At 50.4% G+C, this 1153433-nt stretch overlaps 1 long non-coding RNA gene across 1 annotated transcript; it reads left to right on the top strand.

Annotated features, from left to right (window-relative positions):
* Positions 1-588106: 588106 nt before the first annotated feature.
* On the top strand, positions 588107-1128929 carry LOC125965583 (uncharacterized). Its single transcript, XR_007479638.1, has 3 exons — positions 588107-588174; positions 906198-906235; positions 1128859-1128929. It is a non-coding gene; the product is annotated as an uncharacterized LOC125965583 (long non-coding RNA).
* The last annotated feature ends 24504 nt before the right edge of the window (positions 1128930-1153433 follow it).

The raw sequence follows: 1153433 nt of genomic DNA, 5'->3' as shown, positions 1-1153433 counted from the left end.
CTAGGGTTCGAGAAACCCAGGGACTAAGGCTGCATGGGGTCTGTCGCATGCCTACCTGGTTCATGAGAAAACCTGAACATTAGCTTAAGGCCAGAGGCCCCGTGTGGTTCTCCCCTTCCCTGAGGACAACTGAAGTAGGAGCACTTACCGAGGAACGGCAACATCCAATCTCCTTCCAGGAAACTCACTTGTCATCACAAAGGCAACTGTGCAACAACACTGTTTCCCAGGGAGAACTGAGCCCGCAGCTCTCTAAATCCCAATGAGGAAAATAAAGTATCCCTTCAAGCCTTAGTTTCAAAATGGACCGCAGAGCATTCACCCTGTTGTATCCGTCACTCCATGGCACGTCCAAGGTGCGCATAGCACGGAGATACTACATTCGTTTCAACTTGCCGCATCCTAGCATTTTAACAAAAGACGCCCTTCACAGCCCTTCTTTCAGCCTATAGTTGCCCTCAACTGAGCTTCGCTCACAAGGCCCAGAAAGGACGGGCAGTCCGTCGTTTACATCTTGGATCCTAGTGCAGACCCCCGTGTCCTAAGACACCAGAAACGCTTCCTAGATTTAAAGCACCGCTTTGACTAACGCTGCCGTGAGCCTGCGGCCCGCCTATGTCTGTGACGAGAGAAGTAAGTAGAACGTTGGACTGAGGCGAGTCGTCCAGGGTTGTGGGCGGACTCACGAACAATTATGGAGGGATGAGGACGTGGCAGGAATTGAAAGCCAAGTGCTCTTTCGTGGAAGCTAACTAGTCCTCCCAAACACGACTGTGCAGCAAAGAGAAGATGGGCAACAACAGTGTTTACCAGGTAACCCTGAGGCCGCAAACTCTCTACTTTGCAATGAGGAAAATCAACTTCCCAGGAAGACTCAATTCCCAGCAGGACAAAGCAGCATATTACCAAGTCGCATCGGACTCTCTCTTGTACATCCCGTGGACACAGTGGCTCGTGACACTAGTAACCATTGCCATGCTGGGAGTCCTTACTGTGGTGTAAGGATATCAAGGGGAGGGCTTAGTTAGGCCTAGGTGACGGTACTTCTCTAGACTATCTACCAGTTCTGGAAAACCCTGTAGGTTTTGAAGCCGGACTTAAAGTGTAGTTGCCGCTTGAGGTAGACAGACGTCGTGGAGCAGCTCCCAGGAGCAGTGGTAGGCTAATTGTATTTTCTACTGCAGCTCAGGGTTCCTCCAGAGCACAGACACCCTTTGCATGAAGGAAGGCATGGAACGTTGATAACTGGGTTGCTTTCAAGCTATCGCAATCCAGGTGTCTAAACAACGAAGCCCTTCACTGCCCATCAGTTGGCATCTAGCTGTTCCCGACGGTAGATGGCTCAAGGCTCCCCGAAGACACAGGCAGTCCTTTCTCAGTACGTTTTGGAACCTAGCGCTGACAAGTGAGTCCAAAAGAGAGCTGATATGCTTCCTAGAGTTCAAGAACCACAGGGACTAAGGCTCTATGCAATCTGTTGTTTCGCTAAGTCTGTCATGAGAACACCTGGACGTTAGCTTGAGGCTAGAGGCCCCATGTGGTGGGCCCATTCCCTGAAGACTACTGAAGGATGACCACCTACCAAGGGATGGCAACCTCCAAGTTTCTTGCCTAGAAACTCACGTCATCACCAGGGCAATTGTGTTACGAAGAGAAGCTGTGCAGCAACAGTGTTTCTTGGGGAGAATTGAGCCCACGGCTCTGTAAATCCCAATGAGGAAAATAAAGTTTCACTCGCAGCCTTACTTTCAAAAGGGACCACACAGAGCATTCACCCTGCTGTGTCTTTCTCTAGTTTGTACTCCCAAGGTGCGTTAGAAGGGAGATACTTGAGTTGTTTCACTTACCACATGCTAGATGTTTAGCAAAAGAAGGCCTTTACTGCCCTTCTTTTGGCATATGGTTGTCCTCAGCCGAACAGTTCTCTCAGCTCCTAGAAGCGATGGGCGGTCCCTCGTGTACATCTTGGATCCCAGTGCAGACCTGTTAGTCCTAAGACACCAGAAATGCTTCCTACACTTAAAGCACCGCTTTGACAAACGCTGCCTGGAACCTGTTGCCTGCCTATCTATCTGTGTGACGAACAAAACAGTAACTTAGCTTGGAGCCAGTCCTCCTATATTTTTGGCTTACTCACCGACGATTGCTGAGGGATGAGCACTTAGCAGGGACTGAAAGGCCACGTTTGCCTCACGGGGGGCGGGGATATGACTTGTCCTCACAAGGCAATTGTGCAATGAAGAAAAGATAGGCCACTACACTGTTCATCAGGTAACCTTGAGGCCGCATGACGTCATTCCAGTGTGCCAAATAAACTTCCCATCACGGTTCAGTTTCCAAGGCGAGGGCACAGCGTCTTATGCTGCAGTTTCTGACTCCCTACTGGACGTTCAGCTGACCACCTAGACCCTTTCGTGAGTAAACTTTGTGATACACTTTGTGATACGGGGTCGTGATTGTGGTGAAAGGATTAGCAAGTCATGGGTTAGTGAGGCCGGTGTGTACAATGTATCTCCAGAGTACCTGGCTTTCAAGGGAGAGCCTGAAATTTTTCAGGCTACACTGAAAGTCCAGTGGCCGCCTGGGGTAAATTCCATCACGTGCGAGTGCCCTGAAGGCGGGGTCGAATCACTGTATGTTTTGTGTGCTCTGGGTTCGGCAGAAAAGCAGACACGTTTTGCATGAAGGAATGAACAGAACGCTGATAGCTGGCTGTTTCTAAGCTATCCCAACCTAGGTGTTTCTCTGACGAAGCCCTTCACTGCCCATGATTCGGCATCTAGCTGCTGCCAGCGGTGCATTGCTCACAACTCCCTGAAGACACAGGAGGCCCTTTTAGTCCGTTTCGGATCCTAGTACAGCCCCGCGACTCAAGAGAGGACCTGATATGCTTCCTAGGGTTCGAGAAACCCAGGGACTAAGGCTGCATGGGGTCTGTCGCATGCCTACCTGGTTCATGAGAAAACCTGAACATTAGCTTAAGGCCAGAGGCCCCGTGTGGTTCTCCCCTTCCCTGAGGACAACTGAAGTAGGAGCACTTACCGAGGAACGGCAACATCCAATCTCCTTCCAGGAAACTCACTTGTCATCACAAAGGCAACTGTGCAACAACACTGTTTCCCAGGGAGAACTGAGCCCGCAGCTCTCTAAATCCCAATGAGGAAAATAAAGTATCCCTTCAAGCCTTAGTTTCAAAATGGACCGCAGAGCATTCACCCTGTTGTATCCGTCACTCCATGGCACGTCCAAGGTGCGCATAGCACGGAGATACTACATTCGTTTCAACTTGCCGCATCCTAGCATTTTAACAAAAGACGCCCTTCACAGCCCTTCTTTCAGCCTATAGTTGCCCTCAACTGAGCTTCGCTCACAAGGCCCAGAAAGGACGGGCAGTCCGTCGTTTACATCTTGGATCCTAGTGCAGACCCCCGTGTCCTAAGACACCAGAAACGCTTCCTAGATTTAAAGCACCGCTTTGACTAACGCTGCCGTGAGCCTGCGGCCCGCCTATGTCTGTGACGAGAGAAGTAAGTAGAACGTTGGACTGAGGCGAGTCGTCCAGGGTTGTGGGCGGACTCACGAACAATTATGGAGGGATGAGGACGTGGCAGGAATTGAAAGCCAAGTGCTCTTTCGTGGAAGCTAACTAGTCCTCCCAAAGACGACTGTGCAGCAAAGAGAAGATGGGCAACAACAGTGTTTACCAGGTAACCCTGAGGCCGCAAACTCTCTACTTTGCAATGAGGAAAATCAACTTCCCAGGAAGACTCAATTCCCAGCAGGACAAAGCAGCATATTACCAAGTCGCATCGGACTCTCTCTTGTACATCCCGTGGACACAGTGGCTCGTGACACTAGTAACCATTGCCATGCTGGGAGTCCTTACTGTGGTGTAAGGATATCAAGGGGAGGGCTTAGTTAGGCCTAGGTGACGGTACTTCTCTAGACTATCTAGCAGTTCTGGAAAACCCTGTAGGTTTTGAAGCCGGACTTAAAGTGTAGTTGCCGCTTGAGGTAGACAGACGTCGTGGAGCAGCTCCCAGGAGCAGTGGTAGGCTAATTGTATTTTCTACTGCAGCTCAGGGTTCCTCCAGAGCGCAGACACCCTTTGCATGAAGGAAGGCATGGAACGTTGATAACTGGGTTGCTTTCAAGCTATCGCAATCCAGGTGTCTAAACAACGAAGCCCTTCACTGCCCATCAGTTGGCATCTAGCTGTTCCCGACGGTAGATGGCTCAAGGCTCCCCGAAGACACAGGCAGTCCTTTCTCAGTACGTTTTGGAACCTAGCGCTGACAAGTGAGTCCAAAAGAGAGCTGATATGCTTCCTAGAGTTCAAGAACCACAGGGACTAAGGCTCTATGCAATCTGTTGTTTCGCTAAGTCTGTCATGAGAACACCTGGACGTTAGCTTGAGGCTAGAGGCCCCATGTGGTGGGCCCATTCCCTGAAGACTACTGAAGGATGACCACCTACCAAGGGATGGCAACCTCCAAGTTTCTTGCCTAGAAACTCACGTCATCACCAGGGCAATTGTGTTACGAAGAGAAGCTGTGCAGCAACAGTGTTTCTTGGGGAGAATTGAGCCCGCGGCTCTGTAAATCCCAATGAGGAAAATAAAGTTTCACTCGCAGCCTTACTTTCAAAAGGGACCACACAGAGCATTCACCCTGCTGTGTCTTTCTCTAGTTTGTACTCCCAAGGTGCGTTAGAAGGGAGATACTTGAGTTGTTTCACTTACCACATGCTAGATGTTTAGCAAAAGAAGGCCTTTACTGCCCTTCTTTTGGCATATGGTTGTCCTCAGCCGAACAGTTCTCTCAGCTCCTAGAAGCGATGGGCGGTCCCTCGTGTACATCTTGGATCCCAGTGCAGACCTGTTAGTCCTAAGACACCAGAAATGCTTCCTACACTTAAAGCACCGCTTTGACAAACGCTGCCTGGAACCTGTTGCCTGCCTATCTATCTGTGTGACGAACAAAACAGTAACTTAGCTTGGAGCCAGTCCTCCTATATTTTTGGCTTACTCACCGACGATTGCTGAGGGATGAGCACTTAGCAGGGACTGAAAGGCCACGTTTGCCTCACGGGGGGCGGGGATATGACTTGTCCTCACAAGGCAATTGTGCAATGAAGAAAAGATAGGCCACTACACTGTTCATCAGGTAACCTTGAGGCCGCATGACGTCATTCCAGTGTGCCAAATAAACTTCCCATCACGGTTCAGTTTCCAAGGCGAGGGCACAGCGTCTTATGCTGCAGTTTCTGACTCCCTACTGGACGTTCAGCTGACCACCTAGACCCTTTCGTGAGTAAACTTTGTGATACACTTTGTGATACGGGGTCGTGATTGTGGTGAAAGGATTAGCAAGTCATGGGTTAGTGAGGCCGGTGTGTACAATGTATCTCCAGAGTACCTGGCTTTCAAGGGAGAGCCTGAAATTTTTCAGGCTACACTGAAAGTCCAGTGGCCGCCTGGGGTAAATTGCATCACGTGCGAGTGCCCTGAAGGCGGGGTCGAATCACTGTATGTTTTGTGTGCTCTGGGTTCGGCAGAAAAGCAGACACGTTTTGCATGAAGGAATGAACAGAACGCTGATAGCTGGCTGTTTCTAAGCTATCCCAACCTAGGTGTTTCTCTGACGAAGCCCTTCACTGCCCATGATTCGGCATCTAGCTGCTGCCAGCGGTGCATTGCTCACAACTCCCTGAAGACACAGGAGGCCCTTTTAGTCCGTTTCGGATCCTAGTACAGCCCCGCGACTCAAGAGAGGACCTGATATGCTTCCTAGGGTTCGAGAAACCCAGGGACTAAGGCTGCATGGGGTCTGTCGCATGCCTACCTGGTTCATGAGAAAACCTGAACATTAGCTTAAGGCCAGAGGCCCCGTGTGGTTCTCCCCTTCCCTGAGGACAACTGAAGTAGGAGCACTTACCGAGGAACGGCAACATCCAATCTCCTTCCAGGAAACTCACTTGTCATCACAAAGGCAACTGTGCAACAACACTGTTTCCCAGGGAGAACTGAGCCCGCAGCTCTCTAAATCCCAATGAGGAAAATAAAGTATCCCTTCAAGCCTTAGTTTCAAAATGGACCGCAGAGCATTCACCCTGTTGTATCCGTCACTCCATGGCACGTCCAAGGTGCGCATAGCACGGAGATACTACATTCGTTTCAACTTGCCGCATCCTAGCATTTTAACAAAAGACGCCCTTCACAGCCCTTCTTTCAGCCTATAGTTGCCCTCAACTGAGCTTCGCTCACAAGGCCCAGAAAGGACGGGCAGTCCGTCGTTTACATCTTGGATCCTAGTGCAGACCCCCGTGTCCTAAGACACCAGAAACGCTTCCTAGATTTAAAGCACCGCTTTGACTAACGCTGCCGTGAGCCTGCGGCCCGCCTATGTCTGTGACGAGAGAAGTAAGTAGAACGTTGGACTGAGGCGAGTCGTCCAGGGTTGTGGGCGGACTCACGAACAATTATGGAGGGATGAGGACGTGGCAGGAATTGAAAGCCAAGTGCTCTTTCGTGGAAGCTAACTAGTCCTCCCAAAGACGACTGTGCAGCAAAGAGAAGATGGGCAACAACAGTGTTTACCAGGTAACCCTGAGGCCGCAAACTCTCTACTTTGCAATGAGGAAAATCAACTTCCCAGGAAGACTCAATTCCCAGCAGGACAAAGCAGCATATTACCAAGTCGCATCGGACTCTCTCTTGTACATCCCGTGGACACAGTGGCTCGTGACACTAGTAACCATTGCCATGCTGGGAGTCCTTACTGTGGTGTAAGGATATCAAGGGGAGGGCTTAGTTAGGCCTAGGTGACGGTACTTCTCTAGACTATCTAGCAGTTCTGGAAAACCCTGTAGGTTTTGAAGCCGGACTTAAAGTGTAGTTGCCGCTTGAGGTAGACAGACGTCGTGGAGCAGCTCCCAGGAGCAGTGGTAGGCTAATTGTATTTTCTACTGCAGCTCAGGGTTCCTCCAGAGCGCAGACACCCTTTGCATGAAGGAAGGCATGGAACGTTGATAACTGGGTTGCTTTCAAGCTATCGCAATCCAGGTGTCTAAACAACGAAGCCCTTCACTGCCCATCAGTTGGCATCTAGCTGTTCCCGACGGTAGATGGCTCAAGGCTCCCCGAAGACACAGGCAGTCCTTTCTCAGTACGTTTTGGAACCTAGCGCTGACAAGTGAGTCCAAAAGAGAGCTGATATGCTTCCTAGAGTTCAAGAACCACAGGGACTAAGGCTCTATGCAATCTGTTGTTTCGCTAAGTCTGTCATGAGAACACCTGGACGTTAGCTTGAGGCTAGAGGCCCCATGTGGTGGGCCCATTCCCTGAAGACTACTGAAGGATGACCACCTACCAAGGGATGGCAACCTCCAAGTTTCTTGCCTAGAAACTCACGTCATCACCAGGGCAATTGTGTTACGAAGAGAAGCTGTGCAGCAACAGTGTTTCTTGGGGAGAATTGAGCCCGCGGCTCTGTAAATCCCAATGAGGAAAATAAAGTTTCACTCGCAGCCTTACTTTCAAAAGGGACCACACAGAGCATTCACCCTGCTGTGTCTTTCTCTAGTTTGTACTCCCAAGGTGCGTTAGAAGGGAGATACTTGAGTTGTTTCACTTACCACATGCTAGATGTTTAGCAAAAGAAGGCCTTTACTGCCCTTCTTTTGGCATATGGTTGTCCTCAGCCGAACAGTTCTCTCAGCTCCTAGAAGCGACGGGCGGTCCCTCGTGTACATCTTGGATCCCAGTGCAGACCTGTTAGTCCTAAGACACCAGAAATGCTTCCTACACTTAAAGCACCGCTTTGACAAACGCTGCCTGGAACCTGTTGCCTGCCTATCTATCTGTGTGACGAACAAAACAGTAACTTAGCTTGGAGCCAGTCCTCCTATATTTTTGGCTTACTCACCGACGATTGCTGAGGGATGAGCACTTAGCAGGGACTGAAAGGCCACGTTTGCCTCACGGGGAGCGGGGATATGACTTGTCCTCACAAGGAAATTGTGCAATGAAGAAAAGATAGGCCACTACACTGTTCATCAGGTAACCTTGAGGCCGCATGTCGTCATTCCAGTGTGCCAAATAAACTTCCCATCACGGTTCAGTTTCCAAGGCGAGGGCACAGCGTCTTATGCTGCAGTTTCTGACTCCCTACTGGACGTTCAGCTGACCACCTAGACCCTTTCGTGAGTAAACTTTGTGATACACTTTGTGATACGGGGTCGTGATTGTGGTGAAAGGATTAGCAAGTCATGGGTTAGTGAGGCCGGTGTGTACAATGTATCTCCAGAGTACCTGGCTTTCAAGGGAGAGCCTGAAATTTTTCAGGCTACACTGAAAGTCCAGTGGCCGCCTGGGGTAAATTGCATCACGTGCGAGTGTCCTGAAGGCGGGGTCGAATCACTGTATGTTTTGTGTGCTCTGGGTTCGGCAGAAAAGCAGACACGTTTTGCATGAAGGAATGAACAGAACGCTGATAGCTGGCTGTTTCTAAGCTATCCCAACCTAGGTGTTTCTCTGACGAAGCCCTTCACTGCCCATGATTCGGCATCTAGCTGCTGCCAGCGGTGCATTGCTCACAACTCCCTGAAGACACAGGAGGCCCTTTTAGTCCGTTTCGGATCCTAGTACAGCCCCGCGACTCAAGAGAGGACCTGATATGCTTCCTAGGGTTCGAGAAACCCAGGGACTAAGGCTGCATGGGGTCTGTCGCATGCCTACCTCGTTCATGAGAAAACCTGAACATTAGCTTAAGGCCAGAGGCCCCGTGTGGTTCTCCCCTTCCCTGAGGACAACTGAAGTAGGAGCACTTACCGAGGAACGGCAACATCCAATCTCCTTCCAGGAAACTCACTTGTCATCACAAAGGCAACTGTGCAACAACACTGTTTCCCAGGGAGAACTGAGCCCGCAGCTCTCTAAATCTCAATGAGGAAAATAAAGTATCCCTTCAAGCCTTAGTTTCAAAATGGACCGCAGAGCATTCACCCTGTTGTATCCGTCACTCCATGGCACGTCCAAGGTGCGCATAGCACGGAGATACTACATTCGTTTCAACTTGCCGCATCCTAGCATTTTAACAAAAGACGCCCTTCACAGCCCTTCTTTCAGCCTATAGTTGCCCTCAACTGAGCTTCGCTCACAAGGCCCAGAAAGGACGGGCAGTCCGTCGTTTACATCTTGGATCCTAGTGCAGACCCCCGTGTCCTAAGACACCAGAAACGATTCCTAGATTTAAAGCACCGCTTTGACTAACGCTGCCGTGAGCCTGCGGCCCGCCTATGTCTGTGACGAGAGAAGTAAGTAGAACGTTGGACTGAGGCGAGTCGTCCAGGGTTGTGGGCGGACTCACGAACAATTATGGAGGGATGAGGACGTGGCAGGAATTGAAAGCCAAGTGATCTTTCGTGGAAGCTAACTAGTCCTCCCAAACACGACTGTGCAGCAAAGAGAAGATGGGCAACAACAGTGTTTACCAGGTAACCCTGAGGCCGCAAACTCTCTACTTTGCAATGAGGAAAATCAACTTCCCAGGAAGACTCAATTCCCAGCAGGACAAAGCAGCATATTACCAAGTCGCATCGGACTCTCTCTTGTACATCCCGTGGACACAGTGGCTCGTGACACTAGTAACCATTGCCATGCTGGGAGTCCTTACTGTGGTGTAAGGATATCAAGGGGAGGGCTTAGTTAGGCCTAGGTGACGGTACTTCTCTAGACTATCTACCAGTTCTGGAAAACCCTGTAGGTTTTGAAGCCGGACTTAAAGTGTAGTTGCCGCTTGAGGTAGACAGACGTCGTGGAGCAGCTCCCAGGAGCAGTGGTAGGCTAATTGTATTTTCTACTGCAGCTCAGGGTTCCTCCAGAGCGCAGACACCCTTTGCATGAAGGAAGGCATGGAACGTTGATAACTGGGTTGCTTTCAAGCTATCGCAATCCAGGTGTCTAAACAACGAAGCCCTTCACTGCCCATCAGTTGGCATCTAGCTGTTCCCGACGGTAGATGGCTCAAGGCTCCCCGAAGACACAGGCAGTCCTTTCTCAGTACGTTTTGGAACCTAGCGCTGACAAGTGAGTCCAAAAGAGAGCTGATATGCTTCCTAGAGTTCAAGAACCACAGGGACTAAGGCTCTATGCAATCGGTTGTTTCGCTAAGTCTGTCATGAGAACACCTGGACGTTAGCTTGAGGCTAGAGGCCCCATGTGGTGGGCCCATTCCCTGAAGACTACTGAAGGATGACCACCTACCAAGGGATGGCAACCTCCAAGTTTCTTGCCTAGAAACTCACGTCATCACCAGGGCAATTGTGTTACGAAGAGAAGCTGTGCAGCAACAGTGTTTCTTGGGGAGAATTGAGCCCGCGGCTCTGTAAATCCCAATGAGGAAAATAAAGTTTCACTCGCAGCCTTACTTTCAAAAGGGACCACACAGAGCATTCACCCTGCTGTGTCTTTCTCTAGTTTGTACTCCCAAGGTGCGTTAGAAGGGAGATACTTGAGTTGTTTCACTTACCACATGCTAGATGTTTAGCAAAAGAAGGCCTTTACTGCCCTTCTTTTGGCATATGGTTGTCCTCAGCCGAACAGTTCTCTCAGCTCCTAGAAGCGACGGGCGGTCCCTCGTGTACATCTTGGATCCCAGTGCAGACCTGTTAGTCCTAAGACACCAGAAATGCTTCCTACACTTAAAGCACCGCTTTGACAAACGCTGCCTGGAACCTGTTGCCTGCCTATCTATCTGTGTGACGAACAAAACAGTAACTTAGCTTGGAGCCAGTCCTCCTATATTTTTGGCTTACTCACCGACGATTGCTGAGGGATGAGCACTTAGCAGGGACTGAAAGGCCACGTTTGCCTAACGGGGGGCGGGGATATGACTTGTCCTCACAAGGCAATTGTGCAATGAAGAAAAGATAGGCCACTACACTGTTCATCAGGTAACCTTGAGGCCGCATGTCGTCATTCCAGTGTGCCAAATAAACTTCCCATCACGGTTCAGTTTCCAAGGCGAGGGCACAGCGTCTTATGCTGCAGTTTCTGACTCCCTACTGGACGTTCAGCTGACCACCTAGACCCTTTCGTGAGTAAACTTTGTGATACACTTTGTGATACGGGGTCGTGATTGTGGTGAAAGGATTAGCAAGTCATGGGTTAGTGAGGCCGGTGTGTACAATGTATCTCCAGAGTACCTGGCTTTCAAGGGAGAGCCTGAAATTTTTCAGGCTACACTGAAAGTTCAGTGGCCGCCTGGGGTAAATTCCATCACGTGCGAGTGCCCTGAAGGTGGGGTCGAATTACTGTATGTTTTGTGTGCTCTGGGTTCGGCAGAAAAGCAGACACGTTTTGCATGAAGGAATGAACAGAACGCTGATAGCTGGCTGTTTCTAAGCTATCCCAACCTAGGAGTTTCTCTGACGAAGCCCTTCACTGCCCATGATTCGGCATCTAGCTGCTGCCAGCGGTGCATTGCTCACAACTCCCTGAAGACACAGGAGGCCCTTTTAGTCCGTTTCGGATCCTAGTACAGCCCCGCGACTCAAGAGAGGACCTGATATGCTTCCTACGGTTCGAGAAACCCAGGGACTAAGGCTGCATGGGGTCTGTCGCATGCCTACCTGGTTCATGAGAAAACCTGAACATTAGCTTAAGGCCAGAGGCCCCGTGTGGTTCTCCCCTTCCCTGAGGACAACTGAAGTAGGAGCACTTACCGAGGAACGGCAACATCCAATCTCCTTCCAGGAAACTCACTTGTCATCACAAAGGCAACTGTGCAACAACACTGTTTCCCAGGGAGAACTGAGCCCGCAGCTCTCTAAATCCCAATGAGGAAAATAAAGTATCCCTTCAAGCCTTAGTTTCAAAATGGACTGCAGAGCATTCACCCTGTTTTATCCGTCACTCCATGGCACGTCCAAGGTGCGCATAGCATGGAGATACTACATTCGTTTCAACTTGCCGCATCCTAGCATTTTAACAAAAGACGCCCTTCACAGCCCTTCTTTCAGCCTATAGTTGCCCTCAACTGAGCTTCGCTCACAAGGCCCAGAAAGGACGGGCAGTCCGTCGTTTACATCTTGGATCCTAGTGCAGACCCCCGTGTCCTAAGACACCAGAAACGATTCCTAGATTTAAAGCACCGCTTTGACTAACGCTGCCGTGAGCCTGCGGCCCGCCTATGTCTGTGACGAGAGAAGTAAGTAGAACGTTGGACTGAGGCGAGTCGTCCAGGGTTGTGGGCGGACTCACGAACAATTATGGAGGGATGAGGACGTGGCAGGAATTGAAAGCCAAGTGCTCTTTCGTGGAAGCTAACTAGTCCTCCCAAAGACGACTGTGCAGCAAAGAGAAGATGGGCAACAACAGTGTTTACCAGGTAACCCTGAGGCCGCAAACTCTCTACTTTGCAATGAGGAAAATCAACTTCCCAGGAAGACTCAATTCCCAGCAGGACAAAGCAGCATATTACCAAGTCGCATCGGACTCTCTCTTGTACATCCCGTGGACACAGTGGCTCGTGACACTAGTAACCATTGCCATGCTGGGAGTCCTTACTGTGGTGTAAGGATATCAAGGGGAGGGCTTAGTTAGGCCTAGGTGACGGTACTTCTCTAGACTATCTACCAGTTCTGGAAAACCCTGTAGGTTTTGAAGCCGGACTTAAAGTGTAGTTGCCGCTTGAGGTAGACAGACGTCGTGGAGCAGCTCCCAGGAGCAGTGGTAGGCTAATTGTATTTTCTACTGCAGCTCAGGGTTCCTCCAGAGCGCAGACACCCTTTGCATGAAGGAAGGCATGGAACGTTGATAACTGGGTTGCTTTCAAGCTATCGCAATCCAGGTGTCTAAACAACGAAGCCCTTCACTGCCCATCAGTTGGCATCTAGCTGTTCCCGACGGTAGATGGCTCAAGGCTCCCTGAAGACACAGGCAGTCCTTTCTCAGTACGTTTTGGAACCTAGCGCTGACAAGTGAGTCCAAAAGAGAGCTGATATGCTTCCTAGAGTTCAAGAACCACAGGGACTAAGGCTCTATGCAATCTGTTGTTTCGCTAAGTCTGTCATGAGAACACCTGGACGTTAGCTTGAGGCTAGAGGCCCCATGTGGTGGGCCCATTCCCTGAAGACTACTGAAGGATGACCACCTACCAAGGGATGGCAACCTCCAAGTTTCTTGCCTAGAAACTCACGTCATCACCAGGGCAATTGTGTTACGAAGAGAAGCTGTGCAGCAACAGTGTTTCTTGGGGAGAATTGAGCCCGCGGCTCTGTAAATCCCAATGAGGAAAATAAAGTTTCACTCGCAGCCTTACTTTCAAAAGGGACCACACAGAGCATTCACCCTGCTGTGTCTTTCTCTAGTTTGTACTCCCAAGGTGCGTTAGAAGGGAGATACTTGAGTTGTTTCACTTACCACATGCTAGATGTTTAGCAAAAGAAGGCCTTTACTGCCCTTCTTTTGGCATATGGTTGTCCTCAGCCGAACAGTTCTCTCAGCTCCTAGAAGCGATGGGCGGTCCCTTGTGTACATCTTGGATCCCAGTGCAGACCTGTTAGTCCTAAGACACCAGAAATGCTTCCTACACTTAAAGCACCGCTTTGACAAACGCTGCCTGGAACCTGTTGCCTGCCTATCTATCTGTGTGACGAACAAAACAGTAACTTAGCTTGGAGCCAGTCCTCCTATATTTTTGGCTTACTCACCGACGATTGCTGAGGGATGAGCACTTAGCAGGGACTGAAAGGCCACGTTTGCCTCACGGGGGGCGGGGATATGACTTGTCCTCACAAGGCAATTGTGCAATGAAGAAAAGATAGGCCACTACACTGTTCATCAGGTAACCTTGAGGCCGCATGTCGTCATTCCAGTGTGCCAAATAAACTTCCCATCACGGTTCAGTTTCCAAGGCGAGGGCACAGCGTCTTATGCTGCAGTTTCTGACTCCCTACTGGACGTTCAGCTGACCACCTAGACCCTTTCGTGAGTAAACTTTGTGATACACTTTGTGTAACGGGGTCGTGATGGTGGTGAAAGGATTTAGCAAGTCATGGGTTAGTGAGGCCGGTGTGTACAATGTATCTCCAGAGTACCTGGCTTTCAAGGGAGAGCCTGAAATTTTTCAGGCTACACTGAAAGTCCAGTGGCCGCCTGGGGTAAATTGCATCACGTGCGAGTGTCCTGAAGGCGGGGTCGAATCACTGTATGTTTTGTGTGCTCTGGGTTCGGCAGAAAAGCAGACACGTTTTGCATGAAGGAATGAACAGAACGCTGATAGCTGGCTGTTTCTAAGCTATCCCAACCTAGGTGTTTCTCTGACGAAGCCCTTCACTGCCCATGATTCGGCATCTAGCTGCTGCCAGCGGTGCATTGCTCACAACTCCCTGAAGACACAGGAGGCCCTTTTAGTCCGTTTCGGATCCTAGTACAGCCCCGCGACTCAAGAGAGGACCTGATATGCTTCCTAGGGTTCGAGAAACCCAGGGACTAAGGCTGCATGGGGTCTGTCGCATGCCTACCTCATTCATGAGAAAACCTGAACATTAGCTTAAGGCCAGAGGCCCCGTGTGGTTCTCCCCTTCCCTGAGGACAACTGAAGTAGGAGCACTTACCGAGGAACGGCAACATCCAATCTCCTTCCAGGAAACTCACTTGTCATCACAAAGGCAACTGTGCAACAACAATTGTTTCCCAGGGAGAACTGAGCCCACAGCTCTCTAAATCCCAATGAGGAAAATAAAGTTTCCCTTCAAGCCTTAGTTTCAAAATGGACCGCAGAGCATTCACCCTGTTGTATCCGTCACTCCATGGCACGTCCAAGGTGCGCATAGCACGGAGATACTACATTCGTTTCAACTTGCCGCATCCTAGCATTTTAACAAAAGACGCCCTTCACAGCCCTTCTTTCAGCCTATAGTTGCCCTCAACTGAGCTTCGCTCACAAGGCCCAGAAAGGACGGGCAGTCCGTCGTTTACATCTTGGATCCTAGTGCAGACCCCCGTGTCCTAAGACACCAGAAACACTTCCTAGATTTAAAGCACCGCTTTGACAAAGGCTGCCGTGTGCCTGCGGCCCGCCTATGTCTGTGACGAGAGAAGTAAGTAGAACGTTGGACTGAGGCGAGTCGTCCAGGGTTGTGGGCGTACTCACGAACAATTATGGAGGGATGAGGACGTGGCAGGAATTGAAAGCCAAGTGCTCTTTCGTGGAAGCTAACTAGTCCTCCCAAAGACGACTGTGCAGCAAAGAGAAGATGGGCAACAACAGTGTTTACCAGGTAACCCTGAGGCCGCAAACTCTCTACTTTGCAATGAGGAAAATCAACTTCCCAGGAAGACTCAATTCCCAGCAGGACAAAGCAGCATATTACCAAGTCGCATCGGACTCTCTCTTGTACATCCCGTGGACACAGTGGCTCGTGACACTAGTAACCATTGCCATGCTGGGAGTCCTTACTGTGGTGTAAGGATATCAAGGGGAGGGCTTAGTTAGGCCTAGGTGACGGTACTTCTCTAGACTATCTACCAGTTCTGGAAAACCCTGTAGGTTTTGAAGCCGGACTTAAAGTGTAGTTGCCGCTTGAGGTAGACAGACGTCGTGGAGCAGCTCCCAGGAGCAGTGGTAGGCTAATTGTATTTTCTACTGCAGCTCAGGGTTCCTCCAGAGCGCAGACACCCTTTGCATGAAGGAAGGCATGGAACGTTGATAACTGGGTTGCTTTCAAGCTATCACAATCCAGGTGTCTAAACAACGAAGCCCTTCACTGCCCATCAGTTGGCATCTAGCTGTTCCCGACGGTAGATGGCTCAAGGCTCCCCGAAGACACAGGCAGTCCTTTCTCAGTATGTTTTGGAACCTAGCACTGACAAGTGAGTCCAAAAGAGAGCTGATATGCTTCCTAGAGTTCAAGAACCACAGGGACTAAGGCTCTATGCAATCTGTTGTTTCGCTAAGTCTGTCATGAGAACACCTGGACGTTAGCTTGAGGCTAGAGGCCCCATGTGGTGGGCCCATTCCCTGAAGACTACTGAAGGATGACCACCTACCAAGGGATGGCAACCTCCAAGTTTCTTGCCTAGAAACTCACGTCATCACGAGGGCAATTGTGTTACGAAGAGAAGCTGTGCAGCAACAGTGTTTCTTGGGGAGAATTGAGCCCGCGGCTCTGTAAATCCCAATGAGGAAAATAAAGTTTCACTCGCAGCCTTACTTTCAAAAGGGACCACACAGAGCATTCACCCTGCTGTGTCTTTCTCTAGTTTGTACTCCCAAGGTGCGTTAGAAGGGAGATACTTGAGTTGTTTCACTTACCACATGCTAGATGTTTAGCAAAAGAAGGCCTTTACTGCCCTTCTTTTGGCATATGGTTGTCCTCAGCCGAACAGTTCTCTCAGCTCCTAGAAGCGATGGGTGGTCCCTTGTGTACATCTTGGATCCCAGTGCAGACCTGTTAGTCCTAAGACACCAGAAATGCTTCCTACACTTAAAGCACCGCTTTGACAAACGCTGCCTGGAACCTGTTGCCTGCCTATCTATCTGTGTGACGAACAAAACAGTAACTTAGCTTGGAGCCAGTCCTCCTATATTTTTGGCTTACTCACCGACGATTGCTGAGGGATGAGCACTTAGCAGGGACTGAAAGGCCACGTTTGCCTAACGGGGGGCGGGGATATGACTTGTCCTCACAAGGCAATTGTGCAATGAAGAAAAGATAGGCCACTACACTGTTCATCAGGTAACCTTGAGGCCGCATGTCGTCATTCCAGTGTGCCAAATAAACTTCCCATCACGGTTCAGTTTCCAAGGCGAGGGCACAGCGTCTTATGCTGCAGTTTCTGACTCCCTACTGGACGTTCAGCTGACCACCTAGACCCTTTCGTGAGTCAACTTTGTGATACACTTTGTGATACGGGGTCGTGATTGTGGTGAAAGGATTAGCAAGTCATGGGTTAGTGAGGCCGGTGTGTACAATGTATCTCCAGAGTACCTGGCTTTCAAGGGAGAGCCTGAAATTTTTCAGGCTACACTGAAAGTCCAGTGGCCGCCTGGGGTAAATTGCATCACGTTCGAGTGCACTGAAGGCGGGGTCGTATCACTGTATGTTTTGTGTGCTCTGGGTTCGGCAGAAAAGCAGACACGTTTTGCATGAAGGAATGAACAGAACGCTGATAGCTGGCTGTTTCTAAGCTATCCCAACCTAGGTGTTTCTCTGACGAAGCCCTTCACTGCCCATGATTCGGCATCTAGCTGCTGCCAGCGGTGCATTGCTCACAACTCCCTGAAGACACAGGAGGCCCTTTTAGTCCGTTTCGGATCCTAGTACAGCCCCGCGACTCAAGAGAGGACCTGATATGCTTCCTAGGGTTCGAGAAACCCAGGGACTAAGGCTGCATGGGGTCTGTCGCATGCCTACCTCGTTCATGAGAAAACCTGAACATTAGCTTAAGGCCAGAGGCCCCGTGTGGTTCTCCCCTTCCCTGAGGACAACTGAAGTAGGAGCACTTACCGAGGAACGGCAACATCCAATCTCCTTCCAGGAAACTCACTTGTCATCACAAAGGCAACTGTGCAACAACAATTGTTTCCCAGGGAGAACTGAGCCCACAGCTCTCTAAATCCCAATGAGGAAAATAAAGTTTCCCTTCAAGCCTTAGTTTCTAAATGGACCGCAGAGCATTCACCCTGTGCTTTCCGTCTCTCCATGGCAAGTCCAAGGTGCCCATAGCACGGAGATACTACAGTCATTTCAACTTGCCGCATCCTAGCATTTATCAAAGGACGCCCTTCACAGCCCTTCTTTCAGCCTATAGTTGCCCTCAACTGAGCTTCGCTCACAAGGCCCAGAAAGGATGGGCAGTCCGTCGTTTACATCTTGGATCCTAGTGCAGACCCCCGTGTCCTAAGACACCAGAAACGCTTCCTAGATTTAAAGCACCGCTTTGACAAAGGCTGCCGTGAGCTTGCGGCCCGCCTATGTCTGTGATGAGAGAAGTAGAACGTTGGCTTGAGACGAGTCGTCCGGGGTTGTGGGCGTACTCACGAATGATTTTTGAGGGATGAGGACGTGGCAGGAATTGAAAGCCAAGTGCTCTTTCGTGGAAGATAACTAGTCCTCCCAAAGACGACTGTGCAGCAAAGAGAAGATGGGCAACAACAGTGTTTACCAGGTAACCCTGAGGCCGCAAACTCTCTACTTTGCAATGAGGAAAATCAACTTCCCAGGAAGACTCAATTCCCAGCAGGACAAAGCAGCATATTACCAAGTCGCATCGGACTCTCTCTTGTACATCCCGTGGACACAGTGGCTCGTGACACTAGTTACCATTGCCATGCTGGGAGTCCTTACTGTGGTGTAAGGATATCAAGGGGAGGGCTTAGTTAGGCCTAGGTGACGGTACTTCTCTAGACTATCTACCAGTTCTGGAAAACCCTGTAGGTTTTGAAGCCGGACTTAAAGTGTAGTTGCCGCTTGAGGTAGACAGACGTCGTGGAGCAGCTCCCAGGAGCAGTGGTAGGCTAATTGTATTTTCTACTGCAGCTCAGGGTTCCTCCAGAGCGCAGACACCCTTTGCATGAAGGAAGGCATGGAACGTTGATAACTGGGTTGCTTTCAAGCTATCGCAATCCAGGTGTCTAAACAACGAAGCCCTTCACTGCCCATCAGTTGGCATCTAGCTGTTCCCGACGGTAGATGGCTCAAGGCTCCCCGAAGACACAGGCAGTCCTTTCTCAGTACGTTTTGGAACCTAGCGCTGACAAGTGAGTCCAAAAGAGAGCTGATATGCTTCCTAGAGTTCAAGAACCACAGGGACTAAGGCTCTATGCAATCGGTTGTTTCGCTAAGTCTGTCATGAGAACACCTGGACGTTAGCTTGAGGCTAGAGGCCCCATGTGGTGGGCCCATTCCCTGAAGACTACTGAAGGATGACCACCTACCAAGGGATGGCAACCTCCAAGTTTCTTGCCTAGAAACTCACGTCATCACCAGGGCAATTGTGTTACGAAGAGAAGCTGTGCAGCAACAGTGTTTCTTGGGGAGAATTGAGCCCGCGGCTCTGTAAATCCCAATGAGGAAAATAAAGTTTCACTCGCAGCCTTACTTTCAAAAGGGACCACACAGAGCATTCACCCTGCTGTGTCTTTCTCTAGTTTGTACTCCCAAGGTGCGTTAGAAGGGAGATACTTGAGTTGTTTCACTTACCACATGCTAGATGTTTAGCAAAAGAAGGCCTTTACTGCCCTTCTTTTGGCATATGGTTGTCCTCAGCCGAACAGTTCTCTCAGCTCCTAGAAGCGATGGGCGGTCCCTTGTGTACATCTTGGATCCCAGTGCAGACCTGTTAGTCCTAAGACACCAGAAATGCTTCCTACACTTAAAGCACCGCTTTGACAAACGCTGCCTGGAACCTGTTGCCTGCCTATCTATCTGTGTGACGAACAAAACAGTAACTTAGCTTGGAGCCAGTCCTCCTATATTTTTGGCTTACTCACCGACGATTGCTGAGGGATGAGCACTTAGCAGGGACTGAAAGGCCACGTTTGCCTCACGGGGGGCGGGGATATGACTTGTCCTCACAAGGCAATTGTGCAATGAAGAAAAGATAGGCCACTACACTGTTCATCAGGTAACCTTGAGGCCGCATGTCGTCATTCCAGTGTGCCAAATAAACTTCCCATCACGGTTCAGTTTCCAAGGCGAGGGCACAGCGTCTTATGCTGCAGTTTCTGACTCCCTACTGGACGTTCAGCTGACCACCTAGACCCTTTCGTGAGTAAAATTTGTGATACACTTTGTGATACGGGGTCGTGATTGTGGTGAAAGGATTTAGCAAGTCATGGGTTAGTGAGGCCGGTGTGTACAATGTATCTCCAGAATACCTGGCTTTCAAGGGAGAGCCTGAAATTTTTCAGGCTACACTGAAAGTCCAGTGGCCGCCTGGGGTAAATTGCATCACGTGCGAGTGCCCTGAAGGCGGGGTCGAATCACTGTATGTTTTGTGTGCTCTGGGTTCGGCAGAAAAGCAGACACGTTTTGCATGAAGGAATGAACAGAACGCTGATAGCTGGCTGTTTCTAAGCTATCCCAACCTAGGTGTTTCTCTGACGAAGCCCTTCACTGCCCATGATTCGGCATCTAGCTGCTGCCAGCGGTGCATTGCTCACAACTCCCTGAAGACATAGGAGGCCCTTTTAGTCCGTTTCGGATCCTAGTACAGCCCCGCGACTCAAGAGAGGACCTGATATGCTTCCTAGGGTTCGAGAAACCCAGGGACTAAGGCTGCATGGGGTCTGTCGCATGCCTACCTGGTTCATGAGAAAACCTGAACATTAGCTTAAGGCCAGAGGCCCCGTGTGGTTCTCCCCTTCCCTGAGGACAACTGAAGTAGGAGCACTTACCGAGGAACGGCAACATCCAATCTCCTTCCAGGAAACTCACTTGTCATCACAAAGGCAACTGTGCAACAACAATTGTTTCCCAGGGAGAACTGAGCCCGCAGCTCTCTAAATCCCAATGAGGAAAATAAAGTTTCCCTTCAAGCCTTAGTTTCAAAATGGACCGCAGAGCATTCACCCTGTTGTATCCGTCACTCCATGGCACGTCCAAGGTGCGCATAGCACGGAGATACTACATTCGTTTCAACTTGCCGCATCCTAGCATTTTAACAAAAGACGCCCTTCACAGCCCTTCTTTCAGCCTATAGTTGCCCTCAACTGAGCTTCGCTCACAAGGCCCAGAAAGGACGGGCAGTCCGTCGTTTACATCTTGGATCCTAGTGCAGACCCCCGTGTCCTAAGACACCAGAAACGCTTCCTAGATTTAAAGCACCGCTTTGACAAAGGCTGCCGTGAGCCTGCGGCCCGCCTATGTCTGTGACGAGAGAAGTAAGTAGAACGTTGGACTGAGGCGAGTCGTCCAGGGTTGTGGGCGTACTCACGAACAATTATGGAGGGATGAGGACGTGGCAGGAATTGAAAGCCAAGTGCTCTTTCGTGGAAGCTAACTAGTCCTCCCAAAGACGACTGTGCAGCAAAGAGAAGATGGGCAACAACAGTGTTTACCAGGTAACCCTGAGGCCGCAAACTCTCTACTTTGCAATGAGGAAAATCAACTTCCCAGGAAGACTCAATTCCCAGCAGGACAAAGCAGCATATTACCAAGTCGCATCGGACTCTCTCTTGTACATCCCGTGGACACAGTGGCTCGTGACACTAGTAACCATTGCCATGCTGGGAGTCCTTACTGTGGTGTAAGGATATCAAGGTGAGGGCTTAGTTAGGCCTAGGTGACGGTACTTCTCTAGACTATCTACCAGTTCTGGAAAACCCTGTAGGTTTTGAAGCCGGACTTAAAGTGTAGTTGCCGCTTGAGGTAGACAGACGTCGTGGAGCAGCTCCCAGGAGCAGTGGTAGGCTAATTGTATTTTCTACTGCAGCTCAGGGTTCCTCCAGAGCGCAGACACCCTTTGCATGAAGGAAGGCATGGAACGTTGATAACTGGGTTGCTTTCAAGCTATCGCAATCCAGGTGTCTAAACAACGAAGCCCTTCACTGCCCATCAGTTGGCATCTAGCTGTTCCCGACGGTAGATGGCTCAAGGCTCCCCGAAGACACAGGCAGTCCTTTCTCAGTACGTTTTGGAACCTAGCGCTGACAAGTGAGTCCAAAAGAGAGCTGATATGCTTCCTAGAGTTCAAGAACCACAGGGACTAAGGCTCTATGCAATCTGTTGTTTCGCTAAGTCTGTCATGAGAACACCTGGACGTTAGCTTGAGGCTAGAGGCCCCATGTGGTGGGCCCATTCCCTGAAGACTACTGAAGGATGACCACCTACCAAGGGATGGCAACCTCCAAGTTTCTTGCCTAGAAACTCACGTCATCACGAGGGCAATTGTGTTACGAAGAGAAGCTGTGCAGCAACAGTGTTTCTTGGGGAGAATTGAGCCCGCGGCTCTGTAAATCCCAATGAGGAAAATAAAGTTTCACTCGCAGCCTTACTTTCAAAAGGGACCACACAGAGCATTCACCCTGCTGTGTCTTTCTCTAGTTTGTACTCCCAAGGTGCGTTAGAAGGGAGATACTTGAGTTGTTTCACTTACCACATGCTAGATGTTTAGCAAAAGAAGGCCTTTACTGCCCTTCTTTTGGCATATGGTTGTCCTCAGCCGAACAGTTCTCTCAGCTCCTAGAAGCGATGGGCGGTCCCTTGTGTACATCTTGGATCCCAGTGCAGACCTGTTAGTCCTAAGACACCAGAAATGCTTCCTACACTTAAAGCACCGCTTTGACAAACGCTGCCTGGAACCTGTTGCCTGCCTATCTATCTGTGTGACGAACAAAACAGTAACTTAGCTTGGAGCCAGTCCTCCTATATTTTTGGCTTACTCACCGACGATTGCTGAGGGATGAGCACTTAGCAGGGACTGAAAGGCCACGTTTGCCTCACGGGGGGCGGGGATATGACTTGTCCTCACAAGGCAATTGTGCAATGAAGAAAAGATAGGCCACTACACTGTTCATCAGGTAACCTTGAGGCCGCATGTCGTCATTCCAGTGTGCCAAATAAACTTCCCATCACGGTTCAGTTTCCAAGGCGAGGGCACAGCGTCTTATGCTGCAGTTTCTGACTCCCTACTGGACGTTCAGCTGACCACCTAGACCCTTTCGTGAGTCAACTTTGTGATACACTTTGTGATACGGGGTCGTTATTGTGGTGAAAGGATTAGCAAGTCATGGGTTAGTGAGGCCGGTGTGTACAATGTATCTCCAGAGTACCTGGCTTTCAAGGGAGAGCCTGAAATTTTTCAGGCTACACTGAAAGTCCAGTGGCCGCCTGGGGTAAATTGCATCACGTGCGAGTGCCCTGAAGGCGGGGTCGAATCACTGTATGTTTTGTGTGCTCTGGGTTCGGCAGAAAAGCAGACACGTTTTGCATGAAGGAATGAACAGAACGCTGATAGCTGGCTGTTTCTAAGCTATCCCAACCTAGGTGTTTCTCTGACGAAGCCCTTCACTGCCCATGATTCGGCATCTAGCTGCTGCCAGCGGTGCATTGCTCACAACTCCCTGAAGACACAGGAGGCCCTTTTAGTCCGTTTCGGATCCTAGTACAGCCCCGCGACTCAAGAGAGGACCTGATATGCTTCCTAGGGTTCGAGAAACCCAGGGACTAAGGCTGCATGGGGTCTGTCGCATGCCTACCTGGTTCATGAGAAAACCTGAACATTAGCTTAAGGCCAGAGGCCCCGTGTGGTTCTCCCCTTCCCTGAGGACAACTGAAGTAGGAGCACTTACCGAGGAACGGCAACATCCAGTCTCCTTCCAGGAAACTCACTTGTCATCACAAAGGCAACTGTGCAACAACAATTGTTTCCCAGGGAGAACTGAGCCCACAGCTCTCTAAATCCCAATGAGGAAAATAAAGTTTCCCTTCAAGCCTTAGTTTCTAAATGGACCGCAGAGCATTCACCCTGTGCTTTCCGTCTCTCCATGGCAAGTCCAAGGTGCCCATAGCACGGAGATACTACAGTCATTTCAACTTGCCGCATACTAGCATTTATCAAAGGACGCCCTTCACAGCCCTTCTTTCAGCCTATAGTTGCCCTCAACTGAGCTTCGCTCACAAGGCCCAGAAAGGATGGGCAGTCCGTCGTTTACATCTTGGATCCTAGTGCAGACCCCCGTGTCCTAAGACACCAGAAACGCTTCCTAGATTTAAAGCACCGCTTTGACAAAGGCTGCCGTGAGCTTGCGGCCCGCCTATGTCTGTGATGAGAGAAGTAGAACGTTGGCTTGAGACGAGTCGTCCGGGGTTGTGGGCGTACTCACGAATGATTTTTGAGGGATGAGGACGTGGCAGGAATTGAAAGCCAAGTGCTCTTTCGTGGAAGATAACTAGTCCTCCCAAAGACGACTGTGCAGCAAAGAGAAGATGGGCAACAACAGTGTTTACCAGGTAACCCTGAGGCCGCAAACTCTCTACTTTGCAATGAGGAAAATCAACTTCCCAGGAAGACTCAATTCCCAGCAGGACAAAGCAGCATATTACCAAGTCGCATCGGACTCTCTCTTGTACATCCCGTGGACACAGTGGCTCGTGACACTAGTCACCATTGCCATGCTGGGAGTCCTTACTGTGGTGTAAGGATATCAAGGTGAGGGCTTAGTTAGGCCTAGGTGACGGTACTTCTCTAGACTATCTACCAGTTCTGGAAAACCCTGTAGGTTTTGAAGCCGGACTTAAAGTGTAGTTGCCGCTTGAGGTAGACAGACGTCGTGGAGCAGCTCCCAGGAGCAGTGGTAGGCTAATTGTATTTTCTACTGCAGCTCAGGGTTCCTCCAGAGCGCAGACACCCTTTGCATGAAGGAAGGCATGGAACGTTGATAACTGGGTTGCTTTCAAGCTATCGCAATCCAGGTGTCTAAACAACGAAGCCCTTCACTGCCCATCAGTTGGCATCTAGCTGTTCCCGACGGTAGATGGCTCAAGGCTCCCCGAAGACACAGGCAGTCCTTTCTCAGTACGTTTTGGAACCTAGCGCTGACAAGTGAGTCCAAAAGAGAGCTGATATGCTTCCTAGAGTTCAAGAACCACAGGGACTAAGGCTCTATGCAATCTGTTGTTTCGCTAAGTCTGTCATGAGAACACCTGGATGTTAGCTTGAGGCTAGAGGCCCCATGTGGTGGGCCCATTCCCTGAAGACTACTGAAGGATGACCACCTACCAAGGGATGGCAACCTCCAAGTTTCTTGCCTAGAAACTCACGTCATCACCAGGGCAATTGTGTTACGAAGAGAAGCTGTGCAGCAACAGTGTTTCTTGGGGAGAATTGAGCCCGCGGCTCTGTAAATCCCAATGAGGAAAATAAAGTTTCACTCGCAGCCTTACTTTCAAAAGGGACCACACAGAGCATTCACCCTGCTGTGTCTTTCTCTAGTTTGTACTCCCAAGGTGCGTTAGAAGGGAGATATTTGAGTTGTTTCACTTACCACATGCTAGATGTTTAGCAAAAGAAGGCCTTTACTGCCCTTCTTTTGGCATATGGTTGTCCTCAGCCGAACAGTTCTCTCAGCTCCTAGAAGCGATGGGCGGTCCCTTGTGTACATCTTGGATCCCAGTGCAGACCTGTTAGTCCTAAGACACCAGAAATGCTTCCTACACTTAAAGCACCGCTTTGACAAACGCTGCCTGGAACCTGTTGCCTGCCTATCTATCTGTGTGACGAACAAAACAGTAACTTAGCTTGGAGCCAGTCCTCCTATATGTTTGGCTTACTCACCGACGATTGCTGAGGGATGAGCACTTAGCAGGGACTGAAAGGCCACGTTTGCCTCACGGGGGGCGGGGATATGACTTGTCCTCACAAGGCTATTGTGCAATGAAGAAAAGATAGGCCACTACACTGTTCATCAGGTAACCTTGAGGCCGCATGTCGTCATTCCAGTGTGCCAAATAAACTTCCCATCACGGTTCAGTTTCCAAGGCGAGGGCACAGCGTCTTATGCTGCAGTTTCTGACTCCCTACTGGACGTTCAGCTGACCACCTAGACCCTTTCGTGAGTAAAATTTGTGATACACTTTGTGATACGGGGTCGTGATTGTGGTGAAAGGATTTAGCAAGTCATGGGTTAGTGAGGCCGGTGTGTACAATGTATCTCCAGAATACCTGTCTTTCAAGGGAGAGCCTGAAATTTTTCAGGCTACACTGAAAGTCCAGTGGCCGCCTGGGGTAAATTGCATCACGTGCGAGTGCCCTGAAGGCGGGGTCGAATCACTGTATGTTTTGTGTGCTCTGGGTTCGGCAGAAAAGCAGACACGTTTTGCATGAAGGAATGAACAGAACGCTGATAGCTGGCTGTTTCTAAGCTATCCCAACCTAGGTGTTTCTCTGACGAAGCCCTTCACTGCCCATGATTCGGCATCTAGCTGCTGCCAGCGGTGCATTGCTCACAACTCCCTGAAGACACAGGAGGCCCTTTTAGTCCGTTTCGTATCCTAGTACAGCCCCGCGACTCAAGAGAGGACCTGATATGCTTCCTAGGGTTCGAGAAACCCAGGGACTAAGGCTGCATGGGGTCTGTCGCATGCCTACCTGGTTCATGAGAAAACCTGAACATTAGCTTAAGGCCAGAGGCCCCGTGTGGTTCTCCCCTTCCCTGAGGACAACTGAAGTAGGAGCACTTACCGAGGAATGGCAACATCCAATCTCCTTCCAGGAAACTCACTTGTCATCACAAAGGCAACTGTGCAACAACAATTGTTTCCCAGGGAGAACTGAGCCCGCAGCTCTCTAAATCCCAATGAGGAAAATAAAGTTTCCCTTCAAGCCTTAGTTTCAAAATGGACCGCAGAGCATTCACCCTGTTGTATCCGTCACTCCATGGCACGTCCAAGGTGCGCATAGCACGGAGATACTACATTCGTTTCAACTTGCCGCATCCTAGCATTTTAACAAAAGACGCCCTTCACAGCCCTTCTTTCAGCCTATAGTTGCCCTCAACTGAGCTTCGCTCACAAGGCCCAGAAAGGACGGGCAGTCCGTCGTTTACATGTTGGATCCTAGTGCAGACCCCCGTGTCCTAAGACACCAGAAACGCTTCCTAGATTTAAAGCACCGCTTTGACTAACGCTGCCGTGAGCCTGCGGCCCGCCTATGTCTGTGACGAGAGAAGTAAGTAGAACGTTGGACTGAGGCGAGTCGTCCAGGGTTGTGGGCGGACTCACGAACAATTATGGAGGGATGAGGACGTGGCAGGAATTGAAAGCCAAGTGCTCTTTCGTGGAAGATAACTAGTCCTCCCAAAGACGACTGTGCAGCAAAGAGAAGATGGGCAACAACAGTGTTTACCAGGTAACCCTGAGGTCGCAAACTCTCTACTTTGCAATGAGGAAAATCAACTTCCCAGGAAGACTCAATTCCCAGCAGGACAAAGCAGCATATTACCAAGTCGCATCGGACTCTCTCTTGTACATCCCGTGGACACAGTGGCTCGTGACACTAGTAACCATTGCCATGCTGGGAGTCCTTACTGTGGTGTAAGGATATCAAGGGGAGGGCTTAGTTAGGCCTAGGTGACGGTACTTCTCTAGACTATCTAGCAGTTCTGGAAAACCCTGTAGGTTTTGAAGCCGGACTTAAAGTGTAGTTGCCGCTTGAGGTAGACAGACGTCGTGGAGCAGCTCCCAGGAGCAGTGGTAGGCTAATTGTATTTTCTACTGCAGCTCAGGGTTCCTCCAGAGTGCAGACACCCTTTGCATGAAGGAAGGCATGGAACGTTGATAACTGGGTTGCTTTCAAGCTATCGCAATCCAGGTGTCTAAACAACGAAGCCCTTCACTGCCCATCAGTTGGCATCTAGCTGTTCCCGACGGTAGATGGCTCAAGGCTCCCCGAAGACACAGGCAGTCCTTTCTCAGTACGTTTTGGAACCTAGCGCTGACAAGTGAGTCCAAAAGAGAGCTGATATGCTTCCTAGAGTTCAAGAACCACAGGGACTAAGGCTCTATGCAATCTGTTGTTTCGCTAAGTCTGTCATGAGAACACCTGGACGTTAGCTTGAGGCTAGAGGCCCCATGTGGTGGGCCCATTCCCTGAAGACTACTGAAGGATGACCACCTACCAAGGGATGGCAACCTCCAAGTTTCTTGCCTAGAAACTCACGTCATCACCAGGGCAATTGTGTTACGAAGAGAAGCTGTGCAGCAACAGTGTTTCTTGGGGAGAATTGAGCCCGCGGCTCTGTAAATCCCAATGAGGAAAATAAAGTTTCACTCGCAGCCTTACTTTCAAAAGGGACCACACAGAGCATTCACCCTGCTGTGTCTTTCTCTAGTTTGTACTCCCAAGGTGCGTTAGAAGGGAGATACTTGAGTTGTTTCACTTACCACATGCTAGATGTTTAGCAAAAGAAGGCCTTTACTGCCCTTCTTTTGGCATATGGTTGTCCTCAGCCGAACAGTTCTCTCAGCTCCTAGAAGCGACGGGCGGTCCCTTGTGTACATCTTGGATCCCAGTGCAGACCTGTTAGTCCTAAGACACCAGAAATGCTTCCTACACTTAAAGCACCGCTTTGACAAACGCTGCCTGGAACCTGTTGCCTGCCTATCTATCTGTGTGACGAACAAAACAGTAACTTAGCTTGGAGCCAGTCCTCCTATATTTTTGGCTTACTCACCGACGATTGCTGAGGGATGAGCACTTAGCAGGGACTGAAAGGTCACGTTTGCCTCACGGGGGGCGGGGATATGACTTGTCCTCACAAGGCAATTGTGCAATGAAGAAAAGATAGGCCACTACACTGTTCATCAGGTAACCTTGAGGCCGCATGTCGTCATTCCAGTGTGCCAAATAAACTTCCCATCACGGTTCAGTTTCCAAGGCGAGGGCACAGCGTCTTATGCTGCAGTTTCTGGCTCCCTACTGGACGTTCAGCTGACCACCTAGTCCCTTTAGTGAGTAAACTTTGTGATACGCTTTGTGATACGGGGTCGTGATTGTGGTGAAAGGATTTAGCAAGTCATGGGTTAGTGAGGCCGGTGTGTACAATGTATCTCCAGAATACCTGGCTTTCAAGGGAGAGCCTGAAATTTTTCAGGCTACACTGAAAGTCCAGTGGCCGCCTGGGGTAAATTGCATCACGTGCGAGTGCCCTGAAGGTGGGGTCGAATCACTGTATGTTTTGTGTGCTCTGGGTTCGGCAGAAAAGCAGACACGTTTTGCATGAAGGAATGAACAGAACGCTGATAGCTGGCTGTTTCTAAGCTATCCCAACCTAGGTGTTTCTCTGACGAAGCCCTTCACTGCCCATGATTCGGCATCTAGCTGCTGCCAGCGGTGCATTGCTCAAAACTCCCTGAAGACACAGGAGGCCCTTTTAGTCCGTTTCGGATCCTAGTACAGCCCCGCGACTCAAGAGAGGACCTGATATGCTTCCTAGGGTTCGAGAAACCCAGGGACTAAGGCTGCATGGGGTCTGTCGCATGCCTACCTGGTTCATGAGAAAACCTGAACATTAGCTTAAGGCCAGAGGCCCCGTGTGGTTCTCCCCTTCCCTGAGGACAACTGAAGTAGGAGCACTTACCGAGGAACGGCAACATCCAATCTCCTTCCAGGAAACTCACTTGTCATCACAAAGGCAACTGTGCAACAACAATTGTTTCCCAGGGAGAACTGAGCCCACAGCTCTCTAAATCCCAATGAGGAAAATAAAGTTTCCCTTCAAGCCTTAGTTTCTAAATGGACCACAGAGCATTCACCCTGTGCTTTCCGTCTCTCCATGGCAAGTCCAAGGTGCGCATAGCACGGAGATACTACAGTCATTTCAACTTGCCGCATCCTAGCATTTTAACAAAAGACGCCCTTCACAGCCCTTCTTTCAGCCTATAGTTGCCCTCAACTGAGCTTCGCTCACAAGGCCCAGAAAGGACGGGCAGTCCGTCGTTTACATGTTGGATCCTAGTGCAGACCCCCGTGTCCTAAGACACCAGAAACGCTTCCTAGATTTAAAGCACCGCTTTGACTAACGCTGCCGTGAGCCTGCGGCCCGCCTATGTCTGTGACGAGAGAAGTAAGTAGAACGTTGGACTGAGGCGAGTCGTCCAGGGTTGTGGGCGGACTCACGAACAATTATGGAGGGATGAGGACGTGGCAGGAATTGAAAGCCAAGTGCTCTTTCGTGGAAGATAACTAGTCCTCCCAAAGACGACTGTGCAGCAAAGAGAAGATGGGCAACAACAGTGTTTACCAGGTAACCCTGAGGCCGCAAACTCTCTACTTTGCAATGAGGAAAATCAACTTCCCAGGAAGACTCAATTCCCAGCAGGACAAAGCAGCATATTACCAAGTCGCATCGGACTCTCTCTTGTACATCCCGTGGACACAGTGGCTCGTGACACTAGTAACCATTGCCATGCTGGGAGTCCTTACTGTGGTGTAAGGATATCAAGGGGAGGGCTTAGTTAGGCCTAGGTGACGGTACTTCTCTAGACTATCTACCAGTTCTGGAAAACCCTGTAGGTTTTGAAGCCGGACTTAAAGTGTAGTTGCCGCTTGAGGTAGACAGACGTCGTGGAGCAGCTCCCAGGAGCAGTGGTAGGCTAATTGTATTTTCTACTGCAGCTCAGGGTTCCTCCAGAGCGCAGACACCCTTTGCATGAAGGAAGGCATGGAACGTTGATAACTGGGTTGCTTTCAAGCTATCGCAATCCAGGTGTCTAAACAACGAAGCCCTTCACTGCCCATCACTTGGCATCTAGCTGTTCCCGACGGTAGATGGCTCAAGGCTCCCCGAAGACACAGGCAGTCCTTTCTCAGTACGTTTTGGAACCTAGCACTGACAAGTGAGTCCAAGAGAGAGCTGATATGCTTCCTAGAGTTCAAGAACCACAGGGACTAAGGCTCTATGCAATCTGTTGTTTCGCTAAGTCTGTCATGAGAACACCTGGACGTTAGCTTGAGGCTAGAGGCCCCATGTGGTGGGCCCATTCCCTGAAGACTACTGAAGGATGACCACCTACCAAGGGATGGCAACCTCCAAGTTTCTTGCCTAGAAACTCACGTCATCACCAGGGCAATTGTGTTACGAAGAGAAGCTGTGCAGCAACAGTGTTTCTTGGGGAGAATTGAGCCCGCGGCTCTGTAAATCCCAATGAGGAAAATAAAGTTTCACTCGCAGCCTTACTTTCAAAAGGGACCACACAGAGCATTCACCCTGCTGTGTCTTTCTCTAGTTTGTACTCCCAAGGTGCGTTAGAAGGGAGATACTTGAGTTGTTTCACTTACCACATGCTAGATGTTTAGCAAAAGAAGGCCTTTACTGCCCTTCTTTTGGCATATGGTTGTCCTCAGCCGAACAGTTCTCTCAGCTCCTAGAAGCGACGGGCGGTCCCTTGTGTACATCTTGGATCCCAGTGCAGACCTGTTAGTCCTAAGACACCAGAAATGCTTCCTACACATAAAGCACCGCTTTGACAAACGCTGCCTGGAACCTGTTGCCTGCCTATCTATCTGTGTGACGAACAAAACAGTAACTTAGCTTGGAGCCAGTCCTCCTATATGTTTGGCTTACTCACCGACGATTGCTGAGGGATGAGCACTTAGCAGGGACTGAAAGGCCACGTTTGCCTCACGGGGGGCGGGGATATGACTTGTCCTCACAAGGCAATTGTGCAATGAAGAAAAGATAGGCCACTACACTGTTCATCAGGTAACCTTGAGGCCGCATGTCGTCATTCCAGTGTGCCAAATAAACTTCCCATCATGGTTCAGTTTCCAAGGCGAGGGCACAGCATCTTATGCTGCAGTTTCTGACTCCCTACTGGACGTTCAGCTGACCACGTAGACCCTTTCGTGAGTAAAATTTGTGATACACTTTGTGATACGGGGTCGTGATTGTGGTGAAAGGATTTAGCAAGTCATGGGTTAGTGAGGCCGGTGTGTACAATGTAACTCCAGAATACCTGGCTTTCAAGGGAGTGCCTGAAATTTTTAAGGCTACACTGAAAGTCCAGTGGCCGCCTGGGGTAAATTGCATCACGTGCAAGTTCCCTGAAGGCGGGGTCGAATGACTGTATGTTTTGTGTGCTCTGGGTTCGGCAGAAAAGCAGACACGTTTTGCATGAAGGAATGAACAGAACGCTGATAGCTGGCTGTTTCTAAGCTATCCCAACCTAGGTGTTTCTCTGACGAAGCCCTTCACTGCCCATGATTCGGCATCTAGCTGCTGCCAGCAGTGCATTGCTCACAACTCCCTGAAGACACAGGAGGCCCTTTTAGTCCGTTTCGGATCCTAGTACAGCCCAGCGACTCAAGAGAGGACCTGATATGCTTCCTAGGGTTCGAGAAACCCAGGGACTAAGGCTGCATGGGGTCTGTCGCATGCCTACCTGGTTCATGAGAAAACCTGAACATCAGCTTAAGGCCAGAGGCCCCGTGTGGTTCTCCCCTTCCCTGAGGACAACTGAAGTAGGAGCACTTACCGAGGAATGGCAACATTCAATCTCCTTCCAGGAAACTCACTTGTCATCACAAAGGCAACTGTGCAACAACAATTGTTTCCCAGGGAGAACTGAGCCCGCAGCTCTCTAAATCCCAATGAGAAAAATAAAGTTTCCCTTCAAGCCTTAGTTTCAAAATGGACCGCAGAGCATTCACCCTGTTGTATCCGTCACTCCATGGCACGTCCAAGGTGCGCATAGCACGGAGATACTACATTCGTTTCAACTTGCCGCATCCTAGCATTTTAACAAAAGACGCCCTTCACAGCCCTTCTTTCAGCCTATAGTTGCCCTCAACTGAGCTTCACTCACAAGGCCCAGAAAGGACGGGCAGTCCGTCGTTTTCATCTTGGATCCTAGTGCAGACCCCCGTGTCCTAAGACACCAGAAACGATTCCTAGATTTAAAGCACCGCTTTGCAAAGGCTGCCGTGAGCCTGCGGCCTGCCTATGTCTGTGACGAGAGAAGTAAGTAGAACGTTGGACTGAGGCGAGTCGTCCAGGGTTGTGGGCAGACTCACGAACAATTATGGAGGGATGAGGACGTGGCAGGAATTGAAAGCCAAGTGCTTTTTCGTGGAAGATAACTAGTCCTCCCAAAGACGACTGTGCAGCAAAGAGAAGATGGGCAACAACAGTGTTTACCAGGTAACACTGAGGCCGCAAACTCTCTACTTTGCAATGAGGAAAATCAACTTCCCAGGAAGACTCAATTCCCAGCAGGACAAAGCAGCATATTACCAAGTCGCATCAGACTCTCTCTTGTACATCCCCTGGACACAGTGGCTCGTGACACTAGTAACCATTGCCATGCTGGGAGTCCTTACTGTGGTGTAAGGATATCAAGGTGAGGGCTTAGTTAGGCCTAGGTGACGGTACTTCTCTAGACTATCTACCAGTTCTGGAAAACCCTGTAGGTTTTGAAGCCGGACTTAAAGTGTAGTTGCCGCTTGAGGTAGACAGACGTCGTGGAGCAGCTCCCAGGAGCAGTGGTAGGCTAATTGTATTTTCTACTGCAGCTCAGGGTTCCTCCAGAGCGCAGACACCCTTTGCATGAAGGAAGGCATGGAACGTTGATAACTGGGTTGCTTTCAAGCTATCGCAATCCATGTGTCTAAACAACGAAGCCCTTCACTGCCCATCAGTTGGCATCTAGCTGTTCCCGACGGTAGATGGCTCAAGGCTCCCCGAAGACACAGGCAGTCCTTTCTCAGTACGTTTTGGAACCTAGCGCTGACAAGTGAGTCCAAAAGAGAGCTGATATGCTTCCTAGAGTTCAAGAACCACAGGGACTAAGGCTCTATGCAATCTGTTGTTTCGCTAAGTCTGTCATGAGAACACCTGGACGTTAGCTTGAGGCTAGAGGCCCCATGTGGTGGGCCCATTCCCTGAAGACTACTGAAGGATGACCACCTACCAAGGGATGGCAACCTCCAAGTTTCTTGCCTAGAAACTCATGTCATCACGAGGGCAATTGTGTTACGAAGAGAAGCTGTGCAGCAACAGTGTTTCTTGGGGAGAATTGAGCCCGCGGCTCTGTAAATCCCAATGAGGAAAATAAAGTTTCACTCGCAGCCTTACTTTCAAAAGGGACCACACAGAGCATTCACCCTGCTGTGTCTTTCTCTAGTTTGTACTCCCAAGGTGCGTTAGAAGGGAGATACTTGAGTTGTTTCACTTACCACATGCTAGATGTTTAGCAAAAGAAGGCCTTTACTGCCCTTCTTTTGGCATATGGTTGTCCTCAGCCGAACAGTTCTCTCAGCTCCTAGAAGCGATGGGCGGTCCCTTGTGTACATCTTGGATCCCAGTGCAGACCTGTTAGTCCTAAGACACCAGAAATGCTTCCTACACTTAAAGCACCGCTTTGACAAACGCTGCCTGGAACCTGTTGCCTGCCTATCTATCTGTGTGACAAACAAAACAGTAACTAGCTTGGAGCCAGTCCTCCTATATGTTTGGCTTACTCACCGACGATTGCTGAGGGATGAGCACCTAGCAGGGACTGAAAGGCCACGTTTGCCTCACGGGGGGCGGGGATATGACTTGTCCTCACAAGGCAATTGTGCAATGAAGAAAAGATAGGCCACTACACTGTTCATCAGGTAACCTTGAGGCCGCATGTCGTCATTCCAGTGTGCCAAATAAACTTCCCATCACGGTTCAGTTTCCAAGGCGAGGGCACAGCATCTTATGCTGCAGTTTCTGACTCCCTACTGGACGTTCAGCTGACCACGTAGACCCTTTCGTGAGTAAAATTTGTGATACACTTTGTGATACGGGGTCGTGATTGTGGTGAAAGGATTTAGCAAGTCATGGGTTAGTGAGGCCGGTGTGTACAATGTAACTCCAGAATACCTGGCTTTCAAGGGAGTGCCTGAAATTTTTAAGGCTACACTGAAAGTCCAGTGGCCGCCTGGGGTAAATTGCATCACGTGCAAGTTCCCTGAAGGCGGGGTCGAATGACTGTATGTTTTGTGTGCTCTGGGTTCGGCAGAAAAGCAGACACGTTTTGCATGAAGGAATGAACAGAACGCTGATAGCTGGCTGTTTCTAAGCTATCCCAACCTAGGTGTTTCTCTGACGAAGCCCTTCACTGCCCATGATTCGGCATCTAGCTGCTGCCAGCAGTGCATTGCTCACAACTCCCTGAAGACACAGGAGGCCCTTTTAGTCCGTTTCGGATCCTAGTACAGCCCAGCGACTCAAGAGAGGACCTGATATGCTTCCTAGGGTTCGAGAAACCCAGGGACTAAGGCTGCATGGGGTCTGTCGCATGCCTACCTGGTTCATGAGAAAACCTGAACATCAGCTTAAGGCCAGAGGCCCCGTGTGGTTCTCCCCTTCCCTGAGGACAACTGAAGTAGGAGCACTTACCGAGGAATGGCAACATTCAATCTCCTTCCAGGAAACTCACTTGTCATCACAAAGGCAACTGTGCAACAACAATTGTTTCCCAGGGAGAACTGAGCCCGCAGCTCTCTAAATCCCAATGAGAAAAATAAAGTTTCCCTTCAAGCCTTAGTTTCAAAATGGACCGCAGAGCATTCACCCTGTTGTATCCGTCACTCCATGGCACGTCCAAGGTGCGCATAGCACGGAGATACTACATTCGTTTCAACTTGCCGCATCCTAGCATTTTAACAAAAGACGCCCTTCACAGCCCTTCTTTCAGCCTATAGTTGCCCTCAACTGAGCTTCACTCACAAGGCCCAGAAAGGACGGGCAGTCCGTCGTTTTCATCTTGGATCCTAGTGCAGACCCCCGTGTCCTAAGACACCAGAAACGATTCCTAGATTTAAAGCACCGCTTTGCAAAGGCTGCCGTGAGCCTGCGGCCTGCCTATGTCTGTGACGAGAGAAGTAAGTAGAACGTTGGACTGAGGCGAGTCGTCCAGGGTTGTGGGCAGACTCACGAACAATTATGGAGGGATGAGGACGTGGCAGGAATTGAAAGCCAAGTGCTTTTTCGTGGAAGATAACTAGTCCTCCCAAAGACGACTGTGCAGCAAAGAGAAGATGGGCAACAACAGTGTTTACCAGGTAACACTGAGGCCGCAAACTCTCTACTTTGCAATGAGGAAAATCAACTTCCCAGGAAGACTCAATTCCCAGCAGGACAAAGCAGCATATTACCAAGTCGCATCAGACTCTCTCTTGTACATCCCCTGGACACAGTGGCTCGTGACACTAGTAACCATTGCCATGCTGGGAGTCCTTACTGTGGTGTAAGGATATCAAGGTGAGGGCTTAGTTAGGCCTAGGTGACGGTACTTCTCTAGACTATCTACCAGTTCTGGAAAACCCTGTAGGTTTTGAAGCCGGACTTAAAGTGTAGTTGCCGCTTGAGGTAGACAGACGTCGTGGAGCAGCTCCCAGGAGCAGTGGTAGGCTAATTGTATTTTCTACTGCAGCTCAGGGTTCCTCCAGAGCGCAGACACCCTTTGCATGAAGGAAGGCATGGAACGTTGATAACTGGGTTGCTTTCAAGCTATCGCAATCCATGTGTCTAAACAACGAAGCCCTTCACTGCCCATCAGTTGGCATCTAGCTGTTCCCGACGGTAGATGGCTCAAGGCTCCCCGAAGACACAGGCAGTCCTTTCTCAGTACGTTTTGGAACCTAGCGCTGACAAGTGAGTCCAAAAGAGAGCTGATATGCTTCCTAGAGTTCAAGAACCACAGGGACTAAGGCTCTATGCAATCTGTTGTTTCGCTAAGTCTGTCATGAGAACACCTGGACGTTAGCTTGAGGCTAGAGGCCCCATGTGGTGAGCCCATTCCCTGAAGACTACTGAAGGATGACCACCTACCAAGGGATGGCAACCTCCAAGTTTCTTGCCTAGAAACTCATGTCATCACGAGGGCAATTGTGTTACGAAGAGAAGCTGTGCAGCAACAGTGTTTCTTGGGGAGAATTGAGCCCGCGGCTCTGTAAATCCCAATGAGGAAAATAAAGTTTCACTCGCAGCCTTACTTTCAAAAGGGACCACACAGAGCATTCACCCTGCTGTGTCTTTCTCTAGTTTGTACTCCCAAGGTGCGTTAGAAGGGAGATACTTGAGTTGTTTCACTTACCACATGCTAGATGTTTAGCAAAAGAAGGCCTTTACTGCCCTTCTTTTGGCATATGGTTGTCCTCAGCCGAACAGTTCTCTCAGCTCCTAGAAGCGATGGGCGGTCCCTTGTGTACATCTTGGATCCCAGTGCAGACCTGTTAGTCCTAAGACACCAGAAATGCTTCCTACACTTAAAGCACCGCTTTGACAAACGCTGCCTGGAACCTGTTGCCTGCCTATCTATCTGTGTGACAAACAAAACAGTAACTAGCTTGGAGCCAGTCCTCCTATATGTTTGGCTTACTCACCGACGATTGCTGAGGGATGAGCACCTAGCAGGGACTGAAAGGCCACGTTTGCCTCACGGGGGGTGGGGATATGACTTGTCCTCACAAAGGCAATTGTGCAATGAAGAAAAGATAGGCCACTACACTGTTCATCAGGTAACCTTGAGGCCGCATGTCGTCATTCCAGTGTGCCAAATAAACTTCCCATCACGGTTCAGTTTCCAAGGCGAGGGCACAGCGTCTTATGCTGCAGTTTCTGACTCCCTACTGGACGTTCAGCTGACCACCTTGACCCTTTCGTGAGTAAACTTTGTGATACACTTTGTGATACGGGGTCGTGATTGTGGTGAAAGGATTAGCAAGTCATGGGTTAGTGAGGCCGGTGTATACAATGTATCTCCAGAATACCTGGCTTTCAAGGGAGAGCCTGAAATTTTTCAGGCTACACTGAAAGTCCAGTGGCCGCCTGGGGTAAATTGCATCACGTGCGAGTGCCCTGAAGGCGGGGTCGAATCACTGTATGTTTTGTGTGCTCTGGGTTCGGCAGAAAAGTAGACACGTTTTGCATGAAGGAATGAACAGAACGCTGATAGCTGGCTGTTTCTAAGCTATCCCAACCTAGGTGTTTCTCTGACGAAGCCCTTCACTGCCCATGTTTCGGCATCTAGCTGCTGCCAGCGGTGCATTGCTCACAACTCCCTGAAGACACAGGAGGCCCTTTTAGTCCGTTTCGGATCCTAGTACATCCCAGCGACTCAAGAGAGGACCTGATATGCTTCCTAGGGTTCGAGAAACCCAGGGACTAAGGCTGCATGGGGTCTGTCGCATGCCTACCTGGTTCATGAGAAAACCTGAACATCAGCTTAAGGCCAGAGGCCCCGTGTGGTTCTCCCCTTCCCTGAGGACAACTGAAGTAGGAGCACTTACCGAGGAACGGCAACATCCAATCTCCTTCCAGGAAACTCACTTGTCATCACAAAGGCAACTGTGCAACAACAATTGTTTCCCAGGGAGAACTGAGCCCACAGCTCTCTAAATCCCAATGAGGAAAATAAAGTTTCCTTCAAGCCTTAGTTTCAAAATGGACCGCAGAGCATTCACCCTGTTGTATCCGTCACTCCATGGCACGTCCAAAGTGCGCATAGCACGGAGATACTACATTCGTTTCAACTTGCCGCATCCTAGCATTTTAACAAAAGACGCCCTTCACAGCCCTTCTTTCAGCCTATAGTTGCCCTCAACTGAGCTTCGCTCACAAGGCCCAGAAAGGACGGGCGGTCCGTCGTTTACATCTTGGATCCTAGTGCAGACCCCCGTGTCCTAAGACACCAGAAACGCTTCCTAGATTTAAAGCACCGCTTTGACTAACGCTGCCGTGAGCCTGCGGCCCGCCTATGTCTGTGACGAGAGAAGTAAGTAGAACGTTGGACTGAGGCGAGTCGTCCAGGGTTGTGGGCGGACTCACGAACAATTATGGAGGGATGAGGACGTGGCAGGATTGAAAGCCAAGTGCTCTTTCGTGGAAGATAACTAGTCCTCCCAAAGACGACTGTGCAGCAAAGAGAAGATGGGCAACAACAGTGTTTACCAGGTAACCCTGAGGCCGCAAACTCTCTACTTTGCAATGAGGAAAATCAACTTCCCAGGAAGACTCAATTCCCAGCAGGACAAAGCAGCATATTACCAAGTCGCATCGGACTCTCTCTTGTACATCCCGTGGACACAGTGGCTCGTGACACTAGTCACCATTGCCATGCTGGGAGTCCTTACTGTGGTGTAAGGATATCAAGGTGAGGGCTTAGTTAGGCCTAGGTGACGGTACTTCTCTAGACTATCTACCAGTTCTGGAAAACCCTGTAGGTTTTGAAGCCGGACTTAAAGTGTAGTTGCAGCTTGAGGTAGACAGACGTCGTGGAGCAGCTCCCAGGAGCAGTGGTAGGCTAATTGTATTTTCTACTGCAGCTCAGGGTTCCTCCAGAGCGCAGACACCCTTTGCATGAAGGAAGGCATGGAACGTTGATAACTGGGTTGCTTTCAAGCTATCGCAATCCAGGTGTCTAAACAACGAAGCCCTTCACTGCCCATCAGTTGGCATCTAGCTGTTCCCGACGGTAGATGGCTCAAGGCTCCCCGAAGACACAGGCAGTCCTTTCTCAGTACGTTTTGGAACCTAGCGCTGACAAGTGAGTCCAAAAGAGAGCTGATATGCTTCCTAGAGTTCAAGAACCACAGGGACTAAGGCTCTATGCAATCGGTTGTTTCGCTAAGTCTCTCATGAGAACACCTGGACGTTAGCTTAACGCTAGAGGCCCCATGTGGTGGGCCCATTCCCTGAAGACTACTGAAGGATGACCACCTACCAAGGCATGGCAAACTCCAAGTTTCTTGCCTAGAAACTCACGTCATCACGAGGGCAATTGTGTTACGAAGAGAAGCTGTGCAGCAACAGTGTTTCTTGGGGAGAATTGAGCCCGCGGCTCTGTAAATCCCAATGAGGAAAATAAAGTTTCACTCGCAGCCTTACTTTCAAAAGGGACCACACAGAGCATTCACCCTGCTGTGTCTTTCTCTAGTTTGTACTCCCAAGGTGCGTTAGAAGGGAGATACTTGAGTTGTTTCACTTACCCCATGCTAGATGTTTAGCAAAAGAAGGCCTTTACTGCCCTTCTTTCGGCATATGGTTGTCCTCAGCCGAACACTGCTCTCAGCTCCTAGAAGCGACGGGCAGTCCCTCGTGTACATCTTGGATCCCAGTGCAGACCTATTTGTCCTAAGACACCAGAAATGCTTCCTACACTTAAAGCACCGCTTTGACAAACGCTGCCTGGAACCTGTTGCCTGCCTATCTGTGTGATGAACAAAACAGTACCTTAGCTTGGGGCCAGTCCTCCTATATGTTTGGCTTACTCACCGACGATTGCTGAGGGATGAGCACCTAGCAGGGAGTGAAAGGCTACGTATGCCTCACGGGGTTGGGGGGGGCAATCACTTGTCCTCAGAAAGGCAATTCTGCAATGAAGAAAAGATAGACCACTACACTGTTCATCAGGTAACCTTGAAGTCGCGTGTCGACATTCCAGTGTGCAAAATAAACTTCCCATCACGCTTCAGTTTCCAAGGTGAGGGCACAGCGTCTTATGCTGCAGTTCCTGACTCCCTACTGGACGTTCAGCTGACCACCTAGACCCTTTCGTGAGTAAACTTTGTGATACACTTTGTGATACGGGGTCGTGATTGTGGTGAAAGGATTAGCAAGTCATGGGTTAGTGAGGCCGCTGTGTACAATGTATCTCCAGAATACCTGGCTTTCAAGGGAGAGCCTGAAATTTTTCAGGCTACACTGAAAGTCCAGTGGCCGCCTGGGGTAAATTGCATCACGTGCGAGTGCCCTGAAGGCGGGGTCGAATCACTGTATGTTTTGTGTGCTCTGGGTTCGGCAGAAAAGCAGACAAGTTTTGCATGAAGGAATGAACAGAACGCTGATAGGTGGCTGTTTCTAAGCTATCCCAACCTAGGTGTTTCTCTGACGAAGCCCTTCACTGCCCATGATTCGGCATCTAGCTGCTGCCAGCGGTGCATTGCTCACAACTCCCTGAAGACACAGGAGGTCCTTTTAGTCCACTTCAGATCCTAGTACAGCCCAGCGACTCAAGAGAGGACCTGATATGCTTCCTAGGGTTCGAGAAACCCAGGGACTAAGGCTGCATGGGGTCTGTCGCATGCCTACCTGGTTCATGAGAAAACCTGAACATTAGCTTAAGGCCAGAGGCCCCGTGTGGTTCTCCCCTTCCCTGAGGACAACTGAAGTAGGAGCACTTACCGAGGAACGGCAACATCCAATCTCCTTCCAGGAAACTCACTTGTCATCACAAAGGCAACTGTGCAACAACAATTGTTTCCCAGGGAGAACTGAGCCCACAGCTCTCTAAATCCCAATGAGGAAAATAAAGTTTCCCTTGAAGCCTTAGTTTCTAAATGGACCACAGAGCATTCACCCTGTGCTTTCCATCTCTCCATGGCACGTCCAAGGTGCGCATAGCACGGAGATACTACAGTCATTTCAACTTGCCGCATCCTAGCATTTTAACAAAAGACGCCCTTCACAGCCCTTCTTTCAGCCTATAGTTGCCCTCAACTGAGCATTGCTCACAAACCCCAGAAAGGACGGGCAGTCCGTCGTTTATATCTTGGATCCTAGTGCAGACACCCGTGTCCTAAGACACCAGAAACGCTTCCTAGATTTAAAGCACCGCTTTGACAAAGGCTGCCGTGAGCTTGCGGCCCGCCTATGTCTGTGATGAGAGAAGTAGAACGTTGGCTTGAGGCGAGTCGTCCGGGGTTGTGGGCGTACTCACGAACGATTTTTGAGGGATGAGGACGTGGCAGGAATTGAAAGCCAAGTGTTCTTTCATGGAAGATAACTTGTCCTCCCAAAGACGACTGTGCAGCAAAGAGAAGATGGGCAACAACAGTGTTTACCAGGTAACCCTGAGGCCGCAAACTCTCTACTTTGCAATGAGGAAAATCAACTTCCCAGGAAGCCTCAATTTCCAGCAGGACAAAGCAGCGTATTAACAAGTCGCATCGGACTCTCTCATGTACATCCCGTGGACACAGTGGCTCGTGACACTAGTAACCATTGCCATGCTGGGAGTCCTTACTGTGGTGTAAGGATATCAAGGTGAGGGCTTAGTTAGGCCTAGGTGACGGTACTTCTCTTGACTATCTACCAGTTCAGGAAAACCCTGTAGGTTTTGAAGCCGGACTTAAAGTGTAGTTGCCGCTTGAGGTATTCAGACGTCATGGAGCATCTCCCAGGAGCAGTGGTAGGCTAATTGTATTTTCCAGTGCAGCTCAGGGTTCCTCCAGAGCGCAGACACCCTTTGCATGAAGGAAGGCATGGAACGTTGATAACTGGGTTGCTTTCAAGCTATCGCAACCCAGATGTCTGCACAACGAAGCCCTTCACTGCCCGTAGTCGGCATCTAGCTGTTCCTGACGGTAGATGGTTCACGGCTCCACGAAGACACAGGCAGTCCTTTCTCAGTACATTTCGGAATCTAGCACTGACCCGCGAATCCAAAAGAGACCTGATATGTTTCCTAGACTTCAAGAACCACAGGGACTAAGGCTCTATGCAATCTGTTGCTTCCCTAAGACTGTCAAGAGAACACCTGGACGTTAGCTTCAGGCTAGTTGCCCCATGTGGTGGCCCCATTCCTGAAGACTACTGAAGTTTGACCACCTACCAAGGGATGGCAACCTCCAAGTTTCTTGCCTAGAAACTCACGTCATCACGAGGGCAATTGTGTTACGAAGAGAAGCTGTGCAGCAGCAGTGTTTCTTGGGGAGAATTGAGCCCGCGGCTCTGTAAATCCCAATGAGGAAAATAAAGTTTCACTCGCAGCCTTACTTTCAAAAGGGACCACACAGAGCATTCACCCTGCTGTGTCTTTCTCTAGTTTGTACTCCCAAGGTGCGTTAGAAGGGAGATACTTGAGTTGTTTCACTTACCACATGCTAGATGTTAAGCAAAAGAAGGCCTTTACTGCCCTTCTTTCGGCATATGGTTGTCTCAGCCGATCAGTTCTCTCAGCTCCTAGAAGCGACGGTCAGTCCCTCGTGTACATCTTGGATCCCAGTGCAGACCTATTTGTCCTAAGACACCAGAAATGCTTCCTACACTTAAAGCACCGCTTTGACAAACGCTGCCTGGAACCTGTTGCCTGCCTATCTATCTGTGTGACGAACAAAACAGTGCCTTAGCTTGGGGCCAGTCCTCCTATATGTTTGGCTTACTCACCGACGATTGCTGAGGGATGAGCACCTAGCAGGGAGTGAAAGGCTACGTATGTCTCACGGGGTTAGGGGGGGAAATCACTTGTCCTCAGAAAGGCAATTCTGCAATGAAGAAAAGATAGGCCACTACACTGTTCATCAAGTAACCTTGAGGCCGCATGTCGTCATTCCAGTGTGCCAAATAAACTTCCCATCACGGTACAGTTTCCAAGGCGAGGGCACAGCGTCTTATGCTGCAGTTTCTGACTCCCTACTGGACGTTCAGCTGACCACCTAGACCCTTTCGTGAGTAAACTTTGTGATACACTTTGTGATACGGGGTCATGATTGTGGTGAAAGGATTAGGAAGTCATGGGTTAGTGAGGCCGGTGTGTACAATGTATCTCCAGAATACCTGGCTTTCAAGGGAGAGCCTGAAATTTTTCAGGCTACACTGAAAGTCCAGTGGCCACCTGGGGTAAATTGCATCACGTGCGAGTTCCCTGAAGTCGGGGTCGAATCACTGTATGTTTTGTGTGCTCTGGGTTCGGCAGAAAAGCAGACACGTTTTGCATGAAGGAATGAACAGAACGCTGATAGCTGGCTGTTTCTAAGCTATCCCAACCTAGGTGTTTCTCTGACGAAGCCCTTCACTGCCCATGATTCGGCATCTAGCTGCTGCCAGCGGTGCATTGCTCACAACTCCCTGAAGACACAGGAGGTCCTTTTAGTCCACTTCAGATCCTAGTACAGCCCAGCGACTCAAGAGAGGACCTGATATGCTTCCTAGGGTTCAAGAAACCCAGGGACTAAGGCTGCATGGGGTCTGTCGCATGCCTACCTGGTTCATGAGAAAACCTGAACATTAGCTTAAGGCCAGAGGCCCCGTGTGGTTCTCCCCTTCCCTGAGGACAACTGAAGTAGGAGCACTTACCGAGGAACGGCAACATCCAATCTCCTTCCAGGAAACTCACTTGTCATCACAAAGGCAACTGTGCAACAACAATTGTTTCCCAGGGAGAACTGAGCCCACAGCTCTCTAAATCCCAATGAGGAAAATAAAGTTTCCCTTCAAGCCTTAGTTTCTAAATGGACCACAGAGCATTCACCCTGTGCTTTCCACCTCTCCATGGCACGTCCAAGGTGCGCATAGCACGGAGATATTACAGTCATTTCAACTTGCCGCATCCTAGCATTTTAACAAAAGACGCCCTTCACAGCCCTTCTTTCAGCCTATAGTTGCCCTCAACTAAGCATTGCTCACAAGGCCCAGAAAGGACGGGCAGTCCGTCGTTTATATCTTGGATCCTAGTGCAGACCCCCGTGTCCTAAGACACCAGAAACGCTTCCTAGATTTAAAGCACCGCTTTGACAAAGGCTGCCGTGAGCTTGCGGCCCGCCTATGTCTGTGATGACAGAAGTAGAACGTTGGCTTGAAGCGAGTCGTCCGGGGTTGTGGGCGTACTCACGAACGATTTTTGAGGGATGAGGACGTGGCAGGAATTGAAAGCCAAGTGTTCTTTCATGGAAGATAACTTGTCCTCCCAAAGACGACTGTGCAGCAAAGAGAAGATGGGCAACAACAGTGTTTACCAGGTAACCTTGAGGCCGCAAACTCTCTACTTTGCAATGAGGAAAATCAACTTCCCAGGAAGCCTCAATTTCCAGCAGGACAAAGCAGCGTATTAACAAGTCGCATTGGACTCTCTCTTGTACATCCCATGGACACAGTGTCTCGTGACACTAGTAACCATTGCCATGCTGGGAGTCCTTACTGTGGTGTAAGGATATCAAGGTGAGTGCTTATGTAGGCCTAGGTGACGGTACTTCTCTAGACTATCTACCAGTTCTGGAAAACCCTGTAGGTTTTGAAGCCGGACTTAAAGTGTAGTTGCCGCTTGAGGTAGTCAGACGTCATGGAGCATCTCCCAGGAGTAGTGGTAGGCTAATTGTATTTTCCAGTGCAGCTCAGGGTTCCTCCAGAGCGCAGACACCCTTTGCATGAAGGAAGGCATGGAACGTTGATAACTGGGTTGCTTTCAAGCTATCGCAACCCAGATGTCTACACAACGAAGCCCTTCACTGCCCGTAGTCGGCATCTAGCTGTTCCTGACGGTAGATGGTTCACGGCTCCACGAAGACACAGGCAGTCCTTTCTCAGTACATTTCGGAATCTTGCGCTGACCCGCGAATCCAAAAGAGACCTGATATGTTTCCTAGAGTTCAAGAACCACAGGGAATAAGGCTCTATGCTATCTGTTGCTTCCCTAAGAGTGTCATGAGAACACCTGGACGTTAGCTTGAGGCTAGAGGCCCCATGTGGTGGGCCCATTCCTGAAGACTACTGAAGTTTGACCACCTACCAAGGGATGGCAACCTCCAAGTTTCTTGCCTAGAAACTCACGTCATCACCAGGGCAATTGTGTTACGAAGAGAAGCTGTGCAGCAACAGTGTTTCTTGGGGAGAATTGAGCCCGCGGCTCTGTAAATCCCGATGAGGAAAATAAAGTTTCACTCGCAGCCTTACTTTCAAAAGGGACCACACAGAGCATTCACCCAGCTGTGTCTTTCTCTAGTTTGTACTCCCAATGTGCGTTAGAAGGGAGATACTTGAGTTGATTCACTTACCACATGCTAGATGTTTAGCAAAAGAAGGCCTTTACTGCCCTTCTTTCGGCATATGGTTGTCCTCAGCTGAACACTGCTCTCAGCTCCTAGAAGCGACGGGCAGTCCCTCGTGTACATCTTGGATCCCAGTGCAGACCTGTTAGTCCTAAGACACCAGAAATGCTTCCTACACTTAAAACACCGCTTTGACAAACGCTGCCTGGAACTGTTGCCTGCCTATCTGTGTGACGAACAAAACAGCACCTTAGCTTGGGGCCAGTCCTCCTATATGTTTGGCTTACTCACCGATGATTGCTGAGGGATGAGCACCTAGCAGGGAGTGAAAGGCTATGTATGACTCACAGGGTTGGGGGGGGAAATCACTTGTCCTCAGAAAGGCAATTCTGCAATGAAGAAAAGATAGGCCACTACACTGTTCATCAGGTAACCTTGAGGCCGCGTGTCGTCATTCCAGTGTGCCAAATAAACTTCCCATCACGGTTCAGTTTCCAAGGCGAGGGCACAGCGTCTTATGCTGCAGTTTCTGACTCCCTACTGGACGTTCAGCTGACCACCTAGACCCTTTCGTGAGTCAACTTTGTGATACACTTTGTGATACGGGGTCGTGATGGTGGTGAAAGGATTAGCAAGTCATGGGTTAGTGAGGCCGGTGTGTACAATGTATCTCCAGAGTACCTGGCTTTCAAGGGAGAGCCTGAAATGTTTCAGGCTACACTGAAAGTCCAGTGGCCGCCTGGGGTAAATTGCATCACGTGCGAGTGCCCTGAAGGCGGGGTCGAATCACTGTATGTTTTGTGTGCTCTGGGTTCGGCAGAAAAGCAGACACGTTTTGCATGAAGGAATGAACAGAACGCTGATAGCTGGCTGTTTCTAAGCTATCCCAACCTAGGTGTTTCTCTGACGAAGCCCTTCGCTGCCCATGATTGCGGCATCTAGCTGCTGCCAGCGGTGCATTGCTCACAACTCCCTGAAGACACAGGAGGCCCTTTTAGTCCGTTTCGGATCCTAGTACAGCCCCGCGACTCAAGAGAGGACCTGATATGCTTCCTAGGGTTCGAGAAACCCAGGGACTAAGGCTGCATGGGGTCTGTCGCATGCCTACCTGGTTCATGAGAAAACCTGAACATTAGCTTAAGGCCAGAGGCCCCGTGTGGTTCTCCCCTTCCCTGAGGACAACTGAAGTAGGAGCACTTACCGAGGAACGGCAACATCCAATCTCCTTCCAGGAAACTCACTTGTCATCACAAAGGCAACTGTGCAACAACACTGTTTCCCAGGGAGAACTGAGCCCGCAGCTCTCTAAATCCCAATGAGGAAAATAAAGTTTCCCTTCAAGCCTTAGTTTCAAAATGGACCGCAGAGCATTCACCCTGTTGTATCCGTCACTCCATGGCACGTCCAAGGTGCGCATAGAACGGAGATACTACATTCGTTTCAACTTGCCGCATCCTAGCATTTTAACAAAAGACGCCCTTCACAGCCCTTCTTTCAGCCTATAGTTGCCCTCAACTGAGCTTCGCTCACAAGGCCCAGAAAGGACGGGCAGTCCGTCGTTTACATCTTGGATCCTAGTGCAGACCCCCGTGTCCTAAGACACCAGAAACGCTTCCTAGATTTAAAGCACCGCTTTGACAAAGGCTGCCGTGAGCTTGCGGCCCGCCTATGTCTGTGATGAGAGACGTAGAACATTGGCTTGAGGCGAGTCGTCCGGGCTTGTGGGCGTACTCACGAATGATTTTTGAGGGAGGAGGCCGTGGCAGGAATTGAAAGCCAAGTGCTCTTTCGTGGAAGATAACTAGTCCTCCCAAAGACGACTGTGCAGCAAAGAGAAGATGGGCAACAACAGTGTTTACCAGGTAACCCTGAGGCCGCAAACTCTCTACTTTGCAATGAGGAAAATCAACTTCCCAGGAAGACTCAATTCCCAGCAGGACAAAGCAGCATATTACCAAGTCGCATCGGACTCTCTCTTGTACATCCCGTGGACACAGTGGCTCGTGACAGTAGTCACCATTGCCATGCTGGGAGTCCTTACTGTGGTGTCAGGATATCAAGGGGAGGGCTTAGTTAGGCCTAGGTGACGGTACTTCTCTAGACTATCTACCAGTTCTGGAAAACCCTGTAGGTTTTGAAGCCGGACTTAAAGTGTAGTTGCCGCTTGAGGTAGACAGACGTCGTGGAGCAGCTCCCAGGAGCAGTGGTAGGCTAATTGTATTTTCTACTGCAGCTCAGGGTTCCTCCAGAGCGCAGACACCCTTTGCATGAAGGAAGGCATGGAACGTTGATAACTGGGTTGCTTTCAAGCTATCGCAATCCAGGTGTCTAAACAACGAAGCCCTTCACTGCCCATCAGTTGGCATCTAGCTGTTCCCGACGGTAGATGGCTCAAGGCTCCCCGAAGACACAGGCAGTCCTTTCTCAGTACGTTTTGGAACCTAGCGCTGACAAGTGAGTCCAAAAGAGAGCTGATATGCTTCCTAGAGTTCAAGAACCACAGGGACTAAGGCTCTATGCAATCGGTTGTTTCGCTAAGTCTGTCATGAGAACACCTGGACGTTAGCTTGAGGCTAGAGGCCCCATGTGGTGGGCCCATTCCCTGAAGACTACTGAAGGATGACCACCTACCAAGGGATGGCAACCTCCAAGTTTCTTGCCTAGAAACTCACGTCATCACCAGGGCAATTGTGTTACGAAGAGAAGCTGTGCAGCAACAGTGTTTCTTGGGGAGAATTGAGCCCGCGGCTCTGTAAATCCCAATGAGGAAAATAAAGTTTCACTCGCAGCCTTACTTTCAAAAGGGACCACACAGAGCATTCACCCTGCTGTGTCTTTCTCTAGTTTGTACTCCCAAGGTGCGTTAGAAGGGAGATACTTGAGTTGTTTCACTTACCACATGCTAGATGTTTAGCAAAAGAAGGCCTTTACTGCCCTTCTTTTGGCATATGGTTGTCCTCAGCCGAACAGTTCTCTCAGCTCCTAGAAGCGATGGGCGGTCCCTTGTGTACATCTTGGATCCCAGTGCAGACCTGTTAGTCCTAAGACACCAGAAATGCTTCCTACACTTAAAGCACCGCTTTGACAAACGCTGCCTGGAACCTGTTGCCTGCCTATCTATCTGTGTGACGAACAAAACAGTAACTTAGCTTGGAGCCAGTCCTCCTATATGTTTGGCTTACTCACCGACGATTGCTGAGGGATGAGCACTTAGCAGGGACTGAAAGGCCACGTTTGCCTCACGGGGGGCGGGGATATGACTTGTCCTCACAAGGCAATTGTGCAATGAAGAAAAGATAGGCCACTACACTGTTCATCAGGTAACCTTGAGGCCGCGTGTCGTCATTCCAGTGTGCCAAATAAACTTCCCATCACGGTTCAGTTTCCAAGGCGAGGGCACAGCGTCTTATGCTGCAGTTTCTGACTCCCTACTGGACGTTCAGCTGACCACCTAGACCCTTTCGTGAGTCAACTTTGTGATACACTTTGTGATACGGGGTCGTGATGGTGGTGAAAGGATTAGCAAGTCATGGGTTAGTGAGGCCGGTGTGTACAATGTATCTCCAGAGTACCTGGCTTTCAAGGGAGAGCCTGAAATTTTTCAGGCTACACTGAAAGTCCAGTGGCCGCCTGGGGTAAATTGCATCACGTGCGAGTGCCCTGAAGGCGGGGTCGAATCACTGTATGTTTTGTGTGCTCTGGGTTCGGCAGAAAAGCAGACACGTTTTGCATGAAGGAATGAACAGAACGCTGATAGCTGGCTGTTTCTAAGCTATCCCAACCTAGGTGTTTCTCTGACGAAGCCCTTCGCTGCCCATGATTGCGGCATCTAGCTGCTGCCAGCGGTGCATTGCTCACAACTCCCTGAAGACACAGGAGGCCCTTTTAGTCCGTTTCGGATCCTAGTACAGCCCCGCGACTCAAGAGAGGACCTGATATGCTTCCTAGGGTTCGAGAAACCCAGGGACTAAGGCTGCATGGGGTCTGTCGCATGCCTACCTGGTTCATGAGAAAACCTGAACATTAGCTTAAGGCCAGAGGCCCCGTGTGGTTCTCCCCTTCCCTGAGGACAACTGAAGTAGGAGCACTTACCGAGGAACGGCAACATCCAATCTCCTTCCAGGAAACTCACTTGTCATCACAAAGGCAACTGTGCAACAACACTGTTTCCCAGGGAGAACTGAGCCCGCAGCTCTCTAAATCCCAATGAGGAAAATAAAGTTTCCCTTCAAGCCTTAGTTTCAAAATGGACCACAGAGCATTCACCCTGTTGTATCCGTCACTCCATGGCACGTCCAAGGTGCGCATAGAACGGAGATACTACATTCGTTTCAACTTGCCGCATCCTAGCATTTTAACAAAAGACGCCCTTCACAGCCCTTCTTTCAGCCTATAGCTGCCCTCAACTGAGCTTCGCTCACAAGGCCCAGAAAGGACGGGCAGTCCGTCGTTTACATCTTGGATCCTAGTGCAGACCCCCGTGTCCTAAGACACCAGAAACGCTTCCTAGATTTAAAGCACCGCTTTGACAAAGGCTGCCGTGAGCTTGCGGCCCGCCTATGTCTGTGATGAGAGACGTAGAACGTTGGCTTGAGGCGAGTCGTCCGGGCTTGTGGGCGTACTCACGAATGATTTTTGAGGGAGGAGGCCGTGGCAGGAATTGAAAGCCAAGTGCTCTTTCGTGGAAGATAACTAGTCCTCCCAAAGACGACTGTGCAGCAAAGAGAAGATGGGCAACAACAGTGTTTACCAGGTAACCCTGAGGCCGCAAACTCTCTACTTTGCAATGAGGAAAATCAACTTCCCAGGAAGACTCAATTCCCAGCAGGACAAAGCAGCATATTACCAAGTCGCATCGGACTCTCTCTTGTACATCCCGTGGACACAGTGGCTCGTGACACTAGTCACCATTGCCATGCTGGGAGTCCTTACTGTGGTGTCAGGATATCAAGGGGAGGGCTTAGTTAGGCCTAGGTGACGGTACTTCTCTAGACTATCTACCAGTTCTGGAAAACCCTGTAGGTTTTGAAGCCGGACTTAAAGTGTAGTTGCCGCTTGAGGTAGACAGACGTCGTGGAGCAGCTCCCAGGAGCAGTGGTAGGCTAATTGTATTTTCTACTGCAGCTCAGGGTTCCTCCAGAGCGCAGACACCCTTTGCATGAAGGAAGGCATGGAACGTTGATAACTGGGTTGCTTTCAAGCTATCGCAATCCAGGTGTCTAAACAACGAAGCCCTTCACTGCCCATCAGTTGGCATCTAGCTGTTCCCGACAGTAGATGGCTCAAGGCTCCCCGAAGACACAGGCAGTCCTTTCTCAGTACGTTTTGGAACCTAGCGCTGACAAGTGAGTCCAAAAGAGAGCTGATATGCTTCCTAGAGTTCAAGAACCACAGGGACTAAGGCTCTATGCAATCGGTTGTTTCGCTAAGTCTGTCATGAGAACACCTGGACGTTAGCTTGAGGCTAGAGGCCCCATGTGGTGGGCCCATTCCCTGAAGACTACTGAAGGATGACCACCTACCAAGGGATGGCAACCTCCAAGTTTCTTGCCTAGAAACTCACGTCATCACCAGGGCAATTGTGTTACGAAGAGAAGCTGTGCAGCAACAGTGTTTCTTGGGGAGAATTGAGCCCGCGGCTCTGTAAATCCCAATGAGGAAAATAAAGTTTCACTCGCAGCCTTACTTTCAAAAGGGACCACACAGAGCATTCACCCTGCTGTGTCTTTCTCTAGTTTGTACTCCCAAGGTGCGTTAGAAGGGAGATACTTGAGTTGTTTCACTTACCACATGCTAGATGTTTAGCAAAAGAAGGCCTTTACTGCCCTTCTTTTGGCATATGGTTGTCCTCAGCCGAACAGTTCTCTCAGCTCCTAGAAGCGATGGGCGGTCCCTTGTGTACATCTTGGATCCCAGTGCAGACCTGTTAGTCCTAAGACACCAGAAATGCTTCCTACACTTAAAGCACCGCTTTGACAAACGCTGCCTGGAACCTGTTGCCTGCCTATCTATCTGTGTGACGAACAAAACAGTAACTTAGCTTGGAGCCAGTCCTCCTATATGTTTGGCTTACTCACCGACGATTGCTGAGGGATGAGCACTTAGCAGGGACTGAAAGGCCACGTTTGCCTCACGGGGGGCGGGGATATGACTTGTCCTCACAAGGCAATTGTGCAATGAAGAAAAGATAGGCCACTACACTGTTCATCAGGTAACCTTGAGGCCGCGTGTCGTCATTCCAGTGTGCCAAATAAACTTCCCATCACGGTTCAGTTTCCAAGGCGAGGGCACAGCGTCTTATGCTGCAGTTTCTGACTCCCTACTGGACGTTCAGCTGACCACCTAGACCCTTTCGTGAGTCAACTTTGTGATACACTTTGTGATACGGGGTCGTGATGGTGGTGAAAGGATTAGCAAGTCATGGGTTAGTGAGGCCGGTGTGTACAATGTATCTCCAGAGCACCTGGCTTTCAAGGGAGAGCCTGAAATTTTTCAGGCTACACTGAAAGTCCAGTGGCCGCCTGGGGTAAATTGCATCACGTGCGAGTGCCCTGAAGGCGGGGTCGAATCACTGTATGTTTTGTGTGCTCTGGGTTCGGCAGAAAAGCAAACACGTTTTGCATGAAGGAATGAACAGAACGCTGATAGCTGGCTGTTTCTAAGCTATCCCAACCTAGGTGTTTCTCTGACGAAGCCCTTCGCTGCCCATGATTGCGGCATCTAGCTGCTGCCAGCGGTGCATTGCTCACAACTCCCTGAAGACACAGGAGGCCCTTTTAGTCCGTTTCGGATCCTAGTACAGCCCCGTGACTCAAGAGAGGACCTGATATGCTTCCTAGGGTTCGAGAAACCCAGGGACTAAGGCTGCATGGGGTCTGTCGCATGCCTACCTGGTTCATGAGAAAACCTGAACATTAGCTTAAGGCCAGAGGCCCCGTGTGGTTCTCCCCTTCCCTGAGGACAACTGAAGTAGGAGCACTTACCGAGGAACGGCAACATCCAATCTCCTTCCAGGAAACTCACTTGTCATCACAAAGGCAACTGTGCAACAACACTGTTTCCCAGGGAGAACTGAGCCCGCAGCTCTCTAAATCCCAATGAGGAAAATAAAGTTTCCCTTCAAGCCTTAGTTTCAAAATGGACCGCAGAGCATTCACCCTGTTGTATCCGTCACTCCATGGCACGTCCAAGGTGCGCATAGAACGGAGATACTACATTCGTTTCAACTTGCCGCATCCTAGCATTTTAACAAAAGACGCCCTTCACAGCCCTTCTTTCAGCCTATAGCTGCCCTCAACTGAGCTTCGCTCACAAGGCCCAGAAAGGACGGGCAGTCCGTCGTTTACATCTTGGATCCTAGTGCAGACCCCCGTGTCCTAAGACACCAGAAACGCTTCCTAGATTTAAAGCACCGCTTTGACAAAGGCTGCCGTGAGCTTGCGGCCCGCCTATGTCTGTGATGAGAGACGTAGAACGTTGGCTTGAGGCGAGTCGTCCGGGGTTGTGGGCGTACTCACGAATGATTTTTGAGGGAGGAGGCCGTGGCAGGAATTGAAAGCCAAGTGCTCTTTCGTGGAAGATAACTAGTCCTCCCAAAGACGACTGTGCAGCAAAGAGAAGATGGGCAACAACAGTGTTTACCAGGTAACCCTGAGGCCGCAAACTCTCTACTTTGCAATGAGGAAAATCAACTTCCCAGGAAGACTCAATTCCCAGCAGGACAAAGCAGCATATTACCAAGTCGCATCGGACTCTCTCTTGTACATCCCGTGGACACAGTGGCTCGTGACACTAGTCACCATTGCCATGCTGGGAGTCCTTACTGTGGTGTCAGGATATCAAGGGGAGGGCTTAGTTAGGCCTAGGTGACGGTACTTCTCTAGACTATCTACCAGTTCTGGAAAACCCTGTAGGTTTTGAAGCCGGACTTAAAGTGTAGTTGCCGCTTGAGGTAGACAGACGTCGTGGAGCAGCTCCCAGGAGCAGTGGTAGGCTAATTGTATTTTCTACTGCAGCTCAGGGTTCCTCCAGAGCGCAGACACCCTTTGCATGAAGGAAGGCATGGAACGTTGATAACTGGGTTGCTTTCAAGCTATCGCAATCCAGGTGTCTAAACAACGAAGCCCTTCACTGCCCATCAGTTGGCATCTAGCTGTTCCCGACGGTAGATGGCTCAAGGCTCCCCGAAGACACAGGCAGTCCTTTCTCAGTACGTTTTGGAACCTAGCGCTGACAAGTGAGTCCAAAAGAGAGCTGATATGCTTCCTAGAGTTCAAGAACCACAGGGACTAAGGCTCTATGCAATCGGTTGTTTCGCTAAGTCTGTCATGAGAACACCTGGACGTTAGCTTGAGGCTAGAGGCCCCATGTGGTGGGCCCATTCCCTGAAGACTACTGAAGGATGACCACCTACCAAGGGATGGCAACCTCCAAGTTTCTTGCCTAGAAACTCACGTCATCACCAGGGCAATTGTGTTACGAAGAGAAGCTGTGCAGCAACAGTGTTTCTTGGGGAGAATTGAGCCCGCGGCTCTGTAAATCCCAATGAGGAAAATAAAGTTTCACTCGCAGCCTTACTTTCAAAAGGGACCACACAGAGCATTCACCCTGCTGTGTCTTTCTCTAGTTTGTACTCCCAAGGTGCGTTAGAAGGGAGATACTTGAGTTGTTTCACTTACCACATGCTAGATGTTTAGCAAAAGAAGGCCTTTACTGCCCTTCTTTTGGCATATGGTTGTCCTCAGCCGAACAGTTCTCTCAGCTCCTAGAAGCGATGGGCGGTCCCTTGTGTACATCTTGGATCCCAGTGCAGACCTGTTAGTCCTAAGACACCAGAAATGCTTCCTACACTTAAAGCACCGCTTTGACAAACGCTGCCTGGAACCTGTTGCCTGCCTATCTATCTGTGTGACGAACAAAACAGTAACTTAGCTTGGAGCCAGTCCTCCTATATGTTTGGCTTACTCACCGACGATTGCTGAGGGATGAGCACTTAGCAGGGACTGAAAGGCCACGTTTGCCTCACGGGGGGCGGGGATATGACTTGTCCTCACAAGGCAATTGTGCAATGAAGAAAAGATAGGCCACTACACTGTTCATCAGGTAACCTTGAGGCCGCGTGTCGTCATTCCAGTGTGCCAAATAAACTTCCCATCACGGTTCAGTTTCCAAGGCGAGGGCACAGCGTCTTATGCTGCAGTTTCTGACTCCCTACTGGACGTTCAGCTGACCACCTAGACCCTTTCGTGAGTCAACTTTGTGATACACTTTGTGATACGGGGTCGTGATGGTGGTGAAAGGATTAGCAAGTCATGGGTTAGTGAGGCCGGTGTGTACAATGTATCTCCAGAGTACCTGGCTTTCAAGGGAGAGCCTGAAATTTTTCAGGCTACACTGAAAGTCCAGTGGCCGCCTGGGGTAAATTGCATCACGTGCGAGTGCCCTGAAGGCGGGGTCGAATCACTGTATGTTTTGTGTGCTCTGGGTTCGGCAGAAAAGCAGACACGTTTTGCATGAAGGAATGAACAGAACGCTGATAGCTGGCTGTTTCTAAGCTATCCCAACCTAGGTGTTTCTCTGACGAAGCCCTTCGCTGCCCATGATTGCGGCATCTAGCTGCTGCCAGCGGTGCATTGCTCACAACTCCCTGAAGACACAGGAGGCCCTTTTAGTCCGTTTCGGATCCTAGTACAGCCCCGCGACTCAAGAGAGGACCTGATATGCTTCCTAGGGTTCGAGAAACCCAGGGACTAAGGCTGCATGGGGTCTGTCGCATGCCTACCTGGTTCATGAGAAAACCTGAACATTAGCTTAAGGCCAGAGGCCCCGTGTGGTTCTCCCCTTCCCTGAGGACAACTGAAGTAGGAGCACTTACCGAGGAACGGCAACATCCAATCTCCTTCCAGGAAACTCACTTGTCATCACAAAGGCAACTGTGCAACAACACTGTTTCCCAGGGAGAACTGAGCCCGCAGCTCTCTAAATCCCAATGAGGAAAATAAAGTTTCCCTTCAAGCCTTAGTTTCAAAATGGACCGCAGAGCATTCACCCTGTTGTATCCGTCACTCCATGGCACGTCCAAGGTGCGCATAGAACGGAGATACTACATTCGTTTCAACTTGCCGCATCCTAGCATTTTAACAAAAGACGCCCTTCACAGCCCTTCTTTCAGCCTATAGTTGCCCTCAACTGAGCTTCGCTCACAAGGCCCAGAAAGGACGGGCAGTCCGTCGTTTACATCTTGGATCCTAGTGCAGACCCCCGTGTCCTAAGACACCAGAAACGCTTCCTAGATTTAAAGCACCGCTTTGACAAAGGCTGCCGTGAGCTTGCGGCCCGCCTATGTCTGTGATGAGAGACGTAGAACGTTGGCTTGAGGCGAGTCGTCCGGGCTTGTGGGCGTACTCACGAATGATTTTTGAGGGAGGAGGCCGTGGCAGGAATTGAAAGCCAAGTGCTCTTTCGTGGAAGATAACTAGTGCTCCCAAAGACGACTGTGCAGCAAAGAGAAGATGGGCAACAACAGTGTTTACCAGGTAACCCTGAGGCCGCAAACTCTCTACTTTGCAATGAGGAAAATCAACTTCCCAGGAAGACTCAATTCCCAGCAGGACAAAGCAGCATATTACCAAGTCGCATCGGACTCTCTCTTGTACATCCCGTGGACACAGTGGCTCGTGACACTAGTCACCATTGCCATGCTGGGAGTCCTTACTGTGGTGTCAGGATATCAAGGGGAGGGCTTAGTTAGGCCTAGGTGACGGTACTTCTCTAGACTATCTACCAGTTCTGGAAAACCCTGTAGGTTTTGAAGCCGGACTTAAAGTGTAGTTGCCGCTTGAGGTAGACAGACGTCGTGGAGCAGCTCCCAGGAGCAGTGGTAGGCTAATTGTATTTTCTACTGCAGCTCAGGGTTCCTCCAGAGCGCAGACACCCTTTGCATGAAGGAAGGCATGGAACGTTGATAACTGGGTTGCTTTCAAGCTATCGCAATCCAGGTGTCTAAACAACGAAGCCCTTCACTGCCCATCAGTTGGCATCTAGCTGTTCCCGACGGTAGATGGCTCAAGGCTCCCCGAAGACACAGGCAGTCCTTTCTCAGTACGTTTTGGAACCTAGCGCTGACAAGTGAGTCCAAAAGAGAGCTGATATGCTTCCTAGAGTTCAAGAACCACAGGGACTAAGGCTCTATGCAATCGGTTGTTTCGCTAAGTCTGTCATGAGAACACCTGGACGTTAGCTTGAGGCTAGAGGCCCCATGTGGTGGGCCCATTCCCTGAAGACTACTGAAGGATGACCACCTACCAAGGGATGGCAACCTCCAAGTTTCTTGCCTAGAAACTCACGTCATCACCAGGGCAATTGTGTTACGAAGAGAAGCTGTGCAGCAACAGTGTTTCTTGGGGAGAATTGAGCCCGCGGCTCTGTAAATCCCAATGAGGAAAATAAAGTTTCACTCGCAGCCTTACTTTCAAAAGGGACCACACAGAGCATTCACCCTGCTGTGTCTTTCTCTAGTTTGTACTCCCAAGGTGCGTTAGAAGGGAGATACTTGAGTTGTTTCACTTACCACATGCTAGATGTTTAGCAAAAGAAGGCCTTTACTGCCCTTCTTTTGGCATGTGGTTGTCCTCAGCCGAACAGTTCTCTCAGCTCCTAGAAGCGATGGGCGGTCCCTTGTGTACATCTTGGATCCCAGTGCAGACCTGTTAGTCCTAAGACACCAGAAATGCTTCCTACACTTAAAGCACCGCTTTGACAAACGCTGCCTGGAACCTGTTGCCTGCCTATCTATCTGTGTGACGAACAAAACAGTAACTTAGCTTGGAGCCAGTCCTCCTATATGTTTGGCTTACTCACCGACGATTGCTGAGGGATGAGCACTTAGCAGGGACTGAAAGGCCACGTTTGCCTCACGGGGGGCGGGGATATGACTTGTCCTCACAAGGCAATTGTGCAATGAAGAAAAGATAGGCCACTACACTGTTCATCAGGTAACCTTGAGGCCGCGTGTCGTCATTCCAGTGTGCCAAATAAACTTCCCATCACGGTTCAGTTTCCAAGGCGAGGGCACAGCGTCTTATGCTGCAGTTTCTGACTCCCTACTGGACGTTCAGCTGACCACCTAGACCCTTTCGTGAGTCAACTTTGTGATACACTTTGTGATACGGGGTCGTGATGGTGGTGAAAGGATTAGCAAGTCATGGGTTAGTGAGGCCGGTGTGTACAATGTATCTCCAGAGTACCTGGCTTTCAAGGGAGAGCCTGAAATTTTTCAGGCTACACTGAAAGTCCAGTGGCCGCCTGGGGTAAATTGCATCACGTGCGAGTGCCCTGAAGGCGGGGTCGAATCACTGTATGTTTTGTGTGCTCTGGGTTCGGCAGAAAAGCAGACACGTTTTGCATGAAGGAATGAACAGAACGCTGATAGCTGGCTGTTTCTAAGCTATCCCAACCTAGGTGTTTCTCCGACGAAGCCCTTCACTGCCCATGACTCGGCATCTAGCTGCTGCCAGCGGTGCATTGCTCACAACTCCCTGAAGACACAGGAGGCTCTTTTAGTCCGATTCGGATCCTATTGCAGACCGGCGACTCAAGAGAGACCTGATACGCTTCCTAGGATTCAAGAAACACAGGGACTAAGGCTGCATGGGGTCTGTTGCATGCCTACCTCGTTCATGAGAAAACCTGAACATTAGCTTAAGGCCAGAGGCCCCGTGTGGTTCTCCCCTTCCCTGAGGACAACCAAAGTAGGAGCACTTACCGAGGAACGGCAACATCCAATCTCCTTCCAGGAAACTCACTTGTCATCACAAAGGCAACTGTGCAACAACACTGTTTCCCAGGGAGAACTGAGCCCGCAACTCTCTAAATCCCAATGAGGAAAATAAAGTTTCCCTTCAAGCCTTAGTTTCAAAATGGACCGCAGAGCATTCACCCTGTTGTTTCCATCTCTCCATGGCACATCCAGGGTGCGCATAGCACGGAGATACTACAGTCGTTTCAACTTGCCGCATCCTAGCATTTTAACAAAAGACGCCCTTCACAGCCCTTCTTTCGGCCTATAGTTGCCCTCAACTGAGCATTGTTCACAAGGCCCGGAAAGGACGGGCAGTCCGTCGTTTACATCTTGGATCCTAGTGCAGAACCCCGTGTCCTCAGACGCCAGAAACGCTTCCTAGATTTAAAGCACCGCTTTGACAAACGCTGCCGTGAGCCTGCGGCCCGCCTATGTCTGTGACGAGAGAAGTAAGTAGAACGTTGGACTGAGGCGAGTCGTCCAGGGTTGTGGGCGTACTCACGAACAATTATGGAGGGATGAGGACGTGGCAGGAATTGAAAGCCAAGTGCTCCTTCGTGGAAGATAACTAGTCCTCCCAAAGACGACTGTGCAGCAAAGAGAAGATGGGCAACAACAGTGTTTACCAGGTAACCCTGAGGCCGCAAACTCTCTACTTTGCAATGAGGAAAATCAACTTCCCAGGAAGACACAATTCCCAGCAGGACAAAGCAGCATATTACCAAGTCGCATCGGACTCTCTCTTGTACATCCCGTGGACACAGTGGATCGTGACCCTAGTCACCATTGCCATGCTGGGAGTCCTGACTGTGTTGTAAGGATATCAAGGTGAGGGCTTAGTTAGGCCTAGGTGACGGTACTTCTCTAGACTATCTACCAGTTCTGGAAAACCCTGTAGGTTTTGAAGCCGGACTTAAAGTGTAGTTGCCGCTTGAGGTAGACAGACGTCGTGGAGCAGCTCCCAGGAGCAGTGGTAGGCTAATTGTATTTTCTACTGCAGCTCAGGTTCCTCCAGAGCGCAGACACCCTTTGCATGAAGGAAGGTATGGAACGTTGATAACTGGGTTGCTTTCAAGCTATCGCAATCCAGGTGTCTAAACAACGAAGCCCTTCACTGCCCACCAGTCGGCACCTAGCTGTTCCCGACGGTAGATGGCTCACGGCTCTCCGAAGACACAGGCAGTCCTTTCTCACTATGTTTCGGGACCTAGCGCCGACCCGCGTGTCCAAAAGAGAGCTGATATGCTTCCTACAGTTCAAGAACCACAAGGACTAAGGCTCTATGCAATCGGTTGTTTCGCTAAGTCTGTCATGAGAACACCTGGACGTTAGCTTGAGGCTAGAGGCCCCATGTGGTGGGCCCATTCCCTGAAGACTACTGAAGGATGACCACGTACCAAGGGATGGCAACCTCCAAGTTTCTTGCCTAGAAACTCACGTCATCACCAGGGCAATTGTGTTACGAAGAGAAGCTGTGCAGCAACAGTGTTTCTTGGGGAGAATTGAGCCCGCGGCTCTGTAAATCCCAATGAGGAAAATAAAGTTTCACTCGCAGCCTTACTTTCAAAAGGGACCACACAGAGCATTCACCCTGCTGTGTCTTTCTCTAGTTTGTACTCCCAAGGTGCGTTAGAAGGGAGATACTTGAGTTGTTTCACTTACCACATGCTAGATGTTTAGCAAAAGAAGGCCTTTACTGCCCTTCTTTTGGCATATGGTTGTCCTCAGCCGAACAGTTCTCTCAGCTCCTAGAAGCGATGGGCGGTCCCTTGTGTACATCTTGGATCCCAGTGCAGACCTGTTAGTCCTAAGACACCAGAAATGCTTCCTACACTTAAAGCACCGCTTTGACAAACGCTGCCTGGAACCTGTTGCCTGCCTATCTATCTGTGTGACGAACAAAACAGTAACTTAGCTTGGAGCCAGTCCTCCTATATGTTTGGCTTACTCACCGACGATTGCTGAGGGATGAGCACTTAGCAGGGACTGAAAGGCCACGTTTGCCTCACGGGGGGCGGGGATATGACTTGTCCTCACAAGGCAATTGTGCAATGAAGAAAAGATAGGCCACTACACTGTTCATCAGGTAACCTTGAGGCCGCGTGTCGTCATTCCAGTGTGCCAAATAAACTTCCCATCACGGTTCAGTTTCCAAGGCGAGGGCACAGCGTCTTATGCTGCAGTTTCTGACTCCCTACTGGACGTTCAGCTGACCACCTAGACCCTTTCGTGAGTCAACTTTGTGATACACTTTGTGATACGGGGTCGTGATGGTGGTGAAAGGATTAGCAAGTCATGGGTTAGTGAGGCCGGTGTGTACAATGTATCTCCAGAGTACCTGGCTTTCAAGGGAGAGCCTGAAATTTTTCAGGCTACACTGAAAGTCCAGTGGCCGCCTGGGGTAAATTGCATCACGTGCGAGTGCCCTGAAGGCGGGGTCGAATCACTGTATGTTTTGTGTGCTCTGGGTTCGGCAGAAAAGCAGACACGTTTTGCATGAAGGAATGAACAGAACGCTGATAGCTGGCTGTTTCTAAGCTATCCCAACCTAGGTGTTTCTCTGACGAAGCCCTTCGCTGCCCATGATTGCGGCATCTAGCTGCTGCCAGCGGTGCATTGCTCACAACTCCCTGAAGACACAGGAGGCCCTTTTAGTCCGTTTCGGATCCTAGTACAGCCCCGCGACTCAAGAGAGGACCTGATATGCTTCCTAGGGTTCGAGAAACCCAGGGACTAAGGCTGCATGGGGTCTGTCGCATGCCTACCTGGTTCATGAGAAAACCTGAACATTAGCTTAAGGCCAGAGGCCCCGTGTGGTTCTCCCCTTCCCTGAGGACAACTGAAGTAGGAGCACTTACCGAGGAACGGCAACATCCAATCTCCTTCCAGGAAACTCACTTGTCATCACAAAGGCAACTGTGCAACAACACTGTTTCCCAGGGAGAACTGAGCCCGCAGCTCTCTAAATCCCAATGAGGAAAATAAAGTTTCCCTTCAAGCCTTAGTTTCAAAATGGACCACAGAGCATTCACCCTGTTGTATCCGTCACTCCATGGCACGTCCAAGGTGCGCATAGAACGGAGATACTACATTCGTTTCAACTTGCCGCATCCTAGCATTTTAACAAAAGACGCCCTTCACAGCCCTTCTTTCAGCCTATAGCTGCCCTCAACTGAGCTTCGCTCACAAGGCCCAGAAAGGACGGGCAGTCCGTCGTTTACATCTTGGATCCTAGTGCAGACCCCCGTGTCCTAAGACACCAGAAACGCTTCCTAGATTTAAAGCACCGCTTTGACAAAGGCTGCCGTGAGCTTGCGGCCCGCCTATGTCTGTGATGAGAGACGTAGAACGTTGGCTTGAGGCGAGTCGTCCGGGCTTGTGGGCGTACTCACGAATGATTTTTGAGGGAGGAGGCCGTGGCAGGAATTGAAAGCCAAGTGCTCTTTCGTGGAAGATAACTAGTCCTCCCAAAGACGACTGTGCAGCAAAGAGAAGATGGGCAACAACAGTGTTTACCAGGTAACCCTGAGGCCGCAAACTCTCTACTTTGCAATGAGGAAAATCAACTTCCCAGGAAGACTCAATTCCCAGCAGGACAAAGCAGCATATTACCAAGTCGCATCGGACTCTCTCTTGTACATCCCGTGGACACAGTGGCTCGTGACACTAGTCACCATTGCCATGCTGGGAGTCCTTACTGTGGTGTCAGGATATCAAGGGGAGGGCTTAGTTAGGCCTAGGTGACGGTACTTCTCTAGACTATCTACCAGTTCTGGAAAACCCTGTAGGTTTTGAAGCCGGACTTAAAGTGTAGTTGCCGCTTGAGGTAGACAGACGTCGTGGAGCAGCTCCCAGGAGCAGTGGTAGGCTAATTGTATTTTCTACTGCAGCTCAGGGTTCCTCCAGAGCGCAGACACCCTTTGCATGAAGGAAGGCATGGAACGTTGATAACTGGGTTGCTTTCAAGCTATCGCAATCCAGGTGTCTAAACAACGAAGCCCTTCACTGCCCATCAGTTGGCATCTAGCTGTTCCCGACAGTAGATGGCTCAAGGCTCCCCGAAGACACAGGCAGTCCTTTCTCAGTACGTTTTGGAACCTAGCGCTGACAAGTGAGTCCAAAAGAGAGCTGATATGCTTCCTAGAGTTCAAGAACCACAGGGACTAAGGCTCTATGCAATCGGTTGTTTCGCTAAGTCTGTCATGAGAACACCTGGACGTTAGCTTGAGGCTAGAGGCCCCATGTGGTGGGCCCATTCCCTGAAGACTACTGAAGGATGACCACCTACCAAGGGATGGCAACCTCCAAGTTTCTTGCCTAGAAACTCACGTCATCACCAGGGCAATTGTGTTACGAAGAGAAGCTGTGCAGCAACAGTGTTTCTTGGGGAGAATTGAGCCCGCGGCTCTGTAAATCCCAATGAGGAAAATAAAGTTTCACTCGCAGCCTTACTTTCAAAAGGGACCACACAGAGCATTCACCCTGCTGTGTCTTTCTCTAGTTTGTACTCCCAAGGTGCGTTAGAAGGGAGATACTTGAGTTGTTTCACTTACCACATGCTAGATGTTTAGCAAAAGAAGGCCTTTACTGCCCTTCTTTTGGCATATGGTTGTCCTCAGCCGAACAGTTCTCTCAGCTCCTAGAAGCGATGGGCGGTCCCTTGTGTACATCTTGGATCCCAGTGCAGACCTGTTAGTCCTAAGACACCAGAAATGCTTCCTACACTTAAAGCACCGCTTTGACAAACGCTGCCTGGAACCTGTTGCCTGCCTATCTATCTGTGTGACGAACAAAACAGTAACTTAGCTTGGAGCCAGTCCTCCTATATGTTTGGCTTACTCACCGACGATTGCTGAGGGATGAGCACTTAGCAGGGACTGAAAGGCCACGTTTGCCTCACGGGGGGCGGGGATATGACTTGTCCTCACAAGGCAATTGTGCAATGAAGAAAAGATAGGCCACTACACTGTTCATCAGGTAACCTTGAGGCCGCGTGTCGTCATTCCAGTGTGCCAAATAAACTTCCCATCACGGTTCAGTTTCCAAGGCGAGGGCACAGCGTCTTATGCTGCAGTTTCTGACTCCCTACTGGACGTTCAGCTGACCACCTAGACCCTTTCGTGAGTCAACTTTGTGATACACTTTGTGATACGGGGTCGTGATGGTGGTGAAAGGATTAGCAAGTCATGGGTTAGTGAGGCCGGTGTGTACAATGTATCTCCAGAGCACCTGGCTTTCAAGGGAGAGCCTGAAATTTTTCAGGCTACACTGAAAGTCCAGTGGCCGCCTGGGGTAAATTGCATCACGTGCGAGTGCCCTGAAGGCGGGGTCGAATCACTGTATGTTTTGTGTGCTCTGGGTTCGGCAGAAAAGCAAACACGTTTTGCATGAAGGAATGAACAGAACGCTGATAGCTGGCTGTTTCTAAGCTATCCCAACCTAGGTGTTTCTCTGACGAAGCCCTTCGCTGCCCATGATTGCGGCATCTAGCTGCTGCCAGCGGTGCATTGCTCACAACTCCCTGAAGACACAGGAGGCCCTTTTAGTCCGTTTCGGATCCTAGTACAGCCCCGTGACTCAAGAGAGGACCTGATATGCTTCCTAGGGTTCGAGAAACCCAGGGACTAAGGCTGCATGGGGTCTGTCGCATGCCTACCTGGTTCATGAGAAAACCTGAACATTAGCTTAAGGCCAGAGGCCCCGTGTGGTTCTCCCCTTCCCTGAGGACAACTGAAGTAGGAGCACTTACCGAGGAACGGCAACATCCAATCTCCTTCCAGGAAACTCACTTGTCATCACAAAGGCAACTGTGCAACAACACTGTTTCCCAGGGAGAACTGAGCCCGCAGCTCTCTAAATCCCAATGAGGAAAATAAAGTTTCCCTTCAAGCCTTAGTTTCAAAATGGACCGCAGAGCATTCACCCTGTTGTATCCGTCACTCCATGGCACGTCCAAGGTGCGCATAGAACGGAGATACTACATTCGTTTCAACTTGCCGCATCCTAGCATTTTAACAAAAGACGCCCTTCACAGCCCTTCTTTCAGCCTATAGCTGCCCTCAACTGAGCTTCGCTCACAAGGCCCAGAAAGGACGGGCAGTCCGTCGTTTACATCTTGGATCCTAGTGCAGACCCCCGTGTCCTAAGACACCAGAAACGCTTCCTAGATTTAAAGCACCGCTTTGACAAAGGCTGCCGTGAGCTTGCGGCCCGCCTATGTCTGTGATGAGAGACGTAGAACGTTGGCTTGAGGCGAGTCGTCCGGGGTTGTGGGCGTACTCACGAATGATTTTTGAGGGAGGAGGCCGTGGCAGGAATTGAAAGCCAAGTGCTCTTTCGTGGAAGATAACTAGTCCTCCCAAAGACGACTGTGCAGCAAAGAGAAGATGGGCAACAACAGTGTTTACCAGGTAACCCTGAGGCCGCAAACTCTCTACTTTGCAATGAGGAAAATCAACTTCCCAGGAAGACTCAATTCCCAGCAGGACAAAGCAGCATATTACCAAGTCGCATCGGACTCTCTCTTGTACATCCCGTGGACACAGTGGCTCGTGACACTAGTCACCATTGCCATGCTGGGAGTCCTTACTGTGGTGTCAGGATATCAAGGGGAGGGCTTAGTTAGGCCTAGGTGACGGTACTTCTCTAGACTATCTACCAGTTCTGGAAAACCCTGTAGGTTTTGAAGCCGGACTTAAAGTGTAGTTGCCGCTTGAGGTAGACAGACGTCGTGGAGCAGCTCCCAGGAGCAGTGGTAGGCTAATTGTATTTTCTACTGCAGCTCAGGGTTCCTCCAGAGCGCAGACACCCTTTGCATGAAGGAAGGCATGGAACGTTGATAACTGGGTTGCTTTCAAGCTATCGCAATCCAGGTGTCTAAACAACGAAGCCCTTCACTGCCCATCAGTTGGCATCTAGCTGTTCCCGACGGTAGATGGCTCAAGGCTCCCCGAAGACACAGGCAGTCCTTTCTCAGTACGTTTTGGAACCTAGCGCTGACAAGTGAGTCCAAAAGAGAGCTGATATGCTTCCTAGAGTTCAAGAACCACAGGGACTAAGGCTCTATGCAATCGGTTGTTTCGCTAAGTCTGTCATGAGAACACCTGGACGTTAGCTTGAGGCTAGAGGCCCCATGTGGTGGGCCCATTCCCTGAAGACTACTGAAGGATGACCACCTACCAAGGGATGGCAACCTCCAAGTTTCTTGCCTAGAAACTCACGTCATCACCAGGGCAATTGTGTTACGAAGAGAAGCTGTGCAGCAACAGTGTTTCTTGGGGAGAATTGAGCCCGCGGCTCTGTAAATCCCAATGAGGAAAATAAAGTTTCACTCGCAGCCTTACTTTCAAAAGGGACCACACAGAGCATTCACCCTGCTGTGTCTTTCTCTAGTTTGTACTCCCAAGGTGCGTTAGAAGGGAGATACTTGAGTTGTTTCACTTACCACATGCTAGATGTTTAGCAAAAGAAGGCCTTTACTGCCCTTCTTTTGGCATATGGTTGTCCTCAGCCGAACAGTTCTCTCAGCTCCTAGAAGCGATGGGCGGTCCCTTGTGTACATCTTGGATCCCAGTGCAGACCTGTTAGTCCTAAGACACCAGAAATGCTTCCTACACTTAAAGCACCGCTTTGACAAACGCTGCCTGGAACCTGTTGCCTGCCTATCTATCTGTGTGACGAACAAAACAGTAACTTAGCTTGGAGCCAGTCCTCCTATATGTTTGGCTTACTCACCGACGATTGCTGAGGGATGAGCACTTAGCAGGGACTGAAAGGCCACGTTTGCCTCACGGGGGGCGGGGATATGACTTGTCCTCACAAGGCAATTGTGCAATGAAGAAAAGATAGGCCACTACACTGTTCATCAGGTAACCTTGAGGCCGCGTGTCGTCATTCCAGTGTGCCAAATAAACTTCCCATCACGGTTCAGTTTCCAAGGCGAGGGCACAGCGTCTTATGCTGCAGTTTCTGACTCCCTACTGGACGTTCAGCTGACCACCTAGACCCTTTCGTGAGTCAACTTTGTGATACACTTTGTGATACGGGGTCGTGATGGTGGTGAAAGGATTAGCAAGTCATGGGTTAGTGAGGCCGGTGTGTACAATGTATCTCCAGAGTACCTGGCTTTCAAGGGAGAGCCTGAAATTTTTCAGGCTACACTGAAAGTCCAGTGGCCGCCTGGGGTAAATTGCATCACGTGCGAGTGCCCTGAAGGCGGGGTCGAATCACTGTATGTTTTGTGTGCTCTGGGTTCGGCAGAAAAGCAGACACGTTTTGCATGAAGGAATGAACAGAACGCTGATAGCTGGCTGTTTCTAAGCTATCCCAACCTAGGTGTTTCTCTGACGAAGCCCTTCGCTGCCCATGATTGCGGCATCTAGCTGCTGCCAGCGGTGCATTGCTCACAACTCCCTGAAGACACAGGAGGCCCTTTTAGTCCGTTTCGGATCCTAGTACAGCCCCGCGACTCAAGAGAGGACCTGATATGCTTCCTAGGGTTCGAGAAACCCAGGGACTAAGGCTGCATGGGGTCTGTCGCATGCCTACCTGGTTCATGAGAAAACCTGAACATTAGCTTAAGGCCAGAGGCCCCGTGTGGTTCTCCCCTTCCCTGAGGACAACTGAAGTAGGAGCACTTACCGAGGAACGGCAACATCCAATCTCCTTCCAGGAAACTCACTTGTCATCACAAAGGCAACTGTGCAACAACACTGTTTCCCAGGGAGAACTGAGCCCGCAGCTCTCTAAATCCCAATGAGGAAAATAAAGTTTCCCTTCAAGCCTTAGTTTCAAAATGGACCGCAGAGCATTCACCCTGTTGTATCCGTCACTCCATGGCACGTCCAAGGTGCGCATAGAACGGAGATACTACATTCGTTTCAACTTGCCGCATCCTAGCATTTTAACAAAAGACGCCCTTCACAGCCCTTCTTTCAGCCTATAGTTGCCCTCAACTGAGCTTCGCTCACAAGGCCCAGAAAGGACGGGCAGTCCGTCGTTTACATCTTGGATCCTAGTGCAGACCCCCGTGTCCTAAGACACCAGAAACGCTTCCTAGATTTAAAGCACCGCTTTGACAAAGGCTGCCGTGAGCTTGCGGCCCGCCTATGTCTGTGATGAGAGACGTAGAACGTTGGCTTGAGGCGAGTCGTCCGGGCTTGTGGGCGTACTCACGAATGATTTTTGAGGGAGGAGGCCGTGGCAGGAATTGAAAGCCAAGTGCTCTTTCGTGGAAGATAACTAGTGCTCCCAAAGACGACTGTGCAGCAAAGAGAAGATGGGCAACAACAGTGTTTACCAGGTAACCCTGAGGCCGCAAACTCTCTACTTTGCAATGAGGAAAATCAACTTCCCAGGAAGACTCAATTCCCAGCAGGACAAAGCAGCATATTACCAAGTCGCATCGGACTCTCTCTTGTACATCCCGTGGACACAGTGGCTCGTGACACTAGTCACCATTGCCATGCTGGGAGTCCTTACTGTGGTGTCAGGATATCAAGGGGAGGGCTTAGTTAGGCCTAGGTGACGGTACTTCTCTAGACTATCTACCAGTTCTGGAAAACCCTGTAGGTTTTGAAGCCGGACTTAAAGTGTAGTTGCCGCTTGAGGTAGACAGACGTCGTGGAGCAGCTCCCAGGAGCAGTGGTAGGCTAATTGTATTTTCTACTGCAGCTCAGGGTTCCTCCAGAGCGCAGACACCCTTTGCATGAAGGAAGGCATGGAACGTTGATAACTGGGTTGCTTTCAAGCTATCGCAATCCAGGTGTCTAAACAACGAAGCCCTTCACTGCCCATCAGTTGGCATCTAGCTGTTCCCGACGGTAGATGGCTCAAGGCTCCCCGAAGACACAGGCAGTCCTTTCTCAGTACGTTTTGGAACCTAGCGCTGACAAGTGAGTCCAAAAGAGAGCTGATATGCTTCCTAGAGTTCAAGAACCACAGGGACTAAGGCTCTATGCAATCGGTTGTTTCGCTAAGTCTGTCATGAGAACACCTGGACGTTAGCTTGAGGCTAGAGGCCCCATGTGGTGGGCCCATTCCCTGAAGACTACTGAAGGATGACCACCTACCAAGGGATGGCAACCTCCAAGTTTCTTGCCTAGAAACTCACGTCATCACCAGGGCAATTGTGTTACGAAGAGAAGCTGTGCAGCAACAGTGTTTCTTGGGGAGAATTGAGCCCGCGGCTCTGTAAATCCCAATGAGGAAAATAAAGTTTCACTCGCAGCCTTACTTTCAAAAGGGACCACACAGAGCATTCACCCTGCTGTGTCTTTCTCTAGTTTGTACTCCCAAGGTGCGTTAGAAGGGAGATACTTGAGTTGTTTCACTTACCACATGCTAGATGTTTAGCAAAAGAAGGCCTTTACTGCCCTTCTTTTGGCATGTGGTTGTCCTCAGCCGAACAGTTCTCTCAGCTCCTAGAAGCGATGGGCGGTCCCTTGTGTACATCTTGGATCCCAGTGCAGACCTGTTAGTCCTAAGACACCAGAAATGCTTCCTACACTTAAAGCACCGCTTTGACAAACGCTGCCTGGAACCTGTTGCCTGCCTATCTATCTGTGTGACGAACAAAACAGTAACTTAGCTTGGAGCCAGTCCTCCTATATGTTTGGCTTACTCACCGACGATTGCTGAGGGATGAGCACTTAGCAGGGACTGAAAGGCCACGTTTGCCTCACGGGGGGCGGGGATATGACTTGTCCTCACAAGGCAATTGTGCAATGAAGAAAAGATAGGCCACTACACTGTTCATCAGGTAACCTTGAGGCCGCGTGTCGTCATTCCAGTGTGCCAAATAAACTTCCCATCACGGTTCAGTTTCCAAGGCGAGGGCACAGCGTCTTATGCTGCAGTTTCTGACTCCCTACTGGACGTTCAGCTGACCACCTAGACCCTTTCGTGAGTCAACTTTGTGATACACTTTGTGATACGGGGTCGTGATGGTGGTGAAAGGATTAGCAAGTCATGGGTTAGTGAGGCCGGTGTGTACAATGTATCTCCAGAGTACCTGGCTTTCAAGGGAGAGCCTGAAATTTTTCAGGCTACACTGAAAGTCCAGTGGCCGCCTGGGGTAAATTGCATCACGTGCGAGTGCCCTGAAGGCGGGGTCGAATCACTGTATGTTTTGTGTGCTCTGGGTTCGGCAGAAAAGCAGACACGTTTTGCATGAAGGAATGAACAGAACGCTGATAGCTGGCTGTTTCTAAGCTATCCCAACCTAGGTGTTTCTCCGACGAAGCCCTTCACTGCCCATGACTCGGCATCTAGCTGCTGCCAGCGGTGCATTGCTCACAACTCCCTGAAGACACAGGAGGCTCTTTTAGTCCGATTCGGATCCTATTGCAGACCGGCGACTCAAGAGAGACCTGATACGCTTCCTAGGATTCAAGAAACACAGGGACTAAGGCTGCATGGGGTCTGTTGCATGCCTACCTCGTTCATGAGAAAACCTGAACATTAGCTTAAGGCCAGAGGCCCCGTGTGGTTCTCCCCTTCCCTGAGGACAACCAAAGTAGGAGCACTTACCGAGGAACGGCAACATCCAATCTCCTTCCAGGAAACTCACTTGTCATCACAAAGGCAACTGTGCAACAACACTGTTTCCCAGGGAGAACTGAGCCCGCAACTCTCTAAATCCCAATGAGGAAAATAAAGTTTCCCTTCAAGCCTTAGTTTCAAAATGGACCGCAGAGCATTCACCCTGTTGTTTCCATCTCTCCATGGCACATCCAGGGTGCGCATAGCACGGAGATACTACAGTCGTTTCAACTTGCCGCATCCTAGCATTTTAACAAAAGACGCCCTTCACAGCCCTTCTTTCGGCCTATAGTTGCCCTCAACTGAGCATTGTTCACAAGGCCCGGAAAGGACGGGCAGTCCGTCGTTTACATCTTGGATCCTAGTGCAGAACCCCGTGTCCTCAGACGCCAGAAACGCTTCCTAGATTTAAAGCACCGCTTTGACAAACGCTGCCGTGAGCCTGCGGCCCGCCTATGTCTGTGACGAGAGAAGTAAGTAGAACGTTGGACTGAGGCGAGTCGTCCAGGGTTGTGGGCGTACTCACGAACAATTATGGAGGGATGAGGACGTGGCAGGAATTGAAAGCCAAGTGCTCCTTCGTGGAAGATAACTAGTCCTCCCAAAGACGACTGTGCAGCAAAGAGAAGATGGGCAACAACAGTGTTTACCAGGTAACCCTGAGGCCGCAAACTCTCTACTTTGCAATGAGGAAAATCAACTTCCCAGGAAGACACAATTCCCAGCAGGACAAAGCAGCATATTACCAAGTCGCATCGGACTCTCTCTTGTACATCCCGTGGACACAGTGGATCGTGACCCTAGTCACCATTGCCATGCTGGGAGTCCTGACTGTGTTGTAAGGATATCAAGGTGAGGGCTTAGTTAGGCCTAGGTGACGGTACTTCTCTAGACTATCTACCAGTTCTGGAAAACCCTGTAGGTTTTGAAGCCGGACTTAAAGTGTAGTTGCCGCTTGAGGTAGACAGACGTCGTGGAGCAGCTCCCAGGAGCAGTGGTAGGCTAATTGTATTTTCTACTGCAGCTCAGGTTCCTCCAGAGCGCAGACACCCTTTGCATGAAGGAAGGTATGGAACGTTGATAACTGGGTTGCTTTCAAGCTATCGCAATCCAGGTGTCTAAACAACGAAGCCCTTCACTGCCCACCAGTCGGCACCTAGCTGTTCCCGACGGTAGATGGCTCACGGCTCTCCGAAGACACAGGCAGTCCTTTCTCACTATGTTTCGGGACCTAGCGCCGACCCGCGTGTCCAAAAGAGAGCTGATATGCTTCCTACAGTTCAAGAACCACAAGGACTAAGGCTCTATGCAATCGGTTGTTTCGCTAAGTCTGTCATGAGAACACCTGGACGTTAGCTTGAGGCTAGAGGCCCCATGTGGTGGGCCCATTCCCTGAAGACTACTGAAGGATGACCACGTACCAAGGGATGGCAACCTCCAAGTTTCTTGCCTAGAAACTCACGTCATCACCAGGGCAATTGTGTTACGAAGAGAAGCTGTGCAGCAACAGTGTTTCTTGGGGAGAATTGAGCCCGCGGCTCTGTAAATCCCAATGAGGAAAATAAAGTTTCACTCGCAGCCTTACTTTCAAAAGGGACCACACAGAGCATTCACCCTGCTGTGTCTTTCTCTAGTTTGTACTCCCAAGGTGCGTTAGAAGGGAGATACTTGAGTTGTTTCACTTACCACATGCTAGATGTTTAGCAAAAGAAGGCCTTTACTGCCCTTCTTTTGGCATATGGTTGTCCTCAGCCGAACAGTTCTCTCAGCTCCTAGAAGCGATGGGCGGTCCCTTGTGTACATCTTGGATCCCAGTGCAGACCTGTTAGTCCTAAGACACCAGAAATGCTTCCTACACTTAAAGCACCGCTTTGACAAACGCTGCCTGGAACCTGTTGCCTGCCTATCTATCTGTGTGACGAACAAAACAGTAACTTAGCTTGGAGCCAGTCCTCCTATATTTTTGGCTTACTCACCGACGATTGCTGAGGGATGAGCACTTAGCAGGGACTGAAAGGCCACGTTTGCCTCACGGGGGGCGGGGATATGACTTGTCCTCACAAGGCAATTGTGCAATGAAGAAAAGATAGGCCACTACACTGTTCATCAGGTAACCTTGAGGCCGCGTGTCGTCATTCCAGTGTGCCAAATAAACTTCCCATCACGGTTCAGTTTCCAAGGCGAGGGCACAGCGTCTTATGCTGCAGTTTCTGACTCCCTACTGGACGTTCAGCTGACCACCTAGACCCTTTCGTGAGTCAACTTTGTGATACACTTTGTGATACGGGGTCGTGATGGTGGTGAAAGGATTAGCAAGTCATGGGTTAGTGAGGCCGGTGTGTACAATGTATCTCCAGAGTACCTGGCTTTCAAGGGAGAGCCTGAAATTTTTCAGGCTATACTGAAAGTCCAGTGGCCGCCTGGGGTAAATTGCATCACGTGCGAGTGCCCTGAAGGCGGGGTCGAATCACTGTATGTTTTGTGTGCTCTGGGTTCGGCAGAAAAGCAGACACGTTTTGCATGAAGGAATGAACAGAACGCTGATAGCTGGCTGTTTCTAAGCTATCCCAACCTAGGTGTTTCTCCGACGAAGCCCTTCACTGCCCATGACTCGGCATCTAGCTGCTGCCAGCGGTGCATTGCTCACAACTCCCTGAAGACACAGGAGGCTCTTTTAGTCCGATTCGGATCCTATTGCAGACCGGCGACTCAAGAGAGACCTGATACGCTTCCTAGGATTCAAGAAACACAGGGACTAAGGCTGCATGGGGTCTGTTGCATGCCTACCTCGTTCATGAGAAAACCTGAACATTAGCTTAAGGCCAGAGGCCCCGTGTGGTTCTCCCCTTCCCTGAGGACAACCAAAGTAGGAGCACTTACCGAGGAACGGCAACATCCAATCTCCTTCCAGGAAACTCACTTGTCATCACAAAGGCAACTGTGCAACAACACTGTTTCCCAGGGAGAACTGAGCCCGCAACTCTCTAAATCCCAATGAGGAAAATAAAGTTTCCCTTCAAGCCTTAGTTTCAAAATGGACCGCAGAGCATTCACCCTGTTGTTTCCATCTCTCCATGGCACGTCCAGGGTGCGCATAGCACGGAGATACTACAGTCGTTTCAACTTGCCGCATCCTAGCATTTTAACAAAAGACGCCCTTCACAGCCCTTCTTTCGGCCTATAGTTGCCCTCAACTGAGCATTGTTCACAAGGCCCGGAAAGGACGGGCAGTCCGTCGTTTACATCTTGGATCCTAGTGCAGAACCCCGTGTCCTCAGACGCCAGAAACGCTTCCTAGATTTAAAGCACCGCTTTGACAAACGCTGCCGTGAGCCTGCGGCCCGCCTATGTCTGTGACGAGAGAAGTAAGTAGAACGTTGGACTGAGGCGAGTCGTCCAGGGTTGTGGGCGTACTCACGAACAATTATGGAGGGATGAGGACGTGGCAGGAATTGAAAGCCAAGTGCTCCTTCGTGGAAGATAACTAGTCCTCCCAAAGACGACTGTGCAACAAAGAGAAGATGGGCAACAACAGTGTTTACCAGGTAACCCTGAGGCCGCAAACTCTCTACTTTGCAATGAGGAAAATCAACTTCCCAGGAAGACTCAATTCCCAGCAGGACAAAGCAGCATATTACCAAGTCGCATCGGACTCTCTCTTGTACATCCCGTGGACACAGTGGATCGTGACCCTAGTCACCATTGCCATGCTGGGAGTCCTGACTGTGGTGTAAGGATATCAAGGTGAGGGCTTAGTTAGGCCTAGGTGACGGTACTTCTCTAGACTATCTACTAGTTCTGGAAAACCCTGTAGGTTTTGAAGCCGGACTTAAAGTGTAGTTGCCGCTTGAGGTAGACAGACGTCGTGGAGCAGCTCCCAGGAGCAGTGGTAAGCTAATTGTATTTTCTACTGCAGCTCAGGTTCCTCCAGAGCGCAGACACCCTTTGCATGAAGGAAGGCATGGAACGTTGATAACTGGGTTGCTTTCAAGCTATCGCAATCCAGGTGTCTAAACAACGAAGCGCTTCACTGCCCACCAGTCGGCACCTAGCTGTTCCCGACGGTAGATGGCTCACGGCTCTCCGAAGACACAGGCAGTCCTTTCTCACTATGTTTCGGGACCTAGCGCCAACCCGCGTGTCCAAAAGAGAGCTGATATGCTTCCTAGAGTTCAAGAACCACAGGGACTAAGGCTCTATGCAATCGGTTGTTTCGCTAAGTCTGTCATGAGAACACCTGGACGTTAGCTTGAGGCTAGAGGCCCCATGTGGTGGGCCCATTCCCTGAAGACTACTGAAGGATGACCACCTACCAAGGGATGGCAACCTCCAAGTTTCTTGCCTAGAAACTCACGTCATCACCAGGGCAATTGTGTTACGAAGAGAAGCTGTGCAGCAACAGTGTTTCTTGGGGAGAATTGAGCCCGCGGCTCTGTAAATCCCAATGAGGAAAATAAAGTTTCACTCGCAGCCTTACTTTCAAAAGGGACCACACAGAGCATTCACCCTGCTGTGTCTTTCTCTAGTTTGTACTCCCAAGGTGCGTTAGAAGGGAGATACTTGAGTTGTTTCACTTACCACATGCTAGATGTTTAGCAAAAGAAGGCCTTTACTGCCCTTCTTTTGGCATATGGTTGTCCTCAGCCGAACAGTTCTCTCAGCTCCTAGAAGCGATGGGCGGTCCCTTGTGTACATCTTGGATCCCAGTGCAGACCTGTTAGTCCTAAGACACCAGAAATGCTTCCTACACTTAAAGCACCGCTTTGACAAACGCTGCCTGGAACCTGTTGCCTGCCTATCTATCTGTGTGACGAACAAAACAGTAACTTAGCTTGGAGCCAGTCCTCCTATATTTTTGGCTTACTCACCGACGATTGCTGAGGGATGAGCACTTAGCAGGGACTGAAAGGCCACGTTTGCCTCACGGGGGGCGGGGATATGACTTGTCCTCACAAGGCAATTGTGCAATGAAGAAAAGATAGGCCACTACACTGTTCATCAGGTAACCTTGAGGCCGCGTGTCGTCATTCCAGTGTGCCAAATAAACTTCCCATCACGGTTCAGTTTCCAAGGCGAGGGCACAGCGTCTTATGCTGCAGTTTCTGACTCCCTACTGGACGTTCAGCTGATCACCTAGACCCTTTCGTGAGTCAACTTTGTGATACACTTTGTGATACGGGGTCGTGATGGTGGTGAAAGGATTAGCAAGTCATGGGTTAGTGAGGCCGGTGTGTACAATGTATCTCCAGAGTACCTGGCTTTCAAGGGAGAGCCTGAAATTTTTCAGGCTACACTGAAAGTCCAGTGGCCGCCTGGGGTAAATTGCATCACGTGCGAGTGCCCTGAAGGCGGGGTCGAATCACTGTATGTTTTGTGTGCTCTGGGTTCGGCAGAAAAGCAGACACGTTTTGCATGAAGGAATGAACAGAACGCTGATAGCTGGCTGTTTCTAAGCTATCCCAACCTAGGTGTTTCTCTGACGAAGCCCTTCGCTGCCCATGATTGCGGCATCTAGCTGCTGCCAGCGGTGCATTGCTCACAACTCCCTGAAGACACAGGAGGCCCTTTTAGTCCGTTTCGGATCCTAGTACAGCCCCGCGACTCAAGAGAGGACCTGATATGCTTCCTAGGGTTCGAGAAACCCAGGGACTAAGGCTGCATGGGGTCTGTCGCATGCCTACCTGGTTCATGAGAAAACCTGAACATTAGCTTAAGGCCAGAGGCCCCGTGTGGTTCTCCCCTTCCCTGAGGACAACTGAAGTAGGAGCACTTACCGAGGAACGGCAACATCCAATCTCCTTCCAGGAAACTCACTTGTCATCACAAAGGCAACTGTGCAACAACACTGTTTCCCAGGGAGAACTGAGCCCGCAGCTCTCTAAATCCCAATGAGGAAAATAAAGTTTCCCTTCAAGCCTTAGTTTCAAAATGGACCGCAGAGCATTCACCCTGTTGTATCCGTCACTCCATGGCACGTCCAAGGTGCGCATAGAACGGAGATACTACATTCGTTTCAACTTGCCGCATCCTAGCATTTTAACAAAAGACGCCCTTCACAGCCCTTCTTTCAGCCTATAGCTGCCCTCAACTGAGCTTCGCTCACAAGGCCCAGAAAGGACGGGCAGTCCGTCGTTTACATCTTGGATCCTAGTGCAGACCCCCGTGTCCTAAGACACCAGAAACGCTTCCTAGATTTAAAGCACCGCTTTGACAAAGGCTGCCGTGAGCTTGCGGCCCGCCTATGTCTGTGATGAGAGACGTAGAACGTTGGCTTGAGGCGAGTCGTCCGGGGTTGTGGGCGTACTCACGAATGATTTTTGAGGGAGGAGGCCGTGGCAGGAATTGAAAGCCAAGTGCTCTTTCGTGGAAGATAACTAGTCCTCCCAAAGACGACTGTGCAGCAAAGAGAAGATGGGCAACAACAGTGTTTACCAGGTAACCCTGAGGCCGCAAACTCTCTACTTTGCAATGAGGAAAATCAACTTCCCAGGAAGACTCAATTCCCAGCAGGACAAAGCAGCATATTACCAAGTCGCATCGGACTCTCTCTTGTACATCCCGTGGACACAGTGGCTCGTGACACTAGTCACCATTGCCATGCTGGGAGTCCTTACTGTGGTGTAAGGATATCAAGGGGAGGGCTTAGTTAGGCCTAGGTGACGGTACTTCTCTAGACTATCTACCAGTTCTGGAAAACCCTGTAGGTTTTGAAGCCGGACTTAAAGTGTAGTTGCCGCTTGAGGTAGACAGACGTCGTGGAGCAGCTCCCAGGAGCAGTGGTAGGCTAATTGTATTTTCTACTGCAGCTCAGGGTTCCTCCAGAGCGCAGACACCCTTTGCATGAAGGAAGGCATGGAACGTTGATAACTGGGTTGCTTTCAAGCTATCGCAATCCAGGTGTCTAAACAACGAAGCCCTTCACTGCCCATCAGTTGGCATCTAGCTGTTCCCGACGGTAGATGGCTCAAGGCTCCCCGAAGACACAGGCAGTCCTTTCTCAGTACGTTTTGGAACCTAGCGCTGACAAGTGAGTCCAAAAGAGAGCTGATATGCTTCCTAGAGTTCAAGAACCACAGGGACTAAGGCTCTATGCAATCGGTTGTTTCGCTAAGTCTGTCATGAGAACACCTGGACGTTAGCTTGAGGCTAGAGGCCCCATGTGGTGGGCCCATTCCCTGAAGACTACTGAAGGATGACCACCTACCAAGGGATGGCAACCTCCAAGTTTCTTGCCTAGAAACTCACGTCATCACCAGGGCAATTGTGTTACGAAGAGAAGCTGTGCAGCAACAGTGTTTCTTGGGGAGAATTGAGCCCGCGGCTCTGTAAATCCCAATGAGGAAAATAAAGTTTCACTCGCAGCCTTACTTTCAAAAGGGACCACACAGAGCATTCACCCTGCTGTGTCTTTCTCTAGTTTGTACTCCCAAGGTGCGTTAGAAGGGAGATACTTGAGTTGTTTCACTTACCACATGCTAGATGTTTAGCAAAAGAAGGCCTTTACTGCCCTTCTTTTGGCATATGGTTGTCCTCAGCCGAACAGTTCTCTCAGCTCCTAGAAGCGATGGGCGGTCCCTTGTGTACATCTTGGATCCCAGTGCAGACCTGTTAGTCCTAAGACACCAGAAATGCTTCCTACACTTAAAGCACCGCTTTGACAAACGCTGCCTGGAACCTGTTGCCTGCCTATCTATCTGTGTGACGAACAAAACAGTAACTTAGCTTGGAGCCAGTCCTCCTATATTTTTGGCTTACTCACCGACGATTGCTGAGGGATGAGCACTTAGCAGGGACTGAAAGGCCACGTTTGCCTCACGGGGGGCGGGGATATGACTTGTCCTCACAAGGCAATTGTGCAATGAAGAAAAGATAGGCCACTACACTGTTCATCAGGTAACCTTGAGGCCGCGTGTCGTCATTCCAGTGTGCCAAATAAACTTCCCATCACGGTTCAGTTTCCAAGGCGAGGGCACAGCGTCTTATGCTGCAGTTTCTGACTCCCTACTGGACGTTCAGCTGACCACCTAGACCCTTTCGTGAGTCAACTTTGTGATACACTTTGTGATACGGGGTCGTGATGGTGGTGAAAGGATTAGCAAGTCATGGGTTAGTGAGGCCGGTGTGTACAATGTATCTCCAGAGTACCTGGCTTTCAAGGGAGAGCCTGAAATTTTTCAGGCTACACTGAAAGTCCAGTGGCCGCCTGGGGTAAATTGCATCACGTGCGAGTGCCCTGAAGGCGGGGTCGAATCACTGTATGTTTTGTGTGCTCTGGGTTCGGCAGAAAAGCAGACACGTTTTGCATGAAGGAATGAACAGAACGCTGATAGCTGGCTGTTTCTAAGCTATCCCAACCTAGGTGTTTCTCCGACGAAGCCCTTCACTGCCCATGACTCGGCATCTAGCTGCTGCCAGCGGTGCATTGCTCACAACTCCCTGAAGACACAGGAGGCTCTTTTAGTCCGATTCGGATCCTATTGCAGACCGGCGACTCAAGAGAGACCTGATACGCTTCCTAGGATTCAAGAAACACAGGGACTAAGGCTGCATGGGGTCTGTTGCATGCCTACCTCGTTCATGAGAAAACCTGAACATTAGCTTAAGGCCAGAGGCCCCGTGTGGTTCTCCCCTTCCCTGAGGACAACCAAAGTAGGAGCACTTACCGAGGAACGGCAACATCCAATCTCCTTCCAGGAAACTCACTTGTCATCACAAAGGCAACTGTGCAACAACACTGTTTCCCAGGGAGAACTGAGCCCGCAACTCTCTAAATCCCAATGAGGAAAATAAAGTTTCCCTTCAAGCCTTAGTTTCAAAATGGACCGCAGAGCATTCACCCTGTTGTTTCCATCTCTCCATGGCACGTCCAGGGTGCGCATAGCACGGAGATACTACAGTCGTTTCAACTTGCCGCATCCTAGCATTTTAACAAAAGACGCCCTTCACAGCCCTTCTTTCGGCCTATAGTTGCCCTCAACTGAGCATTGTTCACAAGGCCCGGAAAGGACGGGCAGTCCGTCGTTTACATCTTGGATCCTAGTGCAGAACCCCGTGTCCTCAGACGCCAGAAACGCTTCCTAGATTTAAAGCACCGCTTTGACAAACGCTGCCGTGAGCCTGCGGCCCGCCTATGTCTGTGACGAGAGAAGTAAGTAGAACGTTGGACTGAGGCGAGTCGTCCAGGGTTGTGGGCGTACTCACGAACAATTATGGAGGGATGAGGACGTGGCAGGAATTGAAAGCCAAGTGCTCCTTCGTGGAAGATAACTAGTCCTCCCAAAGACGACTGTGCAGCAAAGAGAAGATGGGCAACAACAGTGTTTACCAGGTAACCCTGAGGCCGCAAACTCTCTACTTTGCAATGAGGAAAATCAACTTCCCAGGAAGACTCAATTCCCAGCAGGACAAAGCAGCATATTACCAAGTCGCATCGGACTCTCTCTTGTACATCCCGTGGACACAGTGGCTCGTGACCCTAGTCACCATTGCCATGCTGGGAGTCCTGACTGTGTTGTAAGGATATCAAGGTGAGGGCTTAGTTAGGCCTAGGTGACGGTACTTCTCTAGACTATCTACCAGTTCTGGAAAACCCTGTAGGTTTTGAAGCCGGACTTAAAGTGTAGTTGCCGCTTGAGGTAGACAGACGTCGTGGAGCAGCTCCCAGGAGCAGTGGTAGGCTAATTGTATTTTCTACTGCAGCTCAGGTTCCTCCAGAGCGCAGACACCCTTTGCATGAAGGAAGGTATGGAACGTTGATAACTGGGTTGCTTTCAAGCTATCGCAATCCAGGTGTCTAAACAACGAAGCCCTTCACTGCCCACCAGTCGGCACCTAGCTGTTCCCGACGGTAGATGGCTCACGGCTCTCCGAAGACACAGGCAGTCCTTTCTCACTATGTTTCGGGACCTAGCGCCGACCCGCGTGTCCAAAAGAGAGCTGATATGCTTCCTAGAGTTCAAGAACCACAGGGACTAAGGCTCTATGCAATCGGTTGTTTCGCTAAGTCTGTCATGAGAACACCTGGACGTTAGCTTGAGGCTAGAGGCCCCATGTGGTGGGCCCATTCCCTGAAGACTACTGAAGGATGACCACGTACCAAGGGATGGCAACCTCCAAGTTTCTTGCCTAGAAACTCACGTCATCACCAGGGCAATTGTGTTACGAAGAGAAGCTGTGCAGCAACAGTGTTTCTTGGGGAGAATTGAGCCCGCGGCTCTGTAAATCCCAATGAGGAAAATAAAGTTTCACTCGCAGCCTTACTTTCAAAAGGGACCACACAGAGCATTCACCCTGCTGTGTCTTTCTCTAGTTTGTACTCCCAAGGTGCGTTAGAAGGGAGATACTTGAGTTGTTTCACTTACCACATGCTAGATGTTTAGCAAAAGAAGGCCTTTACTGCCCTTCTTTTGGCATATGGTTGTCCTCAGCCGAACAGTTCTCTCAGCTCCTAGAAGCGATGGGCGGTCCCTTGTGTACATCTTGGATCCCAGTGCAGACCTGTTAGTCCTAAGACACCAGAAATGCTTCCTACACTTAAAGCACCGCTTTGACAAACGCTGCCTGGAACCTGTTGCCTGCCTATCTATCTGTGTGACGAACAAAACAGTAACTTAGCTTGGAGCCAGTCCTCCTATATTTTTGGCTTACTCACCGACGATTGCTGAGGGATGAGCACTTAGCAGGGACTGAAAGGCCACGTTTGCCTCACGGGGGGCGGGGATATGACTTGTCCTCACAAGGCAATTGTGCAATGAAGAAAAGATAGGCCACTACACTGTTCATCAGGTAACCTTGAGGCCGCGTGTCGTCATTCCAGTGTGCCAAATAAACTTCCCATCACGGTTCAGTTTCCAAGGCGAGGGCACAGCGTCTTATGCTGCAGTTTCTGACTCCCTACTGGACGTTCAGCTGACCACCTAGACCCTTTCGTGAGTCAACTTTGTGATACACTTTGTGATACGGGGTCGTGATGGTGGTGAAAGGATTAGCAAGTCATGGGTTAGTGAGGCCGGTGTGTACAATGTATCTCCAGAGTACCTGGCTTTCAAGGGAGAGCCTGAAATTTTTCAGGCTACACTGAAAGTCCAGTGGCCGCCTGGGGTAAATTGCATCACGTGCGAGTGCCCTGAAGGCGGGGTCGAATCACTGTATGTTTTGTGTGCTCTGGGTTCGGCAGAAAAGCAGACACGTTTTGCATGAAGGAATGAACAGAACGCTGATAGCTGGCTGTTTCTAAGCTATCCCAACCTAGGTGTTTCTCCGACGAAGCCCTTCACTGCCCATGACTCGGCATCTAGCTGCTGCCAGCGGTGCATTGCTCACAACTCCCTGAAGACACAGGAGGCTCTTTTAGTCCGATTCGGATCCTATTGCAGACCGGCGACTCAAGAGAGACCTGATACGCTTCCTAGGATTCAAGAAACACAGGGACTAAGGCTGCATGGGGTCTGTTGCATGCCTACCTCGTTCATGAGAAAACCTGAACATTAGCTTAAGGCCAGAGGCCCCGTGTGGTTCTCCCCTTCCCTGAGGACAACCAAAGTAGGAGCACTTACCGAGGAACGGCAACATCCAATCTCCTTCCAGGAAACTCACTTGTCATCACAAAGGCAACTGTGCAACAACACTGTTTCCCAGGGAGAACTGAGCCCGCAACTCTCTAAATCCCAATGAGGAAAATAAAGTTTCCCTTCAAGCCTTAGTTTCAAAATGGACCGCAGAGCATTCACCCTGTTGTTTCCATCTCTCCATGGCACGTCCAGGGTGCGCATAGCACGGAGATACTACAGTCGTTTCAACTTGCCGCATCCTAGCATTTTAACAAAAGACGCCCTTCACAGCCCTTCTTTCGGCCTATAGTTGCCCTCAACTGAGCATTGTTCACAAGGCCCGGAAAGGACGGGCAGTCCGTCGTTTACATCTTGGATCCTAGTGCAGAACCCCGTGTCCTCAGACGCCAGAAACGCTTCCTAGATTTAAAGCACCGCTTTGACAAACGCTGCCGTGAGCCTGCGGCCCGCCTATGTCTGTGACGAGAGAAGTAAGTAGAACGTTGGACTGAGGCGAGTCGTCCAGGGTTGTGGGCGTACTCACGAACAATTATGGAGGGATGAGGCCGTGGCAGGAATTGAAAGCCAAGTGCTCCTTCGTGGAAGATAACTAGTCCTCCCAAAGACGACTGTGCAGCAAAGAGAAGATGGGCAACAACAGTGTTTACCAGGTAACCCTGAGGCCGCAAACTCTCTACTTTGCAATGAGGAAAATCAACTTCCCAGGAAGACTCAATTCCCAGCAGGACAAAGCAGCATATTACCAAGTCGCATCGGACTCTCTCTTGTACATCCCGTGGACACAGTGGATCGTGACCCTAGTCACCATTGCCATGCTGGGAGTCCTGACTGTGTTGTAAGGATATCAAGGTGAGGGCTTAGTTAGGCCTAGGTGACGGTACTTCTCTAGACTATCTACCAGTTCTGGAAAACCCTGTAGGTTTTGAAGCCGGACTTAAAGTGTAGTTGCCGCTTGAGGTAGACAGACGTCGTGGAGCAGCTCCCAGGAGCAGTGGTAGGCTAATTGTATTTTCTACTGCAGCTCAGGTTCCTCCAGAGCGCAGACACCCTTTGCATGAAGGAAGGTATGGAACGTTGATAACTGGGTTGCTTTCAAGCTATCGCAATCCAGGTGTCTAAACAACGAAGCCCTTCACTGCCCACCAGTCGGCACCTAGCTGTTCCCGACGGTAGATGGCTCACGGCTCTCCGAAGACACAGGCAGTCCTTTCTCACTATGTTTCGGGACCTAGCGCCGACCCGCGTGTCCAAAAGAGAGCTGATATGCTTCCTAGAGTTCAAGAACCACAGGGACTAAGGCTCTATGCAATCGGTTGTTTCGCTAAGTCTGTCATGAGAACACCTGGACGTTAGCTTGAGGCTAGAGGCCCCATGTGGTGGGCCCATTCCCTGAAGACTACTGAAGGATGACCACGTACCAAGGGATGGCAACCTCCAAGTTTCTTGCCTAGAAACTCACGTCATCACCAGGGCAATTGTGTTACGAAGAGAAGCTGTGCAGCAACAGTGTTTCTTGGGGAGAATTGAGCCCGCGGCTCTGTAAATCCCAATGAGGAAAATAAAGTTTCACTCGCAGCCTTACTTTCAAAAGGGACCACACAGAGCATTCACCCTGCTGTGTCTTTCTCTAGTTTGTACTCCCAAGGTGCGTTAGAAGGGAGATACTTGAGTTGTTTCACTTACCACATGCTAGATGTTTAGCAAAAGAAGGCCTTTACTGCCCTTCTTTTGGCATATGGTTGTCCTCAGCCGAACAGTTCTCTCAGCTCCTAGAAGCGATGGGCGGTCCCTTGTGTACATCTTGGATCCCAGTGCAGACCTGTTAGTCCTAAGACACCAGAAATGCTTCCTACACTTAAAGCACCGCTTTGACAAACGCTGCCTGGAACCTGTTGCCTGCCTATCTATCTGTGTGACGAACAAAACAGTAACTTAGCTTGGAGCCAGTCCTCCTATATTTTTGGCTTACTCACCGACGATTGCTGAGGGATGAGCACTTAGCAGGGACTGAAAGGCCACGTTTGCCTCACGGGGGGCGGGGATATGACTTGTCCTCACAAGGCAATTGTGCAATGAAGAAAAGATAGGCCACTACACTGTTCATCAGGTAACCTTGAGGCCGCGTGTCGTCATTCCAGTGTGCCAAATAAACTTCCCATCACGGTTCAGTTTCCAAGGCGAGGGCACAGCGTCTTATGCTGCAGTTTCTGACTCCCTACTGGACGTTCAGCTGACCACCTAGACCCTTTCGTGAGTCAACTTTGTGATACACTTTGTGATACGGGGTCGTGATGGTGGTGAAAGGATTAGCAAGTCATGGGTTAGTGAGGCCGGTGTGTACAATGTATCTCCAGAGTACCTGGCTTTCAAGGGAGAGCCTGAAATTTTTCAGGCTACACTGAAAGTCCAGTGGCCGCCTGGGGTAAATTGCATCACGTGCGAGTGCCCTGAAGGCGGGGTCGAATCACTGTATGTTTTGTGTGCTCTGGGTTCGGCAGAAAAGCAGACACGTTTTGCATGAAGGAATGAACAGAACGCTGATAGCTGGCTGTTTCTAAGCTATCCCAACCTAGGTGTTTCTCCGACGAAGCCCTTCACTGCCCATGACTCGGCATCTAGCTGCTGCCAGCGGTGCATTGCTCACAACTCCCTGAAGACACAGGAGGCTCTTTTAGTCCGATTCGGATCCTATTGCAGACCGGCGACTCAAGAGAGACCTGATACGCTTCCTAGGATTCAAGAAACACAGGGACTAAGGCTGCATGGGGTCTGTTGCATGCCTACCTCGTTCATGAGAAAACCTGAACATTAGCTTAAGGCCAGAGGCCCCGTGTGGTTCTCCCCTTCCCTGAGGACAACCAAAGTAGGAGCACTTACCGAGGAACGGCAACATCCAATCTCCTTCCAGGAAACTCACTTGTCATCACAAAGGCAACTGTGCAACAACACTGTTTCCCAGGGAGAACTGAGCCCGCAACTCTCTAAATCCCAATGAGGAAAATAAAGTTTCCCTTCAAGCCTTAGTTTCAAAATGGACCGCAGAGCATTCACCCTGTTGTTTCCATCTCTCCATGGCACGTCCAGGGTGCGCATAGCACGGAGATACTACAGTCGTTTCAACTTGCCGCATCCTAGCATTTTAACAAAAGACGCCCTTCACAGCCCTTCTTTCGGCCTATAGTTGCCCTCAACTGAGCATTGTTCACAAGGCCCGGAAAGGACGGGCAGTCCGTCGTTTACATCTTGGATCCTAGTGCAGAACCCCGTGTCCTCAGACGCCAGAAACGCTTCCTAGATTTAAAGCACCGCTTTGACAAACGCTGCCGTGAGCCTGCGGCCCGCCTATGTCTGTGACGAGAGAAGTAAGTAGAACGTTGGACTGAGGCGAGTCGTCCAGGGTTGTGGGCGTACTCACGAACAATTATGGAGGGATGAGGACGTGGCAGGAATTGAAAGCCAAGTGCTCCTTCGTGGAAGATAACTAGTCCTCCCAAAGACGACTGTGCAGCAAAGAGAAGATGGGCAACAACAGTGTTTACCAGGTAACCCTGAGGCCGCAAACTCTCTACTTTGCAATGAGGAAAATCAACTTCCCAGGAAGACTCAATTCCCAGCAGGACAAAGCAGCATATTACCAAGTCGCATCGGACTCTCTCTTGTACATCCCGTGGACACAGTGGATCGTGACCCTAGTCACCATTGCCATGCTGGGAGTCCTGACTGTGTTGTAAGGATATCAAGGTGAGGGCTTAGTTAGGCCTAGGTGACGGTACTTCTCTAGACTATCTACCAGTTCTGGAAAACCCTGTAGGTTTTGAAGCCGGACTTAAAGTGTAGTTGCCGCTTGAGGTAGACAGACGTCGTGGAGCAGCTCCCAGGAGCAGTGGTAGGCTAATTGTATTTTCTACTGCAGCTCAGGTTCCTCCAGAGCGCAGACACCCTTTGCATGAAGGAAGGTATGGAACGTTGATAACTGGGTTGCTTTCAAGCTATCGCAATCCAGGTGTCTAAACAACGAAGCCCTTCACTGCCCACCAGTCGGCACCTAGCTGTTCCCGACGGTAGATGGCTCACGGCTCTCCGAAGACACAGGCAGTCCTTTCTCACTATGTTTCGGGACCTAGCGCCGACCCGCGTGTCCAAAAGAGAGCTGATATGCTTCCTAGAGTTCAAGAACCACAGGGACTAAGGCTCTATGCAATCGGTTGTTTCGCTAAGTCTGTCATGAGAACACCTGGACGTTAGCTTGAGGCTAGAGGCCCCATGTGGTGGGCCCATTCCCTGAAGACTACTGAAGGATGACCACGTACCAAGGGATGGCAACCTCCAAGTTTCTTGCCTAGAAACTCACGTCATCACCAGGGCAATTGTGTTACGAAGAGAAGCTGTGCAGCAACAGTGTTTCTTGGGGAGAATTGAGCCCGCGGCTCTGTAAATCCCAATGAGGAAAATAAAGTTTCACTCGCAGCCTTACTTTCAAAAGGGACCACACAGAGCATTCACCCTGCTGTGTCTTTCTCTAGTTTGTACTCCCAAGGTGCGTTAGAAGGGAGATACTTGAGTTGTTTCACTTACCACATGCTAGATGTTTAGCAAAAGAAGGCCTTTACTGCCCTTCTTTTGGCATATGGTTGTCCTCAGCCGAACAGTTCTCTCAGCTCCTAGAAGCGATGGGCGGTCCCTTGTGTACATCTTGGATCCCAGTGCAGACCTGTTAGTCCTAAGACACCAGAAATGCTTCCTACACTTAAAGCACCGCTTTGACAAACGCTGCCTGGAACCTGTTGCCTGCCTATCTATCTGTGTGACGAACAAAACAGTAACTTAGCTTGGAGCCAGTCCTCCTATATTTTTGGCTTACTCACCGACGATTGCTGAGGGATGAGCACTTAGCAGGGACTGAAAGGCCACGTTTGCCTCACGGGGGGCGGGGATATGACTTGTCCTCACAAGGCAATTGTGCAATGAAGAAAAGATAGGCCACTACACTGTTCATCAGGTAACCTTGAGGCCGCGTGTCGTCATTCCAGTGTGCCAAATAAACTTCCCATCACGGTTCAGTTTCCAAGGCGAGGGCACAGCGTCTTATGCTGCAGTTTCTGACTCCCTACTGGACGTTCAGCTGACCACCTAGACCCTTTCGTGAGTCAACTTTGTGATACACTTTGTGATACGGGGTCGTGATGGTGGTGAAAGGATTAGCAAGTCATGGGTTAGTGAGGCCGGTGTGTACAATGTATCTCCAGAGTACCTGGCTTTCAAGGGAGAGCCTGAAATTTTTCAGGCTACACTGAAAGTCCAGTGGCCGCCTGGGGTAAATTGCATCACGTGCGAGTGCCCTGAAGGCGGGGTCGAATCACTGTATGTTTTGTGTGCTCTGGGTTCGGCAGAAAAGCAGACACGTTTTGCATGAAGGAATGAACAGAACGCTGATAGCTGGCTGTTTCTAAGCTATCCCAACCTAGGTGTTTCTCCGACGAAGCCCTTCACTGCCCATGACTCGGCATCTAGCTGCTGCCAGCGGTGCATTGCTCACAACTCCCTGAAGACACAGGAGGCTCTTTTAGTCCGATTCGGATCCTATTGCAGACCGGCGACTCAAGAGAGACCTGATACGCTTCCTAGGATTCAAGAAACACAGGGACTAAGGCTGCATGGGGTCTGTTGCATGCCTACCTCGTTCATGAGAAAACCTGAACATTAGCTTAAGGCCAGAGGCCCCGTGTGGTTCTCCCCTTCCCTGAGGACAACCAAAGTAGGAGCACTTACCGAGGAACGGCAACATCCAATCTCCTTCCAGGAAACTCACTTGTCATCACAAAGGCAACTGTGCAACAACACTGTTTCCCAGGGAGAACTGAGCCCGCAACTCTCTAAATCCCAATGAGGAAAATAAAGTTTCCCTTCAAGCCTTAGTTTCAAAATGGACCGCAGAGCATTCACCCTGTTGTTTCCATCTCTCCATGGCACGTCCAGGGTGCGCATAGCACGGAGATACTACAGTCGTTTCAACTTGCCGCATCCTAGCATTTTAACAAAAGACGCCCTTCACAGCCCTTCTTTCGGCCTATAGTTGCCCTCAACTGAGCATTGTTCACAAGGCCCGGAAAGGACGGGCAGTCCGTCGTTTACATCTTGGATCCTAGTGCAGAACCCCGTGTCCTCAGACGCCAGAAACGCTTCCTAGATTTAAAGCACCGCTTTGACAAACGCTGCCGTGAGCCTGCGGCCCGCCTATGTCTGTGACGAGAGAAGTAAGTAGAACGTTGGACTGAGGCGAGTCGTCCAGGGTTGTGGGCGTACTCACGAACAATTATGGAGGGATGAGGACGTGGCAGGAATTGAAAGCCAAGTGCTCCTTCGTGGAAGATAACTAGTCCTCCCAAAGACGACTGTGCAACAAAGAGAAGATGGGCAACAACAGTGTTTACCAGGTAACCCTGAGGCCGCAAACTCTCTACTTTGCAATGAGGAAAATCAACTTCCCAGGAAGACTCAATTCCCAGCAGGACAAAGCAGCATATTACCAAGTCGCATCGGACTCTCTCTTGTACATCCCGTGGACACAGTGGATCGTGACCCTAGTCACCATTGCCATGCTGGGAGTCCTGACTGTGTTGTAAGGATATCAAGGTGAGGGCTTAGTTAGGCCTAGGTGACGGTACTTCTCTAGACTATCTACCAGTTCTGGAAAACCCTGTAGGTTTTGAAGCCGGACTTAAAGTGTAGTTGCCGCTTGAGGTAGACAGACGTCGTGGAGCAGCTCCCAGGAGCAGTGGTAGGCTAATTGTATTTTCTACTGCAGCTCAGGTTCCTCCAGAGCGCAGACACCCTTTGCATGAAGGAAGGTATGGAACGTTGATAACTGGGTTGCTTTCAAGCTATCGCAATCCAGGTGTCTAAACAACGAAGCCCTTCACTGCCCACCAGTCGGCACCTAGCTGTTCCCGACGGTAGATGGCTCACGGCTCTCCGAAGACACAGGCAGTCCTTTCTCACTATGTTTCGGGACCTAGCGCCGACCCGCGTGTCCAAAAGAGAGCTGATATGCTACCTAGAGTTCAAGAACCACAGGGACTAAGGCTCTATGCAATCGGTTGTTTCGCTAAGTCTGTCATGAGAACACCTGGACGTTAGCTTGAGGCTAGAGGCCCCATGTGGTGGGCCCATTCCCTGAAGACTACTGAAGGATGACCACGTACCAAGGGATGGCAACCTCCAAGTTTCTTGCCTAGAAACTCACGTCATCACCAGGGCAATTGTGTTACGAAGAGAAGCTGTGCAGCAACAGTGTTTCTTGGGGAGAATTGAGCCCGCGGCTCTGTAAATCCCAATGAGGAAAATAAAGTTTCACTCGCAGCCTTACTTTCAAAAGGGACCACACAGAGCATTCACCCTGCTGTGTCTTTCTCTAGTTTGTACTCCCAAGGTGCGTTAGAAGGGAGATACTTGAGTTGTTTCACTTACCACATGCTAGATGTTTAGCAAAAGAAGGCCTTTACTGCCCTTCTTTTGGCATATGGTTGTCCTCAGCCGAACAGTTCTCTCAGCTCCTAGAAGCGATGGGCGGTCCCTTGTGTACATCTTGGATCCCAGTGCAGACCTGTTAGTCCTAAGACACCAGAAATGCTTCCTACACTTAAAGCACCGCTTTGACAAACGCTGCCTGGAACCTGTTGCCTGCCTATCTATCTGTGTGACGAACAAAACAGTAACTTAGCTTGGAGCCAGTCCTCCTATATTTTTGGCTTACTCACCGACGATTGCTGAGGGATGAGCACTTAGCAGGGACTGAAAGGCCACGTTTGCCTCACGGGGGGCGGGGATATGACTTGTCCTCACAAGGCAATTGTGCAATGAAGAAAAGATAGGCCACTACACTGTTCATCAGGTAACCTTGAGGCCGCGTGTCGTCATTCCAGTGTGCCAAATAAACTTCCCATCACGGTTCAGTTTCCAAGGCGAGGGCACAGCGTCTTATGCTGCAGTTTCTGACTCCCTACTGGACGTTCAGCTGACCACCTAGACCCTTTCGTGAGTCAACTTTGTGATACACTTTGTGATACGGGGTCGTGATGGTGGTGAAAGGATTAGCAAGTCATGGGTTAGTGAGGCCGGTGTGTACAATGTATCTCCAGAGTACCTGGCTTTCAAGGGAGAGCCTGAAATTTTTCAGGCTACACTGAAAGTCCAGTGGCCGCCTGGGGTAAATTGCATCACGTGCGAGTGCCCTGAAGGCGGGGTCGAATCACTGTATGTTTTGTGTGCTCTGGGTTCGGCAGAAAAGCAGACACGTTTTGCATGAAGGAATGAACAGAACGCTGATAGCTGGCTGTTTCTAAGCTATCCCAACCTAGGTGTTTCTCCGACGAAGCCCTTCACTGCCCATGACTCGGCATCTAGCTGCTGCCAGCGGTGCATTGCTCACAACTCCCTGAAGACACAGGAGGCTCTTTTAGTCCGATTCGGATCCTATTGCAGACCGGCGACTCAAGAGAGACCTGATACGCTTCCTAGGATTCAAGAAACACAGGGACTAAGGCTGCATGGGGTCTGTTGCATGCCTACCTCGTTCATGAGAAAACCTGAACATTAGCTTAAGGCCAGAGGCCCCGTGTGGTTCTCCCCTTCCCTGAGGACAACCGAAGTAGGAGCACTTACCGAGGAACGGCAACATCCAATCTCCTTCCAGGAAACTCACTTGTCATCACAAAGGCAACTGTGCAACAACACTGTTTCCCAGGGAGAACTGAGCCCGCAACTCTCTAAATCCCAATGAGGAAAATAAAGTTTCCCTTCAAGCCTTAGTTTCAAAATGGACCGCAGAGCATTCACCCTGTTGTTTCCGTCTCTCCATGGCACGTCCAGGGTGCGCATAGCACGGAGATACTACAGTCGTTTCAACTTGCCGCATCCTAGCATTTTAACAAAAGACGCCCTTCACAGCCCTTCTTTCGGCCTATAGTTGCCCTCAACTGAGCATTGTTCACAAGGCCCGGAAAGGACGGGCAGTCCGTCGTTTACATCTTGGATCCTAGTGCAGAACCCCGTGTCCTCAGACGCCAGAAACGCTTCCTAGATTTAAAGCACCGCTTTGACAAACGCTGCCGTGAGCCTGCGGCCCGCCTATGTCTGTGACGAGAGAACTAAGTAGAACGTTGGACTGAGGCGAGTCGTCCGGGGTTGTGGGCGTACTCACGAACAATTATGGAGGGATGAGGACGTGGCAGGAATTGAAAGCCAAGTGCTCCTTCGTGGAAGATAACTAGTCCTCCCAAAGACGACTGTGCAACAAAGAGAAGATGGGCAACAACAGTGTTTACCAGGTAACCCTGAGGCCGCAAACTCTCTACTTTGCAATGAGGAAAATCAACTTCCCAGAAAGACTCAATTCCCAGCAGGACAAAGCAGCATATTACCAAGTCGCATCGGACTCTCTCTTGTACATCCCGTGGACACAGTGGATCGTGACCCTAGTCACCATTGCCATGCTGGGAGTCCTGACTGTGTTGTAAGGATATCAAGGGGAGGGCTTAGTTAGGCCTAGGTGACGGTACTTCTCTAGACTATCTACTAGTTCTGGAAAACCCTGTAGGTTTTGAAGCCGGACTTAAAGTGTAGTTGCCGCTTGAGGTAGACAGACGTCGTGGAGCAGCTCCCAGGAGCAGTGGTAAGCTAATTGTATTTTCTACTGCAGCTCAGGTTCCTCCAGAGCGCAGACACCCTTTGCATGAAGGAAGGCATGGAACGTTGATAACTGGGTTGCTTTCAAGCTATCGCAATCCAGGTGTCTAAACAACGAAGCGCTTCACTGCCCACCAGTCGGCACCTAGCTGTTCCCGACGGTAGATGGCTCACGGCTCTCCGAAGACACAGGCAGTCCTTTCTCACTATGTTTCGGGACCTAGCGCCGACCCGCGTGTCCAAAAGAGAGCTGATATGCTTCCTAGAGTTCAAGAACCACAGGGACTAAGGCTCTATGCAATCGGTTGTTTCGCTAAGTCTGTCATGAGAACACCTGGACGTTAGCTTGAGGCTAGAGGCCCCATGTGGTGGGCCCATTCCCTGAAGACTACTGAAGGATGACCACCTACCAAGGGATGGCAACCTCCAAGTTTCTTGCCTAGAAACTCACGTCATCACCAGGGCAATTGTGTTATGAAGAGAAGCTGTGCAGCAACAGTGTTTCTTGGGGAGAATTGAGCCCGCGGCTCTGTAAATCCCAATGAGGAAAATAAAGTTTCACTCGCAGCCTTACTTTCAAAAGGGACCACACAGAGCATTCACCCTGCTGTGTCTTTCTCTAGTTTGTACTCCCAAGGTGCGTTAGAAGGGAGATACTTGAGTTGTTTCACTTACCACATGCTAGATGTTTAGCAAAAGAAGGCCTTTACTGCCCTTCTTTTGGCATATGGTTGTCCTCAGCCGAACAGTTCTCTCAGCTCCTAGAAGCGATGGGCGGTCCCTTGTGTACATCTTGGATCCCAGTGCAGACCTGTTAGTCCTAAGACACCAGAAATGCTTCCTACACTTAAAGCACCGCTTTGACAAACGCTGCCTGGAACCTGTTGCCTGCCTATCTATCTGTGTGACGAACAAAACAGTAACTTAGCTTGGAGCCAGTCCTCCTATATTTTTGGCTTACTCACCGACGATTGCTGAGGGATGAGCACTTAGCAGGGACTGAAAGGCCACGTTTGCCTCACGGGGGGCGGGGATATGACTTGTCCTCACAAGGCAATTGTGCAATGAAGAAAAGATAGGCCACTACACTGTTCATCAGGTAACCTTGAGGCCGCGTGTCGTCATTCCAGTGTGCCAAATAAACTTCCCATCACGGTTCAGTTTCCAAGGCGAGGGCACAGCGTCTTATGCTGCAGTTTCTGACTCCCTACTGGACGTTCAGCTGACCACCTAGACCCTTTCGTGAGTCAACTTTGTGATACACTTTGTGATACGGGGTCGTGATGGTGGTGAAAGGATTAGCAAGTCATGGGTTAGTGAGGCCGGTGTGTACAATGTATCTCCAGAGTACCTGGCTTTCAAGGGAGAGCCTGAAATTTTTCAGGCTACACTGAAAGTCCAGTGGCCGCCTGGGGTAAATTGCATCACGTGCGAGTGCCCTGAAGGCGGGGTCGAATCACTGTATGTTTTGTGTGCTCTGGGTTCGGCAGAAAAGCAGACACGTTTTGCATGAAGGAATGAACAGAACGCTGATAGCTGGCTGTTTCTAAGCTATCCCAACCTAGGTGTTTCTCTGACGAAGCCCTTCGCTGCCCATGATTGCGGCATCTAGCTGCTGCCAGCGGTGCATTGCTCACAACTCCCTGAAGACACAGGAGGCCCTTTTAGTCCGTTTCGGATCCTAGTACAGCCCCGCGACTCAAGAGAGGACCTGATATGCTTCCTAGGGTTCGAGAAACCCAGGGACTAAGGCTGCATGGGGTCTGTCGCATGCCTACCTGGTTCATGAGAAAACCTGAACATTAGCTTAAGGCCAGAGGCCCCGTGTGGTTCTCCCCTTCCCTGAGGACAACTGAAGTAGGAGCACTTACCGAGGAACGGCAACATCCAATCTCCTTCCAGGAAACTCACTTGTCATCACAAAGGCAACTGTGCAACAACACTGTTTCCCAGGGAGAACTGAGCCCGCAGCTCTCTAAATCCCAATGAGGAAAATAAAGTTTCCCTTCAAGCCTTAGTTTCAAAATGGACCGCAGAGCATTCACCCTGTTGTATCCGTCACTCCATGGCACGTCCAAGGTGCGCATAGAACGGAGATACTACATTCGTTTCAACTTGCCGCATCCTAGCATTTTAACAAAAGACGCCCTTCACAGCCCTTCTTTCAGCCTATAGTTGCCCTCAACTGAGCTTCGCTCACAAGGCCCAGAAAGGACGGGCAGTCCGTCGTTTACATCTTGGATCCTAGTGCAGACCCCCGTGTCCTAAGACACCAGAAACGCTTCCTAGATTTAAAGCACCGCTTTGAGAAAGGCTGCCGTGAGCTTGCGGCCCGCCTGTCTGTGATGAGAGACGTAGAACGTTGGCTTGAGGCGAGTCGTCCGGGGTTGTGGGCGTACTCACGAATGATTTTTGAGGGAGGAGGACGTGGCAGGAATTGAAAGCCAAGTGCTCTTTTGTGGAAGATAACTAGTCCTCCCAAAGACGACTGTGCAGCAAAGAGAAGATGGGCAACAACAGTGTTTACCAGGTAACCCTGAGGCCGCAAACTCTCTACTTTGCAATGAGGAAAATCAACTTCCCAGGAAGACTCAATTCCCAGCAGGACAAAGCAGCATATTACCAAGTCGCATCGGACTCTCTCTTGTACATCCCGTGGACACAGTGGCTCGTGACACTAGTCACCATTGCCATGCTGGGATTCCTTACTGTGGTGTCAGGATATCAAGGGGAGGGCTTAGTTAGGCCTAGGTGACGGTACTTCTCTAGACTATCTACCAGTTCTGGAAAACCCTGTAGGTTTTGAAGCCGGACTTAAAGTGTAGTTGCCGCTTGAGGTAGACAGACGTCGTGGAGCAGCTCCCAGGAGCAGTGGTAGGCTAATTGTATTTTCTACTGCAGCTCAGGTTCCTCCAGAGCGCAGACACCCTTTGCATGAAGGAAGGCATGGAACGTTGATAACTGGGTTGCTTTCAAGCTATCGCAATCCAGGTGTCTAAACAACGAAGCCCTTCACTGCCCATCAGTTGGCATCTAGCTGTTCCCGACGGTAGATGGCTCAAGGCTCCCCGAAGACACAGGCAGTCCTTTCTCAGTACGTTTTGGAACCTAGCGCTGACAAGTGAGTCCAAAAGAGAGCTGATATGCTTCCTAGAGTTCAAGAACCACAGGGACTAAGGCTCTATGCAATCGGTTGTTTCGCTAAGTCTGTCATGAGAACACCTGGACGTTAGCTTGAGGCTAGAGGCCCCATGTGGTGGGCCCATTCCCTGAAGACTACTGAAGGATGACCACCTACCAAGGGATGGCAACCTCCAAGTTTCTTGCCTAGAAACTCACGTCATCACCAGGGCAATTGTGTTACGAAGAGAAGCTGTGCAGCAACAGTGTTTCTTGGGGAGAATTGAGCCCGCGGCTCTGTAAATCCCAATGAGGAAAATAAAGTTTCACTCGCAGCCTTACTTTCAAAAGGGACCACACAGAGCATTCACCCTGCTGTGTCTTTCTCTAGTTTGTACTCCCAAGGTGCGTTAGAAGGGAGATACTTGAGTTGTTTCACTTACCACATGCTAGATGTTTAGCAAAAGAAGGCCTTTACTGCCCTTCTTTTGGCATATGGTTGTCCTCAGCCGAACAGTTCTCTCAGCTCCTAGAAGCGATGGGCGGTCCCTTGTGTACATCTTGGATCCCAGTGCAGACCTGTTAGTCCTAAGACACCAGAAATGCTTCCTACACTTAAAGCACCGCTTTGACAAACGCTGCCTGGAACCTGTTGCCTGCCTATCTATCTGTGTGACGAACAAAACAGTAACTTAGCTTGGAGCCAGTCCTCCTATATGTTTGGCTTACTCACCGACGATTGCTGAGGGATGAGCACTTAGCAGGGACTGAAAGGCCACGTTTGCCTCACGGGGGGCGGGGATATGACTTGTCCTCACAAGGCAATTGTGCAATGAAGAAAAGATAGGCCACTACACTGTTCATCAGGTAACCTTGAGGCCGCGTGTCGTCATTCCAGTGTGCCAAATAAACTTCCCATCACGGTTCAGTTTCCAAGGCGAGGGCACAGCGTCTTATGCTGCAGTTTCTGACTCCCTACTGGACGTTCAGCTGACCACCTAGACCCTTTCGTGAGTCAACTTTGTGATACACTTTGTGATACGGGGTCGTGATGGTGGTGAAAGGATTAGCAAGTCATGGGTTAGTGAGGCCGGTGTGTACAATGTATCTCCAGAGTACCTGGCTTTCAAGGGAGAGCCTGAAATTTTTCAGGCTACACTGAAAGTCCAGTGGCCGCCTGGGGTAAATTGCATCACGTGCGAGTGCCCTGAAGGCGGGGTCGAATCACTGTATGTTTTGTGTGCTCTGGGTTCGGCAGAAAAGCAGACACGTTTTGCATGAAGGAATGAACAGAACGCTGATAGCTGGCTGTTTCTAAGCTATCCCAACCTAGGTGTTTCTCTGACGAAGCCCTTCGCTGCCCATGATTGCGGCATCTAGCTGCTGCCAGCGGTGCATTGCTCACAACTCCCTGAAGACACAGGAGGCCCTTTTAGTCCGTTTCGGATCCTAGTACAGCCCCGCGACTCAAGAGAGGACCTGATATGCTTCCTAGGGTTCGAGAAACCCAGGGACTAAGGCTGCATGGGGTCTGTCGCATGCCTACCTGGTTCATGAGAAAACCTGAACATTAGCTTAAGGCCAGAGGCCCCGTGTGGTTCTCCCCTTCCCTGAGGACAACTGAAGTAGGAGCACTTACCGAGGAACGGCAACATCCAATCTCCTTCCAGGAAACTCACTTGTCATCACAAAGGCAACTGTGCAACAACACTGTTTCCCAGGGAGAACTGAGCCCGCAGCTCTCTAAATCCCAATGAGGAAAATAAAGTTTCCCTTCAAGCCTTAGTTACAAAATGGACCGCAGAGCATTCACCCTGTTGTATCCGTCACTCCATGGCACGTCCAAGGTGCGCATAGAACGGAGATACTACATTCGTTTCAACTTGCCGCATCCTAGCATTTTAACAAAAGACGCCCTTCACAGCCCTTCTTTCAGCCTATAGCTGCCCTCAACTGAGCTTCGCTCACAAGGCCCAGAAAGGACGGGCAGTCCGTCGTTTACATCTTGGATCCTAGTGCAGACCCCCGTGTCCTAAGACACCAGAAACGCTTCCTAGATTTAAAGCACCGCTTTGACAAAGGCTGCCGTGAGCTTGCGGCCCGCCTATGTCTGTGATGAGAGACGTAGAACGTTGGCTTGAGGCGAGTCGTCCGGGGTTGTGGGCGTACTCACGAATGATTTTTGAGGGAGGAGGCCGTGGCAGGAATTGAAAGCCAAGTGCTCTTTCGTGGAAGATAACTAGTCCTCCCAAAGACGACTGTGCAGCAAAGAGAAGATGGGCAACAACAGTGTTTACCAGGTAACCCTGAGGCCGCAAACTCTCTACTTTGCAATGAGGAAAATCAACTTCCCAGGAAGACTCAATTCCCAGCAGGACAAAGCAGCATATTACCAAGTCGCATCGGACTCTCTCTTGTACATCCCGTGGACACAGTGGCTCGTGACACTAGTCACCATTGCCATGCTGGGAGTCCTTACTGTGGTGTCAGGATATCAAGGGGAGGGCTTAGTTAGGCCTAGGTGACGGTACTTCCCTAGACTATCTACCAGTTCTGGAAAACCCTGTAGGTTTTGAAGCCGGACTTAAAGTGTAGTTGCCGCTTGAGGTAGACAGACGTCGTGGAGCAGCTCCCAGGAGCAGTGGTAGGCTAATTGTATTTTCTACTGCAGCTCAGGGTTCCTCCAGAGCGCAGACACCCTTTGCATGAAGGAAGGCATGGAACGTTGATAACTGGGTTGCTTTCAAGCTATCGCAATCCAGGTGTCTAAACAACGAAGCCCTTCACTGCCCATCAGTTGGCATCTAGCTGTTCCCGACGGTAGATGGCTCAAGGCTCCCCGAAGACACAGGCAGTCCTTTCTCAGTACGTTTTGGAACCTAGCGCTGACAAGTGAGTCCAAAAGAGAGCTGATATGCTTCCTAGAGTTCAAGAACCACAGGGACTAAGGCTCTATGCAATCGGTTGTTTCGCTAAGTCTGTCATGAGAACACCTGGACGTTAGCTTGAGGCTAGAGGCCCCATGTGGTGGGCCCATTCCCTGAAGACTACTGAAGGATGACCACCTACCAAGGGATGGCAACCTCCAAGTTTCTTGCCTAGAAACTCACGTCATCACCAGGGCAATTGTGTTACGAAGAGAAGCTGTGCAGCAACAGTGTTTCTTGGGGAGAATTGAGCCCGCGGCTCTGTAAATCCCAATGAGGAAAATAAAGTTTCACTCGCAGCCTTACTTTCAAAAGGGACCACACAGAGCATTCACCCTGCTGTGTCTTTCTCTAGTTTGTACTCCCAAGGTGCGTTAGAAGGGAGATACTTGAGTTGTTTCACTTACCACATGCTAGATGTTTAGCAAAAGAAGGCCTTTACTGCCCCTCTTTTGGCATATGGTTGTCCTCAGCCGAACAGTTCTCTCAGCTCCTAGAAACGATGGGCGGTCCCTTGTGTACATCTTGGATCCCAGTGCAGACCTGTTAGTCCTAAGACACCAGAAATGCTTCCTACACTTAAAGCACCGCTTTGACAAACGCTGCCTGGAACCTGTTGCCTGCCTATCTATCTGTGTGACGAACAAAACAGTAACTTAGCTTGGAGCCAGTCCTCCTATATGTTTGGCTTACTCACCGACGATTGCTGAGGGATGAGCACTTAGCAGGGACTGAAAGGCCACGTTTGCCTCACGGGGGGCGGGGATATGACTTGTCCTCACAAGGCAATTGTGCAATGAAGAAAAGATAGGCCACTACACTGTTCATCAGGTAACCTTGAGGCCGCGTGTCGTCATTCCAGTGTGCCAAATAAACTTCCCATCACGGTTCAGTTTCCAAGGCGAGGGCACAGCGTCTTATGCTGCAGTTTCTGACTCCCTACTGGACGTTCAGCTGACCACCTAGACCCTTTCGTGAGTCAACTTTGTGATACACTTTGTGATACGGGGTCGTGATGGTGGTGAAAGGATTATCAAGTCATGGGTTAGTGAGGCCCGTGTGTACAATGTATCTCCAGAGTACCTGGCTTTCAAGGGAGAGCCTGAAATTTTTCAGGCTACACTGAAAGTCCAGTGGCCGCCTGGGGTAAATTGCATCACGTGCGAGTGCCCTGAAGGCGGGGTCGAATCACTGTATGTTTTGTGTGCTCTGGGTTCGGCAGAAAAGCAGACACGTTTTGCATGAAGGAATGAACAGAACGCTGATAGCTGGCTGTTTCTAAGCTATCCCAACCTAGGTGTTTCTCTGACGAAGCCCTTCGCTGCCCATGATTGCGGCATCTAGCTGCTGCCAGCGGTGCATTGCTCACAACTCCCTGAAGACACAGGAGGCCCTTTTAGTCCGTTTCGGATCCTAGTACAGCCCCGCGACTCAAGAGAGGACCTGATATGCTTCCTAGGGTTCGAGAAACCCAGGGACTAAGGCTGCATGGGGTCTGTCGCATGCCTACCTGGTTCATGAGAAAACCTGAACATTAGCTTAAGGCCAGAGGCCCCGTGTGGTTCTCCCCTTCCCTGAGGACAACTGAAGTAGGAGCACTTACCGAGGAACGGCAACATCCAATCTCCTTCCAGGAAACTCACTTGTCATCACAAAGGCAACTGTGCAACAACACTGTTTCCCAGGGAGAACTGAGCCCGCAGCTCTCTAAATCCCAATGAGGAAAATAAAGTTTCCCTTCAAGCCTTAGTTTCAAAATGGACCGCAGAGCATTCACCCTGTTGTATCCGTCACTCCATGGCACGTCCAAGGTGCGCATAGAACGGAGATACTACATTCGTTTCAACTTGCCGCATCCTAGCATTTTAACAAAAGACGCCCTTCACAGCCCTTCTTTCAGCCTATAGCTGTCCTCAACTGAGCTTCGCTCACAAGGCCCAGAAAGGACGGGCAGTCCGTCGTTTACATCTTGGATCCTAGTGCAGACCCCCGTGTCCTAAGACACCAGAAACGCTTCCTAGATTTAAAGCACCGCTTTGACAAAGGCTGCCGTGAGCTTGCGGCCCGCCTATGTCTGTGATGAGAGACGTAGAACGTTGGCTTGAGGCGAGTCGTCCGGGGTTGTGGGCGTACTCACGAATGATTTTTGAGGGAGGAGGCCGTGGCAGGAATTGAAAGCCAAGTGCTCTTTCGTGGAAGATAACTAGTCCTCCCAAAGACGACTGTGCAGCAAAGAGAAGATGGGCAACAACAGTGTTTACCAGGTAACCCTGAGGCCGCAAACTCTCTACTTTGCAATGAGGAAAATCAACTTCCCAGGAAGACTCAATTCCCAGCAGGACAAAGCAGCATATTACCAAGTCGCATCGGACTCTCTCTTGTACATCCCGTGGACACAGTGGCTCGTGACACTAGTCACCATTGCCATGCTGGGAGTCCTTACTGTGGTGTCAGGATATCAAGGGGAGGGCTTAGTTAGGCCTAGGTGACGGTACTTCCCTAGACTATCTACCAGTTCTGGAAAACCCTGTAGGTTTTGAAGCCGGACTTAAAGTGTAGTTGCCGCTTGAGGTAGACAGACGTCGTGGAGCAGCTCCCAGGAGCAGTGGTAGGCTAATTGTATTTTCTACTGCAGCTCAGGGTTCCTCCAGAGCGCAGACACCCTTTGCATGAAGGAAGGCATGGAACGTTGATAACTGGGTTGCTTTCAAGCTATCGCAATCCAGGTGTCTAAACAACGAAGCCCTTCACTGCCCATCAGTTGGCATCTAGCTGTTCCCGACGGTAGATGGCTCAAGGCTCCCCGAAGACACAGGCAGTCCTTTCTCAGTACGTTTTGGAACCTAGCGCTGACAAGTGAGTCCAAAAGAGAGCTGATATGCTTCCTAGAGTTCAAGAACCACAGGGACTAAGGCTCTATGCAATCGGTTGTTTCGCTAAGTCTGTCATGAGAACACCTGGACGTTAGCTTGAGGCTAGAGGCCCCATGTGGTGGGCCCATTCCCTGAAGACTACTGAAGGATGACCACCTACCAAGGGATGGCAACCTCCAAGTTTCTTGCCTAGAAACTCACGTCATCACCAGGGCAATTGTGTTACGAAGAGAAGCTGTGCAGCAACAGTGTTTCTTGGGGAGAATTGAGCCCGCGGCTCTGTAAATCCCAATGAGGAAAATAAAGTTTCACTCGCAGCCTTACTTTCAAAAGGGACCACACAGAGCATTCACCCTGCTGTGTCTTTCTCTAGTTTGTACTCCCAAGGTGCGTTAGAAGGGAGATACTTGAGTTGTTTCACTTACCACATGCTAGATGTTTAGCAAAAGAAGGCCTTTACTGCCCCTCTTTTGGCATATGGTTGTCCTCAGCCGAACAGTTCTCTCAGCTCCTAGAAGCGATGGGCGGTCCCTTGTGTACATCTTGGATCCCAGTGCAGACCTGTTAGTCCTAAGACACCAGAAATGCTTCCTACACTTAAAGCACCGCTTTGACAAACGCTGCCTGGAACCTGTTGCCTGCCTATCTATCTGTGTGACGAACAAAACAGTAACTTAGCTTGGAGCCAGTCCTCCTATATGTTTGGCTTACTCACCGACGATTGCTGAGGGATGAGCACTTAGCAGGGACTGAAAGGCCACGTTTGCCTCACGGGGGGCGGGGATATGACTTGTCCTCACAAGGCAATTGTGCAATGAAGAAAAGATAGGCCACTACACTGTTCATCAGGTAACCTTGAGGCCGCGTGTCGTCATTCCAGTGTGCCAAATAAACTTCCCATCACGGTTCAGTTTCCAAGGCGAGGGCACAGCGTCTTATGCTGCAGTTTCTGACTCCCTACTGGACGTTCAGCTGACCACCTAGACCCTTTCGTGAGTCAACTTTGTGATACACTTTGTGATACGGGGTCGTGATGGTGGTGAAAGGATTAGCAAGTCATGGGTTAGTGAGGCCGGTGTGTACAATGTATCTCCAGAGTACCTGGCTTTCAAGGGAGAGCCTGAAATTTTTCAGGCTACACTGAAAGTCCAGTGGCCGCCTGGGGTAAATTGCATCACGTGCGAGTGCCCTGAAGGCGGGGTCGAATCACTGTATGTTTTGTGTGCTCTGGGTTCGGCAGAAAAGCAGACACGTTTTGCATGAAGGAATGAACAGAACGCTGATAGCTGGCTGTTTCTAAGCTATCCCAACCTAGGTGTTTCTCTGACGAAGCCCTTCGCTGCCCATGATTGCGGCATCTAGCTGCTGCCAGCGGTGCATTGCTCACAACTCCCTGAAGACACAGGAGGCCCTTTTAGTCCGTTTCGGATCCTAGTACAGCCCCGCGACTCAAGAGAGGACCTGATATGCTTCCTAGGGTTCGAGAAACCCAGGGACTAAGGCTGCATGGGGTCTGTCGCATGCCTACCTGGTTCATGAGAAAACCTGAACATTAGCTTAAGGCCAGAGGCCCCGTGTGGTTCTCCCCTTCCCTGAGGACAACTGAAGTAGGAGCACTTACCGAGGAACGGCAACATCCAATCTCCTTCCAGGAAACTCACTTGTCATCACAAAGGCAACTGTGCAACAACACTGTTTCCCAGGGAGAACTGAGCCCGCAGCTCTCTAAATCCCAATGAGGAAAATAAAGTTTCCCTTCAAGCCTTAGTTTCAAAATGGACCGCAGAGCATTCACCCTGTTGTATCCGTCACTCCATGGCACGTCCAAGGTGCGCATAGAACGGAGATACTACATTCGTTTCAACTTGCCGCATCCTAGCATTTTAACAAAAGACGCCCTTCACAGCCCTTCTTTCAGCCTATAGCTGCCCTCAACTGAGCTTCGCTCACAAGGCCCAGAAAGGACGGGCAGTCCGTCGTTTACATCTTGGATCCTAGTGCAGACCCCCGTGTCCTAAGACACCAGAAACGCTTCCTAGATTTAAAGCACCGCTTTGACAAAGGCTGCCGTGAGCTTGCGGCCCGCCTATGTCTGTGATGAGAGACGTAGAACGTTGGCTTGAGGCGAGTCGTCCGGGGTTGTGGGCGTACTCACGAATGATTTTTGAGGGAGGAGGCCGTGGCAGGAATTGAAAGCCAAGTGCTCTTTCGTGGAAGATAACTAGTCCTCCCAAAGACGACTGTGCAGCAAAGAGAAGATGGGCAACAACAGTGTTTACCAGGTAACCCTGAGGCCGCAAACTCTCTACTTTGCAATGAGGAAAATCAACTTCCCAGGAAGACTCAATTCCCAGCAGGACAAAGCAGCATATTACCAAGTCGCATCGGACTCTCTCTTGTACATCCCGTGGACACAGTGGCTCGTGACACTAGTCACCATTGCCATGCTGGGAGTCCTTACTGTGGTGTCAGGATATCAAGGGGAGGGCTTAGTTAGGCCTAGGTGACGGTACTTCCCTAGACTATCTACCAGTTCTGGAAAACCCTGTAGGTTTTGAAGCCGGACTTAAAGTGTAGTTGCCGCTTGAGGTAGACAGACGTCGTGGAGCAGCTCCCAGGAGCAGTGGTAGGCTAATTGTATTTTCTACTGCAGCTCAGGGTTCCTCCAGAGCGCAGACACCCTTTGCATGAAGGAAGGCATGGAACGTTGATAACTGGGTTGCTTTCAAGCTATCGCAATCCAGGTGTCTAAACAACGAAGCCGTTCACTGCCCATCAGTTGGCATCTAGCTGTTCCCGACGGTAGATGGCTCAAGGCTCCCCGAAGACACAGGCAGTCCTTTCTCAGTACGTTTTGGAACCTAGCGCTGACAAGTGAGTCCAAAAGAGAGCTGATATGCTTCCTAGAGTTCAAGAACCACAGGGACTAAGGCTCTATGCAATCGGTTGTTTCGCTAAGTCTGTCATGAGAACACCTGGACGTTAGCTTGAGGCTAGAGGCCCCATGTGGTGGGCCCATTCCCTGAAGACTACTGAAGGATGACCACCTACCAAGGGATGGCAACCTCCAAGTTTCTTGCCTAGAAACTCACGTCATCACCAGGGCAATTGTGTTACGAAGAGAAGCTGTGCAGCAACAGTGTTTCTTGGGGAGAATTGAGCCCGCGGCTCTGTAAATCCCAATGAGGAAAATAAAGTTTCACTCGCAGCCTTACTTTCAAAAGGGACCACACAGAGCATTCACCCTGCTGTGTCTTTCTCTAGTTTGTACTCCCAAGGTGCGTTAGAAGGGAGATACTTGAGTTGTTTCACTTACCACATGCTAGATGTTTAGCAAAAGAAGGCCTTTACTGCCCCTCTTTTGGCATATGGTTGTCCTCAGCCGAACAGTTCTCTCAGCTCCTAGAAGCGATGGGCGGTCCCTTGTGTACATCTTGGATCCCAGTGCAGACCTGTTAGTCCTAAGACACCAGAAATGCTTCCTACACTTAAAGCACCGCTTTGACAAACGCTGCCTGGAACCTGTTGCCTGCCTATCTATCTGTGTGACGAACAAAACAGTAACTTAGCTTGGAGCCAGTCCTCCTATATGTTTGGCTTACTCACCGACGATTGCTGAGGGATGAGCACTTAGCAGGGACTGAAAGGCCACGTTTGCCTCACGGGGGGCGGGGATATGACTTGTCCTCACAAGGCAATTGTGCAATGAAGAAAAGATAGGCCACTACACTGTTCATCAGGTAACCTTGAGGCCGCGTGTCGTCATTCCAGTGTGCCAAATAAACTTCCCATCACGGTTCAGTTTCCAAGGCGAGGGCACAGCGTCTTATGCTGCAGTTTCTGACTCCCTACTGGACGTTCAGCTGACCACCTAGACCCTTTCGTGAGTCAACTTTGTGATACACTTTGTGATACGGGGTCGTGATGGTGGTGAAAGGATTAGCAAGTCATGGGTTAGTGAGGCCGGTGTGTACAATGTATCTCCAGAGTACCTGGCTTTCAAGGGAGAGCCTGAAATTTTTCAGGCTACACTGAAAGTCCAGTGGCCGCCTGGGGTAAATTGCATCACGTGCGAGTGCCCTGAAGGCGGGGTCGAATCACTGTATGTTTTGTGTGCTCTGGGTTCGGCAGAAAAGCAGACACGTTTTGCATGAAGGAATGAACAGAACGCTGATAGCTGGCTGTTTCTAAGCTATCCCAACCTAGGTGTTTCTCTGACGAAGCCCTTCGCTGCCCATGATTGCGGCATCTAGCTGCTGCCAGCGGTGCATTGCTCACAACTCCCTGAAGACACAGGAGGCCCTTTTAGTCCGTTTCGGATCCTAGTACAGCCCCGCGACTCAAGAGAGGACCTGATATGCTTCCTAGGGTTCGAGAAACCCAGGGACTAAGGCTGCATGGGGTCTGTCGCATGCCTACCTGGTTCATGAGAAAACCTGAACATTAGCTTAAGGCCAGAGGCCCCGTGTGGTTCTCCCCTTCCCTGAGGACAACTGAAGTAGGAGCACTTACCGAGGAACGGCAACATCCAATCTCCTTCCAGGAAACTCACTTGTCATCACAAAGGCAACTGTGCAACAACACTGTTTCCCAGGGAGAACTGAGCCCGCAGCTCTCTAAATCCCAATGAGGAAAATAAAGTTTCCCTTCAAGCCTTAGTTTCAAAATGGACCGCAGAGCATTCACCCTGTTGTATCCGTCACTCCATGGCACGTCCAAGGTGCGCATAGAACGGAGATACTACATTCGTTTCAACTTGCCGCATCCTAGCATTTTAACAAAAGACGCCCTTCACAGCCCTTCTTTCAGCCTATAGCTGCCCTCAACTGAGCTTCGCTCACAAGGCCCAGAAAGGACGGGCAGTCCGTCGTTTACATGTTGGATCCTAGTGCAGACCCCCGTGTCCTAAGACACCAGAAACGCTTCCTAGATTTAAAGCACCGCTTTGACAAAGGCTGCCGTGAGCTTGCGGCCCGCCTATGTCTGTGATGAGAGACGTAGAACGTTGGCTTGAGGCGAGTCGTCCGGGGTTGTGGGCGTACTCACGAATGATTTTTGAGGGAGGAGGCCGTGGCAGGAATTGAAAGCCAAGTGCTCTTTCGTGGAAGATAACTAGTCCTCCCAAAGACGACTGTGCAGCAAAGAGAAGATGGGCAACAACAGTGTTTACCAGGTAACCCTGAGGCCGCAAACTCTCTACTTTGCAATGAGGAAAATCAACTTCCCAGGAAGACTCAATTCCCAGCAGGACAAAGCAGCATATTACCAAGTCGCATCGGACTCTCTCTTGTACATCCCGTGGACACAGTGGCTCGTGACACTAGTCACCATTGCCATGCTGGGAGTCCTTACTGTGGTGTCAGGATATCAAGGGGAGGGCTTAGTTAGGCCTAGGTGACGGTACTTCCCTAGACTATCTACCAGTTCTGGAAAACCCTGTAGGTTTTGAAGCCGGACTTAAAGTGTAGTTGCCGCTTGAGGTAGACAGACGTCGTGGAGCAGCTCCCAGGAGCAGTGGTAGGCTAATTGTATTTTCTACTGCAGCTCAGGGTTCCTCCAGAGCGCAGACACCCTTTGCATGAAGGAAGGCATGGAACGTTGATAACTGGGTTGCTTTCAAGCTATCGCAATCCAGGTGTCTAAACAACGAAGCCCTTCACTGCCCATCAGTTGGCATCTAGCTGTTCCCGACGGTAGATGGCTCAAGGCTCCCCGAAGACACAGGCAGTCCTTTCTCAGTACGTTTTGGAACCTAGCGCTGACAAGTGAGTCCAAAAGAGAGCTGATATGCTTCCTAGAGTTCAAGAACCACAGGGACTAAGGCTCTATGCAATCGGTTGTTTCGCTAAGTCTGTCATGAGAACACCTGGACGTTAGCTTGAGGCTAGAGGCCCCATGTGGTGGGCCCATTCCCTGAAGACTACTGAAGGATGACCACCTACCAAGGGATGGCAACCTCCAAGTTTCTTGCCTAGAAACTCACGTCATCACCAGGGCAATTGTGTTACGAAGAGAAGCTGTGCAGCAACAGTGTTTCTTGGGGAGAATTGAGCCCGCGGCTCTGTAAATCCCAATGAGGAAAATAAAGTTTCACTCGCAGCCTTACTTTCAAAAGGGACCACACAGAGCATTCACCCTGCTGTGTCTTTCTCTAGTTTGTACTCCCAAGGTGCGTTAGAAGGGAGATACTTGAGTTGTTTCACTTACCACATGCTAGATGTTTAGCAAAAGAAGGCCTTTACTGCCCCTCTTTTGGCATATGGTTGTCCTCAGCCGAACAGTTCTCTCAGCTCCTAGAAGCGATGGGCGGTCCCTTGTGTACATCTTGGATCCCAGTGCAGACCTGTTAGTCCTAAGACACCAGAAATGCTTCCTACACTTAAAGCACCGCTTTGACAAACGCTGCCTGGAACCTGTTGCCTGCCTATCTATCTGTGTGACGAACAAAACAGTAACTTAGCTTGGAGCCAGTCCTCCTATATGTTTGGCTTACTCACCGACGATTGCTGAGGGATGAGCACTTAGCAGGGACTGAAAGGCCACGTTTGCCTCACGGGGGGCGGGGATATGACTTGTCCTCACAAGGCAATTGTGCAATGAAGAAAAGATAGGCCACTACACTGTTCATCAGGTAACCTTGAGGCCGCGTGTCGTCATTCCAGTGTGCCAAATAAACTTCCCATCACGGTTCAGTTTCCAAGGCGAGGGCACAGCGTCTTATGCTGCAGTTTCTGACTCCCTACTGGACGTTCAGCTGACCACCTAGACCCTTTCGTGAGTCAACTTTGTGATACACTTTGTGATACGGGGTCGTGATGGTGGTGAAAGGATTAGCAAGTCATGGGTTAGTGAGGCCGGTGTGTACAATGTATCTCCAGAGTACCTGGCTTTCAAGGGAGAGCCTGAAATTTTTCAGGCTACACTGAAAGTCCAGTGGCCGCCTGGGGTAAATTGCATCACGTGCGAGTGCCCTGAAGGCGGGGTCGAATCACTGTATGTTTTGTGTGCTCTGGGTTCGGCAGAAAAGCAGACACGTTTTGCATGAAGGAATGAACAGAACGCTGATAGCTGGCTGTTTCTAAGCTATCCCAACCTAGGTGTTTCTCTGACGAAGCCCTTCGCTGCCCATGATTGCGGCATCTAGCTGCTGCCAGCGGTGCATTGCTCACAACTCCCTGAAGACACAGGAGGCCCTTTTAGTCCGTTTCGGATCCTAGTACAGCCCCGCGACTCAAGAGAGGACCTGATATGCTTCCTAGGGTTCGAGAAACCCAGGGACTAAGGCTGCATGGGGTCTGTCGCATGCCTACCTGGTTCATGAGAAAACCTGAACATTAGCTTAAGGCCAGAGGCCCCGTGTGGTTCTCCCCTTCCCTGAGGACAACTGAAGTAGGAGCACTTACCGAGGAACGGCAACATCCAATCTCCTTCCAGGAAACTCACTTGTCATCACAAAGGCAACTGTGCAACAACACTGTTTCCCAGGGAGAACTGAGCCCGCAGCTCTCTAAATCCCAATGAGGAAAATAAAGTTTCCCTTCAAGCCTTAGTTTCAAAATGGACCGCAGAGCATTCACCCTGTTGTATCCGTCACTCCATGGCACGTCCAAGGTGCGCATAGAACGGAGATACTACATTCGTTTCAACTTGCCGCATCCTAGCATTTTAACAAAAGACGCCCTTCACAGCCCTTCTTTCAGCCTATAGCTGCCCTCAACTGAGCTTCGCTCACAAGGCCCAGAAAGGACGGGCAGTCCGTCGTTTACATCTTGGATCCTAGTGCAGACCCCCGTGTCCTAAGACACCAGAAACGCTTCCTAGATTTAAAGCACCGCTTTGACAAAGGCTGCCGTGAGCTTGCGGCCCGCCTATGTCTGTGATGAGAGACGTAGAACGTTGGCTTGAGGCGAGTCGTCCGGGGTTGTGGGCATACTCACGAATGATTTTTGAGGGAGGAGGCCGTGGCAGGAATTGAAAGCCAAGTGCTCTTTCGTGGAAGATAACTAGTCCTCCCAAAGACGACTGTGCAGCAAAGAGAAGATGGGCAACAACAGTGTTTACCAGGTAACCCTGAGGCCGCAAACTCTCTACTTTGCAATGAGGAAAATCAACTTCCCAGGAAGACTCAATTCCCAGCAGGACAAAGCAGCATATTACCAAGTCGCATCGGACTCTCTCTTGTACATCCCGTGGACACAGTGGCTCGTGACACTAGTCACCATTGCCATGCTGGGAGTCCTTACTGTGGTGTCAGGATATCAAGGGGAGGGCTTAGTTAGGCCTAGGTGACGGTACTTCCCTAGACTATCTACCAGTTCTGGAAAACCCTGTAGGTTTTGAAGCCGGACTTAAAGTGTAGTTGCCGCTTGAGGTAGACAGACGTCGTGGAGCAGCTCCCAGGAGCAGTGGTAGGCTAATTGTATTTTCTACTGCAGCTCAGGGTTCCTCCAGAGCGCAGACACCCTTTGCATGAAGGAAGGCATGGAACGTTGATAACTGGGTTGCTTTCAAGCTATCGCAATCCAGGTGTCTAAACAACGAAGCCCTTCACTGCCCATCAGTTGGCATCTAGCTGTTCCCGACGGTAGATGGCTCAAGGCTCCCCGAAGACACAGGCAGTCCTTTCTCAGTACGTTTTGGAACCTAGCGCTGACAAGTGAGTCCAAAAGAGAGCTGATATGCTTCCTAGAGTTCAAGAACCACAGGGACTAAGGCTCTATGCAATCGGTTGTTTCGCTAAGTCTGTCATGAGAACACCTGGACGTTAGCTTGAGGCTAGAGGCCCCATGTGGTGGGCCCATTCCCTGAAGACTACTGAAGGATGACCACCTACCAAGGGATGGCAACCTCCAAGTTTCTTGCCTAGAAACTCACGTCATCACCAGGGCAATTGTGTTACGAAGAGAAGCTGTGCAGCAACAGTGTTTCTTGGGGAGAATTGAGCCCGCGGCTCTGTAAATCCCAATGAGGAAAATAAAGTTTCACTCGCAGCCTTACTTTCAAAAGGGACCACACAGAGCATTCACCCTGCTGTGTCTTTCTCTAGTTTGTACTCCCAAGGTGCGTTAGAAGGGAGATACTTGAGTTGTTTCACTTACCACATGCTAGATGTTTAGCAAAAGAAGGCCTTTACTGCCCCTCTTTTGGCATATGGTTGTCCTCAGCCGAACAGTTCTCTCAGCTCCTAGAAGCGATGGGCGGTCCCTTGTGTACATCTTGGATCCCAGTGCAGACCTGTTAGTCCTAAGACACCAGAAATGCTTCCTACACTTAAAGCACCGCTTTGACAAACGCTGCCTGGAACCTGTTGCCTGCCTATCTATCTGTGTGACGAACAAAACAGTAACTTAGCTTGGAGCCAGTCCTCCTATATGTTTGGCTTACTCACCGACGATTGCTGAGGGATGAGCACTTAGCAGGGACTGAAAGGCCACGTTTGCCTCACGGGGGGCGGGGATATGACTTGTCCTCACAAGGCAATTGTGCAATGAAGAAAAGATAGGCCACTACACTGTTCATCAGGTAACCTTGAGGCCGCGTGTCGTCATTCCAGTGTGCCAAATAAACTTCCCATCACGGTTCAGTTTCCAAGGCGAGGGCACAGCGTCTTATGCTGCAGTTTCTGACTCCCTACTGGACGTTCAGCTGACCACCTAGACCCTTTCGTGAGTCAACTTTGTGATACACTTTGTGATACGGGGTCGTGATGGTGGTGAAAGGATTAGCAAGTCATGGGTTAGTGAGGCCGGTGTGTACAATGTATCTCCAGAGTACCTGGCTTTCAAGGGAGAGCCTGAAATTTTTCAGGCTACACTGAAAGTCCAGTGGCCGCCTGGGGTAAATTGCATCACGTGCGAGTGCCCTGAAGGCGGGGTCGAATCACTGTATGTTTTGTGTGCTCTGGGTTCGGCAGAAAAGCAGACACGTTTTGCATGAAGGAATGAACAGAACGCTGATAGCTGGCTGTTTCTAAGCTATCCCAACCTAGGTGTTTCTCTGACGAAGCCCTTCGCTGCCCATGATTGCGGCATCTAGCTGCTGCCAGCGGTGCATTGCTCACAACTCCCTGAAGACACAGGAGGCCCTTTTAGTCCGTTTCGGATCCTAGTACAGCCCCGCGACTCAAGAGAGGACCTGATATGCTTCCTAGGGTTCGAGAAACCCAGGGACTAAGGCTGCATGGGGTCTGTCGCATGCCTACCTGGTTCATGAGAAAACCTGAACATTAGCTTAAGGCCAGAGGCCCCGTGTGGTTCTCCCCTTCCCTGAGGACAACTGAAGTAGGAGCACTTACCGAGGAACGGCAACATCCAATCTCCTTCCAGGAAACTCACTTGTCATCACAAAGGCAACTGTGCAACAACACTGTTTCCCAGGGAGAACTGAGCCCGCAGCTCTCTAAATCCCAATGAGGAAAATAAAGTTTCCCTTCAAGCCTTAGTTTCAAAATGGACCGCAGAGCATTCACCCTGTTGTATCCGTCACTCCATGGCACGTCCAAGGTGCGCATAGAACGGAGATACTACATTCGTTTCAACTTGCCGCATCCTAGCATTTTAACAAAAGACGCCCTTCACAGCCCTTCTTTCAGCCTATAGCTGCCCTCAACTGAGCTTCGCTCACAAGGCCCAGAAAGGACGGGCAGTCCGTCGTTTACATCTTGGATCCTAGTGCAGACCCCCGTGTCCTAAGACACCAGAAACGCTTCCTAGATTTAAAGCACCGCTTTGACAAAGGCTGCCGTGAGCTTGCGGCCCGCCTATGTCTGTGATGAGAGACGTAGAACGTTGGCTTGAGGCGAGTCGTCCGGGGTTGTGGGCGTACTCACGAATGATTTTTGAGGGAGGAGGCCGTGGCAGGAATTGAAAGCCAAGTGCTCTTTCGTGGAAGATAACTAGTCCTCCCAAAGACGACTGTGCAGCAAAGAGAAGATGGGCAACAACAGTGTTTACCAGGTAACCCTGAGGCCGCAAACTCTCTACTTTGCAATGAGGAAAATCAACTTCCCAGGAAGACTCAATTCCCAGCAGGACAAAGCAGCATATTACCAAGTCGCATCGGACTCTCTCTTGTACATCCCGTGGACACAGTGGCTCGTGACACTAGTCACCATTGCCATGCTGGGAGTCCTTACTGTGGTGTCAGGATATCAAGGGGAGGGCTTAGTTAGGCCTAGGTGACGGTACTTCCCTAGACTATCTACCAGTTCTGGAAAACCCTGTAGGTTTTGAAGCCGGACTTAAAGTGTAGTTGCCGCTTGAGGTAGACAGACGTCGTGGAGCAGCTCCCAGGAGCAGTGGTAGGCTAATTGTATTTTCTACTGCAGCTCAGGGTTCCTCCAGAGCGCAGACACCCTTTGCATGAAGGAAGGCATGGAACGTTGATAACTGGGTTGCTTTCAAGCTATCGCAATCCAGGTGTCTAAACAACGAAGCCCTTCACTGCCCATCAGTTGGCATCTAGCTGTTCCCGACGGTAGATGGCTCAAGGCTCCCCGAAGACACAGGCAGTCCTTTCTCAGTACGTTTTGGAACCTAGCGCTGACAAGTGAGTCCAAAAGAGAGCTGATATGCTTCCTAGAGTTCAAGAACCACAGGGACTAAGGCTCTATGCAATCGGTTGTTTCGCTAAGTCTGTCATGAGAACACCTGGACGTTAGCTTGAGGCTAGAGGCCCCATGTGGTGGGCCCATTCCCTGAAGACTACTGAAGGATGACCACCTACCAAGGGATGGCAACCTCCAAGTTTCTTGCCTAGAAACTCACGTCATCACCAGGGCAATTGTGTTACGAAGAGAAGCTGTGCAGCAACAGTGTTTCTTGGGGAGAATTGAGCCCGCGGCTCTGTAAATCCCAATGAGGAAAATAAAGTTTCACTCGCAGCCTTACTTTCAAAAGGGACCACACAGAGCATTCACCCTGCTGTGTCTTTCTCTAGTTTGTACTCCCAAGGTGCGTTAGAAGGGAGATACTTGAGTTGTTTCACTTACCACATGCTAGATGTTTAGCAAAAGAAGGCCTTTACTGCCCCTCTTTTGGCATATGGTTGTCCTCAGCCGAACAGTTCTCTCAGCTCCTAGAAGCGATGGGCGGTCCCTTGTGTACATCTTGGATCCCAGTGCAGACCTGTTAGTCCTAAGACACCAGAAATGCTTCCTACACTTAAAGCACCGCTTTGACAAACGCTGCCTGGAACCTGTTGCCTGCCTATCTATCTGTGTGACGAACAAAACAGTAACTTAGCTTGGAGCCAGTCCTCCTATATGTTTGGCTTACTCACCGACGATTGCTGAGGGATGAGCACTTAGCAGGGACTGAAAGGCCACGTTTGCCTCACGGGGGGCGGGGATATGACTTGTCCTCACAAGGCAATTGTGCAATGAAGAAAAGATAGGCCACTACACTGTTCATCAGGTAACCTTGAGGCCGCGTGTCGTCATTCCAGTGTGCCAAATAAACTTCCCATCACGGTTCAGTTTCCAAGGCGAGGGCACAGCGTCTTATGCTGCAGTTTCTGACTCCCTACTGGACGTTCAGCTGACCACCTAGACCCTTTCGTGAGTCAACTTTGTGATACACTTTGTGATACGGGGTCGTGATGGTGGTGAAAGGATTAGCAAGTCATGGGTTAGTGAGGCCGGTGTGTACAATGTATCTCCAGAGTACCTGGCTTTCAAGGGAGAGCCTGAAATTTTTCAGGCTACACTGAAAGTCCAGTGGCCGCCTGGGGTAAATTGCATCACGTGCGAGTGCCCTGAAGGCGGGGTCGAATCACTGTATGTTTTGTGTGCTCTGGGTTCGGCAGAAAAGCAGACACGTTTTGCATGAAGGAATGAACAGAACGCTGATAGCTGGCTGTTTCTAAGCTATCCCAACCTAGGTGTTTCTCTGACGAAGCCCTTCGCTGCCCATGATTGCGGCATCTAGCTGCTGCCAGCGGTGCATTGCTCACAACTCCCTGAAGACACAGGAGGCCCTTTTAGTCCGTTTCGGATCCTAGTACAGCCCCGCGACTCAAGAGAGGACCTGATATGCTTCCTAGGGTTCGAGAAACCCAGGGACTAAGGCTGCATGGGGTCTGTCGCATGCCTACCTGGTTCATGAGAAAACCTGAACATTAGCTTAAGGCCAGAGGCCCCGTGTGGTTCTCCCCTTCCCTGAGGACAACTGAAGTAGGAGCACTTACCGAGGAATGGCAACATCCAATCTCCTTCCAGGAAACTCACTTGTCATCACAAAGGCAACTGTGCAACAACACTGTTTCCCAGGGAGAACTGAGCCCGCAGCTCTCTAAATCCCAATGAGGAAAATAAAGTTTCCCTTCAAGCCTTAGTTTCAAAATGGACCGCAGAGCATTCACCCTGTTGTATCCGTCACTCCATGGCACGTCCAAGGTGCGCATAGAACGGAGATACTACATTCGTTTCAACTTGCCGCATCCTAGCATTTTAACAAAAGACGCCCTTCACAGCCCTTCTTTCAGCCTATAGCTGCCCTCAACTGAGCTTCGCTCACAAGGCCCAGAAAGGACGGGCAGTCCGTCGTTTACATCTTGGATCCTAGTGCAGACCCCCGTGTCCTAAGACACCAGAAACGCTTCCTAGATTTAAAGCACCGCTTTGACAAAGGCTGCCGTGAGCTTGCGGCCCGCCTATGTCTGTGATGAGAGACGTAGAACGTTGGCTTGAGGCGAGTCGTCCGGGGTTGTGGGCGTACTCACGAATGATTTTTGAGGGAGGAGGCCGTGGCAGGAATTGAAAGCCAAGTGCTCTTTCGTGGAAGATAACTAGTCCTCCCAAAGACGACTGTGCAGCAAAGAGAAGATGGGCAACAACAGTGTTTACCAGGTAACCCTGAGGCCACAAACTCTCTACTTTGCAATGAGGAAAATCAACTTCCCAGGAAGACTCAATTCCCAGCAGGACAAAGCAGCATATTACCAAGTCGCATCGGACTCTCTCTTGTACATCCCGTGGACACAGTGGCTCGTGACACTAGTCACCATTGCCATGCTGGGAGTCCTTACTGTGGTGTCAGGATATCAAGGGGAGGGCTTAGTTAGGCCTAGGTGACGGTACTTCCCTAGACTATCTACCAGTTCTGGAAAACCCTGTAGGTTTTGAAGCCGGACTTAAAGTGTAGTTGCCGCTTGAGGTAGACAGACGTCGTGGAGCAGCTCCCAGGAGCAGTGGTAGGCTAATTGTATTTTCTACTGCAGCTCAGGGTTCCTCCAGAGCGCAGACACCCTTTGCATGAAGGAAGGCATGGAACGTTGATAACTGGGTTGCTTTCAAGCTATCGCAATCCAGGTGTCTAAACAACGAAGCCCTTCACTGCCCATCAGTTGGCATCTAGCTGTTCCCGACGGTAGATGGCTCAAGGCTCCCCGAAGACACAGGCAGTCCTTTCTCAGTACGTTTTGGAACCTAGCGCTGACAAGTGAGTCCAAAAGAGAGCTGATATGCTTCCTAGAGTTCAAGAACCACAGGGACTAAGGCTCTATGCAATCGGTTGTTTCGCTAAGTCTGTCATGAGAACACCTGGACGTTAGCTTGAGGCTAGAGGCCCCATGTGGTGGGCCCATTCCCTGAAGACTACTGAAGGATGACCACCTACCAAGGGATGGCAACCTCCAAGTTTCTTGCCTAGAAACTCACGTCATCACCAGGGCAATTGTGTTACGAAGAGAAGCTGTGCAGCAACAGTGTTTCTTGGGGAGAATTGAGCCCGCGGCTCTGTAAATCCCAATGAGGAAAATAAAGTTTCACTCGCAGCCTTACTTTCAAAAGGGACCACACAGAGCATTCACCCTGCTGTGTCTTTCTCTAGTTTGTACTCCCAAGGTGCATTAGAAGGGAGATACTTGAGTTGTTTCACTTACCACATGCTAGATGTTTAGCAAAAGAAGGCCTTTACTGCCCCTCTTTTGGCATATGGTTGTCCTCAGCCGAACAGTTCTCTCAGCTCCTAGAAGCGATGGGCGGTCCCTTGTGTACATCTTGGATCCCAGTGCAGACCTGTTAGTCCTAAGACACCAGAAATGCTTCCTACACTTAAAGCACCGCTTTGACAAACGCTGCCTGGAACCTGTTGCCTGCCTATCTATCTGTGTGACGAACAAAACAGTAACTTAGCTTGGAGCCAGTCCTCCTATATGTTTGGCTTACTCACCGACGATTGCTGAGGGATGAGCACTTAGCAGGGACTGAAAGGCCACGTTTGCCTCACGGGGGGCGGGGATATGACTTGTCCTCACAAGGCAATTGTGCAATGAAGAAAAGATAGGCCACTACACTGTTCATCAGGTAACCTTGAGGCCGCGTGTCGTCATTCCAGTGTGCCAAATAAACTTCCCATCACGGTTCAGTTTCCAAGGCGAGGGCACAGCGTCTTATGCTGCAGTTTCTGACTCCCTACTGGACGTTCAGCTGACCACCTAGACCCTTTCGTGAGTCAACTTTGTGATACACTTTGTGATACGGGGTCGTGATGGTGGTGAAAGGATTAGCAAGTCATGGGTTAGTGAGGCCGGTGTGTACAATGTATCTCCAGAGTACCTGGCTTTCAAGGGAGAGCCTGAAATTTTTCAGGCTACACTGAAAGTCCAGTGGCCGCCTGGGGTAAATTGCATCACGTGCGAGTGCCCTGAAGGCGGGGTCGAATCACTGTATGTTTTGTGTGCTCTGGGTTCGGCAGAAAAGCAGACACGTTTTGCATGAAGGAATGAACAGAACGCTGATAGCTGGCTGTTTCTAAGCTATCCCAACCTAGGTGTTTCTCTGACGAAGCCCTTCGCTGCCCATGATTGCGGCATCTAGCTGCTGCCAGCGGTGCATTGCTCACAACTCCCTGAAGACACAGGAGGCCCTTTTAGTCCGTTTCGGATCCTAGTACAGCCCCGCGACTCAAGAGAGGACCTGATATGCTTCCTAGGGTTCGAGAAACCCAGGGACTAAGGCTGCATGGGGTCTGTCGCATGCCTACCTGGTTCATGAGAAAACCTGAACATTAGCTTAAGGCCAGAGGCCCCGTGTGGTTCTCCCCTTCCCTGAGGACAACTGAAGTAGGAGCACTTACCGAGGAACGGCAACATCCAATCTCCTTCCAGGAAACTCACTTGTCATCACAAAGGCAACTGTGCAACAACACTGTTTCCCAGGGAGAACTGAGCCCGCAGCTCTCTAAATCCCAATGAGGAAAATAAAGTTTCCCTTCAAGCCTTAGTTTCAAAATGGACCGCAGAGCATTCACCCTGTTGTATCCGTCACTCCATGGCACGTCCAAGGTGCGCATAGAACGGAGATACTACATTCGTTTCAACTTGCCGCATCCTAGCATTTTAACAAAAGACGCCCTTCACAGCCCTTCTTTCAGCCTATAGCTGCCCTCAACTGAGCTTCGCTCACAAGGCCCAGAAAGGACGGGCAGTCCGTCGTTTACATCTTGGATCCTAGTGCAGACCCCCGTGTCCTAAGACACCAGAAACGCTTCCTAGATTTAAAGCACCGCTTTGACAAAGGCTGCCGTGAGCTTGCGGCCCGCCTATGTCTGTGATGAGAGACGTAGAACGTTGGCTTGAGGCGAGTCGTCCGGGGTTGTGGGCGTACTCACGAATGATTTTTGAGGGAGGAGGCCGTGGCAGGAATTGAAAGCCAAGTGCTCTTTCGTGGAAGATAACTAGTCCTCCCAAAGACGACTGTGCAGCAAAGAGAAGATGGGCAACAACAGTGTTTACCAGGTAACCCTGAGGCCGCAAACTCTCTACTTTGCAATGAGGAAAATCAACTTCCCAGGAAGACTCAATTCCCAGCAGGACAAAGCAGCATATTACCAAGTCGCATCGGACTCTCTCTTGTACATCCCGTGGACACAGTGGCTCGTGACACTAGTCACCATTGCCATGCTGGGAGTCCTTACTGTGGTGTCAGGATATCAAGGGGAGGGCTTAGTTAGGCCTAGGTGACGGTACTTCTCTAGACTATCTACCAGTTCTGGAAAACCCTGTAGGTTTTGAAGCCGGACTTAAAGTGTAGTTGCCGCTTGAGGTAGACAGACGTCGTGGAGCAGCTCCCAGGAGCAGTGGTAGGCTAATTGTATTTTCTACTGCAGCTCAGGGTTCCTCCAGAGCGCAGACACCCTTTGCATGAAGGAAGGCATGGAACGTTGATAACTGGGTTGCTTTCAAGCTATCGCAATCCAGGTGTCTAAACAACGAAGCCCTTCACTGCCCATCAGTTGGCATCTAGCTGTTCCCGACGGTAGATGGCTCAAGGCTCCCCGAAGACACAGGCAGTCCTTTCTCAGTACGTTTTGGAACCTAGCGCTGACAAGTGAGTCCAAAAGAGAGCTGATATGCTTCCTAGAGTTCAAGAACCACAGGGACTAAGGCTCTATGCAATCGGTTGTTTCGCTAAGTCTGTCATGAGAACACCTGGACGTTAGCTTGAGGCTAGAGGCCCCATGTGGTGGGCCCATTCCCTGAAGACTACTGAAGGATGACCACCTACCAAGGGATGGCAACCTCCAAGTTTCTTGCCTAGAAACTCACGTCATCACCAGGGCAATTGTGTTACGAAGAGAAGCTGTGCAGCAACAGTGTTTCTTGGGGAGAATTGAGCCCGCGGCTCTGTAAATCCCAATGAGGAAAATAAAGTTTCACTCGCAGCCTTACTTTCAAAAGGGACCACACAGAGCATTCACCCTGCTGTGTCTTTCTCTAGTTTGTACTCCCAAGGTGCATTAGAAGGGAGATACTTGAGTTGTTTCACTTACCACATGCTAGATGTTTAGCAAAAGAAGGCCTTTACTGCCCCTCTTTTGGCATATGGTTGTCCTCAGCCGAACAGTTCTCTCAGCTCCTAGAAGCGATGGGCGGTCCCTTGTGTACATCTTGGATCCCAGTGCAGACCTGTTAGTCCTAAGACACCAGAAATGCTTCCTACACTTAAAGCACCGCTTTGACAAACGCTGCCTGGAACCTGTTGCCTGCCTATCTATCTGTGTGACGAACAAAACAGTAACTTAGCTTGGAGCCAGTCCTCCTATATGTTTGGCTTACTCACCGACGATTGCTGAGGGATGAGCACTTAGCAGGGACTGAAAGGCCACGTTTGCCTCACGGGGGGCGGGGATATGACTTGTCCTCACAAGGCAATTGTGCAATGAAGAAAAGATAGGCCACTACACTGTTCATCAGGTAACCTTGAGGCCGCGTGTCGTCATTCCAGTGTGCCAAATAAACTTCCCATCACGGTTCAGTTTCCAAGGCGAGGGCACAGCGTCTTATGCTGCAGTTTCTGACTCCCTACTGGACGTTCAGCTGACCACCTAGACCCTTTCGTGAGTCAACTTTGTGATACACTTTGTGATACGGGGTCGTGATGGTGGTGAAAGGATTAGCAAGTCATGGGTTAGTGAGGCCGGTGTGTACAATGTATCTCCAGAGTACCTGGCTTTCAAGGGAGAGCCTGAAATTTTTCAGGCTACACTGAAAGTCCAGTGGCCGCCTGGGGTAAATTGCATCACGTGCGAGTGCCCTGAAGGCGGGGTCGAATCACTGTATGTTTTGTGTGCTCTGGGTTCGGCAGAAAAGCAGACACGTTTTGCATGAAGGAATGAACAGAACGCTGATAGCTGGCTGTTTCTAAGCTATCCCAACCTAGGTGTTTCTCTGACGAAGCCCTTCGCTGCCCATGATTGCGGCATCTAGCTGCTGCCAGCGGTGCATTGCTCACAACTCCCTGAAGACACAGGAGGCCCTTTTAGTCCGTTTCGGATCCTAGTACAGCCCCGCGACTCAAGAGAGGACCTGATATGCTTCCTAGGGTTCGAGAAACCCAGGGACTAAGGCTGCATGGGGTCTGTCGCATGCCTACCTGGTTCATGAGAAAACCTGAACATTAGCTTAAGGCCAGAGGCCCCGTGTGGTTCTCCCCTTCCCTGAGGACAACTGAAGTAGGAGCACTTACCGAGGAACGGCAACATCCAATCTCCTTCCAGGAAACTCACTTGTCATCACAAAGGCAACTGTGCAACAACACTGTTTCCCAGGGAGAACTGAGCCCGCAGCTCTCTAAATCCCAATGAGGAAAATAAAGTTTCCCTTCAAGCCTTAGTTTCAAAATGGACCGCAGAGCATTCACCCTGTTGTATCCGTCACTCCATGGCACGTCCAAGGTGCGCATAGAACGGAGATACTACATTCGTTTCAACTTGCCGCATCCTAGCATTTTAACAAAAGACGCCCTTCACAGCCCTTCTTTCAGCCTATAGCTGCCCTCAACTGAGCTTCGCTCACAAGGCCCAGAAAGGACGGGCAGTCCGTCGTTTACATCTTGGATCCTAGTGCAGACCCCCGTGTCCTAAGACACCAGAAACGCTTCCTAGATTTAAAGCACCGCTTTGACAAAGGCTGCCGTGAGCTTGCGGCCCGCCTATGTCTGTGATGAGAGACGTAGAACGTTGGCTTGAGGCGAGTCGTCCGGGGTTGTGGGCGTACTCACGAATGATTTTTGAGGGAGGAGGCCGTGGCAGGAATTGAAAGCCAAGTGCTCTTTCGTGGAAGATAACTAGTCCTCCCAAAGACGACTGTGCAGCAAAGAGAAGATGGGCAACAACAGTGTTTACCAGGTAACCCTGAGGCCGCAAACTCTCTACTTTGCAATGAGGAAAATCAACTTCCCAGGAAGACTCAATTCCCAGCAGGACAAAGCAGCATATTACCAAGTCGCATCGGACTCTCTCTTGTACATCCCGTGGACACAGTGGCTCGTGACACTAGTCACCATTGCCATGCTGGGAGTCCTTACTGTGGTGTCAGGATATCAAGGGGAGGGCTTAGTTAGGCCTAGGTGACGGTACTTCTCTAGACTATCTACCAGTTCTGGAAAACCCTGTAGGTTTTGAAGCCGGACTTAAAGTGTAGTTGCCGCTTGAGGTAGACAGACGTCGTGGAGCAGCTCCCAGGAGCAGTGGTAGGCTAATTGTATTTTCTACTGCAGCTCAGGGTTCCTCCAGAGCGCAGACACCCTTTGCATGAAGGAAGGCATGGAACGTTGATAACTGGGTTGCTTTCAAGCTATCGCAATCCAGGTGTCTAAACAACGAAGCCCTTCACTGCCCATCAGTTGGCATCTAGCTGTTCCCGACGGTAGATGGCTCAAGGCTCCCCGAAGACACAGGCAGTCCTTTCTCAGTACGTTTTGGAACCTAGCGCTGACAAGTGAGTCCAAAAGAGAGCTGATATGCTTCCTAGAGTTCAAGAACCACAGGGACTAAGGCTCTATGCAATCGGTTGTTTCGCTAAGTCTGTCATGAGAACACCTGGACGTTAGCTTGAGGCTAGAGGCCCCATGTGGTGGGCCCATTCCCTGAAGACTACTGAAGGATGACCACCTACCAAGGGATGGCAACCTCCAAGTTTCTTGCCTAGAAACTCACGTCATCACCAGGGCAATTGTGTTACGAAGAGAAGCTGTGCAGCAACAGTGTTTCTTGGGGAGAATTGAGCCCGCGGCTCTGTAAATCCCAATGAGGAAAATAAAGTTTCACTCGCAGCCTTACTTTCAAAAGGGACCACACAGAGCATTCACCCTGCTGTGTCTTTCTCTAGTTTGTACTCCCAAGGTGCGTTAGAAGGGAGATACTTGAGTTGTTTCACTTACCACATGCTAGATGTTTAGCAAAAGAAGGCCTTTACTGCCCCTCTTTTGGCATATGGTTGTCCTCAGCCGAACAGTTCTCTCAGCTCCTAGAAGCGATGGGCGGTCCCTTGTGTACATCTTGGATCCCAGTGCAGACCTGTTAGTCCTAAGACACCAGAAATGCTTCCTACACTTAAAGCACCGCTTTGACAAACGCTGCCTGGAACCTGTTGCCTGCCTATCTATCTGTGTGACGAACAAAACAGTAACTTAGCTTGGAGCCAGTCCTCCTATATGTTTGGCTTACTCACCGACGATTGCTGAGGGATGAGCACTTAGCAGGGACTGAAAGGCCACGTTTGCCTCATGGGGGGCGGGGATATGACTTGTCCTCACAAGGCAATTGTGCAATGAAGAAAAGATAGGCCACTACACTGTTCATCAGGTAACCTTGAGGCCGCGTGTCGTCATTCCAGTGTGCCAAATAAACTTCCCATCACGGTTCAGTTTCCAAGGCGAGGGCACAGCGTCTTATGCTGCAGTTTCTGACTCCCTACTGGACGTTCAGCTGACCACCTAGACCCTTTCGTGAGTCAACTTTGTGATACACTTTGTGATACGGGGTCGTGATGGTGGTGAAAGGATTAGCAAGTCATGGGTTAGTGAGGCCGGTGTGTACAATGTATCTCCAGAGTACCTGGCTTTCAAGGGAGAGCCTGAAATTTTTCAGGCTACACTGAAAGTCCAGTGGCCGCCTGGGGTAAATTGCATCACGTGCGAGTGCCCTGAAGGCGGGGTCGAATCACTGTATGTTTTGTGTGCTCTGGGTTCGGCAGAAAAGCAGACACGTTTTGCATGAAGGAATGAACAGAACGCTGATAGCTGGCTGTTTCTAAGCTATCCCAACCTAGGTGTTTCTCTGACGAAGCCCTTCGCTGCCCATGATTGCGGCATCTAGCTGCTGCCAGCGGTGCATTGCTCACAACTCCCTGAAGACACAGGAGGCCCTTTTAGTCCGTTTCGGATCCTAGTACAGCCCCGCGACTCAAGAGAGGACCTGATATGCTTCCTAGGGTTCGAGAAACCCAGGGACTAAGGCTGCATGGGGTCTGTCGCATGCCTACCTGGTTCATGAGAAAACCTGAACATTAGCTTAAGGCCAGAGGCCCCGTGTGGTTCTCCCCTTCCCTGAGGACAACTGAAGTAGGAGCACTTACCGAGGAACGGCAACATCCAATCTCCTTCCAGGAAACTCACTTGTCATCACAAAGGCAACTGTGCAACAACACTGTTTCCCAGGGAGAACTGAGCCCGCAGCTCTCTAAATCCCAATGAGGAAAATAAAGTTTCCCTTCAAGCCTTAGTTTCAAAATGGACCGCAGAGCATTCACCCTGTTGTATCCGTCACTCCATGGCACGTCCAAGGTGCGCATAGAACGGAGATACTACATTCGTTTCAACTTGCCGCATCCTAGCATTTTAACAAAAGACGCCCTTCACAGCCCTTCTTTCAGCCTATAGCTGCCCTCAACTGAGCTTCGCTCACAAGGCCCAGAAAGGACGGGCAGTCCGTCGTTTACATCTTGGATCCTAGTGCAGACCCCCGTGTCCTAAGACACCAGAAACGCTTCCTAGATTTAAAGCACCGCTTTGACAAAGGCTGCCGTGAGCTTGCGGCCCGCCTATGTCTGTGATGAGAGACGTAGAACGTTGGCTTGAGGCGAGTCGTCCGGGGTTGTGGGCGTACTCACGAATGATTTTTGAGGGAGGAGGCCGTGGCAGGAATTGAAAGCCAAGTGCTCTTTCGTGGAAGATAACTAGTCCTCCCAAAGACGACTGTGCAGCAAAGAGAAGATGGGCAACAACAGTGTTTACCAGGTAACCCTGAGGCCGCAAACTCTCTACTTTGCAATGAGGAAAATCAACTTCCCAGGAAGACTCAATTCCCAGCAGGACAAAGCAGCATATTACCAAGTCGCATCGGACTCTCTCTTGTACATCCCGTGGACACAGTGGCTCGTGACACTAGTCACCATTGCCATGCTGGGAGTCCTTACTGTGGTGTCAGGATATCAAGGGGAGGGCTTAGTTAGGCCTAGGTGACGGTACTTCTCTAGACTATCTACCAGTTCTGGAAAACCCTGTAGGTTTTGAAGCCAGACTTAAAGTGTAGTTGCCGCTTGAGGTAGACAGACGTCGTGGAGCAGCTCCCAGGAGCAGTGGTAGGCTAATTGTATTTTCTACTGCAGCTCAGGGTTCCTCCAGAGCGCAGACACCCTTTGCATGAAGGAAGGCATGGAACGTTGATAACTGGGTTGCTTTCAAGCTATCGCAATCCAGGTGTCTAAACAACGAAGCCCTTCACTGCCCATCAGTTGGCATCTAGCTGTTCCCGACGGTAGATGGCTCAAGGCTCCCCGAAGACACAGGCAGTCCTTTCTCAGTACGTTTTGGAACCTAGCGCTGACAAGTGAGTCCAAAAGAGAGCTGATATGCTTCCTAGAGTTCAAGAACCACAGGGACTAAGGCTCTATGCAATCGGTTGTTTCGCTAAGTCTGTCATGAGAACACCTGGACGTTAGCTTGAGGCTAGAGGCCCCATGTGGTGGGCCCATTCCCTGAAGACTACTGAAGGATGACCACCTACCAAGGGATGGCAACCTCCAAGTTTCTTGCCTAGAAACTCACGTCATCACCAGGGCAATTGTGTTACGAAGAGAAGCTGTGCAGCAACAGTGTTTCTTGGGGAGAATTGAGCCCGCGGCTCTGTAAATCCCAATGAGGAAAATAAAGTTTCACTCGCAGCCTTACTTTCAAAAGGGACCACACAGAGCATTCACCCTGCTGTGTCTTTCTCTAGTTTGTACTCCCAAGGTGCGTTAGAAGGGAGATACTTGAGTTGTTTCACTTACCACATGCTAGATGTTTAGCAAAAGAAGGCCTTTACTGCCCTTCTTTTGGCATATGGTTGTCCTCAGCCGAACAGTTCTCTCAGCTCCTAGAAGCGATGGGCGGTCCCTTGTGTACATCTTGGATCCCAGTGCAGACCTGTTAGTCCTAAGACACCAGAAATGCTTCCTACACTTAAAGCACCGCTTTGACAAACGCTGCCTGGAACCTGTTGCCTGCCTATCTATCTGTGTGACGAACAAAACAGTAACTTAGCTTGGAGCCAGTCCTCCTATATGTTTGGCTTACTCACCGACGATTGCTGAGGGATGAGCACTTAGCAGGGACTGAAAGGCCACGTTTGCCTCATGGGGGGCGGGGATATGACTTGTCCTCACAAGGCAATTGTGCAATGAAGAAAAGATAGGCCACTACACTGTTCATCAGGTAACCTTGAGGCCGCGTGTCGTCATTCCAGTGTGCCAAATAAACTTCCCATCACGGTTCAGTTTCCAAGGCGAGGGCACAGCGTCTTATGCTGCAGTTTCTGACTCCCTACTGGACGTTCAGCTGACCACCTAGACCCTTTCGTGAGTCAACTTTGTGATACACTTTGTGATACGGGGTCGTGATGGTGGTGAAAGGATTAGCAAGTCATGGGTTAGTGAGGCCGGTGTGTACAATGTATCTCCAGAGTACCTGGCTTTCAAGGGAGAGCCTGAAATTTTTCAGGCTACACTGAAAGTCCAGTGGCCGCCTGGGGTAAATTGCATCACGTGCGAGTGCCCTGAAGGCGGGGTCGAATCACTGTATGTTTTGTGTGCTCTGGGTTCGGCAGAAAAGCAGACACGTTTTGCATGAAGGAATGAACAGAACGCTGATAGCTGGCTGTTTCTAAGCTATCCCAACCTAGGTGTTTCTCTGACGAAGCCCTTCGCTGCCCATGATTGCGGCATCTAGCTGCTGCCAGCGGTGCATTGCTCACAACTCCCTGAAGACACAGGAGGCCCTTTTAGTCCGTTTCGGATCCTAGTACAGCCCCGCGACTCAAGAGAGGACCTGATATGCTTCCTAGGGTTCGAGAAACCCAGGGACTAAGGCTGCATGGGGTCTGTCGCATGCCTACCTGGTTCATGAGAAAACCTGAACATTAGCTTAAGGCCAGAGGCCCCGTGTGGTTCTCCCCTTCCCTGAGGACAACTGAAGTAGGAGCACTTACCGAGGAACGGCAACATCCAATCTCCTTCCAGGAAACTCACTTGTCATCACAAAGGCAACTGTGCAACAACACTGTTTCCCAGGGAGAACTGAGCCCGCAGCTCTCTAAATCCCAATGAGGAAAATAAAGTTTCCCTTCAAGCCTTAGTTTCAAAATGGACCGCAGAGCATTCACCCTGTTGTATCCGTCACTCCATGGCACGTCCAAGGTGCGCATAGAACGGAGATACTACATTCGTTTCAACTTGCCGCATCCTAGCATTTTAACAAAAGACGCCCTTCACAGCCCTTCTTTCAGCCTATAGCTGCCCTCAACTGAGCTTCGCTCACAAGGCCCAGAAAGGACGGGCAGTCCGTCGTTTACATCTTGGATCCTAGTGCAGACCCCCGTGTCCTAAGACACCAGAAACGCTTCCTAGATTTAAAGCACCGCTTTGACAAAGGCTGCCGTGAGCTTGCGGCCCGCCTATGTCTGTGATGAGAGACGTAGAACGTTGGCTTGAGGCGAGTCGTCCGGGCTTGTGGGCGTACTCACGAATGATTTTTGAGGGAGGAGGCCGTGGCAGGAATTGAAAGCCAAGTGCTCTTTCGTGGAAGATAACTAGTCCTCCCAAAGACGACTGTGCAGCAAAGAGAAGATGGGCAACAACAGTGTTTACCAGGTAACCCTGAGGCCGCAAACTCTCTACTTTGCAATGAGGAAAATCAACTTCCCAGGAAGACTCAATTCCCAGCAGGACAAAGCAGCATATTACCAAGTCGCATCGGACTCTCTCTTGTACATCCCGTGGACACAGTGGCTCGTGACACTAGTCACCATTGCCATGCTGGGAGTCCTTACTGTGGTGTCAGGATATCAAGGGGAGGGCTTAGTTAGGCCTAGGTGACGGTACTTCTCTAGACTATCTACCAGTTCTGGAAAACCCTGTAGGTTTTGAAGCCGGACTTAAAGTGTAGTTGCCGCTTGAGGTAGACAGACGTCGTGGAGCAGCTCCCAGGAGCAGTGGTAGGCTAATTGTATTTTCTACTGCAGCTCAGGGTTCCTCCAGAGCGCAGACACCCTTTGCATGAAGGAAGGCATGGAACGTTGATAACTGGGTTGCTTTCAAGCTATCGCAATCCAGGTGTCTAAACAACGAAGCCCTTCACTGCCCATCAGTTGGCATCTAGCTGTTCCCGACGGTAGATGGCTCAAGGCTCCCCGAAGACACAGGCAGTCCTTTCTCAGTACGTTTTGGAACCTAGCGCTGACAAGTGAGTCCAAAAGAGAGCTGATATGCTTCCTAGAGTTCAAGAACCACAGGGACTAAGGCTCTATGCAATCGGTTGTTTCGCTAAGTCTGTCATGAGAACACCTGGACGTTAGCTTGAGGCTAGAGGCCCCATGTGGTGGGCCCATTCCCTGAAGACTACTGAAGGATGACCACCTACCAAGGGATGGCAACCTCCAAGTTTCTTGCCTAGAAACTCACGTCATCACCAGGGCAATTGTGTTACGAAGAGAAGCTGTGCAGCAACAGTGTTTCTTGGGGAGAATTGAGCCCGCGGCTCTGTAAATCCCAATGAGGAAAATAAAGTTTCACTCGCAGCCTTACTTTCAAAAGGGACCACACAGAGCATTCACCCTGCTGTGTCTTTCTCTAGTTTGTACTCCCAAGGTGCGTTAGAAGGGAGATACTTGAGTTGTTTCACTTACCACATGCTAGATGTTTAGCAAAAGAAGGCCTTTACTGCCCTTCTTTTGGCATATGGTTGTCCTCAGCCGAACAGTTCTCTCAGCTCCTAGAAGCGATGGGCGGTCCCTTGTGTACATCTTGGATCCCAGTGCAGACCTGTTAGTCCTAAGACACCAGAAATGCTTCCTACACTTAAAGCACCGCTTTGACAAACGCTGCCTGGAACCTGTTGCCTGCCTATCTATCTGTGTGACGAACAAAACAGTAACTTAGCTTGGAGCCAGTCCTCCTATATGTTTGGCTTACTCACCGACGATTGCTGAGGGATGAGCACTTAGCAGGGACTGAAAGGTCACGTTTGCCTCACGGGGGGCGGGGATATGACTTGTCCTCACAAGGCAATTGTGCAATGAAGAAAAGATAGGCCACTACACTGTTCATCAGGTAACCTTGAGGCCGCGTGTCGTCATTCCAGTGTGCCAAATAAACTTCCCATCACGGTTCAGTTTCCAAGGCGAGGGCACAGCGTCTTATGCTGCAGTTTCTGACTCCCTACTGGACGTTCAGCTGACCACCTAGACCCTTTCGTGAGTCAACTTTGTGATACACTTTGTGATACGGGGTCGTGATGGTGGTGAAAGGATTAGCAAGTCATGGGTTAGTGAGGCCGGTGTGTACAATGTATCTCCAGAGTACCTGGCTTTCAAGGGAGAGCCTGAAATTTTTCAGGCTACACTGAAAGTCCAGTGGCCGCCTGGGGTAAATTGCATCACGTGCGAGTGCCCTGAAGGCGGGGTCGAATCACTGTATGTTTTGTGTGCTCTGGGTTCGGCAGAAAAGCAGACACGTTTTGCATGAAGGAATGAACAGAACGCTGATAGCTGGCTGTTTCTAAGCTATCCCAACCTAGGTGTTTCTCTGACGAAGCCCTTCGCTGCCCATGATTGCGGCATCTAGCTGCTGCCAGCGGTGCATTGCTCACAACTCCCTGAAGACACAGGAGGCCCTTTTAGTCCGTTTCGGATCCTAGTACAGCCCCGCGACTCAAGAGAGGACCTGATATGCTTCCTAGGGTTCGAGAAACCCAGGGACTAAGGCTGCATGGGGTCTGTCGCATGCCTACCTGGTTCATGAGAAAACCTGAACATTAGCTTAAGGCCAGAGGCCCCGTGTGGTTCTCCCCTTCCCTGAGGACAACTGAAGTAGGAGCACTTACCGAGGAACGGCAACATCCAATCTCCTTCCAGGAAACTCACTTGTCATCACAAAGGCAACTGTGCAACAACACTGTTTCCCAGGGAGAACTGAGCCCGCAGCTCTCTAAATCCCAATGAGGAAAATAAAGTTTCCCTTCAAGCCTTAGTTTCAAAATGGACCGCAGAGCATTCACCCTGTTGTATCCGTCACTCCATGGCACGTCCAAGGTGCGCATAGAACGGAGATACTACATTCGTTTCAACTTGCCGCATCCTAGCATTTTAACAAAAGACGCCCTTCACAGCCCTTCTTTCAGCCTATAGCTGCCCTCAACTGAGCTTTGCTCACAAGGCCCAGAAAGGACGGGCAGTCCGTCGTTTACATCTTGGATCCTAGTGCAGACCCCCGTGTCCTAAGACACCAGAAACGCTTCCTAGATTTAAAGCACCGCTTTGACAAAGGCTGCCGTGAGCTTGCGGCCCGCCTATGTCTGTGATGAGAGACGTAGAACGTTGGCTTGAGGCGAGTCGTCCGGGGTTGTGGGCGTACTCACGAATGATTTTTGAGGGAGGAGGCCGTGGCAGGAATTGAAAGCCAAGTGCTCTTTCGTGGAAGATAACTAGTCCTCCCAAAGACGACTGTGCAGCAAAGAGAAGATGGGCAACAACAGTGTTTACCAGGTAACCCTGAGGCCGCAAACTCTCTACTTTGCAATGAGGAAAATCAACTTCCCAGGAAGACTCAATTCCCAGCAGGACAAAGCAGCATATTACCAAGTCGCATCGGACTCTCTCTTGTACATCCCATGGACACAGTGGCTCGTGACACTAGTCACCATTGCCATGCTGGGAGTCCTTACTGTGGTGTCAGGATATCAAGGGGAGGGCTTAGTTAGGCCTAGGTGACGGTACTTCTCTAGACTATCTACCAGTTCTGGAAAACCCTGTAGGTTTTGAAGCCGGACTTAAAGTGTAGCTGCCGCTTGAGGTAGACAGACGTCGTGGAGCAGCTCCCAGGAGCAGTGGTAGGCTAATTGTATTTTCTACTGCAGCTCAGGGTTCCTCCAGAGCGCAGACACCCTTTGCATGAAGGAAGGCATGGAACGTTGATAACTGGGTTGCTTTCAAGCTATCGCAATCCAGGTGTCTAAACAACGAAGCCCTTCACTGCCCATCAGTTGGCATCTAGCTGTTCCCGACGGTAGATGGCTCAAGGCTCCCCGAAGACACAGGCAGTCCTTTCTCAGTACGTTTTGGAACCTAGCGCTGACAAGTGAGTCCAAAAGAGAGCTGATATGCTTCCTAGAGTTCAAGAACCACAGGGACTAAGGCTCTATGCAATCGGTTGTTTCGCTAAGTCTGTCATGAGAACACCTGGACGTTAGCTTGAGGCTAGAGGCCCCATGTGGTGGGCCCATTCCCTGAAGACTACTGAAGGATGACCACCTACCAAGGGATGGCAACCTCCAAGTTTCTTGCCTAGAAACTCACGTCATCACCAGGGCAATTGTGTTACGAAGAGAAGCTGTGCAGCAACAGTGTTTCTTGGGGAGAATTGAGCCCGCGGCTCTGTAAATCCCAATGAGGAAAATAAAGTTTCACTCGCAGCCTTACTTTCAAAAGGGACCACACAGAGCATTCACCCTGCTGTGTCTTTCTCTAGTTTGTACTCCCAAGGTGCGTTAGAAGGGAGATACTTGAGTTGTTTCACTTACCACATGCTAGATGTTTAGCAAAAGAAGGCCTTTACTGCCCTTCTTTTGGCATATGGTTGTCCTCAGCCGAACAGTTCTCTCAGCTCCTAGAAGCGATGGGCGGTCCCTTGTGTACATCTTGGATCCCAGTGCAGACCTGTTAGTCCTAAGACACCAGAAATGCTTCCTACACTTAAAGCACCGCTTTGACAAACGCTGCCTGGAACCTGTTGCCTGCCTATCTATCTGTGTGACGAACAAAACAGTAACTTAGCTTGGAGCCAGTCCTCCTATATGTTTGGCTTACTCACCGACGATTGCTGAGGGATGAGCACTTAGCAGGGACTGAAAGGCCACGTTTGCCTCACGGGGGGCGGGGATATGACTTGTCCTCACAAGGCAATTGTGCAATGAAGAAAAGATAGGCCACTACACTGTTCATCAGGTAACCTTGAGGCCGCGTGTCGTCATTCCAGTGTGCCAAATAAACTTCCCATCACGGTTCAGTTTCCAAGGCGAGGGCACAGCGTCTTATGCTGCAGTTTCTGACTCCCTACTGGACGTTCAGCTGACCACCTAGACCCTTTCGTGAGTCAACTTTGTGATACACTTTGTGATACGGGGTCGTGATGGTGGTGAAAGGATTAGCAAGTCATGGGTTAGTGAGGCCGGTGTGTACAATGTATCTCCAGAGTACCTGGCTTTCAAGGGAGAGCCTGAAATTTTTCAGGCTACACTGAAAGTCCAGTGGCCGCCTGGGGTAAATTGCATCACGTGCGAGTGCCCTGAAGGCGGGGTCGAATCACTGTATGTTTTGTGTGCTCTGGGTTCGGCAGAAAAGCAGACACGTTTTGCATGAAGGAATGAACAGAACGCTGATAGCTGGCTGTTTCTAAGCTATCCCAACCTAGGTGTTTCTCTGACGAAGCCCTTCGCTGCCCATGATTGCGGCATCTAGCTGCTGCCAGCGGTGCATTGCTCACAACTCCCTGAAGACACAGGAGGCCCTTTTAGTCCGTTTCGGATCCTAGTACAGCCCCGCGACTCAAGAGAGGACCTGATATGCTTCCTAGGGTTCGAGAAACCCAGGGACTAAGGCTGCATGGGGTCTGTCGCATGCCTACCTGGTTCATGAGAAAACCTGAACATTAGCTTAAGGCCAGAGGCCCCGTGTGGTTCTCCCCTTCCCTGAGGACAACTGAAGTAGGAGCACTTACCGAGGAACGGCAACATCCAATCTCCTTCCAGGAAACTCACTTGTCATCACAAAGGCAACTGTGCAACAACACTGTTTCCCAGGGAGAACTGAGCCCGCAGCTCTCTAAATCCCAATGAGGAAAATAAAGTTTCCCTTCAAGCCTTAGTTTCAAAATGGACCGCAGAGCATTCACCCTGTTGTATCCGTCACTCCATGGCACGTCCAAGGTGCGCATAGAACGGAGATACTACATTCGTTTCAACTTGCCGCATCCTAGCATTTTAACAAAAGACGCCCTTCACAGCCCTTCTTTCAGCCTATAGCTGCCCTCAACTGAGCTTCGCTCACAAGGCCCAGAAAGGACGGGCAGTCCGTCGTTTACATCTTGGATCCTAGTGCAGACCCCCGTGTCCTAAGACACCAGAAACGCTTCCTAGATTTAAAGCACCGCTTTGACAAAGGCTGCCGTGAGCTTGCGGCCCGCCTATGTCTGTGATGAGAGACGTAGAACGTTGGCTTGAGGCGAGTCGTCCGGGGTTGTGGGCGTACTCACGAATGATTTTTGAGGGAGGAGGCCGTGGCAGGAATTGAAAGCCAAGTGCTCTTTCGTGGAAGATAACTAGTCCTCCCAAAGACGACTGTGCAGCAAAGAGAAGATGGGCAACAACAGTGTTTACCAGGTAACCCTGAGGCCGCAAACTCTCTACTTTGCAATGAGGAAAATCAACTTCCCAGGAAGACTCAATTCCCAGCAGGACAAAGCAGCATATTACCAAGTCGCATCGGACTCTCTCTTGTACATCCCGTGGACACAGTGGCTCGTGACACTAGTCACCATTGCCATGCTGGGAGTCCTTACTGTGGTGTCAGGATATCAAGGGGAGGGCTTAGTTAGGCCTAGGTGACGGTACTTCTCTAGACTATCTACCAGTTCTGGAAAACCCTGTAGGTTTTGAAGCCGGACTTAAAGTGTAGTTGCCGCTTGAGGTAGACAGACGTCGTGGAGCAGCTCCCAGGAGCAGTGGTAGGCTAATTGTATTTTCTACTGCAGCTCAGGGTTCCTCCAGAGCGCAGACACCCTTTGCATGAAGGAAGGCATGGAACGTTGATAACTGGGTTGCTTTCAAGCTATCGCAATCCAGGTGTCTAAACAACGAAGCCCTTCACTGCCCATCAGTTGGCATCTAGCTGTTCCCGACGGTAGATGGCTCAAGGCTCCCCGAAGACACAGGCAGTCCTTTCTCAGTACGTTTTGGAACCTAGCGCTGACAAGTGAGTCCAAAAGAGAGCTGATATGCTTCCTAGAGTTCAAGAACCACAGGGACTAAGGCTCTATGCAATCGGTTGTTTCGCTAAGTCTGTCATGAGAACACCTGGACGTTAGCTTGAGGCTAGAGGCCCCATGTGGTGGGCCCATTCCCTGAAGACTACTGAAGGATGACCACCTACCAAGGGATGGCAACCTCCAAGTTTCTTGCCTAGAAACTCACGTCATCACCAGGGCAATTGTGTTACGAAGAGAAGCTGTGCAGCAACAGTGTTTCTTGGGGAGAATTGAGCCCGCGGCTCTGTAAATCCCAATGAGGAAAATAAAGTTTCACTCGCAGCCTTACTTTCAAAAGGGACCACACAGAGCATTCACCCTGCTGTGTCTTTCTCTAGTTTGTACTCCCAAGGTGCGTTAGAAGGGAGATACTTGAGTTGTTTCACTTACCACATGCTAGATGTTTAGCAAAAGAAGGCCTTTACTGCCCTTCTTTTGGCATATGGTTGTCCTCAGCCGAACAGTTCTCTCAGCTCCTAGAAGCGATGGGCGGTCCCTTGTGTACATCTTGGATCCCAGTGCAGACCTGTTAGTCCTAAGACACCAGAAATGCTTCCTACACTTAAAGCACCGCTTTGACAAACGCTGCCTGGAACCTGTTGCCTGCCTATCTATCTGTGTGACGAACAAAACAGTAACTTAGCTTGGAGCCAGTCCTCCTATATGTTTGGCTTACTCACCGACGATTGCTGAGGGATGAGCACTTAGCAGGGACTGAAAGGCCACGTTTGCCTCACGGGGGGCGGGGATATGACTTGTCCTCACAAGGCAATTGTGCAATGAAGAAAAGATAGGCCACTACACTGTTCATCAGGTAACCTTGAGGCCGCGTGTCGTCATTCCAGTGTGCCAAATAAACTTCCCATCACGGTTCAGTTTCCAAGGCGAGGGCACAGCGTCTTATGCTGCAGTTTCTGACTCCCTACTGGACGTTCAGCTGACCACCTAGACCCTTTCGTGAGTCAACTTTGTGATACACTTTGTGATACGGGGTCGTGATGGTGGTGAAAGGATTAGCAAGTCATGGGTTAGTGAGGCCGGTGTGTACAATGTATCTCCAGAGTACCTGGCTTTCAAGGGAGAGCCTGAAATTTTTCAGGCTACACTGAAAGTCCAGTGGCCGCCTGGGGTAAATTGCATCACGTGCGAGTGCCCTGAAGGCGGGGTCGAATCACTGTATGTTTTGTGTGCTCTGGGTTCGGCAGAAAAGCAGACACGTTTTGCATGAAGGAATGAACAGAACGCTGATAGCTGGCTGTTTCTAAGCTATCCCAACCTAGGTGTTTCTCTGACGAAGCCCTTCGCTGCCCATGATTGCGGCATCTAGCTGCTGCCAGCGGTGCATTGCTCACAACTCCCTGAAGACACAGGAGGCCCTTTTAGTCCGTTTCGGATCCTAGTACAGCCCCGCGACTCAAGAGAGGACCTGATATGCTTCCTAGGGTTCGAGAAACCCAGGGACTAAGGCTGCATGGGGTCTGTCGCATGCCTACCTGGTTCATGAGAAAACCTGAACATTAGCTTAAGGCCAGAGGCCCCGTGTGGTTCTCCCCTTCCCTGAGGACAACTGAAGTAGGAGCACTTACCGAGGAACGGCAACATCCAATCTCCTTCCAGGAAACTCACTTGTCATCACAAAGGCAACTGTGCAACAACACTGTTTCCCAGGGAGAACTGAGCCCGCAGCTCTCTAAATCCCAATGAGGAAAATAAAGTTTCCCTTCAAGCCTTAGTTTCAAAATGGACCGCAGAGCATTCACCCTGTTGTATCCGTCACTCCATGGCACGTCCAAGGTGCGCATAGAACGGAGATACTACATTCGTTTCAACTTGCCGCATCCTAGCATTTTAACAAAAGACGCCCTTCACAGCCCTTCTTTCAGCCTATAGCTGCCCTCAACTGAGCTTCGCTCACAAGGCCCAGAAAGGACGGGCAGTCCGTCGTTTACATCTTGGATCCTAGTGCAGACCCCCGTGTCCTAAGACACCAGAAACGCTTCCTAGATTTAAAGCACCGCTTTGACAAAGGCTGCCGTGAGCTTGCGGCCCGCCTATGTCTGTGATGAGAGACGTAGAACGTTGGCTTGAGGCGAGTCATCCGGGGTTGTGGGCGTACTCACGAATGATTTTTGAGGGAGGAGGCCGTGGCAGGAATTGAAAGCCAAGTGCTCTTTCGTGGAAGATAACTAGTCCTCCCAAAGACGACTGTGCAGCAAAGAGAAGATGGGCAACAACAGTGTTTACCAGGTAACCCTGAGGCCGCAAACTCTCTACTTTGCAATGAGGAAAATCAACTTCCCAGGAAGACTCAATTCCCAGCAGGACAAAGCAGCATATTACCAAGTCGCATCGGACTCTCTCTTGTACATCCCGTGGACACAGTGGCTCGTGACACTAGTCACCATTGCCATGCTGGGAGTCCTTACTGTGGTGTCAGGATATCAAGGGGAGGGCTTAGTTAGGCCTAGGTGACGGTACTTCTCTAGACTATCTACCAGTTCTGGAAAACCCTGTAGGTTTTGAAGCCGGACTTAAAGTGTAGTTGCCGCTTGAGGTAGACAGACGTCGTGGAGCAGCTCCCAGGAGCAGTGGTAGGCTAATTGTATTTTCTACTGCAGCTCAGGGTTCCTCCAGAGCGCAGACACCCTTTGCATGAAGGAAGGCATGGAACGTTGATAACTGGGTTGCTTTCAAGCTATCGCAATCCAGGTGTCTAAACAACGAAGCCCTTCACTGCCCATCAGTTGACATCTAGCTGTTCCCGACGGTAGATGGCTCAAGGCTCCCCGAAGACACAGGCAGTCCTTTCTCAGTACGTTTTGGAACCTAGCGCTGACAAGTGAGTCCAAAAGAGAGCTGATATGCTTCCTAGAGTTCAAGAACCACAGGGACTAAGGCTCTATGCAATCGGTTGTTTCGCTAAGTCTGTCATGAGAACACCTGGACGTTAGCTTGAGGCTAGAGGCCCCATGTGGTGGGCCCATTCCCTGAAGACTACTGAAGGATGACCACCTACCAAGGGATGGCAACCTCCAAGTTTCTTGCCTAGAAACTCACGTCATCACCAGGGCAATTGTGTTACGAAGAGAAGCTGTGCAGCAACAGTGTTTCTTGGGGAGAATTGAGCCCGCGGCTCTGTAAATCCCAATGAGGAAAATAAAGTTTCACTCGCAGCCTTACTTTCAAAAGGGACCACACAGAGCATTCACCCTGCTGTGTCTTTCTCTAGTTTGTACTCCCAAGGTGCGTTAGAAGGGAGATACTTGAGTTGTTTCACTTACCACATGCTAGATGTTTAGCAAAAGAAGGCCTTTACTGCCCTTCTTTTGGCATATGGTTGTCCTCAGCCGAACAGTTCTCTCAGCTCCTAGAAGCGATGGGCGGTCCCTTGTGTACATCTTGGATCCCAGTGCAGACCTGTTAGTCCTAAGACACCAGAAATGCTTCCTACACTTAAAGCACCGCTTTGACAAACGCTGCCTGGAACCTGTTGCCTGCCTATCTATCTGTGTGACGAACAAAACAGTAACTTAGCTTGGAGCCAGTCCTCCTATATGTTTGGCTTACTCACCGACGATTGCTGAGGGATGAGCACTTAGCAGGGACTGAAAGGCCACGTTTGCCTCACGGGGGGCGGGGATATGACTTGTCCTCACAAGGCAATTGTGCAATGAAGAAAAGATAGGCCACTACACTGTTCATCAGGTAACCTTGAGGCCGCGTGTCGTCATTCCAGTGTGCCAAATAAACTTCCCATCACGGTTCAGTTTCCAAGGCGAGGGCACAGCGTCTTATGCTGCAGTTTCTGACTCCCTACTGGACGTTCAGCTGACCACCTAGACCCTTTCGTGAGTCAACTTTGTGATACACTTTGTGATACGGGGTCGTGATGGTGGTGAAAGGATTAGCAAGTCATGGGTTAGTGAGGCCGGTGTGTACAATGTATCTCCAGAGTACCTGGCTTTCAAGGGAGAGCCTGAAATTTTTCAGGCTACACTGAAAGTCCAGTGGCCGCCTGGGGTAAATTGCATCACGTGCGAGTGCCCTGAAGGCGGGGTCGAATCACTGTATGTTTTGTGTGCTCTGGGTTCGGCAGAAAAGCAGACACGTTTTGCATGAAGGAATGAACAGAACGCTGATAGCTGGCTGTTTCTAAGCTATCCCAACCTAGGTGTTTCTCTGACGAAGCCCTTCGCTGCCCATGATTGCGGCATCTAGCTGCTGCCAGCGGTGCATTGCTCACAACTCCCTGAAGACACAGGAGGCCCTTTTAGTCCGTTTCGGATCCTAGTACAGCCCCGCGACTCAAGAGAGGACCTGATATGCTTCCTAGGGTTCGAGAAACCCAGGGACTAAGGCTGCATGGGGTCTGTCGCATGCCTACCTGGTTCATGAGAAAACCTGAACATTAGCTTAAGGCCAGAGGCCCCGTGTGGTTCTCCCCTTCCCTGAGGACAACTGAAGTAGGAGCACTTACCGAGGAACGGCAACATCCAATCTCCTTCCAGGAAACTCACTTGTCATCACAAAGGCAACTGTGCAACAACACTGTTTCCCAGGGAGAACTGAGCCCGCAGCTCTCTAAATCCCAATGAGGAAAATAAAGTTTCCCTTCAAGCCTTAGTTTCAAAATGGACCACAGAGCATTCACCCTGTTGTATCCGTCACTCCATGGCACGTCCAAGGTGCGCATAGAACGGAGATACTACATTCGTTTCAACTTGCCGCATCCTAGCATTTTAACAAAAGACGCCCTTCACAGCCCTTCTTTCAGCCTATAGCTGCCCTCAACTGAGCTTCGCTCACAAGGCCCAGAAAGGACGGGCAGTCCGTCGTTTACATCTTGGATCCTAGTGCAGACCCCCGTGTCCTAAGACACCAGAAACGCTTCCTAGATTTAAAGCACCGCTTTGACAAAGGCTGCCGTGAGCTTGCGGCCCGCCTATGTCTGTGATGAGAGACGTAGAACGTTGGCTTGAGGCGAGTCGTCCGGGGTTGTGGGCGTACTCACGAATGATTTTTGAGGGAGGAGGCCGTGGCAGGAATTGAAAGCCAAGTGCTCTTTCGTGGAAGATAACTAGTCCTCCCAAAGACGACTGTGCAGCAAAGAGAAGATGGGCAACAACAGTGTTTACCAGGTAACCCTGAGGCCGCAAACTCTCTACTTTGCAATGAGGAAAATCAACTTCCCAGGAAGACTCAATTCCCAGCAGGACAAAGCAGCATATTACCAAGTCGCATCGGACTCTCTCTTGTACATCCCGTGGACACAGTGGCTCGTGACACTAGTCACCATTGCCATGCTGGGAGTCCTTACTGTGGTGTCAGGATATCAAGGGGAGGGCTTAGTTAGGCCTAGGTGACGGTACTTCTCTAGACTATCTACCAGTTCTGGAAAACCCTGTAGGTTTTGAAGCCGGACTTAAAGTGTAGTTGCCGCTTGAGGTAGACAGACGTCGTGGAGCAGCTCCCAGGAGCAGTGGTAGGCTAATTGTATTTTCTACTGCAGCTCAGGGTTCCTCCAGAGCGCAGACACCCTTTGCATGAAGGAAGGCATGGAACGTTGATAACTGGGTTGCTTTCAAGCTATCGCAATCCAGGTGTCTAAACAACGAAGCCCTTCACTGCCCATCAGTTGGCATCTAGCTGTTCCCGACGGTAGATGGCTCAAGGCTCCCCGAAGACACAGGCAGTCCTTTCTCAGTACGTTTTGGAACCTAGCGCTGACAAGTGAGTCCAAAAGAGAGCTGATATGCTTCCTAGAGTTCAAGAACCACAGGGACTAAGGCTCTATGCAATCGGTTGTTTCGCTAAGTCTGTCATGAGAACACCTGGACGTTAGCTTGAGGCTAGAGGCCCCATGTGGTGGGCCCATTCCCTGAAGACTACTGAAGGATGACCACCTACCAAGGGATGGCAACCTCCAAGTTTCTTGCCTAGAAACTCACGTCATCACCAGGGCAATTGTGTTACGAAGAGAAGCTGTGCAGCAACAGTGTTTCTTGGGGAGAATTGAGCCCGCGGCTCTGTAAATCCCAATGAGGAAAATAAAGTTTCACTCGCAGCCTTACTTTCAAAAGGGACCACACAGAGCATTCACCCTGCTGTGTCTTTCTCTAGTTTGTACTCCCAAGGTGCGTTAGAAGGGAGATACTTGAGTTGTTTCACTTACCACATGCTAGATGTTTAGCAAAAGAAGGCCTTTACTGCCCTTCTTTTGGCATATGGTTGTCCTCAGCCGAACAGTTCTCTCAGCTCCTAGAAGCGATGGGCGGTCCCTTGTGTACATCTTGGATCCCAGTGCAGACCTGTTAGTCCTAAGACACCAGAAATGCTTCCTACACTTAAAGCACCGCTTTGACAAACGCTGCCTGGAACCTGTTGCCTGCCTATCTATCTGTGTGACGAACAAAACAGTAACTTAGCTTGGAGCCAGTCCTCCTATATGTTTGGCTTACTCACCGACGATTGCTGAGGGATGAGCACTTAGCAGGGACTGAAAGGCCACGTTTGCCTCACGGGGGGCGGGGATATGACTTGTCCTCACAAGGCAATTGTGCAATGAAGAAAAGATAGGCCACTACACTGTTCATCAGGTAACCTTGAGGCCGCGTGTCGTCATTCCAGTGTGCCAAATAAACTTCCCATCACGGTTCAGTTTCCAAGGCGAGGGCACAGCGTCTTATGCTGCAGTTTCTGACTCCCTACTGGACGTTCAGCTGACCACCTAGACCCTTTCGTGAGTCAACTTTGTGATACACTTTGTGATACGGGGTCGTGATGGTGGTGAAAGGATTAGCAAGTCATGGGTTAGTGAGGCCGGTGTGTACAATGTATCTCCAGAGTACCTGGCTTTCAAGGGAGAGCCTGAAATTTTTCAGGCTACACTGAAAGTCCAGTGGCCGCCTGGGGTAAATTGCATCACGTGCGAGTGCCCTGAAGGCGGGGTCGAATCACTGTATGTTTTGTGTGCTCTGGGTTCGGCAGAAAAGCAGACACGTTTTGCATGAAGGAATGAACAGAACGCTGATAGCTGGCTGTTTCTAAGCTATCCCAACCTAGGTGTTTCTCTGACGAAGCCCTTTGCTGCCCATGATTGCGGCATCTAGCTGCTGCCAGCGGTGCATTGCTCACAACTCCCTGAAGACACAGGAGGCCCTTTTAGTCCGTTTCGGATCCTAGTACAGCCCCGCGACTCAAGAGAGGACCTGATATGCTTCCTAGGGTTCGAGAAACCCAGGGACTAAGGCTGCATGGGGTCTGTCGCATGCCTACCTGGTTCATGAGAAAACCTGAACATTAGCTTAAGGCCAGAGGCCCCGTGTGGTTCTCCCCTTCCCTGAGGACAACTGAAGTAGGAGCACTTACCGAGGAACGGCAACATCCAATCTCCTTCCAGGAAACTCACTTGTCATCACAAAGGCAACTGTGCAACAACACTGTTTCCCAGGGAGAACTGAGCCCGCAGCTCTCTAAATCCCAATGAGGAAAATAAAGTTTCCCTTCAAGCCTTAGTTTCAAAATGGACCGCAGAGCATTCACCCTGTTGTATCCGTCACTCCATGGCACGTCCAAGGTGCGCATAGAACGGAGATACTACATTCGTTTCAACTTGCCGCATCCTAGCATTTTAACAAAAGACGCCCTTCACAGCCCTTCTTTCAGCCTATAGCTGCCCTCAACTGAGCTTCGCTCACAAGGCCCAGAAAGGACGGGCAGTCCGTCGTTTACATCTTGGATCCTAGTGCAGACCCCCGTGTCCTAAGACACCAGAAACGCTTCCTAGATTTAAAGCACCGCTTTGACAAAGGCTGCCGTGAGCTTGCGGCCCGCCTATGTCTGTGATGAGAGACGTAGAACGTTGGCTTGAGGCGAGTCGTCCGGGGTTGTGGGCGTACTCACGAATGATTTTTGAGGGAGGAGGCCGTGGCAGGAATTGAAAGCCAAGTGCTCTTTCGTGGAAGATAACTAGTCCTCCCAAAGACGACTGTGCAGCAAAGAGAAGATGGGCAACAACAGTGTTTACCAGGTAACCCTGAGGCCGCAAACTCTCTACTTTGCAATGAGGAAAATCAACTTCCCAGGAAGACTCAATTCCCAGCAGGACAAAGCAGCATATTACCAAGTCGCATCGGACTCTCTCTTGTACATCCCGTGGACACAGTGGCTCGTGACACTAGTCACCATTGCCATGCTGGGAGTCCTTACTGTGGTGTCAGGATATCAAGGGGAGGGCTTAGTTAGGCCTAGGTGACGGTACTTCTCTAGACTATCTACCAGTTCTGGAAAACCCTGTAGGTTTTGAAGCCGGACTTAAAGTGTAGTTGCCGCTTGAGGTAGACAGACGTCGTGGAGCAGCTCCCAGGAGCAGTGGTAGGCTAATTGTATTTTCTACTGCAGCTCAGGGTTCCTCCAGAGCGCAGACACCCTTTGCATGAAGGAAGGCATGGAACGTTGATAACTGGGTTGCTTTCAAGCTATCGCAATCCAGGTGTCTAAACAACGAAGCCCTTCACTGCCCATCAGTTGGCATCTAGCTGTTCCCGACGGTAGATGGCTCAAGGCTCCCCGAAGACACAGGCAGTCCTTTCTCAGTACGTTTTGGAACCTAGCGCTGACAAGTGAGTCCAAAAGAGAGCTGATATGCTTCCTAGAGTTCAAGAACCACAGGGACTAAGGCTCTATGCAATCGGTTGTTTCGCTAAGTCTGTCATGAGAACACCTGGACGTTAGCTTGAGGCTAGAGGCCCCATGTGGTGGGCCCATTCCCTGAAGACTACTGAAGGATGACCACCTACCAAGGGATGGCAACCTCCAAGTTTCTTGCCTAGAAACTCACGTCATCACCAGGGCAATTGTGTTACGAAGAGAAGCTGTGCAGCAACAGTGTTTCTTGGGGAGAATTGAGCCCGCGGCTCTGTAAATCCCAATGAGGAAAATAAAGTTTCACTCGCAGCCTTACTTTCAAAAGGGACCACACAGAGCATTCACCCTGCTGTGTCTTTCTCTAGTTTGTACTCCCAAGGTGCGTTAGAAGGGAGATACTTGAGTTGTTTCACTTACCACATGCTAGATGTTTAGCAAAAGAAGGCCTTTACTGCCCTTCTTTTGGCATATGGTTGTCCTCAGCCGAACAGTTCTCTCAGCTCCTAGAAGCGATGGGCGGTCCCTTGTGTACATCTTGGATCCCAGTGCAGACCTGTTAGTCCTAAGACACCAGAAATGCTTCCTACACTTAAAGCACCGCTTTGACAAACGCTGCCTGGAACCTGTTGCCTGCCTATCTATCTGTGTGACGAACAAAACAGTAACTTAGCTTGGAGCCAGTCCTCCTATATGTTTGGCTTACTCACCGACGATTGCTGAGGGATGAGCACTTAGCAGGGACTGAAAGGCCACGTTTGCCTCACGGGGGGCGGGGATATGACTTGTCCTCACAAGGCAATTGTGCAATGAAGAAAAGATAGGCCACTACACTGTTCATCAGGTAACCTTGAGGCCGCGTGTCGTCATTCCAGTGTGCCAAATAAACTTCCCATCACGGTTCAGTTTCCAAGGCGAGGGCACAGCGTCTTATGCTGCAGTTTCTGACTCCCTACTGGACGTTCAGCTGACCACCTAGACCCTTTCGTGAGTCAACTTTGTGATACACTTTGTGATACGGGGTCGTGATGGTGGTGAAAGGATTAGCAAGTCATGGGTTAGTGAGGCCGGTGTGTACAATGTATCTCCAGAGTACCTGGCTTTCAAGGGAGAGCCTGAAATTTTTCAGGCTACACTGAAAGTCCAGTGGCCGCCTGGGGTAAATTGCATCACGTGCGAGTGCCCTGAAGGCGGGGTCGAATCACTGTATGTTTTGTGTGCTCTGGGTTCGGCAGAAAAGCAGACACGTTTTGCATGAAGGAATGAACAGAACGCTGATAGCTGGCTGTTTCTAAGCTATCCCAACCTAGGTGTTTCTCTGACGAAGCCCTTCGCTGCCCATGATTGCGGCATCTAGCTGCTGCCAGCGGTGCATTGCTCACAACTCCCTGAAGACACAGGAGGCCCTTTTAGTCCGTTTCGGATCCTAGTACAGCCCCGCGACTCAAGAGAGGACCTGATATGCTTCCTAGGGTTCGAGAAACCCAGGGACTAAGGCTGCATGGGGTCTGTCGCATGCCTACCTGGTTCATGAGAAAACCTGAACATTAGCTTAAGGCCAGAGGCCCCGTGTGGTTCTCCCCTTCCCTGAGGACAACTGAAGTAGGAGCACTTACCGAGGAACGGCAACATCCAATCTCCTTCCAGGAAACTCACTTGTCATCACAAAGGCAACTGTGCAACAACACTGTTTCCCAGGGAGAACTGAGCCCGCAGCTCTCTAAATCCCAATGAGGAAAATAAAGTTTCCCTTCAAGCCTTAGTTTCAAAATGGACCGCAGAGCATTCACCCTGTTGTATCCGTCACTCCATGGCACGTCCAAGGTGCGCATAGAACGGAGATACTACATTCGTTTCAACTTGCCGCATCCTAGCATTTTAACAAAAGACGCCCTTCACAGCCCTTCTTTCAGCCTATAGCTGCCCTCAACTGAGCTTCGCTCACAAGGCCCAGAAAGGACGGGCAGTCCGTCGTTTACATCTTGGATCCTAGTGCAGACCCCCGTGTCCTAAGACACCAGAAACGCTTCCTAGATTTAAAGCACCGCTTTGACAAAGGCTGCCGTGAGCTTGCGGCCCGCCTATGTCTGTGATGAGAGACGTAGAACGTTGGCTTGAGGCGAGTCGTCCGGGGTTGTGGGCGTACTCACGAATGATTTTTGAGGGAGGAGGCCGTGGCAGGAATTGAAAGCCAAGTGCTCTTTCATGGAAGATAACTAGTCCTCCCAAAGACGACTGTGCAGCAAAGAGAAGATGGGCAACAACAGTGTTTACCAGGTAACCCTGAGGCCGCAAACTCTCTACTTTGCAATGAGGAAAATCAACTTCCCAGGAAGACTCAATTCCCAGCAGGACAAAGCAGCATATTACCAAGTCGCATCGGACTCTCTCTTGTACATCCCGTGGACACAGTGGCTCGTGACACTAGTCACCATTGCCATGCTGGGAGTCCTTACTGTGGTGTCAGGATATCAAGGGGAGGGCTTAGTTAGGCCTAGGTGACGGTACTTCTCTAGACTATCTACCAGTTCTGGAAAACCCTGTAGGTTTTGAAGCCGGACTTAAAGTGTAGTTGCCGCTTGAGGTAGACAGACGTCGTGGAGCAGCTCCCAGGAGCAGTGGTAGGCTAATTGTATTTTCTACTGCAGCTCAGGGTTCCTCCAGAGCGCAGACACCCTTTGCATGAAGGAAGGCATGGAACGTTGATAACTGGGTTGCTTTCAAGCTATCGCAATCCAGGTGTCTAAACAACGAAGCCCTTCACTGCCCATCAGTTGGCATCTAGCTGTTCCCGACGGTAGATGGCTCAAGGCTCCCCGAAGACACAGGCAGTCCTTTCTCAGTAGGTTTTGGAACCTAGCGCTGACAAGTGAGTCCAAAAGAGAGCTGATATGCTTCCTAGAGTTCAAGAACCACAGGGACTAAGGCTCTATGCAATCGGTTGTTTCGCTAAGTCTGTCATGAGAACACCTGGACGTTAGCTTGAGGCTAGAGGCCCCATGTGGTGGGCCCATTCCCTGAAGACTACTGAAGGATGACCACCTACCAAGGGATGGCAACCTCCAAGTTTCTTGCCTAGAAACTCACGTCATCACCAGGGCAATTGTGTTACGAAGAGAAGCTGTGCAGCAACAGTGTTTCTTGGGGAGAATTGAGCCCGCGGCTCTGTAAATCCCAATGAGGAAAATAAAGTTTCACTCGCAGCCTTACTTTCAAAAGGGACCACACAGAGCATTCACCCTGCTGTGTCTTTCTCTAGTTTGTACTCCCAAGGTGCGTTAGAAGGGAGATACTTGAGTTGTTTCACTTACCACATGCTAGATGTTTAGCAAAAGAAGGCCTTTACTGCCCTTCTTTTGGCATATGGTTGTCCTCAGCCGAACAGTTCTCTCAGCTCCTAGAAGCGATGGGCGGTCCCTTGTGTACATCTTGGATCCCAGTGCAGACCTGTTAGTCCTAAGACACCAGAAATGCTTCCTACACTTAAAGCACCGCTTTGACAAACGCTGCCTGGAACCTGTTGCCTGCCTATCTATCTGTGTGACGAACAAAACAGTAACTTAGCTTGGAGCCAGTCCTCCTATATGTTTGGCTTACTCACCGACGATTGCTGAGGGATGAGCACTTAGCAGGGACTGAAAGGCCACGTTTGCCTCACGGGGGGCGGGGATATGACTTGTCCTCACAAGGCAATTGTGCAATGAAGAAAAGATAGGCCACTACACTGTTCATCAGGTAACCTTGAGGCCGCGTGTCGTCATTCCAGTGTGCCAAATAAACTTCCCATCACGGTTCAGTTTCCAAGGCGAGGGCACAGCGTCTTATGCTGCAGTTTCTGACTCCCTACTGGACGTTCAGCTGACCACCTAGACCCTTTCGTGAGTCAACTTTGTGATACACTTTGTGATACGGGGTCGTGATGGTGGTGAAAGGATTAGCAAGTCATGGGTTAGTGAGGCCGGTGTGTACAATGTATCTCCAGAGTACCTGGCTTTCAAGGGAGAGCCTGAAATTTTTCAGGCTACACTGAAAGTCCAGTGGCCGCCTGGGGTAAATTGCATCACGTGCGAGTGCCCTGAAGGCGGGGTCGAATCACTGTATGTTTTGTGTGCTCTGGGTTCGGCAGAAAAGCAGACACGTTTTGCATGAAGGAATGAACAGAACGCTGATAGCTGGCTGTTTCTAAGCTATCCCAACCTAGGTGTTTCTCCGACGAAGCCCTTCGCTGCCCATGATTGCGGCATCTAGCTGCTGCCAGCGGTGCATTGCTCACAACTCCCTGAAGACACAGGAGGCCCTTTTAGTCCGTTTCGGATCCTAGTACAGCCCCGCGACTCAAGAGAGGACCTGATATGCTTCCTAGGGTTCGAGAAACCCAGGGACTAAGGCTGCATGGGGTCTGTCGCATGCCTACCTGGTTCATGAGAAAACCTGAACATTAGCTTAAGGCCAGAGGCCCCGTGTGGTTCTCCCCTTCCCTGAGGACAACTGAAGTAGGAGCACTTACCGAGGAACGGCAACATCCAATCTCCTTCCAGGAAACTCACTTGTCATCACAAAGGCAACTGTGCAACAACACTGTTTCCCAGGGAGAACTGAGCCCGCAGCTCTCTAAATCCCAATGAGGAAAATAAAGTTTCCCTTCAAGCCTTAGTTTCAAAATGGACCGCAGAGCATTCACCCTGTTGTATCCGTCACTCCATGGCACGTCCAAGGTGCGCATAGAACGGAGATACTACATTCGTTTCAACTTGCCGCATCCTAGCATTTTAACAAAAGACGCCCTTCACAGCCCTTCTTTCAGCCTATAGCTGCCCTCAACTGAGCTTCGCTCACAAGGCCCAGAAAGGACGGGCAGTCCGTCGTTTACATCTTGGATCCTAGTGCAGACCCCCGTGTCCTAAGACACCAGAAACGCTTCCTAGATTTAAAGCACCGCTTTGACAAAGGCTGCCGTGAGCTTGCGGCCCGCCTATGTCTGTGATGAGAGACGTAGAACGTTGGCTTGAGGCGAGTCGTCCGGGGTTGTGGGCGTACTCACGAATGATTTTTGAGGGAGGAGGCCGTGGCAGGAATTGAAAGCCAAGTGCTCTTTCGTGGAAGATAACTAGTCCTCCCAAAGACGACTGTGCAGCAAAGAGAAGATGGGCAACAACAGTGTTTACCAGGTAACCCTGAGGCCGCAAACTCTCTACTTTGCAATGAGGAAAATCAACTTCCCAGGAAGACTCAATTCCCAGCAGGACAAAGCAGCATATTACCAAGTCGCATCGGACTCTCTCTTGTACATCCCGTGGACACAGTGGCTCGTGACACTAGTCACCATTGCCATGCTGGGAGTCCTTACTGTGGTGTCAGGATATCAAGGGGAGGGCTTAGTTAGGCCTAGGTGACGGTACTTCCCTAGACTATCTACCAGTTCTGGAAAACCCTGTAGGTTTTGAAGCCGGACTTAAAGTGTAGTTGCCGCTTGAGGTAGACAGACGTCGTGGAGCAGCTCCCAGGAGCAGTGGTAGGCTAATTGTATTTTCTACTGCAGCTCAGGGTTCCTCCAGAGCGCAGACACCCTTTGCATGAAGGAAGGCATGGAACGTTGATAACTGGGTTGCTTTCAAGCTATCGCAATCCAGGTGTCTAAACAACGAAGCCCTTCACTGCCCATCAGTTGGCATCTAGCTGTTCCCGACGGTAGATGGCTCAAGGCTCCCCGAAGACACAGGCAGTCCTTTCTCAGTACGTTTTGGAACCTAGCGCTGACAAGTGAGTCCAAAAGAGAGCTGATATGCTTCCTAGAGTTCAAGAACCACAGGGACTAAGGCTCTATGCAATCGGTTGTTTCGCTAAGTCTGTCATGAGAACACCTGGACGTTAGCTTGAGGCTAGAGGCCCCATGTGGTGGGCCCATTCCCTGAAGACTACTGAAGGATGACCACCTACCAAGGGATGGCAACCTCCAAGTTTCTTGCCTAGAAACTCACGTCATCACCAGGGCAATTGTGTTACGAAGAGAAGCTGTGCAGCAACAGTGTTTCTTGGGGAGAATTGAGCCCGCGGCTCTGTAAATCCCAATGAGGAAAATAAAGTTTCACTCGCAGCCTTACTTTCAAAAGGGACCACACAGAGCATTCACCCTGCTGTGTCTTTCTCTAGTTTGTACTCCCAAGGTGCGTTAGAAGGGAGATACTTGAGTTGTTTCACTTACCACATGCTAGATGTTTAGCAAAAGAAGGCCTTTACTGCCCTTCTTTTGGCATATGGTTGTCCTCAGCCGAACAGTTCTCTCAGCTCCTAGAAGCGATGGGCGGTCCCTTGTGTACATCTTGGATCCCAGTGCAGACCTGTTAGTCCTAAGACACCAGAAATGCTTCCTACACTTAAAGCACCGCTTTGACAAACGCTGCCTGGAACCTGTTGCCTGCCTATCTATCTGTGTGACGAACAAAACAGTAACTTAGCTTGGAGCCAGTCCTCCTATATGTTTGGCTTACTCACCGACGATTGCTGAGGGATGAGCACTTAGCAGGGACTGAAAGGCCACGTTTGCCTCACGGGGGGCGGGGATATGACTTGTCCTCACAAGGCAATTGTGCAATGAAGAAAAGATAGGCCACTACACTGTTCATCAGGTAACCTTGAGGCCGCGTGTCGTCATTCCAGTGTGCCAAATAAACTTCCCATCACGGTTCAGTTTCCAAGGCGAGGGCACAGCGTCTTATGCTGCAGTTTCTGACTCCCTACTGGACGTTCAGCTGACCACCTAGACCCTTTCGTGAGTCAACTTTGTGATACACTTTGTGATACGGGGTCGTGATGGTGGTGAAAGGATTAGCAAGTCATGGGTTAGTGAGGCCGGTGTGTACAATGTATCTCCAGAGTACCTGGCTTTCAAGGGAGAGCCTGAAATTTTTCAGGCTACACTGAAAGTCCAGTGGCCGCCTGGGGTAAATTGCATCACGTGCGAGTGCCCTGAAGGCGGGGTCGAATCACTGTATGTTTTGTGTGCTCTGGGTTCGGCAGAAAAGCAGACACGTTTTGCATGAAGGAATGAACAGAACGCTGATAGCTGGCTGTTTCTAAGCTATCCCAACCTAGGTGTTTCTCTGACGAAGCCCTTCGCTGCCCATGATTGCGGCATCTAGCTGCTGCCAGCGGTGCATTGCTCACAACTCCCTGAAGACACAGGAGGCCCTTTTAGTCCGTTTCGGATCCTAGTACAGCCCCGCGACTCAAGAGAGGACCTGATATGCTTCCTAGGGTTCGAGAAACCCAGGGACTAAGGCTGCATGGGGTCTGTCGCATGCCTACCTGGTTCATGAGAAAACCTGAACATTAGCTTAAGGCCAGAGGCGCCGTGTGGTTCTCCCCTTCCCTGAGGACAACTGAAGTAGGAGCACTTACCGAGGAACGGCAACATCCAATCTCCTTCCAGGAAACTCACTTGTCATCACAAAGGCAACTGTGCAACAACACTGTTTCCCAGGGAGAACTGAGCCCGCAGCTCTCTAAATCCCAATGAGGAAAATAAAGTTTCCCTTCAAGCCTTAGTTTCAAAATGGACCGCAGAGCATTCACCCTGTTGTATCCGTCACTCCATGGCACGTCCAAGGTGCGCATAGAACGGAGATACTACATTCGTTTCAACTTGCCGCATCCTAGCATTTTAACAAAAGACGCCCTTCACAGCCCTTCTTTCAGCCTATAGCTGCCCTCAACTGAGCTTCGCTCACAAGGCCCAGAAAGGACGGGCAGTCCGTCGTTTACATCTTGGATCCTAGTGCAGACCCCCGTGTCCTAAGACACCAGAAACGCTTCCTAGATTTAAAGCACCGCTTTGACAAAGGCTGCCGTGAGCTTGCGGCCCGCCTATGTCTGTGATGAGAGACGTAGAACGTTGGCTTGAGGCGAGTCGTCCGGGGTTGTGGGCGTACTCACGAATGATTTTTGAGGGAGGAGGCCGTGGCAGGAATTGAAAGCCAAGTGCTCTTTCGTGGAAGATAACTAGTCCTCCCAAAGACGACTGTGCAGCAAAGAGAAGATGGGCAACAACAGTGTTTACCAGGTAACCCTGAGGCCGCAAACTCTCTACTTTGCAATGAGGAAAATCAACTTCCCAGGAAGACTCAATTCCCAGCAGGACAAAGCAGCATATTACCAAGTCGCATCGGACTCTCTCTTGTACATCCCGTGGACACAGTGGCTCGTGACACTAGTCACCATTGCCATGCTGGGAGTCCTTACTGTGGTGTCAGGATATCAAGGGGAGGGCTTAGTTAGGCCTAGGTGACGGTACTTCTCTAGACTATCTACCAGTTCTGGAAAACCCTGTAGGTTTTGAAGCCGGACTTAAAGTGTAGTTGCCGCTTGAGGTAGACAGACGTCGTGGAGCAGCTCCCAGGAGCAGTGGTAGGCTAATTGTATTTTCTACTGCAGCTCAGGGTTCCTCCAGAGCGCAGACACCCTTTGCATGAAGGAAGGCATGGAACGTTGATAACTGGGTTGCTTTCAAGCTATCGCAATCCAGGTGTCTAAACAACGAAGCCCTTCACTGCCCATCAGTTGGCATCTAGCTGTTCCCGACGGTAGATGGCTCAAGGCTCCCCGAAGACACAGGCAGTCCTTTCTCAGTACGTTTTGGAACCTAGCGCTGACAAGTGAGTCCAAAAGAGAGCTGATATGCTTCCTAGAGTTCAAGAACCACAGGGACTAAGGCTCTATGCAATCGGTTGTTTCGCTAAGTCTGTCATGAGAACACCTGGACGTTAGCTTGAGGCTAGAGGCCCCATGTGGTGGGCCCATTCCCTGAAGACTACTGAAGGATGACCACCTACCAAGGGATGGCAACCTCCAAGTTTCTTGCCTAGAAACTCACGTCATCACCAGGGCAATTGTGTTACGAAGAGAAGCTGTGCAGCAACAGTGTTTCTTGGGGAGAATTGAGCCCGCGGCTCTGTAAATCCCAATGAGGAAAATAAAGTTTCACTCGCAGCCTTACTTTCAAAAGGGACCACACAGAGCATTCACCCTGCTGTGTCTTTCTCTAGTTTGTACTCCCAAGGTGCGTTAGAAGGGAGATACTTGAGTTGTTTCACTTACCACATGCTAGATGTTTAGCAAAAGAAGGCCTTTACTGCCCTTCTTTTGGCATATGGTTGTCCTCAGCCGAACAGTTCTCTCAGCTCCTAGAAGCGATGGGCGGTCCCTTGTGTACATCTTGGATCCCAGTGCAGACCTGTTAGTCCTAAGACACCAGAAATGCTTCCTACACTTAAAGCACCGCTTTGACAAACGCTGCCTGGAACCTGTTGCCTGCCTATCTATCTGTGTGACGAACAAAACAGTAACTTAGCTTGGAGCCAGTCCTCCTATATGTTTGGCTTACTCACCGACGATTGCTGAGGGATGAGCACTTAGCAGGGACTGAAAGGCCACGTTTGCCTCACGGGGGGCGGGGATATGACTTGTCCTCACAAGGCAATTGTGCAATGAAGAAAAGATAGGCCACTACACTGTTCATCAGGTAACCCTGAGGCCGCGTGTCGTCATTCCAGTGTGCCAAATAAACTTCCCATCACGGTTCAGTTTCCAAGGCGAGGGCACAGCGTCTTATGCTGCAGTTTCTGACTCCCTACTGGACGTTCAGCTGACCACCTAGACCCTTTCGTGAGTCAACTTTGTGATACACTTTGTGATACGGGGTCGTGATGGTGGTGAAAGGATTAGCAAGTCATGGGTTAGTGAGGCCGGTGTGTACAATGTATCTCCAGAGTACCTGGCTTTCAAGGGAGAGCCTGAAATTTTTCAGGCTACACTGAAAGTCCAGTGGCCGCCTGGGGTAAATTGCATCACGTGCGAGTGCCCTGAAGGCGGGGTCGAATCACTGTATGTTTTGTGTGCTCTGGGTTCGGCAGAAAAGCAGACACGTTTTGCATGAAGGAATGAACAGAACGCTGATAGCTGGCTGTTTCTAAGCTATCCCAACCTAGGTGTTTCTCTGACGAAGCCCTTCGCTGCCCATGATTGCGGCATCTAGCTGCTGCCAGCGGTGCATTGCTCACAACTCCCTGAAGACACAGGAGGCCCTTTTAGTCCGTTTCGGATCCTAGTACAGCCCCGCGACTCAAGAGAGGACCTGATATGCTTCCTAGGGTTCGAGAAACCCAGGGACTAAGGCTGCATGGGGTCTGTCGCATGCCTACCTGGTTCATGAGAAAACCTGAACATTAGCTTAAGGCCAGAGGCCCCGTGTGGTTCTCCCCTTCCCTGAGGACAACTGAAGTAGGAGCACTTACCGAGGAACGGCAACATCCAATCTCCTTCCAGGAAACTCACTTGTCATCACAAAGGCAACTGTGCAACAACACTGTTTCCCAGGGAGAACTGAGCCCGCAGCTCTCTAAATCCCAATGAGGAAAATAAAGTTTCCCTTCAAGCCTTAGTTTCAAAATGGACCGCAGAGCATTCACCCTGTTGTATCCGTCACTCCATGGCACGTCCAAGGTGCGCATAGAACGGAGATACTACATTCGTTTCAACTTGCCGCATCCTAGCATTTTAACAAAAGACGCCCTTCACAGCCCTTCTTTCAGCCTATAGCTGCCCTCAACTGAGCTTCGCTCACAAGGCCCAGAAAGGACGGGCAGTCCGTCGTTTACATCTTGGATCCTAGTGCAGACCCCCGTGTCCTAAGACACCAGAAACGCTTCCTAGATTTAAAGCACCGCTTTGACAAAGGCTGCCGTGAGCTTGCGGCCCGCCTATGTCTGTGATGAGAGACGTAGAACGTTGGCTTGAGGCGAGTCGTCCGGGGTTGTGGGCGTACTCACGAATGATTTTTGAGGGAGGAGGCCGTGGCAGGAATTGAAAGCCAAGTGCTCTTTCGTGGAAGATAACTAGTCCTCCCAAAGACGACTGTGCAGCAAAGAGAAGATGGGCAACAACAGTGTTTACCAGGTAACCCTGAGGCCGCAAACTCTCTACTTTGCAATGAGGAAAATCAACTTCCCAGGAAGACTCAATTCCCAGCAGGACAAAGCAGCATATTACCAAGTCGCATCGGACTCTCTCTTGTACATCCCGTGGACACAGTGGCTCGTGACACTAGTCACCATTGCCATGCTGGGAGTCCTTACTGTGGTGTCAGGATATCAAGGGGAGGGCTTAGTTAGGCCTAGGTGACGGTACTTCCCTAGACTATCTACCAGTTCTGGAAAACCCTGTAGGTTTTGAAGCCGGACTTAAAGTGTAGTTGCCGCTTGAGGTAGACAGACGTCGTGGAGCAGCTCCCAGGAGCAGTGGTAGGCTAATTGTATTTTCTACTGCAGCTCAGGGTTCCTCCAGAGCGCAGACACCCTTTGCATGAAGGAAGGCATGGAACGTTGATAACTGGGTTGCTTTCAAGCTATCGCAATCCAGGTGTCTAAACAACGAAGCCCTTCACTGCCCATCAGTTGGCATCTAGCTGTTCCCGACGGTAGATGGCTCAAGGCTCCCCGAAGACACAGGCAGTCCTTTCTCAGTACGTTTTGGAACCTAGTGCTGACAAGTGAGTCCAAAAGAGAGCTGATATGCTTCCTAGAGTTCAAGAACCACAGGGACTAAGGCTCTATGCAATCGGTTGTTTCGCTAAGTCTGTCATGAGAACACCTGGACGTTAGCTTGAGGCTAGAGGCCCCATGTGGTGGGCCCATTCCCTGAAGACTACTGAAGGATGACCACCTACCAAGGGATGGCAACCTCCAAGTTTCTTGCCTAGAAACTCACGTCATCACCAGGGCAATTGTGTTACGAAGAGAAGCTGTGCAGCAACAGTGTTTCTTGGGGAGAATTGAGCCCGCGGCTCTGTAAATCCCAATGAGGAAAATAAAGTTTCACTCGCAGCCTTACTTTCAAAAGGGACCACACAGAGCATTCACCCTGCTGTGTCTTTCTCTAGTTTGTACTCCCAAGGTGCGTTAGAAGGGAGATACTTGAGTTGTTTCACTTACCACATGCTAGATGTTTAGCAAAAGAAGGCCTTTACTGCCCTTCTTTTGGCATATGGTTGTCCTCAGCCGAACAGTTCTCTCAGCTCCTAGAAGCGATGGGCGGTCCCTTGTGTACATCTTGGATCCCAGTGCAGACCTGTTAGTCCTAAGACACCAGAAATGCTTCCTACACTTAAAGCACCGCTTTGACAAACGCTGCCTGGAACCTGTTGCCTGCCTATCTATCTGTGTGACGAACAAAACAGTAACTTAGCTTGGAGCCAGTCCTCCTATATGTTTGGCTTACTCACCGACGATTGCTGAGGGATGAGCACTTAGCAGGGACTGAAAGGCCACGTTTGCCTCACGGGGGGCGGGGATATGACTTGTCCTCACAAGGCAATTGTGCAATGAAGAAAAGATAGGCCACTACACTGTTCATCAGGTAACCCTGAGGCCGCGTGTCGTCATTCCAGTGTGCCAAATAAACTTCCCATCACGGTTCAGTTTCCAAGGCGAGGGCACAGCGTCTTATGCTGCAGTTTCTGACTCCCTACTGGACGTTCAGCTGACCACCTAGACCCTTTCGTGAGTCAACTTTGTGATACACTTTGTGATACGGGGTCGTGATGGTGGTGAAAGGATTAGCAAGTCATGGGTTAGTGAGGCCGGTGTGTACAATGTATCTCCAGAGTACCTGGCTTTCAAGGGAGAGCCTGAAATTTTTCAGGCTACACTGAAAGTCCAGTGGCCGCCTGGGGTAAATTGCATCACGTGCGAGTGCCCTGAAGGCGGGGTCGAATCACTGTATGTTTTGTGTGCTCTGGGTTCGGCAGAAAAGCAGACACGTTTTGCATGAAGGAATGAACAGAACGCTGATAGCTGGCTGTTTCTAAGCTATCCCAACCTAGGTGTTTCTCTGACGAAGCCCTTCGCTGCCCATGATTGCGGCATCTAGCTGCTGCCAGCGGTGCATTGCTCACAACTCCCTGAAGACACAGGAGGCCCTTTTAGTCCGTTTCGGATCCTAGTACAGCCCCGCGACTCAAGAGAGGACCTGATATGCTTCCTAGGGTTCGAGAAACCCAGGGACTAAGGCTGCATGGGGTCTGTCGCATGCCTACCTGGTTCATGAGAAAACCTGAACATTAGCTTAAGGCCAGAGGCCCCGTGTGGTTCTCCCCTTCCCTGAGGACAACTGAAGTAGGAGCACTTACCGAGGAACGGCAACATCCAATCTCCTTCCAGGAAACTCACTTGTCATCACAAAGGCAACTGTGCAACAACACTGTTTCCCAGGGAGAACTGAGCCCGCAGCTCTCTAAATCCCAATGAGGAAAATAAAGTTTCCCTTCAAGCCTTAGTTTCAAAATGGACCGCAGAGCATTCACCCTGTTGTATCCGTCACTCCATGGCACGTCCAAGGTGCGCATAGAACGGAGATACTACATTCGTTTCAACTTGCCGCATCCTAGCATTTTAACAAAAGACGCCCTTCACAGCCCTTCTTTCAGCCTATAGCTGCCCTCAACTGAGCTTCGCTCACAAGGCCCAGAAAGGACGGGCAGTCCGTCGTTTACATCTTGGATCCTAGTGCAGACCCCCGTGTCCTAAGACACCAGAAACGCTTCCTAGATTTAAAGCACCGCTTTGACAAAGGCTGCCGTGAGCTTGCGGCCCGCCTATGTCTGTGATGAGAGACGTAGAACGTTGGCTTGAGGCGAGTCGTCCGGGGTTGTGGGCGTACTCACGAATGATTTTTGAGGGAGGAGGCCGTGGCAGGAATTGAAAGCCAAGTGCTCTTTCGTGGAAGATAACTAGTCCTCCCAAAGACGACTGTGCAGCAAAGAGAAGATGGGCAACAACAGTGTTTACCAGGTAACCCTGAGGCCGCAAACTCTCTACTTTGCAATGAGGAAAATCAACTTCCCAGGAAGACTCAATTCCCAGCAGGACAAAGCAGCATATTACCAAGTCGCATCGGACTCTCTCTTGTACATCCCGTGGACACAGTGGCTCGTGACACTAGTCACCATTGCCATGCTGGGAGTCCTTACTGTGGTGTCAGGATATCAAGGGGAGGGCTTAGTTAGGCCTAGGTGACGGTACTTCCCTAGACTATCTACCAGTTCTGGAAAACCCTGTAGGTTTTGAAGCCGGACTTAAAGTGTAGTTGCCGCTTGAGGTAGACAGACGTCGTGGAGCAGCTCCCAGGAGCAGTGGTAGGCTAATTGTATTTTCTACTGCAGCTCAGGGTTCCTCCAGAGCGCAGACACCCTTTGCATGAAGGAAGGCATGGAACGTTGATAACTGGGTTGCTTTCAAGCTATCGCAATCCAGGTGTCTAAACAACGAAGCCCTTCACTGCCCATCAGTTGGCATCTAGCTGTTCCCGACGGTAGATGGCTCAAGGCTCCCCGAAGACACAGGCAGTCCTTTCTCAGTACGTTTTGGAACCTAGTGCTGACAAGTGAGTCCAAAAGAGAGCTGATATGCTTCCTAGAGTTCAAGAACCACAGGGACTAAGGCTCTATGCAATCGGTTGTTTCGCTAAGTCTGTCATGAGAACACCTGGACGTTAGCTTGAGGCTAGAGGCCCCATGTGGTGGGCCCATTCCCTGAAGACTACTGAAGGATGACCACCTACCAAGGGATGGCAACCTCCAAGTTTCTTGCCTAGAAACTCACGTCATCACCAGGGCAATTGTGTTACGAAGAGAAGCTGTGCAGCAACAGTGTTTCTTGGGGAGAATTGAGCCCGCGGCTCTGTAAATCCCAATGAGGAAAATAAAGTTTCACTCGCAGCCTTACTTTCAAAAGGGACCACACAGAGCATTCACCCTGCTGTGTCTTTCTCTAGTTTGTACTCCCAAGGTGCGTTAGAAGGGAGATACTTGAGTTGTTTCACTTACCACATGCTAGATGTTTAGCAAAAGAAGGCCTTTACTGCCCTTCTTTTGGCATATGGTTGTCCTCAGCCGAACAGTTCTCTCAGCTCCTAGAAGCGATGGGCGGTCCCTTGTGTACATCTTGGATCCCAGTGCAGACCTGTTAGTCCTAAGACACCAGAAATGCTTCCTACACTTAAAGCACCGCTTTGACAAACGCTGCCTGGAACCTGTTGCCTGCCTATCTATCTGTGTGACGAACAAAACAGTAACTTAGCTTGGAGCCAGTCCTCCTATATGTTTGGCTTACTCACCGACGATTGCTGAGGGATGAGCACTTAGCAGGGACTGAAAGGCCACGTTTGCCTCACGGGGGGCGGGGATATGACTTGTCCTCACAAGGCAATTGTGCAATGAAGAAAAGATAGGCCACTACACTGTTCATCAGGTAACCTTGAGGCCGCGTGTCGTCATTCCAGTGTGCCAAATAAACTTCCCATCACGGTTCAGTTTCCAAGGCGAGGGCACAGCGTCTTATGCTGCAGTTTCTGACTCCCTACTGGACGTTCAGCTGACCACCTAGACCCTTTCGTGAGTCAACTTTGTGATACACTTTGTGATACGGGGTCGTGATGGTGGTGAAAGGATTAGCAAGTCATGGGTTAGTGAGGCCGGTGTGTACAATGTATCTCCAGAGTACCTGGCTTTCAAGGGAGAGCCTGAAATTTTTCAGGCTACACTGAAAGTCCAGTGGCCGCCTGGGGTAAATTGCATCACGTGCGAGTGCCCTGAAGGCGGGGTCGAATCACTGTATGTTTTGTGTGCTCTGGGTTCGGCAGAAAAGCAGACACGTTTTGCATGAAGGAATGAACAGAACGCTGATAGCTGGCTGTTTCTAAGCTATCCCAACCTAGGTGTTTCTCTGACGAAGCCCTTCGCTGCCCATGATTGCGGCATCTAGCTGCTGCCAGCGGTGCATTGCTCACAACTCCCTGAAGACACAGGAGGCCCTTTTAGTCCGTTTCGGATCCTAGTACAGCCCCGCGACTCAAGAGAGGACCTGATATGCTTCCTAGGGTTCGAGAAACCCAGGGACTAAGGCTGCATGGGGTCTGTCGCATGCCTACCTGGTTCATGAGAAAACCTGAACATTAGCTTAAGGCCAGAGGCGCCGTGTGGTTCTCCCCTTCCCTGAGGACAACTGAAGTAGGAGCACTTACCGAGGAACGGCAACATCCAATCTCCTTCCAGGAAACTCACTTGTCATCACAAAGGCAACTGTGCAACAACACTGTTTCCCAGGGAGAACTGAGCCCGCAGCTCTCTAAATCCCAATGAGGAAAATAAAGTTTCCCTTCAAGCCTTAGTTTCAAAATGGACCGCAGAGCATTCACCCTGTTGTATCCGTCACTCCATGGCACGTCCAAGGTGCGCATAGAACGGAGATACTACATTCGTTTCAACTTGCCGCATCCTAGCATTTTAACAAAAGACGCCCTTCACAGCCCTTCTTTCAGCCTATAGCTGCCCTCAACTGAGCTTCACTCACAAGGCCCAGAAAGGACGGGCAGTCCGTCGTTTACATCTTGGATCCTAGTGCAGACCCCCGTGTCCTAAGACACCAGAAACGCTTCCTAGATTTAAAGCACCGCTTTGACAAAGGCTGCCGTGAGCTTGCGGCCCGCCTATGTCTGTGATGAGAGACGTAGAACGTTGGCTTGAGGCGAGTCGTCCGGGGTTGTGGGCGTACTCACGAATGATTTTTGAGGGAGGAGGCCGTGGCAGGAATTGAAAGCCAAGTGCTCTTTCGTGGAAGATAACTAGTCCTCCCAAAGACGACTGTGCAGCAAAGAGAAGATGGGCAACAACAGTGTTTACCAGGTAACCCTGAGGCCGCAAACTCTCTACTTTGCAATGAGGAAAATCAACTTCCCAGGAAGACTCAATTCCCAGCAGGACAAAGCAGCATATTACCAAGTCGCATCGGACTCTCTCTTGTACATCCCGTGGACACAGTGGCTCGTGACACTAGTCACCATTGCCATGCTGGGAGTCCTTACTGTGGTGTCAGGATATCAAGGGGAGGGCTTAGTTAGGCCTAGGTGACGGTACTTCTCTAGACTATCTACCAGTTCTGGAAAACCCTGTAGGTTTTGAAGCCGGACTTAAAGTGTAGTTGCCGCTTGAGGTAGACAGACGTCGTGGAGCAGCTCCCAGGAGCAGTGGTAGGCTAATTGTATTTTCTACTGCAGCTCAGGGTTCCTCCAGAGCGCAGACACCCTTTGCATGAAGGAAGGCATGGAACGTTGATAACTGGGTTGCTTTCAAGCTATCGCAATCCAGGTGTCTAAACAACGAAGCCCTTCACTGCCCATCAGTTGGCATCTAGCTGTTCCCGACGGTAGATGGCTCAAGGCTCCCCGAAGACACATGCAGTCCTTTCTCAGTACGTTTTGGAACCTAGTGCTGACAAGTGAGTCCAAAAGAGAGCTGATATGCTTCCTAGAGTTCAAGAACCACAGGGACTAAGGCTCTATGCAATCGGTTGTTTCGCTAAGTCTGTCATGAGAACACCTGGACGTTAGCTTGAGGCTAGAGGCCCCATGTGGTGGGCCCATTCCCTGAAGACTACTGAAGGATGACCACCTACCAAGGGATGGCAACCTCCAAGTTTCTTGCCTAGAAACTCACGTCATCACCAGGGCAATTGTGTTACGAAGAGAAGCTGTGCAGCAACAGTGTTTCTTGGGGAGAATTGAGCCCGCGGCTCTGTAAATCCCAATGAGGAAAATAAAGTTTCACTCGCAGCCTTACTTTCAAAAGGGACCACACAGAGCATTCACCCTGCTGTGTCTTTCTCTAGTTTGTACTCCCAAGGTGCGTTAGAAGGGAGATACTTGAGTTGTTTCACTTACCACATGCTAGATGTTTAGCAAAAGAAGGCCTTTACTGCCCTTCTTTTGGCATATGGTTGTCCTCAGCCGAACAGTTCTCTCAGCTCCTAGAAGCGATGGGCGGTCCCTTGTGTACATCTTGGATCCCAGTGCAGACCTGTTAGTCCTAAGACACCAGAAATGCTTCCTACACTTAAAGCACCGCTTTGACAAACGCTGCCTGGAACCTGTTGCCTGCCTATCTATCTGTGTGACGAACAAAACAGTAACTTAGCTTGGAGCCAGTCCTCCTATATGTTTGGCTTACTCACCGACGATTGCTGAGGGATGAGCACTTAGCAGGGACTGAAAGGCCACGTTTGCCTCACGGGGGGCGGGGATATGACTTGTCCTCACAAGGCAATTGTGCAATGAAGAAAAGATAGGCCACTACACTGTTCATCAGGTAACCTTGAGGCCGCGTGTCGTCATTCCAGTGTGCCAAATAAACTTCCCATCACGGTTCAGTTTCCAAGGCGAGGGCACAGCGTCTTATGCTGCAGTTTCTGACTCCCTACTGGACGTTCAGCTGACCACCTAGACCCTTTCGTGAGTCAACTTTGTGATACACTTTGTGATACGGGGTCGTGATGGTGGTGAAAGGATTAGCAAGTCATGGGTTAGTGAGGCCGGTGTGTACAATGTATCTCCAGAGTACCTGGCTTTCAAGGGAGAGCCTGAAATTTTTCAGGCTACACTGAAAGTCCAGTGGCCGCCTGGGGTAAATTGCATCACGTGCGAGTGCCCTGAAGGCGGGGTCGAATCACTGTATGTTTTGTGTGCTCTGGGTTCGGCAGAAAAGCAGACACGTTTTGCATGAAGGAATGAACAGAACGCTGATAGCTGGCTGTTTCTAAGCTATCCCAACCTAGGTGTTTCTCTGACGAAGCCCTTCGCTGCCCATGATTGCGGCATCTAGCTGCTGCCAGCGGTGCATTGCTCACAACTCCCTGAAGACACAGGAGGCCCTTTTAGTCCGTTTCGGATCCTAGTACAGCCCCGCGACTCAAGAGAGGACCTGATATGCTTCCTAGGGTTCGAGAAACCCAGGGACTAAGGCTGCATGGGGTCTGTCGCATGCCTACCTGGTTCATGAGAAAACCTGAACATTAGCTTAAGGCCAGAGGCGCCGTGTGGTTCTCCCCTTCCCTGAGGACAACTGAAGTAGGAGCACTTACCGAGGAACGGCAACATCCAATCTCCTTCCAGGAAACTCACTTGTCATCACAAAGGCAACTGTGCAACAACACTGTTTCCCAGGGAGAACTGAGCCCGCAGCTCTCTAAATCCCAATGAGGAAAATAAAGTTTCCCTTCAAGCCTTAGTTTCAAAATGGACCGCAGAGCATTCACCCTGTTGTATCCGTCACTCCATGGCACGTCCAAGGTGCGCATAGAACGGAGATACTACATTCGTTTCAACTTGCCGCATCCTAGCATTTTAACAAAAGACGCCCTTCACAGCCCTTCTTTCAGCCTATAGCTGCCCTCAACTGAGCTTCGCTCACAAGGCCCAGAAAGGACGGGCAGTCCGTCGTTTACATCTTGGATCCTAGTGCAGACCCCCGTGTCCTAAGACACCAGAAACGCTTCCTAGATTTAAAGCACCGCTTTGACAAAGGCTGCCGTGAGCTTGCGGCCCGCCTATGTCTGTGATGAGAGACGTAGAACGTTGGCTTGAGGCGAGTCGTCCGGGGTTGTGGGCGTACTCACGAATGATTTTTGAGGGAGGAGGCCGTGGCAGGAATTGAAAGCCAAGTGCTCTTTCGTGGAAGATAACTAGTCCTCCCAAAGACGACTGTGCAGCAAAGAGAAGATGGGCAACAACAGTGTTTACCAGGTAACCCTGAGGCCGCAAACTCTCTACTTTGCAATGAGGAAAATCAACTTCCCAGGAAGACTCAATTCCCAGCAGGACAAAGCAGCATATTACCAAGTCGCATCGGACTCTCTCTTGTACATCCCGTGGACACAGTGGCTCGTGACACTAGTCACCATTGCCATGCTGGGAGTCCTTACTGTGGTGTCAGGATATCAAGGGGAGGGCTTAGTTAGGCCTAGGTGACGGTACTTCTCTAGACTATCTACCAGTTCTGGAAAACCCTGTAGGTTTTGAAGCCGGACTTAAAGTGTAGTTGCCGCTTGAGGTAGACAGACGTCGTGGAGCAGCTCCCAGGAGCAGTGGTAGGCTAATTGTATTTTCTACTGCAGCTCAGGGTTCCTCCAGAGCGCAGACACCCTTTGCATGAAGGAAGGCATGGAACGTTGATAACTGGGTTGCTTTCAAGCTATCGCAATCCAGGTGTCTAAACAACGAAGCCCTTCACTGCCCATCAGTTGGCATCTAGCTGTTCCCGACGGTAGATGGCTCAAGGCTCCCCGAAGACACAGGCAGTCCTTTCTCAGTACGTTTTGGAACCTAGCGCTGACAAGTGAGTCCAAAAGAGAGCTGATATGCTTCCTAGAGTTCAAGAACCACAGGGACTAAGGCTCTATGCAATCGGTTGTTTCGCTAAGTCTGTCATGAGAACACCTGGACGTTAGCTTGAGGCTAGAGGCCCCATGTGGTGGGCCCATTCCCTGAAGACTACTGAAGGATGACCACCTACCAAGGGATGGCAACCTCCAAGTTTCTTGCCTAGAAACTCACGTCATCACCAGGGCAATTGTGTTACGAAGAGAAGCTGTGCAGCAACAGTGTTTCTTGGGGAGAATTGAGCCCGCGGCTCTGTAAATCCCAATGAGGAAAATAAAGTTTCACTCGCAGCCTTACTTTCAAAAGGGACCACACAGAGCATTCACCCTGCTGTGTCTTTCTCTAGTTTGTACTCCCAAGGTGCGTTAGAAGGGAGATACTTGAGTTGTTTCACTTACCACATGCTAGATGTTTAGCAAAAGAAGGCCTTTACTGCCCTTCTTTTGGCATATGGTTGTCCTCAGCCGAACAGTTCTCTCAGCTCCTAGAAGCGATGGGCGGTCCCTTGTGTACATCTTGGATCCCAGTGCAGACCTGTTAGTCCTAAGACACCAGAAATGCTTCCTACACTTAAAGCACCGCTTTGACAAACGCTGCCTGGAACCTGTTGCCTGCCTATCTATCTGTGTGACGAACAAAACAGTAACTTAGCTTGGAGCCAGTCCTCCTATATGTTTGGCTTACTCACCGACGATTGCTGAGGGATGAGCACTTAGCAGGGACTGAAAGGCCACGTTTGCCTCACGGGGGGCGGGGATATGACTTGTCCTCACAAGGCAATTGTGCAATGAAGAAAAGATAGGCCACTACACTGTTCATCAGGTAACCTTGAGGCCGCGTGTCGTCATTCCAGTGTGCCAAATAAACTTCCCATCACGGTTCAGTTTCCAAGGCGAGGGCACAGCGTCTTATGCTGCAGTTTCTGACTCCCTACTGGACGTTCAGCTGACCACCTAGACCCTTTCGTGAGTCAACTTTGTGATACACTTTGTGATACGGGGTCATGATGGTGGTGAAAGGATTAGCAAGTCATGGGTTAGTGAGGCCGGTGTGTACAATGTATCTCCAGAGTACCTGGCTTTCAAGGGAGAGCCTGAAATTTTTCAGGCTACACTGAAAGTCCAGTGGCCGCCTGGGGTAAATTGCATCACGTGCGAGTGCCCTGAAGGCGGGGTCGAATCACTGTATGTTTTGTGTGCTCTGGGTTCGGCAGAAAAGCAGACACGTTTTGCATGAAGGAATGAACAGAACGCTGATAGCTGGCTGTTTCTAAGCTATCCCAACCTAGGTGTTTCTCTGACGAAGCCCTTCGCTGCCCATGATTGCGGCATCTAGCTGCTGCCAGCGGTGCATTGCTCACAACTCCCTGAAGACACAGGAGGCCCTTTTAGTCCGTTTCGGATCCTAGTACAGCCCCGCGACTCAAGAGAGGACCTGATATGCTTCCTAGGGTTCGAGAAACCCAGGGACTAAGGCTGCATGGGGTCTGTCGCATGCCTACCTGGTTCATGAGAAAACCTGAACATTAGCTTAAGGCCAGAGGCCCCGTGTGGTTCTCCCCTTCCCTGAGGACAACTGAAGTAGGAGCACTTACCGAGGAACGGCAACATCCAATCTCCTTCCAGGAAACTCACTTGTCATCACAAAGGCAACTGTGCAACAACACTGTTTCCCAGGGAGAACTGAGCCCGCAGCTCTCTAAATCCCAATGAGGAAAATAAAGTTTCCCTTCAAGCCTTAGTTTCAAAATGGACCGCAGAGCATTCACCCTGTTGTATCCGTCACTCCATGGCACGTCCAAGGTGCGCATAGAACGGAGATACTACATTCGTTTCAACTTGCCGCATCCTAGCATTTTAACAAAAGACGCCCTTCACAGCCCTTCTTTCAGCCTATAGCTGCCCTCAACTGAGCTTCGCTCACAAGGCCCAGAAAGGACGGGCAGTCCGTTGTTTACATCTTGGATCCTAGTGCAGACCCCCGTGTCCTAAGACACCAGAAACGCTTCCTAGATTTAAAGCACCGCTTTGACAAAGGCTGCCGTGAGCTTGCGGCCCGCCTATGTCTGTGATGAGAGACGTAGAACGTTGGCTTGAGGCGAGTCGTCCGGGGTTGTGGGCGTACTCATGAATGATTTTTGAGGGAGGAGGCCGTGGCAGGAATTGAAAGCCAAGTGCTCTTTCGTGGAAGATAACTAGTCCTCCCAAAGACGACTGTGCAGCAAAGAGAAGATGGGCAACAACAGTGTTTACCAGGTAACCCTGAGGCCGCAAACTCTCTACTTTGCAATGAGGAAAATCAACTTCCCAGGAAGACTCAATTCCCAGCAGGACAAAGCAGCATATTACCAAGTCGCATTGGACTCTCTCTTGTACATCCCGTGGACACAGTGGCTCGTGACACTAGTCACCATTGCCATGCTGGGAGTCCTTACTGTGGTGTCAGGATATCAAGGGGAGGGCTTAGTTAGGCCTAGGTGACGGTACTTCCCTAGACTATCTACCAGTTCTGGAAAACCCTGTAGGTTTTGAAGCCGGACTTAAAGTGTAGTTGCCGCTTGAGGTAGACAGACGTCGTGGAGCAGCTCCCAGGAGCAGTGGTAGGCTAATTGTATTTTCTACTGCAGCTCAGGGTTCCTCCAGAGCGCAGACACCCTTTGCATGAAGGAAGGCATGGAACGTTGATAACTGGGTTGCTTTCAAGCTATCGCAATCCAGGTGTCTAAACAACGAAGCCCTTCACTGCCCATCAGTTGGCATCTAGCTGTTCCCGACGGTAGATGGCTCAAGGCTCCCCGAAGACACAGGCAGTCCTTTCTCAGTACGTTTTGGAACCTAGCGCTGACAAGTGAGTCCAAAAGAGAGCTGATATGCTTCCTAGAGTTCAAGAACCACAGGGACTAAGGCTCTATGCAATCGGTTGTTTCGCTAAGTCTGTCATGAGAACACCTGGACGTTAGCTTGAGGCTAGAGGCCCCATGTGGTGGGCCCATTCCCTGAAGACTACTGAAGGATGACCACCTACCAAGGGATGGCAACCTCCAAGTTTCTTGCCTAGAAACTCACGTCATCACCAGGGCAATTGTGTTACGAAGAGAAGCTGTGCAGCAACAGTGTTTCTTGGGGAGAATTGAGCCCGCGGCTCTGTAAATCCCAATGAGGAAAATAAAGTTTCACTCGCAGCCTTACTTTCAAAAGGGACCACACAGAGCATTCACCCTGCTGTGTCTTTCTCTAGTTTGTACTCCCAAGGTGCGTTAGAAGGGAGATACTTGAGTTGTTTCACTTACCACATGCTAGATGTTTAGCAAAAGAAGGCCTTTACTGCCCTTCTTTTGGCATATGGTTGTCCTCAGCCGAACAGTTCTCTCAGCTCCTAGAAGCGATGGGCGGTCCCTTGTGTACATCTTGGATCCCAGTGCAGACCTGTTAGTCCTAAGACACCAGAAATGCTTCCTACACTTAAAGCACCGCTTTGACAAACGCTGCCTGGAACCTGTTGCCTGCCTATCTATCTGTGTGACGAACAAAACAGTAACTTAGCTTGGAGCCAGTCCTCCTATATGTTTGGCTTACTCACCGACGATTGCTGAGGGATGAGCACTTAGCAGGGACTGAAAGGCCACGTTTGCCTCACGGGGGGCGGGGATATGACTTGTCCTCACAAGGCAATTGTGCAATGAAGAAAAGATAGGCCACTACACTGTTCATCAGGTAACCTTGAGGCCGCGTGTCGTCATTCCAGTGTGCCAAATAAACTTCCCATCACGGTTCAGTTTCCAAGGCGAGGGCACAGCGTCTTATGCTGCAGTTTCTGACTCCCTACTGGACGTTCAGCTGACCACCTAGACCCTTTCGTGAGTCAACTTTGTGATACACTTTGTGATACGGGGTCGTGATGGTGGTGAAAGGATTAGCAAGTCATGGGTTAGTGAGGCCGGTGTGTACAATGTATCTCCAGAGTACCTGGCTTTCAAGGGAGAGCCTGAAATTTTTCAGGCTACACTGAAAGTCCAGTGGCCGCCTGGGGTAAATTGCATCACGTGCGAGTGCCCTGAAGGCGGGGTCGAATCACTGTATGTTTTGTGTGCTCTGGGTTCGGCAGAAAAGCAGACACGTTTTGCATGAAGGAATGAACAGAACGCTGATAGCTGGCTGTTTCTAAGCTATCCCAACCTAGGTGTTTCTCTGACGAAGCCCTTCGCTGCCCATGATTGCGGCATCTAGCTGCTGCCAGCGGTGCATTGCTCACAACTCCCTGAAGACACAGGAGGCCCTTTTAGTCCGTTTCGGATCCTAGTACAGCCCCGCGACTCAAGAGAGGACCTGATATGCTTCCTAGGGTTCGAGAAACCCAGGGACTAAGGCTGCATGGGGTCTGTCGCATGCCTACCTGGTTCATGAGAAAACCTGAACATTAGCTTAAGGCCAGAGGCCCCGTGTGGTTCTCCCCTTCCCTGAGGACAACTGAAGTAGGAGCACTTACCGAGGAACGGCAACATCCAATCTCCTTCCAGGAAACTCACTTGTCATCACAAAGGCAACTGTGCAACAACACTGTTTCCCAGGGAGAACTGAGCCCGCAGCTCTCTAAATCCCAATGAGGAAAATAAAGTTTCCCTTCAAGCCTTAGTTTCAAAATGGACCGCAGAGCATTCACCCTGTTGTATCCGTCACTCCATGGCACGTCCAAGGTGCGCATAGAACGGAGATACTACATTCGTTTCAACTTGCCGCATCCTAGCATTTTAACAAAAGACGCCCTTCACAGCCCTTCTTTCAGCCTATAGCTGCCCTCAACTGAGCTTCGCTCACAAGGCCCAGAAAGGACGGGCAGTCCGTCGTTTACATCTTGGATCCCAGTGCAGACCCCCGTGTCCTAAGACACCAGAAACGCTTCCTAGATTTAAAGCACCGCTTTGACAAAGGCTGCCGTGAGCTTGCGGCCCGCCTATGTCTGTGATGAGAGACGTAGAACGTTGGCTTGAGGCGAGTCGTCCGGGGTTGTGGGCGTACTCACGAATGATTTTTGAGGGAGGAGGCCGTGGCAGGAATTGAAAGCCAAGTGCTCTTTCGTGGAAGATAACTAGTCCTCCCAAAGACGACTGTGCAGCAAAGAGAAGATGGGCAACAACAGTGTTTACCAGGTAACCCTGAGGCCGCAAACTCTCTACTTTGCAATGAGGAAAATCAACTTCCCAGGAAGACTCAATTCCCAGCAGGACAAAGCAGCATATTACCAAGTCGCATCGGACTCTCTCTTGTACATCCCGTGGACACAGTGGCTCGTGACACTAGTCACCATTGCCATGCTGGGAGTCCTTACTGTGGTGTCAGGATATCAAGGGGAGGGCTTAGTTAGGCCTAGGTGACGGTACTTCTCTAGACTATCTACCAGTTCTGGAAAACCCTGTAGGTTTTGAAGCCGGACTTAAAGTGTAGTTGCCGCTTGAGGTAGACAGACGTCGTGGAGCAGCTCCCAGGAGCAGTGGTAGGCTAATTGTATTTTCTACTGCAGCTCAGGGTTCCTCCAGAGCGCAGACACCCTTTGCATGAAGGAAGGCATGGAACGTTGATAACTGGGTTGCTTTCAAGCTATCGCAATCCAGGTGTCTAAACAACGAAGCCCTTCACTGCCCATCAGTTGGCATCTAGCTGTTCCCGACGGTAGATGGCTCAAGGCTCCCCGAAGACACAGGCAGTCCTTTCTCAGTACGTTTTGGAACCTAGCGCTGACAAGTGAGTCCAAAAGAGAGCTGATATGCTTCCTAGAGTTCAAGAACCACAGGGACTAAGGCTCTATGCAATCGGTTGTTTCGCTAAGTCTGTCATGAGAACACCTGGACGTTAGCTTGAGGCTAGAGGCCCCATGTGGTGGGCCCATTCCCTGAAGACTACTGAAGGATGACCACCTACCAAGGGATGGCAACCTCCAAGTTTCTTGCCTAGAAACTCACGTCATCACCAGGGCAATTGTGTTACGAAGAGAAGCTGTGCAGCAACAGTGTTTCTTGGGGAGAATTGAGCCCGCGGCTCTGTAAATCCCAATGAGGAAAATAAAGTTTCACTCGCAGCCTTACTTTCAAAAGGGACCACACAGAGCATTCACCCTGCTGTGTCTTTCTCTAGTTTGTACTCCCAAGGTGCGTTAGAAGGGAGATACTTGAGTTGTTTCACTTACCACATGCTAGATGTTTAGCAAAAGAAGGCCTTTACTGCCCTTCTTTTGGCATATGGTTGTCCTCAGCCGAACAGTTCTCTCAGCTCCTAGAAGCGATGGGCGGTCCCTTGTGTACATCTTGGATCCCAGTGCAGACCTGTTAGTCCTAAGACACCAGAAATGCTTCCTACACTTAAAGCACCGCTTTGACAAACGCTGCCTGGAACCTGTTGCCTGCCTATCTATCTGTGTGACGAACAAAACAGTAACTTAGCTTGGAGCCAGTCCTCCTATATGTTTGGCTTACTCACCGACGATTGCTGAGGGATGAGCACTTAGCAGGGACTGAAAGGCCACGTTTGCCTCACGGGGGGCGGGGATATGACTTGTCCTCACAAGGCAATTGTGCAATGAAGAAAAGATAGGCCACTACACTGTTCATCAGGTAACCTTGAGGCCGCGTGTCGTCATTCCAGTGTGCCAAATAAACTTCCCATCACGGTTCAGTTTCCAAGGCGAGGGCACAGCGTCTTATGCTGCAGTTTCTGACTCCCTACTGGACGTTCAGCTGACCACCTAGACCCTTTCGTGAGTCAACTTTGTGATACACTTTGTGATACGGGGTCGTGATGGTGGTGAAAGGATTAGCAAGTCATGGGTTAGTGAGGCCAGTGTGTACAATGTATCTCCAGAGTACCTGGCTTTCAAGGGAGAGCCTGAAATTTTTCAGGCTACACTGAAAGTCCAGTGGCCGCCTGGGGTAAATTGCATCACGTGCGAGTGCCCTGAAGGCGGGGTCGAATCACTGTATGTTTTGTGTGCTCTGGGTTCGGCAGAAAAGCAGACACGTTTTGCATGAAGGAATGAACAGAACGCTGATAGCTGGCTGTTTCTAAGCTATCCCAACCTAGGTGTTTCTCTGACGAAGCCCTTCGCTGCCCATGATTGCGGCATCTAGCTGCTGCCAGCGGTGCATTGCTCACAACTCCCTGAAGACACAGGAGGCCCTTTTAGTCCGTTTCGGATCCTAGTACAGCCCCGCGACTCAAGAGAGGACCTGATATGCTTCCTAGGGTTCGAGAAACCCAGGGACTAAGGCTGCATGGGGTCTGTCGCATGCCTACCTGGTTCATGAGAAAACCTGAACATTAGCTTAAGGCCAGAGGCCCCGTGTGGTTCTCCCCTTCCCTGAGGACAACTGAAGTAGGAGCACTTACCGAGGAACGGCAACATCCAATCTCCTTCCAGGAAACTCACTTGTCATCACAAAGGCAACTGTGCAACAACACTGTTTCCCAGGGAGAACTGAGCCCGCAGCTCTCTAAATCCCAATGAGGAAAATAAAGTTTCCCTTCAAGCCTTAGTTTCAAAATGGACCGCAGAGCATTCACCCTGTTGTATCCGTCACTCCATGGCACGTCCAAGGTGCGCCTAGAACGGAGATACTACATTCGTTTCAACTTGCCGCATCCTAGCATTTTAACAAAAGACGCCCTTCACAGCCCTTCTTTCAGCCTATAGTTGCCCTCAACTGAGCTTCGCTCACAAGGCCCAGAAAGGACGGGCAGTCCGTCGTTTACATCTTGGATCCCAGTGCAGACCCCCGTGTCCTAAGACACCAGAAACGCTTCCTAGATTTAAAGCACCGCTTTGACAAAGGCTGCCGTGAGCTTGCGGCCCGCCTATGTCTGTGATGAGAGACGTAGAACGTTGGCTTGAGGCGAGTCGTCCGGGGTTGTGGGCGTACTCACGAATGATTTTTGAGGGAGGAGGCCGTGGCAGGAATTGAAAGCCAAGTGCTCTTTCGTGGAAGATAACTAGTCCTCCCAAAGACGACTGTGCAGCAAAGAGAAGATGGGCAACAACAGTGTTTACCAGGTAACCCTGAGGCCGCAAACTCTCTACTTTGCAATGAGGAAAATCAACTTCCCAGGAAGACTCAATTCCCAGCAGGACAAAGCAGCATATTACCAAGTCGCATCGGACTCTCTCTTGTACATCCCGTGGACACAGTGGCTCGTGACACTAGTCACCATTGCCATGCTGGGAGTCCTTACTGTGGTGTCAGGATATCAAGGGGAGGGCTTAGTTAGGCCTAGGTGACGGTACTTCTCTAGACTATCTACCAGTTCTGGAAAACCCTGTAGGTTTTGAAGCCGGACTTAAAGTGTAGTTGCCGCTTGAGGTAGACAGACGTCGTGGAGCAGCTCCCAGGAGCAGTGGTAGGCTAATTGTATTTTCTACTGCAGCTCAGGGTTCCTCCAGAGCGCAGACACCCTTTGCATGAAGGAAGGCATGGAACGTTGATAACTGGGTTGCTTTCAAGCTATCGCAATCCAGGTGTCTAAACAACGAAGCCCTTCACTGCCCATCAGTTGGCATCTAGCTGTTCCCGACGGTAGATGGCTCAAGGCTCCCCGAAGACACAGGCAGTCCTTTCTCAGTACGTTTTGGAACCTAGCGCTGACAAGTGAGTCCAAAAGAGAGCTGATATGCTTCCTAGAGTTCAAGAACCACAGGGACTAAGGCTCTATGCAATCGGTTGTTTCGCTAAGTCTGTCATGAGAACACCTGGACGTTAGCTTGAGGCTAGAGGCCCCATGTGGTGGGCCCATTCCCTGAAGACTACTGAAGGATGACCACCTACCAAGGGATGGCAACCTCCAAGTTTCTTGCCTAGAAACTCACGTCATCACCAGGGCAATTGTGTTACGAAGAGAAGCTGTGCAGCAACAGTGTTTCTTGGGGAGAATTGAGCCCGCGGCTCTGTAAATCCCAATGAGGAAAATAAAGTTTCACTCGCAGCCTTACTTTCAAAAGGGACCACACAGAGCATTCACCCTGCTGTGTCTTTCTCTAGTTTGTACTCCCAAGGTGCGTTAGAAGGGAGATACTTGAGTTGTTTCACTTACCACATGCTAGATGTTTAGCAAAAGAAGGCCTTTACTGCCCTTCTTTTGGCATATGGTTGTCCTCAGCCGAACAGTTCTCTCAGCTCCTAGAAGCGATGGGCGGTCCCTTGTGTACATCTTGGATCCCAGTGCAGACCTGTTAGTCCTAAGACACCAGAAATGCTTCCTACACTTAAAGCACCGCTTTGACAAACGCTGCCTGGAACCTGTTGCCTGCCTATCTATCTGTGTGACGAACAAAACAGTAACTTAGCTTGGAGCCAGTCCTCCTATATGTTTGGCTTACTCACCGACGATTGCTGAGGGATGAGCACTTAGCAGGGACTGAAAGGCCACGTTTGCCTCACGGGGGGCGGGGATATGACTTGTCCTCACAAGGCAATTGTGCAATGAAGAAAAGATAGGCCACTACACTGTTCATCAGGTAACCTTGAGGCCGCGTGTCGTCATTCCAGTGTGCCAAATAAACTTCCCATCACGGTTCAGTTTCCAAGGCGAGGGCACAGCGTCTTATGCTGCAGTTTCTGACTCCCTACTGGACGTTCAGCTGACCACCTAGACCCTTTCGTGAGTCAACTTTGTGATACACTTTGTGATACGGGGTCGTGATGGTGGTGAAAGGATTAGCAAGTCATGGGTTAGTGAGGCCGGTGTGTACAATGTATCTCCAGAGTACCTGGCTTTCAAGGGAGAGCCTGAAATTTTTCAGGCTACACTGAAAGTCCAGTGGCCGCCTGGGGTAAATTGCATCACGTGCGAGTGCCCTGAAGGCGGGGTCGAATCACTGTATGTTTTGTGTGCTCTGGGTTCGGCAGAAAAGCAGACACGTTTTGCATGAAGGAATGAACAGAACGCTGATAGCTGGCTGTTTCTAAGCTATCCCAACCTAGGTGTTTCTCTGACGAAGCCCTTCGCTGCCCATGATTGCGGCATCTAGCTGCTGCCAGCGGTGCATTGCTCACAACTCCCTGAAGACACAGGAGGCCCTTTTAGTCCGTTTCGGATCCTAGTACAGCCCCGCGACTCAAGAGAGGACCTGATATGCTTCCTAGGGTTCGAGAAACCCAGGGACTAAGGCTGCATGGGGTCTGTCGCATGCCTACCTGGTTCATGAGAAAACCTGAACATTAGCTTAAGGCCAGAGGCCCCGTGTGGTTCTCCCCTTCCCTGAGGACAACTGAAGTAGGAGCACTTACCGAGGAACGGCAACATCCAATCTCCTTCCAGGAAACTCACTTGTCATCACAAAGGCAACTGTGCAACAACACTGTTTCCCAGGGAGAACTGAGCCCGCAGCTCTCTAAATCCCAATGAGGAAAATAAAGTTTCCCTTCAAGCCTTAGTTTCAAAATGGACCGCAGAGCATTCACCCTGTTGTATCCGTCACTCCATGGCACGTCCAAGGTGCGCATAGAACGGAGATACTACATTCGTTTCAACTTGCCGCATCCTAGCATTTTAACAAAAGACGCCCTTCACAGCCCTTCTTTCAGCCTATAGCTGCCCTCAACTGAGCTTCGCTCACAAGGCCCAGAAAGGACGGGCAGTCCGTCGTTTACATCTTGGATCCCAGTGCAGACCCCCGTGTCCTAAGACACCAGAAACGCTTCCTAGATTTAAAGCACCGCTTTGACAAAGGCTGCCGTGAGCTTGCGGCCCGCCTATGTCTGTGATGAGAGACGTAGAACGTTGGCTTGAGGCGAGTCGTCCGGGGTTGTGGGCGTACTCACGAATGATTTTTGAGGGAGGAGGCCGTGGCAGGAATTGAAAGCCAAGTGCTCTTTCGTGGAAGATAACTAGTCCTCCCAAAGACGACTGTGCAGCAAAGAGAAGATGGGCAACAACAGTGTTTACCAGGTAACCCTGAGGCCGCAAACTCTCTACTTTGCAATGAGGAAAATCAACTTCCCAGGAAGACTCAATTCCCAGCAGGACAAAGCAGCATATTACCAAGTCGCATCGGACTCTCTCTTGTACATCCCGTGGACACAGTGGCTCGTGACACTAGTCACCATTGCCATGCTGGGAGTCCTTACTGTGGTGTCAGGATATCAAGGGGAGGGCTTAGTTAGGCCTAGGTGACGGTACTTCTCTAGACTATCTACCAGTTCTGGAAAACCCTGTAGGTTTTGAAGCCGGACTTAAAGTGTAGTTGCCGCTTGAGGTAGACAGACGTCGTGGAGCAGCTCCCAGGAGCAGTGGTAGGCTAATTGTATTTTCTACTGCAGCTCAGGGTTCCTCCAGAGCGCAGACACCCTTTGCATGAAGGAAGGCATGGAACGTTGATAACTGGGTTGCTTTCAAGCTATCGCAATCCAGGTGTCTAAACAACGAAGCCCTTCACTGCCCATCAGTTGGCATCTAGCTGTTCCCGACGGTAGATGGCTCAAGGCTCCCCGAAGACACAGGCAGTCCTTTCTCAGTACGTTTTGGAACCTAGCGCTGACAAGTGAGTCCAAAAGAGAGCTGATATGCTTCCTAGAGTTCAAGAACCACAGGGACTAAGGCTCTATGCAATCGGTTGTTTCGCTAAGTCTGTCATGAGAACACCTGGACGTTAGCTTGAGGCTAGAGGCCCCATGTGGTGGGCCCATTCCCTGAAGACTACTGAAGGATGACCACCTACCAAGGGATGGCAACCTCCAAGTTTCTTGCCTAGAAACTCACGTCATCACCAGGGCAATTGTGTTACGAAGAGAAGCTGTGCAGCAACAGTGTTTCTTGGGGAGAATTGAGCCCGCGGCTCTGTAAATCCCAATGAGGAAAATAAAGTTTCACTCGCAGCCTTACTTTCAAAAGGGACCACACAGAGCATTCACCCTGCTGTGTCTTTCTCTAGTTTGTACTCCCAAGGTGCGTTAGAAGGGAGATACTTGAGTTGTTTCACTTACCACATGCTAGATGTTTAGCAAAAGAAGGCCTTTACTGCCCTTCTTTTGGCATATGGTTGTCCTCAGCCGAACAGTTCTCTCAGCTCCTAGAAGCGATGGGCGGTCCCTTGTGTACATCTTGGATCCCAGTGCAGACCTGTTAGTCCTAAGACACCAGAAATGCTTCCTACACTTAAAGCACCGCTTTGACAAACGCTGCCTGGAACCTGTTGCCTGCCTATCTATCTGTGTGACGAACAAAACAGTAACTTAGCTTGGAGCCAGTCCTCCTATATGTTTGGCTTACTCACCGACGATTGCTGAGGGATGAGCACTTAGCAGGGACTGAAAGGCCACGTTTGCCTCACGGGGGGCGGGGATATGACTTGTCCTCACAAGGCAATTGTGCAATGAAGAAAAGATAGGCCACTACACTGTTCATCAGGTAACCTTGAGGCCGCGTGTCGTCATTCCAGTGTGCCAAATAAACTTCCCATCACGGTTCAGTTTCCAAGGCGAGGGCACAGCGTCTTATGCTGCAGTTTCTGACTCCCTACTGGACGTTCAGCTGACCACCTAGACCCTTTCGTGAGTCAACTTTGTGATACACTTTGTGATACGGGGTCGTGATGGTGGTGAAAGGATTAGCAAGTCATGGGTTAGTGAGGCCAGTGTGTACAATGTATCTCCAGAGTACCTGGCTTTCAAGGGAGAGCCTGAAATTTTTCAGGCTACACTGAAAGTCCAGTGGCCGCCTGGGGTAAATTGCATCACGTGCGAGTGCCCTGAAGGCGGGGTCGAATCACTGTATGTTTTGTGTGCTCTGGGTTCGGCAGAAAAGCAGACACGTTTTGCATGAAGGAATGAACAGAACGCTGATAGCTGGCTGTTTCTAAGCTATCCCAACCTAGGTGTTTCTCTGACGAAGCCCTTCGCTGCCCATGATTGCGGCATCTAGCTGCTGCCAGCGGTGCATTGCTCACAACTCCCTGAAGACACAGGAGGCCCTTTTAGTCCGTTTCGGATCCTAGTACAGCCCCGCGACTCAAGAGAGGACCTGATATGCTTCCTAGGGTTCGAGAAACCCAGGGACTAAGGCTGCATGGGGTCTGTCGCATGCCTACCTGGTTCATGAGAAAACCTGAACATTAGCTTAAGGCCAGAGGCCCCGTGTGGTTCTCCCCTTCCCTGAGGACAACTGAAGTAGGAGCACTTACCGAGGAACGGCAACATCCAATCTCCTTCCAGGAAACTCACTTGTCATCACAAAGGCAACTGTGCAACAACACTGTTTCCCAGGGAGAACTGAGCCCGCAGCTCTCTAAATCCCAATGAGGAAAATAAAGTTTCCCTTCAAGCCTTAGTTTCAAAATGGACCGCAGAGCATTCACCCTGTTGTATCCGTCACTCCATGGCACGTCCAAGGTGCGCCTAGAACGGAGATACTACATTCGTTTCAACTTGCCGCATCCTAGCATTTTAACAAAAGACGCCCTTCACAGCCCTTCTTTCAGCCTATAGTTGCCCTCAACTGAGCTTCGCTCACAAGGCCCAGAAAGGACGGGCAGTCCGTCGTTTACATCTTGGATCCCAGTGCAGACCCCCGTGTCCTAAGACACCAGAAACGCTTCCTAGATTTAAAGCACCGCTTTGACAAAGGCTGCCGTGAGCTTGCGGCCCGCCTATGTCTGTGATGAGAGACGTAGAACGTTGGCTTGAGGCGAGTCGTCCGGGGTTGTGGGCGTACTCACGAATGATTTTTGAGGGAGGAGGCCGTGGCAGGAATTGAAAGCCAAGTGCTCTTTCGTGGAAGATAACTAGTCCTCCCAAAGACGACTGTGCAGCAAAGAGAAGATGGGCAACAACAGTGTTTACCAGGTAACCCTGAGGCCGCAAACTCTCTACTTTGCAATGAGGAAAATCAACTTCCCAGGAAGACTCAATTCCCAGCAGGACAAAGCAGCATATTACCAAGTCGCATCGGACTCTCTCTTGTACATCCCGTGGACACAGTGGCTCGTGACACTAGTCACCATTGCCATGCTGGGAGTCCTTACTGTGGTGTCAGGATATCAAGGGGAGGGCTTAGTTAGGCCTAGGTGACGGTACTTCTCTAGACTATCTACCAGTTCTGGAAAACCCTGTAGGTTTTGAAGCCGGACTTAAAGTGTAGTTGCCGCTTGAGGTAGACAGACGTCGTGGAGCAGCTCCCAGGAGCAGTGGTAGGCTAATTGTATTTTCTACTGCAGCTCAGGGTTCCTCCAGAGCGCAGACACCCTTTGCATGAAGGAAGGCATGGAACGTTGATAACTGGGTTGCTTTCAAGCTATCGCAATCCAGGTGTCTAAACAACGAAGCCCTTCACTGCCCATCAGTTGGCATCTAGCTGTTCCCGACGGTAGATGGCTCAAGGCTCCCCGAAGACACAGGCAGTCCTTTCTCAGTACGTTTTGGAACCTAGCGCTGACAAGTGAGTCCAAAAGAGAGCTGATATGCTTCCTAGAGTTCAAGAACCACAGGGACTAAGGCTCTATGCAATCGGTTGTTTCGCTAAGTCTGTCATGAGAACACCTGGACGTTAGCTTGAGGCTAGAGGCCCCATGTGGTGGGCCCATTCCCTGAAGACTACTGAAGGATGACCACCTACCAAGGGATGGCAACCTCCAAGTTTCTTGCCTAGAAACTCACGTCATCACCAGGGCAATTGTGTTACGAAGAGAAGCTGTGCAGCAACAGTGTTTCTTGGGGAGAATTGAGCCCGTGGCTCTGTAAATCCCAATGAGGAAAATAAAGTTTCACTCGCAGCCTTACTTTCAAAAGGGACCACACAGAGCATTCACCCTGCTGTGTCTTTCTCTAGTTTGTACTCCCAAGGTGCGTTAGAAGGGAGATACTTGAGTTGTTTCACTTACCACATGCTAGATGTTTAGCAAAAGAAGGCCTTTACTGCCCTTCTTTTGGCATATGGTTGTCCTCAGCCGAACAGTTCTCTCAGCTCCTAGAAGCGATGGGCGGTCCCTTGTGTACATCTTGGATCCCAGTGCAGACCTGTTAGTCCTAAGACACCAGAAATGCTTCCTACACTTAAAGCACCGCTTTGACAAACGCTGCCTGGAACCTGTTGCCTGCCTATCTATCTGTGTGATGAACAAAACAGTAACTTAGCTTGGAGCCAGTCCTCCTATATGTTTGGCTTACTCACCGACGATTGCTGAGGGATGAGCACTTAGCAGGGACTGAAAGGCCACGTTTGCCTCACGGGGGGCGGGGATATGACTTGTCCTCACAAGGCAATTGTGCAATGAAGAAAAGATAGGCCACTACACTGTTCATCAGGTAACCTTGAGGCCGCGTGTCGTCATTCCAGTGTGCCAAATAAACTTCCCATCACGGTTCAGTTTCCAAGGCGAGGGCACAGCGTCTTATGCTGCAGTTTCTGACTCCCTACTGGACGTTCAGCTGACCACCTAGACCCTTTCGTGAGTCAACTTTGTGATACACTTTGTGATACGGGGTCGTGATGGTGGTGAAAGGATTAGCAAGTCATGGGTTAGTGAGGCCGGTGTGTACAATGTATCTCCAGAGTACCTGGCTTTCAAGGGAGAGCCTGAAATTTTTCAGGCTACACTGAAAGTCCAGTGGCCGCCTGGGGTAAATTGCATCACGTGCGAGTGCCCTGAAGGCGGGGTCGAATCACTGTATGTTTTGTGTGCTCTGGGTTCGGCAGAAAAGCAGACACGTTTTGCATGAAGGAATGAACAGAACGCTGATAGCTGGCTGTTTCTAAGCTATCCCAACCTAGGTGTTTCTCTGACGAAGCCCTTCGCTGCCCATGATTGCGGCATCTAGCTGCTGCCAGCGGTGCATTGCTCACAACTCCCTGAAGACACAGGAGGCCCTTTTAGTCCGTTTCGGATCCTAGTACAGCCCCGCGACTCAAGAGAGGACCTGATATGCTTCCTAGGGTTCGAGAAACCCAGGGACTAAGGCTGCATGGGGTCTGTCGCATGCCTACCTGGTTCATGAGAAAACCTGAACATTAGCTTAAGGCCAGAGGCCCCGTGTGGTTCTCCCCTTCCCTGAGGACAACTGAAGTAGGAGCACTTACCGAGGAACGGCAACATCCAATCTCCTTCCAGGAAACTCACTTGTCATCACAAAGGCAACTGTGCAACAACACTGTTTCCCAGGGAGAACTGAGCCCGCAGCTCTCTAAATCCCAATGAGGAAAATAAAGTTTCCCTTCAAGCCTTAGTTTCAAAATGGACCGCAGAGCATTCACCCTGTTGTATCCGTCACTCCATGGCACGTCCAAGGTGCGCATAGAACGGAGATACTACATTCGTTTCAACTTGCCGCATCCTAGCATTTTAACAAAAGACGCCCTTCACAGCCCTTCTTTCAGCCTATAGTTGCCCTCAACTGAGCTTCGCTCACAAGGCCCAGAAAGGACGGGCAGTCCGTCGTTTACATCTTGGATCCCAGTGCAGACCCCCGTGTCCTAAGACACCAGAAACGCTTCCTAGATTTAAAGCACCGCTTTGACAAAGGCTGCCGTGAGCTTGCGGCCCGCCTATGTCTGTGATGAGAGACGTAGAACGTTGGCTTGAGGCGAGTCGTCCGGGGTTGTGGGCGTACTCACGAATGATTTTTGAGGGAGGAGGCCGTGGCAGGAATTGAAAGCCAAGTGCTCTTTCGTGGAAGATAACTAGTCCTCCCAAAGACGACTGTGCAGCAAAGAGAAGATGGGCAACAACAGTGTTTACCAGGTAACCCTGAGGCCGCAAACTCTCTACTTTGCAATGAGGAAAATCAACTTCCCAGGAAGACTCAATTCCCAGCAGGACAAAGCAGCATATTACCAAGTCGCATCGGACTCTCTCTTGTACATCCCGTGGACACAGTGGCTCGTGACACTAGTCACCATTGCCATGCTGGGAGTCCTTACTGTGGTGTCAGGATATCAAGGGGAGGGCTTAGTTAGGCCTAGGTGACGGTACTTCTCTAGACTATCTACCAGTTCTGGAAAACCCTGTAGGTTTTGAAGCCGGACTTAAAGTGTAGTTGCCGCTTGAGGTAGACAGACGTCGTGGAGCAGCTCCCAGGAGCAGTGGTAGGCTAATTGTATTTTCTACTGCAGCTCAGGGTTCCTCCAGAGCGCAGACACCCTTTGCATGAAGGAAGGCATGGAACGTTGATAACTGGGTTGCTTTCAAGCTATCGCAATCCAGGTGTCTAAACAACGAAGCCCTTCACTGCCCATCAGTTGGCATCTAGCTGTTCCCGACGGTAGATGGCTCAAGGCTCCCCGAAGACACAGGCAGTCCTTTCTCAGTACGTTTTGGAACCTAGCGCTGACAAGTGAGTCCAAAAGAGAGCTGATATGCTTCCTAGAGTTCAAGAACCACAGGGACTAAGGCTCTATGCAATCGGTTGTTTCGCTAAGTCTGTCATGAGAACACCTGGACGTTAGCTTGAGGCTAGAGGCCCCATGTGGTGGGCCCATTCCCTGAAGACTACTGAAGGATGACCACCTACCAAGGGATGGCAACCTCCAAGTTTCTTGCCTAGAAACTCACGTCATCACCAGGGCAATTGTGTTACGAAGAGAAGCTGTGCAGCAACAGTGTTTCTTGGGGAGAATTGAGCCCGCGGCTCTGTAAATCCCAATGAGGAAAATAAAGTTTCACTCGCAGCCTTACTTTCAAAAGGGACCACACAGAGCATTCACCCTGCTGTGTCTTTCTCTAGTTTGTACTCCCAAGGTGCGTTAGAAGGGAGATACTTGAGTTGTTTCACTTACCACATGCTAGATGTTTAGCAAAAGAAGGCCTTTACTGCCCTTCTTTTGGCATATGGTTGTCCTCAGCCGAACAGTTCTCTCAGCTCCTAGAAGCGATGGGCGGTCCCTTGTGTACATCTTGGATCCCAGTGCAGACCTGTTAGGCCTAAGACACCAGAAATGCTTCCTACACTTAAAGCACCGCTTTGACAAACGCTGCCTGGAACCTGTTGCCTGCCTATCTATCTGTGTGACGAACAAAACAGTAACTTAGCTTGGAGCCAGTCCTCCTATATGTTTGGCTTACTCACCGACGATTGCTGAGGGATGAGCACTTAGCAGGGACTGAAAGGCCACGTTTGCCTCACGGGGGGCGGGGATATGACTTGTCCTCACAAGGCAATTGTGCAATGAAGAAAAGATAGGCCACTACACTGTTCATCAGGTAACCTTGAGGCCGCGTGTCGTCATTCCAGTGTGCCAAATAAACTTCCCATCATGGTTCAGTTTCCAAGGCGAGGGCACAGCGTCTTATGCTGCAGTTTCTGACTCCCTACTGGACGTTCAGCTGACCACCTAGACCCTTTCGTGAGTCAACTTTGTGATACACTTTGTGATACGGGGTCGTGATGGTGGTGAAAGGATTAGCAAGTCATGGGTTAGTGAGGCCGGTGTGTACAATGTATCTCCAGAGTACCTGGCTTTCAAGGGAGAGCCTGAAATTTTTCAGGCTACACTGAAAGTCCAGTGGCCGCCTGGGGTAAATTGCATCACGTGCGAGTGCCCTGAAGGCGGGGTCGAATCACTGTATGTTTTGTGTGCTCTGGGTTCGGCAGAAAAGCAGACACGTTTTGCATGAAGGAATGAACAGAACGCTGATAGCTGGCTGTTTCTAAGCTATCCCAACCTAGGTGTTTCTCTGACGAAGCCCTTCGCTGCCCATGATTGCGGCATCTAGCTGCTGCCAGCGGTGCATTGCTCACAACTCCCTGAAGACACAGGAGGCCCTTTTAGTCCGTTTTGGATCCTAGTACAGCCCCGCGACTCAAGAGAGGACCTGATATGCTTCCTAGGGTTCGAGAAACCCAGGGACTAAGGCTGCATGGGGTCTGTCGCATGCCTACCTGGTTCATGAGAAAACCTGAACATTAGCTTAAGGCCAGAGGCCCCGTGTGGTTCTCCCCTTCCCTGAGGACAACTGAAGTAGGAGCACTTACCGAGGAACGGCAACATCCAATCTCCTTCCAGGAAACTCACTTGTCATCACAAAGGCAACTGTGCAACAACACTGTTTCCCAGGGAGAACTGAGCCCGCAGCTCTCTAAATCCCAATGAGGAAAATAAAGTTTCCCTTCAAGCCTTAGTTTCAAAATGGACCGCAGAGCATTCACCCTGTTGTATCCGTCACTCCATGGCACGTCCAAGGTGCGCCTAGAACGGAGATACTACATTCGTTTCAACTTGCCGCATCCTAGCATTTTAACAAAAGACGCCCTTCACAGCCCTTCTTTCAGCCTATAGTTGCCCTCAACTGAGCTTCGCTCACAAGGCCCAGAAAGGACGGGCAGTCCGTCGTTTACATCTTGGATCCCAGTGCAGACCCCCGTGTCCTAAGACACCAGAAACGCTTCCTAGATTTAAAGCACCGCTTTGACAAAGGCTGCCGTGAGCTTGCGGCCCGCCTATGTCTGTGATGAGAGACGTAGAACGTTGGCTTGAGGCGAGTCGTCCGGGGTTGTGGGCGTACTCACGAATGATTTTTGAGGGAGGAGGCCGTGGCAGGAATTGAAAGCCAAGTGCTCTTTCGTGGAAGGTAACTAGTCCTCCCAAAGACGACTGTGCAGCAAAGAGAAGATGGGCAACAACAGTGTTTACCAGGTAACCCTGAGGCCGCAAACTCTCTACTTTGCAATGAGGAAAATCAACTTCCCAGGAAGACTCAATTCCCAGCAGGACAAAGCAGCATATTACCAAGTCGCATCGGACTCTCTCTTGTACATCCCGTGGACACAGTGGCTCGTGACACTAGTCACCATTGCCATGCTGGGAGTCCTTACTGTGGTGTCAGGATATCAAGGGGAGGGCTTAGTTAGGCCTAGGTGACGGTACTTCTCTAGACTATCTACCAGTTCTGGAAAACCCTGTAGGTTTTGAAGCCGGACTTAAAGTGTAGTTGCCGCTTGAGGTAGACAGACGTCGTGGAGCAGCTCCCAGGAGCAGTGGTAGGCTAATTGTATTTTCTACTGCAGCTCAGGGTTCCTCCAGAGCGCAGACACCCTTTGCATGAAGGAAGGCATGGAACGTTGATAACTGGGTTGCTTTCAAGCTATCGCAATCCAGGTGTCTAAACAACGAAGCCCTTCACTGCCCATCAGTTGGCATCTAGCTGTTCCCGACGGTAGATGGCTCAAGGCTCCCCGAAGACACAGGCAGTCCTTTCTCAGTACGTTTTGGAACCTAGCGCTGACAAGTGAGTCCAAAAGAGAGCTGATATGCTTCCTAGAGTTCAAGAACCACAGGGACTAAGGCTCTATGCAATCGGTTGTTTCGCTAAGTCTGTCATGAGAACACCTGGACGTTAGCTTGAGGCTAGAGGCCCCATGTGGTGGGCCCATTCCCTGAAGACTACTGAAGGATGACCACCTACCAAGGGATGGCAACCTCCAAGTTTCTTGCCTAGAAACTCACGTCATCACCAGGGCAATTGTGTTACGAAGAGAAGCTGTGCAGCAACAGTGTTTCTTGGGGAGAATTGAGCCCGCGGCTCTGTAAATCCCAATGAGGAAAATAAAGTTTCACTCGCAGCCTTACTTTCAAAAGGGACCACACAGAGCATTCACCCTGCTGTGTCTTTCTCTAGTTTGTACTCCCAAGGTGCGTTAGAAGGGAGATACTTGAGTTGTTTCACTTACCACATGCTAGATGTTTAGCAAAAGAAGGCCTTTACTGCCCTTCTTTTGGCATATGGTTGTCCTCAGCCGAACAGTTCTCTCAGCTCCTAGAAGCGATGGGCGGTCCCTTGTGTACATCTTGGATCCCAGTGCAGACCTGTTAGTCCTAAGACACCAGAAATGCTTCCTACACTTAAAGCACCGCTTTGACAAACGCTGCCTGGAACCTGTTGCCTGCCTATCTATCTGTGTGACGAACAAAACAGTAACTTAGCTTGGAGCCAGTCCTCCTATATGTTTGGCTTACTCACCGACGATTGCTGAGGGATGAGCACTTAGCAGGGACTGAAAGGCCACGTTTGCCTCACGGGGGGCGGGGATATGACTTGTCCTCACAAGGCAATTGTGCAATGAAGAAAAGATAGGCCACTACACTGTTCATCAGGTAACCTTGAGGCCGCGTGTCGTCATTCCAGTGTGCCAAATAAACTTCCCATCACGGTTCAGTTTCCAAGGCGAGGGCACAGCGTCTTATGCTGCAGTTTCTGACTCCCTACTGGACGTTCAGCTGACCACCTAGACCCTTTCGTGAGTCAACTTTGTGATACACTTTGTGATACGGGGTCGTGATGGTGGTGAAAGGATTAGCAAGTCATGGGTTAGTGAGGCCGGTGTGTACAATGTATCTCCAGAGTACCTGGCTTTCAAGGGAGAGCCTGAAATTTTTCAGGCTACACTGAAAGTCCAGTGGCCGCCTGGGGTAAATTGCATCACGTGCGAGTGCCCTGAAGGCGGGGTCGAATCACTGTATGTTTTGTGTGCTCTGGGTTCGGCAGAAAAGCAGACACGTTTTGCATGAAGGAATGAACAGAACGCTGATAGCTGGCTGTTTCTAAGCTATCCCAACCTAGGTGTTTCTCTGACGAAGCCCTTCGCTGCCCATGATTGCGGCATCTAGCTGCTGCCAGCGGTGCATTGCTCACAACTCCCTGAAGACACAGGAGGCCCTTTTAGTCCGTTTCGGATCCTAGTACAGCCCCGCGACTCAAGAGAGGACCTGATATGCTTCCTAGGGTTCGAGAAACCCAGGGACTAAGGCTGCATGGGGTCTGTCGCATGCCTACCTGGTTCATGAGAAAACCTGAACATTAGCTTAAGGCCAGAGGCCCCGTGTGGTTCTCCCCTTCCCTGAGGACAACTGAAGTAGGAGCACTTACCGAGGAACGGCAACATCCAATCTCCTTCCAGGAAACTCACTTGTCATCACAAAGGCAACTGTGCAACAACACTGTTTCCCAGGGAGAACTGAGCCCGCAGCTCTCTAAATCCCAATGAGGAAAATAAAGTTTCCCTTCAAGCCTTAGTTTCAAAATGGACCGCAGAGCATTCACCCTGTTGTATCCGTCACTCCATGGCACGTCCAAGGTGCGCATAGAACGGAGATACTACATTCGTTTCAACTTGCCGCATCCTAGCATTTTAACAAAAGACGCCCTTCACAGCCCTTCTTTCAGCCTATAGCTGCCCTCAACTGAGCTTCGCTCACAAGGCCCAGAAAGGACGGGCAGTCCGTCGTTTACATCTTGGATCCTAGTGCAGACCCCCGTGTCCTAAGACACCAGAAATGCTTCCTAGATTTAAAGCACCGCTTTGACAAAGGCTGCCGTGAGCTTGCGGCCCGCCTATGTCTGTGATGAGAGACGTAGAACGTTGGCTTGAGGCGAGTCGTCCGGGGTTGTGGGCGTACTCACGAATGATTTTTGAGGGAGGAGGCCGTGGCAGGAATTGAAAGCCAAGTGCTCTTTCGTGGAAGATAACTAGTCCTCCCAAAGACGACTGTGCAGCAAAGAGAAGATGGGCAACAACAGTGTTTACCAGGTAACCCTGAGGCCGCAAACTCTCTACTTTGCAATGAGGAAAATCAACTTCCCAGGAAGACTCAATTCCCAGCAGGACAAAGCAGCATATTACCAAGTCGCATCGGACTCTCTCTTGTACATCCCGTGGACACAGTGGCTCGTGACACTAGTCACCATTGCCATGCTGGGAGTCCTTACTGTGGTGTCAGGATATCAAGGGGAGGGCTTAGTTAGGCCTAGGTGACGGTACTTCTCTAGACTATCTACCAGTTCTGGAAAACCCTGTAGGTTTTGAAGCCGGACTTAAAGTGTAGTTGCCGCTTGAGGTAGACAGACGTCGTGGAGCAGCTCCCAGGAGCAGTGGTAGGCTAATTGTATTTTCTACTGCAGCTCAGGGTTCCTCCAGAGCGCAGACACCCTTTGCATGAAGGAAGGCATGGAACGTTGATAACTGGGTTGCTTTCAAGCTATCGCAATCCAGGTGTCTAAACAACGAAGCCCTTCACTGCCCATCAGTTGGCATCTAGCTGTTCCCGACGGTAGATGGCTCAAGGCTCCCCGAAGACACAGGCAGTCCTTTCTCAGTACGTTTTGGAACCTAGCGCTGACAAGTGAGTCCAAAAGAGAGCTGATATGCTTCCTAGAGTTCAAGAACCACAGGGACTAAGGCTCTATGCAATCGGTTGTTTCGCTAAGTCTGTCATGAGAACACCTGGACGTTAGCTTGAGGCTAGAGGCCCCATGTGGTGGGCCCATTCCCTGAAGACTACTGAAGGATGACCACCTACCAAGGGATGGCAACCTCCAAGTTTCTTGCCTAGAAACTCACGTCATCACCAGGGCAATTGTGTTACGAAGAGAAGCTGTGCAGCAACAGTGTTTCTTGGGGAGAATTGAGCCCGCGGCTCTGTAAATCCCAATGAGGAAAATAAAGTTTCACTCGCAGCCTTACTTTCAAAAGGGACCACACAGAGCATTCACCCTGCTGTGTCTTTCTCTAGTTTGTACTCCCAAGGTGCGTTAGAAGGGAGATACTTGAGTTGTTTCACTTACCACATGCTAGATGTTTAGCAAAAGAAGGCCTTTACTGCCCTTCTTTTGGCATATGGTTGTCCTCAGCCGAACAGTTCTCTCAGCTCCTAGAAGCGATGGGCGGTCCCTTGTGTACATCTTGGATCCCAGTGCAGACCTGTTAGTCCTAAGACACCAGAAATGCTTCCTACACTTAAAGCACCGCTTTGACAAACGCTGCCTGGAACCTGTTGCCTGCCTATCTATCTGTGTGACGAACAAAACAGTAACTTAGCTTGGAGCCAGTCCTCCTATATGTTTGGCTTACTCACCGACGATTGCTGAGGGATGAGCACTTAGCAGGGACTGAAAGGCCACGTTTGCCTCACGGGGGGCGGGGATATGACTTGTCCTCACAAGGCAATTGTGCAATGAAGAAAAGATAGGCCACTACACTGTTCATCAGGTAACCTTGAGGCCGCGTGTCGTCATTCCAGTGTGCCAAATAAACTTCCCATCACGGTTCAGTTTCCAAGGCGAGGGCACAGCGTCTTATGCTGCAGTTTCTGACTCCCTACTGGACGTTCAGCTGACCACCTAGACCCTTTCGTGAGTCAACTTTGTGATACACTTTGTGATACGGGGTCGTGATGGTGGTGAAAGGATTAGCAAGTCATGGGTTAGTGAGGCCGGTGTGTACAATGTATCTCCAGAGTACCTGGCTTTCAAGGGAGAGCCTGAAATTTTTCAGGCTACACTGAAAGTCCAGTGGCCGCCTGGGGTAAATTGCATCACGTGCGAGTGCCCTGAAGGCGGGGTCGAATCACTGTATGTTTTGTGTGCTCTGGGTTCGGCAGAAAAGCAGACACGTTTTGCATGAAGGAATGAACAGAACGCTGATAGCTGGCTGTTTCTAAGCTATCCCAACCTAGGTGTTTCTCTGACGAAGCCCTTCGCTGCCCATGATTGCGGCATCTAGCTGCTGCCAGCGGTGCATTGCTCACAACTCCCTGAAGACACAGGAGGCCCTTTTAGTCCGTTTCGGATCCTAGTACAGCCCTGCGACTCAAGAGAGGACCTGATATGCTTCCTAGGGTTCGAGAAACCCAGGGACTAAGGCTGCATGGGATCTGTCGCATGCCTACCTGGTTCATGAGAAAACCTGAACATTAGCTTAAGGCCAGAGGCCCCGTGTGGTTCTCCCCTTCCCTGAGGACAACTGAAGTAGGAGCACTTACCGAGGAACGGCAACATCCAATCTCCTTCCAGGAAACTCACTTGTCATCACAAAGGCAACTGTGCAACAACACTGTTTCCCAGGGAGAACTGAGCCCGCAGCTCTCTAAATCCCAATGAGGAAAATAAAGTTTCCCTTCAAGCCTTAGTTTCAAAATGGACCGCAGAGCATTCACCCTGTTGTATCCGTCACTCCATGGCACGTCCAAGGTGCGCCTAGAACGGAGATACTACATTCGTTTCAACTTGCCGCATCCTAGCATTTTAACAAAAGACGCCCTTCACAGCCCTTCTTTCAGCCTATAGTTGCCCTCAACTGAGCTTCGCTCACAAGGCCCAGAAAGGACGGGCAGTCCGTCGTTTACATCTTGGATCCCAGTGCAGACCCCCGTGTCCTAAGACACCAGAAACGCTTCCTAGATTTAAAGCACCGCTTTGACAAAGGCTGCCGTGAGCTTGCGGCCCGCCTATGTCTGTGATGAGAGACGTAGAACGTTGGCTTGAGGCGAGTCGTCCGGGGTTGTGGGCGTACTCACGAATGATTTTTGAGGGAGGAGGCTGTGGCAGGAATTGAAAGCCAAGTGCTCTTTCGTGGAAGATAACTAGTCCTCCCAAAGACGACTGTGCAGCAAAGAGAAGATGGGCAACAACAGTGTTTACCAGGTAACCCTGAGGCCGCAAACTCTCTACTTTGCAATGAGGAAAATCAACTTCCCAGGAAGACTCAATTCCCAGCAGGACAAAGCAGCATATTACCAAGTCGCATCGGACTCTCTCTTGTACATCCCGTGGACACAGTGGCTCGTGACACTAGTCACCATTGCCATGCTGGGAGTCCTTACTGTGGTGTCAGGATATCAAGGGGAGGGCTTAGTTAGGCCTAGGTGACGGTACTTCTCTAGACTATCTACCAGTTCTGGAAAACCCTGTAGGTTTTGAAGCCGGACTTAAAGTGTAGTTGCCGCTTGAGGTAGACAGACGTCGTGGAGCAGCTCCCAGGAGCAGTGGTAGGCTAATTGTATTTTCTACTGCAGCTCAGGGTTCCTCCAGAGCGCAGACACCCTTTGCATGAAGGAAGGCATGGAACGTTGATAACTGGGTTGCTTTCAAGCTATCGCAATCCAGGTGTCTAAACAACGAAGCCCTTCACTGCCCATCAGTTGGCATCTAGCTGTTCCCAACGGTAGATGGCTCAAGGCTCCCCGAAGACACAGGCAGTCCTTTCTCAGTACGTTTTGGAACCTAGCGCTGACAAGTGAGTCCAAAAGAGAGCTGATATGCTTCCTAGAGTTCAAGAACCACAGGGACTAAGGCTCTATGCAATCGGTTGTTTCGCTAAGTCTGTCATGAGAACACCTGGACGTTAGCTTGAGGCTAGAGGCCCCATGTGGTGGGCCCATTCCCTGAAGACTACTGAAGGATGACCACCTACCAAGGGATGGCAACCTCCAAGTTTCTTGCCTAGAAACTCACGTCATCACCAGGGCAATTGTGTTACGAAGAGAAGCTGTGCAGCAACAGTGTTTCTTGGGGAGAATTGAGCCCGCGGCTCTGTAAATCCCAATGAGGAAAATAAAGTTTCACTCGCAGCCTTACTTTCAAAAGGGACCACACAGAGCATTCACCCTGCTGTGTCTTTCTCTAGTTTGTACTCCCAAGGTGCGTTAGAAGGGAGATACTTGAGTTGTTTCACTTACCACATGCTAGATGTTTAGCAAAAGAAGGCCTTTACTGCCCTTCTTTTGGCATATGGTTGTCCTCAGCCGAACAGTTCTCTCAGCTCCTAGAAGCGATGGGCGGTCCCTTGTGTACATCTTGGATCCCAGTGCAGACCTGTTAGTCCTAAGACACCAGAAATGCTTCCTACACTTAAAGCACCGCTTTGACAAACGCTGCCTGGAACCTGTTGCCTGCCTATCTATCTGTGTGACGAACAAAACAGTAACTTAGCTTGGAGCCAGTCCTCCTATATGTTTGGCTTACTCACCGACGATTGCTGAGGGATGAGCACTTAGCAGGGACTGAAAGGCCACGTTTGCCTCACGGGGGGCGGGGATATGACTTGTCCTCACAAGGCAATTGTGCAACGAAGAAAAGATAGGCCACTACACTGTTCATCAGGTAACCTTGAGGCCGCGTGTCGTCATTCCAGTGTGCCAAATAAACTTCCCATCACGGTTCAGTTTCCAAGGCGAGGGCACAGCGTCTTATGCTGCAGTTTCTGACTCCCTACTGGACGTTCAGCTGACCACCTAGACCCTTTCGTGAGTCAACTTTGTGATACACTTTGTGATACGGGGTCGTGATGGTGGTGAAAGGATTAGCAAGTCATGGGTTAGTGAGGCCGGTGTGTACAATGTATCTCCAGAGTACCTGGCTTTCAAGGGAGAGCCTGAAATTTTTCAGGCTACACTGAAAGTCCAGTGGCCGCCTGGGGTAAATTGCATCACGTGCGAGTGCCCTGAAGGCGGGGTCGAATCACTGTATGTTTTGTGTGCTCTGGGTTCGGCAGAAAAGCAGACACGTTTTGCATGAAGGAATGAACAGAACGCTGATAGCTGGCTGTTTCTAAGCTATCCCAACCTAGGTGTTTCTCTGACGAAGCCCTTCGCTGCCCATGATTGCGGCATCTAGCTGCTGCCAGCGGTGCATTGCTCACAACTCCCTGAAGACACAGGAGGCCCTTTTAGTCCGTTTCGGATCCTAGTACAGCCCCGCGACTCAAGAGAGGACCTGATATGCTTCCTAGGGTTCGAGAAACCCAGGGACTAAGGCTGCATGGGGTCTGTCGCATGCCTACCTGGTTCATGAGAAAACCTGAACATTAGCTTAAGGCCAGAGGCCCCGTGTGGTTCTCCCCTTCCCTGAGGACAACTGAAGTAGGAGCACTTACCGAGGAACGGCAACATCCAATCTCCTTCCAGGAAACTCACTTGTCATCACAAAGGCAACTGTGCAACAACACTGTTTCCCAGGGGGAACTGAGCCCGCAGCTCTCTAAATCCCAATGAGGAAAATAAAGTTTCCCTTCAAGCCTTAGTTTCAAAATGGACCGCAGAGCATTCACCCTGTTGTATCCGTCACTCCATGGCACGTCCAAGGTGCGCCTAGAACGGAGATACTACATTCGTTTCAACTTGCCGCATCCTAGCATTTTAACAAAAGACGCCCTTCACAGCCCTTCTTTCAGCCTATAGTTGCCCTCAACTGAGCTTCGCTCACAAGGCCCAGAAAGGACGGGCAGTCCGTCGTTTACATCTTGGATCCCAGTGCAGACCCCCGTGTCCTAAGACACCAGAAACGCTTCCTAGATTTAAAGCACCGCTTTGACAAAGGCTGCCGTGAGCTTGCGGCCCGCCTATGTCTGTGATGAGAGACGTAGAACGTTGGCTTGAGGCGAGTCGTCCGGGGTTGTGGGCGTACTCACGAATGATTTCTGAGGGAGGAGGCCGTGGCAGGAATTGAAAGCCAAGTGCTCTTTCGTGGAAGATAACTAGTCCTCCCAAAGACGACTGTGCAGCAAAGAGAAGATGGGCAACAACAGTGTTTACCAGGTAACCCTGAGGCCGCAAACTCTCTACTTTGCAATGAGGAAAATCAACTTCCCAGGAAGACTCAATTCCCAGCAGGACAAAGCAGCATATTACCAAGTCGCATCGGACTCTCTCTTGTACATCCCGTGGACACAGTGGCTCGTGACACTAGTCACCATTGCCATGCTGGGAGTCCTTACTGTGGTGTCAGGATATCAAGGGGAGGGCTTAGTTAGGCCTAGGTGACGGTACTTCTCTAGACTATCTACCAGTTCTGGAAAACCCTGTAGGTTTTGAAGCCGGACTTAAAGTGTAGTTGCCGCTTGAGGTAGACAGACGTCGTGGAGCAGCTCCCAGGAGCAGTGGTAGGCTAATTGTATTTTCTACTGCAGCTCAGGGTTCCTCCAGAGCGCAGACACCCTTTGCATGAAGGAAGGCATGGAACGTTGATAACTGGGTTGCTTTCAAGCTATCGCAATCCAGGTGTCTAAACAACGAAGCCCTTCACTGCCCATCAGTTGGCATCTAGCTGTTCCCGACGGTAGATGGCTCAAGGCTCCCCGAAGACACAGGCAGTCCTTTCTCAGTACGTTTTGGAACCTAGCGCTGACAAGTGAGTCCAAAAGAGAGCTGATATGCTTCCTAGAGTTCAAGAACCACAGGGACTAAGGCTCTATGCAATCGGTTGTTTCGCTAAGTCTGTCATGAGAACACCTGGACGTTAGCTTGAGGCTAGAGGCCCCATGTGGTGGGCCCATTCCCTGAAGACTACTGAAGGATGACCACCTACCAAGGGATGGCAACCTCCAAGTTTCTTGCCTAGAAACTCACGTCATCACCAGGGCAATTGTGTTACGAAGAGAAGCTGTGCAGCAACAGTGTTTCTTGGGGAGAATTGAGCCCGCGGCTCTGTAAATCCCAATGAGGAAAATAAAGTTTCACTCGCAGCCTTACTTTCAAAAGGGACCACACAGAGCATTCACCCTGCTGTGTCTTTCTCTAGTTTGTACTCCCAAGGTGCGTTAGAAGGGAGATACTTGAGTTGTTTCACTTACCACATGCTAGATGTTTAGCAAAAGAAGGCCTTTACTGCCCTTCTTTTGGCATATGGTTGTCCTCAGCCGAACAGTTCTCTCAGCTCCTAGAAGCGATGGGCGGTCCCTTGTGTACATCTTGGATCCCAGTGCAGACCTGTTAGTCCTAAGACACCAGAAATGCTTCCTACACTTAAAGCACCGCTTTGACAAACGCTGCCTGGAACCTGTTGCCTGCCTATCTATCTGTGTGACGAACAAAACAGTAACTTAGCTTGGAGCCAGTCCTCCTATATGTTTGGCTTACTCACCGACGATTGCTGAGGGATGAGCACTTAGCAGGGACTGAAAGGCCACGTTTGCCTCACGGGGGGCGGGGATATGACTTGTCCTCACAAGGCAATTGTGCAACGAAGAAAAGATAGGCCACTACACTGTTCATCAGGTAACCTTGAGGCCGCGTGTCGTCATTCCAGTGTGCCAAATAAACTTCCCATCACGGTTCAGTTTCCAAGGCGAGGGCACAGCGTCTTATGCTGCAGTTTCTGACTCCCTACTGGACGTTCAGCTGACCACCTAGACCCTTTCGTGAGTCAACTTTGTGATACACTTTGTGATACGGGGTCGTGATGGTGGTGAAAGGATTAGCAAGTCATGGGTTAGTGAGGCCGGTGTGTACAATGTATCTCCAGAGTACCTGGCTTTCAAGGGAGAGCCTGAAATTTTTCAGGCTACACTGAAAGTCCAGTGGCCGCCTGGGGTAAATTGCATCACGTGCGAGTGCCCTGAAGGCGGGGTCGAATCACTGTATGTTTTGTGTGCTCTGGGTTCGGCAGAAAAGCAGACACGTTTTGCATGAAGGAATGAACAGAACGCTGATAGCTGGCTGTTTCTAAGCTATCCCAACCTAGGTGTTTCTCTGACGAAGCCCTTCGCTGCCCATGATTGCGGCATCTAGCTGCTGCCAGCGGTGCATTGCTCACAACTCCCTGAAGACACAGGAGGCCCTTTTAGTCCGTTTCGGATCCTAGTACAGCCCCGCGACTCAAGAGAGGACCTGATATGCTTCCTAGGGTTCGAGAAACCCAGGGACTAAGGCTGCATGGGGTCTGTCGCATGCCTACCTGGTTCATGAGAAAACCTGAACATTAGCTTAAGGCCAGAGGCCCCGTGTGGTTCTCCCCTTCCCTGAGGACAACTGAAGTAGGAGCACTTACCGAGGAACGGCAACATCCAATCTCCTTCCAGGAAACTCACTTGTCATCACAAAGGCAACTGTGCAACAACACTGTTTCCCAGGGAGAACTGAGGCCGCAGCTCTCTAAATCCCAATGAGGAAAATAAAGTTTCCCTTCAAGCCTTAGTTTCAAAATGGACCGCAGAGCATTCACCCTGTTGTATCCGTCACTCCATGGCACGTCCAAGGTGCGCATAGAACGGAGATACTACATTCGTTTCAACTTGCCGCATCCTAGCATTTTAACAAAAGACGCCCTTCACAGCCCTTCTTTCAGCCTATAGCTGCCCTCAACTGAGCTTCGCTCACAAGGCCCAGAAAGGACGGGCAGTCCGTCGTTTACATCTTGGATCCCAGTGCAGACCCCCGTGTCCTAAGACACCAGAAACGCTTCCTAGATTTAAAGCACCGCTTTGACAAAGGCTGCCGTGAGCTTGCGGCCCGCCTATGTCTGTGATGAGAGACGTAGAACGTTGGCTTGAGGCGAGTCGTCCGGGGTTGTGGGCGTACTCACGAATGATTTTTGAGGGAGGAGGCCGTGGCAGGAATTGAAAGCCAAGTGCTCTTTCGTGGAAGATAACTAGTCCTCCCAAAGACGACTGTGCAGCAAAGAGAAGATGGGCAACAACAGTGTTTACCAGGTAACCCTGAGGCCGCAAACTCTCTACTTTGCAATGAGGAAAATCAACTTCCCAGGAAGACTCAATTCCCAGCAGGACAAAGCAGCATATTACCAAGTCGCATCGGACTCTCTCTTGTACATCCCGTGGACACAGTGGCTCGTGACACTAGTCACCATTGCCATGCTGGGAGTCCTTACTGTGGTGTCAGGATATCAAGGGGAGGGCTTAGTTAGGCCTAGGTGACGGTACTTCTCTAGACTATCTACCAGTTCTGGAAAACCCTGTAGGTTTTGAAGCCGGACTTAAAGTGTAGTTGCCGCTTGAGGTAGACAGACGTCGTGGAGCAGCTCCCAGGAGCAGTGGTAGGCTAATTGTATTTTCTACTGCAGCTCAGGGTTCCTCCAGAGCGCAGACACCCTTTGCATGAAGGAAGGCATGGAACGTTGATAACTGGGTTGCTTTCAAGCTATCGCAATCCAGGTGTCTAAACAACGAAGCCCTTCACTGCCCATCAGTTGGCATCTAGCTGTTCCCGACGGTAGATGGCTCAAGGCTCCCCGAAGACACAGGCAGTCCTTTCTCAGTACGTTTTGGAACCTAGCGCTGACAAGTGAGTCCAAAAGAGAGCTGATATGCTTCCTAGAGTTCAAGAACCACAGGGACTAAGGCTCTATGCAATCGGTTGTTTTGCTAAGTCTGTCATGAGAACACCTGGACGTTAGCTTGAGGCTAGAGGCCCCATGTGGTGGGCCCATTCCCTGAAGACTACTGAAGGATGACCACCTACCAAGGGATGGCAACCTCCAAGTTTCTTGCCTAGAAACTCACGTCATCACCAGGGCAATTGTGTTACGAAGAGAAGCTGTGCAGCAACAGTGTTTCTTGGGGAGAATTGAGCCCGCGGCTCTGTAAATCCCAATGAGGAAAATAAAGTTTCACTCGCAGCCTTACTTTCAAAAGGGACCACACAGAGCATTCACCCTGCTGTGTCTTTCTCTAGTTTGTACTCCCAAGGTGCGTTAGAAGGGAGATACTTGAGTTGTTTCACTTACCACATGCTAGATGTTTAGCAAAAGAAGGCCTTTACTGCCCTTCTTTTGGCATATGGTTGCCCTCAGCCGAACAGTTCTCTCAGCTCCTAGAAGCGATGGGCGGTCCCTTGTGTACATCTTGGATCCCAGTGCAGACCTGTTAGTCCTAAGACACCAGAAATGCTTCCTACACTTAAAGCACCGCTTTGACAAACGCTGCCTGGAACCTGTTGCCTGCCTATCTATCTGTGTGACGAACAAAACAGTAACTTAGCTTGGAGCCAGTCCTCCTATATGTTTGGCTTACTCACCGACGATTGCTGAGGGATGAGCACTTAGCAGGGACTGAAAGGCCACGTTTGCCTCACGGGGGGCGGGGATATGACTTGTCCTCACAAGGCAATTGTGCAACGAAGAAAAGATAGGCCACTACACTGTTCATCAGGTAACCTTGAGGCCGCGTGTCGTCATTCCAGTGTGCCAAATAAACTTCCCATCACGGTTCAGTTTCCAAGGCGAGGGCACAGCGTCTTATGCTGCAGTTTCTGACTCCCTACTGGACGTTCAGCTGACCACCTAGACCCTTTCGTGAGTCAACTTTGTGATACACTTTGTGATACGGGGTCGTGATGGTGGTGAAAGGATTAGCAAGTCATGGGTTAGTGAGGCCGGTGTGTACAATGTATCTCCAGAGTACCTGGCTTTCAAGGGAGAGCCTGAAATTTTTCAGGCTACACTGAAAGTCCAGTGGCCGCCTGGGGTAAATTGCATCACGTGTGAGTGCCCTGAAGGCGGGGTCAAATCACTGTATGTTTTGTGTGCTCTGGGTTCGGCAGAAAAGCAGACACGTTTTGCATGAAGGAATGAACAGAACGCTGATAGCTGGCTGTTTCTAAGCTATCCCAACCTAGGTGTTTCTCTGACGAAGCCCTTCGCTGCCCATGATTGCGGCATCTAGCTGCTGCCAGCGGTGCATTGCTCACAACTCCCTGAAGACACAGGAGGCCCTTTTAGTCCGTTTCGGATCCTAGTACAGCCCCGCGACTCAAGAGAGGACCTGATATGCTTCCTAGGGTTCGAGAAACCCAGGGACTAAGGCTGCATGGGGTCTGTCGCATGCCTACCTGGTTCATGAGAAAACCTGAACATTAGCTTAAGGCCAGAGGCCCCGTGTGGTTCTCCCCTTCCCTGAGGACAACTGAAGTAGGAGCACTTACCGAGGAACGGCAACATCCAATCTCCTTCCAGGAAACTCACTTGTCATCACAAAGGCAACTGTGCAACAACACTGTTTCCCAGGGAGAACTGAGCCCGCAGCTCTCTAAATCCCAATGAGGAAAATAAAGTTTCCCTTCAAGCCTTAGTTTCAAAATGGACCGCAGAGCATTCACCCTGTTGTATCCGTCACTCCATGGCACGTCCAAGGTGCGCATAGAACGGAGATACTACATTCGTTTCAACTTGCCGCATCCTAGCATTTTAACAAAAGACGCCCTTCACAGCCCTTCTTTCAGCCTATAGCTGCCCTCAACTGAGCTTCGCTCACAAGGCCCAGAAAGGACGGGCAGTCCATCGTTTACATCTTGGATCCCAGTGCAGACCCCCGTGTCCTAAGACACCAGAAACGCTTCCTAGATTTAAAGCACCGCTTTGACAAAGGCTGCCGTGAGCTTGCGGCCCGCCTATGTCTGTGATGAGAGACGTAGAACGTTGGCTTGAGGCGAGTCGTCCGGGGTTGTGGGCATACTCACGAATGATTTTTGAGGGAGGAGGCCGTGGCAGGAATTGAAAGCCAAGTGCTCTTTCGTGGAAGATAACTAGTCCTCCCAAAGACGACTGTGCAGCAAAGAGAAGATGGGCAACAACAGTGTTTACCAGGTAACCCTGAGGCCGCAAACTCTCTACTTTGCAATGAGGAAAATCAACTTCCCAGGAAGACTCAATTCCCAGCAGGACAAAGCAGCATATTACCAAGTCGCATCGGACTCTCTCTTGTACATCCCGTGGACACAGTGGCTCGTGACACTAGTCACCATTGCCATGCTGGGAGTCCTTACTGTGGTGTCAGGATATCAAGGGGAGGGCTTAGTTAGGCCTAGGTGACGGTACTTCTCTAGACTATCTACCAGTTCTGGAAAACCCTGTAGGTTTTGAAGCCGGACTTAAAGTGTAGTTGCCGCTTGAGGTAGACAGACGTCGTGGAGCAGCTCCCAGGAGCAGTGGTAGGCTAATTGTATTTTCTACTGCAGCTCAGGGTTCCTCCAGAGCGCAGACACCCTTTGCATGAAGGAAGGCATGGAACGTTGATAACTGGGTTGCTTTCAAGCTATCGCAATCCAGGTGTCTAAACAACAAAGCCCTTCACTGCCCATCAGTTGGCATCTAGCTGTTCCCGACGGTAGATGGCTCAAGGCTCCCCGAAGACACAGGCAGTCCTTTCTCAGTACGTTTTGGAACCTAGCGCTGACAAGTGAGTCCAAAAGAGAGCTGATATGCTTCCTAGAGTTCAAGAACCACAGGGACTAAGGCTCTATGCAATCGGTTGTTTTGCTAAGTCTGTCATGAGAACACCTGGACGTTAGCTTGAGGCTAGAGGCCCCATGTGGTGGGCCCATTCCCTGAAGACTACTGAAGGATGACCACCTACCAAGGGATGGCAACCTCCAAGTTTCTTGCCTAGAAACTCACGTCATCACCAGGGCAATTGTGTTACGAAGAGAAGCTGTGCAGCAACAGTGTTTCTTGGGGAGAATTGAGCCCGCGGCTCTGTAAATCCCAATGAGGAAAATAAAGTTTCACTCGCAGCCTTACTTTCAAAAGGGACCACACAGAGCATTCACCCTGCTGTGTCTTTCTCTAGTTTGTACTCCCAAGGTGCGTTAGAAGGGAGATACTTGAGTTGTTTCACTTACCACATGCTAGATGTTTAGCAAAAGAAGGCCTTTACTGCCCTTCTTTTGGCATATGGTTGCCCTCAGCCGAACAGTTCTCTCAGCTCCTAGAAGCGATGGGCGGTCCCTTGTGTACATCTTGGATCCCAGTGCAGACCTGTTAGTCCTAAGACACCAGAAATGCTTCCTACACTTAAAGCACCGCTTTGACAAACGCTGCCTGGAACCTGTTGCCTGCCTATCTATCTGTGTGACGAACAAAACAGTAACTTAGCTTGGAGCCAGTCCTCCTATATGTTTGGCTTAGTCACCGACGATTGCTGAGGGATGAGCACTTAGCAGGGACTGAAAGGCCACGTTTGCCTCACGGGGGGCGGGGATATGACTTGTCCTCACAAGGCAATTGTGCAACGAAGAAAAGATAGGCCACTACACTGTTCATCAGGTAACCTTGAGGCCGCGTGTCGTCATTCCAGTGTGCCAAATAAACTTCCCATCACGGTTCAGTTTCCAAGGCGAGGGCACAGCGTCTTATGCTGCAGTTTCTGACTCCCTACTGGACGTTCAGCTGACCACCTAGACCCTTTCGTGAGTCAACTTTGTGATACACTTTGTGATACGGGGTCGTGATGGTGGTGAAAGGATTAGCAAGTCATGGGTTAGTGAGGCCGGTGTGTACAATGTATCTCCAGAGTACCTGGCTTTCAAGGGAGAGCCTGAAATTTTTCAGGCTACACTGAAAGTCCAGTGGCCGCCTGGGGTAAATTGCATCACGTGCGAGTGCCCTGAAGGCGGGGTCGAATCACTGTATGTTTTGTGTGCTCTGGGTTCGGCAGAAAAGCAGACACGTTTTGCATGAAGGAATGAACAGAACGCTGATAGCTGGCTGTTTCTAAGCTATCCCAACCTAGGTGTTTCTCTGACGAAGCCCTTCGCTGCCCATGATTGCGGCATCTAGCTGCTGCCAGCGGTGCATTGCTCACAACTCCCTGAAGACACAGGAGGCCCTTTTAGTCCGTTTCGGATCCTAGTACAGCCCCGCGACTCAAGAGAGGACCTGATATGCTTCCTAGGGTTCGAGAAACCCAGGGACTAAGGCTGCATGGGGTCTGTCGCATGCCTACCTGGTTCATGAGAAAACCTGAACATTAGCTTAAGGCCAGAGGCCCCGTGTGGTTCTCCCCTTCCCTGAGGACAACTGAAGTAGGAGCACTTACCGAGGAACGGCAACATCCAATCTCCTTCCAGGAAACTCACTTGTCATCACAAAGGCAACTGTGCAACAACACTGTTTCCCAGGGAGAACTGAGCCCGCAGCTCTCTAAATCCCAATGAGGAAAATAAAGTTTCCCTTCAAGCCTTAGTTTCAAAATGGACCGCAGAGCATTCACCCTGTTGTATCCGTCACTCCATGGCACGTCCAAGGTGCGCATAGAACGGAGATACTACATTCGTTTCAACTTGCCGCATCCTAGCATTTTAACAAAAGACGCCCTTCACAGCCCTTCTTTCAGCCTATAGCTGCCCTCAACTGAGCTTCGCTCACAAGGCCCAGAAAGGACGGGCAGTCCGTCGTTTACATCTTGGATCCCAGTGCAGACCCCCGTGTCCTAAGACACCAGAAACGCTTCCTAGATTTAAAGCACCGCTTTGACAAAGGCTGCCGTGAGCTTGCGGCCCGCCTATGTCTGTGATGAGAGACGTAGAACGTTGGCTTGAGGCGAGTCGTCCGGGGTTGTGGGCGTACTCACGAATGATTTTTGAGGGAGGAGGCCGTGGCAGGAATTGAAAGCCAAGTGCTCTTTCGTGGAAGATAACTAGTCCTCCCAAAGACGACTGTGCAGCAAAGAGAAGATGGGCAACAACAGTGTTTACCAGGTAACCCTGAGGCCGCAAACTCTCTACTTTGCAATGAGGAAAATCAACTTCCCAGGAAGACTCAATTCCCAGCAGGACAAAGCAGCATATTACCAAGTCGCATCGGACTCTCTCTTGTACATCCCGTGGACACAGTGGCTCGTGACACTAGTCACCATTGCCATGCTGGGAGTCCTTACTGTGGTGTCAGGATATCAAGGGGAGGGCTTAGTTAGGCCTAGGTGACGGTACTTCTCTAGACTATCTACCAGTTCTGGAAAACCCTGTAGGTTTTGAAGCCGGACTTAAAGTGTAGTTGCCGCTTGAGGTAGACAGACGTCGTGGAGCAGCTCCCAGGAGCAGTGGTAGGCTAATTGTATTTTCTACTGCAGCTCAGGGTTCCTCCAGAGCGCAGACACCCTTTGCATGAAGGAAGGCATGGAACGTTGATAACTGGGTTGCTTTCAAGCTATCGCAATCCAGGTGTCTAAACAACAAAGCCCTTCACTGCCCATCAGTTGGCATCTAGCTGTTCCCGACGGTAGATGGCTCAAGGCTCCCCGAAGACACAGGCAGTCCTTTCTCAGTACGTTTTGGAACCTAGCGCTGACAAGTGAGTCCAAAAGAGAGCTGATATGCTTCCTAGAGTTCAAGAACCACAGGGACTAAGGCTCTATGCAATCGGTTGTTTCGCTAAGTCTGTCATGAGAACACCTGGACGTTAGCTTGAGGCTAGAGGCCCCATGTGGTGGGCCCATTCCCTGAAGACTACTGAAGGATGACCACCTACCAAGGGATGGCAACCTCCAAGTTTCTTGCCTAGAAACTCACGTCATCACCAGGGCAATTGTGTTACGAAGAGAAGCTGTGCAGCAACAGTGTTTCTTGGGGAGAATTGAGCCCGCGGCTCTGTAAATCCCAATGAGGAAAATAAAGTTTCACTCGCAGCCTTACTTTCAAAAGGGACCACACAGAGCATTCACCCTGCTGTGTCTTTCTCTAGTTTGTACTCCCAAGGTGCGTTAGAAGGGAGATACTTGAGTTGTTTCACTTACCACATGCTAGATGTTTAGCAAAAGAAGGCCTTTACTGCCCTTCTTTTGGCATATGGTTGTCCTCAGCCGAACAGTTCTCTCAGCTCCTAGAAGCGATGGGCGGTCCCTTGTGTACATCTTGGATCCCAGTGCAGACCTGTTAGTCCTAAGACACCAGAAATGCTTCCTACACTTAAAGCACCGCTTTGACAAACGCTGCCTGGAACCTGTTGCCTGCCTATCTATCTGTGTGACGAACAAAACAGTAACTTAGCTTGGAGCCAGTCCTCCTATATGTTTGGCTTACTCACCGACGATTGCTGAGGGATGAGCACTTAGCAGGGACTGAAAGGCCACGTTTGCCTCACGGGGGGCGGGGATATGACTTGTCCTCACAAGGCAATTGTGCAACGAAGAAAAGATAGGCCACTACACTGTTCATCAGGTAACCTTGAGGCCGCGTGTCGTCATTCCAGTGTGCCAAATAAACTTCCCATCACGGTTCAGTTTCCAAGGCGAGGGCACAGCGTCTTATGCTGCAGTTTCTGACTCCCTACTGGACGTTCAGCTGACCACCTAGACCCTTTCGTGAGTCAACTTTGTGATACACTTTGTGATACGGGGTCGTGATGGTGGTGAAAGGATTAGCAAGTCATGGGTTAGTGAGGCCGGTGTGTACAATGTATCTCCAGAGTACCTGGCTTTCAAGGGAGAGCCTGAAATTTTTCAGGCTACACTGAAAGTCCAGTGGCCGCCTGGGGTAAATTGCATCACGTGCGAGTGCCCTGAAGGCGGGGTCGAATCACTGTATGTTTTGTGTGCTCTGGGTTTGGCAGAAAAGCAGACACGTTTTGCATGAAGGAATGAACAGAACGCTGATAGCTGGCTGTTTCTAAGCTATCCCAACCTAGGTGTTTCTCTGACGAAGCCCTTCGCTGCCCATGATTGCGGCATCTAGCTGCTGCCAGCGGTGCATTGCTCACAACTCCCTGAAGACACAGGAGGCCCTTTTAGTCCGTTTCGGATCCTAGTACAGCCCCGCGACTCAAGAGAGGACCTGATATGCTTCCTAGGGTTCGAGAAACCCAGGGACTAAGGCTGCATGGGGTCTGTCGCATGCCTACCTGGTTCATGAGAAAACCTGAACATTAGCTTAAGGCCAGAGGCCCCGTGTGGTTCTCCCCTTCCCTGAGGACAACTGAAGTAGGAGCACTTACCGAGGAACGGCAACATCCAATCTCCTTCCAGGAAACTCACTTGTCATCACAAAGGCAACTGTGCAACAACACTGTTTCCCAGGGAGAACTGAGCCCGCAGCTCTCTAAATCCCAATGAGGAAAATAAAGTTTCCCTTCAAGCCTTAGTTTCAAAATGGACCGCAGAGCATTCACCCTGTTGTATCCGTCACTCCATGGCACGTCCAAGGTGCGCATAGAACGGAGATACTACATTCGTTTCAACTTGCCGCATCCTAGCATTTTAACAAAAGACGCCCTTCACAGCCCTTCTTTCAGCCTATAGCTGCCCTCAACTGAGCTTCGCTCACAAGGCCCAGAAAGGACGGGCAGTCCGTCGTTTACATCTTGGATCCCAGTGCAGACCCCCGTGTCCTAAGACACCAGAAACGCTTCCTAGATTTAAAGCACCGCTTTGACAAAGGCTGCCGTGAGCTTGCGGCCCGCCTATGTCTGTGATGAGAGACGTAGAACGTTGGCTTGAGGCGAGTCGTCCGGGGTTGTGGGCGTACTCACGAATGATTTTTGAGGGAGGAGGCCGTGGCAGGAATTGAAAGCCAAGTGCTCTTTCGTGGAAGATAACTAGTCCTCCCAAAGACGACTGTGCAGCAAAGAGAAGATGGGCAACAACAGTGTTTACCAGGTAACCCTGAGGCCGCAAACTCTCTACTTTGCAATGAGGAAAATCAACTTCCCAGGAAGACTCAATTCCCAGCAGGACAAAGCAGCATATTACCAAGTCGCATCGGACTCTCTCTTGTACATCCCGTGGACACAGTGGCTCGTGACACTAGTCACCATTGCCATGCTGGGAGTCCTTACTGTGGTGTCAGGATATCAAGGGGAGGGCTTAGTTAGGCCTAGGTGACGGTACTTCTCTAGACTATCTACCAGTTCTGGAAAACCCTGTAGGTTTTGAAGCCGGACTTAAAGTGTAGTTGCCGCTTGAGGTAGACAGACGTCGTGGAGCAGCTCCCAGGAGCAGTGGTAGGCTAATTGTATTTTCTACTGCAGCTCAGGGTTCCTCCAGAGCGCAGACACCCTTTGCATGAAGGAAGGCATGGAACGTTGATAACTGGGTTGCTTTCAAGCTATCGCAATCCAGGTGTCTAAACAACGAAGCCCTTCACTGCCCATCAGTTGGCATCTAGCTGTTCCCGACGGTAGATGGCTCAAGGCTCCCCGAAGACACAGGCAGTCCTTTCTCAGTACGTTTTGGAACCTAGCGCTGACAAGTGAGTCCAAAAGAGAGCTGATATGCTTCCTAGAGTTCAAGAACCACAGGGACTAAGGCTCTATGCAATCGGTTGTTTCGCTAAGTCTGTCATGAGAACACCTGGACGTTAGCTTGAGGCTAGAGGCCCCATGTGGTGGGCCCATTCCCTGAAGACTACTGAAGGATGACCACCTACCAAGGGATGGCAACCTCCAAGTTTCTTGCCTAGAAACTCACGTCATCACCAGGGCAATTGTGTTACGAAGAGAAGCTGTGCAGCAACAGTGTTTCTTGGGGAGAATTGAGCCCGCGGCTCTGTAAATCCCAATGAGGAAAATAAAGTTTCACTCGCAGCCTTACTTTCAAAAGGGACCACACAGAGCATTCACCCTGCTGTGTCTTTCTCTAGTTTGTACTCCCAAGGTGCGTTAGAAGGGAGATACTTGAGTTGTTTCACTTACCACATGCTAGATGTTTAGCAAAAGAAGGCCTTTACTGCCCTTCTTTTGGCATATGGTTGTCCTCAGCCGAACAGTTCTCTCAGCTCCTAGAAGCGATGGGCGGTCCCTTGTGTACATCTTGGATCCCAGTGCAGACCTGTTAGTCCTAAGACACCAGAAATGCTTCCTACACTTAAAGCACCGCTTTGACAAACGCTGCCTGGAACCTGTTGCCTGCCTATCTATCTGTGTGACGAACAAAACAGTAACTTAGCTTGGAGCCAGTCCTCCTATATGTTTGGCTTACTCACCGACGATTGCTGAGGGATGAGCACTTAGCAGGGACTGAAAGGCCACGTTTGCCTCACGGGGGGCGGGGATATGACTTGTCCTCACAAGGCAATTGTGCAACGAAGAAAAGATAGGCCACTACACTGTTCATCAGGTAACCTTGAGGCCGCGTGTCGTCATTCCAGTGTGCCAAATAAACTTCCCATCACGGTTCAGTTTCCAAGGCGAGGGCACAGCGTCTTATGCTGCAGTTTCTGACTCCCTACTGGACGTTCAGCTGACCACCTAGACCCTTTCGTGAGTCAACTTTGTGATACACTTTGTGATACGGGGTCGTGATGGTGGTGAAAGGATTAGCAAGTCATGGGTTAGTGAGGCCGGTGTGTACAATGTATCTCCAGAGTACCTGGCTTTCAAGGGAGAGCCTGAAATTTTTCAGGCTACACTGAAAGTCCAGTGGCCGCCTGGGGTAAATTGCATCACGTGCGAGTGCCCTGAAGGCGGGGTCGAATCACTGTATGTTTTGTGTGCTCTGGGTTTGGCAGAAAAGCAGACACGTTTTGCATGAAGGAATGAACAGAACGCTGATAGCTGGCTGTTTCTAAGCTATCCCAACCTAGGTGTTTCTCTGACGAAGCCCTTCGCTGCCCATGATTGCGGCATCTAGCTGCTGCCAGCGGTGCATTGCTCACAACTCCCTGAAGACACAGGAGGCCCTTTTAGTCCGTTTCGGATCCTAGTACAGCCCCGCGACTCAAGAGAGGACCTGATATGCTTCCTAGGGTTCGAGAAACCCAGGGACTAAGGCTGCATGGGGTCTGTCGCATGCCTACCTGGTTCATGAGAAAACCTGAACATTAGCTTAAGGCCAGAGGCCCCGTGTGGTTCTCCCCTTCCCTGAGGACAACTGAAGTAGGAGCACTTACCGAGGAACGGCAACATCCAATCTCCTTCCAGGAAACTCACTTGTCATCACAAAGGCAACTGTGCAACAACACTGTTTCCCAGGGAGAACTGAGCCCGCAGCTCTCTAAATCCCAATGAGGAAAATAAAGTTTCCCTTCAAGCCTTAGTTTCAAAATGGACCGCAGAGCATTCACCCTGTTGTATCCGTCACTCCATGGCACGTCCAAGGTGCGCATAGAACGGAGATACTACATTCGTTTCAACTTGCCGCATCCTAGCATTTTAACAAAAGACGCCCTTCACAGCCCTTCTTTCAGCCTATAGCTGCCCTCAACTGAGCTTCGCTCACAAGGCCCAGAAAGGACGGGCAGTCCGTCGTTTACATCTTGGATCCCAGTGCAGACCCCCGTGTCCTAAGACACCAGAAACGCTTCCTAGATTTAAAGCACCGCTTTGACAAAGGCTGCCGTGAGCTTGCGGCCCGCCTATGTCTGTGATGAGAGACGTAGAACGTTGGCTTGAGGCGAGTCGTCCGGGGTTGTGGGCGTACTCACGAATGATTTTTGAGGGAGGAGGCCGTGGCAGGAATTGAAAGCCAAGTGCTCTTTCGTGGAAGATAACTAGTCCTCCCAAAGACGACTGTGCAGCAAAGAGAAGATGGGCAACAACAGTGTTTACCAGGTAACCCTGAGGCCGCAAACTCTCTACTTTGCAATGAGGAAAATCAACTTCCCAGGAAGACTCAATTCCCAGCAGGACAAAGCAGCATATTACCAAGTCGCATCGGACTCTCTCTTGTACATCCCGTGGACACAGTGGCTCGTGACACTAGTCACCATTGCCATGCTGGGAGTCCTTACTGTGGTGTCAGGATATCAAGGGGAGGGCTTAGTTAGGCCTAGGTGACGGTACTTCTCTAGACTATCTACCAGTTCTGGAAAACCCTGTAGGTTTTGAAGCCGGACTTAAAGTGTAGTTGCCGCTTGAGGTAGACAGACGTCGTGGAGCAGCTCCCAGGAGCAGTGGTAGGCTAATTGTATTTTCTACTGCAGCTCAGGGTTCCTCCAGAGCGCAGACACCCTTTGCATGAAGGAAGGCATGGAACGTTGATAACTGGGTTGCTTTCAAGCTATCGCAATCCAGGTGTCTAAACAACGAAGCCCTTCACTGCCCATCAGTTGGCATCTAGCTGTTCCCGACGGTAGATGGCTCAAGGCTCCCCGAAGACACAGGCAGTCCTTTCTCAGTACGTTTTGGAACCTAGCGCTGACAAGTGAGTCCAAAAGAGAGCTGATATGCTTCCTAGAGTTCAAGAACCACAGGGACTAAGGCTCTATGCAATCGGTTGTTTCGCTAAGTCTGTCATGAGAACACCTGGACGTTAGCTTGAGGCTAGAGGCCCCATGTGGTGGGCCCATTCCCTGAAGACTACTGAAGGATGACCACCTACCAAGGGATGGCAACCTCCAAGTTTCTTGCCTAGAAACTCACGTCATCACCAGGGCAATTGTGTTACGAAGAGAAGCTGTGCAGCAACAGTGTTTCTTGGGGAGAATTGAGCCCGCGGCTCTGTAAATCCCAATGAGGAAAATAAAGTTTCACTCGCAGCCTTACTTTCAAAAGGGACCACACAGAGCATTCACCCTGCTGTGTCTTTCTCTAGTTTGTACTCCCAAGGTGCGTTAGAAGGGAGATACTTGAGTTGTTTCACTTACCACATGCTAGATGTTTAGCAAAAGAAGGCCTTTACTGCCCTTCTTTTGGCATATGGTTGTCCTCAGCCGAACAGTTCTCTCAGCTCCTAGAAGCGATGGGCGGTCCCTTGTGTACATCTTGGATCCCAGTGCAGACCTGTTAGTCCTAAGACACCAGAAATGCTTCCTACACTTAAAGCACCGCTTTGACAAACGCTGCCTGGAACCTGTTGCCTGCCTATCTATCTGTGTGACGAACAAAACAGTAACTTAGCTTGGAGCCAGTCCTCCTATATGTTTGGCTTACTCACCGACGATTGCTGAGGGATGAGCACTTAGCAGGGACTGAAAGGCCACGTTTGCCTCACGGGGGGCGGGGATATGACTTGTCCTCACAAGGCAATTGTGCAACGAAGAAAAGATAGGCCACTACACTGTTCATCAGGTAACCTTGAGGCCGCGTGTCGTCATTCCAGTGTGCCAAATAAACTTCCCATCACGGTTCAGTTTCCAAGGCGAGGGCACAGCGTCTTATGCTGCAGTTTCTGACTCCCTACTGGACGTTCAGCTGACCACCTAGACCCTTTCGTGAGTCAACTTTGTGATACACTTTGTGATACGGGGTCGTGATGGTGGTGAAAGGATTAGCAAGTCATGGGTTAGTGAGGCCGGTGTGTACAATGTATCTCCAGAGTACCTGGCTTTCAAGGGAGAGCCTGAAATTTTTCAGGCTACACTGAAAGTCCAGTGGCCGCCTGGGGTAAATTGCATCACGTGCGAGTGCCCTGAAGGCGGGGTCGAATCACTGTATGTTTTGTGTGCTCTGGGTTCGGCAGAAAAGCAGACACGTTTTGCATGAAGGAATGAACAGAACGCTGATAGCTGGCTGTTTCTAAGCTATCCCAACCTAGGTGTTTCTCTGACGAAGCCCTTCGCTGCCCATGATTGCGGCATCTAGCTGCTGCCAGCGGTGCATTGCTCACAACTCCCTGAAGACACAGGAGGCCCTTTTAGTCCGTTTCGGATCCTAGTACAGCCCCGCGACTCAAGAGAGGACCTGATATGCTTCCTAGGGTTCGAGAAACCCAGGGACTAAGGCTGCATGGGGTCTGTCGCATGCCTACCTGGTTCATGAGAAAACCTGAACATTAGCTTAAGGCCAGAGGCGCCGTGTGGTTCTCCCCTTCCCTGAGGACAACTGAAGTAGGAGCACTTACCGAGGAACGGCAACATCCAATCTCCTTCCAGGAAACTCACTTGTCATCACAAAGGCAACTGTGCAACAACACTGTTTCCCAGGGAGAACTGAGCCCGCAGCTCTCTAAATCCCAATGAGGAAAATAAAGTTTCCCTTCAAGCCTTAGTTTCAAAATGGACCGCAGAGCATTCACCCTGTTGTATCCGTCACTCCATGGCACGTCCAAGGTGCGCATAGAACGGAGATACTACATTCGTTTCAACTTGCCGCATCCTAGCATTTTAACAAAAGACGCCCTTCACAGCCCTTCTTTCAGCCTATAGCTGCCCTCAACTGAGCTTCGCTCACAAGGCCCAGAAAGGACGGGCAGTCCGTCGTTTACATCTTGGATCCTAGTGCAGACCCCCGTGTCCTAAGACACCAGAAACGCTTCCTAGATTTAAAGCACCGCTTTGACAAAGGCTGCCGTGAGCTTGCGGCCCGCCTATGTCTGTGATGAGAGACGTAGAACGTTGGCTTGAGGCGAGTCGTCCGGGGTTGTGGGCGTACTCACGAATGATTTTTGAGGGAGGAGGCCGTGGCAGGAATTGAAAGCCAAGTGCTCTTTCGTGGAAGATAACTAGTCCTCCCAAAGACGACTGTGCAGCAAAGAGAAGATGGGCAACAACAGTGTTTACCAGGTAACCCTGAGGCCGCAAACTCTCTACTTTGCAATGAGGAAAATCAACTTCCCAGGAAGACTCAATTCCCAGCAGGACAAAGCAGCATATTACCAAGTCGCATCGGACTCTCTCTTGTACATCCCGTGGACACAGTGGCTCGTGACACTAGTCACCATTGCCATGCTGGGAGTCCTTACTGTGGTGTCAGGATATCAAGGGGAGGGCTTAGTTAGGCCTAGGTGACGGTACTTCTCTAGACTATCTACCAGTTCTGGAAAACCCTGTAGGTTTTGAAGCCGGACTTAAAGTGTAGTTGCCGCTTGAGGTAGACAGACGTCGTGGAGCAGCTCCCAGGAGCAGTGGTAGGCTAATTGTATTTTCTACTGCAGCTCAGGGTTCCTCCAGAGCGCAGACACCCTTTGCATGAAGGAAGGCATGGAACGTTGATAACTGGGTTGCTTTCAAGCTATCGCAATCCAGGTGTCTAAACAACGAAGCCCTTCACTGCCCATCAGTTGGCATCTAGCTGTTCCCGACGGTAGATGGCTCAAGGCTCCCCGAAGACACAGGCAGTCCTTTCTCAGTACGTTTTGGAACCTAGCGCTGACAAGTGAGTCCAAAAGAGAGCTGATATGCTTCCTAGAGTTCAAGAACCACAGGGACTAAGGCTCTATGCAATCGGTTGTTTCGCTAAGTCTGTCATGAGAACACCTGGACGTTAGCTTGAGGCTAGAGGCCCCATGTGGTGGGCCCATTCCCTGAAGACTACTGAAGGATGACCACCTACCAAGGGATGGCAACCTCCAAGTTTCTTGCCTAGAAACTCACGTCATCACCAGGGCAATTGTGTTACGAAGAGAAGCTGTGCAGCAACAGTGTTTCTTGGGGAGAATTGAGCCCGCGGCTCTGTAAATCCCAATGAGGAAAATAAAGTTTCACTCGCAGCCTTACTTTCAAAAGGGACCACACAGAGCATTCACCCTGCTGTGTCTTTCTCTAGTTTGTACTCCCAAGGTGCGTTAGAAGGGAGATACTTGAGTTGTTTCACTTACCACATGCTAGATGTTTAGCAAAAGAAGGCCTTTACTGCCCTTCTTTTGGCATATGGTTGTCCTCAGCCGAACAGTTCTCTCAGCTCCTAGAAGCGATGGGCGGTCCCTTGTGTACATCTTGGATCCCAGTGCAGACCTGTTAGTCCTAAGACACCAGAAATGCTTCCTACACTTAAAGCACCGCTTTGACAAACGCTGCCTGGAACCTGTTGCCTGCCTATCTATCTGTGTGACGAACAAAACAGTAACTTAGCTTGGAGCCAGTCCTCCTATATGTTTGGCTTACTCACCGACGATTGCTGAGGGATGAGCACTTGGCAGGGACTGAAAGGCCACGTTTGCCTCACGGGGGGCGGGGATATGACTTGTCCTCACAAGGCAATTGTGCAACGAAGAAAAGATAGGCCACTACACTGTTCATCAGGTAACCTTGAGGCCGCGTGTCGTCATTCCAGTGTGCCAAATAAACTTCCCATCACGGTTCAGTTTCCAAGGCGAGGGCACAGCGTCTTATGCTGCAGTTTCTGACTCCCTACTGGACGTTCAGCTGACCACCTAGACCCTTTCGTGAGTCAACTTTGTGATACACTTTGTGATACGGGGTCGTGATGGTGGTGAAAGGATTAGCAAGTCATGGGTTAGTGAGGCCGGTGTGTACAATGTATCTCCAGAGTACCTGGCTTTCAAGGGAGAGCCTGAAATTTTTCAGGCTACACTGAAAGTCCAGTGGCCGCCTGGGGTAAATTGCATCACGTGCGAGTGCCCTGAAGGCGGGGTCGAATCACTGTATGTTTTGTGTGCTCTGGGTTCGGCAGAAAAGCAGACACGTTTTGCATGAAGGAATGAACAGAACGCTGATAGCTGGCTGTTTCTAAGCTATCCCAACCTAGGTGTTTCTCTGACGAAGCCCTTCGCTGCCCATGATTGCGGCATCTAGCTGCTGCCAGCGGTGCATTGCTCACAACTCCCTGAAGACACAGGAGGCCCTTTTAGTCCGTTTCGGATCCTAGTACAGCCCCGCGACTCAAGAGAGGACCTGATATGCTTCCTAGGGTTCGAGAAACCCAGGGACTAAGGCTGCATGCGGTCTGTCGCATGCCTACCTGGTTCATGAGAAAACCTGAACATTAGCTTAAGGCCAGAGGCGCCGTGTGGTTCTCCCCTTCCCTGAGGACAACTGAAGTAGGAGCACTTACCGAGGAACGGCAACATCCAATCTCCTTCCAGGAAACTCACTTGTCATCACAAAGGCAACTGTGCAACAACACTGTTTCCCAGGGAGAACTGAGCCCGCAGCTCTCTAAATCCCAATGAGGAAAATAAAGTTTCCCTTCAAGCCTTAGTTTCAAAATGGACCGCAGAGCATTCACCCTGTTGTATCCGTCACTCCATGGCACGTCCAAGGTGCGCATAGAACGGAGATACTACATTCGTTTCAACTTGCCGCATCCTAGCATTTTAACAAAAGACGCCCTTCACAGCCCTTCTTTCAGCCTATAGCTGCCCTCAACTGAGCTTCGCTCACAAGGCCCAGAAAGGACGGGCAGTCCGTCGTTTACATCTTGGATCCTAGTGCAGACCCCCGTGTCCTAAGACACCAGAAACGCTTCCTAGATTTAAAGCACCGCTTTGACAAAGGCTGCCGTGAGCTTGCGGCCCGCCTATGTCTGTGATGAGAGACGTAGAACGTTGGCTTGAGGCGAGTCGTCCGGGCTTGTGGGCGTACTCACGAATGATTTTTGAGGGAGGAGGCCGTGGCAGGAATTGAAAGCCAAGTGCTCTTTCGTGGAAGATAACTAGTCCTCCCAAAGACGACTGTGCAGCAAAGAGAAGATGGGCAACAACAGTGTTTACCAGGTAACCCTGAGGCCGCAAACTCTCTACTTTGCAATGAGGAAAATCAACTTCCCAGGAAGACTCAATTCCCAGCAGGACAAAGCAGCATATTACCAAGTCGCATCGGACTCTCTCTTGTACATCCCGTGGACACAGTGGCTCGTGACACTAGTCACCATTGCCATGCTGGGAGTCCTTACTGTGGTGTCAGGATATCAAGGGGAGGGCTTAGTTAGGCCTAGGTGACGGTACTTCTCTAGACTATCTACCAGTTCTGGAAAACCCTGTAGGTTTTGAAGCCGGACTTAAAGTGTAGTTGCCGCTTGAGGTAGACAGACGTCGTGGAGCAGCTCCCAGGAGCAGTGGTAGGCTAATTGTATTTTCTACTGCAGCTCAGGGTTCCTCCAGAGCGCAGACACCCTTTGCATGAAGGAAGGCATGGAACGTTGATAACTGGGTTGCTTTCAAGCTATCGCAATCCAGGTGTCTAAACAACGAAGCCCTTCACTGCCCATCAGTTGGCATCTAGCTGTTCCCGACGGTAGATGGCTCAAGGCTCCCCGAAGACACAGGCAGTCCTTTCTCAGTACGTTTTGGAACCTAGCGCTGACAAGTGAGTCCAAAAGAGAGCTGATATGCTTCCTAGAGTTCAAGAACCACAGGGACTAAGGCTCTATGCAATCGGTTGTTTCGCTAAGTCTGTCATGAGAACACCTGGACGTTAGCTTGAGGCTAGAGGCCCCATGTGGTGGGCCCATTCCCTGAAGACTACTGAAGGATGACCACCTACCAAGGGATGGCAACCTCCAAGTTTCTTGCCTAGAAACTCACGTCATCACCAGGGCAATTGTGTTACGAAGAGAAGCTGTGCAGCAACAGTGTTTCTTGGGGAGAATTGAGCCCGCGGCTCTGTAAATCCCAATGAGGAAAATAAAGTTTCACTCGCAGCCTTACTTTCAAAAGGGACCACACAGAGCATTCACCCTGCTGTGTCTTTCTCTAGTTTGTACTCCCAAGGTGCGTTAGAAGGGAGATACTTGAGTTGTTTCACTTACCACATGCTAGATGTTTAGCAAAAGAAGGCCTTTACTGCCCTTCTTTTGGCATATGGTTGTCCTCAGCCGAACAGTTCTCTCAGCTCCTAGAAGCGATGGGCGGTCCCTTGTGTACATCTTGGATCCCAGTGCAGACCTGTTAGTCCTAAGACACCAGAAATGCTTCCTACACTTAAAGCACCGCTTTGACAAACGCTGCCTGGAACCTGTTGCCTGCCTATCTATCTGTGTGACGAACAAAACAGTAACTTAGCTTGGAGCCAGTCCTCCTATATGTTTGGCTTACTCACCGACGATTGCTGAGGGATGAGCACTTGGCAGGGACTGAAAGGCCACGTTTGCCTCACGGGGGGCGGGGATATGACTTGTCCTCACAAGGCAATTGTGCAACGAAGAAAAGATAGGCCACTACACTGTTCATCAGGTAACCTTGAGGCCGCGTGTCGTCATTCCAGTGTGCCAAATAAACTTCCCATCACGGTTCAGTTTCCAAGGCGAGGGCACAGCGTCTTATGCTGCAGTTTCTGACTCCCTACTGGACGTTCAGCTGACCACCTAGACCCTTTCGTGAGTCAACTTTGTGATACACTTTGTGATACGGGGTCGTGATGGTGGTGAAAGGATTAGCAAGTCATGGGTTAGTGAGGCCGGTGTGTACAATGTATCTCCAGAGTACCTGGCTTTCAAGGGAGAGCCTGAAATTTTTCAGGCTACACTGAAAGTCCAGTGGCCGCCTGGGGTAAATTGCATCACGTGCGAGTGCCCTGAAGGCGGGGTCGAATCACTGTATGTTTTGTGTGCTCTGGGTTCGGCAGAAAAGCAGACACGTTTTGCATGAAGGAATGAACAGAACGCTGATAGCTGGCTGTTTCTAAGCTATCCCAACCTAGGTGTTTCTCTGACGAAGCCCTTCGCTGCCCATGATTGCGGCATCTAGCTGCTGCCAGCGGTGCATTGCTCACAACTCCCTGAAGACACAGGAGGCCCTTTTAGTCCGTTTCGGATCCTAGTACAGCCCCGCGACTCAAGAGAGGACCTGATATGCTTCCTAGGGTTCGAGAAACCCAGGGACTAAGGCTGCATGCGGTCTGTCGCATGCCTACCTGGTTCATGAGAAAACCTGAACATTAGCTTAAGGCCAGAGGCGCCGTGTGGTTCTCCCCTTCCCTGAGGACAACTGAAGTAGGAGCACTTACCGAGGAACGGCAACATCCAATCTCCTTCCAGGAAACTCACTTGTCATCACAAAGGCAACTGTGCAACAACACTGTTTCCCAGGGAGAACTGAGCCCGCAGCTCTCTAAATCCCAATGAGGAAAATAAAGTTTCCCTTCAAGCCTTAGTTTCAAAATGGACCGCAGAGCATTCACCCTGTTGTATCCGTCACTCCATGGCACGTCCAAGGTGCGCATAGAACGGAGATACTACATTCGTTTCAACTTGCCGCATCCTAGCATTTTAACAAAAGACGCCCTTCACAGCCCTTCTTTCAGCCTATAGTTGCCCTCAACTGAGCTTCGCTCACAAGGCCCAGAAAGGACGGGCAGTCCGTCGTTTACATCTTGGATCCTAGTGCAGACCCCCGTGTCCTAAGACACCAGAAACGCTTCCTAGATTTAAAGCACCGCTTTGACAAAGGCTGCCGTGAGCTTGCGGCCCGCCTATGTCTGTGATGAGAGACGTAGAACGTTGGCTTGAGGCGAGTCGTCCGGGCTTGTGGGCGTACTCACGAATGATTTTTGAGGGAGGAGGCCGTGGCAGGAATTGAAAGCCAAGTGCTCTTTCGTGGAAGATAACTAGTCCTCCCAAAGACGACTGTGCAGCAAAGAGAAGATGGGCAACAACAGTGTTTACCAGGTAACCCTGAGGCCGCAAACTCTCTACTTTGCAATGAGGAAAATCAACTTCCCAGGAAGACTCAATTCCCAGCAGGACAAAGCAGCATATTACCAAGTCGCATCGGACTCTCTCTTGTACATCCCGTGGACACAGTGGCTCGTGACACTAGTCACCATTGCCATGCTGGGAGTCCTTACTGTGGTGTAAGGATATCAAGGGGAGGGCTTAGTTAGGCCTAGGTGACGGTACTTCTCTAGACTATCTACCAGTTCTGGAAAACCCTGTAGGTTTTGAAGCCGGACTTAAAGTGTAGTTGCCGCTTGAGGTAGACAGACGTCGTGGAGCAGCTCCCAGGAGCAGTGGTAGGCTAATTGTATTTTCTACTGCAGCTCAGGGTTCCTCCAGAGCGCAGACACCCTTTGCATGAAGGAAGGCATGGAACGTTGATAACTGGGTTGCTTTCAAGCTATCGCAATCCAGGTGTCTAAACAACGAAGCCCTTCACTGCCCATCAGTTGGCATCTAGCTGTTCCCGACGGTAGATGGCTCAAGGCTCCCCGAAGACACAGGCAGTCCTTTCTCAGTACGTTTTGGAACCTAGCGCTGACAAGTGAGTCCAAAAGAGAGCTGATATGCTTCCTAGAGTTCAAGAACCACAGGGACTAAGGCTCTATGCAATCGGTTGTTTCGCTAAGTCTGTCATGAGAACACCTGGACGTTAGCTTGAGGCTAGAGGCCCCATGTGGTGGGCCCATTCCCTGAAGACTACTGAAGGATGACCACCTACCAAGGGATGGCAACCTCCAAGTTTCTTGCCTAGAAACTCACGTCATCACCAGGGCAATTGTGTTACGAAGAGAAGCTGTGCAGCAACAGTGTTTCTTGGGGAGAATTGAGCCCGCGGCTCTGTAAATCCCAATGAGGAAAATAAAGTTTCACTCGCAGCCTTACTTTCAAAAGGGACCACACAGAGCATTCACCCTGCTGTGTCTTTCTCTAGTTTGTACTCCCAAGGTGCGTTAGAAGGGAGATACTTGAGTTGTTTCACTTACCACATGCTAGATGTTTAGCAAAAGAAGGCCTTTACTGCCCTTCTTTTGGCATATGGTTGTCCTCAGCCGAACAGTTCTCTCAGCTCCTAGAAGCGATGGGCGGTCCCTTGTGTACATCTTGGATCCCAGTGCAGACCTGTTAGTCCTAAGACACCAGAAATGCTTCCTACACTTAAAGCACCGCTTTGACAAACGCTGCCTGGAACCTGTTGCCTGCCTATCTATCTGTGTGACGAACAAAACAGTAACTTAGCTTGGAGCCAGTCCTCCTATATTTTTGGCTTACTCACCGACGATTGCTGAGGGATGAGCACTTAGCAGGGACTGAAAGGCCACGTTTGCCTCACGGGGGGCGGGGATATGACTTGTCCTCACAAGGCAATTGTGCAATGAAGAAAAGATAGGCCACTACACTGTTCATCAGGTAACCTTGAGGCCGCGTGTCGTCATTCCAGTGTGCCAAATAAACTTCCCATCACGGTTCAGTTTCCAAGGCGAGGGCACAGCGTCTTATGCTGCAGTTTCTGACTCCCTACTGGACGTTCAGCTGACCACCTAGACCCTTTCGTGAGTCAACTTTGTGATACACTTTGTGATACGGGGTCGTGATGGTGGTGAAAGGATTAGCAAGTCATGGGTTAGTGAGGCCGGTGTGTACAATGTATCTCCAGAGTACCTGGCTTTCAAGGGAGAGCCTGAAATTTTTCAGGCTACACTGAAAGTCCAGTGGCCGCCTGGGGTAAATTGCATCACGTGCGAGTGCCCTGAAGGCGGGGTCGAATCACTGTATGTTTTGTGTGCTCTGGGTTCGGCAGAAAAGCAGACACGTTTTGCATGAAGGAATGAACAGAACGCTGATAGCTGGCTGTTTCTAAGCTATCCCAACCTAGGTGTTTCTCTGACGAAGCCCTTCGCTGCCCATGATTGCGGCATCTAGCTGCTGCCAGCGGTGCATTGCTCACAGCTCCCTGAAGACACAGGAGGCCCTTTTAGTCCGTTTCGGATCCTAGTACAGCCCCGCGACTCAAGAGAGGACCTGATATGCTTCCTAGGGTTCGAGAAACCCAGGGACTAAGGCTGCATGGGGTCTGTCGCATGCCTACCTGGTTCATGAGAAAACCTGAACATTAGCTTAAGGCCAGAGGCGCCGTGTGGTTCTCCCCTTCCCTGAGGACAACTGAAGTAGGAGCACTTACCGAGGAACGGCAACATCCAATCTCCTTCCAGGAAACTCACTTGTCATCACAAAGGCAACTGTGCAACAACACTGTTTCCCAGGGAGAACTGAGCCCGCAGCTCTCTAAATCCCAATGAGGAAAATAAAGTTTCCCTTCAAGCCTTAGTTTCAAAATGGACCGCAGAGCATTCACCCTGTTGTATCCGTCACTCCATGGCACGTCCAAGGTGCGCATAGAACGGAGATACTACATTCGTTTCAACTTGCCGCATCCTAGCATTTTAACAAAAGACGCCCTTCACAGCCCTTCTTTCAGCCTATAGTTGCCCTCAACTGAGCTTCGCTCACAAGGCCCAGAAAGGACGGGCAGTCCGTCGTTTACATCTTGGATCCTAGTGCAGACCCCCGTGTCCTAAGACACCAGAAACGCTTCCTAGATTTAAAGCACCGCTTTGACAAAGGCTGCCGTGAGCTTGCGGCCCGCCTATGTCTGTGATGAGAGACGTAGAACGTTGGCTTGAGGCGAGTCGTCCGGGGTTGTGGGCGTACTCACGAATGATTTTTGAGGGAGGAGGCCGTGGCAGGAATTGAAAGCCAAGTGCTCTTTCGTGGAAGATAACTAGTCCTCCCAAAGACGACTGTGCAGCAAAGAGAAGATGGGCAACAACAGTGTTTACCAGGTAACCCTGAGGCCGCAAACTCTCTACTTTGCAATGAGGAAAATCAACTTCCCAGGAAGACTCAATTCCCAGCAGGACAAAGCAGCATATTACCAAGTCGCATCGGACTCTCTCTTGTACATCCCGTGGACACAGTGGCTCGTGACACTAGTCACCATTGCCATGCTGGGAGTCCTTACTGTGGTGTCAGGATATCAAGGGGAGGGCTTAGTTAGGCCTAGGTGACGGTACTTCTCTAGACTATCTACCAGTTCTGGAAAACCCTGTAGGTTTTGAAGCCGGACTTAAAGTGTAGTTGCCGCTTGAGGTAGACAGACGTCGTGGAGCAGCTCCCAGGAGCAGTGGTAGGCTAATTGTATTTTCTACTGCAGCTCAGGGTTCCTCCAGAGCGCAGACACCCTTTGCATGAAGGAAGGCATGGAACGTTGATAACTGGGTTGCTTTCAAGCTATCGCAATCCAGGTGTCTAAACAACGAAGCCCTTCACTGCCCATCAGTTGGCATCTAGCTGTTCCCGACGGTAGATGGCTCAAGGCTCCCCGAAGACACAGGCAGTCCTTTCTCAGTACGTTTTGGAACCTAGCGCTGACAAGTGAGTCCAAAAGAGAGCTGATATGCTTCCTAGAGTTCAAGAACCACAGGGACTAAGGCTCTATGCAATCGGTTGTTTCGCTAAGTCTGTCATGAGAACACCTGGACGTTAGCTTGAGGCTAGAGGCCCCATGTGGTGGGCCCATTCCCTGAAGACTACTGAAGGATGACCACCTACCAAGGGATGGCAACCTCCAAGTTTCTTGCCTAGAAACTCACGTCATCACCAGGGCAATTGTGTTACGAAGAGAAGCTGTGCAGCAACAGTGTTTCTTGGGGAGAATTGAGCCCGCGGCTCTGTAAATCCCAATGAGGAAAATAAAGTTTCACTCGCAGCCTTACTTTCAAAAGGGACCACACAGAGCATTCACCCTGCTGTGTCTTTCTCTAGTTTGTACTCCCAAGGTGCGTTAGAAGGGAGATACTTGAGTTGTTTCACTTACCACATGCTAGATGTTTAGCAAAAGAAGGCCTTTACTGCCCTTCTTTTGGCATATGGTTGTCCTCAGCCGAACAGTTCTCTCAGCTCCTAGAAGCGATGGGCGGTCCCTTGTGTACATCTTGGATCCCAGTGCAGACCTGTTAGTCCTAAGACACCAGAAATGCTTCCTACACTTAAAGCACCGCTTTGACAAACGCTGCCTGGAACCTGTTGCCTGCCTATCTATCTGTGTGACGAACAAAACAGTAACTTAGCTTGGAGCCAGTCCTCCTATATGTTTGGCTTACTCACCGACGATTGCTGAGGGATGAGCACTTAGCAGGGACTGAAAGGCCACGTTTGCCTCACGGGGGGCGGGGATATGACTTGTCCTCACAAGGCAATTGTGCAACGAAGAAAAGATAGGCCACTACACTGTTCATCAGGTAACATTGAGGCCGCGTGTCGTCATTCCAGTGTGCCAAATAAACTTCCCATCACGGTTCAGTTTCCAAGGCGAGGGCACAGCGTCTTATGCTGCAGTTTCTGACTCCCTACTGGACGTTCAGCTGACCACCTAGACCCTTTCGTGAGTCAACTTTGTGATACACTTTGTGATACGGGGTCGTGATGGTGGTGAAAGGATTAGCAAGTCATGGGTTAGTGAGGCCGGTGTGTACAATGTATCTCCAGAGTACCTGGCTTTCAAGGGAGAGCCTGAAATTTTTCAGGCTACACTGAAAGTCCAGTGGCCGCCTGGGGTAAATTGCATCACGTGCGAGTGCCCTGAAGGCGGGGTCGAATCACTGTATGTTTTGTGTGCTCTGGGTTCGGCAGAAAAGCAGACACGTTTTGCATGAAGGAATGAACAGAACGCTGATAGCTGGCTGTTTCTAAGCTATCCCAACCTAGGTGTTTCTCTGACGAAGCCCTTCGCTGCCCATGATTGCGGCATCTAGCTGCTGCCAGCGGTGCATTGCTCACAACTCCCTGAAGACACAGGAGGCCCTTTTAGTCCGTTTCGGATCCTAGTACAGCCCCGCGACTCAAGAGAGGACCTGATATGCTTCCTAGGGTTCGAGAAACCCAGGGACTAAGGCTGCATGGGGTCTGTCGCATGCCTACCTGGTTCATGAGAAAACCTGAACATTAGCTTAAGGCCAGAGGCCCCGTGTGGTTCTCCCCTTCCCTGAGGACAACTGAAGTAGGAGCACTTACCGAGGAACGGCAACATCCAATCTCCTTCCAGGAAACTCACTTGTCATCACAAAGGCAACTGTGCAACAACACTGTTTCCCAGGGAGAACTGAGCCCGCAGCTCTCTAAATCCCAATGAGGAAAATAAAGTTTCCCTTCAAGCCTTAGTTTCAAAATGGACCGCAGAGCATTCACCCTGTTGTATCCGTCACTCCATGGCACGTCCAAGGTGCGCATAGAACGGAGATACTACATTCGTTTCAACTTGCCGCATCCTAGCATTTTAACAAAAGACGCCCTTCACAGCCCTTCTTTCAGCCTATAGTTGCCCTCAACTGAGCTTCGCTCACAAGGCCCAGAAAGGACGGGCAGTCCGTCGTTTACATCTTGGATCCTAGTGCAGACCCCCGTGTCCTAAGACACCAGAAACGCTTCCTAGATTTAAAGCACCGCTTTGACAAAGGCTGCCGTGAGCTTGCGGCCCGCCTATGTCTGTGATGAGAGACGTAGAACGTTGGCTTGAGGCGAGTCGTCCGGGGTTGTGGGCGTACTCACGAATGATTTTTGAGGGAGGAGGCCGTGGCAGGAATTGAAAGCCAAGTGCTCTTTCGTGGAAGATAACTAGTCCTCCCAAAGACGACTGTGCAGCAAAGAGAAGATGGGCAACAACAGTGTTTACCAGGTAACCCTGAGGCCGCAAACTCTCTACTTTGCAATGAGGAAAATCAACTTCCCAGGAAGACTCAATTCCCAGCAGGACAAAGCAGCATATTACCAAGTCGCATCGGACTCTCTCTTGTACATCCCGTGGACACAGTGGCTCGTGACACTAGTCACCATTGCCATGCTGGGAGTCCTTACTGTGGTGTCAGGATATCAAGGGGAGGGCTTAGTTAGGCCTAGGTGACGGTACTTCTCTAGACTATCTACCAGTTCTGGAAAACCCTGTAGGTTTTGAAGCCGGACTTAAAGTGTAGTTGCCGCTTGAGGTAGACAGACGTCGTGGAGCAGCTCCCAGGAGCAGTGGTAGGCTAATTGTATTTTCTACTGCAGCTCAGGGTTCCTCCAGAGCGCAGACACCCTTTGCATGAAGGAAGGCATGGAACGTTGATAACTGGGTTGCTTTCAAGCTATCGCAATCCAGGTGTCTAAACAACGAAGCCCTTCACTGCCCATCAGTTGGCATCTAGCTGTTCCCGACGGTAGATGGCTCAAGGCTCCCCGAAGACACAGGCAGTCCTTTCTCAGTACGTTTTGGAACCTAGCGCTGACAAGTGAGTCCAAAAGAGAGCTGATATGCTTCCTAGAGTTCAAGAACCACAGGGACTAAGGCTCTATGCAATCGGTTGTTTCGCTAAGTCTGTCATGAGAACACCTGGACGTTAGCTTGAGGCTAGAGGCCCCATGTGGTGGGCCCATTCCCTGAAGACTACTGAAGGATGACCACCTACCAAGGGATGGCAACCTCCAAGTTTCTTGCCTAGAAACTCACGTCATCACCAGGGCAATTGTGTTACGAAGAGAAGCTGTGCAGCAACAGTGTTTCTTGGGGAGAATTGAGCCCGCGGCTCTGTAAATCCCAATGAGGAAAATAAAGTTTCACTCGCAGCCTTACTTTCAAAAGGGACCACACAGAGCATTCACCCTGCTGTGTCTTTCTCTAGTTTGTACTCCCAAGGTGCGTTAGAAGGGAGATACTTGAGTTGTTTCACTTACCACATGCTAGATGTTTAGCAAAAGAAGGCCTTTACTGCCCTTCTTTTGGCATATGGTTGTCCTCAGCCGAACAGTTCTCTCAGCTCCTAGAAGCGATGGGCGGTCCCTTGTGTACATCTTGGATCCCAGTGCAGACCTGTTAGTCCTAAGACACCAGAAATGCTTCCTACACTTAAAGCACCGCTTTGACAAACGCTGCCTGGAACCTGTTGCCTGCCTATCTATCTGTGTGACGAACAAAACAGTAACTTAGCTTGGAGCCAGTCCTCCTATATGTTTGGCTTACTCACCGACGATTGCTGAGGGATGAGCACTTAGCAGGGACTGAAAGGCCACGTTTGCCTCACGGGGGGCGGGGATATGACTTGTCCTCACAAGGCAATTGTGCAACGAAGAAAAGATAGGCCACTACACTGTTCATCAGGTAACCTTGAGGCCGCGTGTCGTCATTCCAGTGTGCCAAATAAACTTCCCATCACGGTTCAGTTTCCAAGGCGAGGGCACAGCGTCTTATGCTGCAGTTTCTGACTCCCTACTGGACGTTCAGCTGACCACCTAGACCCTTTCGTGAGTCAACTTTGTGATACACTTTGTGATACGGGGTCGTGATGGTGGTGAAAGGATTAGCAAGTCATGGGTTAGTGAGGCCGGTGTGTACAATGTATCTCCAGAGTACCTGGCTTTCAAGGGAGAGCCTGAAATTTTTCAGGCTACACTGAAAGTCCAGTGGCCGCCTGGGGTAAATTGCATCACGTGCGAGTGCCCTGAAGGCGGGGTCGAATCACTGTATGTTTTGTGTGCTCTGGGTTCGGCAGAAAAGCAGACACGTTTTGCATGAAGGAATGAACAGAACGCTGATAGCTGGCTGTTTCTAAGCTATCCCAACCTAGGTGTTTCTCTGACGAAGCCCTTCGCTGCCCATGATTGCGGCATCTAGCTGCTGCCAGCGGTGCATTGCTCACAACTCCCTGAAGACACAGGAGGCCCTTTTAGTCCGTTTCGGATCCTAGTACAGCCCCGCGACTCAAGAGAGGACCTGATATGCTTCCTAGGGTTCGAGAAACCCAGGGACTAAGGCTGCATGGGGTCTGTCGCATGCCTACCTGGTTCATGAGAAAACCTGAACATTAGCTTAAGGCCAGAGGCGCCGTGTGGTTCTCCCCTTCCCTGAGGACAACTGAAGTAGGAGCACTTACCGAGGAACGGCAACATCCAATCTCCTTCCAGGAAACTCACTTGTCATCACAAAGGCAACTGTGCAACAACACTGTTTCCCAGGGAGAACTGAGCCCGCAGCTCTCTAAATCCCAATGAGGAAAATAAAGTTTCCCTTCAAGCCTTAGTTTCAAAATGGACCGCAGAGCATTCACCCTGTTGTATCCGTCACTCCATGGCACGTCCAAGGTGCGCATAGAACGGAGATACTACATTCGTTTCAACTTGCCGCATCCTAGCATTTTAACAAAAGACGCCCTTCACAGCCCTTCTTTCAGCCTATAGTTGCCCTCAACTGAGCTTCGCTCACAAGGCCCAGAAAGGACGGGCAGTCCGTCGTTTACATCTTGGATCCTAGTGCAGACCCCCGTGTCCTAAGACACCAGAAACGCTTCCTAGATTTAAAGCACCGCTTTGACAAAGGCTGCCGTGAGCTTGCGGCCCGCCTATGTCTGTGATGAGAGACGTAGAACGTTGGCTTGAGGCGAGTCGTCCGGGGTTGTGGGCGTACTCACGAATGATTTTTGAGGGAGGAGGCCGTGGCAGGAATTGAAAGCCAAGTGCTCTTTCGTGGAAGATAACTAGTCCTCCCAAAGACGACTGTGCAGCAAAGAGAAGATGGGCAACAACAGTGTTTACCAGGTAACCCTGAGGCCGCAAACTCTCTACTTTGCAATGAGGAAAATCAACTTCCCAGGAAGACTCAATTCCCAGCAGGACAAAGCAGCATATTACCAAGTCGCATCGGACTCTCTCTTGTACATCCCGTGGACACAGTGGCTCGTGACACTAGTCACCATTGCCATGCTGGGAGTCCTTACTGTGGTGTCAGGATATCAAGGGGAGGGCTTAGTTAGGCCTAGGTGACGGTACTTCTCTAGACTATCTACCAGTTCTGGAAAACCCTGTAGGTTTTGAAGCCGGACTTAAAGTGTAGTTGCCGCTTGAGGTAGACAGACGTCGTGGAGCAGCTCCCAGGAGCAGTGGTAGGCTAATTGTATTTTCTACTGCAGCTCAGGGTTCCTCCAGAGCGCAGACACCCTTTGCATGAAGGAAGGCATGGAACGTTGATAACTGGGTTGCTTTCAAGCTATCGCAATCCAGGTGTCTAAACAACGAAGCCCTTCACTGCCCATCAGTTGGCATCTAGCTGTTCCCGACGGTAGATGGCTCAAGGCTCCCCGAAGACACAGGCAGTCCTTTCTCAGTACGTTTTGGAACCTAGCGCTGACAAGTGAGTCCAAAAGAGAGCTGATATGCTTCCTAGAGTTCAAGAACCACAGGGACTAAGGCTCTATGCAATCGGTTGTTTCGCTAAGTCTGTCATGAGAACACCTGGACGTTAGCTTGAGGCTAGAGGCCCCATGTGGTGGGCCCATTCCCTGAAGACTACTGAAGGATGACCACCTACCAAGGGATGGCAACCTCCAAGTTTCTTGCCTAGAAACTCACGTCATCACCAGGGCAATTGTGTTACGAAGAGAAGCTGTGCAGCAACAGTGTTTCTTGGGGAGAATTGAGCCCGCGGCTCTGTAAATCCCAATGAGGAAAATAAAGTTTCACTCGCAGCCTTACTTTCAAAAGGGACCACACAGAGCATTCACCCTGCTGTGTCTTTCTCTAGTTTGTACTCCCAAGGTGCGTTAGAAGGGAGATACTTGAGTTGTTTCACTTACCACATGCTAGATGTTTAGCAAAAGAAGGCCTTTACTGCCCTTCTTTTGGCATATGGTTGTCCTCAGCCGAACAGTTCTCTCAGCTCCTAGAAGCGATGGGCGGTCCCTTGTGTACATCTTGGATCCCAGTGCAGACCTGTTAGTCCTAAGACACCAGAAATGCTTCCTACACTTAAAGCACCGCTTTGACAAACGCTGCCTGGAACCTGTTGCCTGCCTATCTATCTGTGTGACGAACAAAACAGTAACTTAGCTTGGAGCCAGTCCTCCTATATGTTTGGCTTACTCACCGACGATTGCTGAGGGATGAGCACTTAGCAGGGACTGAAAGGCCACGTTTGCCTCACGGGGGGCGGGGATATGACTTGTCCTCACAAGGCAATTGTGCAACGAAGAAAAGATAGGCCACTACACTGTTCATCAGGTAACCTTGAGGCCGCGTGTCGTCATTCCAGTGTGCCAAATAAACTTCCCATCACGGTTCAGTTTCCAAGGCGAGGGCACAGCGTCTTATGCTGCAGTTTCTGACTCCCTACTGGACGTTCAGCTGACCACCTAGACCCTTTCGTGAGTCAACTTTGTGATACACTTTGTGATACGGGGTCGTGATGGTGGTGAAAGGATTAGCAAGTCATGGGTTAGTGAGGCCGGTGTGTACAATGTATCTCCAGAGTACCTGGCTTTCAAGGGAGAGCCTGAAATTTTTCAGGCTACACTGAAAGTCCAGTGGCCGCCTGGGGTAAATTGCATCACGTGCGAGTGCCCTGAAGGCGGGGTCGAATCACTGTATGTTTTGTGTGCTCTGGGTTCGGCAGAAAAGCAGACACGTTTTGCATGAAGGAATGAACAGAACGCTGATAGCTGGCTGTTTCTAAGCTATCCCAACCTAGGTGTTTCTCTGACGAAGCCCTTCGCTGCCCATGATTGCGGCATCTAGCTGCTGCCAGCGGTGCATTGCTCACAACTCCCTGAAGACACAGGAGGCCCTTTTAGTCCGTTTCGGATCCTAGTACAGCCCCGCGACTCAAGAGAGGACGTGATATGCTTCCTAGGGTTCGAGAAACCCAGGGACTAAGGCTGCATGGGGTCTGTCGCATGCCTACCTGGTTCATGAGAAAACCTGAACATTAGCTTAAGGCCAGAGGCCCCGTGTGGTTCTCCCCTTCCCTGAGGACAACTGAAGTAGGAGCACTTACCGAGGAACGGCAACATCCAATCTCCTTCCAGGAAACTCACTTGTCATCACAAAGGCAACTGTGCAACAACACTGTTTCCCAGGGAGAACTGAGCCCGCAGCTCTCTAAATCCCAATGAGGAAAATAAAGTTTCCCTTCAAGCCTTAGTTTCAAAATGGACCGCAGAGCATTCACCCTGTTGTATCCGTCACTCCATGGCACGTCCAAGGTGCGCATAGAACGGAGATACTACATTCGTTTCAACTTGCCGCATCCTAGCATTTTAACAAAAGACGCCCTTCACAGCCCTTCTTTCAGCCTATAGCTGCCCTCAACTGAGCTTCGCTCACAAGGCCCAGAAAGGATGGGCAGTCCGTCGTTTACATCTTGGATCCCAGTGCAGACCCCCGTGTCCTAAGACACCAGAAACGCTTCCTAGATTTAAAGCACCGCTTTGACAAAGGCTGCCGTGAGCTTGCGGCCCGCCTATGTCTGTGATGAGAGACGTAGAACGTTGGCTTGAGGCGAGTCGTCCGGGCTTGTGGGCGTACTCACGAATGATTTTTGAGGGAGGAGGCCGTGGCAGGAATTGAAAGCCAAGTGCTCTTTCGTGGAAGATAACTAGTCCTCCCAAAGACGACTGTGCAGCAAAGAGAAGATGGGCAACAACAGTGTTTACCAGGTAACCCTGAGGCCGCAAACTCTCTACTTTGCAATGAGGAAAATCAACTTCCCAGGAAGACTCAATTCCCAGCAGGACAAAGCAGCATATTACCAAGTCGCATCGGACTCTCTCTTGTACATCCCGTGGACACAGTGGCTCGTGACACTAGTCACCATTGCCATGCTGGGAGTCCTTACTGTGGTGTAAGGATATCAAGGGGAGGGCTTAGTTAGGCCTAGGTGACGGTACTTCTCTAGACTATCTACCAGTTCTGGAAAACCCTGTAGGTTTTGAAGCCGGACTTAAAGTGTAGTTGCCGCTTGAGGTAGACAGACGTCGTGGAGCAGCTCCCAGGAGCAGTGGTAGGCTAATTGTATTTTCTACTGCAGCTCAGGGTTCCTCCAGAGCGCAGACACCCTTTGCATGAAGGAAGGCATGGAACGTTGATAACTGGGTTGCTTTCAAGCTATCGCAATCCAGGTGTCTAAACAACGAAGCCCTTCACTGCCCATCAGTTGGCATCTAGCTGTTCCCGACGGTAGATGGCTCAAGGCTCCCCGAAGACACAGGCAGTCCTTTCTCAGTACGTTTTGGAACCTAGCGCTGACAAGTGAGTCCAAAAGAGAGCTGATATGCTTCCTAGAGTTCAAGAACCACAGGGACTAAGGCTCTATGCAATCGGTTGTTTCGCTAAGTCTGTCATGAGAACACCTGGACGTTAGCTTGAGGCTAGAGGCCCCATGTGGTGGGCCCATTCCCTGAAGACTACTGAAGGATGACCACCTACCAAGGGATGGCAACCTCCAAGTTTCTTGCCTAGAAACTCACGTCATCACCAGGGCAATTGTGTTACGAAGAGAAGCTGTGCAGCAACAGTGTTTCTTGGGGAGAATTGAGCCCGCGGCTCTGTAAATCCCAATGAGGAAAATAAAGTTTCACTCGCAGCCTTACTTTCAAAAGGGACCACACAGAGCATTCACCCTGCTGTGTCTTTCTCTAGTTTGTACTCCCAAGGTGCGTTAGAAGGGAGATACTTGAGTTGTTTCACTTACCACATGCTAGATGTTTAGCAAAAGAAGGCCTTTACTGCCCTTCTTTTGGCATATGGTTGTCCTCAGCCGAACAGTTCTCTCAGCTCCTAGAAGCGATGGGCGGTCCCTTGTGTACATCTTGGATCCCAGTGCAGACCTGTTAGTCCTAAGACACCAGAAATGCTTCCTACACTTAAAGCACCGCTTTGACAAACGCTGCCTGGAACCTGTTGCCTGCCTATCTATCTGTGTGACGAACAAAACAGTAACTTAGCTTGGAGCCAGTCCTCCTATATGTTTGGCTTACTCACCGACGATTGCTGAGGGATGAGCACTTAGCAGGGACTGAAAGGCCACGTTTGCCTCACGGGGGGCGGGGATATGACTTGTCCTCACAAGGCAATTGTGCAACGAAGAAAAGATAGGCCACTACACTGTTCATCAGGTAACCTTGAGGCCGCGTGTCGTCATTCCAGTGTGCCAAATAAACTTCCCATCACGGTTCAGTTTCCAAGGCGAGGGCACAGCGTCTTATGCTGCAGTTTCTGACTCCCTACTGGACGTTCAGCTGACCACCTAGACCCTTTCGTGAGTCAACTTTGTGATACACTTTGTGATACGGGGTCGTGATGGTGGTGAAAGGATTAGCAAGTCATGGGTTAGTGAGGCCGGTGTGTACAATGTATCTCCAGAGTACCTGGCTTTCAAGGGAGAGCCTGAAATTTTTCAGGCTACACTGAAAGTCCAGTGGCCGCCTGGGGTAAATTGCATCACGTGCGAGTGCCCTGAAGGCGGGGTCGAATCACTGTATGTTTTGTGTGCTCTGGGTTCGGCAGAAAAGCAGACACGTTTTGCATGAAGGAATGAACAGAACGCTGATAGCTGGCTGTTTCTAAGCTATCCCAACCTAGGTGTTTCTCTGACGAAGCCCTTCGCTGCCCATGATTGCGGCATCTAGCTGCTGCCAGCGGTGCATTGCTCACAACTCCCTGAAGACACAGGAGGCCCTTTTAGTCCGTTTCGGATCCTAGTACAGCCCCGTGACTCAAGAGAGGACGTGATATGCTTCCTAGGGTTCGAGAAACCCAGGGACTAAGGCTGCATGGGGTCTGTCGCATGCCTACCTGGTTCATGAGAAAACCTGAACATTAGCTTAAGGCCAGAGGCCCCGTGTGGTTCTCCCCTTCCCTGAGGACAACTGAAGTAGGAGCACTTACCGAGGAACGGCAACATCCAATCTCCTTCCAGGAAACTCACTTGTCATCACAAAGGCAACTGTGCAACAACACTGTTTCCCAGGGAGAACTGAGCCCGCAGCTCTCTAAATCCCAATGAGGAAAATAAAGTTTCCCTTCAAGCCTTAGTTTCAAAATGGACCGCAGAGCATTCACCCTGTTGTATCCGTCACTCCATGGCACGTCCAAGGTGCGCATAGAACGGAGATACTACATTCGTTTCAACTTGCCGCATCCTAGCATTTTAACAAAAGACGCCCTTCACAGCCCTTCTTTCAGCCTATAGCTGCCCTCAACTGAGCTTCGCTCACAAGGCCCAGAAAGGATGGGCAGTCCGTCGTTTACATCTTGGATCCCAGTGCAGACCCCCGTGTCCTAAGACACCAGAAACGCTTCCTAGATTTAAAGCACCGCTTTGACAAAGGCTGCCGTGAGCTTGCGGCCTGCCTATGTCTGTGATGAGAGACGTAGAACGTTGGCTTGAGGCGAGTCGTCCGGGGTTGTGGGCGTACTCACGAATGATTTTTGAGGGAGGAGGCCGTGGCAGGAATTGAAAGCCAAGTGCTCTTTCGTGGAAGATAACTAGTCCTCCCAAAGACGACTGTGCAGCAAAGAGAAGATGGGCAACAACAGTGTTTACCAGGTAACCCTGAGGCCGCAAACTCTCTACTTTGCAATGAGGAAAATCAACTTCCCAGGAAGACTCAATTCCCAGCAGGACAAAGCAGCATATTACCAAGTCGCATCGGACTCTCTCTTGTACATCCCGTGGACACAGTGGCTCATGACACTAGTCACCATTGCCATGCTGGGAGTCCTTACTGTGGTGTCAGGATATCAAGGGGAGGGCTTAGTTAGGCCTAGGTGACGGTACTTCTCTAGACTATCTACCAGTTCTGGAAAACCCTGTAGGTTTTGAAGCCGGACTTAAAGTGTAGTTGCCGCTTGAGGTAGACAGACGTCGTGGAGCAGCTCCCAGGAGCAGTGGTAGGCTAATTGTATTTTCTACTGCAGCTCAGGGTTCCTCCAGAGCGCAGACACCCTTTGCATGAAGGAAGGCATGGAACGTTGATAACTGGGTTGCTTTCAAGCTATCGCAATCCAGGTGTCTAAACAACGAAGCCCTTCACTGCCCATCAGTTGGCATCTAGCTGTTCCCGACGGTAGATGGCTCAAGGCTCCCCGAAGACACAGGCAGTCCTTTCTCAGTACGTTTTGGAACCTAGCGCTGACAAGTGAGTCCAAAAGAGAGCTGATATGCTTCCTAGAGTTCAAGAACCACAGGGACTAAGGCTCTATGCAATCGGTTGTTTCGCTAAGTCTGTCATGAGAACACCTGGACGTTAGCTTGAGGCTAGAGGCCCCATGTGGTGGGCCCATTCCCTGAAGACTACTGAAGGATGACCACCTACCAAGGGATGGCAACCTCCAAGTTTCTTGCCTAGAAACTCACGTCATCACCAGGGCAATTGTGTTACGAAGAGAAGCTGTGCAGCAACAGTGTTTCTTGGGGAGAATTGAGCCCGCGGCTCTGTAAATCCCAATGAGGAAAATAAAGTTTCACTCGCAGCCTTACTTTCAAAAGGGACCACACAGAGCATTCACCCTGCTGTGTCTTTCTCTAGTTTGTACTCCCAAGGTGCGTTAGAAGGGAGATACTTGAGTTGTTTCACTTACCACATGCTAGATGTTTAGCAAAAGAAGGCCTTTACTGCCCTTCTTTTGGCATATGGTTGTCCTCAGCCGAACAGTTCTCTCAGCTCCTAGAAGCGATGGGCGGTCCCTTGTGTACATCTTGGATCCCAGTGCAGACCTGTTAGTCCTAAGACACCAGAAATGCTTCCTACACTTAAAGCACCGCTTTGACAAACGCTGCCTGGAACCTGTTGCCTGCCTATCTATCTGTGTGACGAACAAAACAGTAACTTAGCTTGGAGCCAGTCCTCCTATATGTTTGGCTTACTCACCGACGATTGCTGAGGGATGAGCACTTAGCAGGGACTGAAGGCCACGTTTGCCTCACGGGGGGCGGGGATATGACTTGTCCTCACAAGGCAATTGTGCAACGAAGAAAAGATAGGCCACTACACTGTTCATCAGGTAACCTTGAGGCCGCGTGTCGTCATTCCAGTGTGCCAAATAAACTTCCCATCACGGTTCAGTTTCCAAGGCGAGGGCACAGCGTCTTATGCTGCAGTTTCTGACTCCCTACTGGACGTTCAGCTGACCACCTAGACCCTTTCGTGAGTCAACTTTGTGATACACTTTGTGATACGGGGTCGTGATGGTGGTGAAAGGATTAGCAAGTCATGGGTTAGTGAGGCCGGTGTGTACAATGTATCTCCAGAGTACCTGGCTTTCAAGGGAGAGCCTGAAATTTTTCAGGCTACACTGAAAGTCCAGTGGCCGCCTGGGGTAAATTGCATCACGTGCGAGTGCCCTGAAGGCGGGGTCGAATCACTGTATGTTTTGTGTGCTCTGGGTTCGGCAGAAAAGCAGACACGTTTTGCATGAAGGAATGAACAGAACGCTGATAGCTGGCTGTTTCTAAGCTATCCCAACCTAGGTGTTTCTCTGACGAAGCCCTTCGCTGCCCATGATTGCGGCATCTAGCTGCTGCCAGCGGTGCATTGCTCACAACTCCCTGAAGACACAGGAGGCCCTTTTAGTCCGTTTCGGATCCTAGTACAGCCCCGCGACTCAAGAGAGGACCTGATATGCTTCCTAGGGTTCGAGAAACCCAGGGACTAAGGCTGCATGGGGTCTGTCGCATGCCTACCTGGTTCATGAGAAAACCTGAACATTAGCTTAAGGCCAGAGGCGCCGTGTGGTTCTCCCCTTCCCTGAGGACAACTGAAGTAGGAGCACTTACCGAGGAACGGCAACATCCAATCTCCTTCCAGGAAACTCACTTGTCATCACAAAGGCAACTGTGCAACAACACTGTTTCCCAGGGAGAACTGAGCCCGCAGCTCTCTAAATCCCAATGAGGAAAATAAAGTTTCCCTTCAAGCCTTAGTTTCAAAATGGACCGCAGAGCATTCACCCTGTTGTATCCGTCACTCCATGGCACGTCCAAGGTGCGCATAGAACGGAGATACTACATTCGTTTCAACTTGCCGCATCCTAGCATTTTAACAAAAGACGCCCTTCACAGCCCTTCTTTCAGCCTATAGTTGCCCTCAACTGAGCTTCGCTCACAAGGCCCAGAAAGGACGGGCAGTCCGTCGTTTACATCTTGGATCCTAGTGCAGACCCCCGTGTCCTAAGACACCAGAAACGCTTCCTAGATTTAAAGCACCGCTTTGACAAAGGCTGCCGTGAGCTTGCGGCCCGCCTATGTCTGTGATGAGAGACGTAGAACGTTGGCTTGAGGCGAGTCGTCCGGTGTTGTGGGCGTACTCACGAATGATTTTTGAGGGAGGAGGCCGTGGCAGGAATTGAAAGCCAAGTGCTCTTTCGTGGAAGATAACTAGTCCTCCCAAAGACGACTGTGCAGCAAAGAGAAGATGGGCAACAACAGTGTTTACCAGGTAACCCTGAGGCCGCAAACTCTCTACTTTGCAATGAGGAAAATCAACTTCCCAGGAAGACTCAATTCCCAGCAGGACAAAGCAGCATATTACCAAGTCGCATCGGACTCTCTCTTGTACATCCCGTGGACACAGTGGCTCGTGACACTAGTCACCATTGCCATGCTGGGAGTCCTTACTGTGGTGTAAGGATATCAAGGGGAGGGCTTAGTTAGGCCTAGGTGACGGTACTTCTCTAGACTATCTACCAGTTCTGGAAAACCCTGTAGGTTTTGAAGCCGGACTTAAAGTGTAGTTGCCGCTTGAGGTAGACAGACGTCGTGGAGCAGCTCCCAGGAGCAGTGGTAGGCTAATTGTATTTTCTACTGCAGCTCAGGGTTCCTCCAGAGCGCAGACACCCTTTGCATGAAGGAAGGCATGGAACGTTGATAACTGGGTTGCTTTCAAGCTATCGCAATCCAGGTGTCTAAACAACGAAGCCCTTCACTGCCCATCAGTTGGCATCTAGCTGTTCCCGACGGTAGATGGCTCAAGGCTCCCCGAAGACACAGGCAGTCCTTTCTCAGTACGTTTTGGAACCTAGCGCTGACAAGTGAGTCCAAAAGAGAGCTGATATGCTTCCTAGAGTTCAAGAACCACAGGGACTAAGGCTCTATGCAATCGGTTGTTTCGCTAAGTCTGTCATGAGAACACCTGGACGTTAGCTTGAGGCTAGAGGCCCCATGTGGTGGGCCCATTCCCTGAAGACTACTGAAGGATGACCACCTACCAAGGGATGGCAACCTCCAAGTTTCTTGCCTAGAAACTCACGTCATCACCAGGGCAATTGTGTTACGAAGAGAAGCTGTGCAGCAACAGTGTTTCTTGGGGAGAATTGAGCCCGCGGCTCTGTAAATCCCAATGAGGAAAATAAAGTTTCACTCGCAGCCTTACTTTCAAAAGGGACCACACAGAGCATTCACCCTGCTGTGTCTTTCTCTAGTTTGTACTCCCAAGGTGCGTTAGAAGGGAGATACTTGAGTTGTTTCACTTACCACATGCTAGATGTTTAGCAAAAGAAGGCCTTTACTGCCCTTCTTTTGGCATATGGTTGTCCTCAGCCGAACAGTTCTCTCAGCTCCTAGAAGCGATGGGCGGTCCCTTGTGTACATCTTGGATCCCAGTGCAGACCTGTTAGTCCTAAGACACCAGAAATGCTTCCTACACTTAAAGCACCGCTTTGACAAACGCTGCCTGGAACCTGTTGCCTGCCTATCTATCTGTGTGACGAACAAAACAGTAACTTAGCTTGGAGCCAGTCCTCCTATATGTTTGGCTTACTCACCGACGATTGCTGAGGGATGAGCACTTAGCAGGGACTGAAAGGCCACGTTTGCCTCACGGGGGGCGGGGATATGACTTGTCCTCACAAGGCAATTGTGCAACGAAGAAAAGATAGGCCACTACACTGTTCATCAGGTAACCTTGAGGCCGCGTGTCGTCATTCCAGTGTGCCAAATAAACTTCCCATCACGGTTCAGTTTCCAAGGCGAGGGCACAGCGTCTTATGCTGCAGTTTCTGACTCCCTACTGGACGTTCAGCTGACCACCTAGACCCTTTCGTGAGTCAACTTTGTGATACACTTTGTGATACGGGGTCGTGATGGTGGTGAAAGGATTAGCAAGTCATGGGTTAGTGAGGCCGGTGTGTACAATGTATCTCCAGAGTACCTGGCTTTCAAGGGAGAGCCTGAAATTTTTCAGGCTACACTGAAAGTCCAGTGGCCGCCTGGGGTAAATTGCATCACGTGCGAGTGCCCTGAAGGCGGGGTCGAATCACTGTATGTTTTGTGTGCTCTGGGTTCGGCAGAAAAGCAGACACGTTTTGCATGAAGGAATGAACAGAACGCTGATAGCTGGCTGTTTCTAAGCTATCCCAACCTAGGTGTTTCTCTGACGAAGCCCTTCGCTGCTCATGATTGCGGCATCTAGCTGCTGCCAGCGGTGCATTGCTCACAACTCCCTGAAGACACAGGAGGCCCTTTTAGTCCGTTTCGGATCCTAGTACAGCCCCACGACTCAAGAGAGGACCTGATATGCTTCCTAGGGTTCGAGAAACCCAGGGACTAAGGCTGCATGGGGTCTGTCGCATGCCTACCTGGTTCATGAGAAAACCTGAACATTAGCTTAAGGCCAGAGGCCCCGTGTGGTTCTCCCCTTCCCTGAGGACAACTGAAGTAGGAGCACTTACCGAGGAACGGCAACATCCAATCTCCTTCCAGGAAACTCACTTGTCATCACAAAGGCAACTGTGCAACAACACTGTTTCCCAGGGAGAACTGAGCCCGCAGCTCTCTAAATCCCAATGAGGAAAATAAAGTTTCCCTTCAAGCCTTAGTTTCAAAATGGACCGCAGAGCATTCACCCTGTTGTATCCGTCACTCCATGGCACGTCCAAGGTGCGCATAGAACGGAGATACTACATTCGTTTCAACTTGCCGCATCCTAGCATTTTAACAAAAGACGCCCTTCACAGCCCTTCTTTCAGCCTATAGTTGCCCTCAACTGAGCTTCGCTCACAAGGCCCAGAAAGGACGGGCAGTCCGTCGTTTACATCTTGGATCCTAGTGCAGACCCCCGTGTCCTAAGACACCAGAAACGCTTCCTAGATTTAAAGCACCGCTTTGACAAAGGCTGCCGTGAGCTTGCGGCCCGCCTATGTCTGTGATGAGAGACGTAGAACGTTGGCTTGAGGCGAGTCGTCCGGGGTTGTGGGCGTACTCACGAATGATTTTTGAGGGAGGAGGCCGTGGCAGGAATTGAAAGCCAAGTGCTCTTTCGTGGAAGATAACTAGTCCTCCCAAAGACGACTGTGCAGCAAAGAGAAGATGGGCAACAACAGTGTTTACCAGGTAACCCTGAGGCCGCAAACTCTCTACTTTGCAATGAGGAAAATCAACTTCCCAGGAAGACTCAATTCCCAGCAGGACAAAGCAGCATATTACCAAGTCGCATCGGACTCTCTCTTGTACATCCCGTGGACACAGTGGCTCGTGACACTAGTCACCATTGCCATGCTGGGAGTCCTTACTGTGGTGTCAGGATATCAAGGGGAGGGCTTAGTTAGGCTTAGGTGACGGTACTTCTCTAGACTATCTACCAGTTCTGGAAAACCCTGTAGGTTTTGAAGCCGGACTTAAAGTGTAGTTGCCGCTTGAGGTAGACAGACGTCGTGGAGCAGCTCCCAGGAGCAGTGGTAGGCTAATTGTATTTTCTACTGCAGCTCAGGGTTCCTCCAGAGCGCAGACACCCTTTGCATGAAGGAAGGCATGGAACGTTGATAACTGGGTTGCTTTCAAGCTATCGCAATCCAGGTGTCTAAACAACGAAGCCCTTCACTGCCCATCAGTTGGCATCTAGCTGTTCCCGACGGTAGATGGCTCAAGGCTCCCCGAAGACACAGGCAGTCCTTTCTCAGTACGTTTTGGAACCTAGCGCTGACAAGTGAGTCCAAAAGAGAGCTGATATGCTTCCTAGAGTTCAAGAACCACAGGGACTAAGGCTCTATGCAATCGGTTGTTTCGCTAAGTCTGTCATGAGAACACCTGGACGTTAGCTTGAGGCTAGAGGCCCCATGTGGTGGGCCCATTCCCTGAAGACTACTGAAGGATGACCACCTACCAAGGGATGGCAACCTCCAAGTTTCTTGCCTAGAAACTCACGTCATCACCAGGGCAATTGTGTTACGAAGAGAAGCTGTGCAGCAACAGTGTTTCTTGGGGAGAATTGAGCCCGCGGCTCTGTAAATCCCAATGAGGAAAATAAAGTTTCACTCGCAGCCTTACTTTCAAAAGGGACCACACAGAGCATTCACCCTGCTGTGTCTTTCTCTAGTTTGTACTCCCAAGGTGCGTTAGAAGGGAGATACTTGAGTTGTTTCACTTACCACATGCTAGATGTTTAGCAAAAGAAGGCCTTTACTGCCCTTCTTTTGGCATATGGTTGTCCTCAGCCGAACAGTTCTCTCAGCTCCTAGAAGCGATGGGCGGTCCCTTGTGTACATCTTGGATCCCAGTGCAGACCTGTTAGTCCTAAGACACCAGAAATGCTTCCTACACTTAAAGCACCGCTTTGACAAACGCTGCCTGGAACCTGTTGCCTGCCTATCTATCTGTGTGACGAACAAAACAGTAACTTAGCTTGGAGCCAGTCCTCCTATATGTTTGGCTTACTCACCGACGATTGCTGAGGGATGAGCACTTAGCAGGGACTGAAAGGCCACGTTTGCCTCATGGGGGGCGGGGATATGACTTGTCCTCACAAGGCAATTGTGCAACGAAGAAAAGATAGGCCACTACACTGTTCATCAGGTAACCTTGAGGCCGCGTGTCGTCATTCCAGTGTGCCAAATAAACTTCCCATCACGGTTCAGTTTCCAAGGCGAGGGCACAGCGTCTTATGCTGCAGTTTCTGACTCCCTACTGGACGTTCAGCTGACCACCTAGACCCTTTCGTGAGTCAACTTTGTGATACACTTTGTGATACGGGGTCGTGATGGTGGTGAAAGGATTAGCAAGTCATGGGTTAGTGAGGCCGGTGTGTACAATGTATCTCCAGAGTACCTGGCTTTCAAGGGAGAGCCTGAAATTTTTCAGGCTACACTGAAAGTCCAGTGGCCGCCTGGGGTAAATTGCATCACGTGCGAGTGCCCTGAAGGCGGGGTCGAATCACTGTATGTTTTGTGTGCTCTGGGTTCGGCAGAAAAGCAGACACGTTTTGCATGAAGGAATGAACAGAACGCTGATAGCTGGCTGTTTCTAAGCTATCCCAACCTAGGTGTTTCTCTGACGAAGCCCTTCGCTGCCCATGATTGCGGCATCTAGCTGCTGCCAGCGGTGCATTGCTCACAACTCCCTGAAGACACAGGAGGCCCTTTTAGTCCGTTTCGGATCCTAGTACAGCCCCGCGACTCAAGAGAGGACCTGATATGCTTCCTAGGGTTCGAGAAACCCAGGGACTAAGGCTGCATGGGGTCTGTCGCATGCCTACCTGGTTCATGAGAAAACCTGAACATTAGCTTAAGGCCAGAGGCCCCGTGTGGTTCTCCCCTTCCCTGAGGACAACTGAAGTAGGAGCACTTACCGAGGAACGGCAACATCCAATCTCCTTCCAGGAAACTCACTTGTCATCACAAAGGCAACTGTGCAACAACACTGTTTCCCAGGGAGAACTGAGCCCGCAGCTCTCTAAATCCCAATGAGGAAAATAAAGTTTCCCTTCAAGCCTTAGTTTCAAAATGGACCGCAGAGCATTCACCCTGTTGTATCCGTCACTCCATGGCACGTCCAAGGTGCGCATAGAACGGAGATACTACATTCGTTTCAACTTGCCGCATCCTAGCATTTTAACAAAAGACGCCCTTCACAGCCCTTCTTTCAGCCTATAGTTGCCCTCAACTGAGCTTCGCTCACAAGGCCCAGAAAGGACGGGCAGTCCGTCGTTTACATCTTGGATCCTAGTGCAGACCCCCGTGTCCTAAGACACCAGAAACGCTTCCTAGATTTAAAGCACCGCTTTGACAAAGGCTGCCGTGAGCTTGCGGCCCGCCTATGTCTGTGATGAGAGACGTAGAACGTTGGCTTGAGGCGAGTCGTCCGGGGTTGTGGGCGTACTCACGAATGATTTTTGAGGGAGGAGGCCGTGGCAGGAATTGAAAGCCAAGTGCTCTTTCGTGGAAGATAACTAGTCCTCCCAAAGACGACTGTGCAGCAAAGAGAAGATGGGCAACAACAGTGTTTACCAGGTAACCCTGAGGCCGCAAACTCTCTACTTTGCAATGAGGAAAATCAACTTCCCAGGAAGACTCAATTCCCAGCAGGACAAAGCAGCATATTACCAAGTCGCATCGGACTCTCTCTTGTACATCCCGTGGACACAGTGGCTCGTGACACTAGTCACCATTGCCATGCTGGGAGTCCTTACTGTGGTGTCAGGATATCAAGGGGAGGGCTTAGTTAGGCCTAGGTGACGGTACTTCTCTAGACTATCTACCAGTTCTGGAAAACCCTGTAGGTTTTGAAGCCGGACTTAAAGTGTAGTTGCCGCTTGAGGTAGACAGACGTCGTGGAGCAGCTCCCAGGAGCAGTGGTAGGCTAATTGTATTTTCTACTGCAGCTCAGGGTTCCTCCAGAGCGCAGACACCCTTTGCATGAAGGAAGGCATGGAACGTTGATAACTGGGTTGCTTTCAAGCTATCGCAATCCAGGTGTCTAAACAACGAAGCCCTTCACTGCCCATCAGTTGGCATCTAGCTGTTCCCGACGGTAGATGGCTCAAGGCTCCCCGAAGACACAGGCAGTCCTTTCTCAGTACGTTTTGGAACCTAGCGCTGACAAGTGAGTCCAAAAGAGAGCTGATATGCTTCCTAGAGTTCAAGAACCACAGGGACTAAGGCTCTATGCAATCGGTTGTTTCGCTAAGTCTGTCATGAGAACACCTGGACGTTAGCTTGAGGCTAGAGGCCCCATGTGGTGGGCCCATTCCCTGAAGACTACTGAAGGATGACCACCTACCAAGGGATGGCAACCTCCAAGTTTCTTGCCTAGAAACTCACGTCATCACCAGGGCAATTGTGTTACGAAGAGAAGCTGTGCAGCAACAGTGTTTCTTGGGGAGAATTGAGCCCGCGGCTCTGTAAATCCCAATGAGGAAAATAAAGTTTCACTCGCAGCCTTACTTTCAAAAGGGACCACACAGAGCATTCACCCTGCTGTGTCTTTCTCTAGTTTGTACTCCCAAGGTGCGTTAGAAGGGAGATACTTGAGTTGTTTCACTTACCACATGCTAGATGTTTAGCAAAAGAAGGCCTTTACTGCCCTTCTTTTGGCATATGGTTGTCCTCAGCCGAACAGTTCTCTCAGCTCCTAGAAGCGATGGGCGGTCCCTTGTGTACATCTTGGATCCCAGTGCAGACCTGTTAGTCCTAAGACACCAGAAATGCTTCCTACACTTAAAGCACCGCTTTGACAAACGCTGCCTGGAACCTGTTGCCTGCCTATCTATCTGTGTGACGAACAAAACAGTAACTTAGCTTGGAGCCAGTCCTCCTATATGTTTGGCTTACTCACCGACGATTGCTGAGGGATGAGCACTTAGCAGGGACTGAAAGGCCACGTTTGCCTCACGGGGGGCGGGGATATGACTTGTCCTCACAAGGCAATTGTGCAACGAAGAAAAGATAGGCCACTACACTGTTCATCAGGTAACCTTGAGGCCGCGTGTCGTCATTCCAGTGTGCCAAATAAACTTCCCATCACGGTTCAGTTTCCAAGGCGAGGGCACAGCGTCTTATGCTGCAGTTTCTGACTCCCTACTGGACGTTCAGCTGACCACCTAGACCCTTTCGTGAGTCAACTTTGTGATACACTTTGTGATACGGGGTCGTGATGGTGGTGAAAGGATTAGCAAGTCATGGGTTAGTGAGGCCGGTGTGTACAATGTATCTCCAGAGTACCTGGCTTTCAAGGGAGAGCCTGAAATTTTTCAGGCTACACTGAAAGTCCAGTGGCCGCCTGGGGTAAATTGCATCACGTGCGAGTGCCCTGAAGGCGGGGTCGAATCACTGTATGTTTTGTGTGCTCTGGGTTCGGCAGAAAAGCAGACACGTTTTGCATGAAGGAATGAACAGAACGCTGATAGCTGGCTGTTTCTAAGCTATCCCAACCTAGGTGTTTCTCTGACGAAGCCCTTCGCTGCCCATGATTGCGGCATCTAGCTGCTGCCAGCGGTGCATTGCTCACAACTCCCTGAAGACACAGGAGGCCCTTTTAGTCCGTTTCGGATCCTAGTACAGCCCCGCGACTCAAGAGAGGACCTGATATGCTTCCTAGGGTTCGAGAAACCCAGGGACTAAGGCTGCATGGGGTCTGTCGCATGCCTACCTGGTTCATGAGAAAACCTGAACATTAGCTTAAGGCCAGAGGCCCCGTGTGGTTCTCCCCTTCCCTGAGGACAACTGAAGTAGGAGCACTTACCGAGGAACGGCAACATCCAATCTCCTTCCAGGAAACTCACTTGTCATCACAAAGGCAACTGTGCAACAACACTGTTTCCCAGGGAGAACTGAGCCCGCAGCTCTCTAAATCCCAATGAGGAAAATAAAGTTTCCCTTCAAGCCTTAGTTTCAAAATGGACCGCAGAGCATTCACCCTGTTGTATCCGTCACTCCATGGCACGTCCAAGGTGCGCATAGAACGGAGATACTACATTCGTTTCAACTTGCCGCATCCTAGCATTTTAACAAAAGACGCCCTTCACAGCCCTTCTTTCAGCCTATAGTTGCCCTCAACTGAGCTTCGCTCACAAGGCCCAGAAAGGACGGGCAGTCCGTCGTTTACATCTTGGATCCTAGTGCAGACCCCCGTGTCCTAAGACACCAGAAACGCTTCCTAGATTTAAAGCACCGCTTTGACAAAGGCTGCCGTGAGCTTGCGGCCCGCCTATGTCTGTGATGAGAGACGTAGAACGTTGGCTTGAGGCGAGTCGTCCGGGGTTGTGGGCGTACTCACGAATGATTTTTGAGGGAGGAGGCCGTGGCAGGAATTGAAAGCCAAGTGCTCTTTCGTGGAAGATAACTAGTCCTCCCAAAGACGACTGTGCAGCAAAGAGAAGATGGGCAACAACAGTGTTTACCAGGTAACCCTGAGGCCGCAAACTCTCTACTTTGCAATGAGGAAAATCAACTTCCCAGGAAGACTCAATTCCCAGCAGGACAAAGCAGCATATTACCAAGTCGCATCGGACTCTCTCTTGTACATCCCGTGGACACAGTGGCTCGTGACACTAGTCACCATTGCCATGCTGGGAGTCCTTACTGTGGTGTCAGGATATCAAGGGGAGGGCTTAGTTAGGCCTAGGTGACGGTACTTCTCTAGACTATCTACCAGTTCTGGAAAACCCTGTAGGTTTTGAAGCCGGACTTAAAGTGTAGTTGCCGCTTGAGGTAGACAGACGTCGTGGAGCAGCTCCCAGGAGCAGTGGTAGGCTAATTGTATTTTCTACTGCAGCTCAGGGTTCCTCCAGAGCGCAGACACCCTTTGCATGAAGGAAGGCATGGAACGTTGATAACTGGGTTGCTTTCAAGCTATCGCAATCCAGGTGTCTAAACAACGAAGCCCTTCACTGCCCATCAGTTGGCATCTAGCTGTTCCCGACGGTAGATGGCTCAAGGCTCCCCGAAGACACAGGCAGTCCTTTCTCAGTACGTTTTGGAACCTAGCGCTGACAAGTGAGTCCAAAAGAGAGCTGATATGCTTCCTAGAGTTCAAGAACCACAGGGACTAAGGCTCTATGCAATCGGTTGTTTCGCTAAGTCTGTCATGAGAACACCTGGACGTTAGCTTGAGGCTAGAGGCCCCATGTGGTGGGCCCATTCCCTGAAGACTACTGAAGGATGACCACCTACCAAGGGATGGCAACCTCCAAGTTTCTTGCCTAGAAACTCACGTCATCACCAGGGCAATTGTGTTACGAAGAGAAGCTGTGCAGCAACAGTGTTTCTTGGGGAGAATTGAGCCCGCGGCTCTGTAAATCCCAATGAGGAAAATAAAGTTTCACTCGCAGCCTTACTTTCAAAAGGGACCACACAGAGCATTCACCCTGCTGTGTCTTTCTCTAGTTTGTACTCCCAAGGTGCGTTAGAAGGGAGATACTTGAGTTGTTTCACTTACCACATGCTAGATGTTTAGCAAAAGAAGGCCTTTACTGCCCTTCTTTTGGCATATGGTTGTCCTCAGCCGAACAGTTCTCTCAGCTCCTAGAAGCGATGGGCGGTCCCTTGTGTACATCTTGGATCCCAGTGCAGACCTGTTAGTCCTAAGACACCAGAAATGCTTCCTACACTTAAAGCACCTCTTTGACAAACGCTGCCTGGAACCTGTTGCCTGCCTATCTATCTGTGTGACGAACAAAACAGTAACTTAGCTTGGAGCCAGTCCTCCTATATGTTTGGCTTACTCACCGACGATTGCTGAGGGATGAGCACTTAGCAGGGACTGAAAGGCCACGTTTGCCTCACGGGGGGCGGGGATATGACTTGTCCTCACAAGGCAATTGTGCAACGAAGAAAAGATAGGCCACTACACTGTTCATCAGGTAACCTTGAGGCCGCGTGTCGTCATTCCAGTGTGCCAAATAAACTTCCCATCACGGTTCAGTTTCCAAGGCGAGGGCACAGCGTCTTATGCTGCAGTTTCTGACTCCCTACTGGACGTTCAGCTGACCACCTAGACCCTTTCGTGAGTCAACTTTGTGATACACTTTGTGATACGGGGTCGTGATGGTGGTGAAAGGATTAGCAAGTCATGGGTTAGTGAGGCCGGTGTGTACAATGTATCTCCAGAGTACCTGGCTTTCAAGGGAGAGCCTGAAATTTTTCAGGCTACACTGAAAGTCCAGTGGCCGCCTGGGGTAAATTGCATCACGTGCGAGTGCCCTGAAGGCGGGGTCGAATCACTGTATGTTTTGTGTGCTCTGGGTTCGGCAGAAAAGCAGACACGTTTTGCATGAAGGAATGAACAGAACGCTGATAGCTGGCTGTTTCTAAGCTATCCCAACCTAGGTGTTTCTCTGACGAAGCCCTTCGCTGCCCATGATTGCGGCATCTAGCTGCTGCCAGCGGTGCATTGCTCACAACTCCCTGAAGACACAGGAGGCCCTTTTAGTCCGTTTCGGATCCTAGTACAGCCCCGCGACTCAAGAGAGGACCTGATATGCTTCCTAGGGTTCGAGAAACCCAGGGACTAAGGCTGCATGCGGTCTGTCGCATGCCTACCTGGTTCATGAGAAAACCTGAACATTAGCTTAAGGCCAGAGGCCCCGTGTGGTTCTCCCCTTCCCTGAGGACAACTGAAGTAGGAGCACTTACCGAGGAACGGCAACATCCAATCTCCTTCCAGGAAACTCACTTGTCATCACAAAGGCAACTGTGCAACAACACTGTTTCCCAGGGAGAACTGAGCCCGCAGCTCTCTAAATCCCAATGAGGAAAATAAAGTTTCCCTTCAAGCCTTAGTTTCAAAATGGACCGCAGAGCATTCACCCTGTTGTATCCGTCACTCCATGGCACGTCCAAGGTGCGCATAGAACGGAGATACTACATTCGTTTCAACTTGCCGCATCCTAGCATTTTAACAAAAGACGCCCTTCACAGCCCTTCTTTCAGCCTATAGTTGCCCTCAACTGAGCTTCGCTCACAAGGCCCAGAAAGGACGGGCAGTCCGTCGTTTACATCTTGGATCCTAGTGCAGACCCCCGTGTCCTAAGACACCAGAAACGCTTCCTAGATTTAAAGCACCGCTTTGACAAAGGCTGCCGTGAGCTTGCGGCCCGCCTATGTCTGTGATGAGAGACGTAGAACGTTGGCTTGAGGCGAGTCGTCCGGGGTTGTGGGCGTACTCACGAATGATTTTTGAGGGAGGAGGCCGTGGCAGGAATTGAAAGCCAAGTGCTCTTTCGTGGAAGATAACTAGTCCTCCCAAAGACGACTGTGCAGCAAAGAGAAGATGGGCAACAACAGTGTTTACCAGGTAACCCTGAGGCCGCAAACTCTCTACTTTGCAATGAGGAAAATCAACTTCCCAGGAAGACTCAATTCCCAGCAGGACAAAGCAGCATATTACCAAGTCGCATCGGACTCTCTCTTGTACATCCCGTGGACACAGTGGCTCGTGACACTAGTCACCATTGCCATGCTGGGAGTCCTTACTGTGGTGTCAGGATATCAAGGGGAGGGCTTAGTTAGGCCTAGGTGACGGTACTTCTCTAGACTATCTACCAGTTCTGGAAAACCCTGTAGGTTTTGAAGCCGGACTTAAAGTGTAGTTGCCGCTTGAGGTAGACAGACGTCGTGGAGCAGCTCCCAGGAGCAGTGGTAGGCTAATTGTATTTTCTACTGCAGCTCAGGGTTCCTCCAGAGCGCAGACACCCTTTGCATGAAGGAAGGCATGGAACGTTGATAACTGGGTTGCTTTCAAGCTATCGCAATCCAGGTGTCTAAACAACGAAGCCCTTCACTGCCCATCAGTTGGCATCTAGCTGTTCCCGACGGTAGATGGCTCAAGGCTCCCCGAAGACACAGGCAGTCCTTTCTCAGTACGTTTTGGAACCTAGCGCTGACAAGTGAGTCCAAAAGAGAGCTGATATGCTTCCTAGAGTTCAAGAACCACAGGGACTAAGGCTCTATGCAATCGGTTGTTTCGCTAAGTCTGTCATGAGAACACCTGGACGTTAGCTTGAGGCTAGAGGCCCCATGTGGTGGGCCCATTCCCTGAAGACTACTGAAGGATGACCACCTACCAAGGGATGGCAACCTCCAAGTTTCTTGCCTAGAAACTCACGTCATCACCAGGGCAATTGTGTTACGAAGAGAAGCTGTGCAGCAACAGTGTTTCTTGGGGAGAATTGAGCCCGCGGCTCTGTAAATCCCAATGAGGAAAATAAAGTTTCACTCGCAGCCTTACTTTCAAAAGGGACCACACAGAGCATTCACCCTGCTGTGTCTTTCTCTAGTTTGTACTCCCAAGGTGCGTTAGAAGGGAGATACTTGAGTTGTTTCACTTACCACATGCTAGATGTTTAGCAAAAGAAGGCCTTTACTGCCCTTCTTTTGGCATATGGTTGTCCTCAGCCGAACAGTTCTCTCAGCTCCTAGAAGCGATGGGCGGTCCCTTGTGTACATCTTGGATCCCAGTGCAGACCTGTTAGTCCTAAGACACCAGAAATGCTTCCTACACTTAAAGCACCGCTTTGACAAACGCTGCCTGGAACCTGTTGCCTGCCTATCTATCTGTGTGACGAACAAAACAGTAACTTAGCTTGGAGCCAGTCCTCCTATATGTTTGGCTTACTCACCGACGATTGCTGAGGGATGAGCACTTAGCAGGGACTGAAAGGCCACGTTTGCCTCACGGGGGGCGGGGATATGACTTGTCCTCACAAGGCAATTGTGCAACGAAGAAAAGATAGGCCACTACACTGTTCATCAGGTAACCTTGAGGCCGCGTGTCGTCATTCCAGTGTGCCAAATAAACTTCCCATCACGGTTCAGTTTCCAAGGCGAGGGCACAGCGTCTTATGCTGCAGTTTCTGACTCCCTACTGGACGTTCAGCTGACCACCTAGACCCTTTCGTGAGTCAACTTTGTGATACACTTTGTGATACGGGGTCGTGATGGTGGTGAAAGGATTAGCAAGTCATGGGTTAGTGAGGCCGGTGTGTACAATGTATCTCCAGAGTACCTGGCTTTCAAGGGAGAGCCTGAAATTTTTCAGGCTACACTGAAAGTCCAGTGGCCGCCTGGGGTAAATTGCATCACGTGCGAGTGCCCTGAAGGCGGGGTCGAATCACTGTATGTTTTGTGTGCTCTGGGTTCGGCAGAAAAGCAGACACGTTTTGCATGAAGGAATGAACAGAACGCTGATAGCTGGCTGTTTCTAAGCTATCCCAACCTAGGTGTTTCTCTGACGAAGCCCTTCGCTGCCCATGATTGCGGCATCTAGCTGCTGCCAGCGGTGCATTGCTCACAACTCCCTGAAGACACAGGAGGCCCTTTTAGTCCGTTTCGGATCCTAGTACAGCCCCGTGACTCAAGAGAGGACGTGATATGCTTCCTAGGGTTCGAGAAACCCAGGGACTAAGGCTGCATGGGGTCTGTCGCATGCCTACCTGGTTCATGAGAAAACCTGAACATTAGCTTAAGGCCAGAGGCCCCGTGTGGTTCTCCCCTTCCCTGAGGACAACTGAAGTAGGAGCACTTACCGAGGAACGGCAACATCCAATCTCCTTCCAGGAAACTCACTTGTCATCACAAAGGCAACTGTGCAACAACACTGTTTCCCAGGGAGAACTGAGCCCGCAGCTCTCTAAATCCCAATGAGGAAAATAAAGTTTCCCTTCAAGCCTTAGTTTCAAAATGGACCGCAGAGCATTCACCCTGTTGTATCCGTCACTCCATGGCACGTCCAAGGTGCGCATAGAACGGAGATACTACATTCGTTTCAACTTGCCGCATCCTAGCATTTTAACAAAAGACGCCCTTCACAGCCCTTCTTTCAGCCTATAGCTGCCCTCAACTGAGCTTCGCTCATAAGGCCCAGAAAGGATGGGCAGTCCGTCGTTTACATCTTGGATCCCAGTGCAGACCCCCGTGTCCTAAGACACCAGAAACGCTTCCTAGATTTAAAGCACCGCTTTGACAAAGGCTGCCGTGAGCTTGCGGCCTGCCTATGTCTGTGATGAGAGACGTAGAACGTTGGCTTGAGGCGAGTCGTCCGGGGTTGTGGGCGTACTCACGAATGATTTTTGAGGGAGGAGGCCATGGCAGGAATTGAAAGCCAAGTGCTCTTTCGTGGAAGATAACTAGTCCTCCCAAAGACGACTGTGCAGCAAAGAGAAGATGGGCAACAACAGTGTTTACCAGGTAACCCTGAGGCCGCAAACTCTCTACTTTGCAATGAGGAAAATCAACTTCCCAGGAAGACTCAATTCCCAGCAGGACAAAGCAGCATATTACCAAGTCGCATCGGACTCTCTCTTGTACATCCCGTGGACACAGTGGCTCGTGACACTAGTCACCATTGCCATGCTGGGAGTCCTTACTGTGGTGTCAGGATATCAAGGGGAAGGCTTAGTTAGGCCTAGGTGACGGTACTTCTCTAGACTATCTACCAGTTCTGGAAAACCCTGTAGGTTTTGAAGCCGGACTTAAAGTGTAGTTGCCGCTTGAGGTAGACAGACGTCGTGGAGCAGCTCCCAGGAGCAGTGGTAGGCTAATTGTATTTTCTACTGCAGCTCAGGGTTCCTCCAGAGCGCAGACACCCTTTGCATGAAGGAAGGCATGGAACGTTGATAACTGGGTTGCTTTCAAGCTATCGCAATCCAGGTGTCTAAACAACGAAGCCCTTCACTGCCCATCAGTTGGCATCTAGCTGTTCCCGACGGTAGATGGCTCAAGGCTCCCCGAAGACACAGGCAGTCCTTTCTCAGTACGTTTTGGAACCTAGCGCTGACAAGTGAGTCCAAAAGAGAGCTGATATGCTTCCTAGAGTTCAAGAACCACAGGGACTAAGGCTCTATGCAATCGGTTGTTTCGCTAAGTCTGTCATGAGAACACCTGGACGTTAGCTTGAGGCTAGAGGCCCCATGTGGTGGGCCCATTCCCTGAAGACTACTGAAGGATGACCACCTACCAAGGGATGGCAACCTCCAAGTTTCTTGCCTAGAAACTCACGTCATCACCAGGGCAATTGTGTTACGAAGAGAAGCTGTGCAGCAACAGTGTTTCTTGGGGAGAATTGAGCCCGCGGCTCTGTAAATCCCAATGAGGAAAATAAAGTTTCACTCGCAGCCTTACTTTCAAAAGGGACCACACAGAGCATTCACCCTGCTGTGTCTTTCTCTAGTTTGTACTCCCAAGGTGCGTTAGAAGGGAGATACTTGAGTTGTTTCACTTACCACATGCTAGATGTTTAGCAAAAGAAGGCCTTTACTGCCCTTCTTTTGGCATATGGTTGTCCTCAGCCGAACAGTTCTCTCAGCTCCTAGAAGCGATGGGCGGTCCCTTGTGTACATCTTGGATCCCAGTGCAGACCTGTTAGTCCTAAGACACCAGAAATGCTTCCTACACTTAAAGCACCGCTTTGACAAACGCTGCCTGGAACCTGTTGCCTGCCTATCTATCTGTGTGACGAACAAAACAGTAACTTAGCTTGGAGCCAGTCCTCCTATATGTTTGGCTTACTCACCGACGATTGCTGAGGGATGAGCACTTAGCAGGGACTGAAGGCCACGTTTGCCTCACGGGGGGCGGGGATATGACTTGTCCTCACAAGGCAATTGTGCAACGAAGAAAAGATAGGCCACTACACTGTTCATCAGGTAACCTTGAGGCCGCGTGTCGTCATTCCAGTGTGCCAAATAAACTTCCCATCACGGTTCAGTTTCCAAGGCGAGGGCACAGCGTCTTATGCTGCAGTTTCTGACTCCCTACTGGACGTTCAGCTGACCACCTAGACCCTTTCGTGAGTCAACTTTGTGATACACTTTGTGATACGGGGTCGTGATGGTGGTGAAAGGATTAGCAAGTCATGGGTTAGTGAGGCCGGTGTGTACAATGTATCTCCAGAGTACCTGGCTTTCAAGGGAGAGCCTGAAATTTTTCAGGCTACACTGAAAGTCCAGTGGCCGCCTGGGGTAAATTGCATCACGTGCGAGTGCCCTGAAGGCGGGGTCGAATCACTGTATGTTTTGTGTGCTCTGGGTTCGGCAGAAAAGCAGACACGTTTTGCATGAAGGAATGAACAGAACGCTGATAGCTGGCTGTTTCTAAGCTATCCCAACCTAGGTGTTTCTCTGACGAAGCCCTTCGCTGCCCATGATTGCGGCATCTAGCTGCTGCCAGCGGTGCATTGCTCACAACTCCCTGAAGACACAGGAGGCCCTTTTAGTCCGTTTCGGATCCTAGTACAGCCCCGCGACTCAAGAGAGGACCTGATATGCTTCCTAGGGTTCGAGAAACCCAGGGACTAAGGCTGCATGGGGTCTGTCGCATGCCTACCTGGTTCATGAGAAAACCTGAACATTAGCTTAAGGCCAGAGGCGCCGTGTGGTTCTCCCCTTCCCTGAGGACAACTGAAGTAGGAGCACTTACCGAGGAACGGCAACATCCAATCTCCTTCCAGGAAACTCACTTGTCATCACAAAGGCAACTGTGCAACAACACTGTTTCCCAGGGAGAACTGAGCCCGCAGCTCTCTAAATCCCAATGAGGAAAATAAAGTTTCCCTTCAAGCCTTAGTTTCAAAATGGACCGCAGAGCATTCACCCTGTTGTATCCGTCACTCCATGGCACGTCCAAGGTGCGCATAGAACGGAGATACTACATTCGTTTCAACTTGCCGCATCCTAGCATTTTAACAAAAGACGCCCTTCACAGCCCTTCTTTCAGCCTATAGTTGCCCTCAACTGAGCTTCGCTCACAAGGCCCAGAAAGGACGGGCAGTCCGTCGTTTACATCTTGGATCCTAGTGCAGACCCCCGTGTCCTAAGACACCAGAAACGCTTCCTAGATTTAAAGCACCGCTTTGACAAAGGCTGCCGTGAGCTTGCGGCCCGCCTATGTCTGTGATGAGAGACGTAGAACGTTGGCTTGAGGCGAGTCGTCCGGGGTTGTGGGCGTACTCACGAATGATTTTTGAGGGAGGAGGCCGTGGCAGGAATTGAAAGCCAAGTGCTCTTTCGTGGAAGATAACTAGTCCTCCCAAAGACGACTGTGCAGCAAAGAGAAGATGGGCAACAACAGTGTTTACCAGGTAACCCTGAGGCCGCAAACTCTCTACTTTGCAATGAGGAAAATCAACTTCCCAGGAAGACTCAATTCCCAGCAGGACAAAGCAGCATATTACCAAGTCGCATCGGACTCTCTCTTGTACATCCCGTGGACACAGTGGCTCGTGACCCTAGTCACCATTGCCATGCTGGGAGTCCTGACTGTGGTGTAAGTATATCAAGGGGAGGGCTTAGTTAGGCCTAGGTGACGGTACTTCTCTAGACTATCTACCAGTTCTGGAAAACCCTGTAGGTTTTGAAGCCGGACTTAAAGTGTAGTTGCCGCTTGAGGTAGACAGACGTCGTGGAGCAGCTCCCAGGAGCAGTGGTAGGCTAATTGTATTTTCTACTGCAGCTCAGGGTTCCTCCAGAGCGCAGACACCCTTTGCATGAAGGAAGGCATGGAACGTTGATAACTGGGTTGCTTTCAAGCTATCGCAATCCAGGTGTCTAAACAACGAAGCCCTTCACTGCCCATCAGTTGGCATCTAGCTGTTCCCGACGGTAGATGGCTCAAGGCTCCCCGAAGACACAGGCAGTCCTTTCTCAGTACGTTTTGGAACCTAGCGCTGACAAGTGAGTCCAAAAGAGAGCTGATATGCTTCCTAGAGTTCAAGAACCACAGGGACTAAGGCTCTATGCAATCGGTTGTTTCGCTAAGTCTGTCATGAGAACACCTGGACGTTAGCTTGAGGCTAGAGGCCCCATGTGGTGGGCCCATTCCCTGAAGACTACTGAAGGATGACCACCTACCAAGGGATGGCAACCTCCAAGTTTCTTGCCTAGAAACTCACGTCATCACCAGGGCAATTGTGTTACGAAGAGAAGCTGTGCAGCAACAGTGTTTCTTGGGGAGAATTGAGCCCGCGGCTCTGTAAATCCCAATGAGGAAAATAAAGTTTCACTCGCAGCCTTACTTTCAAAAGGGACCACACAGAGCATTCACCCTGCTGTGTCTTTCTCTAGTTTGTACTCCCAAGGTGCGTTAGAAGGGAGATACTTGAGTTGTTTCACTTACCACATGCTAGATGTTTAGCAAAAGAAGGCCTTTACTGCCCTTCTTTTGGCATATGGTTGTCCTCAGCCGAACAGTTCTCTCAGCTCCTAGAAGCGATGGGCGGTCCCTTGTGTACATCTTGGATCCCAGTGCAGACCTGTTAGTCCTAAGACACCAGAAATGCTTCCTACACTTAAAGCACCGCTTTGACAAACGCTGCCTGGAACCTGTTGCCTGCCTATCTATCTGTGTGACGAACAAAACAGTAACTTAGCTTGGAGCCAGTCCTCCTATATGTTTGGCTTACTCACCGACGATTGCTGAGGGATGAGCACTTAGCAGGGACTGAAAGGCCACGTTTGCCTCACGGGGGGCGGGGATATGACTTGTCCTCACAAGGCAATTGTGCAACGAAGAAAAGATAGGCCACTACACTGTTCATCAGGTAACCTTGAGGCCGCGTGTCGTCATTCCAGTGTGCCAAATAAACTTCCCATCACGGTTCAGTTTCCAAGGCGAGGGCACAGCGTCTTATGCTGCAGTTTCTGACTCCCTACTGGACGTTCAGCTGACCACCTAGACCCTTTCGTGAGTCAACTTTGTGATACACTTTGTGATACGGGGTCGTGATGGTGGTGAAAGGATTAGCAAGTCATGGGTTAGTGAGGCCGGTGTGTACAATGTATCTCCAGAGTACCTGGCTTTCAAGGGAGAGCCTGAAATTTTTCAGGCTACACTGAAAGTCCAGTGGCCGCCTGGGGTAAATTGCATCACGTGCGAGTGCCCTGAAGGCGGGGTCGAATCACTGTATGTTTTGTGTGCTCTGGGTTCGGCAGAAAAGCAGACACGTTTTGCATGAAGGAATGAACAGAACGCTGATAGCTGGCTGTTTCTAAGCTATCCCAACCTAGGTGTTTCTCTGACGAAGCCCTTCGCTGCCCATGATTGCGGCATCTAGCTGCTGCCAGCGGTGCATTGCTCACAACTCCCTGAAGACACAGGAGGCCCTTTTAGTCCGTTTCGGATCCTAGTACAGCCCCGCGACTCAAGAGAGGACCTGATATGCTTCCTAGGGTTCGAGAAACCCAGGGACTAAGGCTGCATGGGGTCTGTCGCATGCCTACCTGGTTCATGAGAAAACCTGAACATTAGCTTAAGGCCAGAGGCCCCGTGTGGTTCTCCCCTTCCCTGAGGACAACTGAAGTAGGAGCACTTACCGAGGAACGGCAACATCCAATCTCCTTCCAGGAAACTCACTTGTCATCACAAAGGCAACTGTGCAACAACACTGTTTCCCAGGGAGAACTGAGCCCGCAGCTCTCTAAATCCCAATGAGGAAAATAAAGTTTCCCTTCAAGCCTTAGTTTCAAAATGGACCGCAGAACATTCACCCTGTTGTATCCGTCACTCCATGGCACGTCCAAGGTGCGCATAGAACGGAGATACTACATTCGTTTCAACTTGCCGCATCCTAGCATTTTAACAAAAGACGCCCTTCACAGCCCTTCTTTCAGCCTATAGTTGCCCTCAACTGAGCTTCGCTCACAAGGCCCAGAAAGGACGGGCAGTCCGTCGTTTACATCTTGGATCCTAGTGCAGACCCCCGTGTCCTAAGACACCAGAAACGCTTCCTAGATTTAAAGCACCGCTTTGACAAAGGCTGCCGTGAGCTTGCGGCCCGCCTATGTCTGTGATGAGAGACGTAGAACGTTGGCTTGAGGCGAGTCGTCCGGGGTTGTGGGCGTACTCACGAATGATTTTTGAGGGAGGAGGCCGTGGCAGGAATTGAAAGCCAAGTGCTCTTTCGTGGAAGATAACTAGTCCTCCCAAAGACGACTGTGCAGCAAAGAGAAGATGGGCAACAACAGTGTTTACCAGGTAACCCTGAGGCCGCAAACTCTCTACTTTGCAATGAGGAAAATCAACTTCCCAGGAAGACTCAATTCCCAGCAGGACAAAGCAGCATATTACCAAGTCGCATCGGACTCTCTCTTGTACATCCCGTGGACACAGTGGCTCGTGACACTAGTCACCATTGCCATGCTGGGAGTCCTTACTGTGGTGTCAGGATATCAAGGGGAGGGCTTAGTTAGGCCTAGGTGACGGTACTTCTCTAGACTATCTACCAGTTCTGGAAAACCCTGTAGGTTTTGAAGCCGGACTTAAAGTGTAGTTGCCGCTTGAGGTAGACAGACGTCGTGGAGCAGCTCCCAGGAGCAGTGGTAGGCTAATTGTATTTTCTACTGCAGCTCAGGGTTCCTCCAGAGCGCAGACACCCTTTGCATGAAGGAAGGCATGGAACGTTGATAACTGGGTTGCTTTCAAGCTATCGCAATCCAGGTGTCTAAACAACGAAGCCCTTCACTGCCCATCAGTTGGCATCTAGCTGTTCCCGACGGTAGATGGCTCAAGGCTCCCCGAAGACACAGGCAGTCCTTTCTCAGTACGTTTTGGAACCTAGCGCTGACAAGTGAGTCCAAAAGAGAGCTGATATGCTTCCTAGAGTTCAAGAACCACAGGGACTAAGGCTCTATGCAATCGGTTGTTTCGCTAAGTCTGTCATGAGAACACCTGGACGTTAGCTTGAGGCTAGAGGCCCCATGTGGTGGGCCCATTCCCTGAAGACTACTGAAGGATGACCACCTACCAAGGGATGGCAACCTCCAAGTTTCTTGCCTAGAAACTCACGTCATCACCAGGGCAATTGTGTTACGAAGAGAAGCTGTGCAGCAACAGTGTTTCTTGGGGAGAATTGAGCCCGCGGCTCTGTAAATCCCAATGAGGAAAATAAAGTTTCACTCGCAGCCTTACTTTCAAAAGGGACCACACAGAGCATTCACCCTGCTGTGTCTTTCTCTAGTTTGTACTCCCAAGGTGCGTTAGAAGGGAGATACTTGAGTTGTTTCACTTACCACATGCTAGATGTTTAGCAAAAGAAGGCCTTTACTGCCCTTCTTTTGGCATATGGTTGTCCTCAGCCGAACAGTTCTCTCAGCTCCTAGAAGCGATGGGCGGTCCCTTGTGTACATCTTGGATCCCAGTGCAGACCTGTTAGTCCTAAGACACCAGAAATGCTTCCTACACTTAAAGCACCGCTTTGACAAACGCTGCCTGGAACCTGTTGCCTGCCTATCTATCTGTGTGACGAACAAAACAGTAACTTAGCTTGGAGCCAGTCCTCCTATATGTTTGGCTTACTCACCGACGATTGCTGAGGGATGAGCACTTAGCAGGGACTGAAAGGCCACGTTTGCCTCACGGGGGGCGGGGATATGACTTGTCCTCACAAGGCAATTGTGCAACGAAGAAAAGATAGGCCACTACACTGTTCATCAGGTAACCTTGAGGCCGCGTGTCGTCATTCCAGTGTGCCAAATAAACTTCCCATCACGGTTCAGTTTCCAAGGCGAGGGCACAGCGTCTTATGCTGCAGTTTCTGACTCCCTACTGGACGTTCAGCTGACCACCTAGACCCTTTCGTGAGTCAACTTTGTGATACACTTTGTGATACGGGGTCGTGATGGTGGTGAAAGGATTAGCAAGTCATGGGTTAGTGAGGCCGGTGTGTACAATGTATCTCCAGAGTACCTGGCTTTCAAGGGAGAGCCTGAAATTTTTCAGGCTACACTGAAAGTCCAGTGGCCGCCTGGGGTAAATTGCATCACGTGCGAGTGCCCTGAAGGCGGGGTCGAATCACTGTATGTTTTGTGTGCTCTGGGTTCGGCAGAAAAGCAGACACGTTTTGCATGAAGGAATGAACAGAACGCTGATAGCTGGCTGTTTCTAAGCTATCCCAACCTAGGTGTTTCTCTGACGAAGCCCTTCGCTGCCCATGATTGCGGCATCTAGCTGCTGCCAGCGGTGCATTGCTCACAACTCCCTGAAGACACAGGAGGCCCTTTTAGTCCGTTTCGGATCCTAGTACAGCCCCGCGACTCAAGAGAGGACCTGATATGCTTCCTAGGGTTCGAGAAACCCAGGGACTAAGGCTGCATGGGGTCTGTCGCATGCCTACCTGGTTCATGAGAAAACCTGAACATTAGCTTAAGGCCAGAGGCCCCGTGTGGTTCTCCCCTTCCCTGAGGACAACTGAAGTAGGAGCACTTACCGAGGAACGGCAACATCCAATCTCCTTCCAGGAAACTCACTTGTCATCACAAAGGCAACTGTGCAACAACACTGTTTCCCAGGGAGAACTGAGCCCGCAGCTCTCTAAATCCCAATGAGGAAAATAAAGTTTCCCTTCAAGCCTTAGTTTCAAAATGGACCGCAGAGCATTCACCCTGTTGTATCCGTCACTCCATGGCACGTCCAAGGTGCGCATAGAACGGAGATACTACATTCGTTTCAACTTGCCGCATCCTAGCATTTTAACAAAAGACGCCCTTCACAGCCCTTCTTTCAGCCTATAGTTGCCCTCAACTGAGCTTCGCTCACAAGGCCCAGAAAGGACGGGCAGTCCGTCGTTTACATCTTGGATCCTAGTGCAGACCCCCGTGTCCTAAGACACCAGAAACGCTTCCTAGATTTAAAGCACCGCTTTGACAAAGGCTGCCGTGAGCTTGCGGCCCGCCTATGTCTGTGATGAGAGACGTAGAACGTTGGCTTGAGGCGAGTCGTCCGGGGTTGTGGGCGTACTCACGAATGATTTTTGAGGGAGGAGGCCGTGGCAGGAATTGAAAGCCAAGTGCTCTTTCGTGGAAGATAACTAGTCCTCCCAAAGACGACTGTGCAGCAAAGAGAAGATGGGCAACAACAGTGTTTACCAGGTAACCCTGAGGCCGCAAACTCTCTACTTTGCAATGAGGAAAATCAACTTCCCAGGAAGACTCAATTCCCAGCAGGACAAAGCAGCATATTACCAAGTCGCATCGGACTCTCTCTTGTACATCCCGTGGACACAGTGGCTCGTGACACTAGTCACCATTGCCATGCTGGGAGTCCTTACTGTGGTGTCAGGATATCAAGGGGAGGGCTTAGTTAGGCCTAGGTGACGGTACTTCTCTAGACTATCTACCAGTTCTGGAAAACCCTGTAGGTTTTGAAGCCGGACTTAAAGTGTAGTTGCCGCTTGAGGTAGACAGACGTCGTGGAGCAGCTCCCAGGAGCAGTGGTAGGCTAATTGTATTTTCTACTGCAGCTCAGGGTTCCTCCAGAGCGCAGACACCCTTTGCATGAAGGAAGGCATGGAACGTTGATAACTGGGTTGCTTTCAAGCTATCGCAATCCAGGTGTCTAAACAACGAAGCCCTTCACTGCCCATCAGTTGGCATCTAGCTGTTCCCGACGGTAGATGGCTCAAGGCTCCCCGAAGACACAGGCAGTCCTTTCTCAGTACGTTTTGGAACCTAGCGCTGACAAGTGAGTCCAAAAGAGAGCTGATATGCTTCCTAGAGTTCAAGAACCACAGGGACTAAGGCTCTATGCAATCGGTTGTTTCGCTAAGTCTGTCATGAGAACACCTGGACGTTAGCTTGAGGCTAGAGGCCCCATGTGGTGGGCCCATTCCCTGAAGACTACTGAAGGATGACCACCTACCAAGGGATGGCAACCTCCAAGTTTCTTGCCTAGAAACTCACGTCATCACCAGGGCAATTGTGTTACGAAGAGAAGCTGTGCAGCAACAGTGTTTCTTGGGGAGAATTGAGCCCGCGGCTCTGTAAATCCCAATGAGGAAAATAAAGTTTCACTCGCAGCCTTACTTTCAAAAGGGACCACACAGAGCATTCACCCTGCTGTGTCTTTCTCTAGTTTGTACTCCCAAGGTGCGTTAGAAGGGAGATACTTGAGTTGTTTCACTTACCACATGCTAGATGTTTAGCAAAAGAAGGCCTTTACTGCCCTTCTTTTGGCATATGGTTGTCCTCAGCCGAACAGTTCTCTCAGCTCCTAGAAGCGATGGGCGGTCCCTTGTGTACATCTTGGATCCCAGTGCAGACCTGTTAGTCCTAAGACACCAGAAATGCTTCCTACACTTAAAGCACCGCTTTGACAAACGCTGCCTGGAACCTGTTGCCTGCCTATCTATCTGTGTGACGAACAAAACAGTAACTTAGCTTGGAGCCAGTCCTCCTATATGTTTGGCTTACTCACCGACGATTGCTGAGGGATGAGCACTTAGCAGGGACTGAAAGGCCACGTTTGCCTCACGGGGGGCGGGGATATGACTTGTCCTCACAAGGCAATTGTGCAACGAAGAAAAGATAGGCCACTACACTGTTCATCAGGTAACCTTGAGGCCGCGTGTCGTCATTCCAGTGTGCCAAATAAACTTCCCATCACGGTTCAGTTTCCAAGGCGAGGGCACAGCGTCTTATGCTGCAGTTTCTGACTCCCTACTGGACGTTCAGCTGACCACCTAGACCCTTTCGTGAGTCAACTTTGTGATACACTTTGTGATACGGGGTCGTGATGGTGGTGAAAGGATTAGCAAGTCATGGGTTAGTGAGGCCGGTGTGTACAATGTATCTCCAGAGTACCTGGCTTTCAAGGGAGAGCCTGAAATTTTTCAGGCTACACTGAAAGTCCAGTGGCCGCCTGGGGTAAATTGCATCACGTGCGAGTGCCCTGAAGGCGGGGTCGAATCACTGTATGTTTTGTGTGCTCTGGGTTCGGCAGAAAAGCAGACACGTTTTGCATGAAGGAATGAACAGAACGCTGATAGCTGGCTGTTTCTAAGCTATCCCAACCTAGGTGTTTCTCTGACGAAGCCCTTCGCTGCCCATGATTGCGGCATCTAGCTGCTGCCAGCGGTGCATTGCTCACAACTCCCTGAAGACACAGGAGGCCCTTTTAGTCCGTTTCGGATCCTAGTACAGCCCCGCGACTCAAGAGAGGACCTGATATGCTTCCTAGGGTTCGAGAAACCCAGGGACTAAGGCTGCATGCGGTCTGTCGCATGCCTACCTGGTTCATGAGAAAACCTGAACATTAGCTTAAGGCCAGAGGCCCCGTGTGGTTCTCCCCTTCCCTGAGGACAACTGAAGTAGGAGCACTTACCGAGGAACGGCAACATCCAATCTCCTTCCAGGAAACTCACTTGTCATCACAAAGGCAACTGTGCAACAACACTGTTTCCCAGGGAGAACTGAGCCCGCAGCTCTCTAAATCCCAATGAGGAAAATAAAGTTTCCCTTCAAGCCTTAGTTTCAAAATGGACCGCAGAGCATTCACCCTGTTGTATCCGTCACTCCATGGCACGTCCAAGGTGCGCATAGAACGGAGATACTACATTCGTTTCAACTTGCCGCATCCTAGCATTTTAACAAAAGACGCCCTTCACAGCCCTTCTTTCAGCCTATAGTTGCCCTCAACTGAGCTTCGCTCACAAGGCCCAGAAAGGACGGGCAGTCCGTCGTTTACATCTTGGATCCTAGTGCAGACCCCCGTGTCCTAAGACACCAGAAACGCTTCCTAGATTTAAAGCACCGCTTTGACAAAGGCTGCCGTGAGCTTGCGGCCCGCCTATGTCTGTGATGAGAGACGTAGAACGTTGGCTTGAGGCGAGTCGTCCGGGGTTGTGGGCGTACTCACGAATGATTTTTGAGGGAGGAGGCCGTGGCAGGAATTGAAAGCCAAGTGCTCTTTCGTGGAAGATAACTAGTCCTCCCAAAGACGACTGTGCAGCAAAGAGAAGATGGGCAACAACAGTGTTTACCAGGTAACCCTGAGGCCGCAAACTCTCTACTTTGCAATGAGGAAAATCAACTTCCCAGGAAGACTCAATTCCCAGCAGGACAAAGCAGCATATTACCAAGTCGCATCGGACTCTCTCTTGTACATCCCGTGGACACAGTGGCTCGTGACCCTAGTCACCATTGCCATGCTGGGAGTCCTTACTGTGGTGTCAGGATATCAAGGGGAGGGCTTAGTTAGGCCTAGGTGACGGTACTTCTCTAGACTATCTACCAGTTCTGGAAAACCCTGTAGGTTTTGAAGCCGGACTTAAAGTGTAGTTGCCGCTTGAGGTAGACAGACGTCGTGGAGCAGCTCCCAGGAGCAGTGGTAGGCTAATTGTATTTTCTACTGCAGCTCAGGGTTCCTCCAGAGCGCAGACACCCTTTGCATGAAGGAAGGCATGGAACGTTGATAACTGGGTTGCTTTCAAGCTATCGCAATCCAGGTGTCTAAACAACGAAGCCCTTCACTGCCCATCAGTTGGCATCTAGCTGTTCCCGACGGTAGATGGCTCAAGGCTCCCCGAAGACACAGGCAGTCCTTTCTCAGTACGTTTTGGAACCTAGCGCTGACAAGTGAGTCCAAAAGAGAGCTGATATGCTTCCTAGAGTTCAAGAACCACAGGGACTAAGGCTCTATGCAATCGGTTGTTTCGCTAAGTCTGTCATGAGAACACCTGGACGTTAGCTTGAGGCTAGAGGCCCCATGTGGTGGGCCCATTCCCTGAAGACTACTGAAGGATGACCACCTACCAAGGGATGGCAACCTCCAAGTTTCTTGCCTAGAAACTCACGTCATCACCAGGGCAATTGTGTTACGAAGAGAAGCTGTGCAGCAACAGTGTTTCTTGGGGAGAATTGAGCCCGCGGCTCTGTAAATCCCAATGAGGAAAATAAAGTTTCACTCGCAGCCTTACTTTCAAAAGGGACCACACAGAGCATTCACCCTGCTGTGTCTTTCTCTAGTTTGTACTCCCAAGGTGCGTTAGAAGGGAGATACTTGAGTTGTTTCACTTACCACATGCTAGATGTTTAGCAAAAGAAGGCCTTTACTGCCCTTCTTTTGGCATATGGTTGTCCTCAGCCGAACAGTTCTCTCAGCTCCTAGAAGCGATGGGCGGTCCCTTGTGTACATCTTGGATCCCAGTGCAGACCTGTTAGTCCTAAGACACCAGAAATGCTTCCTACACTTAAAGCACCGCTTTGACAAACGCTGCCTGGAACCTGTTGCCTGCCTATCTATCTGTGTGACGAACAAAACAGTAACTTAGCTTGGAGCCAGTCCTCCTATATGTTTGGCTTACTCACCGACGATTGCTGAGGGATGAGCACTTAGCAGGGACTGAAAGGCCACGTTTGCCTCACGGGGGGCGGGGATATGACTTGTCCTCACAAGGCAATTGTGCAACGAAGAAAAGATAGGCCACTACACTGTTCATCAGGTAACCTTGAGGCCGCGTGTCGTCATTCCAGTGTGCCAAATAAACTTCCCATCACGGTTCAGTTTCCAAGGCGAGGGCACAGCGTCTTATGCTGCAGTTTCTGACTCCCTACTGGACGTTCAGCTGACCACCTAGACCCTTTCGTGAGTCAACTTTGTGATACACTTTGTGATACGGGGTCGTGATGGTGGTGAAAGGATTAGCAAGTCATGGGTTAGTGAGGCCGGTGTGTACAATGTATCTCCAGAGTACCTGGCTTTCAAGGGAGAGCCTGAAATTTTTCAGGCTACACTGAAAGTCCAGTGGCCGCCTGGGGTAAATTGCATCACGTGCGAGTGCCCTGAAGGCGGGGTCGAATCACTGTATGTTTTGTGTGCTCTGGGTTCGGCAGAAAAGCAGACACGTTTTGCATGAAGGAATGAACAGAACGCTGATAGCTGGCTGTTTCTAAGCTATCCCAACCTAGGTGTTTCTCTGACGAAGCCCTTCGCTGCCCATGATTGCGGCATCTAGCTGCTGCCAGCGGTGCATTGCTCACAACTCCCTGAAGACACAGGAGGCCCTTTTAGTCCGTTTCGGATCCTAGTACAGCCCCGCGACTCAAGAGAGGACCTGATATGCTTCCTAGGGTTCGAGAAACCCAGGGACTAAGGCTGCATGGGGTCTGTCGCATGCCTACCTGGTTCATGAGAAAACCTGAACATTAGCTTAAGGCCAGAGGCCCCGTGTGGTTCTCCCCTTCCCTGAGGACAACTGAAGTAGGAGCACTTACCGAGGAACGGCAACATCCAATCTCCTTCCAGGAAACTCACTTGTCATCACAAAGGCAACTGTGCAACAACACTGTTTCCCAGGGAGAACTGAGCCCGCAGCTCTCTAAATCCCAATGAGGAAAATAAAGTTTCCCTTCAAGCCTTAGTTTCAAAATGGACCACAGAGCATTCACCCTGTTGTATCCGTCACTCCATGGCACGTCCAAGGTGCGCATAGAACGGAGATACTACATTCGTTTCAACTTGCCGCATCCTAGCATTTTAACAAAAGACGCCCTTCACAGCCCTTCTTTCAGCCTATAGTTGCCCTCAACTGAGCTTTGCTCACAAGGCCCAGAAAGGACGGGCAGTCCGTCGTTTACATCTTGGATCCTAGTGCAGACCCCCGTGTCCTAAGACACCAGAAACGCTTCCTAGATTTAAAGCACCGCTTTGACAAAGGCTGCCGTGAGCTTGCGGCCCGCCTATGTCTGTGATGAGAGACGTAGAACGTTGGCTTGAGGCGAGTCGTCCGGGGTTGTGGGCGTACTCACGAATGATTTTTGAGGGAGGAGGCCGTGGCAGGAATTGAAAGCCAAGTGCTCTTTCGTGGAAGATAACTAGTCCTCCCAAAGACGACTGTGCAGCAAAGAGAAGATGGGCAACAACAGTGTTTACCAGGTAACCCTGAGGCCGCAAACTCTCTACTTTGCAATGAGGAAAATCAACTTCCCAGGAAGACTCAATTCCCAGCAGGACAAAGCAGCATATTACCAAGTCGCATCGGACTCTCTCTTGTACATCCCGTGGACACAGTGGCTCGTGACCCTAGTCACCATTGCCATGCTGGGAGTCCTGACTGTGGTGTAAGGATATCAAGGGGAGGGCTTAGTTAGGCCTAGGTGACGGTACTTCTCTAGACTATCTACCAGTTCTGGAAAACCCTGTAGGTTTTGAAGCCGGACTTAAAGTGTAGTTGCCGCTTGAGGTAGACAGACGTCGTGGAGCAGCTCCCAGGAGCAGTGGTAGGCTAATTGTATTTTCTACTGCAGCTCAGGGTTCCTCCAGAGCGCAGACACCCTTTGCATGAAGGAAGGCATGGAACGTTGATAACTGGGTTGCTTTCAAGCTATCGCAATCCAGGTGTCTAAACAACGAAGCCCTTCACTGCCCATCAGTTGGCATCTAGCTGTTCCCGACGGTAGATGGCTCAAGGCTCCCCGAAGACACAGGCAGTCCTTTCTCAGTACGTTTTGGAACCTAGCGCTGACAAGTGAGTCCAAAAGAGAGCTGATATGCTTCCTAGAGTTCAAGAACCACAGGGACTAAGGCTCTATGCAATCGGTTGTTTCGCTAAGTCTGTCATGAGAACACCTGGACGTTAGCTTGAGGCTAGAGGCCCCATGTGGTGGGCCCATTCCCTGAAGACTACTGAAGGATGACCACCTACCAAGGGATGGCAACCTCCAAGTTTCTTGCCTAGAAACTCACGTCATCACCAGGGCAATTGTGTTACGAAGAGAAGCTGTGCAGCAACAGTGTTTCTTGGGGAGAATTGAGCCCGCGGCCCTGTAAATCCCAATGAGGAAAATAAAGTTTCACTCGCAGCCTTACTTTCAAAAGGGACCACACAGAGCATTCACCCTGCTGTGTCTTTCTCTAGTTTGTACTCCCAAGGTGCGTTAGAAGGGAGATACTTGAGTTGTTTCACTTACCACATGCTAGATGTTTAGCAAAAGAAGGCCTTTACTGCCCTTCTTTTGGCATATGGTTGTCCTCAGCCGAACAGTTCTCTCAGCTCCTAGAAGCGATGGGCGGTCCCTTGTGTACATCTTGGATCCCAGTGCAGACCTGTTAGTCCTAAGACACCAGAAATGCTTCCTACACTTAAAGCACCGCTTTGACAAACGCTGCCTGGAACCTGTTGCCTGCCTATCTATCTGTGTGACGAACAAAACAGTAACTTAGCTTGGAGCCAGTCCTCCTATATTTTTGGCTTACTCACCGATGATTGCTGAGGGATGAGCACTTAGCAGGGACTGAAAGGCCACGTTTGCCTCACGGGGGGCGGGGATATGACTTGTCCTCACAAGGCAATTGTGCAATGAAGAAAAGATAGGCCACTACACTGTTCATCAGGTAACCTTGAGGCCGCGTGTCGTCATTCCAGTGTGCCAAATAAACTTCCCATCACGGTTCAGTTTCCAAGGCGAGGGCACAGCGTCTTATGCTGCAGTTTCTGACTCCCTACTGGACGTTCAGCTGACCACCTAGACCCTTTCGTGAGTCAACTTTGTGATACACTTTGTGATACGGGGTCGTGATGGTGGTGAAAGGATTAGCAAGTCATGGGTTAGTGAGGCCGGTGTGTACAATGTATCTCCAGAGTACCTGGCTTTCAAGGGAGAGCCTGAAATTTTTCAGGCTACACTGAAAGTCCAGTGGCCGCCTGGGGTAAATTGCATCACGTGCGAGTGCCCTGAAGGCGGGGTCGAATCACTGTATGTTTTGTGTGCTCTGGGTTCGGCAGAAAAGCAGACACGTTTTGCATGAAGGAATGAACAGAACGCTGATAGCTGGCTGTTTCTAAGCTATCCCAACCTAGGTGTTTCTCTGACGAAGCCCTTCGCTGCCCATGATTGCGGCATCTAGCTGCTGCCAGCGGTGCATTGCTCACAACTCCCTGAAGACACAGGAGGCCCTTTTAGTCCGTTTCGGATCCTAGTACAGCCCCGCGACTCAAGAGAGGACCTGATATGCTTCCTAGGGTTCGAGAAACCCAGGGACTAAGGCTGCATGGGGTCTGTCGCATGCCTACCTGGTTCATGAGAAAACCTGAACATTAGCTTAAGGCCAGAGGCCCCGTGTGGTTCTCCCCTTCCCTGAGGACAACTGAAGTAGGAGCACTTACCGAGGAACGGCAACATCCAATCTCCTTCCAGGAAACTCACTTGTCATCACAAAGGCAACTGTGCAACAACACTGTTTCCCAGGGAGAACTGAGCCCGCAGCTCTCTAAATCCCAATGAGGAAAATAAAGTTTCCCTTCAAGCCTTAGTTTCAAAATGGACCGCAGAGCATTCACCCTGTTGTATCCGTCACTCCATGGCACGTCCAAGGTGCGCATAGAACGGAGATACTACATTCGTTTCAACTTGCCGCATCCTAGCATTTTAACAAAAGACGCCCTTCACAGCCCTTCTTTCAGCCTATAGTTGCCCTCAACTGAGCTTTGCTCACAAGGCCCAGAAAGGACGGGCAGTCCGTCGTTTACATCTTGGATCCTAGTGCAGACCCCCGTGTCCTAAGACACCAGAAACGCTTCCTAGATTTAAAGCACCGCTTTGACAAAGGCTGCCGTGAGCTTGTGGCCCGCCTATGTCTGTGATGAGAGACGTAGAACGTTGGCTTGAGGCGAGTCGTCCGGGGTTGTGGGCGTACTCACGAATGATTTTTGAGGGAGGAGGCCGTGGCAGGAATTGAAAGCCAAGTGCTCTTTCGTGGAAGATAACTAGTCCTCCCAAAGACGACTGTGCAGCAAAGAGAAGATGGGCAACAACAGTGTTTACCAGGTAACCCTGAGGCCGCAAACTCTCTACTTTGCAATGAGGAAAATCAACTTCCCAGGAAGACTCAATTCCCAGCAGGACAAAGCAGCATATTACCAAGTCGCATCGGACTCTCTCTTGTACATCCCGTGGACACAGTGGCTCGTGACCCTAGTCACCATTGCCATGCTGGGAGTCCTGACTGTGGTGTAAGGATATCAAGGGGAGGGCTTAGTTAGGCCTAGGTGACGGTACTTCTCTAGACTATCTACCAGTTCTGGAAAACCCTGTAGGTTTTGAAGCCGGACTTAAAGTGTAGTTGCCGCTTGAGGTAGACAGACGTCGTGGAGCAGCTCCCAGGAGCAGTGGTAGGCTAATTGTATTTTCTACTGCAGCTCAGGGTTCCTCCAGAGCGCAGACACCCTTTGCATGAAGGAAGGCATGGAACGTTGATAACTGGGTTGCTTTCAAGCTATCGCAATCCAGGTGTCTAAACAACGAAGCCCTTCACTGCCCATCAGTTGGCATCTAGCTGTTCCCGACGGTAGATGGCTCAAGGCTCCCCGAAGACACAGGCAGTCCTTTCTCAGTACGTTTTGGAACCTAGCGCTGACAAGTGAGTCCAAAAGAGAGCTGATATGCTTCCTAGAGTTCAAGAACCACAGGGACTAAGGCTCTATGCAATCGGTTGTTTCGCTAAGTCTGTCATGAGAACACCTGGACGTTAGCTTGAGGCTAGAGGCCCCATGTGGTGGGCCCATTCCCTGAAGACTACTGAAGGATGACCACCTACCAAGGGATGGCAACCTCCAAGTTTCTTGCCTAGAAACTCACGTCATCACCAGGGCAATTGTGTTACGAAGAGAAGCTGTGCAGCAACAGTGTTTCTTGGGGAGAATTGAGCCCGCGGCTCTGTAAATCCCAATGAGGAAAATAAAGTTTCACTCGCAGCCTTACTTTCAAAAGGGACCACACAGAGCATTCACCCTGCTGTGTCTTTCTCTAGTTTGTACTCCCAAGGTGCGTTAGAAGGGAGATACTTGAGTTGTTTCACTTACCACATGCTAGATGTTTAGCAAAAGAAGGCCTTTACTGCCCTTCTTTTGGCATATGGTTGTCCTCAGCCGAACAGTTCTCTCAGCTCCTAGAAGCGATGGGCGGTCCCTTGTGTACATCTTGGATCCCAGTGCAGACCTGTTAGTCCTAAGACACCAGAAATGCTTCCTACACTTAAAGCACCGCTTTGACAAATGCTGCCTGGAACCTGTTGCCTGCCTATCTATCTGTGTGACGAACAAAACAGTAACATAGCTTGGAGCCAGTCCTCCTATATGTTTGGCTTACTCACCGACGATTGCTGAGGGATGAGCACTTAGCAGGGACTGAAAGGCCACGTTTGCCTCACGGGGGGCGGGGATATGACTTGTCCTCACAAGGCAATTGTGCAACGAAGAAAAGATAGGCCACTACACTGTTCATCAGGTAACCTTGAGGCCGCGTGTCGTCATTCCAGTGTGCCAAATAAACTTCCCATCACGGTTCAGTTTCCAAGGCGAGGGCACAGCGTCTTATGCTGCAGTTTCTGACTCCCTACTGGACGTTCAGCTGACCACCTAGACCCTTTCGTGAGTCAACTTTGTGATACACTTTGTGATACGGGGTCGTGATGGTGGTGAAAGGATTAGCAAGTCATGGGTTAGTGAGGCCGGTGTGTACAATGTATCTCCAGAGTACCTGGCTTTCAAGGGAGAGCCTGAAATTTTTCAGGCTACACTGAAAGTCCAGTGGCCGCCTGGGGTAAATTGCATCACGTGCGAGTGCCCTGAAGGCGGGGTCGAATCACTGTATGTTTTGTGTGCTCTGGGTTCGGCAGAAAAGCAGACACGTTTTGCATGAAGGAATGAGCAGAACGCTGATAGCTGGCTGTTTCTAAGCTATCCCAACCTAGGTGTTTCTCTGACGAAGCCCTTCGCTGCCCATGATTGCGGCATCTAGCTGCTGCCAGCGGTGCATTGCTCACAACTCCCTGAAGACACAGGAGGCCCTTTTAGTCCGTTTCGGATCCTAGTACAGCCCCGCGACTCAAGAGAGGACCTGATATGCTTCCTAGGGTTCGAGAAACCCAGGGACTAAGGCTGCATGGGGTCTGTCGCATGCCTACCTGGTTCATGAGAAAACCTGAACATTAGCTTAAGGCCAGAGGCCCCGTGTGGTTCTCCCCTTCCCTGAGGACAACTGAAGTAGGAGCACTTACCGAGGAACGGCAACATCCAATCTCCTTCCAGGAAACTCACTTGTCATCACAAAGGCAACTGTGCAACAACACTGTTTCCCAGGGAGAACTGAGCCCGCAGCTCTCTAAATCCCAATGAGGAAAATAAAGTTTCCCTTCAAGCCTTAGTTTCAAAATGGACCGCAGAGCATTCACCCTGTTGTATCCGTCACTCCATGGCACGTCCAAGGTGCGCATAGAACGGAGATACTACATTCGTTTCAACTTGCCGCATCCTAGCATTTTAACAAAAGACGCCCTTCACAGCCCTTCTTTCAGCCTATAGTTGCCCTCAACTGAGCTTCGCTCACAAGGCCCAGAAAGGACGGGCAGTCCGTCGTTTACATCTTGGATCCTAGTGCAGACCCCCGTGTCCTAAGACACCAGAAACGCTTCCTAGATTTAAAGCACCGCTTTGACAAAGGCTGCCGTGAGCTTGTGGCCCGCCTATGTCTGTGATGAGAGACGTAGAACGTTGGCTTGAGGCGAGTCGTCCGGGGTTGTGGGCGTACTCACGAATGATTTTTGAGGGAGGAGGCCGTGGCAGGAATTGAAAGCCAAGTGCTCTTTCGTGGAAGATAACTAGTCCTCCCAAAGACGACTGTGCAGCAAAGAGAAGATGGGCAACAACAGTGTTTACCAGGTAACCCTGAGGCCGCAAACTCTCTACTTTGCAATGAGGAAAATCAACTTCCCAGGAAGACTCAATTCCCAGCAGGACAAAGCAGCATATTACCAAGTCGCATCGGACTCTCTCTTGTACATCCCGTGGACACAGTGGCTCGTGACCCTAGTCACCATTGCCATGCTGGGAGTCCTGACTGTGGTGTCAGGATATCAAGGGGAGGGCTTAGTTAGGCCTAGGTGACGGTACTTCTCTAGACTATCTACCAGTTCTGGAAAACCCTGTAGGTTTTGAAGCCGGACTTAAAGTGTAGTTGCCGCTTGAGGTAGACAGACGTCGTGGAGCAGCTCCCAGGAGCAGTGGTAGGCTAATTGTATTTTCTACTGCAGCTCAGGGTTCCTCCAGAGCGCAGACACCCTTTGCATGAAGGAAGGCATGGAACGTTGATAACTGGGTTGCTTTCAAGCTATCGCAATCCAGGTGTCTAAACAACGAAGCCCTTCACTGCCCATCAGTTGGCATCTAGCTGTTCCCGACGGTAGATGGCTCAAGGCTCCCCGAAGACACAGGCAGTCCTTTCTCAGTACGTTTTGGAACCTAGCGCTGACAAGTGAGTCCAAAAGAGAGCTGATATGCTTCCTAGAGTTCAAGAACCACAGGGACTAAGGCTCTATGCAATCGGTTGTTTCGCTAAGTCTGTCATGAGAACACCTGGACGTTAGCTTGAGGCTAGAGGCCCCATGTGGTGGGCCCATTCCCTGAAGACTACTGAAGGATGACCACCTACCAAGGGATGGCAACCTCCAAGTTTCTTGCCTAGAAACTCACGTCATCACCAGGGCAATTGTGTTACGAAGAGAAGCTGTGCAGCAACAGTGTTTCTTGGGGAGAATTGAGCCCGCGGCTCTGTAAATCCCAATGAGGAAAATAAAGTTTCACTCGCAGCCTTACTTTCAAAAGGGACCACACAGAGCATTCACCCTGCTGTGTCTTTCTCTAGTTTGTACTCCCAAGGTGCGTTAGAAGGGAGATACTTGAGTTGTTTCACTTACCACATGCTAGATGTTTAGCAAAAGAAGGCCTTTACTGCCCTTCTTTTGGCATATGGTTGTCCTCAGCCGAACAGTTCTCTCAGCTCCTAGAAGCGATGGGCGGTCCCTTGTGTACATCTTGGATCCCAGTGCAGACCTGTTAGTCCTAAGACACCAGAAATGCTTCCTACACTTAAAGCACCGCTTTGACAAACGCTGCCTGGAACCTGTTGCCTGCCTATCTATCTGTGTGACGAACAAAACAGTAACTTAGCTTGGAGCCAGTCCTCCTATATGTTTGGCTTACTCACCGACGATTGCTGAGGGATGAGCACTTAGCAGGGACTGAAAGGCCACGTTTGCCTCACGGGGGGCGGGGATATGACTTGTCCTCACAAGGCAATTGTGCAACGAAGAAAAGATAGGCCACTACACTGTTCATCAGGTAACCTTGAGGCCGCGTGTCGTCATTCCAGTGTGCCAAATAAACTTCCCATCACGGTTCAGTTTCCAAGGCGAGGGCACAGCATCTTATGCTGCAGTTTCTGACTCCCTACTGGACGTTCAGCTGACCACCTAGACCCTTTCGTGAGTCAACTTTGTGATACACTTTGTGATACGGGGTCGTGATGGTGGTGAAAGGATTAGCAAGTCATGGGTTAGTGAGGCCGGTGTGTACAATGTATCTCCAGAGTACCTGGCTTTCAAGGGAGAGCCTGAAATTTTTCAGGCTACACTGAAAGTCCAGTGGCCGCCTGGGGTAAATTGCATCACGTGCGAGTGCCCTGAAGGCGGGGTCGAATCACTGTATGTTTTGTGTGCTCTGGGTTCGGCAGAAAAGCAGACACGTTTTGCATGAAGGAATGAACAGAACGCTGATAGCTGGCTGTTTCTAAGCTATCCCAACCTAGGTGTTTCTCTGACGAAGCCCTTCGCTGCCCATGATTGCGGCATCTAGCTGCTGCCAGCGGTGCATTGCTCACAACTCCCTGAAGACACAGGAGGCCCTTTTAGTCCGTTTCGGATCCTAGTACAGCCCCGCGACTCAAGAGAGGACCTGATATGCTTCCTAGGGTTCGAGAAACCCAGGGACTAAGGCTGCATGGGGTCTGTCGCATGCCTACCTGGTTCATGAGAAAACCTGAACATTAGCTTAAGGCCAGAGGCCCCGTGTGGTTCTCCCCTTCCCTGAGGACAACTGAAGTAGGAGCACTTACCGAGGAACGGCAACATCCAATCTCCTTCCAGGAAACTCACTTGTCATCACAAAGGCAACTGTGCAACAACACTGTTTCCCAGGGAGAACTGAGCCCGCAGCTCTCTAAATCCCAATGAGGAAAATAAAGTTTCCCTTCAAGCCTTAGTTTCAAAATGGACCGCAGAGCATTCACCCTGTTGTATCCGTCACTCCATGGCACGTCCAAGGTGCGCATAGAACGGAGATACTACATTCGTTTCAACTTGCCGCATCCTAGCATTTTAACAAAAGACGCCCTTCACAGCCCTTCTTTCAGCCTATAGTTGCCCTCAACTGAGCTTCGCTCACAAGGCCCAGAAAGGACGGGCAGTCCGTCGTTTACATCTTGGATCCTAGTGCAGACCCCCGTGTCCTAAGACACCAGAAACGCTTCCTAGATTTAAAGCACCGCTTTGACAAAGGCTGCCGTGAGCTTGCGGCCCGCCTATGTCTGTGATGAGAGACGTAGAACGTTGGCTTGAGGCGAGTCGTCCGGGGTTGTGGGCGTACTCACGAATGATTTTTGAGGGAGGAGGCCGTGGCAGGAATTGAAAGCCAAGTGCTCTTTCGTGGAAGATAACTAGTCCTCCCAAAGACGACTGTGCCGCAAAGAGAAGATGGGCAACAACAGTGTTTACCAGGTAACCCTGAGGCCGCAAACTCTCTACTTTGCAATGAGGAAAATCAACTTCCCAGGAAGACTCAATTCCCAGCAGGACAAAGCAGCATATTACCAAGTCGCATCGGACTCTCTCTTGTACATCCCGTGGACACAGTGGCTCGTGACCCTAGTCACCATTGCCATGCTGGGAGTCCTGACTGTGGTGTCAGGATATCAAGGGGAGGGCTTAGTTAGGCCTAGGTGACGGTACTTCTCTAGACTATCTACCAGTTCTGGAAAACCCTGTAGGTTTTGAAGCCGGACTTAAAGTGTAGTTGCCGCTTGAGGTAGACAGACGTCGTGGAGCAGCTCCCAGGAGCAGTGGTAGGCTAATTGTATTTTCTACTGCAGCTCAGGGTTCCTCCAGAGCGCAGACACCCTTTGCATGAAGGAAGGCATGGAACGTTGATAACTGGGTTGCTTTCAAGCTATCGCAATCCAGGTGTCTAAACAACGAAGCCCTTCACTGCCCATCAGTTGGCATCTAGCTGTTCCCGACGGTAGATGGCTCAAGGCTCCCCGAAGACACAGGCAGTCCTTTCTCAGTACGTTTTGGAACCTAGCGCTGACAAGTGAGTCCAAAAGAGAGCTGATATGCTTCCTAGAGTTCAAGAACCACAGGGACTAAGGCTCTATGCAATCGGTTGTTTCGCTAAGTCTGTCATGAGAACACCTGGACGTTAGCTTGAGGCTAGAGGCCCCATGTGGTGGGCCCATTCCCTGAAGACTACTGAAGGATGACCACCTACCAAGGGATGGCAACCTCCAAGTTTCTTGCCTAGAAACTCACGTCATCACCAGGGCAATTGTGTTACGAAGAGAAGCTGTGCAGCAACAGTGTTTCTTGGGGAGAATTGAGCCCGCGGCTCTGTAAATCCCAATGAGGAAAATAAAGTTTCACTCGCAGCCTTACTTTCAAAAGGGACCACACAGAGCATTCACCCTGCTGTGTCTTTCTCTAGTTTGTACTCCCAAGGTGCGTTAGAAGGGAGATACTTGAGTTGTTTCACTTACCACATGCTAGATGTTTAGCAAAAGAAGGCCTTTACTGCCCTTCTTTTGGCATATGGTTGTCCTCAGCCGAACAGTTCTCTCAGCTCCTAGAAGCGATGGGCAGTCCCTTGTGTACATCTTGGATCCCAGTGCAGACCTGTTAGTCCTAAGACACCAGAAATGCTTCCTACACTTAAAGCACCGCTTTGACAAACGCTGCCTGGAACCTGTTGCCTGCCTATCTATCTGTGTGACGAACAAAACAGTAACTTAGCTTGGAGCCAGTCCTCCTATATGTTTGGCTTACTCACCGACGATTGCTGAGGGATGAGCACTTAGCAGGGACTGAAAGGCCACGTTTGCCTCACGGGGGGCGGGGATATGACTTGTCCTCACAAGGCAATTGTGCAACGAAGAAAAGATAGGCCACTACACTGTTCATCAGGTAACCTTGAGGCCGCGTGTCGTCATTCCAGTGTGCCAAATAAACTTCCCATCACGGTTCAGTTTCCAAGGCGAGGGCACAGCGTCTTATGCTGCAGTTTCTGACTCCCTACTGGACGTTCAGCTGACCACCTAGACCCTTTCGTGAGTCAACTTTGTGATACACTTTGTGATACGGGGTCGTGATGGTGGTGAAAGGATTAGCAAGTCATGGGTTAGTGAGGCCGGTGTGTACAATGTATCTCCAGAGTACCTGGCTTTCAAGGGAGAGCCTGAAATTTTTCAGGCTACACTGAAAGTCCAGTGGCCGCCTGGGGTAAATTGCATCACGTGCGAGTGCCCTGAAGGCGGGGTCGAATCACTGTATGTTTTGTGTGCTCTGGGTTCGGCAGAAAAGCAGACACGTTTTGCATGAAGGAATGAACAGAACGCTGATAGCTGGCTGTTTCTAAGCTATCCCAACCTAGGTGTTTCTCTGACGAAGCCCTTCGCTGCCCATGATTGCGGCATCTAGCTGCTGCCAGCGGTGCATTGCTCACAACTCCCTGAAGACACAGGAGGCCCTTTTAGTCCGTTTCGGATCCTAGTACAGCCCCGCGACTCAAGAGAGGACCTGATATGCTTCCTAGGGTTCGAGAAACCCAGGGACTAAGGCTGCATGGGGTCTGTCGCATGCCTACCTGGTTCATGAGAAAACCTGAACATTAGCTTAAGGCCAGAGGCCCCGTGTGGTTCTCCCCTTCCCTGAGGACAACTGAAGTAGGAGCACTTACCGAGGAACGGCAACATCCAATCTCCTTCCAGGAAACTCACTTGTCATCACAAAGGCAACTGTGCAACAACACTGTTTCCCAGGGAGAACTGAGCCTGCAGCTCTCTAAATCCCAATGAGGAAAATAAAGTTTCCCTTCAAGCCTTAGTTTCAAAATGGACCGCAGAGCATTCACCCTGTTGTATCCGTCACTCCATGGCACGTCCAAGGTGCGCATAGAACGGAGATACTACATTCGTTTCAACTTGCCGCATCCTAGCATTTTAACAAAAGACGCCCTTCACAGCCCTTCTTTCAGCCTATAGTTGCCCTCAACTGAGCTTCGCTCACAAGGCCCAGAAAGGACGGGCAGTCCGTCGTTTACATCTTGGATCCTAGTGCAGACCCCCGTGTCCTAAGACACCAGAAACGCTTCCTAGATTTAAAGCACCGCTTTGACAAAGGCTGCCGTGAGCTTGCGGCCCGCCTATGTCTGTGATGAGAGACGTAGAACGTTGGCTTGAGGCGAGTCGTCCGGGGTTGTGGGCGTACTCACGAATGATTTTTGAGGGAGGAGGCCGTGGCAGGAATTGAAAGCCAAGTGCTCTTTCGTGGAAGATAACTAGTCCTCCCAAAGACGACTGTGCAGCAAAGAGAAGATGGGCAACAACAGTGTTTACCAGGTAACCCTGAGGCCGCAAACTCTCTACTTTGCAATGAGGAAAATCAACTTCCCAGGAAGACTCAATTCCCAGCAGGACAAAGCAGCATATTACCAAGTCGCATCGGACTCTCTCTTGTACATCCCGTGGACACAGTGGCTCGTGACCCTAGTCACCATTGCCATGCTGGGAGTCCTGACTGTGGTGTCAGGATATCAAGGGGAGGGCTTAGTTAGGCCTAGGTGACGGTACTTCTCTAGACTATCTACCAGTTCTGGAAAACCCTGTAGGTTTTGAAGCCGGACTTAAAGTGTAGTTGCCGCTTGAGGTAGACAGACGTCGTGGAGCAGCTCCCAGGAGCAGTGGTAGGCTAATTGTATTTTCTACTGCAGCTCAGGGTTCCTCCAGAGCGCAGACACCCTTTGCATGAAGGAAGGCATGGAACGTTGATAACTGGGTTGCTTTCAAGCTATCGCAATCCAGGTGTCTAAACAACGAAGCCCTTCACTGCCCATCAGTTGGCATCTAGCTGTTCCCGACGGTAGATGGCTCAAGGCTCCCCGAAGACACAGGCAGTCCTTTCTCAGTACGTTTTGGAACCTAGCGCTGACAAGTGAGTCCAAAAGAGAGCTGATATGCTTCCTAGAGTTCAAGAACCACAGGGACTAAGGCTCTATGCAATCGGTTGTTTCGCTAAGTCTGTCATGAGAACACCTGGACGTTAGCTTGAGGCTAGAGGCCCCATGTGGTGGGCCCATTCCCTGAAGACTACTGAAGGATGACCACCTACCAAGGGATGGCAACCTCCAAGTTTCTTGCCTAGAAACTCACGTCATCACCAGGGCAATTGTGTTACGAAGAGAAGCTGTGCAGCAACAGTGTTTCTTGGGGAGAATTGAGCCCGCGGCTCTGTAAATCCCAATGAGGAAAATAAAGTTTCACTCGCAGCCTTACTTTCAAAAGGGACCACACAGAGCATTCACCCTGCTGTGTCTTTCTCTAGTTTGTACTCCCAAGGTGCGTTAGAAGGGAGATACTTGAGTTGTTTCACTTACCACATGCTAGATGTTTAGCAAAAGAAGGCCTTTACTGCCCTTCTTTTGGCATATGGTTGTCCTCAGCCAAACAGTTCTCTCAGCTCCTAGAAGCGATGGGCGGTCCCTTGTGTACATCTTGGATCCCAGTGCAGACCTGTTAGTCCTAAGACACCAGAAATGCTTCCTACACTTAAAGCACCGCTTTGACAAACGCTGCCTGGAACCTGTTGCCTGCCTATCTATCTGTGTGACGAACAAAACAGTAACTTAGCTTGGAGCCAGTCCTCCTATATGTTTGGCTTACTCACCGACGATTGCTGAGGGATGAGCACTTAGCAGGGACTGAAAGGCCACGTTTGCCTCACGGGGGGCGGGGATATGACTTGTCCTCACAAGGCAATTGTGCAACGAAGAAAAGATAGGCCACTACACTGTTCATCAGGTAACCTTGAGGCCGCGTGTCGTCATTCCAGTGTGCCAAATAAACTTCCCATCACGGTTCAGTTTCCAAGGCGAGGGCACAGCGTCTTATGCTGCAGTTTCTGACTCCCTACTGGACGTTCAGCTGACCACCTAGACCCTTTCGTGAGTCAACTTTGTGATACACTTTGTGATACGGGGTCGTGATGGTGGTGAAAGGATTAGCAAGTCATGGGTTAGTGAGGCCGGTGTGTACAATGTATCTCCAGAGTACCTGGCTTTCAAGGGAGAGCCTGAAATTTTTCAGGCTACACTGAAAGTCCAGTGGCCGCCTGGGGTAAATTGCATCACGTGCGAGTGCCCTGAAGGCGGGGTCGAATCACTGTATGTTTTGTGTGCTCTGGGTTCGGCAGAAAAGCAGACACGTTTTGCATGAAGGAATGAACAGAACGCTGATAGCTGGCTGTTTCTAAGCTATCCCAACCTAGGTGTTTCTCTGACGAAGCCCTTCGCTGCCCATGATTGCGGCATCTAGCTGCTGCCAGCGGTGCATTGCTCACAACTCCCTGAAGACACAGGAGGCCCTTTTAGTCCGTTTCGGATCCTAGTACAGCCCCGCGACTCAAGAGAGGACCTGATATGCTTCCTAGGGTTCGAGAAACCCAGGGACTAAGGCTGCATGGGGTCTGTCGCATGCCTACCTGGTTCATGAGAAAACCTGAACATTAGCTTAAGGCCAGAGGCCCCGTGTGGTTCTCCCCTTCCCTGAGGACAACTGAAGTAGGAGCACTTACCGAGGAACGGCAACATCCAATCTCCTTCCAGGAAACTCACTTGTCATCACAAAGGCAACTGTGCAACAACACTGTTTCCCAGGGAGAACTGAGCCCGCAGCTCTCTAAATCCCAATGAGGAAAATAAAGTTTCCCTTCAAGCCTTAGTTTCAAAATGGACCGCAGAGCATTCACCCTGTTGTATCCGTCACTCCATGGCACGTCCAAGGTGCGCATAGAACGGAGATACTACATTCGTTTCAACTTGCCGCATCCTAGCATTTTAACAAAAGACGCCCTTCACAGCCCTTCTTTCAGCCTATAGTTGCCCTCAACTGAGCTTCGCTCACAAGGCCCAGAAAGGACGGGCAGTCCGTCGTTTACATCTTGGATCCTAGTGCAGACCCCCGTGTCCTAAGACACCAGAAACGCTTCCTAGATTTAAAGCACCGCTTTGACAAAGGCTGCCGTGAGCTTGCGGCCCGCCTATGTCTGTGATGAGAGACGTAGAACGTTGGCTTGAGGCGAGTCGTCCGGGGTTGTGGGCGTACTCACGAATGATTTTTGAGGGAGGAGGCCGTGGCAGGAATTGAAAGCCAAGTGCTCTTTCGTGGAAGATAACTAGTCCTCCCAAAGACGACTGTGCAGCAAAGAGAAGATGGGCAACAACAGTGTTTACCAGGTAACCCTGAGGCCGCAAACTCTCTACTTTGCAATGAGGAAAATCAACTTCCCAGGAAGACTCAATTCCCAGCAGGACAAAGCAGCATATTACCAAGTCGCATCGGACTCTCTCTTGTACATCCCGTGGACACAGTGGCTCGTGACCCTAGTCACCATTGCCATGCTGGGAGTCCTGACTGTGGTGTCAGGATATCAAGGGGAGGGCTTAGTTAGGCCTAGGTGACGGTACTTCTCTAGACTATCTACCAGTTCTGGAAAACCCTGTAGGTTTTGAAGCCGGACTTAAAGTGTAGTTGCCGCTTGAGGTAGACAGACGTCGTGGAGCAGCTCCCAGGAGCAGTGGTAGGCTAATTGTATTTTCTACTGCAGCTCAGGGTTCCTCCAGAGCGCAGACACCCTTTGCATGAAGGAAGGCATGGAACGTTGATAACTGGGTTGCTTTCAAGCTATCGCAATCCAGGTGTCTAAACAACGAAGCCCTTCACTGCCCATCAGTTGGCATCTAGCTGTTCCCGACGGTAGATGGCTCAAGGCTCCCCGAAGACACAGGCAGTCCTTTCTCAGTACGTTTTGGAACCTAGCGCTGACAAGTGAGTCCAAAAGAGAGCTGATATGCTTCCTAGAGTTCAAGAACCACAGGGACTAAGGCTCTATGCAATCGGTTGTTTCGCTAAGTCTGTCATGAGAACACCTGGACGTTAGCTTGAGGCTAGAGGCCCCATGTGGTGGGCCCATTCCCTGAAGACTACTGAAGGATGACCACCTACCAAGGGATGGCAACCTCCAAGTTTCTTGCCTAGAAACTCACGTCATCACCAGGGCAATTGTGTTACGAAGAGAAGCTGTGCAGCAACAGTGTTTCTTGGGGAGAATTGAGCCCGCGGCTCTGTAAATCCCAATGAGGAAAATAAAGTTTCACTCGCAGCCTTACTTTCAAAAGGGACCACACAGAGCATTCACCCTGCTGTGTCTTTCTCTAGTTTGTACTCCCAAGGTGCGTTAGAAGGGAGATACTTGAGTTGTTTCACTTACCACATGCTAGATGTTTAGCAAAAGAAGGCCTTTACTGCCCTTCTTTTGGCATATGGTTGTCCTCAGCCGAACAGTTCTCTCAGCTCCTAGAAGCGATGGGCGGTCCCTTGTGTACATCTTGGATCCCAGTGCAGACCTGTTAGTCCTAAGACACCAGAAATGCTTCCTACACTTAAAGCACCGCTTTGACAAACGCTGCCTGGAACCTGTTGCCTGCCTATCTATCTGTGTGACGAACAAAACAGTAACTTAGCTTGGAGCCAGTCCTCCTATATGTTTGGCTTACTCACCGACGATTGCTGAGGGATGAGCACTTAGCAGGGACTGAAAGGCCACGTTTGCCTCACGGGGGGCGGGGATATGACTTGTCCTCACAAGGCAATTGTGCAACGAAGAAAAGATAGGCCACTACACTGTTCATCAGGTAACCTTGAGGCCGCGTGTCGTCATTCCAGTGTGCCAAATAAACTTCCCATCACGGTTCAGTTTCCAAGGCGAGGGCACAGCGTCTTATGCTGCAGTTTCTGACTCCCTACTGGACGTTCAGCTGACCACCTAGACCCTTTCGTGAGTCAACTTTGTGATACACTTTGTGATACGGGGTCGTGATGGTGGTGAAAGGATTAGCAAGTCATGGGTTAGTGAGGCCGGTGTGTACAATGTATCTCCAGAGTACCTGGCTTTCAAGGGAGAGCCTGAAATTTTTCAGGCTACACTGAAAGTCCAGTGGCCGCCTGGGGTAAATTGCATCACGTGCGAGTGCCCTGAAGGCGGGGTCGAATCACTGTATGTTTTGTGTGCTCTGGGTTCGGTAGAAAAGCAGACACGTTTTGCATGAAGGAATGAACAGAACGCTGATAGCTGGCTGTTTCTAAGCTATCCCAACCTAGGTGTTTCTCTGACGAAGCCCTTCGCTGCCCATGATTGCGGCATCTAGCTGCTGCCAGCGGTGCATTGCTCACAACTCCCTGAAGACACAGGAGGCCCTTTTAGTCCGTTTCGGATCCTAGTACAGCCCCGCGACTCAAGAGAGGACCTGATATGCTTCCTAGGGTTCGAGAAACCCAGGGACTAAGGCTGCATGGGGTCTGTCGCATGCCTACCTGGTTCATGAGAAAACCTGAACATTAGCTTAAGGCCAGAGGCCCCGTGTGGTTCTCCCCTTCCCTGAGGACAACTGAAGTAGGAGCACTTACCGAGGAACGGCAACATCCAATCTCCTTCCAGGAAACTCACTTGTCATCACAAAGGCAACTGTGCAACAACACTGTTTCCCAGGGAGAACTGAGCCCGCAGCTCTCTAAATCCCAATGAGGAAAATAAAGTTTCCCTTCAAGCCTTAGTTTCAAAATGGACCGCAGAGCATTCACCCTGTTGTATCCGTCACTCCATGGCACGTCCAAGGTGCGCATAGAACGGAGATACTACATTCGTTTCAACTTGCCGCATCCTAGCATTTTAACAAAAGACGCCCTTCACAGCCCTTCTTTCAGCCTATAGTTGCCCTCAACTGAGCTTCGCTCACAAGGCCCAGAAAGGACGGGCAGTCCGTCGTTTACATCTTGGATCCTAGTGCAGACCCCCGTGTCCTAAGACACCAGAAACGCTTCCTAGATTTAAAGCACCGCTTTGACAAAGGCTGCCGTGAGCTTGCGGCCCGCCTATGTCTGTGATGAGAGACGTAGAACGTTGGCTTGAGGCGAGTCGTCCGGGGTTGTGGGCGTACTCACGAATGATTTTTGAGGGAGGAGGCCGTGGCAGGAATTGAAAGCCAAGTGCTCTTTCGTGGAAGATAACTAGTCCTCCCAAAGACGACTGTGCAGCAAAGAGAAGATGGGCAACAACAGTGTTTACCAGGTAACCCTGAGGCCGCAAACTCTCTACTTTGCAATGAGGAAAATCAACTTCCCAGGAAGACTCAATTCCCAGCAGGACAAAGCAGCATATTACCAAGTCGCATCGGACTCTCTCTTGTACATCCCGTGGACACAGTGGCTCGTGACCCTAGTCACCATTGCCATGCTGGGAGTCCTGACTGTGGTGTCAGGATATCAAGGGGAGGGCTTAGTTAGGCCTAGGTGACGGTACTTCTCTAGACTATCTACCAGTTCTGGAAAACCCTGTAGGTTTTGAAGCCGGACTTAAAGTGTAGTTGCCGCTTGAGGTAGACAGACGTCGTGGAGCAGCTCCCAGGAGCAGTGGTAGGCTAATTGTATTTTCTACTGCAGCTCAGGGTTCCTCCAGAGCGCAGACACCCTTTGCATGAAGGAAGGCATGGAACGTTGATAACTGGGTTGCTTTCAAGCTATCGCAATCCAGGTGTCTAAACAACGAAGCCCTTCACTGCCCATCAGTTGGCATCTAGCTGTTCCCGACGGTAGATGGCTCAAGGCTCCCCGAAGACACAGGCAGTCCTTTCTCAGTACGTTTTGGAACCTAGCGCTGACAAGTGAGTCCAAAAGAGAGCTGATATGCTTCCTAGAGTTCAAGAACCACAGGGACTAAGGCTCTATGCAATCGGTTGTTTCGCTAAGTCTGTCATGAGAACACCTGGACGTTAGCTTGAGGCTAGAGGCCCCATGTGGTGGGCCCATTCCCTGAAGACTACTGAAGGATGACCACCTACCAAGGGATGGCAACCTCCAAGTTTCTTGCCTAGAAACTCACGTCATCACCAGGGCAATTGTGTTACGAAGAGAAGCTGTGCAGCAACAGTGTTTCTTGGGGAGAATTGAGCCCGCGGCTCTGTAAATCCCAATGAGGAAAATAAAGTTTCACTCGCAGCCTTACTTTCAAAAGGGACCACACAGAGCATTCACCCTGCTGTGTCTTTCTCTAGTTTGTACTCCCAAGGTGCGTTAGAAGGGAGATACTTGAGTTGTTTCACTTACCACATGCTAGATGTTTAGCAAAAGAAGGCCTTTACTGCCCTTCTTTTGGCATATGGTTGTCCTCAGCCGAACAGTTCTCTCAGCTCCTAGAAGCGATGGGCGGTCCCTTGTGTACATCTTGGATCCCAGTGCAGACCTGTTAGTCCTAAGACACCAGAAATGCTTCCTACACTTAAAGCACCGCTTTGACAAACGCTGCCTGGAACCTGTTGCCTGCCTATCTATCTGTGTGACGAACAAAACAGTAACTTAGCTTGGAGCCAGTCCTCCTATATGTTTGGCTTACTCACCGACGATTGCTGAGGGATGAGCACTTAGCAGGGACTGAAAGGCCACGTTTGCCTCACGGGGGGCGGGGATATGACTTGTCCTCACAAGGCAATTGTGCAACGAAGAAAAGATAGGCCACTACACTGTTCATCAGGTAACCTTGAGGCCGCGTGTCGTCATTCCAGTGTGCCAAATAAACTTCCCATCACGGTTCAGTTTCCAAGGCGAGGGCACAGCGTCTTATGCTGCAGTTTCTGACTCCCTACTGGACGTTCAGCTGACCACCTAGACCCTTTCGTGAGTCAACTTTGTGATACACTTTGTGATACGGGGTCGTGATGGTGGTGAAAGGATTAGCAAGTCATGGGTTAGTGAGGCCGGTGTGTACAATGTATCTCCAGAGTACCTGGCTTTCAAGGGAGAGCCTGAAATTTTTCAGGCTACACTGAAAGTCCAGTGGCCGCCTGGGGTAAATTGCATCACGTGCGAGTGCCCTGAAGGCGGGGTCGAATCACTGTATGTTTTGTGTGCTCTGGGTTCGGCAGAAAAGCAGACACGTTTTGCATGAAGGAATGAACAGAACGCTGATAGCTGGCTGTTTCTAAGCTATCCCAACCTAGGTGTTTCTCTGACGAAGCCCTTCGCTGCCCATGATTGCGGCATCTAGCTGCTGCCAGCGGTGCATTGCTCACAACTCCCTGAAGACACAGGAGGCCCTTTTAGTCCGTTTCGGATCCTAGTACAGCCCCGCGACTCAAGAGAGGACCTGATATGCTTCCTAGGGTTCGAGAAACCCAGGGACTAAGGCTGCATGGGGTCTGTCGCATGCCTACCTGGTTCATGAGAAAACCTGAACATTAGCTTAAGGCCAGAGGCCCCGTGTGGTTCTCCCCTTCCCTGAGGACAACTGAAGTAGGAGCACTTACCGAGGAACGGCAACATCCAATCTCCTTCCAGGAAACTCACTTGTCATCACAAAGGCAACTGTGCAACAACACTGTTTCCCAGGGAGAACTGAGCCCGCAGCTCTCTAAATCCCAATGAGGAAAATAAAGTTTCCCTTCAAGCCTTAGTTTCAAAATGGACCGCAGAGCATTCACCCTGTTGTATCCGTCACTCCATGGCACGTCCAAGGTGCGCATAGAACGGAGATACTACATTCGTTTCAACTTGCCGCATCCTAGCATTTTAACAAAAGACGCCCTTCACAGCCCTTCTTTCAGCCTATAGTTGCCCTCAACTGAGCTTCGCTCACAAGGCCCAGAAAGGACGGGCAGTCCGTCGTTTACATCTTGGATCCTAGTGCAGACCCCCGTGTCCTAAGACACCAGAAACGCTTCCTAGATTTAAAGCACCGCTTTGACAAAGGCTGCCGTGAGCTTGCGGCCCGCCTATGTCTGTGATGAGAGACGTAGAACGTTGGCTTGAGGCAAGTCGTCCGGGGTTGTGGGCGTACTCACGAATGATTTTTGAAGGGAGGAGGCCGTGGCAGGAATTGAAAGCCAAGTGCTCTTTCGTGGAAGATAACTAGTCCTCCCAAAGACGACTGTGCAGCAAAGAGAAGATGGGCAACAACAGTGTTTACCAGGTAACCCTGAGGCCGCAAACTCTCTACTTTGCAATGAGGAAAATCAACTTCCCAGGAAGACTCAATTCCCAGCAGGACAAAGCAGCATATTACCAAGTCGCATCGGACTCTCTCTTGTACATCCCGTGGACACAGTGGCTCGTGACCCTAGTCACCATTGCCATGCTGGGAGTCCTGACTGTGGTGTCAGGATATCAAGGGGAGGGCTTAGTTAGGCCTAGGTGACGGTACTTCTCTAGACTATCTACCAGTTCTGGAAAACCCTGTAGGTTTTGAAGCCGGACTTAAAGTGTAGTTGCCGCTTGAGGTAGACAGACGTCGTGGAGCAGCTCCCAGGAGCAGTGGTAGGCTAATTGTATTTTCTACTGCAGCTCAGGGTTCCTCCAGAGCGCAGACACCCTTTGCATGAAGGAAGGCATGGAACGTTGATAACTGGGTTGCTTTCAAGCTATCGCAATCCAGGTGTCTAAACAACGAAGCCCTTCACTGCCCATCAGTTGGCATCTAGCTGTTCCCGACGGTAGATGGCTCAAGGCTCCCCGAAGACACAGGCAGTCCTTTCTCAGTACGTTTTGGAACCTAGCGCTGACAAGTGAGTCCAAAAGAGAGCTGATATGCTTCCTAGAGTTCAAGAACCACAGGGACTAAGGCTCTATGCAATCGGTTGTTTCGCTAAGTCTGTCATGAGAACACCTGGACGTTAGCTTGAGGCTAGAGGCCCCATGTGGTGGGCCCATTCCCTGAAGACTACTGAAGGATGACCACCTACCAAGGGATGGCAACCTCCAAGTTTCTTGCCTAGAAACTCACGTCATCACCAGGGCAATTGTGTTACGAAGAGAAGCTGTGCAGCAACAGTGTTTCTTGGGGAGAATTGAGCCCGCGGCTCTGTAAATCCCAATGAGGAAAATAAAGTTTCACTCGCAGCCTTACTTTCAAAAGGGACCACACAGAGCATTCACCCTGCTGTGTCTTTCTCTAGTTTGTACTCCCAAGGTGCGTTAGAAGGGAGATACTTGAGTTGTTTCACTTACCACATGCTAGATGTTTAGCAAAAGAAGGCCTTTACTGCCCTTCTTTTGGCATATGGTTGTCCTCAGCCGAACAGTTCTCTCAGCTCCTAGAAGCGATGGGCGGTCCCTTGTGTACATCTTGGATCCCAGTGCAGACCTGTTAGTCCTAAGACACCAGAAATGCTTCCTACACTTAAAGCACCGCTTTGACAAACGCTGCCTGGAACCTGTTGCCTGCCTATCTATCTGTGTGACGAACAAAACAGTAACTTAGCTTGGAGCCAGTCCTCCTATATGTTTGGCTTACTCACCGACGATTGCTGAGGGATGAGCACTTAGCAGGGACTGAAAGGCCACGTTTGCCTCACGGGGGGCGGGGATATGACTTGTCCTCACAAGGCAATTGTGCAACGAAGAAAAGATAGGCCACTACACTGTTCATCAGGTAACCTTGAGGCCGCGTGTCGTCATTCCAGTGTGCCAAATAAACTTCCCATCACGGTTCAGTTTCCAAGGCGAGGGCACAGCGTCTTATGCTGCAGTTTCTGACTCCCTACTGGACGTTCAGCTGACCACCTAGACCCTTTCGTGAGTCAACTTTGTGATACACTTTGTGATACGGGGTCGTGATGGTGGTGAAAGGATTAGCAAGTCATGGGTTAGTGAGGCCGGTGTGTACAATGTATCTCCAGAGTACCTGGCTTTCAAGGGAGAGCCTGAAATTTTTCAGGCTACACTGAAAGTCCAGTGGCCGCCTGGGGTAAATTGCATCACGTGCGAGTGCCCTGAAGGCGGGGTCGAATCACTGTATGTTTTGTGTGCTCTGGGTTCGGCAGAAAAGCAGACACGTTTTGCATGAAGGAATGAACAGAACGCTGATAGCTGGCTGTTTCTAAGCTATCCCAACCTAGGTGTTTCTCTGACGAAGCCCTTCGCTGCCCATGATTGCGGCATCTAGCTGCTGCCAGCGGTGCATTGCTCACAACTCCCTGAAGACACAGGAGGCCCTTTTAGTCCGTTTCGGATCCTAGTACAGCCCCGCGACTCAAGAGAGGACCTGATATGCTTCCTAGGGTTCGAGAAACCCAGGGACTAAGGCTGCATGGGGTCTGTCGCATGCCTACCTGGTTCATGAGAAAACCTGAACATTAGCTTAAGGCCAGAGGCCCCGTGTGGTTCTCCCCTTCCCTGAGGACAACTGAAGTAGGAGCACTTACCGAGGAACGGCAACATCCAATCTCCTTCCAGGAAACTCACTTGTCATCACAAAGGCAACTGTGCAACAACACTGTTTCCCAGGGAGAACTGAGCCCGCAGCTCTCTAAATCCCAATGAGGAAAATAAAGTTTCCCTTCAAGCCTTAGTTTCAAAATGGACCGCAGAGCATTCACCCTGTTGTATCCGTCACTCCATGGCACGTCCAAGGTGCGCATAGAACGGAGATACTACATTCGTTTCAACTTGCCGCATCCTAGCATTTTAACAAAAGACGCCCTTCACAGCCCTTCTTTCAGCCTATAGTTGCCCTCAACTGAGCTTCGCTCACAAGGCCCAGAAAGGACGGGCAGTCCGTCGTTTACATCTTGGATCCTAGTGCAGACCCCCGTGTCCTAAGACACCAGAAACGCTTCCTAGATTTAAAGCACCGCTTTGACAAAGGCTGCCGTGAGCTTGCGGCCCGCCTATGTCTGTGATGAGAGACGTAGAACGTTGGCTTGAGGCGAGTCGTCCGGGGTTGTGGGCGTACTCACGAATGATTTTTGAGGGAGGAGGCCGTGGCAGGAATTGAAAGCCAAGTGCTCTTTCGTGGAAGATAACTAGTCCTCCCAAAGACGACTGTGCAGCAAAGAGAAGATGGGCAACAACAGTGTTTACCAGGTAACCCTGAGGCCGCAAACTCTCTACTTTGCAATGAGGAAAATCAACTTCCCAGGAAGACTCAATTCCCAGCAGGACAAAGCAGCATATTACCAAGTCGCATCGGACTCTCTCTTGTACATCCCGTGGACACAGTGGCTCGTGACCCTAGTCACCATTGCCATGCTGGGAGTCCTGACTGTGGTGTCAGGATATCAAGGGGAGGGCTTAGTTAGGCCTAGGTGACGGTACTTCTCTAGACTATCTACCAGTTCTGGAAAACCCTGTAGGTTTTGAAGCCGGACTTAAAGTGTAGTTGCCGCTTGAGGTAGACAGACGTCGTGGAGCAGCTCCCAGGAGCAGTGGTAGGCTAATTGTATTTTCTACTGCAGCTCAGGGTTCCTCCAGAGCGCAGACACCCTTTGCATGAAGGAAGGCATGGAACGTTGATAACTGGGTTGCTTTCAAGCTATCGCAATCCAGGTGTCTAAACAACGAAGCCCTTCACTGCCCATCAGTTGGCATCTAGCTGTTCCCGACGGTAGATGGCTCAAGGCTCCCCGAAGACACAGGCAGTCCTTTCTCAGTACGTTTTGGAACCTAGCGCTGACAAGTGAGTCCAAAAGAGAGCTGATATGCTTCCTAGAGTTCAAGAACCACAGGGACTAAGGCTCTATGCAATCGGTTGTTTCGCTAAGTCTGTCATGAGAACACCTGGACGTTAGCTTGAGGCTAGAGGCCCCATGTGGTGGGCCCATTCCCTGAAGACTACTGAAGGATGACCACCTACCAAGGGATGGCAACCTCCAAGTTTCTTGCCTAGAAACTCACGTCATCACCAGGGCAATTGTGTTACGAAGAGAAGCTGTGCAGCAACAGTGTTTCTTGGGGAGAATTGAGCCCGCGGCTCTGTAAATCCCAATGAGGAAAATAAAGTTTCACTCGCAGCCTTACTTTCAAAAGGGACCACACAGAGCATTCACCCTGCTGTGTCTTTCTCTAGTTTGTACTCCCAAGGTGCGTTAGAAGGGAGATACTTGAGTTGTTTCACTTACCACATGCTAGATGTTTAGCAAAAGAAGGCCTTTACTGCCCTTCTTTTGGCATATGGTTGTCCTCAGCCGAACAGTTCTCTCAGCTCCTAGAAGCGATGGGCGGTCCCTTGTGTACATCTTGGATCCCAGTGCAGACCTGTTAGTCCTAAGACACCAGAAATGCTTCCTACACTTAAAGCACCGCTTTGACAAACGCTGCCTGGAACCTGTTGCCTGCCTATCTATCTGTGTGACGAACAAAACAGTAACTTAGCTTGGAGCCAGTCCTCCTATATGTTTGGCTTACTCACCGACGATTGCTGAGGGATGAGCACTTAGCAGGGACTGAAAGGCCACGTTTGCCTCACGGGGGGCGGGGATATGACTTGTCCTCACAAGGCAATTGTGCAACGAAGAAAAGATAGGCCACTACACTGTTCATCAGGTAACCTTGAGGCCGCGTGTCGTCATTCCAGTGTGCCAAATAAACTTCCCATCACGGTTCAGTTTCCAAGGCGAGGGCACAGCGTCTTATGCTGCAGTTTCTGACTCCCTACTGGACGTTCAGCTGACCACCTAGACCCTTTCGTGAGTCAACTTTGTGATACACTTTGTGATACGGGGTCGTGATGGTGGTGAAAGGATTAGCAAGTCATGGGTTAGTGAGGCCGGTGTGTACAATGTATCTCCAGAGTACCTGGCTTTCAAGGGAGAGCCTGAAATTTTTCAGGCTACACTGAAAGTCCAGTGGCCGCCTGGGGTAAATTGCATCACGTGCGAGTGCCCTGAAGGCGGGGTCGAATCACTGTATGTTTTGTGTGCTCTGGGTTCGGCAGAAAAGCAGACACGTTTTGCATGAAGGAATGAACAGAACGCTGATAGCTGGCTGTTTCTAAGCTATCCCAACCTAGGTGTTTCTCTGACGAAGCCCTTCGCTGCCCATGATTGCGGCATCTAGCTGCTGCCAGCGGTGCATTGCTCACAACTCCCTGAAGACACAGGAGGCCCTTTTAGTCCGTTTCGGATCCTAGTACAGCCCCGCGACTCAAGAGAGGACCTGATATGCTTCCTAGGGTTCGAGAAACCCAGGGACTAAGGCTGCATGGGGTCTGTCGCATGCCTACCTGGTTCATGAGAAAACCTGAACATTAGCTTAAGGCCAGAGGCCCCGTGTGGTTCTCCCCTTCCCTGAGGACAACTGAAGTAGGAGCACTTACCGAGGAACGGCAACATCCAATCTCCTTCCAGGAAACTCACTTGTCATCACAAAGGCAACTGTGCAACAACACTGTTTCCCAGGGAGAACTGAGCCCGCAGCTCTCTAAATCCCAATGAGGAAAATAAAGTTTCCCTTCAAGCCTTAGTTTCAAAATGGACCGCAGAGCATTCACCCTGTTGTATCCGTCACTCCATGGCACGTCCAAGGTGCGCATAGAACGGAGATACTACATTCGTTTCAACTTGCCGCATCCTAGCATTTTAACAAAAGACGCCCTTCACAGCCCTTCTTTCAGCCTATAGTTGCCCTCAACTGAGCTTCGCTCACAAGGCCCAGAAAGGACGGGCAGTCCGTCGTTTACATCTTGGATCCTAGTGCAGACCCCCGTGTCCTAAGACACCAGAAACGCTTCCTAGATTTAAAGCACCGCTTTGACAAAGGCTGCCGTGAGCTTGCGGCCCGCCTATGTCTGTGATGAGAGACGTAGAACGTTGGCTTGAGGCGAGTCGTCCGGGGTTGTGGGCGTACTCACGAATGATTTTTGAGGGAGGAGGCCGTGGCAGGAATTGAAAGCCAAGTGCTCTTTCGTGGAAGATAACTAGTCCTCCCAAAGACGACTGTGCAGCAAAGAGAAGATGGGCAACAACAGTGTTTACCAGGTAACCCTGAGGCCGCAAACTCTCTACTTTGCAATGAGGAAAATCAACTTCCCAGGAAGACTCAATTCCCAGCAGGACAAAGCAGCATATTACCAAGTCGCATCGGACTCTCTCTTGTACATCCCGTGGACACAGTGGCTCGTGACCCTAGTCACCATTGCCATGCTGGGAGTCCTGACTGTGGTGTCAGGATATCAAGGGGAGGGCTTAGTTAGGCCTAGGTGACGGTACTTCTCTAGACTATCTACCAGTTCTGGAAAACCCTGTAGGTTTTGAAGCCGGACTTAAAGTGTAGTTGCCGCTTGAGGTAGACAGACGTCGTGGAGCAGCTCCCAGGAGCAGTGGTAGGCTAATTGTATTTTCTACTGCAGCTCAGGGTTCCTCCAGAGCGCAGACACCCTTTGCATGAAGGAAGGCATGGAACGTTGATAACTGGGTTGCTTTCAAGCTATCGCAATCCAGGTGTCTAAACAACGAAGCCCTTCACTGCCCATCAGTTGGCATCTAGCTGTTCCCGACGGTAGATGGCTCAAGGCTCCCCGAAGACACAGGCAGTCCTTTCTCAGTACGTTTTGGAACCTAGCGCTGACAAGTGAGTCCAAAAGAGAGCTGATATGCTTCCTAGAGTTCAAGAACCACAGGGACTAAGGCTCTATGCAATCGGTTGTTTCGCTAAGTCTGTCATGAGAACACCTGGACGTTAGCTTGAGGCTAGAGGCCCCATGTGGTGGGCCCATTCCCTGAAGACTACTGAAGGATGACCACCTACCAAGGGATGGCAACCTCCAAGTTTCTTGCCTAGAAACTCACGTCATCACCAGGGCAATTGTGTTACGAAGAGAAGCTGTGCAGCAACAGTGTTTCTTGGGGAGAATTGAGCCCGCGGCTCTGTAAATCCCAATGAGGAAAATAAAGTTTCACTCGCAGCCTTACTTTCAAAAGGGACCACACAGAGCATTCACCCTGCTGTGTCTTTCTCTAGTTTGTACTCCCAAGGTGCGTTAGAAGGGAGATACTTGAGTTGTTTCACTTACCACATGCTAGATGTTTAGCAAAAGAAGGCCTTTACTGCCCTTCTTTTGGCATATGGTTGTCCTCAGCCGAACAGTTCTCTCAGCTCCTAGAAGCGATGGGCGGTCCCTTGTGTACATCTTGGATCCCAGTGCAGACCTGTTAGTCCTAAGACACCAGAAATGCTTCCTACACTTAAAGCACCGCTTTGACAAACGCTGCCTGGAACCTGTTGCCTGCCTATCTATCTGTGTGACGAACAAAACAGTAACTTAGCTTGGAGCCAGTCCTCCTATATTTTTGGCTTACTCACCGACGATTGCTGAGGGATGAGCACTTAGCAGGGACTGAAAGGCCACGTTTGCCTCACGGGGGGCGGGGATATGACTTGTCCTCACAAGGCAATTGTGCAACGAAGAAAAGATAGGCCACTACACTGTTCATCAGGTAACCTTGAGGCCGCGTGTCGTCATTCCAGTGTGCCAAATAAACTTCCCATCACGGTTCAGTTTCCAAGGCGAGGGCACAGCGTCTTATGCTGCAGTTTCTGACTCCCTACTGGACGTTCAGCTGACCACCTAGACCCTTTCGTGAGTCAACTTTGTGATACACTTTGTGATACGGGGTCGTGATGGTGGTGAAAGGATTAGCAAGTCATGGGTTAGTGAGGCCGGTGTGTACAATGTATCTCCAGAGTACCTGGCTTTCAAGGGAGAGCCTGAAATTTTTCAGGCTACACTGAAAGTCCAGTGGCCGCCTGGGGTAAATTGCATCACGTGCGAGTGCCCTGAAGGCGGGGTCGAATCACTGTATGTTTTGTGTGCTCTGGGTTCGGCAGAAAAGCAGACACGTTTTGCATGAAGGAATGAACAGAACGCTGATAGCTGGCTGTTTCTAAGCTATCCCAACCTAGGTGTTTCTCTGACGAAGCCCTTCGCTGCCCATGATTGCGGCATCTAGCTGCTGCCAGCGGTGCATTGCTCACAACTCCCTGAAGACACAGGAGGCCCTTTTAGTCCGTTTCGGATCCTAGTACAGCCCCGCGACTCAAGAGAGGACCTGATATGCTTCCTAGGGTTCGAGAAACCCAGGGACTAAGGCTGCATGGGGTCTGTCGCATGCCTACCTGGTTCATGAGAAAACCTGAACATTAGCTTAAGGCCAGAGGCCCCGTGTGGTTCTCCCCTTCCCTGAGGACAACTGAAGTAGGAGCACTTACCGAGGAACGGCAACATCCAATCTCCTTCCAGGAAACTCACTTGTCATCACAAAGGCAACTGTGCAACAACACTGTTTCCCAGGGAGAACTGAGCCCGCAGCTCTCTAAATCCCAATGAGGAAAATAAAGTTTCCCTTCAAGCCTTAGTTTCAAAATGGACCGCAGAGCATTCACCCTGTTGTATCCGTCACTCCATGGCACGTCCAAGGTGCGCATAGAACGGAGATACTACATTCGTTTCAACTTGCCGCATCCTAGCATTTTAACAAAAGACGCCCTTCACAGCCCTTCTTTCAGCCTATAGTTGCCCTCAACTGAGCTTCGCTCACAAGGCCCAGAAAGGACGGGCAGTCCGTCGTTTACATCTTGGATCCTAGTGCAGACCCCCGTGTCCTAAGACACCAGAAACGCTTCCTAGATTTAAAGCACCGCTTTGACAAAGGCTGCCGTGAGCTTGCGGCCCGCCTATGTCTGTGATGAGAGACGTAGAACGTTGGCTTGAGGCGAGTCGTCCGGGGTTGTGGGCGTACTCACGAATGATTTTTGAGGGAGGAGGCCGTGGCAGGAATTGAAAGCCAAGTGCTCTTTCGTGGAAGATAACTAGTCCTCCCAAAGACGACTGTGCAGCAAAGAGAAGATGGGCAACAACAGTGTTTACCAGGTAACCCTGAGGCCGCAAACTCTCTACTTTGCAATGAGGAAAATCAACTTCCCAGGAAGACTCAATTCCCAGCAGGACAAAGCAGCATATTACCAAGTCGCATCGGACTCTCTCTTGTACATCCCGTGGACACAGTGGCTCGTGACACTAGTCACCATTGCCATGCTGGGAGTCCTTACTGTGGTGTAAGGATATCAAGGGGAGGGCTTAGTTAGGCCTAGGTGACGGTACTTCTCTAGACTATCTACCAGTTCTGGAAAACCCTGTAGGTTTTGAAGCCGGACTTAAAGTGTAGTTGCCGCTTGAGGTAGACAGACGTCGTGGAGCAGCTCCCAGGAGCAGTGGTAGGCTAATTGTATTTTCTACTGCAGCTCAGGGTTCCTCCAGAGCGCAGACACCCTTTGCATGAAGGAAGGCATGGAACGTTGATAACTGGGTTGCTTTCAAGCTATCGCAATCCAGGTGTCTAAACAACGAAGCCCTTCACTGCCCATCAGTTGGCATCTAGCTGTTCCCGACGGTAGATGGCTCAAGGCTCCCCGAAGACACAGGCAGTCCTTTCTCAGTACGTTTTGGAACCTAGCGCTGACAAGTGAGTCCAAAAGAGAGCTGATATGCTTCCTAGAGTTCAAGAACCACAGGGACTAAGGCTCTATGCAATCGGTTGTTTCGCTAAGTCTGTCATGAGAACACCTGGACGTTAGCTTGAGGCTAGAGGCCCCATGTGGTGGGCCCATTCCCTGAAGACTACTGAAGGATGACCACCTACCAAGGGATGGCAACCTCCAAGTTTCTTGCCTAGAAACTCACGTCATCACCAGGGCAATTGTGTTACGAAGAGAAGCTGTGCAGCAACAGTGTTTCTTGGGGAGAATTGAGCCCGCGGCTCTGTAAATCCCAATGAGGAAAATAAAGTTTCACTCGCAGCCTTACTTTCAAAAGGGACCACACAGAGCATTCACCCTGCTGTGTCTTTCTCTAGTTTGTACTCCCAAGGTGCGTTAGAAGGGAGATACTTGAGTTGTTTCACTTACCACATGCTAGATGTTTAGCAAAAGAAGGCCTTTACTGCCCTTCTTTTGGCATATGGTTGTCCTCAGCCGAACAGTTCTCTCAGCTCCTAGAAGCGATGGGCGGTCCCTTGTGTACATCTTGGATCCCAGTGCAGACCTGTTAGTCCTAAGACACCAGAAATGCTTCCTACACTTAAAGCACCGCTTTGACAAACGCTGCCTGGAACCTGTTGCCTGCCTATCTATCTGTGTGACGAACAAAACAGTAACTTAGCTTGGAGCCAGTCCTCCTATATTTTTGGCTTACTCACCGATGATTGCTGAGGGATGAGCACTTAGCAGGGACTGAAAGGCCACGTTTGCCTCACGGGGGGCGGGGATATGACTTGTCCTCACAAGGCAATTGTGCAATGAAGAAAAGATAGGCCACTACACTGTTCATCAGGTAACCTTGAGGCCGCGTGTCGTCATTCCAGTGTGCCAAATAAACTTCCCATCACGGTTCAGTTTCCAAGGCGAGGGCACAGCGTCTTATGCTGCAGTTTCTGACTCCCTACTGGACGTTCAGCTGACCACCTAGACCCTTTCGTGAGTCAACTTTGTGATACACTTTGTGATACGGGGTCGTGATGGTGGTGAAAGGATTAGCAAGTCATGGGTTAGTGAGGCCGGTGTGTACAATGTATCTCCAGAGTACCTGGCTTTCAAGGGAGAGCCTGAAATTTTTCAGGCTACACTGAAAGTCCAGTGGCCGCCTGGGGTAAATTGCATCACGTGCGAGTGCCCTGAAGGCGGGGTCGAATCACTGTATGTTTTGTGTGCTCTGGGTTCGGCAGAAAAGCAGACACGTTTTGCATGAAGGAATGAACAGAACGCTGATAGCTGGCTGTTTCTAAGCTATCCCAACCTAGGTGTTTCTCTGACGAAGCCCTTCGCTGCCCATGATTGCGGCATCTAGCTGCTGCCAGCGGTGCATTGCTCACAACTCCCTGAAGACACAGGAGGCCCTTTTAGTCCGTTTCGGATCCTAGTACAGCCCCGCGACTCAAGAGAGGACCTGATATGCTTCCTAGGGTTCGAGAAACCCAGGGACTAAGGCTGCATGGGGTCTGTCGCATGCCTACCTGGTTCATGAGAAAACCTGAACATTAGCTTAAGGCCAGAGGCCCCGTGTGGTTCTCCCCTTCCCTGAGGACAACTGAAGTAGGAGCACTTACCGAGGAACGGCAACATCCAATCTCCTTCCAGGAAACTCACTTGTCATCACAAAGGCAACTGTGCAACAACACTGTTTCCCAGGGAGAACTGAGCCCGCAGCTCTCTAAATCCCAATGAGGAAAATAAAGTTTCCCTTCAAGCCTTAGTTTCAAAATGGACCGCAGAGCATTCACCCTGTTGTATCCGTCACTCCATGGCACGTCCAAGGTGCGCATAGAACGGAGATACTACATTCGTTTCAACTTGCCGCATCCTAGCATTTTAACAAAAGACGCCCTTCACAGCCCTTCTTTCAGCCTATAGTTGCCCTCAACTGAGCTTCGCTCACAAGGCCCAGAAAGGACGGGCAGTCCGTCGTTTACATCTTGGATCCTAGTGCAGACCCCCGTGTCCTAAGACACCAGAAACGCTTCCTAGATTTAAAGCACCGCTTTGACAAAGGCTGCCGTGAGCTTGCGGCCCGCCTATGTCTGTGATGAGAGACGTAGAACGTTGGCTTGAGGCGAGTCGTCCGGGGTTGTGGGCGTACTCACGAATGATTTTTGAGGGAGGAGGCCGTGGCAGGAATTGAAAGCCAAGTGCTCTTTCGTGGAAGATAACTAGTCCTCCCAAAGACGACTGTGCAGCAAAGAGAAGATGGGCAACAACAGTGTTTACCAGGTAACCCTGAGGCCGCAAACTCTCTACTTTGCAATGAGGAAAATCAACTTCCCAGGAAGACTCAATTCCCAGCAGGACAAAGCAGCATATTACCAAGTCGCATCGGACTCTCTCTTGTACATCCCGTGGACACAGTGGCTCGTGACACTAGTCACCATTGCCATGCTGGGAGTCCTTACTGTGGTGTAAGGATATCAAGGGGAGGGCTTAGTTAGGCCTAGGTGACGGTACTTCTCTAGACTATCTACCAGTTCTGGAAAACCCTGTAGGTTTTGAAGCCGGACTTAAAGTGTAGTTGCCGCTTGAGGTAGACAGACGTCGTGGAGCAGCTCCCAGGAGCAGTGGTAGGCTAATTGTATTTTCTACTGCAGCTCAGGGTTCCTCCAGAGCGCAGACACCCTTTGCATGAAGGAAGGCATGGAACGTTGATAACTGGGTTGCTTTCAAGCTATCGCAATCCAGGTGTCTAAACAACGAAGCCCTTCACTGCCCATCAGTTGGCATCTAGCTGTTCCCGACGGTAGATGGCTCAAGGCTCCCCGAAGACACAGGCAGTCCTTTCTCAGTACGTTTTGGAACCTAGCGCTGACAAGTGAGTCCAAAAGAGAGCTGATATGCTTCCTAGAGTTCAAGAACCACAGGGACTAAGGCTCTATGCAATCGGTTGTTTCGCTAAGTCTGTCATGAGAACACCTGGACGTTAGCTTGAGGCTAGAGGCCCCATGTGGTGGGCCCATTCCCTGAAGACTACTGAAGGATGACCACCTACCAAGGGATGGCAACCTCCAAGTTTCTTGCCTAGAAACTCACGTCATCACCAGGGCAATTGTGTTACGAAGAGAAGCTGTGCAGCAACAGTGTTTCTTGGGGAGAATTGAGCCCGCGGCTCTGTAAATCCCAATGAGGAAAATAAAGTTTCACTCGCAGCCTTACTTTCAAAAGGGACCACACAGAGCATTCACCCTGCTGTGTCTTTCTCTAGTTTGTACTCCCAAGGTGCGTTAGAAGGGAGATACTTGAGTTGTTTCACTTACCACATGCTAGATGTTTAGCAAAAGAAGGCCTTTACTGCCCTTCTTTTGGCATATGGTTGTCCTCAGCCGAACAGTTCTCTCAGCTCCTAGAAGCGATGGGCGGTCCCTTGTGTACATCTTGGATCCCAGTGCAGACCTGTTAGTCCTAAGACACCAGAAATGCTTCCTACACTTAAAGCACCGCTTTGACAAACGCTGCCTGGAACCTGTTGCCTGCCTATCTATCTGTGTGACGAACAAAACAGTAACTTAGCTTGGAGCCAGTCCTCCTATATTTTTGGCTTACTCACCGACGATTGCTGAGGGATGAGCACTTAGCAGGGACTGAAAGGCCACGTTTGCCTCACGGGGGGCGGGGATATGACTTGTCCTCACAAGGCAATTGTGCAATGAAGAAAAGATAGGCCACTACACTGTTCATCAGGTAACCTTGAGGCCGCGTGTCGTCATTCCAGTGTGCCAAATAAACTTCCCATCACGGTTCAGTTTCCAAGGCGAGGGCACAGCGTCTTATGCTGCAGTTTCTGACTCCCTACTGGACGTTCAGCTGACCACCTAGACCCTTTCGTGAGTCAACTTTGTGATACACTTTGTGATACGGGGTCGTGATGGTGGTGAAAGGATTAGCAAGTCATGGGTTAGTGAGGCCGGTGTGTACAATGTATCTCCAGAGTACCTGGCTTTCAAGGGAGAGCCTGAAATTTTTCAGGCTACACTGAAAGTCCAGTGGCCGCCTGGGGTAAATTGCATCACGTGCGAGTGCCCTGAAGGCGGGGTCGAATCACTGTATGTTTTGTGTGCTCTGGGTTCGGCAGAAAAGCAGACACGTTTTGCATGAAGGAATGAACAGAACGCTGATAGCTGGCTGTTTCTAAGCTATCCCAACCTAGGTGTTTCTCTGACGAAGCCCTTCGCTGCCCATGATTGCGGCATCTAGCTGCTGCCAGCGGTGCATTGCTCACAACTCCCTGAAGACACAGGAGGCCCTTTTAGTCCGTTTCGGATCCTAGTACAGCCCCGCGACTCAAGAGAGGACGTGACATGCTTCCTAGGGTTCGAGAAACCCAGGGACTAAGGCTGCATGGGGTCTGTCGCATGCCTACCTGGTTCATGAGAAAACCTGAACATTAGCTTAAGGCAAGAGGCCCCGTGTGGTTCTCCCCTTCCCTGAGGACAACTGAAGTAGGAGCACTTACCGAGGAACGGCAACATCCAATCTCCTTCCAGGAAACTCACTTGTCATCACAAAGGCAACTGTGCAACAACACTGTTTCCCAGGGAGAACTGAGCCCGCAGCTCTCTAAATCCCAATGAGGAAAATAAAGTTTCCCTTCAAGCCTTAGTTTCAAAATGGACCGCAGAGCATTCACCCTGTTGTATCCGTCACTCCATGGCACGTCCAAGGTGCGCATAGAACGGAGATACTACATTCGTTTCAACTTGCCGCATCCTAGCATTTTAACAAAAGACGCCCTTCACAGCCCTTCTTTCAGCCTATAGTTGCCCTCAACTGAGCTTCGCTCACAAGGCCCAGAAAGGACGGGCAGTCCGTCGTTTACATCTTGGATCCTAGTGCAGACCCCCGTGTCCTAAGACACCAGAAACGCTTCCTAGATTTAAAGCACCGCTTTGACAAAGGCTGCCGTGAGCTTGCGGCCCGCCTATGTCTGTGATGAGAGACGTAGAACGTTGGCTTGAGGCGAGTCGTCCGGGGTTGTGGGCGTACTCACGAATGATTTTTGAGGGAGGAGGACGTGGCAGGAATTGAAAGCCAAGTGCTCTTTCGTGGAAGATAACTAGTCCTCCCAAAGACGACTGTGCAGCAAAGAGAAGATGGGCAACAACAGTGTTTACCAGGTAACCCTGAGGCCGCAAACTCTCTACTTTGCAATGAGGAAAATCAACTTCCCAGGAAGACTCAATTCCCAGCAGGACAAAGCAGCATATTACCAAGTCGCATCGGACTCTCTCTTGTACATCCCGTGGACACAGTGGCTCATGACACTAGTCACCATTGCCATGCTGGGAGTCCTTACTGTGGTGTAAGGATATCAAGGGGAGGGCTTAGTTAGGCCTAGGTGACGGTACTTCTCTAGACTATCTACCAGTTCTGGAAAACCCTGTAGGTTTTGAAGCCGGACTTAAAGTATAGTTGCCGCTTGAGGTAGACAGACGTCGTGGAGCAGCTCCCAGGAGCAGTGGTAGGCTAATTGTATTTTCTACTGCAGCTCAGGGTTCCTCCAGAGCGCAGACACCCTTTGCATGAAGGAAGGCATGGAACGTTGATAACTGGGTTGCTTTCAAGCTATCGCAATCCAGGTGTCTAAACAACGAAGCCCTTCACTGCCCATCAGTTGGCATCTAGCTGTTCCCGACGGTAGATGGCTCAAGGCTCCCCGAAGACACAGGCAGTCCTTTCTCAGTACGTTTTGGAACCTAGCGCTGACAAGTGAGTCCAAAAGAGAGCTGATATGCTTCCTAGAGTTCAAGAACCACAGGGACTAAGGCTCTATGCAATCGGTTGTTTCGCTAAGTCTGTCATGAGAACACCTGGACGTTAGCTTGAGGCTAGAGGCCCCATGTGGTGGGCCCATTCCCTGAAGACTACTGAAGGATGACCACCTACCAAGGGATGGCAACCTCCAAGTTTCTTGCCTAGAAACTCACGTCATCACCAGGGCAATTGTGTTACGAAGAGAAGCTGTGCAGCAACAGTGTTTCTTGGGGAGAATTGAGCCCGCGGCTCTGTAAATCCCAATGAGGAAAATAAAGTTTCACTCGCAGCCTTACTTTCAAAAGGGACCACACAGAGCATTCACCCTGCTGTGTCTTTCTCTAGTTTGTACTCCCAAGGTGCGTTAGAAGGGAGATACTTGAGTTGTTTCACTTACCACATGCTAGATGTTTAGCAAAAGAAGGCCTTTACTGCCCTTCTTTTGGCATATGGTTGTCCTCAGCCGAACAGTTCTCTCAGCTCCTAGAAGCGATGGGCGGTCCCTTGTGTACATCTTGGATCCCAGTGCAGACCTGTTAGTCCTAAGACACCAGAAATGCTTCCTACACTTAAAGCACCGCTTTGACAAACGCTGCCTGGAACCTGTTGCCTGCCTATCTATCTGTGTGACGAACAAAACAGTAACTTAGCTTGGAGCCAGTCCTCCTATATTTTTGGCTTACTCACCGACGATTGCTGAGGGATGAGCACTTAGCAGGGACTGAAAGGCCACGTTTGCCTCATGGGGGGCGGGGATATGACTTGTCCTCACAAGGCAATTGTGCAATGAAGAAAAGATAGGCCACTACACTGTTCATCAGGTAACCTTGAGGCCGCGTGTCGTCATTCCAGTGTGCCAAATAAACTTCCCATCACGGTTCAGTTTCCAAGGCGAGGGCACAGCGTCTTATGCTGCAGTTTCTGACTCCCTACTGGACGTTCAGCTGACCACCTAGACCCTTTCGTGAGTCAACTTTGTGATACACTTTGTGATACGGGGTCGTGATGGTGGTGAAAGGATTAGCAAGTCATGGGTTAGTGAGGCCGGTGTGTACAATGTATCTCCAGAGTACCTGGCTTTCAAGGGAGAGCCTGAAATTTTTCAGGCTACACTGAAAGTCCAGTGGCCGCCTGGGGTAAATTGCATCACGTGCGAGTGCCCTGAAGGCGGGGTCGAATCACTGTATGTTTTGTGTGCTCTGGGTTCGGCAGAAAAGCAGACACGTTTTGCATGAAGGAATGAACAGAACGCTGATAGCTGGCTGTTTCTAAGCTATCCCAACCTAGGTGTTTCTCCGACGAAGCCCTTCACTGCCCATGACTCGGCATCTAGCTGCTGCCAGCGGTGCATTGCTCACAACTCCCTGAAGACACAGGAGGCTCTTTTTGTCCGATTCGGATCCTATTGCAGACCGGCGACTCAAGAGAGACCTGATACGCTTCCTAGGATTAAAGAAACACAGGGACTAAGGCTGCATGGGGTCTGTTGCATGCCTACCTCGTTCATGAGAAAACCTGAACATTAGCTTAAGGCCAGAGGCCCCGTGTGGTTCTCCCCTTCCCTGAGGACAACCGAAGTAGGAGCACTTACCGAGGAACGGCAACATCCAATCTCCTTCCAGGAAACTCACTTGTCATCACAAAGGCAACTGTGCAACAACACTGTTTCCCAGGGAGAACTGAGCCCGCAACTCTCTAAATCCCAATGAGGAAAATAAAGTTTCCCTTCAAGCCTTAGTTTCAAAATGGACCGCAGAGCATTCACCCTGTTGTTTCCGTCTCTCCATGGCACGTCCAGGGTGCGCATAGCACGGAGATACTACAGTTGTTTCAACTTGCCGCATCCTAGCATTTTAACAAAAGACGCCCTTCACAGCCCTTCTTTCGGCCTATAGTTGCCCTCAACTGAGCATTGTTCACAAGGCCCGGAAAGGACGGGCAGTCCGTCGTTTACATCTTGGATCCTAGTGCAGAACCCCGTGTCCTCAGACGCCAGAAACGCTTCCTAGATTTAAAGCACCGCTTTGACAAACGCTGCCGTGAGCCTGCGGCCCGCCTATGTCTGTGACGAGAGAAGTAAGTAGAACGTTGGACTGAGGCGAGTCGTCCAGGGTTGTGGGCGTACTCACGAACAATTATGGAGGGAGGAGGACGTGGCAGGAATTGAAAGCCAAGTGCTCCTTCGTGGAAGATAACTAGTCCTCCCAAAGACGACTGTGCAACAAAGAGAAGATGGGCAACAACAGTGTTTACCAGGTAACCCTGAGGCCGCAAACTCTCTACTTTGCAATGAGGAAAATCAACTTCCCAGAAAGACTCAATTCCCAGCAGGACAAAGCAGCATATTACCAAGTCGCATCGGACTCTCTCTTGTACATCCCGTGGACACAGTGGCTCGTGACCCTAGTCACCATTGCCATGCTGGGAGTCCTGACTGTGTTGTAAGGATATCAAGGTGAGGGCTTAGTTAGGCCTAGGTGACGGTACTTCTCTAGACTATCTACCAGTTCTGGAAAACCCTGTAGGTTTTGAAGCCGGACTTAAAGTGTAGTTGCCGCTTGAGGTAGACAGACGTCGTGGAGCAGCTCCCAGGAGCAGTGGTAAGCTAATTGTATTTTCTACTGCAGCTCAGGTTCCTCCAGAGCGCAGACACCCTTTGCATGAAGGAAAGCATGGAACGTTGATAACTGGGTTGCTTTCAAGCTATCGCAATCCAGGTGTCTAAACAACGAAGCCCTTCACTGCCCACCAGTCGGCACCTAGCTGTTCCCGACGGTAGATGGCTCACGGCTCTCCGAAGACACAGGCAGTCCTTTCTCACTATGTTTCGGGACCTAGCGCCGACCCGCGTGTCCAAAAGAGAGCTGATATGCTTCCTAGAGTTCAAGAACCACAGGGACTAAGGCTCTATGCAATCGGTTGTTTCGCTAAGTCTGTCATGAGAACACCTGGACGTTAGCTTGAGGCTAGAGGCCCCATGTGGTGGGCCCATTCCCTGAAGACTACTGAAGGATGACCACCTACCAAGGGATGGCAACCTCCAAGTTTCTTGCCTAGAAACTCACGTCATCACCAGGGCAATTGTGTTACGAAGAGAAGCTGTGCAGCAACAGTGTTTCTTGGGGAGAATTGAGCCCGCGGCTCTGTAAATCCCAATGAGGAAAATAAAGTTTCACTCGCAGCCTTACTTTCAAAAGGGACCACACAGAGCATTCACCCTGCTGTGTCTTTCTCTAGTTTGTACTCCCAAGGTGCGTTAGAAGGGAGATACTTGAGTTGTTTCACTTACCACATGCTAGATGTTTAGCAAAAGAAGGCCTTTACTGCCCTTCTTTTGGCATATGGTTGTCCTCAGCCGAACAGTTCTCTCAGCTCCTAGAAGCGATGGGCGGTCCCTTGTGTACATCTTGGATCCCAGTGCAGACCTGTTAGTCCTAAGACACCAGAAATGCTTCCTACACTTAAAGCACCGCTTTGACAAACGCTGCCTGGAACCTGTTGCCTGCCTATCTATCTGTGTGACGAACAAAACTGTAACTTAGCTTGGAGCCAGTCCTCCTATATGTTTGGCTTACTCACCGACGATTGCTGAGGGATGAGCACTTAGCAGGGACTGAAAGGCCACGTTTGCCTCACGGGGGGCGGGGATATGACTTGTCCTCACAAGGCAATTGTGCAACGAAGAAAAGATAGGCCACTACACTGTTCATCAGGTAACCTTGAGGCCGCGTGTCGTCATTCCAGTGTGCCAAATAAACTTCCCATCACGGTTCAGTTTCCAAGGCGAGGGCACAGCGTCTTATGCTGCAGTTTCTGACTCCCTACTGGACGTTCAGCTGACCACCTAGACCCTTTCGTGAGTCAACTTTGTGATACACTTTGTGATACGGGGTCGTGATGGTGGTGAAAGGATTAGCAAGTCATGGGTTAGTGAGGCCGGTGTGTACAATGTATCTCCAGAGTACCTGGCTTTCAAGGGAGAGCCTGAAATTTTTCAGGCTACACTGAAAGTCCAGTGGCCGCCTGGGGTAAATTGCATCACGTGCGAGTGCCCTGAAGGCGGGGTCGAATCACTGTATGTTTTGTGTGCTCTGGGTTCGGCAGAAAAGCAGACACGTTTTGCATGAAGGAATGAACAGAACGCTGATAGCTGGCTGTTTCTAAGCTATCCCAACCTAGGTGTTTCTCTGACGAAGCCCTTCGCTGCCCATGATTGCGGCATCTAGCTGCTGCCAGCGGTGCATTGCTCACAACTCCCTGAAGACACAGGAGGCCCTTTTAGTCCGTTTCGGATCCTAGTACAGCCCCGCGACTCAAGAGAGGACCTGATATGCTTCCTAGGGTTCGAGAAACCCAGGGACTAAGGCTGCATGGGGTCTGTCGCATGCCTACCTGGTTCATGAGAAAACCTGAACATTAGCTTAAGGCCAGAGGCCCCGTGTGGTTCTCCCCTTCCCTGAGGACAACTGAAGTAGGAGCACTTACCGAGGAACGGCAACATCCAATCTCATTCCAGGAAACTCACTTGTCATCACAAAGGCAACTGTGCAACAACACTGTTTCCCAGGGAGAACTGAGCCCGCAGCTCTCTAAATCCCAATGAGGAAAATAAAGTTTCCCTTCAAGCCTTAGTTTCAAAATGGACCGCAGAGCATTCACCCTGTTGTATCCGTCACTCCATGGCACGTCCAAGGTGCGCATAGAACGGAGATACTACATTCGTTTCAACTTGCCGCATCCTAGCATTTTAACAAAAGACGCCCTTCACAGCCCTTCTTTCAGCCTATAGTTGCCCTCAACTGAGCTTCGCTCACAAGGCCCAGAAAGGACGGGCAGTCCGTCGTTTACATCTTGGATCCTAGTGCAGACCCCCGTGTCCTAAGACACCAGAAACGCTTCCTAGATTTAAAGCACCGCTTTGACAAAGGCTGCCGTGAGCTTGCGGCCCGCCTATGTCTGTGATGAGAGACGTAGAACGTTGGCTTGAGGCGAGTCGTCCGGGGTTGTGGGCGTACTCACGAATGATTTTTGAGGGAGGAGGCCGTGGCAGGAATTGAAAGCCAAGTGCTCTTTCGTGGAAGATAACTAGTCCTCCCAAAGACGACTGTGCAGCAAAGAGAAGATGGGCAACAACAGTGTTTACCAGGTAACCCTGAGGCCGCAAACTCTCTACTTTGCAATGAGGAAAATCAACTTCCCAGGAAGACTCAATTCCCAGCAGGACAAAGCAGCATATTACCAAGTCGCATCGGACTCTCTCTTGTACATCCCGTGGACACAGTGGCTCGTGACACTAGTCACCATTGCCATGCTGGGAGTCCTTACTGTGGTGTAAGGATATCAAGGGGAGGGCTTAGTTAGGCCTAGGTGACGGTACTTCTCTAGACTATCTACCAGTTCTGGAAAACCCTGTAGGTTTTGAAGCCGGACTTAAAGTGTAGTTGCCGCTTGAGGTAGACAGACGTCGTGGAGCAGCTCCCAGGAGCAGTGGTAGGCTAATTGTATTTTCTACTGCAGCTCAGGGTTCCTCCAGAGCGCAGACACCCTTTGCATGAAGGAAGGCATGGAACGTTGATAACTGGGTTGCTTTCAAGCTATCGCAATCCAGGTGTCTAAACAACGAAGCCCTTCACTGCCCATCAGTTGGCATCTAGCTGTTCCCGACGGTAGATGGCTCAAGGCTCCCCGAAGACACAGGCAGTCCTTTCTCAGTACGTTTTGGAACCTAGCGCTGACAAGTGAGTCCAAAAGAGAGCTGATATGCTTCCTAGAGTTCAAGAACCACAGGGACTAAGGCTCTATGCAATCGGTTGTTTCGCTAAGTCTGTCATGAGAACACCTGGACGTTAGCTTGAGGCTAGAGGCCCCATGTGGTGGGCCCATTCCCTGAAGACTACTGAAGGATGACCACCTACCAAGGGATGGCAACCTCCAAGTTTCTTGCCTAGAAACTCACGTCATCACCAGGGCAATTGTGTTACGAAGAGAAGCTGTGCAACAACAGTGTTTCTTGGGGAGAATTGAGCCCGCGGCTCTGTAAATCCCAATGAGGAAAATAAAGTTTCACTCGCAGCCTTACTTTCAAAAGGGACCACACAGAGCATTCACCCTGCTGTGTCTTTCTCTAGTTTGTACTCCCAAGGTGCGTTAGAAGGGAGATACTTGAGTTGTTTCACTTACCACATGCTAGATGTTTAGCAAAAGAAGGCCTTTACTGCCCTTCTTTTGGCATATGGTTGTCCTCAGCCGAACAGTTCTCTCAGCTCCTAGAAGCGATGGGCGGTCCCTTGTGTACATCTTGGATCCCAGTGCAGACCTGTTAGTCCTAAGACACCAGAAATGCTTCCTACACTTAAAGCACCGCTTTGACAAACGCTGCCTGGAACCTGTTGCCTGCCTATCTATCTGTGTGACGAACAAAACAGTAACTTAGCTTGGAGCCAGTCCTCCTATATGTTTGGCTTACTCACCGACGATTGCTGAGGGATGAGCACTTAGCAGGGACTGAAAGGCCACGTTTGCCTCACGGGGGGCGGGGATATGACTTGTCCTCACAAGGCAATTGTGCAACGAAGAAAAGATAGGCCACTACACTGTTCATCAGGTAACCTTGAGGCCGCGTGTCGTCATTCCAGTGTGCCAAATAAACTTCCCATCACGGTTCAGTTTCCAAGGCGAGGGCACAGCGTCTTATGCTGCAGTTTCTGACTCCCTACTGGACGTTCAGCTGACCACCTAGACCCTTTCGTGAGTCAACTTTGTGATACACTTTGTGATACGGGGTCGTGATGGTGGTGAAAGGATTAGCAAGTCATGGGTTAGTGAGGCCGGTGTGTACAATGTATCTCCAGAGTACCTGGCTTTCAAGGGAGAGCCTGAAATTTTTCAGGCTACACTGAAAGTCCAGTGGCCGCCTGGGGTAAATTGCATCACGTGCGAGTGCCCTGAAGGCGGGGTCGAATCACTGTATGTTTTGTGTGCTCTGGGTTCGGCAGAAAAGCAGACACGTTTTGCATGAAGGAATGAACAGAACGCTGATAGCTGGCTGTTTCTAAGCTATCCCAACCTAGGTGTTTCTCTGACGAAGCCCTTCGCTGCCCATGATTGCGGCATCTAGCTGCTGCCAGCGGTGCATTGCTCACAACTCCCTGAAGACACAGGAGGCCCTTTTAGTCCGTTTCGGATCCTAGTACAGCCCCGCGACTCAAGAGAGGACCTGATATGCTTCCTAGGGTTCGAGAAACCCAGGGACTAAGGCTGCATGGGGTCTGTCGCATGCCTACCTGGTTCATGAGAAAACCTGAACATTAGCTTAAGGCCAGAGGCCCCGTGTGGTTCTCCCCTTCCCTGAGGACAACTGAAGTAGGAGCACTTACCGAGGAACGGCAACATCCAATCTCCTTCCAGGAAACTCACTTGTCATCACAAAGGCAACTGTGCAACAACACCGTTTCCCAGGGAGAACTGAGCCCGCAGCTCTCTAAATCCCAATGAGGAAAATAAAGTTTCCCTTCAAGCCTTAGTTTCAAAATGGACCGCAGAGCATTCACCCTGTTGTATCCGTCACTCCATGGCACGTCCAAGGTGCGCATAGAACGGAGATACTACATTCGTTTCAACTTGCCGCATCCTAGCATTTTAACAAAAGACGCCCTTCACAGCCCTTCTTTCAGCCTATAGTTGCCCTCAACTGAGCTTCGCTCACAAGGCCCAGAAAGGACGGGCAGTCCGTCGTTTACATCTTGGATCCTAGTGCAGACCCCCGTGTCCTAAGACACCAGAAACGCTTCCTAGATTTAAAGCACCGCTTTGACAAAGGCTGCCGTGAGCTTGCGGCCCGCCTATGTCTGTGATGAGAGACGTAGAACGTTGGCTTGAGGCGAGTCGTCCGGGGTTGTGGGCGTACTCACGAATGATTTTTGAGGGAGGAGGCCGTGGCAGGAATTGAAAGCCAAGTGCTCTTTCGTGGAAGATAACTAGTCCTCCCAAAGACGACTGTGCAGCAAAGAGAAGATGGGCAACAACAGTGTTTACCAGGTAACCCTGAGGCCGCAAACTCTCTACTTTGCAATGAGGAAAATCAACTTCCCAGGAAGACTCAATTCCCAGCAGGACAAAGCAGCATATTACCAAGTCGCATCGGACTCTCTCTTGTACATCCCGTGGACACAGTGGCTCGTGACACTAGTCACCATTGCCATGCTGGGAGTCCTTACTGTGGTGTCAGGATATCAAGGGGAGGGCTTAGTTAGGCCTAGGTGACGGTACTTCTCTAGACTATCTACCAGTTCTGGAAAACCCTGTAGGTTTTGAAGCCGGACTTAAAGTGTAGTTGCCGCTTGAGGTAGACAGACGTCGTGGAGCAGCTCCCAGGAGCAGTGGTAGGCTAATTGTATTTTCTACTGCAGCTCAGGGTTCCTCCAGAGCGCAGACACCCTTTGCATGAAGGAAGGCATGGAACGTTGATAACTGGGTTGCTTTCAAGCTATCGCAATCCAGGTGTCTAAACAACGAAGCCCTTCACTGCCCATCAGTTGGCATCTAGCTGTTCCCGACGGTAGATGGCTCAAGGCTCCCCGAAGACACAGGCAGTCCTTTCTCAGTACGTTTTGGAACCTAGCGCTGACAAGTGAGTCCAAAAGAGAGCTGATATGCTTCCTAGAGTTCAAGAACCACAGGGACTAAGGCTCTATGCAATCGGTTGTTTCGCTAAGTCTGTCATGAGAACACCTGGACGTTAGCTTGAGGCTAGAGGCCCCATGTGGTGGGCCCATTCCCTGAAGACTACTGAAGGATGACCACCTACCAAGGGATGGCAACCTCCAAGTTTCTTGCCTAGAAACTCACGTCATCACGAGGGCAATTGTGTTACGAAGAGAAGCTGTGCAGCAACAGTGTTTCTTGGGGAGAATTGAGCCCGCGGCTCTGTAAATCCCAATGAGGAAAATAAAGTTTCACTCGCAGCCTTACTTTCAAAAGGGACCACACAGAGCATTCACCCTGCTGTGTCTTTCTCTAGTTTGTACTCCCAAGGTGCGTTAGAAGGGAGATACTTGAGTTGTTTCACTTACCACATGCTAGATGTTTAGCAAAAGAAGGCCTTTACTGCCCTTCTTTTGGCATATGGTTGTCCTCAGCCGAACAGTTCTCTCAGCTCCTAGAAGCGATGGGCGGTCCCTTGTGTACATCTTGGATCCCAGTGCAGACCTGTTAGTCCTAAGACACCAGAAATGCTTCCTACACTTAAAGCACCGCTTTGACAAACGCTGCCTGGAACCTGTTGCCTGCCTATCTATCTGTGTGACGAACAAAACAGTAACTTAGCTTGGAGCCAGTCCTCCTATATTTTTGGCTTACTCACCGACGATTGCTGAGGGATGAGCACTTAGCAGGGACTGAAAGGCCACGTTTGCCTCACGGGGGGCGGGGATATGACTTGTCCTCACAAGGCAATTGTGCAATGAAGAAAAGATAGGCCACTACACTGTTCATCAGGTAACCTTGGGGCCGCGTGTCGTCATTCCAGTGTGCCAAATAAACTTCCCATCACGGTTCAGTTTCCAAGGCGAGGGCACAGCGTCTTATGCTGCAGTTTCTGACTCCCTACTGGACGTTCAGCTGACCACCTAGACCCTTTCGTGAGTCAACTTTGTGATACACTTTGTGATACGGGGTCGTGATGGTGGTGAAAGGATTAGCAAGTCATGGGTTAGTGAGGCCGGTGTGTACAATGTATCTCCAGAGTACCTGGCTTTCAAGGGAGAGCCTGAAATTTTTCAGGCTACACTGAAAGTCCAGTGGCCGCCTGGGGTAAATTGCATCACGTGCGAGTGCCCTGAAGGCGGGGTCGAATCACTGTATGTTTTGTGTGCTCTGGGTTCGGCAGAAAAGCAGACACGTTTTGCATGAAGGAATGAACAGAACGCTGATAGCTGGCTGTTTCTAAGCTATCCCAACCTAGGTGTTTCTCCGACGAAGCCCTTCGCTGCCCATGACTCGGCATCTAGCTGCTGCCAGCGGTGCATTGCTCACAACTCCCTGAAGACACAGGAGGCTCTTTTAGTCCGATTCGGATCCTATTGCAGACCGGCGACTCAAGAGAGACCTGATACGCTTCCTAGGATTCAAGAAACACAGGGACTAAGGCTGCATGGGGTCTGTCGCATGCCTACCTGGTTCATGAGAAAACCTGAACATTAGCTTAAGGCCAGAGGCCCCGTGTGGTTCTCCCCTTCCCTGAGGACAACCAAAGTAGGAGCACTTACCGAGGAATGGCAACATCCAATCTCCTTCCAGGAAACTCACTTGTCATCACAAAGGCAACTGTGCAACAACACTGTTTCCCAGGGAGAACTGAGCCCGCAACTCTCTAAATCCCAATGAGGAAAATAAAGTTTCCCTTCAAGCCTTAGTTTCAAAATGGACCGCAGAGCATTCACCCTGTTGTTTCCATCTCTCCATGGCACGTCCAGGGTGCGCATAGCACGGAGATACTACAGTCGTTTCAACTTGCTGCATCCTAGCATTTTAACAAAAGACGCCCTTCACAGCCCTTCTTTCGGCCTATAGTTGCCCTCAACTGAGCATTGTTCACAAGGCCCGGAAAGGACGGGCAGTCCGTCGTTTACATCTTGGATCCTAGTGCAGAACCCCGTGTCCTCAGATGCCAGAAACGCTTCCTAGATTTAAAGCACCGCTTTGACAAACGCTGCCGTGAGCCTGCGGCCCGCCTATGTCTGTGACGAGAGAAGTAAGTAGAACGTTGGACTGAGGCGAGTCGACCAGGGTTGTGGGCGTACTCACGAACAATTATGGAGGGATGAGGACGTGGCAGGAATTGAAAGCCAAGTGCTCCTTCGTGGAAGATAACTAGTCCTCCCAAAGACGACTGTGCAACAAAGAGAAGATGGGCAACAACAGTGTTTACCAGGTAACCCTGAGGCCGCAAACTCTCTACTTTGCAATGAGGAAAATCAACTTCCCAGAAAGACTCAATTCCCAGCAGGACAAAGCAGCATATTACCAAGTCGCATCGGACTCTCTCTTGTACATCCCGTGGACACAGTGGATCGTGACCCTAGTCACCATTGCCATGCTGGGAGTCCTGACTGTGTTGTAAGGATATCAAGGTGAGGGCTTAGTTAGGCCTAGGTGACGGTACTTCTCTAGACTATCTACCAGTTCTGGAAAACCCTGTAGGTTTTGAAGCCGGACTTAAAGTGTAGTTGCAGCTTGAGGTAGACAGACGTCGTGGAGCAGCTCCCAGGAGCAGTGGTAAGCTAATTGTATTTTCTACTGCAGCTCAGGTTCCTCCAGAGCGCAGACACCCTTTGCATGAAGGAAGGCATGGAACGTTGATAACTGGGTTGCTTTCAAGCTATCGCAATCCAGGTGTCTAAACAACGAAGCCCTTCACTGCCCACCAGTCGGCACCTAGCTGTTCCCGACGGTAGATGGCTCACGGCTCTCCGAAGACACAGGCAGTCCTTTCTCACTATGTTTTGGGACCCAGCGCCGACCCGCGTGTCCAAAAGAGAGCTGATATGCTTCCTAGAGTTCAAGAACCACAGGGACTAAGGCTCTATGCAATCGGTTGTTTCGCTAAGTCTGTCATGAGAACACCTGGACGTTAGCTTGAGGCTAGAGGCCCCATGTGGTGGGCCCATTCCCTGAAGACTACTGAAGGATGACCACCTACCAAGGGATGGCAACCTCCAAGTTTCTTGCCTAGAAACTCACGTCATCACCAGGGCAATTGTGTTATGAAGAGAAGCTGTGCAGCAACAGTGTTTCTTGGGGAGAATTGAGCCCGCGGCTCTGTAAATCCCAATGAGGAAAATAAAGTTTCACTCGCAGCCTTACTTTCAAAAGGGACCACACAGAGCATTCACCCTGCTGTGTCTTTCTCTAGTTTGTACTCCCAAGGTGCGTTAGAAGGGAGATACTTGAGTTGTTTCACTTACCACATGCTAGATGTTTAGCAAAAGAAGGCCTTTACTGCCCTTCTTTTGGCATATGGTTGTCCTCAGCCGAACAGTTCTCTCAGCTCCTAGAAGCGATGGGCGGTCCCTTGTGTACATCTTGGATCCCAGTGCAGACCTGTTAGTCCTAAGACACCAGAAATGCTTCCTACACTTAAAGCACCGCTTTGACAAACGCTGCCTGGAACCTGTTGCCTGCCTATCTATCTGTGTGACGAACAAAACAGTAACTTAGCTTGGAGCCAGTCCTCCTATATTTTTGGCTTACTCACCGACGATTGCTGAGGGATGAACACTTAGCAGGGACTGAAAGGCCACGTTTGCCTCACAGGGGGCGGGGATATGACTTGTCCTCACAAGGCAATTGTGCAATGAAGAAAAGATAGGCCACTACACTGTTCATCAGGTAACCTTGAGGCCGCGTGTCGTCATTCCAGTGTGCCAAATAAACTTCCCATCACGGTTCAGTTTCCAAGGCGAGGGCACAGCGTCTTATGCTGCAGTTTCTGACTCCCTACTGGACGTTCAGCTGACCACCTAGACCCTTTCGTGAGTCAACTTTGTGATACACTTTGTGATACGGGGTCGTGATGGTGGTGAAAGGATTAGCAAGTCATGGGTTAGTGAGGCCGGTGTGTACAATGTATCTCCAGAGTACCTGGCTTTCAAGGGAGAGCCTGAAATTTTTCAGGCTACACTGAAAGTCCAGTGGCCGCCTGGGGTAAATTGCATCACGTGCGAGTGCCCTGAAGGCGGGGTCGAATCACTGTATGTTTTGTGTGCTCTGGGTTCGGCAGAAAAGCAGACACGTTTTGCATGAAGGAATGAACAGAACGCTGATAGCTGGCTGTTTCTAAGCTATCCCAACCTAGGTGTTTCTCCGACGAAGCCCTTCACTGCCCATGACTCGGCATCTAGCTGCTGCCAGCGGTGCATTGCTCACAACTCCCTGAAGACACAGGAGGCTCTTTTAGTCCGATTCGGATCCTATTGCAGACCAGCGACTCAAGAGAGACCTGATACGCTTCCTAGGATTCACGAAACACAGGGACTAAGGCTGCATGGGGTCTGTTGCATGCCTACCTCGTTCATGAGAAAACCTGAACATTAGCTTAAGGCCAGAGGCCCCGTGTGGTTCACCCCTTCCCTGAGGACAACTGAAGTAGGAGCACTTACCGAGGAACGGCAACATCCAATCTCCTTCCAGGAAACTCACTTGTCATCACAAAGGCAACTGTGCAACAACACTGTTTCCCAGGGAGAACTGAGCCCGCAACTCTCTAAATCCCAATGAGGAAAATAAAGTTTCCCTTCAAGCCTTAGTTTCAAAATGGACCGCAGAGCATTCACCCTGTTGTTTCCATCTCTCCATGGCACGTCCAGGGTGCGCATAGCACGGAGATACTACAGTCGTTTCAACTTGCCGCATCCTAGCATTTTAACAAAAGACGCCCTTCACAGCCCTTCTTTCGGCCTATAGTTGCCCTCAACTGAGCATTGTTCACAAGGCCCGGAAAGGACGGGCAGTCCGTCGTTTACATCTTGGATCCTAGTGCAGAACCCCGTGTCCTCAGACGCCAGAAACGCTTCCTAGATTTAAAGCACCGCTTTGACAAACGCTGCCGTGAGCCTGCGGCCCGCCTATGTCCGTGACGAGAGAGGTAAGTAGAACGTTGGACTGAGGCGAGTCGTCCAGGGTTGTGGGCGTACTCACGAACAATTATGGAGGGAGGAGGACGTGGCAGGAATTGAAAGCCAAGTGCTCCTTCGTGGAAGATAACTAGTCCTCCCAAAGACGACTGTGCAGCAAAGAGAAGATGGGCAACAACAGTGTTTACCAGGTAACCCTGAGGCCGCAAACTCTCTACTTTGCAATGAGGAAAATCAACTTCCCAGGAAGACTCAATTCCCAGCAGGACAAAGCAGCATATTACCAAGTCGCATCGGACTCTCTCTTGTACATCCCGTGGACACAGTGGCTCGTGACCCTAGTCACCATTGCCATGCTGGGAGTCCTTACTGTGGTGTAAGGATATCAAGGGGAGGGCTTAGTTAGGCCTAGGTGATGGTACTTCTCTAGACTATCTACCAGTTCTGGAAAACCCTGTAGGTTTTGAAGCCGGACTTAAAGTGTAGTTGCCGCTTGAGGTAGACAGACGTCGTGGAACAGCTCCCAGGAGCAGTGGTAGGCTAATTGTATTTTCTACTGCAGCTCAGGGTTCCTCCAGAGCGCAGACACCCTTTGCATGAAGGAAGGCATGGAACGTTGATAACTGGGTTGCTTTCAAGCTATCGCAATCCAGGTGTCTAAACAACGAAGCCCTTCACTGCCCATCAGTTGGCATCTAGCTGTTCCCGACGGTAGATGGCTCAAGGCTCCCCGAAGACACAGGCAGTCCTTTCTCAGTACGTTTTGGAACCTAGCGCTGACGAGTGAGTCCAAAAGAGAGCTGATATGCTTCCTAGAGTTCAAGAACCACAGGGACTAAGGCTCTATGCAATTGGTTGTTTCGCTAAGTCTGTCATGAGAACACCTGGACGTTAGCTTGAGGCTAGAGGCCCCATGTGGTGGGCCCATTCCCTGAAGACTACTGAAGGATGACCACCTACCAAGGGATGGCAACCTCCAAGTTTCTTGCCTAGAAACTCACGTCATCACCAGGGCAATTGTGTTACGAAGAGAAGCTGTGCAGCAACAGTGTTTCTTGGGGAGAATTGAGCCCGCGGCTCTGTAAATCCCAATGAGGAAAATAAAGTTTCACTCGCAGCCTTACTTTCAAAAGGGACCACACAGAGCATTCACCCTGCTGTGTCTTTCTCTAGTTTGTACTCCCAAGGTGCGTTAGAAGGGAGATACTTGAGTTGTTTCACTTACCACATGCTAGATGTTTAGCAAAAGAAGGCCTTTACTGCCCTTCTTTTGGCATATGGTTGTCCTCAGCCGAACAGTTCTCTCAGCTCCTAGAAGCGATGGGCGGTCCCTTGTGTACATCTTGGATCCCAGTGCAGACCTGTTAGTCCTAAGACACCAGAAATGCTTCCTACACTTAAAGCACCGCTTTGACAAAAGCTGCCTGGAACCTGTTGCCTGCCTATCTATCTGTGTGACGAACAAAACAGTAACTTAGCTTGGAGCCAGTCCTCCTATATTTTTGGCTTACTCACCGACGATTGCTGAGGGATGAGCACTTAGCAGGGACTGAAAGGCCACGTTTGCCTCACGGGGGGCGGGGATATGACTTGTCCTCACAAGGCAATTGTGCAATGAAGAAAAGATAGGCCACTACACTGTTCATCAGGTAACCTTGAGGCCGCGTGTCGTCATTCCAGTGTGCCAAATAAACTTCCCATCACGGTTCAGTTTCCAAGGCGAGGGCACAGCGTCTTATGCTGCAGTTTCTGACTCCCTACTGGACGTTCAGCTGACCACCTAGACCCTTTCGTGAGTCAACTTTGTGATACACTTTGTGATACGGGGTCGTGATGGTGGTGAAAGGATTAGCAAGTCATGGGTTAGTGAGGCCGGTGTGTACAATGTATCTCCAGAGTACCTGGCTTTCAAGGGAGAGCCTGAAATTTTTCAGGCTACACTGAAAGTCCAGTGGCCGCCTGGGGTAAATTGCATCACGTGCGAGTGCCCTGAAGGCGGGGTCGGATCACTGTATGTTTTGTGTGCTCTGGGTTCGGCAGAAAAGCAGACACGTTTTGCATGAAGGAATGAACAGAACGCTGATAGCTGGCTGTTTCTAAGCTATCCCAACCTAGGTGTTTCTCTGACGAAGCCCTTCGTTGCCCATGATTGCGGCATCTAGCTGCTGCCAGCGGTGCATTGCTCACAACTCCCTGAAGACACAGGAGGCCCTTTTAGTCCGTTTCGGATCCTAGTACAGCCCCGCGACTCAAGAGAGGACCTGATATGCTTCCTAGGGTTCGAGAAACCCAGGGACTAAGGCTGCATGGGGTCTGTCGCATGCCTACCTGGTTCATGAGAAAACCTGAACATTAGCTTAAGGCCAGAGGCCCCGTGTGGTTCTCCCCTTCCCTGAGGACAACTGAAGTAGGAGCACTTACCGAGGAACGGCAACATCCAATCTCCTTCCAGGAAACTCACTGGTCATCACAAAGGCAACTGTGCAACAACACTGTTTCCCAGGGAGAACTGAGCCCGCAGCTCTCTAAATCCCAATGAGGAAAATAAAGTTTCCCTTCAAGCCTTAGTTTCAAAATGGACCGCAGAGCATTCACCCTGTTGTATCCGTCACTCCATGGCACGTCCAGGGTGCGCATAGAATGGAGATACTACATTCGTTTCAACTTGCCGCATCCTAGCATTTTAACAAAAGACGCCCTTCACAGCCCTTCTTTCAGCCTATAGTTGCCCTCAACTGAGCTTCGCTCACAAGGCCCAGAAAGGACGGGCAGTCCGTCGTTTACATCTTGGATCCTAGTGCAGACCCCCGTGTCCTAAGACACCAGAAACGCTTCCTAGATTTAAAGCACCGCTTTGACAAAGGCTGCCGTGAGCTTGCGGCCCGCCTATGTCTGTGATGAGAGACGTAGAACGTTGGCTTGAGGCGAGTCGTCCGGGGTTGTGGGCGTACTCACGAATGATTTTTGAGGGAGGAGGCCGTGGCAGGAATTGAAAGCCAAGTGCTCTTTCGTGGAAGATAACTAGTCCTCCCAAAGACGACTGTGCAGCAAAGAGAAGATGGGCAACAACAGTGTTTACCAGGTAACCCTGAGGCCGCAAACTCTCTACTTTGCAATGAGGAAAATCAACTTCCCAGGAAGACTCAATTCCCAGCAGGACAAAGCAGCATATTACCAAGTCGCATCGGACTCTCTCTTGTACATCCCGTGGACACAGTGGCTCGTGACCCTAGTCACCATTGCCATGCTGGGAGTCCTTACTGTGGTGTAAGGATATCAAGGGGAGGGCTTAGTTAGGCCTAGGTGACGGTACTTCTCTAGACTATCTACCAGTTCTGGAAAACCCTGTAGGTTTTGAAGCCGGACTTAAAGTGTAGTTGCCGCTTGAGGTAGACAGACGTCGTGGAGCAGCTCCCAGGAGCAGTGGTAGGCTAATTGTATTTTCTACTGCAGCTCAGGGTTCCTCCAGAGCGCAGACACCCTTTGCATGAAGGAAGGCATGGAACGTTGATAACTGGGTTGCTTTCAAGCTATCGCAATCCAGGTGTCTAAACAACGAAGCCCTTCACTGCCCATCAGTTGGCATCTAGCTGTTCCCGACGGTAGATGGCTCAAGGCTCCCCGAAGACACAGGCAGTCCTTTCTCAGTACGTTTTGGAACCTAGCGCTGACAAGTGAGTCCAAAAGAGAGCTGATATGCTTCCTAGAGTTCAAGAACCACAGGGACTAAGGCTCTATGCAATCGGTTGTTTCGCTAAGTCTGTCATGAGAACACCTGGACGTTAGCTTGAGGCTAGAGGCCCCATGTGGTGGGCCCATTCCCTGAAGACTACTGAAGGATGACCACCTACCAAGGGATGGCAACCTCCAAGTTTCTTGCCTAGAAACTCACGTCATCACCAGGGCAATTGTGTTACGAAGAGAAGCTGTGCAGCAACAGTGTTTCTTGGGGAGAATTGAGCCCGCGGCTCTGTAAATCCCAATGAGGAAAATAAAGTTTCACTCGCAGCCTTACTTTCAAAAGGGACCACACAGAGCATTCACCCTGCTGTGTCTTTCTCTAGTTTGTACTCCCAAGGTGCGTTAGAAGGGAGATACTTGAGTTGTTTCACTTACCACATGCTAGATGTTTAGCAAAAGAAGGCCTTTACTGCCCTTCTTTTGGCATATGGTTGTCCTCAGCCGAACAGTTCTCTCAGCTCCTAGAAGCGATGGGCGGTCCCTTGTGTACATCTTGGATCCCAGTGCAGACCTGTTAGTCCTAAGACACCAGAAATGCTTCCTACACTTAAAGCACCGCTTTGACAAACGCTGCCTGGAACCTGTTGCCTGCCTATCTATCTGTGTGACGAACAAAACAGTAACTTAGCTTGGAGCCAGTCCTCCTATATTTTTGGCTTACTCACCGACGATTGCTGAGGGATGAGCACTTAGCAGGGACTGAAAGGCCACGTTTGCCTCACGGGGGGCGGGGATATGACTTGTCCTCACAAGGCAATTGTGCAACGAAGAAAAGATAGGCCACTACACTGTTCATCAGGTAACCTTGAGGCCGCGTGTCGTCATTCCAGTGTGCCAAATAAACTTCCCATCACGGTTCAGTTTCCAAGGCGAGGGCACAGCGTCTTATGCTGCAGTTTCTGACTCCCTACTGGACGTTCAGCTGACCACCTAGACCCTTTCGTGAGTCAACTTTGTGATACACTTTGTGATACGGGGTCGTGATGGTGGTGAAAGGATTAGCAAGTCATGGGTTAGTGAGGCCGGTGTGTACAATGTATCTCCAGAGTACCTGGCTTTCAAGGGAGAGCCTGAAATTTTTCAGGCTACACTGAAAGTCCAGTGGCCGCCTGGGGTAAATTGCATCACGGGCGAGTGCCCTGAAGGCGGGGTCGAATCACTGTATGTTTTGTGTGCTCTGGGTTCGGCAGAAAAGCAGACACGTTTTGCATGAAGGAATGAACAGAACGCTGATAGCTGGCTGTTTCTAAGCTATCCCAACCTAGGTGTTTCTCCGACGAACCCCTTCACTGCCCATGACTCGGCATCTAGCTACTGCCAGCGGTGCATTGCTCACAACTCCCTGAAGACACAGGAGGCTCTTTTAGTCCGATTCGGATCCTATTGCAGACCGGCGACTCAAGAGAGACCTGATACGCTTCCTAGGATTCAAGAAACACAGGGACTAAGGCTGCATGGGGTCTGTTGCATGCCTACCTCGTTCATGAGAAAACCTGAACATTAGCTTAAGGCCAGAGGCCCCGTGTGGTTCTCCCCTTCCCTGAGGACAACCAAAGTAGGAGCACTTACCGAGGAACGGCAACATCCAATCTCCTTCCAGGAAACTCACTTGTCATCACAAAGGCAACTGTGCAACAACACTGTTTCCCAGGGAGAACTGAGCCCGCAACTCTCTAAATCCCAATGAGGAAAATAAAGTTTCCCTTCAAGCCTTAGTTTCAAAATGGACCGCAGAGCATTCACCCTGTTGTTTCCATCTCTCCATGGCACGTCCAGGGTGCGCATAGCACGGAGATACTACAGTCGTTTCAACTTGCCGCATCCTAGCATTTTAACAAAAGACGCCCTTCACAGCCCTTCTTTCGGCCTATAGTTGCCCTCAACTGAGCATTGTTCACAAGGCCCGGAAAGGACGGGCAGTCCGTCGTTTACATCTTGGATCCTAGTGCAGAACCCCGTGTCCTCAGACGTCAGAAACGTTTCCTAGATTTAAAGCACCGCTTTGACAAACGCTGCCGTGAGCCTGCGGCCCGCCTATGTCTGTGACGAGAGAAGTAAGTAGAACGTTGGACTGAGGCGAGTCGACCAGGGTTGTGGGCGTACTCACGAACAATTATGGAGGGATGAGGACGTGGCAGGAATTGAAAGCCAAGTGCTCCTTCGTGGAAGATAACTAGTCCTCCCAAAGACGACTGTGCAACAAAGAGAAGATGGGCAACAACAGTGTTTACCAGGTAACCCTGAGGCCGCAAACTCTCTACTTTGCAATGAGGAAAATCAACTTCCCAGAAAGACTCAATTCCCAGCAGGACAAAGCAGCATATTACCAAGTCGCATCAGACTCTCTCTTGTACATCCCGTGGACACAGTGGATCGTGACCCTAGTCACCATTGCCATGCTGGGAGTCCTGACTGTGTTGTAAGGATATCAAGGTGAGGGCTTAGTTAGGCCTAGGTGACGGTACTTCTCTAGACTATCTACCAGTTCTGGAAAACCCTGTAGGTTTTGAAGCCGGACTTAAAGTGTAGTTGCCGCTTGAGGTAGACAGACGTCGTGGAGCAGCTCCCAGGAGCAGTGGTAAGCTAATTGTATTTTCTACTGCAGCTCAGGGTTCCTCCAGAGCGCAGACACCCTTTGCATGAAGGAAGGCATGGAACGTTGATAACTGGGTTGCTTTCAAGCTATCGCAATCCAGGTGTCTAAACAACGAAGCCCTTCACTGCCCACCAGTCGGCACCTAGCTGTTCCCGACGGTAGATGGCTCACGGCTCTCCGAAGACACAGGCAGTCCTTTCTCACTATGTTTCGGGACCCAGCGCCGACCCGCGTGTCCAAAAGAGAGCTGATATGCTTCCTAGAGTTCAAGAACCACAGGGACTAAGGCTCTATGCAATCGGTTGTTTCGCTAAGTCTGTCATGAGAACACCTGGACGTTAGCTTGAGGCTAGAGGCCCCATGTGGTGGGCCCATTCCCTGAAGACTACTGAAGGATGACCACCTACCAAGGGATGGCAACCTCCAAGTTTCTTGCCTAGAAACTCACGTCATCACCAGGGCAATTGTGTTACGAAGAGAAGCTGTGCAGCAACAGTGTTTCTTGGGGAGAATTGAGCCCGCGGCTCTGTAAATCCCAATGAGGAAAATAAAGTTTCACTCGCAGCCTTACTTTCAAAAGGGACCACACAGAGCATTCACCCTGCTGTGTCTTTCTCTAGTTTGTACTCCCAAGGTGCGTTAGAAGGGAGATACTTGAGTTGTTTCACTTACCACATGCTAGATGTTTAGCAAAAGAAGGCCTTTACTGCCCTTCTTTTGGCATATGGTTGTCCTCAGCCGAACAGTTCTCTCAGCTCCTAGAAGCGATGGGCGGTCCCTTGTGTACATCTTGGATCCCAGTGCAGACCTGTTAGTCCTAAGACACCAGAAATGCTTCCTACACTTAAAGCACCGCTTTGACAAACGCTGCCTGGAACCTGTTGCCTGCCTATCTATCTGTGTGACGAACAAAACAGTAACTTAGCTTGGAGCCAGTCCTCCTATATTTTTGGCTTACTCACCGACGATTGCTGAGGGATGAGCACTTAGCAGGGACTGAAAGGCCACGTTTGCCTCACGGGGGGCGGGGATATGACTTGTCCTCACAAGGCAATTGTGCAATGAAGAAAAGATAGGCCACTACACTGTTCATCAGGTAACCTTGAGGCCACGTGTCGTCATTCCAGTGTGCCAAATAAACTTCCCATCACGGTTCAGTTTCCAAGGCGAGGGCACAGCGTCTTATGCTGCAGTTTCTGACTCCCTACTGGACGTTCAGCTGACCACCTAGACCCTTTCGTGAGTCAACTTTGTGATACACTTTGTGATACGGGGTCGTGATGGTGGTGAAAGGATTAGCAAGTCATGGGTTAGTGAGGCCGGTGTGTACAATGTATCTCCAGAGTACCTGGCTTTCAAGGGAGAGCCTGAAATTTTTCAGGCTACACTGAAAGTCCAGTGGCCGCCTGGGGTAAATTGCATCACGTGCGAGGGCCCTGAAGGCGGGGTCGAATCACTGTATGTTTTGTGTGCTCTGGGTTCGGCAGAAAAGCAGACACGTTTTGCATGAAGGAATGAACAGAACGCTCATAGCTGGCTGTTTCTAAGCTATCCCAACCTAGGTGTTTCTCTGACGAAGCCCTTCGCTGCCCATGATTGCGGCATCTAGCTGCTGCCAGCGGTGCATTGCTCACAACTCCCTGAAGACACAGGAGGCCCTTTTAGTCCGTTTCGGATCCTAGTACAGCCCCGCGACTCAAGAGAGGACCTGATATGCTTCCTAGGGTTCGAGAAACCCAGGGACTAAGGCTGCATGGGGTCTGTCGCATGCCTACCTGGTTCATGAGAAAACCTGAACATTAGCTTAAGGCCAGAGGCGCCGTGTGGTTCTCCCCTTCCCTGAGGACAACTGAAGTAGGAGCACTTACCGAGGAACGGCAACATCCAATCTCCTTCCAGGAAACTCACTTGTCATCACAAAGGCAACTGTGCAACAACACTGTTTCCCAGGGAGAACTGAGCCCGCAGCTCTCTAAATCCCAATGAGGAAAATAAAGTTTCCCTTCAAGCCTTAGTTTCAAAATGGACCGCAGAGCATTCACCCTGTTGTATCCGTCACTCCATGGCACGTCCAAGGTGCGCATAGAACGGAGATACTACATTCGTTTCAACTTGCCGCATCCTAGCATTTTAACAAAAGACGCCCTTCACAGCCCTTCTTTCAGCCTATAGTTGCCCTCAACTGAGCTTCGCTCACAAGGCCCAGAAAGGACGGGCAGTCCGTCGTTTACATCTTGGATCCTAGTGCAGACCCCCGTGTCCTAAGACACCAGAAACGCTTCCTAGATTTAAAGCACCGCTTTGACAAAGGCTGCCGTGAGCTTGCGGCCCGCCTATGTCTGTGATGAGAGACGTAGAACGTTGGCTTGAGGCGAGTCGTCCGGGCTTGTGGGCGTACTCACGAATGATTTTTGAGGGAGGAGGCCGTGGCAGGAATTGAAAGCCAAGTGCTCTTTCGTGGAAGATAACTAGTCCTCCCAAAGACGACTGTGCAGCAAAGAGAAGATGGGCAACAACAGTGTTTACCAGGTAACCCTGAGGCCGCAAACTCTCTACTTTGCAATGAGGAAAATCAACTTCCCAGGAAGACTCAATTCCCAGCAGGACAAAGCAGCATATTACCAAGTCGCATCGGACTCTCTCTTGTACATCCCGTGGACACAGTGGCTCGTGACCCTAGTCACCATTGCCATGCTGGGAGTCCTTACTGTGGTGTAAGGATATCAAGGGGAGGGCTTAGTTAGGCCTAGGTGACGGTACTTCTCTAGACTATCTACCAGTTCTGGAAAACCCTGTAGGTTTTGAAGCCGGACTTAAAGTGTAGTTGCCGCTTGAGGTAGACAGACGTCGTGGAGCAGCTCCCAGGAGCAGTGGTAGGCTAATTGTATTTTCTACTGCAGCTCAGGGTTCCTCCAGAGTGCAGACACCCTTTGCATGAAGGAAGGCATGGAACGTTGATAACTGGGTTGCTTTCAAGCTATCGCAATCCAGGTGTCTAAACAACGAAGCCCTTCACTGCCCATCAGTTGGCATCTAGCTGTTCCCGACGGTAGATGGCTCAAGGCTCCCCGAAGACACAGGCAGTCCTTTCTCAGTACGTTTTGGAACCTAGCGCTGACAAGTGAGTCCAAAAGAGAGCTGATATGCTTCCTAGAGTTCAAGAACCACAGGGACTAAGGCTCTATGCAATCGGTTGTTTCGCTAAGTCTGTCATGAGAACACCTGGACGTTAGCTTGAGGCTAGAGGCCCCATGTGGTGGGCCCATTCCCTGAAGACTACTGAAGGATGACCACCTACCAAGGGATGGCAACCTCCAAGTTTCTTGCCTAGAAACTCACGTCATCACCAGGGCAATTGTGTTACGAAGAGAAGCTGTGCAGCAACAGTGTTTCTTGGGGAGAATTGAGCCCGCGGCTCTGTAAATCCCAATGAGGAAAATAAAGTTTCACTCGCAGCCTTACTTTCAAAAGGGACCACACAGAGCATTCACCCTGCTGTGTCTTTCTCTAGTTTGTACTCCCAAGGTGCGTTAGAAGGGAGATACTTGAGTTGTTTCACTTACCACATGCTAGATGTTTAGCAAAAGAAGGCCTTTACTGCCCTTCTTTTGGCATATGGTTGTCCTCAGCCGAACAGTTCTCTCAGCTCCTAGAAGCGATGGGCGGTCCCTTGTGTACATCTTGGATCCCAGTGCAGACCTGTTAGTCCTAAGACACCAGAAATGCTTCCTACACTTAAAGCACCGCTTTGACAAACGCTGCCTGGAACCTGTTGCCTGCCTATCTATCTGTGTGACGAACAAAACAGTAACTTAGCTTGGAGCCAGTCCTCCTATATTTTTGGCTTACTCACCGACGATTGCTGAGGGATGAGCACTTAGCAGGGACTGAAAGGCCACGTTTGCCTCACGGGGGGCGGGGATATGACTTGTCCTCACAAGGCAATTGTGCAATGAAGAAAAGATAGGCCACTACACTGTTCATCAGGTAACCTTGAGGCCGCGTGTCGTCATTCCAGTGTGCCAAATAAACTTCCCATCACGGTTCAGTTTCCAAGGCGAGGGCACAGCGTCTTATGCTGCAGTTTCTGACTCCCTACTGGACGTTCAGCTGACCACCTAGACCCTTTCGTGAGTCAACTTTGTGATACACTTTGTGATACGGGGTCGTGATGGTGGTGAAAGGATTAGCAAGTCATGGGTTAGTGAGGCCGGTGTGTACAATGTATCTCCAGAGTACCTGGCTTTCAAGGGAGAGCCTGAAATTTTTCAGGCTACACTGAAAGTCCAGTGGCTGCCTGGGGTAAATTGCATCACGTGCGAGTGCCCTGAAGGCGGGGTCGAATCACTGTATGTTTTGTGTGCTCTGGGTTCGGCAGAAAAGCAGACACGTTTTGCATGAAGGAATGAACAGAACGCTGATAGCTGGCTGTTTCTAAGCTATCCCAACCTAGGTGTTTCTCTGACGAAGCCCTTCGCTGCCCATGATTGCGGCATCTAGCTGCTGCCAGCGGTGCATTGCTCACAACTCCCTGAAGACACAGGAGGCCCTTTTAGTCCGTTTCGGATCCTAGTACAGCCCCGCGACTCAAGAGAGGACATGATATGCTTCCTAGGGTTCGAGAAACCCAGGGACTAAGGCTGCATGGGGTCTGTCGCATGCCTACCTGGTTCATGAGAAAACCTGAACATTAGCTTAAGGCCAGAGGCGCCGTGTGGTTCTCCCCTTCCCTGAGGACAACTGAAGTAGGAGCACTTACCGAGGAACGGCAACATCCAATCTCCTTCCAGGAAACTCACTTGTCATCACAAAGGCAACTGTGCAACAACACTGTTTCCCAGGGAGAACTGAGCCCGCAGCTCTCTAAATCCCAATGAGGAAAATAAAGTTTCCCTTCAAGCCTTAGTTTCAAAATGGACCGCAGAGCATTCACCCTGTTGTATCCGTCACTCCATGGCACGTCCAAGGTGCGCATAGAACGGAGATACTACATTCGTTTCAACTTGCCGCATCCTAGCATTTTAACAAAAGACGCCCTTCACAGCCCTTCTTTCAGCCTATAGTTGCCCTCAACTGAGCTTCGCTCACAAGGCCCAGAAAGGACGGGCAGTCCGTCGTTTACATCTTGGATCCTAGTGCAGACCCCCGTGTCCTAAGACACCAGAAACGCTTCCTAGATTTAAAGCACCGCTTTGACAAAGGCTGCCGTGAGCTTGCGGCCCGCCTATGTCTGTGATGAGAGACGTAGAACGTTGGCTTGAGGCGAGTCGTCCGGGCTTGTGGGCGTACTCACGAATGATTTTTGAGGGAGGAGGCCGTGGCAGGAATTGAAAGCCAAGTGCTCTTTCGTGGAAGATAACTAGTCCTCCCAAAGACGACTGTGCAGCAAAGAGAAGATGGGCAACAACAGTGTTTACCAGGTAACCCTGAGGCCGCAAACTCTCTACTTTGCAATGAGGAAAATCAACTTCCCAGGAAGACTCAATTCCCAGCAGGACAAAGCAGCATATTACCAAGTCGCATCGGACTCTCTCTTGTCCATCCCGTGGACACAGTGGCTCGTGACCCTAGTCACCATTGCCATGCTGGGAGTCCTTACTGTGGTGTAAGGATATCAAGGGGAGGGCTTAGTTAGGCCTAGGTGACGGTACTTCTCTAGACTATCTACCAGTTCTGGAAAACCCTGTAGGTTTTGAAGCCGGACTTAAAGTGTAGTTGCCGCTTGAGGTAGACAGACGTCGTGGAGCAGCTCCCAGGAGCAGTGGTAGGCTAATTGTATTTTCTACTGCAGCTCAGGGTTCCTCCAGAGTGCAGACACCCTTTGCATGAAGGAAGGCATGGAACGTTGATAACTGGGTTGCTTTCAAGCTATCGCAATCCAGGTGTCTAAACAACGAAGCCCTTCACTGCCCATCAGTTGGCATCTAGCTGTTCCCGACGGTAGATGGCTCAAGGCTCCCCGAAGACACAGGCAGTCCTTTCTCAGTACGTTTTGGAACCTAGCGCTGACAAGTGAGTCCAAAAGAGAGCTGATATGCTTCCTAGAGTTCAAGAACCACAGGGACTAAGGCTCTATGCAATCGGTTGTTTCGCTAAGTCTGTCATGAGAACACCTGGACGTTAGCTTGAGGCTAGAGGCCCCATGTGGTGGGCCCATTCCCTGAAGACTACTGAAGGATGACCACCTACCAAGGGATGGCAACCTCCAAGTTTCTTGCCTAGAAACTCACGTCATCACCAGGGCAATTGTGTTACGAAGAGAAGCTGTGCAGCAACAGTGTTTCTTGGGGAGAATTGAGCCCGCGGCTCTGTAAATCCCAATGAGGAAAATAAAGTTTCACTCGCAGCCTTACTTTCAAAAGGGACCACACAGAGCATTCACCCTGCTGTGTCTTTCTCTAGTTTGTACTCCCAAGGTGCGTTAGAAGGGAGATACTTGAGTTGTTTCACTTACCACATGCTAGATGTTTAGCAAAAGAAGGCCTTTACTGCCCTTCTTTTGGCATATGGTTGTCCTCAGCCGAACAGTTCTCTCAGCTCCTAGAAGCGATGGGCGGTCCCTTGTGTACATCTTGGATCCCAGTGCAGACCTGTTAGTCCTAAGACACCAGAAATGCTTCCTACACTTAAAGCACCGCTTTGACAAACGCTGCCTGGAACCTGTTGCCTGCCTATCTATCTGTGTGACGAACAAAACAGTAACTTAGCTTGGAGCCAGTCCTCCTATATTTTTGGCTTACTCACCGACGATTGCTGAGGGATGAGCACTTAGCAGGGACTGAAAGGCCACGTTTGCCTCACGGGGGGCGGGGATATGACTTGTCCTCACAAGGCAATTGTGCAATGAAGAAAAGATAGGCCACTACACTGTTCATCAGGTAACCTTGAGGCCGCGTGTCGTCATTCCAGTGTGCCAAATAAACTTCCCATCACGGTTCAGTTTCCAAGGCGAGGGCACAGCGTCTTATGCTGCAGTTTCTGACTCCCTACTGGACGTTCAGCTGACCACCTAGACCCTTTCGTGAGTCAACTTTGTGATACACTTTGTGATACGGGGTCGTGATGGTGGTGAAAGGATTAGCAAGTCATGGGTTAGTGAGGCCGGTGTGTACAATGTATCTCCAGAGTACCTGGCTTTCAAGGGAGAGCCTGAAAATTTTTCAGGCTACACTGAAAGTCCAGTGGCCGCCTGGGGTAAATTGCATCACGTGCGAGTGCCCTGAAGGCGGGGTCGAATCACTGTATGTTTTGTGTGCTCTGGGTTCGGCAGAAAAGCAGACACGTTTTGCATGAAGGAATGAACAGAACGCTGATAGCTGGCTGTTTCTAAGCTATCCCAACCTAGGTGTTTCTCTGACGAAGCCCTTCGCTGCCCATGATTGCGGCATCTAGCTGCTGCCAGCGGTGCATTGCTCACAACTCCCTGAAGACACAGGAGGCCCTTTTAGTCCGTTTCGGATCCTAGTACAGCCCCGCGACTCAAGAGAGGACCTGATATGCTTCCTAGGGTTCGAGAAACCCAGGGACTAAGGCTGCATGGGGTCTGTCGCATGCCTACCTGGTTCATGAGAAAACCTGAACATTAGCTTAAGGCCAGAGGCCCCGTGTGGTTCTCCCCTTCCCTGAGGACAACTGAAGTAGGAGCACTTACCGAGGAACGGCAACATCCAATCTCCTTCCAGGAAACTCACTTGTCATCACAAAGGCAACTGTGCAACAACACTGTTTCCCAGGGAGAACTGAGCCCGCAGCTCTCTAAATCCCAATGAGGAAAATAAAGTTTCCCTTCAAGCCTTAGTTTCAAAATGGACCGCAGAGCATTCACCCTGTTGTATCCGTCACTCCATGGCACGTCCAAGGTGCGCATAGAACGGAGATACTACATTCGTTTCAACTTGCCGCATCCTAGCATTTTAACAAAAGACGCCCTTCACAGCCCTTCTTTCAGCCTATAGTTGCCCTCAACTGAGCTTCGCTCACAAGGCCCAGAAAGGACGGGCAGTCCGTCTTTTTCATCTTGGATCCTAGTGCAGACCCCCGTGTCCTAAGACACCAGAAACGCTTCCTAGATTTAAAGCACCGCTTTGACAAAGGCTGCCGTGAGCTTGCGGCCCGCCTATGTCTGTGATGAGAGACGTAGAACGTTGGCTTGAGGCGAGTCGTCCGGGGTTGTGGGCGTACTCACGAATGATTTTTGAGGGAGGAGGCCGTGGCAGGAATTGAAAGCCAAGTGCTCTTTCGTGGAAGATAACTAGTCCTCCCAAAGACGACTGTGCAGCAAAGAGAAGATGGGCAACAACAGTGTTTACCAGGTAACCCTGAGGCCGCAAACTCTCTACTTTGCAATGAGGAAAATCAACTTCCCAGGAAGACTCAATTCCCAGCAGGACAAAGCAGCATATTACCAAGTCGCATCGGACTCTCTCTTGTACATCCCGTGGACACAGTGGCTCGTGACCCTAGTCACCATTGCCATGCTGGGAGTCCTTACTGTGGTGTAAGGATATCAAGGGGAGGGCTTAGTTAGGCCTAGGTGACGGTACTTCTCTAGACTATCTACCAGTTCTGGAAAACCCTGTAGGTTTTGAAGCCGGACTTAAAGTGTAGTTGCCGCTTGAGGTAGACAGACGTCGTGGAGCAGCTCCCAGGAGCAGTGGTAGGCTAATTGTATTTTCTACTGCAGCTCAGGGTTCCTCCAGAGCGCAGACACCCTTTGCATGAAGGAAGGCATGGAACGTTGATAACTGGGTTGCTTTCAAGCTATCGCAATCCAGGTGTCTAAACAACGAAGCCCTTCACTGCCCATCAGTTGGCATCTAGCTGTTCCCGACGGTAGATGGCTCAAGGCTCCCCGAAGACACAGGCAGTCCTTTCTCAGTACGTTTTGGAACCTAGCGCTGACAAGTGAGTCCAAAAGAGAGCTGATATGCTTCCTAGAGTTCAAGAACCACAGGGACTAAGGCTCTATGCAATCGGTTGTTTCGCTAAGTCTGTCATGAGAACACCTGGACGTTAGCTTGAGGCTAGAGGCCCCATGTGGTGGGCCCATTCCCTGAAGACTACTGAAGGATGACCACCTACCAAGGGATGGCAACCTCCAAGTTTCTTGCCTAGAAACTCACGTCATCACCAGGGCAATTGTGTTACGAAGAGAAGCTGTGCAGCAACAGTGTTTCTTGGGGAGAATTGAGCCCGCGGCTCTGTAAATCCCAATGAGGAAAATAAAGTTTCACTCGCAGCCTTACTTTCAAAAGGGACCACACAGAGCATTCACCCTGCTGTGTCTTTCTCTAGTTTGTACTCCCAAGGTGCGTTAGAAGGGAGATACTTGAGTTGTTTCACTTACCACATGCTAGATGTTTAGCAAAAGAAGGCCTTTACTGCCCTTCTTTTGGCATATGGTTGTCCTCAGCCGAACAGTTCTCTCAGCTCCTAGAAGCGATGGGCGGTCCCTTGTGTACATCTTGGATCCCAGTGCAGACCTGTTAGTCCTAAGACACCAGAAATGCTTCCTACACTTAAAGCACCGCTTTGACAAACGCTGCCTGGAACCTGTTGCCTGCCTATCTATCTGTGTGACGAACAAAACAGTAACTTAGCTTGGAGCCAGTCCTCCTATATTTTTGGCTTACTCACCGACGATTGCTGAGGGATGAGCACTTAGCAGGGACTGAAAGGCCACGTTTGCCTCACGGGGGGCGGGGATATGACTTGTCCTCACAAGGCAATTGTGCAATGAAGAAAAGATAGGCCACTACACTGTTCATCAGGTAACCTTGAGGCCGCGTGTCGTCATTCCAGTGTGCCAAATAAACTTCCCATCACGGTTCAGTTTCCAAGGCGAGGGCACAGCGTCTTATGCTGCAGTTTCTGACTCCCTACTGGACGTTCAGCTGACCACCTAGACCCTTTCGTGAGTCAACTTTGTGATACACTTTGTGATACGGGGTCGTGATGGTGGTGAAAGGATTAGCAAGTCATGGGTTAGTGAGGCCGGTGTGTACAATGTATCTCCAGAGTACCTGGCTTTCAAGGGAGAGCCTGAAATTTTTCAGGCTACACTGAAAGTCCAGTGGCCGCCTGGGGTAAATTGCATCACGTGCGAGTGCCCTGAAGGCGGGGTCGAATCACTGTATGTTTTGTGTGCTCTGGGTTCGGCAGAAAAGCAGACACGTTTTGCATGAAGGAATGAACAGAACGCTGATAGCTGGCTGTTTCTAAGCTATCCCAACCTAGGTGTTTCTCTGACGAAGCCCTTCGCTGCCCATGATTGCGGCATCTAGCTGCTGCCAGCGGTGCATTGCTCACAACTCCCTGAAGACACAGGAGGCCCTTTTAGTCCGTTTCGGATCCTAGTACAGCCCCGCGACTCAAGAGAGGACATGATATGCTTCCTAGGGTTCGAGAAACCCAGGGACTAAGGCTGCATGGGGTCTGTCGCATGCCTACCTGGTTCATGAGAAAACCTGAACATTAGCTTAAGGCCAGAGGCGCCGTGTGGTTCTCCCCTTCCCTGAGGACAACTGAAGTAGGAGCACTTACCGAGGAACGGCAACATCCAATCTCCTTCCAGGAAACTCACTTGTCATCACAAAGGCAACTGTGCAACAACACTGTTTCCCAGGGAGAACTGAGCCCGCAGCTCTCTAAATCCCAATGAGGAAAATAAAGTTTCCCTTCAAGCCTTAGTTTCAAAATGGACCGCAGAGCATTCACCCTGTTGTATCCGTCACTCCATGGCACGTCCAAGGTGCGCATAGAACGGAGATACTACATTCGTTTCAACTTGCCGCATCCTAGCATTTTAACAAAAGACGCCCTTCACAGCCCTTCTTTCAGCCTATAGTTGCCCTCAACTGAGCTTCGCTCACAAGGCCCAGAAAGGACGGGCAGTCCGTCGTTTACATCTTGGATCCTAGTGCAGACCCCCGTGTCCTAAGACACCAGAAACGCTTCCTAGATTTAAAGCACCGCTTTGACAAAGGCTGCCGTGAGCTTGCGGCCCGCCTATGTCTGTGATGAGAGACGTAGAACGTTGGCTTGAGGCGAGTCGTCCGGGCTTGTGGGCGTACTCACGAATGATTTTTGAGGGAGGAGGCCGTGGCAGGAATTGAAAGCCAAGTGCTCTTTCGTGGAAGATAACTAGTCCTCCCAAAGACGACTGTGCAGCAAAGAGAAGATGGGCAACAACAGTGTTTACCAGGTAACCCTGAGGCCGCAAACTCTCTACTTTGCAATGAGGAAAATCAACTTCCCAGGAAGACTCAATTCCCAGCAGGACAAAGCAGCATATTACCAAGTCGCATCGGACTCTCTCTTGTACATCCCGTGGACACAGTGGCTCGTGACCCTAGTCACCATTGCCATGCTGGGAGTCCTTACTGTGGTGTAAGGATATCAAGGGGAGGGCTTAGTTAGGCCTAGGTGACGGTACTTCTCTAGACTATCTACCAGTTCTGGAAAACCCTGTAGGTTTTGAAGCCGGACTTAAAGTGTAGTTGCCGCTTGAGGTAGACAGACGTCGTGGAGCAGCTCCCAGGAGCAGTGGTAGGCTAATTGTATTTTCTACTGCAGCTCAGGGTTCCTCCAGAGCGCAGACACCCTTTGCATGAAGGAAGGCATGGAACGTTGATAACTGGGTTGCTTTCAAGCTATCGCAATCCAGGTGTCTAAACAACGAAGCCCTTCACTGCCCATCAGTTGGCATCTAGCTGTTCCCGACGGTAGATGGCTCAAGGCTCCCCGAAGACACAGGCAGTCCTTTCTCAGTACGTTTTGGAACCTAGCGCTGACAAGTGAGTCCAAAAGAGAGCTGATATGCTTCCTAGAGTTCAAGAACCACAGGGACTAAGGCTCTATGCAATCGGTTGTTTCGCTAAGTCTGTCATGAGAACACCTGGACGTTAGCTTGAGGCTAGAGGCCCCATGTGGTGGGCCCATTCCCTGAAGACTACTGAAGGATGACCACCTACCAAGGGATGGCAACCTCCAAGTTTCTTGCCTAGAAACTCACGTCATCACCAGGGCAATTGTGTTACGAAGAGAAGCTGTGCAGCAACAGTGTTTCTTGGGGAGAATTGAGCCCGCGGCTCTGTAAATCCCAATGAGGAAAATAAAGTTTCACTCGCAGCCTTACTTTCAAAAGGGACCACACAGAGCATTCACCCTGCTGTGTCTTTCTCTAGTTTGTACTCCCAAGGTGCGTTAGAAGGGAGATACTTGAGTTGTTTCACTTACCACATGCTAGATGTTTAGCAAAAGAAGGCCTTTACTGCCCTTCTTTTGGCATATGGTTGTCCTCAGCCGAACAGTTCTCTCAGCTCCTAGAAGCGATGGGCGGTCCCTTGTGTACATCTTGGATCCCAGTGCAGACCTGTTAGTCCTAAGACACCAGAAATGCTTCCTACACTTAAAGCACCGCTTTGACAAACGCTGCCTGGAACCTGTTGCCTGCCTATCTATCTGTGTGACGAACAAAACAGTAACTTAGCTTGGAGCCAGTCCTCCTATATTTTTGGCTTACTCACCGACGATTGCTGAGGGATGAGCACTTAGCAGGGACTGAAAGGCCACGTTTGCCTCACGGGGGGCGGGGATATGACTTGTCCTCACAAGGCAATTGTGCAACGAAGAAAAGATAGGCCACTACACTGTTCATCAGGTAACCTTGAGGCCGCGTGTCGTCATTCCAGTGTGCCAAATAAACTTCCCATCACGGTTCAGTTTCCAAGGCGAGGGCACAGCGTCTTATGCTGCAGTTTCTGACTCCCTACTGGACGTTCAGCTGACCACCTAGACCCTTTCGTGAGTCAACTTTGTGATACACTTTGTGATACGGGGTCGTGATGGTGGTGAAAGGATTAGCAAGTCATGGGTTAGTGAGGCCGGTGTGTACAATGTATCTCCAGAGTACCTGGCTTTCAAGGGAGAGCCTGAAAATTTTTCAGGCTACACTGAAAGTCCAGTGGCCGCCTGGGGTAAATTGCATCACGTGCGAGTGCCCTGAAGGCGGGGTCGAATCACTGTATGTTTTGTGTGCTCTGGGTTCGGCAGAAAAGCAGACACGTTTTGCATGAAGGAATGAACAGAACGCTGATAGCTGGCTGTTTCTAAGCTATCCCAACCTAGGTGTTTCTCTGACGAAGCCCTTCGCTGCCCATGATTGCGGCATCTAGCTGCTGCCAGCGGTGCATTGCTCACAACTCCCTGAAGACACAGGAGGCCCTTTTAGTCCGTTTCGGATCCTAGTACAGCCCCGCGACTCAAGAGAGGACCTGATATGCTTCCTAGGGTTCGAGAAACCCAGGGACTAAGGCTGCATGGGGTCTGTCGCATGCCTACCTGGTTCATGAGAAAACCTGAACATTAGCTTAAGGCCAGAGGCCCCGTGTGGTTCTCCCCTTCCCTGAGGACAACTGAAGTAGGAGCACTTACCGAGGAACGGCAACATCCAATCTCCTTCCAGGAAACTCACTTGTCATCACAAAGGCAACTGTGCAACAACACTGTTTCCCAGGGAGAACTGAGCCCGCAGCTCTCTAAATCCCAATGAGGAAAATAAAGTTTCCCTTCAAGCCTTAGTTTCAAAATGGACCGCAGAGCATTCACCCTGTTGTATCCGTCACTCCATGGCACGTCCAAGGTGCGCATAGAACGGAGATACTACATTCGTTTCAACTTGCCGCATCCTAGCATTTTAACAAAAGACGCCCTTCACAGCCCTTCTTTCAGCCTATAGTTGCCCTCAACTGAGCTTCGCTCACAAGGCCCAGAAAGGACGGGCAGTCCGTCGTTTACATCTTGGATCCTAGTGCAGACCCCCGTGTCCTAAGACACCAGAAACGCTTCCTAGATTTAAAGCACCGCTTTGACAAAGGCTGCCGTGAGCTTGCGGCCCGCCTATGTCTGTGATGAGAGACGTAGAACGTTGGCTTGAGGCGAGTCGTCCGGGGTTGTGGGCGTACTCACGAATGATTTTTGAGGGAGGAGGCCGTGGCAGGAATTGAAAGCCAAGTGCTCTTTCGTGGAAGATAACTAGTCCTCCCAAAGACGACTGTGCAGCAAAGAGAAGATGGGCAACAACAGTGTTTACCAGGTAACCCTGAGGCCGCAAACTCTCTACTTTGCAATGAGGAAAATCAACTTCCCAGGAAGACTCAATTCCCAGCAGGACAAAGCAGCATATTACCAAGTCGCATCGGACTCTCTCTTGTACATCCCGTGGACACAGTGGCTCGTGACACTAGTCACCATTGCCATGCTGGGAGTCCTTACTGTGGTGTCAGGATATCAAGGGGAGGGCTTAGTTAGGCCTAGGTGACGGTACTTCTCTAGACTATCTACCAGTTCTGGAAAACCCTGTAGGTTTTGAAGCCGGACTTAAAGTGTAGTTGCCGCTTGAGGTAGACAGACGTCGTGGAGCAGCTCCCAGGAGCAGTGGTAGGCTAATTGTATTTTCTACTGCAGCTCAGGGTTCCTCCAGAGTGCAGGCACCCTTTGCATGAAGGAAGGCATGGAACGTTGATAACTGGGTTGCTTTCAAGCTATCGCAATCCAGGTGTCTAAACAACGAAGCCCTTCACTGCCCATCAGTTGGCATCTAGCTGTTCCCGACGGTAGATGGCTCAAGGCTCCCCGAAGACACAGGCAGTCCTTTCTCAGTACGTTTTGGAACCTAGCGCTGACAAGTGAGTCCAAAAGAGAGCTGATATGCTTCCTAGAGTTCAAGAACCACAGGGACTAAGGCTCTATGCAATCGGTTGTTTCGCTAAGTCTGTCATGAGAACACCTGGACGTTAGCTTGAGGCTAGAGGCCCCATGTGGTGGGCCCATTCCCTGAAGACTACTGAAGGATGACCACCTACCAAGGGATGGCAACCTCCAAGTTTCTTGCCTAGAAACTCACGTCATCACCAGGGCAATTGTGTTACGAAGAGAAGCTGTGCAGCAACAGTGTTTCTTGGGGAGAATTGAGCCCGCGGCTCTGTAAATCCCAATGAGGAAAATAAAGTTTCACTCGCAGCCTTACTTTCAAAAGGGACCACACAGAGCATTCACCCTGCTGTGTCTTTCTCTAGTTTGTACTCCCAAGGTGCGTTAGAAGGGAGATACTTGAGTTGTTTCACTTACCACATGCTAGATGTTTAGCAAAAGAAGGCCTTTACTGCCCTTCTTTTGGCATATGGTTGTCCTCAGCCGAACAGTTCTCTCAGCTCCTAGAAGCGATGGGCGGTCCCTTGTGTACATCTTGGATCCCAGTGCAGACCTGTTAGTCCTAAGACACCAGAAATGCTTCCTACACTTAAAGCACCGCTTTGACAAACGCTGCCTGGAACCTGTTGCCTGCCTATCTATCTGTGTGACGAACAAAACAGTAACTTAGCTTGGAGCCAGTCCTCCTATATTTTTGGCTTACTCACCGACGATTGCTGAGGGATGAGCACTTAGCAGGGACTGAAAGGCCACGTTTGCCTCACGGGGGGCGGGGATATGACTTGTCCTCACAAGGCAATTGTGCAATGAAGAAAAGATAGGCCACTACACTGTTCATCAGGTAACCTTGAGGCCGCGTGTCGTCATTCCAGTGTGCCAAATAAACTTCCCATCACGGTTCAGTTTCCAAGGCGAGGGCACAGCGTCTTATGCTGCAGTTTCTGACTCCCTACTGGACGTTCAGCTGACCACCTAGACCCTTTCGTGAGTCAACTTTGTGATACACTTTGTGATACGGGGTCGTGATGGTGGTGAAAGGATTAGCAAGTCATGGGTTAGTGAGGCCGGTGTGTACAATGTATCTCCAGAGTACCTGGCTTTCAAGGGAGAGCCTGAAATTTTTCAGGCTACACTGAAAGTCCAGTGGCCGCCTGGGGTAAATTGCATCACGTGCGAGTGCCCTGAAGGCGGGGTCGAATCACTGTATGTTTTGTGTGCTCTGGGTTCGGCAGAAAAGCAGACACGTTTTGCATGAAGGAATGAACAGAACGCTGATAGCTGGCTGTTTCTAAGCTATCCCAACCTAGGTGTTTCTCTGACGAAGCCCTTCGCTGCCCATGATTGCGGCATCTAGCTGCTGCCAGCGGTGCATTGCTCACAACTCCCTGAAGACACAGGAGGCCCTTTTAGTCCGTTTCGGATCCTAGTACAGCCCCGCGACTCAAGAGAGGACCTGATATGCTTCCTAGGGTTCGAGAAACCCAGGGACTAAGGCTGCATGGGGTCTGTCGCATGCCTACCTGGTTCATGAGAAAACCTGAACATTAGCTTAAGGCCAGAGGCCCCGTGTGGTTCTCCCCTTCCCTGAGGACAACTGAAGTAGGAGCACTTACCGAGGAACGGCAACATCCAATCTCCTTCCAGGAAACTCACTTGTCATCACAAAGGCAACTGTGCAACAACACTGTTTCCCAGGGAGAACTGAGCCCGCAGCTCTCTAAATCCCAATGAGGAAAATAAAGTTTCCCTTCAAGCCTTAGTTTCAAAATGGACCGCAGAGCATTCACCCTGTTGTATCCGTCACTCCATGGCACGTCCAAGGTGCGCATAGAACGGAGATACTACATTCGTTTCAACTTGCCGCATCCTAGCATTTTAACAAAAGACGCCCTTCACAGCCCTTCTTTCAGCCTATAGTTGCCCTCAACTGAGCTTCGCTCACAAGGCCCAGAAAGGACGGGCAGTCCGTCGTTTACATCTTGGATCCTAGTGCAGACCCCCGTGTCCTAAGACACCAGAAACGCTTCCTAGATTTAAAGCACCGCTTTGACAAAGGCTGCCGTGAGCTTGCGGCCCGCCTATGTCTGTGATGAGAGACGTAGAACGTTGGCTTGAGGCGAGTCGTCCGGGGTTGTGGGCGTACTCACGAATGATTTTTGAGGGAGGAGGCCGTGGCAGGAATTGAAAGCCAAGTGCTCTTTCGTGGAAGATAACTAGTCCTCCCAAAGACGACTGTGCAGCAAAGAGAAGATGGGCAACAACAGTGTTTACCAGGTAACCCTGAGGCCGCAAACTCTCTACTTTGCAATGAGGAAAATCAACTTCCCAGGAAGACTCAATTCCCAGCAGGACAAAGCAGCATATTACCAAGTCGCATCGGACTCTCTCTTGTACATCCCGTGGACACAGTGGCTCGTGACACTAGTCACCATTGCCATGCTGGGAGTCCTTACTGTGGTGTAAGGATATCAAGGGGAGGGCTTAGTTAGGCCTAGGTGACGGTACTTCTCTAGACTATCTACCAGTTCTGGAAAACCCTGTAGGTTTTGAAGCCGGACTTAAAGTGTAGTTGCCGCTTGAGGTAGACAGACGTCGTGGAGCAGCTCCCAGGAGCAGTGGTAGGCTAATTGTATTTTCTACTGCAGCTCAGGGTTCCTCCAGAGCGCAGACACCCTTTGCATGAAGGAAGGCATGGAACGTTGATAACTGGGTTGCTTTCAAGCTATCGCAATCCAGGTGTCTAAACAACGAAGCCCTTCACTGCCCATCAGTTGGCATCTAGCTGTTCCCGACGGTAGATGGCTCAAGGCTCCCCGAAGACACAGGCAGTCCTTTCTCAGTACGTTTTGGAACCTAGCGCTGACAAGTGAGTCCAAAAGAGAGCTGATATGCTTCCTAGAGTTCAAGAACCACAGGGACTAAGGCTCTATGCAATCGGTTGTTTCGCTAAGTCTGTCATGAGAACACCTGGACGTTAGCTTGAGGCTAGAGGCCCCATGTGGTGGGCCCATTCCCTGAAGACTACTGAAGGATGACCACCTACCAAGGGATGGCAACCTCCAAGTTTCTTGCCTAGAAACTCACGTCATCACCAGGGCAATTGTGTTACGAAGAGAAGCTGTGCAGCAACAGTGTTTCTTGGGGAGAATTGAGCCCGCGGCTCTGTAAATCCCAATGAGGAAAATAAAGTTTCACTCGCAGCCTTACTTTCAAAAGGGACCACACAGAGCATTCACCCTGCTGTGTCTTTCTCTAGTTTGTACTCCCAAGGTGCGTTAGAAGGGAGATACTTGAGTTGTTTCACTTACCACATGCTAGATGTTTAGCAAAAGAAGGCCTTTACTGCCCTTCTTTTGGCATATGGTTGTCCTCAGCCGAACAGTTCTCTCAGCTCCTAGAAGCGATGGGCGGTCCCTTGTGTACATCTTGGATCCCAGTGCAGACCTGTTAGTCCTAAGACACCAGAAATGCTTCCTACACTTAAAGCACCGCTTTGACAAACGCTGCCTGGAACCTGTTGCCTGCCTATCTATCTGTGTGACGAACAAAACAGTAACTTAGCTTGGAGCCAGTCCTCCTATATTTTTGGCTTACTCACCGACGATTGCTGAGGGATGAGCACTTAGCAGGGACTGAAAGGCCACGTTTGCCTCACGGGGGGCGGGGATATGACTTGTCCTCACAAGGCAATTGTGCAATGAAGAAAAGATAGGCCACTACACTGTTCATCAGGTAACCTTGAGGCCGCGTGTCGTCATTCCAGTGTGCCAAATAAACTTCCCATCACGGTTCAGTTTCCAAGGCGAGGGCACAGCGTCTTATGCTGCAGTTTCTGACTCCCTACTGGACGTTCAGCTGACCACCTAGACCCTTTCGTGAGTCAACTTTGTGATACACTTTGTGATACGGGGTCGTGATGGTGGTGAAAGGATTAGCAAGTCATGGGTTAGTGAGGCCGGTGTGTACAATGTATCTCCAGAGTACCTGGCTTTCAAGGGAGAGCCTGAAAATTTTTCAGGCTACACTGAAAGTCCAGTGGCCGCCTGGGGTAAATTGCATCACGTGCGAGTGCCCTGAAGGCGGGGTCGAATCACTGTATGTTTTGTGTGCTCTGGGTTCGGCAGCAAAGCAGACACGTTTTGCATGAAGGAATGAACAGAACGCTGATAGCTGGCTGTTTCTAAGCTATCCCAACCTAGGTGTTTCTCTGACGAAGCCCTTCGCTGCCCATGATTGCGGCATCTAGCTGCTGCCAGCGGTGCATTGCTCACAACTCCCTGAAGACACAGGAGGCCCTTTTAGTCCGTTTCGGATCCTAGTACAGCCCCGCGACTCAAGAGAGGACCTGATATGCTTCCTAGGGTTCGAGAAACCCAGGGACTAAGGCTGCATGGGGTCTGTCGCATGCCTACCTGGTTCATGAGAAAACCTGAACATTAGCTTAAGGCCAGAGGCGCCGTGTGGTTCTCCCCTTCCCTGAGGACAACTGAAGTAGGAGCACTTACCGAGGAACGGCAACATCCAATCTCCTTCCAGGAAACTCACTTGTCATCACAAAGGCAACTGTGCAACAACACTGTTTCCCAGGGAGAACTGAGCCCGCAGCTCTCTAAATCCCAATGAGGAAAATAAAGTTTCCCTTCAAGCCTTAGTTTCAAAATGGACCGCAGAGCATTCACCCTGTTGTATCCGTCACTCCATGGCACGTCCAGGGTGCGCATAGAACGGAGATACTACATTCGTTTCAACTTGCCGCATCCTAGCATTTTAACAAAAGACGCCCTTCACAGCCCTTCTTTCAGCCTATAGTTGCCCTCAACTGAGCTTCGCTCACAAGGCCCAGAAAGGACGGGCAGTCCGTCGTTTACATCTTGGATCCTAGTGCAGACCCCCGTGTCCTAAGACACCAGAAACGCTTCCTAGATTTAAAGCACCGCTTTGACAAAGGCTGCCGTGAGCTTGCGGCCCGCCTATGTCTGTGATGAGAGACGTAGAACGTTGGCTTGAGGCGAGTCGTCCGGGGTTGTGGGCGTACTCACGAATGATTTTTGAGGGAGGAGGCCGTGGCAGGAATTGAAAGCCAAGTGCTCTTTCGTGGAAGATAACTAGTCCTCCCAAAGACGACTGTGCAGCAAAGAGAAGATGGGCAACAACAGTGTTTACCAGGTAACCCTGAGGCCGCAAACTCTCTACTTTGCAATGAGGAAAATCAACTTCCCAGGAAGACTCAATTCCCAGCAGGACAAAGCAGCATATTACCAAGTCGCATCGGACTCTCTCTTGTACATCCCGTGGACACAGTGGCTCGTGACACTAGTCACCATTGCCATGCTGGGAGTCCTTACTGTGGTGTCAGGATATCAAGGGGAGGGCTTAGTTAGGCCTAGGTGACGGTACTTCTCTAGACTATCTACCAGTTCTGGAAAACCCTGTAGGTTTTGAAGCCGGACTTAAAGTGTAGTTGCCGCTTGAGGTAGACAGACGTCGTGGAGCAGCTCCCAGGAGCAGTGGTAGGCTAATTGTATTTTCTACTGCAGCTCAGGGTTCCTCCAGAGCGCAGACACCCTTTGCATGAAGGAAGGCATGGAACGTTGATAACTGGGTTGCTTTCAAGCTATCGCAATCCAGGTGTCTAAACAACGAAGCCCTTCACTGCCCATCAGTTGGCATCTAGCTGTTCCCGACGGTAGATGGCTCAAGGCTCCCCGAAGACACAGGCAGTCCTTTCTCAGTACGTTTTGGAACCTAGCGCTGACAAGTGAGTCCAAAAGAGAGCTGATATGCTTCCTAGAGTTCAAGAACCACAGGGACTAAGGCTCTATGCAATCGGTTGTTTCGCTAAGTCTGTCATGAGAACACCTGGACGTTAGCTTGAGGCTAGAGGCCCCATGTGGTGGGCCCATTCCCTGAAGACTACTGAAGGATGACCACCTACCAAGGGATGGCAACCTCCAAGTTTCTTGCCTAGAAACTCACGTCATCACCAGGGCAATTGTGTTACGAAGAGAAGCTGTGCAGCAACAGTGTTTCTTGGGGAGAATTGAGCCCGCGGCTCTGTAAATCCCAATGAGGAAAATAAAGTTTCACTCGCAGCCTTACTTTCAAAAGGGACCACACAGAGCATTCACCCTGCTGTGTCTTTCTCTAGTTTGTACTCCCAAGGTGCGTTAGAAGGGAGATACTTGAGTTGTTTCACTTACCACATGCTAGATGTTTAGCAAAAGAAGGCCTTTACTGCCCTTCTTTTGGCATATGGTTGTCCTCAGCCGAACAGTTCTCTCAGCTCCTAGAAGCGATGGGCGGTCCCTTGTGTACATCTTGGATCCCAGTGCAGACCTGTTAGTCCTAAGACACCAGAAATGCTTCCTACACTTAAAGCACCGCTTTGACAAACGCTGCCTGGAACCTGTTGCCTGCCTATCTATCTGTGTGACGAACAAAACAGTAACTTAGCTTGGAGCCAGTCCTCCTATATTTTTGGCTTACTCACCGACGATTGCTGAGGGATGAGCACTTAGCAGGGACTGAAAGGCCACGTTTGCCTCACGGGGGGCGGGGATATGACTTGTCCTCACAAGGCAATTGTGCAATGAAGAAAAGATAGGCCACTACACTGTTCATCAGGTAACCTTGAGGCCGCGTGTCGTCATTCCAGTGTGCCAAATAAACTTCCCATCACGGTTCAGTTTCCAAGGCGAGGGCACAGCGTCTTATGCTGCAGTTTCTGACTCCCTACTGGACGTTCAGCTGACCACCTAGACCCTTTCGTGAGTCAACTTTGTGATACACTTTGTGATACGGGGTCGTGATGGTGGTGAAAGGATTAGCAAGTCATGGGTTAGTGAGGCCGGTGTGTACAATGTATCTCCAGAGTACCTGGCTTTCAAGGGAGAGCCTGAAAATTTTTCAGGCTACACTGAAAGTCCAGTGGCCGCCTGGGGTAAATTGCATCACGTGCGAGTGCCCTGAAGGCGGGGTCGAATCACTGTATGTTTTGTGTGCTCTGGGTTCGGCAGAAAAGCAGACACGTTTTGCATGAAGGAATGAACAGAACGCTGATAGCTGGCTGTTTCTAAGCTATCCCAACCTAGGTGTTTCTCTGACGAAGCCCTTCGCTGCCCATGATTGCGGCATCTAGCTGCTGCCAGCGGTGCATTGCTCACAACTCCCTGAAGACACAGGAGGCCCTTTTAGTCCGTTTCGGATCCTAGTACAGCCCCGCGACTCAAGAGAGGACCTGATATGCTTCCTAGGGTTCGAGAAACCCAGGGACTAAGGCTGCATGGGGTCTGTCGCATGCCTACCTGGTTCATGAGAAAACCTGAACATTAGCTTAAGGCCAGAGGCGCCGTGTGGTTCTCCCCTTCCCTGAGGACAACTGAAGTAGGAGCACTTACCGAGGAACGGCAACATCCAATCTCCTTCCAGGAAACTCACTTGTCATCACAAAGGCAACTGTGCAACAACACTGTTTCCCAGGGAGAACTGAGCCCGCAGCTCTCTAAATCCCAATGAGGAAAATAAAGTTTCCCTTCAAGCCTTAGTTTCAAAATGGACCGCAGAGCATTCACCCTGTTGTATCCGTCACTCCATGGCACGTCCAGGGTGCGCATAGAATGGAGATACTACATTCGTTTCAACTTGCCGCATCCTAGCATTTTAACAAAAGACGCCCTTCACAGCCCTTCTTTCAGCCTATAGTTGCCCTCAACTGAGCTTCGCTCACAAGGCCCAGAAAGGACGGGCAGTCCGTCGTTTACATCTTGGATCCTAGTGCAGACCCCCGTGTCCTAAGACACCAGAAACGCTTCCTAGATTTAAAGCACCGCTTTGACAAAGGCTGCCGTGAGCTTGCGGCCCGCCTATGTCTGTGATGAGAGACGTAGAACGTTGGCTTGAGGCGAGTCGTCCGGGGTTGTGGGCGTACTCACGAATGATTTTTGAGGGAGGAGGCCGTGGCAGGAATTGAAAGCCAAGTGCTCTTTCGTGGAAGATAACTAGTCCTCCCAAAGACGACTGTGCAGCAAAGAGAAGATGGGCAACAACAGTGTTTACCAGGTAACCCTGAGGCCGCAAACTCTCTACTTTGCAATGAGGAAAATCAACTTCCCAGGAAGACTCAATTCCCAGCAGGACAAAGCAGCATATTACCAAGTCGCATCGGACTCTCTCTTGTACATCCCGTGGACACAGTGGCTCGTGACACTAGTCACCATTGCCATGCTGGGAGTCCTTACTGTGGTGTAAGGATATCAAGGGGAGGGCTTAGTTAGGCCTAGGTGACGGTACTTCTCTAGACTATCTACCAGTTCTGGAAAACCCTGTAGGTTTTGAAGCCGGACTTAAAGTGTAGTTGCCGCTTGAGGTAGACAGACGTCGTGGAGCAGCTCCCAGGAGCAGTGGTAGGCTAATTGTATTTTCTACTGCAGCTCAGGGTTCCTCCAGAGCGCAGACACCCTTTGCATGAAGGAAGGCATGGAACGTTGATAACTGGGTTGCTTTCAAGCTATCGCAATCCAGGTGTCTAAACAACGAAGCCCTTCACTGCCCATCAGTTGGCATCTAGCTGTTCCCGACGGTAGATGGCTCAAGGCTCCCCGAAGACACAGGCAGTCCTTTCTCAGTACGTTTTGGAACCTAGCGCTGACAAGTGAGTCCAAAAGAGAGCTGATATGCTTCCTAGAGTTCAAGAACCACAGGGACTAAGGCTCTATGCAATCGGTTGTTTCGCTAAGTCTGTCATGAGAACACCTGGACGTTAGCTTGAGGCTAGAGGCCCCATGTGGTGGGCCCATTCCCTGAAGACTACTGAAGGATGACCACCTACCAAGGGATGGCAACCTCCAAGTTTCTTGCCTAGAAACTCACGTCATCACCAGGGCAATTGTGTTACGAAGAGAAGCTGTGCAGCAACAGTGTTTCTTGGGGAGAATTGAGCCCGCGGCTCTGTAAATCCCAATGAGGAAAATAAAGTTTCACTCGCAGCCTTACTTTCAAAAGGGACCACACAGAGCATTCACCCTGCTGTGTCTTTCTCTAGTTTGTACTCCCAAGGTGCGTTAGAAGGGAGATACTTGAGTTGTTTCACTTACCACATGCTAGATGTTTAGCAAAAGAAGGCCTTTACTGCCCTTCTTTTGGCATATGGTTGTCCTCAGCCGAACAGTTCTCTCAGCTCCTAGAAGCGATGGGCGGTCCCTTGTGTACATCTTGGATCCCAGTGCAGACCTGTTAGTCCTAAGACACCAGAAATGCTTCCTACACTTAAAGCACCGCTTTGACAAACGCTGCCTGGAACCTGTTGCCTGCCTATCTATCTGTGTGACGAACAAAACAGTAACTTAGCTTGGAGCCAGTCCTCCTATATTTTTGGCTTACTCACCGACGATTGCTGAGGGATGAGCACTTAGCAGGGACTGAAAGGCCACGTTTGCCTCACGGGGGGCGGGGATATGACTTGTCCTCACAAGGCAATTGTGCAATGAAGAAAAGATAGGCCACTACACTGTTCATCAGGTAACCTTGAGGCCGCGTGTCGTCATTCCAGTGTGCCAAATAAACTTCCCATCACGGTTCAGTTTCCAAGGCGAGGGCACAGCGTCTTATGCTGCAGTTTCTGACTCCCTACTGGACGTTCAGCTGACCACCTAGACCCTTTCGTGAGTCAACTTTGTGATACACTTTGTGATACGGGGTCGTGATGGTGGTGAAAGGATTAGCAAGTCATGGGTTAGTGAGGCCGGTGTGTACAATGTATCTCCAGAGTACCTGGCTTTCAAGGGAGAGCCTGAAATTTTTCAGGCTACACTGAAAGTCCAGTGGCCGCCTGGGGTAAATTGCATCACGTGCGAGTGCCCTGAAGGCGGGGTCGAATCACTGTATGTTTTGTGTGCTCTGGGTTCGGCAGAAAAGCAGACACGTTTTGCATGAAGGAATGAACAGAACGCTGATAGCTGGCTGTTTCTAAGCTATCCCAACCTAGGTGTTTCTCTGACGAAGCCCTTCGCTGCCCATGATTGCGGCATCTAGCTGCTGCCAGCGGTGCATTGCTCACAACTCCCTGAAGACACAGGAGGCCCTTTTAGTCCGTTTCGGATCCTAGTACAGCCCCGCGACTCAAGAGAGGACCTGATATGCTTCCTAGGGTTCGAGAAACCCAGGGACTAAGGCTGCATGGGGTCTGTCGCATGCCTACCTGGTTCATGAGAAAACCTGAACATTAGCTTAAGGCCAGAGGCCCCGTGTGGTTCTCCCCTTCCCTGAGGACAACTGAAGTAGGAGCACTTACCGAGGAACGGCAACATCCAATCTCCTTCCAGGAAACTCACTTGTCATCACAAAGGCAACTGTGCAACAACACTGTTTCCCAGGGAGAACTGAGCCCGCAGCTCTCTAAATCCCAATGAGGAAAATAAAGTTTCCCTTCAAGCCTTAGTTTCAAAATGGAACGCAGAGCATTCACCCTGTTGTATCCGTCACTCCATGGCACGTCCAAGGTGCGCATAGAACGGAGATACTACATTCGTTTCAACTTGCCACATCCTAGCATTTTAACAAAAGACGCCCTTCACAGCCCTTCTTTCAGCCTATAGTTGCCCTCAACTGAGCTTCGCTCACAAGGCCCAGAAAGGACGGGCAGTCCGTCGTTTACATCTTGGATCCTAGTGCAGACCCCCGTGTCCTAAGACACCAGAAACGCTTCCTAGATTTAAAGCACCGCTTTGACAAAGGCTGCCGTGAGCTTGCGGCCCGCCTATGTCTGTGATGAGAGACGTAGAACGTTGGCTTGAGGCGAGTCGTCCGGGGTTGTGGGCGTACTCACGAATGATTTTTGAGGGAGGAGGCCGTGGCAGGAATTGAAAGCCAAGTGCTCTTTCGTGGAAGATAACTAGTCCTCCCAAAGACGACTGTGCAGCAAAGAGAAGATGGGCAACAACAGTGTTTACCAGGTAACCCTGAGGCCGCAAACTCTGTACTTTGCAATGAGGAAAATCAACTTCCCAGGAAGACTCAATTCCCAGCAGGACAAAGCAGCATATTACCAAGTCGCATCAGACTCTCTCTTGTACATCCCGTGGACACAGTGGCTCGTGACACTAGTCACCATTGCCATGCTGGGAGTCCTTACTGTGGTGTAAGGATATCAAGGGGAGGGCTTAGTTAGGCCTAGGTGACGGTACTTCTCTAGACTATCTACCAGTTCTGGAAAACCCTGTAGGTTTTGAAGCCGGACTTAAAGTGTAGTTGCCGCTTGAGGTAGACAGACGTCGTGGAGCAGCTCCCAGGAGCAGTGGTAGGCTAATTGTATTTTCTACTGCAGCTCAGGGTTCCTCCAGAGCGCAGACCCCCTTTGCATGAAGGAAGGCATGGAACGTTGATAACTGGGTTGCTTTCAAGCTATCGCAATCCAGGTGTCTAAACAACGAAGCCCTTCACTGCCCATCAGTTGGCATCTAGCTGTTCCCGACGGTAGATGGCTCAAGGCTCCCCGAAGACACAGGCAGTCCTTTCTCAGTACGTTTTGGAACCTAGCGCTGACAAGTGAGTCCAAAAGAGAGCTGATATGCTTCCTAGAGTTCAAGAACCACAGGGACTAAGGCTCTATGCAATCGGTTGTTTTGCTAAGTCTGTCATGAGAACACCTGGACGTTAGCTTGAGGCTAGAGGCCCCATGTGGTGGGCCCATTCCCTGAAGACTACTGAAGGATGACCACCTACCAAGGGATGGCAACCTCCAAGTTTCTTGCCTAGAAACTCACGTCATCACCAGGGCAATTGTGTTACGAAGAGAAGCTGTGCAGCAACAGTGTTTCTTGGGGAGAATTGAGCCCGCGGCTCTGTAAATCCCAATGAGGAAAATAAAGTTTCACTCGCAGCCTTACTTTCAAAAGGGACCACACAGAGCATTCACCCTGCTGTGTCTTTCTCTAGTTTGTACTCCCAAGGTGCGTTAGAAGGGAGATACTTGAGTTGTTTCACTTACCACATGCTAGATGTTTAGCAAAAGAAGGCCTTTACTGCCCTTCTTTTGGCATATGGTTGTCCTCAGCCGAACAGTTCTCTCAGCTCCTAGAAGCGATGGGCGGTCCCTTGTGTACATCTTGGATCCCAGTGCAGACCTGTTAGTCCTAAGACACCAGAAATGCTTCCTACACTTAAAGCACCGCTTTGACAAACGCTGCCTGGAACCTGTTGCCTGCCTATCTATCTGTGTGACGAACAAAACAGTAACTTAGCTTGGAGCCAGTCCTCCTATATTTTTGGCTTACTCACCGACGATTGCTGAGGGATGAGCACTTAGCAGGGACTGAAAGGCCACGTTTGCCTCACGGGGGGCGGGGATATGACTTGTCCTCACAAGGCAATTGTGCAATGAAGAAAAGATAGGCCACTACACTGTTCATCAGGTAACCTTGAGGCCGCGTGTCGTCATTCCAGTGTGCCAAATAAACTTCCCATCACGGTTCAGTTTCCAAGGCGAGGGCACAGCGTCTTATGCTGCAGTTTCTGACTCCCTACTGGACGTTCAGCTGACCACCTAGACCCTTTCGTGAGTCAACTTTGTGATACACTTTGTGATACGGGGTCGTGATGGTGGTGAAAGGATTAGCAAGTCATGGGTTAGTGAGGCCGGTGTGTACAATGTATCTCCAGAGTACCTGGCTTTCAAGGGAGAGCCTGAAAATTTTTCAGGCTACACTGAAAGTCCAGTGGCCGCCTGGGGTAAATTGCATCACGTGCGAGTGCCCTGAAGGCGGGGTCGAATCACTGTATGTTTTGTGTGCTCTGGGTTCGGCAGAAAAGCAGACACGTTTTGCATGAAGGAATGAACAGAACGCTGATAGCTGGCTGTTTCTAAGCTATCCCAACCTAGGTGTTTCTCTGACGAAGCCCTTCGCTGCCCATGATTGCGGCATCTAGCTGCTGCCAGCGGTGCATTGCTCACAACTCCCTGAAGACACAGGAGGCCCTTTTAGTCCGTTTCGGATCCTAGTACAGCCCCGCGACTCAAGAGAGGACCTGATATGCTTCCTAGGGTTCGAGAAACCCAGGGACTAAGGCTGCATGGGGTCTGTCGCATGCCTACCTGGTTCATGAGAAAACCTGAACATTAGCTTAAGGCCAGAGGCGCCGTGTGGTTCTCCCCTTCCCTGAGGACAACTGAAGTAGGAGCACTTACCGAGGAACGGCAACATCCAATCTCCTTCCAGGAAACTCACTTGTCATCACAAAGGCAACTGTGCAACAACACTGTTTCCCAGGGAGAACTGAGCCCGCAGCTCTCTAAATCCCAATGAGGAAAATAAAGTTTCCCTTCAAGCCTTAGTTTCAAAATGGACCGCAGAGCATTCACCCTGTTGTATCCGTCACTCCATGGCACGTCCAGGGTGCGCATAGAATGGAGATACTACATTCGTTTCAACTTGCCGCATCCTAGCATTTTAACAAAAGACGCCCTTCACAGCCCTTCTTTCAGCCTATAGTTGCCCTCAACTGAGCTTCGCTCACAAGGCCCAGAAAGGACGGGCAGTCCGTCGTTTACATCTTGGATCCTAGTGCAGACCCCCGTGTCCTAAGACACCAGAAACGCTTCCTAGATTTAAAGCACCGCTTTGACAAAGGCTGCCGTGAGCTTGCGGCCCGCCTATGTCTGTGATGAGAGACGTAGAACGTTGGCTTGAGGCGAGTCGTCCGGGGTTGTGGGCGTACTCACGAATGATTTTTGAGGGAGGAGGCCGTGGCAGGAATTGAAAGCCAAGTGCTCTTTCGTGGAAGATAACTAGTCCTCCCAAAGACGACTGTGCAGCAAAGAGAAGATGGGCAACAACAGTGTTTACCAGGTAACCCTGAGGCCGCAAACTCTCTACTTTGCAATGAGGAAAATCAACTTCCCAGGAAGACTCAATTCCCAGCAGGACAAAGCAGCATATTACCAAGTCGCATCGGACTCTCTCTTGTACATCCCGTGGACACAGTGGCTCGTGACCCTAGTCACCATTGCCATGCTGGGAGTCCTGACTGTGGTGTCAGGATATCAAGGGGAGGGCTTAGTTAGGCCTAGGTGACGGTACTTCTCTAGACTATCTACCAGTTCTGGAAAACCCTGTAGGTTTTGAAGCCGGACTTAAAGTGTAGTTGCCGCTTGAGGTAGACAGACGTCGTGGAGCAGCTCCCAGGAGCAGTGGTAGGCTAATTGTATTTTCTACTGCAGCTCAGGGTTCCTCCAGAGCGCAGACACCCTTTGCATGAAGGAAGGCATGGAACGTTGATAACTGGGTTGCTTTCAAGCTATCGCAATCCAGGTGTCTAAACAACGAAGCCCTTCACTGCCCATCAGTTGGCATCTAGCTGTTCCCGACGGTAGATGGCTCAAGGCTCCCCGAAGACACAGGCAGTCCTTTCTCAGTACGTTTTGGAACCTAGCGCTGACAAGTGAGTCCAAAAGAGAGCTGATATGCTTCCTAGAGTTCAAGAACCACAGGGACTAAGGCTCTATGCAATCGGTTGTTTCGCTAAGTCTGTCATGAGAACACCTGGACGTTAGCTTGAGGCTAGAGGCCCCATGTGGTGGGCCCATTCCCTGAAGACTACTGAAGGATGACCACCTACCAAGGGATGGCAACCTCCAAGTTTCTTGCCTAGAAACTCACGTCATCACCAGGGCAATTGTGTTACGAAGAGAAGCTGTGCAGCAACAGTGTTTCTTGGGGAGAATTGAGCCCGCGGCTCTGTAAATCCCAATGAGGAAAATAAAGTTTCACTCGCAGCCTTACTTTCAAAAGGGACCACACAGAGCATTCACCCTGCTGTGTCTTTCTCTAGTTTGTACTCCCAAGGTGCGTTAGAAGGGAGATACTTGAGTTGTTTCACTTACCACATGCTAGATGTTTAGCAAAAGAAGGCCTTTACTGCCCTTCTTTTGGCATATGGTTGTCCTCAGCCGAACAGTTCTCTCAGCTCCTAGAAGCGATGGGCGGTCCCTTGTGTACATCTTGGATCCCAGTGCAGACCTGTTAGTCCTAAGACACCAGAAATGCTTCCTACACTTAAAGCACCGCTTTGACAAACGCTGCCTGGAACCTGTTGCCTGCCTATCTATCTGTGTGATGAACAAAACAGTAACTTAGCTTGGAGCCAGTCCTCCTATATTTTTGGCTTACTCACTGACGATTGCTGAGGGATGAGCACTTAGCAGGGACTGAAAGGCCACGTTTGCCTCACGGGGGGCGGGGATATGACTTGTCCTCACAAGGCAATTGTGCAATGAAGAAAAGATAGGCCACTACACTGTTCATCAGGTAACCTTGAGGCCGCGTGTCGTCATTCCAGTGTGCCAAATAAACTTCCCATCACGGTTCAGTTTCCAAGGCGAGGGCACAGCGTCTTATGCTGCAGTTTCTGACTCCCTACTGGACGTTCAGCTGACCACCTAGACCCTTTCGTGAGTCAACTTTGTGATACACTTTGTGATACGGGGTCGTGATGGTGGTGAAAGGATTAGCAAGTCATGGGTTAGTGAGGCCGGTGTGTACAATGTATCTCCAGAGTACCTGGCTTTCAAGGGAGAGCCTGAAATTTTTCAGGCTACACTGAAAGTCCAGTGGCCGCCTGGGGTAAATTGCATCACGTGCGAGTGCCCTGAAGGCGGGGTCGAATCACTGTATGTTTTGTGTGCTCTGGGTTCGGCAGAAAAGCAGACACGTTTTGCATGAAGGAATGAACAGAACGCTGATAGCTGGCTGTTTCTAAGCTATCCCAACCTAGGTGTTTCTCTGACGAAGCCCTTCGCTGCCCATGATTGCGGCATCTAGCTGCTGCCAGCGGTGCATTGCTCACAACTCCCTGAAGACACAGGAGGCCCTTTTAGTCCGTTTCGGATCCTAGTACAGCCCCGCGACTCAAGAGAGGACCTGATATGCTTCCTAGGGTTCGAGAAACCCAGGGACTAAGGCTGCATGGGGTCTGTCGCATGCCTACCTGGTTCATGAGAAAACCTGAACATTAGCTTAAGGCCAGAGGCCCCGTGTGGTTCTCCCCTTCCCTGAGGACAACTGAAGTAGGAGCACTTACCGAGGAACGGCAACATCCAATCTCCTTCCAGGAAACTCACTTGTCATCACAAAGGCAACTGTGCAACAACACTGTTTCCCAGGGAGAACTGAGCCTGCAGCTCTCTAAATCCCAATGAGGAAAATAAAGTTTCCCTTCAAGCCTTAGTTTCAAAATGGAACGCAGAGCATTCACCCTGTTGTATCCGTCACTCCATGGCACGTCCAAGGTGCGCATAGAACGGAGATACTACATTCGTTTCAACTTGCCGCATCCTAGCATTTTAACAAAAGACGCCCTTCACAGCCCTTCTTTCAGCCTATAGTTGCCCTCAACTGAGCTTCGCTCACAAGGCCCAGAAAGGACGGGCAGTCCGTCGTTTACATCTTGGATCCTAGTGCAGACCCCCGTGTCCTAAGACACCAGAAACGCTTCCTAGATTTAAAGCACCGCTTTGACAAAGGCTGCCGTGAGCTTGCGGCCCACCTATGTCTGTGATGAGAGACGTAGAACGTTGGCTTGAGGCGAGTCGTCCGGGGTTGTGGGCGTACTCACGAATGATTTTTGAGGGAGGAGGCCGTGGCAGGAATTGAAAGCCAAGTGCTCTTTCGTGGAAGATAACTAGTCCTCCCAAAGACGACTGTGCAGCAAAGAGAAGATGGGCAACAACAGTGTTTACCAGGTAACCCTGAGGCTGCAAACTCTCTACTTTGCAATGAGGAAAATCAACTTCCCAGGAAGACTCAATTCCCAGCAGGACAAAGCAGCATATTACCAAGTCGCATCGGACTCTCTCTTGTACATCCCGTGGACACAGTGGCTCGTGACACTAGTCACCATTGCCATGCTGGGAGTCCTTACTGTGGTGTAAGGATATCAAGGGGAGGGCTTAGTTAGGCCTAGGTGACGGTACTTCTCTAGACTATCTACCAGTTCTGGAAAACCCTGTAGGTTTTGAAGCCGGACTTAAAGTGTAGTTGCCGCTTGAGGTAGACAGACGTCGTGGAGCAGCTCCCAGGAGCAGTGGTAGGCTAATTGTATTTTCTACTGCAGCTCAGGGTTCCTCCAGAGCGCAGACACCCTTTGCATGAAGGAAGGCATGGAACGTTGATAACTGGGTTGCTTTCAAGCTATCGCAATCCAGGTGTCTAAACAACGAAGCCCTTCACTGCCCATCAGTTGGCATCTAGCTGTTCCCGACGGTAGATGGCTCAAGGCTCCCCGAAGACACAGGCAGTCCTTTCTCAGTACGTTTTGGAACCTAGCGCTGACAAGTGAGTCCAAAAGAGAGCTGATATGCTTCCTAGAGTTCAAGAACCACAGGGACTAAGGCTCTATGCAATCGGTTGTTTCGCTAAGTCTGTCATGAGAACACCTGGACGTTAGCTTGAGGCTAGAGGCCCCATGTGGTGGGCCCATTCCCTGAAGACTACTGAAGGATGACCACCTACCAAGGGATGGCAACCTCCAAGTTTCTTGCCTAGAAACTCACGTCATCACCAGGGCAATTGTGTTACGAAGAGAAGCTGTGCAGCAACAGTGTTTCTTGGGGAGAATTGAGCCCGCGGCTCTGTAAATCCCAATGAGGAAAATAAAGTTTCACTCGCAGCCTTACTTTCAAAAGGGACCACACAGAGCATTCACCCTGCTGTGTCTTTCTCTAGTTTGTACTCCCAAGGTGCGTTAGAAGGGAGATACTTGAGTTGTTTCACTTACCACATGCTAGATGTTTAGCAAAAGAAGGCCTTTACTGCCCTTCTTTTGGCATATGGTTGTCCTCAGCCGAACAGTTCTCTCAGCTCCTAGAAGCGATGGGCGGTCCCTTGTGTACATCTTGGATCCCAGTGCAGACCTGTTAGTCCTAAGACACCAGAAATGCTTCCTACACTTAAAGCACCGCTTTGACAAACGCTGCCTGGAACCTGTTGCCTGCCTATCTATCTGTGTGACGAACAAAACAGTAACTTAGCTTGGAGCCAGTCCTCCTATATTTTTGGCTTACTCACCGACGATTGCTGAGGGATGAGCACTTAGCAGGGACTGAAAGGCCACGTTTGCCTCACGGGGGGCGGGGATATGACTTGTCCTCACAAGGCAATTGTGCAATGAAGAAAAGATAGGCCACTACACTGTTCATCAGGTAACCTTGAGGCCGCGTGTCGTCATTCCAGTGTGCCAAATAAACTTCCCATCACGGTTCAGTTTCCAAGGCGAGGGCACAGCGTCTTATGCTGCAGTTTCTGACTCCCTACTGGACGTTCAGCTGACCACCTAGACCCTTTCGTGAGTCAACTTTGTGATACACTTTGTGATACGGGGTCGTGATGGTGGTGAAAGGATTAGCAAGTCATGGGTTAGTGAGGCCGGTGTGTACAATGTATCTCCAGAGTACCTGGCTTTCAAGGGAGAGCCTGAAATTTTTCAGGCTACACTGAAAGTCCAGTGGCCGCCTGGGGTAAATTGCATCACGTGCGAGTGCCCTGAAGGCGGGGTCGAATCACTGTATGTTTTGTGTGCTCTGGGTTCGGCAGAAAAGCAGACACGTTTTGCATGAAGGAATGAACAGAACGCTGATAGCTGGCTGTTTCTAAGCTATCCCAACCTAGGTGTTTCTCTGACGAAGCCCTTCGCTGCCCATGATTGCGGCATCTAGCTGCTGCCAGCGGTGCATTGCTCACAACTCCCTGAAGACACAGGAGGCCCTTTTAGTCCGTTTCGGATCCTAGTACAGCCCCGCGACTCAAGAGAGGACCTGATATGCTTCCTAGGGTTCGAGAAACCCAGGGACTAAGGCTGCATGGGGTCTGTCGCATGCCTACCTGGTTCATGAGAAAACCTGAACATTAGCTTAAGGCCAGAGGCCCCGTGTGGTTCTCCCCTTCCCTGAGGACAACTGAAGTAGGAGCACTTACCGAGGAACGGCAACATCCAATCTCCTTCCAGGAAACTCACTTGTCATCACAAAGGCAACTGTGCAACAACACCGTTTCCCAGGGAGAACTGAGCCCGCAGCTCTCTAAATCCCAATGAGGAAAATAAAGTTTCCCTTCAAGCCTTAGTTTCAAAATGGACCGCAGAGCATTCACCCTGTTGTATCCGTCACTCCATGGCACGTCCAAGGTGCGCATAGAACGGAGATACTACATTCGTTTCAACTTGCCGCATCCTAGCATTTTAACAAAAGACGCCCTTCACAGCCCTTCTTTCAGCCTATAGTTGCCCTCAACTGAGCTTCGCTCACAAGGCCCAGAAAGGACGGGCAGTCCGTCGTTTACATCTTGGATCCTAGTGCAGACCCCCGTGTCCTAAGACACCAGAAACGCTTCCTAGATTTAAAGCACCGCTTTGACAAAGGCTGCCGTGAGCTTGCGGCCCGCCTATGTCTGTGATGAGAGACGTAGAACGTTGGCTTGAGGCGAGTCGTCCGGGGTTGTGGGCGTACTCACGAATGATTTTTGAGGGAGGAGGCCGTGGCAGGAATTGAAAGCCAAGTGCTCTTTCGTGGAAGATAACTAGTCCTCCCAAAGACGACTGTGCAGCAAAGAGAAGATGGGCAACAACAGTGTTTACCAGGTAACCCTGAGGCCGCAAACTCTCTACTTTGCAATGAGGAAAATCAACTTCCCAGGAAGACTCAATTCCCAGCAGGACAAAGCAGCATATTACCAAGTCGCATCGGACTCTCTCTTGTACATCCCGTGGACACAGTGGCTCGTGACACTAGTCACCATTGCCATGCTGGGAGTCCTTACTGTGGTGTCAGGATATCAAGGGGAGGGCTTAGTTAGGCCTAGGTGACGGTACTTCTCTAGACTATCTACCAGTTCTGGAAAACCCTGTAGGTTTTGAAGCCGGACTTAAAGTGTAGTTGCCGCTTGAGGTAGACAGACGTCGTGGAGCAGCTCCCAGGAGCAGTGGTAGGCTAATTGTATTTTCTACTGCAGCTCAGGGTTCCTCCAGAGCGCAGACACCCTTTGCATGAAGGAAGGCATGGAACGTTGATAACTGGGTTGCTTTCAAGCTATCGCAATCCAGGTGTCTAAACAACGAAGCCCTTCACTGCCCATCAGTTGGCATCTAGCTGTTCCCGACGGTAGATGGCTCAAGGCTCCCCGAAGACACAGGCAGTCCTTTCTCAGTACGTTTTGGAACCTAGCGCTGACAAGTGAGTCCAAAAGAGAGCTGATATGCTTCCTAGAGTTCAAGAACCACAGGGACTAAGGCTCTATGCAATCGGTTGTTTCGCTAAGTCTGTCATGAGAACACCTGGACGTTAGCTTGAGGCTAGAGGCCCCATGTGGTGGGCCCATTCCCTGAAGACTACTGAAGGATGACCACCTACCAAGGGATGGCAACCTCCAAGTTTCTTGCCTAGAAACTCACGTCATCACCAGGGCAATTGTGTTACGAAGAGAAGCTGTGCAGCAACAGTGTTTCTTGGGGAGAATTGAGCCCGCAGCTCTGTAAATCCCAATGAGGAAAATAAAGTTTCACTCGCAGCCTTACTTTCAAAAGGGACCACACAGAGCATTCACCCTGCTGTGTCTTTCTCTAGTTTGTACTCCCAAGGTGCGTTAGAAGGGAGATACTTGAGTTGTTTCACTTACCATATGCTAGATGTTTAGCAAAAGAAGGCCTTTACTGCCCTTCTTTTGGCATATGGTTGTCCTCAGCCGAACAGTTCTCTCAGCTCCTAGAAGCGATGGGCGGTCCCTTGTATACATCTTGGATCCCAGTGCAGACCTGTTAGTCCTAAGACACCAGAAATGCTTCCTACACTTAAAGCACCGCTTTGACAAACGCTGCCTGGAACCTGTTGCCTGCCTATCTATCTGTGTGACGAACAAAACAGTAACTTAGCTTGGAGCCAGTCCTCCTATATTTTTGGCTTACTCACCGACGATTGCTGAGGGATGAGCACTTAGCAGGGACTGAAAGGCCACGTTTGCCTCACGGGGGGCGGGGATATGACTTGTCCTCACAAGGCAATTGTGCAATGAAGAAAAGATAGGCCACTACACTGTTCATCAGGTAACCTTGAGGCCGCGTGTCGTCATTCCAGTGTGCCAAATAAACTTCCCATCACGGTTCAGTTTCCAAGGCGAGGGCACAGCGTCTTATGCTGCAGTTTCTGACTCCCTACTGGACGTTCAGCTGACCACCTAGACCCTTTCGTGAGTCAACTTTGTGATACACTTTGTGATACGGGGTCATGATGGTGGTGAAAGGATTAGCAAGTCATGGGTTAGTGAGGCCGGTGTGTACAATGTATCTCCAGAGTACCTGGCTTTCAAGGGAGAGCCTGAAATTTTTCAGGCTACACTGAAAGTCCAGTGGCCGCCTGGGGTAAATTGCATCACGTGCGAGTGCCCTGAAGGCGGGGTCGAATCACTGTATGTTTTGTGTGCTCTGGGTTCGGCAGAAAAGCAGACACGTTTTGCATGAAGGAATGAACAGAACGCTGATAGCTGGCTGTTTCTAAGCTATCCCAACCTAGGTGTTTCTCCGACGAAGCCCTTCACTGCCCATGACTCGGCATCTAGCTGCTGTCAGCGGTGCATTGCTCACAGCTCCCTGAAGACACAGGAGGCTCTTTTAGTCCGATTCGGATCCTATTGCAGACCGGCGACTCAAGAGAGTCCTGATACGCTTCCTAGGATTCAAGAAACACAGGGACTAAGGCTGCATGGGGTCTGTCGCATGCCTACCTGGTTCATGAGAAAACCTGAACATTAGCTTAAGGCCAGAGGCCCCGTGCGGTTCTCCCCTTCCCTGAGGACAACCGAAGTAGGAGCACTTACCGAGGAACGGCAACATCCAATCTCCTTCCAGGAAACTCACTTGTCATCACAAAGGCAACTGTGCAACAACACTGTTTCCCAGGGAGAACTGAGCCCGCAACTCTCTAAATCCCAATGAGGAAAATAAAGTTTCCCTTCAAGCCTTAGTTTCAAAATGGACCGCAGAGCATTCACCCTGTTGTTTCCATCTCTCCATGGCACGTCCAGGGTGCGCATAGCACGGAGATACTACAGTCGTTTCAACTTGCCGCATCCTAGCATTTTAACAAAAGACGCCCTTCACAGCCCTTCTTTCGGCCTATAGTTGCCCTCAACTGAGCATTGTTCACAAGGCCCGGAAAGGACGGGCAGTCCGTCGTTTACATCTTGGATCCTAGTGCAGAACCCCGTGTCCTCAGACGACAGAAACGCTTCCTAGATTTAAAGCACCGCTTTGACAAACGCTGCCGTGAGCCTGCGGCCCGCCTATGTCTGTGACGAGAGAAGTAAGTAGAACGTTGGACTGAGGCGAGTCGTCCAGGGTTGTGGGCGTACTCACGAACAATTATGGAGGGAGGAGGACGTGGCAGGAATTGAAAGCCAAGTGCTCCTTCGTGGAAGATAACTAGTCCTCCCAAAGACGACTGTGCAACAAAGAGAAGATGGGCAACAACAGTGTTTACCAGGTAACCCTGAGGCCGCAAACTCTCTACTTTGCAATGAGGAAAATCAACTTCCCAGAAAGACTCAATTCCCAGCAGGACAAAGCAGCATATTACCAAGTCGCATCGGACTCTCTCTTGTACATCCCGTGGACACAGTGGCTCGTGACCCTAGTCACCGTTGCCATGCTGGGAGTCCTGACTGTGTTGTAAGGATATCAAGGTGAGGGCTTAGTTAGGCCTAGGTGACGGTACTTCTCTAGACTATCTACCAGTTCTGGAAAACCCTGTAGGTTTTGAAGCCGGACTTAAAGTGTAGTTGCCGCTTGAGGTAGACAGACGTCGTGGAGCAGCTCCCAGGAGCAGTGGTAGGCTAATTGTATTTTCTACTGCAGCTCAGGGTTCCTCCAGAGCGCAGACACCCTTTGCATGAAGGAAAGCATGGAACGTTGATAACTGGGTTGCTTTCAAGCTATCGCAATCCAGGTGTCTAAACAACGAAGCCCTTCACTGCCCACCAGTCGGCACCTAGCTGTTCCCGACGGTAGATGGCTCACGGCTCTCCGAAGACACAGGCAGTCCTTTCTCACTATGTTTCGGGACCTAGCGCCGACCCGCGTGTCCAAAAGAGAGCTGATATGCTTCCTAGAGTTCAAGAACCACAGGGACTAAGGCTCTATGCAATCGGTTGTTTCGCTAAGTCTGTCATGAGAACACCTGGACGTTAGCTTGAGGCTAGAGGCCCCATGTGGTGGGCCCATTCCCTGAAGACTACTGAAGGATGACCACCTACCAAGGGATGGCAACCTCCAAGTTTCTTGCCTAGAAACTCACGTCATCACCAGGGCAATTGTGTTACGAAGAGAAGCTGTGCAGCAACAGTGTTTCTTGGGGAGAATTGAGCCCGCGGCTCTGTAAATCCCAATGAGGAAAATAAAGTTTCACTCGCAGCCTTACTTTCAAAAGGGACCACACAGAGCATTCACCCTGCTGTGTCTTTCTCTAGTTTGTACTCCCAAGGTGCGTTAGAAGGGAGATACTTGAGTTGTTTCACTTACCACATGCTAGATGTTTAGCAAAAGAAGGCCTTTACTGCCCTTCTTTTGGCATATGGTTGTCCTCAGCCGAACAGTTCTCTCAGCTCCTAGAAGCGATGGGCGGTCCCTTGTGTACATCTTGGATCCCAGTGCAGACCTGTTAGTCCTAAGACACCAGAAATGCTTCCTACACTTAAAGCACCGCTTTGACAAACGCTGCCTGGAACCTGTTGCCTGCCTATCTATCTGTGTGACGAACAAAACAGTAACTTAGCTTGGAGCCAGTCCTCCTATATTTTTGGCTTACTCACCGACGATTGCTGAGGGATGAGCACTTAGCAGGGACTGAAAGGCCACGTTTGCCTCACGGGGGGCGGGGATATGACTTGTCCTCACAAGGCAATTGTGCAACGAAGAAAAGATAGGCCACTACACTGTTCATCAGGTAACCTTGAGGCCGCGTGTCGTCATTCCAGTGTGCCAAATAAACTTCCCATCACGGTTCAGTTTCCAAGGCGAGGGCACAGCGTCTTATGCTGCAGTTTCTGACTCCCTACTGGACGTTCAGCTGACCACCTAGACCCTTTCGTGAGTCAACTTTGTGATACACTTTGTGATACGGGGTCGTGATGGTGGTGAAAGGATTAGCAAGTCATGGGTTAGTGAGGCCGGTGTGTACAATGTATCTCCAGAGTACCTGGCTTTCAAGGGAGAGCCTGAAATTTTTCAGGCTACACTGAAAGTCCAGTGGCCGCCTGGGGTAAATTGCATCACGTGCGAGTGCCCTGAAGGCGGGGTCGAATCACTGTATGTTTTGTGTGCTCTGGGTTCGGCAGAAAAGCAGACACGTTTTGCATGAAGGAATGAACAGAACGCTGATAGCTGGCTGTTTCTAAGCTATCCCAACCTAGGTGTTTCTCTGACGAAGCCCTTCGCTGCCCATGATTGCGGCATCTAGCTGCTGCCAGCGGTGCATTGCTCACAACTCCCTGAAGACACAGGAGGCCCTTTTAGTCCGTTTCGGATCCTAGTACAGCCCCGCGACTCAAGAGAGGACCTGATATGCTTCCTAGGGTTCGAGAAACCCAGGGACTAAGGCTGCATGGGGGCTGTCGCATGCCTACCTGGTTCATGAGAAAACCTGAACATTAGCTTAAGGCCAGAGGCCCCGTGTGGTTCTCCCCTTCCCTGAGGACAACTGAAGTAGGAGCACTTACCGAGGAACGGCAACATCCAATCTCCTTCCAGGAAACTCACTTGTCATCACAAAGGCAACTGTGCAACAACACTGTTTCCCAGGGAGAACTGAGCCCGCAGCTCTCTAAATCCCAATGAGGAAAATAAAGTTTCCCTTCAAGCCTTAGTTTCAAAATGGACCGCAGAGCATTCACCCTGTTGTATCCATCACTCCATGGCACGTCCAAGGTGCGCATAGAACGGAGATACTACATTCGTTTCAACTTGCCGCATCCTAGCATTTTAACAAAAGACGCCCTTCACAGCCCTTCTTTCAGCCTATAGTTGCCCTCAACTGAGCTTCGCTCACAAGGCCCAGAAAGGACGGGCAGTCCGTCGTTTACATCTTGGATCCTAGTGCAGACCCCCGTGTCCTAAGACACCAGAAACGCTTCCTAGATTTAAAGCACCGCTTTGACAAAGGCTGCCGTGAGCTTGCGGCCCGCCTATGTCTGTGATGAGAGACGTAGAACGTTGGCTTGAGGCGAGTCGTCCGGGGTTGTGGGCGTACTCACGAATGATTTTTGAGGGAGGAGGCCGTGGCAGGAATTGAAAGCCAAGTGCTCTTTCGTGGAAGATAACTAGTCCTCCCAAAGACGACTGTGCAGCAAAGAGAAGATGGGCAACAACAGTGTTTACCAGGTAACCCTGAGGCCGCAAACTCTCTACTTTGCAATGAGGAAAATCAACTTCCCAGGAAGACTCAATTCCCAGCAGGACAAAGCAGCATATTACCAAGTCGCATCGGACTCTCTCTTGTACATCCCGTGGACACAGTGGCTCGTGACCCTAGTCACCATTGCCATGCTGGGAGTCCTTACTGTGGTGTAAGGATATCAAGGGGAGGGCTTAGTTAGGCCTAGGTGATGGTACTTCTCTAGACTATCTACCAGTTCTGGAAAACCCTGTAGGTTTTGAAGCCGGACTTAAAGTGTAGTTGCCGCTTGAGGTAGACAGACGTCGTGGAGCAGCTCCCAGGAGCAGTGGTAGGCTAATTGTATTTTCTACTGCAGCTCAGGGTTCCTCCAGAGCGCAGACACCCTTTGCATGAAGGAAGGCATGGAACGTTGATAACTGGGTTGCTTTCAAGCTATCGCAATCCAGGTGTCTAAACAACGAAGCCCTTCACTGCCCATCAGTTGGCATCTAGCTGTTCCCGACGGTAGATGGCTCAAGGCTCCCCGAAGACACAGGCAGTCCTTTCTCAGTACGTTTTGGAACCTAGCGCTGACAAGTGAGTCCAAAAGAGAGCTGATATGCTTCCTAGAGTTCAAGAACCACAGGGACTAAGGCTCTATGCAATCGGTTGTTTCGCTAAGTCTGTCATGAGAACACCTGGACGTTAGCTTGAGGCTAGAGGCCCCATGTGGTGGGCCCATTCCCTGAAGACTACTGAAGGATGACCACCTACCAAGGGATGGCAACCTCCAAGTTTCTTGCCTAGAAACTCACGTCATCACCAGGGCAATTGTGTTACGAAGAGAAGCTGTGCAGCAACAGTGTTTCTTGGGGAGAATTGAGCCCGCGGCTCTGTAAATCCCAATGAGGAAAATAAAGTTTCACTCGCAGCCTTACTTTCAAAAGGGACCACACAGAGCATTCACCCTGCTGTGTCTTTCTCTAGTTTGTACTCCCAAGGTGCGTTAGAAGGGAGATACTTGAGTTGTTTCACTTACCACATGCTAGATGTTTAGCAAAAGAAGGCCTTTACTGCCCTTCTTTTGGCATATGGTTGTCCTCAGCCGAACAGTTCTCTCAGCTCCTAGAAGCGATGGGCGGTCCCTTGTGTACATCTTGGATCCCAGTGCAGACCTGTTAGTCCTAAGACACCAGAAATGCTTCCTACACTTAAAGCACCGCTTTGACAAACGCTGCCTGGAACCTGTTGCCTGCCTATCTATCTGTGTGACGAACAAAACAGTAACTTAGCTTGGAGCCAGTCCTCCTATATTTTTGGCTTACTCACCGACGATTGCTGAGGGATGAGCACTTAGCAGGGACTGAAAGGCCACGTTTGCCTCACGGGGGGCGGGGATATGACTTGTCCTCACAAGGCAATTGTGCAATGAAGAAAAGATAGGCCACTACACTGTTCATCAGGTAACCTTGAGGCCGCGTGTCGTCATTCCAGTGTGCCAAATAAACTTCCCATCACGGTTCAGTTTCCAAGGCGAGGGCACAGCGTCTTATGCTGCAGTTTCTGACTCCCTACTGGACGTTCAGCTGACCACCTAGACCCTTTCGTGAGTCAACTTTGTGATACACTTTGTGATACGGGGTCGTGATGGTGGTGAAAGGATTAGCAAGTCATGGGTTAGTGAGGCCGGTGTGTACAATGTATCTCCAGAGTACCTGGCTTTCAAGGGAGAGCCTGAAAATTTTTCAGGCTACACTGAAAGTCCAGTGGCCGCCTGGGGTAAATTGCATCACGTGCGAGTGCCCTGAAGGCGGGGTCGAATCACTGTATGTTTTGTGTGCTCTGGGTTCGGCAGAAAAGCAGACACGTTTTGCATGAAGGAATGAACAGAACGCTGATAGCTGGCTGTTTCTAAGCTATCCCAACCTAGGTGTTTCTCTGACGAAGCCCTTCGTTGCCCATGATTGCGGCATCTAGCTGCTGCCAGCGGTGCATTGCTCACAACTCCCTGAAGACACAGGAGGCCCTTTTAGTCCGTTTCGGATCCTAGTACAGCCCCGCGACTCAAGAGAGGACCTGATATGCTTCCTAGGGTTCGAGAAACCCAGGGACTAAGGCTGCATGGGGTCTGTCGCATGCCTACCTGGTTCATGAGAAAACCTGAACATTAGCTTAAGGCCAGAGGCCCCGTGTGGTTCTCCCCTTCCCTGAGGACAACTGAAGTAGGAGCACTTACCGAGGAACGGCAACATCCAATCTCCTTCCAGGAAACTCACTGGTCATCACAAAGGCAACTGTGCAACAACACTGTTTCCCAGGGAGAACTGAGCCCGCAGCTCTCTAAATCCCAATGAGGAAAATAAAGTTTCCCTTCAAGCCTTAGTTTCAAAATGGACCGCAGAGCATTCACCCTGTTGTATCCGTCACTCCATGGCACGTCCAAGGTGCGCATAGAACGGAGATACTACATTCGTTTCAACTTGCCGCATCCTAGCATTTTAACAAAAGACGCCCTTCACAGCCCTTCTTTCAGCCTATAGTTGCCCTCAACTGAGCTTCGCTCACAAGGCCCAGAAAGGACGGGCAGTCCGTCGTTTACATCTTGGATCCTAGTGCAGACCCCCGTGTCCTAAGACACCAGAAACGCTTCCTAGATTTAAAGCACCGCTTTGACAAAGGCTGCCGTGAGCTTGCGGCCCGCCTATGTCTGTGATGAGAGACGTAGAACGTTGGCTTGAGGCGAGTCGTCCGGGGTTGTGGGCGTACTCACGAATGATTTTTGAGGGAGGAGGCCGTGGCAGGAATTGAAAGCCAAGTGCTCTTTCGTGGAAGATAACTAGTCCTCCCAAAGACGACTGTGCAGCAAAGAGAAGATGGGCAACAACAGTGTTTACCAGGTAACCCTGAGGCCGCAAACTCTCTACTTTGCAATGAGGAAAATCAACTTCCCAGGAAGACTCAATTCCCAGCAGGACAAAGCAGGATATTACCAAGTCGCATCGGACTCTCTCTTGTACATCCCGTGGACACAGTGGCTCGTGACCCTAGTCACCATTGCCATGCTGGGAGTCCTTACTGTGGTGTAAGGATATCAAGGGGAGGGCTTAGTTAGGCCTAGGTGACGGTACTTCTCTAGACTATCTACCAGTTCTGGAAAACCCTGTAGGTTTTGAAGCCGGACTTAAAGTGTAGTTGCCGCTTGAGGTAGACAGACGTCGTGGAGCAGCTCCCAGGAGCAGTGGTAGGCTAATTGTATTTTCTACTGCAGCTCAGGGTTCCTCCAGAGCGCAGACACCCTTTGCATGAAGGAAGGCATGGAACGTTGATAACTGGGTTGCTTTCAAGCTATCGCAATCCAGGTGTCTAAACAACGAAGCCCTTCACTGCCCATCAGTTGGCATCTAGCTGTTCCCGACGGTAGATGGCTCAAGGCTCCCCGAAGACACAGGCAGTCCTTTCTCAGTACGTTTTGGAACCTAGCGCTGACAAGTGAGTCCAAAAGAGAGCTGATATGCTTCCTAGAGTTCAAGAACCACAGGGACTAAGGCTCTATGCAATCGGTTGTTTCGCTAAGTCTGTCATGAGAACACCTGGACGTTAGCTTGAGGCTAGAGGCCCCATGTGGTGGGCCCATTCCCTGAAGACTACTGAAGGATGACCACCTACCAAGGGATGGCAACCTCCAAGTTTCTTGCCTAGAAACTCACGTCATCACCAGGGCAATTGTGTTACGAAGAGAAGCTGTGCAGCAACAGTGTTTCTTGGGGAGAATTGAGCCCGCGGCTCTGTAAATCCCAATGAGGAAAATAAAGTTTCACTCGCAGCCTTACTTTCAAAAGGGACCACACAGAGCATTCACCCTGCTGTGTCTTTCTCTAGTTTGTACTCCCAAGGTGCGTTAGAAGGGAGATACTTGAGTTGTTTCACTTACCACATGCTAGATGTTTAGCAAAAGAAGGCTTTTACTGCCCTTCTTTTGGCATATGGTTGTCCTCAGCCGAACAGTTCTCTCAGCTCCTAGAAGCGATGGGCGGTCCCTTGTGTACATCTTGGATCCCAGTGCAGACCTGTTAGTCCTAAGACACCAGAAATGCTTCCTACACTTAAAGCACCGCTTTGACAAACGCTGCCTGGAACCTGTTGCCTGCCTATCTATCTGTGTGACGAACAAAACAGTAACTTAGCTTGGAGCCAGTCCTCCTATATTTTTGGCTTACTCACCAACGATTGCTGAGGGATGAGCACTTAGCAGGGACTGAAAGGCCACGTTTGCCTCACGGGGGGCGGGGATATGACTTGTCCTCACAAGGCAATTGTGCAATGAAGAAAAAATAGGCCACTACACTGTTCATCAGGTAACCTTGAGGCCGCGTGTCGTCATTCCAGTGTGCCAAATAAACTTCCCATCACGGTTCAGTTTCCAAGGCGAGGGCACAGCGTCTTATGCTGCAGTTTCTGACTCCCTACTGGACGTTCAGCTGACCACCTAGACCCTTTCATGAGTCAACTTTGTGATACACTTTGTGATACGGGGTCGTGATGGTGGTGAAAGGATTAGCAAGTCATGGGTTAGTGAGGCCGGTGTGTACAATGTATCTCCAGAGTACCTGGCTTTCAAGGGAGAGCCTGAAAATTTTTCAGGCTACACTGAAAGTCCAGTGGCCGCCTGGGGTAAATTGCATCACGTGCGAGTGCCCTGAAGGCGGGGTCGAATCACTGTATGTTTTGTGTGCTCTGGGTTCGGCAGAAAAGCAGACACGTTTTGCATGAAGGAATGAACAGAACGCTGATAGCTGGCTGTTTCTAAGCTATCCCAACCTAGGTGTTTCTCTGACGAAGCCCTTCGCTGCCCATGATTGCGGCATCTAGCTGCTGCCAGCGGTGCATTGCTCACAACTCCCTGAAGACACAGGAGGCCCTTTTAGTCCGTTTCGGATCCTAGTACAGCCCCGCGACTCAAGAGAGGACATGATATGCTTCCTAGGGTTCGAGAAACCCAGGGACTAAGGCTGCATGGGGTCTGTCGCATGCCTACCTGGTTCATGAGAAAACCTGAACATTAGCTTAAGGCCAGAGGCCCCGTGTGGTTCTCCCCTTCCCTGAGGACAACTGAAGTAGGAGCACTTACCGAGGAACGGCAACATCCAATCTCCTTCCAGGAAACTCACTTGTCATCACAAAGGCAACTGTGCAACAACACTGTTTCCCAGGGAGAACTGAGCCCGCAGCTCTCTAAATCCCAATGAGGAAAATAAAGTTTCCCTTCAAGCCTTAGTTTCAAAATGGACCGCAGAGCATTCACCCTGTTGTATCCGTCACTCCATGGCACGTCCAAGGTGCGCATAGAACGGAGATACTACATTCGTTTCAACTTGCCGCATCCTAGCATTTTAACAAAAGACGCCCTTCACAGCCCTTCTTTCAGCCTATAGTTGCCCTCAACTGAGCTTCGCTCACAAGGCCCAGAAAGGACGGGCAGTCCGTCGTTTACATCTTGGATCCTAGTGCAGACCCCCGTGTCCTAAGACACCAGAAACGCTTCCTAGATTTAAAGCACCGCTTTGACAAAGGCTGCCGTGAGCTTGCGGCCCGCCTATGTCTGTGATGAGAGACGTAGAACGTTGGCTTGAGGCGAGTCGTCCGGGGTTGTGGGCGTACTCACGAATGATTTTTGAGGGAGGAGGCCGTGGCAGGAATTGAAAGCCAAGTGCTCTTTCGTGGAAGATAACTAGTCCTCCCAAAGATGACTGTGCAGCAAAGAGAAGATGGGCAACAACAGTGTTTACCAGGTAACCCTGAGGCCGCAAACTCTCTACTTTGCAATGAGGAAAATCAACTTCCCAGGAAGACTCAATTCCCAGCAGGACAAAGCAGCATATTACCAAGTCGCATCGGACTCTCTCTTGTACATCCCGTGGACACAGTGGCTCGTGACACTAGTCACCATTGCCATGCTGGGAGTCCTTACTGTGGTGTAAGGATATCAAGGGGAGGGCTTAGTTAGGCCTAGGTGACGGTACTTCTCTAGACTATCTACCAGTTCTGGAAAACCCTGTAGGTTTTGAAGCCGGACTTAAAGTGTAGTTGCCGCTTGAGGTAGACAGACGTCGTGGAGCAGCTCCCAGGAGCAGTGGTAGGCTAATTGTATTTTCTACTGCAGCTCAGGGTTCCTCCAGAGCGCAGACCCCCTTTGCATGAAGGAAGGCATGGAACGTTGATAACTGGGTTGCTTTCAAGCTATCGCAATCCAGGTGTCTAAACAACGAAGCCCTTCACTGCCCATCAGTTGGCATCTAGCTGTTCCCGACGGTAGATGGCTCAAGGCTCCCCGAAGACACAGGCAGTCCTTTCTCAGTACGTTTTGGAACCTAGCGCTGACAAGTGAGTCCAAAAGAGAGCTGATATGCTTCCTAGAGTTCAAGAACCACAGGGACTAAGGCTCTATGCAATCAGTTGTTTCGCTAAGTCTGTCATGAGAACACCTGGACGTTAGCTTGAGGCTAGAGGCCCCATGTGGTGGGCCCATTCCCTGAAGACTACTGAAGGATGACCACCTACCAAGGGATGGCAACCTCCAAGTTTCTTGCCTAGAAACTCACGTCATCACCAGGGCAATTGTGTTACGAAGAGAAGCTGTGCAGCAACAGTGTTTCTTGGGGAGAATTGAGCCCGCGGCTCTGTAAATCCCAATGAGGAAAATAAAGTTTCACTCGCAGCCTTACTTTCAAAAGGGACCACACAGAGCATTCACCCTGCTGTGTCTTTCTCTAGTTTGTACTCCCAAGGTGCGTTAGAAGGGAGATACTTGAGTTGTTTCACTTACCACATGCTAGATGTTTAGCAAAAGAAGGCCTTTACTGCCCTTCTTTTGGCATATGGTTGTCCTCAGCCGAACAGTTCTCTCAGCTCCTAGAAGCGATGGGCGGTCCCTTGTGTACATCTTGGATCCCAGTGCAGACCTGTTAGTCCTAAGACACCAGAAATGCTTCCTACACTTAAAGCACCGCTTTGACAAACGCTGCCTGGAACCTGTTGCCTGCCTATCTATCTGTGTGACGAACAAAACAGTAACTTAGCTTGGAGCCAGTCCTCCTATATTTTTGGCTTACTCACCGACGATTGCTGAGGGATGAGCACTTAGCAGGGACTGAAAGGCCACGTTTGCCTCACGGGGGGCGGGGATATGACTTGTCCTCACAAGGCAATTGTGCAATGAAGAAAAGATAGGCCACTACACTGTTCATCAGGTAACCTTGAGGCCGCGTGTCGTCATTCCAGTGTGCCAAATAAACTTCCCATCACGGTTCAGTTTCCAAGGCGAGGGCACAGCGTCTTATGCTGCAGTTTCTGACTCCCTACTGGACGTTCAGCTGACCACCTAGACCCTTTCGTGAGTCAACTTTGTGATACACTTTGTGATACGGGGTCGTGATGGTGGTGAAAGGATTAGCAAGTCATGGGTTAGTGAGGCCGGTGTGTACAATGTATCTCCAGAGTACCTGGCTTTCAAGGGAGAGCCTGAAATTTTTCAGGCTACACTGAAAGTCCAGTGGCCGCCTGGGGTAAATTGCATCACGTGCGAGTGCCCTGAAGGCGGGGTCGAATCACTGTATGTTTTGTGTGCTCTGGGTTCGGCAGAAAAGCAGACACGTTTTGCATGAAGGAATGAACAGAACGCTGATAGCTGGCTGTTTCTAAGCTATCCCAACCTAGGTGTTTCTCTGACGAAGCCCTTCGCTGCCCATGATTGCGGCATCTAGCTGCTGCCAGCGGTGCATTGCTCACAACTCCCTGAAGACACAGGAGGCCCTTTTAGTCCGTTTCGGATCCTAGTACAGCCCCGCGACTCAAGAGAGGACCTGATATGCTTCCTAGGGTTCGAGAAACCCAGGGACTAAGGCTGCATGGGGTCTGTCGCATGCCTACCTGGTTCATGAGAAAACCTGAACATTAGCTTAAGGCCAGAGGCCCCGTGTGGTTCTCCCCTTCCCTGAGGACAACTGAAGTAGGAGCACTTACCGAGGAACGGCAACATCCAATCTCCTTCCAGGAAACTCACTTGTCATCACAAAGGCAACTGTGCAACAACACTGTTTCCCAGGGAGAACTGAGCCCGCAGCTCTCTAAATCCCAATGAGGAAAATAAAGTTTCCCTTCAAGCCTTAGTTTCAAAATGGACCGCAGAGCATTCACCCTGTTGTATCCGTCACTCCATGGCACGTCCAAGGTGCGCATAGAACGGAGATACTACATTCGTTTCAACTTGCCGCATCCTAGCATTTTAACAAAAGACGCCCTTCACAGCCCTTCTTTCAGCCTATAGTTGCCCTCAACTGAGCTTCGCTCACAAGGCCCAGAAAGGACGGGCAGTCCGTCGTTTACATCTTGGATCCTAGTGCAGACCCCCGTGTCCTAAGACACCAGAAACGCTTCCTAGATTTAAAGCACCGCTTTGACAAAGGCTGCCGTGAGCTTGCGGCCCGCCTATGTCTGTGATGAGAGACGTAGAACGTTGGCTTGAGGCGAGTCGTCCGGGGTTGTGGGCGTACTCACGAATGATTTTTGAGGGAGGAGGCCGTGGCAGGAATTGAAAGCCAAGTGCTCTTTCGTGGAAGATAACTAGTCCTCCCAAAGACGACTGTGCAGCAAAGAGAAGATGGGCAACAACAGTGTTTACCAGGTAACCCTGAGGCCGCAAACTCTCTACTTTGCAATGAGGAAAATCAACTTCCCAGGAAGACTCAATTCCCAGCAGGACAAAGCAGCATATTACCAAGTCGCATCGGACTCTCTCTTGTACATCCCGTGGACACAGTGGCTCGTGACACTAGTCACCATTGCCATGCTGGGAGTCCTTACTGTGGTGTAAGGATATCAAGGGGAGGGCTTAGTTAGGCCTAGGTGACGGTACTTCTCTAGACTATCTACCAGTTCTGGAAAACCCTGTAGGTTTTGAAGCCGGACTTAAAGTGTAGTTGCCGCTTGAGGTAGACAGACGTCGTGGAGCAGCTCCCAGGAGCAGTGGTAGGCTAATTGTATTTTCTACTGCAGCTCAGGGTTCCTCCAGAGCGCAGACACCCTTTGCATGAAGGAAGGCATGGAACGTTGATAACTGGGTTGCTTTCAAGCTATCGCAATCCAGGGGTCTAAACAACGAAGCCCTTCACTGCCCATCAGTTGGCATCTAGCTGTTCCCGACGGTAGATGGCTCAAGGCTCCCCGAAGACACAGGCAGTCCTTTCTCAGTACGTTTTGGAACCTAGCGCTGACAAGTGAGTCCAAAAGAGAGCTGATATGCTTCCTAGAGTTCAAGAACCACAGGGACTAAGGCTCTATGCAATCGGTTGTTTCGCTAAGTCTGTCATGAGAACACCTGGACGTTAGCTTGAGGCTAGAGACCCCATGTGGTGGGCCCATTCCCTGAAGACTACTGAAGGATGACCACCTACCAAGGGATGGCAACCTCCAAGTTTCTTGCCTAGAAACTCACGTCATCACCAGGGCAATTGTGTTACGAAGAGAAGCTGTGCAGCAACAGTGTTTCTTGGGGAGAATTGAGCCCGCGGCTCTGTAAATCCCAATGAGGAAAATAAAGTTTCACTCGCAGCCTTACTTTCAAAAGGGACCACACAGAGCATTCACCCTGCTGTGTCTTTCTCTAGTTTGTACTCCCAAGGTGCGTTAGAAGGGAGATACTTGAGTTGTTTCACTTACCAAATGCTAGATGTTTAGCAAAAGAAGGCCTTTACTGCCCTTCTTTTGGCATATGGTTGTCCTCAGCCGAACAGTTCTCTCAGCTCCTAGAAGCGATGGGCGGTCCCTTGTGTACATCTTGGATCCCAGTGCAGACCTGTTAGTCCTAAGACACCAGAAATGCTTCCTACACTTAAAGCACCGCTTTGACAAACGCTGCCTGGAACCTGTTGCCTGCCTATCTATCTGTGTGACGAACAAAACAGTAACTTAGCTTGGAGCCAGTCCTCCTATATGTTTGGCTTACTTACCGACGATTGCTGAGGGATGAGCACTTAGCAGGGACTGAAAGGCCACGTTTGCCTCACGGGGGGCGGGGATATGACTTGTCCTCACAAGGCAATTGTGCAATGAAGAAAAGATAGGCCACTACACTGTTCATCAGGTAACCTTGAGGCCGCGTGTCGTCATTCCAGTGTGCCAAATAAACTTCCCATCACGGTTCAGTTTCCAAGGCGAGGGCACAGCGTCTTATGCTGCAGTTTCTGACTCCCTACTGGACGTTCAGCTGACCACCTAGACCCTTTCGTGAGTCAACTTTGTGATACACTTTGTGATACGGGGTCGTGATGGTGGTGAAAGGATTAGCAAGTCATGGGTTAGTGAGGCCGGTGTGTACAATGTATCTCCAGAGTACCTGGCTTTCAAGGGAGAGCCTGAAATTTTTCAGGCTACACTGAAAGTCCAGTGGCCGCCTGGGGTAAATTGCATCACGTGCGAGTGCCCTGAAGGCGGGGTCGAATCACTGTATGTTTTGTGTGCTCTGGGTTCGGCAGAAAAGCAGACACGTTTTGCATGAAGGAATGAACAGAACGCTGATAGCTGGCTGTTTCTAAGCTATCCCAACCTAGGTGTTTCTCCGACGAAGCCCTTCACTGCCCATGACTCGGCATCTAGCTGCTGCCAGCGGTGCATTGCTCACAACTCCCTGAAGACACAGGAGGCTCTTTTAGTCCGATTCGGATCCTATTGCAGACCGGCGACTCAAGAGAGACCTGATACGCTTCCTAGGATTCAAGAAACACAGGGACTAAGGCTGCATGGGGTCTGTTGCATGCCTACCTGGTTCATGAGAAAACCTGAACATTAGCTTAAGGCCAGAGGCCCCGTGTGGTTCTCCCCTTCCCTGAGGACAACCGAAGTAGGAGCACTTACCGAGGAACGGCAACATCCAATCTCCTTCCAGGAAACTCACTTGTCATCACAAAGGCAACTGTGCAACAACACTGTTTCCCAGGGAGAACTGAGCCCGCAACTCTCTAAATCCCAATGAGGAAAATAAAGTTTCCCTTCAAACCTTAGTTTCAAAATGGACCGCAGAGCATTCACCCTGTTGTTTCCATCTCTCCATGGCACGTCCAGGGTGCGCATAGCACGGAGATACTACAGTCGTTTCAACTTGCCGCATCCTAGCATTTTAACAAAAGACGCCCTTCACAGCCCTTCTTTCAGCCTATAGTTGCCCTCAACTGAGCATTGTTCACAAGGCCCGGAAAGGACGGGCAGTCCGTCGTTTACATCTTGGATCCTAGTGCAGAACCCCGTGTCCTCAGACGCCAGAAACACTTCCTAGATTTAAAGCACCGCTTTGACAAACGCTGCCGTGAGCCTGCGGCCCGCCTATGTCTGTGACGAGAGAAGTAAGTAGAACGTTGGACTGAGGCGAGTCGTCCAGGGTTGTGGGCGTACTCACGAACAATTATGGAGGGAGGAGGACGTGGCAGGAATTGAAAGCCAAGTGCTCCTTCGTGGAAGATAACTAGTCCTCCCAAAGACGACTGTGCAACAAAGAGAAGATGGGCAACAACAGTGTTTACCAGGTAACCCTGAGGCCGCAAACTCTCTACTTTGCAATGAGGAAAATCAACTTCCCAGAAAGACTCAATTCCCAGCAGGACAAAGCAGCATATTACCAAGTCGCATCGGACTCTCTCTTGTACATCCCGTGGACACAGTGGCTCGTGACCCTAGTCACCATTGCCATGCTGGGAGTCCTGACTGTGTTGTAAGGATATCAAGGTGAGGGCTTAGTTAGGCCTAGGTGACGGTACTTCTCTAGACTATCTACCAGTTCTGGAAAACCCTGTAGGTTTTGAAGCCGGACTTAAAGTGTAGTTGCCGCTTGAGGTAGACAGACGTCGTGGAGCAGCTCCCAGGAGCAGTGGTAGGCTAATTGTATTTTCTACTGCAGCTCAGGTTCCTCCAGAGCGCAGACACCCTTTGCATGAAGGAAAGGATGGAACGTTGATAACTGGGTTGCTTTCAAGCTATCGCAATCCAGGTGTCTAAACAACGAAGCCCTTCACTGCCCACCAGTCGGCACCTAGCTGTTCCCGACGGTAGATGGCTCACGGCTCTCCGAAGACACAGGCAGTCCTTTCTCACTATGTTTCGGGACCTAGCGCCGACCCGCGTGTCCAAAAGAGAGCTGATATGCTTCCTAGAGTTCAAGAACCACAGGGACTAAGGCTCTATGCAATCGGTTGTTTCGCTAAGTCTGTCATGAGAACACCTGGACGTTAGCTTGAGGCTAGAGGCCCCATGTGGTGGGCCCATTCCCTGAAGACTACTGAAGGATGACCACCTACCAAGGGATGGCAACCTCCAAGTTTCTTGCCTAGAAACTCACGTCATCACCAGGGCAATTGTGTTACGAAGAGAAGCTGTGCAGCAACAGTGTTTCTTGGGGAGAATTGAGCCCGCGGCTCTGTAAATCCCAATGAGGAAAATAAAGTTTCACTCGCAGCCTTACTTTCAAAAGGGACCACACAGAGCATTCACCCTGCTGTGTCTTTCTCTAGTTTGTACTCCCAAGGTGCGTTAGAAGGGAGATACTTGAGTTGTTTCACTTACCACATGCTAGATGTTTAGCAAAAGAAGGCCTTTACTGCCCTTCTTTTGGCATATGGTTGTCCTCAGCCGAACAGTTCTCTCAGCTCCTAGAAGCGATGGGCGGTCCCTTGTGTACATCTTGGATCCCAGTGCAGACCTGTTAGTCCTAAGACACCAGAAATGCTTCCTACACTTAAAGCACCGCTTTGACAAACGCTGCCTGGAACCTGTTGCCTGCCTATCTATCTGTGTGACGAACAAAACAGTAACTTAGCTTGGAGCCAGTCCTCCTATATTTTTGGCTTACTCACCGACGATTGCTGAGGGATGAGCACTTAGCAGGGACTGAAAGGCCACGTTTGCCTCATGGGGGGCGGGGATATGACTTGTCCTCACAAGGCAATTGTGCAATGAAGAAAAGATAGGCCACTACACTGTTCATCAGGTAACCTTGAGGCCGCGTGTCGTCATTCCAGTGTGCCAAATAAACTTCCCATCACGGTTCAGTTTCCAAGGCGAGGGCACAGCGTCTTATGCTGCAGTTTCTGACTCCCTACTGGACGTTCAGCTGACCACCTAGACCCTTTCGTGAGTCAACTTTGTGATACACTTTGTGATACGGGGTCGTGATGGTGGTGAAAGGATTAGCAAGTCATGGGTTAGTGAGGCCGGTGTGTACAATGTATCTCCAGAGTACCTGGCTTTCAAGGGAGAGCCTGAAATTTTTCAGGCTACACTGAAAGTCCAGTGGCCGCCTGGGGTAAATTGCATCACGTGCGAGTGCCCTGAAGGCGGGGTCGAATCACTGTATGTTTTGTGTGCTCTGGGTTCGGCAGAAAAGCAGACACGTTTTGCATGAAGGAATGAACAGAACGCTGATAGCTGGCTGTTTCTAAGCTATCCCAACCTAGGTGTTTCTCTGACGAAGCCCTTCGCTGCCCATGATTGCAGCATCTAGCTGCTGCCAGCGGTGCATTGCTCACAACTCCCTGAAGACACAGGAGGCCCTTTTAGTCCGTTTCGGATCCTAGTACAGCCCCGCGACTCAAGAGAGGACCTGATATGCTTCCTAGGGTTCGAGAAACCCAGGGACTAAGGCTGCATGGGGTCTGTCGCATGCCTACCTGGTTCATGAGAAAACCTGAACATTAGCTTAAGGCCAGAGGCGCCGTGTGGTTCTCCCCTTCCCTGAGGACAACTGAAGTAGGAGCACTTACCGAGGAACGGCAACATCCAATCTCCTTCCAGGAAACTCACTTGTCATCACAAAGGCAACTGTGCAACAACACTGTTTCCCAGGGAGAACTGAGCCCGCAGCTCTCTAAATCCCAATGAGGAAAATAAAGTTTCCCTTCAAGCCTTAGTTTCAAAATGGACCGCAGAGCATTCACCCTGTTGTATCCGTCACTCCATGGCACGTCCAAGGTGCGCATAGAACGGAGATACTACATTCGTTTCAACTTGCCGCATCCTAGCATTTTAACAAAAGACGCCCTTCACAGCCCTTCTTTCAGCCTATAGTTGCCCTCAACTGAGCTTCGCTCACAAGGCCCAGAAAGGACGGGCAGTCCGTCGTTTACATCTTGGATCCTAGTGCAGACCCCCGTGTCCTAAGACACCAGAAACGCTTCCTAGATTTAAAGCACCGCTTTGACAAAGGCTGCCGTGAGCTTGCGGCCCGCCTATGTCTGTGATGAGAGACGTAGAACGTTGGCTTGAGGCGAGTCGTCCGGGGTTGTGGGCGTACTCACGAATGATTTTTGAGGGAGGAGGCCGTGGCAGGAATTGAAAGCCAAGTGCTCTTTCGTGGAAGATAACTAGTCCTCCCAAAGACGACTGTGCAGCAAAGAGAAGATGGGCAACAACAGTGTTTACCAGGTAACCCTGAGGCCGCAAACTCTCTACTTTGCAATGAGGAAAATCAACTTCCCAGGAAGACTCAATTCCCAGCAGGACAAAGCAGCATATTACCAAGTCGCATCGGACTCTCTCTTGTACATCCCGTGGACACAGTGGCTCGTGACCCTAGTCACCATTGCCATGCTGGGAGTCCTTACTGTGGTGTAAGGATATCAAGGGGAGGGCTTAGTTAGGCCTAGGTGACGGTACTTCTCTAGACTATCTACCAGTTCTGGAAAACCCTGTAGGTTTTGAAGCCGGACTTAAAGTGTAGTTGCCGCTTGAGGTAGACAGACGTCGTGGAGCAGCTCCCAGGAGCAGTGGTAGGCTAATTGTATTTTCTACTGCAGCTCAGGGTTCCTCCAGAGCGCAGACACCCTTTGCATGAAGGAAGGCATGGAACGTTGATAACTGGGTTGCTTTCAAGCTATCGCAATCCAGGTGTCTAAACAACGAAGCCCTTCACTGCCCATCAGTTGGCATCTAGCTGTTCCCGACGGTAGATGGCTCAAGGCTCCCCGAAGACACAGGCAGTCCTTTCTCAGTACGTTTTGGAACCTAGCGCTGACAAGTGAGTCCAAAAGAGAGCTGATATGCTTCCTAGAGTTCAAGAACCACAGGGACTAAGGCTCTATGCAATCGGTTGTTTCGCTAAGTCTGTCATGAGAACACCTGGACGTTAGCTTGAGGCTAGAGGCCCCATGTGGTGGGCCCATTCCCTGAAGACTACTGAAGGATGACCACCTACCAAGGGATGGCAACCTCCAAGTTTCTTGCCTAGAAACTCACGTCATCACCAGGGCAATTGTGTTACGAAAAGAAGCTGTGCAGCAACAGTGTTTCTTGGGGAGAATTGAGCCCGCGGCTCTGTAAATCCCAATGAGGAAAATAAAGTTTCACTCGCAGCCTTACTTTCAAAAGGGACCACACAGAGCATTCACCCTGCTGTGTCTTTCTCTAGTTTGTACTCCCAAGGTGCGTTAGAAGGGAGATACTTGAGTTGTTTCACTTACCACATGCTAGATGTTTAGCAAAAGAAGGCCTTTACTGCCCTTCTTTTGGCATATGGTTGTCCTCAGCCGAACAGTTCTCTCAGCTCCTAGAAGCGATGGGCGGTCCCTTGTGTACATCTTGGATCCCAGTGCAGACCTGTTAGTCCTAAGACACCAGAAATGCTTCCTACACTTAAAGCACCGCTTTGACAAACGCTGCCTGGAACCTGTTGCCTGCCTATCTATCTGTGTGACGAACAAAACAGTAACTTAGCTTGGAGCCAGTCCTCCTATATTTTTGGCTTACTCACCGACGATTGCTGAGGGATGAGCACTTAGCAGGGACTGAAAGGCCACGTTTGCCTCATGGGGGGCGGGGATATGACTTGTCCTCACAAGGCAATTGTGCAATGAAGAAAAGATAGGCCACTACACTGTTCATCAGGTAACCTTGAGGCCGCGTGTCGTCATTCCAGTGTGCCAAATAAACTTCCCATCACGGTTCAGTTTCCAAGGCGAGGGCACAGCGTCTTATGCTGCAGTTTCTGACTCCCTACTGGACGTTCAGCTGACCACCTAGACCCTTTCGTGAGTCAACTTTGTGATACACTTTGTGATACGGGGTCGTGATGGTGGTGAAAGGATTAGCAAGTCATGGGTTAGTGAGGCTGGTGTGTACAATGTATCTCCAGAGTACCTGGCTTTCAAGGGAGAGCCTGAAATTTTTCAGGCTACACTGAAAGTCCAGTGGCCGCCTGGGGTAAATTGCATCACGTGCGAGTGCCCTGAAGGCGGGGTCGAATCACTGTATGTTTTGTGTGCTCTGGGTTCGGCAGAAAAGCAGACACGTTTTGCATGAAGGAATGAACAGAACGCTGATAGCTGGCTGTTTCTAAGCTATCCCAACCTAGGTGTTTCTCTGACGAAGCCCTTCGCTGCCCATGATTGCGGCATCTAGCTGCTGCCAGCGGTGCATTGCTCACAACTCCCTGAAGACACAGGAGGCCCTTTTAGTCCGTTTCGGATCCTAGTACAGCCCCGCGACTCAAGAGAGGACCTGATATGCTTCCTAGGGTTCGAGAAACCCAGGGACTAAGGCTGCATGGGGTCTGTCGCATGCCTACCTGGTTCATGAGAAAACCTGAACATTAGCTTAAGGCCAGAGGCCCCGTGTGGTTCTCCCCTTCCCTGAGGACAACTGAAGTAGGAGCACTTACCGAGGAACGGCAACATCCAATCTCCTTCCAGGAAACTCACTTGTCATCACAAAGGCAACTGTGCAACAACACTGTTTCCCAGGGAGAACTGAGCCCGCAGCTCTCTAAATCCCAATGAGGAAAATAAAGTTTCCCTTCAAGCCTTAGTTTCAAAATGGACCGCAGAGCATTCACCCTGTTGTATCCGTCACTCCATGGCACGTCCAAGGTGCGCATAGAACGGAGATACTACATTCGTTTCAACTTGCCGCATCCTAGCATTTTAACAAAAGACGCCCTTCACAGCCCTTCTTTCAGCCTATAGTTGCCCTCAACTGAGCTTCGCTCACAAGGCCCAGAAAGGACGGGCAGTCCGTCGTTTACATCTTGGATCCTAGTGCAGACCCCCGTGTCCTAAGACACCAGAAACGCTTCCTAGATTTAAAGCACCGCTTTGACAAAGGCTGCCGTGAGCTTGCGGCCCGCCTATGTCTGTGATGAGAGACGTAGAACGTTGGCTTGAGGCGAGTCGTCCGGGGTTGTGGGCGTACTCACGAATGATTTTTGAGGGAGGAGGCCGTGGCAGGAATTGAAAGCCAAGTGCTCTTTCGTGGAAGATAACTAGTCCTCCCAAAGACGACTGTGCAGCAAAGAGAAGATGGGCAACAACAGTGTTTACCAGGTAACCCTGAGGCCGCAAACTCTCTACTTTGCAATGAGGAAAATCAACTTCCCAGGAAGACTCAATTCCCAGCAGGACAAAGCAGCATATTACCAAGTCGCATCGGACTCTCTCTTGTACATCCCGTGGACACAGTGGCTCGTGACCCTAGTCACCATTGCCATGCTGGGAGTCCTTACTGTGGTGTAAGGATATCAAGGGGAGGGCTTAGTTAGGCCTAGGTGACGGTACTTCTCTAGACTATCTACCAGTTCTGGAAAACCCTGTAGGTTTTGAAGCCGGACTTAAAGTGTAGTTGCCGCTTGAGGTAGACAGACGTCGTGGAGCAGCTCCCAGGAGCAGTGGTAGGCTAATTGTATTTTCTACTGCAGCTCAGGGTTCCTCCAGAGCGCAGACACCCTTTGCATGAAGGAAGGCATGGAACGTTGATAACTGGGTTGCTTTCAAGCTATCGCAATCCAGGGTCTAAACAACGAAGCCCTTCACTGCCCATCAGTTGGCATCTAGCTGTTCCCGATGGTAGATGGCTCAAGGCTCCCCGAAGACACAGGCAGTCCTTTCTCAGTACGTTTTGGAACCTAGCACTGACAAGTGAGTCCAAAAGAGAGCTGATATGCTTCCTAGAGTTCAAGAACCACAGGGACTAAGGCTCTATGCAATCGGTTGTTTCGCTAAGTCTGTCATGAGAACACCTGGACGTTAGCTTGAGGCTAGAGGCCCCATGTGGTGGGCCCATTCCCTGAAGACTACTGAAGGATGACCACCTACCAAGGGATGGCAACCTCCAAGTTTCTTGCCTAGAAACTCACGTCATCACCAGGGCAATTGTGTTACGAAGAGAAGCTGTGCAGCAACAGTGTTTCTTGGGGAGAATTGAGCCCGCGGCTCTGTAAATCCCAATGAGGAAAATAAAGTTTCACTCGCAGCCTTACTTTCAAAAGGGACCACACAGAGCATTCACCCTGCTGTGTCTTTCTCTAGTTTGTACTCCCAAGGTGCGTTAGAAGGGAGATACTTGAGTTGTTTCACTTACCACATGCTAGATGTTTAGCAAAAGAAGGCCTTTACTGCCCTTCTTTTGGCATATGGTTGTCCTCAGCCGAACAGTTCTCTCAGCTCCTAGAAGCGATGGGCGGTCCCTTGTGTACATCTTGGATCCCAGTGCAGACCTGTTAGTCCTAAGACACCAGAAATGCTTCCTACACTTAAAGCACCACTTTGACAAATGCTGCCTGGAACCTGTTGCCTGCCTATCTATCTGTGTGACGAACAAAACAGTAACTTAGCTTGGAGCCAGTCCTCCTATATTTTTGGCTTACTCACCGACGATTGCTGAGGGATGAGCACTTAGCAGGGACTGAAAGGCCACGTTTGCCTCACGGGGGGCGGGGATATGACTTGTCCTCACAAGGCAATTGTGCAATGAAGAAAAGATAGGCCACTACACTGTTCATCAGGTAACCTTGAGGCCGCGTGTCGTCATTCCAGTGTGCCAAATAAACTTCCCATCACGGTTCAGTTTCCAAGGCGAGGGCACAGCGTCTTATGCTGCAGTTTCTGACTCCCTACTGGACGTTCAGCTGACCACCTAGACCCTTTCGTGAGTCAACTTTGTGATACACTTTGTGATACGGGGTCGTGATGGTGGTGAAAGGATTAGCAAGTCATGGGTTAGTGAGGCCGGTGTGTACAATGTATCTCCAGAGTACCTGGCTTTCAAGGGAGAGCCTGAAATTTTTCAGGCTACACTGAAAGTCCAGTGGCCGCCTGGGGTAAATTGCATCACGTGCGAGTGCCCTGAAGGCGGGGTCGAATCACTGTATGTTTTGTGTGCTCTGGGTTCGGCAGAAAAGCAGACACGTTTTGCATGAAGGAATGAACAGAACGCTGATAGCTGGCTGTTTCTAAGCTATCCCAACCTAGGTGTTTCTCTGACGAAGCCCTTCGCTGCCCATGATTGCGGCATCTAGCTGCTGCCAGCGGTGCATTGCTCACAACTCCCTGAAGACACAGGAGGCCCTTTTAGTCCGTTTCGGATCCTAGTACAGCCCCGCGACTCAAGAGAGGACCTGATATGCTTCCTAGGGTTCGAGAAACCCAGGGACTAAGGCTGCATGGGGGCTGTCGCATGCCTACCTGGTTCATGAGAAAACCTGAACATTAGCTTAAGGCCAGAGGCCCCGTGTGGTTCTCCCCTTCCCTGAGGACAACTGAAGTAGGAGCACTTACCGAGGAACGGCAACATCCAATCTCCTTCCAGGAAACTCACTTGTCATCACAAAGGCAACTGTGCAACAACACTGTTTCCCAGGGAGAACTGAGCCCGCAGCTCTCTAAATCCCAATGAGGAAAATAAAGTTTCCCTTCAAGCCTTAGTTTCAAAATGGACCGCAGAGCATTCACCCTGTTGTATCCGTCACTCCATGGCACGTCCAAGGTGCGCATAGAACGGAGATACTACATTCGTTTCAACTTGCCGCATCCTAGCATTTTAACAAAAGACGCCCTTCACAGCCCTTCTTTCAGCCTATAGTTGCCCTCAACTGAGCTTCGCTCACAAGGCCCAGAAAGGACGGGCAGTCCGTCGTTTACATCTTGGATCCTAGTGCAGACCCCCGTGTCCTAAGACACCAGAAACGCTTCCTAGATTTAAAGCAGCGCTTTGACAAAGGCTGCCGTGAGCTTGCGGCCCGCCTATGTCTGTGATGAGAGACGTAGAACGTTGGCTTGAGGCGAGTCGTCCGGGGTTGTGGGCGTACTCACGAATGATTTTTGAGGGAGGAGGCCGTGGCAGGAATTGAAAGCCAAGTGCTCTTTCGTGGAAGATAACTAGTCCTCCCAAAGACGACTGTGCAGCAAAGAGAAGATGGGCAACAACAGTGTTTACCAGGTAACCCTGAGGCCGCAAACTCTCTACTTTGCAATGAGGAAAATCAACTTCCCAGGAAGACTCAATTCCCAGCAGGACAAAGCAGCATATTACCAAGTCGCATCGGACTCTCTCTTGTACATCCCGCGGACACAGTGGCTCGTGACACTAGTCACCATTGCCATGCTGGGAGTCCTTACTGTGGTGTAAGGATATCAAGGGGAGGGCTTAGTTAGGCCTAGGTGACGGTACTTCTCTAGACTATCTACCAGTTCTGGAAAACCCTGTAGGTTTTGAAGCCGGACTTAAAGTGTAGTTGCCGCTTGAGGTAGACAGACGTCGTGGAGCAGCTCCCAGGAGCAGTGGTAGGCTAATTGTATTTTCTACTGCAGCTCAGGGTTCCTCCAGAGCGCAGACACCCTTTGCATGAAGGAAGGCATGGAACGTTGATAACTGGGTTGCTTTCAAGCTATCGCAATCCAGGTGTCTAAACAACGAAGCCCTTCACTGCCCATCAGTTGGCATCTAGCTGTTCCCGACGGTAGATGGCTCAAGGCTCCCCGAAGACACAGGCAGTCCTTTCTCAGTACGTTTTGGAACCTAGCGCTGACAAGTGAGTCCAAAAGAGAGCTGATATGCTTCCTAGAGTTCAAGAACCACAGGGACTAAGGCTCTATGCAATCGGTTGTTTCGCTAAGTCTGTCATGAGAACACCTGGACGTTAGCTTGAGGCTAGAGGCCCCATGTGGTGGGCCCATTCCCTGAAGACTACTGAAGGATGACCACCTACCAAGGGATGGCAACCTCCAAGTTTCTTGCCTAGAAACTCACGTCATCACCAGGGCAATTGTGTTATGAAGAGAAGCTGTGCAGCAACAGTGTTTCTTGGGGAGAATTGAGCCCGCGGCTCTGTAAATCCCAATGAGGAAAATAAAGTTTCACTCGCAGCCTTACTTTCAAAAGGGACCACACAGAGCATTCACCCTGCTGTGTCTTTCTCTAGTTTGTACTCCCAAGGTGCGTTAGAAGGGAGATACTTGAGTTGTTTCACTTACCACATGCTAGATGTTTAGCAAAAGAAGGCCTTTACTGCCCTTCTTTTGGCATATGGTTGTCCTCAGCCGAACAGTTCTCTCAGCTCCTAGAAGCGATGGGCGGTCCCTTGTGTACATCTTGGATCCCAGTGCAGACCTGTTAGTCCTAAGACACCAGAAATGCTTCCTACACTTAAAGCACCGCTTTGACAAACGCTGCCTGGAACCTGTTGCCTGCCTATCTATCTGTGTGACGAACAAAACAGTAACTTAGCTTGGAGCCAGTCCTCCTATATTATTGGCTTACTCACCGACGATTGCTGAGGGATGAGCACTTAGCAGGGACTGAAAGGCCACGTTTGCCTCACGGGGGGCGGGGATATGACTTGTCCTCACAAGGCAATTGTGCAATGAAGAAAAGATAGGCCACTACACTGTTCATCAGGTAACCTTGAGGCCGCGTGTCGTCATTCCAGTGTGCCAAATAAACTTCCCATCACGGTTCAGTTTCCAAGGCGAGGGCACAGCATCTTATGCTGCAGTTTCTGACTCCCTACTGGACGTTCAGCTGACCACCTAGACCCTTTCGTGAGTCAACTTTGTGATACACTTTGTGATACGGGGTCGTGATGGTGGTGAAAGGATTAGCAAGTCATGGGTTAGTGAGGCCGGTGTGTACAATGTATCTCCAGAGTACCTGGCTTTCAAGGGAGAGCCTGAAATTTTTCAGGCTACACTGAAAGTCCAGTGGCCGCCTGGGGTAAATTGCATCACGTGCGAGTGCCCTGAAGGCGGGGTCGAATCACTGTATGTTTTGTGTGCTCTGGGTTCGGCAGAAAAGCAGACACGTTTTGCATGAAGGAATGAACAGAACGCTGATAGCTGGCTGTTTCTAAGCTATCCCAACCTAGGTGTTTCTCCGACGAAGCCCTTCGCTGCCCATGATTGCGGCATCTAGCTGCTGCCAGCGGTGCATTGCTCACAACTCCCTGAAGACACAGGAGGCCCTTTTAGTCCGTTTCGGATCCTAGTACAGCCCCGCGACTCAAGAGAGGACCTGATATGCTTCCTAGGGTTCGAGAAACCCAGGGACTAAGGCTGCATGGGGTCTGTCGCATGCCTACCTGGTTCATGAGAAAACCTGAACATTAGCTTAAGGCCAGAGGCCCCGTGTGGTTCTCCCCTTCCCTGAGGACAACTGAAGTAGGAGCACTTACCGAGGAACGGCAACATCCAATCTCCTTCCAGGAAACTCACTTGTCATCACAAAGGCAACTGTGCAACAACACTGTTTCCCAGGGAGAACTGAGCCCGCAGCTCTCTAAATCCCAATGAGGAAAATAAAGTTTCCCTTCAAGCCTTAGTTTCAAAATGGACCGCAGAGCATTCACCCTGTTGTATCCATCACTCCATGGCACGTCCAAGGTGCGCATAGAACGGAGATACTACATTCGTTTCAACTTGCCGCATCCTAGCATTTTAACAAAAGACGCCCTTCACAGCCCTTCTTTCAGCCTATAGTTGCCCTCAACTGAGCTTCGCTCACAAGGCCCAGAAAGGACGGGCAGTCCGTCGTTTACATCTTGGATCCTAGTGCAGACCCCCGTGTCCTAAGACACCAGAAACGCTTCCTAGATTTAAAGCAGCGCTTTGACAAAGGCTGCCGTGAGCTTGCGGCCCGCCTATGTCTGTGATGAGAGACGTAGAACGTTGGCTTGAGGCGAGTCGTCCGGGGTTGTGGGCGTACTCACGAATGATTTTTGAGGGAGGAGGCCGTGGCAGGAATTGAAAGCCAAGTGCTCTTTCGTGGAAGATAACTAGTCCTCCCAAAGACGACTGTGCAGCAAAGAGAAGATGGGCAACAACAGTGTTTACCAGGTAACCCTGAGGCCGCAAACTCTCTACTTTGCAATGAGGAAAATCAACTTCCCAGGAAGACTCAATTCCCAGCAGGACAAAGCAGCATATTACCAAGTCGCATCGGACTCTCTCTTGTACATCCCGTGGACACAGTGGCTCGTGACACTAGTCACCATTGCCATGCTGGGAGTCCTTACTGTGGTGTAAGGATATCAAGGGGAGGGCTTAGTTAGGCCTAGGTGACGGTACTTCTCTAGACTATCTACCAGTTCTGGAAAACCCTGTAGGTTTTGAAGCCGGACTTAAAGTGTAGTTGCCGCTTGAGGTAGACAGACGTCGTGGAGCAGCTCCCAGGAGCAGTGGTAGGCTAATTGTATTTTCTACTGCAGCTCAGGGTTCCTCCAGAGCGCAGACACCCTTTGCATGAAGGAAGGCATGGAACGTTGATAACTGGGTTGCTTTCAAGCTATCGCAATCCAGGTGTCTAAACAACGAAGCCCTTCACTGCCCATCAGTTGGCATCTAGCTGTTCCCGACGGTAGATGGCTCAAGGCTCCCCGAAGACACAGGCAGTCCTTTCTCAGTACGTTTTGGAACCTAGCGCTGACAAGTGAGTCCAAAAGAGAGCTGATATGCTTCCTAGAGTTCAAGAACCACAGGGACTAAGGCTCTATGCAATCGGTTGTTTCGCTAAGTCTGTCATGAGAACACCTGGACGTTAGCTTGAGGCTAGAGGCCCCATGTGGTGGGCCCATTCCCTGAAGACTACTGAAGGATGACCACCTACCAAGGGATGGCAACCTCCAAGTTTCTTGCCTAGAAACTCACGTCATCACCAGGGCAATTGTGTTACGAAGAGAAGCTGTGCAGCAACAGTGTTTCTTGGGGAGAATTGAGCCCGCGGCTCTGTAAATCCCAATGAGGAAAATAAAGTTTCACTCGCAGCCTTACTTTCAAAAGGGACCACACAGAGCATTCACCCTGCTGTGTCTTTCTCTAGTTTGTACTCCCAAGGTGCGTTAGAAGGGAGATACTTGAGTTGTTTCACTTACCACATGCTAGATGTTTAGCAAAAGAAGGCCTTTACTGCCCTTCTTTTGGCATATGGTTGTCCTCAGCCGAACAGTTCTCTCAGCTCCTAGAAGCGATGGGCGGTCCCTTGTGTACATCTTGGATCCCAGTGCAGACCTGTTAGTCCTAAGACACCAGAAATGCTTCCTACACTTAAAGCACCGCTTTGACAAACGCTGCCTGGAACCTGTTGCCTGCCTATCTATCTGTGTGACGAACAAAACAGTAACTTAGCTTGGAGCCAGTCCTCCTATATTTTTGGCTTACTCACCGACGATTGCTGAGGGATGAGCACTTAGCAGGGACTGAAAGGCCACGTTTGCCTCACGGGGGGCGGGGATATGACTTGTCCTCACAAGGCAATTGTGCAATGAAGAAAAGATAGGCCACTACACTGTTCATCAGGTAACCTTGAGGCCGCGTGTCGTCATTCCAGTGTGCCAAATAAACTTCCCATCACGGTTCAGTTTCCAAGGCGAGGGCACAGCGTCTTATGCTGCAGTTTCTGACTCCCTACTGGACGTTCAGCTGACCACCTAGACCCTTTCGTGAGTCAACTTTGTGATACACTTTGTGATACGGGGTCGTGATGGTGGTGAAAGGATTAGCAAGTCATGGGTTAGTGAGGCCGGTGTGTACAATGTATCTCCAGAGTACCTGGCTTTCAAGGGAGAGCCTGAAATTTTTCAGGCTACACTGAAAGTCCAGTGGCCGCCTGGGGTAAATTGCATCACGTGCGAGTGCCCTGAAGGCGGGGTCGAATCACTGTATGTTTTGTGTGCTCTGGGTTCGGCAGAAAAGCAGACACGTTTTGCATGAAGGAATGAACAGAACGCTGATAGCTGGCTGTTTCTAAGCTATCCCAACCTAGGTGTTTCTCCGACGAAGCCCTTCGCTGCCCATGATTGCGGCATCTAGCTGCTGCCAGCGGTGCATTGCTCACAACTCCCTGAAGACACAGGAGGCCCTTTTAGTCCGTTTCGGATCCTAGTACAGCCCCGCGACTCAAGAGAGGACCTGATATGCTTCCTAGGGTTCGAGAAACCCAGGGACTAAGGCTGCATGGGGTCTGTCGCATGCCTACCTGGTTCATGAGAAAACCTGAACATTAGCTTAAGGCCAGAGGCCCCGTGTGGTTCTCCCCTTCCCTGAGGACAACTGAAGTAGGAGCACTTACCGAGGAACGGCAACATCCAATCTCCTTCCAGGAAACTCACTTGTCATCACAAAGGCAACTGTGCAACAACACTGTTTCCCAGGGAGAACTGAGCCCGCAGCTCTCTAAATCCCAATGAGGAAAATAAAGTTTCCCTTCAAGCCTTAGTTTCAAAATGGACCGCAGAGCATTCACCCTGTTGTATCCGTCACTCCATGGCACGTCCAAGGTGCGCATAGAACGGAGATACTACATTCGTTTCAACTTGCCGCATCCTAGCATTTTAACAAAAGACGCCCTTCACAGCCCTTCTTTCAGCCTATAGTTGCCCTCAACTGAGCTTCGCTCACAAGGCCCAGAAAGGATGGGCAGTCCGTCGTTTACATCTTGGATCCTAGTGCAGACCCCCGTGTCCTAAGACACCAGAAACGCTTCCTAGATTTAAAGCACCGCTTTGACAAAGGCTGCCGTGAGCTTGCGGCCCGCCTATGTCTGTGATGAGAGACGTAGAACGTTGGCTTGAGGCGAGTCGTCCGGGGTTGTGGGCGTACTCACGAATGATTTTTGAGGGAGGAGGCCGTGGCAGGAATTGAAAGCCAAGTGCTCTTTCGTGGAAGATAACTAGTCCTCCCAAAGACGACTGTGCAGCAAAGAGAAGATGGGCAACAACAGTGTTTACCAGGTAACCCTGAGGCCGCAAACTCTCTACTTTGCAATGAGGAAAATCAACTTCCCAGGAAGACTCAATTCCCAGCAGGACAAAGCAGCATATTACCAAGTCGCATCGGACTCTCTCTTGTACATCCCGTGGACACAGTGGCTCGTGACACTAGTCACCATTGCCATGCTGGGAGTCCTTACTGTGGTGTAAGGATATCAAGGGGAGGGCTTAGTTAGGCCTAGGTGACGGTACTTCTCTAGACTATCTACCAGTTCTGGAAAACCCTGTAGGTTTTGAAGCCGGACTTAAAGTGTAGTTGCCGCTTGAGGTAGACAGACGTCGTGGAGCAGCTCCCAGGAGCAGTGGTAGGCTAATTGTATTTTCTACTGCAGCTCAGGGTTCCTCCAGAGCGCAGACACCCTTTGCATGAAGGAAGGCATGGAACGTTGATAACTGGGTTGCTTTCAAGCTATCGCAATCCAGGTGTCTAAACAACGAAGCCCTTCACTGCCCATCAGTTGGCATCTAGCTGTTCCCGACGGTAGATGGCTCAAGGCTCCCCGAAGACACAGGCAGTCCTTTCTCAGTACGTTTTGGAACCTAGCGCTGACAAGTGAGTCCAAAAGAGAGCTGATATGCTTCCTAGAGTTCAAGAACCACAGGGACTAAGGCTCTATGCAATCGGTTGTTTCGCTAAGTCTGTCATGAGAACACCTGGACGTTAGCTTGAGGCTAGAGGCCCCATGTGGTGGGCCCATTCCCTGAAGACTACTGAAGGATGACCACCTACCAAGGGATGGCAACCTCCAAGTTTCTTGCCTAGAAACTCACGTCATCACCAGGGCAATTGTGTTACGAAGAGAAGCTGTGCAGCAACAGTGTTTCTTGGGGAGAATTGAGCCCGCGGCTCTGTAAATCCCAATGAGGAAAATAAAGTTTCACTCGCAGCCTTACTTTCAAAAGGGACCACACAGAGCATTCACCCTGCTGTGTCTTTCTCTAGTTTGTACTCCCAAGGTGCGTTAGAAGGGAGATACTTGAGTTGTTTCACTTACCACATGCTAGATGTTTAGCAAAAGAAGGCCTTTACTGCCCTTCTTTTGGCATATGGTTGTCCTCAGCCGAACAGTTCTCTCAGCTCCTAGAAGCGATGGGCGGTCCCTTGTGTACATCTTGGATCCCAGTGCAGACCTGTTAGTCCTAAGACACCAGAAATGCTTCCTACACTTAAAGCACCGCTTTGACAAACGCTGCCTGGAACCTGTTGCCTGCCTATCTATCTGTGTGACGAACAAAACAGTAACTTAGCTTGGAGCCAGTCCTCCTATATTTTTGGCTTACTCACCGACGATTGCTGAGGGATGAGCACTTAGCAGGGACTGAAAGGCCACGTTTGCCTCACGGGGGGCGGGGATATGACTTGTCCTCACAAGGCAATTGTGCAATGAAGAAAAGATAGGCCACTACACTGTTCATCAGGTAACCTTGAGGCCGCGTGTCGTCATTCCAGTGTGCCAAATAAACTTCCCATCACGGTTCAGTTTCCAAGGCGAGGGCACAGCGTCTTATGCTGCAGTTTCTGACTCCCTACTGGACGTTCAGCTGACCACCTAGACCCTTTCGTGAGTCAACTTTGTGATACACTTTGTGATACGGGGTCGTGATGGTGGTGAAAGGATTAGCAAGTCATGGGTTAGTGAGGCCGGTGTGTACAATGTATCTCCAGAGTACCTGGCTTTCAAGGGAGAGCCTGAAATTTTTCAGGCTACACTGAAAGTCCAGTGGCCGCCTGGGGTAAATTGCATCACGTGCGAGTGCCCTGAAGGCGGGGTCGAATCACTGTATGTTTTGTGTGCTCTGGGTTCGGCAGAAAAGCAGACACGTTTTGCATGAAGGAATGAACAGAACGCTGATAGCTGGCTGTTTCTAAGCTATCCCAACCTAGGTGTTTCTCCGACGAAGCCCTTCGCTGCCCATGATTGCGGCATCTAGCTGCTGCCAGCGGTGCATTGCTCACAACTCCCTGAAGACACAGGAGGCCCTTTTAGTCCGTTTCGGATCCTAGTACAGCCCCGCGACTCAAGAGAGGACCTGATATGCTTCCTAGGGTTCGAGAAACCCAGGGACTAAGGCTGCATGGGGTCTGTCGCATGCCTACCTGGTTCATGAGAAAACCTGAACATTAGCTTAAGGCCAGAGGCCCCGTGTGGTTCTCCCCTTCCCTGAGGACAACTGAAGTAGGAGCACTTACCGAGGAACGGCAACATCCAATCTCCTTCCAGGAAACTCACTTGTCATCACAAAGGCAACTGTGCAACAACACTGTTTCCCAGGGAGAACTGAGCCCGCAGCTCTCTAAATCCCAATGAGGAAAATAAAGTTTCCCTTCAAGCCTTAGTTTCAAAATGGACCGCAGAGCATTCACCCTGTTGTATCCGTCACTCCATGGCACGTCCAAGGTGCGCATAGAACGGAGATACTACATTCGTTTCAACTTGCCGCATCCTAGCATTTTAACAAAAGACGCCCTTCACAGCCCTTCTTTCAGCCTATAGTTGCCCTCAACTGAGCTTCGCTCACAAGGCCCAGAAAGGACGGGCAGTCCGTCGTTTACATCTTGGATCCTAGTGCAGACCCCCGTGTCCTAAGACACCAGAAACGCTTCCTAGATTTAAAGCACCGCTTTGACAAAGGCTGCCGTGAGCTTGCGGCCCGCCTATGTCTGTGATGAGAGACGTAGAACGTTGGCTTGAGGCGAGTCGTCCGGGGTTGTGGGCGTACTCACGAATGATTTTTGAGGGAGGAGGCCGTGGCAGGAATTGAAAGCCAAGTGCTCTTTCGTGGAAGATAACTAGTCCTCCCAAAGACGACTGTGCAGCAAAGAGAAGATGGGCAACAACAGTGTTTACCAGGTAACCCTGAGGCCGCAAACTCTCTACTTTGCAATGAGGAAAATCAACTTCCCAGGAAGACTCAATTCCCAGCAGGACAAAGCAGCATATTACCAAGTCTCATCGGACTCTCTCTTGCACATCCCGTGGACACAGTGGCTCGTGACCCTAGTCACCATTGCCATGCTGGGAGTCCTTACTGTGGTGTAAGGATATCAAGGGGAGGGCTTAGTTAGGCCTAGGTGACGGTACTTCTCTAGACTATCTACCAGTTCTGGAAAACCCTGTAGGTTTTGAAGCCGGACTTAAAGTGTAGTTTCCGCTTGAGGTAGACAGACGTCGTGGAGCAGCTCCCAGGAGCAGTGGTAGGCTAATTGTATTTTCTACTGCAGCTCAGGGTTCCTCCAGAGCGCAGACACCCTTTGCATGAAGGAAGGCATGGAACGTTGATAACTGGGTTGCTTTCAAGCTATCGCAATCCAGGTGTCTAAACAACGAAGCCCTTCACTGCCCATCAGTTGGCATCTAGCTGTTCCCGACGGTAGATGGCTCAAGGCTCCCCGAAGACACAGGCAGTCCTTTCTCAGTACGTTTTGGAACCTAGCGCTGACAAGTGAGTCCAAAAGAGAGCTGATATGCTTCCTAGAGTTCAAGAACCACAGGGACTAAGGCTCTATGCAATCGGTTGTTTCGCTAAGTCTGTCATGAGAACACCTGGACGTTAGCTTGAGGCTAGAGGCCCCATGTGGTGGGCCCATTCCCTGAAGACTACTGAAGGATGACCACCTACCAAGGGATGGCAACCTCCAAGTTTCTTGCCTAGAAACTCACGTCATCACCAGGGCAATTGTGTTACGAAGAGAAGCTGTGCAGCAACAGTGTTTCTTGGGGAGAATTGAGCCCGCGGCTCTGTAAATCCCAATGAGGAAAATAAAGTTTCACTCGCAGCCTTACTTTCAAAAGGGACCACACAGAGCATTCACCCTGCTGTGTCTTTCTCTAGTTTGTACTCCCAAGGTGCGTTAGAAGGGAGATACTTGAGTTGTTTCACTTACCACATGCTAGATGTTTAGCAAAAGAAGGCCTTTACTGCCCTTCTTTTGGCATATGGTTGTCCTCAGCCGAACAGTTCTCTCAGCTCCTAGAAGCGATGGGCGGTCCCTTGTGTACATCTTGGATCCCAGTGCAGACCTGTTAGTCCTAAGACACCAGAAATGCTTCCTACACTTAAAGCACCGCTTTGACAAACGTTGCCTGGAACCTGTTGCCTGCCTATCTATCTGTGTGACGAACAAAACAGTAACTTAGCTTGGAGCCAGTCCTCCTATATTTTTGGCTTACTCACCGACGATTGCTGAGGGATGAGCACTTAGCAGGGACTGAAAGGCCACGTTTGCCTCACGGGGGGCGGGGATATGACTTGTCCTCACAAGGCAATTGTGCAATGAAGAAAAGATAGGCCACTACACTGTTCATCAGGTAACCTTGAGGCCGCGTGTCGTCATTCCAGTGTGCCAAATAAACTTCCCATCACGGTTCAGTTTCCAAGGCGAGGGCACAGCGTCTTATGCTGCAGTTTCTGACTCCCTACTGGACGTTCAGCTGACCACCTAGACCCTTTCGTGAGTCAACTTTGTGATACACTTTGTGATACGGGGTCGTGATGGTGGTGAAAGGATTAGCAAGTCATGGGTTAGTGAGGCCGGTGTGTACAATGTATCTCCAGAGTACCTGGCTTTCAAGGGAGAGCCTGAAATTTTTCAGGCTACACTGAAAGTCCAGTGGCCGCCTGGGGTAAATTGCATCACGTGCGAGTGCCCTGAAGGCGGGGTCGAATCACTGTATGTTTTGTGTGCTCTGGGTTCGGCAGAAAAGCAGACACGTTTTGCATGAAGGAATGAACAGAACGCTGATAGCTGGCTGTTTCTAAGCTATCCCAACCTAGGTGTTTCTCCGACGAAGCCCTTCGCTGCCCATGATTGCGGCATCTAGCTGCTGCCAGCGGTGCATTGCTCACAACTCCCTGAAGACACAGGAGGCCCTTTTAGTCCGTTTCGGATCCTAGTACAGCCCCGCGACTCAAGAGAGGACCTGATATGCTTCCTAGGGTTCGAGAAACCCAGGGACTAAGGTTGCATGGGGTCTGTCGCATGCCTACCTGGTTCATGAGAAAACCTGAACATTAGCTTAAGGCCAGAGGCCCCGTGTGGTTCTCCCCTTCCCTGAGGACAACTGAAGTAGGAGCACTTACCGAGGAATGGCAACATCCAATCTCCTTCCAGGAAACTCACTTGTCATCACAAAGGCAACTGTGCAACAACACTGTTTCCCAGGGAGAACTGAGCCCGCAGCTCTCTAAATCCCAATGAGGAAAATAAAGTTTCCCTTCAAGCCTTAGTTTCAAAATGGACCGCAGAGCATTCACCCTGTTGTATCCGTCACTCCATGGCACGTCCAAGGTGCGCATAGAACGGAGATACTACATTCGTTTCAACTTGCCGCATCCTAGCATTTTAACAAAAGACGCCCTTCACAGCCCTTCTTTCAGCCTATAGTTGCCCTCAACTGAGCTTCGCTCACAAGGCCCAGAAAGGACGGGCAGTCCGTCGTTTACATCTTGGATCCTAGTGCAGACCCCTGTGTCCTAAGACACCAGAAACGCTTCCTAGATTTAAAGCACCGCTTTGACAAAGGCTGCCGTGAGCTTGCGGCCCGCCTATGTCTGTGATGAGAGACGTAGAACGTTGGCTTGAGGCGAGTCGTCCGGGGTTGTGGGCGTACTCACGAATGATTTTTGAGGGAGGAGGCCGTGGCAGGAATTGAAAGCCAAGTGCTCTTTCGTGGAAGATAACTAGTCCTCCCAAAGACGACTGTGCAGCAAAGAGAAGATGGGCAACAACAGTGTTTACCAGGTAACCCTGAGGCCGCAAACTCTCTACTTTGCAATGAGGAAAATCAACTTCCCAGGAAGACTCAATTCCCAGCAGGACAAAGCAGCATATTACCAAGTCGCATCGGACTCTCTCTTGTACATCCCGTGGACACAGTGGCTCGTGACACTAGTCACCATTGCCATGCTGGGAGTCCTTACTGTGGTGTAAGGATATCAAGGGGAGGGCTTAGTTAGGCCTAGGTGACGGTACTTCTCTAGACTATCTACCAGTTCTGGAAAACCCTGTAGGTTTTGAAGCCGGACTTAAAGTGTAGTTGCCGCTTGAGGTAGACAGACGTCGTGGAGCAGCTCCCAGGAGCAGTGGTAGGCTAATTGTATTTTCTACTGCAGCTCAGGGTTCCTCCAGAGCGCAGACACCCTTTGCATGAAGGAAGGCATGGAACGTTGATAACTGGGTTGCTTTCAAGCTATCGCAATCCAGGTGTCTAAACAACGAAGCCCTTCACTGCCCATCAGTTGGCATCTAGCTGTTCCCGACGGTAGATGGCTCAAGGCTCCCCGAAGACACAGGCAGTCCTTTCTCAGTACGTTTTGGAACCTAGCGCTGACAAGTGAGTCCAAAAGAGAGCTGATATGCTTCCTAGAGTTCAAGAACCACAGGGACTAAGGCTCTATGCAATCGGTTGTTTCGCTAAGTCTGTCATGAGAACACCTGGACGTTAGCTTGAGGCTAGAGGCCCCATGTGGTGGGCCCATTCCCTGAAGACTACTGAAGGATGACCACCTACCAAGGGATGGCAACCTCCAAGTTTCTTGCCTAGAAACTCACGTCATCACCAGGGCAATTGTGTTACGAAGAGAAGCTGTGCAGCAACAGTGTTTCTTGGGGAGAATTGAGCCCGCGGCTCTGTAAATCCCAATGAGGAAAATAAAGTTTCACTCGCAGCCTTACTTTCAAAAGGGACCACACAGAGCATTCACCCTGCTGTGTCTTTCTCTAGTTTGTACTCCCAAGGTGCGTTAGAAGGGAGATACTTGAGTTGTTTCACTTACCACATGCTAGATGTTTAGCAAAAGAAGGCCTTTACTGCCCTTCTTTTGGCATATGGTTGTCCTCAGCCGAACAGTTCTCTCAGCTCCTAGAAGCGATGGGCGGTCCCTTGTGTACATCTTGGATCCCAGTGCAGACCTGTTAGTCCTAAGACACCAGAAATGCTTCCTACACTTAAAGCACCGCTTTGACAAACGCTGCCTGGAACCTGTTGCCTGCCTATCTATCTGTGTGACGAACAAAACAGTAACTTAGCTTGGAGCCAGTCCTCCTATATGTTTGGCTTACTCACCGACGATTGCTGAGGGATGAGCACTTAGCAGGGACTGAAAGGCCACGTTTGCCTCACGGGGGGCGGGGATATGACTTGTCCTCACAAGGCAATTGTGCAATGAAGAAAAGATAGGCCACTACACTGTTCATCAGGTAACCTTGAGGCCGCGTGTCGTCATTCCAGTGTGCCAAATAAACTTCCCATCACGGTTCAGTTTCCAAGGCGAGGGCACAGCGTCTTATGCTGCAGTTTCTGACTCCCTACTGGACGTTCAGCTGACCACCTAGACCCTTTCGTGAGTCAACTTTGTGATACACTTTGTGATACGGGGTCGTGATGGTGGTGAAAGGATTAGCAAGTCATGGGTTAGTGAGGCCGGTGTGTACAATGTATCTCCAGAGTACCTGGCTTTCAAGGGAGAGCCTGAAATTTTTCAGGCTACACTGAAAGTCCAGTGGCCGCCTGGGGTAAATTGCATCACGTGCGAGTGCCCTGAAGGCGGGGTCGAATCACTGTATGTTTTGTGTGCTCTGGGTTCGGCAGAAAAGCAGACACGTTTTGCATGAAGGAATGAACAGAACGCTGATAGCTGGCTGTTTCTAAGCTATCCCAACCTAGGTGTTTCTCCGACGAAGCCCTTCGCTGCCCATGATTGCGGCATCTAGCTGCTGCCAGCGGTGCATTGCTCACAACTCCCTGAAGACACAGGAGGCCCTTTTAGTCCGTTTCGGATCCTAGTACAGCCCCGCGACTCAAGAGAGGACCTGATATGCTTCCTAGGGTTCGAGAAACCCAGGGACTAAGGCTGCATGGGGTCTGTCGCATGCCTACCTGGTTCATGAGAAAACCTGAACATTAGCTTAAGGCCAGAGGCCCCGTGTGGTTCTCCCCTTCCCTGAGGACAACTGAAGTAGGAGCACTTACCGAGGAACGGCAACATCCAATCTCCTTCCAGGAAACTCACTTGTCATCACAAAGGCAACTGTGCAACAACACTGTTTCCCAGGGAGAACTGAGCCCGCAGCTCTCTAAATCCCAATGAGGAAAATAAAGTTTCCCTTCAAGCCTTAGTTTCAAAATGGACCGCAGAGCATTCACCCTGTTGTATCCGTCACTCCATGGCACGTCCAAGGTGCGCATAGAACGGAGATACTACATTCGTTTCAACTTGCCGCATCCTAGCATTTTAACAAAAGACGCCCTTCACAGCCCTTCTTTCAGCCTATAGTTGCCCTCAACTGAGCTTCGCTCACAAGGCCCAGAAAGGACGGGCAGTCCGTCGTTTACATCTTGGATCCTAGTGCAGACCCCCGTGTCCTAAGACACCAGAAACGCTTCCTAGATTTAAAGCACCGCTTTGACAAAGGCTGCCGTGAGCTTGCGGCCCGCCTATGTCTGTGATGAGAGACGTAGAACGTTGGCTTGAGGCGAGTCGTCCGGGGTTGTGGGCGTACTCACGAATGATTTTTGAGGGAGGAGGCCGTGGCAGGAATTGAAAGCCAAGTGCTCTTTCGTGGAAGATAACTAGTCCTCCCAAAGACGACTGTGCAGCAAAGAGAAGATGGGCAACAACAGTGTTTACCAGGTAACCCTGAGGCCGCAAACTCTCTACTTTGCAATGAGGAAAATCAACTTCCCAGGAAGACTCAATTCCCAGCAGGACAAAGCAGCATATTACCAAGTCGCATCGGACTCTCTCTTGTACATCCCGTGGACACAGTGGCTCGTGACACTAGTCACCATTGCCATGCTGGGAGTCCTTACTGTGGTGTAAGGATATCAAGGGGAGGGCTTAGTTAGGCCTAGGTGACGGTACTTCTCTAGACTATCTACCAGTTCTGGAAAACCCTGTAGGTTTTGAAGCCGGACTTAAAGTGTAGTTGCCGCTTGAGGTAGACAGACGTCGTGGAGCAGCTCCCAGGAGCAGTGGTAGGCTAATTGTATTTTCTACTGCAGCTCAGGGTTCCTCCAGAGCGCAGACACCCTTTGCATGAAGGAAGGCATGGAACGTTGATAACTGGGTTGCTTTCAAGCTATCGCAATCCAGGTGTCTAAACAACGAAGCCCTTCACTGCCCATCAGTTGGCATCTAGCTGTTCCCGACGGTAGATGGCTCAAGGCTCCCCGAAGACACAGGCAGTCCTTTCTCAGTACGTTTTGGAACCTAGCGCTGACAAGTGAGTCCAAAAGAGAGCTGATATGCTTCCTAGAGTTCAAGAACCACAGGGACTAAGGCTCTATGCAATCGGTTGTTTCGCTAAGTCTGTCATGAGAACACCTGGACGTTAGCTTGAGGCTAGAGGCCCCATGTGGTGGGCCCATTCCCTGAAGACTACTGAAGGATGACCACCTACCAAGGGATGGCAACCTCCAAGTTTCTTGCCTAGAAACTCACGTCATCACCAGGGCAATTGTGTTACGAAGAGAAGCTGTGCAGCAACAGTGTTTCTTGGGGAGAATTGAGCCCGCGGCTCTGTAAATCCCAATGAGGAAAATAAAGTTTCACTCGCAGCCTTACTTTCAAAAGGGACCACACAGAGCATTCACCCTGCTGTGTCTTTCTCTAGTTTGTACTCCCAAGGTGCGTTAGAAGGGAGATACTTGAGTTGTTTCACTTACCACATGCTAGATGTTTAGCAAAAGAAGGCCTTTACTGCCCTTCTTTTGGCATATGGTTGTCCTCAGCCGAACAGTTCTCTCAGCTCCTAGAAGCGATGGGCGGTCCCTTGTGTACATCTTGGATCCCAGTGCAGACCTGTTAGTCCTAAGACACCAGAAATGCTTCCTACACTTAAAGCACCGCTTTGACAAACGCTGCCTGGAACCTGTTGCCTGCCTATCTATCTGTGTGACGAACAAAACAGTAACTTAGCTTGGAGCCAGTCCTCCTATATTTTTGGCTTACTCACCGACGATTGCTGAGGGATGAGCACTTAGCAGGGACTGAAAGGCCACGTTTGCCTCACGGGGGGCGGGGATATGACTTGTCCTCACAAGGCAATTGTGCAATGAAGAAAAGATAGGCCACTACACTGTTCATCAGGTAACCTTGAGGCCGCGTGTCGTCATTCCAGTGTGCCAAATAAACTTCCCATCACGGTTCAGTTTCCAAGGCGAGGGCACAGCGTCTTATGCTGCAGTTTCTGACTCCCTACTGGACGTTCAGCTGACCACCTAGACCCTTTCGTGAGTCAACTTTGTGATACACTTTGTGATACGGGGTCGTGATGGTGGTGAAAGGATTAGCAAGTCATGGGTTAGTGAGGCCGGTGTGTACAATGTATCTCCAGAGTACCTGGCTTTCAAGGGAGAGCCTGAAATTTTTCAGGCTACACTGAAAGTCCAGTGGCCGCCTGGGGTAAATTGCATCACGTGCGAGTGCCCTGAAGGCGGGGTCGAATCACTGTATGTTTTGTGTGCTCTGGGTTCAGCAGAAAAGCAGACACGTTTTGCATGAAGGAATGAACAGAACTCTGATAGCTGGCTGTTTCTAAGCTATCCCAACCTAGGTGTTTCTCTGACGAAGCCCTTCGCTGCCCATGATTGCGGCATCTAGCTGCTGCCAGCGGTGCATTGCTCACAACTCCCTGAAGACACAGGAGGCCCTTTTAGTCCGTTTCGGATCCTAGTACAGCCCCGCGACTCAAGAGAGGACCTGATATGCTTCCTAGGGTTCGAGAAACCCAGGGACTAAGGCTGCATGGGGTCTGTCGCATGCCTACCTGGTTCATGAGAAAACCTGAACTTTAGCTTAAGGCCAGAGGCGCCGTGTGGTTCTCCCCTTCCCTGAGGACAACTGAAGTAGGAGCACTTACCGAGGAACGGCAACATCCAATCTCCTTCCAGGAAACTCACTTGTCATCACAAAGGCAACTGTGCAACAACACTGTTTCCCAGGGAGAACTGAGCCCGCAGCTCTCTAAATCCCAATGAGGAAAATAAAGTTTCCCTTCAAGCCTTAGTTTCAAAATGGACCGCAGAGCATTCACCCTGTTGTATCCGTCACTCCATGGCACGTCCAAGGTGCGCATAGAACGGAGATACTACATTCGTTTCAACTTGCCGCATCCTAGCATTTTAACAAAAGACGCCCTTCACAGCCCTTCTTTCAGCCTATAGTTGCCCTCAACTGAGCTTCGCTCACAAGGCCCAGAAAGGACGGGCAGTCCGTCGTTTACATCTTGGATCCTAGTGCAGACCCCCGTGTCCTAAGACACCAGAAACGCTTCCTAGATTTAAAGCACCGCTTTGACAAAGGCTGCCGTGAGCTTGCGGCCCGCCTATGTCTGTGATGAGAGACGTAGAACGTTGGCTTGAGGCGAGTCGTCCGGGGTTGTGGGCGTACTCACGAATGATTTTTGAGGGAGGAGGCCGTGGCAGGAATTGAAAGCCAAGTGCTCTTTCGTGGAAGATAACTAGTCCTCCCAAAGACGACTGTGCAGCAAAGAGAAGATGGGCAACAACAGTGTTTACCAGGTAACCCTGAGGCCGCAAACTCTCTACTTTGCAATGAGGAAAATCAACTTCCCAGGAAGACTCAATTCCCAGCAGGACAAAGCAGCATATTACCAAGTCGCATCGGACTCTCTTGTACATCCCGTGGACACAGTGGCTCGTGACACTAGTCACCATTGCCATGCTGGGAGTCCTTACTGTGGTGTAAGGATATCAAGGGGAGGGCTTAGTTAGGCCTAGGTGACGGTACTTCTCTAGACTATCTACCAGTTCTGGAAAACCCTGTAGGTTTTGAAGCCGGACTTAAAGTGTAGTTGCCGCTTGAGGTAGACAGACGTCGTGGAGCAGCTCCCAGGAGCAGTGGTAGGCTAATTGTATTTTCTACTGCAGCTCAGGGTTCCTCCAGAGCGCAGACACCCTTTGCATGAAGGAAGGCATGGAACGTTGATAACTGGGTTGCTTTCAAGCTATCGCAATCCAGGTGTCTAAACAACGAAGCCCTTCACTGCCCATCAGTTGGCATCTAGCTGTTCCCGACGGTAGATGGCTCAAGGCTCCCCGAAGACACAGGCAGTCCTTTCTCAGTACGTTTTGGAACCTAGCGCTGACAAGTGAGTCCAAAAGAGAGCTGATATGCTTCCTAGAGTTCAAGAACCACAGGGACTAAGGCTCTATGCAATCGGTTGTTTCGCTAAGTCTGTCATGAGAACACCTGGACGTTAGCTTGAGGCTAGAGGCCCCATGTGGTGGGCCCATTCCCTGAAGACTACTGAAGGATGACCACCTACCAAGGGATGGCAACCTCCAAGTTTCTTGCCTAGAAACTCACGTCATCACCAGGGCAATTGTGTTACGAAGAGAAGCTGTGCAGCAACAGTGTTTCTTGGGGAGAATTGAGCCCGCGGCTCTGTAAATCCCAATGAGGAAAATAAAGTTTCACTCGCAGCCTTACTTTCAAAAGGGACCACACAGAGCATTCACCCTGCTGTGTCTTTCTCTAGTTTGTACTCCCAAGGTGCGTTAGAAGGGAGATACTTGAGTTGTTTCACTTACCACATGCTAGATGTTTAGCAAAAGAAGGCCTTTACTGCCCTTCTTTTGGCATATGGTTGTCCTCAGCCGAACAGTTCTCTCAGCTCCTAGAAGCGATGGGCGGTCCCTTGTGTACATCTTGGATCCCAGTGCAGACCTGTTAGTCCTAAGACACCAGAAATGCTTCCTACACTTAAAGCACCGCTTTGACAAACGCTGCCTGGAACCTGTTGCCTGCCTATCTATCTGTGTGACGAACAAAACAGTAACTTAGCTTGGAGCCAGTCCTCCTATATTTTTGGCTTACTCACCGACGATTGCTGAGGGATGAGCACTTAGCAGGGACTGAAAGGCCACGTTTGCCTCACGGGGGGCGGGGATATGACTTGTCCTCACAAGGCAATTGTGCAATGAAGAAAAGATAGGCCACTACACTGTTCATCAGGTAACCTTGAGGCCGCGTGTCGTCATTCCAGTGTGCCAAATAAACTTCCCATCACGGTTCAGTTTCCAAGGCGAGGGCACAGCGTCTTATGCTGCAGTTTCTGACTCCCTACTGGACGTTCAGCTGACCACCTAGACCCTTTCGTGAGTCAACTTTGTGATACACTTTGTGATACGGGGTCGTGATGGTGGTGAAAGGATTAGCAAGTCATGGGTTAGTGAGGCCGGTGTGTACAATGTATCTCCAGAGTACCTGGCTTTCAAGGGAGAGCCTGAAATTTTTCAGGCTACACTGAAAGTCCAGTGGCCGCCTGGGGTAAATTGCATCACGTGCGAGTGCCCTGAAGGCGGGGTCGAATCACTGTATGTTTTGTGTGCTCTGGGTTCGGCAGAAAAGCAGACACGTTTTGCATGAAGGAATGAACAGAACGCTGATAGCTGGCTGTTTCTAAGCTATCCCAACCTAGGTGTTTCTCTGACGAAGCCCTTCGCTGCCCATGATTGCGGCATCTAGCTGCTGCCAGCGGTGCATTGCTCACAACTCCCTGAAGACACAGGAGGCCCTTTTAGTCCGTTTCGGATCCTAGTACAGCCCCGCGACTCAAGAGAGGACCTGATATGCTTCCTAGGGTTCGAGAAACCCAGGGACTAAGGCTGCATGGGGTCTGTCGCATGCCTACCTGGTTCATGAGAAAACCTGAACATTAGCTTAAGGCCAGAGGCCCCGTGTGGTTCTCCCCTTCCCTGAGGACAACTGAAGTAGGAGCACTTACCGAGGAACGGCAACATCCAATCTCCTTCCAGGAAAGTCACTTGTCATCACAAAGGCAACTGTGCAACAACACTGTTTCCCAGGGAGAACTGAGCCCGCAGCTCTCTAAATCCCAATGAGGAAAATAAAGTTTCCCTTCAAGCCTTAGTTTCAAAATGGACCGCAGAGCATTCACCCTGTTGTATCCGTCACTCCATGGCACGTCCAAGGTGCGCATAGCACGGAGATACTACATTCGTTTCAACTTGCCGCATCCTAGCATTTTAACAAAAGACGCCCTTCACAGCCCTTCTTTCAGCCTATAGTTGCCCTCAACTGAGCTTCGCTCACAAGGCCCAGAAAGGACGGGCAGTCCGTCGTTTACATCTTGGATCCTAGTGCAGACCCCCGTGTCCTAAGACACCAGAAACGCTTCCTAGATTTAAAGCACCGCTTTGACAAAGGCTGCCGTGAGCTTGCGGCCCGCCTATGTCTGTGATGAGAGGCGTAGAACGTTGGCTTGAGGCGAGTCGTCCGGGGTTGTGGGCGTACTCACGAATGATTTTTGAGGGAGGAGGACGTGGCAGGAATTGAAAGCCAAGTGCTCTTTCGTGGAAGATAACTAGTCCTCCCAAAGACGACTGTGCAGCAAAGAGAAGATGGGCAACAACAGTGTTTACCAGGTAACCCTGAGGCCGCAAACTCTCTACTTTGCAATGAGGAAAATCAACTTCCCAGGAAGACTCAATTCCCAGCAGGACAAAGCAGCATATTACCAAGTCGCATCGGACTCTCTCTTGTACATCCCGTGGACACAGTGGCTCGTGACACTAGTCACCATTGCCATGCTGGGAGTCCTTACTGTGGTGTAAGGATATCAAGGGGAGGGCTTAGTTAGGCCTAGGTGACGGTACTTCTCTAGACTATCTACCAGTTCTGGAAAACCCTGTAGGTTTTGAAGCCGGACTTAAAGTGTAGTTGCCGCTTGAGGTAGACAGACGTCGTGGAGCAGCTCCCAGGAGCAGTGGTAGGCTAATTGTATTTTCTACTGCAGCTCAGGGTTCCTCCAGAGCGCAGACACCCTTTGCATGAAGGAAGGCATGGAACGTTGATAACTGGGTTGCTTTCAAGCTATCGTATCCAGGTGTCTAAACAACGAAGCCCTTCACTGCCCATCAGTTGGCATCTAGCTGTTCCCGACGGTAGATGGCTCAAGGCTCCCCGAAGACACAGGCAGTCCTTTCTCAGTACGTTTTGGAACCTAGCGCTGACAAGTGAGTCCAAAAGAGAGCTGATATGCTTCCTAGAGTTCAAGAACCACAGGGACTAAGGCTCTATGCAATCGGTTGTTTCGCTAAGTCTGTCATGAGAACACCTGGACGTTAGCTTGAGGCTAGAGGCCCCATGTGGTGGGCCCATTCCCTGAAGACTACTGAAGGATGACCACCTACCAAGGGATGGCAACCTCCAAGTTTCTTGCCTAGAAACTCACGTCATCACCAGGGCAATTGTGTTACGAAGAGAAGCTGTGCAGCAACAGTGTTTCTTGGGGAGAATTGAGCCCGCGGCTCTGTAAATCCCAATGAGGAAAATAAAGTTTCACTCGCAGCCTTACTTTCAAAAGGGACCACACAGAGCATTCACCCTGCTGTGTCTTTCTCTAGTTTGTACTCCCAAGGTGCGTTAGAAGGGAGATACTTGAGTTGTTTCACTTACCACATGCTAGATGTTTAGCAAAAGAAGGCCTTTACTGCCCTTCTTTTGGCATATGGTTGTCCTCAGCCGAACAGTTCTCTCAGCTCCTAGAAGCGATGGGCGGTCCCTTGTGTACATCTTGGATCCCAGTGCAGACCTGTTAGTCCTAAGACACCAGAAATGCTTCCTACACTTAAAGCACCGCTTTGACAAACGCTGCCTGGAACCTGTTGCCTGCCTATCTATCTGTGTGACGAACAAAACAGTAACTTAGCTTGGAGCCAGTCCTCCTATATTTTTGGCTTACTCACCGACGATTGCTGAGGGATGAGCACTTAGCAGGGACTGAAAGGCCACGTTTGCCTCACGGGGGGCGGGGATATGACTTGTCCTCACAAGGCAATTGTGCAATGAAGAAAAGATAGGCCACTACACTGTTCATCAGGTAACCTTGAGGCCGCGTGTCGTCATTCCAGTGTGCCAAATAAACTTCCCATCACGGTTCAGTTTCCAAGGCGAGGGCACAGCGTCTTATGCTGCAGTTTCTGACTCCCTACTGGACGTTCAGCTGACCACCTAGACCCTTTCGTGAGTCAACTTTGTGATACACTTTGTGATACGGGGTCGTGATGGTGGTGAAAGGATTAGCAAGTCATGGGTTAGTGAGGCCGGTGTGTACAATGTATCTCCAGAGTACCTGGCTTTCAAGGGAGAGCCTGAAATTTTTCAGGCTACACTGAAAGTCCAGTGGCCGCCTGGGGTAAATTGCATCACGTGCGAGTGCCCTGAAGGCGGGGTCGAATCACTGTATGTTTTGTGTGCTCTGGGTTCGGCAGAAAAGCAGACACGTTTTGCATGAAGGAATGAACAGAACGCTGATAGCTGGCTGTTTCTAAGCTATCCCAACCTAGGTGTTTCTCCGACGAAGCCCTTCACTGCCCATGACTCGGCATCTAGCTGCTGCCAGCGGTGCATTACTCACAACTCCCTGAAGACACAGGAGGCTCTTTTAGTCCGATTCGGATCCTATTGCAGACCGGCGACTCAAGAGAGACCTGATACGCTTCCTAGGATTCAAGAAACACAGGGACTAAGGCTGCATGGGGTCTGTTGCATGCCTACCTCGTTCATGAGAAAACCTGAACATTAGCTTAAGGCCAGAGGCCCCGTGTGGTTCTCCCCTTCCCTGAGGACAACTGAAGTAGGAGCACTTACCGAGGAACGGCAACATCCAATCTCCTTCCAGGAAACTCACTTGTCATCACAAAGGCAACTGTGCAACAACACTGTTTCCCAGGGAGAACTGAGCCCGCAACTCTCTAAATCCCAATGAGGAAAATAAAGTTTCCCTTCAAGCCTTAGTTTCAAAATGGACCGCAGAGCATTCACCCTGTTGTATCCGTCACTCCATGGCACGTCCAAGGTGCGCATAGAACGGAGATACTACATTCGTTTCAACTTGCCGCATCCTAGCATTTTAACAAAAGACGCCCTTCACAGCCCTTCTTTCAGCCTATAGTTGCCCTCAACTGAGCTTCGCTCACAAGGCCCAGAAAGGACGGGCAGTCCGTCGTTTACATCTTGGATCCTAGTGCAGACCCCCGTGTCCTAAGACACCAGAAACGCTTCCTAGATTTAAAGCACCGCTTTGACAAAGGCTGCCGTGAGCTTGCGGCCCGCCTATGTCTGTGATGAGAGACGTAGAACGTTGGCTTGAGGCGAGTCGTCCGGGGTTGTGGGCGTACTCACGAATGATTTTTGAGGGAGGAGGCCGTGGCAGGAATTGAAAGCCAAGTGCTCTTTCGTGGAAGATAACTAGTCCTCCCAAAGACGACTGTGCAGCAAAGAGAAGATGGGCAACAACAGTGTTTACCAGGTAACCCTGAGGCCGCAAACTCTCTACTTTGCAATGAGGAAAATCAACTTCCCAGGAAGACTCAATTCCCAGCAGGACAAAGCAGCATATTACCAAGTCGCATCGGACTCTCTCTTGTACATCCCGTGGACACAGTGGCTCGTGACAGTAGTCACCATTGCCATGCTGGGAGTCCTTACTGTGGTGTAAGCATATCAAGGGGAGGGCTTAGTTAGGCCTAGGTGACGGTACTTCTCTAGACTATCTACCAGTTCTGGAAAACCCTGTAGGTTTTGAAGCCGGACTTAAAGTGTAGTTGCCGCTTGAGGTAGACAGACGTCGTGGAGCAGCTCCCAGGAGCAGTGGTAGGCTAATTGTATTTTCTACTGCAGCTCAGGGTTCCTCCAGAGCGCAGACACCCTTTGCATGAAGGAAGGCATGGAACGTTGATAACTGGGTTGCTTTCAAGCTATCGCAATCCAGGGGTCTAAACAACGAAGCCCTTCACTGCCCATCAGTTGGCATCTAGCTGTTCCCGACGGTAGATGGCTCAAGGCTCCCCGAAGACACAGGCAGTCCTTTCTCAGTACGTTTTGGAACCTAGCGCTGACAAGTGAGTCCAAAAGAGAGCTGATATGCTTCCTAGAGTTCAAGAACCACAGGGACTAAGGCTCTATGCAATCGGTTGTTTCGCTAAGTCTGTCATGAGAACACCTGGACGTTAGCTTGAGGCTAGAGGCCCCATGTGGTGGGCCCATTCCCTGAAGACTACTGAAGGATGACCACCTACCAAGGGATGGCAACCTCCAAGTTTCTTGCCTAGAAACTCACGTCATCACCAGGGCAATTGTGTTACGAAGAGAAGCTGTGCAGCAACAGTGTTTCTTGGGGAGAATTGAGCCCGCGGCTCTGTAAATCCCAATGAGGAAAATAAAGTTTCACTCGCAGCCTTACTTTCAAAAGGGACCACACAGAGCATTCACCCTGCTGTGTCTTTCTCTAGTTTGTACTCCCAAGGTGCGTTAGAAGGGAGATACTTGAGTTGTTTCACTTACCACATGCTAGATGTTTAGCAAAAGAAGGCCTTTACTGCCCTTCTTTTGGCATATGGTTGTCCTCAGCCGAACAGTTCTCTCAGCTCCTAGAAGCGATGGGCGGTCCCTTGTGTACATCTTGGATCCCAGTGCAGACCTGTTAGTCCTAAGACACCAGAAATGCTTCCTACACTTAAAGCACCGCTTTGACAAACGCTGCCTGGAACCTGTTGCCTGCCTATCTATCTGTGTGACGAACAAAACAGTAACTTAGCTTGGAGCCAGTCCTCCTATATTTTTGGCTTACTCACCGACGATTGCTGAGGGATGAGCACTTAGCAGGGACTGAAAGGCCACGTTTGCCTCACGGGGGGCGGGGATATGACTTGTCCTCACAAGGCAATTGTGCAATGAAGAAAAGATAGGCCACTACACTGTTCATCAGGTAACCTTGAGGCCGCGTGTCGTCATTCCAGTGTGCCAAATAAACTTCCCATCACGGTTCAGTTTCCAAGGCGAGGGCACAGCGTCTTATGCTGCAGTTTCTGACTCCCTACTGGACGTTCAGCTGACCACCTAGACCCTTTCGTGAGTCAACTTTGTGATACACTTTGTGATACGGGGTCGTGATGGTGGTGAAAGGATTAGCAAGTCATGGGTTAGTGAGGCCGGTGTGTACAATGTATCTCCAGAGTACCTGGCTTTCAAGGGAGAGCCTGAAATTTTTCAGGCTACACTGAAAGTCCAGTGGCCGCCTGGGGTAAATTGCATCACGTGCGAGTGCCCTGAAGGCGGGGTCGAATCACTGTATGTTTTGTGTGCTCTGGGTTCGGCAGAAAAGCAGACACGTTTTGCATGAAGGAATGAACAGAACTCTGATAGCTGGCTGTTTCTAAGCTATCCCAACCTAGGTGTTTCTCTGACGAAGCCCTTCGCTGCCCATGATTGCGGCATCTAGCTGCTGCCAGCGGTGCATTGCTCACAACTCCCTGAAGACACAGGAGGCCCTTTTAGTCCGTTTCGGATCCTAGTACAGCCCCGCGACTCAAGAGAGGACCTGATATGCTTCCTAGGGTTCGAGAAACCCAGGGACTAAGGCTGCATGGGGTCTGTCGCATGCCTACCTGGTTCATGAGAAAACCTGAACATTAGCTTAAGGCCAGAGGCGCCGTGTGGTTCTCCCCTTCCCTGAGGACAACTGAAGTAGGAGCACTTACCGAGGAACGGCAACATCCAATCTCCTTCCAGGAAACTCACTTGTCATCACAAAGGCAACTGTGCAACAACACTGTTTCCCAGGGAGAACTGAGCCCGCAGCTCTCTAAATCCCAATGAGGAAAATAAAGTTTCCCTTCAAGCCTTAGTTTCAAAATGGACCGCAGAGCATTCACCCTGTTGTATCCGTCACTCCATGGCACGTCCAAGGTGCGCATAGAACGGAGATACTACATTCGTTTCAACTTGCCGCATCCTAGCATTTTAACAAAAGACGCCCTTCACAGCCCTTCTTTCAGCCTATAGTTGCCCTCAACTGAGCTTCGCTCACAAGGCCCAGAAAGGACGGGCAGTCCGTCGTTTACATCTTGGATCCTAGTGCAGACCCCCGTGTCCTAAGACACCAGAAACGCTTCCTAGATTTAAAGCACCGCTTTGACAAAGGCTGCCGTGAGCTTGCGGCCCGCCTATGTCTGTGATGAGAGACGTAGAACGTTGGCTTGAGGCGAGTCGTCCGGGGTTGTGGGCGTACTCACGAATGATTTTTGAGGGAGGAGGCCGTGGCAGGAATTGAAAGCCAAGTGCTCTTTCGTGGAAGATAACTAGTCCTCCCAAAGACGACTGTGCAGCAAAGAGAAGATGGGCAACAACAGTGTTTACCAGGTAACCCTGAGGCCGCAAACTCTCTACTTTGCAATGAGGAAAATCAACTTCCCAGGAAGACTCAATTCCCAGCAGGACAAAGCAGCATATTACCAAGTCGCATCGGACTCTCTCTTGTACATCCCGTGGACACAGTGGCTCGTGACACTAGTCACCATTGCCATGCTGGGAGTCCTTACTGTGGTGTAAGGATATCAAGGGGAGGGCTTAGTTAGGCCTAGGTGACGGTACTTCTCTAGACTATCTACCAGTTCTGGAAAACCCTGTAGGTTTTGAAGCCGGACTTAAAGTGTAGTTGCCGCTTGAGGTAGACAGACGTCGTGGAGCAGCTCCCAGGAGCAGTGGTAGGCTAATTGTATTTTCTACTGCAGCTCAGGGTTCCTCCAGAGCGCAGACACCCTTTGCATGAAGGAAGGCATGGAACGTTGATAACTGGGTTGCTTTCAAGCTATCGCAATCCAGGTGTCTAAACAACGAAGCCCTTCACTGCCCATCAGTTGGCATCTAGCTGTTCCCGACGGTAGATGGCTCAAGGCTCCCCGAAGACACAGGCAGTCCTTTCTCAGTACGTTTTGGAACCTAGCGCTGACAAGTGAGTCCAAAAGAGAGCTGATATGCTTCCTAGAGTTCAAGAACCACAGGGACTAAGGCTCTATGCAATCGGTTGTTTCGCTAAGTCTGTCATGAGAACACCTGGACGTTAGCTTGAGGCTAGAGGCCCCATGTGGTGGGCCCATTCCCTGAAGACTACTGAAGGATGACCACCTACCAAGGGATGGCAACCTCCAAGTTTCTTGCCTAGAAACTCACGTCATCACCAGGGCAATTGTGTTACGAAGAGAAGCTGTGCAGCAACAGTGTTTCTTGGGGAGAATTGAGCCCGCGGCTCTGTAAATCCCAATGAGGAAAATAAAGTTTCACTCGCAGCCTTACTTTCAAAAGGGACCACACAGAGCATTCACCCTGCTGTGTCTTTCTCTAGTTTGTACTCCCAAGGTGCGTTAGAAGGGAGATACTTGAGTTGTTTCACTTACCACATGCTAGATGTTTAGCAAAAGAAGGCCTTTACTGCCCTTCTTTTGGCATATGGTTGTCCTCAGCCGAACAGTTCTCTCAGCTCCTAGAAGCGATGGGCGGTCCCTTGTGTACATCTTGGATCCCAGTGCAGACCTGTTAGTCCTAAGACACCAGAAATGCTTCCTACACTTAAAGCACCGCTTTGACAAACGCTGCCTGGAACCTGTTGCCTGCCTATCTATCTGTGTGACGAACAAAACAGTAACTTAGCTTGGAGCCAGTCCTCCTATATTTTTGGCTTACTCACCAACGATTGCTGAGGGATGAGCACTTAGCAGGGACTGAAAGGCCACGTTTGCCTCACGGGGGGCGGGGATATGACTTGTCCTCACAAGGCAATTGTGCAATGAAGAAAAGATAGGCCACTACACTGTTCATCAGGTAACCTTGAGGCCGCGTGTCGTCATTCCAGTGTGCCAAATAAACTTCCCATCACGGTTCAGTTTCCAAGGCGAGGGCACAGCGTCTTATGCTGCAGTTTCTGACTCCCTACTGGACGTTCAGCTGACCACCTAGACCCTTTCGTGAGTCAACTTTGTGATACACTTTGTGATACGGGGTCGTGATGGTGGTGAAAGGATTAGCAAGTCATGGGTTAGTGAGGCCGGTGTGTACAATGTATCTCCAGAGTACCTGGCTTTCAAGGGAGAGCCTGAAATTTTTCAGGCTACACTGAAAGTCCAGTGGCCGCCTGGGGTAAATTGCATCACGTGCGAGTGCCCTGAAGGCGGGGTCGAATCACTGTATGTTTTGTGTGCTCTGGGTTCGGCAGAAAAGCAGACACGTTTTGCATGAAGGAATGAACAGAACGCTGATAGCTGGCTGTTTCTAAGCTATCCCAACCTAGGTGTTTCTCCGACGAAGCCCTTCGCTGCCCATGATTGCGGCATCTAGCTGCTGCCAGCGGTGCATTGCTCACAACTCCCTGAAGACACAGGAGGCCCTTTTAGTCCGTTTCGGATCCTAGTACAGCCCCGCGACTCAAGAGAGGACCTGATATGCTTCCTAGGGTTCGAGAAACCCAGGGACTAAGGCTGCATGGGGTCTGTCGCATGCCTACCTGGTTCATGAGAAAACCTGAACATTAGCTTAAGGCCAGAGGCCCCGTGTGGTTCTCCCCTTCCCTGAGGACAACTGAAGTAGGAGCACTTACCGAGGAACGGCAACATCCAATCTCCTTCCAGGAAACTCACTTGTCATCACAAAGGCAACTGTGCAACAACACTGTTTCCCAGGGAGAACTGAGCCCGCAGCTCTCTAAATCCCAATGAGGAAAATAAAGTTTCCCTTCAAGCCTTAGTTTCAAAATGGACCGCAGAGCATTCACCCTGTTGTATCCGTCACTCCATGGCACGTCCAAGGTGCGCATAGAACGGAGATACTACATTCGTTTCAACTTGCCGCATCCTAGCATTTTAACAAAAGACGCCCTTCACAGCCCTTCTTTCAGCCTATAGTTGCCCTCAACTGAGCTTCGCTCACAAGGCCCAGAAAGGACGGGCAGTCCGTCGTTTACATCTTGGATCCTAGTGCAGACCCCCGTGTCCTAAGACACCAGAAACGCTTCCTAGATTTAAAGCACCGCTTTGACAAAGGCTGCCGTGAGCTTGCGGCCCGCCTATGTCTGTGATGAGAGACGTAGAACGTTGGCTTGAGGCGAGTCGTCCGGGGTTGTGGGCGTACTCACGAATGATTTTTGAGGGAGGAGGCCGTGGCAGGAATTGAAAGCCAAGTGCTCTTTCGTGGAAGATAACTAGTCCTCCCAAAGACGACTGTGCAGCAAAGAGAAGATGGGCAACAACAGTGTTTACCAGGTAACCCTGAGGCCGCAAACTCTCTACTTTGCAATGAGGAAAATCAACTTCCCAGGAAGACTCAATTCCCAGCAGGACAAAGCAGCATATTACCAAGTCGCATCGGACTCTCTCTTGTACATCCCGTGGACACAGTGGCTCGTGACACTAGTCACCATTGCCATGCTGGGAGTCCTTACTGTGGTGTAAGGATATCAAGGGGAGGGCTTAGTTAGGCCTAGGTGACGGTACTTCTCTAGACTATCTACCAGTTCTGGAAAACCCTGTAGGTTTTGAAGCCGGACTTAAAGTGTAGTTGCCGCTTGAGGTAGACAGACGTCGTGGAGCAGCTCCCAGGAGCAGTGGTAGGCTAATTGTATTTTCTACTGCAGCTCAGGGTTCCTCCAGAGCGCAGACACCCTTTGCATGAAGGAAGGCATGGAACGTTGATAACTGGGTTGCTTTCAAGCTATCGCAATCCAGGTGTCTAAACAACGAAGCCCTTCACTGCCCATCAGTTGGCATCTAGCTGTTCCCGACGGTAGATGGCTCAAGGCTCCCCGAAGACACAGGCAGTCCTTTCTCAGTACGTTTTGGAACCTAGCGCTGACAAGTGAGTCCAAAAGAGAGCTGATATGCTTCCTAGAGTTCAAGAACCACAGGGACTAAGGCTCTATGCAATCGGTTGTTTCGCTAAGTCTGTCATGAGAACACCTGGACGTTAGCTTGAGGCTAGAGGCCCCATGTGGTGGGCCCATTCCCTGAAGACTACTGAAGGATGACCACCTACCAAGGGATGGCAACCTCCAAGTTTCTTGCCTAGAAACTCACGTCATCACCAGGGCAATTGTGTTACGAAGAGAAGCTGTGCAGCAACAGTGTTTCTTGGGGAGAATTGAGCCCGCGGCTCTGTAAATCCCAATGAGGAAAATAAAGTTTCACTCGCAGCCTTACTTTCAAAAGGGACCACACAGAGCATTCACCCTGCTGTGTCTTTCTCTAGTTTGTACTCCCAAGGTGCGTTAGAAGGGAGATACTTGAGTTGTTTCACTTACCACATGCTAGATGTTTAGCAAAAGAAGGCCTTTACTGCCCTTCTTTTGGCATATGGTTGTCCTCAGCCGAACAGTTCTCTCAGCTCCTAGAAGCGATGGGCGGTCCCTTGTGTACATCTTGGATCCCAGTGCAGACCTGTTAGTCCTAAGACACCAGAAATGCTTCCTACACTTAAAGCACCGCTTTGACAAACGCTGCCTGGAACCTGTTGCCTGCCTATCTATCTGTGTGACGAACAAAACAGTAACTTAGCTTGGAGCCAGTCCTCCTATATGTTTGGCTTACTCACCGACGATTGCTGAGGGATGAGCACTTAGCAGGGACTGAAAGGCCACGTTTGCCTCACGGGGGGCGGGGATATGACTTGTCCTCACAAGGCAATTGTGCAATGAAGAAAAGATAGGCCACTACACTGTTCATCAGGTAAACTTGAGGCCGCGTGTCGTCATTCCAGTGTGCCAAATAAACTTCCCATCACGGTTCAGTTTCCAAGGCGAGGGCACAGCGTCTTATGCTGCAGTTTCTGACTCCCTACTGTACGTTCAGCTGACCACCTAGACCCTTTCGTGAGTCAACTTTGTGATACACTTTGTGATACGGGGTCGTGATGGTGGTGAAAGGATTAGCAAGTCATGGGTTAGTGAGGCCGGTGTGTACAATGTATCTCCAGAGTACCTGGCTTTCAAGGGAGAGCCTGAAATTTTTCAGGCTACACTGAAAGTCCAGTGGCCGCCTGGGGTAAATTGCATCACGTGCGAGTGCCCTGAAGGCGGGGTCGAATCACTGTATGTTTTGTGTGCTCTGGGTTCGGCAGAAAAGCAGACACGTTTTGCATGAAGGAATGAACAGAACGCTGATAGCTGGCTGTTTCTAAGCTATCCCAACCTAGGTGTTTCTCCGACGAAGCCCTTCGCTGCCCATGATTGCGGCATCTAGCTGCTGCCAGCGGTGCATTGCTCACAACTCCCTGAAGACACAGGAGGCCCTTTTAGTCCGTTTCGGATCCTAGTACAGCCCCGCGACTCAAGAGAGGACCTGATATGCTTCCTAGGGTTCGAGAAACCCAGGGACTAAGGCTGCATGGGGTCTGTCGCATGCCTACCTGGTTCATGAGAAAACCTGAACATTAGCTTAAGGCCAGAGGCCCCGTGTGGTTCTCCCCTTCCCTGAGGACAACTGAAGTAGGAGCACTTACCGAGGAACGGCAACATCCAATCTCCTTCCAGGAAACTCACTTGTCATCACAAAGGCAACTGTGCAACAACACTGTTTCCCAGGGAGAACTGAGCCCGCAGCTCTCTAAATCCCAATGAGGAAAATAAAGTTTCCCTTCAAGCCTTAGTTTCAAAATGGACCGCAGAGCATTCACCCTGTTGTATCCGTCACTCCATGGCACGTCCAAGGTGCGCATAGAACGGAGATACTACATTCGTTTCAACTTGCCACATCCTAGCATTTTAACAAAAGACGCCCTTCACAGCCCTTCTTTCAGCCTATAGTTGCCCTCAACTGAGCTTCGCTCACAAGGCCCAGAAAGGACGGGCAGTCCGTCGTTTACATCTTGGATCCTAGTGCAGACCCCCGTGTCCTAAGACACCAGAAACGCTTCCTAGATTTAAAGCACCGCTTTGACAAAGGCTGCCGTGAGCTTGCGGCCCGCCTATGTCTGTGATGAGAGACGTAGAACGTTGGCTTGAGGCGAGTCGTCCGGGGTTGTGGGCGTACTCACGAATGATTTTTGAGGGAGGAGGCCGTGGCAGGAATTGAAAGCCAAGTGCTCTTTCGTGGAAGATAACTAGTCCTCCCAAAGACGACTGTGCAGCAAAGAGAAGATGGGCAACAACAGTGTTTACCAGGTAACCCTGAGGCCGCAAACTCTCTACTTTGCAATGAGGAAAATCAACTTCCCAGGAAGACTCAATTCCCAGCAGGACAAAGCAGCATATTACCAAGTCGCATCGGACTCTCTCTTGTACATCCCGTGGACACAGTGGCTCGTGACACTAGTCACCATTGCCATGCTGGGAGTCCTTACTGTGGTGTAAGGATATCAAGGGGAGGGCTTAGTTAGGCCTAGGTGACGGTACTTCTCTAGACTATCTACCAGTTCTGGAAAACCCTGTAGGTTTTGAAGCCGGACTTAAAGTGTAGTTGCCGCTTGAGGTAGACAGACATCGTGGAGCAGCTCCCAGGAGCAGTGGTAGGCTAATTGTATTTTCTACTGCAGCTCAGGGTTCCTCCAGAGCGCAGACACCCTTTGCATGAAGGAAGGCATGGAACGTTGATAACTGGGTTGCTTTCAAGCTATCGCAATCCAGGTGTCTAAACAACAAAGCCCTTCACTGCCCATCAGTTGGCATCTAGCTGTTCCCGACGGTAGATGGCTCAAGGCTCCCCGAAGACACAGGCAGTCCTTTCTCAGTACGTTTTGGAACCTAGCACTGACAAGTGAGTCCAAAAGAGAGCTGATATTCTTCCTAGAGTTCAAGAACCACAGGGAATAAGGCTCTATGCAATCGGTTGTTTCGCTAAGTCTGTCATGAGAACACCTGGACGTTAGCTTGAGGCTAGAGGCCCCATGTGGTGGGCCCATTCCCTGAAGACTACTGAAGGATGACCACCTACCAAGGGATGGCAACCTCCAAGTTTCTTGCCTAGAAACTCACGTCATCACCAGGGCAATTGTGTTACGAAGAGAAGCTGTGCAGCAACAGTGTTTCTTGGGGAGAATTGAGCCCGCGGCTCTGTAAATCCCAATGAGGAAAATAAAGTTTCACTCGCAGCCTTACTTTCAAAAGGGACCACACAGAGCATTCACCCTGCTGTGTCTTTCTCTAGTTTGTACTCCCAAGGTGCGTTAGAAGGGAGATACTTGAGTTGTTTCACTTACCACATGCTAGATGTTTAGCAAAAGAAGGCCTTTACTGCCCTTCTTTTGGCATATGGTTGTCCTCAGCCGAACAGTTCTCTCAGCTCCTAGAAGCGATGGGCGGTCCCTTGTGTACATCTTGGATCCCAGTGCAGACCTGTTAGTCCTAAGACACCAGAAATGCTTCCTACACTTAAAGCACCACTTTGACAAACGCTGCCTGGAACCTGTTGCCTGCCTATCTATCTGTGTGACGAACAAAACAGTAACTTAGCTTGGAGCCAGTCCTCCTATATTTTTGGCTTACTCACCGACGATTGCTGAGGGATGAGCACTTAGCAGGGACTGAAAGGCCACGTTTGCCTCATGGGGGGCGGGGATATGACTTGTCCTCACAAGGCAATTGTGCAATGAAGAAAAGATAGGCCACTACACTGTTCATCAGGTAACCTTGAGGCCGCGTGTCGTCATTCCAGTGTGCCAAATAAACTTCCCATCACGGTTCAGTTTCCAAGGCGAGGGCACAGCGTCTTATGCTGCAGTTTCTGACTCCCTACTGGACGTTCAGCTGACCACCTAGACCCTTTCGTGAGTCAACTTTGTGATACACTTTGTGATACGGGGTCGTGATGGTGGTGAAAGGATTAGCAAGTCATGGGTTAGTGAGGCCGGTGTGTACAATGTATCTCCAGAGTACCTGGCTTTCAAGGGAGACCCTGAAAATTTTTCAGGCTACACTGAAAGTCCAGTGGCCGCCTGGGGTAAATTGCATCACGTGCGAGTGCCCTGAAGGCGGGGTCGAATCACTGTATGTTTTGTGTGCTCTGGGTTCGGCAGAAAAGCAGACACGTTTTGCATGAAGGAATGAACAGAACGCTGATAGCTGGCTGTTTCTAAGCTATCCCAACCTAGGTGTTTCTCTGACGAAGCCCTTCGCTGCCCATGATTGCGGCATCTAGCTGCTGCCAGCGGTGCATTGCTCACAACTCCCTGAAGACACAGGAGGCCCTTTTAGTCCGTTTCGGATCCTAGTACAGCCCCGCGACTCAAGAGAGGACCTGATATGCTTCCTAGGGTTCGAGAAACCCAGGGACTAAGGCTGCATGGGGTCTGTCGCATGCCTACCTGGTTCATGAGAAAACCTGAACATTAGCTTAAGGCCAGAGGCCCCGTGTGGTTCTCCCCTTCCCTGAGGACAACTGAAGTAGGAGCACTTACCGAGGAACGGCAACATCCAATCTCCTTCCAGGAAACTCACTTGTCATCACAAAGGCAACTGTGCAACAACACTGTTTCCCAGGGAGAACTGAGCCCGCAGCTCTCTAAATCCCAATGAGGAAAATAAAGTTTCCCTTCAAGCCTTAGTTTCAAAATGGACCGCAGAGCATTCACCCTGTTGTATCCGTCACTCCATGGCACGTCCAAGGTGCGCATAGAACGGAGATACTACATTCGTTTCAACTTGCCGCATCCTAGCATTTTAACAAAAGACGCCCTTCACAGCCCTTCTTTCAGCCTATAGTTGCCCTCAACTGAGCTTCGCTCACAAGGCCCAGAAAGGACGGGCAGTCCGTCGTTTACATCTTGGATCCTAGTGCAGACCCCCGTGTCCTAAGACACCAGAAACGCTTCCTAGATTTAAAGCACCGCTTTGACAAAGGCTGCCGTGAGCTTGCGGCCCGCCTATGTCTGTGATGAGAGACGTAGAACGTTGGCTTGAGGCGAGTCGTCCGGGGTTGTGGGCGTACTCACGAATGATTTTTGAGGGAGGAGGCCGTGGCAGGAATTGAAAGCCAAGTGCTCTTTCGTGGAAGATAACTAGTCCTCCCAAAGACGACTGTGCAGCAAAGAGAAGATGGGCAACAACAGTGTTTACCAGGTAACCCTGAGGCCGCAAACTCTCTACTTTGCAATGAGGAAAATCAACTTCCCAGGAAGACTCAATTCCCAGCAGGACAAAGCAGCATATTACCAAGTCGCATCGGACTCTCTCTTGTACATCCCGTGGACACAGTGGCTCGTGACACTAGTCACCATTGCCATGCTGGGAGTCCTGACTGTGGTGTAAGGATATCAAGGGGAGGGCTTAGTTAGGCCTAGGTGACGGTACTTCTCTAGACTATCTACCAGTTCTGGAAAACCCTGTAGGTTTTGAAGCCGGACTTAAAGTGTAGTTGCCGCTTGAGGTAGACAGACGTCGTGGAGCAGCTCCCAGGAGCAGTGGTAGGCTAATTGTATTTTCTACTGCAGCTCAGGTTCCTCCAGAGCGCAGACACCCTTTGCATGAAGGAAAGCATGGAACGTTGATAACTGGGTTGCTTTCAAGCTATCGCAATCCAGGTGTCTAAACAACGAAGCCCTTCACTGCCCACCAGTCGGCACCTAGCTTTTCCCGACGGTAGATGGCTCACGGCTCTCCGAAGACACAGGCAGTCCTTTCTCACTATGTTTCGGGACCTAGCGCCGACCCGCGTGTCCAAAAGAGAGCTGATATGCTTCCTAGAGTTCAAGAACCACAGGGACTAAGGCTCTATGCAATCGGTTGTTTCGCTAAGTCTGTCATGAGAACACCTGGACGTTAGCTTGAGGCTAGAGGCCCCATGTGGTGGGCCCATTCCCTGAAGACTACTGAAGGATGACCACCTACCAAGGGATGGCAACCTCCAAGTTTCTTGCCTAGAAACTCACGTCATCACCAGGGCAATTGTGTTACGAAGAGAAGCTGTGCAGCAACAGTGTTTCTTGGGGAGAATTGAGCCCGCGGCTCTGTAAATCCCAATGAGGAAAATAAAGTTTCACTCGCAGCCTTACTTTCAAAAGGGACCACACAGAGCATTCACCCTGCTGTGTCTTTCTCTAGTTTGTACTCCCAAGGTGCGTTAGAAGGGAGATACTTGAGTTGTTTCACTTACCACATGCTAGATGTTTAGCAAAAGAAGGCCTTTACTGCCCTTCTTTTGGCATATGGTTGTCCTCAGCCGAACAGTTCTCTCAGCTCCTAGAAGCGATGGGCAGTCCCTTGTGTACATCTTGGATCCCAGTGCAGACCTGTTAGTCCTAAGACACCAGAAATGCTTCCTATACTTAAAGCACCGCTTTGACAAACGCTGCCTGGAACCTGTTGCCTGCCTATCTATCTGTGTGACGAACAAAACAGTAACTTAGCTTGGAGCCAGTCCTCCTATATTTTTGGCTTACTCACCGACGATTGCTGAGGGATGAGCACTTAGCAGGGACTGAAAGGCCACGTTTGCCTCACGGGGGGCGGGGATATGACTTGTCCTCACAAGGCAATTGTGCAATGAAGAAAAGATAGGCCACTACACTGTTCATCAGGTAACCTTGAGGCCGCGTGTCGTCATTCCAGTGTGCCAAAGAAACTTCCCATCACGGTTCAGTTTCCAAGGCGAGGGCACAGCGTCTTATGCTACAGTTTCTGACTCCCTACTGGACGTTCAGCTGACCACCTAGACCCTTTCGTGAGTCAACTTTGTGATACACTTTGTGATACGGGGTCGTGATGGTGGTGAAAGGATTAGCAAGTCATGGGTTAGTGAGGCCGGTGTGTACAATGTATCTCCAGAGTACCTGGCTTTCAAGGGAGAGCCTGAAATTTTTCAGGCTACACTGAAAGTCCAGTGGCCGCCTGGGGTAAATTGCATCACGTGCGAGTGCCCTGAAGGCGGGGTCGAATCACTGTATGTTTTGTGTGCTCTGGGTTCGGCAGAAAAGCAGACACGTTTTGCATGAAGGAATGAACAGAACGCTGATAGCTGGCTGTTTCTAAGCTATCCCAACCTAGGTGTTTCTCCGACGAAGCCCTTCGCTGCCCATGATTGCGGCATCTAGCTGCTGCCAGCGGTGCATTGCTCACAACTCCCTGAAGACACAGGAGGCTCTTTTAGTCCGATTCGGATCCTATTGCAGACCGGCGACTCAAGAGAGACCTGATACGCTTCCTAGGATTCAAGAAACACAGAGACTAAGGCTGCATGGGGTCTGTTGCATGCCTACCTCGTTCATGAGAAAACCTGAACATTAGCTTAAGGCCAGAGGCCCCGTGTGGTTCTCCCCTTCCCTGAGGACAACCGAAGTAGGAGCACTTACCGAGGAACGGCAACATCCAATCTCCTTCCAGGAAACTCACTTGTCATCACAAAGGCAACTGTGCAACAACACTGTTTCCCAGGGAGAACTGAGCCCGCAACTCTCTAAATCCCAATGAGGAAAATAAAGTTTCCCTTCAAACCTTAGTTTCAAAATGGACCGCAGAGCATTCACCCTGTTGTTTCCATCTCTCCATGGCACGTCCAGGGTGCGCATAGCACGGAGATACTACAGTCGTTTCAACTTGCCGCATCCTAGCATTTTAACAAAAGACGCCCTTCACAGCCCTTCTTTCGGCCTATAGTTGCCCTCAACTGAGCATTGTTCACAAGGCCCGGAAAGGACGGGCAGTCCGTCGTTTACATCTTGGATCCTAGTGCAGAACCCCGTGTCCTCAGACGCCAGAAACGCTTCCTAGATTTAAAGCACCGCTTTGACAAACGCTGCCGTGAGCCTGCGGCCCGCCTATGTCTGTGACGAGAGAAGTAAGTAGAACGTTGGACTGAGGCGAGTCGTCCAGGGTTGTGGGCGTACTCACGAACAATTATGGAGGGAGGAGGACGTGGCAGGAATTGAAAGCCAAGTGCTCCTTCGTGGAAGATAACTAGTCCTCCCAAAGACGACTGTGCAGCAAAGAGAAGATGGGCAACAACAGTGTTTACCAGGTAACCCTGAGGCCGCAAACTCTCTACTTTGCAATGAGGAAAATCAACTTCCCAGGAAGACTCAATTCCCAGCAGGACAAAGCAGCATATTACCAAGTCGCATCGGACTCTCTCTTGTACATCCCGTGGACACAGTGGCTCGTGACACTAGTCACCATTGCCATGCTGGGAGTCCTTACTGTGGTGTAAGGATATCAAGGGGAGGGCTTAGTTAGGCCTAGGTGACGGTACTTCTCTAGACTATCTACCAGTTCTGGAAAACCCTGTAGGTTTTGAAGCCGGACTTAAAGTGTAGTTGCCGCTTGAGGTAGACAGACATCGTGGAGCAGCTCCCAGGAGCAGTGGTAGGCTAATTGTATTTTCTACTGCAGCTCAGGGTTCCTCCAGAGCGCAGACACCCTTTGCATGAAGGAAGGCATGGAACGTTGATAACTGGGTTGCTTTCAAGCTATCGCAATCCAGGTGTCTAAACAACAAAGCCCTTCACTGCCCATCAGTTGGCATCTAGCTGTTCCCGACGGTAGATGGCTCAAGGCTCCCCGAAGACACAGGCAGTCCTTTCTCAGTACGTTTTGGAACCTAGCACTGACAAGTGAGTCCAAAAGAGAGCTGATATTCTTCCTAGAGTTCAAGAACCACAGGGACTAAGGCTCTATGCAATCGGTTGTTTCGCTAAGTCTGTCATGAGAACACCTGGACGTTAGCTTGAGGCTAGAGGCCCCATGTGGTGGGCCCATTCCCTGAAGACTACTGAAGGATGACCACCTACCAAGGGATGGCAACCTCCAAGTTTCTTGCCTAGAAACTCACGTCATCACCAGGGCAATTGTGTTACGAAGAGAAGCTGTGCAGCAACAGTGTTTCTTGGGGAGAATTGAGCCCGCGGCTCTGTAAATCCCAATGAGGAAAATAAAGTTTCACTCGCAGCCTTACTTTCAAAAGGGACCACACAGAGCATTCACCCTGCTGTGTCTTTCTCTAGTTTGTACTCCCAAGGTGCGTTAGAAGGGAGATACTTGAGTTGTTTCACTTACCACATGCTAGATGTTTAGCAAAAGAAGGCCTTTACTGCCCTTCTTTTGGCATATGGTTGTCCTCAGCCGAACAGTTCTCTCAGCTCCTAGAAGCGATGGGCGGTCCCTTGTGTACATCTTGGATCCCAGTGCAGACCTGTTAGTCCTAAGACACCAGAAATGCTTCCTACACTTAAAGCACCACTTTGACAAACGCTGCCTGGAACCTGTTGCCTGCCTATCTATCTGTGTGACGAACAAAACAGTAACTTAGCTTGGAGCCAGTCCTCCTATATTTTTGGCTTACTCACCGACGATTGCTGAGGGATGAGCACTTAGCAGGGACTGAAAGGCCACGTTTGCCTCACGGGGGGCGGGGATATGACTTGTCCTCACAAGGCAATTGTGCAATGAAGAAAAGATAGGCCACTACACTGTTCATCAGGTAACCTTGAGGCCGCGTGTCGTCATTCCAGTGTGCCAAATAAACTTCCCATCACGGTTCAGTTTCCAAGGCGAGGGCACAGCGTCTTATGCTGCAGTTTCTGACTCCCTACTGGACGTTCAGCTGACCACCTAGACCCTTTCGTGAGTCAACTTTGTGATACACTTTGTGATACGGGGTCGTGATGGTGGTGAAAGGATTAGCAAGTCATGGGTTAGTGAGGCCGGTGTGTACAATGTATCTCCAGAGTACCTGGCTTTCAAGGGAGACCCTGAAAATTTTTCAGGCTACACTGAAAGTCCAGTGGCCGCCTGGGGTAAATTGCATCACGTGCGAGTGCCCTGAAGGCGGGGTCGAATCACTGTATGTTTTGTGTGCTCTGGGTTCGGCAGAAAAGCAGACACGTTTTGCATGAAGGAATGAACAGAACGCTGATAGCTGGCTGTTTCTAAGCTATCCCAACCTAGGTGTTTCTCTGACGAAGCCCTTCGCTGCCCATGATTGCGGCATCTAGCTGCTGCCAGCGGTGCATTGCTCACAACTCCCTGAAGACACAGGAGGCCCTTTTAGTCCGTTTCGGATCCTAGTACAGCCCCGTGACTCAAGAGAGGACCTGATATGCTTCCTAGGGTTCGAGAAACCCAGGGACTAAGGCTGCATGGGGTCTGTCGCATGCCTACCTGGTTCATGAGAAAACCTGAACATTAGCTTAAGGCCAGAGGCCCCGTGTGGTTCTCCCCTTCCCTGAGGACAACTGAAGTAGGAGCACTTACCGAGGAACGGCAACATCCAATCTCCTTCCAGGAAACTCACTTGTCATCACAAAGGCAACTGTGCAACAACACTGTTTCCCAGGGAGAACTGAGCCCGCAGCTCTCTAAATCCCAATGAGGAAAATAAAGTTTCCCTTCAAGCCTTAGTTTCAAAATGGACCGCAGAGCATTCACCCTGTTGTATCCGTCACTCCATGGCACGTCCAAGGTGCGCATAGAACGGAGATACTACATTCGTTTCAACTTGCCGCATCCTAGCATTTTAACAAAAGACGCCCTTCACAGCCCTTCTTTCAGCCTATAGTTGCCCTCAACTGAGCTTCGCTCACAAGGCCCAGAAAGGACGGGCAGTCCGTCGTTTACATCTTGGATCCTAGTGCAGACCCCCGTGTCCTAAGACACCAGAAACGCTTCCTAGATTTAAAGCACCGCTTTGACAAAGGCTGCCGTGAGCTTGCGGCCCGCCTATGTCTGTGATGAGAGACGTAGAACGTTGGCTTGAGGCGAGTCGTCCGGGGTTGTGGGCGTACTCACGAATGATTTTTGAGGGAGGAGGCCGTGGCAGGAATTGAAAGCCAAGTGCTCTTTCGTGGAAGATAACTAGTCCTCCCAAAGACGACTGGGCAGCAAAGAGAAGATGGGCAACAACAGTGTTTACCAGGTAACCCTGAGGCCGCAAACTCTCTACTTTGCAATGAGGAAAATCAACTTCCCAGGAAGACTCAATTCCCAGCAGGACAAAGCAGCATATTACCAAGTCGCATCGGACTCTCTCTTGTACATCCCGTGGACACAGTGGCTCGTGACACTAGTCACCATTGCCATGCTGGGAGTCCTGACTGTGGTGTAAGGATATCAAGGGGAGGGCTTAGTTAGGCCTAGGTGACGGTACTTCTCTAGACTATCTACCAGTTCTGGAAAACCCTGTAGGTTTTGAAGCCGGACTTAAAGTGTAGTTGCCGCTTGAGGTAGACAGACGTCGTGGAGCAGCTCCCAGGAGCAGTGGTAGGCTAATTGTATTTTCTACTGCAGCTCAGGTTCCTCCAGAGCGCAGACACCCTTTGCATGAAGGAAAGCATGGAACGTTGATAACTGGGTTGCTTTCAAGCTATCGCAATCCAGGTGTCTAAACAACGAAGCCCTTCACTGCCCACCAGTCGGCACCTAGCTGTTCCCCACGGTAGATGGCTCACGGCTCTCCGAAGACACAGGCAGTCCTTTCTCACTATGTTTCGGGACCTAGCGCCGACCCGCGTGTCCAAAAGAGAGCTGATATGCTTCCTAGAGTTCAAGAACCACAGGGACTAAGGCTCTATGCAATCGGTTGTTTCGCTAAGTCTGTCATGAGAACACCTGGACGTTAGCTTGAGGCTAGAGGCCCCATGTGGTGGGCCCATTCCCTGAAGACTACTGAAGGATGACCACCTACCAAGGGATGGCAACCTCCAAGTTTCTTGCCTAGAAACTCACGTCATCACCAGGGCAATTGTGTTACGAAGAGAAGCTGTGCAGCAACAGTGTTTCTTGGGGAGAATTGAGCCCGCGGCTCTGTAAATCCCAATGAGGAAAATAAAGTTTCACTCGCAGCCTTACTTTCAAAAGGGACCACACAGAGCATTCACCCTGCTGTGTCTTTCTCTAGTTTGTACTCCCAAGGTGCGTTAGAAGGGAGATACTTGAGTTGTTTCACTTACCACATGCTAGATGTTTAGCAAAAGAAGGCCTTTACTGCCCTTCTTTTGGCATATGGTTGTCCTCAGCCGAACAGTTCTCTCAGCTCCTAGAAGCGATGGGCAGTCCCTTGTGTACATCTTGGATCCCAGTGCAGACCTGTTAGTCCTAAGACACCAGAAATGCTTCCTATACTTAAAGCACCGCTTTGACAAACGCTGCCTGGAACCTGTTGCCTGCCTATCTATCTGTGTGACGAACAAAACAGTAACTTAGCTTGGAGCCAGTCCTCCTATATTTTTGGCTTACTCACCGACGATTGCTGAGGGATGAGCACTTAGCAGGGACTGAAAGGCCACGTTTGCCTCATGGGGGGCGGGGATATGACTTGTCCTCACAAGGCAATTGTGCAATGAAGAAAAGATAGGCCACTACACTGTTCATCAGGTAACCTTGAGGCCGCGTGTCGTCATTCCAGTGTGCCAAATAAACTTCCCATCACGGTTCAGTTTCCAAGGCGAGGGCACAGCGTCTTATGCTGCAGTTTCTGACTCCCTACTGGACGTTCAGCTGACCACCTAGACCCTTTCGTGAGTCAACTTTGTGATACACTTTGTGATACGGGGTCGTGATGGTGGTGAAAGGATTAGCAAGTCATGGGTTAGTGAGGCCGGTGTGTACAATGTATCTCCAGAGTACCTGGCTTTCAAGGGAGAGCCTGAAATTTTTCAGGCTACACTGAAAGTCCAGTGGCCGCCTGGGGTAAATTGCATCACGTGCGAGTGCCCTGAAGGCGGGGTCGAATCACTGTATGTTTTGTGTGCTCTGGGTTCGGCAGAAAAGCAGACACGTTTTGCATGAAGGAATGAACAGAACGCTGATAGCTGGCTGTTTCTAAGCTATCCCAACCTAGGTGTTTCTCCGACGAAGCCCTTCGCTGCCCATGATTGCGGCATCTAGCTGCTGCCAGCGGTGCATTGCTCACAACTCCCTGAAGACACAGGAGGCTCTTTTAGTCCGATTCGGATCCTATTGCAGACCGGCGACTCAAGAGAGACCTGATACGCTTCCTAGGATTCAAGAAACACAGGGACTAAGGCTGCATGGGGTCTGTTGCATGCCTACCTCGTTCATGAGAAAACCTGAACATTAGCTTAAGGCCAGAGGCCCCGTGTGGTTCTCCCCTTCCCTGAGGACAACCGAAGTAGGAGCACTTACCGAGGAACGGCAACATCCAATCTCCTTCCAGGAAACTCACTTGTCATCACAAAGGCAACTGTGCAACAACACTGTTTCCCAGGGAGAACTGAGCCCGCAACTCTCTAAATCCCAATGAGGAAAATAAAGTTTCCCTTCAAACCTTAGTTTCAAAATGGACCGCAGAGCATTCACCCTGTTGTTTCCATCTCTCCATGGCACGTCCAGGGTGCGCATAGCACGGAGATACTACAGTCGTTTCAACTTGCCGCATCCTAGCATTTTAACAAAAGACGCCCTTCACAGCCCTTCTTTCGGCCTATAGTTGCCCTCAACTGAGCATTGTTCACAAGGCCCGGAAAGGACGGGCAGTCCGTCGTTTACATCTTGGATCCTAGTGCAGAACCCCGTGTCCTCAGACGCCAGAAACGCTTCCTAGATTTAAAGCACCGCTTTGACAAACGCTGCCGTGAGCCTGCGGCCCGCCTATGTCTGTGACGAGAGAAGTAAGTAGAACGTTGGACTGAGGCGAGTCGTCCAGGGTTGTGGGCGTACTCACGAACAATTATGGAGGGAGGAGGACGTGGCAGGAATTGAAAGCCAAGTGCTCCTTCGTGGAAGATAACTAGTCCTCCCAAAGACGACTGTGCAGCAAAGAGAAGATGGGCAACAACAGTGTTTACCAGGTAACCCTGAGGCCGCAAACTCTCTACTTTGCAATGAGGAAAATCAACTTCCCAGGAAGACTCAATTCCCAGCAGGACAAAGCAGCATATTACCAAGTCGCATCGGACTCTCTCTTGTACATCCCGTGGACACAGTGGCTCGTGACCCTAGTCACCATTGCCATGACGGGAGTCCTGACTGTGTTGTAAGGATATCAAGGGGAGGGCTTAGTTAGGCCTAGGTGACGGTACTTCTCTAGACTATCTACCAGTTCTGGAAAACCCTGTAGGTTTTGAAGCCGGACTTAAAGTGTAGTTGCCGCTTGAGGTAGACAGACGTCGTGGAGCAGCTCCCAGGAGCAGTGGTAGGCTAATTGTATTTTCTACTGCAGCTCAGGGTTCCTCCAGAGCGCAGACACCCTTTGCATGAAGGAAGGCATGGAACGTTGATAACTGGGTTGCTTTCAAGCTATCGCAATCCAGGTGTCTAAACAACGAAGCCCTTCACTGCCCATCAGTTGGCATCTAGCTGTTCCCGACGGTAGATGGCTCAAGGCTCCCCGAAGACACAGGCAGTCCTTTCTCAGTACGTTTTGGAACCTAGCGCTGACAAGTGAGTCCAAAAGAGAGCTGATATGCTTCCTAGAGTTCAAGAACCACAGGGACTAAGGCTCTATGCAATCGGTTGTTTCGCTAAGTCTGTCATGAGAACACCTGGACGTTAGCTTGAGGCTAGAGGCCCCATGTGGTGGGCCCATTCCCTGAAGACTACTGAAGGATGACCACCTACCAAGGGATGGCAACCTCCAAGTTTCTTGCCTAGAAACTCACGTCATCACCAGGGCAATTGTGTTACGAAGAGAAGCTGTGCAGCAACAGTGTTTCTTGGGGAGAATTGAGCCCGCGGCTCTGTAAATCCCAATGAGGAAAATAAAGTTTCACTCGCAGCCTTACTTTCAAAAGGGACCACACAGAGCATTCACCCTGCTGTGTCTTTCTCTAGTTTGTACTCCCAAGGTGCGTTAGAAGGGAGATACTTGAGTTGTTTCACTTACCACATGCTAGATGTTTAGCAAAAGAAGGCCTTTACTGCCCTTCTTTTGGCATATGGTTGTCCTCAGCCGAACAGTTCTCTCAGCTCCTAGAAGCGATGGGCGGTCCCTTGTGTACATCTTGGATCCCAGTGCAGACCTGTTAGTCCTAAGACACCAGAAATGCTTCCTACACTTAAAGCACCGCTTTGACAAACGCTGCCTGGAACGTGTTGCCTGCCTATCTATCTGTGTGACGAACAAAACAGTAACTTAGCTTGGAGCCAGTCCTCCTATATTTTTGGCTTACTCACCGACAATTGCTGAGGGATGAGCACTTAGCAGGGACTGAAAGGCCACGTTTGCCTCACGGGGGGCGGGGATATGACTTGTCCTCACAAGGCAATTGTGCAATGAAGAAAAGATAGGCCACTACACTGTTCATCAGGTAACCTTGAGGCCGCGTGTCGTCATTCCAGTGTGCCAAATAAACTTCCCATCACGGTTCAGTTTCCAAGGCGAGGGCACAGCGTCTTATGCTGCAGTTTCTGACTCCCTACTGGACGTTCAGCTGACCACCTAGACCCTTTCGTGAGTCAACTTTGTGATACACTTTGTGATACGGGGTCGTGATGGTGGTGAAAGGATTAGCAAGTCATGGGTTAGTGAGGCCGGTGTGTACAATGTATCTCCAGAGTACCTGGCTTTCAAGGGAGAGCCTGAAAATTTTTCAGGCTACACTGAAAGTCCAGTGGCCGCCTGGGGTAAATTGCATCACGTGCGAGTGCCCTGAAGGCGGGGTCGAATCACTGTATGTTTTGTGTGCTCTGGGTTCGGCAGAAAAGCAGACACGTTTTGCATGAAGGAATGAACAGAACGCTGATAGCTGGCTGTTTCTAAGCTATCCCAACCTAGGTGTTTCTCTGACGAAGCCCTTCGCTGCCCATGATTGCGGCATCTAGCTGCTGCCAGCGGTGCATTGCTCACAACTCCCTGAAGACACAGGAGGCCCTTTTAGTCCGTTTCGGATCCTAGTACAGCCCCGCGACTCAAGAGAGGACCTGATATGCTTCCTAGGGTTCGAGAAACCCAGGGACTAAGGCTGCATGGGGTCTGTCGCATGCCTACCTGGTTCATGAGAAAACCTGAACATTAGCTTAAGGCCAGAGGCCCCGTGTGGTTCTCCCCTTCCCTGAGGACAACTGAAGTAGGAGCACTTACCGAGGAACGGCAACATCCAATCTCCTTCCAGGAAACTCACTTGTCATCACAAAGGCAACTGTGCAACAACACTGTTTCCCAGGGAGAACTGAGCCCGCAGCTCTCTAAATCCCAATGAGGAAAATAAAGTTTCCCTTCAAGCCTTAGTTTCAAAATGGACCGCAGAGCATTCACCCTGTTGTATCCGTCACTCCATGGCACGTCCAAGGTGCGCATAGAACGGAGATACTACATTCGTTTCAACTTGCCGCATCCTAGCATTTTAACAAAAGACGCCCTTCACAGCCCTTCTTTCAGCCTATAGTTGCCCTCAACTGAGCTTCGCTCACAAGGCCCAGAAAGGACGGGCAGTCCGTCGTTTACATCTTGGATCCTAGTGCAGACCCCCGTGTCCTAAGACACCAGAAACGCTTCCTAGATTTAAAGCACCGCTTTGACAAAGGCTGCCGTGAGCTTGCGGCCCGCCTATGTCTGTGATGAGAGACGTAGAACGTTGGCTTGAGGCGAGTCGTCCGGGGTTGTGGGCGTACTCACGAATGATTTTTGAGGGAGGAGGCCGTGGCAGGAATTGAAAGCCAAGTGCTCTTTCGTGGAAGATAACTAGTCCTCCCAAAGACGACTGTGCAGCAAAGAGAAGATGGGCAACAACAGTGTTTACCAGGTAACCCTGAGGCCGCAAACTCTCTACTTTGCAATGAGGAAAATCAACTTCCCAGGAAGACTCAATTCCCAGCAGGACAAAGCAGCATATTACCAAGTCGCATCGGACTCTCTCTTGTACATCCCGTGGACACAGTGGCTCGTGACACTAGTCACCATTGCCATGCTGGGAGTCCTTACTGTGGTGTAAGGATATCAAGGGGAGGGCTTAGTTAGGCCTAGGTGACGGTACTTCTCTAGACTATCTACCAGTTCTGGAAAACCCTGTAGGTTTTGAAGCCGGACTTAAAGTGTAGTTGCCGCTTGAGGTAGACAGACGTCGTGGAGCAGCTCCCAGGAGCAGTGGTAGGCTAATTGTATTTTCTACTGCAGCTCAGGGTTCCTCCAGAGCGCAGACACCCTTTGCATGAAGGAAGGCATGGAACGTTGATAACTGGGTTGCTTTCAAGCTATCGCAATCCAGGTGTCTAAACAACGAAGCCCTTCACTGCCCATCAGTTGGCATCTAGCTGTTCCCGACGGTAGATGGCTCAAGGCTCCCCGAAGACACAGGCAGTCCTTTCTCAGTACGTTTTGGAACCTAGCGCTGACAAGTGAGTCCAAAAGAGAGCTGATATGCTTCCTAGAGTTCAAGAACCACAGGGACTAAGGCTCTATGCAATCGGTTGTTTCGCTAAGTCTGTCATGAGAACACCTGGACGTTAGCTTGAGGCTAGAGGCCCCATGTGGTGGGCCCATTCCCTGAAGACTACTGAAGGATGACCACCTACCAAGGGATGGCAACCTCCAAGTTTCTTGCCTAGAAACTCACGTCATCACCAGGGCAATTGTGTTACGAAGAGAAGCTGTGCAGCAACAGTGTTTCTTGGGGAGAATTGAGCCCGCGGCTCTGTAAATCCCAATGAGGAAAATAAAGTTTCACTCGCAGCCTTACTTTCAAAAGGGACCACACAGAGCATTCACCCTGCTGTGTCTTTCTCTAGTTTGTACTCCCAAGGTGCGTTAGAAGGGAGATACTTGAGTTGTTTCACTTACCACATGCTAGATGTTTAGCAAAAGAAGGCCTTTACTGCCCTTCTTTTGGCATATGGTTGTCCTCAGCCGAACAGTTCTCTCAGCTCCTAGAAGCGATGGGCGGTCCCTTGTGTACATCTTGGATCCCAGTGCAGACCTGTTAGTCCTAAGACACCAGAAATGCTTCCTACACTTAAAGCACCGCTTTGACAAACGCTGCCTGGAACCTGTTGCCTGCCTATCTATCTGTGTGACGAACAAAACAGTAACTTAGCTTGGAGCCAGTCCTATATTTTTGGCTTACTCACCGACGATTGCTGAGGGATGAGCACTTAGCAGGGACTGAAAGGCCACGTTTGCCTCACGGGGGGCGGGGATATGACTTGTCCTCACAAGGCAATTGTGCAATGAAGAAAAGATAGGCCACTACACTGTTCATCAGGTAACCTTGAGGCCGCGTGTCGTCATTCCAGTGTGCCAAATAAACTTCCCATCACGGTTCAGTTTCCAAGGCGAGGGCACAGCGTCTTATGCTGCAGTTTCTGACTCCCTACTGGACGTTCAGCTGACCACCTAGACCCTTTCGTGAGTCAACTTTGTGATACACTTTGTGATACGGGGTCGTGATGGTGGTGAAAGGATTAGCAAGTCATGGGTTAGTGAGGCCGGTGTGTACAATGTATCTCCAGAGTACCTGGCTTTCAAGGGAGAGCCTGAAATTTTTCAGGCTACACTGAAAGTCCAGTGGCCGCCTGGGGTAAATTGCATCACGTGCGAGTGCCCTGAAGGCGGGGTCGAATCACTGTATGTTTTGTGTGCTCTGGGTTCGGCAGAAAAGCAGACACGTTTTGCATGAAGGAATGAACAGAACGCTGATAGCTGGCTGTTTCTAAGCTATCCCAACCTAGGTGTTTCTCTGACGAAGCCCTTCGCTGCCCATGATTGCGGCATCTAGCTGCTGCCAGCGGTGCATTGCTCACAACTCCCTGAAGACACAGGAGGCCCTTTTAGTCCGTTTCGGATCCTAGTACAGCCCCGCGACTCAAGAGAGGACCTGATATGCTTCCTAGGGTTCGAGAAACCCAGGGACTAAGGCTGCATGGGGTCTGTCGCATGCCTACCTGGTTCATGAGAAAACCTGAACATTAGCTTAAGGCCAGAGGCGCCGTGTGGTTCTCCCCTTCCCTGAGGACAACTGAAGTAGGAGCACTTACCGAGGAACGGCAACATCCAATCTCCTTCCAGGAAACTCACTTGTCATCACAAAGGCAACTGTGCAACAACACTGTTTCCCAGGGAGAACTGAGCCCGCAGCTCTCTAAATCCCAATGAGGAAAATAAAGTTTCCCTTCAAGCCTTAGTTTCAAAATGGACCGCAGAGCATTCACCCTGTTGTATCCGTCACTCCATGGCACGTCCAAGGTGCGCATAGAACGGAGATACTACATTCGTTTCAACTTGCCGCATCCTAGCATTTTAACAAAAGACGCCCTTCACAGCCCTTCTTTCAGCCTATAGTTGCCCTCAACTGAGCTTCGCTCACAAGGCCCAGAAAGGACGGGCAGTCTGTCGTTTACATCTTGGATCCTAGTGCAGACCCCCGTGTCCTAAGACACCAGAAACGCTTCCTAGATTTAAAGCACCGCTTTGACAAAGGCTGCCGTGAGCTTGCGGCCCGCCTATGTCTGTGATGAGAGACGTAGAACGTTGGCTTGAGGCGAGTCGTCCGGGGTTGTGGGCGTACTCACGAATGATTTTTGAGGGAGGAGGCCGTGGCAGGAATTGAAAGCCAAGTGCTCTTTCGTGGAAGATAACTAGTCCTCCCAAAGACGACTGTGCAGCAAAGAGAAGATGGGCAACAACAGTGTTTACCAGGTAACCCTGAGGCCGCAAACTCTCTACTTTGCAATGAGGAAAATCAACTTCCCAGGAAGACTCAATTCCCAGCAGGACAAAGCAGCATATTACCAAGTCGCATCGGACTCTCTCTTGTACATCCCGTGGACACAGTGGCTCGTGACCCTAGTCACCATTGCCATGCTGGGAGTCCTTACTGTGGTGTAAGGATATCAAGGGGAGGGCTTAGTTAGGCCTAGGTGACGGTACTTCTCTAGACTATCTACCAGTTCTGGAAAACCCTGTAGGTTTTGAAGCCGGACTTAAAGTGTAGTTGCCGCTTGAGGTAGACAGACGTCGTGGAGCAGCTCCCAGGAGCAGTGGTAGGCTAATTGTATTTTCTACTGCAGCTCAGGGTTCCTCCAGAGCGCAGACACCCTTTGCATGAAGGAAGGCATGGAACGTTGATAACTGGGTTGCTTTCAAGCTATCGCAATCCAGGTGTCTAAACAACGAAGCCCTTCACTGCCCATCAGTTGGCATCTAGCTGTTCCCGACGGTAGATGGCTCAAGGCTCCCCGAAGACACAGGCAGTCCTTTCTCAGTACGTTTTGGAACCTAGCGCTGACAAGTGAGTCCAAAAGAGAGCTGATATGCTTCCTAGAGTTCAAGAACCACAGGGACTAAGGCTCTATGCAATCGGTTGTTTCGCTAAGTCTGTCATGAGAACACCTGGACGTTAGCTTGAGGCTAGAGGCCCCATGTGGTGGGCCCATTCCCTGAAGACTACTGAAGGATGACCACCTACCAAGGGATGGCAACCTCCAAGTTTCTTGCCTAGAAACTCACGTCATCACCAGGGCAATTGTGTTACGAAGAGAAGCTGTGCAGCAACAGTGTTTCTTGGGGAGAATTGAGCCCGCGGCTCTGTAAATCCCAATGAGGAAAATAAAGTTTCACTCGCAGCCTTACTTTCAAAAGGGACCACACAGAGCATTCACCCTGCTGTGTCTTTCTCTAGTTTGTACTCCCAAGGTGTGTTAGAAGGGAGATACTTGAGTTGTTTCACTTACCACATGCTAGATGTTTAGCAAAAGAAGGCCTTTACTGCCCTTCTTTTGGCATATGGTTGTCCTCAGCCGAACAGTTCTCTCAGCTCCTAGAAGCGATGGGCGGTCCCTTGTGTACATCTTGGATCCCAGTGCAGACCTGTTAGTCCTAAGACACCAGAAATGCTTCCTACACTTAAAGCACCGCTTTGACAAATGCTGCCTGGAACCTGTTGCCTGCCTATCTATCTGTGTGACGAACAAAACAGTAACTTAGCTTGGAGCCAGTCCTCCTATATTTTTGGCTTACTCACCGACGATTGCTGAGGGATGAGCACTTAGCAGGGACTGAAAGGCCACGTTTGCCTCACGGGGGGCGGGGATATGACTTGTCCTCACAAGGCAATTGTGCAATGAAGAAAAGATAGGCCACTACACTGTTCATCAGGTAACCTTGAGGCCGCGTGTCGTCATTCCAGTGTGCCAAATAAACTTCCCATCACGGTTCAGTTTCCAAGGCGAGGGCACAGCGTCTTATGCTGCAGTTTCTGACTCCCTACTGGACGTTCAGCTGACCACCTAGACCCTTTCGTGAGTCAACTTTGTGATACACTTTGTGATACGGGGTCGTGATGGTGGTGAAAGGATTAGCAAGTCATGGGTTAGTGAGGCCGGTGTGTACAATGTATCTCCAGAGTACCTGGCTTTCAAGGGAGAGCCTGAAAATTTTTCAGGCTACACTGAAAGTCCAGTGGCCGCCTGGGGTAAATTGCATCACGTGCGAGTGCCCTGAAGGCGGGGTCGAATCACTGTATGTTTTGTGTGCTCTGGGTTCGGCAGAAAAGCAGACACGTTTTGCATGAAGGAATGAACAGAACGCTGATAGCTGGCTGTTTCTAAGCTATCCCAACCTAGGTGTTTCTCTGACGAAGCCCTTCACTGCCCATGATTGCGGCATCTAGCTGCTGCCAGCGGTGCATTGCTCACAACTCCCTGAAGACACAGGAGGCCCTTTTAGTCCGTTTCGGATCCTAGTACAGCCCCGCGACTCAAGAGAGGACCTGATATGCTTCCTAGGGTTCGAGAAACCCAGGGACTAAGGCTGCATGGGGTCTGTCGCATGCCTACCTGGTTCATGAGAAAACCTGAACATTAGCTTAAGGCCAGAGGCGCCGTGTGGTTCTCCCCTTCCCTGAGGACAACTGAAGTAGGAGCACTTACCGAGGAACGGCAACATCCAATCTCCTTCCAGGAAACTCACTTGTCATCACAAAGGCAACTGTGCAACAACACTGTTTCCCAGGGAGAACTGAGCCCGCAGCTCTCTAAATCCCAATGAGGAAAATAAAGTTTCCCTTCAAGCCTTAGTTTCAAAATGGACCGCAGAGCATTCACCCTGTTGTATCCGTCACTCCATGGCACGTCCAAGGTGCGCATAGAACGGAGATACTACATTCGTTTCAACTTGCCGCATCCTAGCATTTTAACAAAAGACGCCCTTCACAGCCCTTCTTTCAGCCTATAGTTGCCCTCAACTGAGCTTCGCTCACAAGGCCCAGAAAGGACGGGCAGTCCGTCGTTTACATCTTGGATCCTAGTGCAGACCCCCGTGTCCTAAGACACCAGAAACGCTTCCTAGATTTAAAGCACCGCTTTGACAAAGGCTGCCGTGAGCTTGCGGCCCGCCTATGTCTGTGATGAGAGACGTAGAACGTTGGCTTGAGGCGAGTCGTCCGGGGTTGTGGGCGTACTCACGAATGATTTTTGAGGGAGGAGGCCGTGGCAGGAATTGAAAGCCAAGTGCTCTTTCGTGGAAGATAACTAGTCCTCCCAAAGACGACTGTGCAGCAAAGAGAAGATGGGCAACAACAGTGTTTACCAGGTAACCCTGAGGCCGCAAACTCTCTACTTTGCAATGAGGAAAATCAACTTCCCAGGAAGACTCAATTCCCAGCAGGACAAAGCAGCATATTACCAAGTCGCATCGGACTCTCTCTTGTACATCCCGTGGACACAGTGGCTCGTGACCCTAGTCACCATTGCCATGCTGGGAGTCCTGACTGTGGTGTCAGGATATCAAGGGGAGGGCTTAGTTAGGCCTAGGTGACGGTACTTCTCTAGACTATCTACCAGTTCTGGAAAACCCTGTAGGTTTTGAAGCCGGACTTAAAGTGTAGTTGCCGCTTGAGGTAGACAGACGTCGTGGAGCAGCTCCCAGGAGCAGTGGTAGGCTAATTGTATTTTCTACTGCAGCTCAGGGTTCCTCCAGAGCGCAGACACCCTTTGCATGAAGGAAGGCATGGAACGTTGATAACTGGGTTGCTTTCAAGCTATCGCAATCCAGGTGTCTAAACAACAAAGCCCTTCACTGCCCATCAGTTGGCATCTAGCTGTTCCCGACGGTAGATGGCTCAAGGCTCCCCGAAGACACAGGCAGTCCTTTCTCAGTACGTTTTGGAACCTAGCGCTGACAAGTGAGTCCAAAAGAGAGCTGATATGCTTCCTAGAGTTCAAGAACCACAGGGACTAAGGCTCTATGCAATCGGTTGTTTCGCTAAGTCTGTCATGAGAACACCTGGACGTTAGCTTGAGGCTAGAGGCCCCATGTGGTGGGCCCATTCCCTGAAGACTACTGAAGGATGACCACCTACCAAGGGATGGCAACCTCCAAGTTTCTTGCCTAGAAACTCACGTCATCACCAGGGCAATTGTGTTACGAAGAGAAGCTGTGCAGCAACAGTGTTTCTTGGGGAGAATTGAGCCCGCGGCTCTGTAAATCCCAATGAGGAAAATAAAGTTTCACTCGCAGCCTTACTTTCAAAAGGGACCACACAGAGCATTCACCCTGCTGTGTCTTTCTCTAGTTTGTACTCCCAAGGTGCGTTAGAAGGGAGATACTTGAGTTGTTTCACTTACCACATGCTAGATGTTTAGCAAAAGAAGGCCTTTACTGCCCTTCTTTTGGCATATGGTTGTCCTTAGCCGAACAGTTCTCTCAGCTCCTAGAAGCGATGGGCGGTCCCTTGTGTACATCTTGGATCCCAGTGCAGACCTGTTAGTCCTAAGACACCAGAAATGCTTCCTACACTTAAAGCACCGCTTTGACAAACGCTGCCTGGAACCTGTTGCCTGCCTATCTATCTGTGTGACGAACAAAACAGTAACTTAGCTTGGAGCCAGTCCTCCTATATTTTTGGCTTACTCACCGACGATTGCTGAGGGATGAGCACTTAGCAGGGACTGAAAGGCCACGTTTGCCTCACGGGGGGCGGGGATATGACTTGTCCTCACAAGGCAATTGTGCAATGAAGAAAAGATAGGCCACTACACTGTTCATCAGGTAACCTTGAGGCCGCGTGTCGTCATTCCAGTGTGCCAAATAAACTTCCCATCACGGTTCAGTTTCCAAGGCGAGGGCACAGCGTCTTATGCTGCAGTTTCTGACTCCCTACTGGACGTTCAGCTGACCACCTAGACCCTTTCGTGAGTCAACTTTGTGATACACTTTGTGATACGGGGTCGTGATGGTGGTGAAAGGATTAGCAAGTCATGGGTTAGTGAGGCCGGTGTGTACAATGTATCTCCAGAGTACCTGGCTTTCAAGGGAGAGCCTGAAATTTTTCAGGCTACACTGAAAGTCCAGTGGCCGCCTGGGGTAAATTGCATCACGTGCGAGTGCCCTGAAGGCGGGGTCGAATCACTGTATGTTTTGTGTGCTCTGGGTTCGGCAGAAAAGCAGACACGTTTTGCATGAAGGAATGAACAGAACGCTGATAGCTGGCTGTTTCTAAGCTATCCCAACCTAGGTGTTTCTCTGACGAAGCCCTTCACTGCCCATGATTCGGCATCTAGCTGCTGCCAGCGGTGCATTGCTCACAACTCCCTGAAGACACAGGAGGCCCTTTTAGTCCGTTTCGGATCCTAGTACAGCCCCGCGACTCAAGAGAGGACCTGATATGCTTCCTAGGGTTCGAGAAACCCAGGGACTAAGGCTGCATGGGGTCTGTCGCATGCCTACCTCGTTCATGAGAAAACCTGAACATTAGCTTAAGGCCAGAGGCCCCGTGTGGTTCTCCCCTTCCCTGAGGACAACTGAAGTAGGAGCACTTACCGAGGAACGGCAACATCCAATCTCCTTCCAGGAAACTCACTTGTCATCACAAAGGCAACTGTGCAACAACAATTGTTTCCCAGGGAGAACTGAGCCCGCAGCTCTCTAAATCCCAATGAGGAAAATAAAGTTTCCCTTCAAGCCTTAGTTTCAAAATGGACCGCAGAGCATTCACCCTGTTGTATCCGTCACTCCGTGGCACGTCCAAGGTGCGCATAGCACGGAGATACTACATTCGTTTCAACTTGCCGCATCCTAGCATTTTAACAAAAGACGCCCTTCACAGCCCTTCTTTCAGCCTATAGTTGCCCTCAACTGAGCTTCGCTCACAAGGCCCAGAAAGGACGGGCAGTCCATCGTTTACATCTTGGATCCTAGTGCAGAACCCCGTGTCCTAAGACACCAGAAACGCTTCATAGATTTAAAGCACCGCTTTGACTAACGCTGCCGTGAGCCTGTGGTCCGCCTATGTCTGTGACGAGAGAAGTAAGTAGAACGTTGGACTGAGGCGAGTCGTCCAGGGTTGTGGGCGTACTCACGAACAATTATGGAGGGATGAGGACGTGGCAGGAATTGAAAGCCAAGTGCTCTTTCGTGGAAGCTAACTAGTCCTCCCAAACACGACTGTGCAGCAAAGAGAAGATGGGCAACAACAGTGTTTACCAGGTAACCCTGAGGCCGCAAACTCTCTATTTTGCAATGAGGAAAATCAACTTCCCAGGAAGACTCAATTCCCAGCAGGACAAAGCAGCATATTACCAAGTCGCATCGGACTCTCTCTTGTACATCCCGTGGACACAGTGGCTCGTGACACTAGTAACCATTGCCATGCTGGGAGTCCTTACTGTGGTGTAAGGATATCAAGGGGAGGGCTTAGTTAGGCCTAGGTGACGGTACTTCTCTAGACTATCTACCAGTTCTGTAAAAACCCCTGTAGGTTTTGAAGCCGGACTTAAAGTGTAGTTGCCGCTTGAGGTAGACAGACGTCGTGGAGCAGCTCCCAGGAGCAGTGGTAGGCTAATTGTATTTTCTACTGCAGCTCAGGGTTCCTCCAGAGCGCAGACACCCTTTGCATGAAGGAAGGCATGGAACGTTGATAACTGGGTTGCTTTCAAGCTATCGCAATCCAGGTGTCTAAACAACGAAGCCCTTCACTGCCCATCAGTTGGCATCTAGCTGTTCCCGACGGTAGATGGCTCAAGGCTCCCCGAAGACACAGGCAGTCCTTTCTCAGTACGTTTTGGAACCTAGCGCTGACAAGTGAGTCCAAAAGAGAGCTGATATGCTTCCTAGAGTTCAAGAACCACAGGGACTAAGGCTCTATGCAATCTGTTGTTTCGCTAAGTCTGTCATGAGAACACCTGGACGTTAGCTTGAGGCTAGAGGCCCCATGTGGTGGGCCCCTTCCCTGAAGACTACTGAAGGATGACCACCTACCAAGGGATGGCAACCTCCAAGTTTCTTGCCTAGAAACTCACGTCATCACCAGGGCAATTGTGTTACGAAGAGAAGCTGTGCAGCAACAGTGTTTCTTGGGGAGAATTGAGCCCGCGGCTCTGTAAATCCCAATGAGGAAAATAAAGTTTCACTCGCAGCCTTACTTTCAAAAGGGACCACACAGAGCATTCACCCTGCTGTGTCTTTCTCTAGTTTGTACTCCCAAGGTGCGTTAGAAGGGAGATACTTGAGTTGTTTCACTTACCACATGCTAGATGTTTAGCAAAAGAAGGCCTTTACTGCCCTTCTTTTGGCATATGGTTGTCCTCAGCCGAACAGTTCTCTCAGCTCCTAGAAGCGATGGGCGGTCCCTTGTGTACATCTTGGATCCCAGTGCAGACCTGTTAGTCCTAAGACACCAGAAATGCTTCCTACACTTAAAGCACCGCTTTGACAAACGCTGCCTGGAACCTGTTGCCTGCCTATCTATCTGTGTGACGAACAAAACAGTAACTTAGCTTGGAGCCAGTCCTCCTATATTTTTGGCTTACTCACCGACGATTGCTGAGGGATGAGCACTTAGCAGGGACTGAAAGGCCACGTTTGCCTCACGGGGGGCGGGGATATGACTTGTCCTCACAAGGCAATTGTGCAATGAAGAAAAGATAGGCCACTACACTGTTCATCAGGTAACCTTGAGGCCACATGTCGTCATTCCAGTGTGCCAAATAAACTTCCCATCACGGTTCAGTTTCCAAGGCGAGGGCACAGCGTCTTATGCTGCAGTTTCTGACTCCCTACTGGACGTTCAGCTGACCACCTAGACCCTTTCGTGAGTCAACTTTGTGATACACTTTGTGATACGGGGTCGTGATTGTGGTGAAAGGATTAGCAAGTCATGGGTTAGTGAGGCCGGTGTGTACAATGTATCTCCAGAGTACCTGGCTTTCAAGGGAGAGCCTGAAATTTTTCAGGCTACACTGAAAGTCCAGTGGCCGCCTGGGGTAAATTGCATCACGTGCGAGTGCCCTGAAGGCGGGGTCGAATCACTGTATGTTTTGTGTGCTCTGGGTTCGGCAGAAAAGCAGACACGTTTTGCATGAAGGAATGAACAGAACGCTGATAGCTGGCTGTTTCTAAGCTATCCCAACCTAGGTGTTTCTCTGATGAAGCCCTTCACTGCCCATGATTCGGCATCTAGCTGCTGCCAGCGGTGCATTGCTCACAACTCCCTGAAGACACAGGAGGCCCTTTTAGTCCGTTTCGGATCCTAGTACAGCCCCGCAACTCAAGAGAGGACCTGATATGCTTCCTAGGGTTCGAGAAACCCAGGGACTAAGGCTGCATGGGGTCTGTCGCATGCCTACCTGGTTCATGAGAAAACCTGAACATTAGCTTAAGGCCAGAGGCCCCGTGTGGTTCTCCCCTTCCCTGAGGACAACTGAAGTAGGAGCACTTACCGAGGAACGGCAACATCCAATCTCCTTCCAGGAAACTCACTTGTCATCACAAAGGCAACTGTGCAACAACAATTGTTTCCCAGGGAGAACTGAGCCCGCAGCTCTCTAAATCCCAATGAGGAAAATAAAGTTTCCCTTCAAGCCTTAGTTTCAAAATGGACCGCAGAGCATTCACCCTGTTGTATCCGTCACTCCATGGCACGTCCAAGGTGCGCATAGCACGGAGATACTACATTCGTTTCAACTTGCCGCATCCTAGCATTTTAACAAAAGACGCCCTTCACAGCCCTTCTTTCAGCCTATAGTTGCCCTCAACTGAGCTTCGCTCACAAGGCCCAGAAAGGACGGGCAGTCCGTCGTTTACATCTTGGATCCTAGTGCAGACCCCCGTGTCCTAAGACACCAGAAACGCTTCCTAGATTTAAAGCACCGCTTTGACTAACGCTGCCGTGAGCCTGTGGCCCGCCTATGTCTGTGACGAGAGAAGTAAGTAGAACGTTGGACTGAGGCGAGTCGTCCAGGGTTGTGGGCGTACTCACGAACAATTATGGAGGGATGAGGACGTGGCAGGAATTGAAAGCCAAGTGCTCTTTCGTGGAAGCTAACTAGTCCACCCAAACACGACTGTGCAGCAAAGAGAAGATGGGCAATAACAGTGTTTACCAGGTAACCCTGAGGCCGCAAACTCTCTACTTTGCAATGAGGAAAATCAACTTCCCAGAAAGACTCAATTCCCAGCAGGACAAAGCAGCATATTACCAAGTCGCATCGGACTCTCTCTTGTACATCCCGTGGACACAGTGGCTCGTGACACTAGTAACCATTGCCATGCTGGGAGTCCTTACTGTGGTGTAAGGATATCAAGGGGAGGGCTTAGTTAGGCCTAGGTGACGGTACTTCTCTAGACTATCTACCAGTTCTGGAAAACCCTGTAGGTTTTGAAGCCGGACTTAAAGTGTAGTTGCCGCTTGAGGTAGACAGACGTCGTGGAGCAGCTCCCAGGAGCAGTGGTAGGCTAATTGTATTTTCTACTGCAGCTCAGGGTTCCTCCAGAGCGCAGACACCCTTTGCATGAAGGAAGGCATGGAACGTTGATAACTGGGTTGCTTTCAAGCTATCGCAATCCAGGTGTCTAAACAACGAAGCCCTTCACTGCCCATCAGTTGGCATCTAGCTGTTCCCGACGGTAGATGGCTCAAGGCTCCCCGAAGACACAGGCAGTCCTTTCTCAGTACGTTTTGGAACCTAGCGCTGACAAGTGAGTCCAAAAGAGAGCTGATATGCTTCCTAGAGTTCAAGAACCACAGGGACTAAGGCTCTATGCAATCTGTTGTTTCGCTAAGTCTGTCATGAGAACACCTGGACGTTAGCTTGAGGCTAGAGGCCCCATGTGGTGGGCCCATTCCCTGAAGACTACTGAAGGATGACCACCTACCAAGGGATGGCAACCTCCAAGTTTCTTGCCTAGAAACTCACGTCATCACCAGGGCAATTGTGTTACGAAGAGAAGCTGTGCAGCAACAGTGTTTCTTGGGGAGAATTGAGCCCGCGGCTCTGTAAATCCCAATGAGGAAAATAAAGTTTCACTCGCAGCCTTACTTTCAAAAGGGACCACACAGAGCATTCACCCTGCTGTGTCTTTCTCTAGTTTGTACTCCCAAGGTGCGTTAGAAGGGAGATACTTGAGTTGTTTCACTTACCACATGCTAGATGTTTAGCAAAAGAAGGCCTTTACTGCCCTTCTTTTGGCATATGGTTGTCCTCAGCCGAACAGTTCTCTCAGCTCCTAGAAGCGATGGGCGGTCCCTTGTGTACATCTTGGATCCCAGTGCAGACCTGTTAGTCCTAAGACACCAGAAATGCTTCCTACACTTAAAGCACCACTTTGACAAACGCTGCCTGGAACCTGTTGCCTGCCTATCTATCTGTGTGACGAACAAAACAGTAACTTAGCTTGGAGCCAGTCCTCCTATATTTTTGGCTTACTCACCGACGATTGCTGAGGGATGAGTACTTAGCAGGGACTGAAAGGCCACGTTTGCCTCACGGGGGGCGGGGATATGACTTGTCCTCACAAGGCAATTGTGCAATGAAGAAAAGATAGGCCACTACACTGTTCATCAGGTAACCTTGAGGCCGCATGTCATCATTCCAGTGTGCCAAATAAACTTCCCATCACGGTTCAGTTTCCAAGGCGAGGGCACAGCGTCTTATGCTGCAGTTTCTGACTCCCTACTGGACGTTCAGCTGACCACCTAGACCCTTTCGTGAGTAAACTTTGTGATACACTTTGTGATACGGGGTCGTGATTGTGGTGAAAGGATTAGCAAGTCATGGGTTAGTGAGGCCGGTGTGTACAATGTATCTCCAGAATACCTGGCTTTCAAGGGAGAGCCTGAAATTTTTCAGGCTACACTGAAAGTCCAGTGGCCGCCTGGGGTAAATTGCATCACGTGCGAGTGCCCTGAAGGCGGGGTCGAATCACTGTATGTTTTGTGTGCTCTGGGTTCGGCAGAAAAGCAGACACGTTTTGCATGAAGGAATGAACAGAACGCTGATAGCTGGCTGTTTCTAAGCTATCCCAACCTAGGTGTTTCTCTGACGAAGCCCTTCACTGCCCATGATTCGGCATCTAGCTGCTGCCAGCGGTGCATTGCTCACAACTCCCTGAAGACACAGGAGGCCCTTTTAGTCCGTTTCGGATCCTAGTACAGCCCCGCGACTCAAGAGAGGACCTGATATGCTTCCTAGGGTTCGAGAAACCCAGGGACTAAGGCTGCATGGGGTCTGTCGCATGCCTACCTGGTTCATGAGAAAACCTGAACATTAGCTTAAGGCCAGAGGCCCCGTGTGGTTCTCCCCTTCCCTGAGGACAACTGAAGTAGGAGCACTTACCGAGGAACGGCAACATCCAATCTCCTTCCAGGAAACTCACTTGTCATCACAAAGGCAACTGTGCAACAACAATTGTTTCCCAGGGAGAACTGAGCCCGCAGCTCTCTAAATCCCAATGAGGAAAATAAAGTTTCCCTTCAAGCCTTAGTTTCAAAATGGACCGCAGAGCATTCACCCTGTTGTATCCGTCACTCCATGGCACGTCCAAGGTGCGCATAGCACGGAGATACTACATTCGTTTCAACTTGCCGCATCCTAGCATTTTAACAAAAGACGCCCTTCACAGCCCTTCTTTCAGCCTATAGTTGCCCTCAACTGAGCTTCGCTCACAAGGCCCAGAAAGGACGGGCAGTCCGTCGTTTACATCTTGGATCCTAGTGCAGACCCCCGTGTCCTAAGACACCAGAAACGCTTCCTAGATTTAAAGCACCGCTTTGACTAACGCTGCCGTGAGCCTGTGGCCCGCCTATGTCTGTGACGAGAGAAGTAAGTAGAACGTTGGACTGAGGCGAGTCGTCCAGGGTTGTGGGCGTACTCACGAACAATTATGGAGGGATGAGGACGTGGCAGGAATTGAAAGCCAAGTGCTCTTTCGTGGAAGCTAACTAGTCCTCCCAAACACGACTGTGCAGCAAAGAGAAGATGGGCAACAACAGTGTTTACCAGGTAACCCTGAGGCCGCAAACTCTCTACTTTGCAATGAGGAAAATCAACTTCCCAGGAAGACTCAATTCCCAGCAGGACAAAGCAGCATATTACCAAGTCGCATCGGACTCTCTCTCTTGTACATCCCGTGGACACAGTGGCTCGTGACACTAGTAACCATTGCCATGCTGGGAGTCCTTACTGTGGTGTAAGGATATCAAGGTGAGGGCTCAGTTAGGCCTAGGTGACGGTACTTCTCTAGACTATCTACCAGTTCTGGAAAACCCTGTAGTTTTTGAAGCCGGACTTAAAGTGTAGTTGCCGCTTGAGGTAGACAGACGTCGTGGAGCAGCTCCCAGGAGCAGTGGTAGGCTAATTGTATTTTCTACTGCAGCTCAGGGTTCCTCCAGAGCGCAGACACCCTTTGCATGAAGGAAGGCATGGAACGTTGATAACTGGGTTGCTTTCAAGCTATCGCAATCCAGGTGTCTAAACAACGAAGCCCTTCACTGCCCATCAGTTGGCATCTAGCTGTTCCCGACGGTAGATGGCTCAAGGCTCCCCGAAGACACAGGCAGTCCTTTCTCAGTACGTTTTGGAACCTAGCGCTGACAAGTGAGTCCAAAAGAGAGCTGATATGCTTCCTAGAGTTCAAGAACCACAGGGACTAAGGCTCTATGCAATCGGTTGTTTCGCTAAGTCTGTCATGAGAACACCTGGACGTTAGCTTGAGGCTAGAGGCCCCATGTGGTGGGCCCATTCCCTGAAGACTACTGAAGGATGACCACCTACCAAGGGATGGCAACCTCCAAGTTTCTTGCCTAGAAACTCACGTCATCACCAGGGCAATTGTGTTACGAAGAGAAGCTGTGCAGCAACAGTGTTTCTTGGGGAGAATTGAGCCTGCGGCTCTGTAAATCCCAATGAGGAAAATAAAGTTTCACTCGCAGCCTTACTTTCAAAAGGGACCACACAGAGCATTCACCCTGCTGTGTCTTTCTCTAGTTTGTACTCCCAAGGTGCGTTAGAAGGGAGATACTTGAGTTGTTTCACTTACCACATGCTAGATGTTTAGCAAAAGAAGGCCTTTACTGCCCTTCTTTTGGCATATGGTTGTCCTCAGCCGAACAGTTCTCTCAGCTCCTAGAAGCGATGGGCGGTCCCTTGTGTACATCTTGGATCCCAGTGCAGACCTGTTAGTCCTAAGACACCAGAAATGCTTCCTACACTTAAAGCACCGCTTTGACAAACGCTGCCTGGAACCTGTTGCCTGCCTATCTATCTGTGTGACGAACAAAACAGTAACTTAGCTTAGAGCCAGTCCTCCTATATTTTTGGCTTACTCACCGACGATTGCTGAGGGATGAGCACTTAGCAGGGACTGAAAGGCCACGTTTGCCTCACGGGGGGCGGGGATATGACTTGTCCTCACAAGGCAATTGTGCAATGAAGAAAAGATAGGCCACTACACTGTTCATCAGGTAACCTTGAGGCCGCATGTCGTCATTCCAGTGTGCCAAATAAACTTCCCATCACGGTTCAGTTTCCAAGGCGAGGGCACAGCGTCTTATGCTGCAGTTTCTGACTCCCTACTGGACGTTCAGCTGACCACCTAGACCCTTTCGTGAGTAAACTTTGTGATACACTTTGTGATACGGGGTCGTGATTGTGGTGAAAGGATTAGCAAGTCATGGGTTAGTGAGGCCGGTGTGTACAATGTATCTCCAGAGTACCTGGCTTTCAAGGGAGAGCCTGAAATTTTTCAGTCTACACTGAAAGTCCAGTGGCCGCCTGGGGTAAATTGCATCACGTGCGAGTGCCCTGAAGGCGGGGTCGAATCACTGTATGTTTTGTGTGCTCTGGGTTCGGCAGAAAAGCAGACACGTTTTGCATGAAGGAATGAACAGAACGCTGATAGCTGGCTGTTTCTAAGCTATCCCAACCTAGGTGTTTCTCTGACGAAGCCCTTCACTGCCCATGATTCGGCATCTAGCTGCTGCCAGCGGTGCATTGCTCACAACTCCCTGAAGACACAGGAGGCCCTTTTAGTCCGATTCGGATCCTAGTACAGCCCCGCGACTCAAGAGAGGACCTGATATGCTTCCTAGGGTTCGAGAAACCCAGGGACTAAGGCTGCATGGGGTCTGTCGCATGCCTACCTGGTTCATGAGAAAACCTGAACATTAGCTTAAGGCCAGAGGCCCCGTGTGGTTCTCCCCTTCCCTGAGGACAACTGAAGTAGGAGCACTTACCGAGGAACGGCAACATCCAATCTCCTTCCAGGAAACTCACTTGTCATCACAAAGGCAACTGTGCAACAACAATTGTTTCCCAGGGAGAACTGAGCCCGCAGCTCTCTAAATCCCAATGAGGAAAATAAAGTTTCCCTTCAAGCCTTAGTTTCAAAATGGACCGCAGAGCATTCACCCTGTTGTATCCGTCACTCCATGGCACGTCCAAGGTGCGCATAGCACGGAGATACTACATTCGTTTCAACTTGCCGCATCCTAGCATTTTAACAAAAGACGCCCTTCACAGCCCTTCTTTCAGCCTATAGTTGCCCTCAACTGAGCTTCGCTCACAAGGCCCAGAAAGGACGGGCAGTCCGTCGTTTACATCTTGGATCCTAGTGCAGACCCCCGTGTCCTAAGACACCAGAAACGCTTCCTAGATTTAAAGCACCGCTTTGACTAACGCTGCCGTGAGCCTGTGGCCCGCCTATGTCTGTGACGAGAGAAGTAAGTAGAACGTTGGCCTGAGGCGAGTCGTCCAGGGTTGTGGGCGTACTCACGAACAATTATGGAGGGATGAGGACGTGGCAGGAATTGAAAGCCAAGTGCTCTTTCGTGGAAGCTAACTAGTCCTCCCAAACACGACTGTGCAGCAAAGAGAAGATGGGCAACAACAGTGTTTTCCAGGTAACCCTGAGGCCGCAAACTCTCTACTTTGCAATGAGGAAAATCAACTTCCCAGGAAGACTCAATTCCCAGCAGGACAAAGCAGAATATTACCAAGTCGCATCGGACTCTCTCTTGTACATCCCGTGGACACAGTGGCTCGTGACACTAGTAACCATTGCCATGCTGGGAGTCCTTACTGTGGTGTAAGGATATCAAGGGGAGGGCTTAGTTAGGCCTAGGTGACGGTACTTCTCTAGACTATCTACCAGTTCTGGAAAACCCTGTAGGTTTTGAAGCCGGACTTAAAGTGTAGTTGCCGCTTGAGGTAGACAGACGTCGTGGAGCAGCTCCCAGGAGCAGTGGTAGGCTAATTGTATCTTCTACTGCAGCTCAGGGTTCCTCCAGAGCGCAGACACCCTTTGCATGAAGGAAGGCATGGAACGTTGATAACTGGGTTGCTTTCAAGCTATCGCAATCCAGGTGTCTAAACAACGAAGCCCTTCACTGCCCATCAGTTGGCATCTAGCTGTTCCCGACGGTAGATGGCTCAAGGCTCCCTGAAGACACAGGCAGTCCTTTCTCAGTACGTTTTGGAACCTAGCGCTGACAAGTGAGTCCAAAAGAGAGCTGATATGCTTCCTAGAGTTCAAGAACCACAGGGACTAAGGCTCTATGCAATCTGTTGTTTCGCTAAGTCTGTCATGAGAACACCTGGACGTTAGCTTGAGGCTAGAGGCCCCATGTGGTGGGCCCATTCCCTGAAGACTACTGAAGGATGACCACCTACCAAGGGATGGCAACCTCCAAGTTTCTTGCCTAGAAACTCACGTCATCACCAGGGCAATTGTGTTACGAAGAGAAGCTGTGCAGCAACAGTGTTTCTTGGGGAGAATTGAGCCCGCGGCTCTGTAAATCCCAATGAGGAAAATAAAGTTTCACTCGCAGCCTTACTTTCAAAAGGGACCACACAGAGCATTCACCCTGCTGTGTCTTTCTCTAGTTTGTACTCCCAAGGTGCGTTAGAAGGGAGATACTTGAGTTGTTTCACTTACCACATGCTAGATGTTTAGCAAAAGAAGGCCTTTACTGCCCTTCTTTTGGCATATGGTTGTCCTCAGCCGAACAGTTCTCTCAGCTCCTAGAAGCGATGGGCGGTCCCTTGTGTACATCTTGGATCCCAGTGCAGACCTGTTAGTCCTAAGACACCAGAAATGCTTCCTACACTTAAAGCACCGCTTTGACAAACGCTGCCTGGAACCTGTTGCCTGCCTATCTATCTGTGTGACGAACAAAACAGTAACTTAGCTTGGAGCCAGTCCTCCTATATTTTTGGCTTACTCACCGACGATTGCTGAGGGATGAGCACTTAGCAGGGACTGAAAGGCCACGTTTGCCTCACGGGGGGCGGGGATATGACTTGTCCTCACAAGGCAATTGTGCAATGAAGAAAAGATAGGCCACTACACTGTTCATCAGGTAACCTTGAGGCCGCATGTCGTCATTCCAGTGTGCCAAATAAACTTCCCATCACGGTTCAGTTTCCAAGGCGAGGGCACAGCGTCTTATGCTGCAGTTTCTGACTCCCTACTGGACGTTCAGCTGACCACCTAGACCCTTTCGTGAGTCAACTTTGTGATACACTTTGTGATACGGGGTCGTGATTGTGGTGAAAGGATTAGCAAGTCATGGGTTAGTGAGGCCGGTGTGTACAATGTATCTCCAGAGTACCTGGCTTTCAAGGGAGAGCCTGAAATTTTTCAGGCTACACTGAAAGTCCAGTGGCCGCCTGGGGTAAATTGCATCACGTGCGAGTGCCCTGAAGGCGGGGTCAAATCACTGTATGTTTTGTGTGCTCTGGGTTCGGCAGAAAAGCAGACACGTTTTGCATGAAGGAATGAACAGAACGCTGATAGCTGGCTGTTTCTAAGCTATCCCAACCTAGGTGTTTCTCTGACGAAGCCCTTCACTGCCCATGATTCGGCATCTAGCTGCTGCCAGCGGTGCATTGCTCACAACTCCCTGAAGACACAGGAGGCCCTTTTAGTCCGTTTCGGATCCTAGTACAGCCCCGCGACTCAAGAGAGGACCTGATATGCTTCCTAGGGTTCGAGAAACCCAGGGACTAAGGCTGCATGGGGTCTGTCGCATGCCTACCTGGTTCATGAGAAAACCTGAACATTAGCTTAAGGCCAGAGGCCCCGTGTGGTTCTCCCCTTCCCTGAGGACAACTGAAGTAGGAGCACTTACCGAGGAACGGCAACATCCAATCTCCTTCCAGGAAACTCACTTGTCATCACAAAGGCAACTGTGCAACAACAATTGTTTCCCAGGGAGAACTGAGCCCGCAGCTCTCTAAATCCCAATGAGGAAAATAAAGTTTCCCTTCAAGCCTTAGTTTCAAAATGGACCGCAGAGCATTCACCCTGTTGTATCCGTCACTCCATGGCACGTCCAAGGTGCGCATAGCACGGAGATACTACATTCGTTTCAACTTGCCGCATCCTAGCATTTTAACAAAAGACGCCCTTCACAGCCCTTCTTTCAGCCTATAGTTGCCCTCAACTGAGCTTCGCTCACAAGGCCCAGAAAGGACGGGCAGTCCGTCGTTTACATCTTGGATCCTAGTGCAGACCCCCGTGTCCTAAGACACCAGAAACGCTTCCTAGATTTAAAGCACCGCTTTGACTAACGCTGCCGTGAGCCTGTGGCCCGCCTATGTCTGTGACGAGAGAAGTAAGTAGAACGTTGGACTGAGGCGAGTCGTCCAGGGCTGTGGGCGTACTCACGAACAATTATGGAGGGATGAGGACGTGGCAGGAATTGAAAGCCAAGTGCTCTTTCGTGGAAGCTAACTAGTCCTCCCAAACACGACTGTGCAGCAAAGAGAAGATGGGCAACAACAGTGTTTACCAGGTAACCCTGAGGCCGCAAACTCTCTACTTTGCAATGAGGAAAATCAACTTCCCAGGAAGACTCAATTCCCAGCAGGACAAAGCAGCATATTACCAAGTCGCATCGGACTCTCTCTCTTGTACATCCCGTGGACACAGTGGCTCGTGACACTAGTAACCATTGCCATGCTGGGAGTCCTTACTGTGGTGTAAGGATATCAAGGTGAGGGCTCAGTTAGGCCTAGGTGACGGTACTTCTCTAGACTATCTACCAGTTCTGGAAAACCCTGTAGTTTTTGAAGCCGGACTTAAAGTGTAGTTGCCGCTTGAGGTAGACAGACGTCGTGGAGCAGCTCCCAGGAGCAGTGGTAGGCTAATTGTATTTTCTACTGCAGCTCAGGGTTCCTCCAGAGCGCAGACACCCTTTGCATGAAGGAAGGCATGGAACGTTGATAACTGGGTTGCTTTCAAGCTATCGCAATCCAGGTGTCTAAACAACGAAGCCCTTCACTGCCCATCAGTTGGCATCTAGCTGTTCCCGACGGTAGATGGCTCAAGGCTCCCCGAAGACACAGGCAGTCCTTTCTCAGTACGTTTTGGAACCTAGCGCTGACAAGTGAGTCCAAAAGAGAGCTGATATGCTTCCTAGAGTTCAAGAACCACAGGGACTAAGGCTCTATGCAATCGGTTGTTTCGCTAAGTCTGTCATGAGAACACCTGGACGTTAGCTTGAGGCTAGAGGCCCCATGTGGTGGGCCCATTCCCTGAAGACTACTGAAGGATGACCACCTACCAAGGGATGGCAACCTCCAAGTTTCTTGCCTAGAAACTCACGTCATCACCAGGGCAATTGTGTTACGAAGAGAAGCTGTGCAGCAACAGTGTTTCTTGGGGAGAATTGAGCCTGCGGCTCTGTAAATCCCAATGAGGAAAATAAAGTTTCACTCGCAGCCTTACTTTCAAAAGGGACCACACAGAGCATTCACCCTGCTGTGTCTTTCTCTAGTTTGTACTCCCAAGGTGCGTTAGAAGGGAGATACTTGAGTTGTTTCACTTACCACATGCTAGATGTTTAGCAAAAGAAGGCCTTTACTGCCCTTCTTTTGGCATATGGTTGTCCTCAGCCGAACAGTTCTCTCAGCTCCTAGAAGCGATGGGCGGTCCCTTGTGTACATCTTGGATCCCAGTGCAGACCTGTTAGTCCTAAGACACCAGAAATGCTTCCTACACTTAAAGCACCGCTTTGACAAACGCTGCCTGGAACCTGTTGCCTGCCTATCTATCTGTGTGACGAACAAAACAGTAACTTAGCTTGGAGCCAGTCCTCCTATATTTTTGGCTTACTCACCGACGATTGCTGAGGGATGAGCACTTAGCAGGGACTGAAAGGCCACGTTTGCCTCACGGGGGGCGGGGATATGACTTGTCCTCACAAGGCAATTGTGCAATGAAGAAAAGATAGGCCACTACACTGTTCATCAGGTAACCTTGAGGCCGCATGTCGTCATTCCAGTGTGCCAAATAAACTTCCCATCACGGTTCAGTTTCCAAGGCGAGGGCACAGCGTCTTATGCTGCAGTTTCTGACTCCCTACTGGACGTTCAGCTGACCACCTAGACCCTTTCGTGAGTAAACTTTGTGATACACTTTGTGATACGGGGTCGTGATTGTGGTGAAAGGATTAGCAAGTCATGGGTTAGTGAGGCCGGTGTGTACAATGTATCTCCAGAGTACCTGGCTTTCAAGGGAGAGCCTGAAATTTTTCAGTCTACACTGAAAGTCCAGTGGCCGCCTGGGGTAAATTGCATCACGTGCGAGTGCCCTGAAGGCGGGGTCGAATCACTGTATGTTTTGTGTGCTCTGGGTTCGGCAGAAAAGCAGACACGTTTTGCATGAAGGAATGAACAGAACGCTGATAGCTGGCTGTTTCTAAGCTATCCCAACCTAGGTGTTTCTCTGACGAAGCCCTTCACTGCCCATGATTCGGCATCTAGCTGCTGCCAGCGGTGCATTGCTCACAACTCCCTGAAGACACAGGAGGCCCTTTTAGTCCGATTCGGATCCTAGTACAGCCCCGCGACTCAAGAGAGGACCTGATATGCTTCCTAGGGTTCGAGAAACCCAGGGACTAAGGCTGCATGGGGTCTGTCGCATGCCTACCTGGTTCATGAGAAAACCTGAACATTAGCTTAAGGCCAGAGGCCCCGTGTGGTTCTCCCCTTCCCTGAGGACAACTGAAGTAGGAGCACTTACCGAGGAACGGCAACATCCAATCTCCTTCCAGGAAACTCACTTGTCATCACAAAGGCAACTGTGCAACAACAATTGTTTCCCAGGGAGAACTGAGCCCGCAGCTCTCTAAATCCCAATGAGGAAAATAAAGTTTCCCTTCAAGCCTTAGTTTCAAAATGGACCGCAGAGCATTCACCCTGTTGTATCCGTCACTCCATGGCACGTCCAAGGTGCGCATAGCACGGAGATACTACATTCGTTTCAACTTGCCGCATCCTAGCATTTTAACAAAAGACGCCCTTCACAGCCCTTCTTTCAGCCTATAGTTGCCCTCAACTGAGCTTCGCTCACAAGGCCCAGAAAGGACGGGCAGTCCGTCGTTTACATCTTGGATCCTAGTGCAGACCCCCGTGTCCTAAGACACCAGAAACGCTTCCTAGATTTAAAGCACCGCTTTGACTAACGCTGCCGTGAGCCTGTGGCCCGCCTATGTCTGTGACGAGAGAAGTAAGTAGAACGTTGGCCTGAGGCGAGTCGTCCAGGGTTGTGGGCGTACTCACGAACAATTATGGAGGGATGAGGACGTGGCAGGAATTGAAAGCCAAGTGCTCTTTCGTGGAAGCTAACTAGTCCTCCCAAACACGACTGTGCAGCAAAGAGAAGATGGGCAACAACAGTGTTTTCCAGGTAACCCTGAGGCCGCAAACTCTCTACTTTGCAATGAGGAAAATCAACTTCCCAGGAAGACTCAATTCCCAGCAGGACAAAGCAGAATATTACCAAGTCGCATCGGACTCTCTCTTGTACATCCCGTGGACACAGTGGCTCGTGACACTAGTAACCATTGCCATGCTGGGAGTCCTTACTGTGGTGTAAGGATATCAAGGGGAGGGCTTAGTTAGGCCTAGGTGACGGTACTTCTCTAGACTATCTACCAGTTCTGGAAAACCCTGTAGGTTTTGAAGCCGGACTTAAAGTGTAGTTGCCGCTTGAGGTAGACAGACGTCGTGGAGCAGCTCCCAGGAGCAGTGGTAGGCTAATTGTATCTTCTACTGCAGCTCAGGGTTCCTCCAGAGCGCAGACACCCTTTGCATGAAGGAAGGCATGGAACGTTGATAACTGGGTTGCTTTCAAGCTATCGCAATCCAGGTGTCTAAACAACGAAGCCCTTCACTGCCCATCAGTTGGCATCTAGCTGTTCCCGACGGTAGATGGCTCAAGGCTCCCTGAAGACACAGGCAGTCCTTTCTCAGTACGTTTTGGAACCTAGCGCTGACAAGTGAGTCCAAAAGAGAGCTGATATGCTTCCTAGAGTTCAAGAACCACAGGGACTAAGGCTCTATGCAATCTGTTGTTTCGCTAAGTCTGTCATGAGAACACCTGGACGTTAGCTTGAGGCTAGAGGCCCCATGTGGTGGGCCCATTCCCTGAAGACTACTGAAGGATGACCACCTACCAAGGGATGGCAACCTCCAAGTTTCTTGCCTAGAAACTCACGTCATCACCAGGGCAATTGTGTTACGAAGAGAAGCTGTGCAGCAACAGTGTTTCTTGGGGAGAATTGAGCCCGCGGCTCTGTAAATCCCAATGAGGAAAATAAAGTTTCACTCGCAGCCTTACTTTCAAAAGGGACCACACAGAGCATTCACCCTGCTGTGTCTTTCTCTAGTTTGTACTCCCAAGGTGCGTTAGAAGGGAGATACTTGAGTTGTTTCACTTACCACATGCTAGATGTTTAGCAAAAGAAGGCCTTTACTGCCCTTCTTTTGGCATATGGTTGTCCTCAGCCGAACAGTTCTCTCAGCTCCTAGAAGCGATGGGCGGTCCCTTGTGTACATCTTGGATCCCAGTGCAGACCTGTTAGTCCTAAGACACCAGAAATGCTTCCTACACTTAAAGCACCGCTTTGACAAACGCTGCCTGGAACCTGTTGCCTGCCTATCTATCTGTGTGACGAACAAAACAGTAACTTAGCTTGGAGCCAGTCCTCCTATATTTTTGGCTTACTCACCGACGATTGCTGAGGGATGAGCACTTAGCAGGGACTGAAAGGCCACGTTTGCCTCACGGGGGGCGGGGATATGACTTGTCCTCACAAGGCAATTGTGCAATGAAGAAAAGATAGGCCACTACACTGTTCATCAGGTAACCTTGAGGCCGCATGTCGTCATTCCAGTGTGCCAAATAAACTTCCCATCACGGTTCAGTTTCCAAGGCGAGGGCACAGCGTCTTATGCTGCAGTTTCTGACTCCCTACTGGACGTTCAGCTGACCACCTAGACCCTTTCGTGAGTAAACTTTGTGATACACTTTGTGATACGGGGTCGTGATTGTGGTGAAAGGATTAGCAAGTCATGGGTTAGTGAGGCCGGTGTGTACAATGTATCTCCAGAGTACCTGGCTTTCAAGGGAGAGCCTGAAATTTTTCAGGCTACACTGAAAGTCCAGTGGCCGCCTGGGGTAAATTGCATCACGTGCGAGTGCCCTGAAGGTGGGGTCGAATCACTGTATGTTTTGTGTGCTCTGGGTTCGGCAGAAAAGCAGACACGTTTTGCATGAAGGAATGAACAGAACGCTGATAGCTGGCTGTTTCTAAGCTATCCCAACCTAGGTGTTTCTCTGACGAAGCCCTTCACTGCCCATGATTCGGCATCTAGCTGCTGCCAGCGGTGCATTGCTCACAACTCCCTGAAGACACAGGAGGCCCTTTTAGTCCGTTTCGGATCCTAGTACAGCCCCGCGACTCAAGAGAGGGCCTGATATGCTTCCTAGGGTTCGAGAAACCCAGGGACTAAGGCTGCATGGGGTCTGTCGCATGCCTACCTCGTTCATGAGAAAACCTGAACATTAGCTTAAGGCCAGAGGCCCCGTGTGGTTCTCCCCTTCCCTGAGGACAACTGAAGTAGGAGCACTTACCGAGGAACGGCAACATCCAATCTCCTTCCAGGAAACTCACTTGTCATCACAAAGGCAACTGTGCAACAACAATTGTTTCCCAGGGAGAACTGAGCCCGCAGCTCTCTAAATCCCAATGAGGAAAATAAAGTTTCCCTTCAAGCCTTAGTTTCAAAATGGACCGCAGAGCATTCACCCTGTTGTATCCGTCACTCCATGGCACGTCCAAGGTGCGCATAGCACGGAGATACTACATTCGTTTCAACTTGCCGCATCCTAGCATTTTAACAAAAGACGCCCTTCACAGCCCTTCTTTCAGCCTATAGTTGCCCTCAACTGAGCTTCGCTCACAAGGCCCAGAAAGGACGGGCAGTCCGTCGTTTATATCTTGGATCCTAGTGCAGACACCCGTGTCCTAAGACACCAGAAACGCTTCCTAGATTTAAAGCACCGCTTTGACAAAGGCTGCCGTGAGCTTGCGGCCCGCCTATGTCTGTGATGAGAGAAGTAGAACGTGGCTTGAGGCGAGTCGTCCGGGGTTGTGGGCGTATTCACGAGTGATTTTTGAGGGGGGAGGACATGGCAGGAATTAAAATCCAAGTGCTCTTTCGTGGAAGATAACTAGTCCTCCCAAAGACGACTGTGCAACAAAGAGAAGATGGGCAACAACAGTGTTTACCAGGTAACCCTGAGGCCGCAAACTCTCTACTTTGCAATGAGGAAAATCAACTTCCCAGGAAGACTCAATTCCCAGCAGGACAAAGCAGCATATTACCAAGTCGCATCGGACTCTCTCTTGTACATCCCGTGGACACAGTGGCTCGTGACACTAGTAACCATTGCCATGCTGGGAGTCCTTACTGTGGTGTAAGGATATCAAGGGGAGGGCTTAGTTAGGCCTAGGTGACGGTACTTCTCTAGACTATCTACCAGTTCTGGAAAACCCTGTAGGTTTTGAAGCCGGACTTAAAGTGTAGTTGCCGCTTGAGGTAGACAGACGTCGTGGAGCAGCTCCCAGGAGCAGTGGTAGGCTAATTGTATTTTCTACTGCAGCTCAGGGTTCATCCAGAGCACAGACACCCTTTGCATGAAGGAAGGCATGGAACGTTGATAACTGGGTTGCTTTCAAGCTATCACAATCCAGGTGTCTAAACAACGAAGCCCTTCACTGCCCATCAGTTGGCATCTAGCTGTTCCCGACGGTAGATGGCTCAAGGCTCCCCGAAGACACAGGCAGTCCTTTCTCAGTACGTTTTGGAACCTAGCGCTGACAAGTGAGTCCAAAAGAGAGCTGATATGCTTCCTAGAGTTCAAGAACCACAGGGACTAAGGCTCTATGCAATCTGTTGTTTCGCTAAGTCTGTCATGAGAACACCTGGACGTTAGCTTGAGGCTAGAGGCCCCATGTGGTGGGCCCATTCCCTGAAGACTACTGAAGGATGACCACGTACCAAGGGATGGCAACCTCTAAGTTTCTTGCCTAGAAACTCATGTCATCACCAGGGCAATTGTGTTATGAAGAGAAGCTGTGCAGCAACAGTGTTTCTTGGGGAGAATTGAGCCCGCGGCTCTGTAAATCCCAATGAGGAAAATAAAGTTTCACTCGCAGCCTTACTTTCAAAAGGGACCACACAGAGCATTCACCCTGCTGTGTCTTTCTCTAGTTTGTACTCCCAAGGTGCGTTAGAAGGGAGATACTTGAGTTGTTTCACTTACCACATGCTAGATGTTTAGCAAAAGAAGGCCTTTACTGCCCTTCTTTTGGCATATGGTTGTCCTCAGCCGAACAGTTCTCTCAGCTCCTAGAAGCGATGGGCGGTCCCTTGTGTACATCTTGGATCCCAGTGCAGACCTGTTAGTCCTAAGACACCAGAAATGCTTCCTACACTTAAAGCACCGCTTTGACAAACGCTGCCTGGAACCTGTTGCCTGCCTATCTATCTGTGTGACGAACAAAACAGTAACTTAGCTTGGAGCCAGTCCTCCTATATTTTTGGCTTACTCACCGACGATTGCTGAGGGATGAGCACTTAGCAGGGACTGAAAGGCCACGTTTGCCTCACGGGGGGCGGGGATATGACTTGTCTTCACAAGGCAATTGTGCAATGAAGAAAAGATAGGCCACTACACTGTTCATCAGGTAACCTTGAGGCCGCATGTCGTCATTCCAGTGTGCCAAATAAACTTCGCATCACGGTTCAGTTTCCAAGGCGAGGGCACAGCGTCTTATGCTGCAGTTTCTGACTCCCTACTGGACGTTCAGCTGACCACCTAGACCCTTTCGTGAGTCAACTTTGTGATACACTTTGTGATACGGGGTCGTGATTGTGGTGAAAGGATTAGCAAGTCATGGGTTAGTGAGGCCGGTGTGTACAATGTATCTCCAGAGTACCTGGCTTTCAAGGGAGAGCCTGAAATTTTTCAGGCTACACTGAAAGTCCAGTGGCCGCCTGGGGTAAATTGCATCACGTGCGAGTGCCCTGAAGGCGGGGTCGAATCACTGTATGTTTTGTGTGCTCTGGGTTCGGCAGAAAAGCAGACACGTTTTGCATGAAGGAATGAACAGAACGCTGATAGCTGGCTGTTTTTAAGCTATCCCAACCTAGGTGTTTCTCTGACGAAGCCCTTCACTGCCCATGATTCGGCATCTAGCTGCTGCCAGCGGTGCATTGCTCACAACTCCCTGAAGACACAGGAGGCCCTTTTAGTCCGTTTCGGATCCTAGTACAGCCCCGCGACTCAAGAGAGGACCTGATATGCTTCCTAGGGTTCGAGAAACCCAGGGACTAAGGCTGCATGGGGTCTGTCGCATGCCTACCTGGTTCATGAGAAAACCTGAACATTAGCTTAAGGCCAGAGGCCCCGTGTGGTTCTCCCCTTCCCTGAGGACAACTGAAGTAGGAGCACTTACCGAGGAACGGCAACATCCAATCTCCTTCCAGGAAACTCACTTGTCATCACAAAGGCAACTGTGCAACAACAATTGTTTCCCAGGGAGAACTGAGCCCGCAGCTCTCTAAATCCCAATGAGGAAAATAAAGTTTCCCTTCAAGCCTTAGTTTCAAAATGGACCGCAGAGCATTCACCCTGTTGTATCCGTCACTCCGTGGCACGTCCAAGGTGCGCATAGCACGGAGATACTACATTCGTTTCAACTTGCCGCATCCTAGCATTTTAACAAAAGACGCCCTTCACAGCCCTTCTTTCAGCCTATAGTTGCCCTCAACTGAGCTTCGTTCACAAGGCCCAGAAAGGACGGGCAGTCCTTCGTTTACATCTTGGATCCTAGTGCAGACCCCCATGTCCTAAGACACCAGAAACGATTCCTAGATTTAAAGCACCGCTTTGACTAACGCTGCCGTGAGCCTGTGGCCCGCCTATGTCTGTGACGAGAGAAGTAAGTAGAACGTTGGACTGAGGCGAGTCGTCCAGGGTTGTGGGCGTACTCACGAACAATTATGGAGGGATGAGGACGTGGCAGGAATTGAAAGCCAAGTGCTCTTTCGTGGAAGCTAACTAGTCCTCCCAAACACGACTGTGCAGCAAAGAGAAGATGGGCAACAACAGTGTTTACCAGGTAACCCTGAGGCCGCAAACTCTCTACTTTGCAATGAGGAAAATCAACTTCCCAGGAAGACTCAATTCCCAGCAGGACAAAGCAGCATATTACCAAGTCGCATCGGACTCTCTCTTGTACATCCCGTGGACACAGTGGCTCGTGACACTAGTAACCATTGCCATGCTGGGAGTCCTTACTGTGGTGTAAGGATATCAAGGTGAGGGCTTATTTAGGCCTAGGTGACGGTACTTCTCTAGACTATCTAGCAGTTCTGGAAAACCCTGTAGGTTTTGAAGCCGGACTTAAAGTGTAGTTGCCGCTTGAGGTAGACAGACGTCGTGGAGCAGCTCCCAGGAGCAGTGGTAGGCTAATTGTATTTTCTACTGCAGCTCAGGGTTCCTCCAGAGCGCAGACACCCTTTGCATGAAGGAAGGCATGGAACGTTGATAACTGGGTTGCTTTCAAGCTATCGCAATCCAGGTGTCTAAACAACGAAGCCCTTCACTGCCCATCAGTTGGCATCTAGCTGTTCCTGACGGTAGATGGCTCAAGGCTCCCCGAAGACACAGGCAGTCCTTTCTCAGTACGTTTTGGAACCTAGCGCTGACAAGTGAGTCCAAAAGAGAGCTGATATGCTTCCTAGAGTTCAAGAACCACAGGGACTAAGGCTCTATGCAATCTGTTGTTTCGCTAAGTCTGTCATGAGAACACCTGGACGTTAGCTTGAGGCTAGAGGCCCCATGTGGTGGGCCCATTCCCTGAAGACTACTGAAGGATGACCACGTACCAAGGGATGGCAACCTCCAAGTTTCTTGCCTAGAAACTCACGTCATCACCAGGGCAATTGTGTTACGAAGAGAAGCTGTGCAGCAACAGTGTTTCTTGGGGAGAATTGAGCCCGCGGCTCTGTAAATCCCAATGAGGAAAATAAAGTTTCACTCGCAGCCTTACTTTCAAAAGGGACCACACAGAGCATTCACCCTGCTGTGTCTTTCTCTAGTTTGTACTCCCAAGGTGCGTTAGAAGGGAGATACTTGAGTTGTTTCACTTACCACATGCTAGATGTTTAGCAAAAGAAGGCCTTTACTGCCCTTCTTTTGGCATATGGTTGTCCTCAGCCGAACAGTTCTCTCAGCTCCTAGAAGCGATGGGCGGTCCCTTGTGTACATCTTGGATGCCAGTGCAGACCTGTTAGTCCTAAGACACCAGAAATGCTTCCTACACTTAAAGCACCGCTTTGACAAACGCTGCCTGGAACCTGTTGCCTGCCTATCTATCTGTGTGACGAACAAAACAGTAACTTAGCTTGGAGCCAGTCCTCCTATATTTTTGGCTTACTCACCGACGATTGCTGAGGGATGAGCACTTAGCAGGGACTGAAAGGCCACGTTTGCCTCACGGGGGGCGGGGATATGACTTGTCCTCACAAGGCAATTGTGCAATGAAGAAAAGATAGGCCACTACACTGTTCATCAGGTAACCTTGAGGCCGCATGTCGTCATTCCAGTGTGCCAAATAAACTTCCCATCACGGTTCAGTTTCCAAGGCGAGGGCACAGCGTCTTATGCTGCAGTTTCTGACTCCCTACTGGACGTTCAGCTGACCACCTAGACCCTTTCGTGAGTAAACTTTGTGATACACTTTGTGATACGGGGTCGTGATTGTGGTGAAAGGATTAGCAAGTCATGGGTTAGTGAGGCCGGTGTGTACAATGTATCTCCAGAGTACCTGGCTTTCAAGGGAGAGCCTGAAATTTTTCAGGCTACACTGAAAGTCCAGTGGCCGCCTGGGGTAAATTGCATCACGTGCGAGTGCCCTGAAGGCGGGGTCGAATCACTGTATGTTTTGTGTGCTCTGGGTTCGGCAGAAAAGCAGACACGTTTTGCATGAAGGAATGAACAGAACGCTGATAGTTGGCTGTTTCTAAGCTATCCCAACCTAGGTGTTTCTCTGACGAAGCCCTTCACTGCCCATGATTCGGCATCTAGCTGCTGCCAGCGGTGCATTGCTCACAACTCCCTGAAGACACAGGAGGCCCTTTTAGTCCGTTTCGGATCCTAGTACAGCCCCGCGACTCAAGAGAGGACCTGATATGCTTCCTAGGGTTCGAGAAAGCCAGGGACTAAGGCTGCATGGGGTCTGTCGCATGCCTACCTGGTTCATGAGAAAACCTGAACATTAGCTTAAGGCCAGAGGCCCCGTGTGGTTCTCCCCTTCCCTGAGGACAACTGAAGTAGGAGCACTTACCGAGGAACGGCAACATCCAATCTCCTTCCAGGAAACTCACTTGTCATCACAAAGGCAACTGTGCAACAACAATTGTTTCCCAGGGAGAACTGAGCCCGCAGCTCTCTAAATCCCAATGAGGAAAATAAAGTTTCCCTTCAAGCCTTAGTTTCAAAATGGACCGCAGAGCATTCACCCTGTTGTATCCGTCACTCCATGGCACGTCCAAGGTGCGCATAGCACGGAGATACTACATTCGTTTCAACTTGCCGCATCCTAGCATTTTAACAAAAGACGCCCTTCACAGCCCTTCTTTCAGCCTATAGTTGCCCTCAACTGAGCTTCGCTCACAAGGCCCAGAAAGGACGGGCAGTCCGTCGTTTACATCTTGGATCCTAGTGCAGACCCCCGTGTCCTAAGACACCAGAAACGCTTCCTAGATTTAAAGCACCGCTTTGACTAACGCTGCCGTGAGCCTGTGGCCCGCCTATGTCTGTGACGAGAGAAGTAAGTAGAACGTTGGACTGAGGCGAGTCGTCCAGGGTTGTGGGCGTACTCACGAACAATTATGGGGGGAGGAGGACGTGGCAGGAATTGAAAGCCAAGTGCTCTTTCGTGGAAGCTAACTAGTCCTCCCAAACACGACTTTGCAGCAAAGAGAAGATGGGCAACAACAGTGTTTACCAGGTAACCCTGAGGCCGCAAACTCTCTACTTTGCAATGAGGAAAATCAACTTCCCAGAAAGACTCAATTCCCAGCAGGACAAAGCAGCATATTACCAAGTCGCATCGGACTCTCTCTTGTACATCCCGTGGACACAGTGGCTCGTGACACTAGTAACCATTGCCATGCTGGGAGTCCTTACTGTGGTGTAAGGATATCAAGGGGAGGGCTTAGTTAGGCCTAGGTGACGGTACTTCTCTAGACTATCTACCAGTTCTGGAAAACCCTGTAGGTTTTGAAGCCGGACTTAAAGTGTAGTTGCCGCTTGAGGTAGACAGACGTCGTGGAGCAGCTCCCAGGAGCAGTGGTAGGCTAATTGTATTTTCTACTGCAGCTCAGGGTTCCTCCAGAGCGCAGACACCCTTTGCATGAAGGAAGGCATGGAACGTTGATAACTGGGTTGCTTTCAAGCTATCACAATCCAGGTGTCTAAACAACGAAGCCCTTCACTGCCCATCAGTTGGCATCTAGCTGTTCCCGACGGTAGATGGCTCAAGGCTCCCCGAAGACACAGGCAGTCCTTTCTCAGTACGTTTTGGAACCTAGCGCTGACAAGTGAGTCCAAAAGAGAGCTGATATGCTTCCTAGAGTTCAAGAACCACAGGGACTAAGGCTCTATGCAATCTGTTGTTTCGCTAAGTCTGTCATGAGAACACCTGGACGTTAGCTTGAGGCTAGAGGCCCCATGTGGTGGGCCCATTCCCTGAAGACTACTGAAGGATGACCACCTACCAAGGGATGGCAACCTCCAAGTTTCTTGCCTAGAAACTCACGTCATCACCAGGGCAATTGTGTTATGCAGAGAAGCTGTGCAGCAACAGTGTTTCTTGGGGAGAATTGAGCCCGCGGCTCTGTAAATCCCAATGAGGAAAATAAAGTTTCACTCGCAGCCTTACTTTCAAAAGGGACCACACAGAGCATTCACCCTGCTGTGTCTTTCTCTAGTTTGTACTCCCAAGGTGCGTTAGAAGGGAGATACTTGAGTTGTTTCACTTACCACATGCTAGATGTTTAGCAAAAGAAGGCCTTTACTGCCCTTCTTTTGGCATATGGTTGTCCTCAGCCGAACAGTTCTCTCAGCTCCTAGAAGCGATGGGCGGTCCCTTGTGTACATCTTGGATCCCAGTGCAGACCTGTTAGTCCTAAGACACCAGAAATGCTTCCTACACTTAAAGCACCGCTTTGACAAACGCTGCCTGGAACCTGTTGCCTGCCTATCTATCTGTGTGACGAACAAAACAGTAACTTAGCTTGGAGCCAGTCCTCCTATATTTTTGGCTTACTCACCGACGATTGCTGAGGGATGAGCACTTAGCAGGGACTGAAAGGCCACGTTTGCCTCACGGGGGGCGGGGATATGACTTGTCCTCACAAGGCAATTGTGCAATGAAGAAAAGATAGGCCACTACACTGTTCATCAGGTAACCTTGAGGCCGCATGTCGTCATTCCAGTGTGCCAAATAAACTTCCCATCACGGTTCAGTTTCCAAGGCGAGGGCACAGCGTCTTATGCTGCAGTTTCTGACTCCCTACTGGACGTTCAGCTGACCACCTAGACCCTTTCGTGAGTAAACTTTGTGATACACTTTGTGATACGGGGTCGTGATTGTGGTGAAAGGATTAGCAAGTCATGGGTTAGTGAGGCCGGTGTGTACAATGTATCTCCAGAGTACCTGGCTTTCAAGGGAGAGCCTGAAATTTTTCAGGCTACACTGAAAGTCCAGTGGCCGCCTGGGGTAAATTGCATCACGTGCGAGTGCCCTGAAGGCGGGGTCGAATCACTGTATGTTTTGTGTGCTCTGGGTTCGGCAGAAAAGCAGACACGTTTTGCATGAAGGAATGAACAGAACGCTGATAGTTGGCTGTTTCTAAGCTATCCCAACCTAGGTGTTTCTCTGACGAAGCCCTTCACTGCCCATGATTCGGCATCTAGCTGCTGCCAGCGGTGCATTGCTCACAACTCCCTGAAGACACAGGAGGCCCTTTTAGTCCGTTTCGGATCCTAGTACAGCCCCGCGACTCAAGAGAGGACCTGATATGCTTCCTAGGGTTCGAGAAAGCCAGGGACTAAGGCTGCATGGGGTCTGTCGCATGCCTACCTGGTTCATGAGAAAACCTGAACATTAGCTTAAGGCCAGAGGCCCCGTGTGGTTCTCCCCTTCCCTGAGGACAACTGAAGTAGGAGCACTTACCGAGGAACGGCAACATCCAATCTCCTTCCAGGAAACTCACTTGTCATCACAAAGGCAACTGTGCAACAACAATTGTTTCCCAGGGAGAACTGAGCCCGCAGCTCTCTAAATCCCAATGAGGAAAATAAAGTTTCCCTTCAAGCCTTAGTTTCAAAATGGACCGCAGAGCATTCACCCTGTTGTATCCGTCACTCCATGGCACGTCCAAGGTGCGCATAGCACGGAGATACTACATTCGTTTCAACTTGCCGCATCCTAGCATTTTAACAAAAGACGCCCTTCACAGCCCTTCTTTCAGCCTATAGTTGCCCTCAACTGAGCTTCGCTCACAAGGCCCAGAAAGGACGGGCAGTCCGTCGTTTACATCTTGGATCCTAGTGCAGACCCCCGTGTCCTAAGACACCAGAAACGCTTCCTAGATTTAAAGCACCGCTTTGACTAACGCTGCCGTGAGCCTGTGGCCCGCCTATGTCTGTGACGAGAGAAGTAAGTAGAACGTTGGACTGAGGCGAGTCGTCCAGGGTTGTGGGCGTACTCACGAACAATTATGGGGGGAGGAGGACGTGGCAGGAATTGAAAGCCAAGTGCTCTTTCGTGGAAGCTAACTAGTCCTCCCAAACACGACTTTGCAGCAAAGAGAAGATGGGCAACAACAGTGTTTACCAGGTAACCCTGAGGCCGCAAACTCTCTACTTTGCAATGAGGAAAATCAACTTCCCAGAAAGACTCAATTCCCAGCAGGACAAAGCAGCATATTACCAAGTCGCATCGGACTCTCTCTTGTACATCCCGTGGACACAGTGGCTCGTGACACTAGTAACCATTGCCATGCTGGGAGTCCTTACTGTGGTGTAAGGATATCAAGGGGAGGGCTTAGTTAGGCCTAGGTGACGGTACTTCTCTAGACTATCTACCAGTTCTGGAAAACCCTGTAGGTTTTGAAGCCGGACTTAAAGTGTAGTTGCCGCTTGAGGTAGACAGACGTCGTGGAGCAGCTCCCAGGAGCAGTGGTAGGCTAATTGTATTTTCTACTGCAGCTCAGGGTTCCTCCAGAGCGCAGACACCCTTTGCATGAAGGAAGGCATGGAACGTTGATAACTGGGTTGCTTTCAAGCTATCACAATCCAGGTGTCTAAACAACGAAGCCCTTCACTGCCCATCAGTTGGCATCTAGCTGTTCCCGACGGTAGATGGCTCAAGGCTCCCCGAAGACACAGGCAGTCCTTTCTCAGTACGTTTTGGAACCTAGCGCTGACAAGTGAGTCCAAAAGAGAGCTGATATGCTTCCTAGAGTTCAAGAACCACAGGGACTAAGGCTCTATGCAATCTGTTGTTTCGCTAAGTCTGTCATGAGAACACCTGGACGTTAGCTTGAGGCTAGAGGCCCCATGTGGTGGGCCCATTCCCTGAAGACTACTGAAGGATGACCACCTACCAAGGGATGGCAACCTCCAAGTTTCTTGCCTAGAAACTCACGTCATCACCAGGGCAATTGTGTTATGCAGAGAAGCTGTGCAGCAACAGTGTTTCTTGGGGAGAATTGAGCCCGCGGCTCTGTAAATCCCAATGAGGAAAATAAAGTTTCACTCGCAGCCTTACTTTCAAAAGGGACCACACAGAGCATTCACCCTGCTGTGTCTTTCTCTAGTTTGTACTCCCAAGGTGCGTTAGAAGGGAGATACTTGAGTTGTTTCACTTACCACATGCTAGATGTTTAGCAAAAGAAGGCCTTTACTGCCCTTCTTTTGGCATATGGTTGTCCTCAGCCGAACAGTTCTCTCAGCTCCTAGAAGCGATGGGCGGTCCCTTGTGTACATCTTGGATCCCAGTGCAGACCTGTTAGTCCTAAGACACCAGAAATGCTTCCTACACTTAAAGCACCGCTTTGACAAACGCTGCCTGGAACCTGTTGCCTGCCTATCTATCTGTGTGACGAACAAAACAGTAACTTAGCTTGGAGCCAGTCCTCCTATATTTTTGGCTTACTCACCGACGATTGCTGAGGGATGAGCACTTAGCAGGGACTGAAAGGCCACGTTTGCCTCACGGGGGGCGGGGATATGACTTGTCCTCACAAGGCAATTGTGCAATGAAGAAAAGATAGGCCACTACACTGTTCATCAGGTAACCTTGAGGCCGCATGTCGTCATTCCAGTGTGCCAAATAAACTTCGCATCACGGTTCAGTTTCCAAGGCGAGGGCACAGCGTCTTATGCTGCAGTTTCTGACTCCCTACTGGACGTTCAGCTGACCACCTAGACCCTTTCGTGAGTCAACTTTGTGATACACTTTGTGATACGGGGTCGTGATTGTGGTGAAAGGATTAGCAAGTCATGGGTTAGTGAGGCCGGTGTGTACAATGTATCTCCAGAGTACCTGGCTTTCAAGGGAGAGCCTGAAATTTTTCAGGCTACACTGAAAGTCCAGTGGCCGCCTGGGGTAAATTGCATCACGTGCGAGTGCCCTGAAGGCGGGGTCGAATCACTGTATGTTTTGTGTGCTCTGGGTTCGGCAGAAAAGCAGACACGTTTTGCATGAAGGAATGAACAGAACGCTGATAGCTGGCTGTTTCTAAGCTATCCCAACCTAGGTGTTTCTCTGACGAAGCCCTTCACTGCCCATGATTCGGCATCTAGCTGCTGCCAGCGGTGCATTGCTCACAACTCCCTGAAGACACAGGAGGCCCTTTTAGTCCGTTTCGGATCCTAGTACAGCCCCGCGACTCAAGAGAGGACCTGATATGCTTCCTAGGGTTCGAGAAACCCAGGGACTAAGGCTGCATGGGGTCTGTCGCATGCCTACCTCGTTCATGAGAAAACCTGAACATTAGCTTAAGGCCAGAGGCCCCGTGTGGTTCTCCCCTTCCCTGAGGACAACTGAAGTAGGAGCACTTACCGAGGAACGGCAATATCCAATCTCCTTCCAGGAAACTCACTTGTCATCACAAAGGCAACTGTGCAACAACAATTGTTTCCCAGGGAGAACTGAGCCCGCAGCTCTCTAAATCCCAATGAGGAAAATAAAGTTTCCCTTCAAGCCTTAGTTTCAAAATGGACCGCATAGCATTCACCCTGTTGTATCCGTCACTCCATGGCACGTCCAAGGTGCGCATAGCACGGAGATACTACATTCGTTTCAACTTGCCGCATCCTAGCATTTTAACAAAAGACGCCCTTCACAGCCCTTCTTTCAGCCTATAGTTGCCTCAACTGAGCATTGCTCACAAGGCCCAGAAAGGACGGGCAGTCCGTCGTTTACATCTTGGATCCTAGTGCAGACCCCCGTGTCCTAAGACACCAGAAACGCTTCCTAGATTTAAAGCACCGCTTTGACTAACGCTGCCGTGAGCCTGTGGTCCGCCTATGTCTGTGACGAGAGAAGTAAGTAGAACGTTGGACTGAGGCGAGTCGTCCAGGGTTGTGGGCGTACTCACGAACAATTATGGAGGGATGAGGACGTGGCAGGAATTGAAAGCCAAGTGCTCTTTCGTGGAAGCTAACTAGTCCTCCCAAACACGACTGTGCAGCAAAGAGAAGATGGGCAACAACAGTGTTTACCAGGTAACCCTGAGGCCGCAAACTCTCTACTTTGCAATGAGGAAAATCAACTTCCCAGGAAGACTCAATTCCCAGCAGGACAAAGCAGCATATTACCAAGTCGCATCGGACTCTCTCTTGTACATCCCGTGGACACAGTGGCTCGTGACACTAGTAACCATTGCCATGCTGGGAGTCCTTACTGTGGTGTAAGGATATCAAGGTGAGGGCTTAGTTAGGCCTAGGTGACGGTACTTCTCTAGACTATCTACCAGTTCTGGAAAACCCTGTAGGTTTTGAAGCCGGACTTAAAGTGTAGTTGCCGCTTGAGGTAGACAGACGTCGTGGAGCAGCTCCCAGGAGCAGTGGTAGGCTAATTGTATTTTCTACTGCAGCTCAGGGTTCCTCCAGAGCGCAGACACCCTTTGCATGAAGGAAGGCATGGAATGTTGATAACTGGGTTGCTTTCAAGCTATCGCAATCCAGGTGTCTAAACAACGAAGCCCTTCACTGCCCATCAGTTGGCATCTAGCTGTTCCCGACGGTAGATGGCTCAAGGCTCCCCGAAGACACAGGCAGTCCTTTCTCAGTACGTTTTGGAACCTAGCGCTGACAAGTGAGTCCAAAAGAGAGCTGATATGCTTCCTAGAGTTCAAGAACCACAGGGACTAAGGCTCTATGCAATCTGTTGTTTCGCTAAGTCTGTCATGAGAACACCTGGACGTTAGCTTGAGGCTAGAGGCCCCATGTGGTGGGCCCATTCCCTGAAGACTACTGAAGGATGACCACCTACCAAGGGATGGCAACCTCCAAGTTTCTTGCCTAGAAACTCACGTCATCACCAGGGCAATTGTGTTACGAAGAGAAGCTGTGCAGCAACAGTGTTTCTTGGGGAGAATTGAGCCCGCGGCTCTGTAAATCCCAATGAGGAAAATAAAGTTTCACTCGCAGCCTTACTTTCAAAAGGGACCACACAGAGCATTCACCCTGCTGTGTCTTTCTCTAGTTTGTACTCCCAAGGTGCGTTAGAAGGGAGATACTTGAGTTGTTTCACTTACCACATGCTAGATGTTTAGCAAAAGAAGGCCTTTACTGCCCTTCTTTTGGCATATGGTTGTCCTCAGCCGAACAGTTCTCTCAGCTCCTAGAAGCGATGGGCGGTCCCTTGTGTACATCTTGGATCCCAGTGCAGACCTGTTAGTCCTAAGACACCAGAAATGCTTCCTACACTTAAAGCACCGCTTTGACAAACGCTGCCTGGAACCTGTTGCCTGCCTATCTATCTGTGTGACGAACAAAACAGTAACTTAGCTTGGAGCCAGTCCTCCTATATTTTTGGCTTACTCACCGACGATTGCTGAGGGATGAGCACTTAGCAGGGACTGAAAGGCCACGTTTGCCTCACGGGGGGCGGGGATATGACTTGTCCTCACAAGGCAATTGTGCAATGAAGAAAAGATAGGCCACTACACTGTTCATCAGGTAACATTGAGGCCGCATGTCGTCATTCCAGTGTGCCAAATAAACTTCCCATCACGGTTCAGTTTCCAAGGCGAGGGCACAGCGTCTTATGCTGCAGTTTCTGACTCCCTACTGGACGTTCAGCTGACCACCTAGACCCTTTCGTGAGTAAACTTTGTGATACACTTTGTGATACGGGGTCGTGATTGTGGTGAAAGGATTAGCAAGTCATGGGTTAGTGAGGCCGGTGTGTACAATGTATCTCCAGAATACCTGGCTTTCAAGGGAGAGCCTGAAATTTTTCAGGCTACACTGAAAGTCCAGTGGCCGCCTGGGGTAAATTGCATCACGTGCGAGTGCCCTGAAGGCGGGGTCGAATCACTGTATGTTTTGTGTGCTCTGGGTTCGGCAGAAAAGCAGACACGTTTTGCATGAAGGAATGAACAGAACGCTGATAGCTGGCTGTTTCTAAGCTATCCCAACCTAGGTGTTTCTCTGACGAAGCCCTTCACTGCCCATGATTCGGCATCTAGCTGCTGCCAGCGGTGCATTGCTCACAACTCCCTGAAGACACAGGAGGCCCTTTTAGTCCGTTTCGGATCCTAGTACAGCCCCGCGACTCAAGAGAGGGCCTGATATGCTTCCTAGGGTTCGAGAAACCCAGGGACTAAGGCTGCATGGGGTCTGTCGCATGCCTACCTGGTTCATGAGAAAACCTGAACATTAGCTTAAGGCCAGAGGCCCCGTGTGGTTCTCCCCTTCCCTGAGGACAACTGAAGTAGGAGCACTTACCGAGGAACGGCAACATCCAATCTCCTTCCAGGAAACTCACTTGTCATCACAAAGGCAACTGTGCAACAACAATTATTTCCCAGGGAGAACTGAGCCCGCAGCTCTCTAAATCCCAATGAGGAAAATAAAGTTTCCCTTCAAGCCTTAGTTTCAAAATGGACCGCAGAGCATTCACCCTGTTGTATCCGTCACTCCATGGCACGTCCAAGGTGCGCATAGCACGGAGATACTACATTCGTTTCAACTTGCCGCATCCTAGCATTTTAACAAAAGACGCCCTTCACAGCCCTTCTTTCAGCCTATAGTTGCCCTCAACTGAGCTTCGCTCACAAGGCCCAGAAAGGACGGGCAGTCCGTCGTTTATATCTTGGATCCTAGTGCAGACACCCGTGTCCTAAGACACCAGAAACGCTTCCTAGATTTAAAGCACCGCTTTGACAAAGGCTACCGTGAGCTTGCGGCCCGCCTATGTCTGTGATGAGAGAAGTAGAACGTGGCTTGAGGCGAGTCGTCCGGGGTTGTGGGCGTATTCACGAGTGATTTTTGAGGGAGGAGGACGTGGCAGGAATTAAAAGCCAAGTGCTCTTTCGTGGAAGCTAACTAGTCCTCCCAAACACGACTGTGCAGCAAAGAGAAGATGGGCAACAACAGTGTTTACCAGGTAACCCTGAGGCCGCAAACTCTCTACTTTGCAATGAGGAAAATCAACTTCCCAGGAAGACTCAATTCCCAGCAGGACAAAGCAGCATATTACCAAGTCGCATCGGACTCTCTCTTGTACATCCCGTGGACACAGTGGCTCGTGACACTAGTAACCATTGCCATGCTGGGAGTCCTTACTGTGGTGTAAGGATATCAAGGTGAGGGCTTAGTTAGGCCTAGGTGACGGTACTTCTCTAGACTATCTACCAGTTCTGGAAAACCCCTGTAGGTTTTGAAGCCGGACTTAAAGTGTAGTTGCCGCTTGAGGTAGACAGACGTCGTGGAGCAGCTCCCAGGAGCAGTGGTAGGCTAATTGTATTTTCTACTGCAGCTCAGGGTTCCTCCAGAGCGCAGACACCCTTTGCATGAAGGAAGGCATGGAACGTTGATAACTGGGTTGCTTTCAAGCTATCGCAATCCAGGTGTCTAAACAACGAAGCCCTTCACTGCCCATCAGTTGGCATCTAGCTGTTCCCGACGGTAGATGGCTCAAGGCTCCCCGAAGACACAGGCAGTCCTTTCTCAGTACGTTTTGGAACCTAGCGCTGACAAGTGAGTCCAAAAGAGAGCTGATATGCTTCCTAGAGTTCAAGAACCACAGGGACTAAGGCTCTATGCAATCTGTTGTTTCGCTAAGTCTGTCATGAGAACACCTGGACGTTAGCTTGAGGCTAGAGGCCCCATGTGGTGGGCCCATTCCCTGAAGACTACTGAAGGATGACCACCTACCAAGGGATGGCAACCTCCAAGTTTCTTGCCTAGAAACTCACGTCATCACCAGGGCAATTGTGTTACGAAGAGAAGCTGTGCAGCAACAGTGTTTCTTGGGGAAAATTGAGCCCGCGGCTCTGTAAATCCCAATGAGGAAAATAAAGTTTCACTCGCAGCCTTACTTTCAAAAGGGACCACACAGAGCATTCACCCTGCTGTGTCTTTCTCTAGTTTGTACTCCCAAGGTGCGTTAGAAGGGAGATACTTGAGTTGTTTCACTTACCACATGCTAGATGTTTAGCAAAAGAAGGCCTTTACTGCCCTTCTTTTGGCATATGGTTGTCCTCAGCCGAACAGTTCTCTCAGCTCCTAGAAGCGATGGGCGGTCCCTTGTGTACATCTTGGATCCCAGTGCAGACCTCTTAGTCCTAAGACACCAGAAATGCTTCCTACACTTAAAGCACCGCTTTGACAAACGCTGCCTGGAACCTGTTGCCTGCCTATCTATCTGTGTGACGAACAAAACAGTAACTTAGCTTGGAGCCAGTCCTCCTATATTTTTGGCTTACTCACCGACGATTGCTGAGGGATGAGCACTTAGCAGGGACTGAAAGGCCACGTTTGCCTCACGGGGGGCGGGGATATGACTTGTCCTCACAAGGCAATTGTGCAATGAAGAAAAGATAGGCCACTACACTGTTCATCAGGTAACCTTGAGGCCGCATGTCGTCATTCCAGTGTGCCAAATAAACTTCCCATCACGGTTCAGTTTCCAAGGCGAGGGCACAGCGTCTTATGCTGCAGTTTCTGACTCCCTACTGGACGTTCAGCTGACCACCTAGACCCTTTCGTGAGTAAACTTTGTGATACACTTTGTGATACGGGGTGGTGATTGTGGTGAAAGGATTAGCAAGTCATGGGTTAGTGAGGCCGGTGTGTACAATGTATCTCCAGAATACCTGGCTTTCAAGGGAGAGCCTGAAATTTTTCAGGCTACACTGAAAGTCCAGTGGCCGCCTGGGGTAAATTGCATCACGTGCGAGTGCCCTGAAGGCGGGGTCGAATCACTGTATGTTTTGTGTGCTCTGGGTTCGGCAGAAAAGCAGACACGTTTTGCATGAAGGAATGAACAGAACGCTGATAGCTGGCTGTTTCTAAGCTATCCCAACCTAGGTGTTTCTCTGACGAAGCCCTTCGCTGCCCATGATTCGGCATCTAGCTGCTGCCAGCGGTGCATTGCTCACAACTCCCTGAAGACACAGGAGGCCCTTTTAGTCCGTTTCAGATCCTAGTACAGCCCCGCGACTCAAGAGAGGACCTGATATGCTTCCTAGGGTTCGAGAAACCCAGGGACTAAGGCTGCATGGGGTCTGTCGCATGCCTACCTGGTTCATGAGAAAACCTGAACATTAGCTTAAGGCCAGAGGCCCCGTGTGGTTCTCCCCTTCCCTGAGGACAACTGAAGTAGGAGCACTTACCGAGGAACGGCAACATCCAATCTCCTTCCAGGAAACTCACTTGTCATCACAAAGGCAACTGTGCAACAACAATTGTTTCCCAGGGAGAACTGAGCCCGCAGCTCTCTAAATCCCAATGAGGAAAATAAAGTTTCCCTTCAAGCCTTAGTTTCAAAATGGACCGCAGAGCATTCACCCTTTTGTATCCGTCACTCCATGGCACGTCCAAGGTGCGCATAGCACGGAGATACTACATTCGTTTCAACTTGCCGCATCCTAGCATTTTAACAAAAGACGCCCTTCACAGCCCTTCTTTCAGCCTATAGTTGCCCTCAACTGAGCTTCGCTCACAAGGCCCAGAAAGGACGGGCAGTCTGTCGTTTACATCTTGGATCCTAGTGCAGATCCCCGTGTCCTTAGACACCAGAAACGCTTCCTAGATTTAAAGCACCGCTTTGACTAACGCTGCCGTGAGCCTGTGGCCCGCCTATGTCTGTGACGAGAGAAGTAAGTAGAACGTTGGACTGAGGCGAGTCGTCCAGGGTTGTGGGCATACTCACGAACAATTATGGAGGGATGAGGACGTGGCAGGAATTGAAAGCCAAGTGCTCTTTCGTGGAAGATAACTAGTCCTCCCAAAGACGACTGTGCAGCAAAGAGAAGATGGGCAACAACAGTGTTTACCAGGTAACCCTGAGGCCGCAAACTCTCTACTTTGCAATGAGGAAAATCAACTTCCCAGGAAGACTCAATTCCCAGCAGGACAAAGCAGCATATTACCAAGTCGCATCGGACTCTCTCTTGTACATCCCGTGGACACAGTGGCTCGTGACACTAGTAACCATTGCCATGCTGGGAGTCCTTACTGTGGTGTAAGGATATCAAGGGGAGGGCTTAGTTAGGCCTAGGTGACGGTACTTCTCTAGACTATCTACCAGTTCTGGAAAACCCTGTAGGTTTTGAAGCCGGACTTAAAGTGTAGTTGCCGCTTGAGGTAGACAGACGTCATGGAGCAGCTCCTAGGAGCAGTGGTAGGCTAATTGTATTTTCTACTGCAGCTCAGGGTTCCTCCAGAGCGCAGACACCCTTTGCATGAAGGAAGGCATGGAACGTTGATAACTGGGTTGCTTTCAAGCTATCACAATCCAGGTGTCTAAACAACGAAGCCCTTCACTGCCCATCAGTTGGCATCTAGCTGTTCCCGACGGTAGATGGCTCAAGGCTCCCCGAAGACACAGGCAGTCCTTTCTCAGTACGTTTTGGAACCTAGCGCTGACAAGTGAGTCCAAAAGAGAGCTGATATGCTTCCTAGAGTTCAAGAACCACAGGGACTAAGGCTCTATGCAATCTGTTGTTTCGCTAAGTCTGTCATGAGAACACCTGGACGTTAGCTTGAGGTTAGAGGCCCCATGTGGTGGGCCCATTCCCTGAAGACTACTGAAGGATGACCACCTACCAAGGGATGGCAACCTCCAAGTTTCTTGCCTAGAAACTCACGTCATCACCAAGGCAATTGTGTTACGAAGAGAAGCTGTGCAGCAACAGTGTTTCTTGGGGAGAATTGAGCCCGCGGCTCTGTAAATCCCAATGAGGAAAATAAAGTTTCACTCGCAGCCTTACTTTCAAAAGGGACCACACAGAGCATTCACCCTGCTGTGTCTTTCTCTAGTTTGTACTCCCAAGGTGCGTTAGAAGGGAGATACTTGAGTTGTTTCACTTACCACATGCTAGATGTTTAGCAAAAGAAGGCCTTTACTGCCCTTCTTTTGGCATATGGTTGTCCTCAGCCGAACAGTTCTCTCAGCTCCTAGAAGCGATGGGCGGTCCCTTGTGTACATCTTGGATCCCAGTGCAGACCTGTTAGTCCTAAGACACCAGAAATGCTTCCTACACTTAAAGCACCGCTTTGACAAACGCTGCCTGGAACCTGTTGCCTGCCTATCTATCTGTGTGACGAACAAAACAGTAACTTAGCATGGAGCCAGTCCTCCTATATTTTTGGCTTACTCACCGACGATTGCTGAGGGATGAGCACTTAGCAGGGAGTGAAAGGCCACGTTTGCCTCACGGGGGGCGGGGATATGACTTGTCCTCACAAGGCAATTGTGCAATGAAGAAAAGATAGGCCACTACACTGTTCATCAGGTAACCTTGAGGCCGCATGTCGTCATTCCAGTGTGCCAAATAAACTTCCCATCACGGTTCAGTTTCCAAGGCGAGGGCACAGCGTCTTATGCTGCAGTTTCTGACTCCCTACTGGACGTTCAGCTGACCACCTAGACCCTTTCGTGAGTAAACTTTGTGATACACTTTGTGATACGGGGTCGTGATTGTGGTGAAAGGATTAGCAAGTCATGGGTTAGTGAGGCCGGTGTGTACAACGTATCTCCAGAATACCTGGCTTTCAAGGGAGAGCCTGAAATTTTTCAGGCTACACTGAAAGTCCAGTGGCCGCCTGGGGTAAATTGCATCACGTGCGAGTGCCCTGAAGGCGGGGTCGAATCACTGTATGTTTTGTGTGCTCTGGGTTCGGCAGAAAAGCAGACACATTTTGCATGAAGGAATGAACAGAACGCTGATAGCTGGCTGTTTCTAAGCTATCCCAACCTAGGTGTTTCTCTGACGAAGCCCTTCGCTGCCCATGATTCGGCATCTAGCTGCTGCCAGCGGTGCATTGCTCACAACTCCCTGAAGACACAGGAGGCCCTTTTAGTCCATTTCGGATCCTAGTACAGCTCCGCGACTCAAGAGAGGACCTGATATGCTTCCTAGGGTTCGAGAAACCCAGGGACTAAGGCTGCATGGGGTCTGTCGCATGCCTACCTTGTTCATGAGAAAACCTGAACATTAGCTTAAGGCCAGAGGCCCCGTGTGGTTCTCCCCTTCCCTGAGGACAACTGAAGTAGGAGCACTTACCGAGGAACGGCAACATCCAATCTCCTTCCAGGAAACTCACTTGTCATCACAAAGGCAACTGTGCAACAACAATTGTTTCCCAGGGAGAACTGAGCCCGCAGCTCTCTAAATCCCAATGAGGAAAATAAAGTTTCCCTTCAAGCCTTAGTTTCAAAATGGACCGCATAGCATTCACCCTGTTGTATCCGTCACTCCATGGCACGTCCAAGGTGCGCATAGCACGGAGATACTACATTCGTTTCAACTTGCCACATCCTAGCATTTTAACAAAAGACGCCCTTCACAGCCCTTCTTTCAGCCTATAGTTGCCCTCAACTGAGCATTGCTCACAAGGCCCAGAAAGGACGGGCAGTCCGTCGTTTACATCTTGGATCCTAGTGCAGAACCCCGTGTCCTAAGACACCAGAAACGCTTCCTAGATTTAAAGCACCGCTTTGACAAAGGCTGCCGTGAGCTTGCGGCCCGCCTATGTCTGTGATGAGAGAAGTAGAACGTTGGCTTGAGGCGAGTCATACGGGGTTGTGGGCGTACTCACGAATGATTTTTGAGGGAGGAGGACGTGGCAGGTATTGAAAGCCAAGTGCTCTTTCGTGGAAGATAACTAGTCCTCCCAAACACGACTGTGCAGCAAAGAGAAGATGGGCAACAACAGTGTTTACCAGGTAACCCTGAGGCCGCAAACTCTCTACTTTGCAATGAGGAAAATCAACTTCCCAGGAAGACTCAATTCCCAGCAGGACAAAGCAGCATATTACCAAGTCGCATCGGACTCTCTCTTGTACATCCCGTGGACACAGTGGCTCGTGACACTAGTAACCATTGCCATGCTGGGAGTCCTTACTGTGGTGTAAGGATATCAAGGAGAGGGCTTAGTTAGGCCTAGGTGACGGTACTTCTCTAGACTATCTACCAGTTCTGGAAAACCCTGTAGGTTTTGAAGCCGGACTTAAAGTGTAGTTGCCGCTTGAGGTAGACAGACGTCGTGGAGCAGCTCCCAGGAGCAGTGGTAGGCTAATTGTATTTTCTACTGCAGCTCAGGGTTCCTCCAGAGCGCAGACACCCTTTGCATGAAGGAAGGCATGGAACGTTGATAACTGGGTTGCTTTCAAGCTATCGCAATCCAGGTGTCTAAACAACGAAGCCCTTCACTGCCCATCAGTTGGCATCTAGCTGTTCCCGATGGTAGATGGCTCAAGGCTCCCCGAAGACACAGGCAGTCCTTTCTCAGTACGTTTTGGAACCTAGCGCTGACAAGTGAGTCCAAAAGAGAGCTGATATGCTTCCTAGAGTTCAAGAACCACAGGGACTAAGGCTCTATGCAATCGGTTGTTTCGCTAAGTCTGTCATGAGAACACCTGGACGTTAGCTTGAGGCTAGAGGCCCCATGTGGTGGGCCCATTCCCTGAAGACTACTGAAGGATGACCACCTACCAAGGGATGGCAACCTCCAAGTTTCTTGCCTAGAAACTCACGTCATCACGAGGGCAATTGTGTTACGAAGAGAAGCTGTGCAGCAACAGTGTTTCTTGGGGAGAATTGAGCCCGCGGCTCTGTAAATCCCAATGAGGAAAATAAAGTTTCACTCGCAGCCTTACTTTCAAAAGGGACCACACAGAGCATTCACCCTGCTGTGTCTTTCTCTAGTTTGTACTCCCAAGGTGCGTTAGAAGGGAGATACTTGAGTTGTTTCACTTACCACATGCTAGATGTTTAGCAAAAGAAGGCCTTTACTGCCCTTCTTTTGGCATATGGTTGTCCTCAGCCGAACAGTTCTCTCAGCTCCTAGAAGCGATGGGCGGTCCCTTGTGTACATCTTGGATCCCAGTGCAGACCTGTTAGTCCTAAGACACCAGAAATGCTTCCTACACTTAAAGCACCGCTTTGACAAACGCTGCCTGGAACCTGTTGCCTGCCTATCTATCTGTGTGATGAACAAAACAGTAACTTAGCTTGGAGCCAGTCCTCCTATATGTTTGGCTTACTCACTGACGATTGCTGAGGGATGAGCACTTAGCAGGGACTGAAAGGCCACGTTTGCCTCATGGGGGGCGGGGATATGACTTGTCCTCACAAGGCAATTGTGCAATGAAGAAAAGATAGGCCACTACACTGTTCATCAGGTAACCTTGAGGCCGCATGTCGTCATTCCAGTGTGCCAAATAAACTTCCCATCACGGTTCAGTTTCCAAGGCGAGGGCACAGCGTCTTATGCTGCAGTTTCTGACTCCCTACTGGACGTTCAGCTGACCACCTAGACCCTTTCGTGAGTAAACTTTGTGATACACTTTGTGATACGGGGTCGTGATTGTGGTGAAAGGATTAGCAAGTCATGGGTTAGTGAGGCCGGTGTGTACAATGTATCTCCAGAGTACCTGGCTTTCAAGGGAGAGCCTGAAATTTTTCAGGCTACACTGAAAGTCCAGTGGCCGCCTGGGGTAAATTGCATCACGTGCGAGTTCCCTGAAGGCGGGGTCGAATCACTGTATGTTTTGTGTGCTCTGGGTTCGGCAGAAAAGCAGACACGTTTTGCATGAAGGAATGAACAGAACGCTGATAGCTGGCTGTTTCTAAGCTATCCCAACCTAGGTGTTTCTCTGACGAAGCCCTTCACTGCCCATGATTCGGCATCTAGCTGCTGCCAGCGGTGCATTGCTCACAACTCCCTGAAGACACAGGAGGTCCTTTTAGTCCGTTTCGGATCCTAGTACAGCCCTGCGACTCAAGAGAGGACCTGATATGCTTCCTAGGGTTCGAGAAACCCAGGGACTAAGGCTGCATGGGGTCTGTCGCATGCCTACCTGGTTCATGAGAAAACCTGAACATTAGCTTAAGGCCAGAGGCCCCGTGTGGTTCTCCCCTTCCCTGAGGACAACTGAAGTAGGAGCACTTACCGAGGAACGGCAACATCCAATCTCCTTCCAGGAAACTCACTTGTCATCACAAAGGCAACTGTGCAACAACAATTGTTTCCCAGGGAGAACTGAGCCCACAGCTCTCTAAATCCCAATGAGGAAAATAAAGTTTCCCTTCAAGCCTTAGTTTCTCAATGGACCACAGAGCATTCACCCTGTGCTTTCCATCTCTCCATGGCAAGTCCAAGGTGCGCATAGCGCGGAGATACTACAGTCATTTCAACTTGCCGCATCCTAGCATTTTAACAAAAGACGCCCTTCACAGCCCTTCTTTCAGCCTATAGTTGCCCTCAACTGAGCATTGCTCACAAGGCCCAGAAAGGACGGGCAGTCCATCGTTTATATCTTGGATCCTAGTGCAGACCCCCGTGTCCTAAGACACCAGAAACGCTTCCTAGATTTAAAGCACTGCTTTGACAAAGGCTGCCGTGAGCTTGCGGCCCGCCTATGTCTGTGATGAGAGAAGTAGAACGTTGGCTTGAGGCGAGTCATCCGGGGTTGTGGGCGTACTCACGAATGATTTTTGAGGGAGGAGGACGTGGCAGGAATTGAAAGCCAAGTGCTCTTTCCTGGAAGATAACTAGTCCTCCCAAAGACGACTGTGCAGCAAAGAGAAGATGGGCAACAACAGTGTTTACCAGGTAACCCTGAGGCCGCAAACTCTCTACTTTGCAATGAGGAAAATCAACTTCCCAGGAAGACTCAATTCCCAGCAGGACAAAGCAGCATATTACCAAGTCGCATCGGACTCTCTCTTGTACATCCCGTGGACACAGTGGCTCGTGACACTAGTAACCATTGCCATGCCATTGCCTTACTGTGTGTAAGGATATCAAGGTGAGGGCTTAGTTAGGCCTAGGTGACGGTACTTCTCTAGACTATCTACCAGTTCTGGAAAACCCCTGTAGGTTTTGAATCCGGACTTAAAGTGTAGTTGCCGCTTGAGGTAGACAGACGTCGTGGAGCAGCTCCCAGGAGCAGTGGTAGGCTAATTGTATTTTCTACTGCAGCTCAGGGTTCCTCCAGAGCGCAGACACCCTTTGCATGAAGGAAGGCATGGAACTTGATAACTGGGTTGCTTTCAAGCTATCGCAATCCAGGTGTCTAAACAACGAAGCCCTTCACTGCCCATCAGTTGGCATCTAGCTGTTCCCGACGGTAGATGGCTCAAGGCTCCCCGAAGACACAGGCAGTCCTTTCTCAGTACGTTTTGGAACCTAGCACTGACAAGTGAGTCCAAAAGAGAGCTGATATGCTTCCTAGAGTTCAAGAACCACAGGGACTAAGGCTCTATGCAATCGGTTGTTTCGCTAAGTCTGTCATGAGAACACCTGGACGTTAGCTTGAGGCTAGAGGCCCCATGTGGTGGGCCCATTCCCTGAAGACTACTGAAGGATGACCACCTACCAAGGGATGGCAACCTCCAAGTTTCTTGCCTAGAAACTCACGTCATCACCAGGGCAATTGTGTTACGAAGAGAAGCTGTGCAGCAACAGTGTTTCTTGGGGAGAATTGAGCCCGCGGCTCTGTAAATCCCAATGAGGAAAATAAAGTTTCACTCGCAGCCTTACTTTCAAAAGGGACCACACAGAGCATTCACCCTGCTGTGTCTTTCTCTAGTTTGTACTCCCAAGGTGCGTTAGAAGGGAGATACTTGAGTTGTTTCACTTACCACATGCTAGATGTTTAGCAAAAGAAGGCCTTTACTGCCCTTCTTTTGGCATATGGTTGTCCTCAGCCGAACAGTTCTCTCAGCTCCTAGAAGCGATGGGCGGTCCCTTGTGTACATCTTGGATCCCAGTGCAGACCTGTTAGTCCTAAGACACCAGAAATGCTTCCTACACTTAAAGCACCGCTTTGACAAACGCTGCCTGGAACCTGTTGCCTGCCTATCTATCTGTGTGACGAACAAAACAGTAACTTAGCTTGGAGCCAGTCCTCCTATATGTTTGGCTTACTCACCGACGATTGCTGAGGGATGAGCACTTAGCAGGGACTGAAAGGCCACGTTTGCCTCACGGGGGGCGGGGATATGACTTGTCCTCACAAGGCAATTGTGCAATGAAGAAAAGATAGGCCACTACACTGTTCATCAGGTAACCTTGAGGCCGCATGTCGTCATTCCAGTGTGCCAAATAAACTTCCCATCACGGTTCAGTTTCCAAGGCGAGGGCACAGCGTCTTATGCTGCAGTTTCTGACTCCCTACTGGACGTTCAGCTGACCACCTAGACCCTTTCGTGAGTAAACTTTGTGATACACTTTGTGATACGGGGTCGTGATTGTGGTGAAAGGATTAGCAAGTCATGGGTTAGTGAGGCCGGTGTGTACAATGTATCTCCAGAGTACCTGGCTTTCAAGGGAGAGCCTGAAATTTTTCAGGCTACACTGAAAGTCCAGTGGCCGCCTGGGGTAAATTGCATCACGTGCGAGTTCCCTGAAGGCGGGGTCGAATCACTGTATGTTTTGTGTGCTCTGGGTTCGGCAGAAAAGCAGACACGTTTTGTATGAAGGAATGAACAGAACGCTGATAGCTGGCTGTTTCTAAGCTATCCCAACCTAGGTGTTTCTCTGACGAAGCCCTTCACTGCCCATGATTCGGCATCTAGCTGCTGCCAGCGGTGCATTGCTCACAACTCCCTGAAGACACAGGAGGCCCTTTTAGTCCGTTTCGGATCCTAGTACAGCCCCGCGACTCAAGAGAGGACCTGATATGCTTCCTAGGGTTCGAGAAACCCAGGGACTAAGGCTGCATGGGGTCTGTCGCATGCCTACCTGGTTCATGAGAAAACCTGAACATTAGCTTAAGGCCAGAGGCCCCGTGTGGTTCTCCCCTTCCCTGAGGACAACTGAAGTAGGAGCACTTACCGAGGAACGGCAACATCCAATCTCCTTCCAGGAAACTCACTTGTCATCACAAAGGCAACTGTGCAACAACAATTGTTTCCCAGGGAGAACTGAGCCCACAGCTCTCTAAATCCCAATGAGGAAAATAAAGTTTCCCTTCAAGCCTTAGTTTCAAAATGGACCGCAGAGCATTCACCCTGTTGTATCCGTCACTCCATGGCACGTCCAAGGTGCGCATAGCACGGAGATACTACATTCGTTTCAACTTGCCGCATCCTAGCATTTTAACAAAAGACGCCCTTCACAGCCCTTCTTTCAGCCTATAGTTGCCCTCAACTGAGCTTCGCTCACAAGGCCCAGAAAGGACGGGCAGTCCGTCGTTTACATCTTGGATCCTAGTGCAGACCCCCGTGTCCTAAGACACCAGAAACGCTTCCTAGATTTAAAGCACCGCTTTGACAAAGGCTGCCGTGAGCCTGCGGCCCGCCTATGTCTGTGACGAGAGAAGTAAGTAGAACGTTGGACTGAGGCGAGTCGTCCAGGGTTGTGGGCGTACTCATGAACAATTATGGAGGGATGAGGACGTGGCAGGAATTGAAAGCCAAGTGCTCTTTCGTGGAAGATAACTAGTCCTCCCAAAGACGACTGTGCAGCAAAGAGAAGATGGGCAACAACAGTGTTTACCAGGTAACCCTGAGGCCGCAAACTCTCTACTTTGCAGTGAGGAAAATCAACTTCCCAGGAAGACTCAATTCCCAGCAGGACAAAGCAGCATATTACCAAGTCGCATCGGAGTCTCTCTTGTACATCCCGTGGACACAGTGGCTCGTGACACTAGTAACCATTGCCATGCTGGGAGTCCTTACTGTGGTGTAAGGATATCAAGGTGAGGGCTTAGTTAGGCCTAGGTGACGGTACTTCTCTAGACTATCTACCAGTTCTGGAAAACCCTGTAGGTTTTGAAGCCAGACTTAAAGTGTAGTTGCTGCTTGAGGTAGACAGACATCGTGGAGCAGCTCCCAGGAGCAGTGGTAGGCTAATTGTATTTTCTACTGCAGCTCAGGGTTCCTCCAGAGCGCAGACACCCTTTGCATGAAGGAAGGCATGGAACGTTGATAACTGGGTTGCTTTCAAGCTATCGCAATCCAGGTGTCTAAACAACGAAGCCCTTCACTGCCCATCAGTTGGCATCTAGCTGTTCCCGACGGTAGATGGCTCAAGGCTCCCCGAAGACACAGGCAGTCCTTTCTCAGTACGTTTTGGAACCTAGCGCTGACAAGTGAGTCCAAAAGAGAGCTGATATGCTTCCTAGAGTTCAAGAACCACAGGGACTAAGGCTCTATGCAATCTGTTGTTTCGCTAAGTCTGTCATGAGAACACCTGGACGTTAGCTTGAGGCTAGAGGCCCCATGTGGTGGGCCCATTCCCTGAAGACTACTGAAGGATGACCACCTACCAAGGGATGGCAACCTCCAAGTTTCTTGCCTAGAAACTCACGTCATCACCAGGGCAATTGTGTTACGAAGAGAAGCTGTGCAGCAACAGTGTTTCTTGGGGAGAATTGAGCCCGCGGCTCTGTAAATCCCAATGAGGAAAATAAAGTTTCACTCGCAGCCTTACTTTCAAAAGGGACCACACAGAGCATTCACCCTGCTGTGTCTTTCTCTAGTTTGTACTCCCAAGGTGCGTTAGAAGGGAGATACTTGAGTTGTTTCACTTACCACATGCTAGATGTTTAGCAAAAGAAGGCCTTTACTGCCCTTCTTTTGGCATATGGTTGTCCTCAGCCGAACAGTTCTCTCAGCTCCTAGAAGCGATGGGCGGTCCCTTGTGTACATCTTGGATCCCAGTGCAGACCTGTTAGTCCTAAGACACCAGAAATGCTTCCTACACTTAAAGCACCGCTTTGACAAATGCTGCCTGGAACCTGTTGCCTGCCTATCTATCTGTGTGACGAACAAAACAGTAACTTAGCTTGGAGCCAGTCCTCCTATATGTTTGGCTTACTCACCGACGATTGCTGAGGGATGAGCACTTAGCAGGGACTGAAAGGCCACGTTTGCCTCACGGGGGGCGGGGATATGACTTGTCCTCACAAGGCAATTGTGCAATGAAGAAAAGATAGGCCACTACACTGTTCATCAGGTAACCTTGAGGCCGCATGTCGTCATTCCAGTGTGCCAAATAAACTTCCCATCATGGTTCAGTTTCCAAGGCGAGGGCACAGCGTCTTATGCTGCAGTTTCTGACTCCCTACTGGACGTTCAGCTGACCACCTAGACCCTTTCGTGAGTAAACTTTGTGATACACTTTGTGATACGGGGTCGTGATTGTGGTGAAAGGATTAGCAAGTCATGGGTTAGTGAGGCCGGTGTGTACAATGTATCTCCAGAGTACCTGGCTTTCAAGGGAGAGCCTGAAATTTTTCAGGCTACACTGAAAGTCCAGTGGCCGCCTGGGGTAAATTGCATCACGTGCGAGTGCCCTGAAGGCGGGGTCGAATCACTGTATGTTTTGTGTGCTCTGGGTTCGGCAGAAAAGCAGACACGTTTTGCATGAAGGAATGAACAGAACGCTGATAGCTGGCTGTTTCTAAGCTATCCCAACCTAGGTGTTTCTCTGACGAAGCCCTTCACTGCCCATGATTCGGCATCTAGCTGCTGCCAGCGGTGCATTGCTCACAACTCCCTGAAGACACAGGAGGCCCTTTTAGTCCGTTTCGGATCCTAGTACAGCCCCGCGACTCAAGAGAGGACCTGATATGCTTCCTAGGGTTCGAGAAACCCAGGGACTAAGGCTGCATGGGGTCTGTCGCATGCCTACCTTGTTCATGAGAAAACCTGAACATTAGCTTAAGGCCAGAGGCCCCGTGTGGTTCTCCCCTTCCCTGAGGACAACTGAAGTAGGAGCACTTACCGAGGAACGGCAACATCCAATCTCCTTCCAGGAAACTCACTTGTCATCACAAAGGCAACTGTGCAACAACAATTGTTTCCCAGGGAGAACTGAGCCCACAGCTCTCTAAATCCCAATGAGGAAAATAAAGTTTCCCTTCAAGCCTTAGTTTCAAAATGGACCGCAGAGCATTCACCCTGTTGTATCCGTCACTCCATGGCACGTCCAGGGTGCGCATAGCACGGAGATACTACATTCGTTTCAACTTGCCGCATCCTAGCATTTTAACAAAAGACGCCCTTCACAGCCCTTCTTTCAGCCTATAGTTGCCCTCAACTGAGCTTCGCTCACAAGGCCCAGAAAGGACGGGCAGTCCGTCGTTTACATCTTGGATCCTAGTGCAGACCCCCGTGTCCTAAGACACCAGAAATGCTTCCTAGATTTAAAGCACCGCTTTGACAAATGCTGCTGTGAGCCTGCGGCCCGCCTATGTCTGTGACGAGAGAAGTAAGTAGAACGTTGGACTGAGGCGAGTCGTCCAGGGTTGTGGGCGTACTCACGAACAATTATGGAGGGATGAGGACGTGGCAGGAATTGAAAGCCAAGTGCTCTTTCGTGGAAGATAACTAGTCCTCCCAAAGACGACTGTGCAGCAAAGAGAAGATGGGCAACAACAGTGTTTACCAGGTAACCCTGAGGCCGCAAACTCTCTACTTTGCAATGAGGAAAATCAACTTCCCAGGAAGACTCAATTCCCAGCAGGACAAAGCAGCATATTACCAAGTCGCATCGGAGTCTCTCTTGTACATCCCGTGGACACAGTGGCTCGTGACACTAGTAACCATTGCCATGCTGGGAGTCCTTACTGTGGTGTAAGGATATCAAGGTGAGGGCTTAGTTAGGCTTAGGTGACGGTACTTCTCTAGACTATCTACCAGTTCTGGAAAACCCTGTAGGTTTTGAAGCCGGACTTAAAGTGTAGTTGCTGCTTGAGGTAGACAGACATCGTGGAGCAGCTCCCAGGAGCAGTGGTAGGCTAATTGTATTTTCTACTGCAGCTCAGGGTTCCTCCAGAGCGCAGACACCCTTTGCATGAAGGAAGGCATGGAACGTTGATAACTGGGTTGCTTTCAAGCTATCGCAATCCAGGTGTCTAAACAACGAAGCCCTTCACTGCCCATCAGTTGGCATCTAGCTGTTCCCGACGGTAGATGGCTCAAGGCTCCCCGAAGACACAGGCAGTCCTTTCTCAGTACGTTTTGGAACCTAGCGCTGACAAGTGAGTCCAAAAGAGAGCTGATATGCTTCCTAGAGTTCAAGAACCACAGGGACTAAGGCTCTATGCAATCTGTTGTTTCGCTAAGTCTGTCATGAGAACACCTGGACGTTAGCTTGAGGCTAGAGGCCCCATGTGGTGGGCCCATTCCCTGAAGACTACTGAAGGATGACCACCTACCAAGGGATGGCAACCTCCAAGTTTCTTGCCTAGAAACTCACGTCATCACCAGGGCAATTGTGTTACGAAGAGAAGCTGTGCAGCAACAGTGTTTCTTGGGGAGAATTGAGCCCGCGGCTCTGTAAATCCCAATGAGGAAAATAAAGTTTCACTCGCAGCCTTACTTTCAAAAGGGACCACACAGAGCATTCACCCTGCTGTGTCTTTCTCTAGTTTGTACTCCCAAGGTGCGTTAGAAGGGAGATACTTGAGTTGTTTCACTTACCACATGCTAGATGTTTAGCAAAAGAAGGCCTTTACTGCCCTTCTTTTGGCATATGGTTGTCCTCAGCCGAACAGTTCTCTCAGCTCCTAGAAGCGATGGGCGGTCCCTTGTGTACATCTTGGATCCCAGTGCAGACCTGTTAGTCCTAAGACACCAGAAATGCTTCCTACACTTAAAGCACCGCTTTGACAAACGCTGCCTGGAACCTGTTGCCTGCCTATCTATCTGTGTGACGAACAAAACAGTAACTTAGCTTGGAGCCAGTCCTCCTATATTTTTGGCTTACTCACCGACGATTGCTGAGGGATGAGCACTTAGCAGGGACTGAAAGGCCACGTTTGCCTCACGGGGGGCGGGGATATGACTTGTCCTCACAAGGCAATTGTGCAATGAAGAAAAGATAGGCCACTACACTGTTCATCAGGTAACCTTGAGGCCGCATGTCGTCATTCCAGTGTGCCAAATAAACTTCCCATCACGGTTCAGTTTCCAAGGCGAGGGCACAGCGTCTTATGCTGCAGTTTCTGACTCCCTACTGGACGTTCAGCTGACCACCTAGACCCTTTCGTGAGTAAACTTTGTGATACACTTTGTGATACGGGGTCGTGATTGTGGTGAAAGGATTTAGCAAGTCATGGGTTAGTGAGGCCGGTGTGTACAATGTATCTCCAGAATACCTGGCTTTCAAGGGAGAGCCTGAAATTTTTCAGGCTACACTGAAAGTCCAGTGGCCGCCTGGGGTAAATTGCATCACGTGCGAGTGCCCTGAAGGCAGGGTCGAATCACTGTATGTTTTGTGTGCTCTGGGTTCGGCAGCAAAGCAGACACGTTTTGCATGAAGGAATGAACAGAACGCTGATAGCTGGCTGTTTCTAAGCTATCCCAACCTAGGTGTTTCTCTGACGAAGCCCTTCACTGCCCATGATTCGGCATCTAGCTGCTGCCAGCGGTGCATTGCTCACAACTCCCTGAAGACACAGGAGGCCCTTTTAGTCCGTTTCGGATTCTAGTACAGCCCAGCGACTCAAGAGAGGACCTGATATGCTTCCTAGGGTTCGAGAAACCCAGGGACTAAGGCTGCATGGGGTCTGTCGCATGCCTACCTCATTCATGAGAAAACCTGAACATTAGCTTAAGGCCAGAGGCCCCGTGTGGTTCTCCCCTTCCCTGAGGACAACTGAAGTAGGAGCACTTACCGAGGAACGGCAACATCCAATCTCCTTCCAGGAAACTCACTTGTCATCACAAAGGCTACTGTGCAACAACAATTGTTTCCCAGGGAGAACTGAGCCCACAGCTCTCTAAATCCCAATGAGGAAAATAAAGTTTCCCTTCAAGCCTTAGTTTCAAAATGGACCGCATAGCATTCACCCTGTTGTATCCGTCACTCCATGGCACGTCCAAGGTGCGCATAGCACGGAGATACTACATTCGTTTCAACTTGCCGCATCCTAGCATTTTAACAAAAGACGCCCTTCACAGCCCTTCTTTCAGCCTATAGTTGCCCTCAACTGAGCATTGCTCACAAGGCCCAGAAAGGACGGGCAGTCCTTCGTTTACATCTTGGATCCTAGTGCAGACCCCCGTGTCCTAAGACACCAGAAACGCTTCCTAGATTTAAAGCACCGCTTTGACTAACGCTGCCGTGAGCCTGTGGCCCGCCTATGTCTGTGACGAGAGAAGGAAGTAGAACGTTGGACTGAGGTGAGTCGTCCAGGGTTGTGGGCGTACTCACGAACAATTATGGAGGGATGAGGACGTGGCAGGAATTGAAAGCCAAGTGCTCTTTCGTGGAAGCTAACTAGTCCTCGCAAACACGACTGTGCAGCAAAGAGAAGATGGGCAACAACAGTGTTTACCAGGTAAACCTGAGGCCGCAAACTCTCTACTTTGCAATGAGGAAAATCAACTTCCCAGGAAGACTCAATTCCCAGCAGGACAAAGCAGCATATTACCAAGTCGCATCGGACTCTCTCTTGTACATCCCGTGGACACAGTGGCTCGTGACACTAGTAACCATTGCCATGCTGGGAGTCCTTACTGTGGTGTAAGGATATCAAGGGGAGGGATTAGTTAGGCCTAGGTGACGGTACTTCTCTAGACTATCTAGCAGTTCTGGAAAACCCTGTAGGTTTTGAAGCCGGACTTAAAGTGTAGTTGCCGCTTGAGGTAGACAGACGTCGTGGAGCAGCTCCCAGGAGCAGTGGTAGGCTAATTGTATTTTCTACTGCAGCTCAGGGTTCCTCCAGAGCGCAGACACCCTTTGCATGAAGGAAGGCATGGAACGTTGATAACTGGGTTGCTTTCAAGCTATCGCAATCCAGGTGTCTAAACAACGAAGCCCTTCACTGCCCATCAGTTGGCATCTAGCTGTTCCCGACGGTAGATGGCTCAAGGCTCCCCGAAGACACAGGCAGTCCTTTCTCAGTACGTTTTGGAACCTAGCGCTGACAAGTGAGTCCAAAAGAGAGCTGATATGCTTCCTAGAGTTCAAGAACCACAGGGACTAAGGCTCTATGCAATCGGTTGTTTCTCTAAGTCTGTCATGAGAACACCTGGACGTTAGCTTGAGGCTAGAGGCCCCATGTGGTGGGCCCATTCCCTGAAGACTACTGAAGGATGACCACCTACCAAGGGATGGCAACCTCCAAGTTTCTTGCCTAGAAACTCACGTCATCACCAGGGCAATTGTGTTACGAAGAGAAGCTGTGCAGCAACAGTGTTTCTTGGGGAGAATTGAGCCCGCGGCTCTGTAAATCCCAATGAGGAAAATAAAGTTTCACTCGCAGCCTTACTTTCAAAAGGGACCACACAGAGCATTCACCCTGCTGTGTCTTTCTCTAGTTTGTACTCCCAAGGTGCGTTAGAAGGGAGATACTTGAGTTGTTTCACTTACCACATGCTAGATGTTTAGCAAAAGAAGGCCTTTACTGCCCTTCTTTTGGCATATGGTTGTCCTCAGCCGAACAGTTCTCTCAGCTCCTAGAAGCGATGGGCGGTCCCTTGTGTACATCTTGGATCCCAGTGCAGACCTGTTAGTCCTAAGACACCAGAAATGCTTCCTACACTTAAAGCACCGCTTTGACAAACGCTGCCTGGAACCTGTTGCCTGCCTATCTATCTGTGTGACGAACAAAACAGTAACTTAGCTTGGAGCCAGTCCTCCTATATTTTTGGCTTACTCACCGACGATTGCTGAGGGATGAGCACTTAGCAGGGACTGAAAGGCCACGTTTGCCTCACGGGGGACGGGGATATGACTTGTCCTCACAAGGCAATTGTGCAATGAAGAAAAGATAGGCCACTACACTGTTCATCAGGTAACCTTGAGGCCGCGTGTCGTCATTCCAGTGTGCCAAATAAACTTCCCATCACGGTTCAGTTTCCAAGGCGAGGGCACAGCGTCTTATGCTGCAGTTTCTGACTCCCTACTGGACGTTCAGCTGACCACCTAGACCCTTTCGTGAGTAAACTTTGTGATACACTTTGTGATACGGGGTCGTGATTGTGGTGAAAGGATTAGCAAGTCATGGGTTAGTGAGGCCGGTGTGTACAATGTATCTCCAGAGTACCTGGCTTTCAAGGGAGAGCCTGAAATTTTTCAGGCTACACTGAAAGTCCAGTGGCCGCCTGGGGTAAATTGCATCACGTGCGAGTGCCCTGAAGGCGGGGTCGAATCACTGTATGTTTTGTGTGCTCTGGGTTCGGCAGAAAAGCAGACACGTTTTGCATGAAGGAATGAACAGAACGCTGATAGCTGGCTGTTTCTAAGCTATCCCAACCTAGGTGTTTCTCTGACGAAGCCCTTCACTGCCCATGATTCGGCATCTAGCTGCTGCCAGCGGTGCATTGCTCACAACTCCCTGAAGACACAGGAGGCCCTTTTAGTCCGTTTCGGATCCTAGTACAGCCCCGCGACTCAAGAGAGGACCTGATATGCTTCCTAGGGTTCGAGAAACCCAGGGACTAAGGCTGCATGGGGTCTGTCGCATGCCTACCTGGTTCATGAGAAAACCTGAACATTAGCTTAAGGCCAGAGGCCCCGTGTGGTTCTCCCCTTCCCTGAGGACAACTGAAGTAGGAGCACTTACCGAGGAACGGCAACATCCAATCTCCTTCCAGGAAACTCACTTGTCATCACAAAGGCAACTGTGCAACAACAATTGTTTCCCAGGGAGAACTGAGCCCGCAGCTCTCTAAATCCCAATGAGGAAAATAAAGTTTCCCTTCAAGCCTTAGTTTCAAAATGGACCGCAGAGCATTCACCCTGTGCTTTCCGTCTCTCCATGGCAAGTCCAAGGTGCGCATAGCACGGAGATACTACAGTCATTTCAACTTGCCGCATCCTAGCATTTTAACAAAAGACGCCCTTCACAGCCCTTCTTTCAGCCTATAGTTGCCCTCAACTGAGCATTGCTCACAAGGCCCAGAAAGGTCGGGCAGTCCGTCGTTTATATCTTGGATCCTAGTGCAGACACCCGTGTCCTAAGACACCAGAAACGCTTCCTAGATTTAAAGCACCGCTTTGACAAAGGCTGCCGTGAGCTTGCGGCCCGCCTATGTCTGTGATGAGAGAAGTAGAACGTTGGCTTGAGGCGAGTCATCCGGGGTTGTGGGCGTACTCACGAATGATTTTTGAGGGAGGAGGACGTGGCAGGAATTGAAAGCCAAGTGCTCTTTCGTGGAAGATAACTAGTCCTCCCAAACACGACAGTGCAGCAAAGAGAAGATGGGCAACAACAGTGTTTACCAGGTAACCCTGAGGCCGCAAACTCTCTACTTTGCAATGAGGAAAATCAACTTCCCAGGAAGACTCAATTCCCAGCAGGACAAAGCAGCATATTACCAAGTCGCATCGGACTCTCTCTTGTACATCCCGTGGACACAGTGGCTCGTGACACTAGTAACCATTGCCATGCTGGGAGTCCTTACTGTGGTGTAAGGATATCAAGGGGAGGGATTAGTTAGGCCTAGGTGACGGTACTTCTCTAGACTATCTAGCAGTTCTGGAAAACCCTGTAGGTTTTGAAGCCGGACTTAAAGTGTAGTTGCCGCTTGAGGTAGACAGACGTCGTGGAGCAGCTCCCAGGAGCAGTGGTAGGCTAATTGTATTTTCTACTGCAGCTCAGGGTTCCTCCAGAGCGCAGACACCCTTTGCATGAAGGAAGGCATGGAACGTTGATAACTGGGTTGCTTTCAAGCTATCGCAATCCAGGTGTCTAAACAACGAAGCCCTTCACTGCCCATCAGTTGGCATCTAGCTGTTCCCGACGGTAGATGGCTCAAGGCTCCCCGAAGACACAGGCAGTCCTTTCTCAGTACGTTTTGGAACCTAGCGCTGACAAGTGAGTCCAAAAGAGAGCTGATATGCTTCCTAGAGTTCAAGAACCACAGGGACTAAGGCTCTATGCAATCGGTTGTTTCTCTAAGTCTGTCATGAGAACACCTGGACGTTAGCTTGAGGCTAGAGGCCCCATGTGGTGGGCCCATTCCCTGAAGACTACTGAAGGATGACCACCTACCAAGGGATGGCAACCTCCAAGTTTCTTGCCTAGAAACTCACGTCATCACCAGGGCAATTGTGTTACGAAGAGAAGCTGTGCAGCAACAGTGTTTCTTGGGGAGAATTGAGCCCGCGGCTCTGTAAATCCCAATGAGGAAAATAAAGTTTCACTCGCAGCCTTACTTTCAAAAGGGACCACACAGAGCATTCACCCTGCTGTGTCTTTCTCTAGTTTGTACTCCCAAGGTGCGTTAGAAGGGAGATACTTGAGTTGTTTCACTTACCACATGCTAGATGTTTAGCAAAAGAAGGCCTTTACTGCCCTTCTTTTGGCATATGGTTGTCCTCAGCCGAACAGTTCTCTCAGCTCCTAGAAGCGATGGGCGGTCCCTTGTGTACATCTTGGATCCCAGTGCAGACCTGTTAGTCCTAAGACACCAGAAATGCTTCCTACACTTAAAGCACCGCTTTGACAAACGCTGCCTGGAACCTGTTGCCTGCCTATCTATCTGTGTGACGAACAAAACAGTAACTTAGCTTGGAGCCAGTCCTCCTATATTTTTGGCTTACTCACCGACGATTGCTGAGGGATGAGCACTTAGCAGGGACTGAAAGGCCACGTTTGCCTCACGGGGGACGGGGATATGACTTGTCCTCACAAGGCAATTGTGCAATGAAGAAAAGATAGGCCACTACACTGTTCATCAGGTAACCTTGAGGCCGCATGTCGTCATTCCAGTGTGCCAAATAAACTTCCCATCACGGTTCAGTTTCCAAGGCGAGGGCACAGCGTCTTATGCTGCAGTTTCTGACTCCCTACTGGACGTTCAGCTGACCACCTAGACCCTTTCGTGAGTAAACTTTGTGATACACTTTGTGATACGGGGTCGTGATTGTGGTGAAAGGATTAGCAAGTCATGGGTTAGTGAGGCCGGTGTGTACAATGTATCTCCAGAGTACCTGGCTTTCAAGGGAGAGCCTGAAATTTTTCAGGCTACACTGAAAGTCCAGTGGCCGCCTGGGGTAAATTGCATCACGTGCGAGTGCCCTGAAGGCGGGGTCGAATCACTGTATGTTTTGTGTGCTCTGGGTTCGGCAGAAAAGCAGACACGTTTTGCATGAAGGAATGAACAGAACGCTGATAGCTGGCTGTTTCTAAGCTATCCCAACCTAGGTGTTTCTCTGACGAAGCCCTTCACTGCCCATGATTCGGCATCTAGCTGCTGCCAGCGGTGCATTGCTCACAACTCCCTGAAGACACAGGAGGCCCTTTTAGTCCGTTTCGGATCCTAGTACAGCCCCGCGACTCAAGAGAGGACCTGATATGCTTCCTAGGGTTCGAGAAACCCAGGGACTAAGGCTGCATGGGGTCTGTCGCATGCCTACCTGGTTCATGAGAAAACCTGAACATTAGCTTAAGGCCAGAGGCCCCGTGTGGTTCTCCCCTTCCCTGAGGACAACTGAAGTAGGAGCACTTACCGAGGAACGGCAACATCCAATCTCCTTCCAGGAAACTCACTTGTCATCACAAAGGCAACTGTGCAACAACAATTGTTTCCCAGGGTGAACTGAGCCCGCAGCTCTCTAAATCCCAATGAGGAAAATAAAGTTTCCCTTCAAGCCTTAGTTTCAAAATGGACCGCAGAGCATTCACCCTGTTGTATCCGTCACTCCATGGCACGTCCAAGGTGCGCATAGCACGGAGATACTACATTCGTTTCAACTTGCCGCATCCTAGCATTTTAACAAAAGACGCCCTTCACAGCCCTTCTTTCAGCCTATAGTTGCCCTCAACTGAGCTTCGCTCACAAGGCCCAGAAAGGACGGGCAGTCCGTCGTTTACATCTTGGATCCTAGTGCAGACCCCCGTGTCCTAAGACACCAGAAACGCTTCCTAGATTTAAAGCACCGCTTTGACTAACGCTGCCATGAGCCTGTGGCCCGCCTATGTCTGTGACGAGAGAAGTAAGTAGAACGTTGGACTGAGGTGAGTCGTCCAGGGTTGTGGGCATACTCACGAACAATTATGGAGGGATGAGGACGTGGCAGGAATTGAAAGCCAAGTGCTCTTTCGTGGAAGCTAACTAGTCGTCCCAAACACGACTGTGCAGCAAAGAGAAGATGGGCAACAACAGTGTTTACCAGGTAACCCTGAGGCCGCAAACTCTCTACTTTGCAATGAGGAAAATCAACTTCCCAGGAAGACTCAATTCCCAGCAGGACAAAGCAGCATATTACCAAGTCGCATCGGACTCTCTCTTGTACATCCCGTGGACACAGTGGATCGTGACACTAGTAACCATTGCCATGCTGGGAGTCCTTACTGTGGTGTAAGGATATCAAGGGGAGGGCTTAGTTAGGCCTAGGTGATGGTACTTCTCTAGACTATCTACCAGTTCTGGAAAACCCCTGTAGGTTTTGAAGCCGGACTTAAAGTGTAGTTGCCGCTTGAGGTAGACAGACGTCGTGGAGCAGCTCCCAGGAGCAGTGGTAGGCTAATTGTATTTTCCAGTGCAGCTCAGGGTTCCTCCAGAGCGCAGACACCCTTTGCATGAAGGAAGGCATGGAACGTTGATAACTGGGTTGCTTTCAAGCTATCGCAATCCAGGTGTCTAAACAACGAAGCCCTTCACTGCCCATCAGTTGGCATCTAGCTTTTCCCGACGGTAGATGGCTCAAGGCTCCCCGAAGACACAGGCAGTCCTTTCTCAGTACGTTTTGGAACCTAGCGCTGACAAGTGAGTCCAAAAGAGAGCTGATATGCTTCCTAGAGTTCAAGAACCACAGGGACTAAGGCTCTATGCAATCGGTTGTTTCGCTAAGTCTGTCATGAGAACACCTGGACGTTAGCTTGAGGCTAGAGGCCCCATGTGGTGGGCCCATTCCCTGAAGACTACTGAAGGATGACCACCTACCAAGGGATGGCAACCTCCAAGTTTCTTGCCTAGAAACTCACGTCATCACCAGGGCAATTGTGTTACGAAGAGAAGCTGTGCAGCAACAGTGTTTCTTGGGGAGAATTGAGCCCGCGGCTCTGTAAATCCCAATGAGGAAAATAAAGTTTCACTCGCAGCCTTACTTTCAAAAGGGACCACACAGAGCATTCACCCTGCTGTGTCTTTCTCTAGTTTGTACTCCCAAGGTGCGTTAGAAGGGAGATACTTGAGTTGTTTCACTTACCACATGCTAGATGTTTAGCAAAAGAAGGCCTTTACTGCCCTTCTTTTGGCATATGGTTGTCCTCAGCCGAACAGTTCTCTCAGCTCCTAGAAGCGATGGGCGGTCCCTTGTGTACATCTTGGATCCCAGTGCAGACCTGTTAGTCCTAAGACACCAGAAATGCTTCCTACACTTAAAGCACCGCTTTGACAAACGCTGCCTGGAACCTGTTGCCTGCCTATCTATCTGTGTGACGAACAAAACAGTAACTTAGCTTGGAGCCAGTCCTCCTATATTTTTGGCTTACTCACCGACGATTGCTGAGGGATGAGCACTTAGCAGGGACTGAAAGGCCACGTTTGCCTCACGGGGGGCGGGGATATGACTTGTCCTCACAAGGCAATTGTGCAATGAAGAAAAGATAGGCCACTACACTGTTCATCAGGTAACCTTGAGGCCGCATGTCGTCATTCCAGTGTGCCAAATAAACTTCCCATCACGGTTCAGTTTCCAAGGCGAGGGCACAGCGTCTTATGCTGCAGTTTCTGACTCCCTACTGGACGTTCAGCTGACCACCTAGACCCTTTCGTGAGTAAACTTTGTGATACACTTTGTGATACGGGGTCGTGATTGTGGTGAAAGGATTAGAAAGTCATGGGTTAGTGAGGCCGGTGTGTACAATGTATCTCCAGAGTACCTGGCTTTCAAGGGAGAGCCTGAAATTTTTCAAGCTACACTGAAAGTCCAGTGGCCGCCTGGGGTAAATTGCATCACGTGCGAGTGCCCTGAAGGCGAGGTCGAATCACTGTATGTTTTGTGTGCTCTGGGTTCGGCAGAAAACCAGACACGTTTTGCATGAAGGAATGAACAGAACGCTGATAGCTGGCTGTTTCTAAGCTATCCCAACCTAGGTGTTTCTCTGACGAAGCCCTTCACTGCCCATGATTCGGCATCTAGCTGCTGCCAGCGGTGCATTGCTCACAACTCCCTGAAGACACAGGAGGCCCTTTTAGTCCGTTTCGGATCCTAGTACAGCCCCGCGACTCAAGAGAGGGCCTGATATGCTTCCTAGGGTTCAAGAAACCCAGGGACTAAGGCTGCATGGGGTCTGTCGCATGCCTACCTGGTTCATGAGAAAACCTGAACATTAGCTTAAGGCCAGAGGCCCCGTGTGGTTCTCCCCTTCCCTGAGTACAACTGAAGTAGGAGCACTTACCGAGGAATGGCAACATCCAATCTCCTTCCAGGAAACTCACTTGTCATCACAAAGGCAACTGTGCAACAACAATTGTTTCCCAGGGAGAACTGAGCCCGCAGCTCTCTAAATCCCAATGAGGAAAATAAAGTTTCCCTTCAAGCCTTAGTTTCAAAATGGACCGCAGAGCATTCACCCTGTTGTATCCGTCACTCCATGGCACGTCCAAGGTGCGCATAGCACGGAGATACTACATTCGTTTCAACTTGCCGCATCCTAGCATTTTAACAAAAGACGCCCTTCACAGCCCTTCTTTCAGCTTATAGTTGCCCTCAACTGAGCTTCGCTCACAAGGCCCAGAAAGGACGGGCAGTCCGTCGTTTACATCTTGGATCCTAGTGCAGACCCCCGAGTCCTAAGACACCAGAAACGCTTCCTAGATTTAAAGCACCGCTTTGACTAACGCTGCCCTGAGCCTGTGGCCCGCCTATGTCTGTGACGAGAGAAGTAAGTAGAACGTTGGACTGAGGCGAGTCGTCCAGGGTTGTGGGCGTACTCACGAACAATTATGGGGGGAGGAGGACGTGGCAGGAATTGAAAGCCAAGTGCTCTTTCGTGGAAGCTAACTAGTCCTCCCAAACACGACTGTGCAGCAAAGAGAAGATGGGCAACAACAGTGTTTACCAGGTAACCCTGAGGCCGCAAACTCTCTACTTTGCAATGAGGAAAATCAACTTCCCAGGAAGACTCAATTCCCAGCAGGACAAAGCAGAATATTACCAAGTCGCATCGGACTCTCTCTTGTACATCCCGTGGACACAGTGGCTCGTGACACTAGTAACCATTGCCATGCTGGGAGTCCTTACTGTGGTGTAAGTATATCAAGGGGAGGGCTTAGTTAGGCCTAGGTGACGGTACTTCTCTAGACTATCTACCAGTTCTGGAAAACCCTGTAGGTTTTGAAGCCGGACTTAAAGTGTAGTTGCCGCTTGAGGTAGACAGACGTCGTGGAGCAGCTCCCAGGAGCAGTGGTAGGCTAATTGTATCTTCTACTGCAGCTCAGGGTTCCTCCAGAGCGCAGACACCCTTTGCATGAAGGAAGGCATGGAACGTTGATAACTGGGTTGCTTTCAAGCTATCGCAATCCAGGTGTCTAAACAACGAAGCCCTTCACTGCCCATCAGTTGGCATCTAGCTGTTCCCGACGGTAGATGGCTCAAGGCTCCCCGAAGACACAGGCAGTCCTTTCTCAGTACGTTTTGGAACCTAGCGCTGACAAGTGAGTCCAAAAGAGAGCTGATATGCTTCCTAGAGTTCAAGAACCACAGGGACTAAGGCTCTATGCAATCTGTTGTTTCGCTAAGTCTGTCATGAGAACACCTGGACGTTAGCTTGAGGCTAGAGGCCCCATGTGGTGGGCCCATTCCCTGAAGACTACTGAAGGATGACCACCTACCAAGGGATGGCAACCTCCAAGTTTCTTGCCTAGAAACTCACGTCATCACCAGGGCAATTGTGTTACGAAGAGAAGCTGTGCAGCAACAGTGTTTCTTGGGGAGAATTGAGCCCGCGGCTCTGTAAATCCCAATGAGGAAAATAAAGTTTCACTCGCAGCCTTACTTTCAAAAGGGACCACACAGAGCATTCACCCTGCTGTGTCTTTCTCTAGTTTGTACTCCCAAGGTGCGTTAGAAGGGAGATACTTGAGTTGTTTCACTTACCACATGCTAGATGTTTAGCAAAAGAAGGCCTTTACTGCCCTTCTTTTGGCATATGGTTGTCCTCAGCCGAACAGTTCTCTCAGCTCCTAGAAGCGATGGGCGGTCCCTTGTGTACATCTTGGATCCCAGTGCAGACCTGTTAGTCCTAAGACACCAGAAATGCTTCCTACACTTAAAGCACCGCTTTGACAAACGCTGCCTGGAACCTGTTGCCTGCCTATCTATCTGTGTGACGAACAAAACAGTAACTTAGCTTGGAGCCAGTCCTCCTATATTTTTGGCTTACTCACCAACGATTGCTGAGGGATGAGCACTTAGCAGGGACTGAAAGGCCACGTTTGCCTCACGGGGGGCGGGGATATGACTTGTCCTCACAAGGCAATTGTGCAATGAAGAAAAGATAGGCCACTACACTGTTCATCAGGTAACCTTGAGGCCGCATGTCGTCATTCCAGTGTGCCAAATAAACTTCCCATCACGGTTCAGTTTCCAAGGCGAGGGCACAGCGTCTTATGCTGCAGTTTCTGACTCCCTACTGGACGTTCAGCTGACCACCTAGACCCTTTCGTGAGTAAACTTTGTGATACACTTTGTGATACGGGGTCGTGATTGTGGTGAAAGGATTAGCAAGTCATGGGTTAGTGAGGCCGGTGTGTACAATGTATCTCCAGAGTACCTGGCTTTCAAGGGAGAGCCTGAAATTTTTCAGGCTACACTGAAAGTCCAGTGGCCGCCTGGGGTAAATTGCATCACGTGCGAGTGCCCTGAAGGCGGGGTCGAATCACTGTATGTTTTGTGTGCTCTGGGTTCGGCAGAAAAGCAGACACGTTTTGCATGAAGGAATGAACAGAACGCTGATAGCTGGCTGTTTCTAAGCTATCCCAACCTAGGTGTTTCTCTGACGAAGCCCTTCACTGCCCATGATTCGGCATCTAGCTGCTGCCAGCGGTGCATTGCTCACAACTCCCTGAAGACACAGGAGGCCCTTTTAGTCCGTTTCGGATCCTAGTACAGCCCCGCGACTCAAGAGAGGACCTGATATGCTTCCTAGGGTTCGAGAAACCCAGGGACTAAGGCTGCATGGGGTCTGTCGCATGCCTACCTGGTTCATGAGAAAACCTGAACATTAGCTTAAGGCCAGAGGCCCCGTGTGGTTCTCCCCTTCCCTGAGGACAACTGAAGTAGGAGCACTTACCGAGGAACGGCAACATCCAATCTCCTTCCAGGAAACTCACTTGTCATCACAAAGGCAACTGTGCAACAACAATTGTTTCCCAGGGAGAACTGAGCCCGCAGCTCTCTAAATCCCAATGAGGAAAATAAAGTTTCCCTTCAAGCCTTAGTTTCAAAATGGACCGCAGAGCATTCACCCTGTTGTATCCGTCACTCCATGGCACGTCCAAGGTGCGCATAGCACGGAGATACTACATTCGTTTCAACTTGCCGCATCCTAGCATTTTAACAAAAGACGCCCTTCACAGCCCTTCTTTCAGCCTATAGTTGCCCTCAACTGAGCTTCGCTCACAAGGCCCAGAAAGGACGGGCAGTCCGTCGTTTACATCTTGGATCCTAGTGCAGACCCCCGTGTCCTAAGACACCAGAAACGCTTCCTAGATTTAAAGCACCGCTTTGACTAACGCTGCCGTGAGCCTGTGGCCCGCCTATGTCTGTGACGAGAGAAGTAAGTAGAACGTTGGACTGAGGTGAGTCGTCCAGGGTTGTGGGCGTACTCACGAACAATTATGGAGGGATGAGGACGTGGCAGGAATTGAAAGCCAAGTGCTCTTTCATGGAAGCTAACTAGTCGTCCCAAACACGACTGTGCAGCAAAGAGAAGATGGGCAACAACAGTGTTTACCAGGTAACCCTGAGGCCGCAAACTCTCTACTTTGCAATGAGGAAAATCAACTTCCCAGGAAGACTCAATTCCCAGCAGGACAAAGCAGCATATTACCAAGTCGCATCGGACTCTCTCTTGTACATCCCGTGGACACAGTGGATCGTGACACTAGTAACCATTGCCATGCTGGGAGTCCTTACTGTGGTGTAAGGATATCAAGGGGAGGGCTTAGTTAGGCCTAGGTGATGGTACTTCTCTAGACTATCTACCAGTTCTGGAAAACCCCTGTAGGTTTTGAAGCCGGACTTAAAGTGTAGTTGCCGCTTGAGGTAGACAGACGTCGTGGAGCAGCTCCCAGGAGCAGTGGTAGGCTAATTGTATTTTCCAGTGCAGCTCAGGGTTCCTCCAGAGCGCAGACACCCTTTGCATGAAGGAAGGCATGGAACGTTGATAACTGGGTTGCTTTCAAGCTATCGCAATCCAGGTGTCTAAACAACGAAGCCCTTCACTGCCCATCAGTTGGCATCTAGCTTTTCCCGACGGTAGATGGCTCAAGGCTCCCCGAAGACACAGGCAGTCCTTTCTCAGTACGTTTTGGAACCTAGCGCTGACAAGTGAGTCCAAAAGAGAGCTGATATGCTTCCTAGAGTTCAAGAACCACAGGGACTAAGGCTCTATGCAATCGGTTGTTTCGCTAAGTCTGTCATGAGAACACCTGGACGTTAGCTTGAGGCTAGAGGCCCCATGTGGTGGGCCCATTCCCTGAAGACTACTGAAGGATGACCACCTACCAAGGGATGGCAACCTCCAAGTTTCTTGCCTAGAAACTCACGTCATCACCAGGGCAATTGTGTTACGAAGAGAAGCTGTGCAGCAACAGTGTTTCTTGGGGAGAATTGAGCCCGCGGCTCTGTAAATCCCAATGAGGAAAATAAAGTTTCACTCGCAGCCTTACTTTCAAAAGGGACCACACAGAGCATTCACCCTGCTGTGTCTTTCTCTAGTTTGTACTCCCAAGGTGCGTTAGAAGGGAGATACTTGAGTTGTTTCACTTACCACATGCTAGATGTTTAGCAAAAGAAGGCCTTTACTGCCCTTCTTTTGGCATATGGTTGTCCTCAGCCGAACAGTTCTCTCAGCTCCTAGAAGCGATGGGCGGTCCCTTGTGTACATCTTGGATCCCAGTGCAGACCTGTTAGTCCTAAGACACCAGAAATGCTTCCTACACTTAAAGCACCGCTTTGACAAACGCTGCCTGGAACCTGTTGCCTGCCTATCTATCTGTGTGACGAACAAAACAGTAACTTAGCTTGGAGCCAGTCCTCCTATATTTTTGGCTTACTCACCGACGATTGCTGAGGGATGAGCACTTAGCAGGGACTGAAAGGCCACGTTTGCCTCACGGGGGGCGGGGATATGACTTGTCCTCACAAGGCAATTGTGCAATGAAGAAAAGATAGGCCACTACACTGTTCATCAGGTAACCTTGAGGCCGCATGTCGTCATTCCAGTGTGCCAAATAAACTTCCCATCACGGTTCAGTTTCCAAGGCGAGGGCACAGCGTCTTATGCTGCAGTTTCTGACTCCCTACTGGACGTTCAGCTGACCACCTAGACCCTTTCGTGAGTAAACTTTGTGATACACTTTGTGATACGGGGTCGTGATTGTGGTGAAAGGATTAGAAAGTCATGGGTTAGTGAGGCCGGTGTGTACAATGTATCTCCAGAGTACCTGGCTTTCAAGGGAGAGCCTGAAATTTTTCAGGCTACACTGAAAGTCCAGTGGCCGCCTGGGGTAAATTGCATCACGTGCGAGTGCCCTGAAGGCGGGGTCGAATCACTGTATGTTTTGTGTGCTCTGGGTTCGGCAGAAAACCAGACACGTTTTGCATGAAGGAATGAACAGAACGCTGATAGCTGGCTGTTTCTAAGCTATCCCAACCTAGGTGTTTCTCTGACGAAGCCCTTCACTGCCCATGATTCGGCATCTAGCTGCTGCCAGCGGTGCATTGCTCACAACTCCCTGAAGACACAGGAGGCCCTTTTAGTCCGTTTCGGATCCTAGTACAGCCCCGCGACTCAAGAGAGGGCCTGATATGCTTCCTAGGGTTCAAGAAACCCAGGGACTAAGGCTGCATGGGGTCTGTCGCATGCCTACCTGGTTCATGAGAAAACCTGAACATTAGCTTAAGGCCAGAGGCCCCGTGTGGTTCTCCCCTTCCCTGAGTACAACTGAAGTAGGAGCACTTACCGAAGAATGGCAACATCCAATCTCCTTCCAGGAAACTCACTTGTCATCACAAAGGCAACTGTGCAACAACAATTGTTTCCCAGGGAGAACTGAGCCCGCAGCTCTCTAAATCCCAATGAGGAAAATAAAGTTTCCCTTCAAGCCTTAGTTTCAAAATGGACCGCAGAGCATTCACCCTGTTGTATCCGTCACTCCATGGCACGTCCAAGGTGCGCATAGCACGGAGATACTACATTCGTTTCAACTTGCCGCATCCTAGCATTTTAACAAAAGACGCCCTTCACAGCCCTTCTTTCAGCCTATAGTTGCCCTCAACTGAGCTTCGCTCACAAGGCCCAGAAAGGACGGGCAGTCCGTCGTTTACATCTTGGATCCTAGTGCAGACCCCCGAGTCCTAAGACACCAGAAACGCTTCCTAGATTTAAAGCACCGCTTTGACTAACGCTGCCGTGAGCCTGTGGCCCGCCTATGTCTGTGACGAGAGAAGTAAGTAGAACGTTGGACTGAGGCGAGTCGTCCAGGGTTGTGGGCGTACTCACGAACAATTATGGGGGGAGGAGGACGTGGCAGGAATTGAAAGCCAAGTGCTCTTTCGTGGAAGCTAACTAGTCCTCCCAAACACGACTGTGCAGCAAAGAGAAGATGGGCAACAACAGTGTTTACCAGGTAACCCTGAGGCCGCAAACTCTCTACTTTGCAATGAGGAAAATCAACTTCCCAGGAAGACTCAATTCCCAGCAGGACAAAGCAGAATATTACCAAGTCGCATCGGACTCTCTCTTGTACATCCCGTGGACACAGTGGCTCGTGACACTAGTCACCATTGCCATGCTGGGAGTCCTTACTGTGGTGTAAGTATATCAAGGGGAGGGCTTAGTTAGGCCTAGGTGACGGTACTTCTCTAGACTATCTACCAGTTCTGGAAAACCCTGTAGGTTTTGAAGCCGGACTTAAAGTGTAGTTGCCGCTTGAGGTAGACAGACGTCGTGGAGCAGCTCCCAGGAGCAGTGGTAGGCTAATTGTATCTTCTACTGCAGCTCAGGGTTCCTCCAGAGCGCAGACACCCTTTGCATGAAGGAAGGCATGGAACGTTGATAACTGGGTTGCTTTCAAGCTATCGCAATCCAGGTGTCTAAACAACGAAGCCCTTCACTGCCCATCAGTTGGCATCTAGCTGTTCCCGACGGTAGATGGCTCAAGGCTCCCCGAAGACACAGGCAGTCCTTTCTCAGTACGTTTTGGAACCTAGCGCTGACAAGTGAGTCCAAAAGAGAGCTGATATGCTTCCTAGAGTTCAAGAACCACAGGGACTAAGGCTCTATGCAATCTGTTGTTTCGCTAAGTCTGTCATGAGAACACCTGGACGTTAGCTTGAGGCTAGAGGCCCCATGTGGTGGGCCCATTCCCTGAAGACTACTGAAGGATGACCACCTACCAAGGGATGGCAACCTCCAAGTTTCTTGCCTAGAAACTCACGTCATCACCAGGGCAATTGTGTTACGAAGAGAAGCTGTGCAGCAACAGTGTTTCTTGGGGAGAATTGAGCCCGCGGCTCTGTAAATCCCAATGAGGAAAATAAAGTTTCACTCGCAGCCTTACTTTCAAAAGGGACCACACAGAGCATTCACCCTGCTGTGTCTTTCTCTAGTTTGTACTCCCAAGGTGCGTTAGAAGGGAGATACTTGAGTTGTTTCACTTACCACATGCTAGATGTTTAGCAAAAGAAGGCCTTTACTGCCCTTCTTTTGGCATATGGTTGTCCTCAGCCGAACAGTTCTCTCAGCTCCTAGAAGCGATGGGCGGTCCCTTGTGTACATCTTGGATCCCAGTGCAGACCTGTTAGTCCTAAGACACCAGAAATGCTTCCTACACTTAAAGCACCGCTTTGACAAACGCTGCCTGGAACCTGTTGCCTGCCTATCTATCTGTGTGACGAACAAAACAGTAACTTAGCTTGGAGCCAGTCCTCCTATATTTTTGGCTTACTCACCAACGATTGCTGAGGGATGAGCACTTAGCAGGGACTGAAAGGCCACGTTTGCCTCACGGGGGGCGGGGATATGACTTGTCCTCACAAGGCAATTGTGCAATGAAGAAAAGATAGGCCACTACACTGTTCATCAGGTAACCTTGAGGCCGCATGTCGTCATTCCAGTGTGCCAAATAAACTTCCCATCACGGTTCAGTTTCCAAGGCGAGGGCACAGCGTCTTATGCTGCAGTTTCTGACTCCCTACTGGACGTTCAGCTGACCACCTAGACCCTTTCGTGAGTAAACTTTGTGATACACTTTGTGATACGGGGTCGTGATTGTGGTGAAAGGATTAGCAAGTCATGGGTTAGTGAGGCCGGTGTGTACAATGTATCTCCAGAGTACCTGGCTTTCAAGGGAGAGCCTGAAATTTTTCAGGCTACACTGAAAGTCCAGTGGCCGCCTGGGGTAAATTGCATCACGTGCGAGTGCCCTGAAGGCGGGGTCGAATCACTGTATGTTTTGTGTGCTCTGGGTTCGGCAGAAAAGCAGACACGTTTTGCATGAAGGAATGAACAGAACGCTGATAGCTGGCTGTTTCTAAGCTATCCCAACCTAGGTGTTTCTCTGACGAAGCCCTTCACTGCCCATGATTCGGCATCTAGCTGCTGCCAGCGGTGCATTGCTCACAACTCCCTGAAGACACAGGAGGCCCTTTTAGTCCGTTTCGGATCCTAGTACAGCCCCGCGACTCAAGAGAGGGCCTGATATGCTTCCTAGGGTTCGAGAAACCCAGGGACTAAGGCTGCATGGGGTCTGTCGCATGCCTACCTCGTTCATGAGAAAACCTGAACATTAGCTTAAGGCCAGAGGCCCCGTGTGGTTCTCCCCTTCCCTGAGGACAACTGAAGTAGGAGCACTTACCGAGGAACGGCAACATCCAATCTCCTTCCAGGAAACTCACTTGTCATCACAAAGGCAACTGTGCAACAACAATTGTTTCCCAGGGAGAACTGAGCCCGCAGCTCTCTAAATCCCAATGAGGAAAATAAAGTTTCCCTTCAAGCCTTAGTTTCAAAATGGACCACAGAGCATTCACCCTGTTGTATCCGTCACTCCATGGCACGTCCAAGGTGCGCATAGCACGGAGATACTACATTCGTTTCAACTTGCCGCATCCTAGCATTTTAACAAAAGACGCCCTTCACAGCCCTTCTTTCAGCCTATAGTTGCCCTCAACTGAGCTTCGCTCACAAGGCCCAGAAAGGACGGGCAGTCCGTCGTTTATATCTTGGATCCTAGTGCAGACCCCCGTGTACTAAGACACCAGAAACGCTTCCTAGATTTAAAGCACCGCTTTGACAAAGGCTGCCGTGAGCTTGCGGCCCGCCTATGTCTGTGATGAGAGAAGTAGAACGTGGCTTGAGGCGAGTCGTCCGGGGTTGTGGGCGTATTCACGAGTGATTTTTGAGGGAGGAGGACGTGGCAGGAATTAAAAGCCAAGTGCTCTTTCGTGGAAGATAACTAGTCCTCCCAAAGACGACTGTGCAACAAAGAGAAGATGGGCAACAACAGTGTTTACCAGGTAACCCTGAGGCCGCAAACTCTCTACTTTGCAATGAGGAAAATCAACTTCCCAGGAAGACTCAATTCCCAGCAGGACAAAGCAGCATATTACCAAGTCGCATCGGACTCTCTCTTGTACATCCCGTGGACACAGTGGCTCGTGACACTAGTAACCATTGCCATGCTGGGAGTCCTTACTGTGGTGTAAGGATATCAAGGGGAGGGCTTAGTTAGGCCTAGGTGACGGTACTTCTCTAGACTATCTACCAGTTCTGGAAAACCCTGTAGGTTTTGAAGCCGGACTTAAAGTGTAGTTGCCGCTTGAGGTAGACAGACGTCGTGGAGCAGCTCCCAGGAGCAGTGGTAGGCTAATTGTATTTTCTACTGCAGCTCAGGGTTCATCCAGAGCGCAGACACCCTTTGCATGAAGGAAGGCATGGAACGTTGATAACTGGGTTGCTTTCAAGCTATCACAATCCAGGTGTCTAAACAACGAAGCCCTTCACTGCCCATCAGTTGGCATCTAGCTGTTCCCGACGGTAGATGGCTCAAGGCTCCCCGAAGACACAGGCAGTCCTTTCTCAGTACGTTTTGGAACCTAGCGCTGACAAGTGAGTCCAAAAGAGAGCTGATATGCTTCCTAGAGTTCAAGAACCACAGGGACTAAGGCTCTATGCAATCGGTTGTTTCGCTAAGTCTGTCATGAGAACACCTGGACGTTAGCTTGAGGCTAGAGGCCCCATGTGGTGGGCCCATTCCCTGAAGACTACTGAAGGATGACCACGTACCAAGGGATGGCAACCTCCAAGTTTCTTGCCTAGAAACTCACGTCATCACCAGGGCAATTGTGTTATGAAGAGAAGCTGTGCAGCAACAGTGTTTCTTGGGGAGAATTGAGCCCGCGGCTCTGTAAATCCCAATGAGGAAAATAAAGTTTCACTCGCAGCCTTACTTTCAAAAGGGACCACACAGAGCATTCACCCTGCTGTGTCTTTCTCTAGTTTGTACTCCCAAGGTGCGTTAGAAGGGAGATACTTGAGTTGTTTCACTTACCACATGCTAGATGTTTAGCAAAAGAAGGCCTTTACTGCCCTTCTTTTGGCATATGGTTGTCCTCAGCCGAACAGTTCTCTCAGCTCCTAGAAGCGATGGGCGGTCCCTTGTGTACATCTTGGATCCCAGTGCAGACCTGTTAGTCCTAAGACACCAGAAATGCTTCCTACACTTAAAGCACCGCTTTGACAAACGCTGCCTGGAACCTGTTGCCTGCCTATCTATCTGTGTGACGAACAAAACAGTAACTTAGCTTGGAGCCAGTCCTCCTATATTTTTGGCTTACTCACCGACGATTGCTGAGGGATGAGCACTTAGCAGGGACTGAAAGGCCACGTTTGCCTCACGGGGGGCGGGGATATGACTTGTCCTCACAAGGCAATTGTGCAATGAAGAAAAGATAGGCCACTACACTGTTCATCAGGTAACCTTGAGGCCGCATGTCGTCATTCCAGTGTGCCAAATAAACTTCCCATCACGGTTCAGTTTCCAAGGCGAGGGCACAGCGTCTTATGCTGCAGTTTCTGACTCCCTACTGGACGTTCAGCTGACCACCTAGACCCTTTCGTGAGTAAACTTTGTGATACACTTTGTGATACGGGGTCGTGATTGTGGTGAAAGGATTAGCAAGTCATGGGTTAGTGAGGCCGGTGTGTACAATGTATCTCCAGAGTACCTGGCTTTCAAGGGAGAGCCTGAAATTTTTCAGGCTACACTGAAAGTCCAGTGGCCGCCTGGGGTAAATTGCATCACGTGCGAGTGCCCTGAAGGCGGGGTCGAATCACTGTATGTTTTGTGTGCTCTGGGTTCGGCAGAAAAGCAGACACGTTTTGCATGAAGGAATGAACAGAACGCTGATAGCTGGCTGTTTCTAAGCTATCCCAACCTAGGTGTTTCTCTGACGAAGCCCTTCACTGCCCATGATTCGGCATCTAGCTGCTGCCAGCGGTGCATTGCTCACAACTCCCTGAAGACACAGGAGGCCCTTTTAGTCCGTTTCGGATCCTAGTACAGCCCCGCGACTCAAGAGAGGACCTGATATGCTTCCTAGGGTTCGAGAAACCCAGGGACTAAGGCTGCATGGGGTCTGTCGCATGCCTACCTCGTTCATGAGAAAACCTGAACATTAGCTTAAGGCCAGAGGCCCCGTGTGGTTCTCCCCTTCCCTGAGGACAACTGAAGTAGGAGCACTTACCGAGGAACGGCAACATCCAATCTCCTTCCAGGAAACTCACTTGTCATCACAAAGGCAACTGTGCAACAACAATTGTTTCCCAGGGAGAACTGAGCCCGCAGCTCTCTAAATCCCAATGAGGAAAATAAAGTTTCCCTTCAAGCCTTAGTTTCAAAATGGACCGCAGAGCATTCACCCTGTGCTTTCCGTCTCTCCATGGCAAGTCCAAGGTGCGCATAGCACGGAGATACTACAGTCATTTCAACTTGCCGCATCCTAGCATTTTAACAAAAGACGCCCTTCACAGCCCTTCTTTCAGCCTATAGTTGCCCTCAACTGAGCATTGCTCACAAGGCCCAGAAAGGTCGGGCAGTCCGTCGTTTATATCTTGGATCCTAGTGCAGACACCCGTGTCCTAAGACACCAGAAACGCTTCCTAGATTTAAAGCACCGCTTTGACAAAGGCTGCCGTGAGCTTGCGGCCCGCCTATGTCTGTGATGAGAGAAGTAGAACGTTGGCTTGAGGCGAGTCATCCGGGGTTGTGGGCGTACTCACGAATGATTTTTGAGGGAGGAGGACGTGGCAGGAATTGAAAGCCAAGTGCTCTTTCGTGGAAGATAACTAGTCCTCCCAAACACGACAGTGCAGCAAAGAGAAGATGGGCAACAACAGTGTTTACCAGGTAACCCTGAGGCCGCAAACTCTCTACTTTGCAATGAGGAAAATCAACTTCCCAGGAAGACTCAATTCCCAGCAGGACAAAGCAGCATATTACCAAGTCGCATCGGACTCTCTCTTGTACATCCCGTGGACACAGTGGCTCGTGACACTAGTAACCATTGCCATGCTGGGAGTCCTTACTGTGGTGTAAGGATATCAAGGGGAGGGATTAGTTAGGCCTAGGTGACGGTACTTCTCTAGACTATCTAGCAGTTCTGGAAAACCCTGTAGGTTTTGAAGCCGGACTTAAAGTGTAGTTGCCGCTTGAGGTAGACAGACGTCGTGGAGCAGCTCCCAGGAGCAGTGGTAGGCTAATTGTATTTTCTACTGCAGCTCAGGGTTCCTCCAGAGCGCAGACACCCTTTGCATGAAGGAAGGCATGGAACGTTGATAACTGGGTTGCTTTCAAGCTATCGCAATCCAGGTGTCTAAACAACGAAGCCCTTCACTGCCCATCAGTTGGCATCTAGCTGTTCCCGACGGTAGATGGCTCAAGGCTCCCCGAAGACACAGGCAGTCCTTTCTCAGTACGTTTTGGAACCTAGCGCTGACAAGTGAGTCCAAAAGAGAGCTGATATGCTTCCTAGAGTTCAAGAACCACAGGGACTAAGGCTCTATGCAATCGGTTGTTTCTCTAAGTCTGTCATGAGAACACCTGGACGTTAGCTTGAGGCTAGAGGCCCCATGTGGTGGGCCCATTCCCTGAAGACTACTGAAGGATGACCACCTACCAAGGGATGGCAACCTCCAAGTTTCTTGCCTAGAAACTCACGTCATCACCAGGGCAATTGTGTTACGAAGAGAAGCTGTGCAGCAACAGTGTTTCTTGGGGAGAATTGAGCCCGCGGCTCTGTAAATCCCAATGAGGAAAATAAAGTTTCACTCGCAGCCTTACTTTCAAAAGGGACCACACAGAGCATTCACCCTGCTGTGTCTTTCTCTAGTTTGTACTCCCAAGGTGCGTTAGAAGGGAGATACTTGAGTTGTTTCACTTACCACATGCTAGATGTTTAGCAAAAGAAGGCCTTTACTGCCCTTCTTTTGGCATATGGTTGTCCTCAGCCGAACAGTTCTCTCAGCTCCTAGAAGCGATGGGCGGTCCCTTGTGTACATCTTGGATCCCAGTGCAGACCTGTTAGTCCTAAGACACCAGAAATGCTTCCTACACTTAAAGCACCGCTTTGACAAACGCTGCCTGGAACCTGTTGCCTGCCTATCTATCTGTGTGACGAACAAAACAGTAACTTAGCTTGGAGCCAGTCCTCCTATATTTTTGGCTTACTCACCGACGATTGCTGAGGGATGAGCACTTAGCAGGGACTGAAAGGCCACGTTTGCCTCACGGGGGACGGGGATATGACTTGTCCTCACAAGGCAATTGTGCAATGAAGAAAAGATAGGCCACTACACTGTTCATCAGGTAACCTTGAGGCCGCATGTCGTCATTCCAGTGTGCCAAATAAACTTCCCATCACGGTTCAGTTTCCAAGGCGAGGGCACAGCGTCTTATGCTGCAGTTTCTGACTCCCTACTGGACGTTCAGCTGACCACCTAGACCCTTTCGTGAGTAAACTTTGTGATACACTTTGTGATACGGGGTCGTGATTGTGGTGAAAGGATTAGCAAGTCATGGGTTAGTGAGGCCGGTGTGTACAATGTATCTCCAGAGTACCTGGCTTTCAAGGGAGAGCCTGAAATTTTTCAGGCTACACTGAAAGTCCAGTGGCCGCCTGGGGTAAATTGCATCACGTGCGAGTGCCCTGAAGGCGGGGTCGAATCACTGTATGTTTTGTGTGCTCTGGGTTCGGCAGAAAAGCAGACACGTTTTGCATGAAGGAATGAACAGAACGCTGATAGCTGGCTGTTTCTAAGCTATCCCAACCTAGGTGTTTCTCTGACGAAGCCCTTCACTGCCCATGATTCGGCATCTAGCTGCTGCCAGCGGTGCATTGCTCACAACTCCCTGAAGACACAGGAGGCCCTTTTAGTCCGTTTCGGATCCTAGTACAGCCCCGCGACTCAAGAGAGGACCTGATATGCTTCCTAGGGTTCGAGAAACCCAGGGACTAAGGCTGCATGGGGTCTGTTGCATGCCTACCTGGTTCATGAGAAAACCTGAACATTAGCTTAAGGCCAGAGGCCCCGTGTGGTTCTCCCCTTCCCTGAGGACAACTGAAGTAGGAGCACTTACCGAGGAACGGCAACATCCAATCTCCTTCCAGGAAACTCACTTGTCATCACAAAGGCAACTGTGCAACAACAATTGTTTCCCAGGGTGAACTGAGCCCGCAGCTCTCTAAATCCCAATGAGGAAAATAAAGTTTCCCTTCAAGCCTTAGTTTCAAAATGGACCGCAGAGCATTCACCCTGTTGTATCCGTCACTCCATGGCACGTCCAAGGTGCGCATAGCACGGAGATACTACATTCGTTTCAACTTGCCGCATCCTAGCATTTTAACAAAAGACGCCCTTCACAGCCCTTCTTTCAGCCTATATTTGCCCTCAACTGAGCTTCGCTCACAAGGCCCAGAAAGGACGGGCAGTCCGTCGTTTACATCTTGGATCCTAGTGCAGACCCCCGTGTCCTAAGACACCAGAAACGCTTCCTAGATTTAAAGCACCGCTTTGACTAACGCTGCCGTGAGCCTGTGGCCCGCCTATGTCTGTGACGAGAGAAGTAAGTAGAACGTTGGACTGAGGTGAGTCGTCCAGGGTTGTGGGCGTACTCACGAACAATTATGGAGGGATGAGGACGTGGCAGGAATTGAAAGCCAAGTGCTCTTTCGTGGAAGCTAACTAGTCGTCCCAAACACGACTGTGCAGCAAAGAGAAGATGGGCAACAACAGTGTTTACCAGGTAACCCTGAGGCCGCAAACTCTCTACTTTGCAATGAGGAAAATCAACTTCCCAGGAAGACTCAATTCCCAGCAGGACAAAGCAGCATATTACCAAGTCGCATCGGACTCTCTCTTGTACATCCCATGGACACAGTGGATCGTGACACTAGTAACCATTGCCATGCTGGGAGTCCTTACTGTGGTGTAAGGATATCAAGGGGAGGGCTTAGTTAGGCCTAGGTGATGGTACTTCTCTAGACTATCTACCAGTTCTGGAAAACCCCTGTAGGTTTTGAAGCCGGACTTAAAGTGTAGTTGCCGCTTGAGGTAGACAGACGTCGTGGAGCAGCTCCCAGGAGCAGTGGTAGGCTAATTGTATTTTCCAGTGCAGCTCAGGGTTCCTCCAGAGCGCAGACACCCTTTGCATGAAGGAAGGCATGGAACGTTGATAACTGGGTTGCTTTCAAGCTATCGCAATCCAGGTGTCTAAACAACGAAGCCCTTCACTGCCCATCAGTTGGCATCTAGCTTTTCCCGACGGTAGATGGCTCAAGGCTCCCCGAAGACACAGGCAGTCCTTTCTCAGTACGTTTTGGAACCTAGCGCTGACAAGTGAGTCCAAAAGAGAGCTGATATGCTTCCTAGAGTTCAAGAACCACAGGGACTAAGGCTCTATGCAATCGGTTGTTTCGCTAAGTCTGTCATGAGAACACCTGGACGTTAGCTTGAGGCTAGAGGCCCCATGTGGTGGGCCCATTCCCTGAAGACTACTGAAGGATGACCACCTACCAAGGGATGGCAACCTCCAAGTTTCTTGCCTAGAAACTCACGTCATCACCAGGGCAATTGTGTTACGAAGAGAAGCTGTGCAGCAACAGTGTTTCTTGGGGAGAATTGAGCCCGCGGCTCTGTAAATCCCAATGAGGAAAATAAAGTTTCACTCGCAGCCTTACTTTCAAAAGGGACCACACAGAGCATTCACCCTGCTGTGTCTTTCTCTAGTTTGTACTCCCAAGGTGCGTTAGAAGGGAGATACTTGAGTTGTTTCACTTACCACATGCTAGATGTTTAGCAAAAGAAGGCCTTTACTGCCCTTCTTTTGGCATATGGTTGTCCTCAGCCGAACAGTTCTCTCAGCTCCTAGAAGCGATGGGCGGTCCCTTGTGTACATCTTGGATCCCAGTGCAGACCTGTTAGTCCTAAGACACCAGAAATGCTTCCTACACTTAAAGCACCGCTTTGACAAACGCTGCCTGGAACCTGTTGCCTGCCTATCTATCTGTGTGACGAACAAAACAGTAACTTAGCTTGGAGCCAGTCCTCCTATATTTTTGGCTTACTCACCGACGATTGCTGAGGGATGAGCACTTAGCAGGGACTGAAAGGCCACGTTTGCCTCACGGGGGGCGGGGATATGACTTGTCCTCACAAGGCAATTGTGCAATGAAGAAAAGATAGGCCACTACACTGTTCATCAGGTAACCTTGAGGCCGCATGTCGTCATTCCAGTGTGCCAAATAAACTTCCCATCACGGTTCAGTTTCCAAGGCGAGGGCACAGCGTCTTATGCTGCAGTTTCTGACTCCCTACTGGACGTTCAGCTGACCACCTAGACCCTTTCGTGAGTAAACTTTGTGATACACTTTGTGATACGGGGTCGTGATTGTGGTGAAAGGATTAGAAAGTCATGGGTTAGTGAGGCCGGTGTGTACAATGTATCTCCAGAGTACCTGGCTTTCAAGGGAGAGCCTGAAATTTTTCAGGCTACACTGAAAGTCCAGTGGCCGCCTGGGGTAAATTGCATCACGTGCGAGTGCCCTGAATGCGGGGTCGAATCACTGTATGTTTTGTGTGCTCTGGGTTCGGCAGAAAACCAGACACGTTTTGCATGAAGGAATGAACAGAACGCTGATAGCTGGCTGTTTCTAAGCTATCCCAACCTAGGTGTTTCTCTGACGAAGCCCTTCACTGCCCATGATTCGGCATCTAGCTGCTGCCAGCGGTGCATTGCTCACAACTCCCTGAAGACACAGGAGGCCCTTTTAGTCCGTTTCGGATCCTAGTACAGCCCCGCGACTCAAGAGAGGGCCTGATATGCTTCCTAGGGTTCAAGAAACCCAGGGACTAAGGCTGCATGGGGTCTGTCGCATGCCTACCTGGTTCATGAGAAAACCTGAACATTAGCTTAAGGCCAGAGGCCCCGTGTGGTTCTCCCCTTCCCTGAGTACAACTGAAGTAGGAGCACTTACCGAGGAATGGCAACATCCAATCTCCTTCCAGGAAACTCACTTCTCATCACAAAGGCAACTGTGCAACAACAATTGTTTCCCAGGGAGAACTGAGCCCGCAGCTCTCTAAATCCCAATGAGGAAAATAAAGTTTCCCTTCAAGCCTTAGTTTCAAAATGGACCGCAGAGCATTCACCCTCTTGTATCCGTCACTCCATGGCACGTCCAAGGTGCGCATAGCACGGAGATACTACATTCGTTTCAACTTGCCGCATCCTAGCATTTTAACAAAAGACGCCCTTCACAGCCCTTCTTTCAGCCTATAGTTGCCCTCAACTGAGCTTCGCTCACAAGGCCCAGAAAGGACGGGCAGTCCGTCGTTTACATCTTGGATCCTAGTGCAGACCCCCGAGTCCTAAGACACCAGAAACGCTTCCTAGATTTAAAGCACCGCTTTGACTAACGCTGCCCTGAGCCTGTGGCCCGCCTATGTCTGTGACGAGAGAAGTAAGTAGAACGTTGGACTGAGGCGAGTCGTCCAGGGTTGTGGGCGTACTCACGAACAATTATGGGGGGAGGAGGACGTGGCAGGAATTGAAAGCCAAGTGCTCTTTCGTGGAAGCTAACTAGTCCTCCCAAACACGACTGTGCAGCAAAGAGAAGATGGGCAACAACAGTGTTTACCAGGTAACCCTGAGGCCGCAAACTCTCTACTTTGCAATGAGGAAAATCAACTTCCCAGGAAGACTCAATTCCCAGCAGGACAAAGCAGAATATTACCAAGTCGCATCGGACTCTCTCTTGTACATCCCATGGACACAGTGGCTCGTGACACTAGTAACCATTGCCATGCTGGGAGTCCTTACTGTGGTGTAAGTATATCAAGGGGAGGGCTTAGTTAGGCCTAGGTGACGGTACTTCTCTAGACTATCTACCAGTTCTGGAAAACCCTGTAGGTTTTGAAGCCGGACTTAAAGTGTAGTTGCCGCTTGAGGTAGACAGACGTCGTGGAGCAGCTCCCAGGAGCAGTGGTAGGCTAATTGTATTTTCTACTGCAGCTCAGGGTTCCTCCAGAGCGCAGACACCCTTTGCATGAAGGAAGGCATGGAACGTTGATAACTGGGTTGCTTTCAAGCTATCGCAATCCAGGTGTCTAAACAACGAAGCCCTTCACTGCCCATCAGTTGGCATCTAGCTGTTCCCGACGGTAGATGGCTCAAGGCTCCCCGAAGACACAGGCAGTCCTTTCTCAGTACGTTTTGGAACCTAGCGCTGACAAGTGAGTCCAAAAGAGAGCTGATATGCTTCCTAGAGTTCAAGAACCACAGGGACTAAGTCTCTATGCAATCTGTTGTTTCGCTAAGTCTGTCATGAGAACACCTGGACGTTAGCTTGAGGCTAGAGGCCCCATGTGGTGGGCCCATTCCCTGAAGACTACTGAAGGATGACCACCTACCAAGGGATGGCAACCTCCAAGTTTCTTGCCTAGAAACTCACGTCATCACCAGGGCAATTGTGTTACGAAGAGAAGCTGTGCAGCAACAGTGTTTCTTGGGGAGAATTGAGCCCGCGGCTCTGTAAATCCCAATGAGGAAAATAAAGTTTCACTCGCAGCCTTACTTTCAAAAGGGACCACACAGAGCATTCACCCTGCTGTGTCTTTCTCTAGTTTGTACTCCCAAGGTGCGTTAGAAGGGAGATACTTGAGTTGTTTCACTTACCACATGCTAGATGTTTAGCAAAAGAAGGCCTTTACTGCCCTTCTTTTGGCATATGGTTGTCCTCAGCCGAACAGTTCTCTCAGCTCCTAGAAGCGATGGGCGGTCCCTTGTGTACATCTTGGATCCCAGTGCAGACCTGTTAGTCCTAAGACACCAGAAATGCTTCCTACACTTAAAGCACCGCTTTGACAAACGCTGCCTGGAACCTGTTGCCTGCCTATCTATCTGTGTGACGAACAAAACAGTAACTTAGCTTGGAGCCAGTCCTCCTATATTTTTGGCTTACTCACCAACGATTGCTGAGGGATGAGCACTTAGCAGGGACTGAAAGGCCACGTTTGCCTCACGGGGGGCGGGGATATGACTTGTCCTCACAAGGCAATTGTGCAATGAAGAAAAGATAGGCCACTACACTGTTCATCAGGTAACCTTGAGGCCGCATGTCGTCATTCCAGTGTGCCAAATAAACTTCCCATCACGGTTCAGTTTCCAAGGCGAGGGCACAGCGTCTTATGCTGCAGTTTCTGACTCCCTACTGGACGTTCAGCTGACCACCTAGACCCTTTCGTGAGTAAACTTTGTGATACACTTTGTGATACGGGGTCGTGATTGTGGTGAAAGGATTAGCAAGTCATGGGTTAGTGAGGCCGGTGTGTACAATGTATCTCCAGAGTACCTGGCTTTCAAGGGAGAGCCTGAAATTTTTCAGGCTACACTGAAAGTCCAGTGGCCGCCTGGGGTAAATTGCATCACGTGCGAGTGCCCTGAAGGCGGGGTCGAATCACTGTATGTTTTGTGTGCTCTGGGTTCGGCAGAAAAGCAGACACGTTTTGCATGAAGGAATGAACAGAACGCTGATAGCTGGCTGTTTCTAAGCTATCCCAACCTAGGTGTTTCTCTGACGAAGCCCTTCACTGCCCATGATTCGGCATCTAGCTGCTGCCAGCGGTGCATTGCTCACAACTCCCTGAAGACACAGGAGGCCCTTTTAGTCCGTTTCGGATCCTAGTACAGCCCCGCGACTCAAGAGAGGGCCTGATATGCTTCCTAGGGTTCGAGAAACCCAGGGACTAAGGCTGCATGGGGTCTGTCGCATGCCTACCTCGTTCATGAGAAAACCTGAACATTAGCTTAAGGCCAGAGGCCCCGTGTGGTTCTCCCCTTCCCTGAGGACAACTGAAGTAGGAGCACTTACCGAGGAACGGCAACATCCAATCTCCTTCCAGGAAACTCACTTGTCATCACAAAGGCAACTGTGCAACAACAATTGTTTCCCAGGGAGAACTGAGCCCGCAGCTCTCTAAATCCCAATGAGGAAAATAAAGTTTCCCTTCAAGCCTTAGTTTCAAAATGGACCACAGAGCATTCACCCTGTTGTATCCGTCACTCCATGGCACGTCCAAGGTGCGCATAGCACGGAGATACTACATTCGTTTCAACTTGCCGCATCCTAGCATTTTAACAAAAGACGCCCTTCACAGCCCTTCTTTCAGCCTATAGTTGCCCTCAACTGAGCTTCGCTCACAAGGCCCAGAAAGGACGGGCAGTCCGTCGTTTATATCTTGGATCCTAGTGCAGACCCCCGTGTACTAAGACACCAGAAACGCTTCCTAGATTTAAAGCACCGCTTTGACAAAGGCTGCCGTGAGCTTGCGGCCCGCCTATGTCTGTGATGAGAGAAGTAGAACGTGGCTTGAGGCGAGTCGTCCGGGGTTGTGGGCGTATTCACGAGTGATTTTTGAGGGAGGAGGACGTGGCAGGAATTAAAAGCCAAGTGCTCTTTCGTGGAAGATAACTAGTCCTCCCAAAGACGACTGTGCAACAAAGAGAAGATGGGCAACAACAGTGTTTACCAGGTAACCCTGAGGCCGCAAACTCTCTACTTTGCAATGAGGAAAATCAACTTCCCAGGAAGACTCAATTCCCAGCAGGACAAAGCAGCATATTACCAAGTCGCATCGGACTCTCTCTTGTACATCCCGTGGACACAGTGGCTCGTGACACTAGTAACCATTGCCATGCTGGGAGTCCTTACTGTGGTGTAAGGATATCAAGGGGAGGGCTTAGTTAGGCCTAGGTGACGGTACTTCTCTAGACTATCTACCAGTTCTGGAAAACCCTGTAGGTTTTGAAGCCGGACTTAAAGTGTAGTTGCCGCTTGAGGTAGACAGACGTCGTGGAGCAGCTCCCAGGAGCAGTGGTAGGCTAATTGTATTTTCTACTGCAGCTCAGGGTTCATCCAGAGCGCAGACACCCTTTGCATGAAGGAAGGCATGGAACGTTGATAACTGGGTTGCTTTCAAGCTATCACAATCCAGGTGTCTAAACAACGAAGCCCTTCACTGCCCATCAGATGGCATCTAGCTGTTCCCGACGGTAGATGGCTCAAGGCTCCCCGAAGACACAGGCAGTCCTTTCTCAGTACGTTTTGGAACCTAGCGCTGACAAGTGAGTCCAAAAGAGAGCTGATATGTTTCCTAGAGTTCAAGAACCACAGGGACTAAGGCTCTATGCAATCGGTTGTTTCGCTAAGTCTGTCATGAGAACACCTGGACGTTAGCTTGAGGCTAGAGGCCCCATGTGGTGGGCCCATTCCCTGAAGACTACTGAAGGATGACCACCTACCAAGGGATGGCAACCTCCAAGTTTCTTGCCTAGAAACTCACGTCATCACCAGGGCAATTGTGTTATGAAGAGAAGCTGTGCAGCAACAGTGTTTCTTGGGGAGAATTGAGCCCGCGGCTCTGTAAATCCCAATGAGGAAAATAAAGTTTCACTCGCAGCCTTACTTTCAAAAGGGACCACACAGAGCATTCACCCTGCTGTGTCTTTCTCTAGTTTGTACTCCCAAGGTGCGTTAGAAGGGAGATACTTGAGTTGTTTCACTTACCACATGCTAGATGTTTAGCAAAAGAAGGCCTTTACTGCCCTTCTTTTGGCATATGGTTGTCCTCAGCCGAACAGTTCTCTCAGCTCCTAGAAGCGATGGGCGGTCCCTTGTGTACATCTTGGATCCCAGTGCAGACCTGTTAGTCCTAAGACACCAGAAATGCTTCCTACACTTAAAGCACCGCTTTGACAAACGCTGCCTGGAACCTGTTGCCTGCCTATCTATCTGTGTGACGAACAAAACAGTAACTTAGCTTGGAGCCAGTCCTCCTATATTTTTGGCTTACTCACCGACGATTGCTGAGGGATGAGCACTTAGCAGGGACTGAAAGGCCACGTTTGCCTCACGGGGGGCGGGGATATGACTTGTCCTCACAAGGCAATTGTGCAATGAAGAAAAGATAGGCCACTACACTGTTCATCAGGTAACCTTGAGGCCGCATGTCGTCATTCCAGTGTGCCAAATAAACTTCCCATCACGGTTCAGTTTCCAAGGCGAGGGCACAGCGTCTTATGCTGCAGTTTCTGACTCCCTACTGGACGTTCAGCTGACCACCTAGACCCTTTCGTGAGTAAACTTTGTGATACACTTTGTGATACGGGGTCGTGATTGTGGTGAAAGGATTAGCAAGTCATGGGTTAGTGAGGCCGGTGTGTACAATGTATCTCCAGAGTACCTGGCTTTCAAGGGAGAGCCTGAAATTTTTCAGGCTACACTGAAAGTCCAGTGGCCGCCTGGGGTAAATTGCATCACGTGCGAGTGCCCTGAAGGCGGGGTCGAATCACTGTATGTTTTGTGTGCTCTGGGTTCGGCAGAAAAGCAGACACGTTTTGCATGAAGGAATGAACAGAACGCTGATAGCTGGCTGTTTCTAAGCTATCCCAACCTAGGTGTTTCTCTGACGAAGCCCTTCACTGCCCATGATTCGGCATCTAGCTGCTGCCAGCGGTGCATTGCTCACAACTCCCTGAAGACACAGGAGGCCCTTTTAGTCCGTTTCGGATCCTAGTACAGCCCCGCGACTCAAGAGAGGACCTGATATGCTTCCTAGGGTTCGAGAAACCCAGGGACTAAGGCTGCATGGGGTCTGTCGCATGCCTACCTCGTTCATGAGAAAACCTGAACATTAGCTTAAGGCCAGAGGCCCCGTGTGGTTCTCCCCTTCCCTGAGGACAACTGAAGTAGGAGCACTTACCGAGGAACGGCAACATCCAATCTCCTTCCAGGAAACTCACTTGTCATCACAAAGGCAACTGTGCAACAACAATTGTTTCCCAGGGAGAACTGAGCCCGCAGCTCTCTAAATCCCAATGAGGAAAATAAAGTTTCCCTTCAAGCCTTAGTTTCAAAATGGACCGCAGAGCATTCACCCTGTTGTATCCGTCACTCCATGGCACGTCCAAGGTGCGCATAGCACGGAGATACTACATTCGTTTCAACTTGCCGCATCCTAGCATTTTAACAAAAGACGCCCTTCACAGCCCTTCTTTCAGCCTATAGTTGCCCTCAACTGAGCTTCGTTCACAAGGCCCAGAAAGGACGGGCAGTCCGTCGTTTACATCTTGGATCCTAGTGCAGACCCCCGTGTCCTAAGACACCAGAAACGATTCCTAGATTTAAAGCACCGCTTTGACTAACGCTGCCGTCAGCCTGTGGCCCGCCTATGTCTGTGACGAGAGAAGTAAGTAGAACGTTGGACTGAGGCGAGTCGTCCAGGGTTGTGGGCGTACTCACGAACAATTATGGAGGGATGAGGACGTGGCAGGAATTGAAAGCCAAGTGCTCTTTCGTGGAAGCTAACTAGTCCTCCCAAACACGACTGTGCAGCAAAGAGAAGATGGGCAACAACAGTGTTTACCAGGTAACCCTGAGGCCGCAAACTCTCTACTTTGCAATGAGGAAAATCAACTTCCCAGGAAGACTCAATTCCCAGCAGGACAAAGCCGCATATTACCAAGTCGCATCGGACTCTCTCTTGTACATCCCGTGGACACAGTGGCTCGTGACACTAGTAACCATTGCCATGCTGGGAGTCCTTACTGTGGTGTAAGGATATCAAGGGGAGGGCTTAGTTAGGCCTAGGTGACGGTACTTCTCTAGACTATCTACCAGTTCTGGAAAACCCTGTAGGTTTTGAAGCCGGACTTAAAGTGTAGTTGCCGCTTGAGGTAGACAGACGTCGTGGAGCAGCTCCCAGGAGCAGTGGTAGGCTAATTGTATTTTCCAGTGCAGCTCAGGGTTCCTCCAGAGCGCAGACACCCTTTGCATGAAGGAAGGCATGGAACGTTGATAACTGGGTTGCTTTCAAGCTATCGCAATCCAGGTGTCTAAACAACGAAGCCCTTCACTGCCCATCAGTTGGCATCTAGCTGTTCCCGACGGTAGATGGCTCAAGGCTCCCCGAAGACACAGGCAGTCCTTTCTCAGTACGTTTTGGAACCTAGCGCTGACAAGTGAGTCCAAAAGAGAGCTGATATGCTTCCTAGAGTTCAAGAACCACAGGGACTAAGTCTCTATGCAATCTGTTGTTTCGCTAAGTCTGTCATGAGAACACCTGGACGTTAGCTTGAGGCTAGAGGCCCCATGTGGTGGGCCCATTCCCTGAAGACTACTGAAGGATGACCACCTACCAAGGGATGGCAACCTCCAAGTTTCTTGCCTAGAAACTCACGTCATCACCAGGGCAATTGTGTTACGAAGAGAAGCTGTGCAGCAACAGTGTTTCTTGGGGAGAATTGAGCCCGCGGCTCTGTAAATCCCAATGAGGAAAATAAAGTTTCACTCGCAGCCTTACTTTCAAAAGGGACCACACAGAGCATTCACCCTGCTGTGTCTTTCTCTAGTTTGTACTCCCAAGGTGCGTTAGAAGGGAGATACTTGAGTTGTTTCACTTACCACATGCTAGATGTTTAGCAAAAGAAGGCCTTTACTGCCCTTCTTTTGGCATATGGTTGTCCTCAGCCGAACAGTTCTCTCAGCTCCTAGAAGCGATGGGCGGTCCCTTGTGTACATCTTGGATCCCAGTGCAGACCTGTTAGTCCTAAGACACCAGAAATGCTTCCTACACTTAAAGCACCGCTTTGACAAACGCTGCCTGGAACCTGTTGCCTGCCTATCTATCTGTGTGACAAACAAAACAGTAACTTAGCTTGGAGCCAGTCCTCCTATATTTTTGGCTTACTCACCGACGATTGCTGAGGGATGAGCACTTAGCAGGGACTGAAAGGCCACGTTTGCCTCACGGGGGGCGGGGATATGACTTGTCCTCACAAGGCAATTGTGCAATGAAGAAAAGATAGGCCACTACACTGTTCATCAGGTAACCTTGAGGCCGCATGTCGTCATTCCAGTGTGCCAAATAAACTTCCCATCACGGTTCAGTTTCCAAGGCGAGGGCACAGCGTCTTATGCTGCAGTTTCTGACTCCCTACTGGACGTTCAGCTGACCACCTAGACCCTTTCGTGAGTAAACTTTGTGATACACTTTGTGATACGGGGTCGTGATTGTGGTGAAAGGATTAGCAAGTCATGGGTTAGTGAGGCCGGTGTGTACAATGTATCTCCAGAGTACCTGGCTTTCAAGGGAGAGCCTGAAATTTTTCAGGCTACACTGAAAGTCCAGTGGCCGCCTGGGGTAAATTGCATCACGTGCGAGTGCCCTGAAGGCGGGGTCGAATCACTGTATGTTTTGTGTGCTCTGGGTTCGGCAGAAAAGCAGACACGTTTTGCATGAAGGAATGAACAGAACGCTGATAGCTGGCTGTTTCTAAGCTATCCCAACCTAGGTGTTTCTCTGACGAAGCCCTTCACTGCCCATGATTCGGCATCTAGCTGCTGCCAGCGGTGCATTGCTCACAACTCCCTGAAGACACAGGAGGCCCTTTTAGTCCGATTCGGATCCTAGTACAGCCCCGCGACTCAAGAGAGGACCTGATATGCTTCCTAGGGTTCGAGAAACCCAGGGACTAAGGCTGCATGGGGTCTGTCGCATGCCTACCTGGTTCATGAGAAAACCTGAACATTAGCTTAAGGCCAGAGGCCCCGTGTGGTTCTCCCCTTCCCTGAGGACAACTGAAGTAGGAGCACTTACCGAGGAACGGCAACATCCAATCTCCTTCCAGGAAACTCACTTGTCATCACAAAGGCAACTGTGCAACAACAATTGTTTCCCAGGGAGAACTGAGCCCGCAGCTCTCTAAATCCCAATGAGGAAAATAAAGTTTCCCTTCAAGCCTTAGTTTCAAAATGGACCGCAGAGCATTCACCCTGTTGTATCCGTCACTCATTGGCACGTCCAAGGTTCGCATAGCACGGAGATACTACATTCGTTTCAACTTGCCGCATCCTAGCATTTTAACAAAAGACGCCCTTCACAGCCCTTCTTTCAGCCTATAGTTGCCCTCAACTGAGCTTCGCTCACAAGGCCCAGAAAGGACGGGCAGTCCGTCGTTTACATCTTGGATCCTAGTGCAGACCCCCGTGTCCTAAGACACCAGAAACGCTTCCTAGATTTAAAACACCGCTTTGACTAACGCTGCCGTGAGCCTGCGGCCCGCCTATGTCTGTGACGAGAGAACTAAGTAGAACATTGGACAGAGGCGAGTCGTCCAGGGTTGTGGGCGGACTCACGAACAATTATGGAGGGATGAGGACGTGGCAGGAATTGAAAGCCAAGTGCTCTTTCGTGGAAGATAACTAGTCCTCCCAAAGACGACTGTGCAGCAAAGAGAAGATGGGCAACAACAGTGTTTACCAGGTAACCCTGAGGCCGCAAACTCTCTACTTTGCAATGAGGAAAATCAACTTCCCAGGAAGACTCAATTCCCAGCAGGACAAAGCAGCATATTACCAAGTCGCATCGGACTCTCTCTTGTACATCCCGTGGACACAGTGGCTCGTGACACTAGTAACCATTGCCATGCTGGGAGTCCTTACTGTGGTGTAAGGATATCAAGGTGAGGGCTTAGTTAGGCCTAGGTGACGGTACTTCTCTAGACTATCTACCAGTTCTTGAAAACCCCTGTAGGTTTTGAAGCCGGACTTAAAGTGTAGTTGCCGCTTGAGGTAGACAGACGTCGTGGAGCAGCTCCCAGGAGCAGTGGTAGGCTAATTGTATTTTCCAGTGCAGCTCAGGGTTCCTCCAGAGCGCAGACACCCTTTGCATGAAGGAAGGCATGGAACGTTGATAACTGGGTTGCTTTCAAGCTATCGCAATCCAGGTGTCTAAACAACGAAGCCCTTCACTGCCCATCAGTTGGCATCTAGCTGTTCCCGACGGTAGATGGCTCAAGGCTCCCCGAAGACACAGGCAGTCCTTTCTCAGTACGTTTTGGAACCTAGCGCTGACAAGTGAGTCCAAAAGAGAGCTGATATGCTTCCTAGAGTTCAAGAACCACAGGGACTAAGTCTCTATGCAATCTGTTGTTTCGCTAAGTCTGTCATGAGAACACCTGGACGTTAGCTTGAGGCTAGAGGCCCCATGTGGTGGGCCCATTCCCTGAAGACTACTGAAGGATGACCACCTACCAAGGGATGGCAACCTCCAAGTTTCTTGCCTAGAAACTCACGTCATCACCAGGGCAATTGTGTTACGAAGAGAAGCTGTGCAGCAACAGTGTTTCTTGGGGAGAATTGAGCCCGCGGCTCTGTAAATCCCAATGAGGAAAATAAAGTTTCACTCGCAGCCTTACTTTCAAAAGGGACCACACAGAGCATTCACCCTGCTGTGTCTTTCTCTAGTTTGTACTCCCAAGGTGCGTTAGAAGGGAGATACTTGAGTTGTTTCACTTACCACATGCTAGATGTTTAGCAAAAGAAGGCCTTTACTGCCCTTCTTTTGGCATATGGTTGTCCTCAGCCGAACAGTTCTCTCAGCTCCTAGAAGCGATGGGCGGTCCCTTGTGTACATCTTGGATCCCAGTGCAGACCTGTTAGTCCTAAGACACCAGAAATGCTTCCTACACTTAAAGCACCGCTTTGACAAACGCTGCCTGGAACCTGTTGCCTGCCTATCTATCTGTGTGACAAACAAAACAGTAACTTAGCTTGGAGCCAGTCCTCCTATATTTTTGGCTTACTCACCGACGATTGCTGAGGGATGAGCACTTAGCAGGGACTGAAAGGCCACGTTTGCCTCACGGGGGGCGGGGATATGACTTGTCCTCACAAGGCAATTGTGCAATGAAGAAAAGATAGGCCACTACACTGTTCATCAGGTAACCTTGAGGCCGCATGTCGTCATTCCAGTGTGCCAAATAAACTTCCCATCACGGTTCAGTTTCCAAGGCGAGGGCACAGCGTCTTATGCTGCAGTTTCTGACTCCCTACTGGACGTTCAGCTGACCACCTAGACCCTTTCGTGAGTAAACTTTGTGATACACTTTGTGATACGGGGTCGTGATTGTGGTGAAAGGATTAGCAAGTCATGGGTTAGTGAGGCCGGTGTGTACAATGTATCTCCAGAGTACCTGGCTTTCAAGGGAGAGCCTGAAATTTTTCAGGCTACACTGAAAGTCCAGTGGCCGCCTGGGGTAAATTGCATCACGTGCGAGTGCCCTGAAGGCGGGGTCGAATCACTGTATGTTTTGTGTGCTCTGGGTTCGGCAGAAAAGCAGACACGTTTTGCATGAAGGAATGAACAGAACGCTGATAGCTGGCTGTTTCTAAGCTATCCCAACCTAGGTGTTTCTCTGACGAAGCCCTTCACTGCCCATGATTCGGCATCTAGCTGCTGCCAGCGGTGCATTGCTCACAACTCCCTGAAGACACAGGAGGCCCTTTTAGTCCGATTCGGATCCTAGTACAGCCCCGCGACTCAAGAGAGGACCTGATATGCTTCCTAGGGTTCGAGAAACCCAGGGACTAAGGCTGCATGGGGTCTGTCGGATGCCTACCTGGTTCATGAGAAAACCTGAACATTAGCTTAAGGCCAGAGGCCCCGTGTGGTTCTCCCCTTCCCTGAGGACAACTGAAGTAGGAGCACTTACCGAGGAACGGCAACATCCAATCTCCTTCCAGGAAACTCACTTGTCATCACAAAGGCAACTGTGCAACAACAATTGTTTCCCAGGGAGAACTGAGCCCGCAGCTCTCTAAATCCCAATGAGGAAAATAAAGTTTCCCTTCAAGCCTTAGTTTCAAAATGGACCGCAGAGCATTCACCCTGTTGTATCCGTCACTCATTGGCACGTCCAAGGTTCGCATAGCACGGAGATACTACATTCGTTTCAACTTGCCGCATCCTAGCATTTTAACAAAAGACGCCCTTCACAGCCCTTCTTTCAGCCTATAGTTGCCCTCAACTGAGCTTCGCTCACAAGGCCCAGAAAGGACGGGCAGTCCGTCGTTTACATCTTGGATCCTAGTGCAGACCCCCGTGTCCTAAGACACCAGAAACGCTTCCTAGATTTAAAACACCGCTTTGACTAACGCTGCCGTGAGCCTGCGGCCCGCCTATGTCTGTGACGAGAGAACTAAGTAGAACATTGGACAGAGGCGAGTCGTCCAGGGTTGTGGGCGGACTCACGAACAATTATGGAGGGATGAGGACGTGGCAGGAATTGAAAGCCAAGTGCTCTTTCGTGGAAGATAACTAGTCCTCCCAAAGACGACTGTGCAGCAAAGAGAAGATGGGCAACAACAGTGTTTACCAGGTAACCCTGAGGCCGCAAACTCTCTACTTTGCAATGAGGAAAATCAACTTCCCAGGAAGACTCAATTCCCAGCAGGACAAAGCAGCATATTACCAAGTCGCATCGGACTCTCTCTTGTACATCCCGTGGACACAGTGGCTCGTGACACTAGTAACCATTGCCATGCTGGGAGTCCTTACTGTGGTGTAAGGATATCAAGGTGAGGGCTTAGTTAGGCCTAGGTGACGGTACTTCTCTAGACTATCTACCAGTTCTGGAAAACCCCTGTAGGTTTTGAAGCCGGACTTAAAGTGTAGTTGCCGCTTGAGGTAGACAGACGTCGTGGAGCAGCTCCCAGGAGCAGTGGTAGGCTAATTGTATTTTCTACTGCAGCTCAGGGTTCCTCCAGAGCGCAGACACCCTTTGCATGAAGGAAGGCATGGAACGTTGATAACTGGGTTGCTTTCAAGCTATCGCAATCCAGGTGTCTAAACAACGAAGCCCTTCACTGCCCATCAGTTGGCATCTAGCTGTTCCCGACGGTAGATGGCTCAAGGCTCCCCGAAGACACAGGCAGTCCTTTCTCAGTACGTTTTGGAACCTAGCGCTGACAAGTGAGTCCAAAAGAGAGCTGATATGCTTCCTAGAGTTCAAGAACCACAGGGACTAAGTCTCTATGCAATCTGTTGTTTCGCTAAGTCTGTCATGAGAACACCTGGACGTTAGCTTGAGGCTAGAGGCCCCATGTGGTGGGCCCATTCCCTGAAGACTACTGAAGGATGACCACCTACCAAGGGATGGCAACCTCCAAGTTTCTTGCCTAGAAACTCACGTCATCACCAGGGCAATTGTGTTACGAAGAGAAGCTGTGCAGCAACAGTGTTTCTTGGGGAGAATTGAGCCCGCGGCTCTGTAAATCCCAATGAGGAAAATAAAGTTTCACTCGCAGCCTTACTTTCAAAAGGGACCACACAGAGCATTCACCCTGCTGTGTCTTTCTCTAGTTTGTACTCCCAAGGTGCGTTAGAAGGGAGATACTTGAGTTGTTTCACTTACCACATGCTAGATGTTTAGCAAAAGAAGGCCTTTACTGCCCTTCTTTTGGCATATGGTTGTCCTCAGCCGAACAGTTCTCTCAGCTCCTAGAAGCGATGGGCGGTCCCTCGTGTACATCTTGGATCCCAGTGCAGACCTGTTAGTCCTAAGACACCAGAAATGCTTCCTACACTTAAAGCACCGCTTTGACAAACGCTGCCTGGAACCTGTTGCCTGCCTATCTATCTGTGTGACGAACAAAACAGTAACTTAGCTTGGAGCCAGTCCTCCTATATTTTTGGCTTACTCACCAACGATTGCTGAGGGATGAGCACTTAGCAGGGACTGAAAGGCCACGTTTGCCTCACGGGGGGCGGGGATATGACTTGTCCTCACAAGGCAATTGTGCAATGAAGAAAAGATAGGCCACTACACTGTTCATCAGGTAACCTTGAGGCCGCATGTCGTCATTCCAGTGTGCCAAATAAACTTCCCATCACGGTTCAGTTTCCAAGGCGAGGGCACAGCGTCTTATGCTGCAGTTTCTGACTCCCTACTGGACGTTCAGCTGACCACCTAGACCCTTTCGTGAGTAAACTTTGTGATACACTTTGTGATACGGGGTCGTGATTGTGGTGAAAGGATTAGCAAGTCATGGGTTAGTGAGGCCGGTGTGTACAATGTATCTCCAGAGTACCTGGCTTTCAAGGGAGAGCCTGAAATTTTTCAGGCTACACTGAAAGTCCAGTGGCCGCCTGGGGTAAATTGCATCACGTGCGAGTGCCCTGAAGGCGGGGTCGAATCACTGTATGTTTTGTGTGCTCTGGGTTCGGCAGAAAAGCAGACACGTTTTGCATGAAGGAATGAACAGAACGCTGATAGCTGGCTGTTTCTAAGCTATCCCAACCTAGGTGTTTCTCTGACGAAGCCCTTCACTGCCCATGATTCGGCATCTAGCTGCTGCCAGCGGTGCATTGCTCACAACTCCCTGAAGACACAGGAGGCCCTTTTAGTCCGTTTCGGATCCTAGTACAGCCCCGCGACTCAAGAGAGGGCCTGATATGCTTCCTAGGGTTCGAGAAACCCAGGGACTAAGGCTGCATGGGGTCTGTCGCATGCCTACCTCGTTCATGAGAATACCTGAACATTAGCTTAAGGCCAGAGGCCCCGTGTGGTTCTCCCCTTCCCTGAGGACAACTGAAGTAGGAGCACTTACCGAGGAACGGCAACATCCAATCTCCTTCCAGGAAACTCACTTGTCATCACAAAGGCAACTGTGCAACAACAATTGTTTCCCAGGGAGAACTGAGCCCGCAGCTCTCTAAATCCCAATGAGGAAAATAAAGTTTCCCTTCAAGCCTTAGTTTCAAAATGGACCACAGAGCATTCACCCTGTTGTATCCGTCACTCCATGGCACGTCCAAGGTGCGCATAGCACGGAGATACTACATTCGTTTCAACTTGCCGCATCCTAGCATTTTAACAAAAGACGCCCTTCACAGCCCTTCTTTCAGCCTATAGTTGCCCTCAACTGAGCTTCGCTCACAAGGCCCAGAAAGGACGGGCAGTCCGTCGTTTATATCTTGGATCCTAGTGCAGACCCCCGTGTACTAAGACACCAGAAACGCTTCCTAGATTTAAAACACCGCTTTGACAAAGGCTGCCGTGAGCTTGCGGCCCGCCTATGTCTGTGATGAGAGAAGTAGAACGTGGCTTGAGGCGAGTCGTCCGGGGTTGTGGGCGTATTCACGAGTGATTTTTGAGGGAGGAGGACGTGGCAGGAATTAAAAGCCAAGTGCTCTTTCGTGGAAGATAACTAGTCCTCCCAAAGACGACTGTGCAACAAAGAGAAGATGGGCAACAACAGTGTTTACCAGGTAACCCTGAGGCCGCAAACTCTCTACTTTGCAATGAGGAAAATCAACTTCCCAGGAAGACTCAATTCCCAGCAGGACAAAGCAGCATATTACCAAGTCGCATCGGACTCTCTCTTGTACATCCCGTGGACACAGTGGCTCGTGACACTAGTAACCATTGCCATGCTGGGAGTCCTTACTGTGGTGTAAGGATATCAAGGGGAGGGCTTAGTTAGGCCTAGGTGACGGTACTTCTCTAGACTATCTACCAGTTCTGGAAAACCCTGTAGGTTTTGAAGCCGGACTTAAAGTGTAGTTGCCGCTTGAGGTAGACAGACGTCGTGGAGCAGCTCCCAGGAGCAGTGGTAGGCTAATTGTATTTTCTACTGCAGCTCAGGGTTCATCCAGAGCGCAGACACCCTTTGCATGAAGGAAGGCATGGAACGTTGATAACTGGGTTGCTTTCAAGCTATCACAATCCAGGTGTCTAAACAACGAAGCCCTTCACTGCCCATCAGTTGGCATCTAGCTGTTCCCGACGGTAGATGGCTCAAGGCTCCCCGAAGACACAGGCAGTCCTTTCTCAGTACGTTTTGGAACCTAGCGCTGACAAGTGAGTCCAAAAGAGAGCTGATATGCTTCCTAGAGTTCAAGAACCACAGGGACTAAGGCTCTATGCAATCGGTTGTTTCGCTAAGTCTGTCATGAGAACACCTGGACGTTAGCTTGAGGCTAGAGGCCCCATGTGGTGGGCCCATTCCCTGAAGACTACTGAAGGATGACCACGTACCAAGGGATGGCAACCTCCAAGTTTCTTGCCTAGAAACTCACGTCATCACCAGGGCAATTGTGTTATGAAGAGAAGCTGTGCAGCAACAGTGTTTCTTGGGGAGAATTGAGCCCGCGGCTCTGTAAATCCCAATGAGGAAAATAAAGTTTCACTCGCAGCCTTACTTTCAAAAGGGACCACACAGAGCATTCACCCTGCTGTGTCTTTCTCTAGTTTGTACTCCCAAGGTGCGTTAGAAGGGAGATACTTGAGTTGTTTCACTTACCACATGCTAGATGTTTAGCAAAAGAAGGCCTTTACTGCCCTTCTTTTGGCATATGGTTGTCCTCAGCCGAACAGTTCTCTCAGCTCCTAGAAGCGATGGGCGGTCCCTTGTGTACATCTTGGATCCCAGTGCAGACCTGTTAGTCCTAAGACACCAGAAATGCTTCCTACACTTAAAGCACCGCTTTGACAAACGCTGCCTGGAACCTGTTGCCTGCCTATCTATCTGTGTGACGAACAAAACAGTAACTTAGCTTGGAGCCAGTCCTCCTATATTTTTGGCTTACTCACCGACGATTGCTGAGGGATGAGCACTTAGCAGGGACTGAAAGGCCACGTTTGCCTCACGGGGGGCGGGGATATGACTTGTCCTCACAAGGCAATTGTGCAATGAAGAAAAGATAGGCCACTACACTGTTCATCAGGTAACCTTGAGGCCGCATGTCGTCATTCCAGTGTGCCAAATAAACTTCCCATCACGGTTCAGTTTCCAAGGCGAGGGCACAGCGTCTTATGCTGCAGTTTCTGACTCCCTACTGGACGTTCAGCTGACCACCTAGACCCTTTCGTGAGTAAACTTTGTGATACACTTTGTGATACGGGGTCGTGATTGTGGTGAAAGGATTAGCAAGTCATGGGTTAGTGAGGCCGGTGTGTACAATGTATCTCCAGAGTACCTGGCTTTCAAGGGAGAGCCTGAAATTTTTCAGGCTACACTGAAAGTCCAGTGGCCGCCTGGGGTAAATTGCATCACGTGCGAGTGCCCTGAAGGTGGGGTCGAATCACTGTATGTTTTGTGTGCTCTGGGTTCGGCAGAAAAGCAGACACGTTTTGCATGAAGGAATGAACAGAACGCTGATAGCTGGCTGTTTCTAAGCTATCCCAACCTAGGTGTTTCTCTGACGAAGCCCTTCACTGCCCATGATTCGGCATCTAGCTGCTGCCAGCGGTGCATTGCTCACAACTCCCTGAAGACACAGGAGGCCCTTTTAGTCCGTTTCGGATCCTAGTACAGCCCCGCGACTCAAGAGAGGACCTGATATGCTTCCTAGGGTTCGAGAAACCCAGGGACTAAGGCTGCATGGGGTCTGTCGCATGCCTACCTCGTTCATGAGAAAACCTGAACATTAGCTTAAGGCCAGAGGCCCCGTGTGGTTCTCCCCTTCCCTGAGGACAACTGAAGTAGGAGCACTTACCGAGGAACGGCAACATCCAATCTCCTTCCAGGAAACTCACTTGTCATCACAAAGGCAACTGTGCAACAACACTGTTTCCCAGGGAGAACTGAGCCCGCAGCTCTCTAAATCCCAATGAGGAAAATAAAGTTTCCCTTCAAGCCTTAGTTTCAAAATGGACCGCAGCTCATTCACCCTGTTTTATCCGTCACTCCATGGCACGTCCAAGGTGCGCATAGCACGGAGATACTACATTCGTTTCAACTTGCCGCATCCTAGCATTTTAACAAAAGACGCCCTTCACAGCCCTTCTTTCAGCCTATAGTTGCCCTCAACTGAGCTTCGTTCACAAGGCCCAGAAAGGACGGGCAGTCCGTCGTTTACATCTTGGATCCTAGTGCAGACCCCCGTGTCCTAAGACACCAGAAACGATTCCTAGATTTAAAGCACCGCTTTGACTAACGCTGCCGTCAGCCTGTGGCCCGCCTATGTCTGTGACGAGAGAAGTAAGTAGAACGTTGGACTGAGGCGAGTCGTCCAGGGTTGTGGGCGTACTCACGAACAATTATGGAGGGATGAGGACGTGGCAGGAATTGAAAGCCAAGTGCTCTTTCGTGGAAGCTAACTAGTCCTCCCAAACACGACTGTGCAGCAAAGAGAAGATGGGCAACAACAGTGTTTACCAGGTAACCCTGAGGCCGCAAACTCTCTACTTTGCAATGAGGAAAATCAACTTCCCAGGAAGACTCAATTCCCAGCAGGACAAAGCCGCATATTACCAAGTCGCATCGGACTCTCTCTTGTACATCCCGTGGACACAGTGGCTCGTGACACTAGTAACCATTGCCATGCTGGGAGTCCTTACTGTGGTGTAAGGATATCAAGGGGAGGGCTTAGTTAGGCCTAGGTGACGGTACTTCTCTAGACTATCTACCAGTTCTGGAAAACCCTGTAGGTTTTGAAGCCGGACTTAAAGTGTAGTTGCCGCTTGAGGTAGACAGACGTCGTGGAGCAGCTCCCAGGAGCAGTGGTAGGCTAATTGTATTTTCCAGTGCAGCTCAGGGTTCCTCCAGAGCGCAGACACCCTTTGCATGAAGGAAGGCATGGAACGTTGATAACTGGGTTGCTTTCAAGCTATCGCAATCCAGGTGTCTAAACAACGAAGCCCTTCACTGCCCATCAGTTGGCATCTAGCTGTTCCCGACGGTAGATGGCTCAAGGCTCCCCGAAGACACAGGCAGTCCTTTCTCAGTACGTTTTGGAACCTAGCGCTGACAAGTGAGTCCAAAAGAGAGCTGATATGCTTCCTAGAGTTCAAGAACCACAGGGACTAAGGCTCTATGCAATCTGTTGTTTCGCTAAGTCTGTCATGAGAACACCTGGACGTTAGCTTGAGGCTAGAGGCCCCATGTGGTGGGCCCATTCCCTGAAGACTACTGAAGGATGACCACCTACCAAGGGATGGCAACCTCCAAGTTTCTTGCCTAGAAACTCACGTCATCACCAGGGCAATTGTGTTACGAAGAGAAGCTGTGCAGCAACAGTGTTTCTTGGGGAGAATTGAGCCCGCGGCTCTGTAAATCCCAATGAGGAAAATAAAGTTTCACTCGCAGCCTTACTTTCAAAAGGGACCACACAGAGCATTCACCCTGCTGTGTCTTTCTCTAGTTTGTACTCCCAAGGTGCGTTAGAAGGGAGATACTTGAGTTGTTTCACTTACCACATGCTAGATGTTTAGCAAAAGAAGGCCTTTACTGCCCTTCTTTTGGCATATGGTTGTCCTCAGCCGAACAGTTCTCTCAGCTCCTAGAAGCGATGGGCGGTCCCTTGTGTACATCTTGGATCCCAGTGCAGACCTGTTAGTCCTAAGACACCAGAAATGCTTCCTACACTTAAAGCACCGCTTTGACAAACGCTGCCTGGAACCTGTTGCCTGCCTATCTATCTGTGTGACAAACAAAACAGTAACTTAGCTTGGAGCCAGTCCTCCTATATTTTTGGCTTACTCACCGACGATTGCTGAGGGATGAGCACTTAGCAGGGACTGAAAGGCCACGTTTGCCTCACGGGGGGCGGGGATATGACTTGTCCTCACAAGGCAATTGTGCAATGAAGAAAAGATAGGCCACTACACTGTTCATCAGGTAACCTTGAGGCCGCATGTCGTCATTCCAGTGTGCCAAATAAACTTCCCATCACGGTTCAGTTTCCAAGGCGAGGGCACAGCGTCTTATGCTGCAGTTTCTGACTCCCTACTGGACGTTCAGCTGACCACCTAGACCCTTTCGTGAGTAAACTTTGTGATACACTTTGTGATACGGGGTCGTGATTGTGGTGAAAGGATTAGCAAGTCATGGGTTAGTGAGGCCGGTGTGTACAATGTATCTCCAGAGTACCTGGCTTTCAAGGGAGAGCCTGAAATTTTTCAGGCTACACTGAAAGTCCAGTGGCCGCCTGGGGTAAATTGCATCACGTGCGAGTGCCCTGAAGGCGGGGTCGAATCACTGTATGTTTTGTGTGCTCTGGGTTCGGCAGAAAAGCAGACACGTTTTGCATGAAGGAATGAACAGAACGCTGATAGCTGGCTGTTTCTAAGCTATCCCAACCTAGGTGTTTCTCTGACGAAGCCCTTCACTGCCCATGATTCGGCATCTAGCTGCTGCCAGCGGTGCATTGCTCACAACTCCCTGAAGACACAGGAGGCCCTTTTAGTCCGATTCGGATCCTAGTACAGCCCCGCGACTCAAGAGAGGACCTGATATGCTTCCTAGGGTTCGAGAAACCCAGGGACTAAGGCTGCATGGGGTCTGTCGGATGCCTACCTGGTTCATGAGAAAACCTGAACATTAGCTTAAGGCCAGAGGCCCCGTGTGGTTCTCCCCTTCCCTGAGGACAACTGAAGTAGGAGCACTTACCGAGGAACGGCAACATCCAATCTCCTTCCAGGAAACTCACTTGTCATCACAAAGGCAACTGTGCAACAACAATTGTTTCCCAGGGAGAACTGAGCCCGCAGCTCTCTAAATCCCAATGAGGAAAATAAAGTTTCCCTTCAAGCCTTAGTTTCAAAATGGACCGCAGAGCATTCACCCTGTTGTATCCGTCACTCATTGGCACGTCCAAGGTTCGCATAGCACGGAGATACTACATTCGTTTCAACTTGCCGCATCCTAGCATTTTAACAAAAGACGCCCTTCACAGCCCTTCTTTCAGCCTATAGTTGCCCTCAACTGAGCTTCGCTCACAAGGCCCAGAAAGGACGGGCAGTCCGTCGTTTACATCTTGGATCCTAGTGCAGACCCCCGTGTCCTAAGACACCAGAAACGCTTCCTAGATTTAAAACACCGCTTTGACAAACGCTGCCGTGAGCCTGCGGCCCGCCTATGTCTGTGACGAGAGAACTAAGTAGAACATTGGACAGAGGCGAGTCGTCCAGGGTTGTGGGCGGACTCACGAACAATTATGGAGGGATGAGGACGTGGCAGGAATTGAAAGCCAAGTGCTCTTTCGTGGAAGATAACTAGTCCTCCCAAAGACGACTGTGCAGCAAAGAGAAGATGGGCAACAACAGTGTTTACCAGGTAACCCTGAGGCCGCAAACTCTCTACTTTGCAATGAGGAAAATCAACTTCCCAGGAAGACTCAATTCCCAGCAGGACAAAGCAGCATATTACCAAGTCGCATCGGACTCTCTCTTGTACATCCCGTGGACACAGTGGCTCGTGACACTAGTAACCATTGCCATGCTGGGAGTCCTTACTGTGGTGTAAGGATATCAAGGTGAGGGCTTAGTTAGGCCTAGGTGACGGTACTTCTCTAGACTATCTACCAGTTCTGGAAAACCCCTGTAGGTTTTGAAGCCGGACTTAAAGTGTAGTTGCCGCTTGAGGTAGACAGACGTCGTGGAGCAGCTCCCAGGAGCAGTGGTAGGCTAATTGTATTTTCTACTGCAGCTCAGGGTTCCTCCAGAGCGCAGACACCCTTTGCATGAAGGAAGGCATGGAACGTTGATAACTGGGTTGCTTTCAAGCTATCGCAATCCAGGTGTCTAAACAACGAAGCCCTTCACTGCCCATCAGTTGGCATCTAGCTGTTCCCGACGGTAGATGGCTCAAGGCTCCCCGAAGACACAGGCAGCCCTTTCTCAGTACGTTTTGGAACCTAGCGCTGACAAGTGAGTCCAAAAGAGAGCTGATATGCTTCCTAGAGTTCAAGAACCACAGGGACTAAGGCTCTATGCAATCTGTTGTTTCGCTAAGTCTGTCATGAGAACACCTGGACGTTAGCTTGAGGCTAGAGGCCCCATGTGGTGGGCCCATTCCCTGAAGACTACTGAAGGATGACCACCTACCAAGGGATGGCAACCTCCAAGTTTCTTGCCTAGAAACTCACGTCATCACCAGGGCAATTGTGTTACGAAGAGAAGCTGTGCAGCAACAGTGTTTCTTGGGGAGAATTGAGCCCGCGGCTCTGTAAATCCCAATGAGGAAAATAAAGTTTCACTCGCAGCCTTACTTTCAAAAGGGACCACACAGAGCATTCACCCTGCTGTGTCTTTCTCTAGTTTGTACTCCCAAGGTGCGTTAGAAGGGAGATACTTGAGTTGTTTCACTTACCACATGCTAGATGTTTAGCAAAAGAAGGCCTTTACTGCCCTTCTTTTGGCATATGGTTGTCCTCAGCCGAACAGTTCTCTCAGCTCCTAGAAGCGATGGGCGGTCCCTTGTGTACATCTTGGATCCCAGTGCAGACCTGTTAGTCCTAAGACACCAGAAATGCTTCCTACACTTAAAGCACCGCTTTGACAAACGCTGCCTGGAACCTGTTGCCTGCCTATCTATCTGTGTGACGAACAAAACAGTAACTTAGCTTGGAGCCAGTCCTCCTATATGTTTGGCTTACTCACCGACGATTGCTGAGGGATGAGCACTTAGCAGGGACTGAAAGGCCACGTTTGCCTCACGGGGGGCGGGGATATGACTTGTCCTCACAAGGCAATTGTGCAATGAAGAAAAGATAGGCCACTACACTGTTCATCAGGTAACCTTGAGGCCGCATGTCGTCATTCCAGTGTGCCAAATAAACTTCCCATCACGGTTCAGTTTCCAAGGCGAGGGCACAGCATCTTATGCTGCAGTTTCTGACTCCCTACTGGACGTTCAGCTGACCACCTAGACCCTTTCGTGAGTCAACTTTGTGATACACTTTGTGATACGGGGTCGTGATTGTGGTGAAAGGATTAGCAAGTCATGGGTTAGTGAGGTCGGTGTGTACAATGTATCTCCAGAATACCTGGCTTTCTAGCGAGAGCCTGAAATTTTTCAGGCTACACTGAAAGTCCAGTGGCCGCCTGGGGTAAATTCCATCACGTGCGAGTTCCCTGAAGGCGGGGTCGAATCACTGTATGTTTTGTGTGCTCTGGGTTCGGCAGAAAAGCAGACACGTTTTGCATGAAGGAATGAACAGAACGCTGATAGCTGGCTGTTTCTAAGCTATCCCAACCTAGGTGTTTCTCTGACGAAGCCCTTCACTGCCCATGATTCGGCATCTAGCTGCTGCCAGCAGTGCATTGCTCACAACTCCCTGAAGACACAGGAGGCCCTTTTAGTCCGTTTTGGATCCTAGTACAGCCCAGCGACTCAAGAGAGGACCTGATATGCTTCCTAGGGTTCGAGAAACCCAGGGACTAAGGCTGCATGGGGTCTGTCGCATGCCTACCTGGTTCATGAGAAAACCTGAACATTAGCTTAAGGCCAGAGGCCCCGTGTGGTTCTCCCCTTCCCTGAGGACAACTGAAGTAGGAGCACTTACCGAGGAACGGCAACATCCAATCTCCTTCCAGGAAACTCACTTGTCATCACAAAGGCAACTGTGCAACAACAATTGTTTCCCAGGGAGAACTGAGCCCGCAGCTCTCTAAATCCCAATGAGGAAAATAAAGTTTCCCTTCAAGCCTTAGTTTCAAAATGGACCGCAGAGCATTCACCCTGTTGTATCCGTCACTCCATGGCACGTCCAAGGTGCGCATAGCACGGAGATACTACATTCGTTTCAACTTGCCGCATCCTAGCATTTTAACAAAAGACGCCCTTCACAGCCCTTCTTTCAGCCTATAGTTGCCCTCAACTGAGCTTCGCTCACAAGGCCCAGAAAGGACGGGCAGTCCGTCGTTTACATCTTGGATCCTAGTGCAGACCCCCGTGTCCTAAGACACCAGAAACGCTTCCTAGATTTAAAGCACCGCTTTGACAAAGGCTGCCGTGAGCCTGCGGCCCGCCTATGTCTGTGACGAGAGAAGTAAGTAGAACGTTGGACTGAGGCGAGTCGTTCAGGGTTGTGGGCCTACTCACGAACAATTATGGAGGGATGAGGACGTGGCAGGAATTGAAAGCCAAGTGCTCTTTCGTGGAAGATAACTAGTCCTCCCAAAGACGACTGTGCAGCAAAGAGAAGATGGGCAACAACAGTGTTTACCAGGTAACCCTGAGGCCGCAAACTCTCTACTTTGCAATGAGGAAAATCAACTTCCCAGGAAGACTCAATTCCCAGCAGGACAAAGCAGCATATTACCACGTCGCATCGGACTCTCTCTTGTACATCCCGTGGACACAGTGGCTCGTGACACTAGTAACCATTGCCATGCTGGGAGTCCTTACTGTGGTGTAAGGATATCAAGGGGAGGGCTTAGTTAGGCCTAGGTGACGGTACTTCTCTAGACTATCTACCAGTTCTGGAAAACCCTGTAGGTTTTGAAGCCGGACTTAAAGTGTAGTTGCCGCTTGAGGTAGACAGACGTCGTGGAGCAGCTCCCAGGAGCAGTGGTAGGCTAATTGTATTTTCTACTGCAGCTCAGGGTTCCTCCAGAGCGCAGACACCCTTTGCATGAAGGAAGGCATGGAACGTTGATAACTGGGTTGCTTTCAAGCTATCGCAATCCAGGTGTCTAAACAACGAAGCCCTTCACTGCCCATCAGTTGGCATCTAGCTGTTCCCGACGGTAGATGGCTCAAGGCTCCCCGAAGAAACAGGCAGTCCTTTCTCAGTACGTTTTGGAACCTAGCGCTGACAAGTGAGTCCAAAAGAGAGCTGATATGCTTCCTAGAGTTCAAGAACCACAGGGACTAAGTCTCTATGCAATCGGTTGTTTCGCTAAGTCTGTCATGAGAACACCTGGACGTTAGCTTGAGGCTAGAGGCCCCATGTGGTGGGCCCATTCCCTGAAGACTACTGAAGGATGACCACCTACCAAGGGATGGCAACCTCCAAGTTTCTTGCCTAGAAACTCACGTCATCACCAGGGCAATTGTGTTACGAAGAGAAGCTGTGCAGCAACAGTGTTTCTTGGGGAGAATTGAGCCCGCGGCTCTGTAAATCCCAATGAGGAAAATAAAGTTTCACTCGCAGCCTTACTTTCAAAAGGGACCACACAGAGCATTCACCCTGCTGTGTCTTTCTCTAGTTTGTACTCCCAAGGTGCGTTAGAAGGGAGATACTTGAGTTGTTTCACTTACCACATGCTAGATGTTTAGCAAAAGAAGGCCTTTACTGCCCTTCTTTTGGCATATGGTTGTCCTCAGCCGAACAGTTCTCTCAGCTCCTAGAAGCGATGGGTGGTCCCTTGTGTACATCTTGGATCCCAGTGCAGACCTGTTAGTCCTAAGACACCAGAAATGCTTCCTACACTTAAAGCACCGCTTTGACAAATGCTGCCTGGAACCTGTTGCCTGCCTATCTATCTGTGTGACGAACAAAACAGTAACTTAGCTTGGAGCCAGTCCTCCTATATTTTTGGCTTACTCACCGACGATTGCTGAGGGATGAGCACTTAGCAGGGACTGAAAGGCCACGTTTGCCTCACGGGGGGCGGGGATATGACTTGTCCTCACAAGGCAATTGTGCAATGAAGAAAAGATAGGCCACTTCACTATTCATCAGGTAACCTTGAGGCCGCATATCGTCATTCCAGTGTGCCAAATAAACTTCCCATCACGGTTCAGTTTCCAAGGCGAGGGCACAGCGTCTTATGCTGCAGTTTCTGACTCCCTACTGGACGTTCAGCTGACCACCTAGACCCTTTCGTGAGTAAACTTTGTGATACACTTTGTGATACGGGGTCGTGATTGTGGTGAAAGGATTAGCAAGTCATGGGTTAGTGAGGCCGGTGTGTACAATGTATCTCCAGAGTACCTGGCTTTCAAGGGAGAGCCTGAAATTTTTCAGGCTACACTGAAAGTCCAGTGGCCCCCTGGGGTAAATTGCATCACGTGCGAGTGCCCTGAAGGCGGGGTCGAATCACTGTATGTTTTGTGTGCTCTGGGTTCGGCAGAAAAGCAGACACGTTTTGCATGAAGGAATGAACAGAACGCTGATAGCTGGCTGTTTCTAAGCTATCCCAACCTAGGTGTTTCTCTGACGAAGCCCTTCACTGCCCATGATTCGGCATCTAGCTGCTGCCAGCGGTGCATTGCTCACAACTCCCTGAAGACACAGGAGGCCCTTTTAGTCCATTTCGGATCCTAGTACAGCCCCGCAACTCAAGAGAGGACCTGATATGCTTCCTAGGGTTCGAGAAACCCAGGGACTAAGGCTGCATGAGGTCTGTCGCATGCCTACCTGGTTCATGAGAAAACCTGAACATTAGCTTAAGGCCAGAGGCCCCGTGTGGTTCTCCCCTTCCCTGAGGACAACTGAAGTAGGAGCACTTACCGAGGAACGGCAACATCCAATCTCCTTCCAGGAAACTCACTTGTCATCACAAAGGCAACTGTGCAACAACAATTGTTTCCCAGGGAGAACTGAGCCCGCAGCTCTCTAAATCCCAATGAGGAAAATAAAGTTTCCCTTCAAGCCTTAGTTTCAAAATGGACTGCAGAGCATTCACTCTGTTGTATCCGTCACTCCATGGCACGTCCAAGGTGCGCATAGCATGGAGATACTACATTCGTTTCAACTTGCCGCATCCTAGCATTTTAACAAAAGACGCCCTTCACAGCCCTTCTTTCAGCCTATAGTTGCCCTCAACTGAGCTTCGCTCACAAGGCCCAGAAAGGACGGGCAGTCCGTCGTTTATATCTTGGATCCTAGTGCAGACTCCCGTGTCCTAAGACACCAGAAACGCTTCCTAGATTTAAAGCACCGCTTTGACAAAGGCTGCCGTGAGCTTGCGGCCCGCCTATGTCTGTGATGAGAGAAGTAGAACGTTGGCTTGAGGCGAGTCATCCGGGGTTGTGGGCGTACTCACGAATGATTTTTGAGGGAGGAGGACATGGCAGGAATTGAAAGCCAAGTGCTCTTTCGTGGAAGCTAACTAGTCCTCCCAAAGACGACTGTGCAGCAAAGAGAAGATGGGCAACAACAGTGTTTACCAGGTAACCCTGGGGCCGCAAACTCTCCACTTTGCAATGAGGAAAATCAACTTCCCAGGAAGACTCAATTCCCAGCAGGACAAAGCAGCATATTACCAAGTCGCATCGGACTCTCTCTTGTACATCCCGTGGACACAGTGGATCGTGACACTAGTCACCATTGCCATGCTGGGAGTCCTGACTGTGTTGTAAGGATATCAAGGTGTGGGCTTAGTTAGGTCTAGGTGACGGTACTTCTCTAGACTATCTACCAGTTCTGGAAAACCCTGTAGGTTTTGAAGCCGGACTTAAAGTGTAGTTGCCGCTTGAGGTAGACAGACGTCGTGGAGCAGCACCCAGGAGCAGTGGTAGGCTAATTGTATTTTCTACTGCAGCTCAGGTTCCTCCAGAGCGCAGACACCCTTTGCATGAAGGAAGGCATGGAACGTTGATAACTGGGTTGCTTTCAAGCTATCGCAATCCAGGTGTCTAAACAACGAAGCCCTTCACTGCCCATCAGTTGGCATCTAGCTGTTCCCGACGGTAGATGGCTCAAGGCTCCCCGAAGACACAGGCAGTCCTTTCTCAGTACGTTTTGGAACCTAGCGCTGACAAGTGAGTCCAAAAGAGAGCTGATATGCTTCCTAGAGTTCAAGAACCACAGGGACTAAGGCTCTATGCAATCTGTTGTTTCGCTAAGTCTGTCATGAGAACACCTGGACGTTAGCTTGAGGCTAGAGGCCCCATGTGGTGGGCCCATTCCCTGAAGACTACTGAAGGATGACCACCTACCAAGGGATGGCAACCTCCAAGTTTCTTGCCTAGAAACTCACGTCATCACCAGGGCAATTGTGTTACGAAGAGAAGCTGTGCAGCAACAGTGTTTCTTGGGGAGAATTGAGCCCGCGGCTCTGTAAATCCCAATGAGGAAAATAAAGTTTCACTCGCAGCCTTACTTTCAAAAGGGACCACACAGAGCATTCACCCTGCTGTGTCTTTCTCTAGTTTGTACTCCCAAGGTGCGTTAGAAGGGAGATACTTGAGTTGTTTCACTTACCACATGCTAGATGTTTAGCAGAAGAAAGCCTTTACTGCCCTTCTTTTGGCATATGGTTGTCCTCAGCCGAACAGTTCTCTCAGCTCCTAGAAGTGAAGGGCGGTCCCTTGTGTACATCTTGGATGCCAGTGCAGACCTGTTAGTCCTAAGACACCAGAAATGCTTCCTACACTTAAAGCACCGCTTTGACAAACGCTGCCTGGAACCTGTTGCCTGCCTATCTATCTGTGTGACGAACAAAACAGTAACTTAGCTTGGAGCCAGTCCTCCTATATTTTTGGCTTACTCACCGACGATTGCTGAGGGATGAGCACTTAGCAGGGACTGAAAGGCCACGTTTGCCTCACGGGGGGCGGGGATATGACTTGTCCTCACAAGGCAATTGTGCAATGAAGAAAAGATAGGCCACTACACTGTTCATCAGGTAACCTTGAGGCCGCGTGTCGTCATTCCAGTGTGCCAAATAAACTTCCCATCACGGTTCAGTTTCCAAGGCGAGGGCACAGCGTCTTATGCTGCAGTTTCTGACTCCCTACTGGACGTTCAGCTGACCACCTAGACCCTTTCGTGAGTAAACTTTGTGATACACTTTGTGATACGGGGTCGTGATTGTGGTGAAAGGATTAGCAAGTCATGGGTTAGTGAGGCCGGTGTGTACAATGTATCTCCAGAGTACCTGGCTTTCAAGGGAGAGCCTGAAATTTTTCAGGCTACACTGAAAGTCCAGTGGCCGCCTGGGGTAAATTGCATCACGTGCGAGTGCCCTGAAGGCGGGGTCGAATCACTGTATGTTTTGTGTGCTCTGGGTTCGGCAGAAAAGCAGACACGTTTTGCATGAAGGAATGAACAGAACGCTGATAGCTGGCTGTTTCTAAGCTATCCCAACCTAGGTGTTTCTCTGACGAAGCCCTTCACTGCCCATGACTCGGCATCTAGCTGCTGCCAGCGGTGCATTGCTCACAACTCCCTGAAGACACAGGAGGCCCTTTTAGTCCGTTTCGGATCCTAGTACAGCCCCGTGACTCAAGAGAGGTCCTGATATGCTTCCTAGGGTTCGAGAAACCCAGGGACTAAGGCTGCATGGGGTCTGTCGCATGCCTACCTCGTTCATGAGAAAACCTGAACATTAGCTTAAGGCCAGAGGCCCCGTGTGGTTCTCCCCTTCCCTGAGGACAACTGAAGTAGGAGCACTTACCGAGGAACGGCAACATCCAATCTCCTTCCAGGAAACTCACTTGTCATCACAAAGGCAACTGTGCAACAACACTGTTTCCCAGGGAGAACTGAGCCCGCAGCTCTCTAAATCCCAATGAGGAAAATAAAGTTTCCCTTCAAGCCTTAGTTTCAAAATGGACCACAGAGCATTCACCCTGTTGTATCCGTCACTCCATGGCACGTCCAAGGTGCGCATAGCACGGAGATACTACATTCGTTTCAACTTGCCGCATCCTAGCATTTTAACAAAAGACGCCCTTCACAGCCCTTCTTTCAGCCTATAGTTGCCCTCAACTGAGCTTCGCTCACAAGGCCCAGAAAGGACGGGCAGTCCGTCGTTTACATCTTGGATCCTAGTGCAGACCCCCGTGTCCTAAGACACCAGAAACGCTTCCTAGATTTAAAGCACCGCTTTGACTAATGCTGCCGTGAGCCTGCGGCCCGCCTATGTCTGTGACGAGAGAAGTAAGTAGAACGTTGGACTGAGGCGAGTCGTTCAGGGTTGTGGGCGGACTCACGAACAATTATGGAGGGATGAGGACGTGGCAGGAATTGAAAGCCAAGTGCTCTTTCGTGGAAGCTAACTAGTCCTCCCAAACACGACTGTGCAGCAAAGAGAAGATGGGCAACAACAGTGTTTACCAGGTAACCCTGAGGCCGCAAACTCTCTACTTTGCAATGAGGAAAATCAACTTCCCAGGAAGACTCAATTCCCAGCAGGACAAAGCAGCATATTACCAAGTCGCATCGGACTCTCTCTTGTACATCCCGTGGACACAGTGGCTCGTGACACTAGTAACCATTGCCATGCTGGGAGTCCTTACTGTCGTGTAAGGATATCAAGGGGAGGGCTTAGTTAGGCCTAGGTGACAGTACTTCTCTAGACTATCTACCAGTTCTGGAAAACCCTGTAGGTTTTGAAGCCGGACTTAAAGTGTAGTTGCCGCTTGAGGTAGACAGACGTCGTGGAGCAGCTCCCAGGAGCAGTGGTAGGCTAATTGTATTTTCTACTGCAGCTCAGGGTTCCTCCAGAGTGCAGACACCCTTTGCATGAAGGAAGGCATGGAACGTTGATAACTGGGTTGCTTTCAAGCTATCGCAATCCAGGTGTCTAAACAACGAAGCCCTTCACTGCCCATCAGTTGACATCTAGCTGTTCCCGATGGTAGATGGCTCAAGGCTCCCCGAAGACACAGGCAGTCCTTTCTCAGTACGTTTTGGAACCTAGCGCTGACAAGTGAGTCCAAAAGAGAGCTGATATGCTTCCTAGAGTTCAAGAACCACAGGGACTAAGGCTCTATGCAATCTGTTGTTTCGCTAAGTCTGTCATGAGAACACCTGGACGTTAGCTTGAGGCTAGAGGCCCCATGTGGTGGGCCCATTCCCTGAAGACTACTGAAGGATGACCACCTACCAAGGGATGGCAACCTCCAAGTTTCTTGCCTAGAAACTCACGTCATCACCAGGGCAATTGTGTTACGAAGAGAAGCTGTGCAGCAACAGTGTTTCTTGGGGAGAATTGAGCCCGCGGCTCTGTAAATCCCAATGAGGAAAATAAAGTTTCACTCGCAGCCTTACTTTCAAAAGGGACCACAGAGAGCATTCACCCTGCTGTGTCTTTCTCTAGTTTGTACTCCCAAGGTGCGTTAGAAGGGAGATACTTGAGTTGTTTCACTTACCACATGCTAGATGTTTAGCAAAAGAAGGCCTTTACTGCCCTTCTTTTGGCATATGGTTGTCCTCAGCCGAACAGTTCTCTCAGCTCCTAGAAGCGATGGGCGGTCCCTTGTGTACATCTTGGATCCCAGTGCAGACCTGTTAGTCCTAAGACACCAGAAATGCTTCCTACACTTAAAGCACCGCTTTGACAAACGCTGCCTGGAACCTGTTGCCTGCCTATCTATCTGTGTGACGAACAAAACAGTAACTTAGCTTGGAGCCAGTCCTCCTATATTTTTGGCTTACTCACCGACGATTGCTGAGGGATGAGCACTTAGCAGGGACTGAAAGGCCACGTTTGCCTCACGGGGGGCGGGGATATGACTTGTCCTCACAAGGCAATTGTGCAATGAAGAAAAGATAGGCCACTACACTGTTCATCAGGTAACCTTGAGGCCGCATGTCGTCATTCCAGTGTGCCAAATAAACTTCCCATCACGGTTCAGTTTCCAAGGCGAGGGCACAGCGTCTTATGCTGCAGTTTCTGACTCCCTACTGGACGTTCAGCTGACCACCTAGACCCTTTCGTGAGTAAACTTTGTGATACACTTTGTGATACGGGGTCGTTATTGTGGTGAAAGGATTAGCAAGTCATGGGTTAGTGAGGCCGGTGTGTACAATGTATCTCCAGAGTACCTGGCTTTCAAGGGAGAGCCTGAAATTTTTCAGGCTACACTGAAAGTCCAGTGGCCGCCTGGGGTAAATTGCATCACGTGCGAGTGCCCTGAAGGCGGGGTCGAATCACTGTATGTTTTGTGTGCTCTGGGTTCGGCAGAAAAGCAGACACGTTTTGCATGAAGGAATGAACAGAACGCTGATAGCTGGCTGTTTCTAAGCTATCCCAACCTAGGTGTTTCTCTGACGAAGCCCTTCACTGCCCATGATTCGGCATCTAGCTGCTGCCAGCGGTGCATTGCTCACAACTCCCTGAAGACACAGGAGGCCCTTTTAGTCCGTTTCGGATCCTAGTACAGCCCCGCGACTCAAGAGAGGACCTGATATGCTTCCTAGGGTTCGAGAAACCCAGGGACTAAGGCTGCATGGGGTCTGTCGCATGCCTACCTCGTTCATGAGAAAACCTGAACATTAGCTTAAGGCCAGAGGCCCCGTGTGGTTCTCCCCTTCCCTGAGGACAACTGAAGTAGGAGCACTTACCGAGGAACGGCAACATCCAATCTCCTTCCAGGAAACTCACTTGTCATCACAAAGGCAACTGTGCAACAACACTGTTTCCCAGGGAGAACTGAGCCCGCAGCTCTCTAAATCCCAATGAGGAAAATAAAGTATCCCTTCAAGCCTTAGTTTCAAAATGGACCGCAGAGCATTCACCCTGTTGTATCCGTCACTCCATGGCACGTCCAAGGTGCGCATAGCACGGAGATACTACATTCGTTTCAACTTGCCGCATCCTAGCATTTTAACAAAAGACGCCCTTCACAGCCCTTCTTTCAGCCTATAGTTGCCCTCAACTGAGCTTCGCTCACAAGGCCCAGAAAGGACGGGCAGTCCGTTGTTTACATCTTGGATCCTAGTGCAGACCCCCGTGTCCTAAGACACCAGAAACGCTTCCTAGATTTAAAGCACCGCTTTGACTAACGCTGCCGTGAGCCTGTGGCCCGCCTATGTCTGTGACGAGAGAAGTAAGTAGAACGTTGGACTGAGGCGAGTCGTTCAGGGTTGTGGGCGGACTCACAAACAATTATGGAGGGATGAGGACGTGGCAGGAATTGAAAGCCAAGTGCTCTTTCGTGGAAGCTAACTAGTCCTCCCAAACACGACTGTGCAGCAAAGAGAAGATGGGCAACAACAGTGTTTACCAGGTAACCCTGAGGCTGCAAACTCTCTACTTTGCAATGAGGAAAATCAACTTCCCAGGAAGACTCAATTCCCAGCAGGACAAAGCAGCATATTACCAAGTCGCATCGGACTCTCTCTTGTACATCCCGTGGACACAGTGGCTCGTGACACTAGTAACCATTGCCATGCTGGGAGTCCTTACTGTGGTGTAAGGATATCAAGGGGAGGGCTTAGTTAGGCCTAGGTGACGGTACTTCTCTAGACTATCTACCAGTTCTGGAAAACCCCTGTAGGTTTTGAAGCCGGACTTAAAGTGTAGTTGCCGCTTGAGGTAGACAGACGTCGTGGAGCAGCTCCCAGGAGCAGTGGTAGGCTAATTGTATTTTCTACTGCAGCTCAGGGTTCCTCCAGAGCGCAGACACCCTTTGCATGAAGGAAGGCATGGAACGTTGATAACTGGGTTGCTTTCAAGCTATCGCAATCCAGGTGTCTAAACAACGAAGCCCTTCACTGCCCATCAGTTGGCATCTAGCTGTTCCCGACGGTAGATGGCTCAAGGCTCCCCGAAGACACAGGCAGTCCTTTCTCAGTACGTTTTGGAACCTAGCGCTGACAAGTGAGTCCAAAAGAGAGCTGATATGCTTCCTAGAGTTCAAGAACCACAGGGACTAAGGCTCTATGCAATCGGTTGTTTCGCTAAGTCTGTCATGAGAACACCTGGACGTTAGCTTGAGGCTAGAGGCCCCATGTGGTGGGCCCATTCCCTGAAGACTACTGAAGGATGACCACCTACCAAGGGATGGCAACCTCCAAGTTTCTTGCCTAGAAACTCACGTCATCACCAGGGCAATTGTGTTACGAAGAGAAGCTGTGCAGCAACAGTGTTTCTTGGGGAGAATTGAGCCCGCGGCTCTGTAAATCCCAATGAGGAAAATAAAGTTTCACTCGCAGCCTTACTTTCAAAAGGGACCACACAGAGCATTCACCCTGCTGTGTCTTTCTCTAGTTTGTACTCCCAAGGTGCGTTAGAAGGGAGATACTTGAGTTGTTTCACTTACCACATGCTAGATGTTTAGCAAAAGAAGGCCTTTACTGCCCTTCTTTTGGCATATGGTTGTCCTCAGCCGAACAGTTCTCTCAGCTCCTAGAAGCGATGGGCAGTCCCTTGTGTACATCTTGGATCCCAGTGCAGACCTGTTAGTCCTAAGACACCAGAAATGCTTCCTACACTTAAAGCACCGCTTTGACAAACGCTGCCTGGAACCTGTTGCCTGCCTATCTATCTGTGTGACGAACAAAACAGTAACTTAGCTTGGAGCCAGTCCTCCTATATGTTTGGCTTACTCACCGACCATTGCTGAGGGATGAGCACTTAGCAGGGACTGAAAGGCCACGTTTGCCTCACGGGGGGCGGGGATATGACTTGTCCTCACAAGGCAATTGTGCAATGAAGAAAAGATAGGCCACTACACTGTTCATCAGGTAACCTTGAGGCCGCATGTCGTCATTCCAGTGTGCCAAATAAACTTCCCATCACGGTTCAGTTTCCAAGGCGAGGGCACAGCGTCTTATGCTGCAGTTTCTGACTCCCTACTGGACGTTCAGCTGACCACCTAGACCCTTTCGTGAGTCAACTTTGTGATACACTTTGTGATACGGGGTCGTGATTGTGGTGAAAGGATTAGCAAGTCATGGGTTAGTGAGGCCGGTGTGTACAATGTATCTCCAGAGTACCTGGCTTTCAAGGGAGAGCCTGAAATTTTTCAGGCTACACTGAAAGTCCAGTGGCCGCCTGGGGTAAATTGCATCACGTGCGAGTGCCCTGAAGGCGGGGTCGAATCACTGTATGTTTTGTGTGCTCTGGGTTCGGCAGAAAAGCAGACACGTTTTGCATGAAGGAATGAACAGAACGCTGATAGCTGGCTGTTTCTAAGCTATCCCAACCTAGGTGTTTCTCTGACGAAGCCCTTCACTGCCCATGATTCGGCATCTAGCTGCTGCCAGCGGTGCATTGCTCACAACTCCCTGAAGACACAGGAGGCCCTTTTAGTCCGTTTCGGATCCTAGTACAGCCCCGCGACTCAAGAGAGGACCTGATATGCTTCCTAGGGTTCGAGAAACCCAGGGACTAAGGCTGCATGGGGTCTGTCGCATGCCTACCTCGTTCATGAGAAAACCTGAACATTAGCTTAAGGCCAGAGGCCCCGTGTGGTTCTCCCCTTCCCTGAGGACAACTGAAGTAGGAGCACTTACCGAGGAACGGCAACATCCAATCTCCTTCCAGGAAACTCACTTGTCATCACAAAGGCAACTGTGCAACAACAATTGTTTCCCAGGGAGAACTGAGCCCGCAGCTCTCTAAATCCCAATGAGGAAAATAAAGTTTCCCTTCAAGCCTTAGTTTCAAAATGGACCGCAGAGCATTCACCCTGTTGTATCCGTCACTCCATGGCACGTCCAAGGTGCGCATAGCACGGAGATACTACATTCGTTTCAACTTGCCGCATCCTAGCATTTTAACAAAAGACGCCCTTCACAGCCCTTCTTTCAGCCTATAGTTGCCCTCAACTGAGCTTCGCTCACAAGGCCCAGAAAGGACGGGCAGTCCGTCGTTTACATCTTGGATCCTAGTGCAGACCCCCGTGTCCTAAGACACCAGAAACGCTTCCTAGATTTAAAGCACCGCTTTGACTAACGCTGCCGTGAGCCTGCGGCCCGCCTATGTCTGTGACGAGAGAAGTAAGTAGAACGTTGGACTGAGGCGAGTCGTCCAGGGTTGTGGGCGGACTCACGAACAATTATGGAGGGATGAGGACGTGGCAGGAATTGAAAGCCAAGTGCTCTTTCGTGGAAGCTAACTAGTCCTCCCAAAGACGACTGTGCAGCAAAGAGAAGATGGGCAACAACAGTGTTTACCAGGTAACCCTGAGGCCGCAAACTCTCTACTTTGCAATGAGGAAAATCAACTTCCCAGGAAGACTCAATTCCCAGCAGGACAAAGCAGCATATTACCAAGTCGCATCGGACTCTCTCTTGTACATCCCGTGGACACAGTGGCTCGTGACACTAGTAACCATTGCCATGCTGGGAGTCCTTACTGTGGTGTAAGGATATCAAGGGGAGGGCTTAGTTAGGCCTAGGTGACGGTACTTCTCTAGACTATCTACCAGTTCTGGAAAACCCCTGTAGGTTTTGAAGCTGGACTTAAAGTGTAGTTGCCGCTTGAGGTAGACAGACGTCGTGGAGCAGCTCCCAGGAGCAGTGGTAGGCTAATTGTATTTTCTACTGCAGCTCAGGGTTCCTCCAGAGCGCAGACACCCTTTGCATGAAGGAAGGCATGGAACGTTGATAACTGGGTTGCTTTCAAGCTATCGCAATCCAGGTGTCTAAACAACGAAGCCCTTCACTGCCCATCAGTTGGCATCTAGCTGTTCCCGACGGTAGATGGCTCAAGGCTCCCCGAAGACACAGGCAGTCCTTTCTCAGTACGTTTTGGAACCTAGCGCTGACAAGTGAGTCCAAAAGAGAGCTGATATGCTTCCTAGAGTTCAAGAACCACAGGGACTAAGGCTCTATGCAATCGGTTGTTTCGCTAAGTCTGTCATGAGAACACCTGGACGTTAGCTTGAGGCTAGAGGCCCCATGTGGTGGGCCCATTCCCTGAAGACTACTGAAGGATGACCACCTACCAAGGGATGGCAACCTCCAAGTTTCTTGCCTAGAAACTCACGTCATCACCAGGGCAATTGTGTTACGAAGAGAAGCTGTGCAGCAACAGTGTTTCTTGGGGAGAATTGAGCCCGCGGCTCTGTAAATCCCAATGAGGAAAATAAAGTTTCACTCGCAGCCTTACTTGCAAAAGGGACCACACAGAGCATTCACCCTGCTGTGTCTTTCTCTAGTTTGTACTCCCAAGGTGCGTTAGAAGGGAGATACTTGAGTTGTTTCACTTACCACATGCTAGATGTTTAGCAAAAGAAGGCCTTTACTGCCCTTCTTTTGGCATATGGTTGTCCTCAGCCGAACAGTTCTCTCAGCTCCTAGAAGCGATGGGCGGTCCCTTGTGTACATCTTGGATCCCAGTGCAGACCTGTTAGTCCTAAGACACCAGAAATGCTTCCTACACTTAAAGCACCGCTTTGACAAACGCTGCCTGGAACCTGTTGCCTGCCTATCTATCTGTGTGACGAACAAAACAGTAACTTAGCTTGGAGCCAGTCCTCCTATATGTTTGGCTTACTCACCGACCATTGCTGAGGGATGAGCACTTAGCAGGGACTGAAAGGCCACGTTTGCCTCACGGGGGGCGGGGATATGACTTGTCCTCACAAGGCAATTGTGCAATGAAGAAAAGATAGGCCACTACACTGTTCATCAGGTAACCTTGAGGCCGCATGTCGTCATTCCAGTGTGCCAAATAAACTTCCCATCACGGTTCAGTTTCCAAGGCGAGGGCACAGCGTCTTATGCTGCAGTTTCTGACTCCCTACTGGACGTTCAGCTGACCACCTAGACCCTTTCGTGAGTCAACTTTGTGATACACTTTGTGATACGGGGTCGTGATTGTGGTGAAAGGATTAGCAAGTCATGGGTTAGTGAGGCCGGTGTGTACAATGTATCTCCAGAATACCTGGCTTTCAAGGGAGAGCCTGAAATTTTTCAGGCTACACTGAAAGTCCAGTGGCCGCCTGGGGTAAATTGCATCACGTGCGAGTGCCCTGAAGGCGGGGTCGAATCACTGTATGTTTTGTGTGCTCTGGGTTCGGCAGAAAAGCAGACACGTTTTGCATGAAGGAATGAACAGAACGCTGATAGCTGGCTGTTTCTAAGCTATCCCAACCTAGGTGTTTCTCTGACGAAGCCCTTCACTGCCCATGATTGCGGCATCTAGCTGCTGCCAGCGGTGCATTGCTCACAACTCCCTGAAGACACAGGAGGCCCTTTTAGTCCGTTTCGGATCCTAGTACAGCCCCGCGACTCAAGAGAGGACCTGATATGCTTCCTAGGGTTCGAGAAACCCAGGGACTAAGGCTGCATGGGGTCTGTCGCATGCCTACCTGGTTCATGAGAAAACCTGAACATTAGCTTAAGGCCAGAGGCCCCGTGTGGTTCTCCCCTTCCCTGAGGACAACTGAAGTAGGAGCACTTACCGAGGAACGGCAACATCCAATCTCCTTCCAGGAAACTCACTTGTCATCACAAAGGCAACTGTGCAACAACACTGTTTCCCAGGGAGAACTGAGCCCGCAGCTCTCTAAATCCCAATGAGGAAAATAAAGTATCCCTTCAAGCCTTAGTTTCAAAATGGACCGCAGAGCATTCACCCTGTTGTATCCGTCACTCCATGGCACGTCCAAGGTGCGCATAGCACGGAGATACTACATTCGTTTCAACTTGCCGCATCCTAGCATTTTAACAAAAGACGCCCTTCACAGCCCTTCTTTCAGCCTATAGTTGCCCTCAACTGAGCTTCGCTCACAAGGCCCAGAAAGGACGGGCAGTCCGTCGTTTACATCTTGGATCCTAGTGCAGACCCCCGTGTCCTAAGACACCAGAAACGCTTCCTAGATTTAAAGCACCGCTTTGACTAACGCTGCCGTGAGCCTGCGGCCCGCCTATGTCTGTGACGAGAGAAGTAAGTAGAACGTTGGACTGAGGCGAGTCGTCCAGGGTTGTGGGCGGACTCACGAACAATTATGGAGGGATGAGGACGTGGCAGGAATTGAAAGCCAAGTGCTCTTTCGTGGAAGCTAACTAGTCCTCCCAAACACGACTGTGCAGCAAAGAGAAGATGGGCAACAACAGTGTTTACCAGGTAACCCTGAGGCCGCAAACTCTCTACTTTGCAATGAGGAAAATCAACTTCCCAGGAAGACTCAATTCCCAGCAGGACAAAGCAGCATATTACCAAGTCGCATCGGACTCTCTCTTGTACATCCCGTGGACACAGTGGCTCGTGACACTAGTAACCATTGCCATGCTGGGAGTCCTTACTGTGGTGTAAGGATATCAAGGGGAGGGCTTAGTTAGGCCTAGGTGACGGTACTTCTCTAGACTATCTACCAGTTCTGGAAAACCCTGTAGGTTTTGAAGCCGGACTTAAAGTGTAGTTGCCGCTTGAGGTAGACAGACGTCGTGGAGCAGCTCCCAGGAGCAGTGGTAGGCTAATTGTATTTTCTACTGCAGCTCAGGGTTCCTCCAGAGCACAGACACCCTTTGCATGAAGGAAGGCATGGAACGTTGATAACTGGGTTGCTTTCAAGCTATCGCAATCCAGGTGTCTAAACAACGAAGCCCTTCACTGCCCATCAGTTGGCATCTAGCTGTTCCCGACGGTAGATGGCTCAAGGCTCCCCGAAGACACAGGCAGTCCTTTCTCAGTACGTTTTGGAACCTAGCGCTGACAAGTGAGTCCAAAAGAGAGCTGATATGCTTCCTAGAGTTCAAGAACCACAGGGACTAAGGCTCTATGCAATCTGTTGTTTCGCTAAGTCTGTCATGAGAACACCTGGACGTTAGCTTGAGGCTAGAGGCCCCATGTGGTGGGCCCATTCCCTGAAGACTACTGAAGGATGACCACCTACCAAGGGATGGCAACCTCCAAGTTTCTTGCCTAGAAACTCACGTCATCACCAGGGCAATTGTGTTACGAAGAGAAGCTGTGCAGCAACAGTGTTTCTTGGGGAGAATTGAGCCCACGGCTCTGTAAATCCCAATGAGGAAAATAAAGTTTCACTCGCAGCCTTACTTTCAAAAGGGACCACACAGAGCATTCACCCTGCTGTGTCTTTCTCTAGTTTGTACTCCCAAGGTGCGTTAGAAGGGAGATACTTGAGTTGTTTCACTTACCACATGCTAGATGTTTAGCAAAAGAAGGCCTTTACTGCCCTTCTTTTGGCATATGGTTGTCCTCAGCCGAACAGTTCTCTCAGCTCCTAGAAGCGATGGGCGGTCCCTCGTGTACATCTTGGATCCCAGTGCAGACCTGTTAGTCCTAAGACACCAGAAATGCTTCCTACACTTAAAGCACCGCTTTGACAAACGCTGCCTGGAACCTGTTGCCTGCCTATCTATCTGTGTGACGAACAAAACAGTAACTTAGCTTGGAGCCAGTCCTCCTATATTTTTGGCTTACTCACCGACGATTGCTGAGGGATGAGCACTTAGCAGGGACTGAAAGGCCACGTTTGCCTCACGGGGGGCGGGGATATGACTTGTCCTCACAAGGCAATTGTGCAATGAAGAAAAGATAGGCCACTACACTGTTCATCAGGTAACCTTGAGGCCGCATGACGTCATTCCAGTGTGCCAAATAAACTTCCCATCACGGTTCAGTTTCCAAGGCGAGGGCACAGCGTCTTATGCTGCAGTTTCTGACTCCCTACTGGACGTTCAGCTGACCACCTAGACCCTTTCGTGAGTAAACTTTGTGATACACTTTGTGATACGGGGTCGTGATTGTGGTGAAAGGATTAGCAAGTCATGGGTTAGTGAGGCCGGTGTGTACAATGTATCTCCAGAGTACCTGGCTTTCAAGGGAGAGCCTGAAATTTTTCAGGCTACACTGAAAGTCCAGTGGCCGCCTGGGGTAAATTCCATCACGTGCGAGTGCCCTGAAGGCGGGGTCGAATCACTGTATGTTTTGTGTGCTCTGGGTTCGGCAGAAAAGCAGACACGTTTTGCATGAAGGAATGAACAGAACGCTGATAGCTGGCTGTTTCTAAGCTATCCCAACCTAGGTGTTTCTCTGACGAAGCCCTTCACTGCCCATGATTCGGCATCTAGCTGCTGCCAGCGGTGCATTGCTCACAACTCCCTGAAGACACAGGAGGCCCTTTTAGTCCGTTTCGGATCCTAGTACAGCCCCGCGACTCAAGAGAGGACCTGATATGCTTCCTAGGGTTCGAGAAACCCAGGGACTAAGGCTGCATGGGGTCTGTCGCATGCCTACCTGGTTCATGAGAAAACCTGAACATTAGCTTAAGGCCAGAGGCCCCGTGTGGTTCTCCCCTTCCCTGAGGACAACTGAAGTAGGAGCACTTACCGAGGAACGGCAACATCCAATCTCCTTCCAGGAAACTCACTTGTCATCACAAAGGCAACTGTGCAACAACACTGTTTCCCAGGGAGAACTGAGCCCGCAGCTCTCTAAATCCCAATGAGGAAAATAAAGTATCCCTTCAAGCCTTAGTTTCAAAATGGACCGCAGAGCATTCACCCTGTTGTATCCGTCACTCCATGGCACGTCCAAGGTGCGCATAGCACGGAGATACTACATTCGTTTCAACTTGCCGCATCCTAGCATTTTAACAAAAGACGCCCTTCACAGCCCTTCTTTCAGCCTATAGTTGCCCTCAACTGAGCTTCGCTCACAAGGCCCAGAAAGGATGGGCAGTCCGTCGTTTACATCTTGGATCCTAGTGCAGACCCCCGTGTCCTAAGACACCAGAAACGCTTCCTAGATTTAAAGCACCGCTTTGACTAACGCTGCCGTGAGCCTGCGGCCCGCCTATGTCTGTGACGAGAGAAGTAAGTAGAACGTTGGACTGAGGCGAGTCGTCCAGGGTTGTGGGCGGACTCACGAACAATTATGGAGGGATGAGGACGTGGCAGGAATTGAAAGCCAAGTGCTCTTTCGTGGAAGCTAACTAGTCCTCCCAAAGACGACTGTGCAGCAAAGAGAAGATGGGCAACAACAGTGTTTACCAGGTAACCCTGAGGCCGCAAACTCTCTACTTTGCAATGAGGAAAATCAACTTCCCAGGAAGACTCAATTCCCAGCAGGACAAAGCAGCATATTACCAAGTCGCATCGGACTCTCTCTTGTACATCCCGTGGACACAGTGGCTCGTGACACTAGTAACCATTGCCATGCTGGGAGTCCTTACTGTGGTGTAAGGATATCAAGGGGAGGGCTTAGTTAGGCCTAGGTGACGGTACTTCTCTAGACTATCTACCAGTTCTGGAAAACCCTGTAGGTTTTGAAGCCGGACTTAAAGTGTAGTTGCCGCTTGAGGTAGACAGACGTCGTGGAGCAGCTCCCAGGAGCAGTGGTAGGCTAATTGTATTTTCTACTGCAGCTCAGGGTTCCTCCAGAGCACAGACACCCTTTGCATGAAGGAAGGCATGGAACGTTGATAACTGGGTTGCTTTCAAGCTATCGCAATCCAGTTGTCTAAACAACGAAGCCCTTCACTGCCCATCAGTTGGCATCTAGCTGTTCCCGACGGTAGATGGCTCAAGGCTCCCCGAAGACACAGGCAGTCCTTTCTCAGTACGTTTTGGAACCTAGCGCTGACAAGTGAGTCCAAAAGAGAGCTGATATGCTTCCTAGAGTTCAAGAACCACAGGGACTAAGGCTCTATGCAATCTGTTGTTTCGCTAAGTCTGTCATGAGAACACCTGGACGTTAGCTTGAGGCTAGAGGCCCCATGTGGTGGGCCCATTCCCTGAAGACTACTGAAGGATGACCACCTACCAAGGGATGGCAACCTCCAAGTTTCTTGCCTAGAAACTCACGTCATCACCAGGGCAATTGTGTTACGAAGAGAAGCTGTGCAGCAACAGTGTTTCTTGGGGAGAATTGAGCCCGCGGCTCTGTAAATCCCAATGAGGAAAATAAAGTTTCACTCGCAGCCTTACTTTCAAAAGGGACCACACAGAGCATTCACCCTGCTGTGTCTTTCTCTAGTTTGTACTCCCAAGGTGCGTTAGAAGGGAGATACTTGAGTTGTTTCACTTACCACATGCTAGATGTTTAGCAAAAGAAGGCCTTTACTGCCCTTCTTTTGGCATATGGTTGTCCTCAGCCGAACAGTTCTCTCAGCTCCTAGAAGCGACGGGCGGTCCCTCGTGTACATCTTGGATCCCAGTGCAGACCTGTTAGTCCTAAGACACCAGAAATGCTTCCTACACTTAAAGCACCGCTTTGACAAACGCTGCCTGGAACCTGTTGCCTGCCTATCTATCTGTGTGACGAACAAAACAGTAACTTAGCTTGGAGCCAGTCCTCCTATATTTTTGGCTTACTCACCGACGATTGCTGAGGGATGAGCACTTAGCAGGGACTGAAAGGCCACGTTTGCCTCACGGGGGGCGGGGATATGACTTGTCCTCACAAGGCAATTGTGCAATGAAGAAAAGATAGGCCACTACACTGTTCATCAGGTAACCTTGAGGCCGCATGACGTCATTCCAGTGTGCCAAATAAACTTCCCATCACGGTTCAGTTTCCAAGGCGAGGGCACAGCGTCTTATGCTGCAGTTTCTGACTCCCTACTGGACGTTCAGCTGACCACCTAGACCCTTTCGTGAGTAAACTTTGTGATACACTTTGTGATACGGGGTCGTGATTGTGGTGAAAGGATTAGCAAGTCATGGGTTAGTGAGGCCGGTGTGTACAATGTATCTCCAGAGTACCTGGCTTTCAAGGGAGAGCCTGAAATTTTTCAGGCTACACTGAAAGTCCAGTGGCCGCCTGGGGTAAATTCCATCACGTGCGAGTGCCCTGAAGGCGGGGTCGAATCACTGTATGTTTTGTGTGCTCTGGGTTCGGCAGAAAAGCAGACACGTTTTGCATGAAGGAATGAACAGAACGCTGATAGCTGGCTGTTTCTAAGCTATCCCAACCTAGGTGTTTCTCTGACGAAGCCCTTCACTGCCCATGATTCGGCATCTAGCTGCTGCCAGCGGTGCATTGCTCACAACTCCCTGAAGACACAGGAGGCCCTTTTAGTCCGTTTCGGATCCTAGTACAGCCCCGCGACTCAAGAGAGGACCTGATATGCTTCCTAGGGTTCGAGAAACCCAGGGACTAAGGCTGCATGGGGTCTGTCGCATGCCTACCTGGTTCATGAGAAAACCTGAACATTAGCTTAAGGCCAGAGGCCCCGTGTGGTTCTCCCCTTCCCTGAGGACAACTGAAGTAGGAGCACTTACCGAGGAACGGCAACATCCAATCTCCTTCCAGGAAACTCACTTGTCATCACAAAGGCAACTGTGCAACAACACTGTTTCCCAGGGAGAACTGAGCCCGCAGCTCTCTAAATCCCAATGAGGAAAATAAAGTATCCCTTCAAGCCTTAGTTTCAAAATGGACCGCAGAGCATTCACCCTGTTGTATCCGTCACTCCATGGCACGTCCAAGGTGCGCATAGCACGGAGATACTACATTCGTTTCAACTTGCCGCATCCTAGCATTTTAACAAAAGACGCCCTTCACAGCCCTTCTTTCAGCCTATAGTTGCCCTCAACTGAGCTTCGCTCACAAGGCCCAGAAAGGACGGGCAGTCCGTCGTTTACATCTTGGATCCTAGTGCAGACCCCCGTGTCCTAAGACACCAGAAACGCTTCCTAGATTTAAAGCACCGCTTTGACTAACGCTGCCGTGAGCCTGCGGCCCGCCTATGTCTGTGACGAGAGAAGTAAGTAGAACGTTGGACTGAGGCGAGTCGTCCAGGGTTGTGGGCGGACTCACGAACAATTATGGAGGGATGAGGACGTGGCAGGAATTGAAAGCCAAGTGCTCTTTCGTGGAAGCTAACTAGTCCTCCCAAAGACGACTGTGCAGCAAAGAGAAGATGGGCAACAACAGTGTTTACCAGGTAACCCTGAGGCCGCAAACTCTCTACTTTGCAATGAGGAAAATCAACTTCCCAGGAAGACTCAATTCCCAGCAGGACAAAGCAGCATATTACCAAGTCGCATCGGACTCTCTCTTGTACATCCCGTGGACACAGTGGCTCGTGACACTAGTAACCATTGCCATGCTGGGAGTCCTTACTGTGGTGTAAGGATATCAAGGGGAGGGCTTAGTTAGGCCTAGGTGACGGTACTTCTCTAGACTATCTAGCAGTTCTGGAAAACCCTGTAGGTTTTGAAGCCGGACTTAAAGTGTAGTTGCCGCTTGAGGTAGACAGACGTCGTGGAGCAGCTCCCAGGAGCAGTGGTAGGCTAATTGTATTTTCTACTGCAGCTCAGGGTTCCTCCAGAGCGCAGACACCCTTTGCATGAAGGAAGGCATGGAACGTTGATAACTGGGTTGCTTTCAAGCTATCGCAATCCAGGTGTCTAAACAACGAAGCCCTTCACTGCCCATCAGTTGGCATCTAGCTGTTCCCGACGGTAGATGGCTCAAGGCTCCCCGAAGACACAGGCAGTCCTTTCTCAGTACGTTTTGGAACCTAGCGCTGACAAGTGAGTCCAAAAGAGAGCTGATATGCTTCCTAGAGTTCAAGAACCACAGGGACTAAGGCTCTATGCAATCTGTTGTTTCGCTAAGTCTGTCATGAGAACACCTGGACGTTAGCTTGAGGCTAGAGGCCCCATGTGGTGGGCCCATTCCCTGAAGACTACTGAAGGATGACCACCTACCAAGGGATGGCAACCTCCAAGTTTCTTGCCTAGAAACTCACGTCATCACCAGGGCAATTGTGTTACGAAGAGAAGCTGTGCAGCAACAGTGTTTCTTGGGGAGAATTGAGCCCGCGGCTCTGTAAATCCCAATGAGGAAAATAAAGTTTCACTCGCAGCCTTACTTTCAAAAGGGACCACACAGAGCATTCACCCTGCTGTGTCTTTCTCTAGTTTGTACTCCCAAGGTGCGTTAGAAGGGAGATACTTGAGTTGTTTCACTTACCACATGCTAGATGTTTAGCAAAAGAAGGCCTTTACTGCCCTTCTTTTGGCATATGGTTGTCCTCAGCCGAACAGTTCTCTCAGCTCCTAGAAGCGACGGGCGGTCCCTCGTGTACATCTTGGATCCCAGTGCAGACCTGTTAGTCCTAAGACACCAGAAATGCTTCCTACACTTAAAGCACCGCTTTGACAAACGCTGCCTGGAACCTGTTGCCTGCCTATCTATCTGTGTGACGAACAAAACAGTAACTTAGCTTGGAGCCAGTCCTCCTATATTTTTGGCTTACTCACCGACGATTGCTGAGGGATGAGCACTTAGCAGGGACTGAAAGGCCACGTTTGCCTCACGGGGGGCGGGGATATGACTTGTCCTCACAAGGCAATTGTGCAATGAAGAAAAGATAGGCCACTACACTGTTCATCAGGTAACCTTGAGGCCGCATGACGTCATTCCAGTGTGCCAAATAAACTTCCCATCACGGTTCAGTTTCCAAGGCGAGGGCACAGCGTCTTATGCTGCAGTTTCTGACTCCCTACTGGACGTTCAGCTGACCACCTAGACCCTTTCGTGAGTAAACTTTGTGATACACTTTGTGATACGGGGTCGTGATTGTGGTGAAAGGATTAGCAAGTCATGGGTTAGTGAGGCCGGTGTGTACAATGTATCTCCAGAGTACCTGGCTTTCAAGGGAGAGCCTGAAATTTTTCAGGCTACACTGAAAGTCCAGTGGCCGCCTGGGGTAAATTCCATCACGTGCGAGTGCCCTGAAGGCGGGGTCGAATCACTGTATGTTTTGTGTGCTCTGGGTTCGGCAGAAAAGCAGACACGTTTTGCATGAAGGAATGAACAGAACGCTGATAGCTGGCTGTTTCTAAGCTATCCCAACCTAGGTGTTTCTCTGACGAAGCCCTTCACTGCCCATGATTCGGCATCTAGCTGCTGCCAGCGGTGCATTGCTCACAACTCCCTGAAGACACAGGAGGCCCTTTTAGTCCGTTTCGGATCCTAGTACAGCCCCGCGACTCAAGAGAGGACCTGATATGCTTCCTAGGGTTCGAGAAACCCAGGGACTAAGGCTGCATGGGGTCTGTCGCATGCCTACCTGGTTCATGAGAAAACCTGAACATTAGCTTAAGGCCAGAGGCCCCGTGTGGTTCTCCCCTTCCCTGAGGACAACTGAAGTAGGAGCACTTACCGAGGAACGGCAACATCCAATCTCCTTCCAGGAAACTCACTTGTCATCACAAAGGCAACTGTGCAACAACACTGTTTCCCAGGGAGAACTGAGCCCGCAGCTCTCTAAATCCCAATGAGGAAAATAAAGTATCCCTTCAAGCCTTAGTTTCAAAATGGACCGCAGAGCATTCACCCTGTTGTATCCGTCACTCCATGGCACGTCCAAGGTGCGCATAGCACGGAGATACTACATTCGTTTCAACTTGCCGCATCCTAGCATTTTAACAAAAGACGCCCTTCACAGCCCTTCTTTCAGCCTATAGTTGCCCTCAACTGAGCTTCGCTCACAAGGCCCAGAAAGGACGGGCAGTCCGTCGTTTACATCTTGGATCCTAGTGCAGACCCCCGTGTCCTAAGACACCAGAAACGCTTCCTAGATTTAAAGCACCGCTTTGACTAACGCTGCCGTGAGCCTGCGGCCCGCCTATGTCTGTGACGAGAGAAGTAAGTAGAACGTTGGACTGAGGCGAGTCGTCCAGGGTTGTGGGCGGACTCACGAACAATTATGGAGGGATGAGGACGTGGCAGGAATTGAAAGCCAAGTGCTCTTTCGTGGAAGCTAACTAGTCCTCCCAAAGACGACTGTGCAGCAAAGAGAAGATGGGCAACAACAGTGTTTACCAGGTAACCCTGAGGCCGCAAACTCTCTACTTTGCAATGAGGAAAATCAACTTCCCAGGAAGACTCAATTCCCAGCAGGACAAAGCAGCATATTACCAAGTCGCATCGGACTCTCTCTTGTACATCCCGTGGACACAGTGGCTCGTGACACTAGTAACCATTGCCATGCTGGGAGTCCTTACTGTGGTGTAAGGATATCAAGGGGAGGGCTTAGTTAGGCCTAGGTGACGGTACTTCTCTAGACTATCTAGCAGTTCTGGAAAACCCTGTAGGTTTTGAAGCCGGACTTAAAGTGTAGTTGCCGCTTGAGGTAGACAGACGTCGTGGAGCAGCTCCCAGGAGCAGTGGTAGGCTAATTGTATTTTCTACTGCAGCTCAGGGTTCCTCCAGAGCGCAGACACCCTTTGCATGAAGGAAGGCATGGAACGTTGATAACTGGGTTGCTTTCAAGCTATCGCAATCCAGGTGTCTAAACAACGAAGCCCTTCACTGCCCATCAGTTGGCATCTAGCTGTTCCCGACGGTAGATGGCTCAAGGCTCCCCGAAGACACAGGCAGTCCTTTCTCAGTACGTTTTGGAACCTAGCGCTGACAAGTGAGTCCAAAAGAGAGCTGATATGCTTCCTAGAGTTCAAGAACCACAGGGACTAAGGCTCTATGCAATCTGTTGTTTCGCTAAGTCTGTCATGAGAACACCTGGACGTTAGCTTGAGGCTAGAGGCCCCATGTGGTGGGCCCATTCCCTGAAGACTACTGAAGGATGACCACCTACCAAGGGATGGCAACCTCCAAGTTTCTTGCCTAGAAACTCACGTCATCACCAGGGCAATTGTGTTACGAAGAGAAGCTGTGCAGCAACAGTGTTTCTTGGGGAGAATTGAGCCCGCGGCTCTGTAAATCCCAATGAGGAAAATAAAGTTTCACTCGCAGCCTTACTTTCAAAAGGGACCACACAGAGCATTCACCCTGCTGTGTCTTTCTCTAGTTTGTACTCCCAAGGTGCGTTAGAAGGGAGATACTTGAGTTGTTTCACTTACCACATGCTAGATGTTTAGCAAAAGAAGGCCTTTACTGCCCTTCTTTTGGCATATGGTTGTCCTCAGCCGAACAGTTCTCTCAGCTCCTAGAAGCGACGGGCGGTCCCTCGTGTACATCTTGGATCCCAGTGCAGACCTGTTAGTCCTAAGACACCAGAAATGCTTCCTACACTTAAAGCACCGCTTTGACAAACGCTGCCTGGAACCTGTTGCCTGCCTATCTATCTGTGTGACGAACAAAACAGTAACTTAGCTTGGAGCCAGTCCTCCTATATTTTTGGCTTACTCACCGACGATTGCTGAGGGATGAGCACTTAGCAGGGACTGAAAGGCCACGTTTGCCTCACGGGGAGCGGGGATATGACTTGTCCTCACAAGGCAATTGTGCAATGAAGAAAAGATAGGCCACTACACTGTTCATCAGGTAACCTTGAGGCCGCATGTCGTCATTCCAGTGTGCCAAATAAACTTCCCATCACGGTTCAGTTTCCAAGGCGAGGGCACAGCGTCTTATGCTGCAGTTTCTGACTCCCTACTGGACGTTCAGCTGACCACCTAGACCCTTTCGTGAGTAAACTTTGTGATACACTTTGTGATACGGGGTCGTGATTGTGGTGAAAGGATTAGCAAGTCATGGGTTAGTGAGGCCGGTGTGTACAATGTATCTCCAGAGTACCTGGCTTTCAAGGGAGAGCCTGAAATTTTTCAGGCTACACTGAAAGTCCAGTGGCCGCCTGGGGTAAATTGCATCACGTGCGAGTGTCCTGAAGGCGGGGTCGAATCACTGTATGTTTTGTGTGCTCTGGGTTCGGCAGAAAAGCAGACACGTTTTGCATGAAGGAATGAACAGAACGCTGATAGCTGGCTGTTTCTAAGCTATCCCAACCTAGGTGTTTCTCTGACGAAGCCCTTCACTGCCCATGATTCGGCATCTAGCTGCTGCCAGCGGTGCATTGCTCACAACTCCCTGAAGACACAGGAGGCCCTTTTAGTCCGTTTCGGATCCTAGTACAGCCCCGCGACTCAAGAGAGGACCTGATATGCTTCCTAGGGTTCGAGAAACCCAGGGACTAAGGCTGCATGGGGTCTGTCGCATGCCTACCTCGTTCATGAGAAAACCTGAACATTAGCTTAAGGCCAGAGGCCCCGTGTGGTTCTCCCCTTCCCTGAGGACAACTGAAGTAGGAGCACTTACCGAGGAACGGCAACATCCAATCTCCTTCCAGGAAACTCACTTGTCATCACAAAGGCAACTGTGCAACAACACTGTTTCCCAGGGAGAACTGAGCCCGCAGCTCTCTAAATCCCAATGAGGAAAATAAAGTATCCCTTCAAGCCTTAGTTTCAAAATGGACCGCAGAGCATTCACCCTGTTGTATCCGTCACTCCATGGCACGTCCAAGGTGCGCATAGCACGGAGATACTACATTCGTTTCAACTTGCCGCATCCTAGCATTTTAACAAAAGACGCCCTTCACAGCCCTTCTTTCAGCCTATAGTTGCCCTCAACTGAGCTTCGCTCACAAGGCCCAGAAAGGACGGGCAGTCCGTCGTTTACATCTTGGATCCTAGTGCAGACCCCCGTGTCCTAAGACACCAGAAACGATTCCTAGATTTAAAGCACCGCTTTGACTAACGCTGCCGTGAGCCTGCGGCCCGCCTATGTCTGTGACGAGAGAAGTAAGTAGAACGTTGGACTGAGGCGAGTCGTCCAGGGTTGTGGGCGGACTCACGAACAATTATGGAGGGATGAGGACGTGGCAGGAATTGAAAGCCAAGTGATCTTTCGTGGAAGCTAACTAGTCCTCCCAAACACGACTGTGCAGCAAAGAGAAGATGGGCAACAACAGTGTTTACCAGGTAACCCTGAGGCCGCAAACTCTCTACTTTGCAATGAGGAAAATCAACTTCCCAGGAAGACTCAATTCCCAGCAGGACAAAGCAGCATATTACCAAGTCGCATCGGACTCTCTCTTGTACATCCCGTGGACACAGTGGCTCGTGACACTAGTAACCATTGCCATGCTGGGAGTCCTTACTGTGGTGTAAGGATATCAAGGGGAGGGCTTAGTTAGGCCTAGGTGACGGTACTTCTCTAGACTATCTACCAGTTCTGGAAAACCCTGTAGGTTTTGAAGCCGGACTTAAAGTGTAGTTGCCGCTTGAGGTAGACAGACGTCGTGGAGCAGCTCCCAGGAGCAGTGGTAGGCTAATTGTATTTTCTACTGCAGCTCAGGGTTCCTCCAGAGCGCAGACACCCTTTGCATGAAGGAAGGCATGGAACGTTGATAACTGGGTTGCTTTCAAGCTATCGCAATCCAGGTGTCTAAACAACGAAGCCCTTCACTGCCCATCAGTTGGCATCTAGCTGTTCCCGACGGTAGATGGCTCAAGGCTCCCCGAAGACACAGGCAGTCCTTTCTCAGTACGTTTTGGAACCTAGCGCTGACAAGTGAGTCCAAAAGAGAGCTGATATGCTTCCTAGAGTTCAAGAACCACAGGGACTAAGGCTCTATGCAATCGGTTGTTTCGCTAAGTCTGTCATGAGAACACCTGGACGTTAGCTTGAGGCTAGAGGCCCCATGTGGTGGGCCCATTCCCTGAAGACTACTGAAGGATGACCACCTACCAAGGGATGGCAACCTCCAAGTTTCTTGCCTAGAAACTCACGTCATCACCAGGGCAATTGTGTTACGAAGAGAAGCTGTGCAGCAACAGTGTTTCTTGGGGAGAATTGAGCCCGCGGCTCTGTAAATCCCAATGAGGAAAATAAAGTTTCACTCGCAGCCTTACTTTCAAAAGGGACCACACAGAGCATTCACCCTGCTGTGTCTTTCTCTAGTTTGTACTCCCAAGGTGCGTTAGAAGGGAGATACTTGAGTTGTTTCACTTACCACATGCTAGATGTTTAGCAAAAGAAGGCCTTTACTGCCCTTCTTTTGGCATATGGTTGTCCTCAGCCGAACAGTTCTCTCAGCTCCTAGAAGCGACGGGCGGTCCCTCGTGTACATCTTGGATCCCAGTGCAGACCTGTTAGTCCTAAGACACCAGAAATGCTTCCTACACTTAAAGCACCGCTTTGACAAACGCTGCCTGGAACCTGTTGCCTGCCTATCTATCTGTGTGACGAACAAAACAGTAACTTAGCTTGGAGCCAGTCCTCCTATATTTTTGGCTTACTCACCGACGATTGCTGAGGGATGAGCACTTAGCAGGGACTGAAAGGCCACGTTTGCCTAACGGGGGGCGGGGATATGACTTGTCCTCACAAGGCAATTGTGCAATGAAGAAAAGATAGGCCACTACACTGTTCATCAGGTAACCTTGAGGCCGCATGTCGTCATTCCAGTGTGCCAAATAAACTTCCCATCACGGTTCAGTTTCCAAGGCGAGGGCACAGCGTCTTATGCTGCAGTTTCTGACTCCCTACTGGACGTTCAGCTGACCACCTAGACCCTTTCGTGAGTAAACTTTGTGATACACTTTGTGATACGGGGTCGTGATTGTGGTGAAAGGATTAGCAAGTCATGGGTTAGTGAGGCCGGTGTGTACAATGTATCTCCAGAGTACCTGGCTTTCAAGGGAGAGCCTGAAATTTTTCAGGCTACACTGAAAGTTCAGTGGCCGCCTGGGGTAAATTCCATCACGTGCGAGTGCCCTGAAGGTGGGGTCGAATTACTGTATGTTTTGTGTGCTCTGGGTTCGGCAGAAAAGCAGACACGTTTTGCATGAAGGAATGAACAGAACGCTGATAGCTGGCTGTTTCTAAGCTATCCCAACCTAGGAGTTTCTCTGACGAAGCCCTTCACTGCCCATGATTCGGCATCTAGCTGCTGCCAGCGGTGCATTGCTCACAACTCCCTGAAGACACAGGAGGCCCTTTTAGTCCGTTTCGGATCCTAGTACAGCCCCGCGACTCAAGAGAGGACCTGATATGCTTCCTACGGTTCGAGAAACCCAGGGACTAAGGCTGCATGGGGTCTGTCGCATGCCTACCTGGTTCATGAGAAAACCTGAACATTAGCTTAAGGCCAGAGGCCCCGTGTGGTTCTCCCCTTCCCTGAGGACAACTGAAGTAGGAGCACTTACCGAGGAACGGCAACATCCAATCTCCTTCCAGGAAACTCACTTGTCATCACAAAGGCAACTGTGCAACAACACTGTTTCCCAGGGAGAACTGAGCCCGCAGCTCTCTAAATCCCAATGAGGAAAATAAAGTATCCCTTCAAGCCTTAGTTTCAAAATGGACTGCAGAGCATTCACCCTGTTTTATCCGTCACTCCATGGCACGTCCAAGGTGCGCATAGCATGGAGATACTACATTCGTTTCAACTTGCCGCATCCTAGCATTTTAACAAAAGACGCCCTTCACAGCCCTTCTTTCAGCCTATAGTTGCCCTCAACTGAGCTTCGCTCACAAGGCCCAGAAAGGACGGGCAGTCCGTCGTTTACATCTTGGATCCTAGTGCAGACCCCCGTGTCCTAAGACACCAGAAACGATTCCTAGATTTAAAGCACCGCTTTGACTAACGCTGCCGTGAGCCTGCGGCCCGCCTATGTCTGTGACGAGAGAAGTAAGTAGAACGTTGGACTGAGGCGAGTCGTCCAGGGTTGTGGGCGGACTCACGAACAATTATGGAGGGATGAGGACGTGGCAGGAATTGAAAGCCAAGTGCTCTTTCGTGGAAGCTAACTAGTCCTCCCAAAGACGACTGTGCAGCAAAGAGAAGATGGGCAACAACAGTGTTTACCAGGTAACCCTGAGGCCGCAAACTCTCTACTTTGCAATGAGGAAAATCAACTTCCCAGGAAGACTCAATTCCCAGCAGGACAAAGCAGCATATTACCAAGTCGCATCGGACTCTCTCTTGTACATCCCGTGGACACAGTGGCTCGTGACACTAGTAACCATTGCCATGCTGGGAGTCCTTACTGTGGTGTAAGGATATCAAGGGGAGGGCTTAGTTAGGCCTAGGTGACGGTACTTCTCTAGACTATCTACCAGTTCTGGAAAACCCTGTAGGTTTTGAAGCCGGACTTAAAGTGTAGTTGCCGCTTGAGGTAGACAGACGTCGTGGAGCAGCTCCCAGGAGCAGTGGTAGGCTAATTGTATTTTCTACTGCAGCTCAGGGTTCCTCCAGAGCGCAGACACCCTTTGCATGAAGGAAGGCATGGAACGTTGATAACTGGGTTGCTTTCAAGCTATCGCAATCCAGGTGTCTAAACAACGAAGCCCTTCACTGCCCATCAGTTGGCATCTAGCTGTTCCCGACGGTAGATGGCTCAAGGCTCCCCGAAGACACAGGCAGTCCTTTCTCAGTACGTTTTGGAACCTAGCGCTGACAAGTGAGTCCAAAAGAGAGCTGATATGCTTCCTAGAGTTCAAGAACCACAGGGACTAAGGCTCTATGCAATCTGTTGTTTCGCTAAGTCTGTCATGAGAACACCTGGACGTTAGCTTGAGGCTAGAGGCCCCATGTGGTGGGCCCATTCCCTGAAGACTACTGAAGGATGACCACCTACCAAGGGATGGCAACCTCCAAGTTTCTTGCCTAGAAACTCACGTCATCACCAGGGCAATTGTGTTACGAAGAGAAGCTGTGCAGCAACAGTGTTTCTTGGGGAGAATTGAGCCCGCGGCTCTGTAAATCCCAATGAGGAAAATAAAGTTTCACTCGCAGCCTTACTTTCAAAAGGGACCACACAGAGCATTCACCCTGCTGTGTCTTTCTCTAGTTTGTACTCCCAAGGTGCGTTAGAAGGGAGATACTTGAGTTGTTTCACTTACCACATGCTAGATGTTTAGCAAAAGAAGGCCTTTACTGCCCTTCTTTTGGCATATGGTTGTCCTCAGCCGAACAGTTCTCTCAGCTCCTAGAAGCGATGGGCGGTCCCTTGTGTACATCTTGGATCCCAGTGCAGACCTGTTAGTCCTAAGACACCAGAAATGCTTCCTACACTTAAAGCACCGCTTTGACAAACGCTGCCTGGAACCTGTTGCCTGCCTATCTATCTGTGTGACGAACAAAACAGTAACTTAGCTTGGAGCCAGTCCTCCTATATTTTTGGCTTACTCACCGACGATTGCTGAGGGATGAGCACTTAGCAGGGACTGAAAGGCCACGTTTGCCTCACGGGGGGCGGGGATATGACTTGTCCTCACAAGGCAATTGTGCAATGAAGAAAAGATAGGCCACTACACTGTTCATCAGGTAACCTTGAGGCCGCATGTCGTCATTCCAGTGTGCCAAATAAACTTCCCATCACGGTTCAGTTTCCAAGGCGAGGGCACAGCGTCTTATGCTGCAGTTTCTGACTCCCTACTGGACGTTCAGCTGACCACCTAGACCCTTTCGTGAGTAAACTTTGTGATACACTTTGTGTAACGGGGTCGTGATGGTGGTGAAAGGATTTAGCAAGTCATGGGTTAGTGAGGCCGGTGTGTACAATGTATCTCCAGAGTACCTGGCTTTCAAGGGAGAGCCTGAAATTTTTCAGGCTACACTGAAAGTCCAGTGGCCGCCTGGGGTAAATTGCATCACGTGCGAGTGTCCTGAAGGCGGGGTCGAATCACTGTATGTTTTGTGTGCTCTGGGTTCGGCAGAAAAGCAGACACGTTTTGCATGAAGGAATGAACAGAACGCTGATAGCTGGCTGTTTCTAAGCTATCCCAACCTAGGTGTTTCTCTGACGAAGCCCTTCACTGCCCATGATTCGGCATCTAGCTGCTGCCAGCGGTGCATTGCTCACAACTCCCTGAAGACACAGGAGGCCCTTTTAGTCCGTTTCGGATCCTAGTACAGCCCCGCGACTCAAGAGAGGACCTGATATGCTTCCTAGGGTTCGAGAAACCCAGGGACTAAGGCTGCATGGGGTCTGTCGCATGCCTACCTCATTCATGAGAAAACCTGAACATTAGCTTAAGGCCAGAGGCCCCGTGTGGTTCTCCCCTTCCCTGAGGACAACTGAAGTAGGAGCACTTACCGAGGAACGGCAACATCCAATCTCCTTCCAGGAAACTCACTTGTCATCACAAAGGCAACTGTGCAACAACAATTGTTTCCCAGGGAGAACTGAGCCCACAGCTCTCTAAATCCCAATGAGGAAAATAAAGTTTCCCTTCAAGCCTTAGTTTCAAAATGGACCGCAGAGCATTCACCCTGTTGTATCCGTCACTCCATGGCACGTCCAAGGTGCGCATAGCACGGAGATACTACATTCGTTTCAACTTGCCGCATCCTAGCATTTTAACAAAAGACGCCCTTCACAGCCCTTCTTTCAGCCTATAGTTGCCCTCAACTGAGCTTCGCTCACAAGGCCCAGAAAGGACGGGCAGTCCGTCGTTTACATCTTGGATCCTAGTGCAGACCCCCGTGTCCTAAGACACCAGAAACACTTCCTAGATTTAAAGCACCGCTTTGACAAAGGCTGCCGTGTGCCTGCGGCCCGCCTATGTCTGTGACGAGAGAAGTAAGTAGAACGTTGGACTGAGGCGAGTCGTCCAGGGTTGTGGGCGTACTCACGAACAATTATGGAGGGATGAGGACGTGGCAGGAATTGAAAGCCAAGTGCTCTTTCGTGGAAGCTAACTAGTCCTCCCAAAGACGACTGTGCAGCAAAGAGAAGATGGGCAACAACAGTGTTTACCAGGTAACCCTGAGGCCGCAAACTCTCTACTTTGCAATGAGGAAAATCAACTTCCCAGGAAGACTCAATTCCCAGCAGGACAAAGCAGCATATTACCAAGTCGCATCGGACTCTCTCTTGTACATCCCGTGGACACAGTGGCTCGTGACACTAGTAACCATTGCCATGCTGGGAGTCCTTACTGTGGTGTAAGGATATCAAGGTGAGGGCTTAGTTAGGCCTAGGTGACGGTACTTCTCTAGACTATCTACCAGTTCTGGAAAACCCTGTAGGTTTTGAAGCCGGACTTAAAGTGTAGTTGCCGCTTGAGGTAGACAGACGTCGTGGAGCAGCTCCCAGGAGCAGTGGTAGGCTAATTGTATTTTCTACTGCAGCTCAGGGTTCCTCCAGAGCGCAGACACCCTTTGCATGAAGGAAGGCATGGAACGTTGATAACTGGGTTGCTTTCAAGCTATCGCAATCCAGGTGTCTAAACAACGAAGCCCTTCACTGCCCATCAGTTGGCATCTAGCTGTTCCCGACGGTAGATGGCTCAAGGCTCCCCGAAGACACAGGCAGTCCTTTCTCAGTATGTTTTGGAACCTAGCACTGACAAGTGAGTCCAAAAGAGAGCTGATATGCTTCCTAGAGTTCAAGAACCACAGGGACTAAGGCTCTATGCAATCTGTTGTTTCGCTAAGTCTGTCATGAGAACACCTGGACGTTAGCTTGAGGCTAGAGGCCCCATGTGGTGGGCCCATTCCCTGAAGACTACTGAAGGATGACCACCTACCAAGGGATGGCAACCTCCAAGTTTCTTGCCTAGAAACTCACGTCATCACGAGGGCAATTGTGTTACGAAGAGAAGCTGTGCAGCAACAGTGTTTCTTGGGGAGAATTGAGCCCGCGGCTCTGTAAATCCCAATGAGGAAAATAAAGTTTCACTCGCAGCCTTACTTTCAAAAGGGACCACACAGAGCATTCACCCTGCTGTGTCTTTCTCTAGTTTGTACTCCCAAGGTGCGTTAGAAGGGAGATACTTGAGTTGTTTCACTTACCACATGCTAGATGTTTAGCAAAAGAAGGCCTTTACTGCCCTTCTTTTGGCATATGGTTGTCCTCAGCCGAACAGTTCTCTCAGCTCCTAGAAGCGATGGGTGGTCCCTTGTGTACATCTTGGATCCCAGTGCAGACCTGTTAGTCCTAAGACACCAGAAATGCTTCCTACACTTAAAGCACCGCTTTGACAAACGCTGCCTGGAACCTGTTGCCTGCCTATCTATCTGTGTGACGAACAAAACAGTAACTTAGCTTGGAGCCAGTCCTCCTATATTTTTGGCTTACTCACCGACGATTGCTGAGGGATGAGCACTTAGCAGGGACTGAAAGGCCACGTTTGCCTAACGGGGGGCGGGGATATGACTTGTCCTCACAAGGCAATTGTGCAATGAAGAAAAGATAGGCCACTACACTGTTCATCAGGTAACCTTGAGGCCGCATGTCGTCATTCCAGTGTGCCAAATAAACTTCCCATCACGGTTCAGTTTCCAAGGCGAGGGCACAGCGTCTTATGCTGCAGTTTCTGACTCCCTACTGGACGTTCAGCTGACCACCTAGACCCTTTCGTGAGTCAACTTTGTGATACACTTTGTGATACGGGGTCGTGATTGTGGTGAAAGGATTAGCAAGTCATGGGTTAGTGAGGCCGGTGTGTACAATGTATCTCCAGAGTACCTGGCTTTCAAGGGAGAGCCTGAAATTTTTCAGGCTACACTGAAAGTCCAGTGGCCGCCTGGGGTAAATTGCATCACGTTCGAGTGCACTGAAGGCGGGGTCGTATCACTGTATGTTTTGTGTGCTCTGGGTTCGGCAGAAAAGCAGACACGTTTTGCATGAAGGAATGAACAGAACGCTGATAGCTGGCTGTTTCTAAGCTATCCCAACCTAGGTGTTTCTCTGACGAAGCCCTTCACTGCCCATGATTCGGCATCTAGCTGCTGCCAGCGGTGCATTGCTCACAACTCCCTGAAGACACAGGAGGCCCTTTTAGTCCGTTTCGGATCCTAGTACAGCCCCGCGACTCAAGAGAGGACCTGATATGCTTCCTAGGGTTCGAGAAACCCAGGGACTAAGGCTGCATGGGGTCTGTCGCATGCCTACCTCGTTCATGAGAAAACCTGAACATTAGCTTAAGGCCAGAGGCCCCGTGTGGTTCTCCCCTTCCCTGAGGACAACTGAAGTAGGAGCACTTACCGAGGAACGGCAACATCCAATCTCCTTCCAGGAAACTCACTTGTCATCACAAAGGCAACTGTGCAACAACAATTGTTTCCCAGGGAGAACTGAGCCCACAGCTCTCTAAATCCCAATGAGGAAAATAAAGTTTCCCTTCAAGCCTTAGTTTCTAAATGGACCGCAGAGCATTCACCCTGTGCTTTCCGTCTCTCCATGGCAAGTCCAAGGTGCCCATAGCACGGAGATACTACAGTCATTTCAACTTGCCGCATCCTAGCATTTATCAAAGGACGCCCTTCACAGCCCTTCTTTCAGCCTATAGTTGCCCTCAACTGAGCTTCGCTCACAAGGCCCAGAAAGGATGGGCAGTCCGTCGTTTACATCTTGGATCCTAGTGCAGACCCCCGTGTCCTAAGACACCAGAAACGCTTCCTAGATTTAAAGCACCGCTTTGACAAAGGCTGCCGTGAGCTTGCGGCCCGCCTATGTCTGTGATGAGAGAAGTAGAACGTTGGCTTGAGACGAGTCGTCCGGGGTTGTGGGCGTACTCACGAATGATTTTTGAGGGATGAGGACGTGGCAGGAATTGAAAGCCAAGTGCTCTTTCGTGGAAGATAACTAGTCCTCCCAAAGACGACTGTGCAGCAAAGAGAAGATGGGCAACAACAGTGTTTACCAGGTAACCCTGAGGCCGCAAACTCTCTACTTTGCAATGAGGAAAATCAACTTCCCAGGAAGACTCAATTCCCAGCAGGACAAAGCAGCATATTACCAAGTCGCATCGGACTCTCTCTTGTACATCCCGTGGACACAGTGGCTCGTGACACTAGTTACCATTGCCATGCTGGGAGTCCTTACTGTGGTGTAAGGATATCAAGGGGAGGGCTTAGTTAGGCCTAGGTGACGGTACTTCTCTAGACTATCTACCAGTTCTGGAAAACCCTGTAGGTTTTGAAGCCGGACTTAAAGTGTAGTTGCCGCTTGAGGTAGACAGACGTCGTGGAGCAGCTCCCAGGAGCAGTGGTAGGCTAATTGTATTTTCTACTGCAGCTCAGGGTTCCTCCAGAGCGCAGACACCCTTTGCATGAAGGAAGGCATGGAACGTTGATAACTGGGTTGCTTTCAAGCTATCGCAATCCAGGTGTCTAAACAACGAAGCCCTTCACTGCCCATCAGTTGGCATCTAGCTGTTCCCGACGGTAGATGGCTCAAGGCTCCCCGAAGACACAGGCAGTCCTTTCTCAGTACGTTTTGGAACCTAGCGCTGACAAGTGAGTCCAAAAGAGAGCTGATATGCTTCCTAGAGTTCAAGAACCACAGGGACTAAGGCTCTATGCAATCGGTTGTTTCGCTAAGTCTGTCATGAGAACACCTGGACGTTAGCTTGAGGCTAGAGGCCCCATGTGGTGGGCCCATTCCCTGAAGACTACTGAAGGATGACCACCTACCAAGGGATGGCAACCTCCAAGTTTCTTGCCTAGAAACTCACGTCATCACCAGGGCAATTGTGTTACGAAGAGAAGCTGTGCAGCAACAGTGTTTCTTGGGGAGAATTGAGCCCGCGGCTCTGTAAATCCCAATGAGGAAAATAAAGTTTCACTCGCAGCCTTACTTTCAAAAGGGACCACACAGAGCATTCACCCTGCTGTGTCTTTCTCTAGTTTGTACTCCCAAGGTGCGTTAGAAGGGAGATACTTGAGTTGTTTCACTTACCACATGCTAGATGTTTAGCAAAAGAAGGCCTTTACTGCCCTTCTTTTGGCATATGGTTGTCCTCAGCCGAACAGTTCTCTCAGCTCCTAGAAGCGATGGGCGGTCCCTTGTGTACATCTTGGATCCCAGTGCAGACCTGTTAGTCCTAAGACACCAGAAATGCTTCCTACACTTAAAGCACCGCTTTGACAAACGCTGCCTGGAACCTGTTGCCTGCCTATCTATCTGTGTGACGAACAAAACAGTAACTTAGCTTGGAGCCAGTCCTCCTATATTTTTGGCTTACTCACCGACGATTGCTGAGGGATGAGCACTTAGCAGGGACTGAAAGGCCACGTTTGCCTCACGGGGGGCGGGGATATGACTTGTCCTCACAAGGCAATTGTGCAATGAAGAAAAGATAGGCCACTACACTGTTCATCAGGTAACCTTGAGGCCGCATGTCGTCATTCCAGTGTGCCAAATAAACTTCCCATCACGGTTCAGTTTCCAAGGCGAGGGCACAGCGTCTTATGCTGCAGTTTCTGACTCCCTACTGGACGTTCAGCTGACCACCTAGACCCTTTCGTGAGTAAAATTTGTGATACACTTTGTGATACGGGGTCGTGATTGTGGTGAAAGGATTTAGCAAGTCATGGGTTAGTGAGGCCGGTGTGTACAATGTATCTCCAGAATACCTGGCTTTCAAGGGAGAGCCTGAAATTTTTCAGGCTACACTGAAAGTCCAGTGGCCGCCTGGGGTAAATTGCATCACGTGCGAGTGCCCTGAAGGCGGGGTCGAATCACTGTATGTTTTGTGTGCTCTGGGTTCGGCAGAAAAGCAGACACGTTTTGCATGAAGGAATGAACAGAACGCTGATAGCTGGCTGTTTCTAAGCTATCCCAACCTAGGTGTTTCTCTGACGAAGCCCTTCACTGCCCATGATTCGGCATCTAGCTGCTGCCAGCGGTGCATTGCTCACAACTCCCTGAAGACATAGGAGGCCCTTTTAGTCCGTTTCGGATCCTAGTACAGCCCCGCGACTCAAGAGAGGACCTGATATGCTTCCTAGGGTTCGAGAAACCCAGGGACTAAGGCTGCATGGGGTCTGTCGCATGCCTACCTGGTTCATGAGAAAACCTGAACATTAGCTTAAGGCCAGAGGCCCCGTGTGGTTCTCCCCTTCCCTGAGGACAACTGAAGTAGGAGCACTTACCGAGGAACGGCAACATCCAATCTCCTTCCAGGAAACTCACTTGTCATCACAAAGGCAACTGTGCAACAACAATTGTTTCCCAGGGAGAACTGAGCCCGCAGCTCTCTAAATCCCAATGAGGAAAATAAAGTTTCCCTTCAAGCCTTAGTTTCAAAATGGACCGCAGAGCATTCACCCTGTTGTATCCGTCACTCCATGGCACGTCCAAGGTGCGCATAGCACGGAGATACTACATTCGTTTCAACTTGCCGCATCCTAGCATTTTAACAAAAGACGCCCTTCACAGCCCTTCTTTCAGCCTATAGTTGCCCTCAACTGAGCTTCGCTCACAAGGCCCAGAAAGGACGGGCAGTCCGTCGTTTACATCTTGGATCCTAGTGCAGACCCCCGTGTCCTAAGACACCAGAAACGCTTCCTAGATTTAAAGCACCGCTTTGACAAAGGCTGCCGTGAGCCTGCGGCCCGCCTATGTCTGTGACGAGAGAAGTAAGTAGAACGTTGGACTGAGGCGAGTCGTCCAGGGTTGTGGGCGTACTCACGAACAATTATGGAGGGATGAGGACGTGGCAGGAATTGAAAGCCAAGTGCTCTTTCGTGGAAGCTAACTAGTCCTCCCAAAGACGACTGTGCAGCAAAGAGAAGATGGGCAACAACAGTGTTTACCAGGTAACCCTGAGGCCGCAAACTCTCTACTTTGCAATGAGGAAAATCAACTTCCCAGGAAGACTCAATTCCCAGCAGGACAAAGCAGCATATTACCAAGTCGCATCGGACTCTCTCTTGTACATCCCGTGGACACAGTGGCTCGTGACACTAGTAACCATTGCCATGCTGGGAGTCCTTACTGTGGTGTAAGGATATCAAGGTGAGGGCTTAGTTAGGCCTAGGTGACGGTACTTCTCTAGACTATCTACCAGTTCTGGAAAACCCTGTAGGTTTTGAAGCCGGACTTAAAGTGTAGTTGCCGCTTGAGGTAGACAGACGTCGTGGAGCAGCTCCCAGGAGCAGTGGTAGGCTAATTGTATTTTCTACTGCAGCTCAGGGTTCCTCCAGAGCGCAGACACCCTTTGCATGAAGGAAGGCATGGAACGTTGATAACTGGGTTGCTTTCAAGCTATCGCAATCCAGGTGTCTAAACAACGAAGCCCTTCACTGCCCATCAGTTGGCATCTAGCTGTTCCCGACGGTAGATGGCTCAAGGCTCCCCGAAGACACAGGCAGTCCTTTCTCAGTACGTTTTGGAACCTAGCGCTGACAAGTGAGTCCAAAAGAGAGCTGATATGCTTCCTAGAGTTCAAGAACCACAGGGACTAAGGCTCTATGCAATCTGTTGTTTCGCTAAGTCTGTCATGAGAACACCTGGACGTTAGCTTGAGGCTAGAGGCCCCATGTGGTGGGCCCATTCCCTGAAGACTACTGAAGGATGACCACCTACCAAGGGATGGCAACCTCCAAGTTTCTTGCCTAGAAACTCACGTCATCACGAGGGCAATTGTGTTACGAAGAGAAGCTGTGCAGCAACAGTGTTTCTTGGGGAGAATTGAGCCCGCGGCTCTGTAAATCCCAATGAGGAAAATAAAGTTTCACTCGCAGCCTTACTTTCAAAAGGGACCACACAGAGCATTCACCCTGCTGTGTCTTTCTCTAGTTTGTACTCCCAAGGTGCGTTAGAAGGGAGATACTTGAGTTGTTTCACTTACCACATGCTAGATGTTTAGCAAAAGAAGGCCTTTACTGCCCTTCTTTTGGCATATGGTTGTCCTCAGCCGAACAGTTCTCTCAGCTCCTAGAAGCGATGGGCGGTCCCTTGTGTACATCTTGGATCCCAGTGCAGACCTGTTAGTCCTAAGACACCAGAAATGCTTCCTACACTTAAAGCACCGCTTTGACAAACGCTGCCTGGAACCTGTTGCCTGCCTATCTATCTGTGTGACGAACAAAACAGTAACTTAGCTTGGAGCCAGTCCTCCTATATTTTTGGCTTACTCACCGACGATTGCTGAGGGATGAGCACTTAGCAGGGACTGAAAGGCCACGTTTGCCTCACGGGGGGCGGGGATATGACTTGTCCTCACAAGGCAATTGTGCAATGAAGAAAAGATAGGCCACTACACTGTTCATCAGGTAACCTTGAGGCCGCATGTCGTCATTCCAGTGTGCCAAATAAACTTCCCATCACGGTTCAGTTTCCAAGGCGAGGGCACAGCGTCTTATGCTGCAGTTTCTGACTCCCTACTGGACGTTCAGCTGACCACCTAGACCCTTTCGTGAGTCAACTTTGTGATACACTTTGTGATACGGGGTCGTTATTGTGGTGAAAGGATTAGCAAGTCATGGGTTAGTGAGGCCGGTGTGTACAATGTATCTCCAGAGTACCTGGCTTTCAAGGGAGAGCCTGAAATTTTTCAGGCTACACTGAAAGTCCAGTGGCCGCCTGGGGTAAATTGCATCACGTGCGAGTGCCCTGAAGGCGGGGTCGAATCACTGTATGTTTTGTGTGCTCTGGGTTCGGCAGAAAAGCAGACACGTTTTGCATGAAGGAATGAACAGAACGCTGATAGCTGGCTGTTTCTAAGCTATCCCAACCTAGGTGTTTCTCTGACGAAGCCCTTCACTGCCCATGATTCGGCATCTAGCTGCTGCCAGCGGTGCATTGCTCACAACTCCCTGAAGACACAGGAGGCCCTTTTAGTCCGTTTCGGATCCTAGTACAGCCCCGCGACTCAAGAGAGGACCTGATATGCTTCCTAGGGTTCGAGAAACCCAGGGACTAAGGCTGCATGGGGTCTGTCGCATGCCTACCTGGTTCATGAGAAAACCTGAACATTAGCTTAAGGCCAGAGGCCCCGTGTGGTTCTCCCCTTCCCTGAGGACAACTGAAGTAGGAGCACTTACCGAGGAACGGCAACATCCAGTCTCCTTCCAGGAAACTCACTTGTCATCACAAAGGCAACTGTGCAACAACAATTGTTTCCCAGGGAGAACTGAGCCCACAGCTCTCTAAATCCCAATGAGGAAAATAAAGTTTCCCTTCAAGCCTTAGTTTCTAAATGGACCGCAGAGCATTCACCCTGTGCTTTCCGTCTCTCCATGGCAAGTCCAAGGTGCCCATAGCACGGAGATACTACAGTCATTTCAACTTGCCGCATACTAGCATTTATCAAAGGACGCCCTTCACAGCCCTTCTTTCAGCCTATAGTTGCCCTCAACTGAGCTTCGCTCACAAGGCCCAGAAAGGATGGGCAGTCCGTCGTTTACATCTTGGATCCTAGTGCAGACCCCCGTGTCCTAAGACACCAGAAACGCTTCCTAGATTTAAAGCACCGCTTTGACAAAGGCTGCCGTGAGCTTGCGGCCCGCCTATGTCTGTGATGAGAGAAGTAGAACGTTGGCTTGAGACGAGTCGTCCGGGGTTGTGGGCGTACTCACGAATGATTTTTGAGGGATGAGGACGTGGCAGGAATTGAAAGCCAAGTGCTCTTTCGTGGAAGATAACTAGTCCTCCCAAAGACGACTGTGCAGCAAAGAGAAGATGGGCAACAACAGTGTTTACCAGGTAACCCTGAGGCCGCAAACTCTCTACTTTGCAATGAGGAAAATCAACTTCCCAGGAAGACTCAATTCCCAGCAGGACAAAGCAGCATATTACCAAGTCGCATCGGACTCTCTCTTGTACATCCCGTGGACACAGTGGCTCGTGACACTAGTAACCATTGCCATGCTGGGAGTCCTTACTGTGGTGTAAGGATATCAAGGGGAGGGCTTAGTTAGGCCTAGGTGATGGTACTTCTCTAGACTATCTACCAGTTCTGGAAAACCCTGTAGGTTTTGAAGCCGGACTTAAAGTGTAGTTGCCGCTTGAGGTAGACAGACGTCGTGGAGCAGCTCCCAGGAGCAGTGGTAGGCTAATTGTATTTTCTACTGCAGCTCAGGGTTCCTCCAGAGCGCAGACACCCTTTGCATGAAGGAAGGCATGGAACGTTGATAACTGTGTTGCTTTCAAGCTATCGCAATCCAGGTGTCTAAACAACGAAGCCCTTCACTGCCCATCAGTTGGCATCTAGCTGTTCCCGACGGTAGATGGCTCAAGGCTCCCCGAAGACACAGGCAGTCCTTTCTCAGTACGTTTTGGAACCTAGCGCTGACAAGTGAGTCCAAAAGAGAGCTGATATGCTTCCTAGAGTTCAAGAACCACAGGGACTAAGGCTCTATGCAATCTGTTGTTTCGCTAAGTCTGTCATGAGAACACCTGGACGTTAGCTTGAGGCTAGAGGCCCCATGTGGTGGGCCCATTCCCTGAAGACTACTGAAGGATGACCACCTACCAAGGGATGGCAACCTCCAAGTTTCTTGCCTAGAAACTCACGTCATCACCAGGGCAATTGTGTTACGAAGAGAAGCTGTGCAGCAACAGTGTTTCTTGGGGAGAATTGAGCCCGCGGCTCTGTAAATCCCAATGAGGAAAATAAAGTTTCACTCGCAGCCTTACTTTCAAAAGGGACCACACAGAGCATTCACCCTGCTGTGTCTTTCTCTAGTTTGTACTCCCAAGGTGCGTTAGAAGGGAGATACTTGAGTTGTTTCACTTACCACATGCTAGATGTTTAGCAAAAGAAGGCCTTTACTGCCCTTCTTTTGGCATATGGTTGTCCTCAGCCGAACAGTTCTCTCAGCTCCTAGAAGCGATGGGCGGTCCCTTGTGTACATCTTGGATCCCAGTGCAGACCTGTTAGTCCTAAGACACCAGAAATGCTTCCTACACTTAAAGCACCGCTTTGACAAACGCTGCCTGGAACCTGTTGCCTGCCTATCTATCTGTGTGACGAACAAAACAGTAACTTAGCTTGGAGCCAGTCCTCCTATATGTTTGGCTTACTCACCGACGATTGCTGAGGGATGAGCACTTAGCAGGGACTGAAAGGCCACGTTTGCCTCACGGGGGGCGGGGATATGACTTGTCCTCACAAGGCAATTGTGCAATGAAGAAAAGATAGGCCACTACACTGTTCATCAGGTAACCTTGAGGCTGCATGTCGTCATTCCAGTGTGCCAAATAAACTTCCCATCACGGTTCAGTTTCCAAGGCGAGGGCACAGCGTCTTATGCTGCAGTTTCTGACTCCCTACTGGACGTTCAGCTGACCACCTAGACCCTTTCGTGAGTAAAATTTGTGATACACTTTGTGATACGGGGTCGTGATTGTGGTGAAAGGATTTAGCAAGTCATGGGTTAGTGAGGCCGGTGTGTACAATGTATCTCCAGAATACCTGGCTTTCAAGGGAGAGCCTGAAATTTTTCAGGCTACACTGAAAGTCCAGTGGCCGCCTGGGGTAAATTGCATCACGTGCGAGTGCCCTGAAGGCGGGGTCGAATCACTGTATGTTTTGTGTGCTCTGGGTTCGGCAGAAAAGCAGACACGTTTTGCATGAAGGAATGAACAGAACGCTGATAGCTGGCTGTTTCTAAGCTATCCCAACCTAGGTGTTTCTCTGACGAAGCCCTTCACTGCCCATGATTCGGCATCTAGCTGCTGCCAGCGGTGCATTGCTCACAACTCCCTGAAGACACAGGAGGCCCTTTTAGTCCGTTTCGGATCCTAGTACAGCCCCGCGACTCAAGAGAGGACCTGATATGCTTCCTAGGGTTCGAGAAACCCAGGGACTAAGGCTGCATGGGGTCTGTCGCATGCCTACCTCGTTCATGAGAAAACCTGAACATTAGCTTAAGGCCAGAGGCCCCGTGTGGTTCTCCCCTTCCCTGAGGACAACTGAAGTAGGAGCACTTACCGAGGAACGGCAACATCCAATCTCCTTCCAGGAAACTCACTTGTCATCACAAAGGCAACTGTGCAACAACAATTGTTTCCCAGGGAGAACTGAGCCCACAGCTCTCTAAATCCCAATGAGGAAAATAAAGTTTCCCTTCAAGCCTTAGTTTCTAAATGGACCGCAGAGCATTCACCCTGTGCTTTCCGTCTCTCCATGGCAAGTCCAAGGTGCCCATAGCACGGAGATACTACAGTCATTTCAACTTGCCGCATCCTAGCATTTATCAAAGGACGCCCTTCACAGCCCTTCTTTCAGCCTATAGTTGCCCTCAACTGAGCTTCGCTCACAAGGCCCAGAAAGGATGGGCAGTCCGTCGTTTACATCTTGGATCCTAGTGCAGACCCCCGTGTCCTAAGACACCAGAAACGCTTCCTAGATTTAAAGCACCGCTTTGACAAAGGCTGCCGTGAGCTTGCGGCCCGCCTATGTCTGTGATGAGAGAAGTAGAACGTTGGCTTGAGACGAGTCGTCCGGGGTTGTGGGCGTACTCACGAATGATTTTTGAGGGATGAGGACGTGGCAGGAATTGAAAGCCAAGTGCTCTTTCGTGGAAGATAACTAGTCCTCCCAAAGACGACTGTGCAGCAAAGAGAAGATGGGCAACAACAGTGTTTACCAGGTAACCCTGAGGCCGCAAACTCTCTACTTTGCAATGAGGAAAATCAACTTCCCAGGAAGACTCAATTCCCAGCAGGACAAAGCAGCATATTACCAAGTCGCATCGGACTCTCTCTTGTACATCCCGTGGACACAGTGGCTCGTGACACTAGTTACCATTGCCATGCTGGGAGTCCTTACTGTGGTGTAAGGATATCAAGGGGAGGGCTTAGTTAGGCCTAGGTGACGGTACTTCTCTAGACTATCTACCAGTTCTGGAAAACCCTGTAGGTTTTGAAGCCGGACTTAAAGTGTAGTTGCCGCTTGAGGTAGACAGACGTCATGGAGCAGCTCCCAGGAGCAGTGGTAGGCTAATTGTATTTTCTACTGCAGCTCAGGGTTCCTCCAGAGCGCAGACACCCTTTGCATGAAGGAAGGCATGGAACGTTGATAACTGGGTTGCTTTCAAGCTATCGCAATCCAGGTGTCTAAACAACGAAGCCCTTCACTGCCCATCAGTTGGCATCTAGCTGTTCCCGACGGTAGATGGCTCAAGGCTCCCCGAAGACACAGGCAGTCCTTTCTCAGTACGTTTTGGAACCTAGCGCTGACAAGTGAGTCCAAAAGAGAGCTGATATGCTTCCTAGAGTTCAAGAACCACAGGGACTAAGGCTCTATGCAATCTGTTGTTTCGCTAAGTCTGTCATGAGAACACCTGGACGTTAGCTTGAGGCTAGAGGCCCCATGTGGTGGGCCCATTCCCTGAAGACTACTGAAGGATGACCACCTACCAAGGGATGGCAACCTCCAAGTTTCTTGCCTAGAAACTCACGTCATCACCAGGGCAATTGTGTTACGAAGAGAAGCTGTGCAGCAACAGTGTTTCTTGGGGAGAATTGAGCCCGCGGCTCTGTAAATCCCAATGAGGAAAATAAAGTTTCACTCGCAGCCTTACTTTCAAAAGGGACCACACAGAGCATTCACCCTGCTGTGTCTTTCTCTAGTTTGTACTCCCAAGGTGCGTTAGAAGGGAGATACTTGAGTTGTTTCACTTACCACATGCTAGATGTTTAGCAAAAGAAGGCCTTTACTGCCCTTCTTTTGGCATATGGTTGTCCTCAGCCGAACAGTTCTCTCAGCTCCTAGAAGCGATGGGCGGTCCCTTGTGTACATCTTGGATCCCAGTGCAGACCTGTTAGTCCTAAGACACCAGAAATGCTTCCTACACTTAAAGCACCGCTTTGACAAACGCTGCCTGGAACCTGTTGCCTGCCTATCTATCTGTGTGACGAACAAAACAGTAACTTAGCTTGGAGCCAGTCCTCCTATATGTTTGGCTTACTCACCGACGATTGCTGAGGGATGAGCACTTAGCAGGGACTGAAAGGCCACGTTTGCCTCACGGGGGGCGGGGATATGACTTGTCCTCACAAGGCAATTGTGCAATGAAGAAAAGATAGGCCACTACACTGTTCATCAGGTAACCTTGAGGCCGCATGTCGTCATTCCAGTGTGCCAAATAAACTTCCCATCACGGTTCAGTTTCCAAGGCGAGGGCACAGCGTCTTATGCTGCAGTTTCTGACTCCCTACTGGACGTTCAGCTGACCACCTAGACCCTTTCGTGAGTAAAATTTGTGATACACTTTGTGATACGGGGTCGTGATTGTGGTGAAAGGATTTAGCAAGTCATGGGTTAGTGAGGCCGGTGTGTACAATGTATCTCCAGAATACCTGGCTTTCAAGGGAGAGCCTGAAATTTTTCAGGCTACACTGAAAGTCCAGTGGCCGCCTGGGGTAAATTGCATCACGTGCGAGTGCCCTGAAGGCGGGGTCGAATCACTGTATGTTTTGTGTGCTCTGGGTTCGGCAGAAAAGCAGACACGTTTTGCATGAAGGAATGAACAGAACGCTGATAGCTGGCTGTTTCTAAGCTATCCCAACCTAGGTGTTTCTGTGATGAAGCCCTTCACTGCCCATGATTCGGCATCTAGCTGCTGCCAGCGGTGCATTGCTCACAACTCCCTGAAGACACAGGAGGCCCTTTTAGTCCGTTTCGGATCCTAGTACAGCCCCGCGACTCAAGAGAGGACCTGATATGCTTCCTAGGGTTCGAGAAACCCAGGGACTAAGGCTGCATGGGGTCTGTCGCATGCCTACCTGGTTCATGAGAAAACCTGAACATTAGCTTAAGGCCAGAGGCCCCGTGTGGTTCTCCCCTTCCCTGAGGACAACTGAAGTAGGAGCACTTACCGAGGAACGGCAACATCCAATCTCCTTCCAGGAAACTCACTTGTCATCACAAAGGCAACTGTGCAACAACAATTGTTTCCCAGGGAGAACTGAGCCCGCAGCTCTCTAAATCCCAATGAGGAAAATAAAGTTTCCCTTCAAGCCTTAGTTTCAAAATGGACCGCAGAGCATTCACCCTGTTGTATCCGTCACTCCATGGCACGTCCAAGGTGCGCATAGCACGGAGATACTACATTCGTTTCAACTTGCCGCATCCTAGCATTTTAACAAAAGACGCCCTTCACAGCCCTTCTTTCAGCCTATAGTTGCCCTCAACTGAGCTTCGCTCACAAGGCCCAGAAAGGACGGGCAGTCCGTCGTTTATATCTTGGATCCTAGTGCAGACCCCCGTGTCCTAAGAAACCAGAAACGCTTCCTAGATTTAAAGCACCGCTTTGACAAAGGCTGCCGTGAGCTTGCGGCCCGCCTATGTCTGTGATGAGAGAAGTAGAACGTTGGCTTGAGACGAGTCGTCCGGGGTTGTGGGCGTACTCACGAATGATTTTTGAGGGATGAGGACGTGGCAGGAATTGAAAGCCAAGTGCTCTTTCGTGGAAGATAACTAGTCCTCCCAAAGACGACTGTGCAGCAAAGAGAAGATGGGCACCAACAGTGTTTACCAGGTAACCCTGAGGCCGCAAACTCTCTACTTTGCAATGAGGAAAATCAACTTCCCAGGAAGACTCAATTCCCAGCAGGACAAAGCAGCATATTACCAAGTCGCATCGGACTCTCTCTTGTACATCCCGTGGACACAGTGGCTCGTGACACTAGTCACCATTGCCATGCTGGGAGTCCTTACTGTGGTGTAAGGATATCAAGGTGAGGGCTTAGTTAGGCCTAGGTGACGGTACTTCTCTAGACTATCTACCAGTTCTGGAAAACCCTGTAGGTTTTGAAGCCGGACTTAAAGTGTAGTTGCCGCTTGAGGTAGACAGACGTCGTGGAGCAGCTCCCAGGAGCAGTGGTAGGCTAATTGTATTTTCTACTGCAGCTCAGGGTTCCTCCAGAGCGCAGACACCCTTTGCATGAAGGAAGGCATGGAACGTTGATAACTGGGTTGCTTTCAAGCTATCGCAATCCAGGTGTCTAAACAACGAAGCCCTTCACTGCCCATCAGTTGGCATCTAGCTGTTCCCGACGGTAGATGGCTCAAGGCTCCCCGAAGACACAGGCAGTCCTTTCTCAGTACGTTTTGGAACCTAGCGCTGACAAGTGAGTCCAAAAGAGAGCTGATATGCTTCCTAGAGTTCAAGAACCACAGGGACTAAGGCTCTATGCAATCTGTTGTTTCGCTAAGTCTGTCATGAGAACACCTGGATGTTAGCTTGAGGCTAGAGGCCCCATGTGGTGGGCCCATTCCCTGAAGACTACTGAAGGATGACCACCTACCAAGGGATGGCAACCTCCAAGTTTCTTGCCTAGAAACTCACGTCATCACCAGGGCAATTGTGTTACGAAGAGAAGCTGTGCAGCAACAGTGTTTCTTGGGGAGAATTGAGCCCGCGGCTCTGTAAATCCCAATGAGGAAAATAAAGTTTCACTCGCAGCCTTACTTTCAAAAGGGACCACACAGAGCATTCACCCTGCTGTGTCTTTCTCTAGTTTGTACTCCCAAGGTGCGTTAGAAGGGAGATATTTGAGTTGTTTCACTTACCACATGCTAGATGTTTAGCAAAAGAAGGCCTTTACTGCCCTTCTTTTGGCATATGGTTGTCCTCAGCCGAACAGTTCTCTCAGCTCCTAGAAGCGATGGGCGGTCCCTTGTGTACATCTTGGATCCCAGTGCAGACCTGTTAGTCGTAAGACACCAGAAATGCTTCCTACACTTAAAGCACCGCTTTGACAAACGCTGCCTGGAACCTGTTGCCTGCCTATCTATCTGTGTGACGAACAAAACAGTAACTTAGCTTGGAGCCAGTCCTCCTATATGTTTGGCTTACTCACCAACGATTGCTGAGGGATGAGCACTTAGCAGGGACTGAAAGGCCACGTTTGCCTCACGGGGGGCGGGGATATGACTTGTCCTCACAAGGCTATTGTGCAATGAAGAAAAGATAGGCCACTACACTGTTCATCAGGTAACCTTGAGGCCGCATGTCGTCATTCCAGTGTGCCAAATAAACTTCCCATCACGGTTCAGTTTCCAAGGCGAGGGCACAGCGTCTTATGCTGCAGTTTCTGACTCCCTACTGGACGTTCAGCTGACCACCTAGACCCTTTCGTGAGTAAAATTTGTGATACACTTTGTGATACGGGGTCGTGATTGTGGTGAAAGGATTTAGCAAGTCATGGGTTAGTGAGGCCGGTGTGTACAATGTATCTCCAGAATACCTGTCTTTCAAGGGAGAGCCTGAAATTTTTCAGGCTACACTGAAAGTCCAGTGGCCGCCTGGGGTAAATTGCATCACGTGCGAGTGCCCTGAAGGCGGGGTCGAATCACTGTATGTTTTGTGTGCTCTGGGTTCGGCAGAAAAGCAGACACGTTTTGCATGAAGGAATGAACAGAACGCTGATAGCTGGCTGTTTCTAAGCTATCCCAACCTAGGTGTTTCTCTGACGAAGCCCTTCACTGCCCATGATTCGGCATCTAGCTGCTGCCAGCGGTGCATTGCTCACAACTCCCTGAAGACACAGGAGGCCCTTTTAGTCCGTTTCGTATCCTAGTACAGCCCCGCGACTCAAGAGAGGACCTGATATGCTTCCTAGGGTTCGAGAAACCCAGGGACTAAGGCTGCATGGGGTCTGTCGCATGCCTACCTGGTTCATGAGAAAACCTGAACATTAGCTTAAGGCCAGAGGCCCCGTGTGGTTCTCCCCTTCCCTGAGGACAACTGAAGTAGGAGCACTTACCGAGGAATGGCAACATCCAATCTCCTTCCAGGAAACTCACTTGTCATCACAAAGGCAACTGTGCAACAACAATTGTTTCCCAGGGAGAACTGAGCCCGCAGCTCTCTAAATCCCAATGAGGAAAATAAAGTTTCCCTTCAAGCCTTAGTTTCAAAATGGACCGCAGAGCATTCACCCTGTTGTATCCGTCACTCCATGGCACGTCCAAGGTGCGCATAGCACGGAGATACTACATTCGTTTCAACTTGCCGCATCCTAGCATTTTAACAAAAGACGCCCTTCACAGCCCTTCTTTCAGCCTATAGTTGCCCTCAACTGAGCTTCGCTCACAAGGCCCAGAAAGGACGGGCAGTCCGTCGTTTACATGTTGGATCCTAGTGCAGACCCCCGTGTCCTAAGACACCAGAAACGCTTCCTAGATTTAAAGCACCGCTTTGACTAACGCTGCCGTGAGCCTGCGGCCCGCCTATGTCTGTGACGAGAGAAGTAAGTAGAACGTTGGACTGAGGCGAGTCGTCCAGGGTTGTGGGCGGACTCACGAACAATTATGGAGGGATGAGGACGTGGCAGGAATTGAAAGCCAAGTGCTCTTTCGTGGAAGATAACTAGTCCTCCCAAAGACGACTGTGCAGCAAAGAGAAGATGGGCAACAACAGTGTTTACCAGGTAACCCTGAGGTCGCAAACTCTCTACTTTGCAATGAGGAAAATCAACTTCCCAGGAAGACTCAATTCCCAGCAGGACAAAGCAGCATATTACCAAGTCGCATCGGACTCTCTCTTGTACATCCCGTGGACACAGTGGCTCGTGACCCTAGTCACCATTGCCATGCTGGGAGTCCTGACTGTGGTGTAAGGATATCAAGGGGAGGGCTTAGTTAGGCCTAGGTGACGGTACTTCTCTAGACTATCTACCAGTTCTGGAAAACCCTGTAGGTTTTGAAGCCGGACTTAAAGTGTAGTTGCCGCTTGAGGTAGACAGACGTCGTGGAGCAGCTCCCAGGAGCAGTGGTAGGCTAATTGTATTTTCTACTGCAGCTCAGGGTTCCTCCAGAGTGCAGACACCCTTTGCATGAAGGAAGGCATGGAACGTTGATAACTGGGTTGCTTTCAAGCTATCGCAATCCAGGTGTCTAAACAACGAAGCCCTTCACTGCCCATCAGTTGGCATCTAGCTGTTCCCGACGGTAGATGGCTCAAGGCTCCCCGAAGACACAGGCAGTCCTTTCTCAGTACGTTTTGGAACCTAGCGCTGACAAGTGAGTCCAAAAGAGAGCTGATATGCTTCCTAGAGTTCAAGAACCACAGGGACTAAGGCTCTATGCAATCTGTTGTTTCGCTAAGTCTGTCATGAGAACACCTGGACGTTAGCTTGAGGCTAGAGGCCCCATGTGGTGGGCCCATTCCCTGAAGACTACTGAAGGATGACCACCTACCAAGGGATGGCAACCTCCAAGTTTCTTGCCTAGAAACTCACGTCATCACCAGGGCAATTGTGTTACGAAGAGAAGCTGTGCAGCAACAGTGTTTCTTGGGGAGAATTGAGCCCGCGGCTCTGTAAATCCCAATGAGGAAAATAAAGTTTCACTCGCAGCCTTACTTTCAAAAGGGACCACACAGAGCATTCACCCTGCTGTGTCTTTCTCTAGTTTGTACTCCCAAGGTGCGTTAGAAGGGAGATACTTGAGTTGTTTCACTTACCACATGCTAGATGTTTAGCAAAAGAAGGCCTTTACTGCCCTTCTTTTGGCATATGGTTGTCCTCAGCCGAACAGTTCTCTCAGCTCCTAGAAGCGACGGGCGGTCCCTTGTGTACATCTTGGATCCCAGTGCAGACCTGTTAGTCCTAAGACACCAGAAATGCTTCCTACACTTAAAGCACCGCTTTGACAAACGCTGCCTGGAACCTGTTGCCTGCCTATCTATCTGTGTGACGAACAAAACAGTAACTTAGCTTGGAGCCAGTCCTCCTATATTTTTGGCTTACTCACCGACGATTGCTGAGGGATGAGCACTTAGCAGGGACTGAAAGGTCACGTTTGCCTCATGGGGGGCGGGGATATGACTTGTCCTCACAAGGCAATTGTGCAATGAAGAAAAGATAGGCCACTACACTGTTCATCAGGTAACCTTGAGGCCGCATGTCGTCATTCCAGTGTGCCAAATAAACTTCCCATCACGGTTCAGTTTCCAAGGCGAGGGCACAGCGTCTTATGCTGCAGTTTCTGGCTCCCTACTGGACGTTCAGCTGACCACCTAGTCCCTTTAGTGAGTAAACTTTGTGATACGCTTTGTGATACGGGGTCGTGATTGTGGTGAAAGGATTTAGCAAGTCATGGGTTAGTGAGGCCGGTGTGTACAATGTATCTCCAGAATACCTGGCTTTCAAGGGAGAGCCTGAAATTTTTCAGGCTACACTGAAAGTCCAGTGGCCGCCTGGGGTAAATTGCATCACGTGCGAGTGCCCTGAAGGTGGGGTCGAATCACTGTATGTTTTGTGTGCTCTGGGTTCGGCAGAAAAGCAGACACGTTTTGCATGAAGGAATGAACAGAACGCTGATAGCTGGCTGTTTCTAAGCTATCCCAACCTAGGTGTTTCTCTGACGAAGCCCTTCACTGCCCATGATTCGGCATCTAGCTGCTGCCAGCGGTGCATTGCTCAAAACTCCCTGAAGACACAGGAGGCCCTTTTAGTCCGTTTCGGATCCTAGTACAGCCCCGCGACTCAAGAGAGGACCTGATATGCTTCCTAGGGTTCGAGAAACCCAGGGACTAAGGCTGCATGGGGTCTGTCGCATGCCTACCTGGTTCATGAGAAAACCTGAACATTAGCTTAAGGCCAGAGGCCCCGTGTGGTTCTCCCCTTCCCTGAGGACAACTGAAGTAGGAGCACTTACCGAGGAACGGCAACATCCAATCTCCTTCCAGGAAACTCACTTGTCATCACAAAGGCAACTGTGCAACAACAATTGTTTCCCAGGGAGAACTGAGCCCACAGCTCTCTAAATCCCAATGAGGAAAATAAAGTTTCCCTTCAAGCCTTAGTTTCTAAATGGACCACAGAGCATTCACCCTGTGCTTTCCGTCTCTCCATGGCAAGTCCAAGGTGCGCATAGCACGGAGATACTACAGTCATTTCAACTTGCCGCATCCTAGCATTTTAACAAAAGACGCCCTTCACAGCCCTTCTTTCAGCCTATAGTTGCCCTCAACTGAGCTTCGCTCACAAGGCCCAGAAAGGACGGGCAGTCCGTCGTTTACATGTTGGATCCTAGTGCAGACCCCCGTGTCCTAAGACACCAGAAACGCTTCCTAGATTTAAAGCACCGCTTTGACTAACGCTGCCGTGAGCCTGCGGCCCGCCTATGTCTGTGACGAGAGAAGTAAGTAGAACGTTGGACTGAGGCGAGTCGTCCAGGGTTGTGGGCGGACTCACGAACAATTATGGAGGGATGAGGACGTGGCAGGAATTGAAAGCCAAGTGCTCTTTCGTGGAAGATAACTAGTCCTCCCAAAGACGACTGTGCAGCAAAGAGAAGATGGGCAACAACAGTGTTTACCAGGTAACCCTGAGGCCGCAAACTCTCTACTTTGCAATGAGGAAAATCAACTTCCCAGGAAGACTCAATTCCCAGCAGGACAAAGCAGCATATTACCAAGTCGCATCGGACTCTCTCTTGTACATCCCGTGGACACAGTGGCTCGTGACACTAGTAACCATTGCCATGCTGGGAGTCCTTACTGTGGTGTAAGGATATCAAGGGGAGGGCTTAGTTAGGCCTAGGTGACGGTACTTCTCTAGACTATCTACCAGTTCTGGAAAACCCTGTAGGTTTTGAAGCCGGACTTAAAGTGTAGTTGCCGCTTGAGGTAGACAGACGTCGTGGAGCAGCTCCCAGGAGCAGTGGTAGGCTAATTGTATTTTCTACTGCAGCTCAGGGTTCCTCCAGAGCGCAGACACCCTTTGCATGAAGGAAGGCATGGAACGTTGATAACTGGGTTGCTTTCAAGCTATCGCAATCCAGGTGTCTAAACAACGAAGCCCTTCACTGCCCATCACTTGGCATCTAGCTGTTCCCGACGGTAGATGGCTCAAGGCTCCCCGAAGACACAGGCAGTCCTTTCTCAGTACGTTTTGGAACCTAGCACTGACAAGTGAGTCCAAGAGAGAGCTGATATGCTTCCTAGAGTTCAAGAACCACAGGGACTAAGGCTCTATGCAATCTGTTGTTTCGCTAAGTCTGTCATGAGAACACCTGGACGTTAGCTTGAGGCTAGAGGCCCCATGTGGTGGGCCCATTCCCTGAAGACTACTGAAGGATGACCACCTACCAAGGGATGGCAACCTCCAAGTTTCTTGCCTAGAAACTCACGTCATCACCAGGGCAATTGTGTTACGAAGAGAAGCTGTGCAGCAACAGTGTTTCTTGGGGAGAATTGAGCCCGCGGCTCTGTAAATCCCAATGAGGAAAATAAAGTTTCACTCGCAGCCTTACTTTCAAAAGGGACCACACAGAGCATTCACCCTGCTGTGTCTTTCTCTAGTTTGTACTCCCAAGGTGCGTTAGAAGGGAGATACTTGAGTTGTTTCACTTACCACATGCTAGATGTTTAGCAAAAGAAGGCCTTTACTGCCCTTCTTTTGGCATATGGTTGTCCTCAGCCGAACAGTTCTCTCAGCTCCTAGAAGCGACGGGCGGTCCCTTGTGTACATCTTGGATCCCAGTGCAGACCTGTTAGTCCTAAGACACCAGAAATGCTTCCTACACTTAAAGCACCGCTTTGACAAACGCTGCCTGGAACCTGTTGCCTGCCTATCTATCTGTGTGACGAACAAAACAGTAACTTAGCTTGGAGCCAGTCCTCCTATATGTTTGGCTTACTCACCGACGATTGCTGAGGGATGAGCACTTAGCAGGGACTGAAAGGCCACGTTTGCCTCACGGGGGGCGGGGATATGACTTGTCCTCACAAGGCAATTGTGCAATGAAGAAAAGATAGGCCACTACACTGTTCATCAGGTAACCTTGAGGCCGCATGTCGTCATTCCAGTGTGCCAAATAAACTTCCCATCACGGTTCAGTTTCCAAGGCGAGGGCACAGCATCTTATGCTGCAGTTTCTGACTCCCTACTGGACGTTCAGCTGACCACGTAGACCCTTTCGTGAGTAAAATTTGTGATACACTTTGTGATACGGGGTCGTGATTGTGGTGAAAGGATTTAGCAAGTCATGGGTTAGTGAGGCCGGTGTGTACAATGTAACTCCAGAATACCTGGCTTTCAAGGGAGTGCCTGAAATTTTTAAGGCTACACTGAAAGTCCAGTGGCCGCCTGGGGTAAATTGCATCACGTGCAAGTTCCCTGAAGGCGGGGTCGAATGACTGTATGTTTTGTGTGCTCTGGGTTCGGCAGAAAAGCAGACACGTTTTGCATGAAGGAATGAACAGAACGCTGATAGCTGGCTGTTTCTAAGCTATCCCAACCTAGGTGTTTCTCTGACGAAGCCCTTCACTGCCCATGATTCGGCATCTAGCTGCTGCCAGCAGTGCATTGCTCACAACTCCCTGAAGACACAGGAGGCCCTTTTAGTCCGTTTCGGATCCTAGTACAGCCCAGCGACTCAAGAGAGGACCTGATATGCTTCCTAGGGTTCGAGAAACCCAGGGACTAAGGCTGCATGGGGTCTGTCGCATGCCTACCTGGTTCATGAGAAAACCTGAACATCAGCTTAAGGCCAGAGGCCCCGTGTGGTTCTCCCCTTCCCTGAGGACAACTGAAGTAGGAGCACTTACCGAGGAATGGCAACATTCAATCTCCTTCCAGGAAACTCACTTGTCATCACAAAGGCAACTGTGCAACAACAATTGTTTCCCAGGGAGAACTGAGCCCGCAGCTCTCTAAATCCCAATGAGAAAAATAAAGTTTCCCTTCAAGCCTTAGTTTCAAAATGGACCGCAGAGCATTCACCCTGTTGTATCCGTCACTCCATGGCACGTCCAAGGTGCGCATAGCACGGAGATACTACATTCGTTTCAACTTGCCGCATCCTAGCATTTTAACAAAAGACGCCCTTCACAGCCCTTCTTTCAGCCTATAGTTGCCCTCAACTGAGCTTCACTCACAAGGCCCAGAAAGGACGGGCAGTCCGTCGTTTTCATCTTGGATCCTAGTGCAGACCCCCGTGTCCTAAGACACCAGAAACGATTCCTAGATTTAAAGCACCGCTTTGCAAAGGCTGCCGTGAGCCTGCGGCCTGCCTATGTCTGTGACGAGAGAAGTAAGTAGAACGTTGGACTGAGGCGAGTCGTCCAGGGTTGTGGGCAGACTCACGAACAATTATGGAGGGATGAGGACGTGGCAGGAATTGAAAGCCAAGTGCTTTTTCGTGGAAGATAACTAGTCCTCCCAAAGACGACTGTGCAGCAAAGAGAAGATGGGCAACAACAGTGTTTACCAGGTAACACTGAGGCCGCAAACTCTCTACTTTGCAATGAGGAAAATCAACTTCCCAGGAAGACTCAATTCCCAGCAGGACAAAGCAGCATATTACCAAGTCGCATCAGACTCTCTCTTGTACATCCCATGGACACAGTGGCTCGTGACACTAGTAACCATTGCCATGCTGGGAGTCCTTACTGTGGTGTAAGGATATCAAGGTGAGGGCTTAGTTAGGCCTAGGTGACGGTACTTCTCTAGACTATCTACCAGTTCTGGAAAACCCTGTAGGTTTTGAAGCCGGACTTAAAGTGTAGTTGCCGCTTGAGGTAGACAGACGTCGTGGAGCAGCTCCCAGGAGCAGTGGTAGGCTAATTGTATTTTCTACTGCAGCTCAGGGTTCCTCCAGAGCGCAGACACCCTTTGCATGAAGGAAGGCATGGAACGTTGATAACTGGGTTGCTTTCAAGCTATCGCAATCCATGTGTCTAAACAACGAAGCCCTTCACTGCCCATCAGTTGGCATCTAGCTGTTCCCGACGGTAGATGGCTCAAGGCTCCCCGAAGACACAGGCAGTCCTTTCTCAGTACGTTTTGGAACCTAGCGCTGACAAGTGAGTCCAAAAGAGAGCTGATATGCTTCCTAGAGTTCAAGAACCACAGGGACTAAGGCTCTATGCAATCTGTTGTTTCGCTAAGTCTGTCATGAGAACACCTGGACGTTAGCTTGAGGCTAGAGGCCCCATGTGGTGGGCCCATTCCCTGAAGACTACTGAAGGATGACCACCTACCAAGGGATGGCAACCTCCAAATTTCTTGCCTAGAAACTCATGTCATCACGAGGGCAATTGTGTTACGAAGAGAAGCTGTGCAGCAACAGTGTTTCTTGGGGAGAATTGAGCCCGCGGCTCTGTAAATCCCAATGAGGAAAATAAAGTTTCACTCGCAGCCTTACTTTCAAAAGGGACCACACAGAGCATTCACCCTGCTGTGTCTTTCTCTAGTTTGTACTCCCAAGGTGCGTTAGAAGGGAGATACTTGAGTTGTTTCACTTACCACATGCTAGATGTTTAGCAAAAGAAGGCCTTTACTGCCCTTCTTTTGGCATATGGTTGTCCTCAGCCGAACAGTTCTCTCAGCTCCTAGAAGCGATGGGCGGTCCCTTGTGTACATCTTGGATCCCAGTGCAGACCTGTTAGTCCTAAGACACCAGAAATGCTTCCTACACTTAAAGCACCGCTTTGACAAACGCTGCCTGGAACCTGTTGCCTGCCTATCTATCTGTGTGACAAACAAAACAGTAACTAGCTTGGAGCCAGTCCTCCTATATGTTTGGCTTACTCACCGACGATTGCTGAGGGATGAGCACCTAGCAGGGACTGAAAGGCCACGTTTGCCTCACGGGGGGTGGGGATATGACTTGTCCTCACAAAGGCAATTGTGCAATGAAGAAAAGATAGGCCACTACACTGTTCATCAGGTAACCTTGAGGCCGCATGTCGTCATTCCAGTGTGCCAAATAAACTTCCCATCACGGTTCAGTTTCCAAGGCGAGGGCACAGCGTCTTATGCTGCAGTTTCTGACTCCCTACTGGACGTTCAGCTGACCACCTTGACCCTTTCGTGAGTAAACTTTGTGATACACTTTGTGATACGGGGTCGTGATTGTGGTGAAAGGATTAGCAAGTCATGGGTTAGTGAGGCCGGTGTATACAATGTATCTCCAGAATACCTGGCTTTCAAGGGAGAGCCTGAAATTTTTCAGGCTACACTGAAAGTCCAGTGGCCGCCTGGGGTAAATTGCATCACGTGCGAGTGCCCTGAAGGCGGGGTCGAATCACTGTATGTTTTGTGTGCTCTGGGTTCGGCAGAAAAGTAGACACGTTTTGCATGAAGGAATGAACAGAACGCTGATAGCTGGCTGTTTCTAAGCTATCCCAACCTAGGTGTTTCTCTGACGAAGCCCTTCACTGCCCATGTTTCGGCATCTAGCTGCTGCCAGCGGTGCATTGCTCACAACTCCCTGAAGACACAGGAGGCCCTTTTAGTCCGTTTCGGATCCTAGTACATCCCAGCGACTCAAGAGAGGACCTGATATGCTTCCTAGGGTTCGAGAAACCCAGGGACTAAGGCTGCATGGGGTCTGTCGCATGCCTACCTGGTTCATGAGAAAACCTGAACATCAGCTTAAGGCCAGAGGCCCCGTGTGGTTCTCCCCTTCCCTGAGGACAACTGAAGTAGGAGCACTTACCGAGGAACGGCAACATCCAATCTCCTTCCAGGAAACTCACTTGTCATCACAAAGGCAACTGTGCAACAACAATTGTTTCCCAGGGAGAACTGAGCCCACAGCTCTCTAAATCCCAATGAGGAAAATAAAGTTTCCTTCAAGCCTTAGTTTCAAAATGGACCGCAGAGCATTCACCCTGTTGTATCCGTCACTCCATGGCACGTCCAAAGTGCGCATAGCACGGAGATACTACATTCGTTTCAACTTGCCGCATCCTAGCATTTTAACAAAAGACGCCCTTCACAGCCCTTCTTTCAGCCTATAGTTGCCCTCAACTGAGCTTCGCTCACAAGGCCCAGAAAGGACGGGCGGTCCGTCGTTTACATCTTGGATCCTAGTGCAGACCCCCGTGTCCTAAGACACCAGAAACGCTTCCTAGATTTAAAGCACCGCTTTGACTAACGCTGCCGTGAGCCTGCGGCCCGCCTATGTCTGTGACGAGAGAAGTAAGTAGAACGTTGGACTGAGGCGAGTCGTCCAGGGTTGTGGGCGGACTCACGAACAATTATGGAGGGATGAGGACGTGGCAGGATTGAAAGCCAAGTGCTCTTTCGTGGAAGATAACTAGTCCTCCCAAAGACGACTGTGCAGCAAAGAGAAGATGGGCAACAACAGTGTTTACCAGGTAACCCTGAGGCCGCAAACTCTCTACTTTGCAATGAGGAAAATCAACTTCCCAGGAAGACTCAATTCCCAGCAGGACAAAGCAGCATATTACCAAGTCGCATCGGACTCTCTCTTGTACATCCCGTGGACACAGTGGCTCGTGACACTAGTCACCATTGCCATGCTGGGAGTCCTTACTGTGGTGTAAGGATATCAAGGTGAGGGCTTAGTTAGGCCTAGGTGACGGTACTTCTCTAGACTATCTACCAGTTCTGGAAAACCCTGTAGGTTTTGAAGCCGGACTTAAAGTGTAGTTGCAGCTTGAGGTAGACAGACGTCGTGGAGCAGCTCCCAGGAGCAGTGGTAGGCTAATTGTATTTTCTACTGCAGCTCAGGGTTCCTCCAGAGCGCAGACACCCTTTGCATGAAGGAAGGCATGGAACGTTGATAACTGGGTTGCTTTCAAGCTATCGCAATCCAGGTGTCTAAACAACGAAGCCCTTCACTGCCCATCAGTTGGCATCTAGCTGTTCCCGACGGTAGATGGCTCAAGGCTCCCCGAAGACACAGGCAGTCCTTTCTCAGTACGTTTTGGAACCTAGCGCTGACAAGTGAGTCCAAAAGAGAGCTGATATGCTTCCTAGAGTTCAAGAACCACAGGGACTAAGGCTCTATGCAATCTGTTGTTTCGCTAAGTCTCTCATGAGAACACCTGGACGTTAGCTTAACGCTAGAGGCCCCATGTGGTGGGCCCATTCCCTGAAGACTACTGAAGGATGACCACCTACCAAGGCATGGCAAACTCCAAGTTTCTTGCCTAGAAACTCACGTCATCACGAGGGCAATTGTGTTACGAAGAGAAGCTGTGCAGCAACAGTGTTTCTTGGGGAGAATTGAGCCCGCGGCTCTGTAAATCCCAATGAGGAAAATAAAGTTTCACTCGCAGCCTTACTTTCAAAAGGGACCACACAGAGCATTCACCCTGCTGTGTCTTTCTCTAGTTTGTACTCCCAAGGTGCGTTAGAAGGGAGATACTTGAGTTGTTTCACTTACCCCATGCTAGATGTTTAGCAAAAGAAGGCCTTTACTGCCCTTCTTTCGGCATATGGTTGTCCTCAGCCGAACACTGCTCTCAGCTCCTAGAAGCGACGGGCAGTCCCTCGTGTACATCTTGGATCCCAGTGCAGACCTATTTGTCCTAAGACACCAGAAATGCTTCCTACACTTAAAGCACCGCTTTGACAAACGCTGCCTGGAACCTGTTGCCTGCCTATCTGTGTGATGAACAAAACAGTACCTTAGCTTGGGGCCAGTCCTCCTATATGTTTGGCTTACTCACCGACGATTGCTGAGGGATGAGCACCTAGCAGGGAGTGAAAGGCTACGTATGCCTCACGGGGTTGGGGGGGGCAATCACTTGTCCTCAGAAAGGCAATTCTGCAATGAAGAAAAGATAGACCACTACACTGTTCATCAGGTAACCTTGAAGTCGCGTGTCGACATTCCAGTGTGCAAAATAAACTTCCCATCACGCTTCAGTTTCCAAGGTGAGGGCACAGCGTCTTATGCTGCAGTTCCTGACTCCCTACTGGACGTTCAGCTGACCACCTAGACCCTTTCGTGAGTAAACTTTGTGATACACTTTGTGATACGGGGTCGTGATTGTGGTGAAAGGATTAGCAAGTCATGGGTTAGTGAGGCCGCTGTGTACAATGTATCTCCAGAATACCTGGCTTTCAAGGGAGAGCCTGAAATTTTTCAGGCTACACTGAAAGTCCAGTGGCCGCCTGGGGTAAATTGCATCACGTGCGAGTGCCCTGAAGGCGGGGTCGAATCACTGTATGTTTTGTGTGCTCTGGGTTCGGCAGAAAAGCAGACACGTTTTGCATGAAGGAATGAACAGAACGCTGATAGGTGGCTGTTTCTAAGCTATCCCAACCTAGGTGTTTCTCTGACGAAGCCCTTCACTGCCCATGATTCGGCATCTAGCTGCTGCCAGCGGTGCATTGCTCACAACTCCCTGAAGACACAGGAGGTCCTTTTAGTCCACTTCAGATCCTAGTACAGCCCAGCGACTCAAGAGAGGACCTGATATGCTTCCTAGGGTTCGAGAAACCCAGGGACTAAGGCTGCATGGGGTCTGTCGCATGCCTACCTGGTTCATGAGAAAACCTGAACATTAGCTTAAGGCCAGAGGCCCCGTGTGGTTCTCCCCTTCCCTGAGGACAACTGAAGTAGGAGCACTTACCGAGGAACGGCAACATCCAATCTCCTTCCAGGAAACTCACTTGTCATCACAAAGGCAACTGTGCAACAACAATTGTTTCCCAGGGAGAACTGAGCCCACAGCTCTCTAAATCCCAATGAGGAAAATAAAGTTTCCCTTGAAGCCTTAGTTTCTAAATGGACCACAGAGCATTCACCCTGTGCTTTCCATCTCTCCATGGCACGTCCAAGGTGCGCATAGCACGGAGATACTACAGTCATTTCAACTTGCCGCATCCTAGCATTTTAACAAAAGACGCCCTTCACAGCCCTTCTTTCAGCCTATAGTTGCCCTCAACTGAGCATTGCTCACAAACCCCAGAAAGGACGGGCAGTCCGTCGTTTATATCTTGGATCCTAGTGCAGACACCCGTGTCCTAAGACACCAGAAACGCTTCCTAGATTTAAAGCACCGCTTTGACAAAGGCTGCCGTGAGCTTGCGGCCCGCCTATGTCTGTGATGAGAGAAGTAGAACGTTGGCTTGAGGCGAGTCGTCCGGGGTTGTGGGCGTACTCACGAACGATTTTTGAGGGATGAGGACGTGGCAGGAATTGAAAGCCAAGTGTTCTTTCATGGAAGATAACTTGTCCTCCCAAAGACGACTGTGCAGCAAAGAGAAGATGGGCAACAACAGTGTTTACCAGGTAACCCTGAGGCCGCAAACTCTCTACTTTGCAATGAGGAAAATCAACTTCCCAGGAAGCCTCAATTTCCAGCAGGACAAAGCAGCGTATTAACAAGTCGCATCGGACTCTCTCATGTACATCCCGTGGACACAGTGGCTCGTGACACTAGTAACCATTGCCATGCTGGGAGTCCTTACTGTGGTGTAAGGATATCAAGGTGAGGGCTTAGTTAGGCCTAGGTGACGGTACTTCTCTTGACTATCTACCAGTTCGGGAAAACCCTGTAGGTTTTGAAGCCGGACTTAAAGTGTAGTTGCCGCTTGAGGTATTCAGACGTCATGGAGCATCTCCCAGGAGCAGTGGTAGGCTAATTGTATTTTCCAGTGCAGCTCAGGGTTCCTCCAGAGCGCAGACACCCTTTGCATGAAGGAAGGCATGGAACGTTGATAACTGGGTTGCTTTCAAGCTATCGCAACCCAGATGTCTGCACAACGAAGCCCTTCACTGCCCGTAGTCGGCATCTAGCTGTTCCTGACGGTAGATGGTTCACGGCTCCACGAAGACACAGGCAGTCCTTTCTCAGTACATTTCGGAATCTAGCACTGACCCGCGAATCCAAAAGAGACCTGATATGTTTCCTAGACTTCAAGAACCACAGGGACTAAGGCTCTATGCAATCTGTTGCTTCCCTAAGACTGTCAAGAGAACACCTGGACGTTAGCTTCAGGCTAGTTGCCCCATGTGGTGGCCCCATTCCTGAAGACTACTGAAGTTTGACCACCTACCAAGGGATGGCAACCTCCAAGTTTCTTGCCTAGAAACTCACGTCATCACGAGGGCAATTGTGTTACGAAGAGAAGCTGTGCAGCAGCAGTGTTTCTTGGGGAGAATTGAGCCCGCGGCTCTGTAAATCCCAATGAGGAAAATAAAGTTTCACTCGCAGCCTTACTTTCAAAAGGGACCACACAGAGCATTCACCCTGCTGTGTCTTTCTCTAGTTTGTACTCCCAAGGTGCGTTAGAAGGGAGATACTTGAGTTGTTTCACTTACCACATGCTAGATGTTAAGCAAAAGAAGGCCTTTACTGCCCTTCTTTCGGCATATGGTTGTCTCAGCCGATCAGTTCTCTCAGCTCCTAGAAGCGACGGTCAGTCCCTCGTGTACATCTTGGATCCCAGTGCAGACCTATTTGTCCTAAGACACCAGAAATGCTTCCTACACTTAAAGCACCGCTTTGACAAACGCTGCCTGGAACCTGTTGCCTGCCTATCTATCTGTGTGACGAACAAAACAGTGCCTTAGCTTGGGGCCAGTCCTCCTATATGTTTGGCTTACTCACCGACGATTGCTGAGGGATGAGCACCTAGCAGGGAGTGAAAGGCTACGTATGTCTCACGGGGTTAGGGGGGGAAATCACTTGTCCTCAGAAAGGCAATTCTGCAATGAAGAAAAGATAGGCCACTACACTGTTCATCAAGTAACCTTGAGGCCGCATGTCGTCATTCCAGTGTGCCAAATAAACTTCCCATCACGGTACAGTTTCCAAGGCGAGGGCACAGCGTCTTATGCTGCAGTTTCTGACTCCCTACTGGACGTTCAGCTGACCACCTAGACCCTTTCGTGAGTAAACTTTGTGATACACTTTGTGATACGGGGTCATGATTGTGGTGAAAGGATTAGGAAGTCATGGGTTAGTGAGGCCGGTGTGTACAATGTATCTCCAGAATACCTGGCTTTCAAGGGAGAGCCTGAAATTTTTCAGGCTACACTGAAAGTCCAGTGGCCACCTGGGGTAAATTGCATCACGTGCGAGTTCCCTGAAGTCGGGGTCGAATCACTGTATGTTTTGTGTGCTCTGGGTTCGGCAGAAAAGCAGACACGTTTTGCATGAAGGAATGAACAGAACGCTGATAGCTGGCTGTTTCTAAGCTATCCCAACCTAGGTGTTTCTCTGACGAAGCCCTTCACTGCCCATGATTCGGCATCTAGCTGCTGCCAGCGGTGCATTGCTCACAACTCCCTGAAGACACAGGAGGTCCTTTTAGTCCACTTCAGATCCTAGTACAGCCCAGCGACTCAAGAGAGGACCTGATATGCTTCCTAGGGTTCAAGAAACCCAGGGACTAAGGCTGCATGGGGTCTGTCGCATGCCTACCTGGTTCATGAGAAAACCTGAACATTAGCTTAAGGCCAGAGGCCCCGTGTGGTTCTCCCCTTCCCTGAGGACAACTGAAGTAGGAGCACTTACCGAGGAACGGCAACATCCAATCTCCTTCCAGGAAACTCACTTGTCATCACAAAGGCAACTGTGCAACAACAATTGTTTCCCAGGGAGAACTGAGCCCACAGCTCTCTAAATCCCAATGAGGAAAATAAAGTTTCCCTTCAAGCCTTAGTTTCTAAATGGACCACAGAGCATTCACCCTGTGCTTTCCACCTCTCCATGGCACGTCCAAGGTGCGCATAGCACGGAGATATTACAGTCATTTCAACTTGCCGCATCCTAGCATTTTAACAAAAGACGCCCTTCACAGCCCTTCTTTCAGCCTATAGTTGCCCTCAACTAAGCATTGCTCACAAGGCCCAGAAAGGACGGGCAGTCCGTCGTTTATATCTTGGATCCTAGTGCAGACCCCCGTGTCCTAAGACACCAGAAACGCTTCCTAGATTTAAAGCACCGCTTTGACAAAGGCTGCCGTGAGCTTGCGGCCCGCCTATGTCTGTGATGACAGAAGTAGAACGTTGGCTTGAAGCGAGTCGTCCGGGGTTGTGGGCGTACTCACGAACGATTTTTGAGGGATGAGGACGTGGCAGGAATTGAAAGCCAAGTGTTCTTTCATGGAAGATAACTTGTCCTCCCAAAGACGACTGTGCAGCAAAGAGAAGATGGGCAACAACAGTGTTTACCAGGTAACCTTGAGGCCGCAAACTCTCTACTTTGCAATGAGGAAAATCAACTTCCCAGGAAGCCTCAATTTCCAGCAGGACAAAGCAGCGTATTAACAAGTCGCATTGGACTCTCTCTTGTACATCCCATGGACACAGTGTCTCGTGACACTAGTAACCATTGCCATGCTGGGAGTCCTTACTGTGGTGTAAGGATATCAAGGTGAGTGCTTATGTAGGCCTAGGTGACGGTACTTCTCTAGACTATCTACCAGTTCTGGAAAACCCTGTAGGTTTTGAAGCCGGACTTAAAGTGTAGTTGCCGCTTGAGGTAGTCAGACGTCATGGAGCATCTCCCAGGAGTAGTGGTAGGCTAATTGTATTTTCCAGTGCAGCTCAGGGTTCCTCCAGAGCGCAGACACCCTTTGCATGAAGGAAGGCATGGAACGTTGATAACTGGGTTGCTTTCAAGCTATCGCAACCCAGATGTCTACACAACGAAGCCCTTCACTGCCCGTAGTCGGCATCTAGCTGTTCCTGACGGTAGATGGTTCACGGCTCCACGAAGACACAGGCAGTCCTTTCTCAGTACATTTCGGAATCTTGCGCTGACCCGCGAATCCAAAAGAGACCTGATATGTTTCCTAGAGTTCAAGAACCACAGGGAATAAGGCTCTATGCTATCTGTTGCTTCCCTAAGAGTGTCATGAGAACACCTGGACGTTAGCTTGAGGCTAGAGGCCCCATGTGGTGGGCCCATTCCTGAAGACTACTGAAGTTTGACCACCTACCAAGGGATGGCAACCTCCAAGTTTCTTGCCTAGAAACTCACGTCATCACCAGGGCAATTGTGTTACGAAGAGAAGCTGTGCAGCAACAGTGTTTCTTGGGGAGAATTGAGCCCGCGGCTCTGTAAATCCCGATGAGGAAAATAAAGTTTCACTCGCAGCCTTACTTTCAAAAGGGACCACACAGAGCATTCACCCAGCTGTGTCTTTCTCTAGTTTGTACTCCCAATGTGCGTTAGAAGGGAGATACTTGAGTTGATTCACTTACCACATGCTAGATGTTTAGCAAAAGAAGGCCTTTACTGCCCTTCTTTCGGCATATGGTTGTCCTCAGCTGAACACTGCTCTCAGCTCCTAGAAGCGACGGGCAGTCCCTCGTGTACATCTTGGATCCCAGTGCAGACCTGTTAGTCCTAAGACACCAGAAATGCTTCCTACACTTAAAACACCGCTTTGACAAACGCTGCCTGGAACTGTTGCCTGCCTATCTGTGTGACGAACAAAACAGCACCTTAGCTTGGGGCCAGTCCTCCTATATGTTTGGCTTACTCACCGATGATTGCTGAGGGATGAGCACCTAGCAGGGAGTGAAAGGCTATGTATGACTCACAGGGTTGGGGGGGGAAATCACTTGTCCTCAGAAAGGCAATTCTGCAATGAAGAAAAGATAGGCCACTACACTGTTCATCAGGTAACCTTGAGGCCGCGTGTCGTCATTCCAGTGTGCCAAATAAACTTCCCATCACGGTTCAGTTTCCAAGGCGAGGGCACAGCGTCTTATGCTGCAGTTTCTGACTCCCTACTGGACGTTCAGCTGACCACCTAGACCCTTTCGTGAGTCAACTTTGTGATACACTTTGTGATACGGGGTCGTGATGGTGGTGAAAGGATTAGCAAGTCATGGGTTAGTGAGGCCGGTGTGTACAATGTATCTCCAGAGTACCTGGCTTTCAAGGGAGAGCCTGAAATGTTTCAGGCTACACTGAAAGTCCAGTGGCCGCCTGGGGTAAATTGCATCACGTGCGAGTGCCCTGAAGGCGGGGTCGAATCACTGTATGTTTTGTGTGCTCTGGGTTCGGCAGAAAAGCAGACACGTTTTGCATGAAGGAATGAACAGAACGCTGATAGCTGGCTGTTTCTAAGCTATCCCAACCTAGGTGTTTCTCTGACGAAGCCCTTCGCTGCCCATGATTGCGGCATCTAGCTGCTGCCAGCGGTGCATTGCTCACAACTCCCTGAAGACACAGGAGGCCCTTTTAGTCCGTTTCGGATCCTAGTACAGCCCCGCGACTCAAGAGAGGACCTGATATGCTTCCTAGGGTTCGAGAAACCCAGGGACTAAGGCTGCATGGGGTCTGTCGCATGCCTACCTGGTTCATGAGAAAACCTGAACATTAGCTTAAGGCCAGAGGCCCCGTGTGGTTCTCCCCTTCCCTGAGGACAACTGAAGTAGGAGCACTTACCGAGGAACGGCAACATCCAATCTCCTTCCAGGAAACTCACTTGTCATCACAAAGGCAACTGTGCAACAACACTGTTTCCCAGGGAGAACTGAGCCCGCAGCTCTCTAAATCCCAATGAGGAAAATAAAGTTTCCCTTCAAGCCTTAGTTTCAAAATGGACCGCAGAGCATTCACCCTGTTGTATCCGTCACTCCATGGCACGTCCAAGGTGCGCATAGAACGGAGATACTACATTCGTTTCAACTTGCCGCATCCTAGCATTTTAACAAAAGACGCCCTTCACAGCCCTTCTTTCAGCCTATAGTTGCCCTCAACTGAGCTTCGCTCACAAGGCCCAGAAAGGACGGGCAGTCCGTCGTTTACATCTTGGATCCTAGTGCAGACCCCCGTGTCCTAAGACACCAGAAACGCTTCCTAGATTTAAAGCACCGCTTTGACAAAGGCTGCCGTGAGCTTGCGGCCCGCCTATGTCTGTGATGAGAGACGTAGAACATTGGCTTGAGGCGAGTCGTCCGGGCTTGTGGGCGTACTCACGAATGATTTTTGAGGGAGGAGGCCGTGGCAGGAATTGAAAGCCAAGTGCTCTTTCGTGGAAGATAACTAGTCCTCCCAAAGACGACTGTGCAGCAAAGAGAAGATGGGCAACAACAGTGTTTACCAGGTAACCCTGAGGCCGCAAACTCTCTACTTTGCAATGAGGAAAATCAACTTCCCAGGAAGACTCAATTCCCAGCAGGACAAAGCAGCATATTACCAAGTCGCATCGGACTCTCTCTTGTACATCCCGTGGACACAGTGGCTCGTGACAGTAGTCACCATTGCCATGCTGGGAGTCCTTACTGTGGTGTCAGGATATCAAGGGGAGGGCTTAGTTAGGCCTAGGTGACGGTACTTCTCTAGACTATCTACCAGTTCTGGAAAACCCTGTAGGTTTTGAAGCCGGACTTAAAGTGTAGTTGCCGCTTGAGGTAGACAGACGTCGTGGAGCAGCTCCCAGGAGCAGTGGTAGGCTAATTGTATTTTCTACTGCAGCTCAGGGTTCCTCCAGAGCGCAGACACCCTTTGCATGAAGGAAGGCATGGAACGTTGATAACTGGGTTGCTTTCAAGCTATCGCAATCCAGGTGTCTAAACAACGAAGCCCTTCACTGCCCATCAGTTGGCATCTAGCTGTTCCCGACGGTAGATGGCTCAAGGCTCCCCGAAGACACAGGCAGTCCTTTCTCAGTACGTTTTGGAACCTAGCGCTGACAAGTGAGTCCAAAAGAGAGCTGATATGCTTCCTAGAGTTCAAGAACCACAGGGACTAAGGCTCTATGCAATCGGTTGTTTCGCTAAGTCTGTCATGAGAACACCTGGACGTTAGCTTGAGGCTAGAGGCCCCATGTGGTGGGCCCATTCCCTGAAGACTACTGAAGGATGACCACCTACCAAGGGATGGCAACCTCCAAGTTTCTTGCCTAGAAACTCACGTCATCACCAGGGCAATTGTGTTACGAAGAGAAGCTGTGCAGCAACAGTGTTTCTTGGGGAGAATTGAGCCCGCGGCTCTGTAAATCCCAATGAGGAAAATAAAGTTTCACTCGCAGCCTTACTTTCAAAAGGGACCACACAGAGCATTCACCCTGCTGTGTCTTTCTCTAGTTTGTACTCCCAAGGTGCGTTAGAAGGGAGATACTTGAGTTGTTTCACTTACCACATGCTAGATGTTTAGCAAAAGAAGGCCTTTACTGCCCTTCTTTTGGCATATGGTTGTCCTCAGCCGAACAGTTCTCTCAGCTCCTAGAAGCGATGGGCGGTCCCTTGTGTACATCTTGGATCCCAGTGCAGACCTGTTAGTCCTAAGACACCAGAAATGCTTCCTACACTTAAAGCACCGCTTTGACAAACGCTGCCTGGAACCTGTTGCCTGCCTATCTATCTGTGTGACGAACAAAACAGTAACTTAGCTTGGAGCCAGTCCTCCTATATGTTTGGCTTACTCACCGACGATTGCTGAGGGATGAGCACTTAGCAGGGACTGAAAGGCCACGTTTGCCTCACGGGGGGCGGGGATATGACTTGTCCTCACAAGGCAATTGTGCAATGAAGAAAAGATAGGCCACTACACTGTTCATCAGGTAACCTTGAGGCCGCGTGTCGTCATTCCAGTGTGCCAAATAAACTTCCCATCACGGTTCAGTTTCCAAGGCGAGGGCACAGCGTCTTATGCTGCAGTTTCTGACTCCCTACTGGACGTTCAGCTGACCACCTAGACCCTTTCGTGAGTCAACTTTGTGATACACTTTGTGATACGGGGTCGTGATGGTGGTGAAAGGATTAGCAAGTCATGGGTTAGTGAGGCCGGTGTGTACAATGTATCTCCAGAGTACCTGGCTTTCAAGGGAGAGCCTGAAATTTTTCAGGCTACACTGAAAGTCCAGTGGCCGCCTGGGGTAAATTGCATCACGTGCGAGTGCCCTGAAGGCGGGGTCGAATCACTGTATGTTTTGTGTGCTCTGGGTTCGGCAGAAAAGCAGACACGTTTTGCATGAAGGAATGAACAGAACGCTGATAGCTGGCTGTTTCTAAGCTATCCCAACCTAGGTGTTTCTCTGACGAAGCCCTTCGCTGCCCATGATTGCGGCATCTAGCTGCTGCCAGCGGTGCATTGCTCACAACTCCCTGAAGACACAGGAGGCCCTTTTAGTCCGTTTCGGATCCTAGTACAGCCCCGCGACTCAAGAGAGGACCTGATATGCTTCCTAGGGTTCGAGAAACCCAGGGACTAAGGCTGCATGGGGTCTGTCGCATGCCTACCTGGTTCATGAGAAAACCTGAACATTAGCTTAAGGCCAGAGGCCCCGTGTGGTTCTCCCCTTCCCTGAGGACAACTGAAGTAGGAGCACTTACCGAGGAACGGCAACATCCAATCTCCTTCCAGGAAACTCACTTGTCATCACAAAGGCAACTGTGCAACAACACTGTTTCCCAGGGAGAACTGAGCCCGCAGCTCTCTAAATCCCAATGAGGAAAATAAAGTTTCCCTTCAAGCCTTAGTTTCAAAATGGACCACAGAGCATTCACCCTGTTGTATCCGTCACTCCATGGCACGTCCAAGGTGCGCATAGAACGGAGATACTACATTCGTTTCAACTTGCCGCATCCTAGCATTTTAACAAAAGACGCCCTTCACAGCCCTTCTTTCAGCCTATAGCTGCCCTCAACTGAGCTTCGCTCACAAGGCCCAGAAAGGACGGGCAGTCCGTCGTTTACATCTTGGATCCTAGTGCAGACCCCCGTGTCCTAAGACACCAGAAACGCTTCCTAGATTTAAAGCACCGCTTTGACAAAGGCTGCCGTGAGCTTGCGGCCCGCCTATGTCTGTGATGAGAGACGTAGAACGTTGGCTTGAGGCGAGTCGTCCGGGCTTGTGGGCGTACTCACGAATGATTTTTGAGGGAGGAGGCCGTGGCAGGAATTGAAAGCCAAGTGCTCTTTCGTGGAAGATAACTAGTCCTCCCAAAGACGACTGTGCAGCAAAGAGAAGATGGGCAACAACAGTGTTTACCAGGTAACCCTGAGGCCGCAAACTCTCTACTTTGCAATGAGGAAAATCAACTTCCCAGGAAGACTCAATTCCCAGCAGGACAAAGCAGCATATTACCAAGTCGCATCGGACTCTCTCTTGTACATCCCGTGGACACAGTGGCTCGTGACACTAGTCACCATTGCCATGCTGGGAGTCCTTACTGTGGTGTCAGGATATCAAGGGGAGGGCTTAGTTAGGCCTAGGTGACGGTACTTCTCTAGACTATCTACCAGTTCTGGAAAACCCTGTAGGTTTTGAAGCCGGACTTAAAGTGTAGTTGCCGCTTGAGGTAGACAGACGTCGTGGAGCAGCTCCCAGGAGCAGTGGTAGGCTAATTGTATTTTCTACTGCAGCTCAGGGTTCCTCCAGAGCGCAGACACCCTTTGCATGAAGGAAGGCATGGAACGTTGATAACTGGGTTGCTTTCAAGCTATCGCAATCCAGGTGTCTAAACAACGAAGCCCTTCACTGCCCATCAGTTGGCATCTAGCTGTTCCCGACAGTAGATGGCTCAAGGCTCCCCGAAGACACAGGCAGTCCTTTCTCAGTACGTTTTGGAACCTAGCGCTGACAAGTGAGTCCAAAAGAGAGCTGATATGCTTCCTAGAGTTCAAGAACCACAGGGACTAAGGCTCTATGCAATCGGTTGTTTCGCTAAGTCTGTCATGAGAACACCTGGACGTTAGCTTGAGGCTAGAGGCCCCATGTGGTGGGCCCATTCCCTGAAGACTACTGAAGGATGACCACCTACCAAGGGATGGCAACCTCCAAGTTTCTTGCCTAGAAACTCACGTCATCACCAGGGCAATTGTGTTACGAAGAGAAGCTGTGCAGCAACAGTGTTTCTTGGGGAGAATTGAGCCCGCGGCTCTGTAAATCCCAATGAGGAAAATAAAGTTTCACTCGCAGCCTTACTTTCAAAAGGGACCACACAGAGCATTCACCCTGCTGTGTCTTTCTCTAGTTTGTACTCCCAAGGTGCGTTAGAAGGGAGATACTTGAGTTGTTTCACTTACCACATGCTAGATGTTTAGCAAAAGAAGGCCTTTACTGCCCTTCTTTTGGCATATGGTTGTCCTCAGCCGAACAGTTCTCTCAGCTCCTAGAAGCGATGGGCGGTCCCTTGTGTACATCTTGGATCCCAGTGCAGACCTGTTAGTCCTAAGACACCAGAAATGCTTCCTACACTTAAAGCACCGCTTTGACAAACGCTGCCTGGAACCTGTTGCCTGCCTATCTATCTGTGTGACGAACAAAACAGTAACTTAGCTTGGAGCCAGTCCTCCTATATGTTTGGCTTACTCACCGACGATTGCTGAGGGATGAGCACTTAGCAGGGACTGAAAGGCCACGTTTGCCTCACGGGGGGCGGGGATATGACTTGTCCTCACAAGGCAATTGTGCAATGAAGAAAAGATAGGCCACTACACTGTTCATCAGGTAACCTTGAGGCCGCGTGTCGTCATTCCAGTGTGCCAAATAAACTTCCCATCACGGTTCAGTTTCCAAGGCGAGGGCACAGCGTCTTATGCTGCAGTTTCTGACTCCCTACTGGACGTTCAGCTGACCACCTAGACCCTTTCGTGAGTCAACTTTGTGATACACTTTGTGATACGGGGTCGTGATGGTGGTGAAAGGATTAGCAAGTCATGGGTTAGTGAGGCCGGTGTGTACAATGTATCTCCAGAGCACCTGGCTTTCAAGGGAGAGCCTGAAATTTTTCAGGCTACACTGAAAGTCCAGTGGCCGCCTGGGGTAAATTGCATCACGTGCGAGTGCCCTGAAGGCGGGGTCGAATCACTGTATGTTTTGTGTGCTCTGGGTTCGGCAGAAAAGCAAACACGTTTTGCATGAAGGAATGAACAGAACGCTGATAGCTGGCTGTTTCTAAGCTATCCCAACCTAGGTGTTTCTCTGACGAAGCCCTTCGCTGCCCATGATTGCGGCATCTAGCTGCTGCCAGCGGTGCATTGCTCACAACTCCCTGAAGACACAGGAGGCCCTTTTAGTCCGTTTCGGATCCTAGTACAGCCCCGTGACTCAAGAGAGGACCTGATATGCTTCCTAGGGTTCGAGAAACCCAGGGACTAAGGCTGCATGGGGTCTGTCGCATGCCTACCTGGTTCATGAGAAAACCTGAACATTAGCTTAAGGCCAGAGGCCCCGTGTGGTTCTCCCCTTCCCTGAGGACAACTGAAGTAGGAGCACTTACCGAGGAACGGCAACATCCAATCTCCTTCCAGGAAACTCACTTGTCATCACAAAGGCAACTGTGCAACAACACTGTTTCCCAGGGAGAACTGAGCCCGCAGCTCTCTAAATCCCAATGAGGAAAATAAAGTTTCCCTTCAAGCCTTAGTTTCAAAATGGACCGCAGAGCATTCACCCTGTTGTATCCGTCACTCCATGGCACGTCCAAGGTGCGCATAGAACGGAGATACTACATTCGTTTCAACTTGCCGCATCCTAGCATTTTAACAAAAGACGCCCTTCACAGCCCTTCTTTCAGCCTATAGCTGCCCTCAACTGAGCTTCGCTCACAAGGCCCAGAAAGGACGGGCAGTCCGTCGTTTACATCTTGGATCCTAGTGCAGACCCCCGTGTCCTAAGACACCAGAAACGCTTCCTAGATTTAAAGCACCGCTTTGACAAAGGCTGCCGTGAGCTTGCGGCCCGCCTATGTCTGTGATGAGAGACGTAGAACGTTGGCTTGAGGCGAGTCGTCCGGGCTTGTGGGCGTACTCACGAATGATTTTTGAGGGAGGAGGCCGTGGCAGGAATTGAAAGCCAAGTGCTCTTTCGTGGAAGATAACTAGTCCTCCCAAAGACGACTGTGCAGCAAAGAGAAGATGGGCAACAACAGTGTTTACCAGGTAACCCTGAGGCCGCAAACTCTCTACTTTGCAATGAGGAAAATCAACTTCCCAGGAAGACTCAATTCCCAGCAGGACAAAGCAGCATATTACCAAGTCGCATCGGACTCTCTCTTGTACATCCCGTGGACACAGTGGCTCGTGACACTAGTCACCATTGCCATGCTGGGAGTCCTTACTGTGGTGTCAGGATATCAAGGGGAGGGCTTAGTTAGGCCTAGGTGACGGTACTTCTCTAGACTATCTACCAGTTCTGGAAAACCCTGTAGGTTTTGAAGCCGGACTTAAAGTGTAGTTGCCGCTTGAGGTAGACAGACGTCGTGGAGCAGCTCCCAGGAGCAGTGGTAGGCTAATTGTATTTTCTACTGCAGCTCAGGGTTCCTCCAGAGCGCAGACACCCTTTGCATGAAGGAAGGCATGGAACGTTGATAACTGGGTTGCTTTCAAGCTATCGCAATCCAGGTGTCTAAACAACGAAGCCCTTCACTGCCCATCAGTTGGCATCTAGCTGTTCCCGACGGTAGATGGCTCAAGGCTCCCCGAAGACACAGGCAGTCCTTTCTCAGTACGTTTTGGAACCTAGCGCTGACAAGTGAGTCCAAAAGAGAGCTGATATGCTTCCTAGAGTTCAAGAACCACAGGGACTAAGGCTCTATGCAATCGGTTGTTTCGCTAAGTCTGTCATGAGAACACCTGGACGTTAGCTTGAGGCTAGAGGCCCCATGTGGTGGGCCCATTCCCTGAAGACTACTGAAGGATGACCACCTACCAAGGGATGGCAACCTCCAAGTTTCTTGCCTAGAAACTCACGTCATCACCAGGGCAATTGTGTTACGAAGAGAAGCTGTGCAGCAACAGTGTTTCTTGGGGAGAATTGAGCCCGCGGCTCTGTAAATCCCAATGAGGAAAATAAAGTTTCACTCGCAGCCTTACTTTCAAAAGGGACCACACAGAGCATTCACCCTGCTGTGTCTTTCTCTAGTTTGTACTCCCAAGGTGCGTTAGAAGGGAGATACTTGAGTTGTTTCACTTACCACATGCTAGATGTTTAGCAAAAGAAGGCCTTTACTGCCCTTCTTTTGGCATATGGTTGTCCTCAGCCGAACAGTTCTCTCAGCTCCTAGAAGCGATGGGCGGTCCCTTGTGTACATCTTGGATCCCAGTGCAGACCTGTTAGTCCTAAGACACCAGAAATGCTTCCTACACTTAAAGCACCGCTTTGACAAACGCTGCCTGGAACCTGTTGCCTGCCTATCTATCTGTGTGACGAACAAAACAGTAACTTAGCTTGGAGCCAGTCCTCCTATATGTTTGGCTTACTCACCGACGATTGCTGAGGGATGAGCACTTAGCAGGGACTGAAAGGCCACGTTTGCCTCACGGGGGGCGGGGATATGACTTGTCCTCACAAGGCAATTGTGCAATGAAGAAAAGATAGGCCACTACACTGTTCATCAGGTAACCTTGAGGCCGCGTGTCGTCATTCCAGTGTGCCAAATAAACTTCCCATCACGGTTCAGTTTCCAAGGCGAGGGCACAGCGTCTTATGCTGCAGTTTCTGACTCCCTACTGGACGTTCAGCTGACCACCTAGACCCTTTCGTGAGTCAACTTTGTGATACACTTTGTGATACGGGGTCGTGATGGTGGTGAAAGGATTAGCAAGTCATGGGTTAGTGAGGCCGGTGTGTACAATGTATCTCCAGAGTACCTGGCTTTCAAGGGAGAGCCTGAAATTTTTCAGGCTACACTGAAAGTCCAGTGGCCGCCTGGGGTAAATTGCATCACGTGCGAGTGCCCTGAAGGCGGGGTCGAATCACTGTATGTTTTGTGTGCTCTGGGTTCGGCAGAAAAGCAGACACGTTTTGCATGAAGGAATGAACAGAACGCTGATAGCTGGCTGTTTCTAAGCTATCCCAACCTAGGTGTTTCTCTGACGAAGCCCTTCGCTGCCCATGATTGCGGCATCTAGCTGCTGCCAGCGGTGCATTGCTCACAACTCCCTGAAGACACAGGAGGCCCTTTTAGTCCGTTTCGGATCCTAGTACAGCCCCGCGACTCAAGAGAGGACCTGATATGCTTCCTAGGGTTCGAGAAACCCAGGGACTAAGGCTGCATGGGGTCTGTCGCATGCCTACCTGGTTCATGAGAAAACCTGAACATTAGCTTAAGGCCAGAGGCCCCGTGTGGTTCTCCCCTTCCCTGAGGACAACTGAAGTAGGAGCACTTACCGAGGAACGGCAACATCCAATCTCCTTCCAGGAAACTCACTTGTCATCACAAAGGCAACTGTGCAACAACACTGTTTCCCAGGGAGAACTGAGCCCGCAGCTCTCTAAATCCCAATGAGGAAAATAAAGTTTCCCTTCAAGCCTTAGTTTCAAAATGGACCGCAGAGCATTCACCCTGTTGTATCCGTCACTCCATGGCACGTCCAAGGTGCGCATAGAACGGAGATACTACATTCGTTTCAACTTGCCGCATCCTAGCATTTTAACAAAAGACGCCCTTCACAGCCCTTCTTTCAGCCTATAGTTGCCCTCAACTGAGCTTCGCTCACAAGGCCCAGAAAGGACGGGCAGTCCGTCGTTTACATCTTGGATCCTAGTGCAGACCCCCGTGTCCTAAGACACCAGAAACGCTTCCTAGATTTAAAGCACCGCTTTGACAAAGGCTGCCGTGAGCTTGCGGCCCGCCTATGTCTGTGATGAGAGACGTAGAACGTTGGCTTGAGGCGAGTCGTCCGGGGTTGTGGGCGTACTCACGAATGATTTTTGAGGGAGGAGGCCATGGCAGGAATTGAAAGCCAAGTGCTCTTTCGTGGAAGATAACTAGTCCTCCCAAAGACGACTGTGCAGCAAAGAGAAGATGGGCAACAACAGTGTTTACCAGGTAACCCTGAGGCCGCAAACTCTCTACTTTGCAATGAGGAAAATCAACTTCCCAGGAAGACTCAATTCCCAGCAGGACAAAGCAGCATATTACCAAGTCGCATCGGACTCTCTCTTGTACATCCCGTGGACACAGTGGCTCGTGACACTAGTCACCATTGCCATGCTGGGAGTCCTTACTGTGGTGTCAGGATATCAAGGGGAGGGCTTAGTTAGGCCTAGGTGACGGTACTTCTCTAGACTATCTACCAGTTCTGGAAAACCCTGTAGGTTTTGAAGCCGGACTTAAAGTGTAGTTGCCGCTTGAGGTAGACAGACGTCGTGGAGCAGCTCCCAGGAGCAGTGGTAGGCTAATTGTATTTTCTACTGCAGCTCAGGGTTCCTCCAGAGCGCAGACACCCTTTGCATGAAGGAAGGCATGGAACGTTGATAACTGGGTTGCTTTCAAGCTATCGCAATCCAGGTGTCTAAACAACGAAGCCCTTCACTGCCCATCAGTTGGCATCTAGCTGTTCCCGACGGTAGATGGCTCAAGGCTCCCCGAAGACACAGGCAGTCCTTTCTCAGTACGTTTTGGAACCTAGCGCTGACAAGTGAGTCCAAAAGAGAGCTGATATGCTTCCTAGAGTTCAAGAACCACAGGGACTAAGGCTCTATGCAATCGGTTGTTTCGCTAAGTCTGTCATGAGAACACCTGGACGTTAGCTTGAGGCTAGAGGCCCCATGTGGTGGGCCCATTCCCTGAAGACTACTGAAGGATGACCACCTACCAAGGGATGGCAACCTCCAAGTTTCTTGCCTAGAAACTCACGTCATCACCAGGGCAATTGTGTTACGAAGAGAAGCTGTGCAGCAACAGTGTTTCTTGGGGAGAATTGAGCCCGCGGCTCTGTAAATCCCAATGAGGAAAATAAAGTTTCACTCGCAGCCTTACTTTCAAAAGGGACCACACAGAGCATTCACCCTGCTGTGTCTTTCTCTAGTTTGTACTCCCAAGGTGCGTTAGAAGGGAGATACTTGAGTTGTTTCACTTACCACATGCTAGATGTTTAGCAAAAGAAGGCCTTTACTGCCCTTCTTTTGGCATGTGGTTGTCCTCAGCCGAACAGTTCTCTCAGCTCCTAGAAGCGATGGGCGGTCCCTTGTGTACATCTTGGATCCCAGTGCAGACCTGTTAGTCCTAAGACACCAGAAATGCTTCCTACACTTAAAGCACCGCTTTGACAAACGCTGCCTGGAACCTGTTGCCTGCCTATCTATCTGTGTGACGAACAAAACAGTAACTTAGCTTGGAGCCAGTCCTCCTATATGTTTGGCTTACTCACCGACGATTGCTGAGGGATGAGCACTTAGCAGGGACTGAAAGGCCACGTTTGCCTCACGGGGGGCGGGGATATGACTTGTCCTCACAAGGCAATTGTGCAATGAAGAAAAGATAGGCCACTACACTGTTCATCAGGTAACCTTGAGGCCGCGTGTCGTCATTCCAGTGTGCCAAATAAACTTCCCATCACGGTTCAGTTTCCAAGGCGAGGGCACAGCGTCTTATGCTGCAGTTTCTGACTCCCTACTGGACGTTCAGCTGACCACCTAGACCCTTTCGTGAGTCAACTTTGTGATACACTTTGTGATACGGGGTCGTGATGGTGGTGAAAGGATTAGCAAGTCATGGGTTAGTGAGGCCGGTGTGTACAATGTATCTCCAGAGTACCTGGCTTTCAAGGGAGAGCCTGAAATTTTTCAGGCTACACTGAAAGTCCAGTGGCCGCCTGGGGTAAATTGCATCACGTGCGAGTGCCCTGAAGGCGGGGTCGAATCACTGTATGTTTTGTGTGCTCTGGGTTCGGCAGAAAAGCAGACACGTTTTGCATGAAGGAATGAACAGAACGCTGATAGCTGGCTGTTTCTAAGCTATCCCAACCTAGGTGTTTCTCCGACGAAGCCCTTCACTGCCCATGACTCGGCATCTAGCTGCTGCCAGCGGTGCATTGCTCACAACTCCCTGAAGACACAGGAGGCTCTTTTAGTCCGATTCGGATCCTATTGCAGACCGGCGACTCAAGAGAGACCTGATACGCTTCCTAGGATTCAAGAAACACAGGGACTAAGGCTGCATGGGGTCTGTTGCATGCCTACCTCGTTCATGAGAAAACCTGAACATTAGCTTAAGGCCAGAGGCCCCGTGTGGTTCTCCCCTTCCCTGAGGACAACCAAAGTAGGAGCACTTACCGAGGAACGGCAACATCCAATCTCCTTCCAGGAAACTCACTTGTCATCACAAAGGCAACTGTGCAACAACACTGTTTCCCAGGGAGAACTGAGCCCGCAACTCTCTAAATCCCAATGAGGAAAATAAAGTTTCCCTTCAAGCCTTAGTTTCAAAATGGACCGCAGAGCATTCACCCTGTTGTTTCCATCTCTCCATGGCACGTCCAGGGTGCGCATAGCACGGAGATACTACAGTCGTTTCAACTTGCCGCATCCTAGCATTTTAACAAAAGACGCCCTTCACAGCCCTTCTTTCGGCCTATAGTTGCCCTCAACTGAGCATTGTTCACAAGGCCCGGAAAGGACGGGCAGTCCGTCGTTTACATCTTGGATCCTAGTGCAGAACCCCGTGTCCTCAGACGCCAGAAACGCTTCCTAGATTTAAAGCACCGCTTTGACAAACGCTGCCGTGAGCCTGCGGCCCGCCTATGTCTGTGACGAGAGAAGTAAGTAGAACGTTGGACTGAGGCGAGTCGTCCAGGGTTGTGGGCGTACTCACGAACAATTATGGAGGGATGAGGACGTGGCAGGAATTGAAAGCCAAGTGCTCCTTCGTGGAAGATAACTAGTCCTCCCAAAGACGACTGTGCAGCAAAGAGAAGATGGGCAACAACAGTGTTTACCAGGTAACCCTGAGGCCGCAAACTCTCTACTTTGCAATGAGGAAAATCAACTTCCCAGGAAGACACAATTCCCAGCAGGACAAAGCAGCATATTACCAAGTCGCATCGGACTCTCTCTTGTACATCCCGTGGACACAGTGGATCGTGACCCTAGTCACCATTGCCATGCTGGGAGTCCTGACTGTGTTGTAAGGATATCAAGGTGAGGGCTTAGTTAGGCCTAGGTGACGGTACTTCTCTAGACTATCTACCAGTTCTGGAAAACCCTGTAGGTTTTGAAGCCGGACTTAAAGTGTAGTTGCCGCTTGAGGTAGACAGACGTCGTGGAGCAGCTCCCAGGAGCAGTGGTAGGCTAATTGTATTTTCTACTGCAGCTCAGGTTCCTCCAGAGCGCAGACACCCTTTGCATGAAGGAAGGTATGGAACGTTGATAACTGGGTTGCTTTCAAGCTATCGCAATCCAGGTGTCTAAACAACGAAGCCCTTCACTGCCCACCAGTCGGCACCTAGCTGTTCCCGACGGTAGATGGCTCACGGCTCTCCGAAGACACAGGCAGTCCTTTCTCACTATGTTTCGGGACCTAGCGCCGACCCGCGTGTCCAAAAGAGAGCTGATATGCTTCCTACAGTTCAAGAACCACAAGGACTAAGGCTCTATGCAATCGGTTGTTTCGCTAAGTCTGTCATGAGAACACCTGGACGTTAGCTTGAGGCTAGAGGCCCCATGTGGTGGGCCCATTCCCTGAAGACTACTGAAGGATGACCACGTACCAAGGGATGGCAACCTCCAAGTTTCTTGCCTAGAAACTCACGTCATCACCAGGGCAATTGTGTTACGAAGAGAAGCTGTGCAGCAACAGTGTTTCTTGGGGAGAATTGAGCCCGCGGCTCTGTAAATCCCAATGAGGAAAATAAAGTTTCACTCGCAGCCTTACTTTCAAAAGGGACCACACAGAGCATTCACCCTGCTGTGTCTTTCTCTAGTTTGTACTCCCAAGGTGCGTTAGAAGGGAGATACTTGAGTTGTTTCACTTACCACATGCTAGATGTTTAGCAAAAGAAGGCCTTTACTGCCCTTCTTTTGGCATATGGTTGTCCTCAGCCGAACAGTTCTCTCAGCTCCTAGAAGCGATGGGCGGTCCCTTGTGTACATCTTGGATCCCAGTGCAGACCTGTTAGTCCTAAGACACCAGAAATGCTTCCTACACTTAAAGCACCGCTTTGACAAACGCTGCCTGGAACCTGTTGCCTGCCTATCTATCTGTGTGACGAACAAAACAGTAACTTAGCTTGGAGCCAGTCCTCCTATATTTTTGGCTTACTCACCGACGATTGCTGAGGGATGAGCACTTAGCAGGGACTGAAAGGCCACGTTTGCCTCACGGGGGGCGGGGATATGACTTGTCCTCACAAGGCAATTGTGCAATGAAGAAAAGATAGGCCACTACACTGTTCATCAGGTAACCTTGAGGCCGCGTGTCGTCATTCCAGTGTGCCAAATAAACTTCCCATCACGGTTCAGTTTCCAAGGCGAGGGCACAGCGTCTTATGCTGCAGTTTCTGACTCCCTACTGGACGTTCAGCTGACCACCTAGACCCTTTCGTGAGTCAACTTTGTGATACACTTTGTGATACGGGGTCGTGATGGTGGTGAAAGGATTAGCAAGTCATGGGTTAGTGAGGCCGGTGTGTACAATGTATCTCCAGAGTACCTGGCTTTCAAGGGAGAGCCTGAAATTTTTCAGGCTATACTGAAAGTCCAGTGGCCGCCTGGGGTAAATTGCATCACGTGCGAGTGCCCTGAAGGCGGGGTCGAATCACTGTATGTTTTGTGTGCTCTGGGTTCGGCAGAAAAGCAGACACGTTTTGCATGAAGGAATGAACAGAACGCTGATAGCTGGCTGTTTCTAAGCTATCCCAACCTAGGTGTTTCTCCGACGAAGCCCTTCACTGCCCATGACTCGGCATCTAGCTGCTGCCAGCGGTGCATTGCTCACAACTCCCTGAAGACACAGGAGGCTCTTTTAGTCCGATTCGGATCCTATTGCAGACCGGCGACTCAAGAGAGACCTGATACGCTTCCTAGGATTCAAGAAACACAGGGACTAAGGCTGCATGGGGTCTGTTGCATGCCTACCTCGTTCATGAGAAAACCTGAACATTAGCTTAAGGCCAGAGGCCCCGTGTGGTTCTCCCCTTCCCTGAGGACAACCAAAGTAGGAGCACTTACCGAGGAACGGCAACATCCAATCTCCTTCCAGGAAACTCACTTGTCATCACAAAGGCAACTGTGCAACAACACTGTTTCCCAGGGAGAACTGAGCCCGCAACTCTCTAAATCCCAATGAGGAAAATAAAGTTTCCCTTCAAGCCTTAGTTTCAAAATGGACCGCAGAGCATTCACCCTGTTGTTTCCATCTCTCCATGGCACGTCCAGGGTGCGCATAGCACGGAGATACTACAGTCGTTTCAACTTGCCGCATCCTAGCATTTTAACAAAAGACGCCCTTCACAGCCCTTCTTTCGGCCTATAGTTGCCCTCAACTGAGCATTGTTCACAAGGCCCGGAAAGGACGGGCAGTCCGTCGTTTACATCTTGGATCCTAGTGCAGAACCCCGTGTCCTCAGACGCCAGAAACGCTTCCTAGATTTAAAGCACCGCTTTGACAAACGCTGCCGTGAGCCTGCGGCCCGCCTATGTCTGTGACGAGAGAAGTAAGTAGAACGTTGGACTGAGGCGAGTCGTCCAGGGTTGTGGGCGTACTCACGAACAATTATGGAGGGATGAGGACGTGGCAGGAATTGAAAGCCAAGTGCTCCTTCGTGGAAGATAACTAGTCCTCCCAAAGACGACTGTGCAACAAAGAGAAGATGGGCAACAACAGTGTTTACCAGGTAACCCTGAGGCCGCAAACTCTCTACTTTGCAATGAGGAAAATCAACTTCCCAGGAAGACTCAATTCCCAGCAGGACAAAGCAGCATATTACCAAGTCGCATCGGACTCTCTCTTGTACATCCCGTGGACACAGTGGATCGTGACCCTAGTCACCATTGCCATGCTGGGAGTCCTGACTGTGGTGTAAGGATATCAAGGTGAGGGCTTAGTTAGGCCTAGGTGACGGTACTTCTCTAGACTATCTACTAGTTCTGGAAAACCCTGTAGGTTTTGAAGCCGGACTTAAAGTGTAGTTGCCGCTTGAGGTAGACAGACGTCGTGGAGCAGCTCCCAGGAGCAGTGGTAAGCTAATTGTATTTTCTACTGCAGCTCAGGTTCCTCCAGAGCGCAGACACCCTTTGCATGAAGGAAGGCATGGAACGTTGATAACTGGGTTGCTTTCAAGCTATCGCAATCCAGGTGTCTAAACAACGAAGCGCTTCACTGCCCACCAGTCGGCACCTAGCTGTTCCCGACGGTAGATGGCTCACGGCTCTCCGAAGACACAGGCAGTCCTTTCTCACTATGTTTCGGGACCTAGCGCCAACCCGCGTGTCCAAAAGAGAGCTGATATGCTTCCTAGAGTTCAAGAACCACAGGGACTAAGGCTCTATGCAATCGGTTGTTTCGCTAAGTCTGTCATGAGAACACCTGGACGTTAGCTTGAGGCTAGAGGCCCCATGTGGTGGGCCCATTCCCTGAAGACTACTGAAGGATGACCACCTACCAAGGGATGGCAACCTCCAAGTTTCTTGCCTAGAAACTCACGTCATCACCAGGGCAATTGTGTTACGAAGAGAAGCTGTGCAGCAACAGTGTTTCTTGGGGAGAATTGAGCCCGCGGCTCTGTAAATCCCAATGAGGAAAATAAAGTTTCACTCGCAGCCTTACTTTCAAAAGGGACCACACAGAGCATTCACCCTGCTGTGTCTTTCTCTAGTTTGTACTCCCAAGGTGCGTTAGAAGGGAGATACTTGAGTTGTTTCACTTACCACATGCTAGATGTTTAGCAAAAGAAGGCCTTTACTGCCCTTCTTTTGGCATATGGTTGTCCTCAGCCGAACAGTTCTCTCAGCTCCTAGAAGCGATGGGCGGTCCCTTGTGTACATCTTGGATCCCAGTGCAGACCTGTTAGTCCTAAGACACCAGAAATGCTTCCTACACTTAAAGCACCGCTTTGACAAACGCTGCCTGGAACCTGTTGCCTGCCTATCTATCTGTGTGACGAACAAAACAGTAACTTAGCTTGGAGCCAGTCCTCCTATATTTTTGGCTTACTCACCGACGATTGCTGAGGGATGAGCACTTAGCAGGGACTGAAAGGCCACGTTTGCCTCACGGGGGGCGGGGATATGACTTGTCCTCACAAGGCAATTGTGCAATGAAGAAAAGATAGGCCACTACACTGTTCATCAGGTAACCTTGAGGCCGCGTGTCGTCATTCCAGTGTGCCAAATAAACTTCCCATCACGGTTCAGTTTCCAAGGCGAGGGCACAGCGTCTTATGCTGCAGTTTCTGACTCCCTACTGGACGTTCAGCTGATCACCTAGACCCTTTCGTGAGTCAACTTTGTGATACACTTTGTGATACGGGGTCGTGATGGTGGTGAAAGGATTAGCAAGTCATGGGTTAGTGAGGCCGGTGTGTACAATGTATCTCCAGAGTACCTGGCTTTCAAGGGAGAGCCTGAAATTTTTCAGGCTACACTGAAAGTCCAGTGGCCGCCTGGGGTAAATTGCATCACGTGCGAGTGCCCTGAAGGCGGGGTCGAATCACTGTATGTTTTGTGTGCTCTGGGTTCGGCAGAAAAGCAGACACGTTTTGCATGAAGGAATGAACAGAACGCTGATAGCTGGCTGTTTCTAAGCTATCCCAACCTAGGTGTTTCTCTGACGAAGCCCTTCGCTGCCCATGATTGCGGCATCTAGCTGCTGCCAGCGGTGCATTGCTCACAACTCCCTGAAGACACAGGAGGCCCTTTTAGTCCGTTTCGGATCCTAGTACAGCCCCGCGACTCAAGAGAGGACCTGATATGCTTCCTAGGGTTCGAGAAACCCAGGGACTAAGGCTGCATGGGGTCTGTCGCATGCCTACCTGGTTCATGAGAAAACCTGAACATTAGCTTAAGGCCAGAGGCCCCGTGTGGTTCTCCCCTTCCCTGAGGACAACTGAAGTAGGAGCACTTACCGAGGAACGGCAACATCCAATCTCCTTCCAGGAAACTCACTTGTCATCACAAAGGCAACTGTGCAACAACACTGTTTCCCAGGGAGAACTGAGCCCGCAGCTCTCTAAATCCCAATGAGGAAAATAAAGTTTCCCTTCAAGCCTTAGTTTCAAAATGGACCGCAGAGCATTCACCCTGTTGTATCCGTCACTCCATGGCACGTCCAAGGTGCGCATAGAACGGAGATACTACATTCGTTTCAACTTGCCGCATCCTAGCATTTTAACAAAAGACGCCCTTCACAGCCCTTCTTTCAGCCTATAGCTGCCCTCAACTGAGCTTCGCTCACAAGGCCCAGAAAGGACGGGCAGTCCGTCGTTTACATCTTGGATCCTAGTGCAGACCCCCGTGTCCTAAGACACCAGAAACGCTTCCTAGATTTAAAGCACCGCTTTGACAAAGGCTGCCGTGAGCTTGCGGCCCGCCTATGTCTGTGATGAGAGACGTAGAACGTTGGCTTGAGGCGAGTCGTCCGGGGTTGTGGGCGTACTCACGAATGATTTTTGAGGGAGGAGGCCGTGGCAGGAATTGAAAGCCAAGTGCTCTTTCGTGGAAGATAACTAGTCCTCCCAAAGACGACTGTGCAGCAAAGAGAAGATGGGCAACAACAGTGTTTACCAGGTAACCCTGAGGCCGCAAACTCTCTACTTTGCAATGAGGAAAATCAACTTCCCAGGAAGACTCAATTCCCAGCAGGACAAAGCAGCATATTACCAAGTCGCATCGGACTCTCTCTTGTACATCCCGTGGACACAGTGGCTCGTGACACTAGTCACCATTGCCATGCTGGGAGTCCTTACTGTGGTGTAAGGATATCAAGGGGAGGGCTTAGTTAGGCCTAGGTGACGGTACTTCTCTAGACTATCTACCAGTTCTGGAAAACCCTGTAGGTTTTGAAGCCGGACTTAAAGTGTAGTTGCCGCTTGAGGTAGACAGACGTCGTGGAGCAGCTCCCAGGAGCAGTGGTAGGCTAATTGTATTTTCTACTGCAGCTCAGGGTTCCTCCAGAGCGCAGACACCCTTTGCATGAAGGAAGGCATGGAACGTTGATAACTGGGTTGCTTTCAAGCTATCGCAATCCAGGTGTCTAAACAACGAAGCCCTTCACTGCCCATCAGTTGGCATCTAGCTGTTCCCGACGGTAGATGGCTCAAGGCTCCCCGAAGACACAGGCAGTCCTTTCTCAGTACGTTTTGGAACCTAGCGCTGACAAGTGAGTCCAAAAGAGAGCTGATATGCTTCCTAGAGTTCAAGAACCACAGGGACTAAGGCTCTATGCAATCGGTTGTTTCGCTAAGTCTGTCATGAGAACACCTGGACGTTAGCTTGAGGCTAGAGGCCCCATGTGGTGGGCCCATTCCCTGAAGACTACTGAAGGATGACCACGTACCAAGGGATGGCAACCTCCAAGTTTCTTGCCTAGAAACTCACGTCATCACCAGGGCAATTGTGTTACGAAGAGAAGCTGTGCAGCAACAGTGTTTCTTGGGGAGAATTGAGCCCGCGGCTCTGTAAATCCCAATGAGGAAAATAAAGTTTCACTCGCAGCCTTACTTTCAAAAGGGACCACACAGAGCATTCACCCTGCTGTGTCTTTCTCTAGTTTGTACTCCCAAGGTGCGTTAGAAGGGAGATACTTGAGTTGTTTCACTTACCACATGCTAGATGTTTAGCAAAAGAAGGCCTTTACTGCCCTTCTTTTGGCATATGGTTGTCCTCAGCCGAACAGTTCTCTCAGCTCCTAGAAGCGATGGGCGGTCCCTTGTGTACATCTTGGATCCCAGTGCAGACCTGTTAGTCCTAAGACACCAGAAATGCTTCCTACACTTAAAGCACCGCTTTGACAAACGCTGCCTGGAACCTGTTGCCTGCCTATCTATCTGTGTGACGAACAAAACAGTAACTTAGCTTGGAGCCAGTCCTCCTATATTTTTGGCTTACTCACCGACGATTGCTGAGGGATGAGCACTTAGCAGGGACTGAAAGGCCACGTTTGCCTCACGGGGGGCGGGGATATGACTTGTCCTCACAAGGCAATTGTGCAATGAAGAAAAGATAGGCCACTACACTGTTCATCAGGTAACCTTGAGGCCGCGTGTCGTCATTCCAGTGTGCCAAATAAACTTCCCATCACGGTTCAGTTTCCAAGGCGAGGGCACAGCGTCTTATGCTGCAGTTTCTGACTCCCTACTGGACGTTCAGCTGACCACCTAGACCCTTTCGTGAGTCAACTTTGTGATACACTTTGTGATACGGGGTCGTGATGGTGGTGAAAGGATTAGCAAGTCATGGGTTAGTGAGGCCGGTGTGTACAATGTATCTCCAGAGTACCTGGCTTTCAAGGGAGAGCCTGAAATTTTTCAGGCTACACTGAAAGTCCAGTGGCCGCCTGGGGTAAATTGCATCACGTGCGAGTGCCCTGAAGGCGGGGTCGAATCACTGTATGTTTTGTGTGCTCTGGGTTCGGCAGAAAAGCAGACACGTTTTGCATGAAGGAATGAACAGAACGCTGATAGCTGGCTGTTTCTAAGCTATCCCAACCTAGGTGTTTCTCCGACGAAGCCCTTCACTGCCCATGACTCGGCATCTAGCTGCTGCCAGCGGTGCATTGCTCACAACTCCCTGAAGACACAGGAGGCTCTTTTAGTCCGATTCGGATCCTATTGCAGACCGGCGACTCAAGAGAGACCTGATACGCTTCCTAGGATTCAAGAAACACAGGGACTAAGGCTGCATGGGGTCTGTTGCATGCCTACCTCGTTCATGAGAAAACCTGAACATTAGCTTAAGGCCAGAGGCCCCGTGTGGTTCTCCCCTTCCCTGAGGACAACCAAAGTAGGAGCACTTACCGAGGAACGGCAACATCCAATCTCCTTCCAGGAAACTCACTTGTCATCACAAAGGCAACTGTGCAACAACACTGTTTCCCAGGGAGAACTGAGCCCGCAACTCTCTAAATCCCAATGAGGAAAATAAAGTTTCCCTTCAAGCCTTAGTTTCAAAATGGACCGCAGAGCATTCACCCTGTTGTTTCCATCTCTCCATGGCACGTCCAGGGTGCGCATAGCACGGAGATACTACAGTCGTTTCAACTTGCCGCATCCTAGCATTTTAACAAAAGACGCCCTTCACAGCCCTTCTTTCGGCCTATAGTTGCCCTCAACTGAGCATTGTTCACAAGGCCCGGAAAGGACGGGCAGTCCGTCGTTTACATCTTGGATCCTAGTGCAGAACCCCGTGTCCTCAGACGCCAGAAACGCTTCCTAGATTTAAAGCACCGCTTTGACAAACGCTGCCGTGAGCCTGCGGCCCGCCTATGTCTGTGACGAGAGAAGTAAGTAGAACGTTGGACTGAGGCGAGTCGTCCAGGGTTGTGGGCGTACTCACGAACAATTATGGAGGGATGAGGACGTGGCAGGAATTGAAAGCCAAGTGCTCCTTCGTGGAAGATAACTAGTCCTCCCAAAGACGACTGTGCAGCAAAGAGAAGATGGGCAACAACAGTGTTTACCAGGTAACCCTGAGGCCGCAAACTCTCTACTTTGCAATGAGGAAAATCAACTTCCCAGGAAGACTCAATTCCCAGCAGGACAAAGCAGCATATTACCAAGTCGCATCGGACTCTCTCTTGTACATCCCGTGGACACAGTGGCTCGTGACACTAGTCACCATTGCCATGCTGGGAGTCCTTACTGTGGTGTAAGGATATCAAGGGGAGGGCTTAGTTAGGCCTAGGTGACGGTACTTCTCTAGACTATCTACCAGTTCTGGAAAACCCTGTAGGTTTTGAAGCCGGACTTAAAGTGTAGTTGCCGCTTGAGGTAGACAGACGTCGTGGAGCAGCTCCCAGGAGCAGTGGTAGGCTAATTGTATTTTCTACTGCAGCTCAGGGTTCCTCCAGAGCGCAGACACCCTTTGCATGAAGGAAGGCATGGAACGTTGATAACTGGGTTGCTTTCAAGCTATCGCAATCCAGGTGTCTAAACAACGAAGCCCTTCACTGCCCATCAGTTGGCATCTAGCTGTTCCCGACGGTAGATGGCTCAAGGCTCCCCGAAGACACAGGCAGTCCTTTCTCAGTACGTTTTGGAACCTAGCGCTGACAAGTGAGTCCAAAAGAGAGCTGATATGCTTCCTAGAGTTCAAGAACCACAGGGACTAAGGCTCTATGCAATCGGTTGTTTCGCTAAGTCTGTCATGAGAACACCTGGACGTTAGCTTGAGGCTAGAGGCCCCATGTGGTGGGCCCATTCCCTGAAGACTACTGAAGGATGACCACGTACCAAGGGATGGCAACCTCCAAGTTTCTTGCCTAGAAACTCACGTCATCACCAGGGCAATTGTGTTACGAAGAGAAGCTGTGCAGCAACAGTGTTTCTTGGGGAGAATTGAGCCCGCGGCTCTGTAAATCCCAATGAGGAAAATAAAGTTTCACTCGCAGCCTTACTTTCAAAAGGGACCACACAGAGCATTCACCCTGCTGTGTCTTTCTCTAGTTTGTACTCCCAAGGTGCGTTAGAAGGGAGATACTTGAGTTGTTTCACTTACCACATGCTAGATGTTTAGCAAAAGAAGGCCTTTACTGCCCTTCTTTTGGCATATGGTTGTCCTCAGCCGAACAGTTCTCTCAGCTCCTAGAAGCGATGGGCGGTCCCTTGTGTACATCTTGGATCCCAGTGCAGACCTGTTAGTCCTAAGACACCAGAAATGCTTCCTACACTTAAAGCACCGCTTTGACAAACGCTGCCTGGAACCTGTTGCCTGCCTATCTATCTGTGTGACGAACAAAACAGTAACTTAGCTTGGAGCCAGTCCTCCTATATTTTTGGCTTACTCACCGACGATTGCTGAGGGATGAGCACTTAGCAGGGACTGAAAGGCCACGTTTGCCTCACGGGGGGCGGGGATATGACTTGTCCTCACAAGGCAATTGTGCAATGAAGAAAAGATAGGCCACTACACTGTTCATCAGGTAACCTTGAGGCCGCGTGTCGTCATTCCAGTGTGCCAAATAAACTTCCCATCACGGTTCAGTTTCCAAGGCGAGGGCACAGCGTCTTATGCTGCAGTTTCTGACTCCCTACTGGACGTTCAGCTGACCACCTAGACCCTTTCGTGAGTCAACTTTGTGATACACTTTGTGATACGGGGTCGTGATGGTGGTGAAAGGATTAGCAAGTCATGGGTTAGTGAGGCCGGTGTGTACAATGTATCTCCAGAGTACCTGGCTTTCAAGGGAGAGCCTGAAATTTTTCAGGCTACACTGAAAGTCCAGTGGCCGCCTGGGGTAAATTGCATCACGTGCGAGTGCCCTGAAGGCGGGGTCGAATCACTGTATGTTTTGTGTGCTCTGGGTTCGGCAGAAAAGCAGACACGTTTTGCATGAAGGAATGAACAGAACGCTGATAGCTGGCTGTTTCTAAGCTATCCCAACCTAGGTGTTTCTCCGACGAAGCCCTTCACTGCCCATGACTCGGCATCTAGCTGCTGCCAGCGGTGCATTGCTCACAACTCCCTGAAGACACAGGAGGCTCTTTTAGTCCGATTCGGATCCTATTGCAGACCGGCGACTCAAGAGAGACCTGATACGCTTCCTAGGATTCAAGAAACACAGGGACTAAGGCTGCATGGGGTCTGTTGCATGCCTACCTCGTTCATGAGAAAACCTGAACATTAGCTTAAGGCCAGAGGCCCCGTGTGGTTCTCCCCTTCCCTGAGGACAACCAAAGTAGGAGCACTTACCGAGGAACGGCAACATCCAATCTCCTTCCAGGAAACTCACTTGTCATCACAAAGGCAACTGTGCAACAACACTGTTTCCCAGGGAGAACTGAGCCCGCAACTCTCTAAATCCCAATGAGGAAAATAAAGTTTCCCTTCAAGCCTTAGTTTCAAAATGGACCGCAGAGCATTCACCCTGTTGTTTCCATCTCTCCATGGCACGTCCAGGGTGCGCATAGCACGGAGATACTACAGTCGTTTCAACTTGCCGCATCCTAGCATTTTAACAAAAGACGCCCTTCACAGCCCTTCTTTCGGCCTATAGTTGCCCTCAACTGAGCATTGTTCACAAGGCCCGGAAAGGACGGGCAGTCCGTCGTTTACATCTTGGATCCTAGTGCAGAACCCCGTGTCCTCAGACGCCAGAAACGCTTCCTAGATTTAAAGCACCGCTTTGACAAACGCTGCCGTGAGCCTGCGGCCCGCCTATGTCTGTGACGAGAGAAGTAAGTAGAACGTTGGACTGAGGCGAGTCATCCAGGGTTGTGGGCGTACTCACGAACAATTATGGAGGGATGAGGACGTGGCAGGAATTGAAAGCCAAGTGCTCCTTCGTGGAAGATAACTAGTCCTCCCAAAGACGACTGTGCAGCAAAGAGAAGATGGGCAACAACAGTGTTTACCAGGTAACCCTGAGGCCGCAAACTCTCTACTTTGCAATGAGGAAAATCAACTTCCCAGGAAGACTCAATTCCCAGCAGGACAAAGCAGCATATTACCAAGTCGCATCGGACTCTCTCTTGTACATCCCGTGGACACAGTGGCTCGTGACCCTAGTCACCATTGCCATGCTGGGAGTCCTGACTGTGTTGTAAGGATATCAAGGTGAGGGCTTAGTTAGGCCTAGGTGACGGTACTTCTCTAGACTATCTACCAGTTCTGGAAAACCCTGTAGGTTTTGAAGCCGGACTTAAAGTGTAGTTGCCGCTTGAGGTAGACAGACGTTGTGGAGCAGCTCCCAGGAGCAGTGGTAGGCTAATTGTATTTTCTACTGCAGCTCAGGTTCCTCCAGAGCGCAGACACCCTTTGCATGAAGGAAGGTATGGAACGTTGATAACTGGGTTGCTTTCAAGCTATCGCAATCCAGGTGTCTAAACAACGAAGCCCTTCACTGCCCACCAGTCGGCACCTAGCTGTTCCCGACGGTAGATGGCTCACGGCTCTCCGAAGACACAGGCAGTCCTTTCTCACTATGTTTCGGGACCTAGCGCCGACCCGCGTGTCCAAAAGAGAGCTGATATGCTTCCTAGAGTTCAAGAACCACAGGGACTAAGGCTCTATGCAATCGGTTGTTTCGCTAAGTCTGTCATGAGAACACCTGGACGTTAGCTTGAGGCTAGAGGCCCCATGTGGTGGGCCCATTCCCTGAAGACTACTGAAGGATGACCACGTACCAAGGGATGGCAACCTCCAAGTTTCTTGCCTAGAAACTCACGTCATCACCAGGGCAATTGTGTTACGAAGAGAAGCTGTGCAGCAACAGTGTTTCTTGGGGAGAATTGAGCCCGCGGCTCTGTAAATCCCAATGAGGAAAATAAAGTTTCACTCGCAGCCTTACTTTCAAAAGGGACCACACAGAGCATTCACCCTGCTGTGTCTTTCTCTAGTTTGTACTCCCAAGGTGCGTTAGAAGGGAGATACTTGAGTTGTTTCACTTACCACATGCTAGATGTTTAGCAAAAGAAGGCCTTTACTGCCCTTCTTTTGGCATATGGTTGTCCTCAGCCGAACAGTTCTCTCAGCTCCTAGAAGCGATGGGCGGTCCCTTGTGTACATCTTGGATCCCAGTGCAGACCTGTTAGTCCTAAGACACCAGAAATGCTTCCTACACTTAAAGCACCGCTTTGACAAACGCTGCCTGGAACCTGTTGCCTGCCTATCTATCTGTGTGACGAACAAAACAGTAACTTAGCTTGGAGCCAGTCCTCCTATATTTTTGGCTTACTCACCGACGATTGCTGAGGGATGAGCACTTAGCAGGGACTGAAAGGCCACGTTTGCCTCACGGGGGGCGGGGATATGACTTGTCCTCACAAGGCAATTGTGCAATGAAGAAAAGATAGGCCACTACACTGTTCATCAGGTAACCTTGAGGCCGCGTGTCGTCATTCCAGTGTGCCAAATAAACTTCCCATCACGGTTCAGTTTCCAAGGCGAGGGCACAGCGTCTTATGCTGCAGTTTCTGACTCCCTACTGGACGTTCAGCTGACCACCTAGACCCTTTCGTGAGTCAACTTTGTGATACACTTTGTGATACGGGGTCGTGATGGTGGTGAAAGGATTAGCAAGTCATGGGTTAGTGAGGCCGGTGTGTACAATGTATCTCCAGAGTACCTGGCTTTCAAGGGAGAGCCTGAAATTTTTCAGGCTACACTGAAAGTCCAGTGGCCGCCTGGGGTAAATTGCATCACGTGCGAGTGCCCTGAAGGCGGGGTCGAATCACTGTATGTTTTGTGTGCTCTGGGTTCGGCAGAAAAGCAGACACGTTTTGCATGAAGGAATGAACAGAACGCTGATAGCTGGCTGTTTCTAAGCTATCCCAACCTAGGTGTTTCTCCGACGAAGCCCTTCACTGCCCATGACTCGGCATCTAGCTGCTGCCAGCGGTGCATTGCTCACAACTCCCTGAAGACACAGGAGGCTCTTTTAGTCCGATTCGGATCCTATTGCAGACCGGCGACTCAAGAGAGACCTGATACGCTTCCTAGGATTCAAGAAACACAGGGACTAAGGCTGCATGGGGTCTGTTGCATGCCTACCTCGTTCATGAGAAAACCTGAACATTAGCTTAAGGCCAGAGGCCCCGTGTGGTTCTCCCCTTCCCTGAGGACAACCAAAGTAGGAGCACTTACCGAGGAACGGCAACATCCAATCTCCTTCCAGGAAACTCACTTGTCATCACAAAGGCAACTGTGCAACAACACTGTTTCCCAGGGAGAACTGAGCCCGCAACTCTCTAAATCCCAATGAGGAAAATAAAGTTTCCCTTCAAGCCTTAGTTTCAAAATGGACCGCAGAGCATTCACCCTGTTGTTTCCATCTCTCCATGGCACGTCCAGGGTGCGCATAGAACGGAGATACTACATTCGTTTCAACTTGCCGCATCCTAGCATTTTAACAAAAGACGCCCTTCACAGCCCTTCTTTCGGCCTATAGTTGCCCTCAACTGAGCATTGTTCACAAGGCCCGGAAAGGACGGGCAGTCCGTCGTTTACATCTTGGATCCTAGTGCAGAACCCCGTGTCCTCAGACGCCAGAAACGCTTCCTAGATTTAAAGCACCACTTTGACAAATGCTGCCGTGAGCCTGCGGCCCGCCTATGTCTGTGACGAGAGAAGTAAGTAGAACGTTGGACTGAGGCGAGTCGTCCAGGGTTGTGGGCGTACTCACGAACAATTATGGAGGGATGAGGCCGTGGCAGGAATTGAAAGCCAAGTGCTCCTTCGTGGAAGATAACTAGTCCTCCCAAAGACGACTGTGCAGCAAAGAGAAGATGGGCAACAACAGTGTTTACCAGGTAACCCTGAGGCCGCAAACTCTCTACTTTGCAATGAGGAAAATCAACTTCCCAGGAAGACTCAATTCCCAGCAGGACAAAGCAGCATATTACCAAGTCGCATCGGACTCTCTCTTGTACATCCCGTGGACACAGTGGATCGTGACCCTAGTCACCATTGCCATGCTGGGAGTCCTGACTGTGTTGTAAGGATATCAAGGTGAGGGCTTAGTTAGGCCTAGGTGACGGTACTTCTCTAGACTATCTACCAGTTCTGGAAAACCCTGTAGGTTTTGAAGCCGGACTTAAAGTGTAGTTGCCGCTTGAGGTAGACAGACGTCGTGGAGCAGCTCCCAGGAGCAGTGGTAGGCTAATTGTATTTTCTACTGCAGCTCAGGTTCCTCCAGAGCGCAGACACCCTTTGCATGAAGGAAGGTATGGAACGTTGATAACTGGGTTGCTTTCAAGCTATCGCAATCCAGGTGTCTAAACAACGAAGCCCTTCACTGCCCACCAGTCGGCACCTAGCTGTTCCCGACGGTAGATGGCTCACGGCTCTCCGAAGACACAGGCAGTCCTTTCTCACTATGTTTCGGGACCTAGCGCCGACCCGCGTGTCCAAAAGAGAGCTGATATGCTTCCTAGAGTTCAAGAACCACAGGGACTAAGGCTCTATGCAATCGGTTGTTTCGCTAAGTCTGTCATGAGAACACCTGGACGTTAGCTTGAGGCTAGAGGCCCCATGTGGTGGGCCCATTCCCTGAAGACTACTGAAGGATGACCACGTACCAAGGGATGGCAACCTCCAAGTTTCTTGCCTAGAAACTCACGTCATCACCAGGGCAATTGTGTTACGAAGAGAAGCTGTGCAGCAACAGTGTTTCTTGGGGAGAATTGAGCCCGCGGCTCTGTAAATCCCAATGAGGAAAATAAAGTTTCACTCGCAGCCTTACTTTCAAAAGGGACCACACAGAGCATTCACCCTGCTGTGTCTTTCTCTAGTTTGTACTCCCAAGGTGCGTTAGAAGGGAGATACTTGAGTTGTTTCACTTACCACATGCTAGATGTTTAGCAAAAGAAGGCCTTTACTGCCCTTCTTTTGGCATATGGTTGTCCTCAGCCGAACAGTTCTCTCAGCTCCTAGAAGCGATGGGCGGTCCCTTGTGTACATCTTGGATCCCAGTGCAGACCTGTTAGTCCTAAGACACCAGAAATGCTTCCTACACTTAAAGCACCGCTTTGACAAACGCTGCCTGGAACCTGTTGCCTGCCTATCTATCTGTGTGACGAACAAAACAGTAACTTAGCTTGGAGCCAGTCCTCCTATATTTTTGGCTTACTCACCGACGATTGCTGAGGGATGAGCACTTAGCAGGGACTGAAAGGCCACGTTTGCCTCACGGGGGGCGGGGATATGACTTGTCCTCACAAGGCAATTGTGCAATGAAGAAAAGATAGGCCACTACACTGTTCATCAGGTAACCTTGAGGCCGCGTGTCGTCATTCCAGTGTGCCAAATAAACTTCCCATCACGGTTCAGTTTCCAAGGCGAGGGCACAGCGTCTTATGCTGCAGTTTCTGACTCCCTACTGGACGTTCAGCTGACCACCTAGACCCTTTCGTGAGTCAACTTTGTGATACACTTTGTGATACGGGGTCGTGATGGTGGTGAAAGGATTAGCAAGTCATGGGTTAGTGAGGCCGGTGTGTACAATGTATCTCCAGAGTACCTGGCTTTCAAGGGAGAGCCTGAAATTTTTCAGGCTACACTGAAAGTCCAGTGGCCGCCTGGGGTAAATTGCATCACGTGCGAGTGCCCTGAAGGCGGGGTCGAATCACTGTATGTTTTGTGTGCTCTGGGTTCGGCAGAAAAGCAGACACGTTTTGCATGAAGGAATGAACAGAACGCTGATAGCTGGCTGTTTCTAAGCTATCCCAACCTAGGTGTTTCTCCGACGAAGCCCTTCACTGCCCATGACTCGGCATCTAGCTGCTGCCAGCGGTGCATTGCTCACAACTCCCTGAAGACACAGGAGGCTCTTTTAGTCCGATTCGGATCCTATTGCAGACCGGCGACTCAAGAGAGACCTGATACGCTTCCTAGGATTCAAGAAACACAGGGACTAAGGCTGCATGGGGTCTGTTGCATGCCTACCTCGTTCATGAGAAAACCTGAACATTAGCTTAAGGCCAGAGGCCCCGTGTGGTTCTCCCCTTCCCTGAGGACAACCAAAGTAGGAGCACTTACCGAGGAACGGCAACATCCAATCTCCTTCCAGGAAACTCACTTGTCATCACAAAGGCAACTGTGCAACAACACTGTTTCCCAGGGAGAACTGAGCCCGCAACTCTCTAAATCCCAATGAGGAAAATAAAGTTTCCCTTCAAGCCTTAGTTTCAAAATGGACCGCAGAGCATTCACCCTGTTGTTTCCATCTCTCCATGGCACGTCCAGGGTGCGCATAGCACGGAGATACTACAGTCGTTTCAACTTGCCGCATCCTAGCATTTTAACAAAAGACGCCCTTCACAGCCCTTCTTTCGGCCTATAGTTGCCCTCAACTGAGCATTGTTCACAAGGCCCGGAAAGGACGGGCAGTCCGTCGTTTACATCTTGGATCCTAGTGCAGAACCCCGTGTCCTCAGACGCCAGAAACGCTTCCTAGATTTAAAGCACCGCTTTGACAAACGCTGCCGTGAGCCTGCGGCCCGCCTATGTCTGTGACGAGAGAAGTAAGTAGAACGTTGGACTGAGGCGAGTCGTCCAGGGTTGTGGGCGTACTCACGAACAATTATGGAGGGATGAGGACGTGGCAGGAATTGAAAGCCAAGTGCTCCTTCGTGGAAGATAACTAGTCCTCCCAAAGACGACTGTGCAGCAAAGAGAAGATGGGCAACAACAGTGTTTACCAGGTAACCCTGAGGCCGCAAACTCTCTACTTTGCAATGAGGAAAATCAACTTCCCAGGAAGACTCAATTCCCAGCAGGACAAAGCAGCATATTACCAAGTCGCATCGGACTCTCTCTTGTACATCCCGTGGACACAGTGGATCGTGACCCTAGTCACCATTGCCATGCTGGGAGTCCTGACTGTGTTGTAAGGATATCAAGGTGAGGGCTTAGTTAGGCCTAGGTGACGGTACTTCTCTAGACTATCTACCAGTTCTGGAAAACCCTGTAGGTTTTGAAGCCGGACTTAAAGTGTAGTTGCCGCTTGAGGTAGACAGACGTCGTGGAGCAGCTCCCAGGAGCAGTGGTAGGCTAATTGTATTTTCTACTGCAGCTCAGGTTCCTCCAGAGCGCAGACACCCTTTGCATGAAGGAAGGTATGGAACGTTGATAACTGGGTTGCTTTCAAGCTATCGCAATCCAGGTGTCTAAACAACGAAGCCCTTCACTGCCCACCAGTCGGCACCTAGCTGTTCCCGACGGTAGATGGCTCACGGCTCTCCGAAGACACAGGCAGTCCTTTCTCACTATGTTTCGGGACCTAGCGCCGACCCGCGTGTCCAAAAGAGAGCTGATATGCTTCCTAGAGTTCAAGAACCACAGGGACTAAGGCTCTATGCAATCGGTTGTTTCGCTAAGTCTGTCATGAGAACACCTGGACGTTAGCTTGAGGCTAGAGGCCCCATGTGGTGGGCCCATTCCCTGAAGACTACTGAAGGATGACCACGTACCAAGGGATGGCAACCTCCAAGTTTCTTGCCTAGAAACTCACGTCATCACCAGGGCAATTGTGTTACGAAGAGAAGCTGTGCAGCAACAGTGTTTCTTGGGGAGAATTGAGCCCGCGGCTCTGTAAATCCCAATGAGGAAAATAAAGTTTCACTCGCAGCCTTACTTTCAAAAGGGACCACACAGAGCATTCACCCTGCTGTGTCTTTCTCTAGTTTGTACTCCCAAGGTGCGTTAGAAGGGAGATACTTGAGTTGTTTCACTTACCACATGCTAGATGTTTAGCAAAAGAAGGCCTTTACTGCCCTTCTTTTGGCATATGGTTGTCCTCAGCCGAACAGTTCTCTCAGCTCCTAGAAGCGATGGGCGGTCCCTTGTGTACATCTTGGATCCCAGTGCAGACCTGTTAGTCCTAAGACACCAGAAATGCTTCCTACACTTAAAGCACCGCTTTGACAAACGCTGCCTGGAACCTGTTGCCTGCCTATCTATCTGTGTGACGAACAAAACAGTAACTTAGCTTGGAGCCAGTCCTCCTATATTTTTGGCTTACTCACCGACGATTGCTGAGGGATGAGCACTTAGCAGGGACTGAAAGGCCACGTTTGCCTCACGGGGGGCGGGGATATGACTTGTCCTCACAAGGCAATTGTGCAATGAAGAAAAGATAGGCCACTACACTGTTCATCAGGTAACCTTGAGGCCGCGTGTCGTCATTCCAGTGTGCCAAATAAACTTCCCATCACGGTTCAGTTTCCAAGGCGAGGGCACAGCGTCTTATGCTGCAGTTTCTGACTCCCTACTGGACGTTCAGCTGACCACCTAGACCCTTTCGTGAGTCAACTTTGTGATACACTTTGTGATACGGGGTCGTGATGGTGGTGAAAGGATTAGCAAGTCATGGGTTAGTGAGGCCGGTGTGTACAATGTATCTCCAGAGTACCTGGCTTTCAAGGGAGAGCCTGAAATTTTTCAGGCTACACTGAAAGTCCAGTGGCCGCCTGGGGTAAATTGCATCACGTGCGAGTGCCCTGAAGGCGGGGTCGAATCACTGTATGTTTTGTGTGCTCTGGGTTCGGCAGAAAAGCAGACACGTTTTGCATGAAGGAATGAACAGAACGCTGATAGCTGGCTGTTTCTAAGCTATCCCAACCTAGGTGTTTCTCCGACGAAGCCCTTCACTGCCCATGACTCGGCATCTAGCTGCTGCCAGCGGTGCATTGCTCACAACTCCCTGAAGACACAGGAGGCTCTTTTAGTCCGATTCGGATCCTATTGCAGACCGGCGACTCAAGAGAGACCTGATACGCTTCCTAGGATTCAAGAAACACAGGGACTAAGGCTGCATGGGGTCTGTTGCATGCCTACCTCGTTCATGAGAAAACCTGAACATTAGCTTAAGGCCAGAGGCCCCGTGTGGTTCTCCCCTTCCCTGAGGACAACCAAAGTAGGAGCACTTACCGAGGAACGGCAACATCCAATCTCCTTCCAGGAAACTCACTTGTCATCACAAAGGCAACTGTGCAACAACACTGTTTCCCAGGGAGAACTGAGCCCGCAACTCTCTAAATCCCAATGAGGAAAATAAAGTTTCCCTTCAAGCCTTAGTTTCAAAATGGACCGCAGAGCATTCACCCTGTTGTTTCCATCTCTCCATGGCACGTCCAGGGTGCGCATAGCACGGAGATACTACAGTCGTTTCAACTTGCCGCATCCTAGCATTTTAACAAAAGACGCCCTTCACAGCCCTTCTTTCGGCCTATAGTTGCCCTCAACTGAGCATTGTTCACAAGGCCCGGAAAGGACGGGCAGTCCGTCGTTTACATCTTGGATCCTAGTGCAGAACCCCGTGTCCTCAGACGCCAGAAACGCTTCCTAGATTTAAAGCACCGCTTTGACAAACGCTGCCGTGAGCCTGCGGCCCGCCTATGTCTGTGACGAGAGAAGTAAGTAGAACGTTGGACTGAGGCGAGTCGTCCAGGGTTGTGGGCGTACTCACGAACAATTATGGAGGGATGAGGACGTGGCAGGAATTGAAAGCCAAGTGCTCCTTCGTGGAAGATAACTAGTCCTCCCAAAGACGACTGTGCAGCAAAGAGAAGATGGGCAACAACAGTGTTTACCAGGTAACCCTGAGGCCGCAAACTCTCTACTTTGCAATGAGGAAAATCAACTTCCCAGGAAGACTCAATTCCCAGCAGGACAAAGCAGCATATTACCAAGTCGCATCGGACTCTCTCTTGTACATCCCGTGGACACAGTGGATCGTGACCCTAGTCACCATTGCCATGCTGGGAGTCCTGACTGTGTTGTAAGGATATCAAGGTGAGGGCTTAGTTAGGCCTAGGTGACGGTACTTCTCTAGACTATCTACCAGTTCTGGAAAACCCTGTAGGTTTTGAAGCCGGACTTAAAGTGTAGTTGCCGCTTGAGGTAGACAGACGTCGTGGAGCAGCTCCCAGGAGCAGTGGTAGGCTAATTGTATTTTCTACTGCAGCTCAGGTTCCTCCAGAGCGCAGACACCCTTTGCATGAAGGAAGGTATGGAACGTTGATAACTGGGTTGCTTTCAAGCTATCGCAATCCAGGTGTCTAAACAACGAAGCCCTTCACTGCCCACCAGTCGGCACCTAGCTGTTCCCGACGGTAGATGGCTCACGGCTCTCCGAAGACACAGGCAGTCCTTTCTCACTATGTTTCGGGACCTAGCGCCGACCCGCGTGTCCAAAAGAGAGCTGATATGCTTCCTAGAGTTCAAGAACCACAGGGACTAAGGCTCTATGCAATCGGTTGTTTCGCTAAGTCTGTCATGAGAACACCTGGACGTTAGCTTGAGGCTAGAGGCCCCATGTGGTGGGCCCATTCCCTGAAGACTACTGAAGGATGACCACGTACCAAGGGATGGCAACCTCCAAGTTTCTTGCCTAGAAACTCACGTCATCACCAGGGCAATTGTGTTACGAAGAGAAGCTGTGCAGCAACAGTGTTTCTTGGGGAGAATTGAGCCCGCGGCTCTGTAAATCCCAATGAGGAAAATAAAGTTTCACTCGCAGCCTTACTTTCAAAAGGGACCACACAGAGCATTCACCCTGCTGTGTCTTTCTCTAGTTTGTACTCCCAAGGTGCGTTAGAAGGGAGATACTTGAGTTGTTTCACTTACCACATGCTAGATGTTTAGCAAAAGAAGGCCTTTACTGCCCTTCTTTTGGCATATGGTTGTCCTCAGCCGAACAGTTCTCTCAGCTCCTAGAAGCGATGGGCGGTCCCTTGTGTACATCTTGGATCCCAGTGCAGACCTGTTAGTCCTAAGACACCAGAAATGCTTCCTACACTTAAAGCACCGCTTTGACAAACACTGCCTGGAACCTGTTGCCTGCCTATCTATCTGTGTGACGAACAAAACAGTAACTTAGCTTGGAGCCAGTCCTCCTATATTTTTGGCTTACTCACCGACGATTGCTGAGGGATGAGCACTTAGCAGGGACTGAAAGGCCACGTTTGCCTCACGGGGGGCGGGGATATGACTTGTCCTCACAAGGCAATTGTGCAATGAAGAAAAGATAGGCCACTACACTGTTCATCAGGTAACCTTGAGGCCGCGTGTCGTCATTCCAGTGTGCCAAATAAACTTCCCATCACGGTTCAGTTTCCAAGGCGAGGGCACAGCGTCTTATGCTGCAGTTTCTGACTCCCTACTGGACGTTCAGCTGACCACCTAGACCCTTTCGTGAGTCAACTTTGTGATACACTTTGTGATACGGGGTCGTGATGGTGGTGAAAGGATTAGCAAGTCATGGGTTAGTGAGGCCGGTGTGTACAATGTATCTCCAGAGTACCTGGCTTTCAAGGGAGAGCCTGAAATTTTTCAGGCTACACTGAAAGTCCAGTGGCCGCCTGGGGTAAATTGCATCACGTGCGAGTGCCCTGAAGGCGGGGTCGAATCACTGTATGTTTTGTGTGCTCTGGGTTCGGCAGAAAAGCAGACACGTTTTGCATGAAGGAATGAACAGAACGCTGATAGCTGGCTGTTTCTAAGCTATCCCAACCTAGGTGTTTCTCCGACGAAGCCCTTCACTGCCCATGACTCGGCATCTAGCTGCTGCCAGCGGTGCATTGCTCACAACTCCCTGAAGACACAGGAGGCTCTTTTAGTCCGATTCGGATCCTATTGCAGACCGGCGACTCAAGAGAGACCTGATACGCTTCCTAGGATTCAAGAAACACAGGGACTAAGGCTGCATGGGGTCTGTTGCATGCCTACCTCGTTCATGAGAAAACCTGAACATTAGCTTAAGGCCAGAGGCCCCGTGTGGTTCTCCCCTTCCCTGAGGACAACCAAAGTAGGAGCACTTACCGAGGAACGGCAACATCCAATCTCCTTCCAGGAAACTCACTTGTCATCACAAAGGCAACTGTGCAACAACACTGTTTCCCAGGGAGAACTGAGCCCGCAACTCTCTAAATCCCAATGAGGAAAATAAAGTTTCCCTTCAAGCCTTAGTTTCAAAATGGACCGCAGAGCATTCACCCTGTTGTTTCCATCTCTCCATGGCACGTCCAGGGTGCGCATAGAACGGAGATACTACATTCGTTTCAACTTGCCGCATCCTAGCATTTTAACAAAAGACGCCCTTCACAGCCCTTCTTTCGGCCTATAGTTGCCCTCAACTGAGCATTGTTCACAAGGCCCGGAAAGGACGGGCAGTCCGTCGTTTACATCTTGGATCCTAGTGCAGAACCCCGTGTCCTCAGACGCCAGAAACGCTTCCTAGATTTAAAGCACCACTTTGACAAATGCTGCCGTGAGCCTGCGGCCCGCCTATGTCTGTGACGAGAGAAGTAAGTAGAACGTTGGACTGAGGCGAGTCGTCCAGGGTTGTGGGCGTACTCACGAACAATTATGGAGGGATGAGGCCGTGGCAGGAATTGAAAGCCAAGTGCTCCTTCGTGGAAGATAACTAGTCCTCCCAAAGACGACTGTGCAGCAAAGAGAAGATGGGCAACAACAGTGTTTACCAGGTAACCCTGAGGCCGCAAACTCTCTACTTTGCAATGAGGAAAATCAACTTCCCAGGAAGACTCAATTCCCAGCAGGACAAAGCAGCATATTACCAAGTCGCATCGGACTCTCTCTTGTACATCCCGTGGACACAGTGGATCGTGACCCTAGTCACCATTGCCATGCTGGGAGTCCTGACTGTGTTGTAAGGATATCAAGGTGAGGGCTTAGTTAGGCCTAGGTGACGGTACTTCTCTAGACTATCTACCAGTTCTGGAAAACCCTGTAGGTTTTGAAGCCGGACTTAAAGTGTAGTTGCCGCTTGAGGTAGACAGACGTCGTGGAGCAGCTCCCAGGAGCAGTGGTAGGCTAATTGTATTTTCTACTGCAGCTCAGGTTCCTCCAGAGCGCAGACACCCTTTGCATGAAGGAAGGTATGGAACGTTGATAACTGGGTTGCTTTCAAGCTATCGCAATCCAGGTGTCTAAACAACGAAGCCCTTCACTGCCCACCAGTCGGCACCTAGCTGTTCCCGACGGTAGATGGCTCACGGCTCTCCGAAGACACAGGCAGTCCTTTCTCACTATGTTTCGGGACCTAGCGCCGACCCGCGTGTCCAAAAGAGAGCTGATATGCTTCCTAGAGTTCAAGAACCACAGGGACTAAGGCTCTATGCAATCGGTTGTTTCGCTAAGTCTGTCATGAGAACACCTGGACGTTAGCTTGAGGCTAGAGGCCCCATGTGGTGGGCCCATTCCCTGAAGACTACTGAAGGATGACCACGTACCAAGGGATGGCAACCTCCAAGTTTCTTGCCTAGAAACTCACGTCATCACCAGGGCAATTGTGTTACGAAGAGAAGCTGTGCAGCAACAGTGTTTCTTGGGGAGAATTGAGCCCGCGGCTCTGTAAATCCCAATGAGGAAAATAAAGTTTCACTCGCAGCCTTACTTTCAAAAGGGACCACACAGAGCATTCACCCTGCTGTGTCTTTCTCTAGTTTGTACTCCCAAGGTGCGTTAGAAGGGAGATACTTGAGTTGTTTCACTTACCACATGCTAGATGTTTAGCAAAAGAAGGCCTTTACTGCCCTTCTTTTGGCATATGGTTGTCCTCAGCCGAACAGTTCTCTCAGCTCCTAGAAGCGATGGGCGGTCCCTTGTGTACATCTTGGATCCCAGTGCAGACCTGTTAGTCCTAAGACACCAGAAATGCTTCCTACACTTAAAGCACCGCTTTGACAAACGCTGCCTGGAACCTGTTGCCTGCCTATCTATCTGTGTGACGAACAAAACAGTAACTTAGCTTGGAGCCAGTCCTCCTATATTTTTGGCTTACTCACCGACGATTGCTGAGGGATGAGCACTTAGCAGGGACTGAAAGGCCACGTTTGCCTCACGGGGGGCGGGGATATGACTTGTCCTCACAAGGCAATTGTGCAATGAAGAAAAGATAGGCCACTACACTGTTCATCAGGTAACCTTGAGGCCGCGTGTCGTCATTCCAGTGTGCCAAATAAACTTCCCATCACGGTTCAGTTTCCAAGGCGAGGGCACAGCGTCTTATGCTGCAGTTTCTGACTCCCTACTGGACGTTCAGCTGACCACCTAGACCCTTTCGTGAGTCAACTTTGTGATACACTTTGTGATACGGGGTCGTGATGGTGGTGAAAGGATTAGCAAGTCATGGGTTAGTGAGGCCGGTGTGTACAATGTATCTCCAGAGTACCTGGCTTTCAAGGGAGAGCCTGAAATTTTTCAGGCTACACTGAAAGTCCAGTGGCCGCCTGGGGTAAATTGCATCACGTGCGAGTGCCCTGAAGGCGGGGTCGAATCACTGTATGTTTTGTGTGCTCTGGGTTCGGCAGAAAAGCAGACACGTTTTGCATGAAGGAATGAACAGAACGCTGATAGCTGGCTGTTTCTAAGCTATCCCAACCTAGGTGTTTCTCCGACGAAGCCCTTCACTGCCCATGACTCGGCATCTAGCTGCTGCCAGCGGTGCATTGCTCACAACTCCCTGAAGACACAGGAGGCTCTTTTAGTCCGATTCGGATCCTATTGCAGACCGGCGACTCAAGAGAGACCTGATACGCTTCCTAGGATTCAAGAAACACAGGGACTAAGGCTGCATGGGGTCTGTTGCATGCCTACCTCGTTCATGAGAAAACCTGAACATTAGCTTAAGGCCAGAGGCCCCGTGTGGTTCTCCCCTTCCCTGAGGACAACCAAAGTAGGAGCACTTACCGAGGAACGGCAACATCCAATCTCCTTCCAGGAAACTCACTTGTCATCACAAAGGCAACTGTGCAACAACACTGTTTCCCAGGGAGAACTGAGCCCGCAACTCTCTAAATCCCAATGAGGAAAATAAAGTTTCCCTTCAAGCCTTAGTTTCAAAATGGACCGCAGAGCATTCACCCTGTTGTTTCCATCTCTCCATGGCACGTCCAGGGTGCGCATAGCACGGAGATACTACAGTCGTTTCAACTTGCCGCATCCTAGCATTTTAACAAAAGACGCCCTTCACAGCCCTTCTTTCGGCCTATAGTTGCCCTCAACTGAGCATTGTTCACAAGGCCCGGAAAGGACGGGCAGTCCGTCGTTTACATCTTGGATCCTAGTGCAGAACCCCGTGTCCTCAGACGCCAGAAACGCTTCCTAGATTTAAAGCACCGCTTTGACAAACGCTGCCGTGAGCCTGCGGCCCGCCTATGTCTGTGACGAGAGAAGTAAGTAGAACGTTGGACTGAGGCGAGTCGTCCAGGGTTGTGGGCGTACTCACGAACAATTATGGAGGGATGAGGACGTGGCAGGAATTGAAAGCCAAGTGCTCCTTCGTGGAAGATAACTAGTCCTCCCAAAGACGACTGTGCAGCAAAGAGAAGATGGGCAACAACAGTGTTTACCAGGTAACCCTGAGGCCGCAAACTCTCTACTTTGCAATGAGGAAAATCAACTTCCCAGGAAGACTCAATTCCCAGCAGGACAAAGCAGCATATTACCAAGTCGCATCGGACTCTCTCTTGTACATCCCGTGGACACAGTGGATCGTGACCCTAGTCACCATTGCCATGCTGGGAGTCCTGACTGTGTTGTAAGGATATCAAGGTGAGGGCTTAGTTAGGCCTAGGTGACGGTACTTCTCTAGACTATCTACCAGTTCTGGAAAACCCTGTAGGTTTTGAAGCCGGACTTAAAGTGTAGTTGCCGCTTGAGGTAGACAGACGTCGTGGAGCAGCTCCCAGGAGCAGTGGTAGGCTAATTGTATTTTCTACTGCAGCTCAGGTTCCTCCAGAGCGCAGACACCCTTTGCATGAAGGAAGGTATGGAACGTTGATAACTGGGTTGCTTTCAAGCTATCGCAATCCAGGTGTCTAAACAACGAAGCCCTTCACTGCCCACCAGTCGGCACCTAGCTGTTCCCGACGGTAGATGGCTCACGGCTCTCCGAAGACACAGGCAGTCCTTTCTCACTATGTTTCGGGACCTAGCGCCGACCCGCGTGTCCAAAAGAGAGCTGATATGCTTCCTAGAGTTCAAGAACCACAGGGACTAAGGCTCTATGCAATCGGTTGTTTCGCTAAGTCTGTCATGAGAACACCTGGACGTTAGCTTGAGGCTAGAGGCCCCATGTGGTGGGCCCATTCCCTGAAGACTACTGAAGGATGACCACGTACCAAGGGATGGCAACCTCCAAGTTTCTTGCCTAGAAACTCACGTCATCACCAGGGCAATTGTGTTACGAAGAGAAGCTGTGCAGCAACAGTGTTTCTTGGGGAGAATTGAGCCCGCGGCTCTGTAAATCCCAATGAGGAAAATAAAGTTTCACTCGCAGCCTTACTTTCAAAAGGGACCACACAGAGCATTCACCCTGCTGTGTCTTTCTCTAGTTTGTACTCCCAAGGTGCGTTAGAAGGGAGATACTTGAGTTGTTTCACTTACCACATGCTAGATGTTTAGCAAAAGAAGGCCTTTACTGCCCTTCTTTTGGCATATGGTTGTCCTCAGCCGAACAGTTCTCTCAGCTCCTAGAAGCGATGGGCGGTCCCTTGTGTACATCTTGGATCCCAGTGCAGACCTGTTAGTCCTAAGACACCAGAAATGCTTCCTACACTTAAAGCACCGCTTTGACAAACGCTGCCTGGAACCTGTTGCCTGCCTATCTATCTGTGTGACGAACAAAACAGTAACTTAGCTTGGAGCCAGTCCTCCTATATTTTTGGCTTACTCACCGACGATTGCTGAGGGATGAGCACTTAGCAGGGACTGAAAGGCCACGTTTGCCTCACGGGGGGCGGGGATATGACTTGTCCTCACAAGGCAATTGTGCAATGAAGAAAAGATAGGCCACTACACTGTTCATCAGGTAACCTTGAGGCCGCGTGTCGTCATTCCAGTGTGCCAAATAAACTTCCCATCACGGTTCAGTTTCCAAGGCGAGGGCACAGCGTCTTATGCTGCAGTTTCTGACTCCCTACTGGACGTTCAGCTGACCACCTAGACCCTTTCGTGAGTCAACTTTGTGATACACTTTGTGATACGGGGTCGTGATGGTGGTGAAAGGATTAGCAAGTCATGGGTTAGTGAGGCCGGTGTGTACAATGTATCTCCAGAGTACCTGGCTTTCAAGGGAGAGCCTGAAATTTTTCAGGCTACACTGAAAGTCCAGTGGCCGCCTGGGGTAAATTGCATCACGTGCGAGTGCCCTGAAGGCGGGGTCGAATCACTGTATGTTTTGTGTGCTCTGGGTTCGGCAGAAAAGCAGACACGTTTTGCATGAAGGAATGAACAGAACGCTGATAGCTGGCTGTTTCTAAGCTATCCCAACCTAGGTGTTTCTCCGACGAAGCCCTTCACTGCCCATGACTCGGCATCTAGCTGCTGCCAGCGGTGCATTGCTCACAACTCCCTGAAGACACAGGAGGCTCTTTTAGTCCGATTCGGATCCTATTGCAGACCGGCGACTCAAGAGAGACCTGATACGCTTCCTAGGATTCAAGAAACACAGGGACTAAGGCTGCATGGGGTCTGTTGCATGCCTACCTCGTTCATGAGAAAACCTGAACATTAGCTTAAGGCCAGAGGCCCCGTGTGGTTCTCCCCTTCCCTGAGGACAACCAAAGTAGGAGCACTTACCGAGGAACGGCAACATCCAATCTCCTTCCAGGAAACTCACTTGTCATCACAAAGGCAACTGTGCAACAACACTGTTTCCCAGGGAGAACTGAGCCCGCAACTCTCTAAATCCCAATGAGGAAAATAAAGTTTCCCTTCAAGCCTTAGTTTCAAAATGGACCGCAGAGCATTCACCCTGTTGTTTCCATCTCTCCATGGCACGTCCAGGGTGCGCATAGCACGGAGATACTACAGTCGTTTCAACTTGCCGCATCCTAGCATTTTAACAAAAGACGCCCTTCACAGCCCTTCTTTCGGCCTATAGTTGCCCTCAACTGAGCATTGTTCACAAGGCCCGGAAAGGACGGGCAGTCCGTCGTTTACATCTTGGATCCTAGTGCAGAACCCCGTGTCCTCAGACGCCAGAAACGCTTCCTAGATTTAAAGCACCGCTTTGACAAACGCTGCCGTGAGCCTGCGGCCCGCCTATGTCTGTGACGAGAGAAGTAAGTAGAACGTTGGACTGAGGCGAGTCGTCCAGGGTTGTGGGCGTACTCACGAACAATTATGGAGGGATGAGGACGTGGCAGGAATTGAAAGCCAAGTGCTCCTTCGTGGAAGATAACTAGTCCTCCCAAAGACGACTGTGCAGCAAAGAGAAGATGGGCAACAACAGTGTTTACCAGGTAACCCTGAGGCCGCAAACTCTCTACTTTGCAATGAGGAAAATCAACTTCCCAGGAAGACTCAATTCCCAGCAGGACAAAGCAGCATATTACCAAGTCGCATCGGACTCTCTCTTGTACATCCCGTGGACACAGTGGATCGTGACCCTAGTCACCATTGCCATGCTGGGAGTCCTGACTGTGTTGTAAGGATATCAAGGTGAGGGCTTAGTTAGGCCTAGGTGACGGTACTTCTCTAGACTATCTACCAGTTCTGGAAAACCCTGTAGGTTTTGAAGCCGGACTTAAAGTGTAGTTGCCGCTTGAGGTAGACAGACGTCGTGGAGCAGCTCCCAGGAGCAGTGGTAGGCTAATTGTATTTTCTACTGCAGCTCAGGTTCCTCCAGAGCGCAGACACCCTTTGCATGAAGGAAGGTATGGAACGTTGATAACTGGGTTGCTTTCAAGCTATCGCAATCCAGGTGTCTAAACAACGAAGCCCTTCACTGCCCACCAGTCGGCACCTAGCTGTTCCCGACGGTAGATGGCTCACGGCTCTCCGAAGACACAGGCAGTCCTTTCTCACTATGTTTCGGGACCTAGCGCCGACCCGCGTGTCCAAAAGAGAGCTGATATGCTTCCTAGAGTTCAAGAACCACAGGGACTAAGGCTCTATGCAATCGGTTGTTTCGCTAAGTCTGTCATGAGAACACCTGGACGTTAGCTTGAGGCTAGAGGCCCCATGTGGTGGGCCCATTCCCTGAAGACTACTGAAGGATGACCACGTACCAAGGGATGGCAACCTCCAAGTTTCTTGCCTAGAAACTCACGTCATCACCAGGGCAATTGTGTTACGAAGAGAAGCTGTGCAGCAACAGTGTTTCTTGGGGAGAATTGAGCCCGCGGCTCTGTAAATCCCAATGAGGAAAATAAAGTTTCACTCGCAGCCTTACTTTCAAAAGGGACCACACAGAGCATTCACCCTGCTGTGTCTTTCTCTAGTTTGTACTCCCAAGGTGCGTTAGAAGGGAGATACTTGAGTTGTTTCACTTACCACATGCTAGATGTTTAGCAAAAGAAGGCCTTTACTGCCCTTCTTTTGGCATATGGTTGTCCTCAGCCGAACAGTTCTCTCAGCTCCTAGAAGCGATGGGCGGTCCCTTGTGTACATCTTGGATCCCAGTGCAGACCTGTTAGTCCTAAGACACCAGAAATGCTTCCTACACTTAAAGCACCGCTTTGACAAACACTGCCTGGAACCTGTTGCCTGCCTATCTATCTGTGTGACGAACAAAACAGTAACTTAGCTTGGAGCCAGTCCTCCTATATTTTTGGCTTACTCACCGACGATTGCTGAGGGATGAGCACTTAGCAGGGACTGAAAGGCCACGTTTGCCTCACGGGGGGCGGGGATATGACTTGTCCTCACAAGGCAATTGTGCAATGAAGAAAAGATAGGCCACTACACTGTTCATCAGGTAACCTTGAGGCCGCGTGTCGTCATTCCAGTGTGCCAAATAAACTTCCCATCACGGTTCAGTTTCCAAGGCGAGGGCACAGCGTCTTATGCTGCAGTTTCTGACTCCCTACTGGACGTTCAGCTGACCACCTAGACCCTTTCGTGAGTCAACTTTGTGATACACTTTGTGATACGGGGTCGTGATGGTGGTGAAAGGATTAGCAAGTCATGGGTTAGTGAGGCCGGTGTGTACAATGTATCTCCAGAGTACCTGGCTTTCAAGGGAGAGCCTGAAATTTTTCAGGCTACACTGAAAGTCCAGTGGCCGCCTGGGGTAAATTGCATCACGTGCGAGTGCCCTGAAGGCGGGGTCGAATCACTGTATGTTTTGTGTGCTCTGGGTTCGGCAGAAAAGCAGACACGTTTTGCATGAAGGAATGAACAGAACGCTGATAGCTGGCTGTTTCTAAGCTATCCCAACCTAGGTGTTTCTCCGACGAAGCCCTTCACTGCCCATGACTCGGCATCTAGCTGCTGCCAGCGGTGCATTGCTCACAACTCCCTGAAGACACAGGAGGCTCTTTTAGTCCGATTCGGATCCTATTGCAGACCGGCGACTCAAGAGAGACCTGATACGCTTCCTAGGATTCAAGAAACACAGGGACTAAGGCTGCATGGGGTCTGTTGCATGCCTACCTCGTTCATGAGAAAACCTGAACATTAGCTTAAGGCCAGAGGCCCCGTGTGGTTCTCCCCTTCCCTGAGGACAACCAAAGTAGGAGCACTTACCGAGGAACGGCAACATCCAATCTCCTTCCAGGAAACTCACTTGTCATCACAAAGGCAACTGTGCAACAACACTGTTTCCCAGGGAGAACTGAGCCCGCAACTCTCTAAATCCCAATGAGGAAAATAAAGTTTCCCTTCAAGCCTTAGTTTCAAAATGGACCGCAGAGCATTCACCCTGTTGTTTCCATCTCTCCATGGCACGTCCAGGGTGCGCATAGCACGGAGATACTACAGTCGTTTCAACTTGCCGCATCCTAGCATTTTAACAAAAGACGCCCTTCACAGCCCTTCTTTCGGCCTATAGTTGCCCTCAACTGAGCATTGTTCACAAGGCCCGGAAAGGACGGGCAGTCCGTCGTTTACATCTTGGATCCTAGTGCAGAACCCCGTGTCCTCAGACGCCAGAAACGCTTCCTAGATTTAAAGCACCGCTTTGACAAACGCTGCCGTGAGCCTGCGGCCCGCCTATGTCTGTGACGAGAGAACTAAGTAGAACGTTGGACTGAGGCGAGTCGTCCAGGGTTGTGGGCGTACTCACGAACAATTATGGAGGGATGAGGACGTGGCAGGAATTGAAAGCCAAGTGCTCCTTCGTGGAAGATAACTAGTCCTCCCAAAGACGACTGTGCAACAAAGAGAAGATGGGCAACAACAGTGTTTACCAGGTAACCCTGAGGCCGCAAACTCTCTACTTTGCAATGAGGAAAATCAACTTCCCAGAAAGACTCAATTCCCAGCAGGACAAAGCAGCATATTACCAAGTCGCATCGGACTCTCTCTTGTACATCCCGTGGACACAGTGGATCGTGACCCTAGTCACCATTGCCATGCTGGGAGTCCTGACTGTGTTGTAAGGATATCAAGGTGAGGGCTTAGTTAGGCCTAGGTGACGGTACTTCTCTAGACTATCTACTAGTTCTGGAAAACCCTGTAGGTTTTGAAGCCGGACTTAAAGTGTAGTTGCCGCTTGAGGTAGACAGACGTCGTGGAGCAGCTCCCAGGAGCAGTGGTAAGCTAATTGTATTTTCTACTGCAGCTCAGGTTCCTCCAGAGCGCAGACACCCTTTGCATGAAGGAAGGCATGGAACGTTGATAACTGGGTTGCTTTCAAGCTATCGCAATCCAGGTGTCTAAACAACGAAGCGCTTCACTGCCCACCAGTCGGCACCTAGCTGTTCCCGACGGTAGATGGCTCACGGCTCTCCGAAGACACAGGCAGTCCTTTCTCACTATGTTTCGGGACCTAGCGCCGACCCGCGTGTCCAAAAGAGAGCTGATATGCTTCCTAGAGTTCAAGAACCACAGGGACTAAGGCTCTATGCAATCGGTTGTTTCGCTAAGTCTGTCATGAGAACACCTGGACGTTAGCTTGAGGCTAGAGGCCCCATGTGGTGGGCCCATTCCCTGAAGACTACTGAAGGATGACCACCTACCAAGGGATGGCAACCTCCAAGTTTCTTGCCTAGAAACTCACGTCATCACCAGGGCAATTGTGTTATGAAGAGAAGCTGTGCAGCAACAGTGTTTCTTGGGGAGAATTGAGCCCGCGGCTCTGTAAATCCCAATGAGGAAAATAAAGTTTCACTCGCAGCCTTACTTTCAAAAGGGACCACACAGAGCATTCACCCTGCTGTGTCTTTCTCTAGTTTGTACTCCCAAGGTGCGTTAGAAGGGAGATACTTGAGTTGTTTCACTTACCACATGCTAGATGTTTAGCAAAAGAAGGCCTTTACTGCCCTTCTTTTGGCATATGGTTGTCCTCAGCCGAACAGTTCTCTCAGCTCCTAGAAGCGATGGGCGGTCCCTTGTGTACATCTTGGATCCCAGTGCAGACCTGTTAGTCCTAAGACACCAGAAATGCTTCCTACACTTAAAGCACCGCTTTGACAAACGCTGCCTGGAACCTGTTGCCTGCCTATCTATCTGTGTGACGAACAAAACAGTAACTTAGCTTGGAGCCAGTCCTCCTATATTTTTGGCTTACTCACCGACGATTGCTGAGGGATGAGCACTTAGCAGGGACTGAAAGGCCACGTTTGCCTCACGGGGGGCGGGGATATGACTTGTCCTCACAAGGCAATTGTGCAATGAAGAAAAGATAGGCCACTACACTGTTCATCAGGTAACCTTGAGGCCGCGTGTCGTCATTCCAGTGTGCCAAATAAACTTCCCATCACGGTTCAGTTTCCAAGGCGAGGGCACAGCGTCTTATGCTGCAGTTTCTGACTCCCTACTGGACGTTCAGCTGACCACCTAGACCCTTTCGTGAGTCAACTTTGTGATACACTTTGTGATACGGGGTCGTGATGGTGGTGAAAGGATTAGCAAGTCATGGGTTAGTGAGGCCGGTGTGTACAATGTATCTCCAGAGTACCTGGCTTTCAAGGGAGAGCCTGAAATTTTTCAGGCTACACTGAAAGTCCAGTGGCCGCCTGGGGTAAATTGCATCACGTGCGAGTGCCCTGAAGGCGGGGTCGAATCACTGTATGTTTTGTGTGCTCTGGGTTCGGCAGAAAAGCAGACACGTTTTGCATGAAGGAATGAACAGAACGCTGATAGCTGGCTGTTTCTAAGCTATCCCAACCTAGGTGTTTCTCTGACGAAGCCCTTCGCTGCCCATGATTGCGGCATCTAGCTGCTGCCAGCGGTGCATTGCTCACAACTCCCTGAAGACACAGGAGGCCCTTTTAGTCCGTTTCGGATCCTAGTACAGCCCCGCGACTCAAGAGAGGACCTGATATGCTTCCTAGGGTTCGAGAAACCCAGGGACTAAGGCTGCATGGGGTCTGTCGCATGCCTACCTGGTTCATGAGAAAACCTGAACATTAGCTTAAGGCCAGAGGCCCCGTGTGGTTCTCCCCTTCCCTGAGGACAACTGAAGTAGGAGCACTTACCGAGGAACGGCAACATCCAATCTCCTTCCAGGAAACTCACTTGTCATCACAAAGGCAACTGTGCAACAACACTGTTTCCCAGGGAGAACTGAGCCCGCAGCTCTCTAAATCCCAATGAGGAAAATAAAGTTTCCCTTCAAGCCTTAGTTTCAAAATGGACCGCAGAGCATTCACCCTGTTGTATCCGTCACTCCATGGCACGTCCAAGGTGCGCATAGAACGGAGATACTACATTCGTTTCAACTTGCCGCATCCTAGCATTTTAACAAAAGACGCCCTTCACAGCCCTTCTTTCAGCCTATAGTTGCCCTCAACTGAGCTTCGCTCACAAGGCCCAGAAAGGACGGGCAGTCCGTCGTTTACATCTTGGATCCTAGTGCAGACCCCCGTGTCCTAAGACACCAGAAACGCTTCCTAGATTTAAAGCACCGCTTTGACAAAGGCTGCCGTGAGCTTGCGGCCCGCCTGTCTGTGATGAGAGACGTAGAACGTTGGCTTGAGGCGAGTCGTCCGGGGTTGTGGGCGTACTCACGAATGATTTTTGAGGGAGGAGGACGTGGCAGGAATTGAAAGCCAAGTGCTCTTTTGTGGAAGATAACTAGTCCTCCCAAAGACGACTGTGCAGCAAAGAGAAGATGGGCAACAACAGTGTTTACCAGGTAACCCTGAGGCCGCAAACTCTCTACTTTGCAATGAGGAAAATCAACTTCCCAGGAAGACTCAATTCCCAGCAGGACAAAGCAGCATATTACCAAGTCGCATCGGACTCTCTCTTGTACATCCCGTGGACACAGTGGCTCGTGACACTAGTCACCATTGCCATGCTGGGATTCCTTACTGTGGTGTAAGGATATCAAGGGGAGGGCTTAGTTAGGCCTAGGTGACGGTACTTCTCTAGACTATCTACCAGTTCTGGAAAACCCTGTAGGTTTTGAAGCCGGACTTAAAGTGTAGTTGCCGCTTGAGGTAGACAGACGTCGTGGAGCAGCTCCCAGGAGCAGTGGTAGGCTAATTGTATTTTCTACTGCAGCTCAGGTTCCTCCAGAGCGCAGACACCCTTTGCATGAAGGAAGGCATGGAACGTTGATAACTGGGTTGCTTTCAAGCTATCGCAATCCAGGTGTCTAAACAACGAAGCCCTTCACTGCCCATCAGTTGGCATCTAGCTGTTCCCGACGGTAGATGGCTCAAGGCTCCCCGAAGACACAGGCAGTCCTTTCTCAGTACGTTTTGGAACCTAGCGCTGACAAGTGAGTCCAAAAGAGAGCTGATATGCTTCCTAGAGTTCAAGAACCACAGGGACTAAGGCTCTATGCAATCGGTTGTTTCGCTAAGTCTGTCATGAGAACACCTGGACGTTAGCTTGAGGCTAGAGGCCCCATGTGGTGGGCCCATTCCCTGAAGACTACTGAAGGATGACCACCTACCAAGGGATGGCAACCTCCAAGTTTCTTGCCTAGAAACTCACGTCATCACCAGGGCAATTGTGTTACGAAGAGAAGCTGTGCAGCAACAGTGTTTCTTGGGGAGAATTGAGCCCGCGGCTCTGTAAATCCCAATGAGGAAAATAAAGTTTCACTCGCAGCCTTACTTTCAAAAGGGACCACACAGAGCATTCACCCTGCTGTGTCTTTCTCTAGTTTGTACTCCCAAGGTGCGTTAGAAGGGAGATACTTGAGTTGTTTCACTTACCACATGCTAGATGTTTAGCAAAAGAAGGCCTTTACTGCCCTTCTTTTGGCATATGGTTGTCCTCAGCCGAACAGTTCTCTCAGCTCCTAGAAGCGATGGGCGGTCCCTTGTGTACATCTTGGATCCCAGTGCAGACCTGTTAGTCCTAAGACACCAGAAATGCTTCCTACACTTAAAGCACCGCTTTGACAAACGCTGCCTGGAACCTGTTGCCTGCCTATCTATCTGTGTGACGAACAAAACAGTAACTTAGCTTGGAGCCAGTCCTCCTATATGTTTGGCTTACTCACCGACGATTGCTGAGGGATGAGCACTTAGCAGGGACTGAAAGGCCACGTTTGCCTCACGGGGGGCGGGGATATGACTTGTCCTCACAAGGCAATTGTGCAATGAAGAAAAGATAGGCCACTACACTGTTCATCAGGTAACCTTGAGGCCGCGTGTCGTCATTCCAGTGTGCCAAATAAACTTCCCATCACGGTTCAGTTTCCAAGGCGAGGGCACAGCGTCTTATGCTGCAGTTTCTGACTCCCTACTGGACGTTCAGCTGACCACCTAGACCCTTTCGTGAGTCAACTTTGTGATACACTTTGTGATACGGGGTCGTGATGGTGGTGAAAGGATTAGCAAGTCATGGGTTAGTGAGGCCGGTGTGTACAATGTATCTCCAGAGTACCTGGCTTTCAAGGGAGAGCCTGAAATTTTTCAGGCTACACTGAAAGTCCAGTGGCCGCCTGGGGTAAATTGCATCACGTGCGAGTGCCCTGAAGGCGGGGTCGAATCACTGTATGTTTTGTGTGCTCTGGGTTCGGCAGAAAAGCAGACACGTTTTGCATGAAGGAATGAACAGAACGCTGATAGCTGGCTGTTTCTAAGCTATCCCAACCTAGGTGTTTCTCTGACGAAGCCCTTCGCTGCCCATGATTGCGGCATCTAGCTGCTGCCAGCGGTGCATTGCTCACAACTCCCTGAAGACACAGGAGGCCCTTTTAGTCCGTTTCGGATCCTAGTACAGCCCCGCGACTCAAGAGAGGACCTGATATGCTTCCTAGGGTTCGAGAAACCCAGGGACTAAGGCTGCATGGGGTCTGTCGCATGCCTACCTGGTTCATGAGAAAACCTGAACATTAGCTTAAGGCCAGAGGCCCCGTGTGGTTCTCCCCTTCCCTGAGGACAACTGAAGTAGGAGCACTTACCGAGGAACGGCAACATCCAATCTCCTTCCAGGAAACTCACTTGTCATCACAAAGGCAACTGTGCAACAACACTGTTTCCCAGGGAGAACTGAGCCCGCAGCTCTCTAAATCCCAATGAGGAAAATAAAGTTTCCCTTCAAGCCTTAGTTACAAAATGGACCGCAGAGCATTCACCCTGTTGTATCCGTCACTCCATGGCACGTCCAAGGTGCGCATAGAACGGAGATACTACATTCGTTTCAACTTGCCGCATCCTAGCATTTTAACAAAAGACGCCCTTCACAGCCCTCCTTTCAGCCTATAGCTGCCCTCAACTGAGCTTCGCTCACAAGGCCCAGAAAGGACGGGCAGTCCGTCGTTTACATCTTGGATCCTAGTGCAGACCCCCGTGTCCTAAGACACCAGAAACGCTTCCTAGATTTAAAGCACCGCTTTGACAAAGGCTGCCGTGAGCTTGCGGCCCGCCTATGTCTGTGATGAGAGACGTAGAACGTTGGCTTGAGGCGAGTCGTCCGGGGTTGTGGGCGTACTCACGAATGATTTTTGAGGGAGGAGGCCGTGGCAGGAATTGAAAGCCAAGTGCTCTTTCGTGGAAGATAACTAGTCCTCCCAAAGACGACTGTGCAGCAAAGAGAAGATGGGCAACAACAGTGTTTACCAGGTAACCCTGAGGCCGCAAACTCTCTACTTTGCAATGAGGAAAATCAACTTCCCAGGAAGACTCAATTCCCAGCAGGACAAAGCAGCATATTACCAAGTCGCATCGGACTCTCTCTTGTACATCCCGTGGACACAGTGGCTCGTGACACTAGTCACCATTGCCATGCTGGGAGTCCTTACTGTGGTGTCAGGATATCAAGGGGAGGGCTTAGTTAGGCCTAGGTGACGGTACTTCCCTAGACTATCTACCAGTTCTGGAAAACCCTGTAGGTTTTGAAGCCGGACTTAAAGTGTAGTTGCCGCTTGAGGTAGACAGACGTCGTGGAGCAGCTCCCAGGAGCAGTGGTAGGCTAATTGTATTTTCTACTGCAGCTCAGGGTTCCTCCAGAGCGCAGACACCCTTTGCATGAAGGAAGGCATGGAACGTTGATAACTGGGTTGCTTTCAAGCTATCGCAATCCAGGTGTCTAAACAACGAAGCCCTTCACTGCCCATCAGTTGGCATCTAGCTGTTCCCGACGGTAGATGGCTCAAGGCTCCCCGAAGACACAGGCAGTCCTTTCTCAGTACGTTTTGGAACCTAGCGCTGACAAGTGAGTCCAAAAGAGAGCTGATATGCTTCCTAGAGTTCAAGAACCACAGGGACTAAGGCTCTATGCAATCGGTTGTTTCGCTAAGTCTGTCATGAGAACACCTGGACGTTAGCTTGAGGCTAGAGGCCCCATGTGGTGGGCCCATTCCCTGAAGACTACTGAAGGATGACCACCTACCAAGGGATGGCAACCTCCAAGTTTCTTGCCTAGAAACTCACGTCATCACCAGGGCAATTGTGTTACGAAGAGAAGCTGTGCAGCAACAGTGTTTCTTGGGGAGAATTGAGCCCGCGGCTCTGTAAATCCCAATGAGGAAAATAAAGTTTCACTCGCAGCCTTACTTTCAAAAGGGACCACACAGAGCATTCACCCTGCTGTGTCTTTCTCTAGTTTGTACTCCCAAGGTGCGTTAGAAGGGAGATACTTGAGTTGTTTCACTTACCACATGCTAGATGTTTAGCAAAAGAAGGCCTTTACTGCCCCTCTTTTGGCATATGGTTGTCCTCAGCCGAACAGTTCTCTCAGCTCCTAGAAGCGATGGGCGGTCCCTTGTGTACATCTTGGATCCCAGTGCAGACCTGTTAGTCCTAAGACACCAGAAATGCTTCCTACACTTAAAGCACCGCTTTGACAAACGCTGCCTGGAACCTGTTGCCTGCCTATCTATCTGTGTGACGAACAAAACAGTAACTTAGCTTGGAGCCAGTCCTCCTATATGTTTGGCTTACTCACCGACGATTGCTGAGGGATGAGCACTTAGCAGGGACTGAAAGGCCACGTTTGCCTCACGGGGGGCGGGGATATGACTTGTCCTCACAAGGCAATTGTGCAATGAAGAAAAGATAGGCCACTACACTGTTCATCAGGTAACCTTGAGGCCGCGTGTCGTCATTCAAGTGTGCCAAATAAACTTCCCATCACGGTTCAGTTTCCAAGGCGAGGGCACAGCGTCTTATGCTGCAGTTTCTGACTCCCTACTGGACGTTCAGCTGACCACCTAGACCCTTTCGTGAGTCAACTTTGTGATACACTTTGTGATACGGGGTCGTGATGGTGGTGAAAGGATTAGCAAGTCATGGGTTAGTGAGGCCGGTGTGTACAATGTATCTCCAGAGTACCTGGCTTTCAAGGGAGAGCCTGAAATTTTTCAGGCTACACTGAAAGTCCAGTGGCCGCCTGGGGTAAATTGCATCACGTGCGAGTGCCCTGAAGGCGGGGTCGAATCACTGTATGTTTTGTGTGCTCTGGGTTCGGCAGAAAAGCAGACACGTTTTGCATGAAGGAATGAACAGAACGCTGATAGCTGGCTGTTTCTAAGCTATCCCAACCTAGGTGTTTCTCTGACGAAGCCCTTCGCTGCCCATGATTGCGGCATCTAGCTGCTGCCAGCGGTGCATTGCTCACAACTCCCTGAAGACACAGGAGGCCCTTTTAGTCCGTTTCGGATCCTAGTACAGCCCCGCGACTCAAGAGAGGACGTGATATGCTTCCTAGGGTTCGAGAAACCCAGGGACTAAGGCTGCATGGGGTCTGTCGCATGCCTACCTGGTTCATGAGAAAACCTGAACATTAGCTTAAGGCCAGAGGCCCCGTGTGGTTCTCCCCTTCCCTGAGGACAACTGAAGTAGGAGCACTTACCGAGGAACGGCAACATCCAATCTCCTTCCAGGAAACTCACTTGTCATCACAAAGGCAACTGTGCAACAACACTGTTTCCCAGGGAGAACTGAGCCCGCAGCTCTCTAAATCCCAATGAAGGAAAATAAAGTTTCCCTTCAAGCCTTAGTTTCAAAATGGACCGCAGAGCATTCACCCTGTTGTATCCGTCACTCCATGGCACGTCCAAGGTGCGCATAGAACGGAGATACTACATTCGTTTCAACTTGCCGCATCCTAGCATTTTAACAAAAGACGCCCTTCACAGCCCTTCTTTCAGCCTATAGCTGCCCTCAACTGAGCTTCGCTCACAAGGCCCAGAAAGGACGGGCAGTCCGTCGTTTACATCTTGGATCCTAGTGCAGACCCCCGTGTCCTAAGACACCAGAAACGCTTCCTAGATTTAAAGCACCGCTTTGACAAAGGCTGCCGTGAGCTTGCGGCCCGCCTATGTCTGTGATGAGAGACGTAGAACGTTGGCTTGAGGCGAGTCGTCCGGGGTTGTGGGCGTACTCACGAATGATTTTTGAGGGAGGAGGCCGTGGCAGGAATTGAAAGCCAAGTGCTCTTTCGTGGAAGATAACTAGTCCTCCCAAAGACGACTGTGCAGCAAAGAGAAGATGGGCAACAACAGTGTTTACCAGGTAACCCTGAGGCCGCAAACTCTCTACTTTGCAATGAGGAAAATCAACTTCCCAGGAAGACTCAATTCCCAGCAGGACAAAGCAGCATATTACCAAGTCGCATCGGACTCTCTCTTGTACATCCCGTGGACACAGTGGCTCGTGACACTAGTCACCATTGCCATGCTGGGAGTCCTTACTGTGGTGTCAGGATATCAAGGGGAGGGCTTAGTTAGGCCTAGGTGACGGTACTTCCCTAGACTATCTACCAGTTCTGGAAAACCCTGTAGGTTTTGAAGCCGGACTTAAAGTGTAGTTGCCGCTTGAGGTAGACAGACGTCGTGGAGCAGCTCCCAGGAGCAGTGGTAGGCTAATTGTATTTTCTACTGCAGCTCAGGGTTCCTCCAGAGCGCAGACACCCTTTGCATGAAGGAAGGCATGGAACGTTGATAACTGGGTTGCTTTCAAGCTATCGCAATCCAGGTGTCTAAACAACGAAGCCCTTCACTGCCCATCAGTTGGCATCTAGCTGTTCCCGACAGTAGATGGCTCAAGGCTCCCCGAAGACACAGGCAGTCCTTTCTCAGTACGTTTTGGAACCTAGCGCTGACAAGTGAGTCCAAAAGAGAGCTGATATGCTTCCTAGAGTTCAAGAACCACAGGGACTAAGGCTCTATGCAATCGGTTGTTTCGCTAAGTCTGTCATGAGAACACCTGGACGTTAGCTTGAGGCTAGAGGCCCCATGTGGTGGGCCCATTCCCTGAAGACTACTGAAGGATGACCACCTACCAAGGGATGGCAACCTCCAAGTTTCTTGCCTAGAAACTCACGTCATCACCAGGGCAATTGTGTTACGAAGAGAAGCTGTGCAGCAACAGTGTTTCTTGGGGAGAATTGAGCCCGCGGCTCTGTAAATCCCAATGAGGAAAATAAAGTTTCACTCGCAGCCTTACTTTCAAAAGGGACCACACAGAGCATTCACCCTGCTGTGTCTTTCTCTAGTTTGTACTCCCAAGGTGCGTTAGAAGGGAGATACTTGAGTTGTTTCACTTACCACATGCTAGATGTTTAGCAAAAGAAGGCCTTTACTGCCCCTCTTTTGGCATATGGTTGTCCTCAGCCGAACAGTTCTCTCAGCTCCTAGAAACGATGGGCGGTCCCTTGTGTACATCTTGGATCCCAGTGCAGACCTGTTAGTCCTAAGACACCAGAAATGCTTCCTACACTTAAAGCACCGCTTTGACAAACGCTGCCTGGAACCTGTTGCCTGCCTATCTATCTGTGTGACGAACAAAACAGTAACTTAGCTTGGAGCCAGTCCTCCTATATGTTTGGCTTACTCACCGACGATTGCTGAGGGATGAGCACTTAGCAGGGACTGAAAGGCCACGTTTGCCTCATGGGGGGCGGGGATATGACTTGTCCTCACAAGGCAATTGTGCAATGAAGAAAAGATAGGCCACTACACTGTTCATCAGGTAACCTTGAGGCCGCGTGTCGTCATTCCAGTGTGCCAAATAAACTTCCCATCACGGTTCAGTTTCCAAGGCGAGGGCACAGCGTCTTATGCTGCAGTTTCTGACTCCCTACTGGACGTTCAGCTGACCACCTAGACCCTTTCGTGAGTCAACTTTGTGATACACTTTGTGATACGGGGTCGTGATGGTGGTGAAAGGATTATCAAGTCATGGGTTAGTGAGGCCCGTGTGTACAATGTATCTCCAGAGTACCTGGCTTTCAAGGGAGAGCCTGAAATTTTTCAGGCTACACTGAAAGTCCAGTGGCCGCCTGGGGTAAATTGCATCACGTGCGAGTGCCCTGAAGGCGGGGTCGAATCACTGTATGTTTTGTGTGCTCTGGGTTCGGCAGAAAAGCAGACACGTTTTGCATGAAGGAATGAACAGAACGCTGATAGCTGGCTGTTTCTAAGCTATCCCAACCTAGGTGTTTCTCTGACGAAGCCCTTCGCTGCCCATGATTGCGGCATCTAGCTGCTGCCAGCGGTGCATTGCTCACAACTCCCTGAAGACACAGGAGGCCCTTTTAGTCCGTTTCGGATCCTAGTACAGCCCCGCGACTCAAGAGAGGACCTGATATGCTTCCTAGGGTTCGAGAAACCCAGGGACTAAGGCTGCATGGGGTCTGTCACATGCCTACCTGGTTCATGAGAAAACCTGAACATTAGCTTAAGGCCAGAGGCCCCGTGTGGTTCTCCCCTTCCCTGAGGACAACTGAAGTAGGAGCACTTACCGAGGAACGGCAACATCCAATCTCCTTCCAGGAAACTCACTTGTCATCACAAAGGCAACTGTGCAACAACACTGTTTCCCAGGGAGAACTGAGCCCGCAGCTCTCTAAATCCCAATGAGGAAAATAAAGTTTCCCTTCAAGCCTTAGTTTCAAAATGGACCGCAGAGCATTCACCCTGTTGTATCCGTCACTCCATGGCACGTCCAAGGTGCGCATAGAACGGAGATACTACATTCGTTTCAACTTGCCGCATCCTAGCATTTTAACAAAAGACGCCCTTCACAGCCCTTCTTTCAGCCTATAGCTGCCCTCAACTGAGCTTCGCTCACAAGGCCCAGAAAGGACGGGCAGTCCGTCGTTTACATCTTGGATCCTAGTGCAGACCCCCGTGTCCTAAGACACCAGAAACGCTTCCTAGATTTAAAGCACCGCTTTGACAAAGGCTGCCGTGAGCTTGCGGCCCGCCTATGTCTGTGATGAGAGACGTAGAACGTTGGCTTGAGGCGAGTCGTCCGGGGTTGTGGGCGTACTCACGAATGATTTTTGAGGGAGGAGGCCGTGGCAGGAATTGAAAGCCAAGTGCTCTTTCGTGGAAGATAACTAGTCCTCCCAAAGACGACTGTGCAGCAAAGAGAAGATGGGCAACAACAGTGTTTACCAGGTAACCCTGAGGCCGCAAACTCTCTACTTTGCAATGAGGAAAATCAACTTCCCAGGAAGACTCAATTCCCAGCAGGACAAAGCAGCATATTACCAAGTCGCATCGGACTCTCTCTTGTACATCCCGTGGACACAGTGGCTCGTGACACTAGTCACCATTGCCATGCTGGGAGTCCTTACTGTGGTGTCAGGATATCAAGGGGAGGGCTTAGTTAGGCCTAGGTGACGGTACTTCCCTAGACTATCTACCAGTTCTGGAAAACCCTGTAGGTTTTGAAGCCGGACTTAAAGTGTAGTTGCCGCTTGAGGTAGACAGACGTCGTGGAGCAGCTCCCAGGAGCAGTGGTAGGCTAATTGTATTTTCTACTGCAGCTCAGGGTTCCTCCAGAGCGCAGACACCCTTTGCATGAAGGAAGGCATGGAACGTTGATAACTGGGTTGCTTTCAAGCTATCGCAATCCAGGTGTCTAAACAACGAAGCCCTTCACTGCCCATCAGTTGGCATCTAGCTGTTCCCGACGGTAGATGGCTCAAGGCTCCCCGAAGACACAGGCAGTCCTTTCTCAGTACGTTTTGGAACCTAGCGCTGACAAGTGAGTCCAAAAGAGAGCTGATATGCTTCCTAGAGTTCAAGAACCACAGGGACTAAGGCTCTATGCAATCGGTTGTTTCGCTAAGTCTGTCATGAGAACACCTGGACGTTAGCTTGAGGCTAGAGGCCCCATGTGGTGGGCCCATTCCCTGAAGACTACTGAAGGATGACCACCTACCAAGGGATGGCAACCTCCAAGTTTCTTGCCTAGAAACTCACGTCATCACCAGGGCAATTGTGTTACGAAGAGAAGCTGTGCAGCAACAGTGTTTCTTGGGGAGAATTGAGCCCGCGGCTCTGTAAATCCCAATGAGGAAAATAAAGTTTCACTCGCAGCCTTACTTTCAAAAGGGACCACACAGAGCATTCACCCTGCTGTGTCTTTCTCTAGTTTGTACTCCCAAGGTGCGTTAGAAGGGAGATACTTGAGTTGTTTCACTTACCACATGCTAGATGTTTAGCAAAAGAAGGCCTTTACTGCCCCTCTTTTGGCATATGGTTGTCCTCAGCCGAACAGTTCTCTCAGCTCCTAGAAGCGATGGGCGGTCCCTTGTGTACATCTTGGATCCCAGTGCAGACCTGTTAGTCCTAAGACACCAGAAATGCTTCCTACACTTAAAGCACCGCTTTGACAAACGCTGCCTGGAACCTGTTGCCTGCCTATCTATCTGTGTGACGAACAAAACAGTAACTTAGCTTGGAGCCAGTCCTCCTATATGTTTGGCTTACTCACCGACGATTGCTGAGGGATGAGCACTTAGCAGGGACTGAAAGGCCACGTTTGCCTCACGGGGGGCGGGGATATGACTTGTCCTCACAAGGCAATTGTGCAATGAAGAAAAGATAGGCCACTACACTGTTCATCAGGTAACCTTGAGGCCGCGTGTCGTCATTCCAGTGTGCCAAATAAACTTCCCATCACGGTTCAGTTTCCAAGGCGAGGGCACAGCGTCTTATGCTGCAGTTTCTGACTCCCTACTGGACGTTCAGCTGACCACCTAGACCCTTTCGTGAGTCAACTTTGTGATACACTTTGTGATACGGGGTCGTGATGGTGGTGAAAGGATTAGCAAGTCATGGGTTAGTGAGGCCGGTGTGTACAATGTATCTCCAGAGTACCTGGCTTTCAAGGGAGAGCCTGAAATTTTTCAGGCTACACTGAAAGTCCAGTGGCCGCCTGGGGTAAATTGCATCACGTGCGAGTGCCCTGAAGGCGGGGTCGAATCACTGTATGTTTTGTGTGCTCTGGGTTCGGCAGAAAAGCAGACACGTTTTGCATGAAGGAATGAACAGAACGCTGATAGCTGGCTGTTTCTAAGCTATCCCAACCTAGGTGTTTCTCTGACGAAGCCCTTCGCTGCCCATGATTGCGGCATCTAGCTGCTGCCAGCGGTGCATTGCTCACAACTCCCTGAAGACACAGGAGGCCCTTTTAGTCCGTTTCGGATCCTAGTACAGCCCCGCGACTCAAGAGAGGACCTGATATGCTTCCTAGGGTTCGAGAAACCCAGGGACTAAGGCTGCATGGGGTCTGTCGCATGCCTACCTGGTTCATGAGAAAACCTGAACATTAGCTTAAGGCCAGAGGCCCCGTGTGGTTCTCCCCTTCCCTGAGGACAACTGAAGTAGGAGCACTTACCGAGGAACGGCAACATCCAATCTCCTTCCAGGAAACTCACTTGTCATCACAAAGGCAACTGTGCAACAACACTGTTTCCCAGGGAGAACTGAGCCCGCAGCTCTCTAAATCCCAATGAGGAAAATAAAGTTTCCCTTCAAGCCTTAGTTTCAAAATGGACCGCAGAGCATTCACCCTGTTGTATCCGTCACTCCATGGCACGTCCAAGGTGCGCATAGAACGGAGATACTACATTCGTTTCAACTTGCCGCATCCTAGCATTTTAACAAAAGACGCCCTTCACAGCCCTTCTTTCAGCCTATAGCTGCCCTCAACTGAGCTTCGCTCACAAGGCCCAGAAAGGACGGGCAGTCCGTCGTTTACATCTTGGATCCTAGTGCAGACCCCCGTGTCCTAAGACACCAGAAACGCTTCCTAGATTTAAAGCACCGCTTTGACAAAGGCTGCCGTGAGCTTGCGGCCCGCCTATGTCTGTGATGAGAGACGTAGAACGTTGGCTTGAGGCGAGTCGTCCGGGGTTGTGGGCGTACTCACGAATGATTTTTGAGGGAGGAGGCCGTGGCAGGAATTGAAAGCCAAGTGCTCTTTCGTGGAAGATAACTAGTCCTCCCAAAGACGACTGTGCAGCAAAGAGAAGATGGGCAACAACAGTGTTTACCAGGTAACCCTGAGGCCGCAAACTCTCTACTTTGCAATGAGGAAAATCAACTTCCCAGGAAGACTCAATTCCCAGCAGGACAAAGCAGCATATTACCAAGTCGCATCGGACTCTCTCTTGTACATCCCGTGGACACAGTGGCTCGTGACACTAGTCACCATTGCCATGCTGGGAGTCCTTACTGTGGTGTCAGGATATCAAGGGGAGGGCTTAGTTAGGCCTAGGTGACGGTACTTCCCTAGACTATCTACCAGTTCTGGAAAACCCTGTAGGTTTTGAAGCCGGACTTAAAGTGTAGTTGCCGCTTGAGGTAGACAGACGTCGTGGAGCAGCTCCCAGGAGCAGTGGTAGGCTAATTGTATTTTCTACTGCAGCTCAGGGTTCCTCCAGAGCGCAGACACCCTTTGCATGAAGGAAGGCATGGAACGTTGATAACTGGGTTGCTTTCAAGCTATCGCAATCCAGGTGTCTAAACAACGAAGCCGTTCACTGCCCATCAGTTGGCATCTAGCTGTTCCCGACGGTAGATGGCTCAAGGCTCCCCGAAGACACAGGCAGTCCTTTCTCAGTACGTTTTGGAACCTAGCGCTGACAAGTGAGTCCAAAAGAGAGCTGATATGCTTCCTAGAGTTCAAGAACCACAGGGACTAAGGCTCTATGCAATCGGTTGTTTCGCTAAGTCTGTCATGAGAACACCTGGACGTTAGCTTGAGGCTAGAGGCCCCATGTGGTGGGCCCATTCCCTGAAGACTACTGAAGGATGACCACCTACCAAGGGATGGCAACCTCCAAGTTTCTTGCCTAGAAACTCACGTCATCACCAGGGCAATTGTGTTACGAAGAGAAGCTGTGCAGCAACAGTGTTTCTTGGGGAGAATTGAGCCCGCGGCTCTGTAAATCCCAATGAGGAAAATAAAGTTTCACTCGCAGCCTTACTTTCAAAAGGGACCACACAGAGCATTCACCCTGCTGTGTCTTTCTCTAGTTTGTACTCCCAAGGTGCGTTAGAAGGGAGATACTTGAGTTGTTTCACTTACCACATGCTAGATGTTTAGCAAAAGAAGGCCTTTACTGCCCCTCTTTTGGCATATGGTTGTCCTCAGCCGAACAGTTCTCTCAGCTCCTAGAAGCGATGGGCGGTCCCTTGTGTACATCTTGGATCCCAGTGCAGACCTGTTAGTCCTAAGACACCAGAAATGCTTCCTACACTTAAAGCACCGCTTTGACAAACGCTGCCTGGAACCTGTTGCCTGCCTATCTATCTGTGTGACGAACAAAACAGTAACTTAGCTTGGAGCCAGTCCTCCTATATGTTTGGCTTACTCACCGACGATTGCTGAGGGATGAGCACTTAGCAGGGACTGAAAGGCCACGTTTGCCTCACGGGGGGCGGGGATATGACTTGTCCTCACAAGGCAATTGTGCAATGAAGAAAAGATAGGCCACTACACTGTTCATCAGGTAACCTTGAGGCCGCGTGTCGTCATTCCAGTGTGCCAAATAAACTTCCCATCACGGTTCAGTTTCCAAGGCGAGGGCACAGCGTCTTATGCTGCAGTTTCTGACTCCCTACTGGACGTTCAGCTGACCACCTAGACCCTTTCGTGAGTCAACTTTGTGATACACTTTGTGATACGGGGTCGTGATGGTGGTGAAAGGATTAGCAAGTCATGGGTTAGTGAGGCCGGTGTGTACAATGTATCTCCAGAGTACCTGGCTTTCAAGGGAGAGCCTGAAATTTTTCAGGCTACACTGAAAGTCCAGTGGCCGCCTGGGGTAAATTGCATCACGTGCGAGTGCCCTGAAGGCGGGGTCGAATCACTGTATGTTTTGTGTGCTCTGGGTTCGGCAGAAAAGCAGACACGTTTTGCATGAAGGAATGAACAGAACGCTGATAGCTGGCTGTTTCTAAGCTATCCCAACCTAGGTGTTTCTCTGACGAAGCCCTTCGCTGCCCATGATTGCGGCATCTAGCTGCTGCCAGCGGTGCATTGCTCACAACTCCCTGAAGACACAGGAGGCCCTTTTAGTCCGTTTCGGATCCTAGTACAGCCCCGCGACTCAAGAGAGGACCTGATATGCTTCCTAGGGTTCGAGAAACCCAGGGACTAAGGCTGCATGGGGTCTGTCGCATGCCTACCTGGTTCATGAGAAAACCTGAACATTAGCTTAAGGCCAGAGGCCCCGTGTGGTTCTCCCCTTCCCTGAGGACAACTGAAGTAGGAGCACTTACCGAGGAACGGCAACATCCAATCTCCTTCCAGGAAACTTACTTGTCATCACAAAGGCAACTGTGCAACAACACTGTTTCCCAGGGAGAACTGAGCCCGCAGCTCTCTAAATCCCAATGAGGAAAATAAAGTTTCCCTTCAAGCCTTAGTTTCAAAATGGACCGCAGAGCATTCACCCTGTTGTATCCGTCACTCCATGGCACGTCCAAGGTGCGCATAGAACGGAGATACTACATTCGTTTCAACTTGCCGCATCCTAGCATTTTAACAAAAGACGCCCTTCACAGCCCTTCTTTCAGCCTATAGCTGCCCTCAACTGAGCTTCGCTCACAAGGCCCAGAAAGGACGGGCAGTCCGTCGTTTACATCTTGGATCCTAGTGCAGACCCCCGTGTCCTAAGACACCAGAAACGCTTCCTAGATTTAAAGCACCGCTTTGACAAAGGCTGCCGTGAGCTTGCGGCCCGCCTATGTCTGTGATGAGAGACGTAGAACGTTGGCTTGAGGCGAGTCGTCCGGGGTTGTGGGCGTACTCACGAATGATTTTTGAGGGAGGAGGCCGTGGCAGGAATTGAAAGCCAAGTGCTCTTTCGTGGAAGATAACTAGTCCTCCCAAAGACGACTGTGCAGCAAAGAGAAGATGGGCAACAACAGTGTTTACCAGGTAACCCTGAGGCCGCAAACTCTCTACTTTGCAATGAGGAAAATCAACTTCCCAGGAAGACTCAATTCCCAGCAGGACAAAGCAGCATATTACCAAGTCGCATCGGACTCTCTCTTGTACATCCCGTGGACACAGTGGCTCGTGACACTAGTCACCATTGCCATGCTGGGAGTCCTTACTGTGGTGTCAGGATATCAAGGGGAGGGCTTAGTTAGGCCTAGGTGACGGTACTTCCCTAGACTATCTACCAGTTCTGGAAAACCCTGTAGGTTTTGAAGCCGGACTTAAAGTGTAGTTGCCGCTTGAGGTAGACAGACGTCGTGGAGCAGCTCCCAGGAGCAGTGGTAGGCTAATTGTATTTTCTACTGCAGCTCAGGGTTCCTCCAGAGCGCAGACACCCTTTGCATGAAGGAAGGCATGGAACGTTGATAACTGGGTTGCTTTCAAGCTATCGCAATCCAGGTGTCTAAACAACGAAGCCCTTCACTGCCCATCAGTTGGCATCTAGCTGTTCCCGACGGTAGATGGCTCAAGGCTCCCCGAAGACACAGGCAGTCCTTTCTCAGTACGTTTTGGAACCTAGCGCTGACAAGTGAGTCCAAAAGAGAGCTGATATGCTTCCTAGAGTTCAAGAACCACAGGGACTAAGGCTCTATGCAATCGGTTGTTTCGCTAAGTCTGTCATGAGAACACCTGGACGTTAGCTTGAGGCTAGAGGCCCCATGTGGTGGGCCCATTCCCTGAAGACTACTGAAGGATGACCACCTACCAAGGGATGGCAACCTCCAAGTTTCTTGCCTAGAAACTCACGTCATCACCAGGGCAATTGTGTTACGAAGAGAAGCTGTGCAGCAACAGTGTTTCTTGGGGAGAATTGAGCCCGCGGCTCTGTAAATCCCAATGAGGAAAATAAAGTTTCACTCGCAGCCTTACTTTCAAAAGGGACCACACAGAGCATTCACCCTGCTGTGTCTTTCTCTAGTTTGTACTCCCAAGGTGCGTTAGAAGGGAGATACTTGAGTTGTTTCACTTACCACATGCTAGATGTTTAGCAAAAGAAGGCCTTTACTGCCCCTCTTTTGGCATATGGTTGTCCTCAGCCGAACAGTTCTCTCAGCTCCTAGAAGCGATGGGCGGTCCCTTGTGTACATCTTGGATCCCAGTGCAGACCTGTTAGTCCTAAGACACCAGAAATGCTTCCTACACTTAAAGCACCGCTTTGACAAACGCTGCCTGGAACCTGTTGCCTGCCTATCTATCTGTGTGACGAACAAAACAGTAACTTAGCTTGGAGCCAGTCCTCCTATATGTTTGGCTTACTCACCGACGATTGCTGAGGGATGAGCACTTAGCAGGGACTGAAAGGCCACGTTTGCCTCACGGGGGGCGGGGATATGACTTGTCCTCACAAGGCAATTGTGCAATGAAGAAAAGATAGGCCACTACACTGTTCATCAGGTAACCTTGAGGCCGCGTGTCGTCATTCCAGTGTACCAAATAAACTTCCCATCACGGTTCAGTTTCCAAGGCGAGGGCACAGCGTCTTATGCTGCAGTTTCTGACTCCCTACTGGACGTTCAGCTGACCACCTAGACCCTTTCGTGAGTCAACTTTGTGATACACTTTGTGATACGGGGTCGTGATGGTGGTGAAAGGATTAGCAAGTCATGGGTTAGTGAGGCCGGTGTGTACAATGTATCTCCAGAGTACCTGGCTTTCAAGGGAGAGCCTGAAATTTTTCAGGCTACACTGAAAGTCCAGTGGCCGCCTGGGGTAAATTGCATCACGTGCGAGTGCCCTGAAGGCGGGGTCGAATCACTGTATGTTTTGTGTGCTCTGGGTTCGGCAGAAAAGCAGACACGTTTTGCATGAAGGAATGAACAGAACGCTGATAGCTGGCTGTTTCTAAGCTATCCCAACCTAGGTGTTTCTCTGACGAAGCCCTTCGCTGCCCATGATTGCGGCATCTAGCTGCTGCCAGCGGTGCATTGCTCACAACTCCCTGAAGACACAGGAGGCCCTTTTAGTCCGTTTCGGATCCTAGTACAGCCCCGCGACTCAAGAGAGGACCTGATATGCTTCCTAGGGTTCGAGAAACCCAGGGACTAAGGCTGCATGGGGTCTGTCGCATGCCTACCTGGTTCATGAGAAAACCTGAACATTAGCTTAAGGCCAGAGGCCCCGTGTGGTTCTCCCCTTCCCTGAGGACAACTGAAGTAGGAGCACTTACCGAGGAACGGCAACATCCAATCTCCTTCCAGGAAACTCACTTGTCATCACAAAGGCAACTGTGCAACAACACTGTTTCCCAGGGAGAACTGAGCCCGCAGCTCTCTAAATCCCAATGAGGAAAATAAAGTTTCCCTTCAAGCCTTAGTTTCAAAATGGACCGCAGAGCATTCACCCTGTTGTATCCGTCACTCCATGGCACGTCCAAGGTGCGCATAGAACGGAGATACTACATTCGTTTCAACTTGCCGCATCCTAGCATTTTAACAAAAGACGCCCTTCACAGCCCTTCTTTCAGCCTATAGCTGCCCTCAACTGAGCTTCGCTCACAAGGCCCAGAAAGGACGGGCAGTCCGTCGTTTACATCTTGGATCCTAGTGCAGACCCCCGTGTCCTAAGACACCAGAAACGCTTCCTAGATTTAAAGCACCGCTTTGACAAAGGCTGCCGTGAGCTTGCGGCCCGCCTATGTCTGTGATGAGAGACGTAGAACGTTGGCTTGAGGCGAGTCGTCCGGGGTTGTGGGCGTACTCACGAATGATTTTTGAGGGAGGAGGCCGTGGCAGGAATTGAAAGCCAAGTGCTCTTTCGTGGAAGATAACTAGTCCTCCCAAAGACGACTGTGCAGCAAAGAGAAGATGGGCAACAACAGTGTTTACCAGGTAACCCTGAGGCCGCAAACTCTCTACTTTGCAATGAGGAAAATCAACTTCCCAGGAAGACTCAATTCCCAGCAGGACAAAGCAGCATATTACCAAGTCGCATCGGACTCTCTCTTGTACATCCCGTGGACACAGTGGCTCGTGACACTAGTCACCATTGCCATGCTGGGAGTCCTTACTGTGGTGTCAGGATATCAAGGGGAGGGCTTAGTTAGGCCTAGGTGACGGTACTTCCCTAGACTATCTACCAGTTCTGGAAAACCCTGTAGGTTTTGAAGCCGGACTTAAAGTGTAGTTGCCGCTTGAGGTAGACAGACGTCGTGGAGCAGCTCCCAGGAGCAGTGGTAGGCTAATTGTATTTTCTACTGCAGCTCAGGGTTCCTCCAGAGCGCAGACACCCTTTGCATGAAGGAAGGCATGGAACGTTGATAACTGGGTTGCTTTCAAGCTATCGCAATCCAGGTGTCTAAACAACGAAGCCCTTCACTGCCCATCAGTTGGCATCTAGCTGTTCCCGACGGTAGATGGCTCAAGGCTCCCCGAAGACACAGGCAGTCCTTTCTCAGTACGTTTTGGAACCTAGCGCTGACAAGTGAGTCCAAAAGAGAGCTGATATGCTTCCTAGAGTTCAAGAACCACAGGGACTAAGGCTCTATGCAATCGGTTGTTTCGCTAAGTCTGTCATGAGAACACCTGGACGTTAGCTTGAGGCTAGAGGCCCCATGTGGTGGGCCCATTCCCTGAAGACTACTGAAGGATGACCACCTACCAAGGGATGGCAACCTCCAAGTTTCTTGCCTAGAAACTCACGTCATCACCAGGGCAATTGTGTTACGAAGAGAAGCTGTGCAGCAACAGTGTTTCTTGGGGAGAATTGAGCCCGCGGCTCTGTAAATCCCAATGAGGAAAATAAAGTTTCACTCGCAGCCTTACTTTCAAAAGGGACCACACAGAGCATTCACCCTGCTGTGTCTTTCTCTAGTTTGTACTCCCAAGGTGCGTTAGAAGGGAGATACTTGAGTTGTTTCACTTACCACATGCTAGATGTTTAGCAAAAGAAGGCCTTTACTGCCCCTCTTTTGGCATATGGTTGTCCTCAGCCGAACAGTTCTCTCAGCTCCTAGAAGCGATGGGCGGTCCCTTGTGTACATCTTGGATCCCAGTGCAGACCTGTTAGTCCTAAGACACCAGAAATGCTTCCTACACTTAAAGCACCGCTTTGACAAACGCTGCCTGGAACCTGTTGCCTGCCTATCTGTGTGACGAACAAAACAGTAACTTAGCTTGGAGCCAGTCCTCCTATATGTTTGGCTTACTCACCGACGATTGCTGAGGGATGAGCACTTAGCAGGGACTGAAAGGCCACGTTTGCCTCACGGGGGGCGGGGATATGACTTGTCCTCACAAGGCAATTGTGCAATGAAGAAAAGATAGGCCACTACACTGTTCATCAGGTAACCTTGAGGCCGCGTGTCGTCATTCCAGTGTACCAAATAAACTTCCCATCACGGTTCAGTTTCCAAGGCGAGGGCACAGCGTCTTATGCTGCAGTTTCTGACTCCCTACTGGACGTTCAGCTGACCACCTAGACCCTTTCGTGAGTCAACTTTGTGATACACTTTGTGATACGGGGTCGTGATGGTGGTGAAAGGATTAGCAAGTCATGGGTTAGTGAGGCCGGTGTGTACAATGTATCTCCAGAGTACCTGGCTTTCAAGGGAGAGCCTGAAATTTTTCAGGCTACACTGAAAGTCCAGTGGCCGCCTGGGGTAAATTGCATCACGTGCGAGTGCCCTGAAGGCGGGGTCGAATCACTGTATGTTTTGTGTGCTCTGGGTTCGGCAGAAAAGCAGACACGTTTTGCATGAAGGAATGAACAGAACGCTGATAGCTGGCTGTTTCTAAGCTATCCCAACCTAGGTGTTTCTCTGACGAAGCCCTTCGCTGCCCATGATTGCGGCATCTAGCTGCTGCCAGCGGTGCATTGCTCACAACTCCCTGAAGACACAGGAGGCCCTTTTAGTCCGTTTCGGATCCTAGTACAGCCCCGCGACTCAAGAGAGGACCTGATATGCTTCCTAGGGTTCGAGAAACCCAGGGACTAAGGCTGCATGGGGTCTGTCGCATGCCTACCTGGTTCATGAGAAAACCTGAACATTAGCTTAAGGCCAGAGGCCCCGTGTGGTTCTCCCCTTCCCTGAGGACAACTGAAGTAGGAGCACTTACCGAGGAACGGCAACATCCAATCTCCTTCCAGGAAACTCACTTGTCATCACAAAGGCAACTGTGCAACAACACTGTTTCCCAGGGAGAACTGAGCCCGCAGCTCTCTAAATCCCAATGAGGAAAATAAAGTTTCCCTTCAAGCCTTAGTTTCAAAATGGACCGCAGAGCATTCACCCTGTTGTATCCGTCACTCCATGGCACGTCCAAGGTGCGCATAGAACGGAGATACTACATTCGTTTCAACTTGCCGCATCCTAGCATTTTAACAAAAGACGCCCTTCACAGCCCTTCTTTCAGCCTATAGCTGCCCTCAACTGAGCTTCGCTCACAAGGCCCAGAAAGGACGGGCAGTCCGTCGTTTACATCTTGGATCCTAGTGCAGACCCCCGTGTCCTAAGACACCAGAAACGCTTCCTAGATTTAAAGCACCGCTTTGACAAAGGCTGCCGTGAGCTTGCGGCCCGCCTATGTCTGTGATGAGAGACGTAGAACGTTGGCTTGAGGCGAGTCGTCCGGGGTTGTGGGCGTACTCACGAATGATTTTTGAGGGAGGAGGCCGTGGCAGGAATTGAAAGCCAAGTGCTCTTTCGTGGAAGATAACTAGTCCTCCCAAAGACGACTGTGCAGCAAAGAGAAGATGGGCAACAACAGTGTTTACCAGGTAACCCTGAGGCCGCAAACTCTCTACTTTGCAATGAGGAAAATCAACTTCCCAGGAAGACTCAATTCCCAGCAGGACAAAGCAGCATATTACCAAGTCGCATCGGACTCTCTCTTGTACATCCCGTGGACACAGTGGCTCGTGACACTAGTCACCATTGCCATGCTGGGAGTCCTTACTGTGGTGTCAGGATATCAAGGGGAGGGCTTAGTTAGGCCTAGGTGACGGTACTTCCCTAGACTATCTACCAGTTCTGGAAAACCCTGTAGGTTTTGAAGCCGGACTTAAAGTGTAGTTGCCGCTTGAGGTAGACAGACGTCGTGGAGCAGCTCCCAGGAGCAGTGGTAGGCTAATTGTATTTTCTACTGCAGCTCAGGGTTCCTCCAGAGCGCAGACACCCTTTGCATGAAGGAAGGCATGGAACGTTGATAACTGGGTTGCTTTCAAGCTATCGCAATCCAGGTGTCTAAACAACGAAGCCCTTCACTGCCCATCAGTTGGCATCTAGCTGTTCCCGACGGTAGATGGCTCAAGGCTCCCCGAAGACACAGGCAGTCCTTTCTCAGTACGTTTTGGAACCTAGCGCTGACAAGTGAGTCCAAAAGAGAGCTGATATGCTTCCTAGAGTTCAAGAACCACAGGGACTAAGGCTCTATGCAATCGGTTGTTTCGCTAAGTCTGTCATGAGAACACCTGGACGTTAGCTTGAGGCTAGAGGCCCCATGTGGTGGGCCCATTCCCTGAAGACTACTGAAGGATGACCACCTACCAAGGGATGGCAACCTCCAAGTTTCTTGCCTAGAAACTCACGTCATCACCAGGGCAATTGTGTTACGAAGAGAAGCTGTGCAGCAACAGTGTTTCTTGGGGAGAATTGAGCCCGCGGCTCTGTAAATCCCAATGAGGAAAATAAAGTTTCACTCGCAGCCTTACTTTCAAAAGGGACCACACAGAGCATTCACCCTGCTGTGTCTTTCTCTAGTTTGTACTCCCAAGGTGCGTTAGAAGGGAGATACTTGAGTTGTTTCACTTACCACATGCTAGATGTTTAGCAAAAGAAGGCCTTTACTGCCCCTCTTTTGGCATATGGTTGTCCTCAGCCGAACAGTTCTCTCAGCTCCTAGAAGCGATGGGCGGTCCCTTGTGTACATCTTGGATCCCAGTGCAGACCTGTTAGTCCTAAGACACCAGAAATGCTTCCTACACTTAAAGCACCGCTTTGACAAACGCTGCCTGGAACCTGTTGCCTGCCTATCTATCTGTGTGACGAACAAAACAGTAACTTAGCTTGGAGCCAGTCCTCCTATATGTTTGGCTTACTCACCGACGATTGCTGAGGGATGAGCACTTAGCAGGGACTGAAAGGCCACGTTTGCCTCACGGGGGGCGGGGATATGACTTGTCCTCACAAGGCAATTGTGCAATGAAGAAAAGATAGGCCACTACACTGTTCATCAGGTAACCTTGAGGCCGCGTGTCGTCATTCCAGTGTGCCAAATAAACTTCCCATCACGGTTCAGTTTCCAAGGCGAGGGCACAGCGTCTTATGCTGCAGTTTCTGACTCCCTACTGGACGTTCAGCTGACCACCTAGACCCTTTCGTGAGTCAACTTTGTGATACACTTTGTGATACGGGGTCGTGATGGTGGTGAAAGGATTAGCAAGTCATGGGTTAGTGAGGCCGGTGTGTACAATGTATCTCCAGAGTACCTGGCTTTCAAGGGAGAGCCTGAAATTTTTCAGGCTACACTGAAAGTCCAGTGGCCGCCTGGGGTAAATTGCATCACGTGCGAGTGCCCTGAAGGCGGGGTCGAATCACTGTATGTTTTGTGTGCTCTGGGTTCGGCAGAAAAGCAGACACGTTTTGCATGAAGGAATGAACAGAACGCTGATAGCTGGCTGTTTCTAAGCTATCCCAACCTAGGTGTTTCTCTGACGAAGCCCTTCGCTGCCCATGATTGCGGCATCTAGCTGCTGCCAGCGGTGCATTGCTCACAACTCCCTGAAGACACAGGAGGCCCTTTTAGTCCGTTTCGGATCCTAGTACAGCCCCGCGACTCAAGAGAGGACCTGATATGCTTCCTAGGGTTCGAGAAACCCAGGGACTAAGGCTGCATGGGGTCTGTCGCATGCCTACCTGGTTCATGAGAAAACCTGAACATTAGCTTAAGGCCAGAGGCCCCGTGTGGTTCTCCCCTTCCCTGAGGACAACTGAAGTAGGAGCACTTACCGAGGAATGGCAACATCCAATCTCCTTCCAGGAAACTCACTTGTCATCACAAAGGCAACTGTGCAACAACACTGTTTCCCAGGGAGAACTGAGCCCGCAGCTCTCTAAATCCCAATGAGGAAAATAAAGTTTCCCTTCAAGCCTTAGTTTCAAAATGGACCGCAGAGCATTCACCCTGTTGTATCCGTCACTCCATGGCACGTCCAAGGTGCGCATAGAACGGAGATACTACATTCGTTTCAACTTGCCGCATCCTAGCATTTTAACAAAAGACGCCCTTCACAGCCCTTCTTTCAGCCTATAGCTGCCCTCAACTGAGCTTCGCTCACAAGGCCCAGAAAGGACGGGCAGTCCGTCGTTTACATCTTGGATCCTAGTGCAGACCCCCGTGTCCTAAGACACCAGAAACGCTTCCTAGATTTAAAGCACCGCTTTGACAAAGGCTGCCGTGAGCTTGCGGCCCGCCTATGTCTGTGATGAGAGACGTAGAACGTTGGCTTGAGGCGAGTCGTCCGGGGTTGTGGGCGTACTCACGAATGATTTTTGAGGGAGGAGGCCGTGGCAGGAATTGAAAGCCAAGTGCTCTTTCGTGGAAGATAACTAGTCCTCCCAAAGACGACTGTGCAGCAAAGAGAAGATGGGCAACAACAGTGTTTACCAGGTAACCCTGAGGCCACAAACTCTCTACTTTGCAATGAGGAAAATCAACTTCCCAGGAAGACTCAATTCCCAGCAGGACAAAGCAGCATATTACCAAGTCGCATCGGACTCTCTCTTGTACATCCCGTGGACACAGTGGCTCGTGACACTAGTCACCATTGCCATGCTGGGAGTCCTTACTGTGGTGTCAGGATATCAAGGGGAGGGCTTAGTTAGGCCTAGGTGACGGTACTTCCCTAGACTATCTACCAGTTCTGGAAAACCCTGTAGGTTTTGAAGCCGGACTTAAAGTGTAGTTGCCGCTTGAGGTAGACAGACGTCGTGGAGCAGCTCCCAGGAGCAGTGGTAGGCTAATTGTATTTTCTACTGCAGCTCAGGGTTCCTCCAGAGCGCAGACACCCTTTGCATGAAGGAAGGCATGGAACGTTGATAACTGGGTTGCTTTCAAGCTATCGCAATCCAGGTGTCTAAACAACGAAGCCCTTCACTGCCCATCAGTTGGCATCTAGCTGTTCCCGACGGTAGATGGCTCAAGGCTCCCCGAAGACACAGGCAGTCCTTTCTCAGTACGTTTTGGAACCTAGCGCTGACAAGTGAGTCCAAAAGAGAGCTGATATGCTTCCTAGAGTTCAAGAACCACAGGGACTAAGGCTCTATGCAATCGGTTGTTTCGCTAAGTCTGTCATGAGAACACCTGGACGTTAGCTTGAGGCTAGAGGCCCCATGTGGTGGGCCCATTCCCTGAAGACTACTGAAGGATGACCACCTACCAAGGGATGGCAACCTCCAAGTTTCTTGCCTAGAAACTCACGTCATCACCAGGGCAATTGTGTTACGAAGAGAAGCTGTGCAGCAACAGTGTTTCTTGGGGAGAATTGAGCCCGCGGCTCTGTAAATCCCAATGAGGAAAATAAAGTTTCACTCGCAGCCTTACTTTCAAAAGGGACCACACAGAGCATTCACCCTGCTGTGTCTTTCTCTAGTTTGTACTCCCAAGGTGCATTAGAAGGGAGATACTTGAGTTGTTTCACTTACCACATGCTAGATGTTTAGCAAAAGAAGGCCTTTACTGCCCCTCTTTTGGCATATGGTTGTCCTCAGCCGAACAGTTCTCTCAGCTCCTAGAAGCGATGGGCGGTCCCTTGTGTACATCTTGGATCCCAGTGCAGACCTGTTAGTCCTAAGACACCAGAAATGCTTCCTACACTTAAAGCACCGCTTTGACAAACGCTGCCTGGAACCTGTTGCCTGCCTATCTATCTGTGTGACGAACAAAACAGTAACTTAGCTTGGAGCCAGTCCTCCTATATGTTTGGCTTACTCACCGACGATTGCTGAGGGATGAGCACTTAGCAGGGACTGAAAGGCCACGTTTGCCTCACGGGGGGCGGGGATATGACTTGTCCTCACAAGGCAATTGTGCAATGAAGAAAAGATAGGCCACTACACTGTTCATCAGGTAACCTTGAGGCCGCGTGTCGTCATTCCAGTGTGCCAAATAAACTTCCCATCACGGTTCAGTTTCCAAGGCGAGGGCACAGCGTCTTATGCTGCAGTTTCTGACTCCCTACTGGACGTTCAGCTGACCACCTAGACCCTTTCGTGAGTCAACTTTGTGATACACTTTGTGATACGGGGTCGTGATGGTGGTGAAAGGATTAGCAAGTCATGGGTTAGTGAGGCCGGTGTGTACAATGTATCTCCAGAGTACCTGGCTTTCAAGGGAGAGCCTGAAATTTTTCAGGCTACACTGAAAGTCCAGTGGCCGCCTGGGGTAAATTGCATCACGTGCGAGTGCCCTGAAGGCGGGGTCGAATCACTGTATGTTTTGTGTGCTCTGGGTTCGGCAGAAAAGCAGACACGTTTTGCATGAAGGAATGAACAGAACGCTGATAGCTGGCTGTTTCTAAGCTATCCCAACCTAGGTGTTTCTCTGACGAAGCCCTTCGCTGCCCATGATTGCGGCATCTAGCTGCTGCCAGCGGTGCATTGCTCACAACTCCCTGAAGACACAGGAGGCCCTTTTAGTCCGTTTCGGATCCTAGTACAGCCCCGCGACTCAAGAGAGGACCTGATATGCTTCCTAGGGTTCGAGAAACCCAGGGACTAAGGCTGCATGGGGTCTGTCGCATGCCTACCTGGTTCATGAGAAAACCTGAACATTAGCTTAAGGCCAGAGGCCCCGTGTGGTTCTCCCCTTCCCTGAGGACAACTGAAGTAGGAGCACTTACCGAGGAACGGCAACATCCAATCTCCTTCCAGGAAACTCACTTGTCATCACAAAGGCAACTGTGCAACAACACTGTTTCCCAGGGAGAACTGAGCCCGCAGCTCTCTAAATCCCAATGAGGAAAATAAAGTTTCCCTTCAAGCCTTAGTTTCAAAATGGACCGCAGAGCATTCACCCTGTTGTATCCGTCACTCCATGGCACGTCCAAGGTGCGCATAGAACGGAGATACTACATTCGTTTCAACTTGCCGCATCCTAGCATTTTAACAAAAGACGCCCTTCACAGCCCTTCTTTCAGCCTATAGCTGCCCTCAACTGAGCTTCGCTCACAAGGCCCAGAAAGGACGGGCAGTCCGTCGTTTACATCTTGGATCCTAGTGCAGACCCCCGTGTCCTAAGACACCAGAAACGCTTCCTAGATTTAAAGCACCGCTTTGACAAAGGCTGCCGTGAGCTTGCGGCCCGCCTATGTCTGTGATGAGAGACGTAGAACGTTGGCTTGAGGCGAGTCGTCCGGGGTTGTGGGCGTACTCACGAATGATTTTTGAGGGAGGAGGCCGTGGCAGGAATTGAAAGCCAAGTGCTCTTTCGTGGAAGATAACTAGTCCTCCCAAAGACGACTGTGCAGCAAAGAGAAGATGGGTAACAACAGTGTTTACCAGGTAACCCTGAGGCCGCAAACTCTCTACTTTGCAATGAGGAAAATCAACTTCCCAGGAAGACTCAATTCCCAGCAGGACAAAGCAGCATATTACCAAGTCGCATCGGACTCTCTCTTGTACATCCCGTGGACACAGTGGCTCGTGACACTAGTCACCATTGCCATGCTGGGAGTCCTTACTGTGGTGTCAGGATATCAAGGGGAGGGCTTAGTTAGGCCTAGGTGACGGTACTTCTCTAGACTATCTACCAGTTCTGGAAAACCCTGTAGGTTTTGAAGCCGGACTTAAAGTGTAGTTGCCGCTTGAGGTAGACAGACGTCGTGGAGCAGCTCCCAGGAGCAGTGGTAGGCTAATTGTATTTTCTACTGCAGCTCAGGGTTCCTCCAGAGCGCAGACACCCTTTGCATGAAGGAAGGCATGGAACGTTGATAACTGGGTTGCTTTCAAGCTATCGCAATCCAGGTGTCTAAACAACGAAGCCCTTCACTGCCCATCAGTTGGCATCTAGCTGTTCCCGACGGTAGATGGCTCAAGGCTCCCCGAAGACACAGGCAGTCCTTTCTCAGTACGTTTTGGAACCTAGCGCTGACAAGTGAGTCCAAAAGAGAGCTGATATGCTTCCTAGAGTTCAAGAACCACAGGGACTAAGGCTCTATGCAATCGGTTGTTTCGCTAAGTCTGTCATGAGAACACCTGGACGTTAGCTTGAGGCTAGAGGCCCCATGTGGTGGGCCCATTCCCTGAAGACTACTGAAGGATGACCACCTACCAAGGGATGGCAACCTCCAAGTTTCTTGCCTAGAAACTCACGTCATCACCAGGGCAATTGTGTTACGAAGAGAAGCTGTGCAGCAACAGTGTTTCTTGGGGAGAATTGAGCCCGCGGCTCTGTAAATCCCAATGAGGAAAATAAAGTTTCACTCGCAGCCTTACTTTCAAAAGGGACCACACAGAGCATTCACCCTGCTGTGTCTTTCTCTAGTTTGTACTCCCAAGGTGCGTTAGAAGGGAGATACTTGAGTTGTTTCACTTACCACATGCTAGATGTTTAGCAAAAGAAGGCCTTTACTGCCCCTCTTTTGGCATATGGTTGTCCTCAGCCGAACAGTTCTCTCAGCTCCTAGAAGCGATGGGCGGTCCCTTGTGTACATCTTGGATCCCAGTGCAGACCTGTTAGTCCTAAGACACCAGAAATGCTTCCTACACTTAAAGCACCGCTTTGACAAACGCTGCCTGGAACCTGTTGCCTGCCTATCTATCTGTGTGACGAACAAAACAGTAACTTAGCTTGGAGCCAGTCCTCCTATATGTTTGGCTTACTCACCGACGATTGCTGAGGGATGAGCACTTAGCAGGGACTGAAAGGCCACGTTTGCCTCATGGGGGGCGGGGATATGACTTGTCCTCACAAGGCAATTGTGCAATGAAGAAAAGATAGGCCACTACACTGTTCATCAGGTAACCTTGAGGCCGCGTGTCGTCATTCCAGTGTGCCAAATAAACTTCCCATCACGGTTCAGTTTCCAAGGCGAGGGCACAGCGTCTTATGCTGCAGTTTCTGACTCCCTACTGGACGTTCAGCTGACCACCTAGACCCTTTCGTGAGTCAACTTTGTGATACACTTTGTGATACGGGGTCGTGATGGTGGTGAAAGGATTAGCAAGTCATGGGTTAGTGAGGCCGGTGTGTACAATGTATCTCCAGAGTACCTGGCTTTCAAGGGAGAGCCTGAAATTTTTCAGGCTACACTGAAAGTCCAGTGGCCGCCTGGGGTAAATTGCATCACGTGCGAGTGCCCTGAAGGCGGGGTCGAATCACTGTATGTTTTGTGTGCTCTGGGTTCGGCAGAAAAGCAGACACGTTTTGCATGAAGGAATGAACAGAACGCTGATAGCTGGCTGTTTCTAAGCTATCCCAACCTAGGTGTTTCTCTGACGAAGCCCTTCGCTGCCCATGATTGCGGCATCTAGCTGCTGCCAGCGGTGCATTGCTCACAACTCCCTGAAGACACAGGAGGCCCTTTTAGTCCGTTTCGGATCCTAGTACAGCCCCGCGACTCAAGAGAGGACCTGATATGCTTCCTAGGGTTCGAGAAACCCAGGGACTAAGGCTGCATGGGGTCTGTCGCATGCCTACCTGGTTCATGAGAAAACCTGAACATTAGCTTAAGGCCAGAGGCCCCGTGTGGTTCTCCCCTTCCCTGAGGACAACTGAAGTAGGAGCACTTACCGAGGAACGGCAACATCCAATCTCCTTCCAGGAAACTCACTTGTCATCACAAAGGCAACTGTGCAACAACACTGTTTCCCAGGGAGAACTGAGCCCGCAGCTCTCTAAATCCCAATGAGGAAAATAAAGTTTCCCTTCAAGCCTTAGTTTCAAAATGGACCGCAGAGCATTCACCCTGTTGTATCCGTCACTCCATGGCACGTCCAAGGTGCGCATAGAACGGAGATACTACATTCGTTTCAACTTGCCGCATCCTAGCATTTTAACAAAAGACGCCCTTCACAGCCCTTCTTTCAGCCTATAGCTGCCCTCAACTGAGCTTCGCTCACAAGGCCCAGAAAGGACGGGCAGTCCGTCGTTTACATCTTGGATCCTAGTGCAGACCCCCGTGTCCTAAGACACCAGAAACGCTTCCTAGATTTAAAGCACCGCTTTGACAAAGGCTGCCGTGAGCTTGCGGCCCGCCTATGTCTGTGATGAGAGACGTAGAACGTTGGCTTGAGGCGAGTCGTCCGGGGTTGTGGGCGTACTCACGAATGACTTTTGAGGGAGGAGGCCGTGGCAGGAATTGAAAGCCAAGTGCTCTTTCGTGGAAGATAACTAGTCCTCCCAAAGACGACTGTGCAGCAAAGAGAAGATGGGCAACAACAGTGTTTACCAGGTAACCCTGAGGCCGCAAACTCTCTACTTTGCAATGAGGAAAATCAACTTCCCAGGAAGACTCAATTCCCAGCAGGACAAAGCAGCATATTACCAAGTCGCATCGGACTCTCTCTTGTACATCCCGTGGACACAGTGGCTCGTGACACTAGTCACCATTGCCATGCTGGGAGTCCTTACTGTGGTGTCAGGATATCAAGGGGAGGGCTTAGTTAGGCCTAGGTGACGGTACTTCTCTAGACTATCTACCAGTTCTGGAAAACCCTGTAGGTTTTGAAGCCGGACTTAAAGTGTAGTTGCCGCTTGAGGTAGACAGACGTCGTGGAGCAGCTCCCAGGAGCAGTGGTAGGCTAATTGTATTTTCTACTGCAGCTCAGGGTTCCTCCAGAGCGCAGACACCCTTTGCATGAAGGAAGGCATGGAACGTTGATAACTGGGTTGCTTTCAAGCTATCGCAATCCAGGTGTCTAAACAACGAAGCCCTTCACTGCCCATCAGTTGGCATCTAGCTGTTCCCGACGGTAGATGGCTCAAGGCTCCCCGAAGACACAGGCAGTCCTTTCTCAGTACGTTTTGGAACCTAGCGCTGACAAGTGAGTCCAAAAGAGAGCTGATATGCTTCCTAGAGTTCAAGAACCACAGGGACTAAGGCTCTATGCAATCGGTTGTTTCGCTAAGTCTGTCATGAGAACACCTGGACGTTAGCTTGAGGCTAGAGGCCCCATGTGGTGGGCCCATTCCCTGAAGACTACTGAAGGATGACCACCTACCAAGGGATGGCAACCTCCAAGTTTCTTGCCTAGAAACTCACGTCATCACCAGGGCAATTGTGTTACGAAGAGAAGCTGTGCAGCAACAGTGTTTCTTGGGGAGAATTGAGCCCGCGGCTCTGTAAATCCCAATGAGGAAAATAAAGTTTCACTCGCAGCCTTACTTTCAAAAGGGACCACACAGAGCATTCACCCTGCTGTGTCTTTCTCTAGTTTGTACTCCCAAGGTGCGTTAGAAGGGAGATACTTGAGTTGTTTCACTTACCACATGCTAGATGTTTAGCAAAAGAAGGCCTTTACTGCCCTTCTTTTGGCATATGGTTGTCCTCAGCCGAACAGTTCTCTCAGCTCCTAGAAGCGATGGGCGGTCCCTTGTGTACATCTTGGATCCCAGTGCAGACCTGTTAGTCCTAAGACACCAGAAATGCTTCCTACACTTAAAGCACCGCTTTGACAAACGCTGCCTGGAACCTGTTGCCTGCCTATCTATCTGTGTGACGAACAAAACAGTAACTTAGCTTGGAGCCAGTCCTCCTATATGTTTGGCTTACTCACCGACGATTGCTGAGGGATGAGCACTTAGCAGGGACTGAAAGGCCACGTTTGCCTCACGGGGGGCGGGGATATGACTTGTCCTCACAAGGCAATTGTGCAATGAAGAAAAGATAGGCCACTACACTGTTCATCAGGTAACCTTGAGGCCGCGTGTCGTCATTCCAGTGTGCCAAATAAACTTCCCATCACGGTTCAGTTTCCAAGGCGAGGGCACAGCGTCTTATGCTGCAGTTTCTGACTCCCTACTGGACGTTCAGCTGACCACCTAGACCCTTTCGTGAGTCAACTTTGTGATACACTTTGTGATACGGGGTCGTGATGGTGGTGAAAGGATTAGCAAGTCATGGGTTAGTGAGGCCGGTGTGTACAATGTATCTCCAGAGTACCTGGCTTTCAAGGGAGAGCCTGAAATTTTTCAGGCTACACTGAAAGTCCAGTGGCCGCCTGGGGTAAATTGCATCACGTGCGAGTGCCCTGAAGGCGGGGTCGAATCACTGTATGTTTTGTGTGCTCTGGGTTCGGCAGAAAAGCAGACACGTTTTGCATGAAGGAATGAACAGAACGCTGATAGCTGGCTGTTTCTAAGCTATCCCAACCTAGGTGTTTCTCTGACGAAGCCCTTCGCTGCCCATGATTGCGGCATCTAGCTGCTGCCAGCGGTGCATTGCTCACAACTCCCTGAAGACACAGGAGGCCCTTTTAGTCCGTTTCGGATCCTAGTACAGCCCCGCGACTCAAGAGAGGACCTGATATGCTTCCTAGGGTTCGAGAAACCCAGGGACTAAGGCTGCATGGGGTCTGTCGCATGCCTACCTGGTTCATGAGAAAACCTGAACATTAGCTTAAGGCCAGAGGCCCCGTGTGGTTCTCCCCTTCCCTGAGGACAACTGAAGTAGGAGCACTTACCGAGGAACGGCAACATCCAATCTCCTTCCAGGAAACTCACTTGTCATCACAAAGGCAACTGTGCAACAACACTGTTTCCCAGGGAGAACTGAGCCCGCAGCTCTCTAAATCCCAATGAGGAAAATAAAGTTTCCCTTCAAGCCTTAGTTTCAAAATGGACCGCAGAGCATTCACCCTGTTGTATCCGTCACTCCATGGCACGTCCAAGGTGCGCATAGAACGGAGATACTACATTCGTTTCAACTTGCCGCATCCTAGCATTTTAACAAAAGACGCCCTTCACAGCCCTTCTTTCAGCCTATAGCTGCCCTCAACTGAGCTTCGCTCACAAGGCCCAGAAAGGACGGGCAGTCCGTCGTTTACATCTTGGATCCTAGTGCAGACCCCCGTGTCCTAAGACACCAGAAACGCTTCCTAGATTTAAAGCACCGCTTTGACAAAGGCTGCCGTGAGCTTGCGGCCCGCCTATGTCTGTGATGAGAGACGTAGAACGTTGGCTTGAGGCGAGTCGTCCGGGCTTGTGGGCGTACTCACGAATGATTTTTGAGGGAGGAGGCCGTGGCAGGAATTGAAAGCCAAGTGCTCTTTCGTGGAAGATAACTAGTCCTCCCAAAGACGACTGTGCAGCAAAGAGAAGATGGGCAACAACAGTGTTTACCAGGTAACCCTGAGGCCGCAAACTCTCTACTTTGCAATGAGGAAAATCAACTTCCCAGGAAGACTCAATTCCCAGCAGGACAAAGCAGCATATTACCAAGTCGCATCGGACTCTCTCTTGTACATCCCGTGGACACAGTGGCTCGTGACACTAGTCACCATTGCCATGCTGGGAGTCCTTACTGTGGTGTCAGGATATCAAGGGGAGGGCTTAGTTAGGCCTAGGTGACGGTACTTCTCTAGACTATCTACCAGTTCTGGAAAACCCTGTAGGTTTTGAAGCCGGACTTAAAGTGTAGTTGCCGCTTGAGGTAGACAGACGTCGTGGAGCAGCTCCCAGGAGCAGTGGTAGGCTAATTGTATTTTCTACTGCAGCTCAGGGTTCCTCCAGAGCGCAGACACCCTTTGCATGAAGGAAGGCATGGAACGTTGATAACTGGGTTGCTTTCAAGCTATCGCAATCCAGGTGTCTAAACAACGAAGCCCTTCACTGCCCATCAGTTGGCATCTAGCTGTTCCCGACGGTAGATGGCTCAAGGCTCCCCGAAGACACAGGCAGTCCTTTCTCAGTACGTTTTGGAACCTAGCGCTGACAAGTGAGTCCAAAAGAGAGCTGATATGCTTCCTAGAGTTCAAGAACCACAGGGACTAAGGCTCTATGCAATCGGTTGTTTCGCTAAGTCTGTCATGAGAACACCTGGACGTTAGCTTGAGGCTAGAGGCCCCATGTGGTGGGCCCATTCCCTGAAGACTACTGAAGGATGACCACCTACCAAGGGATGGCAACCTCCAAGTTTCTTGCCTAGAAACTCACGTCATCACCAGGGCAATTGTGTTACGAAGAGAAGCTGTGCAGCAACAGTGTTTCTTGGGGAGAATTGAGCCCGCGGCTCTGTAAATCCCAATGAGGAAAATAAAGTTTCACTCGCAGCCTTACTTTCAAAAGGGACCACACAGAGCATTCACCCTGCTGTGTCTTTCTCTAGTTTGTACTCCCAAGGTGCGTTAGAAGGGAGATACTTGAGTTGTTTCACTTACCACATGCTAGATGTTTAGCAAAAGAAGGCCTTTACTGCCCTTCTTTTGGCATATGGTTGTCCTCAGCCGAACAGTTCTCTCAGCTCCTAGAAGCGATGGGCGGTCCCTTGTGTACATCTTGGATCCCAGTGCAGACCTGTTAGTCCTAAGACACCAGAAATGCTTCCTACACTTAAAGCACCGCTTTGACAAACGCTGCCTGGAACCTGTTGCCTGCCTATCTATCTGTGTGACGAACAAAACAGTAACTTAGCTTGGAGCCAGTCCTCCTATATGTTTGGCTTACTCACCGACGATTGCTGAGGGATGAGCACTTAGCAGGGACTGAAAGGTCACGTTTGCCTCACGGGGGGCGGGGATATGACTTGTCCTCACAAGGCAATTGTGCAATGAAGAAAAGATAGGCCACTACACTGTTCATCAGGTAACCTTGAGGCCGCGTGTCGTCATTCCAGTGTGCCAAATAAACTTCCCATCACGGTTCAGTTTCCAAGGCGAGGGCACAGCGTCTTATGCTGCAGTTTCTGACTCCCTACTGGACGTTCAGCTGACCACCTAGACCCTTTCGTGAGTCAACTTTGTGATACACTTTGTGATACGGGGTCGTGATGGTGGTGAAAGGATTAGCAAGTCATGGGTTAGTGAGGCCGGTGTGTACAATGTATCTCCAGAGTACCTGGCTTTCAAGGGAGAGCCTGAAATTTTTCAGGCTACACTGAAAGTCCAGTGGCCGCCTGGGGTAAATTGCATCACGTGCGAGTGCCCTGAAGGCGGGGTCGAATCACTGTATGTTTTGTGTGCTCTGGGTTCGGCAGAAAAGCAGACACGTTTTGCATGAAGGAATGAACAGAACGCTGATAGCTGGCTGTTTCTAAGCTATCCCAACCTAGGTGTTTCTCTGACGAAGCCCTTCGCTGCCCATGATTGCGGCATCTAGCTGCTGCCAGCGGTGCATTGCTCACAACTCCCTGAAGACACAGGAGGCCCTTTTAGTCCGTTTCGGATCCTAGTACAGCCCCGCGACTCAAGAGAGGACCTGATATGCTTCCTAGGGTTCGAGAAACCCAGGGACTAAGGCTGCATGGGGTCTGTCGCATGCCTACCTGGTTCATGAGAAAACCTGAACATTAGCTTAAGGCCAGAGGCCCCGTGTGGTTCTCCCCTTCCCTGAGGACAACTGAAGTAGGAGCACTTACCGAGGAACGGCAACATCCAATCTCCTTCCAGGAAACTCACTTGTCATCACAAAGGCAACTGTGCAACAACACTGTTTCCCAGGGAGAACTGAGCCCGCAGCTCTCTAAATCCCAATGAGGAAAATAAAGTTTCCCTTCAAGCCTTAGTTTCAAAATGGACCGCAGAGCATTCACCCTGTTGTATCCGTCACTCCATGGCACGTCCAAGGTGCGCATAGAACGGAGATACTACATTCGTTTCAACTTGCCGCATCCTAGCATTTTAACAAAAGACGCCCTTCACAGCCCTTCTTTCAGCCTATAGCTGCCCTCAACTGAGCTTTGCTCACAAGGCCCAGAAAGGACGGGCAGTCCGTCGTTTACATCTTGGATCCTAGTGCAGACCCCCGTGTCCTAAGACACCAGAAACGCTTCCTAGATTTAAAGCACCGCTTTGACAAAGGCTGCCGTGAGCTTGCGGCCCGCCTATGTCTGTGATGAGAGACGTAGAACGTTGGCTTGAGGCGAGTCGTCCGGGGTTGTGGGCGTACTCACGAATGATTTTTGAGGGAGGAGGCCGTGGCAGGAATTGAAAGCCAAGTGCTCTTTCGTGGAAGATAACTAGTCCTCCCAAAGACGACTGTGCAGCAAAGAGAAGATGGGCAACAACAGTGTTTACCAGGTAACCCTGAGGCCGCAAACTCTCTACTTTGCAATGAGGAAAATCAACTTCCCAGGAAGACTCAATTCCCAGCAGGACAAAGCAGCATATTACCAAGTCGCATCGGACTCTCTCTTGTACATCCCATGGACACAGTGGCTCGTGACACTAGTCACCATTGCCATGCTGGGAGTCCTTACTGTGGTGTCAGGATATCAAGGGGAGGGCTTAGTTAGGCCTAGGTGACGGTAGTTCTCTAGACTATCTACCAGTTCTGGAAAACCCTGTAGGTTTTGAAGCCGGACTTAAAGTGTAGCTGCCGCTTGAGGTAGACAGACGTCGTGGAGCAGCTCCCAGGAGCAGTGGTAGGCTAATTGTATTTTCTACTGCAGCTCAGGGTTCCTCCAGAGCGCAGACACCCTTTGCATGAAGGAAGGCATGGAACGTTGATAACTGGGTTGCTTTCAAGCTATCGCAATCCAGGTGTCTAAACAACGAAGCCCTTCACTGCCCATCAGTTGGCATCTAGCTGTTCCCGACGGTAGATGGCTCAAGGCTCCCCGAAGACACAGGCAGTCCTTTCTCAGTACGTTTTGGAACCTAGCGCTGACAAGTGAGTCCAAAAGAGAGCTGATATGCTTCCTAGAGTTCAAGAACCACAGGGACTAAGGCTCTATGCAATCGGTTGTTTCGCTAAGTCTGTCATGAGAACACCTGGACGTTAGCTTGAGGCTAGAGGCCCCATGTGGTGGGCCCATTCCCTGAAGACTACTGAAGGATGACCACCTACCAAGGGATGGCAACCTCCAAGTTTCTTGCCTAGAAACTCACGTCATCACCAGGGCAATTGTGTTACGAAGAGAAGCTGTGCAGCAACAGTGTTTCTTGGGGAGAATTGAGCCCGCGGCTCTGTAAATCCCAATGAGGAAAATAAAGTTTCACTCGCAGCCTTACTTTCAAAAGGGACCACACAGAGCATTCACCCTGCTGTGTCTTTCTCTAGTTTGTACTCCCAAGGTGCGTTAGAAGGGAGATACTTGAGTTGTTTCACTTACCACATGCTAGATGTTTAGCAAAAGAAGGCCTTTACTGCCCTTCTTTTGGCATATGGTTGTCCTCAGCCGAACAGTTCTCTCAGCTCCTAGAAGCGATGGGCGGTCCCTTGTGTACATCTTGGATCCCAGTGCAGACCTGTTAGTCCTAAGACACCAGAAATGCTTCCTACACTTAAAGCACCGCTTTGACAAACGCTGCCTGGAACCTGTTGCCTGCCTATCTATCTGTGTGACGAACAAAACAGTAACTTAGCTTGGAGCCAGTCCTCCTATATGTTTGGCTTACTCACCGACGATTGCTGAGGGATGAGCACTTAGCAGGGACTGAAAGGCCACGTTTGCCTCACGGGGGGCGGGGATATGACTTGTCCTCACAAGGCAATTGTGCAATGAAGAAAAGATAGGCCACTACACTGTTCATCAGGTAACCTTGAGGCCGCGTGTCGTCATTCCAGTGTGCCAAATAAACTTCCCATCACGGTTCAGTTTCCAAGGCGAGGGCACAGCGTCTTATGCTGCAGTTTCTGACTCCCTACTGGACGTTCAGCTGACCACCTAGACCCTTTCGTGAGTCAACTTTGTGATACACTTTGTGATACGGGGTCGTGATGGTGGTGAAAGGATTAGCAAGTCATGGGTTAGTGAGGCCGGTGTGTACAATGTATCTCCAGAGTACCTGGCTTTCAAGGGAGAGCCTGAAATTTTTCAGGCTACACTGAAAGTCCAGTGGCCGCCTGGGGTAAATTGCATCACGTGCGAGTGCCCTGAAGGCGGGGTCGAATCACTGTATGTTTTGTGTGCTCTGGGTTCGGCAGAAAAGCAGACACGTTTTGCATGAAGGAATGAACAGAACGCTGATAGCTGGCTGTTTCTAAGCTATCCCAACCTAGGTGTTTCTCTGACGAAGCCCTTCGCTGCCCATGATTGCGGCATCTAGCTGCTGCCAGCGGTGCATTGCTCACAACTCCCTGAAGACACAGGAGGCCCTTTTAGTCCGTTTCGGATCCTAGTACAGCCCCGCGACTCAAGAGAGGACCTGATATGCTTCCTAGGGTTCGAGAAACCCAGGGACTAAGGCTGCATGGGGTCTGTCGCATGCCTACCTGGTTCATGAGAAAACCTGAACATTAGCTTAAGGCCAGAGGCCCCGTGTGGTTCTCCCCTTCCCTGAGGACAACTGAAGTAGGAGCACTTACCGAGGAACGGCAACATCCAATCTCCTTCCAGGAAACTCACTTGTCATCACAAAGGCAACTGTGCAACAACACTGTTTCCCAGGGAGAACTGAGCCCGCAGCTCTCTAAATCCCAATGAGGAAAATAAAGTTTCCCTTCAAGCCTTAGTTTCAAAATGGACCGCAGAGCATTCACCCTGTTGTATCCGTCACTCCATGGCACGTCCAAGGTGCGCATAGAACGGAGATACTACATTCGTTTCAACTTGCCGCATCCTAGCATTTTAACAAAAGACGCCCTTCACAGCCCTTCTTTCAGCCTATAGCTGCCCTCAACTGAGCTTCGCTCACAAGGCCCAGAAAGGACGGGCAGTCCGTCGTTTACATCTTGGATCCTAGTGCAGACCCCCGTGTCCTAAGACACCAGAAACGCTTCCTAGATTTAAAGCACCGCTTTGACAAAGGCTGCCGTGAGCTTGCGGCCCGCCTATGTCTGTGATGAGAGACGTAGAACGTTGGCTTGAGGCGAGTCATCCGGGGTTGTGGGCGTACTCACGAATGATTTTTGAGGGAGGAGGCCGTGGCAGGAATTGAAAGCCAAGTGCTCTTTCGTGGAAGATAACTAGTCCTCCCAAAGACGACTGTGCAGCAAAGAGAAGATGGGCAACAACAGTGTTTACCAGGTAACCCTGAGGCCGCAAACTCTCTACTTTGCAATGAGGAAAATCAACTTCCCAGGAAGACTCAATTCCCAGCAGGACAAAGCAGCATATTACCAAGTCGCATCGGACTCTCTCTTGTACATCCCGTGGACACAGTGGCTCGTGACACTAGTCACCATTGCCATGCTGGGAGTCCTTACTGTGGTGTCAGGATATCAAGGGGAGGGCTTAGTTAGGCCTAGGTGACGGTACTTCTCTAGACTATCTACCAGTTCTGGAAAACCCTGTAGGTTTTGAAGCCGGACTTAAAGTGTAGTTGCCGCTTGAGGTAGACAGACGTCGTGGAGCAGCTCCCAGGAGCAGTGGTAGGCTAATTGTATTTTCTACTGCAGCTCAGGGTTCCTCCAGAGCGCAGACACCCTTTGCATGAAGGAAGGCATGGAACGTTGATAACTGGGTTGCTTTCAAGCTATCGCAATCCAGGTGTCTAAACAACGAAGCCCTTCACTGCCCATCAGTTGACATCTAGCTGTTCCCGACGGTAGATGGCTCAAGGCTCCCCGAAGACACAGGCAGTCCTTTCTCAGTACGTTTTGGAACCTAGCGCTGACAAGTGAGTCCAAAAGAGAGCTGATATGCTTCCTAGAGTTCAAGAACCACAGGGACTAAGGCTCTATGCAATCGGTTGTTTCGCTAAGTCTGTCATGAGAACACCTGGACGTTAGCTTGAGGCTAGAGGCCCCATGTGGTGGGCCCATTCCCTGAAGACTACTGAAGGATGACCACCTACCAAGGGATGGCAACCTCCAAGTTTCTTGCCTAGAAACTCACGTCATCACCAGGGCAATTGTGTTACGAAGAGAAGCTGTGCAGCAACAGTGTTTCTTGGGGAGAATTGAGCCCGCGGCTCTGTAAATCCCAATGAGGAAAATAAAGTTTCACTCGCAGCCTTACTTTCAAAAGGGACCACACAGAGCATTCACCCTGCTGTGTCTTTCTCTAGTTTGTACTCCCAAGGTGCGTTAGAAGGGAGATACTTGAGTTGTTTCACTTACCACATGCTAGATGTTTAGCAAAAGAAGGCCTTTACTGCCCTTCTTTTGGCATATGGTTGTCCTCAGCCGAACAGTTCTCTCAGCTCCTAGAAGCGATGGGCGGTCCCTTGTGTACATCTTGGATCCCAGTGCAGACCTGTTAGTCCTAAGACACCAGAAATGCTTCCTACACTTAAAGCACCGCTTTGACAAACGCTGCCTGGAACCTGTTGCCTGCCTATCTATCTGTGTGACGAACAAAACAGTAACTTAGCTTGGAGCCAGTCCTCCTATATGTTTGGCTTACTCACCGACGATTGCTGAGGGATGAGCACTTAGCAGGGACTGAAAGGCCACGTTTGCCTCACGGGGGGCGGGGATATGACTTGTCCTCACAAGGCAATTGTGCAATGAAGAAAAGATAGGCCACTACACTGTTCATCAGGTAACCTTGAGGCCGCGTGTCGTCATTCCAGTGTGCCAAATAAACTTCCCATCACGGTTCAGTTTCCAAGGCGAGGGCACAGCGTCTTATGCTGCAGTTTCTGACTCCCTACTGGACGTTCAGCTGACCACCTAGACCCTTTCGTGAGTCAACTTTGTGATACACTTTGTGATACGGGGTCGTGATGGTGGTGAAAGGATTAGCAAGTCATGGGTTAGTGAGGCCGGTGTGTACAATGTATCTCCAGAGTACCTGGCTTTCAAGGGAGAGCCTGAAATTTTTCAGGCTACACTGAAAGTCCAGTGGCCGCCTGGGGTAAATTGCATCACGTGCGAGTGCCCTGAAGGCGGGGTCGAATCACTGTATGTTTTGTGTGCTCTGGGTTCGGCAGAAAAGCAGACACGTTTTGCATGAAGGAATGAACAGAACGCTGATAGCTGGCTGTTTCTAAGCTATCCCAACCTAGGTGTTTCTCTGACGAAGCCCTTCGCTGCCCATGATTGCGGCATCTAGCTGCTGCCAGCGGTGCATTGCTCACAACTCCCTGAAGACACAGGAGGCCCTTTTAGTCCGTTTCGGATCCTAGTACAGCCCCGCGACTCAAGAGAGGACCTGATATGCTTCCTAGGGTTCGAGAAACCCAGGGACTAAGGCTGCATGGGGTCTGTCGCATGCCTACCTGGTTCATGAGAAAACCTGAACATTAGCTTAAGGCCAGAGGCCCCGTGTGGTTCTCCCCTTCCCTGAGGACAACTGAAGTAGGAGCACTTACCGAGGAACGGCAACATCCAATCTCCTTCCAGGAAACTCACTTGTCATCACAAAGGCAACTGTGCAACAACACTGTTTCCCAGGGAGAACTGAGCCCGCAGCTCTCTAAATCCCAATGAGGAAAATAAAGTTTCCCTTCAAGCCTTAGTTTCAAAATGGACCACAGAGCATTCACCCTGTTGTATCCGTCACTCCATGGCACGTCCAAGGTGCGCATAGAACGGAGATACTACATTCGTTTCAACTTGCCGCATCCTAGCATTTTAACAAAAGACGCCCTTCACAGCCCTTCTTTCAGCCTATAGCTGCCCTCAACTGAGCTTCGCTCACAAGGCCCAGAAAGGACGGGCAGTCCGTCGTTTACATCTTGGATCCTAGTGCAGACCCCCGTGTCCTAAGACACCAGAAACGCTTCCTAGATTTAAAGCACCGCTTTGACAAAGGCTGCCGTGAGCTTGCGGCCCGCCTATGTCTGTGATGAGAGACGTAGAACGTTGGCTTGAGGCGAGTCGTCCGGGGTTGTGGGCGTACTCACGAATGATTTTTGAGGGAGGAGGCCGTGGCAGGAATTGAAAGCCAAGTGCTCTTTCGTGGAAGATAACTAGTCCTCCCAAAGACGACTGTGCAGCAAAGAGAAGATGGGCAACAACAGTGTTTACCAGGTAACCCTGAGGCCGCAAACTCTCTACTTTGCAATGAGGAAAATCAACTTCCCAGGAAGACTCAATTCCCAGCAGGACAAAGCAGCATATTACCAAGTCGCATCGGACTCTCTCTTGTACATCCCGTGGACACAGTGGCTCGTGACACTAGTCACCATTGCCATGCTGGGAGTCCTTACTGTGGTGTCAGGATATCAAGGGGAGGGCTTAGTTAGGCCTAGGTGACGGTACTTCTCTAGACTATCTACCAGTTCTGGAAAACCCTGTAGGTTTTGAAGCCGGACTTAAAGTGTAGTTGCCGCTTGAGGTAGACAGACGTCGTGGAGCAGCTCCCAGGAGCAGTGGTAGGCTAATTGTATTTTCTACTGCAGCTCAGGGTTCCTCCAGAGCGCAGACACCCTTTGCATGAAGGAAGGCATGGAACGTTGATAACTGGGTTGCTTTCAAGCTATCGCAATCCAGGTGTCTAAACAACGAAGCCCTTCACTGCCCATCAGTTGGCATCTAGCTGTTCCCGACGGTAGATGGCTCAAGGCTCCCCGAAGACACAGGCAGTCCTTTCTCAGTACGTTTTGGAACCTAGCGCTGACAAGTGAGTCCAAAAGAGAGCTGATATGCTTCCTAGAGTTCAAGAACCACAGGGACTAATGCTCTATGCAATCGGTTGTTTCGCTAAGTCTGTCATGAGAACACCTGGACGTTAGCTTGAGGCTAGAGGCCCCATGTGGTGGGCCCATTCCCTGAAGACTACTGAAGGATGACCACCTACCAAGGGATGGCAACCTCCAAGTTTCTTGCCTAGAAACTCACGTCATCACCAGGGCAATTGTGTTACGAAGAGAAGCTGTGCAGCAACAGTGTTTCTTGGGGAGAATTGAGCCCGCGGCTCTGTAAATCCCAATGAGGAAAATAAAGTTTCACTCGCAGCCTTACTTTCAAAAGGGACCACACAGAGCATTCACCCTGCTGTGTCTTTCTCTAGTTTGTACTCCCAAGGTGCGTTAGAAGGGAGATACTTGAGTTGTTTCACTTACCACATGCTAGATGTTTAGCAAAAGAAGGCCTTTACTGCCCTTCTTTTGGCATATGGTTGTCCTCAGCCGAACAGTTCTCTCAGCTCCTAGAAGCGATGGGCGGTCCCTTGTGTACATCTTGGATCCCAGTGCAGACCTGTTAGTCCTAAGACACCAGAAATGCTTCCTACACTTAAAGCACCGCTTTGACAAACGCTGCCTGGAACCTGTTGCCTGCCTATCTATCTGTGTGACGAACAAAACAGTAACTTAGCTTGGAGCCAGTCCTCCTATATGTTTGGCTTACTCACCGACGATTGCTGAGGGATGAGCACTTAGCAGGGACTGAAAGGCCACGTTTGCCTCACGGGGGGCGGGGATATGACTTGTCCTCACAAGGCAATTGTGCAATGAAGAAAAGATAGGCCACTACACTGTTCATCAGGTAACCTTGAGGCCGCGTGTCGTCATTCCAGTGTGCCAAATAAACTTCCCATCACGGTTCAGTTTCCAAGGCGAGGGCACAGCGTCTTATGCTGCAGTTTCTGACTCCCTACTGGACGTTCAGCTGACCACCTAGACCCTTTCGTGAGTCAACTTTGTGATACACTTTGTGATACGGGGTCGTGATGGTGGTGAAAGGATTAGCAAGTCATGGGTTAGTGAGGCCGGTGTGTACAATGTATCTCCAGAGTACCTGGCTTTCAAGGGAGAGCCTGAAATTTTTCAGGCTACACTGAAAGTCCAGTGGCCGCCTGGGGTAAATTGCATCACGTGCGAGTGCCCTGAAGGCGGGGTCGAATCACTGTATGTTTTGTGTGCTCTGGGTTCGGCAGAAAAGCAGACACGTTTTGCATGAAGGAATGAACAGAACGCTGATAGCTGGCTGTTTCTAAGCTATCCCAACCTAGGTGTTTCTCTGACGAAGCCCTTCGCTGCCCATGATTGCGGCATCTAGCTGCTGCCAGCGGTGCATTGCTCACAACTCCCTGAAGACACAGGAGGCCCTTTTAGTCCGTTTCGGATCCTAGTACAGCCCCGCGACTCAAGAGAGGACCTGATATGCTTCCTAGGGTTCGAGAAACCCAGGGACTAAGGCTGCATGGGGTCTGTCGCATGCCTACCTGGTTCATGAGAAAACCTGAACATTAGCTTAAGGCCAGAGGCCCCGTGTGGTTCTCCCCTTCCCTGAGGACAACTGAAGTAGGAGCACTTACCGAGGAACGGCAACATCCAATCTCCTTCCAGGAAACTCACTTGTCATCACAAAGGCAACTGTGCAACAACACTGTTTCCCAGGGAGAACTGAGCCCGCAGCTCTCTAAATCCCAATGAGGAAAATAAAGTTTCCCTTCAAGCCTTAGTTTCAAAATGGACCGCAGAGCATTCACCCTGTTGTATCCGTCACTCCATGGCACGTCCAAGGTGCGCATAGAACGGAGATACTACATTCGTTTCAACTTGCCGCATCCTAGCATTTTAACAAAAGACGCCCTTCACAGCCCTTCTTTCAGCCTATAGCTGCCCTCAACTGAGCTTCGCTCACAAGGCCCAGAAAGGACGGGCAGTCCGTCGTTTACATCTTGGATCCTAGTGCAGACCCCCGTGTCCTAAGACACCAGAAACGCTTCCTAGATTTAAAGCACCGCTTTGACAAAGGCTGCCGTGAGCTTGCGGCCCGCCTATGTCTGTGATGAGAGACGTAGAACGTTGGCTTGAGGCGAGTCGTCCGGGGTTGTGGGCGTACTCACGAATGATTTTTGAGGGAGGAGGCCGTGGCAGGAATTGAAAGCCAAGTGCTCTTTCGTGGAAGATAACTAGTCCTCCCAAAGACGACTGTGCAGCAAAGAGAAGATGGGCAACAACAGTGTTTACCAGGTAACCCTGAGGCCGCAAACTCTCTACTTTGCAATGAGGAAAATCAACTTCCCAGGAAGACTCAATTCCCAGCAGGACAAAGCAGCATATTACCAAGTCGCATCGGACTCTCTCTTGTACATCCCGTGGACACAGTGGCTCGTGACACTAGTCACCATTGCCATGCTGGGAGTCCTTACTGTGGTGTCAGGATATCAAGGGGAGGGCTTAGTTAGGCCTAGGTGACGGTACTTCTCTAGACTATCTACCAGTTCTGGAAAACCCTGTAGGTTTTGAAGCCGGACTTAAAGTGTAGTTGCCGCTTGAGGTAGACAGACGTCGTGGAGCAGCTCCCAGGAGCAGTGGTAGGCTAATTGTATTTTCTACTGCAGCTCAGGGTTCCTCCAGAGCGCAGACACCCTTTGCATGAAGGAAGGCATGGAACGTTGATAACTGGGTTGCTTTCAAGCTATCGCAATCCAGGTGTCTAAACAACGAAGCCCTTCACTGCCCATCAGTTGGCATCTAGCTGTTCCCGACGGTAGATGGCTCAAGGCTCCCCGAAGACACAGGCAGTCCTTTCTCAGTACGTTTTGGAACCTAGCGCTGACAAGTGAGTCCAAAAGAGAGCTGATATGCTTCCTAGAGTTCAAGAACCACAGGGACTAAGGCTCTATGCAATCGGTTGTTTCGCTAAGTCTGTCATGAGAACACCTGGACGTTAGCTTGAGGCTAGAGGCCCCATGTGGTGGGCCCATTCCCTGAAGACTACTGAAGGATGACCACCTACCAAGGGATGGCAACCTCCAAGTTTCTTGCCTAGAAACTCACGTCATCACCAGGGCAATTGTGTTACGAAGAGAAGCTGTGCAGCAACAGTGTTTCTTGGGGAGAATTGAGCCCGCGGCTCTGTAAATCCCAATGAGGAAAATAAAGTTTCACTCGCAGCCTTACTTTCAAAAGGGACCACACAGAGCATTCACCCTGCTGTGTCTTTCTCTAGTTTGTACTCCCAAGGTGCGTTAGAAGGGAGATACTTGAGTTGTTTCACTTACCACATGCTAGATGTTTAGCAAAAGAAGGCCTTTACTGCCCTTCTTTTGGCATATGGTTGTCCTCAGCCGAACAGTTCTCTCAGCTCCTAGAAGCGATGGGCGGTCCCTTGTGTACATCTTGGATCCCAGTGCAGACCTGTTAGTCCTAAGACACCAGAAATGCTTCCTACACTTAAAGCACCGCTTTGACAAACGCTGCCTGGAACCTGTTGCCTGCCTATCTATCTGTGTGACGAACAAAACAGTAACTTAGCTTGGAGCCAGTCCTCCTATATGTTTGGCTTACTCACCGACGATTGCTGAGGGATGAGCACTTAGCAGGGACTGAAAGGCCACGTTTGCCTCACGGGGGGCGGGGATATGACTTGTCCTCACAAGGCAATTGTGCAATGAAGAAAAGATAGGCCACTACACTGTTCATCAGGTAACCTTGAGGCCGCGTGTCGTCATTCCAGTGTGCCAAATAAACTTCCCATCACGGTTCAGTTTCCAAGGCGAGGGCACAGCGTCTTATGCTGCAGTTTCTGACTCCCTACTGGACGTTCAGCTGACCACCTAGACCCTTTCGTGAGTCAACTTTGTGATACACTTTGTGATACGGGGTCGTGATGGTGGTGAAAGGATTAGCAAGTCATGGGTTAGTGAGGCCGGTGTGTACAATGTATCTCCAGAGTACCTGGCTTTCAAGGGAGAGCCTGAAATTTTTCAGGCTACACTGAAAGTCCAGTGGCCGCCTGGGGTAAATTGCATCACGTGCGAGTGCCCTGAAGGCGGGGTCGAATCACTGTATGTTTTGTGTGCTCTGGGTTCGGCAGAAAAGCAGACACGTTTTGCATGAAGGAATGAACAGAACGCTGATAGCTGGCTGTTTCTAAGCTATCCCAACCTAGGTGTTTCTCTGACGAAGCCCTTCGCTGCCCATGATTGCGGCATCTAGCTGCTGCCAGCGGTGCATTGCTCACAACTCCCTGAAGACACAGGAGGCCCTTTTAGTCCGTTTCGGATCCTAGTACAGCCCCGCGACTCAAGAGAGGACCTGATATGCTTCCTAGGGTTCGAGAAACCCAGGGACTAAGGCTGCATGGGGTCTGTCGCATGCCTACCTGGTTCATGAGAAAACCTGAACATTAGCTTAAGGCCAGAGGCCCCGAGTGGTTCTCCCCTTCCCTGAGGACAACTGAAGTAGGAGCACTTACCGAGGAACGGCAACATCCAATCTCCTTCCAGGAAACTCACTTGTCATCACAAAGGCAACTGTGCAACAACACTGTTTCCCAGGGAGAACTGAGCCCGCAGCTCTCTAAATCCCAATGAGGAAAATAAAGTTTCCCTTCAAGCCTTAGTTTCAAAATGGACCGCAGAGCATTCACCCTGTTGTATCCGTCACTCCATGGCACGTCCAAGGTGCGCATAGAACGGAGATACTACATTCGTTTCAACTTGCCGCATCCTAGCATTTTAACAAAAGACGCCCTTCACAGCCCTTCTTTCAGCCTATAGCTGCCCTCAACTGAGCTTCGCTCACAAGGCCCAGAAAGGACGGGCAGTCCGTCGTTTACATCTTGGATCCTAGTGCAGACCCCCGTGTCCTAAGACACCAGAAACGCTTCCTAGATTTAAAGCACCGCTTTGACAAAGGCTGCCGTGAGCTTGCGGCCCGCCTATGTCTGTGATGAGAGACGTAGAACGTTGGCTTGAGGCGAGTCGTCCGGGGTTGTGGGCGTACTCACGAATGATTTTTGAGGGAGGAGGCCGTGGCAGGAATTGAAAGCCAAGTGCTCTTTCGTGGAAGATAACTAGTCCTCCCAAAGACGACTGTGCAGCAAAGAGAAGATGGGCAACAACAGTGTTTACCAGGTAACCCTGAGGCCGCAAACTCTCTACTTTGCAATGAGGAAAATCAACTTCCCAGGAAGACTCAATTCCCAGCAGGACAAAGCAGCATATTACCAAGTCGCATCGGACTCTCTCTTGTACATCCCGTGGACACAGTGGCTCGTGACACTAGTCACCATTGCCATGCTGGGAGTCCTTACTGTGGTGTCAGGATATCAAGGGGAGGGCTTAGTTAGGCCTAGGTGACGGTACTTCTCTAGACTATCTACCAGTTCTGGAAAACCCTGTAGGTTTTGAAGCCGGACTTAAAGTGTAGTTGCCGCTTGAGGTAGACAGACGTCGTGGAGCAGCTCCCAGGAGCAGTGGTAGGCTAATTGTATTTTCTACTGCAGCTCAGGGTTCCTCCAGAGCGCAGACACCCTTTGCATGAAGGAAGGCATGGAACGTTGATAACTGGGTTGCTTTCAAGCTATCGCAATCCAGGTGTCTAAACAACGAAGCCCTTCACTGCCCATCAGTTGGCATCTAGCTGTTCCCGACGGTAGATGGCTCAAGGCTCCCCGAAGACACAGGCAGTCCTTTCTCAGTAGGTTTTGGAACCTAGCGCTGACAAGTGAGTCCAAAAGAGAGCTGATATGCTTCCTAGAGTTCAAGAACCACAGGGACTAAGGCTCTATGCAATCGGTTGTTTCGCTAAGTCTGTCATGAGAACACCTGGACGTTAGCTTGAGGCTAGAGGCCCCATGTGGTGGGCCCATTCCCTGAAGACTACTGAAGGATGACCACCTACCAAGGGATGGCAACCTCCAAGTTTCTTGCCTAGAAACTCACGTCATCACCAGGGCAATTGTGTTACGAAGAGAAGCTGTGCAGCAACAGTGTTTCTTGGGGAGAATTGAGCCCGCGGCTCTGTAAATCCCAATGAGGAAAATAAAGTTTCACTCGCAGCCTTACTTTCAAAAGGGACCACACAGAGCATTCACCCTGCTGTGTCTTTCTCTAGTTTGTACTCCCAAGGTGCGTTAGAAGGGAGATACTTGAGTTGTTTCACTTACCACATGCTAGATGTTTAGCAAAAGAAGGCCTTTACTGCCCTTCTTTTGGCATATGGTTGTCCTCAGCCGAACAGTTCTCTCAGCTCCTAGAAGCGATGGGCGGTCCCTTGTGTACATCTTGGATCCCAGTGCAGACCTGTTAGTCCTAAGACACCAGAAATGCTTCCTACACTTAAAGCACCGCTTTGACAAACGCTGCCTGGAACCTGTTGCCTGCCTATCTATCTGTGTGACGAACAAAACAGTAACTTAGCTTGGAGCCAGTCCTCCTATATGTTTGGCTTACTCACCGACGATTGCTGAGGGATGAGCACTTAGCAGGGACTGAAAGGCCACGTTTGCCTCACGGGGGGCGGGGATATGACTTGTCCTCACAAGGCAATTGTGCAATGAAGAAAAGATAGGCCACTACACTGTTCATCAGGTAACCTTGAGGCCGCGTGTCGTCATTCCAGTGTGCCAAATAAACTTCCCATCACGGTTCAGTTTCCAAGGCGAGGGCACAGCGTCTTATGCTGCAGTTTCTGACTCCCTACTGGACGTTCAGCTGACCACCTAGACCCTTTCGTGAGTCAACTTTGTGATACACTTTGTGATACGGGGTCGTGATGGTGGTGAAAGGATTAGCAAGTCATGGGTTAGTGAGGCCGGTGTGTACAATGTATCTCCAGAGTACCTGGCTTTCAAGGGAGAGCCTGAAATTTTTCAGGCTACACTGAAAGTCCAGTGGCCGCCTGGGGTAAATTGCATCACGTGCGAGTGCCCTGAAGGTGGTGTCGAATCACTGTATGTTTTGTGTGCTCTGGGTTCGGCAGAAAAGCAGACACGTTTTGCATGAAGGAATGAACAGAATGCTGATAGCTGGCTGTTTCTAAGCTATCCCAACCTAGGTGTTTCTCTGACGAAGCCCTTCGCTGCCCATGATTGCGGCATCTAGCTGCTGCCAGCGGTGCATTGCTCACAACTCCCTGAAGACACAGGAGGCCCTTTTAGTCCGTTTCGGATCCTAGTACAGCCCCGCGACTCAAGAGAGGACCTGATATGCTTCCTAGGGTTCGAGAAACCCAGGGACTAAGGCTGCATGGGGTCTGTCGCATGCCTACCTGGTTCATGAGAAAACCTGAACATTAGCTTAAGGCCAGAGGCCCCGTGTGGTTCTCCCCTTCCCTGAGGACAACTGAAGTAGGAGCACTTACCGAGGAACGGCAACATCCAATCTCCTTCCAGGAAACTCACTTGTCATCACAAAGGCAACTGTGCAACAACACTGTTTCCCAGGGAGAACTGAGCCCGCAGCTCTCTAAATCCCAATGAGGAAAATAAAGTTTCCCTTCAAGCCTTAGTTTCAAAATGGACCGCAGAGCATTCACCCTGTTGTATCCGTCACTCCATGGCACGTCCAAGGTGCGCATAGAACGGAGATACTACATTCGTTTCAACTTGCCGCATCCTAGCATTTTAACAAAAGACGCCCTTCACAGCCCTTCTTTCAGCCTATAGCTGCCCTCAACTGAGCTTCGCTCACAAGGCCCAGAAAGGACGGGCAGTCCGTCGTTTACATCTTGGATCCTAGTGCAGACCCCCGTGTCCTAAGACACCAGAAACGCTTCCTAGATTTAAAGCACCGCTTTGACAAAGGCTGCCGTGAGCTTGCGGCCCGCCTATGTCTGTGATGAGAGACGTAGAACGTTGGCTTGAGGCGAGTCGTCCGGGGTTGTGGGCGTACTCACGAATGATTTTTGAGGGAGGAGGCCGTGGCAGGAATTGAAAGCCAAGTGCTCTTTCGTGGAAGATAACTAGTCCTCCCAAAGACGACTGTGCAGCAAAGAGAAGATGGGCAACAACAGTGTTTACCAGGTAACCCTGAGGCCGCAAACTCTCTACTTTGCAATGAGGAAAATCAACTTCCCAGGAAGACTCAATTCCCAGCAGGACAAAGCAGCATATTACCAAGTCGCATCGGACTCTCTCTTGTACATCCCGTGGACACAGTGGCTCGTGACACTAGTCACCATTGCCATGCTGGGAGTCCTTACTGTGGTGTCAGGATATCAAGGGGAGGGCTTAGTTAGGCATAGGTGACGGTACTTCCCTAGACTATCTACCAGTTCTCGAAAACCCTGTAGGTTTTGAAGCCGGACTTAAAGTGTAGTTGCCGCTTGAGGTAGACAGACGTCGTGGAGCAGCTCCCAGGAGCAGTGGTAGGCTAATTGTATTTTCTACTGCAGCTCAGGGTTCCTCCAGAGCGCAGACACCCTTTGCATGAAGGAAGGCATGGAACGTTGATAACTGGGTTGCTTTCAAGCTATCGCAATCCAGGTGTCTAAACAACGAAGCCCTTCACTGCCCATCAGTTGGCATCTAGCTGTTCCCGACGGTAGATGGCTCAAGGCTCCCCGAAGACACAGGCAGTCCTTTCTCAGTACGTTTTGGAACCTAGCGCTGACAAGTGAGTCCAAAAGAGAGCTGATATGCTTCCTAGAGTTCAAGAACCACAGGGACTAAGGCTCTATGCAATCGGTTGTTTCGCTAAGTCTGTCATGAGAACACCTGGACGTTAGCTTGAGGCTAGAGGCCCCATGTGGTGGGCCCATTCCCTGAAGACTACTGAAGGATGACCACCTACCAAGGGATGGCAACCTCCAAGTTTCTTGCCTAGAAACTCACGTCATCACCAGGGCAATTGTGTTACGAAGAGAAGCTGTGCAGCAACAGTGTTTCTTGGGGAGAATTGAGCCCGCGGCTCTGTAAATCCCAATGAGGAAAATAAAGTTTCACTCGCAGCCTTACTTTCAAAAGGGACCACACAGAGCATTCACCCTGCTGTGTCTTTCTCTAGTTTGTACTCCCAAGGTGCGTTAGAAGGGAGATACTTGAGTTGTTTCACTTACCACATGCTAGATGTTTAGCAAAAGAAGGCCTTTACTGCCCTTCTTTTGGCATATGGTTGTCCTCAGCCGAACAGTTCTCTCAGCTCCTAGAAGCGATGGGCGGTCCCTTGTGTACATCTTGGATCCCAGTGCAGACCTGTTAGTCCTAAGACACCAGAAATGCTTCCTACACTTAAAGCACCGCTTTGACAAACGCTGCCTGGAACCTGTTGCCTGCCTATCTATCTGTGTGACGAACAAAACAGTAACTTAGCTTGGAGCCAGTCCTCCTATATGTTTGGCTTACTCACCGACGATTGCTGAGGGATGAGCACTTAGCAGGGACTGAAAGGCCACGTTTGCCTCACGGGGGGCGGGGATATGACTTGTCCTCACAAGGCAATTGTGCAATGAAGAAAAGATAGGCCACTACACTGTTCATCAGGTAACCTTGAGGCCGCGTGTCGTCATTCCAGTGTGCCAAATAAACTTCCCATCACGGTTCAGTTTCCAAGGCGAGGGCACAGCGTCTTATGCTGCAGTTTCTGACTCCCTACTGGACGTTCAGCTGACCACCTAGACCCTTTCGTGAGTCAACTTTGTGATACACTTTGTGATACGGGGTCGTGATGGTGGTGAAAGGATTAGCAAGTCATGGGTTAGTGAGGCCGGTGTGTACAATGTATCTCCAGAGTACCTGGCTTTCAAGGGAGAGCCTGAAATTTTTCAGGCTACACTGAAAGTCCAGTGGCCGCCTGGGGTAAATTGCATCACGTGCGAGTGCCCTGAAGGCGGGGTCGAATCACTGTATGTTTTGTGTGCTCTGGGTTCGGCAGAAAAGCAGACACGTTTTGCATGAAGGAATGAACAGAACGCTGATAGCTGGCTGTTTCTAAGCTATCCCAACCTAGGTGTTTCTCCGACGAAGCCCTTCGCTGCCCATGATTGCGGCATCTAGCTGCTGCCAGCGGTGCATTGCTCACAACTCCCTGAAGACACAGGAGGCCCTTTTAGTCCGTTTCGGATCCTAGTACAGCCCCGCGACTCAAGAGAGGACCTGATATGCTTCCTAGGGTTCGAGAAACCCAGGGACTAAGGCTGCATGGGGTCTGTCGCATGCCTACCTGGTTCATGAGAAAACCTGAACATTAGCTTAAGGCCAGAGGCCCCGTGTGGTTCTCCCCTTCCCTGAGGACAACTGAAGTAGGAGCACTTACCGAGGAACGGCAACATCCAATCTCCTTCCAGGAAACTCACTTGTCATCACAAAGGCAACTGTGCAACAACACTGTTTCCCAGGGAGAACTGAGCCCGCAGCTCTCTAAATCCCAATGAGGAAAATAAAGTTTCCCTTCAAGCCTTAGTTTCAAAATGGACCGCAGAGCATTCACCCTGTTGTATCCGTCACTCCATGGCACGTCCAAGGTGCGCATAGAACGGAGATACTACATTCGTTTCAACTTGCCGCATCCTAGCATTTTAACAAAAGACGCCCGTCACAGCCCTTCTTTCAGCCTATAGTTGCCCTCAACTGAGCTTCGCTCACAAGGCCCAGAAAGGACGGGCAGTCCGTCGTTTACATCTTGGATCCTAGTGCAGACCCCCGTGTCCTAAGACACCAGAAACACTTCCTAGATTTAAAGCACCGCTTTGACAAAGGCTGCCGTGAGCTTGCGGCCCACCTATGTCTGTGATGAGAGACGTAGAACGTTGGCTTGAGGCGAGTCGTCCGGGGTTGTGGGCGTACTCACGAATGATTTTTGAGGGAGGAGGCCGTGGCAGGAATTGAAAGCCAAGTGCTCTTTCGTGGAAGATAACTAGTCCTCCCAAAGACGACTGTGCAGCAAAGAGAAGATGGGCAACAACAGTGTTTACCAGGTAACCCTGAGGCCGCAAACTCTCTACTTTGCAATGAGGAAAATCAACTTCCCAGGAAGACTCAATTCCCAGCAGGACAAAGCAGCATATTACCAAGTCGCATCGGACTCTCTCTTGTACATCCCGTGGACACAGTGGCTCGTGACACTAGTCACCATTGCCATGCTGGGAGTCCTTACTGTGGTGTCAGGATATCAAGGGGAGGGCTTAGTTAGGCCTAGGTGACGGTACTTCCCTAGACTATCTACCAGTTCTGGAAAACCCTGTAGGTTTTGAAGCCGGACTTAAAGTGTAGTTGCCGCTTGAGGTAGACAGACGTCGTGGAGCAGCTCCCAGGAGCAGTGGTAGGCTAATTGTATTTTCTACTGCAGCTCAGGGTTCCTCCAGAGCGCAGACACCCTTTGCATGAAGGAAGGCATGGAACGTTGATAACTGGGTTGCTTTCAAGCTATCGCAATCCAGGTGTCTAAACAACGAAGCCCTTCACTGCCCATCAGTTGGCATCTAGCTGTTCCCGACGGTAGATGGCTCAAGGCTCCCCGAAGACACAGGCAGTCCTTTCTCAGTACGTTTTGGAACCTAGCGCTGACAAGTGAGTCCAAAAGAGAGCTGATATGCTTCCTAGAGTTCAAGAACCACAGGGACTAAGGCTCTATGCAATCGGTTGTTTCGCTAAGTCTGTCATGAGAACACCTGGACGTTAGCTTGAGGCTAGAGGCCCCATGTGGTGGGCCCATTCCCTGAAGACTACTGAAGGATGACCACCTACCAAGGGATGGCAACCTCCAAGTTTCTTGCCTAGAAACTCACGTCATCACCAGGGCAATTGTGTTACGAAGAGAAGCTGTGCAGCAACAGTGTTTCTTGGGGAGAATTGAGCCCGCGGCTCTGTAAATCCCAATGAGGAAAATAAAGTTTCACTCGCAGCCTTACTTTCAAAAGGGACCACACAGAGCATTCACCCTGCTGTGTCTTTCTCTAGTTTGTACTCCCAAGGTGCGTTAGAAGGGAGATACTTGAGTTGTTTCACTTACCACATGCTAGATGTTTAGCAAAAGAAGGCCTTTACTGCCCTTCTTTTGGCATATGGTTGTCCTCAGCCGAACAGTTCTCTCAGCTCCTAGAAGCGATGGGCGGTCCCTTGTGTACATCTTGGATCCCAGTGCAGACCTGTTAGTCCTAAGACACCAGAAATGCTTCCTACACTTAAAGCACCGCTTTGACAAACGCTGCCTGGAACCTGTTGCCTGCCTATCTATCTGTGTGACGAACAAAACAGTAACTTAGCTTGGAGCCAGTCCTCCTATATGTTTGGCTTACTCACCGACGATTGCTGAGGGATGAGCACTTAGCAGGGACTGAAAGGCCACGTTTGCCTCATGGGGGGCGGGGATATGACTTGTCCTCACAAGGCAATTGTGCAATGAAGAAAAGATAGGCCACTACACTGTTCATCAGGTAACCTTGAGGCCGCGTGTCGTCATTCCAGTGTGCCAAATAAACTTCCCATCACGGTTCAGTTTCCAAGGCGAGGGCACAGCGTCTTATGCTGCAGTTTCTGACTCCCTACTGGACGTTCAGCTGACCACCTAGACCCTTTCGTGAGTCAACTTTGTGATACACTTTGTGATACGGGGTCGTGATGGTGGTGAAAGGATTAGCAAGTCATGGGTTAGTGAGGCCGGTGTGTACAATGTATCTCCAGAGTACCTGGCTTTCAAGGGAGAGCCTGAAATTTTTCAGGCTACACTGAAAGTCCAGTGGCCGCCTGGGGTAAATTGCATCACGTGCGAGTGCCCTGAAGGCGGGGTCGAATCACTGTATGTTTTGTGTGCTCTGGGTTCGGCAGAAAAGCAGACACGTTTTGCATGAAGGAATGAACAGAACGCTGATAGCTGGCTGTTTCTAAGCTATCCCAACCTAGGTGTTTCTCTGACGAAGCCCTTCGCTGCCCATGATTGCGGCATCTAGCTGCTGCCAGCGGTGCATTGCTCACAACTCCCTGAAGACACAGGAGGCCCTTTTAGTCCGTTTCGGATCCTAGTACAGCCCCGCGACTCAAGAGAGGACCTGATATGCTTCCTAGGGTTCGAGAAACCCAGGGACTAAGGCTGCATGGGGTCTGTCGCATGCCTACCTGGTTCATGAGAAAACCTGAACATTAGCTTAAGGCCAGAGGCGCCGTGTGGTTCTCCCCTTCCCTGAGGACAACTGAAGTAGGAGCACTTACCGAGGAACGGCAACATCCAATCTCCTTCCAGGAAACTCACTTGTCATCACAAAGGCAACTGTGCAACAACACTGTTTCCCAGGGAGAACTGAGCCCGCAGCTCTCTAAATCCCAATGAGGAAAATAAAGTTTCCCTTCAAGCCTTAGTTTCAAAATGGACCGCAGAGCATTCACCCTGTTGTATCCGTCACTCCATGGCACGTCCAAGGTGCGCATAGAACGGAGATACTACATTCGTTTCAACTTGCCGCATCCTAGCATTTTAACAAAAGACGCCCTTCACAGCCCTTCTTTCAGCCTATAGCTGCCCTCAACTGAGCTTCGCTCACAAGGCCCAGAAAGGACGGGCAGTCCGTCGTTTACATCTTGGATCCTAGTGCAGACCCCCGTGTCCTAAGACACCAGAAACGCTTCCTAGATTTAAAGCACCGCTTTGACAAAGGCTGCCGTGAGCTTGCGGCCCGCCTATGTCTGTGATGAGAGACGTAGAACGTTGGCTTGAGGCGAGTCGTCCGGGGTTGTGGGCGTACTCACGAATGATTTTTGAGGGAGGAGGCCGTGGCAGGAATTGAAAGCCAAGTGCTCTTTCGTGGAAGATAACTAGTCCTCCCAAAGACGACTGTGCAGCAAAGAGAAGATGGGCAACAACAGTGTTTACCAGGTAACCCTGAGGCCGCAAACTCTCTACTTTGCAATGAGGAAAATCAACTTCCCAGGAAGACTCAATTCCCAGCAGGACAAAGCAGCATATTACCAAGTCGCATCGGACTCTCTCTTGTACATCCCGTGGACACAGTGGCTCGTGACACTAGTCACCATTGCCATGCTGGGAGTCCTTACTGTGGTGTCAGGATATCAAGGGGAGGGCTTAGTTAGGCCTAGGTGACGGTACTTCTCTAGACTATCTACCAGTTCTGGAAAACCCTGTAGGTTTTGAAGCCGGACTTAAAGTGTAGTTGCCGCTTGAGGTAGACAGACGTCGTGGAGCAGCTCCCAGGAGCAGTGGTAGGCTAATTGTATTTTCTACTGCAGCTCAGGGTTCCTCCAGAGCGCAGACACCCTTTGCATGAAGGAAGGCATGGAACGTTGATAACTGGGTTGCTTTCAAGCTATCGCAATCCAGGTGTCTAAACAACGAAGCCCTTCACTGCCCATCAGTTGGCATCTAGCTGTTCCCGACGGTAGATGGCTCAAGGCTCCCCGAAGACACAGGCAGTCCTTTCTCAGTACGTTTTGGAACCTAGCGCTGACAAGTGAGTCCAAAAGAGAGCTGATATGCTTCCTAGAGTTCAAGAACCACAGGGACTAAGGCTCTATGCAATCGGTTGTTTCGCTAAGTCTGTCATGAGAACACCTGGACGTTAGCTTGAGGCTAGAGGCCCCATGTGGTGGGCCCATTCCCTGAAGACTACTGAAGGATGACCACCTACCAAGGGATGGCAACCTCCAAGTTTCTTGCCTAGAAACTCACGTCATCACCAGGGCAATTGTGTTACGAAGAGAAGCTGTGCAGCAACAGTGTTTCTTGGGGAGAATTGAGCCCGCGGCTCTGTAAATCCCAATGAGGAAAATAAAGTTTCACTCGCAGCCTTACTTTCAAAAGGGACCACACAGAGCATTCACCCTGCTGTGTCTTTCTCTAGTTTGTACTCCCAAGGTGCGTTAGAAGGGAGATACTTGAGTTGTTTCACTTACCACATGCTAGATGTTTAGCAAAAGAAGGCCTTTACTGCCCTTCTTTTGGCATATGGTTGTCCTCAGCCGAACAGTTCTCTCAGCTCCTAGAAGCGATGGGCGGTCCCTTGTGTACATCTTGGATCCCAGTGCAGACCTGTTAGTCCTAAGACACCAGAAATGCTTCCTACACTTAAAGCACCGCTTTGACAAACGCTGCCTGGAACCTGTTGCCTGCCTATCTATCTGTGTGACGAACAAAACAGTAACTTAGCTTGGAGCCAGTCCTCCTATATGTTTGGCTTACTCACCGACGATTGCTGAGGGATGAGCACTTAGCAGGGACTGAAAGGCCACGTTTGCCTCACGGGGGGCGGGGATATGACTTGTCCTCACAAGGCAATTGTGCAATGAAGAAAAGATAGGCCACTACACTGTTCATCAGGTAACCTTGAGGCCGCGTGTCGTCATTCCAGTGTGCCAAATAAACTTCCCATCACGGTTCAGTTTCCAAGGCGAGGGCACAGCGTCTTATGCTGCAGTTTCTGACTCCCTACTGGACGTTCAGCTGACCACCTAGACCCTTTCGTGAGTCAACTTTGTGATACACTTTGTGATACGGGGTCGTGATGGTGGTGAAAGGATTAGCAAGTCATGGGTTAGTGAGGCCGGTGTGTACAATGTATCTCCAGAGTACCTGGCTTTCAAGGGAGAGCCTGAAATTTTTCAGGCTACACTGAAAGTCCAGTGGCCGCCTGGGGTAAATTGCATCACGTGCGAGTGCCCTGAAGGCGGGGTCGAATCACTGTATGTTTTGTGTGCTCTGGGTTCGGCAGAAAAGCAGACACGTTTTGCATGAAGGAATGAACAGAACGCTGATAGCTGGCTGTTTCTAAGCTATCCCAACCTAGGTGTTTCTCTGACGAAGCCCTTCGCTGCCCATGATTGCGGCATCTAGCTGCTGCCAGCGGTGCATTGCTCACAACTCCCTGAAGACACAGGAGGCCCTTTTAGTCCGTTTCGGATCCTAGTACAGCCCCGCGACTCAAGAGAGGACCTGATATGCTTCCTAGGGTTCGAGAAACCCAGGGACTAAGGCTGCATGGGGTCTGTCGCATGCCTACCTGGTTCATGAGAAAACCTGAACATTAGCTTAAGGCCAGAGGCCCCGTGTGGTTCTCCCCTTCCCTGAGGACAACTGAAGTAGGAGCACTTACCGAGGAACGGCAACATCCAATCTCCTTCCAGGAAACTCACTTGTCATCACAAAGGCAACTGTGCAACAACACTGTTTCCCAGGGAGAACTGAGCCCGCAGCTCTCTAAATCCCAATGAGGAAAATAAAGTTTCCCTTCAAGCCTTAGTTTCAAAATGGACCGCAGAGCATTCACCCTGTTGTATCCGTCACTCCATGGCACGTCCAAGGTGCGCATAGAACGGAGATACTACATTCGTTTCAACTTGCCGCATCCTAGCATTTTAACAAAAGACGCCCTTCACAGCCCTTCTTTCAGCCTATAGCTGCCCTCAACTGAGCTTCGCTCACAAGGCCCAGAAAGGACGGGCAGTCCGTCGTTTACATCTTGGATCCTAGTGCAGACCCCCGTGTCCTAAGACACCAGAAACGCTTCCTAGATTTAAAGCACCGCTTTGACAAAGGCTGCCGTGAGCTTGCGGCCCGCCTATGTCTGTGATGAGAGACGTAGAACGTTGGCTTGAGGCGAGTCGTCCGGGGTTGTGGGCGTACTCACGAATGATTTTTGAGGGAGGAGGCCGTGGCAGGAATTGAAAGCCAAGTGCTCTTTCGTGGAAGATAACTAGTCCTCCCAAAGACGACTGTGCAGCAAAGAGAAGATGGGCAACAACAGTGTTTACCAGGTAACCCTGAGGCCGCAAACTCTCTACTTTGCAATGAGGAAAATCAACTTCCCAGGAAGACTCAATTCCCAGCAGGACAAAGCAGCATATTACCAAGTCGCATCGGACTCTCTCTTGTACATCCCGTGGACACAGTGGCTCGTGACACTAGTCACCATTGCCATGCTGGGAGTCCTTACTGTGGTGTCAGGATATCAAGGGGAGGGCTTAGTTAGGCCTAGGTGACGGTACTTCCCTAGACTATCTACCAGTTCTGGAAAACCCTGTAGGTTTTGAAGCCGGACTTAAAGTGTAGTTGCCGCTTGAGGTAGACAGACGTCGTGGAGCAGCTCCCAGGAGCAGTGGTAGGCTAATTGTATTTTCTACTGCAGCTCAGGGTTCCTCCAGAGCGCAGACACCCTTTGCATGAAGGAAGGCATGGAACGTTGATAACTGGGTTGCTTTCAAGCTATCGCAATCCAGGTGTCTAAACAACGAAGCCCTTCACTGCCCATCAGTTGGCATCTAGCTGTTCCCGACGGTAGATGGCTCAAGGCTCCCCGAAGACACAGGCAGTCCTTTCTCAGTACGTTTTGGAACCTAGTGCTGACAAGTGAGTCCAAAAGAGAGCTGATATGCTTCCTAGAGTTCAAGAACCACAGGGACTAAGGCTCTATGCAATCGGTTGTTTCGCTAAGTCTGTCATGAGAACACCTGGACGTTAGCTTGAGGCTAGAGGCCCCATGTGGTGGGCCCATTCCCTGAAGACTACTGAAGGATGACCACCTACCAAGGGATGGCAACCTCCAAGTTTCTTGCCTAGAAACTCACGTCATCACCAGGGCAATTGTGTTACGAAGAGAAGCTGTGCAGCAACAGTGTTTCTTGGGGAGAATTGAGCCCGCGGCTCTGTAAATCCCAATGAGGAAAATAAAGTTTCACTCGCAGCCTTACTTTCAAAAGGGACCACACAGAGCATTCACCCTGCTGTGTCTTTCTCTAGTTTGTACTCCCAAGGTGCGTTAGAAGGGAGATACTTGAGTTGTTTCACTTACCACATGCTAGATGTTTAGCAAAAGAAGGCCTTTACTGCCCTTCTTTTGGCATATGGTTGTCCTCAGCCGAACAGTTCTCTCAGCTCCTAGAAGCGATGGGCGGTCCCTTGTGTACATCTTGGATCCCAGTGCAGACCTGTTAGTCCTAAGACACCAGAAATGCTTCCTACACTTAAAGCACCGCTTTGACAAACGCTGCCTGGAACCTGTTGCCTGCCTATCTATCTGTGTGACGAACAAAACAGTAACTTAGCTTGGAGCCAGTCCTCCTATATGTTTGGCTTACTCACCGACGATTGCTGAGGGATGAGCACTTAGCAGGGACTGAAAGGCCACGTTTGCCTCACGGGGGGCGGGGATATGACTTGTCCTCACAAGGCAATTGTGCAATGAAGAAAAGATAGGCCACTACACTGTTCATCAGGTAACCTTGAGGCCGCGTGTCGTCATTCCAGTGTGCCAAATAAACTTCCCATCACGGTTCAGTTTCCAAGGCGAGGGCACAGCGTCTTATGCTGCAGTTTCTGACTCCCTACTGGACGTTCAGCTGACCACCTAGACCCTTTCGTGAGTCAACTTTGTGATACACTTTGTGATACGGGGTCGTGATGGTGGTGAAAGGATTAGCAAGTCATGGGTTAGTGAGGCCGGTGTGTACAATGTATCTCCAGAGTACCTGGCTTTCAAGGGAGAGCCTGAAATTTTTCAGGCTACACTGAAAGTCCAGTGGCCGCCTGGGGTAAATTGCATCACGTGCGAGTGCCCTGAAGGCGGGGTCGAATCACTGTATGTTTTGTGTGCTCTGGGTTCGGCAGAAAAGCAGACACGTTTTGCATGAAGGAATGAACAGAACGCTGATAGCTGGCTGTTTCTAAGCTATCCCAACCTAGGTGTTTCTCTGACGAAGCCCTTCGCTGCCCATGATTGCGGCATCTAGCTGCTGCCAGCGGTGCATTGCTCACAACTCCCTGAAGACACAGGAGGCCCTTTTAGTCCGTTTCGGATCCTAGTACAGCCCCGCGACTCAAGAGAGGACCTGATATGCTTCCTAGGGTTCGAGAAACCCAGGGACTAAGGCTGCATGGGGTCTGTCGCATGCCTACCTGGTTCATGAGAAAACCTGAACATTAGCTTAAGGCCAGAGGCGCCGTGTGGTTCTCCCCTTCCCTGAGGACAACTGAAGTAGGAGCACTTACCGAGGAACGGCAACATCCAATCTCCTTCCAGGAAACTCACTTGTCATCACAAAGGCAACTGTGCAACAACACTGTTTCCCAGGGAGAACTGAGCCCGCAGCTCTCTAAATCCCAATGAGGAAAATAAAGTTTCCCTTCAAGCCTTAGTTTCAAAATGGACCGCAGAGCATTCACCCTGTTGTATCCGTCACTCCATGGCACGTCCAAGGTGCGCATAGAACGGAGATACTACATTCGTTTCAACTTGCCGCATCCTAGCATTTTAACAAAAGACGCCCTTCACAGCCCTTCTTTCAGCCTATAGCTGCCCTCAACTGAGCTTCACTCACAAGGCCCAGAAAGGACGGGCAGTCCGTCGTTTACATCTTGGATCCTAGTGCAGACCCCCGTGTCCTAAGACACCAGAAACGCTTCCTAGATTTAAAGCACCGCTTTGACAAAGGCTGCCGTGAGCTTGCGGCCCGCCTATGTCTGTGATGAGAGACGTAGAACGTTGGCTTGAGGCGAGTCGTCCGGGGTTGTGGGCGTACTCACGAATGATTTTTGAGGGAGGAGGCCGTGGCAGGAATTGAAAGCCAAGTGCTCTTTCGTGGAAGATAACTAGTCCTCCCAAAGACGACTGTGCAGCAAAGAGAAGATGGGCAACAACAGTGTTTACCAGGTAACCCTGAGGCCGCAAACTCTCTACTTTGCAATGAGGAAAATCAACTTCCCAGGAAGACTCAATTCCCAGCAGGACAAAGCAGCATATTACCAAGTCGCATCGGACTCTCTCTTGTACATCCCGTGGACACAGTGGCTCGTGACACTAGTCACCATTGCCATGCTGGGAGTCCTTACTGTGGTGTCAGGATATCAAGGGGAGGGCTTAGTTAGGCCTAGGTGACGGTACTTCTCTAGACTATCTACCAGTTCTGGAAAACCCTGTAGGTTTTGAAGCCGGACTTAAAGTGTAGTTGCCGCTTGAGGTAGACAGACGTCGTGGAGCAGCTCCCAGGAGCAGTGGTAGGCTAATTGTATTTTCTACTGCAGCTCAGGGTTCCTCCAGAGTGCAGACACCCTTTGCATGAAGGAAGGCATGGAACGTTGATAACTGGGTTGCTTTCAAGCTATCGCAATCCAGGTGTCTAAACAACGAAGCCCTTCACTGCCCATCAGTTGGCATCTAGCTGTTCCCGACGGTAGATGGCTCAAGGCTCCCCGAAGACACATGCAGTCCTTTCTCAGTACGTTTTGGAACCTAGTGCTGACAAGTGAGTCCAAAAGAGAGCTGATATGCTTCCTAGAGTTCAAGAACCACAGGGACTAAGGCTCTATGCAATCGGTTGTTTCGCTAAGTCTGTCATGAGAACACCTGGACGTTAGCTTGAGGCTAGAGGCCCCATGTGGTGGGCCCATTCCCTGAAGACTACTGAAGGATGACCACCTACCAAGGGATGGCAACCTCCAAGTTTCTTGCCTAGAAACTCACGTCATCACCAGGGCAATTGTGTTACGAAGAGAAGCTGTGCAGCAACAGTGTTTCTTGGGGAGAATTGAGCCCGCGGCTCTGTAAATCCCAATGAGGAAAATAAAGTTTCACTCGCAGCCTTACTTTCAAAAGGGACCACACAGAGCATTCACCCTGCTGTGTCTTTCTCTAGTTTGTACTCCCAAGGTGCGTTAGAAGGGAGATACTTGAGTTGTTTCACTTACCACATGCTAGATGTTTAGCAAAAGAAGGCCTTTACTGCCCTTCTTTTGGCATATGGTTGTCCTCAGCCGAACAGTTCTCTCAGCTCCTAGAAGCGATGGGCGGTCCCTTGTGTACATCTTGGATCCCAGTGCAGACCTGTTAGTCCTAAGACACCAGAAATGCTTCCTACACTTAAAGCACCGCTTTGACAAACGCTGCCTGGAACCTGTTGCCTGCCTATCTATCTGTGTGACGAACAAAACAGTAACTTAGCTTGGAGCCAGTCCTCCTATATGTTTGGCTTACTCACCGACGATTGCTGAGGGATGAGCACTTAGCAGGGACTGAAAGGCCACGTTTGCCTCACGGGGGGCGGGGATATGACTTGTCCTCACAAGGCAATTGTGCAATGAAGAAAAGATAGGCCACTACACTGTTCATCAGGTAACCTTGAGGCCGCGTGTCGTCATTCCAGTGTGCCAAATAAACTTCCCATCACGGTTCAGTTTCCAAGGCGAGGGCACAGCGTCTTATGCTGCAGTTTCTGACTCCCTACTGGACGTTCAGCTGACCACCTAGACCCTTTCGTGAGTCAACTTTGTGATACACTTTGTGATACGGGGTCGTGATGGTGGTGAAAGGATTAGCAAGTCATGGGTTAGTGAGGCCGGTGTGTACAATGTATCTCCAGAGTACCTGGCTTTCAAGGGAGAGCCTGAAATTTTTCAGGCTACACTGAAAGTCCAGTGGCCGCCTGGGGTAAATTGCATCACGTGCGAGTGCCCTGAAGGCGGGGTCGAATCACTGTATGTTTTGTGTGCTCTGGGTTCGGCAGAAAAGCAGACACGTTTTGCATGAAGGAATGAACAGAACGCTGATAGCTGGCTGTTTCTAAGCTATCCCAACCTAGGTGTTTCTCTGACGAAGCCCTTCGCTGCCCATGATTGCGGCATCTAGCTGCTGCCAGCGGTGCATTGCTCACAACTCCCTGAAGACACAGGAGGCCCTTTTAGTCCGTTTCGGATCCTAGTACAGCCCCGCGACTCAAGAGAGGACCTGATATGCTTCCTAGGGTTCGAGAAACCCAGGGACTAAGGCTGCATGGGGTCTGTCGCATGCCTACCTGGTTCATGAGAAAACCTGAACATTAGCTTAAGGCCAGAGGCGCCGTGTGGTTCTCCCCTTCCCTGAGGACAACTGAAGTAGGAGCACTTACCGAGGAACGGCAACATCCAATCTCCTTCCAGGAAACTCACTTGTCATCACAAAGGCAACTGTGCAACAACACTGTTTCCCAGGGAGAACTGAGCCCGCAGCTCTCTAAATCCCAATGAGGAAAATAAAGTTTCCCTTCAAGCCTTAGTTTCAAAATGGACCGCAGAGCATTCACCCTGTTGTATCCGTCACTCCATGGCACGTCCAAGGTGCGCATAGAACGGAGATACTACATTCGTTTCAACTTGCCGCATCCTAGCATTTTAACAAAAGACGCCCTTCACAGCCCTTCTTTCAGCCTATAGCTGCCCTCAACTGAGCTTCGCTCACAAGGCCCAGAAAGGACGGGCAGTCCGTCGTTTACATCTTGGATCCTAGTGCAGACCCCCGTGTCCTAAGACACCAGAAACGCTTCCTAGATTTAAAGCACCGCTTTGACAAAGGCTGCCGTGAGCTTGCGGCCCGCCTATGTCTGTGATGAGAGACGTAGAACGTTGGCTTGAGGCGAGTCGTCCGGGGTTGTGGGCGTACTCATGAATGATTTTTGAGGGAGGAGGCCGTGGCAGGAATTGAAAGCCAAGTGCTCTTTCGTGGAAGATAACTAGTCCTCCCAAAGACGACTGTGCAGCAAAGAGAAGATGGGCAACAACAGTGTTTACCAGGTAACCCTGAGGCCGCAAACTCTCTACTTTGCAATGAGGAAAATCAACTTCCCAGGAAGACTCAATTCCCAGCAGGACAAAGCAGCATATTACCAAGTCGCATCGGACTCTCTCTTGTACATCCCGTGGACACAGTGGCTCGTGACACTAGTCACCATTGCCATGCTGGGAGTCCTTACTGTGGTGTCAGGATATCAAGGGGAGGGCTTAGTTAGGCCTAGGTGACGGTACTTCTCTAGACTATCTACCAGTTCTGGAAAACCCTGTAGGTTTTGAAGCCGGACTTAAAGTGTAGTTGCCGCTTGAGGTAGACAGACGTCGTGGAGCAGCTCCCAGGAGCAGTGGTAGGCTAATTGTATTTTCTACTGCAGCTCAGGGTTCCTCCAGAGCGCAGACACCCTTTGCATGAAGGAAGGCATGGAACGTTGATAACTGGGTTGCTTTCAAGCTATCGCAATCCAGGTGTCTAAACAACGAAGCCCTTCACTGCCCATCAGTTGGCATCTAGCTGTTCCCGACGGTAGATGGCTCAAGGCTCCCCGAAGACACAGGCAGTCCTTTCTCAGTACGTTTTGGAACCTAGCGCTGACAAGTGAGTCCAAAAGAGAGCTGATATGCTTCCTAGAGTTCAAGAACCACAGGGACTAAGGCTCTATGCAATCGGTTGTTTCGCTAAGTCTGTCATGAGAACACCTGGACGTTAGCTTGAGGCTAGAGGCCCCATGTGGTGGGCCCATTCCCTGAAGACTACTGAAGGATGACCACCTACCAAGGGATGGCAACCTCCAAGTTTCTTGCCTAGAAACTCACGTCATCACCAGGGCAATTGTGTTACGAAGAGAAGCTGTGCAGCAACAGTGTTTCTTGGGGAGAATTGAGCCCGCGGCTCTGTAAATCCCAATGAGGAAAATAAAGTTTCACTCGCAGCCTTACTTTCAAAAGGGACCACACAGAGCATTCACCCTGCTGTGTCTTTCTCTAGTTTGTACTCCCAAGGTGCGTTAGAAGGGAGATACTTGAGTTGTTTCACTTACCACATGCTAGATGTTTAGCAAAAGAAGGCCTTTACTGCCCTTCTTTTGGCATATGGTTGTCCTCAGCCGAACAGTTCTCTCAGCTCCTAGAAGCGATGGGCGGTCCCTTGTGTACATCTTGGATCCCAGTGCAGACCTGTTAGTCCTAAGACACCAGAAATGCTTCCTACACTTAAAGCACCGCTTTGACAAACGCTGCCTGGAACCTGTTGCCTGCCTATCTATCTGTGTGACGAACAAAACAGTAACTTAGCTTGGAGCCAGTCCTCCTATATGTTTGGCTTACTCACCGACGATTGCTGAGGGATGAGCACTTAGCAGGGACTGAAAGGCCACGTTTGCCTCACGGGGGGCGGGGATATGACTTGTCCTCACAAGGCAATTGTGCAATGAAGAAAAGATAGGCCACTACACTGTTCATCAGGTAACCTTGAGGCCGCGTGTCGTCATTCCAGTGTGCCAAATAAACTTCCCATCACGGTTCAGTTTCCAAGGCGAGGGCACAGCGTCTTATGCTGCAGTTTCTGACTCCCTACTGGACGTTCAGCTGACCACCTAGACCCTTTCGTGAGTCAACTTTGTGATACACTTTGTGATACGGGGTCATGATGGTGGTGAAAGGATTAGCAAGTCATGGGTTAGTGAGGCCGGTGTGTACAATGTATCTCCAGAGTACCTGGCTTTCAAGGGAGAGCCTGAAATTTTTCAGGCTACACTGAAAGTCCAGTGGCCGCCTGGGGTAAATTGCATCACGTGCGAGTGCCCTGAAGGCGGGGTCGAATCACTGTATGTTTTGTGTGCTCTGGGTTCGGCAGAAAAGCAGACACGTTTTGCATGAAGGAATGAACAGAACGCTGATAGCTGGCTGTTTCTAAGCTATCCCAACCTAGGTGTTTCTCTGACGAAGCCCTTCGCTGCCCATGATTGCGGCATCTAGCTGCTGCCAGCGGTGCATTGCTCACAACTCCCTGAAGACACAGGAGGCCCTTTTAGTCCGTTTCGGATCCTAGTACAGCCCCGCGACTCAAGAGAGGACCTGATATGCTTCCTAGGGTTCGAGAAACCCAGGGACTAAGGCTGCATGGGGTCTGTCGCATGCCTACCTGGTTCATGAGAAAACCTGAACATTAGCTTAAGGCCAGAGGCGCCGTGTGGTTCTCCCCTTCCCTGAGGACAACTGAAGTAGGAGCACTTACCGAGGAACGGCAACATCCAATCTCCTTCCAGGAAACTCACTTGTCATCACAAAGGCAACTGTGCAACAACACTGTTTCCCAGGGAGAACTGAGCCCGCAGCTCTCTAAATCCCAATGAGGAAAATAAAGTTTCCCTTCAAGCCTTAGTTTCAAAATGGACCGCAGAGCATTCACCCTGTTGTATCCGTCACTCCATGGCACGTCCAAGGTGCGCATAGAACGGAGATACTACATTCGTTTCAACTTGCCGCATCCTAGCATTTTAACAAAAGACGCCCTTCACAGCCCTTCTTTCAGCCTATAGCTGCCCTCAACTGAGCTTCGCTCACAAGGCCCAGAAAGGACGGGCAGTCCGTCGTTTACATCTTGGATCCTAGTGCAGACCCCCGTGTCCTAAGACACCAGAAACGCTTCCTAGATTTAAAGCACCGCTTTGACAAAGGCTGCCGTGAGCTTGCGGCCCGCCTATGTCTGTGATGAGAGACGTAGAACGTTGGCTTGAGGCGAGTCGTCCGGGGTTGTGGGCGTACTCATGAATGATTTTTGAGGGAGGAGGCCGTGGCAGGAATTGAAAGCCAAGTGCTCTTTCGTGGAAGATAACTAGTCCTCCCAAAGACGACTGTGCAGCAAAGAGAAGATGGGCAACAACAGTGTTTACCAGGTAACCCTGAGGCCGCAAACTCTCTACTTTGCAATGAGGAAAATCAACTTCCCAGGAAGACTCAATTCCCAGCAGGACAAAGCAGCATATTACCAAGTCGCATCGGACTCTCTCTTGTACATCCCGTGGACACAGTGGCTCGTGACACTAGTCACCATTGCCATGCTGGGAGTCCTTACTGTGGTGTCAGGATATCAAGGGGAGGGCTTAGTTAGGCCTAGGTGACGGTACTTCCCTAGACTATCTACCAGTTCTGGAAAACCCTGTAGGTTTTGAAGCCGGACTTAAAGTGTAGTTGCCGCTTGAGGTAGACAGACGTCGTGGAGCAGCTCCCAGGAGCAGTGGTAGGCTAATTGTATTTTCTACTGCAGCTCAGGGTTCCTCCAGAGCGCAGACACCCTTTGCATGAAGGAAGGCATGGAACGTTGATAACTGGGTTGCTTTCAAGCTATCGCAATCCAGGTGTCTAAACAACGAAGCCCTTCACTGCCCATTAGTTGGCATCTAGCTGTTCCCGACGGTAGATGGCTCAAGGCTCCCCGAAGACACAGGCAGTCCTTTCTCAGTACGTTTTGGAACCTAGCGCTGACAAGTGAGTCCAAAAGAGAGCTGATATGCTTCCTAGAGTTCAAGAACCACAGGGACTAAGGCTCTATGCAATCGGTTGTTTCGCTAAGTCTGTCATGAGAACACCTGGACGTTAGCTTGAGGCTAGAGGCCCCATGTGGTGGGCCCATTCCCTGAAGACTACTGAAGGATGACCACCTACCAAGGGATGGCAACCTCCAAGTTTCTTGCCTAGAAACTCACGTCATCACCAGGGCAATTGTGTTACGAAGAGAAGCTGTGCAGCAACAGTGTTTCTTGGGGAGAATTGAGCCCGCGGCTCTGTAAATCCCAATGAGGAAAATAAAGTTTCACTCGCAGCCTTACTTTCAAAAGGGACCACACAGAGCATTCACCCTGCTGTGTCTTTCTCTAGTTTGTACTCCCAAGGTGCGTTAGAAGGGAGATACTTGAGTTGTTTCACTTACCACATGCTAGATGTTTAGCAAAAGAAGGCCTTTACTGCCCTTCTTTTGGCATATGGTTGTCCTCAGCCGAACAGTTCTCTCAGCTCCTAGAAGCGATGGGCGGTCCCTTGTGTACATCTTGGATCCCAGTGCAGACCTGTTAGTCCTAAGACACCAGAAATGCTTCCTACACTTAAAGCACCGCTTTGACAAACGCTGCCTGGAACCTGTTGCCTGCCTATCTATCTGTGTGACGAACAAAACAGTAACTTAGCTTGGAGCCAGTCCTCCTATATGTTTGGCTTACTCACCGACGATTGCTGAGGGATGAGCACTTAGCAGGGACTGAAAGGCCACGTTTGCCTCACGGGGGGCGGGGATATGACTTGTCCTCACAAGGCAATTGTGCAATGAAGAAAAGATAGGCCACTACACTGTTCATCAGGTAACCTTGAGGCCGCGTGTCGTCATTCCAGTGTGCCAAATAAACTTCCCATCACGGTTCAGTTTCCAAGGCGAGGGCACAGCGTCTTATGCTGCAGTTTCTGACTCCCTACTGGACGTTCAGCTGACCACCTAGACCCTTTCGTGAGTCAACTTTGTGATACACTTTGTGATACGGGGTCATGATGGTGGTGAAAGGATTAGCAAGTCATGGGTTAGTGAGGCCGGTGTGTACAATGTATCTCCAGAGTACCTGGCTTTCAAGGGAGAGCCTGAAATTTTTCAGGCTACACTGAAAGTCCAGTGGCCGCCTGGGGTAAATTGCATCACGTGCGAGTGCCCTGAAGGCGGGGTCGAATCACTGTATGTTTTGTGTGCTCTGGGTTCGGCAGAAAAGCAGACACGTTTTGCATGAAGGAATGAACAGAACGCTGATAGCTGGCTGTTTCTAAGCTATCCCAACCTAGGTGTTTCTCTGACGAAGCCCTTCGCTGCCCATGATTGCGGCATCTAGCTGCTGCCAGCGGTGCATTGCTCACAACTCCCTGAAGACACAGGAGGCCCTTTTAGTCCGTTTCGGATCCTAGTACAGCCCCGCGACTCAAGAGAGGACCTGATATGCTTCCTAGGGTTCGAGAAACCCAGGGACTAAGGCTGCATGGGGTCTGTCGCATGCCTACCTGGTTCATGAGAAAACCTGAACATTAGCTTAAGGCCAGAGGCCCCGTGTGGTTCTCCCCTTCCCTGAGGACAACTGAAGTAGGAGCACTTACCGAGGAACGGCAACATCCAATCTCCTTCCAGGAAACTCACTTGTCATCACAAAGGCAACTGTGCAACAACACTGTTTCCCAGGGAGAACTGAGCCCGCAGCTCTCTAAATCCCAATGAGGAAAATAAAGTTTCCCTTCAAGCCTTAGTTTCAAAATGGACCGCAGAGCATTCACCCTGTTGTATCCGTCACTCCATGGCACGTCCAAGGTGCGCATAGAACGGAGATACTACATTCGTTTCAACTTGCCGCATCCTAGCATTTTAACAAAAGACGCCCTTCACAGCCCTTCTTTCAGCCTATAGCTGCCCTCAACTGAGCTTCGCTCACAAGGCCCAGAAAGGACGGGCAGTCCGTTGTTTACATCTTGGATCCTAGTGCAGACCCCCGTGTCCTAAGACACCAGAAACGCTTCCTAGATTTAAAGCACCGCTTTGACAAAGGCTGCCGTGAGCTTGCGGCCCGCCTATGTCTGTGATGAGAGACGTAGAACGTTGGCTTGAGGCGAGTCGTCCGGGGTTGTGGGCGTACTCATGAATGATTTTTGAGGGAGGAGGCCGTGGCAGGAATTGAAAGCCAAGTGCTCTTTCATGGAAGATAACTAGTCCTCCCAAAGACGACTGTGCAGCAAAGAGAAGATGGGCAACAACAGTGTTTACCAGGTAACCCTGAGGCCGCAAACTCTCTACTTTGCAATGAGGAAAATCAACTTCCCAGGAAGACTCAATTCCCAGCAGGACAAAGCAGCATATTACCAAGTCGCATCGGACTCTCTCTTGTACATCCCGTGGACACAGTGGCTCGTGACACTAGTCACCATTGCCATGCTGGGAGTCCTTACTGTGGTGTCAGGATATCAAGGGGAGGGCTTAGTTAGGCCTAGGTGACGGTACTTCCCTAGACTATCTACCAGTTCTGGAAAACCCTGTAGGTTTTGAAGCCGGACTTAAAGTGTAGTTGCCGCTTGAGGTAGACAGACGTCGTGGAGCAGCTCCCAGGAGCAGTGGTAGGCTAATTGTATTTTCTACTGCAGCTCAGGGTTCCTCCAGAGCGCAGACACCCTTTGCATGAAGGAAGGCATGGAACGTTGATAACTGGGTTGCTTTCAAGCTATCGCAATCCAGGTGTCTAAACAACGAAGCCCTTCACTGCCCATCAGTTGGCATCTAGCTGTTCCCGACGGTAGATGGCTCAAGGCTCCCCGAAGACACAGGCAGTCCTTTCTCAGTACGTTTTGGAACCTAGCGCTGACAAGTGAGTCCAAAAGAGAGCTGATATGCTTCCTAGAGTTCAAGAACCACAGGGACTAAGGCTCTATGCAATCGGTTGTTTCGCTAAGTCTGTCATGAGAACACCTGGACGTTAGCTTGAGGCTAGAGGCCCCATGTGGTGGGCCCATTCCCTGAAGACTACTGAAGGATGACCACCTACCAAGGGATGGCAACCTCCAAGTTTCTTGCCTAGAAACTCACGTCATCACCAGGGCAATTGTGTTACGAAGAGAAGCTGTGCAGCAACAGTGTTTCTTGGGGAGAATTGAGCCCGCGGCTCTGTAAATCCCAATGAGGAAAATAAAGTTTCACTCGCAGCCTTACTTTCAAAAGGGACCACACAGAGCATTCACCCTGCTGTGTCTTTCTCTAGTTTGTACTCCCAAGGTGCGTTAGAAGGGAGATACTTGAGTTGTTTCACTTACCACATGCTAGATGTTTAGCAAAAGAAGGCCTTTACTGCCCTTCTTTTGGCATATGGTTGTCCTCAGCCGAACAGTTCTCTCAGCTCCTAGAAGCGATGGGCGGTCCCTTGTGTACATCTTGGATCCCAGTGCAGACCTGTTAGTCCTAAGACACCAGAAATGCTTCCTACACTTAAAGCACCGCTTTGACAAACGCTGCCTGGAACCTGTTGCCTGCCTATCTATCTGTGTGACGAACAAAACAGTAACTTAGCTTGGAGCCAGTCCTCCTATATGTTTGGCTTACTCACCGACGATTGCTGAGGGATGAGCACTTAGCAGGGACTGAAAGGCCACGTTTGCCTCACGGGGGGCGGGGATATGACTTGTCCTCACAAGGCAATTGTGCAATGAAGAAAAGATAGGCCACTACACTGTTCATCAGGTAACCTTGAGGCCGCGTGTCGTCATTCCAGTGTGCCAAATAAACTTCCCATCACGGTTCAGTTTCCAAGGCGAGGGCACAGCGTCTTATGCTGCAGTTTCTGACTCCCTACTGGACGTTCAGCTGACCACCTAGACCCTTTCGTGAGTCAACTTTGTGATACACTTTGTGATACGGGGTCGTGATGGTGGTGAAAGGATTAGCAAGTCATGGGTTAGTGAGGCCGGTGTGTACAATGTATCTCCAGAGTACCTGGCTTTCAAGGGAGAGCCTGAAATTTTTCAGGCTACACTGAAAGTCCAGTGGCCGCCTGGGGTAAATTGCATCACGTGCGAGTGCCCTGAAGGCGGGGTCGAATCACTGTATGTTTTGTGTGCTCTGGGTTCGGCAGAAAAGCAGACACGTTTTGCATGAAGGAATGAACAGAACGCTGATAGCTGGCTGTTTCTAAGCTATCCCAACCTAGGTGTTTCTCTGACGAAGCCCTTCGCTGCCCATGATTGCGGCATCTAGCTGCTGCCAGCGGTGCATTGCTCACAACTCCCTGAAGACACAGGAGGCCCTTTTAGTCCGTTTCGGATCCTAGTACAGCCCCGCGACTCAAGAGAGGACCTGATATGCTTCCTAGGGTTCGAGAAACCCAGGGACTAAGGCTGCATGGGGTCTGTCGCATGCCTACCTGGTTCATGAGAAAACCTGAACATTAGCTTAAGGCCAGAGGCCCCGTGTGGTTCTCCCCTTCCCTGAGGACAACTGAAGTAGGAGCACCTACCGAGGAACGGCAACATCCAATCTCCTTCCAGGAAACTCACTTGTCATCACAAAGGCAACTGTGCAACAACACTGTTTCCCAGGGAGAACTGAGCCCGCAGCTCTCTAAATCCCAATGAGGAAAATAAAGTTTCCCTTCAAGCCTTAGTTTCAAAATGGACCGCAGAGCATTCACCCTGTTGTATCCGTCACTCCATGGCACGTCCAAGGTGCGCATAGAACGGAGATACTACATTCGTTTCAACTTGCCGCATCCTAGCATTTTAACAAAAGACGCCCTTCACAGCCCTTCTTTCAGCCTATAGCTGCCCTCAACTGAGCTTCGCTCACAAGGCCCAGAAAGGACGGGCAGTCCGTCGTTTACATCTTGGATCCTAGTGCAGACCCCCGTGTCCTAAGACACCAGAAACGCTTCCTAGATTTAAAGCACCGCTTTGACAAAGGCTGCCGTGAGCTTGCGGCCCGCCTATGTCTGTGATGAGAGACGTAGAACGTTGGCTTGAGGCGAGTCGTCCGGGGTTGTGGGCGTACTCACGAATGATTTTTGAGGGAGGAGGCCGTGGCAGGAATTGAAAGCCAAGTGCTCTTTCGTGGAAGATAACTAGTCCTCCCAAAGACGACTGTGCAGCAAAGAGAAGATGGGCAACAACAGTGTTTACCAGGTAACCCTGAGGCCGCAAACTCTCTACTTTGCAATGAGGAAAATCAACTTCCCAGGAAGACTCAATTCCCAGCAGGACAAAGCAGCATATTACCAAGTCGCATCGGACTCTCTCTTGTACATCCCATGGACACAGTGGCTCGTGACACTAGTCACCATTGCCATGCTGGGAGTCCTTACTGTGGTGTCAGGATATCAAGGGGAGGGCTTAGTTAGGCCTAGGTGACGGTACTTCTCTAGACTATCTACCAGTTCTGGAAAACCCTGTAGGTTTTGAAGCCGGACTTAAAGTGTAGTTGCCGCTTGAGGTAGACAGACGTCGTGGAGCAGCTCCCAGGAGCAGTGGTAGGCTAATTGTATTTTCTACTGCAGCTCAGGGTTCCTCCAGAGCGCAGACACCCTTTGCATGAAGGAAGGCATGGAACGTTGATAACTGGGTTGCTTTCAAGCTATCGCAATCCAGGTGTCTAAACAACGAAGCCCTTCACTGCCCATCAGTTGGCATCTAGCTGTTCCCGACGGTAGATGGCTCAAGGCTCCCCGAAGACACAGGCAGTCCTTTCTCAGTACGTTTTGGAACCTAGCGCTGACAAGTGAGTCCAAAAGAGAGCTGATATGCTTCCTAGAGTTCAAGAACCACAGGGACTAAAGCTCTATGCAATCGGTTGTTTCGCTAAGTCTGTCATGAGAACACCTGGACGTTAGCTTGAGGCTAGAGGCCCCATGTGGTGGGCCCATTCCCTGAAGACTACTGAAGGATGACCACCTACCAAGGGATGGCAACCTCCAAGTTTCTTGCCTAGAAACTCACGTCATCACCAGGGCAATTGTGTTACGAAGAGAAGCTGTGCAGCAACAGTGTTTCTTGGGGAGAATTGAGCCCGCGGCTCTGTAAATCCCAATGAGGAAAATAAAGTTTCACTCGCAGCCTTACTTTCAAAAGGGACCACACAGAGCATTCACCCTGCTGTGTCTTTCTCTAGTTTGTACTCCCAAGGTGCGTTAGAAGGGAGATACTTGAGTTGTTTCACTTACCACATGCTAGATGTTTAGCAAAAGAAGGCCTTTACTGCCCTTCTTTTGGCATATGGTTGTCCTCAGCCGAACAGTTCTCTCAGCTCCTAGAAGCGATGGGCGGTCCCTTGTGTACATCTTGGATCCCAGTGCAGACCTGTTAGTCCTAAGACACCAGAAATGCTTCCTACACTTAAAGCACCGCTTTGACAAACGCTGCCTGGAACCTGTTGCCTGCCTATCTATCTGTGTGACGAACAAAACAGTAACTTAGCTTGGAGCCAGTCCTCCTATATGTTTGGCTTACTCACCGACGATTGCTGAGGGATGAGCACTTAGCAGGGACTGAAAGGCCACGTTTGCCTCACGGGGGGCGGGGATATGACTTGTCCTCACAAGGCAATTGTGCAATGAAGAAAAGATAGGCCACTACACTGTTCATCAGGTAACCTTGAGGCCGCGTGTCGTCATTCCAGTGTGCCAAATAAACTTCCCATCACGGTTCAGTTTCCAAGGCGAGGGCACAGCGTCTTATGCTGCAGTTTCTGACTCCCTACTGGACGTTCAGCTGACCACCTAGACCCTTTCGTGAGTCAACTTTGTGATACACTTTGTGATACGGGGTCGTGATGGTGGTGAAAGGATTAGCAAGTCATGGGTTAGTGAGGCCGGTGTGTACAATGTATCTCCAGAGTACCTGGCTTTCAAGGGAGAGCCTGAAATTTTTCAGGCTACACTGAAAGTCCAGTGGCCGCCTGGGGTAAATTGCATCACGTGCGAGTGCCCTGAAGGCGGGGTCGAATCACTGTATGTTTTGTGTGCTCTGGGTTCGGCAGAAAAGCAGACACGTTTTGCATGAAGGAATGAACAGAACGCTGATAGCTGGCTGTTTCTAAGCTATCCCAACCTAGGTGTTTCTCTGACGAAGCCCTTCGCTGCCCATGATTGCGGCATCTAGCTGCTGCCAGCGGTGCATTGCTCACAACTCCCTGAAGACACAGGAGGCCCTTTTAGTCCGTTTCGGATCCTAGTACAGCCCCGCGACTCAAGAGAGGACCTGATATGCTTCCTAGGGTTCGAGAAACCCAGGGACTAAGGCTGCATGGGGTCTGTCGCATGCCTACCTGGTTCATGAGAAAACCTGAACATTAGCTTAAGGCCAGAGGCCCCGTGTGGTTCTCCCCTTCCCTGAGGACAACTGAAGTAGGAGCACTTACCGAGGAACGGCAACATCCAATCTCCTTCCAGGAAACTCACTTGTCATCACAAAGGCAACTGTGCAACAACACTGTTTCCCAGGGAGAACTGAGCCCGCAGCTCTCTAAATCCCAATGAGGAAAATAAAGTTTCCCTTCAAGCCTTAGTTTCAAAATGGACCGCAGAGCATTCACCCTGTTGTATCCGTCACTCCATGGCACGTCCAAGGTGCGCATAGAACGGAGATACTACATTCGTTTCAACTTGCCGCATCCTAGCATTTTAACAAAAGACGCCCTTCACAGCCCTTCTTTCAGCCTATAGTTGCCCTCAACTGAGCTTCGCTCACAAGGCCCAGAAAGGACGGGCAGTCCGTCGTTTACATCTTGGATCCCAGTGCAGACCCCCGTGTCCTAAGACACCAGAAACGCTTCCTAGATTTAAAGCACCGCTTTGACAAAGGCTGCCGTGAGCTTGCGACCCGCCTATGTCTGTGATGAGAGACGTAGAACGTTGGCTTGAGGCGAGTCGTCCGGGGTTGTGGGCGTACTCACGAATGATTTTTGAGGGAGGAGGCCGTGGCAGGAATTGAAAGCCAAGTGCTCTTTCATGGAAGATAACTAGTCCTCCCAAAGACGACTGTGCAGCAAAGAGAAGATGGGCAACAACAGTGTTTACCAGGTAACCCTGAGGCCGCAAACTCTCTACTTTGCAATGAGGAAAATCAACTTCCCAGGAAGACTCAATTCCCAGCAGGACAAAGCAGCATATTACCAAGTCGCATCGGACTCTCTCTTGTACATCCCGTGGACACAGTGGCTCGTGACACTAGTCACCATTGCCATGCTGGGAGTCCTTACTGTGGTGTCAGGATATCAAGGGGAGGGCTTAGTTAGGCCTAGGTGACGGTACTTCTCTAGACTATCTACCAGTTCTGGAAAACCCTGTAGGTTTTGAAGCCGGACTTAAAGTGTAGTTGCCGCTTGAGGTAGACAGACGTCGTGGAGCAGCTCCCAGGAGCAGTGGTAGGCTAATTGTATTTTCTACTGCAGCTCAGGGTTCCTCCAGAGCGCAGACACCCTTTGCATGAAGGAAGGCATGGAACGTTGATAACTGGGTTGCTTTCAAGCTATCGCAATCCAGGTGTCTAAACAACGAAGCCCTTCACTGCCCATCAGTTGGCATCTAGCTGTTCCCGACGGTAGATGGCTCAAGGCTCCCCGAAGACACAGGCAGTCCTTTCTCAGTACGTTTTGGAACCTAGCGCTGACAAGTGAGTCCAAAAGAGAGCTGATATGCTTCCTAGAGTTCAAGAACCACAGGGACTAAGGCTCTATGCAATCGGTTGTTTCGCTAAGTCTGTCATGAGAACACCTGGACGTTAGCTTGAGGCTAGAGGCCCCATGTGGTGGGCCCATTCCCTGAAGACTACTGAAGGATGACCACCTACCAAGGGATGGCAACCTCCAAGTTTCTTGCCTAGAAACTCACGTCATCACCAGGGCAATTGTGTTACGAAGAGAAGCTGTGCAGCAACAGTGTTTCTTGGGGAGAATTGAGCCCGCGGCTCTGTAAATCCCAATGAGGAAAATAAAGTTTCACTCGCAGCCTTACTTTCAAAAGGGACCACACAGAGCATTCACCCTGCTGTGTCTTTCTCTAGTTTGTACTCCCAAGGTGCGTTAGAAGGGAGATACTTGAGTTGTTTCACTTACCACATGCTAGATGTTTAGCAAAAGAAGGCCTTTACTGCCCTTCTTTTGGCATATGGTTGTCCTCAGCCGAACAGTTCTCTCAGCTCCTAGAAGCGATGGGCGGTCCCTTGTGTACATCTTGGATCCCAGTGCAGACCTGTTAGTCCTAAGACACCAGAAATGCTTCCTACACTTAAAGCACCGCTTTGACAAACGCTGCCTGGAACCTGTTGCCTGCCTATCTATCTGTGTGACGAACAAAACAGTAACTTAGCTTGGAGCCAGTCCTCCTATATGTTTGGCTTACTCACCGACGATTGCTGAGGGATGAGCACTTAGCAGGGACTGAAAGGCCACGTTTGCCTCACGGGGGGCGGGGATATGACTTGTCCTCACAAGGCAATTGTGCAATGAAGAAAAGATAGGCCACTACACTGTTCATCAGGTAACCTTGAGGCCGCGTGTCGTCATTCCAGTGTGCCAAATAAACTTCCCATCACGGTTCAGTTTCCAAGGCGAGGGCACAGCGTCTTATGCTGCAGTTTCTGACTCCCTACTGGACGTTCAGCTGACCACCTAGACCCTTTCGTGAGTCAACTTTGTGATACACTTTGTGATACGGGGTCGTGATGGTGGTGAAAGGATTAGCAAGTCATGGGTTAGTGAGGCCGGTGTGTACAATGTATCTCCAGAGTACCTGGCTTTCAAGGGAGAGCCTGAAATTTTTCAGGCTACACTGAAAGTCCAGTGGCCGCCTGGGGTAAATTGCATCACGTGCGAGTGCCCTGAAGGCGGGGTCGAATCACTGTATGTTTTGTGTGCTCTGGGTTCGGCAGAAAAGCAGACACGTTTTGCATGAAGGAATGAACAGAACGCTGATAGCTGGCTGTTTCTAAGCTATCCCAACCTAGGTGTTTCTCTGACGAAGCCCTTCGCTGCCCATGATTGCGGCATCTAGCTGCTGCCAGCGGTGCATTGCTCACAACTCCCTGAAGACACAGGAGGCCCTTTTAGTCCGTTTCGGATCCTAGTACAGCCCCGCGACTCAAGAGAGGACCTGATATGCTTCCTAGGGTTCGAGAAACCCAGGGACTAAGGCTGCATGGGGTCTGTCGCATGCCTACCTGGTTCATGAGAAAACCTGAACATTAGCTTAAGGCCAGAGGCCCCGTGTGGTTCTCCCCTTCCCTGAGGACAACTGAAGTAGGAGCACTTACCGAGGAACGGCAACATCCAATCTCCTTCCAGGAAACTCACTTGTCATCACAAAGGCAACTGTGCAACAACACTGTTTCCCAGGGAGAACTGAGCCCGCAGCTCTCTAAATCCCAATGAGGAAAATAAAGTTTCCCTTCAAGCCTTAGTTTCAAAATGGACCGCAGAGCATTCACCCTGTTGTATCCGTCACTCCATGGCACGTCCAAGGTGCGCCTAGAACGGAGATACTACATTCGTTTCAACTTGCCGCATCCTAGCATTTTAACAAAAGACGCCCTTCACAGCCCTTCTTTCAGCCTATAGTTGCCCTCAACTGAGCTTCGCTCACAAGGCCCAGAAAGGACGGGCAGTCCGTCGTTTACATCTTGGATCCCAGTGCAGACCCCCGTGTCCTAAGACACCAGAAACGCTTCCTAGATTTAAAGCACCGCTTTGACAAAGGCTGCCGTGAGCTTGCGGCCCGCCTATGTCTGTGATGAGAGACGTAGAACGTTGGCTTGAGGCGAGTCGTCCGGGGTTGTGGGCGTACTCACGAATGATTTTTGAGGGAGGAGGCCGTGGCAGGAATTGAAAGCCAAGTGCTCTTTCGTGGAAGATAACTAGTCCTCCCAAAGACGACTGTGCAGCAAAGAGAAGATGGGCAACAACAGTGTTTACCAGGTAACCCTGAGGCCGCAAACTCTCTACTTTGCAATGAGGAAAATCAACTTCCCAGGAAGACTCAATTCCCAGCAGGACAAAGCAGCATATTACCAAGTCGCATCGGACTCTCTCTTGTACATCCCGTGGACACAGTGGCTCGTGACACTAGTCACCATTGCCATGCTGGGAGTCCTTACTGTGGTGTCAGGATATCAAGGGGAGGGCTTAGTTAGGCCTAGGTGACGGTACTTCTCTAGACTATCTACCAGTTCTGGAAAACCCTGTAGGTTTTGAAGCCGGACTTAAAGTGTAGTTGCCGCTTGAGGTAGACAGACGTCGTGGAGCAGCTCCCAGGAGCAGTGGTAGGCTAATTGTATTTTCTACTGCAGCTCAGGGTTCCTCCAGAGCGCAGACACCCTTTGCATGAAGGAAGGCATGGAACGTTGATAACTGGGTTGCTTTCAAGCTATCGCAATCCAGGTGTCTAAACAACGAAGCCCTTCACTGCCCATCAGTTGGCATCTAGCTGTTCCCGACGGTAGATGGCTCAAGGCTCCCCGAAGACACAGGCAGTCCTTTCTCAGTACGTTTTGGAACCTAGCGCTGACAAGTGAGTCCAAAAGAGAGCTGATATGCTTCCTAGAGTTCAAGAACCACAGGGACTAAGGCTCTATGCAATCGGTTGTTTCGCTAAGTCTGTCATGAGAACACCTGGACGTTAGCTTGAGGCTAGAGGCCCCATGTGGTGGGCCCATTCCCTGAAGACTACTGAAGGATGACCACCTACCAAGGGATGGCAACCTCCAAGTTTCTTGCCTAGAAACTCACGTCATCACCAGGGCAATTGTGTTACGAAGAGAAGCTGTGCAGCAACAGTGTTTCTTGGGGAGAATTGAGCCCGCGGCTCTGTAAATCCCAATGAGGAAAATAAAGTTTCACTCGCAGCCTTACTTTCAAAAGGGACCACACAGAGCATTCACCCTGCTGTGTCTTTCTCTAGTTTGTACTCCCAAGGTGCGTTAGAAGGGAGATACTTGAGTTGTTTCACTTACCACATGCTAGATGTTTAGCAAAAGAAGGCCTTTACTGCCCTTCTTTTGGCATATGGTTGTCCTCAGCCGAACAGTTCTCTCAGCTCCTAGAAGCGATGGGCGGTCCCTTGTGTACATCTTGGATCCCAGTGCAGACCTGTTAGTCCTAAGACACCAGAAATGCTTCCTACACTTAAAGCACCGCTTTGACAAACGCTGCCTGGAACCTGTTGCCTGCCTATCTATCTGTGTGATGAACAAAACAGTAACTTAGCTTGGAGCCAGTCCTCCTATATGTTTGGCTTACTCACCGACGATTGCTGAGGGATGAGCACTTAGCAGGGACTGAAAGGCCACGTTTGCCTCACGGGGGGCGGGGATATGACTTGTCCTCACAAGGCAATTGTGCAATGAAGAAAAGATAGGCCACTACACTGTTCATCAGGTAACCTTGAGGCCGCGTGTCGTCATTCCAGTGTGCCAAATAAACTTCCCATCACGGTTCAGTTTCCAAGGCGAGGGCACAGCGTCTTATGCTGCAGTTTCTGACTCCCTACTGGACGTTCAGCTGACCACCTAGACCCTTTCGTGAGTCAACTTTGTGATACACTTTGTGATACGGGGTCGTGATGGTGGTGAAAGGATTAGCAAGTCATGGGTTAGTGAGGCCGGTGTGTACAATGTATCTCCAGAGTACCTGGCTTTCAAGGGAGAGCCTGAAATTTTTCAGGCTACACTGAAAGTCCAGTGGCCGCCTGGGGTAAATTGCATCACGTGCGAGTGCCCTGAAGGCGGGGTCGAATCACTGTATGTTTTGTGTGCTCTGGGTTCGGCAGAAAAGCAGACACGTTTTGCATGAAGGAATGAACAGAACGCTGATAGCTGGCTGTTTCTAAGCTATCCCAACCTAGGTGTTTCTCTGACGAAGCCCTTCGCTGCCCATGATTGCGGCATCTAGCTGCTGCCAGCGGTGCATTGCTCACAACTCCCTGAAGACACAGGAGGCCCTTTTAGTCCGTTTCGGATCCTAGTACAGCCCCGCGACTCAAGAGAGGACCTGATATGCTTCCTAGGGTTCGAGAAACCCAGGGACTAAGGCTGCATGGGGTCTGTCGCATGCCTACCTGGTTCATGAGAAAACCTGAACATTAGCTTAAGGCCAGAGGCCCCGTGTGGTTCTCCCCTTCCCTGAGGACAACTGAAGTAGGAGCACTTACCGAGGAACGGCAACATCCAATCTCCTTCCAGGAAACTCACTTGTCATCACAAAGGCAACTGTGCAACAACACTGTTTCCCAGGGAGAACTGAGCCCGCAGCTCTCTAAATCCCAATGAGGAAAATAAAGTTTCCCTTCAAGCCTTAGTTTCAAAATGGACCGCAGAGCATTCACCCTGTTGTATCCGTCACTCCATGGCACGTCCAAGGTGCGCATAGAACGGAGATACTACATTCGTTTCAACTTGCCGCATCCTAGCATTTTAACAAAAGACGCCCTTCACAGCCCTTCTTTCAGCCTATAGTTGCCCTCAACTGAGCTTCGCTCACAAGGCCCAGAAAGGACGGGCAGTCCGTCGTTTACATCTTGGATCCCAGTGCAGACCCCCGTGTCCTAAGACACCAGAAACGCTTCCTAGATTTAAAGCACCGCTTTGACAAAGGCTGCCGTGAGCTTGCGGCCCGCCTATGTCTGTGATGAGAGACGTAGAACGTTGGCTTGAGGCGAGTCGTCCGGGGTTGTGGGCGTACTCACGAATGATTTTTGAGGGAGGAGGCCGTGGCAGGAATTGAAAGCCAAGTGCTCTTTCGTGGAAGATAACTAGTCCTCCCAAAGACGACTGTGCAGCAAAGAGAAGATGGGCAACAACAGTGTTTACCAGGTAACCCTGAGGCCGCAAACTCTCTACTTTGCAATGAGGAAAATCAACTTCCCAGGAAGACTCAATTCCCAGCAGGACAAAGCAGCATATTACCAAGTCGCATCGGACTCTCTCTTGTACATCCCGTGGACACAGTGGCTCGTGACACTAGTCACCATTGCCATGCTGGGAGTCCTTACTGTGGTGTCAGGATATCAAGGGGAGGGCTTAGTTAGGCCTAGGTGACGGTACTTCTCTAGACTATCTACCAGTTCTGGAAAACCCTGTAGGTTTTGAAGCCGGACTTAAAGTGTAGTTGCCGCTTGAGGTAGACAGACGTCGTGGAGCAGCTCCCAGGAGCAGTGGTAGGCTAATTGTATTTTCTACTGCAGCTCAGGGTTCCTCCAGAGCGCAGACACCCTTTGCATGAAGGAAGGCATGGAACGTTGATAACTGGGTTGCTTTCAAGCTATCGCAATCCAGGTGTCTAAACAACGAAGCCCTTCACTGCCCATCAGTTGGCATCTAGCTGTTCCCGACGGTAGATGGCTCAAGGCTCCCCGAAGACACAGGCAGTCCTTTCTCAGTACGTTTTGGAACCTAGCGCTGACAAGTGAGTCCAAAAGAGAGCTGATATGCTTCCTAGAGTTCAAGAACCACAGGGACTAAGGCTCTATGCAATCGGTTGTTTCGCTAAGTCTGTCATGAGAACACCTGGACGTTAGCTTGAGGCTAGAGGCCCCATGTGGTGGGCCCATTCCCTGAAGACTACTGAAGGATGACCACCTACCAAGGGATGGCAACCTCCAAGTTTCTTGCCTAGAAACTCACGTCATCACCAGGGCAATTGTGTTACGAAGAGAAGCTGTGCAGCAACAGTGTTTCTTGGGGAGAATTGAGCCCGCGGCTCTGTAAATCCCAATGAGGAAAATAAAGTTTCACTCGCAGCCTTACTTTCAAAAGGGACCACACAGAGCATTCACCCTGCTGTGTCTTTCTCTAGTTTGTACTCCCAAGGTGCGTTAGAAGGGAGATACTTGAGTTGTTTCACTTACCACATGCTAGATGTTTAGCAAAAGAAGGCCTTTACTGCCCTTCTTTTGGCATATGGTTGTCCTCAGCCGAACAGTTCTCTCAGCTCCTAGAAGCGATGGGCGGTCCCTTGTGTACATCTTGGATCCCAGTGCAGACCTGTTAGTCCTAAGACACCAGAAATGCTTCCTACACTTAAAGCACCGCTTTGACAAACGCTGCCTGGAACCTGTTGCCTGCCTATCTATCTGTGTGACGAACAAAACAGTAACTTAGCTTGGAGCCAGTCCTCCTATATGTTTGGCTTACTCACCGACGATTGCTGAGGGATGAGCACTTAGCAGGGACTGAAAGGCCACGTTTGCCTCACGGGGGGCGGGGATATGACTTGTCCTCACAAGGCAATTGTGCAATGAAGAAAAGATAGGCCACTACACTGTTCATCAGGTAACCTTGAGGCCGCGTGTCGTCATTCCAGTGTGCCAAATAAACTTCCCATCATGGTTCAGTTTCCAAGGCGAGGGCACAGCGTCTTATGCTGCAGTTTCTGACTCCCTACTGGACGTTCAGCTGACCACCTAGACCCTTTCGTGAGTCAACTTTGTGATACACTTTGTGATACGGGGTCGTGATGGTGGTGAAAGGATTAGCAAGTCATGGGTTAGTGAGGCCGGTGTGTACAATGTATCTCCAGAGTACCTGGCTTTCAAGGGAGAGCCTGAAATGTTTCAGGCTACACTGAAAGTCCAGTGGCCGCCTGGGGTAAATTGCATCACGTGCGAGTGCCCTGAAGGCGGGGTCGAATCACTGTATGTTTTGTGTGCTCTGGGTTCGGCAGAAAAGCAGACACGTTTTGCATGAAGGAATGAACAGAACGCTGATAGCTGGCTGTTTCTAAGCTATCCCAACCTAGGTGTTTCTCTGACGAAGCCCTTCGCTGCCCATGATTGCGGCATCTAGCTGCTGCCAGCGGTGCATTGCTCACAACTCCCTGAAGACACAGGAGGCCCTTTTAGTCCGTTTTGGATCCTAGTACAGCCCCGCGACTCAAGAGAGGACCTGATATGCTTCCTAGGGTTCGAGAAACCCAGGGACTAAGGCTGCATGGGGTCTGTCGCATGCCTACCTGGTTCATGAGAAAACCTGAACATTAGCTTAAGGCCAGAGGCCCCGTGTGGTTCTCCCCTTCCCTGAGGACAACTGAAGTAGGAGCACTTACCGAGGAACGGCAACATCCAATCTCCTTCCAGGAAACTCACTTGTCATCACAAAGGCAACTGTGCAACAACACTGTTTCCCAGGGAGAACTGAGCCCGCAGCTCTCTAAATCCCAATGAGGAAAATAAAGTTTCCCTTCAAGCCTTAGTTTCAAAATGGACCGCAGAGCATTCACCCTGTTGTATCCGTCACTCCATGGCACGTCCAAGGTGCGCCTAGAACGGAGATACTACATTCGTTTCAACTTGCCGCATCCTAGCATTTTAACAAAAGACGCCCTTCACAGCCCTTCTTTCAGCCTATAGTTGCCCTCAACTGAGCTTCGCTCACAAGGCCCAGAAAGGACGGGCAGTCCGTCATTTACATCTTGGATCCCAGTGCAGACCCCCGTGTCCTAAGACACCAGAAACGCTTCCTAGATTTAAAGCACCGCTTTGACAAAGGCTGCCGTGAGCTTGCGGCCCGCCTATGTCTGTGATGAGAGACGTAGAACGTTGGCTTGAGGCGAGTCGTCCGGGGTTGTGGGCGTACTCACGAATGATTTTTGAGGGAGGAGGCCGTGGCAGGAATTGAAAGCCAAGTGCTCTTTCGTGGAAGGTAACTAGTCCTCCCAAAGACGACTGTGCAGCAAAGAGAAGATGGGCAACAACAGTGTTTACCAGGTAACCCTGAGGCCGCAAACTCTCTACTTTGCAATGAGGAAAATCAACTTCCCAGGAAGACTCAATTCCCAGCAGGACAAAGCAGCATATTACCAAGTCGCATCGGACTCTCTCTTGTACATCCCGTGGACACAGTGGCTCGTGACACTAGTCACCATTGCCATGCTGGGAGTCCTTACTGTGGTGTCAGGATATCAAGGGGAGGGCTTAGTTAGGCCTAGGTGACGGTACTTCTCTAGACTATCTACCAGTTCTGGAAAACCCTGTAGGTTTTGAAGCCGGACTTAAAGTGTAGTTGCCGCTTGAGGTAGACAGACGTCGTGGAGCAGCTCCCAGGAGCAGTGGTAGGCTAATTGTATTTTCTACTGCAGCTCAGGGTTCCTCCAGAGCGCAGACACCCTTTGCATGAAGGAAGGCATGGAACGTTGATAACTGGGTTGCTTTCAAGCTATCGCAATCCAGGTGTCTAAACAACGAAGCCCTTCACTGCCCATCAGTTGGCATCTAGCTGTTCCCGACGGTAGATGGCTCAAGGCTCCCCGAAGACACAGGCAGTCCTTTCTCAGTACGTTTTGGAACCTAGCGCTGACAAGTGAGTCCAAAAGAGAGCTGATATGCTTCCTAGAGTTCAAGAACCACAGGGACTAAGGCTCTATGCAATCGGTTGTTTCGCTAAGTCTGTCATGAGAACACCTGGACGTTAGCTTGAGGCTAGAGGCCCCATGTGGTGGGCCCATTCCCTGAAGACTACTGAAGGATGACCACCTACCAAGGGATGGCAACCTCCAAGTTTCTTGCCTAGAAACTCACGTCATCACCAGGGCAATTGTGTTACGAAGAGAAGCTGTGCAGCAACAGTGTTTCTTGGGGAGAATTGAGCCCGCGGCTCTGTAAATCCCAATGAGGAAAATAAAGTTTCACTCGCAGCCTTACTTTCAAAAGGGACCACACAGAGCATTCACCCTGCTGTGTCTTTCTCTAGTTTGTACTCCCAAGGTGCGTTAGAAGGGAGATACTTGAGTTGTTTCACTTACCACATGCTAGATGTTTAGCAAAAGAAGGCCTTTACTGCCCTTCTTTTGGCATATGGTTGTCCTCAGCCGAACAGTTCTCTCAGCTCCTAGAAGCGATGGGCGGTCCCTTGTGTACATCTTGGATCCCAGTGCAGACCTGTTAGTCCTAAGACACCAGAAATGCTTCCTACACTTAAAGCACCGCTTTGACAAACGCTGCCTGGAACCTGTTGCCTGCCTATCTATCTGTGTGACGAACAAAACAGTAACTTAGCTTGGAGCCAGTCCTCCTATATGTTTGGCTTACTCACCGACGATTGCTGAGGGATGAGCACTTAGCAGGGACTGAAAGGCCACGTTTGCCTCACGGGGGGCGGGGATATGACTTGTCCTCACAAGGCAATTGTGCAATGAAGAAAAGATAGGCCACTACACTGTTCATCAGGTAACCTTGAGGCCGCGTGTCGTCATTCCAGTGTGCCAAATAAACTTCCCATCACGGTTCAGTTTCCAAGGCGAGGGCACAGCGTCTTATGCTGCAGTTTCTGACTCCCTACTGGACGTTCAGCTGACCACCTAGACCCTTTCGTGAGTCAACTTTGTGATACACTTTGTGATACGGGGTCGTGATGGTGGTGAAAGGATTAGCAAGTCATGGGTTAGTGAGGCCGGTGTGTACAATGTATCTCCAGAGTACCTGGCTTTCAAGGGAGAGCCTGAAATTTTTCAGGCTACACTGAAAGTCCAGTGGCCGCCTGGGGTAAATTGCATCACGTGCGAGTGCCCTGAAGGCGGGGTCGAATCACTGTATGTTTTGTGTGCTCTGGGTTCGGCAGAAAAGCAGACACGTTTTGCATGAAGGAATGAACAGAACGCTGATAGCTGGCTGTTTCTAAGCTATCCCAACCTAGGTGTTTCTCTGACGAAGCCCTTCGCTGCCCATGATTGCGGCATCTAGCTGCTGCCAGCGGTGCATTGCTCACAACTCCCTGAAGACACAGGAGGCCCTTTTAGTCCGTTTCGGATCCTAGTACAGCCCCGCGACTCAAGAGAGGACCTGATATGCTTCCTAGGGTTCGAGAAACCCAGGGACTAAGGCTGCATGGGGTCTGTCGCATGCCTACCTGGTTCATGAGAAAACCTGAACATTAGCTTAAGGCCAGAGGCCCCGTGTGGTTCTCCCCTTCCCTGAGGACAACTGAAGTAGGAGCACTTACCGAGGAACGGCAACATCCAATCTCCTTCCAGGAAACTCACTTGTCATCACAAAGGCAACTGTGCAACAACACTGTTTCCCAGGGAGAACTGAGCCCGCAGCTCTCTAAATCCCAATGAGGAAAATAAAGTTTCCCTTCAAGCCTTAGTTTCAAAATGGACCGCAGAGCATTCACCCTGTTGTATCCGTCACTCCATGGCACGTCCAAGGTGCGCATAGAACGGAGATACTACATTCGTTTCAACTTGCCGCATCCTAGCATTTTAACAAAAGACGCCCTTCACAGCCCTTCTTTCAGCCTATAGCTGCCCTCAACTGAGCTTCGCTCACAAGGCCCAGAAAGGACGGGCAGTCCGTCGTTTACATCTTGGATCCTAGTGCAGACCCCCGTGTCCTAAGACACCAGAAACGCTTCCTAGATTTAAAGCACCGCTTTGACAAAGGCTGCCGTGAGCTTGCGGCCCGCCTATGTCTGTGATGAGAGACGTAGAACGTTGGCTTGAGGCGAGTCGTCCGGGGTTGTGGGCGTACTCACGAATGATTTTTGAGGGAGGAGGCCGTGGCAGGAATTGAAAGCCAAGTGCTCTTTCGTGGAAGATAACTAGTCCTCCCAAAGACGACTGTGCAGCAAAGAGAAGATGGGCAACAACAGTGTTTACCAGGTAACCCTGAGGCCGCAAACTCTCTACTTTGCAATGAGGAAAATCAACTTCCCAGGAAGACTCAATTCCCAGCAGGACAAAGCAGCATATTACCAAGTCGCATCGGACTCTCTCTTGTACATCCCGTGGACACAGTGGCTCGTGACACTAGTCACCATTGCCATGCTGGGAGTCCTTACTGTGGTGTCAGGATATCAAGGGGAGGGCTTAGTTAGGCCTAGGTGACGGTACTTCTCTAGACTATCTACCAGTTCTGGAAAACCCTGTAGGTTTTGAAGCCGGACTTAAAGTGTAGTTGCCGCTTGAGGTAGACAGACGTCGTGGAGCAGCTCCCAGGAGCAGTGGTAGGCTAATTGTATTTTCTACTGCAGCTCAGGGTTCCTCCAGAGCGCAGACACCCTTTGCATGAAGGAAGGCATGGAACGTTGATAACTGGGTTGCTTTCAAGCTATCGCAATCCAGGTGTCTAAACAACGAAGCCCTTCACTGCCCATCAGTTGGCATCTAGCTGTTCCCGACGGTAGATGGCTCAAGGCTCCCCGAAGACACAGGCAGTCCTTTCTCAGTACGTTTTGGAACCTAGCGCTGACAAGTGAGTCCAAAAGAGAGCTGATATGCTTCCTAGAGTTCAAGAACCACAGGGACTAAGGCTCTATGCAATCGGTTGTTTCGCTAAGTCTGTCATGAGAACACCTGGACGTTAGCTTGAGGCTAGAGGCCCCATGTGGTGGGCCCATTCCCTGAAGACTACTGAAGGATGACCACCTACCAAGGGATGGCAACCTCCAAGTTTCTTGCCTAGAAACTCACGTCATCACCAGGGCAATTGTGTTACGAAGAGAAGCTGTGCAGCAACAGTGTTTCTTGGGGAGAATTGAGCCCGCGGCTCTGTAAATCCCAATGAGGAAAATAAAGTTTCACTCGCAGCCTTACTTTCAAAAGGGACCACACAGAGCATTCACCCTGCTGTGTCTTTCTCTAGTTTGTACTCCCAAGGTGCGTTAGAAGGGAGATACTTGAGTTGTTTCACTTACCACATGCTAGATGTTTAGCAAAAGAAGGCCTTTACTGCCCTTCTTTTGGCATATGGTTGTCCTCAGCCGAACAGTTCTCTCAGCTCCTAGAAGCGATGGGCGGTCCCTTGTGTACATCTTGGATCCCAGTGCAGACCTGTTAGTCCTAAGACACCAGAAATGCTTCCTACACTTAAAGCACCGCTTTGACAAACGCTGCCTGGAACCTGTTGCCTGCCTATCTATCTGTGTGACGAACAAAACAGTAACTTAGCTTGGAGCCAGTCCTCCTATATGTTTGGCTTACTCACCGACGATTGCTGAGGGATGAGCACTTAGCAGGGACTGAAAGGCCACGTTTGCCTCACGGGGGGCGGGGATATGACTTGTCCTCACAAGGCAATTGTGCAATGAAGAAAAGATAGGCCACTACACTGTTCATCAGGTAACCTTGAGGCCGCGTGTCGTCATTCCAGTGTGCCAAATAAACTTCCCATCACGGTTCAGTTTCCAAGGCGAGGGCACAGCGTCTTATGCTGCAGTTTCTGACTCCCTACTGGACGTTCAGCTGACCACCTAGACCCTTTCGTGAGTCAACTTTGTGATACACTTTGTGATACGGGGTCGTGATGGTGGTGAAAGGATTAGCAAGTCATGGGTTAGTGAGGCCGGTGTGTACAATGTATCTCCAGAGTACCTGGCTTTCAAGGGAGAGCCTGAAATTTTTCAGGCTACACTGAAAGTCCAGTGGCCGCCTGGGGTAAATTGCATCACGTGCGAGTGCCCTGAAGGCGGGGTCGAATCACTGTATGTTTTGTGTGCTCTGGGTTCGGCAGAAAAGCAGACACGTTTTGCATGAAGGAATGAACAGAACGCTGATAGCTGGCTGTTTCTAAGCTATCCCAACCTAGGTGTTTCTCTGACGAAGCCCTTCGCTGCCCATGATTGCGGCATCTAGCTGCTGCCAGCGGTGCATTGCTCACAACTCCCTGAAGACACAGGAGGCCCTTTTAGTCCGTTTCGGATCCTAGTACAGCCCTGCGACTCAAGAGAGGACCTGATATGCTTCCTAGGGTTCGAGAAACCCAGGGACTAAGGCTGCATGGGATCTGTCGCATGCCTACCTGGTTCATGAGAAAACCTGAACATTAGCTTAAGGCCAGAGGCCCCGTGTGGTTCTCCCCTTCCCTGAGGACAACTGAAGTAGGAGCACTTACCGAGGAACGGCAACATCCAATCTCCTTCCAGGAAACTCACTTGTCATCACAAAGGCAACTGTGCAACAACACTGTTTCCCAGGGAGAACTGAGCCCGCAGCTCTCTAAATCCCAATGAGGAAAATAAAGTTTCCCTTCAAGCCTTAGTTTCAAAATGGACCGCAGAGCATTCACCCTGTTGTATCCGTCACTCCATGGCACGTCCAAGGTGCGCCTAGAACGGAGATACTACATTCGTTTCAACTTGCCGCATCCTAGCATTTTAACAAAAGACGCCCTTCACAGCCCTTCTTTCAGCCTATAGTTGCCCTCAACTGAGCTTCGCTCACAAGGCCCAGAAAGGACGGGCAGTCCGTCGTTTACATCTTGGATCCCAGTGCAGACCCCCGTGTCCTAAGACACCAGAAACGCTTCCTAGATTTAAAGCACCGCTTTGACAAAGGCTGCCGTGAGCTTGCGGCCCGCCTATGTCTGTGATGAGAGACGTAGAACGTTGGCTTGAGGCGAGTTGTCCGGGGTTGTGGGCGTACTCACGAATGATTTTTGAGGGAGGAGGCTGTGGCAGGAATTGAAAGCCAAGTGCTCTTTCGTGGAAGATAACTAGTCCTCCCAAAGACGACTGTGCAGCAAAGAGAAGATGGGCAACAACAGTGTTTACCAGGTAACCCTGAGGCCGCAAACTCTCTACTTTGCAATGAGGAAAATCAACTTCCCAGGAAGACTCAATTCCCAGCAGGACAAAGCAGCATATTACCAAGTCGCATCGGACTCTCTCTTGTACATCCCGTGGACACAGTGGCTCGTGACACTAGTCACCATTGCCATGCTGGGAGTCCTTACTGTGGTGTCAGGATATCAAGGGGAGGGCTTAGTTAGGCCTAGGTGACGGTACTTCTCTAGACTATCTACCAGTTCTGGAAAACCCTGTAGGTTTTGAAGCCGGACTTAAAGTGTAGTTGCCGCTTGAGGTAGACAGACGTCGTGGAGCAGCTCCCAGGAGCAGTGGTAGGCTAATTGTATTTTCTACTGCAGCTCAGGGTTCCTCCAGAGCGCAGACACCCTTTGCATGAAGGAAGGCATGGAACGTTGATAACTGGGTTGCTTTCAAGCTATCGCAATCCAGGTGTCTAAACAACGAAGCCCTTCACTGCCCATCAGTTGGCATCTAGCTGTTCCCAATGGTAGATGGCTCAAGGCTCCCCGAAGACACAGGCAGTCCTTTCTCAGTACGTTTTGGAACCTAGCGCTGACAAGTGAGTCCAAAAGAGAGCTGATATGCTTCCTAGAGTTCAAGAACCACAGGGACTAAGGCTCTATGCAATCGGTTGTTTCGCTAAGTCTGTCATGAGAACACCTGGACGTTAGCTTGAGGCTAGAGGCCCCATGTGGTGGGCCCATTCCCTGAAGACTACTGAAGGATGACCACCTACCAAGGGATGGCAACCTCCAAGTTTCTTGCCTAGAAACTCACGTCATCACCAGGGCAATTGTGTTACGAAGAGAAGCTGTGCAGCAACAGTGTTTCTTGGGGAGAATTGAGCCCGCGGCTCTGTAAATCCCAATGAGGAAAATAAAGTTTCACTCGCAGCCTTACTTTCAAAAGGGACCACACAGAGCATTCACCCTGCTGTGTCTTTCTCTAGTTTGTACTCCCAAGGTGCGTTAGAAGGGAGATACTTGAGTTGTTTCACTTACCACATGCTAGATGTTTAGCAAAAGAAGGCCTTTACTGCCCTTCTTTTGGCATATGGTTGTCCTCAGCCGAACAGTTCTCTCAGCTCCTAGAAGCGATGGGCGGTCCCTTGTGTACATCTTGGATCCCAGTGCAGACCTGTTAGTCCTAAGACACCAGAAATGCTTCCTACACTTAAAGCACCGCTTTGACAAACGCTGCCTGGAACCTGTTGCCTGCCTATCTATCTGTGTGACGAACAAAACAGTAACTTAGCTTGGAGCCAGTCCTCCTATATGTTTGGCTTACTCACCGACGATTGCTGAGGGATGAGCACTTAGCAGGGACTGAAAGGCCACGTTTGCCTCACGGGGGGCGGGGATATGACTTGTCCTCACAAGGCAATTGTGCAACGAAGAAAAGATAGGCCACTACACTGTTCATCAGGTAACCTTGAGGCCGCGTGTCGTCATTCCAGTGTGCCAAATAAACTTCCCATCACGGTTCAGTTTCCAAGGCGAGGGCACAGCGTCTTATGCTGCAGTTTCTGACTCCCTACTGGACGTTCAGCTGACCACCTAGACCCTTTCGTGAGTCAACTTTGTGATACACTTTGTGATACGGGGTCGTGATGGTGGTGAAAGGATTAGCAAGTCATGGGTTAGTGAGGCCGGTGTGTACAATGTATCTCCAGAGTACCTGGCTTTCAAGGGAGAGCCTGAAATTTTTCAGGCTACACTGAAAGTCCAGTGGCCGCCTGGGGTAAATTGCATCACGTGCGAGTGCCCTGAAGGCGGGGTCGAATCACTGTATGTTTTGTGTGCTCTGGGTTCGGCAGAAAAGCAGACACGTTTTGCATGAAGGAATGAACAGAACGCTGATAGCTGGCTGTTTCTAAGCTATCCCAACCTAGGTGTTTCTCTGACGAAGCCCTTCGCTGCCCATGATTGCGGCATCTAGCTGCTGCCAGCGGTGCATTGCTCACAACTCCCTGAAGACACAGGAGGCCCTTTTAGTCCGTTTCGGATCCTAGTACAGCCCCGCGACTCAAGAGAGGACCTGATATGCTTCCTAGGGTTCGAGAAACCCAGGGACTAAGGCTGCATGGGGTCTGTCGCATGCCTACCTGGTTCATGAGAAAACCTGAACATTAGCTTAAGGCCAGAGGCCCCGTGTGGTTCTCCCCTTCCCTGAGGACAACTGAAGTAGGAGCACTTACCGAGGAACGGCAACATCCAATCTCCTTCCAGGAAACTCACTTGTCATCACAAAGGCAACTGTGCAACAACACTGTTTCCCAGGGGGAACTGAGCCCGCAGCTCTCTAAATCCCAATGAGGAAAATAAAGTTTCCCTTCAAGCCTTAGTTTCAAAATGGACCGCAGAGCATTCACCCTGTTGTATCCGTCACTCCATGGCACGTCCAAGGTGCGCCTAGAACGGAGATACTACATTCGTTTCAACTTGCCGCATCCTAGCATTTTAACAAAAGACGCCCTTCACAGCCCTTCTTTCAGCCTATAGTTGCCCTCAACTGAGCTTCGCTCACAAGGCCCAGAAAGGACGGGCAGTCCGTCGTTTACATCTTGGATCCCAGTGCAGACCCCCGTGTCCTAAGACACCAGAAACGCTTCCTAGATTTAAAGCACCGCTTTGACAAAGGCTGCCGTGAGCTTGCGGCCCGCCTATGTCTGTGATGAGAGACGTAGAACGTTGGCTTGAGGCGAGTCGTCCGGGGTTGTGGGCGTACTCACGAATGATTTCTGAGGGAGGAGGCCGTGGCAGGAATTGAAAGCCAAGTGCTCTTTCGTGGAAGATAACTAGTCCTCCCAAAGACGACTGTGCAGCAAAGAGAAGATGGGCAACAACAGTGTTTACCAGGTAACCCTGAGGCCGCAAACTCTCTACTTTGCAATGAGGAAAATCAACTTCCCAGGAAGACTCAATTCCCAGCAGGACAAAGCAGCATATTACCAAGTCGCATCGGACTCTCTCTTGTACATCCCGTGGACACAGTGGCTCGTGACACTAGTCACCATTGCCATGCTGGGAGTCCTTACTGTGGTGTCAGGATATCAAGGGGAGGGCTTAGTTAGGCCTAGGTGACGGTACTTCTCTAGACTATCTACCAGTTCTGGAAAACCCTGTAGGTTTTGAAGCCGGACTTAAAGTGTAGTTGCCGCTTGAGGTAGACAGACGTCGTGGAGCAGCTCCCAGGAGCAGTGGTAGGCTAATTGTATTTTCTACTGCAGCTCAGGGTTCCTCCAGAGCGCAGACACCCTTTGCATGAAGGAAGGCATGGAACGTTGATAACTGGGTTGCTTTCAAGCTATCGCAATCCAGGTGTCTAAACAACGAAGCCCTTCACTGCCCATCAGTTGGCATCTAGCTGTTCCCGACGGTAGATGGCTCAAGGCTCCCCGAAGACACAGGCAGTCCTTTCTCAGTACGTTTTGGAACCTAGCGCTGACAAGTGAGTCCAAAAGAGAGCTGATATGCTTCCTAGAGTTCAAGAACCACAGGGACTAAGGCTCTATGCAATCGGTTGTTTCGCTAAGTCTGTCATGAGAACACCTGGACGTTAGCTTGAGGCTAGAGGCCCCATGTGGTGGGCCCATTCCCTGAAGACTACTGAAGGATGACCACCTACCAAGGGATGGCAACCTCCAAGTTTCTTGCCTAGAAACTCACGTCATCACCAGGGCAATTGTGTTACGAAGAGAAGCTGTGCAGCAACAGTGTTTCTTGGGGAGAATTGAGCCCGCGGCTCTGTAAATCCCAATGAGGAAAATAAAGTTTCACTCGCAGCCTTACTTTCAAAAGGGACCACACAGAGCATTCACCCTGCTGTGTCTTTCTCTAGTTTGTACTCCCAAGGTGCGTTAGAAGGGAGATACTTGAGTTGTTTCACTTACCACATGCTAGATGTTTAGCAAAAGAAGGCCTTTACTGCCCTTCTTTTGGCATATGGTTGTCCTCAGCCGAACAGTTCTCTCAGCTCCTAGAAGCGATGGGCGGTCCCTTGTGTACATCTTGGATCCCAGTGCAGACCTGTTAGTCCTAAGACACCAGAAATGCTTCCTACACTTAAAGCACCGCTTTGACAAACGCTGCCTGGAACCTGTTGCCTGCCTATCTATCTGTGTGACGAACAAAACAGTAACTTAGCTTGGAGCCAGTCCTCCTATATGTTTGGCTTACTCACCGACGATTGCTGAGGGATGAGCACTTAGCAGGGACTGAAAGGCCACGTTTGCCTCACGGGGGGCGGGGATATGACTTGTCCTCACAAGGCAATTGTGCAACGAAGAAAAGATAGGCCACTACACTGTTCATCAGGTAACCTTGAGGCCGCGTGTCGTCATTCCAGTGTGCCAAATAAACTTCCCATCACGGTTCAGTTTCCAAGGCGAGGGCACAGCGTCTTATGCTGCAGTTTCTGACTCCCTACTGGACGTTCAGCTGACCACCTAGACCCTTTCGTGAGTCAACTTTGTGATACACTTTGTGATACGGGGTCGTGATGGTGGTGAAAGGATTAGCAAGTCATGGGTTAGTGAGGCCGGTGTGTACAATGTATCTCCAGAGTACCTGGCTTTCAAGGGAGAGCCTGAAATTTTTCAGGCTACACTGAAAGTCCAGTGGCCGCCTGGGGTAAATTGCATCACGTGCGAGTGCCCTGAAGGCGGGGTCGAATCACTGTATGTTTTGTGTGCTCTGGGTTCGGCAGAAAAGCAGACACGTTTTGCATGAAGGAATGAACAGAACGCTGATAGCTGGCTGTTTCTAAGCTATCCCAACCTAGGTGTTTCTCTGACGAAGCCCTTCGCTGCCCATGATTGCGGCATCTAGCTGCTGCCAGCGGTGCATTGCTCACAACTCCCTGAAGACACAGGAGGCCCTTTTAGTCCGTTTCGGATCCTAGTACAGCCCCGCGACTCAAGAGAGGACCTGATATGCTTCCTAGGGTTCGAGAAACCCAGGGACTAAGGCTGCATGGGGTCTGTCGCATGCCTACCTGGTTCATGAGAAAACCTGAACATTAGCTTAAGGCCAGAGGCCCCGTGTGGTTCTCCCCTTCCCTGAGGACAACTGAAGTAGGAGCACTTACCGAGGAACGGCAACATCCAATCTCCTTCCAGGAAACTCACTTGTCATCACAAAGGCAACTGTGCAACAACACTGTTTCCCAGGGAGAACTGAGCCCGCAGCTCTCTAAATCCCAATGAGGAAAATAAAGTTTCCCTTCAAGCCTTAGTTTCAAAATGGACCGCAGAGCATTCACCCTGTTGTATCCGTCACTCCATGGCACGTCCAAGGTGCGCATAGAACGGAGATACTACATTCGTTTCAACTTGCCGCATCCTAGCATTTTAACAAAAGACGCCCTTCACAGCCCTTCTTTCAGCCTATAGCTGCCCTCAACTGAGCTTCGCTCACAAGGCCCAGAAAGGACGGGCAGTCCGTCGTTTACATCTTGGATCCCAGTGCAGACCCCCGTGTCCTAAGACACCAGAAACGCTTCCTAGATTTAAAGCACCGCTTTGACAAAGGCTGCCGTGAGCTTGCGGCCCGCCTATGTCTGTGATGAGAGACGTAGAACGTTGGCTTGAGGCGAGTCGTCCGGGGTTGTGGGCGTACTCACGAATGATTTTTGAGGGAGGAGGCCGTGGCAGGAATTGAAAGCCAAGTGCTCTTTCGTGGAAGATAACTAGTCCTCCCAAAGACGACTGTGCAGCAAAGAGAAGATGGGCAACAACAGTGTTTACCAGGTAACCCTGAGGCCGCAAACTCTCTACTTTGCAATGAGGAAAATCAACTTCCCAGGAAGACTCAATTCCCAGCAGGACAAAGCAGCATATTACCAAGTCGCATCGGACTCTCTCTTGTACATCCCGTGGACACAGTGGCTCGTGACACTAGTCACCATTGCCATGCTGGGAGTCCTTACTGTGGTGTCAGGATATCAAGGGGAGGGCTTAGTTAGGCCTAGGTGACGGTACTTCTCTAGACTATCTACCAGTTCTGGAAAACCCTGTAGGTTTTGAAGCCGGACTTAAAGTGTAGTTGCCGCTTGAGGTAGACAGACGTCGTGGAGCAGCTCCCAGGAGCAGTGGTAGGCTAATTGTATTTTCTACTGCAGCTCAGGGTTCCTCCAGAGCGCAGACACCCTTTGCATGAAGGAAGGCATGGAACGTTGATAACTGGGTTGCTTTCAAGCTATCGCAATCCAAGTGTCTAAACAACGAAGCCCTTCACTGCCCATCAGTTGGCATCTAGCTGTTCCCGACGGTAGATGGCTCAAGGCTCCCTGAAGACACAGGCAGTCCTTTCTCAGTACGTTTTGGAACCTAGCGCTGACAAGTGAGTCCAAAAGAGAGCTGATATGCTTCCTAGAGTTCAAGAACCACAGGGACTAAGGCTCTATGCAATCGGTTGTTTCGCTAAGTCTGTCATGAGAACACCTGGACGTTAGCTTGAGGCTAGAGGCCCCATGTGGTGGGCCCATTCCCTGAAGACTACTGAAGGATGACCACCTACCAAGGGATGGCAACCTCCAAGTTTCTTGCCTAGAAACTCACGTCATCACCAGGGCAATTGTGTTACGAAGAGAAGCTGTGCAGCAACAGTGTTTCTTGGGGAGAATTGAGCCCGCGGCTCTGTAAATCCCAATGAGGAAAATAAAGTTTCACTCGCAGCCTTACTTTCAAAAGGGACCACACAGAGCATTCACCCTGCTGTGTCTTTCTCTAGTTTGTACTCCCAAGGTGCGTTAGAAGGGAGATACTTGAGTTGTTTCACTTACCACATGCTAGATGTTTAGCAAAAGAAGGCCTTTACTGCCCTTCTTTTGGCATATGGTTGTCCTCAGCCGAACAGTTCTCTCAGCTCCTAGAAGCGATGGGCGGTCCCTTGTGTACATCTTGGATCCCAGTGCAGACCTGTTAGTCCTAAGACACCAGAAATGCTTCCTACACTTAAAGCACCGCTTTGACAAACGCTGCCTGGAACCTGTTGCCTGCCTATCTATCTGTGTGACGAACAAAACAGTAACTTAGCTTGGAGCCAGTCCTCCTATATGTTTGGCTTACTCACCGACGATTGCTGAGGGATGAGCACTTAGCAGGGACTGAAAGGCCACGTTTGCCTCACGGGGGGCGGGGATATGACTTGTCCTCACAAGGCAATTGTGCAACGAAGAAAAGATAGGCCACTACACTGTTCATCAGGTAACCTTGAGGCCGCGTGTCGTCATTCCAGTGTGCCAAATAAACTTCCCATCACGGTTCAGTTTCCAAGGCGAGGGCACAGCGTCTTATGCTGCAGTTTCTGACTCCCTACTGGACGTTCAGCTGACCACCTAGACCCTTTCGTGAGTCAACTTTGTGATACACTTTGTGATACGGGGTCGTGATGGTGGTGAAAGGATTAGCAAGTCATGGGTTAGTGAGGCCGGTGTGTACAATGTATCTCCAGAGTACCTGGCTTTCAAGGGAGAGCCTGAAATTTTTCAGGCTACACTGAAAGTCCAGTGGCCGCCTGGGGTAAATTGCATCACGTGCGAGTGCCCTGAAGGCGGGGTCGAATCACTGTATGTTTTGTGTGCTCTGGGTTCGGCAGAAAAGCAGACACGTTTTGCATGAAGGAATGAACAGAACGCTGATAGCTGGCTGTTTCTAAGCTATCCCAACCTAGGTGTTTCTCTGACGAAGCCCTTCGCTGCCCATGATTGCGGCATCTAGCTGCTGCCAGCGGTGCATTGCTCACAACTCCCTGAAGACACAGGAGGCCCTTTTAGTCCGTTTTGGATCCTAGTACAGCCCCGCGACTCAAGAGAGGACCTGATATGCTTCCTAGGGTTCGAGAAACCCAGGGACTAAGGCTGCATGGGGTCTGTCGCATGCCTACCTGGTTCATGAGAAAACCTGAACATTAGCTTAAGGCCAGAGGCCCCGTGTGGTTCTCCCCTTCCCTGAGGACAACTGAAGTAGGAGCACTTACCGAGGAATGGCAACATCCAATCTCCTTCCAGGAAACTCACTTGTCATCACAAAGGCAACTGTGCAACAACACTGTTTCCCAGGGAGAACTGAGGCCGCAGCTCTCTAAATCCCAATGAGGAAAATAAAGTTTCCCTTCAAGCCTTAGTTTCAAAATGGACCGCAGAGCATTCACCCTGTTGTATCCGTCACTCCATGGCACGTCCAAGGTGCGCATAGAACGGAGATACTACATTCGTTTCAACTTGCCGCATCCTAGCATTTTAACAAAAGACGCCCTTCACAGCCCTTCTTTCAGCCTATAGCTGCCCTCAACTGAGCTTCGCTCACAAGGCCCAGAAAGGACGGGCAGTCCGTCGTTTACATCTTGGATCCCAGTGCAGACCCCCGTGTCCTAAGACACCAGAAACGCTTCCTAGATTTAAAGCACCGCTTTGACAAAGGCTGCCGTGAGCTTGCGGCCCGCCTATGTCTGTGATGAGAGACGTAGAACGTTGGCTTGAGGCGAGTCGTCCGGGGTTGTGGGCGTACTCACGAATGATTTTTGAGGGAGGAGGCCGTGGCAGGAATTGAAAGCCAAGTGCTCTTTCGTGGAAGATAACTAGTCCTCCCAAAGACGACTGTGCAGCAAAGAGAAGATGGGCAACAACAGTGTTTACCAGGTAACCCTGAGGCCGCAAACTCTCTACTTTGCAATGAGGAAAATCAACTTCCCAGGAAGACTCAATTCCCAGCAGGACAAAGCAGCATATTACCAAGTCGCATCGGACTCTCTCTTGTACATCCCGTGGACACAGTGGCTCGTGACACTAGTCACCATTGCCATGCTGGGAGTCCTTACTGTGGTGTCAGGATATCAAGGGGAGGGCTTAGTTAGGCCTAGGTGACGGTACTTCTCTAGACTATCTACCAGTTCTGGAAAACCCTGTAGGTTTTGAAGCCGGACTTAAAGTGTAGTTGCCGCTTGAGGTAGACAGACGTCGTGGAGCAGCTCCCAGGAGCAGTGGTAGGCTAATTGTATTTTCTACTGCAGCTCAGGGTTCCTCCAGAGCGCAGACACCCTTTGCATGAAGGAAGGCATGGAACGTTGATAACTGGGTTGCTTTCAAGCTATCGCAATCCAGGTGTCTAAACAACGAAGCCCTTCACTGCCCATCAGTTGGCATCTAGCTGTTCCCGACAGTAGATGGCTCAAGGCTCCCCGAAGACACAGGCAGTCCTTTCTCAGTACGTTTTGGAACCTAGCGCTGACAAGTGAGTCCAAAAGAGAGCTGATATGCTTCCTAGAGTTCAAGAACCACAGGGACTAAGGCTCTATGCAATCGGTTGTTTTGCTAAGTCTGTCATGAGAACACCTGGACGTTAGCTTGAGGCTAGAGGCCCCATGTGGTGGGCCCATTCCCTGAAGACTACTGAAGGATGACCACCTACCAAGGGATGGCAACCTCCAAGTTTCTTGCCTAGAAACTCACGTCATCACCAGGGCAATTGTGTTACGAAGAGAAGCTGTGCAGCAACAGTGTTTCTTGGGGAGAATTGAGCCCGCGGCTCTGTAAATCCCAATGAGGAAAATAAAGTTTCACTCGCAGCCTTACTTTCAAAAGGGACCACACAGAGCATTCACCCTGCTGTGTCTTTCTCTAGTTTGTACTCCCAAGGTGCGTTAGAAGGGAGATACTTGAGTTGTTTCACTTACCACATGCTAGATGTTTAGCAAAAGAAGGCCTTTACTGCCCTTCTTTTGGCATATGGTTGCCCTCAGCCGAACAGTTCTCTCAGCTCCTAGAAGCGATGGGCGGTCCCTTGTGTACATCTTGGATCCCAGTGCAGACCTGTTAGTCCTAAGACACCAGAAATGCTTCCTACACTTAAAGCACCGCTTTGACAAACGCTGCCTGGAACCTGTTGCCTGCCTATCTATCTGTGTGACGAACAAAACAGTAACTTAGCTTGGAGCCAGTCCTCCTATATGTTTGGCTTACTCACCGACGATTGCTGAGGGATGAGCACTTAGCAGGGACTGAAAGGCCACGTTTGCCTCACGGGGGGCGGGGATATGACTTGTCCTCACAAGGCAATTGTGCAACGAAGAAAAGATAGGCCACTACACTGTTCATCAGGTAACCTTGAGGCCGCGTGTCGTCATTCCAGTGTGCCAAATAAACTTCCCATCACGGTTCAGTTTCCAAGGCGAGGGCACAGCGTCTTATGCTGCAGTTTCTGACTCCCTACTGGACGTTCAGCTGACCACCTAGACCCTTTCGTGAGTCAACTTTGTGATACACTTTGTGATACGGGGTCGTGATGGTGGTGAAAGGATTAGCAAGTCATGGGTTAGTGAGGCCGGTGTGTACAATGTATCTCCAGAGTACCTGGCTTTCAAGGGAGAGCCTGAAATTTTTCAGGCTACACTGAAAGTCCAGTGGCCGCCTGGGGTAAATTGCATCACGTGTGAGTGCCCTGAAGGCGGGGTCAAATCACTGTATGTTTTGTGTGCTCTGGGTTCGGCAGAAAAGCAGACACGTTTTGCATGAAGGAATGAACAGAACGCTGATAGCTGGCTGTTTCTAAGCTATCCCAACCTAGGTGTTTCTCTGACGAAGCCCTTCGCTGCCCATGATTGCGGCATCTAGCTGCTGCCAGCGGTGCATTGCTCACAACTCCCTGAAGACACAGGAGGCCCTTTTAGTCCGTTTCGGATCCTAGTACAGCCCCGCGACTCAAGAGAGGACCTGATATGCTTCCTAGGGTTCGAGAAACCCAGGGACTAAGGCTGCATGGGGTCTGTCGCATGCCTACCTGGTTCATGAGAAAACCTGAACATTAGCTTAAGGCCAGAGGCCCCGTGTGGTTCTCCCCTTCCCTGAGGACAACTGAAGTAGGAGCACTTACCGAGGAACGGCAACATCCAATCTCCTTCCAGGAAACTCACTTGTCATCACAAAGGCAACTGTGCAACAACACTGTTTCCCAGGGAGAACTGAGCCCGCAGCTCTCTAAATCCCAATGAGGAAAATAAAGTTTCCCTTCAAGCCTTAGTTTCAAAATGGACCGCAGAGCATTCACCCTGTTGTATCCGTCACTCCATGGCACGTCCAAGGTGCGCATAGAACGGAGATACTACATTCGTTTCAACTTGCCGCATCCTAGCATTTTAACAAAAGACGCCCTTCACAGCCCTTCTTTCAGCCTATAGCTGCCCTCAACTGAGCTTCGCTCACAAGGCCCAGAAAGGACGGGCAGTCCATCGTTTACATCTTGGATCCCAGTGCAGACCCCCGTGTCCTAAGACACCAGAAACGCTTCCTAGATTTAAAGCACCGCTTTGACAAAGGCTGCCGTGAGCTTGCGGCCCGCCTATGTCTGTGATGAGAGACGTAGAACGTTGGCTTGAGGCGAGTCGTCCGGGGTTGTGGGCATACTCACGAATGATTTTTGAGGGAGGAGGCCGTGGCAGGAATTGAAAGCCAAGTGCTCTTTCGTGGAAGATAACTAGTCCTCCCAAAGACGACTGTGCAGCAAAGAGAAGATGGGCAACAACAGTGTTTACCAGGTAACCCTGAGGCCGCAAACTCTCTACTTTGCAATGAGGAAAATCAACTTCCCAGGAAGACTCAATTCCCAGCAGGACAAAGCAGCATATTACCAAGTCGCATCGGACTCTCTCTTGTACATCCCGTGGACACAGTGGCTCGTGACACTAGTCACCATTGCCATGCTGGGAGTCCTTACTGTGGTGTCAGGATATCAAGGGGAGGGCTTAGTTAGGCCTAGGTGACGGTACTTCTCTAGACTATCTACCAGTTCTGGAAAACCCTGTAGGTTTTGAAGCCGGACTTAAAGTGTAGTTGCCGCTTGAGGTAGACAGACGTCGTGGAGCAGCTCCCAGGAGCAGTGGTAGGCTAATTGTATTTTCTACTGCAGCTCAGGGTTCCTCCAGAGCGCAGACACCCTTTGCATGAAGGAAGGCATGGAACGTTGATAACTGGGTTGCTTTCAAGCTATCGCAATCCAGGTGTCTAAACAACAAAGCCCTTCACTGCCCATCAGTTGGCATCTAGCTGTTCCCGACGGTAGATGGCTCAAGGCTCCCCGAAGACACAGGCAGTCCTTTCTCAGTACGTTTTGGAACCTAGCGCTGACAAGTGAGTCCAAAAGAGAGCTGATATGCTTCCTAGAGTTCAAGAACCACAGGGACTAAGGCTCTATGCAATCGGTTGTTTTGCTAAGTCTGTCATGAGAACACCTGGACGTTAGCTTGAGGCTAGAGGCCCCATGTGGTGGGCCCATTCCCTGAAGACTACTGAAGGATGACCACCTACCAAGGGATGGCAACCTCCAAGTTTCTTGCCTAGAAACTCACGTCATCACCAGGGCAATTGTGTTACGAAGAGAAGCTGTGCAGCAACAGTGTTTCTTGGGGAGAATTGAGCCCGCGGCTCTGTAAATCCCAATGAGGAAAATAAAGTTTCACTCGCAGCCTTACTTTCAAAAGGGACCACACAGAGCATTCACCCTGCTGTGTCTTTCTCTAGTTTGTACTCCCAAGGTGCGTTAGAAGGGAGATACTTGAGTTGTTTCACTTACCACATGCTAGATGTTTAGCAAAAGAAGGCCTTTACTGCCCTTCTTTTGGCATATGGTTGCCCTCAGCCGAACAGTTCTCTCAGCTCCTAGAAGCGATGGGCGGTCCCTTGTGTACATCTTGGATCCCAGTGCAGACCTGTTAGTCCTAAGACACCAGAAATGCTTCCTACACTTAAAGCACCGCTTTGACAAACGCTGCCTGGAACCTGTTGCCTGCCTATCTATCTGTGTGACGAACAAAACAGTAACTTAGCTTGGAGCCAGTCCTCCTATATGTTTGGCTTAGTCACCGACGATTGCTGAGGGATGAGCACTTAGCAGGGACTGAAAGGCCACGTTTGCCTCACGGGGGGCGGGGATATGACTTGTCCTCACAAGGCAATTGTGCAACGAAGAAAAGATAGGCCACTACACTGTTCATCAGGTAACCTTGAGGCCGCGTGTCGTCATTCCAGTGTGCCAAATAAACTTCCCATCACGGTTCAGTTTCCAAGGCGAGGGCACAGCGTCTTATGCTGCAGTTTCTGACTCCCTACTGGACGTTCAGCTGACCACCTAGACCCTTTCGTGAGTCAACTTTGTGATACACTTTGTGATACGGGGTCGTGATGGTGGTGAAAGGATTAGCAAGTCATGGGTTAGTGAGGCCGGTGTGTACAATGTATCTCCAGAGTACCTGGCTTTCAAGGGAGAGCCTGAAATTTTTCAGGCTACACTGAAAGTCCAGTGGCCGCCTGGGGTAAATTGCATCACGTGCGAGTGCCCTGAAGGCGGGGTCGAATCACTGTATGTTTTGTGTGCTCTGGGTTCGGCAGAAAAGCAGACACGTTTTGCATGAAGGAATGAACAGAACGCTGATAGCTGGCTGTTTCTAAGCTATCCCAACCTAGGTGTTTCTCTGACGAAGCCCTTCGCTGCCCATGATTGCGGCATCTAGCTGCTGCCAGCGGTGCATTGCTCACAACTCCCTGAAGACACAGGAGGCCCTTTTAGTCCGTTTCGGATCCTAGTACAGCCCCGCGACTCAAGAGAGGACCTGATATGCTTCCTAGGGTTCGAGAAACCCAGGGACTAAGGCTGCATGGGGTCTGTCGCATGCCTACCTGGTTCATGAGAAAACCTGAACATTAGCTTAAGGCCAGAGGCCCCGTGTGGTTCTCCCCTTCCCTGAGGACAACTGAAGTAGGAGCACTTACCGAGGAACGGCAACATCCAATCTCCTTCCAGGAAACTCACTTGTCATCACAAAGGCAACTGTGCAACAACACTGTTTCCCAGGGAGAACTGAGCCCGCAGCTCTCTAAATCCCAATGAGGAAAATAAAGTTTCCCTTCAAGCCTTAGTTTCAAAATGGACCGCAGAGCATTCACCCTGTTGTATCCGTCACTCCATGGCACGTCCAAGGTGCGCATAGAACGGAGATACTACATTCGTTTCAACTTGCCGCATCCTAGCATTTTAACAAAAGACGCCCTTCACAGCCCTTCTTTCAGCCTATAGCTGCCCTCAACTGAGCTTCGCTCACAAGGCCCAGAAAGGACGGGCAGTCCGTCGTTTACATCTTGGATCCCAGTGCAGACCCCCGTGTCCTAAGACACCAGAAACGCTTCCTAGATTTAAAGCACCGCTTTGACAAAGGCTGCCGTGAGCTTGCGGCCCGCCTATGTCTGTGATGAGAGACGTAGAACGTTGGCTTGAGGCGAGTCGTCCGGGGTTGTGGGCGTACTCACGAATGATTTTTGAGGGAGGAGGCCGTGGCAGGAATTGAAAGCCAAGTGCTCTTTCGTGGAAGATAACTAGTCCTCCCAAAGACGACTGTGCAGCAAAGAGAAGATGGGCAACAACAGTGTTTACCAGGTAACCCTGAGGCCGCAAACTCTCTACTTTGCAATGAGGAAAATCAACTTCCCAGGAAGACTCAATTCCCAGCAGGACAAAGCAGCATATTACCAAGTCGCATCGGACTCTCTCTTGTACATCCCGTGGACACAGTGGCTCGTGACACTAGTCACCATTGCCATGCTGGGAGTCCTTACTGTGGTGTCAGGATATCAAGGGGAGGGCTTAGTTAGGCCTAGGTGACGGTACTTCTCTAGACTATCTACCAGTTCTGGAAAACCCTGTAGGTTTTGAAGCCGGACTTAAAGTGTAGTTGCCGCTTGAGGTAGACAGACGTCGTGGAGCAGCTCCCAGGAGCAGTGGTAGGCTAATTGTATTTTCTACTGCAGCTCAGGGTTCCTCCAGAGCGCAGACACCCTTTGCATGAAGGAAGGCATGGAACGTTGATAACTGGGTTGCTTTCAAGCTATCGCAATCCAGGTGTCTAAACAACAAAGCCCTTCACTGCCCATCAGTTGGCATCTAGCTGTTCCCGACGGTAGATGGCTCAAGGCTCCCCGAAGACACAGGCAGTCCTTTCTCAGTACGTTTTGGAACCTAGCGCTGACAAGTGAGTCCAAAAGAGAGCTGATATGCTTCCTAGAGTTCAAGAACCACAGGGACTAAGGCTCTATGCAATCGGTTGTTTCGCTAAGTCTGTCATGAGAACACCTGGACGTTAGCTTGAGGCTAGAGGCCCCATGTGGTGGGCCCATTCCCTGAAGACTACTGAAGGATGACCACCTACCAAGGGATGGCAACCTCCAAGTTTCTTGCCTAGAAACTCACGTCATCACCAGGGCAATTGTGTTACGAAGAGAAGCTGTGCAGCAACAGTGTTTCTTGGGGAGAATTGAGCCCGCGGCTCTGTAAATCCCAATGAGGAAAATAAAGTTTCACTCGCAGCCTTACTTTCAAAAGGGACCACACAGAGCATTCACCCTGCTGTGTCTTTCTCTAGTTTGTACTCCCAAGGTGCGTTAGAAGGGAGATACTTGAGTTGTTTCACTTACCACATGCTAGATGTTTAGCAAAAGAAGGCCTTTACTGCCCTTCTTTTGGCATATGGTTGTCCTCAGCCGAACAGTTCTCTCAGCTCCTAGAAGCGATGGGCGGTCCCTTGTGTACATCTTGGATCCCAGTGCAGACCTGTTAGTCCTAAGACACCAGAAATGCTTCCTACACTTAAAGCACCGCTTTGACAAACGCTGCCTGGAACCTGTTGCCTGCCTATCTATCTGTGTGACGAACAAAACAGTAACTTAGCTTGGAGCCAGTCCTCCTATATGTTTGGCTTACTCACCGACGATTGCTGAGGGATGAGCACTTAGCAGGGACTGAAAGGCCACGTTTGCCTCACGGGGGGCGGGGATATGACTTGTCCTCACAAGGCAATTGTGCAACGAAGAAAAGATAGGCCACTACACTGTTCATCAGGTAACCTTGAGGCCGCGTGTCGTCATTCCAGTGTGCCAAATAAACTTCCCATCACGGTTCAGTTTCCAAGGCGAGGGCACAGCGTCTTATGCTGCAGTTTCTGACTCCCTACTGGACGTTCAGCTGACCACCTAGACCCTTTCGTGAGTCAACTTTGTGATACACTTTGTGATACGGGGTCGTGATGGTGGTGAAAGGATTAGCAAGTCATGGGTTAGTGAGGCCGGTGTGTACAATGTATCTCCAGAGTACCTGGCTTTCAAGGGAGAGCCTGAAATTTTTCAGGCTACACTGAAAGTCCAGTGGCCGCCTGGGGTAAATTGCATCACGTGCGAGTGCCCTGAAGGCGGGGTCGAATCACTGTATGTTTTGTGTGCTCTGGGTTCGGCAGAAAAGCAGACACGTTTTGCATGAAGGAATGAACAGAACGCTGATAGCTGGCTGTTTCTAAGCTATCCCAACCTAGGTGTTTCTCTGACGAAGCCCTTCGCTGCCCATGATTGCGGCATCTAGCTGCTGCCAGCGGTGCATTGCTCACAACTCCCTGAAGACACAGGAGGCCCTTTTAGTCCGTTTCGGATCCTAGTACAGCCCCGCGACTCAAGAGAGGACCTGATATGCTTCCTAGGGTTCGAGAAACCCAGGGACTAAGGCTGCATGGGGGCTGTCGCATGCCTACCTGGTTCATGAGAAAACCTGAACATTAGCTTAAGGCCAGAGGCCCCGTGTGGTTCTCCCCTTCCCTGAGGACAACTGAAGTAGGAGCACTTACCGAGGAACGGCAACATCCAATCTCCTTCCAGGAAACTCACTTGTCATCACAAAGGCAACTGTGCAACAACACTGTTTCCCAGGGAGAACTGAGCCCGCAGCTCTCTAAATCCCAATGAGGAAAATAAAGTTTCCCTTCAAGCCTTAGTTTCAAAATGGACCGCAGAGCATTCACCCTGTTGTATCCGTCACTCCATGGCACGTCCAAGGTGCGCATAGAACGGAGATACTACATTCGTTTCAACTTGCCGCATCCTAGCATTTTAACAAAAGACGCCCTTCACAGCCCTTCTTTCAGCCTATAGCTGCCCTCAACTGAGCTTCGCTCACAAGGCCCAGAAAGGACGGGCAGTCCGTCGTTTACATCTTGGATCCCAGTGCAGACCCCCGTGTCCTAAGACACCAGAAACGCTTCCTAGATTTAAAGCACCGCTTTGACAAAGGCTGCCGTGAGCTTGCGGCCCGCCTATGTCTGTGATGAGAGACGTAGAACGTTGGCTTGAGGCGAGTCGTCCGGGGTTGTGGGCGTACTCACGAATGATTTTTGAGGGAGGAGGCCGTGGCAGGAATTGAAAGCCAAGTGCTCTTTCGTGGAAGATAACTAGTCCTCCCAAAGACGACTGTGCAGCAAAGAGAAGATGGGCAACAACAGTGTTTACCAGGTAACCCTGAGGCCGCAAACTCTCTACTTTGCAATGAGGAAAATCAACTTCCCAGGAAGACTCAATTCCCAGCAGGACAAAGCAGCATATTACCAAGTCGCATCGGACTCTCTCTTGTACATCCCGTGGACACAGTGGCTCGTGACACTAGTCACCATTGCCATGCTGGGAGTCCTTACTGTGGTGTCAGGATATCAAGGGGAGGGCTTAGTTAGGCCTAGGTGACGGTACTTCTCTAGACTATCTACCAGTTCTGGAAAACCCTGTAGGTTTTGAAGCCGGACTTAAAGTGTAGTTGCCGCTTGAGGTAGACAGACGTCGTGGAGCAGCTCCCAGGAGCAGTGGTAGGCTAATTGTATTTTCTACTGCAGCTCAGGGTTCCTCCAGAGCGCAGACACCCTTTGCATGAAGGAAGGCATGGAACGTTGATAACTGGGTTGCTTTCAAGCTATCGCAATCCAGGTGTCTAAACAACGAAGCCCTTCACTGCCCATCAGTTGGCATCTAGCTGTTCCCGACGGTAGATGGCTCAAGGCTCCCCGAAGACACAGGCAGTCCTTTCTCAGTACGTTTTGGAACCTAGCGCTGACAAGTGAGTCCAAAAGAGAGCTGATATGCTTCCTAGAGTTCAAGAACCACAGGGACTAAGGCTCTATGCAATCGGTTGTTTCGCTAAGTCTGTCATGAGAACACCTGGACGTTAGCTTGAGGCTAGAGGCCCCATGTGGTGGGCCCATTCCCTGAAGACTACTGAAGGATGACCACCTACCAAGGGATGGCAACCTCCAAGTTTCTTGCCTAGAAACTCACGTCATCACCAGGGCAATTGTGTTACGAAGAGAAGCTGTGCAGCAACAGTGTTTCTTGGGGAGAATTGAGCCCGCGGCTCTGTAAATCCCAATGAGGAAAATAAAGTTTCACTCGCAGCCTTACTTTCAAAAGGGACCACACAGAGCATTCACCCTGCTGTGTCTTTCTCTAGTTTGTACTCCCAAGGTGCGTTAGAAGGGAGATACTTGAGTTGTTTCACTTACCACATGCTAGATGTTTAGCAAAAGAAGGCCTTTACTGCCCTTCTTTTGGCATATGGTTGTCCTCAGCCGAACAGTTCTCTCAGCTCCTAGAAGCGATGGGCGGTCCCTTGTGTACATCTTGGATCCCAGTGCAGACCTGTTAGTCCTAAGACACCAGAAATGCTTCCTACACTTAAAGCACCGCTTTGACAAACGCTGCCTGGAACCTGTTGCCTGCCTATCTATCTGTGTGACGAACAAAACAGTAACTTAGCTTGGAGCCAGTCCTCCTATATGTTTGGCTTACTCACCGACGATTGCTGAGGGATGAGCACTTAGCAGGGACTGAAAGGCCACGTTTGCCTCACGGGGGGCGGGGATATGACTTGTCCTCACAAGGCAATTGTGCAACGAAGAAAAGATAGGCCACTACACTGTTCATCAGGTAACCTTGAGGCCGCGTGTCGTCATTCCAGTGTGCCAAATAAACTTCCCATCACGGTTCAGTTTCCAAGGCGAGGGCACAGCGTCTTATGCTGCAGTTTCTGACTCCCTACTGGACGTTCAGCTGACCACCTAGACCCTTTCGTGAGTCAACTTTGTGATACACTTTGTGATACGGGGTCGTGATGGTGGTGAAAGGATTAGCAAGTCATGGGTTAGTGAGGCCGGTGTGTACAATGTATCTCCAGAGTACCTGGCTTTCAAGGGAGAGCCTGAAATTTTTCAGGCTACACTGAAAGTCCAGTGGCCGCCTGGGGTAAATTGCATCACGTGCAAGTGCCCTGAAGGCGGGGTCGAATCACTGTATGTTTTGTGTGCTCTGGGTTCGGCAGAAAAGCAGACACGTTTTGCATGAAGGAATGAACAGAACGCTGATAGCTGGCTGTTTCTAAGCTATCCCAACCTAGGTGTTTCTCTGACGAAGCCCTTCGCTGCCCATGATTGCGGCATCTAGCTGCTGCCAGCGGTGCATTGCTCACAACTCCCTGAAGACACAGGAGGCCCTTTTAGTCCGTTTCGGATCCTAGTACAGCCCCGCAACTCAAGAGAGGACCTGATATGCTTCCTAGGGTTCGAGAAACCCAGGGACTAAGGCTGCATGGGGTCTGTCGCATGCCTACCTGGTTCATGAGAAAACCTGAACATTAGCTTAAGGCCAGAGGCCCCGTGTGGTTCTCCCCTTCCCTGAGGACAACTGAAGTAGGAGCACTTACCGAGGAACGGCAACATCCAATCTCCTTCCAGGAAACTCACTTGTCATCACAAAGGCAACTGTGCAACAACACTGTTTCCCAGGGAGAACTGAGCCCGCAGCTCTCTAAATCCCAATGAGGAAAATAAAGTTTCCCTTCAAGCCTTAGTTTCAAAATGGACCGCAGAGCATTCACCCTGTTGTATCCGTCACTCCATGGCACGTCCAAGGTGCGCATAGAACGGAGATACTACATTCGTTTCAACTTGCCGCATTCTAGCATTTTAACAAAAGACGCCCTTCACAGCCCTTCTTTCAGCCTATAGCTGCCCTCAACTGAGCTTCGCTCACAAGGCCCAGAAAGGACGGGCAGTCCGTCGTTTAATTCTTGGATCCCAGTGCAGACCCCCGTGTCCTAAGACACCAGAAACGCTTCCTAGATTTAAAGCACCGCTTTGACAAAGGCTGCCGTGAGCTTGCGGCCCGCCTATGTCTGTGATGAGAGACGTAGAACGTTGGCTTGAGGCGAGTCGTCCGGGGTTGTGGGCGTACTCACGAATGATTTTTGAGGGAGGAGGCCGTGGCAGGAATTGAAAGCCAAGTGCTCTTTCGTGGAAGATAACTAGTCCTCCCAAAGACGACTGTGCAGCAAAGAGAAGATGGGCAACAACAGTGTTTACCAGGTAACCCTGAGGCCGCAAACTCTCTACTTTGCAATGAGGAAAATCAACTTCCCAGGAAGACTCAATTCCCAGCAGGACAAAGCAGCATATTACCAAGTCGCATCGGACTCTCTCTTGTACATCCCGTGGACACAGTGGCTCGTGACACTAGTCACCATTGCCATGCTGGGAGTCCTTACTGTGGTGTCAGGATATCAAGGGGAGGGCTTAGTTAGGCCTAGGTGACGGTACTTCTCTAGACTATCTACCAGTTCTGGAAAACCCTGTAGGTTTTGAAGCCGGACTTAAAGTGTAGTTGCCGCTTGAGGTAGACAGACATCGTGGAGCAGCTCCCAGGAGCAGTGGTAGGCTAATTGTATTTTCTACTGCAGCTCAGGGTTCCTCCAGAGCGCAGACACCCTTTGCATGAAGGAAGGCATGGAACGTTGATAACTGGGTTGCTTTCAAGCTATCGCAATCCAGGTGTCTAAACAACGAAGCCCTTCACTGCCCATCAGTTGGCATCTAGCTGTTCCCGACGGTAGATGGCTCAAGGCTCCCCGAAGACACAGGCAGTCCTTTCTCAGTACGTTTTGGAACCTAGCGCTGACAAGTGAGTCCAAAAGAGAGCTGATATGCTTCCTAGAGTTCAAGAACCACAGGGACTAAGGCTCTATGCAATCGGTTGTTTCGCTAAGTCTGTCATGAGAACACCTGGACGTTAGCTTGAGGCTAGAGGCCCCATGTGGTGGGCCCATTCCCTGAAGACTACTGAAGGATGACCACCTACCAAGGGATGGCAACCTCCAAGTTTCTTGCCTAGAAACTCACGTCATCACCAGGGCAATTGTGTTACGAAGAGAAGCTGTGCAGCAACAGTGTTTCTTGGGGAGAATTGAGCCCGCGGCTCTGTAAATCCCAATGAGGAAAATAAAGTTTCACTCGCAGCCTTACTTTCAAAAGGGACCACACAGAGCATTCACCCTGCTGTGTCTTTCTCTAGTTTGTACTCCCAAGGTGCGTTAGAAGGGAGATACTTGAGTTGTTTCACTTACCACATGCTAGATGTTTAGCAAAAGAAGGCCTTTACTGCCCTTCTTTTGGCATATGGTTGTCCTCAGCCGAACAGTTCTCTCAGCTCCTAGAAGCGATGGGCGGTCCCTTGTGTACATCTTGGATCCCAGTGCAGACCTGTTAGTCCTAAGACACCAGAAATGCTTCCTACACTTAAAGCACCGCTTTGACAAACGCTGCCTGGAACCTGTTGCCTGCCTATCTATCTGTGTGACGAACAAAACAGTAACTTAGCTTGGAGCCAGTCCTCCTATATGTTTGGCTTACTCACCGACGATTGCTGAGGGATGAGCACTTAGCAGGGACTGAAAGGCCACGTTTGCCTCACGGGGGGCGGGGATATGACTTGTCCTCACAAGGCAATTGTGCAACGAAGAAAAGATAGGCCACTACACTGTTCATCAGGTAACCTTGAGGCCGCGTGTCGTCATTCCAGTGTGCCAAATAAACTTCCCATCACGGTTCAGTTTCCAAGGCGAGGGCACAGCGTCTTATGCTGCAGTTTCTGACTCCCTACTGGACGTTCAGCTGACCACCTAGACCCTTTCGTGAGTCAACTTTGTGATACACTTTGTGATACGGGGTCGTGATGGTGGTGAAAGGATTAGCAAGTCATGGGTTAGTGAGGCCGGTGTGTACAATGTATCTCCAGAGTACCTGGCTTTCAAGGGAGAGCCTGAAATTTTTCAGGCTACACTGAAAGTCCAGTGGCCGCCTGGGGTAAATTGCATCACGTGCGAGTGCCCTGAAGGCGGGGTCGAATCACTGTATGTTTTGTGTGCTCTGGGTTCGGCAGAAAAGCAGACACGTTTTGCATGAAGGAATGAACAGAACGCTGATAGCTGGCTGTTTCTAAGCTATCCCAACCTAGGTGTTTCTCTGACGAAGCCCTTCGCTGCCCATGATTGCGGCATCTAGCTGCTGCCAGCGGTGCATTGCTCACAACTCCCTGAAGACACAGGAGGCCCTTTTAGTCCGTTTCGGATCCTAGTACAGCCCCGCGACTCAAGAGAGGACCTGATATGCTTCCTAGGGTTCGAGAAACCCAGGGACTAAGGCTGCATGCGGTCTGTCGCATGCCTACCTGGTTCATGAGAAAACCTGAACATTAGCTTAAGGCCAGAGGCCCCGTGTGGTTCTCCCCTTCCCTGAGGACAACTGAAGTAGGAGCACTTACCGAGGAACGGCAACATCCAATCTCCTTCCAGGAAACTCACTTGTCATCACAAAGGCAACTGTGCAACAACACTGTTTCCCAGGGAGAACTGAGCCCGCAGCTCTCTAAATCCCAATGAGGAAAATAAAGTTTCCCTTCAAGCCTTAGTTTCAAAATGGACCGCAGAGCATTCACCCTGTTGTATCCGTCACTCCATGGCACGTCCAAGGTGCGCATAGAACGGAGATACTACATTCGTTTCAACTTGCCGCATCCTAGCATTTTAACAAAAGACGCCCTTCACAGCCCTTCTTTCAGCCTATAGCTGCCCTCAACTGAGCTTTGCTCACAAGGCCCAGAAAGGACGGGCAGTCCGTCGTTTACATCTTGGATCCTAGTGCAGACCCCCGTGTCCTAAGACACCAGAAACGCTTCCTAGATTTAAAGCACCGCTTTGACAAAGGCTGCCGTGAGCTTGCGGCCCGCCTATGTCTGTGATGAGAGACGTAGAACGTTGGCTTGAGGCGAGTCGTCCGGGGTTGTGGGCGTACTCACGAATGATTTTTGAGGGAGGAGGCCGTGGCAGGAATTGAAAGCCAAGTGCTCTTTCGTGGAAGATAACTAGTCCTCCCAAAGACGACTGTGCAGCAAAGAGAAGATGGGCAACAACAGTGTTTACCAGGTAACCCTGAGGCCGCAAACTCTCTACTTTGCAATGAGGAAAATCAACTTCCCAGGAAGACTCAATTCCCAGCAGGACAAAGCAGCATATTACCAAGTCGCATCGGACTCTCTCTTGTACATCCCGTGGACACAGTGGCTCGTGACACTAGTCACCATTGCCATGCTGGGAGTCCTTACTGTGGTGTCAGGATATCAAGGGGAGGGCTTAGTTAGGCCTAGGTGACGGTACTTCTCTAGACTATCTACCAGTTCTGGAAAACCCTGTAGGTTTTGAAGCCGGACTTAAAGTGTAGTTGCCGCTTGAGGTAGACAGACGTCGTGGAGCAGCTCCCAGGAGCAGTGGTAGGCTAATTGTATTTTCTACTGCAGCTCAGGGTTCCTCCAGAGCGCAGACACCCTTTGCATGAAGGAAGGCATGGAACGTTGATAACTGGGTTGCTTTCAAGCTATCGCAATCCAGGTGTCTAAACAACGAAGCCCTTCACTGCCCATCAGTTGGCATCTAGCTGTTCCCGACGGTAGATGGCTCAAGGCTCCCCGAAGACACAGGCAGTCCTTTCTCAGTACGTTTTGGAACCTAGCGCTGACAAGTGAGTCCAAAAGAGAGCTGATATGCTTCCTAGAGTTCAAGAACCACAGGGACTAAGGCTCTATGCAATCGGTTGTTTCGCTAAGTCTGTCATGAGAACACCTGGACGTTAGCTTGAGGCTAGAGGCCCCATGTGGTGGGCCCATTCCCTGAAGACTACTGAAGGATGACCACCTACCAAGGGATGGCAACCTCCAAGTTTCTTGCCTAGAAACTCACGTCATCACCAGGGCAATTGTGTTACGAAGAGAAGCTGTGCAGCAACAGTGTTTCTTGGGGAGAATTGAGCCCGCGGCTCTGTAAATCCCAATGAGGAAAATAAAGTTTCACTCGCAGCCTTACTTTCAAAAGGGACCACACAGAGCATTCACCCTGCTGTGTCTTTCTCTAGTTTGTACTCCCAAGGTGCGTTAGAAGGGAGATACTTGAGTTGTTTCACTTACCACATGCTAGATGTTTAGCAAAAGAAGGCCTTTACTGCCCTTCTTTTGGCATATGGTTGTCCTCAGCCGAACAGTTCTCTCAGCTCCTAGAAGCGATGGGCGGTCCCTTGTGTACATCTTGGATCCCAGTGCAGACCTGTTAGTCCTAAGACACCAGAAATGCTTCCTACACTTAAAGCACCGCTTTGACAAACGCTGCCTGGAACCTGTTGCCTGCCTATCTATCTGTGTGACGAACAAAACAGTAACTTAGCTTGGAGCCAGTCCTCCTATATGTTTGGCTTACTCACCGACGATTGCTGAGGGATGAGCACTTGGCAGGGACTGAAAGGCCACGTTTGCCTCACGGGGGGCGGGGATATGACTTGTCCTCACAAGGCAATTGTGCAACGAAGAAAAGATAGGCCACTACACTGTTCATCAGGTAACCTTGAGGCCGCGTGTCGTCATTCCAGTGTGCCAAATAAACTTCCCATCACGGTTCAGTTTCCAAGGCGAGGGCACAGCGTCTTATGCTGCAGTTTCTGACTCCCTACTGGACGTTCAGCTGACCACCTAGACCCTTTCGTGAGTCAACTTTGTGATACACTTTGTGATACGGGGTCGTGATGGTGGTGAAAGGATTAGCAAGTCATGGGTTAGTGAGGCCGGTGTGTACAATGTATCTCCAGAGTACCTGGCTTTCAAGGGAGAGCCTGAAATTTTTCAGGCTACACTGAAAGTCCAGTGGCCGCCTGGGGTAAATTGCATCACGTGCGAGTGCCCTGAAGGCGGGGTCGAATCACTGTATGTTTTGTGTGCTCTGGGTTCGGCAGAAAAGCAGACACGTTTTGCATGAAGGAATGAACAGAACGCTGATAGCTGGCTGTTTCTAAGCTATCCCAACCTAGGTGTTTCTCTGACGAAGCCCTTCGCTGCCCATGATTGCGGCATCTAGCTGCTGCCAGCGGTGCATTGCTCACAACTCCCTGAAGACACAGGAGGCCCTTTTAGTCCGTTTCGGATCCTAGTACAGCCCCGCGACTCAAGAGAGGACCTGATATGCTTCCTAGGGTTCGAGAAACCCAGGGACTAAGGCTGCATGGGGTCTGTCGCATGCCTACCTGGTTCATGAGAAAACCTGAACATTAGCTTAAGGCCAGAGGCGCCGTGTGGTTCTCCCCTTCCCTGAGGACAACTGAAGTAGGAGCACTTACCGAGGAACGGCAACATCCAATCTCCTTCCAGGAAACTCACTTGTCATCACAAAGGCAACTGTGCAACAACACTGTTTCCCAGGGAGAACTGAGCCCGCAGCTCTCTAAATCCCAATGAGGAAAATAAAGTTTCCCTTCAAGCCTTAGTTTCAAAATGGACCGCAGAGCATTCACCCTGTTGTATCCGTCACTCCATGGCACGTCCAAGGTGCGCATAGAACGGAGATACTACATTCGTTTCAACTTGCCGCATCCTAGCATTTTAACAAAAGACGCCCTTCACAGCCCTTCTTTCAGCCTATAGTTGCCCTCAACTGAGCTTCGCTCACAAGGCCCAGAAAGGACGGGCAGTCCGTCGTTTACATCTTGGATCCTAGTGCAGACCCCCGTGTCCTAAGACACCAGAAACGCTTCCTAGATTTAAAGCACCGCTTTGACAAAGGCTGCCGTGAGCTTGCGGCCCGCCTATGTCTGTGATGAGAGACGTAGAACGTTGGCTTGAGGCGAGTCGTCCGGGGTTGTGGGCGTACTCACGAATGATTTTTGAGGGAGGAGGCCGTGGCAGGAATTGAAAGCCAAGTGCTCTTTCGTGGAAGATAACTAGTCCTCCCAAAGACGACTGTGCAGCAAAGAGAAGATGGGCAACAACAGTGTTTACCAGGTAACCCTGAGGCCGCAAACTCTCTACTTTGCAATGAGGAAAATCAACTTCCCAGGAAGACTCAATTCCCAGCAGGACAAAGCAGCATATTACCAAGTCGCATCAGACTCTCTCTTGTACATCCCGTGGACACAGTGGCTCGTGACACTAGTCACCATTGCCATGCTGGGAGTCCTTACTGTGGTGTAAGGATATCAAGGGGAGGGCTTAGTTAGGCCTAGGTGACGGTACTTCTCTAGACTATCTACCAGTTCTGGAAAACCCTGTAGGTTTTGAAGCCGGACTTAAAGTGTAGTTGCCGCTTGAGGTAGACAGACGTCGTGGAGCAGCTCCCAGGAGCAGTGGTAGGCTAATTGTATTTTCTACTGCAGCTCAGGGTTCCTCCAGAGCGCAGACACCCTTTGCATGAAGGAAGGCATGGAACGTTGATAACTGGGTTGCTTTCAAGCTATCGCAATCCAGGTGTCTAAACAACGAAGCCCTTCACTGCCCATCAGTTGGCATCTAGCTGTTCCCGACGGTAGATGGCTCAAGGCTCCCCGAAGACACAGGCAGTCCTTTCTCAGTACGTTTTGGAACCTAGCGCTGACAAGTGAGTCCAAAAGAGAGCTGATATGCTTCCTAGAGTTCAAGAACCACAGGGACTAAGGCTCTATGCAATCGGTTGTTTCGCTAAGTCTGTCATGAGAACACCTGGACGTTAGCTTGAGGCTAGAGGCCCCATGTGGTGGGCCCATTCCCTGAAGACTACTGAAGGATGACCACCTACCAAGGGATGGCAACCTCCAAGTTTCTTGCCTAGAAACTCACGTCATCACCAGGGCAATTGTGTTACGAAGAGAAGCTGTGCAGCAACAGTGTTTCTTGGGGAGAATTGAGCCCGCGGCTCTGTAAATCCCAATGAGGAAAATAAAGTTTCACTCGCAGCCTTACTTTCAAAAGGGACCACACAGAGCATTCACCCTGCTGTGTCTTTCTCTAGTTTGTACTCCCAAGGTGCGTTAGAAGGGAGATACTTGAGTTGTTTCACTTACCACATGCTAGATGTTTAGCAAAAGAAGGCCTTTACTGCCCTTCTTTTGGCATATGGTTGTCCTCAGCCGAACAGTTCTCTCAGCTCCTAGAAGCGATGGGCGGTCCCTTGTGTACATCTTGGATCCCAGTGCAGACCTGTTAGTCCTAAGACACCAGAAATGCTTCCTACACTTAAAGCACCGCTTTGACAAACGCTGCCTGGAACCTGTTGCCTGCCTATCTATCTGTGTGACGAACAAAACAGTAACTTAGCTTGGAGCCAGTCCTCCTATATTTTTGGCTTACTCACCGACGATTGCTGAGGGATGAGCACTTAGCAGGGACTGAAAGGCCACGTTTGCCTCACGGGGGGCGGGGATATGACTTGTCCTCACAAGGCAATTGTGCAATGAAGAAAAGATAGGCCACTACACTGTTCATCAGGTAACCTTGAGGCCGCGTGTCGTCATTTCAGTGTGCCAAATAAACTTCCCATCACGGTTCAGTTTCCAAGGCGAGGGCACAGCGTCTTATGCTGCAGTTTCTGACTCCCTACTGGACGTTCAGCTGACCACCTAGACCCTTTCGTGAGTCAACTTTGTGATACACTTTGTGATACGGGGTCGTGATGGTGGTGAAAGGATTAGCAAGTCATGGGTTAGTGAGGCCGGTGTGTACAATGTATCTCCAGAGTACCTGGCTTTCAAGGGAGAGCCTGAAATTTTTCAGGCTACACTGAAAGTCCAGTGGCCGCCTGGGGTAAATTGCATCACGTGCGAGTGCCCTGAAGGCGGGGTCGAATCACTGTATGTTTTGTGTGCTCTGGGTTCGGCAGAAAAGCAGACACGTTTTGCATGAAGGAATGAACAGAACGCTGATAGCTGGCTGTTTCTAAGCTATCCCAACCTAGGTGTTTCTCTGACGAAGCCCTTCGCTGCCCATGATTGCGGCATCTAGCTGCTGCCAGCGGTGCATTGCTCACAGCTCCCTGAAGACACAGGAGGCCCTTTTAGTCCGTTTCGGATCCTAGTACAGCCCCGCGACTCAAGAGAGGACCTGATATGCTTCCTAGGGTTCGAGAAACCCAGGGACTAAGGCTGCATGGGGTCTGTCGCATGCCTACCTGGTTCATGAGAAAACCTGAACATTAGCTTAAGGCCAGAGGCGCCGTGTGGTTCTCCCCTTCCCTGAGGACAACTGAAGTAGGAGCACTTACCGAGGAACGGCAACATCCAATCTCCTTCCAGGAAACTCACTTGTCATCACAAAGGCAACTGTGCAACAACACTGTTTCCCAGGGAGAACTGAGCCCGCAGCTCTCTAAATCCCAATGAGGAAAATAAAGTTTCCCTTCAAGCCTTAGTTTCAAAATGGACCGCAGAGCATTCACCCTGTTGTATCCGTCACTCCATGGCACGTCCAAGGTGCGCATAGAACGGAGATACTACATTCGTTTCAACTTGCCGCATCCTAGCATTTTAACAAAAGACGCCCTTCACAGCCCTTCTTTCAGCCTATAGTTGCCCTCAACTGAGCTTCGCTCACAAGGCCCAGAAAGGACGGGCAGTCCGTCGTTTACATCTTGGATCCTAGTGCAGACCCCCGTGTCCTAAGACACCAGAAACGCTTCCTAGATTTAAAGCACCGCTTTGACAAAGGCTGCCGTGAGCTTGCGGCCCGCCTATGTCTGTGATGAGAGACGTAGAACGTTGGCTTGAGGCGAGTCGTCCGGGGTTGTGGGCGTACTCACGAATGATTTTTGAGGGAGGAGGCCGTGGCAGGAATTGAAAGCCAAGTGCTCTTTCGTGGAAGATAACTAGTCCTCCCAAAGACGACTGTGCAGCAAAGAGAAGATGGGCAACAACAGTGTTTACCAGGTAACCCTGAGGCCGCAAACTCTCTACTTTGCAATGAGGAAAATCAACTTCCCAGGAAGACTCAATTCCCAGCAGGACAAAGCAGCATATTACCAAGTCGCATCGGACTCTCTCTTGTACATCCCGTGGACACAGTGGCTCGTGACACTAGTCACCATTGCCATGCTGGGAGTCCTTACTGTGGTGTCAGGATATCAAGGGGAGGGCTTAGTTAGGCCTAGGTGACGGTACTTCTCTAGACTATCTACCAGTTCTGGAAAACCCTGTAGGTTTTGAAGCCGGACTTAAAGTGTAGTTGCCGCTTGAGGTAGACAGACGTCGTGGAGCAGCTCCCAGGAGCAGTGGTAGGCTAATTGTATTTTCTACTGCAGCTCAGGGTTCCTCCAGAGCGCAGACACCCTTTGCATGAAGGAAGGCATGGAACGTTGATAACTGGGTTGCTTTCAAGCTATCGCAATCCAGGTGTCTAAACAACGAAGCCCTTCACTGCCCATCAGTTGGCATCTAGCTGTTCCCGACGGTAGATGGCTCAAGGCTCCCCGAAGACACAGGCAGTCCTTTCTCAGTACGTTTTGGAACCTAGCGCTGACAAGTGAGTCCAAAAGAGAGCTGATATGCTTCCTAGAGTTCAAGAACCACAGGGACTAAGGCTCTATGCAATCGGTTGTTTCGCTAAGTCTGTCATGAGAACACCTGGACGTTAGCTTGAGGCTAGAGGCCCCATGTGGTGGGCCCATTCCCTGAAGACTACTGAAGGATGACCACCTACCAAGGGATGGCAACCTCCAAGTTTCTTGCCTAGAAACTCACGTCATCACCAGGGCAATTGTGTTACGAAGAGAAGCTGTGCAGCAACAGTGTTTCTTGGGGAGAATTGAGCCCGCGGCTCTGTAAATCCCAATGAGGAAAATAAAGTTTCACTCGCAGCCTTACTTTCAAAAGGGACCACACAGAGCATTCACCCTGCTGTGTCTTTCTCTAGTTTGTACTCCCAAGGTGCGTTAGAAGGGAGATACTTGAGTTGTTTCACTTACCACATGCTAGATGTTTAGCAAAAGAAGGCCTTTACTGCCCTTCTTTTGGCATATGGTTGTCCTCAGCCGAACAGTTCTCTCAGCTCCTAGAAGCGATGGGCGGTCCCTTGTGTACATCTTGGATCCCAGTGCAGACCTGTTAGTCCTAAGACACCAGAAATGCTTCCTACACTTAAAGCACCGCTTTGACAAACGCTGCCTGGAACCTGTTGCCTGCCTATCTATCTGTGTGACGAACAAAACAGTAACTTAGCTTGGAGCCAGTCCTCCTATATGTTTGGCTTACTCACCGACGATTGCTGAGGGATGAGCACTTAGCAGGGACTGAAAGGCCACGTTTGCCTCACGGGGGGCGGGGATATGACTTGTCCTCACAAGGCAATTGTGCAACGAAGAAAAGATAGGCCACTACACTGTTCATCAGGTAACATTGAGGCCGCGTGTCGTCATTCCAGTGTGCCAAATAAACTTCCCATCACGGTTCAGTTTCCAAGGCGAGGGCACAGCGTCTTATGCTGCAGTTTCTGACTCCCTACTGGACGTTCAGCTGACCACCTAGACCCTTTCGTGAGTCAACTTTGTGATACACTTTGTGATACGGGGTCGTGATGGTGGTGAAAGGATTAGCAAGTCATGGGTTAGTGAGGCCGGTGTGTACAATGTATCTCCAGAGTACCTGGCTTTCAAGGGAGAGCCTGAAATTTTTCAGGCTACACTGAAAGTCCAGTGGCCGCCTGGGGTAAATTGCATCACGTGCGAGTGCCCTGAAGGCGGGGTCGAATCACTGTATGTTTTGTGTGCTCTGGGTTCGGCAGAAAAGCAGACACGTTTTGCATGAAGGAATGAACAGAACGCTGATAGCTGGCTGTTTCTAAGCTATCCCAACCTAGGTGTTTCTCTGACGAAGCCCTTCGCTGCCCATGATTGCGGCATCTAGCTGCTGCCAGCGGTGCATTGCTCACAACTCCCTGAAGACACAGGAGGCCCTTTTAGTCCGTTTCGGATCCTAGTACAGCCCCGCGACTCAAGAGAGGACCTGATATGCTTCCTAGGGTTCGAGAAACCCAGGGACTAAGGCTGCATGGGGTCTGTCGCATGCCTACCTGGTTCATGAGAAAACCTGAACATTAGCTTAAGGCCAGAGGCCCCGTGTGGTTCTCCCCTTCCCTGAGGACAACTGAAGTAGGAGCACTTACCGAGGAACGGCAACATCCAATCTCCTTCCAGGAAACTCACTTGTCATCACAAAGGCAACTGTGCAACAACACTGTTTCCCAGGGAGAACTGAGCCCGCAGCTCTCTAAATCCCAATGAGGAAAATAAAGTTTCCCTTCAAGCCTTAGTTTCAAAATGGACCGCAGAGCATTCACCCTGTTGTATCCGTCACTCCATGGCACGTCCAAGGTGCGCATAGAACGGAGATACTACATTCGTTTCAACTTGCCGCATCCTAGCATTTTAACAAAAGACGCCCTTCACAGCCCTTCTTTCAGCCTATAGTTGCCCTCAACTGAGCTTCGCTCACAAGGCCCAGAAAGGACGGGCAGTCCGTCGTTTACATCTTGGATCCTAGTGCAGACCCCCGTGTCCTAAGACACCAGAAACGCTTCCTAGATTTAAAGCACCGCTTTGACAAAGGCTGCCGTGAGCTTGCGGCCCGCCTATGTCTGTGATGAGAGACGTAGAACGTTGGCTTGAGGCGAGTCGTCCGGGGTTGTGGGCGTACTCACGAATGATTTTTGAGGGAGGAGGCCGTGGCAGGAATTGAAAGCCAAGTGCTCTTTCGTGGAAGATAACTAGTCCTCCCAAAGACGACTGTGCAGCAAAGAGAAGATGGGCAACAACAGTGTTTACCAGGTAACCCTGAGGCCGCAAACTCTCTACTTTGCAATGAGGAAAATCAACTTCCCAGGAAGACTCAATTCCCAGCAGGACAAAGCAGCATATTACCAAGTCGCATCGGACTCTCTCTTGTACATCCCGTGGACACAGTGGCTCGTGACACTAGTCACCATTGCCATGCTGGGAGTCCTTACTGTGGTGTCAGGATATCAAGGGGAGGGCTTAGTTAGGCCTAGGTGACGGTACTTCTCTAGACTATCTACCAGTTCTGGAAAACCCTGTAGGTTTTGAAGCCGGACTTAAAGTGTAGTTGCCGCTTGAGGTAGACAGACGTCGTGGAGCAGCTCCCAGGAGCAGTGGTAGGCTAATTGTATTTTCTACTGCAGCTCAGGGTTCCTCCAGAGCGCAGACACCCTTTGCATGAAGGAAGGCATGGAACGTTGATAACTGGGTTGCTTTCAAGCTATCGCAATCCAGGTGTCTAAACAACGAAGCCCTTCACTGCCCATCAGTTGGCATCTAGCTGTTCCCGACGGTAGATGGCTCAAGGCTCCCCGAAGACACAGGCAGTCCTTTCTCAGTACGTTTTGGAACCTAGCGCTGACAAGTGAGTCCAAAAGAGAGCTGATATGCTTCCTAGAGTTCAAGAACCACAGGGACTAAGGCTCTATGCAATCGGTTGTTTCGCTAAGTCTGTCATGAGAACACCTGGACGTTAGCTTGAGGCTAGAGGCCCCATGTGGTGGGCCCATTCCCTGAAGACTACTGAAGGATGACCACCTACCAAGGGATGGCAACCTCCAAGTTTCTTGCCTAGAAACTCACGTCATCACCAGGGCAATTGTGTTACGAAGAGAAGCTGTGCAGCAACAGTGTTTCTTGGGGAGAATTGAGCCCGCGGCTCTGTAAATCCCAATGAGGAAAATAAAGTTTCACTCGCAGCCTTACTTTCAAAAGGGACCACACAGAGCATTCACCCTGCTGTGTCTTTCTCTAGTTTGTACTCCCAAGGTGCGTTAGAAGGGAGATACTTGAGTTGTTTCACTTACCACATGCTAGATGTTTAGCAAAAGAAGGCCTTTACTGCCCTTCTTTTGGCATATGGTTGTCCTCAGCCGAACAGTTCTCTCAGCTCCTAGAAGCGATGGGCGGTCCCTTGTGTACATCTTGGATCCCAGTGCAGACCTGTTAGTCCTAAGACACCAGAAATGCTTCCTACACTTAAAGCACCGCTTTGACAAACGCTGCCTGGAACCTGTTGCCTGCCTATCTATCTGTGTGACGAACAAAACAGTAACTTAGCTTGGAGCCAGTCCTCCTATATGTTTGGCTTACTCACCGACGATTGCTGAGGGATGAGCACTTAGCAGGGACTGAAAGGCCACGTTTGCCTCACGGGGGGCGGGGATATGACTTGTCCTCACAAGGCAATTGTGCAACGAAGAAAAGATAGGCCACTACACTGTTCATCAGGTAACCTTGAGGCCGCGTGTCGTCATTCCAGTGTGCCAAATAAACTTCCCATCATGGTTCAGTTTCCAAGGCGAGGGCACAGCGTCTTATGCTGCAGTTTCTGACTCCCTACTGGACGTTCAGCTGACCACCTAGACCCTTTCGTGAGTCAACTTTGTGATACACTTTGTGATACGGGGTCGTGATGGTGGTGAAAGGATTAGCAAGTCATGGGTTAGTGAGGCCGGTGTGTACAATGTATCTCCAGAGTACCTGGCTTTCAAGGGAGAGCCTGAAATTTTTCAGGCTACACTGAAAGTCCAGTGGCCGCCTGGGGTAAATTGCATCACGTGCGAGTGCCCTGAAGGCGGGGTCGAATCACTGTATGTTTTGTGTGCTCTGGGTTCGGCAGAAAAGCAGACACGTTTTGCATGAAGGAATGAACAGAACGCTGATAGCTGGCTGTTTCTAAGCTATCCCAACCTAGGTGTTTCTCTGACGAAGCCCTTCGCTGCCCATGATTGCGGCATCTAGCTGCTGCCAGCGGTGCATTGCTCACAACTCCCTGAAGACACAGGAGGCCCTTTTAGTCCGTTTCGGATCCTAGTACAGCCCCGCGACTCAAGAGAGGACCTGATATGCTTCCTAGGGTTCGAGAAACCCAGGGACTAAGGCTGCATGGGGTCTGTCGCATGCCTACCTGGTTCATGAGAAAACCTGAACATTAGCTTAAGGCCAGAGGCGCCGTGTGGTTCTCCCCTTCCCTGAGGACAACTGAAGTAGGAGCACTTACCGAGGAACGGCAACATCCAATCTCCTTCCAGGAAACTCACTTGTCATCACAAAGGCAACTGTGCAACAACACTGTTTCCCAGGGAGAACTGAGCCCGCAGCTCTCTAAATCCCAATGAGGAAAATAAAGTTTCCCTTCAAGCCTTAGTTTCAAAATGGACCGCAGAGCATTCACCCTGTTGTATCCGTCACTCCATGGCACGTCCAAGGTGCGCATAGAACGGAGATACTACATTCGTTTCAACTTGCCGCATCCTAGCATTTTAACAAAAGACGCCCTTCACAGCCCTTCTTTCAGCCTATAGTTGCCCTCAACTGAGCTTCGCTCACAAGGCCCAGAAAGGACGGGCAGTCCGTCGTTTACATCTTGGATCCTAGTGCAGACCCCCGTGTCCTAAGACACCAGAAACGCTTCCTAGATTTAAAGCACCGCTTTGACAAAGGCTGCCGTGAGCTTGCGGCCCGCCTATGTCTGTGATGAGAGACGTAGAACGTTGGCTTGAGGCGAGTCGTCCGGGGTTGTGGGCGTACTCACGAATGATTTTTGAGGGAGGAGGCCGTGGCAGGAATTGAAAGCCAAGTGCTCTTTCGTGGAAGATAACTAGTCCTCCCAAAGACGACTGTGCAGCAAAGAGAAGATGGGCAACAACAGTGTTTACCAGGTAACCCTGAGGCCGCAAACTCTCTACTTTGCAATGAGGAAAATCAACTTCCCAGGAAGACTCAATTCCCAGCAGGACAAAGCAGCATATTACCAAGTCGCATCGGACTCTCTCTTGTACATCCCGTGGACACAGTGGCTCGTGACACTAGTCACCATTGCCATGCTGGGAGTCCTTACTGTGGTGTCAGGATATCAAGGGGAGGGCTTAGTTAGGCCTAGGTGACGGTACTTCTCTAGACTATCTACCAGTTCTGGAAAACCCTGTAGGTTTTGAAGCCGGACTTAAAGTGTAGTTGCCGCTTGAGGTAGACAGACGTCGTGGAGCAGCTCCCAGGAGCAGTGGTAGGCTAATTGTATTTTCTACTGCAGCTCAGGGTTCCTCCAGAGCGCAGACACCCTTTGCATGAAGGAAGGCATGGAACGTTGATAACTGGGTTGCTTTCAAGCTATCGCAATCCAGGTGTCTAAACAACGAAGCCCTTCACTGCCCATCAGTTGGCATCTAGCTGTTCCCGACGGTAGATGGCTCAAGGCTCCCCGAAGACACAGGCAGTCCTTTCTCAGTACGTTTTGGAACCTAGCGCTGACAAGTGAGTCCAAAAGAGAGCTGATATGCTTCCTAGAGTTCAAGAACCACAGGGACTAAGGCTCTATGCAATCGGTTGTTTCGCTAAGTCTGTCATGAGAACACCTGGACGTTAGCTTGAGGCTAGAGGCCCCATGTGGTGGGCCCATTCCCTGAAGACTACTGAAGGATGACCACCTACCAAGGGATGGCAACCTCCAAGTTTCTTGCCTAGAAACTCACGTCATCACCAGGGCAATTGTGTTACGAAGAGAAGCTGTGCAGCAACAGTGTTTCTTGGGGAGAATTGAGCCCGCGGCTCTGTAAATCCCAATGAGGAAAATAAAGTTTCACTCGCAGCCTTACTTTCAAAAGGGACCACACAGAGCATTCACCCTGCTGTGTCTTTCTCTAGTTTGTACTCCCAAGGTGCGTTAGAAGGGAGATACTTGAGTTGTTTCACTTACCACATGCTAGATGTTTAGCAAAAGAAGGCCTTTACTGCCCTTCTTTTGGCATATGGTTGTCCTCAGCCGAACAGTTCTCTCAGCTCCTAGAAGCGATGGGCGGTCCCTTGTGTACATCTTGGATCCCAGTGCAGACCTGTTAGTCCTAAGACACCAGAAATGCTTCCTACACTTAAAGCACCGCTTTGACAAACGCTGCCTGGAACCTGTTGCCTGCCTATCTATCTGTGTGACGAACAAAACAGTAACTTAGCTTGGAGCCAGTCCTCCTATATGTTTGGCTTACTCACCGACGATTGCTGAGGGATGAGCACTTAGCAGGGACTGAAAGGCCACGTTTGCCTCACGGGGGGCGGGGATATGACTTGTCCTCACAAGGCAATTGTGCAACGAAGAAAAGATAGGCCACTACACTGTTCATCAGGTAACCTTGAGGCCGCGTGTCGTCATTCCAGTGTGCCAAATAAACTTCCCATCACGGTTCAGTTTCCAAGGCGAGGGCACAGCGTCTTATGCTGCAGTTTCTGACTCCCTACTGGACGTTCAGCTGACCACCTAGACCCTTTCGTGAGTCAACTTTGTGATACACTTTGTGATACGGGGTCGTGATGGTGGTGAAAGGATTAGCAAGTCATGGGTTAGTGAGGCCGGTGTGTACAATGTATCTCCAGAGTACCTGGCTTTCAAGGGAGAGCCTGAAATTTTTCAGGCTACACTGAAAGTCCAGTGGCCGCCTGGGGTAAATTGCATCACGTGCGAGTGCCCTGAAGGCGGGGTCGAATCACTGTATGTTTTGTGTGCTCTGGGTTCGGCAGAAAAGCAGACACGTTTTGCATGAAGGAATGAACAGAACGCTGATAGCTGGCTGTTTCTAAGCTATCCCAACCTAGGTGTTTCTCTGACGAAGCCCTTCGCTGCCCATGATTGCGGCATCTAGCTGCTGCCAGCGGTGCATTGCTCACAACTCCCTGAAGACACAGGAGGCCCTTTTAGTCCGTTTCGGATCCTAGTACAGCCCCGCGACTCAAGAGAGGACGTGATATGCTTCCTAGGGTTCGAGAAACCCAGGGACTAAGGCTGCATGGGGTCTGTCGCATGCCTACCTGGTTCATGAGAAAACCTGAACATTAGCTTAAGGCCAGAGGCCCCGTGTGGTTCTCCCCTTCCCTGAGGACAACTGAAGTAGGAGCACTTACCGAGGAACGGCAACATCCAATCTCCTTCCAGGAAACTCACTTGTCATCACAAAGGCAACTGTGCAACAACACTGTTTCCCAGGGAGAACTGAGCCCGCAGCTCTCTAAATCCCAATGAGGAAAATAAAGTTTCCCTTCAAGCCTTAGTTTCAAAATGGACCGCAGAGCATTCACCCTGTTGTATCCGTCACTCCATGGCACGTCCAAGGTGCGCATAGAACGGAGATACTACATTCGTTTCAACTTGCCGCATCCTAGCATTTTAACAAAAGACGCCCTTCACAGCCCTTCTTTCAGCCTATAGCTGCCCTCAACTGAGCTTCGCTCACAAGGCCCAGAAAGGATGGGCAGTCCGTCGTTTACATCTTGGATCCCAGTGCAGACCCCCGTGTCCTAAGACACCAGAAACGCTTCCTAGATTTAAAGCACCGCTTTGACAAAGGCTGCCGTGAGCTTGCGGCCCGCCTATGTCTGTGATGAGAGACGTAGAACGTTGGCTTGAGGCGAGTCGTCCGGGCTTGTGGGCGTACTCACGAATGATTTTTGAGGGAGGAGGCCGTGGCAGGAATTGAAAGCCAAGTGCTCTTTCGTGGAAGATAACTAGTCCTCCCAAAGACGACTGTGCAGCAAAGAGAAGATGGGCAACAACAGTGTTTACCAGGTAACCCTGAGGCCGCAAACTCTCTACTTTGCAATGAGGAAAATCAACTTCCCAGGAAGACTCAATTCCCAGCAGGACAAAGCAGCATATTACCAAGTCGCATCGGACTCTCTCTTGTACATCCCGTGGACACAGTGGCTCGTAACACTAGTCACCATTGCCATGCTGGGAGTCCTTACTGTGGTGTAAGGATATCAAGGGGAGGGCTTAGTTAGGCCTAGGTGACGGTACTTCTCTAGACTATCTACCAGTTCTGGAAAACCCTGTAGGTTTTGAAGCCGGACTTAAAGTGTAGTTGCCGCTTGAGGTAGACAGACGTCGTGGAGCAGCTCCCAGGAGCAGTGGTAGGCTAATTGTATTTTCTACTGCAGCTCAGGGTTCCTCCAGAGCGCAGACACCCTTTGCATGAAGGAAGGCATGGAACGTTGATAACTGGGTTGCTTTCAAGCTATCGCAATCCAGGTGTCTAAACAACGAAGCCCTTCACTGCCCATCAGTTGGCATCTAGCTGTTCCCGACGGTAGATGGCTCAAGGCTCCCCGAAGACACAGGCAGTCCTTTCTCAGTACGTTTTGGAACCTAGCGCTGACAAGTGAGTCCAAAAGAGAGCTGATATGCTTCCTAGAGTTCAAGAACCACAGGGACTAAGGCTCTATGCAATCGGTTGTTTCGCTAAGTCTGTCATGAGAACACCTGGACGTTAGCTTGAGGCTAGAGGCCCCATGTGGTGGGCCCATTCCCTGAAGACTACTGAAGGATGACCACCTACCAAGGGATGGCAACCTCCAAGTTTCTTGCCTAGAAACTCACGTCATCACCAGGGCAATTGTGTTACGAAGAGAAGCTGTGCAGCAACAGTGTTTCTTGGGGAGAATTGAGCCCGCGGCTCTGTAAATCCCAATGAGGAAAATAAAGTTTCACTCGCAGCCTTACTTTCAAAAGGGACCACACAGAGCATTCACCCTGCTGTGTCTTTCTCTAGTTTGTACTCCCAAGGTGCGTTAGAAGGGAGATACTTGAGTTGTTTCACTTACCACATGCTAGATGTTTAGCAAAAGAAGGCCTTTACTGCCCTTCTTTTGGCATATGGTTGTCCTCAGCCGAACAGTTCTCTCAGCTCCTAGAAGCGATGGGCGGTCCCTTGTGTACATCTTGGATCCCAGTGCAGACCTGTTAGTCCTAAGACACCAGAAATGCTTCCTACACTTAAAGCACCGCTTTGACAAACGCTGCCTGGAACCTGTTGCCTGCCTATCTATCTGTGTGACGAACAAAACAGTAACTTAGCTTGGAGCCAGTCCTCCTATATGTTTGGCTTACTCACCGACGATTGCTGAGGGATGAGCACTTAGCAGGGACTGAAAGGCCACGTTTGCCTCACGGGGGGCGGGGATATGACTTGTCCTCACAAGGCAATTGTGCAACGAAGAAAAGATAGGCCACTACACTGTTCATCAGGTAACCTTGAGGCCGCGTGTCGTCATTCCAGTGTGCCAAATAAACTTCCCATCACGGTTCAGTTTCCAAGGCGAGGGCACAGCGTCTTATGCTGCAGTTTCTGACTCCCTACTGGACGTTCAGCTGACCACCTAGACCCTTTCGTGAGTCAACTTTGTGATACACTTTGTGATACGGGGTCGTGATGGTGGTGAAAGGATTAGCAAGTCATGGGTTAGTGAGGCCGGTGTGTACAATGTATCTCCAGAGTACCTGGCTTTCAAGGGAGAGCCTGAAATTTTTCAGGCTACACTGAAAGTCCAGTGGCCGCCTGGGGTAAATTGCATCACGTGCGAGTGCCCTGAAGGCGGGGTCGAATCACTGTATGTTTTGTGTGCTCTGGGTTCGGCAGAAAAGCAGACACGTTTTGCATGAAGGAATGAACAGAACGCTGATAGCTGGCTGTTTCTAAGCTATCCCAACCTAGGTGTTTCTCTGACGAAGCCCTTCGCTGCCCATGATTGCGGCATCTAGCTGCTGCCAGCGGTGCATTGCTCACAACTCCCTGAAGACACAGGAGGCCCTTTTAGTCCGTTTCGGATCCTAGTACAGCCCCGTGACTCAAGAGAGGACGTGATATGCTTCCTAGGGTTCGAGAAACCCAGGGACTAAGGCTGCATGGGGTCTGTCGCATGCCTACCTGGTTCATGAGAAAACCTGAACATTAGCTTAAGGCCAGAGGCCCCGTGTGGTTCTCCCCTTCCCTGAGGACAACTGAAGTAGGAGCACTTACCGAGGAACGGCAACATCCAATCTCCTTCCAGGAAACTCACTTGTCATCACAAAGGCAACTGTGCAACAACACTGTTTCCCAGGGAGAACTGAGCCCGCAGCTCTCTAAATCCCAATGAGGAAAATAAAGTTTCCCTTCAAGCCTTAGTTTCAAAATGGACCGCAGAGCATTCACCCTGTTGTATCCGTCACTCCATGGCACGTCCAAGGTGCGCATAGAACGGAGATACTACATTCGTTTCAACTTGCCGCATCCTAGCATTTTAACAAAAGACGCCCTTCACAGCCCTTCTTTCAGCCTATAGCTGCCCTCAACTGAGCTTCGCTCACAAGGCCCAGAAAGGATGGGCAGTCCGTCGTTTACATCTTGGATCCCAGTGCAGACCCCCGTGTCCTAAGACACCAGAAACGCTTCCTAGATTTAAAGCACCGCTTTGACAAAGGCTGCCGTGAGCTTGCGGCCTGCCTATGTCTGTGATGAGAGACGTAGAACGTTGGCTTGAGGCGAGTCGTCCGGGGTTGTGGGCGTACTCACGAATGATTTTTGAGGGAGGAGGCCGTGGCAGGAATTGAAAGCCAAGTGCTCTTTCGTGGAAGATAACTAGTCCTCCCAAAGACGACTGTGCAGCAAAGAGAAGATGGGCAACAACAGTGTTTACCAGGTAACCCTGAGGCCGCAAACTCTCTACTTTGCAATGAGGAAAATCAACTTCCCAGGAAGACTCAATTCCCAGCAGGACAAAGCAGCATATTACCAAGTCGCATCGGACTCTCTCTTGTACATCCCGTGGACACAGTGGCTCATGACACTAGTCACCATTGCCATGCTGGGAGTCCTTACTGTGGTGTCAGGATATCAAGGGGAGGGCTTAGTTAGGCCTAGGTGACGGTACTTCTCTAGACTATCTACCAGTTCTGGAAAACCCTGTAGGTTTTGAAGCCGGACTTAAAGTGTAGTTGCCGCTTGAGGTAGACAGACGTCGTGGAGCAGCTCCCAGGAGCAGTGGTAGGCTAATTGTATTTTCTACTGCAGCTCAGGGTTCCTCCAGAGCGCAGACACCCTTTGCATGAAGGAAGGCATGGAACGTTGATAACTGGGTTGCTTTCAAGCTATCGCAATCCAGGTGTCTAAACAACGAAGCCCTTCACTGCCCATCAGTTGGCATCTAGCTGTTCCCGACGGTAGATGGCTCAAGGCTCCCCGAAGACACAGGCAGTCCTTTCTCAGTACGTTTTGGAACCTAGCGCTGACAAGTGAGTCCAAAAGAGAGCTGATATGCTTCCTAGAGTTCAAGAACCACAGGGACTAAGGCTCTATGCAATCGGTTGTTTCGCTAAGTCTGTCATGAGAACACCTGGACGTTAGCTTGAGGCTAGAGGCCCCATGTGGTGGGCCCATTCCCTGAAGACTACTGAAGGATGACCACCTACCAAGGGATGGCAACCTCCAAGTTTCTTGCCTAGAAACTCACGTCATCACCAGGGCAATTGTGTTACGAAGAGAAGCTGTGCAGCAACAGTGTTTCTTGGGGAGAATTGAGCCCGCGGCTCTGTAAATCCCAATGAGGAAAATAAAGTTTCACTCGCAGCCTTACTTTCAAAAGGGACCACACAGAGCATTCACCCTGCTGTGTCTTTCTCTAGTTTGTACTCCCAAGGTGCGTTAGAAGGGAGATACTTGAGTTGTTTCACTTACCACATGCTAGATGTTTAGCAAAAGAAGGCCTTTACTGCCCTTCTTTTGGCATATGGTTGTCCTCAGCCGAACAGTTCTCTCAGCTCCTAGAAGCGATGGGCGGTCCCTTGTGTACATCTTGGATCCCAGTGCAGACCTGTTAGTCCTAAGACACCAGAAATGCTTCCTACACTTAAAGCACCGCTTTGACAAACGCTGCCTGGAACCTGTTGCCTGCCTATCTATCTGTGTGACGAACAAAACAGTAACTTAGCTTGGAGCCAGTCCTCCTATATGTTTGGCTTACTCACCGACGATTGCTGAGGGATGAGCACTTAGCAGGGACTGAAGGCCACGTTTGCCTCACGGGGGGCGGGGATATGACTTGTCCTCACAAGGCAATTGTGCAACGAAGAAAAGATAGGCCACTACACTGTTCATCAGGTAACCTTGAGGCCGCGTGTCGTCATTCCAGTGTGCCAAATAAACTTCCCATCACGGTTCAGTTTCCAAGGCGAGGGCACAGCGTCTTATGCTGCAGTTTCTGACTCCCTACTGGACGTTCAGCTGACCACCTAGACCCTTTCGTGAGTCAACTTTGTGATACACTTTGTGATACGGGGTCGTGATGGTGGTGAAAGGATTAGCAAGTCATGGGTTAGTGAGGCCGGTGTGTACAATGTATCTCCAGAGTACCTGGCTTTCAAGGGAGAGCCTGAAATTTTTCAGGCTACACTGAAAGTCCAGTGGCCGCCTGGGGTAAATTGCATCACGTGCGAGTGCCCTGAAGGCGGGGTCGAATCACTGTATGTTTTGTGTGCTCTGGGTTCGGCAGAAAAGCAGACACGTTTTGCATGAAGGAATGAACAGAACGCTGATAGCTGGCTGTTTCTAAGCTATCCCAACCTAGGTGTTTCTCTGACGAAGCCCTTCGCTGCCCATGATTGCGGCATCTAGCTGCTGCCAGCGGTGCATTGCTCACAACTCCCTGAAGACACAGGAGGCCCTTTTAGTCCGTTTCGGATCCTAGTACAGCCCCGCGACTCAAGAGAGGACCTGATATGCTTCCTAGGGTTCGAGAAACCCAGGGACTAAGGCTGCATGGGGTCTGTCGCATGCCTACCTGGTTCATGAGAAAACCTGAACATTAGCTTAAGGCCAGAGGCGCCGTGTGGTTCTCCCCTTCCCTGAGGACAACTGAAGTAGGAGCACTTACCGAGGAACGGCAACATCCAATCTCCTTCCAGGAAACTCACTTGTCATCACAAAGGCAACTGTGCAACAACACTGTTTCCCAGGGAGAACTGAGCCCGCAGCTCTCTAAATCCCAATGAGGAAAATAAAGTTTCCCTTCAAGCCTTAGTTTCAAAATGGACCGCAGAGCATTCACCCTGTTGTATCCGTCACTCCATGGCACGTCCAAGGTGCGCATAGAACGGAGATACTACATTCGTTTCAACTTGCCGCATCCTAGCATTTTAACAAAAGACGCCCTTCACAGCCCTTCTTTCAGCCTATAGTTGCCCTCAACTGAGCTTCGCTCACAAGGCCCAGAAAGGACGGGCAGTCCGTCGTTTACATCTTGGATCCTAGTGCAGACCCCCGTGTCCTAAGACACCAGAAACGCTTCCTAGATTTAAAGCACCGCTTTGACAAAGGCTGCCGTGAGCTTGCGGCCCGCCTATGTCTGTGATGAGAGACGTAGAACGTTGGCTTGAGGCGAGTCGTCCGGGGTTGTGGGCGTACTCACGAATGATTTTTGAGGGAGGAGGCCGTGGCAGGAATTGAAAGCCAAGTGCTCTTTCGTGGAAGATAACTAGTCCTCCCAAAGACGACTGTGCAGCAAAGAGAAGATGGGCAACAACAGTGTTTACCAGGTAACCCTGAGGCCGCAAACTCTCTACTTTGCAATGAGGAAAATCAACTTCCCAGGAAGACTCAATTCCCAGCAGGACAAAGCAGCATATTACCAAGTCGCATCGGACTCTCTCTTGTACATCCCGTGGACACAGTGGCTCGTGACACTAGTCACCATTGCCATGCTGGGAGTCCTTACTGTGGTGTAAGGATATCAAGGGGAGGGCTTAGTTAGGCCTAGGTGACGGTACTTCTCTAGACTATCTACCAGTTCTGGAAAACCCTGTAGGTTTTGAAGCCGGACTTAAAGTGTAGTTGCCGCTTGAGGTAGACAGACGTCGTGGAGCAGCTCCCAGGAGCAGTGGTAGGCTAATTGTATTTTCTACTGCAGCTCAGGGTTCCTCCAGAGCGCAGACACCCTTTGCATGAAGGAAGGCATGGAACGTTGATAACTGGGTTGCTTTCAAGCTATCGCAATCCAGGTGTCTAAACAACGAAGCCCTTCACTGCCCATCAGTTGGCATCTAGCTGTTCCCGACGGTAGATGGCTCAAGGCTCCCCGAAGACACAGGCAGTCCTTTCTCAGTACGTTTTGGAACCTAGCGCTGACAAGTGAGTCCAAAAGAGAGCTGATATGCTTCCTAGAGTTCAAGAACCACAGGGACTAAGGCTCTATGCAATCGGTTGTTTCGCTAAGTCTGTCATGAGAACACCTGGACGTTAGCTTGAGGCTAGAGGCCCCATGTGGTGGGCCCATTCCCTGAAGACTACTGAAGGATGACCACCTACCAAGGGATGGCAACCTCCAAGTTTCTTGCCTAGAAACTCACGTCATCACCAGGGCAATTGTGTTACGAAGAGAAGCTGTGCAGCAACAGTGTTTCTTGGGGAGAATTGAGCCCGCGGCTCTGTAAATCCCAATGAGGAAAATAAAGTTTCACTCGCAGCCTTACTTTCAAAAGGGACCACACAGAGCATTCACCCTGCTGTGTCTTTCTCTAGTTTGTACTCCCAAGGTGCGTTAGAAGGGAGATACTTGAGTTGTTTCACTTACCACATGCTAGATGTTTAGCAAAAGAAGGCCTTTACTGCCCTTCTTTTGGCATATGGTTGTCCTCAGCCGAACAGTTCTCTCAGCTCCTAGAAGCGATGGGCGGTCCCTTGTGTACATCTTGGATCCCAGTGCAGACCTGTTAGTCCTAAGACACCAGAAATGCTTCCTACACTTAAAGCACCGCTTTGACAAACGCTGCCTGGAACCTGTTGCCTGCCTATCTATCTGTGTGACGAACAAAACAGTAACTTAGCTTGGAGCCAGTCCTCCTATATGTTTGGCTTACTCACCGACGATTGCTGAGGGATGAGCACTTAGCAGGGACTGAAAGGCCACGTTTGCCTCACGGGGGGCGGGGATATGACTTGTCCTCACAAGGCAATTGTGCAACGAAGAAAAGATAGGCCACTACACTGTTCATCAGGTAACCTTGAGGCCGCGTGTCGTCATTCCAGTGTGCCAAATAAACTTCCCATCACGGTTCAGTTTCCAAGGCGAGGGCACAGCGTCTTATGCTGCAGTTTCTGACTCCCTACTGGACGTTCAGCTGACCACCTAGACCCTTTCGTGAGTCAACTTTGTGATACACTTTGTGATACGGGGTCGTGATGGTGGTGAAAGGATTAGCAAGTCATGGGTTAGTGAGGCCGGTGTGTACAATGTATCTCCAGAGTACCTGGCTTTCAAGGGAGAGCCTGAAATTTTTCAGGCTACACTGAAAGTCCAGTGGCCGCCTGGGGTAAATTGCATCACGTGCGAGTGCCCTGAAGGCGGGGTCGAATCACTGTATGTTTTGTGTGCTCTGGGTTCGGCAGAAAAGCAGACACGTTTTGCATGAAGGAATGAACAGAACGCTGATAGCTGGCTGTTTCTAAGCTATCCCAACCTAGGTGTTTCTCTGACGAAGCCCTTCGCTGCTCATGATTGCGGCATCTAGCTGCTGCCAGCGGTGCATTGCTCACAACTCCCTGAAGACACAGGAGGCCCTTTTAGTCCGTTTCGGATCCTAGTACAGCCCCACGACTCAAGAGAGGACCTGATATGCTTCCTAGGGTTCGAGAAACCCAGGGACTAAGGCTGCATGGGGTCTGTCGCATGCCTACCTGGTTCATGAGAAAACCTGAACATTAGCTTAAGGCCAGAGGCCCCGTGTGGTTCTCCCCTTCCCTGAGGACAACTGAAGTAGGAGCACTTACCGAGGAACGGCAACATCCAATCTCCTTCCAGGAAACTCACTTGTCATCACAAAGGCAACTGTGCAACAACACTGTTTCCCAGGGAGAACTGAGCCCGCAGCTCTCTAAATCCCAATGAGGAAAATAAAGTTTCCCTTCAAGCCTTAGTTTCAAAATGGACCGCAGAGCATTCACCCTGTTGTATCCGTCACTCCATGGCACGTCCAAGGTGCGCATAGAACGGAGATACTACATTCGTTTCAACTTGCCGCATCCTAGCATTTTAACAAAAGACGCCCTTCACAGCCCTTCTTTCAGCCTATAGTTGCCCTCAACTGAGCTTCGCTCACAAGGCCCAGAAAGGACGGGCAGTCCGTCGTTTACATCTTGGATCCTAGTGCAGACCCCCGTGTCCTAAGACACCAGAAACGCTTCCTAGATTTAAAGCACCGCTTTGACAAAGGCTGCCGTGAGCTTGCGGCCCGCCTATGTCTGTGATGAGAGACGTAGAACGTTGGCTTGAGGCGAGTCGTCCGGGGTTGTGGGCGTACTCACGAATGATTTTTGAGGGAGGAGGCCGTGGCAGGAATTGAAAGCCAAGTGCTCTTTCGTGGAAGATAACTAGTCCTCCCAAAGACGACTGTGCAGCAAAGAGAAGATGGGCAACAACAGTGTTTACCAGGTAACCCTGAGGCCGCAAACTCTCTACTTTGCAATGAGGAAAATCAACTTCCCAGGAAGACTCAATTCCCAGCAGGACAAAGCAGCATATTACCAAGTCGCATCGGACTCTCTCTTGTACATCCCGTGGACACAGTGGCTCGTGACACTAGTCACCATTGCCATGCTGGGAGTCCTTACTGTGGTGTCAGGATATCAAGGGGAGGGCTTAGTTAGGCTTAGGTGACGGTACTTCTCTAGACTATCTACCAGTTCTGGAAAACCCTGTAGGTTTTGAAGCCGGACTTAAAGTGTAGTTGCCGCTTGAGGTAGACAGACGTCGTGGAGCAGCTCCCAGGAGCAGTGGTAGGCTAATTGTATTTTCTACTGCAGCTCAGGGTTCCTCCAGAGCGCAGACACCCTTTGCATGAAGGAAGGCATGGAACGTTGATAACTGGGTTGCTTTCAAGCTATCGCAATCCAGGTGTCTAAACAACGAAGCCCTTCACTGCCCATCAGTTGGCATCTAGCTGTTCCCGACGGTAGATGGCTCAAGGCTCCCCGAAGACACAGGCAGTCCTTTCTCAGTACGTTTTGGAACCTAGCGCTGACAAGTGAGTCCAAAAGAGAGCTGATATGCTTCCTAGAGTTCAAGAACCACAGGGACTAAGGCTCTATGCAATCGGTTGTTTCGCTAAGTCTGTCATGAGAACACCTGGACGTTAGCTTGAGGCTAGAGGCCCCATGTGGTGGGCCCATTCCCTGAAGACTACTGAAGGATGACCACCTACCAAGGGATGGCAACCTCCAAGTTTCTTGCCTAGAAACTCACGTCATCACCAGGGCAATTGTGTTACGAAGAGAAGCTGTGCAGCAACAGTGTTTCTTGGGGAGAATTGAGCCCGCGGCTCTGTAAATCCCAATGAGGAAAATAAAGTTTCACTCGCAGCCTTACTTTCAAAAGGGACCACACAGAGCATTCACCCTGCTGTGTCTTTCTCTAGTTTGTACTCCCAAGGTGCGTTAGAAGGGAGATACTTGAGTTGTTTCACTTACCACATGCTAGATGTTTAGCAAAAGAAGGCCTTTACTGCCCTTCTTTTGGCATATGGTTGTCCTCAGCCGAACAGTTCTCTCAGCTCCTAGAAGCGATGGGCGGTCCCTTGTGTACATCTTGGATCCCAGTGCAGACCTGTTAGTCCTAAGACACCAGAAATGCTTCCTACACTTAAAGCACCGCTTTGACAAACGCTGCCTGGAACCTGTTGCCTGCCTATCTATCTGTGTGACGAACAAAACAGTAACTTAGCTTGGAGCCAGTCCTCCTATATGTTTGGCTTACTCACCGACGATTGCTGAGGGATGAGCACTTAGCAGGGACTGAAAGGCCACGTTTGCCTCACGGGGGGCGGGGATATGACTTGTCCTCACAAGGCAATTGTGCAACGAAGAAAAGATAGGCCACTACACTGTTCATCAGGTAACCTTGAGGCCGCGTGTCGTCATTCCAGTGTGCCAAATAAACTTCCCATCACGGTTCAGTTTCCAAGGCGAGGGCACAGCGTCTTATGCTGCAGTTTCTGACTCCCTACTGGACGTTCAGCTGACCACCTAGACCCTTTCGTGAGTCAACTTTGTGATACACTTTGTGATACGGGGTCGTGATGGTGGTGAAAGGATTAGCAAGTCATGGGTTAGTGAGGCCGGTGTGTACAATGTATCTCCAGAGTACCTGGCTTTCAAGGGAGAGCCTGAAATTTTTCAGGCTACACTGAAAGTCCAGTGGCCGCCTGGGGTAAATTGCATCACGTGCGAGTGCCCTGAAGGCGGGGTCGAATCACTGTATGTTTTGTGTGCTCTGGGTTCGGCAGAAAAGCAGACACGTTTTGCATGAAGGAATGAACAGAACGCTGATAGCTGGCTGTTTCTAAGCTATCCCAACCTAGGTGTTTCTCTGACGAAGCCCTTCGCTGCCCATGATTGCGGCATCTAGCTGCTGCCAGCGGTGCATTGCTCACAACTCCCTGAAGACACAGGAGGCCCTTTTAGTCCGTTTCGGATCCTAGTACAGCCCCGCGACTCAAGAGAGGACCTGATATGCTTCCTAGGGTTCGAGAAACCCAGGGACTAAGGCTGCATGGGGTCTGTCGCATGCCTACCTGGTTCATGAGAAAACCTGAACATTAGCTTAAGGCCAGAGGCCCCGTGTGGTTCTCCCCTTCCCTGAGGACAACTGAAGTAGGAGCACTTACCGAGGAACGGCAACATCCAATCTCCTTCCAGGAAACTCACTTGTCATCACAAAGGCAACTGTGCAACAACACTGTTTCCCAGGGAGAACTGAGCCCGCAGCTCTCTAAATCCCAATGAGGAAAATAAAGTTTCCCTTCAAGCCTTAGTTTCAAAATGGACCGCAGAGCATTCACCCTGTTGTATCCGTCACTCCATGGCACGTCCAAGGTGCGCATAGAACGGAGATACTACATTCGTTTCAACTTGCCGCATCCTAGCATTTTAACAAAAGACGCCCTTCACAGCCCTTCTTTCAGCCTATAGTTGCCCTCAACTGAGCTTCGCTCACAAGGCCCAGAAAGGACGGGCAGTCCGTCGTTTACATCTTGGATCCTAGTGCAGACCCCCGTGTCCTAAGACACCAGAAACGCTTCCTAGATTTAAAGCACCGCTTTGACAAAGGCTGCCGTGAGCTTGCGGCCCGCCTATGTCTGTGATGAGAGACGTAGAACGTTGGCTTGAGGCGAGTCGTCCGGGGTTGTGGGCGTACTCACGAATGATTTTTGAGGGAGGAGGCCGTGGCAGGAATTGAAAGCCAAGTGCTCTTTCGTGGAAGATAACTAGTCCTCCCAAAGACGACTGTGCAGCAAAGAGAAGATGGGCAACAACAGTGTTTACCAGGTAACCCTGAGGCCGCAAACTCTCTACTTTGCAATGAGGAAAATCAACTTCCCAGGAAGACTCAATTCCCAGCAGGACAAAGCAGCATATTACCAAGTCGCATCGGACTCTCTCTTGTACATCCCGTGGACACAGTGGCTCGTGACACTAGTCACCATTGCCATGCTGGGAGTCCTTACTGTGGTGTCAGGATATCAAGGGGAGGGCTTAGTTAGGCCTAGGTGACGGTACTTCTCTAGACTATCTACCAGTTCTGGAAAACCCTGTAGGTTTTGAAGCCGGACTTAAAGTGTAGTTGCCGCTTGAGGTAGACAGACGTCGTGGAGCAGCTCCCAGGAGCAGTGGTAGGCTAATTGTATTTTCTACTGCAGCTCAGGGTTCCTCCAGAGCGCAGACACCCTTTGCATGAAGGAAGGCATGGAACGTTGATAACTGGGTTGCTTTCAAGCTATCGCAATCCAGGTGTCTAAACAACGAAGCCCTTCACTGCCCATCAGTTGGCATCTAGCTGTTCCCGACGGTAGATGGCTCAAGGCTCCCCGAAGACACAGGCAGTCCTTTCTCAGTACGTTTTGGAACCTAGCGCTGACAAGTGAGTCCAAAAGAGAGCTGATATGCTTCCTAGAGTTCAAGAACCACAGGGACTAAGGCTCTATGCAATCGGTTGTTTCGCTAAGTCTGTCATGAGAACACCTGGACGTTAGCTTGAGGCTAGAGGCCCCATGTGGTGGGCCCATTCCCTGAAGACTACTGAAGGATGACCACCTACCAAGGGATGGCAACCTCCAAGTTTCTTGCCTAGAAACTCACGTCATCACCAGGGCAATTGTGTTACGAAGAGAAGCTGTGCAGCAACAGTGTTTCTTGGGGAGAATTGAGCCCGCGGCTCTGTAAATCCCAATGAGGAAAATAAAGTTTCACTCGCAGCCTTACTTTCAAAAGGGACCACACAGAGCATTCACCCTGCTGTGTCTTTCTCTAGTTTGTACTCCCAAGGTGCGTTAGAAGGGAGATACTTGAGTTGTTTCACTTACCACATGCTAGATGTTTAGCAAAAGAAGGCCTTTACTGCCCTTCTTTTGGCATATGGTTGTCCTCAGCCGAACAGTTCTCTCAGCTCCTAGAAGCGATGGGCGGTCCCTTGTGTACATCTTGGATCCCAGTGCAGACCTGTTAGTCCTAAGACACCAGAAATGCTTCCTACACTTAAAGCACCGCTTTGACAAACGCTGCCTGGAACCTGTTGCCTGCCTATCTATCTGTGTGACGAACAAAACAGTAACTTAGCTTGGAGCCAGTCCTCCTATATGTTTGGCTTACTCACCGACGATTGCTGAGGGATGAGCACTTAGCAGGGACTGAAAGGCCACGTTTGCCTCACGGGGGGCGGGGATATGACTTGTCCTCACAAGGCAATTGTGCAACGAAGAAAAGATAGGCCACTACACTGTTCATCAGGTAACCTTGAGGCCGCGTGTCGTCATTCCAGTGTGCCAAATAAACTTCCCATCACGGTTCAGTTTCCAAGGCGAGGGCACAGCGTCTTATGCTGCAGTTTCTGACTCCCTACTGGACGTTCAGCTGACCACCTAGACCCTTTCGTGAGTCAACTTTGTGATACACTTTGTGATACGGGGTCGTGATGGTGGTGAAAGGATTAGCAAGTCATGGGTTAGTGAGGCCGGTGTGTACAATGTATCTCCAGAGTACCTGGCTTTCAAGGGAGAGCCTGAAATTTTTCAGGCTACACTGAAAGTCCAGTGGCCGCCTGGGGTAAATTGCATCACGTGCGAGTGCCCTGAAGGCGGGGTCGAATCACTGTATGTTTTGTGTGCTCTGGGTTCGGCAGAAAAGCAGACACGTTTTGCATGAAGGAATGAACAGAACGCTGATAGCTGGCTGTTTCTAAGCTATCCCAACCTAGGTGTTTCTCTGACGAAGCCCTTCGCTGCCCATGATTGCGGCATCTAGCTGCTGCCAGCGGTGCATTGCTCACAACTCCCTGAAGACACAGGAGGCCCTTTTAGTCCGTTTCGGATCCTAGTACAGCCCCGCGACTCAAGAGAGGACCTGATATGCTTCCTAGGGTTCGAGAAACCCAGGGACTAAGGCTGCATGGGGTCTGTCGCATGCCTACCTGGTTCATGAGAAAACCTGAACATTAGCTTAAGGCCAGAGGCCCCGTGTGGTTCTCCCCTTCCCTGAGGACAACTGAAGTAGGAGCACTTACCGAGGAACGGCAACATCCAATCTCCTTCCAGGAAACTCACTTGTCATCACAAAGGCAACTGTGCAACAACACTGTTTCCCAGGGAGAACTGAGCCCGCAGCTCTCTAAATCCCAATGAGGAAAATAAAGTTTCCCTTCAAGCCTTAGTTTCAAAATGGACCGCAGAGCATTCACCCTGTTGTATCCGTCACTCCATGGCACGTCCAAGGTGCGCATAGAACGGAGATACTACATTCGTTTCAACTTGCCGCATCCTAGCATTTTAACAAAAGACGCCCTTCACAGCCCTTCTTTCAGCCTATAGTTGCCCTCAACTGAGCTTCGCTCACAAGGCCCAGAAAGGACGGGCAGTCCGTCGTTTACATCTTGGATCCTAGTGCAGACCCCCGTGTCCTAAGACACCAGAAACGCTTCCTAGATTTAAAGCACCGCTTTGACAAAGGCTGCCGTGAGCTTGCGGCCCGCCTATGTCTGTGATGAGAGACGTAGAACGTTGGCTTGAGGCGAGTCGTCCGGGGTTGTGGGCGTACTCACGAATGATTTTTGAGGGAGGAGGCCGTGGCAGGAATTGAAAGCCAAGTGCTCTTTCGTGGAAGATAACTAGTCCTCCCAAAGACGACTGTGCAGCAAAGAGAAGATGGGCAACAACAGTGTTTACCAGGTAACCCTGAGGCCGCAAACTCTCTACTTTGCAATGAGGAAAATCAACTTCCCAGGAAGACTCAATTCCCAGCAGGACAAAGCAGCATATTACCAAGTCGCATCGGACTCTCTCTTGTACATCCCGTGGACACAGTGGCTCGTGACACTAGTCACCATTGCCATGCTGGGAGTCCTTACTGTGGTGTCAGGATATCAAGGGGAGGGCTTAGTTAGGCCTAGGTGACGGTACTTCTCTAGACTATCTACCAGTTCTGGAAAACCCTGTAGGTTTTGAAGCCGGACTTAAAGTGTAGTTGCCGCTTGAGGTAGACAGACGTCGTGGAGCAGCTCCCAGGAGCAGTGGTAGGCTAATTGTATTTTCTACTGCAGCTCAGGGTTCCTCCAGAGCGCAGACACCCTTTGCATGAAGGAAGGCATGGAACGTTGATAACTGGGTTGCTTTCAAGCTATCGCAATCCAGGTGTCTAAACAACGAAGCCCTTCACTGCCCATCAGTTGGCATCTAGCTGTTCCCGACGGTAGATGGCTCAAGGCTCCCCGAAGACACAGGCAGTCCTTTCTCAGTACGTTTTGGAACCTAGCGCTGACAAGTGAGTCCAAAAGAGAGCTGATATGCTTCCTAGAGTTCAAGAACCACAGGGACTAAGGCTCTATGCAATCGGTTGTTTCGCTAAGTCTGTCATGAGAACACCTGGACGTTAGCTTGAGGCTAGAGGCCCCATGTGGTGGGCCCATTCCCTGAAGACTACTGAAGGATGACCACCTACCAAGGGATGGCAACCTCCAAGTTTCTTGCCTAGAAACTCACGTCATCACCAGGGCAATTGTGTTACGAAGAGAAGCTGTGCAGCAACAGTGTTTCTTGGGGAGAATTGAGCCCGCGGCTCTGTAAATCCCAATGAGGAAAATAAAGTTTCACTCGCAGCCTTACTTTCAAAAGGGACCACACAGAGCATTCACCCTGCTGTGTCTTTCTCTAGTTTGTACTCCCAAGGTGCGTTAGAAGGGAGATACTTGAGTTGTTTCACTTACCACATGCTAGATGTTTAGCAAAAGAAGGCCTTTACTGCCCTTCTTTTGGCATATGGTTGTCCTCAGCCGAACAGTTCTCTCAGCTCCTAGAAGCGATGGGCGGTCCCTTGTGTACATCTTGGATCCCAGTGCAGACCTGTTAGTCCTAAGACACCAGAAATGCTTCCTACACTTAAAGCACCGCTTTGACAAACGCTGCCTGGAACCTGTTGCCTGCCTATCTATCTGTGTGACGAACAAAACAGTAACTTAGCTTGGAGCCAGTCCTCCTATATGTTTGGCTTACTCACCGACGATTGCTGAGGGATGAGCACTTAGCAGGGACTGAAAGGCCACGTTTGCCTCACGGGGGGCGGGGATATGACTTGTCCTCACAAGGCAATTGTGCAACGAAGAAAAGATAGGCCACTACACTGTTCATCAGGTAACCTTGAGGCCGCGTGTCGTCATTCCAGTGTGCCAAATAAACTTCCCATCACGGTTCAGTTTCCAAGGCGAGGGCACAGCGTCTTATGCTGCAGTTTCTGACTCCCTACTGGACGTTCAGCTGACCACCTAGACCCTTTCGTGAGTCAACTTTGTGATACACTTTGTGATACGGGGTCGTGATGGTGGTGAAAGGATTAGCAAGTCATGGGTTAGTGAGGCCGGTGTGTACAATGTATCTCCAGAGTACCTGGCTTTCAAGGGAGAGCCTGAAATTTTTCAGGCTACACTGAAAGTCCAGTGGCCGCCTGGGGTAAATTGCATCACGTGCGAGTGCCCTGAAGGCGGGGTCGAATCACTGTATGTTTTGTGTGCTCTGGGTTCGGCAGAAAAGCAGACACGTTTTGCATGAAGGAATGAACAGAACGCTGATAGCTGGCTGTTTCTAAGCTATCCCAACCTAGGTGTTTCTCTGACGAAGCCCTTCGCTGCCCATGATTGCGGCATCTAGCTGCTGCCAGCGGTGCATTGCTCACAACTCCCTGAAGACACAGGAGGCCCTTTTAGTCCGTTTCGGATCCTAGTACAGCCCCGCGACTCAAGAGAGGACCTGATATGCTTCCTAGGGTTCGAGAAACCCAGGGACTAAGGCTGCATGCGGTCTGTCGCATGCCTACCTGGTTCATGAGAAAACCTGAACATTAGCTTAAGGCCAGAGGCCCCGTGTGGTTCTCCCCTTCCCTGAGGACAACTGAAGTAGGAGCACTTACCGAGGAACGGCAACATCCAATCTCCTTCCAGGAAACTCACTTGTCATCACAAAGGCAACTGTGCAACAACACTGTTTCCCAGGGAGAACTGAGCCCGCAGCTCTCTAAATCCCAATGAGGAAAATAAAGTTTCCCTTCAAGCCTTAGTTTCAAAATGGACCGCAGAGCATTCACCCTGTTGTATCCGTCACTCCATGGCACGTCCAAGGTGCGCATAGAACGGAGATACTACATTCGTTTCAACTTGCCGCATCCTAGCATTTTAACAAAAGACGCCCTTCACAGCCCTTCTTTCAGCCTATAGTTGCCCTCAACTGAGCTTCGCTCACAAGGCCCAGAAAGGACGGGCAGTCCGTCGTTTACATCTTGGATCCTAGTGCAGACCCCCGTGTCCTAAGACACCAGAAACGCTTCCTAGATTTAAAGCACCGCTTTGACAAAGGCTGCCGTGAGCTTGCGGCCCGCCTATGTCTGTGATGAGAGACGTAGAACGTTGGCTTGAGGCGAGTCGTCCGGGGTTGTGGGCGTACTCACGAATGATTTTTGAGGGAGGAGGCCGTGGCAGGAATTGAAAGCCAAGTGCTCTTTCGTGGAAGATAACTAGTCCTCCCAAAGACGACTGTGCAGCAAAGAGAAGATGGGCAACAACAGTGTTTACCAGGTAACCCTGAGGCCGCAAACTCTCTACTTTGCAATGAGGAAAATCAACTTCCCAGGAAGACTCAATTCCCAGCAGGACAAAGCAGCATATTACCAAGTCGCATCGGACTCTCTCTTGTACATCCCGTGGACACAGTGGCTCGTGACACTAGTCACCATTGCCATGCTGGGAGTCCTTACTGTGGTGTAAGGATATCAAGGGGAGGGCTTAGTTAGGCCTAGGTGACGGTACTTCTCTAGACTATCTACCAGTTCTGGAAAACCCTGTAGGTTTTGAAGCCGGACTTAAAGTGTAGTTGCCGCTTGAGGTAGACAGACGTCGTGGAGCAGCTCCCAGGAGCAGTGGTAGGCTAATTGTATTTTCTACTGCAGCTCAGGGTTCCTCCAGAGCGCAGACACCCTTTGCATGAAGGAAGGCATGGAACGTTGATAACTGGGTTGCTTTCAAGCTATCGCAATCCAGGTGTCTAAACAACGAAGCCCTTCACTGCCCATCAGTTGGCATCTAGCTGTTCCCGACGGTAGATGGCTCAAGGCTCCCCGAAGACACAGGCAGTCCTTTCTCAGTACGTTTTGGAACCTAGCGCTGACAAGTGAGTCCAAAAGAGAGCTGATATGCTTCCTAGAGTTCAAGAACCACAGGGACTAAGGCTCTATGCAATCGGTTGTTTCGCTAAGTCTGTCATGAGAACACCTGGACGTTAGCTTGAGGCTAGAGGCCCCATGTGGTGGGCCCATTCCCTGAAGACTACTGAAGGATGACCACCTACCAAGGGATGGCAACCTCCAAGTTTCTTGCCTAGAAACTCACGTCATCACCAGGGCAATTGTGTTACGAAGAGAAGCTGTGCAGCAACAGTGTTTCTTGGGGAGAATTGAGCCCGCGGCTCTGTAAATCCCAATGAGGAAAATAAAGTTTCACTCGCAGCCTTACTTTCAAAAGGGACCACACAGAGCATTCACCCTGCTGTGTCTTTCTCTAGTTTGTACTCCCAAGGTGCGTTAGAAGGGAGATACTTGAGTTGTTTCACTTACCACATGCTAGATGTTTAGCAAAAGAAGGCCTTTACTGCCCTTCTTTTGGCATATGGTTGTCCTCAGCCGAACAGTTCTCTCAGCTCCTAGAAGCGATGGGCGGTCCCTTGTGTACATCTTGGATCCCAGTGCAGACCTGTTAGTCCTAAGACACCAGAAATGCTTCCTACACTTAAAGCACCGCTTTGACAAACGCTGCCTGGAACCTGTTGCCTGCCTATCTATCTGTGTGACGAACAAAACAGTAACTTAGCTTGGAGCCAGTCCTCCTATATGTTTGGCTTACTCACCGACGATTGCTGAGGGATGAGCACTTAGCAGGGACTGAAAGGCCACGTTTGCCTCACGGGGGGCGGGGATATGACTTGTCCTCACAAGGCAATTGTGCAACGAAGAAAAGATAGGCCACTACACTGTTCATCAGGTAACCTTGAGGCCGCGTGTCGTCATTCCAGTGTGCCAAATAAACTTCCCATCACGGTTCAGTTTCCAAGGCGAGGGCACAGCGTCTTATGCTGCAGTTTCTGACTCCCTACTGGACGTTCAGCTGACCACCTAGACCCTTTCGTGAGTCAACTTTGTGATACACTTTGTGATACGGGGTCGTGATGGTGGTGAAAGGATTAGCAAGTCATGGGTTAGTGAGGCCGGTGTGTACAATGTATCTCCAGAGTACCTGGCTTTCAAGGGAGAGCCTGAAATTTTTCAGGCTACACTGAAAGTCCAGTGGCCGCCTGGGGTAAATTGCATCACGTGCGAGTGCCCTGAAGGCGGGGTCGAATCACTGTATGTTTTGTGTGCTCTGGGTTCGGCAGAAAAGCAGACACGTTTTGCATGAAGGAATGAACAGAACGCTGATAGCTGGCTGTTTCTAAGCTATCCCAACCTAGGTGTTTCTCTGACGAAGCCCTTCGCTGCCCATGATTGCGGCATCTAGCTGCTGCCAGCGGTGCATTGCTCACAACTCCCTGAAGACACAGGAGGCCCTTTTAGTCCGTTTCGGATCCTAGTACAGCCCCGTGACTCAAGAGAGGACGTGATATGCTTCCTAGGGTTCGAGAAACCCAGGGACTAAGGCTGCATGGGGTCTGTCGCATGCCTACCTGGTTCATGAGAAAACCTGAACATTAGCTTAAGGCCAGAGGCCCCGTGTGGTTCTCCCCTTCCCTGAGGACAACTGAAGTAGGAGCACTTACCGAGGAACGGCAACATCCAATCTCCTTCCAGGAAACTCACTTGTCATCACAAAGGCAACTGTGCAACAACACTGTTTCCCAGGGAGAACTGAGCCCGCAGCTCTCTAAATCCCAATGAGGAAAATAAAGTTTCCCTTCAAGCCTTAGTTTCAAAATGGACCGCAGAGCATTCACCCTGTTGTATCCGTCACTCCATGGCACGTCCAAGGTGCGCATAGAACGGAGATACTACATTCGTTTCAACTTGCCGCATCCTAGCATTTTAACAAAAGACGCCCTTCACAGCCCTTCTTTCAGCCTATAGCTGCCCTCAACTGAGCTTCGCTCATAAGGCCCAGAAAGGATGGGCAGTCCGTCGTTTACATCTTGGATCCCAGTGCAGACCCCCGTGTCCTAAGACACCAGAAACGCTTCCTAGATTTAAAGCACCGCTTTGACAAAGGCTGCCGTGAGCTTGCGGCCTGCCTATGTCTGTGATGAGAGACGTAGAACGTTGGCTTGAGGCGAGTCGTCCGGGGTTGTGGGCGTACTCACGAATGATTTTTGAGGGAGGAGGCCATGGCAGGAATTGAAAGCCAAGTGCTCTTTCGTGGAAGATAACTAGTCCTCCCAAAGACGACTGTGCAGCAAAGAGAAGATGGGCAACAACAGTGTTTACCAGGTAACCCTGAGGCCGCAAACTCTCTACTTTGCAATGAGGAAAATCAACTTCCCAGGAAGACTCAATTCCCAGCAGGACAAAGCAGCATATTACCAAGTCGCATCGGACTCTCTCTTGTACATCCCGTGGACACAGTGGCTCGTGACACTAGTCACCATTGCCATGCTGGGAGTCCTTACTGTGGTGTCAGGATATCAAGGGGAAGGCTTAGTTAGGCCTAGGTGACGGTACTTCTCTAGACTATCTACCAGTTCTGGAAAACCCTGTAGGTTTTGAAGCCGGACTTAAAGTGTAGTTGCCGCTTGAGGTAGACAGACGTCGTGGAGCAGCTCCCAGGAGCAGTGGTAGGCTAATTGTATTTTCTACTGCAGCTCAGGGTTCCTCCAGAGCGCAGACACCCTTTGCATGAAGGAAGGCATGGAACGTTGATAACTGGGTTGCTTTCAAGCTATCGCAATCCAGGTGTCTAAACAACGAAGCCCTTCACTGCCCATCAGTTGGCATCTAGCTGTTCCCGACGGTAGATGGCTCAAGGCTCCCCGAAGACACAGGCAGTCCTTTCTCAGTACGTTTTGGAACCTAGCGCTGACAAGTGAGTCCAAAAGAGAGCTGATATGCTTCCTAGAGTTCAAGAACCACAGGGACTAAGGCTCTATGCAATCGGTTGTTTCGCTAAGTCTGTCATGAGAACACCTGGACGTTAGCTTGAGGCTAGAGGCCCCATGTGGTGGGCCCATTCCCTGAAGACTACTGAAGGATGACCACCTACCAAGGGATGGCAACCTCCAAGTTTCTTGCCTAGAAACTCACGTCATCACCAGGGCAATTGTGTTACGAAGAGAAGCTGTGCAGCAACAGTGTTTCTTGGGGAGAATTGAGCCCGCGGCTCTGTAAATCCCAATGAGGAAAATAAAGTTTCACTCGCAGCCTTACTTTCAAAAGGGACCACACAGAGCATTCACCCTGCTGTGTCTTTCTCTAGTTTGTACTCCCAAGGTGCGTTAGAAGGGAGATACTTGAGTTGTTTCACTTACCACATGCTAGATGTTTAGCAAAAGAAGGCCTTTACTGCCCTTCTTTTGGCATATGGTTGTCCTCAGCCGAACAGTTCTCTCAGCTCCTAGAAGCGATGGGCGGTCCCTTGTGTACATCTTGGATCCCAGTGCAGACCTGTTAGTCCTAAGACACCAGAAATGCTTCCTACACTTAAAGCACCGCTTTGACAAACGCTGCCTGGAACCTGTTGCCTGCCTATCTATCTGTGTGACGAACAAAACAGTAACTTAGCTTGGAGCCAGTCCTCCTATATGTTTGGCTTACTCACCGACGATTGCTGAGGGATGAGCACTTAGCAGGGACTGAAAGGCCACGTTTGCCTCACGGGGGGCGGGGATATGACTTGTCCTCACAAGGCAATTGTGCAACGAAGAAAAGATAGGCCACTACACTGTTCATCAGGTAACCTTGAGGCCGCGTGTCGTCATTCCAGTGTGCCAAATAAACTTCCCATCACGGTTCAGTTTCCAAGGCGAGGGCACAGCGTCTTATGCTGCAGTTTCTGACTCCCTACTGGACGTTCAGCTGACCACCTAGACCCTTTCGTGAGTCAACTTTGTGATACACTTTGTGATACGGGGTCGTGATGGTGGTGAAAGGATTAGCAAGTCATGGGTTAGTGAGGCCGGTGTGTACAATGTATCTCCAGAGTACCTGGCTTTCAAGGGAGAGCCTGAAATTTTTCAGGCTACACTGAAAGTCCAGTGGCCGCCTGGGGTAAATTGCATCACGTGCGAGTGCCCTGAAGGCGGGGTCGAATCACTGTATGTTTTGTGTGCTCTGGGTTCGGCAGAAAAGCAGACACGTTTTGCATGAAGGAATGAACAGAACGCTGATAGCTGGCTGTTTCTAAGCTATCCCAACCTAGGTGTTTCTCTGACGAAGCCCTTCGCTGCCCATGATTGCGGCATCTAGCTGCTGCCAGCGGTGCATTGCTCACAACTCCCTGAAGACACAGGAGGCCCTTTTAGTCCGTTTCGGATCCTAGTACAGCCCCGCGACTCAAGAGAGGACCTGATATGCTTCCTAGGGTTCGAGAAACCCAGGGACTAAGGCTGCATGGGGTCTGTCGCATGCCTACCTGGTTCATGAGAAAACCTGAACATTAGCTTAAGGCCAGAGGCCCCGTGTGGTTCTCCCCTTCCCTGAGGACAACTGAAGTAGGAGCACTTACCGAGGAACGGCAACATCCAATCTCCTTCCAGGAAACTCACTTGTCATCACAAAGGCAACTGTGCAACAACACTGTTTCCCAGGGAGAACTGAGCCCGCAGCTCTCTAAATCCCAATGAGGAAAATAAAGTTTCCCTTCAAGCCTTAGTTTCAAAATGGACCGCAGAACATTCACCCTGTTGTATCCGTCACTCCATGGCACGTCCAAGGTGCGCATAGAACGGAGATACTACATTCGTTTCAACTTGCCGCATCCTAGCATTTTAACAAAAGACGCCCTTCACAGCCCTTCTTTCAGCCTATAGTTGCCCTCAACTGAGCTTCGCTCACAAGGCCCAGAAAGGACGGGCAGTCCGTCGTTTACATCTTGGATCCTAGTGCAGACCCCCGTGTCCTAAGACACCAGAAACGCTTCCTAGATTTAAAGCACCGCTTTGACAAAGGCTGCCGTGAGCTTGCGGCCCGCCTATGTCTGTGATGAGAGACGTAGAACGTTGGCTTGAGGCGAGTCGTCCGGGGTTGTGGGCGTACTCACGAATGATTTTTGAGGGAGGAGGCCGTGGCAGGAATTGAAAGCCAAGTGCTCTTTCGTGGAAGATAACTAGTCCTCCCAAAGACGACTGTGCAGCAAAGAGAAGATGGGCAACAACAGTGTTTACCAGGTAACCCTGAGGCCGCAAACTCTCTACTTTGCAATGAGGAAAATCAACTTCCCAGGAAGACTCAATTCCCAGCAGGACAAAGCAGCATATTACCAAGTCGCATCGGACTCTCTCTTGTACATCCCGTGGACACAGTGGCTCGTGACACTAGTCACCATTGCCATGCTGGGAGTCCTTACTGTGGTGTCAGGATATCAAGGGGAGGGCTTAGTTAGGCCTAGGTGACGGTACTTCTCTAGACTATCTACCAGTTCTGGAAAACCCTGTAGGTTTTGAAGCCGGACTTAAAGTGTAGTTGCCGCTTGAGGTAGACAGACGTCGTGGAGCAGCTCCCAGGAGCAGTGGTAGGCTAATTGTATTTTCTACTGCAGCTCAGGGTTCCTCCAGAGCGCAGACACCCTTTGCATGAAGGAAGGCATGGAACGTTGATAACTGGGTTGCTTTCAAGCTATCGCAATCCAGGTGTCTAAACAACGAAGCCCTTCACTGCCCATCAGTTGGCATCTAGCTGTTCCCGACGGTAGATGGCTCAAGGCTCCCCGAAGACACAGGCAGTCCTTTCTCAGTACGTTTTGGAACCTAGCGCTGACAAGTGAGTCCAAAAGAGAGCTGATATGCTTCCTAGAGTTCAAGAACCACAGGGACTAAGGCTCTATGCAATCGGTTGTTTCGCTAAGTCTGTCATGAGAACACCTGGACGTTAGCTTGAGGCTAGAGGCCCCATGTGGTGGGCCCATTCCCTGAAGACTACTGAAGGATGACCACCTACCAAGGGATGGCAACCTCCAAGTTTCTTGCCTAGAAACTCACGTCATCACCAGGGCAATTGTGTTACGAAGAGAAGCTGTGCAGCAACAGTGTTTCTTGGGGAGAATTGAGCCCGCGGCTCTGTAAATCCCAATGAGGAAAATAAAGTTTCACTCGCAGCCTTACTTTCAAAAGGGACCACACAGAGCATTCACCCTGCTGTGTCTTTCTCTAGTTTGTACTCCCAAGGTGCGTTAGAAGGGAGATACTTGAGTTGTTTCACTTACCACATGCTAGATGTTTAGCAAAAGAAGGCCTTTACTGCCCTTCTTTTGGCATATGGTTGTCCTCAGCCGAACAGTTCTCTCAGCTCCTAGAAGCGATGGGCGGTCCCTTGTGTACATCTTGGATCCCAGTGCAGACCTGTTAGTCCTAAGACACCAGAAATGCTTCCTACACTTAAAGCACCGCTTTGACAAACGCTGCCTGGAACCTGTTGCCTGCCTATCTATCTGTGTGACGAACAAAACAGTAACTTAGCTTGGAGCCAGTCCTCCTATATGTTTGGCTTACTCACCGACGATTGCTGAGGGATGAGCACTTAGCAGGGACTGAAAGGCCACGTTTGCCTCACGGGGGGCGGGGATATGACTTGTCCTCACAAGGCAATTGTGCAACGAAGAAAAGATAGGCCACTACACTGTTCATCAGGTAACCTTGAGGCCGCGTGTCGTCATTCCAGTGTGCCAAATAAACTTCCCATCACGGTTCAGTTTCCAAGGCGAGGGCACAGCGTCTTATGCTGCAGTTTCTGACTCCCTACTGGACGTTCAGCTGACCACCTAGACCCTTTCGTGAGTCAACTTTGTGATACACTTTGTGATACGGGGTCGTGATGGTGGTGAAAGGATTAGCAAGTCATGGGTTAGTGAGGCCGGTGTGTACAATGTATCTCCAGAGTACCTGGCTTTCAAGGGAGAGCCTGAAATTTTTCAGGCTACACTGAAAGTCCAGTGGCCGCCTGGGGTAAATTGCATCACGTGCGAGTGCCCTGAAGGCGGGGTCGAATCACTGTATGTTTTGTGTGCTCTGGGTTCGGCAGAAAAGCAGACACGTTTTGCATGAAGGAATGAACAGAACGCTGATAGCTGGCTGTTTCTAAGCTATCCCAACCTAGGTGTTTCTCTGACGAAGCCCTTCGCTGCCCATGATTGCGGCATCTAGCTGCTGCCAGCGGTGCATTGCTCACAACTCCCTGAAGACACAGGAGGCCCTTTTAGTCCGTTTCGGATCCTAGTACAGCCCCGCGACTCAAGAGAGGACCTGATATGCTTCCTAGGGTTCGAGAAACCCAGGGACTAAGGCTGCATGGGGTCTGTCGCATGCCTACCTGGTTCATGAGAAAACCTGAACATTAGCTTAAGGCCAGAGGCCCCGTGTGGTTCTCCCCTTCCCTGAGGACAACTGAAGTAGGAGCACTTACCGAGGAACGGCAACATCCAATCTCCTTCCAGGAAACTCACTTGTCATCACAAAGGCAACTGTGCAACAACACTGTTTCCCAGGGAGAACTGAGCCCGCAGCTCTCTAAATCCCAATGAGGAAAATAAAGTTTCCCTTCAAGCCTTAGTTTCAAAATGGACCGCAGAGCATTCACCCTGTTGTATCCGTCACTCCATGGCACGTCCAAGGTGCGCATAGAACGGAGATACTACATTCGTTTCAACTTGCCGCATCCTAGCATTTTAACAAAAGACGCCCTTCACAGCCCTTCTTTCAGCCTATAGTTGCCCTCAACTGAGCTTCGCTCACAAGGCCCAGAAAGGACGGGCAGTCCGTCGTTTACATCTTGGATCCTAGTGCAGACCCCCGTGTCCTAAGACACCAGAAACGCTTCCTAGATTTAAAGCACCGCTTTGACAAAGGCTGCCGTGAGCTTGCGGCCCGCCTATGTCTGTGATGAGAGACGTAGAACGTTGGCTTGAGGCGAGTCGTCCGGGGTTGTGGGCGTACTCACGAATGATTTTTGAGGGAGGAGGCCGTGGCAGGAATTGAAAGCCAAGTGCTCTTTCGTGGAAGATAACTAGTCCTCCCAAAGACGACTGTGCAGCAAAGAGAAGATGGGCAACAACAGTGTTTACCAGGTAACCCTGAGGCCGCAAACTCTCTACTTTGCAATGAGGAAAATCAACTTCCCAGGAAGACTCAATTCCCAGCAGGACAAAGCAGCATATTACCAAGTCGCATCGGACTCTCTCTTGTACATCCCGTGGACACAGTGGCTCGTGACACTAGTCACCATTGCCATGCTGGGAGTCCTTACTGTGGTGTCAGGATATCAAGGGGAGGGCTTAGTTAGGCCTAGGTGACGGTACTTCTCTAGACTATCTACCAGTTCTGGAAAACCCTGTAGGTTTTGAAGCCGGACTTAAAGTGTAGTTGCCGCTTGAGGTAGACAGACGTCGTGGAGCAGCTCCCAGGAGCAGTGGTAGGCTAATTGTATTTTCTACTGCAGCTCAGGGTTCCTCCAGAGCGCAGACACCCTTTGCATGAAGGAAGGCATGGAACGTTGATAACTGGGTTGCTTTCAAGCTATCGCAATCCAGGTGTCTAAACAACGAAGCCCTTCACTGCCCATCAGTTGGCATCTAGCTGTTCCCGACGGTAGATGGCTCAAGGCTCCCCGAAGACACAGGCAGTCCTTTCTCAGTACGTTTTGGAACCTAGCGCTGACAAGTGAGTCCAAAAGAGAGCTGATATGCTTCCTAGAGTTCAAGAACCACAGGGACTAAGGCTCTATGCAATCGGTTGTTTCGCTAAGTCTGTCATGAGAACACCTGGACGTTAGCTTGAGGCTAGAGGCCCCATGTGGTGGGCCCATTCCCTGAAGACTACTGAAGGATGACCACCTACCAAGGGATGGCAACCTCCAAGTTTCTTGCCTAGAAACTCACGTCATCACCAGGGCAATTGTGTTACGAAGAGAAGCTGTGCAGCAACAGTGTTTCTTGGGGAGAATTGAGCCCGCGGCTCTGTAAATCCCAATGAGGAAAATAAAGTTTCACTCGCAGCCTTACTTTCAAAAGGGACCACACAGAGCATTCACCCTGCTGTGTCTTTCTCTAGTTTGTACTCCCAAGGTGCGTTAGAAGGGAGATACTTGAGTTGTTTCACTTACCACATGCTAGATGTTTAGCAAAAGAAGGCCTTTACTGCCCTTCTTTTGGCATATGGTTGTCCTCAGCCGAACAGTTCTCTCAGCTCCTAGAAGCGATGGGCGGTCCCTTGTGTACATCTTGGATCCCAGTGCAGACCTGTTAGTCCTAAGACACCAGAAATGCTTCCTACACTTAAAGCACCGCTTTGACAAACGCTGCCTGGAACCTGTTGCCTGCCTATCTATCTGTGTGACGAACAAAACAGTAACTTAGCTTGGAGCCAGTCCTCCTATATGTTTGGCTTACTCACCGACGATTGCTGAGGGATGAGCACTTAGCAGGGACTGAAAGGCCACGTTTGCCTCACGGGGGGCGGGGATATGACTTGTCCTCACAAGGCAATTGTGCAACGAAGAAAAGATAGGCCACTACACTGTTCATCAGGTAACCTTGAGGCCGCGTGTCGTCATTCCAGTGTGCCAAATAAACTTCCCATCACGGTTCAGTTTCCAAGGCGAGGGCACAGCGTCTTATGCTGCAGTTTCTGACTCCCTACTGGACGTTCAGCTGACCACCTAGACCCTTTCGTGAGTCAACTTTGTGATACACTTTGTGATACGGGGTCGTGATGGTGGTGAAAGGATTAGCAAGTCATGGGTTAGTGAGGCCGGTGTGTACAATGTATCTCCAGAGTACCTGGCTTTCAAGGGAGAGCCTGAAATTTTTCAGGCTACACTGAAAGTCCAGTGGCCGCCTGGGGTAAATTGCATCACGTGCGAGTGCCCTGAAGGCGGGGTCGAATCACTGTATGTTTTGTGTGCTCTGGGTTCGGCAGAAAAGCAGACACGTTTTGCATGAAGGAATGAACAGAACGCTGATAGCTGGCTGTTTCTAAGCTATCCCAACCTAGGTGTTTCTCTGACGAAGCCCTTCGCTGCCCATGATTGCGGCATCTAGCTGCTGCCAGCGGTGCATTGCTCACAACTCCCTGAAGACACAGGAGGCCCTTTTAGTCCGTTTCGGATCCTAGTACAGCCCCGCGACTCAAGAGAGGACCTGATATGCTTCCTAGGGTTCGAGAAACCCAGGGACTAAGGCTGCATGCGGTCTGTCGCATGCCTACCTGGTTCATGAGAAAACCTGAACATTAGCTTAAGGCCAGAGGCCCCGTGTGGTTCTCCCCTTCCCTGAGGACAACTGAAGTAGGAGCACTTACCGAGGAACGGCAACATCCAATCTCCTTCCAGGAAACTCACTTGTCATCACAAAGGCAACTGTGCAACAACACTGTTTCCCAGGGAGAACTGAGCCCGCAGCTCTCTAAATCCCAATGAGGAAAATAAAGTTTCCCTTCAAGCCTTAGTTTCAAAATGGACCGCAGAGCATTCACCCTGTTGTATCCGTCACTCCATGGCACGTCCAAGGTGCGCATAGAACGGAGATACTACATTCGTTTCAACTTGCCGCATCCTAGCATTTTAACAAAAGACGCCCTTCACAGCCCTTCTTTCAGCCTATAGTTGCCCTCAACTGAGCTTCGCTCACAAGGCCCAGAAAGGACGGGCAGTCCGTCGTTTACATCTTGGATCCTAGTGCAGACCCCCGTGTCCTAAGACACCAGAAACGCTTCCTAGATTTAAAGCACCGCTTTGACAAAGGCTGCCGTGAGCTTGCGGCCCGCCTATGTCTGTGATGAGAGACGTAGAACGTTGGCTTGAGGCGAGTCGTCCGGGGTTGTGGGCGTACTCACGAATGATTTTTGAGGGAGGAGGCCGTGGCAGGAATTGAAAGCCAAGTGCTCTTTCGTGGAAGATAACTAGTCCTCCCAAAGACGACTGTGCAGCAAAGAGAAGATGGGCAACAACAGTGTTTACCAGGTAACCCTGAGGCCGCAAACTCTCTACTTTGCAATGAGGAAAATCAACTTCCCAGGAAGACTCAATTCCCAGCAGGACAAAGCAGCATATTACCAAGTCGCATCGGACTCTCTCTTGTACATCCCGTGGACACAGTGGCTCGTGACCCTAGTCACCATTGCCATGCTGGGAGTCCTTACTGTGGTGTCAGGATATCAAGGGGAGGGCTTAGTTAGGCCTAGGTGACGGTACTTCTCTAGACTATCTACCAGTTCTGGAAAACCCTGTAGGTTTTGAAGCCGGACTTAAAGTGTAGTTGCCGCTTGAGGTAGACAGACGTCGTGGAGCAGCTCCCAGGAGCAGTGGTAGGCTAATTGTATTTTCTACTGCAGCTCAGGGTTCCTCCAGAGCGCAGACACCCTTTGCATGAAGGAAGGCATGGAACGTTGATAACTGGGTTGCTTTCAAGCTATCGCAATCCAGGTGTCTAAACAACGAAGCCCTTCACTGCCCATCAGTTGGCATCTAGCTGTTCCCGACGGTAGATGGCTCAAGGCTCCCCGAAGACACAGGCAGTCCTTTCTCAGTACGTTTTGGAACCTAGCGCTGACAAGTGAGTCCAAAAGAGAGCTGATATGCTTCCTAGAGTTCAAGAACCACAGGGACTAAGGCTCTATGCAATCGGTTGTTTCGCTAAGTCTGTCATGAGAACACCTGGACGTTAGCTTGAGGCTAGAGGCCCCATGTGGTGGGCCCATTCCCTGAAGACTACTGAAGGATGACCACCTACCAAGGGATGGCAACCTCCAAGTTTCTTGCCTAGAAACTCACGTCATCACCAGGGCAATTGTGTTACGAAGAGAAGCTGTGCAGCAACAGTGTTTCTTGGGGAGAATTGAGCCCGCGGCTCTGTAAATCCCAATGAGGAAAATAAAGTTTCACTCGCAGCCTTACTTTCAAAAGGGACCACACAGAGCATTCACCCTGCTGTGTCTTTCTCTAGTTTGTACTCCCAAGGTGCGTTAGAAGGGAGATACTTGAGTTGTTTCACTTACCACATGCTAGATGTTTAGCAAAAGAAGGCCTTTACTGCCCTTCTTTTGGCATATGGTTGTCCTCAGCCGAACAGTTCTCTCAGCTCCTAGAAGCGATGGGCGGTCCCTTGTGTACATCTTGGATCCCAGTGCAGACCTGTTAGTCCTAAGACACCAGAAATGCTTCCTACACTTAAAGCACCGCTTTGACAAACGCTGCCTGGAACCTGTTGCCTGCCTATCTATCTGTGTGACGAACAAAACAGTAACTTAGCTTGGAGCCAGTCCTCCTATATGTTTGGCTTACTCACCGACGATTGCTGAGGGATGAGCACTTAGCAGGGACTGAAAGGCCACGTTTGCCTCACGGGGGGCGGGGATATGACTTGTCCTCACAAGGCAATTGTGCAACGAAGAAAAGATAGGCCACTACACTGTTCATCAGGTAACCTTGAGGCCGCGTGTCGTCATTCCAGTGTGCCAAATAAACTTCCCATCACGGTTCAGTTTCCAAGGCGAGGGCACAGCGTCTTATGCTGCAGTTTCTGACTCCCTACTGGACGTTCAGCTGACCACCTAGACCCTTTCGTGAGTCAACTTTGTGATACACTTTGTGATACGGGGTCGTGATGGTGGTGAAAGGATTAGCAAGTCATGGGTTAGTGAGGCCGGTGTGTACAATGTATCTCCAGAGTACCTGGCTTTCAAGGGAGAGCCTGAAATTTTTCAGGCTACACTGAAAGTCCAGTGGCCGCCTGGGGTAAATTGCATCACGTGCGAGTGCCCTGAAGGCGGGGTCGAATCACTGTATGTTTTGTGTGCTCTGGGTTCGGCAGAAAAGCAGACACGTTTTGCATGAAGGAATGAACAGAACGCTGATAGCTGGCTGTTTCTAAGCTATCCCAACCTAGGTGTTTCTCTGACGAAGCCCTTCGCTGCCCATGATTGCGGCATCTAGCTGCTGCCAGCGGTGCATTGCTCACAACTCCCTGAAGACACAGGAGGCCCTTTTAGTCCGTTTCGGATCCTAGTACAGCCCCGCGACTCAAGAGAGGACCTGATATGCTTCCTAGGGTTCGAGAAACCCAGGGACTAAGGCTGCATGGGGTCTGTCGCATGCCTACCTGGTTCATGAGAAAACCTGAACATTAGCTTAAGGCCAGAGGCCCCGTGTGGTTCTCCCCTTCCCTGAGGACAACTGAAGTAGGAGCACTTACCGAGGAATGGCAACATCCAATCTCCTTCCAGGAAACTCACTTGTCATCACAAAGGCAACTGTGCAACAACACTGTTTCCCAGGGAGAACTGAGCCCGCAGCTCTCTAAATCCCAATGAGGAAAATAAAGTTTCCCTTCAAGCCTTAGTTTCAAAATGGACCACAGAGCATTCACCCTGTTGTATCCGTCACTCCATGGCACGTCCAAGGTGCGCATAGAACGGAGATACTACATTCGTTTCAACTTGCCGCATCCTAGCATTTTAACAAAAGACGCCCTTCACAGCCCTTCTTTCAGCCTATAGTTGCCCTCAACTGAGCTTTGCTCACAAGGCCCAGAAAGGACGGGCAGTCCGTCGTTTACATCTTGGATCCTAGTGCAGACCCCCGTGTCCTAAGACACCAGAAACGCTTCCTAGATTTAAAGCACCGCTTTGACAAAGGCTGCCGTGAGCTTGCGGCCCGCCTATGTCTGTGATGAGAGACGTAGAACGTTGGCTTGAGGCGAGTCGTCCGGGGTTGTGGGCGTACTCACGAATGATTTTTGAGGGAGGAGGCCGTGGCAGGAATTGAAAGCCAAGTGCTCTTTCGTGGAAGATAACTAGTCCTCCCAAAGACGACTGTGCAGCAAAGAGAAGATGGGCAACAACAGTGTTTACCAGGTAACCCTGAGGCCGCAAACTCTCTACTTTGCAATGAGGAAAATCAACTTCCCAGGAAGACTCAATTCCCAGCAGGACAAAGCAGCATATTACCAAGTCGCATCGGACTCTCTCTTGTACATCCCGTGGACACAGTGGCTCGTGACCCTAGTCACCATTGCCATGCTGGGAGTCCTGACTGTGGTGTAAGGATATCAAGGGGAGGGCTTAGTTAGGCCTAGGTGACGGTACTTCTCTAGACTATCTACCAGTTCTGGAAAACCCTGTAGGTTTTGAAGCCGGACTTAAAGTGTAGTTGCCGCTTGAGGTAGACAGACGTCGTGGAGCAGCTCCCAGGAGCAGTGGTAGGCTAATTGTATTTTCTACTGCAGCTCAGGGTTCCTCCAGAGCGCAGACACCCTTTGCATGAAGGAAGGCATGGAACGTTGATAACTGGGTTGCTTTCAAGCTATCGCAATCCAGGTGTCTAAACAACGAAGCCCTTCACTGCCCATCAGTTGGCATCTAGCTGTTCCCGACGGTAGATGGCTCAAGGCTCCCCGAAGACACAGGCAGTCCTTTCTCAGTACGTTTTGGAACCTAGCGCTGACAAGTGAGTCCAAAAGAGAGCTGATATGCTTCCTAGAGTTCAAGAACCACAGGGACTAAGGCTCTATGCAATCGGTTGTTTCGCTAAGTCTGTCATGAGAACACCTGGACGTTAGCTTGAGGCTAGAGGCCCCATGTGGTGGGCCCATTCCCTGAAGACTACTGAAGGATGACCACCTACCAAGGGATGGCAACCTCCAAGTTTCTTGCCTAGAAACTCACGTCATCACCAGGGCAATTGTGTTACGAAGAGAAGCTGTGCAGCAACAGTGTTTCTTGGGGAGAATTGAGCCCGCGGCCCTGTAAATCCCAATGAGGAAAATAAAGTTTCACTCGCAGCCTTACTTTCAAAAGGGACCACACAGAGCATTCACCCTGCTGTGTCTTTCTCTAGTTTGTACTCCCAAGGTGCGTTAGAAGGGAGATACTTGAGTTGTTTCACTTACCACATGCTAGATGTTTAGCAAAAGAAGGCCTTTACTGCCCTTCTTTTGGCATATGGTTGTCCTCAGCCGAACAGTTCTCTCAGCTCCTAGAAGCGATGGGCGGTCCCTTGTGTACATCTTGGATCCCAGTGCAGACCTGTTAGTCCTAAGACACCAGAAATGCTTCCTACACTTAAAGCACCGCTTTGACAAACGCTGCCTGGAACCTGTTGCCTGCCTATCTATCTGTGTGACGAACAAAACAGTAACTTAGCTTGGAGCCAGTCCTCCTATATTTTTGGCTTACTCACCGATGATTGCTGAGGGATGAGCACTTAGCAGGGACTGAAAGGCCACGTTTGCCTCACGGGGGGCGGGGATATGACTTGTCCTCACAAGGCAATTGTGCAATGAAGAAAAGATAGGCCACTACACTGTTCATCAGGTAACCTTGAGGCCGCGTGTCGTCATTCCAGTGTGCCAAATAAACTTCCCATCACGGTTCAGTTTCCAAGGCGAGGGCACAGCGTCTTATGCTGCAGTTTCTGACTCCCTACTGGACGTTCAGCTGACCACCTAGACCCTTTCGTGAGTCAACTTTGTGATACACTTTGTGATACGGGGTCGTGATGGTGGTGAAAGGATTAGCAAGTCATGGGTTAGTGAGGCCGGTGTGTACAATGTATCTCCAGAGTACCTGGCTTTCAAGGGAGAGCCTGAAATTTTTCAGGCTACACTGAAAGTCCAGTGGCCGCCTGGGGTAAATTGCATCACGTGCGAGTGCCCTGAAGGCGGGGTCGAATCACTGTATGTTTTGTGTGCTCTGGGTTCGGCAGAAAAGCAGACACGTTTTGCATGAAGGAATGAACAGAACGCTGATAGCTGGCTGTTTCTAAGCTATCCCAACCTAGGTGTTTCTCTGACGAAGCCCTTCGCTGCCCATGATTGCGGCATCTAGCTGCTGCCAGCGGTGCATTGCTCACAACTCCCTGAAGACACAGGAGGCCCTTTTAGTCCGTTTCGGATCCTAGTACAGCCCCGCGACTCAAGAGAGGACCTGATATGCTTCCTAGGGTTCGAGAAACCCAGGGACTAAGGCTGCATGGGGTCTGTCGCATGCCTACCTGGTTCATGAGAAAACCTGAACATTAGCTTAAGGCCAGAGGCCCCGTGTGGTTCTCCCCTTCCCTGAGGACAACTGAAGTAGGAGCACTTACCGAGGAACGGCAACATCCAATCTCCTTCCAGGAAACTCACTTGTCATCACAAAGGCAACTGTGCAACAACACTGTTTCCCAGGGAGAACTGAGCCCGCAGCTCTCTAAATCCCAATGAGGAAAATAAAGTTTCCCTTCAAGCCTTAGTTTCAAAATGGACCGCAGAGCATTCACCCTGTTGTATCCGTCACTCCATGGCACGTCCAAGGTGCGCATAGAACGGAGATACTACATTCGTTTCAACTTGCCGCATCCTAGCATTTTAACAAAAGACGCCCTTCACAGCCCTTCTTTCAGCCTATAGTTGCCCTCAACTGAGCTTTGCTCACAAGGCCCAGAAAGGACGGGCAGTCCGTCGTTTACATCTTGGATCCTAGTGCAGACCCCCGTGTCCTAAGACACCAGAAACGCTTCCTAGATTTAAAGCACCGCTTTGACAAAGGCTGCCGTGAGCTTGTGGCCCGCCTATGTCTGTGATGAGAGACGTAGAACGTTGGCTTGAGGCGAGTCGTCCGGGGTTGTGGGCGTACTCACGAATGATTTTTGAGGGAGGAGGCCGTGGCAGGAATTGAAAGCCAAGTGCTCTTTCGTGGAAGATAACTAGTCCTCCCAAAGACGACTGTGCAGCAAAGAGAAGATGGGCAACAACAGTGTTTACCAGGTAACCCTGAGGCCGCAAACTCTCTACTTTGCAATGAGGAAAATCAACTTCCCAGGAAGACTCAATTCCCAGCAGGACAAAGCAGCATATTACCAAGTCGCATCGGACTCTCTCTTGTACATCCCGTGGACACAGTGGCTCGTGACCCTAGTCACCATTGCCATGCTGGGAGTCCTGACTGTGGTGTAAGGATATCAAGGGGAGGGCTTAGTTAGGCCTAGGTGACGGTACTTCTCTAGACTATCTACCAGTTCTGGAAAACCCTGTAGGTTTTGAAGCCGGACTTAAAGTGTAGTTGCCGCTTGAGGTAGACAGACGTCGTGGAGCAGCTCCCAGGAGCAGTGGTAGGCTAATTGTATTTTCTACTGCAGCTCAGGGTTCCTCCAGAGCGCAGACACCCTTTGCATGAAGGAAGGCATGGAACGTTGATAACTGGGTTGCTTTCAAGCTATCGCAATCCAGGTGTCTAAACAACGAAGCCCTTCACTGCCCATCAGTTGGCATCTAGCTGTTCCCGACGGTAGATGGCTCAAGGCTCCCCGAAGACACAGGCAGTCCTTTCTCAGTACGTTTTGGAACCTAGCGCTGACAAGTGAGTCCAAAAGAGAGCTGATATGCTTCCTAGAGTTCAAGAACCACAGGGACTAAGGCTCTATGCAATCGGTTGTTTCGCTAAGTCTGTCATGAGAACACCTGGACGTTAGCTTGAGGCTAGAGGCCCCATGTGGTGGGCCCATTCCCTGAAGACTACTGAAGGATGACCACCTACCAAGGGATGGCAACCTCCAAGTTTCTTGCCTAGAAACTCACGTCATCACCAGGGCAATTGTGTTACGAAGAGAAGCTGTGCAGCAACAGTGTTTCTTGGGGAGAATTGAGCCCGCGGCTCTGTAAATCCCAATGAGGAAAATAAAGTTTCACTCGCAGCCTTACTTTCAAAAGGGACCACACAGAGCATTCACCCTGCTGTGTCTTTCTCTAGTTTGTACTCCCAAGGTGCGTTAGAAGGGAGATACTTGAGTTGTTTCACTTACCACATGCTAGATGTTTAGCAAAAGAAGGCCTTTACTGCCCTTCTTTTGGCATATGGTTGTCCTCAGCCGAACAGTTCTCTCAGCTCCTAGAAGCGATGGGCGGTCCCTTGTGTACATCTTGGATCCCAGTGCAGACCTGTTAGTCCTAAGACACCAGAAATGCTTCCTACACTTAAAGCACCGCTTTGACAAATGCTGCCTGGAACCTGTTGCCTGCCTATCTATCTGTGTGACGAACAAAACAGTAACTTAGCTTGGAGCCAGTCCTCCTATATGTTTGGCTTACTCACCGACGATTGCTGAGGGATGAGCACTTAGCAGGGACTGAAAGGCCACGTTTGCCTCACGGGGGGCGGGGATATGACTTGTCCTCACAAGGCAATTGTGCAACGAAGAAAAGATAGGCCACTACACTGTTCATCAGGTAACCTTGAGGCCGCGTGTCGTCATTCCAGTGTGCCAAATAAACTTCCCATCACGGTTCAGTTTCCAAGGCGAGGGCACAGCGTCTTATGCTGCAGTTTCTGACTCCCTACTGGACGTTCAGCTGACCACCTAGACCCTTTCGTGAGTCAACTTTGTGATACACTTTGTGATACGGGGTCGTGATGGTGGTGAAAGGATTAGCAAGTCATGGGTTAGTGAGGCCGGTGTGTACAATGTATCTCCAGAGTACCTGGCTTTCAAGGGAGAGCCTGAAATTTTTCAGGCTACACTGAAAGTCCAGTGGCCGCCTGGGGTAAATTGCATCACGTGCGAGTGCCCTGAAGGCGGGGTCGAATCACTGTATGTTTTGTGTGCTCTGGGTTCGGCAGAAAAGCAGACACGTTTTGCATGAAGGAATGAGCAGAACGCTGATAGCTGGCTGTTTCTAAGCTATCCCAACCTAGGTGTTTCTCTGACGAAGCCCTTCGCTGCCCATGATTGCGGCATCTAGCTGCTGCCAGCGGTGCATTGCTCACAACTCCCTGAAGACACAGGAGGCCCTTTTAGTCCGTTTCGGATCCTAGTACAGCCCCGCGACTCAAGAGAGGACCTGATATGCTTCCTAGGGTTCGAGAAACCCAGGGACTAAGGCTGCATGGGGTCTGTCGCATGCCTACCTGGTTCATGAGAAAACCTGAACATTAGCTTAAGGCCAGAGGCCCCGTGTGGTTCTCCCCTTCCCTGAGGACAACTGAAGTAGGAGCACTTACCGAGGAACGGCAACATCCAATCTCCTTCCAGGAAACTCACTTGTCATCACAAAGGCAACTGTGCAACAACACTGTTTCCCAGGGAGAACTGAGCCCGCAGCTCTCTAAATCCCAATGAGGAAAATAAAGTTTCCCTTCAAGCCTTAGTTTCAAAATGGACCGCAGAGCATTCACCCTGTTGTATCCGTCACTCCATGGCACGTCCAAGGTGCGCATAGAACGGAGATACTACATTCGTTTCAACTTGCCGCATCCTAGCATTTTAACAAAAGACGCCCTTCACAGCCCTTCTTTCAGCCTATAGTTGCCCTCAACTGAGCTTCGCTCACAAGGCCCAGAAAGGACGGGCAGTCCGTCGTTTACATCTTGGATCCTAGTGCAGACCCCCGTGTCCTAAGACACCAGAAACGCTTCCTAGATTTAAAGCACCGCTTTGACAAAGGCTGCCGTGAGCTTGTGGCCCGCCTATGTCTGTGATGAGAGACGTAGAACGTTGGCTTGAGGCGAGTCGTCCGGGGTTGTGGGCGTACTCACGAATGATTTTTGAGGGAGGAGGCCGTGGCAGGAATTGAAAGCCAAGTGCTCTTTCGTGGAAGATAACTAGTCCTCCCAAAGACGACTGTGCAGCAAAGAGAAGATGGGCAACAACAGTGTTTACCAGGTAACCCTGAGGCCGCAAACTCTCTACTTTGCAATGAGGAAAATCAACTTCCCAGGAAGACTCAATTCCCAGCAGGACAAAGCAGCATATTACCAAGTCGCATCGGACTCTCTCTTGTACATCCCGTGGACACAGTGGCTCGTGACCCTAGTCACCATTGCCATGCTGGGAGTCCTGACTGTGGTGTCAGGATATCAAGGGGAGGGCTTAGTTAGGCCTAGGTGACGGTACTTCTCTAGACTATCTACCAGTTCTGGAAAACCCTGTAGGTTTTGAAGCCGGACTTAAAGTGTAGTTGCCGCTTGAGGTAGACAGACGTCGTGGAGCAGCTCCCAGGAGCAGTGGTAGGCTAATTGTATTTTCTACTGCAGCTCAGGGTTCCTCCAGAGCGCAGACACCCTTTGCATGAAGGAAGGCATGGAACGTTGATAACTGGGTTGCTTTCAAGCTATCGCAATCCAGGTGTCTAAACAACGAAGCCCTTCACTGCCCATCAGTTGGCATCTAGCTGTTCCCGACGGTAGATGGCTCAAGGCTCCCCGAAGACACAGGCAGTCCTTTCTCAGTACGTTTTGGAACCTAGCGCTGACAAGTGAGTCCAAAAGAGAGCTGATATGCTTCCTAGAGTTCAAGAACCACAGGGACTAAGGCTCTATGCAATCGGTTGTTTCGCTAAGTCTGTCATGAGAACACCTGGACGTTAGCTTGAGGCTAGAGGCCCCATGTGGTGGGCCCATTCCCTGAAGACTACTGAAGGATGACCACCTACCAAGGGATGGCAACCTCCAAGTTTCTTGCCTAGAAACTCACGTCATCACCAGGGCAATTGTGTTACGAAGAGAAGCTGTGCAGCAACAGTGTTTCTTGGGGAGAATTGAGCCCGCGGCTCTGTAAATCCCAATGAGGAAAATAAAGTTTCACTCGCAGCCTTACTTTCAAAAGGGACCACACAGAGCATTCACCCTGCTGTGTCTTTCTCTAGTTTGTACTCCCAAGGTGCGTTAGAAGGGAGATACTTGAGTTGTTTCACTTACCACATGCTAGATGTTTAGCAAAAGAAGGCCTTTACTGCCCTTCTTTTGGCATATGGTTGTCCTCAGCCGAACAGTTCTCTCAGCTCCTAGAAGCGATGGGCGGTCCCTTGTGTACATCTTGGATCCCAGTGCAGACCTGTTAGTCCTAAGACACCAGAAATGCTTCCTACACTTAAAGCACCGCTTTGACAAACGCTGCCTGGAACCTGTTGCCTGCCTATCTATCTGTGTGACGAACAAAACAGTAACTTAGCTTGGAGCCAGTCCTCCTATATGTTTGGCTTACTCACCGACGATTGCTGAGGGATGAGCACTTAGCAGGGACTGAAAGGCCACGTTTGCCTCACGGGGGGCGGGGATATGACTTGTCCTCACAAGGCAATTGTGCAACGAAGAAAAGATAGGCCACTACACTGTTCATCAGGTAACCTTGAGGCCGCGTGTCGTCATTCCAGTGTGCCAAATAAACTTCCCATCACGGTTCAGTTTCCAAGGCGAGGGCACAGCGTCTTATGCTGCAGTTTCTGACTCCCTACTGGACGTTCAGCTGACCACCTAGACCCTTTCGTGAGTCAACTTTGTGATACACTTTGTGATACGGGGTCGTGATGGTGGTGAAAGGATTAGCAAGTCATGGGTTAGTGAGGCCGGTGTGTACAATGTATCTCCAGAGTACCTGGCTTTCAAGGGAGAGCCTGAAATTTTTCAGGCTACACTGAAAGTCCAGTGGCCGCCTGGGGTAAATTGCATCACGTGCGAGTGCCCTGAAGGCGGGGTCGAATCACTGTATGTTTTGTGTGCTCTGGGTTCGGCAGAAAAGCAGACACGTTTTGCATGAAGGAATGAACAGAACGCTGATAGCTGGCTGTTTCTAAGCTATCCCAACCTAGGTGTTTCTCTGACGAAGCCCTTCGCTGCCCATGATTGCGGCATCTAGCTGCTGCCAGCGGTGCATTGCTCACAACTCCCTGAAGACACAGGAGGCCCTTTTAGTCCGTTTCGGATCCTAGTACAGCCCCGCGACTCAAGAGAGGACCTGATATGCTTCCTAGGGTTCGAGAAACCCAGGGACTAAGGCTGCATGGGGTCTGTCGCATGCCTACCTGGTTCATGAGAAAACCTGAACATTAGCTTAAGGCCAGAGGCCCCGTGTGGTTCTCCCCTTCCCTGAGGACAACTGAAGTAGGAGCACTTACCGAGGAACGGCAACATCCAATCTCCTTCCAGGAAACTCACTTGTCATCACAAAGGCAACTGTGCAACAACACTGTTTCCCAGGGAGAACTGAGCCCGCAGCTCTCTAAATCCCAATGAGGAAAATAAAGTTTCCCTTCAAGCCTTAGTTTCAAAATGGACCGCAGAGCATTCACCCTGTTGTATCCGTCACTCCATGGCACGTCCAAGGTGCGCATAGAACGGAGATACTACATTCGTTTCAACTTGCCGCATCCTAGCATTTTAACAAAAGACGCCCTTCACAGCCCTTCTTTCAGCCTATAGTTGCCCTCAACTGAGCTTCGCTCACAAGGCCCAGAAAGGACGGGCAGTCCGTCGTTTACATCTTGGATCCTAGTGCAGACCCCCGTGTCCTAAGACACCAGAAACGCTTCCTAGATTTAAAGCACCGCTTTGACAAAGGCTGCCGTGAGCTTGCGGCCCGCCTATGTCTGTGATGAGAGACGTAGAACGTTGGCTTGAGGCGAGTCGTCCGGGGTTGTGGGCGTACTCACGAATGATTTTTGAGGGAGGAGGCCGTGGCAGGAATTGAAAGCCAAGTGCTCTTTCGTGGAAGATAACTAGTCCTCCCAAAGACGACTGTGCCGCAAAGAGAAGATGGGCAACAACAGTGTTTACCAGGTAACCCTGAGGCCGCAAACTCTCTACTTTGCAATGAGGAAAATCAACTTCCCAGGAAGACTCAATTCCCAGCAGGACAAAGCAGCATATTACCAAGTCGCATCGGACTCTCTCTTGTACATCCCGTGGACACAGTGGCTCGTGACCCTAGTCACCATTGCCATGCTGGGAGTCCTGACTGTGGTGTCAGGATATCAAGGGGAGGGCTTAGTTAGGCCTAGGTGACGGTACTTCTCTAGACTATCTACCAGTTCTGGAAAACCCTGTAGGTTTTGAAGCCGGACTTAAAGTGTAGTTGCCGCTTGAGGTAGACAGACGTCGTGGAGCAGCTCCCAGGAGCAGTGGTAGGCTAATTGTATTTTCTACTGCAGCTCAGGGTTCCTCCAGAGCGCAGACACCCTTTGCATGAAGGAAGGCATGGAACGTTGATAACTGGGTTGCTTTCAAGCTATCGCAATCCAGGTGTCTAAACAACGAAGCCCTTCACTGCCCATCAGTTGGCATCTAGCTGTTCCCGACGGTAGATGGCTCAAGGCTCCCCGAAGACACAGGCAGTCCTTTCTCAGTACGTTTTGGAACCTAGCGCTGACAAGTGAGTCCAAAAGAGAGCTGATATGCTTCCTAGAGTTCAAGAACCACAGGGACTAAGGCTCTATGCAATCGGTTGTTTCGCTAAGTCTGTCATGAGAACACCTGGACGTTAGCTTGAGGCTAGAGGCCCCATGTGGTGGGCCCATTCCCTGAAGACTACTGAAGGATGACCACCTACCAAGGGATGGCAACCTCCAAGTTTCTTGCCTAGAAACTCACGTCATCACCAGGGCAATTGTGTTACGAAGAGAAGCTGTGCAGCAACAGTGTTTCTTGGGGAGAATTGAGCCCGCGGCTCTGTAAATCCCAATGAGGAAAATAAAGTTTCACTCGCAGCCTTACTTTCAAAAGGGACCACACAGAGCATTCACCCTGCTGTGTCTTTCTCTAGTTTGTACTCCCAAGGTGCGTTAGAAGGGAGATACTTGAGTTGTTTCACTTACCACATGCTAGATGTTTAGCAAAAGAAGGCCTTTACTGCCCTTCTTTTGGCATATGGTTGTCCTCAGCCGAACAGTTCTCTCAGCTCCTAGAAGCGATGGGCGGTCCCTTGTGTACATCTTGGATCCCAGTGCAGACCTGTTAGTCCTAAGACACCAGAAATGCTTCCTACACTTAAAGCACCGCTTTGACAAACGCTGCCTGGAACCTGTTGCCTGCCTATCTATCTGTGTGACGAACAAAACAGTAACTTAGCTTGGAGCCAGTCCTCCTATATGTTTGGCTTACTCACCGACGATTGCTGAGGGATGAGCACTTAGCAGGGACTGAAAGGCCACGTTTGCCTCACGGGGGGCGGGGATATGACTTGTCCTCACAAGGCAATTGTGCAACGAAGAAAAGATAGGCCACTACACTGTTCATCAGGTAACCTTGAGGCCGCGTGTCGTCATTCCAGTGTGCCAAATAAACTTCCCATCACGGTTCAGTTTCCAAGGCGAGGGCACAGCGTCTTATGCTGCAGTTTCTGACTCCCTACTGGACGTTCAGCTGACCACCTAGACCCTTTCGTGAGTCAACTTTGTGATACACTTTGTGATACGGGGTCGTGATGGTGGTGAAAGGATTAGCAAGTCATGGGTTAGTGAGGCCGGTGTGTACAATGTATCTCCAGAGTACCTGGCTTTCAAGGGAGAGCCTGAAATTTTTCAGGCTACACTGAAAGTCCAGTGGCCGCCTGGGGTAAATTGCATCACGTGCGAGTGCCCTGAAGGCGGGGTCGAATCACTGTATGTTTTGTGTGCTCTGGGTTCGGCAGAAAAGCAGACACGTTTTGCATGAAGGAATGAACAGAACGCTGATAGCTGGCTGTTTCTAAGCTATCCCAACCTAGGTGTTTCTCTGACGAAGCCCTTCGCTGCCCATGATTGCGGCATCTAGCTGCTGCCAGCGGTGCATTGCTCACAACTCCCTGAAGACACAGGAGGCCCTTTTAGTCCGTTTCGGATCCTAGTACAGCCCCGCGACTCAAGAGAGGACCTGATATGCTTCCTAGGGTTCGAGAAACCCAGGGACTAAGGCTGCATGGGGTCTGTCGCATGCCTACCTGGTTCATGAGAAAACCTGAACATTAGCTTAAGGCCAGAGGCCCCGTGTGGTTCTCCCCTTCCCTGAGGACAACTGAAGTAGGAGCACTTACCGAGGAACGGCAACATCCAATCTCCTTCCAGGAAACTCACTTGTCATCACAAAGGCAACTGTGCAACAACACTGTTTCCCAGGGAGAACTGAGCCCGCAGCTCTCTAAATCCCAATGAGGAAAATAAAGTTTCCCTTCAAGCCTTAGTTTCAAAATGGACCGCAGAGCATTCACCCTGTTGTATCCGTCACTCCATGGCACGTCCAAGGTGCGCATAGAACGGAGATACTACATTCGTTTCAACTTGCCGCATCCTAGCATTTTAACAAAAGACGCCCTTCACAGCCCTTCTTTCAGCCTATAGTTGCCCTCAACTGAGCTTCGCTCACAAGGCCCAGAAAGGACGGGCAGTCCGTCGTTTACATCTTGGATCCTAGTGCAGACCCCCGTGTCCTAAGACACCAGAAACGCTTCCTAGATTTAAAGCACCGCTTTGACAAAGGCTGCCGTGAGCTTGCGGCCCGCCTATGTCTGTGATGAGAGACGTAGAACGTTGGCTTGAGGCGAGTCGTCCGGGGTTGTGGGCGTACTCACGAATGATTTTTGAGGGAGGAGGCCGTGGCAGGAATTGAAAGCCAAGTGCTCTTTCGTGGAAGATAACTAGTCCTCCCAAAGACGACTGTGCAGCAAAGAGAAGATGGGCAACAACAGTGTTTACCAGGTAACCCTGAGGCCGCAAACTCTCTACTTTGCAATGAGGAAAATCAACTTCCCAGGAAGACTCAATTCCCAGCAGGACAAAGCAGCATATTACCAAGTCGCATCGGACTCTCTCTTGTACATCCCGTGGACACAGTGGCTCGTGACCCTAGTCACCATTGCCATGCTGGGAGTCCTGACTGTGGTGTCAGGATATCAAGGGGAGGGCTTAGTTAGGCCTAGGTGACGGTACTTCTCTAGACTATCTACCAGTTCTGGAAAACCCTGTAGGTTTTGAAGCCGGACTTAAAGTGTAGTTGCCGCTTGAGGTAGACAGACGTCGTGGAGCAGCTCCCAGGAGCAGTGGTAGGCTAATTGTATTTTCTACTGCAGCTCAGGGTTCCTCCAGAGCGCAGACACCCTTTGCATGAAGGAAGGCATGGAACGTTGATAACTGGGTTGCTTTCAAGCTATCGCAATCCAGGTGTCTAAACAACGAAGCCCTTCACTGCCCATCAGTTGGCATCTAGCTGTTCCCGACGGTAGATGGCTCAAGGCTCCCCGAAGACACAGGCAGTCCTTTCTCAGTACGTTTTGGAACCTAGCGCTGACAAGTGAGTCCAAAAGAGAGCTGATATGCTTCCTAGAGTTCAAGAACCACAGGGACTAAGGCTCTATGCAATCGGTTGTTTCGCTAAGTCTGTCATGAGAACACCTGGACGTTAGCTTGAGGCTAGAGGCCCCATGTGGTGGGCCCATTCCCTGAAGACTACTGAAGGATGACCACCTACCAAGGGATGGCAACCTCCAAGTTTCTTGCCTAGAAACTCACGTCATCACCAGGGCAATTGTGTTACGAAGAGAAGCTGTGCAGCAACAGTGTTTCTTGGGGAGAATTGAGCCCGCGGCTCTGTAAATCCCAATGAGGAAAATAAAGTTTCACTCGCAGCCTTACTTTCAAAAGGGACCACACAGAGCATTCACCCTGCTGTGTCTTTCTCTAGTTTGTACTCCCAAGGTGCGTTAGAAGGGAGATACTTGAGTTGTTTCACTTACCACATGCTAGATGTTTAGCAAAAGAAGGCCTTTACTGCCCTTCTTTTGGCATATGGTTGTCCTCAGCCAAACAGTTCTCTCAGCTCCTAGAAGCGATGGGCGGTCCCTTGTGTACATCTTGGATCCCAGTGCAGACCTGTTAGTCCTAAGACACCAGAAATGCTTCCTACACTTAAAGCACCGCTTTGACAAACGCTGCCTGGAACCTGTTGCCTGCCTATCTATCTGTGTGACGAACAAAACAGTAACTTAGCTTGGAGCCAGTCCTCCTATATGTTTGGCTTACTCACCGACGATTGCTGAGGGATGAGCACTTAGCAGGGACTGAAAGGCCACGTTTGCCTCACGGGGGGCGGGGATATGACTTGTCCTCACAAGGCAATTGTGCAACGAAGAAAAGATAGGCCACTACACTGTTCATCAGGTAACCTTGAGGCCGCGTGTCGTCATTCCAGTGTGCCAAATAAACTTCCCATCACGGTTCAGTTTCCAAGGCGAGGGCACAGCGTCTTATGCTGCAGTTTCTGACTCCCTACTGGACGTTCAGCTGACCACCTAGACCCTTTCGTGAGTCAACTTTGTGATACACTTTGTGATACGGGGTCGTGATGGTGGTGAAAGGATTAGCAAGTCATGGGTTAGTGAGGCCGGTGTGTACAATGTATCTCCAGAGTACCTGGCTTTCAAGGGAGAGCCTGAAATTTTTCAGGCTACACTGAAAGTCCAGTGGCCGCCTGGGGTAAATTGCATCACGTGCGAGTGCCCTGAAGGCGGGGTCGAATCACTGTATGTTTTGTGTGCTCTGGGTTCGGCAGAAAAGCAGACACGTTTTGCATGAAGGAATGAACAGAACGCTGATAGCTGGCTGTTTCTAAGCTATCCCAACCTAGGTGTTTCTCTGACGAAGCCCTTCGCTGCCCATGATTGCGGCATCTAGCTGCTGCCAGCGGTGCATTGCTCACAACTCCCTGAAGACACAGGAGGCCCTTTTAGTCCGTTTCGGATCCTAGTACAGCCCCGCGACTCAAGAGAGGACCTGATATGCTTCCTAGGGTTCGAGAAACCCAGGGACTAAGGCTGCATGGGGTCTGTCGCATGCCTACCTGGTTCATGAGAAAACCTGAACATTAGCTTAAGGCCAGAGGCCCCGTGTGGTTCTCCCCTTCCCTGAGGACAACTGAAGTAGGAGCACTTACCGAGGAACGGCAACATCCAATCTCCTTCCAGGAAACTCACTTGTCATCACAAAGGCAACTGTGCAACAACACTGTTTCCCAGGGAGAACTGAGCCCGCAGCTCTCTAAATCCCAATGAGGAAAATAAAGTTTCCCTTCAAGCCTTAGTTTCAAAATGGACCGCAGAGCATTCACCCTGTTGTATCCGTCACTCCATGGCACGTCCAAGGTGCGCATAGAACGGAGATACTACATTCGTTTCAACTTGCCGCATCCTAGCATTTTAACAAAAGACGCCCTTCACAGCCCTTCTTTCAGCCTATAGTTGCCCTCAACTGAGCTTCGCTCACAAGGCCCAGAAAGGACGGGCAGTCCGTCGTTTACATCTTGGATCCTAGTGCAGACCCCCGTGTCCTAAGACACCAGAAACGCTTCCTAGATTTAAAGCACCGCTTTGACAAAGGCTGCCGTGAGCTTGCGGCCCGCCTATGTCTGTGATGAGAGACGTAGAACGTTGGCTTGAGGCGAGTCGTCCGGGGTTGTGGGCGTACTCACGAATGATTTTTGAGGGAGGAGGCCGTGGCAGGAATTGAAAGCCAAGTGCTCTTTCGTGGAAGATAACTAGTCCTCCCAAAGACGACTGTGCAGCAAAGAGAAGATGGGCAACAACAGTGTTTACCAGGTAACCCTGAGGCCGCAAACTCTCTACTTTGCAATGAGGAAAATCAACTTCCCAGGAAGACTCAATTCCCAGCAGGACAAAGCAGCATATTACCAAGTCGCATCGGACTCTCTCTTGTACATCCCGTGGACACAGTGGCTCGTGACCCTAGTCACCATTGCCATGCTGGGAGTCCTGACTGTGGTGTCAGGATATCAAGGGGAGGGCTTAGTTAGGCCTAGGTGACGGTACTTCTCTAGACTATCTACCAGTTCTGGAAAACCCTGTAGGTTTTGAAGCCGGACTTAAAGTGTAGTTGCCGCTTGAGGTAGACAGACGTCGTGGAGCAGCTCCCAGGAGCAGTGGTAGGCTAATTGTATTTTCTACTGCAGCTCAGGGTTCCTCCAGAGCGCAGACACCCTTTGCATGAAGGAAGGCATGGAACGTTGATAACTGGGTTGCTTTCAAGCTATCGCAATCCAGGTGTCTAAACAACGAAGCCCTTCACTGCCCATCAGTTGGCATCTAGCTGTTCCCGACGGTAGATGGCTCAAGGCTCCCCGAAGACACAGGCAGTCCTTTCTCAGTACGTTTTGGAACCTAGCGCTGACAAGTGAGTCCAAAAGAGAGCTGATATGCTTCCTAGAGTTCAAGAACCACAGGGACTAAGGCTCTATGCAATCGGTTGTTTCGCTAAGTCTGTCATGAGAACACCTGGACGTTAGCTTGAGGCTAGAGGCCCCATGTGGTGGGCCCATTCCCTGAAGACTACTGAAGGATGACCACCTACCAAGGGATGGCAACCTCCAAGTTTCTTGCCTAGAAACTCACGTCATCACCAGGGCAATTGTGTTACGAAGAGAAGCTGTGCAGCAACAGTGTTTCTTGGGGAGAATTGAGCCCGCGGCTCTGTAAATCCCAATGAGGAAAATAAAGTTTCACTCGCAGCCTTACTTTCAAAAGGGACCACACAGAGCATTCACCCTGCTGTGTCTTTCTCTAGTTTGTACTCCCAAGGTGCGTTAGAAGGGAGATACTTGAGTTGTTTCACTTACCACATGCTAGATGTTTAGCAAAAGAAGGCCTTTACTGCCCTTCTTTTGGCATATGGTTGTCCTCAGCCGAACAGTTCTCTCAGCTCCTAGAAGCGATGGGCGGTCCCTTGTGTACATCTTGGATCCCAGTGCAGACCTGTTAGTCCTAAGACACCAGAAATGCTTCCTACACTTAAAGCACCGCTTTGACAAACGCTGCCTGGAACCTGTTGCCTGCCTATCTATCTGTGTGACGAACAAAACAGTAACTTAGCTTGGAGCCAGTCCTCCTATATGTTTGGCTTACTCACCGACGATTGCTGAGGGATGAGCACTTAGCAGGGACTGAAAGGCCACGTTTGCCTCACGGGGGGCGGGGATATGACTTGTCCTCACAAGGCAATTGTGCAACGAAGAAAAGATAGGCCACTACACTGTTCATCAGGTAACCTTGAGGCCGCGTGTCGTCATTCCAGTGTGCCAAATAAACTTCCCATCACGGTTCAGTTTCCAAGGCGAGGGCACAGCGTCTTATGCTGCAGTTTCTGACTCCCTACTGGACGTTCAGCTGACCACCTAGACCCTTTCGTGAGTCAACTTTGTGATACACTTTGTGATACGGGGTCGTGATGGTGGTGAAAGGATTAGCAAGTCATGGGTTAGTGAGGCCGGTGTGTACAATGTATCTCCAGAGTACCTGGCTTTCAAGGGAGAGCTTGAAATTTTTCAGGCTACACTGAAAGTCCAGTGGCCGCCTGGGGTAAATTGCATCACGTGCGAGTGCCCTGAAGGCGGGGTCGAATCACTGTATGTTTTGTGTGCTCTGGGTTCGGCAGAAAAGCAGACACGTTTTGCATGAAGGAATGAACAGAACGCTGATAGCTGGCTGTTTCTAAGCTATCCCAACCTAGGTGTTTCTCTGACGAAGCCCTTCGCTGCCCATGATTGCGGCATCTAGCTGCTGCCAGCGGTGCATTGCTCACAACTCCCTGAAGACACAGGAGGCCCTTTTAGTCCGTTTCGGATCCTAGTACAGCCCCGCGACTCAAGAGAGGACCTGATATGCTTCCTAGGGTTCGAGAAACCCAGGGACTAAGGCTGCATGGGGTCTGTCGCATGCCTACCTGGTTCATGAGAAAACCTGAACATTAGCTTAAGGCCAGAGGCCCCGTGTGGTTCTCCCCTTCCCTGAGGACAACTGAAGTAGGAGCACTTACCGAGGAACGGCAACATCCAATCTCCTTCCAGGAAACTCACTTGTCATCACAAAGGCAACTGTGCAACAACACTGTTTCCCAGGGAGAACTGAGCCCGCAGCTCTCTAAATCCCAATGAGGAAAATAAAGTTTCCCTTCAAGCCTTAGTTTCAAAATGGACCGCAGAGCATTCACCCTGTTGTATCCGTCACTCCATGGCACGTCCAAGGTGCGCATAGAACGGAGATACTACATTCGTTTCAACTTGCCGCATCCTAGCATTTTAACAAAAGACGCCCTTCACAGCCCTTCTTTCAGCCTATAGTTGCCCTCAACTGAGCTTCGCTCACAAGGCCCAGAAAGGACGGGCAGTCCGTCGTTTACATCTTGGATCCTAGTGCAGACCCCCGTGTCCTAAGACACCAGAAACGCTTCCTAGATTTAAAGCACCGCTTTGACAAAGGCTGCCGTGAGCTTGCGGCCCGCCTATGTCTGTGATGAGAGACGTAGAACGTTGGCTTGAGGCGAGTCGTCCGGGGTTGTGGGCGTACTCACGAATGATTTTTGAGGGAGGAGGCCGTGGCAGGAATTGAAAGCCAAGTGCTCTTTCGTGGAAGATAACTAGTCCTCCCAAAGACGACTGTGCAGCAAAGAGAAGATGGGCAACAACAGTGTTTACCAGGTAACCCTGAGGCCGCAAACTCTCTACTTTGCAATGAGGAAAATCAACTTCCCAGGAAGACTCAATTCCCAGCAGGACAAAGCAGCATATTACCAAGTCGCATCGGACTCTCTCTTGTACATCCCGTGGACACAGTGGCTCGTGACCCTAGTCACCATTGCCATGCTGGGAGTCCTGACTGTGGTGTCAGGATATCAAGGGGAGGGCTTAGTTAGGCCTAGGTGACGGTACTTCTCTAGACTATCTACCAGTTCTGGAAAACCCTGTAGGTTTTGAAGCCGGACTTAAAGTGTAGTTGCCGCTTGAGGTAGACAGACGTCGTGGAGCAGCTCCCAGGAGCAGTGGTAGGCTAATTGTATTTTCTACTGCAGCTCAGGGTTCCTCCAGAGCGCAGACACCCTTTGCATGAAGGAAGGCATGGAACGTTGATAACTGGGTTGCTTTCAAGCTATCGCAATCCAGGTGTCTAAACAACGAAGCCCTTCACTGCCCATCAGTTGGCATCTAGCTGTTCCCGACGGTAGATGGCTCAAGGCTCCCCGAAGACACAGGCAGTCCTTTCTCAGTACGTTTTGGAACCTAGCGCTGACAAGTGAGTCCAAAAGAGAGCTGATATGCTTCCTAGAGTTCAAGAACCACAGGGACTAAGGCTCTATGCAATCGGTTGTTTCGCTAAGTCTGTCATGAGAACACCTGGACGTTAGCTTGAGGCTAGAGGCCCCATGTGGTGGGCCCATTCCCTGAAGACTACTGAAGGATGACCACCTACCAAGGGATGGCAACCTCCAAGTTTCTTGCCTAGAAACTCACGTCATCACCAGGGCAATTGTGTTACGAAGAGAAGCTGTGCAGCAACAGTGTTTCTTGGGGAGAATTGAGCCCGCGGCTCTGTAAATCCCAATGAGGAAAATAAAGTTTCACTCGCAGCCTTACTTTCAAAAGGGACCACACAGAGCATTCACCCTGCTGTGTCTTTCTCTAGTTTGTACTCCCAAGGTGCGTTAGAAGGGAGATACTTGAGTTGTTTCACTTACCACATGCTAGATGTTTAGCAAAAGAAGGCCTTTACTGCCCTTCTTTTGGCATATGGTTGTCCTCAGCCGAACAGTTCTCTCAGCTCCTAGAAGCGATGGGCGGTCCCTTGTGTACATCTTGGATCCCAGTGCAGACCTGTTAGTCCTAAGACACCAGAAATGCTTCCTACACTTAAAGCACCGCTTTGACAAACGCTGCCTGGAACCTGTTGCCTGCCTATCTATCTGTGTGACGAACAAAACAGTAACTTAGCTTGGAGCCAGTCCTCCTATATGTTTGGCTTACTCACCGACGATTGCTGAGGGATGAGCACTTAGCAGGGACTGAAAGGCCACGTTTGCCTCACGGGGGGCGGGGATATGACTTGTCCTCACAAGGCAATTGTGCAACGAAGAAAAGATAGGCCACTACACTGTTCATCAGGTAACCTTGAGGCCGCGTGTCGTCATTCCAGTGTGCCAAATAAACTTCCCATCACGGTTCAGTTTCCAAGGCGAGGGCACAGCGTCTTATGCTGCAGTTTCTGACTCCCTACTGGACGTTCAGCTGACCACCTAGACCCTTTCGTGAGTCAACTTTGTGATACACTTTGTGATACGGGGTCGTGATGGTGGTGAAAGGATTAGCAAGTCATGGGTTAGTGAGGCCGGTGTGTACAATGTATCTCCAGAGTACCTGGCTTTCAAGGGAGAGCCTGAAATTTTTCAGGCTACACTGAAAGTCCAGTGGCCGCCTGGGGTAAATTGCATCACGTGCGAGTGCCCTGAAGGCGGGGTCGAATCACTGTATGTTTTGTGTGCTCTGGGTTCGGCAGAAAAGCAGACACGTTTTGCATGAAGGAATGAACAGAACGCTGATAGCTGGCTGTTTCTAAGCTATCCCAACCTAGGTGTTTCTCTGACGAAGCCCTTCGCTGCCCATGATTGCGGCATCTAGCTGCTGCCAGCGGTGCATTGCTCACAACTCCCTGAAGACACAGGAGGCCCTTTTAGTCCGTTTCGGATCCTAGTACAGCCCCGCGACTCAAGAGAGGACCTGATATGCTTCCTAGGGTTCGAGAAACCCAGGGACTAAGGCTGCATGGGGTCTGTCGCATGCCTACCTGGTTCATGAGAAAACCTGAACATTAGCTTAAGGCCAGAGGCCCCGTGTGGTTCTCCCCTTCCCTGAGGACAACTGAAGTAGGAGCACTTACCGAGGAACGGCAACATCCAATCTCCTTCCAGGAAACTCACTTGTCATCACAAAGGCAACTGTGCAACAACACTGTTTCCCAGGGAGAACTGAGCCCGCAGCTCTCTAAATCCCAATGAGGAAAATAAAGTTTCCCTTCAAGCCTTAGTTTCAAAATGGACCGCAGAGCATTCACCCTGTTGTATCCGTCACTCCATGGCACGTCCAAGGTGCGCATAGAACGGAGATACTACATTCGTTTCAACTTGCCGCATCCTAGCATTTTAACAAAAGACGCCCTTCACAGCCCTTCTTTCAGCCTATAGTTGCCCTCAACTGAGCTTCGCTCACAAGGCCCAGAAAGGACGGGCAGTCCGTCGTTTACATCTTGGATCCTAGTGCAGACCCCCGTGTCCTAAGACACCAGAAACGCTTCCTAGATTTAAAGCACCGCTTTGACAAAGGCTGCCGTGAGCTTGCGGCCCGCCTATGTCTGTGATGAGAGACGTAGAACGTTGGCTTGAGGCAAGTCGTCCGGGGTTGTGGGCGTACTCACGAATGATTTTTGAAGGGAGGAGGCCGTGGCAGGAATTGAAAGCCAAGTGCTCTTTCGTGGAAGATAACTAGTCCTCCCAAAGACGACTGTGCAGCAAAGAGAAGATGGGCAACAACAGTGTTTACCAGGTAACCCTGAGGCCGCAAACTCTCTACTTTGCAATGAGGAAAATCAACTTCCCAGGAAGACTCAATTCCCAGCAGGACAAAGCAGCATATTACCAAGTCGCATCGGACTCTCTCTTGTACATCCCGTGGACACAGTGGCTCGTGACCCTAGTCACCATTGCCATGCTGGGAGTCCTGACTGTGGTGTCAGGATATCAAGGGGAGGGCTTAGTTAGGCCTAGGTGACGGTACTTCTCTAGACTATCTACCAGTTCTGGAAAACCCTGTAGGTTTTGAAGCCGGACTTAAAGTGTAGTTGCCGCTTGAGGTAGACAGACGTCGTGGAGCAGCTCCCAGGAGCAGTGGTAGGCTAATTGTATTTTCTACTGCAGCTCAGGGTTCCTCCAGAGCGCAGACACCCTTTGCATGAAGGAAGGCATGGAACGTTGATAACTGGGTTGCTTTCAAGCTATCGCAATCCAGGTGTCTAAACAACGAAGCCCTTCACTGCCCATCAGTTGGCATCTAGCTGTTCCCGACGGTAGATGGCTCAAGGCTCCCCGAAGACACAGGCAGTCCTTTCTCAGTACGTTTTGGAACCTAGCGCTGACAAGTGAGTCCAAAAGAGAGCTGATATGCTTCCTAGAGTTCAAGAACCACAGGGACTAAGGCTCTATGCAATCGGTTGTTTCGCTAAGTCTGTCATGAGAACACCTGGACGTTAGCTTGAGGCTAGAGGCCCCATGTGGTGGGCCCATTCCCTGAAGACTACTGAAGGATGACCACCTACCAAGGGATGGCAACCTCCAAGTTTCTTGCCTAGAAACTCACGTCATCACCAGGGCAATTGTGTTACGAAGAGAAGCTGTGCAGCAACAGTGTTTCTTGGGGAGAATTGAGCCCGCGGCTCTGTAAATCCCAATGAGGAAAATAAAGTTTCACTCGCAGCCTTACTTTCAAAAGGGACCACACAGAGCATTCACCCTGCTGTGTCTTTCTCTAGTTTGTACTCCCAAGGTGCGTTAGAAGGGAGATACTTGAGTTGTTTCACTTACCACATGCTAGATGTTTAGCAAAAGAAGGCCTTTACTGCCCTTCTTTTGGCATATGGTTGTCCTCAGCCGAACAGTTCTCTCAGCTCCTAGAAGCGATGGGCGGTCCCTTGTGTACATCTTGGATCCCAGTGCAGACCTGTTAGTCCTAAGACACCAGAAATGCTTCCTACACTTAAAGCACCGCTTTGACAAACGCTGCCTGGAACCTGTTGCCTGCCTATCTATCTGTGTGACGAACAAAACAGTAACTTAGCTTGGAGCCAGTCCTCCTATATGTTTGGCTTACTCACCGACGATTGCTGAGGGATGAGCACTTAGCAGGGACTGAAAGGCCACGTTTGCCTCACGGGGGGCGGGGATATGACTTGTCCTCACAAGGCAATTGTGCAACGAAGAAAAGATAGGCCACTACACTGTTCATCAGGTAACCTTGAGGCCGCGTGTCGTCATTCCAGTGTGCCAAATAAACTTCCCATCACGGTTCAGTTTCCAAGGCGAGGGCACAGCGTCTTATGCTGCAGTTTCTGACTCCCTACTGGACGTTCAGCTGACCACCTAGACCCTTTCGTGAGTCAACTTTGTGATACACTTTGTGATACGGGGTCGTGATGGTGGTGAAAGGATTAGCAAGTCATGGGTTAGTGAGGCCGGTGTGTACAATGTATCTCCAGAGTACCTGGCTTTCAAGGGAGAGCCTGAAATTTTTCAGGCTACACTGAAAGTCCAGTGGCCGCCTGGGGTAAATTGCATCACGTGCGAGTGCCCTGAAGGCGGGGTCGAATCACTGTATGTTTTGTGTGCTCTGGGTTCGGCAGAAAAGCAGACACGTTTTGCATGAAGGAATGAACAGAACGCTGATAGCTGGCTGTTTCTAAGCTATCCCAACCTAGGTGTTTCTCTGACGAAGCCCTTCGCTGCCCATGATTGCGGCATCTAGCTGCTGCCAGCGGTGCATTGCTCACAACTCCCTGAAGACACAGGAGGCCCTTTTAGTCCGTTTCGGATCCTAGTACAGCCCCGCGACTCAAGAGAGGACCTGATATGCTTCCTAGGGTTCGAGAAACCCAGGGACTAAGGCTGCATGGGGTCTGTCGCATGCCTACCTGGTTCATGAGAAAACCTGAACATTAGCTTAAGGCCAGAGGCCCCGTGTGGTTCTCCCCTTCCCTGAGGACAACTGAAGTAGGAGCACTTACCGAGGAACGGCAACATCCAATCTCCTTCCAGGAAACTCACTTGTCATCACAAAGGCAACTGTGCAACAACACTGTTTCCCAGGGAGAACTGAGCCCGCAGCTCTCTAAATCCCAATGAGGAAAATAAAGTTTCCCTTCAAGCCTTAGTTTCAAAATGGACCGCAGAGCATTCACCCTGTTGTATCCGTCACTCCATGGCACGTCCAAGGTGCGCATAGAACGGAGATACTACATTCGTTTCAACTTGCCGCATCCTAGCATTTTAACAAAAGACGCCCTTCACAGCCCTTCTTTCAGCCTATAGTTGCCCTCAACTGAGCTTCGCTCACAAGGCCCAGAAAGGACGGGCAGTCCGTCGTTTACATCTTGGATCCTAGTGCAGACCCCCGTGTCCTAAGACACCAGAAACGCTTCCTAGATTTAAAGCACCGCTTTGACAAAGGCTGCCGTGAGCTTGCGGCCCGCCTATGTCTGTGATGAGAGACGTAGAACGTTGGCTTGAGGCGAGTCGTCCGGGGTTGTGGGCGTACTCACGAATGATTTTTGAGGGAGGAGGCCGTGGCAGGAATTGAAAGCCAAGTGCTCTTTCGTGGAAGATAACTAGTCCTCCCAAAGACGACTGTGCAGCAAAGAGAAGATGGGCAACAACAGTGTTTACCAGGTAACCCTGAGGCCGCAAACTCTCTACTTTGCAATGAGGAAAATCAACTTCCCAGGAAGACTCAATTCCCAGCAGGACAAAGCAGCATATTACCAAGTCGCATCGGACTCTCTCTTGTACATCCCGTGGACACAGTGGCTCGTGACCCTAGTCACCATTGCCATGCTGGGAGTCCTGACTGTGGTGTCAGGATATCAAGGGGAGGGCTTAGTTAGGCCTAGGTGACGGTACTTCTCTAGACTATCTACCAGTTCTGGAAAACCCTGTAGGTTTTGAAGCCGGACTTAAAGTGTAGTTGCCGCTTGAGGTAGACAGACGTCGTGGAGCAGCTCCCAGGAGCAGTGGTAGGCTAATTGTATTTTCTACTGCAGCTCAGGGTTCCTCCAGAGCGCAGACACCCTTTGCATGAAGGAAGGCATGGAACGTTGATAACTGGGTTGCTTTCAAGCTATCGCAATCCAGGTGTCTAAACAACGAAGCCCTTCACTGCCCATCAGTTGGCATCTAGCTGTTCCCGACGGTAGATGGCTCAAGGCTCCCCGAAGACACAGGCAGTCCTTTCTCAGTACGTTTTGGAACCTAGCGCTGACAAGTGAGTCCAAAAGAGAGCTGATATGCTTCCTAGAGTTCAAGAACCACAGGGACTAAGGCTCTATGCAATCGGTTGTTTCGCTAAGTCTGTCATGAGAACACCTGGACGTTAGCTTGAGGCTAGAGGCCCCATGTGGTGGGCCCATTCCCTGAAGACTACTGAAGGATGACCACCTACCAAGGGATGGCAACCTCCAAGTTTCTTGCCTAGAAACTCACGTCATCACCAGGGCAATTGTGTTACGAAGAGAAGCTGTGCAGCAACAGTGTTTCTTGGGGAGAATTGAGCCCGCGGCTCTGTAAATCCCAATGAGGAAAATAAAGTTTCACTCGCAGCCTTACTTTCAAAAGGGACCACACAGAGCATTCACCCTGCTGTGTCTTTCTCTAGTTTGTACTCCCAAGGTGCGTTAGAAGGGAGATACTTGAGTTGTTTCACTTACCACATGCTAGATGTTTAGCAAAAGAAGGCCTTTACTGCCCTTCTTTTGGCATATGGTTGTCCTCAGCCGAACAGTTCTCTCAGCTCCTAGAAGCGATGGGCGGTCCCTTGTGTACATCTTGGATCCCAGTGCAGACCTGTTAGTCCTAAGACACCAGAAATGCTTCCTACACTTAAAGCACCGCTTTGACAAACGCTGCCTGGAACCTGTTGCCTGCCTATCTATCTGTGTGACGAACAAAACAGTAACTTAGCTTGGAGCCAGTCCTCCTATATGTTTGGCTTACTCACCGACGATTGCTGAGGGATGAGCACTTAGCAGGGACTGAAAGGCCACGTTTGCCTCACGGGGGGCGGGGATATGACTTGTCCTCACAAGGCAATTGTGCAACGAAGAAAAGATAGGCCACTACACTGTTCATCAGGTAACCTTGAGGCCGCGTGTCGTCATTCCAGTGTGCCAAATAAACTTCCCATCACGGTTCAGTTTCCAAGGCGAGGGCACAGCGTCTTATGCTGCAGTTTCTGACTCCCTACTGGACGTTCAGCTGACCACCTAGACCCTTTCGTGAGTCAACTTTGTGATACACTTTGTGATACGGGGTCGTGATGGTGGTGAAAGGATTAGCAAGTCATGGGTTAGTGAGGCCGGTGTGTACAATGTATCTCCAGAGTACCTGGCTTTCAAGGGAGAGCCTGAAATTTTTCAGGCTACACTGAAAGTCCAGTGGCCGCCTGGGGTAAATTGCATCACGTGCGAGTGCCCTGAAGGCGGGGTCGAATCACTGTATGTTTTGTGTGCTCTGGGTTCGGCAGAAAAGCAGACACGTTTTGCATGAAGGAATGAACAGAACGCTGATAGCTGGCTGTTTCTAAGCTATCCCAACCTAGGTGTTTCTCTGACGAAGCCCTTCGCTGCCCATGATTGCGGCATCTAGCTGCTGCCAGCGGTGCATTGCTCACAACTCCCTGAAGACACAGGAGGCCCTTTTAGTCCGTTTCGGATCCTAGTACAGCCCCGCGACTCAAGAGAGGACCTGATATGCTTCCTAGGGTTCGAGAAACCCAGGGACTAAGGCTGCATGGGGTCTGTCGCATGCCTACCTGGTTCATGAGAAAACCTGAACATTAGCTTAAGGCCAGAGGCCCCGTGTGGTTCTCCCCTTCCCTGAGGACAACTGAAGTAGGAGCACTTACCGAGGAACGGCAACATCCAATCTCCTTCCAGGAAACTCACTTGTCATCACAAAGGCAACTGTGCAACAACACTGTTTCCCAGGGAGAACTGAGCCCGCAGCTCTCTAAATCCCAATGAGGAAAATAAAGTTTCCCTTCAAGCCTTAGTTTCAAAATGGACCGCAGAGCATTCACCCTGTTGTATCCGTCACTCCATGGCACGTCCAAGGTGCGCATAGAACGGAGATACTACATTCGTTTCAACTTGCCGCATCCTAGCATTTTAACAAAAGACGCCCTTCACAGCCCTTCTTTCAGCCTATAGTTGCCCTCAACTGAGCTTCGCTCACAAGGCCCAGAAAGGACGGGCAGTCCGTCGTTTACATCTTGGATCCTAGTGCAGACCCCCGTGTCCTAAGACACCAGAAACGCTTCCTAGATTTAAAGCACCGCTTTGACAAAGGCTGCCGTGAGCTTGCGGCCCGCCTATGTCTGTGATGAGAGACGTAGAACGTTGGCTTGAGGCGAGTCGTCCGGGGTTGTGGGCGTACTCACGAATGATTTTTGAGGGAGGAGGCCGTGGCAGGAATTGAAAGCCAAGTGCTCTTTCGTGGAAGATAACTAGTCCTCCCAAAGACGACTGTGCAGCAAAGAGAAGATGGGCAACAACAGTGTTTACCAGGTAACCCTGAGGCCGCAAACTCTCTACTTTGCAATGAGGAAAATCAACTTCCCAGGAAGACTCAATTCCCAGCAGGACAAAGCAGCATATTACCAAGTCGCATCGGACTCTCTCTTGTACATCCCGTGGACACAGTGGCTCGTGACCCTAGTCACCATTGCCATGCTGGGAGTCCTGACTGTGGTGTCAGGATATCAAGGGGAGGGCTTAGTTAGGCCTAGGTGACGGTACTTCTCTAGACTATCTACCAGTTCTGGAAAACCCTGTAGGTTTTGAAGCCGGACTTAAAGTGTAGTTGCCGCTTGAGGTAGACAGACGTCGTGGAGCAGCTCCCAGGAGCAGTGGTAGGCTAATTGTATTTTCTACTGCAGCTCAGGGTTCCTCCAGAGCGCAGACACCCTTTGCATGAAGGAAGGCATGGAACGTTGATAACTGGGTTGCTTTCAAGCTATCGCAATCCAGGTGTCTAAACAACGAAGCCCTTCACTGCCCATCAGTTGGCATCTAGCTGTTCCCGACGGTAGATGGCTCAAGGCTCCCCGAAGACACAGGCAGTCCTTTCTCAGTACGTTTTGGAACCTAGCGCTGACAAGTGAGTCCAAAAGAGAGCTGATATGCTTCCTAGAGTTCAAGAACCACAGGGACTAAGGCTCTATGCAATCGGTTGTTTCGCTAAGTCTGTCATGAGAACACCTGGACGTTAGCTTGAGGCTAGAGGCCCCATGTGGTGGGCCCATTCCCTGAAGACTACTGAAGGATGACCACCTACCAAGGGATGGCAACCTCCAAGTTTCTTGCCTAGAAACTCACGTCATCACCAGGGCAATTGTGTTACGAAGAGAAGCTGTGCAGCAACAGTGTTTCTTGGGGAGAATTGAGCCCGCGGCTCTGTAAATCCCAATGAGGAAAATAAAGTTTCACTCGCAGCCTTACTTTCAAAAGGGACCACACAGAGCATTCACCCTGCTGTGTCTTTCTCTAGTTTGTACTCCCAAGGTGCGTTAGAAGGGAGATACTTGAGTTGTTTCACTTACCACATGCTAGATGTTTAGCAAAAGAAGGCCTTTACTGCCCTTCTTTTGGCATATGGTTGTCCTCAGCCGAACAGTTCTCTCAGCTCCTAGAAGCGATGGGCGGTCCCTTGTGTACATCTTGGATCCCAGTGCAGACCTGTTAGTCCTAAGACACCAGAAATGCTTCCTACACTTAAAGCACCGCTTTGACAAACGCTGCCTGGAACCTGTTGCCTGCCTATCTATCTGTGTGACGAACAAAACAGTAACTTAGCTTGGAGCCAGTCCTCCTATATTTTTGGCTTACTCACCGACGATTGCTGAGGGATGAGCACTTAGCAGGGACTGAAAGGCCACGTTTGCCTCACGGGGGGCGGGGATATGACTTGTCCTCACAAGGCAATTGTGCAACGAAGAAAAGATAGGCCACTACACTGTTCATCAGGTAACCTTGAGGCCGCGTGTCGTCATTCCAGTGTGCCAAATAAACTTCCCATCACGGTTCAGTTTCCAAGGCGAGGGCACAGCGTCTTATGCTGCAGTTTCTGACTCCCTACTGGACGTTCAGCTGACCACCTAGACCCTTTCGTGAGTCAACTTTGTGATACACTTTGTGATACGGGGTCGTGATGGTGGTGAAAGGATTAGCAAGTCATGGGTTAGTGAGGCCGGTGTGTACAATGTATCTCCAGAGTACCTGGCTTTCAAGGGAGAGCCTGAAATTTTTCAGGCTACACTGAAAGTCCAGTGGCCGCCTGGGGTAAATTGCATCACGTGCGAGTGCCCTGAAGGCGGGGTCGAATCACTGTATGTTTTGTGTGCTCTGGGTTCGGCAGAAAAGCAGACACGTTTTGCATGAAGGAATGAACAGAACGCTGATAGCTGGCTGTTTCTAAGCTATCCCAACCTAGGTGTTTCTCTGACGAAGCCCTTCGCTGCCCATGATTGCGGCATCTAGCTGCTGCCAGCGGTGCATTGCTCACAACTCCCTGAAGACACAGGAGGCCCTTTTAGTCCGTTTCGGATCCTAGTACAGCCCCGCGACTCAAGAGAGGACCTGATATGCTTCCTAGGGTTCGAGAAACCCAGGGACTAAGGCTGCATGGGGTCTGTCGCATGCCTACCTGGTTCATGAGAAAACCTGAACATTAGCTTAAGGCCAGAGGCCCCGTGTGGTTCTCCCCTTCCCTGAGGACAACTGAAGTAGGAGCACTTACCGAGGAACGGCAACATCCAATCTCCTTCCAGGAAACTCACTTGTCATCACAAAGGCAACTGTGCAACAACACTGTTTCCCAGGGAGAACTGAGCCCGCAGCTCTCTAAATCCCAATGAGGAAAATAAAGTTTCCCTTCAAGCCTTAGTTTCAAAATGGACCGCAGAGCATTCACCCTGTTGTATCCGTCACTCCATGGCACGTCCAAGGTGCGCATAGAACGGAGATACTACATTCGTTTCAACTTGCCGCATCCTAGCATTTTAACAAAAGACGCCCTTCACAGCCCTTCTTTCAGCCTATAGTTGCCCTCAACTGAGCTTCGCTCACAAGGCCCAGAAAGGACGGGCAGTCCGTCGTTTACATCTTGGATCCTAGTGCAGACCCCCGTGTCCTAAGACACCAGAAACGCTTCCTAGATTTAAAGCACCGCTTTGACAAAGGCTGCCGTGAGCTTGCGGCCCGCCTATGTCTGTGATGAGAGACGTAGAACGTTGGCTTGAGGCGAGTCGTCCGGGGTTGTGGGCGTACTCACGAATGATTTTTGAGGGAGGAGGCCGTGGCAGGAATTGAAAGCCAAGTGCTCTTTCGTGGAAGATAACTAGTCCTCCCAAAGACGACTGTGCAGCAAAGAGAAGATGGGCAACAACAGTGTTTACCAGGTAACCCTGAGGCCGCAAACTCTCTACTTTGCAATGAGGAAAATCAACTTCCCAGGAAGACTCAATTCCCAGCAGGACAAAGCAGCATATTACCAAGTCGCATCGGACTCTCTCTTGTACATCCCGTGGACACAGTGGCTCGTGACACTAGTCACCATTGCCATGCTGGGAGTCCTTACTGTGGTGTAAGGATATCAAGGGGAGGGCTTAGTTAGGCCTAGGTGACGGTACTTCTCTAGACTATCTACCAGTTCTGGAAAACCCTGTAGGTTTTGAAGCCGGACTTAAAGTGTAGTTGCCGCTTGAGGTAGACAGACGTCGTGGAGCAGCTCCCAGGAGCAGTGGTAGGCTAATTGTATTTTCTACTGCAGCTCAGGGTTCCTCCAGAGCGCAGACACCCTTTGCATGAAGGAAGGCATGGAACGTTGATAACTGGGTTGCTTTCAAGCTATCGCAATCCAGGTGTCTAAACAACGAAGCCCTTCACTGCCCATCAGTTGGCATCTAGCTGTTCCCGACGGTAGATGGCTCAAGGCTCCCCGAAGACACAGGCAGTCCTTTCTCAGTACGTTTTGGAACCTAGCGCTGACAAGTGAGTCCAAAAGAGAGCTGATATGCTTCCTAGAGTTCAAGAACCACAGGGACTAAGGCTCTATGCAATCGGTTGTTTCGCTAAGTCTGTCATGAGAACACCTGGACGTTAGCTTGAGGCTAGAGGCCCCATGTGGTGGGCCCATTCCCTGAAGACTACTGAAGGATGACCACCTACCAAGGGATGGCAACCTCCAAGTTTCTTGCCTAGAAACTCACGTCATCACCAGGGCAATTGTGTTACGAAGAGAAGCTGTGCAGCAACAGTGTTTCTTGGGGAGAATTGAGCCCGCGGCTCTGTAAATCCCAATGAGGAAAATAAAGTTTCACTCGCAGCCTTACTTTCAAAAGGGACCACACAGAGCATTCACCCTGCTGTGTCTTTCTCTAGTTTGTACTCCCAAGGTGCGTTAGAAGGGAGATACTTGAGTTGTTTCACTTACCACATGCTAGATGTTTAGCAAAAGAAGGCCTTTACTGCCCTTCTTTTGGCATATGGTTGTCCTCAGCCGAACAGTTCTCTCAGCTCCTAGAAGCGATGGGCGGTCCCTTGTGTACATCTTGGATCCCAGTGCAGACCTGTTAGTCCTAAGACACCAGAAATGCTTCCTACACTTAAAGCACCGCTTTGACAAACGCTGCCTGGAACCTGTTGCCTGCCTATCTATCTGTGTGACGAACAAAACAGTAACTTAGCTTGGAGCCAGTCCTCCTATATTTTTGGCTTACTCACCGATGATTGCTGAGGGATGAGCACTTAGCAGGGACTGAAAGGCCACGTTTGCCTCACGGGGGGCGGGGATATGACTTGTCCTCACAAGGCAATTGTGCAATGAAGAAAAGATAGGCCACTACACTGTTCATCAGGTAACCTTGAGGCCGCGTGTCGTCATTCCAGTGTGCCAAATAAACTTCCCATCACGGTTCAGTTTCCAAGGCGAGGGCACAGCGTCTTATGCTGCAGTTTCTGACTCCCTACTGGACGTTCAGCTGACCACCTAGACCCTTTCGTGAGTCAACTTTGTGATACACTTTGTGATACGGGGTCGTGATGGTGGTGAAAGGATTAGCAAGTCATGGGTTAGTGAGGCCGGTGTGTACAATGTATCTCCAGAGTACCTGGCTTTCAAGGGAGAGCCTGAAATTTTTCAGGCTACACTGAAAGTCCAGTGGCCGCCTGGGGTAAATTGCATCACGTGCGAGTGCCCTGAAGGCGGGGTCGAATCACTGTATGTTTTGTGTGCTCTGGGTTCGGCAGAAAAGCAGACACGTTTTGCATGAAGGAATGAACAGAACGCTGATAGCTGGCTGTTTCTAAGCTATCCCAACCTAGGTGTTTCTCTGACGAAGCCCTTCGCTGCCCATGATTGCGGCATCTAGCTGCTGCCAGCGGTGCATTGCTCACAACTCCCTGAAGACACAGGAGGCCCTTTTAGTCCGTTTCGGATCCTAGTACAGCCCCGCGACTCAAGAGAGGACCTGATATGCTTCCTAGGGTTCGAGAAACCCAGGGACTAAGGCTGCATGGGGTCTGTCGCATGCCTACCTGGTTCATGAGAAAACCTGAACATTAGCTTAAGGCCAGAGGCCCCGTGTGGTTCTCCCCTTCCCTGAGGACAACTGAAGTAGGAGCACTTACCGAGGAACGGCAACATCCAATCTCCTTCCAGGAAACTCACTTGTCATCACAAAGGCAACTGTGCAACAACACTGTTTCCCAGGGAGAACTGAGCCCGCAGCTCTCTAAATCCCAATGAGGAAAATAAAGTTTCCCTTCAAGCCTTAGTTTCAAAATGGACCGCAGAGCATTCACCCTGTTGTATCCGTCACTCCATGGCACGTCCAAGGTGCGCATAGAACGGAGATACTACATTCGTTTCAACTTGCCGCATCCTAGCATTTTAACAAAAGACGCCCTTCACAGCCCTTCTTTCAGCCTATAGTTGCCCTCAACTGAGCTTCGCTCACAAGGCCCAGAAAGGACGGGCAGTCCGTCGTTTACATCTTGGATCCTAGTGCAGACCCCCGTGTCCTAAGACACCAGAAACGCTTCCTAGATTTAAAGCACCGCTTTGACAAAGGCTGCCGTGAGCTTGCGGCCCGCCTATGTCTGTGATGAGAGACGTAGAACGTTGGCTTGAGGCGAGTCGTCCGGGGTTGTGGGCGTACTCACGAATGATTTTTGAGGGAGGAGGCCGTGGCAGGAATTGAAAGCCAAGTGCTCTTTCGTGGAAGATAACTAGTCCTCCCAAAGACGACTGTGCAGCAAAGAGAAGATGGGCAACAACAGTGTTTACCAGGTAACCCTGAGGCCGCAAACTCTCTACTTTGCAATGAGGAAAATCAACTTCCCAGGAAGACTCAATTCCCAGCAGGACAAAGCAGCATATTACCAAGTCGCATCGGACTCTCTCTTGTACATCCCGTGGACACAGTGGCTCGTGACACTAGTCACCATTGCCATGCTGGGAGTCCTTACTGTGGTGTAAGGATATCAAGGGGAGGGCTTAGTTAGGCCTAGGTGACGGTACTTCTCTAGACTATCTACCAGTTCTGGAAAACCCTGTAGGTTTTGAAGCCGGACTTAAAGTGTAGTTGCCGCTTGAGGTAGACAGACGTCGTGGAGCAGCTCCCAGGAGCAGTGGTAGGCTAATTGTATTTTCTACTGCAGCTCAGGGTTCCTCCAGAGCGCAGACACCCTTTGCATGAAGGAAGGCATGGAACGTTGATAACTGGGTTGCTTTCAAGCTATCGCAATCCAGGTGTCTAAACAACGAAGCCCTTCACTGCCCATCAGTTGGCATCTAGCTGTTCCCGACGGTAGATGGCTCAAGGCTCCCCGAAGACACAGGCAGTCCTTTCTCAGTACGTTTTGGAACCTAGCGCTGACAAGTGAGTCCAAAAGAGAGCTGATATGCTTCCTAGAGTTCAAGAACCACAGGGACTAAGGCTCTATGCAATCGGTTGTTTCGCTAAGTCTGTCATGAGAACACCTGGACGTTAGCTTGAGGCTAGAGGCCCCATGTGGTGGGCCCATTCCCTGAAGACTACTGAAGGATGACCACCTACCAAGGGATGGCAACCTCCAAGTTTCTTGCCTAGAAACTCACGTCATCACCAGGGCAATTGTGTTACGAAGAGAAGCTGTGCAGCAACAGTGTTTCTTGGGGAGAATTGAGCCCGCGGCTCTGTAAATCCCAATGAGGAAAATAAAGTTTCACTCGCAGCCTTACTTTCAAAAGGGACCACACAGAGCATTCACCCTGCTGTGTCTTTCTCTAGTTTGTACTCCCAAGGTGCGTTAGAAGGGAGATACTTGAGTTGTTTCACTTACCACATGCTAGATGTTTAGCAAAAGAAGGCCTTTACTGCCCTTCTTTTGGCATATGGTTGTCCTCAGCCGAACAGTTCTCTCAGCTCCTAGAAGCGATGGGCGGTCCCTTGTGTACATCTTGGATCCCAGTGCAGACCTGTTAGTCCTAAGACACCAGAAATGCTTCCTACACTTAAAGCACCGCTTTGACAAACGCTGCCTGGAACCTGTTGCCTGCCTATCTATCTGTGTGACGAACAAAACAGTAACTTAGCTTGGAGCCAGTCCTCCTATATTTTTGGCTTACTCACCGACGATTGCTGAGGGATGAGCACTTAGCAGGGACTGAAAGGCCACGTTTGCCTCACGGGGGGCGGGGATATGACTTGTCCTCACAAGGCAATTGTGCAATGAAGAAAAGATAGGCCACTACACTGTTCATCAGGTAACCTTGAGGCCGCGTGTCGTCATTCCAGTGTGCCAAATAAACTTCCCATCACGGTTCAGTTTCCAAGGCGAGGGCACAGCGTCTTATGCTGCAGTTTCTGACTCCCTACTGGACGTTCAGCTGACCACCTAGACCCTTTCGTGAGTCAACTTTGTGATACACTTTGTGATACGGGGTCGTGATGGTGGTGAAAGGATTAGCAAGTCATGGGTTAGTGAGGCCGGTGTGTACAATGTATCTCCAGAGTACCTGGCTTTCAAGGGAGAGCCTGAAATTTTTCAGGCTACACTGAAAGTCCAGTGGCCGCCTGGGGTAAATTGCATCACGTGCGAGTGCCCTGAAGGCGGGGTCGAATCACTGTATGTTTTGTGTGCTCTGGGTTCGGCAGAAAAGCAGACACGTTTTGCATGAAGGAATGAACAGAACGCTGATAGCTGGCTGTTTCTAAGCTATCCCAACCTAGGTGTTTCTCTGACGAAGCCCTTCGCTGCCCATGATTGCGGCATCTAGCTGCTGCCAGCGGTGCATTGCTCACAACTCCCTGAAGACACAGGAGGCCCTTTTAGTCCGTTTCGGATCCTAGTACAGCCCCGCGACTCAAGAGAGGACGTGACATGCTTCCTAGGGTTCGAGAAACCCAGGGACTAAGGCTGCATGGGGTCTGTCGCATGCCTACCTGGTTCATGAGAAAACCTGAACATTAGCTTAAGGCAAGAGGCCCCGTGTGGTTCTCCCCTTCCCTGAGGACAACTGAAGTAGGAGCACTTACCGAGGAACGGCAACATCCAATCTCCTTCCAGGAAACTCACTTGTCATCACAAAGGCAACTGTGCAACAACACTGTTTCCCAGGGAGAACTGAGCCCGCAGCTCTCTAAATCCCAATGAGGAAAATAAAGTTTCCCTTCAAGCCTTAGTTTCAAAATGGACCGCAGAGCATTCACCCTGTTGTATCCGTCACTCCATGGCACGTCCAAGGTGCGCATAGAACGGAGATACTACATTCGTTTCAACTTGCCGCATCCTAGCATTTTAACAAAAGACGCCCTTCACAGCCCTTCTTTCAGCCTATAGTTGCCCTCAACTGAGCTTCGCTCACAAGGCCCAGAAAGGACGGGCAGTCCGTCGTTTACATCTTGGATCCTAGTGCAGACCCCCGTGTCCTAAGACACCAGAAACGCTTCCTAGATTTAAAGCACCGCTTTGACAAAGGCTGCCGTGAGCTTGCGGCCCGCCTATGTCTGTGATGAGAGACGTAGAACGTTGGCTTGAGGCGAGTCGTCCGGGGTTGTGGGCGTACTCACGAATGATTTTTGAGGGAGGAGGACGTGGCAGGAATTGAAAGCCAAGTGCTCTTTCGTGGAAGATAACTAGTCCTCCCAAAGACGACTGTGCAGCAAAGAGAAGATGGGCAACAACAGTGTTTACCAGGTAACCCTGAGGCCGCAAACTCTCTACTTTGCAATGAGGAAAATCAACTTCCCAGGAAGACTCAATTCCCAGCAGGACAAAGCAGCATATTACCAAGTCGCATCGGACTCTCTCTTGTACATCCCGTGGACACAGTGGCTCGTGACCCTAGTCACCATTGCCATGCTGGGAGTCCTTACTGTGGTGTAAGGATATCAAGGGGAGGGCTTAGTTAGGCCTAGGTGATGGTACTTCTCTAGACTATCTACCAGTTCTGGAAAACCCTGTAGGTTTTGAAGCCGGACTTAAAGTGTAGTTGCCGCTTGAGGTAGACAGACGTCGTGGAACAGCTCCCAGGAGCAGTGGTAGGCTAATTGTATTTTCTACTGCAGCTCAGGGTTCCTCCAGAGCGCAGACACCCTTTGCATGAAGGAAGGCATGGAACGTTGATAACTGGGTTGCTTTCAAGCTATCGCAATCCAGGTGTCTAAACAACGAAGCCCTTCACTGCCCATCAGTTGGCATCTAGCTGTTCCCGACGGTAGATGGCTCAAGGCTCCCCGAAGACACAGGCAGTCCTTTCTCAGTACGTTTTGGAACCTAGCGCTGACAAGTGAGTCCAAAAGAGAGCTGATATGCTTCCTAGAGTTCAAGAACCACAGGGACTAAGGCTCTATGCAATTGGTTGTTTCGCTAAGTCTGTCATGAGAACACCTGGACGTTAGCTTGAGGCTAGAGGCCCCATGTGGTGGGCCCATTCCCTGAAGACTACTGAAGGATGACCACCTACCAAGGGATGGCAACCTCCAAGTTTCTTGCCTAGAAACTCACGTCATCACCAGGGCAATTGTGTTACGAAGAGAAGCTGTGCAGCAACAGTGTTTCTTGGGGAGAATTGAGCCCGCGGCTCTGTAAATCCCAATGAGGAAAATAAAGTTTCACTCGCAGCCTTACTTTCAAAAGGGACCACACAGAGCATTCACCCTGCTGTGTCTTTCTCTAGTTTGTACTCCCAAGGTGCGTTAGAAGGGAGATACTTGAGTTGTTTCACTTACCACATGCTAGATGTTTAGCAAAAGAAGGCCTTTACTGCCCTTCTTTTGGCATATGGTTGTCCTCAGCCGAACAGTTCTCTCAGCTCCTAGAAGCGATGGGCGGTCCCTTGTGTACATCTTGGATCCCAGTGCAGACCTGTTAGTCCTAAGACACCAGAAATGCTTCCTACACTTAAAGCACCGCTTTGACAAAAGCTGCCTGGAACCTGTTGCCTGCCTATCTATCTGTGTGACGAACAAAACAGTAACTTAGCTTGGAGCCAGTCCTCCTATATTTTTGGCTTACTCACCGACGATTGCTGAGGGATGAGCACTTAGCAGGGACTGAAAGGCCACGTTTGCCTCACGGGGGGCGGGGATATGACTTGTCCTCACAAGGCAATTGTGCAATGAAGAAAAGATAGGCCACTACACTGTTCATCAGGTAACCTTGAGGCCGCGTGTCGTCATTCCAGTGTGCCAAATAAACTTCCCATCACGGTTCAGTTTCCAAGGCGAGGGCACAGCGTCTTATGCTGCAGTTTCTGACTCCCTACTGGACGTTCAGCTGACCACCTAGACCCTTTCGTGAGTCAACTTTGTGATACACTTTGTGATACGGGGTCGTGATGGTGGTGAAAGGATTAGCAAGTCATGGGTTAGTGAGGCCGGTGTGTACAATGTATCTCCAGAGTACCTGGCTTTCAAGGGAGAGCCTGAAATTTTTCAGGCTACACTGAAAGTCCAGTGGCCGCCTGGGGTAAATTGCATCACGTGCGAGTGCCCTGAAGGCGGGGTCGGATCACTGTATGTTTTGTGTGCTCTGGGTTCGGCAGAAAAGCAGACACGTTTTGCATGAAGGAATGAACAGAACGCTGATAGCTGGCTGTTTCTAAGCTATCCCAACCTAGGTGTTTCTCTGACGAAGCCCTTCGTTGCCCATGATTGCGGCATCTAGCTGCTGCCAGCGGTGCATTGCTCACAACTCCCTGAAGACACAGGAGGCCCTTTTAGTCCGTTTCGGATCCTAGTACAGCCCCGCGACTCAAGAGAGGACCTGATATGCTTCCTAGGGTTCGAGAAACCCAGGGACTAAGGCTGCATGGGGTCTGTCGCATGCCTACCTGGTTCATGAGAAAACCTGAACATTAGCTTAAGGCCAGAGGCCCCGTGTGGTTCTCCCCTTCCCTGAGGACAACTGAAGTAGGAGCACTTACCGAGGAACGGCAACATCCAATCTCCTTCCAGGAAACTCACTGGTCATCACAAAGGCAACTGTGCAACAACACTGTTTCCCAGGGAGAACTGAGCCCGCAGCTCTCTAAATCCCAATGAGGAAAATAAAGTTTCCCTTCAAGCCTTAGTTTCAAAATGGACCGCAGAGCATTCACCCTGTTGTATCCGTCACTCCATGGCACGTCCAGGGTGCGCATAGAATGGAGATACTACATTCGTTTCAACTTGCCGCATCCTAGCATTTTAACAAAAGACGCCCTTCACAGCCCTTCTTTCAGCCTATAGTTGCCCTCAACTGAGCTTCGCTCACAAGGCCCAGAAAGGACGGGCAGTCCGTCGTTTACATCTTGGATCCTAGTGCAGACCCCCGTGTCCTAAGACACCAGAAACGCTTCCTAGATTTAAAGCACCGCTTTGACAAAGGCTGCCGTGAGCTTGCGGCCCGCCTATGTCTGTGATGAGAGACGTAGAACGTTGGCTTGAGGCGAGTCGTCCGGGGTTGTGGGCGTACTCACGAATGATTTTTGAGGGAGGAGGCCGTGGCAGGAATTGAAAGCCAAGTGCTCTTTCGTGGAAGATAACTAGTCCTCCCAAAGACGACTGTGCAGCAAAGAGAAGATGGGCAACAACAGTGTTTACCAGGTAACCCTGAGGCCGCAAACTCTCTACTTTGCAATGAGGAAAATCAACTTCCCAGGAAGACTCAATTCCCAGCAGGACAAAGCAGCATATTACCAAGTCGCATCGGACTCTCTCTTGTACATCCCGTGGACACAGTGGCTCGTGACCCTAGTCACCATTGCCATGCTGGGAGTCCTTACTGTGGTGTAAGGATATCAAGGGGAGGGCTTAGTTAGGCCTAGGTGACGGTACTTCTCTAGACTATCTACCAGTTCTGGAAAACCCTGTAGGTTTTGAAGCCGGACTTAAAGTGTAGTTGCCGCTTGAGGTAGACAGACGTCGTGGAGCAGCTCCCAGGAGCAGTGGTAGGCTAATTGTATTTTCTACTGCAGCTCAGGGTTCCTCCAGAGCGCAGACACCCTTTGCATGAAGGAAGGCATGGAACGTTGATAACTGGGTTGCTTTCAAGCTATCGCAATCCAGGTGTCTAAACAACGAAGCCCTTCACTGCCCATCAGTTGGCATCTAGCTGTTCCCGACGGTAGATGGCTCAAGGCTCCCCGAAGACACAGGCAGTCCTTTCTCAGTACGTTTTGGAACCTAGCGCTGACAAGTGAGTCCAAAAGAGAGCTGATATGCTTCCTAGAGTTCAAGAACCACAGGGACTAAGGCTCTATGCAATCGGTTGTTTCGCTAAGTCTGTCATGAGAACACCTGGACGTTAGCTTGAGGCTAGAGGCCCCATGTGGTGGGCCCATTCCCTGAAGACTACTGAAGGATGACCACCTACCAAGGGATGGCAACCTCCAAGTTTCTTGCCTAGAAACTCACGTCATCACCAGGGCAATTGTGTTACGAAGAGAAGCTGTGCAGCAACAGTGTTTCTTGGGGAGAATTGAGCCCGCGGCTCTGTAAATCCCAATGAGGAAAATAAAGTTTCACTCGCAGCCTTACTTTCAAAAGGGACCACACAGAGCATTCACCCTGCTGTGTCTTTCTCTAGTTTGTACTCCCAAGGTGCGTTAGAAGGGAGATACTTGAGTTGTTTCACTTACCACATGCTAGATGTTTAGCAAAAGAAGGCCTTTACTGCCCTTCTTTTGGCATATGGTTGTCCTCAGCCGAACAGTTCTCTCAGCTCCTAGAAGCGATGGGCGGTCCCTTGTGTACATCTTGGATCCCAGTGCAGACCTGTTAGTCCTAAGACACCAGAAATGCTTCCTACACTTAAAGCACCGCTTTGACAAACGCTGCCTGGAACCTGTTGCCTGCCTATCTATCTGTGTGACGAACAAAACAGTAACTTAGCTTGGAGCCAGTCCTCCTATATTTTTGGCTTACTCACCGACGATTGCTGAGGGATGAGCACTTAGCAGGGACTGAAAGGCCACGTTTGCCTCACGGGGGGCGGGGATATGACTTGTCCTCACAAGGCAATTGTGCAACGAAGAAAAGATAGGCCACTACACTGTTCATCAGGTAACCTTGAGGCCGCGTGTCGTCATTCCAGTGTGCCAAATAAACTTCCCATCACGGTTCAGTTTCCAAGGCGAGGGCACAGCGTCTTATGCTGCAGTTTCTGACTCCCTACTGGACGTTCAGCTGACCACCTAGACCCTTTCGTGAGTCAACTTTGTGATACACTTTGTGATACGGGGTCGTGATGGTGGTGAAAGGATTAGCAAGTCATGGGTTAGTGAGGCCGGTGTGTACAATGTATCTCCAGAGTACCTGGCTTTCAAGGGAGAGCCTGAAATTTTTCAGGCTACACTGAAAGTCCAGTGGCCGCCTGGGGTAAATTGAATCACGGGCGAGTGCCCTGAAGGCGGGGTCGAATCACTGTATGTTTTGTGTGCTCTGGGTTCGGCAGAAAAGCAGACACGTTTTGCATGAAGGAATGAACAGAACGCTGATAGCTGGCTGTTTCTAAGCTATCCCAACCTAGGTGTTTCTCCGACGAACCCCTTCACTGCCCATGACTCGGCATCTAGCTACTGCCAGCGGTGCATTGCTCACAACTCCCTGAAGACACAGGAGGCTCTTTTAGTCCGATTCGGATCCTATTGCAGACCGGCGACTCAAGAGAGACCTGATACGCTTCCTAGGATTCAAGAAACACAGGGACTAAGGCTGCATGGGGTCTGTTGCATGCCTACCTCGTTCATGAGAAAACCTGAACATTAGCTTAAGGCCAGAGGCCCCGTGTGGTTCTCCCCTTCCCTGAGGACAACCAAAGTAGGAGCACTTACCGAGGAACGGCAACATCCAATCTCCTTCCAGGAAACTCACTTGTCATCACAAAGGCAACTGTGCAACAACACTGTTTCCCAGGGAGAACTGAGCCCGCAACTCTCTAAATCCCAATGAGGAAAATAAAGTTTCCCTTCAAGCCTTAGTTTCAAAATGGACCGCAGAGCATTCACCCTGTTGTTTCCATCTCTCCATGGCACGTCCAGGGTGCGCATAGCACGGAGATACTACAGTCGTTTCAACTTGCCGCATCCTAGCATTTTAACAAAAGACGCCCTTCACAGCCCTTCTTTCGGCCTATAGTTGCCCTCAACTGAGCATTGTTCACAAGGCCCGGAAAGGACGGGCAGTCCGTCGTTTACATCTTGGATCCTAGTGCAGAACCCCGTGTCCTCAGACGTCAGAAACGTTTCCTAGATTTAAAGCACCGCTTTGACAAACGCTGCCGTGAGCCTGCGGCCCGCCTATGTCTGTGACGAGAGAAGTAAGTAGAACGTTGGACTGAGGCGAGTCGACCAGGGTTGTGGGCGTACTCACGAACAATTATGGAGGGATGAGGACGTGGCAGGAATTGAAAGCCAAGTGCTCCTTCGTGGAAGATAACTAGTCCTCCCAAAGACGACTGTGCAACAAAGAGAAGATGGGCAACAACAGTGTTTACCAGGTAACCCTGAGGCCGCAAACTCTCTACTTTGCAATGAGGAAAATCAACTTCCCAGAAAGACTCAATTCCCAGCAGGACAAAGCAGCATATTACCAAGTCGCATCAGACTCTCTCTTGTACATCCCGTGGACACAGTGGATCGTGACCCTAGTCACCATTGCCATGCTGGGAGTCCTGACTGTGTTGTAAGGATATCAAGGTGAGGGCTTAGTTAGGCCTAGGTGACGGTACTTCTCTAGACTATCTACCAGTTCTGGAAAACCCTGTAGGTTTTGAAGCCGGACTTAAAGTGTAGTTGCCGCTTGAGGTAGACAGACGTCGTGGAGCAGCTCCCAGGAGCAGTGGTAAGCTAATTGTATTTTCTACTGCAGCTCAGGGTTCCTCCAGAGCGCAGACACCCTTTGCATGAAGGAAGGCATGGAACGTTGATAACTGGGTTGCTTTCAAGCTATCGCAATCCAGGTGTCTAAACAACGAAGCCCTTCACTGCCCACCAGTCGGCACCTAGCTGTTCCCGACGGTAGATGGCTCACGGCTCTCCGAAGACACAGGCAGTCCTTTCTCACTATGTTTCGGGACCCAGCGCCGACCCGCGTGTCCAAAAGAGAGCTGATATGCTTCCTAGAGTTCAAGAACCACAGGGACTAAGGCTCTATGCAATCGGTTGTTTCGCTAAGTCTGTCATGAGAACACCTGGACGTTAGCTTGAGGCTAGAGGCCCCATGTGGTGGGCCCATTCCCTGAAGACTACTGAAGGATGACCACCTACCAAGGGATGGCAACCTCCAAGTTTCTTGCCTAGAAACTCACGTCATCACCAGGGCAATTGTGTTACGAAGAGAAGCTGTGCAGCAACAGTGTTTCTTGGGGAGAATTGAGCCCGCGGCTCTGTAAATCCCAATGAGGAAAATAAAGTTTCACTCGCAGCCTTACTTTCAAAAGGGACCACACAGAGCATTCACCCTGCTGTGTCTTTCTCTAGTTTGTACTCCCAAGGTGCGTTAGAAGGGAGATACTTGAGTTGTTTCACTTACCACATGCTAGATGTTTAGCAAAAGAAGGCCTTTACTGCCCTTCTTTTGGCATATGGTTGTCCTCAGCCGAACAGTTCTCTCAGCTCCTAGAAGCGATGGGCGGTCCCTTGTGTACATCTTGGATCCCAGTGCAGACCTGTTAGTCCTAAGACACCAGAAATGCTTCCTACACTTAAAGCACCGCTTTGACAAACGCTGCCTGGAACCTGTTGCCTGCCTATCTATCTGTGTGACGAACAAAACAGTAACTTAGCTTGGAGCCAGTCCTCCTATATTTTTGGCTTACTCACCGACGATTGCTGAGGGATGAGCACTTAGCAGGGACTGAAAGGCCACGTTTGCCTCACGGGGGGCGGGGATATGACTTGTCCTCACAAGGCAATTGTGCAATGAAGAAAAGATAGGCCACTACACTGTTCATCAGGTAACCTTGAGGCCACGTGTCGTCATTCCAGTGTGCCAAATAAACTTCCCATCACGGTTCAGTTTCCAAGGCGAGGGCACAGCGTCTTATGCTGCAGTTTCTGACTCCCTACTGGACGTTCAGCTGACCACCTAGACCCTTTCGTGAGTCAACTTTGTGATACACTTTGTGATACGGGGTCGTGATGGTGGTGAAAGGATTAGCAAGTCATGGGTTAGTGAGGCCGGTGTGTACAATGTATCTCCAGAGTACCTGGCTTTCAAGGGAGAGCCTGAAATTTTTCAGGCTACACTGAAAGTCCAGTGGCCGCCTGGGGTAAATTGCATCACGTGCGAGGGCCCTGAAGGCGGGGTCGAATCACTGTATGTTTTGTGTGCTCTGGGTTCGGCAGAAAAGCAGACACGTTTTGCATGAAGGAATGAACAGAACGCTCATAGCTGGCTGTTTCTAAGCTATCCCAACCTAGGTGTTTCTCTGACGAAGCCCTTCGCTGCCCATGATTGCGGCATCTAGCTGCTGCCAGCGGTGCATTGCTCACAACTCCCTGAAGACACAGGAGGCCCTTTTAGTCCGTTTCGGATCCTAGTACAGCCCCGCGACTCAAGAGAGGACCTGATATGCTTCCTAGGGTTCGAGAAACCCAGGGACTAAGGCTGCATGGGGTCTGTCGCATGCCTACCTGGTTCATGAGAAAACCTGAACATTAGCTTAAGGCCAGAGGCGCCGTGTGGTTCTCCCCTTCCCTGAGGACAACTGAAGTAGGAGCACTTACCGAGGAACGGCAACATCCAATCTCCTTCCAGGAAACTCACTTGTCATCACAAAGGCAACTGTGCAACAACACTGTTTCCCAGGGAGAACTGAGCCCGCAGCTCTCTAAATCCCAATGAGGAAAATAAAGTTTCCCTTCAAGCCTTAGTTTCAAAATGGACCGCAGAGCATTCACCCTGTTGTATCCGTCACTCCATGGCACGTCCAAGGTGCGCATAGAACGGAGATACTACATTCGTTTCAACTTGCCGCATCCTAGCATTTTAACAAAAGACGCCCTTCACAGCCCTTCTTTCAGCCTATAGTTGCCCTCAACTGAGCTTCGCTCACAAGGCCCAGAAAGGACGGGCAGTCCGTCGTTTACATCTTGGATCCTAGTGCAGACCCCCGTGTCCTAAGACACCAGAAACGCTTCCTAGATTTAAAGCACCGCTTTGACAAAGGCTGCCGTGAGCTTGCGGCCCGCCTATGTCTGTGATGAGAGACGTAGAACGTTGGCTTGAGGCGAGTCGTCCGGGCTTGTGGGCGTACTCACGAATGATTTTTGAGGGAGGAGGCCGTGGCAGGAATTGAAAGCCAAGTGCTCTTTCGTGGAAGATAACTAGTCCTCCCAAAGACGACTGTGCAGCAAAGAGAAGATGGGCAACAACAGTGTTTACCAGGTAACCCTGAGGCCGCAAACTCTCTACTTTGCAATGAGGAAAATCAACTTCCCAGGAAGACTCAATTCCCAGCAGGACAAAGCAGCATATTACCAAGTCGCATCGGACTCTCTCTTGTACATCCCGTGGACACAGTGGCTCGTGACCCTAGTCACCATTGCCATGCTGGGAGTCCTTACTGTGGTGTAAGGATATCAAGGGGAGGGCTTAGTTAGGCCTAGGTGACGGTACTTCTCTAGACTATCTACCAGTTCTGGAAAACCCTGTAGGTTTTGAAGCCGGACTTAAAGTGTAGTTGCCGCTTGAGGTAGACAGACGTCGTGGAGCAGCTCCCAGGAGCAGTGGTAGGCTAATTGTATTTTCTACTGCAGCTCAGGGTTCCTCCAGAGTGCAGACACCCTTTGCATGAAGGAAGGCATGGAACGTTGATAACTGGGTTGCTTTCAAGCTATCGCAATCCAGGTGTCTAAACAACGAAGCCCTTCACTGCCCATCAGTTGGCATCTAGCTGTTCCCGACGGTAGATGGCTCAAGGCTCCCCGAAGACACAGGCAGTCCTTTCTCAGTACGTTTTGGAACCTAGCGCTGACAAGTGAGTCCAAAAGAGAGCTGATATGCTTCCTAGAGTTCAAGAACCACAGGGACTAAGGCTCTATGCAATCGGTTGTTTCGCTAAGTCTGTCATGAGAACACCTGGACGTTAGCTTGAGGCTAGAGGCCCCATGTGGTGGGCCCATTCCCTGAAGACTACTGAAGGATGACCACCTACCAAGGGATGGCAACCTCCAAGTTTCTTGCCTAGAAACTCACGTCATCACCAGGGCAATTGTGTTACGAAGAGAAGCTGTGCAGCAACAGTGTTTCTTGGGGAGAATTGAGCCCGCGGCTCTGTAAATCCCAATGAGGAAAATAAAGTTTCACTCGCAGCCTTACTTTCAAAAGGGACCACACAGAGCATTCACCCTGCTGTGTCTTTCTCTAGTTTGTACTCCCAAGGTGCGTTAGAAGGGAGATACTTGAGTTGTTTCACTTACCACATGCTAGATGTTTAGCAAAAGAAGGCCTTTACTGCCCTTCTTTTGGCATATGGTTGTCCTCAGCCGAACAGTTCTCTCAGCTCCTAGAAGCGATGGGCGGTCCCTTGTGTACATCTTGGATCCCAGTGCAGACCTGTTAGTCCTAAGACACCAGAAATGCTTCCTACACTTAAAGCACCGCTTTGACAAACGCTGCCTGGAACCTGTTGCCTGCCTATCTATCTGTGTGACGAACAAAACAGTAACTTAGCTTGGAGCCAGTCCTCCTATATTTTTGGCTTACTCACCGACGATTGCTGAGGGATGAGCACTTAGCAGGGACTGAAAGGCCACGTTTGCCTCACGGGGGGCGGGGATATGACTTGTCCTCACAAGGCAATTGTGCAATGAAGAAAAGATAGGCCACTACACTGTTCATCAGGTAACCTTGAGGCCGCGTGTCGTCATTCCAGTGTGCCAAATAAACTTCCCATCACGGTTCAGTTTCCAAGGCGAGGGCACAGCGTCTTATGCTGCAGTTTCTGACTCCCTACTGGACGTTCAGCTGACCACCTAGACCCTTTCGTGAGTCAACTTTGTGATACACTTTGTGATACGGGGTCGTGATGGTGGTGAAAGGATTAGCAAGTCATGGGTTAGTGAGGCCGGTGTGTACAATGTATCTCCAGAGTACCTGGCTTTCAAGGGAGAGCCTGAAATTTTTCAGGCTACACTGAAAGTCCAGTGGCCGCCTGGGGTAAATTGCATCACGTGCGAGTGCCCTGAAGGCGGGGTCGAATCACTGTATGTTTTGTGTGCTCTGGGTTCGGCAGAAAAGCAGACACGTTTTGCATGAAGGAATGAACAGAACGCTGATAGCTGGCTGTTTCTAAGCTATCCCAACCTAGGTGTTTCTCTGACGAAGCCCTTCGCTGCCCATGATTGCGGCATCTAGCTGCTGCCAGCGGTGCATTGCTCACAACTCCCTGAAGACACAGGAGGCCCTTTTAGTCCGTTTCGGATCCTAGTACAGCCCCGCGACTCAAGAGAGGACATGATATGCTTCCTAGGGTTCGAGAAACCCAGGGACTAAGGCTGCATGGGGTCTGTCGCATGCCTACCTGGTTCATGAGAAAACCTGAACATTAGCTTAAGGCCAGAGGCCCCGTGTGGTTCTCCCCTTCCCTGAGGACAACTGAAGTAGGAGCACTTACCGAGGAACGGCAACATCCAATCTCCTTCCAGGAAACTCACTTGTCATCACAAAGGCAACTGTGCAACAACACTGTTTCCCAGGGAGAACTGAGCCCGCAGCTCTCTAAATCCCAATGAGGAAAATAAAGTTTCCCTTCAAGCCTTAGTTTCAAAATGGACCGCAGAGCATTCACCCTGTTGTATCCGTCACTCCATGGCACGTCCAAGGTGCGCATAGAACGGAGATACTACATTCGTTTCAACTTGCTGCATCCTAGCATTTTAACAAAAGACGCCCTTCACAGCCCTTCTTTCAGCCTATAGTTGCCCTCAACTGAGCTTCGCTCACAAGGCCCAGAAAGGACGGGCAGTCCGTCTTTTTCATCTTGGATCCTAGTGCAGACCCCCGTGTCCTAAGACACCAGAAACGCTTCCTAGATTTAAAGCACCGCTTTGACAAAGGCTGCCGTGAGCTTGCGGCCCGCCTATGTCTGTGATGAGAGACGTAGAACGTTGGCTTGAGGCGAGTCGTCCGGGCTTGTGGGCGTACTCACGAATGATTTTTGAGGGAGGAGGCCGTGGCAGGAATTGAAAGCCAAGTGCTCTTTCGTGGAAGATAACTAGTCCTCCCAAAGACGACTGTGCAGCAAAGAGAAGATGGGCAACAACAGTGTTTACCAGGTAACCCTGAGGCCGCAAACTCTCTACTTTGCAATGAGGAAAATCAACTTCCCAGGAAGACTCAATTCCCAGCAGGACAAAGCAGCATATTACCAAGTCGCATCGGACTCTCTCTTGTACATCCCGTGGACACAGTGGCTCGTGACCCTAGTCACCATTGCCATGCTGGGAGTCCTTACTGTGGTGTAAGGATATCAAGGGGAGGGCTTAGTTAGGCCTAGGTGACGGTACTTCTCTAGACTATCTACCAGTTCTGGAAAACCCTGTAGGTTTTGAAGCCGGACTTAAAGTGTAGTTGCCGCTTGAGGTAGACAGACGTCGTGGAGCAGCTCCCAGGAGCAGTGGTAGGCTAATTGTATTTTCTACTGCAGCTCAGGGTTCCTCCAGAGCGCAGACACCCTTTGCATGAAGGAAGGCATGGAACGTTGATAACTGGGTTGCTTTCAAGCTATCGCAATCCAGGTGTCTAAACAACGAAGCCCTTCACTGCCCATCAGTTGGCATCTAGCTGTTCCCGACGGTAGATGGCTCAAGGCTCCCCGAAGACACAGGCAGTCCTTTCTCAGTACGTTTTGGAACCTAGCGCTGACAAGTGAGTCCAAAAGAGAGCTGATATGCTTCCTAGAGTTCAAGAACCACAGGGACTAAGGCTCTATGCAATCGGTTGTTTCGCTAAGTCTGTCATGAGAACACCTGGACGTTAGCTTGAGGCTAGAGGCCCCATGTGGTGGGCCCATTCCCTGAAGACTACTGAAGGATGACCACCTACCAAGGGATGGCAACCTCCAAGTTTCTTGCCTAGAAACTCACGTCATCACCAGGGCAATTGTGTTACGAAGAGAAGCTGTGCAGCAACAGTGTTTCTTGGGGAGAATTGAGCCCGCGGCTCTGTAAATCCCAATGAGGAAAATAAAGTTTCACTCGCAGCCTTACTTTCAAAAGGGACCACACAGAGCATTCACCCTGCTGTGTCTTTCTCTAGTTTGTACTCCCAAGGTGCGTTAGAAGGGAGATACTTGAGTTGTTTCACTTACCACATGCTAGATGTTTAGCAAAAGAAGGCCTTTACTGCCCTTCTTTTGGCATATGGTTGTCCTCAGCCGAACAGTTCTCTCAGCTCCTAGAAGCGATGGGCGGTCCCTTGTGTACATCTTGGATCCCAGTGCAGACCTGTTAGTCCTAAGACACCAGAAATGCTTCCTACACTTAAAGCACCGCTTTGACAAACGCTGCCTGGAACCTGTTGCCTGCCTATCTATCTGTGTGACGAACAAAACAGTAACTTAGCTTGGAGCCAGTCCTCCTATATTTTTGGCTTACTCACCGACGATTGCTGAGGGATGAGCACTTAGCAGGGACTGAAAGGCCACGTTTGCCTCACGGGGGGCGGGGATATGACTTGTCCTCACAAGGCAATTGTGCAACGAAGAAAAGATAGGCCACTACACTGTTCATCAGGTAACCTTGAGGCCGCGTGTCGTCATTCCAGTGTGCCAAATAAACTTCCCATCACGGTTCAGTTTCCAAGGCGAGGGCACAGCGTCTTATGCTGCAGTTTCTGACTCCCTACTGGACGTTCAGCTGACCACCTAGACCCTTTCGTGAGTCAACTTTGTGATACACTTTGTGATACGGGGTCGTGATGGTGGTGAAAGGATTAGCAAGTCATGGGTTAGTGAGGCCGGTGTGTACAATGTATCTCCAGAGTACCTGGCTTTCAAGGGAGAGCCTGAAAATTTTTCAGGCTACACTGAAAGTCCAGTGGCCGCCTGGGGTAAATTGCATCACGTGCGAGTGCCCTGAAGGCGGGGTCGAATCACTGTATGTTTTGTGTGCTCTGGGTTCGGCAGAAAAGCAGACACGTTTTGCATGAAGGAATGAACAGAACGCTGATAGCTGGCTGTTTCTAAGCTATCCCAACCTAGGTGTTTCTCTGACGAAGCCCTTCGCTGCCCATGATTGCGGCATCTAGCTGCTGCCAGCGGTGCATTGCTCACAACTCCCTGAAGACACAGGAGGCCCTTTTAGTCCGTTTCGGATCCTAGTACAGCCCCGCGACTCAAGAGAGGACCTGATATGCTTCCTAGGGTTCGAGAAACCCAGGGACTAAGGCTGCATGGGGTCTGTCGCATGCCTACCTGGTTCATGAGAAAACCTGAACATTAGCTTAAGGCCAGAGGCCCCGTGTGGTTCTCCCCTTCCCTGAGGACAACTGAAGTAGGAGCACTTACCGAGGAACGGCAACATCCAATCTCCTTCCAGGAAACTCACTTGTCATCACAAAGGCAACTGTGCAACAACACTGTTTCCCAGGGAGAACTGAGCCCGCAGCTCTCTAAATCCCAATGAGGAAAATAAAGTTTCCCTTCAAGCCTTAGTTTCAAAATGGACCGCAGAGCATTCACCCTGTTGTATCCGTCACTCCATGGCACGTCCAAGGTGCGCATAGAACGGAGATACTACATTCGTTTCAACTTGCCGCATCCTAGCATTTTAACAAAAGACGCCCTTCACAGCCCTTCTTTCAGCCTATAGTTGCCCTCAACTGAGCTTCGCTCACAAGGCCCAGAAAGGACGGGCAGTCCGTCTTTTTCATCTTGGATCCTAGTGCAGACCCCCGTGTCCTAAGACACCAGAAACGCTTCCTAGATTTAAAGCACCGCTTTGACAAAGGCTGCCGTGAGCTTGCGGCCCGCCTATGTCTGTGATGAGAGACGTAGAACGTTGGCTTGAGGCGAGTCGTCCGGGGTTGTGGGCGTACTCACGAATGATTTTTGAGGGAGGAGGCCGTGGCAGGAATTGAAAGCCAAGTGCTCTTTCGTGGAAGATAACTAGTCCTCCCAAAGACGACTGTGCAGCAAAGAGAAGATGGGCAACAACAGTGTTTACCAGGTAACCCTGAGGCCGCAAACTCTCTACTTTGCAATGAGGAAAATCAACTTCCCAGGAAGACTCAATTCCCAGCAGGACAAAGCAGCATATTACCAAGTCGCATCGGACTCTCTCTTGTACATCCCGTGGACACAGTGGCTCGTGACACTAGTCACCATTGCCATGCTGGGAGTCCTTACTGTGGTGTCAGGATATCAAGGGGAGGGCTTAGTTAGGCCTAGGTGACGGTACTTCTCTAGACTATCTACCAGTTCTGGAAAACCCTGTAGGTTTTGAAGCCGGACTTAAAGTGTAGTTGCCGCTTGAGGTAGACAGACGTCGTGGAGCAGCTCCCAGGAGCAGTGGTAGGCTAATTGTATTTTCTACTGCAGCTCAGGGTTCCTCCAGAGCGCAGGCACCCTTTGCATGAAGGAAGGCATGGAACGTTGATAACTGGGTTGCTTTCAAGCTATCGCAATCCAGGTGTCTAAACAACGAAGCCCTTCACTGCCCATCAGTTGGCATCTAGCTGTTCCCGACGGTAGATGGCTCAAGGCTCCCCGAAGACACAGGCAGTCCTTTCTCAGTACGTTTTGGAACCTAGCGCTGACAAGTGAGTCCAAAAGAGAGCTGATATGCTTCCTAGAGTTCAAGAACCACAGGGACTAAGGCTCTATGCAATCGGTTGTTTCGCTAAGTCTGTCATGAGAACACCTGGACGTTAGCTTGAGGCTAGAGGCCCCATGTGGTGGGCCCATTCCCTGAAGACTACTGAAGGATGACCACCTACCAAGGGATGGCAACCTCCAAGTTTCTTGCCTAGAAACTCACGTCATCACCAGGGCAATTGTGTTACGAAGAGAAGCTGTGCAGCAACAGTGTTTCTTGGGGAGAATTGAGCCCGCGGCTCTGTAAATCCCAATGAGGAAAATAAAGTTTCACTCGCAGCCTTACTTTCAAAAGGGACCACACAGAGCATTCACCCTGCTGTGTCTTTCTCTAGTTTGTACTCCCAAGGTGCGTTAGAAGGGAGATACTTGAGTTGTTTCACTTACCACATGCTAGATGTTTAGCAAAAGAAGGCCTTTACTGCCCTTCTTTTGGCATATGGTTGTCCTCAGCCGAACAGTTCTCTCAGCTCCTAGAAGCGATGGGCGGTCCCTTGTGTACATCTTGGATCCCAGTGCAGACCTGTTAGTCCTAAGACACCAGAAATGCTTCCTACACTTAAAGCACCGCTTTGACAAACGCTGCCTGGAACCTGTTGCCTGCCTATCTATCTGTGTGACGAACAAAACAGTAACTTAGCTTGGAGCCAGTCCTCCTATATTTTTGGCTTACTCACCGACGATTGCTGAGGGATGAGCACTTAGCAGGGACTGAAAGGCCACGTTTGCCTCACGGGGGGCGGGGATATGACTTGTCCTCACAAGGCAATTGTGCAATGAAGAAAAGATAGGCCACTACACTGTTCATCAGGTAACCTTGAGGCCGCGTGTCGTCATTCCAGTGTGCCAAATAAACTTCCCATCACGGTTCAGTTTCCAAGGCGAGGGCACAGCGTCTTATGCTGCAGTTTCTGACTCCCTACTGGACGTTCAGCTGACCACCTAGACCCTTTCGTGAGTCAACTTTGTGATACACTTTGTGATACGGGGTCGTGATGGTGGTGAAAGGATTAGCAAGTCATGGGTTAGTGAGGCCGGTGTGTACAATGTATCTCCAGAGTACCTGGCTTTCAAGGGAGAGCCTGAAATTTTTCAGGCTACACTGAAAGTCCAGTGGCCGCCTGGGGTAAATTGCATCACGTGCGAGTGCCCTGAAGGCGGGGTCGAATCACTGTATGTTTTGTGTGCTCTGGGTTCGGCAGAAAAGCAGACACGTTTTGCATGAAGGAATGAACAGAACGCTGATAGCTGGCTGTTTCTAAGCTATCCCAACCTAGGTGTTTCTCTGACGAAGCCCTTCGCTGCCCATGATTGCGGCATCTAGCTGCTGCCAGCGGTGCATTGCTCACAACTCCCTGAAGACACAGGAGGCCCTTTTAGTCCGTTTCGGATCCTAGTACAGCCCCGCGACTCAAGAGAGGACCTGATATGCTTCCTAGGGTTCGAGAAACCCAGGGACTAAGGCTGCATGGGGTCTGTCGCATGCCTACCTGGTTCATGAGAAAACCTGAACATTAGCTTAAGGCCAGAGGCACCGTGTGGTTCTCCCCTTCCCTGAGGACAACTGAAGTAGGAGCACTTACCGAGGAACGGCAACATCCAATCTCCTTCCAGGAAACTCACTTGTCATCACAAAGGCAACTGTGCAACAACACTGTTTCCCAGGGAGAACTGAGCCCGCAGCTCTCTAAATCCCAATGAGGAAAATAAAGTTTCCCTTCAAGCCTTAGTTTCAAAATGGACCGCAGAGCATTCACCCTGTTGTATCCGTCACTCCATGGCACGTCCAGGGTGCGCATAGAACGGAGATACTACATTCGTTTCAACTTGCCGCATCCTAGCATTTTAACAAAAGACGCCCTTCACAGCCCTTCTTTCAGCCTATAGTTGCCCTCAACTGAGCTTCGCTCACAAGGCCCAGAAAGGACGGGCAGTCCGTCGTTTACATCTTGGATCCTAGTGCAGACCCCCGTGTCCTAAGACACCAGAAACGCTTCCTAGATTTAAAGCACCGCTTTGACAAAGGCTGCCGTGAGCTTGCGGCCCGCCTATGTCTGTGATGAGAGACGTAGAACGTTGGCTTGAGGCGAGTCGTCCGGGGTTGTGGGCGTACTCACGAATGATTTTTGAGGGAGGAGGCCGTGGCAGGAATTGAAAGCCAAGTGCTCTTTCGTGGAAGATAACTAGTCCTCCCAAAGACGACTGTGCAGCAAAGAGAAGATGGGCAACAACAGTGTTTACCAGGTAACCCTGAGGCCGCAAACTCTCTACTTTGCAATGAGGAAAATCAACTTCCCAGGAAGACTCAATTCCCAGCAGGACAAAGCAGCATATTACCAAGTCGCATCGGACTCTCTCTTGTACATCCCGTGGACACAGTGGCTCGTGACACTAGTCACCATTGCCATGCTGGGAGTCCTTACTGTGGTGTCAGGATATCAAGGGGAGGGCTTAGTTAGGCCTAGGTGACGGTACTTCTCTAGACTATCTACCAGTTCTGGAAAACCCTGTAGGTTTTGAAGCCGGACTTAAAGTGTAGTTGCCGCTTGAGGTAGACAGACGTCGTGGAGCAGCTCCCAGGAGCAGTGGTAGGCTAATTGTATTTTCTACTGCAGCTCAGGGTTCCTCCAGAGCGCAGACACCCTTTGCATGAAGGAAGGCATGGAACGTTGATAACTGGGTTGCTTTCAAGCTATCGCAATCCAGGTGTCTAAACAACGAAGCCCTTCACTGCCCATCAGTTGGCATCTAGCTGTTCCCGACGGTAGATGGCTCAAGGCTCCCCGAAGACACAGGCAGTCCTTTCTCAGTACGTTTTGGAACCTAGCGCTGACAAGTGAGTCCAAAAGAGAGCTGATATGCTTCCTAGAGTTCAAGAACCACAGGGACTAAGGCTCTATGCAATCGGTTGTTTCGCTAAGTCTGTCATGAGAACACCTGGACGTTAGCTTGAGGCTAGAGGCCCCATGTGGTGGGCCCATTCCCTGAAGACTACTGAAGGATGACCACCTACCAAGGGATGGCAACCTCCAAGTTTCTTGCCTAGAAACTCACGTCATCACCAGGGCAATTGTGTTACGAAGAGAAGCTGTGCAGCAACAGTGTTTCTTGGGGAGAATTGAGCCCGCGGCTCTGTAAATCCCAATGAGGAAAATAAAGTTTCACTCGCAGCCTTACTTTCAAAAGGGACCACACAGAGCATTCACCCTGCTGTGTCTTTCTCTAGTTTGTACTCCCAAGGTGCGTTAGAAGGGAGATACTTGAGTTGTTTCACTTACCACATGCTAGATGTTTAGCAAAAGAAGGCCTTTACTGCCCTTCTTTTGGCATATGGTTGTCCTCAGCCGAACAGTTCTCTCAGCTCCTAGAAGCGATGGGCGGTCCCTTGTGTACATCTTGGATCCCAGTGCAGACCTGTTAGTCCTAAGACACCAGAAATGCTTCCTACACTTAAAGCACCGCTTTGACAAACGCTGCCTGGAACCTGTTGCCTGCCTATCTATCTGTGTGACGAACAAAACAGTAACTTAGCTTGGAGCCAGTCCTCCTATATTTTTGGCTTACTCACCGACGATTGCTGAGGGATGAGCACTTAGCAGGGACTGAAAGGCCACGTTTGCCTCACGGGGGGCGGGGATATGACTTGTCCTCACAAGGCAATTGTGCAATGAAGAAAAGATAGGCCACTACACTGTTCATCAGGTAACCTTGAGGCCGCGTGTCGTCATTCCAGTGTGCCAAATAAACTTCCCATCACGGTTCAGTTTCCAAGGCGAGGGCACAGCGTCTTATGCTGCAGTTTCTGACTCCCTACTGGACGTTCAGCTGACCACCTAGACCCTTTCGTGAGTCAACTTTGTGATACACTTTGTGATACGGGGTCGTGATGGTGGTGAAAGGATTAGCAAGTCATGGGTTAGTGAGGCCGGTGTGTACAATGTATCTCCAGAGTACCTGGCTTTCAAGGGAGAGCCTGAAAATTTTTCAGGCTACACTGAAAGTCCAGTGGCCGCCTGGGGTAAATTGCATCACGTGCGAGTGCCCTGAAGGCGGGGTCGAATCACTGTATGTTTTGTGTGCTCTGGGTTCGGCAGAAAAGCAGACACGTTTTGCATGAAGGAATGAACAGAACGCTGATAGCTGGCTGTTTCTAAGCTATCCCAACCTAGGTGTTTCTCTGACGAAGCCCTTCGCTGCCCATGATTGCGGCATCTAGCTGCTGCCAGCGGTGCATTGCTCACAACTCCCTGAAGACACAGGAGGCCCTTTTAGTCCGTTTCGGATCCTAGTACAGCCCCGCGACTCAAGAGAGGACCTGATATGCTTCCTAGGGTTCGAGAAACCCAGGGACTAAGGCTGCATGGGGTCTGTCGCATGCCTACCTGGTTCATGAGAAAACCTGAACATTAGCTTAAGGCCAGAGGCGCCGTGTGGTTCTCCCCTTCCCTGAGGACAACTGAAGTAGGAGCACTTACCGAGGAACGGCAACATCCAATCTCCTTCCAGGAAACTCACTTGTCATCACAAAGGCAACTGTGCAACAACACTGTTTCCCAGGGAGAACTGAGCCCGCAGCTCTCTAAATCCCAATGAGGAAAATAAAGTTTCCCTTCAAGCCTTAGTTTCAAAATGGACCGCAGAGCATTCACCCTGTTGTATCCGTCACTCCATGGCACGTCCAGGGTGCGCATAGAATGGAGATACTACATTCGTTTCAACTTGCCGCATCCTAGCATTTTAACAAAAGACGCCCTTCACAGCCCTTCTTTCAGCCTATAGTTGCCCTCAACTGAGCTTCGCTCACAAGGCCCAGAAAGGACGGGCAGTCCGTCGTTTACATCTTGGATCCTAGTGCAGACCCCCGTGTCCTAAGACACCAGAAACGCTTCCTAGATTTAAAGCACCGCTTTGACAAAGGCTGCCGTGAGCTTGCGGCCCGCCTATGTCTGTGATGAGAGACGTAGAACGTTGGCTTGAGGCGAGTCGTCCGGGGTTGTGGGCGTACTCACGAATGATTTTTGAGGGAGGAGGCCGTGGCAGGAATTGAAAGCCAAGTGCTCTTTCGTGGAAGATAACTAGTCCTCCCAAAGACGACTGTGCAGCAAAGAGAAGATGGGCAACAACAGTGTTTACCAGGTAACCCTGAGGCCGCAAACTCTCTACTTTGCAATGAGGAAAATCAACTTCCCAGGAAGACTCAATTCCCAGCAGGACAAAGCAGCATATTACCAAGTCGCATCGGACTCTCTCTTGTACATCCCGTGGACACAGTGGCTCGTGACACTAGTCACCATTGCCATGCTGGGAGTCCTTACTGTGGTGTAAGGATATCAAGGGGAGGGCTTAGTTAGGCCTAGGTGACGGTACTTCTCTAGACTATCTACCAGTTCTGGAAAACCCTGTAGGTTTTGAAGCCGGACTTAAAGTGTAGTTGCCGCTTGAGGTAGACAGACGTCGTGGAGCAGCTCCCAGGAGCAGTGGTAGGCTAATTGTATTTTCTACTGCAGCTCAGGGTTCCTCCAGAGCGCAGACACCCTTTGCATGAAGGAAGGCATGGAACGTTGATAACTGGGTTGCTTTCAAGCTATCGCAATCCAGGTGTCTAAACAACGAAGCCCTTCACTGCCCATCAGTTGGCATCTAGCTGTTCCCGACGGTAGATGGCTCAAGGCTCCCCGAAGACACAGGCAGTCCTTTCTCAGTACGTTTTGGAACCTAGCGCTGACAAGTGAGTCCAAAAGAGAGCTGATATGCTTCCTAGAGTTCAAGAACCACAGGGACTAAGGCTCTATGCAATCGGTTGTTTCGCTAAGTCTGTCATGAGAACACCTGGACGTTAGCTTGAGGCTAGAGGCCCCATGTGGTGGGCCCATTCCCTGAAGACTACTGAAGGATGACCACCTACCAAGGGATGGCAACCTCCAAGTTTCTTGCCTAGAAACTCACGTCATCACCAGGGCAATTGTGTTACGAAGAGAAGCTGTGCAGCAACAGTGTTTCTTGGGGAGAATTGAGCCCGCGGCTCTGTAAATCCCAATGAGGAAAATAAAGTTTCACTCGCAGCCTTACTTTCAAAAGGGACCACACAGAGCATTCACCCTGCTGTGTCTTTCTCTAGTTTGTACTCCCAAGGTGCGTTAGAAGGGAGATACTTGAGTTGTTTCACTTACCACATGCTAGATGTTTAGCAAAAGAAGGCCTTTACTGCCCTTCTTTTGGCATATGGTTGTCCTCAGCCGAACAGTTCTCTCAGCTCCTAGAAGCGATGGGCGGTCCCTTGTGTACATCTTGGATCCCAGTGCAGACCTGTTAGTCCTAAGACACCAGAAATGCTTCCTACACTTAAAGCACCGCTTTGACAAACGCTGCCTGGAACCTGTTGCCTGCCTATCTATCTGTGTGACGAACAAAACAGTAACTTAGCTTGGAGCCAGTCCTCCTATATTTTTGGCTTACTCACCGACGATTGCTGAGGGATGAGCACTTAGCAGGGACTGAAAGGCCACGTTTGCCTCACGGGGGGCGGGGATATGACTTGTCCTCACAAGGCAATTGTGCAATGAAGAAAAGATAGGCCACTACACTGTTCATCAGGTAACCTTGAGGCCGCGTGTCGTCATTCCAGTGTGCCAAATAAACTTCCCATCACGGTTCAGTTTCCAAGGCGAGGGCACAGCGTCTTATGCTGCAGTTTCTGACTCCCTACTGGACGTTCAGCTGACCACCTAGACCCTTTCGTGAGTCAACTTTGTGATACACTTTGTGATACGGGGTCGTGATGGTGGTGAAAGGATTAGCAAGTCATGGGTTAGTGAGGCCGGTGTGTACAATGTATCTCCAGAGTACCTGGCTTTCAAGGGAGAGCCTGAAATTTTTCAGGCTACACTGAAAGTCCAGTGGCCGCCTGGGGTAAATTGCATCACGTGCGAGTGCCCTGAAGGCGGGGTCGAATCACTGTATGTTTTGTGTGCTCTGGGTTCGGCAGAAAAGCAGACACGTTTTGCATGAAGGAATGAACAGAACGCTGATAGCTGGCTGTTTCTAAGCTATCCCAACCTAGGTGTTTCTCTGACGAAGCCCTTCGCTGCCCATGATTGCGGCATCTAGCTGCTGCCAGCGGTGCATTGCTCACAACTCCCTGAAGACACAGGAGGCCCTTTTAGTCCGTTTCGGATCCTAGTACAGCCCCGCGACTCAAGAGAGGACCTGATATGCTTCCTAGGGTTCGAGAAACCCAGGGACTAAGGCTGCATGGGGTCTGTCGCATGCCTACCTGGTTCATGAGAAAACCTGAACATTAGCTTAAGGCCAGAGGCCCCGTGTGGTTCTCCCCTTCCCTGAGGACAACTGAAGTAGGAGCACTTACCGAGGAACGGCAACATCCAATCTCCTTCCAGGAAACTCACTTGTCATCACAAAGGCAACTGTGCAACAACACTGTTTCCCAGGGAGAACTGAGCCCGCAGCTCTCTAAATCCCAATGAGGAAAATAAAGTTTCCCTTCAAGCCTTAGTTTCAAAATGGAACGCAGAGCATTCACCCTGTTGTATCCGTCACTCCATGGCACGTCCAAGGTGCGCATAGAACGGAGATACTACATTCGTTTCAACTTGCCGCATCCTAGCATTTTAACAAAAGACGCCCTTCACAGCCCTTCTTTCAGCCTATAGTTGCCCTCAACTGAGCTTCGCTCACAAGGCCCAGAAAGGACGGGCAGTCCGTCGTTTACATCTTGGATCCTAGTGCAGACCCCCGTGTCCTAAGACACCAGAAACGCTTCCTAGATTTAAAGCACCGCTTTGACAAAGGCTGCCGTGAGCTTGCGGCCCGCCTATGTCTGTGATGAGAGACGTAGAACGTTGGCTTGAGGCGAGTCGTCCGGGGTTGTGGGCGTACTCACGAATGATTTTTGAGGGAGGAGGCCGTGGCAGGAATTGAAAGCCAAGTGCTCTTTCGTGGAAGATAACTAGTCCTCCCAAAGACGACTGTGCAGCAAAGAGAAGATGGGCAACAACAGTGTTTACCAGGTAACCCTGAGGCCGCAAACTCTGTACTTTGCAATGAGGAAAATCAACTTCCCAGGAAGACTCAATTCCCAGCAGGACAAAGCAGCATATTACCAAGTCGCATCAGACTCTCTCTTGTACATCCCGTGGACACAGTGGCTCGTGACACTAGTCACCATTGCCATGCTGGGAGTCCTTACTGTGGTGTAAGGATATCAAGGGGAGGGCTTAGTTAGGCCTAGGTGACGGTACTTCTCTAGACTATCTACCAGTTCTGGAAAACCCTGTAGGTTTTGAAGCCGGACTTAAAGTGTAGTTGCCGCTTGAGGTAGACAGACGTCGTGGAGCAGCTCCCAGGAGCAGTGGTAGGCTAATTGTATTTTCTACTGCAGCTCAGGGTTCCTCCAGAGCGCAGACCCCCTTTGCATGAAGGAAGGCATGGAACGTTGATAACTGGGTTGCTTTCAAGCTATCGCAATCCAGGTGTCTAAACAACGAAGCCCTTCACTGCCCATCAGTTGGCATCTAGCTGTTCCCGACGGTAGATGGCTCAAGGCTCCCCGAAGACACAGGCAGTCCTTTCTCAGTACGTTTTGGAACCTAGCGCTGACAAGTGAGTCCAAAAGAGAGCTGATATGCTTCCTAGAGTTCAAGAACCACAGGGACTAAGGCTCTATGCAATCGGTTGTTTTGCTAAGTCTGTCATGAGAACACCTGGACGTTAGCTTGAGGCTAGAGGCCCCATGTGGTGGGCCCATTCCCTGAAGACTACTGAAGGATGACCACCTACCAAGGGATGGCAACCTCCAAGTTTCTTGCCTAGAAACTCACGTCATCACCAGGGCAATTGTGTTACGAAGAGAAGCTGTGCAGCAACAGTGTTTCTTGGGGAGAATTGAGCCCGCGGCTCTGTAAATCCCAATGAGGAAAATAAAGTTTCACTCGCAGCCTTACTTTCAAAAGGGACCACACAGAGCATTCACCCTGCTGTGTCTTTCTCTAGTTTGTACTCCCAAGGTGCGTTAGAAGGGAGATACTTGAGTTGTTTCACTTACCACATGCTAGATGTTTAGCAAAAGAAGGCCTTTACTGCCCTTCTTTTGGCATATGGTTGTCCTCAGCCGAACAGTTCTCTCAGCTCCTAGAAGCGATGGGCGGTCCCTTGTGTACATCTTGGATCCCAGTGCAGACCTGTTAGTCCTAAGACACCAGAAATGCTTCCTACACTTAAAGCACCGCTTTGACAAACGCTGCCTGGAACCTGTTGCCTGCCTATCTATCTGTGTGACGAACAAAACAGTAACTTAGCTTGGAGCCAGTCCTCCTATATTTTTGGCTTACTCACCGACGATTGCTGAGGGATGAGCACTTAGCAGGGACTGAAAGGCCACGTTTGCCTCACGGGGGGCGGGGATATGACTTGTCCTCACAAGGCAATTGTGCAATGAAGAAAAGATAGGCCACTACACTGTTCATCAGGTAACCTTGAGGCCGCGTGTCGTCATTCCAGTGTGCCAAATAAACTTCCCATCACGGTTCAGTTTCCAAGGCGAGGGCACAGCGTCTTATGCTGCAGTTTCTGACTCCCTACTGGACGTTCAGCTGACCACCTAGACCCTTTCGTGAGTCAACTTTGTGATACACTTTGTGATACGGGGTCGTGATGGTGGTGAAAGGATTAGCAAGTCATGGGTTAGTGAGGCCGGTGTGTACAATGTATCTCCAGAGTACCTGGCTTTCAAGGGAGAGCCTGAAAATTTTTCAGGCTACACTGAAAGTCCAGTGGCCGCCTGGGGTAAATTGCATCACGTGCGAGTGCCCTGAAGGCGGGGTCGAATCACTGTATGTTTTGTGTGCTCTGGGTTCGGCAGAAAAGCAGACACGTTTTGCATGAAGGAATGAACAGAACGCTGATAGCTGGCTGTTTCTAAGCTATCCCAACCTAGGTGTTTCTCTGACGAAGCCCTTCGCTGCCCATGATTGCGGCATCTAGCTGCTGCCAGCGGTGCATTGCTCACAACTCCCTGAAGACACAGGAGGCCCTTTTAGTCCGTTTCGGATCCTAGTACAGCCCCGCGACTCAAGAGAGGACCTGATATGCTTCCTAGGGTTCGAGAAACCCAGGGACTAAGGCTGCATGGGGTCTGTCGCATGCCTACCTGGTTCATGAGAAAACCTGAACATTAGCTTAAGGCCAGAGGCGCCGTGTGGTTCTCCCCTTCCCTGAGGACAACTGAAGTAGGAGCACTTACCGAGGAACGGCAACATCCAATCTCCTTCCAGGAAACTCACTTGTCATCACAAAGGCAACTGTGCAACAACACTGTTTCCCAGGGAGAACTGAGCCCGCAGCTCTCTAAATCCCAATGAGGAAAATAAAGTTTCCCTTCAAGCCTTAGTTTCAAAATGGACCGCAGAGCATTCACCCTGTTGTATCCGTCACTCCATGGCACGTCCAGGGTGCGCATAGAACGGAGATACTACATTCGTTTCAACTTGCCGCATCCTAGCATTTTAACAAAAGACGCCCTTCACAGCCCTTCTTTCAGCCTATAGTTGCCCTCAACTGAGCTTCGCTCACAAGGCCCAGAAAGGACGGGCAGTCCGTCGTTTACATCTTGGATCCTAGTGCAGACCCCCGTGTCCTAAGACACCAGAAACGCTTCCTAGATTTAAAGCACCGCTTTGACAAAGGCTGCCGTGAGCTTGCGGCCCGCCTATGTCTGTGATGAGAGACGTAGAACGTTGGCTTGAGGCGAGTCGTCCGGGGTTGTGGGCGTACTCACGAATGATTTTTGAGGGAGGAGGCCGTGGCAGGAATTGAAAGCCAAGTGCTCTTTCGTGGAAGATAACTAGTCCTCCCAAAGACGACTGTGCAGCAAAGAGAAGATGGGCAACAACAGTGTTTACCAGGTAACCCTGAGGCCGCAAACTCTCTACTTTGCAATGAGGAAAATCAACTTCCCAGGAAGACTCAATTCCCAGCAGGACAAAGCAGCATATTACCAAGTCGCATCGGACTCTCTCTTGTACATCCCGTGGACACAGTGGCTCGTGACCCTAGTCACCATTGCCATGCTGGGAGTCCTTACTGTGGTGTCAGGATATCAAGGGGAGGGCTTAGTTAGGCCTAGGTGACGGTACTTCTCTAGACTATCTACCAGTTCTGGAAAACCCTGTAGGTTTTGAAGCCGGACTTAAAGTGTAGTTGCCGCTTGAGGTAGACAGACGTCGTGGAGCAGCTCCCAGGAGCAGTGGTAGGCTAATTGTATTTTCTACTGCAGCTCAGGGTTCCTCCAGAGCGCAGACACCCTTTGCATGAAGGAAGGCATGGAACGTTGATAACTGGGTTGCTTTCAAGCTATCGCAATCCAGGTGTCTAAACAACGAAGCCCTTCACTGCCCATCAGTTGGCATCTAGCTGTTCCCGACGGTAGATGGCTCAAGGCTCCCCGAAGACACAGGCAGTCCTTTCTCAGTACGTTTTGGAACCTAGCGCTGACAAGTGAGTCCAAAAGAGAGCTGATATGCTTCCTAGAGTTCAAGAACCACAGGGACTAAGGCTCTATGCAATCGGTTGTTTCGCTAAGTCTGTCATGAGAACACCTGGACGTTAGCTTGAGGCTAGAGGCCCCATGTGGTGGGCCCATTCCCTGAAGACTACTGAAGGATGACCACCTACCAAGGGATGGCAACCTCCAAGTTTCTTGCCTAGAAACTCACGTCATCACCAGGGCAATTGTGTTACGAAGAGAAGCTGTGCAGCAACAGTGTTTCTTGGGGAGAATTGAGCCCGCGGCTCTGTAAATCCCAATGAGGAAAATAAAGTTTCACTCGCAGCCTTACTTTCAAAAGGGACCACACAGAGCATTCACCCTGCTGTGTCTTTCTCTAGTTTGTACTCCCAAGGTGCGTTAGAAGGGAGATACTTGAGTTGTTTCACTTACCACATGCTAGATGTTTAGCAAAAGAAGGCCTTTACTGCCCTTCTTTTGGCATATGGTTGTCCTCAGCCGAACAGTTCTCTCAGCTCCTAGAAGCGATGGGCGGTCCCTTGTGTACATCTTGGATCCCAGTGCAGACCTGTTAGTCCTAAGACACCAGAAATGCTTCCTACACTTAAAGCACCGCTTTGACAAACGCTGCCTGGAACCTGTTGCCTGCCTATCTATCTGTGTGACGAACAAAACAGTAACTTAGCTTGGAGCCAGTCCTCCTATATTTTTGGCTTACTCACTGACGATTGCTGAGGGATGAGCACTTAGCAGGGACTGAAAGGCCACGTTTGCCTCACGGGGGGCGGGGATATGACTTGTCCTCACAAGGCAATTGTGCAATGAAGAAAAGATAGGCCACTACACTGTTCATCAGGTAACCTTGAGGCCGCGTGTCGTCATTCCAGTGTGCCAAATAAACTTCCCATCACGGTTCAGTTTCCAAGGCGAGGGCACAGCGTCTTATGCTGCAGTTTCTGACTCCCTACTGGACGTTCAGCTGACCACCTAGACCCTTTCGTGAGTCAACTTTGTGATACACTTTGTGATACGGGGTCGTGATGGTGGTGAAAGGATTAGCAAGTCATGGGTTAGTGAGGCCGGTGTGTACAATGTATCTCCAGAGTACCTGGCTTTCAAGGGAGAGCCTGAAATTTTTCAGGCTACACTGAAAGTCCAGTGGCCGCCTGGGGTAAATTGCATCACGTGCGAGTGCCCTGAAGGCGGGGTCGAATCACTGTATGTTTTGTGTGCTCTGGGTTCGGCAGAAAAGCAGACACGTTTTGCATGAAGGAATGAACAGAACGCTGATAGCTGGCTGTTTCTAAGCTATCCCAACCTAGGTGTTTCTCTGACGAAGCCCTTCGCTGCCCATGATTGCGGCATCTAGCTGCTGCCAGCGGTGCATTGCTCACAACTCCCTGAAGACACAGGAGGCCCTTTTAGTCCGTTTCGGATCCTAGTACAGCCCCGCGACTCAAGAGAGGACCTGATATGCTTCCTAGGGTTCGAGAAACCCAGGGACTAAGGCTGCATGGGGTCTGTCGCATGCCTACCTGGTTCATGAGAAAACCTGAACATTAGCTTAAGGCCAGAGGCCCCGTGTGGTTCTCCCCTTCCCTGAGGACAACTGAAGTAGGAGCACTTACCGAGGAACGGCAACATCCAATCTCCTTCCAGGAAACTCACTTGTCATCACAAAGGCAACTGTGCAACAACACTGTTTCCCAGGGAGAACTGAGCCCGCAGCTCTCTAAATCCCAATGAGGAAAATAAAGTTTCCCTTCAAGCCTTAGTTTCAAAATGGAACGCAGAGCATTCACCCTGTTGTATCCGTCACTCCATGGCACGTCCAAGGTGCGCATAGAACGGAGATACTACATTCGTTTCAACTTGCCGCATCCTAGCATTTTAACAAAAGACGCCCTTCACAGCCCTTCTTTCAGCCTATAGTTGCCCTCAACTGAGCTTCGCTCACAAGGCCCAGAAAGGACGGGCAGTCCGTCGTTTACATCTTGGATCCTAGTGCAGACCCCCGTGTCCTAAGACACCAGAAACGCTTCCTAGATTTAAAGCACCGCTTTGACAAAGGCTGCCGTGAGCTTGCGGCCCACCTATGTCTGTGATGAGAGACGTAGAACGTTGGCTTGAGGCGAGTCGTCCGGGGTTGTGGGCGTACTCACGAATGATTTTTGAGGGAGGAGGCCGTGGCAGGAATTGAAAGCCAAGTGCTCTTTCGTGGAAGATAACTAGTCCTCCCAAAGACGACTGTGCAGCAAAGAGAAGATGGGCAACAACAGTGTTTACCAGGTAACCCTGAGGCCGCAAACTCTCTACTTTGCAATGAGGAAAATCAACTTCCCAGGAAGACTCAATTCCCAGCAGGACAAAGCAGCATATTACCAAGTCGCATCGGACTCTCTCTTGTACATCCCGTGGACACAGTGGCTCGTGACACTAGTCACCATTGCCATGCTGGGAGTCCTTACTGTGGTGTAAGGATATCAAGGGGAGGGCTTAGTTAGGCCTAGGTGACGGTACTTCTCTAGACTATCTACCAGTTCTGGAAAACCCTGTAGGTTTTGAAGCCGGACTTAAAGTGTAGTTGCCGCTTGAGGTAGACAGACGTCGTGGAGCAGCTCCCAGGAGCAGTGGTAGGCTAATTGTATTTTCTACTGCAGCTCAGGGTTCCTCCAGAGCGCAGACACCCTTTGCATGAAGGAAGGCATGGAACGTTGATAACTGGGTTGCTTTCAAGCTATCGCAATCCAGGTGTCTAAACAACGAAGCCCTTCACTGCCCATCAGTTGGCATCTAGCTGTTCCCGACGGTAGATGGCTCAAGGCTCCCCGAAGACACAGGCAGTCCTTTCTCAGTACGTTTTGGAACCTAGCGCTGACAAGTGAGTCCAAAAGAGAGCTGATATGCTTCCTAGAGTTCAAGAACCACAGGGACTAAGGCTCTATGCAATCGGTTGTTTCGCTAAGTCTGTCATGAGAACACCTGGACGTTAGCTTGAGGCTAGAGGCCCCATGTGGTGGGCCCATTCCCTGAAGACTACTGAAGGATGACCACCTACCAAGGGATGGCAACCTCCAAGTTTCTTGCCTAGAAACTCACGTCATCACCAGGGCAATTGTGTTACGAAGAGAAGCTGTGCAGCAACAGTGTTTCTTGGGGAGAATTGAGCCCGCGGCTCTGTAAATCCCAATGAGGAAAATAAAGTTTCACTCGCAGCCTTACTTTCAAAAGGGACCACACAGAGCATTCACCCTGCTGTGTCTTTCTCTAGTTTGTACTCCCAAGGTGCGTTAGAAGGGAGATACTTGAGTTGTTTCACTTACCACATGCTAGATGTTTAGCAAAAGAAGGCCTTTACTGCCCTTCTTTTGGCATATGGTTGTCCTCAGCCGAACAGTTCTCTCAGCTCCTAGAAGCGATGGGCGGTCCCTTGTGTACATCTTGGATCCCAGTGCAGACCTGTTAGTCCTAAGACACCAGAAATGCTTCCTACACTTAAAGCACCGCTTTGACAAACGCTGCCTGGAACCTGTTGCCTGCCTATCTATCTGTGTGACGAACAAAACAGTAACTTAGCTTGGAGCCAGTCCTCCTATATTTTTGGCTTACTCACCGACGATTGCTGAGGGATGAGCACTTAGCAGGGACTGAAAGGCCACGTTTGCCTCACGGGGGGCGGGGATATGACTTGTCCTCACAAGGCAATTGTGCAATGAAGAAAAGATAGGCCACTACACTGTTCATCAGGTAACCTTGAGGCCGCGTGTCGTCATTCCAGTGTGCCAAATAAACTTCCCATCACGGTTCAGTTTCCAAGGCGAGGGCACAGCGTCTTATGCTGCAGTTTCTGACTCCCTACTGGACGTTCAGCTGACCACCTAGACCCTTTCGTGAGTCAACTTTGTGATACACTTTGTGATACGGGGTCGTGATGGTGGTGAAAGGATTAGCAAGTCATGGGTTAGTGAGGCCGGTGTGTACAATGTATCTCCAGAGTACCTGGCTTTCAAGGGAGAGCCTGAAATTTTTCAGGCTACACTGAAAGTCCAGTGGCCGCCTGGGGTAAATTGCATCACGTGCGAGTGCCCTGAAGGCGGGGTCGAATCACTGTATGTTTTGTGTGCTCTGGGTTCGGCAGAAAAGCAGACACGTTTTGCATGAAGGAATGAACAGAACGCTGATAGCTGGCTGTTTCTAAGCTATCCCAACCTAGGTGTTTCTCTGACGAAGCCCTTCGCTGCCCATGATTGCGGCATCTAGCTGCTGCCAGCGGTGCATTGCTCACAACTCCCTGAAGACACAGGAGGCCCTTTTAGTCCGTTTCGGATCCTAGTACAGCCCCGCGACTCAAGAGAGGACCTGATATGCTTCCTAGGGTTCGAGAAACCCAGGGACTAAGGCTGCATGGGGTCTGTCGCATGCCTACCTGGTTCATGAGAAAACCTGAACATTAGCTTAAGGCCAGAGGCCCCGTGTGGTTCTCCCCTTCCCTGAGGACAACTGAAGTAGGAGCACTTACCGAGGAACGGCAACATCCAATCTCCTTCCAGGAAACTCACTTGTCATCACAAAGGCAACTGTGCAACAACACTGTTTCCCAGGGAGAACTGAGCCCGCAGCTCTCTAAATCCCAATGAGGAAAATAAAGTTTCCCTTCAAGCCTTAGTTTCAAAATGGAACGCAGAGCATTCACCCTGTTGTATCCGTCACTCCATGGCACGTCCAAGGTGCGCATAGAACGGAGATACTACATTCGTTTCAACTTGCCGCATCCTAGCATTTTAACAAAAGACGCCCTTCACAGCCCTTCTTTCAGCCTATAGTTGCCCTCAACTGAGCTTCGCTCACAAGGCCCAGAAAGGACGGGCAGTCCGTCGTTTACATCTTGGATCCTAGTGCAGACCCCCGTGTCCTAAGACACCAGAAACGCTTCCTAGATTTAAAGCACCGCTTTGACAAAGGCTGCCGTGAGCTTGCGGCCCACCTATGTCTGTGATGAGAGACGTAGAACGTTGGCTTGAGGCGAGTCGTCCGGGGTTGTGGGCGTACTCACGAATGATTTTTGAGGGAGGAGGCCGTGGCAGGAATTGAAAGCCAAGTGCTCTTTCGTGGAAGATAACTAGTCCTCCCAAAGACGACTGTGCAGCAAAGAGAAGATGGGCAACAACAGTGTTTACCAGGTAACCCTGAGGCTGCAAACTCTCTACTTTGCAATGAGGAAAATCAACTTCCCAGGAAGACTCAATTCCCAGCAGGACAAAGCAGCATATTACCAAGTCGCATCGGACTCTCTCTTGTACATCCCGTGGACACAGTGGCTCGTGACACTAGTCACCATTGCCATGCTGGGAGTCCTTACTGTGGTGTAAGGATATCAAGGGGAGGGCTTAGTTAGGCCTAGGTGACGGTACTTCTCTAGACTATCTACCAGTTCTGGAAAACCCTGTAGGTTTTGAAGCCGGACTTAAAGTGTAGTTGCCGCTTGAGGTAGACAGACGTCGTGGAGCAGCTCCCAGGAGCAGTGGTAGGCTAATTGTATTTTCTACTGCAGCTCAGGGTTCCTCCAGAGCGCAGACACCCTTTGCATGAAGGAAGGCATGGAACGTTGATAACTGGGTTGCTTTCAAGCTATCGCAATCCAGGTGTCTAAACAACGAAGCCCTTCACTGCCCATCAGTTGGCATCTAGCTGTTCCCGACGGTAGATGGCTCAAGGCTCCCCGAAGACACAGGCAGTCCTTTCTCAGTACGTTTTGGAACCTAGCGCTGACAAGTGAGTCCAAAAGAGAGCTGATATGCTTCCTAGAGTTCAAGAACCACAGGGACTAAGGCTCTATGCAATCGGTTGTTTCGCTAAGTCTGTCATGAGAACACCTGGACGTTAGCTTGAGGCTAGAGGCCCCATGTGGTGGGCCCATTCCCTGAAGACTACTGAAGGATGACCACCTACCAAGGGATGGCAACCTCCAAGTTTCTTGCCTAGAAACTCACGTCATCACCAGGGCAATTGTGTTACGAAGAGAAGCTGTGCAGCAACAGTGTTTCTTGGGGAGAATTGAGCCCGCGGCTCTGTAAATCCCAATGAGGAAAATAAAGTTTCACTCGCAGCCTTACTTTCAAAAGGGACCACACAGAGCATTCACCCTGCTGTGTCTTTCTCTAGTTTGTACTCCCAAGGTGCGTTAGAAGGGAGATACTTGAGTTGTTTCACTTACCACATGCTAGATGTTTAGCAAAAGAAGGCCTTTACTGCCCTTCTTTTGGCATATGGTTGTCCTCAGCCGAACAGTTCTCTCAGCTCCTAGAAGCGATGGGCGGTCCCTTGTGTACATCTTGGATCCCAGTGCAGACCTGTTAGTCCTAAGACACCAGAAATGCTTCCTACACTTAAAGCACCGCTTTGACAAACGCTGCCTGGAACCTGTTGCCTGCCTATCTATCTGTGTGACGAACAAAACAGTAACTTAGCTTGGAGCCAGTCCTCCTATATTTTTGGCTTACTCACCGACGATTGCTGAGGGATGAGCACTTAGCAGGGACTGAAAGGCCACGTTTGCCTCACGGGGGGCGGGGATATGACTTGTCCTCACAAGGCAATTGTGCAATGAAGAAAAGATAGGCCACTACACTGTTCATCAGGTAACCTTGAGGCCGCGTGTCGTCATTCCAGTGTGCCAAATAAACTTCCCATCACGGTTCAGTTTCCAAGGCGAGGGCACAGCGTCTTATGCTGCAGTTTCTGACTCCCTACTGGACGTTCAGCTGACCACCTAGACCCTTTCGTGAGTCAACTTTGTGATACACTTTGTGATACGGGGTCGTGATGGTGGTGAAAGGATTAGCAAGTCATGGGTTAGTGAGGCCGGTGTGTACAATGTATCTCCAGAGTACCTGGCTTTCAAGGGAGAGCCTGAAATTTTTCAGGCTACACTGAAAGTCCAGTGGCCGCCTGGGGTAAATTGCATCACGTGCGAGTGCCCTGAAGGCGGGGTCGAATCACTGTATGTTTTGTGTGCTCTGGGTTCGGCAGAAAAGCAGACACGTTTTGCATGAAGGAATGAACAGAACGCTGATAGCTGGCTGTTTCTAAGCTATCCCAACCTAGGTGTTTCTCTGACGAAGCCCTTCGCTGCCCATGATTGCGGCATCTAGCTGCTGCCAGCGGTGCATTGCTCACAACTCCCTGAAGACACAGGAGGCCCTTTTAGTCCGTTTCGGATCCTAGTACAGCCCCGCGACTCAAGAGAGGACCTGATATGCTTCCTAGGGTTCGAGAAACCCAGGGACTAAGGCTGCATGGGGTCTGTCGCATGCCTACCTGGTTCATGAGAAAACCTGAACATTAGCTTAAGGCCAGAGGCCCCGTGTGGTTCTCCCCTTCCCTGAGGACAACTGAAGTAGGAGCACTTACCGAGGAACGGCAACATCCAATCTCCTTCCAGGAAACTCACTTGTCATCACAAAGGCAACTGTGCAACAACACCGTTTCCCAGGGAGAACTGAGCCCGCAGCTCTCTAAATCCCAATGAGGAAAATAAAGTTTCCCTTCAAGCCTTAGTTTCAAAATGGACCGCAGAGCATTCACCCTGTTGTATCCGTCACTCCATGGCACGTCCAAGGTGCGCATAGAACGGAGATACTACATTCGTTTCAACTTGCCGCATCCTAGCATTTTAACAAAAGACGCCCTTCACAGCCCTTCTTTCAGCCTATAGTTGCCCTCAACTGAGCTTCGCTCACAAGGCCCAGAAAGGACGGGCAGTCCGTCGTTTACATCTTGGATCCTAGTGCAGACCCCCGTGTCCTAAGACACCAGAAACGCTTCCTAGATTTAAAGCACCGCTTTGACAAAGGCTGCCGTGAGCTTGCGGCCCGCCTATGTCTGTGATGAGAGACGTAGAACGTTGGCTTGAGGCGAGTCGTCCGGGGTTGTGGGCGTACTCACGAATGATTTTTGAGGGAGGAGGCCGTGGCAGGAATTGAAAGCCAAGTGCTCTTTCGTGGAAGATAACTAGTCCTCCCAAAGACGACTGTGCAGCAAAGAGAAGATGGGCAACAACAGTGTTTACCAGGTAACCCTGAGGCCGCAAACTCTCTACTTTGCAATGAGGAAAATCAACTTCCCAGGAAGACTCAATTCCCAGCAGGACAAAGCAGCATATTACCAAGTCGCATCGGACTCTCTCTTGTACATCCCGTGGACACAGTGGCTCGTGACACTAGTCACCATTGCCATGCTGGGAGTCCTTACTGTGGTGTCAGGATATCAAGGGGAGGGCTTAGTTAGGCCTAGGTGACGGTACTTCTCTAGACTATCTACCAGTTCTGGAAAACCCTGTAGGTTTTGAAGCCGGACTTAAAGTGTAGTTGCCGCTTGAGGTAGACAGACGTCGTGGAGCAGCTCCCAGGAGCAGTGGTAGGCTAATTGTATTTTCTACTGCAGCTCAGGGTTCCTCCAGAGCGCAGACACCCTTTGCATGAAGGAAGGCATGGAACGTTGATAACTGGGTTGCTTTCAAGCTATCGCAATCCAGGTGTCTAAACAACGAAGCCCTTCACTGCCCATCAGTTGGCATCTAGCTGTTCCCGACGGTAGATGGCTCAAGGCTCCCCGAAGACACAGGCAGTCCTTTCTCAGTACGTTTTGGAACCTAGCGCTGACAAGTGAGTCCAAAAGAGAGCTGATATGCTTCCTAGAGTTCAAGAACCACAGGGACTAAGGCTCTATGCAATCGGTTGTTTCGCTAAGTCTGTCATGAGAACACCTGGACGTTAGCTTGAGGCTAGAGGCCCCATGTGGTGGGCCCATTCCCTGAAGACTACTGAAGGATGACCACCTACCAAGGGATGGCAACCTCCAAGTTTCTTGCCTAGAAACTCACGTCATCACCAGGGCAATTGTGTTACGAAGAGAAGCTGTGCAGCAACAGTGTTTCTTGGGGAGAATTGAGCCCGCAGCTCTGTAAATCCCAATGAGGAAAATAAAGTTTCACTCGCAGCCTTACTTTCAAAAGGGACCACACAGAGCATTCACCCTGCTGTGTCTTTCTCTAGTTTGTACTCCCAAGGTGCGTTAGAAGGGAGATACTTGAGTTGTTTCACTTACCATATGCTAGATGTTTAGCAAAAGAAGGCCTTTACTGCCCTTCTTTTGGCATATGGTTGTCCTCAGCCGAACAGTTCTCTCAGCTCCTAGAAGCGATGGGCGGTCCCTTGTGTACATCTTGGATCCCAGTGCAGACCTGTTAGTCCTAAGACACCAGAAATGCTTCCTACACTTAAAGCACCGCTTTGACAAACGCTGCCTGGAACCTGTTGCCTGCCTATCTATCTGTGTGACGAACAAAACAGTAACTTAGCTTGGAGCCAGTCCTCCTATATTTTTGGCTTACTCACCGACGATTGCTGAGGGATGAGCACTTAGCAGGGACTGAAAGGCCACGTTTGCCTCACGGGGGGCGGGGATATGACTTGTCCTCACAAGGCAATTGTGCAATGAAGAAAAGATAGGCCACTACACTGTTCATCAGGTAACCTTGAGGCCGCGTGTCGTCATTCCAGTGTGCCAAATAAACTTCCCATCACGGTTCAGTTTCCAAGGCGAGGGCACAGCGTCTTATGCTGCAGTTTCTGACTCCCTACTGGACGTTCAGCTGACCACCTAGACCCTTTCGTGAGTCAACTTTGTGATACACTTTGTGATACGGGGTCGTGATGGTGGTGAAAGGATTAGCAAGTCATGGGTTAGTGAGGCCGGTGTGTACAATGTATCTCCAGAGTACCTGGCTTTCAAGGGAGAGCCTGAAATTTTTCAGGCTACACTGAAAGTCCAGTGGCCGCCTGGGGTAAATTGCATCACGTGCGAGTGCCCTGAAGGCGGGGTCGAATCACTGTATGTTTTGTGTGCTCTGGGTTCGGCAGAAAAGCAGACACGTTTTGCATGAAGGAATGAACAGAACGCTGATAGCTGGCTGTTTCTAAGCTATCCCAACCTAGGTGTTTCTCTGACGAAGCCCTTCGCTGCCCATGATTGCGGCATCTAGCTGCTGCCAGCGGTGCATTGCTCACAACTCCCTGAAGACACAGGAGGCCCTTTTAGTCCGTTTCGGATCCTAGTACAGCCCCGCGACTCAAGAGAGGACCTGATATGCTTCCTAGGGTTCGAGAAACCCAGGGACTAAGGCTGCATGGGGTCTGTCGCATGCCTACCTGGTTCATGAGAAAACCTGAACATTAGCTTAAGGCCAGAGGCCCCGTGTGGTTCTCCCCTTCCCTGAGGACAACTGAAGTAGGAGCACTTACCGAGGAACGGCAACATCCAATCTCCTTCCAGGAAACTCACTTGTCATCACAAAGGCAACTGTGCAACAACACCGTTTCCCAGGGAGAACTGAGCCCGCAGCTCTCTAAATCCCAATGAGGAAAATAAAGTTTCCCTTCAAGCCTTAGTTTCAAAATGGACCGCAGAGCATTCACCCTGTTGTATCCGTCACTCCATGGCACGTCCAAGGTGCGCATAGAACGGAGATACTACATTCGTTTCAACTTGCCGCATCCTAGCATTTTAACAAAAGACGCCCTTCACAGCCCTTCTTTCAGCCTATAGTTGCCCTCAACTGAGCTTCGCTCACAAGGCCCAGAAAGGACGGGCAGTCCGTCGTTTACATCTTGGATCCTAGTGCAGACCCCCGTGTCCTAAGACACCAGAAACGCTTCCTAGATTTAAAGCACCGCTTTGACAAAGGCTGCCGTGAGCTTGCGGCCCGCCTATGTCTGTGATGAGAGACGTAGAACGTTGGCTTGAGGCGAGTCGTCCGGGGTTGTGGGCGTACTCACGAATGATTTTTGAGGGAGGAGGCCGTGGCAGGAATTGAAAGCCAAGTGCTCTTTCGTGGAAGATAACTAGTCCTCCCAAAGACGACTGTGCAGCAAAGAGAAGATGGGCAACAACAGTGTTTACCAGGTAACCCTGAGGCCGCAAACTCTCTACTTTGCAATGAGGAAAATCAACTTCCCAGGAAGACTCAATTCCCAGCAGGACAAAGCAGCATATTACCAAGTCGCATCGGACTCTCTCTTGTACATCCCGTGGACACAGTGGCTCGTGACACTAGTCACCATTGCCATGCTGGGAGTCCTTACTGTGGTGTCAGGATATCAAGGGGAGGGCTTAGTTAGGCCTAGGTGACGGTACTTCTCTAGACTATCTACCAGTTCTGGAAAACCCTGTAGGTTTTGAAGCCGGACTTAAAGTGTAGTTGCCGCTTGAGGTAGACAGACGTCGTGGAGCAGCTCCCAGGAGCAGTGGTAGGCTAATTGTATTTTCTACTGCAGCTCAGGGTTCCTCCAGAGCGCAGACACCCTTTGCATGAAGGAAGGCATGGAACGTTGATAACTGGGTTGCTTTCAAGCTATCGCAATCCAGGTGTCTAAACAACGAAGCCCTTCACTGCCCATCAGTTGGCATCTAGCTGTTCCCGACGGTAGATGGCTCAAGGCTCCCCGAAGACACAGGCAGTCCTTTCTCAGTACGTTTTGGAACCTAGCGCTGACAAGTGAGTCCAAAAGAGAGCTGATATGCTTCCTAGAGTTCAAGAACCACAGGGACTAAGGCTCTATGCAATCGGTTGTTTCGCTAAGTCTGTCATGAGAACACCTGGACGTTAGCTTGAGGCTAGAGGCCCCATGTGGTGGGCCCATTCCCTGAAGACTACTGAAGGATGACCACCTACCAAGGGATGGCAACCTCCAAGTTTCTTGCCTAGAAACTCACGTCATCACCAGGGCAATTGTGTTACGAAGAGAAGCTGTGCAGCAACAGTGTTTCTTGGGGAGAATTGAGCCCGCAGCTCTGTAAATCCCAATGAGGAAAATAAAGTTTCACTCGCAGCCTTACTTTCAAAAGGGACCACACAGAGCATTCACCCTGCTGTGTCTTTCTCTAGTTTGTACTCCCAAGGTGCGTTAGAAGGGAGATACTTGAGTTGTTTCACTTACCATATGCTAGATGTTTAGCAAAAGAAGGCCTTTACTGCCCTTCTTTTGGCATATGGTTGTCCTCAGCCGAACAGTTCTCTCAGCTCCTAGAAGCGATGGGCGGTCCCTTGTATACATCTTGGATCCCAGTGCAGACCTGTTAGTCCTAAGACACCAGAAATGCTTCCTACACTTAAAGCACCGCTTTGACAAACGCTGCCTGGAACCTGTTGCCTGCCTATGTATCTGTGTGACGAACAAAACAGTAACTTAGCTTGGAGCCAGTCCTCCTATATTTTTGGCTTACTCACCGACGATTGCTGAGGGATGAGCACTTAGCAGGGACTGAAAGGCCACGTTTGCCTCACGGGGGGCGGGGATATGACTTGTCCTCACAAGGCAATTGTGCAATGAAGAAAAGATAGGCCACTACACTGTTCATCAGGTAACCTTGAGGCCGCGTGTCGTCATTCCAGTGTGCCAAATAAACTTCCCATCACGGTTCAGTTTCCAAGGCGAGGGCACAGCGTCTTATGCTGCAGTTTCTGACTCCCTACTGGACGTTCAGCTGACCACCTAGACCCTTTCGTGAGTCAACTTTGTGATACACTTTGTGATACGGGGTCATGATGGTGGTGAAAGGATTAGCAAGTCATGGGTTAGTGAGGCCGGTGTGTACAATGTATCTCCAGAGTACCTGGCTTTCAAGGGAGAGCCTGAAATTTTTCAGGCTACACTGAAAGTCCAGTGGCCGCCTGGGGTAAATTGCATCACGTGCGAGTGCCCTGAAGGCGGGGTCGAATCACTGTATGTTTTGTGTGCTCTGGGTTCGGCAGAAAAGCAGACACGTTTTGCATGAAGGAATGAACAGAACGCTGATAGCTGGCTGTTTCTAAGCTATCCCAACCTAGGTGTTTCTCCGACGAAGCCCTTCACTGCCCATGACTCGGCATCTAGCTGCTGTCAGCGGTGCATTGCTCACAGCTCCCTGAAGACACAGGAGGCTCTTTTAGTCCGATTCGGATCCTATTGCAGACCGGCGACTCAAGAGAGTCCTGATACGCTTCCTAGGATTCAAGAAACACAGGGACTAAGGCTGCATGGGGTCTGTCGCATGCCTACCTGGTTCATGAGAAAACCTGAACATTAGCTTAAGGCCAGAGGCCCCGTGCGGTTCTCCCCTTCCCTGAGGACAACCGAAGTAGGAGCACTTACCGAGGAACGGCAACATCCAATCTCCTTCCAGGAAACTCACTTGTCATCACAAAGGCAACTGTGCAACAACACTGTTTCCCAGGGAGAACTGAGCCCGCAACTCTCTAAATCCCAATGAGGAAAATAAAGTTTCCCTTCAAGCCTTAGTTTCAAAATGGACCGCAGAGCATTCACCCTGTTGTTTCCATCTCTCCATGGCACGTCCAGGGTGCGCATAGCACGGAGATACTACAGTCGTTTCAACTTGCCGCATCCTAGCATTTTAACAAAAGACGCCCTTCACAGCCCTTCTTTCGGCCTATAGTTGCCCTCAACTGAGCATTGTTCACAAGGCCCGGAAAGGACGGGCAGTCCGTCGTTTACATCTTGGATCCTAGTGCAGAACCCCGTGTCCTCAGACGACAGAAACGCTTCCTAGATTTAAAGCACCGCTTTGACAAACGCTGCCGTGAGCCTGCGGCCCGCCTATGTCTGTGACGAGAGAAGTAAGTAGAACGTTGGACTGAGGCGAGTCGTCCAGGGTTGTGGGCGTACTCACGAACAATTATGGAGGGAGGAGGACGTGGCAGGAATTGAAAGCCAAGTGCTCCTTCGTGGAAGATAACTAGTCCTCCCAAAGACGACTGTGCAACAAAGAGAAGATGGGCAACAACAGTGTTTACCAGGTAACCCTGAGGCCGCAAACTCTCTACTTTGCAATGAGGAAAATCAACTTCCCAGAAAGACTCAATTCCCAGCAGGACAAAGCAGCATATTACCAAGTCGCATCGGACTCTCTCTTGTACATCCCGTGGACACAGTGGCTCGTGACCCTAGTCACCATTGCCATGCTGGGAGTCCTGACTGTGTTGTAAGGATATCAAGGTGAGGGCTTAGTTAGGCCTAGGTGACGGTACTTCTCTAGACTATCTACCAGTTCTGGAAAACCCTGTAGGTTTTGAAGCCGGACTTAAAGTGTAGTTGCCGCTTGAGGTAGACAGACGTCGTGGAGCAGCTCCCAGGAGCAGTGGTAGGCTAATTGTATTTTCTACTGCAGCTCAGGGTTCCTCCAGAGCGCAGACACCCTTTGCATGAAGGAAAGCATGGAACGTTGATAACTGGGTTGCTTTCAAGCTATCGCAATCCAGGTGTCTAAACAACGAAGCCCTTCACTGCCCACCAGTCGGCACCTAGCTGTTCCCGACGGTAGATGGCTCACGGCTCTCCGAAGACACAGGCAGTCCTTTCTCACTATGTTTCGGGACCTAGCGCCGACCCGCGTGTCCAAAAGAGAGCTGATATGCTTCCTAGAGTTCAAGAACCACAGGGACTAAGGCTCTATGCAATCGGTTGTTTCGCTAAGTCTGTCATGAGAACACCTGGACGTTAGCTTGAGGCTAGAGGCCCCATGTGGTGGGCCCATTCCCTGAAGACTACTGAAGGATGACCACCTACCAAGGGATGGCAACCTCCAAGTTTCTTGCCTAGAAACTCACGTCATCACCAGGGCAATTGTGTTACGAAGAGAAGCTGTGCAGCAACAGTGTTTCTTGGGGAGAATTGAGCCCGCGGCTCTGTAAATCCCAATGAGGAAAATAAAGTTTCACTCGCAGCCTTACTTTCAAAAGGGACCACACAGAGCATTCACCCTGCTGTGTCTTTCTCTAGTTTGTACTCCCAAGGTGCGTTAGAAGGGAGATACTTGAGTTGTTTCACTTACCACATGCTAGATGTTTAGCAAAAGAAGGCCTTTACTGCCCTTCTTTTGGCATATGGTTGTCCTCAGCCGAACAGTTCTCTCAGCTCCTAGAAGCGATGGGCGGTCCCTTGTGTACATCTTGGATCCCAGTGCAGACCTGTTAGTCCTAAGACACCAGAAATGCTTCCTACACTTAAAGCACCGCTTTGACAAACGCTGCCTGGAACCTGTTGCCTGCCTATCTATCTGTGTGACGAACAAAACAGTAACTTAGCTTGGAGCCAGTCCTCCTATATTTTTGGCTTACTCACCGACGATTGCTGAGGGATGAGCACTTAGCAGGGACTGAAAGGCCACGTTTGCCTCACGGGGGGCGGGGATATGACTTGTCCTCACAAGGCAATTGTGCAACGAAGAAAAGATAGGCCACTACACTGTTCATCAGGTAACCTTGAGGCCGCGTGTCGTCATTCCAGTGTGCCAAATAAACTTCCCATCACGGTTCAGTTTCCAAGGCGAGGGCACAGCGTCTTATGCTGCAGTTTCTGACTCCCTACTGGACGTTCAGCTGACCACCTAGACCCTTTCGTGAGTCAACTTTGTGATACACTTTGTGATACGGGGTCGTGATGGTGGTGAAAGGATTAGCAAGTCATGGGTTAGTGAGGCCGGTGTGTACAATGTATCTCCAGAGTACCTGGCTTTCAAGGGAGAGCCTGAAATTTTTCAGGCTACACTGAAAGTCCAGTGGCCGCCTGGGGTAAATTGCATCACGTGCGAGTGCCCTGAAGGCGGGGTCGAATCACTGTATGTTTTGTGTGCTCTGGGTTCGGCAGAAAAGCAGACACGTTTTGCATGAAGGAATGAACAGAACGCTGATAGCTGGCTGTTTCTAAGCTATCCCAACCTAGGTGTTTCTCTGACGAAGCCCTTCGCTGCCCATGATTGCGGCATCTAGCTGCTGCCAGCGGTGCATTGCTCACAACTCCCTGAAGACACAGGAGGCCCTTTTAGTCCGTTTCGGATCCTAGTACAGCCCCGCGACTCAAGAGAGGACCTGATATGCTTCCTAGGGTTCGAGAAACCCAGGGACTAAGGCTGCATGGGGGCTGTCGCATGCCTACCTGGTTCATGAGAAAACCTGAACATTAGCTTAAGGCCAGAGGCCCCGTGTGGTTCTCCCCTTCCCTGAGGACAACTGAAGTAGGAGCACTTACCGAGGAACGGCAACATCCAATCTCCTTCCAGGAAACTCACTTGTCATCACAAAGGCAACTGTGCAACAACACTGTTTCCCAGGGAGAACTGAGCCCGCAGCTCTCTAAATCCCAATGAGGAAAATAAAGTTTCCCTTCAAGCCTTAGTTTCAAAATGGACCGCAGAGCATTCACCCTGTTGTATCCGTCACTCCATGGCACGTCCAAGGTGCGCATAGAACGGAGATACTACATTCGTTTCAACTTGCCGCATCCTAGCATTTTAACAAAAGACGCCCTTCACAGCCCTTCTTTCAGCCTATAGTTGCCCTCAACTGAGCTTCGCTCACAAGGCCCAGAAAGGACGGGCAGTCCGTCGTTTACATCTTGGATCCTAGTGCAGACCCCCGTGTCCTAAGACACCAGAAACGCTTCCTAGATTTAAAGCACCGCTTTGACAAAGGCTGCCGTGAGCTTGCGGCCCGCCTATGTCTGTGATGAGAGACGTAGAACGTTGGCTTGAGGCGAGTCGTCCGGGGTTGTGGGCGTACTCACGAATGATTTTTGAGGGAGGAGGCCGTGGCAGGAATTGAAAGCCAAGTGCTCTTTCGTGGAAGATAACTAGTCCTCCCAAAGACGACTGTGCAGCAAAGAGAAGATGGGCAACAACAGTGTTTACCAGGTAACCCTGAGGCCGCAAACTCTCTACTTTGCAATGAGGAAAATCAACTTCCCAGGAAGACTCAATTCCCAGCAGGACAAAGCAGCATATTACCAAGTCGCATCGGACTCTCTCTTGTACATCCCGTGGACACAGTGGCTCGTGACCCTAGTCACCATTGCCATGCTGGGAGTCCTTACTGTGGTGTAAGGATATCAAGGGGAGGGCTTAGTTAGGCCTAGGTGATGGTACTTCTCTAGACTATCTACCAGTTCTGGAAAACCCTGTAGGTTTTGAAGCCGGACTTAAAGTGTAGTTGCCGCTTGAGGTAGACAGACGTCGTGGAGCAGCTCCCAGGAGCAGTGGTAGGCTAATTGTATTTTCTACTGCAGCTCAGGGTTCCTCCAGAGCGCAGACACCCTTTGCATGAAGGAAGGCATGGAACGTTGATAACTGGGTTGCTTTCAAGCTATCGCAATCCAGGTGTCTAAACAACGAAGCCCTTCACTGCCCATCAGTTGGCATCTAGCTGTTCCCGACGGTAGATGGCTCAAGGCTCCCCGAAGACACAGGCAGTCCTTTCTCAGTACGTTTTGGAACCTAGCGCTGACAAGTGAGTCCAAAAGAGAGCTGATATGCTTCCTAGAGTTCAAGAACCACAGGGACTAAGGCTCTATGCAATCGGTTGTTTCGCTAAGTCTGTCATGAGAACACCTGGACGTTAGCTTGAGGCTAGAGGCCCCATGTGGTGGGCCCATTCCCTGAAGACTACTGAAGGATGACCACCTACCAAGGGATGGCAACCTCCAAGTTTCTTGCCTAGAAACTCACGTCATCACCAGGGCAATTGTGTTACGAAGAGAAGCTGTGCAGCAACAGTGTTTCTTGGGGAGAATTGAGCCCGCGGCTCTGTAAATCCCAATGAGGAAAATAAAGTTTCACTCGCAGCCTTACTTTCAAAAGGGACCACACAGAGCATTCACCCTGCTGTGTCTTTCTCTAGTTTGTACTCCCAAGGTGCGTTAGAAGGGAGATACTTGAGTTGTTTCACTTACCACATGCTAGATGTTTAGCAAAAGAAGGCCTTTACTGCCCTTCTTTTGGCATATGGTTGTCCTCAGCCGAACAGTTCTCTCAGCTCCTAGAAGCGATGGGCGGTCCCTTGTGTACATCTTGGATCCCAGTGCAGACCTGTTAGTCCTAAGACACCAGAAATGCTTCCTACACTTAAAGCACCGCTTTGACAAACGCTGCCTGGAACCTGTTGCCTGCCTATCTATCTGTGTGACGAACAAAACAGTAACTTAGCTTGGAGCCAGTCCTCCTATATTTTTGGCTTACTCACCGACGATTGCTGAGGGATGAGCACTTAGCAGGGACTGAAAGGCCACGTTTGCCTCACGGGGGGCGGGGATATGACTTGTCCTCACAAGGCAATTGTGCAATGAAGAAAAGATAGGCCACTACACTGTTCATCAGGTAACCTTGAGGCCGCGTGTCGTCATTCCAGTGTGCCAAATAAACTTCCCATCACGGTTCAGTTTCCAAGGCGAGGGCACAGCGTCTTATGCTGCAGTTTCTGACTCCCTACTGGACGTTCAGCTGACCACCTAGACCCTTTCGTGAGTCAACTTTGTGATACACTTTGTGATACGGGGTCGTGATGGTGGTGAAAGGATTAGCAAGTCATGGGTTAGTGAGGCCGGTGTGTACAATGTATCTCCAGAGTACCTGGCTTTCAAGGGAGAGCCTGAAAATTTTTCAGGCTACACTGAAAGTCCAGTGGCCGCCTGGGGTAAATTGCATCACGTGCGAGTGCCCTGAAGGCGGGGTCGAATCACTGTATGTTTTGTGTGCTCTGGGTTCGGCAGAAAAGCAGACACGTTTTGCATGAAGGAATGAACAGAACGCTGATAGCTGGCTGTTTCTAAGCTATCCCAACCTAGGTGTTTCTCTGACGAAGCCCTTCGTTGCCCATGATTGCGGCATCTAGCTGCTGCCAGCGGTGCATTGCTCACAACTCCCTGAAGACACAGGAGGCCCTTTTAGTCCGTTTCGGATCCTAGTACAGCCCCGCGACTCAAGAGAGGACCTGATATGCTTCCTAGGGTTCGAGAAACCCAGGGACTAAGGCTGCATGGGGTCTGTCGCATGCCTACCTGGTTCATGAGAAAACCTGAACATTAGCTTAAGGCCAGAGGCCCCGTGTGGTTCTCCCCTTCCCTGAGGACAACTGAAGTAGGAGCACTTACCGAGGAACGGCAACATCCAATCTCCTTCCAGGAAACTCACTGGTCATCACAAAGGCAACTGTGCAACAACACTGTTTCCCAGGGAGAACTGAGCCCGCAGCTCTCTAAATCCCAATGAGGAAAATAAAGTTTCCCTTCAAGCCTTAGTTTCAAAATGGACCGCAGAGCATTCACCCTGTTGTATCCGTCACTCCATGGCACGTCCAAGGTGCGCATAGAACGGAGATACTACATTCGTTTCAACTTGCCGCATCCTAGCATTTTAACAAAAGACGCCCTTCACAGCCCTTCTTTCAGCCTATAGTTGCCCTCAACTGAGCTTCGCTCACAAGGCCCAGAAAGGACGGGCAGTCCGTCGTTTACATCTTGGATCCTAGTGCAGACCCCCGTGTCCTAAGACACCAGAAACGCTTCCTAGATTTAAAGCACCGCTTTGACAAAGGCTGCCGTGAGCTTGCGGCCCGCCTATGTCTGTGATGAGAGACGTAGAACGTTGGCTTGAGGCGAGTCGTCCGGGGTTGTGGGCGTACTCACGAATGATTTTTGAGGGAGGAGGCCGTGGCAGGAATTGAAAGCCAAGTGCTCTTTCGTGGAAGATAACTAGTCCTCCCAAAGACGACTGTGCAGCAAAGAGAAGATGGGCAACAACAGTGTTTACCAGGTAACCCTGAGGCCGCAAACTCTCTACTTTGCAATGAGGAAAATCAACTTCCCAGGAAGACTCAATTCCCAGCAGGACAAAGCAGCATATTACCAAGTCGCATCGGACTCTCTCTTGTACATCCCGTGGACACAGTGGCTCGTGACCCTAGTCACCATTGCCATGCTGGGAGTCCTTACTGTGGTGTAAGGATATCAAGGGGAGGGCTTAGTTAGGCCTAGGTGACGGTACTTCTCTAGACTATCTACCAGTTCTGGAAAACCCTGTAGGTTTTGAAGCCGGACTTAAAGTGTAGTTGCCGCTTGAGGTAGACAGACGTCGTGGAGCAGCTCCCAGGAGCAGTGGTAGGCTAATTGTATTTTCTACTGCAGCTCAGGGTTCCTCCAGAGCGCAGACACCCTTTGCATGAAGGAAGGCATGGAACGTTGATAACTGGGTTGCTTTCAAGCTATCGCAATCCAGGTGTCTAAACAACGAAGCCCTTCACTGCCCATCAGTTGGCATCTAGCTGTTCCCGACGGTAGATGGCTCAAGGCTCCCCGAAGACACAGGCAGTCCTTTCTCAGTACGTTTTGGAACCTAGCGCTGACAAGTGAGTCCAAAAGAGAGCTGATATGCTTCCTAGAGTTCAAGAACCACAGGGACTAAGGCTCTATGCAATCGGTTGTTTCGCTAAGTCTGTCATGAGAACACCTGGACGTTAGCTTGAGGCTAGAGGCCCCATGTGGTGGGCCCATTCCCTGAAGACTACTGAAGGATGACCACCTACCAAGGGATGGCAACCTCCAAGTTTCTTGCCTAGAAACTCACGTCATCACCAGGGCAATTGTGTTACGAAGAGAAGCTGTGCAGCAACAGTGTTTCTTGGGGAGAATTGAGCCCGCGGCTCTGTAAATCCCAATGAGGAAAATAAAGTTTCACTCGCAGCCTTACTTTCAAAAGGGACCACACAGAGCATTCACCCTGCTGTGTCTTTCTCTAGTTTGTACTCCCAAGGTGCGTTAGAAGGGAGATACTTGAGTTGTTTCACTTACCACATGCTAGATGTTTAGCAAAAGAAGGCCTTTACTGCCCTTCTTTTGGCATATGGTTGTCCTCAGCCGAACAGTTCTCTCAGCTCCTAGAAGCGATGGGCGGTCCCTTGTGTACATCTTGGATCCCAGTGCAGACCTGTTAGTCCTAAGACACCAGAAATGCTTCCTACACTTAAAGCACCGCTTTGACAAACGCTGCCTGGAACCTGTTGCCTGCCTATCTATCTGTGTGACGAACAAAACAGTAACTTAGCTTGGAGCCAGTCCTCCTATATTTTTGGCTTACTCACCAACGATTGCTGAGGGATGAGCACTTAGCAGGGACTGAAAGGCCACGTTTGCCTCACGGGGGGCGGGGATATGACTTGTCCTCACAAGGCAATTGTGCAATGAAGAAAAAATAGGCCACTACACTGTTCATCAGGTAACCTTGAGGCCGCGTGTCGTCATTCCAGTGTGCCAAATAAACTTCCCATCACGGTTCAGTTTCCAAGGCGAGGGCACAGCGTCTTATGCTGCAGTTTCTGACTCCCTACTGGACGTTCAGCTGACCACCTAGACCCTTTCATGAGTCAACTTTGTGATACACTTTGTGATACGGGGTCGTGATGGTGGTGAAAGGATTAGCAAGTCATGGGTTAGTGAGGCCGGTGTGTACAATGTATCTCCAGAGTACCTGGCTTTCAAGGGAGAGCCTGAAAATTTTTCAGGCTACACTGAAAGTCCAGTGGCCGCCTGGGGTAAATTGCATCACGTGCGAGTGCCCTGAAGGCGGGGTCGAATCACTGTATGTTTTGTGTGCTCTGGGTTCGGCAGAAAAGCAGACACGTTTTGCATGAAGGAATGAACAGAACGCTGATAGCTGGCTGTTTCTAAGCTATCCCAACCTAGGTGTTTCTCTGACGAAGCCCTTCGCTGCCCATGATTGCGGCATCTAGCTGCTGCCAGCGGTGCATTGCTCACAACTCCCTGAAGACACAGGAGGCCCTTTTAGTCCGTTTCGGATCCTAGTACAGCCCCGCGACTCAAGAGAGGACATGATATGCTTCCTAGGGTTCGAGAAACCCAGGGACTAAGGCTGCATGGGGTCTGTCGCATGCCTACCTGGTTCATGAGAAAACCTGAACATTAGCTTAAGGCCAGAGGCCCCGTGTGGTTCTCCCCTTCCCTGAGGACAACTGAAGTAGGAGCACTTACCGAGGAACGGCAACATCCAATCTCCTTCCAGGAAACTCACTTGTCATCACAAAGGCAACTGTGCAACAACACTGTTTCCCAGGGAGAACTGAGCCCGCAGCTCTCTAAATCCCAATGAGGAAAATAAAGTTTCCCTTCAAGCCTTAGTTTCAAAATGGACCGCAGAGCATTCACCCTGTTGTATCCGTCACTCCATGGCACGTCCAAGGTGCGCATAGAACGGAGATACTACATTCGTTTCAACTTGCCGCATCCTAGCATTTTAACAAAAGACGCCCTTCACAGCCCTTCTTTCAGCCTATAGTTGCCCTCAACTGAGCTTCGCTCACAAGGCCCAGAAAGGACGGGCAGTCCGTCGTTTACATCTTGGATCCTAGTGCAGACCCCCGTGTCCTAAGACACCAGAAACGCTTCCTAGATTTAAAGCACCGCTTTGACAAAGGCTGCCGTGAGCTTGCGGCCCGCCTATGTCTGTGATGAGAGACGTAGAACGTTGGCTTGAGGCGAGTCGTCCGGGGTTGTGGGCGTACTCACGAATGATTTTTGAGGGAGGAGGCCGTGGCAGGAATTGAAAGCCAAGTGCTCTTTCGTGGAAGATAACTAGTCCTCCCAAAGATGACTGTGCAGCAAAGAGAAGATGGGCAACAACAGTGTTTACCAGGTAACCCTGAGGCCGCAAACTCTCTACTTTGCAATGAGGAAAATCAACTTCCCAGGAAGACTCAATTCCCAGCAGGACAAAGCAGCATATTACCAAGTCGCATCGGACTCTCTCTTGTACATCCCGTGGACACAGTGGCTCGTGACACTAGTCACCATTGCCATGCTGGGAGTCCTTACTGTGGTGTAAGGATATCAAGGGGAGGGCTTAGTTAGGCCTAGGTGACGGTACTTCTCTAGACTATCTACCAGTTCTGGAAAACCCTGTAGGTTTTGAAGCCGGACTTAAAGTGTAGTTGCCGCTTGAGGTAGACAGACGTCGTGGAGCAGCTCCCAGGAGCAGTGGTAGGCTAATTGTATTTTCTACTGCAGCTCAGGGTTCCTCCAGAGCGCAGACCCCCTTTGCATGAAGGAAGGCATGGAACGTTGATAACTGGGTTGCTTTCAAGCTATCGCAATCCAGGTGTCTAAACAACGAAGCCCTTCACTGCCCATCAGTTGGCATCTAGCTGTTCCCGACGGTAGATGGCTCAAGGCTCCCCGAAGACACAGGCAGTCCTTTCTCAGTACGTTTTGGAACCTAGCGCTGACAAGTGAGTCCAAAAGAGAGCTGATATGCTTCCTAGAGTTCAAGAACCACAGGGACTAAGGCTCTATGCAATCAGTTGTTTCGCTAAGTCTGTCATGAGAACACCTGGACGTTAGCTTGAGGCTAGAGGCCCCATGTGGTGGGCCCATTCCCTGAAGACTACTGAAGGATGACCACCTACCAAGGGATGGCAACCTCCAAGTTTCTTGCCTAGAAACTCACGTCATCACCAGGGCAATTGTGTTACGAAGAGAAGCTGTGCAGCAACAGTGTTTCTTGGGGAGAATTGAGCCCGCGGCTCTGTAAATCCCAATGAGGAAAATAAAGTTTCACTCGCAGCCTTACTTTCAAAAGGGACCACACAGAGCATTCACCCTGCTGTGTCTTTCTCTAGTTTGTACTCCCAAGGTGCGTTAGAAGGGAGATACTTGAGTTGTTTCACTTACCACATGCTAGATGTTTAGCAAAAGAAGGCCTTTACTGCCCTTCTTTTGGCATATGGTTGTCCTCAGCCGAACAGTTCTCTCAGCTCCTAGAAGCGATGGGCGGTCCCTTGTGTACATCTTGGATCCCAGTGCAGACCTGTTAGTCCTAAGACACCAGAAATGCTTCCTACACTTAAAGCACCGCTTTGACAAACGCTGCCTGGAACCTGTTGCCTGCCTATCTATCTGTGTGACGAACAAAACAGTAACTTAGCTTGGAGCCAGTCCTCCTATATTTTTGGCTTACTCACCGACGATTGCTGAGGGATGAGCACTTAGCAGGGACTGAAAGGCCACGTTTGCCTCACGGGGGGCGGGGATATGACTTGTCCTCACAAGGCAATTGTGCAATGAAGAAAAGATAGGCCACTACACTGTTCATCAGGTAACCTTGAGGCCGCGTGTCGTCATTCCAGTGTGCCAAATAAACTTCCCATCACGGTTCAGTTTCCAAGGCGAGGGCACAGCGTCTTATGCTGCAGTTTCTGACTCCCTACTGGACGTTCAGCTGACCACCTAGACCCTTTCGTGAGTCAACTTTGTGATACACTTTGTGATACGGGGTCGTGATGGTGGTGAAAGGATTAGCAAGTCATGGGTTAGTGAGGCCGGTGTGTACAATGTATCTCCAGAGTACCTGGCTTTCAAGGGAGAGCCTGAAATTTTTCAGGCTACACTGAAAGTCCAGTGGCCGCCTGGGGTAAATTGCATCACGTGCGAGTGCCCTGAAGGCGGGGTCGAATCACTGTATGTTTTGTGTGCTCTGGGTTCGGCAGAAAAGCAGACACGTTTTGCATGAAGGAATGAACAGAACGCTGATAGCTGGCTGTTTCTAAGCTATCCCAACCTAGGTGTTTCTCTGACGAAGCCCTTCGCTGCCCATGATTGCGGCATCTAGCTGCTGCCAGCGGTGCATTGCTCACAACTCCCTGAAGACACAGGAGGCCCTTTTAGTCCGTTTCGGATCCTAGTACAGCCCCGCGACTCAAGAGAGGACCTGATATGCTTCCTAGGGTTCGAGAAACCCAGGGACTAAGGCTGCATGGGGTCTGTCGCATGCCTACCTGGTTCATGAGAAAACCTGAACATTAGCTTAAGGCCAGAGGCCCCGTGTGGTTCTCCCCTTCCCTGAGGACAACTGAAGTAGGAGCACTTACCGAGGAACGGCAACATCCAATCTCCTTCCAGGAAACTCACTTGTCATCACAAAGGCAACTGTGCAACAACACTGTTTCCCAGGGAGAACTGAGCCCGCAGCTCTCTAAATCCCAATGAGGAAAATAAAGTTTCCCTTCAAGCCTTAGTTTCAAAATGGACCGCAGAGCATTCACCCTGTTGTATCCGTCACTCCATGGCACGTCCAAGGTGCGCATAGAACGGAGATACTACATTCGTTTCAACTTGCCGCATCCTAGCATTTTAACAAAAGACGCCCTTCACAGCCCTTCTTTCAGCCTATAGTTGCCCTCAACTGAGCTTCGCTCACAAGGCCCAGAAAGGACGGGCAGTCCGTCGTTTACATCTTGGATCCTAGTGCAGACCCCCGTGTCCTAAGACACCAGAAACGCTTCCTAGATTTAAAGCACCGCTTTGACAAAGGCTGCCGTGAGCTTGCGGCCCGCCTATGTCTGTGATGAGAGACGTAGAACGTTGGCTTGAGGCGAGTCGTCCGGGGTTGTGGGCGTACTCACGAATGATTTTTGAGGGAGGAGGCCGTGGCAGGAATTGAAAGCCAAGTGCTCTTTCGTGGAAGATAACTAGTCCTCCCAAAGACGACTGTGCAGCAAAGAGAAGATGGGCAACAACAGTGTTTACCAGGTAACCCTGAGGCCGCAAACTCTCTACTTTGCAATGAGGAAAATCAACTTCCCAGGAAGACTCAATTCCCAGCAGGACAAAGCAGCATATTACCAAGTCGCATCGGACTCTCTCTTGTACATCCCGTGGACACAGTGGCTCGTGACACTAGTCACCATTGCCATGCTGGGAGTCCTTACTGTGGTGTAAGGATATCAAGGGGAGGGCTTAGTTAGGCCTAGGTGACGGTACTTCTCTAGACTATCTACCAGTTCTGGAAAACCCTGTAGGTTTTGAAGCCGGACTTAAAGTGTAGTTGCCGCTTGAGGTAGACAGACGTCGTGGAGCAGCTCCCAGGAGCAGTGGTAGGCTAATTGTATTTTCTACTGCAGCTCAGGGTTCCTCCAGAGCGCAGACACCCTTTGCATGAAGGAAGGCATGGAACGTTGATAACTGGGTTGCTTTCAAGCTATCGCAATCCAGGGGTCTAAACAACGAAGCCCTTCACTGCCCATCAGTTGGCATCTAGCTGTTCCCGACGGTAGATGGCTCAAGGCTCCCCGAAGACACAGGCAGTCCTTTCTCAGTACGTTTTGGAACCTAGCGCTGACAAGTGAGTCCAAAAGAGAGCTGATATGCTTCCTAGAGTTCAAGAACCACAGGGACTAAGGCTCTATGCAATCGGTTGTTTCGCTAAGTCTGTCATGAGAACACCTGGACGTTAGCTTGAGGCTAGAGACCCCATGTGGTGGGCCCATTCCCTGAAGACTACTGAAGGATGACCACCTACCAAGGGATGGCAACCTCCAAGTTTCTTGCCTAGAAACTCACGTCATCACCAGGGCAATTGTGTTACGAAGAGAAGCTGTGCAGCAACAGTGTTTCTTGGGGAGAATTGAGCCCGCGGCTCTGTAAATCCCAATGAGGAAAATAAAGTTTCACTCGCAGCCTTACTTTCAAAAGGGACCACACAGAGCATTCACCCTGCTGTGTCTTTCTCTAGTTTGTACTCCCAAGGTGCGTTAGAAGGGAGATACTTGAGTTGTTTCACTTACCAAATGCTAGATGTTTAGCAAAAGAAGGCCTTTACTGCCCTTCTTTTGGCATATGGTTGTCCTCAGCCGAACAGTTCTCTCAGCTCCTAGAAGCGATGGGCGGTCCCTTGTGTACATCTTGGATCCCAGTGCAGACCTGTTAGTCCTAAGACACCAGAAATGCTTCCTACACTTAAAGCACCGCTTTGACAAACGCTGCCTGGAACCTGTTGCCTGCCTATCTATCTGTGTGACGAACAAAACAGTAACTTAGCTTGGAGCCAGTCCTCCTATATGTTTGGCTTACTTACCGACGATTGCTGAGGGATGAGCACTTAGCAGGGACTGAAAGGCCACGTTTGCCTCACGGGGGGCGGGGATATGACTTGTCCTCACAAGGCAATTGTGCAATGAAGAAAAGATAGGCCACTACACTGTTCATCAGGTAACCTTGAGGCCGCGTGTCGTCATTCCAGTGTGCCAAATAAACTTCCCATCACGGTTCAGTTTCCAAGGCGAGGGCACAGCGTCTTATGCTGCAGTTTCTGACTCCCTACTGGACGTTCAGCTGACCACCTAGACCCTTTCGTGAGTCAACTTTGTGATACACTTTGTGATACGGGGTCGTGATGGTGGTGAAAGGATTAGCAAGTCATGGGTTAGTGAGGCCGGTGTGTACAATGTATCTCCAGAGTACCTGGCTTTCAAGGGAGAGCCTGAAATTTTTCAGGCTACACTGAAAGTCCAGTGGCCGCCTGGGGTAAATTGCATCACGTGCGAGTGCCCTGAAGGCGGGGTCGAATCACTGTATGTTTTGTGTGCTCTGGGTTCGGCAGAAAAGCAGACACGTTTTGCATGAAGGAATGAACAGAACGCTGATAGCTGGCTGTTTCTAAGCTATCCCAACCTAGGTGTTTCTCCGACGAAGCCCTTCACTGCCCATGACTCGGCATCTAGCTGCTGCCAGCGGTGCATTGCTCACAACTCCCTGAAGACACAGGAGGCTCTTTTAGTCCGATTCGGATCCTATTGCAGACCGGCGACTCAAGAGAGACCTGATACGCTTCCTAGGATTCAAGAAACACAGGGACTAAGGCTGCATGGGGTCTGTTGCATGCCTACCTGGTTCATGAGAAAACCTGAACATTAGCTTAAGGCCAGAGGCCCCGTGTGGTTCTCCCCTTCCCTGAGGACAACCGAAGTAGGAGCACTTACCGAGGAACGGCAACATCCAATCTCCTTCCAGGAAACTCACTTGTCATCACAAAGGCAACTGTGCAACAACACTGTTTCCCAGGGAGAACTGAGCCCGCAACTCTCTAAATCCCAATGAGGAAAATAAAGTTTCCCTTCAAACCTTAGTTTCAAAATGGACCGCAGAGCATTCACCCTGTTTTTTCCATCTCTCCATGGCACGTCCAGGGTGCGCATAGCACGGAGATACTACAGTCGTTTCAACTTGCCGCATCCTAGCATTTTAACAAAAGACGCCCTTCACAGCCCTTCTTTCAGCCTATAGTTGCCCTCAACTGAGCATTGTTCACAAGGCCCGGAAAGGACGGGCAGTCCGTCGTTTACATCTTGGATCCTAGTGCAGAACCCCGTGTCCTCAGACGCCAGAAACGCTTCCTAGATTTAAAGCACCGCTTTGACAAACGCTGCCGTGAGCCTGCGGCCCGCCTATGTCTGTGACGAGAGAAGTAAGTAGAACGTTGGACTGAGGCGAGTCGTCCAGGGTTGTGGGCGTACTCACGAACAATTATGGAGGGAGGAGGACGTGGCAGGAATTGAAAGCCAAGTGCTCCTTCGTGGAAGATAACTAGTCCTCCCAAAGACGACTGTGCAACAAAGAGAAGATGGGCAACAACAGTGTTTACCAGGTAACCCTGAGGCCGCAAACTCTCTACTTTGCAATGAGGAAAATCAACTTCCCAGAAAGACTCAATTCCCAGCAGGACAAAGCAGCATATTACCAAGTCGCATCGGACTCTCTCTTGTACATCCCGTGGACACAGTGGCTCGTGACACTAGTCACCATTGCCATGCTGGGAGTCCTGACTGTGTTGTAAGGATATCAAGGTGAGGGCTTAGTTAGGCCTAGGTGACGGTACTTCTCTAGACTATCTACCAGTTCTGGAAAACCCTGTAGGTTTTGAAGCCGGACTTAAAGTGTAGTTGCCGCTTGAGGTAGACAGACGTCGTGGAGCAGCTCCCAGGAGCAGTGGTAGGCTAATTGTATTTTCTACTGCAGCTCAGGTTCCTCCAGAGCGCAGACACCCTTTGCATGAAGGAAAGGATGGAACGTTGATAACTGGGTTGCTTTCAAGCTATCGCAATCCAGGTGTCTAAACAACGAAGCCCTTCACTGCCCACCAGTCGGCACCTAGCTGTTCCCGACGGTAGATGGCTCACGGCTCTCCGAAGACACAGGCAGTCCTTTCTCACTATGTTTCGGGACCTAGCGCCGACCCGCGTGTCCAAAAGAGAGCTGATATGCTTCCTAGAGTTCAAGAACCACAGGGACTAAGGCTCTATGCAATCGGTTGTTTCGCTAAGTCTGTCATGAGAACACCTGGACGTTAGCTTGAGGCTAGAGGCCCCATGTGGTGGGCCCATTCCCTGAAGACTACTGAAGGATGACCACCTACCAAGGGATGGCAACCTCCAAGTTTCTTGCCTAGAAACTCACGTCATCACCAGGGCAATTGTGTTACGAAGAGAAGCTGTGCAGCAACAGTGTTTCTTGGGGAGAATTGAGCCCGCGGCTCTGTAAATCCCAATGAGGAAAATAAAGTTTCACTCGCAGCCTTACTTTCAAAAGGGACCACACAGAGCATTCACCCTGCTGTGTCTTTCTCTAGTTTGTACTCCCAAGGTGCGTTAGAAGGGAGATACTTGAGTTGTTTCACTTACCACATGCTAGATGTTTAGCAAAAGAAGGCCTTTACTGCCCTTCTTTTGGCATATGGTTGTCCTCAGCCGAACAGTTCTCTCAGCTCCTAGAAGCGATGGGCGGTCCCTTGTGTACATCTTGGATCCCAGTGCAGACCTGTTAGTCCTAAGACACCAGAAATGCTTCCTACACTTAAAGCACCGCTTTGACAAACGCTGCCTGGAACCTGTTGCCTGCCTATCTATCTGTGTGACGAACAAAACAGTAACTTAGCTTGGAGCCAGTCCTCCTATATTTTTGGCTTACTCACCGACGATTGCTGAGGGATGAGCACTTAGCAGGGACTGAAAGGCCACGTTTGCCTCATGGGGGGCGGGGATATGACTTGTCCTCACAAGGCAATTGTGCAATGAAGAAAAGATAGGCCACTACACTGTTCATCAGGTAACCTTGAGGCCGCGTGTCGTCATTCCAGTGTGCCAAATAAACTTCCCATCACGGTTCAGTTTCCAAGGCGAGGGCACAGCGTCTTATGCTGCAGTTTCTGACTCCCTACTGGACGTTCAGCTGACCACCTAGACCCTTTCGTGAGTCAACTTTGTGATACACTTTGTGATACGGGGTCGTGATGGTGGTGAAAGGATTAGCAAGTCATGGGTTAGTGAGGCCGGTGTGTACAATGTATCTCCAGAGTACCTGGCTTTCAAGGGAGAGCCTGAAATTTTTCAGGCTACACTGAAAGTCCAGTGGCCGCCTGGGGTAAATTGCATCACGTGCGAGTGCCCTGAAGGCGGGGTCGAATCACTGTATGTTTTGTGTGCTCTGGGTTCGGCAGAAAAGCAGACACGTTTTGCATGAAGGAATGAACAGAACGCTGATAGCTGGCTGTTTCTAAGCTATCCCAACCTAGGTGTTTCTCTGACGAAGCCCTTCGCTGCCCATGATTGCAGCATCTAGCTGCTGCCAGCGGTGCATTGCTCACAACTCCCTGAAGACACAGGAGGCCCTTTTAGTCCGTTTCGGATCCTAGTACAGCCCCGCGACTCAAGAGAGGACCTGATATGCTTCCTAGGGTTCGAGAAACCCAGGGACTAAGGCTGCATGGGGTCTGTCGCATGCCTACCTGGTTCATGAGAAAACCTGAACATTAGCTTAAGGCCAGAGGCGCCGTGTGGTTCTCCCCTTCCCTGAGGACAACTGAAGTAGGAGCACTTACCGAGGAACGGCAACATCCAATCTCCTTCCAGGAAACTCACTTGTCATCACAAAGGCAACTGTGCAACAACACTGTTTCCCAGGGAGAACTGAGCCCGCAGCTCTCTAAATCCCAATGAGGAAAATAAAGTTTCCCTTCAAGCCTTAGTTTCAAAATGGACCGCAGAGCATTCACCCTGTTGTATCCGTCACTCCATGGCACGTCCAAGGTGCGCATAGAACGGAGATACTACATTCGTTTCAACTTGCCGCATCCTAGCATTTTAACAAAAGACGCCCTTCACAGCCCTTCTTTCAGCCTATAGTTGCCCTCAACTGAGCTTCGCTCACAAGGCCCAGAAAGGACGGGCAGTCCGTCGTTTACATCTTGGATCCTAGTGCAGACCCCCGTGTCCTAAGACACCAGAAACGCTTCCTAGATTTAAAGCACCGCTTTGACAAAGGCTGCCGTGAGCTTGCGGCCCGCCTATGTCTGTGATGAGAGACGTAGAACGTTGGCTTGAGGCGAGTCGTCCGGGGTTGTGGGCGTACTCACGAATGATTTTTGAGGGAGGAGGCCGTGGCAGGAATTGAAAGCCAAGTGCTCTTTCGTGGAAGATAACTAGTCCTCCCAAAGACGACTGTGCAGCAAAGAGAAGATGGGCAACAACAGTGTTTACCAGGTAACCCTGAGGCCGCAAACTCTCTACTTTGCAATGAGGAAAATCAACTTCCCAGGAAGACTCAATTCCCAGCAGGACAAAGCAGCATATTACCAAGTCGCATCGGACTCTCTCTTGTACATCCCGTGGACACAGTGGCTCGTGACCCTAGTCACCATTGCCATGCTGGGAGTCCTTACTGTGGTGTAAGGATATCAAGGGGAGGGCTTAGTTAGGCCTAGGTGACGGTACTTCTCTAGACTATCTACCAGTTCTGGAAAACCCTGTAGGTTTTGAAGCCGGACTTAAAGTGTAGTTGCCGCTTGAGGTAGACAGACGTCGTGGAGCAGCTCCCAGGAGCAGTGGTAGGCTAATTGTATTTTCTACTGCAGCTCAGGGTTCCTCCAGAGCGCAGACACCCTTTGCATGAAGGAAGGCATGGAACGTTGATAACTGGGTTGCTTTCAAGCTATCGCAATCCAGGTGTCTAAACAACGAAGCCCTTCACTGCCCATCAGTTGGCATCTAGCTGTTCCCGACGGTAGATGGCTCAAGGCTCCCCGAAGACACAGGCAGTCCTTTCTCAGTACGTTTTGGAACCTAGCGCTGACAAGTGAGTCCAAAAGAGAGCTGATATGCTTCCTAGAGTTCAAGAACCACAGGGACTAAGGCTCTATGCAATCGGTTGTTTCGCTAAGTCTGTCATGAGAACACCTGGACGTTAGCTTGAGGCTAGAGGCCCCATGTGGTGGGCCCATTCCCTGAAGACTACTGAAGGATGACCACCTACCAAGGGATGGCAACCTCCAAGTTTCTTGCCTAGAAACTCACGTCATCACCAGGGCAATTGTGTTACGAAAAGAAGCTGTGCAGCAACAGTGTTTCTTGGGGAGAATTGAGCCCGCGGCTCTGTAAATCCCAATGAGGAAAATAAAGTTTCACTCGCAGCCTTACTTTCAAAAGGGACCACACAGAGCATTCACCCTGCTGTGTCTTTCTCTAGTTTGTACTCCCAAGGTGCGTTAGAAGGGAGATACTTGAGTTGTTTCACTTACCACATGCTAGATGTTTAGCAAAAGAAGGCCTTTACTGCCCTTCTTTTGGCATATGGTTGTCCTCAGCCGAACAGTTCTCTCAGCTCCTAGAAGCGATGGGCGGTCCCTTGTGTACATCTTGGATCCCAGTGCAGACCTGTTAGTCCTAAGACACCAGAAATGCTTCCTACACTTAAAGCACCGCTTTGACAAACGCTGCCTGGAACCTGTTGCCTGCCTATCTATCTGTGTGACGAACAAAACAGTAACTTAGCTTGGAGCCAGTCCTCCTATATTTTTGGCTTACTCACCGACGATTGCTGAGGGATGAGCACTTAGCAGGGACTGAAAGGCCACGTTTGCCTCATGGGGGGCGGGGATATGACTTGTCCTCACAAGGCAATTGTGCAATGAAGAAAAGATAGGCCACTACACTGTTCATCAGGTAACCTTGAGGCCGCGTGTCGTCATTCCAGTGTGCCAAATAAACTTCCCATCACGGTTCAGTTTCCAAGGCGAGGGCACAGCGTCTTATGCTGCAGTTTCTGACTCCCTACTGGACGTTCAGCTGACCACCTAGACCCTTTCGTGAGTCAACTTTGTGATACACTTTGTGATACGGGGTCGTGATGGTGGTGAAAGGATTAGCAAGTCATGGGTTAGTGAGGCCGGTGTGTACAATGTATCTCCAGAGTACCTGGCTTTCAAGGGAGAGCCTGAAATTTTTCAGGCTACACTGAAAGTCCAGTGGCCGCCTGGGGTAAATTGCATCACGTGCGAGTGCCCTGAAGGCGGGGTCGAATCACTGTATGTTTTGTGTGCTCTGGGTTCGGCAGAAAAGCAGACACGTTTTGCATGAAGGAATGAACAGAACGCTGATAGCTGGCTGTTTCTAAGCTATCCCAACCTAGGTGTTTCTCTGACGAAGCCCTTCGCTGCCCATGATTGCGGCATCTAGCTGCTGCCAGCGGTGCATTGCTCACAACTCCCTGAAGACACAGGAGGCCCTTTTAGTCCGTTTCGGATCCTAGTACAGCCCCGCGACTCAAGAGAGGACCTGATATGCTTCCTAGGGTTCGAGAAACCCAGGGACTAAGGCTGCATGGGGTCTGTCGCATGCCTACCTGGTTCATGAGAAAACCTGAACATTAGCTTAAGGCCAGAGGCCCCGTGTGGTTCTCCCCTTCCCTGAGGACAACTGAAGTAGGAGCACTTACCGAGGAACGGCAACATCCAATCTCCTTCCAGGAAACTCACTTGTCATCACAAAGGCAACTGTGCAACAACACTGTTTCCCAGGGAGAACTGAGCCCGCAGCTCTCTAAATCCCAATGAGGAAAATAAAGTTTCCCTTCAAGCCTTAGTTTCAAAATGGACCGCAGAGCATTCACCCTGTTGTATCCGTCACTCCATGGCACGTCCAAGGTGCGCATAGAACGGAGATACTACATTCGTTTCAACTTGCCGCATCCTAGCATTTTAACAAAAGACGCCCTTCACAGCCCTTCTTTCAGCCTATAGTTGCCCTCAACTGAGCTTCGCTCACAAGGCCCAGAAAGGACGGGCAGTCCGTCGTTTACATCTTGGATCCTAGTGCAGACCCCCGTGTCCTAAGACACCAGAAACGCTTCCTAGATTTAAAGCACCGCTTTGACAAAGGCTGCCGTGAGCTTGCGGCCCGCCTATGTCTGTGATGAGAGACGTAGAACGTTGGCTTGAGGCGAGTCGTCCGGGGTTGTGGGCGTACTCACGAATGATTTTTGAGGGAGGAGGCCGTGGCAGGAATTGAAAGCCAAGTGCTCTTTCGTGGAAGATAACTAGTCCTCCCAAAGACGACTGTGCAGCAAAGAGAAGATGGGCAACAACAGTGTTTACCAGGTAACCCTGAGGCCGCAAACTCTCTACTTTGCAATGAGGAAAATCAACTTCCCAGGAAGACTCAATTCCCAGCAGGACAAAGCAGCATATTACCAAGTCGCATCGGACTCTCTCTTGTACATCCCGTGGACACAGTGGCTCGTGACCCTAGTCACCATTGCCATGCTGGGAGTCCTTACTGTGGTGTAAGGATATCAAGGGGAGGGCTTAGTTAGGCCTAGGTGACGGTACTTCTCTAGACTATCTACCAGTTCTGGAAAACCCTGTAGGTTTTGAAGCCGGACTTAAAGTGTAGTTGCCGCTTGAGGTAGACAGACGTCGTGGAGCAGCTCCCAGGAGCAGTGGTAGGCTAATTGTATTTTCTACTGCAGCTCAGGGTTCCTCCAGAGCGCAGACACCCTTTGCATGAAGGAAGGCATGGAACGTTGATAACTGGGTTGCTTTCAAGCTATCGCAATCCAGGGTCTAAACAACGAAGCCCTTCACTGCCCATCAGTTGGCATCTAGCTGTTCCCGATGGTAGATGGCTCAAGGCTCCCCGAAGACACAGGCAGTCCTTTCTCAGTACGTTTTGGAACCTAGCACTGACAAGTGAGTCCAAAAGAGAGCTGATATGCTTCCTAGAGTTCAAGAACCACAGGGACTAAGGCTCTATGCAATCGGTTGTTTCGCTAAGTCTGTCATGAGAACACCTGGACGTTAGCTTGAGGCTAGAGGCCCCATGTGGTGGGCCCATTCCCTGAAGACTACTGAAGGATGACCACCTACCAAGGGATGGCAACCTCCAAGTTTCTTGCCTAGAAACTCACGTCATCACCAGGGCAATTGTGTTACGAAGAGAAGCTGTGCAGCAACAGTGTTTCTTGGGGAGAATTGAGCCCGCGGCTCTGTAAATCCCAATGAGGAAAATAAAGTTTCACTCGCAGCCTTACTTTCAAAAGGGACCACACAGAGCATTCACCCTGCTGTGTCTTTCTCTAGTTTGTACTCCCAAGGTGCGTTAGAAGGGAGATACTTGAGTTGTTTCACTTACCACATGCTAGATGTTTAGCAAAAGAAGGCCTTTACTGCCCTTCTTTTGGCATATGGTTGTCCTCAGCCGAACAGTTCTCTCAGCTCCTAGAAGCGATGGGCGGTCCCTTGTGTACATCTTGGATCCCAGTGCAGACCTGTTAGTCCTAAGACACCAGAAATGCTTCCTACACTTAAAGCACCACTTTGACAAATGCTGCCTGGAACCTGTTGCCTGCCTATCTATCTGTGTGACGAACAAAACAGTAACTTAGCTTGGAGCCAGTCCTCCTATATTTTTGGCTTACTCACCGACGATTGCTGAGGGATGAGCACTTAGCAGGGACTGAAAGGCCACGTTTGCCTCACGGGGGGCGGGGATATGACTTGTCCTCACAAGGCAATTGTGCAATGAAGAAAAGATAGGCCACTACACTGTTCATCAGGTAACCTTGAGGCCGCGTGTCGTCATTCCAGTGTGCCAAATAAACTTCCCATCACGGTTCAGTTTCCAAGGCGAGGGCACAGCGTCTTATGCTGCAGTTTCTGACTCCCTACTGGACGTTCAGCTGACCACCTAGACCCTTTCGTGAGTCAACTTTGTGATACACTTTGTGATACGGGGTCGTGATGGTGGTGAAAGGATTAGCAAGTCATGGGTTAGTGAGGCCGGTGTGTACAATGTATCTCCAGAGTACCTGGCTTTCAAGGGAGAGCCTGAAATTTTTCAGGCTACACTGAAAGTCCAGTGGCCGCCTGGGGTAAATTGCATCACGTGCGAGTGCCCTGAAGGCGGGGTCGAATCACTGTATGTTTTGTGTGCTCTGGGTTCGGCAGAAAAGCAGACACGTTTTGCATGAAGGAATGAACAGAACGCTGATAGCTGGCTGTTTCTAAGCTATCCCAACCTAGGTGTTTCTCTGACGAAGCCCTTCGCTGCCCATGATTGCGGCATCTAGCTGCTGCCAGCGGTGCATTGCTCACAACTCCCTGAAGACACAGGAGGCCCTTTTAGTCCGTTTCGGATCCTAGTACAGCCCCGCGACTCAAGAGAGGACCTGATATGCTTCCTAGGGTTCGAGAAACCCAGGGACTAAGGCTGCATGGGGGCTGTCGCATGCCTACCTGGTTCATGAGAAAACCTGAACATTAGCTTAAGGCCAGAGGCCCCGTGTGGTTCTCCCCTTCCCTGAGGACAACTGAAGTAGGAGCACTTACCGAGGAACGGCAACATCCAATCTCCTTCCAGGAAACTCACTTGTCATCACAAAGGCAACTGTGCAACAACACTGTTTCCCAGGGAGAACTGAGCCCGCAGCTCTCTAAATCCCAATGAGGAAAATAAAGTTTCCCTTCAAGCCTTAGTTTCAAAATGGACCGCAGAGCATTCACCCTGTTGTATCCGTCACTCCATGGCACGTCCAAGGTGCGCATAGAACGGAGATACTACATTCGTTTCAACTTGCCGCATCCTAGCATTTTAACAAAAGACGCCCTTCACAGCCCTTCTTTCAGCCTATAGTTGCCCTCAACTGAGCTTCGCTCACAAGGCCCAGAAAGGACGGGCAGTCCGTCGTTTACATCTTGGATCCTAGTGCAGACCCCCGTGTCCTAAGACACCAGAAACGCTTCCTAGATTTAAAGCAGCGCTTTGACAAAGGCTGCCGTGAGCTTGCGGCCCGCCTATGTCTGTGATGAGAGACGTAGAACGTTGGCTTGAGGCGAGTCGTCCGGGGTTGTGGGCGTACTCACGAATGATTTTTGAGGGAGGAGGCCGTGGCAGGAATTGAAAGCCAAGTGCTCTTTCGTGGAAGATAACTAGTCCTCCCAAAGACGACTGTGCAGCAAAGAGAAGATGGGCAACAACAGTGTTTACCAGGTAACCCTGAGGCCGCAAACTCTCTACTTTGCAATGAGGAAAATCAACTTCCCAGGAAGACTCAATTCCCAGCAGGACAAAGCAGCATATTACCAAGTCGCATCGGACTCTCTCTTGTACATCCCGCGGACACAGTGGCTCGTGACACTAGTCACCATTGCCATGCTGGGAGTCCTTACTGTGGTGTAAGGATATCAAGGGGAGGGCTTAGTTAGGCCTAGGTGACGGTACTTCTCTAGACTATCTACCAGTTCTGGAAAACCCTGTAGGTTTTGAAGCCGGACTTAAAGTGTAGTTGCCGCTTGAGGTAGACAGACGTCGTGGAGCAGCTCCCAGGAGCAGTGGTAGGCTAATTGTATTTTCTACTGCAGCTCAGGGTTCCTCCAGAGCGCAGACACCCTTTGCATGAAGGAAGGCATGGAACGTTGATAACTGGGTTGCTTTCAAGCTATCGCAATCCAGGTGTCTAAACAACGAAGCCCTTCACTGCCCATCAGTTGGCATCTAGCTGTTCCCGACGGTAGATGGCTCAAGGCTCCCCGAAGACACAGGCAGTCCTTTCTCAGTACGTTTTGGAACCTAGCGCTGACAAGTGAGTCCAAAAGAGAGCTGATATGCTTCCTAGAGTTCAAGAACCACAGGGACTAAGGCTCTATGCAATCGGTTGTTTCGCTAAGTCTGTCATGAGAACACCTGGACGTTAGCTTGAGGCTAGAGGCCCCATGTGGTGGGCCCATTCCCTGAAGACTACTGAAGGATGACCACCTACCAAGGGATGGCAACCTCCAAGTTTCTTGCCTAGAAACTCACGTCATCACCAGGGCAATTGTGTTATGAAGAGAAGCTGTGCAGCAACAGTGTTTCTTGGGGAGAATTGAGCCCGCGGCTCTGTAAATCCCAATGAGGAAAATAAAGTTTCACTCGCAGCCTTACTTTCAAAAGGGACCACACAGAGCATTCACCCTGCTGTGTCTTTCTCTAGTTTGTACTCCCAAGGTGCGTTAGAAGGGAGATACTTGAGTTGTTTCACTTACCACATGCTAGATGTTTAGCAAAAGAAGGCCTTTACTGCCCTTCTTTTGGCATATGGTTGTCCTCAGCCGAACAGTTCTCTCAGCTCCTAGAAGCGATGGGCGGTCCCTTGTGTACATCTTGGATCCCAGTGCAGACCTGTTAGTCCTAAGACACCAGAAATGCTTCCTACACTTAAAGCACCGCTTTGACAAACGCTGCCTGGAACCTGTTGCCTGCCTATCTATCTGTGTGACGAACAAAACAGTAACTTAGCTTGGAGCCAGTCCTCCTATATTATTGGCTTACTCACCGACGATTGCTGAGGGATGAGCACTTAGCAGGGACTGAAAGGCCACGTTTGCCTCACGGGGGGCGGGGATATGACTTGTCCTCACAAGGCAATTGTGCAATGAAGAAAAGATAGGCCACTACACTGTTCATCAGGTAACCTTGAGGCCGCGTGTCGTCATTCCAGTGTGCCAAATAAACTTCCCATCACGGTTCAGTTTCCAAGGCGAGGGCACAGCGTCTTATGCTGCAGTTTCTGACTCCCTACTGGACGTTCAGCTGACCACCTAGACCCTTTCGTGAGTCAACTTTGTGATACACTTTGTGATACGGGGTCGTGATGGTGGTGAAAGGATTAGCAAGTCATGGGTTAGTGAGGCCGGTGTGTACAATGTATCTCCAGAGTACCTGGCTTTCAAGGGAGAGCCTGAAATTTTTCAGGCTACACTGAAAGTCCAGTGGCCGCCTGGGGTAAATTGCATCACGTGCGAGTGCCCTGAAGGCGGGGTCGAATCACTGTATGTTTTGTGTGCTCTGGGTTCGGCAGAAAAGCAGACACGTTTTGCATGAAGGAATGAACAGAACGCTGATAGCTGGCTGTTTCTAAGCTATCCCAACCTAGGTGTTTCTCCGACGAAGCCCTTCGCTGCCCATGATTGCGGCATCTAGCTGCTGCCAGCGGTGCATTGCTCACAACTCCCTGAAGACACAGGAGGCCCTTTTAGTCCGTTTCGGATCCTAGTACAGCCCCGCGACTCAAGAGAGGACCTGATATGCTTCCTAGGGTTCGAGAAACCCAGGGACTAAGGCTGCATGGGGTCTGTCGCATGCCTACCTGGTTCATGAGAAAACCTGAACATTAGCTTAAGGCCAGAGGCCCCGTGTGGTTCTCCCCTTCCCTGAGGACAACTGAAGTAGGAGCACTTACCGAGGAACGGCAACATCCAATCTCCTTCCAGGAAACTCACTTGTCATCACAAAGGCAACTGTGCAACAACACTGTTTCCCAGGGAGAACTGAGCCCGCAGCTCTCTAAATCCCAATGAGGAAAATAAAGTTTCCCTTCAAGCCTTAGTTTCAAAATGGACCGCAGAGCATTCACCCTGTTGTATCCATCACTCCATGGCACGTCCAAGGTGCGCATAGAACGGAGATACTACATTCGTTTCAACTTGCCGCATCCTAGCATTTTAACAAAAGACGCCCTTCACAGCCCTTCTTTCAGCCTATAGTTGCCCTCAACTGAGCTTTGCTCACAAGGCCCAGAAAGGACGGGCAGTCCGTCGTTTACATCTTGGATCCTAGTGCAGACCCCCGTGTCCTAAGACACCAGAAACGCTTCCTAGATTTAAAGCAGCGCTTTGACAAAGGCTGCCGTGAGCTTGCGGCCCGCCTATGTCTGTGATGAGAGACGTAGAACGTTGGCTTGAGGCGAGTCGTCCGGGGTTGTGGGCGTACTCACGAATGATTTTTGAGGGAGGAGGCCGTGGCAGGAATTGAAAGCCAAGTGCTCTTTCGTGGAAGATAACTAGTCCTCCCAAAGACGACTGTGCAGCAAAGAGAAGATGGGCAACAACAGTGTTTACCAGGTAACCCTGAGGCCGCAAACTCTCTACTTTGCAATGAGGAAAATCAACTTCCCAGGAAGACTCAATTCCCAGCAGGACAAAGCAGCATATTACCAAGTCGCATCGGACTCTCTCTTGTACATCCCGTGGACACAGTGGCTCGTGACACTAGTCACCATTGCCATGCTGGGAGTCCTTACTGTGGTGTAAGGATATCAAGGGGAGGGCTTAGTTAGGCCTAGGTGACGGTACTTCTCTAGACTATCTACCAGTTCTGGAAAACCCTGTAGGTTTTGAAGCCGGACTTAAAGTGTAGTTGCCGCTTGAGGTAGACAGACGTCGTGGAGCAGCTCCCAGGAGCAGTGGTAGGCTAATTGTATTTTCTACTGCAGCTCAGGGTTCCTCCAGAGCGCAGACACCCTTTGCATGAAGGAAGGCATGGAACGTTGATAACTGGGTTGCTTTCAAGCTATCGCAATCCAGGTGTCTAAACAACGAAGCCCTTCACTGCCCATCAGTTGGCATCTAGCTGTTCCCGACGGTAGATGGCTCAAGGCTCCCCGAAGACACAGGCAGTCCTTTCTCAGTACGTTTTGGAACCTAGCGCTGACAAGTGAGTCCAAAAGAGAGCTGATATGCTTCCTAGAGTTCAAGAACCACAGGGACTAAGGCTCTATGCAATCGGTTGTTTCGCTAAGTCTGTCATGAGAACACCTGGACGTTAGCTTGAGGCTAGAGGCCCCATGTGGTGGGCCCATTCCCTGAAGACTACTGAAGGATGACCACCTACCAAGGGATGGCAACCTCCAAGTTTCTTGCCTAGAAACTCACGTCATCACCAGGGCAATTGTGTTACGAAGAGAAGCTGTGCAGCAACAGTGTTTCTTGGGGAGAATTGAGCCCGCGGCTCTGTAAATCCCAATGAGGAAAATAAAGTTTCACTCGCAGCCTTACTTTCAAAAGGGACCACACAGAGCATTCACCCTGCTGTGTCTTTCTCTAGTTTGTACTCCCAAGGTGCGTTAGAAGGGAGATACTTGAGTTGTTTCACTTACCACATGCTAGATGTTTAGCAAAAGAAGGCCTTTACTGCCCTTCTTTTGGCATATGGTTGTCCTCAGCCGAACAGTTCTCTCAGCTCCTAGAAGCGATGGGCGGTCCCTTGTGTACATCTTGGATCCCAGTGCAGACCTGTTAGTCCTAAGACACCAGAAATGCTTCCTACACTTAAAGCACCGCTTTGACAAACGCTGCCTGGAACCTGTTGCCTGCCTATCTATCTGTGTGACGAACAAAACAGTAACTTAGCTTGGAGCCAGTCCTCCTATATTTTTGGCTTACTCACCGACGATTGCTGAGGGATGAGCACTTAGCAGGGACTGAAAGGCCACGTTTGCCTCACGGGGGGCGGGGATATGACTTGTCCTCACAAGGCAATTGTGCAATGAAGAAAAGATAGGCCACTACACTGTTCATCAGGTAACCTTGAGGCCGCGTGTCGTCATTCCAGTGTGCCAAATAAACTTCCCATCACGGTTCAGTTTCCAAGGCGAGGGCACAGCGTCTTATGCTGCAGTTTCTGACTCCCTACTGGACGTTCAGCTGACCACCTAGACCCTTTCGTGAGTCAACTTTGTGATACACTTTGTGATACGGGGTCGTGATGGTGGTGAAAGGATTAGCAAGTCATGGGTTAGTGAGGCCGGTGTGTACAATGTATCTCCAGAGTACCTGGCTTTCAAGGGAGAGCCTGAAATTTTTCAGGCTACACTGAAAGTCCAGTGGCCGCCTGGGGTAAATTGCATCACGTGCGAGTGCCCTGAAGGCGGGGTCGAATCACTGTATGTTTTGTGTGCTCTGGGTTCGGCAGAAAAGCAGACACGTTTTGCATGAAGGAATGAACAGAACGCTGATAGCTGGCTGTTTCTAAGCTATCCCAACCTAGGTGTTTCTCCGACGAAGCCCTTCGCTGCCCATGATTGCGGCATCTAGCTGCTGCCAGCGGTGCATTGCTCACAACTCCCTGAAGACACAGGAGGCCCTTTTAGTCCGTTTCGGATCCTAGTACAGCCCCGCGACTCAAGAGAGGACCTGATATGCTTCCTAGGGTTCGAGAAACCCAGGGACTAAGGCTGCATGGGGTCTGTCGCATGCCTACCTGGTTCATGAGAAAACCTGAACATTAGCTTAAGGCCAGAGGCCCCGTGTGGTTCTCCCCTTCCCTGAGGACAACTGAAGTAGGAGCACTTACCGAGGAACGGCAACATCCAATCTCCTTCCAGGAAACTCACTTGTCATCACAAAGGCAACTGTGCAACAACACTGTTTCCCAGGGAGAACTGAGCCCGCAGCTCTCTAAATCCCAATGAGGAAAATAAAGTTTCCCTTCAAGCCTTAGTTTCAAAATGGACCGCAGAGCATTCACCCTGTTGTATCCGTCACTCCATGGCACGTCCAAGGTGCGCATAGAACGGAGATACTACATTCGTTTCAACTTGCCGCATCCTAGCATTTTAACAAAAGACGCCCTTCACAGCCCTTCTTTCAGCCTATAGTTGCCCTCAACTGAGCTTCGCTCACAAGGCCCAGAAAGGATGGGCAGTCCGTCGTTTACATCTTGGATCCTAGTGCAGACCCCCGTGTCCTAAGACACCAGAAACGCTTCCTAGATTTAAAGCACCGCTTTGACAAAGGCTGCCGTGAGCTTGCGGCCCGCCTATGTCTGTGATGAGAGACGTAGAACGTTGGCTTGAGGCGAGTCGTCCGGGGTTGTGGGCGTACTCACGAATGATTTTTGAGGGAGGAGGCCGTGGCAGGAATTGAAAGCCAAGTGCTCTTTCGTGGAAGATAACTAGTCCTCCCAAAGACGACTGTGCAGCAAAGAGAAGATGGGCAACAACAGTGTTTACCAGGTAACCCTGAGGCCGCAAACTCTCTACTTTGCAATGAGGAAAATCAACTTCCCAGGAAGACTCAATTCCCAGCAGGACAAAGCAGCATATTACCAAGTCGCATCGGACTCTCTCTTGTACATCCCGTGGACACAGTGGCTCGTGACACTAGTCACCATTGCCATGCTGGGAGTCCTTACTGTGGTGTAAGGATATCAAGGGGAGGGCTTAGTTAGGCCTAGGTGACGGTACTTCTCTAGACTATCTACCAGTTCTGGAAAACCCTGTAGGTTTTGAAGCCGGACTTAAAGTGTAGTTGCCGCTTGAGGTAGACAGACGTCGTGGAGCAGCTCCCAGGAGCAGTGGTAGGCTAATTGTATTTTCTACTGCAGCTCAGGGTTCCTCCAGAGCGCAGACACCCTTTGCATGAAGGAAGGCATGGAACGTTGATAACTGGGTTGCTTTCAAGCTATCGCAATCCAGGTGTCTAAACAACGAAGCCCTTCACTGCCCATCAGTTGGCATCTAGCTGTTCCCGACGGTAGATGGCTCAAGGCTCCCCGAAGACACAGGCAGTCCTTTCTCAGTACGTTTTGGAACCTAGCGCTGACAAGTGAGTCCAAAAGAGAGCTGATATGCTTCCTAGAGTTCAAGAACCACAGGGACTAAGGCTCTATGCAATCGGTTGTTTCGCTAAGTCTGTCATGAGAACACCTGGACGTTAGCTTGAGGCTAGAGGCCCCATGTGGTGGGCCCATTCCCTGAAGACTACTGAAGGATGACCACCTACCAAGGGATGGCAACCTCCAAGTTTCTTGCCTAGAAACTCACGTCATCACCAGGGCAATTGTGTTACGAAGAGAAGCTGTGCAGCAACAGTGTTTCTTGGGGAGAATTGAGCCCGCGGCTCTGTAAATCCCAATGAGGAAAATAAAGTTTCACTCGCAGCCTTACTTTCAAAAGGGACCACACAGAGCATTCACCCTGCTGTGTCTTTCTCTAGTTTGTACTCCCAAGGTGCGTTAGAAGGGAGATACTTGAGTTGTTTCACTTACCACATGCTAGATGTTTAGCAAAAGAAGGCCTTTACTGCCCTTCTTTTGGCATATGGTTGTCCTCAGCCGAACAGTTCTCTCAGCTCCTAGAAGCGATGGGCGGTCCCTTGTGTACATCTTGGATCCCAGTGCAGACCTGTTAGTCCTAAGACACCAGAAATGCTTCCTACACTTAAAGCACCGCTTTGACAAACGCTGCCTGGAACCTGTTGCCTGCCTATCTATCTGTGTGACGAACAAAACAGTAACTTAGCTTGGAGCCAGTCCTCCTATATTTTTGGCTTACTCACCGACGATTGCTGAGGGATGAGCACTTAGCAGGGACTGAAAGGCCACGTTTGCCTCACGGGGGGCGGGGATATGACTTGTCCTCACAAGGCAATTGTGCAATGAAGAAAAGATAGGCCACTACACTGTTCATCAGGTAACCTTGAGGCCGCGTGTCGTCATTCCAGTGTGCCAAATAAACTTCCCATCACGGTTCAGTTTCCAAGGCGAGGGCACAGCGTCTTATGCTGCAGTTTCTGACTCCCTACTGGACGTTCAGCTGACCACCTAGACCCTTTCGTGAGTCAACTTTGTGATACACTTTGTGATACGGGGTCGTGATGGTGGTGAAAGGATTAGCAAGTCATGGGTTAGTGAGGCCGGTGTGTACAATGTATCTCCAGAGTACCTGGCTTTCAAGGGAGAGCCTGAAATTTTTCAGGCTACACTGAAAGTCCAGTGGCCGCCTGGGGTAAATTGCATCACGTGCGAGTGCCCTGAAGGCGGGGTCGAATCACTGTATGTTTTGTGTGCTCTGGGTTCGGCAGAAAAGCAGACACGTTTTGCATGAAGGAATGAACAGAACGCTCATAGCTGGCTGTTTCTAAGCTATCCCAACCTAGGTGTTTCTCCGACGAAGCCCTTCGCTGCCCATGATTGCGGCATCTAGCTGCTGCCAGCGGTGCATTGCTCACAACTCCCTGAAGACACAGGAGGCCCTTTTAGTCCGTTTCGGATCCTAGTACAGCCCCGCGACTCAAGAGAGGACCTGATATGCTTCCTAGGGTTCGAGAAACCCAGGGACTAAGGCTGCATGGGGTCTGTCGCATGCCTACCTGGTTCATGAGAAAACCTGAACATTAGCTTAAGGCCAGAGGCCCCGTGTGGTTCTCCCCTTCCCTGAGGACAACTGAAGTAGGAGCACTTACCGAGGAACGGCAACATCCAATCTCCTTCCAGGAAACTCACTTGTCATCACAAAGGCAACTGTGCAACAACACTGTTTCCCAGGGAGAACTGAGCCCGCAGCTCTCTAAATCCCAATGAGGAAAATAAAGTTTCCCTTCAAGCCTTAGTTTCAAAATGGACCGCAGAGCATTCACCCTGTTGTATCCGTCACTCCATGGCACGTCCAAGGTGCGCATAGAACGGAGATACTACATTCGTTTCAACTTGCCGCATCCTAGCATTTTAACAAAAGACGCCCTTCACAGCCCTTCTTTCAGCCTATAGTTGCCCTCAACTGAGCTTCGCTCACAAGGCCCAGAAAGGACGGGCAGTCCGTCGTTTACATCTTGGATCCTAGTGCAGACCCCCGTGTCCTAAGACACCAGAAACGCTTCCTAGATTTAAAGCACCGCTTTGACAAAGGCTGCCGTGAGCTTGCGGCCCGCCTATGTCTGTGATGAGAGACGTAGAACGTTGGCTTGAGGCGAGTCGTCCGGGGTTGTGGGCGTACTCACGAATGATTTTTGAGGGAGGAGGCCGTGGCAGGAATTGAAAGCCAAGTGCTCTTTCGTGGAAGATAACTAGTCCTCCCAAAGACGACTGTGCAGCAAAGAGAAGATGGGCAACAACAGTGTTTACCAGGTAACCCTGAGGCCGCAAACTCTCTACTTTGCAATGAGGAAAATCAACTTCCCAGGAAGACTCAATTCCCAGCAGGACAAAGCAGCATATTACCAAGTCTCATCGGACTCTCTCTTGCACATCCCGTGGACACAGTGGCTCGTGACCCTAGTCACCATTGCCATGCTGGGAGTCCTTACTGTGGTGTAAGGATATCAAGGGGAGGGCTTAGTTAGGCCTAGGTGACGGTACTTCTCTAGACTATCTACCAGTTCTGGAAAACCCTGTAGGTTTTGAAGCCGGACTTAAAGTGTAGTTTCCGCTTGAGGTAGACAGACGTCGTGGAGCAGCTCCCAGGAGCAGTGGTAGGCTAATTGTATTTTCTACTGCAGCTCAGGGTTCCTCCAGAGCGCAGACACCCTTTGCATGAAGGAAGGCATGGAACGTTGATAACTGGGTTGCTTTCAAGCTATCGCAATCCAGGTGTCTAAACAACGAAGCCCTTCACTGCCCATCAGTTGGCATCTAGCTGTTCCCGACGGTAGATGGCTCAAGGCTCCCCGAAGACACAGGCAGTCCTTTCTCAGTACGTTTTGGAACCTAGCGCTGACAAGTGAGTCCAAAAGAGAGCTGATATGCTTCCTAGAGTTCAAGAACCACAGGGACTAAGGCTCTATGCAATCGGTTGTTTCGCTAAGTCTGTCATGAGAACACCTGGACGTTAGCTTGAGGCTAGAGGCCCCATGTGGTGGGCCCATTCCCTGAAGACTACTGAAGGATGACCACCTACCAAGGGATGGCAACCTCCAAGTTTCTTGCCTAGAAACTCACGTCATCACCAGGGCAATTGTGTTACGAAGAGAAGCTGTGCAGCAACAGTGTTTCTTGGGGAGAATTGAGCCCGCGGCTCTGTAAATCCCAATGAGGAAAATAAAGTTTCACTCGCAGCCTTACTTTCAAAAGGGACCACACAGAGCATTCACCCTGCTGTGTCTTTCTCTAGTTTGTACTCCCAAGGTGCGTTAGAAGGGAGATACTTGAGTTGTTTCACTTACCACATGCTAGATGTTTAGCAAAAGAAGGCCTTTACTGCCCTTCTTTTGGCATATGGTTGTCCTCAGCCGAACAGTTCTCTCAGCTCCTAGAAGCGATGGGCGGTCCCTTGTGTACATCTTGGATCCCAGTGCAGACCTGTTAGTCCTAAGACACCAGAAATGCTTCCTACACTTAAAGCACCGCTTTGACAAACGTTGCCTGGAACCTGTTGCCTGCCTATCTATCTGTGTGACGAACAAAACAGTAACTTAGCTTGGAGCCAGTCCTCCTATATTTTTGGCTTACTCACCGACGATTGCTGAGGGATGAGCACTTAGCAGGGACTGAAAGGCCACGTTTGCCTCACGGGGGGCGGGGATATGACTTGTCCTCACAAGGCAATTGTGCAATGAAGAAAAGATAGGCCACTACACTGTTCATCAGGTAACCTTGAGGCCGCGTGTCGTCATTCCAGTGTGCCAAATAAACTTCCCATCACGGTTCAGTTTCCAAGGCGAGGGCACAGCGTCTTATGCTGCAGTTTCTGACTCCCTACTGGACGTTCAGCTGACCACCTAGACCCTTTCGTGAGTCAACTTTGTGATACACTTTGTGATACGGGGTCGTGATGGTGGTGAAAGGATTAGCAAGTCATGGGTTAGTGAGGCCGGTGTGTACAATGTATCTCCAGAGTACCTGGCTTTCAAGGGAGAGCCTGAAATTTTTCAGGCTACACTGAAAGTCCAGTGGCCGCCTGGGGTAAATTGCATCACGTGCGAGTGCCCTGAAGGCGGGGTCGAATCACTGTATGTTTTGTGTGCTCTGGGTTCGGCAGAAAAGCAGACACGTTTTGCATGAAGGAATGAACAGAACGCTGATAGCTGGCTGTTTCTAAGCTATCCCAACCTAGGTGTTTCTCCGACGAAGCCCTTCGCTGCCCATGATTGCGGCATCTAGCTGCTGCCAGCGGTGCATTGCTCACAACTCCCTGAAGACACAGGAGGCCCTTTTAGTCCGTTTCGGATCCTAGTACAGCCCCGCGACTCAAGAGAGGACCTGATATGCTTCCTAGGGTTCGAGAAACCCAGGGACTAAGGTTGCATGGGGTCTGTCGCATGCCTACCTGGTTCATGAGAAAACCTGAACATTAGCTTAAGGCCAGAGGCCCCGTGTGGTTCTCCCCTTCCCTGAGGACAACTGAAGTAGGAGCACTTACCGAGGAATGGCAACATCCAATCTCCTTCCAGGAAACTCACTTGTCATCACAAAGGCAACTGTGCAACAACACTGTTTCCCAGGGAGAACTGAGCCCGCAGCTCTCTAAATCCCAATGAGGAAAATAAAGTTTCCCTTCAAGCCTTAGTTTCAAAATGGACCGCAGAGCATTCACCCTGTTGTATCCGTCACTCCATGGCACGTCCAAGGTGCGCATAGAACGGAGATACTACATTCGTTTCAACTTGCCGCATCCTAGCATTTTAACAAAAGACGCCCTTCACAGCCCTTCTTTCAGCCTATAGTTGCCCTCAACTGAGCTTCGCTCACAAGGCCCAGAAAGGACGGGCAGTCCGTCGTTTACATCTTGGATCCTAGTGCAGACCCCTGTGTCCTAAGACACCAGAAACGCTTCCTAGATTTAAAGCACCGCTTTGACAAAGGCTGCCGTGAGCTTGCGGCCCGCCTATGTCTGTGATGAGAGACGTAGAACGTTGGCTTGAGGCGAGTCGTCCGGGGTTGTGGGCGTACTCACGAATGATTTTTGAGGGAGGAGGCCGTGGCAGGAATTGAAAGCCAAGTGCTCTTTCGTGGAAGATAACTAGTCCTCCCAAAGACGACTGTGCAGCAAAGAGAAGATGGGCAACAACAGTGTTTACCAGGTAACCCTGAGGCCGCAAACTCTCTACTTTGCAATGAGGAAAATCAACTTCCCAGGAAGACTCAATTCCCAGCAGGACAAAGCAGCATATTACCAAGTCGCATCGGACTCTCTCTTGTACATCCCGTGGACACAGTGGCTCGTGACCCTAGTCACCATTGCCATGCTGGGAGTCCTTACTGTGGTGTAAGGATATCAAGGGGAGGGCTTAGTTAGGCCTAGGTGACGGTACTTCTCTAGACTATCTACCAGTTCTGGAAAACCCTGTAGGTTTTGAAGCCGGACTTAAAGTGTAGTTGCCGCTTGAGGTAGACAGACGTCGTGGAGCAGCTCCCAGGAGCAGTGGTAGGCTAATTGTATTTTCTACTGCAGCTCAGGGTTCCTCCAGAGCGCAGACACCCTTTGCATGAAGGAAGGCATGGAACGTTGATAACTGGGTTGCTTTCAAGCTATCGCAATCCAGGTGTCTAAACAACGAAGCCCTTCACTGCCCATCAGTTGGCATCTAGCTGTTCCCGACGGTAGATGGCTCAAGGCTCCCCGAAGACACAGGCAGTCCTTTCTCAGTACGTTTTGGAACCTAGCGCTGACAAGTGAGTCCAAAAGAGAGCTGATATGCTTCCTAGAGTTCAAGAACCACAGGGACTAAGGCTCTATGCAATCGGTTGTTTCGCTAAGTCTGTCATGAGAACACCTGGACGTTAGCTTGAGGCTAGAGGCCCCATGTGGTGGGCCCATTCCCTGAAGACTACTGAAGGATGACCACCTACCAAGGGATGGCAACCTCCAAGTTTCTTGCCTAGAAACTCACGTCATCACCAGGGCAATTGTGTTACGAAGAGAAGCTGTGCAGCAACAGTGTTTCTTGGGGAGAATTGAGCCCGCGGCTCTGTAAATCCCAATGAGGAAAATAAAGTTTCACTCGCAGCCTTACTTTCAAAAGGGACCACACAGAGCATTCACCCTGCTGTGTCTTTCTCTAGTTTGTACTCCCAAGGTGCGTTAGAAGGGAGATACTTGAGTTGTTTCACTTACCACATGCTAGATGTTTAGCAAAAGAAGGCCTTTACTGCCCTTCTTTTGGCATATGGTTGTCCTCAGCCGAACAGTTCTCTCAGCTCCTAGAAGCGATGGGCGGTCCCTTGTGTACATCTTGGATCCCAGTGCAGACCTGTTAGTCCTAAGACACCAGAAATGCTTCCTACACTTAAAGCACCGCTTTGACAAACGCTGCCTGGAACCTGTTGCCTGCCTATCTATCTGTGTGACGAACAAAACAGTAACTTAGCTTGGAGCCAGTCCTCCTATATGTTTGGCTTACTCACCGACGATTGCTGAGGGATGAGCACTTAGCAGGGACTGAAAGGCCACGTTTGCCTCACGGGGGGCGGGGATATGACTTGTCCTCACAAGGCAATTGTGCAATGAAGAAAAGATAGGCCACTACACTGTTCATCAGGTAATCTTGAGGCCGCGTGTCGTCATTCCAGTGTGCCAAATAAACTTCCCATCACGGTTCAGTTTCCAAGGCGAGGGCACAGCGTCTTATGCTGCAGTTTCTGACTCCCTACTGGACGTTCAGCTGACCACCTAGACCCTTTCGTGAGTCAACTTTGTGATACACTTTGTGATACGGGGTCGTGATGGTGGTGAAAGGATTAGCAAGTCATGGGTTAGTGAGGCCGGTGTGTACAATGTATCTCCAGAGTACCTGGCTTTCAAGGGAGAGCCTGAAATTTTTCAGGCTACACTGAATGTCCAGTGGCCGCCTGGGGTAAATTGCATCACGTGCGAGTGCCCTGAAGGCGGGGTCGAATCACTGTATGTTTTGTGTGCTCTGGGTTCGGCAGAAAAGCAGACACGTTTTGCATGAAGGAATGAACAGAACGCTGATAGCTGGCTGTTTCTAAGCTATCCCAACCTAGGTGTTTCTCCGACGAAGCCCTTCACTGCCCATGACTCGGCATCTAGCTGCTGCCAGCGGTGCATTACTCACAACTCCCTGAAGACACAGGAGGCTCTTTTAGTCCGATTCGGATCCTATTGCAGACCGGCGACTCAAGAGAGACCTGATACGCTTCCTAGGATTCAAGAAACACAGGGACTAAGGCTGCATGGGGTCTGTTGCATGCCTACCTCGTTCATGAGAAAACCTGAACATTAGCTTAAGGCCAGAGGCCCCGTGTGGTTCTCCCCTTCCCTGAGGACAACTGAAGTAGGAGCACTTACCGAGGAACGGCAACATCCAATCTCCTTCCAGGAAACTCACTTGTCATCACAAAGGCAACTGTGCAACAACACTGTTTCCCAGGGAGAACTGAGCCCGCAACTCTCTAAATCCCAATGAGGAAAATAAAGTTTCCCTTCAAGCCTTAGTTTCAAAATGGACCGCAGAGCATTCACCCTGTTGTATCCGTCACTCCATGGCACGTCCAAGGTGCGCATAGAACGGAGATACTACATTCGTTTCAACTTGCCGCATCCTAGCATTTTAACAAAAGACGCCCTTCACAGCCCTTCTTTCAGCCTATAGTTGCCCTCAACTGAGCTTCGCTCACAAGGCCCAGAAAGGACGGGCAGTCCGTCGTTTACATCTTGGATCCTAGTGCAGACCCCCGTGTCCTAAGACACCAGAAACGCTTCCTAGATTTAAAGCACCGCTTTGACAAAGGCTGCCGTGAGCTTGCGGCCCGCCTATGTCTGTGATGAGAGACGTAGAACGTTGGCTTGAGGCGAGTCGTCCGGGGTTGTGGGCGTACTCACGAATGATTTTTGAGGGAGGAGGCCGTGGCAGGAATTGAAAGCCAAGTGCTCTTTCGTGGAAGATAACTAGTCCTCCCAAAGACGACTGTGCAGCAAAGAGAAGATGGGCAACAACAGTGTTTACCAGGTAACCCTGAGGCCGCAAACTCTCTACTTTGCAATGAGGAAAATCAACTTCCCAGGAAGACTCAATTCCCAGCAGGACAAAGCAGCATATTACCAAGTCGCATCGGACTCTCTCTTGTACATCCCGTGGACACAGTGGCTCGTGACAGTAGTCACCATTGCCATGCTGGGAGTCCTTACTGTGGTGTAAGCATATCAAGGGGAGGGCTTAGTTAGGCCTAGGTGACGGTACTTCTCTAGACTATCTACCAGTTCTGGAAAACCCTGTAGGTTTTGAAGCCGGACTTAAAGTGTAGTTGCCGCTTGAGGTAGACAGACGTCGTGGAGCAGCTCCCAGGAGCAGTGGTAAGCTAATTGTATTTTCTACTGCAGCTCAGGGTTCCTCCAGAGCGCAGACACCCTTTGCATGAAGGAAGGCATGGAACGTTGATAACTGGGTTGCTTTCAAGCTATCGCAATCCAGGTGTCTAAACAACGAAGCCCTTCACTGCCCATCAGTTGGCATCTAGCTGTTCCCGACGGTAGATGGCTCAAGGCTCCCCGAAGACACAGGCAGTCCTTTCTCAGTACGTTTTGGAACCTAGCGCTGACAAGTGAGTCCAAAAGAGAGCTGATATGCTTCCTAGAGTTCAAGAACCACAGGGACTAAGGCTCTATGCAATCGGTTGTTTCGCTAAGTCTGTCATGAGAACACCTGGACGTTAGCTTGAGGCTAGAGGCCCCATGTGGTGGGCCCATTCCCTGAAGACTACTGAAGGATGACCACCTACCAAGGGATGGCAACCTCCAAGTTTCTTGCCTAGAAACTCACGTCATCACCAGGGCAATTGTGTTACGAAGAGAAGCTGTGCAGCAACAGTGTTTCTTGGGGAGAATTGAGCCCGCGGCTCTGTAAATCCCAATGAGGAAAATAAAGTTTCACTCGCAGCCTTACTTTCAAAAGGGACCACACAGAGCATTCACCCTGCTGTGTCTTTCTCTAGTTTGTACTCCCAAGGTGCGTTAGAAGGGAGATACTTGAGTTGTTTCACTTACCACATGCTAGATGTTTAGCAAAAGAAGGCCTTTACTGCCCTTCTTTTGGCATATGGTTGTCCTCAGCCGAACAGTTCTCTCAGCTCCTAGAAGCGATGGGCGGTCCCTTGTGTACATCTTGGATCCCAGTGCAGACCTGTTAGTCCTAAGACACCAGAAATGCTTCCTACACTTAAAGCACCGCTTTGACAAACGCTGCCTGGAACCTGTTGCCTGCCTATCTATCTGTGTGACGAACAAAACAGTAACTTAGCTTGGAGCCAGTCCTCCTATATTTTTGGCTTACTCACCGACGATTGCTGAGGGATGAACACTTAGCAGGGACTGAAAGGCCACGTTTGCCTCATGGGGGGCGGGGATATGACTTGTCCTCACAAGGCAATTGTGCAATGAAGAAAAGATAGGCCACTACACTGTTCATCAGGTAACCTTGAGGCCGCGTGTCATCATTCCAGTGTGCCAAATAAACTTCCCATCACGGTTCAGTTTCCAAGGTGAGGGCACAGCGTCTTATGCTGCAGTTTCTGACTCCCTACTGGACGTTCAGCTGACCACCTAGACCCTTTCGTGAGTCAACTTTGTGATACACTTTGTGATACGGGGTCGTGATGGTGGTGAAAGGATTAGCAAGTCATGGGTTAGTGAGGCCGGTGTGTACAATGTATCTCCAGAGTACCTGGCTTTCAAGGGAGAGCCTGAAATTTTTCAGGCTACACTGAAAGTCCAGTGGCCGCCTGGGGTAAATTGCATCACGTGCGAGTGCCCTGAAGGCGGGGTCGAATCACTGTATGTTTTGTGTGCTCTGGGTTCGGCAGAAAAGCAGACACGTTTTGCATGAAGGAATGAACAGAACGCTGATAGCTGGCTGTTTCTAAGCTATCCCAACCTAGGTGTTTCTCTGACGAAGCCCTTCGCTGCCCATGATTGCGGCATCTAGCTGCTGCCAGCGGTGCATTGCTCACAACTCCCTGAAGACACAGGAGGCCCTTTTAGTCCGTTTCGGATCCTAGTACAGCCCCGCGACTCAAGAGAGGACCTGATATGCTTCCTAGGGTTCGAGAAACCCAGGGACTAAGGCTGCATGGGGTCTGTCGCATGCCTACCTGGTTCATGAGAAAACCTGAACATTAGCTTAAGGCCAGAGGCGCCGTGTGGTTCTCCCCTTCCCTGAGGACAACTGAAGTAGGAGCACTTACCGAGGAACGGCAACATCCAATCTCCTTCCAGGAAACTCACTTGTCATCACAAAGGCAACTGTGCAACAACACTGTTTCCCAGGGAGAACTGAGCCCGCAGCTCTCTAAATCCCAATGAGGAAAATAAAGTTTCCCTTCAAGCCTTAGTTTCAAAATGGACCGCAGAGCATTCACCCTGTTGTATCCGTCACTCCATGGCACGTCCAAGGTGCGCATAGAACGGAGATACTACATTCGTTTCAACTTGCCGCATCCTAGCATTTTAACAAAAGACGCCCTTCACAGCCCTTCTTTCAGCCTATAGTTGCCCTCAACTGAGCTTCGCTCACAAGGCCCAGAAAGGACGGGCAGTCCGTCGTTTACATCTTGGATCCTAGTGCAGACCCCCGTGTCCTAAGACACCAGAAACGCTTCCTAGATTTAAAGCACCGCTTTGACAAAGGCTGCCGTGAGCTTGCGGCCCGCCTATGTCTGTGATGAGAGACGTAGAACGTTGGCTTGAGGCGAGTCGTCCGGGGTTGTGGGCGTACTCACGAATGATTTTTGAGGGAGGAGGCCGTGGCAGGAATTGAAAGCCAAGTGCTCTTTCGTGGAAGATAACTAGTCCTCCCAAAGACGACTGTGCAGCAAAGAGAAGATGGGCAACAACAGTGTTTACCAGGTAACCCTGAGGCCGCAAACTCTCTACTTTGCAATGAGGAAAATCAACTTCCCAGGAAGACTCAATTCCCAGCAGGACAAAGCAGCATATTACCAAGTCGCATCGGACTCTCTTGTACATCCCGTGGACACAGTGGCTCGTGACACTAGTCACCATTGCCATGCTGGGAGTCCTTACTGTGGTGTAAGGATATCAAGGGGAGGGCTTAGTTAGGCCTAGGTGACGGTACTTCTCTAGACTATCTACCAGTTCTGGAAAACCCTGTAGGTTTTGAAGCCGGACTTAAAGTGTAGTTGCCGCTTGAGGTAGACAGACGTCGTGGAGCAGCTCCCAGGAGCAGTGGTAGGCTAATTGTATTTTCTACTGCAGCTCAGGGTTCCTCCAGAGCGCAGACACCCTTTGCATGAAGGAAGGCATGGAACGTTGATAACTGGGTTGCTTTCAAGCTATCGCAATCCAGGTGTCTAAACAACGAAGCCCTTCACTGCCCATCAGTTGGCATCTAGCTGTTCCCGACGGTAGATGGCTCAAGGCTCCCCGAAGACACAGGCAGTCCTTTCTCAGTACGTTTTGGAACCTAGCGCTGACAAGTGAGTCCAAAAGAGAGCTGATATGCTTCCTAGAGTTCAAGAACCACAGGGACTAAGGCTCTATGCAATCGGTTGTTTCGCTAAGTCTGTCATGAGAACACCTGGACGTTAGCTTGAGGCTAGAGGCCCCATGTGGTGGGCCCATTCCCTGAAGACTACTGAAGGATGACCACCTACCAAGGGATGGCAACCTCCAAGTTTCTTGCCTAGAAACTCACGTCATCACCAGGGCAATTGTGTTACGAAGAGAAGCTGTGCAGCAACAGTGTTTCTTGGGGAGAATTGAGCCCGCGGCTCTGTAAATCCCAATGAGGAAAATAAAGTTTCACTCGCAGCCTTACTTTCAAAAGGGACCACACAGAGCATTCACCCTGCTGTGTCTTTCTCTAGTTTGTACTCCCAAGGTGCGTTAGAAGGGAGATACTTGAGTTGTTTCACTTACCACATGCTAGATGTTTAGCAAAAGAAGGCCTTTACTGCCCTTCTTTTGGCATATGGTTGTCCTCAGCCGAACAGTTCTCTCAGCTCCTAGAAGCGATGGGCGGTCCCTTGTGTACATCTTGGATCCCAGTGCAGACCTGTTAGTCCTAAGACACCAGAAATGCTTCCTACACTTAAAGCACCGCTTTGACAAACGCTGCCTGGAACCTGTTGCCTGCCTATCTATCTGTGTGACGAACAAAACAGTAACTTAGCTTGGAGCCAGTCCTCCTATATTTTTGGCTTACTCACCGACGATTGCTGAGGGATGAGCACTTAGCAGGGACTGAAAGGCCACGTTTGCCTCACGGGGGGCGGGGATATGACTTGTCCTCACAAGGCAATTGTGCAATGAAGAAAAGATAGGCCACTACACTGTTCATCAGGTAACCTTGAGGCCGCGTGTCGTCATTCCAGTGTGCCAAATAAACTTCCCATCACGGTTCAGTTTCCAAGGCGAGGGCACAGCGTCTTATGCTGCAGTTTCTGACTCCCTACTGGACGTTCAGCTGACCACCTAGACCCTTTCGTGAGTCAACTTTGTGATACACTTTGTGATACGGGGTCGTGATGGTGGTGAAAGGATTAGCAAGTCATGGGTTAGTGAGGCCGGTGTGTACAATGTATCTCCAGAGTACCTGGCTTTCAAGGGAGAGCCTGAAATTTTTCAGGCTACACTGAAAGTCCAGTGGCCGCCTGGGGTAAATTGCATCACGTGCGAGTGCCCTGAAGGCGGGGTCGAATCACTGTATGTTTTGTGTGCTCTGGGTTCGGCAGAAAAGCAGACACGTTTTGCATGAAGGAATGAACAGAACGCTGATAGCTGGCTGTTTCTAAGCTATCCCAACCTAGGTGTTTCTCTGACGAAGCCCTTCGCTGCCCATGATTGCGGCATCTAGCTGCTGCCAGCGGTGCATTGCTCACAACTCCCTGAAGACACAGGAGGCCCTTTTAGTCCGTTTCGGATCCTAGTACAGCCCCGCGACTCAAGAGAGGACCTGATATGCTTCCTAGGGTTCGAGAAACCCAGGGACTAAGGCTGCATGGGGTCTGTCGCATGCCTACCTGGTTCATGAGAAAACCTGAACATTAGCTTAAGGCCAGAGGCCCCGTGTGGTTCTCCCCTTCCCTGAGGACAACTGAAGTAGGAGCACTTACCGAGGAACGGCAACATCCAATCTCCTTCCAGGAAACTCACTTGTCATCACAAAGGCAACTGTGCAACAACACTGTTTCCCAGGGAGAACTGAGCCCGCAGCTCTCTAAATCCCAATGAGGAAAATAAAGTTTCCCTTCAAGCCTTAGTTTCAAAATGGACCGCAGAGCATTCACCCTGTTGTATCCGTCACTCCATGGCACGTCCAAGGTGCGCATAGAACGGAGATACTACATTCGTTTCAACTTGCCGCATCCTAGCATTTTAACAAAAGACGCCCTTCACAGCCCTTCTTTCAGCCTATAGTTGCCCTCAACTGAGCTTCGCTCACAAGGCCCAGAAAGGACGGGCAGTCCGTCGTTTACATCTTGGATCCTAGTGCAGACCCCCGTGTCCTAAGACACCAGAAACGCTTCCTAGATTTAAAGCACCGCTTTGACAAAGGCTGCCGTGAGCTTGCGGCCCGCCTATGTCTGTGATGAGAGGCGTAGAACGTTGGCTTGAGGCGAGTCGTCCGGGGTTGTGGGCGTACTCACGAATGATTTTTGAGGGAGGAGGACGTGGCAGGAATTGAAAGCCAAGTGCTCTTTCGTGGAAGATAACTAGTCCTCCCAAAGACGACTGTGCAGCAAAGAGAAGATGGGCAACAACAGTGTTTACCAGGTAACCCTGAGGCCGCAAACTCTCTACTTTGCAATGAGGAAAATCAACTTCCCAGGAAGACTCAATTCCCAGCAGGACAAAGCAGCATATTACCAAGTCGCATCGGACTCTCTCTTGTACATCCCGTGGACACAGTGGCTCGTGACACTAGTCACCATTGCCATGCTGGGAGTCCTTACTGTGGTGTAAGGATATCAAGGGGAGGGCTTAGTTAGGCCTAGGTGACGGTACTTCTCTAGACTATCTACCAGTTCTGGAAAACCCTGTAGGTTTTGAAGCCGGACTTAAAGTGTAGTTGCCGCTTGAGGTAGACAGACGTCGTGGAGCAGCTCCCAGGAGCAGTGGTAGGCTAATTGTATTTTCTACTGCAGCTCAGGGTTCCTCCAGAGCGCAGACACCCTTTGCATGAAGGAAGGCATGGAACGTTGATAACTGGGTTGCTTTCAAGCTATCGTATCCAGGTGTCTAAACAACGAAGCCCTTCACTGCCCATCAGTTGGCATCTAGCTGTTCCCGACGGTAGATGGCTCAAGGCTCCCCGAAGACACAGGCAGTCCTTTCTCAGTACGTTTTGGAACCTAGCGCTGACAAGTGAGTCCAAAAGAGAGCTGATATGCTTCCTAGAGTTCAAGAACCACAGGGACTAAGGCTCTATGCAATCGGTTGTTTCGCTAAGTCTGTCATGAGAACACCTGGACGTTAGCTTGAGGCTAGAGGCCCCATGTGGTGGGCCCATTCCCTGAAGACTACTGAAGGATGACCACCTACCAAGGGATGGCAACCTCCAAGTTTCTTGCCTAGAAACTCACGTCATCACCAGGGCAATTGTGTTACGAAGAGAAGCTGTGCAGCAACAGTGTTTCTTGGGGAGAATTGAGCCCGCGGCTCTGTAAATCCCAATGAGGAAAATAAAGTTTCACTCGCAGCCTTACTTTCAAAAGGGACCACACAGAGCATTCACCCTGCTGTGTCTTTCTCTAGTTTGTACTCCCAAGGTGCGTTAGAAGGGAGATACTTGAGTTGTTTCACTTACCACATGCTAGATGTTTAGCAAAAGAAGGCCTTTACTGCCCTTCTTTTGGCATATGGTTGTCCTCAGCCGAACAGTTCTCTCAGCTCCTAGAAGCGATGGGCGGTCCCTTGTGTACATCTTGGATCCCAGTGCAGACCTGTTAGTCCTAAGACACCAGAAATGCTTCCTACACTTAAAGCACCGCTTTGACAAACGCTGCCTGGAACCTGTTGCCTGCCTATCTATCTGTGTGACGAACAAAACAGTAACTTAGCTTGGAGCCAGTCCTCCTATATTTTTGGCTTACTCACCGACGATTGCTGAGGGATGAGCACTTAGCAGGGACTGAAAGGCCACGTTTGCCTCACGGGGGGCGGGGATATGACTTGTCCTCACAAGGCAATTGTGCAATGAAGAAAAGATAGGCCACTACACTGTTCATCAGGTAACCTTGAGGCCGCGTGTCGTCATTCCAGTGTGCCAAATAAACTTCCCATCACGGTTCAGTTTCCAAGGCGAGGGCACAGCGTCTTATGCTGCAGTTTCTGACTCCCTACTGGACGTTCAGCTGACCACCTAGACCCTTTCGTGAGTCAACTTTGTGATACACTTTGTGATACGGGGTCGTGATGGTGGTGAAAGGATTAGCAAGTCATGGGTTAGTGAGGCCGGTGTGTACAATGTATCTCCAGAGTACCTGGCTTTCAAGGGAGAGCCTGAAATTTTTCAGGCTACACTGAAAGTCCAGTGGCCGCCTGGGGTAAATTGCATCACGTGCGAGTGCCCTGAAGGCGGGGTCGAATCACTGTATGTTTTGTGTGCTCTGGGTTCGGCAGAAAAGCAGACACGTTTTGCATGAAGGAATGAACAGAACGCTGATAGCTGGCTGTTTCTAAGCTATCCCAACCTAGGTGTTTCTCCGACGAAGCCCTTCACTGCCCATGACTCGGCATCTAGCTGCTGCCAGCGGTGCATTACTCACAACTCCCTGAAGACACAGGAGGCTCTTTTAGTCCGATTCGGATCCTATTGCAGACCGGCGACTCAAGAGAGACCTGATACGCTTCCTAGGATTCAAGAAACACAGGGACTAAGGCTGCATGGGGTCTGTTGCATGCCTACCTCGTTCATGAGAAAACCTGAACATTAGCTTAAGGCCAGAGGCCCCGTGTGGTTCTCCCCTTCCCTGAGGACAACTGAAGTAGGAGCACTTACCGAGGAACGGCAACATCCAATCTCCTTCCAGGAAACTCACTTGTCATCACAAAGGCAACTGTGCAACAACACTGTTTCCCAGGGAGAACTGAGCCCGCAACTCTCTAAATCCCAATGAGGAAAATAAAGTTTCCCTTCAAGCCTTAGTTTCAAAATGGACCGCAGAGCATTCACCCTGTTGTATCCGTCACTCCATGGCACGTCCAAGGTGCGCATAGAACGGAGATACTACATTCGTTTCAACTTGCCGCATCCTAGCATTTTAACAAAAGACGCCCTTCACAGCCCTTCTTTCAGCCTATAGTTGCCCTCAACTGAGCTTCGCTCACAAGGCCCAGAAAGGACGGGCAGTCCGTCGTTTACATCTTGGATCCTAGTGCAGACCCCCGTGTCCTAAGACACCAGAAACGCTTCCTAGATTTAAAGCACCGCTTTGACAAAGGCTGCCGTGAGCTTGCGGCCCGCCTATGTCTGTGATGAGAGACGTAGAACGTTGGCTTGAGGCGAGTCGTCCGGGGTTGTGGGCGTACTCACGAATGATTTTTGAGGGAGGAGGCCGTGGCAGGAATTGAAAGCCAAGTGCTCTTTCGTGGAAGATAACTAGTCCTCCCAAAGACGACTGTGCAGCAAAGAGAAGATGGGCAACAACAGTGTTTACCAGGTAACCCTGAGGCCGCAAACTCTCTACTTTGCAATGAGGAAAATCAACTTCCCAGGAAGACTCAATTCCCAGCAGGACAAAGCAGCATATTACCAAGTCGCATCGGACTCTCTCTTGTACATCCCGTGGACACAGTGGCTCGTGACAGTAGTCACCATTGCCATGCTGGGAGTCCTTACTGTGGTGTAAGCATATCAAGGGGAGGGCTTAGTTAGGCCTAGGTGACGGTACTTCTCTAGACTATCTACCAGTTCTGGAAAACCCTGTAGGTTTTGAAGCCGGACTTAAAGTGTAGTTGCCGCTTGAGGTAGACAGACGTCGTGGAGCAGCTCCCAGGAGCAGTGGTAGGCTAATTGTATTTTCTACTGCAGCTCAGGGTTCCTCCAGAGCGCAGACACCCTTTGCATGAAGGAAGGCATGGAACGTTGATAACTGGGTTGCTTTCAAGCTATCGCAATCCAGGGGTCTAAACAACGAAGCCCTTCACTGCCCATCAGTTGGCATCTAGCTGTTCCCGACGGTAGATGGCTCAAGGCTCCCCGAAGACACAGGCAGTCCTTTCTCAGTACGTTTTGGAACCTAGCGCTGACAAGTGAGTCCAAAAGAGAGCTGATATGCTTCCTAGAGTTCAAGAACCACAGGGACTAAGGCTCTATGCAATCGGTTGTTTCGCTAAGTCTGTCATGAGAACACCTGGACGTTAGCTTGAGGCTAGAGGCCCCATGTGGTGGGCCCATTCCCTGAAGACTACTGAAGGATGACCACCTACCAAGGGATGGCAACCTCCAAGTTTCTTGCCTAGAAACTCACGTCATCACCAGGGCAATTGTGTTACGAAGAGAAGCTGTGCAGCAACAGTGTTTCTTGGGGAGAATTGAGCCCGCGGCTCTGTAAATCCCAATGAGGAAAATAAAGTTTCACTCGCAGCCTTACTTTCAAAAGGGACCACACAGAGCATTCACCCTGCTGTGTCTTTCTCTAGTTTGTACTCCCAAGGTGCGTTAGAAGGGAGATACTTGAGTTGTTTCACTTACCACATGCTAGATGTTTAGCAAAAGAAGGCCTTTACTGCCCTTCTTTTGGCATATGGTTGTCCTCAGCCGAACAGTTCTCTCAGCTCCTAGAAGCGATGGGCGGTCCCTTGTGTACATCTTGGATCCCAGTGCAGACCTGTTAGTCCTAAGACACCAGAAATGCTTCCTACACTTAAAGCACCGCTTTGACAAACGCTGCCTGGAACCTGTTGCCTGCCTATCTATCTGTGTGACGAACAAAACAGTAACTTAGCTTGGAGCCAGTCCTCCTATATTTTTGGCTTACTCACCGACGATTGCTGAGGGATGAGCACTTAGCAGGGACTGAAAGGCCACGTTTGCCTCACGGGGGGCGGGGATATGACTTGTCCTCACAAGGCAATTGTGCAATGAAGAAAAGATAGGCCACTACACTGTTCATCAGGTAACCTTGAGGCCGCGTGTCGTCATTCCAGTGTGCCAAATAAACTTCCCATCACGGTTCAGTTTCCAAGGCGAGGGCACAGCGTCTTATGCTGCAGTTTCTGACTCCCTACTGGACGTTCAGCTGACCACCTAGACCCTTTCGTGAGTCAACTTTGTGATACACTTTGTGATACGGGGTCGTGATGGTGGTGAAAGGATTAGCAAGTCATGGGTTAGTGAGGCCGGTGTGTACAATGTATCTCCAGAGTACCTGGCTTTCAAGGGAGAGCCTGAAATTTTTCAGGCTACACTGAAAGTCCAGTGGCCGCCTGGGGTAAATTGCATCACGTGCGAGTGCCCTGAAGGCGGGGTCGAATCACTGTATGTTTTGTGTGCTCTGGGTTCGGCAGAAAAGCAGACACGTTTTGCATGAAGGAATGAACAGAACTCTGATAGCTGGCTGTTTCTAAGCTATCCCAACCTAGGTGTTTCTCTGACGAAGCCCTTCGCTGCCCATGATTGCGGCATCTAGCTGCTGCCAGCGGTGCATTGCTCACAACTCCCTGAAGACACAGGAGGCCCTTTTAGTCCGTTTCGGATCCTAGTACAGCCCCGCGACTCAAGAGAGGACCTGATATGCTTCCTAGGGTTCGAGAAACCCAGGGACTAAGGCTGCATGGGGTCTGTCGCATGCCTACCTGGTTCATGAGAAAACCTGAACATTAGCTTAAGGCCAGAGGCGCCGTGTGGTTCTCCCCTTCCCTGAGGACAACTGAAGTAGGAGCACTTACCGAGGAACGGCAACATCCAATCTCCTTCCAGGAAACTCACTTGTCATCACAAAGGCAACTGTGCAACAACACTGTTTCCCAGGGAGAACTGAGCCCGCAGCTCTCTAAATCCCAATGAGGAAAATAAAGTTTCCCTTCAAGCCTTAGTTTCAAAATGGACCGCAGAGCATTCACCCTGTTGTATCCGTCACTCCATGGCACGTCCAAGGTGCGCATAGAACGGAGATACTACATTCGTTTCAACTTGCCGCATCCTAGCATTTTAACAAAAGACGCCCTTCACAGCCCTTCTTTCAGCCTATAGTTGCCCTCAACTGAGCTTCGCTCACAAGGCCCAGAAAGGACGGGCAGTCCGTCGTTTACATCTTGGATCCTAGTGCAGACCCCCGTGTCCTAAGACACCAGAAACGCTTCCTAGATTTAAAGCACCGCTTTGACAAAGGCTGCCGTGAGCTTGCGGCCCGCCTATGTCTGTGATGAGAGACGTAGAACGTTGGCTTGAGGCGAGTCGTCCGGGGTTGTGGGCGTACTCACGAATGATTTTTGAGGGAGGAGGCCGTGGCAGGAATTGAAAGCCAAGTGCTCTTTCGTGGAAGATAACTAGTCCTCCCAAAGACGACTGTGCAGCAAAGAGAAGATGGGCAACAACAGTGTTTACCAGGTAACCCTGAGGCCGCAAACTCTCTACTTTGCAATGAGGAAAATCAACTTCCCAGGAAGACTCAATTCCCAGCAGGACAAAGCAGCATATTACCAAGTCGCATCGGACTCTCTCTTGTACATCCCGTGGACACAGTGGCTCGTGACACTAGTCACCATTGCCATGCTGGGAGTCCTTACTGTGGTGTAAGGATATCAAGGGGAGGGCTTAGTTAGGCCTAGGTGACGGTACTTCTCTAGACTATCTACCAGTTCTGGAAAACCCTGTAGGTTTTGAAGCCGGACTTAAAGTGTAGTTGCCGCTTGAGGTAGACAGACGTCGTGGAGCAGCTCCCAGGAGCAGTGGTAGGCTAATTGTATTTTCTACTGCAGCTCAGGGTTCCTCCAGAGCGCAGACACCCTTTGCATGAAGGAAGGCATGGAACGTTGATAACTGGGTTGCTTTCAAGCTATCGCAATCCAGGTGTCTAAACAACGAAGCCCTTCACTGCCCATCAGTTGGCATCTAGCTGTTCCCGACGGTAGATGGCTCAAGGCTCCCCGAAGACACAGGCAGTCCTTTCTCAGTACGTTTTGGAACCTAGCGCTGACAAGTGAGTCCAAAAGAGAGCTGATATGCTTCCTAGAGTTCAAGAACCACAGGGACTAAGGCTCTATGCAATCGGTTGTTTCGCTAAGTCTGTCATGAGAACACCTGGACGTTAGCTTGAGGCTAGAGGCCCCATGTGGTGGGCCCATTCCCTGAAGACTACTGAAGGATGACCACCTACCAAGGGATGGCAACCTCCAAGTTTCTTGCCTAGAAACTCACGTCATCACCAGGGCAATTGTGTTACGAAGAGAAGCTGTGCAGCAACAGTGTTTCTTGGGGAGAATTGAGCCCGCGGCTCTGTAAATCCCAATGAGGAAAATAAAGTTTCACTCGCAGCCTTACTTTCAAAAGGGACCACACAGAGCATTCACCCTGCTGTGTCTTTCTCTAGTTTGTACTCCCAAGGTGCGTTAGAAGGGAGATACTTGAGTTGTTTCACTTACCACATGCTAGATGTTTAGCAAAAGAAGGCCTTTACTGCCCTTCTTTTGGCATATGGTTGTCCTCAGCCGAACAGTTCTCTCAGCTCCTAGAAGCGATGGGCGGTCCCTTGTGTACATCTTGGATCCCAGTGCAGACCTGTTAGTCCTAAGACACCAGAAATGCTTCCTACACTTAAAGCACCGCTTTGACAAACGCTGCCTGGAACCTGTTGCCTGCCTATCTATCTGTGTGACGAACAAAACAGTAACTTAGCTTGGAGCCAGTCCTCCTATATTTTTGGCTTACTCACCGACGATTGCTGAGGGATGAGCACTTAGCAGGGACTGAAAGGCCACGTTTGCCTCACGGGGGGCGGGGATATGACTTGTCCTCACAAGGCAATTGTGCAATGAAGAAAAGATAGGCCACTACACTGTTCATCAGGTAACCTTGAGGCCGCGTGTCGTCATTCCAGTGTGCCAAATAAACTTCCCATCACGGTTCAGTTTCCAAGGCGAGGGCACAGCGTCTTATGCTGCAGTTTCTGACTCCCTACTGGACGTTCAGCTGACCACCTAGACCCTTTCGTGAGTCAACTTTGTGATACACTTTGTGATACGGGGTCGTGATGGTGGTGAAAGGATTAGCAAGTCATGGGTTAGTGAGGCCGGTGTGTACAATGTATCTCCAGAGTACCTGGCTTTCAAGGGAGAGCCTGAAATTTTTCAGGCTACACTGAAAGTCCAGTGGCCGCCTGGGGTAAATTGCATCACGTGCGAGTGCCCTGAAGGCGGGGTCGAATCACTGTATGTTTTGTGTGCTCTGGGTTCGGCAGAAAAGCAGACACGTTTTGCATGAAGGAATGAACAGAACGCTGATAGCTGGCTGTTTCTAAGCTATCCCAACCTAGGTGTTTCTCCGACGAAGCCCTTCGCTGCCCATGATTGCGGCATCTAGCTGCTGCCAGCGGTGCATTGCTCACAACTCCCTGAAGACACAGGAGGCCCTTTTAGTCCGTTTCGGATCCTAGTACAGCCCCGCGACTCAAGAGAGGACCTGATATGCTTCCTAGGGTTCGAGAAACCCAGGGACTAAGGCTGCATGGGGTCTGTCGCATGCCTACCTGGTTCATGAGAAAACCTGAACATTAGCTTAAGGCCAGAGGCCCCGTGTGGTTCTCCCCTTCCCTGAGGACAACTGAAGTAGGAGCACTTACCGAGGAACGGCAACATCCAATCTCCTTCCAGGAAACTCACTTGTCATCACAAAGGCAACTGTGCAACAACACTGTTTCCCAGGGAGAACTGAGCCCGCAGCTCTCTAAATCCCAATGAGGAAAATAAAGTTTCCCTTCAAGCCTTAGTTTCAAAATGGACCGCAGAGCATTCACCCTGTTGTATCCGTCACTCCATGGCACGTCCAAGGTGCGCATAGAACGGAGATACTACATTCGTTTCAACTTGCCGCATCCTAGCATTTTAACAAAAGACGCCCTTCACAGCCCTTCTTTCAGCCTATAGTTGCCCTCAACTGAGCTTCGCTCACAAGGCCCAGAAAGGACGGGCAGTCCGTCGTTTACATCTTGGATCCTAGTGCAGACCCCCGTGTCCTAAGACACCAGAAACGCTTCCTAGATTTAAAGCACCGCTTTGACAAAGGCTGCCGTGAGCTTGCGGCCCGCCTATGTCTGTGATGAGAGACGTAGAACGTTGGCTTGAGGCGAGTCGTCCGGGGTTGTGGGCGTACTCACGAATGATTTTTGAGGGAGGAGGCCGTGGCAGGAATTGAAAGCCAAGTGCTCTTTCGTGGAAGATAACTAGTCCTCCCAAAGACGACTGTGCAGCAAAGAGAAGATGGGCAACAACAGTGTTTACCAGGTAACCCTGAGGCCGCAAACTCTCTACTTTGCAATGAGGAAAATCAACTTCCCAGGAAGACTCAATTCCCAGCAGGACAAAGCAGCATATTACCAAGTCGCATCGGACTCTCTCTTGTACATCCCGTGGACACAGTGGCTCGTGACACTAGTCACCATTGCCATGCTGGGAGTCCTTACTGTGGTGTAAGGATATCAAGGGGAGGGCTTAGTTAGGCCTAGGTGACGGTACTTCTCTAGACTATCTACCAGTTCTGGAAAACCCTGTAGGTTTTGAAGCCGGACTTAAAGTGTAGTTGCCGCTTGAGGTAGACAGACGTCGTGGAGCAGCTCCCAGGAGCAGTGGTAGGCTAATTGTATTTTCTACTGCAGCTCAGGGTTCCTCCAGAGCGCAGACACCCTTTGCATGAAGGAAGGCATGGAACGTTGATAACTGGGTTGCTTTCAAGCTATCGCAATCCAGGTGTCTAAACAACGAAGCCCTTCACTGCCCATCAGTTGGCATCTAGCTGTTCCCGACGGTAGATGGCTCAAGGCTCCCCGAAGACACAGGCAGTCCTTTCTCAGTACGTTTTGGAACCTAGCGCTGACAAGTGAGTCCAAAAGAGAGCTGATATGCTTCCTAGAGTTCAAGAACCACAGGGACTAAGGCTCTATGCAATCGGTTGTTTCGCTAAGTCTGTCATGAGAACACCTGGACGTTAGCTTGAGGCTAGAGGCCCCATGTGGTGGGCCCATTCCCTGAAGACTACTGAAGGATGACCACCTACCAAGGGATGGCAACCTCCAAGTTTCTTGCCTAGAAACTCACGTCATCACCAGGGCAATTGTGTTACGAAGAGAAGCTGTGCAGCAACAGTGTTTCTTGGGGAGAATTGAGCCCGCGGCTCTGTAAATCCCAATGAGGAAAATAAAGTTTCACTCGCAGCCTTACTTTCAAAAGGGACCACACAGAGCATTCACCCTGCTGTGTCTTTCTCTAGTTTGTACTCCCAAGGTGCGTTAGAAGGGAGATACTTGAGTTGTTTCACTTACCACATGCTAGATGTTTAGCAAAAGAAGGCCTTTACTGCCCTTCTTTTGGCATATGGTTGTCCTCAGCCGAACAGTTCTCTCAGCTCCTAGAAGCGATGGGCGGTCCCTTGTGTACATCTTGGATCCCAGTGCAGACCTGTTAGTCCTAAGACACCAGAAATGCTTCCTACACTTAAAGCACCGCTTTGACAAACGCTGCCTGGAACCTGTTGCCTGCCTATCTATCTGTGTGACGAACAAAACAGTAACTTAGCTTGGAGCCAGTCCTCCTATATGTTTGGCTTACTCACCGACGATTGCTGAGGGATGAGCACTTAGCAGGGACTGAAAGGCCACGTTTGCCTCACGGGGGGCGGGGATATGACTTGTCCTCACAAGGCAATTGTGCAATGAAGAAAAGATAGGCCACTACACTGTTCATCAGGTAACCTTGAGGCCGCGTGTCGTCATTCCAGTGTGCCAAATAAACTTCCCATCACGGTTCAGTTTCCAAGGCGAGGGCACAGCGTCTTATGCTGCAGTTTCTGACTCCCTACTGTACGTTCAGCTGACCACCTAGACCCTTTCGTGAGTCAACTTTGTGATACACTTTGTGATACGGGGTCGTGATGGTGGTGAAAGGATTAGCAAGTCATGGGTTAGTGAGGCCGGTGTGTACAATGTATCTCCAGAGTACCTGGCTTTCAAGGGAGAGCCTGAAATTTTTCAGGCTACACTGAAAGTCCAGTGGCCGCCTGGGGTAAATTGCATCACGTGCGAGTGCCCTGAAGGCGGGGTCGAATCACTGTATGTTTTGTGTGCTCTGGGTTCGGCAGAAAAGCAGACACGTTTTGCATGAAGGAATGAACAGAACGCTGATAGCTGGCTGTTTCTAAGCTATCCCAACCTAGGTGTTTCTCCGACGAAGCCCTTCGCTGCCCATGATTGCGGCATCTAGCTGCTGCCAGCGGTGCATTGCTCACAACTCCCTGAAGACACAGGAGGCCCTTTTAGTCCGTTTCGGATCCTAGTACAGCCCCGCGACTCAAGAGAGGACCTGATATGCTTCCTAGGGTTCGAGAAACCCAGGGACTAAGGCTGCATGGGGTCTGTCGCATGCCTACCTGGTTCATGAGAAAACCTGAACATTAGCTTAAGGCCAGAGGCCCCGTGTGGTTCTCCCCTTCCCTGAGGACAACTGAAGTAGGAGCACTTACCGAGGAACGGCAACATCCAATCTCCTTCCAGGAAACTCACTTGTCATCACAAAGGCAACTGTGCAACAACACTGTTTCCCAGGGAGAACTGAGCCCGCAGCTCTCTAAATCCCAATGAGGAAAATAAAGTTTCCCTTCAAGCCTTAGTTTCAAAATGGACCGCAGAGCATTCACCCTGTTGTATCCGTCACTCCATGGCACGTCCAAGGTGCGCATAGAACGGAGATACTACATTCGTTTCAACTTGCCACATCCTAGCATTTTAACAAAAGACGCCCTTCACAGCCCTTCTTTCAGCCTATAGTTGCCCTCAACTGAGCTTCGCTCACAAGGCCCAGAAAGGACGGGCAGTCCGTCGTTTACATCTTGGATCCTAGTGCAGACCCCCGTGTCCTAAGACACCAGAAACGCTTCCTAGATTTAAAGCACCGCTTTGACAAAGGCTGCCGTGAGCTTGCGGCCCGCCTATGTCTGTGATGAGAGACGTAGAACGTTGGCTTGAGGCGAGTCGTCCGGGGTTGTGGGCGTACTCACGAATGATTTTTGAGGGAGGAGGCCGTGGCAGGAATTGAAAGCCAAGTGCTCTTTCGTGGAAGATAACTAGTCCTCCCAAAGACGACTGTGCAGCAAAGAGAAGATGGGCAACAACAGTGTTTACCAGGTAACCCTGAGGCCGCAAACTCTCTACTTTGCAATGAGGAAAATCAACTTCCCAGGAAGACTCAATTCCCAGCAGGACAAAGCAGCATATTACCAAGTCGCATCGGACTCTCTCTTGTACATCCCGTGGACACAGTGGCTCGTGACACTAGTCACCATTGCCATGCTGGGAGTCCTTACTGTGGTGTAAGGATATCAAGGGGAGGGCTTAGTTAGGCCTAGGTGACGGTACTTCTCTAGACTATCTACCAGTTCTGGAAAACCCTGTAGGTTTTGAAGCCGGACTTAAAGTGTAGTTGCCGCTTGAGGTAGACAGACATCGTGGAGCAGCTCCCAGGAGCAGTGGTAGGCTAATTGTATTTTCTACTGCAGCTCAGGGTTCCTCCAGAGCGCAGACACCCTTTGCATGAAGGAAGGCATGGAACGTTGATAACTGGGTTGCTTTCAAGCTATCGCAATCCAGGTGTCTAAACAACAAAGCCCTTCACTGCCCATCAGTTGGCATCTAGCTGTTCCCGACGGTAGATGGCTCAAGGCTCCCCGAAGACACAGGCAGTCCTTTCTCAGTACGTTTTGGAACCTAGCACTGACAAGTGAGTCCAAAAGAGAGCTGATATTCTTCCTAGAGTTCAAGAACCACAGGGAATAAGGCTCTATGCAATCGGTTGTTTCGCTAAGTCTGTCATGAGAACACCTGGACGTTAGCTTGAGGCTAGAGGCCCCATGTGGTGGGCCCATTCCCTGAAGACTACTGAAGGATGACCACCTACCAAGGGATGGCAACCTCCAAGTTTCTTGCCTAGAAACTCACGTCATCACCAGGGCAATTGTGTTACGAAGAGAAGCTGTGCAGCAACAGTGTTTCTTGGGGAGAATTGAGCCCGCGGCTCTGTAAATCCCAATGAGGAAAATAAAGTTTCACTCGCAGCCTTACTTTCAAAAGGGACCACACAGAGCATTCACCCTGCTGTGTCTTTCTCTAGTTTGTACTCCCAAGGTGCGTTAGAAGGGAGATACTTGAGTTGTTTCACTTACCACATGCTAGATGTTTAGCAAAAGAAGGCCTTTACTGCCCTTCTTTTGGCATATGGTTGTCCTCAGCCGAACAGTTCTCTCAGCTCCTAGAAGCGATGGGCGGTCCCTTGTGTACATCTTGGATCCCAGTGCAGACCTGTTAGTCCTAAGACACCAGAAATGCTTCCTACACTTAAAGCACCACTTTGACAAACGCTGCCTGGAACCTGTTGCCTGCCTATCTATCTGTGTGATGAACAAAACAGTAACTTAGCTTGGAGCCAGTCCTCCTATATTTTTGGCTTACTCACCGACGATTGCTGAGGGATGAGCACTTAGCAGGGACTGAAAGGCCACGTTTGCCTCATGGGGGGCGGGGATATGACTTGTCCTCACAAGGCAATTGTGCAATGAAGAAAAGATAGGCCACTACACTGTTCATCAGGTAACCTTGAGGCCGCGTGTCGTCATTCCAGTGTGCCAAATAAACTTCCCATCACGGTTCAGTTTCCAAGGCGAGGGCACAGCGTCTTATGCTGCAGTTTCTGACTCCCTACTGGACGTTCAGCTGACCACCTAGACCCTTTCGTGAGTCAACTTTGTGATACACTTTGTGATACGGGGTCGTGATGGTGGTGAAAGGATTAGCAAGTCATGGGTTAGTGAGGCCGGTGTGTACAATGTATCTCCAGAGTACCTGGCTTTCAAGGGAGACCCTGAAAATTTTTCAGGCTACACTGAAAGTCCAGTGGCCGCCTGGGGTAAATTGCATCACGTGCGAGTGCCCTGAAGGCGGGGTCGAATCACTGTATGTTTTGTGTGCTCTGGGTTCGGCAGAAAAGCAGACACGTTTTGCATGAAGGAATGAACAGAACGCTGATAGCTGGCTGTTTCTAAGCTATCCCAACCTAGGTGTTTCTCTGACGAAGCCCTTCGCTGCCCATGATTGCGGCATCTAGCTGCTGCCAGCGGTGCATTGCTCACAACTCCCTGAAGACACAGGAGGCCCTTTTAGTCCGTTTCGGATCCTAGTACAGCCCCGCGACTCAAGAGAGGACCTGATATGCTTCCTAGGGTTCGAGAAACCCAGGGACTAAGGCTGCATGGGGTCTGTCGCATGCCTACCTGGTTCATGAGAAAACCTGAACATTAGCTTAAGGCCAGAGGCCCCGTGTGGTTCTCCCCTTCCCTGAGGACAACTGAAGTAGGAGCACTTACCGAGGAACGGCAACATCCAATCTCCTTCCAGGAAACTCACTTGTCATCACAAAGGCAACTGTGCAACAACACTGTTTCCCAGGGAGAACTGAGCCCGCAGCTCTCTAAATCCCAATGAGGAAAATAAAGTTTCCCTTCAAGCCTTAGTTTCAAAATGGACCGCAGAGCATTCACCCTGTTGTATCCGTCACTCCATGGCACGTCCAAGGTGCGCATAGAACGGAGATACTACATTCGTTTCAACTTGCCGCATCCTAGCATTTTAACAAAAGACGCCCTTCACAGCCCTTCTTTCAGCCTATAGTTGCCCTCAACTGAGCTTCGCTCACAAGGCCCAGAAAGGACGGGCAGTCCGTCGTTTACATCTTGGATCCTAGTGCAGACCCCCGTGTCCTAAGACACCAGAAACGCTTCCTAGATTTAAAGCACCGCTTTGACAAAGGCTGCCGTGAGCTTGCGGCCCGCCTATGTCTGTGATGAGAGACGTAGAACGTTGGCTTGAGGCGAGTCGTCCGGGGTTGTGGGCGTACTCACGAATGATTTTTGAGGGAGGAGGCCGTGGCAGGAATTGAAAGCCAAGTGCTCTTTCGTGGAAGATAACTAGTCCTCCCAAAGACGACTGTGCAGCAAAGAGAAGATGGGCAACAACAGTGTTTACCAGGTAACCCTGAGGCCGCAAACTCTCTACTTTGCAATGAGGAAAATCAACTTCCCAGGAAGACTCAATTCCCAGCAGGACAAAGCAGCATATTACCAAGTCGCATCGGACTCTCTCTTGTACATCCCGTGGACACAGTGGCTCGTGACACTAGTCACCATTGCCATGCTGGGAGTCCTGACTGTGGTGTAAGGATATCAAGGGGAGGGCTTAGTTAGGCCTAGGTGACGGTACTTCTCTAGACTATCTACCAGTTCTGGAAAACCCTGTAGGTTTTGAAGCCGGACTTAAAGTGTAGTTGCCGCTTGAGGTAGACAGACGTCGTGGAGCAGCTCCCAGGAGCAGTGGTAGGCTAATTGTATTTTCTACTGCAGCTCAGGTTCCTCCAGAGCGCAGACACCCTTTGCATGAAGGAAAGCATGGAACGTTGATAACTGGGTTGCTTTCAAGCTATCGCAATCCAGGTGTCTAAACAACGAAGCCCTTCACTGCCCACCAGTCGGCACCTAGCTGTTCCCGACGGTAGATGGCTCACGGCTCTCCGAAGACACAGGCAGTCCTTTCTCACTATGTTTCGGGACCTAGCGCCGACCCGCGTGTCCAAAAGAGAGCTGATATGCTTCCTAGAGTTCAAGAACCACAGGGACTAAGGCTCTATGCAATCGGTTGTTTCGCTAAGTCTGTCATGAGAACACCTGGACGTTAGCTTGAGGCTAGAGGCCCCATGTGGTGGGCCCATTCCCTGAAGACTACTGAAGGATGACCACCTACCAAGGGATGGCAACCTCCAAGTTTCTTGCCTAGAAACTCACGTCATCACCAGGGCAATTGTGTTACGAAGAGAAGCTGTGCAGCAACAGTGTTTCTTGGGGAGAATTGAGCCCGCGGCTCTGTAAATCCCAATGAGGAAAATAAAGTTTCACTCGCAGCCTTACTTTCAAAAGGGACCACACAGAGCATTCACCCTGCTGTGTCTTTCTCTAGTTTGTACTCCCAAGGTGCGTTAGAAGGGAGATACTTGAGTTGTTTCACTTACCACATGCTAGATGTTTAGCAAAAGAAGGCCTTTACTGCCCTTCTTTTGGCATATGGTTGTCCTCAGCCGAACAGTTCTCTCAGCTCCTAGAAGCGATGGGCAGTCCCTTGTGTACATCTTGGATCCCAGTGCAGACCTGTTAGTCCTAAGACACCAGAAATGCTTCCTATACTTAAAGCACCGCTTTGACAAACGCTGCCTGGAACCTGTTGCCTGCCTATCTATCTGTGTGACGAACAAAACAGTAACTTAGCTTGGAGCCAGTCCTCCTATATTTTTGGCTTACTCACCGACGATTGCTGAGGGATGAGCACTTAGCAGGGACTGAAAGGCCACGTTTGCCTCACGGGGGGCGGGGATATGACTTGTCCTCACAAGGCAATTGTGCAATGAAGAAAAGATAGGCCACTACACTGTTCATCAGGTAACCTTGAGGCCGCGTGTCGTCATTCCAGTGTGCCAAAGAAACTTCCCATCACGGTTCAGTTTCCAAGGCGAGGGCACAGCGTCTTATGCTACAGTTTCTGACTCCCTACTGGACGTTCAGCTGACCACCTAGACCCTTTCGTGAGTCAACTTTGTGATACACTTTGTGATACGGGGTCGTGATGGTGGTGAAAGGATTAGCAAGTCATGGGTTAGTGAGGCCGGTGTGTACAATGTATCTCCAGAGTACCTGGCTTTCAAGGGAGAGCCTGAAATTTTTCAGGCTACACTGAAAGTCCAGTGGCCGCCTGGGGTAAATTGCATCACGTGCGAGTGCCCTGAAGGCGGGGTCGAATCACTGTATGTTTTGTGTGCTCTGGGTTCGGCAGAAAAGCAGACACGTTTTGCATGAAGGAATGAACAGAACGCTGATAGCTGGCTGTTTCTAAGCTATCCCAACCTAGGTGTTTCTCCGACGAAGCCCTTCGCTGCCCATGATTGCGGCATCTAGCTGCTGCCAGCGGTGCATTGCTCACAACTCCCTGAAGACACAGGAGGCTCTTTTAGTCCGATTCGGATCCTATTGCAGACCGGCGACTCAAGAGAGACCTGATACGCTTCCTAGGATTCAAGAAACACAGGGACTAAGGCTGCATGGGGTCTGTTGCATGCCTACCTCGTTCATGAGAAAACCTGAACATTAGCTTAAGGCCAGAGGCCCCGTGTGGTTCTCCCCTTCCCTGAGGACAACCGAAGTAGGAGCACTTACCGAGGAACGGCAACATCCAATCTCCTTCCAGGAAACTCACTTGTCATCACAAAGGCAACTGTGCAACAACACTGTTTCCCAGGGAGAACTGAGCCCGCAACTCTCTAAATCCCAATGAGGAAAATAAAGTTTCCCTTCAAACCTTAGTTTCAAAATGGACCGCAGAGCATTCACCCTGTTGTTTCCATCTCTCCATGGCACGTCCAGGGTGCGCATAGCACGGAGATACTACAGTCGTTTCAACTTGCCGCATCCTAGCATTTTAACAAAAGACGCCCTTCACAGCCCTTCTTTCGGCCTATAGTTGCCCTCAACTGAGCATTGTTCACAAGGCCCGGAAAGGACGGGCAGTCCGTCGTTTACATCTTGGATCCTAGTGCAGAACCCCGTGTCCTCAGACGCCAGAAACGCTTCCTAGATTTAAAGCACCGCTTTGACAAACGCTGCCGTGAGCCTGCGGCCCGCCTATGTCTGTGACGAGAGAAGTAAGTAGAACGTTGGACTGAGGCGAGTCGTCCAGGGTTGTGGGCGTACTCACGAACAATTATGGAGGGAGGAGGACGTGGCAGGAATTGAAAGCCAAGTGCTCCTTCGTGGAAGATAACTAGTCCTCCCAAAGACGACTGTGCAGCAAAGAGAAGATGGGCAACAACAGTGTTTACCAGGTAACCCTGAGGCCGCAAACTCTCTACTTTGCAATGAGGAAAATCAACTTCCCAGGAAGACTCAATTCCCAGCAGGACAAAGCAGCATATTACCAAGTCGCATCGGACTCTCTCTTGTACATCCCGTGGACACAGTGGCTCGTGACACTAGTCACCATTGCCATGCTGGGAGTCCTTACTGTGGTGTAAGGATATCAAGGGGAGGGCTTAGTTAGGCCTAGGTGACGGTACTTCTCTAGACTATCTACCAGTTCTGGAAAACCCTGTAGGTTTTGAAGCCGGACTTAAAGTGTAGTTGCCGCTTGAGGTAGACAGACATCGTGGAGCAGCTCCCAGGAGCAGTGGTAGGCTAATTGTATTTTCTACTGCAGCTCAGGGTTCCTCCAGAGCGCAGACACCCTTTGCATGAAGGAAGGCATGGAACGTTGATAACTGGGTTGCTTTCAAGCTATCGCAATCCAGGTGTCTAAACAACAAAGCCCTTCACTGCCCATCAGTTGGCATCTAGCTGTTCCCGACGGTAGATGGCTCAAGGCTCCCCGAAGACACAGGCAGTCCTTTCTCAGTACGTTTTGGAACCTAGCACTGACAAGTGAGTCCAAAAGAGAGCTGATATTCTTCCTAGAGTTCAAGAACCACAGGGACTAAGGCTCTATGCAATCGGTTGTTTCGCTAAGTCTGTCATGAGAACACCTGGACGTTAGCTTGAGGCTAGAGGCCCCATGTGGTGGGCCCATTCCCTGAAGACTACTGAAGGATGACCACCTACCAAGGGATGGCAACCTCCAAGTTTCTTGCCTAGAAACTCACGTCATCACCAGGGCAATTGTGTTACGAAGAGAAGCTGTGCAGCAACAGTGTTTCTTGGGGAGAATTGAGCCCGCGGCTCTGTAAATCCCAATGAGGAAAATAAAGTTTCACTCGCAGCCTTACTTTCAAAAGGGACCACACAGAGCATTCACCCTGCTGTGTCTTTCTCTAGTTTGTACTCCCAAGGTGCGTTAGAAGGGAGATACTTGAGTTGTTTCACTTACCACATGCTAGATGTTTAGCAAAAGAAGGCCTTTACTGCCCTTCTTTTGGCATATGGTTGTCCTCAGCCGAACAGTTCTCTCAGCTCCTAGAAGCGATGGGCGGTCCCTTGTGTACATCTTGGATCCCAGTGCAGACCTGTTAGTCCTAAGACACCAGAAATGCTTCCTACACTTAAAGCACCACTTTGACAAACGCTGCCTGGAACCTGTTGCCTGCCTATCTATCTGTGTGACGAACAAAACAGTAACTTAGCTTGGAGCCAGTCCTCCTATATTTTTGGCTTACTCACCGACGATTGCTGAGGGATGAGCACTTAGCAGGGACTGAAAGGCCACGTTTGCCTCACGGGGGGCGGGGATATGACTTGTCCTCACAAGGCAATTGTGCAATGAAGAAAAGATAGGCCACTACACTGTTCATCAGGTAACCTTGAGGCCGCGTGTCGTCATTCCAGTGTGCCAAATAAACTTCCCATCACGGTTCAGTTTCCAAGGCGAGGGCACAGCGTCTTATGCTGCAGTTTCTGACTCCCTACTGGACGTTCAGCTGACCACCTAGACCCTTTCGTGAGTCAACTTTGTGATACACTTTGTGATACGGGGTCGTGATGGTGGTGAAAGGATTAGCAAGTCATGGGTTAGTGAGGCCGGTGTGTACAATGTATCTCCAGAGTACCTGGCTTTCAAGGGAGACCCTGAAAATTTTTCAGGCTACACTGAAAGTCCAGTGGCCGCCTGGGGTAAATTGCATCACGTGCGAGTGCCCTGAAGGCGGGGTCGAATCACTGTATGTTTTGTGTGCTCTGGGTTCGGCAGAAAAGCAGACACGTTTTGCATGAAGGAATGAACAGAACGCTGATAGCTGGCTGTTTCTAAGCTATCCCAACCTAGGTGTTTCTCTGACGAAGCCCTTCGCTGCCCATGATTGCGGCATCTAGCTGCTGCCAGCGGTGCATTGCTCACAACTCCCTGAAGACACAGGAGGCCCTTTTAGTCCGTTTCGGATCCTAGTACAGCCCCGTGACTCAAGAGAGGACCTGATATGCTTCCTAGGGTTCGAGAAACCCAGGGACTAAGGCTGCATGGGGTCTGTCGCATGCCTACCTGGTTCATGAGAAAACCTGAACATTAGCTTAAGGCCAGAGGCCCCGTGTGGTTCTCCCCTTCCCTGAGGACAACTGAAGTAGGAGCACTTACCGAGGAACGGCAACATCCAATCTCCTTCCAGGAAACTCACTTGTCATCACAAAGGCAACTGTGCAACAACACTGTTTCCCAGGGAGAACTGAGCCCGCAGCTCTCTAAATCCCAATGAGGAAAATAAAGTTTCCCTTCAAGCCTTAGTTTCAAAATGGACCGCAGAGCATTCACCCTGTTGTATCCGTCACTCCATGGCACGTCCAAGGTGCGCATAGAACGGAGATACTACATTCGTTTCAACTTGCCGCATCCTAGCATTTTAACAAAAGACGCCCTTCACAGCCCTTCTTTCAGCCTATAGTTGCCCTCAACTGAGCTTCGCTCACAAGGCCCAGAAAGGACGGGCAGTCCGTCGTTTACATCTTGGATCCTAGTGCAGACCCCCGTGTCCTAAGACACCAGAAACGCTTCCTAGATTTAAAGCACCGCTTTGACAAAGGCTGCCGTGAGCTTGCGGCCCGCCTATGTCTGTGATGAGAGACGTAGAACGTTGGCTTGAGGCGAGTCGTCCGGGGTTGTGGGCGTACTCACGAATGATTTTTGAGGGAGGAGGCCGTGGCAGGAATTGAAAGCCAAGTGCTCTTTCGTGGAAGATAACTAGTCCTCCCAAAGACGACTGGGCAGCAAAGAGAAGATGGGCAACAACAGTGTTTACCAGGTAACCCTGAGGCCGCAAACTCTCTACTTTGCAATGAGGAAAATCAACTTCCCAGGAAGACTCAATTCCCAGCAGGACAAAGCAGCATATTACCAAGTCGCATCGGACTCTCTCTTGTACATCCCGTGGACACAGTGGCTCGTGACACTAGTCACCATTGCCATGCTGGGAGTCCTGACTGTGGTGTAAGGATATCAAGGGGAGGGCTTAGTTAGGCCTAGGTGACGGTACTTCTCTAGACTATCTACCAGTTCTGGAAAACCCTGTAGGTTTTGAAGCCGGACTTAAAGTGTAGTTGCCGCTTGAGGTAGACAGACGTCGTGGAGCAGCTCCCAGGAGCAGTGGTAGGCTAATTGTATTTTCTACTGCAGCTCAGGTTCCTCCAGAGCGCAGACACCCTTTGCATGAAGGAAAGCATGGAACGTTGATAACTGGGTTGCTTTCAAGCTATCGCAATCCAGGTGTCTAAACAACGAAGCCCTTCACTGCCCACCAGTCGGCACCTAGCTGTTCCCCACGGTAGATGGCTCACGGCTCTCCGAAGACACAGGCAGTCCTTTCTCACTATGTTTCGGGACCTAGCGCCGACCCGCGTGTCCAAAAGAGAGCTGATATGCTTCCTAGAGTTCAAGAACCACAGGGACTAAGGCTCTATGCAATCGGTTGTTTCGCTAAGTCTGTCATGAGAACACCTGGACGTTAGCTTGAGGCTAGAGGCCCCATGTGGTGGGCCCATTCCCTGAAGACTACTGAAGGATGACCACCTACCAAGGGATGGCAACCTCCAAGTTTCTTGCCTAGAAACTCACGTCATCACCAGGGCAATTGTGTTACGAAGAGAAGCTGTGCAGCAACAGTGTTTCTTGGGGAGAATTGAGCCCGCGGCTCTGTAAATCCCAATGAGGAAAATAAAGTTTCACTCGCAGCCTTACTTTCAAAAGGGACCACACAGAGCATTCACCCTGCTGTGTCTTTCTCTAGTTTGTACTCCCAAGGTGCGTTAGAAGGGAGATACTTGAGTTGTTTCACTTACCACATGCTAGATGTTTAGCAAAAGAAGGCCTTTACTGCCCTTCTTTTGGCATATGGTTGTCCTCAGCCGAACAGTTCTCTCAGCTCCTAGAAGCGATGGGCAGTCCCTTGTGTACATCTTGGATCCCAGTGCAGACCTGTTAGTCCTAAGACACCAGAAATGCTTCCTATACTTAAAGCACCGCTTTGACAAACGCTGCCTGGAACCTGTTGCCTGCCTATCTATCTGTGTGACGAACAAAACAGTAACTTAGCTTGGAGCCAGTCCTCCTATATTTTTGGCTTACTCACCGACGATTGCTGAGGGATGAGCACTTAGCAGGGACTGAAAGGCCACGTTTGCCTCATGGGGGGCGGGGATATGACTTGTCCTCACAAGGCAATTGTGCAATGAAGAAAAGATAGGCCACTACACTGTTCATCAGGTAACCTTGAGGCCGCGTGTCGTCATTCCAGTGTGCCAAATAAACTTCCCATCACGGTTCAGTTTCCAAGGCGAGGGCACAGCGTCTTATGCTGCAGTTTCTGACTCCCTACTGGACGTTCAGCTGACCACCTAGACCCTTTCGTGAGTCAACTTTGTGATACACTTTGTGATACGGGGTCGTGATGGTGGTGAAAGGATTAGCAAGTCATGGGTTAGTGAGGCCGGTGTGTACAATGTATCTCCAGAGTACCTGGCTTTCAAGGGAGAGCCTGAAATTTTTCAGGCTACACTGAAAGTCCAGTGGCCGCCTGGGGTAAATTGCATCACGTGCGAGTGCCCTGAAGGCGGGGTCGAATCACTGTATGTTTTGTGTGCTCTGGGTTCGGCAGAAAAGCAGACACGTTTTGCATGAAGGAATGAACAGAACGCTGATAGCTGGCTGTTTCTAAGCTATCCCAACCTAGGTGTTTCTCCGACGAAGCCCTTCGCTGCCCATGATTGCGGCATCTAGCTGCTGCCAGCGGTGCATTGCTCACAACTCCCTGAAGACACAGGAGGCTCTTTTAGTCCGATTCGGATCCTATTGCAGACCGGCGACTCAAGAGAGACCTGATACGCTTCCTAGGATTCAAGAAACACAGGGACTAAGGCTGCATGGGGTCTGTTGCATGCCTACCTCGTTCATGAGAAAACCTGAACATTAGCTTAAGGCCAGAGGCCCCGTGTGGTTCTCCCCTTCCCTGAGGACAACCGAAGTAGGAGCACTTACCGAGGAACGGCAACATCCAATCTCCTTCCAGGAAACTCACTTGTCATCACAAAGGCAACTGTGCAACAACACTGTTTCCCAGGGAGAACTGAGCCCGCAACTCTCTAAATCCCAATGAGGAAAATAAAGTTTCCCTTCAAACCTTAGTTTCAAAATGGACCGCAGAGCATTCACCCTGTTGTTTCCATCTCTCCATGGCACGTCCAGGGTGCGCATAGCACGGAGATACTACAGTCGTTTCAACTTGCCGCATCCTAGCATTTTAACAAAAGACGCCCTTCACAGCCCTTCTTTCGGCCTATAGTTGCCCTCAACTGAGCATTGTTCACAAGGCCCGGAAAGGACGGGCAGTCCGTCGTTTACATCTTGGATCCTAGTGCAGAACCCCGTGTCCTCAGACGCCAGAAACGCTTCCTAGATTTAAAGCACCGCTTTGACAAACGCTGCCGTGAGCCTGCGGCCCGCCTATGTCTGTGACGAGAGAAGTAAGTAGAACGTTGGACTGAGGCGAGTCGTCCAGGGTTGTGGGCGTACTCACGAACAATTATGGAGGGAGGAGGACGTGGCAGGAATTGAAAGCCAAGTGCTCCTTCGTGGAAGATAACTAGTCCTCCCAAAGACGACTGTGCAGCAAAGAGAAGATGGGCAACAACAGTGTTTACCAGGTAACCCTGAGGCCGCAAACTCTCTACTTTGCAATGAGGAAAATCAACTTCCCAGGAAGACTCAATTCCCAGCAGGACAAAGCAGCATATTACCAAGTCGCATCGGACTCTCTCTTGTACATCCCGTGGACACAGTGGCTCGTGACCCTAGTCACCATTGCCATGACGGGAGTCCTGACTGTGTTGTAAGGATATCAAGGGGAGGGCTTAGTTAGGCCTAGGTGACGGTACTTCTCTAGACTATCTACCAGTTCTGGAAAACCCTGTAGGTTTTGAAGCCGGACTTAAAGTGTAGTTGCCGCTTGAGGTAGACAGACGTCGTGGAGCAGCTCCCAGGAGCAGTGGTAGGCTAATTGTATTTTCTACTGCAGCTCAGGGTTCCTCCAGAGCGCAGACACCCTTTGCATGAAGGAAGGCATGGAACGTTGATAACTGGGTTGCTTTCAAGCTATCGCAATCCAGGTGTCTAAACAACGAAGCCCTTCACTGCCCATCAGTTGGCATCTAGCTGTTCCCGACGGTAGATGGCTCAAGGCTCCCCGAAGACACAGGCAGTCCTTTCTCAGTACGTTTTGGAACCTAGCGCTGACAAGTGAGTCCAAAAGAGAGCTGATATGCTTCCTAGAGTTCAAGAACCACAGGGACTAAGGCTCTATGCAATCGGTTGTTTCGCTAAGTCTGTCATGAGAACACCTGGACGTTAGCTTGAGGCTAGAGGCCCCATGTGGTGGGCCCATTCCCTGAAGACTACTGAAGGATGACCACCTACCAAGGGATGGCAACCTCCAAGTTTCTTGCCTAGAAACTCACGTCATCACCAGGGCAATTGTGTTACGAAGAGAAGCTGTGCAGCAACAGTGTTTCTTGGGGAGAATTGAGCCCGCGGCTCTGTAAATCCCAATGAGGAAAATAAAGTTTCACTCGCAGCCTTACTTTCAAAAGGGACCACACAGAGCATTCACCCTGCTGTGTCTTTCTCTAGTTTGTACTCCCAAGGTGCGTTAGAAGGGAGATACTTGAGTTGTTTCACTTACCACATGCTAGATGTTTAGCAAAAGAAGGCCTTTACTGCCCTTCTTTTGGCATATGGTTGTCCTCAGCCGAACAGTTCTCTCAGCTCCTAGAAGCGATGGGCGGTCCCTTGTGTACATCTTGGATCCCAGTGCAGACCTGTTAGTCCTAAGACACCAGAAATGCTTCCTACACTTAAAGCACCGCTTTGACAAACGCTGCCTGGAACGTGTTGCCTGCCTATCTATCTGTGTGACGAACAAAACAGTAACTTAGCTTGGAGCCAGTCCTCCTATATTTTTGGCTTACTCACCGACAATTGCTGAGGGATGAGCACTTAGCAGGGACTGAAAGGCCACGTTTGCCTCACGGGGGGCGGGGATATGACTTGTCCTCACAAGGCAATTGTGCAATGAAGAAAAGATAGGCCACTACACTGTTCATCAGGTAACCTTGAGGCCGCGTGTCGTCATTCCAGTGTGCCAAATAAACTTCCCATCACGGTTCAGTTTCCAAGGCGAGGGCACAGCGTCTTATGCTGCAGTTTCTGACTCCCTACTGGACGTTCAGCTGACCACCTAGACCCTTTCGTGAGTCAACTTTGTGATACACTTTGTGATACGGGGTCGTGATGGTGGTGAAAGGATTAGCAAGTCATGGGTTAGTGAGGCCGGTGTGTACAATGTATCTCCAGAGTACCTGGCTTTCAAGGGAGAGCCTGAAAATTTTTCAGGCTACACTGAAAGTCCAGTGGCCGCCTGGGGTAAATTGCATCACGTGCGAGTGCCCTGAAGGCGGGGTCGAATCACTGTATGTTTTGTGTGCTCTGGGTTCGGCAGAAAAGCAGACACGTTTTGCATGAAGGAATGAACAGAACGCTGATAGCTGGCTGTTTCTAAGCTATCCCAACCTAGGTGTTTCTCTGACGAAGCCCTTCGCTGCCCATGATTGCGGCATCTAGCTGCTGCCAGCGGTGCATTGCTCACAACTCCCTGAAGACACAGGAGGCCCTTTTAGTCCGTTTCGGATCCTAGTACAGCCCCGCGACTCAAGAGAGGACCTGATATGCTTCCTAGGGTTCGAGAAACCCAGGGACTAAGGCTGCATGGGGTCTGTCGCATGCCTACCTGGTTCATGAGAAAACCTGAACATTAGCTTAAGGCCAGAGGCCCCGTGTGGTTCTCCCCTTCCCTGAGGACAACTGAAGTAGGAGCACTTACCGAGGAACGGCAACATCCAATCTCCTTCCAGGAAACTCACTTGTCATCACAAAGGCAACTGTGCAACAACACTGTTTCCCAGGGAGAACTGAGCCCGCAGCTCTCTAAATCCCAATGAGGAAAATAAAGTTTCCCTTCAAGCCTTAGTTTCAAAATGGACCGCAGAGCATTCACCCTGTTGTATCCGTCACTCCATGGCACGTCCAAGGTGCGCATAGAACGGAGATACTACATTCGTTTCAACTTGCCGCATCCTAGCATTTTAACAAAAGACGCCCTTCACAGCCCTTCTTTCAGCCTATAGTTGCCCTCAACTGAGCTTCGCTCACAAGGCCCAGAAAGGACGGGCAGTCCGTCGTTTACATCTTGGATCCTAGTGCAGACCCCCGTGTCCTAAGACACCAGAAACGCTTCCTAGATTTAAAGCACCGCTTTGACAAAGGCTGCCGTGAGCTTGCGGCCCGCCTATGTCTGTGATGAGAGACGTAGAACGTTGGCTTGAGGCGAGTCGTCCGGGGTTGTGGGCGTACTCACGAATGATTTTTGAGGGAGGAGGCCGTGGCAGGAATTGAAAGCCAAGTGCTCTTTCGTGGAAGATAACTAGTCCTCCCAAAGACGACTGTGCAGCAAAGAGAAGATGGGCAACAACAGTGTTTACCAGGTAACCCTGAGGCCGCAAACTCTCTACTTTGCAATGAGGAAAATCAACTTCCCAGGAAGACTCAATTCCCAGCAGGACAAAGCAGCATATTACCAAGTCGCATCGGACTCTCTCTTGTACATCCCGTGGACACAGTGGCTCGTGACACTAGTCACCATTGCCATGCTGGGAGTCCTTACTGTGGTGTAAGGATATCAAGGGGAGGGCTTAGTTAGGCCTAGGTGACGGTACTTCTCTAGACTATCTACCAGTTCTGGAAAACCCTGTAGGTTTTGAAGCCGGACTTAAAGTGTAGTTGCCGCTTGAGGTAGACAGACGTCGTGGAGCAGCTCCCAGGAGCAGTGGTAGGCTAATTGTATTTTCTACTGCAGCTCAGGGTTCCTCCAGAGCGCAGACACCCTTTGCATGAAGGAAGGCATGGAACGTTGATAACTGGGTTGCTTTCAAGCTATCGCAATCCAGGTGTCTAAACAACGAAGCCCTTCACTGCCCATCAGTTGGCATCTAGCTGTTCCCGACGGTAGATGGCTCAAGGCTCCCCGAAGACACAGGCAGTCCTTTCTCAGTACGTTTTGGAACCTAGCGCTGACAAGTGAGTCCAAAAGAGAGCTGATATGCTTCCTAGAGTTCAAGAACCACAGGGACTAAGGCTCTATGCAATCGGTTGTTTCGCTAAGTCTGTCATGAGAACACCTGGACGTTAGCTTGAGGCTAGAGGCCCCATGTGGTGGGCCCATTCCCTGAAGACTACTGAAGGATGACCACCTACCAAGGGATGGCAACCTCCAAGTTTCTTGCCTAGAAACTCACGTCATCACCAGGGCAATTGTGTTACGAAGAGAAGCTGTGCAGCAACAGTGTTTCTTGGGGAGAATTGAGCCCGCGGCTCTGTAAATCCCAATGAGGAAAATAAAGTTTCACTCGCAGCCTTACTTTCAAAAGGGACCACACAGAGCATTCACCCTGCTGTGTCTTTCTCTAGTTTGTACTCCCAAGGTGCGTTAGAAGGGAGATACTTGAGTTGTTTCACTTACCACATGCTAGATGTTTAGCAAAAGAAGGCCTTTACTGCCCTTCTTTTGGCATATGGTTGTCCTCAGCCGAACAGTTCTCTCAGCTCCTAGAAGCGATGGGCGGTCCCTTGTGTACATCTTGGATCCCAGTGCAGACCTGTTAGTCCTAAGACACCAGAAATGCTTCCTACACTTAAAGCACCGCTTTGACAAACGCTGCCTGGAACCTGTTGCCTGCCTATCTATCTGTGTGACGAACAAAACAGTAACTTAGCTTGGAGCCAGTCCTATATTTTTGGCTTACTCACCGACGATTGCTGAGGGATGAGCACTTAGCAGGGACTGAAAGGCCACGTTTGCCTCACGGGGGGCGGGGATATGACTTGTCCTCACAAGGCAATTGTGCAATGAAGAAAAGATAGGCCACTACACTGTTCATCAGGTAACCTTGAGGCCGCGTGTCGTCATTCCAGTGTGCCAAATAAACTTCCCATCACGGTTCAGTTTCCAAGGCGAGGGCACAGCGTCTTATGCTGCAGTTTCTGACTCCCTACTGGACGTTCAGCTGACCACCTAGACCCTTTCGTGAGTCAACTTTGTGATACACTTTGTGATACGGGGTCGTGATGGTGGTGAAAGGATTAGCAAGTCATGGGTTAGTGAGGCCGGTGTGTACAATGTATCTCCAGAGTACCTGGCTTTCAAGGGAGAGCCTGAAATTTTTCAGGCTACACTGAAAGTCCAGTGGCCGCCTGGGGTAAATTGCATCACGTGCGAGTGCCCTGAAGGCGGGGTCGAATCACTGTATGTTTTGTGTGCTCTGGGTTCGGCAGAAAAGCAGACACGTTTTGCATGAAGGAATGAACAGAACGCTGATAGCTGGCTGTTTCTAAGCTATCCCAACCTAGGTGTTTCTCTGACGAAGCCCTTCGCTGCCCATGATTGCGGCATCTAGCTGCTGCCAGCGGTGCATTGCTCACAACTCCCTGAAGACACAGGAGGCCCTTTTAGTCCGTTTCGGATCCTAGTACAGCCCCGCGACTCAAGAGAGGACCTGATATGCTTCCTAGGGTTCGAGAAACCCAGGGACTAAGGCTGCATGGGGTCTGTCGCATGCCTACCTGGTTCATGAGAAAACCTGAACATTAGCTTAAGGCCAGAGGCGCCGTGTGGTTCTCCCCTTCCCTGAGGACAACTGAAGTAGGAGCACTTACCGAGGAACGGCAACATCCAATCTCCTTCCAGGAAACTCACTTGTCATCACAAAGGCAACTGTGCAACAACACTGTTTCCCAGGGAGAACTGAGCCCGCAGCTCTCTAAATCCCAATGAGGAAAATAAAGTTTCCCTTCAAGCCTTAGTTTCAAAATGGACCGCAGAGCATTCACCCTGTTGTATCCGTCACTCCATGGCACGTCCAAGGTGCGCATAGAACGGAGATACTACATTCGTTTCAACTTGCCGCATCCTAGCATTTTAACAAAAGACGCCCTTCACAGCCCTTCTTTCAGCCTATAGTTGCCCTCAACTGAGCTTCGCTCACAAGGCCCAGAAAGGACGGGCAGTCTGTCGTTTACATCTTGGATCCTAGTGCAGACCCCCGTGTCCTAAGACACCAGAAACGCTTCCTAGATTTAAAGCACCGCTTTGACAAAGGCTGCCGTGAGCTTGCGGCCCGCCTATGTCTGTGATGAGAGACGTAGAACGTTGGCTTGAGGCGAGTCGTCCGGGGTTGTGGGCGTACTCACGAATGATTTTTGAGGGAGGAGGCCGTGGCAGGAATTGAAAGCCAAGTGCTCTTTCGTGGAAGATAACTAGTCCTCCCAAAGACGACTGTGCAGCAAAGAGAAGATGGGCAACAACAGTGTTTACCAGGTAACCCTGAGGCCGCAAACTCTCTACTTTGCAATGAGGAAAATCAACTTCCCAGGAAGACTCAATTCCCAGCAGGACAAAGCAGCATATTACCAAGTCGCATCGGACTCTCTCTTGTACATCCCGTGGACACAGTGGCTCGTGACCCTAGTCACCATTGCCATGCTGGGAGTCCTTACTGTGGTGTAAGGATATCAAGGGGAGGGCTTAGTTAGGCCTAGGTGACGGTACTTCTCTAGACTATCTACCAGTTCTGGAAAACCCTGTAGGTTTTGAAGCCGGACTTAAAGTGTAGTTGCCGCTTGAGGTAGACAGACGTCGTGGAGCAGCTCCCAGGAGCAGTGGTAGGCTAATTGTATTTTCTACTGCAGCTCAGGGTTCCTCCAGAGCGCAGACACCCTTTGCATGAAGGAAGGCATGGAACGTTGATAACTGGGTTGCTTTCAAGCTATCGCAATCCAGGTGTCTAAACAACGAAGCCCTTCACTGCCCATCAGTTGGCATCTAGCTGTTCCCGACGGTAGATGGCTCAAGGCTCCCCGAAGACACAGGCAGTCCTTTCTCAGTACGTTTTGGAACCTAGCGCTGACAAGTGAGTCCAAAAGAGAGCTGATATGCTTCCTAGAGTTCAAGAACCACAGGGACTAAGGCTCTATGCAATCGGTTGTTTCGCTAAGTCTGTCATGAGAACACCTGGACGTTAGCTTGAGGCTAGAGGCCCCATGTGGTGGGCCCATTCCCTGAAGACTACTGAAGGATGACCACCTACCAAGGGATGGCAACCTCCAAGTTTCTTGCCTAGAAACTCACGTCATCACCAGGGCAATTGTGTTACGAAGAGAAGCTGTGCAGCAACAGTGTTTCTTGGGGAGAATTGAGCCCGCGGCTCTGTAAATCCCAATGAGGAAAATAAAGTTTCACTCGCAGCCTTACTTTCAAAAGGGACCACACAGAGCATTCACCCTGCTGTGTCTTTCTCTAGTTTGTACTCCCAAGGTGTGTTAGAAGGGAGATACTTGAGTTGTTTCACTTACCACATGCTAGATGTTTAGCAAAAGAAGGCCTTTACTGCCCTTCTTTTGGCATATGGTTGTCCTCAGCCGAACAGTTCTCTCAGCTCCTAGAAGCGATGGGCGGTCCCTTGTGTACATCTTGGATCCCAGTGCAGACCTGTTAGTCCTAAGACACCAGAAATGCTTCCTACACTTAAAGCACCGCTTTGACAAATGCTGCCTGGAACCTGTTGCCTGCCTATCTATCTGTGTGACGAACAAAACAGTAACTTAGCTTGGAGCCAGTCCTCCTATATTTTTGGCTTACTCACCGACGATTGCTGAGGGATGAGCACTTAGCAGGGACTGAAAGGCCACGTTTGCCTCACGGGGGGCGGGGATATGACTTGTCCTCACAAGGCAATTGTGCAATGAAGAAAAGATAGGCCACTACACTGTTCATCAGGTAACCTTGAGGCCGCGTGTCGTCATTCCAGTGTGCCAAATAAACTTCCCATCACGGTTCAGTTTCCAAGGCGAGGGCACAGCGTCTTATGCTGCAGTTTCTGACTCCCTACTGGACGTTCAGCTGACCACCTAGACCCTTTCGTGAGTCAACTTTGTGATACACTTTGTGATACGGGGTCGTGATGGTGGTGAAAGGATTAGCAAGTCATGGGTTAGTGAGGCCGGTGTGTACAATGTATCTCCAGAGTACCTGGCTTTCAAGGGAGAGCCTGAAAATTTTTCAGGCTACACTGAAAGTCCAGTGGCCGCCTGGGGTAAATTGCATCACGTGCGAGTGCCCTGAAGGCGGGGTCGAATCACTGTATGTTTTGTGTGCTCTGGGTTCGGCAGAAAAGCAGACACGTTTTGCATGAAGGAATGAACAGAACGCTGATAGCTGGCTGTTTCTAAGCTATCCCAACCTAGGTGTTTCTCTGACGAAGCCCTTCACTGCCCATGATTGCGGCATCTAGCTGCTGCCAGCGGTGCATTGCTCACAACTCCCTGAAGACACAGGAGGCCCTTTTAGTCCGTTTCGGATCCTAGTACAGCCCCGCGACTCAAGAGAGGACCTGATATGCTTCCTAGGGTTCGAGAAACCCAGGGACTAAGGCTGCATGGGGTCTGTCGCATGCCTACCTGGTTCATGAGAAAACCTGAACATTAGCTTAAGGCCAGAGGCGCCGTGTGGTTCTCCCCTTCCCTGAGGACAACTGAAGTAGGAGCACTTACCGAGGAACGGCAACATCCAATCTCCTTCCAGGAAACTCACTTGTCATCACAAAGGCAACTGTGCAACAACACTGTTTCCCAGGGAGAACTGAGCCCGCAGCTCTCTAAATCCCAATGAGGAAAATAAAGTTTCCCTTCAAGCCTTAGTTTCAAAATGGACCGCAGAGCATTCACCCTGTTGTATCCGTCACTCCATGGCACGTCCAAGGTGCGCATAGAACGGAGATACTACATTCGTTTCAACTTGCCGCATCCTAGCATTTTAACAAAAGACGCCCTTCACAGCCCTTCTTTCAGCCTATAGTTGCCCTCAACTGAGCTTCGCTCACAAGGCCCAGAAAGGACGGGCAGTCCGTCGTTTACATCTTGGATCCTAGTGCAGACCCCCGTGTCCTAAGACACCAGAAACGCTTCCTAGATTTAAAGCACCGCTTTGACAAAGGCTGCCGTGAGCTTGCGGCCCGCCTATGTCTGTGATGAGAGACGTAGAACGTTGGCTTGAGGCGAGTCGTCCGGGGTTGTGGGCGTACTCACGAATGATTTTTGAGGGAGGAGGCCGTGGCAGGAATTGAAAGCCAAGTGCTCTTTCGTGGAAGATAACTAGTCCTCCCAAAGACGACTGTGCAGCAAAGAGAAGATGGGCAACAACAGTGTTTACCAGGTAACCCTGAGGCCGCAAACTCTCTACTTTGCAATGAGGAAAATCAACTTCCCAGGAAGACTCAATTCCCAGCAGGACAAAGCAGCATATTACCAAGTCGCATCGGACTCTCTCTTGTACATCCCGTGGACACAGTGGCTCGTGACCCTAGTCACCATTGCCATGCTGGGAGTCCTGACTGTGGTGTCAGGATATCAAGGGGAGGGCTTAGTTAGGCCTAGGTGACGGTACTTCTCTAGACTATCTACCAGTTCTGGAAAACCCTGTAGGTTTTGAAGCCGGACTTAAAGTGTAGTTGCCGCTTGAGGTAGACAGACGTCGTGGAGCAGCTCCCAGGAGCAGTGGTAGGCTAATTGTATTTTCTACTGCAGCTCAGGGTTCCTCCAGAGCGCAGACACCCTTTGCATGAAGGAAGGCATGGAACGTTGATAACTGGGTTGCTTTCAAGCTATCGCAATCCAGGTGTCTAAACAACAAAGCCCTTCACTGCCCATCAGTTGGCATCTAGCTGTTCCCGACGGTAGATGGCTCAAGGCTCCCCGAAGACACAGGCAGTCCTTTCTCAGTACGTTTTGGAACCTAGCGCTGACAAGTGAGTCCAAAAGAGAGCTGATATGCTTCCTAGAGTTCAAGAACCACAGGGACTAAGGCTCTATGCAATCGGTTGTTTCGCTAAGTCTGTCATGAGAACACCTGGACGTTAGCTTGAGGCTAGAGGCCCCATGTGGTGGGCCCATTCCCTGAAGACTACTGAAGGATGACCACCTACCAAGGGATGGCAACCTCCAAGTTTCTTGCCTAGAAACTCACGTCATCACCAGGGCAATTGTGTTACGAAGAGAAGCTGTGCAGCAACAGTGTTTCTTGGGGAGAATTGAGCCCGCGGCTCTGTAAATCCCAATGAGGAAAATAAAGTTTCACTCGCAGCCTTACTTTCAAAAGGGACCACACAGAGCATTCACCCTGCTGTGTCTTTCTCTAGTTTGTACTCCCAAGGTGTGTTAGAAGGGAGATACTTGAGTTGTTTCACTTACCACATGCTAGATGTTTAGCAAAAGAAGGCCTTTACTGCCCTTCTTTTGGCATATGGTTGTCCTCAGCCGAACAGTTCTCTCAGCTCCTAGAAGCGATGGGCGGTCCCTTGTGTACATCTTGGATCCCAGTGCAGACCTGTTAGTCCTAAGACACCAGAAATGCTTCCTACACTTAAAGCACCGCTTTGACAAATGCTGCCTGGAACCTGTTGCCTGCCTATCTATCTGTGTGACGAACAAAACAGTAACTTAGCTTGGAGCCAGTCCTCCTATATTTTTGGCTTACTCACCGACGATTGCTGAGGGATGAGCACTTAGCAGGGACTGAAAGGCCACGTTTGCCTCACGGGGGGCGGGGATATGACTTGTCCTCACAAGGCAATTGTGCAATGAAGAAAAGATAGGCCACTACACTGTTCATCAGGTAACCTTGAGGCCGCGTGTCGTCATTCCAGTGTGCCAAATAAACTTCCCATCACGGTTCAGTTTCCAAGGCGAGGGCACAGCGTCTTATGCTGCAGTTTCTGACTCCCTACTGGACGTTCAGCTGACCACCTAGACCCTTTCGTGAGTCAACTTTGTGATACACTTTGTGATACGGGGTCGTGATGGTGGTGAAAGGATTAGCAAGTCATGGGTTAGTGAGGCCGGTGTGTACAATGTATCTCCAGAGTACCTGGCTTTCAAGGGAGAGCCTGAAAATTTTTCAGGCTACACTGAAAGTCCAGTGGCCGCCTGGGGTAAATTGCATCACGTGCGAGTGCCCTGAAGGCGGGGTCGAATCACTGTATGTTTTGTGTGCTCTGGGTTCGGCAGAAAAGCAGACACGTTTTGCATGAAGGAATGAACAGAACGCTGATAGCTGGCTGTTTCTAAGCTATCCCAACCTAGGTGTTTCTCTGACGAAGCCCTTCACTGCCCATGATTGCGGCATCTAGCTGCTGCCAGCGGTGCATTGCTCACAACTCCCTGAAGACACAGGAGGCCCTTTTAGTCCGTTTCGGATCCTAGTACAGCCCCGCGACTCAAGAGAGGACCTGATATGCTTCCTAGGGTTCGAGAAACCCAGGGACTAAGGCTGCATGGGGTCTGTCGCATGCCTACCTGGTTCATGAGAAAACCTGAACATTAGCTTAAGGCCAGAGGCGCCGTGTGGTTCTCCCCTTCCCTGAGGACAACTGAAGTAGGAGCACTTACCGAGGAACGGCAACATCCAATCTCCTTCCAGGAAACTCACTTGTCATCACAAAGGCAACTGTGCAACAACACTGTTTCCCAGGGAGAACTGAGCCCGCAGCTCTCTAAATCCCAATGAGGAAAATAAAGTTTCCCTTCAAGCCTTAGTTTCAAAATGGACCGCAGAGCATTCACCCTGTTGTATCCGTCACTCCATGGCACGTCCAAGGTGCGCATAGAACGGAGATACTACATTCGTTTCAACTTGCCGCATCCTAGCATTTTAACAAAAGACGCCCTTCACAGCCCTTCTTTCAGCCTATAGTTGCCCTCAACTGAGCTTCGCTCACAAGGCCCAGAAAGGACGGGCAGTCCGTCGTTTACATCTTGGATCCTAGTGCAGACCCCCGTGTCCTAAGACACCAGAAACGCTTCCTAGATTTAAAGCACCGCTTTGACAAAGGCTGCCGTGAGCTTGCGGCCCGCCTATGTCTGTGATGAGAGACGTAGAACGTTGGCTTGAGGCGAGTCGTCCGGGGTTGTGGGCGTACTCACGAATGATTTTTGAGGGAGGAGGCCGTGGCAGGAATTGAAAGCCAAGTGCTCTTTCGTGGAAGATAACTAGTCCTCCCAAAGACGACTGTGCAGCAAAGAGAAGATGGGCAACAACAGTGTTTACCAGGTAACCCTGAGGCCGCAAACTCTCTACTTTGCAATGAGGAAAATCAACTTCCCAGGAAGACTCAATTCCCAGCAGGACAAAGCAGCATATTACCAAGTCGCATCGGACTCTCTCTTGTACATCCCGTGGACACAGTGGCTCGTGACCCTAGTCACCATTGCCATGCTGGGAGTCCTGACTGTGGTGTCAGGATATCAAGGGGAGGGCTTAGTTAGGCCTAGGTGACGGTACTTCTCTAGACTATCTACCAGTTCTGGAAAACCCTGTAGGTTTTGAAGCCGGACTTAAAGTGTAGTTGCCGCTTGAGGTAGACAGACGTCGTGGAGCAGCTCCCAGGAGCAGTGGTAGGCTAATTGTATTTTCTACTGCAGCTCAGGGTTCCTCCAGAGCGCAGACACCCTTTGCATGAAGGAAGGCATGGAACGTTGATAACTGGGTTGCTTTCAAGCTATCGCAATCCAGGTGTCTAAACAACAAAGCCCTTCACTGCCCATCAGTTGGCATCTAGCTGTTCCCGACGGTAGATGGCTCAAGGCTCCCCGAAGACACAGGCAGTCCTTTCTCAGTACGTTTTGGAACCTAGCGCTGACAAGTGAGTCCAAAAGAGAGCTGATATGCTTCCTAGAGTTCAAGAACCACAGGGACTAAGGCTCTATGCAATCGGTTGTTTCGCTAAGTCTGTCATGAGAACACCTGGACGTTAGCTTGAGGCTAGAGGCCCCATGTGGTGGGCCCATTCCCTGAAGACTACTGAAGGATGACCACCTACCAAGGGATGGCAACCTCCAAGTTTCTTGCCTAGAAACTCACGTCATCACCAGGGCAATTGTGTTACGAAGAGAAGCTGTGCAGCAACAGTGTTTCTTGGGGAGAATTGAGCCCGCGGCTCTGTAAATCCCAATGAGGAAAATAAAGTTTCACTCGCAGCCTTACTTTCAAAAGGGACCACACAGAGCATTCACCCTGCTGTGTCTTTCTCTAGTTTGTACTCCCAAGGTGCGTTAGAAGGGAGATACTTGAGTTGTTTCACTTACCACATGCTAGATGTTTAGCAAAAGAAGGCCTTTACTGCCCTTCTTTTGGCATATGGTTGTCCTTAGCCGAACAGTTCTCTCAGCTCCTAGAAGCGATGGGCGGTCCCTTGTGTACATCTTGGATCCCAGTGCAGACCTGTTAGTCCTAAGACACCAGAAATGCTTCCTACACTTAAAGCACCGCTTTGACAAACGCTGCCTGGAACCTGTTGCCTGCCTATCTATCTGTGTGACGAACAAAACAGTAACTTAGCTTGGAGCCAGTCCTCCTATATTTTTGGCTTACTCACCGACGATTGCTGAGGGATGAGCACTTAGCAGGGACTGAAAGGCCACGTTTGCCTCACGGGGGGCGGGGATATGACTTGTCCTCACAAGGCAATTGTGCAATGAAGAAAAGATAGGCCACTACACTGTTCATCAGGTAACCTTGAGGCCGCGTGTCGTCATTCCAGTGTGCCAAATAAACTTCCCATCACGGTTCAGTTTCCAAGGCGAGGGCACAGCGTCTTATGCTGCAGTTTCTGACTCCCTACTGGACGTTCAGCTGACCACCTAGACCCTTTCGTGAGTCAACTTTGTGATACACTTTGTGATACGGGGTCGTGATGGTGGTGAAAGGATTAGCAAGTCATGGGTTAGTGAGGCCGGTGTGTACAATGTATCTCCAGAGTACCTGGCTTTCAAGGGAGAGCCTGAAATTTTTCAGGCTACACTGAAAGTCCAGTGGCCGCCTGGGGTAAATTGCATCACGTGCGAGTGCCCTGAAGGCGGGGTCGAATCACTGTATGTTTTGTGTGCTCTGGGTTCGGCAGAAAAGCAGACACGTTTTGCATGAAGGAATGAACAGAACGCTGATAGCTGGCTGTTTCTAAGCTATCCCAACCTAGGTGTTTCTCTGACGAAGCCCTTCGCTGCCCATGATTGCAGCATCTAGCTGCTGCCAGCGGTGCATTGCTCACAACTCCCTGAAGACACAGGAGGCCCTTTTAGTCCGTTTCGGATCCTAGTACAGCCCCGCGACTCAAGAGAGGACCTGATATGCTTCCTAGGGTTCGAGAAACCCAGGGACTAAGGCTGCATGGGGTCTGTCGCATGCCTACCTGGTTCATGAGAAAACCTGAACATTAGCTTAAGGCCAGAGGCCCCGTGTGGTTCTCCCCTTCCCTGAGGACAACTGAAGTAGGAGCACTTACCGAGGAACGGCAACATCCAATCTCCTTCCAGGAAACTCACTTGTCATCACAAAGGCAACTGTGCAACAACACTGTTTCCCAGGGAGAACTGAGCCCGCAGCTCTCTAAATCCCAATGAGGAAAATAAAGTTTCCCTTCAAGCCTTAGTTTCAAAATGGACCGCAGAGCATTCACCCTGTTGTATCCGTCACTCCATGGCACGTCCAAGGTGCGCATAGAACGGAGATACTACATTCGTTTCAACTTGCCGCATCCTAGCATTTTAACAAAAGACGCCCTTCACAGCCCTTCTTTCAGCCTATAGTTGCCCTCAACTGAGCTTCGCTCACAAGGCCCAGAAAGGACGGGCAGTCCGTCGTTTACATCTTGGATCCTAGTGCAGACCCCCGTGTCCTAAGACACCAGAAACGCTTCCTAGATTTAAAGCACCGCTTTGACAAAGGCTGCCGTGAGCTTGCGGCCCGCCTATGTCTGTGATGAGAGACGTAGAACGTTGGCTTGAGGCGAGTCGTCCGGGGTTGTGGGCGTACTCACGAATGATTTTTGAGGGAGGAGGCCGTGGCAGGAATTGAAAGCCAAGTGCTCTTTCGTGGAAGATAACTAGTCCTCCCAAAGACGACTGTGCAGCAAAGAGAAGATGGGCAACAACAGTGTTTACCAGGTAACCCTGAGGCCGCAAACTCTCTACTTTGCAATGAGGAAAATCAACTTCCCAGGAAGACTCAATTCCCAGCAGGACAAAGCAGCATATTACCAAGTCGCATCGGACTCTCTCTTGTACATCCCGTGGACACAGTGGCTCGTGACACTAGTCACCATTGCCATGCTGGGAGTCCTTACTGTGGTGTAAGGATATCAAGGGGAGGGCTTAGTTAGGCCTAGGTGACGGTACTTCTCTAGACTATCTACCAGTTCTGGAAAACCCTGTAGGTTTTGAAGCCGGACTTAAAGTGTAGTTGCCGCTTGAGGTAGACAGACGTCGTGGAGCAGCTCCCAGGAGCAGTGGTAGGCTAATTGTATTTTCTACTGCAGCTCAGGGTTCCTCCAGAGCGCAGACACCCTTTGCATGAAGGAAGGCATGGAACGTTGATAACTGGGTTGCTTTCAAGCTATCGCAATCCAGGTGTCTAAACAACGAAGCCCTTCACTGCCCATCAGTTGGCATCTAGCTGTTCCCGACGGTAGATGGCTCAAGGCTCCCCGAAGACACAGGCAGTCCTTTCTCAGTACGTTTTGGAACCTAGCGCTGACAAGTGAGTCCAAAAGAGAGCTGATATGCTTCCTAGAGTTCAAGAACCACAGGGACTAAGGCTCTATGCAATCGGTTGTTTCGCTAAGTCTGTCATGAGAACACCTGGACGTTAGCTTGAGGCTAGAGGCCCCATGTGGTGGGCCCATTCCCTGAAGACTACTGAAGGATGACCACCTACCAAGGGATGGCAACCTCCAAGTTTCTTGCCTAGAAACTCACGTCATCACCAGGGCAATTGTGTTACGAAGAGAAGCTGTGCAGCAACAGTGTTTCTTGGGGAGAATTGAGCCCGCGGCTCTGTAAATCCCAATGAGGAAAATAAAGTTTCACTCGCAGCCTTACTTTCAAAAGGGACCACACAGAGCATTCACCCTGCTGTGTCTTTCTCTAGTTTGTACTCCCAAGGTGCGTTAGAAGGGAGATACTTGAGTTGTTTCACTTACCACATGCTAGATGTTTAGCAAAAGAAGGCCTTTACTGCCCTTCTTTTGGCATATGGTTGTCCTCAGCCGAACAGTTCTCTCAGCTCCTAGAAGCGATGGGCGGTCCCTTGTGTACATCTTGGATCCCAGTGCAGACCTGTTAGTCCTAAGACACCAGAAATGCTTCCTACACTTAAAGCACCGCTTTGACAAACGCTGCCTGGAACCTGTTGCCTGCCTATCTATCTGTGTGACGAACAAAACAGTAACTTAGCTTGGAGCCAGTCCTCCTATATTTTTGGCTTACTCACCGACGATTGCTGAGGGATGAGCACTTAGCAGGGACTGAAAGGCCACGTTTGCCTCACGGGGGGCGGGGATATGACTTGTCCTCACAAGGCAATTGTGCAATGAAGAAAAGATAGGCCACTACACTGTTCATCAGGTAACCTTGAGGCCGCGTGTCGTCATTCCAGTGTGCCAAATAAACTTCCCATCACGGTTCAGTTTCCAAGGCGAGGGCACAGCGTCTTATGCTGCAGTTTCTGACTCCCTACTGGACGTTCAGCTGACCACCTAGACCCTTTCGTGAGTCAACTTTGTGATACACTTTGTGATACGGGGTCGTGATGGTGGTGAAAGGATTAGCAAGTCATGGGTTAGTGAGGCCGGTGTGTACAATGTATCTCCAGAGTACCTGGCTTTCAAGGGAGAGCCTGAAATTTTTCAGGCTACACTGAAAGTCCAGTGGCCGCCTGGGGTAAATTGCATCACGTGCGAGTGCCCTGAAGGCGGGGTCGAATCACTGTATGTTTTGTGTGCTCTGGGTTCGGCAGAAAAGCAGACACGTTTTGCATGAAGGAATGAACAGAACGCTGATAGCTGGCTGTTTCTAAGCTATCCCAACCTAGGTGTTTCTCTGACGAAGCCCTTCGCTGCCCATGATTGCGGCATCTAGCTGCTGCCAGCGGTGCATTGCTCACAACTCCCTGAAGACACAGGAGGCCCTTTTAGTCCGTTTCGGATCCTAGTACAGCCCCGCGACTCAAGAGAGGACCTGATATGCTTCCTAGGGTTCGAGAAACCCAGGGACTAAGGCTGCATGGGGTCTGTCGCATGCCTACCTGGTTCATGAGAAAACCTGAACATTAGCTTAAGGCCAGAGGCCCCGTGTGGTTCTCCCCTTCCCTGAGGACAACTGAAGTAGGAGCACTTACCGAGGAACGGCAACATCCAATCTCCTTCCAGGAAACTCACTTGTCATCACAAAGGCAACTGTGCAACAACACTGTTTCCCAGGGAGAACTGAGCCCGCAGCTCTCTAAATCCCAATGAGGAAAATAAAGTTTCCCTTCAAGCCTTAGTTTCAAAATGGACCGCAGAGCATTCACCCTGTTGTATCCGTCACTCCATGGCACGTCCAAGGTGCGCATAGAACGGAGATACTACATTCATTTCAACTTGCCGCATCCTAGCATTTTAACAAAAGACGCCCTTCACAGCCCTTCTTTCAGCCTATAGTTGCCCTCAACTGAGCTTCGCTCACAAGGCCCAGAAAGGACGGGCAGTCCGTCGTTTACATCTTGGATCCTAGTGCAGACCCCCGTGTCCTAAGACACCAGAAACGCTTCCTAGATTTAAAGCACCGCTTTGACAAACGCTGCCGTGAGCTTGCGGCCCGCCTATGTCTGTGATGAGAGACGTAGAACGTTGGCTTGAGGCGAGTCGTCCGGGGTTGTGGGCGTACTCACGAATGATATTTGAGGGAGGAGGCCGTGGCAGGAATTGAAAGCCAAGTGCTCTTTCGTGGAAGATAACTAGTCCTCCCAAAGACGACTGTGCAGCAAAGAGAAGATGGGCAACAACAGTGTTTACCAGGTAACCCTGAGGCCGCAAACTCTCTACTTTGCAATGAGGAAAATCAACTTCCCAGGAAGACTCAATTCCCAGCAGGACAAAGCAGCATATTACCAAGTCGCATCGGACTCTCTCTTGTACATCCCGTGGACACAGTGGCTCGTGACCCTAGTCACCATTGCCATGCTGGGAGTCCTTACTGTGGTGTAAGGATATCAAGGGGAGGGCTTAGTTAGGCCTAGGTGACGGTACTTCTCTAGACTATCTACCAGTTCTGGAAAACCCTGTAGGTTTTGAAGCCGGACTTAAAGTGTAGTTGCCGCTTGAGGTAGACAGACGTCGTGGAGCAGCTCCCAGGAGCAGTGGTAGGCTAATTGTATTTTCTACTGCAGCTCAGGGTTCCTCCAGAGCGCAGACACCCTTTGCATGAAGGAAGGCATGGAACGTTGATAACTGGGTTGCTTTCAAGCTATCGCAATCCAGGTGTCTAAACAACGAAGCCCTTCACTGCCCATCAGTTGGCATCTAGCTGTTCCCGACGGTAGATGGCTCAAGGCTCCCCGAAGACACAGGCAGTCCTTTCTCAGTACGTTTTGGAACCTAGCGCTGACAAGTGAGTCCAAAAGAGAGCTGATATGCTTCCTAGAGTTCAAGAACCACAGGGACTAAGGCTCTATGCAATCGGTTGTTTCGCTAAGTCTGTCATGAGAACACCTGGACGTTAGCTTGAGGCTAGAGGCCCCATGTGGTGGGCCCATTCCCTGAAGACTACTGAAGGATGACCACCTACCAAGGGATGGCAACCTCCAAGTTTCTTGCCTAGAAACTCACGTCATCACCAGGGCAATTGTGTTACGAAGAGAAGCTGTGCAGCAACAGTGTTTCCTGGGGAGAATTGAGCCCGCGGCTCTGTAAATCCCAATGAGGAAAATAAAGTTTCACTCGCAGCCTTACTTTCAAAAGGGACCACACAGAGCATTCACCCTGCTGTGTCTTTCTCTAGTTTGTACTCCCAAGGTGCGTTAGAAGGGAGATACTTGAGTTGTTTCACTTACCACATGCTAGATGTTTAGCAAAAGAAGGCCTTTACTGCCCTTCTTTTGGCATATGGTTGTCCTCAGCCGAACAGTTCTCTCAGCTCCTAGAAGCGATGGGCGGTCCCTTGTGTACATCTTGGATCCCAGTGCAGACCTGTTAGTCCTAAGACACCAGAAATGCTTCCTACACTTAAAGCACCGCTTTGACAAACGCTGCCTGGAACCTGTTGCCTGCCTATCTATCTGTGTGACGAACAAAACAGTAACTTAGCTTGGAGCCAGTCCTCCTATATTTTTGGCTTACTCACCGACGATTGCTGAGGGATGAACACTTAGCAGGGACTGAAAGGCCACGTTTGCCTCATGGGGGGCGGGGATATGACTTGTCCTCACAAGGCAATTGTGCAATGAAGAAAAGATAGGCCACTACACTGTTCATCAGGTAACCTTGAGGCCGCGTGTCATCATTCCAGTGTGCCAAATAAACTTCCCATCACGGTTCAGTTTCCAAGGTGAGGGCACAGCGTCTTATGCTGCAGTTTCTGACTCCCTACTGGACGTTCAGCTGACCACCTAGACCCTTTCGTGAGTCAACTTTGTGATACACTTTGTGATACGGGGTCGTGATGGTGGTGAAAGGATTAGCAAGTCATGGGTTAGTGAGGCCGGTGTGTACAATGTATCTCCAGAGTACCTGGCTTTCAAGGGAGAGCCTGAAATTTTTCAGGCTACACTGAAAGTCCAGTGGCCGCCTGGGGTAAATTGCATCACGTGCGAGTGCCCTGAAGGCGGGGTCGAATCACTGTATGTTTTGTGTGCTCTGGGTTCGGCAGAAAAGCAGACACGTTTTGCATGAAGGAATGAACAGAACGCTGATAGCTGGCTGTTTCTAAGCTATCCCAACCTAGGTGTTTCTCTGACGAAGCCCTTCGCTGCCCATGATTGCAGCATCTAGCTGCTGCCAGCGGTGCATTGCTCACAACTCCCTGAAGACACAGGAGGCCCTTTTAGTCCGTTTCGGATCCTAGTACAGCCCCGCGACTCAAGAGAGGACCTGATATGCTTCCTAGGGTTCGAGAAACCCAGGGACTAAGGCTGCATGGGGTCTGTCGCATGCCTACCTGGTTCATGAGAAAACCTGAACATTAGCTTAAGGCCAGAGGCCCCGTGTGGTTCTCCCCTTCCCTGAGGACAACTGAAGTAGGAGCACTTACCGAGGAACGGCAACATCCAATCTCCTTCCAGGAAACTCACTTGTCATCACAAAGGCAACTGTGCAACAACACTGTTTCCCAGGGAGAACTGAGCCCGCAGCTCTCTAAATCCCAATGAGGAAAATAAAGTTTCCCTTCAAGCCTTAGTTTCAAAATGGACCGCAGAGCATTCACCCTGTTGTATCCGTCACTCCATGGCACGTCCAAGGTGCGCATAGAACGGAGATACTACATTCGTTTCAACTTGCCGCATCCTAGCATTTTAACAAAAGACGCCCTTCACAGCCCTTCTTTCAGCCTATAGTTGCCCTCAACTGAGCTTCGCTCACAAGGCCCAGAAAGGACGGGCAGTCCGTCGTTTACATCTTGGATCCTAGTGCAGACCCCCGTGTCCTAAGACACCAGAAACGCTTCCTAGATTTAAAGCACCGCTTTGACAAAGGCTGCCGTGAGCTTGCGGCCCGCCTATGTCTGTGATGAGAGACGTAGAACGTTGGCTTGAGGCGAGTCGTCCGGGGTTGTGGGCGTACTCACGAATGATTTTTGAGGGAGGAGGCCGTGGCAGGAATTGAAAGCCAAGTGCTCTTTCGTGGAAGATAACTAGTCCTCCCAAAGACGACTGTGCAGCAAAGAGAAGATGGGCAACAACAGTGTTTACCAGGTAACCCTGAGGCCGCAAACTCTCTACTTTGCAATGAGGAAAATCAACTTCCCAGGAAGACTCAATTCCCAGCAGGACAAAGCAGCATATTACCAAGTCGCATCGGACTCTCTCTTGTACATCCCGTGGACACAGTGGCTCGTGACACTAGTCACCATTGCCATGCTGGGAGTCCTTACTGTGGTGTAAGGATATCAAGGGGAGGGCTTAGTTAGGCCTAGGTGACGGTACTTCTCTAGACTATCTACCAGTTCTGGAAAACCCTGTAGGTTTTGAAGCCGGACTTAAAGTGTAGTTGCCGCTTGAGGTAGACAGACGTCGTGGAGCAGCTCCCAGGAGCAGTGGTAGGCTAATTGTATTTTCTACTGCAGCTCAGGGTTCCTCCAGAGCGCAGACACCCTTTGCATGAAGGAAGGCATGGAACGTTGATAACTGGGTTGCTTTCAAGCTATCGCAATCCAGGTGTCTAAACAACGAAGCCCTTCACTGCCCATCAGTTGGCATCTAGCTGTTCCCGACGGTAGATGGCTCAAGGCTCCCCGAAGACACAGGCAGTCCTTTCTCAGTACGTTTTGGAACCTAGCGCTGACAAGTGAGTCCAAAAGAGAGCTGATATGCTTCCTAGAGTTCAAGAACCACAGGGACTAAGGCTCTATGCAATCGGTTGTTTCGCTAAGTCTGTCATGAGAACACCTGGACGTTAGCTTGAGGCTAGAGGCCCCATGTGGTGGGCCCATTCCCTGAAGACTACTGAAGGATGACCACCTACCAAGGGATGGCAACCTCCAAGTTTCTTGCCTAGAAACTCACGTCATCACCAGGGCAATTGTGTTACGAAGAGAAGCTGTGCAGCAACAGTGTTTCTTGGGGAGAATTGAGCCCGCGGCTCTGTAAATCCCAATGAGGAAAATAAAGTTTCACTCGCAGCCTTACTTTCAAAAGGGACCACACAGAGCATTCACCCTGCTGTGTCTTTCTCTAGTTTGTACTCCCAAGGTGCGTTAGAAGGGAGATACTTGAGTTGTTTCACTTACCACATGCTAGATGTTTAGCAAAAGAAGGCCTTTACTGCCCTTCTTTTGGCATATGGTTGTCCTCAGCCGAACAGTTCTCTCAGCTCCTAGAAGCGATGGGCGGTCCCTTGTGTACATCTTGGATCCCAGTGCAGACCTGTTAGTCCTAAGACACCAGAAATGCTTCCTACACTTAAAGCACCGCTTTGACAAACGCTGCCTGGAACCTGTTGCCTGCCTATCTATCTGTGTGACGAACAAAACAGTAACTTAGCTTGGAGCCAGTCCTCCTATATTTTTGGCTTACTCACCGACGATTGCTGAGGGATGAGCACTTAGCAGGGACTGAAAGGCCACGTTTGCCTCACGGGGGGCGGGGATATGACTTGTCCTCACAAGGCAATTGTGCAATGAAGAAAAGATAGGCCACTACACTGTTCATCAGGTAACCTTGAGGCCGCGTGTCGTCATTCCAGTGTGCCAAATAAACTTCCCATCACGGTTCAGTTTCCAAGGCGAGGGCACAGCGTCTTATGCTGCAGTTTCTGACTCCCTACTGGACGTTCAGCTGACCACCTAGACCCTTTCGTGAGTCAACTTTGTGATACACTTTGTGATACGGGGTCGTGATGGTGGTGAAAGGATTAGCAAGTCATGGGTTAGTGAGGCCGGTGTGTACAATGTATCTCCAGAGTACCTGGCTTTCAAGGGAGAGCCTGAAAATTTTTCAGGCTACACTGAAAGTCCAGTGGCCGCCTGGGGTAAATTGCATCACGTGCGAGTGCCCTGAAGGCGGGGTCGAATCACTGTATGTTTTGTGTGCTCTGGGTTCGGCAGAAAAGCAGACACGTTTTGCATGAAGGAATGAACAGAACGCTGATAGCTGGCTGTTTCTAAGCTATCCCAACCTAGGTGTTTCTCTGACGAAGCCCTTCGCTGCCCATGATTGCGGCATCTAGCTGCTGCCAGCGGTGCATTGCTCACAACTCCCTGAAGACACAGGAGGCCCTTTTAGTCTGTTTCGGATCCTAGTACAGCCCCACGACTCAAGAGAGGACCTGATATGCTTCCTAGGGTTCGAGAAACCCAGGGACTAAGGCTGCATGGGGTCTGTCGCATGCCTACCTGGTTCATGAGAAAACCTGAACATTAGCTTAAGGCCAGAGGCACCGTGTGGTTCTCCCCTTCCCTGAGGACAACTGAAGTAGGAGCACTTACCGAGGAACGGCAACATCCAATCTCCTTCCAGGAAACTCACTTGTCATCACAAAGGCAACTGTGCAACAACACTGTTTCCCAGGGAGAACTGAGCCCGCAGCTCTCTAAATCCCAATGAGGAAAATAAAGTTTCCCTTCAAGCCTTAGTTTCAAAATGGACCGCAGAGCATTCACCCTGTTGTATCCGTCACTCCATGGCACGTCCAAGGTGCGCATAGAACGGAGATACTACATTCGTTTCAACTTGCCGCATCCTAGCATTTTAACAAAAGACGCCCTTCACAGCCCTTCTTTCAGCCTATAGTTGCCCTCAACTGAGCTTCGCTCACAAGGCCCAGAAAGGACGGGCAGTCCGTCGTTTACATCTTGGATCCTAGTGCAGACCCCCGTGTCCTAAGACACCAGAAACGCTTCCTAGATTTAAAGCACCGCTTTGACAAAGGCTGCCGTGAGCTTGCGGCCCGCCTATGTCTGTGATGAGAGACGTAGAACGTTGGCTTGAGGCGAGTCGTCCGGGGTTGTGGGCGTACTCACGAATGATTTTTGAGGGAGGAGGCCGTGGCAGGAATTGAAAGCCAAGTGCTCTTTCGTGGAAGATAACTAGTCCTCCCAAAGACGACTGTGCAGCAAAGAGAAGATGGGCAACAACAATGTTTACCAGGTAACCCTGAGGCCGCAAACTCTCTACTTTGCAATGAGGAAAATCAACTTCCCAGGAAGACTCAATTCCCAGCAGGACAAAGCAGCATATTACCAAGTCGCATCGGACTCTCTCTTGTACATCCCGTGGACACAGTGGCTCGTGACACTAGTCACCATTGCCATGCTGGGAGTCCTTACTGTGGTGTAAGGATATCAAGGGGAGGGCTTAGTTAGGCCTAGGTGACGGTACTTCTCTAGACTATCTACCAGTTCTGGAAAACCCTGTAGGTTTTGAAGCCGGACTTAAAGTGTAGTTGCCGCTTGAGGTAGACAGACGTCGTGGAGCAGCTCCCAGGAGCAGTGGTAGGCTAATTGTATTTTCTACTGCAGCTCAGGGTTCCTCCAGAGCGCAGACACCCTTTGCATGAAGGAAGGCATGGAACGTTGATAACTGGGTTGCTTTCAAGCTATCGCAATCCAGGTGTCTAAACAACGAAGCCCTTCACTGCCCATCAGTTGGCATCTAGCTGTTCCCGATGGTAGATGGCTCAAGGCTCCCCGAAGACACAGGCAGTCCTTTCTCAGTACGTTTTGGAACCTAGCGCTGACAAGTGAGTCCAAAAGAGAGCTGATATGCTTCCTAGAGTTCAAGAACCACAGGGACTAAGGCTCTATGCAATCGGTTGTTTTGCTAAGTCTGTCATGAGAACACCTGGACGTTAGCTTGAGGCTAGAGGCCCCATGTGGTGGGCCCATTCCCTGAAGACTACTGAAGGATGACCACCTACCAAGGGATGGCAACCTCCAAGTTTCTTGCCTAGAAACTCACATCATCACCAGGGCAATTGTGTTACGAAGAGAAGCTGTGCAGCAACAGTGTTTCTTGGGGAGAATTGAGCCCACGGCTCTGTAAATCCCAATGAGGAAAATAAAGTTTCACTCGCAGCCTTACTTTCAAAAGGGACCACACAGAGCATTCACCCTGCTGTGTCTTTCTCTAGTTTGTACTCCCAAGGTGCGTTAGAAGGGAGATACTTGAGTTGTTTCACTTACCACATGCTAGATGTTTAGCAAAAGAAGGCCTTTACTGCCCGTCTTTTGGCATATGGTTGTCCTCAGCCGAACAGTTCTCTCAGCTCCTAGAAGCGATGGGCGGTCCCTTGTGTACATCTTGGATCCCAGTGCAGACCTGTTAGTCCTAAGACACCAGAAATGCTTCCTACACTTAAAGCACCGCTTTGACAAACGCTGCCTGGAACCTGTTGCCTGCCTATCTATCTGTGTGACGAACAAAACAGTAACTTAGCTTGGAGCCAGTCCTCCTATATTTTTGGCTTACTCACCGACGATTGCTGAGGGATGAGCACTTAGCAGGGACTGAAAGGCCACGTTTGCCTCACGGGGGGCGGGGATATGACTTGTCCTCACAAGGCAATTGTGCAATGAAGAAAAGATAGGCCACTACACTGTTCATCAGGTAACCTTGAGGCCGCGTGTCGTCATTCCAGTGTGCCAAATAAACTTCCCATCACGGTTCAGTTTCCAAGGCGAGGGCACAGCGTCTTATGCTGCAGTTTCTGACTCCCTACTGGACGTTCAGCTGACCACCTAGACCCTTTCGTGAGTCAACTTTGTGATACACTTTGTGATACGGGGTCGTGATGGTGGTGAAAGGATTAGCAAGTCATGGGTTAGTGAGGCCGGTGTGTACAATGTATCTCCAGAGTACCTGGCTTTCAAGGGAGAGCCTGAAAATTTTTCAGGCTATGCTGAAAGTCCAGTGGCCGCCTGGGGTAAATTGCATCACGTGCGAGTGCCCTGAAGGCGGGGTCGAATCACTGTATGTTTTGTGTGCTCTGGGTTCGGCAGAAAAGCAGACACGTTTTGCATGAAGGAATGAACAGAACGCTGATAGCTGGCTGTTTCTAAGCTATCCCAACCTAGGTGTTTCTCTGACGAAGCCCTTCGCTGCCCATGATTGCGGCATCTAGCTGCTGCCAGCGGTGCATTGCTCACAACTCCCTGAAGACACAGGAGGCCCTTTTAGTCCGTTTCGGATCCTAGTACAGCCCCGCGACTCAAGAGAGGACCTGATATGCTTCCTAGGGTTCGAGAAACCCAGGGACTAAGGCTGCATGGGGTCTGTCGCATGCCTACCTGGTTCATGAGAAAACCTGAACATTAGCTTAAGGCCAGAGGCGCCGTGTGGTTCTCCCCTTCCCTGAGGACAACTGAAGTAGGAGCACTTACCGAGGAACGGCAACATCCAATCTCCTTCCAGGAAACTCACTTCTCATCACAAAGGCAACTGTGCAACAACACTGTTTCCCAGGGAGAACTGAGCCCGCAGCTCTCTAAATCCCAATGAGGAAAATAAAGTTTCCCTTCAAGCCTTAGTTTCAAAATGGACCGCAGAGCATTCACCCTGTTGTATCCGTCACTCCATGGCACGTCCAAGGTGCGCATAGAACGGAGATACTACATTCGTTTCAACTTGCCGCATCCTAGCATTTTAACAAAAGACGCCCTTCACAGCCCTTCTTTCAGCCTATAGTTGCCCTCAACTGAGCTTCGCTCACAAGGCCCAGAAAGGACGGGCAGTCCGTCGTTTACATCTTGGATCCTAGTGCAGACCCCCGTGTCCTAAGACACCAGAAACGCTTCCTAGATTTAAAGCACCGCTTTGACAAAGGCTGCCGTGAGCTTGCGGCCCGCCTATGTCTGTGATGAGAGACGTAGAACGTTGGCTTGAGGCGAGTCGTCCGGGGTTGTGGGCGTACTCACGAATGATTTTTGAGGGAGGAGGCCGTGGCAGGAATTGAAAGCCAAGTGCTCTTTCGTGGAAGATAACTAGTCCTCCCAAAGACGACTGTGCAGCAAAGAGAAGATGGGCAACAACAGTGTTTACCAGGTAACCCTGAGGCCGCAAACTCTCTACTTTGCAATGAGGAAAATCAACTTCCCAGGAAGACTCAATTCCCAGCAGGACAAAGCAGCATATTACCAAGTCGCATCGGACTCTCTCTTGTACATCCCGTGGACACAGTGGCTCGTGACACTAGTCACCATTGCCATGCTGGGAGTCCTTACTGTGGTGTCAGGATATCAAGGGGAGGGCTTAGTTAGGCCTAGGTGACGGTACTTCTCTAGACTATCTACCAGTTCTGGAAAACCCTGTAGGTTTTGAAGCCGGACTTAAAGTGTAGTTGCCGCTTGAGGTAGACAGACGTCGTGGAGCAGCTCCCAGGAGCAGTGGTAGGCTAATTGTATTTTCTACTGCAGCTCAGGGTTCCTCCAGAGCGCAGACACCCTTTGCATGAAGGAAGGCATGGAACGTTGATAACTGGGTTGCTTTCAAGCTATCGCAATCCAGGTGTCTAAACAACGAAGCCCTTCACTGCCCATCAGTTGGCATCTAGCTGTTCCCGACGGTAGATGGCTCAAGGCTCCCCGAAGACACAGGCAGTCCTTTCTCAGTACGTTTTGGAACCTAGCGCTGACAAGTGAGTCCAAAAGAGAGCTGATATGCTTCCTAGAGTTCAAGAACCACAGGGACTAAGGCTCTATGCAATCGGTTGTTTCGCTAAGTCTGTCATGAGAACACCTGGACGTTAGCTTGAGGCTAGAGGCCCCATGTGGTGGGCCCATTCCCTGAAGACTACTGAAGGATGACCACCTACCAAGGGATGGCAACCTCCAAGTTTCTTGCCTAGAAACTCACGTCATCACCAGGGCAATTGTGTTACGAAGAGAAGCTGTGCAGCAACAGTGTTTCTTGGGGAGAATTGAGCCCGCGGCTCTGTAAATCCCAATGAGGAAAATAAAGTTTCACTCGCAGCCTTACTTTCAAAAGGGACCACACAGAGCATTCACCCTGCTGTGTCTTTCTCTAGTTTGTACTCCCAAGGTGCGTTAGAAGGGAGATACTTGAGTTGTTTCACTTACCACATGCTAGATGTTTAGCAAAAGAAGGCCTTTACTGCCCTTCTTTTGGCATATGGTTGTCCTCAGCTGAACAGTTCTCTCAGCTCCTAGAAGCGATGGGCGGTCCCTTGAGTACATCTTGGATCCCAGTGCAGACCTGTTAGTCCTAAGACACCAGAAATGCTTCCTACACTTAAAGCACCGCTTTGACAAACGCTGCCTGGAACCTGTTGCCTGCCTATCTATCTGTGTGATGAACAAAACAGTAACTTAGCTTGGAGCCAGTCCTCCTATATTTTTGGCTTACTCACTGACGATTGCTGAGGGATGAGCACTTAGCAGGGACTGAAAGGCCACGTTTGCCTCACGGGGGGCGGGGATATGACTTGTCCTCACAAGGCAATTGTGCAATGAAGAAAAGATAGGCCACTACACTGTTCATCAGGTAACCTTGAGGCCGCGTGTCGTCATTCCAGTGTGCCAAATAAACTTCCCATCACGGTTCAGTTTCCAAGGCGAGGGCACAGCGTCTTATGCTGCAGTTTCTGACTCCCTACTGGACGTTCAGCTGACCACCTAGACCCTTTCATGAGTCAACTTTGTGATACACTTTGTGATACGGGGTCGTGATGGTGGTGAAAGGATTAGCAAGTCATGGGTTAGTGAGGCCGGTGTGTACAATGTATCTCCAGAGTACCTGGCTTTCAAGGGAGAGCCTGAAATTTTTCAGGCTACACTGAAAGTCCAGTGGCCGCCTGGGGTAAATTGCATCACGTGCGAGTGCCCTGAAGGCGGGGTCGAATCACTGTATGTTTTGTGTGCTCTGGGTTCGGCAGAAAAGCAGACACGTTTTGCATGAAGGAATGAACAGAACGCTCATAGCTGGCTGTTTCTAAGCTATCCCAACCTAGGTGTTTCTCTGACGAAGCCCTTCGCTGCCCATGATTGCGGCATCTAGCTGCTGCCAGCGGTGCATTGCTCACAACTCCCTGAAGACACAGGAGGCCCTTTTAGTCCGTTTCGGATCCTAGTACAGCCCCGCGACTCAAGAGAGGACCTGATATGCTTCCTAGGGTTCGAGAAACCCAGGGACTAAGGCTGCATGGGGTCTGTCGCATGCCTACCTGGTTCATGAGAAAACCTGAACATTAGCTTAAGGCCAGAGGCGCCGTGTGGTTCTCCCCTTCCCTGAGGACAACTGAAGTAGGAGCACTTACCGAGGAACGGCAACATCCAATCTCCTTCCAGGAAACTCACTTGTCATCACAAAGGCAACTGTGCAACAACACTGTTTCCCAGGGAGAACTGAGCCCGCAGCTCTCTAAATCCCAATGAGGAAAATAAAGTTTCCCTTCAAGCCTTAGTTTCAAAATGGACCGCAGAGCATTCACCCTGTTGTATCCGTCACTCCATGGCACGTCCAAGGTGCGCATAGAACGGAGATACTACATTCGTTTCAACTTGCCGCATCCTAGCATTTTAACAAAAGACGCCCTTCACAGCCCTTCTTTCAGCCTATAGTTGCCCTCAACTGAGCTTCGCTCACAAGGCCCAGAAAGGACGGGCAGTCCGTCGTTTACATCTTGGATCCTAGTGCAGACCCCCGTGTCCTAAGACACCAGAAACGCTTCCTAGATTTAAAGCACCGCTTTGACAAAGGCTGCCGTGAGCTTGCGGCCCGCCTATGTCTGTGATGAGAGACGTAGAACGTTGGCTTGAGGCGAGTCGTCCGGGGTTGTGGGCGTACTCACGAATGATTTTTGAGGGAGGAGGCCGTGGCAGGAATTGAAAGCCAAGTGCTCTTTCGTGGAAGATAACTAGTCCTCCCAAAGACGACTGTGCAGCAAAGAGAAGATGGGCAACAACAGTGTTTACCAGGTAACCCTGAGGCCGCAAACTCTCTACTTTGCAATGAGGAAAATCAACTTCCCAGGAAGACTCAATTCCCAGCAGGACAAAGCAGCATATTACCAAGTCGCATCGGACTCTCTCTTGTACATCCCGTGGACACAGTGGCTCGTGACACTAGTCACCATTGCCATGCTGGGAGTCCTTACTGTGGTGTAAGGATATCAAGGGGAGGGCTTAGTTAGGCCTAGGTGACGGTACTTCTCTAGACTATCTACCAGTTCTGGAAAACCCTGTAGGTTTTGAAGCCGGACTTAAAGTGTAGTTGCCGCTTGAGGTAGACAGACGTCGTGGAGCAGCTCCCAGGAGCAGTGGTAGGCTAATTGTATTTTCTACTGCAGCTCAGGGTTCCTCCAGAGCGCAGACACCCTTTGCATGAAGGAAGGCATGGAACGTTGATAACTGGGTTGCTTTCAAGCTATCGCAATCCAGGTGTCTAAACAACGAAGCCCTTCACTGCCCATCAGTTGGCATCTAGCTGTTCCCGACGGTAGATGGCTCAAGGCTCCCCGAAGACACAGGCAGTCCTTTCTCAGTACGTTTTGGAACCTAGCGCTGACAAGTGAGTCCAAAAGAGAGCTGATATGCTTCCTAGAGTTCAAGAACCACAGGGACTAAGGCTCTATGCAATCGGTTGTTTCGCTAAGTCTGTCATGAGAACACCTGGACGTTAGCTTGAGGCTAGAGGCCCCATGTGGTGGGCCCATTCCCTGAAGACTACTGAAGGATGACCACCTACCAAGGGATGGCAACCTCCAAGTTTCTTGCCTAGAAACTCACGTCATCACCAGGGCAATTGTGTTACGAAGAGAAGCTGTGCAGCAACAGTGTTTCTTGGGGAGAATTGAGCCCGCGGCTCTGTAAATCCCAATGAGGAAAATAAAGTTTCACTCGCAGCCTTACTTTCAAAAGGGACCACACAGAGCATTCACCCTGCTGTGTCTTTCTCTAGTTTGTACTCCCAAGGTGCGTTAGAAGGGAGATACTTGAGTTGTTTCACTTACCACATGCTAGATGTTTAGCAAAAGAAGGCCTTTACTGCCCTTCTTTTGGCATATGGTTGTCCTCAGCCGAACAGTTCTCTCAGCTCCTAGAAGCGATGGGCGGTCCCTTGTGTACATCTTGGATCCCAGTGCAGACCTGTTAGTCCTAAGACACCAGAAATGCTTCCTACACTTAAAGCACCGCTTTGACAAACGCTGCCTGGAACCTGTTGCCTGCCTATCTATCTGTGTGATGAACAAAACAGTAACTTAGCTTGGAGCCAGTCCTCCTATATTTTTGGCTTACTCACTGACGATTGCTGAGGGATGAGCACTTAGCAGGGACTGAAAGGCCACGTTTGCCTCACGGGGGGCGGGGATATGACTTGTCCTCACAAGGCAATTGTGCAATGAAGAAAAGATAGGCCACTACACTGTTCATCAGGTAACCTTGAGGCCGCGTGTCGTCATTCCAGTGTGCCAAATAAACTTCCCATCACGGTTCAGTTTCCAAGGCGAGGGCACAGCGTCTTATGCTGCAGTTTCTGACTCCCTACTGGACGTTCAGCTGACCACCTAGACCCTTTCGTGAGTCAACTTTGTGATACACTTTGTGATACGGGGTCGTGATGGTGGTGAAAGGATTAGCAAGTCATGGGTTAGTGAGGCCGGTGTGTACAATGTATCTCCAGAGTACCTGGCTTTCAAGGGAGAGCCTGAAATTTTTCAGGCTACACTGAAAGTCCAGTGGCCGCCTGGGGTAAATTGCATCACGTGCGAGTGCCCTGAAGGCGGGGTCGAATCACTGTATGTTTTGTGTGCTCTGGGTTCGGCAGAAAAGCAGACACGTTTTGCATGAAGGAATGAACAGAACACTGATAGCTGGCTGTTTCTAAGCTATCCCAACCTAGGTGTTTCTCCGACGAAGCCCTTCGCTGCCCATGATTGCGGCATCTAGCTGCTGCCAGCGGTGCATTGCTCACAACTCCCTGAAGACACAGGAGGCCCTTTTAGTCCGTTTCGGATCCTAGTACAGCCCCGTGACTCAAGAGAGGACCTGATATGCTTCCTAGGGTTCGAGAAACCCAGGGACTAAGGCTGCATGGGGTCTGTCGCATGCCTACCTGGTTCATGAGAAAACCTGAACATTAGCTTAAGGCCAGAGGCCCCGTGTGGTTCTCCCCTTCCCTGAGGACAACTGAAGTAGGAGCACTTACCGAGGAACGGCAACATCCAATCTCCTTCCAGGAAACTCACTTGTCATCACAAAGGCAACTGTGCAACAACACTGTTTCCCAGGGAGAACTGAGCCCGCAGCTCTCTAAATCCCAATGAGGAAAATAACGTTTCCCTTCAAGCCTTAGTTTCAAAATGGACCGCAGAGCATTCACCCTGTTGTATCCGTCACTCCATGGCACGTCCAAGGTGCGCATAGAACGGAGATACTACATTCGTTTCAACTTGCCGCATCCTAGCATTTTAACAAAAGACGCCCTTCACAGCCCTTCTTTCAGCCTATAGTTGCCCTCAACTGAGCTTCGCTCACAAGGCCCAGAAAGGACGGGCAGTCCGTCGTTTACATCTTGGATCCTAGTGCAGACCCCCGTGTCCTAAGACACCAGAAACGCTTCCTAGATTTAAAGCACCGCTTTGACAAAGGCTGACGTGGGCTTGCGGCCCGCCTATGTCTGTGATGAGAGACGTAGAACGTTGGCTTGAGGCGAGTCGTCCGGGGTTGTGGGCGTACTCACGAATGATTTTTGAGGGAGGAGGCCGTGGCAGGAATTGAAAGCCAAGTGCTCTTTCGTGGAAGATAACTAGTCCTCCCAAAGACGACTGTGCAGCAAAGAGAAGATGGGCAACAACAGTGTTTACCAGGTAACCCTGAGGCCGCAAACTCTCTACTTTGCAATGAGGAAAATCAACTTCCCAGGAAGACTCAATTCCCAGCAGGACAAAGCAGCATATTACCAAGTCGCATCGGACTCTCTCTTGTACATCCCGTGGACACAGTGGCTCGTGACACTAGTCACCATTGCCATGCTGGGAGTCCTTACTGTGGTGTAAGGATATCAAGGGGAGGGCTTAGTTAGGCCTAGGTGACGGTACTTCTCTAGACTATCTACCAGTTCTGGAAAACCCTGTAGGTTTTGAAGCCGCACTTAAAGTGTAGTTGCCGCTTGAGGTAGACAGACGTCGTGGAGCAGCTCCCAGGAGCAGTGGTAGGCTAATTGTATTTTCTACTGCAGCTCAGGGTTCCTCCAGAGCGCAGACACCCTTTGCATGAAGGAAGGCATGGAACGTTGATAACTGGGTTGCTTTCAAGCTATCGCAATCCAGGTGTCTAAACAACGAAGCCCTTCACTGCCCATCAGTTGGCATCTAGCTGTTCCCGACGGTAGATGGCTCAAGGCTCCCCGAAGACACAGGCAGTCCTTTCTCAGTACGTTTTGGAACCTAGCGCTGACAAGTGAGTCCAAAAGAGAGCTGATATGCTTCCTAGATTTCAAGAACCACAGGGACTAAGGCTCTATGCAATCGGTTGTTTCGCTAAGTCTGTCATGAGAACACCTGGACGTTAGCTTGAGGCTAGAGGCCCCATGTGGTGGGCCCATTCCCTGAAGACTACTGAAGGATGACCACCTACCAAGGGATGGCAACCTCCAAGTTTCTTGCCTAGAAACTCACGTCATCACCAGGGCAATTGTGTTACGAAGAGAAGCTGTGCAGCAACAGTGTTTCTTGGGGAGAATTGAGCCCGCGGCTCTGTAAATCCCAATGAGGAAAATAAAGTTTCACTCGCAGCCTTACTTTCAAAAGGGACCACACAGAGCATTCACCCTGCTGTGTCTTTCTCTAGTTTGTACTCCCAAGGTGCGTTAGAAGGGAGATACTTGAGTTGTTTCACTTACCACATGCTAGATGTTTAGCAAAAGAAGGCCTTTACTGCCCTTCTTTTGGCATATGGTTGTCCTCAGCCGAACAGTTCTCTCAGCTCCTAGAAGCGATGGGCGGTCCCTTGTGTACATCTTGGATCCCAGTGCAGACCTGTTAGTCCTAAGACACCAGAAATGCTTCCTACACTTAAAGCACCGCTTTGACAAACGCTGCCTGGAACCTGTTGCCTGCCTATCTATCTGTGTGACGAACAAAACAGTAACTTAGCTTGGAGCCAGTCCTCCTATATTTTTGGCTTACTCACCGACGATTGCTGAGGGATGAGCACTTAGCAGGGACTGAAAGGCCACGTTTGCCTCACGGGGGGCGGGGATATGACTTGTCCTCACAAGGCAATTGTGCAATGAAGAAAAGATAGGCCACTACACTGTTCATCAGGTAACCTTGAGGCCGCGTGTCGTCATTCCAGTGTGCCAAATAAACTTCCCATCACGGTTCAGTTTCCAAGGCGAGGGCACAGCGTCTTATGCTGCAGTTTCTGACTCCCTACTGGACGTTCAGCTGACCACCTAGACCCTTTCGTGAGTCAACTTTGTGATACACTTTGTGATACGGGGTCGTGATGGTGGTGAAAGGATTAGCAAGTCATGGGTTAGTGAGGCCGGTGTGTACAATGTATCTCCAGAGTACCTGGCTTTCAAGGGAGAGCCTGAAATTTTTCAGGCTACACTGAAAGTCCAGTGGCCGCCTGGGGTAAATTGCATCACGTGCGAGTGCCCTGAAGGCGGGGTCGAATCACTGTATGTTTTGTGTGCTCTGGGTTCGGCAGAAAAGCAGACACGTTTTGCATGAAGGAATGAACAGAACGCTGATAGCTGGCTGTTTCTAAGCTATCCCAACCTAGGTGTTTCTCTGACGAAGCCCTTCGCTGCCCATGATTGCGGCATCTAGCTGCTGCCAGCGGTGCATTGCTCACAACTCCCTGAAGACACAGGAGGCCCTTTTAGTCCGTTTCGGATCCTAGTACAGCCCCGCGACTCAAGAGAGGACCTGATATGCTTCCTAGGGTTCGAGAAACCCAGGGACTAAGGCTGCATGGGGTCTGTCGCATGCCTACCTGGTTCATGAGAAAACCTGAACATTAGCTTAAGGCCAGAGGCGCCGTGTGGTTCTCCCCTTCCCTGAGGACAACTGAAGTAGGAGCACTTACCGAGGAACGGCAACATCCAATCTCCTTCCAGGAAACTCACTTGTCATCACAAAGGCAACTGTGCAACAACACTGTTTCCCAGGGAGAACTGAGCCCGCAGCTCTCTAAATCCCAATGAGGAAAATAACGTTTCCCTTCAAGCCTTAGTTTCAAAATGGACCGCAGAGCATTCACCCTGTTGTATCCGTCACTCCATGGCACGTCCAAGGTGCGCATAGAACGGAGATACTACATTCGTTTCAACTTGCCGCATCCTAGCATTTTAACAAAAGACGCCCTTCACAGCCCTTCTTTCAGCCTATAGTTGCCCTCAACTGAGCTTCGCTCACAAGGCCCAGAAAGGACGGGCAGTCCGTCGTTTACATCTTGGATCCTAGTGCAGACCTCCGTGTCCTAAGACACCAGAAACGCTTCCTAGATTTAAAGCACCGCTTTGACAAAGGCTGACGTGGGCTTGCGGCCCGCCTATGTCTGTGATGAGAGACGTAGAACGTTGGCTTGAGGCGAGTCGTCCGGGGTTGTGGGCGTACTCACGAATGATTTTTGAGGGAGGAGGCCGTGGCAGGAATTGAAAGCCAAGTGCTCTTTCGTGGAAGATAACTAGTCCTCCCAAAGACGACTGTGCAGCAAAGAGAAGATGGGCAACAACAGTGTTTACCAGGTAACCCTGAGGCCGCAAACTCTCTACTTTGCAATGAGGAAAATCAACTTCCCAGGAAGACTCAATTCCCAGCAGGACAAAGCAGCATATTACCAAGTCGCATCGGACTCTCTCTTGTACATCCCGTGGACACAGTGGCTCGTGACACTAGTCACCATTGCCATGCTGGGAGTCCTTACTGTGGTGTAAGGATATCAAGGGGAGGGCTTAGTTAGGCCTAGGTGACGGTACTTCTCTAGACTATCTACCAGTTCTGGAAAACCCTGTAGGTTTTGAAGCCGGACTTAAAGTGTAGTTGCCGCTTGAGGTAGACAGACGTCGTGGAGCAGCTCCCAGGAGCAGTGGTAGGCTAATTGTATTTTCTACTGCAGCTCAGGGTTCCTCCAGAGCGCAGACACCCTTTGCATGAAGGAAGGCATGGAACGTTGATAACTGGGTTGCTTTCAAGCTATCGCAATCCAGGTGTCTAAACAACGAAGCCCTTCACTGCCCATCAGTTGGCATCTAGCTGTTCCCGACGGTAGATGGCTCAAGGCTCCCCGAAGACACAGGCAGTCCTTTCTCAGTACGTTTTGGAACCTAGCGCTGACAAGTGAGTCCAAAAGAGAGCTGATATGCTTCCTAGAGTTCAAGAACCACAGGGACTAAGGCTCTATGCAATCGGTTGTTTCGCTAAGTCTGTCATGAGAACACCTGGACGTTAGCTTGAGGCTAGAGGCCCCATGTGGTGGGCCCATTCCCTGAAGACTACTGAAGGATGACCACCTACCAAGGGATGGCAACCTCCAAGTTTCTTGCCTAGAAACTCACGTCATCACCAGGGCAATTGTGTTACGAAGAGAAGCTGTGCAGCAACAGTGTTTCTTGGGGAGAATTGAGCCCGCGGCTCTGTAAATCCCAATGAGGAAAATAAAGTTTCACTCGCAGCCTTACTTTCAAAAGGGACCACACAGAGCATTCACCCTGCTGTGTCTTTCTCTAGTTTGTACTCCCAAGGTGCGTTAGAAGGGAGATACTTGAGTTGTTTCACTTACCACATGCTAGATGTTTAGCAAAAGAAGGCCTTTACTGCCCTTCTTTTGGCATATGGTTGTCCTCAGCCGAACAGTTCTCTCAGCTCCTAGAAGCGATGGGCGGTCCCTTGTGTACATCTTGGATCCCAGTGCAGACCTGTTAGTCCTAAGACACCAGAAATGCTTCCTACACTTAAAGCACCGCTTTGACAAACGCTGCCTGGAACCTGTTGCCTGCCTATCTATCTGTGTGACGAACAAAACAGTAACTTAGCTTGGAGCCAGTCCTCCTATATTTTTGGCTTACTCACCGACGATTGCTGAGGGATGAGCACTTAGCAGGGACTGAAAGGCCACGTTTGCCTCACGGGGGGCGGGGATATGACTTGTCCTCACAAGGCAATTGTGCAATGAAGAAAAGATAGGCCACTACACTGTTCATCAGGTAACCTTGAGGCCGCGTGTCGTCATTCCAGTGTGCCAAATAAACTTCCCATCACGGTTCAGTTTCCAAGGCGAGGGCACAGCGTCTTATGCTGCAGTTTCTGACTCCCTACTGGACGTTCAGCTGACCACCTAGACCCTTTCGTGAGTCAACTTTGTGATACACTTTGTGATATGGGGTCGTGATGGTGGTGAAAGGATTAGCAAGTCATGGGTTAGTGAGGCCGGTGTGTACAATGTATCTCCAGAGTACCTGGCTTTCAAGGGAGAGCCTGAAATTTTTCAGGCTACACTGAAAGTCCAGTGGCCGCCTGGGGTAAATTGCATCACGTGCGAGTGCCCTGAAGGCGGGGTCGAATCACTGTATGTTTTGTGTGCTCTGGGTTCGGCAGAAAAGCAGACACGTTTTGCATGAAGGAATGAACAGAACGCTGATAGCTGGCTGTTTCTAAGCTATCCCAACCTAGGTGTTTCTCTGACGAAGCCCTTCGCTGCCCATGATTGCGGCATCTAGCTGCTGCCAGCGGTGCATTGCTCACAACTCCCTGAAGACACAGGAGGCCCTTTTAGTCCGTTTCGGATCCTAGTACAGCCCCGCGACTCAAGAGAGGACCTGATATGCTTCCTAGGGTTCGAGAAACCCAGGGACTAAGGCTGCATGGGGTCTGTCGCATGCCTACCTGGTTCATGAGAAAACCTGAACATTAGCTTAAGGCCAGAGGCCCCGTGTGGTTCTCCCCTTCCCTGAGGACAACTGAAGTAGGAGCACTTACCGAGGAACGGCAACATCCAATCTCCTTCCAGGAAACTCACTTGTCATCACAAAGGCAACTGTGCAACAACACTGTTTCCCAGGGAGAACTGAGCCCGCAGCTCTCTAAATCCCAATGAGGAAAATAAAGTTTCCCTTCAAGCCTTAGTTTCAAAATGGACCGCAGAGCATTCACCCTGTTGTATCCGTCACTCCATGGCACGTCCAAGGTGCGCATAGAACGGAGATACTACATTCGTTTCAACTTGCCGCATCCTAGCATTTTAACAAAAGACGCCCTTCACAGCCCTTCTTTCAGCCTATAGTTGCCCTCAACTGAGCTTCGCTCACAAGGCCCAGAAAGGACGGGCAGTCCGTCGTTTACATCTTGGATCCTAGTGCAGACCTCCGTGTCCTAAGACACCAGAAACGCTTCCTAGATTTAAAGCACCGCTTTGACAAAGGCTGACGTGGGCTTGCGGCCCGCCTATGTCTGTGATGAGAGACGTAGAACGTTGGCTTGAGGCGAGTCGTCCGGGGTTGTGGGCGTACTCACGAATGATTTTTGAGGGAGGAGGCCGTGGCAGGAATTGAAAGCCAAGTGCTCTTTCGTGGAAGATAACTAGTCCTCCCAAAGACGACTGTGCAGCAAAGAGAAGATGGGCAACAACAGTGTTTACCAGGTAACCCTGAGGCCGCAAACTCTCTACTTTGCAATGAGGAAAATCAACTTCCCAGGAAGACTCAATTCCCAGCAGGACAAAGCAGCATATTACCAAGTCGCATCGGACTCTCTCTTGTACATCCCGTGGACACAGTGGCTCGTGACACTAGTCACCATTGCCATGCTGGGAGTCCTTACTGTGGTGTAAGGATATCAAGGGGAGGGCTTAGTTAGGCCTAGGTGACGGTACTTCTCTAGACTATCTACCAGTTCTGGAAAACCCTGTAGGTTTTGAAGCCGGACTTAAAGTGTAGTTGCCGCTTGAGGTAGACAGACGTCGTGGAGCAGCTCCCAGGAGCAGTGGTAGGCTAATTGTATTTTCTACTGCAGCTCAGGGTTCCTCCAGAGCGCAGACACCCTTTGCATGAAGGAAGGCATGGAACGTTGATAACTGGGTTGCTTTCAAGCTATCGCAATCCAGGTGTCTAAACAACGAAGCCCTTCACTGCCCATCAGTTGGCATCTAGCTGTTCCCGACGGTAGATGGCTCAAGGCTCCCCGAAGACACAGGCAGTCCTTTCTCAGTACGTTTTGGAACCTAGCGCTGACAAGTGAGTCCAAAAGAGAGCTGATATGCTTCCTAGAGTTCAAGAACCACAGGGACTAAGGCTCTATGCAATCGGTTGTTTCGCTAAGTCTGTCATGAGAACACCTGGACGTTAGCTTGAGGCTAGAGGCCCCATGTGGTGGGCCCATTCCCTGAAGACTACTGAAGGATGACCACCTACCAAGGGATGGCAACCTCCAAGTTTCTTGCCTAGAAACTCACGTCATCACCAGGGCAATTGTGTTACGAAGAGAAGCTGTGCAGCAACAGTGTTTCTTGGGGAGAATTGAGCCCGCGGCTCTGTAAATCCCAATGAGGAAAATAAAGTTTCACTCGCAGCCTTACTTTCAAAAGGGACCACACAGAGCATTCACCCTGCTGTGTCTTTCTCTAGTTTGTACTCCCAAGGTGCGTTAGAAGGGAGATACTTGAGTTGTTTCACTTACCACATGCTAGATGTTTAGCAAAAGAAGGCCTTTACTGCCCTTCTTTTGGCATATGGTTGTCCTCAGCCGAACAGTTCTCTCAGCTCCTAGAAGCGATGGGCGGTCCCTTGTGTACATCTTGGATCCCAGTGCAGACCTGTTAGTCCTAAGACACCAGAAATGCTTCCTACACTTAAAGCACCGCTTTGACAAACGCTGCCTGGAACCTGTTGCCTGCCTATCTATCTGTGTGACGAACAAAACAGTAACTTAGCTTGGAGCCAGTCCTCCTATATTTTTGGCTTACTCACCGACGATTGCTGAGGGATGAGCACTTAGCAGGGACTGAAAGGCCACGTTTGCCTCACGGGGGGCGGGGATATGACTTGTCCTCACAAGGCAATTGTGCAATGAAGAAAAGATAGGCCACTACACTGTTCATCAGGTAACCTTGAGGCCGCGTGTCGTCATTCCAGTGTGCCAAATAAACTTCCCATCACGGTTCAGTTTCCAAGGCGAGGGCACAGCGTCTTATGCTGCAGTTTCTGACTCCCTACTGGACGTTCAGCTGACCACCTAGACCCTTTCGTGAGTCAACTTTGTGATACACTTTGTGATACGGGGTCGTGATGGTGGTGAAAGGATTAGCAAGTCATGGGTTAGTGAGGCCGGTGTGTACAATGTATCTCCAGAGTACCTGGCTTTCAAGGGAGAGCCTGAAAATTTTTCAGGCTACACTGAAAGTCCAGTGGCCGCCTGGGGTAAATTGCATCACGTGCGAGTGCCCTGAAGGCGGGGTCGAATCACTGTATGTTTTGTGTGCTCTGGGTTCGGCAGAAAAGCAGACACGTTTTGCATGAAGGAATGAACAGAACGCTGATAGCTGGCTGTTTCTAAGCTATCCCAACCTAGGTGTTTCTCCGACGAAGCCCTTCGCTGCCCATGATTGCGGCATCTAGCTGCTGCCAGCGGTGCATTGCTCACAACTCCCTGAAGACACAGGAGGCCCTTTTAGTCCGTTTCGGATCCTAGTACAGCCCCGCGACTCAAGAGAGGACCTGATATGCTTCCTAGGGTTCGAGAAACCCAGGGACTAAGGCTGCATGGGGTCTGTCGCATGCCTACCTGGTTCATGAGAAAACCTGAACATTAGCTTAAGGCCAGAGGCGCCGTGTGGTTCTCCCCTTCCCTGAGGACAACTGAAGTAGGAGCACTTACCGAGGAACGGCAACATCCAATCTCCTTCCAGGAAACTCACTTGTCATCACAAAGGCAACTGTGCAACAACACTGTTTCCCAGGGAGAACTGAGCCCGCAGCTCTCTAAATCCCAATGAGGAAAATAAAGTTTCCCTTCAAGCCTTAGTTTCAAAATGGACCGCAGAGCATTCACCCTGTTGTATCCGTCACTCCATGGCACGTCCAAGGTGCGCATAGAACGGAGATACTACATTCGTTTCAACTTGCCGCATCCTAGCATTTTAACAAAAGACGCCCTTCACAGCCCTTCTTTCAGCCTATAGTTGCCCTCAACTGAGCTTCGCTCACAAGGCCCAGAAAGGACGGGCAGTCCGTCGTTTACATCTTGGATCCTAGTGCAGACCCCCGTGTCCTAAGACACCAGAAACGCTTCCTAGATTTAAAGCACCGCTTTGACAAAGGCTGCCGTGAGCTTGCGGCCCGCCTATGTCTGTGATGAGAGACGTAGAACGTTGGCTTGAGGCGAGTCGTCCGGGGTTGTGGGCGTACTCACGAATGATTTTTGAGGGAGGAGGCCGTGGCAGGAATTGAAAGCCAAGTGCTCTTTCGTGGAAGATAACTAGTCCTCCCAAAGACGACTGTGCAGCAAAGAGAAGATGGGCAACAACAGTGTTTACCAGGTAACCCTGAGGCCGCAAACTCTCTACTTTGCAATGAGGAAAATCAACTTCCCAGGAAGACTCAATTCCCAGCAGGACAAAGCAGCATATTACCAAGTCGCATCGGACTCTCTCTTGTACATCCCGTGGACACAGTGGCTCGTGACACTAGTCACCATTGCCATGCTGGGAGTCCTTACTGTGGTGTCAGGATATCAAGGGGAGGGCTTAGTTAGGCCTAGGTGACGGTACTTCTCTAGACTATCTACCAGTTCTGGAAAACCCTGTAGGTTTTGAAGCCGGACTTAAAGTGTAGTTGCCGCTTGAGGTAGACAGACGTCGTGGAGCAGCTCCCAGGAGCAGTGGTAGGCTAATTGTATTTTCTACTGCAGCTCAGGGTTCCTCCAGAGCGCAGACACCCTTTGCATGAAGGAAGGCATGGAACGTTGATAACTGGGTTGCTTTCAAGCTATCGCAATCCAGGTGTCTAAACAACGAAGCCCTTCACTGCCCATCAGTTGGCATCTAGCTGTTCCCGACGGTAGATGGCTCAAGGCTCCCCGAAGACACAGGCAGTCCTTTCTCAGTACGTTTTGGAACCTAGCGCTGACAAGTGAGTCCAAAAGAGAGCTGATATGCTTCCTAGAGTTCAAGAACCACAGGGACTAAGGCTCTATGCAATCGGTTGTTTCGCTAAGTCTGTCATGAGAACACCTGGACGTTAGCTTGAGGCTAGAGGCCCCATGTGGTGGGCCCATTCCCTGAAGACTACTGAAGGATGACCACCTACCAAGGGATGGCAACCTCCAAGTTTCTTGCCTAGAAACTCACGTCATCACCAGGGCAATTGTGTTACGAAGAGAAGCTGTGCAGCAACAGTGTTTCTTGGGGAGAATTGAGCCCACGGCTCTGTAAATCCCAATGAGGAAAATAAAGTTTCACTCGCAGCCTTACTTTCAAAAGGGACCACACAGAGCATTCACCCTGCTGTGTCTTTCTCTAGTTTGTACTCCCAAGGTGCGTTAGAAGGGAGATACTTGAGTTGTTTCACTTACCACATGCTAGATGTTTAGCAAAAGAAGGCCTTTACTGCCCTTCTTTTGGCATATGGTTGTCCTCAGCCGAACAGTTCTCTCAGCTCCTAGAAGCGATGGGCGGTCCCTTGTGTACATCTTGGATCCCAGTGCAGACCTGTTAGTCCTAAGACACCAGAAATGCTTCCTACACTTAAAGCACCGCTTTGACAAACGCTGCCTGGAACCTGTTGCCTGCCTATCTATCTGTGTGACGAACAAAACAGTAACTTAGCTTGGAGCCAGTCCTCCTATATTTTTGGCTTACTCACCGACGATTGCTGAGGGATGAGCACTTAGCAGGGACTGAAAGGCCACGTTTGCCTCACGGGGGGCGGGGATATGACTTGTCCTCACAAGGCAATTGTGCAATGAAGAAAAGATAGGCCACTACACTGTTCATCAGGTAACCTTGAGGCCGCGTGTCGTCATTCCAGTGTGCCAAATAAACTTCCCATCACGGTTCAGTTTCCAAGGCGAGGGCACAGCGTCTTATGCTGCAGTTTCTGACTCCCTACTGGACGTTCAGCTGACCACCTAGACCCTTTCGTGAGTCAACTTTGTGATACACTTTGTGATACGGGGTCGTGATGGTGGTGAAAGGATTAGCAAGTCATGGGTTAGTGAGGCCGGTGTGTACAATGTATCTCCAGAGTACCTGGCTTTCAAGGGAGAGCCTGAAATTTTTCAGGCTACACTGAAAGTCCAGTGGCCGCCTGGGGTAAATTGCATCACGTGCGAGTGCCCTGAAGGCGGGGTCGAATCACTGTATGTTTTGTGTGCTCTGGGTTCGGCAGAAAAGCAGACACGTTTTGCATGAAGGAATGAACAGAACGCTCATAGCTGGCTGTTTCTAAGCTATCCCAACCTAGGTGTTTCTCTGACGAAGCCCTTCGCTGCCCATGATTGCGGCATCTAGCTGCTGCCAGCGGTGCATTGCTCACAACTCCCTGAAGACACAGGAGGCCCTTTTAGTCCGTTTCGGATCCTAGTACAGCCCCGCGACTCAAGAGAGGACCTGATATGCTTCCTAGGGTTCGAGAAACCCAGGGACTAAGGCTGCATGGGGTCTGTCGCATGCCTACCTGGTTCATGAGAAAACCTGAACATTAGCTTAAGGCCAGAGGCGCCGTGTGGTTCTCCCCTTCCCTGAGGACAACTGAAGTAGGAGCACTTACCGAGGAACGGCAACATCCAATCTCCTTCCAGGAAACTCACTTGTCATCACAAAGGCAACTGTGCAACAACACTGTTTCCCAGGGAGAACTGAGCCCGCAGCTCTCTAAATCCCAATGAGGAAAATAAAGTTTCCCTTCAAGCCTTAGTTTCAAAATGGACCGCAGAGCATTCACCCTGTTGTATCCGTCACTCCATGGCACGTCCAAGGTGCGCATAGAACGGAGATACTACATTCGTTTCAACTTGCCGCATCCTAGCATTTTAACAAAAGACGCCCTTCACAGCCCTTCTTTCAGCCTATAGTTGCCCTCAACTGAGCTTCGCTCACAAGGCCCAGAAAGGACGGGCAGTCCGTCGTTTACATCTTGGATCCTAGTGCAGACCCCCGTGTCCTAAGACACCAGAAACGCTTCCTAGATTTAAAGCACCGCTTTGACAAAGGCTGCCGTGAGCTTGCGGCCCGCCTATGTCTGTGATGAGAGACGTAGAACGTTGGCTTGAGGCGAGTCGTCCGGGGTTGTGGGCGTACTCACGAATGATTTTTGAGGGAGGAGGCCGTGGCAGGAATTGAAAGCCAAGTGCTCTTTCGTGGAAGATAACTAGTCCTCCCAAAGACGACTGTGCAGCAAAGAGAAGATGGGCAACAACAGTGTTTACCAGGTAACCCTGAGGCCGCAAACTCTCTACTTTGCAATGAGGAAAATCAACTTCCCAGGAAGACTCAATTCCCAGCAGGACAAAGCAGCATATTACCAAGTCGCATCGGACTCTCTCTTGTACATCCCGTGGACACAGTGGCTCGTGACACTAGTCACCATTGCCATGCTGGGAGTCCTTACTGTGGTGTCAGGATATCAAGGGGAGGGCTTAGTTAGGCCTAGGTGACGGTACTTCTCTAGACTATCTACCAGTTCTGGAAAACCCTGTAGGTTTTGAAGCCGGACTTAAAGTGTAGTTGCCGCTTGAGGTAGACAGACGTCGTGGAGCAGCTCCCAGGAGCAGTGGTAGGCTAATTGTATTTTCTACTGCAGCTCAGGGTTCCTCCAGAGCGCAGACACCCTTTGCATGAAGGAAGGCATGGAACGTTGATAACTGGGTTGCTTTCAAGCTATCGCAATCCAGGTGTCTAAACAACGAAGCCCTTCACTGCCCATCAGTTGGCATCTAGCTGTTCCCGACGGTAGATGGCTCAAGGCTCCCCGAAGACACAGGCAGTCCTTTCTCAGTACGTTTTGGAACCTAGCGCTGACAAGTGAGTCCAAAAGAGAGCTGATATGCTTCCTAGAGTTCAAGAACCACAGGGACTAAGGCTCTATGCAATCGGTTGTTTCGCTAAGTCTGTCATGAGAACACCTGGACGTTAGCTTGAGGCTAGAGGCCCCATGTGGTGGGCCCATTCCCTGAAGACTACTGAAGGATGACCACCTACCAAGGGATGGCAACCTCCAAGTTTCTTGCCTAGAAACTCACGTCATCACCAGGGCAATTGTGTTACGAAGAGAAGCTGTGCAGCAACAGTGTTTCTTGGGGAGAATTGAGCCCGCGGCTCTGTAAATCCCAATGAGGAAAATAAAGTTTCACTCGCAGCCTTACTTTCAAAAGGGACCACACAGAGCATTCACCCTGCTGTGTCTTTCTCTAGTTTGTACTCCCAAGGTGCGTTAGAAGGGAGATACTTGAGTTGTTTCACTTACCACATGCTAGATGTTTAGCAAAAGAAGGCCTTTACTGCCCTTCTTTTGGCATATGGTTGTCCTCAGCCGAACAGTTCTCTCAGCTCCTAGAAGCGATGGGCGGTCCCTTGAGTACATCTTGGATCCCAGTGCAGACCTGTTAGTCCTAAGACACCAGAAATGCTTCCTACACTTAAAGCACCGCTTTGACAAACGCTGCCTGGAACCTGTTGCCTGCCTATCTATCTGTGTGACGAACAAAACAGTAACTTAGCTTGGAGCCAGTCCTCCTATATTTTTGGCTTACTCACTGACGATTGCTGAGGGATGAGCACTTAGCAGGGACTGAAAGGCCACGTTTGCCTCACGGGGGGCGGGGATATGACTTGTCCTCACAAGGCAATTGTGCAATGAAGAAAAGATAGGCCACTACACTGTTCATCAGGTAACCTTGAGGCCGCGTGTCGTCATTCCAGTGTGCCAAATAAACTTCCCATCACGGTTCAGTTTCCAAGGCGAGGGCACAGCGTCTTATGCTGCAGTTTCTGACTCCCTACTGGACGTTCAGCTGACCACCTAGACCCTTTCATGAGTCAACTTTGTGATACACTTTGTGATACGGGGTCGTGATGGTGGTGAAAGGATTAGCAAGTCATGGGTTAGTGAGGCCGGTGTGTACAATGTATCTCCAGAGTACCTGGCTTTCAAGGGAGAGCCTGAAATTTTTCAGGCTACACTGAAAGTCCAGTGGCCGCCTGGGGTAAATTGCATCACGTGCGAGTGCCCTGAAGGCGGGGTCGAATCACTGTATGTTTTGTGTGCTCTGGGTTCGGCAGAAAAGCAGACACGTTTTGCATGAAGGAATGAACAGAACGCTCATAGCTGGCTGTTTCTAAGCTATCCCAACCTAGGTGTTTCTCCGACGAAGCCTTTCGCTGCCCATGATTGCGGCATCTAGCTGCTGCCAGCGGTGCATTGCTCACAACTCCCTGAAGACACAGGAGGCCCTTTTAGTCCGTTTCGGATCCTAGTACAGCCCCGCGACTCAAGAGAGGACCTGATATGCTTCCTAGGGTTCGAGAAACCCAGGGACTAAGGCTGCATGGGGTCTGTCGCATGCCTACCTGGTTCATGAGAAAACCTGAACATTAGCTTAAGGCCAGAGGCGCCGTGTGGTTCTCCCCTTCCCTGAGGACAACTGAAGTAGGAGCACTTACCGAGGAACGGCAACATCCAATCTCCTTCCAGGAAACTCACTTGTCATCACAAAGGCAACTGTGCAACAACACTGTTTCCCAGGGAGAACTGAGCCCGCAGCTCTCTAAATCCCAATGAGGAAAATAAAGTTTCCCTTCAAGCCTTAGTTTCAAAATGGACCGCAGAGCATTCACCCTGTTGTATCCGTCACTCCATGGCACGTCCAAGGTGCGCATAGAACGGAGATACTACATTCGTTTCAACTTGCCGCATCCTAGCATTTTAACAAAAGACGCCCTTCACAGCCCTTCTTTCAGCCTATAGTTGCCCTCAACTGAGCTTCGCTCACAAGGCCCAGAAAGGACGGGCAGTCCGTCGTTTACATCTTGGATCCTAGTGCAGACCCCCGTGTCCTAAGACACCAGAAACGCTTCCTAGATTTAAAGCACCGCTTTGACAAAGGCTGCCGTGAGCTTGCGGCCCACCTATGTCTGTGATGAGAGACGTAGAACGTTGGCTTGAGGCGAGTCGTCCGGGGTTGTGGGCGTACTCACGAATGATTTTTGAGGGAGGAGGCCGTGGCAGGAATTGAAAGCCAAGTGCTCTTTCGTGGAAGATAACTAGTCCTCCCAAAGACGACTGTGCAGCAAAGAGAAGATGGGCAACAACAGTGTTTACCAGGTAACCCTGAGGCCGCAAACTCTCTACTTTGCAATGAGGAAAATCAACTTCCCAGGAAGACTCAATTCCCAGCAGGACAAAGCAGCATATTACCAAGTCGCATCGGACTCTCTCTTGTACATCCCGTGGACACAGTGGCTCGTGACACTAGTCACCATTGCCATGCTGGGAGTCCTTACTGTGGTGTAAGGATATCAAGGGGAGGGCTTAGTTAGGCCTAGGTGACGGTACTTCTCTAGACTATCTACCAGTTCTGGAAAACCCTGTAGGTTTTGAAGCCGGACTTAAAGTGTAGTTGCCGCTTGAGGTAGACAGACGTCGTGGAGCAGCTCCCAGGAGCAGTGGTAGGCTAATTGTATTTTCTACTGCAGCTCAGGGTTCCTCCAGAGCGCAGACACCCTTTGCATGAAGGAAGGCATGGAACGTTGATAACTGGGTTGCTTTCAAGCTATCGCAATCCAGGTGTCTAAACAACGAAGCCCTTCACTGCCCATCAGTTGGCATCTAGCTGTTCCCGACGGTAGATGGCTCAAGGCTCCCCGAAGACACAGGCAGTCCTTTCTCAGTACGTTTTGGAACCTAGCGCTGACAAGTGAGTCCAAAAGAGAGCTGATATGCTTCCTAGAGTTCAAGAACCACAGGGACTAAGGCTCTATGCAATCGGTTGTTTCGCTAAGTCTGTCATGAGAACACCTGGACGTTAGCTTGAGGCTAGAGGCCCCATGTGGTGGGCCCATTCCCTGAAGACTACTGAAGGATGACCACCTACCAAGGGATGGCAACCTCCAAGTTTCTTGCCTAGAAACTCACGTCATCACCAGGGCAATTGTGTTACGAAGAGAAGCTGTGCAGCAACAGTGTTTCTTGGGGAGAATTGAGCCCGCGGCTCTGTAAATCCCAATGAGGAAAATAAAGTTTCACTCGCAGCCTTACTTTCAAAAGGGACCACACAGAGCATTCACCCTGCTGTGTCTTTCTCTAGTTTGTACTCCCAAGGTGCGTTAGAAGGGAGATACTTGAGTTGTTTCACTTACCACATGCTAGATGTTTAGCAAAAGAAGGCCTTTACTGCCCTTCTTTTGGCATATGGTTGTCCTCAGCCGAACAGTTCTCTCAGCTCCTAGAAGCGATGGGCGGTCCCTTGTGTACATCTTGGATCCCAGTGCAGACCTGTTAGTCCTAAGACACCAGAAATGCTTCCTACACTTAAAGCACCGCTTTGACAAACGCTGCCTGGAACCTGTTGCCTGCCTATCTATCTGTGTGACGAACAAAACAGTAACTTAGCTTGGAGCCAGTCCTCCTATATTTTTGGCTTACTCACCGACGATTGCTGAGGGATGAGCACTTAGCAGGGACTGAAAGGCCACGTTTGCCTCACGGGGGGCGGGGATATGACTTGTCCTCACAAGGCAATTGTGCAATGAAGAAAAGATAGGCCACTACACTGTTCATCAGGTAACCTTGAGGCCGCGTGTCGTCATTCCAGTGTGCCAAATAAACTTCCCATCACGGTTCAGTTTCCAAGGCGAGGGCACAGCGTCTTATGCTGCAGTTTCTGACTCCCTACTGGACGTTCAGCTGACCACCTAGACCCTTTCGTGAGTCAACTTTGTGATACACTTTGTGATACGGGGTCGTGATGGTGGTGAAAGGATTAGCAAGTCATGGGTTAGTGAGGCCGGTGTGTACAATGTATCTCCAGAGTACCTGGCTTTCAAGGGAGAGCCTGAAATTTTTCAGGCTACACTGAAAGTCCAGTGGCCGCCTGGGGTAAATTGCATCACGTGCGAGTGCCCTGAAGGCGGGGTCGAATCACTGTATGTTTTGTGTGCTCTGGGTTCGGCAGAAAAGCAGACACGTTTTGCATGAAGGAATGAACAGAACGCTGATAGCTGGCTGTTTCTAAGCTATCCCAACCTAGGTGTTTCTCCGACGAAGCCCTTCGCTGCCCATGACTCGGCATCTAGCTGCTGCCAGCGGTGCATTGCTCACAACTCCCTGAAGACACAGGAGGCCCTTTTAGTCCGTTTCGGATCCTAGTACAGCCCCGCGACTCAAGAGAGGACCTGATATGCTTCCTAGGGTTCGAGAAACCCAGGGACTAAGGCTGCATGGGGTCTGTCGCATGCCTACCTGGTTCATGAGAAAACCTGAACATTAGCTTAAGGCCAGAGGCCCCGTGTGGTTCTCCCCTTCCCTGAGGACAACTGAAGTAGGAGCACTTACCGAGGAACGGCAACATCCAATCTCCTTCCAGGAAACTCACTTGTCATCACAAAGGCAACTGTGCAACAACACTGTTTCCCAGGGAGAACTGAGCCCGCAGCTCTCTAAATCCCAATGAGGAAAATAAAGTTTCCCTTCAAGCCTTAGTTTCAAAATGGACCGCAGAGCATTCACCCTGTTGTATCCGTCACTCCATGGCACGTCCAAGGTGCGCATAGAACGGAGATACTACATTCGTTTCAACTTGCCGCATCCTAGCATTTTAACAAAAGACGCCCTTCACAGCCCTTCTTTCAGCCTATAGTTGCCCTCAACTGAGCTTCGCTCACAAGGCCCAGAAAGGACGGGCAGTCCGTCGTTTACATCTTGGATCCTAGTGCAGACCCCCGTGTCCTAAGACACCAGAAACGCTTCCTAGATTTAAAGCACCGCTTTGACAAAGGCTGCCGTGAGCTTGCGGCCCGCCTATGTCTGTGATGAGAGACGTAGAACGTTGGCTTGAGGCGAGTCGTCCGGGGTTGTGGGCGTACTCACGAATGATTTTTGAGGGAGGAGGCCGTGGCAGGAATTGAAAGCCAAGTGCTCTTTCGTGGAAGATAACTAGTCCTCCCAAAGACGACTGTGCAGCAAAGAGAAGATGGGCAACAACAGTGTTTACCAGGTAACCCTGAGGCCGCAAACTCTCTACTTTGCAATGAGGAAAATCAACTTCCCAGGAAGACTCAATTCCCAGCAGGACAAAGCAGCATATTACCAAGTCGCATCGGACTCTCTCTTGTACATCCCGTGGACACAGTGGCTCGTGACACTAGTCACCATTGCCATGCTGGGAGTCCTTACTGTGGTGTAAGGATATCAAGGGGAGGGCTTAGTTAGGCCTAGGTGACGGTACTTCTCTAGACTATCTACCAGTTCTGGAAAACCCTGTAGGTTTTGAAGCCGGACTTAAAGTGTAGTTGCCGCTTGAGGTAGACAGACGTCGTGGAGCAGCTCCCAGGAGCAGTGGTAGGCTAATTGTATTTTCTACTGCAGCTCAGGGTTCCTCCAGAGCGCAGACACCCTTTGCATGAAGGAAGGCATGGAACGTTGATAACTGGGTTGCTTTCAAGCTATCGCAATCCAGGTGTCTAAACAACGAAGCCCTTCACTGCCCATCAGTTGGCATCTAGCTGTTCCCGACGGTAGATGGCTCAAGGCTCCCCGAAGACACAGGCAGTCCTTTCTCAGTACGTTTTGGAACCTAGCGCTGACAAGTGAGTCCAAAAGAGAGCTGATATGCTTCCTAGAGTTCAAGAACCACAGGGACTAAGGCTCTATGCAATCGGTTGTTTCGCTAAGTCTGTCATGAGAACACCTGGACGTTAGCTTGAGGCTAGAGGCCCCATGTGGTGGGCCCATTCCCTGAAGACTACTGAAGGATGACCACCTACCAAGGGATGGCAACCTCCAAGTTTCTTGCCTAGAAACTCACGTCATCACCAGGGCAATTGTGTTACGAAGAGAAGCTGTGCAGCAACAGTGTTTCTTGGGGAGAATTGAGCCCGCGGCTCTGTAAATCCCAATGAGGAAAATAAAGTTTCACTCGCAGCCTTACTTTCAAAAGGGACCACACAGAGCATTCACCCTGCTGTGTCTTTCTCTAGTTTGTACTCCCAAGGTGCGTTAGAAGGGAGATACTTGAGTTGTTTCACTTACCACATGCTAGATGTTTAGCAAAAGAAGGCCTTTACTGCCCTTCTTTTGGCATATGGTTGTCCTCAGCCGAACAGTTCTCTCAGCTCCTAGAAGCGATGGGCGGTCCCTTGTGTACATCTTGGATCCCAGTGCAGACCTGTTAGTCCTAAGACACCAGAAATGCTTCCTACACTTAAAGCACCGCTTTGACAAACGCTGCCTGGAACCTGTTGCCTGCCTATCTATCTGTGTGACGAACAAAACAGTAACTTAGCTTGGAGCCAGTCCTCCTATATTTTTGGCTTACTCACCGACGATTGCTGAGGGATGAGCACTTAGCAGGGACTGAAAGGCCACGTTTGCCTCACGGGGGGCGGGGATATGACTTGTCCTCACAAGGCAATTGTGCAATGAAGAAAAGATAGGCCACTACACTGTTCATCAGGTAACCTTGAGGCCGCGTGTCGTCATTCCAGTGTGCCAAATAAACTTCCCATCACGGTTCAGTTTCCAAGGCGAGGGCACAGCGTCTTATGCTGCAGTTTCTGACTCCCTACTGGACGTTCAGCTGACCACCTAGACCCTTTCGTGAGTCAACTTTGTGATACACTTTGTGATATGGGGTCGTGATGGTGGTGAAAGGATTAGCAAGTCATGGGTTAGTGAGGCCGGTGTGTACAATGTATCTCCAGAGTACCTGGCTTTCAAGGGAGAGCCTGAAATTTTTCAGGCTACACTGAAAGTCCAGTGGCCGCCTGGGGTAAATTGCATCACGTGCGAGTGCCCTGAAGGCGGGGTCGAATCACTGTATGTTTTGTGTGCTCTGGGTTCGGCAGAAAAGCAGACACGTTTTGCATGAAGGAATGAACAGAACGCTGATAGCTGGCTGTTTCTAAGCTATCCCAACCTAGGTGTTTCTCTGACGAAGCCCTTCGCTGCCCATGATTGCGGCATCTAGCTGCTGCCAGCGGTGCATTGCTCACAACTCCCTGAAGACACAGGAGGCCCTTTTAGTCCGTTTCGGATCCTAGTACAGCCCCGCGACTCAAGAGAGGACCTGATATGCTTCCTAGGGTTCGAGAAACCCAGGGACTAAGGCTGCATGGGGTCTGTCGCATGCCTACCTGGTTCATGAGAAAACCTGAACATTAGCTTAAGGCCAGAGGCCCCGTGTGGTTCTCCCCTTCCCTGAGGACAACTGAAGTAGGAGCACTTACCGAGGAACGGCAACATCCAATCTCCTTCCAGGAAACTCACTTGTCATCACAAAGGCAACTGTGCAACAACACTGTTTCCCAGGGAGAACTGAGCCCGCAGCTCTCTAAATCCCAATGAGGAAAATAAAGTTTCCCTTCAAGCCTTAGTTTCAAAATGGACCGCAGAGCATTCACCCTGTTGTATCCGTCACTCCATGGCACGTCCAAGGTGCGCATAGAACGGAGATACTACATTCGTTTCAACTTGCCGCATCCTAGCATTTTAACAAAAGACGCCCTTCACAGCCCTTCTTTCAGCCTATAGTTGCCCTCAACTGAGCTTCGCTCACAAGGCCCAGAAAGGACGGGCAGTCCGTCGTTTACATCTTGGATCCTAGTGCAGACCTCCGTGTCCTAAGACACCAGAAACGCTTCCTAGATTTAAAGCACCGCTTTGACAAAGGCTGACGTGGGCTTGCGGCCCGCCTATGTCTGTGATGAGAGACGTAGAACGTTGGCTTGAGGCGAGTCGTCCGGGGTTGTGGGCGTACTCACGAATGATTTTTGAGGGAGGAGGCCGTGGCAGGAATTGAAAGCCAAGTGCTCTTTCGTGGAAGATAACTAGTCCTCCCAAAGACGACTGTGCAGCAAAGAGAAGATGGGCAACAACAGTGTTTACCAGGTAACCCTGAGGCCGCAAACTCTCTACTTTGCAATGAGGAAAATCAACTTCCCAGGAAGACTCAATTCCCAGCAGGACAAAGCAGCATATTACCAAGTCGCATCGGACTCTCTCTTGTACATCCCGTGGACACAGTGGCTCGTGACACTAGTCACCATTGCCATGCTGGGAGTCCTTACTGTGGTGTAAGGATATCAAGGGGAGGGCTTAGTTAGGCCTAGGTGACGGTACTTCTCTAGACTATCTACCAGTTCTGGAAAACCCTGTAGGTTTTGAAGCCGGACTTAAAGTGTAGTTGCCGCTTGAGGTAGACAGACGTCGTGGAGCAGCTCCCAGGAGCAGTGGTAGGCTAATTGTATTTTCTACTGCAGCTCAGGGTTCCTCCAGAGCGCAGACACCCTTTGCATGAAGGAAGGCATGGAACGTTGATAACTGGGTTGCTTTCAAGCTATCGCAATCCAGGTGTCTAAACAACGAAGCCCTTCACTGCCCATCAGTTGGCATCTAGCTGTTCCCGACGGTAGATGGCTCAAGGCTCCCCGAAGACACAGGCAGTCCTTTCTCAGTACGTTTTGGAACCTAGCGCTGACAAGTGAGTCCAAAAGAGAGCTGATATGCTTCCTAGAGTTCAAGAACCACAGGGACTAAGGCTCTATGCAATCGGTTGTTTCGCTAAGTCTGTCATGAGAACACCTGGACGTTAGCTTGAGGCTAGAGGCCCCATGTGGTGGGCCCATTCCCTGAAGACTACTGAAGGATGACCACCTACCAAGGGATGGCAACCTCCAAGTTTCTTGCCTAGAAACTCACGTCATCACCAGGGCAATTGTGTTACGAAGAGAAGCTGTGCAGCAACAGTGTTTCTTGGGGAGAATTGAGCCCGCGGCTCTGTAAATCCCAATGAGGAAAATAAAGTTTCACTCGCAGCCTTACTTTCAAAAGGGACCACACAGAGCATTCACCCTGCTGTGTCTTTCTCTAGTTTGTACTCCCAAGGTGCGTTAGAAGGGAGATACTTGAGTTGTTTCACTTACCACATGCTAGATGTTTAGCAAAAGAAGGCCTTTACTGCCCTTCTTTTGGCATATGGTTGTCCTCAGCCGAACAGTTCTCTCAGCTCCTAGAAGCGATGGGCGGTCCCTTGTGTACATCTTGGATCCCAGTGCAGACCTGTTAGTCCTAAGACACCAGAAATGCTTCCTACACTTAAAGCACCGCTTTGACAAACGCTGCCTGGAACCTGTTGCCTGCCTATCTATCTGTGTGACGAACAAAACAGTAACTTAGCTTGGAGCCAGTCCTCCTATATTTTTGGCTTACTCACCGACGATTGCTGAGGGATGAGCACTTAGCAGGGACTGAAAGGCCACGTTTGCCTCACGGGGGGCGGGGATATGACTTGTCCTCACAAGGCAATTGTGCAATGAAGAAAAGATAGGCCACTACACTGTTCATCAGGTAACCTTGAGGCCGCGTGTCGTCATTCCAGTGTGCCAAATAAACTTCCCATCACGGTTCAGTTTCCAAGGCGAGGGCACAGCGTCTTATGCTGCAGTTTCTGACTCCCTACTGGACGTTCAGCTGACCACCTAGACCCTTTCGTGAGTCAACTTTGTGATACACTTTGTGATACGGGGTCGTGATGGTGGTGAAAGGATTAGCAAGTCATGGGTTAGTGAGGCCGGTGTGTACAATGTATCTCCAGAGTACCTGGCTTTCAAGGGAGAGCCTGAAATTTTTCAGGCTACACTGAAAGTCCAGTGGCCGCCTGGGGTAAATTGCATCACGTGCGAGTGCCCTGAAGGCGGGGTCGAATCACTGTATGTTTTGTGTGCTCTGGGTTCGGCAGAAAAGCAGACACGTTTTGCATGAAGGAATGAACAGAACGCTGATAGCTGGCTGTTTCTAAGCTATCCCAACCTAGGTGTTTCTCTGACGAAGCCCTTCGCTGCCCATGATTGCGGCATCTAGCTGCTGCCAGCGGTGCATTGCTCACAACTCCCTGAAGACACAGGAGGCCCTTTTAGTCCGTTTCGGATCCTAGTACAGCCCCGCGACTCAAGAGAGGACCTGATATGCTTCCTAGGGTTCGAGAAACCCAGGGACTAAGGCTGCATGGGGTCTGTCGCATGCCTACCTGGTTCATGAGAAAACCTGAACATTAGCTTAAGGCCAGAGGCCCCGTGTGGTTCTCCCCTTCCCTGAGGACAACTGAAGTAGGAGCACTTACCGAGGAACGGCAACATCCAATCTCCTTCCAGGAAACTCACTTGTCATCACAAAGGCAACTGTGCAACAACACTGTTTCCCAGGGAGAACTGAGCCCGCAGCTCTCTAAATCCCAATGAGGAAAATAAAGTTTCCCTTCAAGCCTTAGTTTCAAAATGGACCGCAGAGCATTCACCCTGTTGTATCCGTCACTCCATGGCACGTCCAAGGTGCGCATAGAACGGAGATACTACATTCGTTTCAACTTGCCGCATCCTAGCATTTTAACAAAAGACGCCCTTCACAGCCCTTCTTTCAGCCTATAGTTGCCCTCAACTGAGCTTCGCTCACAAGGCCCAGAAAGGACGGGCAGTCCGTCGTTTACATCTTGGATCCTAGTGCAGACCCCCGTGTCCTAAGACACCAGAAACGCTTCCTAGATTTAAAGCACCGCTTTGACAAAGGCTGCCGTGAGCTTGCGGCCCGCCTATGTCTGTGATGAGAGACGTAGAACGTTGGCTTGAGGCGAGTCGTCCGGGGTTGTGGGCGTACTCACGAATGATTTTTGAGGGAGGAGGCCGTGGCAGGAATTGAAAGCCAAGTGCTCTTTCGTGGAAGATAACTAGTCCTCCCAAAGACGACTGTGCAGCAAAGAGAAGATGGGCAACAACAGTGTTTACCAGGTAACCCTGAGGCCGCAAACTCTCTACTTTGCAATGAGGAAAATCAACTTCCCAGGAAGACTCAATTCCCAGCAGGACAAAGCAGCATATTACCAAGTCGCATCGGACTCTCTCTTGTACATCCCGTGGACACAGTGGCTCGTGACACTAGTCACCATTGCCATGCTGGGAGTCCTTACTGTGGTGTAAGGATATCAAGGGGAGGGCTTAGTTAGGCCTAGGTGACGGTACTTCTCTAGACTATCTACCAGTTCTGGAAAACCCTGTAGGTTTTGAAGCCGGACTTAAAGTGTAGTTGCCGCTTGAGGTAGACAGACGTCGTGGAGCAGCTCCCAGGAGCAGTGGTAGGCTAATTGTATTTTCTACTGCAGCTCAGGGTTCCTCCAGAGCGCAGACACCCTTTGCATGAAGGAAGGCATGGAACGTTGATAACTGGGTTGCTTTCAAGCTATCGCAATCCAGGTGTCTAAACAACGAAGCCCTTCACTGCCCATCAGTTGGCATCTAGCTGTTCCCGACGGTAGATGGCTCAAGGCTCCCCGAAGACACAGGCAGTCCTTTCTCAGTACGTTTTGGAACCTAGCGCTGACAAGTGAGTCCAAAAGAGAGCTGATATGCTTCCTAGAGTTCAAGAACCACAGGGACTAAGGCTCTATGCAATCGGTTGTTTCGCTAAGTCTGTCATGAGAACACCTGGACGTTAGCTTGAGGCTAGAGGCCCCATGTGGTGGGCCCATTCCCTGAAGACTACTGAAGGATGACCACCTACCAAGGGATGGCAACCTCCAAGTTTCTTGCCTAGAAACTCACGTCATCACCAGGGCAATTGTGTTACGAAGAGAAGCTGTGCAGCAACAGTGTTTCTTGGGGAGAATTGAGCCCGCGGCTCTGTAAATCCCAATGAGGAAAATAAAGTTTCACTCGCAGCCTTACTTTCAAAAGGGACCACACAGAGCATTCACCCTGCTGTGTCTTTCTCTAGTTTGTACTCCCAAGGTGCGTTAGAAGGGAGATACTTGAGTTGTTTCACTTACCACATGCTAGATGTTTAGCAAAAGAAGGCCTTTACTGCCCTTCTTTTGGCATATGGTTGTCCTCAGCCGAACAGTTCTCTCAGCTCCTAGAAGCGATGGGCGGTCCCTTGTGTACATCTTGGATCCCAGTGCAGACCTGTTAGTCCTAAGACACCAGAAATGCTTCCTACACTTAAAGCACCGCTTTGACAAACGCTGCCTGGAACCTGTTGCCTGCCTATCTATCTGTGTGACGAACAAAACAGTAACTTAGCTTGGAGCCAGTCCTCCTATATTTTTGGCTTACTCACCGACGATTGCTGAGGGATGAGCACTTAGCAGGGACTGAAAGGCCACGTTTGCCTCACGGGGGGCGGGGATATGACTTGTCCTCACAAGGCAATTGTGCAATGAAGAAAAGATAGGCCACTACACTGTTCATCAGGTAACCTTGAGGCCGCGTGTCGTCATTCCAGTGTGCCAAATAAACTTCCCATCACGGTTCAGTTTCCAAGGCGAGGGCACAGCGTCTTATGCTGCAGTTTCTGACTCCCTACTGGACGTTCAGCTGACCACCTAGACCCTTTCGTGAGTCAACTTTGTGATACACTTTGTGATACGGGGTCGTGATGGTGGTGAAAGGATTAGCAAGTCATGGGTTAGTGAGGCCGGTGTGTACAATGTATCTCCAGAGTACCTGGCTTTCAAGGGAGAGCCTGAAATTTTTCAGGCTACACTGAAAGTCCAGTGGCCGCCTGGGGTAAATTGCATCACGTGCGAGTGCCCTGAAGGCGGGGTCGAATCACTGTATGTTTTGTGTGCTCTGGGTTCGGCAGAAAAGCAGACACGTTTTGCATGAAGGAATGAACAGAACGCTGATAGCTGGCTGTTTCTAAGCTATCCCAACCTAGGTGTTTCTCCGACGAAGCCCTTCACTGCCCATGACTCGGCATCTAGCTGCTGCCAGCGGTGCATTGCTCACAACTCCCTGAAGACACAGGAGGCTCTTTTAGTCCGATTCGGATCCTATTGCAGACCGGCGACTCAAGAGAGACCTGATACGCTTCCTAGGATTCAAGAAACACAGGGACTAAGGCTGCATGGGGTCTGTCGCATGCCTACCTCGTTCATGAGAAAACCTGAACATTAGCTTAAGGCCAGAGGCCCCGTGTGGTTCTCCCCTTCCCTGAGGACAACCGAAGTAGGAGCACTTACCGAGGAACGGCAACATCCAATCTCCTTCCAGGAAACTCACTTGTCATCACAAAGGCAACTGTGCAACAACACTGTTTCCCAGGGAGACTGAGCCCGCAACTCTCTAAATCCCAATGAGGAAAATAAAGTTTCCCTTCAAGCCTTAGTTTCAAAATGGACCGCAGAGCATTCACCCTGTTGTTTCCATCTCTCCATGGCACGTCCAGGGTGCGCATAGCACGGAGATACTACAGTCGTTTGAACTTGCCGCATCCTAGCATTTTAACAAAAGACGCCCTTCACAGCCCTTCTTTCGGCCTATAGTTGCCCTCAACTGAGCATTGTTCACAAGGCCCGGAAAGGACGGGCAGTCCGTCGTTTACATCTTGGATCCTAGTGCAGAACCCCGTGTCCTCAGACGCCAGAAACGCTTCCTAGATTTAAAGCACTGCTTTGACAAACGCTGCCGTGAGCCTGCGACCCGCCTATGTCTGTGACAAGAGAAGTAAGTAGAACGTTGGACTGAGGCGAGTCGTCCAGGGTTGTGGGCGTACTCACGAACAATTATGGAGGGAGGAGGACGTGGCAGGAATTGAAAGCCAAGTGCTCCTTCGTGGAAGATAACTTGTCCTCCCAAAGACGACTGTGCAACAAAGAGGAGATGGGCAACAACAGTGTTTACCAGGTAACCCTGAGGCCGCAAACTCTCTACTTTGCAATGAGGAAAATCAACTTCCCAGAAAGACTCAATTCCCAGCAGGACAAAGCAGCATATTACCAAGTCGCATCGGACTCTCTCTTGTACATCCCGTGGACACAGTGGCTCGTGACCCTAGTCACCATTGCCATGCTGGGAGTCCTTACTGTGGTGTAAGGATATCAAGGTGAGGGCTTAGTTAGGCCTAGGTGACGGTACTTCTCTAGACTATCTACCAGTTCTGGAAAACCCTGTAGGTTTTGAAGCCGGACTTAAAGTGTAGTTGCCGCTTGAGGTAGACAGACGTCGTGGAGCAGCTCCCAGGAGCAGTGGTAGGCTAATTGTATTTTCTACTGCAGCTCAGGTTCCTCCAGAGCGCAGACACCCTTTGCATGAAGGAAAGCATGGAACGTTGATAACTGGGTTGCTTTCAAGCTATCGCAATCCAGGTGTCTAAACAACGAAGCCCTTCACTGCCCACCATTCGGCACCTAGCTGTTCCCGACGGTAGATGGCTCACGGCTCTCCGAAGACACAGGCAGTCCTTTCTTACTATGTTTCGGGACCTAGCGCCGACCCGCGTGTCCAAAAGAGAGCTGATATGCTTCCTAGAGTTCAAGAACCACAGGGACTAAGGCTCTATGCAATCGGTTGTTTCGCTAAGTCTGTCATGAGAACACCTGGACGTTAGCTTGAGGCTAGAGGCCCCATGTGGTGGGCCCATTCCCTGAAGACTACTGAAGGATGACCACCTACCAAGGGATGGCAACCTCCAAGTTTCTTGCCTAGAAACTCACGTCATCACCAGGGCAATTGTGTTACGAAGAGAAGCTGTGCAGCAACAGTGTTTCTTGGGGAGAATTGAGCCCGCGGCTCTGTAAATCCCAATGAGGAAAATAAAGTTTCACTCGCAGCCTTACTTTCAAAAGGGACCACACAGAGCATTCACCCTGCTGTGTCTTTCTCTAGTTTGTACTCCCAAGGTGCGTTAGAAGGGAGATACTTGAGTTGTTTCACTTACCACATGCTAGATGTTTAGCAAAAGAAGGCCTTTACTGCCCTTCTTTTGGCATATGGTTGTCCTCAGCCGAACAGTTCTCTCAGCTCCTAGAAGCGATGGGCGGTCCCTTGTGTACATCTTGGATCCCAGTGCAGACCTGTTAGTCCTAAGACACCAGAAATGCTTCCTACACTTAAAGCACCGCTTTGACAAACGCTGCCTGGAACCTGTTGCCTGCCTATCTATCTGTGTGACGAACAAAACAGTAACTTAGCTTGGAGCCAGTCCTCCTATATGTTTGGCTTACTCACCGACGATTGCTGAGGGATGAGCACTTAGCAGGGACTGAAAGGCCACGTTTGCCTCACGGGGGGCGGGGATATGACTTGTCCTCACAAGGCAATTGTGCAATGAAGAAAAGATAGGCCACTACACTGTTCATCAGGTAACCTTGAGGCCGCGTGTCGTCATTCCAGTGTGCCAAATAAACTTCCCATCACGGTTCAGTTTCCAAGGCGAGGGCACAGCGTCTTATGCTGCAGTTTCTGACTCCCTACTGGACGTTCAGCTGACCACCTAGACCCTTTCGTGAGTCAACTTTGTGATACACTTTGTGATACGGGGTCGTGATGGTGGTGAAAGGATTAGCAAGTCATGGGTTAGTGAGGCCGGTGTGTACAATGTATCTCCAGAGTACCTGGCTTTCAAGGGAGAGCCTGAAATTTTTCAGGCTACACTGAAAGTCCAGTGGCCGCCTGGGGTAAATTGCATCACGTGCGAGTGCCCTGAAGGCGGGGTCGAATCACTGTATGTTTTGTGTGCTCTGGGTTCGGCAGAAAAGCAGACACGTTTTGCATGAAGGAATGAACAGAACGCTGATAGCTGGCTGTTTCTAAGCTATCCCAACCTAGGTGTTTCTCTGACGAAGCCCTTCGCTGCCCATGATTGCGGCATCTAGCTGCTGCCAGCGGTGCATTGCTCACAACTCCCTGAAGACACAGGAGGCCCTTTTAGTCCGTTTCGGATCCTAGTACAGCCCCGCGACTCAAGAGAGGACCTGATATGCTTCCTAGGGTTCGAGAAACCCAGGGACTAAGGCTGCATGGGGTCTGTCGCATGCCTACCTGGTTCATGAGAAAACCTGAACATTAGCTTAAGGCCAGAGGCCCCGTGTGGTTCTCCCCTTCCCTGAGGACAACTGAAGTAGGAGCACTTACCGAGGAACGGCAACATCCAATCTCCTTCCAGGAAACTCACTTGTCATCACAAAGGCAACTGTGCAACAACACTGTTTCCCAGGGAGAACTGAGCCCGCAGCTCTCTAAATCCCAATGAGGAAAATAAAGTTTCCCTTCAAGCCTTAGTTTCAAAATGGACCGCAGAGCATTCACCCTGTTGTATCCGTCACTCCATGGCACGTCCAAGGTGCGCATAGAACGGAGATACTACATTCGTTTCAACTTGCCGCATCCTAGCATTTTAACAAAAGACGCCCTTCACAGCCCTTCTTTCAGCCTATAGTTGCCCTCAACTGAGCTTCGCTCACAAGGCCCAGAAAGGACGGGCAGTCCGTCGTTTACATCTTGGATCCTAGTGCAGACCCCCGTGTCCTAAGACACCAGAAACGCTTCCTAGATTTAAAGCACCGCTTTGACAAACGCTGCCGTGAGCTTGCGGCCCGCCTATGTCTGTGATGAGAGACGTAGAACGTTGGCTTGAGGCGAGTCGTCCGGGGTTGTGGGCGTACTCACGAATGATTTTTGAGGGAGGAGGCCGTGGCAGGAATTGAAAGCCAAGTGCTCTTTCGTGGAAGATAACTAGTCCTCCCAAAGACGACTGTGCAGCAAAGAGAAGATGGGCAACAACAGTGTTTACCAGGTAACCCTGAGGCCGCAAACTCTCTACTTTGCAATGAGGAAAATCAACTTCCCAGGAAGACTCAATTCCCAGCAGGACAAAGCAGCATATTACCAAGTCGCATCGGACTCTCTCTTGTACATCCCGTGGACACAGTGGCTCGTGACACTAGTCACCATTGCCATGCTGGGAGTCCTTACTGTGGTGTAAGGATATCAAGGGGAGGGCTTAGTTAGGCCTAGGTGACGGTACTTCTCTAGACTATCTACCAGTTCTGGAAAACCCTGTAGGTTTTGAAGCCGGACTTAAAGTGTAGTTGCCGCTTGAGGTAGACAGACGTCGTGGAGCAGCTCCCAGGAGCAGTGGTAGGCTAATTGTATTTTCTACTGCAGCTCAGGGTTCCTCCAGAGCGCAGACACCCTTTGCATGAAGGAAGGCATGGAACGTTGATAACTGGGTTGCTTTCAAGCTATCGCAATCCAGGTGTCTAAACAACGAAGCCCTTCACTGCCCATCAGTTGGCATCTAGCTGTTCCCGACGGTAGATGGCTCAAGGCTCCCCGAAGACACAGGCAGTCCTTTCTCAGTACGTTTTGGAACCTAGCGCTGACAAGTGAGTCCAAAAGAGAGCTGATATGCTTCCTAGAGTTCAAGAACCACAGGGACTAAGGCTCTATGCAATCGGTTGTTTCGCTAAGTCTGTCATGAGAACACCTGGACGTTAGCTTGAGGCTAGAGGCCCCATGTGGTGGGCCCATTCCCTGAAGACTACTGAAGGATGACCACCTACCAAGGGATGGCAACCTCCAAGTTTCTTGCCTAGAAACTCACGTCATCACCAGGGCAATTGTGTTACGAAGAGAAGCTGTGCAGCAACAGTGTTTCTTGGGGAGAATTGAGCCCGCGGCTCTGTAAATCCCAATGAGGAAAATAAAGTTTCACTCGCAGCCTTACTTTCAAAAGGGACCACACAGAGCATTCACCCTGCTGTGTCTTTCTCTAGTTTGTACTCCCAAGGTGCGTTAGAAGGGAGATACTTGAGTTGTTTCACTTACCACATGCTAGATGTTTAGCAAAAGAAGGCCTTTACTGCCCTTCTTTTGGCATATGGTTGTCCTCAGCCGAACAGTTCTCTCAGCTCCTAGAAGCGATGGGCGGTCCCTTGTGTACATCTTGGATCCCAGTGCAGACCTGTTAGTCCTAAGACACCAGAAATGCTTCCTACACTTAAAGCACCGCTTTGACAAACGCTGCCTGGAACCTGTTGCCTGCCTATCTATCTGTGTGACGAACAAAACAGTAACTTAGCTTGGAGCCAGTCCTCCTATATTTTTGGCTTACTCACCGACGATTGCTGAGGGATGAGCACTTAGCAGGGACTGAAAGGCCACGTTTGCCTCACGGGGGGCGGGGATATGACTTGTCCTCACAAGGCAATTGTGCAATGAAGAAAAGATAGGCCACTACACTGTTCATCAGGTAACCTTGAGGCCGCGTGTCGTCATTCCAGTGTGCCAAATAAACTTCCCATCACGGTTCAGTTTCCAAGGCGAGGGCACAGCGTCTTATGCTGCAGTTTCTGACTCCCTACTGGACGTTCAGCTGACCACCTAGACCCTTTCGTGAGTCAACTTTGTGATACACTTTGTGATACGGGGTCGTGATGGTGGTGAAAGGATTAGCAAGTCATGGGTTAGTGAGGCCGGTGTGTACAATGTATCTCCAGAGTACCTGGCTTTCAAGGGAGAGCCTGAAATTTTTCAGGCTACACTGAAAGTCCAGTGGCCGCCTGGGGTAAATTGCATCACGTGCGAGTGCCCTGAAGGCGGGGTCGAATCACTGTATGTTTTGTGTGCTCTGGGTTCGGCAGAAAAGCAGACACGTTTTGCATGAAGGAATGAACAGAACACTGATAGCTGGCTGTTTCTAAGCTATCCCAACCTAGGTGTTTCTCCGACGAAGCCCTTCACTGCCCATGACTCGGCATCTAGCTGCTGCCAGCGGTGCATTGCTCACAACTCCCTGAAGACACAGGAGGCTCTTTTAGTCCGATTCGGATCCTATTGCAGACCGGCGACTCAAGAGAGACCTGATACGCTTCCTAGGATTCAAGAAACACAGGGACTAAGGCTGCATGGGGTCTGTCGCATGCCTACCTCGTTCATGAGAAAACCTGAACATTAGCTTAAGGCCAGAGGCCCCGTGTGGTTCTCCCCTTCCCTGAGGACAACCGAAGTAGGAGCACTTACCGAGGAACGGCAACATCCAATCTCCTTCCAGGAAACTCACTTGTCATCACAAAGGCAACTGTGCAACAACACTGTTTCCCAGGGAGAACTGAGCCCGCAGCTCTCTAAATCCCAATGAGGAAAATAAAGTTTCCCTTCAAGCCTTAGTTTCAAAATGGACCGCAGAGCATTCACCCTGTTGTTTCCATCTCTCCATGGCACGTCCAGGGTGCGCATAGCACGGTGATACTACATTCGTTTCAACTTGCGGCATCCTAGCATTTTAACAAAAGACGCCCTTCACAGCCCTTCTTTCGGCCTATAGTTGCCCTCAACTGAGCATTGTTCACAAGGCCCAGAAAGGACGGGCAGTCCGTCGTTTACATCTTGGATCCTAGTGCAGAACCCCGTGTCCTCAGACGCCAGAAACGCTTCCTAGATTTAAAGCACCGCTTTGACAAACGCTGCCGTGAGCCTGCGGCCCGCCTATGTCTGTGACGAGAGAAGTAAGTAGAACGTTGGACTGAGGCGAGTCGTCCAGGGTTGTGGGCGTACTCACGAACAATTATGGAGGGAGGAGGACGTGGCAGGAATTGAAAGCCAAGTGCTCCTTCGTGGAAGATAACTAGTCCTCCCAAAGACGACTGTGCAGCAAAGAGAAGATGGGCAACAACAGTGTTTACCAGGTAACCCTGAGGCCGCAAACTCTCTACTTTGCAATGAGGAAAATCAACTTCCCAGAAAGACTCAATTCCCAGCAGGACAAAGCAGCATATTACCAAGTCGCATCGGACTCTCTCTTGTACATCCCGTGGACACAGTGGCTCGTGACCCTAGTCACCATTGCCATGCTGGGAGTCCTGACTGTGTTGTAAGGATATCAAGGTGAGGGCTTAGTTAGGCCTAGGTGACGGTACTTCTCTAGACTATCTACCAGTTCTGGAAAACCCTGTAGGTTTTGAAGCCGGACTTAAAGTGTAGTTGCCGCTTGAGGTAGACAGACGTCGTGGAGCAGCTCCCAGGAGCAGTGGTAGGCTAATTGTATTTTCTACTGCAGCTCAGGGTTCCTCCAGAGCGCAGACACCCTTTGCATGAAGGAAGGCATGGAACGTTGATAACTGGGTTGCTTTCAAGCTATCGCAATCCAGGTGTCTAAACAACGAAGCCCTTCACTGCCCACCAGTCGGCACCTAGCTGTTCCCGACGGTAGATGGCTCACGGCTCTCCGAAGACACAGGCAGTCCTTTCTCACTGTGTTTCGGGACCTAGCGCCGACCTGCGTGTCCAAAAGAGAGCTGATATGCTTCCTAGAGTTCAAGAACCACAGGGACTAAGGCTCTATGCAATCGGTTGTTTCGCTAAGTCTGTCATGAGAACACCTGGACGTTAGCTTGAGGCTAGAGGCCCCATGTGGTGGGCCCATTCCCTGAAGACTACTGAAGGATGACCACCTACCAAGGGATGGCAACCTCCAAGTTTCTTGCCTAGAAACTCACGTCATCACCAGGGCAATTGTGTTACGAAGAGAAGCTGTGCAGCAACAGTGTTTCTTGGGGAGAATTGAGCCCGCGGCTCTGTAAATCCCAATGAGGAAAATAAAGTTTCACTCGCAGCCTTACTTTCAAAAGGGACCACACAGAGCATTCACCCTGCTGTGTCTTTCTCTAGTTTGTACTCCCAAGGTGCGTTAGAAGGGAGATACTTGAGTTGTTTCACTTACCACATGCTAGATGTTTAGCAAAAGAAGGCCTTTACTGCCCTTCTTTTGGCATATGGTTGTCCTCAGCCGAACAGTTCTCTCAGCTCCTAGAAGCGATGGGCGGTCCCTTGTGTACATCTTGGATCCCAGTGCAGACCTGTTAGTCCTAAGACACCAGAAATGCTTCCTACACTTAAAGCACCGCTTTGACAAAAGCTGCCTGGAACCTGTTGCCTGCCTATCTATCTGTGTGACGAACAAAACAGTAACTTAGCTTGGAGCCAGTCCTCCTATATTTTTGGCTTACTCACCGACGATTGCTGAGGGATGAGCACTTAGCAGGGACTGAAAGGCCACGTTTGCCTCACGGGGGGCGGGGATATGACTTGTCCTCACAAGGCAATTGTGCAATGAAGAAAAGATAGGCCACTACACTGTTCATCAGGTAACCTTGAGGCCGCGTGTCGTCATTCCAGTGTGCCAAATAAACTTCCCATCACGGTTCAGTTTCCAAGGCGAGGGCACAGCGTCTTATGCTGCAGTTTCTGACTCCCTACTGGACGTTCAGCTGACCACCTAGACCCTTTCGTGAGTCAACTTTGTGATACACTTTGTGATACGGGGTCGTGATGGTGGTGAAAGGATTAGCAAGTCATGGGTTAGTGAGGCCGGTGTGTACAATGTATCTCCAGAGTACCTGGCTTTCAAGGGAGAGCCTGAAATTTTTCAGGCTACACTGAAAGTCCAGTGGCCGCCTGGGGTAAATTGCATCACGTGCGAGTGCCCTGAAGGCGGGGTCGAATCACTGTATGTTTTGTGTGCTCTGGGTTCGGCAGAAAAGCAGACACGTTTTGCATGAAGGAATGAACAGAACGCTGATAGCTGGCTGTTTCTAAGCTATCCCAACCTAGGTGTTTCTCCGACGAAGCCCTTCACTGCCCATGACTCGGCATCTAGCTGCTGCCAGCGGTGCATTGCTCACAACTCCCTGAAGACACAGGAGGCTCTTTTAGTCCGATTCGGATCCTATTGCAGACCGGCGACTCAAGAGAGACCTGATACGCTTCCTAGGATTCAAGAAACACAGGGACTAAGGCTGCATGGGGTCTGTTGCATGCCTACCTCGTTCATGAGAAAACCTGAACATTAGCTTAAGGCCAGAGGCCCCGTGTGGTTCTCCCCTTCCCTGAGGACAACCGAAGTAGGAGCACTTACCGAGGAACGGCAACATCCAATCTCCTTCCAGGAAACTCACTTGTCATCACAAAGGCAACTGTGCAACAACACTGTTTCCCAGGGAGAACTGAGCCCGCAACTCTCTAAATCCCAATGAGGAAAATAAAGTTTCCCTTCAAACCTTAGTTTCAAAATGGACCGCAGAGCATTCACCCTGTTGTTTCCATCTCTCCATGGCACGTCCAGGGTGCGCATAGCACGGAGATACTACAGTCGTTTCAACTTGCGGCATCCTAGCATTTTAACAAAAGACGCCCTTCACAGCCCTTCTTTCGGCCTATAGTTGCCCTCAACTGAGCATTGTTCACAAGGCCCGGAAAGGACGGGCAGTCCGTCGTTTACATCTTGGATCCTAGTGCAGAACCCCGTGTCCTCAGACGCCAGAAACGCTTCCTAGATTTAAAGCACCGCTTTGACAAACGCTGCCGTGAGCCTGCGGCCCGCCTATGTCTGTGACGAGAGAAGTAAGTAGAACGTTGGACTGAGGCGAGTCGTCCAGGGTTGTGGGCGTACTCACGAACAATTATGGAGGGAGGAGGACGTGGCAGGAATTGAAAGCCAAGTGCTCCTTCGTGGAAGATAACTTGTCCTCCCAAAGACGACTGTGCAACAAAGAGAAGATGGGCAACAACAGTGTTTACCAGGTAACCCTGAGGCCGCAAACTCTCTACTTTGCAATGAGGAAAATCAACTTCCCAGAAAGACTCAATTCCCAGCAGGACAAAGCAGCATATTACCAAGTCGCATCGGACTCTCTCTTGTACATCCCGTGGACACAGTGGCTCGTGACCCTAGTCACCATTGCCATGCTGGGAGTCCTGACTGTGTTGTAAGGATATCAAGGTGAGGGCTTAGTTAGGCCTAGGTGACGGTACTTCTCTAGACTATCTACCAGTTCTGGAAAACCCTGTAGGTTTTGAAGCCGGACTTAAAGTGTAGTTGCCGCTTGAGGTAGACAGACGTCGTGGAGCAGCTCCCAGGAGCAGTGGTAGGCTAATTGTATTTTCTACTGCAGCTCAGGTTCCTCCAGAGCGCAAACACCCTTTGCATGAAGGAAGGCATGGAACGTTGATAACTGGGTTGCTTTCAAGCTATCACAATCCAGGTGTCTAAACAACGAAGCCCTTCACTGCCCACCAGTCGGCACCTAGCTGTTCCCGACGGTAGATGGCTCACGGCTCTCCGAAGACACAGGCAGTCCTTTCTCACTATGTTTCGGGACCTAGCGCCGACCCGCGTGTCCAAAAGAGAGCTGATATGCTTCCTAGAGTTCAAGAACCACAGGGACTAAGGCTCTATGCAATCGGTTGTTTCGCTAAGTCTGTCATGAGAACACCTGGACGTTAGCTTGAGGCTAGAGGCCCCATGTGGTGGGCCCATTCCCTGAAGACTACTGAAGGATGACCACCTACCAAGGGATGGCAACCTCCAAGTTTCTTGCCTAGAAACTCACGTCATCACCAGGGCAATTGTGTTACGAAGAGAAGCTGTGCAGCAACAGTGTTTCTTGGGGAGAATTGAGCCCGCGGCTCTGTAAATCCCAATGAGGAAAATAAAGTTTCACTCGCAGCCTTACTTTCAAAAGGGACCACACAGAGCATTCACCCTGCTGTGTCTTTCTCTAGTTTGTACTCCCAAGGTGCGTTAGAAGGGAGATACTTGAGTTGTTTCACTTACCACATGCTAGATGTTTAGCAAAAGAAGGCCTTTACTGCCCTTCTTTTGGCATATGGTTGTCCTCAGCCGAACAGTTCTCTCAGCTCCTAGAAGCGGTGGGCGGTCCCTTGTGTACATCTTGGATCCCAGTGCAGACCTGTTAGTCCTAAGACACCAGAAATGCTTCCTACACTTAAAGCACCACTTTGACAAACGCTGCCTGGAACCTGTTGCCTGCCTATCTATCTGTGTGACGAACAAAACAGTAACTTAGCTTGGAGCCAGTCCTCCTATATTTTTGGCTTACTCACCGACGATTGCTGAGGGATGAGCACTTAGCAGGGACTGAAAGGCCACGTTTGCCTCACGGGGGGCGGGGATATGACTTGTCCTCACAAGGCAATTGTGCAATGAAGAAAAGATAGGCCACTACACTGTTCATCAGGTAACCTTGAGGCCGCGTGTCGTCATTCCAGTGTGCCAAATAAACTTCCCATCACGGTTCAGTTTCCAAGGCGAGGGCACAGCGTCTTATGCTGCAGTTTCTGACTCCCTACTGGACGTTCAGCTGACCACCTAGACCCTTTCGTGAGTCAACTTTGTGATACACTTTGTGATATGGGGTCGTGATGGTGGTGAAAGGATTAGCAAGTCATGGGTTAGTGAGGCCGGTGTGTACAATGTATCTCCAGAGTACCTGGCTTTCAAGGGAGAGCCTGAAATTTTTCAGGCTACACTGAAAGTCCAGTGGCCGCCTGGGGTAAATTGCATCACGTGCGAGTGCCCTGAAGGCGGGGTCGAATCACTGTATGTTTTGTGTGCTCTGGGTTCGGCAGAAAAGCAGACACGTTTTGCATGAAGGAATGAACAGAACGCTGATAGCTGGCTGTTTCTAAGCTATCCCAACCTAGGTGTTTCTCTGACGAAGCCCTTCGCTGCCCATGATTGCGGCATCTAGCTGCTGCCAGCGGTGCATTGCTCACAACTCCCTGAAGACACAGGAGGCCCTTTTAGTCCGTTTCGGATCCTAGTACAGCCCCGCGACTCAAGAGAGGACCTGATATGCTTCCTAGGGTTCGAGAAACCCAGGGACTAAGGCTGCATGGGGTCTGTCGCATGCCTACCTGGTTCATGAGAAAACCTGAACATTAGCTTAAGGCCAGAGGCCCCGTGTGGTTCTCCCCTTCCCTGAGGACAACTGAAGTAGGAGCACTTACCGAGGAATGGCAACATCCAATCTCCTTCCAGGAAACTCACTTGTCATCACAAAGGCAACTGTGCAACAACACTGTTTCCCAGGGAGAACTGAGCCCGCAGCTCTCTAAATCCCAATGAGGAAAATAAAGTTTCCCTTCAAGCCTTAGTTTCAAAATGGACCGCAGAGCATTCACCCTGTTGTATCCGTCACTCCATGGCACGTCCAAGGTGTGCATAGAACGGAGATACTACATTCGTTTCAACTTGCCGCATCCTAGCATTTTAACAAAAGACGCCCTTCACAGCCCTTCTTTCAGCCTATAGTTGCCCTCAACTGAGCTTCGCTCACAAGGCCCAGAAAGGACGGGCAGTCCGTCGTTTACATCTTGGATCCTAGTGCAGACCCCCGTGTCCTAAGACACCAGAAACGCTTCCTAGATTTAAAGCACCGCTTTGACAAAGGCTGCCGTGAGCTTGCGGCCCGCCTATGTCTGTGATGAGAGACGTAGAACGTTGGCTTGAGGCGAGTCGTCCGGGGTTGTGGGCGTACTCACGAATGATTTTTGAGGGAGGAGGCCGTGGCAGGAATTGAAAGCCAAGTGCTCTTTCGTGGAAGATAACTAGTCCTCCCAAAGACGACTGTGCAGCAAAGAGAAGATGGGCAACAACAGTGTTTACCAGGTAACCCTGAGGCCGCAAACTCTCTACTTTGCAATGAGGAAAATCAACTTCCCAGGAAGACTCAATTCCCAGCAGGACAAAGCAGCATATTACCAAGTCGCATCGGACTCTCTCTTGTACATCCCGTGGACACAGTGGCTCGTGACCCTAGTCACCATTGCCATGCTGGGAGTCCTTACTGTGGTGTAAGGATATCAAGGGGAGGGCTTAGTTAGGCCTAGGTGACGGTACTTCTCTAGACTATCTACCAGTTCTGGAAAACCCTGTAGGTTTTGAAGCCGGACTTAAAGTGTAGTTGCCGCTTGAGGTAGACAGACGTCGTGGAGCAGCTCCCAGGAGCAGTGGTAGGCTAATTGTATTTTCTACTGCAGCTCAGGGTTCCTCCAGAGCGCAGACACCCTTTGCATGAAGGAAGGCATGGAACGTTGATAACTGGGTTGCTTTCAAGCTATCGCAATCCAGGTGTCTAAACAACGAAGCCCTTCACTGCCCATCAGTTGGCATCTAGCTGTTCCCGACGGTAGATGGCTCAAGGCTCCCCGAAGACACAGGCAGTCCTTTCTCAGTACGTTTTGGAACCTAGCGCTGACAAGTGAGTCCAAAAGAGAGCTGATATGCTTCCTAGAGTTCAAGAACCACAGGGACTAAGGCTCTATGCAATCGGTTGTTTCGCTAAGTCTGTCATGAGAACACCTGGACGTTAGCTTGAGGCTAGAGGCCCCATGTGGTGGGCCCATTCCCTGAAGACTACTGAAGGATGACCACCTACCAAGGGATGGCAACCTCCAAGTTTCTTGCCTAGAAACTCACGTCATCACCAGGGCAATTGTGTTACGAAGAGAAGCTGTGCAGCAACAGTGTTTCTTGGGGAGAATTGAGCCCGCGGCTCTGTAAATCCCAATGAGGAAAATAAAGTTTCACTCGCAGCCTTACTTTCAAAAGGGACCACACAGAGCATTCACCCTGCTGTGTCTTTCTCTAGTTTGTACTCCCAAGGTGCGTTAGAAGGGAGATACTTGAGTTGTTTCACTTACCACATGCTAGATGTTTAGCAAAAGAAGGCCTTTACTGCCCTTCTTTTGGCATATGGTTGTCCTCAGCCGAACAGTTCTCTCAGCTCCTAGAAGCGATGGGCGGTCCCTTGTGTACATCTTGGATCCCAGTGCAGACCTGTTAGTCCTAAGACACCAGAAATGCTTCCTACACTTAAAGCACCGCTTTGACAAACGCTGCCTGGAACCTGTTGCCTGCCTATCTATCTGTGTGACGAACAAAACAGTAACTTAGCTTGGAGCCAGTCCTCCTATATTTTTGGCTTACTCACCGACGATTGCTGAGGGATGAGCACTTAGCAGGGACTGAAAGGCCACGTTTGCCTCACGGGGGGCGGGGATATGACTTGTCCTCACAAGGCAATTGTGCAATGAAGAAAAGATAGGCCACTACACTGTTCATCAGGTAACCTTGAGGCCGCGTGTCGTCATTCCAGTGTGCCAAATAAACTTCCCATCACGGTTCAGTTTCCAAGGCGAGGGCACAGAATCTTATGCTGCAGTTTCTGACTCCCTACTGGACGTTCAGCTGACCACCTAGACCCTTTCGTGAGTCAACTTTGTGATACACTTTGTGATACGGGGTCGTGATGGTGGTGAAAGGATTAGCAAGTCATGGGTTAGTGAGGCCGGTGTGTACAATGTATCTCCAGAGTACCTGGCTTTCAAGGGAGAGCCTGAAATTTTTCAGGCTACACTGAAAGTCCAGTGGCCGCCTGGGGTAAATTGCATCACGTGCGAGTGCCCTGAAGGCGGGGTCGAATCACTGTATGTTTTGTGTGCTCTGGGTTCGGCAGAAAAGCAGACACGTTTTGCATGAAGGAATGAACAGAACGCTGATAGCTGGCTGTTTCTAAGCTATCCCAACCTAGGTGTTTCTCTGACGAAGCCCTTCGCTGCCCATGATTGCGGCATCTAGCTGCTGCCAGCGGTGCATTGCTCACAACTCCCTGAAGACACAGGAGGCCCTTTTAGTCCGTTTCGGATCCTAGTACAGCCCCGCGACTCAAGAGAGGACCTGATATGCTTCCTAGGGTTCGAGAAACCCAGGGACTAAGGCTGCATGGGGTCTGTCGCATGCCTACCTGGTTCATGAGAAAACCTGAACATTAGCTTAAGGCCAGAGGCCCCGTGTGGTTCTCCCCTTCCCTGAGGACAACTGAAGTAGGAGCACTTACCGAGGAACGGCAACATCCAATCTCCTTCCAGGAAACTCACTTGTCATCACAAAGGCAACTGTGCAACAACACTGTTTCCCAGGGAGAACTGAGCCCGCAGCTCTCTAAATCCCAATGAGGAAAATAAAGTTTCCCTTCAAGCCTTAGTTTCAAAATGGACCGCAGAGCATTCACCCTGTTGTATCCGTCACTCCATGGCACGTCCAAGGTGCGCATAGAACGGAGATACTACATTCGTTTCAACTTGCCGCATCCTAGCATTTTAACAAAAGACGCTCTTCACAGCCCTTCTTTCAGCCTATAGTTGCCCTCAACTGAGCTTCGCTCACAAGGCCCAGAAAGGACGGGCAGTCTGTCGTTTACATCTTGGATCCTAGTGCAGACCCCCGTGTCCTAAGACACCAGAAACGCTTCCTAGATTTAAAGCACCGCTTTGACAAAGGCTGCCGTGAGCTTGCGGCCCGCCTATGTCTGTGATGAGAGACGTAGAACGTTGGCTTGAGGCGAGTCGTCCGGGGTTGTGGGCGTACTCACGAATGATTTTTGAGGGAGGAGGCCGTGGCAGGAATTGAAAGCCAAGTGCTCTTTCGTGGAAGATAACTAGTCCTCCCAAAGACGACTGTGCAGCAAAGAGAAGATGGGCAACAACAGTGTTTACCAGGTAACCCTGAGGCCGCAAACTCTCTACTTTGCAATGAGGAAAATCAACTTCCCAGGAAGACTCAATTCCCAGCAGGACAAAGCAGCATATTACCAAGTCGCATCGGACTCTCTCTTGTACATCCCGTGGACACAGTGGCTCGTGACACTAGTCACCATTGCCATGCTGGGAGTCCTTACTGTGGTGTAAGGATATCAAGGGGAGGGCTTAGTTAGGCCTAGGTGACGGTACTTCTCTAGACTATCTACCAGTTCTGGAAAACCCTGTAGGTTTTGAAGCCGGACTTAAAGTGTAGTTGCCGCTTGAGGTAGACAGACGTCGTGGAGCAGCTCCCAGGAGCAGTGGTAGGCTAATTGTATTTTCTACTGCAGCTCAGGGTTCCTCCAGAGCGCAGACACCCTTTGCATGAAGGAAGGCATGGAACGTTGATAACTGGGTTGCTTTCAAGCTATCGCAATCCAGGTGTCTAAACAACGAAGCCCTTCACTGCCCATCAGTTGGCATCTAGCTGTTCCCGACGGTAGATGGCTCAAGGCTCCCCGAAGACACAGGCAGTCCTTTCTCAGTACGTTTTGGAACCTAGCGCTGACAAGTGAGTCCAAAAGAGAGCTGATATGCTTCCTAGAGTTCAAGAACCACAGGGACTAAGGCTCTATGCAATCGGTTGTTTCGCTAAGTCTGTCATGAGAACACCTGGACGTTAGCTTGAGGCTAGAGGCCCCATGTGGTGGGCCCATTCCCTGAAGACTACTGAAGGATGACCACCTACCAAGGGATGGCAACCTCCAAGTTTCTTGCCTAGAAACTCACGTCATCACCAGGGCAATTGTGTTACGAAGAGAAGCTGTGCAGCAACAGTGTTTCTTGGGGAGAATTGAGCCCGCGGCTCTGTAAATCCCAATGAGGAAAATAAAGTTTCACTCGCAGCCTTACTTTCAAAAGGGACCACACAGAGCATTCACCCTGCTGTGTCTTTCTCTAGTTTGTACTCCCAAGGTGCGTTAGAAGGGAGATACTTGAGTTGTTTCACTTACCACATGCTAGATGTTTAGCAAAAGAAGGCCTTTACTGCCCTTCTTTTGGCATATGGTTGTCCTCAGCCGAACAGTTCTCTCAGCTCCTAGAAGCGATGGGCGGTCCCTTGTGTACATCTTGGATCCCAGTGCAGACCTGTTAGTCCTAAGACACCAGAAATGCTTCCTACACTTAAAGCACCGCTTTGACAAACGCTGCCTGGAACCTGTTGCCTGCCTATCTATCTGTGTGACGAACAAAACAGTAACTTAGCTTGGAGCCAGTCCTCCTATATTTTTGGCTTACTCACCGACGATTGCTGAGGGATGAGCACTTAGCAGGGACTGAAAGGCCACGTTTGCCTCACGGGGGGCGGGGATATGACTTGTCCTCACAAGGCAATTGTGCAATGAAGAAAAGATAGGCCACTACACTGTTCATCAGGTAACCTTGAGGCCGCGTGTCGTCATTCCAGTGTGCCAAATAAACTTCCCATCACGGTTCAGTTTCCAAGGCGAGGGCACAGCGTCTTATGCTGCAGTTTCTGACTCCCTACTGGACGTTCAGCTGACCACCTAGACCCTTTCGTGAGTCAACTTTGTGATACACTTTGTGATACGGGGTCGTGATGGTGGTGAAAGGATTAGCAAGTCATGGGTTAGTGAGGCCGGTGTGTACAATGTATCTCCAGAGTACCTGGCTTTCAAGGGAGAGCCTGAAATTTTTCAGGCTACACTGAAAGTCCAGTGGCCGCCTGGGGTAAATTGCATCACGTGCGAGTGCCCTGAAGGCGGGGTCGAATCACTGTATGTTTTGTGTGCTCTGGGTTCGGCAGAAAAGCAGACACGTTTTGCATGAAGGAATGAACAGAACGCTGATAGCTGGCTGTTTCTAAGCTATCCCAACCTAGGTGTTTCTCCGACGAAGCCCTTCGCTGCCCATGATTGCGGCATCTAGCTGCTGCCAGCGGTGCATTGCTCACAACTCCCTGAAGACACAGGAGGCCCTTTTAGTCCGTTTCGGATCCTAGTACAGCCCCGCGACTCAAGAGAGGACCTGATATGCTTCCTAGGGTTCGAGAAACCCAGGGACTAAGGCTGCATGGGGTCTGTCGCATGCCTACCTGGTTCATGAGAAAACCTGAACATTAGCTTAAGGCCAGAGGCCCCGTGTGGTTCTCCCCTTCCCTGAGGACAACTGAAGTAGGAGCACTTACCGAGGAACGGCAACATCCAATCTCCTTCCAGGAAACTCACTTGTCATCACAAAGGCAACTGTGCAACAACACTGTTTCCCAGGGAGAACTGAGCCCGCAGCTCTCTAAATCCCAATGAGGAAAATAAAGTTTCCCTTCAAGCCTTAGTTTCAAAATGGACCGCAGAGCATTCACCCTGTTGTATCCGTCACTCCATGGCACGTCCAAGGTGCGCATAGAACGGAGATACTACATTCGTTTCAACTTGCCGCATCCTAGCATTTTAACAAAAGACGCCCTTCACAGCCCTTCTTTCAGCCTATAGTTGCCCTCAACTGAGCTTCGCTCACAAGGCCCAGAAAGGACGGGCAGTCCGTCGTTTACATCTTGGATCCTAGTGCAGACCCCCGTGTCCTAAGACACCAGAAACGCTTCCTAGATTTAAAGCACCGCTTTGACAAAGGCTGCCGTGAGCTTGCGGCCCGCCTATGTCTGTGATGAGAGACGTAGAACGTTGGCTTGAGGCGAGTCGTCCGGGGTTGTGGGCGTACTCACGAATGATTTTTGAGGGAGGAGGCCGTGGCAGGAATTGAAAGCCAAGTGCTCTTTCGTGGAAGATAACTAGTCCTCCCAAAGACGACTGTGCAGCAAAGAGAAGATGGGCAACAACAGTGTTTACCAGGTAACCCTGAGGCCGCAAACTCTCTACTTTGCAATGAGGAAAATCAACTTCCCAGGAAGACTCAATTCCCAGCAGGACAAAGCAGCATATTACCAAGTCGCATCGGACTCTCTCTTGTACATCCCGTGGACACAGTGGCTCGTGACACTAGTCACCATTGCCATGCTGGGAGTCCTTACTGTGGTGTAAGGATATCAAGGGGAGGGCTTAGTTAGGCCTAGGTGACGGTACTTCTCTAGACTATCTACCAGTTCTGGAAAACCCTGTAGGTTTTGAAGCCGGACTTAAAGTGTAGTTGCCGCTTGAGGTAGACAGACGTCGTGGAGCAGCTCCCAGGAGCAGTGGTAGGCTAATTGTATTTTCTACTGCAGCTCAGGGTTCCTCCAGAGCGCAGACACCCTTTGCATGAAGGAAGGCATGGAACGTTGATAACTGGGTTGCTTTCAAGCTATCGCAATCCAGGTGTCTAAACAACGAAGCCCTTCACTGCCCATCAGTTGGCATCTAGCTGTTCCCGACGGTAGATGGCTCAAGGCTCCCCGAAGACACAGGCAGTCCTTTCTCAGTACGTTTTGGAACCTAGCGCTGACAAGTGAGTCCAAAAGAGAGCTGATATGCTTCCTAGAGTTCAAGAACCACAGGGACTAAGGCTCTATGCAATCGGTTGTTTCGCTAAGTCTGTCATGAGAACACCTGGACGTTAGCTTGAGGCTAGAGGCCCCATGTGGTGGGCCCATTCCCTGAAGACTACTGAAGGATGACCACCTACCAAGGGATGGCAACCTCCAAGTTTCTTGCCTAGAAACTCACGTCATCACCAGGGCAATTGTGTTACGAAGAGAAGCTGTGCAGCAACAGTGTTTCTTGGGGAGAATTGAGCCCGCGGCTCTGTAAATCCCAATGAGGAAAATAAAGTTTCACTCGCAGCCTTACTTTCAAAAGGGACCACACAGAGCATTCACCCTGCTGTGTCTTTCTCTAGTTTGTACTCCCAAGGTGCGTTAGAAGGGAGATACTTGAGTTGTTTCACTTACCACATGCTAGATGTTTAGCAAAAGAAGGCCTTTACTGCCCTTCTTTTGGCATATGGTTGTCCTCAGCCGAACAGTTCTCTCAGCTCCTAGAAGCGATGGGCGGTCCCTTGTGTACATCTTGGATCCCAGTGCAGACCTGTTAGTCCTAAGACACCAGAAATGCTTCCTACACTTAAAGCACCGCTTTGACAAACGCTGCCTGGAACCTGTTGCCTGCCTATCTATCTGTGTGACGAACAAAACAGTAACTTAGCTTGGAGCCAGTCCTCCTATATTTTTGGCTTACTCACCGACGATTGCTGAGGGATGAGCACTTAGCAGGGACTGAAAGGCCACGTTTGCCTCACGGGGGGCGGGGATATGACTTGTCCTCACAAGGCAATTGTGCAATGAAGAAAAGATAGGCCACTACACTGTTCATCAGGTAACCTTGAGGCCGCGTGTCGTCATTCCAGTGTGCCAAATAAACTTCCCATCACGGTTCAGTTTCCAAGGCGAGGGCACAGCGTCTTATGCTGCAGTTTCTGACTCCCTACTGGACGTTCAGCTGACCACCTAGACCCTTTCGTGAGTCAACTTTGTGATACACTTTGTGATACGGGGTCGTGATGGTGGTGAAAGGATTAGCAAGTCATGGGTTAGTGAGGCCGGTGTGTACAATGTATCTCCAGAGTACCTGGCTTTCAAGGGAGAGCCTGAAATTTTTCAGGCTACACTGAAAGTCCAGTGGCCGCCTGGGGTAAATTGCATCACGTGCGAGTGCCCTGAAGGCGGGGTCGAATCACTGTATGTTTTGTGTGCTCTGGGTTCGGCAGAAAAGCAGACACGTTTTGCATGAAGGAATGAACAGAACGCTGATAGCTGGCTGTTTCTAAGCTATCCCAACCTAGGTGTTTCTCCGACGAAGCCCTTCGCTGCCCATGATTGCGGCATCTAGCTGCTGCCAGCGGTGCATTGCTCACAACTCCCTGAAGACACAGGAGGCCCTTTTAGTCCGTTTCGGATCCTAGTACAGCCCCGCGACTCAAGAGAGGACCTGATATGCTTCCTAGGGTTCGAGAAACCCAGGGACTAAGGCTGCATGGGGTCTGTCGCATGCCTACCTGGTTCATGAGAAAACCTGAACATTAGCTTAAGGCCAGAGGCCCCGTGTGGTTCTCCCCTTCCCTGAGGACAACTGAAGTAGGAGCACTTACCGAGGAACGGCAACATCCAATCTCCTTCCAGGAAACTCACTTGTCATCACAAAGGCAACTGTGCAACAACACTGTTTCCCAGGGAGAACTGAGCCCGCAGCTCTCTAAATCCCAATGAGGAAAATAAAGTTTCCCTTCAAGCCTTAGTTTCAAAATGGACCGCAGAGCATTCACCCTGTTGTATCCGTCACTCCATGGCACGTCCAAGGTGCGCATAGAACGGAGATACTACATTCGTTTCAACTTGCCGCATCCTAGCATTTTAACAAAAGACGCCCTTCACAGCCCTTCTTTCAGCCTATAGTTGCCCTCAACTGAGCTTCGCTCACAAGGCCCAGAAAGGACGGGCAGTCCGTCGTTTACATCTTGGATCCTAGTGCAGACCCCCGTGTCCTAAGACACCAGAAACGCTTCCTAGATTTAAAGCACCGCTTTGACAAAGGCTGCCGTGAGCTTGCGGCCCGCCTATGTCTGTGATGAGAGACGTAGAACGTTGGCTTGAGGCGAGTCGTCCGGGGTTGTGGGCGTACTCACGAATGATTTTTGAGGGAGGAGGCCGTGGCAGGAATTGAAAGCCAAGTGCTCTTTCGTGGAAGATAACTAGTCCTCCCAAAGACGACTGTGCAGCAAAGAGAAGATGGGCAACAACAGTGTTTACCAGGTAACCCTGAGGCCGCAAACTCTCTACTTTGCAATGAGGAAAATCAACTTCCCAGGAAGACTCAATTCCCAGCAGGACAAAGCAGCATATTACCAAGTCGCATCGGACTCTCTCTTGTACATCCCGTGGACACAGTGGCTCGTGACACTAGTCACCATTGCCATGCTGGGAGTCCTTACTGTGGTGTAAGGATATCAAGGGGAGGGCTTAGTTAGGCCTAGGTGACGGTACTTCTCTAGACTATCTACCAGTTCTGGAAAACCCTGTAGGTTTTGAAGCCGGACTTAAAGTGTAGTTGCCGCTTGAGGTAGACAGACGTCGTGGAGCAGCTCCCAGGAGCAGTGGTAGGCTAATTGTATTTTCTACTGCAGCTCAGGGTTCCTCCAGAGCGCAGACACCCTTTGCATGAAGGAAGGCATGGAACGTTGATAACTGGGTTGCTTTCAAGCTATCGCAATCCAGGTGTCTAAACAACGAAGCCCTTCACTGCCCATCAGTTGGCATCTAGCTGTTCCCGACGGTAGATGGCTCAAGGCTCCCCGAAGACACAGGCAGTCCTTTCTCAGTACGTTTTGGAACCTAGCGCTGACAAGTGAGTCCAAAAGAGAGCTGATATGCTTCCTAGAGTTCAAGAACCACAGGGACTAAGGCTCTATGCAATCGGTTGTTTCGCTAAGTCTGTCATGAGAACACCTGGACGTTAGCTTGAGGCTAGAGGCCCCATGTGGTGGGCCCATTCCCTGAAGACTACTGAAGGATGACCACCTACCAAGGGATGGCAACCTCCAAGTTTCTTGCCTAGAAACTCACGTCATCACCAGGGCAATTGTGTTACGAAGAGAAGCTGTGCAGCAACAGTGTTTCTTGGGGAGAATTGAGCCCGCGGCTCTGTAAATCCCAATGAGGAAAATAAAGTTTCACTCGCAGCCTTACTTTCAAAAGGGACCACACAGAGCATTCACCCTGCTGTGTCTTTCTCTAGTTTGTACTCCCAAGGTGCGTTAGAAGGGAGATACTTGAGTTGTTTCACTTACCACATGCTAGATGTTTAGCAAAAGAAGGCCTTTACTGCCCTTCTTTTGGCATATGGTTGTCCTCAGCCGAACAGTTCTCTCAGCTCCTAGAAGCGATGGGCGGTCCCTTGTGTACATCTTGGATCCCAGTGCAGACCTGTTAGTCCTAAGACACCAGAAATGCTTCCTACACTTAAAGCACCGCTTTGACAAACGCTGCCTGGAACCTGTTGCCTGCCTATCTATCTGTGTGACGAACAAAACAGTAACTTAGCTTGGAGCCAGTCCTCCTATATTTTTGGCTTACTCACCGACGATTGCTGAGGGATGAGCACTTAGCAGGGACTGAAAGGCCACGTTTGCCTCACGGGGGGCGGGGATATGACTTGTCCTCACAAGGCAATTGTGCAATGAAGAAAAGATAGGCCACTACACTGTTCATCAGGTAACCTTGAGGCCGCGTGTCGTCATTCCAGTGTGCCAAATAAACTTCCCATCACGGTTCAGTTTCCAAGGCGAGGGCACAGCGTCTTATGCTGCAGTTTCTGACTCCCTACTGGACGTTCAGCTGACCACCTAGACCCTTTCGTGAGTCAACTTTGTGATACACTTTGTGATACGGGGTCGTGATGGTGGTGAAAGGATTAGCAAGTCATGGGTTAGTGAGGCCGGTGTGTACAATGTATCTCCAGAGTACCTGGCTTTCAAGGGAGAGCCTGAAATTTTTCAGGCTACACTGAAAGTCCAGTGGCCGCCTGGGGTAAATTGCATCACGTGCGAGTGCCCTGAAGGCGGGGTCGAATCACTGTATGTTTTGTGTGCTCTGGGTTCGGCAGAAAAGCAGACACGTTTTGCATGAAGGAATGAACAGAACGCTGATAGCTGGCTGTTTCTAAGCTATCCCAACCTAGGTGTTTCTCCGACGAAGCCCTTCGCTGCCCATGATTGCGGCATCTAGCTGCTGCCAGCGGTGCATTGCTCACAACTCCCTGAAGACACAGGAGGCCCTTTTAGTCCGTTTCGGATCCTAGTACAGCCCCGCGACTCAAGAGAGGACCTGATATGCTTCCTAGGGTTCGAGAAACCCAGGGACTAAGGCTGCATGGGGTCTGTCGCATGCCTACCTGGTTCATGAGAAAACCTGAACATTAGCTTAAGGCCAGAGGCCCCGTGTGGTTCTCCCCTTCCCTGAGGACAACTGAAGTAGGAGCACTTACCGAGGAACGGCAACATCCAATCTCCTTCCAGGAAACTCACTTGTCATCACAAAGGCAACTGTGCAACAACACTGTTTCCCAGGGAGAACTGAGCCCGCAGCTCTCTAAATCCCAATGAGGAAAATAAAGTTTCCCTTCAAGCCTTAGTTTCAAAATGGACCGCAGAGCATTCACCCTGTTGTATCCGTCACTCCATGGCACGTCCAAGGTGCGCATAGAACGGAGATACTACATTCGTTTCAACTTGCCGCATCCTAGCATTTTAACAAAAGACGCCCTTCACAGCCCTTCTTTCAGCCTATAGTTGCCCTCAACTGAGCTTCGCTCACAAGGCCCAGAAAGGACGGGCAGTCCGTCGTTTACATCTTGGATCCTAGTGCAGACCCCCGTGTCCTAAGACACCAGAAACGCTTCCTAGATTTAAAGCACCGCTTTGACAAAGGCTGCCGTGAGCTTGCGGCCCGCCTATGTCTGTGATGAGAGACGTAGAACGTTGGCTTGAGGCGAGTCGTCCGGGGTTGTGGGCGTACTCACGAATGATTTTTGAGGGAGGAGGCCGTGGCAGGAATTGAAAGCCAAGTGCTCTTTCGTGGAAGATAACTAGTCCTCCCAAAGACGACTGTGCAGCAAAGAGAAGATGGGCAACAACAGTGTTTACCAGGTAACCCTGAGGCCGCAAACTCTCTACTTTGCAATGAGGAAAATCAACTTCCCAGGAAGACTCAATTCCCAGCAGGACAAAGCAGCATATTACCAAGTCGCATCGGACTCTCTCTTGTACATCCCGTGGACACAGTGGCTCGTGACACTAGTCACCATTGCCATGCTGGGAGTCCTTACTGTGGTGTAAGGATATCAAGGGGAGGGCTTAGTTAGGCCTAGGTGACGGTACTTCTCTAGACTATCTACCAGTTCTGGAAAACCCTGTAGGTTTTGAAGCCGGACTTAAAGTGTAGTTGCCGCTTGAGGTAGACAGACGTCGTGGAGCAGCTCCCAGGAGCAGTGGTAGGCTAATTGTATTTTCTACTGCAGCTCAGGGTTCCTCCAGAGCGCAGACACCCTTTGCATGAAGGAAGGCATGGAACGTTGATAACTGGGTTGCTTTCAAGCTATCGCAATCCAGGTGTCTAAACAACGAAGCCCTTCACTGCCCATCAGTTGGCATCTAGCTGTTCCCGACGGTAGATGGCTCAAGGCTCCCCGAAGACACAGGCAGTCCTTTCTCAGTACGTTTTGGAACCTAGCGCTGACAAGTGAGTCCAAAAGAGAGCTGATATGCTTCCTAGAGTTCAAGAACCACAGGGACTAAGGCTCTATGCAATCGGTTGTTTCGCTAAGTCTGTCATGAGAACACCTGGACGTTAGCTTGAGGCTAGAGGCCCCATGTGGTGGGCCCATTCCCTGAAGACTACTGAAGGATGACCACCTACCAAGGGATGGCAACCTCCAAGTTTCTTGCCTAGAAACTCACGTCATCACCAGGGCAATTGTGTTACGAAGAGAAGCTGTGCAGCAACAGTGTTTCTTGGGGAGAATTGAGCCCGCGGCTCTGTAAATCCCAATGAGGAAAATAAAGTTTCACTCGCAGCCTTACTTTCAAAAGGGACCACACAGAGCATTCACCCTGCTGTGTCTTTCTCTAGTTTGTACTCCCAAGGTGCGTTAGAAGGGAGATACTTGAGTTGTTTCACTTACCACATGCTAGATGTTTAGCAAAAGAAGGCCTTTACTGCCCTTCTTTTGGCATATGGTTGTCCTCAGCCGAACAGTTCTCTCAGCTCCTAGAAGCGATGGGCGGTCCCTTGTGTACATCTTGGATCCCAGTGCAGACCTGTTAGTCCTAAGACACCAGAAATGCTTCCTACACTTAAAGCACCGCTTTGACAAACGCTGCCTGGAACCTGTTGCCTGCCTATCTATCTGTGTGACGAACAAAACAGTAACTTAGCTTGGAGCCAGTCCTCCTATATTTTTGGCTTACTCACCGACGATTGCTGAGGGATGAGCACTTAGCAGGGACTGAAAGGCCACGTTTGCCTCACGGGGGGCGGGGATATGACTTGTCCTCACAAGGCAATTGTGCAATGAAGAAAAGATAGGCCACTACACTGTTCATCAGGTAACCTTGAGGCCGCGTGTCGTCATTCCAGTGTGCCAAATAAACTTCCCATCACGGTTCAGTTTCCAAGGCGAGGGCACAGCGTCTTATGCTGCAGTTTCTGACTCCCTACTGGACGTTCAGCTGACCACCTAGACCCTTTCGTGAGTCAACTTTGTGATACACTTTGTGATACGGGGTCGTGATGGTGGTGAAAGGATTAGCAAGTCATGGGTTAGTGAGGCCGGTGTGTACAATGTATCTCCAGAGTACCTGGCTTTCAAGGGAGAGCCTGAAATTTTTCAGGCTACACTGAAAGTCCAGTGGCCGCCTGGGGTAAATTGCATCACGTGCGAGTGCCCTGAAGGCGGGGTCGAATCACTGTATGTTTTGTGTGCTCTGGGTTCGGCAGAAAAGCAGACACGTTTTGCATGAAGGAATGAACAGAACGCTGATAGCTGGCTGTTTCTAAGCTATCCCAACCTAGGTGTTTCTCCGACGAAGCCCTTCGCTGCCCATGATTGCGGCATCTAGCTGCTGCCAGCGGTGCATTGCTCACAACTCCCTGAAGACACAGGAGGCCCTTTTAGTCCGTTTCGGATCCTAGTACAGCCCCGCGACTCAAGAGAGGACCTGATATGCTTCCTAGGGTTCGAGAAACCCAGGGACTAAGGCTGCATGGGGTCTGTCGCATGCCTACCTGGTTCATGAGAAAACCTGAACATTAGCTTAAGGCCAGAGGCCCCGTGTGGTTCTCCCCTTCCCTGAGGACAACTGAAGTAGGAGCACTTACCGAGGAACGGCAACATCCAATCTCCTTCCAGGAAACTCACTTGTCATCACAAAGGCAACTGTGCAACAACACTGTTTCCCAGGGAGAACTGAGCCCGCAGCTCTCTAAATCCCAATGAGGAAAATAAAGTTTCCCTTCAAGCCTTAGTTTCAAAATGGACCGCAGAGCATTCACCCTGTTGTATCCGTCACTCCATGGCACGTCCAAGGTGCGCATAGAACGGAGATACTACATTCGTTTCAACTTGCCGCATCCTAGCATTTTAACAAAAGACGCCCTTCACAGCCCTTCTTTCAGCCTATAGTTGCCCTCAACTGAGCTTCGCTCACAAGGCCCAGAAAGGACGGGCAGTCCGTCGTTTACATCTTGGATCCTAGTGCAGACCCCCGTGTCCTAAGACACCAGAAACGCTTCCTAGATTTAAAGCACCGCTTTGACAAAGGCTGCCGTGAGCTTGCGGCCCGCCTATGTCTGTGATGAGAGACGTAGAACGTTGGCTTGAGGCGAGTCGTCCGGGGTTGTGGGCGTACTCACGAATGATTTTTGAGGGAGGAGGCCGTGGCAGGAATTGAAAGCCAAGTGCTCTTTCGTGGAAGATAACTAGTCTTCCCAAAGACGACTGTGCAGCAAAGAGAAGATGGGCAACAACAGTGTTTACCAGGTAACCCTGAGGCCGCAAACTCTCTACTTTGCAATGAGGAAAATCAACTTCCCAGGAAGACTCAATTCCCAGCAGGACAAAGCAGCATATTACCAAGTCGCATCGGACTCTCTCTTGTACATCCCGTGGACACAGTGGCTCGTGACACTAGTCACCATTGCCATGCTGGGAGTCCTTACTGTGGTGTAAGGATATCAAGGGGAGGGCTTAGTTAGGCCTAGGTGACGGTACTTCTCTAGACTATCTACCAGTTCTGGAAAACCCTGTAGGTTTTGAAGCCGGACTTAAAGTGTAGTTGCCGCTTGAGGTAGACAGACGTCGTGGAGCAGCTCCCAGGAGCAGTGGTAGGCTAATTGTATTTTCTACTGCAGCTCAGGGTTCCTCCAGAGCGCAGACACCCTTTGCATGAAGGAAGGCATGGAACGTTGATAACTGGGTTGCTTTCAAGCTATCGCAATCCAGGTGTCTAAACAACGAAGCCCTTCACTGCCCATCAGTTGGCATCTAGCTGTTCCCGACGGTAGATGGCTCAAGGCTCCCCGAAGACACAGGCAGTCCTTTCTCAGTACGTTTTGGAACCTAGCGCTGACAAGTGAGTCCAAAAGAGAGCTGATATGCTTCCTAGAGTTCAAGAACCACAGGGACTAAGGCTCTATGCAATCGGTTGTTTCGCTAAGTCTGTCATGAGAACACCTGGACGTTAGCTTGAGGCTAGAGGCCCCATGTGGTGGGCCCATTCCCTGAAGACTACTGAAGGATGACCACCTACCAAGGGATGGCAACCTCCAAGTTTCTTGCCTAGAAACTCACGTCATCACCAGGGCAATTGTGTTACGAAGAGAAGCTGTGCAGCAACAGTGTTTCTTGGGGAGAATTGAGCCCGCGGCTCTGTAAATCCCAATGAGGAAAATAAAGTTTCACTCGCAGCCTTACTTTCAAAAGGGACCACACAGAGCATTCACCCTGCTGTGTCTTTCTCTAGTTTGTACTCCCAAGGTGCGTTAGAAGGGAGATACTTGAGTTGTTTCACTTACCACATGCTAGATGTTTAGCAAAAGAAGGCCTTTACTGCCCTTCTTTTGGCATATGGTTGTCCTCAGCCGAACAGTTCTCTCAGCTCCTAGAAGCGATGGGCGGTCCCTTGTGTACATCTTGGATCCCAGTGCAGACCTGTTAGTCCTAAGACACCAGAAATGCTTCCTACACTTAAAGCACCGCTTTGACAAACGCTGCCTGGAACCTGTTGCCTGCCTATCTATCTGTGTGACGAACAAAACAGTAACTTAGCTTGGAGCCAGTCCTCCTATATTTTTGGCTTACTCACCGACGATTGCTGAGGGATGAGCACTTAGCAGGGACTGAAAGGCCACGTTTGCCTCACGGGGGGCGGGGATATGACTTGTCCTCACAAGGCAATTGTGCAATGAAGAAAAGATAGGCCACTACACTGTTCATCAGGTAACCTTGAGGCCGCGTGTCGTCATTCCAGTGTGCCAAATAAACTTCCCATCACGGTTCAGTTTCCAAGGCGAGGGCACAGCGTCTTATGCTGCAGTTTCTGACTCCCTACTGGACGTTCAGCTGACCACCTAGACCCTTTCGTGAGTCAACTTTGTGATACACTTTGTGATACGGGGTCGTGATGGTGGTGAAAGGATTAGCAAGTCATGGGTTAGTGAGGCCGGTGTGTACAATGTATCTCCAGAGTACCTGGCTTTCAAGGGAGAGCCTGAAATTTTTCAGGCTACACTGAAAGTCCAGTGGCCGCCTGGGGTAAATTGCATCACGTGCGAGTGCCCTGAAGGCGGGGTCGAATCACTGTATGTTTTGTGTGCTCTGGGTTCGGCAGAAAAGCAGACACGTTTTGCATGAAGGAATGAACAGAACGCTGATAGCTGGCTGTTTCTAAGCTATCCCAACCTAGGTGTTTCTCCGACGAAGCCCTTCGCTGCCCATGATTGCAGCATCTAGCTGCTGCCAGCGGTGCATTGCTCACAACTCCCTGAAGACACAGGAGGCCCTTTTAGTCCGTTTCGGATCCTAGTACAGCCCCGCGACTCAAGAGAGGACCTGATATGCTTCCTAGGGTTCGAGAAACCCAGGGACTAAGGCTGCATGGGGTCTGTCGCATGCCTACCTGGTTCATGAGAAAACCTGAACATTAGCTTAAGGCCAGAGGCGCCGTGTGGTTCTCCCCTTCCCTGAGGACAACTGAAGTAGGAGCACTTACCGAGGAACGGCAACATCCAATCTCCTTCCAGGAAACTCACTTGTCATCACAAAGGCAACTGTGCAACAACACTGTTTCCCAGGGAGAACTGAGCCCGCAGCTCTCTAAATCCCAATGAGGAAAATAAAGTTTCCCTTCAAGCCTTAGTTTCAAAATGGACCGCAGAGCATTCACCCTGTTGTATCCGTCACTCCATGGCACGTCCAAGGTGCGCATAGAACGGAGATACTACATTCGTTTCAACTTGCCGCATCCTAGCATTTTAACAAAAGACGCCCTTCACAGCCCTTCTTTCAGCCTATAGTTGCCCTCAACTGAGCTTCGCTCACAAGGCCCAGAAAGGACGGGCAGTCCGTCGTTTACATCTTGGATCCTAGTGCAGACCCCCGTGTCCTAAGACACCAGAAACGCTTCCTAGATTTAAAGCACCGCTTTGACAAAGGCTGCCGTGAGCTTGCGGCCCGCCTATGTCTGTGATGAGAGACGTAGAACGTTGGCTTGAGGCGAGTCGTCCGGGGTTGTGGGCGTACTCACGAATGATTTTTGAGGGAGGCGGCCGTGGCAGGAATTGAAAACCAAGTGCTCTTTCGTGGAAGATAACTAGTCCTCCCAAAGACGACTGTGCAGCAAAGAGAAGATGGGCAACAACAGTGTTTACCAGGTAACCCTGAGGCCGCAAACTCTCTACTTTGCAATGAGGAAAATCAACTTCCCAGGAAGACTCAATTCCCAGCAGGACAAAGCAGCATATTACCAAGTCGCATCGGACTCTCTCTTGTACATCCCGTGGACACAGTGGCTCGTGACACTAGTCACCATTGCCATGCTGGGAGTCCTTACTGTGGTGTAAGGATATCAAGGGGAGGGCTTAGTTAGGCCTAGGTGACGGTACTTCTCTAGACTATCTACCAGTTCTGGAAAACCCTGTAGGTTTTGAAGCCGGACTTAAAGTGTAGTTGCCGCTTGAGGTAGACAGACGTCGTGGAGCAGCTCCCAGGAGCAGTGGTAGGCTAATTGTATTTTCTACTGCAGCTCAGGGTTCCTCCAGAGCGCAGACACCCTTTGCATGAAGGAAGGCATGGAACGTTGATAACTGGGTTGCTTTCAAGCTATCGCAATCCAGGTGTCTAAACAACGAAGCCCTTCACTGCCCATCAGTTGGCATCTAGCTGTTCCCGACGGTAGATGGCTCAAGGCTCCCCGAAGACACAGGCAGTCCTTTCTCAGTACGTTTTGGAACCTAGCGCTGACAAGTGAGTCCAAAAGAGAGCTGATATGCTTCCTAGAGTTCAAGAACCACAGGGACTAAGGCTCTATGCAATCGGTTGTTTCGCTAAGTCTGTCATGAGAACACCTGGACGTTAGCTTGAGGCTAGAGGCCCCATGTGGTGGGCCCATTCCCTGAAGACTACTGAAGGATGACCACCTACCAAGGGATGGCAACCTCCAAGTTTCTTGCCTAGAAACTCACGTCATCACCAGGGCAATTGTGTTACGAAGAGAAGCTGTGCAGCAACAGTGTTTCTTGGGGAGAATTGAGCCCGCGGCTCTGTAAATCCCAATGAGGAAAATAAAGTTTCACTCGCAGCCTTACTTTCAAAAGGGACCACACAGAGCATTCACCCTGCTGTGTCTTTCTCTAGTTTGTACTCCCAAGGTGCGTTAGAAGGGAGATACTTGAGTTGTTTCACTTACCACATGCTAGATGTTTAGCAAAAGAAGGCCTTTACTGCCCTTCTTTTGGCATATGGTTGTCCTCAGCCGAACAGTTCTCTCAGCTCCTAGAAGCGATGGGCGGTCCCTTGTGTACATCTTGGATCCCAGTGCAGACCTGTTAGTCCTAAGACACCAGAAATGCTTCCTACACTTAAAGCACCGCTTTGACAAACGCTGCCTGGAACCTGTTGCCTGCCTATCTATCTGTGTGACGAACAAAACAGTAACTTAGCTTGGAGCCAGTCCTCCTATATTTTTGGCTTACTCACCGACGATTGCTGAGGGATGAGCACTTAGCAGGGACTGAAAGGCCACGTTTGCCTCACGGGGGGCGGGGATATGACTTGTCCTCACAAGGCAATTGTGCAATGAAGAAAAGATAGGCCACTACACTGTTCATCAGGTAACCTTGAGGCCGCGTGTCGTCATTCCAGTGTGCCAAATAAACTTCCCATCACGGTTCAGTTTCCAAGGCGAGGGCACAGCGTCTTATGCTGCAGTTTCTGACTCCCTACTGGACGTTCAGCTGACCACCTAGACCCTTTCGTGAGTCAACTTTGTGATACACTTTGTGATACGGGGTCGTGATGGTGGTGAAAGGATTAGCAAGTCATGGGTTAGTGAGGCCGGTGTGTACAATGTATCTCCAGAGTACCTGGCTTTCAAGGGAGAGCCTGAAATTTTTCAGGCTACACTGAAAGTCCAGTGGCCGCCTGGGGTAAATTGCATCACGTGCGAGTGCCCTGAAGGCGGGGTCGAATCACTGTATGTTTTGTGTGCTCTGGGTTCGGCAGAAAAGCAGACACGTTTTGCATGAAGGAATGAACAGAACGCTGATAGCTGGCTGTTTCTAAGCTATCCCAACCTAGGTGTTTCTCCGACGAAGCCCTTCGCTGCCCATGATTGCGGCATCTAGCTGCTGCCAGCGGTGCATTGCTCACAACTCCCTGAAGACACAGGAGGCCCTTTTAGTCCGTTTCGGATCCTAGTACAGCCCCGCGACTCAAGAGAGGACCTGATATGCTTCCTAGGGTTCGAGAAACCCAGGGACTAAGGCTGCATGGGGTCTGTCGCATGCCTACCTGGTTCATGAGAAAACCTGAACATTAGCTTAAGGCCAGAGGCCCCGTGTGGTTCTCCCCTTCCCTGAGGACAACTGAAGTAGGAGCACTTACCGAGGAACGGCAACATCCAATCTCCTTCCAGGAAACTCACTTGTCATCACAAAGGCAACTGTGCAACAACACTGTTTCCCAGGGAGAACTGAGCCCGCAGCTCTCTAAATCCCAATGAGGAAAATAAAGTTTCCCTTCAAGCCTTAGTTTCAAAATGGACCGCAGAGCATTCACCCTGTTGTATCCGTCACTCCATGGCACGTCCAAGGTGCGCATAGAACGGAGATACTACATTCGTTTCAACTTGCCGCATCCTAGCATTTTAACAAAAGACGCCCTTCACAGCCCTTCTTTCAGCCTATAGTTGCCCTCAACTGAGCTTCGCTCACAAGGCCCAGAAAGGACGGGCAGTCCGTCGTTTACATCTTGGATCCTAGTGCAGACCCCCGTGTCCTAAGACACCAGAAACGCTTCCTAGATTTAAAGCACCGCTTTGACAAAGGCTGCCGTGAGCTTGCGGCCCGCCTATGTCTGTGATGAGAGACGTAGAACGTTGGCTTGAGGCGAGTCATCCGGGGTTGTGGGCGTACTCACGAATGATTTTTGAGGGAGGAGGCCGTGGCAGGAATTGAAAGCCAAGTGCTCTTTCGTGGAAGATAACTAGTCCTCCCAAAGACGACTGTGCAGCAAAGAGAAGATGGGCAACAACAGTGTTTACCAGGTAACCCTGAGGCCGCAAACTCTCTACTTTGCAATGAGGAAAATCAACTTCCCAGGAAGACTCAATTCCCAGCAGGACAAAGCAGCATATTACCAAGTCGCATCGGACTCTCTCTTGTACATCCCGTGGACACAGTGGCTCGTGACACTAGTCACCATTGCCATGCTGGGAGTCCTTACTGTGGTGTAAGGATATCAAGGGGAGGGCTTAGTTAGGCCTAGGTGACGGTACTTCTCTAGACTATCTACCAGTTCTGGAAAACCCTGTAGGTTTTGAAGCCGGACTTAAAGTGTAGTTGCCGCTTGAGGTAGACAGACGTCGTGGAGCAGCTCCCAGGAGCAGTGGTAGGCTAATTGTATTTTCTACTGCAGCTCAGGGTTCCTCCAGAGCGCAGACACCCTTTGCATGAAGGAAGGCATGGAACGTTGATAACTGGGTTGCTTTCAAGCTATCGCAATCCAGGTGTCTAAACAACGAAGCCCTTCACTGCCCATCAGTTGGCATCTAGCTGTTCCCGACGGTAGATGGCTCAAGGCTCCCCGAAGACACAGGCAGTCCTTTCTCAGTACGTTTTGGAACCTAGCGCTGACAAGTGAGTCCAAAAGAGAGCTGATATGCTTCCTAGAGTTCAAGAACCACAGGGACTAAGGCTCTATGCAATCGGTTGTTTCGCTAAGTCTGTCATGAGAACACCTGGACGTTAGCTTGAGGCTAGAGGCCCCATGTGGTGGGCCCATTCCCTGAAGACTACTGAAGGATGACCACCTACCAAGGGATGGCAACCTCCAAGTTTCTTGCCTAGAAACTCACGTCATCACCAGGGCAATTGTGTTACGAAGAGAAGCTGTGCAGCAACAGTGTTTCTTGGGGAGAATTGAGCCCGCGGCTCTGTAAATCCCAATGAGGAAAATAAAGTTTCACTCGCAGCCTTACTTTCAAAAGGGACCACACAGAGCATTCACCCTGCTGTGTCTTTCTCTAGTTTGTACTCCCAAGGTGCGTTAGAAGGGAGATACTTGAGTTGTTTCACTTACCACATGCTAGATGTTTAGCAAAAGAAGGCCTTTACTGCCCTTCTTTTGGCATATGGTTGTCCTCAGCCGAACAGTTCTCTCAGCTCCTAGAAGCGATGGGCGGTCCCTTGTGTACATCTTGGATCCCAGTGCAGACCTGTTAGTCCTAAGACACCAGAAATGCTTCCTACACTTAAAGCACCGCTTTGACAAACGCTGCCTGGAACCTGTTGCCTGCCTATCTATCTGTGTGACGAACAAAACAGTAACTTAGCTTGGAGCCAGTCCTCCTATATTTTTGGCTTACTCACCGACGATTGCTGAGGGATGAGCACTTAGCAGGGACTGAAAGGCCACGTTTGCCTCACGGGGGGCGGGGATATGACTTGTCCTCACAAGGCAATTGTGCAATGAAGAAAAGATAGGCCACTACACTGTTCATCAGGTAACCTTGAGGCCGCGTGTCGTCATTCCAGTGTGCCAAATAAACTTCCCATCACGGTTCAGTTTCCAAGACGAGGGCACAGTGTCTTATGCTGCAGTTTCTGACTCCCTACTGGACGTTCAGCTGACCACCTAGACCCTTTCGTGAGTCAACTTTGTGATACACTTTGTGATACGGGGTCGTGATGGTGGTGAAAGGATTAGCAAGTCATGGGTTAGTGAGGCCGGTGTGTACAATGTATCTCCAGAGTACCTGGCTTTCAAGGGAGAGCCTGAAATTTTTCAGGCTACACTGAAAGTCCAGTGGCCGCCTGGGGTAAATTGCATCACGTGCGAGTGCCCTGAAGGCGGGGTCGAATCACTGTATGTTTTGTGTGCTCTGGGTTCGGCAGAAAAGCAGACACGTTTTGCATGAAGGAATGAACAGAACGCTGATAGCTGGCTGTTTCTAAGCTATCCCAACCTAGGTGTTTCTCTGACGAAGCCCTTCGCTGCCCATGATTGCGGCATCTAGCTGCTGCCAGCGGTGCATTGCTCACAACTCCCTGAAGACACAGGAGGCCCTTTTAGTCCGTTTCGGATCCTAGTACAGCCCCGCGACTCAAGAGAGGACCTGATATGCTTCCTAGGGTTCGAGAAACCCAGGGACTAAGGCTGCATGGGGTCTGTCGCATGCCTACCTGGTTCATGAGAAAACCTGAACATTAGCTTAAGGCCAGAGGCCCCGTGTGGTTCTCCCCTTCCCTGAGGACAACTGAAGTAGGAGCACTTACCGAGGAACGGCAACATCCAATCTCCTTCCAGGAAACTCACTTGTCATCACAAAGGCAACTGTGCAACAACACTGTTTCCCAGGGAGAACTGAGCCCGCAGCTCTCTAAATCCCAATGAGGAAAATAAAGTTTCCCTTCAAGCCTTAGTTTCAAAATGGACCGCAGAGCATTCACCCTGTTGTATCCGTCACTCCATGGCACGTCCAAGGTGCGCATAGAACGGAGATACTACATTCGTTTCAACTTGCCGCATCCTAGCATTTTAACAAAAGACGCCCTTCACAGCCCTTCTTTCAGCCTATAGTTGCCCTCAACTGAGCTTCGCTCACAAGGCCCAGAAAGGACGGGCAGTCCGTCGTTTACATCTTGGATCCTAGTGCAGACCCCCGTGTCCTAAGACACCAGAAACGCTTCCTAGATTTAAAGCACCGCTTTGACAAAGGCTGCCGTGAGCTTGCGGCCCGCCTATGTCTGTGATGAGAGACGTAGAACGTTGGCTTGAGGCGAGTCGTCCGGGGTTGTGGGCGTACTCACGAATGATTTTTGAGGGAGGAGGCCGTGGCAGGAATTGAAAGCCAAGTGCTCTTTCGTGGAAGATAACTAGTCCTCCCAAAGACGACTGTGCAGCAAAGAGAAGATGGGCAACAACAGTGTTTACCAGGTAACCCTGAGGCCGCAAACTCTCTACTTTGCAATGAGGAAAATCAACTTCCCAGGAAGACTCAATTCCCAGCAGGACAAAGCAGCATATTACCAAGTCGCATCGGACTCTCTCTTGTACATCCCGTGGACACAGTGGCTCGTGACACTAGTCACCATTGCCATGCTGGGAGTCCTTACTGTGGTGTAAGGATATCAAGGGGAGGGCTTAGTTAGGCCTAGGTGACGGTACTTCTCTAGACTATCTACCAGTTCTGGAAAACCCTGTAGGTTTTGAAGCCGGACTTAAAGTGTAGTTGCCGCTTGAGGTAGACAGACGTCGTGGAGCAGCTCCCAGGAGCAGTGGTAGGCTAATTGTATTTTCTACTGCAGCTCAGGGTTCCTCCAGAGCGCAGACACCCTTTGCATGAAGGAAGGCATGGAACGTTGATAACTGGGTTGCTTTCAAGCTATCGCAATCCAGGTGTCTAAACAACGAAGCCCTTCACTGCCCATCAGTTGGCATCTAGCTGTTCCCGACGGTAGATGGCTCAAGGCTCCCCGAAGACACAGGCAGTCCTTTCTCAGTACGTTTTGGAACCTAGCGCTGACAAGTGAGTCCAAAAGAGAGCTGATATGCTTCCTAGAGTTCAAGAACCACAGGGACTAAGGCTCTATGCAATCGGTTGTTTCGCTAAGTCTGTCATGAGAACACCTGGACGTTAGCTTGAGGCTAGAGGCCCCATGTGGTGGGCCCATTCCCTGAAGACTACTGAAGGATGACCACCTACCAAGGGATGGCAACCTCCAAGTTTCTTGCCTAGAAACTCACGTCATCACCAGGGCAATTGTGTTACGAAGAGAAGCTGTGCAGCAACAGTGTTTCTTGGGGAGAATTGAGCCCGCGGCTCTGTAAATCCCAATGAGGAAAATAAAGTTTCACTCGCAGCCTTACTTTCAAAAGGGACCACACAGAGCATTCACCCTGCTGTGTCTTTCTCTAGCTTGTACTCCCAAGGTGCGTTAGAAGGGAGATACTTGAGTTGTTTCACTTACCACATGCTAGATGTTTAGCAAAAGAAGGCCTTTACTGCCCTTCTTTTGGCATATGGTTGTCCTCAGCCGAACAGTTCTCTCAGCTCCTAGAAGCGATGGGCGGTCCCTTGTGTACATCTTGGATCCCAGTGCAGACCTGTTAGTCCTAAGACACCAGAAATGCTTCCTACACTTAAAGCACCGCTTTGACAAACGCTGCCTGGAACCTGTTGCCTGCCTATCTATCTGTGTGACGAACAAAACAGTAACTTAGCTTGGAGCCAGTCCTCCTATATTTTTGGCTTACTCACCGACGATTGCTGAGGGATGAGCACTTAGCAGGGACTGAAAGGCCACGTTTGCCTCACGGGGGGCGGGGATATGACTTGTCCTCACAAGGCAATTGTGCAATGAAGAAAAGATAGGCCACTACACTGTTCATCAGGTAACCTTGAGGCCGCGTGTCGTCATTCCAGTGTGCCAAATAAACTTCCCATCACGGTTCAGTTTCCAAGGCGAGGGCACAGCGTCTTATGCTGCAGTTTCTGACTCCCTACTGGACGTTCAGCTGACCACCTAGACCCTTTCGTGAGTCAACTTTGTGATACACTTTGTGATACGGGGTCGTGATGGTGGTGAAAGGATTAGCAAGTCATGGGTTAGTGAGGCCGGTGTGTACAATGTATCTCCAGAGTACCTGGCTTTCAAGGGAGAGCCTGAAATTTTTCAGGCTACACTGAAAGTCCAGTGGCCGCCTGGGGTAAATTGCATCACGTGCGAGTGCCCTGAAGGCGGGGTCGAATCACTGTATGTTTTGTGTGCTCTGGGTTCGGCAGAAAAGCAGACACGTTTTGCATGAAGGAATGAACAGAACGCTGATAGCTGGCTGTTTCTAAGCTATCCCAACCTAGGTGTTTCTCTGACGAAGCCCTTCGCTGCCCATGATTGCGGCATCTAGCTGCTGCCAGCGGTGCATTGCTCACAACTCCCTGAAGACACAGGAGGCCCTTTTAGTCCGTTTCGGATCCTAGTACAGCCCCGCGACTCAAGAGAGGACCTGATATGCTTCCTAGGGTTCGAGAAACCCAGGGACTAAGGCTGCATGGGGTCTGTCGCATGCCTACCTGGTTCATGAGAAAACCTGAACATTAGCTTAAGGCCAGAGGCCCCGTGTGGTTCTCCCCTTCCCTGAGGACAACTGAAGTAGGAGCACTTACCGAGGAACGGCAACATCCAATCTCCTTCCAGGAAACTCACTTGTCATCACAAAGGCAACTGTGCAACAACACTGTTTCCCAGGGAGAACTGAGCCCGCAGCTCTCTAAATCCCAATGAGGAAAATAAAGTTTCCCTTCAAGCCTTAGTTTCAAAATGGACCGCAGAGCATTCACCCTGTTGTATCCGTCACTCCATGGCACGTCCAAGGTGCGCATAGAACGGAGATACTACATTCGTTTCAACTTGCCGCATCCTAGCATTTTAACAAAAGACGCCCTTCACAGCCCTTCTTTCAGCCTATAGTTGCCCTCAACTGAGCTTCGCTCACAAGGCCCAGAAAGGACGGGCAGTCCGTCGTTTACATCTTGGATCCTAGTGCAGACCCCCGTGTCCTAAGACACCAGAAACGCTTCCTAGATTTAAAGCACCGCTTTGACAAAGGCTGCCGTGAGCTTGCGGCCCGCCTATGTCTGTGATGAGAGACGTAGAACGTTGGCTTGAGGCGAGTCGTCCGGGGTTGTGGGCGTACTCACGAATGATTTTTGAGGGAGGAGGCCGTGGCAGGAATTGAAAGCCAAGTGCTCTTTCGTGGAAGATAACTAGTCCTCCCAAAGACGACTGTGCAGCAAAGAGAAGATGGGCAACAACAGTGTTTACCAGGTAACCCTGAGGCCGCAAACTCTCTACTTTGCAATGAGGAAAATCAACTTCCCAGGAAGACTCAATTCCCAGCAGGACAAAGCAGCATATTACCAAGTCGCATCGGACTCTCTCTTGTACATCCCGTGGACACAGTGGCTCGTGACCCTAGTCACCATTGCCATGCTGGGAGTCCTTACTGTGGTGTAAGGATATCAAGGGGAGGGCTTAGTTAGGCCTAGGTGACGGTACTTCTCTAGACTATCTACCAGTTCTGGAAAACCCTGTAGGTTTTGAAGCCGGACTTAAAGTGTAGTTGCCGCTTGAGGTAGACAGACGTCGTGGAGCAGCTCCCAGGAGCAGTGGTAGGCTAATTGTATTTTCTACTGCAGCTCAGGGTTCCTCCAGAGCGCAGACACCCTTTGCATGAAGGAAGGCATGGAACGTTGATAACTGGGTTGCTTTCAAGCTATCGCAATCCAGGTGTCTAAACAATGAAGCCCTTCACTGCCCATCAGTTGGCATCTAGCTGTTCCCGACGGTAGATGGCTCAAGGCTCCCCGAAGACACAGGCAGTCCTTTCTCAGTACGTTTTGGAACCTAGCGCTGACAAGTGAGTCCAAAAGAGAGCTGATATGCTTCCTAGAGTTCAAGAACCACAGGGACTAAGGCTCTATGCAATCGGTTGTTTCGCTAAGTCTGTCATGAGAACACCTGGACGTTAGCTTGAGGCTAGAGGCCCCATGTGGTGGGCCCATTCCCTGAAGACTACTGAAGGATGACCACCTACCAAGGGATGGCAACCTCCAAGTTTCTTGCCTAGAAACTCACGTCATCACCAGGGCAATTGTGTTACGAAGAGAAGCTGTGCAGCAACAGTGTTTCTTGGGGAGAATTGAGCCCGCGGCTCTGTAAATCCCAATGAGGAAAATAAAGTTTCACTCGCAGCCTTACTTTCAAAAGGGACCACACAGAGCATTCACCCTGCTGTGTCTTTCTCTAGTTTGTACTCCCAAGGTGCGTTAGAAGGGAGATACTTGAGTTGTTTCACTTACCACATGCTAGATGTTTAGCAAAAGAAGGCCTTTACTGCCCTTCTTTTGGCATATGGTTGTCCTCAGCCGAACAGTTCTCTCAGCTCCTAGAAGCGATGGGCGGTCCCTTGTGTACATCTTGGATCCCAGTGCAGACCTGTTAGTCATAAGACACCAGAAATGCTTCCTACACTTAAAGCACCGCTTTGACAAACGCTGCCTGGAACCTGTTGCCTGCCTATCTATCTGTGTGACGAACAAAACAGTAACTTAGCTTGGAGCCAGTCCTCCTATATTTTTGGCTTACTCACCGACGATTGCTGAGGGATGAGCACTTAGCAGGGACTGAAAGGCCACGTTTGCCTCACGGGGGGCGGGGATATGACTTGTCCTCACAAGGCAATTGTGCAATGAAGAAAAGATAGGCCACTACACTGTTCATCAGGTAACCTTGAGGCCGCGTGTCGTCATTCCAGTGTGCCAAATAAACTTCCCATCACGGTTCAGTTTCCAAGGCGAGGGCACAGCGTCTTATGCTGCAGTTTCTGACTCCCTACTGGACGTTCAGCTGACCACCTAGACCCTTTCGTGAGTCAACTTTGTGATACACTTTGTGATACGGGGTCGTGATGGTGGTGAAAGGATTAGCAAGTCATGGGTTAGTGAGGCCGGTGTGTACAATGTATCTCCAGAGTACCTGGCTTTCAAGGGAGAGCCTGAAATTTTTCAGGCTACACTGAAAGTCCAGTGGCCGCCTGGGGTAAATTGCATCACGTGCGAGTGCCCTGAAGGCGGGGTCGAATCACTGTATGTTTTGTGTGCTCTGGGTTCGGCAGAAAAGCAGACACGTTTTGCATGAAGGAATGAACAGAACGCTGATAGCTGGCTGTTTCTAAGCTATCCCAACCTAGGTGTTTCTCCGACGAAGCCCTTCGCTGCCCATGATTGCGGCATCTAGCTGCTGCCAGCGGTGCATTGCTCACAACTCCCTGAAGACACAGGAGGCCCTTTTAGTCCGTTTCGGATCCTAGTACAGCCCCGCGACTCAAGAGAGGACCTGATATGCTTCCTAGGGTGCGAGAAACCCAGGGACTAAGGCTGCATGGGGTCTGTCGCATGCCTACCTGGTTCATGAGAAAACCTGAACATTAGCTTAAGGCCAGAGGCCCCGTGTGGTTCTCCCCTTCCCTGAGGACAACTGAAGTAGGAGCACTTACCGAGGAACGGCAACATCCAATCTCCTTCCAGGAAACTCACTTGTCATCACAAAGGCAACTGTGCAACAACACTGTTTCCCAGGGAGAACTGAGCCCGCAGCTCTCTAAATCCCAATGAGGAAAATAAAGTTTCCCTTCAAGCCTTAGTTTCAAAATGGACCGCAGAGCATTCACCCTGTTGTATCCGTCACTCCATGGCACGTCCAAGGTGCGCATAGAACGGAGATACTACATTCGTTTCAACTTGCCGCATCCTAGCATTTTAACAAAAGACGCCCTTCACAGCCCTTCTTTCAGCCTATAGTTGCCCTCAACTGAGCTTCGCTCACAAGGCCCAGAAAGGACGGGCAGTCCGTCGTTTACATCTTGGATCCTAGTGCAGACCCCCGTGTCCTAAGACACCAGAAACGCTTCCTAGATTTAAAGCACCGCTTTGACAAAGGCTGCCGTGAGCTTGCGGCCCGCCTATGTCTGTGATGAGAGACGTAGAACGTTGGCTTGAGGCGAGTCGTCCGGGGTTGTGGGCGTACTCACGAATGATTTTTGAGGGAGGAGGCCGTGGCAGGAATTGAAAGCCAAGTGCTCTTTCGTGGAAGATAACTAGTCCTCCCAAAGACGACTGTGCAGCAAAGAGAAGATGGGCAACAACAGTGTTTACCAGGTAACCCTGAGGCCGCAAACTCTCTACTTTGCAATGAGGAAAATCAACTTCCCAGGAAGACTCAATTCCCAGCAGGACAAAGCAGCATATTACCAAGTCGCATCGGACTCTCTCTTGTACATCCCGTGGACACAGTGGCTCGTGACACTAGTCACCATTGCCATGCTGGGAGTCCTTACTGTGGTGTAAGGATATCAAGGGGAGGGCTTAGTTAGGCCTAGGTGACGGTACTTCTCTAGACTATCTACCAGTTCTGAAAAACCCTGTAGGTTTTGAAGCCGGACTTAAAGTGTAGTTGCCGCTTGAGGTAGACAGACGTCGTGGAGCAGCTCCCAGGAGCAGTGGTAGGCTAATTGTATTTTCTACTGCAGCTCAGGGTTCCTCCAGAGCGCAGACACCCTTTGCATGAAGGAAGGCATGGAACGTTGATAACTGGGTTGCTTTCAAGCTATCGCAATCCAGGTGTCTAAACAACGAAGCCCTTCACTGCCCATCAGTTGGCATCTAGCTGTTCCCGACGGTAGATGGCTCAAGGCTCCCCGAAGACACAGGCAGTCCTTTCTCAGTACGTTTTGGAACCTAGCGCTGACAAGTGAGTCCAAAAGAGAGCTGATATGCTTCCTAGAGTTCAAGAACCACAGGGACTAAGGCTCTATGCAATCGGTTGTTTCGCTAAGTCTGTCATGAGAACACCTGGACGTTAGCTTGAGGCTAGAGGCCCCATGTGGTGGGCCCATTCCCTGAAGACTACTGAAGGATGACCACCTACCAAGGGATGGCAACCTCCAAGTTTCTTGCCTAGAAACTCACGTCATCACCAGGGCAATTGTGTTACGAAGAGAAGCTGTGCAGCAACAGTGTTTCTTGGGGAGAATTGAGCCCGCGGCTCTGTAAATCCCAATGAGGAAAATAAAGTTTCACTCGCAGCCTTACTTTCAAAAGGGACCACACAGAGCATTCACCCTGCTGTGTCTTTCTCTAGTTTGTACTCCCAAGGTGCGTTAGAAGGGAGATACTTGAGTTGTTTCACTTACCACATGCTAGATGTTTAGCAAAAGAAGGCCTTTACTGCCCTTCTTTTGGCATATGGTTGTCCTCAGCCGAACAGTTCTCTCAGCTCCTAGAAGCGATGGGCGGTCCCTTGTGTACATCTTGGATCCCAGTGCAGACCTGTTAGTCCTAAGACACCAGAAATGCTTCCTACACTTAAAGCACCGCTTTGACAAACGCTGCCTGGAACCTGTTGCCTGCCTATCTATCTGTGTGACGAACAAAACAGTAACTTAGCTTGGAGCCAGTCCTCCTATATTTTTGGCTTACTCACCGACGATTGCTGAGGGATGAGCACTTAGCAGGGACTGAAAGGCCACGTTTGCCTCACGGGGGGCGGGGATATGACTTGTCCTCACAAGGCAATTGTGCAATGAAGAAAAGATAGGCCACTACACTGTTCATCAGGTAACCTTGAGGCCGCGTGTCGTCATTCCAGTGTGCCAAATAAACTTCCCATCACGGTTCAGTTTCCAAGGCGAGGGTACAGCGTCTTATGCTGCAGTTTCTGACTCCCTACTGGACGTTCAGCTGACCACCTAGACCCTTTCGTGAGTCAACTTTGTGATACACTTTGTGATACGGGGTCGTGATGGTGGTGAAAGGATTAGCAAGTCATGGGTTAGTGAGGCCGGTGTGTACAATGTATCTCCAGAGTACCTGGCTTTCAAGGGAGAGCCTGAAATTTTTCAGGCTACACTGAAAGTCCAGTGGCCGCCTGGGGTAAATTGCATCACGTGCGAGTGCCCTGAAGGCGGGGTCGAATCACTGTATGTTTTGTGTGCTCTGGGTTCGGCAGAAAAGCAGACACGTTTTGCATGAAGGAATGAACAGAACGCTGATAGCTGGCTGTTTCTAAGCTATCCCAACCTAGGTGTTTCTCCGACGAAGCCCTTCGCTGCCCATGATTGCGGCATCTAGCTGCTGCCAGCGGTGCATTGCTCACAACTCCCTGAAGACACAGGAGGCCCTTTTAGTCCGTTTCGGATCCTAGTACAGCCCCGCGACTCAAGAGAGGACCTGATATGCTTCCTAGGGTTCGAGAAACCCAGGGACTAAGGCTGCATGGGGTCTGTCGCATGCCTACCTGGTTCATGAGAAAACCTGAACATTAGCTTAAGGCCAGAGGCGCCGTGTGGTTCTCCCCTTCCCTGAGGACAACTGAAGTAGGAGCACTTACCGAGGAACGGCAACATCCAATCTCCTTCCAGGAAACTCACTTGTCATCACAAAGGCAACTGTGCAACAACACTGTTTCCCAGGGAGAACTGAGCCCGCAGCTCTCTAAATCCCAATGAGGAAAATAAAGTTTCCCTTCAAGCCTTAGTTTCAAAATGGACCGCAGAGCATTCACCCTGTTGTATCCGTCACTCCATGGCACGTCCAAGGTGCGCATAGAACGGAGATACTACATTCGTTTCAACTTGCCGCATCCTAGCATTTTAACAAAAGACGCCCTTCACAGCCCTTCTTTCAGCCTATAGTTGCCCTCAACTGAGCTTCGCTCACAAGGCCCAGAAAGGACGGGCAGTCCGTCGTTTACATCTTGGATCCTAGTGCAGACCCCCGTGTCCTAAGACACCAGAAACGCTTCCTAGATTTAAAGCACCGCTTTGACAAAGGCTGCCGTGAGCTTGCGGCCCGCCTATGTCTGTGATGAGAGACGTAGAACGTTGGCTTGAGGCGAGTCGTCCGGGGTTGTGGGCGTACTCACGAATGATTTTTGAGGGAGGAGGCCGTGGCAGGAATTGAAAGCCAAGTGCTCTTTCGTGGAAGATAACTAGTCCTCCCAAAGACGACTGTGCAGCAAAGAGAAGATGGGCAACAACAGTGTTTACCAGGTAACCCTGAGGCCGCAAACTCTCTACTTTGCAATGAGGAAAATCAACTTCCCAGGAAGACTCAATTCCCAGCAGGACAAAGCAGCATATTACCAAGTCGCATCGGACTCTCTCTTGTACATCCCGTGGACACAGTGGCTCGTGACACTAGTCACCATTGCCATGCTGGGAGTCCTTACTGTGGTGTAAGGATATCAAGGGGAGGGCTTAGTTAGGCCTAGGTGACGGTACTTCTCTAGACTATCTACCAGTTCTGGAAAACCCTGTAGGTTTTGAAGCCGGACTTAAAGTGTAGTTGCCGCTTGAGGTAGACAGACGTCGTGGAGCAGCTCCCAGGAGCAGTGGTAGGCTAATTGTATTTTCTACTGCAGCTCAGGGTTCCTCCAGAGCGCAGACACCCTTTGCATGAAGGAAGGCATGGAACGTTGATAACTGGGTTGCTTTCAAGCTATCGCAATCCAGGTGTCTAAACAACGAAGCCCTTCACTGCCCATCAGTTGGCATCTAGCTGTTCCCGACGGTAGATGGCTCAAGGCTCCCCGAAGACACAGGCAGTCCTTTCTCAGTACGTTTTGGAACCTAGCGCTGACAAGTGAGTCCAAAAGAGAGCTGATATGCTTCCTAGAGTTCAAGAACCACAGGGACTAAGGCTCTATGCAATCGGTTGTTTCGCTAAGTCTGTCATGAGAACACCTGGACGTTAGCTTGAGGCTAGAGGCCCCATGTGGTGGGCCCATTCCCTGAAGACTACTGAAGGATGACCACCTACCAAGGGATGGCAACCTCCAAGTTTCTTGCCTAGAAACTCACGTCATCACCAGGGCAATTGTGTTACGAAGAGAAGCTGTGCAGCAACAGTGTTTCTTGGGGAGAATTGAGCCCGCGGCTCTGTAAATCCCAATGAGGAAAATAAAGTTTCACTCGCAGCCTTACTTTCAAAAGGGACCACACAGAGCATTCACCCTGCTGTGTCTTTCTCTAGTTTGTACTCCCAAGGTGCGTTAGAAGGGAGATACTTGAGTTGTTTCACTTACCACATGCTAGATGTTTAGCAAAAGAAGGCCTTTACTGCCCTTCTTTTGGCATATGGTTGTCCTCAGCCGAACAGTTCTCTCAGCTCCTAGAAGCGATGGGCGGTCCCTTGTGTACATCTTGGATCCCAGTGCAGACCTGTTAGTCCTAAGACACCAGAAATGCTTCCTACACTTAAAGCACCGCTTTGACAAACGCTGCCTGGAACCTGTTGCCTGCCTATCTATCTGTGTGACGAACAAAACAGTAACTTAGCTTGGAGCCAGTCCTCCTATATTTTTGGCTTACTCACCGACGATTGCTGAGGGATGAGCACTTAGCAGGGACTGAAAGGCCACGTTTGCCTCACGGGGGGCGGGGATATGACTTGTCCTCACAAGGCAATTGTGCAATGAAGAAAAGATAGGCCACTACACTGTTCATCAGGTAACCTTGAGGCCGCGTGTCGTCATTCCAGTGTGCCAAATAAACTTCCCATCACGGTTCAGTTTCCAAGGCGAGGGTACAGCGTCTTATGCTGCAGTTTCTGACTCCCTACTGGACGTTCAGCTGACCACCTAGACCCTTTCGTGAGTCAACTTTGTGATACACTTTGTGATACGGGGTCGTGATGGTGGTGAAAGGATTAGCAAGTCATGGGTTAGTGAGGCCGGTGTGTACAATGTATCTCCAGAGTACCTGGCTTTCAAGGGAGAGCCTGAAATTTTTCAGGCTACACTGAAAGTCCAGTGGCCGCCTGGGGTAAATTGCATCACGTGCGAGTGCCCTGAAGGCGGGGTCGAATCACTGTATGTTTTGTGTGCTCTGGGTTCGGCAGAAAAGCAGACACGTTTTGCATGAAGGAATGAACAGAACGCTGATAGCTGGCTGTTTCTAAGCTATCCCAACCTAGGTGTTTCTCCGACGAAGCCCTTCGCTGCCCATGATTGCGGCATCTAGCTGCTGCCAGCGGTGCATTGCTCACAACTCCCTGAAGACACAGGAGGCCCTTTTAGTCCGTTTCGGATCCTAGTACAGCCCCGCGACTCAAGAGAGGACCTGATATGCTTCCTAGGGTTCGAGAAACCCAGGGACTAAGGCTGCATGGGGTCTGTCGCATGCCTACCTGGTTCATGAGAAAACCTGAACATTAGCTTAAGGCCAGAGGCGCCGTGTGGTTCTCCCCTTCCCTGAGGACAACTGAAGTAGGAGCACTTACCGAGGAACGGCAACATCCAATCTCCTTCCAGGAAACTCACTTGTCATCACAAAGGCAACTGTGCAACAACACTGTTTCCCAGGGAGAACTGAGCCCGCAGCTCTCTAAATCCCAATGAGGAAAATAAAGTTTCCCTTCAAGCCTTAGTTTCAAAATGGACCGCAGAGCATTCACCCTGTTGTATCCGTCACTCCATGGCACGTCCAAGGTGCGCATAGAACGGAGATACTACATTCGTTTCAACTTGCCGCATCCTAGCATTTTAACAAAAGACGCCCTTCACAGCCCTTCTTTCAGCCTATAGTTGCCCTCAACTGAGCTTCGCTCACAAGGCCCAGAAAGGACGGGCAGTCCGTCGTTTACATCTTGGATCCTAGTGCAGACCCCCGTGTCCTAAGACACCAGAAACGCTTCCTAGATTTAAAGCACCGCTTTGACAAAGGCTGCCGTGAGCTTGCGGCCCGCCTATGTCTGTGATGAGAGACGTAGAACGTTGGCTTGAGGCGAGTCGTCCGGGGTTGTGGGCGTACTCACGAATGATTTTTGAGGGAGGAGGCCGTGGCAGGAATTGAAAGCCAAGTGCTCTTTCGTGGAAGATAACTAGTCCTCCCAAAGACGACTGTGCAGCAAAGAGAAGATGGGCAACAACAGTGTTTACCAGGTAACCCTGAGGCCGCAAACTCTCTACTTTGCAATGAGGAAAATCAACTTCCCAGGAAGACTCAATTCCCAGCAGGACAAAGCAGCATATTACCAAGTTGCATCGGACTCTCTCTTGTACATCCCGTGGACACAGTGGCTTGTGACACTAGTCACCATTGCCATGCTGGGAGTCCTTACTGTGGTGTAAGGATATCAAGGGGAGGGCTTAGTTAGGCCTAGGTGACGGTACTTCTCTAGACTATCTACCAGTTCTGGAAAACCCTGTAGGTTTTGAAGCCGGACTTAAAGTGTAGTTGCCGCTTGAGGTAGACAGACGTCGTGGAGCAGCTCCCAGGAGCAGTGGTAGGCTAATTGTATTTTCTACTGCAGCTCAGGGTTCCTCCAGAGCGCAGACACCCTTTGCATGAAGGAAGGCATGGAACGTTGATAACTGGGTTGCTTTCAAGCTATCGCAATCCAGGTGTCTAAACAACGAAGCCCTTCACTGCCCATCAGTTGGCATCTAGCTGTTCCCGACGGTAGATGGCTCAAGGCTCCCCGAAGACACAGGCAGTCCTTTCTCAGTACGTTTTGGAACCTAGCGCTGACAAGTGAGTCCAAAAGAGAGCTGATATGCTTCCTAGAGTTCAAGAACCACAGGGACTAAGGCTCTATGCAATCGGTTGTTTCGCTAAGTCTGTCATGAGAACACCTGGACGTTAGCTTGAGGCTAGAGGCCCCATGTGGTGGGCCCATTCCCTGAAGACTACTGAAGGATGACCACCTACCAAGGGATGGCAACCTCCAAGTTTCTTGCCTAGAAACTCACGTCATCACCAGGGCAATTGTGTTACGAAGAGAAGCTGTGCAGCAACAGTGTTTCTTGGGGAGAATTGAGCCCGCGGCTCTGTAAATCCCAATGAGGAAAATAAAGTTTCACTCGCAGCCTTACTTTCAAAAGGGACCACACAGAGCATTCACCCTGCTGTGTCTTTCTCTAGTTTGTACTCCCAAGGTGCGTTAGAAGGGAGATACTTGAGTTGTTTCACTTACCACATGCTAGATGTTTAGCAAAAGAAGGCCTTTACTGCCCTTCTTTTGGCATATGGTTGTCCTCAGCCGAACAGTTCTCTCAGCTCCTAGAAGCGATGGGCGGTCCCTTGTGTACATCTTGGATCCCAGTGCAGACCTGTTAGTCCTAAGACACCAGAAATGCTTCCTACACTTAAAGCACCGCTTTGACAAACGCTGCCTGGAACCTGTTGCCTGCCTATCTATCTGTGTGACGAACAAAACAGTAACTTAGCTTGGAGCCAGTCCTCCTATATTTTTGGCTTACTCACCGACGATTGCTGAGGGATGAGCACTTAGCAGGGACTGAAAGGCCACGTTTGCCTCACGGGGGGCGGGGATATGACTTGTCCTCACAAGGCAATTGTGCAATGAAGAAAAGATAGGCCACTACACTGTTCATCAGGTAACCTTGAGGCCGCGTGTCGTCATTCCAGTGTGCCAAATAAACTTCCCATCACGGTTCAGTTTCCAAGGCGAGGGCACAGCGTCTTATGCTGCAGTTTCTGACTCCCTACTGGACGTTCAGCTGACCACCTAGACCCTTTCGTGAGTCAACTTTGTGATACACTTTGTGATACGGGGTCGTGATGGTGGTGAAAGGATTAGCAAGTCATGGGTTAGTGAGGCCGGTGTGTACAATGTATCTCCAGAGTACCTGGCTTTCAAGGGAGAGCCTGAAATTTTTCAGGCTACACTGAAAGTCCAGTGGCCGCCTGGGGTAAATTGCATCACGTGCGAGTGCCCTGAAGGCGGGGTCGAATCACTGTATGTTTTGTGTGCTCTGGGTTCGGCAGAAAAGCAGACACGTTTTGCATGAAGGAATGAACAGAACGCTGATAGCTGGCTGTTTCTAAGCTATCCCAACCTAGGTGTTTCTCCGACGAAGCCCTTCGCTGCCCATGATTGCGGCATCTAGCTGCTGCCAGCGGTGCATTGCTCACAACTCCCTGAAGACACAGGAGGCCCTTTTAGTCCGTTTCGGATCCTAGTACAGCCCCGCGACTCAAGAGAGGACCTGATATGCTTCCTAGGGTTCGAGAAACCCAGGGACTAAGGCTGCATGGGGTCTGTCGCATGCCTACCTGGTTCATGAGAAAACCTGAACATTAGCTTAAGGCCAGAGGCGCCGTGTGGTTCTCCCCTTCCCTGAGGACAACTGAAGTAGGAGCACTTACCGAGGAACGGCAACATCCAATCTCCTTCCAGGAAACTCACTTGTCATCACAAAGGCAACTGTGCAACAACACTGTTTCCCAGGGAGAACTGAGCCCGCAGCTCTCTAAATCCCAATGAGGAAAATAAAGTTTCCCTTCAAGCCTTAGTTTCAAAATGGACCGCAGAGCATTCACCCTGTTGTATCCGTCACTCCATGGCACGTCCAAGGTGCGCATAGAACGGAGATACTACATTCGTTTCAACTTGCCGCATCCTAGCATTTTAACAAAAGACGCCCTTCACAGCCCTTCTTTCAGCCTATAGTTGCCCTCAACTGAGCTTCGCTCACAAGGCCCAGAAAGGACGGGCAGTCCGTCGTTTACATCTTGGATCCTAGTGCAGACCCCCGTGTCCTAAGACACCAGAAACGCTTCCTAGATTTAAAGCACCGCTTTGACAAAGGCTGCCGTGAGCTTGCGGCCCGCCTATGTCTGTGATGAGAGACGTAGAACGTTGGCTTGAGGCGAGTCGTCCGGGGTTGTGGGCGTACTCACGAATGATTTTTGAGGGAGGAGGCCGTGGCAGGAATTGAAAGCCAAGTGCTCTTTCGTGGAAGATAACTAGTCCTCCCAAAGACGACTGTGCAGCAAAGAGAAGATGGGCAACAACAGTGTTTACCAGGTAACCCTGAGGCCGCAAACTCTCTACTTTGCAATGAGGAAAATCAACTTCCCAGGAAGACTCAATTCCCAGCAGGACAAAGCAGCATATTACCAAGTCGCATCGGACTCTCTCTTGTACATCCCGTGGACACAGTGGCTCGTGACACTAGTCACCATTGCCATGCTGGGAGTCCTTACTGTGGTGTAAGGATATCAAGGGGAGGGCTTAGTTAGGCCTAGGTGACGGTACTTCTCTAGACTATCTACCAGTTCTGGAAAACCCTGTAGGTTTTGAAGCCGGACTTAAAGTGTAGTTGCCGCTTGAGGTAGACAGACGTCGTGGAGCAGCTCCCAGGAGCAGTGGTAGGCTAATTGTATTTTCTACTGCAGCTCAGGGTTCCTCCAGAGCGCAGACACCCTTTGCATGAAGGAAGGCATGGAACGTTGATAACTGGGTTGCTTTCAAGCTATCGCAATCCAGGTGTCTAAACAACGAAGCCCTTCACTGCCCATCAGTTGGCATCTAGCTGTTCCCGACGGTAGATGGCTCAAGGCTCCCCGAAGACACAGGCAGTCCTTTCTCAGTACGTTTTGGAACCTAGCGCTGACAAGTGAGTCCAAAAGAGAGCTGATATGCTTCCTAGAGTTCAAGAACCACAGGGACTAAGGCTCTATGCAATCGGTTGTTTCGCTAAGTCTGTCATGAGAACACCTGGACGTTAGCTTGAGGCTAGAGGCCCCATGTGGTGGGCCCATTCCCTGAAGACTACTGAAGGATGACCACCTACCAAGGGATGGCAACCTCCAAGTTTCTTGCCTAGAAACTCACGTCATCACCAGGGCAATTGTGTTACGAAGAGAAGCTGTGCAGCAACAGTGTTTCTTGGGGAGAATTGAGCCCGCGGCTCTGTAAATCCCAATGAGGAAAATAAAGTTTCACTCGCAGCCTTACTTTCAAAAGGGACCACACAGAGCATTCACCCTGCTGTGTCTTTCTCTAGTTTGTACTCCCAAGGTGCGTTAGAAGGGAGATACTTGAGTTGTTTCACTTACCACATGCTAGATGTTTAGCAAAAGAAGGCCTTTACTGCCCTTCTTTTGGCATATGGTTGTCCTCAGCCGAACAGTTCTCTCAGCTCCTAGAAGCGATGGGCGGTCCCTTGTGTACATCTTGGATCCCAGTGCAGACCTGTTAGTCCTAAGACACCAGAAATGCTTCCTACACTTAAAGCACCGCTTTGACAAACGCTGCCTGGAACCTGTTGCCTGCCTATCTATCTGTGTGACGAACAAAACAGTAACTTAGCTTGGAGCCAGTCCTCCTATATTTTTGGCTTACTCACCGACGATTGCTGAGGGATGAGCACTTAGCAGGGACTGAAAGGCCACGTTTGCCTCACGGGGGGCGGGGATATGACTTGTCCTCACAAGGCAATTGTGCAATGAAGAAAAGATAGGCCACTACACTGTTCATCAGGTAACCTTGAGGCCGCGTGTCGTCATTCCAGTGTGCCAAATAAACTTCCCATCACGGTTCAGTTTCCAAGGCGAGGGCACAGCGTCTTATGCTGCAGTTTCTGACTCCCTACTGGACGTTCAGCTGACCACCTAGACCCTTTCGTGAGTCAACTTTGTGATACACTTTGTGATACGGGGTCGTGATGGTGGTGAAAGGATTAGCAAGTCATGGGTTAGTGAGGCCGGTGTGTACAATGTATCTCCAGAGTACCTGGCTTTCAAGGGAGAGCCTGAAATTTTTCAGGCTACACTGAAAGTCCAGTGGCCGCCTGGGGTAAATTGCATCACGTGCGAGTGCCCTGAAGGCGGGGTCGAATCACTGTATGTTTTGTGTGCTCTGGGTTCGGCAGAAAAGCAGACACGTTTTGCATGAAGGAATGAACAGAACGCTGATAGCTGGCTGTTTCTAAGCTATCCCAACCTAGGTGTTTCTCCGACGAAGCCCTTCGCTGCCCATGATTGCGGCATCTAGCTGCTGCCAGCGGTGCATTGCTCACAACTCCCTGAAGACACAGGAGGCCCTTTTAGTCCGTTTCGGATCCTAGTACAGCCCCGCGACTCAAGAGAGGACCTGATATGCTTCCTAGGGTTCGAGAAACCCAGGGACTAAGGCTGCATGGGGTCTGTCGCATGCCTACCTGGTTCATGAGAAAACCTGAACATTAGCTTAAGGCCAGAGGCCCCGTGTGGTTCTCCCCTTCCCTGAGGACAACTGAAGTAGGAGCACTTACCGAGGAACGGCAACATCCAATCTCCTTCCAGGAAACTCACTTGTCATCACAAAGGCAACTGTGCAACAACACTGTTTCCCAGGGAGAACTGAGCCCGCAGCTCTCTAAATCCCAATGAGGAAAATAAAGTTTCCCTTCAAGCCTTAGTTTCAAAATGGACCGCAGAGCATTCACCCTGTTGTATCCGTCACTCCATGGCACGTCCAAGGTGCGCATAGAACGGAGATACTACATTCGTTTCAACTTGCCGCATCCTAGCATTTTAACAAAAGACGCCCTTCACAGCCCTTCTTTCAGCCTATAGTTGCCCTCAACTGAGCTTCGCTCACAAGGCCCAGAAAGGACGGGCAGTCCGTCGTTTACATCTTGGATCCTAGTGCAGACCCCCGTGTCCTAAGACACCAGAAACGCTTCCTAGATTTAAAGCACCGCTTTGACAAAGGCTGCCGTGAGCTTGCGGCCCGCCTATGTCTGTGATGAGAGACGTAGAACGTTGGCTTGAGGCGAGTCGTCCGGGGTTGTGGGCGTACTCACGAATGATTTTTGAGGGAGGAGGCCGTGGCAGGAATTGAAAGCCAAGTGCTCTTTCGTGGAAGATAACTAGTCCTCCCAAAGACGACTGTGCAGCAAAGAGAAGATGGGCAACAACAGTGTTTACCAGGTAACCCTGAGGCCGCAAACTCTCTACTTTGCAATGAGGAAAATCAACTTCCCAGGAAGACTCAATTCCCAGCAGGACAAAGCAGCATATTACCAAGTCACATCGGACTCTCTCTTGTACATCCCGTGGACACAGTGGCTCGTGACACTAGTCACCATTGCCATGCTGGGAGTCCTTACTGTGGTGTAAGGATATCAAGGGGAGGGCTTAGTTAGGCCTAGGTGACGGTACTTCTCTAGACTATCTACCAGTTCTGGAAAACCCTGTAGGTTTTGAAGCCGGACTTAAAGTGTAGTTGCCGCTTGAGGTAGACAGACGTCGTGGAGCAGCTCCCAGGAGCAGTGGTAGGCTAATTGTATTTTCTACTGCAGCTCAGGGTTCCTCCAGAGCGCAGACACCCTTTGCATGAAGGAAGGCATGGAACGTTGATAACTGGGTTGCTTTCAAGCTATCGCAATCCAGGTGTCTAAACAACGAAGCCCTTCACTGCCCATCAGTTGGCATCTAGCTGTTCCCGACGGTAGATGGCTCAAGGCTCCCCGAAGACACAGGCAGTCCTTTCTCAGTACGTTTTGGAACCTAGCGCTGACAAGTGAGTCCAAAAGAGAGCTGATATGCTTCCTAGAGTTCAAGAACCACAGGGACTAAGGCTCTATGCAATCGGTTGTTTCGCTAAGTCTGTCATGAGAACACCTGGACGTTAGCTTGAGGCTAGAGGCCCCATGTGGTGGGCCCATTCCCTGAAGACTACTGAAGGATGACCACCTACCAAGGGATGGCAACCTCCAAGTTTCTTGCCTAGAAACTCACGTCATCACCAGGGCAATTGTGTTACGAAGAGAAGCTGTGCAGCAACAGTGTTTCTTGGGGAGAATTGAGCCCGCGGCTCTGTAAATCCCAATGAGGAAAATAAAGTTTCACTCGCAGCCTTACTTTCAAAAGGGACCACACAGAGCATTCACCCTGCTGTGTCTTTCTCTAGTTTGTACTCCCAAGGTGCGTTAGAAGGGAGATACTTGAGTTGTTTCACTTACCACATGCTAGATGTTTAGCAAAAGAAGGCCTTTACTGCCCTTCTTTTGGCATATGGTTGTCCTCAGCCGAACAGTTCTCTCAGCTCCTAGAAGCGATGGGCGGTCCCTTGTGTACATCTTGGATCCCAGTGCAGACCTGTTAGTCCTAAGACACCAGAAATGCTTCCTACACTTAAAGCACCGCTTTGACAAACGCTGCCTGGAACCTGTTGCCTGCCTATCTATCTGTGTGACGAACAAAACAGTAACTTAGCTTGGAGCCAGTCCTCCTATATTTTTGGCTTACTCACCGACGATTGCTGAGGGATGAGCACTTAGCAGGGACTGAAAGGCCACGTTTGCCTCACGGGGGGCGGGGATATGACTTGTCCTCACAAGGCAATTGTGCAATGAAGAAAAGATAGGCCACTACACTGTTCATCAGGTAACCTTGAGGCCGCGTGTCGTCATTCCAGTGTGCCAAATAAACTTCCCATCACGGTTCAGTTTCCAAGGCGAGGGCACAGCGTCTTATGCTGCAGTTTCTGACTCCCTACTGGACGTTCAGCTGACCACCTAGACCCTTTCATGAGTCAACTTTGTGATACACTTTGTGATACGGGGTCGTGATGGTGGTGAAAGGATTAGCAAGTCATGGGTTAGTGAGGCCGGTGTGTACAATGTATCTCCAGAGTACCTGGCTTTCAAGGGAGAGCCTGAAAATTTTTCAGGCTACACTGAAAGTCCAGTGGCCGCCTGGGGTAAATTGCATCACGTGCGAGTGCCCTGAAGGCGGGGTCGAATCACTGTATGTTTTGTGTGCTCTGGGTTCGGCAGAAAAGCAGACACGTTTTGCATGAAGGAATGAACAGAACGCTGATAGCTGGCTGTTTCTAAGCTATCCCAACCTAGGTGTTTCTCCGACGAAGCCCTTCGCTGCCCATGATTGCGGCATCTAGCTGCTGCCAGCGGTGCATTGCTCACAACTCCCTGAAGACACAGGAGGCCCTTTTAGTCCGTTTCGGATCCTAGTACAGCCCCGCGACTCAAGAGAGGACCTGATATGCTTCCTAGGGTTCGAGAAACCCAGGGACTAAGGCTGCATGGGGTCTGTCGCATGCCTACCTGGTTCATGAGAAAACCTGAACATTAGCTTAAGGCCAGAGGCCCCGTGTGGTTCTCCCCTTCCCTGAGGACAACTGAAGTAGGAGCACTTACCGAGGAACGGCAACATCCAATCTCCTTCCAGGAAACTCACTTGTCATCACAAAGGCAACTGTGCAACAACACTGTTTCCCAGGGAGAACTGAGCCCGCAGCTCTCTAAATCCCAATGAGGAAAATAAAGTTTCCCTTCAAGCCTTAGTTTCAAAATGGACCGCAGAGCATTCACCCTGTTGTATCCGTCACTCCATGGCACGTCCAAGGTGCGCATAGAACGGAGATACTACATTCGTTTCAACTTGCCGCATCCTAGCATTTTAACAAAAGACGCCCTTCACAGCCCTTCTTTCAGCCTATAGTTGCCCTCAACTGAGCTTCGCTCACAAGGCCCAGAAAGGACGGGCAGTCCGTCGTTTACATCTTGGATCCTAGTGCAGACCCCCGTGTCCTAAGACACCAGAAACGCTTCCTAGATTTAAAGCACCGCTTTGACAAAGGCTGCCGTGAGCTTGCGGCCCGCCTATGTCTGTGATGAGAGACGTAGAACGTTGGCTTGAGGCGAGTCGTCCGGGGTTGTGGGCGTACTCACGAATGATTTTTGAGGGAGGAGGCCGTGGCAGGAATTGAAAGCCAAGTGCTCTTTCGTGGAAGATAACTAGTCCTCCCAAAGACGACTGTGCAGCAAAGAGAAGATGGGCAACAACAGTGTTTACCAGGTAACCCTGAGGCCGCAAACTCTCTACTTTGCAATGAGGAAAATCAACTTCCCAGGAAGACTCAATTCCCAGCAGGACAAAGCAGCATATTACCAAGTCGCATCGGACTCTCTCTTGTACATCCCGTGGACACAGTGGCTCGTGACACTAGTCACCATTGCCATGCTGGGAGTCCTTACTGTGGTGTAAGGATATCAAGGGGAGGGCTTAGTTAGGCCTAGGTGACGGTACTTCTCTAGACTATCTACCAGTTCTGGAAAACCCTGTAGGTTTTGAAGCCGGACTTAAAGTGTAGTTGCCGCTTGAGGTAGACAGACGTCGTGGAGCAGCTCCCAGGAGCAGTGGTAGGCTAATTGTATTTTCTACTGCAGCTCAGGGTTCCTCCAGAGCGCAGACACCCTTTGCATGAAGGAAGGCATGGAACGTTGATAACTGGGTTGCTTTCAAGCTATCGCAATCCAGGTGTCTAAACAACGAAGCCCTTCACTGCCCATCAGTTGGCATCTAGCTGTTCCCGACGGTAGATGGCTCAAGGCTCCCCGAAGACACAGGCAGTCCTTTCTCAGTACGTTTTGGAACCTAGCGCTGACAAGTGAGTCCAAAAGAGAGCTGATATGCTTCCTAGAGTTCAAGAACCACAGGGACTAAGGCTCTATGCAATCGGTTGTTTCGCTAAGTCTGTCATGAGAACACCTGGACGTTAGCTTGAGGCTAGAGGCCCCATGTGGTGGGCCCATTCCCTGAAGACTACTGAAGGATGACCACCTACCAAGGGATGGCAACCTCCAAGTTTCTTGCCTAGAAACTCACGTCATCACCAGGGCAATTGTGTTACGAAGAGAAGCTGTGCAGCAACAGTGTTTCTTGGGGAGAATTGAGCCCGCGGCTCTGTAAATCCCAATGAGGAAAATAAAGTTTCACTCGCAGCCTTACTTTCAAAAGGGACCACACAGAGCATTCACCCTGCTGTGTCTTTCTCTAGTTTGTACTCCCAAGGTGCGTTAGAAGGGAGATACTTGAGTTGTTTCACTTACCACATGCTAGATGTTTAGCAAAAGAAGGCCTTTACTGCCCTTCTTTTGGCATATGGTTGTCCTCAGCCGAACAGTTCTCTCAGCTCCTAGAAGCGATGGGCGGTCCCTTGTGTACATCTTGGATCCCAGTGCAGACCTGTTAGTCCTAAGACACCAGAAATGCTTCCTACACTTAAAGCACCGCTTTGACAAACGCTGCCTGGAACCTGTTGCCTGCCTATCTATCTGTGTGACGAACAAAACAGTAACTTAGCTTGGAGCCAGTCCTCCTATATTTTTGGCTTACTCACCGACGATTGCTGAGGGATGAGCACTTAGCAGGGACTGAAAGGCCACGTTTGCCTCACGGGGGGCGGGGATATGACTTGTCCTCACAAGGCAATTGTGCAATGAAGAAAAGATAGGCCACTACACTGTTCATCAGGTAACCTTGAGGCCACGTGTCGTCATTCCAGTGTGCCAAATAAACTTCCCATCACGGTTCAGTTTCCAAGGCGAGGGCACAGCGTCTTATGCTGCAGTTTCTGACTCCCTACTGGACGTTCAGCTGACCACCTAGACCCTTTCGTGAGTCAACTTTGTGATACACTTTGTGATACGGGGTCGTGATGGTGGTGAAAGGATTAGCAAGTCATGGGTTAGTGAGGCCGGTGTGTACAATGTATCTCCAGAGTACCTGGCTTTCAAGGGAGAGCCTGAAAATTTTTCAGGCTACACTGAAAGTCCAGTGGCCGCCTGGGGTAAATTGCATCACGTGCGAGTGCCCTGAAGGCGGGGTCGAATCACTGTATGTTTTGTGTGCTCTGGGTTCGGCAGAAAAGCAGACACGTTTTGCATGAAGGAATGAACAGAACGCTGATAGCTGGCTGTTTCTAAGCTATCCCAACCTAGGTGTTTCTCCGACGAAGCCCTTCGCTGCCCATGATTGCGGCATCTAGCTGCTGCCAGCGGTGCGTTGCTCACAACTCCCTGAAGACACAGGAGGCCCTTTTAGTCCGTTTCGGATCCTAGTACAGCCCCGCGACTCAAGAGAGGACCTGATATGCTTCCTAGGGTTCGAGAAACCCAGGGACTAAGGCTGCATGGGGTCTGTCGCATGCCTACCTGGTTCATGAGAAAACCTGAACATTAGCTTAAGGCCAGAGGCCCCGTGTGGTTCTCCCCTTCCCTGAGGACAACTGAAGTAGGAGCACTTACCGAGGAACGGCAACATCCAATCTCCTTCCAGGAAACTCACTTGTCATCACAAAGGCAACTGTGCAACAACACTGTTTCCCAGGGAGAACTGAGCCCGCAGCTCTCTAAATCCCAATGAGGAAAATAAAGTTTCCCTTCAAGCCTTAGTTTCAAAATGGACCGCAGAGCATTCACCCTGTTGTATCCGTCACTCCATGGCACGTCCAAGGTGCGCATAGAACGGAGATACTACATTCGTTTCAACTTGCCGCATCCTAGCATTTTAACAAAAGACGCCCTTCACAGCCCTTCTTTCAGCCTATAGTTGCCCTCAACTGAGCTTCGCTCACAAGGCCCAGAAAGGACGGGCAGTCCGTCGTTTACATCTTGGATCCTAGTGCAGACCCCCGTGTCCTAAGACACCAGAAACGCTTCCTAGATTTAAAGCACCGCTTTGACAAAGGCTGCCGTGAGCTTGGGGCCCGCCTATGTCTGTGATGAGAGACGTAGAACGTTGGCTTGAGGCGAGTCGTCCGGGGTTGTGGGCGTACTCACGAATGATTTTTGAGGGAGGAGGCCGTGGCAGGAATTGAAAGCCAAGTGCTCTTTCGTGGAAGATAACTAGTCCTCCCAAAGACGACTGTGCAGCAAAGAGAAGATGGGCAACAACAGTGTTTACCAGGTAACCCTGAGGCCGCAAACTCTCTACTTTGCAATGAGGAAAATCAACTTCCCAGGAAGACTCAATTCCCAGCAGGACAAAGCAGCATATTACCAAGTCGCATCGGACTCTCTCTTGTACATCCCGTGGACACAGTGGCTCGTGACACTAGTCACCATTGCCATGCTGGGAGTCCTTACTGTGGTGTAAGGATATCAAGGGGAGGGCTTAGTTAGGCCTAGGTGACGGTACTTCTCTAGACTATCTACCAGTTCTGGAAAACCCTGTAGGTTTTGAAGCCGGACTTAAAGTGTAGTTGCCGCTTGAGGTAGACAGACGTCGTGGAGCAGCTCCCAGGAGCAGTGGTAGGCTAATTGTATTTTCTACTGCAGCTCAGGGTTCCTCCAGAGCGCAGACACCCTTTGCATGAAGGAAGGCATGGAACGTTGATAACTGGGTTGCTTTCAAGCTATCGCAATCCAGGTGTCTAAACAACGAAGCCCTTCACTGCCCATCAGTTGGCATCTAGCTGTTCCCGACGGTAGATGGCTCAAGGCTCCCCGAAGACACAGGCAGTCCTTTCTCAGTACGTTTTGGAACCTAGCGCTGACAAGTGAGTCCAAAAGAGAGCTGATATGCTTCCTAGAGTTCAAGAACCACAGGGACTAAGGCTCTATGCAATCGGTTGTTTCGCTAAGTCTGTCATGAGAACACCTGGACGTTAGCTTGAGGCTAGAGGCCCCATGTGGTGGGCCCATTCCCTGAAGACTACTGAAGGATGACCACCTACCAAGGGATGGCAACCTCCAAGTTTCTTGCCTAGAAACTCACGTCATCACCAGGGCAATTGTGTTACGAAGAGAAGCTGTGCAGCAACAGTGTTTCTTGGGGAGAATTGAGCCCGCGGCTCTGTAAATCCCAATGAGGAAAATAAAGTTTCACTCGCAGCCTTACTTTCAAAAGGGACCACACAGAGCATTCACCCTGCTGTGTCTTTCTCTAGTTTGTACTCCCAAGGTGCGTTAGAAGGGAGATACTTGAGTTGTTTCACTTACCACATGCTAGATGTTTAGCAAAAGAAGGCCTTTACTGCCCTTCTTTTGGCATATGGTTGTCCTCAGCCGAACAGTTCTCTCAGCTCCTAGAAGCGATGGGCGGTCCCTTGTGTACATCTTGGATCCCAGTGCAGACCTGTTAGTCCTAAGACACCAGAAATGCTTCCTACACTTAAAGCACCGCTTTGACAAACGCTGCCTGGAACCTGTTGCCTGCCTATCTATCTGTGTGACGAACAAAACAGTAACTTAGCTTGGAGCCAGTCCTCCTATATTTTTGGCTTACTCACCGACGATTGCTGAGGGATGAGCACTTAGCAGGGACTGAAAGGCCACGTTTGCCTCACGGGGGGCGGGGATATGACTTGTCCTCACAAGGCAATTGTGCAATGAAGAAAAGATAGGCCACTACACTGTTCATCAGGTAACCTTGAGGCCGCGTGTCGTCATTCCAGTGTGCCAAATAAACTTCCCATCACGGTTCAGTTTCCAAGGCGAGGGCACAGCGTCTTATGCTGCAGTTTCTGACTCCCTACTGGACGTTCAGCTGACCACCTAGACCCTTTCGTGAGTCAACTTTGTGATACACTTTGTGATACGGGGTCGTGATGGTGGTGAAAGGATTAGCAAGTCATGGGTTAGTGAGGCCGGTGTGTACAATGTATCTCCAGAGTACCTGGCTTTCAAGGGAGAGCCTGAAATTTTTCAGGCTACACTGAAAGTCCAGTGGCCGCCTGGGGTAAATTGCATCACGTGCGAGTGCCCTGAAGGCGGGGTCGAATCACTGTATGTTTTGTGTGCTCTGGGTTCGGCAGAAAAGCAGACACGTTTTGCATGAAGGAATGAACAGAACGCTGATAGCTGGCTGTTTCTAAGCTATCCCAACCTAGGTGTTTCTCCGACGAAGCCCTTCGCTGCCCATGATTGCGGCATCTAGCTGCTGCCAGCGGTGCGTTGCTCACAACTCCCTGAAGACACAGGAGGCCCTTTTAGTCCGTTTCGGATCCTAGTACAGCCCCGCGACTCAAGAGAGGACCTGATATGCTTCCTAGGGTTCGAGAAACCCAGGGACTAAGGCTGCATGGGGTCTGTCGCATGCCTACCTGGTTCATGAGAAAACCTGAACATTAGCTTAAGGCCAGAGGCCCCGTGTGGTTCTCCCCTTCCCTGAGGACAACTGAAGTAGGAGCACTTACCGAGGAACGGCAACATCCAATCTCCTTCCAGGAAACTCACTTGTCATCACAAAGGCAACTGTGCAACAACACTGTTTCCCAGGGAGAACTGAGCCCGCAGCTCTCTAAATCCCAATGAGGAAAATAAAGTTTCCCTTCAAGCCTTAGTTTCAAAATGGACCGCAGAGCATTCACCCTGTTGTATCCGTCACTCCATGGCACGTCCAAGGTGCGCATAGAACGGAGATACTACATTCGTTTCAACTTGCCGCATCCTAGCATTTTAACAAAAGACGCCCTTCACAGCCCTTCTTTCAGCCTATAGTTGCCCTCAACTGAGCTTCGCTCACAAGGCCCAGAAAGGACGGGCAGTCCGTCGTTTACATCTTGGATCCTAGTGCAGACCCCCGTGTCCTAAGACACCAGAAACGCTTCCTAGATTTAAAGCACCGCTTTGACAAAGGCTGCCGTGAGCTTGCGGCCCGCCTATGTCTGTGATGAGAGACGTAGAACGTTGGCTTGAGGCGAGTCGTCCGGGGTTGTGGGCGTACTCACGAATGATTTTTGAGGGAGGAGGCCGTGGCAGGAATTGAAAGCCAAGTGCTCTTTCGTGGAAGATAACTAGTCCTCCCAAAGACGACTGTGCAGCAAAGAGAAGATGGGCAACAACAGTGTTTACCAGGTAACCCTGAGGCCGCAAACTCTCTACTTTGCAATGAGGAAAATCAACTTCCCAGGAAGACTCAATTCCCAGCAGGACAAAGCAGCATATTACCAAGTCGCATCGGACTCTCTCTTGTACATCCCGTGGACACAGTGGCTCGTGACACTAGTCACCATTGCCATGCTGGGAGTCCTTACTGTGGTGTAAGGATATCAAGGGGAGGGCTTAGTTAGGCCTAGGTGACGGTACTTCTCTAGACTATCTACCAGTTCTGGAAAACCCTGTAGGTTTTGAAGCCGGACTTAAAGTGTAGTTGCCGCTTGAGGTAGACAGACGTCGTGGAGCAGCTCCCAGGAGCAGTGGTAGGCTAATTGTATTTTCTACTGCAGCTCAGGGTTCCTCCAGAGCGCAGACACCCTTTGCATGAAGGAAGGCATGGAACGTTGATAACTGGGTTGCTTTCAAGCTATCGCAATCCAGGTGTCTAAACAACGAAGCCCTTCACTGCCCATCAGTTGGCATCTAGCTGTTCCCGACGGTAGATGGCTCAAGGCTCCCCGAAGACACAGGCAGTCCTTTCTCAGTACGTTTTGGAACCTAGCGCTGACAAGTGAGTCCAAAAGAGAGCTGATATGCTTCCTAGAGTTCAAGAACCACAGGGACTAAGGCTCTATGCAATCGGTTGTTTCGCTAAGTCTGTCATGAGAACACCTGGACGTTAGCTTGAGGCTAGAGGCCCCATGTGGTGGGCCCATTCCCTGAAGACTACTGAAGGATGACCACCTACCAAGGGATGGCAACCTCCAAGTTTCTTGCCTAGAAACTCACGTCATCACCAGGGCAATTGTGTTACGAAGAGAAGCTGTGCAGCAACCGTGTTTCTTGGGGAGAATTGAGCCCGCGGCTCTGTAAATCCCAATGAGGAAAATAAAGTTTCACTCGCAGCCTTACTTTCAAAAGGGACCACACAGAGCATTCACCCTGCTGTGTCTTTCTCTAGTTTGTACTCCCAAGGTGCGTTAGAAGGGAGATACTTGAGTTGTTTCACTTACCACATGCTAGATGTTTAGCAAAAGAAGGCCTTTACTGCCCTTCTTTTGGCATATGGTTGTCCTCAGCCGAACAGTTCTCTCAGCTCCTAGAAGCGATGGGCGGTCCCTTGTGTACATCTTGGATCCCAGTGCAGACCTGTTAGTCCTAAGACACCAGAAATGCTTCCTACACTTAAAGCACCGCTTTGACAAACGCTGCCTGGAACCTGTTGCCTGCCTATCTATCTGTGTGACGAACAAAACAGTAACTTAGCTTGGAGCCAGTCCTCCTATATTTTTGGCTTACTCACCGACGATTGCTGAGGGATGAGCACTTAGCAGGGACTGAAAGGCCACGTTTGCCTCACGGGGGGCGGGGATATGACTTGTCCTCACAAGGCAATTGTGCAATGAAGAAAAGATAGGCCACTACACTGTTCATCAGGTAACCTTGAGGCCGCGTGTCGTCATTCCAGTGTGCCAAATAAACTTCCCATCACGGTTCAGTTTCCAAGGCGAGGGCACAGCGTCTTATGCTGCAGTTTCTGACTCCCTACTGGACGTTCAGCTGACCACCTAGATCCTTTCGTGAGTCAACTTTGTGATACACTTTGTGATACGGGGTCGTGATGGTGGTGAAAGGATTAGCAAGTCATGGGTTAGTGAGGCCGGTGTGTACAATGTATCTCCAGAGTACCTGGCTTTCAAGGGAGAGCCTGAAAATTTTTCAGGCTACACTGAAAGTCCAGTGGCCGCCTGGGGTAAATTGCATCACGTGCGAGTGCCCTGAAGGCGGGGTCGAATCACTGTATGTTTTGTGTGCTCTGGGTTCGGCAGAAAAGCAGACACGTTTTGCATGAAGGAATGAACAGAACGCTGATAGCTGGCTGTTTCTAAGCTATCCCAACCTAGGTGTTTCTCTGACGAAGCCCTTCGCTGCCCATGATTGCGGCATCTAGCTGCTGCCAGCGGTGCATTGCTCACAACTCCCTGAAGACACAGGAGGCCCTTTTAGTCCGTTTCGGATCCTAGTACAGCCCCGCGACTCAAGAGAGGACCTGATATGCTTCCTAGGGTTCGAGAAACCCAGGGACTAAGGCTGCATGGGGTCTGTCGCATGCCTACCTGGTTCATGAGAAAACCTGAACATTAGCTTAAGGCCAGAGGCCCCGTGTGGTTCTCCCCTTCCCTGAGGACAACTGAAGTAGGAGCACTTACCGAGGAACGGCAACATCCAATCTCCTTCCAGGAAACTCACTTGTCATCACAAAGGCAACTGTGCAACAACACTGTTTCCCAGGGAGAACTGAGCCCGCAGCTCTCTAAATCCCAATGAGGAAAATAAAGTTTCCCTTCAAGCCTTAGTTTCAAAATGGACCGCAGAGCATTCACCCTGTTGTATCCGTCACTCCATGGCACGTCCAAGGTGCGCATAGAACGGAGATACTACATTCGTTTCAACTTGCCGCATCCTAGCATTTTAACAAAAGACGCCCTTCACAGCCCTTCTTTCAGCCTATAGTTGCCCTCAACTGAGCTTCGCTCACAAGGCCCAGAAAGGACGGGCAGTCCGTCGTTTACATCTTGGATCCTAGTGCAGACCCCCGTGTCCTAAGACACCAGAAACGCTTCCTAGATTTAAAGCACCGCTTTGACAAAGGCTGCCGTGAGCTTGCGGCCCGCCTATGTCTGTGATGAGAGACGTAGAACGTTGGCTTGAGGCGAGTCGTCCGGGGTTGTGGGCGTACTCACGAATGATTTTTGAGGGAGGAGGCCGTGGCAGGAATTGAAAGCCAAGTGCTCTTTCGTGGAAGATAACTAGTCCTCCCAAAGACGACTGTGCAGCAAAGAGAAGATGGGCAACAACAGTGTTTACCAGGTAACCCTGAGGCTGCAAACTCTCTACTTTGCAATGAGGAAAATCAACTTCCCAGGAAGACTCAATTCCCAGCAGGACAAAGCAGCATATTACCAAGTCGCATCGGACTCTCTCTTGTACATCCCGTGGACACAGTGGCTCGTGACACTAGTCACCATTGCCATGCTGGGAGTCCTTACTGTGGTGTAAGGATATCAAGGGGAGGGCTTAGTTAGGCCTAGGTGACGGTACTTCTCTAGACTATCTACCAGTTCTGGAAAACCCTGTAGGTTTTGAAGCCGGACTTAAAGTGTAGTTGCCGCTTGAGGTAGACAGACGTCGTGGAGCAGCTCCCAGGAGCAGTGGTAGGCTAATTGTATTTTCTACTGCAGCTCAGGGTTCCTCCAGAGCGCAGACACCCTTTGCATGAAGGAAGGCATGGAACGTTGATAACTGGGTTGCTTTCAAGCTATCGCAATCCAGGTGTCTAAACAACGAAGCCCTTCACTGCCCATCAGTTGGCATCTAGCTGTTCCCGACGGTAGATGGCTCAAGGCTCCCCGAAGACACAGGCAGTCCTTTCTCAGTACGTTTTGGAACCTAGCGCTGACAAGTGAGTCCAAAAGAGAGCTGATATGCTTCCTAGAGTTCAAGAACCACAGGGACTAAGGCTCTATGCAATCGGTTGTTTCGCTAAGTCTGTCATGAGAACACCTGGACGTTAGCTTGAGGCTAGAGGCCCCATGTGGTGGGCCCATTCCCTGAAGACTACTGAAGGATGACCACCTACCAAGGGATGGCAACCTCCAAGTTTCTTGCCTAGAAACTCACGTCATCACCAGGGCAATTGTGTTACGAAGAGAAGCTGTGCAGCAACCGTGTTTCTTGGGGAGAATTGAGCCCGCGGCTCTGTAAATCCCAATGAGGAAAATAAAGTTTCACTCGCAGCCTTACTTTCAAAAGGGACCACACAGAGCATTCACCCTGCTGTGTCTTTCTCTAGTTTGTACTCCCAAGGTGCGTTAGAAGGGAGATACTTGAGTTGTTTCACTTACCACATGCTAGATGTTTAGCAAAAGAAGGCCTTTACTGCCCTTCTTTTGGCATATGGTTGTCCTCAGCCGAACAGTTCTCTCAGCTCCTAGAAGCGATGGGCGGTCCCTTGTGTACATCTTGGATCCCAGTGCAGACCTGTTAGTCCTAAGACACCAGAAATGCTTCCTACACTTAAAGCACCGCTTTGACAAACGCTGCCTGGAACCTGTTGCCTGCCTATCTATCTGTGTGACGAACAAAACAGTAACTTAGCTTGGAGCCAGTCCTCCTATATTTTTGGCTTACTCACCGACGATTGCTGAGGGATGAGCACTTAGCAGGGACTGAAAGGCCACGTTTGCCTCACGGGGGGCGGGGATATGACTTGTCCTCACAAGGCAATTGTGCAATGAAGAAAAGATAGGCCACTACACTGTTCATCAGGTAACCTTGAGGCCGCGTGTCGTCATTCCAGTGTGCCAAATAAACTTCCCATCACGGTTCAGTTTCCAAGGCGAGGGCACAGCGTCTTATGCTGCAGTTTCTGACTCCCTACTGGACGTTCAGCTGACCACCTAGATCCTTTCGTGAGTCAACTTTGTGATACACTTTGTGATACGGGGTCGTGATGGTGGTGAAAGGATTAGCAAGTCATGGGTTAGTGAGGCCGGTGTGTACAATGTATCTCCAGAGTACCTGGCTTTCAAGGGAGAGCCTGAAAATTTTTCAGGCTACACTGAAAGTCCAGTGGCCGCCTGGGGTAAATTGCATCACGTGCGAGTGCCCTGAAGGCGGGGTCGAATCACTGTATGTTTTGTGTGCTCTGGGTTCGGCAGAAAAGCAGACACGTTTTGCATGAAGGAATGAACAGAACGCTGATAGCTGGCTGTTTCTAAGCTATCCCAACCTAGGTGTTTCTCCGACGAAGCCCTTCGCTGCCCATGATTGCGGCATCTAGCTGCTGCCAGCGGTGCATTGCTCACAACTCCCTGAAGACACAGGAGGCCCTTTTAGTCCGTTTCGGATCCTAGTACAGCCCCGCGACTCAAGAGAGGACCTGATATGCTTCCTAGAGTTCGAGAAACCCAGGGACTAAGGCTGCATGGGGTCTGTCGCATGCCTACCTGGTTCATGAGAAAACCTGAACATTAGCTTAAGGCCAGAGGCCCCGTGTGGTTCTCCCCTTCCCTGAGGACAACTGAAGTAGGAGCACTTACCGAGGAACGGCAACATCCAATCTCCTTCCAGGAAACTCACTTGTCATCACAAAGGCAACTGTGCAACAACACTGTTTCCCAGGGAGAACTGAGCCCGCAGCTCTCTAAATCCCAATGAGGAAAATAAAGTTTCCCTTCAAGCCTTAGTTTCAAAATGGACCGCAGAGCATTCACCCTGTTGTATCCGTCACTCCATGGCATGTCCAAGGTGCGCATAGAACGGAGATACTACATTCGTTTCAACTTGCCGCATCCTAGCATTTTAACAAAAGACGCCCTTCACAGCCCTTCTTTCAGCCTATAGTTGCCCTCAACTGAGCTTCGCTCACAAGGCCCAGAAAGGACGGGCAGTCCGTCGTTTACATCTTGGATCCTAGTGCAGACCCCCGTGTCCTAAGACACCAGAAACGCTTCCTAGATTTAAAGCACCGCTTTGACAAAGGCTGCCGTGAGCTTGCGGCCCGCCTATGTCTGTGATGAGAGACGTAGAACGTTGGCTTGAGGCGAGTCGTCCGGGGTTGTGGGCGTACTCACGAATGATTTTTGAGGGAGGAGGCCGTGGCAGGAATTGAAAGCCAAGTGCTCTTTCGTGGAAGATAACTAGTCCTCCCAAAGACGACTGTGCAGCAAAGAGAAGATGGGCAACAACAGTGTTTACCAGGTAACCCTGAGGCCGCAAACTCTCTACTTTGCAATGAGGAAAATCAACTTCCCAGGAAGACTCAATTCCCAGCAGGACAAAGCAGCATATTACCAAGTCGCATCGGACTCTCTCTTGTACATCCCGTGGACACAGTGGCTCGTGACACTAGTCACCATTGCCATGCTGGGAGTCCTTACTGTGGTGTAAGGATATCAAGGGGAGGGCTTAGTTAGGCCTAGGTGACGGTACTTCTCTAGACTATCTACCAGTTCTGGAAAACCCTGTAGGTTTTGAAGCCGGACTTAAAGTGTAGTTGCCGCTTGAGGTAGACAGACGTCGTGGAGCAGCTCCCAGGAGCAGTGGTAGGCTAATTGTATTTTCTACTGCAGCTCAGGGTTCCTCCAGAGCGCAGACAACCTTTGCATGAAGGAAGGCATGGAACGTTGATAACTGGGTTGCTTTCAAGCTATCGCAATCCAGGTGTCTAAACAACGAAGCCCTTCACTGCCCATCAGTTGGCATCTAGCTGTTCCCGACGGTAGATGGCTCAAGGCTCCCCGAAGACACAGGCAGTCCTTTCTCAGTACGTTTTGGAACCTAGCGCTGACAAGTGAGTCCAAAAGAGAGCTGATATGCTTCCTAGAGTTCAAGAACCACAGGGACTAAGGCTCTATGCAATCGGTTGTTTCGCTAAGTCTGTCATGAGAACACCTGGACGTTAGCTTGAGGCTAGAGGCCCCATGTGGTGGGCCCATTCCCTGAAGACTACTGAAGGATGACCACCTACCAAGGGATGGCAACCTCCAAGTTTCTTGCCTAGAAACTCACGTCATCACCAGGGCAATTGTGTTACGAAGAGAAGCTGTGCAGCAACCGTGTTTCTTGGGGAGAATTGAGCCCGCGGCTCTGTAAATCCCAATGAGGAAAATAAAGTTTCACTCGCAGCCTTACTTTCAAAAGGGACCACACAGAGCATTCACCCTGCTGTGTCTTTCTCTAGTTTGTACTCCCAAGGTGCGTTAGAAGGGAGATACTTGAGTTGTTTCACTTACCACATGCTAGATGTTTAGCAAAAGAAGGCCTTTACTGCCCTTCTTTTGGCATATGGTTGTCCTCAGCCGAACAGTTCTCTCAGCTCCTAGAAGCGATGGGCGGTCCCTTGTGTACATCTTGGATCCCAGTGCAGACCTGTTAGTCCTAAGACACCAGAAATGCTTCCTACACTTAAAGCACCGCTTTGACAAACGCTGCCTGGAACCTGTTGCCTGCCTATCTATCTGTGTGACGAACAAAACAGTAACTTAGCTTGGAGCCAGTCCTCCTATATTTTTGGCTTACTCACCGACGATTGCTGAGGGATGAGCACTTAGCAGGGACTGAAAGGCCACGTTTGCCTCACGGGGGGCGGGGATATGACTTGTCCTCACAAGGCAATTGTGCAATGAAGAAAAGATAGGCCACTACACTGTTCATCAGGTAACCTTGAGGCCGCGTGTCGTCATTCCAGTGTGCCAAATAAACTTCCCATCACGGTTCAGTTTCCAAGGCGAGGGCACAGCGTCTTATGCTGCAGTTTCTGACTCCCTACTGGACGTTCAGCTGACCACCTAGATCCTTTCATGAGTCAACTTTGTGATACACTTTGTGATACGGGGTCGTGATGGTGGTGAAAGGATTAGCAAGTCATGGGTTAGTGAGGCCGGTGTGTACAATGTATCTCCAGAGTACCTGGCTTTCAAGGGAGAGCCTGAAAATTTTTCAGGCTACACTGAAAGTCCAGTGGCCGCCTGGGGTAAATTGCATCACGTGCGAGTGCCCTGAAGGCGGGGTCGAATCACTGTATGTTTTGTGTGCTCTGGGTTCGGCAGAAAAGCAGACACGTTTTGCATGAAGGAATGAACAGAACGCTGATAGCTGGCTGTTTCTAAGCTATCCCAACCTAGGTGTTTCTCCGACGAAGCCCTTCGCTGCCCATGATTGCGGCATCTAGCTGCTGCCAGCGGTGCATTGCTCACAACTCCCTGAAGACACAGGAGGCCCTTTTAGTCCGTTTCGGATCCTAGTACAGCCCCGCGACTCAAGAGAGGACCTGATATGCTTCCTAGAGTTCGAGAAACCCAGGGACTAAGGCTGCATGGGGTCTGTCGCATGCCTACCTGGTTCATGAGAAAACCTGAACATTAGCTTAAGGCCAGAGGCCCCGTGTGGTTCTCCCCTTCCCTGAGGACAACTGAAGTAGGAGCACTTACCGAGGAACGGCAACATCCAATCTCCTTCCAGGAAACTCACTTGTCATCACAAAGGCAACTGTGCAACAACACTGTTTCCCAGGGAGAACTGAGCCCGCAGCTCTCTAAATCCCAATGAGGAAAATAAAGTTTCCCTTCAAGCCTTAGTTTCAAAATGGACCGCAGAGCATTCACCCTGTTGTATCCGTCACTCCATGGCACGTCCAAGGTGCGCATAGAACGGAGATACTACATTCGTTTCAACTTGCCGCATCCTAGCATTTTAACAAAAGACGCCCTTCACAGCCCTTCTTTCAGCCTATAGTTGCCCTCAACTGAGCTTCGCTCACAAGGCCCAGAAAGGACGGGCAGTCCGTCGTTTACATCTTGGATCCTAGTGCAGACCCCCGTGTCCTAAGACACCAGAAACGCTTCCTAGATTTAAAGCACCGCTTTGACAAAGGCTGCCGTGAGCTTGCGGCCCGCCTATGTCTGTGATGAGAGACGTAGAACGTTGGCTTGAGGCGAGTCGTCCGGGGTTGTGGGCGTACTCACGAATGATTTTTGAGGGAGGAGGCCGTGGCAGGAATTGAAAGCCAAGTGCTCTTTCGTGGAAGATAACTAGTCCTCCCAAAGACGACTGTGCAGCAAAGAGAAGATGGGCAACAACAGTGTTTACCAGGTAACCCTGAGGCCGCAAACTCTCTACTTTGCAATGAGGAAAATCAACTTCCCAGGAAGACTCAATTCCCAGCAGGACAAAGCAGCATATTACCAAGTCGCATCGGACTCTCTCTTGTACATCCCGTGGACACAGTGGCTCGTGACACTAGTCACCATTGCCATGCTGGGAGTCCTTACTGTGGTGTAAGGATATCAAGGGGAGGGCTTAGTTAGGCCTAGGTGACGGTACTTCTCTAGACTATCTACCAGTTCTGGAAAACCCTGTAGGTTTTGAAGCCGGACTTAAAGTGTAGTTGCCGCTTGAGGTAGACAGACGTCGTGGAGCAGCTCCCAGGAGCAGTGGTAGGCTAATTGTATTTTCTACTGCAGCTCAGGGTTCCTCCAGAGCGCAGACACCCTTTGCATGAAGGAAGGCATGGAACGTTGATAACTGGGTTGCTTTCAAGCTATCGCAATCCAGGTGTCTAAACAACGAAGCCCTTCACTGCCCATCAGTTGGCATCTAGCTGTTCCCGACGGTAGATGGCTCAAGGCTCCCCGAAGACACAGGCAGTCCTTTCTCAGTACGTTTTGGAACCTAGCGCTGACAAGTGAGTCCAAAAGAGAGCTGATATGCTTCCTAGAGTTCAAGAACCACAGGGACTAAGGCTCTATGCAATCGGTTGTTTCGCTAAGTCTGTCATGAGAACACCTGGACGTTAGCTTGAGGCTAGAGGCCCCATGTGGTGGGCCCATTCCCTGAAGACTACTGAAGGATGACCACCTACCAAGGGATGGCAACCTCCAAGTTTCTTGCCTAGAAACTCACGTCATCACCAGGGCAATTGTGTTACGAAGAGAAGCTGTGCAGCAACCGTGTTTCTTGGGGAGAATTGAGCCCGCGGCTCTGTAAATCCCAATGAGGAAAATAAAGTTTCACTCGCAGCCTTACTTTCAAAAGGGACCACACAGAGCATTCACCCTGCTGTGTCTTTCTCTAGTTTGTACTCCCAAGGTGCGTTAGAAGGGAGATACTTGAGTTGTTTCACTTACCACATGCTAGATGTTTAGCAAAAGAAGGCCTTTACTGCCCTTCTTTTGGCATATGGTTGTCCTCAGCCGAACAGTTCTCTCAGCTCCTAGAAGCGATGGGCGGTCCCTTGTGTACATCTTGGATCCCAGTGCAGACCTGTTAGTCCTAAGACACCAGAAATGCTTCCTACACTTAAAGCACCGCTTTGACAAACGCTGCCTGGAACCTGTTGCCTGCCTATCTATCTGTGTGACGAACAAAACAGTAACTTAGCTTGGAGCCAGTCCTCCTATATTTTTGGCTTACTCACCGACGATTGCTGAGGGATGAGCACTTAGCAGGGACTGAAAGGCCACGTTTGCCTCACGGGGGGCGGGGATATGACTTGTCCTCACAAGGCAATTGTGCAATGAAGAAAAGATAGGCCACTACACTGTTCATCAGGTAACCTTGAGGCCGCGTGTCGTCATTCCAGTGTGCCAAATAAACTTCCCATCACGGTTCAGTTTCCAAGGCGAGGGCACAGCGTCTTATGCTGCAGTTTCTGACTCCCTACTGGACGTTCAGCTGACCACCTAGATCCTTTCGTGAGTCAACTTTGTGATACACTTTGTGATACGGGGTCGTGATGGTGGTGAAAGGATTAGCAAGTCATGGGTTAGTGAGGCCGGTGTGTACAATGTATCTCCAGAGTACCTGGCTTTCAAGGGAGAGCCTGAAAATTTTTCAGGCTACACTGAAAGTCCAGTGGCCGCCTGGGGTAAATTGCATCACGTGCGAGTGCCCTGAAGGCGGGGTCGAATCACTGTATGTTTTGTGTGCTCTGGGTTCGGCAGAAAAGCAGACACGTTTTGCATGAAGGAATGAACAGAACGCTGATAGCTGGCTGTTTCTAAGCTATCCCAACCTAGGTGTTTCTCCGACGAAGCCCTTCGCTGCCCATGATTGCGGCATCTAGCTGCTGCCAGCGGTGCATTGCTCACAACTCCCTGAAGACACAGGAGGCCCTTTTAGTCCGTTTCGGATCCTAGTACAGCCCCGCGACTCAAGAGAGGACCTGATATGCTTCCTAGAGTTCGAGAAACCCAGGGACTAAGGCTGCATGGGGTCTGTCGCATGCCTACCTGGTTCATGAGAAAACCTGAACATTAGCTTAAGGCCAGAGGCCCCGTGTGGTTCTCCCCTTCCCTGAGGACAACTGAAGTAGGAGCACTTACCGAGGAACGGCAACATCCAATCTCCTTCCAGGAAACTCACTTGTCATCACAAAGGCAACTGTGCAACAACACTGTTTCCCAGGGAGAACTGAGCCCGCAGCTCTCTAAATCCCAATGAGGAAAATAAAGTTTCCCTTCAAGCCTTAGTTTCAAAATGGACCGCAGAGCATTCACCCTGTTGTATCCGTCACTCCATGGCACGTCCAAGGTGCGCATAGAACGGAGATACTACATTCGTTTCAACTTGCCGCATCCTAGCATTTTAACAAAAGACGCCCTTCACAGCCCTTCTTTCAGCCTATAGTTGCCCTCAACTGAGCTTCGCTCACAAGGCCCAGAAAGGACGGGCAGTCCGTCGTTTACATCTTGGATCCTAGTGCAGACCCCCGTGTCCTAAGACACCAGAAACGCTTCCTAGATTTAAAGCACCGCTTTGACAAAGGCTGCCGTGAGCTTGCGGCCCGCCTATGTCTGTGATGAGAGACGTAGAACGTTGGCTTGAGGCGAGTCGCCCGGGGTTGTGGGCGTACTCACGAATGATTTTTGAGGGAGGAGGCCGTGGCAGGAATTGAAAGCCAAGTGCTCTTTCGTGGAAGATAACTAGTCCTCCCAAAGACGACTGTGCAGCAAAGAGAAGATGGGCAACAACAGTGTTTACCAGGTAACCCTGAGGCCGCAAACTCTCTACTTTGCAATGAGGAAAATCAACTTCCCAGGAAGACTCAATTCCCAGCAGGACAAAGCAGCATATTACCAAGTCGCATCGGACTCTCTCTTGTACATCCCGTGGACACAGTGGCTCGTGACACTAGTCACCATTGCCATGCTGGGAGTCCTTACTGTGGTGTAAGGATATCAAGGGGAGGGCTTAGTTAGGCCTAGGTGACGGTACTTCTCTAGACTATCTACCAGTTCTGGAAAACCCTGTAGGTTTTGAAGCCGGACTTAAAGTGTAGTTGCCGCTTGAGGTAGACAGACGTTGTGGAGCAGCTCCCAGGAGCAGTGGTAGGCTAATTGTATTTTCTACTGCAGCTCAGGGTTCCTCCAGAGCGCAGACACCCTTTGCATGAAGGAAGGCATGGAACGTTGATAACTGGGTTGCTTTCAAGCTATCGCAATCCAGGTGTCTAAACAACGAAGCCCTTCACTGCCCATCAGTTGGCATCTAGCTGTTCCCGACGGTAGATGGCTCAAGGCTCCCCGAAGACACAGGCAGTCCTTTCTCAGTACGTTTTGGAACCTAGCGCTGACAAGTGAGTCCAAAAGAGAGCTGATATGCTTCCTAGAGTTCAAGAACCACAGGGACTAAGGCTCTATGCAATCGGTTGTTTCGCTAAGTCTGTCATGAGAACACCTGGACGTTAGCTTGAGGCTAGAGGCCCCATGTGGTGGGCCCATTCCCTGAAGACTACTGAAGGATGACCACCTACCAAGGGATGGCAACCTCCAAGTTTCTTGCCTAGAAACTCACGTCATCACCAGGGCAATTGTGTTACGAAGAGAAGCTGTGCAGCAACCGTGTTTCTTGGGGAGAATTGAGCCCGCGGCTCTGTAAATCCCAATGAGGAAAATAAAGTTTCACTCGCAGCCTTACTTTCAAAAGGGACCACACAGAGCATTCACCCTGCTGTGTCTTTCTCTAGTTTGTACTCCCAAGGTGCGTTAGAAGGGAGATACTTGAGTTGTTTCACTTACCACATGCTAGATGTTTAGCAAAAGAAGGCCTTTACTGCCCTTCTTTTGGCATATGGTTGTCCTCAGCCGAACAGTTCTCTCAGCTCCTAGAAGCGATGGGCGGTCCCTTGTGTACATCTTGGATCCCAGTGCAGACCTGTTAGTCCTAAGACACCAGAAATGCTTCCTACACTTAAAGCACCGCTTTGACAAACGCTGCCTGGAACCTGTTGCCTGCCTATCTATCTGTGTGACGAACAAAACAGTAACTTAGCTTGGAGCCAGTCCTCCTATATTTTTGGCTTACTCACCGACGATTGCTGAGGGATGAGCACTTAGCAGGGACTGAAAGGCCACGTTTGCCTCACGGGGGGCGGGGATATGACTTGTCCTCACAAGGCAATTGTGCAATGAAGAAAAGATAGGCCACTACACTGTTCATCAGGTAACCTTGAGGCCGCGTGTCGTCATTCCAGTGTGCCAAATAAACTTCCCATCACGGTTCAGTTTCCAAGGCGAGGGCACAGCGTCTTATGCTGCAGTTTCTGACTCCCTACTGGACGTTCAGCTGACCACCTAGATCCTTTCGTGAGTCAACTTTGTGATACACTTTGTGATACGGGGTCGTGATGGTGGTGAAAGGATTAGCAAGTCATGGGTTAGTGAGGCCGGTGTGTACAATGTATCTCCAGAGTACCTGGCTTTCAAGGGAGAGCCTGAAAATTTTTCAGGCTACACTGAAAGTCCAGTGGCCGCCTGGGGTAAATTGCATCACGTGCGAGTGCCCTGAAGGCGGGGTCGAATCACTGTATGTTTTGTGTGCTCTGGGTTCGGCAGAAAAGCAGACACGTTTTGCATGAAGGAATGAACAGAACGCTGATAGCTGGCTGTTTCTAAGCTATCCCAACCTAGGTGTTTCTCCAACGAAGCCCTTCGCTGCCCATGATTGCGGCATCTAGCTGCTGCCAGCGGTGCATTGCTCACAACTCCCTGAAGACACAGGAGGCCCTTTTAGTCCGTTTCGGATCCTAGTACAGCCCCGCGACTCAAGAGAGGACCTGATATGCTTCCTAGAGTTCGAGAAACCCAGGGACTAAGGCTGCATGGGGTCTGTCGCATGCCTACCTGGTTCATGAGAAAACCTGAACATTAGCTTAAGGCCAGAGGCCCCGTGTGGTTCTCCCCTTCCCTGAGGACAACTGAAGTAGGAGCACTTACCGAGGAACGGCAACATCCAATCTCCTTCCAGGAAACTCACTTGTCATCACAAAGGCAACTGTGCAACAACACTGTTTCCCAGGGAGAACTGAGCCCGCAGCTCTCTAAATCCCAATGAGGAAAATAAAGTTTCCCTTCAAGCCTTAGTTTCAAAATGGACCGCAGAGCATTCACCCTGTTGTATCCGTCACTCCATGGCACGTCCAAGGTGCGCATAGAACGGAGATACTACATTCGTTTCAACTTGCCGCATCCTAGCATTTTAACAAAAGACGCCCTTCACAGCCCTTCTTTCAGCCTATAGTTGCCCTCAACTGAGCTTCGCTCACAAGGCCCAGAAAGGACGGGCAGTCCGTCGTTTACATCTTGGATCCTAGTGCAGACCCCCGTGTCCTAAGACACCAGAAACGCTTCCTAGATTTAAAGCACCGCTTTGACAAAGGCTGCCGTGAGCTTGCGGCCCGCCTATGTCTGTGATGAGAGACGTAGAACGTTGGCTTGAGGCGAGTCGTCCGGGGTTGTGGGCGTACTCACGAATGATTTTTGAGGGAGGAGGCCGTGGCAGGAATTGAAAGCCAAGTGCTCTTTCGTGGAAGATAACTAGTCCTCCCAAAGACGACTGTGCAGCAAAGAGAAGATGGGCAACAACAGTGTTTACCAGGTAACCCTGAGGCCGCAAACTCTCTACTTTGCAATGAGGAAAATCAACTTCCCAGGAAGACTCAATTCCCAGCAGGACAAAGCAGCATATTACCAAGTCGCATCGGACTCTCTCTTGTACATCCCGTGGACACAGTGGCTCGTGACACTAGTCACCATTGCCATGCTGGGAGTCCTTACTGTGGTGTAAGGATATCAAGGGGAGGGCTTAGTTAGGCCTAGGTGACGGTACTTCTCTAGACTATCTACCAGTTCTGGAAAACCCTGTAGGTTTTGAAGCCGGACTTAAAGTGTAGTTGCCGCTTGAGGTAGACAGACGTCGTGGAGCAGCTCCCAGGAGCAGTGGTAGGCTAATTGTATTTTCTACTGCAGCTCAGGGTTCCTCCAGAGCGCAGACACCCTTTGCATGAAGGAAGGCATGGAACGTTGATAACTGGGTTGCTTTCAAGCTATCGCAATCCAGGTGTCTAAACAACGAAGCCCTTCACTGCCCATCAGTTGGCATCTAGCTGTTCCCGACGGTAGATGGCTCAAGGCTCCCCGAAGACACAGGCAGTCCTTTCTCAGTACGTTTTGGAACCTAGCGCTGACAAGTGAGTCCAAAAGAGAGCTGATATGCTTCCTAGAGTTCAAGAACCACAGGGACTAAGGCTCTATGCAATCGGTTGTTTCGCTAAGTCTGTCATGAGAACACCTGGACGTTAGCTTGAGGCTAGAGGCCCCATGTGGTGGGCCCATTCCCTGAAGACTACTGAAGGATGACCACCTACCAAGGGATGGCAACCTCCAAGTTTCTTGCCTAGAAACTCACGTCATCACCAGGGCAATTGTGTTACGAAGAGAAGCTGTGCAGCAACCGTGTTTCTTGGGGAGAATTGAGCCCGCGGCTCTGTAAATCCCAATGAGGAAAATAAAGTTTCACTCGCAGCCTTACTTTCAAAAGGGACCACACAGAGCATTCACCCTGCTGTGTCTTTCTCTAGTTTGTACTCCCAAGGTGCGTTAGAAGGGAGATACTTGAGTTGTTTCACTTACCACATGCTAGATGTTTAGCAAAAGAAGGCCTTTACTGCCCTTCTTTTGGCATATGGTTGTCCTCAGCCGAACAGTTCTCTCAGCTCCTAGAAGCGATGGGCGGTCCCTTGTGTACATCTTGGATCCCAGTGCAGACCTGTTAGTCCTAAGACACCAGAAATGCTTCCTACACTTAAAGCACCGCTTTGACAAACGCTGCCTGGAACCTGTTGCCTGCCTATCTATCTGTGTGACGAACAAAACAGTAACTTAGCTTGGAGCCAGTCCTCCTATATTTTTGGCTTACTCACCGACGATTGCTGAGGGATGAGCACTTAGCAGGGACTGAAAGGCCACGTTTGCCTCACGGGGGGCGGGGATATGACTTGTCCTCACAAGGCAATTGTGCAATGAAGAAAAGATAGGCCACTACACTGTTCATCAGGTAACCTTGAGGCCGCGTGTCGTCATTCCAGTGTGCCAAATAAACTTCCCATCACGGTTCAGTTTCCAAGGCGAGGGCACAGCGTCTTATGCTGCAGTTTCTGACTCCCTACTGGACGTTCAGCTGACCACCTAGATCCTTTCGTGAGTCAACTTTGTGATACACTTTGTGATACGGGGTCGTGATGGTGGTGAAAGGATTAGCAAGTCATGGGTTAGTGAGGCCGGTGTGTACAATGTATCTCCAGAGTACCTGGCTTTCAAGGGAGAGCCTGAAAATTTTTCAGGCTACACTGAAAGTCCAGTGGCCGCCTGGGGTAAATTGCATCACGTGCGAGTGCCCTGAAGGCGGGGTCGAATCACTGTATGTTTTGTGTGCTCTGGGTTCGGCAGAAAAGCAGACACGTTTTGCATGAAGGAATGAACAGAACGCTGATAGCTGGCTGTTTCTAAGCTATCCCAACCTAGGTGTTTCTCCGACGAAGCCCTTCGCTGCCCATGATTGCGGCATCTAGCTGCTGCCAGCGGTGCATTGCTCACAACTCCCTGAAGACACAGGAGGCCCTTTTAGTCCGTTTCGGATCCTAGTACAGCCCCGCAACTCAAGAGAGGACCTGATATGCTTCCTAGAGTTCGAGAAACCCAGGGACTAAGGCTGCATGGGGTCTGTCGCATGCCTACCTGGTTCATGAGAAAACCTGAACATTAGCTTAAGGCCAGAGGCCCCGTGTGGTTCTCCCCTTCCCTGAGGACAACTGAAGTAGGAGCACTTACCGAGGAACGGCAACATCCAATCTCCTTCCAGGAAACTCACTTGTCATCACAAAGGCAACTGTGCAACAACACTGTTTCCCAGGGAGAACTGAGCCCGCAGCTCTCTAAATCCCAATGAGGAAAATAAAGTTTCCCTTCAAGCCTTAGTTTCAAAATGGACCGCAGAGCATTCACCCTGTTGTATCCGTCACTCCATGGCACGTCCAAGGTGCGCATAGAACGGAGATACTACATTCGTTTCAACTTGCCGCATCCTAGCATTTTAACAAAAGACGCCCTTCACAGCCCTTCTTTCAGCCTATAGTTGCCCTCAACTGAGCTTCGCTCACAAGGCCCAGAAAGGACGGGCAGTCCGTCGTTTACATCTTGGATCCTAGTGCAGACCCCCGTGTCCTAAGACACCAGAAACGCTTCCTAGATTTAAAGCACCGCTTTGACAAAGGCTGCCGTGAGCTTGCGGCCCGCCTATGTCTGTGATGAGAGACGTAGAACGTTGGCTTGAGGCGAGTCGTCCGGGGTTGTGGGCGTACTCACGAATGATTTTTGAGGGAGGAGGCCGTGGCAGGAATTGAAAGCCAAGTGCTCTTTCGTGGAAGATAACTAGTCCTCCCAAAGACGACTGTGCAGCAAAGAGAAGATGGGCAACAACAGTGTTTACCAGGTAACCCTGAGGCCGCAAACTCTCTACTTTGCAATGAGGAAAATCAACTTCCCAGGAAGACTCAATTCCCAGCAGGACAAAGCAGCATATTACCAAGTCGCATCGGACTCTCTCTTGTACATCCCGTGGACACAGTGGCTCGTGACACTAGTCACCATTGCCATGCTGGGAGTCCTTACTGTGGTGTAAGGATATCAAGGGGAGGGCTTAGTTAGGCCTAGGTGACGGTACTTCTCTAGACTATCTACCAGTTCTGGAAAACCCTGTAGGTTTTGAAGCCGGACTTAAAGTGTAGTTGCCGCTTGAGGTAGACAGACGTCGTGGAGCAGCTCCCAGGAGCAGTGGTAGGCTAATTGTATTTTCTACTGCAGCTCAGGGTTCCTCCAGAGCGCAGACACCCTTTGCATGAAGGAAGGCATGGAACGTTGATAACTGGGTTGCTTTCAAGCTATCGCAATCCAGGTGTCTAAACAACGAAGCCCTTCACTGCCCATCAGTTGGCATCTAGCTGTTCCCGACGGTAGATGGCTCAAGGCTCCCCGAAGACACAGGCAGTCCTTTCTCAGTACGTTTTGGAACCTAGCGCTGACAAGTGAGTCCAAAAGAGAGCTGATATGCTTCCTAGAGTTCAAGAACCACAGGGACTAAGGCTCTATGCAATCGGTTGTTTCGCTAAGTCTGTCATGAGAACACCTGGACGTTAGCTTGAGGCTAGAGGCCCCATGTGGTGGGCCCATTCCCTGAAGACTACTGAAGGATGACCACCTACCAAGGGATGGCAACCTCCAAGTTTCTTGCCTAGAAACTCACGTCATCACCAGGGCAATTGTGTTACGAAGAGAAGCTGTGCAGCAACCGTGTTTCTTGGGGAGAATTGAGCCCGCGGCTCTGTAAATCCCAATGAGGAAAATAAAGTTTCACTCGCAGCCTTACTTTCAAAAGAGACCACACAGAGCATTCACCCTGCTGTGTCTTTCTCTAGTTTGTACTCCCAAGGTGCGTTAGAAGGGAGATACTTGAGTTGTTTCACTTACCACATGCTAGATGTTTAGCAAAAGAAGGCCTTTACTGCCCTTCTTTTGGCATATGGTTGTCCTCAGCCGAACAGTTCTCTCAGCTCCTAGAAGCGATGGGCGGTCCCTTGTGTACATCTTGGATCCCAGTGCAGACCTGTTAGTCCTAAGACACCAGAAATGCTTCCTACACTTAAAGCACCGCTTTGACAAACGCTGCCTGGAACCTGTTGCCTGCCTATCTATCTGTGTGACGAACAAAACAGTAACTTAGCTTGGAGCCAGTCCTCCTATATTTTTGGCTTACTCACCGACGATTGCTGAGGGATGAGCACTTAGCAGGGACTGAAAGGCCACGTTTGCCTCACGGGGGGCGGGGATATGACTTGTCCTCACAAGGCAATTGTGCAATGAAGAAAAGATAGGCCACTACACTGTTCATCAGGTAACCTTGAGGCCGCGTGTCGTCATTCCAGTGTGCCAAATAAACTTCCCATCACGGTTCAGTTTCCAAGGCGAGGGCACAGCGTCTTATGCTGCAGTTTCTGACTCCCTACTGGACGTTCAGCTGACCACCTAGACCCTTTCGTGAGTCAACTTTGTGATACACTTTGTGATACGGGGTCGTGATGGTGGTGAAAGGATTAGCAAGTCATGGGTTAGTGAGGCCGGTGTGTACAATGTATCTCCAGAGTACCTGGCTTTCAAGGGAGAGCCTGAAATTTTTCAGGCTACACTGAAAGTCCAGTGGCCGCCTGGGGTAAATTGCATCACGTGCGAGTGCCCTGAAGGCGGGGTCGAATCACTGTATGTTTTGTGTGCTCTGGGTTCGGCAGAAAAGCAGACACGTTTTGCATGAAGGAATGAACAGAACACTGATAGCTGGCTGTTTCTAAGCTATCCCAACCTAGGTGTTTCTCCGACGAAGCCCTTCGCTGCCCATGATTGCGGCATCTAGCTGCTGCCAGCGGTGCATTGCTCACAACTCCCTGAAGACACAGGAGGCCCTTTTAGTCCGTTTCGGATCCTAGCACAGCCCCGCGACTCAAGAGAGGACCTGATATGCTTCCTAGGGTTCGAGAAACCCAGGGACTAAGGCTGCATGGGGTCTGTCGCATGCCTACCTGGTTCATGAGAAAACCTGAACATTAGCTTAAGGCCAGAGGCCCCGTGTGGTTCTCCCCTTCCCTGAGGACAACTGAAGTAGGAGCACTTACCGAGGAACGGCAACATCCAATCTCCTTCCAGGAAACTCACTTGTCATCACAAAGGCAACTGTGCAACAACACTGTTTCCCAGGGAGAACTGAGCCCGCAGCTCTCTAAATCCCAATGAGGAAAATAAAGTTTCCCTTCAAGCCTTAGTTTCAAAATGGACCGCAGAGCATTCACCCTGTTGTATCCGTCACTCCATGGCACGTCCAAGGTGCGCATAGAACGGAGATACTACATTCGTTTCAACTTGCCGCATCCTAGCATTTTAACAAAAGACGCCCTTCACAGCCCTTCTTTCAGCCTATAGTTGCCCTCAACTGAGCTTCGCTCACAAGGCCCAGAAAGGACGGGCAGTCCGTCGTTTACATCTTGGATCCTAGTGCAGACCCCCGTGTCCTAAGACACCAGAAACGCTTCCTAGATTTAAAGCACCGCTTTGACAAAGGCTGCCGTGAGCTTGCGGCCCGCCTATGTCTGTGATGAGAGACGTAGAACGTTGGCTTGAGGCGAGTCGTCCGGGGTTGTGGGCGTACTCACGAATGATTTTTGAGGGAGGAGGCCGTGGCAGGAATTGAAAGCCAAGTGCTCTTTCGTGGAAGATAACTAGTCCTCCCAAAGACGACTGTGCAGCAAAGAGAAGATGGGCAACAACAGTGTTTACCAGGTAACCCTGAGGCCGCAAACTCTCTACTTTGCAATGAGGAAAATCAACTTCCCAGGAAGACTCAATTCCCAGCAGGACAAAGCAGCATATTACCAAGTCGCATCGGACTCTCTCTTGTACATCCCGTGGACACAGTGGCTCGTGACACTAGTCACCATTGCCATGCTGGGAGTCCTTACTGTGGTGTAAGGATATCAAGGGGAGGGCTTAGTTAGGCCTAGGTGACGGTACTTCTCTAGACTATCTACCAGTTCTGGAAAACCCTGTAGGTTTTGAAGCCGGACTTAAAGTGTAGTTGCCGCTTGAGGTAGACAGACGTCGTGGAGCAGCTCCCAGGAGCAGTGGTAGGCTAATTGTATTTTCTACTGCAGCTCAGGGTTCCTCCAGAGCGCAGACACCCTTTGCATGAAGGAAGGCATGGAACGTTGATAACTGGGTTGCTTTCAAGCTATCGCAATCCAGGTGTCTAAACAACGAAGCCCTTCACTGCCCATCAGTTGGCATCTAGCTGTTCCCGACGGTAGATGGCTCAAGGCTCCCCGAAGACACAGGCAGTCCTTTCTCAGTACGTTTTGGAACCTAGCGCTGACAAGTGAGTCCAAAAGAGAGCTGATATGCTTCCTAGAGTTCAAGAACCACAGGGACTAAGGCTCTATGCAATCGGTTGTTTCGCTAAGTCTGTCATGAGAACACCTGGACGTTAGCTTGAGGCTAGAGGCCCCATGTGGTGGGCCCATTCCCTGAAGACTACTGAAGGATGACCACCTACCAAGGGATGGCAACCTCCAAGTTTCTTGCCTAGAAACTCACGTCATCACCAGGGCAATTGTGTTACGAAGAGAAGCTGTGCAGCAACAGTGTTTCTTGGGGAGAATTGAGCCCGCGGCTCTGTAAATCCCAATGAGGAAAATAAAGTTTCACTCGCAGCCTTACTTTCAAAAGGGACCACACAGAGCATTCACCCTGCTGTGTCTTTCTCTAGTTTGTACTCCCAAGGTGCGTTAGAAGGGAGATACTTGAGTTGTTTCACTTACCACATGCTAGATGTTTAGCAAAAGAAGGCCTTTACTGCCCTTCTTTTGGCATATGGTTGTCCTCAGCCGAACAGTTCTCTCAGCTCCTAGAAGCGATGGGCGGTCCCTTGTGTACATCTTGGATCCCAGTGCAGACCTGTTAGTCCTAAGACACCAGAAATGCTTCCTACACTTAAAGCACCGCTTTGACAAACGCTGCCTGGAACCTGTTGCCTGCCTATCTATCTGTGTGACGAACAAAACAGTAACTTAGCTTGGAGCCAGTCCTCCTATATTTTTGGCTTACTCACCGACGATTGCTGAGGGATGAGCACTTAGCAGGGAATGAAAGGCCACGTTTGCCTCACGGGGGGCGGGGATATGACTTGTCCTCACAAGGCAATTGTGCAATGAAGAAAAGATAGGCCACTACACTGTTCATCAGGTAACCTTGAGGCCGCGTGTCGTCATTCCAGTGTGCCAAATAAACTTCCCATCACGGTTCAGTTTCCAAGGCGAGGGCACAGCGTCTTATGCTGCAGTTTCTGACTCCCTACTGGACGTTCAGCTGACCACCTAGACCCTTTCGTGAGTCAACTTTGTGATACACTTTGTGATACGGGGTCGTGATGGTGGTGAAAGGATTAGCAAGTCATGGGTTAGTGAGGCCGGTGTGTACAATGTATCTCCAGAGTACCTGGCTTTCAAGGGAGAGCCTGAAATTTTTCAGGCTACACTGAAAGTCCAGTGGCCGCCTGGGGTAAATTGCATCACGTGCGAGTGCCCTGAAGGCGGGGTCGAATCACTGTATGTTTTGTGTGCTCTGGGTTCGGCAGAAAAGCAGACACGTTTTGCATGAAGGAATGAACAGAACGCTGATAGCTGGCTGTTTCTAAGCTATCCCAACCTAGGTGTTTCTCCGACGAAGCCCTTCGCTGCCCATGATTGCGGCATCTAGCTGCTGCCAGCGGTGCATTGCTCACAACTCCCTGAAGACACAGGAGGCCCTTTTAGTCCGTTTCGGATCCTAGTACAGCCCCGCGACTCAAGAGAGGACCTGATATGCTTCCTAGGGTTCGAGAAACCCAGGGACTAAGGCTGCATGGGGTCTGTCGCATGCCTACCTGGTTCATGAGAAAACCTGAACATTAGCTTAAGGCCAGAGGCCCCGTGTGGTTCTCCCCTTCCCTGAGGACAACTGAAGTAGGAGCACTTACCGAGGAACGGCAACATCCAATCTCCTTCCAGGAAACTCACTTGTCATCACAAAGGCAACTGTGCAACAACACTGTTTCCCAGGGAGAACTGAGCCCGCAGCTCTCTAAATCCCAATGAGGAAAATAAAGTTTCCCTTCAAGCCTTAGTTTCAAAATGGACCGCAGAGCATTCACCCTGTTGTATCCGTCACTCCATGGCACGTCCAAGGTGCGCATAGAACGGAGATACTACATTCGTTTCAACTTGCCGCATCCTAGCATTTTAACAAAAGATGCCCTTCAGAGCCCTTCTTTCAGCCTATAGTTGCCCTCAACTGAGCTTCGCTCACAAGGCCCAGAAAGGACGGGCAGTCCGTCGTTTACATCTTGGATCCTAGTGCAGACCCCCGTGTCCTAAGACACCAGAAACGCTTCCTAGATTTAAAGCACCGCTTTGACAAAGGCTGCCGTGAGCTTGCGGCCCGCCTATGTCTGTGATGAGAGACGTAGAACGTTGGCTTGAGGCGAGTCGTCCGGGGTTGTGGGCGTACTCACGAATGATTTTTGAGGGAGGAGGCCGTGGCAGGAATTGAAAGCCAAGTGCTCTTTCGTGGAAGATAACTAGTCCTCCCAAAGACGACTGTGCAGCAAAGAGAAGATGGGCAACAACAGTGTTTACCAGGTAACCCTGAGGCCGCAAACTCTCTACTTTGCAATGAGGAAAATCAACTTCCCAGGAAGACTCAATTCCCAGCAGGACAAAGCAGCATATTACCAAGTCGCATCGGACTCTCTCTTGTACATCCCATGGACACAGTGGCTCGTGACACTAGTCACCATTGCCATGCTGGGAGTCCTTACTGTGGTGTAAGGATATCAAGGGGAGGGCTTAGTTAGGCCTAGGTGACGGTACTTCTCTAGACTATCTACCAGTTCTGGAAAACCCTGTAGGTTTTGAAGCCGGACTTAAAGTGTAGTTGCCGCTTGAGGTAGACAGACATCGTGGAGCAGCTCCCAGGAGCAGTGGTAGGCTAATTGTATTTTCTACTGCAGCTCAGGGTTCCTCCAGAGCGCAGACACCCTTTGCATGAAGGAAGGCATGGAACGTTGATAACTGGGTTGCTTTCAAGCTATCGCAATCCAGGTGTCTAAACAACGAAGCCCTTCACTGCCCATCAGTTGGCATCTAGCTGTTCCCGACGGTAGATGGCTCAAGGCTCCCCGAAGACACAGGCAGTCCTTTCTCAGTACGTTTTGGAACCTAGCGCTGACAAGTGAGTCCAAAAGAGAGCTGATATGCTTCCTAGAGTTCAAGAACCACAGGGACTAAGGCTCTATGCAATCGGTTGTTTCGCTAAGTCTGTCATGAGAACACCTGGACGTTAGCTTGAGGCTAGAGGCCCCATGTGGTGGGCCCATTCCCTGAAGACTACTGAAGGATGACCACCTACCAAGGGATGGCAACCTCCAAGTTTCTTGCCTAGAAACTCACGTCATCACCAGGGCAATTGTGTTACGAAGAGAAGCTGTGCAGCAACAGTGTTTCTTGGGGAGAATTGAGCCCGCGGCTCTGTAAATCCCAATGAGGAAAATAAAGTTTCACTCGCAGCCTTACTTTCAAAAGGGACCACACAGAGCATTCACCCTGCTGTGTCTTTCTCTAGTTTGTACTCCCAAGGTGCGTTAGAAGGGAGATACTTGAGTTGTTTCACTTACCACATGCTAGATGTTTAGCAAAAGAAGGCCTTTACTGCCCTTCTTTTGGCATATGGTTGTCCTCAGCCGAACAGTTCTCTCAGCTCCTAGAAGCGATGGGCGGTCCCTTGTGTACATCTTGGATCCCAGTGCAGACCTGTTAGTCCTAAGACACCAGAAATGCTTCCTACACTTAAAGCACCGCTTTGACAAACGCTGCCTGGAACCTGTTGCCTGCCTATCTATCTGTGTGACGAACAAAACAGTAACTTAGCTTGGAGCCAGTCCTCCTATATTTTTGGCTTACTCACCGACGATTGCTGAGGGATGAGCACTTAGCAGGGACTGAAAGGCCACGTTTGCCTCACGGGGGGCGGGGATATGACTTGTCCTCACAAGGCAATTGTGCAATGAAGAAAAGATAGGCCACTACACTGTTCATCAGGTAACCTTGAGGCCGCGTGTCGTCATTCCAGTGTGCCAAATAAACTTCCCATCACGGTTCAGTTTCCAAGGCGAGGGCACAGCGTCTTATGCTGCAGTTTCTGACTCCCTACTGGACGTTCAGCTGACCACCTAGACCCTTTCGTGAGTCAACTTTGTGATACACTTTGTGATACGGGGTCGTGATGGTGGTGAAAGGATTAGCAAGTCATGGGTTAGTGAGGCCGGTGTGTACAATGTATCTCCAGAGTACCTGGCTTTCAAGGGAGAGCCTGAAAATTTTTCAGGCTACACTGAAAGTCCAGTGGCCGCCTGGGGTAAATTGCATCACGTGCGAGTGCCCTGAAGGCGGGGTCGAATCACTGTATGTTTTGTGTGCTCTGGGTTCGGCAGAAAAGCAGACACGTTTTGCATGAAGGAATGAACAGAACGCTGATAGCTGGCTGTTTCTAAGCTATCCCAACCTAGGTGTTTCTCCGACGAAGCCCTTCGCTGCCCATGATTGCGGCATCTAGCTGCTGCCAGCGGTGCATTGCTCACAACTCCCTGAAGACACAGGAGGCCCTTTTAGTCCGTTTCGGATCCTAGCACAGCCCCGCGACTCAAGAGAGGACCTGATATGCTTCCTAGGGTTCGAGAAACCCAGGGACTAAGGCTGCATGGGGTCTGTCGCATGCCTACCTGGTTCATGAGAAAACCTGAACATTAGCTTAAGGCCAGAGGCGCCGTGTGGTTCTCCCCTTCCCTGAGGACAACTGAAGTAGGAGCACTTACCGAGGAACGGCAACATCCAATCTCCTTCCAGGAAACTCACTTGTCATCACAAAGGCAACTGTGCAACAACACTGTTTCCCAGGGAGAACTGAGCCCGCAGCTCTCTAAATCCCAATGAGGAAAATAAAGTTTCCCTTCAAGCCTTAGTTTCAAAATGGACCGCAGAGCATTCACCCTGTTGTATCCGTCACTCCATGGCACGTCCAAGGTGCGCATAGAACGGAGATACTACATTCGTTTCAACTTGCCGCATCCTAGCATTTTAACAAAAGACGCCCTTCACAGCCCTTCTTTCAGCCTATAGTTGCCCTCAACTGAGCTTCGCTCACAAGGCCCAGAAAGGACGGGCAGTCCGTCGTTTACATCTTGGATCCTAGTGCAGACCCCCGTGTCCTAAGACACCAGAAACGCTTCCTAGATTTAAAGCACCGCTTTGACAAAGGCTGCCGTGAGCTTGCGGCCCGCCTATGTCTGTGATGAGAGACGTAGAACGTTGGCTTGAGGCGAGTCGTCCGGGGTTGTGGGCGTACTCACGAATGATTTTTGAGGGAGGAGGCCGTGGCAGGAATTGAAAGCCAAGTGCTCTTTCGTGGAAGATAACTAGTCCTCCCAAAGACGACTGTGCAGCAAAGAGAAGATGGGCAACAACAGTGTTTACCAGGTAACCCTGAGGCCGCAAACTCTCTACTTTGCAATGAGGAAAATCAACTTCCCAGGAAGACTCAATTCCCAGCAGGACAAAGCAGCATATTACCAAGTCGCATCGGACTCTCTCTTGTACATCCCGTGGACACAGTGGCTCGTGACACTAGTCACCATTGCCATGCTGGGAGTCCTTACTGTGGTGTAAGGATATCAAGGGGAGGGCTTAGTTAGGCCTAGGTGACGGTACTTCTCTAGACTATCTACCAGTTCTGGAAAACCCTGTAGGTTTTGAAGCCGGACTTAAAGTGTAGTTGCCGCTTGAGGTAGACAGACGTCGTGGAGCAGCTCCCAGGAGCAGTGGTAGGCTAATTGTATTTTCTACTGCAGCTCAGGGTTCCTCCAGAGCGCAGACACCCTTTGCATGAAGGAAGGCATGGAACGTTGATAACTGGGTTGCTTTCAAGCTATCGCAATCCAGGTGTCTAAACAACGAAGCCCTTCACTGCCCATCAGTTGGCATCTAGCTGTTCCCGACGGTAGATGGCTCAAGGCTCCCCGAAGACACAGGCAGTCCTTTCTCAGTACGTTTTGGAACCTAGCGCTGACAAGTGAGTCCAAAAGAGAGCTGATATGCTTCCTAGAGTTCAAGAACCACAGGGACTAAGGCTCTATGCAATCGGTTGTTTCGCTAAGTCTGTCATGAGAACACCTGGACGTTAGCTTGAGGCTAGAGGCCCCATGTGGTGGGCCCATTCCCTGAAGACTACTGAAGGATGACCACCTACCAAGGGATGGCAACCTCCAAGTTTCTTGCCTAGAAACTCACGTCATCACCAGGGCAATTGTGTTACGAAGAGAAGCTGTGCAGCAACAGTGTTTCTTGGGGAGAATTGAGCCCGCGGCTCTGTAAATCCCAATGAGGAAAATAAAGTTTCACTCGCAGCCTTACTTTCAAAAGGGACCACACAGAGCATTCACCCTGCTGTGTCTTTCTCTAGTTTGTACTCCCAAGGTGCGTTAGAAGGGAGATACTTGAGTTGTTTCACTTACCACATGCTAGATGTTTAGCAAAAGAAGGCCTTTACTGCCCTTCTTTTGGCATATGGTTGTCCTCAGCCGAACAGTTCTCTCAGCTCCTAGAAGCGATGGGCGGTCCCTTGTGTACATCTTGGATCCCAGTGCAGACCTGTTAGTCCTAAGACACCAGAAATGCTTCCTACACTTAAAGCACCGCTTTGACAAACGCTGCCTGGAACCTGTTGCCTGCCTATCTATCTGTGTGACGAACAAAACAGTAACTTAGCTTGGAGCCAGTCCTCCTATATTTTTGGCTTACTCACCGACGATTGCTGAGGGATGAGCACTTAGCAGGGACTGAAAGGCCACGTTTGCCTCACGGGGGGCGGGGATATGACTTGTCCTCACAAGGCAATTGTGCAATGAAGAAAAGATAGGCCACTACACTGTTCATCAGGTAACCTTGAGGCCGCGTGTCGTCATTCCAGTGTGCCAAATAAACTTCCCATCACGGTTCAGTTTCCAAGGCGAGGGCACAGCGTCTTATGCTGCAGTTTCTGACTCCCTACTGGACGTTCAGCTGACCACCTAGACCCTTTCGTGAGTCAACTTTGTGATACACTTTGTGATACGGGGTCGTGATGGTGGTGAAAGGATTAGCAAGTCATGGGTTAGTGAGGCCGGTGTGTACAATGTATCTCCAGAGTACCTGGCTTTCAAGGGAGAGCCTGAAAATTTTTCAGGCTACACTGAAAGTCCAGTGGCCGCCTGGGGTAAATTGCATCACGTGCGAGTGCCCTGAAGGCGGGATCGAATCACTGTATGTTTTGTGTGCTCTGGGTTCGGCAGAAAAGCAGACACGTTTTGCATGAAGGAATGAACAGAACGCTGATAGCTGGCTGTTTCTAAGCTATCCCAACCTAGGTGTTTCTCCGACGAAGCCCTTCGCTGCCCATGATTGCGGCATCTAGCTGCTGCCAGCGGTGCATTGCTCACAACTCCCTGAAGACACAGGAGGCCCTTTTAGTCCGTTTCGGATCCTAGTACAGCCCCGCGACTCAAGAGAGGACCTGATATGCTTCCTAGGGTTCGAGAAACCCAGGGACTAAGGCTGCATGGGGTCTGTCGCATGCCTACCTGGTTCATGAGAAAACCTGAACATTAGCTTAAGGCCAGAGGCCCCGTGTGGTTCTCCCCTTCCCTGAGGACAACTGAAGTAGGAGCACTTACCGAGGAACGGCAACATCCAATCTCCTTCCAGGAAACTCACTTGTCATCACAAAGGCAACTGTGCAACAACACTGTTTCCCAGGGAGAACTGAGCCCGCAGCTCTCTAAATCCCAATGAGGAAAATAAAGTTTCCCTTCAAGCCTTAGTTTCAAAATGGACCGCAGAGCATTCACCCTGTTGTATCCGTCACTCCATGGCACGTCCAAGGTGCGCATAGAACGGAGATACTACATTCGTTTCAACTTGCCGCATCCTAGCATTTTAACAAAAGACGCCCTTCACAGCCCTTCTTTCAGCCTATAGTTGCCCTCAACTGAGCTTCGCTCACAAGGCCCAGAAAGGACGGGCAGTCCGTCGTTTACATCTTGGATCCTAGTGCAGACCCCCGTGTCCTAAGACACCAGAAACGCTTCCTAGATTTAAAGCACCGCTTTGACAAAGGCTGCCGTGAGCTTGCGGCCCGCCTATGTCTGTGATGAGAGACGTAGAACGTTGGCTTGAGGCGAGTCGTCCGGGGTTGTGGGCGTACTCACGAATGATTTTTGAGGGAGGAGGCCGTGGCAGGAATTGAAAGCCAAGTGCTCTTTCGTGGAAGATAACTAGTCCTCCCAAAGACGACTGTGCAGCAAAGAGAAGATGGGCAACAACAGTGTTTACCAGGTAACCCTGAGGCCGCAAACTCTCTACTTTGCAATGAGGAAAATCAACTTCCCAGGAAGACTCAATTCCCAGCAGGACAAAGCAGCATATTACCAAGTCGCATCGGACTCTCTCTTGTACATCCCGTGGACACAGTGGCTCGTGACACTAGTCACCATTGCCATGCTGGGAGTCCTTACTGTGGTGTAAGGATATCAAGGGGAGGGCTTAGTTAGGCCTAGGTGACGGTACTTCTCTAGACTATCTACCAGTTCTGGAAAACCCTGTAGGTTTTGAAGCCGGACTTAAAGTGTAGTTGCCGCTTGAGGTAGACAGACGTCGTGGAGCAGCTCCCAGGAGCAGTGGTAGGCTAATTGTATTTTCTACTGCAGCTCAGGGTTCCTCCAGAGCGCAGACACCCTTTGCATGAAGGAAGGCATGGAACGTTGATAACTGGGTTGCTTTCAAGCTATCGCAATCCAGGTGTCTAAACAACGAAGCCCTTCACTGCCCATCAGTTGGCATCTAGCTGTTCCCGACGGTAGATGGCTCAAGGCTCCCCGAAGACACAGGCAGTCCTTTCTCAGTACGTTTTGGAACCTAGCGCTGACAAGTGAGTCCAAAAGAGAGCTGATATGCTTCCTAGAGTTCAAGAACCACAGGGACTAAGGCTCTATGCAATCGGTTGTTTCGCTAAGTCTGTCATGAGAACACCTGGACGTTAGCTTGAGGCTAGAGGCCCCATGTGGTGGGCCCATTCCCTGAAGACTACTGAAGGATGACCACCTACCAAGGGATGGCAACCTCCAAGTTTCTTGCCTAGAAACTCACGTCATCACCAGGGCAATTGTGTTACGAAGAGAAGCTGTGCAGCAACCGTGTTTCTTGGGGAGAATTGAGCCCGCGGCTCTGTAAATCCCAATGAGGAAAATAAAGTTTCACTCGCAGCCTTACTTTCAAAAGGGACCACACAGAGCATTCACCCTGCTGTGTCTTTCTCTAGTTTGTACTCCCAAGGTGCGTTAGAAGGGAGATACTTGAGTTGTTTCACTTACCACATGCTAGATGTTTAGCAAAAGAAGGCCTTTACTGCCCTTCTTTTGGCATATGGTTGTCCTCAGCCGAACAGTTCTCTCAGCTCCTAGAAGCGATGGGCGGTCCCTTGTGTACATCTTGGATCCCAGTGCAGACCTGTTAGTCCTAAGACACCAGAAATGCTTCCTACACTTAAAGCACCGCTTTGACAAACGCTGCCTGGAACCTGTTGCCTGCCTATCTATCTGTGTGACGAACAAAACAGTAACTTAGCTTGGAGCCAGTCCTCCTATATTTTTGGCTTACTCACCGACGATTGCTGAGGGATGAGCACTTAGCAGGGACTGAAAGGCCACGTTTGCCTCACGGGGGGCGGGGATATGACTTGTCCTCACAAGGCAATTGTGCAATGAAGAAAAGATAGGCCACTACACTGTTCATCAGGTAACCTTGAGGCCGCGTGTCGTCATTCCAGTGTGCCAAATAAACTTCCCATCACGGTTCAGTTTCCAAGGCGAGGGCACAGCGTCTTATGCTGCAGTTTCTGACTCCCTACTGGACGTTCAGCTGACCACCTAGACCCTTTCGTGAGTCAACTTTGTGATACACTTTGTGATACGGGGTCGTGATGGTGGTGAAAGGATTAGCAAGTCATGGGTTAGTGAGGCCGGTGTGTACAATGTATCTCCAGAGTACCTGGCTTTCAAGGGAGAGCCTGAAATTTTTCAGGCTACACTGAAAGTCCAGTGGCCGCCTGGGGTAAATTGCATCACGTGCGAGTGCCCTGAAGGCGGGGTCGAATCACTGTATGTTTTGTGTGCTCTGGGTTCGGCAGAAAAGCAGACACGTTTTGCATGAAGGAATGAACAGAACGCTGATAGCTGGCTGTTTCTAAGCTATCCCAACCTAGGTGTTTCTCTGACGAAGCCCTTCGCTGCCCATGATTGCGGCATCTAGCTGCTGCCAGCGGTGCATTGCTCACAACTCCCTGAAGACACAGGAGGCCCTTTTAGTCCGTTTCGGATCCTAGTACAGCCCCGCGACTCAAGAGAGGACCTGATATGCTTCCTAGGGTTCGAGAAACCCAGGGACTAAGGCTGCATGGGGTCTGTCGCATGCCTACCTGGTTCATGAGAAAACCTGAACATTAGCTTAAGGCCAGAGGCCCCGTGTGGTTCTCCCCTTCCCTGAGGACAACTGAAGTAGGAGCACTTACCGAGGAACGGCAACATCCAATCTCCTTCCAGGAAACTCACTTGTCATCACAAAGGCAACTGTGCAACAACACTGTTTCCCAGGGAGAACTGAGCCCGCAGCTCTCTAAATCCCAATGAGGAAAATAAAGTTTCCCTTCAAGCCTTAGTTTCAAAATGGACCGCAGAGCATTCACCCTGTTGTATCCGTCACTCCATGGCACGTCCAAGGTGCGCATAGAACGGAGATACTACATTCGTTTCAACTTGCCGCATCCTAGCATTTTAACAAAAGATGCCCTTCACAGCCCTTCTTTCAGCCTATAGTTGCCCTCAACTGAGCTTCGCTCACAAGGCCCAGAAAGGACGGGCAGTCCGTCGTTTACATCTTGGATCCTAGTGCAGACCCCCGTGTCCTAAGACACCAGAAACGCTTCCTAGATTTAAAGCACCGCTTTGACAAAGGCTGCCGTGAGCTTGCGGCCCGCCTATGTCTGTGATGAGAGACGTAGAACGTTGGCTTGAGGCGAGTCGTCTGGGGTTGTGGGCGTACTCACGAATGATTTTTGAGGGAGGAGGCCGTGGCAGGAATTGAAAGCCAAGTGCTCTTTCGTGGAAGATAACTAGTCCTCCCAAAGACGACTGTGCAGCAAAGAGAAGATGGGCAACAACAGTGTTTACCAGGTAACCCTGAGGCCGCAAACTCTCTACTTTGCAATGAGGAAAATCAACTTCCCAGGAAGACTCAATTCCCAGCAGGACAAAGCAGCATATTACCAAGTCGCATCGGACTCTCTCTTGTACATCCCGTGGACACAGTGGCTCGTGACACTAGTCACCATTGCCATGCTGGGAGTCCTTACTGTGGTGTAAGGATATCAAGGGGAGGGCTTAGTTAGGCCTAGGTGACGGTACTTCTCTAGACTATCTACCAGTTCTGGAAAACCCTGTAGGTTTTGAAGCCGGACTTAAAGTGTAGTTGCCGCTTGAGGTAGACAGACGTCGTGGAGCAGCTCCCAGGAGCAGTGGTAGGCTAATTGTATTTTCTACTGCAGCTCAGGGTTCCTCCAGAGCGCAGACACCCTTTGCATGAAGGAAGGCATGGAACGTTGATAACTGGGTTGCTTTCAAGCTATCGCAATCCAGGTGTCTAAACAACGAAGCCCTTCACTGCCCATCAGTTGGCATCTAGCTGTTCCCGACGGTAGATTGCTCAAGGCTCCCCGAAGACACAGGCAGTCCTTTCTCAGTACGTTTTGGAACCTAGCGCTGACAAGTGAGTCCAAAAGAGAGCTGATATGCTTCCTAGAGTTCAAGAACCACAGGGACTAAGGCTCTATGCAATCGGTTGTTTCGCTAAGTCTGTCATGAGAACACCTGGACGTTAGCTTGAGGCTAGAGGCCCCATGTGGTGGGCCCATTCCCTGAAGACTACTGAAGGATGACCACCTACCAAGGGATGGCAACCTCCAAGTTTCTTGCCTAGAAACTCACGTCATCACCAGGGCAATTGTGTTACGAAGAGAAGCTGTGCAGCAACAGTGTTTCTTGGGGAGAATTGAGCCCGCGGCTCTGTAAATCCCAATGAGGAAAATAAAGTTTCACTCGCAGCCTTACTTTCAAAAGGGACCACACAGAGCATTCACCCTGCTGTGTCTTTCTCTAGTTTGTACTCCCAAGGTGCGTTAGAAGGGAGATACTTGAGTTGTTTCACTTACCACATGCTAGATGTTTAGCAAAAGAAGGCCTTTACTGCCCTTCTTTTGGCATATGGTTGTCCTCAGCCGAACAGTTCTCTCAGCTCCTAGAAGCGATGGGCGGTCCCTTGTGTACATCTTGGATCCCAGTGCAGACCTGTTAGTCCTAAGACACCAGAAATGCTTCCTACACTTAAAGCACCGCTTTGACAAACGCTGCCTGGAACCTGTTGCCTGCCTATCTATCTGTGTGACGAACAAAACAGTAACTTAGCTTGGAGCCAGTCCTCCTATATTTTTGGCTTACTCACCGACGATTGCTGAGGGATGAGCACTTAGCAGGGACTGAAAGGCCACGTTTGCCTCACGGGGGGCGGGGATATGACTTGTCCTCACAAGGCAATTGTGCAATGAAGAAAAGATAGGCCACTACACTGTTCATCAGGTAACCTTGAGGCCGCGTGTCGTCATTCCAGTGTGCCAAATAAACTTCCCATCACGGTTCAGTTTCCAAGGTGAGGGCACAGCGTCTTATGCTGCAGTTTCTGACTCCCTACTGGACGTTCAGCTGACCACCTAGACCCTTTCGTGAGTCAACTTTGTGATACACTTTGTGATACGGGGTCGTGATGGTGGTGAAAGGATTAGCAAGTCATGGGTTAGTGAGGCCGGTGTGTACAATGTATCTCCAGAGTACCTGGCTTTCAAGGGAGAGCCTGAAAATTTTTCAGGCTACACTGAAAGTCCAGTGGCCGCCTGGGGTAAATTGCATCACGTGCGAGTGCCCTGAAGGCGGGGTCGAATCACTGTATGTTTTGTGTGCTCTGGGTTCGGCAGAAAAGCAGACACGTTTTGCATGAAGGAATGAACAGAACGCTGATAGCTGGCTGTTTCTAAGCTATCCCAACCTAGGTGTTTCTCCGACGAAGCCCTTCGCTGCCCATGATTGCGGCATCTAGCTGCTGCCAGCGGTGCATTGCTCACAACTCCCTGAAGACACAGGAGGCCCTTTTAGTCCGTTTCGGATCCTAGTACAGCCCCGCGACTCAAGAGAGGACCTGATATGCTTCCTAGGGTTCGAGAAACCCAGGGACTAAGGCTGCATGGGGTCTGTCGCATGCCTACCTGGTTCATGAGAAAACCTGAACATTAGCTTAAGGCCAGAGGCCCCGTGTGGTTCTCCCCTTCCCTGAGGACAACTGAAGTAGGAGCACTTACCGAGGAACGGCAACATCCAATCTCCTTCCAGGAAACTCACTTGTCATCACAAAGGCAACTGTGCAACAACACTGTTTCCCAGGGAGAACTGAGCCCGCAGCTCTCTAAATCCCAATGAGGAAAATAAAGTTTCCCTTCAAGCCTTAGTTTCAAAATGGACCGCAGAGCATTCACCCTGTTGTATCCGTCACTCCATGGCACGTCCAAGGTGCGCATAGAACGGAGATACTACATTCGTTTCAACTTGCCGCATCCTAGCATTTTAACAAAAGACGCCCTTCACAGCCCTTCTTTCAGCCTATAGTTGCCCTCAACTGAGCTTCGCTCACAAGGCCCAGAAAGGACGGGCAGTCCGTCGTTTACATCTTGGATCCTAGTGCAGACCCCCGTGTCCTAAGACACCAGAAACGCTTCCTAGATTTAAAGCACCGCTTTGACAAAGGCTGCCGTGAGCTTGCGGCCCGCCTATGTCTGTGATGAGAGACGTAGAACGTTGGCTTGAGGCGAGTCGTCCGGGGTTGTGGGCGTACTCACGAATGATTTTTGAGGGAGGAGGCCGTGGCAGGAATTGAAAGCCAAGTGCTCTTTCGTGGAAGATAACTAGTCCTCCCAAAGACGACTGTGCAGCAAAGAGAAGATGGGCAACAACAGTGTTTACCAGGTAACCCTGAGGCCGCAAACTCTCTACTTTGCAATGAGGAAAATCAACTTCCCAGGAAGACTCAATTCCCAGCAGGACAAAGCAGCATATTACCAAGTCGCATCGGACTCTCTCTTGTACATCCCGTGGACACAGTGGCTCGTGACACTAGTCACCATTGCCATGCTGGGAGTCCTTACTGTGGTGTAAGGATATCAAGGGGAGGGCTTAGTTAGGCCTAGGTGACGGTACTTCTCTAGACTATCTACCAGTTCTGGAAAACCCTGTAGGTTTTGAAGCCGGACTTAAAGTGTAGTTGCCGCTTGAGGTAGACAGACGTCGTGGAGCAGCTCCCAGGAGCAGTGGTAGGCTAATTGTATTTTCTACTGCAGCTCAGGGTTCCTCCAGAGCGCAGACACCCTTTGCATGAAGGAAGGCATGGAACGTTGATAACTGGGTTGCTTTCAAGCTATCGCAATCCAGGTGTCTAAACAACGAAGCCCTTCACTGCCCATCAGTTGGCATCTAGCTGTTCCCGACGGTAGATGGCTCAAGGCTCCCCGAAGACACAGGCAGTCCTTTCTCAGTACGTTTTGGAACCTAGCGCTGACAAGTGAGTCCAAAAGAGAGCTGATATGCTTCCTAGAGTTCAAGAACCACAGGGACTAAGGCTCTATGCAATCGGTTGTTTCGCTAAGTCTGTCATGAGAACACCTGGACGTTAGCTTGAGGCTAGAGGCCCCATGTGGTGGGCCCATTCCCTGAAGACTACTGAAGGATGACCACCTACCAAGGGATGGCAACCTCCAAGTTTCTTGCCTAGAAACTCACGTCATCACCAGGGCAATTGTGTTACGAAGAGAAGCTGTGCAGCAACAGTGTTTCTTGGGGAGAATTGAGCCCGCGGCTCTGTAAATCCCAATGAGGAAAATAAAGTTTCACTCGCAGCCTTACTTTCAAAAGGGACCACACAGAGCATTCACCCTGCTGTGTCTTTCTCTAGTTTGTACTCCCAAGGTGCGTTAGAAGGGAGATACTTGAGTTGTTTCACTTACCACATGCTAGATGTTTAGCAAAAGAAGGCCTTTACTGCCCTTCTTTTGGCATATGGTTGTCCTCAGCCGAACAGTTCTCTCAGCTCCTAGAAGCGATGGGCGGTCCCTTGTGTACATCTTGGATCCCAGTGCAGACCTGTTAGTCCTAAGACACCAGAAATGCTTCCTACACTTAAAGCACCGCTTTGACAAACGCTGCCTGGAACCTGTTGCCTGCCTATCTATCTGTGTGACGAACAAAACAGTAACTTAGCTTGGAGCCAGTCCTCCTATATTTTTGGCTTACTCACCGACGATTGCTGAGGGATGAGCACTTAGCAGGGACTGAAAGGCCACGTTTGCCTCACGGGGGGCGGGGATATGACTTGTCCTCACAAGGCAATTGTGCAATGAAGAAAAGATAGGCCACTACACTGTTCATCAGGTAACCTTGAGGCCGCGTGTCGTCATTCCAGTGTGCCAAATAAACTTCCCATCACGGTTCAGTTTCCAAGGCGAGGGCACAGCGTCTTATGCTGCAGTTTCTGACTCCCTACTGGACGTTCAGCTGACCACCTAGACCCTTTCGTGAGTCAACTTTGTGATACACTTTGTGATACGGGGTCGTGATGGTGGTGAAAGGATTAGCAAGTCATGGGTTAGTGAGGCCGGTGTGTACAATGTATCTCCAGAGTACCTGGCTTTCAAGGGAGAGCCTGAAATTTTTCAGGCTACACTGAAAGTCCAGTGGCCGCCTGGGGTAAATTGCATCACGTGCGAGTGCCCTGAAGGCGGGGTCGAATCACTGTATGTTTTGTGTGCTCTGGGTTCGGCAGAAAAGCAGACACGTTTTGCATGAAGGAATGAACAGAACGCTGATAGCTGGCTGTTTCTAAGCTATCCCAACCTAGGTGTTTCTCTGACGAAGCCCTTCGCTGCCCATGATTGCAGCATCTAGCTGCTGCCAGCGGTGCATTGCTCACAACTCCCTGAAGACACAGGAGGCCCTTTTAGTCCGTTTCGGATCCTAGTACAGCCCCGCGACTCAAGAGAGGACCTGATATGCTTCCTAGGGTGCGAGAAACCCAGGGACTAAGGCTGCATGGGGTCTGTCGCATGCCTACCTCGTTCATGAGAAAACCTGAACATTAGCTTAAGGCCAGAGGCCCCGTGTGGTTCTCCCCTTCCCTGAGGACAACTGAAGTAGGAGCACTTACCGAGGAACGGCAACATCCAATCTCCTTCCAGGAAACTCACTTGTCATCACAAAGGCAACTGTGCAACAACACTGTTTCCCAGGGAGAACTGAGCCCGCAGCTCTCTAAATCCCAATGAGGAAAATAAAGTTTCCCTTCAAGCCTTAGTTTCAAAATGGACCGCAGAGCATTCACCCTGTTGTATCCGTCACTCCATGGCACGTCCAAGGTGCGCATAGAACGGAGATACTACATTCGTTTCAACTTGCCGCATCCTAGCATTTTAACAAAAGACGCCCTTCACAGCCCTTCTTTCAGCCTATAGTTGCCCTCAACTGAGCTTCGCTCACAAGGCCCAGAAAGGACAGGCAGTCCGTCGTTTACATCTTGGATCCTAGTGCAGACCCCCGTGTCCTAAGACACCAGAAACGCTTCCTAGATTTAAAGCACCGCTTTGACAAAGGCTGCCGTGAGCTTGCGGCCCGCCTATGTCTGTGATGAGAGACGTAGAACGTTGGCTTGAGGCGAGTCGTCCGGGGTTGTGGGCGTACTCACGAATGATTTTTGAGGGAGGAGGCCGTGGCAGGAATTGAAAGCCAAGTGCTCTTTCGTGGAAGATAACTAGTCCTCCCAAAGACGACTGTGCAGCAAAGAGAAGATGGGCAACAACAGTGTTTACCAGGTAACCCTGAGGCCGCAAACTCTCTACTTTGCAATGAGGAAAATCAACTTCCCAGGAAGACTCAATTCCCAGCAGGACAAAGCAGCATATTACCAAGTCGCATCGGACTCTCTCTTGTACATCCCGTGGACACAGTGGCTCGTGACACTAGTCACCATTGCCATGCTGGGAGTCCTTACTGTGGTGTAAGGATATCAAGGGGAGGGCTTAGTTAGGCCTAGGTGACGGTACTTCTCTAGACTATCTACCAGTTCTGGAAAACCCTGTAGGTTTTGAAGCCGGACTTAAAGTGTAGTTGCCGCTTGAGGTAGACAGACGTCGTGGAGCAGCTCCCAGGAGCAGTGGTAGGCTAATTGTATTTTCTACTGCAGCTCAGGGTTCCTCCAGAGCGCAGACACCCTTTGCATGAAGGAAGGCATGGAACGTTGATAACTGGGTTGCTTTCAAGCTATCGCAATCCAGGTGTCTAAACAACGAAGCCCTTCACTGCCCATCAGTTGGCATCTAGCTGTTCCCGACGGTAGATGGCTCAAGGCTCCCCGAAGACACAGGCAGTCCTTTCTCAGTACGTTTTGGAACCTAGCGCTGACAAGTGAGTCCAAAAGAGAGCTGATATGCTTCCTAGAGTTCAAGAACCACAGGGACTAAGGCTCTATGCAATCGGTTGTTTCGCTAAGTCTGTCATGAGAACACCTGGACGTTAGCTTGAGGCTAGAGGCCCCATGTGGTGGGCCCATTCCCTGAAGACTACTGAAGGATGACCACCTACCAAGGGATGGCAACCTCCAAGTTTCTTGCCTAGAAACTCACGTCATCACCAGGGCAATTGTGTTACGAAGAGAAGCTGTGCAGCAACAGTGTTTCTTGGGGAGAATTGAGCCCGCGGCTCTGTAAATCCCAATGAGGAAAATAAAGTTTCACTCGCAGCCTTACTTTCAAAAGGGACCACACAGAGCATTCACCCTGCTGTGTCTTTCTCTAGTTTGTACTCCCAAGGTGCGTTAGAAGGGAGATACTTGAGTTGTTTCACTTACCACATGCTAGATGTTTAGCAAAAGAAGGCCTTTACTGCCCTTCTTTTGGCATATGGTTGTCCTCAGCCGAACAGTTCTCTCAGCTCCTAGAAGCGATGGGCGGTCCCTTGTGTACATCTTGGATCCCAGTGCAGACCTGTTAGTCCTAAGACACCAGAAATGCTTCCTACACTTAAAGCACCGCTTTGACAAACGCTGCCTGGAACCTGTTGCCTGCCTATCTATCTGTGTGACGAACAAAACAGTAACTTAGCTTGGAGCCAGTCCTCCTATATTTTTGGCTTACTCACCGACGATTGCTGAGGGATGAGCACTTAGCAGGGACTGAAAGGCCACGTTTGCCTCACGGGGGGCGGGGATATGACTTGTCCTCACAAGGCAATTGTGCAATGAAGAAAAGATAGGCCACTACACTGTTCATCAGGTAACCTTGAGGCCGCGTGTCGTCATTCCAGTGTGCCAAATAAACTTCCCATCACGGTTCAGTTTCCAAGGCGAGGGCACAGCGTCTTATGCTGCAGTTTCTGACTCCCTACTGGACGTTCAGCTGACCACCTAGACCCTTTCGTGAGTCAACTTTGTGATACACTTTGTGATACGGGGTCGTGATGGTGGTGAAAGGATTAGCAAGTCATGGGTTAGTGAGGCCGGTGTGTACAATGTATCTCCAGAGTACCTGGCTTTCAAGGGAGAGCCTGAAAATTTTTCAGGCTACACTGAAAGTCCAGTGGCCGCCTGGGGTAAATTGCATCACGTGCGAGTGCCCTGAAGGCGGGGTCGAATCACTGTATGTTTTGTGTGCTCTGGGTTCGGCAGAAAAGCAGACACGTTTTGCATGAAGGAATGAACAGAACGCTGATAGCTGGCTGTTTCTAAGCTATCCCAACCTAGGTGTTTCTCTGACGAAGCCCTTCGCTGCCCATGATTGCGGCATCTAGCTGCTGCCAGCGGTGCATTGCTCACAACTCCCTGAAGACACAGGAGGCCCTTTTAGTCCGTTTCGGATCCTAGTACAGCCCCGCGACTCAAGAGAGGACCTGATATGCTTCCTAGGGTTCGAGAAACCCAGGGACTAAGGCTGCATGGGGTCTGTCGCATGCCTACCTGGTTCATGAGAAAACCTGAACATTAGCTTAAGGCCAGAGGCCCCGTGTGGTTCTCCCCTTCCCTGAGGACAACTGAAGTAGGAGCACTTACCGAGGAACGGCAACATCCAATCTCCTTCCAGGAAACTCACTTGTCATCACAAAGGCAACTGTGCAACAACACTGTTTCCCAGGGAGAACTGAGCCCGCAGCTCTCTAAATCCCAATGAGGAAAATAAAGTTTCCCTTCAAGCCTTAGTTTCAAAATGGACCGCAGAGCATTCACCCTGTTGTATCCGTCACTCCATGGCACGTCCAAGGTGCGCATAGAACGGAGATACTACATTCGTTTCAACTTGCCGCATCCTAGCATTTTAACAAAAGACGCCCTTCACAGCCCTTCTTTCAGCCTATAGTTGCCCTCAACTGAGCTTCGCTCACAAGGCCCAGAAAGGACGGGCAGTCCGTCGTTTACATCTTGGATCCTAGTGCAGACCCCCGTGTCCTAAGACACCAGAAACGCTTCCTAGATTTAAAGCACCGCTTTGACAAAGGCTGCCGTGAGCTTGCGGCCCGCCTATGTCTGTGATGAGAGACGTAGAACGTTGGCTTGAGGCGAGTCGTCCGGGGTTGTGGGCGTACTCACGAATGATTTTTGAGGGAGGAGGCCGTGGCAGGAATTGAAAGCCAAGTGCTCTTTCGTGGAAGATAACTAGTCCTCCCAAAGACGACTGTGCAGCAAAGAGAAGATGGGCAACAACAGTGTTTACCAGGTAACCCTGAGGCCGCAAACTCTCTACTTTGCAATGAGGAAAATCAACTTCCCAGGAAGACTCAATTCCCAGCAGGACAAAGCAGCATATTACCAAGTCGCATCGGACTCTCTCTTGTACATCCCGTGGACACAGTGGCTCGTGACACTAGTCACCATTGCCATGCTGGGAGTCCTTACTGTGGTGTAAGGATATCAAGGGGAGGGCTTAGTTAGGCCTAGGTGACGGTACTTCTCTAGACTATCTACCAGTTCTGGAAAACCCTGTAGGTTTTGAAGCCGGACTTAAAGTGTAGTTGCCGCTTGAGGTAGACAGACGTCGTGGAGCAGCTCCCAGGAGCAGTGGTAGGCTAATTGTATTTTCTACTGCAGCTCAGGGTTCCTCCAGAGCGCAGACACCCTTTGCATGAAGGAAGGCATGGAACGTTGATAACTGGGTTGCTTTCAAGCTATCGCAATCCAGGTGTCTAAACAACGAAGCCCTTCACTGCCCATCAGTTGGCATCTAGCTGTTCCCGACGGTAGATGGCTCAAGGCTCCCCGAAGACACAGGCAGTCCTTTCTCAGTACGTTTTGGAACCTAGCGCTGACAAGTGAGTCCAAAAGAGAGCTGATATGCTTCCTAGAGTTCAAGAACCACAGGGACTAAGGCTCTATGCAATCGGTTGTTTCGCTAAGTCTGTCATGAGAACACCTGGACGTTAGCTTGAGGCTAGAGGCCCCATGTGGTGGGCCCATTCCCTGAAGACTACTGAAGGATGACCACCTACCAAGGGATGGCAACCTCCAAGTTTCTTGCCTAGAAACTCACGTCATCACCAGGGCAATTGTGTTACGAAGAGAAGCTGTGCAGCAACAGTGTTTCTTGGGGAGAATTGAGCCCGCGGCTCTGTAAATCCCAATGAGGAAAATAAAGTTTCACTCGCAGCCTTACTTTCAAAAGGGACCACACAGAGCATTCACCCTGCTGTGTCTTTCTCTAGTTTGTACTCCCAAGGTGCGTTAGAAGGGAGATACTTGAGTTGTTTCACTTACCACATGCTAGATGTTTAGCAAAAGAAGGCCTTTACTGCCCTTCTTTTGGCATATGGTTGTCCTCAGCCGAACAGTTCTCTCAGCTCCTAGAAGCGATGGGCGGTCCCTTGTGTACATCTTGGATCCCAGTGCAGACCTGTTAGTCCTAAGACACCAGAAATGCTTCCTACACTTAAAGCACCGCTTTGACAAACGCTGCCTGGAACCTGTTGCCTGCCTATCTATCTGTGTGACGAACAAAACAGTAACTTAGCTTGGAGCCAGTCCTCCTATATTTTTGGCTTACTCACCGACGATTGCTGAGGGATGAGCACTTAGCAGGGACTGAAAGGCCACGTTTGCCTCACGGGGGGCGGGGATATGACTTGTCCTCACAAGGCAATTGTGCAATGAAGAAAAGATAGGCCACTACACTGTTCATCAGGTAACCTTGAGGCCGCGTGTCGTCATTCCAGTGTGCCAAATAAACTTCCCATCACGGTTCAGTTTCCAAGGCGAGGGCACAGCGTCTTATGCTGCAGTTTCTGACTCCCTACTGGACGTTCAGCTGACCACCTAGACCCTTTCGTGAGTCAACTTTGTGATACACTTTGTGATACGGGGTCGTGATGGTGGTGAAAGGATTAGCAAGTCATGGGTTAGTGAGGCCGGTGTGTACAATGTATCTCCAGAGTACCTGGCTTTCAAGGGAGAGCCTGAAATTTTTCAGGCTACACTGAAAGTCCAGTGGCCGCCTGGGGTAAATTGCATCACGTGCGAGTGCCCTGAAGGCGGGGTCGAATCACTGTATGTTTTGTGTGCTCTGGGTTCGGCAGAAAAGCAGACACGTTTTGCATGAAGGAATGAACAGAACGCTGATAGCTGGCTGTTTCTAAGCTATCCCAACCTAGGTGTTTCTCCGACGAAGCCCTTCGCTGCCCATGATTGCGGCATCTAGCTGCTGCCAGCGGTGCATTGCTCACAACTCCCTGAAGACACAGGAGGCCCTTTTAGTCCGTTTCGGATCCTAGTACAGCCCCGCGACTCAAGAGAGGACCTGATATGCTTCCTAGGGTTCGAGAAACCCAGGGACTAAGGCTGCATGGGGTCTGTCGCATGCCTACCTGGTTCATGAGAAAACCTGAACATTAGCTTAAGGCCAGAGGCCCCGTGTGGTTCTCCCCTTCCCTGAGGACAACTGAAGTAGGAGCACTTACCGAGGAACGGCAACATCCAATCTCCTTCCAGGAAACTCACTTGTCATCACAAAGGCAACTGTGCAACAACACTGTTTCCCAGGGAGAACTGAGCCCGCAGCTCTCTAAATCCCAGTGAGGAAAATAAAGTTTCTCTTCAAGCCTTAGTTTCAAAATGGACCGCAGAGCATTCACCCTGTTGTATCCGTCACTCCATGGCACGTCCAAGGTGCGCATAGAACGGAGATACTACATTCGTTTCAACTTGCCGCATCCTAGCATTTTAACAAAAGACGCCCTTCACAGCCCTTCTTTCAGCCTATAGTTGCCCTCAACTGAGCTTCGCTCACAAGGCCCAGAAAGGACGGGCAGTCCGTCGTTTACATCTTGGATCCTAGTGCAGACCCCCGTGTCCTAAGACACCAGAAACGCTTCCTAGATTTAAAGCACCGCTTTGACAAAGGCTGCCGTGAGCTTGCGGCCCGCCTATGTCTGTGATGAGAGACGTAGAACGTTGGCTTGAGGCGAGTCGTCCGGGGTTGTGGGCGTACTCACGAATGATTTTTGAGGGAGGAGGCCGTGGCAGGAATTGAAAGCCAAGTGCTCTTTCGTGGAAGATAACTAGTCCTCCCAAAGATGACTGTGCAGCAAAGAGAAGATGGGCAACAACAGTGTTTACCAGGTAACCCTGAGGCCGCAAACTCTCTACTTTGCAATGAGGAAAATCAACTTCCCAGGAAGACTCAATTCCCAGCAGGACAAAGCAGCATATTACCAAGTCGCATCGGACTCTCTCTTGTACATCCCGTGGACACAGTGGCTCGTGACACTAGTCACCATTGCCATGCTGGGAGTCCTTACTGTGGTGTAAGGATATCAAGGGGAGGGCTTAGTCAGGCCTAGGTGACGGTACTTCTCTAGACTATCTACCAGTTCTGGAAAACCCTGTAGGTTTTGAAGCCAGACTTAAAGTGTAGTTGCCGCTTGAGGTAGACAGACGTCGTGGAGCAGCTCCCAGGAGCAGTGGTAGGCTAATTGTATTTTCTACTGCAGCTCAGGGTTCCTCCAGAGCGCAGACACCCTTTGCATGAAGGAAGGCATGGAACGTTGATAACTGGGTTGTTTTCAAGCTATCGCAATCCAGGTGTCTAAACAACGAAGCCCTTCACTGCCCATCAGTTGGCATCTAGCTGTTCCCGACGGTAGATGGCTCAAGGCTCCCCGAAGACACAGGCAGTCCTTTCTCAGTACGTTTTGGAACCTAGCGCTGACAAGTGAGTCCAAAAGAGAGCTGATATGCTTCCTAGAGTTCAAGAACTACAGGGACTAAGGCTCTATGCAATCAGTTGTTTCGCTAAGTCTGTCATGAGAACACCTGGACGTTAGCTTGAGGCTAGAGGCCCCATGTGGTGGGCCCATTCCCTGAAGACTACTGAAGGATGACCACCTACCAAGGGATGGCAACCTCCAAGTTTCTTGCCTAGAAACTCACGTCATCACCAGGGCAATTGTGTTACGAAGAGAAGCTGTGCAGCAACAGTGTTTCTTGGGGAGAATTGAGCCCGCGGCTCTGTAAATCCCAATGAGGAAAATAAAGTTTCACTCGCAGCCTTACTTTCAAAAGGGACCACACAGAGCATTCACCCTGCTGTGTCTTTCTCTAGTTTGTACTCCCAAGGTGCGTTAGAAGGGAGATACTTGAGTTGTTTCACTTACCACATGCTAGATGTTTAGCAAAAGAAGGCCTTTACTGCCCTTCTTTTGGCATATGGTTGTCCTCAGCCGAACAGTTCTCTCAGCTCCTAGAAGCGATGGGCGGTCCCTTGTGTACATCTTGGATCCCAGTGCAGACCTGTTAGTCCTAAGACACCAGAAATGCTTCCTACACTTAAAGCACCGCTTTGACAAACGCTGCCTGGAACCTGTTGCCTGCCTATCTATCTGTGTGACGAACAAAACAGTAACTTAGCTTGGAGCCAGTCCTCCTATATTTTTGGCTTACTCACCGACGATTGCTGAGGGATGAGCACTTAGCAGGGACTGAAAGGCCACGTTTGCCTCACGGGGGGCGGGGATATGACTTGTCCTCACAAGGCAATTGTGCAATGAAGAAAAGATAGGCCACTACACTGTTCATCAGGTAACCTTGAGGCCGCGTGTCGTCATTCCAGTGTGCCAAATAAACTTCCCATCACGGTTCAGTTTCCAAGGCGAGGGCACAGCGTCTTATGCTGCAGTTTCTGACTCCCTACTGGACGTTCAGCTGACCACCTAGACCCTTTCGTGAGTCAACTTTGTGATACACTTTGTGATACGGGGTCGTGATGGTGGTGAAAGGATTAGCAAGTCATGGGTTAGTGAGGCCGGTGTGTACAATGTATCTCCAGAGTACCTGGCTTTCAAGGGAGAGCCTGAAATTTTTCAGGCTACACTGAAAGTCCAGTGGCCGCCTGGGGTAAATTGCATCACGTGCGAGTGCCCTGAAGGCGGGGTCGAATCACTGTATGTTTTGTGTGCTCTGGGTTCGGCAGAAAAGCAGACACGTTTTGCATGAAGGAATGAACAGAACGCTGATAGCTGGCTGTTTCTAAGCTATCCCAACCTAGGTGTTTCTCCGACGAAGCCCTTCGCTGCCCATGATTGCGGCATCTAGCTGCTGCCAGCGGTGCATTGCTCACAACTCCCTGAAGACACAGGAGGCCCTTTTAGTCCGTTTCGGATCCTAGTACAGCCCCGCGACTCAAGAGAGGACCTGATATGCTTCCTAGGGTTCGAGAAACCCAGGGACTAAGGCTGCATGGGGTCTGTCGCATGCCTACCTGGTTCATGAGAAAACCTGAACATTAGCTTAAGGCCAGAGGCCCCGTGTGGTTCTCCCCTTCCCTGAGGACAACTGAAGTAGGAGCACTTACCGAGGAACGGCAACATCCAATCTCCTTCCAGGAAACTCACTTGTCATCACAAAGGCAACTGTGCAACAACACTGTTTCCCAGGGAGAACTGAGCCCGCAGCTCTCTAAATCCCAATGAGGAAAATAAAGTTTCCCTTCAAGCCTTAGTTTCAAAATGGACCGCAGAGCATTCACCCTGTTGTATCCGTCACTCCATGGCACGTCCAAGGTGCGCATAGAACGGAGATACTACATTCGTTTCAACTTGCCGCATCCTAGCATTTTAACAAAAGACGCCCTTCACAGCCCTTCTTTCAGCCTATAGTTGCCCTCAACTGAGCTTCGCTCACAAGGCCCAGAAAGGACGGGCAGTCCGTCGTTTACATCTTGGATCCTAGTGCAGACCCCCGTGTCCTAAGACACCAGAAACGCTTCCTAGATTTAAAGCACCGCTTTGACAAAGGCTGCCGTGAGCTTGCGGCCCGCCTATGTCTGTGATGAGAGACGTAGAACGTTGGCTTGAGGCGAGTCGTCCGGGGTTGTGGGCGTACTCACGAATGATTTTTGAGGGAGGAGGCCGTGGCAGGAATTGAAAGCCAAGTGCTCTTTCGTGGAAGATAACTAGTCCTCCCAAAGACGACTGTGCAGCAAAGAGAAGATGGGCAACAACAGTGTTTACCAGGTAACCCTGAGGCCGCAAACTCTCTACTTTGCAATGAGGAAAATCAACTTCCCAGGAAGACTCAATTCCCAGCAGGACAAAGCAGCATATTACCAAGTCGCATCGGACTCTCTCTTGTACATCCCGTGGACACAGTGGCTCGTGACACTAGTCACCATTGCCATGCTGGGAGTCCTTACTGTGGTGTAAGGATATCAAGGGGAGGGCTTAGTTAGGCCTAGGTGACGGTACTTCTCTAGACTATCTACCAGTTCTGGAAAACCCTGTAGGTTTTGAAGCCGGACTTAAAGTGTAGTTGCCGCTTGAGGTAGACAGACGTCGTGGAGCAGCTCCCAGGAGCAGTGGTAGGCTAATTGTATTTTCTACTGCAGCTCAGGGTTCCTCCAGAGCGCAGACACCCTTTGCATGAAGGAAGGCATGGAACGTTGATAACTGGGTTGCTTTCAAGCTATCGCAATCCAGGTGTCTAAACAACGAAGCCCTTCACTGCCCATCAGTTGGCATCTAGCTGTTCCCGACGGTAGATGGCTCAAGGCTCCCCGAAGACACAGGCAGTCCTTTCTCAGTACGTTTTGGAACCTAGCGCTGACAAGTGAGTCCAAAAGAGAGCTGATATGCTTCCTAGAGTTCAAGAACCACAGGGACTAAGGCTCTATGCAATCGGTTGTTTCGCTAAGTCTGTCATGAGAACACCTGGACGTTAGCTTGAGGCTAGAGGCCCCATGTGGTGGGCCCATTCCCTGAAGACTACTGAAGGATGACCACCTACCAAGGGATGGCAACCTCCAAGTTTCTTGCCTAGAAACTCACGTCATCACCAGGGCAATTGTGTTACGAAGAGAAGCTGTGCAGCAACAGTGTTTCTTGGGGAGAATTGAGCCCGCGGCTCTGTAAATCCCAATGAGGAAAATAAAGTTTCACTCGCAGCCTTACTTTCAAAAGGGACCACACAGAGCATTCACCCTGCTGTGTCTTTCTCTAGTTTGTACTCCCAAGGTGCGTTAGAAGGGAGATACTTGAGTTGTTTCACTTACCACATGCTAGATGTTTAGCAAAAGAAGGCCTTTACTGCCCTTCTTTTGGCATATGGTTGTCCTCAGCCGAACAGTTCTCTCAGCTCCTAGAAGCGATGGGCGGTCCCTTGTGTACATCTTGGATCCCAGTGCAGACCTGTTAGTCCTAAGACACCAGAAATGCTTCCTACACTTAAAGCACCGCTTTGACAAACGCTGCCTGGAACCTGTTGCCTGCCTATCTATCTGTGTGACGAACAAAACAGTAACTTAGCTTGGAGCCAGTCCTCCTATATTTTTGGCTTACTCACCGACGATTGCTGAGGGATGAGCACTTAGCAGGGACTGAAAGGCCACGTTTGCCTCACGGGGGGCGGGGATATGACTTGTCCTCACAAGGCAATTGTGCAATGAAGAAAAGATAGGCCACTACACTGTTCATCAGGTAACCTTGAGGCCGCGTGTCGTCATTCCAGTGTGCCAAATAAACTTCCCATCACGGTTCAGTTTCCAAGGCGAGGGCACAGCGTCTTATGCTGCAGTTTCTGACTCCCTACTGGACGTTCAGCTGACCACCTAGACCCTTTCGTGAGTCAACTTTGTGATACACTTTGTGATACGGGGTCGTGATGGTGGTGAAAGGATTAGCAAGTCATGGGTTAGTGAGGCCGGTGTGTACAATGTATCTCCAGAGTACCTGGCTTTCAAGGGAGAGCCTGAAATTTTTCAGGCTACACTGAAAGTCCAGTGGCCGCCTGGGGTAAATTGCATCACGTGCGAGTGCCCTGAAGGCGGGGTCGAATCACTGTATGTTTTGTGTGCTCTGGGTTCGGCAGAAAAGCAGACACGTTTTGCATGAAGGAATGAACAGAACGCTGATAGCTGGCTGTTTCTAAGCTATCCCAACCTAGGTGTTTCTCCGACGAAGCCCTTCGCTGCCCATGATTGCGGCATCTAGCTGCTGCCAGCGGTGCATTGCTCACAACTCCCTGAAGACACAGGAGGCCCTTTTAGTCCGTTTCGGATCCTAGTACAGCCCCGCGACTCAAGAGAGGACCTGATATGCTTCCTAGGGTTCGAGAAACCCAGGGACTAAGGCTGCATGGGGTCTGTCGCATGCCTACCTGGTTCATGAGAAAACCTGAACATTAGCTTAAGGCCAGAGGCCCCGTGTGGTTCTCCCCTTCCCTGAGGACAACTGAAGTAGGAGCACTTACCGAGGAACGGCAACATCCAATCTCCTTCCAGGAAACTCACTTGTCATCACAAAGGCAACTGTGCAACAACACTGTTTCCCAGGGAGAACTGAGCCCGCAGCTCTCTAAATCCCAATGAGGAAAATAAAGTTTCCCTTCAAGCCTTAGTTTCAAAATGGACCGCAGAGCATTCACCCTGTTGTATCCGTCACTCCATGGCACGTCCAAGGTGCGCATAGAACGGAGATACTACATTCGTTTCAACTTGCCGCATCCTAGCATTTTAACAAAAGACGCCCTTCACAGCCCTTCTTTCAGCCTATAGTTGCCCTCAACTGAGCTTCGCTCACAAGGCCCAGAAAGGACGGGCAGTCCGTCGTTTACATCTTGGATCCTAGTGCAGACCCCCGTGTCCTAAGACACCAGAAACGCTTCCTAGATTTAAAGCACCGCTTTGACAAAGGCTGCCGTGAGCTTGCGGCCCGCCTATGTCTGTGATGAGAGACGTAGAACGTTGGCTTGAGGCGAGTCGTCCGGGGTTGTGGGCGTACTCACGAATGATTTTTGAGGGAGGAGGCCGTGGCAGGAATTGAAAGCCAAGTGCTCTTTCGTGGAAGATAACTAGTCCTCCCAAAGACGACTGTGCAGCAAAGAGAAGATGGGCAACAACAGTGTTTACCAGGTAACCCTGAGGCCGCAAACTCTCTACTTTGCAATGAGGAAAATCAACTTCCCAGGAAGACTCAATTCCCAGCAGGACAAAGCAGCATATTACCAAGTCGCATCGGACTCTCTCTTGTACATCCCGTGGACACAGTGGCTCGTGACACTAGTCACCATTGCCATGCTGGGAGTCCTTACTGTGGTGTAAGGATATCAAGGGGAGGGCTTAGTTAGGCCTAGGTGACGGTACTTCTCTAGACTATCTACCAGTTCTGGAAAACCCTGTAGGTTTTGAAGCCGGACTTAAAGTGTAGTTGCCGCTTGAGGTAGACAGACGTCGTGGAGCAGCTCCCAGGAGCAGTGGTAGGCTAATTGTATTTTCTACTGCAGCTCAGGGTTCCTCCAGAGCGCAGACACCCTTTGCATGAAGGAAGGCATGGAACGTTGATAACTGGGTTGCTTTCAAGCTATCGCAATCCAGGTGTCTAAACAACGAAGCCCTTCACTGCCCATCAGTTGGCATCTAGCTGTTCCCGACGGTAGATGGCTCAAGGCTCCCCGAAGACACAGGCAGTCCTTTCTCAGTACGTTTTGGAACCTAGCGCTGACAAGTGAGTCCAAAAGAGAGCTGATATGCTTCCTAGAGTTCAAGAACCACAGGGCCTAAGGCTCTATGCAATCGGTTGTTTCGCTAAGTCTGTCATGAGAACACCTGGACGTTAGCTTGAGGCTAGAGGCCCCATGTGGTGGGCCCATTCCCTGAAGACTACTGAAGGATGACCACCTACCAAGGGATGGCAACCTCCAAGTTTCTTGCCTAGAAACTCACGTCATCACCAGGGCAATTGTGTTACGAAGAGAAGCTGTGCAGCAACAGTGTTTCTTGGGGAGAATTGAGCCCGCGGCTCTGTAAATCCCAATGAGGAAAATAAAGTTTCACTCGCAGCCTTACTTTCAAAAGGGACCACACAGAGCATTCACCCTGCTGTGTCTTTCTCTAGTTTGTACTCCCAAGGTGCGTTAGAAGGGAGATACTTGAGTTGTTTCACTTACCACATGCTAGATGTTTAGCAAAAGAAGGCCTTTACTGCCCTTCTTTTGGCATATGGTTGTCCTCAGCCGAACAGTTCTCTCAGCTCCTAGAAGCGATGGGCGGTCCCTTGTGTACATCTTGGATCCCAGTGCAGACCTGTTAGTCCTAAGACACCAGAAATGCTTCCTACACTTAAAGCACCGCTTTGACAAACGCTGCCTGGAACCTGTTGCCTGCCTATCTATCTGTGTGACGAACAAAACAGTAACTTAGCTTGGAGCCAGTCCTCCTATATTTTTGGCTTACTCACCGACGATTGCTGAGGGATGAGCACTTAGCAGGGACTGAAAGGCCACGTTTGCCTCACGGGGGGCGGGGATATGACTTGTCCTCACAAGGCAATTGTGCAATGAAGAAAAGATAGGCCACTACACTGTTCATCAGGTAACCTTGAGGCCGCGTGTCGTCATTCCAGTGTGCCAAATAAACTTCCCATCACGGTTCAGTTTCCAAGGCGAGGGCACAGCGTCTTATGCTGCAGTTTCTGACTCCCTACTGGACGTTCAGCTGACCACCTAGACCCTTTCGTGAGTCAACTTTGTGATACACTTTGTGATACGGGGTCGTGATGGTGGTGAAAGGATTAGCAAGTCATGGGTTAGTGAGGCCGGTGTGTACAATGTATCTCCAGAGTACCTGGCTTTCAAGGGAGAGCCTGAAATTTTTCAGGCTACACTGAAAGTCCAGTGGCCGCCTGGGGTAAATTGCATCACGTGCGAGTGCCCTGAAGGCGGGGTCGAATCACTGTATGTTTTGTGTGCTCTGGGTTCGGCAGAAAAGCAGACACGTTTTGCATGAAGGAATGAACAGAACGCTGATAGCTGGCTGTTTCTAAGCTATCCCAACCTAGGTGTTTCTCCGACGAAGCCCTTCGCTGCCCATGATTGCGGCATCTAGCTGCTGCCAGCGGTGCATTGCTCACAACTCCCTGAAGACACAGGAGGCCCTTTTAGTCCGTTTCGGATCCTAGTACAGCCCCGCGACTCAAGAGAGGACCTGATATGCTTCCTAGGGTTCGAGAAACCCAGGGACTAAGGCTGCATGGGGTCTGTCGCATGCCTACCTGGTTCATGAGAAAACCTGAACATTAGCTTAAGGCCAGAGGCCCCGTGTGGTTCTCCCCTTCCCTGAGGACAACTGAAGTAGGAGCACTTACCTAGGAACGGCAACATCCAATCTCCTTCCAGGAAACTCACTTGTCATCACAAAGGCAACTGTGCAACAACACTGTTTCCCAGGGAGAACTGAGCCCGCAGCTCTCTAAATCCCAATGAGGAAAATAAAGTTTCCCTTCAAGCCTTAGTTTCAAAATGGACCGCAGAGCATTCACCCTGTTGTATCCGTCACTCCATGGCACGTCCAAGGTGCGCATAGAACGGAGATACTACATTCGTTTCAACTTGCCGCATCCTAGCATTTTAACAAAAGACGCCCTTCACAGCCCTTCTTTCAGCCTATAGTTGCCCTCAACTGAGCTTCGCTCAAAAGGCCCAGAAAGGACGGGCAGTCCGTCGTTTACATCTTGGATCCTAGTGCAGACCCCCGTGTCCTAAGACACCAGAAACGCTTCCTAGATTTAAAGCACCGCTTTGACAAAGGCTGCCGTGAGCTTGCGGCCCGCCTATGTCTGTGATGAGAGACGTAGAACGTTGGCTTGAGGCGAGTCGTCCGGGGTTGTGGGCGTACTCACGAATGATTTTTGAGGGAGGAGGCCGTGGCAGGAATTGAAAGCCAAGTGCTCTTTCGTGGAAGATAACTAGTCCTCCCAAAGACGACTGTGCAGCAAAGAGAAGATGGGCAACAACAGTGTTTACCAGGTAACCCTGAGGCCGCAAACTCTCTACTTTGCAATGAGGAAAATCAACTTCCCAGGAAGACTCAATTCCCAGCAGGACAAAGCAGCATATTACCAAGTCGCATCGGACTCTCTCTTGTACATCCCGTGGACACAGTGGCTCGTGACACTAGTCACCATTGCCATGCTGGGAGTCCTTACTGTGGTGTAAGGATATCAAGGGGAGGGCTTAGTTAGGCCTAGGTGACGGTACTTCTCTAGACTATCTACCAGTTCTGGAAAACCCTGTAGGTTTTGAAGCCGGACTTAAAGTGTAGTTGCCGCTTGAGGTAGACAGACGTCGTGGAGCAGCTCCCAGGAGCAGTGGTAGGCTAATTGTATTTTCTACTGCAGCTCAGGGTTCCTCCAGAGCGCAGACACCCTTTGCATGAAGGAAGGCATGGAACGTTGATAACTGGGTTGCTTTCAAGCTATCGCAATCCAGGTGTCTAAACAACGAAGCCCTTCACTGCCCATCAGTTGGCATCTAGCTGTTCCCGACGGTAGATGGCTCAAGGCTTCCCAAAGACACAGGCAGTCCTTTCTCAGTACGTTTTGGAACCTAGCGCTGACAAGTGAGTCCAAAAGAGAGCTGATATGCTTCCTAGAGTTCAAGAACCACAGGGACTAAGGCTCTATGCAATCGGTTGTTTCGCTAAGTCTGTCATGAGAACACCTGGACGTTAGCTTGAGGCTAGAGGCCCCATGTGGTGGGCCCATTCCCTGAAGACTACTGAAGGATGACCACCTACCAAGGGATGGCAACCTCCAAGTTTCTTGCCTAGAAACTCACGTCATCACCAGGGCAATTGTGTTACGAAGAGAAGCTGTGCAGCAACAGTGTTTCTTGGGGAGAATTGAGCCCGCGGCTCTGTAAATCCCAATGAGGAAAATAAAGTTTCACTCGCAGCCTTACTTTCAAAAGGGACCACACAGAGCATTCACCCTGCTGTGTCTTTCTCTAGTTTGTACTCCCAAGGTGCGTTAGAAGGGAGATACTTGAGTTGTTTCACTTACCACATGCTAGATGTTTAGCAAAAGAAGGCCTTTACTGCCCTTCTTTTGGCATATGGTTGTCCTCAGCCAAACAGTTCTCTCAGCTCCTAGAAGCGATGGGCGGTCCCTTGTGTACATCTTGGATCCCAGTGCAGACCTGTTAGTCCTAAGACACCAGAAATGCTTCCTACACTTAAAGCACCGCTTTGACAAACGCTGCCTGGAACCTGTTGCCTGCCTATCTATCTGTGTGACGAACAAAACAGTAACTTAGCTTGGAGCCAGTCCTCCTATATTTTTGGCTTACTCACCGACGATTGCTGAGGGATGAGCACTTAGCAGGGACTGAAAGGCCACGTTTGCCTCACGGGGGGCGGGGATATGACTTGTCCTCACAAGGCAATTGTGCAATGAAGAAAAGATAGGCCACTACACTGTTCATCAGGTAACCTTGAGGCCGCGTGTCGTCATTCCAGTGTGCCAAATAAACTTCCCATCACGGTTCAGTTTCCAAGGCGAGGGCACAGCGTCTTATGCTGCAGTTTCTGACTCCCTACTGGACGTTCAGCTGACCACCTAGACCCTTTCGTGAGTCAACTTTGTGATACACTTTGTGATACGGGGTCGTGATGGTGGTGAAAGGATTAGCAAGTCATGGGTTAGTGAGGCCGGTGTGTACAATGTATCTCCAGAGTACCTGGCTTTCAAGGGAGAGCCTGAAATTTTTCAGGCTACACTGAAAGTCCAGTGGCCGCCTGGGGTAAATTGCATCACGTGCGAGTGCCCTGAAGGCGGGGTCGAATCACTGTATGTTTTGTGTGCTCTGGGTTCGGCAGAAAAGCAGACACGTTTTGCATGAAGGAATGAACAGAACGCTGATAGCTGGCTGTTTCTAAGCTATCCCAACCTAGGTGTTTCTCTGACGAAGCCCTTCGCTGCCCATGATTGCGGCATCTAGCTGCTGCCAGCGGTGCATTGCTCACAACTCCCTGAAGACACAGGAGGCCCTTTTAGTCCGTTTCGGATCCTAGTACAGCCCCGCGACTCAAGAGAGGACCTGATATGCTTCCTAGGGTTCGAGAAACCCAGGGACTAAGGCTGCATGGGGTCTGTCGCATGCCTACCTGGTTCATGAGAAAACCTGAACATTAGCTTAAGGCCAGAGGCCCCGTGTGGTTCTCCCCTTCCCTGAGGACAACTGAAGTAGGAGCACTTACCGAGGAACGGCAACATCCAATCTCCTTCCAGGAAACTCACTTGTCATCACAAAGGCAACTGTGCAACAACACTGTTTCCCAGGGAGAACTGAGCCCGCAGCTCTCTAAATCCCAATGAGGAAAATAAAGTTTCCCTTCAAGCCTTAGTTTCAAAATGGACCGCAGAGCATTCACCCTGTTGTATCCGTCACTCCATGGCACGTCCAAGGTGCGCATAGAACGGAGATACTACATTCGTTTCAACTTGCCGCATCCTAGCATTTTAACAAAAGACGCCCTTCACAGCCCTTCTTTCAGCCTATAGTTGCCCTCAACTGAGCTTCGCTCACAAGGCCCAGAAAGGACGGGCAGTCCGTCGTTTACATCTTGGATCCTAGTGCAGACCCCCGTGTCCTAAGACACCAGAAACGCTTCCTAGATTTAAAGCACCGCTTTGACAAAGGCTGCCGTGAGCTTGCGGCCCGCCTATGTCTGTGATGAGAGACGTAGAACGTTGGCTTGAGGCGAGTCGTCCGGGGTTGTGGGCGTACTCACGAATGATTTTTGAGGGAGGAGGCCGTGGCAGGAATTGAAAGCCAAGTGCTCTTTCGTGGAAGATAACTAGTCCTCCCAAAGACGACTGTGCAGCAAAGAGAAGATGGGCAACAACAGTGTTTACCAGGTAACCCTGAGGCCGCAAACTCTCTACTTTGCAATGAGGAAAATCAACTTCCCAGGAAGACTCAATTCCCAGCAGGACAAAGCAGCATATTACCAAGTCGCATCGGACTCTCTCTTGTACATCCCGTGGACACAGTGGCTCGTGACACTAGTCACCATTGCCATGCTGGGAGTCCTTACTGTGGTGTAAGGATATCAAGGGGAGGGCTTAGTTAGGCCTAGGTGACGGTACTTCTCTAGACTATCTACCAGTTCTGGAAAACCCTGTAGGTTTTGAAGCCGGACTTAAAGTGTAGTTGCCGCTTGAGGTAGACAGACGTCGTGGAGCAGCTCCCAGGAGCAGTGGTAGGCTAATTGTATTTTCTACTGCAGCTCAGGGTTCCTCCAGAGCGCAGACACCCTTTGCATGAAGGAAGGCATGGAACGTTGATAACTGGGTTGCTTTCAAGCTATCGCAATCCAGGTGTCTAAACAACGAAGCCCTTCACTGCCCATCAGTTGGCATCTAGCTGTTCCCGACGGTAGATGGCTCAAGGCTCCCCGAAGACACAGGCAGTCCTTTCTCAGTACGTTTTGGAACCTAGCGCTGACAAGTGAGTCCAAAAGAGAGCTGATATGCTTCCTAGAGTTCAAGAACCACAGGGACTAAGGCTCTATGCAATCGGTTGTTTCGCTAAGTCTGTCATGAGAACACCTGGACGTTAGCTTGAGGCTAGAGGCCCCATGTGGTGGGCCCATTCCCTGAAGACTACTGAAGGATGACCACCTACCAAGGGATGGCAACCTCCAAGTTTCTTGCCTAGAAACTCACGTCATCACCAGGGCAATTGTGTTACGAAGAGAAGCTGTGCAGCAACAGTGTTTCTTGGGGAGAATTGAGCCCGCGGCTCTGTAAATCCCAATGAGGAAAATAAAGTTTCACTCGCAGCCTTACTTTCAAAAGGGACCACACAGAGCATTCACCCTGCTGTGTCTTTCTCTAGTTTGTACTCCCAAGGTGCGTTAGAAGGGAGATACTTGAGTTGTTTCACTTACCACATGCTAGATGTTTAGCAAAAGAAGGCCTTTACTGCCCTTCTTTTGGCATATGGTTGTCCTCAGCCGAACAGTTCTCTCAGCTCCTAGAAGCGATGGGCGGTCCCTTGTGTACATCTTGGATCCCAGTGCAGACCTGTTAGTCCTAAGACACCAGAAATGCTTCCTACACTTAAAGCACCGCTTTGACAAACGCTGCCTGGAACCTGTTGCCTGCCTATCTATCTGTGTGACGAACAAAACAGTAACTTAGCTTGGAGCCAGTCCTCCTATATGTTTGGCTTACTCACCGACGATTGCTGAGGGATGAGCACTTAGCAGGGACTGAAAGGCCACGTTTGCCTCACGGGGGGCGGGGATATGACTTGTCCTCACAAGGCAATTGTGCAATGAAGAAAAGATAGGCCACTACACTGTTCATCAGGTAACCTTGAGGCCGCGTGTCGTCATTCCAGTGTGCCAAATAAACTTCCCATCACGGTTCAGTTTCCAAGGCGAGGGCACAGCGTCTTATGCTGCAGTTTCTGACTCCCTACTGGACGTTCAGCTGACCACCTAGACCCTTTCGTGAGTCAACTTTGTGATACACTTTGTGATACGGGGTCGTGATGGTGGTGAAAGGATTAGCAAGTCATGGGTTAGTGAGGCCGGTGTGTACAATGTATCTCCAGAGTACCTGGCTTTCAAGGGAGAGCCTGAAATTTTTCAGGCTACACTGAAAGTCCAGTGGCCGCCTGGGGTAAATTGCATCACGTGCGAGTGCCCTGAAGGCGGGGTCGAATCACTGTATGTTTTGTGTGCTCTGGGTTCGGCAGAAAAGCAGACACGTTTTGCATGAAGGAATGAACAGAACGCTGATAGCTGGCTGTTTCTAAGCTATCCCAACCTAGGTGTTTCTCTGACGAAGCCCTTCGCTGCCCATGATTGCGGCATCTAGCTGCTGCCAGCGGTGCATTGCTCACAACTCCCTGAAGACACAGGAGGCCCTTTTAGTCCGTTTCGGATCCTAGTACAGCCCCGCGACTCAAGAGAGGACCTGATATGCTTCCTAGGGTTCGAGAAACCCAGGGACTAAGGCTGCATGGGGTCTGTCGCATGCCTACCTGGTTCATGAGAAAACCTGAACATTAGCTTAAGGCCAGAGGCCCCGTGTGGTTCTCCCCTTCCCTGAGGACAACTGAAGTAGGAGCACTTACCGAGGAACGGCAACATCCAATCTCCTTCCAGGAAACTCACTTGTCATCACAAAGGCAACTGTGCAACAACACTGTTTCCCAGGGAGAACTGAGCCCGCAGCTCTCTAAATCCCAATGAGGAAAATAAAGTTTCCCTTCAAGCCTTAGTTTCAAAATGGACCGCAGAGCATTCACCCTGTTGTATCCGTCACTCCATGGCACGTCCAAGGTGCGCATAGAACGGAGATACTACATTCGTTTCAACTTGCCGCATCCTAGCATTTTAACAAAAGACGCCCTTCACAGCCCTTCTTTCAGCCTATAGTTGCCCTCAACTGAGCTTCGCTCACAAGGCCCAGAAAGGACGGGCAGTCCGTCGTTTACATCTTGGATCCTAGTGCAGACCCCCGTGTCCTAAGACACCAGAAACGCTTCCTAGATTTAAAGCACCGCTTTGACAAAGGCTGCCGTGAGCTTGCGGCCCGCCTATGTCTGTGATGAGAGACGTAGAACGTTGGCTTGAGGCGAGTCGTCCGGGGTTGTGGGCGTACTCACGAATGATTTTTGAGGGAGGAGGCCATGGCAGGAATTGAAAGCCAAGTGCTCTTTCGTGGAAGATAACTAGTCCTCCCAAAGACGACTGTGCAGCAAAGAGAAGATGGGCAACAACAGTGTTTACCAGGTAACCCTGAGGCCGCAAACTCTCTACTTTGCAATGAGGAAAATCAACTTCCCAGGAAGACTCAATTCCCAGCAGGACAAAGCAGCATATTACCAAGTCGCATCGGACTCTCTCTTGTACATCCCGTGGACACAGTGGCTCGTGACACTAGTCACCATTGCCATGCTGGGAGTCCTTACTGTGGTGTAAGGATATCAAGGGGAGGGCTTAGTTAGGCCTAGGTGACGGTACTTCTCTAGACTATCTACCAGTTCTGGAAAACCCTGTAGGTTTTGAAGCCGGACTTAAAGTGTAGTTGCCGCTTGAGGTAGACAGACGTCGTGGAGCAGCTCCCAGGAGCAGTGGTAGGCTAATTGTATTTTCTACTGCAGCTCAGGGTTCCTCCAGAGCGCAGACACCCTTTGCATGAAGGAAGGCATGGAACGTTGATAACTGGGTTGCTTTCAAGCTATCGCAATCCAGGTGTCTAAACAACGAAGCCCTTCACTGCCCATCAGTTGGCATCTAGCTGTTCCCGACGGTAGATGGCTCAAGGCTCCCCAAAGACACAGGCAGTCCTTTCTCAGTACGTTTTGGAACCTAGCGCTGACAAGTGAGTCCAAAAGAGAGCTGATATGCTTCCTAGAGTTCAAGAACCACAGGGACTAAGGCTCTATGCAATCGGTTGTTTCGCTAAGTCTGTCATGAGAACACCTGGACGTTAGCTTGAGGCTAGAGGCCCCATGTGGTGGGCCCATTCCCTGAAGACTACTGAAGGATGACCACCTACCAAGGGATGGCAACCTCCAAGTTTCTTGCCTAGAAACTCACGTCATCACCAGGGCAATTGTGTTACGAAGAGAAGCTGTGCAGCAACAGTGTTTCTTGGGGAGAATTGAGCCCGCGGCTCTGTAAATCCCAATGAGGAAAATAAAGTTTCACTCGCAGCCTTACTTTCAAAAGGGACCACACAGAGCATTCACCCTGCTGTGTCTTTCTCTAGTTTGTACTCCCAAGGTGCGTTAGAAGGGAGATACTTGAGTTGTTTCACTTACCACATGCTAGATGTTTAGCAAAAGAAGGCCTTTACTGCCCTTCTTTTGGCATATGGTTGTCCTCAGCCGAACAGTTCTCTCAGCTCCTAGAAGCGATGGGCGGTCCCTTGTGTACATCTTGGATCCCAGTGCAGACCTGTTAGTCCTAAGACACCAGAAATGCTTCCTACACTTAAAGCACCACTTTGACAAACGCTGCCTGGAACCTGTTGCCTGCCTATCTATCTGTGTGACGAACAAAACAGTAACTTAGCTTGGACCCAGTCCTCCTATATGTTTGGCTTACTCACCGATGATTGCTGAGGGATGAGCACTTAGCAGGGACTGAAAGGCCACGTTTGCCTCACGGGGGGCGGGGATATGACTTGTCCTCACAAGGCAATTGTGCAATGAAGAAAAGATAGGCCACTACACTGTTCATCAGGTAACCTTGAGGCCGCGTGTCGTCATTCCAGTGTGCCAAATAAACTTCCCATCATGGTTCAGTTTCCAAGGCGAGGGCACAGCGTCTTATGCTGCAGTTTCTGACTCCCTACTGGACGTTCAGCTGACCACCTAGACCCTTTCGTGAGTCAACTTTGTGATACACTTTGTGATACGGGGTCGTGATGGTGGTGAAAGGATTAGCAAGTCATGGGTTAGTGAGGCCGGTGTGTACAATGTATCTCCAGAGTACCTGGCTTTCAAGGGAGAGCCTGAAATTTTTCAGGCTACACTGAAAGTCCAGTGGCCGCCTGGGGTAAATTGCATCACGTGCGAGTGCCCTGAAGGCGGGGTCGAATCACTGTATGTTTTGTGTGCTCTGGGTTCGGCAGAAAAGCAGACACGTTTTGCATGAAGGAATGAACAGAACGCTGATAGCTGGCTGTTTCTAAGCTATCCCAACCTAGGTGTTTCTCTGACGAAGCCCTTCGCTGCCCATGATTGCGGCATCTAGCTGCTGCCAGCGGTGCATTGCTCACAACTCCCTGAAGACACAGGAGGCCCTTTTAGTCCGTTTCGGATCCTAGTACAGCCCCGCGACTCAAGAGAGGACCTGATATGCTTCCTAGGGTTCGAGAAACCCAGGGACTAAGGCTGCATGGGGTCTGTCGCATGCCTACCTGGTTCATGAGAAAACCTGAACATTAGCTTAAGGCCAGAGGCCCCGTGTGGTTCTCCCCTTCCCTGAGGACAACTGAAGTAGGAGCACTTACCGAGGAACGGCAACATCCAATCTCCTTCCAGGAAACTCACTTGTCATCACAAAGGCAACTGTGCAACAACACTGTTTCCCAGGGAGAACTGAGCCCGCAGCTCTCTAAATCCCAATGAGGAAAATAAAGTTTCCCTTCAAGCCTTAGTTTCAAAATGGACCGCAGAGCATTCACCCTGTTGTATCCGTCACTCCATGGCACGTCCAAGGTGCGCATAGAACGGAGATACTACATTCGTTTCAACTTGCCGCATCCTAGCATTTTAACAAAAGACGCCCTTCACAGCCCTTCTTTCAGCCTATAGTTGCCCTCAACTGAGCTTCGCTCACAAGGCCCAGAAAGGACGGGCAGTCCGTCGTTTACATCTTGGATCCTAGTGCAGACCCCCGTGTCCTAAGACACCAGAAACGCTTCCTAGATTTAAAGCACCGCTTTGACAAAGGCTGCCGTGAGCTTGCGGCCCGCCTATGTCTGTGATGAGAGACGTAGAACGTTGGCTTGAGGCGAGTCGTCCGGGGTTGTGGGCGTACTCACGAATGATTTTTGAGGGAGGAGGCCGTGGCAGGAATTGAAAGCCAAGTGCTCTTTCGTGGAAGATAACTAGTCCTCCCAAAGACGACTGTGCAGCAAAGAGAAGATGGGCAACAACAGTGTTTACCAGGTAACCCTGAGGCCGCAAACTCTCTACTTTGCAATGAGGAAAATCAACTTCCCAGGAAGACTCAATTCCCAGCAGGACAAAGCAGCATATTACCAAGTCGCATCGGACTCTCTCTTGTACATCCCGTGGACACAGTGGCTCGTGACACTAGTCACCATTGCCATGCTGGGAGTCCTTACTGTGGTGTAAGGATATCAAGGGGAGGGCTTAGTCAGGCCTAGGTGACGGTACTTCTCTAGACTATCTACCAGTTCTGGAAAACCCTGTAGGTTTTGAAGCCGGACTTAAAGTGTAGTTGCCGCTTGAGGTAGACAGACGTCGTGGAGCAGCTCCCAGGAGCAGTGGTAGGCTAATTGTATTTTCTACTGCAGCTCAGGGTTCCTCCAGAGCGCAGACACCCTTTGCATGAAGGAAGGCATGGAACGTTGATAACTGGGTTGCTTTCAAGCTATCGCAATCCAGGTGTCTAAACAACGAAGCCCTTCACTGCCCATCAGTTGGCATCTAGCTGTTCCCGACGGTAGATGGCTCAAGGCTCCCCGAAGACACAGGCAGTCCTTTCTCAGTACGTTTTGGAACCTAGCGCTGACAAGTGAGTCCAAAAGAGAGCTGATATGCTTCCTAGAGTTCAAGAACCACAGGGACTAAGGCTCTATGCAATCGGTTGTTTCGCTAAGTCTGTCATGAGAACACCTGGACGTTAGCTTGAGGCTAGAGGCCCCATGTGGTGGGCCCATTCCCTGAAGACTACTGAAGGATGACCACCTACCAAGGGATGGCAACCTCCAAGTTTCTTGCCTAGAAACTCACGTCATCACCAGGGCAATTGTGTTACGAAGAGAAGCTGTGCAGCAACAGTGTTTCTTGGGGAGAATTGAGCCCGCGGCTCTGTAAATCCCAATGAGGAAAATAAAGTTTCACTCGCAGCCTTACTTTCAAAAGGGACCACACAGAGCATTCACCCTGCTGTGTCTTTCTCTAGTTTGTACTCCCAAGGTGCGTTAGAAGGGAGATACTTGAGTTGTTTCACTTACCACATGCTAGATGTTTAGCAAAAGAAGGCCTTTACTGCCCTTCTTTTGGCATATGGTTGTCCTCAGCCGAACAGTTCTCTCAGCTCCTAGAAGCGATGGGCGGTCCCTTGTGTACATCTTGGATCCCAGTGCAGACCTGTTAGTCCTAAGACACCAGAAATGCTTCCTACACTTAAAGCACCGCTTTGACAAACGCTGCCTGGAACCTGTTGCCTGCCTATCTATCTGTGTGACGAACAAAACAGTAACTTAGCTTGGAGCCAGTCCTCCTATATTTTTGGCTTACTCACCGACGATTGCTGAGGGATGAGCACTTAGCAGGGACTGAAAGGCCACGTTTGCCTCACGGGGGGCGGGGATATGACTTGTCCTCACAAGGCAATTGTGCAATGAAGAAAAGATAGGCCACTACACTGTTCATCAGGTAACCTTGAGGCCGCGTGTCGTCATTCCAGTGTGCCAAATAAACTTCCCATCACGGTTCAGTTTCCAAGGCGAGGGCACAGCGTCTTATGCTGCAGTTTCTGACTCCCTACTGGACGTTCAGCTGACCACCTAGACCCTTTCGTGAGTCAACTTTGTGATACACTTTGTGATACGGGGTCGTGATGGTGGTGAAAGGATTAGCAAGTCATGGGTTAGTGAGGCCGGTGTGTACAATGTATCTCCAGAGTACCTGGCTTTCAAGGGAGAGCCTGAAATTTTTCAGGCTACACTGAAAGTCCAGTGGCCGCCTGGGGTAAATTGCATCACGTGCGAGTGCCCTGAAGGCGGGGTCGAATCACTGTATGTTTTGTGTGCTCTGGGTTCGGCAGAAAAGCAGACACGTTTTGCATGAAGGAATGAACAGAACGCTGATAGCTGGCTGTTTCTAAGCTATCCCAACCTAGGTGTTTCTCCGACGAAGCCCTTCGCTGCCCATGATTGCGGCATCTAGCTGCTGCCAGCGGTGCATTGCTCACAACTCCCTGAAGACACAGGAGGCCCTTTTAGTCCGTTTCGGATCCTAGTACAGCCCCGCGACTCAAGAGAGGACCTGATATGCTTCCTAGGGTTCGAGAAACCCAGGGACTAAGGCTGCATGGGGTCTGTCGCATGCCTACCTGGTTCATGAGAAAACCTGAACATTAGCTTAAGGCCAGAGGCCCCGTGTGGTTCTCCCCTTCCCTGAGGACAACTGAAGTAGGAGCACTTACCGAGGAACGGCAACATCCAATCTCCTTCCAGGAAACTCACTTGTCATCACAAAGGCAACTGTGCAACAACACTGTTTCCCAGGGCGAACTGAGCCCGCAGCTCTCTAAATCCCAATGAGGAAAATAAAGTTTCCCTTCAAGCCTTAGTTTCAAAATGGACCGCAGAGCATTCACCCTGTTGTATCCGTCACTCCATGGCTCGTCCAAGGTGCGCATAGAACGGAGATACTACATTCGTTTCAACTTGCTGCATCCTAGCATTTTAACAAAAGACGCCCTTCACAGCCCTTCTTTCAGCCTATAGTTGCCCTCAACTGAGCTTCGCTCACAAGGCCCAGAAAGGACGGGCAGTCCGTCGTTTACATCTTGGATCCTAGTGCAGACCCCCGTGTCCTAAGACACCAGAAACGCTTCCTAGATTTAAAGCACCGCTTTGACAAAGGCTGCCGTGAGCTTGCGGCCCGCCTATGTCTGTGATGAGAGACGTAGAACGTTGGCTTGAGGCGAGTCGTCCGGGGTTGTGGGCGTACTCACGAATGATTTTTGAGGGAGGAGGCCGTGGCAGGAATTGAAAGCCAAGTGCTCTTTCATGGAAGATAACTAGTCCTCCCAAAGACGACTGTGCAGCAAAGAGAAGATGGGCAACAACAGTGTTTACCAGGTAACCCTGAGGCCGCAAACTCTCTACTTTGCAATGAGGAAAATCAACTTCCCAGGAAGACTCAATTCCCAGCAGGACAAAGCAGCATATTACCAAGTCGCATCGGACTCTCTCTTGTACATCCCGTGGACACAGTGGCTCGTGACACTAGTCACCATTGCCATGCTGGGAGTCCTTACTGTGGTGTAAGGATATCAAGGGGAGGGCTTAGTTAGGCCTAGGTGACGGTACTTCTCTAGACTATCTACCAGTTCTGGAAAACCCTGTAGGTTTTGAAGCCGGACTTAAAGTGTAGTTGCCGCTTGAGGTAGACAGACGTCGTGGAGCAGCTCCCAGGAGCAGTGGTAGGCTAATTGTATTTTCTACTGCAGCTCAGGGTTCCTCCAGAGCGCAGACACCCTTTGCATGAAGGAAGGCATGGAACGTTGATAACTGGGTTGCTTTCAAGCTATCGCAATCCAGGTGTCTAAACAACGAAGCCCTTCACTGCCCATCAGTTGGCATCTAGCTGTTCCCGACGGTAGATGGCTCAAGGCTCCCCGAAGACACAGGCAGTCCTTTCTCAGTACGTTTTGGAACCTAGCGCTGACAAGTGAGTCCAAAAGAGAGCTGATATGCTTCCTAGAGTTCAAGAACCACAGGGACTAAGGCTCTATGCAATCGGTTGTTTCGCTAAGTCTGTCATGAGAACACCTGGACGTTAGCTTGAGGCTAGAGGCCCCATGTGGTGGGCCCATTCCCTGAAGACTACTGAAGGATGACCACCTACCAAGGGATGGCAACCTCCAAGTTTCTTGCCTAGAAACTCACGTCATCACCAGGGCAATTGTGTTACGAAGAGAAGCTGTGCAGCAACAGTGTTTCTTGGGGAGAATTGAGCCCGCGGCTCTGTAAATCCCAATGAGGAAAATAAAGTTTCACTCGCAGCCTTACTTTCAAAAGGGACCACACAGAGCATTCACCCTGCTGTATCTTTCTCTAGTTTGTACTCCCAAGGTGCGTTAGAAGGGAGATACTTGAGTTGTTTCACTTACCACATGCTAGATGTTTAGCAAAAGAAGGCCTTTACTGCCCTTCTTTTGGCATATGGTTGTCCTCAGCCGAACAGTTCTCTCAGCTCCTAGAAGCGATGGGCGGTCCCTTGTGTACATCTTGGATCCCAGTGCAGACCTGTTAGTCCTAAGACACCAGAAATGCTTCCTACACTTAAAGCACCGCTTTGACAAACGCTGCCTGGAACCTGTTGCCTGCCTATCTATCTGTGTGACGAACAAAACAGTAACTTAGCTTGGAGCCAGTCCTCCTATATTTTTGGCTTACTCACCGACGATTGCTGAGGGATGAGCACTTAGCAGGGACTGAAAGGCCACGTTTGCCTCACGGGGGGCGGGGATATGACTTGTCCTCACAAGGCAATTGTGCAATGAAGAAAAGATAGGCCACTACACTGTTCATCAGGTAACCTTGAGGCCGCGTGTCGTCATTCCAGTGTGCCAAATAAACTTCCCATCACGGTTCAGTTTCCAAGGCGAGGGCACAGCGTCTTATGCTGCAGTTTCTGACTCCCTACTGGACGTTCAGCTGACCACCTAGACCCTTTCGTGAGTCAACTTTGTGATACACTTTGTGATACGGGGTCGTGATGGTGGTGAAAGGATTAGCAAGTCATGGGTTAGTGAGGCCGGTGTGTACAATGTATCTCCAGAGTACCTGGCTTTCAAGGGAGAGCCTGAAATTTTTCAGGCTACACTGAAAGTCCAGTGGCCGCCTGGGGTAAATTGCATCACGTGCGAGTGCCCTGAAGGCGGGGTCGAATCACTGTATGTTTTGTGTGCTCTGGGTTCGGCAGAAAAGCAGACACGTTTTGCATGAAGGAATGAACAGAACGCTGATAGCTGGCTGTTTCTAAGCTATCCCAACCTAGGTGTTTCTCCGACGAAGCCCTTCGCTGCCCATGATTGCGGCATCTAGCTGCTGTCAGCGGTGCATTGCTCACAACTCCCTGAAGACACAGGAGGCCCTTTTAGTCCGTTTCGGATCCTAGTACAGCCCCGCGACTCAAGAGAGGACCTGATATGCTTCCTAGGGTTCGAGAAACCCAGGGACTAAGGCTGCATGGGGTCTGTCGCATGCCTACCTGGTTCATGAGAAAACCTGAACATTAGCTTAAGGCCAGAGGCCCCGTGTGGTTCTCCCCTTCCCTGAGGACAACTGAAGTAGGAGCACTTACCGAGGAACGGCAACATCCAATCTCCTTCCAGGAAACTCACTTGTCATCACAAAGGCAACTGTGCAACAACACTGTTTCCCAGGGAGAACTGAGCCCGCAGCTCTCTAAATCCCAATGAGGAAAATAAAGTTTCCCTTCAAGCCTTAGTTTCAAAATGGACCGCAGAGCATTCACCCTGTTGTATCCGTCACTCCATGGCACGTCCAAGGTGCGCATAGAACGGAGATACTACATTCGTTTCAACTTGCCGCATCCTAGCATTTTAACAAAAGACGCCCTTCACAGCCCTTCTTTCAGCCTATAGTTGCCCTCAACTGAGCTTCGCTCACAAGGCCCAGAAAGGACGGGCAGTCCGTCGTTTACATCTTGGATCCTAGTGCAGACCCCCGTGTCCTAAGACACCAGAAACGCTTCCTAGATTTAAAGCACCGCTTTGACAAAGGCTGCCGTGAGCTTGCGGCCCGCCTATGTCTGTGATGAGAGACGTAGAACGTTGGCTTGAGGCGAGTCGTCCGGGGTTGTGGGCGTACTCACGAATGATTTTTGAGGGAGGAGGCCGTGGCAGGAATTGAAAGCCAAGTGCTCTTTCATGGAAGATAACTAGTCCTCCCAAAGACGACTGTGCAGCAAAGAGAAGATGGGCAACAACAGTGTTTACCAGGTAACCCTGAGGCCGCAAACTCTCTACTTTGCAATGAGGAAAATCAACTTCCCAGGAAGACTCAATTCCCAGCAGGACAAAGCAGCATATTACCAAGTCGCATCGGACTCTCTCTTGTACATCCCGTGGACACAGTGGCTCGTGACACTAGTCACCATTGCCATGCTGGGAGTCCTTACTGTGGTGTAAGGATATCAAGGGGAGGGCTTAGTTAGGCCTAGGTGACGGTACTTCTCTAGACTATCTACCAGTTCTGGAAAACCCTGTAGGTTTTGAAGCCGGACTTAAAGTGTAGTTGCCGCTTGAGGTAGACAGACGTCGTGGAGCAGCTCCCAGGAGCAGTGGTAGGCTAATTGTATTTTCTACTGCAGCTCAGGGTTCCTCCAGAGCGCAGACACCCTTTGCATGAAGGAAGGCATGGAACGTTGATAACTGGGTTGCTTTCAAGCTATCGCAATCCAGGTGTCTAAACAACGAAGCCCTTCACTGCCCATCAGTTGGCATCTAGCTGTTCCCGACGGTAGATGGCTCAAGGCTCCCCGAAGACACAGGCAGTCCTTTCTCAGTACGTTTTGGAACCTAGCGCTGACAAGTGAGTCCAAAAGAGAGCTGATATGCTTCCTAGAGTTCAAGAACCACAGGGACTAAGGCTCTATGCAATCGGTTGTTTCGCTAAGTCTGTCATGAGAACACCTGGATGTTAGCTTGAGGCTAGAGGCCCCATGTGGTGGGCCCATTCCCTGAAGACTACTGAAGGATGACCACCTACCAAGGGATGGCAACCTCCAAGTTTCTTGCCTAGAAACTCACGTCATCACCAGGGCAATTGTGTTACGAAGAGAAGCTGTGCAGCAACAGTGTTTCTTGGGGAGAATTGAGCCCGCGGCTCTGTAAATCCCAATGAGGAAAATAAAGTTTCACTCGCAGCCTTACTTTCAAAAGGGACCACACAGAGCATTCACCCTGCTGTGTCTTTCTCTAGTTTGTACTCCCAAGGTGCGTTAGAAGGGAGATACTTGAGTTGTTTCACTTACCACATGCTAGATGTTTAGCAAAAGAAGGCCTTTACTGCCCTTCTTTTGGCATATGGTTGTCCTCAGCCGAACAGTTCTCTCAGCTCCTAGAAGCGATGGGCGGTCCCTTGTGTACATCTTGGATCCCAGTGCAGACCTGTTAGTCCTAAGACACCAGAAATGCTTCCTACACTTAAAGCACCGCTTTGACAAACGCTGCCTGGAACCTGTTGCCTGCCTATCTATCTGTGTGACGAACAAAACAGTAACTTAGCTTGGAGCCAGTCCTCCTATATTTTTGGCTTACTCACCGACGATTGCTGAGGGATGAGCACTTAGCAGGGACTGAAAGGCCACGTTTGCCTCACGGGGGGCGGGGATATGACTTGTCCTCACAAGGCAATTGTGCAATGAAGAAAAGATAGGCCACTACACTGTTCATCAGGTAACCTTGAGGCCGCGTGTCGTCATTCCAGTGTGCCAAATAAACTTCCCATCACGGTTCAGTTTCCAAGGCGAGGGCACAGCGTCTTATGCTGCAGTTTCTGACTCCCTACTGGACGTTCAGCTGACCACCTAGACCCTTTCGTGAGTCAACTTTGTGATACACTTTGTGATACGGGGTCGTGATGGTGGTGAAAGGATTAGCAAGTCATGGGTTAGTGAGGCCGGTGTGTACAAAGTATCTCCAGAGTACCTGGCTTTCAAGGGAGAGCCTGAAATTTTTCAGGCTACACTGAAAGTCCAGTGGCCGCCTGGGGTAAATTGCATCACGTGCGAGTGCCCTGAAGGCGGGGTCGAATCACTGTATGTTTTGTGTGCTCTGGGTTCGGCAGAAAAGCAGACACGTTTTGCATGAAGGAATGAACAGAACGCTGATAGCTGGCTGTTTCTAAGCTATCCCAACCTAGGTGTTTCTCCGACGAAGCCCTTCGCTGCCCATGATTGCGGCATCTAGCTGCTGCCAGCGGTGCATTGCTCACAACTCCCTGAAGACACAGGAGGCCCTTTTAGTCCGTTTCGGATCCTAGTACAGCCCCGCGACTCAAGAGAGGACCTGATATGCTTCCTAGGGTTCGAGAAACCCAGGGACTAAGGCTGCATGGGGTCTGTCGCATGCCTACCTGGTTCATGAGAAAACCTGAACATTGGCTTAAGGCCAGAGGCCCCGTGTGGTTCTCCCCTTCCCTGAGGACAACTGAAGTAGGAGCACTTACCGAGGAACGGCAACATCCAATCTCCTTCCAGGAAACTCACTTGTCATCACAAAGGCAACTGTGCAACAACACTGTTTCCCAGGGAGAACTGAGCCCGCAGCTCTCTAAATCCCAATGAGGAAAATAAAGTTTCCCTTCAAGCCTTAGTTTCAAAATGGACCGCAGAGCATTCACCCTGTTGTATCCGTCACTCCATGGCTCGTCCAAGGTGCGCATAGAACGGAGATACTACATTCGTTTCAACTTGCCGCATCCTAGCATTTTAACAAAAGACGCCCTTCACAGCCCTTCTTTCAGCCTATAGTTGCCCTCAACTGAGCTTCGCTCACAAGGCCCAGAAAGGACGGGCAGTCCGTCGTTTACATCTTGGATCCTAGTGCAGACCCCCGTGTCCTAAGACACCAGAAACGCTTCCTAGATTTAAAGCACCGCTTTGACAAAGGCTGCCGTGGGCTTGCGGCCCGCCTATGTCTGTGATGAGAGACGTAGAACGTTGGCTTGAGGCGAGTCGTCCGGGGTTGTGGGCGTACTCACGAATGATTTTTGAGGGAGGAGGCCGTGGCAGGAATTGAAAGCCAAGTGCTCTTTCGTGGAAGATAACTAGTCCTCCCAAAGACGACTGTGCAGCAAAGAGAAGATGGGCAACAACAGTGTTTACCAGGTAACCCTGAGGCCGCAAACTCTCTACTTTGCAATGAGGAAAATCAACTTCCCAGGAAGACTCAATTCCCAGCAGGACAAAGCAGCATATTACCAAGTCGCATCGGACTCTCTCTTGTACATCCCGTGGACACAGTGGCTCGTGACACTAGTCACCATTGCCATGCTGGGAGTCCTTACTGTGGTGTAAGGATATCAAGGGGAGGGCTTAGTTAGGCCTAGGTGACGGTACTTCTCTAGACTATCTACCAGTTCTGGAAAACCCTGTAGGTTTTGAAGCCGGACTTAAAGTGTAGTTGCCGCTTGAGGTAGACAGACGTCATGGAGCAGCTCCCAGGAGCAGTGGTAGGCTAATTGTATTTTCTACTGCAGCTCAGGGTTCCTCCAGAGCGCAGACACCCTTTGCATGAAGGAAGGCATGGAACGTTGATAACTGGGTTGCTTTCAAGCTATCGCAATCCAGGTGTCTAAACAACGAAGCCCTTCACTGCCCATCAGTTGGCATCTAGCTGTTCCCGACGGTAGATGGCTCAAGGCTCCCCGAAGACACAGGCAGTCCTTTCTCAGTACGTTTTGGAACCTAGCGCTGACAAGTGAGTCCAAAAGAGAGCTGATATGCTTCCTAGAGTTCAAGAACCACAGGGACTAAGGCTCTATGCAATCGGTTGTTTCGCTAAGTCTGTCATGAGAACACCTGGACGTTAGCTTGAGGCTAGAGGCCCCATGTGGTGGGCCCATTCCCTGAAGACTACTGAAGGATGACCACCTACCAAGGGATGGCAACCTCCAAGTTTCTTGCCTAGAAACTCACGTCATCACCAGGGCAATTGTGTTACGAAGAGAAGCTGTGCAGCAACAGTGTTTCTTGGGGAGAATTGAGCCCGCGGCTCTGTAAATCCCAATGAGGAAAATAAAGTTTCACTCGCAGCCTTACTTTCAAAAGGGACCACACAGAGCATTCACCCTGCTGTGTCTTTCTCTAGTTTGTACTCCCAAGGTGCGTTAGAAGGGAGATACTTGAGTTGTTTCACTTACCACATGCTAGATGTTTAGCAAAAGAAGGCCTTTACTGCCCTTCTTTTGGCATATGGTTGTCCTCAGCCGAACAGTTCTCTCAGCTCCTAGAAGCGATGGGCGGTCCCTTGTGTACATCTTGGATCCCAGTGCAGACCTGTTAGTCCTAAGACACCAGAAATGCTTCCTACACTTAAAGCACCGCTTTGACAAACGCTGCCTGGAACCTGTTGCCTGCCTATCTATCTGTGTGACGAACAAAACAGTAACTTAGCTTGGAGCCAGTCCTCCTATATTTTTGGCTTACTCACCGACGATTGCTGAGGGATGAGCACTTAGCAGGGACTGAAAGGCCACGTTTGCCTCACGGGGGGCGGGGATATGACTTGTCCTCACAAGGCAATTGTGCAATGAAGAAAAGATAGGCCACTACACTGTTCATCAGGTAACCTTGAGGCCGCGTGTCGTCATTCCAGTGTGCCAAATAAACTTCCCATCACGGTTCAGTTTCCAAGGCGAGGGCACAGCGTCTTATGCTGCAGTTTCTGACTCCCTACTGGACGTTCAGCTGACCACCTAGACCCTTTCGTGAGTCAACTTTGTGATACACTTTGTGATACGGGGTCGTGATGGTGGTGAAAGGATTAGCAAGTCATGGGTTAGTGAGGCCGGTGTGTACAAAGTATCTCCAGAGTACCTGGCTTTCAAGGGAGAGCCTGAAATTTTTCAGGCTACACTGAAAGTCCAGTGGCCGCCTGGGGTAAATTGCATCACGTGCGAGTGCCCTGAAGGCGGGGTCGAATCACTGTATGTTTTGTGTGCTCTGGGTTCGGCAGAAAAGCAGACACGTTTTGCATGAAGGAATGAACAGAACGCTGATAGCTGGCTGTTTCTAAGCTATCCCAACCTAGGTGTTTCTCCGACGAAGCCCTTCGCTGCCCATGATTGCGGCATCTAGCTGCTGCCAGCGGTGCATTGCTCACAACTCCCTGAAGACACAGGAGGCCCTTTTAGTCCGTTTCGGATCCTAGTACAGCCCCGCGACTCAAGAGAGGACCTGATATGCTTCCTAGGGTTCGAGAAACCCAGGGACTAAGGCTGCATGGGGTCTGTCGCATGCCTACCTGGTTCATGAGAAAACCTGAACATTAGCTTAAGGCCAGAGGCCCCGTGTGGTTCTCCCCTTCCCTGAGGACAACTGAAGTAGGAGCACTTACCGAGGAACGGCAACATCCAATCTCCTTCCAGGAAACTCACTTGTCATCACAAAGGCAACTGTGCAACAACACTGTTTCCCAGGGAGAACTGAGCCCGCAGCTCTCTAAATCCCAATGAGGAAAATAAAGTTTCCCTTCAAGCCTTAGTTTCAAAATGGACCGCAGAGCATTCACCCTGTTGTATCCGTCACTCCATGGCTCGTCCAAGGTGCGCATAGAACGGAGATACTACATTCGTTTCAACTTGCCGCATCCTAGCATTTTAACAAAAGACGCCCTTCACAGCCCTTCTTTCAGCCTATAGTTGCCCTCAACTGAGCTTCGCTCACAAGGCCCAGAAAGGACGGGCAGTCCGTCGTTTACATCTTGGATCCTAGTGCAGACCCCCGTGTCCTAAGACACCAGAAACGCTTCCTAGATTTAAAGCACCGCTTTGACAAAGGCTGCCGTGAGCTTGCGGCCCGCCTATGTCTGTGATGAGAGACGTAGAACGTTGGCTTGAGGCGAGTCGTCCGGGGTTGTGGGCGTACTCACGAATGATTTTTGAGGGAGGAGGCCGTGGCAGGAATTGAAAGCCAAGTGCTCTTTCGTGGAAGATAACTAGTCCTCCCAAAGACGACTGTGCAGCAAAGAGAAGATGGGCAACAACAGTGTTTACCAGGTAACCCTGAGGCCGCAAACTCTCTACTTTGCAATGAGGAAAATCAACTTCCCAGGAAGACTCAATTCCCAGCAGGACAAAGCAGCATATTACCAAGTCGCATCGGACTCTCTCTTGTACATCCCGTGGACACAGTGGCTCGTGACACTAGTCACCATTGCCATGCTGGGAGTCCTTACTGTGGTGTAAGGATATCAAGGGGAGGGCTTAGTTAGGCCTAGGTGACGGTACTTCTCTAGACTATCTACCAGTTCTGGAAAACCCTGTAGGTTTTGAAGCCGGACTTAAAGTGTAGTTGCCGCTTGAGGTAGACAGACGTCGTGGAGCAGCTCCCAGGAGCAGTGGTAGGCTAATTGTATTTTCTACTGCAGCTCAGGGTTCCTCCAGAGCGCAGACACCCTTTGCATGAAGGAAGGCATGGAACGTTGATAACTGGGTTGCTTTCAAGCTATCGCAATCCAGGTGTCTAAACAACGAAGCCCTTCACTGCCCATCAGTTGGCATCTAGCTGTTCCCGACGGTAGATGGCTCAAGGCTCCCCGAAGACACAGGCAGTCCTTTCTCAGTACGTTTTGGAACCTAGCGCTGACAAGTGAGTCCAAAAGAGAGCTGATATGCTTCCTAGAGTTCAAGAACCACAGGGACTAAGGCTCTATGCAATCGGTTGTTTCGCTAAGTCTGTCATGAGAACACCTGGACGTTAGCTTGAGGCTAGAGGCCCCATGTGGTGGGCCCATTCCCTGAAGACTACTGAAGGATGACCACCTACCAAGGGATGGCAACCTCCAAGTTTCTTGCCTAGAAACTCACGTCATCACCAGGGCAATTGTGTTACGAAGAGAAGCTGTGCAGCAACAGTGTTTCTTGGGGAGAATTGAGCCCGCGGCTCTGTAAATCCCAATGAGGAAAATAAAGTTTCACTCGCAGCCTTACTTTCAAAAGGGACCACACAGAGCATTCACCCTGCTGTGTCTTTCTCTAGTTTGTACTCCCAAGGTGCGTTAGAAGGGAGATACTTGAGTTGTTTCACTTACCACATGCTAGATGTTTAGCAAAAGAAGGCCTTTACTGCCCTTCTTTTGGCATATGGTTGTCCTCAGCCGAACAGTTCTCTCAGCTCCTAGAAGCGATGGGCGGTCCCTTGTGTACATCTTGGATCCCAGTGCAGACCTGTTAGTCCTAAGACACCAGAAATGCTTCCTACACTTAAAGCACCGCTTTGACAAACGCTGCCTGGAACCTGTTGCCTGCCTATCTATCTGTGTGACGAACAAAACAGTAACTTAGCTTGGAGCCAGTCCTCCTATATTTTTGGCTTACTCACCGACGATTGCTGAGGGATGAGCACTTAGCAGGGACTGAAAGGCCACGTTTGCCTCACGGGGGGCGGGGATATGACTTGTCCTCACAAGGCAATTGTGCAATGAAGAAAAGATAGGCCACTACACTGTTCATCAGGTAACCTTGAGGCCGCGTGTCGTCATTCCAGTGTGCCAAATAAACTTCCCATCACGGTTCAGTTTCCAAGGCGAGGGCACAGCGTCTTATGCTGCAGTTTCTGACTCCCTACTGGACGTTCAGCTGACCACCTAGACCCTTTCGTGAGTCAACTTTGTGATACACTTTGTGATACGGGGTCGTGATGGTGGTGAAAGGATTAGCAAGTCATGGGTTAGTGAGGCCGGTGTGTACAATGTATCTCCAGAGTACCTGGCTTTCAAGGGAGAGCCTGAAATTTTTCAGGCTACACTGAAAGTCCAGTGGCCGCCTGGGGTAAATTGCATCACGTGCGAGTGCCCTGAAGGCGGGGTCGAATCACTGTATGTTTTGTGTGCTCTGGGTTCGGCAGAAAAGCAGACACGTTTTGCATGAAGGAATGAACAGAACGCTGATAGCTGGCTGTTTCTAAGCTATCCCAACCTAGGTGTTTCTCTGACGAAGCCCTTCGCTGCCCATGATTGCGGCATCTAGCTGCTGCCAGCGGTGCATTGCTCACAACTCCCTGAAGACACAGGAGGCCCTTTTAGTCCGTTTCGGATCCTAGTACAGCCCCGCGACTCAAGAGAGGACCTGATATGCTTCCTAGGGTTCGAGAAACCCAGGGACTAAGGCTGCATGGGGTCTGTCGCATGCCTACCTGGTTCATGAGAAAACCTGAACATTAGCTTAAGGCCAGAGGCCCCGTGTGGTTCTCCCCTTCCCTGAGGACAACTGAAGTAGGAGCACTTACCGAGGAACGGCAACATCCAATCTCCTTCCAGGAAACTCACTTGTCATCACAAAGGCAACTGTGCAACAACACTGTTTCCCAGGGAGAACTGAGCCCGCAGCTCTCTAAATCCCAATGAGGAAAATAAAGTTTCCCTTCAAGCCTTAGTTTCAAAATGGACCGCAGAGCATTCACCCTGTTGTATCCGTCACTCCATGGCACGTCCAAGGTGCGCATAGAACGGAGATACTACATTCGTTTCAACTTGCCGCATCCTAGCATTTTAACAAAAGACGCCCTTCACAGCCCTTCTTTCAGCCTATAGTTGCCCTCAACTGAGCTTCGCTCACAAGGCCCAGAAAGGACGGGCAGTCCGTCGTTTACATCTTGGATCCTAGTGCAGACCCCCGTGTCCTAAGACACCAGAAACGCTTCCTAGATTTAAAGCACCGCTTTGACAAAGGCTGCCGTGAGCTTGCGGCCCGCCTATGTCTGTGATGAGAGACGTAGAACGTTGGCTTGAGGCGAGTCGTCCGGGGTTGTGGGCGTACTCACGAATGATTTTTGAGGGAGGAGGCCGTGGCAGGAATTGAAAGCCAAGTGCTCTTTCGTGGAAGATAACTAGTCCTCCCAAAGACGACTGTGCAGCAAAGAGAAGATGGGCAACAACAGTGTTTACCAGGTAACCCTGAGGCCGCAAACTCTCTACTTTGCAATGAGGAAAATCAACTTCCCAGGAAGACTCAATTCCCAGCAGGACAAAGCAGCATATTACCAAGTCGCATCGGACTCTCTCTTGTACATCCCGTGGACACAGTGGCTCGTGACACTAGTCACCATTGCCATGCTGGGAGTCCTTACTGTGGTGTAAGGATATCAAGGGGAGGGCTTAGTTAGGCCTAGGTGACGGTACTTCTCTAGACTATCTACCAGTTCTGGAAAACCCTGTAGGTTTTGAAGCCGGACTTAAAGTGTAGTTGCCGCTTGAGGTAGACAGACGTCGTGGAGCAGCTCCCAGGAGCAGTGGTAGGCTAATTGTATTTTCTACTGCAGCTCAGGGTTCCTCCAGAGCGCAGACACCCTTTGCATGAAGGAAGGCATGGAACGTTGATAACTGGGTTGCTTTCAAGCTATCGCAATCCAGGTGTCTAAACAACGAAGCCCTTCACTGCCCATCAGTTGGCATCTAGCTGTTCCCGACGGTAGATGGCTCAAGGCTCCCCGAAGACACAGGCAGTCCTTTCTCAGTACGTTTTGGAACCTAGCGCTGACAAGTGAGTCCAAAAGAGAGCTGATATGCTTCCTAGAGTTCAAGAACCACAGGGACTAAGGCTCTATGCAATCGGTTGTTTCGCTAAGTCTGTCATGAGAACACCTGGACGTTAGCTTGAGGCTAGAGGCCCCATGTGGTGGGCCCATTCCCTGAAGACTACTGAAGGATGACCACCTACCAAGGGATGGCAACCTCCAAGTTTCTTGCCTAGAAACTCACGTCATCACCAGGGCAATTGTGTTACGAAGAGAAGCTGTGCAGCAACAGTGTTTCTTGGGGAGAATTGAGCCCGCGGCTCTGTAAATCCCAATGAGGAAAATAAAGTTTCACTCGCAGCCTTACTTTCAAAAGGGACCACACAGAGCATTCACCCTGCTGTGTCTTTCTCTAGTTTGTACTCCCAAGGTGCGTTAGAAGGGAGATACTTGAGTTGTTTCACTTACCACATGCTAGATGTTTAGCAAAAGAAGGCCTTTACTGCCCTTCTTTTGGCATATGGTTGTCCTCAGCCGAACAGTTCTCTCAGCTCCTAGAAGCGATGGGCGGTCCCTTGTGTACATCTTGGATCCCAGTGCAGACCTGTTAGTCCTAAGACACCAGAAATGCTTCCTACACTTAAAGCACCGCTTTGACAAACGCTGCCTGGAACCTGTTGCCTGCCTATCTATCTGTGTGACGAACAAAACAGTAACTTAGCTTGGAGCCAGTCCTCCTATATTTTTGGCTTACTCACCGACGATTGCTGAGGGATGAGCACTTAGCAGGGACTGAAAGGCCACGTTTGCCTCACGGGGGGCGGGGATATGACTTGTCCTCACAAGGCAATTGTGCAATGAAGAAAAGATAGGCCACTACACTGTTCATCAGGTAACCTTGAGGCCGCGTGTCGTCATTCCAGTGTGCCAAATAAACTTCCCATCACGGTTCAGTTTCCAAGGCGAGGGCACAGCGTCTTATGCTGCAGTTTCTGACTCCCTACTGGACGTTCAGCTGACCACCTAGACCCTTTCGTGAGTCAACTTTGTGATACACTTTGTGATACGGGGTCGTGATGGTGGTGAAAGGATTAGCAAGTCATGGGTTAGTGAGGCCGGTATGTACAATGTATCTCCAGAGTACCTGGCTTTCAAGGGAGAGCCTGAAATTTTTCAGGCTACACTGAAAGTCCAGTGGCCGCCTGGGGTAAATTGCATCACGTGCGAGTGCCCTGAAGGCGGGGTCGAATCACTGTATGTTTTGTGTGCTCTGGGTTCGGCAGAAAAGCAGACACGTTTTGCATGAAGGAATGAACAGAACGCTGATAGCTGGCTGTTTCTAAGCTATCCCAACCTAGGTGTTTCTCTGACGAAGCCCTTCGCTGCCCATGATTGCGGCATCTAGCTGCTGCCAGTGGTGCATTGCTCACAACTCCCTGAAGACACAGGAGGCCCTTTTAGTCCGTTTCGGATCCTAGTACAGCCCCGCGACTCAAGAGAGGTCCTGATATGCTTCCTAGGGTTCGAGAAACCCAGGGACTAAGGCTGCATGGGGTCTGTCGCATGCCTACCTGGTTCATGAGAAAACCTGAACATTAGCTTAAGGCCAGAGGCCCCGTGTGGTTCTCCCCTTCCCTGAGGACAACTGAAGTAGGAGCACTTACCGAGGAACGGCAACATCCAATCTCCTTCCAGGAAACTCACTTGTCATCACAAAGGCAACTGTGCAACAACACTGTTTCCCAGGGAGAACTGAGCCCGCAGCTCTCTAAATCCCAATGAGGAAAATAAAGTTTCCCTTCAAGCCTTAGTTTCAAAATGGACCGCAGAGCATTCACCCTGTTGTATCCGTCACTCCATGGCACGTCCAAGGTGCGCATAGAACGGAGATACTACATTCGTTTCAACTTGCCGCATCCTAGCATTTTAACAAAAGACGCCCTTCACAGCCCTTCTTTCAGCCTATAGTTGCCCTCAACTGAGCTTCGCTCACAAGGCCCAGAAAGGACGGGCAGTCCGTCGTTTACATCTTGGATCCTAGTGCAGACCCCCGTGTCCTAAGACACCAGAAACGCTTCCTAGATTTAAAGCACCGCTTTGACAAAGGCTGCCGTGAGCTTGCGGCCCGCCTATGTCTGTGACGAGAGAAGTAAGTAGAACATTGGACTGAGGCGAGTCGTCCAGGGTTGTGGGCGTACTCACGAACAATTATGGAGGGAGGAGGACGTGGCAGGAATTGAAAGCCAAGTGCTCCTTCGTGGAAGATAACTAGTCCTCCCAAAGACGACTGTGCAACAAAGAGAAGATGGGCAACAACAGTGTTTACCAGGTAACCCTGAGGCCGCAAACTCTCTACTTTGCAATGAGGAAAATCAACTTCCCAGGAAGACTCAATTCCCAGCAGGACAAAGCAGCATATTACCAAGTCGCATCGGACTCTCTCTTGTACATCCCGTGGACACAGTGGCTCGTGACCCTAGTCACCATTGCCATGCTGGGAGTCCTGACTGTGTTGTAAGGATATCAATGTGAGGGCTTAGTTAGGCCTAGGTGACGGTACTTCTCTAGACTATCTACCAGTTCTGGAAAACCCTGTAGGTTTTGAAGCCGGACTTAAAGTGTAGTTGCCGCTTGAGGTAGACAGACGTCGTGGAGCAGCTCCCAGGAGCAGTGGTAGGCTAATTGTATTTTCTACTGCAGCTCAGGGTTCCTCCAGAGCGCAGACACCCTTTGCATGAAGGAAAGCATGGAACGTTGATAACTGGGTTGCTTTCAAGCTATCGCAATCCAGGTGTCTAAACAACGAAGCCCTTCACTGCCCACCAGTCGGCACCTAGCTGTTCCCGACGGTAGATGGCTCACGGCTCTCCGAAGACACAGGCAGTCCTTTCTCAGTACGTTTTGGAACCTAGCGCTGACAAGTGAGTCCAAAAGAGAGCTGATATGCTTCCTAGAGTTCAAGAACCACAGGGACTAAGGCTCTATGCAATCGGTTGTTTCGCTAAGTCTGTCATGAGAACACCTGGACGTTAGCTTGAGGCTAGAGGCCCCATGTGGTGGGCCCATTCCCTGAAGACTACTGAAGGATGACCACCTACCAAGGGATGGCAACCTCCAAGTTTCTTGCCTAGAAACTCACGTCATCACCAGGGCAATTGTGTTACGAAGAGAAGCTGTGCAGCAACAGTGTTTCTTGGGGAGAATTGAGCCCGCGGCTCTGTAAATCCCAATGAGGAAAATAAAGTTTCACTCGCAGCCTTACTTTCAAAAGGGACCACACAGAGCATTCACCCTGCTGTGTCTTTCTCTAGTTTGTACTCCCAAGGTGCGTTAGAAGGGAGATACTTGAGTTGTTTCACTTACCACATGCTAGATGTTTAGCAAAAGAAGGCCTTTACTGCCCTTCTTTTGGCATATGGTTGTCCTCAGCCGAACAGTTCTCTCAGCTCCTAGAAGCGATGGGCGGTCCCTTGTGTACATCTTGGATCCCAGTGCAGACCTGTTAGTCCTAAGACACCAGAAATGCTTCCTACACTTAAAGCACCGCTTTGACAAACGCTGCATGGAACCTGTTGCCTGCCTATCTATCTGTGTGACGAACAAAACAGTAACTTAGCTTGGAGCCAGTCCTCCTATATTTTTGGCTTACTCACCGACGATTGCTGAGGGATGAGCACTTAGCAGGGACTGAAAGGCCACGTTTGCCTCACAGGGGGCGGGGATATGACTTGTCCTCACAAGGCAATTGTGCAATGAAGAAAAGATAGGCCACTACACTGTTCATCAGGTAACCTTGAGGCCGCGTGTCGTCATTCCAGTGTGCCAAATAAACTTCCCATCACGGTTCAGTTTCCAAGGCGAGGGCACAGCGTCTTATGCTGCAGTTTCTGACTCCCTACTGGACGTTCAGCTGACCACCTAGACCCTTTCGTGAGTCAACTTTGTGATACACTTTGTGATACGGGGTCGTGATGGTGGTGAAAGGATTAGCAAGTCATGGGTTAGTGAGGCCGGTGTGTACAATGTATCTCCAGAGTACCTGGCTTTCAAGGGAGAGCCTGAAATTTTTCAGGCTACACTGAAAGTCCAGTGGCCGCCTGGGGTAAATTGCATCACGTGCGAGTGCCCTGAAGGCGGGGTCGAATCACTGTATGTTTTGTGTGCTCTGGGTTCGGCAGAAAAGCAGACACGTTTTGCATGAAGGAATGAACAGAACGCTGATAGCTGGCTGTTTCTAAGCTATCCCAACCTAGGTGTTTCTCCGACGAAGCCCTTCACTGCCCATGACTCGGCATCTAGCTGCTGCCAGCGGTGCATTGCTCACAACTCCCTGAAGACACAGGAGGCTCTTTTAGTCCGATTCGGATCCTATTGCAGACCAGCGACTCAAGAGAGACCTGATACGCTTCCTAGGATTCAAGAAACACAGGGACTAAGGCTGCATGGGGTCTGTTGCATGCCTACCTGGTTCATGAGAAAACCTGAACATTAGCTTAAGGCCAGAGGCCCCGTGTGGTTCTCCCCTTCCCTGAGGACAACCGAAGTAGGAGCACTTACCGAGGAACGGCAACATCCAATCTCCTTCCAGGAAACTCACTTGTCATCACAAAGGCAACTGTGCAACAACACTGTTTCCCAGGGAGAACTGAGCCCGCAACTCTCTAAATCCCAATGAGGAAAATAAAGTTTCCCTTCAAGCCTTAGTTTCAAAATGGACCGCAGAGCATTCACCCTGTTGTTTCCATCTCTCCATGGCACGTCCAGGGTGCGCATAGCACGGAGATACTACAGTCGTTTCAACTTGCCGCATCCTAGCATTTTAACAAAAGACGCCCTTCACAGCCCTTCTTTCGGCCTATAGTTGCCCTCAACTGAGCATTGTTCACAAGGCCCGGAAAGGACGGGCAGTCCGTCGTTTACATCTTGGATCCTAGTGCAGAACCCCGTGTCCTCAGACGCCAGAAACGCTTCCTAGATTTAAAGCACCGCTTTGACAAACGCTGCCGTGAGCTTGCGGCCCGCCTATGTCTGTGATGAGAGACGTAAGTAGAACGTTGGACTGAGGCGAGTCGTCCAGGGTTGTGGGCGTACTCACGAACAATTATGGAGGGAGGAGGACGTGGCAGGAATTGAAAGCCAAGTGCTCCTTCGTGGAAGATAACTAGTCCTCCCAAAGACGACTGTGCAACAAAGAGAAGATGGGCAACAACAGTGTTTACCAGGTAACCCTGAGGCCGCAAACTCTCTACTTTGCAATGAGGAAAATCAACTTCCCAGAAAGACTCAATTCCCAGCAGGACAAAGCAGCATATTACCAAGTCGCATCGGACTCTCTCTTGTACATCCCGTGGACACAGTGGCTCGTGACCCTAGTCACCATTGCCATGCTGGGAGTCCTGACTGTGTTGTAAGGATATCAAGGTGAGGGCTTAGTTAGGCCTAGGTGACGGTACTTCTCTAGACTATCTACCAGTTCTGGAAAACCCTGTAGGTTTTGAAGCCGGACTTAAAGTGTAGTTGCCGCTTGAGGTAGACAGACGTCGTGGAGTAGCTCCCAGGAGCAGTGGTAAGCTAATTGTATTTTCTACTGCAGCTCAGGTTCCTCCAGAGCGCAGACACCCTTTACATGAAGGAAAGCATGGAACGTTGATAACTGGGTTGCTTTCAAGCTATCGCAATCCAGGTGTCTAAACAACGAAGCCCTTCACTGCCCACCAGTCGGCACCTAGCTGTTCCCGACGGTAGATGGCTCACGGCTCTCCGAAGACACAGGCAGTCCTTTCTCACTATGTTTCAGGACCTAGCGCCGACCCGCGTGTCCAAAAGAGAGCTGATATGCTTCCTAGAGTTCAAGAACCACAGGGACTAAGGCTCTATGCAATCGGTTGTTTCGCTAAGTCTGTCATGAGAACACCTGGACGTTAGCTTGAGGCTAGAGGCCCCATGTGGTGGGCCCATTCCCTGAAGACTACTGAAGGATGACCACCTACCAAGGGATGGCAACCTCCAAGTTTCTTGCCTAGAAACTCACGTCATCACCAGGGCAATTGTGTTACGAAGAGAAGCTGTGCAGCAACAGTGTTTCTTGGGGAGAATTGAGCCCGCGGCTCTGTAAATCCCAATGAGGAAAATAAAGTTTCACTCGCAGCCTTACTTTCAAAAGGGACCACACAGAGCATTCACCCTGCTGTGTCTTTCTCTAGTTTGTACTCCCAAGGTGCGTTAGAAGGGAGATACTTGAGTTGTTTCACTTACCACATGCTAGATGTTTAGCAAAAGAAGGCCTTTACTGCCCTTCTTTTGGCATATGGTTGTCCTCAGCCGAACAGTTCTCTCAGCTCCTAGAAGCGATGGGCGGTCCCTTGTGTACATCTTGGATCCCAGTGCAGACCTGTTAGTCCTAAGACACCAGAAATGCTTCCTACACTTAAAGCACCGCTTTGACAAACGCTGCATGGAACCTGTTGCCTGCCTATCTATCTGTGTGACGAACAAAACAGTAACTTAGCTTGGAGCCAGTCCTCCTATATTTTTGGCTTACTCACCGACGATTGCTGAGGGATGAGCACTTAGCAGGGACTGAAAGGCCACGTTTGCCTCACAGGGGGCGGGGATATGACTTGTCCTCACAAGGCAATTGTGCAATGAAGAAAAGATAGGCCACTACACTGTTCATCAGGTAACCTTGAGGCCGCGTGTCGTCATTCCAGTGTGCCAAATAAACTTCCCATCACGGTTCAGTTTCCAAGGCGAGGGCACAGCGTCTTATGCTGCAGTTTCTGACTCCCTACTGGACGTTCAGCTGACCACCTAGACCCTTTCGTGAGTCAACTTTGTGATACACTTTGTGATACGGGGTCGTGATGGTGGTGAAAGGATTAGCAAGTCATGGGTTAGTGAGGCCGGTGTGTACAATGTATCTCCAGAGTACCTGGCTTTCAAGGGAGAGCCTGAAATTTTTCAGGCTACACTGAAAGTCCAGTGGCCGCCTGGGGTAAATTGCATCACGTGCGAGTGCCCTGAAGGCGGGGTCGAATCACTGTATGTTTTGTGTGCTCTGGGTTCGGCAGAAAAGCAGACACGTTTTGCATGAAGGAATGAACAGAACGCTGATAGCTGGCTGTTTCTAAGCTATCCCAACCTAGGTGTTTCTCTGACGAAGCCCTTCGCTGCCCATGATTGCGGCATCTAGCTGCTGCCAGCGGTGCATTGCTCACAACTCCCTGAAGACACAGGAGGCCCTTTTAGTCCGTTTCGGATCCTAGTACAGCCCCGCGACTCAAGAGAGGACCTGATATGCTTCCTAGGGTTCGAGAAACCCAGGGACTAAGGCTGCATGGGGTCTGTCGCATGCCTACCTGGTTCATGAGAAAACCTGAACATTAGCTTAAGGCCAGAGGCCCCGTGTGGTTCTCCCCTTCCCTGAGGACAACTGAAGTAGGAGCACTTACCGAGGAACGGCAACATCCAATCTCCTTCCAGGAAACTCACTTGTCATCACAAAGGCAACTGTGCAACAACACTGTTTCCCAGGGAGAACTGAGCCCGCAGCTCTCTAAATCCCAATGAGGAAAATAAAGTTTCCCTTCAAGCCTTAGTTTCAAAATGGACCGCAGAGCATTCACCCTGTTGTTTCCATCTCTCCATGGCACGTCCAGGGTGCGCATAGCACGGAGATACTACATTCGTTTCAACTTGCCGCATCCTAGCATTTTAACAAAAGACGCCCTTCACAGCCCTTCTTTCGGCCTATAGTTGCCCTCAACTGAGCATTGTTCACAAGGCCCGGAAAGGACGGGCAGTCCGTCGTTTACATCTTGGATCCTAGTGCAGAACCCCGTGTCCTCAGACGCCAGAAACGCTTCCTAGATTTAAAGCACCGCTTTGACAAACGCTGCCGTGAGCTTGCGGCCCGCCTATGTCTGTGATGAGAGACGTAAGTAGAACGTTGGACTGAGGCGAGTCGTCCAGGGTTGTGGGCGTACTCACGAACAATTATGGAGGGAGGAGGACGTGGCAGGAATTGAAAGCCAAGTGCTCCTTCGTGGAAGATAACTAGTCCTCCCAAAGACGACTGTGCAACAAAGAGAAGATGGGCAACAACAGTGTTTACCAGGTAACCCTGAGGCCGCAAACTCTCTACTTTGCAATGAGGAAAATCAACTTCCCAGAAAGACTCAATTCCCAGCAGGACAAAGCAGCATATTACCAAGTCGCATCGGACTCTCTCTTGTACATCCCGTGGACACAGTGGCTCGTGACCCTAGTCACCATTGCCATGCTGGGAGTCCTGACTGTGTTGTAAGGATATCAAGGTGAGGGCTTAGTTAGGCCTAGGTGATGGTACTTCTCTAGACTATCTACCAGTTCTGGAAAACCCTGTAGGTTTTGAAGCCGGACTTAAAGTGTAGTTGCCGCTTGAGGTAGACAGACGTCGTGGAGTAGCTCCCAGGAGCAGTGGTAAGCTAATTGTATTTTCTACTGCAGCTCAGGTTCCTCCAGAGCGCAGACACCCTTTGCATGAAGGAAAGCATGGAACGTTGATAACTGGGTTGCTTTCAAGCTATCGCAATCCAGGTGTCTAAACAACGAAGCCCTTCACTGCCCACCAGTCGGCACCTAGCTGTTCCCGACGGTAGATGGCTCACGGCTCTCCGAAGACACAGGCAGTCCTTTCTCACTATGTTTCAGGACCTAGCGCCGACCCGCGTGTCCAAAAGAGAGCTGATATGCTTCCTAGAGTTCAAGAACCACAGGGACTAAGGCTCTATGCAATCGGTTGTTTCGCTAAGTCTGTCATGAGAACACCTGGACGTTAGCTTGAGGCTAGAGGCCCCATGTGGTGGGCCCATTCCCTGAAGACTACTGAAGGATGACCACCTACCAAGGGATGGCAACCTCCAAGTTTCTTGCCTAGAAACTCACGTCATCACCAGGGCAATTGTGTTACGAAGAGAAGCTGTGCAGCAACAGTGTTTCTTGGGGAGAATTGAGCCCGCGGCTCTGTAAATCCCAATGAGGAAAATAAAGTTTCACTCGCAGCCTTACTTTCAAAAGGGACCACACAGAGCATTCACCCTGCTGTGTCTTTCTCTAGTTTGTACTCCCAAGGTGCGTTAGAAGGGAGATACTTGAGTTGTTTCACTTACCACATGCTAGATGTTTAGCAAAAGAAGGCCTTTACTGCCCTTCTTTTGGCATATGGTTGTCCTCAGCCGAACAGTTCTCTCAGCTCCTAGAAGCGATGGGCGGTCCCTTGTGTACATCTTGGATCCCAGTGCAGACCTGTTAGTCCTAAGACACCAGAAATGCTTCCTACACTTAAAGCACCGCTTTGACAAACGCTGCCTGGAACCTGTTGCCTGCCTATCTATCTGTGTGACGAACAAAACAGTAACTTAGCTTGGAGCCAGTCCTCCTATATTTTTGGCTTACTCACCGAGGATTGCTGAGGGATGAGCACTTAGCAGGGACTGAAAGGCCACGTTTGCCTCACGGGGGGCGGGGATATGACTTGTCCTCACAAGGCAATTGTGCAATGAAGAAAAGATAGGCCACTACACTGTTCATCAGGTAACCTTGAGGCCGCGTGTCGTCATTCCAGTGTGCCAAATAAACTTCCCATCACGGTTCAGTTTCCAAGGCGAGGGCACAGCGTCTTATGCTGCAGTTTCTGACTCCCTACTGGACGTTCAGCTGACCACCTAGACCCTTTCGTGAGTCAACTTTGTGATACACTTTGTGATACGGGGTCGTGATGGTGGTGAAAGGATTAGCAAGTCATGGGTTAGTGAGGCCGGTGTGTACAATGTATCTCCAGAGTACCTGGCTTTCAAGGGAGAGCCTGAAATTTTTCAGGCTACACTGAAAGTCCAGTGGCCGCCTGGGGTAAATTGCATCACGTGCGAGTGCCCTGAAGGCGGGGTCGAATCACTGTATGTTTTGTGTGCTCTGGGTTCGGCAGAAAAGCAGACACGTTTTGCATGAAGGAATGAACAGAACGCTGATAGCTGGCTGTTTCTAAGCTATCCCAACCTAGGTGTTTCTCTGACGAAGCCCTTCGCTGCCCATGATTGCGGCATCTAGCTGCTGCCAGCGGTGCATTGCTCACAACTCCCTGAAGACACAGGAGGCCCTTTTAGTCCGTTTCGGATCCTAGTACAGCCCCGCGACTCAAGAGAGGACCTGATATGCTTCCTAGGGTTCGAGAAACCCAGGGACTAAGGCTGCATGGGGTCTGTCGCATGCCTACCTGGTTCATGAGAAAACCTGAACATTAGCTTAAGGCCAGAGGCCCCGTGTGGTTCTCCCCTTCCCTGAGGACAACTGAAGTAGGAGCACTTACCGAGGAACGGCAACATCCAATCTCCTTCCAGGAAACTCACTTGTCATCACAAAGGCAACTGTGCAACAACACTGTTTCCCAGGGAGAACTGAGCCCGCAGCTCTCTAAATCCCAATGAGGAAAATAAAGTTTCCCTTCAAGCCTTAGTTTCAAAATGGACCGCAGAGCATTCACCCTGTTGTATCTGTCACTCCATGGCACGTCCAAGGTGCGCATAGAACGGAGATACTACATTCGTTTCAACTTGCCGCATCCTAGCATTTTAACAAAAGACGCCCTTCACAGCCCTTCTTTCAGCCTATAGTTGCCCTCAACTGAGCTTCGCTCACAAGGCCCAGAAAGGACGGGCAGTCCGTCGTTTACATCTTGGATCCTAGTGCAGACCCCCGTGTCCTAAGACACCAGAAACGCTTCCTAGATTTAAAGCACCGCTTTGACAAAGGCTGCCGTGAGCTTGCGGCCCGCCTATGTCTGTGATGAGAGACGTAGAACGTTGGCTTGAGGCGAGTCGTCCGGGGTTGTGGGCGTACTCACGAATGATTTTTGAGGGAGGAGGCCGTGGCAGGAATTGAAAGCCAAGTGCTCTTTCGTGGAAGATAACTAGTCCTCCCAAAGACGACTGTGCAGCAAAGAGAAGATGGGCAACAACAGTGTTTACCAGGTAACCCTGAGGCCGCAAACTCTCTACTTTGCAATGAGGAAAATCAACTTCCCAGGAAGACTCAATTCCCAGCAGGACAAAGCAGCATATTACCAAGTCGCATCGGACTCTCTCTTGTACATCCCGTGGACACAGTGGCTCGTGACACTAGTCACCATTGCCATGCTGGGAGTCCTTACTGTGGTGTCAGGATATCAAGGGGAGGGCTTAGTTAGGCCTAGGTGACGGTACTTCTCTAGACTATCTACCAGTTCTGGAAAACCCTGTAGGTTTTGAAGCCGGACTTAAAGTGTAGTTGCCGCTTGAGGTAGACAGACGTCGTGGAGCAGCTCCCAGGAGCAGTGGTAGGCTAATTGTATTTTCTACTGCAGCTCAGGGTTCCTCCAGAGCGCAGACACCCTTTGCATGAAGGAAGGCATGGAACGTTGATAACTGGGTTGCTTTCAAGCTATCGCAATCCAGGTGTCTAAACAACGAAGCCCTTCACTGCCCATCAGTTGGCATCTAGCTGTTCCCGACGGTAGATGGCTCAAGGCTCCCCGAAGACACAGGCAGTCCTTTCTCAGTACGTTTTGGAACCTAGCGCTGACAAGTGAGTCCAAAAGAGAGCTGATATGCTTCCTAGAGTTCAAGAACCACAGGGACTAAGGCTCTATGCAATCGGTTGTTTCGCTAAGTCTGTCATGAGAACACCTGGACGTTAGCTTGAGGCTAGAGGCCCCATGTGGTGGGCCCATTCCCTGAAGACTACTGAAGGATGACCACCTACCAAGGGATGGCAACCTCCAAGTTTCTTGCCTAGAAACTCACGTCATCACCAGGGCAATTGTGTTACGAAGAGAAGCTGTGCAGCAACAGTGTTTCTTGGGGAGAATTGAGCCCGCGGCTCTGTAAATCCCAATGAGGAAAATAAAGTTTCACTCGCAGCCTTACTTTCAAAAGGGACCACACAGAGCATTCACCCTGCTGTGTCTTTCTCTAGTTTGTACTCCCAAGGTGCGTTAGAAGGGAGATACTTGAGTTGTTTCACTTACCACATGCTAGATGTTTAGCAAAAGAAGGCCTTTACTGCCCTTCTTTTGGCATATGGTTGTCCTCAGCCGAACAGTTCTCTCAGCTCCTAGAAGCGATGGGCGGTCCCTTGTGTACATCTTGGATCCCAGTGCAGACCTGTTAGTCCTAAGACACCAGAAATGCTTCCTACACTTAAAGCACCGCTTTGACAAACGCTGCCTGGAACCTGTTGCCTGCCTATCTATCTGTGTGACGAACAAAACAGTAACTTAGCTTGGAGCCAGTCCTCCTATATTTTTGGCTTACTCACCGAGGATTGCTGAGGGATGAGCACTTAGCAGGGACTGAAAGGCCACGTTTGCCTCACGGGGGGCGGGGATATGACTTGTCCTCACAAGGCAATTGTGCAATGAAGAAAAGATAGGCCACTACACTGTTCATCAGGTAACCTTGAGGCCGCGTGTCGTCATTCCAGTGTGCCAAATAAACTTCCCATCACGGTTCAGTTTCCAAGGCGAGGGCACAGCGTCTTATGCTGCAGTTTCTGACTCCCTACTGGACGTTCAGCTGACCACCTAGACCCTTTCGTGAGTCAACTTTGTGATACACTTTGTGATACGGGGTCGTGATGGTGGTGAAAGGATTAGCAAGTCATGGGTTAGTGAGGCCGGTGTGTACAATGTATCTCCAGAGTACCTGGCTTTCAAGGGAGAACCTGAAATTTTTCAGGCTACACTGAAAGTCCAGTGGCCGCCTGGGGTAAATTGCATCACGTGCGAGTGCCCTGAAGGCGGGGTCGAATCACTGTATGTTTTGTGTGCTCTGGGTTCGGCAGAAAAGCAGACACGTTTTGCATGAAGGAATGAACAGAACGCTGATAGCTGGCTGTTTCTAAGCTATCCCAACCTAGGTGTTTCTCTGACGAAGCCCTTCGCTGCCCATGATTGCGGCATCTAGCTGCTGCCAGCGGTGCATTGCTCACAACTCCCTGAAGACACAGGAGGCCCTTTTAGTCCGTTTCGGATCCTAGTACAGCCCCGCGACTCAAGAGAGGACCTGATATGCTTCCTAGGGTTCGAGAAACCCAGGGACTAAGGCTGCATGGGGTCTGTCGCATGCCTACCTGGTTCATGAGAAAACCTGAACATTAGCTTAAGGCCAGAGGCCCCGTGTGGTTCTCCCCTTCCCTGAGGACAACTGAAGTAGGAGCACTTACCGAGGAACGGCAACATCCAATCTCCTTCCAGGAAACTCACTTGTCATCACAAAGGCAACTGTGCAACAACACTGTTTCCCAGGGAGAACTGAGCCCGCAGCTCTCTAAATCCCAATGAGGAAAATAAAGTTTCCCTTCAAGCCTTAGTTTCAAAATGGACCGCAGAGCATTCACCCTGTTGTATCCGTCACTCCATGGCACGTCCAAGGTGCGCATAGAACGGAGATACTACATTCGTTTCAACTTGCCGCATCCTAGCATTTTAACAAAAGACGCCCTTCACAGCCCTTCTTTCAGCCTATAGTTGCCCTCAACTGAGCTTCGCTCACAAGGCCCAGAAAGGACGGGCAGTCCGTCGTTTACATCTTGGATCCTAGTGCAGACCCCCGTGTCCTAAGACACCAGAAACGCTTCCTAGATTTAAAGCACCGCTTTGACAAAGGCTGCCGTGAGCTTGCGGCCCGCCTATGTCTGTGATGAGAGACGTAGAACGTTGGCTTGAGGCGAGTCGTCCGGGGTTGTGGGCGTACTCACGAATGATTTTTGAGGGAGGAGGCCGTGGCAGGAATTGAAAGCCAAGTGCTCTTTCGTGGAAGATAACTAGTCCTCCCAAAGACGACTGTGCAGCAAAGAGAAGATGGGCAACAACAGTGTTTACCAGGTAACCCTGAGGCCGCAAACTCTCTACTTTGCAATGAGGAAAATCAACTTCCCAGGAAGACTCAATTCCCAGCAGGACAAAGCAGCATATTACCAAGTCGCATCGGACTCTCTCTTGTACATCCCGTGGACACAGTGGCTCGTGACACTAGTCACCATTGCCATGCTGGGAGTCCTTACTGTGGTGTAAGGATATCAAGGGGAGGGCTTAGTTAGGCCTAGGTGACGGTACTTCTCTAGACTATCTACCAGTTCTGGAAAACCCTGTAGGTTTTGAAGCCGGACTTAAAGTGTAGTTGCCGCTTGAGGTAGACAGACGTCGTGGAGCAGCTCCCAGGAGCAGTGGTAGGCTAATTGTATTTTCTACTGCAGCTCAGGGTTCCTCCAGAGCGCAGACACCCTTTGCATGAAGGAAGGCATGGAACGTTGATAACTGGGTTGCTTTCAAGCTATCGCAATCCAGGTGTCTAAACAACGAAGCCCTTCACTGCCCATCAGTTGGCATCTAGCTGTTCCCGACGGTAGATGGCTCAAGGCTCCCCGAAGACACAGGCAGTCCTTTCTCAGTACGTTTTGGAACCTAGCGCTGACAAGTGAGTCCAAAAGAGAGCTGATATGCTTCCTAGAGTTCAAGAACCACAGGGACTAAGGCTCTATGCAATCGGTTGTTTCGCTAAGTCTGTCATGAGAACACCTGGACGTTAGCTTGAGGCTAGAGGCCCCATGTGGTGGGCCCATTCCCTGAAGACTACTGAAGGATGACCACCTACCAAGGGATGGCAACCTCCAAGTTTCTTGCCTAGAAACTCACGTCATCACCAGGGCAATTGTGTTACGAAGAGAAGCTGTGCAGCAACAGTGTTTCTTGGGGAGAATTGAGCCCGCGGCTCTGTAAATCCCAATGAGGAAAATAAAGTTTCACTCGCAGCCTTACTTTCAAAAGGGACCACACAGAGCATTCACCCTGCTGTGTCTTTCTCTAGTTTGTACTCCCAAGGTGCGTTAGAAGGGAGATACTTGAGTTGTTTCACTTACCACATGCTAGATGTTTAGCAAAAGAAGGCCTTTACTGCCCTTCTTTTGGCATATGGTTGTCCTCAGCCGAACAGTTCTCTCAGCTCCTAGAAGCGATGGGCGGTCCCTTGTGTACATCTTGGATCCCAGTGCAGACCTGTTAGTCCTAAGACACCAGAAATGCTTCCTACACTTAAAGCACCGCTTTGACAAACGCTGCCTGGAACCTGTTGCCTGCCTATCTATCTGTGTGACGAACAAAACAGTAACTTAGCTTGGAGCCAGTCCTCCTATATTTTTGGCTTACTCACCGACGATTGCTGAGGGATGAGCACTTAGCAGGGACTGAAAGGCCACGTTTGCCTCACGGGGGGCGGGGATATGACTTGTCCTCACAAGGCAATTGTGCAATGAAGAAAAGATAGGCCACTACACTGTTCATCAGGTAACCTTGAGGCCGCGTGTCGTCATTCCAGTGTGCCAAATAAACTTCCCATCACGGTTCAGTTTCCAAGGCGAGGGCACAGCGTCTTATGCTGCAGTTTCTGACTCCCTACTGGACGTTCAGCTGACCACCTAGACCCTTTCGTGAGTCAACTTTGTGATACACTTTGTGATACGGGGTCGTGATGGTGGTGAAAGGATTAGCAAGTCATGGGTTAGTGAGGCCGGTGTGTACAATGTATCTCCAGAGTACCTGGCTTTCAAGGGAGAGCCTGAAATTTTTCAGGCTACACTGAAAGTCCAGTGGCCGCCTGGGGTAAATTGCATCACGTGCGAGTGCCCTGAAGGCGGGGTCGAATCACTGTATGTTTTGTGTGCTCTGGGTTCGGCAGAAAAGCAGACACGTTTTGCATGAAGGAATGAACAGAACGCTGATAGCTGGCTGTTTCTAAGCTATCCCAACCTAGGTGTTTCTCTGACGAAGCCCTTCGCTGCCCATGATTGCGGCATCTAGCTGCTGCCAGCGGTGCATTGCTCACAACTCCCTGAAGACACAGGAGGCCCTTTTAGTCCGTTTCGGATCCTAGTACAGCCCCGCGACTCAAGAGAGGACCTGATATGCTTCCTAGGGTTCGAGAAACCCAGGGACTAAGGCTGCATGGGGTCTGTCGCATGCCTACCTGGTTCATGAGAAAACCTGAACATTAGCTTAAGGCCAGAGGCCCCGTGTGGTTCTCCCCTTCCCTGAGGACAACTGAAGTAGGAGCACTTACCGAGGAACGGCAACATCCAATCTCCTTCCAGGAAACTCACTTGTCATCACAAAGGCAACTGTGCAACAACACTGTTTCCCAGGGAGAACTGAGCCCACAGCTCTCTAAATCCCAATGAGGAAAATAAAGTTTCCCTTCAAGCCTTAGTTTCAAAATGGACCGCAGAGCATTCACCCTGTTGTATCCGTCACTCCATGGCACGTCCAAGGTGCGCATAGAACGGAGATACTACATTCGTTTCAACTTGCCGCATCCTAGCATTTTAACAAAAGACGCCCTTCACAGCCCTTCTTTCAGCCTATAGTTGCCCTCAACTGAGCTTCGCTCACAAGGCCCAGAAAGGACGGGCAGTCCGTCGTTTACATCTTGGATCCTAGTGCAGACCCCCGTGTCCTAAGACACCAGAAACGCTTCCTAGATTTAAAGCACCGCTTTGACAAAGGCTGCCGTGAGCTTGCGGCCCGCCTGTGTCTGTGATGAGAGACATAGAACGTTGGCTTGAGGCGAGTCGTCCGGGGTTGTGGGCGTACTCACGAATGATTTTTGAGGGAGGAGGCCGTGGCAGGAATTGAAAGCCAAGTGCTCTTTCGTGGAAGATAACTAGTCCTCCCAAAGACGACTGTGCAGCAAAGAGAAGATGGGCAACAACAGTGTTTACCAGGTAACCCTGAGGCCGCAAACTCTCTACTTTGCAATGAGGAAAATCAACTTCCCAGGAAGACTCAATTCCCAGCAGGACAAAGCAGCATATTACCAAGTCGCATCGGACTCTCTCTTGTACATCCCGTGGACACAGTGGCTCGTGACACTAGTCACCATTGCCATGCTGGGAGTCCTTACTGTGGTGTAAGGATATCAAGGGGAGGGCTTAGTTAGGCCTAGGTGACGGTACTTCTCTAGACTATCTACCAGTTCTGGAAAACCCTGTAGGTTTTGAAGCCGGACTTAAAGTGTAGTTGCCGCTTGAGGTAGACAGACGTCGTGGAGCAGCTCCCAGGAGCAGTGGTAGGCTAATTGTATTTTCTACTGCAGCTCAGGGTTCCTCCAGAGCGCAGACACCCTTTGCATGAAGGAAGGCATGGAACGTTGATAACTGGGTTGCTTTCAAGCTATCGCAATCCAGGTGTCTAAACAACGAAGCCCTTCACTGCCCATCAGTTGGCATCTAGCTGTTCCCGACGGTAGATGGCTCAAGGCTCCCCGAAGACACAGGCAGTCCTTTCTCAGTACGTTTTGGAACCTAGCGCTGACAAGTGAGTCCAAAAGAGAGCTGATATGCTTCCTAGAGTTCAAGAACCACAGGGACTAAGGCTCTATGCAATCGGTTGTTTCGCTAAGTCTGTCATGAGAACACCTGGACGTTAGCTTGAGGCTAGAGGCCCCATGTGGTGGGCCCATTCCCTGAAGACTACTGAAGGATGACCACCTACCAAGGGATGGCAACCTCCAAGTTTCTTGCCTAGAAACTCACGTCATCACCAGGGCAATTGTGTTACGAAGAGAAGCTGTGCAGCAACAGTGTTTCTTGGGGAGAATTGAGCCCGCGGCTCTGTAAATCCCAATGAGGAAAATAAAGTTTCACTCGCAGCCTTACTTTCAAAAGGGACCACACAGAGCATTCACCCTGCTGTGTCTTTCTCTAGTTTGTACTCCCAAGGTGCGTTAGAAGGGAGATACTTGAGTTGTTTCACTTACCACATGCTAGATGTTTAGCAAAAGAAGGCCTTTACTGCCCTTCTTTTGGCATATGGTTGTCCTCAGCCGAACAGTTCTCTCAGCTCCTAGAAGCGATGGGCGGTCCCTTGTGTACATCTTGGATCCCAGTGCAGACCTGTTAGTCCTAAGACACCAGAAATGCTTCCTACACTTAAAGCACCGCTTTGACAAACGCTGCCTGGAACCTGTTGCCTGCCTATCTATCTGTGTGACGAACAAAACAGTAACTTAGCTTGGAGCCAGTCCTCCTATATTTTTGGCTTACTCACCGACGATTGCTGAGGGATGAGCACTTAGCAGGGACTGAAAGGCCACGTTTGCCTCACGGGGGGCGGGGATATGACTTGTCCTCACAAGGCAATTGTGCAATGAAGAAAAGATAGGCCACTACACTGTTCATCAGGTAACCTTGAGGCCGCGTGTCGTCATTCCAGTGTGCCAAATAAACTTCCCATCACGGTTCAGTTTCCAAGGCGAGGGCACAGCGTCTTATGCTGCAGTTTCTGACTCCCTACTGGACGTTCAGCTGACCACCTAGACCCTTTCGTGAGTCAACTTTGTGATACACTTTGTGATACGGGGTCGTGATGGTGGTGAAAGGATTAGCAAGTCATGGGTTAGTGAGGCCGGTGTGTACAATGTATCTCCAGAGTACCTGGCTTTCAAGGGAGAGCCTGAAATTTTTCAGGCT

This window comes from Orcinus orca, chromosome 10 (assembly GCF_937001465.1).
Source record: "Orcinus orca chromosome 10, mOrcOrc1.1, whole genome shotgun sequence".
In the NCBI taxonomy this organism is placed as follows: Eukaryota; Metazoa; Chordata; class Mammalia; order Artiodactyla; family Delphinidae; genus Orcinus; species Orcinus orca.
Note: the sequence above shows the minus strand (reverse complement) of the source record. Positions and strands in the feature narration are given on the sequence as shown.